Here is a 1,021,314-nt window from a genome sequence, read left to right as displayed (position 1 = left end):
CCCCCGAACTTGAAGTCTTCAAGGATTCAGCATCTGCCATTTCCCCATGTGTTAGTCCCCTCCCTTGGCCCCTTCAAACACACTCTCCACTCAGAAATCTACCATTTAGCCTTATTTATTTATTCTTTTTTTTTTTTTTTTTTTTTTTTTTTTGATGCACACACAAGGCTTCTCACTCCTCCTCATCTTTCAAAGAATCCACCCACTAGGCTGTCACTTCAATCTGCTGTCTCCTTCTGCAGCACAGAATTTCTGAAGAAAGTCCCCAGGTGAGCCAGCCTGGCCAGCAGAAATGGATGCTCACCCACTCCATCTAGCCCCTGGCCTCTGCTCTCCTGGACTCCCTGGCTCAGTCCTCAGATTAGTTCCAGATCTTCTCTCCTTAGGTTTCCTGTAACATCTGGGTTTCTCCCTTACTTGCTTACAACAACCTCTTGCTTTCATTCATCCATTCATTCACTCTGAGGCCATCTGAAGAAAGCTTCCTTACCTGTTTTCCTGATGACCTAATATATGCTGTACCCAACTACTTCCTCTTCCTTGCATGGGGAAACCAAGTCAGAGGGAAAGATACATCTTTCGCTTCTAAAGCTGAATCTCATTCCTTCCAAGCCCACTCTCATTCTCCACCTCCAATCTCTCTGTGTCCATTCTTCTCTTCCTTTCATCTGTCAGTTATGCCAGTGGCTCCCAGGCTGGAGTATGAATTTGAGGCCATCTAAGTCTCTGAACTTAGATGGGAAAAAAGCGTCTTGATTTTCACTAACTCTAAGGGAAATTTAGCATTTTCTTTGATTATGACAACAAATCACAATTATGTAAGCAATATCTGTGACTTTATCATCAATAGAAATCACATCTATTTTCATCTTTCTTTAAATTTTTTTTTAGAGATGAGGGTCTTGCTCTGTAGGAGTGCAGTGGTGCGAACACAGCTCACTGCAGCCTCAAACTCCTGGGCTCAGGCAGTTCTCCTGCTTCTCCTCTTGAGTAGCTGGGACTACTTATGTGGACCCATGCCTAGGTAATGTTTTTAAAAAATGTTTTGTAGAGACGAGGTCTTACCATCTTGCTTAGGCTTCACATCTATTTTCAGATCTCATCACTGGTTTTGTGATATCTTAAAGTGGCATTTACACTCATTACTCCTCTGAGATTATGGAAATCAGTAGACCACAAACAGCTTTTGTTATTTAATACTTCAATGAAGGGCTTATACATTGTTTTATTGATAATTTTTTTTAAAATTTGGAGAACTATACATCAATATAATTTATTATTTTATACTTATATACATATTATTTTGCACACTTAAAAACCTTATTGGAGGCCAAGACAGGAGGATCCCTTGAGGCCAAGAGATTGAGATTAGCCTGGACAACATAACCAGATCCCATCTCTCCAACAAAAATTTTTTTAATTAGCCAAACATGGTGGTGTGTGCCTATAGTCCCAGCTACTCAGAAGTTGAAGGTGGGAGGATTGCTTGAGTCCAGGAGTTTGAGGTTACTGCAAACTATGATCATGCCACTGCACTCCAGCCTGGGTGAAAGAGCAAGACCCTGTCTCAAAAATAATGGTAATAAAAATCATTTCTTTAAGAAAAAGGACCTTATTGGGCAGGGAGGGGGACCATTATTCCCAAAATTGGTCATTAGCTTCACCAGATTGCCAAAGATACATTTCTTAGTCTGTTTTGTGTTACTGTAACTGAATACCTGAGGCTGGGTAATTTATAAAGAACCGAGATTCATTTCTTACAGTTCTGGAGGCTGGGAAGTCCAACAGCATGGCACTGGCATCTGGTGAGAGTCTTCTTGCTGTGGCATAACCTGGCAAAGGTCATTACACTGTGAGAGGGTGTATTAGTCAGGGTTCTTTAGAGGGACAGAACTAATGGAATATATGTGTGTGTGTGTGTGTGTGTATATGTATGTGTATATATACACATATATATAAAGGGGAGTTTATTAAGTATTGTTTTTATAAGTGTATATATGTATATATACATAAACACACACACATGCAGATTTCATTCATTCAGATTTCATTCAGTGAAGTCATTGAAAAAGAATGAGATTGTTCTTCTGTGCTGATGTGGACAGGTGTTAAAAATCCTTATTAGAGATTTAGAGAACAACAGCAAGCCACAGAACTATGTGTGCTTATATATATATAAAGGGGAGTTTATTAAGTATTAACTCACACAATCATAAGGTCCCACAATAGTCTGTCTGCAGGCTGAGGAGCAAGGAGAGCCAGTCTCAGTTCCAAAACTGAAGAACTTGGAGTGTAATGTTCGAAGGCAGGAAGCATCCAACACAGGAGAAAGATGTAGGCTGGGAGGTTAAGCCAGTTTCTCTTTTCACATTTTTCTGCCTTCTGATTAGATTGTGCCTACCCAGATTAAGGGTGGGTCTGCCTTTCCCAGCCCACTGACTGAAATGTTATCCCTTTTTGGCAACACCCTTACAGACACACCCAGGATCCTTTAATCCAATCAAGTTGACAGAATTCACCATCACAAAGGGCAAGAGGGTTTGTGCCAGCTCAGGGCTCTCCTCTTTGTCTTATAAAGCCACCAGTCCTGACATAAGGAGCCTACCCTGATGAACTTCTCTAATCCCAGTTACTGTCCAAAGACCCCAACTCCAATCAAAATATGAATTTGGGGATTAAGTTTTTAACACATGAAATTTGGAGGACACATTCAAATCATAGCAGTAAACATGGCACACAAAAAGTTAAGAACCCCTGCGTATAGTAGAAGTCGCCTTGTCTTGATCCTTACTCCCAAGTATAAAATTTTTCCCATGTTTATTGAATACGATTTGAATAATGACACAATTCATTTAAAATAGATATTCTGACACCAAAGACTCCTCTGGGCATCCAAACCTTTGTCTGGAAGATCTTGTTACAAAGCGATGTTTCTAAACATAGCAGTGTATCAGAATCAAAAAGGCATCCCAACATGAACAGGTCCTGAGGCACTGCTCCATACTATCTGCATCGATTTCAGGCAGAATAGGTGGCTGGAAAACTTTTAAATGCGAACACCACAGGCATCTATTAAAACACTTAAACTGTACCAAAAAAAAAAAAAAAAGTATACAATGAAAGTTAAAATTCCTTCCATTCCAGAGCTTCACTCCCATTTCTAGAGGTAATCACCATTAACAATTTGTGTTCTCCTCCTGAAGTCATCTGAGTGCATACACACCCATTACATGTACTATACACACAGTTCTGTGGCTTGCTGTTTTTCTCTAAGTCTCTAATAAGGATTTTTAACATCTCTCCACATCAGAACAGAAGAACAATCTCATTCTTTTTCAATGGCTTTACTGAATGAAATCTTCATTAAAAAATTATAATTTAAAATATTTGAAGTACTGGGCAAGGTGTGGTGGCTCGCCCTCGTAATCCCAGCACTTTGGGATGCCAAGGTGTGCAATCACATGAGGCCAGGAGTTCAAGACCAGCCTGGCGGATGTGGTGAAACCCCATCTCTATTAAAATTATAAAAATCAAAAATTAGCTGAGTATGGTGGCACACACCTATAATCCCAGCTATTTGGGTGGTTGAGGCATGATAATCACTTGAACCCAAGAGATAGAGGTTGCAGAGAGCCAAGATCATGCCACTGTACTCCATCCTGGGCAACAGAACAAGACCTATCTCAAAACAAAAAAAAACAAAACTGAGGTTCTAGTGATCGACAGTGGTCATGGTTGCACAATCATGCGAATGTACCAACTACTACTGAAATGTACACTTAAAATGGTTAAAATGGGCTGCCTGCAGTGGCTCACATCTGTAATCCCTGCACTTTGGGAGGCTGAGGTGGGTGGATCACTTGAGCCCAGGAGTTCGAGACCAGTCCAGGAAACATGGTAAAACCCCATCTCTACCAAAAATATGAAAATTAGCCAGGCATGGTGGTGTGCACTTGTAGTCCCAGCTGCTTGGGAGGCTGAGGTGGGAAGATCGCTTGAGCCTGGGAAGCGGAGGTTGATGAGCCGAGATTGCACCCCTGTACTTCAGCCTGGGCAACAGAGACAGACCCTATCTCCAAAAATATACAAATAAATAAAATGGTTAAATGGTAAATTTTATGTTACATACATTTTACAACAATTAAAAAAACAAAAACCAAAACAAAAAATCTTTTTGAAGCTCCCCAGGTAATTGAGCTGCACTGCTCCTCTCGCCCCTGGTCCAGTCACCAGCCTGACATTTTGGAGACGCCTACTCTCATTTTGCCTCTTTTGCCACCATTCTGAGTCCGCTTATTCTAGAGAAATTAAAAGCAAAAAGACGAGTTGTATTTCTTCCTGGAAACGATTCCCTCCTCTCCACGGGCGGCTGCTAACATGGAGCTGTAGTGGCACGAAAGGCACCTTCCTAAGCCTGTCAGGAGTCGGCAGACGGCTGCTATGCTGTTGGTGCCACCGACAACCCCAGTACTGCGGGAGGACAGAATCCCTTTCAGCTCCGGAATGCCTTTCATCCTCCGTGTTGAAAAGCTCTGTAGAAATTAGGCCAGAGCTTGTGAAGCGATTCAAGCCCAGGCCCAAACAGCCCAAAGAGTCTGCTGTGGCAGAAGTCTGCATGGAAACCTTACCCTCCCTGTCCCTGCTAAAGCCTCCTTGTACTTTCTTTCCTTGCATTTCCACATCCTTGACTCAGCTACAGGTCTCGGAAAAAGTCTTTTCATACGTGATATGTTCAGATAAGTTAAATCCCCTGAAATTCTGTGTGATGTGGTGTATCTGTGCCGTTTAGTGTCATTCCATTGATCCACAGACTTGGGAGCAGTTCAGATCTGAGGGAACAAAAGCTGGTCCGAGGACATCATTGTCAAATCTTCAATCCACAGGAAGGCTCTCCTAGCACCTCGGGCACTCTGTGTCACGGAAGTCCATGCAAGTACTGCCTTGGCTACAGGCAGACACTTCACAAAGAGGATTTTGTGACCTGGACAGGTTACTGTGGTACACAAAATTCTTGCATCTGCCTGTTAAGGAATCACTTGAATGTCTGGGAGGATCTGTCTTGATATTTTCCACATTCATGCAGTGTGGCTCGAAGGTCTATCCGAGGCTCATCAGTTGGGTCCTGGCAGGGAGATGACTCCATTGGAGACCCAGAATTTTCCTCTCCCTGGCTGTTTACTCCCAGGTCATTGTACATACCAACATTCCATCATTTCATAGAAGTTTTCTTAGGTGTGGTGAAGCGCGGCTCTGACCTCATCTCATAGGTTCATTCGAGATTCCTCTCCATTTTCTCCTTCCCACACAGCAGCCACTATAGTAAGTTACTTCACTGGAGCCTCTCACTTACGCACCACTGCCACCCACTGCACTGCCAACACTGTCCACGCACTCAGGAACTGTCCCTTTGGTTGGGTTTTTACCTGCTCAAACATCATTCCTTTCAGCTATGGTGGCCTTGCCTGTCAGGCCTGGTTCATCTTTAAGAAGTGGAACCCAGGGAGTGGTGAGACCTGGCTGTTCTATTTGAAGAACTGGGGGCCACCACTCTCAATGTGTTTTCTTTTTCCTGCTGCCTTCTCTCTGAGATCAGACGTTCTCAGACTCCATCCTACGGTTGAAATCCTGGCAATTGCCCTATGAGGTGTGGGAGTTGGGAACATGCCCTGTGGAGGTCAAAACAGGCCCCCAAGCTCCTGGAAACTGGGTTTCCCAAGATAAAGGTCTTGCTTCTGGTTGCTGGCTTGCCGTGGTGCCAAATAGCCGCTTTACAGCCTTCTTATGGCACGGCTGTTTTCCGAAAATTAACCAGTTCTAGTGTGCATTTCTTTTTTTTTTTTTTGAGACGGAGTCTGGCTCTGTCGCCCAGGCTGGAGTGCAGTGGCCAGATCTCAGCTCACTGCAAGCTCCGCCTCCCGGGCTTAGCCATTCTCCTGCCTCAGCCTCCGGAGTAGCTGGGACTACAGGCGCCCGCCACGTCGCCCGGCTAGTTTTTTGTATTTTTTTTTTTAGTAGAGACGGGGTTTCAACGTGTTAGCCAGGATGGTCTCGATCTCCTGACCTCGTGATCCGCCCATCTCGGCCTCCCAAAGTGCTGGGATTACAGGCTTGAGCCACCGCGCCCGGCCTAGTGTGCATTTCAAGAAACTCTACTTTCAGCACAGGAAACAAATATCAGCTTCTCATTCTGGTTTTCACGCTCTGGGTTGCTAGCTGGTAACTTTTACCTGCCCTGAGACTCCTGAGAGATGTCACACCCTCCACCACCAGAGTTGTGTGTTCTGTAGTCGGTTTCACTTGGATTCTCAATCAGAGCTACCATCTTCCCCACCTGTGCACCCCAAGTCCACCTGAGTGATACAACAATCTTTAAGGATGGGAACTGGACAGGTGTGGTGTGGCACGTTACCTCTAGGTCAGCAGTTCTTAAAGTATGGCCCCCACTCAGCAGCATCAGCATCACATAGAGAACTTGTTGTAAATGCAAATCCTCAGACCCACCCCAGATGTGTCGAATCTGAGGCTGGATCCAGCAAGCCCCCCAGCTGAGCCTAATGCATGCTCACTGGGGCCACATCTCTCGGTGAGGCTTTGTTTGCCCTCCACCTGTCCCTTATCACAGGGGTCTGCAACCTCCAGGCCACGGATGGGTAGTGGCATTATACTCTCACAGGAATGCAAACCCTATTGTGAACTGTGCATGTGAAGGATCTAGGGTGCATGCTTTTTATGAGAATCTAATGCCTGATGATCTGTCGCTGTCTCCCATCACCCCCAGATGGGACCATCTAGTTGCAGGAAAACAAGCTCAGGCTCCTACTGATTCCACATTACGGTGAGTTGTATTATTATTTCATTTTATATTACAATGTAATAATAATAGAAATAAAGTGCACAATAAGTGTAATGCACTTGAATCATCCGGAAACCATGCCCCCTGACCCCTGGTGCATGGAAAAATTGTCTTCCACAAAAACCATTCCTGATGCCAAAAACGTTGCAAACTGCTGCCTTATAAGAATCACAGTTTTAGGCTGGGTGAGGTGGTGAAGCCTGTAATCCTGGCACTTTGGGAGGCTGAGATGGGAGGATCACTTGAGGCCAGGAGTTAGAGACCAGCCTGGTAAACATATCAAGACCCCATCTCTAATTAAAAAAAAAAAAAAAAAAAAAAAAAGAGTCACAGTTTTAGAACAGAGGCTCTCAGCCCTGGCTGCATCTTAGGATCACCTGGGGAGCTTTTATAAAGTATAGATACGCTGACCTCACACCCAGAGGCTCTGATTGAATTCGTCTGCTTGGTCATAGCTCTTCAGGTGATTCTAATGTTCAGATAGGGCTTTAAGAACCACTCACGGTCAGGCGCGGTGGCTCATGTCTATAATCCCAGCACTTTGGGAGGCTGAAGCAGGTGGATCACCTGAGGTCAGGAGTTGGAGACCAGCCGGGCCAACATGGTGAAACCCCGTCTCTACTAAAAATGCAAAAATTAGCTGGGCGTGGTGGTGCACGCCTGTAGTCCAAGCTATTCTGGAGGCTGAGGCAGAGGAATTGCTTGAACCTGGGAGGCAGAGGTTGCAGTGAGCTAAGATCACGCCATTGCACTCCAGACTGGGCTACAAGAGTGAAACTCCATCTCAAAAAAAAAAACAAAAACAACAACAACAAAAAAACACCCACAAGATTCTCCATGCAGAGTTTGGCAGCCTTGCAAGTAACCACCCATTTGTTCCTCACCACCTCCTCCCAGCATAGAAGTAATTTATGTTTTGCAATTCATCATGATCACTCGTCAGCCAGAGAGGTAACAAAATGTAGGACAGAGTATTGCCAGGTTCAAGGAGAGACCTGGATTTCTAACCCAACCCCTCACTGGCTGCAAGCCTTTGGGAAAATTAAATCATCTAATCTGTCTAGGCCTCAGTGGCTTCCTCTATAAAATAGGATTTATTGGATAGTCTCTTAAGGTCTTTTCCAGGAAAAAAATAAATCTTTGGTTCTAAGAGCTTCTGAAAGATCTGAACTTGTCTTCAGCATAGAATTGCTAATATTGAGTTTTCATCCTTCAGGATGAGCAGAAAATATTGTGAGCCAGTCCATTTTGTGTTTTTTTTCCCAGTATTTACAAATATGGGCCAAGTCTAAAAGAGACTGGCACTCAGCACCCAGATGCCAAGAAGGAAGCCATGACCGTGGTATGTTTGTACTCCTGCTCCGTGCCCTAGAATGTTCCAGCGGGCGCTCAGCCGCTGAGGAGAGAGACTTCCACGCTTAGCATGCCCCCCACTGCCACCCACCATGTTCACAGACATCCTCATCCCTTCACTGCCACTTAGCTAACCACCCTTCCTCCTGACTCCTCTTCATTTTCCTTTTTTTTTTTTGAGGCAGAGTCTCACTCTGCTGCCCAGGCAGGAGTGCAGTGGTGCGATCTCGACTCACTGCAACCTCTGCCTCCCAGGTTCAAGTGATTCTCCTGCCTTAGCCTCATGAGTAGCTGGGATTACAGGTGCCCGCCATCATGCCGGGCTAATTTTGTGTTTTTAGTAGAGATGGGGTTTCACCATGTTGGCCAGGCTGGTCTCGAACTCCTGACCTCAAGTGATCTGCCCACCTCAGCCTCCCAAAGTGCTGGGATTACACGCATGAGTCAGTGCGCCCAGTTCCTCTTTGCTTTTCTTTTTGGCCCTGGAAAGACTACAGTAATCAGCCTGTGATTATCTTCACGGAGCTCATCCATCCAACCCTACTAACACAAAGACTCCTATGAAAAACAAGTCCCGTGTTCCAGGAAGGAGAAGGTGAATAGGTCAAGTGTTTCCTGAGTCAGTTGCTTAAATTAAACAACAACAAAAATTTTGCATATTCACTTTCTTCCCTGAAAACAAAATAGTTTGGTATTCCCCTCCCTCCTATACCCCCACATGAGGAAGTAATGGGATTAGAAGGCTGAGAGAAGATGGTAAGTTGTTTCAAATTGATAGAGTGTCCTTAATACTATGTTAAAAGTCAAGTAAAACTGTAATTTTTAGGAATCTCTTCACAGACAGAAAAAAAACTACACAAGGACCCCAGGAATTTGGCTAAATGACACAGCCAAGCCTTCCCATGGTCCAGGTCACCATGGAGAGGCAGGGATGGTTCCACATGCTGGTGTCCCAACTTCAATTCTTCTGCCCACTCTGGACTCCATTTCGGTAATCAGGGAACACCCATCCCTTCTCTGGAGGACCGGTGCAGTAAAGGGCTTCGACAGGCACTGGGCTGTACAAGTTCTAGTCCTTTTCCCAGCCTGAATTTGGGAGACTCAAGTGCAGTTGGCCAAGAATGACAGTTATGCTTTTTATCCACAGGGGATTAGGTGTGTTCTGATCAAGAAGAGAGGCTTTTATTCTCTTTTCCAGATCCTTCCCTTGCTACTGGCAAGATTTATGCATATTCCGGATCCCAGGTCTGTCGTCCCCTCACGCCATGTGGAAGTTTCCCAGGAATATAGAGAAACGTTCAGATGTGCAGATGCCACACACTAATTCTCGGAGTTTCTACAGCCATTATGATGAAAGAGATTTTTGTATAGTGTTTACTTTTTTGGTTGGGTCTTTGTTTCACTTTTTTTTCTAATTGAGGGGGAATTTTAAATTGTAGCCATTGTTACACCCTGAGCAGACACAGTACCTTCAAGACAACTTCTCCATCCTTTTGGTTTTATCATATGTGCATTCTAAGGCACCCTTTTCAAAGTTACTCAGGTGTCAACCTCACTGTACAATTCTACAACGAGTAGAACCTGCATCACAGTGAAATAAACTGGTCCAGCTGGTATGATTCAATGGTTCTGGCATTTCCCAAGCACAATATTCCTCTCTTCCATTCTGTCATTCATACCTGAAACTCCACCCTACTGATTAATGACATATCCAGCCTAAAGTACAAATATCCCAGGAGAAAGCAGCTTATTGATGTTGCGTGAGTGATACTTTATTTATCAGACTCTTCAATGCGGCATCCGCTTGAGAGCCGGTTTACAAAGTGGGGAAAAGTGGGCAAGAGCATGGTTCATGCAGAGACGGCCTGAGATAGGGCCCTATTTGGCCAGGGAAGTGTGACCATACCCTCATGTAATCCTCACCACCATAGCGGCTATTGTTTAATGCCTCCCCAGCCCCCTCTTTTGTTTTTTTGGGTTTTTTTCAAATTCAAAGCTCAGAAAGGTTAACTAACTTACTAAGAGTAGCACAGATGGCAAATGATAGAGGAGGTGTCTAAATCCACATCTCAACAGGAAGCCAGATTCCACCATGAAATGCCAGTGAATTCTGACACAATCCTACCTTTTTCTTATAACATCACTTATCTAATCAATGTCGAGAGTTTCCCACTGTCCTGGTGATGAGGCAAAGGGCCAAGAAACACGGAGCTCCATGCAGGACCTGAGCGACTACAACCAAGGAAAAAGTACTCAGTGATCCAAAGAAAAGAAGCCTCTGTGGGATCTCCAACATGCAAACTGCAGTTTTGTATTGTTTCTTTAAAATAATTAATCAGGTCAGTGTGGCTTCCTATTGAACTTACTTGAGGTCTGTAACGGTGCTAATGAAAGGAAATAAATGAATGTTTGAGGATGAAGAGGACATGCTGGTGCCCTAGCATGTAGACTTCCAGAAATGTTCTAAGTCCTAAATTAGTTTTCCTTGATGGATACCTGCCAACTACCTGTTTGAAATTAGACTTTAATTCTTTATATTGTGTTGAAATTCTGATTCCATCCTATGAAGAAAGAGTTTTTCCCATGATCATTCATGCTTTGCACTTGCAGGGGCGGGTGTCTGTATAGGTTAGAACCTGGTATGATCCCTGGAAGAGAATAAATAAGAGCCTAATCCATGTTTGTGGGGAGAGGAAGACAGGCTGAACGTGTATTAGGAAAAAAATGTCTGTTGGTTTCAGAAATAATTTGGGGGCCCTTCTGGGAACTACACACCAGAGGAATCCAATCCAGAATAGTGAGAAGATGCAGAGGAGGAAATGAGTTGAAAGTTTTTCAGGAGACCAGAGCTGAGTTTCTTCTGATTTAAACTCAGGATAATTGAGTCAATTATAAGAACTGAGGAATGGCTGGGCACGGTGGCTCACACCTGTAATCCCAGCACTTTGGGAGGCTGAGGCAGGTGGATCACGAGGTCAAGAGATCGAGACCATCCTGGCCAACATGGTGAAACCCTGTCTCTACTAAAAATACAAAAAATTAGCTGGGTGTAGTGACACATGCTTGTAGTCCCAGCTACCAGGGAGGCTGAGGCAGGAGAATCACTTGAACCTCGGAGGCAGAGGTTGTAGTGAGCCGAGATTGCGCCACTGCACTCCAGTCTGTCAACAGTGTGAGACTCTATCTCAAACAAAGAACCAAGGAATTATATTGTGTTGCAGGCATTTTGAAGGTGAGTTGGCGGCAAGATAGCTTAGGCATGAGAAGAAGAATGAAGAAAGTCTACGTTTCTCAATGAAGAAGGGAGACAAGGATGAGATCAAGAATGAATGTAACAGGACCAGAAGGCCAAAGGTGCCCAGGATTGTGGGAGCAGGGCCTCTCATAAAGTCTGTTTTTCTTAATTGGCGAAGAGCTGGGCTCTCTGCCCTCTGCAGCTGCACTTTCCTACGAATGTAAGATTGGCATCTTTACATCTGCTCACATCTCTGTTCTAGGGGTTTCATGGCATTCAAAGAAGTCCTGCAGGCATATTTTTATGGAAATCGATATTTTTTTTGGATATAAGTTTGGTTGCATAAAACAGAGTCTCAAAGTAATAGAAGCTTAATCAAGATACAGGTCTCCTTCTCCCTCATGCAGCAGGGGAAGCTCAAATGGCGGCTGTTCTGACGAGCTGCCCGGGGCTGGACTTACCTATCTGGTTGTTCCATTTTTCCTATGGAGTTGTCTTTGTCTGGATGGTTCTGAATGGCTCACCCCTGTGATTGTATTCCAGCCATCAGGAAAAAAGGCAAGGGAGGGTCCCTTCCCTTGAAGAGTATGACCCCAAAGTTTCACATAAAACATTCCTTTCCCATCCTTTGACCAAGACTTAGTCTTATGGTCACAGAAACCTGCACGGGAGGCTGAGAAAAGGGGTTGACTTGGCTCACGGTTCTTCAGGCTGTACAGGAAGCACAGGGGCATCTGTTTCCGGGGAGACCTCAGGAAGCCTTTACCCATAGAGGAAGGCAAAGGGGGAGCAAGCCACTTCACAAGCCCCGGGTAGGAGGAAGAGAGGGAGGGGGGAAGTGCTACACGCTTTTAAACAGCCAGATCTCACGATAACTCACTCACTCACTATCATGAGAACAGCATCGAGGGGATGGTGTAACCCATTTATGAGAAACTGCCCCCATGATCCAGTCACCTCCCACCAGGCCCCACCCCCAACACTGGGGGTTACAATTCGATACGAGATTTGGGTGGGGACACAGATCCAAACCATGTCACCCTATTATACCCACAAGAGGTTTCCCTACTCTAGGCCACTTTGACCTAAACTTCTACGTTCTCAATTGTTACCATACTTGACTTTCCATTTAGATCGCTCCCTAAAGACCCAACTTCAGCTATCCTAGTATAGAAATGGACATATCCCCCTTAAAATTTTTTTTCTTAATTCATATAAGACATTTTTGAAAAAGGAAACGAGGCCGGGTGCAGTGGCTCATGCCTGTAATCTCAGCACTTTAGGAGGTCAAGGCGGGTGGGTCACTTGAGGTCAGGAGTTCGAGACCAGCCTGGCCAACATGGTGAAACCCCATCTCCACTAAAAATACAAAAATTAACCGGGTATCGTGGTGCGCACCTGTAATCCCAGCTACTCAGGAGGCTGAGGCAGGAGAATTGCTTGAACCTGGGAAGCAGAGGTTGCAGTGAGCCAACATTGCGCCACTGCACTCCAGCCTGAGCGATAAGGCAAGACTCCATCTCAAAAACAAAAAACAGAAAACACACAAAAAACAAAGAAAAAGGAAACTAAAACTAAGGGAAAAGCAACATTAAAAATACTAACTGGTATGATCTAGTGCTCATTATTTATATAGTGTCAGCTACTGTTCTACATGTTTTAGATACTTAACTCATTTAATCCTCACAACAGTCTGTGGTGCATATGTAATAATTATCAAGATTGTTCTTTATAAGTGAAATAGAAAGAAATCAAATTTTTGTTTTGTTTTGTTTTGTTTTTATCCTTTGTCATAGAGCATGTGAAAGCAGAGTTGTGATTCAATCCCAGTGATCTGCTCTGGAGGTTGTACTCATTCTCCAGGTCTCCATTCTCTGGGTCTCATTCTCTCCCCGTTCACCAAAACATGAAGACAGGCACTCACGGGGCATGCTTTCCTTGGCTAAGCTGCCTTGTTAGTAGCTGTAGTTGGCTTGGAGGGCATGGCTTCCTGGCAATTCTGCTCCATTCCCAAGTCACACTTCCCATTGTCTAGGCTGTCTCCACCTTTGGATAAGCCCAACTTTTTCTTCGGTTGTTTCAATCTGGCCCTCGGGCAGACCTCGGAGGCCCGGTGTATTATCCCTTCACTTGCACTCCTGATTCTAGGCCAACCATCCTCTACTCAAAAATGAGGCTCCAGCATTTCTCCCCCTTCTTGCCATATCAGCAATTATTCCTTCGCTACTAGACCGTTTTCATAATCTCAGAAACGTGCAGCTTCTTCCTCTTGGCACCACCTCCTTATGCCCCCACACCCGGCTACCACCATTTATTTGCTTTTCTTTGCAACAAAACTTCTCAAAAGAATTTCTGAAGGTCTCTATCTCAATTCTTCCCCTTCCATTCTCTCTTAAAAACACCTCCATTAGTCTTCTTCCTCACTGACCTTGTCAAGGTCACAATGATGTCCCATGCTCATCTCTCAGAACTTTTACTTGATGTATCAGCAGACTTTGACATGGTGGATCACTCCCTCCCTGATACGCTTTTTAAACTTGGTTGCCAGAAAAATCTCTTGATTTGCCTCCTGCCTTACTGTTGCTCCTTCCCTGTCATTTAAGCAAATTCCTCTTTTTCTCCCTGATCTTTTAATATTGAGGTCTCTTTTTTTCTCCTCTTTCATCTGTCCACTCCATTAGTGATCTCATGGCTCCATGTGCCTTTATTTTCTGACAATTCCTAAGGATATACATTCTGCCTGAAGCTCTCTGCTGAACCCCAGATATCAGCCAGGGTCCACTCAGGAGGCAAAAGCCACAGAGTAGTTTGCACAGGAACAGTTTAATATAACCAGGGACTGGAGTAATGGATGATGGGCTAGCAATTGGTAAAGAAAATGCCAAAGGATACATAAATAGCAGATAAAGGGAGCTTCTTCCATCCATAAGGCTGAGATAGAGTGTTCAAGAAGAGAACAAATCTGGAAGAGGAGGACCTCCACTCATACTCTAGGGCTGAAATCCAGACCTTATTGGAAGGGGTGCAGCTGTGGCTCATGGGAAGGTGGAAAGGTTTGCTGAGCTGCTACACTGATGGTACGAGAATTGGCCCTCTCTGTTGCTGGGGGAGCTGCCTGCTGGTTGGTGCTACATCTTGGAACTTGCTGTAAAGTCTGCTGACTGGTGCTGTGCTTTGGCACTTGCTGCAAAGGTATGGAGGGAAGCCATCCATAAGAGGTGTCTTATGCTGCCAGCTGCCAGGTACCAGCTGCAGCTCACTGCAGGACTTGGGGGCTGCACAGACTATGCACACTGCAGGGGCCTGCCACGAAGCATTCCCCAGGATTGGGAAGATAATCCTTTCCTCCTGCAGCATCCCTCCAGTGCACTCTGCTGAGAAACTTTCACATCATGCCAGAGGACAAAGTCAAGCTATTACACGGCCCAGCTCCATTTTCGCAGAGCAGATAATGAAAGGTGGATCTGGAGCTGAGAGGTAGTTAATTGATAACTGGTGTACTCCAGAGTTGGACCAGCCATCTACTTGACCCTTCTACTGGATATCGTATAATCTCAGAAGCGCCAAGTCCAAGCCTGTTCTACGTACACCTTTTGCCATTCTTCCGGTTGCTTAGGTTCGATAAAAGAGGTCACAGTTGACTCCCATCTTCTCTCACATCCCACCTGTAACTTGTGGGGAATGCCTATTGGCTCTACCTTAAACATATATCTATAATCCCACAACTTGTCACTCCACCCACTGCTGTCCCCTGGTCCTGGTCATCGTCATCATCCCTTGCTTGAATTGCAGGAATAGCTCTCTGTCTCTGTTTCTTTCCATATGCCCTGGCATCTATTTTCAACATAGCAACAAATGCAGTTCTTTGAAAATATGAGTCATATTATATCAATTCTCTGCTCAAAACTCCACATTTCACTTAAAGAAAAGGCCAAAGTGCTCACAGTGACCAAAGTGATCTAACTTCTATCTCTCACCCTGTCACCTTTCTGCCACTATACATCTACTCTCTCCTTCTGTGGCTCCAGTTCAATACTGGTCCCCTTGTCATTCCTGAAATAAACAGACATGCAACCTTACCCCCAAATACCGAATCAGCATTTCCCTGATCAACTCTTTTCTTTCTGAAAAATAAACGTCCTTATTTATTACATCCATTGTTCGTTGCCTGTTTGCCCCACTAGACTATATATCCCTATCCTCCATAGGGCAGGATGTTTTTTATGTATGCATTTGGGCATACCCAAGCACTTAGAAAAGCCCCTGGAACATAGTGGGAACTCAAGAAACATTAAGTGAATATCGAAGATCTAGCTCTGTATCCTCAACAGAGGATGGGGTCCCGTGGCCACACCTCCTGCCAGCTTCCTACGTGCCTGAAGAAAGTTACTTTCTCTTCCTATTAAAAGCTTGTGTTTCTACCGAAGCCTCTTCTCAAGTACCTGCTTCTGATCTGGGAGCACCTTTGTTCCATCCCTCTGTCAGTGGCTCCAAGCTCTCTCTGCAGACCCATTCAGGTGTTCACATGCTAGCTACTTCTTCCTTTCAACCTTCTCATCCCAGGCCCTCTTAGGCACAGTGAGAGAAGAGGCCTTCCCACCCGCAACAGCCCCTCAGGTCATCAAACCATCGGGTGTGGATTAGCAATCAAAGTAATCATAGATGCCTTATGGGTTTATTTATTTTAATCCTCATGATAACCTTGCGAGGCAAATAGTGCCGATATGCCCATTCTACAGAAGAGACAAATGAGGCACTGAGAAGTTGAGTATTTTGCTTAACTAGCACACTGAGGAGCTGGAATGTGTCTGTGCCCTGTTGCCAAAATGCAGTTTTATGTCATGAAAATGACAATGACAAATTTGGAGGGAGCTAAATCTGACTTGAACTTGAATTAAACATTGGTTTTGAGCTGAAATGTGAAGGGATGGAAGTCAAAATGTGATTTTCCAAAGTAAACAGTCCTTAATCAGTCTTAATAGGCTACAATGGGAGCCAAATCAGAACAGCCTGACATCATCCCGGGCTTCGTGTCCATACCCCCAAGACTGGGTGGTGTGCAGGATCTCAGGTTCCTATTTTTATGCCAGTTGTGCCACCTCCTGGCATTATCTGAGCAATTGCTTCCCATTGCTCTGAAATCCTCCACGTATGCATTAGCAAGTTAATTCTTTCTCATTTTCTACTACCTCTCACATCTGAATGCATTCTTCTCTAACCCTTAGGTAACCACCTACTGTGTACATTAAAGCGTTGGATCTCTGCATGGTTTTCTGGATTCACTCACGTCTCTTTCAGTAGATTACAAGCTCCTTGAGGGTAGGGGCGTGAGTTCCCAGTGCTTGGCATGTAGGGACTCAAATGTTTGCTGAAGAAGGAACGCCTGGAGCCCCCTCCAGTCCCCTCTATCCCTCTTATCAAATCAAGCTCTCTGGAGAGGATCTGGTAAACTCATACCAAATGATCCATTTGGTTGAATGTATTAATCCTTCCAGGATTCTTTGGCTTTTTAATAGTGAAGAGAGCCTTAAGCCAAGGAAATGGTATTAAATACAGAGGAGGGGCAGGGAAGAAAGATTTGGGGGCAACTGGGGAAGACTGCCTGGCAAATCATATTATATAGTTGGACATCTCCTTTATCTTTGCGCACTGCAAAGCAAGTACTCTTGAGTCTAAACCGAGCCAGTCATTTTTCAGTTTACATCTTCAGAGAAAGAAAGTGCCTGCAAGTGAACAAACAATGCTGCTTCCCCGACTCCTTTACTCTAACAAACTCTCCCTCCCATTTTAAAAGTTTACATTTGCCGTGACAAGTTCCTTTATTGTTTTGATTTTTGTTTTCCCCTAAGACATGCTACTTCTCCTAAAAGAACTTTTTTCTTTCTTATTCCTAAATGGCGATCTTTTTTTTTTTTTTTTTTTTTTTTTTTTTTTTTTTTTTTTTTTTTTTTTTTTTGAGACAGGGTCTCACTCTGTTGCCCAACTTGGAGTGCAGTGGCACAATCATAGTTCATTGCAGCCTTGGCCTCCTGGGCTCAAGCAATCCTCCCATCTCAGCCTCCTGAGTAGCTGGAACCACAGGTGTACGCCACCATGCCCAGCCAATTTTTTTGTATTTTTTGTAGAGACTGGATTTCGCTATGTGCCCAGGCTTGTCTTGAACTCCCGAGCTCAAGTAATCTGCCTCCCTTGGCTTCCCAAAATGCTGGGATTACAGGTGTGAGCCGCCTCATCCCACTCTTAATGGCGACTTCTGACTTGCAGCTTGTTGAAAATCAAGTACTGATTAGTATAAGTGAATGGAATCAATGAATGTGGAAGCCTAGCCTAGTACATGGACTTCAGGATAATTTGCTGTATCAAACGTATATGCAAAAGGTGCAGCAGTCATATCTAAGAGCAGGGTTTTGTTTTGGTTTTCTTTTTAGAAAAAGTATTCCTTATTCCATTTGCTTCTTTTTAATTTTGTGCTTTTCCTATACTCATCGCAGTGACGTGGCCCAAGTCCTCCTGCGAGAGTTGTCAAGACTGTCCCTCGAGTTCCTCTTCTCCCATTCCTCCCTCTCTGCCACTTTCTCCCTCTTTATTGTATTTTAATCTCGACAATCAGTGAAGCTGTTGGAGGATTTAGAGGAGCAACTCCTCCCTGTCTTAATAATTGTGCCAGGCCGGGCGCGGTGGCCGAAGCCTATAATCCCAGCACTTTGGGAGGCCGAGACGGGCGGATCACAAGGTCAGGAGATCGAGACCATCCTGGCTAACACGGTGAAACCCCGTCTCTACTAAAAATACAAAAAACTAGCTGGGCGAGGTGGCAGGCGCCTGTAGTCCCAGCTACTCCGGAGGCTGAGGCAGGAGAATGGCGTGAACCCGGGAGGCGGAGCTTGCAGTGAGCTGAGACCTGGCCACTGCACTCCAGCCTGGGCGACAGAGCGAGACTCCGTCTCAAAAAAAAAAAAAAAAAAAAAATAATAATAATAATAATTGTGCTGGGTTTCATTTCCCCTGTGAAAGGAACTAGCTAAAATCCTCTAGACTTTTACATGTGTGTTATAAACTAAACTGCAGTGCTTCTCAAGCAATCCTGTGGGCAAGGAACTAGCCTCAAATTACTAGAAAAACCAAATGAAAAAGACATGTAAAATACAAGCCCACAATTTTTATTATGAGATTCAATAGACATAAAATGAATCTGTCAAATTGCTATCAAAGTATCTAAATGCTCTCAATTTCTGTGCTGACCTCACAGGTCCCTGACCAACAGCTCATGGACAGCACCAGAGAGGGGAACACACTTGAAACAGCACTGCTCCAGCAAAGTATGTTGTTAATGCCTTACGGTGTTTTGGTTTAAAAGAAGAGATGAAGACTGGGCACAGAGGCTCATGCCTGTAATCCCAGCACTTTGGGAGGTGAGGTGGGTGGATCACCTGAGGTCAGGAGTTCGAGACCAGCCTGGCCAACATGGTGAAACTCCGTCTCTACTAAAAATACAAAAATTAGCCGGGCATGGTGGCGGGTGCCTGTAATCCCAGCTACTCGGGAGGCTGAGGCAGGAGAATCACTTGAACCCGGGAGGCGGAGGTTGCAGTGAGCCAAGATTATGCCATTGCACTCCAGCCTGGGCGACAGAGCAAGACTCTGTCTCAAAAGAAAAAAAAAAAAAAAAAAAAAAAGAGATGAAAAGACGCATAAGTTCTTCACCTTTCCACAAAATCTAAATAAGCTAACAAAAACTCTGTGTGCACCAGAGAGCATGTGTGCACGTACACACACTCGAATAACAACACTTTGTAGACAGGTAATACAGTGGAAGGGTTAATTAAACCAATGGACTCAGGAGCAAGATATCCACCATCTATAAGTTGCTTCTACTTAAACTTATTTACAATAAAATGTGGATAGTAATAATAATGCCAGCTTCTTAGTGTTGTTAAGACAATTAATGGCATAGCATGCATGCAGCTCTTAGAATAGGCACTTAATACCTTGAACTATTCTTTTTTTTTTTTTTTTGGAGACAAGTCTCAATCTGTCACCCAGACTGGAGTGCAGTGGCACAGTCTCAGCTCACTGCAACCTTTGCCTCCCGGGTTCAAGCAATTCTCCTGCCTCAGCGGCCCGAGCAGCTGGGATTACAGGCACACCCCTCACACCCGGTTAATTTTTTGCATTTTTAGTAGAGAGGGGGTTTCACCGTGCTGCCCAGGTTGGTCTCGAACTCCTGAGCTCAGGCAATCCGCCCGCCTTGGCCTCCCAAAGCATTAGGATTACAGGCATGAGCCACCGTGCCAAGCCTATTATTCTTCTTTTTGCTTGGTGGAATAAAGAGATCCCTGTTGCTGGAATAAAGAGATCTCTGTTGCTTTGCTTAGAGTTTCCATCTGGAAGGTGTAGATGAATCTGCGGTTTACTTGGCAAGCCAGGGCCAGTCATCTCTTCCCCAGCATCTGGAAACATCTACCGTCAGTGGGTGGAGGTAGAATCCCAATTCTCACTGAGGAATGAAGTTTCCCTTAACTTGGTGTGAGGAATATCCCAACCGTCTACTGCTGCTGCCCTCTGCTGCTACCACTAAGAATTACACTAAGCCAAGTTTCTGCCATAAGACCGGCAAAATGTAACCACATATGGAGGGAGTTGGCAATACGGGTTGGGTATCCCGTATCTAAAATGCTCGCGACAAGATGTGTCTTGGATTTTGGATTTTTAAAGATTTTGGAATACTTGCATATACACATTGAGGTATCTTGGGGATGGGACCCAAGTCTAAACATGAAATTAATTTATGTTTCATATATACCTTGTTCACATAGCTTGAAGGTAATTTTATGCAATATTTTAAATAAATTTTTGCATTAAACAAAGTTTTGGCTATGTTTTGACTGCAACCCATTGCATGAGGTCAGGTGTAATATTTTCCACTGGTGACATCATGTCAGTGCTCAAAAAGTTTTGGATTTTCTAGCATTTCAGATTTCCAATTTTCAGATTAGGGGTGCTCAAACTGTATGGACTTTGTTTAGGATTTCATTGAATATCCGCAAATTCATTTTTCACAGTGACTTTAACATAATAGCACTGCATTTTTATAATCTATAACTGTTTCTGGACATTTTCATGGAATATTTTCTATTTTCAATTTTTAAAATATTCTATTATTATTTTAGAGACAGTCTTGCTTTGTCACCCAGGCTGAAGTGTAGTGGCACAATCATAGCTCACTGTAACCTGGAACTCCTGGACTCAAGCAATCCTCCTGCCTTAGCCTCCCAAGTAGCTGAGACTACAGTCATGCAACTACCACACCCAGCTAATTTTTTTATTGTTTGTAGAGACAGAGTCTCACTCTGTTGTTCAGGCTGATCTCAAACTCCTGGCTTCAAGTGATCCTCCTGCCTTGGCCTCCCAAAGCATGCTGGGATGCGCCACTGTGCCCGGACATCAAATGTTGCTCTATGTTACCTCAAACAGGCTTCTGAACATGGCCAATTCTCAAAGCTACTCTTCTCTGACTTTCTCATTTTGGTTTTCTGCACCCCTGTATCCCAGAGACTTACGTCCCCCAGTAGCTGTGACCTCTCTTTTTTTCACGTCCTCTCAGTGGCTCAAACCAATCCCTCCCTCCCTCTGCAAGAGCTTTCAGCACCTCAAGAGAGGCACTCCTGCCTCCAAGCCTCTCCCTTTTACAGGTCATGGAGATCCATCGTTCAAAAGCTCTCTCTGCTCTGAGTCATCTCTCCATAGCCCGTGCTTGGCCCACGCTCCTTGGGCCTCCTGCAACCTACCCTGCCAGCTCCAAGCCTGATCTCTCATGACCCCAACACAGCTGCCAGGCCGGCTCCCATCATCCACATACACACTGTCACTTCCTGCCTCTGTAGTTTAGTGATTGCTCTTTCTTGTGTTGAAAAGGCACACTTTTCTACAAAAATTATTCACTGCTCAGCTCAAATGCTATTTCGTATATAGCGCCTTCTTTAAGCACTCCAGGGAGTACCTTAACTTCTATGACATTTCTTATGTCTTACCTGGGTTGCCCTTATCAAATGCATTGTTACTTGGGCACATTACTTCTTAAAATTTTTTCTATTGTCATATGACCCAGCAATCCACTACTAGGTATCCACAGAATACCATATATATATCCACAGAAATTGAAACCAGCATGCTGAAGAGCTGTTTGCACTCCTATCTCCATTGCAGCATTCATTACAATAGCCAATGTATGAAACAACTCAAGTGTCTAGCAACAGATTAATGGATAAACACCTACTGTCAGTGGGTGGAGGCAGAATCCCAACCACTGTTTAGGAATGAAGTTTTCCTAAGCTCACGGTGTGAGAAATATCCCAATCATGGGTAAAGAAAATGTGGTCCACATATGTACAGCCTTTATAAAGAAGGAAATCCTGCCATTTGCAGTAACGTGGATAAACCTGGAGGACTTATTATGCAGAGTGTAATAAGCCAGGCCCAGAAAGAGAAATCCTGCATGATCTCACTTACATGTGGAATCTTAAAACATTGAACTAATGGAGCAGTGAGCAGAATGGAGGGTATCGGGGCTGGGGTGGGCAGGTGTTGGAGAGATGGTGGTCAAAGGGTAAAAAATTTTAGACAGCAGGAATAAATTTAAGAGTTCTATTGTCCATAATGGTGACTAAAGTTAATAACAATGTATTGTGTTCCTGAATTTAATGCAATACATTTAAAAACTTAAGTGAAATAGAAAAATTTCTTCAGAGACCTAAACTACCAAATCTTTTTCTGTTTTCTTTTTGAGATGGAGTTTCACTCTGTCGCCCAGGCTGGAGTGCAGGGGTGCGATCTCGGCTCACTGCAAGCTCCACATCCTGGGTTCATGCCATTCTCCTGCCTCAGCCTCCTGCGTAGCTGGGACTGCAGGGGCCCGCCACCACACCTGGCTAATTTTTTGTATTTTTGGTAGAGATGGGGTTTCACCATGTTAGCCAGGATGGTCTCGATCTCCTGACCTCGTGATCTGCCCACCTCGGCCTCCCAAAGTGCTGAGATTACAGGTGTGAGCCACCGTGCCTGGCTTTTTTTTTTTTTTTTTTTTTTTTTGAGATGGAGTTTTGCTGTTGTCACCCAGGCTGGAGTGCAATGGTGTAATCTCAGCTCACTGCAACCTCCATCTCCCAGGTTCAAGTGATTCTCCCACCTCAGTCTCCTGAGTAGCTGGGATTACAGGCAACTGCCACCGTGCTGACTAATTTTTTTTTTTTTTGAGACGGAGTCTCACTCTATTGCCCAGGCTGGAGTGCAGTGGCACGATCTTGGCTTACTGCAAGCTCCGCCTCCCGGGTTCACGCCATTCTCCTACCTCAGCCTCCTGAGTAGCTGGGACTACAGGCGCCCGCCACCTCGCCCAGCTAGTTTTTTGTATTTTTTAGTAGAGACGGGGTTTCACCATGTTAGCCAGGATGGTCTCGATCTCCTGACCTTGTGATCCACCCACCTTGGCCTCCCAAAGTGCTGGGATTACAGGCATGAGCCACCACGCCCGGCCAATTTTTTTTTTTTTTTTTTTTTTAATTTTTAGGATAGACGGGGTTTCACCATGTTGGCCAGGCTGGTCTCGAACTCCTGATCTCAAGTGATCCAACCACCTCGGCCTCCCAAAGTGCTGGGATTACAGGCGTAAGCCACCGTGCCCAGCCCTAAACTACCAAATCTTAATAAAGAAGAAACGTATCTCCTGACCTCTATCTATTGAAGAAATTGCATGTGTAGTTTAACACCTTCTCACAAAGAAAACTCTAGACCCAGATAGTTTCATTGGTGTATTCTACCAAACATTCAAGGAAGAGACAATACCAATTCTACACATACTATTCCACAATACAGAAGGGGAGGGAACACTTGGAACCTGTCCACTTTCTACCAGTTCCATCGCCCTCCTTCTTCTCTTGCCTCCAGCTCCATGACTGGGAGTTCCCGTGCATGTGTACAGACATCCCAGACTGCAGGTCCAAGCTTCAGGCACAGGCCCTGCAAACAACCGCCACACCCCCCAAGGCCAAAGGGAGAGCCCTCCAGTGGCTTTGAAAATGGGAAACTTACCTGGTGCTGTTCCATTCTCCCAAAGCTCAACATCCCACAAGAATCCAGCTGCTCTCAGTTACACTAAAACACCTGCAAGTATTTGCTTTTTATATGTCGTCCGGATTTTATCACTGTTATCTTCAGGAGAGTGGCCTGTTTTTTGCATCACAGAATCTAACTTGGTTGTGAGATGCCCTCGTCACCAGCCTGGTTGTTCTATTCCCAAGACTGCACACAAAAGAAATGTATATTGCTTCTCAAGGTAAACCCCTCACCTTTGAGAAGTGTGTGTTTTGCTGGCTATTTCTGAGATGTGCAGCTTTGGACCTCTCTCTCTCTCTGCCTTTTCCTACACGTACCCTGCTTGGTTTCCACTGCTTTTGGAAACTTCTTCACCTACTCGATATATTGTTTTCTAGTTTCGCTGCAAATAGCGTTTGCTTTTATACCCTGCTGACTGTACCTGTTGTTTTGACACTAGAACTATCAAAGATTCATGCAAAGAAGACAGGGCCGAGGTCAGACAATTATCAGTGGTTAATGGAATCATTATTTGTTAAATGACCCCATACGCACTAGGAAACCTATGGCTGTAACCAGAGGTTTCCATATACCAGGACAGTATTGGAAGTCTATAATCACATCTACATAAGACGTATGCCACCCGTTTTGACAGGTGAACCAATGTTTCCTCTCTGTAACAGGACATTTCTGGGGTACAGTTATGCATGCTCAGAAAGGGCCATGAAAACACACCACTGTGTTAAGTGATACAGGTATAAGTTTGGGTTTATTAGAGGAAAAGCATACAAGCAGAAAGTAGTAGAGTGCATGCCATCCCTGGAATCGAATTATCCCTCAGCTGAGGCCAGGCATAGAGGTTTACATGCACTGTGACCAACATTCCAATAAAGACTGATCTCCATGCCCTGAATACTGTAAATATCTATAGCAATGAGGTGGTTCTGCCTATTTGACTAACATGGACCTGCTGAGCCAGTTTTCTGCCAAATTACCAAAATGGAGGAGGAAATGAGTGTCCAGGACCATCCAGATTTGTCATTCTTCAGCTGCTTTGGAGATGTGGTTTAACCTATGAACTATCTGAATGTTCTTACAGTTCTCATGTTCACCAATTATGCTGTGATGGGATTTTTACTATGTTCACTTTAATGGCTCCTTAACGTGAAGATAGTTGCCCTACAGCCGTAACCTCACTCCATCTCCATTTCCTTATCTCTAGAAAACGAGGCGCAAGGATCGAGGCCAGTGGTATGTGACAATTACTATTCTGCCAAAGTAAATTTAGAAGCTGAAAGATAGGACGCCACTTCTAAAGCTATGTGGCTGTTTTTATGCCCTGAAACTTAGCTCTCTGCGCCACATTTAATGAGACTGGCTGACCTTTAAGTCCCTTCTAACCTTGAGATTTGATTCTGTAACTAACAGTACAGTGTAATTAAAAAATAATAATAATTTAGCAGAAAAGGCTAACCACTAGAGGGCAGAAATATTACAAGTCAGAAAGGAGCGATGGCTGCTACAGTGAAGTACACCTGTGACTTTCACAATTCTTATTTCAATTAAATCCCACAAAAATTTTATTGCCTGCCAACTCTATTCTATAATTTGTGTCATGCTAAGAGTCCAGTGACTAATAATGCTAACAGTTCACAACTCAAATATGCAACTGTAAGAACAAATGGCCACGTGGTAACCCATTTCTTTTGTTTAGAAGTCTATATTAAGCACTTACTGTGTGCCAGGTGCTGTTCCATGGACTCAGGATATATCCACTACCAAAGCAAAGATCCCTAACCTGTGAAACTGACATTCTGGTGGGAGGACAGATCCAATAAAAACTAAAATAAGCCAAGTGCGGTGGCTCACGCCTGTAATCCCAACACTTTGGGAGGCTGAGGCTGGCGGATCACGAGGTCAGGAGATCGAGACCATCCTGGCTAACACGGTGCAACCCCATCTCTACTAAAAATACAAAAAATTATCTGGGCGCAGTGGTGGGCGCCTGTAGTCCCAGCTACTCGGGAGGCTGAGGCAGGAGAATGGCGTGAACCTGGGAGGTGGAGTTTGCATGAGCCGAGATCATGCCACTGCACTCCAGGCTGGGCGATAGAGCAAGACTCCGTGCAAAAACAAAAAAACAAAAACAACAGAAGAAACCCTAAAATAAATAAGTCAATGATGTAGTGTGTTAAAAAGTGATCAATGCTAGCCAGGCACTGTGGCTCACGCCTGTAATGCCAGCACTTTGGGAGGCTGAGGCGGGTGGATCACCTGAGGTCAGGAGTTTGAGACCAGCCTGGCTAACATGGTGAAACCCCATCTCTACTAAAAATACGAAAAATTAGCTGGGTGTGGTGGTGGCTGCCTGTAATCCCAGCTACTCCAGAGGCTGAGACAGGAGAATCGCTTGAACCCAGGAGGCAAAGGCTGCAGTGAGCTGAGGTCGCAACATTTTGCACTCCAGCTTGGGCAACAAGAGCAAAACTGTCTCAAAAAAAAAAAAAAAAAAAAAAAGGATCAGTGCTGTGGAAAAAGGAAAAGGTAGAACTGCATACAGGGGATTGGGATTCAAGTAAAGTGTTGCAATTTTAGGTGGGGTGGGGAGAGTAGCCTCTGGGAGGGGACATTTGATCACAACTGAGGTAAGCGAGTGGCCCATGCGGCAAGCAGAGGGTAACGTGTTGCAGGCACAGGGAATGTGAGAAGGTCCTAAGGTAAGGCAGTCACTCATAGTAGCTGAGATTGAGGTAAGAGAAGGTAGACCATGAGAAGTGTTGTTAGGCTGTTGTGAGTACTTCAGTTTTTCCTGTGAGAGAAATGGGGAGCCACTGAAGGATTTTGTGCAGAGGAGGGATATTTTTAGATTCATTCTGGCTGCAGAGTTGACCAAAGTCTCAGGGTGTTATCTCTTAGGGAAGCTTCCACATATTCTGTTAGCAGCTCATCAAAAAACAGAATGAAGGGCAATTGAAGGCACCAATATTGCTGTCACCATTCAGTGAATAGCAGCCTTGAAAACTGATTATATGAATTGGAGTTATCTTGTCATACCCAGATAAATTAGAGTCCAGAAATGAGGGAGAAGAGAAAGTATTTGGGGCACAAAGTGCCTGCCCAGGAATTATATTGAAAGCCAGCTGCCAAGGTGACCTGCTATATAACCTGAAGACCAGTTTTACCTAGTAGCTGCTGAAACTCTAAGACTAGTTTTACTTACCACCTTCTCTCACAAATTAGAGCTTGCCTGCTCCTAAAAACTTTGCTTAGGGTCAATGAGCTATCTTTCAAGGCAATACATAACATTTCTCTAATGAAACCTCCAACCATCTCTTTGTTCTTCTGAAGACCACCCAAGTCTGTGTGTATGCCCTGAACTGCAATTCTGTTTTCCCAAATAAAATGATTTAGAGACTCATCTTTGTATTTTTAATTGATCTTGACACAGCCAATTCACATATATCCCTACTGTGCCACATGCCAGGCACCATGCCAAGTACATTACATACTTTCTCATTTAACCCTTCCCACCTTCTATATAATCACCACTATTGGTGATGATTTTATTCTATTATTATTTTTTGAGACGGAATTTTACTGTTGTTGCCCAGGCTGGAGTGCAGTGGTGCCATCTCGGCTCACTGCAACCTCCGCCTCCTGGGTTCAAGTGATCCTCCTGACTCAGCCTCCGGAGTAGCTGGGATTACAGGTGTGCACCATCACGCCCGGCTAATTTTGTATTTTTAGTAGAGATGGGGTTTCACCATGTTGGCCAGGCTGGTCTCGAGCTCCTGACTTCAGGTGATCCGCCTGCCTCAGCCTCCCAAAGTGCTGGGATTACAGGCGTGAGCCACCGCGCCCAGTCTTGGTGATGATTTTAAAGACAAGAAAATGAAATTGTAAAAGTTAGTGACCGGCCCAAGGTTTAGATCAAGTAAACGGAACCTGTGTAAGGTAACTTGAAGAACTCTGCTTACTCATGTGAACACTACCCAAGTAAGGTTTAGTACCCCAGTACTGAGGAACTAAAGATGGTGGTGGTAAAGGGGTGGGGAGAGGCATCAGTGTTTGAGTTCAACCACCACACGTTTCTTTTTTTAAGTTCTGTCTAGCCATTATACCACACATTTGTCTGCACTATAACTGGACTTCTGCACTGTTGATAGTCCTAAGTTTCCTCTAAAGCTTGGCATCTGTGTGGTTTATTTGGTAGAGATTTGGACTTTCAAAGGGACGATACCCATCACTGGGGATTTCTCTCAAACCCTGGCGGTTTAAAAACCTACTTGGGCACTGCTGCTCAGCCGGTGGACCAGTGAGGCAAGCACAGAAATAGAAAGCAAGCATTTGTAAGCGTTAGTAGCTACTTTAAAGAGTAACTTTGTTCTGTTAGACCTACTAATAACAAATCGGAGCTTGTATTTAGCACATATATATTTTTTAAACTTTCATTTTTCTCCCATTTTATAGTATTTTACCTGAGAGGCTGAATATACTAAGACAATGGCCAAACCTAATATAAAAACAGACCTCTAATCCACAACCTGCAGCAACCTGCCCGGAAAACCAGTCCGTTATCTACAATAAGCAACCCAGGGAGCCTGCCTGCTCTAAATCAGACTTGCAGGAAGCCAGATTGCCGTCTCTAGCAACAGTCTAGGAAGCTGAACAATAACTTCTGTAACAACTGGGCTCCAGTGGCCAGGACTTAATAACTGATCGCTTTCTTAATTTTTGTCCTTGCTTCCAAGTTAGGACCGACCAGAGAAAGGCAACTATGCCCCCTAACCAATCCCTGGGATATTTCACTTCTAGGGAGCTGCCTCCAGACTCCGGTCTGCGCACACCTAAAGCCTTCCCTTTTGTCCACCCTAAAGCGTCCCCACTCCTCTGTCTGCCTTTGCGTCCCTCCCCAAAGGCAAGGGACAGTGGCTGACGCCTTTGCTCTTCTCGTTCAGATGGTCTTCCATTTATTCCCACACACCCGGGGCGGGGAGGAAAGTAGCAAAAGCAAAACTCGGGTCCTGCACGCAGGCAGCTTAAGTATGGCCCTAGGGCTCGGGTCTCCCCTAGGTAGGAACCTCGAGGGCCGGAGACGGCAGTGCAACCCAGGCACGCGCCTTCGGACGGCCGGAGTAAATGGTCGCGAGATTTTGCAGGGTAGCAAGGGCCCGGGTGCCTAGGGTGGGAGAAACTACACAAGCCTGGAGGCGAGTCTAGCCCTTTATCCCGTCGGGTTTCACCAACGAAACCCCGAGCTTCCCGGAGTGAGGGTGGAGCTTCCTGCGCGCGCCCTCTGCGCATGCGCCGGCCCAGTGCCCGCCTCTCGACCTGGAGTTGATGTCACATCCGGCGGCGGCGGCGGCGGCGGCGGTGCTGAGTTTTGTCTCCCGGGCCGTCGGGGCGCGCACGGGTGTCCCAGGTGTTCCGCCATCTCCCTCCTTCCCGCAGGACTCGCCCCTCCTGGCCCTGGGCTCCAACGGTGCCCGCCTGCCCGGCGGTCAGTCAGCGCACAGGGCACGGCTTCCTCTGCTTCTCCGGACCACTTAGTCTCAACCCGGGCGTGTTTCCACTTCTAGAGGTGAAGCATCCATCAGAGAGAGAATGGGACCTGGGGTCTTGGACCACGGTGTTTTTACTTTTCCCATCAGGTGGACGCGCATGGGCAGGAGATTTTATTTGCAATGTTTCCTCCTAGAGGATGCCTTTGTCATTGTAGTGCAATCTAAGAATGGGTGTCCTTAGACAACAGGGACCGACCGAATCGTCATGCAACTGTTTGGATGCCTTAAAAAAAAATAAATCCCCACACTCATTACGCGTTTTATGCTGCTGACTTTTTTATTTTTAAGACATTTGCTCCCGAAAGCTCAGAGCCATTTAGCATTTCATTTACTAAACGAATCCTAATCTTTCCTGTGACTGCATCAGTTCAGAGGATATCTTTTCAATAAGGAAGGAAGCCCTCCCCTGCTCACTGGGGACGTCTCAGGATGTTTAAACCTGAAGATTTACTCTTGTGCACAGAGCCTGGAAGCATTTGCGTGAGGCAGTGCCGTGCTTTTTTGGGAAATGCATCACATCTTTTCTGTTCTTGAAACGCCAAATCTAACTTGGTCTTTTTTTGGATGAGTTACCTCCAGTATTATGAAGGTTACTATGAAGGAACCTGAGACCACTGAACTTTTTGAGTTCTTGCGATAGATTTTAAATGGTTTTTCTGGCTTCAACTCTGACTTTAGGATCACTGTCAATCGGCTACATTCTTTACTCTCTTCTCCTTATAATTTAATGCAATTTATCTGTTGTAAGTTTTGAGTTTTGATAGTTACACTTAATAGAATTGTGTTTAAAAGAAAAGTGAGGAACTCGTGGCTTTTTACTTTTATATAACTTAATTTTTCATTTTGCAAAATGCCCATTTAAAAAAACAACTAAGCTAAAAAAGGAAATTAAAATCATCTGGAATCCTACTACCTAAAGATAACCATTGCTAACATTTTGGAATAGAGTGTTAATTTTTAAAATACATGAAATTTGTAAAAAACAAATCATAGTGTATACTGTTGGAGTATAGTTTTTTTTGACATATCTTGCCTGGCTTCCATTTCACTTATTTTTTTTTCTTTGCACATTTATAATAACTACAGAATGTTCTATTGTGCTAGGCATTCATAGGTATAGTGGGAAACCTAGTGCATAAACCTTGTGCCATCTATTTTAGCAGCTCAGAGAACTTTTAACGTATATCTTGGTTTTTGGCCAAGATGCATAGGTGGATGGTTGTAGAACTGAGTAAAAGGAAATCTTTAATATTGGGTCCTATGCAAGGGTACATCAGATTTATTGAAAAGGTGGAGAACATCATTGAAAATTATTCTAATTCTTGACTCATTGTTTCTACATTCACTTTTCTCCTTCGTCTCTCTCTCTTTCTGTGTCTCCTCCAAGAATGAAATATGACTGATGACTCTCAGAGAAACTTTCGTTCAGTATATTATGAGAAAGTGGGGTTTCGTGGAGTTGAAGAAAAGAAATCATTAGAAATTCTCCTAAAAGATGACCGTCTGGGTGAGTGCTTTTTAAAATTAATCTCATTGGTTCTCAGTCATTCCACATGTTCTGAAGTAAGTATTTTCTTAAAAGACATCCAGAAGCATTGGTTGCTTGTTGTATTTTTTAGTGATGTGTTGAAGCAGAATGGTGTATTTTGAGAAAAGTTATAGATTTTTCAAATTTATATTTCACTGAGGGTCAGAAGTTTTTGAAAGGTTTCTTAAGAAAGTCGTTAATATTTTTTCTTTAATTGAACCTATATGTATTATCTAGGTAAATTTGCAATAACTCTGGTCATGATTTTTTTCTTCTTTTTTTTGAGACCGAGTCTGACTCTGTTGCCCAGGCTGTAGTGCAGTGGTGCGATCTGGGCTCACTGCAACCTACGCTTCCTGGGTTCAAGCGATTCTCCTGCCTCAGCCTCCTAAGTAGCTGGGACTACAGGCATGCGCCACCATTCCTAGCTATTTTTTGTGTTTTTAGTAGAGACAGTCACCATGTTGGCCAGGCTGGTCTCAAACTCCTGACCTCAAGTGATCCACCCACCTCGACCTCCCAAAGTGCTGGGATTACAGGCATTAGTTACCACGCTCAGCCCATGATTTTCTTCTATGGAAATACTAAGAGTGCATTGTATATTGACATTTTAGTTTATTTTAAGCCAATCTGAATAAGGTCTGTTGTTGACTAAAGTAAAATAAACTGAACCATATTTAAAGATAATACTTTATTTGCATAGAGTACTTTTAAAGTTTCTGAAACACTTCTCACCTTATCTTTGATCTTCAACTGTACAGTCTTTGCTTTAGTATGTCTGGTATTCTCCTTTGATAAGTAGAAGAATTGAGGGTCAGGGAACTAACTGTAATTTACTGGAAAATGTAGGGTTTTGAAGGTGGACTGCACCACTTACTAGCTGTGTTAGTTTGATCAAATCATTTAACTGCTTTGAACTTCAGTTTCTGCATTTTTAGAACAAGAACTACCTAACAGGCTTGCAATGTGAATTAAATGAAATAACCCTGTAATTAATAACTACCACTGTTATAGGGAATGTAGTAATATATGCAAAATGCATCTCCAATGCTGTAAAATGCAAATTGTTTTTATTTTTATTATTATTTTTTAAGACAGCGTCTCACTCTGTTGCCCAGGCTGGAGTGCAGTGGCATGATCTTGGCTCACTACAACTTCTGCCTCCTGGGTTCAGGTGATTCTTCTGTCTCAGCCTCCTGACTAGCTGGGACTACAGGTGTGTGCCACCATACCTGGCCGATTTTCGTATTTTTAGTAGAGATGGTGTTTCGCCATGTTGGCCAGGCTGGTCCCAAACTCCTGACCTCTAGTGATTTGCCCGCCTCAGCCTCCCAAAGTGCTGAGATTACAGGTGTGAGCCACTGCGCCTGGCCGCAAATTGTTTTTAAATAACTTAGTTGGCAGAAGTCTTGGGCTAGAAATCAGACTAGTATTACTTCTTCTAAACTTACTGACCATATGGTAGACATCCCCTGAAGAAATGTCTTAACTATTCTTTCAGTTTTAAAAAATGAAATGTGCTTTGACATACTGTGATCAGCATGAAAAGCTTCTAACAATTGTTTTCTTCTTCCTCTAGATACAGAGAAACTTTGTACTTTTAGTCAGAGGTTCCCTCTCCCGTCCATGTACCGTGCGTTGGTATGGAAGGTGCTTCTAGGTATGAGACCCAGGAGTTGGAAGATTTATCTTCAAAAATATTGAATAATGGGATCATTTGCTATCTTATCAGTCAGAAAAAGGAAAATTTGTTTAGGCCTTTTATTGAATGTTGGATCTTCCCCAGGAGGTTCAATTACCGCTCATTATTTTCTGTTCTATTAATGATACTGTAGAAGAGAAAATAGTGTATGTTTCTGAGACAAGATCTGGGAAGAGCACTGGACTAGGAGAAATGATAATTGGTTTAGGCTTTGCTATCAGCTGGGTAACCTGGAGGAAGGCGACCCCTCTGGGACTCATTTTTTGCATCTATAAACTGAGGCTTTTGAGCTAAATTACTCCTAGTTTTTAGCTCTAAATTTGTAATGTTTTGTGATTCTCAGCTATAGAGGTATAACTTCCTAATGAGTCAAAGAGGAATTGGAGACTTAATACTCCCTAGAAGTGTGAATGACTAAATTCCAGCGGTGTGAGTGGCTGAATGAGAAGGAAAACTGATCTTACTTAGTTTCTATGGAGGAAAACATGAATTAAGTGCCATGAGTAACTGGCAGCATCCCTTCTGAGCCCAAGATTTTCTTTCCCCTACCATTGCTGAGCTTGCTGGAGCATATAATTCCTATCCATTACCATCCTCCTTTTCTTTCATTAAAAAAAAGTATTTTTGGCTGGGTGCAGTGGCTCACACCTGTAATCCCAGCACTCTGGGAGGCCAAGGAGGGCAGATCACGAGGTCAGGAGATTGAGACCGTCCTGACCAACATGGTGAAATCCCCTTTCTACTAAAAATACAAAAAATGAGCTGGGTGTGGTGGCATGCGCCTGTAGTACCAGCTACTTGGGTGGCTGAGGCAGGAGAATCTCTTGAAGCCAGGAGGTGAAGGTTGCAGTGAGACAAGATGGCACCGCTGCACTCCAGCCTGGGAACAGAGCGAGACTCCGTCTCCAAACAAAACAAAACAAAACAAAACCAAAAACAAAAAACAAAACTTACAGTTTGTTAACTGTAACATAGTGGTGAGGACTAAATTCCTTGAAGAATATAAACTATGATTGCTCCTTATTGGGCATCCCTGTGTGCCTATCAGTAGGCTGAGTCATTTACACAGATTGTACAGAGTAATCCTAGAATCCCCTGTGAGGTATTGGTATCCTAATTTTGCAGGTGGGGAAAAAGACTCTCTGAGGCTAAATAACTTGCCTAAGGCATTATAGCCTGTAAATGGCAGAGCTAGGATTTGAGCTTACGTTTGTGAAACTCATTTGAAGGTAAGATAGATTGTGATTCTCCTGCCTCAGTCTCCCAAGTAGCTGGGACTACAGGTGCGCACTACCATGCCCGGCTAATTTTTTGTATTTTGGTAGAGATGGGGTTTCACCATGTTGCCCAGGCTGGTCACGAACTCCTGAGCTCAGGCAGTCCATCCGCCTTGGCCTCCCAAAGTGCTGGGATTACAGGCATGAGCCACCGCACCCAGCCCACCTTCCTTTATCATGTCATAGTTATTTTTTGAGGAAAAGGCACTGGAAGTTTAGAGCCTGCCGCGCTGTGTAGGACACAGCCTGACTCTTTCTAGCCCAGAGTTTTGATTATTTAGGGATCTTTACTTCAAATGCCTACTTCCTGATACTATTTTAGTTAAATATCAGAAAGAGGGTTTTTAGGACCAGCTCTTAGAATACAGGTTTAAGGGTTAACGTGCTGCCTCTACAAGTGTGATGAGGATTTGGTCACAGCTGTTTAATCTGTATTAATCGAGATGTAGGAGACTCTTTAGCATGTTCCCTTGGCTTTTCTGGAAGCCTGGCTCACAGTCTCATAGCAATGATGAGTTACAGATTTATTTCAGGGAAAAGAACATTTAAGCAAGTCTTTTTTCTAACATTAACATGGTATCATATTAGCTACTATTGTTTTTGTTTTCTGGGGTATTCTTTAGAATACTAAACCTGTGGCATTTTGCACCAAAGAGGGATTCATAGTCAAATGTACTAGCTCACACTTACACTAGCTTAGTGTTTGCCGAGTACTCTCCTGAATGCTTTGTGTATATTGATCTGTTTATTCATCTCAACAACTGTATGATATTAGGTATTGTTATTCCCGTTTCTCAGATGGGGAAGCTAAGACATAGGGAGATAAAGCGATTGCTAGAGCTCACCACCCAGCCAGTTAATTGTAGAGCTGGAATTTAAACCCAGCAACTTTGATCCAGAGTCTGTGCTTCTGTGGAGCCTCATTAAGTTTAATGAGGCTCGAGTAAATAAAATGTTTTTTTGTTTTGTTTTGTTTTCTTTGAGACAGGGTCTTACTCTGTTTCCCAGGCTGGAGTGCAGTGGTACGATCACAGCTCACTATGGCCTTGACTTCCCAGGCTCAGGTGATCCTCCCACGTCAGCCTCCTGAGTAGCTGGGACTACAGGCATGTGCCACCGGACCTGGCTAATTTTTCTGTAGAGACAGGGTTTCTCAGATACCTTCACTCAGTTGCCCAGGCTGGTCTCAAACTCCTGGGCTCAAGTGATCTGCCTGCCTTGGCCTCTCAAACTGCTGGGATTATAGGCATGAGCCACCATACCTGGCCTAAAATGTTTTTCTTTATGGCAAAACTTAGAGCCATGAAAATTCATTGTCACCATTTCCCAAATCTGTTTGACGGTGGCGTTTTGTTTTCTCTTGGGGTTAGCATTCTGTGGAGAAGCATTTGGTGAATGCTTATCCCGTTTCCTGCCTCTGACAGATGGGGAAACAAATGCCCAGAAAGACAAACACATTTGAGAGTCCTAGTATTATCCAGTCTGAGTCTAGAACCCAGATGGCTGGCCTGTCTAGTGGTCTTTCCACTGTGTTTTCTCAGAGCCGTTTGTTTGTAAAAAAGATATGACACCATGTTTAAATGGGTTAATGAGCTTAATGTGTCATAGAAATGTCATGTAAGGTGACCTCACCAATGAAGGTTAAGGTCTTTTGTGACCTGGAGGATAGGATACTTAGTGAGCAAGTTTTAACTGTTGGGGAAGATAAGAATTCAATGGGCTGTTGGTGGTTCTGAGATGTAGGGGTCAAGTACAAAGACTAGGGTGAGACCCTCTGGGAGCTAAAGGCAGCCTGAGGCTGCCATAAATTAAATTAAACCATTGTTATGATTGATGTGGTTGTTAATCTTGAATGTATGCGGCACACTTATTCAAGGGCTTTGCCAGTGTTCTTATATCAATGATGCCTCAGCATTCAAACATTGATAATATTTCACATTTAAGATTGTTTTATAGTGAGAATTTCTAAAAGAGATTCTATATGGTACTTAAATATCTGTGTGAATTCTAGCCTAACCGTGTTGGGTCGCTTCTCACAGCATCCTCTTTCATAGATGAGGGATTTGGAGTGATGGCTCAGTATTTTGTCCTTTTTTCGTTTTTTTCGTTTTTCCTATTCTCTCCAGGAATCCTGCCTCCACACCATGAGTCCCATGCCAAGGTGATGATGTATCGTAAGGAGCAGTACTCGGATGTCCTTCATGCCCTGAAAGTCGTTCGCTTTGTTAGTGATGCCACACCTCAGGCTGAAGTCTGTCTCCGCATGTATCAGCTGGAGTCTGGGAAGTTACCTCGAAGTCCCTCTTTTCCACTGGTTAGTGGTCGCTTTTGTTGGACACTAAACTCAACTCTAGACTGTTCCATCTTGCCAGCCTTTGATTACATCATGCTTTGCCTTAAAACCTTTCGGTGGCTCCCTATTGTTATTGGTATAAAAGTGACACATCTTTACTTGGCATTCATGGCCATGCATATTCTGACCCAACCTTCCTTTTTTTTGTTTTTTTAAAATACGTTTTATTTTTAAGTAATTTCAAACTTCTAGAAAAGTTGAAAGAATACTACCAAGAATTTGCATATACCCTTTACTCAGATTCTCCAGTTGTTAACATTATGTGCATCTGTTTTGCTTTGTCATTTTAAGACGTATTTTTTAAACACATTTTTTTTTTCCTAAATCATTTGAGAATAAGATGCAGACAGGGTTCCCTACTACCTCAAATTCCTTCAGTGTACACTTCCTAAAGACAGGACACCCCTGTAGATAGCCATAGTACAGTCCTCAAAACTAAGACGTTAACATTGATACAATAGTAACATCTCATCTACCAACTCCATTTGAATTTGACCAATAATGCCTTCACAAATAAGCAAACAGTCAAAGTTCTGGGTGAGGATTGGATCCTGGTTTAGGCTTTGCACTGGGTAATCATGTTGCTTTAGTCTTCTTTGACTTGGGACAGTTCTGTCTTGTTTTAATCTTTCATGGCTTGGACATTTTTCAAGGACATAATCAGATGCTTTGAAGAAAGCCCCTCAATTTAGGTTTGTCTGGTGCTCCCTCCTGATTAGATTCAGGCTATTCATTTTTGGTGGGGATACCAGGTGGGTGATGCTATCTCCTTTTCTGTGACTCTTATCAGGAGACACATAGTGTGGATTTGCCCCATAAGAGGTAGTGTTAACTTGGATCACTTGGGGAGGGTGGTGCCTGCTGGAGTTTTCCACTGGAAATTGTTTATTTTTCCCTTTTTAATTACTGTTTCTCTTTGTGGGGAGACACTTGAAAACCGCTATGTAAGTATCCTATTCCTTATTGAACTTTTGCTCATGAGTATTCTCACTTGACTATTTCTAAAAAAGTTTTATTTTTTAACTTTTAAAATAATGTTGGATGTAGAAAAAAGTTGCAAAAATAGTAAAGTGTTCTCAAATACCTTCTCCCAGTGTCCTCAAAAATGTTACATCTCATACAACCATAATGTAATGATCAAAACCAGAGAGTCACAATACTGGGAGCTACTCTGTAGGCCTCATTGGGATTTTGCTGATGTCCCACTGATGCTCTTCTTCTGATCCAAGATCCAGTTCCAGATCACACATTACATTTAGCTGCCACGTCTTAGTCTTTAATCTGGACATTTTTTTTTTTTTTTGAGACGGAGTTTTGAACTCCCGACCTCAGGTGAGTCACCCGCCTTGGCCTCCCAAAGTACTGGGATTACAGGCGTGAGCCACTGTGCCCGGCCTGGAACAGTTCTTCGGTCTTTGTCTTTCATGACCTTGACACTTTTGAAGAGTCCTGGCCAGTAGAGCATTTCTCAGTTTGGGTTTGTCTCATGTTTCTCCATGATTAAACTCTGGTCATGCATTATTGGCAGGAATACTACAGAAGTATGAGACTCATTACTGTTGCTGCTAACTGTGATCACTTGGGTAAGATGGTGTCTGTGGAGTTTCTCCACTATAAGGTTACTATTTTCCTCTTTGTAATTAATAAGTAACTGTGGGGAAGTACTTTGAGACTTGTAAATAGCCATCCACTAATGGTTCTTATTCTTGCCTGAGCCAGTTTTTACCATGCTGGTTGCCAAATGGTGATCTAACTCCCTCATTCTTTTTGCATGTATTAGTTGGCATTCTTCTCTAAGGAAGAGTTTTCCCTTCTCCTTCTTTATTTCTATCAGTATGAAATTGAAGTGTTATTTGTTTGGCTAAAACAGTGAATTGTTCAAATGGATTTGCTGGAACACTCCTATTTTACAAAATTTATTTTTATTGCATAGCTTATATTTTTTGAAGTTAATGATGGGGTATCCATGGACAAACCTTAGAGCTAATAAAGATCATTTGTATTTATTATGTTTATCAAGAGAGAGAAGGTCCCTAAAAAATAATTGGAATAATTTAAGCAATCATCTTTAAATGTCACTTATTGGCAAAGGGAAGTTGATAGTACTACACAAGTTCTTAAATTACATATCAAATTAAATTAGATCATCTGTTAGTTCAAGGAACTGAGATGACAGGGTATAGGTTCCCCCTCACCGCTACTCAGCTTGTCTGTGTTCCAAGCTGAGACACCTTTACTGCAGCCTCAGGCAGACACGCTTCTGAGTGAGTGTTTTGGACTCTGCCACCCCACGTCTCCCCAGTCATGGTCCTCATTGTGTTAGTCTGTTTTTGGTTGCTTATAACAGAATACCTGAAATTGGATAATTTATTTTAAAAAGAAATTTATTTCTTACAATTCTAGAAGCTGGGAAGTCCAGGATTCAGGGGCTACATCTGGTGAGGGCCTTCTTGCTGATGAGGACTCTCTGCAGGGTCCTGAGGTGGCACAGGTTATCGCATGGCGAGGGGGCTGAACGTGCCAACATGCTCACCCAGGACTCTCTTCTTCTTAGGAAGCCACCAGTCCCATTCCTGTGATAACCCGTTAATCTCTGAATTGACCCACTGATGAGGGCGGAGCCCTCATGATCCAGTCACCTCTTAAAGGCCCCACTTCTCGATACTGCCACATTGGGGATTAAATTTCAACGTAAATTTTGGAGCGGACAGATGTTTGAACCATAGCACCTACTTAGCGCCCACTCTGCCTCATTTTTTAATTCATTAATAAGAGGGTGCAGCAGTGCTCGGCACAGGGCCAGGAAGGATGACCTGGGTCCTCTTCTCTTGACCTGTCAAAGGTCAGGAGCAGTCAGTGATATGCCACCTTTGTGGGTGCCAAGCACAGTGCACAGAACTGCACGGGAGTCCAAGAAAGCAGATTTTTCCTTTCCCTTTTCTTCCTACTTATTTTCCATTCTCCTCTGACACATTAATAAAATGCTTAGAGAAAATTTATTCCCTATGATTTAAATCCTGTTTTTCTTGACATTTTATAGAATGTTAACAAGTTGAAAGAAGGGCTTAGAATGAAATAATACATTAAAATGACAATTTTGATTTAAGTTGGTACTTTTTAGGGGAAACTGTGATACTTCTTAGTTTCTTTTTAACATTAAAATCCTTCAGCTATTAAATCCTAGATGAAAATGTAAAGCTTTTTGTATACGATATGGTGTTTGAAAACAGAAGAGGTTTTCAAATAAGGTCCCAGTTTTTCTAAGATCTCTCTGTTGAAATTTCCCTGAGAGTTTACTTTCGCATTCTGAGTATTGACACAAGGTTTGAGAAATGCCATTTTTTGATTCCCAAAATTCTGATTCTAGGAACATTTTAACTTTTTTACTGCTTAAGATGGAACAAAATTCTGAAGGTATGCGTGAATGCTTTGAAATAAAGCAAATGCTTTATTAGTCTTTTTTGGAGCTCTTCAGTATTTGCAAATTACTGTGCTGAAAAATGTCTCCAGTTACTGATGGTGCCGTTTGCTACACCCTTTTCAAAGACATTCTCACCTAGTACTGAGGATATTTTTGGGTGGAGAGAGTCAGTGACTTGCTTATCATTTATGTTGACTCTGTGAGGGGCTTAATGTTAGAAGCTGGAGCATCTCTGTACACTCAGCCTGAAACCTGGTCATTCATAAGCAGCACTGACCCTGTAGTTACTCATCCTTTTCTCCCCCTTGCTCCCCTCTTCAGGGATGGACTCTGTGCTTTTTGATCCCGCTTTGATTTATTAATGTAGCCTTTTCAAAATTTAGGGAGCAAGGTTTCATTTTTTATTAAAGAAACATGTATTCCTCTCTTTCACTGCCTTCCTCTTGAGATGTATTATTAATCTTTCAGGAGCCAGAAGATGAAGTATTTCTTGCTATAGCTAAAGCCATGGAGGAAATGGTGGAAGACAGCGTCGACTGTTACTGGATCACCCGACGCTTTGTGAACCAATTAAATACCAAGTACCGGGATTCTTTACCCCAGTTGGTGAGGACTTTTTTTTTTTTAGGCTATTGGAGAGTGAACAATGGTATTGGGGGTCTTCAGGGAGTGCTCTTACCTCCTGAGGCTGCTACAATTATGAATAACCCTTTACAGTAGGACTCAGCAAGTGTTTTCTGTAAAAGGCCATATAATCTAAATATTTCCAGCTTGGTGGGCCAGATGGTCTCTATTGTAACCACTCAACTCTGCTGTTGTTGCACAAAAGCAACCTTAGACAATGCATAAAATAATGTTCCTGGCTGGATTTGCCCTGCTGCAGGCCATAGGTGGCCAGTCCTGCTCTATAGTATTCCTTATTCTGGTCTATTAATCCGCTGGTCTAGAGTAATCATCTGTATAAGTTAAGGTTTTCATTTGGCTGCATATAATGGGAAGCCCAAATACCAGAAGCTAAGAATCCAGGCAGTGCAGAGCTGGTGCTGCAGAACCACAGTATGGAGAGGGCTGCAGACTCCTGCCATTCTGCTCCAGTATTCGTAGGCATGATCTTTCCCCTCCTGCTCACAAGGTGGCTCTTGGACCAGTGGCCATGACATTTGTGTTCTGGACAGAAGGAAAGGAAAGGCAAAGGTAAACACAAAGGAATAAGAGGGACAGGCCAGCCAAGTCTGTGGCCCATTAGGCTTTCTCTCTGCATGTACAGCTGACCTTTGAGTAGTGGAGGGTTAAGAGAACTGACCCAACCCCAGCATAGTTGATACTCTGCATATAACTTTTGACTCCCCCAAAACCTAACTACTAATAACTTGCTGTTGACTGGAGCCTTACTGATAACATCGACTGTCATTTAACACATATTTTGTACACATATTTTGTTTCCGTTTGTGTTTTTTTAAGATGGAGTCTCATGCTGTCGCCCAGGCTGGAGTGCAATGGCGTGATCTCGGCTCACTGCAACCTCTGCCTCCTGGGTTCAAATGATTCTCCTGCCTTAGCCTGCCAAGTAACTGGGATTACAGGTGTCTGCCACCACGCCTGGCTAATTTTTGTATCTTTTTTAGTAGAGACAGGATTTCATCATGTTGGTCAGGCTGGTCTCGAACTCCTGACCTCAAGTGATCCGCCCACCTTGGCCTCCCAAAGGGCTGGGATTTACAGGCATGAGCCACCACACCCAGCCACATGTTTTGTTATATGTGTATTCACTATATTCCTGTGATGAAGTAAGCTAGAGAAAAGAAAATGTGAAGAAAATCCTAAGGAAAATGAAATATATTTTCTATTTATGAAGCGGAAGTGGGTCATCACAAAGTCTTCATTCTCTTTGTCTTCACGTAGAGTAGGCTGAGCGGGAGGAGGGAGAGTAGGATGGTCTTGCTGTCTCAGGGGTTGGCAAAAGTGGAAAAAAATCCATGTGTAAGGGGACCTTTGCAATTCAAACCTGTGTTGCTCAAGGGTCAACTATATGTTAGTGACGAGGACTGTGTCACTTGGCTGCCTTGTCTACAGTAGAGGCTGGGAAAGGTGTTCTTTTTTAAAAAAAGCCGTGTGATCTCCTACTAAAACAGGGGCTCTGTGAGTGACATAGAAGGAGCACATGGGAGTGTGGCAGGCACGAGCTGTTTCTGTCATAGCCTTGCTTGGGAAGGCGGAGCACTGAATGGTGCTTGCTGCATCGCACAAGCTAGTCTTCCTTTGCCATTTTCTTTTTTTTTTTCTAGTTTTTTTTCTCTTATTTATCTCATTTATAAAAATAAATCTGTTTATCTTAAATCATTGGGTTATTTCTTTTTAAAATTCTACTGAAAGTGGTAACTGTGGTATAGGGTGAAAGACCAGATGCGGGGCAGTGATGATGGTTGAATGGGCATTGAGGATCACTGCAGTTAATTGTTAATAAGGCAATGTGCAAGACTCTTCAGCTTCTGAGAACACTTACAAGAGCAGTTTTTATATATTTCAACTAAGCAAAATTTGATTTTTAAGAGTTTGAAATTTGATCCACTTTGTTGATTTCAGTAAAAATAATTTAAGCATGGAAATGGAGCTTATGTAAATATATCGGTTGCCTAATTAAGTGAGGAGGTCTCAGTTTTATCATACCATGATCTAATTAGCTTTTCTTATTTAATATTTGAGTAAGTCAGTAGCATTTTGATAGTTTATGCTATTCTTTAAAAATTCATCCTTTATTTTTCGTAACATAAGCAGTGAATGCATTCTCAAAAGAAATTAAGCAATTCAGATGAATCCATATTTCCCTAGACCTGGACTAACCACCCGATCCCTGCAATTGCCCACTTCCCCTTCTAAGAGGTAAACATTTGTCATTAGCTTTTGTGTATTATTCAAGATTCTCTTATGTGCATGTATATATGATTTTTCTTTTTCTTTTTTTTTTTTTTGAGTTGGAGTCTAGCTCTGTCACCAAGGCAGGAGTGCAGTGGTGTGATCTCGGCTCACGGGTTCACGCCATTCTCTTGCCTCAGCCTCCCGAGTAGCAGGCTCCCGCCACCACGCCTGGCTAATTTTTTGTATTTTTTTTTTTTTTTTTTTTTTTTTTTGAGACGGAGTCTCGCTTTGTCACCCAGGCTGGAGTGCAGTGGCGCGATCTCGGCTCACTGCAAGCTCCGCCTCCCGGGTTCCCGCCATTCTCCTGCCTCAGCCTCCCGAGTAGCTGGGACTACAGGCGCCCGCCACCACGCCCGGCTAATTTTTTGTATTTTTAGTAGAGACGGGGTTTCACTGGGTTAGCCAGGATGGTCTCGATCTCCTGACCTCGTGATCCGCCCGCCTTGGCCTCCCAAAGTGCTGGGATTATTCACATTAAGTAGTATACTGTTAATATGGCCCTATGGTTCTATTTTTGTTTTTAACTTACTGCCTTGGAGAACTTTCCAAGGCAGTATAGACAAATCACTAGTTTTCAGTCCTGACTTCCTATTAGTACCACCTGGGAGCTTTTAAAAATTATCATCACTGGCCGGGCGTGGTGGCTCACACCTGTAATCCCAGCACTTTGGGAGGCCAAGGCGGGCGGATCACAAGGTCAGGAGATCGAGACCACGGTGAAACCCCATCTCTACTAAAAATACAAAAAATTAGCCAGGCGAGGTGGTGAGCGCCTATAGTCCCAGCTACTCGGGAGGCTGAGGCAGGAGAATGGCGTAAACCCGGGAGGCGGAGCTTGCAGTGAGCTGAGATCCGGCCACTGCACTCCAGCCTGGGGAACAGAGCGAGACTCCGTCTCAAAAAAAAAAAAAAAAAATTACCATCACCTTTCCTCTACCTAGACAAGTGAAATCTGAATCTCTAAAGGTAGGGCCCTGGAATTCTAAATTCTTAAAAGCTCCAGGCAATTCTGCAGTGTAGTTAAAGATTGGAAGGCATTCGTTAAGAACCACCTATTAAAAAATATTTACTCCTAGCATTTCCTGTTACGAATTTCCCGTATTTAAACATAAGAGATCCATGCTGAGAGTAAGCATGCCCTTGTACAGGCTCCCTGTGTGTACGCGTATCTCTTTAGGCTTGGTACCTATGAGCAGAAGCAGATGCTCAAGCGGAGGGGAGACATATGTAAAATCTATTCATTAATTTTTGTCATATTTAAAATTTAAACTGCCTGACTGCTCATCCAAAGACCATATCAATTTATGCTCCCACCAAACAGATGATGAGATTTCCCATTTTCCACCCCATTGCCAATATGTGATAGTATCAATGTCTTACATTTTTCTCCACCTGATGGTGAAATGGTATCTCATTTTAATTTACCTGTCCTCAGTTTCTAGTGAAGTTGAGTATGTTTGCATATTGCTATTGTTTTGTTGACATTTTTCTTTGTAAGAGTTATTGGTATATAGTCACTCTCTGTAGGGGATTAGTTCTAGGACTCCTTGAAATAGTAAAATTCATGGATGTTCAAGTCCCTTACATAAAATGGCATAGTATTTGCATGTAACCTACACATCTCTTCTTGTATACTTTAAATCTAGATTACTTATAATACGTAATGCAATGTAAATGCTATGTAAATTGTTATACTGTATTATTTAGGGAATAATGACAAAAAAATCTTTGTCTGGTACAGACACAACTATCCATTTTTTATTTCCCAAATATTTTTGGCCCATGGTTGGTTGAGTCCATGGATACGAGGGTTGACTATACCCTGGATATTTATCCTTATCCCTTATGTTTGTTGAAAATACTTTCTGTTTGTTGTACAAAATTTTAGGTTTTGATACAATGAGACTGGTCAGCATTTTTTTTTTTTTTTTTTGCTTTTTTGTGTCTTACTGGTTAATTAACCCTTTCCAACCCCAAGATTAAATATATATATATATATATATATATATATTTTTTTTTTTTTTTTTTTCTCTCCCTTTTTTTTTTTTTTCTAAGATGGAGTCTTGCTCTGTCACCCAGGCTGGAGTGCAGTGGTATGATCTCGGCTCACTGCATCCTCCGCCTCTTGGGTTCAAGGGATTCTCCTGCCTCAGCCTCCTGAGTAGCTGGGACTATAGGCACGTGTGTGGCACCATGCCTGGCTAATTTTAAGAGACAGGATTTCCCTATCTTGGCCAGGCTGGTCTCAAACTCCTGACCTCAGGTGATCCACCCCCTCTCGGCCTCCCAAAGTGCTGAGATTACAGGCGTAAGCCACTGCACCCAGCCTGTTTTTTCCTAACTTTTAAAAATGCTTAAACATTTTAAATTTAGCTCTTTGTCAGGGATTTATCTTTCTGATTGGCATCAGACACATATTGGATTTCACTCTTACACTCACCTGCAACACCACTACTTCTACCAACACGTCACTCCTCCTCCTCTTCTTCTCCCCTCTGGTTTATGTGTTACTGAGAATGTACTTCATATCAGGCAGTGCTGAATTTATATTGTTAGTGAGCTGCTTCATTCAAGCATATTATCTTTGTTTTTACAGATGAGGAAACTGAAGCACAGAGAAGTTAAGTAAGACCAAGGTCTCAGTTAGTAAGCAGTAGAACAGCACTTACACTGTGAATTTGTCAGTTCATCCTTTTTCCACAGATTTGAAATGCCACCTTATCAGATACTGGATTTCCATATATATTTCCATATGTGTGTATATATATGTGTGTGTGTGTGTGTATATATATGTACATACATATATACATACATATATACACACACACACATATATATATTTATGTCTCTTTCTGGACTCCTTTTTATTCCATTGAGTTATTTGTCTATTCCTGGGCCAATATCACATGATTTATTTAGTACAACTTTCTAGCGTATTTTGATAGCTGTTAAGGAAAGTCTGTTATTGTTGCTCTTTTTAAAAAATGTCTTGGCTATTCTTGAACTTGCCTTTTTCTTTTCAGAAATGAATTTTAGAATCAGCAAGATACTTCATGTCCCTTAAACCTTAGTTTCCTCATCTTTAAAAATGGGGCTTCTTTTAGTGTATGCATTACAGTGTCTAGCACGTAGTTTTAAGTAGTTATGAAGTTTTAAAAAAAGTCATCCAGAATGTATAAAAAACTTAAATTTCCTTTGTCTCGCTTGCTGTTTGATTTAGGCATTAAGTGATTTGCTTAAACTTTTCTCTCTAGTGAAACCATCTTTAGTCTATCTTATAACACACAGTTTAGGTTGCTGCTTAGTTCTATGGAAATGTGTGTATGGTGGACAATGATAGGCTCAGAAGAACATAAGGATACCCCTGAGTGATGATGTGTTTATTCTACCATACTATTCTGATTCCGAGGATTGCATCATAGCCTCTCTCCTTACAAACTTTTCATATTGAATTCTGCTTTTTTTGACAAGGTCTCTCTTTGTCAAGGAGAATAGAGGCCAACTTCAATTGTGTGGCATGGAAGGTTCCTATTAAACCATCTCAAACTTAATTGTGTTAATCATTAACGTAAGTGATCTTTGTTTTATTGCTATAGACACAGTTTTTTAAAGCTCTGCTAAAGAGGTTTTTTTTATATTCACTATTAGCAACTTCTTACTAAGTTTGATATAAATTCCTCTCAGAGTGATTAAGTACCTATTTTTGTCACGTTTTTCCTTCTGTTGATGATGTGTATTTATTGTCTTCATAAAGTAAGAATATGGGGGTCATAGAAATACTGAAAGTAACCTAAATGTTTAGAAGTAAAACATAATTATGGTTATAATAAATTACATCTATCTATTATAAATCACATCTATGGTATCTGTCATTTGCTAAGTATGAAAAAGGTCAGGCAATATAAATATTAGCTCCTTCCATTAAAAAACATATATACACGTATGTATTTGAATTCACCTTCTTTCTTAGATGAAGCAGTAGCATACAGTACACATTCTTCCCATCTTGTTCTTTTTACCTGCTATATGCTGGAGATCATGCCATATTAGTAGACAGAGATACTCCTCATTCCTGTCATGATTTCATACTACTGTCCTGTGTACATTCTTACACAATATTCTTTTTTTTTTTTTTTTTTGAGACGGAGTCTCACTCTGTCACCTAGGCTGAAGTGCAGTGGTGTAATCTCGGCTCACTGCAACCTCTGCCTCCCAGGTTCAAGTGATTCTCCTGCCTCAGCCTCCCAAGTAGCTGGAATCACTGGCACATGCCACCACGGCCAGCTAATTTTTGTATTTTTAGTAGAGACGGGGTTTTACCATGTTGGCCAGGCTGGTCTCGAACTCCTGACCTCAAGTGATCCACCCACCTCAGCCTCCCAAAGTGCTAGGATTACAGGCATGAGCCACCACGCCCAGCCTACACAATATTCTCAGGTTAGTATATTCATACTGTTCTATTGTGAATGTAGTTTATTCAACCCGTCTTTTATTGTTGGCTGTTTGGGATGTTTTCAGTCTTTTGCTGTTATACACAGTGTTACTGGTAAATAGACTTGTGCATGCAGCTTCTCATGTGCTTGCTAGTGTATTGAGTTGGATTCCCTAAAAATAGATCGGCTGGATCAAAGGGTAAATGCATATATTGCTTTGCTAAATATTGCCAAATTCCCCTTCATAGAGCTCATGGTCTTTTGCATCCTCAAAACCAGTAGATTGTTTCCCTACAGCCTTGCCAACATGGTATGTCATTAGTCTTGAATTTTTGCCATTCTGATAGGTAGGAAGTGATACTTCAGTGGAATTTTATATTGCGTTTATTCTGTTGTAAGTAGGTTGAGCATGTTTTTATATGGGTAAGAGGCAGGTGCATTTTTTTTTTTCCTATAGAGTTCTTGACTTTTTTCCTTCTCCACTTTAAAAAGCTCTCTTTTGGTAGGGATATTAACCCTTTAAGATTATTCATTAACCTGGGAAAATGTCCACAATTTGTTGAGTGCAAACAGAAAAATACTAAATCATGTATTCAGTGTGAGTTCAACTAATAAAAGAAAGAGAAGTGTGTCTGTATGTATGCAGGATAGATGCACTATAACCTAAGTATTACCAGTAGTTATCATTGGGAGTGTGATTATACTTGATGTCTATATGCTCTTTATTCTTTCATATAGTTTCAAGATTTCTTATAATAGGCTATAATAAACCAGGAAAAAGTTTAAAAAATTAATTAGATATTGGCAAAAAGATGTACATTGAGCAATTGTTAAGATGTCGATTGATGTATTCACAACTTTATATTAATTCACGGTATTGATTTGCTCACTCAACAGTTATATATTGAGTGCTTACCATGCCAAGTGATGTGCTAGGTACTGAAGAACCAGCAGTGAACAAAACAGATACAGTACCTTCCCCCTGTGAGCTTATTGTCTGATAAAGGAAAAAGGCAATACATAGTTTTAAAATGTTCACACATCTCCATCTTGTCTATTATTTGTACTGACTTTTGGATGAAATTTTCTTTCCTCTGAGACATAATATATAACTCTGTGTGTGTGTTTTCAACCGAGTCACTTTGCAAAACCAACCACAATTCCTTGTTTGGGAAGTTGTCTGCAGTGTTATTGAGAAACTCTAGGAACTGTTGGGTAGTATAGGGAGGTTGGATAAACAGGAAAAAGAGATATCCTGAAAAAGAAAGGGGAAAGCTGGACCAGATATTATGATATGGGCCTCTCTTTGCCTGGCTAACTCCTGTCCATTCTTCAGAGGTCAGCTCAAATGTCACCTCTCCTGAGAAACTGCTTCTGCTTCCTACAGCCCAGGTTAGGATTTTCTCCTGGATGTACCCAACATCTTGTGCTTGTTCCCATCATAGCATCACAGTATTACAGTGTATTGTAGTTACCTCTTTACTTGTATGTCTCAAGCTGTAAGCTCCTTGAAGGCAGGGATTTTCTCTTACCTTTCACTTTATTCATTGTATGAAGTGCAGTCTCTGACTATAGTGGACCTTGTAAAGGTGATGAATTTCCTCCTTGACAGAAGCAGAGAGTTATAGATATTGAGTAAAATAAACGTTTACATTTGCTTAAGTGATGCGGGCTCTGGTTGTACTCCTGCAGATAGTGAGTGTGGACTTTAGGGTTTGACTCTTAGACCCCTTCTCAGCCAGTGGACCCTAAATATAGCAGCCAACCTAAATATAGCAGCCAATGCAAGATGGATTTGGTCAGGTTTGGGGAGCTGGCTTTATTAGCTCTCCAGTCCTCTAGTGTTGGCTGCCACCTGGCCTCATGAGACAGAGGCTACCAAGTGGAATCCAGGTGCTTTGTTCCCTCTGAGTTATCCCTTGAATTCTAAGAAATCTTAGTCACATTTGTGTTGAATACAGAGTTCACCCTCTGGACATCCCTGTTGTGGGAGCCTGCTTGGCACTGGTGCACAGTGGTGCTCAATCCAGGGCAGTGTATGGATGGTTGGTGACTGGTCAGCCCCTTCTCATCAGCATCACTTTTTGTCTTATTCTTCCTAGTGCCCTCTCCCCACTCCAATCCCACTCTATTTCTTTGGTTTCACCTTTCCTCTTTCCCCCTTTTTTCCTTAGTATATAATCTGCTGCTCGTTAGACCAGCCAGTAATATAATGGGCCTTCCTTAGCTCCTCAGAACAATTGGATTTTGCTTTGGACTTTTGCCTTAGGTTGTTGAATCTGGCTAGTGAGGTTAGTATTAGGGTGACCAACCATTCCATTTTGCCTGGGACCGCCCCTGTTTTAGCACTGAAAGAGCCCTGTGTCCTGGGAAACTCCTCAGTCTTGCATGGTTTGTTACTTTAGTTAGGGCTGACCTAGGAAACTGCTGTGTCACAAGTGACTTGGATAATTCTGAAGTTTTGTTTTCTAATACTTCCTTGAATTCAGCATGTAATTTTTTTTTCCATCAGAGACTATAATATCAGATGATGCTATGACACAGGAAATGAATCATCTCTGTTCTTGCTTAATCTTTAGCCAAAAGCGTTTGAACAATACTTGAATCTGGAAGATGGCAGACTGCTGACTCATCTGAAGATGTGTTGCGCGGCACCCAAACTTCCTTATGATCTCTGGTTCAAGAGGTGCTTTGCGGGATGTTTGCCCGAATCCAGTTTACAGAGGCAAGTATGTCTTTCAAAGACATATTGAAGGCTTGGCATTAGAGCAGAGTTCTGGCCTTTCATGCGGTCATCCCTCAGAGTATAAATTTGCTTTAGAACGATACAGTAATTTGAAGCTCAGTCCTCCAGCAGCTACCATAACAGCACATGATTATGCTTATTCTTGAATATATAGTTAGAAAAATTGAGGGCCCTCAGTGCGTTAGATGCCGTGAAATAGTCACACCTAAAATGGTCTCCACCAGTTTATATAAGCGTCAGCTCCTCTTTTCCAGAAATGTGACAAATCCTCCTCTAGCAGAAATCTGAGTATTAGTTTCATCATGGTATCTTTAAAGAAGCTGAAGGCAGTCAAAGATTTGAGACTCAAACCAAGTTCTTCCAGTCAGTTTCAGACATGTCTGGGTATTTCGGAGTCCAGGTGCCACCCATTAAGACTTTGTGATGTAGTAGAACAGTAACTCTTAAAATAAGTTATGGCACTGAATAGTGCAGTACACAGAGAACATTATAAGATAATATGTAACTAAGTATATCAAGTAGAATACCAACTTTTAGGAGTTATGGGAATGATCAGAATTATTATTTTAGAGTGGTTATAGATCAGTAACTGGCTCCTTAAGCCCTTAGAGAAGTTTAAGGAGTCTGTCCCCAGAATCACTGGCAATGAAACTGAATTTATCTCATTTCATGTACATCTTTTGTTGTCCCTTAGTAGGCTATAATTATAGCATTACGGAATATTAGCAGAATATATACCATTAGTTTAGGATTTTGTTTTTCTTCCTCAAAAATGTCAGGTTCACAACATGAGGGAGTATGATTTTGGTGGATACCTAGTGGAGCAGTAATTTTTAGTGAACTTCCCTTTTTCCTTCTAGTGCTGATTGTATCTAGAATAGATTTCAAATGGCTTCTGTATTTTGTTCTTGTTTTGATGATTATTTCATAAAAGTTGTTCTTTGAAACTTTTACATAAAATTGGAGCAATTTGATTTTATTTTGTAATTTGAGATGTCTAGGCTAAGCATATTCTCAAACTCATGTAATTTGATTATATCTCCTTATTTTTGTAGGGTTTGGGATAAAGTTGTGAGTGGATCCTGTAAGATCCTAGTTTTTGTAGCTGTCGAAATTTTATTAACCTTTAAAATAAAAGTTATGGCACTGAACAGTGCAGAGAAGATAACAAAGTTTCTGGAAAATGTAAGTGTGCTTTGATTTGATTTTGAATCTGGAAATGAAGTTATCTTAGCAAGTCAGATTTTCCTACTACATTAGATTATTTCAGAGAAATAATAATTAGATTATTTCAGAGAAATAATACCTTAGGCTGTTTCAGAGAATAATTATAATAATGATTATTTTAGAGAAATTATTTAAGAGAAATAATAATTTGATTTGATTTTGAATCTAGAAATGAAGTCACCTTAGCAAGTCAGATTTTCCTGTTACATTAGATTATTCCAGAGAAATCATACAGTATATTTTTACATTATAAGAAACATTTTTCCCTGAAAAAGTTTGGCCTAAAGTTGGCCTGAGGATTAGTTTGCATCCTGTCTTTGGGAGATGATGGTCTGAGACCATCTTGTGAATGTGTCCACTTAGAACCAGAGTCTCATCCTCCATGTGACTATCATCAGTCATGTCAGAAAAAGGAAAAGGTGAGATCTGTCATTTTACAATGAGTAATTTTTGTCAGTTCAAAAGGGATTCTGTATTTTGGAGGATTTTGTAAGCCATTTCATTTCTGTTACTGTCTCTGGTGTAATCCCAGTTGGGTTTATTAATATACAGTATTAACCTGGCATATTGCTGAAAAAGGCAATGGTAATGAAATTAACTTTTCCCTCCCTATGTATCTTGGAATACCCTTTACCAGGCAAGAAATAGGATTAAAGAGACTTGTGCCTGAATGATTTTCACAGAATCACAAATCTATTCATTTTTAAAATAGTATGAACATTTGAATAATGGCCTGGTAAATTATAATAAAGTACTGAGTCAATATGTGTTGAATAAACGAATAATCATCATTATAACCAGAAGTGGCTAACAGTGCCAGGCCTGTGCTAAGTGTTTTCCATGGGTTATCTCATGTCATAGTGTGAACAGCTCTGCGAAGTCGGGCTATCATTTCCCCCATTTTAGAGATGGGGATTTGAAACCCAGGTAGCTTAGGTAACCCGCCTGGGGATGCACAGTTAGTGAGCAGTGCAGGATTTGAACCCAGGCAGGCTGACATTGGAGCCCTTTCGTGTCCTCAGGTAGCATGTGATACAGCCTTTTATGCTGTCACTTTCTGAAAAACAGTGAAAACTCCCATGGTAGTGAATTTTATGCCACAGCGAATGAGGGAAGACACTGAAGTTGTCAACACTACAATTTCACAAAGACTGGTTTGCTTGTCCACAGATTCCCCAGGACAGCTCAGACGCGATCGTGAGCAAGGCCATTGACTTGTGGCACAAACACTGTGGAACCCCGGTCCATTCAAGCTGAACGCACCTGCTGGTTGTGGACCGTCTGCCAGGCCCACCCTGAGCGTTGTGTTCTTGGCATGTGATCTGGGAAACTGATTGAATAATACACTTTTCTTGCTCTGGTGCTCACAGTGGTTTTTTTTTTTCCCCCAATAAAATTATTTAATTGAAATGCCTGGTGTTGCTGTGTTGGGGAGCAGCATCTTGCAGTGACATAGAAATGTAAAGTTCATCTCTGAATAGCATTTCAAAAGGGTTGTTAGAAAATAGCTCCCCGATTTTAAAGTGGTTTAGTCAGGGCGAGTGGGTGTGTTAACCAGCAGTGCGTAAGTAAGCTTGCCCTGCCTCTAATTGGCACCAAGCTAGTTACTTTTAAGGTCTATTTCTAGAATAAGAGTGACTTCCTTTTGTTGACACCTCAGATTTGGCTTTTGTTGATGCAGTACGTGTTTAAATATAAGCCAACTGCCTTCTGAGGCTTCATCTTGCTAAGCAGGCTTTAAAAAATTCCTTACTCTTTTTTCTCTTTGGGCCAGTTGGAATGAAACCATTATTGAACAAAACGTGTTTGAATTGCTCCTAGGAGCAAGTACTTGTTGGATATTTTGCTGCACTCCTGTTTTACTTGATGGGGCGTTAAATGTGGGATGTTAGGGAGCACTGTGCCACACACTAAAGAAGTGAGAGAAATGACCAGTGAAGGTGAACAGCTCATCACCCCAGGCCAGCTTGTGCCGCGTAAATGGCATGGCCGCTCTTCACTGGCTAGTTCCCGGCTTTGGGAGTAGTGAGTGAAAGGGGACCCTGTGTTTCACACGGCTTCAGCCTTCAGACCTGCAAGAGCCTGAGTGGTGAGTTGGATTTTCCACCCACCCCCTGAAAGAGGAGGGCAGCTATGAAGTTATAGAGGTACAATTCTGAGAATTCAGGCCCTCCCTAGTATGTGAAATATCTGTTGAAAAAAAGTTCAGAGAAAGTGTGAGTTGTTGAAATCTGCTGCTTCTGAATACTAACATATCTAAGAGTATTTAATTTTTTAAAATAAAAATGCACTCCAAAGAAAAACCTTTTAAAGCAAAATTGCTGCCTAGAGTGAAAACTTTAATAAAAAATGACTTATCGCCAACCATTTATGCCAGAGCCAGGCAGGAGCGCTGGTACTCTTAGGGAGCAGGAAGGCTTAGGGGCTGAAGTTCCTCTGACTTCGCTGTTTTGGCTGGAGGCCAGCTGATCTGAAATGGAAGACTTACTCTACTGTGAAGGGATCTAAAAATAAATATTCTGCAAGTATATTCTGTCAAACCCAGTTTGGTAAAACCTTTCTGGCTCTAGGGTGTGGGGCGGCGATATTTTCTGGAAGTTAGTCAGTCTGAGAGTTTTTCCTTATTAAAACACTGGTTGGAGGAATGATGTTTTTAAGGCCCACCATGAGAAAGTGGTGGAGAGGATGAGCATCCAGTTTCGTTTTCATAGCAGAATTTCACTTCGCTGAGAGCTAAGTGTTTTGAAAATGTTTGTGCCTGCTGTCTTGGGTAAGGAGCGCAGTTCCTGATAAAAATACATTCATATGCCTTTTCTTCAAAACATTTTGTCAGGATACTGCAGAATTTTTCCTTCAACCTACGGTTCCTGTCACAAACTATTGTGGCTAAAATGTGGGATTCTTCCTTGCCCTTGAAAAGCTGGAATTTAACATGATCACATGTAGTTTCTGCTCTTTCCCTTCTAGAGATTTGTCTTAAACACGAATGAGAAAACATCTCAGTCCTCTTGGCCAGGAGAAAGGAAGGCCAAGGAAGGTTGGAGAGTGTGTGTGTGTTGGGGGTGTGGCTTTGGTCTGCTGACAAATCGAATGGATGGATTGCGTAGAGGTACAATTGTGTAGAGGATTGTGTGTACACAGGCTTGTGTGCAAGGCTGTTTCAGGAAATAAGGTCAGGGTTCATGAGAATGAAGCACTTTCTTTGTTAATGGAAAGTTCGCCTCAAAATTATGGGGCAACACTGAAATCATATGATGCGTTGAAGGAGCTCCGAGGACCTTCTTCCACTGTAGCTCTGGGTATGACAGGCACTTGCCCTCTCTTGAATTGCATAAGTTCCCTGTCATGTGGTCATCACCTCCCCATGGTGACTCAAGGTTATGATGTTTTCCCTCTGAAAATGAAGAACCCGGAGGGAAGCCAGTGGGGATGAGGAGGGTAAGCAAAGAGCTTAGATGTCCGGGACCAGATCCTAAAATGAGTCGCTGGCTCACGTGGCCCAAGTGACAGCACCTGCTCCTTTTCTGTGACATAAGCAGCAGAGTGACATACCAAGTTCTCCAGCTAAGGCAGCCTTTGGGGAGCCTGGTGAGGGGTGTAGGGTGTGGACAGTGAATCTGCCCGGGTCACATAGGGTCAGCAGCTTTTGTCTTTAGCTGGGTGTTTTGGGTCTAGAAGGGCCAGAAGATGCTTTTCTCTGCCCTTGACAGAGAGGGAAAGGAGTGTGGGAATTTGGGGAGCAGGAGTTGATGGCATTCCCTCTGTTGGTGGAAACAAAGAGCCATTTCTCCTTGAGACTGTGTGCCAAATGAAACTGCCTGTGGCTCTTGGCACAAGCTGTGGCTCCTAGATCAGCTGGTGTTCCTCCAGAGCTGGCGCCGGTTTGAGTAGGAGGGAGGGGTGAGGGATGGTGGAAAGGAGAACAGAGGGCAGTAGTGATTTCTGGGGGACCATGGCAGGGGTGCTGACCTTTCACGGCTTTCCTGACCAATCGCCTTTTCCACTTTGGTCCCTCTGTCAGCCTTGCCTTGGGGACGTTAAAAAGTGAGTAGACAGTTGCTAGATGAGGTGATAACTCCCCATAAGGGGAGCCCCCGCCCAGGGACTGATTTTACTCCGGGACAATGACAAAGGGAGTCAATGTCATCAGAGGACACACGAGAATCCTAGAAGCTCATCCTGACTAAGCACAACTCCAAATTGAATATCGTTGCAAGCGCTTAAGGTTCACACCTCCAACTCACACCTAATACTGACGTTTTCCTTTGCAGTTTACCAGAACTTACACGGCAGGCACTGGGGACTGCCAGAGCTCACGCTAAGCACTGGCTTTATCACAGAGTCACTTCCTGGTCTCTATCACCCTTTCCTAGAGTCTTAATAAGTAGCAACCTGGTACTTGCTGGAAATTTTAGCATCTCTTTTCCCTGCTTCTGCCTGCCCTCTGGACATAATACTAAGAAGATTTGGGAGAGGGGCAGCAAAGAGGAGAAGCTTTGGAAGATTCACTGCTAAACATCAGGTGGCTGCACACTACACCACAGTGGCCCTGCGATCTCACCTCCCATTTCTCCCTCCTCTGACCAATCTGTTTGGTTCACTTGTCCTTTTATTTGTTTTCATTCAATCACGAAATATATGTGAATACACTCTTAATTCTGGGCCAGATGCTGAGCTTAATTGCGGAACAAGACATGGTATCTGCCCTCTTGGAGTGTACAAGCATGCAGGGAGGACATATTTAACAGATACATGGTTTGTTCCAGACGTCTTTAGGAGAAACTCTCAACTCCTGTGCTGCCACACCAGGGAGAAGTTAGACTGAGTCTGTCCAAAAGCTCCAGAGGAAGGATAGAACTGCTCTGAGATGTGTGATTCTGTGTCCCCTTCCCTTTATTAATGGAAGAGGTGACAGGAAGAGCCTTGGATCAGGGAGGGGGCATGAGCATCTGCCCCACTCACTAGTTTCGCGAACCAAACCAATCACTTAGTCTGTGTCTTGGTTTCCCCATCATCAAACAGCGATTCTGTTACATCCCTTCCTCCTCAGCATGCTTGTGAGCATCACATGAGTTGGCTGTGAAAGCACTTTTAGAAGCATGGAACTCTGTGGATATTTAATATTTTCAAGAGCATCATTTGCAAGAGTGTGGCTGGGCACTGTCTCTATTTGAATCTACTCTATGCTTGGAGGCCTAACTCAGCTCTACCTGCTCTGAAAATTTGTTAACTGCCAAGCTCAAAGTTCATTTTCCTGACTCTGAGCTTCTGAGACATTTCAGGGACCACTCATTTAGCAATAATTGTTTGGAAGTCTCTTGTTCGGTTGTCTTGAACTTTTATTAAGTGTTCCATGTGGTTTCCCTCTAAGATGCAAGATTCTTGAAGCCAGGGGCTGCCTTTAGCACACCCGAGGCACTGGCAGATTCAGCGTCTGGGGAGGGCCCTCTGTGTGGTTCATAGATGGTGCCTTCCTGCTGTGTCCTGGTGGAAGGAATGAATTCTGGTCTTTCAGCCCCTTCTAAGTGTCCTAATCCCATGCATGAGGAACCACCCCATGACCTCACCCCTTCCAAAGGCCCCACCTCCAAATACCATCACCCTGGGGGCTAGGATTTCAGCATACACATTTTAGGGGAAGACAAACATTGAGACTAATACATTGGTTTAGAATGATCTGTTTACATCCCAGATTTATGAGCCCTCCTTGAGATTAGTAATAATGACGTACTTTTTTTTTTCATTCCCCCAGTGTCAAGCACATCTCCTAACCCATGTGGGCTCTTCATGAATATTTGTTGAATATGGGAAGGCCTGGTTCAGCATTAAGACGCCTCCATTGACAAGTAATAGAGTTGTTCTGAAGCAGGCTTGCTTATAGGAGACTTTATTATAGGATGCAGGGGTGAGGCTGAGAACCTAAAGAAGGAGGGCTTGGAATCTGGGATGGGACTAAAGAGACCCTGGACCCTCTCATCCTATCTATGATCCACATTGTGTGTGGACTGTGTCTGGAGTCTGTGTCTCTGCAGTCTGGATCGCTCTGGTAGAAGATGTCCCACCCTAAGACACTAAATGTATATGTTACAGGTCCAGCCTCTGGAGACAGAGTCTTGTGGCCCAATTCCTAAATCCATGGGAAAGAGGCTGTGGTCTGGCCTGGGGTTCGGGCTGCCTATGGGCCATTCACGTAGAGCTGAGTGGGTGGAGGCATCCCACAGCAGATGCAGGGCCACCAGGAGCCTCCCTTGTGTCTACTGCAGTGCAGGGAGTGGTGAGCAAGGGGCTTGGTGGACGGGTCCACTGTGAACTGCGAAGAGACTCTCGAAGACTATCTGCTCCACTTAGATCTGTTGACCAGATAAGTGCCCTCAGAAGTGCCAGGGGGCAACAAGAAGCCTTCTGCCTCCACTAAGTCTCAGTGACTTTTCCTGCACCACTTCTTTCTGGTTTCTGCCAGCCAGTCTGTAGGTGGACAGCCAGCCCTTTCCGATGGGGGCAGGCAGAGGGGTAATATCACACCAGCAGCCTTGGTGAACTCATTCACGTGGCCAGGTGCTTCCTTTGTGAACTTTCATACCAAGTCTAATTCAGTCCGAAAGTCTACAGGAAGTCGACTTTGCCCGGCTCCTTGCCCTCCACCTGGGTCAACTCTGGGGCTTCGCTGGCAGCAGCTGTGTTTGTCTTTGATTGCTCAGGAGGGTGTATAGTTTACTCGCAGGGTGTCCAACATCTGGGTGCCTAGACCAAGTTGGGCTGTGGCCAGACTGGGTGGCAGTTGAGTGAACCTGAATACAGCCAGTTAGGGGAGGCAGCTGCTAAGGCTGACTGATTTTCAGATCATACAGAAGGCATGTCCGGACCCGAGGAATGTCAGAGCTGGAGGGGAGCTTGCATATCACCCCATATACAGATAAGAGAAGTGAGGTTCCAGGTGGTCTAGTGAGTTATTTATACAAGGTCACAGTAGCTGAGCAAGCTCTGGAACCCAGGCATCCCAGCTACCTGTCCAGAGTGTATTTCACCAAGCTGCTCCCTCATTCGGAAACACTGACCCATCTTTCTCTGAACCTTAAAATCTCTCCATCTGGGCAAAACATTCCAGAGAGGCAGAATCTGCTTGGACCCATTGCTGGCTGGCTGGCTGGGTAACTCAGCACCACGTCCTTATCTGCACCCCAGGGGAGGGGATGAGAGTAAGAGCTCCCACTTCACAGAGTGGGTAGAACGATGAGCTACAGAAACAGATATGAAATCCTTAGACCAGTGTCTGGCACAGAAGTTGGTAAATACTAGGTATTATAGTTCTACAAGTGTTTTAATGTATATTCTCCTCAGAGAGTGGCACCGTGATGCAGAGTCTCACCAAAGACTAAGATTCCTAGAGCACACTGCTTCCTGAGAAAAGGTTTTTAGGAGAGCGGAGTCCCATTGCAGACTCTTTAGGGTATTGCATTGGAACAGGGCTTCTCAGACTTGAATGTGCACTGGGAGCCCCTGGGGTCTTGGTGAACTGCAGATTCTGTCTGTGGGTCAGGGGTGGGCATGACTGTCTGCATTTCTAACAAGGTCCGTGACGATGCTGATGCTGCTGGTCCAGGGGAACCACAGTTTGAGTAGCAAGGGCCCAGGGAATGTAGATTTCACCTAATGATGAAAGGTTTAACGCTGATTGCAAAAGAAAGAAATATGCCACTTGCCTGTGCCTTTTTTTCATTTTTAAACTACTCTGACCTCATTTCTAAGCTATTGCTAAAGTTTATAAAACACTTCATCACACCTGGAATAAAATCTCGGTACTGAAATGTGAATGTTTTCCACAAATTGTTCCCTTTCCATGCTAGGAAGTGGTGTCAAACTTTATTACCAATCAGCTCATTACCAAGGACAGCTCTGTGGTAGCTCACCAACCACCAACTACCTCATAGTTGCCTATGCATTCTTCATCCTCTCCTCTTCCTTACTAATGAGACCCCAATTTTATTTGAGGCAGGAGTGTGTTCACATAACCTTATTCCCCTGGCCCTCTTGCTAAAGGCAGGACCAGTAAGATGGAAGGTTAAAGTATTAGGTAGGACTTGCAGAAAAGGTTTTTAAAGAGAATTTAAAAGCTGGCAGGTAAATTTTCTCTTCCTGGTATTTCCTGTTACTTTCTGCCTGGAACACATACATAATGGTGGGAGCTTCAGCAGCTATCTTGGAATGTGAGGCAACATCAAGAATGGAAGCCACATGATAAGGATGGTGGGGCCAACAAATAGAGCTATGCATTGATGGTGTCACTACCACACAAGCTGTTTTCTGCTTAATTCCAGACTGCCTTTACATTTTAAAAAATCTCAATTTGTTTCAGCCACTTGTTTTTGGTTATGTGAAGACTGTTGGATCTAATGCTAACAGACACCATCAAAGCAAATGCAGTTTAGCAAGGCAGATATGGGTTTTAATCTATGTCTAAAACTATCATCTTTCTGACTGCCCTTTCTGGGATTCACTAGTGGTATAGGGTCAAGGGAACTGGATTGAGAGTTCTTTGCTCAGCTCTGCTATTTCCTAGCTGTGTGATTGTTTTTTCTTGGCCTCAGCCCCTTCATCTGTAAAACGGGGATGAGAGATGAAAGTGACCAGCACAGTGCTGGGGTGCAAAACTCATTCCACTGGTGCTGGGGGCAGGGTATCTCAGGATGATGGTGTGGGGATGTGATGCAGGGGCCAGTGCTAATGCAGCAGGGAGGGGCCTCGTGGGGTGAAGCTTGAGTGCTGGCAGCAATGCAGCTTCTAGTCCTTGCTTTAAAAAAATTTTTTTTGAGACAGGGTCTCACTGTCTCACCCAGGCTGGAGTGCAGTGGTGTAATCACAGCTCATTGCAGCCTCAAGATCCTGGGCTCAGGTGATCCTCCCACCTCAACTTCCCCGGTAGCTGGTAGCTGGGACTACAGACACATGGCCAGCTAGTTTTTTCCATTTTTTTTTTGTAGAGATGGGGTTTCGCCATGTTGCCCAGGCTGGTCTCAAACTCCTGGGCTCAAGAGGTTCACCCATCTCAGCCTCCCAAAATGCTGAGATTACAGGTGTGAGCCACTGCACCCCACCTTCTAGTGCTTTCTTTAGGGGTGTCCCCCTTGGTGTACTGAGGGCGGCAGAGCACCTTCCTCTGTTGTGGCCAGAAGGGTTGGACCAGGTGACCCTTTTAGCATGAATGGTCTTTGGTTTTGTTGGGAGGGAGCTGGGGGCAGAACAAGCAGCTTTCCACTGGGCTCGAGAAACCTGCCTTGCCGTCTTCCTCCACCAGCTCCTAGGCGTGACACTGAGGCCTGGGAGGCAGCCCAGGCAACGTCTTGCCTCCCCGCACAGCTTTGCTGCTGAAATCTAAGTGACTCTACCCCAGCTGCTTGCTCTGAGCCGGCCGAATGTCTGGTCAACAAAGAGCGTTTGTGCTGTCCTGTTGACTGTAGCCTATAGTAAGATTGAAACCACAGCAGAACTGTGCACACCTCTGCTGGCCAAATCAGAGATGCTTTTTGCTTCTAATGTGACTCAACTACTCTCCAAACCTGAAGCCATCACTCTTTGTCCTTCCCCTCCTCCCCACTCCAATCAGTTACGTTCGGCACCTGCAGGGTTTCCGCTCATGCATAGCTAGCTGATTCCTGGAGGGCAAAAACCATGTCTTTACAGTGAACTAAAAATATCAAGAGATGCACTTACCTCCCCGCACAGAGGGGGGTCACCAGGGAGACCTGAACTAGGATGGCTCAATTGGAGCCTCTCACTGTTTGGCCCAGTGGGTCTCCGTTTTTCTGCCCAGCTGCTGGACAGCCTGAAACATGCCTGCCTTTCCTTACTGTGGCCGGTTCCTGGATTTTAAAATTGGACATGATTGAAATAAGGTCTGTCTGGGTGCGCATGTTACACACAAGTTGTTTCCCTGTTCATGTTTTGTCCTATAAAAGGCAGCCAACCCTGTGTGTTCTTTCTGGTCTTCTTATTTAAAAAAAAAAATTGTAACTAAATTTTTTGATGGAAAAGGAACATGTGCCAATAGAGGGGAAGGGCAGCCAGGATAAAAGGGTCTGCAGTGACCGGTGGCTGTTCTCCATGTCCCAGCCCCAAGGACCCTTCCTTAGCACCAACTCCTGGGAGTCTAAAAATGAGCGTGTTATTTCAGGTACTTTTCTAGGAAGAAAGAAGGGCTTTGTCCTGCCTGCTTTGGGGCTGTCGTCACCAAGTCAGTGAGATGGAATTGAGGAGAACACAAGGTGGCTCAGCTGCCACAGGGGCTCCTGCCATGATTGCGTGGATGCTGACGAGTGGGCTGGGGGCATGGAGGGCTGGGGTTGGCCCAGGTGGCAGCTCACATTGTTATGGTGGCTTGGAAAATGTCCCCACCACCCCAGCAACAAGGCAGCGCACAGTCTGAACAAAGCCAGCCTCTTGCCAGATGGCATTTTTGCTATTTTAACCCCAGGGCCTTGCAGAGCCAGTACGCTGGGGCTTCGGTGAGGTGGCCAAGGCCTTCCAGGAGGCTCAGGTGTTGAGCCATAAAGCCCGGGACGTGCTTCATGCATGACGGCCTCGGTCAGCACAGTGGCAGGCCTGCCGGACTGCGGGGACTGGCCACAGGGTTGCTGCGTGAGACCAAAGCCTTTATTCTGATTCCGTCCCTGGTCAGGACTGAGATAAGAAGTTCAATTCTTGTGTGAAGTATTTTTTTTTTTTTTTTTTTTTTACCTGTGTAGCTGGAGACTGGCTTGTCCTCTTCTGGGTGGAGGCTTTGAATGGACCCCAGGACCATGGACCCCAGGGACCCCCCTGCCCCACCCCCACCACACTGGGACAAGGTGTCAGTGGCCACTCCAGGTTGGTGATTGGTGATTAAGGAACTGACAGCATTTTCCTCCCTCCCTTTACCATTTCTGTCTCTGTTTTTTTTTTTATTGTTGATGTTTTTAAATTTTTTATCAAAGGCAGAACAGCAATGGTATCTCCACACAGGAAACACCACGCCTTTGTGACCACATGAGACGCAACGTCTTCATCATGGATGAGGAAGGGAACCAGGTCTGGAATTCTGGCTCAGAGTAGATGCATCTTAATGGAAGAAGAATTAGTCAATTCTGTTTCTGTGGTTTACTCTTCCTGTCTCCTGCAGATGAATTCATTAGTTTAATTAATGAGAGCCTTTTGCCTTCCTCTGCAGTGTTGCCCATGGAAATAGTGGATAATCATGGCTCCCTATTATGAAATGTGGAGAGCATTGTTTGATTAGGACCAGAACCCTTTTAACCCCCAGAAAATAGCTTCTAGGTAAGGGACTGGACACTCACACACGATGAAGACGTGAGTGTCTGGTGTTCTTCCCTCTCATTAGGCAGCATGCCCTTCTCTTCCTGCCTTTGCAACAGCTCGAGGTAGGACCACACGGTACAAGTGCCTCGTGTGTGACTTCTGCTTCCCTTGCAGGAAGTCATAAATGTTGGCTGACTGTCAAATGCTTGTGGGAGGTCCCCATGGTGTGGGGAAGGGGGAGACTCAGCTTAACCACAGACAAAGGTGTGCATGGGAGGCGAGGAGGAGGAGCTGGGAGCTAGGGCTTGGAGGCAGTCGGTGATCTTTCCCAGTTTGTGATCCTCGGTGTCAGAAGACTATGTAATCGCTCAGGACAGGCAAATGGGATAACTGGATGGATGCTGCGGAAGTGTGAACTCAAGAAGGTAGAGAGAAAGCCACAACGCATCGGCGTAGCAGGGAGGTTAAGGGCATTGCCTTAGAGTCAGGCAGTCCTGGGTGTGGAAGCCCCTCCACCACTTACCATCTGTGTGACTTTGCCCACGTTGTTGTTTGGGGACCTGAGTTTCCTCATCGGTGACCAAGGTGTTGTAAGGGTTAAGGAAAATGGTGCATGACGGTGGCCTAACACAGTGCCTGGGGTATGCTAAGTGTTTACTGTGTGGGAGCTGTTAGTGGTGCTACTGGTAGGAATCAAGTGACCAGCCAGCCAGAGTTAGACCTCAGGGCTGCCACCTGCCAGGAGGCAGAGTAGACAGCTATTTATTCATCCTTTTTTCGTTTTGTATGCTCCTCATTGTGTTCCAAGGTTGCCTACGTGAGACCTCTCTTGGACTCCTTTCAGGGAAGCTTCATTGCTCAGTGCCCGAAGACCCTTGTTAAAAACCCTGGTTGTCCCTGAGGTGGTCACCACAACATGGCCACATCAACAGCGTCCCTCACAGGACTCCCAGACCACACACACCAGAAGGGTCTGCCCGGGAAGCCTGAGCAGAGTGATGGAGCAGGGGACGGGAGGTGAGGCTGGCAGAAGTGAGCAAGGACCACAGTGTCACTGCGGATGCCACACTGCAGAGTGGAGCTTGACGGGTAAGATTGTGGGGGCTGCTGCAGGCACCAAGCAGGAGGGTGGGGTGAGCCCATCTGAGTTTGGAGACATGACTCTGGCGGCAGGGACTGGATGCTGGGGCCGCAGGCAGAAAGACCATGGCTGCCGTTATCCGGGGGGGAGACACTTTTTCAAAAATTAGTATATCTGTATTTTATTATTTATTTATGTTTCAATAACTTTTCGGGTGGTACAGGTGGCTTTTTTTTTTTTTTTTTTTTGGAGATAAGAGTTTCGCTCTTGTTGCCCAGGCTGGAGTGCAATGATGTGATCTCAGCTCACTGCAACCTCTGCCTCCCGGGTTCAAGTGATTCTCCTGCCTCAGCCTCCCAAGTGGCTAGGATTACAGGCAACCGCCACCACACCTGGCTAATTTTTTGTACTTTTAGTAGAGATGAGGTTTCACCACGTTGGCCAGGCTGGTCTTGAACTCCTGACCTCAGGTGATCCACCTGCCTCGGCCTCCCAAAGTGTTGGGATTACAGGCATGAGCCACTGTGCCCCGCCCTTCAAGTGACTTTTTGTTACATGGATAAATTATATAGTAGTTTATTCTGAGATTTGTGCTCCCATCACCCAAGTAGTGTACATTGTACCTAATGTGTACTTTTTATCCCTACCCCCCTCGCACCCTCCCCCTTCTGAGTCCCCAAAGTCCATTATATCATTTTTAGGCCTTTGTGTCCTTACAGCTTAGCTCCCACTTATAAGTGAGAACATATGATACTTGGTTTTTCACTCCTGTGTTGCTTCACTTAGCATAATGGCCTCCAGCTCCATCCAAGTTGTGGAACGTTCTATGATACCCTGCTGCTTTTTAGAAAACCTGCGCCAGGGGCTCGGGACAGATCTGAGCTATAGCCATAGACAGGGAGTCATCTGAAGCCACATGTGTGGAGGAGATCACTTAGCACCTGTGGAGAGTGAGCCAGGGAGCGCTTCCCGAGTCAAACTTGTCCTTCAGATTAACAGGTTAAGTAGCCACATCCATGGAGCACCCTGAAACCTGCGATGCGTAGGGGACAACGCACTGTGTTGTAGACATCACCCCCAACATCACCCCAGGGTGTTTTGCGCAAGGGCAGGGGGAGGCAGAGGATGTCAGATAACCTGATTGATGGCGGCTTCGGGATGAGGCCCCACAAAGGCACTTGGGAGGGTAGGTCCCAGGGCCACCCAGCTCTCCAGGAGGGCGGTGCGTGGCAGGGAGGGACCGCAGGGAGAGATGGCAGATTTGTGGTGACCTGAAGGAGAGGAATCTAAACTGTTCGAGAGACAGACCTCAGGAGGACTTGCTTTAAAGCTAACTCTTTCTTAACAGCTAAGTTGAATGTTTTAAAAATTTCGGCCGGACACGGTGGCTCATGCCTGTAATCCCAGCACTTTGGGAGGCCGAGGTGGGCAAATCATGAGGTCAGGAGATCGAGACCATCCTGGCTAACACGGTGAAACCCCATCTCTACTAAAAGATACCAAAAATTAGCCGGGCGTGGTGTCGGGCGCCTGTAGTCTCAGCTACCTGAGAGGCTGAGGCAGGAGAATGGCGTGAACCCGGGAGGCGGAGCTTGCAGTGAGTGGAGATCACGCCACTGCACTCCAGCCTGGGCGACAGAGCGAGACTCCATCTCAAAAAAAAAAAAAAAATTCCGATATTCCCAAATCGTGGGCAAGCTGATGCTCCAAAGAACATTAGGAACATCTATTTCAATGTCTCTGTTTTCCAGATGAGGAAATTGAGGCCCAGATAAGCAGATGCGATGGACACACCAGGCTGCCCCTTCCTGCGGAGAATGTGTAGCCGCAGCCTTTGTTTCCTTAGGAAAGGGCTCCCTCCTCAGCAGGATTATGGCCAGTTTCCTTCCCTCTTGCCAGACAGTCTGTTCGGAGCTTTATTGAAGCTTTTTCTTTCTAGTCCTTTCGCTGCCCTAAAACTTGCAATCAAGTTCTCAGATTAATTTATCACAAGTTAGAGAGCGGCGGGCGAGGTGGCTCAAGCCTGTAATACCAGCACTTTGGGAGGCCGAGGCGGGTGGATCACGAGGTCAGGAGTTCGAGACTGCCCTGACCAATGTGAAACCCTGTCTCTACTAAAATACAAAAATTAGCCAGGCGCGGTGGTGCAGGCCTGTAATCCCAGCTACACAAGAGGCTGAGGCAAGAGAGTCGCTTTAACCCAGGAGGCGGAGGTTGCAGTGAGCTGAGATCGCACCACTGCGCTCCAGCCTGGGTGACAGAGTGAGACTCTGTCTCAAAAAAAAAAAAAAAAAAAAAAAGAGAGAGCTCTGGAAGGAAGGGGTTCTTCTCACAGCCTTTGAGACTCAGAAGTGGGATTCCTGGACCAGCAGTATCAGCAGGCCCTGAGAGCTTGTTAGAAATGCAGACTCCCAGGCCCCATCCAGCCCTACTGACTCAGCACCTGCATGTTAACAAGACCCCCAGGTGATTCCTAGGCAAGGTGGTTTGAGCAGCACGGTGCGAGGTTGCCCTTTCCCAAAACAGCCTTTCTACACTGCTGGACCAAGGATATGCTACCCAGCAATGTCACCCACCTAAAATGCAGCCCCTCTGCTTCCCTCAAAAGCCTTCAAAGTGACGAATTAGTAACCAGAAGGTTATGCAATGAAGTTCTTTGCTTTATAGATCAAATACTCAGGCTTTTCAAGAACGGAGATAGAGGCCAGGCACAGTGGCTCACACCTGTAATCTCAGCACTTTGGGAGGCCGGGGAGGGTGGATTGACTGAGGCCAGGAGTTTGAGACCAGCCTGGCCAACATGGTGAAACCTGTTTCTACTAAAAATAAAAATACAACAACAACAACAACAACAAAATAGCCAGATTTGGTGGTGCACACCTCCAGTCCCAGCTATTCAGGAGGCTGAGGCAGGAGAATCACTTGAACCAGGGAGGCGGAGGTTGCAGTGAGCCAAGATCTCCAGCCTGGGAGACAAAGTGAGATTCTGTCTCAAAAAAACCCAAAAAAACAGAGATAGAGATTAGGATGAGAAGGACTCAAAAAACAAAGTAGTCTGGGGCTTTTGTTTAGGGGCAGTGACAGTCCAAGGCCCCCAAGGCATTGCTATTCTAAGACTGTCTGATACCTGACACTACAGAGATGACCCTGAGTGATTTCACAAAAAGTTAAATTTATGTTCATTATTCCTGGATCATTACAAGGAGAATTGACATTTTAGATATTCTTATAAAAATGTTGAGGAAGGCTGAATGCAGTGGCTCACGCCTGTAATCCCAGCACTTTGGGAGGCTGAGGCGGGCGGATAACGAGGTCGAGATCGAGAACATCCTGGCAAACATGGTGAAACCCCGTCTCTACTAAAAATACAAAAATTAGCCAGGTATGGTGGCATGTGCCTGTAGTACCAGCTACTTGGGAGGCTGAGGCAGGAGAATGTCTTGAACCCGGGAGGCAGAGGTTGCAGTGAGCTGAGATCGCGCCACTGCACTCTAGCCTGGTGATGGAGCAAGACTCCGTCTCAAAAAAAAAAAAAACAACAAAAACAAACAAAAAAAAACAACAGTTGAGGAAAAAACTCCTAGTACACAAAAGTCTTCTAGAAAGTTAATGTATGTGCTACAATACTTCCTTCCCCCAATAATACCAGAGACATGCGGTTGTCCCGTATGTCCACTCACTCTCACTATGTATGTTGCAGATGAGCTGACCTCTCCCATTCCTGAAACCTCCCTTTCCCAGTCAAAGTATTTTGGGTGGTTTCTGCTGCTGGTTGATAAAACACACAAGAGTCAAGAGGTTTTTTTTTTTTGACTTTTTTTTTTTTGGTTTGTTTTTAAAGAAACTGCATACATCATCAGAGACAAACAATAATTTAAATGCCATGCAGTTTCTGTATGTACAAAACCTAGGCCACAGAGATCCAGTTTAATTCGTATTCTCTATTTACATCGTTTTCCTCATACAGCCATCATCTGTTAAATTAGAACCCGGGAGATCAGGGGATTGACGGTCACCACACTCACTCCTATACAAAGACAAACTATGTACAGACACCCAGGAAGCAACTGGAAAATGCAACCGGTCTGGGGATTAACAGACAGATAGGGAGAAAAAGTCATTGAAGGTGACCTTTGCCCACCGGCTGTGCACAGGGAGAACCTGAAATTCCATTCATCGAAGCAACACACCACGATTTTCATTCGGCAAATAAAAATACATGTTGATAAGCGGGAGAAAAATAAAATCAGAGCTTTTCATCACATTTACCGTCACGTTGTTTGGTTTCTCTAATCTTACATAAAGGCTAAAGTTTTAAAAGTTTTACAGGGCTTTGAGGGCCTCTGGAGATGAATATATCAGCCATTTAAAAAAAGCTAGTAGGCTGATGGCGATCTCTTCTGTCATTGATTGGGGGCAGGGGGCAGGATCGGGCAATGTCTAATCTTTAGAAGGAAGCATTTGATTTGAGACATTTCACATTTTTCCTCTCACACTAATCCAAATGCAAAAATGCTCAACTGGGAATTTATACACATACAATAAACTTTGACTTGCCAGCTGCAGCTTTTTCCAAAAAGAGATGCATTTTAAGTCATCTAGCTCACCCTTTTATTTTTTCCCTTAATTAATGTCAAATTGTCATCTTGGAAAGTAACACAAATTGCTACAGTCGTCATGATGTTGTAGCCGAAAAAAAAAAAAGAAAATTGAATAGGTCTCTAGAAAGACCTTAAGGTTTTAAGAAAGGAAAGAGACAGCAGAAGGCCCATCCTGCAGGCCACAGAGGTTGCTGAGCCTGTGTAAGAGCCACTTAAAACAGGCTTGAAATAGCCCGTCCTGAAGGCGCAGGACCTGTCAATGGCAGGGGAGGTGCACCCCTCAGTCTGAGCAAGTGACTTCTGGAAAAGAGGACCTGCAGGAAGAGCAGTGGAAATTATGTTCAATATCTTCCATGCACAAAGTGGACTGCAACACGAGGGCACTTTGGGCGGAAACCCTGGGCTGTTTGCTGGCTGGCTGCAGGGAGATCCACTTGGGCCTTATATCCCCAGGGAATCTGAAGGGTCAAGAACCAAGGCCAGCAGAGAAGCCATGGGCCTATCATGGGAGGGAGTCCGGTCAATGGAATGAATTTCCTTAGGACTCGCTCCTGGCCAGGGAGGACCACCATGCCAGGGCACCGCGTGTGCCAGGAACCCAGCTGCAGTTAGAGGAAGTTCAGACTCAAAGCCTGGCCGGCAGGCACCTCCACCTGGAACACATGCCCGCCCGCCCGCCGTAGAGAAGTTCAACGAAAGAGCCCTACATCTTTCGTCATACCATTTGCACATTCAAACGTCAGTAAGCCTTTCGGGAAGACTGTGTTTACAGCCACACTAAAATCCCGATCACATTTTCCCTGAACAATACCTCTCCCCACGGCAGGAACTATTCAGATTCAAGAGTTAAAAAAAAAAAAAAAAGGATCTAGTGATGGCACCCTCCTTGGGTTGGGCAGAGGCGTGCTGGCTCCAGGTGGCAAGGCAAAGCTGCAGCTGGAGGCACCGCCCAAAGAGCTGCCCTGAACTCTCCCCAGCAGTTGTCCGGCTCCTTGGTTAGTGCCTACATGAGAGCCGTTCATGCCTGCAAAAAAATGCAATGGCCTCGTTGACAGGTGTGCATCCTAAGAGTAACCTGCTCCCACAGGGTTCGTGGTGGGAGACTGGTTAACTTTTTGGAAAGGCCAAGCTGGCATCTTTCTAAATGGCATGTGTGGTGGAGAGTGTGCCACCACCTAGAAAGACTGGGGTAACGATGGAGTCACTCCAGGAAGTGAGAGAACTCTGCGACTGAGGGCCTGCGAGCTCTGTTAGGAAGGAAAACGAAAGCTGCAATGGGCCTCATTAGGATGCTTGTTAGGGTTTAGGAAGGTCCTGGCCTCATTGCACACCCTACCCTGGGTATCCCAGTCAGAGACATACCCACAATCATGCTTCCCGGCATCATGAGGGAGAGGGAAGAGCTCTCTGGATCAACTGGAGCAGGAAGGGGCACTGTGGGCAGGTGTGGCTGGTGTTGGCCTGATTCTGGCACATGCCCAACTCCGGGGCTCCTTCACAGAAACTCTTCAGTGCAAAAACAAAAAAGAGAAGGCCATGGAGTGTTTCTGGAGTACCAGTCCCTCAGTGGCTGGAAAGCCAGTCCTATGGGAAGGTTTCTGGCCTGTATGCACTGGTCCTATACACAGAAGGTAGGAACTCCCAAGCCATGTAATCACCGGCTCCAAGACACACAGAGAAAATAAATGTCAGCCAAGCAATTTCTGACCCCACAGGGTTCAATAGGGTCCTCCCACTCAGACTTATAAACAGCACAGGAGTACCTTAGCAATGGCTATGTGTGTGCGTGGGTCACTCATGACACTGGACTCTCTGAACACAGATGGGTTGATTATTTGAACTGAGCAGATGACAACTTTCCCCTTCTAAACCAGAGCTTCCCAAAAGGCAGCTCAGCTCAGGCAGAGGGGGCAGGATGGGTGCTCAGTGCCAGCCTTCGTAGCTAAGAGGCAGCCAGACTCCCCCAGAAATGGGCCCTTCCCTTTTGTTCACTGTGTGGGTGGTGGCTGAACGGACTGAAAAGCCAGGGACAACTGAGAAGTGCTCTCTCCTTCTTGGCATCAACTTCAAAGGGCCCCCAAACCAGATGTCATGTCTGGAGCCAGCACATTTGGCCAAGTGTAGGAGTCCAACCAGATCATTAGCTTTGCACAGTACCCCCCAAAACAAACCCACCCCTTCAGCTTTCTTTGGACTCAGGTGACAGACACTTGTGAGGAAGAGGTTTGCTGGAGACTTCATGAAGGCAGTGCCTGCTGGGCCTGGCTGGAGAGAACAAGGACCATTCCACCTGCTGGAAAGTCTTCAGTCAGGGCCCTGCCGGTGCCCTTGGCACTGCTGGGGTTTGGGATGCATTTTGGTGTCAGAAGTGGGACCAGCAGCTCGGACCGCCGAGCCATCACTTTTGCATTTTCACACATAAAATCCTGATTGTGTTTCCTTGATTTTTCTTCTTTTAAAAAAAAAGGCAGTTCAGAAGATTTACATCATAATGGGGAAGTGAATAAATACCAGCACTTATGGTTCTTATAAATTTATGTTTTGAAGACAGCATAGCACTCAAGAGGAATTCGACTGTTAAGGTCGGTGAAACCTAAGGAAACAAATAATTACATCAAGACCAAGGGGCTGCCAAAGGTGCAGGATTCAACAGTCCAATCTCCCATCCTCAGGGAGTTTCTTGACCGTGAGAGGGAGGGGTGAGCTTCCCACCATCATCCCCACAGGAGTGCCACTGAACACACACCTGGTTTTGAAATAGTTTCATCAGGGGCAGCCCTGGTGGCCTCCACCTCCTGCCATCAGCCTGGATCCAGCAGCAAGGTGCAGAACCCAATCTGTGTCTCTGAGTCTCTAGACTAAATACTTGCTATGTCCTATTTCTCTAAATGTTCCCCTCAAAAGAAAGTCAGAATTAAATCAATAGCACTATTGCTAACTAGCAATGCAACCTTATATAAGTCTCTTAATCACTCTGTGCCTCAGTTTCCCCAAATATCATCATCATGCTGGACTGTCAGGGAGAATGTCAGGGAATAACAGAAGTGGTCCACTTTGGAAGTCCCACATGGACTTGGTATTTTGTTCAGGTTTGGCCTCTGCTGACTGGTTGCAAATTGGCAACAATCTTTTCTCCTTGACTTGAGTTTTCACGAAAACTCACCTTGGAGTTGTTGGTAGTCTGGTGCTTATCAGACCTTTAGTTTAAATGAGTGAACCTCAGACTTTGCAGAAAGTTGCTTTTAGCCCGGGCCATCTGTGTTCTGCTTCCTCATTTCAGTAACCTAAAGTGGAACTGCATGCCTACCTTCCTATTATCTTCCCTCCCACGGCACCCACCAACCCATTCGTAACCCACAAGTGGGAGAGTTTCATTTGGAAATAAATATTGCAACTTGAAGGAAAAAAAAAAAACCCTCAATACTAACCTTGTTAAGTGTCTACTCAATTCATGAACTTCCATCTCAGTGCTTTTGAATTCATTGAGCTCCTTTCGGATGGCAGCCTGGAATCAACAGAAGCCCATCAATGTGCAATGGGAGAGAGTCAGAAAAAAACTCCCCTTTCAGTTCATTCCTAACAACATGTTTTTCTTCTTCAACAAAGACAAAACAGGTTTAAGATGAATTCTTTCATTGGGAGGAAGAAAAATCACCTGAGATGTCCTTTAAAACAAAGATTCCCCTCCTTCCCTAAATCTAAGTTGCAAATGATGGCAGGCTATTGCCCAAAGTGTGTTTTTTCTTCTTCTTTTCACAGAGCTGTGGCATTGAGGCATCAGTGGTGGTGTACGCCTACCCCACACTCCTGGGGGCCCAAGAACACATTCAATGTCAACCTCTCATCTTCCGTAAATAAACAGAGCTCAGCACAGGCACACTGATGCCTCGAGGTGGAGACCTCAGAAGGCATGGATCAAATTCTCCAACCAAATTAGGGGGAAAGGTGATGGCCAGCTCCCTACCAACCCTTTGCTTTTGCTCTTTTACAACTTGCCTGACTCTTCAGTGATGTATTTCACTATGTAAGATATGTTTTGAATAACCTCACATGTTCTGAGATGATCCCAAATCACTCCCTCTTTACAATACTGCCACTGAGGAGGCAGGGCCTGGAATCAGACAGCAAAGAGAGGCCATGAGAGAGCAGGGGAGGAGGAGGGGCTGGTAGAGAAGGCAGCTGGGGCTGGAGACAACCTCACTCCTTCCTCAAGGGTGGAAATCGCAAACGCGTGCCTTCTTGCACAGCTCTGTCTATGGCCAATACCTGCTTTGATGGGAATATCAAGGCCCCAGGAGTTTGAGAACAGAAAAGTCTTCATGTAGGATTAGAATGGCCCTCCCCAGGAAAAGAAGGCTGGCTTAGGTTTAAGTGCCTGGGGAGCAGCTGTGGGGCGGGGGCAGGGGTCACCCCGTGCTTCCTGTTTTTTGTCCCCAGCAGCCATTGAGAAACTGGATATGTTTTCGGCCTAAGAGCTACTCAGAACTCCATGAGGGTGCAAGTAGAGACGTCTGTGGTTTCCTTGCACACTTGCGAATATCTTTATCCTTGCACGCATACCACAGTGAGAGTGTGGACAGGAGAGGACAAGAGCGAAAGCTCCTTCCTCTTCGTATTTAGATGACACACTCCTGGGGAGCTGGGTTTGTCTGTCTGGGGCATGGCAGTGCCAGTTCCTGGGTTGCTCTCACAAATTCCCTTGCAGGGAAGATGTGAATGCTGTGTTGACAGAGGAGGGCATAGTCTTCCACACATTGTGTCTGTGGGTTGACCCGCCACAGGCGAGGTCATCTCTGGAAGTCTATCTGCCTCTGGCTGCTTCAGTCCCACCCGAGTGCGGCAATGTGCCTGCATCCATGTTTCCTGCAACTCCTGGATCCAGGGTTGGTGATAATGTAGCCAGCCTGGGCCGTAGATGACTTCCTGCTGAATCATATAAGAAAACCCCAGGTCCCTGAAATGGACAGAGTGAAGGCAGGACTGTTGAGACTGTTGACTTCTATCGTCACCTACACATTAGGCTGAATCATTATTCCAGACTCTCTCTCTATATATATATTATATATAATAAATATATATATTTATAAATATATTTAACAAACATACATATTTGTTATATATATAATAAATTTATATATATGTTTGTTTGTTTGTTTTTGAGATGGAGTTTCACTCTTGTCATCCAGGCTGGAGTGCAGTGGTGCGATCTTGGCTCCCTGCAACCTCCGCCTCCTGGGTTCAAGCAATTCTCCTGCCTCAGCCTCCCGAGCAGCTGGGATTACAGGTGCGTGCCATCACGCCCGGCTAATTTTGTATTTTTAACAGAGATGGGGTTTCATCATGTTGGTCAGGCTGGTCTTGAACTCCTGACCTCAGGTGATTTACCCGCCTCGGCCTCCCAAAGTGCTGGGATTACAGGCGTGAGCCACCGCGCCCGGCGCACAGACTACATTTTACAAAAGGCCCTTACCCCTCCAGCTCCTCATGGTGACCAGACTAGAATCAGAGAGGATTACCAAACAGAGGTTCATTCTGATGCCTCGTCTAGTGGACAGAGAAAATGATTTCTCATTGGCATCACTGCTTTTCCTAAAAAACAAACTGAACTTCAGATTATTCTTTTTGTTTTCTGAATCGGCGAGGGTCTAGTGCAGTGAGATATGTTTTGCGACGTCTCTTTGATTTGTGCCTATTTCTCTCCTGAGGTTACGTGTCCACTTTGTCTTTTCTTTTGGTTTGGTGAATCCCCCATTGGATGCCGGCAGCAGTGTCCCCTACACGGAAGGACTGTGATGAGCCCAGAGCCTCGTGCCTTCACCTGTCTACGCCTATCCAGTGCTATTCTCGTTCTCTGGGCACAGCCTCCTAGGCTGCTGCTCCTCCTCCTGTAAAACGGGCACAGTATTATGTGCCTTGTGTTTTCTTCGATTCAGCAGCCTTTCTGCAGATTATCTGTGGCCCCTGGGGAAAGGTGTTGGGGTCCCAACACTCCATTACGGGAACTGCAGCTGAGGCCTGGATGCGGGTCTCCCTACACACTCCCCAGCGGTGAGCCCGGCGGGACACCCAGCAGATGATCTTGCCTCCCACTCTCCAGCACTCCCCTCTGCTTACTTTGTCTGCAGCAGTGAGGCGGGTCCACGGCTTATCTGCCCTGCGGTCATAGTCCTGAGCGTCAGCCACCTCCACGTAGTCACTGAAGCGGATGAGGATCTTTCTTTCCCGAAGCTCTTCCACGGTGGGCCTTTGACTGAGCTGCAGGGAGGGGGAGAGACAGACCCAGTCAGCCAGACGGGTTGACCATGGCACTCGGTCCTGTCTGTGAACTTGCAGGTGTGGAAAATAAGGTTCAGTGAGGCAATGGATGCGTTGCATAGTGAGTGAGGGGCAGGGGCAGGGGGAGGGCCGGCGTAGGGGGACCCAAGTCTCCTGACTCTTGGGACTGGGCCCTTTCTCAGTCCTAAGAGAGAGCTTTGTTATCCCTTACATACCCTCTAGGCCAACCTCTATCTTTTTTTTTTTTTTCCAACTTAAAAAAAAACTTTTATTATGTAAATTTTCAAAAGAAGGAAGGAGACTAATATCATAAATTTGGTGTATTATCACCAACAATGATCGACTCTTGACTACATTCACATGTGGATTTCTTTGAAACAAATTGCAGGCATCATATCATTTTACCTGTGCATATTTCAGTATAGAATATAAAAAGATCAGGACTAAAGCATATTCACAATACTGTGTTTACACCTATACAAATCGATAGTAAACAGTCTCTATCTTCATGACATTGCTGAGTCCCAGTCGTTACTAGAAGCTTGTCTTTCTGTTTGGCTGTGGGCTCCTGTTGTGGATTTCTTCTTATCTGTCCTACTCCCGCCAGGTGACAGGGATATTCTACAATGATTCTGTCTTATTTTGGATTTGCAAGTCCACATCTGTGTGTCACATTGAATGCCTTCTGCAAGATGGGTTTGCAATACATTTTGTGTGTATTTTAGATGCAAAAAAGCGTATGTGAAAATGGTATGCAAACTCGGGGTATGTGGGATGGGAATCTGCTGGCTGAAGAGGTCAGCCCAAACGTTGGTGACAGCCCTCTGCAAGAAGTTCAAGGGGAAGGTCAGTCAACAAATGCGGAGCTGAGTAAGTACAGAAAAAGGCCACATTTATGCCAAAGGTGACTCAGGACCAGCCCTTTGGATGGTCCCTGATGAAGGACTGCAGGAATGAGAGATGAGGCAAGTAAAAGGAAGATTCATATGTATTTTGCCATCTCCCGATATTAGCCATAAGGACCCCTTCCTCTACTTTAGCAACACAAGGCTGACATTTCTATTATCTCTTCCTGTCACTAGGTTTATTTCTCCTGGAGCAACACAATTGCTGTCTTTAAGATGCTGTCAACTGATGTTCAACCAGTGCTACTTAAAAGCAATTTTCCCTCCAAGCCCTAAACTCTGTGTAATTCTATTATTAGAAGACACTGTCTCATAGAATCTTGCAACTCAGGCCCATAAAACAAACACAGTGGAGTCCAAACCACCCTGGCAGTTTCAACTCTGCAACAGGCAGCTTCCAGACACCCTTGGCTGGTGCGAGAATGTTCCAACTTGCTCCCATGTTGGCAGAGCACAATTAGAGGATGGCTGGCAGGTATCAAATAGATGGCTGGCAGGTATCAAATAGAGTGGTGACAGATCCCGGACAGGGCCAAGGCAGGCCTGCAGCTCCCTCTCAGCCAAAGGCAGGAATCTCTGGGGATCAGGGGCTCAGCCGCCTCTGGTGCCGTCCCCCCTGCCTAGACTGCACGTAGCCCTCCCTTGGCTTTCTTGGGCAGGACAACGTTCTGGCACCAGTGTGGGCCTGTCGCGAGAACCCACAGGCTTCCCAGGCTGTTATGGCTATGGTCACCGTAAACAAAAACAGCAGTCATCCTGGCTCCAAAACGTGATCTCCACAATGTGAGTGCAGGGAGATTTTGTGCTATAATTAAAATACATAAAGACATGCAATATTTGTCATATTTCCTCCAGCTAAACAGACTCCTACTCAGAATCCTATCTGTGTTCCTCAGGACTTGCTGGGTTTACCCCAAGGGGCTGGACAAAGTGTTATTTTCTTTTCTTCATTTTTCTTTTTTTAGATGGAGGCTTACTCTGTTGCCCAGGCTGGAGTTCAATGGTGCAATGAGCTCGGCTCACTGCAACCTCCACCTCTTGGGTTCAAGTAATTCTCCTGCCTCAGCCTCCGAGCAGCTGGGATTACAGGTATGCACCACATTGCCCAGCTAATTTTTGTATTTTTAATAGAGATAGGGTTCACCATATTGCCCAAGCTGGTCTCGAACTCCTGATCTCAAATGATCTGCCGTTCTCAGCCTCCCAAAGTGCGGGGATTACAGGTGTGAGCCACCGAGCCTGGCCCAAAGTGGTATTTTCTAAGTGTGCCATGATGTGAGAAAAATTGTTAAGCCCTGACTTTCAAATTTCTCTTCCTGGAAATTATGACCTGGATTTTACTAATATGCTACCTGTGGCAGGATCTGGAGTGAACTGAAGACTAAGCATAAACGCTGCCGGTCAGGGGCTGTTTCTTGTGCCTGAAAATCGTGGGGCCTTGGACACCGCCTTTCCAAATCAAGATGGCACTGCACCCAAGTGCTCAGAGGGAATGAGTGAGGATGCAGCTGGCTGCTGCCTCTGAGAGCCACAGTTGGTGCAAGGACCCCAGCACTAACAAACGGCCACCAGGACACTCCTCCGTGTGCACGGGGTTATGCCCCTGAGCACGAAGGGCTCAGAAGATCCACCCTTGGCCTGGTGCTGGCTGTAGCCCTTGGGGCATCTAGAACCTGAAGTGCTTCCTTGAATGCTGCAAAAATAATCTTTGCAGCCAAAGTCAGGCCCGCCTCGGCCTCCCAAAGTGCTGGGATTACAGGCATGAGCCACTGTGCCTGGCCGCAGGCATGTTTTTTAAAAGGCAAAGCATCTAATTTTTATATTAGTCTCAATTTGGTCAAAGAAAATGACTGATCTGTTGCTATCAGCCTCAGTTACTACGTTTTATTTTTTAGTTTTCTTACTAGTGCATTACAATGAAATAGAACTTTATTGAAGAAGTTCTTGGGCTGAGGGCAAGTCACTGTAAAGCAGCCACCATCACTGGCATCTGGTCTTGGTGTGATAAATGCTCAAGAGAAAAACCTACACAGGGCCAGGAAGTGATGATGTAGGTTCCCTACCTGCCGGAAGGCACCACATCTCTGCCCACAAAAGCAGATGTGGAAGTTGCCCCTCTGTTCTTCCAGTCTCTCTCTCTCAGAAGCAGTTATCCCCCTCAAGCTCATTATTTCTAACCCCCCCAGCCAGTCCCAGGGGAGGGTAAATGCTAAAATTCCAAGGCCATTTCCCGGGGAGAAGAAAGGAGAGGTGAGCAGGAACAAAGAGGTAATTATTTGATTGTGGAGACTTGCAAAACCTATGAACTATTTGCGGTCCCCATCCCTAGTGTTACCCACCCTAGGGAGATGGGTGTGGAAAGGAAGACCCTTTACTCACTCATTGCCAAATCATGCCATTAGTCAAGTTCTCCACAAAATCATACCAACTTTGTTAAGAGATAGGAATTAAGTAAATGTCTAAGTATTTCTCTATGACCTTCTTTAACAAGCAACCTTTAAAATTGGGGGAATCTTGGGGATCCAGCAACCAATTCTGAAAAATCTGATGAAAATCTGATTTAAACGGTTTTTTTTTTCCTAAGTTTCTAGACCTTTCCATATCAGAAATGAAGGTTTATCACAGTGTCTTTTTGCAAGCCCCTGTCATTTCAAGGACACGATGAGAAAAAGCTAATGCGTCTCCCCTGCTCTTCTCACTACCCAAGCTCAGGAAAAACTGCACCCTGCATCCAGAGAGTGGGTGGGCGTAAGGATGTAAAGGGTCCAACCTTGACGGGTAGGGCAGCGACTGGCTGGTGAAATCACTTAGCTCTTGCTCTAGTCTCCGCCAGGGTGACGCCAGCCAGTCGTCTGACCATTCAGGCACTTGTTTATCCTGCTCTTGCTAATTGGGTTGGCATTTGGCTTGTCACCAGGTATCTGGGATGCTCGCAGGGAGAGAAAGTGTTGAGAAATACAAACCATCTCCTTAATAATTGGTATGATATTTCAGGATCTCTGAATTTCTTCCTTTGTGTGATATTTCTGGAGAGAAAAATCCAGTAATAAACCTTTTTACAATGAATGTTAATGCACCTCTTAACTGTCGCTAAGATATGAGTATCTTTCTCTCAAGACGGTCACTGTAGGAGGCTGATTAAAAACACTTTGACTTCGTCAGACAGAAGGTAGTATTATATCTTGCATGTCATCAATTAATTAAACTTTTCAGCATCATCCAAGAATAGCCTTAACAATGCGTTTGTTGTTAAAGAGGACACTCGTGTGGAATGAGATGCATGCGAGGCTACAGTGCATTGCCAAACCATCTATTTTTGGGGTTAAGAATATATTAAAATTCCAGTTTTATGACTTTTATCTATGTGCTTCTCAAACATCTGCTTTAAATTTGTCAGCACTTTCATAATTTAGCCTAATAAAGTTGCATAGTTCTTAATTCCTAGGGAAAGAATAGTGTCAGGGAAGCAAAACAAAACAAAAAAAAGTCTATACTTTCCCAGGGTCATAGCAAATAATTGTGTAATATTTGAACTAGTAATTTTTCTTTTATTTTGAGACAGTCTTGCTTTGTTGCCCAGGCTGGAGTGCAGCGGTGTGATCTCGGCTAACTGCAACCTCTGCCTTCCTGGGCTCAAGCAATTATCCAATCTCAGACTCCCATGTATCTGGGACTACAGGTGCACATCACCACGCCCAACTAGTTTTTGTATATTTACTTTGGCAAAGACAGCATTTTACCATGTTGCCCAGGCTGGTCTCGAACTCCTGGCTTCAAGCTATCCACTCACCTTGGCTACCCAAAGTGCTGGGTTTATAGACATAAACCACTGAACCTGGCCTTTGAACTACTGATTTTGATTATGAATTTCCCATTGCTTAATGGGATTATAGTGAATTTTTAAAAACAAAACATTTAGTGTGATCAAAAATATAACACAATAGCCATCAAGTTATTTGGGAGTAGGTGGGTGTCACAAAATTAAACAACATTGAATGTCACCAGCTCAAAGGACTGAGGGTCATGAAACTGAGTGGAGAGGTCTTATAGAGTAAGAGAGTGGCGCTCTCTGACACAGGAGGAGAGGAATCAGGCAGCGGTGAGGCCACTGAGGCCAGCAGAGGTGTGGCGGGCAGCCCACCCTCGCCTGTCCCAGCTCTTGGCATGGAGAACCACCTACCTTTCGGGTTAGCCTCCTCTTGATCTCTCTCTTCTCCTCCTGTTCCTCTTGTTCATTCCGAGCTGAAAGAAATATTTAAGATGTTTTTTATTTCAGTAAGCAGTGTTGTGTACAGGTGCATCCTCTGGACCTTGGCAGGCTGTAGGCCAAGCATTGCAGTTTGAAAAAGGGAAGAGAGAGCTCCTGTCCCCTCCCCCAGCTGCCCTTCTCCTTATGGGGATTGCTTTCCAAACTACCTGCGTTATTTCAAATTGCTACTGAGCAGGTCGACCTTATCATTCTGCCTTCTTTACATCACATGGGGTTTCAGGTCTCCAGGCAGAGATGCTGGGGTTGAGAAACATGGCTACAAGGAGGGTAGGCTTTTTTTTTTTTTTCTTTTTTTTTGACAGGGTCTCATTCTGTCTCCCAGGCTAAAGTGCAGTGGCACAATCACAGCTTACTGTAGCCTGGAACTCCTGGGCTCAAGTGATTCTCCTACCTCAGCCTCCTGAGTAGCTAGGACTTCACATGCACACCACCACACCTGACTAATTTAAAAAATTTTTTATTGAGATGGGGGTCTCATTATGTTGTTCAGGCCGGTCTTGAACTCCTGGCATCAAGCGATCCTCCTGCCTTGGCCTCTCAGAGTGCTAGGATTACAGGTGCAAACCACCGAACAGCGCAAGGAGGTGGGTGGGAATGTTGACGCAGGGACACAGGCATTTGGGGAGATGTGAGGATCCTTTCTTTGGATAAGACTGGGGCTCACTCATTCTCTATGGAGCCTCCCAAACACTGAAGGAGGCTCATTGTGATGTAGTCCTTGTGTCTGGTGCCCTGTGGGGGTAGAGAGAGCAGAAGACCGACCTCAACCTGCTGCAGGAACAAGACAAGGCAGGAGGAATTTCAAAACGCTCACCTTTCACAAGCCCTGATTCCATCGATTCTTTGAATCTTCCAAGAAGTCCACAGAGCATGGGTGAGGCCAGAGTGTGGGATACAACTGCCTGCATGTAGACTTTTTAGGAGTGGCTCAGAAGAGTAGACTGCAGAGCCTAAAAGCTCTTGGCTTAATACATGGGTGATTTACTCAGATTTTTAAAGAGCTGTATATATAAGAGAGTCTGGGGAAGGGGGCAGATATTTGAAGGGCAGAGAATCTGGGCTTATTTCTCCTTTTAAGCTAACTGGATGACCTAGGGTAGAGCATTTCCCTTCTGAACCTTGGAAGAATTCCTTGATATCTGTGGAAGCACAGACATCAGCGTAGCATTGTTGGACTTGAAAAAACTATGGAAGTCAGCTTGTATCAAAGAAGGCCTGTGATTCTCAGCTGTTACATTTCAAATGGTGTTAGTAAAAGGAAACACGTTGATTTCTGGCATAGGGTGCATCATGACTGCCTGGGACACTAGTTGGCTCATTTTGAAAATCACAGTTGTTAACTTCATTAGTTTGTTGTATTGGTGCACACATGCAATTCAGATATGGTTGCTTTTTGTCTTTATATGGGACAAGTCTTTAAAGGAAGGAAACCCCCTGTGCCTAGAAAGGGGTGAGGACCATCTGATAACTGTGTCACCTTTACACTGAAGGTGACTATACCTCCCACTAGCACAAGTGGTGTGAGGTCAGAGCAGAACTCAGGCCCTTGAGGGCCACCCCCACGGGCCTGATTTGGCCCCCCGACTGCCTGTGGGCATAAGGCTTTGTAGAAAGGCAGCACAAGAAACAGCCACATCTTGCTGTGGGCTGAGGTCACCAGAGGTCCCTGCTCCAGCCTACCCTACAGTGCCTGAAACCATCACCATGAGTGTGCTTTCCTTTGGATTAGAGATCTTATCTCCCACCCGGAGTGTGTGTTTTTTTTTTTTTTTAATGCAAATTTCTCTTGAATAAAAGCCCATTAAACTAGTCAGCCATTAATAGCTCAGTATGAATTAATCTAGCAGAGATAAACTGGGGGGGCAGACAGCAAAACCGGGAAGCAGGGAGCCCCCAGACAGTGACATTTGTACAAATGCAAATTTCAGTGGGATAAAACCTATTAAACCGGTCAGCCATTAATATCTTAGTATGAATTAATCTAGCAGAGACAAATGGGGAGGCAGACAGCAAGAACCAGAAGGAGGGAACTCCCATTTGGAGATGTCTCAGGTGGGAGAACGGATGGAAGGAAAGGTGGTCTGGATGTTGGGTCACTGGGGACAGCTAGAGGGCACACGGTGAAAATTTACAGAAGCACAGAATACCAGGGCCATGAGGGGCCTAGTGACCACCTCATCTACCACCACTGGTTTATAACTGAGGATCTGAAGGCCCAGGGGTGTTAAGTGGCTAGTCACACCCTACCTGGCTCAGTGGTTACACAGAGGGGCTTTTTCCTGTGGTCATGTTTTGCTTGGGGCCGGCTCTACTCCTCATTACTAGCCTCAGACTTCTGATCCTACAGGCCCCTTCGGAGCCGTGAAAGCAGGCATCCTGTGACACAGCTGACAGAGCATGGAGCCTTCATCTCCTATGTGCATTTCTTAGGTCACTCTTGGGGGTGGGGCCACAAGCTACCGCCTACGGAATCGATACCTTTAGTTCAAAGCCATTGACCAACTCAGGTTCATGAATTTTCAGGCAGAAGGTACCAAGACAACCCCATTAGGCAACTGGGAAGACAGGCCAGGAAAGGCCTACGATGTCATCATTACAGCTGCCACCATCAGAGGGTTCATTATGTGCTCAGAGGTGCACAGGGCCTCACTGGCTGCTGGACAGAACAGGGGCTGCTCCCAGGGCCAGGCAGGGTGAGGCTGGAAACCAGTCCAAGGCCCTCAAAGCTCCAGGGCTGAGCCATGGCATCTCTGTGCCCTGTTCCCCACCACCCACCACCGAGCAGTTCCTCAAATGGCTGAAAGCTCAGAAAATCAGTTTTAAAACAAACTCTTGGAGGATGTTTTCTTATATGACTAGACATTTTTGTTTGTTTGTTTAACAATCGCGATAGATTAAATTTAAAAAAATATTTAGGAGAACATAGTTCCAGAATACAGGGAAAAATAAGAACCTATGGGAAAACAGTTGATTTCTGAAAAGTTTCAAAACTATGAAATGATCCATCTGTTTGAATTGGTCAAGTAGTTCTTTAACTTGCAACTAGGTGGCCGGGACAAGAGGGATTAGGGAAGAGAATAAAAGAGAACCATGGGAACCATCTTTCACAACTCCTTTTTGGTTCCCTGAATCTAAGTTCCCTGCTTGATGGCGGTGAAAACCCAAGCTCAAAGGACCTGTGGTCTCCCAGGGATCTGGACAAGCCACAGAGGGGATCTGATGCCTTTGAGAGAACCCAGAGCTGAGCTAGGGGATTTTAGATCTCTTTGCAGAAACCGTATTCCCGGTGTGATAAGCACTATTTTCTGAAACCTAAATAATCCCCGGAGGCTTTTAGCTTCTTTGAGTTTAGGCCTCAGGTCAGAGGCCACAAGTACAGCAGGGGGCTGTGAGTAAGTTGTACCAGCTCACCTGGCTGTTTATCTTTCTCTCCAACAACGAAGTTTATAATCGCTCAGGTACCAGATTGGGGCAGAAAGGAAGACATCATACAGGCCAAATGCTTCCCTGACCTTGGAAATCCTTTGAAAAAGCTCTAAATTCATTCTATAGAATATTAAGCTTGGAAACTTTGAAGGATACCCCTTGGGCAGAAAAAAAATAAACGCACATTCCTAGAGACCTAGGCAATGCTTAGGGTTCCCCGAGGACCGAGGAAGGCCCAGTCCTGAAAATAACTTCCACTGAGAGTTGAGGAAGTGGTGGCTGGCATGGGGATGGGAGGCAAGATGTTGATAAAGGCCGGGTTGACATAAGCGGACATGCGGGGGTGTCGGGTGGGGGTGGGTGCTGTAGGCAACAGGCCTCCCCATCAGAGCGGAACTCAGCACCGACCATCAGCAGACTACGAAATACCGAGCAAGTCACAAGGCCACAGTGAGCACAGTAGAAAGGTAAAGTCAAGAATATTTTAGTGTGGTTACAGTGGAAATTCCCGGCAAACTCACACTGCGGTTGCATATGATTTACTGGGCACGGGGGGCGGGGGAGCTGGGGGAGGTGAGGAGTCAGTCTGTATACCATAGCATTTCTAGAAAACTCTGCGTAGTATATATCTTTCTTTTCTGGAGAGAAATTAGAAGTGTGTTGTGGGGTAGGGGGAACAGGGTCATGAATTAAGCCAGAAATATTTGTTCACTATCTTGAGGCAATGTTGGTGAGAATGGTAGCAATGACTGAATGGAATGGTTTGATTTTTAAGTTATTTAATATCCACCACTAAACTGACGCATACTGGTGTCCATCAAATGCTTGATCTGTTTTAGTATTTTGTATCCTTTTTTTTTTTTAAAGCACCAAGTGGATCCTCTGTACATATTCAAATGTCTCTGTGTCTTAAACCAAACAAGGGGCTCATTTATATTTTTCTGTCTGCAGCAATGGTGAAAGGCAGTTTTCCTCGAATGAGACCATCAGACAGGCATGCCCGGGACCAGCTGTGGGAATCCTGAGAGACAGACATGAAGCACTCCACTTGGAAATGCTTTCTTAGTCTTTAAATTTAACGTTCAAAGGGATGAGGGATTTTTATCAACAGCAGCCAGCTGCAATGCAAAGTCATGCTTTCTAGTCTCAGTTCAAATGGCCATTAGCCGCCCATATCACAGTCTCCATTTTCAAGCCAATTTTGGTTTAAAGTTGACCCTACTCCCAAAAATCATTAAATAATAAGTGGTCTCACTCTAATTTTTCAGCTTCTCTCTGACTTTACAACTCACTAAAAGGAAGGCTCTGCCTGCCGCCTGTGAGCTTCTAAAGTGGAATAAAATTTGCCTTCTCTTTGGGGAGGTCATCTTTGGTGTTCTAACACACACGGAGGAAGCCTCAACCGTTAGAAAGGTTTTCAGTGCTTTCCGCACAGGCGCAAGGTAGAAACCTCGTGGCCTACCATTAAATAATAACAAAAGCCGCCACAAAACATCAGGGATTGCCATGGGCTTAGTCACTTACGTTTCAAAATGTTCCTCTGTTCCAGTTCTTCCGCAGTTGGCCTCTGGCTCAGCCGCCTACGGAAAAAATCCAGGAAAAGTTTTTGGACCATATCATAGCCTCCTTGGGTCATTAATCTCCTCGGCCCTTGCAGATACATGAGACAGAGTCAGTGGCTGGAGTTCTTGTTCCATCCTGTGCTCTGAAAGACTGACTCTCGCCACCACCGCCTCCTCAGTTCCTCAATTTCAAGCCCAGGAGAGGCACGTGCGTCATGTCACAGCCGCTGACCCCCGCCCTCCTCCCGCAGCGGCCCCTCCCCAGCCCCGTCTCCTCCAGTGGCCCCAGGCAAGTGGACTGCAACTTAGACGGGACTCTTGTCTTCACAGAAGTCCTTTTCTTTCCTTGTGGCCTCCTAACTTGGGGACTGTGGCCTCTTGCCTCTCCCTCCCTTGAGGCTAAAGCCTGTCTTGTGCGTCTTCTTTGCAGACTCAGTTAGAACATAAAGAGGCCTGTGGCCTCGGGGACATGTGAGAGTGTGTCTGCAGAGAACAACGGCTGCTCTTCTTTTGGTCCTGCTCCTCTTATTCCAGAGCCTTAGAGGACATGAGTGGCAAAGGCACAGAAATGACACTCCTGTGGCCAGGCATGAAATTTAGCCACCGTAAGTGAAGCATCATAGCCAGGGCATGAGCCTGCAATGATGCAATGCGTGGAGGCAGGGACAGGCAGTGGATGGCACGTAGTGACAGAAGTAGCCAGGGAACGGGCATGGCATCCGAGGGGGGAATGCCTGCATTAGGTCCCAGGAATGACTGACACGGACTCAGGAGCCTGAGCAGGAACAGAGACGTCTGTACCTTTGAAGTTTTGGTAATTATTTAACAACGCTGCAATTATCCAGCATTCCACTTCACCCACTGGGATGAGGTGTGTGAAAGACTGAATCATTGCAGAGGAAATTTTAGGCTTCTCAGACTCCTCTACTGGGATCTAAGGGATAGAGAGGATGCTCTCCTAGTTACGGAAGTTGCAGTTCCTCCCTGGGTATTAGAAACTGGTGTCCATAGTTGGCAAGATGTTCACATCTTAAAATCTGAAGAGAGATCCTAGAGTGAAAATATAAGTCAATGAAGTCTCCAAACATAACTACAGTTGGTTCTCTGTATCCATGAATTCCACATTCTTCGGTTCTACCAACTGCAGATGGAAAATATTTTAAAAATACAAACAAAAACAATAGTCTAATAATTACTGATATAGCATTTATCTTGTATTAGATATAAGTAATTTAGAGATGATTTAAAGGATATGGGAGGGTATGCGTAGTTTTTTTGCAAATACTAAGCCATTTCATACAAGGGGCTTGAGCATCCTTGGATTTTGGTATCCAAGGGAGTCCTGGACTCAATCTCCCAGAAAGGACTATATTTTTAATTCAAAGCTTGTTGTCATTTGCGTTTTTCTTTATTGCATTAGGCCAGAATCAATTGCTTCTGTGACATTCCCGTGTCACTACCACATATCCTATATAGGGAATGGGCTTCAATGTCTCATATAGTTTGGATATTTGTCTCATGTTGAATGGTAACCCCCATTGCTTGGGGTGAGGCCTGGTGTAAGGCGCTTGGATGGGGAGCCCTCATGGCTTGGTTCTGTCTTCTTGACAGGGAGTTCTTGCAATATCTGGTCATTTAAAACTTTGTGGCGAAACCCTGTCTCTATTAAAAACACAAAAATTCGCCGGGCATGGTGGCACATGCCTGTAATCCCAGCTACTTGGGAGGCTGAGGCAGGAGAAGTGCTGGAACCTGGGAGGTGGAGGTTGCAGTGAGTCGACATTGTGCCACTGCACTCCAGCCTGGGCAACAACGTGAGACTCTGTCTCAACAACAACAACAACAACAACAACAAAAAGCGTGTGGCAACTCCCTGCCCACTCTCTCTCTTGCTCCTGCTTTTGCCATGTGATGTGCCTTCCTCTCCTTCACCTTGGAAGCTTCCTGAGGCTTCCCTAGAAGTCAAGCAAATGCCAGGGCCATGCTGCCTGGATAGCCTGCAGAACCATGAGCCAATTAAACCTCTTTTCTTTATAAATTACCCAGTCTGAAGTATTCCTTTATAGTAATGCAAGAATGGCCTAATACAATGTCAGAGAAAGGATTTTTTTTTTTTTTTTTTTTTGAGACGGAGTCTCGCTCTGCCGCCCAGGCTGGAGTACAGTGGCCTGATCTCAGCTCACTGCAAGCTTCCGCCTCCTGGGTTTACGCCATTCTCCTGCCTCAGCCTCCCGAGTAGCTGGGACTACAGGCGCCCGCCACCTCGCTCGGCTAGTTTTTTGTGTTTTTAGTAGAGACGGGGTTTCACCATGTTAGCCAGGATAGTCTCGATCTCCTGACCTCGTGATCCGCCTGTCTCGGCCTCCCAAAGTGCCGGGATTACAGGCCTGAGCCACCGCGCCCGGCCAGAGAAAGGATTTTTGGTCATATACCTGCCTGTCAAACCTACAGTACCCTGAAACTGTTGGAAATTGCATTCCAAAGTGTTTTTAAGAGTATAAGAACATTTTCATATTTATTATTCCTTTTCAAAATATCCCCATGGCATAATATAAAACATTTGTTTTTGACCCAGTTCCTATCACAGAGCACCTAAAATGCTTGGAATTTCCGGAGTGTCAGGAGTGTATTTTGTTACTTGGAATGAGTCCCTTTGGATCACACCAGAGTTTGTGCCAATTAGGTGACTTAGGATGGGGCTGGCTACTAGAAAGACTACATGGTTAGAGGCGTGGAGCTTTCAGCTGGGAAGCGGGAGGGTAGGGGGCTGGAGGTGAAGTTCTATGGAAATTCTTGAACCACAAGATTAGATGAGCTTCCTGGTGGCTGACCACAGGGCTGGGGGCCACTGCTGGGAGGGTGGCACCTGGACAGTGCACAGAAGCTCTGCCTCTGTCCCCCAATACCTTGCCCCGTCCATTTCTTCATCTGGCTGTTCATCTGTAACCTCTGTAAGGAACTGGTAAAGTAAGTGTTTCCCTGAGTTCTGTGTGAGTAGTCTTAGCAAATTATTTAAACACAAAGAGGGAGTTGTGAGAATCCCAATTTACAGCTAGTGGGTCGTAAGTATCGGTGACAACCTGCGACTTGGTATTGGCATCTGAAGTGGGGGGCAGTTCTGTGGGACTGAGTCCTTAACCTGTGTAATCTGACGCTATCCCAGTAAAAGGGACAGAATCAAATGGAATTACAGGACGCCTAGTTCGTGTCTGCTGGAGAATTGCTTGGTGTATGGGGAACTGTGTCACACAGAAGTGTGTGGGGTCACGCAAGTGTGCTAAGTGTGAGAGTAGAGTGAAAAAAGTTGTTGTTTTTTCCTTTTTTTGAGACGGAGTTTAGCTTTTGTTACCCAGGCTGGAGTGCAGTGGTGTGATCTCAGCTCACTGCAACCTCTGCCTCCCAGGTTCAAGCGATTCTCCTGCCTCAGCCTCCTGAGTAGCTGGGATTACAGGTGCGCGCCACCATGCCCCACGCTAATTTTTTGTATTTTTAGTACAGACAGGGTTTCACCATGTTGGCCAGGCTGGTCTTGAACTCCTGACTTCAGGTGATCCACCTGCTTCAGCCTTCCAAAGTGTTGGGATTACAGGCGTGAGCCGCTGCACCCAAAGTTTGTTTTTTTTCTTTGCAATCCCATTAAGACATTTTTCATCCCCATTGACAAGGGCCAGCTGTGTATTTGGAAATTCACAATATTAGAGGGTCTAAATTTGGATGCAGCATCGTTTGAGTCCTTTCTAAAATAGCATTCTCATGCTGCAGGAGGAAAATGGTGATTATACAACTGAGTGAGCCGGTGTCAGAGGTCTGGAATGCAGCTTACCGACTCCACGTTGAAAGATCTTAACAGCTCTTTCTCACCTGCCAGTTTATTTTCCCTAAAAATACTTGCTGCTTTTATAAGGGATGGGAGCCACTTTTATGGAATGGTTTGGTAATACCCAGGCTTTAAGTCGAGCTAAGTTTTGGGGGCACTATGTTTTGAGAAAGCCTTGTAAATGCGGGTGGCGCCTACATCTTGGAGGTCAGGCCAGTGTTTCAGAGTCTTATGCAAAGTGTCTGCAGACTACACTGTTTCCTCATCAGCTTTGACAGTGCCATCCCATTGATCTCATCACTGAACATGACAACTGGCTCTGTAGTGGCCCCCTTTTTTTTTAAATGGGTGGTCATATTTGGAGGGGGTGAAACTGAGTGACTAGACTCTGATCCGAGAAAATTCTGTTATTAACTAGGCTGCTTTATAGTCAAACACCCATAATTTCAAATGAGGTCCTCTGTTTATGTTTTATTTCTCTGGAAAGCGACTGAGAACATCAAGACTAATCATCGCTATAAAATGCAGCTGAGCGCGCCAGAAGGGCCTGTGCTATAGTTAGTTTGACCTTGAAAATGAGATTTGGGAAGAAAATGATATGGTGGCATTGTAATGACAAAGCACTAAGTAGCTCAGGAGCTAGAAGATTTGGGTTCTAGTCCTGGCTCTGCTCTGAACTTATTTACCTCGGACAAGGTATCGGATCCTGCTAGGCCTGTGTTCTTTTCTCTGCAAATAATAAATACTAATTTAATAAGCTAAGGCTGATTTAATGCCTATAATGTAAGGGTGTGGTTCCAAGCACTGTACATATGTTCATTCATTTAATCTTTATCTCAAGATTTTTAACCGAATTCCAGTTGCAAAGTCTCCTTTGCCCTGGAAGGTTACATATTCATAGATTTGGGGATGAATATGTGGACGTCTTGTGGAAGGGTAGTCAATATTTTGTCTGCCATAACCACGGTACTTTAAGTCAGAGGTTGCAAACTGATGTCTGGTGCACTGGATTTGACTCTATCAGTTCTCTTTGGCATGCTCAGAGGTTATACTTTTTCTCTCTTTTTTTGAGGCGGAGTCTTGCCCTGTTGCCCACGCTGGAGTGCAGTGCTGCAATCTCAGCTCACTGCAACCTCCACCTCTTGGGTTCAAGCGATTCTCCTGCCTCAGCTTCCCAAGTAGCTGGGATTACAGGTGCGTGCCACCATGCCCAGCTAATTTTTGTATTTTTAGTAGACATGGGGTTTCACCATGTTGGCCAGGCTGGTCTCAAACTCCTGACCTCAAGTGATCACCCACCTTGGCCTCCCAAAGTGCTGGGATTCCAGGCATAAGCCACTGAGCCCAGCTGGTTTCACTTTTTTTGAGCCTGAATGCCTTTAGACAGAGTGTGTGTGATCTAATTAGCCCACTCCCCAGGCCTCACTTAGATAGTACAGGTGAGCATGCTCGCATCTGTCCTGCTTTTTTTTTTTTTTTTTTTTTTTCAGATCATTCCTGGACCCCCGAGGGCCTCTGAGTTTGAGACGCTGGATGAGATCATCAAATGATAAGAATTCCAATTTTTGTTTTCCTAAGTCTTTCATCCGCCAATCTACCCAACAGGAACCAGGGGCCACCTGGAGGCCAGGCACGTTTTTAAGATGATCACAGCCCAGAGGTGCACATCGGTGATTACAATGTACGAGGTAAAACTGGATCAGCAGTTTCCAAGGACTGGCGTGTAATAAAATATCCTCAAAACAACAAGCAAGTTGGGCATGACTTAGACTTTCACTGCCCATGTGGAAGGCACTGTTCATTCTTGCAGCATCTCAGTTGGCCATCAAGAGCTGAGTCAGACAAAAACCATTCAGCAGCCACACGGAAGTGGGGCTGGCTGGGCACAAGGCAAAACTGTGAAGGAGATAAAGTGTCTGTGGTTCTGCCTTGACTCTACTCCCTGGAGTCCTCCCCTCTCGAGTTCCTAGAATTCTGTCATCACTCTTGCTCTATCTCATTCCTGTCAAGACTTGTTTTAGAAATGGGTGCCAGAGACTCAGCTACATTCAAATGTAAACCCATTCATTCATTTAGCAAGTTACTTATTAGTGCCAGTGCTGTGTCAGGTTCTATGTTAGGTACCAGGGTACAGTGATGAGCAAAACCAGTCCCTGCCCTTCTGGAACAGAGAAGATTGGAAGAGGATGGGGGGTAGCCATTAATCAAACAGTCACAGAAATGAATGTAAAATGTAGCTGGAGTAAGGGCTTCCATGGTGAGGTACTTGGTGCAGGGATCTCTGGATCTGACCAAATCGGAAGGTCAGGAAAGGCTTCCAGGAGGAAGCGACACTGTGCTCAGAGCTCAGGGATGGAAGAAGGACGCTCTCTCTGGGCAGAGAGGAAGGAGAGAAGGTTGGTGGGAAGGAGGGCAGGGGCCAGATGCTGTGGGTGTGATTTGGATCTGTGTCCCCGCCCAAATCACATGTTGAATTGTAATCCCCAGTGTTGGAGGTGGAGCCTAGTGGGAGGTGATTGGATCATGGGGGGTAGTTTTTCATGAACGGTTTAGCACCAACCCCTTGGTGCTGTTCTGGTGAGAGTGAGTGCATTCTCGCGAGATCTGGTTGTTTAAAGGTGTGTAGACCCTTCCCCCTTGCTTCTGCTCCTCCAATGTAAGACACCTTGCTTTCCCTTTGTTTTCCACCATGACTGGAAGCTTCCTGAGGCCTCACCGGAAGCAGATGCCAGCATCATGCTTCCTGTACAGCCTGCAGAACTGTGAGCCAATTAAACCTCTTTTCTTTATAAACTACCCAGTCTCAGGTATTTCTTCATAGCAGTGTGGGAATGGCCTAATACAGCTGCTTCTAGGACTTTGATCTTCTTTTTCTAGGAGCAATGTGAAACCGCTGAAAAGTTTAAGTTTTAGGGTGTGGGAGGGGAGGAGTGAATGAAATGATCAGACTTACAGTGGAAAAAGATCACGCTGGTTGTTATACAGAGAAGGGATTGGAGGAAGCAAGAGGCAACCTGAGGAGAGGCTTCGGGAGGCTTGGCACACCTGGTAAGAGATGGTGGAGGCTTGGGCGAGGCCGTGGCGGTGATGTGCAAGCTCTTAGGAAGTCATGTAGCCACAGCATACATGAATGGACAGGAAGAAGCAGGTGTACAGGATATCTCCTTAGGTTTTCTAACTATTGCGACTAGATGGATGGGAATGCTGTTCACTGAGGCAGGGGCACTGCAAGAGAACCAGGGCATTTGTGAAGGAAGAGTAGAAGAAAATAATGAATTTGAGTTTGGATCTGTTATATCAGAATGCTCCTGAGACATGTGAATGAAGCTGTCATGTAGGCAGCAGGATACGTTTAGCTCAGTGGAGAGGAGAGGACTAGGCCAGTGATAGAAATCTGAGACTAGTCTGCAATATAGACAATATTTGAAGCCATGAGTATGGACAGACTAGAGAATGGGAAGAGGAGAGGGCTTAGGATGGAACCTTGCAGAATTCCAGTATTTAATGCGTGGACTAAGGAGGATGAACTTGCCATGGATTCTGGGGAGGGGCAGTTCTTGGAGATAGCATAAGGACTAAAATGTCATATCATGGAAGCAACGTAATGGGAAAGAAAATATAGTTACTAATGCTAAGGCTTTCTGAAGTGGAGTCGAAGAGGATCACACTCACACCTGCTGAAGGTCAAACCAGGGGATGTTCCAGTAGACTCGGTGAAACAACTGAAGTCAGCATCTGCTGGCCTTCAGCACCTCAGCTGAGAGTACCCTCATTAACTAACCAATCACAACGGCTTTGTGATTTAGGATTTCTGCCTGGCCAATGAACTACTTCTGAAGATAACTTTTTGTGACAATCCTCTATTTTAAAAATTCTCTCCTGCAGCCAGCTTTGTGGGGCACTCTTCAGGGCTGCCCTGATCCGGTGGACCCCAACTGCCATTCTTTGTCTCCCAAATAAGTGCTATGTGCTTTGACCTGTGTGTCAATCTTTTCGTTAACAGTAAGACAATAGCTATGGCCCACAAAGAGTGCTGAGAGCTGCTGTAAGGTTAGATGAGGCCTGAAAAAAAATGCCCACTGGGTTTAGCACCATGGAGGCTGTTACTAGAGCCCCTTCAGTGGGGTGGCAGGAAGAGAAACAAGATTGGAGAGGGCTGAGGACAGGAGTGGGAAAATGGATGCACCGAAGGTGAAGGACTCGGCCACGAAGCCTGGCTTTGAAAGGGGTGAGAGAAGTAGAAGTGAAGGAGGCTGTGGTGGAATTTTATTTTATTTATTTTATTGTTTTTTTTTCCCAGAGATGGGGCCTCACATGGTCACCCAAGCTGGAGTGCAGTGGCACCACCTTGGTTCACTGCAGCCTCAACCTCCCGGGCTCAAGTGATCCTCTCACCTCAGCCTCCTGAGCAGCTGGGACTATAGGCATGCATCACCATGTCTAGCTAATTTTTAATTTTTGGTAGAGATGGGTCTTTCTATGCTGCCCAGGCCAGTCTCAAACTCCTGGGTTCAAGCTGTCCTCCTGTCTTGGCCTCCCAAAGTGCTGGGATTACTGCTATAAGCACCACACCTGGCCAAATTGTATTGTATTTTTATCTCAGACGAGGGTTCACTCTGTGTCCCAGGCTGGAGTGCAGTGGCACCATCTCGGCTCACTATAACCTCCACCTCCCAGGTTCAAGTGATTCTCCTGCCTCAGCCTCCCGAGTAGCTGGGATTACAGGGACGTGCCACCACACCAGCTAATTTTTGTATTTTTAGTAGAGATGGGGGTTTTGCCATGTTGGCCAGGCTGGTCTCGAACTCCTGACCTCAGGTGATCCACCCAACCTCAGCCTCCCAAAGTGCTGGGATTACAGGCATGAGCCACCGCACTTGGCCCAAATTTTATTTTTTAATGGAAGAAAATGGGGCATGTTTAATGGAAAGAATCCAGATTAGATGGCGGGGGGTGGAGGGAGAAGCTGAATACATAAAAAGGAAGAGGCCCACTCGGGAGGCTGAGGCAGGAGAATGGCGTGAACCCGGGAGGCGGGGCTTGCAGTGAGCTGAGATCCGGCCACTGCACTCCAGCCTGGGCAACAGAGCCAGACTCCGCCTCAAAAAAAAAAATAAATAAATAAAAAGGAAGAGGCCCAATTGATAGTGCACGAGTCCTGAGAAGGTAGGAGGGCTTGGGATCCAAGGGATGGGGTGGCGTTATTTTTGAGTAGAAGAGGAACAGCTCTTTCTACTGGGACAGTGGGGAAGCAGGACAGAGTGGGTTGTATGTAGATTTGCAATGTTCAGTATTGGAATTATAGAGGAGTTCCAAATTGATAGCTTTTGCTTATTCATTCAAGTTGAAGATGACTTATTTTAGTTTAAAATTTTACTTTTCATTGGGAGATTTGTCTTTGAACAGAGACAAATTTACAAACCCAAGGCATAAAGCTCCAGCTTTGGAATTCTAGTCATCAAAGTTTTCAGGGGACACCCAGGGCATCTTGCCGTCTTCACCAAGCAAAGCAGCCATCTGCTTGGCTCATTTGATGATTGATGTACCTGGTGCATCTATTAAGTATTGGTTAACACAGAAAACTGAGCAGCAGAGCACAATGACGTGGTCACCTGTATCAATCATCCCAAGGAGCTGATAACTCCAAGAATCAAAGTCAAGACGCCTTCTGAATTTATTGTATCTCCTTTGTTCCTATCTTGCCAGTAGATTTCACTAGTTGTATCTGCTTAAAACTAACATTAAATTAAAAACAATTCCTGACTATATATCTAAACATGATCACTTTGCTAGGTGTCAAAGGCAATGATTTTTGGAGATAAATTTTTATAGAAAATGAATCATCCAAAATTAAATGTTTAATGTACTTTCAAGTGATCTTAAGTAGCTTTGCTACTACTATATATGTGACCCTGGTTTATAAAATATGTCTGAGCGGCAAAATGGTTTCCATGCCTCAAATGGTTTTTTCTTTACCATGGACTATGGCTAAATGATTCTCCATTTACAGTGAACTGAAAAATCTCTGGGTTCCTGTTTAAATGCCACGTGCCATCAATTGCCATATGTGAGCCTTCTATTTTCTTTAAAAATTTAAGAATGGATCTTGCCTTTTTTTTCAGTCTGAACACTGCTGTCTCTACTGCTGAGCATAAGAAATAATCAAATAAATTGAAGTTTTCTTTTTTGCATAGAAAGACTGAAAACAAAACAAAACAAAACAATAAAAGCCCAAAATAAAGGACACTTCAGTTTTGACCTTGGAAAAAGAAGACTGGTAGAGAATGTAGTGGCAAAATGCTTTAAATGTATGCAGAGCAGGTAGCATTGTCTTTGCATATTACAGCATCTCCCTAGAGAAGTGACAAAACCCTTGTAGGTTTTGTTGGTCTGGCTTGTTGAGGCCGACAGAGATTAGTTCTGCTGCAGAGAGCTAATGGGCTTTCTGCCAGTTCCAGAACACCAAGGTCACAGCTTTCATTAGCATTTACAACTGCTTATTGTTTTGAGGGCCTTGATTTTAAAGTCTGGATCTCTGAAACCGTATCTGCATTTCAGGACAAAGGAAAAACAGAATTAACTTGGGTTTTCTGCAACTCAGCACCAGAGGAAGGTAACTGCATTTTCAGACAGATGGAAAGAGGAAATGCAAAAGTCCTCATGGAGAATGACAGAAAATAAGGTCCTCTCTCTAAAAGTAGGAGGAGATGGGGTTTTCTAAGAGGTATCCTAGATGGAAGACTGAACAAGCGTAGATGGACTTGGTGGGATCAGGGGAAAGGGAGAAGCGCTGAATTCTATCCCCTCTATATCCTTTGGAAACTTCCTCCTGAGAACCTGTGAGTTCCATGAGGATTGGGGCATTTCTGTCCAGCCTTGGTTATTACTACATCCCCAGTTCCTAAGAGAGCATAGAGAGCATAATAGATGCTCACTTAGTAGCTATTTAACCCAGATCCCACCAGTTCAGATGCCACACATGCTCCTTGGATGATCTCATCAACACTCGTGACTTCCAAAGCATCAATATGCTCACGATTCCAAAATCTAAACCTCCAGTCATGTTTCTGAGTTCCTGGCCACCTTCTAACTGCTGTCTTGTACTCCTATGGGCCATCAGACTTCAAGGGTCCCAAATGAATTAATTCATCTTCTTCCCCCATACGTCTTCCTCTCCAAGTAGTCTTGCATGGAGTCCCAATGAGATGTCCAGGCCATGAAACTGGGAATCATCCTCTCTGAACTTCACTCTTAATGGTCAATCAACTACCAAGAGTCCTGTATCCACACCATCTCTGATTCCATCCACCACCACCTTGGGAAAGCAGCCCGTCAGCATCTCTCCCAGTTGCTGCCAGCCTATCCCACTCTGGTCCTCCTCCAGCCCATAAAGAATGATCTGTCTAAGGGACTGATCTGATCATACCACTCTGTGCTTGAAAAGTAAGTATGCCTTTACAGTGCTCACAGGACAGAGTCAAAACACTCAATGTTCTGAAAGATTCTTCATGATCTGGCTACCTGTCAAGAATCTGCCCATCCTGTCCTTCACCCAGAACCATCTCTTCTTGGTTCCTTCCAGATTTGCATGCCCTTCCTCATAGCCTTACCATTCTTTTCCTTCCTCTCTGTCTGGCTAACCGACGATAATCCCGAACGTTACAGCTTAAAGCTTCAGTATCACTTCCTCAGTCTGCTAATCTCTTGGTTTAGGTGTGCTACAGTGTGCAACAATATTCTTGCATGTTCCATACCCCAGTGCTTGTTACACTTCCATTTATTGTCTATCCTGTTCACCAGACAATGAGGCTTATGCTCCGTGAGGCCAGGGCCACCTCTGCCTCACTCACAACCAGGGATGGCTTCCTGTGCATAGGATCTGAGCAGGTGCACAGAACACCCTCCCACTCCACCCCTGCACAGAAGGGCTTCGTGCTTGGGGTTTAATGCTCCGTTGCCATTTCAAACTTTTCAATATTTTTGATTTTTTGAACAAGGAACCTCTCACTTGTTCACCATGACATCTGCAGAGCCTGGCACAGGGTCTGGTAACTGGAGATGCTTAATGTTTGTGAAATAATTAAATGGATGCTACTCCGTGACTTTCCCTTACCTTTAACCTTTACCTCTTTCTTGCTTCTTTCCTTAGGGCAAACAAATATATTCTCCATTAGAAATAAAACTCATTAAAACAATAGCAAATGAACAAAGCTGTCCTCTTACAACCAGCCTCCTTCTCCAGCTCATGCTTCTCACTTGTCTGCTCTTGGCTGCCAGACCTCTCGAAAGGGTGGTCCAGGTTTGAGGCCTCAGTAACCCTCCAGTCTGGCTTCTGTTCACACAGCTCTACTGTGCTGGTCCTCAGCAGGGGCGGTTTTAGCTCCAAGGATCCATTTGGTAATGTCTGAATTGAGAGGGTGCTATTGGCATCCAGTAGATAGAGGCCAGGGTGCTGCTAAACATCCTCCATTGCATGGGACAGCCCCCACCGCAAAGATCATTCAATCCAAAGCATCCACAGTGCTTAGATTGAGAAGCCCTGCTCTACTGAATCAGTTCTTGATAGGGTCATCAATGATTTAATTGTCTAATCCAGTGGCCTTTTAGAGCCCTTATTTTACTAAACCTTTCTCTATTATATGATACCTTTGACTAATAGTCTCCTATTTTCCTCTTCGTATTTCCCAGTTTCTGCTACTTAGCAGATCTCAGGTGTGATAAAAAGCCCAGGGGTGCCCTATCCTTCAGAGTGGCTTTGGGCAGTATGATGCATGCCCGTCACCAGCTTGGGTCAGCCTGCTGTTTAACAAGTGTGAGATCTTGAATGAGATGGCATTCCTCTCTAAGCCTCAGCTTTTTCATCTTTGTGTGATGGAATAAAGAGAATGCTTTAACTGCCAGTCCTGGTCAAACTTCCTAGTATTTTAGTGCTAAGAAGGGGCAGAGGAGAAGTTGGGAAGCAGGGAGGACATAGCTTGGTTGTTTTATTCCTCTGCTAACAGCCTTCTACCACCTGACATTGCACTAAGAATAATGCTTGAATTCACTCCACACCACACCCTGGCCACAATGCCTCATTTACCTTCACTCCCTTATGCACAGTAGGATAGCCCAGTAGCACATTCACTGTTTAAGGAAGCTGAGATGCCTCCTCTGATTCTATCAGGCAGAGGTAGTAGTTCTGTCTATGGAGTTCCCCATTTTGACGATGGCCTTATCCATTACATTGATGATACCTGTGTACATGAAGATCTGCTCAGTTGGACTATGAATGCTCCAAAACCACAAATTACATCTTATTTATCTCTGTGTTCTTAGTACTTAGTACAGCGGCTGGCACATAATAGGGGCTCATTTGATTTTTTATGTTAAACAAATTAATAATCTCTCACGCCTGGAGTCGTGCCCATGGGATGAATGAGAATGCTGGGCTTATGGGAAGGCATTCCTGCTACAGAAGAGGGGCTGCTGGGAGGGCTGAACAGCAGTTTTGCTTTTATTCCTCAGTACTATGCCCTTTTCTCTCTGCAAACTGAGCAGAACAACTCTTAATACTACTGATCCGCACGCCCAGCTCTTCCCAGGCATTTCCATCAATGATTTTCAAATTTCTCTCTGTCATTGCCCTCAAGCTAGGAACAGTTAGCCTGGCTAAAGGAGAGAGCACAGAGAGAGGAAGATGGACTGGGGCCCTGAGGCCCTCATCCTGGCCTGCCTGCACCACTCAACAGCAGGTCCCTTGAGCGCAAGTCAGCCCCTTACCCCTCCACACCCAATTTCACTAATGACAAATGGTCGTAATGACATCTAACCCGCCTGCTGTGTAGGACAGTCAGGAAGATCAAAGGAGCATTAGATGTGAAAGTCCCTTTTAAAAATAAGCACAAAGCATGAAATACTATTTTTGGTAACTTGAAAAAAATCCCTTACCTGAAATAGGTAAACAGGTTACGCTTGAAAGAATATTTTTGGCTTTATTCTCTGGAGGCTATGGCCCCAGTGCAATGGCCTGTGGCTAAGATATGACACTGTGAGATAATAATCCAAAAAAGCATTCTAACATTGCTGGTCATGTTGAGTGAAAATCACTTTTGGAGTAACGATGGGATTGTGTGTATTGCTAGGCATCAAATCCATTACAAAACAAGACAGTAAGACAGTTGAGAGCCTGCACAGTGAACACTTTCAGTATTATTAGGATTATTGGACATAAACCCCATGTCAGGATGATTCCACTTTGAAAGAGTATCTGAGTTGTTATAACAGAAATTAAGATAGTTAATTATAACAGAAATTAAGATAGTCATTTCAACAAGGCTATTTTTACAAGAAGAGTCAATCAAAATGAGTGCCAAAACAATGTGATGCCAGAAAGCTAAGAAATACAGAATAAAAGACAAATGTCCAATGCTCCACCACTTTGAAGTGACTGAGGAGATTTGGTCACCTTTAGCTTAACTCATCCAACCATCCTTGCATGTATTAGATGCCAGAAATTGGGCTAGACCTTCAGTGAGAGCTATATATAAAAACAACATCAGCAAGAATGGCCATGCACAGATGGTTTAAAAAGCTCTGCCATCAAATACATACCATGTTTTATCTTTTGCTGTTAGCTTCTCCTCACACCTTAAAAACTAAAATTTAGCCTTTGCTTTTCCCTGCTCCTTTCCAATAAAGAGCTCTACTAGGTACCTTTGGCAAAAAATTAACCTTTCTAGGAGCACAAAGTATTTTTTAAATAACCTTCTGTCAGAGTCTTCGACAAGCTTAACATGATCTGATCAAGGGAAAAGACTGAGATTGAGGCAAAACTGGTGCAGGGACACCACTGCTAATCATCACACTTCACTAGACTAGTGGGAACAAAAACCACACTGAACTTGTAACTTGGAACCCATCGCTTGTCCTCTTCCTACGGCCTTTTGTCTCTTTTCCTGATCTCTGCTGTTTCCCATGGTCTCTGTGTCAGTGGTTCTCAATCCCATAGCACCTTAGAATAACCTGTGTTACCTTAAACCTGGGCCGCATTCTTAATCAATTAAATCAGAATGTATGAAAGTAGAGCTTAAGCAGTTTTCTCTTTTGACAAATGGTCAAAATGACACTGTTTTCTCTTTTCACTAATGACAAATGGTCATAATGGCATCTAACCCACCTGCTGTGTAGGACTGTCAGGAAGATCAAAGGAGAATTAGATGTGAAAGTCCCTTTTAAAAATAAGTACAAAGCATGAAATACTATTTCTGGTAACTTGAAAAAAACTTTTTTTTTCTTTGATGGTGTCTCTCTGTCACCCATGCTGGAGTGCAGTGGCACGATCTCGGCTCACTACAACCTCCGCCTCCAGGTTCAAGCAATCCTCCTGCCTCAGCCCCCCTAGAAGCTGGAATTACAGGCAATGCACTACCATGCCCAGCTAATTTTTGTATTTTTAGTAGAGACGGGGTTTTACTGTGTTGGCCAGGCTGGTCTCGAACTCCTGACCTCAGGTGATCCATCCGCCTTGGCCTCCCAAAGTGCTAGGATCACAGGCATGAACCACTGTGCCCAGCCTGTTGTATTTCTTTTTTTTTTTTTAAGCTTCCCAGGTAATTCAAACCTGCAGTGAGGATTGTGAACAATCCCAAGTCAGTGCTTCTCACAGCGTGGACCCCAGCATCAGCATCACCTGGGTGCTCTTTAACCTGCAAACCACTGGCTTGAATCAGAAGGTCTGAGAGTGGGGCACAGCCATCTGTGCTGTTTTTACAAGCTCTCTCCAGGAGATGCATGTGCATGCTAAAGTTTGAGAACAACAGCTCTAGATGCTATCATAAAATGTTGAAGGAGGCTGCTTCAATAGGTGGGTGGACATGCAAGCAGGTGTAAGGTTAGAGAGATGTGAAGATTTGGAGACAGCCTGCATATCACTCTACTGAGAAGACAGAGGTCACTGAGCAATAAGGAAAGAAATAGCATGCGCAAATTATCAGCCTCCATCTACAGGGGAAAAGTGAGATTTGTCTTCTCTCCTGTGGAAATAAGAAGATCCCACAGGAGTCGATAGCTATAATTTAGACCAATGGGTTTAACATTTATTTAGTATTCATTTTATTTCAATTTTACTCAATTCAATATGATTTAAGATATATCTGTTGAATGTTTTCCGGATAAGGTGCTAGATGGGTAGGAATTAGATGATTATGATGTGTAATAAAGCTCTATGAAGTTAGGGATTGATATGGTTTGGATCTGTGTCCCCACGCAAATCTCATGTTCAGTTGTAATACCCAGTGTTGGAGGTGCAGCCTAGTGGGAGGTGACTGGATCATGGGGGTGGTTTCTTATGAATGGTTTAGGACCATTCCCTTGGTGCTGTTTTCCTGATAGTGAATGGGTTCTCACAAGATCTGGTTGTTGAAAAGTGCGTGGCACCACCTCCTCTCTCTCTTGCTCCTGCTCTTGCCATGTAAGATGCCTCAGTCCCCCTTTGTTTTCTGCCATGATTGGCAGCTTCCTGAGGACTCCCCAGAAGCAGAAGCTGCTATGCTTCCTGTACAGCCTTCAGAACCAGGAGCCAATTCAATCTCTTTTCTTTAAAAACCACCCAGTCTCAGGTATTTCTCTGTAGCAGTTCAAGAACCGACTAATGCAGAAATTTGAAACTGAGGAGTGGGGTATTGCTACAAAGATACCTGGATATGTGGAAGTGACTCTGGAACTGGGTAATGGACAGAGATTAGAAGAGTGTGTAGGGCTCAGAACAAGAGAGGAAGATGAGGGAATATTTGGAACTTCCTAGAGACTGGTTGCATGGCTGTGACCAAAATGCTCATAGTGATATGGACAGTGAAGGCCAGGATGATGAAATCTCAAATGGAAATGAGGAACTTATTGGGAACTGGGGCAAAGGTCACTTTTGTTATGCTTTAGTAAAAACTTGGCTGCACTGTGCCCCTGCCCCAGGGATCTGTGGAACTTTGAACTTGAGAGTGATGATTTAGAGTATCTGGCAGAAGAAATTTCTAAGCAGCCAAATTCAAAATGTAGCCTGGCTGTTTCTAACAATATATGCTCACCTGCATGAGCAAAAAAAATGACCTAAAACTGGAACTTATATTTAAAGGGGAAACAGGGTAAAAGTGGAAACTTTGCAGCCTGGTCATGTGGTAGAAAAGAAAAGCCCGTTTTCAGGGGAGGAATTCAAGTAGGCTGCAGAAATTTGCATAAGTAAAAAGGAGCCAAGTGCTAATAGCCAAGACAATGGGGAAAAGACCTGGAAAGCATTTCAGAGACCTTCACAGTAGCTCCTCCCATCACAGGCCCAGAGGCCTAGGAAGGAAGAATGGTTTCATGGTCCAGGCCTAGGGCCCCACTGCCCTGTGCAGCCTTGGGACACTGCTCCCCGCATCTCAGTCACTCTAGCTCTAGCCTTGGCTCAAAGGGGCCCAGGTACAGCTCAGGCTGCTGCTTCAGAGGGTGCAAACTGTATGCCTTGGTGGCTTCCATATGGTGGTAAGTCTGTGGGTGTGCAGAGTACAAGAGTTGAGGCCTATACTTTAGAGGATGTATGGAAAAGCCTAGGTGTCCAGGCAAAAGCCTGCTGCAGGGGCAGAGCCCTCATGGAGAACCTCTACTAGGGAGCACAGAGGGAAAATGTGGGGTTGAGCCCCCACACAGAGTCCCCACTGGGGCACTGCCTAGTGGAGCTGTGAGAAGAGGGTCACTGTCCTCTAGGCCCCAGAAGAGCCATTGGCAGCTTGCACCCTGTGCCTAGAAAAGCCTCAGGCACTCAACATCAGTCCATGAGGGCAGCTGTGGAGGCTAAACCCTGAAAAGCCACAGAGGCAGCATTGGCCAAGGCTTTGGGAGCCCACCATCCACACCAGTATGGTTGGGATGTGGGACATGGAGTCAAAAGAGATTTTGGAGCATTAAGATTTAATGACTGCCCTGCTGGATTTAGGACTTACATGGGGCCTGTAGCCCCTTTCTTTTGGCTGATGTCTCCCTTTTGGAATGGAAGTATTTACCCAATGTCTATACCCCCATTGTATCTAGGAAGTAAATAACTTGTTTTTGATTTTACAGTTTCATAGGCAGAAGGGACCAGCCTTGTCTCAGATGAGACTTTTGAGTTAATGTTGGAATGAGTGAAGACTGGGGATTGGTGGGAACGAATGATTTTATTTTGCAATGTAAGAAGGACATGAGATTTGGGAGATACCAGGGGCAGAATGATATTGTTTGGATCTGTGTCCCTACCCAAATCTCATGTTCAATTGTAATACCCAGTGTTGGAGGTGGGACCTGGTGGGAGGTGACTGAATGATGGGAGTAGTTTCTTATGAATGGGTTAGCACCATCCCCTTGGTGCTGTTCTCCTGATAGTGAATGAGTTCTCATGAGATCTGGTTGTTTAAAAGTGTGTGGCATCTCCCCCTCACTGCCTCTTGCTCCTGTTCCTGGCATGTATGACACCTTGCACCCACTTTGTTTTCTGCCATGATTGGAAACTTCCTGAGGCCTCCCCAGAAGCAGAAGCTGCTATGCTTCCTGTACAGCCTGCAGAATCAGAAGCCAATTCAACCTCTTTTCTTTATAAATTACCCAGTCTCAGGCATATCTTTATAGCAGTGCAAGAATGGACTAATACAGAGATGTGTTGGTTTCCTGCCTTGGGCAGCTAAGAAGTGGGTCTTTCTCAGTTCAGAATTTATGTCCTCTCTTAACTTGTTGCATATGAGAATTTCCTGCCTATCTATAATGTCTTTATATAAAAATAGATAAGTAGTCTATTGCTTTCTTGGCTCTTAGGGAAGATGCAACTAACAGTAATCTACGAGTCACACTGAAAAACAGGTACAGTTCATTTGTCAACTCTGGTTGGTTGGTTAAGGCAGCCTGCAGCTCTGTGTTGAGAAGGATTCTGAAGCCTGCCCACACCTTTATAATTAGTTCTGTTGTAAATAAGCCCTCCTCAGGTTATCATAATTAGGAACCATCTGTTTCCTGCTGGAACCTTGACTGATGGGAAGATCATGATAGAGAACGTCTTCCTTTTTGATGAAGGTATTCAGATTTGAGACACAAAGGATATCCAAAGAGGAAGGAGACATTTGCTTTGATAGTCATATAACCACATCAATCCTGGCAATCAACAGTGACAGATAATGGCAATCAGATTAGATGATCTTTGCACCATTTCCCTTTAAGGGTAGAGAGTTACACTAGGCCCAATATTCCAACTAAGAGGACTAAGCCAAAAAATATTCAGATGACTTACAAATAACAATTTTCCATGTCACAAAAATACATAACCTGTAATGTTTGCAACGTATCTCAATTAATTCTGGGATATCCCAGTTGTTTTTTTAAAAAAATTATTTTATTTTACTTATTTTATTTTTGTAATGGAGTCTTGCTCTATTGCCCAGGCTGGAATGCAGTGTTGCAATCTTAGCTCACTGCAACCTCCACCTCCCAGGTTCAAGTGATTCTCCTGCCTCAGCCTCCCGAGTATCTGGGACTACAGTCATCTGCCACCATGCCTGGCTAATTTTTGTATTTTTACTAGAGACAGGGTTTCACCATGTTAGCCAGGCTGGTCTTGAACTTCTGACCTCAGGCTATCTGCCTGCCTTGGCGTCCCAAAGTGCTGGGATTACAGGCGTGAGCCACTGCACCCAGCCACCCCAGTTGGTTTTTAATGTGTGCCCCAAATCAAGTCCTGCCATTATCAAATGGCATTGGGCATTTTCCTCCTTTACTGTCCTAGCCCTTCAGTGAGGTCTCCTGACAATGCCTAATTACTGCCACTGCCCAATGTGGAGGCACAGATGTCCACGTCCATGCAGCTGACCTCCTGCAGGAAAGGAGACTGCTGGTGGACCCAGGATACACCCACCGAACATGCCCACCACTGTGGGCATGTTTAGGCTCTGCTGAGTCTATAGCAGGTCTTTTGCTGAGATTCAGATGGTGGTGGGCATCCAGATTTCCTTTCCTTAACTGAAGGCTTACTCTGGGTATCACTGTACTTACTGTCCTTACTTCTCTAAGCAGTGTGCTTCTGATGATTACAGCACTCTGGGGCAAGGACAAAGAGTGATCAGATAAAGAGAGGAAGTTCTGGCGTTTGCTACTGAGAGGGACTGTCATGGGCAATATTGTGGTTAGGTTGATATGCACAGCCCAGACAACAGGAACATGTCATCATTCATTCATTTATTCACAAAGTACCATGGTTCTAGATTTCTCCAATGCCCGGGCTTAGTTGGGACTCAATAAACAACACGTGCGCCCACCAATCATTGTTCAAAGATAGGCAAGGGATGAAACGTTAAAAATAGGCAACAAGGTGCCTCCTTCCATGTCTTTCTCTGACTGCAACACGTGGATTCCTCCTAGGAGCTACAGAACATGTGCAGCTTATGTTTTTTAAATGTCACCCACAAAGGGCCAATCTCTCATCTTGGGGTTATCACACTTCCCAAGGAGAGGGCTGAGGATAGAGGGTGGGGAAGAAGCCAGGAGACGGGTGGCAGGAATCCCGATCCTTTCCTTCCTCATTCAATGGGGCCACAGCTGTTTTCCTTCCAACTGTTTCCCAAAGTCTCTTCTGAACTTCTATTTCTGGAAACAACCACAACTCAAGTTCAGATGAGATCTCATGCTATTTAGAAACCTGGAAATGAAAACACGAAAATCCCAAGAAGTCTCAGATGCTCAAGTGGAGGGGGGTTTTGGCTGCATTATTCTGCTAAGTTTTCTATAATTCTCCTCTAATAAAAGTCTCATTTTCCCTACTCTTTCCTGACCCACGGTCCATAAATTTAAACATAAAGCTTCATTTTTAAGCCAACAGCCTCGTAGCCCAAAGGAATGGTATGAATATAGATACTCTCATTAATCTCTAAGTGTTTTCCTGCGGCCCAGTACTCTTTCACAAAATACATTTTTCTGCAGATGTGACGCAACAACAAAGAGACCCCTCTCCTCTCCCTCGAAACTTTTTTTTTTTTTTTTTTTAACAGCAGCATGGCAGATTTTAGGAACGTCTAACCAGTCTAGATTTGTATTTTTCCGTTCTTTGAAAATTGGTTAATTATAATGAGATCAGGATAGATGGAATTTTAATGATGGAAATAATGGAATGAGTTATTTATCCGGGAGAGGATCTGTTTATACAGGAAAGGGAAAGAAGGAAAAGAATGGAAAATGGAGAGTAAAATGGAAGTTTCAAATAGACTTTATCCTTTTCTTTTTCTTTTTTAGACTTTTTTCTTTTTCTTTTACTTTCTTTTCTCTTTTCTTTCTTCTTCTTCTTCTTCTTCTTTTTTTTTTTTTTTTTTGAGACAGGATCTTGCTCTGTTGCTCAGGCTGGAGTGCAGTGGTGCGATCTTGGTTCACTGCAACCTCTGTCTCCCAGGTGCCTGGCTAATTTTTTTTCTAGTTTTTGTAAAGGCAGGGTTTTGCTATGTTGCTCAGGCTGGTCTAAAACTCCTGGGCTCAGGTGATCTGTCCACCTCAGCCTCCCAAAGTGCTGGGATTATGGACATAAGTCACCTCACCCGGCCTTTTTTTTTTTTTTTTTTTTTTTTTAAGAGGCAGGGTCTTGCTGTGTTGTTCAGGCTGGAGTACAGTGGTTCAGTCACAGCTCACTGCAGCCTCAAACGGCTGAGCTCAAGTGATCCTCCCACTTCAGCCTCCCCAGTAGCTGGGACTATAGGTGTGTGCCACCCTGCCCAGCTAATGTTTTAATTTTTGTAGAGATGGGGGGTCTTGCTATGTTGCTCAGGCTGGTCTTGAACTCCTGGCCTCAAGCAATCCTCCTGCTTCAGCCTCCCAATCCCCTTATCATAGATATAAATTTAAATGATGTTCCACTAATTCTTCAGCTAATCTACTCCATGGCTTGAGAGAGCCCTTGAGAGTGGAGATAGCTGCTTTCAAATAGGAGACTTAAAGAGAGGCTGAATTTAGAGCTCGTCTCTGCCATTAGATCTCAGCCTAGTCCACATTAGCCCATGTTCTTTTCCCTTCCTTATGGTTTTTTGTTTTATTTTCTCACATTCTGGTCACATCAAATACATTCAACACACACATGCACTGTGTATACATCCTCACCCTCCCCTATACAAGGCCAGACAGACATCAGAGGCCCCAGGACCCCCAGCACATGGGCAGGCAGTTTCTTGATGCTGAAATGCCACAGCTGGAGGCCAGGGAAAACCTGGACAGATCCTATTTGCAGCCCTGCACCTGTGATTGTAATGTCCCTCTCAGGGAGCACCAGCTAAACCAACTCCTGCAGTGAAAATAAACACCCACCTCCATCCCGAGGGGATGACCGATTGTGTGACATTCCCCTCGGTCAGAGGAGCCATCGCCTCCTTCCAGGAGAGTGCCCGCCGATGGCCGGCATCCCACCTGATGTGTCTCTAACAAGAGGTCACTGGGAGGCTGGGTGTGCCTGGCAGGCAGAATCCCACACACAGCAGACAGGGACACATGGCCACTCGGGGTCCTGAAAGTCGCCCTTCTCAGGTGGCTGCCACTCATGGGAGAGGCACATGGACCACACACAGGGACCATTGTCAGTAGCTCCTTTCACTGATCAGAAGATCGATTGTGTGTGTGTATGTGTGTGTGTGTGTGTGTGTGTGTAAAATGGATATGTTTTCTTCATGCAATAAGTGTCGTGTAGAGGATTTGTCAGCCTCTCTTCACCACAGTGTTACACACATTCCAAGCATATTCTACAGTTTTGCAATTTGCCAGAGCTCTTGCCACATCTCTTCCTATCTGTGTGACACTCCATTTGTGTACCACCTGTCTTGAGGCTAGGCCTGTCTTGCGCCCAAGGAGTCATGTTCTAGTATCTGGCTCTTACTCGTTGGCGACCCTCCCTCCAGGCCCCACCTTTTCCTGCAGGACTTGGCATCTAGCTTCAGCTGCCAAAACAGGAACATATTTCTCACACCTGCTGATATTTATTTTCAAGCTAAGCCTGCCTGGCGTGGCTGTGGCCTTCCTTTCTTGAGGACAACACACATTTTCTGCTTACACACATTCCTTCTCTCAGTCTGTCTGCACAGCCAGCCCCTTCTTAGCTGGCCGACAGCTGAGCTGAGCTGCTTTCAATGATACCTGGTTGTCCTTGAAGTAGCTTTTCTAACTGCTCAGGTAATAAATCAAGTTTGAAAAACTGGACCATATTCCCAGCATAATCTGTATGCTACATACAGGCGGATCTGGACTAAGAAGTAAAGGTAAATGGGATCATTCTGATGATTAGAGAAATGAGCACAAAGAAAATCCTTATGTGTGTGAGGATGAATTCAGTTTCTCTAATGGAGATATTTCAGGCACATGCATTTTCTAAATAGATCTAGGATCAATACTGTGAGAGCAAGGCCACATTCTCTAATGTCCTCACTCTAGGTCCTTAAATGTCTCATTTCTTTCTTCTTCAAAGAGACAGATAGTAAATACTTTGGGCTTTGTGGGCCATACAGTTTCTGTTGCAGCTATTCAACACTGCCATTATAGTGTGTAAGCAGCCACAGAGAGTAGGTAAGTGAATTAGTGTGACTGTGTTCCAATAAAGCTTTACTGACAAAGATAGGCAGTGGAGTGGGTTTAGTCTGTGGGCCACAGCTGGTGGGCTCCTACCATGGAGTGTCACCAATGTCTGAAAACTACTTTCTTGAAGCATCCATGGAGCAGAATCACACAAACGGTCGTAACTTATAAGATGGAAATTATTTTGGTTCCCCAGTGAAAAATGAAATGGGTGATTCTTTACTCACCATACTTTTTTTTTGTTTTCTTTTTGAGATGGAGTTTTGCTCTGTTGCCTAGGCTGGAGTGCAGTGGTGCAATCTTGGCCCACTGCAACCTCCGTCTCCCAGGTTCAAGCGATTCTCCTGCCTCAGCCTCCTGAGTAGCTGGGATTACAGGCACCTGCCAACACACCCGGCTAATTTTTGTAATTTTAGTAGAGACGGGGTTTCACCATGTTAGCCAGGCTGTTCTTGAACTCCTGACCTCAGGTGATCCACCCGCTTTGGCCTCCCAAAGTGCTAGGATTACAGGCGTGAGCCACCGCGCCCGGCCTAGTCACCATACATTTTAGTGTGTAGTTCATAACCCTGACCAGAAAGATGTAATCTGCTGGGGCCTTTAACACACTAGACCAGCTGTCCCCAACCTTTATGGCACCAGGGACTGCTTTCATGGAAGACAGTTTTTCTATGGATGGGGGTGTGGGGGGAAGGTGGTTTCAGGGGTAGGGTGACTCCACCTCAGATCATCAGGCGTTAGTTAGAGTCTCATAAGGAACGTGCAACCTAGATCCCTCGCATGGGCAACTCACAACAGGGTTTGCGCTCCTATGAGAATCTAATGCCACCACTGATCTGACAGAAGGTGGGGCTCAGGCAGTAACGCTCGCTCCCACCACTCATCTCCTGCTGTGGGGCCTGTTTCCTAACAGGCCACAGACTGATACCAGTCCACCGCCTGGAGGTTGGGGACCCCTGCACGAGCATGGCCAGAAGGCTACAAAGAATAATCCTGATAGGCCACGAACGGTTAATCAAACCTTTAAGAATGGTACAGTTTGGAACTGTGGCTGGCCAGGGAGGACGGAAGGCCTAACTTCTCCTCCTCTTGTTCTTCATCACCCTCATCATCGTGAATAAAATATCTAGAAGACATTATAGCTTATGCATTGGCTTTGCTTAGCTGGCACACGATTTTGATATTTGCAGAGTGCTTTTTATGCCAACTTCCTCTCCGCTGTGGCTTCCAGTCTTCTGTCCCTTGCTTGTGCTTTACCCCACACATGCGGATTAGATTTTTGGTAGCTCTGCAGTCTGATCAGAGCTGCTGGGATGTGGCTGCAACTATGAGTTCCTCCATTTATGGCAGCTAAAGGCATGCTTCTCCCAATATGAGTTATTGCCCTGTCTACTAATTGGCCTTAAAATGATGATTGATCTCCTCTAACAGGGTCCCTCAGTTTGGGGCTTTGTGATCACCTCAACATGAGGATAACCGTGATCACACACAAGAGACCAGAATTTCCCCCGAAATCAAGTTTATTTGCCAAACAGGCAGTTTGAAAGATTTTATAGAAATGACAAGTTTTCATGTTCAAAACACGTGCCATAGAATTTTACAAATACCTCGATGCTATATTATAAACAAATTAGTGCATAGAGATCACTTAATATGTGATCTACATTTATGATACATTTTAACTAATTTCTTAGGTAGCCTGCAGCTGACATGATACAATGCTTTTCATTGTTTTGTTTTGAATGAATGAGCTCATTTTATTTTTGCCTAGACAAAGCTATATGCATTTACGGTTTCCTACTGGGAGCTGCCTGAGCATATCCCAGTGGCTCTGTTTGCTGACTGTGTGAAGAGAATCAGATTTCACAGGCTGTGGCCGCAGATGGCTCTGTTCATTAAGAACTGTGAAGAGATTGGGAAATTTGACAGGGAACCACCACAGAGCGAGGGCCAAGGCTGCTCTGCAGAAATGCTTCAAGGATGTGCTGGACTGATATGGCAGGCTTTAGGGAGAAGCTGCTCGCTCACAGTTCCATGAATATAAAGGCAGTGCTGAGTAACTGAAGGAGGATGTGCTGGGGGCTTCACCTGAAATGCCACATTAACCAGGCTTCTTTGGGTAGAATGGGCAGGTGGTAGATTCATTGGTTGAACCAAATTTGTAGACGGCAGCTCCTTTATAATGTCATTTAAAAGTTTGGTTATTTTTTTAAAGAGGCAGGGTCTCACTATTTGCCCAGGCTGGAGTGCAGTGGCTATTCACAGGTGTGATCATCACAGACTACAACCTTGAAGTCCTGACCTCAAGTGATTCTCTAGCCTCAGCCTCCTGAGCAGCTGGGGCTATAGGTGCATGCCTAGCTTCCACAATGTCATGTTAATGCACAGGAAGATGCAATTACCTGTCTTGGCATCTTTTAAGAGGGAACTTGGGCTGGGCACGGTGGCTCACACCTATAATCCCAGCACTTTGGGAGGCTAAGGCAGGCAGATCACCTGAGGTCAGGAGTTCCCCCAGCCTGGCCAATGTGGTAAAACCCTGTGTCTATTAAAACTACAAAAATTAGCCAGGCATGGTGGCGGGCACCTGTAATAGCAGCTACTCAGGAGGCTGAGGCAGGAGAATCGTTTTAACCCAGGAGGTGGAGGTTGCAGTCAGCTGAGATGGAGCCATTGCACTCCAGCCTGGGGGACAAAAATGAAACTCCATCACATACACACACACACGCACACACGCGCACATGCACACATGCAAAAGAGGAAACTTAATAAGTTACAATGTGAAGATGAGCAAAACAAGGAAAATCCTAACAGTCAAAAGGAGGGTTGGATTTACAGGAGAGGCGAACCTCTTTTCAATACACCGATGACCTGTCTGCACCCACTGTTTATCTGTCTACCTATTTCTTTTCAGAGGAACTAAAGAGGCTGCCCAGTTTGAATAACTACTGTTTTAATGAGTGGAAGGGCACAGAAGATCAAATTTTCATTATCACACTTCCTAAAATAGAAGTGTATTCACTTATATTTCAAAGGAATTGCTTTTAGAATGAGAGGAAAAGCGATTTTCCAGGGTTGCATCTTTGGATGCTTTTCCGTGTTTACATTCTGCTTCAAAATTACTATTTAGTTAGGCATGTATGCAATTTTTGAGGCCATTATAAAAATCTTGGCATCCCAGGAGGAGTGAAATGAACATAATGAAGATAAATAAAATGAATCACTCCTATTAGCATTTTGCATGAGATTCGAGGTGTTTTGCCAGTAAGCAAAGATACATGGGGACACATGAAGAACAACTGTACTGCAAATTTCTCAGTTGTAATCCCATTCTGCTCTTTCAATATTCAGGTCCATGTGCAAGCTCTGTATAGGGGCTACAGAAAAATCATATCCCATCAAGCTTGAAGCCACATTTGGTGGGTGAGGGAGAAGGAGCACTGTATGCAATGGAAATTATAGATGGAAATGCCAACTTCACCACTGAAACAAAGAACAGATAATTCTTAATAAGTATAGATGATTAGAGTTTCACTTATCATTTGAAAGACAGAATCACAAGAACAGGCCAACTCTAAATTAAGGTACCGGCCAAAGAATTTTCTAGAGTACCTGCCTAGTTTTCAAAATGATTAACGAGACTTTGCTCGGCTGTAATGAACCATCAGCTATCCATATAGGGAAACATCTTTCATTGACACATTTAATTTCAGTGGTCTTTTGGCTAAGTGGGATCAAGGAAGATAATGCTGGCTGTGAAAGAACGTATCTATGGGAGAATTCAAGGATTCCTTTTACTGATTTTTTTTTTTAAAGATTTCACTCAAAACCTCTACATTATTTATTTATTTTTCTTTTGAGAAAATCAACTAAGGTATATGATTTGTTATGGTTGCTAACAAACAACTGGCCTGTTTCTTCTGGTAAAATGTGATATATTTCTCCCTTTTTTGAGAGATATTAATTTTAAGCACTGGCTGGGTCAGAGGACTTTATTTTAAATCCTAGTTGTCAGAAATTACTATGTGAACTTGACTAGTAGCGTAGCGTCTGTCAGCTGTTTACCTGTAAAATTAAGGCTAGACACAGTGATAGTAAATGTCCATTTAAGTTCTAAAGTGTTCTATTACACTCTCAGATCCTAATGATACAGTTGTGAAGTGGGTGAAGAAATGCACGAAAGAGCTGGAATAACTGGCTGGCTATATGCAGGAAATTGAAACTAGACCTCCTCCTTATACCATATACAAAAATCAACTTGAGATAGATTAAAAGACTTAAAACCTAAAACTATAGAAACCCTGGAAGATAACCTAGGAAATACCATTCTGAACACAAGACCTGGCAAAGATTTCATAAAGATGCCAAAGGCAATTGCAATGAAAACAAAAATTGACAAATGGCACCTAATTAAACCAAAGAGCTTCTGTACAGCAGAAGAAACTGTCAACAGAGTAAACAGACAACCTACTGAATGGGAGAAAATATTTGCAAACTATATGTCCAACAAAGGTCTAATATCCAGCTCTATAAGAAACTTAAATTTACAAGCAAAAACCAAACAAACCCATTAAAAAGGACATGAACAGACACTTTTCAAAAACAGACATACACGTGGCCAACAAACATGAACAAATGCTCAACATCGTTAATCATTAGAGAAATGCAAATCAAAACCAAGTATCACCTCACACCAATTGGAATGGCTATTATTAAAAAGTCAAAAAATAATAGATGCTGGCAAGGTTGTGGAGAAGATAGAACATTTATAGGCTGCTGGTGGGACTGTAAACAGCCATGGTGGAGAGCAGTTGCTATTTCTCAAACACCTTAAAACAGAATTACCCGTCGACTTTGCAATCCCGTTACTGGGTATATACCCAAAGGAATAGAAATCAGTCTACCATAAAGACACATGCATATGTGTGTTCATCACAGCACTATTCACTGCCCACAGTGAAGACATGGAATCAACCTAAATACCCATCAATGGCAGACTGGATAAAGAAAATGCAGTACATATACACATATACACCATGGAATACTATGCAGCCATAAAAAAGAATGAGATCGGCCGGGCACGGTGGCTCAAGCCTGTAATCCCAGCACTTTGGGAGGCCGAGACGGGCGGATCACGAGGTCAGGAGACCGAGACCATCCTGGCTAACACAGTGAAACCCCGTCTCTACTAAAAAGTACAAAAAACTAGCCGGGCGAGGTGGCGGGCGCCTGTAGTCCCAGCTACTCAGGAGGCTGAGGCAGGAGAATGGCGTAAACCCGGGAGGCGGAGCTTGCAGTGAGCTGAGATCCGGCCACTGCACTCCAGCCTGGGCGACAGAGCGAGACTCGGTCTCAAAAAAAAAAAAAAAAAAAAAAAGAATGAGATCATGTTCTTTGCAGTAACATGGATGGAGCTGGAGGCCATTATCCTAAGCAAACTGACACAGGAACAGAAAACCAAACACCACATGTTCTCACTTATAAGTAGGAGCTAAACACTGAGTACACAGACACAAAAAAGGAAACAACAGGCACTGGGGTCTACTTGAGGGTGGAGGGTAGGAGCAGGTTGAGGATCAAAAAACTACCAAACTACCTATCAGGTACTATGCTTATTACCTGGGTGACAAAATAATCTGCACACCAAACCCCCGCTATATGCAATTTACCTCTCTAATAAACCTGCACATATACCCTTGAACCTAAGTTTTTTTTTCTTTTAAAAGAAACTCATCAAAGAGTCTCCAACAAGTCATAGGCCCAAAGTCCACACAGTGACAAAAATCTCGGAGCCAGTCTGAAAGGCCTAGAAGAGATATTTGAATATTCCATGCAGTAAAATTGCCTTTTAACCAAGGTTTAGACCATTATTTGAATGCTTCATAAAATGATTTACATCAGAGTTTATTCACTGCCTCCTGGTAAGTTCACAAGTGACTAAGAAATCCTTTCATGGTAAATTTATGAGAGAAATGACACATCTTTGTGGCTGTTATAAGCTTATAAGTGGTTAAAAGGTTGTAGAAAAGACAAGAACATCTTGCAAAAAAAAAAAAAAGTGGTCTGACAACTCAAGTTGAAGTTGTTCACATTAATGCACAAGTTTAAGAGAAAAGAACCTCAGAAACAGATGTTTAGATTATTCAGTGTTTACATGATCAGAGCCCTGACTCATTTCCATTCTTTTGGGGACATTTTAAAGGGAAAAAAAATGGCGAGAGAAATAATCTAAAATAAATTTGCACCCATGAAAGAATTTGCTACAGAGAGATCTGCACCTTCTTCATGGAACTTGCTGCATCTTTTCTGGATGAAACCAGAGAACAGTAAGCACACCGTGACTCACTCATCTAAACCTTCTGAGAAGCATAATTATCTAGCTGCCTTTTAAATAACACCCACTACAGAGCTGTGAACACGGTTGGTGCTTAATCAACAGTTTCCAATTGAATCAACTGGCTGAAGCTGAGGTTCCCATGGTCTCCCTTAGTAACTTGTTTCCCTGGAAATTTAACCTTAAACTCATATAAAACAAACTCAGGTTCAAAGTCTACTGTTCCTTTTTGTGATTTCTCAGTTGTAGTTAAGCTAGTTTTTCCTTTAAGCAAAAGCAATGTTGATTTTTTTGAGTCTGTTTTTTCTAATTGAGATAATTTTGATTTCCATAAGTTGCTTTACTAAACTTAACCTCAGGCGCAAATTCATTGATATAGACCATGGGTATTAGTGACCTCCATATACTGGCCCCAAGACAGACCCCTCTGGCAATCCACGTGATATGCTCCATTCAGATGTACCTGGTGCCCCTGAATTCCAACTGCTAACTGTGAAAAGTCTTAATCAAGTCTCTTATAGCTGTGACAGTCCCTTTTACACAACTGCAAGAACCATGACCTAAAGACCTATGTGGCAACTGTAGGCTCAGTGGAATTGTGGAAAAGGCCCTTTATGTTCTTCCAACACTGCGTGTGCTTCTCTATGTTTTCCACACTCCCTTGAAGTGAGATTGGGTTCTGATGAATGGACTGTGAGCAGAAGTGATGTGTGTGCCTCCTCTACTTGCTCTTCCCTTGAAACTGAGATTGGAGCCATGTGTTCTAGAAGTATGTAATGGCTACCTGAAGGATCAAGGCTACCAGATCCACATTAGGCTTAACTCCAGTGAGAAATAAACCTTTGCTGCTTTAGGTGACTGGGATTTAGGATTTTCCTGTTAGGGTAACTAGCATTCCTTATTCTTTTTTTTTTTTTGGCCCAGACTGGAGGAGTGCAGTGGTGCAAACTCAGTTCACTGCAACCTCCATCTCCTGGGTTCAAGCGATTCTCCTGCCTCAGCCTACCACGTAGCTGGGACTACAGGCCTGTGCCACCACACCTGGCTAGTTTTTGTTGCATTTTTAGTAGAGATGGGGTTTTACCTTGCTCAACAGGCTGGTCTTGAACTCCTGATCTCAAGTGATCGACCTGCCTCGGCCTCCCAAAATGCAGGGATTACAGCTGTGTGTCACCGTGCCTGCCCAGCATTACTTATTCTAATAAGAGTCTAGCATGATACAGTATTCAAACTCACCAGGAGAAGGAAGGAACTAGCATTCATTATCTACTACAATTGAAAGTCTTACTCATTTGGTGCTCTGGATGACCTTGTGTGGGAGGTCCATCTTACAGACGTGGAGACTAAGGCTTGACAGGGGCCCAGTTAGTAAATGGTGAAGAGCTTTCAAGTTCAGGTCCAGCTCCAAAGTCTTTGATTGCTCTTCTTACTAGCCCAGTGCTTCTCAAACTTGAGTGTGCATCGGAATTATGCTAGTTAAAATGCAGATTCCTGCACACCACCCCCGTCCCCAGCCCAAGAATTTCTGATTCTGAGTCTGGGGCGGGGCCTGACAATATGCATTTTCAACAAATTCCCAGGGGAAGATGATGCCATTAGCCCATGGGCCACACCAGGAGAACCACTGCATCGAACCTCTGTTCCCCACATTGCAACAGGCACAGGTATTACTGAAATGCAATAAAAAGCCCAGTTAAGCCCGAGATAGAAGAATATCTCCTTTCCTCTTCTTCATTCCATGCCTTATCTCTCCCTTGAGGACATTTGCATGTACAAGCTTGACCCACTGGTCTAGAACTTTACAGTCCACCAGGATACCTACCAAACCACAGGTCCTTGGGAGGGAAGCTCTGTTCAACATGAAAACTAAACCAAACTAAACATTTTTTTCCAGTGGGTTTGCCAGAAATAGGAAAACCCTGGATTTAGAAGATGTGCTTCTCTTTGCCCTTTATCATCTCTAAGATAATTGGTTCTGTTTCCTCATCTACAGAATGGGATTCCCAGTAGCAGCCGCCTTGCAGGGTTGCATGGGGATTATTAGATGAGGTGCTGACGGGGAAACACTTTATCTACAGCAACAGGCTTTAAAGTTATATATAGCATGTGTCAGGGACCTTCGCCCTGAGAGGTCTTTAAATGTAGATGGGTTGATTCTTCTTTCACTTCGCCAAATATCCTGGCTGGTTACAGTGGCTCATGCCTGTAATCCCAGCTCTTTAGGAGGCTGAGGCAGGCGGATCACTTGAGTCTACGAGTTTGAGAACAGCCCGACCAACAGGTTGAAACCCCATCTCTACTAAAAACACAAAAATTAGCCAGGTGTCGTGGCACATGCCTGTAGTCCCAGCTACTCGGAAGGCTGAGGCATGACAATCACTTGAACCCGGGGAGGTGGAGGTTGCAGTGAGCCAAGATTGTGCCACTGCACTCCAGCCTGGGCAACAAAGTGAGACTCCATCTCAAAACAAAACAAACAAAAAAATCAAAAAACGACAACAACAATAACAAACCACAGCGAATATCCTCAGAAACACAGCCTTTCTTTCTGCCATCTGCTTAGATGAACAACAAACAAGAACGATCATTACAGATTAGGGGAAAATCACCTGAGAACAAAAAGGGGCTGTGAGTAACAAACAGCTCAGTCTTTGAAGCTTCCTCTTCATCTACCCTAAGAGGAGCCTCTTAAAATGTGACCATGCAGCCCAGAAGATTCCTCCATTCCCTGCTTAGTCTGCAGTTGAGTATAGCTGTGCTCTCCCCACCCCCTGCACCCAAAATTTGAAATGCTGCTGGAATAATCAGTCGTTTAAAACAGCTCTGAAATATAAAACAAAGTAAGACTCACAACCTCCAAGAATGGCCACTTTTTTTCTTTTTTTTTTTTAAAAAAAAAGAACCTGTGCAAGTTTAAACACTAAGATCGATTGTGTTCCCACTGGGTAAAAGGCAGCTCTTTGTCCACCACACTTACTATATCACTGAAAAATGTATAGGCTGCCGGGGCAGCCGCAAGTCACAGATGCAGAGAACTAGCGGTGCTCCCCAAGATGTGGCTCTGCTCCTCAACATGCAGACCTGGGCTTGCAGGCTGGGCCTCCTCTCCTCCTGACACACAGGCATGCACATACACACACAGAGTCAAGGCTTAGAAACTTTGTCCTAGCAACAGGATGTCAAGAGTTCAGTCTTTGCTGCAGCTCTTAACAGCTAGAGGCTGGAGGGAGAGAGTAAGAGGCCATGCACGTCCCTGCAAGGGCTCTGAGACATGTTCAATGGCTGTACGGCCCTGTGATGGCTGTGACCCATGGCTCAATGCCAGAACCTCTACATGTGTGGTTTTAAAGTTTTCTTCTACCTCCTTCCAATGCATCTTGCACAAATCTTGTTATCCAGACAGCTTTCTCACCTTCCATTGATTTTTTTTTTTCTAAAATAAGCCCCAGTGAACATGTGGTTTCTTTAACTTTCTATCAAACAGGTAGTGCTGTAGCCTAGGTTCATCTGAGCACCTTTCGGAAGATGTCAGTATTCCCGAAGGACTCTCAAAAAGGATTTTCTACTGTGTGCAGTGAGTTCATAAAAGATGTCAAATTATCTGAAAGCAGCTTAGCTCCTCTAAGAGTCCATGCATTTGTGGTACAAATGTTGTAGGACTCAATAAATACATTCAAGTCATGCTCACCCTGACCTGACTTGTTCCCAACACACAGTTTCAGTTTGGTGACTGGCGTCTTCCTTCGGTTTTATGGGAGGTCTCAGAATCCTCCTAGTTTATGGGAGGTCTCCCTGGCCTGAGCCACTCCCACCCAGGCTTTGTGGATCTGAAGATGAGCGAATACCAGGGCCCTGTTTCCATTTCTCTCCTGTGCTCTCTAAGCTGTGCCCCACTCCCTGCTCCTCCACAGCTGAGATGAGGATGATGATGATGAGGAGGAGGAGGATGATGATGATGGCGATGATAATGGCACACAACTGCAAGGGCTAGGCCTACAAGCATGGCCTCCAAAACTTCACTCCAGTCTGTTTTCCTTCCTTTTTTCTTTGCAGTGGTAATTCACAGTGACACGTATCCAGGGACACTGAGTAAGTCCAAGTTGAATTGAATTCATAGAGCCTTTTATTGTTATTCCTATTTTTAGAAAGTGTTTCTGCAGCAGAAGAAATTACCTAGCCTGGGGAGATGCCAGCTCACACTCAGCATTAGTCCTTAGATTCCTGGGGAGACACTATTTGGCACTTTGGAGCTAGGTGTCGGTGTGTCAGACTCACCACACCAATTTTCCCCAACCATAAACACTACTTAAACTACATTTAGAAGTCGAGATTACTGTATTTTATTGGCTGTGCTACAAGCATAAAAAATGGATTTCAATTTTCTCTCTTGAATACTGTATCATGATTTAAAGCAGCGCATAATCCTTGGTACATATTATTTCATATTCTGCTTGTAGCAACAATGGTGTAGACTACTTAGGAGTATAGAATACAGATTTAGGATACTTTTTCTATCTAGCATATTATAAAATTCTAAATAAGGCAGAGTAACATACTAGGTTTCATGGAGATGATCAGACTATTATCTCACTATCTTATTCACTATGCCCCACTTGCCAGCCTTTAAAGTCATGGTAATGATAAAGTAGTGAGGAGGAGAGAAAAGAGGAAGAATTTTGGCCATTTACGAAGGAGAAAACCACATCTGATCTACCACGTGGGGCTTAGTGCCAGTTTCCATGCCTTAAGTGTAGATTCAAGCTATCAGTGTCACTAGGTGCTTTAACCTTAAACCCTTCTGATTCCCAGGCTGTGGGTGTTAAGGAAAAGAAAGCAGGGAAGCTACTTCACCAGCTTCATCCAACTTAATGTGTTCTTTAGGAGTCACTTATAGACATTCTGCAGCAACCTAACTGAATTCCTAAAACAAAGACCTGGAACAAGTGTTCGTTTTTAGGAATATGGCATATTGATTAAAGATCAATCCACACAAATGAGCAAAGTCACACACCTCATAACCACCTTTTGGTTAATGGACTGCATATGGGACTGTGGTCCCAAAATAATATAATACTGTACTTTTATTTTACCTTTTCTATGTTTAGATGCACAAATACCATGTGTTATAATTGCTACAGTATTCAGTACTGTAACATAGCATACAAGTTTCTAGTCGAGGAGCAATAGTCTCTACCATCTAGCCTAGGAGTGTAGTACACTCTACCATCTAGGTTTGTGTGAATACACTTCATGATGGCCACACAATGACAAAATTGCCTGACACATTTCTCAGAATGTAATCCCATCATTAAGCAATGTATAGTTACATTCAAACTAATTTGAATTCTACAGATGCTAATTTTAAATTGCTACTGATAGACACATACACGTGTTCACATTTAGATTTACAACACACCTACTATTCCTGTCTCATTGTCTCCTCGGCATGTGCAGTGCACGAACAAAGACTTCATGAATATACTATAAACAGAATAAACTACACCATCCAGGTCCAAGATTTAAAATAGGTGGCCCAGGACTGAGATGGAGTCATTGCGCCGAATTCAGTCTACAAATATATATTTTTGCCTATCTCAGTTAAAGAGGGGTCTCATTCTGATGCTCAGGTTAGAGTGCAGTGGCACAATTATAGCTCACTGCAGCCTCGACCTCCTGGGCTCAAGGGATCCTCCTACCTTAGCCTCCCAAGTAGCTGGGACTACAGGTGGATGCCACCATGCCAAGTTAATTTTTAAGAATTTGTTTTGTTATCATGGGGTCTATGCTGGTCTCAGACTCCTGGGCTCAAGTGATCCTTCCACTTTGGCCTCCCAAAGTGCTGGGATTATAGGTGTGAGCCACTGTGCCAGTACTATAAAGTCTAAAACAATTGAAATTGTCATTTTAAAAATCCAGATTCTTTTCTCAGAAGAGCTAACAAACTAGTCCTTCAGTTTTGCAAAACAACATGGGGTTGAAGCTGAACAGCGATGGCCTCTTGATGCAAGGGTGGACTTTTCATCTTGCCCCTGTTTCCAACACTCCCTCTTTATCTCCTCACTGTCTGCTTCACTTCTGTGCAATCTCTCTCTGTCTCCACATGCAATTGGGGTCATGGTCCCTTCTCTAGGTAAACCCACTTGACACTTCTCCAAGTGTTATGGATTGAATTCTGTCTTCCTAAAACTTCCAGGTTGAAATCCTAATCCCAGCACCTCACAAGGTCTTTACAGGAATAATCATGTTAAAATGAGGTCTTCAGGATGGGGTGGTGGGCCCTAATCCAGCATAACTGGTGTCCTTATAGAAAGGGGAAATCTGAACACAGAGATACACACACAGGGAGAGCATCATGCAGAGACGAAGGCAGAGATTGAGGTGATGCATCTACAAGCCAAGGAAGGCCAAAGATTCCCAGCAAACACAAGAGGCCGGCAGAGACGCCCGGAACAGAGCCTCCCTCACAGCCCTCAGAAGGAACCAACTCTGTTGACACCTGGATCTCAGACTTCCAGCCTCTAGAACTCTGAGACAATGCATTTCTGTTGTGTGTGCCACTTGATTTGTGGGACTCTGTTATGGCAGCCCCAGCAAATGAATACACCAAGTAGCTTAAATGAAGTCAGTATCTTCCTTTGATCATTGGGAATAATCACAGGTGAGTGTTCTGCATTATTGGCTATGTCTAGCTTAGGAAAAGGACATCACAAGGAGAAATGTTCTTTCCCAAACCAAGTGGCCAGGCTTCCAAGAGCTTCTACATATAGATGCATCCGACTAGAAGCGGGGGGTCTGCCTGCTCCAGCTCAGTTGATGAAAAAATTCTGGTCAACTCTGACTGCCAAAAAAAAAAAAAAAAAAAAAAAGCCCATAGTTCATTCCTGAGTAGGAGGGTGATATTTTAAGGGTAAAGGGATATTTTAGAGGAAGGAGTATGTCAGGGAGGTAGACGGCCCCAATCCTCATTTACTCCTGCGCTCACTTTAGATGATAAACTCCTGTGTGTATGGTGAGGCACTTTCCATTTTATTTTTCTTTTGCAGGCTTTTTCATCTGGTCCAAACAACCAAGAGGGTATGAGTGGGGACAGAGGACCGCAGTTGGAGAGGACTGGGCCAGTCGATCCTCTGTTGGGTCTGAAGAGCTAGCTGTTCCCTAGGTGAGGTCCCAAGTAGACTGGCTGTTGACTGACCACAAATAGGTCATGTTTTGGAGTCTTAATCTCCTTCCTTTAAACATGAGTAGCCCTATCAACTTACTGAATGACTCACTTTTTATAGGATGTTTCAGAATCAAAAGCACAGCTTGTTAGGCATCAGGTTTCTCTTTAGTTCCAGAACACCCCATAACTAGTGATCCGAAGCTCCAACCTCTGGGGGTTTCACTTCACCAATCAGTCAGTGCCACAGGCTGGAACGTGAGGAAGTGCCAGAGCATGCTGGTTCTGGCTGATCACGAGGTCGCCCTGACAGGGCATCCTAACTATGAACTTTGAGAAGCATGGCTCCATGTCTAATTTTTTTAATACTGATATTTTGGGGTAGTATGTTCAATTATATTTCAAATAAACAAAATGGGGTCATGAGGGAACATTACTCTTGTGGGAATAAAAAGCTTGACAAATGAACAGAACTAGAAGTAGATATGATGGCTAAGATCCCATAGTCAGGGCACCTCCTAGGGTTCAGGATGTGGAATCCCAAGAGGAGATGTAGAGAGAACACAGAATGGTTTCTCATGGGGCAGGGTAGGTGGGGCGAGGGATTGCCCTGAGGTCTCCGTGTGTCCACTGGAGATGAAAAGTGTTACTCACGTAGCACTGAGAAGTGACCCTCAAATCAGGGGACTCTAAGAGAACTTCATCAATACGAATCTAATCACATGTCCTCATATGTACCATTTCTTTTTGTATAAGACACAGGTACTACTGCAATGATACACCATGCACAGTACAATCCGGGCACAAATAACCATGTTAAAAAGGATGACATGAAATGAATGTAAACAGAAGCTCTACTATTTTCACCTGGCACCCCAGTGGATGGCATCATTCACCACTCCTTGGTCCTCTGTGCCATCCCAAAGTTCAAAGTCTGTATACATATGGAGGAGGAGCCACAGGAACCCTGCTGACCAACCTTCATGTCCCTAGGGTAGTCCATACGTTTCCAATGGCAGTTAATTGAAATAGTTATTTCTTTAAAAATCCAGATGACTTGCTGACTGAGACTTAGGAGAGTCTGCCCAATAGCCTCAACAAGTAAACGTTTTTGGAAGCACAGGGATTATTCTTAGAATGCTGCACATTGTGGTCTTTTTTTTTTTCTTATGTTACTGGAACTTTCAGGCTAAAATTATGTTTTCTATCTTGCTGACTCCATGAGGACCACAGACTTGGCCACATGCTTTTCAAAGAGCCTAACATTTCCAGTACATTAATAGCCAGAGAATGCTGCGGCCTTGTAGCTTCAGAAATGTCAACTCTACAGCACACGTCTGCATTCCTTTAGTTGCTTTTTGTGATCATAAAGCACATGTTTTACACATAGTAATCAGATGACCTAGTCTAATGCCCTCAGGGCAAATGACTAGGAAATGAAAGAATCAGAGCTAGAACCCAAACTCCTGACTCCAGAGTAGCTCATTCTCTACCACAGTCACTTTTTGGTTCTCAGATTTCCCCTTCATTCTTCCCTGGCTTCAGGATGAATGGGTGGCTGGAAGCACAGAGCTGAGCTCTCAATTCTAAAGGGAATAGTCCCTAAAACTCTTTGGGTCTGCATTAATGGCTGTGCTACCTCAAAAATGGCCTTGAGGTATAGATATGACCTATCTGCCATATGGAGACATGTGCTAAGCTCTGTACAACTTTGCCAATTTGCTAGACATTCCTGACAGTCTGTCCTTTAGGCACAGTCCCTGCAATCTGGCTAGAGCTTCCAAGGGTCTTACCACAAAGAAAGAAACTCCCTAGTTGAAAGAGTGAAGGACAAAGTGGGTTCAGAGGAAGGACGCAGGTCATCTCAACCGCTTGAATATGCTGCCTTCTCTACTTTGTCTTTCTGTCCCTAGTTGACGTGTCTTCTTCTGCTGATAAGGTTTGGTTCTGTGTCCCCACCCAAATCTCACCTTGAATTTAATCCCCATAATCCCCACATGTCAAGGGCAGGACCAGGTGGAGGTAACTGAATCTTGGGGGCAGTTTCCCTCATGCTGTTCTTGTGATAATGAGTGGGTCTCATGAGATCTGATGGTTTTATAACTGTCTGGCATTTCCCCTGCTTGCACTCATTCTCTCTCATTCTCTCTCCTGCCGCCCTGTGAAGAGGTGCCTTCTGCCATGATTGTAAGTTTCCTGAGACCTCCCCAGCCATGCAGAACTGTGAGTCAATTAAACCTCTTTTCTTTATAAATTACCCAGTCTCAAGTATTTCTTCATAGCAGTGAACTGAATAACACACCTGCTATCGGCCATAATGAAAGAGGGCTGGGAACGAAGTATACTATGGTAAACGTTCAGTGGATGTCACAAATTCCAAGCAGTATTTAAGCATCCTTATTAGGGGAAGAGTTGGGAAAGGGCTGATTTACCAGAATAAGATTTCAGATACAGAGAACCTCTTTCAGGACATGGATGGTTTATGTCTCTTCCCACCTCTGGGTTTTGCAGCTGCCTTTGCTAGCCAGTCATGGTGGTGGCTTGTGGATATGTATTCAGGCAGGACAGGCAGGGGTTGTCTCTCTTTTTAGGAGTATGCTCTCAGACAACGGTGCCCTTTTTTACTGTGCTAGTCTAAACCAGGTGCAAGGACCCCACAGTGAAAAAGCAGGTGGCCAGGCTCACAGGCCAACTTCCTCTGCTTCCCATCTCTCTCTCACACTTGCCAAAGAAGAAGTCACTCAGGCAGCCAGATGCTCTGGCATCTCACTCCCACCTGCAGATAAATTTTCATTTGCCCCTCACATACCTGGGGCTCTGCTTGTACTGTAGCAGAGCTGGAGGAATGGGAAGTGAGGGGAAGGAGCTATGATAAAAGATCTGCTCCTTCTCTTTTTTCTAATCCCCTAGAGGATAATGTGTAAACTTGAACAAGCTGGGTCAGGAGTAGCCCAGAACCCTACCCACCCACCCCAACCAATCTCAGAATTGACATATGGTTCTATGTAATGTGAGAGAGATCAGGGAGGCCAGGATCATTATCTTCAAGTATGCTAAAGCATGCCGTGTTACAGGGGATGAAGGTGCAGAAAACACAGAATAAGACCAATGGATGGGAGTGGCATGGACAGATTTCAGTTCAATATTGGAAAAATGCCTAACAATAAGGCTCTCCAACAATGGGACAGGCTCTCTAGAGAGCTGCAACTATCACTGAGGTATTAAAAGAGAAGGCCGTGTTACTCCAATCAATGAGAGAAAGTATGTATGTGTGTGTGGCAGGTGGTTAGATGTTTTCATTCTATGACTCTAAAGACTGCATAATACTCTGTCCAATCATCCATCAGTGTTGACCATTTTACAAAGCCCTGTACCATTACAACATCCTCCAAGAGGAAACCATGTTAATTTTGGAAAAGAAGCTGCCCTTAGGTAACAAAGTAAATCAGGTGGGAGGGAAGAATACTGGCATACAGTTGGATGATGCCTATGTCTACATAATCTCTATGCACCACCTTCCTCACTTGTACATTGCAAAGGTGATGGTAACAACAGGTAACTGATTGCTTGCTATGGGCCAGACACTGTTTTAAATACTTCTATTAACTTGCTTAATTTCACAACTCACTCTTTTACTTATGCAGCAACACAGAGAAGAAACTAAGTGACTTACTTAAGGCCATACAGCTAGTAAGAGGGAGAATCAGAAATTAAGCCCTGGTAGACATCCGCACATTATGTCCAGGCACTCACAACAGTGTCTGGTACAAAGTAAGGGCTCAAGAGAGAGAATTCCAGAGCTGTGCTGTGTGACATTATGCAAAGCAACCAAAGTTCTCTATGCCTGGTGTTCTCATCTGTAAAATGGGTGTATGAATGTGTATCTTATAGAGAGGCCCAAAGACAAATGATTTAATACATATAAAATGTTTAGAGAATGGTGGCAAATAATAAGTAATCAACAAAGGTTACCTAATGTCACATAAACATGCCCTTGATTACAAATACATAGATAGGTGGTTAATATCTTAATATAATATAAAGCTATGCCTATGTCTGTAATATCCATACATAAAGGGCAATCACTCAAAAAGAGTCCCAGTGGAGTAATGAGGCATCACTACCAACCACTTAACCGTACAGCAGAAAGTTTGTTTATCTGACTGCTTTGTGCTTAGTCAAACCACACCTTATCTCTCCACAGGTCAATTCTATTACATGATGGAGGCCTTCCTTTCCTTCCTTCCCCTCCCTTCCCCTTCCCCTTCCCCTTCCCCTCCCCTTCTCCTTCTCCCTTCTCTTCTCTTCTCTTCTCTTCTCTTCTCTTCTCTTTTCTCTTTTCTTTTTCTTTTTTCTTTCTCACTCTGTCACCTGGGCTGGGAGTGCAGTGACATAATAAAGGCTCACTGCAGCCTTGACCTCCTATGCTCAAGCCATCCTCCTGCCTCAACCTCCCGTGTAGCTGGGACCATAGGCATGTGCCACCACATCTAGCTAATTTTTTATGTAGAGATGGGGTTTTACTTTGTTGCTCAGGCTGGCCTCGAACTCCTGGGCTGAAACAATCTGCCCTCCTTGGCCACCCAATATGTTAGGACTACAGGCATGAGTCACCGTGCCTGGCCAGATGATGGAGGCTTTTCTACAGATGATTATTCTCCCTGGAAAACTGCCTCTCAATTTCTCCCTGAACCTAGAATCAAGTGAGTTTTCCAAGATTTGTATAAATGAAAGAGAGAGCACTATCGAAACAACCTTGGAGACAAAATGGGATGTTTTCCATTGCATCTTTTTTTTTTTTTTGAGACAGAGTCTTGCTCTGTCACACAGGCGCAATCTCAGCTCCCTGGAACCTATACCTCCCAGATTCAAGTGATCCTCCTGCCTCAGCCTCCTGAGTAGCTGGGATTAGAGGCCACCACGCCTGGCTAATTTTTGCATTTTTAGTAGAGATGGGGTTTCACCACGTTGGTCAGGCTGGTCTTGAACTCCTGACCTCATGTGATCCACCTGCCTTGGTGTCCCAAAGTTCTGGAATTACAGGCATAGGCTACTGCGCCTGGCCGAGAGTGAATTCTTTTGCTAGAATCTGGAAAGCTAAAGGCCCACTGCCAGGGAGGCAGAAGGTGCCGCTGTCCTACCTGGTGAGCTTGGTGCCAATCTGTTGCCTCAGCTCCAGCCGCTCCTCATCCGTCTGCCTGGGAAGGATGTTCTTTTCTTCCAGCTCTCGCTTGGAGGGCCTGTTGCTGAGTTTGATGGCTAAGGAGTCCTTCCTGCAGACCTTCATGGCCAGGGAGCCTATAGGAGAGAGAAATGAGTCAACTAAGGCTGACGTATCTGCCTGGGCTCCCACAGGGCCAACCCTGGGCCATAAGATACAAGGCAGGAAGGAAGTCATCAATACTTTAACACCTGAAAGTGGTTAAGGCCTCAGTTCCTAGAGTTCCTGCCATTGCCACACACTCTACCCCCCTAGCACTGTGTGGGGCACATGGACAGCACACGGGGAGCCTGTGATTGGGTCTCTGCTCTCCAGGAACACCTAGCATGCAGGCGACATCACAAAGGAGGGCAGGACTGGCTGTGGGGTGCAGTGGACTGCAAAGGGGGAGACAGGACAGCAGCCTTTAGCAATTAGGGGAAGTTTCACGAGGAGGAGGGGCTGACACCTGAAGCAGAGATGAGAGTCCAACAGGCAGCAGGTGGGCGGGGATCTGTGTCTGCAAAAGTTCAGGGGTGAAGGCTACACCAGGAAATCTCAAGAGACAGAAAAGATCAACTACACTGGAGCTGGGGGCATGTGAAGGAGAAAAAAGGTAGGTGGACGAAGTGGGGCTGGTTGGGGGTGGGAGTGGAGATGAGGGCTTTGAAACAGGCAATATCCTGGGGTGGGTTTTTTCTTTTTAACCCCGGGGTTTCTGAGCAGCTGAGGCAGGGCTTCCCTACATCTGGTATAAATCAGTGGTTCTCAACCAGTGGTGATTTTGCTCCCCAGGGGACACCTGGCAATATCTCAAGGCATTTTTGGTTGTCAAAACTAAGGTGCCAGGCAGAGGGTGCTACTGGCATCTAGTGGACAGAGGCCAGGGATGCCTGTAAACACCCCACAGTGCACAGTATGGCCCACACCAAAGAGTTATCTGGTCCCACATGCCGGGAGTGCTGAGGTTGAGAAACCCCGTTATAAAACATTCAGTTCTCTGGATACTGAACAGCAAAACAGGGGCTGAGCAGTTGCTCCCTCCATTCATGGATCATTGAGGTCTTTGGCTGCCCTGTGTGGTTCTCTCCTTGACATCATTTGGATCCCTTCATAGCTTGCCAGGTCTCACACGGAGCCAGCTATTTGAAGCCTGGTAAGTAGAGAGCAAGAGAAAACGCCAGCAGGCAACAAGTCTGAGGATGCCTTTGGGCTTTATTGTGTAGTGCTTTTCTTCTTTCTTCCTCCGCTGGTTTTAGAACATGGGCTTTAGAATGTGACAGAGCCTGCATCAAACCCCAGCATTGCCCCTTAGCAGATGTGAGGCCCTGGGCCTGTGCCTTGCTTCTCCATTTTCTGCCCTTATCTGTAAAATGAGGCAATAGCATCCATGCCTCAGGGTTGTGAGATGTAGGTGAGAGATTAAAACCATAGCCCATTGTCAGGCACACAGTACATGTTCAATGCATGGTTGCTATTCTCGTAAGTTCATTTATTAAAAAGTTGGCCAAATATCAGCCTGTACTCACGTAACTAAAATTTATTTACTGTTCATGGCTAGAGTGATAGGTTTTGAACTTTGCTTTCTTCATTTCTTCTCTTGTCTCTTAGCACATTTAAAGGTCATAAATAAGAAATTTAAATTGAGGCCTTCAAAGTTGCTGAGGTATGCTTAAAAACTGAATTTGTTGCATATACAGTGGGTAGTATTTGAGTGTTTGCTAGACAGACAGAGTTTTAAACTTCTTTTTTTTTTTTTTTTTTTTTTTTTGGGTCGCGGGAGAAGTTGCATCCTAAGGGAAGCAACAAAGAATAAGCCGTTTAAAGAGGTAGGAGGTGGTGGTAATTTTTAGAGCTAGGAGGGCATTTACCCTCTCTTCTTACTGATGTAGGAACTGAGGCCCCAAGAGGTAGAATAAGCTGCCCTACGACCCAGGACCAGTCAACACCAGAGTGGGGATTAGAACCCAGAATGCTGGGCTGCTGGGTCCGCTCTCTGCTCTCTTTCCACAATAGCATGCTTCCCCACCCCTGGTGAAGAGTTAAGATGAACGCACTGGTGTATAATGAGCTGTCATCGTCTTCGTCCTCCTCCTCTTCCTCCTCTTCTCTTGTGTACAGGCAAGAAGAGTCTTCGTAGTCTGACTCGTGAGGCACATTTTCTTTATTGTCATCACATTCAATCACAACAGTTGGCACTTGTCTTATTTCTGGAAGGCCCATAGGTCCTGCTTTGGTGACCCCGTCACCCGAGTGCAACCCAGAGCTGTGGTAAGAAGTGGAACAGGGGACCCGCTGCTCAGAGCTGTTTAAAGACAAGGAGGAAAGAGGAAATTCATTTTGGCAAACGTGCTCTATAAATGCATCAAAACTATTTTAAAACTCAGTTGTTTAGTCCTAAGAGACAAAGGGTCTACTGGGCAAGTAAAGTTCCACTGCTCATCTTACAGGGAATCATTTTAAGACGGCACCATTTCCTGATGGGAATAGAAAATAATAAATGCAGCTCCTCGTGAGTGGTGTGATGGTTGCACAATGATGTGAACGTACTTAATGTCATTGAACTGTATGCTTTAGAATGGTTAAGATGGCAAATTTTATGTTTTCTGTATTTGCCATAATTTAAAAAATTAAAAGCAAAGGTAAAGCATTAATCTGATAGTGAAGCTTCAGTTTCAGGAGAGAAAGATAATAATTGAGGTTCTAGTTTTCTAAAGCTACACAGGGCGACTGATAGGGACTGAGTGTGTGAAAGACTGAAATGCTGTGGCTGGAGATGCTGAGAAAGGGAAGAGGGGGATGGACAGAAGGCTGGAGACCCATGCATGACATCATCAGCGATGACCTACAGAAAGTTATCTCCCACAGGGAGCCACAGGTAATGCCAGTCTGGATATTTTGCAGGTCAATTTTCTAAGAGGCATCGAGGATGATGTTTTTGGTTCTACTTCTTAAGTTGAACCAACTTGGATCAAATATCTTTATTAACTAAAAAAGCTATACTGCTGGGCGTGGTGGCTCATGCCTGTAATCGCAGCACTTTGGGAGGCCAAGGCAGGTGGATCATGGGGTCAAGAGATCGAGACCATCCTGGCCAACATGGTGAAACCCCGTCTCTACTAAAAATACAAAAATTAGCTGGGCGTGGTGGCACACACCTGTAGTCTCAGCTACTTGGGAGGCTGAGGCAGGAGAATCACTTGAGCCTGGGAGGCAGAGGTTGCAGTGAGCTGATATCATGTCACTGCACTCCAGCCTGGCAACAGAGCGAGACTCCATCTCAAAAAGAAAAAAAAAAATCTATACAAGTTTGTTGTTCGAAAGTTAGTAAATGCATGTCATCAAAAATAAAGAAAATAATTATTTTCTGAATCCTCTAGCTGAGGATTATGTAGTAACTTAGAACCCTTTTTATGACGGGCTTTGCATGAAATCTAGCAAGTATCATAAGAATATGAAGCCAGAAACCACAGTTAAATTTTGTAATTCTTTTTCAGATTAACTGGAAGTGGAATTTATATCTTTCATTTAAGGAATTTCTAAACACAGGAAACTCAATGCATTTTACCATCCAAAAGTGTTTGACATGCATAAGGAAAATGGAGCATGAGGTTATATTATATATCAGTAAGTTCTACATTTGAATATTTTATCCAAAAGAAATCTGACTTAGGACATATGAATACATGCCTCTCCTCTGAAACTTTCAATTATGCTTTAAATTATTGCTATGCCTAATGTAAATTCAATTAACTTCCTTCCTTCCATTGTTTCCAAAGAGCTGTTTTTCTCTTTGTAGTTTTCACATAACTCTTCAGTGACACAAATGGAAAAATCTAGTTAACACATTATGAGCTATGATGTTCAATGCAATGAACTAAATCAACTTAAAAAAAGCCAACTACTGAATAGTATTAAATCATATATTTATAAAAATGCAGCATCTTATTAGTGGTTTACCACATTAGTGGTTTACGTCGGTCCATTTCCCACCTAATTTAATACAAATGACAATGGGAGCAGGAGGGTGAAGTCCCCAGAGTGGCAAAGGGTGATGATGGGAGTGGGGCTAGGGACTTGGTGCTCACCCTGCAAAAGCAGCCCTTTTATCAGTGACAGCCACTCCATTCCAACTGTGCTTGGATTTCCACATTGGGTATTATAGGAAGTAAGGATGGAAGAGGCAAAAAAATGTAATTCCACGGCTCATATTTTGCCCAAATCCTGTCTTTCCTCTCTCCACTTTCTAATTAGCAATGGTTTAATTAGCAATGGTTCCTATAAAGGCACAGAGCTAGGGATAACAGAAGCCGGGAGCTGGGGATGAAAGCAGTCAATAGATATTCTTGTTTGGTGGGAAGAATCTTTTAAGGAAAAAAGTTGGAAACCAGAAAGCATGAGTTTCCTTAAGGTAGAAGGCTCCAAGTTGATTCAAGAAGATAAAGAAGAGAGAAAAACGCAAAGGAAGATAAGAAACTCCACCTCATAGTTAGTGTGTGATCAACAAGAGGCTGTGGTTTCTTCTCTTTCAAAGATACATGGGCAGCGTGAGACCTTCTTCAATAGGATGGGATTAAATGGAGGGCAGCTGGCTACTTTGAAAGGTACCAGGTACCATGCTACTGGGTTTGTCAAATAGGGATTGGTCAAGTGGCCAATGACTGCCTGTTGGGGCACTAGAGAAACAGCTAAAGACCTCTGGGACCAATCAGGTCATCTTCTTGATGTGTGAACCCTAGCATGTTCTTGAATGCCTAATTTTCCTTAAGAATGAAGGAGGTAGTTTTCCAGGAAGCTACGTGAATCCACCAAAAGAATTGTAAAACATTCTATTAATAAATATCCACTGAATGCCAACTACACATCAGGAAGAGTCCTGAGAAGAAGACAAATGCCCCGATAAACCCACCCCTTTTGTAACTATGGAGAACCACAGGAGAGCAAGAAAAGAAAGGAGAGTACAGGAGTTAGCTGAGAAGGAGGCTGGGAAGGTTAACATGTGGCCTCAGTTTGGGGAGTCAAGACAGATCTGGGTCCATGTTTTGCCACTTACTGTCTTCTTGACACTGGTCACATTGTTTAACCTCTGAATCTTGGCTTCCTCAACTGCAAAACGGGGTAAATCATGCCTTTTTTGTAGGGCTGGTGCATGTGAAGTCGCCTGTTGACACGGCCTCAAATGAGACCCTCACTGGTTATTGACAGACATGGCCTTTCAAGTGGTTTCACAGCATACTCAGTTTCAGTCCAGTCTCCAGAGCTGTTGGAGCGACTTTCTAAAACTCGGATCTAAGAGCCTCACCCAAGAGAACTTTGAAAGCCTCTCAAGTCTACAAAACTACTGCTCTGGGAGTGATGCAAATGAAAATTCAGTTAACGCATCATGAACTGTACTATTTGAGGCAAAGAACCAAATCAACTCAAATGCAGCATCTTATGACACGTGGCCTCTGTCCCGCTGGTGACGGACACCCAGCAGAACATCAGTCTCTGTAGCACGAGTTTTATATAATATAGTTATCCCCTAGATCTGCTCTAAATACAGGCTCTAATTCCAAAAGGAAGGTGAAAACCATTAGCCTGCAAAGAGTAGCTTAAACATAGTGTCATGTGCCTGCCACACCCTACATAATTTGGCCCAAATTATTAACACAAACTCATTCCCACTTCTTTACTTCTGTCTCCAAACAACTAACCCCTTGATCACCTGCAACTATGCATTCAATGCTCTTGCCCTGGAATGTGTTCCCAAACCATCTTCACCTCATTCATTCCTATTTCTCAATACTTGTCTCAGTCAATGCCTTGCCTGTGTTTACAGGAGAGTCCTCAGGTGTGAAAACCATGATCATCTGTTTGCTTACTATCTTCTCTTCACCACCCAAGGCTGTAGGCTCCTTGGGGCAGAAGCCATGTCTTCTGTTTGTATCTGGGGCAGAAGCCATGTCTTCTGTTTGTATCTGGTACCTATTACCATGCTTAGTGCCTAGTATCGTGCCTGACACAAAATAGATGCTCAGTAATTGTCTATTACTTTAGCCGAAGGAAAGAAATACAGGCTGGAATGACTGATGTTTAGGTACATTTGTAAGCAGTTGGCAAAACATGTTCAAAAGGTATTAACTAAGGGATTGTTTTTTAATTTTCAGAGAGGCATCTAGTGGTGTGCTGCAGGGATGTGGTGCTCTAGACTTGGTTAGCATCTTTATCAATGGCAATGATAAAAAGGGCATCCTCAATGAATAAGTGGAAGAATTGAAGGAGAGAAGGAAAGAAGGGAGAGTGAATAGAGAGAACATTTACTAAATGTGTAATTTTCACCCACAGTGTTGCATTTCACCTTTCCAACAACTGTACAGGACAGGTGCTGTTCTCCCCATTTTACAAAGCAGGAGATTGAAGCTCTGAAGGGGTAATTGAATAGGCCCACAAGGACACAGTTGGTAAAGGAAGGGCTTGAAATTTGAACCCACTCTATTACAAATTCTGCATGCAAAAGTTGAACTGTGATACTTATGAGATGTGTTTTTTGATAAAACACAAACCCCACTAAATGTACCCATGCAAGATGGAGGAAATATCATGCCTTGTCAACGTGTGTGAAAAATGGGCATTATTACTTTATAACTATTTTAAGTCCTACTAACTAGTGTTCTACCCTGCCATGACCAGGCCACTCCTGGGGCACTGAGTTTAATACTCAGGGCATTCAGGAGACCAATCCATTCACCGATCACCTTGGCTGCTTTTGCACCAAAATAGCAGAGTGGAGTAGTTGCAACAGAGCTGAAAATATTTACTATCTATCTGGTTCTTTACAGAAAATGTTTTCTGAGCCCTGATCCGAACCAATGTTTTCTAAACCTTGATTATACTCCTACCTCCTTAATTTTTTGTGTATGGCATCTTTGAAGTCCATTTACACTACTATTTACTTTGTAATTTTTTAAGTCAGTGTGGTACTTTTAAAAAAACTTAAACACTCTTGTAACCTCATCCTAAGCAAATGCTATCTTTGTAATAACAGGTTTTATATGTAAATCATATAGGTTTATAACATGTTAAGATATATTTTTATATTTGTAATACATATATTTTCAATACTGATATATGCATAAGTGCATATAATATTCAATAAAATATTAAAACTAATAAAAGGTTGTCCTAAACTCATTTTCTGTACCACCAATGATGCAGGTATCCCATTTTGGTTAAATGTTGGTCTAGCGCAGGCTTTTTCAACACAGGCATGACTGACATTTTGGGCCAGAAAATTCATTGCTTTGAGAGTTGTCCTGTGCATTGTAGTATACTTAGCAGTACCCCTGGCCTCCACCCACCGGATACCAGCAGCACTTCCTCCAACTGTGACAGCCAAAACAATCTTCAGACATTGCCAAATGTCCTCTGGGGGACGAAAATCATCTCAGATTAGGAGGCACTGGCCTAGAGCATCCACAGTGGCTTTGCTGCTTGCTGCATTCTCAGCACTATACCATGTGAGTCTCCTCAAAAGCCACTTAGGTATTATCAGGAATCTGCAGCATTCGCTGAATGATGAAGAACTGTCCAGATCCTCTCACGTGAGTTCCTGACTTGTCAGGTCTGAGGCTGGCACTCTGGGGGCTGTACCAAGACGCTGATGCTCTTGGGGTTCTACTTACTCAGCTACTTGCACGCCTGCTTTCAGTTCCTGAGCTGTTACCTCATGAATGCAAGAGCTCCAAGCTGATGCTTGAGTGAAACAGGTTTTCTCATTCTGTTGCCCAGATCAGTGATTTACTGAATGACACTCAGTGGCCTGAGAGTCACATCTTCCAGAGTACCTATCAACCTCCCTGAGGAATTGCTGACTCGTGTAATAAGATCTATTCTAGACCATTCACATCAAAATTCTTTGGCATTAAGCAATTTAGTTGGCTTCAGATTCAAATGGACTTCATTGCATATGGGTTGTTTTCACCCTCCCTCTTCCTAAGGGCTAACTAGCTTCTAAAACCACAGGTAAACGTGAAGAATCTCATCCTAACCTCCGAGATGGAGCCTTTGTTCATTCTTTTTTTTTTTTTTTTTTTTTTTGAGACAGAGTCTCACTCTCACCCAGGCTGGAGTGCAGTGGCGCGATCTTGGCTCACTGCAACCTCTGCCTCCTGAGTTCAAGCAGTTCTCTGCCTCAGCCTCCCAAGTAGCTGGGATTACAGGTGCCCACCATCAAGCCCAGCTAATTATTGTATTTTTAGTAGAGGCAGGGTTTCACCATCTTGGCCAGGCTGGTCTTGAATTCCCGACCTTGTGATCCACCTGCCTTGGCCTCCCAAAGTGCTGGGATTACAGGCATGAGCCACTGGGCCCGGCCACCTTTGTTCATTCTAACTGGATTATTGCAGATGATACCAGAAGTTAACATTTCTAAATGCTCACACTGTCCCATGTGTTGATTTACTTGAGCTTCACAAGGATCCTAAAAGATAGGTACTATTGTGATCTTCCCATTTTAGACGGGAAAACACAAAGGCACGTGGCCAAGGTCACACAACCAGAGGGATGCAGACATTGAATTCAGGCTGTCAGACTATAGGACCTGATCTACTGATGTCACTATACTACTGCCTATGTAGAGGCAGTGGTCCCCCAGTGGCTCCAAACCTTACTCTCCTTCCAGAACCTCCCCCTCCGCATCCACCCAGTCCACCCTCTATTCTGCTGTCAAACCGGTCTGATCATGTAATTCTCCTAATCAAAAGAGTCAGGAAAGGCCTCACTGTAAACTGGGTCAACGCCACCCTCTATAGCATGGACTAAGAGGTGCTTCACGATCTGACCCCCCAACTCCTTTCAATCTCATTTGTTATAATTCTTTACTGTCTCCCCAGTGTTCCAGCCACATCAGACCACGTTCCACTGCCCAAGTACACTGTGGACTTTCTTGCTTCCTCCCTCTGCTCCTGCAGTTGCTCCACCCCAGAACTCACCCTTCAGGTTTTGGCCTAGAAAGAGTATCCTGCCTATCCTTCAGGGATGGCTCAAATCTCATTTCATTTGAGCATCCTTTTCTGATTTTTAAAAATGGAAATCAGTCCCTTCTCTGCACATCCATAGCCTCTGTTCCCAGCTTTGTTACAGCATCTGCCACATTAGGTTATAATTACAGGCTAAGCATTTACCCCCACCCCCATTAACTGCGAGCCTCTCCAAGACAGAGGCTGATGATCTTCCTGCCTCAACCTCATCATGGCACGTGTGTTTGGAACTGATGGATAAGTTGATCAAATATTTGAATTGAAGTCACACGCAATCAGAGTACATCACATGACATTTCCAATTACTTAATTTGCTAAAATTAGGATCCCTGACCCTTAGATAGAGTCTTGCTGTTGTAGGGAAATTCTCTTTGTGAAAGGAGCATTAGGATTTTGGGAATAGTGCTCTAGAGTTCTTTTGCCTAAGAAGACAACTCGAGGAGCAAAGGCACAGAGATCTATGCAAGCAAGAGCACGTTGGTATGGTGTGGCCTTCATTCCAGGACTGTGTGTCCACAGAAGAGGTAACAGAGAGAGCTTATGGTATTCCAGTTTCCAATTCTATACTCACAGGCCCTCAGCCCACTTCAATTCAGACTGTCCAAAGTTAGGCTGCTTTGTAAGGTGACGTCATTGAGCTTGATATGATCTATATGGTTTCTTCTTATACTAACATCCTATAATGAATTTAAACAAAGACCAAAGGCCTTAAATTATTTTCCAGGGGAAAAACAGATGAATTTCTGCTCCCTGTCATCTAGGTAGCACTCAATAACGTCATTTTCTTGACAAACATAAGAGGGATGAACATGCAGAAACTAAAGAGCATTCCATGATGTTCACAGGATGTTGGACAGATGCACCATTTCAGAATATTCCCACACAATGTCTTACAGATACCAGCGGGTTCCACAGCTCAGGATGAAGGAGCAGGGGCATCTTTCAAAACAACCACACGGCAACCACAGATGGTCCTTTAGTGTCCCATGAAAGTGTGTTGTAAATGTTCATCATCTCATTTAATCGCCACAAAAACTTGCAGAGTTAAGAAGGGTATTGTTATTATCTTGATTTGCATGAATGGGCACATGAAGTCTCTGAGAACACAAGTGATCTCTCGGTGGTGATCACAGCAGGATGTGAACTCAGGTCTTCCCACCCAGGCCCTGTGTTCTTTCCATGAACCACGTTGCCTTCTCCTGGAGAATCAGCAAAGCCCATCATTTTTTCCATAGATGTATATGCTGACTATGAAATGCAATTTATACTGCAAATTTTTAAAACCATGGAATATAATATTTTTATAACAAAAAGCAAGGATAACAGATGTTCACACAATCCAGCTACTCTCTCGCTATGAATTTTGCTGTGAAGAGTCCCATGATGAGGGCTATTGTGGAACACGTAGGGAGGGGGTTTGAATTCTAGACTTGGGGATACAAGTTTTGTGTAAGTAGCACACGGCTGAGGGTGAGTAGGTGTGCAGAAAGAATAGGCGACAAGAGGGAGGACAGAATAATTACCAGGCTGGATAATCCAGCCTTGCACAATGGAGCGCTGGTGATGAAAAGGGGCATGCGGTGGGTTTCGTGTCTATTGTGGCCACTTTAATGACACATCTCCTGGAGGATAGAGAGGCATCACCACCACACTCCTCCCAGGACCCTGCATGATGGTTCTTCAGTGCCCTGTCCCCGCCTGACATCATATTACATATTCATAGGCTTATTACCTGTTGCTCCCACTAATGAGTAAGCTCACAAGGATGAGGACGTTGTTTCGTCCTTATTTTCCCCTAGAGGATGGAACAGCTTAAATGAACAGAAAAGAATGAACAGAAGTATCCCTAAAACAGAAGGCTTGCTATTTGCACAACACTGAAAAGAGATGTATTTGGAAAGCTTGAGAGGAAAATGGCAGTCCCGAATCGATAAAAGGCACACATTTAAAACTGCCTTCCTCTCATCACATCTACAGGACACCTTAGGGAGGTGAAAAGCTGTACTCTCTTCACCTGGTCTTGTTCACACCAAGAATGACCTTTACCAAGACTTCTTCTTGGAACACTCAACTCTTCTCTTTGACTCTGTTAAACTAAGTAGGAGATGCACAGGTTGAGAGCCCAGGCAGATAACCATTTCTGTCTCCCTTCCCTTTTTCTACCACTTCTTTTCTTTTCTTTTCTTTTTTAATAGCTCATTGCAGCCTTGGACCTTTGGGCTCAAGCAACCCTCCTGCCTCAGTCTCCTGAGTAGCTGGGACTAACAGGTGCATGTCACCGCACCTGGCTAATTTTTTGATTTTTTTTTTTGTAGAGATGGGGTCTCGCTATGTTGCCCAGACTGGTCTCAAACTCCTGGGCTCCCGAAGTTGTTAGGATTACAGGAGTGAGCCACCGTGCCTGGACTTTTCCTACCATTTCAATGGCTGAATGTTTTTAAGGGTTCTCTAGACTTCAAAAATGAAGAGACTGACTTACCTTTCATGTTCATTACTGGATAAGGGTAAAGCACAGACCTTACTTTCAGTCATTCATACAGGAATGAATGCCAAGACATCTACCGTGAGTCCAGGTCATTATAAGAGTCACTCCCTTTTCAAGGGAGCTTTGTAATAATCACTTTATCTCCATTCCATGGTACAGGCTGATGAGTAGGAAATCACTGTGACCCATCCATGGGAGGAGAATTACTGGCTGGCAAACACCTTTGAAACTGTTGTAGGGAATCAAGTGCAGGTCATAAAATTGAAAATCATTGTCTCTTTTAAATCCTTAATCTTTCTCTAAAGTAGGTGGGATCCATTTCACTATCATTTCTAAAGAAAAACATGTAATAAAGGGAATATTGCTTTCTGGTATCTGATTTTAAATGCATCCATTGTTAAAAAAAAAAAAAAGACATTAATCTCCTCAAAGGACAGAGAAAATTTATAATCTACAAATATGACACTGAAAACCAAATTAAACTTCAACAGGAACAGCTTTTGTAATTTAGTCTGCACGAGTTAGGAAGTGAGTTTTCAGAGGAGAGAGAGAACAATCAGCCACTTTCCTCCTGGAGACCAAAAATGTGTGAGAAATTATGCTGCAAATTGCAGTGCCTGAGGCTGAAAAATAGCAGAAATAACCACTGTAGCCCAAGAAAATAGTTAATCAGCTTCTTTTTAGGAAAGCAGGCATACATTGTGTGGTTTATCATGGCCTAGGATTGGCCTTCTAAGATAAGACATGTAACATTAAAGCTTTTGTTTTTTGTTGAACTTTAGTCAGCAAGAAACTATGCTGTTCTATATATAGACGAGGGCACTGAGCCTTCCTGAATAGAAAACGTATTTTGAGTTTTTTTTTTCCAACAGTGGTAATGGATTTAAATTAATTTGTTCACAGCCTCTGTCCTTTCAGGGACCAATGAATGACCCACATTTCTGAAATACTGTCTGGGATTGGGATGTGATGAACAAAACCATAAGACACACAGAGTCTGACCAACAGCCCATCCCTCCCAGCATTCTCTATTTCTGATGGAGAAACCGGCGGTGGCTTTTCTATTTGACTTTGTCCCTAGACGCTGGTGGGTGTTCTAGCATGCTTGGTTGAGCATGGGTACTAAAAAGGCAGGACACAGAGTCAGCAGGACTGCGCAAGTCCCAGTTGGACCATTCGCTAACCTAGTCTCTTGGTCTTTGGCTCCTCATCAGTTAAATGGAGAAACCTAGGTGCCCACCTCACAGGCAATTGCGAAATTAGAAGGCAATGCTGGTGCAGTGTGCTTCCTGGACATCAACGTTGAGAGCTGCTGTTTTAACTAGGAGTGCATGTCAACACCAACAATTTATCATAAATTAGTCATTATAGATATTACCCGCTAATTTATTAAAATATTTCCTTTAGTATTTTAATAGTTTTGATTCACAAAACTTTCTGGACAATGGTTTCTAAGATCAAATAATCAATATTTGTGCACTGGAAAAGGGCAGGATTTCTATTGAAGGAAACAAACAAAAAAAAAAATCAAAAGCAGATTCACTTTCTTTTGAAAACACACTTCCTTTTTTGTTTTCATCTTCTTAGCCTTAAAAAGGTGTTAATGGTTTGTACGGTCTCATTTTAACTTTCCTTAAACAATTAACTTAGGAAATTGGTTAGACAGTTTCCTTGCCAACCTTATAGGGAAGGACAGGTCTTGCTCATAATGACATTACTTTGCACTAAAACCACATCTGTACCTTGGAATAGCAGTTAAATCTGAAAAACAACATGTACGTGTAGCCAATTAAAGATGATAAATATAGGCTTTAAAAGCAAATAACTGACCTAAAGTAAGAGATTGACAGTGCTGGCTTCCAAGGGGCAAGGACAAATGTCTAACTGGAATTGTGTGAGATGTTGAAGAGATGATCATCACCATAAGAAGAGAATCTTTCCCTGGAAACATATTTCATTTAACAATGTAGGCCATTTGTTATGTCATGAAGAAACACGGAACTTCACAGCAACACCACTTCACAAGCAAATAACACCTAGGTATTCAGAGTTTCATTCTTGCTGAGGCACTGATTCACATCTGTGTATTATCAGGGAACACCCTAATTAGCAGGTGAAACATTACAGACACAAGCCAATACAATAATTATGTTAGACTGTTAAGGCTAAAAGAAACCCTAGGGATCATCTAGTTTAGCAGCCAGAATTATTCTTTAGAATTTCCTGTGACCTTTGAGGCAACATGAAGAAAAGTAATTGTCACCATGAAATGTATTTATCCAAGGATTATAAATTGTATTACACTCTTTGAAAGGCCTAAAAATAATCATGGGATAATAGAATTCTAGAGCTTGGAGGGATTTCGGGGTCTACTGATTTCAATTTCTTCTGTCTAATGTAAAAACTATTCCTTTTTCAATATTCTTGACAATCTCCAGCTAATATGTAAATGCAAAAAGGGGAAATTATAAGAAATAATAAACTATTTGTATGAACTTATCAATGTCATTATGTTAAAGGAAAGATTGCTTTGTCATTCTGTGCCTATTACAATGCTTGGCATGCAGTGATCAATGGGTGTTGCTAAGAGTTCAAGACGATTCTGGAACTTTCCTGCATCTAGTTGACCATCCAGATTGGACTGGCTTATCCATGCTAACACAGATGTACATCAAATATGCCAGCAGAGGTAAAGCCATTCTATTTCTCCAAAATTTCACATGAGAGTTAACCTACTTCAATATATCTAATCTGCAGTTACAGAGTTGAATATGTCCTTAGCAGCTGATCCCACCTGTATGTTTTTTCTCTACATAAATACATGAGTAAACCATTTGGGACTCCTGTTGGCCTGATTTTTCTTAAAAATCTTCAGAGTCCTCTCTGTTGGTTCTTCCTTATATCTGATTACAATGTTATGTCATCAATCTCATTCTCTATGCTATGTCTTCTAAAAACCTGGAGAATAAATGCCAACTTCCTTTTCTTATTAAAAACCTCATTCACTATCTGGAGATAGTATATCACCCCTTCCTCTAATCTACCTATATGTTCTCTCATTCCCTTTCTCCTCTCCATCTGGTTATTCCTTTCTTTTAGCTTTTAGTTTAAATGCAGTTCTTCAGAGAAGACAACTCCGAATTTCATAGACCAGTTGACATTCCTGTTGTCCATTCTTCTCCTTCCCTGTACTCTCACGGGTACTGATCTGCCCAGTCTATACTCCCAGCAGGTTCTAAGCTGCACTGAGGGTATCTTCTGTATTTTATTCACTGTTACATCCCCAGTGCCAAGCACGGAGCCTGGTCTAGAAAATGCACTGAGCAAAGAATTGGTGGATCTTCTGTTTGCTAAGCAAACACAGGTACCATCCTTTCTTTTCGCAGGGCCTGTTTTCATTCAAGATTTACAAGTCAGTAATTGCCTGAATTTTTTTCCTAGCAAATATCAGAGCTTTCTTCATCTAGCTGCTCAGGGACTTTGGACAGGAAGAGGTAGATAAAGAATGAATTTATTAGAAACGTATTTACTTTTTCATTTATAAGGCCCATAGGTGGCAATTTCCATCAGAACTAAATGTATGATACTTAAAATTTTCCTAAACTAAAACTCACTGGGTGTAAATAAGGCATCATTAAAAATATCTACTGATATTTTGCATCAGTTGATAGCATGCATGAATGATACTAGTAGCAAAAACTCATTCATATTTTGCCTTTTTAGATCAAACTCAGAGATTTCAATTATTCTTCCCATGTGAACTCACCTGGTCTACCAACACACTCCTTCCTCTAATCCGTCTAGGATGTACCAGCATTGCCTTTCTCCTCCTTACATGATTGCTCCTATTTTTGAGGTCTCAGCATAAAATGCTGGAAGTTAACTTTCAGGTTTAGTTTGAGGACACCGGATAGAGCTGGACTATCAAATACGATTCCCTACACCTTAGCAATCTTAGCATCCCTACCTTAGCTGAGGATGATAACCTCTCTCCCATTTTATCATTCATTAAGGATTTGCTCCAAGAGAATTAATAAGAAGGGAAAATGTACTTCAATGATGACTTAGGTTCATAATCAAAATTATAGTATCTGGAGCTCTAGTTTGATATTACCAGACATGACAAGCAAAGACCTAGGTTTAACTTGAAGGGAGGAACTTTGTATGTTGCTTCTAACATCAAACACAACACAACAGGAATGGCCCAACTGGGGAAGCAGGAGTGGATCCACACAAAAGCCTGTTTCTTTTCTTCCTTTGTTTTTTTTCAGGGGAAAGCACGAACACAGTCCCCCACTACCACAAATTATGCAGTCAAGTTTCCCACATTTGGGAAAGTCACAGGGGTCAGCACATACGGAGTGCAATGAATAAGCCTGCCTGGGAAAACGACCTTTGTGATCATGTATCTCCACTGCCAGATAAGTATGCAAAAGCCTGTTTCTATAATTGAGACAGTTTATAACAAAACATTGATCGTAATAGTAAGATATTTTTCTATTTCAAAGATTAGAGTAACTTTGAATGAAACCCACTCCACAAATAGTTTCACAATACTTCCTACATGAGAGGTACTATGGCAGATTAAGGGTCGAGAGCCATTGTGGCCCATTTGTGCTGCTATAATAAAATACCCGAGACTGGGTAATTTAAAAAGAACAGAAATGTGTTTCCTCACAGTTCTGGGGGCTGGAAAGTCCAAGATCAAGGCGCTGACAGGTTTGGCTGTCTGGTGAGGGTTGCATCCTCCGGCTGGGAGAAATGCAACATCCTCCCATGGTAGAAGGCCAAGAGAGCTTTATGCTGCTGTTTGAAGTCCCTTTCACAAGGGTCTTAATGTCATTCACGAGGGAGGAGCCCTCATGGCCTAATCATCTCTTAAAGGCCCCACTCATTAATACTGTCACATTGGCCATTAAGTTTCAACTCCTGAATTTTGGAAGAGAGATACTCAAACCATACCATATGGGCAGACAAGGATGGTTCTTGTCCACATTAAAGAGAGAATATCTAGAGAAACACATAACCTGATGCAAGCATGCAAAAGGGGTGTGTGCAGGAGGGCAGAGCTCTGTATAGGAATCTGAGAAGGGATCACAGAGGACCTGGTATTTTAATAATGTCTTGAAGAACAAGAATTTTTCTTTGTGAAAGAAGCTGCTGTGGGTAGTAGAGGATGGGATGGAAGAGAATGCATTCCAAACAGAGGGAATAGTTCAAATTGTTAGAATAAAGAAAATATAAAAGGTTAAAGACCACTAATACTGCTTAATATTTATATAACATATGCCTTGTGAGAACTCAATCCATCGATAGGAAGCAGATTAATAAGCGAAAGAATATCACTGTAGCTATGAGAGGCTCTCCATTCATTCAGTTATTTTTTCACTCACTCACTCACTCACTCACTCACTCAAACCTATAAGCCAGGCCCTGTTGTAGGCACTCTGGATACGGCCATGAACAAAACAGTTCCTGCCCTTGTGGACTGTATGTTCTATTAGGTGAGAAGAGCAACAAACTGAACGAAAGGCAAATGACACAAAATATTAGATGGTGAAAAATGCTTTGATAAGAATACAAGGAGCTGGGGAACAGGCCGGGTTGCGAGGACGGTTGCCATTTTGAACAGGAAGGGCCTCGTTGAGTACGTGACATTTGAGTAGAGACCCGGGGCAGGTGAGTGTAGGAGCCCTGAGGATATCTGAGGGAAGGGCAATCCATCCAGGGGAACAGACAGTGCCAAGGCCCCATCAGAAGGCATCTAGCATGTCCAAGAATGTGCGAGAATAGCGGGAAGGTTGCTGTGTGAGGGAGGAGGGAGCAACACAGAGGGGAGCCGATGAAGCGAGGGAGGATTAATACTCAGGTTTCAACCCCTGAATTTTGGAGGAGAGATGCTCAAACCATAGCAGGTGAGGAGACAAGGACGGTTCCTGTCCACATTAAACAGAGAATATAGAGAGAAACACATAACCCAATGCAAGGGTGCAACAGGGGTGTGTGCAGGAGGGCAGAGCTCTGTACCAGAGTCTGAGAAGGGGTCACAGAGGACCTGGAATTTTACTAATGTCTTGAAGAGTAAGTAGATTTTTCTTTGCAAAAGAACTGGGAGTGGGAGTGGGCTTCTGGGTCACGGGGAGGATTTCGCTTTTTACTCTTAGCGAGCTGGATGGTAACAGGAGTATTTTGGGCACAGCCATTGCTAAGAGCTGAGCTGTGTCCTCAGATAAATTCGTACGTTGAAGTCCTAAGTCCCAGTGCCTCAGAATGTGACTGTATTTGGAAGTAGGGTCTTTAAGGAGGTGAGGGAGTTACAATGATGTCACTGGTGTGGGCCCTAATCCACCATCACTCGTGTCCTTATAAGCAGAGATGAGGAACAGCCACACACAGAGGGAAGACCACGTGAGGACACAGAGAGGAGACACCACCTCTACAAGCCAAGGAGAGAGGCCCCAATGAAAAAAACCCTACTGACACCTTGATCTCAGACTTCGAGCCTCCAGAACTGAAAGACAATAAATTTCTGTCATCTAAGTCACCCATTCTGTGTGTGTGTGTGTGTGTTTTTTTTTTTTTTTTTTTTTTTTTTTTGAGATGGAGTCTTGCTCTGTCACCCAGGCTGGAGTGCAGTGGCGTGGCCTGGGCTCACTGCAAGCTCCGCCTCCCGGGTTCATGCCATTCTCCTGCCCCAGCCTCCCAAGTAGCTGGGACTACAGGTGCCTGCCACTATGCCTGGCTCATTTTTTATATTTTTAGTAGAGACGGAGTTTCACCGTGTTAGCCAGGATGGTCTCGATCTCCTGACGTCATGATCCGCCCGCCTCGGCCTCCCAAAGTGCTGGGATTACAGGCGTGAGCCACCATGCCCGGCCGTGTGTGGTTTTTTTGTAATGGCAGTCCTAGCTGACAAAGACAGTCACTATCTGACTTTCTCAAACCCTGTCTCCTGGGCTGCTGTGGTGGGGACAGGCTGCAGAGCAGATGTGGACACAGAAGAACAGGTGGGGGAAACTGCAGCAAGCCAGGCAAGGCCAACTGAGGTTCAGGCCGGGGAAGCAGGAGCACGTGGAAGTGTTGATCTTATCCCTGTGTGTGTACAGTGTGGACCAGATAGGATTTGCAGATGGTTAGATGTGGGGGACCAGAGAAAGGAAAGGGTCAAGGGTGACTCCAGGTTTTTGGCATGAGCGACTGAGAGTATGAAGTTGCCTCTAATTGAGAAGGGAAAGACTTCTTTAAAGTGCAGTCCATTAAGAATCTTCCTAAAATTCTTTCAGGGTCAACATGGGTCCACATTCCACCTTCATTTTACTAATAGGAGACTAGAACACACAGAACAGAGCAGCCGAATTAAGATCAGAAAGAAAAGGAGTCCTGATTAGGACTTTACATCTGACTTCTAGGATCAATGCCAACTAGATCATGGAGCTTACTGCAGATATTTAAAAATAAAAACACTGCATCATCTTTGAAATGATAACAAAGGCATAAAAATGATACAATGGACGCTGGGGACTCAGGGGGAAGGGTGCGAGGCAGGTGAGGGATAAAAGACTACACATTGGGTACAGTGTACACTTCTCAGATGACGGGTGCACCCAAACCTCAGAAATCACCACTAAAGAACTTAATCCATGTAACCAAACACTACCTGTTCCCCAAAAACTATTGAAATAAAAATAAAAATAAACAAATAAAAGGTCTTTCCACAACGGGGTCACTAAATAACCATGAATTCAACTCTTTAATGACTTTAAGAAAAGCTTGTTTCTTAAAAACAAGAGTAAAGGCTAGCAAAGATTTAAGTACAAAAATGGGAAAAAATGCAGTGTTATTTATTAGAATGGAAAGTTGAGGGGAAATCTAAACGCCAAAAAAAAAAAATTTGAAACGATAAAACATCACCTTCAAAAAGATGTGGCTCACCACAAAAAGTGTGAGGGGAATGAAGATAATCTAATTTGAGGAAACTTACCCAAACAAACAAAAATCTCCAACAAGTTTGGATCAAAACCATTCTAGCGTCACTGAAGACAAATTTTCCATGCCGGCTAATGTTCAACACCATTTGTTAGCTGCTTACTGTGTGACATGCAATAACCTCACTGATTGGATTCATTAAATAATCTGATCCTCACAAATGACCCTAATGAGGCTGCTGGCATTATGATTATCTTTATTTTACAGACAAGGAATGAAAATCAAAAAGAGGTTGAGCTACACGCTTTGGGTCACACAGCTAATACGTGGTGTGTCTAAGATTCAAACTCTGGCAGTTAATTCTGGAACCCACATACTTGGTCCTGAAGTAGGGGTGGGTGATGTTACCAGCTTGGCCCCCACTGCCTAGGGCAGCCCTGTGATTCTGAATAAATATGACCCTTTAAATTTGCTTCAGGTGAACTCTACCTCCTTCCCCCAAATTTTGTGAGGCAAAGCTGTAAATAAACACACCATTGTTTAGTGCCATCAAGCAGGCTTAGGCAGGGTAATGTCTAAGAACTTCTCTGCAGGTGTGTGCCATGGCTTACACCTGTAATGCCAGAACTTTGGAAGGCTGAGGCAGGAGGATCACTTTAGACCATGAGTTTGATGCCAGCCTGGGCAACATGACAAAACTCCATCTCTACACAAAATATAATAAAAAATAATTAACTGGGCGTGGTGGCATGCGCCTGTGGTCCCAGTTACTCAGGAGGCTGAGGTGGGAGAATTGCTTGAGCCTGGAAGGTTGAGACTGCAGAGAGCCACGATCATGCCACTGCACTACGGCCTGGGTGCCAGAGTGAGATACTGTCTCAAAAATAAAAAATATAAATGAAACAATATCTTCTCCATATAAATCAGAGCAGATTTGGTATAATCTCAGGGGAACATAAACAAGATGGCATAAGATCTAGAGAAGTCCTTAGATGAAGGGAGTGGTAGCTATCTTCAAAGATTTAAAAGTCTTTTACAGGAAAGGAAGATTAGAAGTAAGATCAGGAAGGGGCAGATACAAATTTCAATAAGTAAAACTTTTAATAGAGAGGGGACTTTGTACAGACCTTCTTGACAATGGAGCAGGCTATGTTGGGAGCTGGGGAAGGTCCTGTTGGAGAAGAGACCAGGGGATAAATGGTCAGGAACACTGCTGTGGGCAGTGACCTGGATGGTCTTCAAGGCCCCCTTCAGTGATAAGAGGACTTGTGCAAATGTACAGTCCAGTGTCAGGCATTGATGCTGTTTAATTCACCATTCAACTTTTTACATTACCTATAACTTTTTCATCAGGATTGGACTGTCTGTCTGGACCAATGACCTATGGTGACATTCTCTGAGATTTCAGGGGGCAGCAATGGCACAAACGGGGGTCGGTCCAAGGAACTCTGAAGGCAGGATGTCTGAGTGTTTGGTAATGCCTCTCCCTTCTTGCAGAGTTTTTTTGGGGTCACTGGAAATTGCCAGGAGGATAGAGAAATGATTCTTCCTTTCTGTATAAAACTTGGTTAGAACAAGAATGAAATCATGTTGACAGGCAACAGGGAGAATTTTTAGGTAGTAAAAATCAGGGGGAAATTACCCAGGACAGCTAGTGATTCCCTCCCCACACTGAAAAGTGTGGCCTGTGACCTTGGCCTACTCTCAGACTCTTCCTGGAGATGATTGGGGACACTCAGAAAAATCTCTCCAATCTTTGTTTGGGAGGAGGGCCACTCTTTCTCTGGGGTGGCGATCTTGTCAAACTGATGCATGCATGAATCTCTGCATCCTGGTTGATCTGTTAGGACAACCGTATGCTTTGACCTCTAGTGGGAAGTGAAGGAGATGGAAGGAGGAAATGAATCTGGGTTGGGACAAAGCACAGAGACTGCCTTGGCTCTGCGGCTGAGATCATGCTGCATATCCAGCCCCCCACAAAATTCCCATATCCCACTAGATCTACCCATTGGTCTAAATTAAACTGAAATATCCCACAAATACCCACAGGTATTACAAAACTTGTCAGTTAGCATCTTTAACTAACCCTTTTAATATGGTGTTTGTTTTAAGTGGAAGCATATTTAGCAACATCTTATTAATATACTATCTAAGTATCTTTTCTGATGATTGAAACTCATGAGTGATATGAAAACTTACTGGGTGCATGTAGACATGGGGTTGGGGGCGGCGGCAATGACATTGGCTGCTACTTGTCCTTAGGAAGCAGCTGTGTGTTAATACAAAGAGCTCTGGACTTGGAGAGGCCCAGGCTGGAGGCTTGGCCTCTCAACTTACTACCTAGGGTAGTGTTTTCCAAATGTCTACAGGGAAGAAACAGTTCTTACTGTTTAGTTCTTTCAATTTTCAATCCATCACAAACTGATGCTTTTGTAAAATATAACACAAATATAAAAATAATGAAGCCCTTTATAATGACAAGATTCAAAAGACATGAAATTATTCTGTCATATTGCTATAAGAGTATGTAAAAGCTTGTTCTCAATGTCTGCACTTACATGGTTGCAGACATGAGATAAGCTATTTGTGGGCCACCCTTTGAGAAGGTGGCTTTGGGGAACTTAGTGAACCTCCCTTAGTCTCTCCATCTGCTCAGTTTCCGTAGGTGATGTGAGGATTAAATAAGATGACAATGACAGTGACAACAATGTGTATGTGTAATAGATTAAAAGGTGCCACCCACATTTTAAATTATTATTGTTCTAATTAATAAAACGAATAGTTGCAAATGATAGCAAGGGGCCAAATTAAATTTTGTGTTTTTCCTTTTGCAGCAAGGGCAGGTGTTAACAACAAGTAATCCAGTCAGAATTCCTAGACACGGCAACCTCCAGATGAACTGCTCCTTTCCCAAACGCAGAACACTCAGCTGACAGGCAGGAGTAGAGAAAGCTGCCCAGAGTCAGGAAAACACAACCTGAAGCTCCCGCCTGTGCATCTCACTTTTGGCTCTCTGGTGATTCGCTGGGACCTCCAGACTGCCATTTTCCATCCATAGGACCCAGTGGCCAGCAGCCACCACTCCAGGACAAGCATTCAGCTCCCAGTCAGACACATCCTTTGCACCTCATAGACACACTCTCTTTTTATCACACCAGGGCACTCAGTCAAGCACTGTGCCTCAGAGCCCCAGTGGGAAATCCCAGTCCCTTCTTGGATGAGAGGTAGGTGGCGGTATTTGAACACACACACATGATCATGCGTGCACACACGATCAAGAGTAATTGAGAACCAGTTTGAAAGATCTCCCCAGGTGGTGGTGAGTTAGGGTCGTGGCTGCAGGCCTGCCTGTGGGGTCATCTTTGCAACTCTCCCAGAAGAGCGATTGGAGGCAGATTCTGGTGAAAGAGGGAGCTGCCTTGATAATGGCCAAATATTAGTGGCACATGCGCATATAATCAGAGCCTGGGACTCTGCTTCCTCCATCAGCAAGAACAGGGTGTATCTTCCCACCTTCCCCAGCCCTCCTGTTTCCCTCCAACACCTGCCAACCCTCATCTTTTCTTATTTTACATTTGAATTCTTTTGAGTATCATAAAAGTCATATTCACAGAATTAAAAAGTAGTATAGAAAGATATGAAATATAAAAGTATTTTCTCCCCATTTCTCCACCCCAGGAATAAATGCTATTAACGACTATGTATACATATTTTCACAAAATGTTAATGCTTATAGAGACGTAATTTGTGCGTGCATGTGTGTGTGTACGCATGTGTATATGTGTATACACTCACATGTATGCAAAGATGGATATACAGCAGGTCCTTGAATAAGGTAATTTCGTTCAATGTCATTTTACCATAACATTGATGAGAAAAAAAAAAAACAAAAAAAACTGATTCCCAGCTTGGGCCATCGTCTGTGTGGAGTTTGCACGTTCTCCCCACGACTGCATGGGTTTTCTCCATGTACTCAGGTTTCCTCTCACATCCCTAAGATGTACATGTCAGGTGAAACGGTGTGTCTACACTGTCCTACGTCTGAGTGAGTGTGGGTGTGGGTATGGGTGTGAGTGCGCCCTGCGAGGGGATGATGTCTGACCAGGGCCAGATCTCGCCTTGTGCCCTGGGCTGCTGGGACACGCTCTGGCTGGCCACCACCCTGAACAGGAATAATTGGGTAATCACCTACCTTGTTTTTATTAATCTTTCCTAAACGTACGTACAGCTCACATTTATTTCAATGTTTAATATTAGAAGTGTTCTGGTCTTTATTAATAAGTTTGGTGATATTTTTGTGACCAGAAATATGCTGTAGGAACTTAAGTCTTGTTTGTATCAATTAGTCTATGGTTAAATTGGTTTTGTGAGATTTTATTTTATTGAAGTTGCAATTTTCATGAACCTACTGATGACACTGAGGACTGTGTGTATATATAAGCATATACATATATATGAATGTTAGTTTTCTTTCGGATAAATGTGATTATTCTAGAGCTTTACAATTGGCAACATTTTTCTTCTTCCACGCTTTGACTTTCAGTTTTTTGTCTCATTTTACTTTCAAATATTTCCCCCCCAGTGGGGATGACCCCTTGTTCACATTCCTAAGTCATGGTCCAAATCCCTAAGCCCCCCTCCCCAGCCAATCCCTCTCCTCCCGTCTTCCCTCCTGGTGCCCACTTTTACCTTTCCAGCCTCTGCATGGTCATGGCCAGCGTTTTGTTGAGCTCGTCTATCATCCTGCAGCCCGAGGGGTGCATGGGGAGGGAGCCGGTGGTGGAGGGGAGGTGCTGGCCATGGCTGCCATACTGCAGCTGGTGCTGGATCTGGGAGGGCAGGACAGTGTGGTGATGCTGGGCCACGCCCTGCTGGCCGCTCTTCTGAGCTGTGTAGGACACCAGTGAGAGGTCTGGCCCCCCCACGGGCATACAGATCATGACTTTCTTTGGAGGTAGCGGAGGCGACAGTTTCACTGGCAGACAAGGCAATTTCACAGGGGCGCCAGGATCTACGGCAGAAAGAGGGTGAGAGGGAGACGTGAGTTAGGGGGCATCAGAATAAACCCAGAACACCAGATGCGCTCACCTGGAAACTGTGGCCACTGAGGTGGGCCTCTTAGGTAAAATGTGTCAACTGGAGACACCAGCATGATGAGTGCTATTCAGCAAGCATCCGTTGACTCTTGTTTCCTACTCCAAGTGCACTTGCACTGGCCGTTAGGGCCTTCAGGAACCCAGACATTAGTGGTGTCTAATGCACAGTATGTCAAACAGAGACTTGGGAGCAGCCCAGATAGTGAGGCAGGAGGAAGGAGGCATGTGACGAGCTCTTCTGCTCATGGACACCCATGGACCATCAAGGAAACCTTTGCTAGGATATGCCAAACTATGGTTTGGATGCAGTTTGTCCTGCAAAAACTCATGGTGAAATTTAATTGTCAATGTAAGGATGTCAGGAGGTAGAACCTTTAACAGGTGGGGCCTAGTGGGAGGCGCCTGGGAAACGGGTGTGGATCCCTCATGAATAGGTTAGTGGTGGGTGTGAATGAGTTCTAGCTCTCCCAGGAACGGATTAGTTCCCAAGGGAGGGTGGGTTGTTAAAAAGAGTCTGGGTTCCTCAGTTTCTCTCCTTTGCTTCCTCTCTTGCCATATGCTCTCTGCACATACCAGCTCCCCTTCCACTTTCCTCCATAGGTGGAAGCAGCCAGAGGCCCTCACCAGAAGCACAATGTTTCTCATAATTCCCAGTCTGCAGAACTGTGAACTAAAGAAATCTCTTTTCTTCATAAATTACCTAGCCTCAGGTATTGTTACAGCAACACAAAACAGACCGAGACATGCCAGTCTACAAGATATGTCTACAATTTTGCCAGTATGATGTGAACAGATCCTTTCAAAGCTGGAACTTCCCAACAGGGACGGGATTTAAAGCCAGCCCTAGGGTCAAGTCCACCAACACCATGTCACTCTGCAAGTGCCTTTACTGCTGCCAACCTTAATTCCCTCTTCTGTCACCTAGGGACGACCATCCTGCCTTGAGAGGATGCTTTGTGAAGATTAGCTTTTGCAGATCCTGGCTTGGGTGCACGACTGGGGCAGGAGTGAGAGTGACTGCTGGAGAGGTGGGCCCAGGCAAGTGTGGGCTGCTGAAACAGTAAGGAGGCTCCCGCAGGGGACTCTAGGCTGCTGGACTCTAGGACCAACTGCTGGGTTCCATGACAATGCCATTGAGCTTCCTAGAGATCCTCCACGTTTGAGGGGCTCAGGGTCAGACTAGACCCCAGGGTATTTTTGGGAAGATGTAGTCTGCCGCTGTACCCCACATTTCTGGAAATCATCTAGCACCGGAGGGGAACCTGGTTGAACCCTGTGGATTGCAGGCTTGCCTGGGAGAAGCATGGTCTGGAAAAGCACAGCAGGGAGGAGTGGAGTCTCAGTGCTGCACTGGCACTCCCTGCTGGGGAGCACCACACAGTTCTGACTCTCCATCTCAGAGGATGTAATGATCTATCTGCCTTAAACGTGGACTTCCTCCAGTCTAACTCACAGTCCTGCCAAAATGACATTCCTAGAGCACAAATCTGATCACGTTGCTCCTCAGTTTAAAACCAATCCACGGACTAAACCTTCCTGATACATCATTCAAGGCCTTCCATGGGCTGGCTGCTGCTTGGTTCATCTCTTCATGTCCACAGTATACCTCTATGAAGTCTTCTCTGGTTCCCTCAGTTGGAAATAACCTTACCCATGGCACCTGAAAAGCCAGAGCAGAATCTCTCCTATGGCCCAGATCACTCTTCTCCTGTGGATTCTACTTATTTGGTGGCCCATGGATTCAGGGTCTCCACCCTCAACAAAGTTGACCAGGTGGCCTTGGCCATTCTCCCAAGAGCTGCTGCAGTCTTCCCCAGCTTCTCCAGGATCCTCACCTTCCAGAGATGCCTCTCCCTGTCACTAAGGAACTGAAGAGAAGCACTCACGGCTTCCCACCTCCTTTTTAGTTCCAGCCCACTTTTCTCACCATTACCCATACCATCCACCCTCACTCCTGAACTGCTGAGTTTCCTAAACTGCCTGATATTTCCATAAACCTAGGCCTTTGCATGTCACTTTCCCTCAGTTTGGAATATTCTCCTCTGTTTGTCTTCTTGGTCAATTACTAGTCGCCCTTCAAGATCCAACTCACAAATAATCCCCCCTGAAAAGCCTTCCTTGATCATCTCTCTTCCCCCTCTGTGGAAAGAGAGTGGGAACGTGGATGTACATTATGTCTGTGTTAATTATGTTAATGATGATAGCAGGAATGATGAGTCATGATAATCAAGACTTCTATCATGCTTACTATGTGCCAGATACTGTTCTAAGGGCTCTTTGTATTCCAACCAGTTGAATCCTTACAATGATTCTGAGGTAGATGCCATTATTATCTCATGTTTGCAGATGACGAAACAGGGTCTCTGAAGACACTATGCTGCACTTCCTGTTTACACAACTGTCTCCTTTCCTGGAGAACAGTGACGGTGTGTAATTTATTATTGTATCTCAAACCTCAGCATCTTTTTCAGTGCCCAGCTCACATCACAAGAGACGCAAATCGTGTTTACAGAATGAGCCAAAGTTACGATGCTCTGCTGTGGGATGAATTCACACCTTCCCCAGAAATAGATACTCTAGGAGGGACATATGAGCCTGAAACGGATTACAATTTTAGGATCACGCAGTTGTGGCGTATGGACTGATCCTACAGCTAAGACACAGAAAATTCATGTGAAAAATCATTTCAGGGGGCCTGATAAGATTGCTCCCCAACACCAGAATGCAAACCAGTCATAACCACAAGGCTTCCGCATATTCATTCCCAAGGGCTTATCCTGTTCATTGTGACCCCTCATGCACATGGTGCAAAGTCACCACATTCAGGAACTTAACAGGCAGTGCTAGCTAGTTCCAAAGTGCTGAGACACAGAAAAACTCAACACCATTGTCCAGTTCCTCTTACTGAAGGATCCACTTACACGGCTCTTAGAAGCTTCAGTGCAGGTGGACACAGTGGTCCACGCCTGTAATCCCAGCACTTCGGGAGGCCGGGGCGGGTGGATTACTTGAGGTCAGGAGTTCGAGACCAGCCTGACCAACATGGTGAAACCCCATCTCTACTAAAAATGCAAAATTAGCCAGGCGTGGTGGCAGGTGCCTGTAATCCCAGCTACTTGGGAGGCTGAGTCAGGAGAATCACTTAAACCTGAGAGGTGGACTTTGCAGTGAGCCAAGATTGCACCATTGCACTCCAGCATGGGTTAGGGAAACTCTGCCTCAAAAAAAAAAAAAAAAAAAAGAAGAAGCTTCAGTGCAAACCTAGCAAATGCAATATGTCCTGAAGTGTTAAGGATTTTGCTCCAGGACCCTTAACCCATAGTCCTTCATTTGAAAACTCTGGTTCTCTAAGGCGGGTAGGTGCTCATTTGCTTGGTCAGGAGAAAGAACCAGGAGGGCAGAGTGGAATTCTCTGCCTAGGAAGGGGCACTGATTATACTGAGTTCTGCCCATCTTGTTAATCAATAGCTTCTTATAACATTCCACCACTTCTTGTGACTACTTCCATAGCAAAACCTACTTGGTTTAATCACTAGAAAATTGGCCAAGTGAGCCCCAGCAATTCTATGAAAACAGGCAAGAGAAAAAAGGCCAACTGGACCAAGTTAGTGGAGATGGTTATTCTTACAGTTCCAGGAAAGGCATGCTGGGGCCGTGGAGAACCCGCCTCCTACTTTCCTGCTACATCTCCTTTCCGGTTGTTTTGATGCACATGGCTATGAATTAAAGAAAGGCAGAGAATAAAAGTGAATCATTTAAAATCATTTTTGGCTTAGTGGATTTCATAAAATTAACGAAAGTGAGGAAAAGGCCAAAATCAGGTGGAATTACCTGCTTTCTGTGAATTAGCCATGCAGTCCCTATCTTTCCCCAACATTGTGGATAACTGAGGAGAGGCTAGGCAGCTCATGTCTTTGTTAGAGCGGCAATGCCTATTTGCATATTTTTACAACATCTTAACACCAAGTCATTCCCCATAACATAACTAGTGGCACGATTTGGAACCAGCTGCATATTATGTCATTCTGAACTTCCATCTAAGCTTTTATCTTCCTTTCCCACTCAAACTTCTGTATTCTCCGGCTTCTTGACCACTACACCAGCCTAGGACACTCATCTTCTCTTATCATGTGGATAATGTGGTCTCTTTATCCCCATTGGGGACAAAACCCTCTGATCTGTCCCCACTCTGTACCAGATATCTATCTCCCTACAGTACCTGCTGGGCATGTGTGAGGTCCATGATGGCTCCAGGCTCAGTCCATGTTGCAGATCCAAGTGCGACTCTGTCTGAGCTCTACTAAAAGTCTCCCACTTACATCTCTCTCGTCCACTCTGGCCTCTGGGTTTCCCTACAACCATGCTCCTTCTCTCTTCAGGGCCTTCGCTGTACTCACCTCCTGAAATGCCTTCCTGTTCCTTGATTATAAAAACTGCGTTTGCCCTTCAAGCAGCAAACCAAGACTCACTTTCCTCTGGCAGCCTCGCCTCCTTAACTTCTACAACCCGGGTGGTCGGCAACGCCAGGGAATTTGGCTCTATTTTGTGCTAGTTACTGCCGGCTCCATTTGGGTCAGCCTTGTCTTCCCAACTAGCTCCCGGATGGCTCCTTGTACACACGCTGCAGCAGGATTCTGAGACTGGGCAGTGATAGAATGTGCTCACTGCCCTGAGGTCCTCAGGCCCAGGGCTGGGGGCGTGCCTCAGAATCACACGGACGCTCATTCCTCTTCTTACGGATTCTAGATTGGGTCCAGCAGTGAATTTCTTTCTTTCTTTTCTTTTTTTCTTTTGAGACAGAGTTTCGCTCTTGTTGCCCAGGCAAGAGTGCAATGGTGCAAGCTCGGTCCACTGCAACCTCCCCCTCCCGGGCTGTTCAAGTGATTCTCCTGCCTCAGCCTCGGATTAGCTGGGACTTCAGGTGCCCACCACCACGCCTGGTCGATTTTTTATTTTTTTAATTTTGTTTTTATTTTTAGTAGAGATGGGGCTTCACCATGTTGGCCAGGCTGCTCTCAAACTCCTGACCTCCCACCCACCTGATCCTCCCAAAGTGGAAGGCCACCCTGTCCTGGCCATCTGGCCCAGCATTGCATTTCTAAAAAGCTACAGTCAAAAATAACTCTTGGCCTCTTACTTTTGCCCTTTTCTCTGAAGAAAAGGGCGCTATTTCTTAGAGCAGAGTCCTTGGAACACCTGTAATATTTGCCTGATGCAACTTCATGTTCCTGGGCTTTACTTTGGACCTACTGAACCAGAATCTTTGGACCAGACATTTGGATTTAAGATGCTTCCTGACCAGGCACAGTGGCGGCACATGCCTGTAATCCCAGCACTTTGACCCTGTCTCTACTAAAAATACAAAAATTAGCTGGGCGTGGTGCCGCACGACTGTAATCCCAGCTACTCGGGAGGCTGAGGCAGGAGTATCGCTTGAACTTGGGAGGTGGAGGTTGCAGTGAGCCGAGATTGAGCCACTGCACTCCAGCCTAGGCGACAGAGTGAGACTCTGTCTCAAAAAAAAAAAAAAAAAAAAAAAAAAGAAAGATGCTCCCCAAATGCTCAGCCCATACAAGGAGCTGAGAATCATTGGCTCAGGGTGCTAAACTGCTTGGTGTATGGTGCTGCCTGAGGCAGGGATACTGCAGCACTCGAGGTCAGGATGCATCAGTTCCATCCAGCGTCTGGACCAGTGTCCATCCTGGGGGGGTCACTGGGATAATTTCCAGACTCTATTTCTATGCCCCCAACATGTAAAAAGTAAAAGACCAATTTTTCCTAAACCAATTTACTAAAAGCCAATTTGCCTAAAATCTATTCACCTAATGATTATCTTGTCCACATTTAGAATGTGCAATTAAAGGATACTTCTTAAACCAATTTGTCTAATGGCACTTCCAATCGAGTTTTATAAAAATCAGTTGTCATTGAGCCTTTTGTAAATGATAAGATGTCTAAAACCCTTGTGGGTGAATTTTTCTATTTTATTTCTATCTGTAGAAATAAAATCTTTTATTCTATTTCTATCTATATCTTGTGTAAACTTTAAGGATGTTTTAGACAAGTTTGCAAAAAGAGTCTTTCTTCAAAATTTTGTGTCAAGCAATAAGTACTTCATCAAGTGATTAGCTTTTCCTACATATTGATTCAATGCATTTAGGTTCTTCTGCCTTCTTTCTGATGTTTTATTTACCCTGTGTGTACTCTGTACGTTTACTAAACAAACTAAGAAATATATCCCTAGTACCCATTTCTGTTTAGTGAGGCTATTACATTTTTATAATGAGGATGACAAGGGGAATTGGGTAAATCAGGATTCTACTGCATGACACCCACTTTTCAGGATGTCAATTTTTTTTTTTTTTTTTTTTTTTCAGATCGAGTCTCACTTTATCACCTAGGCTGGAGTGCAGTGGTGTGATCTTGGTTCACTGCAACCTCCACCTCCCGGGTTCAAACAATTCTGCTTCAGCCTCCCGAGTAGCTGGGATTACAGGCACATACCACCATGCCCGGCTAATTTTTTGTATTTTTAGTAGACATGGGGCTTCACCATGTTAGCCTGGCTGGTCTCAAACTCTTGACCTCATGATCTACCTGCCTTGGCCTCCCAAAGTGCTGGGATTACAGGCGTGAGCCACTGCTCCCAGCAGCCAATTTCTTAAAGTAGCATTTCATCAGTCTTATTAGGGAAGCCTGGGAGAGGCAGATTCCTGGGCCTCACCTTCAGAGTTCAGATTCAGTAGGTCCACAGTGGTGCCCAGGAATCTGCTTTGTAAACAAACTCCCAGATCACTCTGATCTACCTGGATGGAAATGACACTTGGTGTTGCAAGTTCTTATTGGGCACAGAGGCATAATATCGTTACCAAAATTTATTGGGCTAAAAAGTATAAGATACACTATAAAATCATGCACCGATTCAGTTCTGTTGGCTTCAGCAAATTGCTTAATCTTTTTGATGTTCAGTTTTCTAATCTGCGAAATAATGTGTTATGGCAAGGCTGTCCAACTGGCAGCATGCATGCAACCCAGGACGGCCTTGAATGTGGCCCAACACAAATTCGTAAACTTTCTTAAAACATGATGAGATTTATGCATGAATCTTTTTTCTTTTCTTTCCTTTTTTTCTTTCTTTCTTTTTGCTCATCAGGTATCGTTAATGTTTGAATCTTATGTGTAGCCCAAGACAATTCTTCTTCCAGTGTGGCCCAGGGAAGCCAAAAGGTTGGACACTCCCGTGCTGCAGGACCATTGTAAAATTAAATAAAGTACATAAACTGTGTGGCATAGCGTCTGACACTCCAGACACTCCAGACAGTTATTCCACAGAGAGTAACCGTAATTCTTGATGCTATCACCATCCTCATTATTAATTGTCTCCTTCAGGAAGCCCATCCTCCCGAGGCTGGCTGAGGCGCCTGCCCACAGGACCCCCAAGGCCTCATGCTTTCCTGTGTCACAGCATTGCCTCTTGAGTCAATTCATTCCCTTTCATTTTTCTTAACTTGTTGCTGATTTTTCCTTGCAAGGGGTATGTGTGATGTCGTAATTATTAAATTTCACTGAGCGTGGCTATTTCCTCCCATTTTACCTGCTAGAATGAACTGAGTCTAGTGCATAGTAGATGCCCAATAAACACTTCTTTATCTTTTCATCATGTCTTCAGGGCAATGGGAAAAGGTGGAAATTAGTGACGGGTTTCTGCTATATTAAGGGTCTGCTAGTCAAAGTGTGGTCCACGGACTAGCAGGAGCCACATGGCCTGGGACCTTATCAGAAATGCAGATGCTCAGGGCCCAGCCCAGACCCTCTGACAAGATCCCCAGGGGACGCTGATCTATCAAGTCTGAGAAGCACCCCTGAAAGAGGCATTCCTTTCTGAAGAGGCTACTCCCTCCATAGGCAAAATGACAAATGCCTAGAGCCTTCTGGAGGAGGAGATTCATCCCAGCACTGCTCTGGGAGGGCTGGGATGGAGGTGCAGAGGCTTCTGCTGTGGGCCGAGGGCAGAATGTCCTGGTGAAACCACCACTGGCTTAGAACTCAGAAGAGCTGGGGTTTAAGTACAGCTCCAAGACCAAGAAACTTTGTTACTCTTCCTAACACATTTAGGTTTCCTGAGCCTCAGGTTTTCTCATCTGTAGAAAGGGAGTATTGTCTACAGTATAGATCTGTAAGGAGAAGTAAATAGATTTATACCTACACGCTCCATGTAAGGTGCTGAGGGGAACTTAGGGTTGAAATCTAGCTTGAGGCCTGCCCTGGCACGGGGCTGAGTCACTCTAGAGGAAGGGGCATCCGCTACAGGGCACTTTTTCTAATTTTACAAAGTCTCCATATAGGTTAGCAGAAGGCCTGAGAATAAAATACCCCCAGTACACTCCTTGATGCACCACAGGAGTTCAACAAATGTAGTCTTGATTCTGAGACAAACATCCTAATACATTCCCCACCTCTGCCATAGGTTGTTTGGAGGGTCAGACAGGATCACGTGAATATGCTTTGTAAATTGCAGAGTACCTTATATAGCTGCAGTGTTGCTAATAGGGCTTTCACCACACTTCTGAAAATCCACCTATCCTGATGCTTTCCAGCCTGGGGTGGGAAGGTAGAAGCCAAAAAAACAACAGAGTGTTTAACATGTGGTGGTAGTATCATAAGTAGGCAGTGGAAAAAAGCAGAGGTGATTGGAAAGTGAATCGATAGTAGAGCAGAGAGGCTTGCAAAGGACTACCACGGCGGTTCTCCAGGCTTCCAACAAAACACCACCACGAAACGCTCCAGCAGAGGTTTCTAGATTTCAGTGCATTGTTCTGATGCACACTGCACTACATCAGTATTGAAAACTAGTGAATGGGGCCGGGTGCAGTGGGTCAAGCCTGTAATCCCAGTACTTTGGGAGGCCGAGGCAGGCAGATCACGAGGTCAGGAGTTCGAGACCAGCCTGACCAACATGGTGAAACCCTGTCTCTAAAAAAAGTACAAAAATTAGCTGGGCGCAGTGGCGCATGCCTGTAGTTCCAGCTACTTGGGAGGCTGAGGCAGGAGAATTGCTTGAACCCGGGAAGCGGAGGTTGCAGTGAGCCGAGATTCTACCACCGCACTCCACCCTGGGCACAGAGTGAGACTCTGTCTCCAAAAAAAAAAAAAAAAAAAAAAAAAAAAAAAGAAATAAAAACTAGTGGATGACCTAGAAGTCTGAAAACCTGCATGCTTTGCTTTTAACTACCTGAGGAAGACATCTAACCTTCCTGGGATTTAGTCTCTTTACCGCTAAATATCCTGGGATAAAAATACCTCTTTTCCCTTGATAGCACCTCCCTGAATAAATGGTTTTGCATCTATCAGATGCATGATATTTATTAATTGTTGGAGTACACGCGCTACCTCTTGCCTTTCTAATGATGATGGTGGCTGCTCCTGCCAGGACACACGCAGAGCTCTCTGCTTGCTGACTTGTTTCGGCAGCCAGACTGATTGAGATGCAGTGTATTCATAAAACTGTCTCTGTTGATGGAGTAGAAGAAGCAAAAACGACCAGTTGCAGAGAACAAGGAAAATAAACCCAAACCGTGAATGTCACAGAACCATAAATCCCAAGAGGGCTGTATTTCCAAACATGACACAGCCCTGGCTTATGACTTCAGACAAGGAAAGAAAAAGCAAAGATGACTTCTAAAGTCGGTCCTCGTGCCGTATGGCTGCAGCCTACACATGGAATAAGTGTGGGCTAAATAAATACACCTCTAGCCTCTCTTCTCACCACCGCAAATGAACTTTTTTTTTTTTTTAAATTGAGACGGTGTCTCTCTCTCTGTTGTCCAGGCTGGAGTGCAGTAGTGCGATCTCGGCTCACTGCAACCTCCGCCTTCTGGGTTCAAGCAATTTTCATGCTTCAGCCTCCTGAGTAGCTGGGATTACAGGTGCTTGCCACCATGCCCAGCAAATTTTTGTATTTTAGTAGAGATGGGGTTTCACTATGGTGACAAGGCTGGTCGCCAACTCCTGACCTCAGGTGATCCACTCATTTCAGCCTCCCGAAGTGCTGGGATTGCAGGCGTGAGCCACCACGCCCAGCCACAAATGAACTTTTTAATCAGCACCTGCTGTAGAGGCCCATTTGTAACTGCTGCTGTATCGACGGTTACTTGTCAATGAGCACAGCACTTAGTAACTAATGAATAAACGTGATGCAAGATTGTCTCAGTCATTTGCCAACTGATTGCAGTGAGTGGGAATTACTTATCTCCTTTAATTACTTAACCTTAGATATAGGTACTGCACCTGAAGATATAAAGGGCCTATTGGCAGTATATTTGGAACAGAAATGAGAGTCCAGCATCACTAATCTACTAAATCAGATTCCCCTTGGTTGCAAAAAAGAGCTCAACAGGGGATCCATCAGTTCCTTCAGAACACCAGACCTGCCTAGGGATGATCACGTTGCCTGGCGTTTTACCTTGGTCGAAGGCAAAATGTGCTGACTGACCCCTTGTGGTGAGAGGGATGATGTCGAGGGAAACAAGAGTAATGAAAAAATGTTATTTTTGTGAAATGTCCCAAACCTGGCTTTCCCTTCCAAGCCAGGTCAGCATGTGAAAACCACAGCAGACACCTGGTCTTTGTGGGGACCATCCTCAGATCTGGAATCATAACCTCAAGGGCCATGAGAACATACACAACCCTGGCACCCTCAGCTGACTTAGATTCAGAGCCACTTTCCACAAAGAAACATTAATTTTTTAAAAAACATTTTTACTAGACAAATAATAATTGTAGCTATTCATGGGATGACATTTTGATACATATTTGTAATGTGGGACGATTAAATCAGGCTAATTAACAAATCCATCACCTTACATACTTACCACGTTTTGGCAGTGAAAACATTTAAAATCTTCTGTCTTAGCAATTTTGAAATATACAATGCATTATTAAATGTACCCTGGGAAGATGGCCATGAGTAGGGAAGGACTATAGATGACAGTCACTCTCCAGCTAACAGTCATTTAGGCACGTCACCCTTGCAGGGCATGTAATTCAGTTAGTTTTTTTTTTTTTTTTTTCAATAAAATTACACATCATTAATTGCCAGGGAATTGCTCTCTTTGCTTTTTTCTTCTTTTTTTTTTTTTTTTTTTGAGACGGAGTCTCGCTCTGTCACCAGGTTGGAGTGCAGTGGTGTGATCTTGGCTCACTGCAACCTACACCTCCTGGGTTCAAGCATTTCTCCTGCCTCAGCCTCCTGAGTAGCTGGGACTGCAGGCATGCGCCACCATGCCCAGCTAATTTTTGTATTTTTAGTAGAGACGGGGTTTCACTACGCTGGCCAGGAAGGTCTTGATCTCTGGACCTCGTGATCCGCCCACCTCGGCCTTCCAAAGTGCTGGATTACAGGTGTGAGCCACTGCGCCCAGCCCAGGGAACTGCTCTCAAAGAGTCAAAATGGTAGATGTCCTTCTAATCATGGAACAAACACCTGTTGAGAGGATCCGTAAGTATTTTGTCAGAAATAATAAATCACCTATATAAAAGCACATCATACTGTTTATGTCTGCAGCCATGAACTGGTGCTGCTGCTCCTAGGGAGATCGGAAGAGAAGAGTGCCCTTCAATTGATCACTGTGCTGTTGAACCTGGGCCTTCTGCAGGACAGGTATAAAGGAGGGTGAGACGTGCAGAGATGGGGAGATGAAAGGAGCATTCATTCATCCAAGAGGACAGGGAATCGAATCAAAGTCACCACGTCCTCAGGGTGAGCATCGACACATTCATCTGCTCTCAAAACAGGCAAAACAGGAGATACATATATGAAGTTTGAAAGTAAAATGAGATCATATAAAAGAAAATACTGAGCTGGGTGTGGCAGATCTCACCTGTAGTCCCAGTTACTTGGGAGGCTGAGGCAGGAAGATTGCTTGGGCCCAGGAGTTGGAGATCAGCCTGGGCAACATGGCGAGACCTTGTCTCTAAAAAATTTTTTAAAACTTAGCCGGGAGTAGTGGTGCATGCCTATAGTCCCAGCTACTTGGGAGGCTGAGGTGTGGTGGTCACTTGAGCCAGGAATTTGAGGATGCAGTGAGCTATGATTGTGCCACTGCACTCCAAGCTGGACAACACAGTGAGACTGCATTTCAACATACACTCCCCCAAACCATATATATATATACAGAGCTATTAAGAGGTAGAATATTCATGGTGACGGTGTAAGTTCAAGCTAGATCCATAAATACTTTAAAGGAAAAACAAGGATGGCTGCAGCTCATCTCTTACATTGCATCTCTTGGATGCAGGATGATATTTATTCACTGTTGGAGGTCACACTCGTATGTTTTGCATTTACAATAATGTTAATGGCTGGTCTGTCTTTAGTTGGTGTGTGTAAGAGCATGCCTGTTTCCTTTCAAAATTCTTAGTGCACAGCCTGAGACCTAGGGCTGGACCACAAGTTTGACCAATATGGGTGACTGTCATGTTCTAACTGCTACTCTTAGAAGGGGTTGCTTTTACATCTAGGTTATCACTCTTCCTTCAAACACTACAGAACACAGGGGAATAGGTTTCATTTACGGCAGAACTTAGAACGGAGAACATTTTGCTAACTCCCCTAAAATGCAAGTATTCTGCTATGAAGATACAGGCAAAAGACCATCAAACTCCTCCTTCAGCAGCAAGGCTTCTCTCCCTGCATTAGCTAAGGACTCAGCAGGGAACACATCAGATTAAATCCCTGCCCTCATGAAACTGACCCCTGGGATGTTCAGAAAAAATCCAAGAGGAAGGAAGCTTGGTGCCCTTTGCAATTTCATGTTGATGTTGGATATGCCCCAGTTAATTTATACATCCAGTTATAAATCTATCCAACAGCATTACTGTCCATCTTATTCACAGGAACATTGAGGAGACATGCTTGGCTGAAATCAAGCAATTGCTGCTAAAAAGTGCACAAAAGATGCTCGCTTCCTCCTACAAAGTTATATGGTTATATCCTTCCTCGTGGCATGCACGGCTCTCCACAGTTTCACCACTATCCACTTTTCAGGCCTAATTTTCCTTACTACACCACAAGAATCCTACATCCCTGCTGACTGGACTATTTGCTATTTTTTGAACATAATGAGCCTTGTACCCATGTCCCTGTGTGTCCTTTGTGTCTTGTTTAAAAACAACCTCCTCCTCCAATCCTACCTGTCAAAATCCTACTCATCTTTAAGGCTTGTCTTAAATAAATCCTCCTCAGTAATGCTTTTTCTTGATTCCTCCCAAAGGATTTGACCTCTTATACTTGAATTTCTTTAGAGCCATGTTTACATCTCCTCCTATTAAACACTTTCTGTAGCTTATCACAGCCTGCAGCTCCTCCCGCTGATGGCCTTAACCATTTTTGTTCATTGTATGAGGGCTGGCAGAGCACCTTGCACATAGCAGGCACTAAAAACACAAGTGCCGAGTGAATTAAATCTCCAACCTAACAGTGCTAAAAAAAAAAGGTATTTTGCTACGATCTTTGCCCAGGTTATAGAAATCAGAGCAGAAAGCATCCTTTAAAAAGTGTTTTAATCAACAGATAGTCCTTGTATGCACTACAGAAAAAAAATCTGCATTTTGAGAATAGAAACAAGACTGGAAAAACAAGGAGGAATGGGTAGAAAAGTGAGTATAAAAAGTAAACGCAGCTAACTCCCCCATTCTTTCTGTGTTGTTTCCATTTTTTATTTTTCGTATGAGTTTTGACATCTTAAAAACCTTTCTGGCTGGGGAGACTGTCCCTCCCGGGGCTGGCCAATTCTCAGAGTTAGCAAGGGCCAAGCCAGGAGCAGCCCTCTGATATGCAAATGAACCAGTCCAGAGCCAGACTTCCTCTATCAGGCCTGTCCACCCCCGGATACATTATTCCTCTGCCTTAATCATCCCATGGCCAGGTACCTGGCAACTAGTATAGCTTAGAGCCTGCTGACACTATGCAAACTAGCCATTCCTAAAGTGTTCAGTCTGCCCTGCTTTGCCTTTCTGCAGAAACCCCAACAATGGCTCTGGCCTCAGCTTTCCCCTCTCCTTGCTTTCTGCCTCCTGACCACCCTGAGGCTCCCCACGCACCCTGTGTGGTGAGCTGTTTCTCCCGTCTCTAGGGCCTGTGATTATAATAAACCTTATGGCCGCACTTGACTCACCATCTCATAAAGAACACAGAACACCTTCAACGTATCAGTTACCAAGAGAGTGTAAACTTTAAACCTCTGAGACTTCTATGCAAACTTCATTTTTTTCCATTTAAAGGCATAAAGTCCAAATTCACAGTGGTCTAATCTTTGGTTTTACTGCGCTGGGATTACTGGGAAGGAAGGCAGGGGCAGAGGCAGAAGTAGCCAGGTGATTCTGGAGGGTTGGAGAGGAGGACGTGGAGGGTGGGGAATGTGGGGATCAATGGGGGTGAGAGAGCATCAGAGAAAAACAGAGACACATAGTGAAATTACACAGCAGCATGTGACTGTAGAACAGTGAAAATGCCCACAAAACTAAAGAGATGGCTATAACCAGGAATATTGGTCAAGCATGGAGACAGGATCCTCACGACACAGGTACACATGCTGGAGCTGAAAATAACACAGGGCATGGACACCATTTGTCAGGCAAAGTTGTGGTAGCAAATACTTTGGTAATACTGAAATGAGCAGACAACTAAGCTCTGAGAATATATTAAGTTTCCTTGTGTTTTGAATTCTAACCATTGTGCAAATAAGTCCTGGGTAGGTGTGTATTATCACTTGTTTTTGAGGATAAGCCGCAGTTTCCTTTCTTTGCTGAAGTGTCAGTCATCTCTAATGTGGTCAGATGCTTCCCACGTGGTTTGCCCCGCCTCCTGACTCTTACACAAACTGTCTCCTTTGGGTCTGTTCTTTGAAACCCGACCCAACTGAACTCAGATCCTCCTCTTTATAACCAAGTGCCTTGAGTATATGACTAATTTTTGAAGAACTAGATAATTTTCGTCCTTGAGTCACGCTGTTGTGTCCCCCCACCCCCTAAATTCATCTGTTGAAACCCTCACCCTCAATGTGACTGTATTTGGAGTAAGGAAGTAATCAAGGTCAAATGAGGTCATGAAGATGGAACCCTAATATGATAAGATTAATGTCCTTATAAGAAGAGACATCAGGCCGGGCTCGGTGGCTCAAGCCTGTAATCCCAGCATTTTGGGAGGCTGAGGCGGGCAGAACACTTCAGGCCAGGAGTTCAAGACCAGCCTGGCCAACATGGTGAAATCCCACCTCTATTAAAAAAAGATACGAAAATTAGCTGAGCGTGGTGGCACAAGCCTGTAATCCCAGCTACTCGGGAGGCTGAGGCAGGAGAATCGCTTGAACCCAGGAGGCAGAGGTTGCAGTCAGCCGAGATCATGCCACTGCACTCCAGCCTGGGCGAGCAGAAACTGTTAAAAAAAAAAAAAAAAAAAAGAGATATCAGAGATCTCTTTCTCTCTCCCTGTTACGTGAGAACATAGCGAGAAGGCAGCTGTCTACAGACAGCAAAAGAGATGTCACTAGGAACCGAACCCTACGGACCTTGATCTTGGACTTTCCAGCCTCCAGAACTAAGAAAAATACATTTCTGCTGTGTAAACTACCCAATCTACATTCTTTTGTTGTGGCAGCCCAAGCAGAATAATACAACTTATAAAAACAAAGGAGCAGATTTTCTAACTTCTTAAGCAGATTAAAACATACAAAGCTAAAACACAAAGAAAGCTGATGGTTTTTTAAGATTTGGGAATAGGCTGGGTAAAGTGGCTCATTCCTGTAATCCCAGCACTTTGGGAGACAGAGGTGGGCAGATCACTTGAGCCCAGGAGTTCCAGACCAGCCTGGGCAACTTGGTGAAATTCCTTCTCTACAAAAAATACAAAAATTAGCCAGGCGTGGTGGCCTGTGCCTGTAGTTCTAGCTACTCAGGAGGCTGGGGTGGGAGGATCGCTTGTGCCTGGGAGGTGGAGGCTGCAGTGAGCTGTGATTGTGCTACTGCACTCCAGACTGGAAGACACAGTGAGACCCTGTCTCAAAAACAGAAAAGAAAAAAAAAAGGGGGGGGGGGGGGGGAGGGAATCTTGGTGGTGACAGTATAAACAAATGGTTATAAATGAGGATTCTGGAGTCAAACAAAATAGGTTCATGCTTATCTGTCACTTACTAGCTAAGTAACTATGATCAAGTCCTTTAATTTCTCCAAATTTCACGTTCATCTGTGAAAAGAGGTAATAATGATAACGGTATCAAAGAGTATGTGGTAAAGTTCTCAAAAAAGGCTAACTGCCATTATTATTACCCAAATGTGAACATCTGACTGTGAAGTCCAACTAAATTGATTTATCCTTCACTCAACTGTCATGCCAGGGCACCTGCCACAGGTACCTTATGCAGAAGGCATAGGTTATTCATGCGGCATTGAACATCTGACTTCTGAAGCCAGGATGCCATGGATAAGTGATCGATGATGACTTAAAGAGGTAGGAGACAGTGGCTTTTGCCTTCATCACCCTTTTGGGGTCATCCATCACTGCAAGGATTCCAAGAAGGATGCATTTCACTTCAGATCACATTCATTACATGACAAGCTCTGTCGGACACTGTACTTCTAGAAACAAAGGAAATGGATGCCCAACAACTCCTGGCCCCGTATCACATGCTGTTGCATAGCTGATGTTGGAGGAGGTGAGATGGAAGGAGATGTTAACAAGAAACGAAGCGGCCGGGCGCGGTGGCTCAAGCCTGTAATCCCAGCACTTTGGGAGGCCAAGACGGGTGGATCACGAGGTCAGGAGATCGAGACCATCCTGGCTAACACGGTGAAACCCCGTCTCTACTAAAAAAAAATGCAAAAAACTAGCCGGGCGAGGTGGTGGGCGCCTGTAGTCCCAGATACTCGGGAGGCTGAGGCCGGAGAATGGCATGAACCCAGGAGGCGGAGCTTGCAGTGAGCTGAGATCCGGCCACTGCACTCCAGCCTGGGCGACAGAGCGAGACTCCGTCTCAAAAAAAAAAAGAAACGAAGCAAGACAGACAGGGAGAGTGAGAGAACTTCTCTCCGCGTGGCTGATGAACAGAACAAATTTGTAAGACAAATACTCTCCAAATTAATTATGTTTTCCTGATAAAGTGGAAGCAAATGCCACAGTAGAGGTATTTCTGCATGACTTTCCCTGGCTGTGAACTTGGAAGTAGTTCCAGTTCAGGCTCGCATTTCCTCCAGCATTCTACCAGACCATTAGCCACTGTCACTCCCCATTAGTCACGCCTGGTGTCTTTCAATTGTCCTGTGTTTCCTTTCAAACATGTCAACAGCAGCAGACACTGAGAACAGACTAAAACTCATGAGTCTCAATTTACAGTTCTAGAATTCTTAGTTTATTAATTCCCTCTGACATGGCCCAGATGTCTTCAGAGCAATTAGTAAAGGAACAGGGTTAATGTAGCTACCTCATGGTGCTGCAGATTCATTATGACTGATTGCTCACTTATAAAAATTAAGCAAGTCTAATTGAGTTTAAGCCCAAAAGGATAGCACTAGATTTGCAGTCCACGAATTTCTCTACCTGTCTTGCTTTATCATGTTTAAGAGGTTACCAGGTACTACAGAGTAAGGATATTAGCTTTTTGTGTATTTTTATTCATTTGATCCAAGCTGTATAGAGGTGAAGTATACAGATAATAGAGTCTACTCTCTCAGGAAAGGACCAGGGAAGCCAGAGATGGGAGAAGCAATTGAGATATCTTCGGTCTCTCACATGTAAAGAACCCTGTAGATACCAGGCTACCTGAGCTCCTGGGCTCATAGATGAAACTCAAGTTTGCCTCCATTAATGAGATAACTAGATAAGTGAGAGGTGTTGTTAGTTAAGAAATTCTGCTGACTCTTCTTTTTGCAATGTCATATCTACTGGTCTGCTCTCTCTCTTCTCACTGATAATCAGTCAGATGCTTGTTAGCTCATATTTCAATGATTGGAGAAGCCACTACAATATTCTCCCTGGCTCAGATCAGTCCATTTAACTGATCTGACTTTGGAGTATGTGGCCCAGAGCTGGCCTCGGTGGTGGCTTCTCTGATAGGCCTTCAACCTTTCTGCTCATTCTACATGGTGATCCAAGAAGATCTCTTAAAGGTTAGTTTTTGTCATATCACTCCTCTGCTCAAAAACCTCCAAAGTCTTTTCACTGCGTAGGGATTAAAATCTAAATCTTTTTATGCCTTTTTCTAGTGGGTCCCGTCTCTCAGTATACCTCAGAATGAAGCTTCCACCCCTGTTCAGCCAACTCTTCAACGACCCAAAATATTGCCACCTCTGAGGCTTTGTCTGGGGTCTTCTTTCCTGGAATACTCTTCCCTCACTTTCTACAAATGCCATTCATGCTTGAAAAGTCAGTTCAAGCTTCAGACTTCTCTTTATCAGACTGCATTGAACTGCAAGTGTTACTGCTAACAGTAGTTATGTTAGTACTCTCTATGTGTATATATATGCATTCATTAAACCAGGGGTCCTCAACCACCCGGGCCACGAACCTGTACTGGTCTGTGGCCTATTAGGAACCGGGCCGCACAGCAGGAGGTAAGGGGCAGGTGAGTGAGCGAAGCTTCATTTGTATTTACAGCCACTCCCCATTGCTTACCATTACCTCCTGAGCTCCGCCCCCTGTCAAATCAGCAGCAGCATTAGACGAGCGCGAACCCTATTGTGAACTGCACATTCGAGGAATCCAGGTTGCCTGTTCCTTATGAAAATCTACAGGCCGGGCGCGGTGGCTCAAGCCTGTAATCCCAGCACTTTGGGAGGCCGAGGCGGGCGGATCACGAGGTCAGGAGATCGAGACCATCCTGGCTAACACGGTGAAACCCCGTCTCTACTAAGAAATACAAAAAACTAGCCGGGCGAGGTGGCGGGCGCCTGTAGTCCCAGCTACTTGGGAGGCTGAGGCCAGAGAATGGCGTGAACCCGGGAGGCGGAGCTTGCAGTGAGCTGAGATCTGGCCACTGCACTCCAGCCTGGGTGACAGAGCGAGACTCCGTCTCAAAAAAAAAAAAAAAAAAAAAAGAAAAGAAAATCTACTGCCTGACGATCTGTCACTGTCTCCCACCACCTTTACATGGGACTGTCTAGTTGCAGGAAAACAAGCTCAGGGCTCCCACAGATTCTATATTATGGTGAACTGTATAATGATTTAATTATATATTACAACGTAATAATAATAGAAATAAAGTGCAGAATAAATGTAATGCACTTGAATCATCCCGAACTAATCTCTCCACTCCACCTCTGGTCGGTAGAAAAATGGTCTTCCACAAAACTGGTCCTTGGTGCCAAAAAGGTTGGGGACAGCTGCATTAAACTGTTATATATTCCTATCTACTTTGATACTTATTACAGCATTCCGCCTATTGTAGATATGCTGAATAAATATGTATTAATGTAGGGGCTTATTTTGTACAATGTTTAATCTTTCTTAAGGGAAATTTGACATCAAAGCCTTAAAGGGTGCATAATCTTTGACTCAACAGTTCTTATTTTAGAAACAAATTAAAGAAAACTCAGAACAGCTTATGAAGATATATGCAGGCTGTTGCAGTTGTTTGCTGTTGTGGTTTAACGATAAGGAAGATGGAAAAGCCTTAAGGGGTCAGTCAAGTAAACCCTGATCCATCCAAGCAGCTAATAAAATCATGTCGTGGAATACTTACTAACATGAAAATCACTTTACAACATATCATCAAGTGCAAAAAGCAGGTGACAAAACAATACGTACAGCAACATTCAATTTTTATTCAATAGACAGACAGATGGACAGTGGATATTCCCTAGAAGCAGACCTATGGGACCTTTTCTCCTTTGTAGTTTTCTGTGAATTTCAATTTTTGGACACCGGACTAAAGTGTTATTGATGTGTTAGACGGTTCCGTTAGATGGAAATTTGCTCTTTCAAGCCATACACATCTGACATGGATGGACATATACATTAATAGATTCGTTTGACATGAGCTTATGTCTAAGATGGACTCTTATAGAACTCAGTATCACGTGAAAGACAGCCTGCTATGGAAACAACATTAGCCAAACTCGGAGTTGAGAAACATAGCATCGATTGTGCCTCTATTACAGAATTCCTGTCAGCCTTGGAAGTCACTTATTTTTCTTGAACCTCAGTGTTTTTCCTATAAGATAGGTGAATATTTTTCCCTAATTCCGCCCCCATTACATGTTACCAAATGGTATAGTGATGACCTAGGTATTATTTGTCAAAATACCGAACACTTTTTAAAAAGGCAGTCAGTCAGCATCAGGTGAAACTACTATCAAAGTTAGAGAAATGACCCTCTGAAATCTTTTAATCTCTGATTATACCACAGCCTTAAATCGCAAAGTGGTATCTAATTCATGTGCCAAAGTGCAGTGAAGTACAGTTTCACTGAGTGCTCAATTTAATACCTGCGGATACATTCATTAAGTAACACTTCAAAAACACTGCAAAGTATGCGTGCAATCATTTTAGGACAACATTGCTAGGCTTACTCTTCTTTTAAAAGTATTTACCACATAATTTGCAGATTGTCTTTTTTTTTTTTTTCCCCTAAGAGAACAGAACTGACATGAATTTTAATAGGAGAAATACACTAGGCTTCAGGTCAATAACTTAAAGACAAAAAATTTAAAACCTTGACAAACTCATATGAAGAAGGCACTATTCTTCATCTTTGCAAAAATGTTGACATTGAATCGACTTCACCTGGATGAGCAAACAATCTTGAATCAGTCACTTAAATACAATGTACACATTTACAGATACACATGACTGAAAGCTCTTGGCATAGGCCTGGTAGGTGGATATCAAATGCTGCTTGACACAAAAACACAAACCCTGGTCATGACTGCAGATATCAAGACACACACAGAAACACCCAAACATCCCACAGGGCAACCTCCCCAGAGAGCTGCCTTCAGGCCTCAGTTAAAAGAACAAGAGAAAAAGAAAATCCCTTGAAGGGAAGGAGGGACTGCTTGCCCCAGAAGACGTGTGCACTCACCTGTTAAGTGGTTGGCAATCCTGGTAGTGGGTTTGGGAGGCAGGGCCGGGGGCTGCTTGAGAAGGGGCAGCTGCTTCACTGGGGTCTCTTCATGGTCTCCAGGGAAAGCAGCAGGTTTTTTGGGGGGCAGTAGCAGGACTGGTTTGGCTGAAGGATCTTGGGACAGAAGGACTCCAGATTCACTGGCAGAGGGACTCTCTTCAGACACTGAGGGGACAACCACATGATACACAGGAGACATTACACAAACGCAGTGCAGGTGGGGCCAGCGGAGAACACAGGACAGGGACTCGGGTTGGCAACACAGCAGAGCACTGATGCTTCAGGCCGCCGCGCATGTGTAGAGAGCTACAGCAAGGACACCAGAAATCCAGTGAAGCAGGAGGGACAGATAGAGGAGGCAGAGGAAAAGAGAGAGAGGAGGCAGAGGAAAAGAGAGGGTGGAGGCAGGAAGAGCAACAGGGAGAAAGAGGAGGATGTTTTCTCAAACCATCGAACACTTCACCATTTCAAACTCAGCATTGGTCATACAAATCCTACGCATGCTCTAAGATGTGACTCATGGAGCATAGTAGGAATCACCAGGGTGGCCAGTGCAGAAGGCCCAGGGTGCAGAGCCCCTCTAAACCAAACCAGAACTGAATGCCAGCACCCTCGCTGGGGCCTGCTTGCCCTTGGCTGAGGGGCAAGAGGGAGTGGGTTCAAACAAGTGGAGGGGCTCAGTTTTGTCCACTGGGTCCGCTCTGTCTCTGCTCTCAGATCTGCAACACTGGGTACAGATGACAGCCTGGAATGCTGACATCACACAGGCTGCACCCCCAGGCGCTGGACGGCTGCTCCTCCAGGTTCTGGGGTGCCCGGCACTGAGCAGCAGCCTCTTAGCCCAAATTCTGTAGTTTTAGCAACAGCATCCTGCCCCTGCCAGCTCCTGTAAACTTTGACGAGGCAGAACATGCTTTAAGTCAACCTTTTAATCTTCCACTTTCCTCTCTCTTCTTGCTCACCACAACGTTAGTTTTCTTTTGTCAATTCCTCCATTTCTCTTTGCACTGCATTGGACCTGCCTCTTCCTTTCCTTCATGGGGGAACCCCTGACTGGCTTTCATGAAGAGCTGTCATTGGGTGGTGGCACACACCTTCCTACCATGCAGGTAGCTTGGCTGATGACAGAGTGAAGCTCTGTGATTTTGCTGGAATGACAGATGTTTACTATAACAATCAAATCCACCTGACTTCAATGTCACAAGGACGCCTGGATTATTTTTTTAAATGCACAGCTTTCACTGGGAAACCCTCCCTGGGGTAGGAGGGTGTAACTCCGCTGCATCTCCTCTCACCTCCCGCCACAGCCTCAGTGAGAAAGCCTGTAAGGGACTCCTCCCCTCCCCAACCTCCTTCCTCCTCCCTGATCAGGTGTTCTGTGCGGCACCAAAGCCCTGCACAAATTCCTCATGAGCACTATATTCTCCTGTCTCAGGGAAACTATTATTATCAATGCGGCACACAGTGATGGAGCAGTGACTCGCCAGGTCCCACGGCGAAGCATGGGAATTAACCCTGTGAAACCCCATCCCTCCCACCGTCCCACGTGACTGCCTGTGGATGTGGATTTTGCACATGATGAGGAGAAATGCCTTCTACCTATACGCTGGATATTGCAAGAGGTTCCTCCTCCCAGACTCATCTCCTGACAACAAGTACCACTGCTCCCTAGCTGTCAGGAGGGACCTATTTTGGGGCAAATTAGGACCAGTCTGCAAACCTTCTGAGAAAATGAGTATTGGCCACTCAGCCACCTTTGGACCAAAGAAGGAGATGACAGTCAGATGGCGTCAAAAATCAGCTATCGGCAGGATACAATTCAATCAGTAAATTATATACAATTTAATTGACAATTAAATTAATTGACTATATCCAGTAAATTGATACAAGTATTATCTGGCATACTGGGACGAAGACTAAAGGACCTTTCAAACAGAAGAATTAGATATGTATCATATAGAAATGTAGGATTCCTCAGCTTTATCTTAACAGAGATGAGTGTTAAAAAACAAAATAATAATATTTTAAATCATTAATGTTACAAAAATAAGCCATATCTTCTTTAAAGAGATGAAGGTAATAAAGAGTTTTTTTAAACACTGTAGAATAATAAGTGTAAATATATTCCATTTTTAAAAATACTCAGTATGTACTAAAAGCTAATCTGTTTTACTAAATTTCCAGATCCTTATGCTCAGGATAGTCCAAAATAGAATTCCAAGTCCAGCCAGGCCAAAGATCCCTGGTGTGTGGCTGGACTCGGTGTCCGGGACCTGCTCTACAATCCTGCCAGGGGCATTACCTGGCCCATCCATGATGTCTGACGGTTGGAGCACCTCATATGAGCAGGGATCCCGGGGCATTGGGACTGGCTCCATTTCGGACAGCGCAGGCAGAGACAGCTGGCTGGAGCTCAGGGACTGCCCATTTTCTAGGGAGTCCTCTTCATTGGATATGGAAAGTTCCCCATCTGTCAGAGAGAAAAGGAGATTGCAGAGTTAGACTAGGTCTGCCTTTCAAGAAGGAGTGACACTTATTGCCTGCTGAGTCTAGATGCTGCTGAACAATCCCTATCAAGGTCAGCCTCTAAAACCAACATCTGTTCTTTTGCTTTTAAGACATTTAGTTGATCGTTAGAGATATGTTGTCTAATCATCAGGGCAACAATTTCCAATAGTCTTCAGCATTTTGCCTATTTTCTCTCTTTCTAACCTGAATCCATCACATTTTCTATGTTTTTGTTTGTTTGTTTGTTTGTTTTTGGTTTTTGTTTTTTTTGAGACAGAGTTTCACTCTTATTGCCCAAGCTGGAGTGCAATGGCATGATCTTGGCTCACTGCAACCTTTGCCTTCCAGGTTCAAGCAATTCTCCTGCCTCAGCCTCCTGAGTAGCTGAGATTACAGGCATGCACCACCACACCCGGCTAATTTTGTATCTTTAGTAGAGACGGGGTTTCTCCATGTTGGTCAGGCTGATCTCAAACTCCCCACCTCAGGTGATCCGCCCCCCTGGGCCTCCCAAAGTGCTGGGATTACAGGCGTGAGCCACCGTGCCTGGCCATTTTCTATGTATTTTTAAAAATAAAAAGTAAATTAACAATTTTTTTTTCTCATAATTTCTAAAAACTTGGGAAAAAACTCAGCAGGCCTCAGGGATTGGAAGACCAGGATTGGGAATTCTTACTTGAGGGAGCAAAGGGCTTCACGTCACTCAACAGGCACCAAGGTCCTAGGAAAAACTCATCCCCTCTTCTGTTTGCCTCCACCCTCGTCCAATTTCTCTACTTGGGTAAAGGATTAGGACAGCTCTCATCTGCACCTAACAGGCTGCGGCCCCCCAGGGATGCTGGGAAGTGCCAGAATTCTCCCGGCATCGACCACCAATCATGCCGCGTAGCGTAAACTTTGATGTTGCTTAAAGCTCAGCAAAACAAGGACCACGGTGCAGGATCAAAGGCTCCCACACAATGGCCATTTGTCAAATCAAAATTCCCCCCGTGTGATTTCATCCTAGCCCAGGGGAGTCTTAGATAACTAGACATTAAAGTCAAATTAATTTTTAAAGAGGACTGAAAGCTGTTCCATCGAGATGAATAAACACCAGATGAAAGACTAAGTTCTGCCGAGTCAGAAACACAGAAAGCAGCAGAGCAATTACCTGACTTAAAACCAGAAGCAAGATGACGACTCGTAGAAAAGAAACAGTGAAGTGACTCCAAGGTGATTCTTGGGTAAACAATCCTTTCCTTTTGCTATGTTCCACCTCTAGTTTAATTTTATATATCAGTGATCTACAGTGGCACCGAATCCCTCCATGGTCCACCCCCCATTAGAGTCGGTCCAGTGAATATCTGTTTAACAGAGTAATCAACAAATCAAAAGGCCGGAAATAGCATATGATTCAAGGGCATATGGTGTTTGACCTGAATCTTCTATAAGCATAGAAAAAATATAATGAATGCCAAAAAAAAAAAAAAAAAACCATCTGAAGCTGACAGTGTAAAAGCACTAGCATTTGAAGAGTGTGTGTGTGTTTTTTTCTTTTTTAAATTCAGCTTTTTTCTATGCCCAAAATGGTAGTAAAAGTTATTATAATTGGGATCAATAATATGATGATTACTCATTAATAAGAAAGCAAAAGCAGTGCAGACTGTAAGCCCATGCAATGGAAACCACACAGATGAACTGGAAGTCTCTGGGATGGGAAGGGCTAAGCGTCAGTATGTTGCTATCCCACCATGGATGCTCCCCAGTCTTCTTAACGTGCCTTTATGTAGCATGTTCAAACAGATGCCGTGGGAAGTAGCTCTGTTTCAATTTCCCAGTTGGTGGAATAATGATGCAGCTGCCATTCAGCCTAACACATCTCTAGGAAACCACTTTGATTCTTGATGTTCTGAGTATAATAAAAGTCCTGGATGAGACAACCAGAGGGGACAGAGGTCTCAGGGCTCTTGCCAAGTTCTGCTTCTTTGGGAGAAGGATGCAATCGAATGATTGCCATACATTTTAATAGTTAAAAGTATCAGAGAAGCAACATTAGAAAAAAGAGATGCAACTGCAGTCGGATGACTGTAGATTCTCTCCATGAATCCTGGGCTTTGCCGGTAACAGAGAAGCAATATTGCTCGCTCCTCTTGGGACATATTAACTCTTGAAAAATTGGGCTCTCTATAGATTAAAAATAATGTTGTCAAATCACAAAGGCCCAAACCACTTTGGAGAGGAAATAATCTTGGGAATTCCATTGTTATAATTGCTAAATATACATTTCCTTTGAAAAAGTAAAAACAGGAGAAGAAGGTGTAAGACGCTGATCATATCACCACCCTACCTAACAGAAACAGTTTCCTCTTTTTGCACATATTTTTCAAGATTGTAATCCTACTGTGAGCCAAATTTTGTGTCTTTCTTCCCCCATACTATTATAAACAGAACGATCATCTTAATGATTCTACTGGATGATTATGTATCGATATTTACTTGGCTAGCTCCCATTTGGTTGGTCACAAAGGGATAGATTTATGCTATTATGAAAAAAATGCAATGAGGACCATCATCCTACATGCAATTTTTCTGCAATTAGAATTCTCCCCCATTAGGATAAATTCCAGTAAATGAAATTTTCATGTATTACTATTCCAATGTCGAGTGACACATACATGGATCTTGTGAAATTGTTTTATTAAAGGATTTTCCAATTTACACAATTAGAAGAAATGTACAGACCATACACATTGTTTAGCTTTTGGCAATTTCTTCAACATTAATATTGACAACCATGTTCTGTCTGTCTCTATCTATCTATCTATCTATCTATCTATCTATCTATCTATCTATCTATACCTATCTACCTACCTATCTATCAACCACCCATCCATCCATATATGTATATATGTAGCTAGTAGAAATAAATGAAAATCATTCAATAAGTACAAATTCATTATTAATATCATTTATGACCAAGGTGGGTAGCAACAAAAGTAAAAACTATTTGACTTGGATTTATTTAAGGATGGAATAATACTGCCACTTTTAAGTAATATTTTAAATTTTTTATTATGACATTTTCAAACACACACACACACACGAAACATTAATGTAATGGACCGTATATACCCATCATTAAGCTAAGGAATGATCTGGGAATTCCTAATGCTTGGTAATTCCAAGTGTTATGAATTTGAAGACTAGTCTCTCCATGTCCTGCTAGTATTTATCAGTACTGGGTTTTTTTGTTGTTGTTATTGTTGTTGCTGTTTGTTTGATACAGGGTCTCACTCTGTTGCCCAGGCTGGAGTGCAGTGGCATGAACATGGCTCACTGTAGCTTCCATCTCCCAGGCTCCAGCGATACTCTCACCTCAGCCCCAAGAATAGCTGGGACCACAGGCCCACACCACCGTGCCCCACTAATTTTTATATTTTTTGTAGAGACAGGGTTTCGCCATGTTGCCCAGCCTGGTCTGGAACTCCTGGACTCAAGCGATCCACCCACCTCGGCCTCCCAAAGTGCTGGGATTACAGGTGTGAGCCACTGCGTCCAGCCTACCGATAATGTTTATTAGCATCTTTACCAGCATTTAAAAATTCATATTATTAAAAAAAACCTCCCCAGGAAGAATGCAACTTGCCCGACTAAGGTGAGGCTTAGGCATTTTTTGTATCCCCATCTAGCTAGGTCATCACCATCTTGTTAGTGTGGATGAGACAGTGTTCACTGAGTGTTGGAAATTATGCTGATGTTTTACATAACCTTCTAAAGTTATCTGTGATAATGGCTTTGAAAAATGGTACGCAATAACCTCCAATCATGAACTGCTTCCTACTAGAATTAGTAAAATGCACACAGCAGGAAGAAAGAAGGCAGGACAAGACATGGGTTAAGGCAGTGGTTCTCAAACTGTAGCTGGCATAGCAACCCGCTGGAAGCTATTAAAACACAGATTGCTGGGCTCCACCCCCAGAGTTTCTGACCTAGTAGTTTCTGGGTGAGACTCAAGAATGTGCACATCTAACAAGTCCTTGGGTGATGTTAGTGCTCCTTTTGTTGGTCAGGGTTCCACACTTTGAGAAAACACTGAATTAAGGATAAAGAGTCAAGGAGCCAAGAGAAACTGCAATGTAATTGTGCCTCATCCTGATGAGGTTTAGGGCAGGAAATGCTGGCTGTGTGGCTAACATGGGACAGAGAGTATGAGGAAGCAGGAGGTTGCATTGTCTAACCGTGGATCATGAATATGAATTTGGCACAAAGGACAATGGGGCCGGAGAGAGCAGAAGTGGAAAAGAAAAATGTGTTTCAGAGGCAGACATGTCTAACAAGGTAGAAGCAGGTTACAGAAGCAGCAGAGAATAGTATGCAGACGTCAGTGTAGGTCAATGTCATAAATTTTAAATCATGAGACATAGAAAGCAATGGATCTAAGATACAGAACTGGCCACCAAGATTGTGCCAGCCTTACTCTCCTTTTCTGGTGAAGCATAAGAAACCAAGATGTTAGGAGAGTCAAAGTTAACACCAAATGAGAGAGAGTGAACAAAATATTTCAATAGACAAACATCTGTTGATGACAACGTGCATCATGTATCAGAAACCTCCAACCCCCCACAACGACCTCACGGAGAAGCCAGAGGTTTGCTGTTAGCTCATTATGATACTCATAGAAACAACTGCCCAGTAGGCTGCTGCCAGGGCCCTGGAGCTTACCCACACCCCAGCCTGCCTCTCCTCCCATAAGTGAGGCGTGAGTCAAACACCTCAAATGGATCTTGTCCAAATGGCTTAAAAGAATGGTTTGTTGCTACGTTATTGTTCTTTGTTTTGCTTTAGGGACACTCCCTGGTTTTGGGGTGATCAATATCAACTTCTGCTCAATTACATTTTCTCAAAGCTCATGGTTAACTGAAGTTGTTTTTTATAGATGACTGTCACTATGGAGAATGGGTGACAGGAATTCTTTCAGGCTCTCATGTAACAAAAGTTTCTATTTAAAAATAGATATAAAAATCTGATACGTGTATATACACACACACACACATATATACATACATACATATATGTGTGTGCATGTCTGTGTGTGTGTGTATATATACATACATATATATATATATATAGAGAGAGAGAGAGAGAGAGAGAGAGAGAAACAGACAGATAGACAAACAGACAGTGTCTTGCACTCAGGGTCTTGCTCCATCACCCAGGCTGGAGTGCAGACTCTACCTCCTAGGTTCAAGTGATCCTCCCACTTCAGCCTCCCAAGTAGCTGGGACTACAGGTGCACACTACCATGCCTGGCTAATTTTTCTTTTTTTTTTTTAGAGATGGGTTCTTGCTATGTTGCCAAGGCTGGTCTTGAACTCCTGGGCTCAAGTGATCTTCCTGCCTCGGTCTCCCAAAGTGCTGAAATTACAGGCATGAGCCACCGTATCTGGTAAAATATTGTATGAAGGAAGGACATTTTGTTCTGAAAAGGCTCAGGGTTCAGGACCCTCTGGAGTTTAGGATTTTTAGAAGTGTCAACTCTAATTCTGAAAAACAAAAGTACATTAATGAATGTAAGCTCACCACTAAATCTGATTTTCTATGATATGAATTATGGTTTATATTTTTGAAAACCCATGTTTAAAATGTATCTCTAGTGAGCTAAGACATCCTTATTTAATAAATAACCATTGAATATGACTATGAAGAATTGCTTTATATCTATATATTGAACCAATATGGCAATACATTTCATACAGATCCAAAAACTGAAAATAAAATTTTAAAACCAGAATAAAAAAGCAGGAAAAATAGAATAGTAGAAACAAATATATATATATATATATATATATATATATATATTATTTATTTATTTATTTATTTATTTGGGTTGTTCAAGAGGGAAGCCAGATGGATAGTTATGACTTCCTCATAAAACTTTTTGATTTTTAATTTGCAAAAGGAAATGCTGTACACCAGATAGAAGAACAAAAGCAGCACAATGGAAACATATGTGCTACACAGAACTAATAAAAGAACAAACTCTTCCAAGTAGGAACAGTATTTGTTCTGGTAAATAAAAAATCAAGTCCCAGGTGCTACTTGTAAAGTGCAAAACCTTGCTAGGAATTAGAGAAATGCAAATGAAATGACCATGTGAGTCATGTGGATGCATGAAATTGTGTTTGAAATAATGTCAACTACAAAAGCAGGAATGGAGGACAGTATGCATATGTGGATTACAATGACATGAAAATGAAATATGTGTGCAGGTTGGCAAAGCTCTGAAGTGAATCTGGCATGATGTAGAACTTAATGATCATTCACTTTTTTTCCCCTGCAAGATGCTTACACTTATTTTTAAAAATACAAAAACAATTGCATGCTGCCGTGTTGCATTCAAACAATAATAGTTTGGTTAGAGGGGAAACCCATTCCTCATTCCTCTGGTTTCTACTCGGAGACATTTTCCCCACGGCTCCTGATGCTTGCTTACCCTCTTGCCCCTCTCCACTGCTGCCTCTTGCTGGGTATAAGCACTGGCCCCTGTGTCTCCACTGTGGGAGCCAATCCATCCTTTCCCTCCTGCCCTGGACCCGTGTTGATTCCAGATTCAGACTTTCCCAGTTGGGGGGTTGATTCCAGGTCAAGGCTGGGGGAGGAGCATGATCAGACCCATCAATGACTTCCTCCAGCCCAGCTTTTGCCAGTGATAAAGGAGATCCCCTACTTTGATCTCCCATTTGTCTTATTTCTCACATGGTTCAGAAACTCAGAGACAGAAGAAGAGTGCTAATAGAGGGCCCCTCAAATCCTTAACAGTCTGGAGACTCAAGGGAAGAGAATGCTTTTTCCACCTCAGGTAAAAAGAAATTGAAGGAGGCATTGACAGGTGATAGAAAGGATGGTGTTAGAAACCATGCTCTCCTGGGGGGCCTGCTAACCTCAGTTAACAGAGGTGTGCTGATGAGCGGCTCTAATTTATTCTCAGGAGAGACAGGTGGGGTGAAGTGCAGTTGCAGTGGAAAGGAGCCCTTTTTTCAGAGCACAGGGAGAGCCCTGTTATCATCCTGGCCATCACTAGGTTGCAACAAGCCACTTAACTTCTGGGAACCTTAGTGTCTGCTCCTTGAAAAGAAAAGGACTGTGTTGGATGATGCCTGACTTCCTTGCAGATCAAAGTATTCTCTAGGGCTGGAAGAGACAAGAAAAAGCGCCCCCACCCAAACTTGCAAATCATCCTGAAATATCAGATGAGCTAACACAGCACAACATTTTATATTCAGGTTTTCTTTTTCTTGTCTGACATACTGTTTAGACCTATTACAGCAAGAACTAGAAAGTAAATGAATGAATTTCTGCTTTATTGTTGGCTAAATAAAATTTTATATTTTTACTTTTTAAAAACTTGTAAGTAAAGTTTTCACATAGATCTAGAAATCTGTGCTCTGCACAAAAAGCCTCTGTACACAGTAGAGAGACAGGGAGGAAGAAATGAAAGGAGAAGGAAACATTGCTGGAGCATATTCGGTGTCCAGCATTATGGTGGACTTTTTATATATGATAGTAATAATAACAACCTCTGAAACAATATTTCAGAGAACTTACTATGTGCCAGGCTATGTTTACTTTTTCCTTCCTTCCTTCCTTCCTTCCTTCCTTCCTTCCTTCCTTCCTTCCTTCCTTCCTTCCTTCCTTCCTTCCTTCCTTCCTTCCTTCTTTCCACTCATCCATCCTATGAAGTTAGTACCAAAATCACTCTTATTGTTTAGAGAAAAGTGAACATTAGAAAGTTAAATAACTTGTGTGAAGTCCCTAGCTCAGTAGATGCTGAACTAGTACTATATGGTGAGAGAGAGAGAGAAAGAAAGAGAGAGAGAGAGAGAGAGAATGTGATTTAACTTAAAACGACTTATTTGGAAATTCTAATTCCTTAAGGATGGCAAGAACAATATAGAATCCTTTATAAATAAGACATGTACTTGTCATTAACAAAACTCAAACTCTCTTAACTGTTAGTCCTTGTAGCAGAGGATAATGAACATCATGAAACCATGACGACATTTATGCTTCCATTGTAAAGAAACATTATGTAAGTGAAGTGCCATGTGACAATTTTAGACTAAAAATGATAAGAAGAATTAGCTACACTGCATCTTTTTTGGTAATGCAAATGTGTTGAATTTACACATGCATGCTTGCAAAAATTCAAACACATTTTAATTTACTGATGATCACCTATGGCTATAGTTAGCAAAATAAAAAAGTCGAGCCACCTTATGTTAAAGCAAATAATTATCCTTGTGAAGACACAGAAGAGGAGCCTAACGCAAGCATTTGCTAATTGCCTTTTCTCTCTGAGACAAGAGCTGCTGTTCAGCAAATTCTGTGTTCCCATTTTAGCTTCCCAGACATGTCCTTTGTGCATCTCAAATGGAAAGTCTAAGGTGCTTCCCACACAAGTGTCATTCTGGTGTTAGTGGTCCTAACATTAGTGAGGCTGAAATAGAGACTTCGTCTTATGTACTTTTTTGACATTGATATATGTTTTCTATGTGACTAGAAAAAAAATCCACTCATTAAGGGGCATAGCCATTGTTTTGTATCTCAGAGAGGTGTCGTTTTAGCAACAAGATGCAGAGCTTTGAAAAAGCTTCCGTTAATCCCAATGACCTTTTAGATCACTGTAATCGAAGCTACCAATTGCCCTGATAGTCAGTAAAATACTGTAAAATGACGTGTTGAATAACAGTTAATTAAGTAATAATTTATTTAAGGATTAAGGATTTCCTCGATGGATTAAAAGCTCTAAGCCTAAGAAACTGGAAATGTTTCTGTGGCATTTGTCGATCTCTGTTGGAGATATTTTCTCCAGTTTGCCTGAGTTTAGGGAGTTGGTGTGATTACATGGTGCCATAGTTGTCATTTTAAAGAATTTTAAATGTAGAGCATAGAAAGCAATATATTCTTATTAAATGTTGCCTATTTACTAATGAGTGTTACTATAATTTGATGCTTGGGTGGTTAAAAAGACTTGAGAGTCTTACCTGGAAAAAAACCAAAAAACAAAAAACTAAGTCAGTGCAAAAGTAATTGCAATTTTTGTCATGACTTTTACTTAAAGCTGCAATTATATTTGTACCAACCGAATACATTAGCTATTTGGCATTTCTGGAGTTTTCCAAGTGAGGAAAAGTCATTTTGTGTGTGTGTGTACGTGTTTAAAAGTCTCTGTGCACTGTCAGGATTTGAGGCAGACGCTGTAGGGTTCTGTAGGACCAGGGAACCTGTATTTTCAGAATCCACAAGTCAGAGAATCTTTCAGTTTTTTACCCCTACCTGCAGCCAAGTCTTTGGATTATTCTGACGAGTATATATGCAAGAACAATCTTGCAAGAGCCATGATGTTCTTTTCTGTCTCATGCAGGCATCTCACGAAATCCTTCTGAATCCAACTACCTTGAAAAGCTGTGCAAAATTTATTTTCATTCTCAGAATTTAATTGATTCTCTGTTACTTGGAGTGGATATTTTCACACATGGAATGAAATGGTACCTGTTTTTGTACTCAAAGGATCTTCTTGCTTTTTGTTATTGTGGTTATTGTTCTGAGTTTAATATCCTATTTTGATTTTAATAGGCTTTTCCTCTTGCTGAGAAGCCTTTGCCTAAAACATTAAATAGGTGAGATGCAATGACTTTCCATCACAAGAGAGGCAAAGACATTGACCCCGGGTAGCTTGTTTCAGCTGCACTTCCCTGGAGCTGTGTCCTGCTGAATTTATTAGTATCTGCTGCCACTGACTGCATCTCATGGTCAATAAACCATGGCTCATGTGGAGTCTGGGCTGCTTCCCCTGCCTTCAGCCTCCTGGTAACCTGAGCGCCTCATTACATGGAATTGTGTGGTGCCTGTCTCCCAGGTATGGTTATGCCTCCTCAGCAGTCTGCACGCCAAGTGCATTGGTTCTCAGATGATGTATCCTCATGAACTATCAGGGCTCTGACCACTATTTCCAAATAATGACTCTGACTCCAAGGTTTGTAGCTGAAAGAGGAGTTACCATCTTGCTATTTCTGGGCATTTTGATATAAAAAATGCAACTGGGGCACAGATTGAATAGAAAATGAACACAATGTCACAGTTTCTCTCTTATGGAATATGATAGTCTGAATCTCACAGAATCAATCATTGTGCAAGGGGCCTCTTTCATCATTAATAGGGTAGCCCAACTGAGCCTAGCATTCAAGATTTTAGAAAAGGCTAGAGTTGGCTGGGCGCGGTGGCTCACACCTGTAATCCTAGCACTTTCGGAGGCCGAGGTGAGCGGATCATCTGAGGTCAGGAGTTCAAGACCAGCCTTGCCAACATGATGAAACCCCATCTCTACTAAAAATACAAAAATTAGCTGGGTGTGTTGGCACATGCCTGTAATCCCAGATACTTGGGAAGCTGAGGCAGGAGAATTGATTGAACCACGGAGGTAGTGGTTGCAGTGAGCCCAGATTGTGCTATTGCACTCCAGCCTGGGCAACAAGAATGAAACTCCATCTAAAAAAAAAAAAAAAAAGTGGCTAGAGTTGGGGGAGGGAAATTATAGGGGATGGCCATTTCAAAATTTGCACAGCTCTGTTTCTGTAAGCTGGGCTCTCAAATAGGACATTCACTAGATACATGTAGTGGTATTCAACTTCATTAAAATTGAATAAAATTCACAAAGCAGTTCCTCAATCAGAGTAACCACGTTTTAAGTGCTCCACCACCACACATAGCTAGAGGCGACTGCATTGGTCGACGCAGATGACAGAACATTTCTGTTCCAGTTGAAAGTTCTACGGGACAGCATCGCTCAAGGTAGACTTGAAAATCACAACCATGGGACTTACGTGTATGCAAAAGTCAATCCGTTTCTGGAACACAGAGGTTAAAATGATGCTGCTACACTGATCTCCACCATAACGAGTGTCTGGCTCAGTGTACTGTAGTCCTATTAGAGAAATGGCAGTTGTGGGAAACCTGGAGTGCTGGGATGGGGGATGAGCTCCAGGGCACACATGGACAGTGGGAGTCCTGAGAGCAGTGAGACAGAACTACAGAGGCAGACGTGGCCCTTGGAGGAGTCCTGAGCCTTCAGTGGATCTCGGTTCTACCTGAGCAGAAGTGAGGTGGGGTGGGGATTGTGAAGAGGGCTTGAGAAAAGTATCAAAGGAAAGCAGAAGAGCAGGGAGAGCAGGTGGCTGGTGGAGACCAGAGCTAACCTTGATGGAGCACCTGCTTTAAGCAGGTGGTGACCTAACTTCCCACATTGGATGATGTCTTTTAAGCCCAAATGCGATTATGTCTTTTATGAGATGACAGGCAAGGGCCAGAATGGAGCTGAAGAGTTCATCATTCCATGGGAGGATGGAATGATTCCCAGAGACTCTAGGAGGATCACCCGGTTGGTAACAGACTGCCTTCAATCAAGCCAGGCTTGGGCCTGGGAACAGCGAGAGGGGATCAAAGGAAAGCATGGCCTTGCTGGGGTCCTGGGGTTATATTCAATCAGAAAGCAGAGTCTAGAGAGATGAAAAGATGCCCTGTATCTTCCATAGACAGAACACGAGGGAGCCAGAACCGGAATCCCTGGCTCAGGACTCCTACAAGAGTACTGTCCATTTGGACATTATTAATGGGGTGGCGTGCCCCATTGACTTGTCTAACTTTACACAAGTCTGGGGCAAAAGCATGAAATCTGGAACCTTTTTCTAGGCTATTTCCAGCTTTTCCTTCATCAGCTACTAGATTCCCAAAGTTTGGCTGCTTTCTAGTTATAAAGGTCAATGCATGTCAGTGACTGGGGAGTAATAAAGCATTGGAAGGCAGGGGACACGTGGATGAGGCAGTGATGCCCACCATGCCCCATGTACCCTGCCCTGCCGTGAGTTCACAGGAGGGGTCCAGGTAAGCAGTTAGAAAGGGGGGTTTCATGGTGGATATTCCAATATGAATTTACATTATGCAGCAGCACTCAGGGAGTTGACTGTACTTGCAATACTTTAAGTTTATGGAAACATTTGTCAAAATTAGGGGAAAAATATCTGGTGGTTATCTGCCCAAATTTTCATCTATGAGACATGAGGGCAATCCTGAAAAACCTTTGGTGCAAAATTTTCATGCTATCGTCAAGATGCCAAGAAGATATAGCCTTTGTTTGTTCCCTGTACACTGTGGTATACACATGTGATGCAGGAATTACTGCAGCCATCTTGTCACCATGAGGAGTTACAGCCAGAGGATGGCATCCATTAGCCATGGTATACAGCTGATGAATGAACCAGCCCTGGAGCTGCCCTACCATTGGACTTTATTATGTGAGTTTCATTCTTTCATGCAATAAATATGAAATGAGCACCAACAAACTCTAAGATTGTTGAAGGCATTTGGAATACCTCAGAGGACAAACATACAAAAATTATTAGCCTGTGGACTTTCTGAATTTGCTTATTGTTTTAGTCTCTTTAACCTTTTTATTACCTGCATCCAGAGCATCTTAACTTACACCCTGCTGACTGCATATTGGCTTCACAGGTAACTGAAGAATCTACATAATAGCATAAACGTAATCAAAAGGGCACTTCTTATTCCTGATCGTTTTCTCATTCCTTGTCTTATTTGATGTGTCTGCATTTGACCATGCGAGCAATTTTGCCTCCAGCTGAGCAACAGTCTCTTGCCTTGGCTTCCATAATGCTACACATTTCTGGTTAACCCTCTTATTTTTTGAACACTTCTTAGTTTTTGAGGGTCCTTCTTACTCCTAGATCATTTTTTTACTCCCCAAACATTAAATGTTGGGGTTCCATGGAGTTTTCTATCAGGGCCACCTTATTTTCCTACTCTACATTCTCTCTGAGAAATACCATCAATTTACATGACTTTACAGGATGTATACACTGACCAGTCCAAACCATCTCCAGCCCAGCCCAGCCCAGATCTCCCTTGAGTTTCATGTCTGTATATTTAATGGTCTACTTAGCTATTTGGATATCTGAGACTCAATGGAGACAAATCATCACAATGTTTTGTGTCCTAAACTCACTTCTCTTGGGATCCCAGCTCAGGGAATGGTCTACCCAGTCGTCCAAGGCCAAATCCTAAGTCTCAGCCCTGCCTACTCCCTTTCCTCACTTCCCCAAATCTAAGTGGTCACAGGGCCCTTTTGACCTCACCTCCTAGAACTCTCCAGTCCTCTCTTTTTCCCCACGCTTACTACTCTTTTCCCACTACCCACCATCACATCATCTGAATCCCAGCAACAGTCAGCTAGCTGGTATCCCTGATTCATGTCTTGCTCTCCTTGCAAGTCAATCTCCCTGCAGGCAGTGTGATGAGGCTGCAAATCTGATTATGTGGAAAACCCTCCCAAAGCACCTCACCATTCTCAAGATGAAGAATAAACAATGAACATAACTTTCCAGCCTGCATGATCTGTCCTGACTCTCCCTTTCCTTACAGACATGCTGGGCACTCTTACCCCTTCCCTTCATTTATTCCTGACTCTGTGTCTCCAACTGTACTGGTCCTTCGGCTTGTAACATTCCCTTACCCCTCCGATCTTCTCCAGCATAATTCTTACTCACCCCGCAGGGTTCCTCTAAGATACTGCTCCTTCCAAGATGCCTTCCCTAAGTCCCCAGACCTGGGTGAGTGATGCTTCCACATGCACCTGAAAATCCTATCCTTTCTCCATTGTAACTGCCAAGCAGCCTAAACCCATCACCAGCACTGTAAGTTCTATTAGCCAGAGATGCCTGGCTTGGCCTTCCTAGTATTCCTGGTGCCCAGAATGGTGCCTGAAACACAACAGGTACTCACAAATATATAATGAATGAGTACATTTAAGGGGAATGCTTACTCATTACAATAATAATGATTATTACTTCATTCATTCTTTAGGCTTGGGATAGTGGTTTTCTGAGAGAACAGTGTTGCTTAAGAGAATTTTTTATCACAATTGCTCTTTATTCTTATTGTTTAAACCACTTTCCATCTGTCTTAATGTAACACCTTTACATTTTTAAAGGTGGATTTTGTTTAAAAAGCAAGTCCAAGTAAACCTATTGTATTAAGTGCTTAGGTGCTACACAAATGATTATAGGTTGTTGATGCTGAAAGTAAACACTCTTTTCATTTTCACATGGTTACTCCAAATCACAGCTTTCAGAAAATGCCATTTCTAGGTGAGACATCAGAAACAGCTAAAAATGTGACAAACAACAGTGCCTGGGAAAGGTTGTGAAAAGCATTTCCTATAAACGTCAAGATTTAAGTCTATGCACCTGGAATACCAGATAAACTATGGGATTTAAGAAGGCTCGAGTCTACATTTGTCTCCTCTAATACAGAGGAGAAGTTTTATTTTTATTTTTAAAATATGATGACCTTTTAATTTAAATATCGGGCTTTTTCATCTTGAATGTCAGAAGAGGAAAACTGCGATCCCCCGTGTAAAAGAGTTGTCCATCTCAGGAAGCTTCTGTTTGTGTTTATAATTAAACATAACAGCTTCCAAAATGTTGCTCCAACCTGATTAGGAAAAACAACATACCTCAATGCACTTTATTACTTGCTGTGGCATGTTATCTCTAATTCCCAGCACACAGTGGAAAGCAAAGTTGCTCGCTGGCATGCTGTCAGTTTTATTCTTTCCTTGCAGGATACATGCCCTCCTGATCTCTTTTCCCCTCCCTGTGGGATTACCTCTTCCCCCAGGTCTAGGTAGGACTGCAGTGGAAACTACTAGGTGAGCTGTGGCAGCCTCAATGATCTCACTGCAGCCTGCCACATTTAGGGTATGGAATTGTCTAACATGCAGGGACAATGCCATTTCATCGGATGGTAGAGAAGTGGTCTTCTTTTCTCTCCCCATCCTCCCAACAAAAGATACATGCATGTGAATTAAACATACCCATACTATACAAAGCGAGTGACATTGTGATAGAATTGAGGCTTCACAGAGAAATTCAGTGATGGAAATAGCACAACTACCAACATTTTACAAATATAGCATCATGTTTATTTGTAGAGATTACTTGCAACAGCCACTAATAGCAATATTTATTAAGATTCTCTGACAACCAATGGGCATAGCTTTCCTGTGTCCCTATAAATCCCAAATGAAGAACATATGATCTCAGCAGGGGTTTTAAGAGTTCACACGCACTGGCTGTGACTTAGGTTGCATCAGTAACCTTTCTTGGCTTCAGCTGCTTCCTGTCTACATTGGAATAATCAGTAGCTAGCCAGGTGACTTCTTGAGATTCTTGTTAAGTCTGAGAAATATTATCACTATTTTACTAACAGCCAAACAATATACAGTTGCTCCTTGAATGACACGGGTTTGAGCTGCATAGGTCCATTCGTATGTGAATTTTTTTCAACCACAGATTGAAAGACCTGTGTTTGGGGGGCTGATGTTCTGCATACATGGGTTTCACAGGGCTGACTATGGGCCTGGAGTATGTGCAAAATTTGGTATGGGAGGTGGTTCTGGAACCAATCCCTTGCGTACACCTTGGGATGACTATACTACTGACTGACATTGCTATATTTTTCCCATAACACTTAAAGACACTATCTGAAAGTAGGGCATTTGGCATCCATGTATACAAATATATGCATAATATAATATCACCTATTTAAATAACTGGTAGTAAAGTTTTATGGACCATAAAACTGAATAAACAAGGGGGATCGGTGTTGTTAGTATTCTGGATTTCACCAGTGCAGTGAATAAACCAGGTCACGTGAACATGCAGAAATTACCTCATGCCTGCATTCACTGCTTTCTATTAGCATTTGCTGAACATCGATTTTGTCCCAGGCACTGCTATAGACACTTGGGCTACAACAGGGAACAAATTAGATGAAGACCCCTGCCCTGCTTGGTGGAGATTATGAAGTGAGGAGAGAGAGACAAGAAAAAATTAACATAATAAATAGATAATTTAGAGGCGTTTGAAGGTGGAAGGCGATAAGAGATAGAAGAAAAAAAGGAAGAAGGAGGGTAAGGGGTCCAAGAACTTAGAGAAGGTGGCAGCAATTTTAAACTTGGTGGTCGCAGAGTAAGCTTCACTGAGAAGGTGACACTGAGAAGGTGACACCTCCGCCTGGAACGAGGAGCAGCCATCTGGATATCTGGGGGAAGAGGCTTCTGGAAGACGGTGCAGCCAACACAAACCTCAAGGGCCAGGAAGCAGGGCTGAAGTGGCACTAGGGAAAGGGAATTTGTAGAGGGATGAAGAGAGTGAAAATAAAAGTTAGGGGTTGCGGGGCAGATCATGCAGGGCTTTAGGCTGTTGTAGAGACCTGGAATTTCTGAGTGAAATGTGGAGCCACTGCAGGCTTTGAGCAGGCAGTGACATGCTCTGATTTACCTGGTAATGAGAGAGAAGCAAATGCCACAGAGAGGCCTTCATTGAAAAGAAACATCCCGGGGCAATCTGAAGAACTTAAGGGCTCATGAATGAAGTTACAAGTTGCCTTAAAGTCGTAGTAGGATCAGGTTTCAGAATCTGGGTGCCCATGCCCCTGTTTGAGTCACTCGGTCACTTCATTTAGATCTCTGTGAAAATATCACCTCCTGCAAGAGGTTCTCCATGATTGCATTGACCTAAAATCACAACCCCCTTCTCTTGACTTTATTTCCTTACCCTGCTGTTTCGTTCTTCTTCAGAGTGCTCATCACTCCTTGGCAATAAATACTATATGTATTATTTCCTATTTCTGAGTAGAAGGTAAACTCTGAAATGGTAAGATTTTGCAATTTTGGTTATCACTGTAGCTCCATACTGAGACAACTCCTTGGCATGGAGGGAGCACCTGGTGCCAATTTGTTGAATGAATAAATACATGCAGTAGTCCAGGAGCCAAGGACAACTTTGTTTAATTAAACTTTGTTTAGTTTGTTTAAATTAAGTTCAAATTTAAGCAAATAGGTCATAAGATTGAGGAATAAATAAAAATAAACTGTCGAACTACAGATTATTTTACACCATTAATTGGTTTAACATTTTTACTATTTAGAGTGTTGGCGGTTCATCTTAATGTTTAAGTTGTGTTCTTTATAAGCCAATCATATTGTAGAAAATCGGGAAAATGGGAAAAAAAGAACCTATAATTTTACGTCTGTGTTACCATCACAACTAACATAATTTAAAATTTCCTTTTATGTGGTTTTCAAAGTGCGTTGCATTCCTACCTGGCCTACTATGTCTAGAGATCAAACTATTTCCTCTGATTCTAAAACTTTTGTCTAAATCTCTGGACTGTAAAATTATGTGATTCAATATGGAAGCCAGTAATAATAATAATAAAAGAAAACTGTCGAATAACTACGCTCTGCTTGTCTAACACACTCTGTTAAATGAGGAATCTCTGCGCTAGTTCAGTCGACATTTGAGATTATTTTTCTTAGACCCAAGCTCTCATTTTGCCTGAATTAAATTCATTGACCAGTTTGGGATTTTAACCCACCAAGAAAAATGGAAAGAATTTTGAGAACTGTCAGAGTAATAAAACCTCATTAATTCTGTGTGTGCTCCGTCCAAATAATTATGATTCTCAAATCACTACAGTTTATTTTCATGGTTTCTATGAACAAGTGGGGCATTATCAAGCAAAATCAATAATGTAAAAAGCACTGGAAGGGAAAATCCTACCCACTAAAGACAAATTATTTTCCACCACGTTAGCAGTATCGTGCACACAAACAGGATAACTGCAGCACAAACAGAGGCGGGGCCTGGAGGCTGCATGCAGGTGGATGGGCTGACATAGTCATTACGAATCAATGCGGCAGCTGTCAGGGTCCATGCATCTCTGGTGGAAACGATTTTGCTGCTGGTAACTAGTTAGAGTCATGTGTGCTAACACAAGGAGGTGGTGCAAAATGAGGAATTACCAGCCAGGCAACATGGAACGGTTGTTCCAAAGCTATGAGATTTATTCTTGAAACGAACAACTTAAGAAAACAATTACAGTCTCTGCCATTTGCTGTTCATCATGCTGTGGCAATAAAATGTTATTTGCTTTACCCCCCAGAATCTCAGATACAGGAAAAAGAATGACATTATAGAAAGGGAAGAACAAATGACAGGAAAATGACTTGCTTAGAGGCTAAGAGGAAAGCCAGGTGGAACCGAATTCAGCTACAGAAGACTGGGTTCTCGGTGGACACTGACACGAAGGCCATTCTGAGGAGGTCATAGATCTTTGTACTTTTTTAATCCTCAGACAAAAGGGGACAGTGATGTCTACCCTTCTGACTTCTTGGACCTGTTGACAGGGTCACCTAGGATGAGGCACATAAAGGGTTTGAAGGAAATATAAAGGACGATGATGACGATGATGAGACTAATAATCACAGCATGTTAACCCTTATTGAGAATTTATAGATTGCTATAAAGTCACTGTTATAAAAAAAGTCACTGTTCTATTTCATATGCGCGATCTCCTGTAATCCTCATCACACCATCACCCATACTTTCAGATAAAGAAAGAGAAGCACAGAGAAGTTAAGCAACTTGATTGAAGTCGCACAGCTAGTCAACAGTAGAACTAGAATTGAATCTGATTCTAGGGCTCATGCTCCTAACTGTCGATATACTATAATATAAGGCAATGAGATTAATATCCATGGTGATAAAAAATGAATGCTTTTATCAGAAAATCCCACAGAAAACACAAAACTATACACTACTATGTGCAATGAAGTTTTCATTTTAGCCCGTCTCTTCTTCTCCTCTTCCAATCATCCAAACAGTAAACATTTTTGAGCATCTAAACTATATCAGACATGATTCGGGGCTTGGGGAATCGCAGCCTCTGAGGCCCCTGCTCTCCTACAGTTTATGTGCTAGTGAGGAAAGTCAGTCAACAAACAACAGAAAGAGCAAACAGTGATAAGTGCAAGGATCAAAGTAAAACAGGAAGTTGTGGTGGCAAGTGACAGGTGGGGACTATACTGGTCCTTCCCTCTGCAATCACTTATCTATCTATCTATCTATCTATCTATCTATCTATCTATCTATCTTTCTATCTATCTATTTATTTATTTCCTTTATTGAGGCAGAGTCTTGCTCTGTTGCCCAGGCCAGAGTACAGTGCACAATCTTGACTCACTGCAACCTCCACCTCCTGGGTTCAAGTGATTCTCCTGCCTCAGCCTCCCAAGTATCTGGGGCTACAGGTGCATGCCACCACACCTGACAAATTTTTGTATTTTTAGTAGAGACAAGGTTTCACCATGTTGGCCAGGCTGGTCTCAAACTCCTGTCCTCACGTAATCCACCACCTTGGCCTCCTAAAGTGCTGGGATTATAGGCGTGACTCACCGCACCCGGCCTGCAGCCACTAACGGAGTGCAGGTCCTGTGTCAGCTCCCTGTGTGCTGATGGAGAAAGAAGCAAGTGTGACAGAGGCACATTGCCTGCTCTTGGGGAACTGTTGGTGAGGTCTTGGGGCACCAACAGTCAGGAGTTCCTTAAGAGCAGCCTCAGGGACCCTCCAGTCTCAGGGACCTTCTCTTTCTTTCCCTATCAAATAAGGCTTTTGCTTCAACAGTTTGTGACTTCTTTTTATAAGTCAGGAAGCCACTTAGGCAATTCTTACCTTATCCCAGTTATTAGATGTAATGGAAATAATAAATGCTACAGTAGATGTATTCTCTACTTCAGAATATTCCTGAGGGAGAAGAGGAATTGTTTAACTGGATCTGAACAAGTTTTGGCTGTAACAATAATATTTATTTGAGCACTTGGGTGCTTATTATATAATATTATACCTTTAGTTAAGTTTATTTTCCATCTCTCCTGGGGGGTGAATATGGGGAAAGGAGCTTATGATGAAGCATGGAGATTTAAAGTCAGAACAAGGGTTGGGCTGGGTACGGTGGCTCATGCCTGTAATCCCAGCACTTTGGGAGGCCAAGGTGGGTGGATCACCTGAGGTCAAGAGTTTGAGACCAGCCTGGCCAACATGGTGAAACCCCATGTCTACAAAAAAAAAAAAAAAAAAAAAAAAAAAAAAAAGAAAGTAGCCAGGCATGATGGTATACACCTGTGGTCCCAGCTACTCAGGAGACTGACGCAGGAGAATCACTGGAACCCAAGAGGTGGAGGTTTCAGTGAGCTGAGATCGCGCCATTGCACTCCAGCCTGGGAGATAGAGGGAGGCTCTGTCTCAAAACAACAACAACAACAAACACAAGGGAGGTTTGGGGGATCATACACGCAGCAAGACATTGAAGAAATGCAACAAAAGTATGGATTCTTTTCCCCTGGAGAGCTTAATCCATCAAAAAAGTGGTATTCTGGTATGGCCATACACAGAAGTTGATGGATAAAGCTGGCTTACCATAGGGCTTGCTTGACCCCGGGAGGCTCTGATAATGACAGAACGTAGTTTGGAATCGTGCATCTTCACATCTTGCCTCCATTATGCCTTGCCACCAGGGCAGGGCAAGAGCTAGGCCACTTTTTGCTTGCATTTCAGGCTACTAATTTGTGCTAAGAGAAAATACTTCAAAAGTACCACGGGGAAGGCCCATGACAGGAATGATGGAGGTCAGATGCACCAGAGGAATAAGAACCAACCCACAGAACAGTAGAGTCTGAAACATGTGCCAGAACCCAGAAATACAACCTGCCTTGCTGTAGTAGAACACACACGAGGCGTGTAGAAGACCTACAAAAACACAGTAAATGGACTGTGTCGGCAGATTCCAGGAGCACTTTGACTATCAGGATGGATCGTTAAAGTAGAATATTATGTGATTTAATAATCTGGCCCACAAGATAACACCTGCCTGAAACAATCAGGAGACCTGACATAGACACTGTTGATGATTGTAACAAGATTGGAAGTGACAGTCTGTTATTTCACTTAAAGCGCTAACAGAGGGAGTACGGGCCTCAGAATGAGAGAGAGAGAGAAGAAGGAGACAAGGGAGGAGGAAGAAGAGGAGGGAGGAGGACAAAGAGAAGGTGCACTCATGCAAATTCAATTGAAAATTGCAAAGGCCGGGCGCGGTGGCTCATGCCTGTAATCCCAGCACTTTGGGAGGCTGAGGTGGGAAGACTGCTTGAGCCCAGGAGTTTGAGATCAGCCTGGGCAACATAGTGGGATCCTGTCTGCACAAAAATACAAAAATTGACCAGGTGAGGTGATGCACACCTGTGGTCTCAGCTACTCAGGAGGCTGAGGTGAGAGGATTCCTTGAACCTGGGAGGTCAAGGCTGCAGTGAGCGTGATCGCACCACTGCACTCCAGCCTGGGCAATAGAGCAAGACCCTGTCTCAAAAAAAAAATATATATATATATGTAAAATAAAATATCACAAAGCTCTTAGAAAAGAGGAGTGAAGGATACTTGATATGCCATATAGATCACTGCATACGTTCATATTTAAAGGCAATAATTCGATAAGCAAAGGACACGTGGTATTCACCAGCAAATATCTGTGGACATATTTACAGAGCATTTGAAGCCTGTAATATTATCATTTGCAATATCTTAAATGCATAGTTACACATCACAAATTTATCTCCTTTAATTTATTCTGTTGTGGGATATGGACCACCAAAAAAAAAAAAAAAGACACATGTTAAGGAAATCCTAGATGAGTATGGATTTTTCACATTTGTCTTGGGAATCCCTAGTGCCTGAAAGGGCCTAAACAGCTGACTGCACCCCAGTCGTGTGTATTTGCACACGACTGACTCATGACCAGTGCCTGCATCATTCCTGGGGCCACATCATTTTGCTTAGCCTCCTATGGCTTGATTCCAACGCTCAGAAAAGGGAGTTTTGTTTCCCTCATCTCATATAATGCTGACAGCTTCAGCACTGTCTGTTACGTTCTCTTTTCTCTGCAGAACTGTCTGGAGTTTTAACGGTTCAAATTCTGATATATGGTGATGTAGGAAACGAAATGGAACCAAGAAATATGCAGGCAGATTCTACGCATGACTCTTTGGCCTGTGGACGGCAGACCAAACCTCCTTACCTTTATCATAGATTTCCTTCAGGACTCCTCGCTTTATCAGCTCTTCTCTGCTTTGCCTCATAGATATTTTCCTTTCCAGGGCTACAAATAAAAGACAAACGGGGAAGCAGATGTGAGTAGGAAGCCAAGCTGTCTTCTAAAGAATCCTATGTTAACACATATGGCAATGTAATGTACGAGAAAGCTTCTGTAAATTGTGCTTTGCTAATGTGAGCTAATGAGACATACCGATTAATATGTTTTGATACTATCATAATAAGCCTTTTAATCAGATTATGTCATTTAAGTTACCAAATAATCTTCAAATTATCACGAATGAGAGGGTAGGTATTCTTTTTTTTTTTTTTTTTTTTTTTTTTTTTTGAGACAGAGTCTCACTCTTGCCCAGGCTGGAGTACAGTGGCGTGATCTCAGCTCACTGCCACTCCTGCCTCCCAGGTTCAAGTGATTCCCCTGCCTTAGCCTTCTGAGTAGCTGGGACTACAGGCACAGGTCACCGTGCCCAGCTAATTTTTGTATTTTTAGTAGAGAGGGGGTTTCATGGTTTTAGCCAGGATGGTCTCGATTTCCTGACCTCATAATCCACTGGTCTTGGCCTCCCAAAGTGCTGGGATTACAGGCGTAAGCCATCGTGCCCAGCCAAGGTAGGCATTCTTATCTAATTGAACCCCAGTTTATGGTTGAACCTGTAGCACAGAAAAGCTCAACGACTTGTCAGAGTCACATTGCTACTGAGTAAAGGAACTAGGATTCAATGCCAGAAACACCACCTTGGATGTCAGCCGAACCTCACTCTTACTGAACTTTCCTGAACATGGCACTTCCTCCCAGGAGGGACTGCTGTTTCAATGATCCAGTTCATAGAGATCAGGCCTCACTGAGGATTCCGTTGTTTTCCAACTATTTTAAAAAATGGTGTGAAAATACCTTCTGAGAAGCTCTCTGGTGTGGCCTCCCATGGTCCGGAGGCGATACTGTCTAAAGGTAGGGGTGGCTTCCATGGCACGGCCCCTCCACTGCCTTTTTCTCTTAGGCTCCAAGCTGGAGCAGCCAAGTAGAGAAGGAACTATTCAGTTACCCAATGCACCTCCGCCATGGCCCCGCCATGCACCTAGGTCGAGAGCTTGGGAAGGTGGCAGCGGGGCTGGAGGAGGGAAGAGGGAACAGTGGGTGCGCTGGGGGGCACATCAAGTAGAAACAGCCCAGGAGTGGGAAAGTGAGGGGCTGCCCAAGAGGCAGGCCTGTGCCTCGAAGGAGGGACACCGGCAAACATGGGGAGGAAAGAAGGCTATTCTAGCAGATGGCGGAGTCTCTGGTACACACTGACTCAACCTCCACAGCCTTCGAAAACATATTCAGGGGAAAATCACCAGCTATAAAATAAGGAAACTACTTTATGCAGACAAATTCAGACACAGATATTAAACACACACTGCCCTCAACGGAATTTAGTCCAAAGAATATGTTTTTTTTTTTTTTCTTTTGAGACGGAGCCAAAGAATATGAAGAAGAATTAGGAAGAAAGCAAGCAAATGAGGATTTTGTTTCTAACTCTGTCACCCTCTAAGCTATGGGACATGAGTCAAGTGACCTTAGTCAAGTCACTTTGCCACACTGGGAAAACACTGATGCCTCAGCCCAACCATTCCAATTTCATAGGCCCAGGGTAGGACCAGGACATCTCCATTGTGATAAAAAAGCTCTCTGGGTTATTTTCAGGCATGACTCGGCTGAGAATCACTAATTATATATTTTGGAACTTACTATTTTAAAAATGTTACATTCTAGTTCCCTCTCTTAAATTATAATGAATTAACTGGTATGAGGGAGAAAAATAAATGTTAGGTTAGGATGCACTCACATAGAGCTGACGGAGAACATATTAATCCTAAAATAGAGACATAAATCTGCACCTACGGAAGTGGTGGCAGGAAGGCTGTATGGGAGGACAAGGGGGAAAGCTGGGTGCAGGAAACATGGAAACAGTGTTTGGGGGTTGAAGAGTTTTATTTGTCAAACCAGATGACATGATATGGTGGCAGGAAGGCAGAAAGATGTTCTCTTTGCAGAAGAGAGCTTGGGGAAGGGCTGGAGAAGGGATACGGAATTGCATGCAGTTAGGTTTGAAAGTTCTGCCTGATGTGAAAAGATCTGCTAAGCAGAGTCAGGCATGGTGGTTCACACCTGTAATCTCAGCACTTTGGGAGGCTGAGGTGGGTGGATCATTTGAGGTCAGGAGTTTTAGAGCAGCCTGGTCAACATGGTGAAACCTTGTCTCTACTAAAAATACAAAAATTAGTCAGCAGTGGTGGCGCATGCCTGTAGTCCCAGCTACTTGGGAGGCTGAAACAGGAGAATTGCTTGAATCCATGAGGCAGAGGTTGCGGTGAGCGAGATTGCACCACTGCACTCCAGCCTGGGCAGCACAGGGAGACTCTATCTCAAAACAACAACAACAACAACAACAAACAAACAAACAAAAAAAAAAAAAAAAGGGAAAAAGAAAAGATCTGCTAAGCAGCACAGTAGGAAAAGACCGGACAGGTAAGGTAAAGCAGGGGGGCTTTAAGTATGGGGTTTGTTACAGATGTTTGGGTGACATAAAGCCATCCGAATGTAAACAGATGCTTTCCCCTTCTGTACTTAACCACATAAATAAAACAGATTTCTCTCAGACAAAATGAGGTTTCCCAGGTGTTCTAAACCACAGACTAAAGCAGAGGGACCTGGTCTACAGCATTAAAGGAAGATCTGCGATGAAGTGAGCAGAACCCTGGAGTTGGAGGTCCAAGATCCTGAGCTATTAGGAGAAATGTGGATGTTCTCAGGCTAAGCACTCAGCCATCTGGACATCAGCTGTCACTGACAACTGTGGATCCGCTGTCCACAGTCAAAGGCACTGGTTGGGGCTGGAGATAACGGTAACCAAAGAGCCAGCCGTTGCTGTGATAGAGTTTACAGACTCGTGTGACATTCAGACCATTGTCAAATGATGATATTACTTAATGTGTGATCACAAGTTGAGATAAGTCCTCCTGAAGAAAAGGGACAAGTTCCTATCAGAGCATATGGTAAATATTGTCCCTGATTGGGGTGTTGGAAAAGGCTTTTCTGAAGAAGAGATCTTTGAGCTGAGGGGGGCTGGGTAGGGGCCAAGGGAAATGCTCCAGATAGAGCAGCCTGCTCTAGATGGAGAAATCATGGTGCCAGGAAGGAACAGAAAGAAAGCTGGTGTGGCTGCAGCTGCCAGCATCAGATGAAGAATGTTTGAGATGGGGTAGGAGGCTGGGCCATGAAAGGCCTCATGGACCATGTTATTCTAAGAGCAACGGGAAGAAGTGATCAGCTTTGAGGAAATGAAAGATGAACATTCACTTTAGTATAGAGAATGGATTGGAAAGAGGCCAATGACTAGGTGATTATAGGCATCTAGGCAGGGGATGATGGTAGCTGAGACGAAGATGCTGTTGACAGTGACAAAAGATGCACCCAAGACATGTGAAGGTGGCAATGTAGACACGATTAGATGTGAACGCTTGGACACGGATATGCAGGAAAGAGAAAGGCCAAGGAGGATGCCTTGGTTCCTGATCTGCATAACTCAATGGATGGTGCTGTCCATGACTAAGGCAAGGAGTACAGGGTGAGAATTGGGGTTGGAGGATGCATGACAAGTTCAGTGCTAGCCACATCCAAGAGACGTGATCAAGCATGTCCCAGGGAAATGCAGTTGGATACTTTATAAAACAGACATGGGAGGTTAAATAAGAATGTGCTACATGGCACAGACTATGCCAGATGCTTTCATGCACCAGTGCTTCTCAGTCTCTTCCATGGAAACATTCCTTATGACAAAGGGAGAATACTAGGGGCTCCAAGGGTATGACTCAAAGTTGCCCAGGCCAAGCATTAAAGAAAGTATGTTTCTTTAATGTACTAAGTTTCCTTTGAAAGTAAATGTAGAAATCACATAATATATCTGTTTTAATTTAAATAAGAAAATACTCCCGCTCCATCACCACCAATTTCCAAGTTAAAGTGACATACTCGAGATGGCTTTTTTCTTCTATGGCTTTGTCCATTCCTGGTAAAGAATCCTAAGCCCACAGCGAATGCACAGATCATCTTGAGAAGCGTGAAAAATTATGTTACTTAATCTTCACCACAATCCTGTAAAGCCTAATCATTCTCATTTTACAATGAGGTACCTAAGGCCCAGCAAAATGAACTTGCTCAGAGTCCCACAGCAGTAAGTGGAAGGGCAGAAAGAGATTTTAATGCTCTTCCCTTTTTCTCCATGATGCAACGTTGTTGTGAGAATGATCATAATGTATAGGAAAACTGCAAGGATCTAAAAACAGAAGGCAATCTGATTGTTAGTTTACTTGGGGTTGAAAGTCACGGTAAAGTGACATAATTCCACTTTACTCTCAGGAGCTTCTTCCTTGTAAGGAACTCTTCAGTTTTTTTGTTTGTTTTTGTTTTCGTTTTTTGAGAAGGAGTCCTGCTCTGTTGCCCAGGCTAGAGTGCAATGGCGTGGTCTCGGCTCACTCCAACCTCTGCCTCCTGGGTTCAAGCGATTCTCCTGCCTCAGCCTCTTCAGTAGCTGGGATTACAGGTGCCCGCTGCCACACCTGGCTAATTTTTGTATTTTTAGTAGAGACGGGGTTTCACCATGTTGGCCAGGCTGGTCTTGAACTCCTGACCTCGTGATCCGCTCGCCGTGGCCTCCCAAAGTGCTGGGATTACAGGTGTGAACCACTGCGCCCAGCCAGGAACTCTTTTCTTCTTACCATCTCTCTTAACAAGGTATGCATGATGCCTCTCTTCTGATCTCACTTTCAGCAGCTCTTCCAAAGTCAGAGCTAAGTTTAAGTGAGTTCAAAGTGTTCTGCAGCAGGCAGGTGTATGCACATCTACCCCCCACATCTGAGGAAGCCGAGAGGACAAAGAAAGGCTAACAAATTCATCTTCTGAATTTGTAGTAGGGACTCATAAACAGAAGCCATGGCTGGGTCTTGGGCAGCAGTGAGATGAGATAGTGGACCCCCTAGCCATTATTCTCCCAGACCCAGGGTTTCTATACCAAATGGAAAGGGTCTGCATGATTGAAAATAAAGTGTAGGACAACTGAAGCATGGTAACATCAAGGTTGTTTTGACCTAAGGGCACCACTCATGGTAAGTACGTGCTCTTGCCCAGAGAACAGTAGATAAAGTGGAAGTCTCAGAGGCCTTCTAAGACCTGGGGTTAATCAGAGGCCAACATGGTGGATTAGCATCCAAGATGAAGTTGCTTTAATTTTTACACTAGGACAAGCTCACTACTGCTCCAGGAAGTAAAATACTGTGGGCTGTCTGGTACAAAGGGACAACCATTGGACCTGGTTTATGACTGACCCGTAAAACACAGGGGAAAATGGGGTTAATATGGGGAAAAAAAGAAAATACAGTGGTTTCCCTTTTCACAAACCAGGTATGGTCTGACCCTCCTTCCTCGATAATTTTGGCTTTGGGTAGAACAAACATGAACAAGGAAGAAAAAAGAAGGAATTATGAAAAGTTAAAGAATTTAGAAGAAGAGGAGTGAGGCGTTGGGAAAGAGAGAAGGTGTGATGTGTAGTGCGCCAGCCTGACGGATGGCAGGGATAAGATAAATCAGGTAAATGAGAACCGAGGTGTGAGGGTGAGCTGACTGCCTGGGAGTGTTTGGCCTTTGGGAGGTAGAAAATGAAAGTGAACAGAACAAAGCAATCCATTCCTTTAAGCAAAAATCTGTATTGCTAGAGGTGCTGGAAAAGCATGAGAGCAGATATTATTTTTACATAAAGAAATAAAGTCACAAGGATTTATTTTAAAACAAGAAAATCTATTCTCAAATCCAAAAATCACTCTGATATTATACAGTTATTAAAATACAGGGCAGGCCAGGCATGATGGCTAATGCTTGTAATCTCAGCACTTTGGGAGGTTGAGGTGGGCCTCATTTGAGGTCAGGAGTTCAAGACCAACCTGGCCAACATGGTGAAACCTCATTTCTACTAAAAATACAAAAATTAGCCAGGCATGGTGGCCTGCTTACTCAAGAGGGTGAGGCAGGAAAACTGCTTGAACCCAGGAGGTGGAGGTTGCCGTGAGCTGAGATTGCACCACTACACTCCAGCCTGGGCAACAGAGTGAGACTCCATCTCAACAAACAAAATAAAATAAAATAAAAAATAAAATAAAATGCAGGGCAGTATAAAATTCAAGTGTCCACACAAGGGAGTGTTTTGGTGTTAAACCATTTGGTTTAAAACTGGATTGCGGTGATGGTTGCACAACCCTTTAAATTTACTGAAATCATTGAGTTGTTTACTTACAATGGGTTCATTTTATGGTATGTAAATTATACCTCAATAAAGTTGTTAAAGAAAAATGCCTGTAATAGCAAAAGCATTAGTTAAAAAAATGAAAATAGTAAATCTAAGCAGACAATTAAGAAATTAATAAACTTTAGACCACAGAAAGCTAGGAGGCCAACATTAAAATTTAAAAATTAGAAATACAGCATATAAAGATAAATTTCTTTTCAGCAGTGTTTTAAACCTCTAACACCTAATTAGTCAGTAGAACCAAAATAGAAAAATCAGGAATCTGGTTCTCTCTAAGATGAATATGCAGCTTAGAAGGTGGCCAATGTAACTCCCTGATCTTTAGAAAATAACCAAATTTCCAGCCTGCAGTCAATGCAGAAAACCATCAGAGGCTTTACAATGTGATGCTGGCAACTGAAACACCAAAACAAAACTACATAAACCAGCAAAGGTGCAAAGACTCCTTCTAGAAACATCTAGTCTGTAATTCAAAGCCAACATATGAGATAGCCTGAAGAGAGAAAGGAAAAAAGCAAATTGTGCTTTGCTTTTACAGACCAACAAAGTTAGCTGAGAAGACCCAGACATGTAAAAAAAGAGGTTTCACATATCTCTCTTGCCTAAAATATGACTGGGAGAATGATTTCTCAATTATGGTGCCAAACATAGCCAAAAATAGCCCCAAGAAACTGTATTGAAAGGTTGGCATGTCCAAGGAAGGCTCTGTAAATTTGCCTTCAAACTCTGCCTTAATATAAAAACTAGTCATGAAACCTCAAAAGGCATGGCTATTCTTGCATCCTTACCACTGTGTGTTCACCATGGACTTTTATTCTGTATTACTGATGCTCTGACATCTCGGAGCCTTGCTGACCCTGGATGGACTACCTTTCCTATGGCTGGCTGATTCCCAGAGAGAGTGAATAGAATTCTTTGAATGTGCCTTTCACATCCAAATGAATCAATTCAGAGCCCACAGTCCTGACCACCTCCTTTAATGAGCTAGTACATTCCCAGCCACTGTGCACCTGTCCTCAGCACCCCAGGGCCAGGTACTAGATGACTAGAGACCGCTCCTATGTGACAGAGCCCACTGAAAGTATTCCTGCTGGCCAATCCTAACCCTGCTTATTCTGTCTTGCCTGTTCCTTCCCATGGAAACCACAAAAAAGGCTCATGCCCACATTTTCCTCCCATACCTCCCCCTGTGTGGCCCTGCTTGGGTGGTATGCCCCTTGCTCTTGGGATTTGGGAGGAAAACAGTCTTTTCAATGGCAGGTGCCTTCTTATCTGTTGGCCTCACTATACCTGAAAAATAATCAAATCTCCAGTTTAAAACACACCGATCTTTGCACCGGTTTGTAAAAGAAGGAAAAAACAGGAGAACTAGGGAAATTCTCACAGCTTTCTGTTGCACTTTGTTGTTCTGAAATCTGTCTGCATGTGAGCCAGTAGTTTAGAAATGAGGAGTCTGGAGATAAAAGACCAAAGACCACCTCTACTAATAGTGACAGTAGTTCTAGTTTAGTAATTTTTTAAACTCCTCTTCTGAGCCACCATGTCAGTCTATGCTGTATTTACTGAAAGCCAGTTCCCCATGATACCTCCTTAATGTATTTTCCCAGTCTCCTCCTTTTCCACATGAATTTGTGATGAACCAGGGAATCCTATGCCTTTGACATTGATGAAATTTTTGTTGTTGTTGTTTTTTTTTTTTTTCCTCTGTCGCCCAGGCTGGAGTGCAATGGCTCAATCTTGACACACTGCTACCTCTGCCTCCCGGGCTTAAGGGTTTAAGCGTTTCTCCTGCCTCAGCCTCCCAAGTAGCTGGAACTACAGGAGCCCACCACCACGCCTGGTTAATTTTTTGTATCTTTAGTAGAGCTATAGTTTCACCATGTTGGCCAGGCTGATCTCGAACTCCTGACTTCAGGTGATCTGCCCACCTCCACCTCCCAGAGTGCTGGGATTACAGGTGTGCACCACTGTGCCCAGTTTGACACTGATGAATTTAAAAAAAGCATCTTAGATGGGCTCATTCTCCTTGGTGGAATACCTAGGTTAGATGAATTTGTTAAAAATAGGGTATTTTAAAAAATCTCTTGCACATACACACACATGCACATACTTATTTATAAAAATAATACATGAAAATATTTTACTGTAAAAAACTTCAAGAAATAAAGAGAAAACAGTCCTTTTCACTATCTCTCCCTCCATAGCCTAACTCATCAAACCCACTACTGCCTCCATCTTTTTCCCTGCCTCTCCCCTGCAACAGTCATACCTTCCCACACCATATACAAATACCATTTAAAAAGCATAAATGAAATCATTCTATGCATGTTGTTCTACAAGTCTTTTTCTTCCTCTAACTTATCAAATGGTTCCATAGCTCTTCCCAACTCATTCTTTTTAAGTACTGCATGCCATTTCATGGGATATATGTACTGTGATTTATTTAACCAGCCTGCAGCTGAAGGCAAGTTAAGTTGTTCCCACATTGTGGCATACAAACATCGCTACTGTGTTCATATTTGTTCAGGTACTCATGTAAACATGTATAAGGATTTTTCTAGAATATATAGCTAGATGTACAATTTCTGGACTGCATATTTTCTATGTGCTCCCAGTACTGATGGAAGAAAGCAACTCTTAAGTTCCATAACTTTTAAGTATTGCTTGCTTTATTTAAAAAAAAAAAAAGATGAAGAAGTTGGAGAAAAAGCAATATTGATGTTGGAACAAGTCGTTTGGTCCTGCTCAGATTACCAGAGCAGAAACTTATTTAGATTTCTCTCCAGGATAATCTATCTCTGTTGAATTCTCTGCTCAATTGCCTTTAAATTACATTCTGAAGGGAATAGAAAGTTGAAGGGGGAAAAGCAATTGAGAAATGATGAAATTTGTGGTAGCTTACTGCTGAGTAGTTTACTTGCAAGTAAAATCTATAGCTTTTATCCTTTGTAAATCTTACAACTCCAGTGAAAGGAACTTTTTAGGCTGGAAATCTACAAGCGACAAATGCAATGAGCCTCAAGAACCTAGAACATGCCTCCACTTCCCGTCTGGCTTCATGAGTAATGAGAATTATTCCCATGATGCAATAATTGCAGCCTAGAAAGACTCAAAACAAAATAACCAACCCACGTATTAGTATGATGCAACAACTATAGCCTAGAAGGATTCCAAATGAAACAATCAGTCCACATTTATGCTATCTCTAGAGAAAAATGCTTTCTTAAGATAAACAGATGTTTCAAAATTAAGTTTATATAAACAATATATAAAAGAGGATAAAGGGGAGCAATGAGAAAAATGTAGTGGTCTTCCATTGTAAAAGACCAGGTGGCAAACGTCTGTTGATCTTTTATTTCATAAGGAAGTTAATGAGAAAATAAACAAGGTTGTCAATCTAATGATATGTTGAAAAGGGAAAGGAATGTAAAAAAGAAAAAAGAATGCAACTCTGAATGTCCAATTTTAGACAACATGATATGATAAACATATCATGTTCAAGAAAAAATATCACTTTCAAGAAAAACACATCATGTTCAAGGAAAAGTCACATTAATCTTGAGGCAATTTGTATGAGTACCACATACTGGGTCTTTCACTACCTCAGGTACCATGAATATCTAAACATTTTGCCAGTAACCCAGTTATTACTAGGTAAGAAGGTTTTCAATTACTTGATAATCCAAGGAAAGCTTATCAAATCACTAATTCAAAATGAAAGAAAATTTATTATTATTATTATTATTATTTTCTGAAGCAGAGTCTCACTCTGTTGCCAAGGCTGGAATGCAGTGGTGCAATCTTGGCTCACTGGAAACTCCACCTGCCAGGCTTAAGTGATCCTCTCACCTCAGCCTCCCAAGTTGTTGGGACAGGTGTGTGGTACCACACCCTGCTAACTTTTTTATTTTCTGTAGAGGTGCGGTTTTGCCATGTTGCCCAGTCTGGTCTCGAACTCCTGGGCTCAAACGATCTGCCTGCCTCGGCCTTCCAAACTGTTGGGATTACAGGTGTGAGCCACTGTGCCCAGGCAGAAAATTCTTTTTATATTTGGCAACTAAAGCCAAGTGATTCTCAAAAGCAGAGAGAGGCAGGTCAGTTTAGAACTTTTTTCCCCTCGAAAAATCCAAACCACATGGAACTTCTATCTAAATCAGGGATGTCCATACTTTTGGTTTCCCTGGGCCACATTATAAGAATTGTCTTGAGCCACATACAAAATTGAGCTAAAAAAAATCAAAAATTGCAAAAAAAAAAAAAATCTCATAACGTTTTAAGAAAGTTCACAAATTTGTGTTGGGCTGCATTCAAAGCTGTCCTGGGCTGCATGTGGCCCAGGGGCTGCAGGTTGGACAAGCTTGAAATCTGAGGGCTCACTGTCCTTGTTGAAAGACAACAAGCACAGGTCCTGATCTCTGCTCTATGTTAACCCCTCCCCCATGATCACAGTAGGAACTTTAGCGGAGTCTATATGAACAAAATTCCTCATTTTCAACACAGACACCCAACCACTCTACTTGTGCAAAGCTATATAGTGAGCTTGGATAAATTCTTCATGGCCCCTGAGGTAGGAGATGAGACTTTATTTACTATGGTTTGCAATTATATACAAGTCATCTACATCAGCACTTTCTAAAGTCTGTTTTTGCAGAATAGTGACCCATAGAGATGCTCTGAGAAAAGGGTTCTGTGCACAAATAATTTTGGGAAATGCCATGTACTGCTGGAGAATCACCGTGTTCATTAGCACACTGAAGGCCCCGAGAAGACCTGGAATAAAGAAAGCAGTGTATCTCAGTTTCACCATTTCTCCCCAGTTCGTTGGACAATATGACCCTTTTACGGAGTACCATGGGGCTAGTACTCTGAGAAAAAGCCTCTGGGAGATGCTGATCTAAATACCAGATTATAGAAAGCAAATGAGGTGTTCTGTTGTAAAAAGGCACCAGGGAGGTCAGCTTGCTCAGCAGGGGCTGTGCTCTTCCATCAAGAGCTTTCTGGTAAACATTTGAAACAAACACAACTGAAAACCCTAAGTCCAGCAATATCAAGTTAGGAAGACATGACTGACCCGGATCTGAACGACCAACCATCTATCTACCTGCACTCCTGTGGTCTTGGTAGAGACTTCAGTCAGTAGAGACCTGCATTCCAATGAGCTCCCTAGGCTGGGCCGGCCTTCATGTGCATTCCCCTAATAAAGAAAGCTATAGACTTGCTGAAGACCCTCAAGCAGCTCAGTACTACAGAGTATCTCCTCAAGATAACAACTTTGGTTTTGATCTCATCTCTGTTAGGCTTGTCTTCCGACAGTAGTTCAGATAGCATACTTTCCTCTGGAGTGATAGAGTATGAGGTAGACCATGTCATTAACATAGAGGAGGCTACTTATTTTCCTCTTGACTATGGGAGAAGTACCTGAAGCCAGGTCCCATGGGAGCTCTGTTAACTGAGTAGGTATATGTGAGAAAAAAAGGAAGGGAAACAACCTCATTTTCAGCATGCTGTCAAAAATGCATTCTTCATGAATTTTGATTGGATCTTAGTTTGAACAAACCAGCTGCTGAAGCATTTTGGGGTCACCTGGGTAAATATGAATATGAACTGGGTATTAGATCATATTAGGGAATTAGTTTTGCTACATATGATAATGGTCTTGGAATATACAGAACACTTCCCTTATTTTTTTGGGAGATGTATGATTACAGATGTCTGTAATTTACATTAAAACACTTCAGAAGGAAAAAGCAATAGATATAGGCAAATTTTAGTTATGTGATGGCAATGCAATTATAGAATATATAGTTATATCATTATACAATTCTCTCAACTTCTCTTACATTTGCAAATTTTCAAAAGAAACCAGTAAACACACAAATGAATCTTACAAGCCATGTTGAGTGAAAAAAAAAAAAAAAAAAAAAAAGCAAGGGAAAAGAACACATATACTATGGTTCCATTTATATAAAGTTCAAAAACCAGAAAAACTCAATATATGGTTTAGAGAAATTTATCTCTAAGCTTTAGAACTACAAAGAAAAGGAAGGCTATGATTACAATAAAATATCAGGACAGTGGCTACCTCTGGTGGGGAGGGGAATTACAATTAGAAAGGTACATTAAGGGGCTTCCAGGTGCTGGCAGTATTTAAGTTTTTTGACTGGGGCAGTGGTTACACGGTATTCACTTTATGACCAATTGTTAAACTGTATATTGATGCTTAACCCCTTTTTCTCAATTTGTATTTTATTTCCCAAATAAAAAAATTTGAATGACATTCTTACTAACTCTGCTTCTTTGTACTATTGCAATAGTTTCTGAGGGGGAATAAAACACTCAGCCATCATATAATAAAATCATGCAGCTGGCCAGTAAACTAACTCCTGTTAATGAAAGAAAGGATGGTTATAAGGCAATAAATGCCATAATAAGTCTTTTCCTGGTCATTTCTTCAAATAGGTCAGATAAGAGTGTAGAAGGGTTGCTCTTAACAAACATTTGCTTAGTCTCTTTCCAAGTCTCCTGAGAGCAAGATGGAAACTTGAAGTATTGGGGGAAGAAAGCCAGCAGGAAGTTTTAGAGGTGAGTAATTTTACAGAAGTAAGGATTCTGAATTTGGAAAAAAGAATTGACTATCCTTGAAGACCATCCTTAACGTGACAAGTCAGAAGCAACTAAGAGAAGATAGCTTTGCAAGGACCAAGCTGCACATTCTTGGGAGTGCACCGAGGAAAATTTATGTTACAACTTACAGATTCCATTTTCTATCTCTCTGCACCAACCTGCACAGGGAACTTCAAAAATCAAATTGGAACAGAGTAAATAACAGTTGTCTTTTCTGAGAACGATGAGACACAAGAGAGATAATTCCTTCTCCATTTATTGGTCCCCTATTACGGGAACGTGATAAAACATGACTTGATAAAACTAAGATCTAAAAAATAAACTATGTTAAGCCCCACATACAACCTTCACTTTGTTCTTTCACCTATATATCACCTATTAGGATAGACTTTTTCATTAAATGTGAAACAGGTGACCCTGCAGTAAAAGAGAATGTCATGTGATGAAGTGTTGATGTTAGACACAAACGCTCGATGCTCTGGGGCTTGCTTCTATTACTTGTATGCGGGTGTATCATAACATCTGATTTTTTTTGTGATTGTGCTCAGATCCACAATTCACGTTTCCACCCTGTTCTCTGCTGCCTTTAACACTACCCCCAGGAATAAAAAGAAAATTCATTGATTCAGAGCTAGTTAAGTGGGTTTCTCCTTCCAGATGTAGGAAGTATAATGGTGTACTGTATTGCATTCCAGACACCTAATTATTATTGATCGCCTTATGATAGAAGTGTATTGCCCAAAGCACTGAAGAATGAAAATCTGAAATCATGCCCAGAACAGCTTAACACCCCAGCTACCACCTGTTACCTAAAAGATAATAGCGCCCTTGTTCAAAGTGTTTTGTGGTGCCAAGTTAATGGAAATAAGCTTGCCTGCTTGGCGGCTTGCTTTTCTACTCATGGTTGGATCAACCCTGCTGCAATGAAGTCTTCAGAAGACAGTGTTAAGATAGTCAGGTTTTACATTCTTACTGCTTTGACTTCTTATCGGACAAAGACAGCAGTGTTAGACTGAGGGTTTTTGGTTGTTCTTATTATCTATGGTTAGAACCAAGGTTAGCTAATAATTTTGAACCAAAATTTAAAAAATCGTAACTATGCATAGCTATGTCAGATGTCTATCCAGACAAATATTTTGCCTGAAGGGGACATTTTGTGTGAAGACTTGATTTCTCCCCATCATCACCATGGTAACACTTATTAAGTATTAGGAACCATGCACTCTGTGCCTTCCACATAGTACTTTATGTAAGGCTTACAACAACTCTGAGAGGTTGGCACTATTATCTACACATGACAGATAAAGAAGATGTTACATGACCTGCCCAAGGTGCAGAGTTGCACTTGAACCCAAGCCATGGGATTCCAGTGTGAGAACACTTAGGGATGACATTATCACTGCCTTTTTAAGCCTTACAAGCTAGGGATATGGCCCACCGTTTGTCAAGCTGATCCGCAAATGAACAAATTTGTACAGATAGGCTTTCATGTATATACAGAAGAACTAAAGATACAATATTTTGCTCTCTCCTAGGCAGAATTTTGGCTTGATATATTAGTCTGCTAGGGCTGCCACGACCAAATAGACAGGCTTAAACAAGAGAAATTTATTTCCTCACAGTTTTAAAGACCAGAGGTCCAAGATAAAGATCTTGACCCTTTTGACTTCTGATGAGGGCTCACTTCCTGGCTTGCAGATGGCTGCCTTCTTGCTGTGTGCTCATGAGGCCTTTCCTTGGTTCGTGTGCTCAGAGAAAGAGAGCTCTTTGGTATCTCTTGCAAAGACATTAATTCTATCAGATCAGGGATCCACATTTATAACCTCATTTAACTTTAGTTACTTCCTTACACCAAATACAGCTACGTGTGAGTTAGGGCTCCAACACATGAATTTGGTGGTGGGGCGGGCACAAACACTCAGTCTATAACATTTATAAACTGTGATTACTTCTTAAATCATTTTTATTAAATTTAGCAGTTAATTGTCATTGAATGAGATTTCACATATCAAGACCAAGCACATTGCCTTAAATATAAAACTCAATCAGCTGTGACTGTTATCATTAGCACTCTCCTACTTTAGGAAAAAATTAAACTATTCAGAGGAAATAAGTCACAAATGTATAATTTAACTTTCTTCTTGTATATGTATATGATAAGGTAATATCCATATTTAGGAAGGCAAATATTTGCTCAGCTACTTCTCAAGAGTCATTTCAGGTGGCGAGAACTACACAGGGAACAAATATGCAGATTTTCTGTTGATTCTGATGCCTATCCTTGAAATACTGAGCTATAACAAGACTTTTATACCAAAGCAGAGTAGACATGCTCAGGGAGGATATGCATAATAACTGCTTTTTAAAAATAGATAACCAATTGATTAAGCATCATTTATTTTACAGAGCCTATTTCATTGCAACAGTAATTTTCCCTTGAATTAGATGGTTATATATGTTTGAATTGAAATCTAGGCACTTTCTTATTTTCTACTGGTAGCTTTGCCTATCCTGCACCTGTACTACATTGTTCTAATCACTGTAGCCTGAATATCTAGTAGTATACATCCTTTAACCTGGTTCTTCAATTACTCTTACTATTCTTGGTCCTTTGAATTTCCATACATACTTTTTTTTTTTTTTTTTGGAGACAGGGTCTCACTCTGTTGCCCAGGCTGGAGTATAGTGGCATGATCATGGCTCACTGCAGCCTGTACTTCCCAGGCTCAGGCAATCTTCCCACCTCAGCCTCCCAGGCAGCTGGGACTATAGGCATGTGCCACCACATTTGGCTAATTCACACATATTTTAGAATCAGTTTGTCAATTTCCATAAAAAAACCTATTGGGGTTTTTATTTGAATTACACTGAATCTTGAGATCAATTTAGGGAGCACTCGTATCTTTACAATATTGAGTCTTCTAGTCCATGAATATGCTCCATCTCTTCATTTCATTTTTATGTGGCTAAAAATAGGATTTAAAAGTTATTTTCAATACGTGTTGCTGGTATATAGTAATACAATTTATTTTTATATATTGACCTTGTATCCAGAGATCTTGCTAAATTCATTTAGTTGTAATAGTTTCTGAGTAGATTTGATTGTATCTTGTAGGTACATAATTATGTCATTCACAAATAATGGTTTTATTTATTGCTTTTCAATCTTTTAACCTTTATTACCTTCTTGTCCTTTATTGCTCTGACTAGGTCCTCTAGTGTCATGCTGAGCAGAAGAGGTGAAAACAGTCCATCTTTTCTTATTCTAATTTCAGGAGAATATCCTTCACTATTTCACAATTAAGTTTGTTAATCTACTGTGAGTTTTCTCTTTAGTTTTTGTAAGTAACATATCAGAGTTTAGAAGTTCCCTTCTATTTCTACCTTGCTTAAAGTTTTAATGATGAATGTAAAATTTTATTAAATTGTATCTGCACCTACGAATTGATCATAAGATACTCCCCTTTATTCTGCTAATAGTATAAATAATATTGGTTGAGTTTGAACATTAAACAAGCTATGCATTCACAGGACCAATCCAACTTTAACTGTGACATGTTATTCTTTTAAATATATCATCAGATTCAATTTCCTAATATTTTATATAAATTTTTAGGTTTATATAATGAGAGACATTGGCATATAATTTTTCTGTCTTATGGTATCATTACCATGTTACGAAATCCAATTTATGCTGGTCTTTTAAAACAAGTTGAGAAGTCTTTTGTCATTTTATTTTTTAATTTATATTTATTTTTATCACTCAAGCGTTTGAGCACCAGTGGTATCAATATCACTTGATGGTTTATTTTGAAATGCAAATTTCTACAATTGAAAATGTAAGAACAGTTTTTTTAATGTGGAATCTCAGGCCCCAGCCCAGAACTACTGAATCAATATCTGTGTTTCAACGAGATCCCCAGGACATATCTGCACACATAGTTTGAGAAGAAAAGGATTTATACATCTTTTTAAATTTTAAATTTTTGTGGCTATATAGTAGGTGTATATATTTATGGGGTATTTGGGATGTTTTCATATAGGCATGCAATGTGTAATGATCACATCAGAGTAAATGGGTATCTATCACCTCAAGCATTTATCCTTTGAGTTACAAACCATCCAATTATACTTTTAGTTATTTTAAAATGTACTATTAAATTATTATTGACTATAGTCACTCTGTTGTGCTAGCAAATGCTAGTTCTTATTCATTTTCAGCTATTTTTTTGGACCCATTAACCATCTCCACTTCCCTTCCTTTCCACCCCCAAATACCCTTCCCAGCCTCTGGTAACCATCATTCTATTATCTATCTCTATGAGTTCAATTGTGGAAATTTTGAGCTCTCCAAAATAAGTGAGAACATGTGAAGTGTGTCTTTCTGTGCCTGACACTTTCCTCTTTTTATATTATCTAGAGTCAGTTTGTGTAAAACTAGTATTATTTCTTTATTAAACATCCGGGAGACTTCATCAGTGAATCAAGCTGGGCCTAAAGTTTTCTTTTGGCAAGGTTTTTAATTACCAATACAATTTGTTCAATAGGTATAGTAGTTGTGTTTTCTATTTCTTCTTTTTTTCTTCTTAAATTTCTTTAAACTGCTTTTATTTTAATTGAATAATGAAACCTTCAACCTTAATGTCCAAGTAATTTAGAAATGTGCTTTCCCATTCTGCACACTAAGCATATTATGTTTTGTTCAGCCTCAGCCCTCTCCCCTTGTATGGCAAGAGGTTTCAACCAGAAGCAGGGTTTGGGTTTAGCTGGATTGCACCCAAGCATTTGTCACTTAATGATAAAAATAGTATGGAAGATATCCATTGTCTTCAAATAGGGGCAATGAATTATTCTTCTGTATTCGGGAAAAATCAACCTTTAGTAACTGCATACTATAACAACCCCAGAATATTTAAGTGGCAGGTTTGAGAATCAAATGTTTACCCTAACTGCAATTGAAAAAAAACTGAAAAAAAAAAAAAGCACAACAACAAAAAGAAAGAAGAAATCTAAAAATGTATGGAATACAGAAAATAGAGAAGAAAGGTCTAAAAGCACAGGGATACTCAAAGCTCTCGTTGAGGCGTTCTTGATCTTACAGAATGCCATCATCCTCACGGTAATGACAAGGCAGCGAGACAGGGCAGGAAGCACACTGATCCCTTACATGAGCACCCAGACTTCTCTGCTCATTTTTTTGTGACTGCAACTTCTGAGTTTTGTTGTTGATGAGCATTTTTACACTTATTTTGAAATAAATGTCACACGCATAGTGGAAGCTGAAGAACAGGCAATCCTTAATGCACAAACAAAAATAGCAGACATCATATTCTTTCATTTGCTTGAGTCAGGTTCTTTATGACACCATGAATGGAGCTTTGTTCCATAATATTGTCCAGCAGTTTCTTAGTTCTAGAGACTGACCCCCAGTTGATTTGAGTCAGGTTGATCTGAGTAAAGGTCTGAGCCAAGGCAGCAATTTAGAATTCAAATTCTGCTTCTTAGTACAATCTTGGCTGGAGTTAGGGAGGGGATAAAGGATTTGGCCATGGGGCTGATGGGAACCCAGCTGATCTCAATGGTGTTCAAAGGCAAATGCAAACCATCAAACCCATTTTTTTTTTTTTCTTTTTGGCATACTCATAGAAAGGACTCTGCTGGTCCTCGTCATTGGGTTAATAGAAACTCTTGCCCAAGGTTATAGTCTACACAATACTACAGGAACAAGTGATGAAAACAGATCAATCAACTTGATTTGATTTCTCCCCTCATTAAAACATCCTGTCACCTGACAGAGCCAAATAGATTAATTTCTGTGAAACCATGAAGATAGAGGCTAAATAGAAAGTTTGTCTGGACTCTGTCATGCATTATATCAAAGCTATTGGTTCCGTGGTACTGACAGCTTCATTTTTTACAAACATTTTGGTAGACTATAAATAACAAAATTTATCATCTTAACCATTTATAAATGCACAGTTCAGTAGTGTTAAATATATTCACATCATTGTGCAACCATCTCCAGAACTTTTTCAACTTGTAAAACGAAAACTTTTATTCACCAAACAGTAACTCCTCATTCCCCTACAACCCAGTCCCTGGCAACCACCATTTTACTTCCTGTCTCCATGAGCTTGGCTATGCTAGGTATCTCATTAAGTGGAATCATACAGTATTTGTCTTCTTTGTGACTGGCTTATTTCATTTAATATAATGTCCTCAGGGTTCATCCATGCTATACAATGTGTCAGAATTTCCTTTCTTTTTTAATGATGAGTAATACTCCATTGTATGTATAGACCACTTTTTAAAATCCATTCATCTGTCAATAGACACTTGGGTTGCTTCCAGCTCTTGGCTTCTGTGAACAGTGCTGCTATGTACATGCATATGCAACTCTCTCTCCAAGATCCTGTTTTCAATTGTTTTGGATATATACTTAGAAGTGGAATTGCTGGGTTATATGGTAATTCCATTTTTAATTTTTTGAGGAAATGCCACACACACTGCTTTCCATAGCAGCTGCCACATTGTATTTTGATTAGCAACAGTGTACAAGGGTTCAAATTTCTCCACATCCTCATCAATACTTGTTATTATCTGTGTTTTTAACAATCCTAGGGATATGAAGTGATCACTTAGTTTTAATATGTCAAAATTCAGAGAGAGGAAGATCATAAGAATCTAGTATTACATATATTTGGCTGTGAGCTTAAATACTTTTAAAAGTTGCCCTTTGTTCACCTCAGAGCACAGAAACAACAATATTAAAACTAAAGGCCTCCTTTGACCCTTTTGGAGTATAATACTTTTGAATTCTCTGCACAGGGAAAGTGGGGATGAATTTTGTCAAAAGCATGAGTAAAGTAGGAGGAAGGGTTACATTTTTTATTTTCCAGAAAAGGAAATGAAAGTTTTTATTTTTGTGGTTTTATTTTTTTCAAAATAGAGACTTAGCCACAAAGTTCCTTATAATTAATGAAGAACAGTAGCTTTGCTGAAATTATTTATATCTTCCTCTGTTGTGTGTGATGAAAGACTTTAATTATGTGAGCCAATCAAAGTTTCTAGTTTATGAGGAAACCTGCTTAGCTTAGCTTGGTATGTACTTGATCTCTGTCTTTGAAGCTTCACTGGGGCTTGAAACAATGCTGTTCTTCCAAGTTCAGTTCCTCAAATGAAAGTGTTTTGGGAACACAAAGGTAGCAATATGGGTTCTGTAAGTCTTCTAGTTCAAGTAGATTCAAATAGATAGAAAATATAAATATAATGGAAAAAACAATTTGTCTGTGAATAAATAGAGCAGGTGTTGGTAAACTTTTTGTGAAGAGGACCAAATAGCTGATACTTAAGGTTTTGCAGGTCACACTGTCTCTGTGGAAATGACTCAATTCATCTGCAGTAGCTGCAGACAGTATGCAAATGGATGTATGTGGCTGTGTTCCAATAAAACTTTATTTACAAAAACAGGTGGTGGGATGGATTTGGCCCATGGGTTATAGTTTGTTAACCCCTGTTGTGGAAGACCCAAAGGAAAGAACTTTGAAAACTGGAGTCTTTTCAAAAGTAGAAGAAGTAGAAGAATAAGCTTTCAAACTCCGTGGCAAAAAAAAAAAAAAAAAAAAAAAAAAAAAAAAGGCAAATGGCAAAATTAACCCTCTTGATATGATTTCTCTAAGAACTAAGTATAAAACTGTGGCTTTCATGTAAAAAAGTTATTTCATGGCTCCATGTCATGTTCAAGCTTCTGATCCTTGATCTAAAGAAGCTCAAGATGGATGAAAATCAACATAAGCTTGTATGTGAAACCCTAAATCCTAACTCTTCCTCACAAGATCATATTTAACTTGACAAAGAAGAAAATGTCAGGGGACAGCCAGGAGGTGCATCCTTAAACAGAAGTCACTCAACAAATGCTTTTTGGTATATAAGGAAACAACATTTTCCTCATCAACATACGATCAAAGGCTCCAAGGTCACCACTGGAAGGAAATGCACCTAGTTAGTGGGTGGCTGGGCCAAGGTGCCTCTGACAACCATCTCATTTTCCCCTTTGAGTTTATCCCAAGGTGGTGACAAAGACTTTCTCCTTGACCAAACTTGAGTCAGTTCCTCTGAGGTCTCTTTCTAACTAGGCTTCAACCTTGGCCTGTAAGAACTACAACTTTCAGTACAAATGAGTTCATCCACTTTTCAACATTTGAACAAATACTACTACCATGGTTTCTAGCAGCTCAAAGCCATGTCCCTAGGAAGATAATCCCAGTAACCTTAAAATGCCTGCCTGAGAAGGTTCAACACCACCAAAAATATTTGCTGTTTGTTCTAATCAATACTTGAATATAGACCCCTAAATTCCTGTTTCTTGGAGCATTTACTTTAGAAAGCTGACAATTGTAAATCCTTTCTCTGTCCCTTTGAGATGTACGTGTATCTTCTACAACCCAGGAACATCTTTCTCGGAGACCTGGGAACCATCTCTCTGACATGTAATCATCGAGAAGTATAAAGCCCCCATCTTCCAGTCTCTGGGGGAGGGTAGGACCCTAATTTCAATAAGCACCAGTTAGCACACACAGATGGCCTCATCACATCCCTTAAGGCCCTTCCGTTCATTTCCTTTAGTAGCTCCCAGTGCTTATGAGGACTCCTACATTTTAGTTTCCATAGAGTTGAGCTCAGTATACACTGGGGTCTCTCTCCTATTGCAGTAGTACTGGAGAAAATCCCTCTCATTGTCTTTAATTAGTGTCTGGCTTTCTTTCTCTTTGACAATGGTTGCTGCTCCATGCTGCCTTCAGAGGAAACTGCTCTGTCTTTAATGCTCAGGACACAAGAGAGTGAGAATTCCCTCCCCTTATTTTCCTTAGCATGTCTTGAGATATAGTACCATTCGTATTCCAGGAGGCCCAAGCAGACTTTCTGAATGAGGTTTTACAGGTGAGCCCAACTGACATATTTTTCTCTTCTACCAAGAGTTTGTCCTCTCAGTTTTGTATTTCTGGAGAAACAAGACTCTCTCCCTAGTGAATGATGCCGGCAATGGCCTCAATCATTTCCATTCCCAGCACACAAATGCATGGGTCACCTGTGTAGCATAAACACATCTTAGCATGAAAACAGTTACATGGGATTCAAACGACAGGAACTGCTAAACATAGAAACTTGAATGTTATTTAATCTTTATTTTAGACAACAGAGGGTAGAAAATGGTACATAGATGAATTAATCCAAATAGTTTACCTTTGAAAAATTCCATTCTGAATGTAGAATTTCTTAATTAAGTTGACATTTCCAAAACCAGTTCAGTTATTCATTTATTCCATCAGCACATACCAAGTTTCTTCATAGTTAAGACATTGGAATAGCTTTAGGTAATAGGCACACTCCATTAACTCAATGCCTAGGTACATCTTGAAAAATTACTTTTTATGTTCTATATAAAGAAAAACAGAGCAGAAACAACCAAACCAAAATGGAAGGCCTCCTGTTTCTAGGCTTTGAAAAGATTCTTGCATATTCTGAGAAGAAAAGATTGTCCATTGATTAACTCGGCTGCCTTAGTGACTAATGTGCCCCTAATGCTCTCCAAACACAGCTTTCCCCCATAACAAAATACAAGCATACCTTGTCTTAGTGCTTAGAAGACATAGAATTTTATACAAATTGAAAGCTGGTGGCAACTCTGGATTGAGCAAGTCTATCGGCACTATTTGTTCAACAGCATGTTGAAATTGGGCCAATTAACAACCCTACAATGATCTCTAAATGTTCAAGTGAAAGGAGGAGTCGCATACTTTTCACATTAAATCAAAAGCTAGAAATGATTAAGCTTAGTGAGGAAGGCATGTTGAAAGCTGAGATAGGCCAAAAGCCAGGGCTTCTTGTGCCAATTGGCTAACTGGCCAAAGTGCTACTTCAGTGAATACGTGAATGATAAAAAAGTGAGACAGCCTTATTGCTGATATGGAGAAAGTCTAAATAGTTTGGATAGAAGATCAAACCCAGTCAGAATATTCCCTTAAGCCAAAGACTAATCCAGAGCAAAGCCTAACTCTCTTCAATTCTATGAAGGTTGAGGGAGGTGAGGAAGCTGCAGAAGAAAAGTCTAAAACCAGTAGAGTTTTGTTCATGAAGTTTAAGGAAAGAAGCTGTCTCCGTAACATAAAAGTGCAAGGTGAAGCAGCAAGTGCTGATGGAGAAGCTGCAGCAAGTTATTCAGAAAACCTAGCTAAGAGCATTGAGGTGGCTACACCAAATAGACTTTCAATGAAGACGAAATAATCTTCTACTGGAAGATGCCATCTAGGATTTCCTACGGGGGAGCAAAGAAAGCAGTTTCTGGAAATGGGAGTCTACTTCTGATAAAGATGCTGGGAACATTCTTAAAATTACAAAAAAGGATTGAGAATATTAAATTAACTTAGTTGAGAAAACAGCAGCAGGGTTTGAGAGGATTGACTCCAATTTTGAAAGAAGTTCTACTGTGGGTAAAATGCTATCAAACAGCGTCACATAGTGCCAAAAAATCTTTCATGAAAGGAAGCGTCAATCAATGCTACCAGCTCCATTGTTGTCTTATTTCAAGAAATTGCCATAGCCACCCCAACCGTTAGCAACCATGATCAGTCAGTAGCCATCAACATAGAAGCAAGACCGTCCATTAGCAAGATTATGACTTGCTGAAGGCTCAGATGATCATTAGCATTTTTTTTTGCAACATGGTATTTTAAAATTAAGGTATGTACATTTTTTTTAGACATAATGCTTAATAGCTACAGTATAGTGTAAACATAACTGTTATATGCACTGGGAAACACCAAAATTCGTGTGACTTGCTTTACTGAAATATTCACTTTATTTCAGTGGTCTGGAACCAAGCCTGCAATGTCTCAGTGGTCTCTCTAAAAATAGTAATCACCATCACTATGTCACAAACCATGACATCGTGAATAGACACTTGCTAAGCATCTGCTATGGGCAAGACATGGAGGACAGTGGGAGAGCATGGGTGTCTGCAGAACATACAGTCTAACTAGGGCACAGGTCTCTAGAGATAGCTGATAAACTGAGGGCCATGTGACGAGGAGAGAGACTAGGGGCTGCTATGGGCTTAGAGGAGGGAGCAGTCACCACATGGAGGTGCCAGCAGGTGAGACTTGAGCTGGAACTGGAAGGGAAAGAGTTTAGCTCCATGACGACCTGAGCCAGGAAGTTCCACTAGTTGATGAGAACTAGAACAAAGACCTCAACCAGTTCTCTCAGCGAGTTATTGTAACTCCTCTGAGTTACTAAATCTGAAAGATTCTTTTGAGTGGGTTAGTACTTAAACCTCTATTGTAATAGATGAATCTGATGTCTGAGATGAGAGTCAATTTTTTACAGTCATGGAGTGGGTGACTCTTTGAATTTCTTCAAATTTAAAGGGGTCTAGTGCACTGTTTTACTTACAGTGGTTCTTGGAAAGCATGCTGGAAAAAAGGAGATTAGGAAATATGAAGGTCAGATTTTGAATGACAGCTGAGTTCAGCTTCTTTTTCTAAACTTCCAGCTTTGTGAATTCCCTTTCTACATTAATAAAATAACAGGAAAGGATTAAGGGAGGTTATGTTTGTGTTTGAGGTACAGTCAAATGATTGAAATGCATCCTCTAAAATATTTAACAGGTCTACCCAACCATTCTGAGCAAGCTTTAAAAATATTTTAACCATTTTCAAAGCAGAATGTCACATGTTATCAAATTAAAGGAAGATAAAATCTCTCAAAAATTTGAACAGGATTTTGAACTGAAGGAATTTAAAAATAAACATTGCTCTTAACTTATTGAGAGTTACAGAAATTTTTTTATTTCAATTGTTTTTGGGGAACAGGTAGCTTTTGGTTACATGGATAAGTTCTTCAGTGATAATTATTGAGATTTTGGTGCACCCATTCACCCAAGCAGTGTATGCTGTACTCAATGTGTAGTTTTTCACCCGTCATCCCCCTCCAACCCTTCCCCGCAAGTACCCAAAGCCCATTATATCATTCTTATGCCTTTGCATCCTCATAGCTTAGCTCCCACTTATAAATAAGAACATACTATACACACACACACACATATATATACATTTACACACAACTATATATATACACACAACACACACACACACATATATATGTGTGTGTGTGTATATATATATATATATATATCGTGGTTTTAATCATAAAGGGATGCTGGATTTTGTCAAATGCTTTTTCTGAATCTATTGAGATGATCATATGATTTTTGTTTTTAATTCTGTTGATGTGCTATATCACATTTATTGACTTGTTAAACCAACCCCACATCCCCGGTATGAAACCCACTTGATCATGGTGTATTGTCTTTTTGATATGCAACTGGATTCAGTTAGCTAGGATTTTCTTAAGGATTTTTGCATCTATATTCATCAGGGATATTGGTCTATAGTTTTCTTTTTTTGTTATTTCCTTTTCTGGTTTTGGAATTAGAGTGATACTGGCTTCACAGAATGATTTAGGGAGGAGTCCCTCTTTCTCTATCTTTTGGAATATTTTCAGTAAGATTGGTACCAATTCTCCTTTGAATATCTGATAGAATTCAGCTGTGAATCCATCTGGTCCTGGACCTTTTTTTTTTTAATTGGAAATTTTAAAATTACTTTTTCAATCTCACTGCTTGTTATTGGTCTGTTCAGAGTTTCTATTTCTTTCTGATTTAATCTGGGAGGGTTGTATATTTCCAGGAATTTACCCATCTCCTCTAAATTTTCTAGTTTGTGTGTGTAAAGGTGTTCATAGTAGCCTTGAATAATCTTTTGTATTTCTGTGGTATTGGTTGTAATATCTTCTGTTTCCTTTCTAATTGAGCTTATTTGGATCTTGGATCTTTTCTTTTCTTGGTTAATCTCACTAGAGGTCTATCAACTGTGTTTATCTTTTCAAAGAACCAGTTTTTTCTTTTATTTATCCTTTGCAATTTTTTTTTTGTTTCGATTTCATTTAGTTCTGCTCTGACCTTTATTTACTTATTTTTTTCTGCTGGGTTTGGGTTTGGTTTGTTCTTGTTTTTCTAGTTCCTTGTGGTGTGACATTAGATTGTCTATTTGCACTCTTTCAGACTTTTTGATGTAGGCTATGAACTTTCCTCTTTGCACCACTTTTGCTGAAGCCTAGAAGTTTTGGTAAATTGTGTCACTATTATCGTTCAGCTCAAAGAATTTTTAAATTTCCATCTTGATTTCATTGTTGACCCAAAGAGCATTTAAGAGCAGATTATTTAATTTCCATGTATTCGTATAGTTTGAGGGGTTCCATTTGGAGTTAATTTCCAGCTTTATTCCATTGTGGTTTGAAAGGATACCTGATGTACTATCAATTTTCTTAAATTTACTGAGACTTGTGTTGTGACCCATCATATGGCCTATCTTGGAGAATGCTCCATGTGTTAAAAAAATGTATATTCTACAGTTGTTGGGTAGAATGTTCTGTAAATATCTGTTAAGTCCACTTGTTTTAGTGTATATAATTTAAGTCCATTGTGTCTTTGTTGACTTTCTATTGCGATAACCTGTCTAGTGTTGTCAGTGGAGTATTGAAGCCCCCCCACTATTAGTGTGTTGCTGTCAATTCTTAGGTCTCAATTCTTAGGTCTAGTAGTAATTGTTTTATAAATTTGGGAGCTCCAGTGTTAGTTGTGTACATATTTAGGATTGTGATATTTTCCTGCTGGACTATTCCTTTTATCATTATGTAAGTCCCTATTTTTTTTTTAACTGTTGTTGCTTTAAAGTCTGTTTTGTCTGATACAAGAATAGCTACTCCTGATCACTTTTGATGTCCATTTGCATGGAATATCGTTTTCCACTCCTTTATCTTAAGTTTACATAAGTTCTTACGTGTTAGATAGGTCTCTTGAGGATAGCAGATATTTGGTTGGTGGATTTTTATTCATTCTGCCATTATATTTTAAGTGGAGCATTTAGGCCACTTACATTCAATGTTAGTATTAAGATGTGAGGTACTGTTCTATTCATCATGTATGTTGGTGCCTTAATACCTTGTGTTTTTTTTTTTCCATTGTGTCATTGTTTTATAGGCCCTATGAGATTTGTGCTTTAAGGAGGTTCTATTTTGCTGTATTTTGAGGTTTTGTTTCAAGATTTGGAACTCTTTTTAGTATTTCTTGTAGTAATGGCTTAGTAGTGGCAAATTCTCTCAGCATTTGTTTGTCTGAAAAAAGGCTTTATCTCTCCTTCATTTATGAAGCTTAGTTTCACTGAATGTAAAATCCTTGGCTGACAATTATTTTGTTTCAGGAGGGTGAAGATGGGGCCCCGATCCCTTCTGACTTGTAAGGTTTCTGCTGAGAAATCTGCTGTTAATCTGATGGGTTTACTTTATAGGCTACCTGATACTTTTGTCTCACAGCTCTTAAGATTCTTCCCTTCATCTTGACTTTAGATAACTCGATGAATGTGTGCCTAGGTGATAATCTTTATGCAATGAATTTTCCAGGTGTTCTTTGAGCTTTTTGTATTTGGATGTCTAGATCTCTAGCAAGGGCAGGGAATTTTTCCAGACTTTTAGATTTCTCTTCTTCCTCAGGTATGCCAATTATTATTAGGTTTGGTGATTTAACATAATCCCAATTTTCTTGGAGGCTTTGTTCACTTAAAATGTTTTTTTCATTGTCTTTGATTGGGTTAATTCAAAAGCCTTGTCTTCAAGCTCTGAAGTTCTTTCTTCTACTTCTTCTAGACTATTGAAACTTTTAACTGCATTTTGTATTTATCTAAGTGTATCTTTCACTTCCAGAAGTTGTGATTGTTTTTTCTTTATGATATCTGTTTCTCTAGGGCATTTTTAATCCATATCCTACACTTAAAAAATTTTCTTTAAGTTGGTTTTCACCTTTCTCTGGTATCTCCTTGAGTAGCTTAATATTAATAATTAAACTTCTAAATTCTTTACCTGACAGTTCAGCTTTTTTATTTTGGTTTGGATCTGTTGCTGGGAAGCTGGTGTGATCAGGGGGTATTATAGAACCCTGTTTTATTTTACTACCAGAACTAGTTTTCTGGCTTCTTCTCATTTGGGTAGACTAATTCCATGGAGAGGTCTGAAACTCAAGGGCTGCTATTCAGATTTTCTTGTCCCAAGGGGTGATCCTTTGATGTTGTGCTCTCTCCCTTCCCCTAGGGATGGGGCTTCCTGAGACCTGGATGGCAGTAACTGTTATTGTTCTTCTGGGTCAAGCCACTCAGTAGGGCAACAGGCTCTGTCTGAGCTGGTGCTGGGGGATGTCTGCAAAGAGTCCTGTGATGTGATTTGTCTTCAGGTCTCCCAGCACCTGCTCTTGTAGAGGTGGCAGGGAAGTAAAGTAGACTCTATGAGAATCTTTGGTTATAAATATGTCTGGTGTGCTGGCTTTCTTGAATGTTGGTTATGCTAGTGCTGAAGTTGTCAAGTGGATACCCGCAGGACCTCTAGTTAGCCAGGATATTGCAGGCCGTGGAATTAGATGTTGTCTTCTCCTTCCTGGAATCAGGGTAATTTTGTTCTGAGTTGCTGTAATGGCCTAAGTTGGTTGGCCTCTAGCCAGGAGGTGGAACTTTCGAAAGACTACCAACTGCAGTAGTAGTAGGGGGCTCTAAGCTTGCCCTAAGATGGCCAGGTAAGTATTTTGGTTTCTTAGGTGATGGGTCGGGCCATAAAGCTCCCAAGAGTTTCTTTGCTTTGTGTTCAGCTACCAGGGCAAGTAGGGAAATACCATCAGGTGGGGGCAGGGTTAGGCGAGTCTGGGCTCAAACTCTTCTTGGGTGGGGCTTGCCAAGACCACTGTGGGGGATAGCGGAGCGGTTCTCAGGCCAATGGGGTTACGTTCCAGAGGGGATCTTGGCCACCTCTGCTGTGTCATATAGTTGAGCCTCACTCAGCTCCCATGCAGTTGATGAGGCCGATCTTGATCCTACAGTGTCCCCCTGGCACTGCGCCGTGCCATTTCTTTCAAAGGATCTGTGAGTTATTTTGGTTTTCCTGGTACATTCCTGCAATGGTTCTTGAGCAAAAGATAATGTGTGAGTCTCCACATGCTGTTTTGTCTATTCATGTCGGAGCTACACGTTAGCCCTGTTTCCTATCTGCCATCTTCCCCCTCCTGAGAGTCACAGAAATTAAATGCAGTACCCATGTCTCTTCTCTTGTGACTTAAGTTAATTTTACAGGAATATCAGGGGCTGGTCTCACTAGTTGTGCTTTACTTCCATAAGATTCAGCCCAAACAGGAGGCTGATCCTGCCCTGGTTCCAGGACTTCACGTCACCCAGGAAGGGCAACCAGACCTCAACTCTCCATTCTGCTTGAAGTCAGTGAGCACATTTTGAATGAGTTGCCTTTGAATTTCATTCATTCTTTTGACAATTTTTATCTTGGTTTCAGCACATCCCATGTCCTAACACAGACCTAGTTCTGGAAATATAGTGGTGAATAAGACACCTATTCTGGTATTTAAAATGCAGAGCAAACCAGGGCTAATACTGCTCTGTTCAAGTATTCTGATTCTAGTACCTCAGTTTCAGTAACTCAGTGTTTTTCTTAGTTTCATTCTTGAACTCCTATTCTTACGGACTAAGAGCCTCCTATTTCTTCTATGTTTGCCATGGATTTTTTTTCCTAAGGATTTTGCTTGAGAATGCAATCATGTACTTGAAGCTAAAGGCCTGTGGCTGAGTCTCGACTGGGTATCTCCCCAACCCTGATTACCCACCCACCTATATTATACTCTAATTGTTTGCATTCAGGCAACTGTCTATAATTTTTCCATTCCCCTAATCATGTAAGCACATAATTTTCTATATTTCAATCCCATACTGCACTGACATTGAGTGATATACCTCAACCATGATGGGGAGGTTGAAAAGAGGTCTGCTTTGGGCTGGAGGTGGGATGAAAGAGGTCATATTATCTTTTGTATGAATTGGGATTTTCAAATGAAAATTTTTTATGGTCAACTGAATATATTTAGAGAAATGGCAAGAAATCAGAAGAAAAGAGACAATCAAACAGAGCTCAGTATAAAATCAGGGGAAGGAAATTAGAGAAATAAATTAGATGAGAAACCATCAATGGGCAATGACTGGGTCTTAGAGGCAACCATAGTGATGAGGCTTGTCGAAAAACATTCGGGAGAAGGTACAGGGGGAGAAAGCTGTTGCTTTAATATATTTTAGGTTAGAATGTTATATGTAAGGCATACTACTAACAAGGGTTGTGTAACTATTTTGAACACCTTTAGTGGGATTTACCATATCACCAGTAAAAGTATAATTTTTAGATTTTTAAACGTTCATTTTAAAGTTACTGTTATTTCCTAATTTGTGTAGTTAAGAAAAGGCATTTTAATTTTCCAAATAAGGAATTTTCACATTCAAAAACGTGTATGGAGACTCCATTTACGAAAACTGCCTGCAATGAACTTATTCCGATATAGGGAAAACACAATTTTCTTCTACTACCAAGACTCCAAAGACAAGAAACAGATTTGTAGAAGAAAAAGGGGTTAAAAAACTTTAAGTCTCAGGTTATAAACTTGAGGTGGGGATTTGACAGAACTGGCTTTATTTTAAGGCATATCAGTCTTTGTTAATTTAGAAGGTACCTAAAAAGTTATTTTAAAATGCACCTGTGCAAAACAACAGGTTTGATGAGTTTTTAAATGAGGTCATTAAACTATTTTCAAGCCTCATATTGTTAGTTTATGAGAAAGTTCAGTTAAAATTTTAATTTGCCTCAATAGAGTTACAAAATGTATACTGAGCTCGTAATTGCTTAACAAAAATATGCAAGAAAAAAAAGTCCTCCAGAATGTGAGCTGAAGCGAATGGAAGAAAAAGTCTTCCCTACTGAGTTCATTTTTTCCCAATTCAAAGAAACCACTGGAATAGGTGATCCAATTAATTTTGAGAATGATTTTGAAACTCAGTTAATATTTTTTCTTTTTTATTGTTGTATTTTAAATTAGAGGAATTTCACTGTTATTATTCATTTGAAATGGATTTAACACATTTTCTTCCTCTATGTGAACCCAGGAATTACTTGAAAATGCTTTCAGGAGTTTTGAGTCACCGTAGCATTCGCTTGTCTAACCACATGGTCAAGTTTCTAGCTAGCAGGAAGCCAAGAAGCAAAGGAGCTGGCAGCACAAATCATGCATTAAAACTCACCCAGTTAAAGCATTTTGAGCATTCCCCTAGCTCCTACTCTTAGCTAGTTTACTTTAATTTTAGTTGCAATTTAAATAGGCTTTGTAGTCTGGTTTCCCAGCCCATATCCACTTAGAAACATAAATTAGAAAGCAAGAGGCTGGCTGAAAGGAGAAGCAGCAGCTTGCAGATACGAAGATGAATGAGGGGCTTTTAAAGCAAAAAAGACAAAATCCTCCTACACCATTTATTAGCCCCTCTGAGCATCATTATTCTGGGCATGGCATGGTAAGAAACACTTTAATAAGGACCTGAAGCATTAGGAAAATGTAAAACTAGGTTTACTTTACACTAAGGAGAAACGGGAAAGTCCATATTTTAGAGACGTCTATTGAAGACTGGAAATTTAAAAATTCTTTAATGCATTTAAAAGAGATAGGCCTTTGGTAAAAACAGAACATCTAATTTCCTAATGCTTAATGAAGCATTATATTTCCATAATGATGTAAACTGACATAAATCATTTGGAGACATGATTATCCACAAAGCTATAAAACTGTGTGCTTGATTAAGACATCAAAGAAATTAACAATTTAATAAAGGCAGATTTATGCTACTATTTTCAAAGCACTTCAACAATTTTAACACATATTCTCTGAAATTCAGAATAATCAATTTTTGAAAGTGATGAGGCCAGAACACAGTTCTCTTAATTTTATAACATTATGTCCTTCAAACCTACTTCATTTAAATCTAGATTCCTAAAGGCCAGTGGCTAAAATTTCTGGCTGCTGTCATTAGAGCAATCTACTATTTAGAGAAGAAGAGGATACTCTGGCGGGTCCCACGTGGTCTCTTAATTCTTAGTCATATCTTCTTCGGTCAAACATGAGAGAATGTAAATATCGCTCCAATTAAGCCAAGATTTGTATAAACCACCCAACCCAAAGACAGGGCAAAATCTAGTACAGAAAAAAGTGTCATGGCTTTCAAGCATAATATATCATCTACCCACAACACCGCATTAGAGATACATATGTTTATATTCTTGTATAAAAAAGTCACTTTAAATTCTTTCTGTACATTATATAGAGCACATCTTCATACTATATGAATATATGGTAAATATCAAAGAGATATGAAATCAAATGTTTTTCAAATAAGTGAGAAGTCAATGATTTTCTATTCCAACCTTCTGAGCCACAGAGGCTGCTAGAGGTTTCAATAAAGCACATGCAACAGGTGCTGGAGAGGATGTGGAGAAATAGGAACACTTTTACACTGTTGGTGGGATTGTAAACTAGTTCAACCATTATGGAAAACAGTATGGCGATTCCTCAAGGATCTAGAACTAGAAGTACCATATGACCCAGCCATCCCATTACTGGGTATATACCCAAAGGATGATAAATCATGCTGCTATAAAGACACATGCACACGTATGTTTATTGCGGCACTATTCACAATAGCAAAGACTTGGAATCAACCCAAATATCCATCAGTGACAGACTGGATTAAGAAAATGTGGCACATATATACCATGGAATACTATGCAGCCATAAAAAAGGAGGAGTTTGTGTCCTTTGTAGGGACATGGATGCAGCTGGAAACCATCATTCTCAGCAAACTATCGCAAGCACAGAAAACCAAACACCGCATGTTCTCACTCATAGGTGGGAACTGAACAATGAGATCACTTGGACTCGGGAAGGGGAACATCACACACTGGGGCCTATCACGCGGAGGGGGGAAGGGGGGAGGGGGGAGGGATTGCATTGGGAGTTATACCTGATGTAAATGAGGAGTTGATGGGTGCTGACGAGTTGATGGGTGCAGCACGCCAACATGGCACAGGTATACATATGTAACAAACCTGCACGTTATCCACATGTACCCTAGAACTTAACGTATAATAAATAAATAAATAAATAATAAATAAAGCACATGCTTAAGGTTAACACTTAGCAAAGTGTGCAACTAAGACAAAAAGCTAAACTCCAGCAACCACACCGTGAATCAATCCTATCAATGTCAGATGCACATTAACATGTTGGACACAAAATTCTCTCACTTTGCATTTTTATTCTTTGAATCTTATTCCCTCAAAATAACCCGATAGACATTTCATATGGACCTTACATCATGGAATCAGGTGGGAGAAATGGAAACGGGAAAATGAACTTTCCCATAATCAATGGTTAAAAATTTCTCCAGGTAGGGCCGGGCGCCGTGGCTCACGCCTGTAATCCCAGCACTTTGGGAGGCCGAGGCAGGCAGATAACGAGGTCAGGAGATCCAGAACATCCTGGCTAACACGGTGAAACCCCGTCTCTACTAAAAATACAAAAAAATTAGCCGGCGCTGTGGCGGGTGCCTGTAGTCCCAGCTACTCCGGAGGCTGAGGCAGGAGAATGGCGTGAACCCGGGAGGCAGAGCTTGCAGTGAGCTGAGATCGCACCACTGCGCTCCAGCCTGGGTGACAGAGCGAGACTCCGTCTCAAAAAATAAAATAAAATAAAAATAAATAAATAAATAAATAAATAAATAAATAAATTCTCCAGGTAGTCAGTATTGCCAAAACCTAAAAAAATCTCTAGTCAGGTGCTTTACTTCTACAGCCAACTTCCACACGACTCATTAGAAATAGTGTCAGTTGTTTTCATTATATGGTTTGGCTGTGTCCCCACCCAAATCTCATCTTGAATTGTAATTCCCATAATCCCCACCTGTTGTGGGAGGGACCCCATGGGAGGTATTTGAATCATGGGGATGTTTACCCCCATGCTGCTGTTCTCATGATAGTGAGTGACTTTTCACAAGATCTGATGGTTTTATATGGGTTTTTTCCTCCTTTTGCTTATACTTCTCCTTCCGGCGGCCATGTGAAGAAGGATGTGTTTGCTTCCCCTTCCGCCATAATTGTAAGTTTGCTGAGGCCTCCCTAGCCATGCGGAACTGAGTCAATTAAACTTCTTTCCTTTATAAATTACCCAGTCTCGGGCAGTCCTTTATAGCTGCGTGAGGACGGACTAATACAATGCATATGTATGAAACACTGAAAAAATATATTATCCTATGCTGCCAACTACAGCTTCTACTACAGATAGAAAGGACAAACAAAAGAGTACTGAAGCACTGTGAATCAAATGGGCATCCAGAAAAATGTGTGGGTGCTGAAGGGGTTAAGAACATACCACCCCCAAAATAGCACTCTGACATTTTGAGTTAAAGGGACTTAAAAACCAGCAGGTACACAAATACCATTGGTGATCTTCCTTCTATTTTCCTGTCTTTCTTTTTTACAGGGTCTCTCTCTGTCACACAGCCCAGAGTGCAGTGGCATGACCACAGCTCACTGCAATCTCAACCTCCTGGGCTCAAGTAATCCTCCTGCCTCAGCCTCCCGAGTAGCTGAGACTACAGGCATGTGCCACCACACCCAGCTAATTTTTTTTTTTGGTAGAGATGGGGTCTCACTGTGTTGCCCAGGCTGGTCTCAAGCCCCTGGCCTCAAGCAGTTCTCCCACCTCTGCCTCCCAAAGTGTTGGGATTACAGGCATGAGCTACCACTCCCGGCTTCTTCCTTCTGTTTCTTAAAAGCAGGTGATAATTTCCATGCAAAAGATGCCCTTCTTACACGAGAAGGAAATTATTCTTATCATCAAGCACAGGAGATTGAGGCCCACAGAAATCTATTTAAACCAACTTTGTTAAACGAACCCTTATCTTCCTAGCCACTTCTCCACCCAATTAACTACCCTAGCCCAAACCGCTTTACCTTGTCATATTTTCATAATTTACTGCTCTGTCCAATTCAGCATATAAACATTCATTTCTGTGTCTTAATTTTCATTTCTTCACGAAGGCTCCCATTGTAGACTTGCATTAAATAAATTTGTATGCTTTTCTCCTGTTGATTCTGTCTTATATCAATTTTTTCAGGCCCAGCCAAAACAGTTGAAAAGAATAGAGGTAAAAATTTGCCTCTCCTACGATGTATATGCTAAAGTTTTGACAACTAGTTAGAAGTACAGATTTCTGTAGTCCAATAGACCTGAGCACAAATTCCATATACACTATTTACTAATTGTGTGATCCTGGGCAAGTTACTGAACCTCTTTGCATTTTAGTTTCCTTGTTTGTAGAGTAGAAAAATATTTATCACACAAGGTGGTTGTGATGTTTAATCACATGTTTAAATGAGCCCAGATATGCACTTAACACATGGTGGATATTTAGCTTGGATACCATGGTGGGTGACCTTTTTAAATGAGCCAACAAATGCACTCAATATGTGATAGATATTTAGCTTGGATACCATTGTGGGCCACCTTTTTGGTTCTAGGGCTAAGAGGCTTGTTCAGGGCCATTCTTTAGTGGGAAGAGTTTGGTCTCTTGATGCAAACCAGCTCTCCATTCTGCTAACTTACAGAGATTTAGCTAGGATTTAGTACACTTTCAATAGCAAGTAATATTTTATAGGCATCTGGGTTTGTCTTTCTTGCACATTTTAAGAAGTAAATAGTGAAATTCTTTCTTCCTTCCTTCCCTCCCCTTCTCTTCCTCCTGGCCTGTCCAGACATTTATTTGGCACTTACTAGGTTCCAGATACACTGATGTTTATTGTTACTTAAATGTAAATGCAGTACTTTTGCCAATTAGTGAACTGACTAACATAAATTCTAATTTACACACACTCACACACAGCCAATTCAGTTGTATGATTTGAACCATTTTTCTTTCTTCTTGCATCATTATTTGGTCTGAGTCCCAAGAAGGAAATCTTACTTGAATAACATAAACGTTTTTAAATATTATTAAATTCTTAATATCAAATATTAACCAAGCACAGATGCACAATCTGGACATCTTCCATGTGGAAATATCTTCATACAAAAGGCATTTATTTAATTTGGACTATGTTTAACCTATTTGTTTTTGAGACAGGGTCTCACTCCTGCTGCCCAGGATGGAGCACAGTGGTGCGATCACGGCTCACTGCAGCCTCAACTTCCCAGGCTCAGGCAATCCTCCCACCTCAGCCTCCCAAGTAGCTGGGACTATAAGTGTGCACCACCAAGACTGGCTAATTTTTTGTATTTTTAGTAAAGATGGGGTCTTGCCATGTTGCCCAGGCTGGTCTCAAACTCCTGGGCTCAAGTGATTTGCATGCATTGGCCTCCCAAAGTGCTAGGATTACAAGCATGAGCTGCCATGCCCAGGAACATAATATTTTTTAAATCACAAGAAATATACCACGAGATATTGGGGATTTTTAATTTAAATTCTTTAAATTTTTATGAATTTTTAAGTGACATATTTCTTCCTTTGCTGGAGGGAGATAGAAGATAAAGTCATAGGAGTAGAAATTATAAGTTACTTTTCAGTAGGTTTCTTCCATTGAAGCTAGCATTAAAAAATGACTAAAAGGTAAATGAGAACAACTTCAAAAAGCTGCTGGTCTTAAAAACAGATAAAATCAAGCTACACACCCCAAAAAATAAATCCAGGGCAACAGGAAGACTACCATAGTGTTTACAAATCAGAATACAAATACAAATTAGAAGCAGGGCAGATATTTGAGAATTTTCAGGAAAAATCCCTTCTAAAACCATCCAAGACTGCCACTATAGCAGGAAATTATTACAATTGATTCTCGTTACTCTTGATCTGTCCCTGGCTTCTCCACTCCTCAGCAGTTGGTTTTCAACTTTCTCTGGTTTACTCAGTTAATTCACCTGCTTCCCAGCCGTGAAAGTTTGTAGACTTTTCTCTTTCCTTTTGCCTCTTCCACTGTTCTCATTGTCCTGTGGATTCATGCCTCTATGCCCCTTTATCATTTTACTGGTGCTTCAGGAGTAGATGGAGACAGAGTTCCATGTTCAGCACCCTACCTAGACATCTTTAGCTTGAATCTCTAGATTTGTGTCATGCTAAGGACTGGCCATTTGTGTCCTCTCAAATTCCTATGCTTAAGATCTAACCTCCAGTGGCAGATGGGATTATAAGAAAAGACACCATAAGAGACATAGAGATACTTATAAGAAGAGACATCAGAGAGCTTGCTGGCTTTCTCTACCACGTGAGCACACAGTGAGAAGGCGTCCGTTTGCAAGCCAAAGAGAGAGCCCTCACCTGAACCCCACCATGTGGGCACCCTTATCTCAGACTTCCAGTCTCTAAAACTGTGAGAAATAAATTTCTGTTGTTTAAGCCACCTAGACTGTGGTATTTTGTTATGGCAGACCAAGCTAACCAATATGGGTTTGTGTCTGTAATCTAAAGGCCTTTAGAGATATGAAGGAAACAACGTTTGACTAAGGATAAAGGCAATTTTGAACTGTCTTAGTGGCCAAAATGTCCACAGGTGAGGCAGGTACCAATGAACAATAAAATGACCAAATGACTGAGTCATGTGAGCCTGTTCATTGGACGCCAACTACTGCATGTGCACACCTAAATGCTCTCAGATGGTTTTGTGTTATAGGGAACATACATATTTTATTGACTCATTTCAGAAAATAAATGGAAACAGATGTTATTATAGCCTTCAGTGACATGAGCCCCAGAAGCACAATTTATTGGGACCTCCACGGTATGGGAAGCTGTGCTCTGTGGCTCCTCCAAGTTGGGTGGGATGCATCCCTCTCCCAGCATCAACAAGAGGTCCCAATAGTAGCTTCTGGTGAAAATGCTGTGGGGAGGGAGACCTGCTTAGATTTTAGAGCAGTGCTCATAACCCAGCTCTCTGCAGTTCAATACTCCCACGTCCCTTGGATTCTTTTGATGAGGATCTTAGCTCAGCCTTTTGGATAGTGGGGGCATTCTATCTCCTTGGATCATCTGCACATGGGAGGACCTGCATCCCCCGCCCAGCTAAGATGGCAAGTTCCCTGACTCCTTTGAGACTTGGGCTGTCTGACTTCGGATGCAGGGTTCTTCATCTTCAAACCTGCCATTTGAAACACTGCCCCTCAGGACTGCCTGTGTCCCCAGCCTCTGCCTCAGACAACACACCACTGTGAAGCCTGAAAGCATGCAAATCCTACCTGGCCAGGGGCACAGGTAACACAAGGGATGTGATGGAAGCCTTTAGTGTGTGTGAGTGGCAACATATACAAACACAATTCATCATGGTTTTGATTTCAACCTGCTGTTCTTTTTTCTGTTTCAGAGGAATGGTTATGCACATTGGCGCTCTTGTCAAAATTTCAGTGATTCACAACTACAACACAACACCCCAACTATACCCCTCCACCCTCAAATTGGCAAGAATGAAAGATAGCTGCTAATTTCATGGAGGATATTAATGACTTTCATTTTCCCTCATCAAAGCTGGCTGTAGGATCTAAATTTAGGTGACCTTCCTGTTCCCCATTTTAAGATACACACCCATTATAAGCCTTTAAATGTTTAATGCTTTGCACCTGGGTGAGAGAAAGGGCCAAGCCGTTAAGCTTCTTGCTCTCCTTCTTGTCCTTCATTTAAATTTCTATGACAGCCCCATTCAATGCTAACTCTGCTCCTCACTGTAAGAATATACAGATTTGGAGATTCCCTCAAAACCTTTAAAATGTTCCCACTACTAAATCTGATCCCTGGGGAGCTCAGCTGGGATCTCCCCACGCAGAGGAGAAAGGCAATGGGATCCTCTCCTAAGTCACTACCTACACCCAGGAGCTGGATACAGGCTGAGCTGGCTTTAGGTGAAATTAAATAAGAAATGTTTTTCTTCCTATCCAAGTTACTTATTCTTTCACTTTTTTTCGGGGGGCCTTTTTCTCCTCCCGGGTTCTGAGAGCCACACTCTGTGAAGTTTGCTACATTCTTGATTTTTTTGTGTGTTACTTCCAAATTCATCCTGTGAGCATTTCCTGAGACACTTCCTCCTGGTTTCCGAGAAGCCAGGTAATTAACAAAATGAAAGAAACAAAAAACACAGAATACGTGCTGCCTCGAATGAATATTTGTATGGCACTGTGCGAGCTCATAGGTAGCAACCCTTGTTTGTTTTTAAAAGAACTAAAAACAGTGACTTTAACTAATGGACTTGATCCCATGCTGAGAGCATCAGGCTAGACTGGATAAGTGGTCCTTCCGATGGCTCTAAAATCATGCCATGTACTCTCTAAGGGAATGGTTCCTAACAGTATCTTCCAATTTCCAAAAGTTGAATTCTCCTTAAAAATAAAAAGTACACATACAAAGGATTTTAGGTATTTAAAAGTAGAGAGATCAGTACAATGAACCCCCATCTACTCATTCCCCATTTCAACAACTGTCACTAAAATTCTTACAAGTTTGACAAACAAATTGCCCTCATTCTAGCGGAAAGTCCTGTATTGGGTAAGACAATATATCAATAGCTTCATATTGTCAGGACACGTTAACCTACAAGCACCGTGCTGATGTGCACACATATTTTTAAAGCTTTACTTCTTCTGGCAATTACGAAGCTCTTCTGAGATCAGGTGTGGAGGAAGCTCACCACATCTTTTCCTTTGGGAGGGTTCAACTTCACCTAATTACAGACATAAGCTGAATCTGAATTTAGGGAATTAATCAGTAGCAGGTTATGCAATACCAATTAAAAATAACCTTTGAAAATACAAGATACCTAGATGTAAAACACAGAGTCCTTACATGCTGAAACTCTTAAAAATGTTTTTTTTTAAAAACACTTGTTTCAATCCTCGTTGGACTGCCTACCATTTGGAAAGTACGGGCAAGTATTCTATCACGGAGGATGGGTCTTTACTGAAGAGTGGCAGCTGTCGGGCTCAGGAACGGACTGCCTCAGTATCACACAGAAGCAAAGGCAGTCACACCATAAATGTGTGGCATGTCGTAATACTGCCTATAATATTTCTTACAAGACTTTATGTATATATTTACACATGCATACTTACATATGCATATACACATGTATGTATTTAAAACTCATGCAGTCCTGAACTTCACATTGCATGACTCACTTTCTGAACTCAGTAAGTCCCTCTTCCCAAGATTCCCACGCTGGTTCACTGTGAAGCCTTGCTCATATGATCACCATCATTTCATGCACAGCCTGCTTTCCATGAAGATTGCTGCAGCCCTGGGAGAGGCCCTGTCTAGATTGAGAGAGACATCTGACATGTCTTCCTGAAGCCAGTCTTACCCGTTCCCACCTAGCCTTCACACAGTACTATATTACCGTTTCCAGCCAGATCTATTTGCTGGAAACCATGTCAGATCATATAAAATGGACCTTGAGTCCCTTTCATGTCTCTCTGCTGCTTATAGAATAAGTACACATTCATCAAATTGGCACGTGAGACCCCATGCAAACAATGTCTCAGATAATAATAGCTACGATAATATCCTACATAGTAGAGTATAATATTTAACTCGTGTTTAATAGTTAACTATAGACTTATATGTTATAATTATGTAATTAGTATATATGGTCAATAATATGAGAAGACACGACCTATCTGAAGGAAGTACTATATTACCATTTTACAGAGGGGAAAACTGAGGCCGAAAGTGATTAGGTAGCTTTCCCAAGGTCACCTAGCTATTAAGTGACAGGATTGGGAGTTGGACCCAGGCAGCCTGGCTCTGGAGTCTGTGCCTCTCACTATTCTGTCCCCTGCCAGATCTCCCTTCTAAGTGCCTCCATCCCCAACCCATCCATATTCTAATGATTCCCTCCAGGCACACTGTACTTCTTTGCTGGCATCACTTCCCCTACCTGGAAAACGCATCCATCTCGAGCTAGTGAAAGTTCTTTCTGCAGACCACCCAAGACCTAAGTTAACATCACTCCCTCCGCATGGTGGGTGCCCACGCTTCCTTTACAGTCTTATCTTGTTCTGTCTTGTGTAGCTGGCTGTCAGCTGCACCTGTCTGAATGCCCTGCAGACCTCATGTTCTTCAGACTAGGGTGCCAGGCTTGTTCTTTATCATCTTGGGGTTGGCACAGAGCTCCCAACCACCCTGTCACTGAGTTTAATGATACAAATGTAAGGAAATACAGAGGCATCACACACTGCAATGCTGGGTAAAAGTTTTCTCTACAAGAGGCAAACATATGCTTTAAAATGACAACAATAGTGAAGACTGCATGGAGTCCTTGCAGATGATGTCTGGCCTTTCCCCATGCCCCCTGTTTTTCCTACAAGCGGGGGCAGGGAAGAGAAGAGAGGAAGGGCAGCATGCCCTCTGCAGCCACAGCCATCCTGGCTTGCAGGATTACATAAAAGAGATGAGCCCAGCACTCTGTCAAGGAAGCAAGGAGGTCTCACACTCGATGGCTAGCGAGAAGAAAAGAGAAAACCAGCCATCCCCACCTTCCGCCTCCTCTAAATTGCCACCATCCCAAACCACTCCCACACTTTCTCCTCCCCACCCTGTGAAGACAGAAGCGGCCAGCAGCGTGCTTCAACAGTCAGCCTTCCTGGACTCTGTCTTTAACTCATTTAAGATCATCATTTTCCTATTAACTCTCCGTGCCAAGAAGTCCTATCTCAGCAGTGTGGGTTTAGGATGTCACAGTGGGGCCCCTTGTTATTCAATTTCACTGGGTCTTCTGTTTTCCTACTTTGTTTAAATGGAATGCTTTTCTCCAGGAAAAAGAAAAAGGAGGGGAGGAAGAGAAGGAGAGAGGGAGGAGCAGGGAGGGAGAAGAAATGAAGAAGGAGGAAAGGAAGTTAGTTTGCAAAGCTAGATTGTAGACCAGGAGGGAAGTCCTTCATATGTGGCAAGAATGAATAAAATATTTGTAAACTCTTGAGAGACTGGCAAGGAAAAGTGTTTTCTCCACAGAGAAGAGGAGGCACCAGGAGAAGCATTTCCAGAACTAATGGACCATGTGTCCACGGGTCCCCTTCACCACGTATTTCATCCAGCAGGTCGATCTTATGCGACAGGCAGGGTGCATCTCCAGGAAGCAACTCCCTAATAAATAAAGGTGGCTTTGAGTTGGATGTTTCCATACAAGGAAAAAACTGTGGCACACGCTCTTACCACTCAGACTTTGTCTCTGCAAGTTTAGATTGCTGGGAAATGACACAGGGAAGGGTGAGTGGGAAAAAGAACACCCGTCGGCTTCTCATGGAAACATCTGTTCTGCTGGAAGTGTTCCCGGAGCTGAAGGTGAGCTGTTGAGACTCCAGGCACTAAAGCATTTATCCGCTCAGCCTCTCCCAGGCCCTGCCCTTCAGGGATGACCTGCTGGAGCGCAGGCAGAGATCTGAACCTCCTCCTCAGTAGGAAGCAGACATGCAAAAGCAACAAACCTGGGATGTGAGTTGTAGCTGCAGGGGCTGGGAGCTCGGGGGGGCCTCTTCCCCAGAGTCTGTTCTGGGCTAGTGGGTCCCTGAGAGGCCTTCTTAGGGGACACCCTCAGCACTCCCCATATATTACAGAACCTCACCTTCCTCTAATGTGGAGAAAATTCATTTTCCCACTAATGAGGTCAGTATGTGTAGGACTATATGGTAGCTTTCTGATGTTATGAGAAAAGTGATCAAATTATCATGAAATTGGTAAACTTTATACATGAAAAATCTCAAGTCAATTCTGAAGCCAAATGCTGTTTTCCAACTACTGTTAGATAAGTTTAAATTAATCCCAACGGGTTTTCCAAAGTGTATTACATGATGCTAGTCTGTTTGGGTATTGCTCTGGAAGAGAAGCTTTTCTTACCATGCACAAGGCCTAATTTGCTATCTTCCACCACGTGAGAAATATGCTTGGGAAGAAACAGAAATGAAGTTTAAAAAAACTCGCTCTTTTTTTTATGAGGTAGAAAAAGAGAGAGGCTCAAAAGAGAAGACAAAGAGAGGAGGTTTTTCGTAAACCCTCTAATAAGGCGGGATGAAACCTTTTTCCGGGTCTATTATGTGCTAGGTGCTTTTTGACTCATAGGAACTCTCAACAGTACCTAGCATTAGAAGTAGTATCATTCCCATTTTACAGATGAGGCAACTGAGGCTCAGAGCACTGCAAGAATCATCCAAAAGCAAGTCTAGTATGTGGCTCAGTAGAGTTGCAAACCCAGGTACTTCTAGCTGCAGTGCCTGAGCTCTTTCCACTGTGCCATACTGCCCTTCTTAGAAAGGGCCCTGGGCCAGGCACAGTGGCTCACACCTGTAATCCCAGCACTTTGGGAGGCTGAGGTGGGCGGATCACGAGATCAGGAGTTTGAGACCAGCTTGGCAAACATGGTGAAACCCCGTGTCTAATAAAAATACAAAAAGTAGCCGGGTGTAGTGGTGCACATTTGTAGTCTCAGCTACTTGGGAAGCTGAGGCAGGAGAATTGCTTGAACCCGGGAGGTGGAGGTTGCAGTGAGCAGAGATCGTGCCACTACACTCCAGCCTGGGTGACAGAGCAAGACTCCGTCTCAAAAAAAAAAAAAAAAAAAAAAAAAAAAAGAAACAAAGAAAAAAGAAAGGGCCCTGGTTGGGCAAGCTTCAGAGCAATGAAATCACAGAGGAGCTTCACAAGGATGTTACCTGATAAGCCAGCGGGACTTGGGGAGAACTCCCAGGCAAGCAGCTTCTTGATTCCTTGCTTCCCTGAGGCCAGTACAGTTCTGACCTTTCTGAGGATGTGAAGGGAGCCCAAGCATAACTGGGGAACAGGTGCCACCTTCACATACATCCATGAAGCCTAGGTCCATGAAGCCTAGGTGCTTCTGGCTGTATGTGAAGAATGGTGCACGTTCAAGCTAGGTGCTTCTGGCTGTATGTGAAGAATGGTGCACGTTCAAGCTAGGTGCTTCTGGATGTATGTGAAGAATGGTGCACGTTCAAGCTAGGTGCTTCTGGATGTATGTGAAGAATGGTGCACGTTCAAGCTAGGTGCTTCTGGATGTATGTGAAGAATGGTGCACGTTCAAGCTAGGTGCTTCTGGCAGGAACGATGGAGGAAGCAGAAGACCCGTCCACACATTCAGCTTACATTCCATTTCCATTTTAGAAAAGTTTAAAATATTTCTAGGAAGCTTTAATTCATCAGTAGAAACAGACCAAATATTGAATTTCTTATTTGATTCCATCTAGCTTCTAGGACCAGCATTGAGCACTAAATATTGGTTTAAGGAGGAGAGTAATATGAGGTTCTGTGTGCAACATAAATATTTAAAATTATCCTCCGGCTTGTAAAAATCAAGAGTTGAGTGGTGAGGGTATGGTTGCATTAATTTATTTGAGACATCTGTTGCATGCTTAGCACATGCAGAGCTCTGTGTTAGGTGGGATATAAGTGTAGGAAAGGAGATAGCTAAGGAAGGAGATTACAGTTGCTGGGGGATGATGGATGGATACGGTGCTACCATCACTGATGAACATAATGGAGAGAGAAAGTGATGTGATCTGTGTGGGCTAAAATTATAAGGTGAATTACTGCAAATTATGTTACATGCCATTTTAAAAGCCTGTCTCAGTGGGATTTAAAATATACACACATTCACATATATCCCAGCTCCTTGACCAGAGACTACATTTTTTGTGAAACTTACAGTGTGTACTAACTGGTTACACAACAGGTACAAAATAAAAACTTGTTTGATTGAATTAAGCAGGACAGGTGGTGACGAGAATTCAAATTTTTGCCCTTTACAAGCCAAGGATGTATTTTAATTTGACATTTCCTGCCCTTTATTAATAGTCCTCTGAGATTATTCACAGATATCCATTTCCCAAACAAATCCACATGACATCAATACTGAAAAAGAGCCCAAGTTTCACAAAATGACCAGATATGACATACAACGAAAAGGATATCAACTGAAACCAAACCCTAAACTCACTAAACATGGCATCTTGCCTAGGTCAAGTCTGCAGAAAGTAAACCAAGTGGTCTCTTGTCTTTATTGCTACAAATAACCAGTGACCTTTAATTTAAAGGGGAATCCAAGAGACTGGGGAAAAGAGGCAAGTTTCCAAAGAAAAGTGTCAGCGGTTCTGAAACAACACGGTGGCTGACTTCTTCCCATGGGACACCTTGTCCTTGGCATTTCTGGGCTTCAGCGTTCTGCAGATCTAAGGCTCGGTCTGAGTGACTAAGCCAGCTCAACCTCACTCAGGTTTTGAAGAAACCAAGAAGCTATTGAGCACCTCACTTCAATAGGCAAGCTCTGACCCTTTAAAAAGTGAAAATAACATGTCTACATATCAAGCCTTACCACCTACTAGCAGTGTCACCTGGGACAAGTAATTTAATCTATATGCCTCATTTCCTCATCTGACGATGAGGATAATAATACTGTCATGTACTTCACAGGGTATTGTGAAGATGAAATGAGATCACTCATATAGAAGGCTTAAAAATTTCTCACCATTAGTATTCTCTCTCCAGCAGTTATTTTTCCATTTAGTCATTAAACTTAATAATTGAACATTCTTTAAACTGCAAAATATTACACACTTACAAAAAAGTATACAGCAAGTGGATGTATGTTTATTTAAAAGGGCATACCTCTGTATCTATCACCTGGAGATAAGAAATAGAACCCTGCCAGTTCCCCAGAAGAGTCTCACACAGCCCCTCCCCACCAATTTCCTCCATGCTCCCTAAAAGTAAACACTGCTATGCTTTCTAAAATACTTTAATATTTTTTCAAGGCAGCCTTAAGTGATTTAATGCATGGGCATGGTAAGTGCTCAACAAATGTTGGCTACTTTTTAAAAAAGATAATATAAGGTACACTCAAGAAGTTTACCACCTCCACATTTGACATTGCTCTCACTTCATAATTGCACTTACATGCAATGCTTCTCACTTTCAGCTACAAAATAAATATGTCTCAGGGTATAAGCAGTTTGCATTTATCACTCTGCATATGGCTGTGGGACTTCACACCATGCTGGATTTGTAATGCTGGCTTTTGTTAATTGAATGCATGTTCCTCCGATTTCAGTTCAGTTAACTGCCTATTGTTAGCCTCCTCAATAGTGTCCATGAGGACTGGAGCCATAATGATTGCATCTTGTTGACTGAATTCATCTAGAACTTTTATAGAAAAACCAGATAGTTCTAGTACAATTCTGGAAGAAAAAAGTGGAGAACTAGTGTGTCAAGAGTCAATCTGCAGCACACTAAGCATCCCAGGGCCACTCGGTCACATACCATGGCAGATCCTTGTCACACCAGCACATCTTTGTCTAGTCATCTGAAGCAGAAAATTGGCAGCTTAGTTGAGAAATCCCCTATGCACCTGCTGTTCTGTCACTGGGCTTGGTGAACCTTTTTAGAAGAAATGGGTTCTCATCTCTTAGGCTTAACTCTGAATTCATCTGGAGCTGCGGTGGACAGTTCTGCGTCAGCGCAGACACAACCTCACTGAAAGCACCCCTTCTCAAGCATGCAGTGCTCACGTGCATTTTTCCATTATCTGCCCCAAGCCCTTTACACAGCCTAAGTGGAGCCTGGACACCCATGGGTTTAAAGCCATGAGGATGGGAGCTCCAACCGTGGCAACCTTAGTAACTAAACACATTTTGATGGTGGCTTTTCTTCCTCCCTGACTTTGCCTCACTCCTGTTTCCTGAGACCACCCCCCAAATAAACTACCTGCATACAAACCTTCATCTCAGGCTCTGTTTTCAGGCCAATGCTAAGTAAGACAAGGGTAGAAGGGAGAAGAAGGTGTAGTTTCAAAAGGAACCTCTTTGGGAGGCAGAATCAAGTGCAATGAAGACTGATAACCTGCTAGAGAGAGAGAGAGAGAGAGAGAGAGAGAGAGAAAGGGAGAGAGAGAGAGTGTGTGTGTTGAAGGTTTGAGAGAGGGGGTTTTTCTCAGTTCTTCCTGAACATACTGTGTAGCCGTAGGTTGGTCATTTTATGTTGAGTCAGATTGCAGTAAAATAAGAGATGCACAAATCTTCAACCAAACAGTTCTCTGGCAGCGTAAAAATAATTCTGGGCTGAGCCTGTCCCAAGTCATTATAGCATTTAACTTTAAGGACAGAAAGAGAAACAAACCTATGTTAAGATCTCACACAGTTCTCTTATCTATAAAATGAGGGCATTGGTCCCAACTTGGGAAGCAGTTTAGCCTAGTTAAATTTTCTGGCCCTGAAGTCAGACCAGTCTGAATTCCAGCTTTATGCATCAGTCACTAAGTGACCTTACATAATTTTTGTAACCTCCCTAAGGCTGGTTTCTTATATGTAAAATAAGTATAAGACTAGCTCTGTGAGAATATGTATGCAGTTTACTTAGAACCATGCCTGGGATATAGTAAGTGCTCAACAAATGTGCATTTTTATTATTGTGATGATGGTTTAGATTTCTAACTTTTAATCCAGGGCTTTCCGTCTCAGAACTATTGACATTTTGGGCCAGATATTTCTTTGTTGTTGGGGGGCAGGTCTCTCCCATGTAGTGTAGGCTGTTGAGCCATATCCCTGGCTTCTATCTACTATTTGACAGTAGCACATCCCCTACAAGTAGTGAAAACAAGTGGCACCTCCAGATATTGGCAAATGTCTGCTGGGGCGGAGGAGTAGGTGGCAAAAATGCCCTGGATTGAGAACTGCTGAGCTAGAGAAAGTATATTTTGACTCTAAATCTGTTGATTACTGATTGTTTTGAAATTTAACTTATCACATAGTATATGTGTATATTTGTTACTTTACGTTTATGCTATGTTGAAGCTCTCATCCTCTAATAGAAGAATATTTCCCTGGGGGAAAGGAGCTTTGACTCAATGCTGCAGGCCAAGTCAGACAGGATCACCTGAGCCTGGAGAGACTATCCGTTATTCCGGAGAATGTACCAAGAATATGAGCTCTAGGGATGAACTCAGACCGGATGACTTCTCTCTCCACTCCAGAGACTTAAACTCAGAGGTCTCCAGGAAACATGGAGTTTTTAGAAACAAACAAACAAAAAAAAAACCTGCATTCTTTTCTGATCTTGCGCCAACTAGTGAGAGCAGCTGGAGCAGGTCTTGGCAGAGGAGAGGGAGGGAAAGTAAAGCCATCAGAGCCAGTCTGCTTCTGGGAGGCTGGGAACTACAGGGCAGGGAAGCCGTGGATGAAGCAGGACCAGCAACCTGTGTGCATTCAGCTACTTTTAGGACCAGAAATCTGCCCTGTGCATGGCTGTTAGTGAAATAGTTTCGCAGACCTCTATATTTTCTTTTTGGATTTTCTTAGCATTTTATGTTTCTAAAATTAATATAGTTTTATTGCTTTTTCTCCAGTTGGAACCTGGTTTTTGATACTTGCAGGTTACTTTGCTCAATACTTTCAATATTTCTAACAACGAGCCTTACAACTTTAGTCTTAGAACTATCATAGAGTCTGCAAATAATAGTAGTTGGTTCCTTCCTTTCCAGTCCTCATAACTGTAAAGTAGTTTCCTTGACTTACTACACCGGCCAGGGCCATAGGTACGTCGGTGAGACAGAAGCCCGATTAGTTGACAGCCTTGTCTTGTAAATGCTGAAAAGCATTAAAATGATGCTTGCTCCCATTTTGTGTGGTATCTGGTTTTGTTTTTATTGTTATCAGGACCCTTTGTGAAGATAAGGAATCTCCCTTTCTACTTCTGTCATGTTGGCTGTTAATCATGAGCAGGTGCTAAATTCTGTAATATAATTTTTTCTGTGTCTACTGAAATGATCATATCTATGTTCTCTTTTGTTGATGTGAATTATTAATCGAGTCTAATGGAATGAGGTAGGGTGCGTCCCTTGCTTTTCCTTTCTTTGGAAGAGATTGGTTGAAATTTTAACGATCTGTTTCTTGGAAGTCTGGTAAAACTTGTTTTAAAATCTTTGATGTATTCTCCCTTGAAAGAATTCTGTCTAATGATTCAATTTATTTAATGGTTACAGATTACTCGGATTCCTATTTCTTCTTGGATCAGTTTTGATCAGTTATCTTTTACTAGAAATTTATTTCATCCAAGTTTTTTTTGTTTTGTTTTGAGACAGGATCTTGCTCTGCCACTCAGGCTGGAGTGCAGTGGCACGATCATAGCTTGCTGCACCCTGCAACTCTTGGACTCAAGTGATCCTCACACTTCAGGGCACCTCATATGCAGATGATTGAAACTGGACCCCTTCCTTAAACCATATACAAAAGTTAAATCAAGATGGATTAAAGACTTAAATGTAAAATCCAAGACCATAAAAACCCAGGAAGGCAACCTAGGTAATACCATTCTCGATACAGGAATGGGCAAAGATTTCATGAAGAAGATGTCAAAAACAATTGCAACACATGTAAAAACTGACAAATGGGATCTAATTATACTTAAGAGCTTCTGCACAGCAAAAGAAACTAACAACAGAGTGAACAGACAACCTACAGAATGGGAGAAAATTTTTGCAACTGTGCATCTGACAAAGGTCTAATATATAGCATCTATAAGAAACTTCAATTTACAAGATTAAAAAACCCCATTAAAAAGTGGACAAAGGACATGAAAAGACACTTCAAAAAATGACAAGTGGCCAACTATTTTTTATATGAAAAAAGTTCAACATCACTGATCACTAGAGAAATGCAAATCACAACCACAATGAGATACCATCTTACACCAGTCAGACTGACTATCATTACAAAGTCAAAAAATACCAGATGTTGGTGCGGTTGCGGAGAAAATGAAACACTTATACACTGCTGGTGGGAATGTAAATTATTTAATAGTTCAACCATTGCGGGAGACAGTGTGGCAATTCCTCAAAGACCTAAAAGCAGAACTACCATTTGACTCAATCCTATTAGTGGGTGTATACCCAAAGGAATTTAAATCATTTTATTATAAAGACATATGTACACGTATGTTCACTGCAGCACTATTCACAATAGCAAAGACATAGAATCAACCTAAAAGCTCATCAATGATAGACCAGATAAAAAACATGTGGTACATATATACCATGGAATACTATGCAGCCACAAAAAAGAAAGAATCATGTCTTTTGCAGGAACATGGATGGAAGTGGAGGCCGTTATCCTTAGCAAACTAATGCAGGAACTGAAAACCAAATACTGCATGTTTTCACTTATAAGTGGGAGCTAAATGATAAGAATACATGGACACATAGAGGGGAGCAGCACACACTAGGGCCTATTGGAGAGTGAAGGATGGGAACGGGGAGAGGATCAGGAAAAGTAATAGGTACTAGGCTTAATACCTGGGTGATGAAATAATCTGTACAAAGAACCCCCATGATGCAAGTTTACCTATATAACAAATCTGTACATATATTTGTTGAACTTAACAGTTAAAAAAAAATGAAGACACTTTGTAAATATCCCAGAGCTAAAAAAGAAAATCATAGGGAAATATTGCAGGAAGAAAAGAAAAACTATTAAATACTTCTGGAAGGAAAAAACCATGCAAGAATAGAACTGAAATGAGACAATTATTAGCTCTGTAGAGAATATCATTACACAGGCACAGTGATGTGAACACTCATTATTGATTTAACTATATACCTATATTGAGAGGATGGGGGAAGGAACACAGAGAGTTGGAGTAAGAGTCTAACCTAAGAGTAGGAAGTAAACATCTCAAATTAATAACTGAGGTTGTAACACTATAAGATCTAATTTAGAAACCTAAAAAGAGTTAAAATTGGTTTCCTTTGAGCAATAGGACTAAAATAATGAGGTGTGCAATAGGGAATGGCTGTTTTCATTGTAAGATTTTCTCTACTATTTGATATTATAAAACATATACATATTTTAACTTGACAGAATTTAAAATAACAGATGCAAATAACGAGAAGACACTATGCAAATTCAAGCATAGCAATAATAAAATAAATGGAGTTCCAAATAAAGTTCCAACAATAAGATACAAATTTTTACTTAAATTGGAAATTTAAAAAAATTTGAATATCCACTACTAAAGAGATCATTGTAGTAAGCACACTTTGAGTTTAAATAATCTATCTATATGGCAATATGGTAATTTGTACAAAGAGATAGTCAAATACCTACTTCCTTTGACACAGTAATTTCATTTTATCCTATGGATATAACAAAAATGTGCATTAATACTAATGCAGTGTAACTGAAGGTCTATGTTCTTATCTGAATTGTGGGGATTCTTATGTAAATTGTGGTATATCCATTCAAAGGACTATTCTCCAGTCATTAAAATAAAAATTCCTGAATATTATAGAAAAGACTTAAAATATAAAGAGAGAGAGAGAAAAGGGAAAAAAAAAAAAAAAAAAAAAAAAAAAAAAAAAAAAAAAAACCCAGGACACAAACTCTGCAGGAAAAACAGAATTTCAGTTTCCAGCCATGATATAGTAGCCAGATCCGACCTTCAACTGTAAAAAAGTAGGAATCTGGACAAAACTTAAAAACCAACTATTTTTAGATAGTTCAGACATGCAGAGCAGTTCTGTCAGACATAAGAAAAGAAAACAAATGAAGTGAGCCCTATGATCTCCCCAGTTTTCTGTCTGGAGACACTTTCCAGTCTGTGGTACAGGAACGGGAATACCAAAGAGCTTAGCAGTCCTACTGAGTTGAAGAGATGGAGGTTGTAGTTCACAAGGAGACCAAGGTAACTGGAATATGAGAACCAGAGTACTCAGAGTACTAGAGAGGAGAGAGCTGCACAGAGCAGAACTACAGAAATCCTCCTGAGTTTTTAGCTGCAATTCAAAACTGTTGAGCACATCACAACCTTTGGGGAAAGAAAAACTACCAGAAAGCTGAAGTCATTCAAATTCTGACCCTTAAAAGTGAAGAAAACTCAGTGAATACCTGCAGCATTCTGCACAGACCCCAGAATGCCTTCATAGAAGGGTTAAACTATGCATAGAGGAAAAACTACCTTATGTCCATCCCAAACAAACTTAAAAGCAAGCTTTGGAGGGATCATGCAAATTACTGCTAGCCAGAACAAAACTTAATACTCTGTACAGAACTAAAATAAATGCTTGGTACTTAATAAAAAACTACAAGATACACAGAAAAACAAGAAAACATGAACCATAATCAGGGAAAAAAATCAGTCCATAGAAACAGATGCAGAAATAACAGGGATAATGAAATCTGCAAATGAGGACTTAAAAACAGCTGTTTTATTTATGTCCAAGGATTTAAAATAGGAACATAAAAGAAACTGAGAGAACCTTAAGATATTAAAAAACCAACAAAGATATATAGAACTGAAAAATACTATATCTAAATTAAAAGTTTCCCTGGATGAGATTAACAGATTAGACAACATGAGAGAAAAGATCAGTGAACTTGAAGACACAGGAATAGAAACTTTCCAAACTGAAACACACACACCACACACACACACACACACACATGCACACACACTGAAAAAATTGAACAGAGGTTAAATGATCTCTGAAACAATATGAGTGGTCATAACATACATACAATTTTTGTTCCAAAAGAAAAGGAGACACAGGGAGGAGCAGAAAACTTTTGTAAAAATAATAGTTAAAATTTATAAAATTTGATAAAAATGATTAAGTATAAATCTACAAATTCAAAAAGCATAACAAACCTAAAGCAGGATAAATATAAAAAAAGACACCAATGCATACCTTAATCAAACTATTCCAGATTAGTGATAAGAAGAAAATTTTAAGAGTAGTCAGAGAGAAACAATATTAGATACAGGTGAAAAAAGATAAGAATCATCTTTGACTTCTTATTAGAAATAATGTAATCCAGAAGGCAATGAATGAGTAAGTTTATATTATAGAAAAAAACACATCACATATAATTCTATACTCAGAGAAAATTCCCACAAAATTAAGGTAAAATCAAGAACTTTTCAGATAAACAGAAGTTATAACAATTTATCATTAGTAGGTCTGCACTATAAGACATATTAGAGGAAGTTTTTTAGGGCTGAAGAAAATAATATGAGATGAAACTCAGATTTACATAAAAATAAAAAGCAGGATGGAAAAAATACCTTTTACTCAGTTTTAAATTTATTTAGAAGATAATTAGCTGTTTAAAAAGTAATAATGCATTGTGAGGTTTACATGTTGAAATAAAGTGTATTTCCACAATAGCACAAGGAGTGAGGAGGAAAATGGAGGTTTACCGTTTTAAGGCACTGATATTACACATATAGTAGTATAATATTATCTGAAGGTAGACTACGAAAAAATTAAGACGAATATAGTAAATCCCAGAGTAATCAATAAAATAACAAAAGAATAGAACTACTAAGCAAATAGAGCACATAAAATGTCTTTTAAAAACTAAAAATAAAACTAAATTCAAAAGATGGCAAAACAGAGGAAAGGAACAAAGAACAGATGAGACAAATAGAAAATAAGTAGCAAGAATGGTAGATTAAATCCAACCATATTGATAAATGCACAAAAATAAAATCCTGATCACTATATGCCATCTACTGGAAACCAAACATAATTTAAATGTAAAGACATAGATTTGTTAAAAGTGAAAGATTAGAATAAAGATATACTATTTAGACACTAACAGGAGACACCTGGAATGCTATATTAATGTCAGATAAAATAACCTGCATGACAAGAAATAGTTCCAGATATAAAGAATATCATTACATAACAATATAAGTCAATTTTTAAAGACAACATATATAATAATGGTAAACAACAGAATTTGAAAATGCATTAATCAAAAATTAACAGTATGAAAGGAGGAAAAAACAAAGTCCATAATTATACTGAGAAATTTTCAGTATTTTCTAGAAAGGTAGACAAAAACACAGTAATGACATGGACAACTTGAAGAACACTTTAAACCAGCTTGATCTAATTGTCATTTATCAGATACTTTACGCCAAACTGCAACATACACATTCTTTTTAAGGACACATAAAATATTCACCAAGTTATTCTATACATTGGGTCATAAAAAAGTCTCATTAAATTTAAAATGGCTCCAATCTATGGAATATGTTCTATGGCTACAATGAAATTAAATTAGAAATCAAAACCAAAAATATTTGAAAAATAGCTATATATTACAAAATTAAACACTAGCATTACATAATCAATGAGTCCAAGAAGAAGCCATAAAAGAAACTAGAAAATATTCAGAAGTGGATGATAATGAAAATGTAAACTACCAAATTTATGAGATGCAGCTGAAGCAGTGCTTTATGTGAAAATCTGAAAACCTTAAATCCTTTTGTAATATAAGAAAATCAATGATATCAACATCCCATTTTAAAGAAATGGAAGCGGCAAAATCAAATTGAATGGCAATAGAGGAAAATGATATAATAAAGACTGGAAATCAATGAGAAAGGAAATGAACAAACACTAGAAAGAAAAATGAATGAAACTAAAGGCTGTGTATTTGAAAAGATGAGAAAAAGTGATAACCTCTAGGAAACTGATCATGAATAAAAGATAATTTTAAAAATTATGAATATCAGGAATGGAAGAAGACCTAAGGGACATCACTACAGATACTATAGACAGTAAAAGGATAATAATGGAATATTGTGAACAACTTTTGGTTAATAAACTCAACAGCTAACATGAGATGACGAAATGGTTTGAAAGACATAAATTATCAAAAGTAACACAAGAAGAAAGAAAGCAAATAGTTCTATATCTATTAAAGATAGTGACTTTGAAATTGAATCCCTTCCCACAAAGAATACTCCAGGTCCAGATGCCTTCTTTGCTGAATTCTGCATTAAAGAATAAATAATAACAAATTTACACAAACTTATTTAGATAAAAAGAGAAAGAGACCAAGCATGGTGGCTCACACCTATAATCCCAGCACTTTGGGAGACCAAGGTGGGAGGATCCCTTCAGCCCAAGAGCTCAAGCCCAGCCCTAGCAACATAACGACCCTATCTCTACCAGAAACTTAAAAAATTAGCCAGGCATGGTTGCACGTGCCTATAATCCCAGCTACTCAGGAGTCTGAGGCAGGAGGATTGCTCGAGCCTCGGAGGTCAAGGCTGCAGTGAGCTGTGAATGTACCACTGCACTCCAGCCTGGGCAACAGAGCAACAGTCTGTCTGGAAAGTGTGAGAGAGAGAAAGAGAGAGAAAGAGAGAAAGAGAGAGAGAGAGAGAGAGAGAGAGATAAAGAGAGAAGGAAACATCTCCTAACACATTTTATAATGTCAACTTTCCTCTGATAACAAAACCTAACAAAACATTACAAGAAAACTACAGGCCATTATCTCTCATGAACATAAACATGAAAATCTTTAACAAAATATTCTCAAATTTAATCCAGTAACATATAAAGCAAGTATAATACAGTATAACCCAAAATATTTAAACCAACTGATGTTTATCTCAGTCATGCAAGGTTGGTGAAACATTCAAAAGGCATTGAATTGCAATTCATCTTTTTGATAGATAAAAAGAGAAAAATCATCTGATCATCCCAAAAGATGAAAAAAAATTGGACAATATTCAATATCCATTCATGATTTTTAAAGAAAACTAGAGATGAAAAAAATTCCTTAACTTAATAAAGGCAGTCTGGGCAACAAAGTGAGACCCCATCTCTACAAAAAATAAAATAATTAGCCAGGCATGGTGGCACATGCCTGTAGTCCCAGCTACTCAGGAGGCTGAGGTGGGAGGATTGCTTGAGCCTGGAGGTCAAGGCTGCCGTGAGCTATGATTGCACCATTGCACTCCAGCCCAGGTGACAGAGCAATACCTCGTTTTTTAAGAAATAAAAGAACACAAAATAAACAAAGGGCACCTGCAAATAACCTGTAGCTAACATCATACTTAATGATGAAAGACTGAACAACTCTCCGCTAAGAACAGCAACAGGGCAAGGATGTCCTCACTCACTACTTCTATTTAACACTGTGCTGTATCATAAAATGCTCTTAAAACTATCCTAGTTAGCCAGCACAATCAAGCAAGATAAAAATAAATAAATCAAAGGAATCCAGATTTAAAGAAAGAAATAAATATTTATTTGCAGGCAATATGATTGTTTATATAGAATATCCTAAAAGCAACATCAATGAGAAAGGAAAATAACTTTTATCTGAGGAATGTGAGACCTTTTAAATTATCAGACCCATAGAAACATTAAAATGAGGCAGCAATCATATCCTACTTCCTCCTTTAACTATATACTCATCCTTGAAACTGTTTGTATTGCCACAAGTAGTTATAAATTAACTTACTAATGCTGCACCAGACACTATAACTCACACCCTGTAGCTTAACAATAGATAGCCAATCACTGATCAATGTTATTTCTGTAAACCAATGAGAATTACTGATAAACAACTTTATATTAGCCCACTCCCCATTCCCCCTTGTATTCTTTAAAAATCCACTTGTAACTGCTGCTAGTGGAGTCTATATTCAGAGCAACTTGAATCTATGCTCCTGGTTGCAATCCTCAAGCTTGGTCCAAATAAACTTTCTACTTATATTAATTTTGTCTCAGCTTTTTCCTTTAATTGGGTATAAGTGCTTCCCTGAGTTCTGTGAGTCCTTCTGGAGAATTACTGAGCCAAAGGTAGAAACATTAGATTTGCAGGCAGTCAGTCAGAAGCATGGGTGGTCGGGGTACTACTTGTGGCCAGCATGTTTAGTAAGGGCAGTCATGTTAGGGACCACAACCATGCCCTACAACTTGTGGGGTTTGCGCTAACTGGATGGTTAGTGTCAGAATTGAACTGCTGTATACTCAATGCCAGAAGTGTTGAAACAGAATTAAAGGGGGAAAAAAACTTTTTGGAACTGCGGCGTGTGTATCTCCATTTAATAGTATACTTCCCCCCACCCCCACCCCCGCCCCACACACACCAGAGACAGTGTCTCACTCTGTCACCCAGGGTGGAACGCAGTGGCATAATCATGGCTCACTGTAGCCTCAACCCTCTGGGCACAAGTGATCCCCCCATCTGAGCCACCAGAGTAGCTGGGACTGCAGGTGTGCACCACCACGCTCAGCTAATTTTTAAAATTTTTTTGTAGAGACAAGGTCTCCCTATGTTGTCCAAGGCTAGTCTCAAACTCCTGGGCTCAAGCAATCTTCCCTCCTTGGCCTCTCAAAGTGGTTGAATTACAGGTGTGAGCAGCATGCTGGCCCAACAGTCATTCTCAAGGAGAGGTGAAGTGTTGAGAATTACTGCCAAATTTACCTACCAGACCATGCACATGATCCTCTTGCATACATATGACTGTGGTGATGGAAAAAGGACAGAGGATAATATACTAAGAGTAGATTAGTTTATAAATAGTTCAAATGCTCTCCAAAATCATATTCCAGCACAAAACTTTAAGATTCTCAGACAATAAAAACCTGTTAATTTGAATGATATTAATTTGAAATTTATAGAATATAGGTAAGATTCAGGCTTTGGTTTATCTTTGCATAACCAATACCTTTTTATAGTGGAATAAAAATGGTAAGCTCCTTCTTAGGGAGAATATTTAAGGAACAAAATTACTTTCTGAAATGGACATAATCTACCACATACAACTAATACTTATGCTAATTCTAAATTGGCCTTATATATTCAATGGGATCTCCTAGACAACAATGAGAATGAAAGGCTACATCAATTAAGACTTTTATAAGTTAATGGAATAAAACTTGATCTATTTGCAAAATATAATTTAAAGTAAAATTCAGACTCTTTTAAAAAAACTAAATTTAGTAGCTTTTTTCAAGTAATCTGAATTAGTAAAGTTTGATGAATTAGGCTAAGTTGTCACATATCATTAACATATTGGCAAGGTCCCTGTCATATTTCTCACAAACAAGGAGTTCAAATGTCTCCTGTTCAGTCACCATGTGTACCCCTCAACACACACACAGGTATGATCTTGCATATATATTTCACCAGATTACATAAAACATTTGCCTTAAGAAATTTTTTTTTCTTTTTTATGTTTCCTATGGTGCTGAAGGAAATATTTTTTATGAAAGAGAAAGACTGGGAAGTTGTTACAGACTACAGGAGACTAAAGAGAAAGAGAAATATTAACTAAATTCAGTTTGAAGTCCTGGATAGGATCCAGGAAAGAAAATAAACTTTAATGGAAAAAATAGGTGAAATACTTTTCCAAAAAAATTTCTTCATTTTTTATTTTTTTGAGACGGAGTCTCACTCTGTCGCCCAGGCTGGAATGCAGTAGTGCGATCTCAGCCCACTATAACTTTCATCTCCTGGGGTCAAGCGATCTTCCTGCCTCAACCTCCCGAGCAGCTGAGACTACAGGTGTGTGCCACCATGCCCAGCTAACTTTCGTATTTTTAGCAGAGATGTGGTTTCGCCATGTTGGCCAGGCTGGTTTCGACCTCCTGACCTCAAGTGATCTGCCCACCTTGGCCTCCCAAAGTGCTGGGATTACAAGCATGAGCCACACTGCACCCTGCCAAAACAGGTGACATTTTAATGAATGCTGTAGTTGATAATATGGCACCAATGTTAAGATCCTGCTCTTGATCACTTTACTATGGTTTTGTCAAATGCTAACAATGGCTATCACAAGGTATGGGGTATAAGGATCCTATAGGCTATCTTCACAACTTTTCTGTAAGTTTAAAATCAGTTCAAAATTAAAAGTTCAGAACAAAGAAACACTTTTACCCCATATTAACAATTATATATACTTTTGGTTTTGGAAAAAGAAAAGCAGCTCATCTCAAGAAACTACTACAGGTACTGGGAAATGAATGAAATTATAGTAGTCCTAAAGATTTTAACACCTGTTATTTCAAGAATAATTTCTTCTTATAAAAGTAACATAATCACCTTTCAAACACTACAGAAAGTATTTGCAAATTCTCACAACAATAACAAACCACAGTCAGCATTTTTTAGCAACTTTCCTGTTTTTCCTTGGAAAAGAATTCAGATACTCTATATCCTATATCCAAAGCTAGTAAAGATCTCATGCTTAGGAGTGGCCATCCCATCTCTAATTTATAATGTGCCTCCAATTATATCTTCTGCTGAACACTAATATGCTTGCTGGAAAAGCAATACAATTAACAGCATGGCATTTTTTCCCAACAGGATGAAGTAATTTATTTTGCATGTTTCCAAGCCACATTTGCGACAAACATTAATAGGTGGAAATAAGTAGAAAAATTTCTCTCTTTTGTTTTGATGGTATCATAAAATGAATTCCAATCAATTCAAGCTGAGGAAAACTGAGCCTCTTAAGTTCCAGAAAGAAAGAAAATAGCGTGGGTTGGACTGCCTCACACTACAAAGAACGAAGCAAAGGTCGTGAGCTCCTTTTACAAGCTGGTTTCTTGGACCAAGGTTGGCTGGCCATAAAGGAAGCAATGGGGGTCTGTCTGTCACATTAGAGATTATTTTTCAAGGTGTGATTTGCATATGAATAACGTAATGCAACATCAACTACATTTTCAAAATAGTATACACTGCTATCACACCAGGATGTTTTGTGAGCTTTTCAAAATAAGAACAGTTTTCACTACTAATGTAGACATTTAGAAACTGGAAACAATGGCACCACTTTTTTTTCTCCCAAGGTGATTTTGTACATTCTTGAGGTCCCACACAGTCTACCTAGGTACCTAAAACAGATGTGGCAATAGCATTGGTTGCTCTGTAATGTTACCAAGCCAAAAGAAACCACACCAAAATTGACACAAAAATATGCATAATTCATAGTGGAATTGCTGTGAATGGATGGGCTATGATGTTAAATGCTAAAATTCTCCCTGCCTTTCACTTATAATTACAAAACCTACTGTGGGGATTTACAATTTTTAATTCATTGTGTTTTCGGTTCCTTGAGAGTAAGAAAATATTCCAAATTTCAGAATCATGGTTTTTCATAAGGCCAATAACCTTCTCCAAAAACCCAGAAACTCCTTTACTCAGAGCCAAAGAGAGGGGTTTTAATGAGTCTCCAGGACAACTTGGTCAATGTTGAATTCTGATGATTAGTCTGAAACTTGATTGTACTTGTTTTTCCTCCAGCCCAATCAATAGTTCCTTCCATGGGGCTTGTTAGATGCTGGTTGCTAAATACTTGGCAACTCCTTTGCCCTCTGGGAAAACAAAGAAAAGTGCTATTCTAATTACAGAGGTGAAACTCTGGGTCAGTAAGCAATGCAAGTGTTTTTTAAGTTAGCCGAATTTTGACGAGCATCCTCTGGCTAGTGAGAAAAGCCTTTTCAGATAATTTTTGGGGTATTTAGAGAATGGATGTTCAGCAAGACCTCTTTGAAACCTAGTGATATTAACCCTTCAGCAGCAAGCATGCTGTAGGGAAACCCAGTATTCTATGCATCTGGCTTTACCCAAGGAGGCTCCCTCCATGAATAGGTGGGTCTTCCCTGAGTTAACAGCTGATTATGAGCAGCATCACTGAGACGTACCACTGAGTTTGTGACTGGCATTCTTATTGCAAGAGTTAAGCTCCTTTTTATCTTTTCAGAAATGTCTTGTCCTTTTCTACTTATTCAGATTCTGGCAACATACTTTTTGCATCTGGTCAGCCCACGTGCTGCTTGTACCAATGGTGAAATACTGCCCACTACTCAATATACTGTTTTGAGTACGATATCCACCACGTTCTGACCACATCATTCTGTGAGTTACAAAACTAGAGGTTCTTCTACATTTTTTTCAGCTATTCTTTCAATTCTTACAACACAGGTTTATTGCAAAAGTGGTAGAGGGAAATCATGTGACTCAGCTGCTCCTGCTGTTGGCTAGACTAAATCAGGTCTACTCTGGGTGTGGTCAGACCAGCAACATCCATATCTCCTGGAAGCAAACTTCTATGGTCTAAATGTGTGCCCCAAAGTTCATGTGTTGGAAACTTAATCCCTAGTGAAATGGTCTTGCGAAGTGGGGTTAATAAGAAGTGATCAGGTCATGAGGACTCTGCTCTCATGAATGGACTGATGTGGTTAATGTGAGAGTGGACTGTTACAGAAGTGAGTTCTGCCCTCTCTTGCTCTTGCCCTTACTTGCCCTTTGGCCTTTCATCATGAGCTGATACAGCATGAAGGCCCTCAAAAGATGCCAGCACCATGCTCTTGAAATTCCCAGCCTTCAGAACCATAAGTCAAATACATTTTCGTTCATTATAAATTACTTGTGGTCTGTGGTATTCTGTTATTCTGTTATAACAACATAAAATGGACTAAGACACTTATAAAAATGAAAGTTTATGAGACTATTCAAGATTTACTAAATCAGGATTTCTGGAGGGTTGGGGGAGTTGAGCCCAGGAACATCAGCTTTAACAAAATCTTTAAGAAATTGTAATGTACTGTATACTACTATCTGAGAACTAGCTTAAACAAGCTAGTCATTGAAATTGCAATCTGGAACACCTGGTCACCTCTTCTTTTTACCCTTTCCTTATTATCAGCATTATCTTAACCTCCTTAAGTAACTGAGGAGGTATAAACAGGGCACAAGCATCAATCATCTTACATTCTGCAGAATCCTTCCTCTAATTCATAGTTAAAGAAATGCTTGTTGATTGATTAACTCAATTCCACAGAGGATTTCCTAAAGTTAATAATCACACAGTTTGGTGAGGTTAATCAAACTAAAACACAACCATCCAGCCAGCTCACAATTTGGGAATTTAAGAAGCCAAGAGATGGAAATACAAAGACTTCCATTGCAAGGTAAGAGAGGAATAACTGAATAAATATAATGTGCAACAGTGTGGTACTCAGGTATGGAGACAGAGAATTTTAGAGGTAAGCGAGTGGAGAGCTGAAAAAAGAATTTTTTTCCTCCAGTCCTTTACTGAATGGTGTGTCTTTGTAGTTTTGTGACATACCTACTACAGGCAGACAATTTACCAAGTTTAAGGGTTGGGGTTTATAAACATGTATAAATAGTTCTTTTTTGCAAATACTAGAAAAAAACCACTACAGACCCTTTTGCCTCCAATCATATTTCCCTATGACTATCCACTTCTTCATCAAACCTAAGCACAAAAATATACAAGTTTACCTGTTTCTCAAGGTCTTTATCCCCCAAAGCTTATAGTAAACTTAACATTAAATAAATTTATATATTCTTTTGCTTGCGAATCTATCTTTTGATTGATATAGGGGCGTCAGCCAGAAACCTAGTGATGGTTGAGGACTAGATATTTTCCTCTCCTACAGTATTTGGCTTCCTCTTCTAGTTTTATTGTTATTCTTTCCCCCACCACCAGGGTTTCATAACACACTCAATATTTGCTTGTTTGAATATTGTTGATTATTATGCAGTCAAGCAGACTAAAACTAGCCCTTGCTGTGACATTAAATTAACAACCCTTCCTGATTTATATCATCCATAAGGCTTACAAATTACAGAAGACTTTGACTGAGGCAGGTGCTAATTTTTAAATGTGTGTCTTGTTTGTTTCTCAATTTAAAAAACAAGCAAACAAACTATAAACAATCTTGGTAAAGAGAAAGCTGAAAAGTGTGTTTATGCATTAATATCTCTTGTTGAAACATTCCAAGTTAATGTCATTTTATTGGGTCAATGTCATTATGTTTGGATTTTACCTAAGTTATCTTTCAAGTTCATTTAGAATTCTTCAAGATTAAACACTCTTTAGAGGTAAAAGGGTATACACCCACATCCACACCCACAACCACAGAGTATCTCCACTAGGAGTGATTTTTGATGGAAAACAGGAACACTCTACCTCACAAGCAAGCTGCACCCCATGGGAATGGGATGCATTCCCATGCATCCCAGGGGAATAATGAGAATGGGAGCCTATCCCATCACCAGTGGCTCTAAAACATCCAGTCTTAGTGACCAGAGAATTCAGTCCATTCCAGAAGATGTTCCTATTCAACACTTACTCACTGATTCACTTGACTACCATCAGTGGGCATCCACCATGTGCCAGGAATATCTAAGACTGAATAGACAGACAGCCTACCACTTGCAGTCTATTGGAGGTGACAAATGTTAGATCATCAGAAGAGGTGACATATGATAGCGAATGGAGAAAAGTTCGAGGGAAACTAAAAGGCATGATGAACAACTGTGATAATGGTGCCTGATTTAACTCAGAGGATGTCTAAGCAAGTTACATTTAGACAGAGATGGAAGGGATAACTAAGACTTTATCCAGGTGAAGACTGGGAGGTCATGTGCAGAGGCCACAGAGCTGGAAACATAGAGCATTGAGGTGGCTGTGTGGCTGGAGTGACCAAGCCAGGGAAGCAGGCAGGGCCTCATAGGCCACATCAAGGACTCTGGACTTTGTGTGTTATAAGTTACTGAAGTGTATTAAACAGGAAATGACATGACTATGTTTTTGCTTTCATACCATTACCATGGCTACAGGGCAGAGACTTGATTGCAGGTTGCCCACATGGATGTAAGAAGATGATAGGAGGCTGTTGTGATGGCCCAGGCAAGAGACCTTAGTGGATAGCCTAGGAAGGAGTCACTGGAATTAGAAAAAAGTGAACACATCCCAGAAATAATGCAGAGCTATGATCAGCAGGATTTAGAGACTGACTGGATGTGAGAGGTGCCAGCCAGGGAGGTGTTCAGAATTACTGTTTTCATCCTGAGTGAAAGAGTGGACATCAGGCCATTTATGGAGGAAGGAGACACAGAAGGTGGATCAGGTCTGAGAAGTGAATGATGAGTTTAGTTTTGGTCATCTTGAATCCGAGGTCCTCACAACAGACTGGGGATATCAAGCAGGGGTTTGGTGCTTAGAAGGAAATCCAGTTGGAAATATAAACTTGGGTTGTATCAGCGGGTAGATAACACTCGAAGCCAAGTGTGTGATGAAAATCCTCAAAAGAGGGAGTCCCAAAGAGAAGGCCTACAAAGAAATCAACAGGGATATAACAGGTAGAGGTTGGGGAGAGGTGGAGGAGTAGCTAGGGAGAGGGAAAAACAGGAAGGCACAGTGAAACGGAAGCCAAGAGAAGAGGGCCTTGAATAGGAAGGACTGTTCAACTGGGTAAACATCTCTGGGATGCTAAGTAAGAGGAAATCTTTCAAGTAGCAACATGGAGGGTGTGGAACTTACAAGGGCAGTTTCAGTAAAGCAGTGAGCAACTTGAGAAGTTCCATAATGAGAGGTGAAACTACTAGTAGCCAGAGGAAAATATAAAGTCAAAGGAGTATTTTCTAACATGGGAGGTGCTTCGGTATGTTTTGACTGAGTAGAGGAAGGATCCAGTAATAAATGAAAACTGAGATCCACAAGAGAGACGAGAGGACGTGGGATTCTGAGTAGGTGGGAGAACAGGACACACGCTGATCTTTAAAAAGTAGAGGGACATTTCTTCTATTGCAACGGGAAGAGCAACCCAGAGAAAAGGTAGATTGGACGGTGGGAAGTTGGGGCATTCCTGTCTGAGGGCTGCTGTTTTCTACATTAGGCTCCTAAGGCAAAAATCACATAGTGGGGATGGGAGTAGGAAACTGAAAATGGAAAGGGAGGAGATCTGGGGATACTAGAGGAGGAATAAGTCTCTGGGGACAAAGGGAAAGTGAATGTTCTAGAGAAACACAGTAGGATGGCTAAAGTGGTATGGAGGCCTCACTGAGGCTGCCAAGTTTGCAGTAGGGCAATGTGCCATGGTTGAATGGGAATCTGGTTATTAACTACTCAGTGCCAGGCTAGATGGTTAGCCAGGGCAAGAGGGGCATTCTTCAGCTTTAAATTAGTTTCCTTGCATGAAGTTAAATGGCTTTGTAAGGCTCAAAAATAAAATAACTTTTCCTCTGCTCTTACAATCAAGAAAATGTCAGAATACTACTACAAATAACTCACAATCAGTGCAACAACAACAATAAATTACCACAATGAATTATTTTAGAATACAAGCATTCCTTTATACTATTTCTGGTGGAACCAGGGGCAGGAGGTGAAGAGGGGTGGGGGCAGGAGGCCAACACATGGATTGATTTGCATCAACAAGAATAATGTTTTTTAAGAAATGTATCCGCCTTAAATAAGCACAATGCTTTCCATTTTCCATACAAAACATAAAACCCATAGACCATTTGAAGATCCAGAAATAGTATTCCTTAGCTAGAATGCCAGCGCCTCAAGGGAATTCAAACTGACCCTGTCTATAACTGTGTGGGTTACAAGGAGTTAACTTTGTTCTGGAACAAGACTGTAAACCTGACTTGTCAACATTTGCATTTATGTTTCCAATTATTTATCCTCTACCTTATTAATGTTTATAGTAACAGAGAGCTTAAGTCCTTTTCTTTTTAAATATCAGATTAATTATTCACGATACATTTAAAAACTTATATTATGCTGCCTTTCTATGTCACCTTTGTTTTTTCTTATTGCACACAGATGCAATTAAAAGCTCTTTCTGTATTCCAGAAGTCACACATGATAGGAGGGAGAAGCTACATGCCTCTTGAAACTATTCATAGAATAGTTCCAATCTCTCCTTGTTATTTTTCCTGGCATCTCTAGACACACAGACTTTCCTTAAAAATAACACTTGCAAAAGCTATGCTTAATAAATAAATTTGTCACTATGCTGACATATCCAAATCAGAATGCTTTAAAGACAAACAGAAAACTAAGACCATTGGAGTTTCTTCACGAGTTTCAATTCCCTGAGTCTCATCACATCCTCAGTCTTTGCACTTGTTCTTAACCTAGAGGACAAAATGACATCTTTCTCAAGTGTCCACAGCCTCCCAAGTGTAATTACTAATATTATATTAATCTGCACTCACAGTGTCACCAACACTTGATTTGCTTTCCTGAGAAGATTCCCTAGTATGATTTCCCCAAGTTTAAAGAATAGAAAAGAAGACACAAGAAGAAGTTTTGCCCGCTATGGCTGCCCAACGGTTTCTAATTAGCATATGTATTTGAAAGATCTGAAGCATTGGTTTAATCTCTAATCAGAGAAGGAATTTCTCTTGTACCTTTAGAGAGGCTTGTGAATGAGCCAGTCGCTTGTTTGGCTCCTAGGATACCAGAACTAACACCAGGGGCTGGAAAAGAAACGATCAAATTTATTTCTTTTAGTTATCAATTTGATTTCTATCCAGCAAAGTCTGTTGTTTAAAAAAGGAGGGGTGAGGGAAACTGTGGTTTGGAAATATTCTCATTTCAACCTCTGTAGGCTGTCTATGTAGAATGACATAAAACTCAAAAGTTAACAACATTGGTGGGGATGTGGTTAAAAAAAATAGGGAGCTCAAAGGAGAAGAAGGTCATTCCCAGTTGTGATTATTTCAGACTCTAACTACTGGAAAGCACACAGTTAAAAGAAACGGCACACAGATCAAAAGGGACCACCCTGCTACCTTTTGGGTTTCAAAACCTGCAATTGTTCCTATCCACTTGTTTTCTTGTACTTGCATGACTTAACACATAAAACGTGAAATGTGATAAGCCAATGGGTCAAAACCCAGTTCTTCCTCTTGATGGGTTACCCAGTAAGCTTTACAAGCCTGGTCTAATTAAAAAAAAAAAAAAAAAAAAAAAAAAAACCCTTCAAAATAATTCACTTTAGAGTTTAGTATCAATTTACATTTCTAAAGTTCAAGGTCACGTCCTTTCCTCCACCCTTTGCCTTCATCCTCCATTCACTTCAATCTTTGTATGACCTTCCAGCTGTGGGCAGATTTATGTTTTAAGACTGCCTATTCCGATTTAGGATTGCCAGAGTAAAGTTAGGATAGTAGGAGGATTCCACAATACACATTTTTTTTTCTGGTTAAAACAGAAATTATCAAACCTAGAATGAATCAACAGAATACTCTGCAAGGCAGAGACCACGTCTATTTTACTTGCATCCTGCAGACCTAGCAGAACATCACCCAAAAGTGAACAAAAGTGAGTGCTGAGGATGGTGATGCAGGCTGCCATTGATTCAAAATTTAAATCACTCACCCTGAAAAGTAATATGCTCTGTTCTCTATTTGCTTATTTTATAAAATAATAGGCCATTAACAGTGCACCATCTTCTACAGGGCTTCCTCTCTTAGGAGTGACACTGGAAATAGAGAGTGTATCAGTCTGCTCAAGCTGCTGTAACAAAACACCACAGATTAGGCAGCTTAAACGACAGAAACTTATTTCTCATGGTTCTGGAGACTGGGAATTCCAAGATCAAGTTGCTGGCAAGGTAAGTTTCATTCTGAAGCCTCTTCTCTTGGCTTGCAGGTGGCAGCCACAGTGCTGTGTGTTCACATGACCTCTTTTTTAAGAGAGAGAGACACTAGGCTAGCAAGCTCTCTCGTGTCTCTTCTTATCTAATCCTTCCACATCAGGGCCCTGCTTTGACCTCATTTAGCCTTAATAACTTCTTTAGAGGTACCATGTTCAAATACAGCCACACTGGTGGTAAGGACTTCCATGTATGAATTTGTGGGAAGACACAAACATTCAGTCCATAAAAGGGAGAAAGAAGGGGTGAGTGATGAAATAATGCTGGATATTTTTTTCTCTGAACTTTGTATTATATTAGTGTAATATATGTAGGTAATAATAAAATGTACTTAATCTAATGCTCTCTTTTGCATCAAAAGATTGTAGTATAATTGTGCTGTCAAACACAGCTATCAACTTTATGCTCCCATCTCTGTCGCCTTCAGCCTCATTCCTGGGCTCCTTAGCTGTCTCCTGCTTCCTTCTCTAAACTAGAAAGATAATTTATCACTGGGTACAGTGGCTCACGCCTGTAATCTCAGCACTTTGGGAGGCCGAGGCGGGTGGACCGCCTGAGGTCAGGAGTTCGAGACCTGCCTGGCTAACATGGTGAAACCCTGTCTCTATTTAAAATACAAAAATTAGCCAGGCATGGTGGCAGGCAGCTATAATCCCAGCTACTTGGGAGGCTAAGGCAGGAGAATCGCTTGAACCCGGGAGGAGGAGGTTGCAGTGAGCCGAGATCATGCCACTGCACTCCAGCCTGGACGACAGAGTGAGTCTCCATCTCAAAAAAAGAGATAATTTATCTTTTTTTAAAAATAATAGAACCATGGAAAAAGTATAATAAAGGTAATACGTTTTGATTTTAAAATAGAAAATCTATTTAGCTAATTTTAACCTAAAATAGAAAAATAGCTGGCCATGTGTGGTGGCTCACATTTGTAATCCCAGCACTTTGGGAGGCTGAGGCGAGAGGACTGCTTGAGCCCTTGAGCCCAGGAGTTTGAGATCAGCCTGGGCAACATAGTGAGACCCTGTCTCTATAAAAACAAAAATAAATTAGTCAGGTATGGTGGCACGCATCTGAGGCCCCAGCTATTCGGGAGGCTGAGGAGGGAGAATTGCTTGAACCTGGGAGTTTAAGTTGTGATTGCACCACTGCACCCCAGCCTGGGTGACAGAGCAAAACCCTGTCTCAAAATAGAAAGAAAATCGTAATATCTGACCCTGGTGAAAGAATGGCTCTTCAGAATCAGATTCTGTCCAGCATTCAAGGCTATCTACTTACCAGACTACTTTAGCTTTCACTCCTAGTGTTTAGTCCATTCTTGATACTTTTTGTCTTTGCTGAACAGAAGTGAATAAATGTAATATTAACAAAGAACTGGACTAAAACCCAGTATAGAGGATAAGGACTGGAACACATTTGATTCAAAACCTACCAGGAATTCACTTGAGGCAAGGAGGCCCAGTTACCAGTCTCCTGAATGCCTTATTTGTACTAAGTTGTCTATGTTAGTGTGGAGGGTATAACCACTAACTAAATTGGCCTGAAATGTGTAATACAACTGCGATTTTGCTGACACAGTGTTAGAGTGGCATGCTGGATGGAACAGTATTAACCGTGATAAGGAGAATGATGATGGCGGTGGGAGGCTGACCATTTCTAATAATCAGAATGGTCTTTCTTACAGAACATTTGGCTCAACTCTCAATTTATGGACTTGGATACATTTGGTTCTTCTGGCTAAATACAGCTGAATGCTAACATATTTTTAAGTTGTTGCAATAAATAAAACTATATGGCTGGCTCAGAAGATGCCTCTTTTAAATTCATATTAATGCATTAAAAACTCAATTCAAGAAAATTTGACTTACTTGTTGTATCTTGCCTATAGTTCATAAAACCTAATATCAGTTTCAAATATTGTAATGCCTGTTTCTAAATCACAAAGTAGATACATATTGCCCAAGATCGCTAAGAATTCTGTCAACCATATGAACGCAAATCACGCTTGGACTGATCCTGAAGAGTTCCCCAGTTTGTCACTCACAGACACAAACAAGATCATGGCTAGACCACCCTAGGCCTGTGGGTCTACTGTAAAGATCATCAGACAATATTCCATAATCTCCTCTACATGCTTATTTTCTATTATAAAAACTTTCAGACATATGGAAATGCTGCTTTCCTGCCGGAATCCCTCAGGCTGGAGTTTACTTTGTTCTCAGTGAAGGCAAAAAGCATCAGTCTTCATCCACGTTCTATAGCAAAGCACATATTCTGGCATCTCGGCCACAGTGTGCTAATGGGTAGAGTTCCCTTCTGCTTTTTGGCTCCATCAGGAGCTTCCTGCATTCTTGGTTTAGCTCTTTTCCACGTTCCCATTCCTTCACTGTCTCCCATCACCACCAGATGGGACTGACTGGTTGCAGAAAAATAAGCTCAGGACTCCCACTGATTCCATATTATGATGAGTTGTATAATTATGTCATTATATATTGCAATGTAATAATAATAGCAATAAAGTGTACAACAAATGTAATGTGCTTAAATCATCCAAAAGCCATCTGCTGTCCCCAGTCCACAGAAAAATTGTCTGGCTTCTGACATTGAGATCTTGACGATCTCAAATGATTCTTTACCATTAGACTGGAAGCTACTTAACAGCAGGAATGACATCTGCCTGATTCACTTCTATATTCTTAGGACCCAGCACAGGAGTTAATAAATGGCAACTGTTCAATAAATATTTGTTAAAAGAACAAATCATATGCAAAAGAATGAACATTGGGAGGCCCTAAGCCGGGAGTCCCCAACCCCCAGGCCTCAGGACTGGTCCGTGGCCTGTTAGGAACTGTGTGCCGCATAGCGGGAGATGAGCGGCAGCTGAGCGCAGCTTCATCTGTATTTACAGCCACTGCCCATCACTTGCATTACCGCCTGAGCTCCGCCTCCTGTCAGATCAGCGGTATTAGATTCTCAAAGAAGTGCGGGGCACGGTGGCTCACGCCTGCAATCCCAACACTTTGGGAGGCTGAGGCGGGCGGATCATGAGGTCAGGAAATTGAGACTATCCTGCGTAACACAGTGAAACCCCGTATCTACTAAAGATACAAAAAAATTAGCCAGCCGTGGTCGTTCGCGCCTGTAGTCCCAGGTACTCGGGAGGCTGAGGCAGGAGAACCGCTTGAACCCAGGAGGCGGAGGTTGCAGTGAACCGAGATAGAGCCATTGCACTCCAGCCTGGGCCACAGAGCGAGACTCCGTCTCAAAAAGAAAAGAAGGGCGACCCCTATTGTGAGCTGCGCATGCAAGGGGTCTAGGTTGCCTGCTTCTTACGAGAATCTAATTCCTGATGATCTGTCACTGTCTCCGATTGCCGCCAGATGGAACTGACTAGTTGTAGAAAAACAAGCTCAGGGCTTCCACTGATTCTACATTATGGTGAGTTGTATAATTATTTCATTATATATTACAATGTAATAATAATAGAAATAAAATGTACAACAGATGTAATGTGCTTAAATCATCCTAAAACCATCTGCTACCCTCAGTCGGCAGAAAAACTGTCTTCCACACAACTGGTCCCTGGTGCCAAAAAAGCTGGGGACCGCTGCCCTAAGCTATGTTCTCATTCTTGTCTCAGGTCACTAAAGAACAAACGCAGTGAATTACAGCTGAAGTATTCAAGGCCAAATGCTGGCTGACCTAAGAGGCCAAGTTTGGTCCAATATAGTCATCTTGGGGACATTACTCTGAAGGGAACCTTGCAGGGATAAAAATGAACAATTTTAGTAGAAGTCAACAATGCAGTGCTGGCCAGGTGTGGTGGCTCATGCCTGTAATCCCAACACTTTGGGAGGCTGAGGTGGGCAGATCGCCCGAGGTCAGGAGTTCAAGACCAGCCTGGGCAACATGGTGAAACCCTGTCTCTACTAAAAATACAAAAAAATTAGCCGGGCATGGTGACATGCACCTGTAATCCCAGTTACTCAGGAGGTTGAGGCAGGAGAATTGCTTGAACACAGGAGGCGGAGGTTGCAGTGAGCCAAGATCGCGTCATTGCACTCCAGCCTGGGCAACAAGAGTGAAACTCCATCTCAAAAAAACATAACCAATGGAGTGCTGTTGTTCCTTTCTATTATATTACTTAGCTTCTGGCATTTCAGCTTACCTGATACCCCACTGTTGTCCACTTCTGATTCTAAATGACATTTCCTATGCATTTCAGGAAAATTATTATGTCACAAGGAGGACAAATCCAAGTGATGCAGATACTGCGGGGCATGTGGCTGCATTTTCCTTTGGCCTCATCTCACCAGTTTGTTCCACTGTGGTTACCGTTTGTCAGTTTTATTCACTAGCAACAAAATTGGCACATAAATTTGTCGACCCATTTAGGAAATCCCTTCAATATGGTGCTTTTTGTAGGGATACATTACCAGGTGAAAGATGTCTGCTTTTGGCTGGGTGCAGTGGCTCATGCTTGTAATCCTAGCACCTTGGGAGGCCAAGGTGGGAGGATTGCTTGAGCCCAGGACTTCCAGATTAGCCTGGGCAGCATGGTGAAACCCCATCTCTACAAAAAATACAAAATATTAGCCAAGCGTGACGGTGTGCACCTGTAGTTCCAGCTACTAGGGAGGCTCAGGTGGGAGGATCACCTGAGCCCAGGAGGCAAAAGCTGCAGTGAGCTGCCATCACACCACTGCACACCAGCCTGTGCAACAGGGTGAAACCCTGTTTCAAAAAAAAAAAAAATCTGCTTTTATTTATAATTTGCTAATATTGTTTCTTTCTTTAAATCATGAATATTAGATATCCTCAGTGCTTTTTCTTCTTTTGAGATAATTATATGATCTTCTTCTTAACATAGTCAGGCAGTAAGTTATGTTAATAAACTGTCTAATGTTAACCCATCATTGGATGCAAAAAACTCACTTGAACATAAATTTAGTTTGATAGTATTTCATCTATGTTGCAAGTAAAATTGCTCTACAAATTTTCCTTTCTCATACTATGTGCTTCAGTATCATAGTTATACAATAAAATGATTGAGGACTTTTATTTCATTTTCCAGAATAATTTGTAGTTTTTCCTCGATGGTTTGGTAGAATGGTTAAATCACCACCACCTAAGGCTTCACTTTTTTAAAAGAAGGATGATTTTAAGCTACTGTATGTAATTTTTACCCAGAATATATATATATATTAGATATCTAAATATATTCATATATTTTATATATATATAACAATCTGAAAACTCAGTAAGAAAATGAACAACCCAGTTTTAAAAATGGTCAAAATATTTGAACAAAGATATAAAAATGGCAAATAAGAACATGAAAAGATGCTCATTAGTCATTATGAAAATGCAAATTTGAATTACAGTGAGATTCATACCTATTAGAATGGATAAAATAAATGAATGGATAATACCAAGTGTTGACAAGAATACAGAGCCACTGGAACTCTATCACCTTGTTGATGGGAATGCAAAGTGGTACAAACACAGTGTGACAATTTCTTATAAAGTTAAACATACCCTTACCATATAACCCAGAAATCTTACTCCTAGTTATTTACCTAGGTGAAATAAAAACATGTATGTACATAATAATAGCCTAAACCTAGAAACAACCCAAAAGTCTTTCAACTGGTCAAATGGGTAAACTATGGGATATCCATGTAAGGAAATACTACTCAGCATGAAAAAGGAATAAACGACAGATACACACCATAACACAGATGAATCTGAAATGCATTCTCAAAATGCTGCCTACTATATAATTCCATTCTTATCACACTCTGGAAAGCACAAAATCATAGTGGCAGAAAAAAGAGCACTGTTTACTGGGGCCTAGGGGTGAACAAAAGTTGTCTACAGAGGGGAATGAGGAAATTTTTAGGACAATAAAACTGTTCTGTATCTTGATTATGGAGGTGGTTACATGTCTGTATTTATCTGCCAAACTCCTGAAACTGTACATGAAAATGGGTTAATTTTGCTGAGTGTAAATTACATCTCAATAAAAAATGTTTTAAAAGAAAATAAAGATTTTTAAACTATTAATGTAATTGCACACTGGCTGGAGTTTAGTTGCCTTTTCTATTTTTACTAGTATGCATTTAGGCAATTTATATTATGTTATAGAAAGTCTTATTAACCTAGGTTTTCAAATTTTGGCATAAAGTTGTTCTATTTTTCCTTTTGATTAAAAACTCTGAGTTCTATCTGTAGTTATGTTGTTTTCCTTCTAGTTTTTTTTTTTTTTTAGAAATTTGTATCTCCTTTATTTTTAGGCAATTACTTTGCCTAGATTTTTATCCAATTTGGAAGTGTTTTTAAACGACTATTTTTAGGCTTTATGGATCTTATTTTTTTAATTGTTTTTGATTCATTAATTTTAGCTCTTGCAATCTTTCTTCTTTTCTAAGGTATACATTTAAGGTTATAAATTTACTTCTACCTACTGTTTTATGCTATATCTCACATGTGTTTGACACATAATATATTTATTTTCAGTCAGTTCTAAATATTTTTTTAATGCTGAGTATATAATTTATTCTTTAATCCATAAAACATTTTAATGTTCATTTTTAAATTTCCAAACCTATGATAGATTTTGGCTGTCTTACAGCTTGTTAATCATGCATTTTAGCTTTCTATATCCTCACTTCTTTTTGTCTGTCTCATCTGCAAGTTCTTGAGAGGTTTAAGTTAATAGATTTGTTCATTTATCCTCGTATTCTGCCAATTTATGCTGTATATATTTTAAGACTATAAAGTTAGATACATACATATTTTGAATTGTTGCATCTTCCTAATAAACTGTTCCTTTTATCAACTTTATAGCTGCTTTTTGCCTGAAAGTATATTTGATTAATATTTATGTAGATAAATCTTCTAAAAAATATTAGAATAGCATTCTTCTAAAAAAGTTTAGTTAGCATATCCTTTTATGACCTTCTAAACTTTTCCATGTCCTTATGTTTAAAGTATGTTTTATAAACAGGATATATTTGAATTCTGTTATATACTTTTTAACATCCATCTTTTAATTGGTATATATTGAATACTTACATATATTTTAATTGCTGATATATTTGGATTTATTAATATCTCTACCCTTTTATTCTATGCTAATTGCCATAATTTTCTTAGAGTTTTCATTATTTTCTATTAGAATGAAAAAGTTTTCTTTATCCTGTTCCCTCTTCACTGGTTTAAGTTACATGTTCTACTTCTATTCTTTTAGTATTTAGCCTTAAATGTTTAATATGCTTACTTGACTCAGAAAGTTCAAAATGAATCCCTATCACCACCTTCCTTCAGAATAACACAGTGAACTTAGAATGTCATTATTCACGCCACTACCTCTTCTTATACGTTGTTATGTAGGATACTGGTTCTTCCTTTTAAAATTGCTCATAATAATTATTTTTACTATTTTTAAACAGGGAGCACTTATTTACATTGATAAAAGAATGCTGCCAATTTATTTGCTCGCTATTGCTTCCTCCATTCAAGTCCTTTATTATGGGTTCATTTTTCTTCTTCCTGAACTGTTTCTTTCACATTCCTTTTGGGAACTATCTCTTCACGGTCAACTCTTTCAGATTCCTATGGCTAACACATCTTTATTTTACCTGAATGCTGGTTTACCTAGGCATAAAACTGTTGACTAATGGCATTTTCCCTCAGCACACTGAAGATATAATAATATTCATGGCCAGCCATCTCCAGTGTGTTGACTTTGAGCAAAGTGATACCCATTGGAGCCACTGGTGACTCAGTGGAGGAGAAGGGAACATACAGAGACCAGCATACACTCCAAGGGTGGAAGAAAAAAGGACGAAGGCATCGCGATGAGTAGAAGTAGGAGGCAGAATAACACGGAGTGAATGGGGTGGGGGGGCATCAGTGAAATTCCCAAAGTCTGCACCTAGCCCTAATGATCTCACCTAGGCCCCTAATTGTTCTTTCCTTTAAGTATTAATATCTATTCTTGCTCAAAAGAAAGTATGGCAAGATTGATCTTACCTGCAATTCTTTGTGAATTGTTAAACTAGGAAAGAAATAGCAATGATGAAAGAGACATCACTCGTTCTAGTATTCCTAACTTCCGGTAAATGAAGTATATTGCTGTAGCATTTGAAGAGGGCAAACCACGCTTCCCTTTGACTTCTTATTCTTATGGTTTTAGAGACAGGGTCTTACTCCACCTAGGCTAAAGTGCAGTGGTACAATCATAGCCTACTGCAGTCTCAATCTCCTGGGCTGAAGTGGTCCTCCTGCTTCAGCTTCCCAAGTGGCTGGGATTACATGTGCACATCTGCACACCTGGCTAATTAATTAATTTTTTTTTTTCTAGAGATGGGGTCTCACTATGTTGTCCAGGCTAGTCTCGAACTTCTGGCCTAAAGTGATCCTCCTGCTTTGGCCTCCCAAAGATCTGGGATTACAGGCATAAGCCCGGCCTGGCTTCTTCTTTAAGTAAGCTTTTAGATAACATCGTTCAGTACTTTCAAATAGCTGTAACCAGGAACAGTGATTGGGAAGGGCATTGAGCAAAGAGATATTTTGCTAACAGAACAGATACATGTTGTGTCTATCATTGTTGCTGCTACTATATTTTAATGCAACTGAAAACATAAAATTCAATGCATTTTTCTTAAATTTGTTGTTTTAAAATCCAAGAATATTAGGGTTGTCAGGAGCCTCAGAGACCATCTATTCTAAACCCATCACTTCATGCATGAGGAAACAGCTCTAGGGGAGTTCATCTTCTAGTAGAACCCAGTTCAGAAAGTACAATGGAGTTATGCCAAGAACTTCAAATACTGGCAGAGCTCTGCTCAAAGTAATTACTACTATAACCCACTGTTTTATTTTTCAACCTTTGGGGTACATGAAAAGACTGACACTTTTAGGGTTTTCATGCTCGGTGTTTTAAATACTGCGCTCTGGACTACTCTCTATTCTTATGAAGAAAATAATCCATTGGTTATTCAACATGTTCTGATTTAATGTTGATGTAACAAATTGTCTGTACTCCAAGTGCTTGCTGTATTTTTCCAAAATTATTCTCCTTTTTAGCTTAGCCTGAAAATTTCTCTGGTTTTCTATTAGTCATGGAAGCAAGCCATTAAAAACTTTTTTTTCTTTTACAAAAAGTTCTTTCCTAGGATGACATAAATTTAGGTGGAGAAGGCTCTATCATTACTGTAGTACTTAATTCCTAACACATATTTATTGTCTTTTCTGCCAGGTTTTCTTTTTGTATTTTCCTTCTTGTGACATCATTTATTATTATCCTCAAGGACAATGTAAGGGAATTTATTTGTCACAGACAGCATTCCTGGCTGCTGATCAAATGAGTTCATTCCCAAGATAATTACCTCTGGACAGCAAATACAGGCCACAGAAGGTGACAAAACCCGGCTCTTGTCCTATTTTGTTCACTGGTTATTTGAATTATTAGTTCTTGGAAGACCATCTATACATTCAGAAGGTTATCTCATTTTAGAAGACTTTGCAGAAGCAAATCACATGCACCATTGGTTTAGTTGGTTAATGAACTAATCAATGAAAAGTCTTATCCATTTTGACCCTTACACACCCCAGTTCCAATTAAACCAGCTGGGTAAAAACTTCAATAGGGTTATTTTGCCAGCTGAATAAGTTCATGCTCACCAAGACTCTAGGCTTATTACAGAGCTCTCTAGATGCACTCGTCCTACAGAATTCTAAACTCCAGAGCTTGAAATGACTTTTTTTTTTTTTTTTTTTTTTTTTTTTTGAGACAGAATCTTGCTCTGTCACCCAGGCTGGAGTGCAGTGGCGCGATCTCGGCTCACTGCAAGCTCCGCCTCCCGGGTTCACGCCATTCTCCTGCCTCAGCCTCCTGAGTAGCTGGGACTACAGGCGCCCGCCACCACGCCCGGCTAATTTTTTGTATTTTTTTTAGTAGAGACGGGGTTCCACCGTGGTCTCGATCTCCTGACGTTGTGATCCGCCCGCCTCGGCCTCCCAAAGTGCTGGGATTACAGGCGTGAGCCACTGCACCCGGCCGAAATGACTTTTTTAAAGGCCTCTTAAGAAATGCATTCAGGGCCGGGCGCGGTGGCTCAAGCCTGTAATCCCAGCACTATGGGAGGCCGAGACGGGCGGATCACGAGGTCAGGAGATCGAGACCATCCTGGCTAACCCGGTAAAACCCCGTCTCTACTAAAAAAAATACAAAAAACTAGCCGGGCGAGGTGGCGGGCGCCTGTAGTCCCAGCTACTCTGGAGGCTGAGGCAGGAGAATGGCATAAACCCGAGAGGCGGAGCTTGCAGTGAGCTGAGATCGCGCCACTGCACTCCAGCCTGGGCGACAGAGCGAGACTCAGTCTCAAAAAAAAAAAAAAAAAAAAAAGAAATGCATTCAAATCTTCTAAATCAGGATAGTTGTGTTGGGTGGGGGTGGGGGGCCAGGTGGAAAGGAGGGGGAGTGAAGTTCAGAGACAGCATCCGATGTCACGACATTGGATGACAGAGTTGCCCTAAGTGGAAAACGCATGTCCTGTGTGGCATGTTTCTTACACAAAACTGGGTGTGGGTGAATTTTTGAGCCTTCCAACACACAAATCCTGTTCATGGCTAGAGAAACAGACACGAAGGGAGACTGCTTACATGCCGTTTCTCTGTATTTGTAGAAAAGAATGCTCGGTGGCTGTCAAAATGAGAGGAAGGTTAGATGTGATAAAATCTTGGAGGTGGTCTAGCCTAGGATACATATTTTGAAGATGAAGTGAGACGGTTTGAAGAGGTGAACTCATTTGTTCAAGGTCATATGGCTAGTTATAGCCAGAGTGGTGATCCTGCTAGTATATCACACTGCTACTTTTAATTTAACATCCAATTAAAAAAGAATGAACAAATCACTGCACACCCTGAGATTGGTACATAATGCAACCTTCTCAGGGTCTCATGGGAACCCCATAATTAGAATGCAAGCAGGTACTGGGCATTTTACTCATCAAAATCCCTTGAGGTATGTTTCTGAAACTTATTGCTGGATGCAGTAGTGGCTTGCCAAGCATTCCTTGGCCGGCAATCCCAGTGCCGTCTATCTGTGAGTCTCCTGCAGGGAGAGGAGTGAAAAATTAATGAGAAGTTCAGAAAAGCTTATTTTCAAGGCTATAGAGATTGGGAGGGCAATGAAAACTGGAAGGGAAGGGAAAGGTTTTAAGCTATCAGCCTCAAGCTCTGACAAATCACATAAATGGAGTGTAAATGTAAATATGCCCGCATGGAAACGGAATATCACCTAAGAGCTATTCAGGGAAGGGCTGGATCTGAATTATCAACACCCAGGGCAGAGGTCCTTGTGGTTCACTCATGGGTATCTGTCCATCTCTGCGATGCCCAAACCTCCAGTCATCGCCTGTAAGCAGTAAGGCCTGTGTCTCCATGAGTTGGCATTGCCTCTTCATGAGGAAGGACCATGATCATGAGTCAAATGTGTTTTTCTCTGATCCTGCTTGGGCACAACAGCCTATATGCCTTATAAGGATGAAGGTGAATCTGGAAAAATCAAATATCTTTTAAAAATTTGCTCTTGGAAAACTTTTTTTTCTTTTCAACATGGCGATAAAATTCATTTTCCAAGAAGAAAAAAATTGAGTTTGGGTTAAAGACTGTAAACTATTTTATTGACAAAGCTAGACCCCCGCAAACAGCAAAATGGGCACAGATCTATTCCTAATAGGAACTGAATGTGGTGGGACTTTATTTGCACCTGAATGCCCCGGTTACCCACAGCTCAGGTTTTCGCCTTTACTTGTTCTTGTCTTAAGCAGCTTCTCTCCCAAAGAAGAGTTCTCTAGCCACTGGGCATGTGCTGCTGGCTATATAGCTATTCTGCAATATGATCTCTGGGGGAAGGAATACTATTACTCAGAAGAACTCTTGAGCTGGGAAACCAAGAGGATGCTAATCATAGGAACAATTCTTTTGCTGATTAAATGTATCTGTCAGTCTGGTAATGAGTTGCTAATAGACCAGAGCTCTTGAAAATATTTTTAAGATAATAATGAATTGCTCGCAAACTTCCAGAAAATGCCTACAGAAAATAGAAACCTGGCTATCTTTTGAGAGCAATAGTTCTTCATCTCACTCACTGCTGTTATGGTTAGAATTATATTCCTCCAAAATTCACGTTGATGTCTTAATCCCTAGTGTTTAGAATGCGACTTTATTTGGAATAGGGTTGTTGAAGATGTCACCAGTTGGATTAGGATAAGGTCATGTTGGAATAGTATAAGTCCCTAATCCAATATGACTGGTGTCTTTACAAAAAAGGGAAATTTGGAGACAGACAGGCACATAGGGAGAACGCCATGTGAGGCCAAAGGCAGAGGTCAGGGTGATGCTTCTACAAGCCAAGGAATGACCAAGATGGTCAGCAAACCACCAGAAGCTAGGGGAGATGCATGGAACAGATTCTTCCTCACGGCCCTTAAAAAATAAATAAATAAATAAATAAATAAATAAATAAATAAATAAATAAAATAAAATAAAAACAGCTCTAGGAAACTGATACAGCTGCCCCACAGGGTTAAGAGTGTTCCCGTCCTTTCTGAGACATGGTGAAATCCAGCCTTAGCGTCCTGCACTCCCAGTAGATGACCTCTCCTTCATTGTGTGATGGGGGGCCCCTGGATCCTCTTTGGCCCTGAGGGTTCCTTGTCATAAGCAGATTCCCCTTCTCTTCTCATCTTAATTCAACTCTTATCCATGGTTGTTAAAAAAGCACCACCAATCATCAGTCACCCAGGGTCAGAACCTCTGGGCTACCTTTGATTTCTCTTTCTCCCTCACCCCAACATTTTGTCTCACGAGTCTTGTCATTTCTTCCTCCTCTGTGCCTCTATTTCTTGGCTTCCATTCATTCCGGCTGCCACCACCTCATGCTAGCTCCATTGTCTCTTGCCTAGACTGTTACCATAGTCCCCTAACTAGCCTCCCTGGCCAGGCTCCCACTTTCCTGTTGGTTGTATCTCTAACTGCTAGTGAGTCACCCAAAGGCCAGCTGTGATCATGTCACCTCCTTGCTCAAAAGCTTCCAGTGGAATGAAAGCCCAATTCTGTAGCTGTTACTGCTTTCCATAATCTAAACCCAACTTATATCTCCCAGCAGTTGCCTGTTATAACCCCTGATCCAACTGAGTCAAACTTCTAAAACACGCTTCTGATCTGTGCCTTTGTTTATCCTACTGGCTGTATCTGAACATCCTCTCCCCTAATTCTGCTGTTCAAAATCCTGGCCATTCTGCAAGGACTGTAGCTGTGGTGGTGCCATGGTTAGGTGTGCAGGCCCTGGAGTGCAATGAACCAGATCAACTCACTGAGATACAAGCTTGGCAAGTTATCAAACTTCCCTGTGTTTCAGTTTCCACTAATGCAAGATGGGAGTACATAATACTTCATCGGGCTACAGTGAGAATTAAACAAGTGAATGCATAAACCACACTTAGACAGCTAAGCATGCAATCACTTTCAACTATTATTATTGAAAGCAATAACCCTCTGCCCTGACCTCTCGGAGCATTCCAACTAATCTGCTCTTATGGCCCTTAAGTTCCTTCTATCATTCCTTTTGGACATGCTTCTCCTTAACTCTATGACTTTGCAGCACTTCTTCCTGCATCTGGAATGTCCCTTCTCTCTTTCCAACCTCGAACACCAGCTTCAAAGGCCTCAGGGAACCTCACTCCATCTTCTTTGCCTCTCAGTGCTCTGTTGCCATCTCCACTCCAGCTCCAACTGGGTCACACTCAAGTCTCTCAGAGGAAGGAATTGCATTTTTTCATCTTTGTAACCAAGGGCCTAATTCAGGGTTTAGCACTTAGTATGTACAAAATGAATGCTTGCAAAACATGCAGAAGACCAAATGTTGGTGTGAATTCCCCAATGAACGTAACTCTATCACATTTTTCTCTATGCAGCCACCAGGGCCAGTGTTGCCAGGTGTTCCGTGTTTGTTGCATGCATGCATGAACAGGTGAAAGGCTGAAATAACCCAAGGCATTCATATTCCCAAAGGAGACGGAGGCCATTTCCCTGGCAAATACTTATCAATTGGGACTAAATTAAGACAATTAAAGCATTACTTACTTCGTGGTTCCAGAGTACTTTGTATATGCTTCATAATCACTTATCTTGCAGCCTTGTAATTATTGGCTGCCAGTTCTATTTCTTTCATTAGTGTGTGCTCAGTGTGGGCGACTGTGTCTTATTTAGCTCTCTATTTTTTGTACCTGGCATTAAGGAGATCTTAGGTAAGTGTTTGTTGAACAAAGGAATTTGCTCAGAAACTGAGCCAAATAATGGGGCACTATGAGCCATTAAGTAACATCAACCAATCGGGGCGGGGGGGGGAAGATGCTCCCTTGCATTTTTTTTTTTCAAATAATTCATTGCTAGGAAGGTATTTCTGATCAAATCCTATTGTCATTTCCATGACATAACTCTGAAAAGAGAAAAATTCTTAGCTGTATTAATCTAGTTATCCTGGCCTTGAATCTAGCTTGACTTACAGTATTCTGTTTTCCAAGCTTGCTGCAGGGAGTCGGAGGGCAGAAAGATCCCTTGGCATATGACCTTGAGCTATAAAGCATTCTGCTAAGGGGTATTCAGGGAGCCCAGGATGGGAGTCTAGAAGACTCAAACATAGCCTGGCCAACTGCTGGGCTCTCAGCATGCCTGGAAGGGATAAATCCTCTGTGTATTTCCCTTTCAGAAAGCACAACTAGGATTGAGAAAGCGGGAGGGTGGCAAGGGGCACCTGTGGCCTTTATGTATTGGACTCGTTGTCTTCAGATGAAAGCTGAGCAAATTCTGCATGGAGAAAAGAGGCACTTGTTGGAGCAGGTGCCAGAACCAACTTTAACCCCTTACTAAATACAACTACTCACTGACTGAACTAAAAGAACCTCAAATCAGTAACAAGTAACAGTACAAGGGTCATTACGAAGACCTTACTCAAGGGATCAGCTTCCTGTTTCGATGGTGGCAAGTCAAAATCATTGAGGGAAGCTGTAGTGGGCTGGGGTGCCAGGCTACTAGAGTTCAAATCCTGGATTTGTTCCTTAAGAGCCACGTGATCTTGGGGCAAATTGCCTAACCTCTCTGTGTCTCAGTTCCTTCTTCCACAAAATGAGACTCTATGAAATAGTTCTTATCTCATATGGGTTTGTGATAATAGGAGTTAATATATGTGACGAACTTGGAAGAGTGAATGACACATAAGTAATATATATGTTGAAAAACCAACATTAAATTAGGCAAAGGTGATGTGTGGCTAATAGTCAATGAAAATGTCTTTTGTAATTACTTTTTATAGAAGCAACACATACATATGACAATAATTGAAATAATTCTAATCTCAATACCCAATTATATTTCCCAATGACCACCACACTCTTAAATGTTTCTTTCATGTTTTTACAGAAAAAAATTATTCAGAAATCAATATGTGGATATATACAGTCTATCCCTTCAAATGAATAGGATCACAATATTCATACTGTTCTCCACCTCATCTTGCTTTTTTCCATTAACTGTGCATCTTAAAGTCCTCTCCGTATCTGAAGATATACATCTTCTTCATACTTCTGCATACTATGACTCATTGGTACTCCACTGTGTAGAAAGATCATGATTTGTATAACCAGCCCCCATTGATGGCATTTACCTTGTTTCCAGTTTTTTTGTGTGTAATTATAAACATTCTGTAACAAACAACCTTGTACATCCTTCTTCTTATATTTCTGCAAGTATATATATGTAGGTTAAATTCCTGGCAATTTACCATTTCTTCTGGGCATGGCCTTCCTCAAATCTGAAACTTTGCAGCATCTCTTTTTCCTGCGTGTGGGATGTTCTTCCTGTCTTACTATCCTTTGGCGGGTTGATGAATTACAAGGTCAAGGGTAAGTGTATCTAAAATTTTGATTATTTTTGCCACATTGTATTCCAAAAATCTTGCACTGACTCCTCTTTCCACCAATGCTGTATGAGTAGCTGTTTCCTAGTCTACCTTAACACTAGCTGAAAACTACACTCTGTAGTTTATCGATTTTCTTATCTTTGGCAAAGTCATAAGTGACAAATTGTATCTCAGTGGTTTCAATTTGTATCTCCTTAGTTATACTATGAGTGAGGATAAGATCTTTTTTTATGTTTTTGGGGCATTTGCATTTTTATTTGATTTGCTGGTTCATATCCTTTGCCCAGACAATTTATCTTGAATTGAAAATATGGGCCAGGTGCGGTAGCTCATGCCTGTAATCCCAGCACTTTGGGAGGCCAAGGTGGGTGGATCATGACATCAGGAGTTCGAGACCAGCCTGACCAACATGGTGAAACCCCGTCTCTACTAAAAATACAAAAATTAGCTGGGCATGGTGGCGTGTGCCTGTAATCCCAGCTACTCGGGAGGCTGAGGCAGGAGAATCGCTTGAACCCAGGAGGTGGAGGTTGCAGTGAGCCGAGATCGCGCTGCTCTACAGCCTGGGTGACAGAGCAAGACTCCGTCTCAGAAAAAAAAAAAAAAAAAAGAAAGAAAAAAGAAAATATGAACTCTACTACTTCCCTGCTTAAAGCCTTTCACAGTGACCTACTGCCTATGGGATAGTCTGGAATCCCTAATATGAAAAAAAAAGGGGGGCTTGTGTGTGATCTGGTCCCATCTATGCCACTTCTCTCAATGGTTGATTCCTCTTGTCTCAAGCTTGATGGCACAGAAACACCTGGCCGCTTGTGGTCCCAGATCTCTTGTCAATAAAAATTCATAGAATGGGCCAGGCGTGGTGGCTCACGCCAGTAATCCCAGCACTTTGGGAGGCTGAGGCGGGCAGATCACAAGGTCAGGAGTTCGAGACCAGCCCGGATAACATGGTGAAATGGCTTCTCTACTAAAAATACAAAAATTAGCCAGGCGTCGTGACATGCACCTGTAGTCCCAGCCAATCAGGAGGTTGAGGCAGAAGAATCACTTGGACCCAAGAGGCGGAGGTTGCAGTGAGCCAAGATTGTACCACTGCACTCCAGCCTGGGCAACAGAGTGAGACTATGTCTCAAAAAAAAAAAAAAAAAAAAATCATGGAATGACTGGTTGAAGGAATTCCAATTTTCACATAATTCATCTTAAGGAACTACCTAAGAAACATTAAACTATTTTCCTCAAGTATTTTCTTTCTTTCTTTCTTTCTTTTTTTTTTTTGTTAATCCTGTTATCAGAGACCATTTGTAAATATTATATCTTTTCTGGTTTCCGCTTGTTTATGATCCAGAGATTTTCCAGCTGGCTCTTACTAACGTTCGCACATACCAAACTTCAGTTACTCTGATAGGGAAAATGTGAGACTACGGTGGATTGGTCCTTTGCAACATTCACAGCAGGAGTATAATAAACTACAAAAGAAGAAATCAGTCCAAATAAAGGCCAATGATCACGGCTTCCCTGAGACCACTCCGGACATACTGTCTAATGCTGGAACATCCTACTTCCCTACTTGATTTCTCACTAACCACCTTAACTTCACACCATTATACATCTCTGTCTTCCAGCCCTGCTGAGTGTGAAGTCATTACTCTCCATATCACAGGAGGTGTAAATTGTTACAACCTTTTTGGAAAGCAAGGGCCCATAAAACCATAAAACTATTCACACTCAATGCACCCCAGAAGCAGATCTCTATCCCAAGGAAAAAAAAGTACAAATAAAGGAGAAATGCATAAAGAACAAATAAAGAAAAGAAACACATACATGTTTGTGGCAAGGTTATTTATAATGGCACACAATCAAAGGACTGTTTTAGAATTAGGAGGGTGACTACTCAGCAATGAGCTAGAGTTTCTGCTATGACATAAGGTCGACTTTAAAAAACAAAAAAGAGAGAGGTAAAATTGATCTATATTTTGATTTCAACTATGTGGAATTATGAAAAAAGGAAAGCAAGTATGTATAAACGATCATAATGTATAAGACTGTCAGAATTAAGGGTGCATTTTTGTCTCTGCTTTCAAACTCTAATATCTATTATTTATATATTTTTAAAAATCTCAAGTTTTCTTCTAGTCAGAATCTACATACCAAATTATGACAATAAAGACCTTCCATAGGCATGCTATTGGTGACAAACAAGTTAAATGATTGATTTAAAGGCATTTAATTAATGTATCCACGATTAGGATTCAACATGACAAGAGCTCACCAGTCTTTCCAGAACTACCGGAAGCAGATGTGATAATGGGCACTGGGGAAAGGCACATGGTTGTTGGGTATCCCTGTAAATATCTGACCTACTTCTATCAAGTGACGTTTCAGCCATTCACTAGAAAAACAAAGATCATCCTTGTTGTAACAATAGACTTTCTAGTGAATCTTTTCAGTTGTTCATGGATGAAATAGAGTTTTGTGCTACAACAGATAAATTGCATAACCTTTTTTTCATATAAACATTATTATAAAATGATGCTGCTGAATTACAGTTCGTAGTTGCTTCATATAATCTTCATAGAAACATCTGGAAATATAATTAACATGATGCTCAAACTACAGCATTAAACAACCCCGTTGTGTATGCTGGGAAGCATTTAGTAGCCCTTTCTAACCACAACAACATGCAGTGGTAGCAGGCAGCTCCTACATGTTAACAGAGGTTTTCATGTCCCTCAGGACGCCGGAGAAGGTAAACCCCATCAATATGGAACAAAACCACCATTTAGAGGACCTAAAAATGCTGCTATGCCATAGAAGAGATTTTTTATTTTAGAAACTCCCATTTGGTTAATTTGAGGACCAAAATAGACTGAACATTACAATAGTCTTCTACAGCCAAATTACATCTGCATCTGAACATCATTAGCACTCTGACTTCTACTCCACACAGACCTCTACCAGCTTTGTGCTAATTTGATTCGACAGGAAAAGTCCTCAGAGGCATTTGAGGTTATCACCCCATCCTCCTAACTCAGGTCAGAATACCATGAAATGTGGGTTCTTGGTATACAACTTTCTTTCTTTCTTTTTTTTTTTTTGAAATGGAGTCTCACTCTGTCGCCCAAGCTGGAGTGCAGTAGCGTCTTTTTTTTTTTTTTTTTTTTTTTTTTTGAAATGGAGTCTCACTCTGTCGCCCAAGCTGGAGTGCAGTAGCATCGTGATCTCAGCTCACTGCAACCTCCACCTCCCAGGTTCAAGCAATTCTCTTGCCTCAGCCTCCCATGTAGCTGGGATTACAGGTGCACACTGCCACGCCTGGCTAATTTCTTGCATTTTTAGTAGAGACAGGGTTTTACCATATGGGTCAGGCTGGTCTCGAACTCCTGATCTCAGGTGATCTGCCTGCCTTGGCCTCCCAAAGTGCGGGGATTACAGGCACGAGCCACTGCGCCCGGCATAACTTTTTCATTCATGTGATGTCATTAATATTCTACACGTTTTATATTCACAAATTGCCCCCACTCAACTCTCCTTCAGGGTAACAAAAAGAAGAAAGACCTTTAAACCTGACCTTCCAGAACTATTTGATTCAGTCTTTTTTTTTTTTTTTAAATTATTAAGGTTACTTTATATTTGTTTTAGTCAAACAAGTTCCAAATCCTCATTAATTCATTGCCTAATGTTATTTCTCTATCTCCTTCAACTTAAGGAAACCACCACTAACAAAACCAACCAAGCAACAAAAACCTTGTTTTAGTTTTGCTTTGTTTTTTTTTAAGCAGGCAAGTTCATACACATCATGTAGGTATCTTTCTCTGCCTTGGGAATCCAGAATTAGTCACCCAAATCGCCAAGTCCTATTTCCAATAGTTTCTGTTTTCTCAATGAGATTAGATTTCTGAATTCCAGTATGTTTAAAACTTACCTACCCAGATATGCATAACATCTTAACCTTTTCACTCTGTATGTTTTCAAGTCATGGTTAACTGTGATATTTCCAAGTAAAGCCCAGAAGACTTTGGGGTGAGACACCCTTGCAATTCTAATCCTCTGGGGCTATATCATTAACCAGTCCTGTGACCCTGGGCAAGTTACTGGCCCCTCCTAAGCCTCATTACCCTCACCTATCAAACAGGTATTAGGAATAACTAAGTAACCGCCTCAGAGGACTGCTGGGACGCTGAGAGCCAGACTGCAGCTAGTTCACACTTGTCAGGTGGGCACTCAAGCACTAGCTATTACCATTGTTACTAGTAGCGCTAATGTATATTAATAACATAATTATTAAGTTTTTAGTGAATAAAAGTCAAAGGGAAAAGGTAAAAGAATTCTGGGGAAACCCACAGGACCCCAATGAATATCTAGATTAAAGTGAAGAAATGAAAGGGCACATCTGTAATTCGACTAGATAGGGAAATGAAACTGAGGCTTAATTCAGAAGTGTCCTCAAAGGCAATGATAATCATTTCATAGAGTCAGGGTGCTATCGGAGGGGAAGCCTGCTAGGGTGAAAATGAGGCATTTGGTGTACACATACGTATTTGAGGTTCTGCAGAGGGCTGGTCTCGGGCAGAAGTTGGACCTGCCAACAGAGATCTGAGTCCAGTGCGGCCATGTAGTTGGAAACCAGCACTGTAGCCTAGACTACAGGCTAAGTTCAAATTCCAGCTTGGTCATTTCTAACTGGCAATTATCTAGTTTCCCTAAGCTTCAGTTTTCTCACTTGTCAAATGAAGTTAATAAAACTATATAGGCCCATTGCAAGATTCAAGTCCATAAGGCACGGAAAGGGTCACGTGTATTTCATATTATTAATACATAGTAATAGGAGCAGAGTACAACAGAAGATTGCTCCTGCTCCAGTCAATCGATATGACATTGTTGAAGCACATTCTCCCTGGGAAGAAGGAAACCAAAAGAACTTAGGAGACATCTAAGCTTTAGGTGGAATAAATGAGTGTTCCAAGAAGAAAAGGAGAGGGAAAGAATGAAAAGAAAACTAGAGCAGAGGAAGAGGAATAAAGAAAGAACAACGTGTTGAACATGAAGAGAAGTACTCAAGGAGAGTCAGGCATGACTCCCAGGTTGGTCCAAGGAGAGGCAGTGGTAAGACATGCGTGTCATGCATGTCTAGGGGCCTGGAAGTGGGGCAGAGGCACTAGACCTAGTGGCATGGGAGCTGATGACAGGAGCCATCAGAACTTTGGAGAGAAAAAGAAGTGTTAAAGGAATAGAGAATAAATTATTAGTGAAAGAAATTGCACTGGGACAGAATTTCCAGACAAGACATTCAGCAGAAGAGGTACAAGAGAGGTGGCAGAAACAGTGTGAGGACTGGGAACAAAGAAATTCAATTCTGTACAGAAGCAAAGATACTCAACTCCATTAATTAATTTAACTGAGATGGTAGACAGTGGAGGGCCATCTAAATGTTCTGCTGTGTCTGGGATCCAGTGATGCCTTCTGTTTTCTTTTGAAAGTTAACTGGCACTTCTTTTCTCTTTGTAAAACAGCACTGGCCTCAGGGCCTGCACTTCTGTCTCTGTGGTTTTGTGTAGGGTGACCATATTCTCCCTGCTTTCCTTAGCATAGGCCTCATTCAGATTATTGTTCAGCCTAAGGAGTTATAGCACCCCATTTCACTCTCGGAAATGCCCAGGTTTGGAACGTAAAGTACAAGGTCGCTCCACTTAAATACCTTCTGTTTTCGAGCCTTCTGACTTGCCACCAATTTCTGCGTTTTGAAAGGATACAGTGTTCACCTTCCCTCCCAAGAATATCTCTTCCTCTATTGTGCATATTTCTGCCCGTGACATAGCAAAGGAGAAACAGGATAAGGCACTTCCTCAGTGGCCATTGTGTTTGTTCACTTAATTGTAAATTCACAGAGAAAAGGAAATACTTTAGTGAAGAAACTTGCTTGTACCCAGGAAAATAAGGAACAAAACTCCAGCTTTGTGGAATTGTACAATGTGTCTAAAGGCAGGCTCCTAAACTCAGCACTGAAGTGAACACTGCCTAGATCTAAGAGAAGCTTATCAGAATCATGAAGTTATCCATACACCATCCACAGACTGAAAATAGGAAATAAACCTTTCCTTACTCTAAGATGTCTGTTGTGTTTTTCAAATGCATGTATAGAAGAAAAAATAATGGTAGATAAAACTTACGTGCAAGGTACTATTCTAAGACATTTCCATCAATTAACTTCTTTTTGAATCCTTAAAACAAATTTATAGGATGCCAGTTTTTGTTGTTGTTGTTGTTGTTTGTTTGTTTGTTTTTGAGGCAGAGTCTCACTCTGTCACCCAGGCTGGAGTGCAGTGGTGCCATCTTGGCTCACTGCAACCTCCATCCCCCAGGTTTAAGCAATTCTCATGCTTCAGCCTCCAGAGTAGGTGGGGCTATAGGCACACGCCACTATGCTCAGCTAATTTTTGTAGTTTTAGTAGAGGTGGGGTTTCACCGTGTTGGCCAGGCTGGTCTCAAATTCCAGACCTCAGGAGATCCACCTGCCTTGGCCTCCCAAAGGTGCTGGGGCACCGTGCCTGGCCTAAGGTGCCAGTTTTATCCCTATGTTAAAGTTGAAGGAACTAAGGCAGAGAGAATACAAAAAACTTGGCCAAGGTAACTCAGCAGTCAGTCTCCAGAATTTGACCCCTAACCACTAGTCTATATCACCTCTCCCATAAAACTCCTTATCTTAGAAGTAGCCACACATACATCATACAATAAAAAGTTTGTATCTTTTTATAGAAATATTTCTGTGCCTAGCCCCAAATCTAGCAACCACTGAGGCCTCTGTAATTACTGTCTGATTACCTAATCTATGCATATTTTGTTCCTATATATCATACAGCAGAAAGAGATAGTTATATTGAAAACATAAATGGAATGATTTTGAATGTTTGTTTCATGCCAGTATCAATTTACTCTTTCTTAGCCATTCAACAAATAGAGTGCATCCTCCAAGTACATGGCATTGAACTAGATGCTGTGGGGTTCATACAAAGATGAGTATGCTACACCTTGACTTTCCCCTTTAAAGGTTTTCAATAAAGACTCGTATCATGGCTTCCAGTGTCAGTTTTTTGATTTTCTCTTCTTTCACATTTCTTTATAGACATATGTTTAAAAAGGAAAGTATCTTGTAATATCATTGTTATGTGCAGAAGAATTACGTTTTAAAACATCTGAATTATTGATTTCCACCCTCATGGATCTGAAATGCGATACAGTTGAGAAGACTATGGGCTAAGTTCAAATTCTAGCTCTGTTATTTCTAACTGGCAATTATTTAATCTCCCTAAGCTTCAGTTTCCTCGTCTGTCAAGTGAAGTTAATAATACTATATAGGTCTGGTACAAGATTCAAGTCCATAAGTCATGGAAAAGGTCAAGTATACTTCGTATTACATAGTAACATGAGCAGAGCACAACGGAAGATTGCTCCTGCTGTTGTCATCAATATAACATTGTTGAAGCACATCCTACCTGGGAAGAAGGAAACAAGGAGCAGCTGTTGTCTTGCCACACCTTGAACAATGGTAGTAGCTGGCTTCCAAAGACGGGCCCCACTGAACCTTGTTCTGGCATCCGCACCCTTGTTTAGTCCACCCAACAACGAATCTGGGCTGGCCCCATGGCTTGCTTTAACCATTAGAATAATGTGACTATAATACTAAGCCAATGTTGTACCTAAGCCTTTAAAAGGCATGGAAGCATCTTATTTTGTGCTTTTAGGGGCCCTCAACTCCCTGCTGGAGAGACCATAGGAAGAAACCACATGGAAAAGCCCTGAGACTACATAAACAGGGAAAGCGGCCCAGCTTTCCTCGCACCTTAGTGAGCCTCCAGATAACTCCAATGCAATCTACCTGAAAATGCATGAGAGACCCCAAGAGAGACCAGCAGAAGAACAATCTCACTGAGCCCAGTCAATCCCCAAGCCATAAGCGATAATACAGAGGTTGCTGTTTTCAAGCCATTATGTTTTAGGGGGTTTTGTAACACAGCAATAGATAACCCAAATTGTCCAAATTGGACAATAATTCTGTGCAAACAACCTGAGCTTTTAACACACGCTGTCATTTAGCCTAACCTGTGCACGACTATGAAAAACTGAAAAACAATCATGAATGATGACAAATTCTTCAAAGATTGGGACCTTCCATCGTATGCATCCATAAGTACCCTAAGTATCCTACCTCCTCTCCTCTTTCAGATCTTAGTAAACAGAGAAACTTAAAAATATATTAATATCTGGCTGGCTTATTGACTTTCAGTTCAATATGTACTTATCTGGTACCTATTCTGTACCAGGTGCTCCGCTCAACACTAGAAGACAAAAGGATATCAGCAGAGTCAATGCGATTAAGGATTTCATAGCCTGGACTTACAAGCAGAAAGTGCTGGATAAAGTTCGCTTTGAGAAGAAATAATTACATCTTTTACAATCCACCCCTAGAAGGTAACGGATTGCCATAGTCTTTTAGTCTGTACCTGTTAGAGATTTTTTTAAAAACATAAAACAGGACCATTAAGTCTACTTTGCTTTCTAACCACTAGATGTTCCCTTTCTGAGTCATGATGAATACGCAGCTAAGAATATTCCTTGCTTATCTATGCTGGATCTTTTTTTTTTTTTTTTTTTTTTTTTTAAGAAGAAATGAAATGCTCCCTCCAATGAAATGCTCCAATCACTCACCCAAAGGGAATATGTGATCTGGCCAGATGCTGAAGGCTATTCAACTTGGTTTGATAGTTTCTTATTAAAATCAGATGCTAACTAGTGTTGATTATTTGCATGTTTGTTTTTCCTAGTCACGAGAATTGTCATTGCTGAAAAATGTGTGCAAATATATTTATTTGGCTTAACAGTCACTTTGCTGATGTTTCAATTTCCCTGGGAATGCCACAGCCATGTTAAGGCAAATTTTGCAGCTTGACACAATCTAACCAATCTTAAAATCTCCCTCAAGCTCATATCCTCTTTTGATGTTTACTATCTAACCAATCTTAAAAAACATCTCCCTCAAGCTCACATCCTCTTTTGATGTTTACTATATATTTCTCATTTCCCCTCTCAACCCAACATCTTAAAAGAAGATGACTACTTCCTCTCCTCTCAATTACTCCTCAACCATATGCTATCTAAATCCCAGCCACGTGGCTTCCCTAAAGTCATAATCCCAAAGGGCAGCAATGATGAGCTGTCTATGCCCACCAGACACGTCTCAGTCCTTACCATCTTGTCAAGATCTGCCAGAGTAGACTCTTCTTTCTGGAGCCCTCTCCTCCTCTGGTTCACCGAGACCACCAGTCCCTCCTAGTTTTCCTCCAAACTCTAGTGGGCCATCTGCCTTCTCTGATAAATTCATCTTTTTCCCTCACAAATCTGTTCCTCTTCAGTGTCCCTGACTTAGTCAATGGTACAATGTGGAGGGAAAGTTAAATATTAAACTCGAACTCAATTGTACATGGACACAAACAATGGTCACCAAGTCCCGGAACAGGTGAGTTAAGGCGTTCATCCAGCGCTGTTTTGGAGAAATCTCTATTTCAATCTATTCCTATACATTAGTTATTGAAAAACAACAGACAATCGCGAAAATCAAGTTGACTTTTGTGTTCCTTGAGCCCAGTCGCGAAGGGCCTTCTTGACTGGGCTTCATGCCAAACAACTCGTTACAAAAAGACCTAGGGTCCCAGATCGCGCTGAAGCTTCATGAGACCTCTCCTCATCTGTGCACGCACGAGTGGCTGACTCTGGAGCCCAGGCTGTTCCTTCCCGGTCTGGTGGTGAATCCTCCATAGTCTGGCGAGTGTGTATATATACATACATATATATATATATATATATGTATATTCCCTTCTCCCCTTCCTGTTGCAATTTATTATATTCATTTGCATATTATACAATTTGCTTATTATAGCTGCATTGCCATTTACGTGGGATAAAGCTTGTTTACCCTTAAAGGTATCGTGGGTGTGTCTTTTCTTCTCCCCTCGCACAACTCCCGCACAGAACATACCTCCATCCATTTAATTGCTCAGTGAGAAATGAAAGAGTGGTTTTTTTTGTTCTTCTCCCCACTTCCACATCCAATCTGTAATCAAGTCTTGCTCATTCTGTCTCCTAAATATCTCTTGGATCTGTTCACAGTCTTCAGTTCCTAATGTCACTATTTTAGTCTAGGCTATCTCCCTCTCTCCCCAACATTATAATCAACCACCTGCTAACCAGTTTCCTTGTTATCAGAATCAATAAGGACGCAATATTCCATTTGATGTGACAGGAATGAGGTATCATCTTAATTCTATCACAAGTAAATTTTCTCTCATTACCAACACAACATCAACATTTATAGAAGTTGTTATGTTATAAACTTGTAAACACTACTTGGTGCCACGCCAAGCTTTTCCCATAATATAGAGAATAATTGTTCTAAAATGCAAGTCCTCTCATAATTTCCTATTGCATTAGGATGACACCCAGACTCCTTAACATACCTCATAAGACCCTTTACGAGCAGATTCTTGTCCATCTCTTCAGCCTCATCTCTCACTACTCTCTGTCCTTCCCCCAACAATCCTTTTGAAGTCATAATTTATTTTATTTTTTTGAGACAGGGTCTTGCTCCATTGCCCAGGCTGGAGTGTGGTAGTGCAAACATGACTCACTGCAGCCTTGATCTCCTGGACTGATGTGATCCTCCCACCTTAGCCTCTCCAGTAGCTGGGACTTCAGGCATACGCCATCACACTCAGCTAATTTTTATTTTTTCATTTCATTTCATTTCATTTCATTTTGCAGTGATGATGGGGTCTTGCTGTGTTGTCAAGGCTAGTCTCAAACTCGTGGGCTCAAGTAATTCTCCCGCTTTGGCCTCCCAAAGTGCTGGGATTACAGGCATGAGTCAAGGTGCCCGGCCATAATTTCTTTTTAAGCTGTAGACTGTTAACGTCTCCTCTCTTCCCTGGTTCTCCTACATTCCGTTCTGCCTACCAGGAGAGATTTCTTCACATGCATTGCTAACCCCTTGGTGAAACATCCCTTTGTCTAGCAAACCTTTCCCGGTAACTTGCCACTCAATTGGGTATGTCTCCTTCAAGCTCTCAAAGCCCCTGTACATCTCTTATCACTTCACTTCTACTTTATTGTAATTGCTGGCTTTATTATCTGTTTTCCCTTTAAGACCATAACCTTTGGGAGGTAGGGGCCATGTCCGTCCTCACTGTTGCAATGGTGTGGATTTCGTATGAACAATGGCAGCATCTGGCACATAAATAAATTCAATACAGTAAGCTAGTATCGTGTATGAACTTCCTATAGTTTACAGAAGTCCAACAGCCTAGGCTCTGAACAAGTAGACTATGTTATTCTGTTAGACTGAGAAACAGGAACACCAAGGGAGCACTTAAGTTAGAGTGCAAGGCCTGTAATCCTTCATCTTTCAAGCACATCAGAACCTATTCATAATCATTCATTTTTTTCAACCTATCAATTTTGTCTCTTTGCTTTAAGCTTCCAGCTCAAGAGTTATGCCAGTGATGGGGCATGGAGTCTTCATGGTGGACGTAGCTAGTCTTATGCTGGATAAGAGGCCATGTTTCCCTTTACTAACAATGATCTTCCATCCCACACTACAAAGATGTCAAGGCAAGACATGATGTAACTATGGGTTTATTTTTCTATTCCAAGAATTGCAGATGTACTCTGTCAATGAGATGGAATGCTAGGGTTTCCTGACAGAAGAATGAGAAATCTGGGGTTAGCATGGAGGGCAACCATCCTGGACACGAGGAACAGACTCTTCCAGAACAGCCCAGAAGCCTATCACCATCAGGTCCAAAGGCAGAATCCAATGTAGACTGCCTTGGCTATCCAAGAATTTTTATTTAAAGAAGAATAATCCTAGATATGTGGGCTTCCATGGAAGTGATTCCTGGGACATAGTGGTTGTTAAAGTCATAAGCAACTCTGGGTGAACTGATGGAAGAAATAAGGGAAGCAGAGTCTAGCCCTGTGGGAAAGGGGAAGCTAGGAAACTAGGCGAAGTGTTTGGCTAACAGGCCAGGGTTAAGGGCTGGTTCTTGTTTGATTGGGGGATTTCAGGATAAACAGAACCTACGGCAAAATGACAATTAGGCAGAGGGGGCTTAGGGAGAGGGCTGGAGCTCTATGCTCACCTGAGTGCCTAAAGACTTTCCTGTGCATACATACTGTTACATCAGTCTTGTGTTGCAAATAAAATACTGGGCAAAAGCAAGGAGACTGTTTCTGGACACTGTCGTGAGTATCAGGAAAGTTTCCAACGTATTTCCGGCCCAGCCCTTCATTATTGCCATCATTTAGGTGAGGCTGACACAAGCAGACTAAGGCTACGTTTTACAGGTTCCCAATTGCATGGAAGATGAACAAGCAATCAATTATTTGTATCTGAAGCTGCTGCCTAATTATCGTACTACTTTACCTATATCAGGTGGCTATGCTAATAGCTGGAGTGAAACATTCAAAAGCAAATTATGGTTTTGATTTTCTATGAATCAATTGAACTGCAGTACTTTATTGCTTAAAAATATGATGGACCAAAACATCTTAATTTGGAAAAAGAAAAACAGAAAATTTTTCCAAGAAAATATCAATTCAAAATTAGTTGAATGCAAAAACCAAAGAGGAAATTTCCTTTTTTTCCTCGATTGAAAATGGCAAATTAAGTCAGCACAAAACTCAGCAAATAAGATATATAGTTGTTAGTCTACTAGTAAGTAGGATCATTTACCATGTTTTCAATAAGGCAATTTCCAGTTTCCTAACTTTTTCCTCTACCTCAACTGTCCACTCCCATGGTCTGAGTTTTTATCTTGTCTCTATAACTGTACCACCTTAAAAACCACTAATTCAAGAATGCAGCTGTTTACCTATCAGCTCGTGATCTGTATTGCTTCTGCAATTGTCCCCACTGACCAATTTAAACTTCTTTGACCTCTTCGGAAATTAATATTTATTGATTTTTTTCTAATTCCTCTGAACTCCCCTGGACCTTTCCTGTGCTATCTAAAATTCAGTACTGCAGTGGGTCCCCTGCCAAACTGTGTCCCCCAAAAGATACATCCAAGTCCCAACCCTTGGTGCCCATGAATGTGATCTTATTTGGAAATAAGGTCTTTGCAGATATAACAAATTCAAGGATATCTGAATGAGAATATCCTGGATATACAGGTGGTCCCTAAATCCAATTTCTGGTATCCTTATAAGAGAAAAGGAGAAAGAGAGAGACTTGAGACACAGAGAGATGCCATGTGAAGGTGGTGGCAGAGATTCAAATTATGCAGCTGCCAGCTAAGGAACACCAAGGATTACCAGTGGCCACTGGCAGGGAGGAGAGAGGCATGAACAGATTCTCCCTTAGAGTTTCCAGAATGAACCCACCCTGCCAACACTTTGACTTTAGATTTCTGGAACTGCAGGAGAAGCTCTGTTGTTTTAAGCCACCAAGTTTATAGTAATTTGTTATAGCAGCTTAGGAAACTAACTCAATCTCCCTTGCCCTCCTTTTCTTTCTACTTATCTGGCAAAGCTCCAGTTCTGGATGGACCCAACTATTAGCTATACCAGGACAGCCAAAAGCCCGTGAAAAAAAGTCATCAGTATCATGCAGAGTCATAATCATCAATCTGGAATGGACTTCACCCTGTACGTTCTTCTCCTCCTCTCCCTGTTAGGAGATAACCTCGCTTATTACCTAGACAAACTCAGTCACCACTGGATGAGCTCACCAAATGTATCATTCTATCTACTGCTGCAGCTTCCCTCTGATTGCAGTGGAGTTCATTCCTTTTCTGATACCGGCCCTTCTTTCTGTGTCTTGTAACCCATCTACTCCTCACTTCTCAGCACCCTTACCCTATCTCTTCTGTCTGATATATTCTAACTCCTTCTACTGCCTCTTTCACATTTGCTTTTCCTCTTGATTTCTCTTGCATGATGACAAACAATGGTGACAAATCAGAAGGCACACATACAACCCCCTACAGACACAAATAGATTTCCTCCATCATCCATCTTGTCCTATTTCTTACCCACTTAACTGCTGAACTTCTCAAAAATTTAATCCCATTTTCACCCAGTTCCCACTAACTTCTCACTCTACACTAATCTGACATCTGCCCCAAACAATCCACCCAGGCAGCACTTGCTAAGTCACCAATAATCTCTAGTTGAGTGGAACCACTAGTGTCAATGGACATTTTTCTGTACTTCTTCCACTTGACTTCATCGTATTAAACACAGTTAACTGTAGCCTCCTGGATGCCTTCTGTTCTTGGTGTCCACCTCATCTTAGGCTTATGGTTTTCCTCCTACCTCTCTGGCCACTGCCTCTCTATCTCCTTTACAGGCTCCTCCTCCTCTATCTAGTCTTAGGGACAATAATCTTCCCTTGTCTATAAGACTGTCCTTGGCCCTCTTTTCTTTCCATTCTGTTCTTGTTTCCTAGCCAATCTTATATGTAATCATCACTCTAATTATTATACATATGCAAATGACCTGAAATTTACATAACCAGCCCAGACCTCTCTTTTGCATTCCATATATTCAACTGCCAACTCTGGATATCACAAAGTTGACTCAAGCACATACCTACACATCTAAAATTGGAATCATACCCCCAAACCTGTCACTCTTCTAAAGTACTCATCTCACGTAAAGTCACCACCATAAACCAACATTAGGGTGTCAAACTTTACACTTTAAAACAATTTTTTTATTTTTAAAATTGTCAACTTTATTGAGGTATAATTGTATACAAACTGCATGTTTACATATACAAGTAGATGAGTTTGGACGTATGCATCCAACCAAGATATCACCACAATCAAGGTAATAAACACATCCATCACCTTCAAAAGTTTCCTTGTGTCCCTCTGTGGGCTTTTTGCGTGTGTATGTGTGTGTGTGTGTGTGTGTGGTAAGAACATTTAACATAAAATCTACCACCTTAAATTTTTAAGTGCATAATACTGGATTGTTAATTAGAGACACCGTATTATACAGTAGACCTCTAGAACTAATTCATCTTGCATAACTGAGCTTTTATGGCCACTGAGAAACAACTCCCCACTTCCCCGTCCCCTGGCAACCACCCTTCTACTTGACTCTTTCAGATATCTCATGGAAGTGGGCTCATGCCACATTTGTCCATCTGTACCCAGTATATTTCACTTGGCCTGGTGCCCTCCAGGTTTACCCATTTTGTCACAAATGGTAGGATTTCCTTCTCTTTTAAGACTAAATAATATTGCCCCCAAATGTCAAAATGGAACATTCCTTTCCAAAGGTGACACTGCTTCCATCTCTCCTTTCCATGTCTGCCCCATTACTAAGTCTTTTGTTCCTTATAAAATCTCTCAAATCCATCCCTTTCTACTACCACACATTAGTTCAGGCTACTATCATCTGCAAAATGCCTCGCACTGGTTGTCTGCAGCCACTCACACGCCTGAATCTGCTCTAAACAAGGCAGAATCAGTGGGGAGCTGGTGTTTGGTTACCTCTCCAGCCTCAGCCCGCACCACACTCAGCTCTCCATTCTCTAGCCACTGGTCTTTCTCGCTCTCCTAGACTGCTCACCTCTCCTTCTTCTACTACAGGGCCTTTGCACAAGCTCTTTCTGCTGCTCATTTTCTACATTTCTATACTTTCCTCAGACTCTAGCCCAAACCTCTCTTCCTTAGGGAAGTTTCCCTGACCCCTCAAGACTAAGTGAAGTCCCCCCTCTCATTCTCCCAAGTACCTTTCCTTCATTGCCCTTATCACAGGTGTGACTTTACCTTTACTTTTGTAATTTCAACATTTGACCAGCTGTCTCTCCACTATATCGTGCATGCCAGGAGGTCACCGACTAGGTCTGGTTTAGCTCACAGCTATATACCCGGAGCCAGGTGACATTCCGGCATGTGGTAGACACTTAGTAAAAGTTTTTCATGTTTTTCTCTCCCCACCAAAACCCAAGACCCTAGGTGTGCAGAAAATCTTAGAAGCACAAAGGGAATTCTGACATATTGTAGATTTCCAGGGCCAACCCCTGCAGCTTATGATTTTCTGTCAAGAGGAAATAAAAGCATAACTCAGTGGTGTCTTCACAGTTTCTGCCTGCCAGTTCTACTTTTCTATAAATACAGTCCTCATTTTCAAGGATTTTGGATAAGATCGCTGCAGTTGACTATTTTGGGGAGGCACTGCCTGTTCTATTTCAGAGGGGATGTTATCATCTGTCTTCATTCCTGGGGCAGGTGTGGAGACGCATTGTGGACAACACTGCAGATTCACATAAGAAGCTGAATGTATCAGGCTCACAGGTTCACAAGCCCTGGGCAGGGCCTCAGAGGGCAGACTGAAAGGCATGTGGGGATCGTCTCCCTGAAGACCCATTACTTTATGTTTCACCCATTCCTGTTTTCCTCCTGCCATCCTGTGATGCAGGACTGCTGCTGAGAGCTACTCCTTGTCTTAATAGTGCTTTCACCACCACCTGGAGCTCAGCCTCTGGGTCTTAACGCTCAGGACCTTTTAAGGATGGCAGCCTTCAGCTTAGAATAGGAAAGATGTAAGAGTAGCATTCGAAGTGGAGGTCTAAGTTCAAAACATTCATGTAAACGTTGATGTCAAAATTGAGGGAAACGTTGAAATCATAATTTTCCAATGTAGTTTTCTTATCGCTATACAAGAGCAAACAAGATTTCTGAGTGTCCCCTTGTATAAGGTACACTATTTACTATCAAATATTGCAATTTATTCCTTGTATAAAGGTATACCCAGAAATTTAATTACAAAGAGACACATAAGCCCCTGTAACAAGTTACAGTTAAACCACAGTATACCTAATCATGGCAAATTATAAATGTAACCCAGTCTGTAAACAATAACAAGCCAAGTAAACACTGTATTGATGCCTTTTTGTGTGTTCAAAGAAGGATATACTTTTAAATACAAATAAATAATACAATTATATGGACTTATCCTTTGTATTTAAAAAGGTGGATAATATTGTATATATGAAAGGATATGACATAGACTGAGTAAGATTTTCTCATTAACCAAAGTCTACTCAGGCTCCCCTGAACTCCTTTTTCCTTTTTTCTAAATTAATACACAATAGTTGTATATATTTTGGGGGTACATTTTGATATATATTTGTATATAAATACATACATTTTGTATATATTTAGGGGTGATATTTGGATGCATGTATACAATGTATAGTGATCAAATCAGGATAATTGGGAATATCCATCATCTCAAACAGTTATCTTTTCTTTGTTAGAACATTCCAATTCTTCTCTTCCAGCTAGTTGAAATTTATAAAAAATTCTTAACTATAGTCTAATCTATTATACTTTATTCCTTCTAACTAACTGTAGTTTTGTACTCATTAACCAACTTCTCTTCATTCTCCCTTCCCCCACCCTGAACTCTTTTTCACTGAGCCTGACTTTGGCCTTCCATGTTCTTCTTTCCATTGTCCAATTTCAGCAAGGATCCTGGTAAGTCAGTTTAACCAGAATCTCCCCATCTTCAATATCAGATCATTCTCATTATTTAATCATCAGGTTCCTCAGTCCCCACCATCTCCCAGGTGATAGCTGATCACCCTGGCCTGTCTTCAGCAAGAATCCTGTTACATTGGCTTAGCCAGAATCCCCCTTACTCTTGATGTTTCCTTTTAGTAATTTTCCACCCAGGGACCCTCACTCTGCTCCTTGGTTGTAAATTCCCACTTGCCCATGCTGTATCAGAGTTGAGTCCTGACCATTTCTCCCACTGCAAGACCTGATTGCAGTGGTCCCTATACTTCTCTCAGTGGCCTTATCTTCAACAAGCATCAATGAATAACTTTTCCTTTAACAACACATACATACAAGACAAAGATATGTATACCAGCTAAAATTGGCTAACCAATGAACATTCCCTCAATCAACCAATTCTCATGTATATTTATTTAGATATGACTCTTATACACACATGGAAAAGTTTGCTTTTTGTATGTGTGAGATAGTGTCTCCGCTGGTCACCCAAGCTAAAGTATAGCGGCACGAGCACAGCTCACTGCAGCCTTGAACTCCTGGGTTCAAGCAATCCTCTCACCTCAGCCTCCTGAGTACCTGGGACTACAGACATGTGTCCCCATGCTAATTTTATGTTTTGTAGAGATGAGGTCTCACTATGTCACCTAAGCTGATCTTTAACTTCTGGGCTCAAGGGATCCTCTTACCTGGGCTGCCCAAAATGTTGAGATTGCAAGAGAGAGCTACTGTGTCTGGCCAACTTTTTTAAAACTAGCATATCTTTAGTTACGTCACGTGCTCATCCATCTATCATGATATAAAGGTATTCTCCAGTGTATTCTCTACTTTCTCTAATTCAGGAGCAGAATGTCTCTAAGAAAACAAAACAAAACTGCATACAAATATCGCATTCACCTGCCACGTTCATCAGTCTGGCCATAGAGATCACAAGAACTTGCTATGATCGTTAATGATAAGAATGATTTAAGGTTAGCAACTCTGTTTGTCGCATGTTTTTATTCTTTCTCCCAAATGAGCTTAAAACAAAATTTTTGAAGATGTTTAATAATTCCTGAGTAATCTGATGCCATTGTATTTGCACCTATCAGGTGATAAGTTTTCCAATGTCTTGAAGAAGTTGGCATAACGGGGCATGTGAGAAGCCTCAGGGCTTTGCCTTGTGGCCTTGTCAAATGTACTAAACAAAGCCCTTGACTTGCCAGGAGGAAATGCATCCACCACTCCATCATTCAGGGATTCATGCTGACAAATGACAATTACCGAAATGTATATACAAACCATTTCGCTTAGCAAAGTCAGGAAGAGACCTTATGGCATCTTTGTTTTATATATATATATATATATTTCAATGCTTATAAAACACTCCCATTTTCTTTCTTGTTTCAGTGTCTTACATCTTACTTTGCCTAAAGAATGTATTTCATTTAGAGTTCTTCTCTCTGAGACAATGACCTAAGTGCCCTTTCCTGTCTCACTCAGCAGAGGATACGCATTTGGAGTTTTGTTCACTTGTAAATCACTCAGTTGTTTTTAGGGATGCACAAATGACCTACAGGTTTTGCGACACCTTAAGGAACCAGTACAACGACTGAGAGAGTAGAGAATGCAGAGCCAGAGTGGTGGGACTTATATGAGAAATGATTTAGAAATTTATGAAATTCAGAGATTCATTCTTATCTCAGGAATTAACAAATATAACATCAGCATGGTGGGGCTTCCATCTAAGAAACAGAGTCAGAAAACATGAGCTAGTCAGAAAACATGGCTACCATGAGAATTAAGATTTCAAGACTCTGCCGCTTTTCTATGTTATTCTCTTTATTTTCCAAAAGTGATTAGCATTAAAATTCTCAGATCTGTGGACTGATATTCAGGTACAAGAAGCACATCTCCTATTTCAAGGTTAGTTTGGGGGTGAGGCAAAGCAGGAGGAAACCCAAGAAATGGAAGAGGTGATGATTCTGAGCAGGCGAGAAGGCAGGTTGAGTTTTTGAGGATGTAGAGGGAAGAAGGAAATGAAAGCCTTCAAGCCAGGGTAGCCTTGGCAATGACTGGGCACGTGATTAGAAAAATCAAAATGAAGTTCCATGGACTTAGTTGTGACCCTCCCACATTCATATGTTGAAACCCTCACTCCCCATGTGTTGGTATTTGGAGAAAGGGGACTTTGGGAGGTGATTAGGATTAGATGAGGTCATGTAGGTAGGGCACTCATGATGGATTTAGTGTCTTTATAAGGAGAGACTCTCACCAGCCTGCTCACACTCACTTACGCACATGCTCTCTCTGTGCACACAAAAATGAAGAGGTGATGTGAGTGTACAGCAAGATGGCTGCCGCCCACAAGACAAGAGAAGAGGCCTCAGAAGGAAACCTATCTTGCAGCAACTTGATCTTGGTCTTCCAGCCTCCAGAACTGTGAGAAACACATTTCTGTTGTTTAAGCCACCCAGTCTATGGTGTTTTGTTATGGCAGCCCAAACCGACCAAAACCAAAGAGAATCTATATAGCTCTTCCACTATCTGACTGCAGACCCAATGGGGCGAAGTCAAAACTCTGTGTCTTTCCCTGTAGCACATTTCCCTCTGCACACCCTTACTTATTGAAAAAATATCCACCTAAGATGCCACACGAACTCTCCACAAACATTAACTCATGTAAGGTATTTTTCTTACTTCTATTTTTATAGATGAGGAAGCTAAAGTACAGCATTAATAAACTGAGCAAGATCATATAACCAGCAAGTATCAGATTTGGGATTCCACCCCAGGAAGTCTGGCTCCAGGATCTGTGCTCTTAACCCCTCAGCTGTGCTGACTTTCCCCACATTTCTTTGGTGTTCATTGAGCCACAAACTGTACAGTTATCTTTGCCACTACAATGATTCATTTGTATTCTTTGTTTTCCTGCTATGCCCAAGAATCACTTATTCAAGATTTTTCCTCCATGAAATAACCTATTCTTATCTGCCAGTAACCATATAACTTGTTTTCTGCTATGTGTTCACTTTTACTGGAATAGTGAAAATAACATTGAATATAATAAATGGATCATCAATGCCAGAATAAAAGCATTCAATTATAGAAAAGGTGGAGTTCTAAATTCAGATTATTCATAGATCATATAAAAAGGGTGGTTCTTTAATTTAAAAACAAACAAAAAAACATGAGAAATGAGAAAACACATATAGGATATAAAAGTCATTCTTGGTCATATTGAAGAATTTTTAAAGACAAGGGCAAGTCCAAGGCTTGATATTTTTTTCCCTTTGGTTCAAAAAGTCTATTGCAATTAAATTCTATTAATTAAGATAATAGAGTTGAAGGCAACAAACACCCAATGAGAAATGAAAAAACAAATCATCCTACCTGCTGACGTGTGTTTGAACTTTTCGCTTTTCTTCTTCCTCCATTTCCAAGGCTTGAAAATCCTTCCCAGGTTGGCAAACTTACTTCTCCTGCGGATGGGTGGGGTGTGGGTGCCTGGGACGAGGGAGTCAGAACGCATCGCCGCCAGCCTCTCCACTTCCTCAGCTAGTTATTTCCAAGAAAGAGATGAAAATAAAGAGAGAAAAAGAGTGTTAAAATGAGAGCCTCACAGATGGCCAACATTTTCCATGGTTACAGATAACAGAAACCACGTGACCAGAGTTTCTTTTTGCCTTTTGGAATGGAAGTCATACCAGTGTGTTCTGAAGGCTGAGGACAGTTGGCCAAACCCTAGAGATTCAGAACACCCCAGCCAAATTTGTTCAACTACTACCTAGGCTGGAGGAGGAAGAGAAAGAGGAGGAGAGCTCTCTGGACAAGTCAAGGACTCCCGCCCAAAACAGGGAGAGGCCACCAGAAGATTCAAATGAGAGTCAGTGTAACTACTGGTCCAGCAATTTCTCAAATGAGACTTGGCAAATGCAATCACTACAGCACTGTCTGCTGAGAAAAAAGAAGACGGAAAACATTTATCAACTGTCTATTCCAAAGCCAATGTCTCCAACACCCACTGCTCTCTACTTCCTACTACCTGGCTTTACCTAGACCTTCAGCAGCACTGAAATCTGTTAAGCAAGTGACTGTACTTTAGGATTACTGATTTATTTTAGAATCACTCACACTTCCATTAGATTTTACAATTGTCTTAATTCCACTAGTTTTTCTTTCCCTAGAGTCTTGCTCAAAAAAAAATTCTTAGAAATTGAGAGCTGGGGGTATCTTTAGGGAAAATCTACGCTAATCCCAATAACGGAACACTTGAGCATATTCAGACTTTTAATCTCATAATGCCTAGTGGACCCTTCTTTAAAGGTCACAATCATCCCAACCTCTTTTTACCACATGAAATAAAACTAACTCTTTTCCATATTTACAGAGTCCAATACTCCAACTTGAATTTTTAAGAAAGGAATAATCGGAGAAAACAAGCTCTTTGGCAAAATTGAGGGCATGGATTCAACTTCCCAGAAAGCAAAACGGTATCTGAAGCCATGGCAAATTCCAAACCACTTTGTTTGGCCTTGACCATAGTCTCTCAAAAAAATATCATCCAGACTTCTGTAACCTATGCATTCCTTGCAAGTTCAACCTGTCAATGACCACATAAAAATGATAGTCTGCTTGTTGTGGTCTGAACATACTTTTAACTCAGGAGATCCATTCATTCAATACATATGGAATTTTGAGTGTGTGCTGTGGCAGTTTTATTGGTGACAGATGTGATAAGCTAGTAAGAGCTCCCCACAGCAGGACTGAAAGAAAGCAGATGGAATTGAGAGACACGTCGGAAGCAAAGTCAAAAGAACTTAGTGACTGATTGAGTGACCTGAAGGACTGGAGGCAGATCATTGGCAATTCCCAGATTCAGGTCAGCAGAGTAGTACCCTTCATTCATAGAGATAAGGGAGACAGGGGAGGGCACAGGTTTAGGGGTGAGGACAGCCATGATTTGGACATATTGCAATGAAGAAGGCACTTAAACCTTTTACTACCTGGTTCAACGCACTGGGAGGTCCTTTTTTCAATCATTTAATTAAGTGGCCACTTAAATCTCTGCCAGACACTATGACCATTTCTGGGGAAGACACATAGGAAAACCAGTCTTGAGCACAGAGTTCCAAGGAGGAGATAGAGGGATCAGTGTATAAGAACATACCACAACAGAGCTACGACGTAAAACTCAATGGAGGTGAAGAGGAGAGAGCAACTAATTCTGCTTCACAGCATTGGAGAAGACCTTGAGGGAGGTCACTTTGGGCTTAAGTTTTGAAAGACGAGGGACTGTTTTCCCTGCAAAGGGAAGAGGGAGAAGTGGATCCCTGGGAGGAGAAACAGACCCAACAGGAACAGAGAGGGCTGAAAGTACAGAACGTCTGGGGACTTGAAGGAACTCAGTCAACTGTGAGCCTCAGTGACGTTAGGTGAGATGAAGCACTAATGGAGAGAGAGTGGGGTTGGAGGGTCTGTAACCAGATCATGCAAGCTCTTGAAATGAATTGGCATTTGGGGTTCACCCTCTGAGCAGAGGGACAAGGAGAATTTGAAAATGGGAAACTGGTATTATTACATTCAACCAAAATGTATTGCATGCTCACTCTGTACCGGATGCTTAGGCTATGAGGTAAACAAAACAGATAAAAATACCAATTCATAGAGTTCACATGTGGAGGTAGGGTGAAGGGCAGACAGCAAACACTGAAACCAAATAAATTATAGAGTGTGCCAGAAGATACTTGCTTTGGGGAAAAAAATAATGAGTGGAACCCGGTAAAGTAGATCAAGAGTACCTGGCATGGAATGGGGTGGTCAGCCTGATCGAGAAGGGCCAACCCCCACATTCCATGCCAGGTACTCGAGAATAGGGGAGTCGGCCTGATCAGGATGCAACTAGATTTGTTTCTTAGGAATATCATTGCAGCAGCAAAGGTAACCTGACTCGGAATATGGAGAAATCCTTGACAGCGAGAACCATCAGGAGGACACTGCAATCACAGTGACTAGGATTCAAGCAGGAGCCTGATAGAAGGATAGGAAGAAAAGATGAGATTCAGCCAGGTGGGAGAATCAGCAGATTTGGTAACTCTCTGGATAAACATGAGCAAGTGCCAGGAAGTGAGAATGGCTAACATTTTTAGTTTTCATGACTAGGTCAATGTGATGATTTTACATGTTTTAAAGAATTTGATGATAAAGGAAGAAGCAGAATAGGATGGCAGCTCAATGGGGACAAGAACTTTGCAGCCAGATAATTCAGTATTTTTGCAAAGGCTCTTTAGGGGTTAGAACTTTATTTCCTGAGGTAATGAAGAACCATTGAGAGGAAATTGGCCAAGGTAGGAAGGAGAGACTTGATTTGGGGGTCAGTAGGCTGAGCTGCCAGAGCCAGGGGAAAGTGAGAGACCGAAGATGTAGAATAAAGGCTGAGACATGTATGAAACATGGTTCTTAGGAAGGAGGAGAAGTGGGATCAAAAGTGCACAAAAGTATAAGTGATCAGAAGATTTTATGCTGAGTGATTGAAAGTCTGAACTGAAGTGTCTGATCACAAATGGCATAGATCAGATGTGGGCCTCAGGGAGAATAATCTAGCAGCAGTGGTAAAATAACGGATTATTGGAGGCTAAAGGAGGAAGATAAAAGATTCAGAAGGTTTTAAGTACGGCTGTGGAATGGCTGAGGAGAGTGGTAACAATATCAACAACACAGCTACGACAAGGAATAAAAAAGAAATCAAATCAGGCAAGTAAATGGCCTCAGAAGTAACACTGAATTTGAGCATCCTGCTTTTTAAATGGCATCAGCTGCTCGAGTTGGTGCTTCTTCAACAATGTCAGCAGAGCCACATAAGTAGTGATAATTGCGGGAAACCAAAGCAAAGAGGTATTGAGTCCAGGAGGGAAGCAAAGTCACCACAGTCCAGAGGTCTGATTCTCCCAAGGTCACCTCTTCCATACTCATCACTTTCCCCCGCATTTCTTACCTTGGTGAATAGTCTTTTTGTTGCTTTTGTCCAGATTTTACAAGTCTCCAAACCTACATTGCCAGACTTACTCTCCTGCCTTCAAACCTGTATTGGATACTTTCACTAGAAGTCTGTTCCTTGTAGGAACTACAAGTGGCTTCCCACAGCATATGGTAGGAAGTTCTAATGTCCTATATTAGCCTTCAGACAAGGCCAATAATCACTTATTCAAGCTTTTTTCCTCCATGAAATAACCTATTTTTTGTATTAAAACAGCCTGACTTATTACTCTCAACCTGAGTAAGCTGCTCAGAATGATCTTCTAGCACTTCTCTAAACACGGGTTGTAGTCAAAATGAAATGCTCCCTGTAGAAGCAGCTCATCCCGGGATCTCTGGATGCCAGCGGTCTTCAAGGGGATGGGTATCTGCATTTGGTTGGAAGATTTCCTATCATTCTTTGATTCTCAAGAGAGCCTAAGACACAAAAGGTGAAGTTGTAAAAATATTCAGTTTGAGAATTCTCTGAGTTCAGCCAACATAAAACATCTGCTAAAGGTTAAAGAGAGATTATACACAGAATCCTTTAAAAAAATCAAGAGAGGAATTATTCAGGGTTGATACTGAGTTTGCTTCTCATGGTTGGCACTCAATAATGACTTATTAAATAGATAACTGGATAACTGCATTTGATTCAATTCATTCCCTCACATCTTCAGAGGTATGAAAATAAGTATCGTTATTTGTCTTTAAAAAAAAGTGCCATGAGAACCAAAAGGCTGTTCCACAATCACATCTTTAAGAAATGGATACAAATTATTCTGAAATTGCCCCATTAAAATAATGATATGAAATTAGAAGTGTCTTTGAAAAACCAAGAGTGGCAAGGAACAGAGGGTATTATAAAGGTATAATTATAACTCAGTAGTTAAATGAATCCTTAATAAGTATTATTATGAAATTCATGATGTTTAGCTCTTAAATTCAGTAGATTATTGAGCAGACTGGATCACATTAGGTTTAGTTGATTTATATTTTAATCACCCCATTACATTTTTCTTCAATTCATTTGATGATGGGGGCTAGCTTTGCCATCAGATAATGATATTGGAAGGCTTAAGTGTGAGGATGGCTCAAGAATGAGCCAATTTGTGAATACAGTTTGAAAAGGAAGGGAAGGCTTGGTGCAGTGGCTCACGCCTATAATTACAGCACTTTGGGAGGTCGAGGCAGGTGGATCACCTGAGATCAGGAGTTCAAGACCAGCCTGGCCGACATGGTGAAACCCTGTCTCTACTAAAAATACAAAAAATAAGCTGGGTGTGGTGGCAGGTGCCTGTAATCCCAGCTACTTAGGCTAAGGCAGGAGAATCGCTTGAATCCAAGAGGTGGAGATTGCAGTGAGCGGAGATTGCACCATTGCACTCCAGCCTGGGTGACAAAAGTGAAACTCCATCACACACACACACACAAATAAAAATAAAAAAATAAAAAAAGAGAAAGAGAGAGAAAAGAAAAGGAAGGGTTAAAAAAACAAACAAACAAACAAAAAAAACAAGGGTTCAGAATAAAGTGTTCTCCCACTGCAGGAACCAGAGAAAGAAAGGGATGAAGGCAAGTGGGAGAGCAAGGTGCAGCCTGCCATGTTTTGGAATCACAAACAGCCTTCCTTGGAAATGGAGCATGTAAAGACAGCTTCGCTTCGGCCTGCTCAAAGGTGGCTACCTTATGCTGTCTGGAGAAAATGCTGAGCCACACATGAATCAGCTTGAATGTCAACTGCCAGGACTGAGCATGTTGAATCAAAACGTTGGAAGCTGGGCAGCTGAGCTCCTTCAGAAGGGTGAAGTAAGGAGCGAGCCATGGGCAAGCAAACTCCTGGGGTCTTTCCTGCTCTACCACCCAAGAGAATGCTCTTTAAAGGACCACACAGTTTGGGCTCCCATTTATGACAAAACCGGATTTTGTTTTATCCATAGGGTGGAAATGATTAGGAGATTATTTTTCTTCCTCCTTAGAAAGGCTAGAAAGAAAATATTTGATGTGTGCATGATTTTAATGAACAAGAACCAAAGCACCTAGGCCTGATGGTGTTCTGAACCCCAGCCCTTGTGGCAGCTTGGGATGACTCTTGGTGGGCTCCTAGGGCCAAATAGTAAGTACTTTAGGCTTTATGGACCATATGGTCTCTGTTGAAGTGGGAGGAGCTGGGCCAGGGGCACTCCTCAGGTACACCATATTTCTCATGGTGGTTTGGCTTTCAAAAGGCATGTGCAAGGATGGCACCACCTTGGCTTCCTGCTGGCCTAGAAAGTGCTAGTCATACAGTGTCCCAGAGAGCAACCTGGAATGAAGGAAGCACGGTGTCTGTGCCATCTCATGTCTAGTCAGAGTCAGCACCAGAGGCAGGAGCGCAGCCCATTTGGGACCCCAGTGGAGAGCTCTCCATGTGCTAAGTGCTCCTAGGGTTTTTGGAGGACCTAAGATTCTCATAGATTGGATTCTTGTTTCTTAATCCTAAGTGAACTCAATAACAGAACGTTTCTGTTGCAGGATCTGATAACCTTCACTTTTGCTTGTAATTAGAAGGGGTTATATATCCCCCTTATTTCACCACCCTAGGAATGGGAACCAAAGATCAGAGTGGAGGTAAGCTAGGCTGTCAGCTCACTATGCTGAAGCAGCACTGCCTTTTTTTTTTTTTTTTTTTTTTTTTTGAGACAGGGTTTTGCTCTGTCACCCAGGCTGGAGGCTGGAGTGCAGTGACACGATCTCAGGTCACTGCAACCTCCACCTCCCAGGTTCAAGCCATTCTCATGCCTCAGCCTCCCGAGTAGCCAGGACTACAGGAATGCACCACCACGCTCGGCTAATTTTTGTATTTTTAGCAGAGACAAGGTTTCACCATGTTGTCCAGGCTGGTCTTGAACTCCTAGCCTCATGTGATCCGCCTGCCTTGGCCTCCCAAAGTGCTGGGACTATAGGTGTGAGCCACCACGGCTGGCATGCACTGCCTTTTCCTGTCCTGCAAAATGATGCCGCACAGGTGCCCAGACATTCAGAAAGGTCCCTTTTATAAATGTACTGTCACTTTCAGAGCTACCTTATCATAAACAAATGAAGGGTTAATATGAATTATCATATGAGGACACTATTTTTCCTTTTTCATTCTAAGTCATACCATACTCTTATAGAGGCTGGATCTCTTGGAAGAGTTTCTGACAAGCTAGAATTGATTAACCAGAAGATTTTTTTGTTTTTTGATTTTTATTTTAAAAAGAGTAAAACATGTTTATTCTAAAACTCCAGAGTGCCTATCTGGTTTCATTAGGAATGGGATGGGGACTTAAAGTGGGGAGTGGGTGGGACAACGATTGGGTATTAAAGAGGGAAAACAATGGGGACAACAGAGACTCTTTTAGCACAGAGAGGCTGCCTGGTTAAAGGAAAAATATATGCCACGAAGGAGCTAGGAGATAAATCAACAAGGCTGTGTTGTCCAAGAGCTATTAAACACAGAAACGATGCCTGAGTGCTCATGTTAACATTGGTGAGTACGAGGATCACTGACCTTCACTGCCCTCACCTCCTCCTTTGAGGCTCTTTTGCACCTCTGTGCACCACCCTCCTCCTCCCCATCCCTTAGCGTCCAGTCAAAGAGGGATCCAATTTATGTATTAGCACCAAGCTGTGGACACTGATACTGGCTGAGCATGTGGTAATGAGACAGCAACATTTAACTAAGGGGTTATCTGTCTGAATCCAAAGACTGGATGACTTGAGTAATGCAAGTCCTGGTGGGGATGGAGAGGAGGAGGGAGCTCTGGTGCTCCTCAGCTGCTTGGACACACAGGTGGCTATGTTTTCTACCTGGGAACCATCAGAGGAAATTCCATTTACATTCCACACAAAACACCACCCACACCCCAGACGCAACCATTACGCCACATCATGACATTTGGCAGTCTTCCCCACTATGTCTCTGGAGGGGGAGGTCAGCGTTTACATTGAGAGAGTTCAATCTTATTGCTTACAAGAATGGTAGTCCTCATGCGGGATGAAGCAATAATGTGTGCATGCCTATACGATAGAGTCCTGTGGGCTGGGAGGTGGTGGGAGAAGGGAGGGAAGCTGCATATACCTGGACCCAAACTTCTCAACAGATTTGCTCAGGTGATTGGCCAACCTCCTCCTTTGTCTCTGGCTTCTACAGAGTTCTGCCTGGTAAAGGCAGCTCTAGTCACTGCCAGGGGCAAGTCCCTAGGGATGCTTTCATCATAGGTGTGCTGCCGCCTCCTGCACTGTGAACAGGCAGAGCTGCCCTTTAGTGGTCGCCTGGGAAAACACTGTGCTGACATACAATGCGGGGAGATGGGAAGGAAGGGAAACTCAGGGGTCCATGGGTCCAAAGATGGCCCAAGTCATGTTTCTGTTAATTTGCTCCTGAAGCATGAATTGACAGCTAAGAAGAATACAAGAACATCCATAAATCCTGGTGCCCTAAGATGTATCAATTTTAAAGAAAGCAAGAAGGTAGCTCTACTGGTTTTGGAATCATAGGCCACTGTATCAGAAAGAGGCCACATGACCAATGTGGTTTATGGCACTCTGCATTTCCTCCTAACAGGAGGGGGGATTCTAAATGGTATAGTGCTTCCTTAGGTATCGGTGCTGATGACTACTATGATGGTAAAGATCAAAATTGATGATGATGATGAGGAGGAGGAGAACAGCATTCATAACAGCTAACATTTTTCAGTCGCTAAGTCTATTCCACTGATCTAAGCACTTAAAATGTGTTACCTTATATAATCCTCAAATTAAACTTGTGAGCTAGGGCTATATATTATCCCCATTTTAGAGCTGAAGAAATTGAGAAGGGACTAATGAAGAGGAAAAAGGGATTCTCGAAAGAAGAGAAACACATGCTTTTAATTAAGACATGCCTATTTGCAAGAATATCTCCTCAATGTGTGCGAGTCTGGCTTTTTGAATCTTTGTATTACTCACTAAAGTAGTAAGAGGGCTTCAGGGATGAGGGAGGAAATGAGCTGCTTTTTCAAAAAGGCTGCAAAACAGATGTCAATTATAAATTGATCCTACTGTAGCAAGAGAAAAGAGGTGCTGTCTTACCCTAAAATGTCATAATATAGATGTACACCTGTCTGTAGGTGCCCTGGAGAATACCCGCCCTAGATCACTAGGACAAAAGAACCGGTAGGACATTATCTACTAAGGACCTGTGCCACAAGCTACAATCATGAACTCAGCAGGTGCCAGTCAGGCCTGGAACAGGCTCAGATCTGCTTCACTTAGAAAATGCTAACCATCGTGTATAGGGGAAAAATATTATGAAACCAGGAGGATGAGGGTCCAGATCCGGAATCTACCACCTAATAGCTACTGGTGGAGATGAGTTCTTTCTGGCCCCCACCAGGTTGCAAGGGCTTCCTAATTCTCCTCTGGAGAGTCACTCCTCCTCTCCTTGCACTCTGGGTGGTTCAGGAAGTTCATTTCCATCCTGACGCCAAAAGCAGGCATGTGACCCAGTGCTGGCCAATCAGAGCATTGCATCTCCAAACTCCACCCACAGTAATTCATTCAGGGATGAGCCATGGAGCTTGGCTAGACAATGAGACTCAATGCTGGATTTTGCTGGAACCACTGATAAACATGCTCTTTCAACTGGGATTGCAGATTACATAGGCTCTAAGCCTAGTCAATGTAGGGGTCACAAACTAAAACACCTTCATTTAGCCTTAGTTAATGTTAAAAGAATCTCCAGGTCACAATGATGATTCATAAGCTTTGAGAAGAAACAGCCCTATTATGTCAAATACTTCATATTTCCTAAGAGCTGTGTTGGAAGGATGAAGATATTTCCATTCCATGAACACAGGGCAATGAAGAGAGCATATTGTGAATGGACCAGCCAGGTAGGCAGGAAAGTTTCTATTCACATTTAAAATTATAAAATGTAAAATATTTAAATTTAAAATTATAAAATGTAAAATATTTAAATTTAAAATTATAAAATGTAAAATATTTAAATTTAAAATTATACAAGTTCTATATTGTTAGACTTATTGAGCTAATAGATATTATTATCAAAATTCTTCCTTAGACATTCAGTACAAAATTCTTGTTTTATCTCCCAGGAATGTATCTTTCAACCACTAACACATATAATGACTACAAAAACTTATAAAACATTCTGTTGTTCATTTAATCTATAGAATACATTTGTGTTGGGAACAGAACTTATTTAAAATGTAGATAAACTCCCAAGTCTTGTGTTAAACCAAAGCAACAATCTTTAAATAACGTAGACCCTTTTTTCATCTTAAATTCATAGACCCTAGGGTCTGATATTCTCTTTGCAGTTAAATAAATAGTGTCTTTCACAGACTCAAATCCCACCTCAACAAAGCCTGGTTTCCCCTGCAGGGGTGAGCAAACTCTTTCTGTTAAGCCAAACAGTAAGTACTTTAGGCTTTATGGACCATATAATCTCTGTTGCAGTACTCTACTCTGCTGATGCACTGAAAAAGCAGCGGTAGACTAATATGCCCAAATGGGCATGTCTGTGTTCCAATAAAACTTTATTTATAAAAACAAGCATCTGGCCTGCATGGCCATAGCTTGTCAACCCTTGTCCTATAGAGCTATGGGTAATCTTTCAGACCCCACAACCCTTTTCTTTTTCTTTCTTTTTTTTTGAGACATAATCTCACTTTGTCACCCAGGCTGAAGTGCAGTGGCTCAATCTCAGCTCACTGCAGCCTCCACTTCCCGGGTTCAAGCAGTTCTTGTGTCTCCACCTCCCAAGTAGCTTGGATTACAGGTGCACACCACCACACCCAGCTAATTTTTGTATTTTTAGTAGAGACAGGGTTTTGCCATATTGGCCAGGCTGGTCTCGAACCCCTGACCTCAAGTGATCCTCCCACCTCGGCCTCTCAAAGTGCTGGGATTACAGGCGCAAGCCACCATGCCCAGCCCTTTCAGTCACTTTAATGGCAGAGGCTGCCTAAGAATGGAGCCACAACAGAGACAAAGAGAACAGAGATGACTCAATGAAACTGAAACCTCATTACATCACTTGGTCTTCTGGATCCAGCCCTACCTGAAACCATTATAACCCTGAATATTTACCTTATACAAAGCAATAAATTCTCTTTTTCACTTACACTAGGTTGAGTGGGGTTCTCTTTTACTTGCAACTAAAAAGCTTCTAACAAATTTACTGTGTGACCTTAGGAAAGTCCCATCAGCTTCCTCTCTGTAAAATGGGGATAATACAGACTTATAAAGATTAATAGGCATGTACTACAATCACTCTTTTGGGGCACAGAACATGGGCTCCACTAAAGTTAACTGAAAGTGAAAAGTCTCCTCTGGTATCAGTCAGACCACCTGGCTAATAAGGGTTCCACTAGGGGTGAAGTTCATTACCACTTCACCACTAGAATATCGCTTACGGACTTACATGAATTTAAAAAGTTTTGGAGGCTCTCAACTGTGCTGTCTCTTCAGACTAGTGGATCTCAAAATTTAGTGCATATAAGAATCAACTGAAGTACCTGTTAAAAATTTTAATCCCATTTCACACCTACAGAACCAGGAATATGAATGCATAAATAGGCAGCCCAGGTAAGTTTGACAGCAGTGTTCTGAGAATCACTCTTTGAGACGTGCAGCACTCCTACTGAGCCCTAGGATCCTACTCCCTTCTTACCAACTATATCCATTGCCTTCAGGTGGCTGGCTAAGAAGAAAGATCCTTAGTATAGAAAATTCAGTCATACTTCAGTGGTGTCTGCCAGTCCCTAAAACCTGAAATCACTGGGAATTATTTTAAAATGCCTAATGTTCATGTAGTGCTTTATTCTAAGTGCTTTCAGATCTATTATCTCATTAGATCTTCACAACACCCCCATTATGTAGGTAGGGCATAACATTTCATTTGTTTCTCTATATATGACTATGGTACTATTTTCTCCAAGAATTGAATTACAATTTAGCCTTTTAATGGCTCTCAGAAGGTCTGCAGTAAACCTTTTAAACTCTGTTAAACCCTTTATTTTCCAAACTTAACTTAATCACAAATATGGTTGGCTGGTGGTTTTTTTGTGGGACACCATTGAGATCTCACAGACTTGTGTTCCATGAAACACAATTTATCAAATGTTGAGTATCTTTTTGTACCATTCTATAGTTAAAGGAACCGAGATACAGAGGAGTCAAGGGATTTGCCTAGAATGTGTCAACTCACACAAAGTTACCATGGTCCAGGACTGAGTCTAGAGACTTGTCATTCACATGTCTTTTCCTGTGGATGGTTTGAGGATGCTCAAGACCAGGCGGTGCAGGCTTTTTGATTACACCTTTGCAAAATCTTTCCCTCCATTAATACTGTCAAGGTTAACACACTCCTGGACATTTTTTTCTCTCTTGAACTCATTCCAAAATCTCATGATAACAGCCACTCTGTTACCTATTAAGTGTAGGATGATAGAGAACCTGATGAAACTTTACATTCCATTTGAGAATCATTTCTTGAGTCTACTTCCTTTTAAGCTCAGATTTCTCATTTTCTCTCCCTGATGACATTACCCTGTTTCCTTATGTAGCTCCCATTACCTCCCAGATGAGTTTTTCAGTGCCATTTGTCATTTGTGTAGTGATGAGGTGAAATCCAAATAGTACTTCTGAAGTGAATATTTTTGCAAGGGTGTTGATCCTTGCTATAATATTCTTTTCTTCTTCTCTTCTCTCTCTCTCTCTCTCTCTATATGTGTGTGTGTGTGTGTGTGTGTGTGTGTGTGTGTGTGTGTGTGTGTTTTAATTACCACCAGTGGCTCTAACTTGGACCTGTTTTGATTATTACTCAGAAAGTAAGGAACCGTGCTCATATCTTTGTCAAGACTTTCACAAGGAATTCTTAATTGTTCTTGTCTCAGAACACAGAAATTGACTTCCATTAGTCTTTTTTTCAGAGGTAAATGTCGTATTCTTTTTGTCCTGTTGATTCCTTTGGGGACTTTTTATTATTCTTCTGCATGAAAGATGTTAAATTTTTAAAGAGGTCTCAACAGAGAAAGTCACCTGTTAATTTTGCCCCAAAGGAAGTTCTGAATTCACATTTGATTTAGTGTTTATTTTTAAATTATTACTTTCCTTATTTTTGATTTCTTTTCCCCAAATATCTGGATGTATTGACCTGAGAGCCTAGAATTGGGACTTTGAACATCAGGTTTATAAGTGCACTTAATCATCACTTGCTCTGTAACCACAGGCAAGTTAATCAGCCTCTCAAAACTACGTTTCCTTAGCTATAAAAATGGAAATAGCAATATCTACCTCTCTGATTGCATATATAACCATTATACTAATACATGGAAGCTCTGGTATAATAAGTGGCATTTTGTGGGTGCTCATTAAATATTTCCTGACTCCAAATTTAGAGTGTTGATTGCTTATAACCATTTCAGTCTGTATACACTCTTGATTTTACTTGAATCTCACAGGAAGGTGGTGGCTGGTGGGCACGGTCCTGTGTCTCCGCTGGAGGGTATGAGAAAGAGCAGCTAATGACTATCCAGTAAGACTCATCGATGAAACTAACTAAGCCACACCAGATCTAAGTGGGAATTTTCCCCAAGTTGAATTGTTGGCTACAATTTGGGCTTATCATCTGTCAAACATGTTTTCCTGCATTACTTGCAATATGGTTTTTTAATGTATATAGCATCTTTTCCGTTTTCCTTTAGGCCACATAATGAAACTCATCTTAACTAAATCAGCTCTATTTGTGCTTGTTCCTTTTTCCCTTTCCAAAATTTAAGCATTAAATTATAAGGCAACAGGTCAAGGAAAGAAAAAAGGACAGTCACAAGAAATAGAGAAACAGGCTGATGTCGAGGGTCCTGCTCTCAGACCTGTCCCTTCAGGAACTTTTGGGGAGTACTTTTGGGAACTTTTGGGAAGCATGAGTACAGGAGGTTATGATGCATTGATGTGGCAAAAATTTGTTAAGCATTTATTGTACAATTCAAATTATGAGGGTAGGGATTTTGAAGAAAGAGGAAATTTCTACTCTTTAAAATCCTAAAATGCAAAGTACCGTACAAGAGCAAACATTATTTTATTTTTAGAGGAATTAACATATAAAGCATGTATATAATGAAAGATAATAGAAACTGCCCTGTGTGGTGGAATAATCTTAAAGGTCTCATTATTTAATGCAAAAGCATCATCTGTTTCTGGGGCCAAGCTCAAAAGTTAAAAAGATTATCAGTATTCACAGATAATTCCTGACTACCCCAGATTTATTTTAATAGGAAAAGAAACTTCATTTACTTTTATCCATGCCTGGGAATCTCTAAGCACAATAAGTAGCTACAGTTTCCAGAGTGCCCTGCTATCTTTGCACTCTGTTTCCTAATGATCATTTCAACTGGTTTCTGAATTAAAGAGCCATTCCCTTAAAAACAGTCACCACAAGGGACCTTGGTCTGGAATCCTTGTTATGTTTGCCAGGAAGTCAGAATTGTGAGGACCGGGTGGGTTAATGACATGAGCTGCAATCCCCACAAATAATTCTTCTACTTTATCTACCAGAAAAACTCAGGAGAGTGCCTGAGTTCATCAGAGAGTAGGCAATATTGATGGGAACTTTACGGCAGAGCTAATCAAATATCAATCTTGGCTATCCTGAAACGGATTCCGAAGGCAAAGAAAGGCTTTGCCACTGAAATGCAAGATTTGTCGAAAAAAAAAAAATCTCTGTTATCAGTCCACATTTCCTGCTTTAGACCCTACAAATAGAAAATATTTTTTAAGGTTTTCTCATTGAAAACATATTTAAGTGCTTACTGTGTGCAAGAGGAGTAAATGGCCATCCTCACAGCAACTATCTGAATAGTGTTTTATCATTTATCAAGGACTTGCCCAGTTATTTTATCATTTGATCCCTACAACAAACCAATAAGAAAGGTGAAGTGAATATTTTAAATCCTATTTTACACAAGAGCAAATTGACAATGGCCACCTGCCAAATCCATTCTTCTATTTAGTGAATACATTTTGATTTTTTGCCCCACTAAAAGAATGTTTCCCAGCCTCCTGTGAGGGTAGGTGGGGCCTATTATAAAGCTTTTACCAATGAGATATGAACCAAAGGGTTCCAAGTGACTTCTGGGAAATCTGCTTAAAGATAAGAGATGTGCCATTTCTTCGGTTTGCTTTTCCCTTCATCCAGTTTTCTAGATCAGAGAAGTGATGGCTGGAACATGGAAGGCACTGTGAGGACAAGGGCCACTTCATAGTAATAACGTAGTTGTAAGCTAGGAGGCATCTTGGTCTTTAAGAACTTTGTGGAGCCATCATGCATAGCAGCCTTAAACTGACCACCTCTGTGCTTCTTTTATATGAGAGAAAAATTCATCCCTATCTTGTGTTAGTTATTACTATTTTGAGTTGGTTTTATGCAGCTGAACCTAATCCTAATGCAAAGAAGTAACTTGCCTGAGTTTATACAAACTCTATAGTTTCTAAGTGGCAGAACATCAAGTGCTGACATACATGTCCATATTTCACACACTCTCTCTCTCTCTGGCAGAATTTCAGAACCTTTTATAAACTGCTTTTTAGTTTGTAAAGGAGCCAAGTCCTTCCTTTTTTTTTTTTTTTTTTTTTTTTAACACTTGAACACTCATGCAAAAGAAGCTGATCCCCAGGAAGGCTTCCTCCCTTTCCCTTTCCCCTGTCTCTAGAGTATTTTGTACCTCTCAGGCCTTGAGTTAAATTATGGAATTTCCCATGGTTCAGTTCTCCCTAGACCATTTCATTTGTACCTATGGCTCTAATTACCATTGATAATCTTAATATTTTTAAATTTCTATTTCCAGCCCAGAAAGCTCTTCTCATTGACACAGTTCTTACTAGCTGTGTAACACCAGCCAAGTTTTTAACTTCTCTAGGTCTCAGTTACCACATCTGGAATATGGGGATAATAACAGCCTCTGCTTCATGGGTTATTGTGAGAATTATATTATTTCATACAAAATAATATTTGGAAAAATATCTGAATTAATACTAGCCTCATCATGACTCTGCATCTCCAAATAACATTTCATAGGCACCTCATCTTCACTTTATCTAAAGTGAATTATTCTTACCCTTAACTGGATCATTCTTCAGTAATGGCAATGACAGTGATCTAATTGCTCAGAGAGAAACCCACAAGTTGTCCTTGATACCACCTTTTTCCTTATGGCCACCAGCTCTAACTCATCACCAAAACTGGTCAAAGGTAACTCTTAACTATTTGCCAACTCTCCCCACTTCTCTCCTCATGTAGATCAGTTATCCATATCATCAGTTTCTGTGTTCTGACTTTCGTTACTTGCCCTCAAGTCTTCCACACGGCAGCCAGGAACGTAGCTTCTAAAGATGAATCAAAGCATGCCATGGCTCCTCTATGAATCCCCCAGTGGGTCCTCCTTGCTCTTAAGGCCCTGGAGGCTTCACATCAGCGCACAAGGACATGGTCTCTCCCATCTCCAATCACTCACTGGCTCCAGTTCTGCTCCTCATTCTAGCCTTCAAATACAAGAAACCCATCATTTCTGCCTCAAGGCCATTCGGTCTGCCTGGCTAATTAATTTTTACCAGTCACTGCTGCATGCTAGTTTCCTCTGTAAAAAAAAATGCTGCACCCTTATCTGTCCATCTTCCTTTTTAATATAACCCAGACTGTGCTCCAACATTTAGCTTCTTCACCAGACCATCAGCTTCCTAGAAGTTGATCCCACCCAAGCTCTAGTGCGTGATCTCTGGTTAGGAATTGGTTAATGGGTGGGTTAATGGGGGGTGGTGGGGGTACCTGTAGGTAGTGAGGCTTCTAAGAATGGCTTCCTCACTCTTAGAGAGAGACACCTATTCTGTATCTCTAAGTCCTACTTCTGCCTCTGATCACTATGGTGTCAGGATGTGAGGCCCGAACTATTGTAGCCACCTTGCAACGGGCCTGAGGATAGAGTCCTGAAGCAAAGGTGAGCAGAGCAGAGAATCATGGGGTAATCAGGCCTAGAACCTACCTCACTGACACATTTGCTATATAAGATAATAAGTGACCTTACTTTTTGGGCCAAGATGCAGGAGAACTTCTGTGACTGCAGCCAAAAGCATCCTAATTGACATGACCCTATGCTTGTTGTGGGGGACAAGGATCATTTATGCCACATAGGAAGTAATCAATGATTATTTTTTGAATGGATAAATGAAAGAATGTTTCCCAGAGAAAGGATAGGCTCTGGTTTCAGTATGTACAATATTTCCCATCTCCTGGAATATTCATGGTTAGGACAAACCACTGTAGTTAAGATTTATCCTTTATTTACCTCCAAGCAGAGCCATGGCTGGAGGTGGGGCTATGGAATAAGAGACAGCATCCACCTCCAAACCACAGGTAAGAAATGACATGTGGAGAATTTTCTCACATGACAGGATAAGATTAGAGGCTACCATGAGTCCTTAGAAATTTCTCTTGGTTGTAAGTTTATCTCGAGTTTGAACTGAGGCTGTTGTTTCAAGGTGACCATTGGCTTTTCACATGAGTTTGTCCCATATACCACAAGAGGATTTGCTAATTTTGGTCAGGTTTGACATATTATTGAAGAGTGACATCACAAATTAAGCTCTATTTGTATTTAATACTGTAAAAAGATAATGACCCCAATGTTCAACCATGACAGATTGATTAAATTAAGAAACAACTATTTAATGCGTGTCTACGTGGCCATTAAAAATTATAAACAGCTCTCATTATTGACATGAAAAATTGCCATAGTTTGTTGCTTAGTTTTGCCAAATATTATGTATAATTCTATTTTTCTACAAGAATGGCTTACTTGCCTATCTTCATATCCATTTATGCATAGGGATAGGATTTGGAAGAAGAAACTCAGCTGATAGTGGTTCTATTTGGGTGATAAAGTTATAGACAATTTTAAGCTTCTCTATAATTTTCTTTTCTTCAGTCTTCTTTTTTATTTTTTGGAATGAGGGAGTGGATTTAATCCCATCACTGTCAGCTACTAGCCGTATGCTAAGCCTCAGTAACCACCTTTGTATAATAGAGAAAATAAGAGAACCTATCTCTTAAATTGCTATGAGGAATGAATATATGTAAACATTTAGTAATGGATTTAGCATGTGGTAAGTACTAATAAATATTAGCTATATGAACATTATATATCATCACTGTAATATAAATATTACATTTGTATTTAAGCCTAACAAATTTACAGATGGTACTTAGTGGAAGTTGTGGTTGAATGTGCAGGGCATAAAGGAATGACCGATGACCTTGAATGTGACCTTTCCTCCCCGAGGCTATCACTGAACTATGTGCAATGCAGCATGTAAAAGCATGGCTTCAGCATGGAGAGTCATGAGTCCCATGACCTAAGGCAAATTTCATCACTTTACAATGAGAATAATAATAGTTTCTTCATAGGGCTCTTGTATTCCAAAAGATTATGTACTTAAATACTGAACACAGTTCCTGGCCATAGTTAAGTGCCCAGCAAATATTAGTATTATAATTCATCATAAAATTATATTTTAAATATAATAAATTCTGCCTTGATATTCCACTAGTTATATTTTTACCTGGAGAATTGCTTACATTTTAAAATAAGGTTGTAGAATTATTTAAACAGAAACTAGAACAATGCAGTAAAATGGGTTGTTAGGTTTAAAAAAAAAAACCACATAGAACTTTTCTGGAATGTTTATATTTTGAAAAGATAAACTGCTACCTAAAAATGGGAGGGGGGAATAAGGAGATTCTGAGAGGAGGGTATATAATAAAATAAGTTCAGGCTTAATTGGATGCCAAATTCATTTTTATCTGTTAGGATTTAATTTATGTGAAAATTGCACTCTAATGAAAAATGGAAGTATTTATAGATTAATAACAACAACAGAGCGCATTTGCTGGTGTAGTAAGACATATCTATGATTAATTTTTGTCTGGGGAATATAAAATAATTTGGGTTTTAATCCTATAGCTAAATTGACTAACAAAGCCAAGAGTAACTCAAATACATTCACAATGTTATCATGCAAGGCACAAAGCAAACACCCCATGAATACTTTGAAGGCTTTAGGGCATTTATTTAAATAGAAATTGCCTGAGATCTGGTGTAGAGCCACTAAGCAGAAAGAAATTAGACAACATGAAGTCAATATTTTCATAGGTCTTCTAACAGCATTTGATATTTGTTGAACTATCCTTCAAGAAACATTGAAAGTAATTTATCTATTTCCTGGCTTTTCACTACCAGAAAAGGACTTTTTCTGTGTGCCATTTATACTGCCTCAAATGCAAATACAATTGTTCCCTTTGATACTTATAAAAATTAGTTGCTGGTTCCAGATTGAGCTGGTTCAAGAAAGATTCAATTCAGGAGGACGAGCCAGGCTAAGGAAATCTTTATTTGCAAATACAGAAGTCATAGTCAGAAAATTTAAGTCTGACAAACAAGTCCTCTCTATAACACTCAGATAATAACCCAGCCCCAACCCCAATACCAATAACAGGAATTTTTCTTTTCATTATCTGCAGAACTCAGCCACACGTCCACTGGGGGAGAAACAGTAGCTTTTCATCTTGAGCTCTTTCTCAGCTCACACCAAGAGAGTAATTACTGAACCTCCAAGATAAAATATGAGAGGAAGTGGTTTGGAGGGGAAAAATCTATATTAAGTACTTTAACAAAAGTTGGTTTCTCCAACAAACTGCCTTTTATGAATTTAATTCCACAACCATTTATTGAGCATCTGCTCTGTGTGTGGCTTTGTGGATTAGACAAAGAAAAGTCCTGTCCTTCAGAAGTACTCACAACACTGTGGGACACACACTCATGTATTGGTTTAGACAAGACAACAATTTCAGATTTTCTTGAAGATAAGTTTGTAGGGAGGTTTTAAAAGAATTATTTCTTTGGACCATTTTGCTTTATTATAATTGGTGTAAAGTATGAACAATTTTATTAAAAGTCATAAACTAGCTCTTTGTTTAGGGCACTCTATGGGACAGGAAGAAAGTAAGTCAGTTCTATCTTTATAACACTGAGAAAGTTCTTTTCTAGAATAGTTCATATGAAAAAAGTTGAAACAATTTTTATGCCAGTAGCCATGTTTGCATTAATTAAGTTTCAAAATTCTGACAGATTGAATCAATCCTGTATATAGCATTTTCCTTTCTGGTTCTCAGGCTGACCACCTAGGATAAATGGCTAGAAATAAACAGCATTTTACAGTTGCCTTAAATTCTTTTTTCTTTATCTAATTGCCAATAACTGCTAAGTATGGCTGTCCATCGAAGGAATCAATGATATAATGGTGTATTTTAACAGAGCATGGCCATATAAGACAACTTGTTCCTAAAACAGGCAGTAATACTCTCATGTATAATAGTATGATGATAACCTGCTAGCTAGAATATGTCAAGTGTATACAGTCATTGCACAGTGAAAATGAAAAGTCACTTCAAACAGTTGCATGTCTACGGTTTGGTTAGGGCTGGAAACAGGTACAGAGGGGAAAATAGTCTTATTTCATTCTTCCAAATCATGGCCCTGCCAAAAAGCAATGAGGAGAATTTTGTTGACATTAAACATCTAAAGTTTAAGTAAGAGAGTTTAAAGGCAATTTTGTGTAATTCCTAATTTCGCGGGTCTGGATGGGGTGTTCTTCACATATATGTAGTTGCAAGTTAGGATGAATGCCTTAGCACTCTGGAAAAACAATGAAACCATAAGAGTGGGAAAAGAGAAGTCAGGTTCATTTTTACGACTTTCGGAAATAGAGGCAGTACTTTTTTTTTTTTAAATTTCACAAAATTGAGACTTCCTCTAATGGGAAATTTTGACCAAAACTAAAAATAACAACATAAAAGAATAACAAAATGTCTCTAATATCACTGGGCACAGTAGCTCATATCTGTAATCCCAGCACTTTGGGAGGCCATGGAGAGTGGATTGCGTGAGCCCAAGAGTTCAAGATCAACCTGGGTAACATGGAGAGACTCTGTCTCTACAAAAAAATAAAAATTAGGCAGGGCATGGTGGTGCATGCCTATAGTCCTCATGAGGCTGAGGCAAGAGGATCACCTAAGCCCAGAGTTCAAGGCTGCAGTGAGCCATGCTCGTGCCACTGCATTCCAGTCTGGGCAACAGAGCTAGACCCCATGTCAAAAAAAAAAAATCTTTCATATCATCTTCCATATTCTCAAACAATAAAAATTTTATGACAAAGTAAACATCACATACATATATAAGGCACAGGGATATCCTATATGCACAAATAAAAAGAATCTATAAAACACTGCTGTAAACACAGCAACAATAGGATTTATTCTACTGCATAATCATGACCTCACAAGGACTAAGGGCTCAAAGCTAACAGAGATGCTTTGTCATTTGTTTATATAGGTCCTCTGTTACAGTAAAATGCTATAAAATAAAATGGAGAGGAGAATGAAAGCAAATTATTACATATAAACAGATTCTGAATAAATAAGCTGAACTTAAAATAATGTTTTAGGATAGCCAACATTTAAAATACTATGGGCCACAATTATTTTTCAAGGTACTGATGTTCAGTATATAATGTGCCTCTTTAATAAATGGTAAATATAGAACAGACTAAGGAACGAGTTGGCAAAGTTAGTCACAGGCTATATAATATCTGAAATATATCTTCATGGGTAATTATTCTACCCATGAAGGTAAATATTATACCTAGGTAAATATTATATTCTAGAATTGCTTTTCCTGATGCTGAAATTTGGGTGTTTCATTACACTAGTAAATTCCTTAAGGGTCAGAATAGTAATACAGAAAACTACATATGTTCTTATTGTAAATATTTTCAAGATAATTTAAATACTGACATCTTTCTCCATATCCTCTATAAGTGACTATCTTATTACAAGTTAAGCAGACATTTCCATTTAGCACTTGGTGTCAATCTAGTAAGAAATGCAAACTTTGATTTCATTTTTCTTACTATCATTGTATTCCTCGGGCAAAGGTGAGTCAAAAAGCAAAGTGGCAATTTTTAATACTTGTTTTAAAGACATGAGTAATGTCAACTTTATTTTACAAAAGAAATGCATCCTAAAAATAAATGAACTTGTTTCAGGGACTATAGCCCATGTGCCAGAATTTACCTGAAAAGGTGTCCTGGTAGACAGGTAGAACAATACCTTCCTCATGTACCTAGAAAGTCATCCCTTCCCAGCTACATGTAATGTGGCATATTACCACAAACAGTCAATGACTATGCTTTAATATGAGAAGAATCAGACCAAAAAATTGTATCACTCTGCATATTAAAGTTTTAATAGAATTCGTTTCAATTAAACTAGTGGTAGACTTATATCACTCTTGGGATATAACCACATTCAATGTTGCTAACCAGTATGAAGTACATCAACTATTTGTCTCAGCAAAATTCACAAAGTCTAAAAGTGAATGGTGGCACAATAAACATATTCCAACTAAGTATTCCAACTAAGTCCTAAAATAGACAAACACTGCATAGGGATGGTCACTCTATTTTCAAATTGAAAAAAATATCAGAATACATGGGGTTTCAATTACATTAGATCAGTGGGGCAGAATACCTGAAATGAAGACTATCCTGAGAAATCAGGCATATATTCCAATATGAATAAGTTATTATTGCTTGGATATGTTGGGACATAATGTCTCCAGGCACTGTTAAACAGCAATCTACATCAGTGGTTCTGGACCAGGGGTAGTCTTGTCTCCCATGAGACATTTTGCCAAATATCTGGAAATATTTTTGATTATCGCCACTGGGGTGGGGTGGGGGACATCTGCTACTGGTATCTAGTAGGTGGAGGCCAGGATGCTGCTGAACATCCTGCAATGCACCAGACAGTCTTCCATAACAAAGAATGATCTGGCCCAAAATGTCAATAGTGCTCAGGCGAGTAAATCCTGTTTTCTGTATCCTCTGAACACATGATCCCAAAGAAACTAGACCTAGTTGAGTGAGTTCCCCTTTCACCTCTTCTATACATTACTGAACGATCATTGTCTCAGCACATGAATGAGTGTTTGTAATGAGTATTCTCAAGGTGTAGAACAGAAACTATTCTTCAACCAACAGACAGCTGTTTCTCTTGTGTGATTTATCTTGTTTCAGCTACAATACAAACAGATCATTTTGAAAAGCAAATGCCTTGACTGGCTTTAACATTCCTAGTTTATGAGCAATGGATTCTACTTCAGGGAATCCCTAATTAACAAAGCCAAGCAATTAATTGATTCCAAACGTGAAAAACTAAGCTGTTTATGTACACTGAATGCTAAAATCTCCCCCATCAGATTTATTTAATTGAAATTCCACAAGATTTCTAAGTAATTAATTTTTTTATGTTCTGCATTTTAATACTTTATTTTTCAACATATTCTCTTCTCCCCATTAGCTGTAATATATTGTGTGCGAAGTGACAGGAAACTGTGTAAGTTTCTTCACATGAATTTTATACTTACAACAATCCTCACTGGTAGGAACTACAGATATTTTCCTTATTATTCTTTAAACTCAAGAAATCTAGAGATAACAAGTGCAAATAAAACGTCAGCTGCGCTCACAAGCATGAATTCAGTGTGAATTCATTTAATACAATGAAAAACAAGAAGGAAAAAGTCAGGAGTATAAAAATAATACTTGTAACCACAATAAAAGCCACCATTTATTCAGCACTTACTATATGCTAGGGTCAGTGCCAAGCACTTCACATTATCTCACTTAATCCTACCATCAACTCTAAATGTGGATGCTATCAGATTCACCATTTTACAGATGCAGAAACTGAGGCTTAGTCTGAGAAGGTCACACAACTAGCAAGTGGCACATCTGGGGTCTGTGCCTTGTTCTGTCTGTCATACTTGAGAGTCCACCAGGGGTGCACAAATCTGACCTTCAGTTCAAATCTGGCCTGCTGCCTCTCCTTATAAATAAAGTTTTATTGGAACACAGCCATTCTTATTTACATATGCACTGCTTCTCACTGCATTTGCACTAGAATAGCCGAGTAGAGTTGTTCCAACAGAGACCATACGGTGAAAGCCTAAAATATTTACTATCCGGCCCTTTACGGAAAAAGTTTGCCAACACCTGTTGAAACTCTTCAATAATACGTAATGTCAACTCAACACTGTACTCCTAGCTACGTAGCTTCATTTCATCTCAGTATGCTCCTCCATCTATTTTTGTAGTCATCTTGAGAGCTAGTAATTACCTTTTCTTTGTATTTTGCCTGCTGAATGATGGTGATACTATATGAGTGAAGCCCATTAAATTCTGCCGTCACTAGTCATGGCCGAGCCCCACTCCTCCACACTGTACTGCAGCTTGCTCAGCTCCACATCATCTCAGCCCACTTCCAATCATTCCCCCATCCTTTCTGCACGGCTGATGCGGCGAGATGAATCCAACATGCCCTTTTCACCAAACCATTCCTCTGCTGATGACTCTGCCATTACTCTAGGCAGCGCATCCCCTGAAGTCCAGACACTTCTGTCTATAATTTAACATTCTTTAATCTTACCTGATGTTCTTTCAAATTCATATCATTTTAATACAATCTTGTAACTAAAAGAAACCTGGTTTCGAACTCTAACGCCAACACTTACTACCAGTGAGACTCAGGCGTACTGTCTAGTTCCACTGAGCCTCATTTTCCTTTTCCACTAAATTGAGATAAATAGTATCTATCTTGGGAAGATTAGATTAATTCTCATAATTGGCACATAATAAGTGAATAAGCAATGTTATTACTGCTAATATCCAAAAAGCCAGTACAGTAACTCTTCCTTCCTTCCCTCTGCCGGTGTTCATGTTATTCTCCCCACTTAGCATTTCTCCCTTCCTCACTCTACTAATCCAAACCAGCCTCTTCACACAAAGCCTCCTCCTAGACACTAGTCCACACTGATCTCTTGCTTTGGGGAACTCACTCGTGGTCAGCAGTACCCACCTTGCCCCTTAATCAGTGGCTCTCAACTCAGGAGCAACCTTGTCTCCAAGGTGACATTTGGCAATGTCTAGAGATACTTAATGGTTGCCACAAATGGGAGGTGGGTGCTACTAGCCTCTAGTGGATACAGTCCAGGGATGCTGCTAAACATCCTACAATGTATAGGATGCACCTGACACTCCCCAATAGTAAAGAATTATCCAGCATAAAATGTCAACAGTCCTCGGCCTGAAAAACCCTGATCCAAAATATTCCACGCGTTGCAATCACAAGGTCTCTAGAAGCATCAACCCTGTCCTATCATTCTGTCATACTGCCTGCTATGGAAAAGAGGAAGCTCCTGATTCCTGGATTGACTGAAGCAAAAGTATGATTGATACAATATTTTAATTTGCATTTATATCTCTGTTACCTAAAAATCACTGAATACATACGTTCAGCCACAGTGGAAACATTTCTTCTCAATTACTAGGCTATAGTTTCAAGCTAATAGCTTCTGGTAGAAAAGAACAAATCACAAAGGAATCTCAGTGTTGTGTGTGTTTCTTTATCTCTCACAAGTGGGAACATAGTCAATCAATACAGTACTTTCTACTGGAAGATTCTAAGGCAGCACATTAATTTTCCTCTAGGACGTTAGTCACCTGAGCCACTCCGCAAACAAACAAACAAACAAACAAACAAACAAAACATATGTGTGACAAAATACATTTGGGTAAAGAAGCATCTATACCCTGTTCTTAGAGATTTACAATACACATTTTCACACCAGGGGCTCTGAGATAAAAACATTTGCTTAACTTTGTTCCGCTCAGTTTTCCACCCTAGTGTGATCTTGAAATTTTCCATATATCAGGCCGGGCGCACTGGCTCACACCTGTAATCCCAGCACTTTGGGAGGCCAAGATGGGTGGATCACCTGAAGTCAGGAGTTCAAGACCAGCCTGGCCAACATGGTGAAACCCCGTCTCTACCAAAAATACAAAAAATTAGCTGGGCGTGGTAGCAGGCGCCTGTATTCCCAGCTGCTTGGGAGACTGAGGAAGGAGAATCGTTTGAACCCAGGAGGCGGAGGTTGCAGTCAGCCTAGATTGTGCCACTGTACTCCAGCCTGGGTGACAGAGTGAGACTCTGTCTCAAAAAAAAAAAAAAATTCCACATATTATTGTTACCATCCTGGGCAGCAAGTATTCGGTGGAACACATTTTGGAAAACATCTCATTGAAGTTGACAAAAACCTCAACATTGAACCATAGAACTTGAATTACAGTTTCTCACAGTGTAATCAGAGCTGCTCTGAGACACTAAATAGCAAAGAAGGACAACATAACTTCAGAAGTGTTAGTAGGAAGAGCACTACTTCTGCTGGTTTCTGTTGCAATAACATGGACCTGAGGACCAGCCAGACCACACTTCCCGTCGGCATAAAAGACAAATGAAGGAACTTGTCTTTTCTGCCTTCTCACCTTGGACTGGATACAACAGTACTGACCTCAATATATTTAAACACTAGGCAGAAAATTATTATTTTCCCACAAGCAATAAGGCTAATTCAAACTTTTGCAGGACAAAGAAAGAAAAAGCCCCGACAAATAGTGACTCTGAATATCTGTAAGCCAGCAAAGTAAGAGAGCATTTGCAAGAGACCAAAGGAGCAGGTACTCGGTACCCTGTTTCTCCCCATCCACTTCCCAACCAGTCCCTAATCCTCTCTAATCCCTTATATCCCTAAGTCACAGACCCAGTTGTTCATTTTTTAAATTCTGTGATATCTATGGATTTAGCTGTATTGCAGAGGACTGAATTCTGAAGAGGATCTGCACTTTCTAGAAGACCTCAGCCCAACCACCCTTGCTTAAGACTGTGTAGACTTTTTTTTTTTTTTTTGGCAGGGGACTGGCCATCAGCAAGGTACTCTGGTGTCTAGAGCAGCCTTCAGGACATTGATCTTTAGAGGTGGCCATTACTCTGTGACCTGCACAGTCTGAAGAGGCTTGGCTGGGCACGGGATGAGGACATGCACAGCCAGAAGCAATGTAGCAGCAACAACGCTGCCATCTGTTCCTCTAGCTCTGGGGCTCCCTCTGCGCTTTCACCTTGAGATGAAAGGGCTATCATCCTCCCGCCCTGTGAATCACACATACGTGCCTGTTTGGCCCTCCATTCTCCTCCCCACCACCACCATGAACTGAGAGGAGAAGAAAAGAGAAATCCATCTCCTTCCTCCCTCTGTACAAGCCAGCACCATGGATATAAAAGCACCAGACCCCCTGCGTTTTTTGTTTTTGAAAAGTCTCCAGATACCTCCTACGTATCTTCAAGACCCTCTGGAAAAAAAAGCTTGACCCTCCTATACCTGGGCCCCGTTTGCAAGAAGGAAAACAGAGAATTTTTAAATATCACAGAATTTTAAAATTCAAGGAGACTGAATGACCCGAGCCCAGTTGGTTCGGAGGCTACTGGAACTGAAACTTAAGAGCCTAATTCCCAGGGGTGCTCTGTTTTCCTAACCCTCCCTGGAGGCTGCTAATTCCTTCTCTCTGGTAAACATTGCCAGGAATTGCACTCTTAGGTTTCTGCAATAAAAACAAGCCATACTTGCTTTCTAAAATCATGGTGGAAATTCTCCCAGTTAAATCTGACTGTGATTTAGGCTATGATATTTTCAAAGTAAATTTGTACCATTTTATTATGGCTAATTATGTATTTGGAGTTAGCAATGTACACTGACCCATCTGTCATAATTGTGGCTTAAAAGCTAAATGTCATTCCTGTCTGGTCCTCAACTCTTGTTTATGAAACCAGTGGCGCATTTTGGAACCATCAACAATGTTAAGAGGAGAGCACAGGGACTATACAACTGCTCCAACTTCATTCCGAGCAGTTGCTTTTTTTAAAGAGGTGATTATTCATGTTGGCATGAGATTAAACATTCCTCTGGAAATAATTTGAACCTAAAAATGTCACATTCCTACCGATTTCTATATGATGTAATTAATCCTTTAGCCAATATATACATGTTTCCAAAACTAACTCTGCCCTAGGACATACCATACATACCACACACACCCATACACAAACAGACACACACACATACCTGTGACTTACATCACAGGTTATTCTATTAGATGTCATCTTCCTAGAATTAAATTTTGGATATAATGTCCACTGTTATGAGGTGATGCTTATATTCTAGAGATACAAGTGTTACCCTACAATACAGTATATCTCATCTAAATGGAGGACAGCATAGAACAACTTTTAAACTATAGTTCTGAAAAATTCCAGGACTCTACGGCACCATGTGAGGGCAGGCCCGCCAATCTGGCCTAAACCAGAGCAATCTCCCTTTTATCTGGTTTATATATGGGGGTCTTTCAAGATGCTTGTTAAGTTTTCTCTTTCCTAAGAACAACTCTCCTATTATATGTTTCTTTACTTTTTATTTTTCTGTAGATACTCTTTTTTGCTTTTTGTTTTGTTTTTGAGATGGAGTGTTGCTCTGTCACCCAGGCTAGAATGTAGTGGCACAATCTTGGCTCACTACAGCCTCAACCTCCCCAGCTCAAGCAATCCTCCTACCTCAGCCTCCCAAGTAGCTGGGACTATAGGCACGTAGCACCATGCCCGGCTAAATTTTGTATTTTTGTAGCAATGGGGTTTCACTATGTTGCCCAGGCTGGTCTTGAACTCCTGGGCTCAAGCGATTTACCAGCTTGGGCCTGGCCTGATGCCCCTTTTTGTATAGGTTCTCCTTCTTTTGCCTTCTAGAAAAACGAAAAAAATTAATCTAGATATGCAGCCCAACGACTACTACACTTTTCAGGTATTCCAAGCCATTTCCAGTGTCTTACCACAGGAATCTGCATCGATATTCACAGATTCAACCTCAAAGACCTGGCACAAGGATGGGAGGGGTCCAGTAGCCCATCGTTTCTACTCTCATGGCAAAGGGCATTTTCAGCTGCAGATATTAAAGCCTCTTCTTTTGTATTCAGTTTTACTTTGGGTAGTGGTGTTCCGACCACAGGCTGCTTAATAGTGCATGAATAATTCATATCATGACTAGTAGAAAACAGCCACATACTATTTGTTCTGGATATGAGCACATTAAGGCTTTGGGCAGGCAAAAAAGTTCACAGTATGTTCATTTGAGAATGATGAGCTCCTGTCTGGTGGCCTGTTTGACTTTTCAGGGGGATGGTAAAGGGATGCATAAATCAGTGAGTCACTGAAATTTGCAGAGGTGATTCTTGAAAATGTAGTAGATCAGCAATGTTCCTGTGGCCAAGATCTGCTTCTCTACACATCCTCTCATCATGTGGATTAGGTCAGTCCATCAGACCGGTGACAATTTCCAAACATATAAATAAACACAATCTATAGTTTCCACTGGCTATGTCAGACAAACACTTGCCCATAAACAGACTTCAAGTCTTTCAAGAAAGAACCTAATCCTGGTAGATGCCCAGCCTGTCAGAGAGGGATGGTCCCTAACTATGCAGCAGATTTCAGCCTTCAAGTTGTGCCAGGACATACTGGTGCCAACTCTTACTGAGAACACCTTCAGAATCAGCAACATCTCCCTATAATGCATCTCTCAATAATTCAAACTAATATGCAATCGAGTCTGGTAGGCTGTTATTCCCATTTTTTACTTTGAGACAGAGTCTCGCTCTGTCACCCAGGCTGGAGTGCAGTGGCTCGATCTCAGCTCACTCCAAACTCTGCCCCCGGGGTTCAAGTGATTCTCCAGCTGCTGCCTCCCAAGTAGCTGGAATTATAGGCAAGTGCCACCATGCCCAGCTAACTTTTGTATTTTTAGTAGAGACAGGGTTTTGCTAACTTGGCGAGGCTGGTCTTGAACTCCTGGTCTCAAGTAATCTGCCCGCCTTGGCCTCCCAAAGTGCTGGGATTACAGGCATGAGCCACCGTGCCTGACCCCATTTTTTTCTTTTACTTCCCATTGCCAGAAGAATTCCATTCACTTTTGTTTTCCTCTTCTGTAACTTGTTCCTCACTCTTTCCACTCATAGACATGGAGCAGTGCTACTGTATTGAGGAGATTGCATCAAAAGAAGATGGTTCTTCACTACAGATTGCCACTGTACTTGAAATAACCTCAGAACTGAGATAAGGGGACAAGGGAAGCAGAATGTTACAGCCCAAAAAATGAGAATGAAAGAATGGGAACTTTCCCCCCCAAGAGCCTCTGCTGAGGTTACAGCTTGTTTAGAAGATAATTATTTGATTTTATAATTACTTTTGTGGGTTGCAAAATAATTACTGTGGAGGCAAATCTCCAGTGCCAAAATAGCAGAGGCAATTGTTCTAAAGTTCACATCGAAACAATAACAGAGTCAAGATGGTTAACTCTTAGGTGGGGATTAGAAAAGCCATTCCTCTTTGTAACATGTGCCAGCCTGAAGCCCACATAAAGGTCAGGGTGGGAGTGGGAACACTAAAGATACTCCGCAAACTGAATTCAGATCAGTTATTTCTTTGTAGGCTGATTTTCATTTTAAACCTGTCCCTTTGAGTACACCACAACATTAAATAACTTTTGAAAAGACCAAAGCTGCAATTCAGGTGAACGACACAGATATGTAATTGGACACTGGATAATCTACAGGATCCTTTTCAATTCTAAAATCAGACTATGATGCTAAAATGGTCAGGAGTGGTACTTTATTATTATTATTATTATTATTATTATTTTGAGACAGGATCTCCCTCTATGGTCCAGCCTGGAGTGCAGTGGTGTAATCTCAGCTCACTGCAACTTTTGCCTCTTGGGCTCAGGTGATCTTCCCACCTCAGTCACCCAGGTAGCTGGGATTACAAGCATGCATCACCACGCCTGGCTAATTTTAGAATTTTTTGTAGAGACGGGGTTTCGCTGTGTTGCCCAGGCTGGTCTCAAACTCCTGGGCTCAGCCTCCCAAGGTGCTGGATTACAGGTGTGAGCCACCGCACCCAGTCAGGAGAGATACTTTCTATTACAGCAACTTTGATGTCACCAGGGGTTGGCAAAGTTTGTTTATTTTTTTAAGGCCAGAGAATAAATATCTTAAGCTTTGCGAGTCTCTGTGGCAACAACTTAAGTCCAGTTGTAACTTGAAAGGTGCCATAGACAGTGTGCAAACAATTGTGCATGGTTGTTTCCCAATAAGACTGTATTTACAGACACTAAAATCTGAATTTCCTATAAGTATCTTGTGTCATGAATTATTTTTCTTCTTTTGATTTTTCTCCAGCCATTTAAAATCGCAAACAACATTCTCAACCTACAAACACAGGCAGAGGGCCCATGGGCCATAGTTTACTAACTCCTGATCCAGGTAGGTTTTAGGCACCTCCTGTGGAATGGAAGTAAATTCATTTTACAGGTGGAAGAAACTCAAAGGCAGGTAGAGGCATTGGAGGTCCCCTCGGCCTCCTAATTCTAACCAAACACTCTCTTCATCAGATAATTTCCACTTCAACTTTTCAATGAATTGACGGTTTGCTTTGGGTGTTCATCTTTGCCCAAATTTCTCTGAATGATCACAATCACATTTAATTAATTGCCTTAAGAAGTTAAACTTCATGGGCCAAAATAAACAGTCCCTCCTTAGAGGTTCAGTAAAGTGTGAGTCTCCAGGCAGCTGAAAGTGGCTTGATGACCCGAAGGTGGGAGCCAGAGCTGGAGAGACAGCTCAGCTGCAACAGCATGGGCAGATGACATTAGGAAGCCAAGAGCTACTCTGAGTCTCTGACCCTCTTCTCTTCAATGGTCACAAGAATAATTCTAACTGTAAAAGGTTGTTCTGATGACCGCAAGGAAGTAAGACACAAGCTATAAAGTGTAATGTAAATACATTTATGTAAGGTGTCTAAAATCACTAGTTTTCTTAAATGGACTGAATTAACTCTTTTTCTTGACCCCCAACTCAGTTAGAACCTTCTAACTTGCTTTCTTAAAAGTCCTGCAGGGTGACTATCACCCATAACAGATAATAACAAGTGTCAGGAAAATTGTAGAGAAACTGAACTTTTATATACTATTCATTGCTGGGGGGGATGTAAAATGGTGCAGCCAGTTTGGAAAGGGTCTGGCAGACCCTCAAATGGTTAAACATGGAGTTACAATGTGATCTAGCAATTCTACTCCTAGGTACATACATAAGAGAGATGAAAACCTGTGTCTGTGCTAAAGCTTGCACATGAATGTTTATAGTGGCATATTCAGCAGAGCCAAAGAGTGGAAACAACCCAAATGTCTATCAGCAGATGAATGGGTGAATAGATATTCACACAATGAAATACTATTCAGCCATAAAAAGCAATGAAATTCTGATACATACTACAGCATGAATACATTTTGAAAACACTGTGCTAAGTGAAAGAAGCCATATATTGCATGGCTACCAAATATAAGGTACCATATATTGCATGGTTCCATTTATGTGAAATGTCCAGAATAGGGAAACCTATAGATGAGTGGCTGCCTGGGATTTGGGAACAGGGTGTAGGAAATGGAATAATGAATGGATATGTTAAGGGGAACAGAGTTGCTTTTTAGGTGTAATGAAAACGTTCGAAAATTGATTGTGGTGATGGATGACAATTCTATGACTTAAATGCTATTAAATTACATACCTTAAATTAGTGAACTCTCTGGTGTGTGAATTATATCTCAATAAAAATGCTTTTTAAAGAATCCTCCAGGGAATACTACAACTCGTCATGGAGCAAGTCCCAGCTCCTTAGCGTGGTATCCCAGGCCCTTGGTATGTGGTTTCTGTCCATCTCCCCAGGCGCCCTTGTCACCATCCCCCAGCCACATCACACCACTGTCCTTACAGCCGCTGTAATAAAGGGACACATATTCATTGACTAGATCCATAATAAAAGAACATGTACATTCATGTATTGAACATATCTTAAGTGGATAATACCTGTGCACTGTTCTCAGCACTAGAAACATAGCAGTCATGAGAAGACAGGACAGACCCTTGCTGGAAGAGCAGCATTCAATGCCCTCCCCTCGCCTTTGACCTTTCCTACCCTTGCTCTTTGTCCCGCTTCCAGTGATTCTTTCCTTCAGGTATCTGCCAGCCCCACCCTATTCATCCCACTCAATTCAGCCCAAGTACCATCTCCTCCTACATGACCTGCTGGCCTTCTCCCCCAGGGAGGAGATGGGTTCCCCACCTGTGTGTCCATGACATCCTGAGTCTACCTGTCACAGCAACGTCCCTCAATGGACTGTTTCTCTCAGGGCAGGAACTCATCTTCTACCTCTCTGCTCACACGTAACTTCACCGTAGGCATCAATGCTTGATACACGAATAAACAAATGACCATGTTCTATCCTTCCTCTGGCCTTGGGTATAAAAACAATACAACACTAAAAACAATCATCATATGATTTCTCTTGAATGGTCTACTGCTAACCTTCTGGCTGATTTTTTTTCCCTGGGCTGAAAATCTCTATAATTCATTTCTTCTTTTCCAAACCAACAACTAGATTCTTGTTTAGTTCCCGGTTCTATTCCAACTTTTGCCTCTTTGGACTTACCTTTTCTCCCTTGCAACCTGTGGGGTGAAGTAAGGTCACCTCTGCCCCTCTCTCTGGCTACTTGGCCTTCAACAAACTCACCTTTATCTCTTGGCTTTTAGCTCAGCTGTCCCCCTGGCACAGGTAGCCTGTGCACCAGCAGTACCTCATTGAACATCATCAATGGTGGCTCCTAACTGGCTCAATGGACCACCACCCTTCAGGCTTTTAGACACTTCTAGCAGGCCCCAAAGCCTAGTCAAGTCCAAAAAGTTCTCACCATTCATATGTAAGTTAGTGAACCAAAGAAATAGAAGTTTAGGGCTAGGAAACAAGTAATGATCCTTTCCACCTACCCCCATTAAAGTTTTACGGATATATTTTATCTATTACCCTTTTCAATGTGATTGTTTTTATCTCCTTTAGACAAATAAGGATATTTTAAGCTATAGATTTCACAAATTGTTTAAATATGTCCTCTCCTAAACTAAGTGACTATTTACAGATGTCTGTAAAGTGTCAGAGCAATATTAGAACAGAAGGGGAAATTATTAGTAAAATTATATACGAGCTCAAAGTTATGCTAAAAATAAGACAAGCTGATTTTGAATTGCTGGTGATTGAAAGTGTATTATTGGACACATTCTGAGCCTGAAACAGATATTGCAGAATCTTGGTCTTTTGGCTGCTCAAGGTCTTGAAACATCTTTTGTTGAGCTATAAGCAGCATGGAGCTGGGTCCTTGTCTTGTCTAGTCCTTGCCTAGGCACTAACAGCAACACCATTGTAAAAACTCACTTATATTTGCTTTAATGTAATACAAGAGTGGGGGAATCTGAGTGATATGCCTATGGGGATTAATTATCCTATTGCGCCTACTTTCACATATGTGTACAATTTTTCATAATAAACTTTTTTTAAAAGGGCATTTAAAAGGGCCTTTTTTTAAAAGGCCACAGGCACTGTGGCTCATGCTTGTAATCCCAGCACTTTGGGAGGCTGAGGCTGGTGGACTGCTTGAGCCTAGGAGTTCAAGATCAGTCTGGGCAACGTGGGGGAAATCCTGTCTCTACAAAAAGAAAATGTATATATATATATACACACATACACACAAAAATTAGTCAATGTGGTAGTGCATGCCTGTAGTCCCAGCTACCAGGTGGAAGGATAGCCTGAACCATGACTTTGCCTCCGCACTCTAGCCTGGACAACAGAGTGAGACCCTATCTCAAATAAATAAATATACAAACAAACAGATGAGTTGATCACATCGTCTCTGCTTAAAAACCCTGTGCCATCTTTGGTACTTGCAATCTGAATTCCTTTGGAAGTGGATGCAATCTGAACTGCTTCTGAAACTGTGAGAGGCTTTTTCTGACCTTCCTTCTCCTGCCCAGGGTGGAACCTACCACTGTGTCCTCAATCTGACCCTTACCTTATTTGTCTTGTTAGAAAAATATGTTTAAATATAGAGAAGAATTGGGTGCTCTCATCTTGGACTCAATCCAAGGAAGTTTAATTACAGAAGAGGCAAAGCAGCACAGTATAGCGGGGGAAATGCCCAAGGCAAAACTGGACTTGGGGGGTAACAGTACAAACGCTAGCAATTGCAGCTAATGTTTCTCAAGCACTTTCTCTTGCAAGGCACCATGCTAAATGCTTTGTACCAAATATCTCATTTAATCCTCACAACTAAAATAGTAATATCCCCAAACCACCCAACCAGCAAGCAGAGGAGACACTGAAAACAGGCAGGACGTTTCCAGGATCCAGCTGTGAACCCCAGTTGAAAACTGCTTCCCTCTTCAAGGACAGGTTCTGTTAGCAGCCCTGATACAGAATGGTGGTTTGACCCTGGTAGACTGCTCACTTAATCCTTATGCATCTTCATTTTCTCACCTGCAAAATGAGGCAGGTGACCCACAGAAACTCCCAGGGCATTCTCTCCTAAAAGGCTGTCTTGATGGATGAACTCTACAGTCAGTACAGCAGAAAAATAGTATGACAAATTGTTATTCCTAAAGTTCACATTGGAATCCATTAGAAAATACGCTAAATATTTCTAATCCCTAAAACAAAACTTGGGAAAACATCTAGCATGTCCACGGATTAGTAAATTTCTATATAAATGTTTAAAAAATAGGAACCATATATAGTAAAATGAAGACAACTGTGATCTACTGATTAATTACATGTAAAAGGCACTGAGTAGCAGTTGCAATCAATATGTCTTGTTTCTAAATCCATCATTTTATTAAGTGTCGTTATAAAATAAGACTGAGAGGCTTCAAGATATTTTTAAAAACTGTTAAAATATTTTATTTCTATTGAAATTACATCTTAATACATAATTATTACATATATTATAATTCCTAAACTTATTCCTCACTATTAATGGACTCAAAACGAATTCAAATGAAAATAGAAATGCATTTGAAATTAAATACGTAAATACTTCACTTTCTAGAATCGATTTTCTCTAAATTTCATTTTTAACTATTTGTAAATTAAATCATATTCTCCTATTAACTTCTAATATAAGTTCAGTGATGACTTAGCTATGTTTCTTATGGCTTTACGATGTCCATAACTTCTAATCTACCTGGTTGTAAATTCCTCTCTATTCCCACTGAAGTCAGCCTCTCTATCAAGTAGGTAAGGTGGGGGAAAAAAAATGCATCAGAAAATTCTGCAATTCCTTCTAATTCTTTACTATAATAAACCTAGTTTGTTGAGACTGCACATGTATATATCACACACGCATACAGATATAAACAGACACCACAATACCTAATGTTCCACATTCAGTGTAGGTGGCAGAGATAAATGGCCATTAAAAAACAATCAACTTGATGGTACAGTGGAAAGCGTCTTGGTTATTGTGGCTTTTTTTGAGATAAGAGTCTCGCTTCTTATGGTGCGATCTTGGCTCACTGCAACCTCTGCCTCCTGCATTCAAGCAATTCTCCTGCCTCAGTCTCCCTAGTAGCTGGGATTACAGGCATGTGCTACCATGCCTGGCTAATTTTTGTATTTTTAGTAGAGACAGGGTTTCACCCTGTTGGCCATGCTGGTCTCAAACTACTGACCTCAAGTGATCCACAGGCCTCAGCCTCCCGAAGTGCTGGGATTACAGGAATGAGCCACTGCACCCGGCCGCGTCTTGGTTTTAAAGTGAAACAGATGAGAGTGTGAGTCTTTGTTTTCCCCTGTATTTACTGTGTGGCTTTCCTATGTAAGCTTGTTTCCTCACCTGAAAATGGCTTTAGTATTGAACCAAAACAGCAAAGATGGAAGGAAACACAGTCTTTGGCCATTAATGGTGAATTGTGTTCTATGGTTTCTTAACAATAGAGAATTACTTAAAATAAGCTTAGCAAAACATCTTTAATACTAGTTAGTAGATATCAGGAAAAAAAAAAAAAAAACTCGAGTAAAAAGATAATTGCTGAAATGTAATTTCACCTTTTATATACCTCTCAAGAGCCAGAAATATTTTATCCTTTAAAGTTTATTCTTTAGTTATAGATTGTCTTTAAACTGCAAGTTATTAAAATATGCTTTAAATAATGATTTCACATGCAAAGAAATTAAGTGTGAAAGAAACTCAGTGAACGGTACCTTTGTAAAATTTCATCTGTGTAAAATTTCTAGAAGGGCTTTCAAGCTGTACCAGCATTTTCTGTGGGTGCCACCAAGTGGCCTACTCAGTGCTGAATGAAGAACCTGGCACACTTACAGTACTGGACATAATACAGGTGTGCCTCTCCTTAAGAAGCACCTTCCTCTATAGAGCCTGAGCAAACAGGATGTTGGGGAAATCTGTTTGCCTCACTATGATCTTGAGCATACAAATGTTTTAAAATAGCTGGTGCTCCTGGCATGTAGAAAATATGACTCAAATTGCAAATCGCTTCTAGAGAATTTATCCAAAAGAACATCCACTCCCTGCAGACTATCATGGGAGGGCAGTCCTTGCCCAAAGTGAAATTTATTGGAACTTCCACAGTGGGCAGTGCTGCTTTGGTTTCTGGCAGTAAAAGAAGAAGGGTTAAGCTCCTGACCTCATTCCATTTTGGTGATTAAATGAGTGCACCACACAATAGATTGGCAGGATTAGCAGTATGAAATTAGGTAAAAATTAGGCACTATAACATAATTCCCCACTTAAGAATCCTTTGAGGGTAAATAATCCTATCAGGTAATATGTGAGCATCCATACATAGCTCCTTGGGACATTCTGAAATGTGTGAGGTTGTGGAGATGACGCACGTTTCAAGAAGAACTATGTGCTGTAGGTTAAAATACGTATGTGTATCCATTGACAGGGTATACCTCATTTACCAGTGACAGCACTCATAATGACATTTGTAAGCACACATCCTTGAGTATGGACATATACCTTTCCTTACCGGAGCAGCATTTACAGACACTAATTTAAGTAAACTCCCAGGGTTGTGGAAGCAGTCCATTTGGGCAGCAATTCAGTCAAGACAGCAACTGACATTTAATAACCATTTTAGCCTGCATATCAAGCTTTGTTGCGTTACATGGGAAAGGTCTGGCTTTGGGTCATCTGATTAATCCATTTGTATTCCATAGGTCTCGATGTTATCAGCTGATATAGTAACCAACACATGTCAGTCAGTGTGTGCCTCTCAGAAACATATATCCCCCCTACACCTAACAGCAGGGGCGTTCATGTGTTTTGTGGGTGCGCCTTCCTCCACTGCCGTCCCAGTTTTCCTCTTGGATGCCTGGTGGTGTCCTGCACAGCCTCTCTTGCAGTTTAATCAAAGAAAACGATAATGACGCTAGCAGGACTCTAATTTTGAAAAGACATTAGCCAAGCCAGAGTCATTTCATTACTCTGCACTTCAGAGGCTGACTAAGAACGGGAGGGATCCTAAGTAATGTTTCTTCTTCCAAAAGGAACAGCAAAACCTGCCTAGGTGATAGGAAAATCTGCCTGCCCAAGCAGGTGTGCGTGTCAGGCATGGAGATGAGCTTCAGGCCGGCCAGTAGCTAAGGCTTTCAATGTAAAATCTGCTGCCTAAAACTTTTCCATGACCTCCAGCGGCCCTGCAGAGCCTGTTCGGTGAGCTGCTCAGGAACCGCCTGGAGGCTCGCGCGAATGCACAGCCACACAGGGGCGTCCACAGCTGCAGAGGCTTCTGCCTCGTCCGCGCCGGCTGTCCCTCGCTCTGGGCTCCTCCTGCCCAGAGTCGCTAGCAGCCCGGCACCCCTTCACTGCCCTGTTTCAGATTAGACTGCGGGAGCTCTGGCTCGCACACGCCCAGGCTCACCTGGAAGATGCCGCTGCGCGCCCCCTCCCCCACCTCTCCACATGTTGGCCTTCGGGCATCATTCCAGCAGGGACCAGCAGCGGCACTCCAAAAATCACAGCCATGTTTTACTCTAAACAGGCATCATTCAACAACTCCACAAGTCTCTAGGGCTCTGGGCGCCGCCGCCAAACCGCCTCTCCAAACTGATGCCACCAGAAGAAAGCCCATGTCCGTAACGCAGCCCAGCAAACCCCGTATCCCATCATAATACGAGGACGGGGCAACAGTTCAGAAGCCCATGGAAGGAAAAAGCAGGAGTCAGCTCTTTTACCACCGACAAATCGCCTAAGCCTCGGCTTCCAAATGAAAATCCCAGACTTGCTCTTTTAACTGTTTCAAAACCCTCATTTTGGGGACCATATACATCAATGGGATGTACAGGGTTGCGAGCCCGGGTTGGGCTGTGGGTGTCACTCTGCAAAGTGCTCGGCGGGCGGGTGTCATGTCTGGGTGGAGTGCGGATGTCCCCGCAGTTCTCCAGGCGACAGACGCCGACGGTGCCCCCAAACTGAGACAGCCCGAACCACCTCCCCGCCTCCCGCGCTCGCCGCTGCCGCCCCGACGGGCCCCGGCACTCACCGTCCCGGGCGTCCTCCCCCCGACTGCAGTTGCTGCAAATGTGTTTGATCTCCTTGCCTAGTTGACAGTGGATCACAAAGGACACGTTGTTGTTGTTGTTGGGGGCGGGCTCCTTCAGGGGCTTCATCCTCAGCAAATAAAAAGCTTTCTTTTTTGGTTTCTCGGCGCTCGCGCCTGGCACCGCGCCCTCCCTGCAGCGCGGCGAGCGGAGCGCAAACCTCCCCGGCTTCGCTGCGCGCGTGGGCTCCGCCATCCGGTCCCCGGGCGCCCGGGGCCGGGCGCTGCTCCGGCCCCCGCGCGCTGCCACTCGCGCCCCTCGGCCTCGCCAGCATGCCCCCGCCCCGCCCGCGCCGGTCGCTCTACATAAGCACCGCCGCGGCGGGGCGGGTCGGGGAGGGCGCCGAAAGGGTCTTGACCTCGCCGACCTCGCTGCCCGAGCCAATCCGGATCCCGAGGCCGGAGGCGGTGGCACGCAGGGCGCTCCTCGATTCTACCTGAGACGCTCCACTCCCACCTCTCTTGGGGTCTCACGTGCACATCCTCCTCTGGAGGCCCCACCCCTCTGGAAATCTCAGCACCAGCTACTGAGAGCCTGCCGGGTTTGCAGCTACCTTCACTCTCAAGAGCTCCAGGGCGGAACGCCAACCCCCTCCCCCTTTTCTTCACGCCTAAAGCTGCCGAATGAAAGCAAAATGTTTCACACGGAAAGCGCTGCGCTGGGAGCCCTCGGGTGCAAGCGCCCCTCCAGGGCCACAGCAAATTACCCTCTCCAGCGGATCCAACCCATAGCCCTTGACTTTCACTGGAGCAGACAACCTGTTACAACATAATTGATGTTTTCACCTCCCATAGAAATTCTCCGACCCGAAGGAGATTGTTTAACGCCAGGGTCATTAAAAAGGAAAATAAAATGCTGATTTTATCAAGACTCAGAAACAACAATTTGCGACTTTGGGACTGTCAGCTAATTTGGTCAAATCACTCTCCAGCTGTTTTAGCACAGTAACTAAGGCTTAGCAAAGCAAGGGACATCTACCAGGCTTTCCAAAGGGAGAACAGGGTCTTTTCTTTAAAAAACAAACAAACAAAAAATTGTTTTTAGAGATCGGCTGTCACTCTGTCGCCTAGGCTAGAGTGCTGTGGCACAATGACAATTCGCTGCAGCCTCGAACTCCCGGGCTCAAGCGATCCTCCTGCCTCAGTTTCCTGAGTAGCTGGCATTGCAGGGAGAACAGTGCCTTTAACGAACCATGCAGAACAAATCAAAGCTCAATAACTTGTAAATATTATTCTTCAGCCACGGATGTGCCTTATTAAAATCATGCTATTTCTAAAAACCACCAATTCACACAACAATCCCGACTCAGATATCGCCAATCCTATATCACCTTTTAGAGAACTAAGGCTTAGAGAAGGCCTAGATCACAATCACCTTCTGTGCTTATTTTAAAAATAGAGATTACAGAGCCCTAAATCCTGATATTCTGATTTAGTAGGTCAGTGCAGGGTCCAGGAATCTGTACCTTTAACGAGCTCCCCAGGTGACTTTGATGCAAAGCATAAATGGAGAAACAGGTGTTTACAGCCAGGTGTGTCTGCCCCCAAGCCTGTGTTCTTTCTACCCTACTGCATTCACTCTGAGTCACACCCTTGTCCTCTTTTCCAACCTACCAGAATAATGTCAGTTAAAGAATGCACTGTCACTACCAGTTGTTTCTAGGAACTTCCTCAAAGCTAATTTCACAATTCCCTGTCACTGCCTCTTCCACAAAAGGCAGGTCTTTGCTAGTCTCTCCTCCAACCGGGCAAATTCTACACATACAGTTGCCTCACAGGTAACAGGGTCAACGATCCACTGAGGATATTAAATTACTGTATTACAATAAGCTTCTGATCACTTCAATGCTACCACTCTATCATTTCTACTACTTCTCATCTGCAAAATAGTGTGCACAAATCAGCACGATAAGAGCTTCATTTTCATTCTGGAGTTCGGAAAGTCAGTGTCCAGCTGCCATCGCCTCCTCCAGAGGGGGATGGACGTAGAATGCAGGTTTCTGTAATTAGATCTCGATCCCTCTTGGTGCCCATTGAGGGCTTCAGCAACCACCCCCTTTTACTGGATTCCCAGCCAGGCCGATCACAGGTGAATCCACTACGCCTGCTCATGTCAGATTCATGTCACTTGGTCCCTGGCTAATTATAAGCCTCATCTTAGAGGTTACAAAGGACCTGTTTGTAATACTGGTTGAGTGCACCAGGGAATTTACTGCATTGTGTTCTGAGCAAACATTTGTTATTCTCTTGTGTAATTCCTTGGGCCCCTCTCCCAAACTATCATCCCTTAACTCCCTTCTGAAAAGAGGAGGTTGTGTATTTACCAGCAAAGAACATGTTTCCTTAAATGTGTATTTTAAATTGCATACCTTTTCCGACTTACTCTCTGCCCCACAGGTTAGAACAGTGGACCTGCAGAAACCCCATCTGACCTTATTAAAGCAACTGAGAGTGAAGCAATCTTTTATTCCCTTGCAGAATACTAAGGGGCTCTGTATGTTTCTATCTTAATTGGCCATCAGGCATTGTGATTGTGTCATACAAAAAAACTGACAGAGCCACCAGCTAAGCCTCAAATATTAAGGGATGTGCCCTGGGCTGTAGGGGCCCTTTGTTCAAGTTAAGTGTATAAAAGCCACAAAGTTTACCTGGGAGAGCCATTTCTCTTGTTTGAGGATCCATCTTTCTAAACTGTCCTCCCTGAGTTTGCAGCCTCTGATAGTGCTGTCCAATATAGTATCCACTAGCAACATGTGACTGTTTACATTCAAATGAATTAAAATTCAATAAAATTCAAATTCAGTTCCTCAGCTGCACTAACCACAATCCACATGCTCAATGGCCACACATGGCTAGTGGCTACTGCATTGGGTAGGGCAGATTGTAGAACACTTCCATCACCATTGAAAGTTGTATGAGACCATGCTGTTCTTAGCAGATGTGTGCCTTTTAGTGTCTCAGATTGAATTCGAGAATGATTAGCTTAAGTTTCAGAAGCTAAGAAGTGCCATTTCTTATTGTTACAACAGAAGGTGTGTGAAGAAGGGCCCAGGATGGAATATAGCTTAGTGTGGGCAGCAGTTTGGAAGGTGGCTGAATCTGACCGCTTCCAGCACCACCTCCTTGCCTCAGCAGGCAGCAGGGCTGATGTGCACACTGTCCCGCATTTCCTCTTGACTCTGCTCTGTACCCTGAATGCCACCTCAGTGAAGAATCACTACTGGTGTCCATTATTATTATTTCCTTGTAGCATTTATTTATTTATTTACTTTTTTTTTTTTTTTTTTTTTACCAAGATGATCTAAATGAGGATGAGCTCCTGTGATCGCGCTCAGCGTCACTTAGCTGTATGACAGTCTCCTTCCCATCCCTGATTTAGGATACACTTAACTTGCAGATCCCCTTGTGAGACTTGTTTAGTGCTCTAAGACCCCACTACCCAAAATATGACCCCCAGGACCAGCAGATTCCAGGTACCTGCGAGCCTGTTAGAAATGCAGCACTTCAAGCTCTAGCCCAGAATCTGCATTTAAACCATACCTCCGGGTGATTTGGATGCATATTGAGGTTTCAGATGCACCCTCTAGAAATCAGCCTACCAGAGCAACGCATATTTTCATTCCAAAATCAGTCGTGGATAGGATTCTTGATCTCATGGAACTTGAAACTTAATGGGAAGGGCTGGGTGGGTGGCTCACCTCTGTAATCCCAGCACTTGGGGACACTGTGGCGGGTGGACCACCTGAGGTCAGGAGTTTGAGACCAGCCTGGCCAACATGGTGAAACCCTGTCTGTACTAAAAATACAAAAAATTAGTGTGGGGCATGGTGACCCACACCTGTAATCCCAGCTACTCAGGAGGCTGAGGCAGGAGAATCGCTTGAACACAGGAGGCAGAGGTTGCAGTGAGCCAAAATCGTGCCACTGCACTCCAGCCTGGGCAACAAGAGCAAAACTCCGTCTCAAAAAAAAAAAAAAAAGAAATTAATGGGAAAGAGGGTGCACTCAATACGAGGACATATAAGAATAACAGGAGACACCGAGCTGAAAGCATGTGCAAATTTGTAACCAGGAGTAGCCACGGAGATCTATGAATTTAACATCGGCGGTGTGGGGTGGGCCATATGTAAAGGGATTTCTGCAGTGATTATTGTGGAAGAGATGGCGTATATGCAGGAGGAGTCCCCTGGGAAAGTTGATCTGAAGCAGTAGGGGGCAGAGGGTGGTAGTGGCGGTGGTGGTAGTGTAGGGAGACTGCAAGCTCGCAAACTAGGAGTTCATGGGGTGGGGAGGTCAAGGATGGGCAGCCATTGGTCTGGCAGGACCTGTTACAGCCAGCAAATTGACTTTTCCAGAAGATCCCACCATTAGGCTGATGTGAGGGCAACTGCAGACCTTGAAATCCCCCAAGTCTGAATGTGAGAAGCAGTGTGTGATCTCCTGTGAACTGAGGCTTTGTTCTGCTTTCTACCTGCCTATGCTCCTCCCCAATTTTAATGCCCAGCTATTAGGAGACTTTAAAGAAACCTACAATCAAAATTAAGGATAGAAAATTTAAAATGCTCACAAAAATGCTTTCACTCTTATGGGAAAAGACACAGCAGAAATACAAAATATTAAGGTCAACACAGGGCAAAGCAATGGAAGTGTACTCAAATAGAAATTACTACACATATTTAATGTAAGAAAAGATTTTTATAAAAATCTTCTTTTCCTCTCTCAGTATTTTTTCTTTGATTTGAACTCAAGCTATTCATTCAATGTCTGCCCTGCTTCTGTGTCTCCTTTCTTGTTCCTATCCGCCCTGCAGTGGGTTGAATGGTGTCCGCCTCTCTCAGAGATACGTCCCTGTCAAATCCCTGGAATATATGGGTGTGACCTTATTTGGGAAAAGTGTCTTTGCAGGTTTAATTAAGTTAAGGATCTTGAGATGAGGAGATCATCCTAGATTCTCTGCATGGGTCCTAAATCCAGTGATAAGTGCTTTTTATAAAAGGCACACAAGGGAGAGACACACAGACAGAGGAGGAGAACACAATGTGAAGATGGACTTGGAGATGGGAAATGACACCGCTGCCACAGGAATGCCAACAGTCACCAGAAGCTGGAGGAAGGGGAGGAACAGGCTCTCCCCAAGAGCCTCTGGAGGGATCTTGGTCCACCTTGAACTTGAACTTCTGGTCTCCAGAACTGAGTGAGAGAATAAATATCTGTTGTTTTAAGCCACTAACTTTGGGATAATTTGTTACATCATCCCTAGGAAAAACACGCTCCCTAAACATTAACAATATGTGATATTCTTATTACAAGAATAGCATCTATATTTTTCCAGGTTTTCTCTAAATGTGCAGTATGTTAAAACCAGAACTGCAAGCTCATCTACAAAGTGTAGGTTAAGAACAAGGTTAAAAAGTACTTCCAAATGGTTCATGGACACAGAATGGTGCAGCACTGCTGCTGTGTGTGTGTGTGTTGTTGTTGTTGTTGTTGTTTTGGGGGTATTTTTTGGTTTGAGTTTTTTGTTAGTTTTTTGCAGATGCTAGACTGGAAGTATGGAAAGGAATGGAAGAGAAGACTATGATTAAGAGGAGATATAGCTTCCAGGCTGTCTCATATTTGGTGTAATACATTTATATTTTGAGCAAGGAGATGTGATCAGAGCTTGCTGTGAATGGCTAGTGAAAATTCTTTAGGAAATTTAGGGGTATGTAAGTGGAGGTCATATTCAGGGCCTGAGCACTGGTCCACTGTATGAATGGTTTATGGCTGGCATCTGTTCTAATAGACTGAATATTCTTTCTGACTCTTATATGTCTAGTTATTAAACATTTTGAATGTCACTCCTGCATATGATTGACAAGCTTTGATTGCCCCACAAGTAAGGCTTTTCCACCACAGTGTTTTTCTGCCAACTGTGATTTGAAGCCTCAAGCGAAAGATCCTTTGGCTTTAGCTTTTCCCTTATTATCTCTTGATCAAATCTGGCAGACTTTTGGTATAAGCCCCAGGGAGAGGTTAGTGGACAAGGGGTTTACAGAAACAATTCTGTAAAACAATCTAGTTGAAATATCTAAATGTGTGAGCAGTTTTTTTGTGTTAAGTGGGGTTTTGTTTTTATTTTTTATTTGTTTATTTTAGATGAGGGTTGTTTCCCTAAAACTTTGAATGGAAAGTAGTTTTACTTCTAGGTTTATGATAATTATGCTTACTAAGGGGATTGCTCTGTGAAAATTATCCTGTGAACACTTAGCAGATAGCAACATGATGAGAAGGAAGATTGGAATCATTTTAGATAAAACAGGTGGAGAAAGAGGTAATTGAGGGAGAACTATCTAGAATATGATTCCTGTAGTTCTTTGATTGAAACATTACTTTGGAAGACTCCTTTCTCTTTCCGCATTACCACTGAAGAGAAGAGGGCTGGGGTAGACTAGCTCTTAAGTTCAAAAAAAAAAAAAAAAAAGGATCTTCTCCAAAATAGGCCATGTTCTCAGAGTGAATACCATTGTTGTGGCCATGACAGAAAGAAGATCAGGTATGGTGGAAATTTTTCTGCAAAGTCTTGTAACATCAAGCATCTTTAAAGCCTATATTACTAATATCCAAGGAAGACTCTTATTCTAAGTTAATAAATTTAGGATCAGGTATTGCTGCTCATGTCTGGGGATAAATAGGAGAGAGATTAGGTAGAGGCTGAAAATTATCAGAGATTAGTGAGACTTCTAGTTGTTCCAAAGTATTCAGTTTCTTTACATTTTGCTCCCAACTATAAATCCCATTCTAAATGAGATTTATAGACGGATAAACACAGCCTTATGTTTTCTTCTTGAAATCGTTCTTCTTTTTGGCAGATTTAGACACTTCTAGATATTTGTCTTATAGTCATAAAAGTACCAGAATATAAAGGTGGTATTAAGTGTGTTTATATTACAATAAAATAAAATAAAGCAGCTGGGAAGTCCAGCAATAACGGAATGACTTCATAAATTGTGGTATATTTATAGCATGATGCCACTAAAAAGAATGAGTTAGACCTAAATAAGTGGACCTGGAAGAATTTCCACAATATGTTGTTAAATGAGAAAATTAAAGTTCACAAAACTGACTATAATATGATCTCATTTTTGTGAAAAAGATATTGTAGACATTACTAGTGCCCTCCAAATATTTCTGACTTGCTGTCTTCAGGCACATGGTAGGATTGCAGTTGGCACAGCCAGAACCCTTTGTGAGTGGGGCCATTCCAACCTTTAAATGATAGCTGAAGTTCAAGATAGCAGCTACTGCTTCCCTTTGGGTTCTGAAGTGAGGCAGTGATGAGCTCAGACTACCTAACGACCCACAACAGTCCTGTAGTATGAGACACAAACTTGTGTTGTGTCACGCTGCTGAAATTTAGGAGTTGTTTTCACTGCAGTACAATCTAGCCTATCAAGACTAATAAAACAATGAGAAGTGTGTGTGTGTGTGTATCATATATCACCTTCTTTAATATAAGTTGTGTATATATCACCTTATTTAATATAAGGTGTGTATATATCACCTTATTTAAACATTATACCAATATCACAAGATGGAAGTAGTATTTCCACTTTTTACACTTCACAAAACAGAAGTTCAGTGAGATTAAATGAATTTCCCAGGTCACACAATTAGCATTTGGCCAAGTAGAACTCTGAGTCAAAATGAGTTTACAGCAAAGCTCACCTTTCTGTCTCTAAACATTCCTCTGACATTGAGAAAGCGGCTAGGTAGTTTTTCTTCAGAGGACCCTCAGCACTATTTTAGGAGAGAGCATATGGCATCATAAAACACAACCAAGAAAGGTTATCAGACTACAGGCACAGGACATAGAAACCTTGGCTGCCATGCCGAGCATCGCTGCTGGTGGTAAATAGAACAGGGATAAAAATAGGATGCATAGGTTCTTATCTATCATCTGTATTGGCAGATCCCTGCTCTTTTAATCTTTAAAACAGACTGCAGTTGTGTACTGGCTGATGTGATCCTTTTAGGGCTGGGATTGTATCTACATTGTAGTGAATCCCTCAGGGCTGTTTAACAAAAGCTCACCATCAGCTAATGATAATTGGCCTTTAGGACAGAATCCCGATTGTTTATACTGAGCAGGTGCTGGAACAAGGTAATAGGATAATGTAACATTGGCGAGAAATGGAGGGTGGAGTGGCCCTTTTTCCAAGTGTGAGAACTTTAGTTACACATGCAACATAATGGTGGGGGGTGGGGTGGGGCAGGGAGTTGTAGGTAGCCAGCTCTGGGAAGATTTAAAGTGGATGTCACTGGTGTATTCAAGTGGGATGTGCAATTTATTTCTTCCATGGAACATATGATGTCTAATTCACCGAGGAAAACAATGGAATATGCTCTAAGACTTGTGAAGTGAATGATCAAAGGAACAGCTCTACTTCTAACAAGGCAGGTTGTATCTTGATTCCACACTCCAGGGTCCTGTGATCCCTGAGCTTCCAAAACAATTTTTTACAGTACAGAAGCCATGCTGAAGAGAAAAGATATTTATATTTATACATTATATGTCAATAGAGCTTTTCCTCCATGATACATATTATATCCACACAAATTAATATAACAGTTTGTAGCCATTTTACATGTAAGAGCAATATTGCCTGCAAGAATCAAGGGTAAGTCAAAAGCTAAGAGGAGTCTAAAGAGAGCTCATATAAAGGGAGCTTAAGGGTAGGAGAGCAATACATGCATGTTGTATGTATGTTGTAGAGATGCACGTGGATATATATGGAGAGATATATACTCTTATGTATAGAGACATTATATGTATATACTCTATATACTCCATACTCCATAGAGATATAGTCTAAGTTCAAGATCAGCCTAGGCAACAGTGAGACCCGGTCTAAAAAAAAAAAAAATAAAAAGAGACACACAAAGAGAGATTTTAAAAACCCATTCGGGTTCACAACAATGAGTTTGCAGGGAAAGAAAGACCACCAGCGGGAAGAAGGGGAAGGATGTAAACGATGTATCATTTAGTGAGCTTCTGGTGTATCTGAGAAACTACTGGGCTTTTTATTAATAAAAAATTTAAAGATATTCATTTGTAAAATATATTTAAAGAATAAGAAATATACTAAATATATATTACAAACAAATGGTATGTAGTATTTTATATTTTACATAGATTTTATATTTTTAACTGCAAATTTTATCACTTAATGTTCACAATGGTTACAAGGTTTGAGGTATTTCCCTTATAAGGAAAAAGCTGGTGAGAGGAAGTTGTGCAAAGCTATATTGCACAGATGTGCAAAGCCCAAATCTGAAGTGAATGCAGACCAGACATATCCACTCTCCACCATATCATGCTGCTGTCCAGAACTTTGCACATAAGAAAGAGGTAAGGGGAGGGAGAGTATTAGTACAAATACCTAATGCATATGGGGCTTAAAACCTAGATGAGAGGTTGATAGGTGCAGCAAACCGCCATTGCACATGTATACCTATGTAACAAACCTTCACGTAAAATAAAATAAAAAAAGAGGCTATATTGACAAAGGACTAATATTCAGAATCTACAAGGAACTCAAATAACTCAACAATAACAACAACAAAAAGCAAATAAACCCATTAAAAATTGGGCAAATGACACAAACAGACATTTTGCAAAAGAAAACATACAAAGGGACAACAAACATATGAAAAATGTTCAACATCACTAATCAGAGAAATGCTTACTAAAATCACAATGAGATACCATCTCACACCTGTCAGAATGGCTATTATTAATACTAAAAAATAAAAAAAAATTAACAGATGTTGGTGAGGATGTAGAGAAAAGGGAGTACTTATACACTGTTGATGGGAATGTCAATTAATACAACCTCTGTGGAAAACAGATGGAGATGTCGTAAAGAACTAAAAATAGATCTACCATTCAATCCAGCAATCCTACTACTGGGTATATACACAAAGGAAAATAAATCATTATATTAAACAGATACCTGCACCCATATGTTTATCACAGCACTATTCACAATAGCAAAGATATGGAATCAACCTAAATGTTCATCAACAGATGATGGATAAAGAAAATGTGATAATGTGATATATATATATATATATATACACACACACACACACACACACACACACACACACACAAAGGAATACTACTGAGCCATAACAAAAGAATAAAATTATGTCTTTTGCAGCAACCTGGATGGAACTGCAGGCCATTATCTTAAGTCAAATAACTCAGAGACAGAAAGTCAAATACCACATGTTCTCACTTATAAGTTGGAGCTCAACAGTGGTTACCAATGGACATGGACATAGAGAGTGGAATAATAGACACTGAAGACTCAGAAGGGTGGGAGGATGTGGGAGTGAGAAATGAGAAGTTATTTGGTGGGTACAATGTGCTTTTAGGGTGATGGCTACACTCAAAGTCCAGGCTTCACTTCTCCATAATATATCCATGTAATAAAAAATGACACTTGCACTTCCTAAATCTATTAAAAAATTTTTAAAAGAAGCAATAATGAATGAAAAATATCTTTCCAAGGCACCCTAGAAAAAAAATTCCTGGAAGGCTTCCTAAAGATGAAGGGTCCATCTATCCATCTACTTATTTATACTGGGAGTAAATCTATCTTGTCAGTTTATAGATTATTTTTAAAGTACTGAAACAAATACTCTTTCTATCTCAAATCTTGTAATTTATTTTTAAAAGCTTTTTTTTTTTTTTTTTTTTTTTTTTTTTTTTGAGACGGAGTCTCGCTCTGTCGCCCGGGCTGGAGTGCGGTGGCCGGATCTCAGCTCACTGCAAGCTCCGCCTCCCGGGTTTACGCCATTCTCCTGCCTCAGCCTCCCGAATAGCTGGGACTACAGGCGTCCGCCACCTCGCCCGGCTAGTTTTTTGTATTTTTTTTAGTAGAGACGGGGTTTCACCGTGTTAGCCAGGGTGGTCTCGATCTCCTGACCTCGTGATCCGCCCGCCTCGGCCTCCCAAAGTGCTGGGATTACAGGCTTGAGCCACCGCGCCCGGCCTTAAAAGCATTTTAAAACATGCTATTTTTCTTGGCAGTCAGCAGGTTGAAAAACAGAATTATTAAATTTTGACAAAAGAATCAATCCTTAGAGAAAGTCTGAGTTATGATAAAAAATAGATAATAAATCAACATATATTTATATTTTACCAAATCTAATGCATAGAAACAGTTTAAAGGAATCTTGCAAAAATTTTAACTATGTGAAGTCCTTCTTTCAGTTTCTCTTTTTTTAGTTCCCTTTCTCTTTCTTTTCCCAAATTGGCAATATGTCAGGGATACCTGAGGTCTCAGGTTAAAATCCTCTGATCTCATGAGATAAACCTTCAAATCTGTCCATTTCTTAAAGGCAAAGAAGCCCTATCATTTCCACTTAACTAAATCCTAATCTAAAATTTACCTTAAAAATGAAACACACTTGTTTTGCATGCAAGGTAAATGTATAGGCACTGCTCCATTACCTAAACCTGATGCTCAAAAGTTTAAATTCTCAGACATACTTCAGGGCATTAATGCATATGACTTACCAGCATAACTCCTCAAGCTTTTCTGTTAATACATTCATGAGCCCACAGAGGGCATATTATCATGTTTGCATATTCAGGTCAGCTAATTTTTCTTAAATGGTGCAAATTAAGACAACTGGGAACTGTTTAGAACATTTTATACACAGTTTGGGAACTATTACCCATCATTATATGCATTTAGAGTTGACTCTCCAGGCAGGCATTGGTACAGACAAGTTTGGTTTTTGACAGGTGCACATGATCAACCAATAGGTCACACTGCTTCGATCTTATCTATATTTTCCAACAGAGAAAGAGTTTAGCCTTTTCCTTATGCTGCTTTTAAGCCTGAGGGTAATACAGAAGACACATGATAATCACAGGAAATGCTTTCTCCTAAAATTTTTCCTAGGTTTTGTTAACAAATAAACAATAAGAGAGATAGGTATTTCCACGTAGAGTACTGAAATGAAAAAAGAGAGCTGAGATATTTTCCTGTGAATACATATTTGTAACTGCTAACCCCCCCCCAAAAAAAAGTAGACATGTATATAATGCTTTATAGTATATGTTGACATTTTATCAGGCCGTGAAAGAAATAGGATAGCCGAGCTAATAGAGTAGGCATTTTTCCCTTTACCTGAGACACAATGTTGCTTGCTGAAAGAAATGAACAATGTGCCAATGTGCTCTCCAAAATGATCTTAGCTCAAACTGTATAAAAGAGGGAAAAGCGAGGTGACTCAGGAAGGAAAGTGCTTGTTCCCTGCAAATGCATAGTTCAGTGTTCATTGTAAATACCAGCATATGCTTGGTAACATAAAGAGACTGCTGAGAACTGTTTAGACCACTAAGTATTGGGTGGAGGAATGAACGAGTCAATAAAATCTTCACAGTTCAAATCCAAATCAGTCTGAATCCAGGTTGATACTATTCTCCATGTTGCTACCTGCATTAATTACCTGTCAGTTACCCAGACTGAAACTTCCAGTGATGACAGTCTTAGAAATGAGGGAAATTCCTCATGGATATTCTATTAAAATCTACCTATCGCTCAAGCATGATCAGGAGGATTAGGAATCACAAAGGTTTCACACCAAAGTGAGAAGGAGGAGAGAAGACCAGAAACAAGACAGTACTTCCCCAAAGTGGGGGACACACTATTTATTGGATGTCACTTTCTAGGCTGCCAGGTTTCTGTTGACAGGTGGCACTGAATCAAGAAAAGAGACTGACCTTTTCTGGGAGAAACTGAATTTCAGAATACTACAGAGAAGCCTTGAGAAAGACTTCTGGGCTATTGCAGGTCACGGTGGGGAGAGGGCAATGAATAAACTGGAGTTGGAATCTGTAGTCATATGCTGAATTTCAAGTCCAGCTCCAAACCATTCTCATTGTCCTCTTGTGCAAACCACCCTCCTTTCAAGGTCACCCTTTCTTCTCTGCACTTGAACCTTCTGCACTATTCTTCTTCTGAATACAGTGCCAAACCTTGTTAATTTTTCTTCCCAATTTTTATCTCATTTATGATGAAAAAATGCCCCAAAGCTGAGAGTGGGATGAGATGGCATCCTCATTTCATTCTTTAGAAAATGAATTAAAGTAACAACCTCTTTAATTATTGATTTTCACAACTAAAAATCCATCAACATCATTTGTAATTTATTAAACACCTGTCTTTATTTATCACAATATTACTTGCATGAAATTTTCTATCAGTGGAACCACTTCTGACACAGTCTATCCCCTGATTCCATCATAAACTTTTCCTAGGAATCAATTATTCCAGAAAGTCAACTAAGTTAGATTTGATTACAAAGACCAAACCTTTCAGAGGGGTTAATCCTCAAAGTGATCAATACATTCTTCGGTTGGTAAAATGAGGGCATTGGACTAGGAGAAGATTGCTAAGGCCTTTCCAAAAACGTAATTCTTTGACTCTAACAGATGCTAAATTGCAACTGGAAGATTGTCTTGGGGAAGAAAGAAACATAAATAACCTTGTTGGAAGAGGAAGAATGACACTCTAGATTGAAGTGAGAGCTTGCAGTGAGCATTTACCTTTCTAAGACATCAAATCGTGACCTACAGCCAAGGCAGGCTTAATCTTCCTCTATAGCTGCACCTTCTACCACCTTTGTTTTTCTCTCTTCCTTCCATCCTTCCTTCCTTCCATCCATCCTTCCTTCCTTCCTTCCTTCCTTCCTTCCTTCCTTCCTTCCTTCCTTCCTTCCTTCCTTCCTCCCTTCCCTCCCTCCCTCCCTCCCTTCCTTCCCTCCCACCCTCTTCCCTCCCACCCTCTCTTCCCTCCCTCCCTCCCTCCCTCCCTTCCTTCCTCCTTCCCTCCCTCCCTCCCCTCCCTCCCTCCCTTCCTCCCCCTTCCTCCTTTCCTTCTTTCCTTCCTTCCTTCCCTCCCTCCCTTCCTGCCTCCCTGCCTCCCTTCCTTCCTTCCTTCACTCTTTCCTTCCTTCCTTCCTTCCCTGTCTTCTCTTTCTCCCCCTCCCCGTCTCTCTTTGTCTCTCCCTCCCCCATGTTTTTTTTTGGAGACTCTGTCACTGAGGCTGGAGTGCAGTGGTGCAATCATGGCTCACTGCAGCCTGAACCTCCTGAGCTCGAGAGGTCCTCTCACCTCAGCCTCCTGTGTAGCTGGGACCACAGATGTGCACCATCACACCTAGATAAGTTCTACATTTTTTATAGAGATGGGGTCTCACAATGTTGCCCAGGCTAGTCTTGAACTCCTGGGCTCAAGGGATCCTCCTCTGGCCTCAGCCTCCCAAAGTGCTGGGATTCCAGGTGTGAGCCACAGCACAGGGCCATCCAGCACCTTTGCTATATGCCACCGTTTCAAGCTTAGCTGCTCCAGATAACTTACAGTTCCCCAAAACACCATGCCTTGTCATGGCTTCCCACATGCCCTTTCCTGGTCTCTTTCTTGTTTTTCTGATCGTAGCAGTGAGAGTGCCATTTTGGAAGACATCTGCAGCACACCCTGACCAGCAGAGTTCCCTGCCCAGTCCTTTGTGCCACCTTAGAACTTACTGCTAACTGAACATTTATTGTAACATTCTGTAAGTATTTAAGTTTTTCTTTATGAAATATTTCAAATACAAGACAAAAAATGATGAATATAATACTCTCCACCTGGGCATTATTTAGGTTTAGAAATGTTAACATTGTGTCCTACCTGCTTTAGTGTTTCAAAAATAATGTAAAGGAATACAAATTACAGATATAGCCGGACATCACGGATGCTCCCTTTTCCCACACCTTTTCCCGGAGGCAAGTACTACCCTGAAGTTAATGTTTGTGTATCCTGTTGTACTTTTACCATATAGGTATGCATTTGCAAGCATTAATGTAAAATATTTTTTCATAGGCTTCCAACGTCCATACATGGTATCACACTTTAAGAATCATTTGTAACATTCTACATTTAATTCAACATTATGTTTGCTTTTTTGTTTTTTTGAGACAGAGTCTCACTCTATCAACCAGGCTGGAGTGCAGTGGTGTGATCTCAGCTCTCTGCAACCTCCGCCTCAGCTCTCTGCAACCTCTGCCTCCAGGGTTCAAGCAATTCTCTGCCTCAGCCTCCCGAGTAGCTGGGATTACAGGCACCTGACACCATGCCCGGCTAATTTTTGTATTTTGTTAGTAGAGACAGGGTTTCACCATCTTGGTCAGGTTGGTCTTGAACTCCTAATCTCGTGATCCACCCACCCTGGCCTCCCAAAAGTGCCGGGATTACAGGCGTGAGCCACCACGCCCAGTCTCAACATGTTTTAAGATTATTGCATGTTAGTTCATGTAAATCTAGTTCATTCATATTTCCTGCTGCATTAGTGTTCCAATAGATGATTATATCACAAGATTCTTCAACTCTTACAGAGGGTTTTTTAGTTGGTATGTAAATTTTTTTGCAATGACAATCCTCCAGTGAGCATCCTGATCAATTCTCTTTTGTACCCATGTGCAAAGGTTTCTCTAAAGAATATAAGTAGAACTGAAATAGCTGTGTCATGGGGTATGCGCAACTTTAGCTTAACTAGATATTGACAGACAGCTCTTAAAGTGATCGTAACAATTACCATCTCATCAACAGTGTATGAAAGTTTCTCTTTCCACTTCATCATTACTTGGTATTACCATTATTTCATTTGGGTTTTCAGAATGCTGGGTGATTTAATTCCTGTATCTTGATTATCTGCAGAGTATTCAGGTTTCTCTGTCTACAAATTACTTGCTCATATTTTGTCCACTTGTATATTGAGGTTTTTTTCCTCATTGATTTATACAAACTCTTTTCTTCTGGTATAACCATTGTTGTTGGCTTTGTGTGTAGTACCAGTCTTTCAGTCATAATTTTGTTTGTGAGTCCTTTGTCATATAAAGGTTTTTTTAAAGTTAAACTTACCAGTTGTTGATTTGATGTTTTGGTGCTGTCTTGGGACTTTTTCTTTTCCTTTTCTTTTTTGTTTGAACAGGTCTTGCTCTGTCGCCCAGGCCAGAGTGCAGTGGCAGTATCATAGCTCATGGCAGCCCTGAACTCCAGGGTTCAGACAATCCTCTTGCCTCAGTCTCTCGAGTAAGTTGGGACCAGAGGTGTGCACCACCACACCTGGCCAATTTTTCTTTAAGTAGAGATGAGATCTCGCTATGTTGTCCAGGCAGGTTTCTAACTCCTGAGCTCAAGCAATTCCTCTGCCTCAGCCTCCCTAAGTGCTGGGATTACAGGCATGAGCCACTGTGCCTTGCCTATTTTTGGACTTTTAAATACATTCTTTTCTATGACGAGGTTATGCAATCTTCACCTATATTCTCCTTTTAAAGTTTCAATGCTTTGCTTTACATATTTAGGTTGTTAATCCATCTGGAATTTGTTTTTATATAAGACGTGAGCCAGAAAGCCAATTTATTTTTTACAATATGGAAAAAAATTTTTTTCCTGAGTACTGCTTATTGCATAGTTTATTTTTTCTATACTGATTTATAAAGCTACTTTTGTGATATACCAATGAGCCGAGTTATACTGAATATTTTAAATATATTTTTATGTATAAGTCCTGGCATTCTTTGCACACTAGGGTAACTATAGTTAATAATAATGTGTTGCATATTTCAAAATAGCTAGAAGAGAGGATTTTGAATATGCTAGCCACAAAAAATGATACATGTTTGAGGTGATGGATATGCTAATTATCCTGATTTAGTCATCACACAATGTATAAGTGTATTGAAGCATCTCATTTGTACCCCATATATACGTGGAACTATTATGTGTCAATTAAAAATAGAATAAAACTTGAAAAAATGGCAGGCAGAAGAATAAAAACTCTCTTTTTCCCATCCCCCATATATTTATTTATATATAAATATATACAATATTTACTTTAAATATATATTATATATAATATAGATTTACTTATATATAAAATATAGATTTACTTATATACAAATATATAATATAGATTTACTTATATATAGATTTACTTATATACTAACATATACTATATATTTACTTATATGTAAATGTATAATATGTAATATATATTTATTATATAATAAATCATATATAAATGTATTAGAAACTTATAATGTATTATAAATTTATAATATATAAATATATATAAATATAATATATATAAATCATATATAAATGTATTATAAGTTTATAATACATTTATTATTATGGTTTTTTTTGAGACAGCGTTTCGCTCTTGTTGCCCGGGCTGGAGTGCAATGGCGGGTGATCTCAGCTCACTGCAACCTCCACCTCCCAGGTTCAGGCAATTCTCCTGCCTCAGCCTCCCGAGTAGCTGGGATTACAGGCATGTACCACCATGCCTGGCTAATTTTGTGCTTTTAGTAGAGACGGGGTTTCACCATGTTGGTCAGGCTGGTCTCAAACTCCTGACCTCAGGTGATCCGCCTGCCTTGGCCTTCCAAAGTGCTGGGATCACAGGAGTGAGCCATCGCAACTGGCGATACATTTATAAATTTTAGAAATTTACCAAATAGTTTGATGACTTGGGTTAAAATATTATATTTAGAATTTCTGAATTTAATTTATGTTCATAAATTAGATTGATCTGTACGTTTTCTCTCTTACATGGTCCTTCTCCAGTTTTTAGATCAAGGGTTGTATTACTCTAATAAAAAGATTTGTTAAACATTCCTTCTCTTTCTATTGTCTTGAAAAGTTTATGTAAAATAGAGGTCACCTATTTAGTCTCTGGAATAGCTTATATAAGTTAAGGGTAACCCTTCTTAAATGTTTATTAAAACTCATCAGCCTAATTGATTTTTACTGTAGATCTGATTTCTTCAGTGATTGTTGTGATTTATTTTCTATTGCTTCTTCAGTCAATATTGGTAGTTTATAGTTCATCTAGAAAATTTTCCATTTTATTTAAGTTTTCCAATTTACTTGCAAGAAGTTGATCATAAAATTTCCTTCAGATATTTTAAAATTATCTGTTAACTGTGCCCCTCCAATACTCTGTGTTTGTGCCTTCTTTTGTTTTGTTTTTGATGGCTCTTGCCAGAGATCTGCCTGTTTTATTAACATTTTCAAAACAAGAAACTTTTTGTTTTCTTTGATCTTTGAGTGTCGATTGTATCTTGGATTTTCTTTCCATTAATTTCATCTCTTATTTCTATAATTTCTTTCTTCAGTCTTTGGGATAGTGCTGCTGTATCTTCTCTTATTTACTGAGTTGACTGTGTGGCTAATTCACTTTAAATATTACCTATTTCCTAACATATGCATGCAAGGCTACAGATTTCTCTCAAAGTACTACTTGCAAATCTCATGTATTTTGTAAGTAGTTTTAAGTTATCATTCAGTTCTAAATATTTCATATTTAGAAATGATTTACTTTTGATGTATTAATTTCTTAGGTAGTTATTTAATTCCAAACATATGTTTTAAGCAATATCTTTGACATATATATCACTTTATTGCTATTTTTTAGAGAAAATACTTTGCATATTAATAGTTTGGAATTTACTAACTTTTTTATGATCTAGCTTGTAACTAGTTTTCTTACGGGTCCATACATTATTTCAAAAAATATGTAGGCTTCAATTGTTAATGTGTACATTAAAGAAAACATGTTACTTGAGTTGTTTAAATCTCCACTAAAATTACTAAGCTAACTAATGTATAAGTTACTGTGAAAAGTGTGTTTTAAAAAATATTCATTTATAATTTTGGATTAGTTTTCCCTTGTAATTTTAATCATTTATGCATTTTATATTTGGAGGCTATTTTGTTAAATTTTTATATCTTCTTATGAAATATTCCTTTTGTCATTATTAATGAAATTATTAAGTATTAATCATTTATCATTAATTATTAATACATAATTATTTATCTATAATCATTTACCATTAAGTACTGATACATAATTAAGTATTAACAAGTATCATTAAGTAACAATTTTCCTTATCTTTAATATTGTTGTTAGCTTTAAAATCTATTTTATTTAATAGTAATATTGGTATGCTAGTTTGATTTACTTTTGGTTAATATTTGCCTATTGTAGCATTGGTGCATCATGGTTTTTTTCTACTTTTAGCATAGAAGTTTAATCTATTTATAGTTGTTGTGACTCATTTGTTTCATATTATTTTGGTTTTCCATTTGTCTTTTCACCTCTTGATCTCTGACTGATGGAGTTTTCTTTATTCTTTCTTTTCCTTTCCTCTAATTTGGAAGTTACATATTTTGTTTCTTTTTTTTTTTAATAGTTGTCATTACAACTTTAACATATTCTTATGCTTCTGGCCAGTATATCCAGAACAAGCCCAGAATGCTGAAATCTGATCACCCCTCTCTGTTACTTAGGTTTGCTTTTAGTTCTACCTTGTCTGTAATCCCATCCCTTTAGAAAAAAATTCCATCATTGTTTTATGTTGTTTTACTTTTACAAACATATTTATCAACTTCACATCTGCTTCTTCAATCTCACTCCTTCCTTCTTGGTTCAATTTTCTTCTTTCTGAATGACAGGCGATTCCTTCATTTAGTGAGGGTCTATGATTAATGAACTCAGACCCTGAGTTTACTAGCATGAATCTTTATATATTTTAATTATTATTAGCTAATAAATGTATGTAAGTAGTTAAAAATTTAAATAGTGCTAAAAGTAGTAGTCTCCTGTTCCTCACTTCCCCAGACATAACAATTTCCACTGTTTTTTCTTTCTGATCTATTCCGTATGGTATTTAGCTCTAAGTTTCTAAATAGTATAATAGTCTCTTAATTCATTAATTTATAATTCTATTTACTAACTGTATACTATAGTAGCAGACTGAGCTCTCTTAAGCCATTCCATTCCCCTTTCCCTCCTCCATTTTTATATCATATTTTGTTAAATATTCAATTTTCACATATTTTAATTTTGTTAAAATTCGTTCTTTGGAATTCTACGATTACACTTCCATTTTAAACAAATTTTCATTTTTCCTGGAGTTAATAATCTCTTAATTTTTTCCTGAGTCTTCTTTGAACTGATCTCTAATTTCTTCCACACCCTTCAACAGCTTCTCAGTATAATACCCCAATCAGCCAAATATTTCAGACAGGGTGCCTCATTTTGGAGCTATGATTATGTGCCTAAATCCAGATGCTTTTGGATTTAACTTCTCCAAGGGGGGGAAAAATCCCACCTCTTGAGGGAGTGATAGTGAAGTTGCTTTACACCACCCCCTTTTACTATCTTTTGTGTCACCTAATATATCGTATTCTTCATCTCATTTCTCAGGGCTTCGTTCTGATTTTCTTTGATCTTCCAGTTTATTAATTCTTTCTTTGGCTGTGTCCACTGTGCTATTTAATCAGTGTTTAATTTCAAAGACTATATTTTTCATTTCTAGATATTATATTTATTTCTTTTTTAGTCTGTCTTTTTTTGCTGTTGTTTTTCATAGTGGTTTCTTTTTCACTATGGCTCCTATTTATTCTCTATTTCTTTTCTTATTGTAAGCATATATATTTGATAGAAACCTTTATATCTTATTTCTAGTTCTTCATTTGTTGAATCTGCTGACTTTATTCTAGTCTATTTCTTCATGTGATTTGGAGTTTTTTCATTGTGAGTTTATACTTAACAGGATTCTTTTCCATTCCTTAAAGAGTAATTTTTTATTTGCTTCTATCAATATCCCAATGACCCTAATGGCCTGGAGGGTGGGAAATATGTTCACTTTTAGCTCCAGGATTCCCAAATCCTCTGGGTACTAAAAATTTGGATCACATAGGCTTTCAGTTTCAATTTCTCATAGGGACTTTCCTGTCTCTACAGAGATCCCCTGGGCTTATAGCTCCTTGCTATTTTCCTTACAGGCAAAGTTATTGTTTTGCCTTTTTTTCCCAATATCCAGTTTTATCTATGGGTAGGACTTCGAGGAGTCTTCCCTTAATCAGAGTCTTAGCTCTGCCCTTAAATGAGAATTGAAACTCTAGCCCTCAGTGTCTCAGGCATGTATCCAGGTCAGACACCCCAGAGTAAAGTCAGTTCAGTCTATTATGCTGCTGAAAGTTCTTCTGATTATTTCTTTACGTGTTTGTTTCTCTCAACTAGTGAATGAGCATTTCAAAGGCAAGAATCAACTTACTAACCATTTTTTCTCTCTGCTCTACTATCCCAACTCCTAGCAAAAAACTTGGCAGAAAGTAAACAAAAGCATGGTTCGTACTGATAGAAGAGCTAGAAAGAAATTATTTAGGCAGATAGCGAGGATGAGAGTCCTCAGTAAGATTTCCTTTTAATAAAAAGCAGTCCTGAAATCATTTCTTTTCTAACAAAAAACAGCCTGAAAAATCAAGCTGCAAGCATAGATAAGTAAGCTAGAAGCTTACATAGGTGAATGCTGGCAGCTGTGCCAATAAGAAGAGGCCACCTGGGGGTTAGGCATGTTCAACATGGACCCTCTATCTTCCTTTTTCTTTGTCGACCATGTGTGCAGTATAGAAGCAGGCAACATGGCGTCGGCCAGGTAGAGAATCCATTTGCATAATAAAAGATTAAGGTGAGGAGGCCAGCTTCTTCACGCACTATGTAAATGGCATACCTGGTCTGACCAATCTTTTGTGCCCTATGTAAATCAGACGCTGCCTTCTATGTAAATCAGACGCTGCCTTCTGCCTTCTCAAGCTTGTCTATAGACCTCCCCACCCTCCAACCCCGTGCATTTCACCACAGAACCGGAAGACCCACACGGGAGCCCCCCTCTCGCTGTAGGAGAAAGAGCTTTTCTCTTTCTTTCGCCTATTAAACCTTTGCTCTTAAACTCATTCTTTGTGTGCATCTGCGTCCTCAGTTTCCTTGGTGTAAGGCAATGAAAAACAGCACCGCTTCAATATTTGGTAAATGAATGGGTTTAATTTAGATGAGTTTGACATCTACTAAGAAGTTCTGTACAACTTGTCACTTGCAATATGGTGTCCAAGACACAGATGAGAGATACGTCAGAGAATAAAGAGAACTGGAGAGCAATAATTGGGAGATGTCTGTGGAACCTGATTGCTCTGACCTCTTCTTCAACTGGTTTTCTTCCTCATTATTTGAAATATTGTTTAAATTAAATAATTAACACTATATTAAGACCCAAGACTAGTACTCAGAGGCTATATTTAGCTTCTGGCTACCTGGTTATGCCATGCAGTGAAATGAGGCAAGAAGCTTTTTGACAATTTAATTAACATCTTTCTAGATTTTCAATTTTTAAAATATGAAGCCCTATGAAGGGGCTTCATTTTCAATGTATTTACAGTGCAAGAGGAGGAAACTCTGATTTCTCCTTCAACATTTATCACTGGGGATTTGGGTAGGGGATTGGAGGAGAGAGAAAGAAGGAAGAAAGGCCTTGTCTTCTATTAACCTAGAGTTCATCCTTCTTTGCAGCTTTCTTTAAGTCAGTGGTTTAACTTTGGGACATGGTAAAATAACAATGTGTGTGTTGTCAGTGGATTTAGGGTGTGAGAAAATAGCAGATACTAATTAGGATTTTGAAAGACCTTTCATACTGGTGAAAAAAAAAAAAAGACACAGAAACATACTTATGTCATTGCCATAATTGGGTAAGCCTGTGTATTCTGTTTGGAAATTTGCAAGGCTTATCACGTTGAATACTTGACGTTTTCATTATTTGAGGTCTTGAGCAAGCTATAAATGAAGTGTGTTTAGAAAGTACTGTGCACGTGATCTCCCCCTCCACAAACACAAAACCATTATAGTTTTATCTAATTAAACTACTTCCATTTCTTCTTCAGTGCCTACCATAAGAGTGCTGGCCTCTCTCAATAGTGGTCCTCATCATCCAGCTTATTTCTCCATATGGCAACAAAATGCTGATGAGGAAGTTTCAGTTCAGTTACAGTTATTTTTTTCTTAAGAAGAAAATGATGTAGGACAGGACTTTGTAAAAGAAGAATAAACCAAAAAGTAGAAGGGAATATTTTTAATGACATCAGAGAAACTGCATAAGACCATTTTCTGTATTGCTGGCCTCTTTAGAAAGTATTTAGTTGGCAGGTATTTGTGGTGTAATGGAATGAGCTGTTGTAATCACTGAGCACTGACATAGTCGTTGGCTCTGTAAGGGGAAAATTTTCCAGCATGGGGCAGTCCTGTGGAGATACAAGCTAAACATGCCCATCTACTGCCCTGCAAACCAGGGCCACCCCTTGGGTGCTAGGGTCCTCATCTATAGCAGCAATTTGTGTCACCCTGGGTCAGTGTGTTAGCACTGATCTCACTTGATTTATAGAAGGAATGGCATCCTGGTCAGCAGGGGTAAACAAGGGACAGGTAATAGTGATATGGACAGGAGGCAGGGAAATACTGTGTAGAAGAGGGTGGTTCCCTGGCAAAAGCCCTATCCTCAAGCCTGGAAACTACGGCCCTAAATGAGGAACGTTATCCCTGCTTTCCTGCCCAAATGTTGCCTTTTTGGCCTACCTCACCCCCGTATCCTGTGCCCATATAAACCTCAGACCCCAGATGGCAAAGAGACAAGTGGCTGAACATCCAGAGAAGAAGCAACTGAGCATGAAGACTATAGAGAGATGTGGCTTAACTTCAGATGGCACGACTTCAGAGAGGAGCCTGGTCATCTCTGGAAAAGATCACCTTCATCCTACACCATCCCCTTTCCAGCTCCTGATTCTCTGAGAGCCATTTCCACTGCTTAATAAAATCCTCTACATTCATCGCCTTTCACACAGTTCATGTGATCTGATTCTTCTGGATGCCAAACAAGAACTTGGGTATCAAAGGGGCAGGTGCAGAAGGCTGTCACCCTGACCTACCACTGAGCTGTCAACACTTAGCCATCCATAGACAGCAAAGCTAAAATTGTAGCTAAAATTGTAATACACCCATAGAATACTGCCATGGGGCTGGAACCCAAAAGCACTCAGCCCGGCCCTGGCACCCACACTCCTGTGTGCTCTCTCCTGTGAATGTCTCAACCTAACAAGTTCAAGTGAGTGAAATTCATTTCTGCTGGTGCTGAAGTGGTCAGCTTGTCCAAGAGCTGGTGCACTCCAGTTCCCGCCCACAACGAGGTCAAGTCAAGGGTACTCTTCAGTCTCAACAGGGCCCAAAGTCAACCACAGGTGGGAGTGCTGAGCTCCTTGGGACATCTGATCAACTCCCAAGGCTGGGGGTAGATACAATGGAGTTGGAAGGTTGAAGTGTATCCCAAAAAGCAGAAACAGAGGTCTAAGGGTGGCACAGGTCTGGTCTGGGCCCAGGGCTCCTAGCTAAGACAACTACTGCTTTGCCATCCAAGCATCTCATAAAGCCTTAGAAAACTGCTGGTAAAAGGACTTGCGGGGTGCCTGTATAAACTGGCCATAAAAATATGGGATAAGAAGTTGTGGAAAGCCACAAGAGGCCTCTGAGGAGGAAAGCCTCCTAACTGCCATCATGTTCCCATGCTCAGAGCGAGACCCGCTCTTTTACCTGTAAACACTGTGTTCAAGGAGAAAGACACTCCTTTAAAACACTGAAATGTGGACAGATGTACAGGCTCCTAATTAAGCCCACTCCCACCAGCTACTCCCCGAGAAGTTAAAGAGATGCTGTTTGAGCACAAAGGAGATTCATTTAAACCACTGTTGCTATAGATTACGCCTATGACACATTGCCCCCCTTTCACTGTTTCATCCTGAACATCTGCTTCTTAGATCTAAGTGATTGTACTCAATAAATAGTGTGGAGACCAGAACTCTGGTCCCTTTACAGCCTCCATTTTGCAACTGGCCCCCTGGCTCCCACCTTTATAAACTCTTAACTTGTCTCTTCTCAATCCTTTGTCGCCACCGGACTTCGGATCCCCTATGGGTGGTGTTGAGACTGGTCTCCAACAGAAAACATCAGAAGAAACTCTCCAAAGTGGGAGTTGCAGGGGTGAGGTGCTTCTGGCCTGGGTCAGAAACTCTGAAGTTGCATTGGAATGAGCAACAAACCCAACAAACCCAACATCTATCTTGCTGGCCTCCCAGACTATATGTTGGTATAAACTGCAACTCAGACAGCACTTCCTGGATGAAACTTTCTTGACTACCCAAAGTTATTCATTCTACCCTCCGTGACCCGGAAGCATTTTCTTCATGCCTCACCTCTCACTTGGCTTTGTGAATATGTGTTTATATCTCTATCTCCCCCTGTAGACTTTGAGTCTCTGTGGAAAGCACTTATATCTTCTTTATATTTGTGCCTTTAGTTCCTGGACACATGAATAGCAGTGATGTTTGGAAAATTAATGAATAGATGGCTTGTCCGCCTGGAAGTCACCTTTTTGTATTAGTATTTCATAGCAGATTACTAATTACCATGCTAATGCAATTAGATTACCAATTAGCATGCAAAGTTATAAGATAGGCATTATGATGCCAGGGTAAATACTCATCTTGAGTGGTTAAATACAGTAATTTCCTTCTTGAATCTTTGTTGCAGCAACAGGTGGAGTGAGACACACATTGTTCTAGGAGATCTGTATTCCTTGGAGGACTCTGTCAAGTTCAAAAATGTATAGGAGCTTTACCTTCTAGTCACACTGATGGTACCTTACACCTAAATCCTGCTTTCACATATGTTATCTCTTTGATCCTCTCAAAAGCCCTGTGAGATGAGTAGGCTCTTACTGTGATTATCATTTTATGGCAGGAGACAGCAAGGCGGACTGGTCAAGTGATGTATCTCTGGTTCCACATATGAGAGCAGTGTTGAAATTCGAACATGACTGTCTTGGCCAACCAGTGCTTTTCCCACTATCTATTCACCACCATGATGCTGGCCAAATTGCTTAACCTCTCAGCTTCAGGTTTCTTATCTGAAAAGAGGAATAATATGCTCTACACACTGGGGAGGTAAGGTCAAGGAATTTAAAGGATGCTTAGGTACTTTGCAAACATTATACTTTTGTGTCTTGGTGGTTTTCCATGATTGCCTGATGGACATATCTTCATTCATAATGCATCACCTCTATTAGCATCGCTGATAACTTTGTAGCCAAGGATCAAAGGGGAGCCTCTGCTTCAATACTTCATTATGAATATTTAGCATGGCATCCAGACAGTTTTCACACCCTTCTGCTACCTACCCATGGTAATTGGTGATCAGTGTGATGTGGCTTCATGCCACATAATACTTTGAGATGATTTCCAGGTCAGCTCCAGCAATCAGTCTGGATGAAGACTATTTAATTTGTAATTGCTTATGACAATTCTTCCATCTTTTAAGAAGCTCTGAAGGAAACGGTACTCTTATTCATCTACGTCTTTTGCCTGCCAACAAGTACTGCAAATGGACCCTAAAGCATTCAATTTCCAATATTAATTCACATTGATGACCTTAGTTGGCTGCCACTTGATATACTTAAGATTAGAGTTGGAGGCCCGCCCCCGTGATCAGCTAAGTTGACTTGTTCCCATGGCCACAGGTTAGCCAACCCTCTTAGAAATGTGCACCAGTGGCTGCCAAGGGGCCCCAGCAGGAGAGTGTAAGTGGCTAGTCCCATCTAGCAAAAGTACTGGAAAATTCACAACATCCATGCAGTCATAGTGGGGACTGGTGTTGCCACTTTCATGTGAGTGAGATTCTCTGGCAATTTATAATTATCATCAGGACTTTAGAATTCTGCTCTACAGTAGAAACACCATTAACCCTTCCCTCTTATTCTAGCACATCTTCACCCTTCTATTGATTTTCAAATTTTAAAATGGGTTACCGCTGCTGTTCTATTCCTACTGCTTCCACTGCCAGCACCCCACATACAGACTAGTGCTTCTCCTGCTGGATCTCCCTAAACACTGCTGCTGAATGAGCTTTATTTGCTCAAGAACTATCTTTATCCCATCATTCTGCTTGAAGATCTCCACTGGCTTACACAATCAAGTCCAAAGCCATCCTTTTGGAACTAGAAGCTGCCTTAAGCTCCCATGGTTCCACCTGTGCATCCCCAGGTCTCATTATTTCCAAACAGAAACATTTGTCTTCAGCACTTTGCTTTTGCTCATGCTTTGCTTCAGCTAAAATGCCTTCTCCCTCTACCTAACTATTACAAATTGTTCCAAGTTGAGCTCTGATCTCATGTCTTTCTACAAAGCCTTTCATTAACGTTCTGGTCCGCAAAGCTATTTTCTTTTCTGACTTGCTGCATATGTTGATATTACATATTTTGGAGCTGAATCAAATACTCTTTTGAGCTGTTCTCTAAATGTTTTTCAATGGATAATGTCATTCTGCTGTAAAAAGGCCTTTCTTATCTCCTACTCACCTGCAGAATAAAATAAAAATCCTTAATATTCTGGATCTTTCTAAACCTAATCATAATATTGACTATAATCATAATATTCATATATTTCTTTTAAAATCATATACACTTACATGTGTGTATATATATGTGTGTGTATATATGTGTGTGTGTATATATATATTACAGTTGTGAATACAGTACATTCCTATTGTAAAAAACACATAAATGACAGTCTTACATAAAGTAGGAAAAATCATGTACAAATCAACCACTCTGAGGCAGCCCCTATTAGCATCTTGATAGGTGTCTTTCAGCTGAGTTTCTTAGCAAACTATGGGCTTTCACTTCTCTAAACCTTTGCTTACCTTGTTCTCTCTGAACTATATTGCCCTTCTGAGTCCTCTCTGATAAGCATACTGGTGGATCAAGGACTGCTCAAATACCGCCTCCCCTTCGAAGCTCTCCATACACCCGTCCTCACAAGTAAGATGGATCCCCCTCCTCACCAATCTTCCATAGGTGTCTTCTCTGCTGGCATGGTGAGGTCTGGCATGCATGTGCACATCTATCTGGCATGCACACGTATCTGTCCCCCAGTCGAGACTAAAAGCTCTCTGATGGCAAAGTGTGTTTTATCCATCCCTTTCTTTAGCATCTGCCTAGCGTAGAGCTGGCATCAAACAAACACTGGGGGAATAATGAACGCAAGAGCAGAAAGTATGGCTTCTCATCTAGTGAGCTGAAGACTGAAACCACACGGTAGTAGGCCCCTTGCGCTCCATGAATACTTGTCTGCTGTGTTTCTAGCACATCAGATCTTTTATGTTAGAACTATTGTCTATTTAGGAATGAAAGGTCCGAAAAGACTCTAGGCAATACTCTTTTAGCCCCATAATACACAAATATGTGCGTCACCAGTGCAAGGTCCTGGGATGCCCATGCGGACATCACCCAGATCAAGAAAACAAACTTTGCCAGTGTCTCTGAAGCCCCCACTGATGCCTCATCACAATCTCTACCCACCGCTGCTCCTGAAAGCTCAGGGCAAGTTGTTTCTAACATTATAGTTTAATTTAGCATGTTTTTAGGCCGGGCATGGTGGCTCACGCCTCTAATCCCAGCACTTTGGGAGGCCGAGGCAGGTGGATCACCTGAGATCAGGAGTTTGAGACCAGCCTGACTAACATGGTGAAATCCCCTCTCTACCAGAAATACAAAAATTAGCCAGCATGGTGGCAGGTGCCTGTAATCCCAGCTACTCGGGAGGCTGAGACAGGAGGCAGAGGTTGCAGTGAGTTGAGATGGTGCCTTTGCACTCCAGCCTAGGCGACAAGAGTGAAAGTCTGTCTCAAAAAAAAAAAAAAAAAGAAAAAAATTAGCATGTTTTTGAACTTAACATAAATTGAATTATACAATATGTGTTCTAGCTTCTTTCCCTTAATATTGTGTTTATAAGATTCATCTATATAATTGTGATTTTATTACTTCTATTTCTGTGAACTGTACCTTTGCATGATTATACCATAATTAATTTATCCATTCTACCCTTAATGGACATTGAGTTGTTTCCAGGTTTTAGCCTTTATAAAAAATACTATTAACTTTCATATTCGTGTTTGTGTGTGTATGCATCTCTCTCTCTCTCTCCCCCCACCTCTCTCTCTCTCTCTCTCTCTCTCTCTATATATATATATATATATATATAACTTAATTTGTAATACTTTACAAACTTCTGATGATGTAGTATGGTCAACGTAAACAGTAGCCACACTCAAATGCACTGAAGTACAAAAGAATTTGGTTTTTTATTGGGAAGAAAATTACAGGAGGCACTTACTGGAACACAGGGCATCCCACTGCATCTACCTTCAATCAATTATAAACCTATGCCTGCTATTTGAGCCCATGCAAAATCTAGTCTCTACAGCTAATTTCTCAATTGGAGTAAGACCTTAGGCTTATATTTTTCCTATGGTTCAAGAAAATTGAACCATAGGAAATTTGGATTATTGAGCTAATTTATGGAGATGAGGTGTGAAATAGAGAAATTATAAACAGTACTTTTCAAAGTGCTTCTTAAAGTATCAACTTAGAATGATGATGATGCCTATGAACCTCATATCCTATTAATAAAAAATAAATTTTAGTTGGTTTCAGTTTGGTGAAATTGTAACTATATATAATAGTGGAAGATTGTGGTTTAGATGATTTTAACTTAAGGGACAACCCGGCTTTTGCCAAGTATAGAAGCAGTTCCAAAACTTGTAAGTGAGAAGTCTCAAACTCAAAATAACTATTTTAGTCATTTGGTCTTGCTCAAAATTTGTTCTTACATTTCCATGAATGTATAAAAATCTCATGGGCTTCCTGTTTATTAAGAGCATGTTCTGAAACTGTGATTGATGAATACTCCAGTATTATAGATTCACCATTAGAAGGTTTGCTTTTTCCTTATGAAACAAACTGCTCAGCTGGGGCAGGTGCAGACAACATGACACATCCTCTCCCCACTAATGATCCCAAAATTATTTGGAAACTAGTTGTAGCTAATATCCTATAAATGAAAGGTGTAACTAGGTTAGTACCCATGGAATGACAAAATCAAAAGTGGTGACCATATTGAAAGAGATTCTTTCTTGGAACACCAGAGGGGATAACTTAGAAATGAACAATGATATAAGTTCCTAAGGTTAGAATTGTTGATTTAAATCTAGCCCTGACATGGCACGTTTCCAGAACTAGCCCTTCTTTCTGTTCCCCCTGTCTATGCCCTCTGACTCTTCAATCTATCCAAACATCAGTTCTAGAAGGAGCTACTTTATTGAAAGATTAAATAATCTCATATCGCCTGCCTCCTTAAATACCTCCAATGGTTATCAATTTGGAAAAAAAAAAAAAAAGCCACATTCTTGACTTTGTGGCCCCAGACTAGTTATATTTTAATCTAAATTCTAAATACATCTCCTTAGAATTCCTACCCTCTACTTAACATTAGCCCCTTCTGTATTCCAGGTCCCCACTATGTACCTTCAAGACTCTTTGGTTTTACTTTTGTAATTATTTTTGTCTGGAGTGCTCTTTCAGCCCTCTACTTCTCCATGTATTCAAATCTTTCATAACTGTCAAGGTCCAGGTTAAATGTCACCTCCTCTTTTGAATTAGATAAATTACAACCAGATTTTGCTTTATTTAGCATTTACTTCACTCTTCCCTGTATTAATTAGTTAATGACCTATTTTTATCCTCTACTTGTTCATAATCTTTTTGCAAATAGAAACTAGGCTTCTTTTTGTATTTTCAGTGCTATCCACAGTTCCTTGCAGCAAGCACTAAATTAATTTGTATTTACTTGAGTTTGCAAATTCAACATGTTATACAGGAAAAACAAATCAAGGGACTGGAAATCTGAAGCATGGGTTTTGTTCTCAGCTTTTCTGCTAACTAAATGATGGGGGTAAGGTGGAGCACTTTCTTCATATGTAAAATCAAGAAATTGGTCTTCATATCTTTAGGGGTCTTAGCCTTAATGATCAAAGAAGAAATTCAAAAATTCATTTACACCAGATGTAACATCTCTAATTGCACAGTTATTGTGAATATACATCTCATTAATTATAGCTAGAAAAGAAGAGCATTTTTTGAGAATCAGGAACTGATCCACTGGATGGATGAGAAAGCAGAGTCTCTAAAAGTGATAGAAGCAGGAAGGAGTTTGGACCCCAGTTGTTCAATTTCAAGTCCAGTGATTCTTAGGAAAGTAAACTGAGTCTTGAGAGCAAGCCTGGAAAGGAAACTTTAGACAGGTTTGTTTGTTTATGTATTTATTTGTTTTGACACGGAGTCTTGCTCTGTCACCCAGGCTGGAATGCAGTGGCACAATCTAGGCTCACTGCAACCTCCACCTCCCGGGTTCAAGCAGTTCTCTGCCTCAGCCTCCCGAGTAGCTGGGATTACAGGGGCCCACCACCATGCCTGGCTAATTTTTGTATTTTTAATAGAGATAGGGTTTCACCATGTTGGCCAGGCTGGTCTTGAACTCCTGAGCTCATGATCCACCCACCTCGGCCTCCCAAAGTGTTGGGATTATAGGTGTGAGCCACTGTGCCCGGCTGATAGGTTAATTTTAACAACGAGTAAACAACTGCCAAGCAGTAGAAAAGTCATTCATGTCTCAGAGGAAAGGACTAAACAGAGTTTTAAGCAGTAGCCGGAAAAAGTTGCTTTTGGGACTAGAACCTGGGCACTTCTAGCTAAAGGACTATTAGGGGTTGTCAGGAGCTGCAGAGAGCTGCCAGGAGGGGCTGGCTAACTTGGAAGTCACATGAGGAAAGCCTAAGAACCAGGATATTAAGACCTGTTGATTAGGTGAAAAGCAACTTTACAATTTACCTGTTTCAGTTCTGGAATTTCAAGTCAATATGCAAACATATAATCTCCTCTTAAAGATCATTAGCAAAAGAGGCTCACTGGGATTTGGGAAGGGAGAGAGTAAGCAAAAAAGATGTAGAAAAGTCTAGCAAGAAATCAAACTGGTGGCAGAGAGGGGCTTAGAGAAAGAAAGCAAGCGCAGGTGGATTCAGGAGATACAAATAATTTGATGGGGTTCAAGTAACCGCCAACTCATTTGGACCTGATCTAGGCCCTGGGAACAAAGCAGAAAATATTGAAAATACATATAAAAATACATATGCCAAGATGCACTGAGGCATACATTTAAGCTACCTACTACAAACTGCCCACTTATACATGGTTCGTACCCAGAAGCTTTCTTCCCTTGTAGTTCAGAGTCTTCCTGGTTCAACCAGTTTGCTGGTCATGTGATGCCCAATTGAGGGTGGGAAATGAATATGGGTCAAGACAGTGATCCCATGGTAAAATTCTGAATGGGAAAACTCGTAACCTCTTAACCTGGAAAAAAGATTTGGCAATTCAAATAATAGGTAAAGAAAAGTGCCTGCATTTGGGGATGCTTTGTGGAATTTTCCCTACGTAAGCATGATAAACATCTTTCCAGTGTGAGATTTTCTCAGATTGTTCACATTCTAATAGGAGAAAGAAGGGAAATAACGTCTATTTCATTTAATTTAAAGGTTTTCTTTCTATTCATGGTAGTAATCAGAAAACGCCAAGACACACAATCATATCAGCAATAAGACATTTGGCTGGACAGTTCCGATTAGCTTGCTTTGCAAGGGAGGCAGGGATGGGGAAAAGTTTTTATGCTATTGTTTTTAGCATCCTTTTTTGGATTACTTTTTCACTAGTATTTTATACTATTATATTTATGAAATCAGCTCTAAAAAAAATTATGACGTTCTTGGCGATTCTAGTCACATTCACTTATTGAAAAGGCCAGTTTCCTAAATGCAACACTCATGCAAGAAGGTAGATTAAATGCAGTGTTGCTGGAATAAGCCGACTGTTGCAGGCTGCATAGCCTGCAGAGACTGTTGCAGAGCATTCCCACGGTTATCTTGAGGGAAGCTGAGCAGGTTTATGTCAAGGAGAATGGAAGCGTATCCCCAGGCATCCGTATAGTCTGCACACACCTCAAAAATGGGAGGAAGAGTAGGCGGAGCTATGAATACTGATGCGCAAGTTTAATTTTAAAGAAATCGTGTAGGCAGATTCAGTCCTACTTGGGGATTTCTGAAAAATAAAAATATGACTAAGGAGAGACTTCATAAAAATATATAAATAACAGCAAGGATATCTCTCTTCCGGGCTGTCTTTGTCTTTGGTCTGCACCGGTGTCTCCAGAATGGAGTAAAAAGAATGTATCTAAGACTTAGGACATGGGAGTCTCAAATAGTTTTCACAGATGTTTTAATAAAACTGCCCATTTCATCCTATCCTCCTTGCCACAATCACACATAGAAGTCATTCTGTTTGTGACTCAAAAATAGTGAATCTAAAACCACACTTTTAAGCACTAACTCTCCTATGGATTCATTCCAATGTCTATTGGGCACTATTGGGTAAGTGCAAGTCACCGTACTATTTGACAAAACACACTTGGCTCTCTGGGAGCATATAATCTCACTTGTACGGGACATGCTTGACACTCCAGATCCTGGTGCCCTGAGTCTAGGTCTGGAAGGGTGATGAGGGGAGATAATGAATCCTTTTCTCCTCCTGGTCACTTTAAGGCCAGTGGGAAGCTGGATTTGCAAGAGCAAATAGAAATGAACAGACTAAATAATAAACCTTTTAGCATCTGTCATTTGTCACAGACGTGCACACGTGCATGTGCACACACACACATACACACACACACATACACTCCATGCTTTTTCTGTATGCACTTAGAATAATGAGTTTCCACTATTAGATAAAAACTGTTATCTTGAGGACTTATGCCACCCTCCTTTTGCTATGACACAAAACAAAATAATTTGACCAGGATCTCATAATTACGTCATTGGCTTTTCCATCAGTAGATTGAACATTTCTATATACCATAAAGAGAACTATCTCCACTTGTGGCTAACAAAGCATGCTAATTGTGAAAGTGATTTCATCCTTATGCAAACAAAAAAGAACATTTTGGAGAGCCATTTTCTGGAGGAAAAGCAGGTCTTCTTAAATCAGTCATTCCAAATAAACTGTGTTATTTACCAGGTATTCAACAACGAAAGGATGAGACAACCTTTTAGCATTTGATTTCGTTCTAGAAAGAATCACAGTGGCTTACAGAATTCTCTAAATACACTGTAACACTTGTTGTGTGGGTTTTTTTTTTTTTTGGAGGGGGAGTCATTTTCTTTAAAGGAAAACTCACTGCATTGGAGCTCCTCCGCATACAAACATGGAAAGGGGATGTTTCTCTAAACAACAATGCCTGTATGTGAGGCTCACAATGCTACAAAAGTTACACCAGAACAACACAACACAAGCAATGAAAACCTGCAGGTGCATTCTAATTGGGTATGCTACCATTCTGTGGATGACAGTAGGGTCTCTTCAGAATGTCAGATCACCAGAGACCCACTGCAACTGCAAAACAGAGCTCAGGAGGGGTCTCTGGACCTCGCCAGCTCTTCTCTCATAGCCACGTGTGCACTGTGAACTGCTGAAGGTAGGATCTGCTGGCTGACTTGCATCCTTTGGTCAATGCTTGGTGCAGCACTGCCATGTTTAGAGATGCACCTAATGGATTCAGAGACATGCTTAATGATTATGATAACCATTAGAGGGAATCTGCCCAACGTGAAGAATAAGGGGCCAGGTGAACTTTTCAAGCAGCAAAAAGAAAGCAGAATTCACTCTTCCGCCTCCTCCACCTGAAGAAAAGTGAAATATGACAGTCTCTGGCCAACACAGACCGTGGTCCACCAGGGACAATGTTCTCAGTGGCTGGGCTGGAGGTGGGAGGGGAGTGGTCTCCTGGTCACTCTCTTCTTCAGCTTCTTCTAAAGAAAGGGCCTTAAAATCAACAATCATTTTCAGCATATTAAGGACAAAACAGCACTAGGAGCCTCTCCCTCCTCTTTTCACCAGATGCCCTTTATTATTCCTGCTGCAAAGGTCTGCAAAAGCAGAAGACCAAGCCCAGTGATCACTGGGAATATTCCAGTTAAAATCTATAATGATCCTGGTGGTCAAACAACTCAGACGGAGGCATTTGGAGTTTCGTAACTTGTTAGTACTTAATTTCACCCTGAAAAGCTGGAAAACACTTCTTTCCCTTGAGACTTGATACTGCTGTGGTAAGTAAGGAGTTAAATCTGAAGTCGACCCCATGCCACAAACACGTGTCATCAACTACGAGCCAGCACCATTCCAGCAGGCACTGCAAATACAAAGAAGACATATGTGACTATTGTCAAGCTTTGTAGGCAGGAGAAGCTCATCAGAGCAACGATGTATCCCAGATGTCAAGACACAGGGTGCAGGGAGGGAAAGAATACTTATTTTTATGGGGGAGCCCAGAGAGACATCACTATTGGGTGTCTTGGGAGCAAAGCCTTCAAAGAGAGATATGGCAGTCAAGAGTGCTGAGGAGGCAGAGCAGGCCAGCAGGCATGGAGGCAGGAGAGCCCTGACTCCATGGAACAACATGAGTGACTGGGGTGTGGACATGGTCCTGAGAGCCTGGCAAGAGCAAGTATTGGAAGGGTAAGGACTGGACCCTCCTAGAAGGCCTTGGATGCCTTTCTAAGGAATTAGTGATTATTCTTGAGATGATGGAAAATCAGGGAAAGAGGATTTTCACAAGGTGGGTGGGGGGGGGGTGACATAATGAGATTCAGATTTTGAACACTGACTCTGGAGGCCAGTGGGAGATGGAGCAGTGGAGTGGATGGGACTCAGGGGCCTAGCCAAGGGCGCTGCTGCAAACCAGGCCAGGCAGGGTGTGGTCGGATTTCTAGAGATGGAAGGAAATATCATGCCGGATGCTGAAACATACAGACAGATTGGCCTTGAAGATACAGGAGCTGAAATTAGGCCTGGGCCCCTTTCCAAAGGCCTTGGGAGAGGACCTAGCCACGTGTTCACATGCACATATGGTTTTCCTAATTTTCAAAATCAGATATTTCTATATTTTTCCTTAGGAAGACCTCCTCCAAAACAAGATCTACCCCAGCCAAGAAATGTTATTTCAACAGAGGGAGGCTGAGGTTCAGAGATGTTAAATGACAAAGACATGGAACAGATCAGGCGAAGAGAAGCTGAGAGAAACAGGACAGAGCCACACTTTTAAAAGCTAAATAACCCACTATGTTTCTCAAGATGGAGATCTAGAAAAAGGTCTAGAGAAAGACTTTGCATGAAAACATCACCTTTTCCCATTAGCAGCATGCTCATTTAACTTCGATCCTTACATTACACTAATTACTGGGCTCTCAATGTTAAACAAATGATTCACACAAATCCTTGCAGACTTTGTTTGACTGGAGGATTCCAGTGTTTTACTTCCATCCTTGTAAAGCCAAGGATAACTTTACAACTTTTAGAGGGAGAGAGTGTGTGAAGCTATTACATATAGGGATAAACTAAAAGAAATGGGTCCTAGATAGTTGTCCTTTCAAGTCGAATGTCTTGTTTAAATGAGTTTGTGTGTGTGTGTGTGTGTGTGTGTCTGTGAAAGAGAGAGAGAGAGGAGGAGAGAGAGCGAGAGAGAGAGAGACAGAAGTAGAAGGAAGAGGAGGAAGAGGAACAGAAGCAATATATAGCAGTACCCCCTTACCTGCAGGGAGGTACATTCCAAGACCCTCAATGGATGTCCTAAAACTATAGATCATTTTTGGCCGGGCACAGCAGCTCACGCCTATAATCCTAGCACTTTGGAAGGCCAAGGTGGGTGGATCACCTGAGGTCAAGACCATCCTGGCCAACTTGGTGAAACCCCATCTCTACTAAAATACAAAATTAGGTGAGCACCTCTAATCCCAGCTACTCAGGAGGCTGAGGCAGGAGAATAGCTTGAACCCAGGAGGCAGAGATTGCAGTGAGCCAAGATTGCACCATTGCACTCCAGACTGGGCAACAGAGCGAGACTCCTTCTCAAAACAAATGAACAAACAAACAAACCAACAAACACTGTAGATCATAGCGAACCCTATACATACTATGTTTTTTCCTATACATACATAGCTATAATAAAATTTAACTTATAAATTATACTCAGTAAGAGATTAGCAATAATTACTTATAATAAAGCAGAGCAATTAAGTAAAATCAGTTATGTGAACACAAGCACTGTGACACTAGGACAGTTGATCTGATGACTGAGATGGCTACTAAGTGGCTTACAGGTGGGAAGCATTTTCAGGGAGAGACACCGGATAAAGGAATGATCCATGACCCAGGCAGGACAGAGTGGACAGAGCAAGATTTCATCACAATATTCAGAATGGTGTGAAATTTAAAACTTATGAATTGTTCATTTCTGGAATTTGCCATTTAATATTTTCAGATTGCGGTTGACCATGAGTAACTAAAACTACAGAAAGTAAAATTGCTGATAAGCAGGAAAGACTGTAGCAATGGGGTGGGGCAGAAGGAGCACTGAACAAGTATGAGAACACTTTAGTCCACAAGTTCTGGAGTCCTGTTGACCAAATCTCTGAAACTTTCAAGGTCCTGGTTTCTTCTTGAGTCAAATGAAAGGGTTGAATCAGATGCTTTACAAGGTTCCTTTTTATTCTAAGATCCCAGGTTACACATAAGTCAAATCTTACTTAAAATCCACCCAAGGACTTTCACATTTTACCTGTTTGATTGTTTCCTAAAGGAGTTAAACCTATACCTGACTTTTATTAGAATATTCCACATGCCATTCACGCATCACCTCTCAAAGGAAATCTAAAAGTCAGCAATCCTGCTGTCTTGTTCTGAACTACAAAATGATTGAAGCCTAGAATTCCTTGGCCAGCTGTCTCCTTCCCCTTCCATCAACCCCTCCCCCAGTGATTGATTGCTAAGCCTCTTCTATTTTTCATAGATGTTGGCAAGTTGAGTTCTCAGAAATAAAGTTCAGAAGAGGGAAAAGGAATTGAATTATCCCATTCCTCCCACCCCATATATTTCTAAAAGCACATCTAAATGCCAAATCTTTTCAATGGATGATCATAAGACCAATTGGCCCATTTTACCTATAGCACTGGCTGTGCATTTAAAAAAAGATTCGACCTGCCAAGGTAGCTCATGCCTGTAATCCCAGCACTTTGGAAGGCTGAGGCAGGAGGATTACTTGAGCCCAGAAATTAGACCAACCTGGGCAACAGTGTTTAGTGAGATTCCATCTCTACAAAAAGATTTACAAATAGCCAGGCATTTTGGTGTGTTTCTGTAGTCCCAGCTACTCAGGAGGCTGGGGTGGGAGGGTTGCTTGAGCCTGGCAGGTCAAGGTTGCAGTGAGCAGTTGATCACACTACTGCACTCCAGCCTGGGTGACAGAGTGAGACCCTGTCTCAAAAAAGAAAAGAAAGGCCCAAAATACATAAAGAAAGGCTTTTGGCCAAACTGAACCTTCTATACCAAGCAATTGAAAATGAGCTCCTTAATAGTTAAAATATCTTAGCCCTATAACATTTTAATGTCATTTCTGAAGAATGGATATAGAGAAAAAATTCATTGCAGATTTTTGCAGAGTGAAGTTTTAAGAGTATTTTCATATCAATAATACAGAGCACCCATAATTTACTAACATACTACCCTTTTCACTCTGGTCAGGATCTTTTTGAGCTCTTCTTTAACATGTAGCTGCAAATTAATTTTCTGGTCCATGTCCGTCGTGGAGGTAGCAAGTTTATGCTGCTAAACACAGCAGAACAATGCCTTGTAATCTCTAGAAATGTCATAGCAAGTTTAAAAGCATGCAAAACACAGGTCATGGGCTTTCCTATTTCCTAATGTATTATTCATTTCCCATACTTCCCCCACACCTCTCACACTCATTGTAACAGATAGAGTCAGCACTCCCTCGGTCCATAACCCAGTAGCACTTACTTCTCTAATTAGAAGCTTACTGGGAACATCTACAACTGTACAGAGGGCTTTCTTCCCTGGCCGTAGGAGTATGGGAGACAATGCTCAATGAAGCAGTGATCATCCAATGATGGAGAGACAGTAAGTAAATATATACCCCAATTTCTACACACTTAAATTGGAATAACTTGGAGGTATGTTTCACACAGTGGTCAGTGGCATGAAAATAACACTTTTTACTGACTTTCTTCTCTTTTCTGTCGTACTTTCCCAAATCTCTGCTGGTATTTTCTGTGTGAACCTCCCAAAATCTCGCTTGCACTCAAAATCTTATCTCTGGGTCAGCCTTTTTGAAACCCCAAACCCCGAGACCCAGCACATACTTCCTGTATCCACCAAATGTTCTGAGTTTATGAGATTGGAATTGAAAGGCACCGCAATCAAGTTGTCACCCAATTGAGTTTTCACCCAATTAGACATTGTTGGTGAATTTTGATTTTTATCTGTAAAAAGTGAGATCTTAACAAACAAGGTCACATGAGTAGTTAATGTCAGAGAGCAGATATCCTGAGTCCCCCAGGATTTTACTCTGTGAGTGAGACAAATCTGGTTAACAGGCCGGGACATTTGTGAGCTAAAATACTACTTCTAGCAGAAGCCTGTCATGAGATTTGAATCTAAGGATAGAAAAAGTCCATGGTGATATGCTCAGTGTAAGAAGAGAATGAAAGATTAAGAGGATGAAATAGTATGTGAAGGTGACAGAGTTACAGAGAATGGCATTGCTTGCATTGGTCAAGGAGAAATGAGAATATATAGGGAAACTCTGAAAAGGAGCTTAAAAAATCCCACACCTGTGGCCGGGTGCGGTGGCTCACACCTGTAATCCCAGCACTTTGGGAGACCGAGGAGGACAGATCACGAGGTCAGGAGTTTGAGACCAGCCTGGCCAATATGGTGAAACCCCGTCTCTACTAAAAATACAAAAATTAGCTGGGCGTGGTGGCACATGCCTGTAGTCCCTGCTACTCGGGAGGCTGAGGCAGGAGAATCTCTTGAACCCAGGAGGTGGAGGTTGCAGTGAGTCGAGATCGCACCATTGTACTCTAGCCTGGGCGAGACAGTAAGACTCCGCCTCAAAAAAAAATCCCAGCCTCTTCAACCCCCAATATATTTGTTTGTTTGTTTAAAGATGGTTAGTTCTCCCACCTTTGAACAAATAACCCCTTAGAACCCAGGACCCTTGAATAACAATCAATAAGCTCCTTTCTTTGCAGTGTGCCTTTGGTCAGAACAGTCAAGGCTGTCTCATGGCCTCTGGTTTTGTTCCTCTTCTGATGGTGCCTTGACATTGACAATTTACAGCTCTGGCAGTAAATGAGCAACCTTAGAGCAAAATAGATAACACAGATCCTTTAAAAAACAACACACTGACCTGTTGAAAAAGAGCTTTACGAAGCTTATATTTGTCTCGAATGAAGTGGTAGAAGAGAAAGCATGCCTCAAAACAGTTTATGATGCAATGTAAACATTATTCTCCGTGCCTGTTTGTTCTCATTTGTCCACATTTCCACATTCCTTTGGCATGAGACCTCTCTGAGGGCTGAACATATGAAAGTTATTCTGTAATTTATTAAATAATAATAATACTTTCCAAGGAAAATGATATTCTTAATGGCACATGATCAAGTCTTTATTTCATTCCTCTAAAATTTCGAGTGGAGGAGATTTAAAATTGGAGACAAATAAATAATGGTATTATTTAATCTAGTCTTGCTTGTGTTGTTATAAATAAAGAAAAAGTTTTGAGCTTATGTTCAAGGTCAAGATGTGGAAGACTACATTTATTTTCAGACTCCTTTTAAACAAAGGGTTTCTAGAGCAGGGTGGTGGCCTAGTCCTGACCCTGTGAACATGGTACCTTCCATGGCAGAGGGGCCTTGCGGCTATAATTAAATTAAAGGTCCTGAGAAAAGGTTATCCTGGATCATCCAAATGCGCCCAATGTAATCACAAGGGTGTCTATAAGAGGAAGGCAAGAGGCCCAAAGTCAGAGAAGAAGGAGTTGTGATGGTGGAAGCAGAAGTTAGAGTGATATAGGCTGGGTGTGGTGAAACCGCACCTGTAATCCCAACACTTTGGGTGGCCGAGGCGGGTGGGTCACTTGAGGTCAGGAATTTGAGACCAGCCTGATCAATATGGTGAAACCCCATCTCTAGTGAAAATACAAAAATTAGCTGGGTGTGGTGGCAGGCGTCTGTAGTCTCAGCCACTTGGGAGGCTGAGACAGGAGAATCGCTTGAACCCGGGAGGTGGAGGTTGCAGTGAGCCGAGATCGTGCCACTGCACTCCAGCCTAGGTAACAGAGCGAGACTCTGTCTCAAAAAATAAATAAATAAATAAATAAATAAATAAATAAATAAGTTAGAGTGATACAGTGCAAGGAAAAGGCCATGAGTCACGGAACGCAGGCAGGCCAGAGAAGCTGAAAAAGACACAGAAATGGATTGTCTTCTAGAGCCTCCAGGATGATCCAGCTATGCCTATACCTTGACTTAATTCCAGTGAGATTGATTTTGGTCTTCTGACCTCCAGAACTGTGAATAAATCTAGTGTTGCTTTAGGCCACTAAGTCTGTGGTAATTTATTATAACAGCAACAGAAAACTAAAAGAAGGGGTATGTGTAAGACTTAATGCTGGGAAATCTACCAAACTGTTCAACCTCATGCTGCGCACGTGAATTCACCCAATGTCAAGGCAGCAGAGTGGAGTAGAAAGAGCAAAGCTTTAGATGAGACATCCCCTGAGTTCCAGTTCTGGTTCTGTCACTTCCGGTCTGGTCTGCGTGCCTCTGGGCTATTTACCTCTCTGAGTCCTAATTACCTCACAGGTAAAGCAGTAGTTGTTTATACTATATCACATCCAATAGAATCACACCCCTACTGCAACGGCAACAAACCATCCAAATATAGTAAAAGGTATCAGTAGGTTGTTGTGAAGTTTAAATGAGATAATTTGAGTATGGAGTCTTTACACAGTGTTTCTTATACAGCAGGTGCTCAACGGAAGTCAGTTCTCTTCCTCTCACCTCAACCTTACATAGCAGGGGCTGTGTATAATACCCCAGGGAGCTTTCTAAAATGTAAAGGCTTGTATCTGCATCATTAATACCTTCCTGCTTCAACTAGGATAACAACAAAACTCCTTAGCAGGGTGTGTGAAATGCTTTTTATATTTTAACAGCTTATTAAGACATAATTTACCTATCATGAAATTCACCTGTATGTGATTCACAATAATTTCATGGGGTTTTTTTAGCATATTTGCAAAAATTGTATTATGTATAGTGCAGAATTGCCACCACTACAGTCTAATTTTAGAACAGTTCCATCATCCTAAAAAGGAATCGGGTGGTGATTTACCACCATTCTTTATTTCCACCCTACCCCTCAGTAACTACTCATTCATGTTCTGTCCCTATGGATTTGTCTTTTGGGACATTTCATATACATGGAATCATGCAATATGCGGACTTTTGTCCTGGGTCATATTTGCCTTTCCAGGCTTACCTTACCAATTTCCCATCCCTTAGTGATAGGACAGCAAAACTGTAATTACTTTTAGTTGTTTGAGTTTCCACAGTTCCCACCCTTCTGCCTTCAGCCCTATGTACGTGCATGTGCTTTGCCTGGAACAACCTCTGCATCTCTCAGGTATCAAACAAGACTCATTTTCCCCAGGAAGTCTTCACTGACTGCCTTTGAGACACAATTCCTTAGCTCTTTATACTATGTCATGATGCTACACTGTAATTGCCTGTTTGTGTTCCCTGTAAGCTCTGAGAAAGTAGGACCTGTGTCCATCTTATTCATTGTTGCCTCCTTAGCACCTTGCATAGTATTTGTACCACAGATATTTGTTAATGGAAAGCATGAGGAATGTCTCCAATTTGAAAAAGTTCCAGGTTTCAAATGCAGAATTCAAAGAAGCTAAACTTAGGCTGAAACTTCATAGGTTTCCCTGCTTCCATTTGTCATCCACACATACTAATGGATATTTGACTGGGGTATGTGTGTCTGTGTGTGCTCCAGAAAATAGATTAACTATTAAGGAATATATAGCATTATACAGCATTTCATTTTCCTTGTCTAATTTCTGGACAAATCATGACTAAATGATTCACACAGCAGTATTCTACTTAATTCAGGAAATATTTCCGGGTGGGGCAGGTTAGGGAGAATCTTTCATTTCTAAATCTCTGTTGACTAACGTTTCAACCTTTGTGCAGAAAGTTATCTACTGAAGGATAGGGAAATGCAAGATTTGGGGCTTAAATAAATTAAATTTAAACAATATCTTTGGATTCATTTGTTGTTTTTTTGGGACGGAGTCTTGCTCTGTCACCCAGGCTGGAGTGTAGTGGCACGATCTCGGCTCACTGTGATGTCCACCTCCTGGGTTCAAGAGATTCTCCTGCCTCAGCCTCCCGAATAGCTGGGATTGCAGGTGCTCACTAACACGCCTGGCTAATTTTTGTATTTTTAGTAGAGATGGGGTTTCACCATGTTGGCCAGACTGGTTTTGAACTCCTCAACTCAGGTAATCTGCCTGCCTCAGCCTACCAAAGTGCAAGGATTACAGGTGCCGCCATCACACCTGGCTAATTTTTGTATTTTTAGTAGATGGAATTTCTCCATGGTGGCCAGGCTGATGTCAAACTCCTGACTTCAGGTGATCTGCCCTCCTCGACCTTCCAAAGTGCTGAGATTACAGGTGTGAGCCACCATGCCTGGCCTTAAATAATATCTTTGAATACAAAAACTAAACAATAAATCCGTACCAAAAAATTTTCCTGTGTTCTCCTCTTGCTCTGTGGTCTTACCTGTGGGCTCTGGAACAGCACAGTCCTACAGAAATATAGTGTGAGTTACATAGGTAATTTAAACTATTCTAGTAGCCACATTAAAAAAGTTAAAAAAAAAAGGTGAAATTAATTTTTGAAGTATATTTTATTTAACCCAGTATACCCAAAATACTATTTTGAAATATAGCCAATATAAAATTTATTGAGATGTTTTATACTTTTTTTTCTCATACTATATCTTGAAGATCCAGTGTGTATTTAACACAGCATACGGCCATTTGACAAGGCACATTTCAAGTGCTCTTTGGCCACATGTGGCCAGTGGGTGGCAGCTGGACAGTGAAGCAAGCTATAGAATGTCCATCTCCAAAACTATTATCCTAACAGAGACTACAACACAGGCTTCCTGGTTAGGCTAGTCCTGGATTCCCAGCTCTTGATGTGCATTTGATTTTCCTGAGGGACATTTAAACAAAGTTCCGATCCGATCCTCGTGTTTGATATCTAGAAATTTTGATTCAGTTGGCCTGGGATGAAGCCCGTAATTAGTGTTTTGAAAGTGCTCCCAGGCTATTCAAATGAGAATGACTGAAGAACTGGCCTCAGTTCCTTTGTTTTGTCTTATTGCTGGTTTTCTTAATCAATTTTGGCTTGTTTCTGTCTATCGCAGGTAATTTGTTAAGCTTTTGGAATACCCATCTCCTTGAGTTTCTTTTTGGGTTCCTGACCTCCTCAGTGGACCCAGTCTTTAGGCTCTGGAGATGACCTTCCGCTTCTTATTTTCTTGCCTTAATTCTTGGTATTATTGCTGCCTGGCTGTGAACCAGCCTATCCTTTGTTATTACAATATTTGTTTTTATTGTTTATAGCAGTTTTCTACTCCCTTATTTAGCCTACCCCCTTAGTGAAAATGCATCCACTTTAAAAATCCGATCAGTCATCAAAAACTGAACACAATCTCTGGCTCTGAGAATTAGGAGGTCTATCTCAGCAACTGCCGTGGATGCGATCTTAGGCATTGTTTTTTTAGATGGGATCCAAATGTGGTTCATGCTTGCTTCAAGAAGAAAATTGCACTATCTAAGCAAACTGATGAGTTTATTGGCCATCACCTCAAAATTTCACATCACCTTTTTTCCCTTCAAAAGTAAAAACTGGGTCCGCCTGAAAGTAACCTTCAGGGGAACTGGATTATATTCATCAGAGATTCTAGTATTACAGGGAACTTAAATTTAAAGGTTACATTTTCCAATCATGATTTTAACAGAATACACAAATTTAAAGGTCTCCCTCCTCATGCTGCCTTCCCAAACCTCAACTTCAAAACTCTAGTCCCAGTAATGAGAAGTGGCCAGGTGTTCTAGAGGAGGGTATACATGGACCCAAATTCAAGGGGGTCCATCGGCTCCCTCAGGCATGCGAGGGCACCTCTATCCCGCTGGCCTCTCTTCTTTCCCATCCTTTTGCCCACACATAGGTGTCTTCAGTAACCTGGAGGCCAGATTCATTTAGTTTCATTTACCCCAGGTTTGTTGATAGTTTATTGTAATTGCTGCTGTACTGGTCTCGCTACTGTTGTTATACTGGGAATGGGTTTCTTGGGGCTGAGGTGGGGGTGGGAATTCTTAGCTGAGGGGGCAGTAGGGGATATTTTAAGCCCCTTTTAAGGGTGGCAAAGCCTAAGTCTATGAGAAAATCTGAATTCTAAGTACTAAAAAGAACACAGCTAAGTATGATATGCAAAGAGGCCAAGAAAGATGGTCTGGGCCCTAGGGCTAGTGTTGGGTGAAGATGGAATTGGAGAAGAAACAAGCAAGAGGGACCCTGATTTGTTTCTTCCAGCCCTAGCTGGTTTGTGCTGCTCAGCCCTGGGACATGAGTGGGTTACATTAACTCAAAGGGCCAGGTCAGAGCACACAGGTCTCAAAACGGCGTATTGCAATGAATAACAGGAAACACTTCTTCATGACTATTCTGGCCATGTCTATTCTATTAATGATCATTCTACTACTTATCACTACTACACAGTTCCAGGTTCTGGAGAAAATGGTTGAGAAGACGTTGGCAATGATGATTGTTTTTGGTCAGTCTTTGGTTCATGCACATGAGCTACCCACGGCATAAAATGGGAAATGTTTATATGGCATCAACATCTTTCATTCGAATTTTTAATTAATTGTAATGTTTGATTAAAGTCTGCCATCATAATACTACTGGCAAAAAGATGGTGGTAAATAAGAATGACTTTTTGTTTGTTCGTTTGTTTGAAACAGAATCTTGCTCTGTCACCCAGGCTGGAGTGCAGTGGCGAGATCTCTGCTCACTGCAACCTCCACCCCACCCCGGGTTCAAATGATTCTCGTGCCTCAGCCTCCCAAGTAGCTGGGACTATAGGTGCCCACCACCATGCCCGACTAAGTTTTGTACTTTTAGTAGAGATGGGATTTCACCATGTTGGCCAGGATAGTTTCGATCTCCTGACCTTGTGATCCTTCCACCTCGGCCTCACAAAGTACTCGGATTACAGGTGTGAGTCACCACGCCCGGCCAAGAATGGCTTTTTGGTGGATTAAATTTAAATTCTAAAATACTGCCGTGCACTGAATTCTTCTCCTTTTGGGTTCAATATTTAAATAAGTTGATGTGCTTATTAGCTACATTGGGTCTGCATTCATCTGCCAGAATAAACAGGGGTATGTTCTTTTCTACGTTGCCATAGTTTTACTATCAGAAATTAGGAATGGCCTTAAAAATAACTGCTCCTGTTGGCTAATTATTGTGAGGAAGAGTTTAGTCTCAATTAAGCTAAACTGAAATAATTGTCTTTGGCAGGCATTCTCTAATGTTTAAGTCCACAGTATTTAATTACCCCAACCACAGACAGCACATTCAGCTTCTTAGAGGTGCACTTTGCAGGTGACTCATCCAAGAAGATCCATCAGGATGCAGATAAAAGTAGAATCAGATGTTCCACAGAAGTAATATTATATTTATTTTATGCTAGAGACAAGTGGATTGTAACATTTGTTTTTCGTTTTATTTTTTGTTTGTTTTGTTTTGTTTTTGAGATGGAGTCTTACTCTATCGCCCAGGCTGGAGTGCAGTGGCATGATCTCGGCTCACTGCAACCTCCACCTCCTGGGTTCAAGCAATTCTCCTGCCTCAGCCTCCTGAGTAGCTGGGAATACAGGTGCACGCCACCATGCCCAGCTAATTTTTTGTATTTTTAGTAGAGACAGTTTTTCACCATGTTGGCCAGGCTGGTCTCTGATTCCTGACCTCAAGTGAACCCCCTGCCTTGGCCTTCCCAAGTGCTGGGATTACAGGCATGAGCCACTACACCTGTCCTGTTCTTAACATTTTTAAGATAACATTTTCTCTTGATTTTTTTTTTTTTTTTTTTTTTTTGGTACAAGATTCTGAGTTCTCAATTATGTGTCTAAGTATTTGAGCATGTATTTTTGGTAGCGATGGGGTTTCACCACATTGCCTGGGCTGGTCTCAAACTCCTGGGCTCAAGTGATCCTCCCACCTCAGCCTCCCAAAGTGCTGGGATTACAAGCATGAGTCACCGTATCCGGCCTAGGAATACCCTCTGCAGTGGTGAAAATACAAGACAGGTTGCTAGATTTTCATAGCTGAATGTCAACTCCGTAGTTAGTGTGTCTGGAATCTAAAGCATTTAGCTCTTTCTTTTATCAGGAACAGAGAAATAGCCACTTAAGGCTCTTACTAGAGAAGTCGAGTATGAATTCCCTGCAATCTAATACTCAACGACTCAGATGAGATATCTGATTTTAAGAGAGGCAGACAAAAATATTAACTCAATTTCTCAGGTCAGAGGTTCTCAATGCTAGCTATACATTAGGATTGCCTGAGGTACTTTAAAAATACCTATGCCCAAGTCCCACCCAGAATATTTGAGTTAGAATTTTAAAAAGGCTGTCAAGGGTCATGAACCACTCTTCTAGAACCTTGTTTCTCCAAGTGTGGTGCATGGATTAGCAGCATTACCATCACCTGGGAGGTTGTTAGAAATGTAACATCTTGAGCCCCACTTCAGACCTGCTGAATCAGAATCTGTGGATTAACAAGATTCCCAGGAGATTCTAATGCATTTGAAAGTTTGACGACCACCTTTTTTTTTTTTTTTTTAAAAAAAAGAAGATTCTATACCTTTTTACTATCAGATCATCAAAAAGCAGCACAGCGGCAGAACTCCCTGGTGAAATGCCTTCACTGAACTCTAGTTTCATGATTTGCCTGGGGATCAGTGGAGTCTATTTGTGTCAATTATACAATTCTTATCAAAGACATTTTCCTACTATATATCCAAAATCCCTTGTACAAGAATCCACACAACAAAAGTCCTTTCACATTTTAGTGACAAAAAAAGCTCATGTCACCAGATGAATTTAGTTACTCCTTAGTTCAGACAGAAAGTTGAACGATGTTTGCAAGGGGCTGCGGGGAAGGGGAATGAAAAGTTATTGTTTAACGGGCACAGTGTTTCACTCTTGCAAATGAAGAGTTCTGGAGAGGGATGGATGGTGATGATGGTTGCACAATACTGCGAATGTACTTTATGCCACAAGCCTGAAGACTTCAATATAGTCACGATGCTAAATTTCATGTTATGTGTATTTTGCCATGAAAAAAAAAAATTAAAGAAACTCAGGAAGAAAGAGAATTTTTCTTTTCCTTTTCCTGGAGTCAATGGCTCCTTTGAAGCTGCTGTTTTCCAAGCTCCTTTGTGAAATTTTACCTTAGGCTTTTAAGGGCTACAATGCTAACATGATTTCAGTAGAGAAGTTATCTCTGAACCATCATTTAGCAAATGGAATGTGGGGAAGGGGGCATGAGATTCCACGAAGGGCGATGAGTTTGGGTGGAAATCATGGAAGCTCGTGATCACCCTTCCCTTGGGTTATTTTCCCTGGAAGAGTTCTATAATTCTGGTGAGTGGAGAGAGCACACAACACAGACTCCCTGAAGGAATTCTAAAGCCAGCTCGGTCATGTTGGAAACCTCGGTATCCAGGGCTTCTGCCCCCACAACCAAATCCAGAACCACTGCTCAGGCCTCTGTTAGCTCTTGGCAAAATGGAACTTCCTGTTTTCAAGATAGTGTTTTAAAATGGCTCATAAAAGCTTTCTTGGACAAAACTAGTCCTTGCAAAACAATATTTTGATGATTAAACTATAAATGAATCAGAAACATATGGAGCGAATTTCCCTTGGGTTTGGCAAAGTACACTTTGGACTTGATTCCGTCCAGGATACTTGAAAGATGGTTTCAAGTGTTTGTGGAATCAAATGCGGCTTAGCTTTTCCCAGTTCCATTTCTAGGGAATGGAAGTTTAAGAAGAGGACGAAGATTTCTTGGGTTTCTTTGTCATAGCCTTTGTTTCTACACTACCAGGTCTCTACACAGATGCAGAATTTACTCACCTAAGAGTTACAGTTGAATGAGTATATAGCACAGTTGCCAGCAGCATTGCTTTTCTCTCTCTCCCTGGTTTCAGTATAGTTCAGCAGGTTTCTTCTTTAATTTATAAATGAAGGGTTTCAGACTTGCTTATTTCAAAGAATAGAGACTCCCTTGTAGGAGAATTCTTTCCCACTTAGCTACAAAGATTCAAGCTTACTTTTCTTCTTGCAACCCTCAGCATTTGAACTCTGTGGGCAGACGTGTTTTAATGGAGTGCCACAGCTTCGGAGAGAGCACTTTCCATGTGGTCAGAAAGAATGCTCACCTCCTTGGACATCTTGGAGGGCCATTTGAGAAACAAGGAAGGGGCCCAATATTCTGATAAGAGTTTTTCCCTATTCTGTATTGTCCACATTTTTTAATATATGAAGATGAAACACTTGCTGTATTTGGAATCACTTTTATCCATAAGAACAGTACTAAGAGGGCTGTGGGAATAGCCCTTAATACCTAAGTATTGAGGATTATTTAATTTTGTCATATCTCAGGAACATGGGCAAGTAATTCTCAGCAATACAAATTTGGGAAACTTAAAGAGAGACTTCAGGTCTTTAAAAAGGTTCAGAGATAATTCACATCAGAGACGAAATGTAAAGCGAGGACCATATCATTTTATTCCAGATTCTCCAAATCTAGCAGAAAAATAGCATAACCATGCTTCTCCTCTGTTAATGAGCACATCTGTAAGTCACATGTAGCTCCATTAATGTGAAATGCCAAGAGTGACTTCTTAGTAATACATGTTATATTCTAGGAAACACTGAAATGTTCACATATTTTTACTAAATAGCACAATATAACATAACACAAATAAAATGTCCAAATTTTTCAGCAATATCAACAAAACAAAACAAGAAAACCTAAAGGCTAGGAGAGAAGAACAACCTTCCTGTGGAAGAAAAGAATTTGAACAAAAACATGAAGGTAGAAAAACATGTGGTGTAGGCAGAATGTTGGAAAAAGTAAAAATAAAAACAAGAAACTAGAGAACGAGGTCAGGTATCATTAACATTAGTGCATCTCTTCCTCCAAGATCTGAAACTCCAAAACGTCTCACTGTGATCACAGCGGGTCCCCTTGCCTGGCTTTGCGTTCCCTGTTCTGTGCTTTATCAGCAGGATGTCCAGGGACAAGTTACTTTACTTCTTTGAGCCTCGCTATCCTCATCTGTAACATGGGTATAACAGTCCCTCTTTCTCTCCCATAGGGTCGTGAGGATTCAATGAGATCATTTAGCAAGAATCTCTCAGCGGCATCTGAACATAGTGAGTGCTCAGGAAGTAATAGCTGGCCTGTCTGCCCCCAGCCTGAGTCCTTACTTGCTGCTGGAGCTGCTTCTTACCCTCCCTGCAACTTTGACTCTCAGGCCCTCCAGACTCGACCTTTCATCACCTCCACCTGACTTCAGGGTTCTCCTGCACCCCTTCCTCCTCGTAGCCTTCCCCATGTGCAGTCAGTGGCCAAAGCCTATTGATTCTACTCCCTCAGTCGTTTACACTTTGCCTCTTCTCTTCCATTCCTTGCCATCACCATGTCCAGGCCCTTTATTGTCTTTAGAAATGTGTGCCATTTATGACATTCCATTCTGAGTTCATGCTAACTGTGCAGCTTCTGACAAATTTCTTATTTCTGCAACCCTCAGTTTATTCCTCTGTGGGAAGGAAATAACTAATGGATTCTCACTGTTTATGGCAGTTTTGTCTCATAAAGTCACTGTGAACACTGAATTGGTGAATACTGAACCATTGCTACTGGAGGAAATGCAAGGCGAAGTCTCTGTGAGCATGTTTTCTTCAGCCCACCTGTACATACCTTAGGTTTACTGTTTGTTCCTGTTGAACCACACCAGATTTAACACATACTGTTGATTCATCAACATTGAAGCCACACGGCCAACAGCACTATCACTCAAGCCTGAGCCACGCTCATTGCATGTTCTCTCTCCACAAAGCTCGTCACAGCTTCCCTGAAGTTTAGAAGCACTGCATGGCACTTCAGCATGACGCTTGGGGCCATTCTAAACAGCAAAACCACCAACAAAAAGCACCAAAATGCAAAAAAAAAAAAAAAAAAAATATGGCACAAAATAGACTGTAAAAAGGACACATCAACAGGATGAAATCTCAAACAAGGAGGCAGAGCCTCGCTTTGTTCCATCTCAGCTCAAATTTTTGCTGCTCTGCACATGTCTGTAAATGGCTGTGAAAACGCCACAAGGACTGATTTTTGGGGTTACAAATACATTCTAGTGAGTAGGCAAATTTTTCAAAAGCAGAATCCAAGAAAAATGAGGATTGACTGTACAGTCAGCCCTCTCTGTTCAATCCATGGGGGGATTAAAAATGTGAGGAAAAAATAAAAAATAACAATACAGCAATAAAAATAACACAAATTTAATAAACGATACAGTATAACAACTATTTACATAGCATTTCCATTCTGTTAGGTATTATACATAAGCTAGAGATGATTTAAACTATGTGTGAGGACGTGCATAGATTATATGCAAATACTATGCTATTTTATATCAGAAACTTGAGCATGGCGGGGGTAGGGGGGCTGCGGGAGAGAGTGGAGGTGTCCAGGAACCTGCACTGTGGTTCCCTGTGGATATTGAGGGAAGACTGTGTTCATACCTAAACAGACCTTGGAAAAATGAGGACTGGCTGTATGTGTCATGCAGGCTTGCTGTGCAGATTAAAGGACATAATCTAAGAAGCAACTACTAGGCAATTAACAAGTGAGAGCTGTTACTATTATTTATTGTCATTATTATTTATTACCATTATGTTCCTCACTGCTACAGTTGCATTTGTAACTGATGGTGCCTCCATCTCCTTCCATTCAGTCCACCTGACACATAGATTTAAACTCTGACCATGTCACTTCTGGACTTGGTAGTCAAATTCTTTTCAATGCATCTACTATCGATCCCTTTCTCTCTACCTTCTTGTTTAACAAAACTGGCCTGGCCACCATGCCTCATGTACACTCCAGGCATGCCTTCCCCTCTGAATTGGCATTCCACTTACTCTCCTTCCTTTGTTGAAAATGTCTCCTGCTCCCTCCTTCCCTCCCCCATTCTCCTATATTAAAATATACCTATTCAGCTCTCAAGACTCTTAGGTTAAAAACATCTCTAAAACCTTTTCTAGCCAGAATTAATATCTCCCTTTTATCATCCTCAATAATCTTTTTTTTTCTGTTCTCATGGAAGCTGTCATTTTCCACATTTTGTTAAAACTTTTATGTACATGTTTTATTTCCCTGAATAGGTATGAGTAGATCTGATTCCTTTTCTCATATACTGTGGAACTCTTTGCACAATACCGTGTCTTTAGTACAGTAGATAATAAATGCTTACTGATTAAATACAATAACAAAAATACTCACAAGGTAGTTGGTTTTGCTTTACTGAAAAAGACATGATATTTATAAAAACACTTCTTTTTTTACTTGAGAAATTCTACATATGAACAAACCAACTTTAAATTAAAAAGAGAGTTCCTAATTTATATGAAAGCCAAAGGGAGCCAATACTAACTAGTTTTCTTAAAGTCTGGTGACTCATTCCTGAACGTTTGTCCTAAACATTTTCAGCCTCCAGGCCCTTTTTCGGGCAAGTCATGAACCTTGAAATCAGAGCTAAATAATACAGGTGCCAACATACTCCGAATTACATCACAGGGTCTTTCAACAGCCTCATTCTAATAACAACAAGAGCACTTCACACTTGGTGAGATCACTGCATCTAAATAGCTTGAAGCTTGGGCAAACTAATTTTGTACACTAACCTGTTGCTTCTCTGCCTCTGAACTGAGCCTGGTATAGGGTAAGTCTGTCTACTCACGACTGAGTGTGTTCCTGTTTGTGAGAATCCGGAGGTGGGATCATAACGCCCAGGGAACGAATACTTCCTTCTTGGGCACTGGAAGCAGACTGTATTTTTAATGAAGAAAGGCATAGCAGGGTGTTTTACAAGTTACTAAATGTGTGCTCCTTTGTTCCTCCTGATATATTTTTTCACCATCATCAGTTGTTTTTTTTTTTTTTTTAAAGAAAATCAAAGTAATGTCTTGCCTGGATGATTTCCTCCTTTATGTTGCATTTTCCTGTTTGAATGGAGGATCCAGGCTGCTACCAGGGAACTGGTCTATGCCTTACCAAAGTGTGCAAATGATCTCGGTAATGGTGCAGCTGTGGAGGGGAAGAGGAAGCAGTGAGCAGGCTCACCCTCATCTGTGGGTGCCTGCAAATCACCTGCTCCACTCTTGTTATTACTTTCTCGTCCATGCCTTTTCATGTCTGTTAATTTGGAAGAGGCGTCAGCTCCCCTGCACTTCCCATATTTGTGAGAATACTTCAGCTATGAGCTGGACTTCCTGTCTCTTTCTCTGAATTCTGAGATCCAACATTTAGAAAGGAAGTGACTTGTAAATATCACTTGCAAATCATCTTCCTTTGTACTGACCAATTCTGTTTCAAAAATATATAAATCAATGTGTGTGTGTGTGCGCACGCGCACGCATGTGCTGAGGTGTGTGTATTTCAAGTAACCATGTCCTTGAATATCACTGTTCAGGCTGAATGGAGACAGGGAGAGCTGCGGACTGACCAGAAACGCAGAAGGCCATGAATGATTCTGCAGAACATGGCAAGAACCTGGATGATAGGATCAATCTTTTTTTAAGTGATGAAACAGTGAAAGGAAGTGGGAAATTATCCAGAGACATGCCATAATCCTTTTGACCCCAAAGGAACATCTAATTCAAAACTATGTTAAATCCATTCTCCAAGAACAGCTGTCACCAAAGAGCTGCAAAACTTGTTAGGTACAATCTACCAGTGCTTTGACAGAATGCCCAGGTGGAAGTCAATAAAACAAGGTCCTCCCTTTCCCTTGTGATTAATATACTCTAGGGAGTGAAGCTCCTCTGGAAGCTTGGCCCAGTTCTACCAGGCTGCCTTTCCCGGAGTCTCCTCATAGCAGTTTGGCAATACCATTTTCTTCTAAGGTGGTACCATGTTCCCTAATGGATCTGATCAATTCCTAAAACAAGAAGAATGCATCTTTTAATGAGTTTTCTTAGTTAACTTGATAGCTGTTTGGAGTCAAATTGTGCTCCCTCCCAAATTCATATGTTGAGCCTCGTGACCTGGGAATGTGACTATATTTGGAGAAAGGGCCTTGAAAGAGATGATTAATGTTAAATGGGGTCATAAGGGTGGGGGCAAATCCAAGACGACTGGTGTCTTTATAGAAGAGATTAGGGCCAGGCACGGTGGCTTATCCCAGCATTTTGGGAGGCCAAGGAGGGAGATCTCTTGAGCCCAGGAGTTCGAGACCAGCCTGGACAACATAGCAAGGCTCTGTCCCTACAAAACATTAAAAAATAAAGAAATTACCTTGGGTGGTGTCACACCCCTGTAGTCCCAGCTACACAGAAGGCTTAGGCGGGAGGTTCACTTGAGCCCAGGAGATCAAGGCTGCAGAGAGCTGAGATCACACCTCTGCACCCAAGCCCGGGTGACAGAGACAGATCCTGACTCAAAACCAAAAACAAAAACAACAAAAAAAGAGAAGAAGATTAGGGCACAGACAGCCACAGACCAAGGGGCAACTGTGTGGGAGGACAAGGTGAGAATGAGGCCATCTACAAGCCAAGGAGCAAGACCTCAGGAAAAATCAACCTTACCAGTACCTCAGTCTTGGACCTCCGAGTCTCCAAAACTGTGAGAAAACAAATTACTATTGTTTCAGCGACCCACTAGTATTTTGTTATGGCAGCCTTAGCCAATGAATACATTAAGTATGGACTATCCAAGGTGATTTTCTTCATTACTATCTATAAGAAAATCCTGGTTTTCAGTAACATACATATTCCTTTTTTGGGAGGTCAGTTTCTTTAATCCCAAATAGTTATTAACACAAGTTTGTACTTTAGGTTCTTGTCTTCATTTCAGTTTGGGCACAGGATATCATTTGTTCCTCTTCAATACCCTGACAGTAGGGTAGGAATTATTTTTACTATTTTATAAGTGAAGAAACTGACTCTGGCATGATTTACCCAGGGCGTATGAATTTATACCAAGTCTTTCAATACCACTTTCTCTGCTGCTTCTCCAACATTCCACTCCTTCTTCTTTTCCCCTAACATTAGAATACACCCAAGTTTGGGTGTTTTTCCATCCCAATTGTTTCTGAAACTTGTGTCTCATCTTTCTGTATTCTGTTGGATTATTTTTTTCTATTTCTCTTAATTTTAGACATTTGTGTTATCGTTGCGATGGATTTCTTAGAAGAAGACACCCTACACTGTTTTTCACTCTTCCTTGTTTAGGACAAGTTCCAGGAGAGGTTTTTTTATCCAGTTAGTTTCCTAGAGAAGCACAAGCTACACCTAGAGAACCTTTTATGAAACCTTTTCCCAGCAACTGTGGATCCTGAACTTTGTAGGAAGCTGAAATACTCATGGAATGCCAAAAACTTAAGGGCCTTTGGCATCTTTACCCTTTAGAGTAATTATGCTACTGTCTTTGGACTTTACAGTATGTGATCAGGAGCTTGCTTTATGGGAGGCATTAAATCCCCATGTTAGGAGACTGCAAAAAGAAAATAAAAACACAGTCATTGAGGGGCCATTTAAGGGTAGTAGATTCTGTGTTGTCCCTAGTGGAGGCTTGGAAGTGTAGAGTCATGGATCACTATAGCCCATCTGCAGTAATTTTCCAAGTGGGGTAAAAGCCTACAGGAGGCCGGGCGCGGTGGCTCATGCCTGTAATCCCAGCACTTTGGGAGGCTGAGGCAGGTGGATCACGAGGTCAGGAGATCGAGACCATCCTGGCTAACATGGTGAAACCCCATCTCTACTAAAAATACAAAAAATTAGCTGGGCGTGGTGGCGAGCTCCTGTAGTCCCAGCTACTTGGGAGGCTGAGTTAGGAAAATGGTGTGAACCCGGGAGGCGGAGCTTGCAATGAGCCGAGATTGCGCCACTGCTCTCCAGCCTGGGCAACAAAGGGAGACTCCGTCTCAAAAAACAATAACAACAACAACAACAAGCCTACATGAGCCCTGAGCCCATCAGATTCAGGATGAGAAAAGGGCAGAATCACAACTTATAGCATGGGTGAAGCAGGAAAAATCAAACCTACTACATCCATTAGAAGGTGTTTGGGGCTGTCCAGAGACAAGGGCTACTTTGTCCTTGTTGGACCCTCCCTGGTGTGGCGTCGCTGTGACCCAGTGGTAGAGTGCAGGGAGTCTGGCGACAAATGTTGTTTATCTGGTGCTGCCACTGATGCCCTCCTCTGTGGCTTAAACCAGTTCAATTGACCTTTCTGTCCAAAACACGCAGACAATCATGCCTTCTCATACAGAGAAATACAAGTGTTATTGAATTAATTCCAAAATATTTGTAGGAGCCCAAATGTGAGCTAAAGTTTCACACATATTCTTTACTCACTGGCACATTCAAGGGAAAAAGTGATCTGGTTTTTCAAGTACTTTGTGGTCACTAGATACCATAAATGATAACAAAAATAGTAGCAGGTACTTTTTCAGGCACTAAGTGTGCCAGGCACAGCACTATGGGATGTTCTATATAATTTACTTCCCATACAGCCTATGAGGTAAAGCACTGTTACTCTCCAATTTTATGGATGAGGAAACTGAGCCTTAGAAAGGTCAACAAACTTGCTCAATGTCACTCACTGAAAAGGTAGCATAATTGGAATGGAAACCTCAGTCAACCTAACTAAAAACATTAAGCTTTTAAGCAAAGCACCTTGATTTCCATAAAGACTGAATTTTCAAAATCTGTCCTATTTCACCAGTTGTCCCATAACCTGTTGGACTATCCCAGAAATGAACAAAACCTGGCATCCAAACTGCATTTCTCAGACCATCTCTTACGCTGAAAGTAACATAAAAGTCCTCTGTAAGGTCACAAGTCCTGGTCCTTGACATAGAAAATGTGGGCACCACGATCTATGCAGATGAGCAAATTTTAGAGAATTAGAGTGGAAGGCAATGCACTCAAAACCAAGACTCTTTTGAGCATCATGTTATCTTCTGTGATTTGGGAGGCACCAATGAGCTTTGTAGTACCTGGAGGTCATCCTCGTGAATCTCAGTCCTCATAATATTATTGAAGTGTAGAAAGGTAGGTTTCCAGCAAGTTTCAACAGATGGAAATCCAGATAAAACTCACTCTGCTGATATTAATTATTTAAGCAATGTTTTCTCGAGAGACTGCCATGGCCTTAAAAAGGGGCTCTATGAGCTGTTCTTTTACATTACGAATATTTATAATATTACAGCATCTCCATTTCAAGTATGTGCTTTAGTGAAAAACTTTGTTACGCTTTTTTAGCTTTGTTGTTTAGTTTTGTTTGTTGAGCATCAGAAGAGGTGGGAGTGATAGGGCCACAGTAGAGAAAAGACTAGAAATTCATGATCCACAGTCTTTTTGCTTCCCAAATGTGGTCCATGGTTTTGAAGATTTAAGAACCACAGATTTAAGATCATTTTTTAATTCCAATATTCAAATATCCTCTTAAAAGATAAATTATACCACTTTAAAGAGTTGTTTCCATTTTCTTTTCTTTTTTCTTTTTTCTTTTTTCGAGATATAGTCTCACTCCATCACCTAGATAAGGTGCAGTGGTGAAATCTGGGCTCACTGCAACCTCTACCTCCTGGGTTCAAGCTGTTCTCGTGCCACAGCCTCCCCAGTAGCTGGGACTACAGGCGTGCACCACCACGCCCAGCTAAGTTTTGTATTTTTAGTAGATACAGGGTTTCACCATGTTGGCTAGGCTGGTCTCGAACTCCTGACCTCAAGTAATCCATCCGCCTCGGCCTGCCACAGTGCTGGGATTACAGGCGTAAGCCACCGTGCCCAGCTCCTCTTTAAAGAGTTGTTTCTATTGGATACATTCAAATCATATAATTTGCCCAAACTGAGAGAAAGGCAGAAAAAGAAGGAGAAAGGCAGTGAAAACTTGAATACCTCCTCTTTATAGATACTATTCTAAGGACACTTTCCTTTTGGTTCTAACATCACCATATTTTGTTTAGAGCAGCTCATGGGGGCAAACAATAAAAAATAAATAACAATTAGAAATAAACTCTTCCAAACTAACACCTTGCCTATTTCTCAGGCTCTTTAGAAGTCAGTGTTGAAAGAATCCATGTAGCATTTCTCATTCATGCTGAGTGAGCTGTTATCGGTTCCCATATTGATTTTTATCTCCATGCAGCAAGCCTCAAAATGCCACTGCCCCGAGCTGGAATCCCACCAAGCCTATCCCTTACGTTTCCGTTTGTTTTCCAAGTCCTCTTTCCTTTTTCTTCAGCCACAAATTCTCCCAGAACCCACTTTCCCCAAAATAACAGCTGCGGATTTGATTTTTTCCTTTCGTGTCTCTTTAAGTCAGAAACTTCCTGAGGTTCCTAAGAGCTGCCTGCCTCAGCAGGCACCAGGACTCCCAGCAAGGCTCCATTGCAGTGAGATTTGCAAGTGAATCTCCTTTAAAAACCATCACCAGTTTTGTATCCATCTCCTCTAACTTTGAGGCGTCTACGCTAACACCGTGGGCTCCAGGATATCCTATGAACCCGGTCTGAGGATTTCAAAACCAAATCTATTCATATTGGCAGCTCCATCAAAGGAAAATTCTCTAAACCGAACAAAGCATAAAACCAATACAAAATCCACCTAACAAATAAACAAAAGGCAATAACATGATTTCCGATGCCAATGCCTACCTTAAAGGCTGCCCAGAGCTCTTTGCTCCCACATGCATCTGCCTCTCTGGGTCTGTTTCCTGGCTTTCCAATAGCTATGCTTTCTTAAATTGAGCAACAGTCTCCTCAAGTGTCGGGCTCTGAAAATACACATGCTACACACGCCCATGCAGCCTCTCGGTGCCAGGCAGCCCCTTCGCCTTCCTTCCCGGCTGTGCCAGTTCCCTGGCCGCTGACCAGCTCCCACGTGGGATGGAATGGAGAAGGGGAGGGTGTCAACCAAAGTCGGGGGACGGATTCAACTCACCGTGGACTAGGTGGCCACCCATCTGGCAGGAAGGGTCCATTTTATCCCTTTTCTAACCTGAAACCGCCTCCACGATGGTCTCTCCAGCTTCATTCAGAGCCCAGAACAGTTGGCAGGCACACCAACCCCTCCTGGGTGTGACCTGCGGGTACTCAGACCTCTCTAAAGTGGCAGCCTCCAGCCGGTGGGGCACAGACTGCCTCTTACCTTCACAGAGCCCCAGTCCTTAAAAGCCCAGCTGGCGTCTCCAAGGAGTCCCGTGTTTTACTTGACATCGGAGGCAACCGGTTTCAGAAACAGGGAACATTTCCAAATGAAACGGAAAGTAACCCGGGGATCCACACCAGACCCCCGACCTGCCTCGGCCATCCCCAATCTCTGGGAGTCTTCTGACTCAGCAAGCCTGTACAGCTGTTTCAGCCTGGAGAGGATTCAGAGGAAACTGCAGCTTGGAAGTCTGGAACTCACGGCCTGGGCTTTTTTTTTTTTTTTTTTTTTTTTTAGAGTATTTGTTGAGCTTTTTAACATGCAGTTTGTCTCCTTCTGCAGGGAATTACTCAGTGATCCCGTCACCTGACTCAGGGCAGTTCCATTATATAATTCTAACTGCTATTTGATCTCTGATCGGAAAACCACACTTGCCTCCCCTTTCCCCCACCCCCTGGCATCATCCACCCCACCCCATCCCCTAGGAAGGGAAGAGGGAGGGAGACCTCAAAACGTGAACCAATGACAATTAACTTTCCTTGAACCTTCCCTGGAAGGACTGCATTTTTGCAATGCACTTTATTTGCCTTCAGTTCAATTCTTGAGTAGAGGACCTCCCAAATGCCCATGAGGAGTGAGTGGGAATTTCTCAAGATGGGACGGTAGCATCTTTCTTGATTTAATTTTAGGATGGTTCTCCGTAGATGGGATAAATTGCTGAATGGATTTTCAAACGATCAAACGCATCGTCAGTTGAACAGCTTCAGGTAAATTTATAAAACATGTGCAAATAAAACCTAAAACCGAGAATCTCTTATTACTTTTGCCACATTTCCATGAAATGCCAAAGGGGTGGCTTGGATTGAGGGGTCTTGAGCCAAAATCCCTGCGCTGACCTTGATCTTCATAAACCCACTCCAGCCACCACAAATAAGCATAATGCCCAAGGGACATTAAATAAAGCATGTGCTTTATTTATTATTTATTTATTTATTTATTATACGTTAAGTTCTAGGGTACATGTGGATAACGTGCAGGTTTGTTACATATGTATACCTGTGCCATGTTGGCGTGCTGCACCCATCAACTCGTCAGCATCCATCAACTCCTCATTTACATCAGGTATAACTCCCAATGCAATCCCTCCCCCCCCTGAGGTCAGCATCCCCCTTCCCCCCTCCGCGTGATAGGCCCCAGTGTGTGATGTTCCCCTTCCCGAGTCCAAGTGATCTCATTGTTCAGTTCCCACCTATGAGTGAGAACATGCGGTGTTTGGTTTTCTGTTCTTGCGATAGTTTGCTGAGAATGATGGTTTCCAGCTGCATCCATGTCCCTACAAAGGACACAGACTCATCCTTTTTTATGGCTGCATAGTATTCCATGGTGTATATGTGCCACATTTTCTTAATCCAGTCTGTCACTGATGGACATTTGGATTGATCCCAAGTCTTTGCTATTGTGAATAGTACCGCAATGAACATACGTGTGCATGTGTCTTTATAGCAGCATGATTTATAATCCTCTGGGTATATACCCAGTAATGGGATGGCTGGGTCATATGGTGCATCTAGTTCTAGATCCTTATGGAGACCCAGAGACGCCAGTGTCATAGATGGGAGTTAGAAGACGGGTCTTCTGCTCTTGGTGTTCCGCTTTGCAGAGGAAAACCCAGATAAACATGAGAAAAATATAAATATGTAAACCTGAAAACCTGAATGACAGATTGATGTCTGTTTATGTCTCTCCCTCCAGGTGTAGTAAATACAAGGTATTGTGGCAGTTGCTATGGTAACTACTTTCTTAATAAGAATAAAGACACATAGGAAGGTGTTAGAAAACATCAGGCAGTGAGACATTCCTCAGTAACAGGAAGAGGAGGCAGTAATAAAAAACTTACCCTTGGCCTGTACATGATCATTAAATACTGGCACTGCAAAACTCAAATTTCTTAGACCAGCACGTTCAATAGAAATATAATGTGGGGCCGGGCATGGTGGCTCAATCCTGTAATCCCAGCGCTTTGGGAGGCCAGGTGAGAATAGGAGTTTGAGACCAGTCTGGGCAACATAGCAAGACCCCATTGCTACAAAAAAATTTTTTTTAATTAAAAAATTAGCTGGTTGGGTGCACGTGTAATTCCAGCTACTGGGGAGGTTGAGATGGGAGGATCCCTTGAGCCCAGGAGGAAAAAGCTACAGTGAACCACGACTGTACTACTGCACTCCAGCCTGGGCAACAGAGCAAGACACCATCTCTCTCTCTCTCAAAAAAAAAAAAAAAAAAAAAAAAGGGAAATATAATGTGAGCCATAGCTGTGATTTTAAATTTTCTAGTAGTCACATTAAAATTTTTTAAGGGAAGTTGTTTTTGTAATATAGCTTATTTAATCCCATATACCCAAAACATTATTTCAACATGTAATCAATATAAAAATTAATGAAATATTATGTATTATTTTCATACTGAATATCTGAATATTGGTAAGTGTTTTATACCCTCATCACATCTCAAATAAGTCTAGCCACATTTCAAATACCCAGTAGCCACATGTCGTTAGTGGCTATCACATTAGATGGCCAAGCCCTGGATTATATTTGGCCATTTTGAGGTTAGAATTTATTTTGGGGGAGCAAATTTGTCTATCCCTACTTGCATATTTTAGAAAAATAAACTGCATTAATTTGATTCTAGCCCTATGGCATAATTCAAGTGGTAATCTCTTGAGTGGAACAAGAAAACATCAAATAAGCCTGGAATTGAAATAGTATTAAAGATTCAACTTCTTTCTTGCCGCTAGAGGATCATGAAGATTAAAACATCAATCTTGGGTTTGTAAAAAGTTCTTTCCTTGTGTTGCCCCAGTTGCCCAAGCTCAGGCCCCCAAAGTCTTATCTTGACTTGACTCTACTTTCTACACATCCTCTCTCTCTCCCCATTTCCCCTAGCCCTCCTAATAGACCTCTCAATCTTTTTCTTTTTTTTTTTTTTGAGACAGAGTCTCACTCTGTCGCCCAGGCTGGAGTGCAGTGGCATGATCTTGGCTCACTGCAAGCTCCACCTCCCAGGTTCACGCCATTCTCCTGCCTCAGCCTCCTGAGTAGCTGGGACTGCAGGCGCCTGCCACCACGCCCGGCTAATTTTTTGTATTTTTAGTAGAGACGGGGTTTCGCTGTGTGAGCCGGGATTACAGGCATGAGCCACTGCGCCCAGCCAGACCCCTCAATCTTATCAAGTCTACCTGTCACCTTTTCTCAAGTGGCAGGGCCTCAGCCAGTACCCAAACTATCACGAGCACCCCTGCCTGGCCCTCCTGACTTCACTTTCTGACCACTTGAGTTCATTTTCTACCCTGCCTTCAGCGTGAGCATGTGTCCAAGCAGACATTTAATCCTATAGCTACTCAGCTTAAAACTTTTAATGGCAACCTACCGCCTTTCAAATGAAATCCACACTCCTTGCAGTGATATGCTAGGCAATCATAAACCGGCCCTGGGAGCATTTCCAGCTCATCTCTTTGCTGCACATTCTTTGAATTTACCCTAGTCTGCATGCTTAACTGTGGCATGACTTCTCAATCTCCCTGCCTTTGTTGAAAGTCTGTTTCATTTGCCCGGAATGTTCTTCCTTGAAATGCCTACCCCTTACCAAATAGCAAAATCTTTCAAGCCTAGCTCAGCTATCTCCTGTAGTTTTTCCTAATCTTGTGGTCAAAATTAACAGCTTCTTCACCTATGCCATCACGCCACTTTTATAAGTCAATGTGTTATAACATTTATCACATTCAACTATAATCATATAATATGCTATACAAGGACCTTTCCAAGAAGACGAATTGTGTGTCATTTACCTGTGAACTCACCTTGGGACATAAGACTATTTCAATGAATGTCTGAGGAATTCCAATTCTCTCCTACTCTTCCTTCTGATTCTCTAATCCCTTGGTGTATCATGGTTATCACCATCATCATTCTCGTCATTACACAGCAGCCAATATTATCAGCACTTACTAGGTATCAAACATTGTGCTAAGCATTTTACACAGATTTCATTTAATTCTAACAAAAAATCTATAAGGCAGGGACTTATAATATCCCCAATTTCTAATAGCTGTGGCATCTCAAATATAGTTTCATTCTTTCAGCCAGTGTTTTGAGGTTATTGTTATCAACACCAGTTTAGACAAGTTGATGTGTAGTTATGTCTCCAAAGTGCACAGGGTTACATATTTGTTAACTTATTTGTAAACAGGCTAAGGCATGTGTTTTTGTTTTATATTTTTAGTGTCTCTGACTCTTTAAAGCCTCCAAATTTTAGTGGGATGGGAAAATAGAAAACTAGCTTACTAGCATTTTGTGTAGAATGAGAATATTGTAGCTTTATTTATTTATTTATTTATTTATTTATTTATTTATTTATTTGTTTTTGAGATGAAATCTTGCTCTGTTGCCCAGGCTGGAGTGCAATGCCACGATCTCGGCTCACTGCAACCTTCACCTCCTGGGTTCAAGAGATTCTCCTGCCTCAGCCTCTCAAGTAGCTGGGATTACAGGTGCCAGCCACCACACCCCGCTAATTTTTATGTTTTTAGTAGAGACGAGGTTTCACCACATTGGCCAGGGTAATCTCGGACTCCTGACCTCAGGTGATCCACGTGCCTCAGCCTCCCAAAGTGCTGGGATTACAGGCATGAGCCACCCCACCTGGCAAGAATATTGTAGCTTTGAGTAAGGGCACAAGGGGCGCTGCTCTGTGGATGTCACAGGACTTGACATTCAGCCTTTTTCTCAGAGTCATTTTTGGCACTATTTTTGGCTCTCTAGTAGTTTCTACCATAATTCGGTTTATTGGTGCTTTAAAAAACGAACAGACCAACCATCCAATGCTGGCAAGGATAGGAAGGAACTCTCATTTATTGCTGGTGGGGACTCAAAATGGTACAGACACTTTGGAAGACAATTTGGAAATTTCTTACAAAACTAAACATGTTCTTATCATATGATCCAGACATCCTGTTTCTTGGTATCTACACAAAGGAGTTGAAAACTTCATATCCACACAAAAGTCTGCATATGGATAGCAGCTTTATGCATAATTGCCAAAAGTTGGAAGCAATCAAGATGTCCTTCAGAAGGCGTATGGATAAATAAACTGGTTCATCCGGACAATAGAGTATTATTTAGCATTAAAAGCAAATGAGCTCTCAAGCCATGAAAAGACATGGAGGAAATCTAAATGCCTCCATGGAAAAAAGCCAGTCTGGAAAGGCCACACACTGTTTGAGTCTGACTACATCATATTCTGGAAAAGGTAAACACTACGGAGACAATGAAAAGATCAGGGTTGGGGGAGGGAGTGATGAATGAGTGGAGCACAGAGGATTTTTTGGGCAGGGAAATTACTTTGCTCAGATGATACTATAGTGGTTAGAACATGTCATTAAACATCTATCCAAACCCACAGAATGTTCAGCACCAAGAGCACCAAGAGTGAACCCTAATGCAGGCTGTGGACTCAGAGATGATGACGTAGGTTCATCAATTGTCACAAAGGAACCACTCTGCTGGGGACTATCGATAGGGAGGCTGTGCACTTGTAGGGTAGGAGGTACATGAGAAATCTCTGTTCCTTCCTCTCAACTTTGCTGTGAACCTAAAACTGCTCTAAAGCCTGTTTTTTAAAACACTAAGGGACCAGAGAACGTCTTGCTCACGGGTGCCCAGGGCTGCGCTCACTGGCTCGAGTGCAATGCACCAGTTGTTTTTTACTGGGTTGTCAGTTACTCAAGAGTATTCATTGCTTTCTGCACTTTGTTTCCGCAATGCCACTACATAAACAGCAGTGCAGGTACTAAAGGTTTAACAAACTCTTGTTGAAATAAAATGAAGATAAAATACACTTGATGCTTCTCATAATAAATACGTATTTTCACCTACTTAAACAGTATCATAGCCTTGATGTCAACAGAAAACTATTACCAATGGGGTTTCTGGAGGCTCTGGAGCCTGGGATAGCCTCAGACTTGCACAGGGCATGGTGCTAGGAGGCCAGGCTCAGGGCTAGAAGAGAAGCTGAGTTCTGCAAAAGCCTAATTCCCTCAGGAACTTGATCCAGGAAGAGGCTTTTTGCTCTGTGTGCTCTAAGGGTCAGCCTTTGGCCACCACTGCCTGGCTTTACAACACAGTGCACAGAGCAGAGCTGTCTCTGCTGGGCAAAGTCCTTTACCCTCTGAGAGCCTCAGTTTCCTCATCTATAAAAAGGGGATGAGGATATTGCAGATTACTCTGGGCACTGCACGAGATCATGTCTATAAATAAAGGGCTTGGCAGAGTGAGTGGCTAATATGAGTGTCAATGAATGGAAATTGTTTATTCTCAACATCAAATATTGGGAGATATTTCATGATCATAATAAAGTGTTGGAGATGGAATTAGGGTGTGAACTCCTCCTATCTCACCCCACCTTCTCTCTATCCCACTTGCTGTTGGCACATATTAAGATGGCGAATTTATTGACTTTCACAACCTGTCTTCCTTCTTTCCCTCTTTCTTCATTCTACCTCTTTCTCCCCCTTCTTTATTTTCCTTTACCTCTCTCTCTTTTTCTTTAACTGCCTCCTTTTCTTTTATTATCTTAAAAATGAGTTTATTTTGTCTCCTTGCTATTTCTGGCCAACTAACTAAGGGTCTTGTATGGAGATCTTTTTGCCAAGGCCATATTAAGCTCACCAGGTTGCTAAACTTAGACTAGCCTGTTTCTGCTCTCCCTTGGAAGGTCTGCAATACCATAAACAAGAAAGGTATGAGGTCAAAGGATTCTTGTTCTGAGCAAAGGGGACAGTTTCACACAGAGCTTCCCAGAATGAAGGCAGGGCCTGACAGGAACGAGATGGGAGGCCTCCGGCATAATCTAAACAGAGCAGTTATTACCTTCCTCCCTGCCAAGTCAATGCCACTGCCCATCTCGGAAGCCATTTTTCAAATTGCTTTTTGGCCAGCTCAGCACAAAACCTACGTGACAGCTTTACTTTGGGAGAGCAACAGAAAAAGGCAGTCTCCCGCAGGATCAGGCCCTTTTGTTGGTCCCTCTAATTCTCTCCAAAGCACCATGTGGAATTTTTGTCATGACTTGTGCCCAAATAGGACGAAGACCCAGGGAAGATACAAGCACTCAGTGGCCCATGTAATGGTGCAAATGAATGAGGTGTTATAAGGTAGAAACTGCATTAGGAAGAGGCCCGGGATGGAATTCTAGTTCTGCCACTTGCTCACGGGGGGCAGGTGAGTTAGCCTCTGTTTCGTAAACTGGGGGGAAGTTCTAAGGTGATGTTTGTAAAGCACCTGTCAGGTACCTAGGGCAGAGCAGGTGCTGAATGATCCTAGCCAGGCTGGTTTCTTAGTCTCCTTTTTCTCATGTATAAAAGGGAGAAAGACAACAATGCCCCTTTTGTAGAGTTCTTTGGGAAATTAAATGAGCTCTCTAGCAAATGGTGAGTACCACATGTGTGTGCCTCTCCTCCTCCCTTCTCCTGGAAAACCTCCAAGTTGCAGACTGTATTTTCCAAAGATGAACACAATCATGTCTCCTATCCCACCTTCTCTTCTAGAATCCTACCACTCCCCCATCAAATGGTGGAATCTAATTCCTCTCTCTGAATCTGAGTAGGCTTGGAACTTGCTTACACACCGTATGGTAGAAGTAATTCTGTGGGACTGCAGAGATGCCATCATAAAAGGCAATGTAGGTTCTCTCAAATTAGTTGGGATCCTTGCTATTGAAGCCTTCAGATGACACGTAAGCAGTTAACTGCTTTGAGGCCGCCATGCTATAAGGAAGCCCAACTTAGCCTGCGTGGAGAGACCAGAGAGTTCCCAGATGCTCCAGCCCCACCCTTCAACAGTTGCTGCCTGAACTGCAACCTCATGAGAGACTGAAACAAAAACTATTCAGGTGAGTCCTCCCAAATCCTGGTTCACAGAAACATGAGAGATTATCAAAATGATTATTGTTTTAAACAGCTAAGTGTTGGGGTGATTTGTTATGCAGTGAAAGAGACTTGGGACACTCCAGTAGCTATTTAATAAAAATCATAAGCAGCCCAGGATTGGAGCATTAGGTGCGAGACAGCAGGGGTGTATATAAGGCTTGGCCTCTTAGACATTCTATCAGCCGTGGGGATGGGCAACTCCATTTTCAAGTAGTAATCTAATCCTTCTCTTCCTCAGAGCACTGTGTACTTGTGTGTGTAGTGGTATGAGAAAATCCCACCATTGATCCAGATTGATTCGTGATTTTTTTTTTTCAAACCACAGAAGCTGTTTACGTTTATACTAAATCTTAAAGTTACCAAACCATTTTTGGTTTAAAAGGACATTAATACTAAACACTTTTTCAAAGTGTTTTATATCAGAGTTTATATATTCTTTAAATTTATTTTAAATAAAACCACCATAGCACTATATTCAGACCCCCTTCCTTGTTAGAATATCCTCTCCGACTCCCATGCCTTTTTGGCCAATGTATGTCTATACCACATTTGCCTCCACAGACTCACCTCTTCCAGGAAGCTCCCAAACAACCACAATGGACTTGGATCATTTACTTATTCTTCCTTCCCAATGAGCACTTATGCTAAGAGAGTGGTGTCTGTGCTGGAAGATGTTGCCCTTGAGTTACTGTTTACTGGACTTTCCTAGGTGTTTCATTGACATAGGTTGTATGTCCACTGTGGTGAAAATTCCTGGAGAATGTGGACCATTTTTCTTTTCTTTCTTTCTTTCTTTTTTTTTTTTGATGAAGTTTCGCTTTTGTTGGCCAGGTTGGAGTGCAATAGCACGATCCAGGTCACTGCAATCTCCACCTCCTGGGTTCAAGTGATTCTCCTGCCTCAGTCTCCCAAGTAGCTAGGATTACAGGTAGGCGCCACCATGCCGGGCTAATTTTGTATTTTTAGTAGCTATGGGGTTTCTCCATGTTGGTCAGACTGGCCTGGCACTCCGGACCTCAGGTGATCTGCCTGCCTCAGCCTCCCAAAGTGCTGGGATTACAGGCGTGAGCCACCATGCCCAGCCCCATTTTTCTATTTCTTTGTACTCCACTGTCACAAGGATTCCTTGCATCTGACCTTCAAGCATGTCTGTTATAAAAATTTATTTTGAAATGCTTTTATGACTTTCCACGCAAACAAAGAAAAACAGCTATAAATTGCCTGGAAGTAAAATTTAATATATTACTAAATTGTCAAATATTCAAATATTTCAGAATGTGAGAGCAGCTTTGAGTAAGGGCATGTGGATGAAAAATAGATGTTGAACACATTTTTAAAAAAACCTAATTGAAAGATAAATATGGCCTCAATTACCTCTTCCTAGAGGAAAATAACATGGGGTTCAAAGCTTAGGCACTGGAATCGGGCAAGGTCAGAATTTAAATCTTGACCATTATTACTTTAACTGTGTGACCTTTGATGAATTCACAAGTCTTGAAGGGGGATAAAAATAAAGCCTAGATCATAGGATTATTGTTAAGATAAATTCGGTGGTTTGTGTTAAATACTTAGCATCATAACTGGCACAGAGAAGGCATACATCTTACAGTTTATTATCATCATCAGCATCACCACCATGACCACCACCAACAACCCTATCCTAGTCACCATGATGGGTTTTGCTCTTAAGGCCTTAGAGCTGGCTGGGATATACCCCTTTCTTTAATCACCTTTCCTTCCACTGAGACATTTTCCCTTCAACCCAACTATATTTCTCGGCTTTTATGTTAATGTGATGATCATAATTGTTTCAAACAATCCAAATAATCTCAGCTGCTCTGTACAGCTTACCAACACCCAGCCATGACTTGACACTAGGTGTTTTCAACTGTCTCAGTCAGCATCACCTACTGACCAGATTAACCTAGAACAGGAAGTCTGTTTTGACTAATGATGCAGAACCATCCAGCTCCTAAGTCTGTTGCCAATCAGCTCGGCCTTTCCTTTAGGGATATGGAAAGGTTCATGGTGCACCTACAATGAGCCAACAGAGGAGAACATTGGGGTTGAAAAAGATAAAGTCTATTGGAAATAACATTACAGATTAGTTGTTCATTCACTTAATCATTTATATATTAATTCATCCATTCAACAAATAGTTATTAACAGCCTGCTATGGATCTGTAGGATATACAAACATGAAGAAAACAGAAGTGATTTCTGCCTCACAGTTTTCAGACTGGTGGAAAATAACTGCTTTGTCATCAAATGACCCTGAGTTTGAATCTGACTCTGTCACTTACTACATATTTAAATTGCTTAGACCTTTCTGAGCCTCACTTTTCCTTAGGGTGATTGTGAGGATTAAATGAATTCACAGAAGTTTACTGCTTACCACAGCCCCTGGCAAGATCTACCATTTCTTTCCCCAAAGGTCATATAATTTATAGCCACTAGAGTCAGGATACAAACCCAGGAGCGTCTGGCTCCCACATTTCTGCTTTCAAAGAAATGTTCTAAATATTTCTTTTAAGTTTCACTACTTTTGATTTAGGTTTTTCCTCCCAAGTCATTAATTCATCATCCATTCAAAAATAAGAGCATTGTTTTTCATATTTTTCCCATGTCTTCTTTATTTCTCATTGAACCCTCTGCAGTAAACCACTTCCCTCTATATTAACTGATGTGAAAATCACGAGGCAACTGGTGTCATCACAGAAAAAAAAAAGCAGAATAGTTATGTTTCTTCAGGTTATACTTGGGAAGCCAGATAAAGTGCTGGGGTATGCAGACCATCGTATCTCAACAGTGCAGTAGAAAGAAGCATAGTAAGCATCTAGCAGAAAGAACTTAGCTTGCCAAGCAGTAATTTATGGGTATTTCTTTTTTTTCTTTTTGAGACAGAGTCTTGCTCTGTCGCCCAGGCTGGAGTGTAGTGGCCGGATCTCAGCTCACTGCAAGCTCCGCCTCCCAGGTTTATGCCATTGTCCTGCCTCAGCCTCCCGAGTAGCTGGAACTACAGGTGCCCGCCACCTCGCCCGGCTAGTTTTTTGGTTTTTTTTTTTTTTTTTTGTATTTTTTTAGTAGAGACGGGGTTCACCAAGTTAGCCAGGATGGTCTCGATCTCCTGACCTCGTGATCCGCCCGTCTCGGCCTCCCAAAGTGCTGGGATTACAGGCTTGAGCCATCGCGCCCGGCCAGTATTCCTTTTTTAAGTCTAGAAGTTGGACTGTTACAAAATTATATTAGCGATCTAGGGGAGCTCCACTAAAAATCCAGCACCGCCGGCCGAGCGTGGTACCTCACACCTGTAATCCCAGCACTTTCGGAGGCTGAGGTGGGCGGATCATGACATCAGGAGTTTGAGACCAGCCTGACCAACATGGTGAAACACCATCTCTACTAGAAACACAAAAATTAGCCAGGCATGGTGGCGGGTGCCTTTAATCCCAGCTACTCAGGAGGCTGAGGCAGGAGAATTGCTTGAACCAGGGAGGTGGAGGGTTCCAGTGAGCCGAGATCTTGCCACTGCACTCCAGCCTGAACAACAGAGCAAGACTCCGTCTCAAAAAAAAAAAAAAAAAAAATTCCAGCACCATCGTTGCATTGTATGTGCAATGATTTTTTAGACTCTGAGCCCTTTACCATATTGGATACCACGCTGCAATTCTTTTCTTGCTTTCTGCAATACCACTTACTATCTAAGCTACTTTTTCATTTGTTTGCTTGAACTGTACTTCTTATTTCTTTGTTTTTTTCTCCATTTATCTACTTCTTAAATGCTGGGTTCTCTCTCAAGCCATTTTTTGGTCTTACCCCTCCCTGGATGGTCTCACTTCTGATCTTTTAATCTATTTTTCTAGAGCCTTCTCTTTTATACCACTTGCAATTTTCCTAATTCGCATCCTTACCCTCTCTTACCAGGTCTACTGCAATAATCTAACTGGTTTCCCATTTGCAAATTGCTCATATCTGGGAGCTTTGTTTTTCACACTGCCACCAGAATTGGCTTCCTAAAACCAGGTTAGTACATGACACCCTTTCTCAAAGGTTAACATCACTCCCTTACAGGGTAGTGTTCAAGTTGTTTAGCATGGCACCCAACGTCCTTCACTACGTTCCTGTTCATTTTTCATTGCATCCTTCCCTGATGCCACATTTTCTGCTATTATAGTCTACTTAGTGTTCTACACATGTTTCATCTTTCTCTACCCACCTTCTCACTGGATGATGCATTTCTTTATTCTTTATCTTTGTGGCATTTCCCAATATATGCTCCTCAGAATACTGGTCTTGCGAGATGTCTACTAAAGAAAAGGAATCTGGTAATCTGGTGTAATACAGTATACTAGATCTACTTCCACTCCCGCCTTGGAGGTTTCATGAACTTTAGCATTTATTTATTTATGTATTTATTTATTTGTGAGACAGTGTCTTGCTCTGTTACCCAGGCTGGAGTGCGGTGTTACGATCTTGGCCACTGCAACCTCCACCTCCTGAGTTCAAGCAATTCTTCTGCCTCAGTCTCCTGAGTAGCTGGGACTCCAGGCACCTACCACCACACTCGGCTAATTTTTGTATTTTTGGTAGAATCGGGGTTTTGCCATATTGGCCTGGCTGGTCTCAAACTCGTGACCGCAGGTGATCTGCCTACCTCGGCCTCCCAAAATGCTGGGATTACAGTCATGAGCCACTGTACCCGACTAAACTTTAGCATTTAAAATGCTCTGAGAAGTCCTGCAGCAAGTAAATCAGGTTAGCTTTGCTACTCAGTGTTTCCCAAACACCAGATTCCTCTTTTTCTAGAAACCCGTAAGAATTAGCATTTAATGACCGTACTTTGGGAATCCCTGATCTATTCAAATCTTCTTCATTCATTCACATTTCATTTCATCTGTCCTTATTCATTGACTTGGAAAATATGTATTTAGCACCATGCCAGGCACTGGTGAATATACTGAGAAAATATTCTCTTGACAGCAAGATGAACATAATTCCTGCTTTGATGAAACTTACAGTTTTGACTGAACAGTGGATAAGTAAACACGCAATGACCACAAAATGTGGTAAGAGCTATCATAGGGGAAACAGAGACAATGTGGCAGTGCATAGCAGAAAGACAATGAATCTTGGGGAGTGATTAGGGAGAGCTTCCTGGAGGAAGTGGTTTTATACAGGGACCTAAAAGAGAAGTAGAAGTTAGTCAGATGGGAATAAGGGGGGCAAAAGGGGAAGAGTGTATTCAGGGGCAACTACTTGTATGAAGCTGCTAAAACCAGAGACAGCATGGCATGTCTGAGGGACTAAAGAAATCTCAACTCTCACGCCTGTAAACCCAGCACTTTGGGAGGCCGAGGCGGGCAGATCATGAGGTCAGGAGATCAAGATCATTTTGGCTAACACGGTGAAACCCCGTCTCTACTGAAAATACAAAAAATTAGCCGGGCGTGGTGGCGGGCGCCTGTAGTCCCAGCTACTCGGGAGGCTGAGGCAGGAGAATGGCATGAACCTGGGAGGCAGAGCTTGCAGTGAGCCGAGATCCCACCACTGCACTCTAGCCTGGGCAACCCAGCAAGACTCTGTCTCAAAAAAAAAAAGAAAGAAAGAAAATCTTATTTCAAAGGTGAAGACATCTTCACCGCTCCGTTCATCCCCATTCACGGGAACTTCCTCCGTCTTCTCTACGTTATCTAGCTTGCAAAGTGGATGTTCAGAACATGCTTAGGCATTACAGTAATCTGATCAAACAATTGTTTTAGGGGGACAGATATGATCTTTTGAAACACAGAGCTACACACATACCCACTTCCAAACTCTTCAATAAAGTCAGAATAAGGAAGTTTATTTTTTTAAAGGGTTTACTATTAAAGGGCACTTATAGATGTTGTATTAATTTTGTTTCTAATTTATTTTTTAAACGAAAGGATTAACATAGGTATGTAATTGTGGATGGCGAGGGATTTTCTTAATCAACCCCATTGTTATTTTATTCTCCTTAGTAAGTTTTGCATTTTTAGGCAGCTTGCTTTTGTCAACTAGCAAACAGGCAGGCCAAATTGTAATTGGGCAGATTGAACTAGAAGCTTAGAATTAAGCATACTTAAGAGCCCAGGATTTGGACTCAGCGTCTCTCTCGGTAGCCACCATACCGAGATGCATGCCCTCGATCATTGCCTTAATTCTCAGACACACTGTGCTTCCTGCCTTTCCTTCCATGGCTGCTGTCTGGCAATAAAAGAGTCATCCTTTTTGTTATCAGTAGAACAGAGGGTAATGTCTCTTAATTAACAAAAGGAAGTGGTGCAATGTAGTAAGAACATTGCAATTGTTTCCAATTAATCCCACATGCAGTTTGGCAAAGTTAATAATCCATAAAATGACCTGAGACCTAAATATGCAGAAGAGTCATCTTTTGTCTGTCATTTTTTCTATTGATCCAGCAAAAGCAAGAAAATTCCAAGACTACAGGCAAGGCCTACAGATTTAGAATATCATAAATTCTTAAGTATTATCTCAAATATAAAATAAATTTACCTGTGCCATTCAGATCATATGAATTTCTAAATGTTTTACAACCTTTATAAATCATAACATGTTGACAGGTGTCAATTCAACCACAGTGAAGCAATTATTTACTTGGATATACCATTTGTCACCAAAGCAACAGCACCTTCCCATTCATATAAAAGCAAGAAGGACATTTGCATTTTAATTTCATCATCAGTGTATTTCTAAATTATTTGAGGATAGAGAATGTGTCTTACACATCTATGAACCCCTAAAAATGCCACATGGAACCTACTATCCCAGGTCCAATAACTTTTTCTTTCCATTGTGGCAGAATACACATATGTAAAATTCATTATTGTAACCATTTTAAGGTGTATAATTCAGTGCCATTTAGTACATTCACAGTGTTGTGCAGCCATCAACACTACGTAGTGCTATAATATTTTCATCAACCCAAAAGGAAACCCTGTAGCCAAGAAACAATCATACCTAATTCTCCAATTTTCCTTAGCCCCTGGTAGAACCAACCTACCTTCAGGTCTCTGTGAATTTGTCTATTCTGGACATTTCATATAAATGGAATCCAACATATGTGGCTTCTTTCTGTTGGCATAGTATTTTCAAGGTTCATCCATAAAGTACATATGTCAGTACTTTCTTTCTTTCTATGGCTGAATAATATTTCATTATATGGATATGCCACATATTTTTTGTCCACACTTTGTTTATTGATGAACATTTGTGGGTTTTCTACCTTTTGGCTACTGTGAGTAATGCTGCTATGAACATTCCTGTACAAGTTTTTGTTTGAGCATCTGTTTCTAATTCTTTAGGATATCTGTCTAGGAGCGGAATTACTGGTAATTCTATGTTTAACCTATAGAGGAATGAATAATACTTTTTTATTGAATATTACCAGGATTCTGCAAAGATTGAATGTGGTTGGTAGGGCAGATCGATACCTGCTGAAATGCCTGGATGAAAGAGCTATGGAGCTTTGGGATATGTGTGCTTGTATCAGCCTGGGTCAGGAAGATTGACTTGGATGATTCATTTCTCCACTAGCTCGTAAGCTACTTTCTTCAGTGGAACTGTGTTGCCAAACACTCGGGCATTGGAGTTGGACTGTATGAATTCCAGTCCCAGGCTTGTCATGTATCAGTGTGACCTTATTTACATTTGTTTATTTATTTATTTATTTATTTGAGACAGAATCTCGTTCTGTCGCCCAGGCTGAAGCGCAGTGGTATGATCTCGGCTCACTGCATCCGCCGCCTCCTGAGTTCAAGCGATTCTCCTGCCTCAGCCTCCCGAGTGACTAGGATTACAGGTGTGAGCCACCGCACCTGGCCACTGTGTGACCTTAAACTAGTTGTTTGACCTTTAAGACTTAGTTTCATCACTTGTAAATGAAAGAACTAGCTCTAACTACAACATGAAGTTGTGGTTACTTTAAACAGGGCAGGGTATTTCAAAAGTGTAGTATATCACTTGGCAATAAATACTCAAAAAGTATTAGCTTGAATTGTGTTTCTACTACTTGATATCCCTGTGGTGTTTAAGTAGCATAGTGCTAGGCACACTAAAAGGCACTTAATCGTATGGAAATAATGACATATTTAATGGGAAATGACAGATCATTTTTAGGATTATCAGTTTTTTCTCTTTTTTTCTTCCTTTTCTGTTGTTGCATGTTTGTTGGAATATTCTGTTTCCTGAAGAGTGAGCAAAAGATGGGATGTGGCATTGGAAAGTCAATGTCAATGAATGTAGGCAGAGATTTTCTTATGGGTACCTTTCCTGTAATCCCACACTGGATGAGGTTAGTTGCTGGCAGAATGGGGGGAATTGATGAGCCATTTATTTCCTGCTCAAAGTTTTTCATACCTTGGGGAGGAGCTTCTCCAAAAGGAAACATCAAAGAACTCTCTGTCTGTGTTAGAAAATGCGTTTTCCTTAATTCAGGTCCACTCATGATGTTTTGATTGCAAGCCCCATATACTGACCTTTGAGTTCACTTTACGTATTTTTCTATGCCAGTGCAAGCCTTCAGCATTACAAACATCAGATTGCATATAGCTTTGCTTGTATGCTTGCTTCTGGCTGCGAATCTGCCCTGGGCTCTGACTATGCTGTATTCCTGACTCATGCTGCTTCGAGGCTCGCCTGTCCTGACGTACACCCATAATTCACAACTCTGCAGCTTCCCAGAACCCCAATGCTACACTTCAAGGACATTTGGCTCCTACTTACTGAAGGTAGGAGCAGATTCAAGAGGAGAGGCAGGAAGTGGCAAGTGAGAGGTAGTGACATCCGGTCACGAACTCTCCCTGCTGAAAAAAGGTCTTAGAGCAATGTGCTGTGTGATGAGACCCCTCCACCTCTTCTTTCTTACAATCAGCCTGACACTACTATGGTTTTCTGCTTGCTTCTCTTCACAGCTGTGACTTGTAAGAAAGACCCTTTATCATTTTACAGAGGTGATTTGTGCCATAACAAACAGCTATAAAGAGCGCCACAACTGCAGTGGGCCAAGCACCAGATGTGACACAGAATATGTGATGTAGGTTAAATATCAAGTACCTGTCAGTAATTTGCTACTACTCTGAGGATACTTTTTAAAGAGGACTTTACTGTTGGTCTGGTTTAGCCTTTCACCAGCTGAAGAAAGTTTACCCAAACGTATTGGGACCCAAGGGTTTTCTGTAGGTGAAATACAAGGGTGAGTGCCCTTGACCCTGAGCCTCACTGGTAGGTAGAAAAGGATTGCTTATATGAGATTGGTGCCATAAAGAGCCCAGAAAACATAACGTCCAAGTGAAAATCATATGCTTACTATGCAATCACCTCTTTAAGGCCAAGCCCCCAGGCTCTCCTTCCAAGAATATTGTAATTACTAAGGACAATCTATACAGACACCTTGAAACCATTGCTACATGGGGTGACAATAGTAAGAATCATTTCTGTCTATCCCAATTTCTCTGTCTTAGCATCTGTCCTGAGCAGATAGTAAGCGTCTGTGTCCAAATGATACATATTAAGGGACAAGTGTGTTCAAACGTTAGAATAGTCCCACTAATGGGAGGCTGAGAACCATTGATGGCACAGATGAGCAGCACACCACTCAGAGAGTCATTAAAAGTGAAGATCAACATAAAAATCTCCAACCTGCTTGCTTTACCCATGTCAAAGCCAGGATGAGATGTATTTAGGACATGACACACAGAGGCGAGAATGTGTATTTCCATCACTTCTGAGCAACTTCCTAGCAAAAAGCTCCGTGAGGACTTCCACCTCCTTATAGTCAAGGCTTTTCATCTATTATGAATTCTCAACTGACTTCTGGGGCAAACATCATAAAGCAATTTTATCTCCACTGAATATTTCACCATTCTAAATAGAAAGTCTTCCAGCCTCTTACCTTGTTGCTGAAGTTGCCCTAAAGAAAAGTAACTCTAAACCAACATATGCAGGCTCCCATGAGTTAAAACACAAACCCCTTACAACCATGTTATATATAAAAAAATTCATCTTTTAACACCAAAAGCTGAAAAGCAGTTTTAAGAAGCCATCACAATGCCATCCCACACTGTGAGTTATTTAATTGCAATAGGAATACATGTACCAAAAATCATTCCCTAATTAGCTTCAACCTAAAACAGCAGTTGTTAAATGTGTGATTGGTGCTGATGCAAGAGGATATGCTTTTGCCATTGTGCGGCAGGGGCTGTGATGGTGTTCAGGTTTTATTTTTAAAGTTTGGGTAATTATAACTTAAACTAACAGCAGGGGGGAAATGAATCATTTATTTGTCTCTCTTATTACAGCTTCTCTCCCCAAAAGTGTTTCCTTTCTTGCTGCATTTACCTACCTAGCAAGGTGTTACTCTGGGTCCTGAGGATGGAAGCATCTGGGATTTGATCACAAATTGTATAGTAAACATTCTGAGACAGGTGACTGCCACCCAAATTCATTATAAAGTGGAAAAAATGCACTCAATTAATTCAGCACGTTTGCCGGATATAAAACTTGAACAATCAACAAGAAACAGTTTGGCATTGGAGGTAAAGTTCTGGACTGGATGTCAGAAAACCTGGATTTGAGCCCATCTCTGCCAGTGACTAGCGGGGCACCTCTGGCGCCCCCTAGCTCCCTGGATTCTCGGTTCTCTTTTATGCGCTCTCAGGTTGCTTGCAGCTCTGAGATGTAGAATTCCACATCAATAAAGAAGAGTGGAATGGTGTGAATGTCATGAATATACAGCTACTTGTATAATCTACTGCTTTTCTCCAATTACTACGAGCCATGCGTCAGCCTTAGACTTGGCTGGGATTTTGACTGATGAGGAAAGAGTTCTAGAAAGGAGAAGTGACTGGTTAATAGTTACACTGTTGGTAAATGTGGGAGAGAGAGTACAAACCAGGGATTTCTATGTTAGGTGGGCTCAAATCCAGGTTTTCTGACATCCAGTCCAGAAATTTTCTTCCTATGCCAAACTGCTTCTTGTTGATTGTTCAACTTTTATATCAAGCAAATGTACTGAATTAATTGATGCTAGATTACCTAAGGCAATCTCTCCTTAGATTATGGAGACACCAGGTGACATTGAATTAAAGGCTTTACCGATGTATTTTCCAATGGCTACTCATTATTCTTAGACTAGGGGACAGTATCTGGAATCCAGCAGTCTTAGTTCCGGTTCAGCATGATTTTGCCACACAATGAAGCACCTATATGTCCTAGGTTTATCTTTGTTCAGAAAAGCTGGATTATGTAATAATTAAGAGTATGGGCTTGATACCAAGATTTGTATATGACTGTTCATAGCAGCTTAATTTGTAATAGTCAAAAACTGGAAACTTCCCCACTATTCATTAACAGGTAAATGGACAAACTGTGGTATATCCATACAATGAAACACTACTCAGTGATTAAAAATGCATGAACTGTTGAGGTCTGCAACAACATGAATAAATCAGAAAATAATTATACCAAGTGAAAGAAGCCAAACAAAAATAAAAAGTTCATCCTTTAGCATTCCATTTACATAAAATTATAGAAAATGTAGGCTAATCTATAGCAACAGAATGCAGATCCTTGTTGCTTGGAGATGGGAGTCTGGGGAGGGATGAAAAAGAAGCAGGAGGAAGCTTTTGGGAGTGAGGGATATGTTCATTATCTTGACTGTGACGGTTTCATGGGTGTATATACGTGTTAAAAGCTTTCAAATTATATACCTGAAATATGTGCAGTTTATTATATACCAATTATACCTTATTTTAGCTGTTCCAAAAAATAAACACCAGACAGGGCTTGGAGTTGAAAAACCAGATGGGGCCATGTCGTGTTATTGTCGTTGTTATTATTGTCATCGGGTGGTGCTGCTGCTGACGGTGTGCACGGGTCTATGCTCCCTTATGATTCCATGCAGCTAGCCTGACATAGAGAGGTGGCTGGGCAGAAAAAAGACCTGGAATCAGTTAGATCAGGGAAGGCTAATCTCATTTTATTCCTGGCTCTGTGGGTTTTGCTACCCACTATGTGTGTAACCTTTGGTGAGTTATAAACATCATCTGAAAAAGAGTAGGGCGGGAAATAACAATTCCTACATCATCAAGTTGCCTTGAGGATGAAATAAGTTAATGTTTGTTAGGTGCTTAATAAAAATTAACTTGTATTATTATTTTCCCAGAACACTGAGAAAGGATTCTGTTTTTTTTGTTTTGTTTTGTTTTTATTTATTTATTTATTTTTTTGACTGAGTCTCACTCTGTTGCCCAGGCTGGAATGCAGTGGTGTGACCTCGCCCCACTGCAACCTCCACCTCCTAGGTTCAAGCAATTCTCATGCCTCAGCCTCCCGAGTAGCTGGCATTGCAGGCATGCACTACCATGCCTGACTACTTTTTGTATTTTTAGTAGTGATGGGATTTCACCGTGTTGGCTATGCTGGTCTTGAACTCCTGACCTCAAGTCATCCGCATACCTCGGCCACCCAAAGTGCTGGGATAATAGGCATGAGCCACAGAGCCCGACCAGGATTCTCTTTTACCTTTTGCATTGCATTTTGTTTTCATAAAATTTAAATTCATCAGTCTATTTAAAGAATACTAATGTGAAGCAATTCATACAGGTTTCCAGATTGCTACTCAGCACCCTGTCTGGGAACTTTTGTTCTGCCCACACTCTCTAAAATAGTAGGCCTTTCCCAGTCACTCTTTAGACCTTGCCCTGTTTTATCTTTCTTCATAACACTTACCACCACCTGAAATATTATATATTTGCTTGTTTATTTGTTTACTCTCTGTATCCCTCCACTGGAACATAAGCTCGCTGAGGCTAGGGACTTTGTCTGTTTGGCTCACTGAAATATAAAATCACTCAGTTGGAGACAGGAGAATCGCTTGAACCTAGCAGGTGGAGGTTGCAGTGAGCTGAGATTGTACCATTGCACTCCAGCCTGGGCAACAAGAGTGAAACTCCGTCAAAAGAAAAAAAAAATCCACTCAATTAGTATGTGTTGGGTGTTGAATAAATGAATGACTGCATTATCTTCAAGGGCCTTCCTTTGAGATGGTGACAGTGTGGTGGTAGCCATTTTTATTATTGTCTTTGTGTGGTACTGTTGCTGATGGTGTCCACATGTTTATGCAACCCTATGATTCCATGCAGCTAGCCTAACACAGAAAGGTGGCTAGGCAGAAAAAAGACCTGAAATCAGTTATATCAGTGAAGTCCTAATCTCATTTTATTCCTGGCTCTGTGGGAGTAAGAGACTGCATAGGCTGAATAAGATATTTGAGAAAATAAGATCAGGGCCTGAGACTGTTCCTTAAATGATAAACAAAGAACAGAAATCTTAAGTCTTGGATACTTGGAAACACGATGGCTCTGATGTAACTCATCCTCAGACCCTTTAAAAAAATAGTCAGTAAGAAAAAAGACTGAAAGGAAGTTAAGTCCAGGGCAAAAAGTCATCCCAGGCCTCCAGTGGGCCTCTAAACTGCAGCCAATTTGTTCTGTTTTGGGTTACTCAAGACTTACCACAATTGTCGTTTTCCTTCTTTTTAATTTTGTGAATGCAAATTACATGACTAAATCTCAAAGGAGCTAATTCTTGACCTGCTTCCAGTCACCTGCCTTGCCCTCCTGCTGCCACGTTTCCTATAGATGCTATTTCTTCAAGTTTGTTGCTTTAGAAAAAATGTGAAAAGTGCAATAATGCATCAAAACAATACTCTCTGGAACTTGTGCTTGGACCTAAAATTGTACTGCCATCAATCCTCATGTGAGTGTAATACACTCAGATATAAACAGTCACTTAACTTATTCTACCTTGAACCTTCTCCTTAGCCATCTGCAAACAACGCTGTATAAATGAGTGGCAAATGCTTCAGTGCATACAAAAGACTTCGTGAGTTAGCATTTGTCATCTTTTATGTTTTAATTATCTCATTTGATTTCTTTATTGTTGCAATTACATTCTAATTTTGTGTGCAGACACTTCAGTGCCTCAGGCTAGATTAATCAATTAATACTAAAATTATTATTATACCAGTATAGATACAAGTGGATAGGTGGCTAGCACAACTCCAGATCCACGTTGGATTCTGAATAAAGAAATTCTAGCTGTGGAAAATTACTTTAGACTACTTTGAAGTGAAAAATGAGACTCTTCCTAAAATCCTAAAGTAACAAAAGGGATTTGGATGGATTGTGTTTGTTTTGGTGCTATATCAACATTCATTGTTTGTTGCAAATATGTACATATCTTCAAGAGGGCAACAAGATTATCTTTTTTTTTTTTTAATGACACTCAAGCTGAAATCATTAGGCAGTAGCCTTGATCAAAGGCTCTAGGTGAGCAGGGAGTTTTAGTAGGTTGTGAGAACATTAGGTTTCAGACAAAATGAGAAAACATACCTCCCAGTCATGAGATGACTTCCCGGTTCAATGCACAGGACTAACAGATTTTTCAGGAGTCTGTGCATGCAATGCACACAGCCTCACAGCTCCCATGAGTGAAGGGCCAAACACAGAACTGAGCTAGTCCTTGGGGCTTTGCAAAAACCATGTGGTTAGATGGAAATAAAACAAGAAAGAAAGGGCCCTAGGTTCTTCATCAGTCTCAGGAAAGAATCCCTTCCTCCAGGTTACTGCTCCCCTACCACACTACCCTGAAACCCCAAAACGTACATTTACACACACACGTACACACACACATGCATACCATAAATAACATAGTATGTCATTGTCTGATATGCTATTTTCTTTATCTGAACTTCTCTGTTATAACATCAGTGTAGGCCAGGCACAGTAGCTCATGCCTGTAATCCCAGCACTTTGGGAGGCTGAGGCAGGCAGATCACTTGAAGTCAAAAGTTTGAGACCAGCCTGGTCAACATGGTGAAAGCCCGTTTCTACTAAAAATACAGAAATTGGCTGGATGTGGTGGCAGGCACCTGTAATCCCAGCTGCTTGGGAGGTAGAAGCAGGAAAATCGCTTGAACCCAGCAGGGAGAGGTTGCAGTGAGCCGAGATTGTACCACTGCACTACAGCCTGGGCGACAGAGTGAGACTCAGTCTTAAACAAATAAAAATAAATAACATCAGTGGGTAAGTTAAATCATACTTTTGGCCCTTGTTTGTTCTTCAAACCATGGAGGTGTTTGGTTCACACATTAAATTATAGGCTCTTAGAATATAGTAATAGCAATTGGTAATATTTATTGAGCTTTGCTATGGCCCCCCACAGTGTCTATTATCTCATTTAATCCTCACAGCAACCATATGAGGAAAGTGCCATAGCTATCCCCATTTTAAAGATAGAGAAAGTGAGGCACAGAGAGTTGATGGTACATGACCTGGTGAGGGATAGAGCTGGGATTGAAAGTAGAGACAGGGTCTCATTCTGTTGCCCAGACTGGAGTGAAGTAGCATGATCTTGGCTCACCGCAACCTCTGCCTCCCAGGCTCAGGCGATTCTCCTGCCTCAGTCTCCTGAATAGCTGGGATTACAGGCACGTGCTACCATACCAGACTAATTTTTGTATTTTTAGTAGAGATGGGGTTTCACCATGTTGGCCAGGCTAGTCTCAAACTCCTGACCTCAAATGATATGCCCACTTTGGCCTCCCAAAGTGCTGGGAATACCGGCGTGAGCCACCACACCCAGCCCTACTAATTGGAGTTTTAACACATCTGGTGAGTAAATGCATGCTCTGTTACGGTCCTGGAAGAGTTGACGCAGATCTGATAGCTCCTCAAAGCCATCACTCCAGAGCCATGGAGTAAGTCTTACACCCTGACATGGGTTGAATTTGTTCTCCTAAAAGATATGTTGACATTCTAACACCCGGTACTTGTGAATGTGACCTTATTTGGAAATAGCGTCTTTACAGATATAGTCAATTTAAAACAAGTCATTAGGTTAGGTCCTAATCTAATTTAACTGGTGACTTTATAAGAAGAGAAGAGCCCCAGAGACTGACCTGGACAAAAGAAAGACAATGTGAACACATAGAGAGAGACAGCCATAGGATGACAGGGTCAGAGATTGAGGTGATGCATTTTTGAGCCCAGTTAACACCAAGGATTGCCAACTGCTGCTGGAAGCTGGGAGACAGAAGGAAGGTTCTTCCCTAGAGCCTGTCAAAGGAGCATGGCACCACCAACACTTTGATTTGGGACTTCGAGACTCCAGAACTATCAGAGAACAAATTGATGTTGTTTTATGTCATGTAGTTTGTGGTACTTTGTTACAGCAACTCTAGGAAATGAATACACACAACAACCTTCATTTTCCCTTCCCATATGGACCAAAGAGTAAACGTCCTCTCAGCCAAACTCTTCCCCATCTAAAGGCAGGCAAACCACCCTCCTTCTCTTAGCTCCTTGAACAGGGCTCATACCCTGAGTAGAGAATTGTCCACCTGTACAGGGGCCTGAGCAGATGTGGGCTGATGTAGTGTATGTAGGGGCTGTCTTCAGGAGGCTGTGGTTTTCTAGGGAACACAGCTGGAGTCCAATAGGACACCCAAGAGTTGACACTGCTGGTCCCATTCTTGCTTCATCTATATCCCCAAAGAGGGAAACGCCTGGACATTGTGGGAACATGAAGACATTAAGGTGTGAGCCCAGGTCAGATAACAAAGAGATAACAAGAAGAATCACCCTGGTGAGATCCATTATATTAAATAGTCATCAGTTCTATCTGATCTGTTTGCTGCCTTTGTGTCTGTCTTCTAGTTTCTCCTCGTTTTGGTGTCATTTGGATCCTCGTGTTATGATTATATGGAGATTGTTTTTTAAATTATCCCTTTAAACATCTAGTTTATTAACTATGTCATTTTCCATGAACATTTTAATTTATATAATCATTATTCTGTATGCAGTTATTTGTAGGATATTTAAAGCATAAAACTTACAATTGAATTTCCAACACTAAGAAAAATGTGAAACCATTACTTCACCAAGATTTGGAATAAGTCCAGGTGCAGTGGCTCATGCCTGTAACCCCAGCACTTTGGGAGGGTGAGGCAGGGGGATAACCTGAGGTCGGGGGTTCAAGACCAGCCTGGCCAACATGGCTAAACCCCATCTCTACTAAAATTACAAACATTAGTCGGGCTTGGTTGTCTGTAATCCAGCTACTTGGGAGGCTGAGGCAGTAGAATCACTTGACCTCAGGAGGCAGCCATCGCAGTAAGCCAAGATGGTGCCACTGCACTCCAGCTTACATGACAGAGTTGGACTCAATCTCAAAAAAAAAAAAAAAGAAAGAAAGATTTGGAATAAATTAAATGCTGGTGATATAGTTAGATACATAATAGCAAAGGTAGAGACTCTCTGCTTGTGAATTTTGGCCCAGTCATTTCTAAGCTCCATAACCAAGGTCAATTGTTTAACTTACTGAACCTCAGTTTCTTCATATATAAAATAGGGTAAAGCAGCAGCTTCTACTTCTTAGGATTACTCTATGGATCATTGAGATAATGCAGACAAAAGCTTAGGAAACCACTGAGATCATTCGGAATTAAAAGAAAGATATTGTTTAAGGGGTTAGAATTGTTTAGCTTAAGAGAGAAGAATAAACAATGATTTAATGTGTCTTTGTGTATACAAACAATAACTAGAATGATCTAAGATTGAAGATTTCTTGACAAGATTATTCAAGAATAAGCAGACTTATAAGTAGAAGGAGTTTGGTTATTTTTTTAAAAAGCCTATATATTAAGTAAATGTTGGAAGTAGATAACAAGGAGCACTTAATGATTTTTTTTTTTTTTTTTTTTTTTTTTTTTTTTTTTTTTTTTTGAGACGGAGTCTCGCTCTTTCACCCAGGCTGGAGTGCAGTGGTGCAATCTCAGCTCACTGCAAGCTCCGCCTCCCGGGTTTACACCATTCTCCTGACTCAGCCTCCGGAGTAGCTGAATGATTTTTATCCTTGGAGATATTTGGGAATAGCATTGGCCATACTTGCTATCTTGGAGGGCTTACATATTTACTAGCACAGAGACAGGCTGACGAATGAGGGATTTTTTCCAAATTCCTTCCTAGACTAGGATTCTAGGACCGGATCTGTCAGTCTCTTCTTGTGAGATCCAGGTGAAACCAAGCTACATTCATGGGCTTCACTGTTTCTCTCCAAAGATATAAAGTGGTAATGGCCTCAGTAGCAGGCAGGAGAAACAGGTTATTGAAGCAAAGTCGTTGTCTAGAGTTGTGGTCCTCAGAACTGAATGTGCATCAGAATAATTTGGAAGACTTATTTAACACAGATTTCGGGTCCTACCTCCAGAGTTTCTGATTCAGTAGGTTTTGGGTGGGCCTGAGAATCTGCTTTTCTAATATATTACTAGATGATGCTGATACAGCTGGCCTGAGATCATACTCTTGGAACCACCAGTCTATGGAGGAAGAGATGCTGAGAGTGGAAGACTCTTATTACCTGAGTGAAATCTGAATGCCAAGGTATTGGCCTGGGTCTCAGCTGGCTGAACCTCCCAGCTGTGAGATGTTGCGACCACAATTGAAACGCATGTTAAGCCCTTTCCTCAGCACACATTTGCCATCCTCTGCTTGCCTGCACTAACAGAAAGAATACGAGGACAATTCAGGGCGTACACTCCCCTCCTTTTTTACTTATGTGAATGTTTGTGTGATTCTGCTTTGTGACTATCACTGCTGTTTAATTAAAGGCCCCGGATGCTGATGTGAGCAGTCCTCCCATTTATCATCTACTCATTCACCCATCAATCCAGACTTAAAAAATGTATTTGATATTTACATATGCAATGCCCCACGGTATGAGCTTACTTCGACTGCACCTCCAGTTTTCTCCTGGATTTATTTTGGGTCTCTGGACATTTATATTAACTTGCCACGATAGTGACTGCTGACCTCTTTCTTTGTGTAACAGAGCCCCCTGAATTTAGCTGGACACATAGCTATTGTGCTTATAACTAGAGTTGCCAACTTTCCCTGCAGGTAGGTATGACCATGAGACTAAACTTAGGCTAAAAGGAGATGAACCAAAATAATGTATGTAACTTTTGGGTTATCTTCTTGAAGGAGAAAGATACTTCCCTAAACTTCCTTTACCTCCTTCTCACTCTCTGAAAAGTGACAATAGCTGGAGAAATACCAGAAGCCACTTGTTAAGGATGGCACTGGACCACTCTCTTCCAGGTTATTATGTGACAGAAAAGCAAATTTCTATCTTAAGCTACTATATTTAAGGCCTGTTTGTTATAGAAACTTAGCCTTTACCTTGACCACTAAAATTGCCTACATGGCTGTCCTGTGCATTTGTCACCTTCTTCTTCTTTTGTCACCTCCTTCTCCTTCTCCTTCTCCTTCTCCTTCTTCTTCTTCTTCCAGAGTTGTGCTCTTGTTGCCCCAGGTTCAACAGGTTCAAGTGATTCTCCTGCCTCAGCTTCCCTGAGTAGCTGGGACTACAGGCATGGGCCACCATGTCCAACTACTTTTTGTATTTTTAGTAGAGATAGGGTTTTACCATGTTGATCAGGCCAGTCTTGAACTCCTGACCTCAGGTGATCTGCCCACCTTGGCCTCCCAAAATGTTGGGATTACAGCCATGAGCCACTGTGCCCAGCCCATTTGTCACCTTTCTGGACTCAAGATTCGGCTGAAACTTCTAGATTCATGGTACTCATACACCATTTTAGATTCATGGTAACCATATACCCTTTCTCCTACTGAATTACTTGCCAACTAGCCTTGAATTGATGTTTATTTCCACCCCTTCCAACCAGTTAGAGTCTTAGCTCCTGTGCTCTCCTCTGCAGTGATTCACCACCTAGGATAAGATGGGATAACTTTCTGGGGACCAAGTTGACGCTGTGGGGCAGGTGTGGCTGGCAGTGCTGTACGCAATTCTGTTATAACAGCACAAAGACAATGATTATCCACGTACTGGTGTAATTGTTTGAAGACCTAGCCTCAGCTCTCTTGAACTTCTCTTTCTTTCCATATATTCCCAAAGAGGTTCTCCACATACCCCAAAAAATTCTCTTGGCCAGTGCAGTGGCTCACGTCTCTAATCTCAGCATTTCGGGAGGCCAAGGTGGGAGAACTGCTTGAGCCCAGGAGTTCGAGACCAGCCTAGGTAATAGAGCAAGACCCTGTCTCCATAATAATCTCCCCAAATTAGCCAGGTGTCGGGGCACACAACTGTAGTCCTAGTTACTCAGAAGGCCTGGGTGGGAGGATCGCTTGAGCCAAGGAAGTCAAGGCTGCAGTGTGCCATGATTGCACCAGGTTCACTCCAGCCTGGGTGACAGAGCAAGATACCCGTCTCAAAAAACAAAACAAAAAAACGTTCTTTCTGTTCACAGGCAGTGTTTGGAGATTAACTAAGATATTGCAGTATTTGGGGGATAAGATATTTTATTTTTTAAAAAAGTGATGCAAAAAAATTGTGTAGACAATAGCCATGCTGTTGTCTCAAAAGACTGTCATTTGCAATAACATCTTAAAACAATGGTTATGCAAGCAGGAAGTGCCATGAAGGCATTCACAGAAAATTAAAATGATTATTTCTGACAAACTTGAATGAAGGAGCAATCTCAGTAGAGGCTGATCAGTTAGAAACTATTCCAGAATATTATCTGGGGGTGCTGAGTGTATTTTTCTAAACTAAGATAACACAGTGAAGAAGTTCCAGGCTTTGGCTGTGAATAAATAGTACTCAAAAGAGGTGAGATTGGCAGCTATTGAAGTGGTGTGACTGAGGAACAATGAGTCATTTGTTCTTCGCATTTGTCTGTTTCAACCCTGAGAGTCACCTTGTTGTTGCGTCTTCCTTGGATTAAACCATGGTCCTTCAAGCTCTTCCAATAAAGGGCCAATGCATCATCTGAGGATAACATTTGAGAGCTTATAGTTCCTCTCCCTGGGAAATTTAATCACCATCACTGCCAATAAATCCACATTAAATTTCTGTAATGAATAGTTTGAAGGACTGGGGTGTCTGGAGTCAGGTGCTCCAAAGCAGAGGACAGACAGAGACTTGGGTGCATGTGACTTACTAGATAAATGCTCTCAAAGCAAGGGAGTAGGTAGGAAGACTAGGTTAGGGCAGGAGAAGGGGCTACACCAAGGATGAGATCTTAGTTGGATTCTAGCTTCAGCCTAACCACGTGGGGAAGCTCTGAAGCATCAGTTGCTTCTCAGAGTTGGTCCCAGCTTTAGGCAAGGGGTCTCTCCTTTTGTTCCTGTGTGCCAGTTGGTCATGCGTTGGCTGTGAGCCATCTTGGGTGAGGGGGATGGGAGGTAAAGGGTGGAACATGAAGTCCCAAATGGAGCTGATCCTGCTTTGCTTAGCATAGTTCTCTAAAGTAGTGCTTCTCAAACTTTGCTGCACATTGGAATTGCCTGGAGATCTTTGAAAAAACACCAATGCCTTGCTCCTACACTCAGACATTCTGATTTAAGGAGCTTTTGCCTGAACCACCTCACTTTCCTCTCTTCTCCTTCAAGACTCATGTGTCCTTCCTCAGTGTAACCTTTCTTTAGTCCTGCCTTGGCACCTTTGCCTGTCTCTGTTATAGAATCGAACACCCTCTATTGAATTTCCCTGTCCATGCATCTGCCTTGCTCAGGGGGCTGGGTTCTCCCTTTGAGAATATGAGTAGAGCTTTAATTTTCTCTCTGTCCTGCCCCCTACCATGGTGCCTGCCACGTAGGACAACTTCAGGGCTCATCACATGAATGGATGGATGGATGGATGGATGGATGGATGGATGGATGGATGGATGGGTGGGTGGATGGATGGATGGATGGATGGATGGATGGAACGAATTGCAATTTTCAAGTAAGTTGCACAGATGCAAATACTCTGTGAACTCGGAAGAGGAAGCAATCCTTCAGGGCTGGAACGGGCTTTGAGGAAAAGATAGAAATCAAACCAGGATTCTGAAGATAAAAGAAAGACAAATCCCTGTCATGCCCTAGTTTCTAGGACTACCTAGAACCCTAGAGGTTAATTTCAAGCCAGTCCTGTTCGTAGGTAGTGGGATGAATGTTGAACGCACCGGGCATTTTGAGGGGTTTCGTTCAGCAGCCTGCCATAAGGATCAACTATAGTTTCTAACACATGCAGCGAAAACAGCTTTGGAAACAGATCTTGCCCTTCTCCCATGGTTGTTTGAAGATGATTGCTCATCCTTCAGCAGGTCTTTCTCTCACGAGGTGTCTGCCGCATCTCTTGTTCTATGTGTTAATGAGCCCTGGGTGAAATTGGGGGGCATGCAGCGACTGGCATGATCAAACTGGGATGATGGATAGCTGTGCTGCCCCTCCTATTCTGAGTCTGACAGAGGGGCTCCATGGCTTATTCAGAGTGGCTATGCCAGAAATTGAATGTGAGCCGACAACCTGGCTGCCGTTCAAAACAGGTGAGAGAGAAACGATGCTGGTGGCAGAGCAAGAGACACCCACGGTCAGCAGTCGGAGGTGCAGCCCTGTTAACGCTGTGCGGTGCTAACCTACCGGGGGGATAATTCCTCTTAGACTCTCATGAAACAGCAGGGGCTGAGCTCGTCCTGTTCCTGTGCAGAAAGGTTATATCTATCTTTTTATAGGTGGACATCAGGATGCCTCTGGGTTTGTTCTTCAGCAGACTGCATTCTATAAAAACACTTCAGATTCTCAAATGGTCCTGAGCCCCAGGCATTGTCATCATGGGCATGTGAATTCTTTTTTGGTGTATGCATGCATGGTACCTACGCTGTTTAAAGTTGCTATAGTGTTTAAAGGCCCAGATTCTGGAATTAGACAGGCTTGGATTCCAATCCTGGTTGTGTGACTTTAAGCAAATAACTGAGTTTCCTCGAGCTCCAGTTTTATAATTCACAAAATGGGAATACTAATAGTACCTTCTTGATAGGCTTAATGTGGCAACTCAGATGATCCATGCAAAGCACTTAAGAGTTGTTCCTACAATACAAGAGATTTTTTAATGCTTATACAGTATTGTTGTTGTTGTTAATCTTCCAAAATTGATCATCTTTGCAAGCCTATGCAAGAAAGTGCGCTAGACATTGAAGATACAAAGACAAAGAAAACCTAGCCCCAAAGTCTAGACAGGCAGATGTCCTCATGAAGCACTAAACTGAAGTCCCTTTTGGCACTGGATCACCATACTCTATATTGCACCTTTATGTGAATTAGAAAAATAGATGCTCCCTTCTGCCACTGGCCTGGATTTTAGACCCTTGCCCTCTAGGCTAGGTGTCCTTGTTCAGCAAACAATCTGAGTAACTGTGCATAATGACCCAATGTGATATGTGCTACACCAGCAGCATTAGCAAAGTTGTGATTACTGTATTGCTTGTGGAAAAGTGAAATAAATCTTTACAGAGAAGGTGACATCTGAGCTGGATCTTAAGCAATTGACTAGATTTAACAAGGCTTGCAGGAGCCGGCCAAAATGAGAGCTAAACAAAGGCACAGAGGCATGAAAAGAGTTGGTAACTTCAAAGACGAGAAGGCCAGGCAGGATCAGCGCAAGTAGGGACTTCAATGCTGCACAAAAGAGATTGGTCTTTTGTCTATAAGTACTGTGAGCTCGTGATTAGCTCTGCTTGAGCACAGCATCTGCTAGATATTTGTAAGACGGTTTGTAAACAGATAATCAGAAGAGAAAGTCACTCTATAAATCCCGATGGGAGGAATGAGGGTCCATACCAGATTGTGATGGAGAAGCTGCCAAAGCCAGAAATGCTACAAAGGCAGAATCTGCAGGACTTGATGGCCAGCGTTCTATGGGGACAAGGATATGAGTCAGGAGGCTTAGGGAATGTTGATGTTGTGAGACAGTGTGGAGCAGGTGGAGCCTGGACTGTGGACAATAACACAAGTTGGGAGCATAAGGAATTCGAAGTACCTGTAGGGTATCCAAACATAGATATGGATCTAGAATTCATGTGAGGAATCAAGTTATAGATTTGGAAGTCACTGGTTAACAAGGTAGAACTGAAGCCATGGGAATTGACAAGATTCCCCAGAGAGGGTATATAACCAGAAGAGAAGAGGATCTAAGACAAAATCTTAGGAAATGTAAACAAAGGGCTGAGAGAAAAGACAAGAGTCAAAGGGAAAAAAAATGTGAAACCCAAAAGATGGAGAAGATCCAAGAGAGAGACTGGAAAGAATGAAAGCATCAATGGTAGCTATAATTCTAGAAGAGGAAGAAGTCAGGGCATTGGGCCATTAGCTGCACAGAGTTCCATCTAGTAGTAAGAGGTCTGAGAGGCAGCATTTAGGAGTTCAGAGGGGACACAACCAAAGAAGCTTCAGTAGCAAGGTAAAGGCAAAAGCCACACTGCAGAGGGGATTGCATGTGAATTTAAAGGAAGAATGCGGAAGAAGGATTATAGACTATCTTCAAAGGTATTAGTGAAGAAAGGAAAAGAGATAGGTGATAATGGCTTGAGGGCCAGGCAGGGTTCACGTTAGGATGGACAGTGGAGTGACGGAGTTTGAAGATACATGAGAGAGAGCATGAGATAGAGGCCCCTGAAAATGCTTTTTTTTTTTTTTTTTTTTTCTCTTTCTGCTTTGGGTTGCAGGGAACTGGGAGACCCTTTTTTGGGGAGCAGAGAAATGGGAGCTCCCAGGCCATTTTGTTCTCTGGGATACTTCATGTTATTCACCTTTGGAGTTGAATTCTGGGCTTTCTGTAATATCAATGTAAACTGCAAGAAGGGAAACTATTTTTAAGTTTTACTAGTGGAATTGCATTTAGTCACCAGCCAAATCCAGGACCTTTGAAATAAAATATGAATTCCGCATAACAAGAGGAGTGGAGAAAATGTACCAATATTTACTGTAAATCTGCTAAAGCCCACGCCATGGCTTAGAAGTTTTATGTACATGATCTAATATAATCTTCACAATTGCTATATGATATAGAAAGTATTCTCTTAGAACAGTTTCTTACCTTAGAAAGACATTAAGTTATTAAAATTTTATCCAACTTTTTGTGTGTATGTCATATGAAAGAGTGTTCATAGGTTTAATGAAATGATGAACAGGGTCCAAAATATTAAGACTTGTTGACCTAGATGACCAATATATTTATAACCTAGAGGAAAATGATGGCAGAAAAAAATTTACTTTGAACCTATAGCTAATATCACAACATAACCATGTTGAATCAACAAGTCAGTTGAGCCCTCAACCGAAAGGTGATAAAGTTGTTGGGACACATTTTTCTTGAAGTTTGCATTGCACATTTCCTATGAGACATTTGATTGTACATAAAATACAAATGACATCTGCTGTGTGTGCATTTTAGCAGCTACTGCCAGAGAAGCATATGCCAGGATAAATAAGAAACTTAGGTGATGGATCTGAATGTGAATCAAAACCAGAAAAACATTCCATGCTGGGATAATGAGCTTCTCACAGATGATTTCTGTCATAAATGGTATGTACTGAGGGATAATGCTAATGAAATGACTTGAAAATATGTCTATTTTCATTATGATCATCAATTTGCAATACAAATACGTAAGAAAAACCACTTCTTCATTTTAAAGATGGGTCCAAATGAGTGTAAGCAACTGCCAAAAATGATTACTTACTATAGTTTAAAATTTTAAATCTCATTGTATATCTCATAAAGAGTTCATGGAAATTAGTGCATTGCCAAAAGATTGGCAAATCAGTGTCAATAGAAAATTTAACAAGTTTGGGATGGTTGCTTGTAGAAACACATAAAAACCAATAATAAAACTTGAATTGTTGTTTGCATATACTTTAAGTAACCTAAATATAATTACAAATTAACACATGTTGGCACATGTGTGGACACACACGTTTTTCTGTACCTATATGTAAATATATTTATGTATACATGTATTTACATACATACACATGTATTATCTAGAAACACATAGTTTCAGCAGTTTATAAAGTAGGTCAATTTAGCCTTAAAGGCAAATATTTTGTATAATCTAAACTACTGCCTCCAAAACTTACCCCAATACAACAGCAACAAAAAGCACAGTTTGTATTTGGAGATCATGTCTTTCAAGACTGAATTAGTAAATTAAAGTGTTTGATGTTCAGTTTACTTTGGAATATTACCTTATTACCATGAACAGAAGCTCTTCATTATCCAAACCTCCACCATTATGGTGGTGTTTAGAGAGGCAAACAACCATGTAACATCAACATGTGACACATGAACCTACTGCTTATACAATTAGTCATCATCTCTCTCACTTCCTTACACTACTGCCTCTTCAGGCCTATCCTGTCTTTGAAGATCAGTTCCTCATTCATGTCTAACGTTACCTGACAACACAATGAAAATCAATTGCAAACAGAAAGAGCAAATCTGGTGAAGAATGCATGGTTTCTTGAAGTTAGTGAAAATGATGGGGAGAACAGCAAAACTAGAGAATCATGAGCTTCTGAGAGAGATTCATTTGTAACTGAAAAGGAAAAAAAAGAATTGGCAAGGATAATGATAAGATAGAGGCTTCCATGGGAATAATTTTAATATCAAAGTATTGGTATTAAGAAAATGGAGGGGGTTCTCATAAAATCTTGCAAATGCGATTCTCTTTTGGATCATGCTGCAGAAATCATACATGATGTCAAGGATGTTGCACTGTGCTATCATAATATTTGTTGCAAAATTGTTTTTAGTGAATATTATTTTGTGTTCTATGAATTGTAGCATAGTAATATTTTATCCTAAATTTCATTCAATAGAGGATGAGAGAAACTTACATAGATTCATTGTCCAAAGCAAATTCTCAATCATACATTTTTTTTACTATTTATTATTAAAGCATAGGTCCTTCGGAGTAGATTCATTTCCATGACCTTTGATAAGGACTTGTCTGTCATATCTAGACCCCTGTCTCCTCTCATCTCTTCTAGTTTGGGCACATCCTTAGTCTCCTTTGCATTAACTTTTGAGTTACTGGAAGTCTCTGTAACTATTCCTAGCTGCAGAGGCAATAGATTTATGGGGGAAGGCTCCGTTTCTATTTTTGTAATCAAAATTGCATGGGGGATTTTTGCAATCAGAATTATGGCAGATTACATATCTCCTGACATAGTGTCTTGTAGAAAACATTCAGTAAGTATTTACTAAAGGAATATAGTTCTTTCAATTTACTCCAGGGTCTGATGCAGAGTTCTAGGAATAGGGTGGGTTGTGGGAGGAGGTGCTATTCCTTTTAATTCCTGTACCCTGACTCCAAAGGCAATGCCAATCTTAATAGACAATGGTCTCAGTGGATAATGTATACTTCATCAGAACTGCAGATAATTTATTCATAGAATTAGTGAATTAGTAAGCAACTAGTAAGTCTATCAGGTCTACTTAGAAGGTATTTACTTCCATACTCCTTTTTGCCACCCACTGACTAGGAGTGCACATTATTGAAAATGAACAGGTAAAGGATAGTAGGAGGAGTGAAAAATGGAAAGTTGAAGTCAATGCATGGAGAATCAGCTAGGAGATATATGTTCTTGTTTCCATCTCCATGTTTATGGATGTGACTTCTAAACACCATCTAGCTGTTCCATGTATATTCAAATTCTCATTTTAGGTTAGGATGAGAACTTTGCTTTATTCCTTTATGGATGCTGATGGCTCTGCACAAGCTAATTCACATGCCCTCGCTTTATTTTCCCTGGGCTCCAGCACCATACACTGCATGCAGTTCTCTAAAGCCAATATTATTAATGTGTACTGATCTATGTAAAATAAGACAGAGCTATGAATAATTTTATATGCTTTTACTAAACATTACCCTCAATACTTCAGTCACAATTATGAAGTCTTAGAGTCATTTTTTATTTCAATTTTCCCATTTAATGAATGAGGAAGCAAGATCTTGCAAGGAGAAGAGTCCTTTGTGAGGTCATACTGCCAATAAAAGTCAACCCAGAAATTAGAACCCAGGGATCCCAACTCCCTATTCAATGTTCTGCAAATGACATGAGGTATTTCTTATCAAAGTAGCTCACAGAAGTTCTCTGCTTTATAGTGCCACAAAGCAAAGTGTATCATCTCCTTTTGATACTTGTTTTTACTGTGACTTTGTGATTTGGATAGTGCAGGTGCCATCATTCTTATTTGCAGATGTGGAGAATGAATCTCAGAGAGGGTAAGGGCCCTTTTCACAAGGTTTGCTGGCACTAGAGCCAGACAACACTGAGATGCAATACACAGCAATGCATGGACCAGCCTGCTTGCCTGCCTACTTCCCTCCCTCCCTGTCTTCCTTTCCTTCCTTCCTTCCTTCCTTCCTTCCTTCCTTCCCCCTTCTTCCTTCCTTCTTCCCTTTTTTCCTTCCTTCTTCCTCCTTTCCCTCCTCCCTCCCTTCCTTCCTCCCTCTTCCTTCCTTCCTTCCCTTCCCCCTTCTTCCTTCCTCCTTTCCCTCCCCCCCTCTCCTTCCTTCCTTCCTTTCTTCCTCCCTTCCTTCTCCCTCCTTCCCTCCCTCCCTCTCTTCTTCCCTTCTTCCTTCCTTCTTTCCTTTCTTCTCTTCCATTCCTTCTTCCTCCCTCCCTTCTTCCTTCCTTCCTTCTTCCTCCCTCCCTTCCTCCTTCCTCCCTCCCTTCCTCCTTCCTCCCTCCCTTCTTTCTTCCTTCCTTCCTTCCTTCCTTCCTTCCTTCCTTCCTTCCTTCCTTCCTTCCCTCCCGCATGGGTAGGATGTCAGTCTTTTTCATTTCTGTGTGCCCTGCACACCCAGCCCCGTGCCCAGCATTGGCAGATACTCATTAGGTATCAAATTTATTCTCCAGAAAGCTGAGTGTGAATGCCTGTGCCGGTTCCTAACAAAGTAGTCAAGAACATGAACTTTGGACCTGATCTAAAAAATAACTTGGCCATTTTCTTTCTAGTTGTGTGATCATGGCAGGGCAGGGATAGAGTGAAGCAAGTGACAAGCTTAGGGTGCTTGGTTTAAGGAGGTGCCCATTCCCAGGTGCACTGCACCAACCTCAGAATGGGCACATCCTGAAAGTCTGCACCCTACGTGCCTCATTTGTCTCACCCTAGTCCTGGGTCTGAACTGGGGATAAGTGCCTTCATTCTCTAAACTTCATGTATCAAGCAAGGGTAGCAGGACCAAACTCAAATGCCAAACTCATTCTGGCATATAAGTCAAAAGGCTGACTTATAGCTAAATGAGATGTTTGCTGACTTACAGCTAAATGAGATGTTTTGTACGGTGTTTGAAACAGGATTAATCACTCAAAAGTGGTAGCAGTTATTATTAGGGGTTCTATTTTCCAGCCCCTTAAATTTTACAGCATAATCCCCACCCATCCCCAAAAGCTGCTTGACATAATAATGCACACCTTCTTACAGCTACTTTCTTTCTTTTGTTTATTTTGCTCCTACTTTACCTTGGCCTGACCTTGGCCTTGTTCAAAGGGGCACTTTGATAATGACAGTACTTTTACATTCACTATAATTCCACAATTATGAATTCCACATTCTGCCTCACTCCTTATAGTGCCTGGCAGGGAAAATAGGAACAGGAAAAGAAGCAAAAACATGATAATGAATGGATTACCATTAATGAAGAGATAATGAAAAACATTCATTAACATCACTGCAAAGTCAGACTCCTTGACAGTTTATTTCAGATGACAGATTTTTAAAAGTTCTTAATCTGCTCTGTTAAACTGATGAGTGATTCACACTGGGGAAGAAAGAAGCAACTGAAGTTTCACAATGCTAACGGTACGAAATGTTCCCTCCATGTGGATTTTGAGTCTTCTACAATTTATTGGAAATTTTCACAGGTTTATGAGTATAAAACACTTTATGCTTCACTGTACTCATTGTCAGGTAAATTGGAGGCAGGACAAAAACAAATTTAGTTATTTTCTTTATCTCTCCTCTTTTGTTCACCATCCATTAAGCTTATTTGGAAACTTTCAGAAAATTTGAGCAGATATTTATCTGTTAACAATAACAACAGCAATAATAATAACGCCAATGTTTCTTGAGCAAATAGTGTTTCAGGCTAAATATTTACATGTTAGTTTCTCTCTTTTTGATAATTATCCTTAAGGTAGATATTACTTATTACAATGTTTTGAAGATGGAAAAACTAATGTAGACTGAGGTCAAAAAGTGATTTTGTCAATGTTACACAGGCAGTGATGTGTGTGAATTGAATTTATGCCCTTATGACACTAAAACCATTGCTCTTTCCATTGTACTCCAGGGCTCCTAGAGTCCCAGGCACAGTGCTGGACTCCAGGAATAAAAACAAAAGATGCAAAAGATGTAGGGCTCTCTCCTTAAGATCAGGGTCCAGCAGGGATACCAACACTGACTACAGGCATAATACATATTTAACTCTCTACACATAAAACGATGACTTAACTTGACTTTGGAAATAGATTGCAGTGAGGAATGCCAAGTGCACCAGAGCCCAAAGTCATGGGCTCATGGGAAGCATCACAGTGGAAAAACTCTCTAGAACCTTTTGCATGAGGAAGTTAATTCTAAGTTTTGGAAGGCACTTGGGTAAAATGTTGATCATATTTCCTTGATTCTGAAACACGACGTCTAGATTGTAGGGATCCTGCAGGATCTTAGTACCAGTGTGCATATCCGATGTGATTGTGTTTCTTTTTTTCCGTGAAGTCTTTACAGGTCAGGCACGGTGGCTCATGCCTGTAATCCCAGCACTTTGGGAGGCTGAGGCAGGCAGATCACGAGATCAGGAGTTTGAGACTAGCCTGGCCAACATGATGAAACTCCATCTCTACTAAAACTACAAAAATTAGCCAGACATGGTGGTGCGTGCCTGTAGTCCCAGCTACTCGGGAGGCTGAAGCAGGAGAATCACTTGAACCTGGGAGGCGGAGGTTGCAGTGAGCCAAGATTGCACCATTGCACTCCAGCCTGGGCAACAGAGTAAGACTCAATCTCAAAAAAAAAAAAAAAAAAAAAAAAAACCAAAAAAACAGTCTTTACAGGCTGGGTGTGTGCAGTGGCTCACACCTGTAATCCCAGCACTTTAGGAGGCTGAGGCAAGTGGATCACTTGAGCTCAGGAGTTCTAGACCAGCCTGGGCAAAATGGCAAAATCCCATCTCTGTCTCTATTTCAAAAAAATTAAAAATAAAAAGTCTTTACAAAGCCAGCGGTGAGCCCTATAAAACAACGGCATTTTAAAAATCAAAGAAATTTCACAACTTTTTCTTGTTCCTGGACTACCACTAAAAGGTCAAAGTTAAAGCTCAGGTGATCTGAACGAATGGTTGCTTCCATCCTGAGTGCAAATTACATTCAAATGGTTTCTTTCACCAAAACACACCTGGTCCACTTCTAGGGGTCTGGCTGGGATTGTGCTTTTTGCTTCTATCTTTAGATTTATAATGTCTCGCAATGGTTTTAGGCATTGGCTGGTGATTTTATATGATGGGGCACGATTTAGGAAGCTTAATCACCTATGACATGTGACGCATTGTTTTACGCTCAGAAGACATCACATCAAATTAATGAATGTCTAAAACTACAACCAGACAACCTCTGTATGCTAATGAAACAATGATAATGATGGCATCTCTCATAACACATGGGTAATTTTATGTACCACAACAGAAGTAATGTCAACAAACATGATTATAAATGCACTGTCAAAATTTGTGCTCAAATCCTTTCACTAGGTAGAGATGCAATTACGTATAAAACAAAATTGTGTTTGAAATGTGAAGTACGGATATGTGTGCGTGATTACAATGGCTACAGCATAAAAATTAACTCTAGGCTGTTCAAAAAGAGTAATAGAAATTTTAAAATGTCAGCCTAGTGTTTCCCCAGAACTCTCTGATAATTCCTAGATGAGGAGGAAATGGGAGATTTGAAAATGGGCCAAATAGCCAGCCCTCAACCTAAGGCAAGTCCTGTCTGGTGGGAATATACTTGGGGCTCTTTATAGGGATGGTTACCTGGAATGACTTATAAAGGTGATCCATGGTGCAATGCTTTTGTTTGCCTGGGAATAACACAGCATGGGAGAGCACAGGATGAAAGCTAAGAGTGACATGCTGTTCCTGTTGTCATTGTATCTGTTTCATGTCACTATGAATGGTGCCAAAGCTCCACACCATAGAAGGCAGGATAGCGTTTTTTTGGTTCTTTTTAGTGACCATTGAACACGAATTGCATTCTATGTTTGGCGCACCATCAGAATAGTGATGCCTGAATTGCCAGTCACCCTAAATTTCTGAGTTCTGAGTTCCTGAGTACAACTCAGTGAGACTCAGTATTGACATGAGGGGTGATATCCACCTCTCGGTTTGTGCTGCTTTTCCTTTGTTTGTTCATTCATTCATTTTTATTTAGTTTATGGATGGGGTCTTGCTGTTGCCCAGACTGGAGTGCAGTGGCACAATTGCAATTCACTGTAATCTCAAACTCCTGGGCTCAAGCGAACCTCCCACCTCTGTCTCCTGAATAGCTGGGACTGTAGGCTCACGATGCCACCTGGCTAGTTTTTACTTTTAATTTGTTTACATACAGGGCCTCACTTTGTTGCCCAGGCTTATCTCAAACTCCTGGCTTCAAGTGATCCTCCCACCTCAGACTCCCAAAGCACTGGGATTATAGGTGTGAGCCGGTGCGCCTGGTCTGCCTGTCATTTATGACTCTCCTTGAGGTTGACCAAAGGGAGCAAGCACAACATGAACATGAATGCTGTTGGGAAGGCATGATCCCTCCTGAGGGTCAACCTAAACTGAAGGTCTGGAGCTAGGCTCCAACTCATCCCAAGCAAGGCCATCCTGAGGTGCTGATTGGCTGGAGAAAAATCCAGGCTATGCTACAAGTCTTATGACTACTTCACTCAACAACGCTTATTAGCACCTTCACTAACAGAGAGGCTGATCTGAAAAACATAAACTGGTGTACAACTTGAAAAACTGTCCCCAGCCATGGAAAACATAATTGATTAAGCCTATATGAAGATTAAGTGAAGAATGCAAGTGCAGCATTGAACTTGGAGCCTGGCACACTTGCTTTGGAAGCCACAATTATAACCACCGATCACCTCTGCTACAACCAACCTTAGAAAGGTAATAGTATCCTTCAACTAGAAGTCGTTTGGATTTCTGGGTGAGCATGAGTGGAGCACTACAGTACCCTTGAATGCTGATAAGTTGAAAGTAAAAAACATTAGTCATTCATCACTTTGACAATTTATTCTACTCAAGAACCCAGGCCCAGGAATATCCAATTCTGCTGAGATTTATTAGTTATTAATCATTTTGAGTTAGCAAATGAAAATTTACTGAGTGTCAACATTATGCTTTATATCAAGGGTGCATATATTGGAAGATCTAGCATTTTAATTTTGATCTATTTTTGTCTCCTACAAGATAGGTATCCTGACCATCTAAATGATATCGCTCTCCCAACTGCAGAGATATGGCAATAAATTTGTCATATGGGCTGCTGGTGCTCGTTTCATCATTCGTCCATTCATCATTCAACAAACATATACAGAGTGCCTACTCTGTACCAGGTGCTGGGCATAAATTGTCAAAAAATAAACAGTCTGTGCCCTCTAGTGTATAAACACATGACAAAGCCTGACACGTAAACAAGTCATTTAAAATATTGCATGTTGGGAAATAAAATGAGAGCAGGGAGAGAAAAATGACTAGCTGGCTGGGAAGATTTTAATAAGAATTGACATCTGAGCTGGAACTTGAAGGATGAATAGAAGTTTTCCACTGGAGAAAAGCAAGGTGGGTGACTTGGTTTGAAGTAGAGCTGTGGAAATTCAGGGTTTTGTAGGAGAAATTCAGTCTGATGGGAACTGAAAGATGAGGCCGTACAGACATGAAGATTGTGAGTAACCTCCTGCCAAGATGAGGAGTTTGGAAAAGGGAAGTCATAGAGGGAGGGTGGTTTGGTTTTGTTTTAAGTTAATGAAGTAGTTTTTGGAGCAGTTTTAGGCTTACAGAAAACTGAGCAGGCAGAGATATCGATACGTTACCCTTTTCCCCACGCATTACAGAGACACCCATGTATCGCCCTTTTCTCCATGCACAGGTTTTCCTGGTATTAACATCTCACGCTAGCCAATCAGGCACCAGAGGTTTTCAATCAAGGGCGTAATACAGATAATTTTGTTATTTTGGGAAGCTACCTGGTAGTCATGCAGGTATGGGGCTGGAGTGAGAATGTACTGGTGGCAGGACGACCAGTCATGAGGCTGTGACCAAAGTCCGTGTGACAGCAAAGAAGAGGATGAACTAACTCAGAGGCGGTAGGGGTGACGAAGAAGACGGGTTCAATTCTAGAGACATTTATCTGCTAAGTTGTTAGTAAGATTTGGCAACCAACTGTGAGGAGTGAGTAGGAAGGAGTTTAGTTTGGGCAACTGTGCCGGTCAGATTTATTATAGCTCAGCTCCAAATTCACCTTTCAGTACCTGCTCTGTGATAATAAACTGGACTCTAAGCATTTCTCTTCTACTGTGTCCATGGAGGGTACTGGAGGGACATTGCAGGAAGAAGGGCACTTCTCCTCCTGTGTTTTTCTGTTTGTTTGTTTGTTTGTTTTTGAGAGAGAGTTTCACTCTATCGCCCAGGCTGGAGTGCAGTGGCGTGATCTCGGCTCACTGCAACCTCCACCTCCTGGGTTCAAGCGATTCTCTTGCCTTAGCCTCCCAAGTATAAGAGATGACAGGTGTGTATCACCTCACCCTACTAATTTTTGTATTTTTAGTAGAGACAGGGTTTTGCCATGTTGCCCAGGCTGATCTCGAATTCTAGAGCTCAAAGTGATCCACCTGCCTCGGCCTCCCAAAGTGTTGGGATTATAGGCGTGAGCCACTGCCCCTGGCTCCTTCTGGTTTTGATGCTAAGTTTTGCATTTTCTTGCTCTTGCTCTGGTGGTGCAGATGTGTGCGTGTGGACATCCAAAGGTTCCCTGCCCCAGCTGCACACCCAGAATATGCAGTCCCTGGGTCACCTCGCTGCCCTGGCCTGGCCTGGCCTGGCATCACATTGCTGAGGCCGTCTTTATGCAGACAAGACATACTCCGGGACTTGAGCTCCAACTCCCTTGTGAACTGCCCATCAACCCGGGCTCACCTGCATCACAGAGGGTCGCTTCCTGCTGCTGAGTGACTGCTGATCAGCTCTGGTGTGGACAACCCAGCCAAATTCTCCATCATCCAGTGGACTGTAAGAACACTTCCTCCAGTGGACCTGAACCTCGGTCCTTACGAGGGAACCCAGTTCCAAATTTGTCCTTACTTGCGGACTTTTCCTTAGCTCTAGACTGCCCTTGAGAGTCCTCTTTATAGTTACTCCACTGTCATAGTTTAATGATTTTTTAAATATTGTTCATTTTTTTTCAATTGGCCGTGTGATTTCTGTCTCCTAATTGCTCCCCCTGAGAGAGGAACTGAGTGGATGGTGGTCCTTACTGAGACAGAGAAGGAGGAAAACCTTTTGGTGGTAAAGATAATGAATTCATATTTGCAATTGCTACGTTTAAGGTTTGTGTGGGACCTCCAGGCGGAGAAATCAAATAAGTGATTAGGGCAAGAATGTAGAACTCAGGTTAGTGATACAGATGTCTTGAGCACATCTGTAGTAGTTGAAGTGAATTGCCCCGGAGAGGACATATAGAGTTTCAGAGCTAAGCAAGGTCAAGAACAGAATCCTTAGGATTTCCCAAGTTTAAGGACTAGGCAGAGTGAAGGAGTGAGCAAAAGAGGTGAGAAGGAGCAGTCTCAGAGGTAGGAGGAGACCTAGCAGAGCTGGAAGAATAAGTTATCTCAGTCAGGCGCAGTGGCTCACACCTGTAATCCCAGCACTTTGGGAGGCCGAGGCAGGCAAATCATGAGGTCAAGAGATTGAGACCATCCTGGCCAACATGGTGAAACCCCATCTCCACTACAAATACAAAAATTAGCTGGGCGTGGTGGTGTGTGCCTGTAATCCCAGCTACCTGGGAGGCTGAGGCAGGAGAATTGCTTGAATCCAGGAGGCAGAGGTTGCAGTAAGCTGAAATGGCACCACTGCACTCCAGCCTGGCGACACAGCAAGACCCCTTATCAAAAAAAAAAAAAAAAAAAAAAAAAAAAAAAGAAAGAAAAAGAAAAGAAGTTGTCTCAGACCACTCAGTACAATTGAGTGTCTTCAGAGTCTGCTTCAGGATGTTCCCAGAAACAACATCTTCAAAAGTATCAAAAATGAGTAGGGTGTAAACAGGTCACCTCTATGACCACTTCCTGTTTGTGAGCAGTGATGTGTTATTCAGGAATACCCGGGATATCACTTCCTCTTCATCACGAAACATGCGCAAAGGTTTGCAGCTCAGCTGCTGATGATTCTGGGCCACAAAGATCATCAGACCCCCCCAGGATTTGAGGCCCTAAGATCCTCTCTGATTTTGAGAGGGGCTGAGATAAATGTGCGATGCATGATGTTACTCCAGAGCTGGAGTTTGATAAGGATACCAGAAAAATCATCCCACCTCTAAGGAGTTCTCTCGTACTTGAGGGCACGCAGGGTGGGCCTCTGGAGACAGCTGGGAGCCCCTGAAATGATTGGAGAACAGTTTTATCCATTCAGACATTTCCTGGGGAGACATGGTCTCAGATGGAAGCTGTTAGTGTTTAATCAGTCCTACCAAGTTCAAGGTTGCCCAGTGCCTAACCGCCACATGGCTCTTTGGATTTGCAGCAAGGGGGTCGTGGGACTTTGTGTGCTAAAATCCGAGTGAAGGTTTTGACATTTTAAGTGCTCTTGGGACACAGTGAGAGCTCACAGCCAATTTGCCTGACAGCCTAGCCTCACAGGCTAGTCACCTGATGACCTCTGGAGCCAGCGCTGTTCCATATTCTGCATGATCTTTCCAAGGAGACATTATCCTTTGTGCTTTTATCAGATGGGAACAATTTAAAATGTTTTCGTCGTATGTCCACCTAGGGTTTTTCTGTAGGAAACTTGGTTTTTAATCTGATATTGCTAAAGTATGCATGCTGGGAGATAGGGGAACAGGTATGAAGCTTTTTCAGGCATGACAAATCCCTCCTACAAAACATACTTACGATGGCTTTAAAAGCCAGGTTTTTGTTTGTTGTTTTTTGTTTGTTTTGAGATAGGGTCTCATTCCAGTTGCCCAGGCTGTAGTGCAGTGGCATAATCTCAGCTCACTGCAGCCTTGACCTCCTGGGCTCAGGTGATCCTCCCACCTCAGCCTCCTGAGTAGCTGGGGCTACAGGCATGCACCACCATGCCTGGCTAATTTTTTGTATTTTTAGTAGAGATGGGGTTTTGCCATGTTGCCCGGGCTAGTTTCGAACTCCTAGGCTCAAGCAATCTGCCCATTTCAGCCTCCCAAAGTGATGGGATTACAGGCGTGAGCCATTGCGCCCTGCCTAAAAGCCAAAGTTTTAGAACCTTCATTTCTTAGATAAATGAGGATGAAACAAATCTATTCCTTAGCGAAGGTATGCTATCAGGGTGGGGGAGTGGAAGGCGTGGGGGAGACAGGCCCAACGTGAGTAACATCTACATCCCTTGCATGTTCACTTTTACACCAGGCATAGCCTCACTTTAGAGATAGGCCCAAAATTACCAGCCAGAAAAACCTTTTCAAAACTGCACAACAGAGTCTCTCTTTGCATAATATGATGTATGCACCACAGATAATGGAAAAAAATCACCAACATAGGCCCTCTGATTAGTGTTACAAATGGGGTACCCTGGGAGCCTATCCTTGTCTGCTCTTGAGATTAAATGCTGTTTTGGGTCAAGCATGGTGGCTCACGCCTATAATCCCAGCACTTTGGGAGGTCAAGGTGGGTGGATCACCTGAGGTCAGGAGTTCAAGACCAGCCTGGCCAACATGGCGAAATCCCGTCTCTATTAAAAATACAAAAAAAAAAATAGCCAAGCGTGGTGGTGCATACCTGTAATTCCAACTACTGAAGAGGCTGAGGCTGGAGAATCGCTTGAACCCAGGAGGCGGAGGTTGCAGTGAGCCAAGATCTCGCCACTGCACTCCAGCCTGGGTGACAGAGCGAGATTCCATCTTAAATAAATAAATAAATAAATAAATAAATAAATAAAAAAATGCTGTTTTGAAGTACAACACTCATCACATGTCTCTCTGTCCTCGACGATGTATTTTCCTTTCACCTTCCTCTTTGATCAGTTTGTTTTCAGGTACTAAAGTTAATAGAGCTTTCTGGAGAGGATTTCACAGTTGGTGGTGGAGAAGGCTTAGCTACTTTAAATAACAACGAGATTATTTTGTAAAGCTGTTTGGAAAGGGTACAAAGGCACTTATTAAGGTGTTCATTATAAACCCCTTGAAAAGTAGCAAAACTGCAAGGGCTGTTGGTTTTCAGTTGAGATGCCAGTGGTCACACTGGATTTTGTTTAAACAAAAAATCATTTGAGTATCGTAGGCTCTGGACTTTGCTTTTGAACTAGATAAACTTTGTGCCATCCTGCAGAAAAACAGCCACATTATTATTTAACATATGTTGCCCTCTAGCAGACACCTCAGTATTGCAAGCATTTTATTCAGAAATTGTTTCTACTTACCAGCTCTCCGGCAAGTTCACGGAAAGGCTAGATTTTCTCAGCAACTAAGAGTAAGGATATGCAATATTTCAAAAAGTATATTTTCCTCTGGGGAGTCTTTTTCCAAAGTAAGATACGGTGTGATATATATTCTAATTCTTTTTCTTTCTTTCTTTTCTTTTTTTTTTGAAGACATAAAGCCCCAATGTTGATTTCTCAGACACAAAGCCCCCAGTGTTGATTTCCGCAGGGACTAGAAGAAACATAGAAAATTGAAACGAACCTACAAAGAATTTGGAAATCACTTATGGCCGTAAGATCTATGCCCAGGCAGAATCCACAACACACGAAGTTAGGAAATGAAAGGTAGTGAGGTTTCTAAGTCAATAGGGATTTCCTGAGCACCAGTTTTGCACAGCTTTGTTAAGTTTTGTGGGGGATTGGCTTGCAAACTGTTTGTGAGGTTGTGATTAGACACCTTGGAGACTGTTCCTCACCATCTCCATGCAGCCCCTTTGCCAGCCAAACTGAGCTTTCATGCCAGTCAGAAATGGTGTTTCCCTCTGAGCTCCTGTGCCACTTTGCCACCCTTGGGATGCCTGCCACATGACACCATGCACCACAGTTCTACGTGTACATGTCCCATCTTCCCATCTCTAAGGTTCCCAGAGACTTACTTGCTGAACTGCCATAGTGCAGCCAGATCTGATTCAGATCCAGGCTTCGCCACTTAACCTGTCTTTGCACCTTAGTTTTCTCGTCTGCAAAATGGGAAAATGCCCATCTTCATGACTATGTGGAAGATTAGAGAAGGGCCCACTCATATTGGGCATCCAGTAGACGGCGGATATTACTGACAAAAGGGGAATTCTGTCAATACTAACACGTACATGTCCATGGTGCTGATGAACAAAGCTGAAACTGGATCCTTGTTACTGCTTCCTAATTTACTTAAAGAGGAACAAGTTGCAGGTATTTATTTTCACGTGGTAAAGCCTGTTTGTTTTGCTTAGCAATACATTTTCCTAGAGAAAAAAAGAATTTGATCAAGCAGATTTTCTTTTCCTATTTTTCAAAACAAGTACTATATTTTGTTAGTGCCTGAGTCTGCCAATTCTCATTGGCCTGGTATCCTCCTATGATTATGCTTAGGCACCTATCACTGGACACCTAAGGGTTTATAAGACATGAACTGGTAAGTAGGAGACAAATGCATCCTGGGGGGCCGTTATTAGAGTTTCAGTGGTTATGGCACGTTGCTGCTGATGGATATACTAAAGGGCCTGATGTAATCCTTGGTCTATCAGCTTATACAGTAGAGCTCATCTAGGAAGATGTGCAGCGGAAAACCTGCCTACTCCTCCCTCTTGGCTGGTCTGGGGCCCCAAGTGTTTTATACAAAGGCTGGACTTGGCTGTGATCTACACAGAATTGAAGAGCAGATGGGCTCATATAAAGGAGCTGAGCCAAGGGAGATTAAGCAGCTCTGTTCTCTAGAACTCACTGCCACCACCAGGAGAAGGCTGCGGGGTTTGCCAGGGCAGGGCTGGACAGATACTGCAGACAATTGGGATCTTAGGATGTGGGGCTTGGAGAGATCACCAATGGATGTTTGCTAGAAGTTGAAGAATAGTGGGAATCATAGGCCCTGGGTATGCAAGAGTGGTGAGATTAGACCCTACTGGGCATGTCTTCTAGGGAAATTTCAAATATTCATGGGGGAGGTCCAAGGGAATGCTGCAGGTCTTAAGTCGCAGCAGCAGCCAGGATGCTCTCCCCTTGATTTGGGCATTGGCCCAGTTTCAAATGAGCTCTCATGAAGACTCCACATGGCAACCGTACTATGCTGGCATTCAACCGGGAGGGGATACATGGGTCATTGTATTTACACTGCACTTTTACAAATGAGCAAGATTTGTTTTCACTTACTCATAACAATCATTTCTTTCATCTACTTCTTATGAAGACATTGCATCAGGCTCGATGCCATGCCCTTCATACTTTTAAATTCATATCCATGTTCAATTAGTATAATTGCAAAAATAAATTTAAAACTAATTACTGTCGCATATAATTATATATCTCACAACTCAGCATTTGCAGATAAAGGAAGCCATAGCTGTTATGACAATAGTTCCTAATAGCCTGGAACTGTGAATTAATTGCAGTTTAAGATGGCACCACAATGTAAATAGTGACATCGTTATTATTGCAAGATCACTGCACCATGAGGAAGAATAGGTTGCAGTGAAATTGTGGGAGAAGGCTCACTAGTTTCCATCAATATGTAACCAAATGGTGAGGAGATGGGCAAGAGTATGACATGAGATGACTGAAAAAGTTGGAGTCTTTAAGGATACTTATTTTTAAATCTTTCTGACCATTTGTTTCACTCACATCCATTCAAGTACTGAATGTACTCTACCTGTGTGACAATGTGGGTCTACACCTTGCCTCTCCACCTCCATTGCCTAAGTACTGCTATGCCCTGATCATTTCTGTTTTGCCCCTTGTCCCCTCATGCCATCATCTTCTCTCTATGCAGCCACCTGATGCATTTTACTAAATTGAAATTTGACAGTGTCATTTCCAGGCTTAAAATCATCCAGTGGGTCTTTATGGCTAGCAGATAGCTGTTTTCATGTTGTCAAGCAAACCTGCCATGACCTACAAGGAGATGTGCGGCTTCCTGCCTGCCATGGGTCATCTCCTTTCTCCTGTTCCTCCTACCACTTGTGCATCCAGCACCTGGCTGACCTGCACTTAACCTTAATCCGTGAGCACACTGTTCTTAACCTTTGCATGTGCCTGTGCTCCCTCTTTGTGGAGGACCACACAGAGGCTCCCCCACTTCCCTGCCCAGCTCCATGCCATAGTCACCTGCCCCATTCTTATCTGCCTTTCAAGATTCAGCTCACATTTCACCTCCTTTGCCAGACATTCCTTGACTGCTGCAGGCAGAATTGTCTCCTCCATCATATTTGCACAGCATCCTTTTTCTTTTAATCTCTGCAACTGCACTTAGCACATTTTATTATTCTTTCCACTTATGCATTGGCTTCTTCACTAGACTGTGAATGTGTTAAAGACAGCCACTAAGCTTTCCATCCTATTTATCCCTGGAACTGAGCTCACTGCTTCATCTATAATAGGCAGCCTCCATATTATTGTCCAATTCTATTTCTAATTTCAGTTTATTTTCTTTACATAAACTCATAAAGTAAAACAGGAAAAGTTTGGTCTGGAGAAGCAAAGATGAAGGGGAACTTGATAACCATCTTGAAGAATTTGAAGGGTTGTCCTATGAAAAAGGATTTGGGCTTGTTCTACCAGGCCCAGATGCGATTCTTGGTCGATGGATGGAAGGCATAGTGCAATAGATATTAGATCAATATAAAGAAGAACATCCTAAATGTCAACTATTCAGAAAAAGAATCAGCTGTCTCTTGAGTTAGTTGGTGAATGTCTCATAGCTACGTAGGCTAAGCTGGAGATTTTGTGGGAATTATTCAAGTATCACATAGATGGACACACAGGTTGTCTTTTTATATTGTGAAATAATAATTAAAACACGACATTGATGTTCCATTATACTACCTCTCTGCATCATAAGAAAAGGCCTCAAAGAGCCTCTAACAAGGCAGAACCAAACTGATAGAAGGAACCTGGACATCTTTCTTGAAAGCTCCCTCTCATAAACTTTAATAGTGACCAAGCCCTCCCAATTCTATCTTCTTACCACTTTCCATTCTCATTCTCCCTTATTTAACCCCTTTACCTCTGGTGTGTAGAGGCCCTCGCAATCTCCAACCTAGACTATTGTTCTACTCTTCTAATATCCTGAATGAGTAGCCACTCCTTCATCTTCAAGAAAGATGTTCAGGTTCCTTCTGTGAGTTTGGTACCAGGCTGATCTGGAGATAGTGATCATGTTTGAATGTACTGGGGAAAAATTAATCAAATTTCTAGATCTTCAAAACGGAGTACCAACCTTAGATCAAAATGACCTCCACAAGTAGTTCTACCTTGTTGGAGGCTCCTTGAGTGGAAATGAATGCTTTCAAATTGCAATAACCACACAGAGCAATTAGTGGAGAGCACAAAAGTGAAATTGCTCATAATTTCCAAACTTCTCTCCTTCTTCCCCTATCTGGCTCTCTGGAGAAACAAAAAATTCAAGCTGATTAGGTTTGGTTAACTTATTTCTACTTTAAACTATAATTATTTTTCTGATGCACTAGTAATATGAGCTTCTAACAGTTGCCTCAGACAGTTGACTAACCAAAGAGAATTTTGTAATGTAATAGAAAAAGCCAATTGCTCATTGAAGGGAAATATGTCAGTAGCTGAAAGGACTTTAAAAAGAGGAAATGCCAACTATAGAATCCCGTTAATATTTCAAATTAAATCTTCATTTTTATCTAGTGGAAATATTCAAATTTTGAAGGAGGAAATAGAGAAACCTTATAATAACATGATTACCAGTATTGGCCAACTCTTAGTCTATCTGCCTCAATTCTTTTCTCAGGGAACTTTTCTGTGCCTCTTCATGTGATTCTGATGGGTACATCCTTCAAGTGTGCTGTCCAACCATGGTGGTCAAGCCAAGTGTCAATCAGAAAGCCTCATTTCTCTAAACGTAATGATTGGTCCAGAGTGGGCATGTGACCCAACCAGAACCAATTGGAATTCTTTTGGGGGACTGGAAAGCTTCACTGAGAGTGGGTTTCCCATTAAAAGGTCATGAAATATATTCAGTTTCCTCTGTGTAGAAGGATCCTGCTAGAAAACAAAGACAACAGAACCAAGAGATAGAGGCACACAGAAAGGGTCATGAAGACATTTGAGGGTCTGTGTTCATCCTTGCCTAAGCTAGTACTATCCCTAGAGCCAAAAAATTCTCCTTTTATGTGTTTGTTTATTTTTAGTTAATTTTGGATTTTAAAGGAGAGAATACTGACTGATTTCATACCCTGCATTGAATAGTGCTTTTTAGTTTTCAAAGCTAAAAACATACAGATGATCTGAGAGAAGGAAATATTTTAGTTTATTATCAAGAGTGCTTTTTATTGAAAGCTCTGAAAGCATCTTTAAGCATGAGGTTTTTGGAGGGGGAAAAGGCTGACCCCTTGAGCACTCTAGCGCTATGATCATAGGAAATGAGAAAATAGAAACACATAATTTATGTGTATTGTAAGCCAAGTATCAATTCTGAAATGTTTTGATATCCCTCCCAAATCTCTAGATTGCAATAATTCTATAGTCGAATGCCACTGAGCATAAGAAGTAATATATTTTTAAGTCATTCTGTCTAACTGGTTAAAACCAGAGCTGTCAATAGGCCAACTACCAGAGATTTAATTTTACACTCAGACCGCAAGTGACATTTCCATGAATCTGACTATCTCATATATAGACAATGACAGACACACAAAATGTGCCTTAATTAGTCTGTTATATAAATAGAAAAGCAGAAATAAAGTGAGAGAAAGGCAACTTGCAAAACCATTCTACTTCTGTTCTAGAACTTTAAAGTAGTTAGAAGCAATACTAAAAGTTATTCACTCAACCCCTTTAATATGCTATGTTGGGACATTGTCACACACGCATCCCAGGAAATTCAATTAATGAGATGTTGCCATGTAGGAATATTCTAAGCCCCTATTATCCTAATTTTCATCTTAAATGTACAAAAGGTGCTCACTCACTTAAACTGGTAAGTTAAATATAAAGCAATATTAATTTGTGGTTGTTTTATGAAACTGGCAAACACTCCTCCTCACTCGAGCCACCAAAATCCTGTCTTTGGATCTCTCTTCTCTGCCTGGTTAATTCCTTGTCATCACCTTCTCTGGATGTCCTGTTAGGCCCTCTCCCTCCTGAGCCTGTTTTAGTGATCCGTCTCCTACTGTCTGTCACACAGAACTGTCAGTCTCCTCTATCTCCTTCACTAGACCAGAAATGACGGCAAAGACCGTGTTACCCGCAGTTCCGGACCCCAGAAGAATAGCACAATTCCTGGCATATAGGAGGGGTTCGATAAATTTTGTGCTTAAATGAATATATGGCTGCTAATTAGACACATAGTATGAGAACAGGCGGCTCTAGAACCCGTGCTGAAGGTCTCATTAAAAGATACCCATCATTTTACACTAGATTGAGTTTAAGGACAGGAATATACATTCCAATGGATCTCACCTTGAAAATGTGCTTCAGTGGTCGTTTACCACCAAACCTTTGACTTCCTATGAGGACACTGGTCCTGCACCCCCGTTAGCTCCATGCTTTTCCACCTTGGGTGGTCATTAGAATCCCCTGGAGAAACTTGAAAAATCCATAGCTATCTTGTCCCCATTTAAACCAGGCTCCATGGGGTTGGGACCAGGCATCATAATTTTTCAAAAGTTCCCCAGGTGATTTTAACATTCAGTGCAGGGTTGAGAAACATGGAATTAGCTGGTGGGTAGAAGTCTCCCCTACCATCAAGTCGGCTTTCCATTTGACTTTCCTGCTATTTTTATGAAAGTAGTTGGAATCTTGGCCCAATAAATAACACTTATTGCTTAGTGCTCACTGCATGCCAGGGACTTCGCATACCTCATCTCGACAAAATCACTATTGTTCCCCTTTGATACAAAAAGAAATTGAGGCTTAAAGGGGTTAAGAAGCAGCAGCGATGAGATTGAGATCCATCTCTCTCAGAAGCCAGACTGTGCCCTTTACACAACATATTAGGTTGGTTGGATGGGGTTCTGATTATGCTAGACTGAGTCCTGGTCAGTGCCTCGGGGAATGTAACTAGTTCACCCTGCAGATAAAGAGTCATTTGTCCTTCCCCAAGTCAAAGAGATGTTATGAAAATGAAGATGGAAAGGTTTAATGTTCAATGTGATTCTTACAGCAAGTAAACTATTGTCATGAGTAGTTTCTTTTCTTTCTTTCCTTTTTTTTTTTTTTTTTTGAGACAGAATTTCAGTCTTGTTGCCCAGGCTGGAGTGCAGTGGCACAATCTCGGCTCACCTCAACCTCCGCCTCCCGGGTTCGAGCGATTTTCCTGCCTCAGGCTCCGGAGTAGCTGGGATTACAGGCACCTGCCACCACGCCTGGCTAATTTTTTTGTATTTTTAGTAGAAACGAGGTTTCACTATGTTGGGCAGGCTGGTCTCGAACTCTTGACCTCAGGTGAGCCGCTCGCCTGGGCCTCCCAGATTGCTGGGATTACAGATGTGAGCCACTGTGCCCAGCCATAATGAGTAGTTTCTATAAAAGGAACTAGTTTAAAGACAAAAGGAAATGCTAAAAGAAGCCCTAACTATTGCCTTTATATATAGTTTATTTGCTAATTCATATGTATGTTTTGGTTATTTAATAAACATAAATGAAAATGTCTTCTCTGTTCCAGATGCTGCTTGATATGCTGGAGATATGAAAAAGAGTAGCTCAATAATCCCCTAAATCTTAAAATGAATGTAGGCATTCTGTCAAAATAATAATAAGCAAATTCTCCACTAAAAATAATTTGTATAGTTAAAAACAAGAATTGACTTTAAAAGTTTTAAGGCTCTTACCTCCTTAATAAGATGCTAAATTATAAAACATATGGCATTATCAGGAAATAAGAAGAAACAAAAAAACCCATAGATATTCCAGTTGAATTCCTGACCCATTTAGAACGGTTTAGGAATGTTAGTGGGCTGAAATCTCTCTTAATTTACCACAGACTTTATACTATTTTAAAACTCAGCTCGTGGAAAAATATAACTATGGCCAATGATTTTTAAACTATTTTGTTTTATATGACCTTAAGGGCATAGACATATTTATTACCTTTAATGAAGTCATTAAAATCCCATTTTACTCGTGCTTCTTAATGATTATGTACTGAGTTATTAGGGAGAAGGCTATAAACCTCTCTAAGGGCAAAGGCCAGGAGGGAAGAATAAACCAGTGGGGAGCCTTGGAGAATTGCACCCAATGTGCTCATTCTTAAACAGGAAAGAGGAAACAATCCACGTCAAGAAGGATGGAGTCCAGTCCTGTTGCCCTTGTAAGGAAGTGAAATTAGTTTAGCTTCTTCTTTAACCTTGCAGTGAGGCAACCTTTGGCTATGCTGACCACGTGCATGATACATTTGGACTAATGCTATTTTAGGTTGGTATTAGTGATGGGAACATTCACTTCTTGGCTCCTACTTGAAGACCTGTCTCCCTTTAATAATGTCCACCCTTTACCACATAGGTGCTTTGTGCCTTATACTGTTCTAAGTGCTTTCCTTATCCTTATTCATTTGATCCTCTAGGGAACCTTGACGGTATTCCCACCTTATAAATAAGGAAACTGAGGCACATAGTGGTTAAAGAAGGTGGCCAAGTCTCCCAGGCAATGCATGGCAGAGCTGGGAGCCGAATGCAGGCATCTGGCTGCAGGACCCTCGCTCTTCACCGCCACACTTTGTCCCCTCCCATGAAGACATTTGTTTCTCTTCTTCTTTCACCTCAAATTCGTAAGTTGAAAGAGCCACCAGGGACGTTTGGAACTCATGGAGGAAGGCAGTCACAAGGGGCCTGCTGGGTCTGGACAAATGGTGTCATTGCCCTAAGGAAGCTGAGTGTCTTCTGGGGACGGGGCTGCTGGGGGCTTAAGTGGCCTGTTGAGATGGACAGTGTGGGTTTGTTCAGCTTTATCAAAACATGGATAGTTCATCCTACTTTGAGAGAGTAGTGAGCGAATCTGCACATTCTGCAGGCCTGTTATACATTCTTCATGACATTTGATTGATTGAGTAATCGAACATTCAAGAGGAAGAAAATGAATGCTGGGAAAAGAAAATCCAGGTCTATCCCCCTCAGCCTAGGAAAGATGTGGAGAAAAGTGATACCACAGAGATGACTGGGATACTGGAACTGACACTGTGTTTACCCAAGGAGATGTTGTATGATCATCCAGTGGAAGAGCCTAGAAGTATTGGAAGGTAAGGGGAAGATTGTCAGGAAAACTCATTGTAGTAGGTTCTTTATTTTTGGAGACAGGATCTTGCTCTGTCGCCCAGGCTGGAGTGCAGTGGTGCGCTCTCAGATCACTGCAACTTCTGCCTCCTGAGTTCAAATGATTCTCCTGTCTCAGCCTCCTGAGTAGTTGGGATTACAGGCACGTGCCACAGTACCCAGCTAATTTTTGTATTTTTAATAGAGACGGGGTTTCGCCATTTTGGCCAGGTTGGTCTCGAACTCCTGACCTCAGGTGATCCGCCCCCTTCCGTCCTCCAAAGTGCTGGGATTATAAGCATGAGCCCACCACGCCTGGCCTATAGCAGGTTCTTAACCTCCCCTCTACTGACCTTGAGGGCTAGATCATTTGCATTGTCTGCAAGGGGCGGTCCTGTGCATGTAGGGGGCTTAGCAACTCCCTAGCTTCACCATTAGATGGCAGTAGCATTCTCCAGCCTCTCCCAAGTTATGGCAACCAAAAATGTCCCAGACATTGCCAAATGTCCCTTGGAGAGCAAAATTCCCCCCACTTCCCTTGTTGAGAAGCCACTGTTAAGCATAGACACTGGAGTTTATTTTTCAGGGATTCCAGGCTAAGGTGGTTGATTCTTTTTTCTGTCTTAGTCTGTACAATAAGAAAGCTGATATAAAAACACTTGGGTCGGGTGCGATGGCTCACGCCTGTAATCTCAGCACTTTGAGAGGCTGAGGCAGGTGGATCACCTGAGGTCAAGAGTTCAAGACCAACCTGACCAACATGGTGAAACCCTGTTTCTACTAAAAAATACAAAAATTAGCCAGGCATGGTGGTGGGCGCCAGTAATCCCAGCTACTCGGGAGGCTGAGGCAGGAGAATCGCTTGAACCCAGGAGGTGGAGGTTGCCGTGAGCCGAGATAGTGCCATTGCACTTCAGCCTGGGCGACAGAGCAGGACTCTGTCTCAAAACAAACAAACAAAAAATTGCATGAAATCCATTTTATTTTCTCTGCCTTCTCTCCCTCCCTCTTTCCTCCTTTCCTCCAACCTTACCTTCCTTCCTTCCTTTCTCTTTGCTTTCTTCCTTTGCATTCGCTTTTTGGATCACATTACCATCTTTGGGGAGGATTACAAGAGGAGCCTCTTGTTCTTAGGTCTCCTCTACTTTCTTCACTTACAATGAAAGCCAAGAAGCAGCTGTCTGTGCAGAAATAGGCTGCAGTAATGGTTTTGGTACTGGTATGTAGATACTTTTGCAAAAATCACTGTTATAAGCAGAAAATAGAATCTTCATTCTCCAGTAGCCCAACAGGGCTTCCATCAGCCCATGGTTTGCCTCACTTCCTGACTCAGTGCTCCTTATTTCTTTACTTACAAAGAAACAAAGTGAAGGAACGTGCCTAGAATGGGCTCTGGCTCCCCTTACCCTCTCCCCTAGGAAGTACCCTCGGCAAGAGAAAACACATCCTCCCAAGAGCAGGACTGCCTTCAGACGGTCCCTTTATCAGCATGCCTCCTCAACCGCCCTTCGTAAAACAAGAAAAAGATCACATTTAAACGTAAAAGTGGAAGGTAACACTTACCTGGGCAATGAAAGAAAAAACAAGCAAAAGAGGTTTAAACCTCAAGCGAAACGTCGGGTTAAAATGACAACACACACACAAGAGTTAGGAACGATTAGTGAAACAGTAGATAAAGTAAAAATGAGGCAAAGAGTAATTCATATACAAGTCAGAAACTGAACATGGACTTTAATATAAAAATTGATGTGTATATATATATATTGAGACAGAGTCTCACTGTGTTGCCCAGGCTGGAGTACAATGGCACAAACTCTACTCACTGCAACCTCTACCTCCTGGGCTCAGGTAATCCTCCCTCCTCAGCCTCCCAAGTAGCTGGGACTATAGGCATGCGTCACTATGCCTGGCTAATTTTTGTATTTTTTGTAGAGACGGGGTTTCACCATGTTGCCCAGGCTGATCTCAAACTCCTGGACTTAAGCAATCCACCCACCTCAGCCTCCCATGATAAAATATTAAAATAAGCCAAGACAATGCAAAAGAACAAACAGTTTTAGAGATCAGAAAATGTAAAGCTTGAAAGCCTCTCAGCACAAGATGAGTGGGAGTTAAAGTAAGACGAAAGTAACAATAAATCATAAGATAAAGGTATCCACTTAGAAAAAAAATGATGAGGTAAATGGAAGTCGTTTAAAAACAACAGAAAGTAAAACAAAGAATGAGGGGGAGGGAGGGATTCAGACAAGTTGAAAATAATAAAGAAAAAAATCTTAAGTTCAAGCAATTTAAGAGGCTAATCTTTAAGAGGAAGAACAAGTGGCTTGAAGAAGTGAAGCAAGGAGACCAGAAGGTGACACAGTGGGGTTAGGTATGTCAGAGATAGGGTTGCCAGATAAAATATTTGTTGAATGTTTGCTGAATCTGGCCAATGTGCTTCAGGGAGGGTCCACTAGACAGAGGAGGTCCCCTGGCTTGGTTTTCTGGCTGCTAGGGCAGGGGCCACTGGTGGTGTAAGGGGACAAGCTGTGTCCCTAGTGATGACGGGCCCCCGGGTGACCACCATGGAGCCCATCCCTCTCGAGAAGTGGGATGGACACAGGAGGCACCACACAGCACAGACCCGGGCGTGCAGTCATGCTGGAAAAAAGCAGTTTCCTGATCAAGCATAATGTCATACACTTTCTTTCCCAGATTTTCAACTACTCATTCTCATTTAGAAAGACAGAGTTGATCTGAATCTGGAACCACACTGCTGGGTTTATCCTAAGCATAAAGACCTCCTTCGGGAGTCTTTTCAACACTTAAGCTATTCTCAGTCAGCCCAGAAGAGGGCGCAGGCAAACACACAGTGACCCCAGTACCTGGAAATAGCAGCTTGCCTCTCTTGTTGCTGGCTGCTTTATTCCTTTAGTGTCTGATTTTTATGAATACTTGCAAGTAACTACAAGGCACATCCTTTTAATTATAGTTTTCTTCTTTCCCTCAGACAAATTAAAGGAACCATATTAAATGCTGGGCTATTTGAACTGTTTATGGCATATAGACATGTCTAAAAATTATATTAACGGGTAAAAGGTTGATCTATCATCTTTCTCTGGGGGTGCTTTTATTACTTTAATGCCTTTACAATGATTATTTCCATCACTATTCCCCATAACAACCCTGCATTAGGAAAGTAAAACCTTGCTGCAATGAATATTTCTTGATCCCTTACTGTATGTCAGGCATGTGATAGGTGTGGGCAAATCATGAAAAAGATTTGGCCCCTACTGTAAGGAAGGTACAGCCCTTTTAAAGTGGGGAAACCACAGACAAGCAGCAATTTCAGTCCAAGGTAAGAAGTGATGTGAGGGGAGCACGCACAGGTGCTCTGGGAGAATGCAGGGAGGCCACTGTCACAGATACTGGGGACCCAAGGAGGCTTTACCAGGGAGGCTGCATATGAGGAGGTGTTAGCCAGAAGTGGAGTGGGGGAGCTTTGCTGGTGGAAGCACATTTCAGGCAGGCCCAGGGGAACAGCATGTACAAAGGGCATGGGGTGAGATACAGGGAGGCAACTTGAAGGAACTGCAAGTACTGGGAACAGGGTTGCAGTGCGGTGCAGGGGAGCTGATCGACATATAGTAGGCTGGAAGGCAAGCAGATAGATTACAGAGAACCTCACAAAGCATAAGCTAAGGAATTTGCATTCTGACATCGATGGGGAAGTCCTGACAACAAGGACATATAGTGGCCCAGGGAGAGAGAGTGTGTGTTCTGGCTGTAGCACGAGACTGGATCCGAAAGAATGGAAGCAATGAGTCCTGCCGGGAGCTGGCCAAGGTGGTCCCAGTGCGAGTCAGTAGCCTGGATTAAACGTAGCAGTGGCCAAGACAAAAGGAGGCAGATATGTCTGAGGCATTTAGGAAGCCGACTTGACAGGAGTTGGCCTTTTGGTCATGAAGGAGGATTGCCAGGTTTCTGGTTTGGCAAATAGGCCCTTGGCGTTGCTGCTGCTGGAGACAGGAACGATAGAAGTGGGCTGAGGGCGAGTGGAGGCTGAGTCGGGGACAAGTTGGGGTTGTGGGGTCTGTTGAACATAAGGTTTTAGGACTCAGGAGGGCAATCTCGAATAAAGTGGAGCTTTTAGTCATCAGCTCCCAGTTGGTATTTGGAGATGAAGGAGTGGATGGATCCCTCGGGCAGGGAAACTTTCCAGAGAAGAGAAAATGGTAGAGGGCAGGACAGTGTGTAAACATAAGGTTTAGGAGAACAAAAGGAAGGAGAAGTGGCAAAAATGGACAGAGAGGTAGGAAAAAGAGAAACTAAGAGAATGTGGCGGACTGAGGTCAAATAAAAGGAGTGATTCAAGGGAGAGAGTGATCCACAGTGATAAATGCTGCCCCAAAAGTTCAGTAGAATAAAGATTTCAGTTCAAGTCCTTTGCAGGGACGTGGATGAAGCTGGAAACCATTATTCTCAGCAAACTAACATAAGAACAGAAAACCAAACACTGCATATTCTCACTTATAAGTGGGAGTTGAACAATGAGAACACATGGACACAAGGAGAGGAACATCACACACCAGGGCCTGTTGGAGGGTGGGGGGTAGGGGAGGGAGCACATTAGGAAAAATACCTAATGTAGGTGATGGGTTGATGAGTGCAGCAAACCACCATGGCACGTGTATACCTATGTAATAAAACTACACGTTCTGCACATGTACCCTAGAGCTTAAAGTATAATAATAATAAAGATTGCAAAGTGTCTGTTGCATGTTAGAACAAAGACACAATAAGTCATTCTGGCTGGAGAGGGCTTAGTGGAATGGGAGAGGTTACAGCCAAATTGAGGATATAAATAAAAGAGAGGATGTGGACGCTATAAATTAGGCGAAGTCTGTGTGTGCCAGAGTAGGGGGAGTTAGGATGATAGCCTATGGCAATAATGAGAGGAGGCAGGATTGGTGGAGGCTTTTTGTAGCATGGGAGAGACTGGGCATGTTTAATGTCAGTGGAAAACACTATTAAAAGCAGAGGAATGATAGAGAAGGTCCCCAAAAGAAGCAGGATGGGTGGAGTCTGTGGCCAGAGGGGTGGGATTGGCTTAAAGCGGGAGGATGAACCCGTTGCGCTGCAAGAATGGGTATTTTCTATGGGATCATTTGACTTAAGGACATATATACCACTAAATCTCCTCCTCACATGGAGAGGAAGTGAAAGTAAGAGACAAGGTTATGACATATTTTCCACGTCCACTATGCAACAGAGGGACACAGAAGCCAAGGGTGGTGAGGATTCTCATTATTATTCAGTTGAATTACGTGTTGTTTTCAGAAATGGCCCCTTTAAAAAGGATGTGTGTGATCATCCTTACTAGGGAACTTTTATTTTGGTCCCACATTTCCACGTCTGCCATTGATCCAAGTGATGGATGTAGGTGGAACTCTTTGTGACAGTGAACTACTCAAGATGGCATCCTGGGTGCTTAAACTTCACTATCAGGAAGGGATCAATAGAATTTCCAGCTACACTACTTTGAATTCTACCCTTAGCACATTGGAGATAACTGACCTTTCCAGTTCTCTAGAGAGACCCACCAACCCTCCAAAAAAAATACAAGAAGGACACTTAAAAGGCAAGAAAGAACCACACGGATCAAAACCAATTGTGTGGGAAGAAAAACATAACGAACCGTCAGTTCACTGTAGTTTTCTAAAGGAGACACTTTATTGCCTAAAGAAATATGTTTAGAACTGCTTTCAGCACTGGAGAATGCTTCTCTGCTGTTTACTTTTATTATTAACTAGAATCTCCCAGGGAACAGGGATCCCATCCAATGCCCTATGGTGTTTTCTGTCCCATGGGACTGTCTGGCAATTCAGTCCCCTGTGAAGCACTTAATTGTACCTTAGTGTTGGGTTGGGGCTTCGTGATCCGGGCATGCTCAGTTCAGAGGGGATAGCTCAGAAGTCTGATAAACATAAAATGAGAGCTGAGAGTAAGCAGGCGAAGGGAATTGTCAAGGGAATATGTTGTCTATGTTTCTGAAGAATCTGTGAGAAGAAACACCGTAACAAATCTGTCAAATGGTGCTAAATCAATTACAGCACGTGTATGCAGTTCCCAAGTTAATTTCTCCTACCCTACCATTGAAGCCTATTCTGATACTTATGTTGAGTTACAAGGGTAATGCCTGCTAAAGGGTTTACTGTATTACAATAGCAATGTGTAGTTTATGTCTTTATGTACACAAGGCCCTAAAGTCATTGTGGTATTGACATGTTATCTACTAGGCGTTTGCTCCATTTGCATTAATTCTGTTAATTCCCTAAAGTAGGTTTGAAGGGTTCCAGTCAGCATTAGCATGCAGAACTCGAAGCACTGGATCTGAGAAGCTACAATACACATGGCATTGTGTGTTTATTTTGAGCTGCACGCACTCAGAGAGCTTTTTCACCAGGAAACAAGTACTTTAATGAGGTCTCCCTGACATGCTCCCCGTGGGTCACTCTATTTAAAGCAGAGTTTCTCAGTCCCAGTTGCACATCAGAGTTACCCAGGCGTTCTGGAAAATCCTTGTGGGTGAGACCCACCCAGACCAATTAAGTCAGAATCTCTGGGGCCTGGGACCCAGGCATCCTTAGTTCTGAAATTCCTGTAGGCGATGCTAATTTGCAGCTAGGCTCGAGAATCCATATTTAGAGTTCTGACGAAGAGGATGTCACTTTGGTTTCATTTTGATGGATAAAAGGTACAGAGTATGCAATCCGCCATAGCAGAGCTTGCGTTTTCTTTAGAAAGCAGTTACCACCGTTGCTGCATCTGGTCTCATAATCACAAGGTTGACTGAGGGACCCCTTTACCATGCTACTATCTAGTAAAACTCACAAACTCCACTACCTTTGCTTATTATAGTTTTGTTAACAATAAAAATAGAAAGAATCGGCCAGGCACGGTGGTTCATGCCTGTAATCCCAGCACTTTGGGAGGCCGAGACAGGTGGATCACCTTAGGTCAGGAGTATGAGACTAGCCTGGCCAACATGGCAAAACCCCATCTCTCCTAAAAATACAAAAAAAATTAGCCAGATGTGGTGGCAGGCACCTGTAATCCCAGCTACTCGGGAGGCTGAGGCAGGAGAATCGCTGGAACCCGAGAGGCAGATGTTGCAGTAAGCCAAGATCGTGCCATTGCACTCCAGCGTGGGCAACAAGAGGGAAACTTTGTCTCAAAAGAAAAAAAAAAAAAGAGTCATAATATCAGACAAGAGTAGATTAGTTAAATATATATAGAATATCCTAAGAGTAGAATATTATACAGATATTAAAAGCAATTCTGCAGATTGGTTTATTTACATTCATTCATTCATTTAATGAGTATTTATAGAGAAACCCTGGTGTGCCAAACAGTGTTCTAGGCTCTAGGGATATAGTAATGAACAAAAAAGAGACATTCACATTTTTTAAAGAGAAGGTTTAAAAACAGCATGCATAGTATTTTATAACATATAAGCATAAAATATGGAAGGATCCACATTAAAATATTAATCAAGATCTCTGCATGATGAAATTAAAATGATATTAATTTTTTTCCTTTTTGGATATTTTTTCTATGCTGGGTATTTATTCCTCATGTAATTCTAGGTATATAAAATAGACATTCGATTCCATTTCTCAGATGTCTTATAGCTCGTGACTTATCATGTAGCAGGACCTGTCTAACTCTAGTATGTGGTTAGGGGTGACAGCCCGGCTGGGCAGAAAAGTCAATGAAAAGTTTTTTTGTTTCTTTTTTCAGAAGGAGTCTCACTCTGTCACCCAGGCTGAAGTGCAGTGGTGTGACCTCGGCTCACTGCAACATCCGCCTCACAAGTTCAAAAGATTCTCATGCCTCAGCCTCCCAAGTAGGTGGGATTATAGGCGTGTGCCACCACACCCGGCTAATTTTTGTGTTTTTTAGTACAGATGGGGTACCACCATGTTGGCCAGGCTGGTCTCGAACTCCTGACCTCAAGTGATCTGCCTGCCTTGGCCTCCCAAAGTGCTGGGATTATAGGCATGAGCCACTGTGTCCCACCCAAATGAAAAGTTTTGATGGCCTTTGGAAACCTGGCAGCGACAAGCCTGGCTCCTGAGATTTAAAGTGTAGTGAAAAATAATTGCATTAATTATCCTAGGCTTTTCTTATTATTTGCTTTTATCCGCTTGCTTTTCTGTGTAAGTACTTGAGATATTAGAGTCTCAAAAAGTACTTGAATAGATGAGTTAATGATTTCCAAGGTGGTTGAACCTGTGCCCACTCATTCACATGCAATATTGAAAGTAGCCACGAGATGGCGAGAATGCTTAAAAAGTAAAGAGACCAATAAAAATCCCACAGTCAGCCAGTGGGTGACGTGTTCCCTTGCAAATTGCCATTAATGTGAGCTCACTGACAGACATGTAATCGTCAGCCTGAGGTGTCTTGTCTCCTTTGCCCCCGCTCAGCAGAGAGTGGAGCTGATGTCAGTTAAACAGAGGGGTTCCAGAATCTTCTCTTCCTGAAACAACAGGGCTGCTTTGCTAAATATGGAAGCCCATGTGACACTTGACTTAGCAAAAGGCTTTAGCCTTGAGTGAACTGCCTGCATGGAGAGCTGCTTGTCCCTGAGGGAGAAGTAACATCTGCAGTCATGGTGGAAGAAGAGAAAAGGAAACCAAACTGTATATATATATTTTTTTTCTTGCCTTTGGTCAATCTGAGGGCTGGAAAAGAGGGGCTGACAGGCTGGTTGAAAGATAATAATAGTGTGATCAGCCTGCAGGCTTCAGAGGCTGGGTGTACAGCAGGTCACAAGGGAGGAGGAAAAAGGGGCCCCCCAAAATACTAGTTGTAAAAGAATCATATAGTATGTAATAATGAAGGAATCACAGGATCATCTTGCATATATCTAGAACCTCTCCAGGGATTCGCTTTCCAGTTTAAGAATGAAAGCAAGTGAACCTTAAAGCAGCATTTAAAAAAATTGTTGATGGATTAAGGTTTATTAGAAGATATAAATATAATAATCTTGCTCTTGTTAACTTTCTTTTTTTGATTTCTGTGCCCCAGCCTACCTAGCATTTGTGTGCCTAATGTGAAGGGCATAGGCTCTGGAGCCACACAGCTGTGTTTGGCTTCAGCTTTGCACACGTCTGTCTATGTGACCCTTTTGACCTCTCAGAGCCCTGTTTTTCATGCCTGTAAGATATGGTTTACAGAAAGAATCAGAGAATCATGTTTGTAAAGTGCCTGACATGGCCCAGCATATAGTAGGGGTTCAAATAAAATGATTTTTCTTTCTTTCCAATGTCACCTTCAACCACTTTACTTTCAAGTGTTGCCTGGACACTCTATATTGTCAAGGCTGTGTGCCTTCTCTCTCTCTCTTCCTTCTCTGGAGATCTCTATCTTCCTTTGTCCTGGAAATCCCACCATTACTTCAAGGTCTGGTTCAAGTAAGGGTGTTCCTCATAGTCCCACTGCCCCAATGCCAAAGAGTATTCTGATGAAGTCTATTCTCCTTATCAATCATGATATCTCTTGTGGAACTTATGCTGCTTAATCAGAGATGATGGTTTCCATGTCTGCCATCTTCCTTTACTCCACATTGTGTGTTCCTGCAGCATGAGTTACGACAAGGTCTTACATGTCTTCATATCTCTGAATAAATGGAAGAATGAACTTCAGTTTCTCACACTGTCCTGTTCCTTTTTTTCCATGGGGGAAAAAAAAGATGTCTACAAATGTGTCTGAAATAGTAACTGCCATTGTTTTTCCTCTGCTTGACTCAAGTGATAGTCAAAGAAAACAAAATATTTAGATAAGACCATATTATTATGTCAACAACCAAACTCGGTCCTTCACTTGAAGATTTTGCAATTGAGTCTGCAAAAGCTCTAACTAGCTATAAATCCATATGGGAGCGTATGTTTCATCACTTCCCTCTGACAGACCCAGATGCAGCTCTGTATTAATTAAATCCAGGTCTGAAGAGCCACTATCCAAGCAAAAGAAGTTATGCATGTGTAGCTTATTACTTACATAAAGTGAAACCCTTCCTCACTAAATGCATTGTATGATAAATGAGCTGGACACTGTCCCAGGCCTTGCAGTTTTTACAAAGAGGATAATTTTCTTTAATGTCCTCCTTTGGCAAGGACTACTAAGTTCGACAAGAAAATTCAAACTGAGTGAAACTGCTTGCTGTCTCATATCACTGGGTTTCTCAAGGCAAGAGGAGCTCAAAGTTGTTAGTAACATATTTGGGAAGGTTGAGGGTTCATGAGAAGCACAATATCACTAATGTATTAAATATGGATTTTTAGCATAAGCTAATAGCTTCCCAGGGAAAGCATGTCTCTTTACTGTAGAACCTTTACATTCTACTAGGGAATGATGGATGGAATTGCTAATAGCAGCCTTATAAGTATTATCTCATTCAATCATCCTGAGCACCTTCTATATGGCCCTAATATTATCCCCGTTTCACAGATAAGGAGACTAAAGCTTAGGAGTTTAAATGACTTGCTGAGAGTTACACAGCATGTAGGTGAATTGAATTCAAAGCTGGTTTTATCTCAGAGTAAACTGTTATTACTATGTACAAAACCTTGCAAGGCTGTTAGTGAAACTGAGTTCCTCTGGTTTGCTGTTCATAGCGTAAACAAGGATAGGTCACGTGTTCATAAAACGCAGACTGAAAAATGCTGCCACAGGGCACAAATGCTCTCTAATGGAAAGCATCAAGCATTGTGGAACTTGGTCAGAAGAGGAGGGGGATCATAAAGTGTTTTTGACAGGAGCATAAGTGAGGTCATGAAAACCAGGAGTAATCTGGAGTAGCCATTGGTAAGGTTTATCCATCTTGAGGCTTTGATTCACGTAGCATCTTCAAACTTCATTTCTTTGTTTCCTCATGATAAAAATGCAAACATGTCTCAATCTAAGTAATGACAGCACCATATTTATAAGAAAGTCAGAGCATTTAGGGAGGTCTCCTTTGTATGTTTGACTTTCAACTCACATTTGAATAACTCACTGGAAAGGGGGCAGTCAGGGACAAGATATGGATTAAACTACAACATCATGTTACCCCCTTAGCATGTTAACATAATTTGTAAAAAAAAAATGGTAGGAGTACTGACTAGCTTTTCACACTAATCACCCAAATGTTACATGATCATATATTATCATATTAAAAATGGTGATATTTTTCCCCCAAGAAAAATTGATACTACTTTGCAAATTACTACCTCCTCAAACATGAATGAGCAAAAAAAAAAAGAACTTTCATTTGAAATGCAAGTAAAATGATAAAGGAAGTAGCCTAGTGATCTACAAATTTTTTTTACAAGTTTGTATTTCAAGGAATGACAATCAGGGCTCAAGTGGTCATTTAAGGAATGATTATTGAGCATTACTTTGTCCCAAGCATTATTGTCAGCAACTGGGATACATCAGTGAACAAAATAGACAAAGATATCTGGTCTCATCAAACCTACATCAGTGAGGGGAAAATAGATATTACACAGTAAATATAATAGGCAAATTATTAGGAAGGTTAAAAGGTAATATAGAGCTACTGAAAAAAGAATAAGTAAAACAGAGTTGGAAGGACCAGAAGTGTGGTGGGGCTGTGTTCATTTTCAAAAATGGTGATCCACATGTATATCCCTGAGAAGGGGAGATCTGAGTAAACACTTAAATGAAGTGAGGGATTTAACCAAGCGGGTATCTGCAGGAAGATCACTCCAGGCAAAGGGAAACGGAATGCCTAGAGCAAAGGCCCTAAGAAGGGAATGTGTTTGATATGTTTGTGTTCAGGAATAAGGTGGCCCATGAGGTTGGGTCAAGCGAGTCAGGGGTGGATGAAGAACAGAAACATGGGGAATCAGGGCCCAGAACGGGTATGACCTGGACACGATGGGGGCGGCTTGGCTTTTCTCTGAGTGAAATGGAAGCCATTTCAGGGTTTTGAGGAGACGAGGCTCATACTCTGCCTTGCAACTGAAAAGGCTCCCTCTGGCTGCAGTACTGGGGACTGCAGGGAGTGAAAGCATAGCAGGAGGCCTGTTAGCACAGCCGGTCCCAACTTTTTGGCAACAGGGACACAATTTTTCCATGGACTTGGGGGCGGGGATGTTTTCGGTATGAAACCGCTCCACCTCAAGTCATCAGGCATTAGTCAAATTCTCATAAGGAGCATGCAACCTAGATCCCTCACATGCATAGTTCACAATAGGGTTCGTGCTCCTATGAGAATCTAATGCTGCTGCTGATGTGACAGGAGGCCCTCGCTCACCTCCTGCTGTGCCACCCACTTCCTAACAGGCCACGGCCCAGTACCGGCCCACGGCCTGGGGGTTGGGGACCCCTGTGTTAGGGGATAATGGCAGAACACAGGTGATTTGAGGGTGCCCTGGACCAGGTAGTAGCAGTGAAGGTAAACTGGCAGGATGTGGTTTCCCAGGTGGGACTACATGTTTGCAAGCCCCCAAATAGCTTGACTCCAATCTATCTCTGCCAGTTTCAGAGTAGTTGAAAAAAAAAAAGGAAGAAGAAGGAGAAGAAGGAGAAGCAGAAGGAGAAGGACAAGGAGAAGGAGAAGGAGAGGAAGAGGAACAGGAAGGAGGAGGAGGATTCGGAGAATTTGGAGGAGGAGGAGGATTTGGAGGAGGAGGAGGAGAAGAAGAAGAAGAAGGAGGAGGAGAAGGAGGAGGAGGAGGAGGAGAAGAGGAGGAGGAGGAGGAGGAGGGGGAAGAGGAGGAGGAAGAGGAAGAAGAAGAAGATTGAACCTTGGAAGATTTTTGCTCTAATCAAATTTCAAGTCCATCTTTCAGTTACATCATTTGTTAAATGAGTGAATCTATGAACATAAAAACTTGAAATGCATCAAAATGGCAACAAAACAAAACAAAACACTGAAACACTAGCTAAAGAAAGATTGGTTAGCTCATTGGTAGATCTTTCTTGCTGCCAAACTACTCCCATATGTCACTGAAATTTGAGAGAAGGCTGACAAAATCATTTTAATTCCTTTCCAAGCCTCCAAAGTGCAAGATGGAAGAGTGTTAGAATCCTGGTGTCAAATGAGTGTGCATTCCCAAGTATCATGTTTTCTTTATATTTGTAATTCTCCCAGCATGCATTGATTAGTACATGTTGAGTCATTCTATGTCTTTGAGACAGGCAGAGATAGAGGCTCATTCATCTTACTGAAGTAAACATTTGCTTTCTTCTCTCACCCCTTGTCTGTGGGAAGAGTGTACTCCGCCCCACTGATTTTGTTTGTTTTTGAGATTGGGTTTCACTCTGTAGCTCCGGCTGGAGTGCAGTGGCATAAACACAGCTAATAGAGGCTTTGATCTCTTGGCTGAAACCATCCTCCAGCCTCAGCCTCCCAACTCAGCCTCCCAAGGCTCAAGACACATTGCCTGGCTAATTATTTTGATTTTTTGTAGGGACAGGGTCTCATTATGTTGCCCAGACATCTTGAACTCCTGAGTTCAAGTTATCCTTCCACCTTGGCCTCCCAAAGTGCTGGGATTACAGGTGTGAGCCACCATGCCTGGCCTTACCCCATTGACTTTGACCTTGATCTTGTAACCTGCTTTGGGCAATGAAACATAATTGGGTATGACATACATCTCATCAAAGAAGAAACTTCAAGAAGCATTGTACATTTCCGTCAGTTTTCTTATTCTTTCCCTCTCAGATACCTTTGGCAGCCGTTCTGAAATCAGAAGACCTGTGGGACTGAGCCACAGGTGACCACCAAACCCACATATAACATGAGAGAGAAATACATATTGCAAGTTACTGAGATTTTGGAGTTGTTTGTACTGCAGCAAAACTGACTAATATGAAGTCATTTTGGATGGATGCATTCTCTAGATAGCTGAATGGCTTCTTTCTTAGAGTGCAAAACACTTAAAAAACACACATTTTATTTAGAAAATTCAAAAGTTGTTCCATTAATGGGCACTTAAAAGAGTTAAATAAAGCTAATTTTCATGACTTGAGGTTTTAAAAAATTATGATTAATTATAAATGCTAACATAGGCATAGTTTATTAAAATTTGGATTTCCATTCAAAACTTTTCTGTTAAATGATACATATCTTAGTCTATTTGTGCTGCTGTAACAAAATACTTGACACTGGGTAATTTATAAAGAATATAAATATATTTCTCAGTGTTCTGGAGGCTGGGAAGTCCAAGATCAAGGCACCCACAGGTTTGGTGTCTGGTGAGGGTCCATTCCTAATAGATGGCACCAGCTAGGCATGATCACGTCATAGAAGGAACAAAAGGGCAAAAGGAGATGAATGAATGCTGTATCCCCATATGGCAGAAGAGCAAAAATGGCCTCAGCTGGTTCCCTCCAGCCCTGTACTAAGGCACTAATCCATTTATGGAAGCAGAGCCTTCATGACTTAATCACTTCCCCAAAGACCCCATCCACCTCTTTTGTTTTGTTTTGTTTTGGTTTGGTTTTGGTTTTTTGAGATGGAGTCTCACTCTTTCACCCAGGCTGGAGTGCAGTGGCTCAATCTTGGCTCACTGCAACTTCTGCCTCCTGGGTTCAAACAATTCTCCTGCTTTAGACTCATGAATAGCTGGGACTACAGGCGCCCACTACCATGCCTGGCTAATTTTTTTTTGTATTTTAGTAGAGACGGGGTTGCCCAGGCTGGTCTCGAATTCCTGAGCTCAGGTAATCCAGCTGCCTTTGTCTCCCAAAGTGCTGGGATTACAGGTGTAAGCCACGGCGCCTGGCCAACATCCCACCTCTTAATACTACCATGATAAAGATTAAGTTTCAACCCATAACTTTTGGGGACATTCAGACCATAGCAATATGCTTCTTGAGATTAGAGATAGTGTTGTACCCATCTGTGTATCCTGAGCAGCTAGAGTAATGCCTGGCACATAGTGGACTCTATAAATGTTTGTTGAAAGCATTTGGCAAATGAGGGCATGAGTAAAAAAACAACAAAGAACGAATATCATGCTCTGTGTTGGGGGTTTCCAACTTTTCTGACTGAGAAGGTGATGTTCCATGGATAGACGCTGCTAGATGACAAGGGTCAGTGATAGGATGGAGGAAGGAGGTTATGAATGCTTAGCTTAGCCGGCAGATTTTCAGTTCACCGGGAAGTTTGGGGAAAATGAAGAACAGGGGCATGTGAGCTACATTCCAAGCCTATAAGGACTCAGCAGAAAGCTGCAACTTATTAAACCTGTTATAAGGTTAAACCTCCCTTTACTGTCTTCGGGCGCCTGGCATTTTAGCATGAAAGTCCCTCCATTCTTCCTTTTGGTGCATGTTCAAAGGAGCAGAGGATTCCAAAAGGAGAAGAAGAGTTGGAGTGGAACCTGAGGAGCACAGGAAGGGGTCTTGATTCTCCTAAACTTGGGAGGGACTGACTGAAGTAAAGTAAAAGGAGGCCCCTTGGTGCTGGCCAACTGAGTGGAACAGCACATGGCTGGCTGGGAAAGTCTCCAGCTCATTAAAAAGAAAAGGAGGAGGAGGGGGCGGAGGACAAGGGGAAGAGGAGGAAGAGGGGGAGAAGGAGCCATTTTATCACATTGGAGCTGCACGCTGCTGCTCTGAAACCGACCACCACCTTCTGTTGGGATCCCATGCTTGGAATCAAACTTTTTTGCTTCATGATTCACACCTCCCATCCCTCCTGCTACTGTTTTTTGAAGTGACAGCTAAGGCATTTTTTCTTTTTTTTTTCTTGGATCTGCATTCCCTAAGATTCCACCTGCCTCCTAATCATGAAAGTCCCTGCAGAAAGGAAGTGCCAGACACAAAAAATGAAAGAGCGCTTCTCCCCAGTCTTCTCTCCTTTCAGCATCAGGTGTCTCCATGAGCTGTGAATGGGTTTCCTCTGGAGTGTTCTCTGTTGGGTCCTGTGTTGTTGGGTTGTGGTGTTTCCTTTTCTTCCCCAACCATGCACCGATGTGGGAATAGCAGATGTGACATTTGAGAGTTCAAGTTCAGCTGATCCTTTGGGTGCATGTCTTTGGGGAACATATCTAATCTCTCTACGTGTCTCAAGTAACTCTTCGGTAAAATGGGGATAAAATATGACTCCAAAGAGTTGTTTTGAACATTTAATATGAAAAAATATTAAAAGTGGTTAGTAGAAACAAGTAAGAATGTGTCTAATAGTAACAAGTATGATTGAAATGCTTTTCTCTGATATGGGAATTGCTCTCATTGAGACTGACCTTTTAACTTTCAAAAGTTGTCCTTCATTTTCAGGAAAGTGTAAGACTGTGACCTTTGAATATTTTTTCTTAAGTTGCTTTTTTTTAACAATCAGACAAAAATTTCAACATGAGGATTACATGCACTTGTGGTTTGCTTCATAACAAGGCAACAATGAGCCAATATATTGCGGTAAAGGTAGAATCAGTTATGAAATTTCCTTGGAGAGGGTTTTTTAATTTTGTTTAGTTTTTTTGTTTGTTTGTTTTGTTGAGATGGAGTCTCACCCTGTCACCCATGCTGGAGTGCAATGGTGTGATCTCAGCTCACTGCAACCTCCGCCTCCCAGGTTCAAGCCATTCTCCTGCCTCAGCCTCCCGAGTAGCTGGGATTACAGGTGCCAGCCACCAGGTCTGGCTAATTTTTGTATTTGTAGTAGAGACAGGGTTTCCCCATGTTGGCCAGGCTGGTCTTGAACTCCTGACCTGAGGTGCTATGCCCACCTTGGCCTCCCAAAGTGCCAGGATTACAGGCGTGGGCCACTGTCCCTGGTCTCTTGGACAAGGTTTTAAATGGCCAATTGTGTTTCCAGATCTTATTCCCTGTGCCTGCCATCGCTAGCATCGAGTGAGAACTGCCCCCTTGATTTCCACGTTTGTAAGGGTGTAAATAAAGAACAGTATTTTTTTCTAGGAATAAAGCTACATGCAAGTGGCGCGTCATTGCGAGGGAAACTTTCAAACTGGAATCCTTCTGGTGAAATGGTTCATTAAACAAACCCTGTAAGGGGAGGGCCAGAGAAACAGAAAGGAAATGCATCTTTGCTATTTCTAAAGCCAGGCTGCAATTTCCAACTTCAAAGGGGGAAAAAATAGCCAAAGCCTCACACATCCTCTATCCCAGCTTACTAGAAAACCAATTTTCCAGATAATAGGAATTCTTTGATCAAAGGCATGCAGGCATTTCCCTTTAAATGGGTCAAATGATAATTGCCTACAGGAACACCCACGTTAATAAATTCATCAGTATTCTGACAGCCTGCAAGGGATTTGGACAGATGCTTGAGGGCAGCCTTCCCCCAGAAGTTTTCTCAGACAGTACCAGATGCACATGGAAAGGCCACTCCGGAGCTGGATGAAAGCATTTCTTTACCATGGGGCTGTCTGGGTCTGACGCAAGGCGGTTCCACGGGGCCTTTCCTGCATTCCCCAGGGATGTGTGGCAACCTCACTCTAGGCTGTAGGCAGAAGCAAGCATCAGTGGTGCCCTCAGCTCTCCACTGTCTCTGAGTGGGTTGAAGAGGGATGGTGTTAGCATTACTAGGCACAAAGAAGGCTTTCCACAAGATAGACGGTCCTGTTCATCCTCTAGGACTCGACTCCAATAATTTAGCAGATTGTTAAATTATCAAGACAACCCCAGTGGTTCTTTTATCCAGCTCTCCTATTAAAGTAAGCCATCTTGTAATTATTTATTTATTTATGATTAGTATTTTTCAAAATTGAGTTACTAGAGAGCAAGGATTTGTGTGTGTATGTGTTTGTGTTTGTGAGTGTGTGTGTAGAGTGTACACAGTACCAGGTATTCAGTGGTGTTTAATGAGTGAATGAATAAATGAATGAATGAATGAATGAATGATGCATTGATGTCTGTGACGATTTTGACATATACAAAATTCCAAAGGCCAGGCGCAGTGGCTCACACCTGTAATCCCAGCACTTTGGGAGGCTGAGGTGGGCAGATCAGGAGGTCAGGAGATGGAGACACGGTGAAACCCTGTCTCTATTAAAAATACAAAAAAATTAGCTGGGCATGGTGGTGGGCACCTGTATTCCCAGCTACTTGGGAGGCTGAGGCAAGAGAATGGTGTGAACCCAGGAGGCGGAGTTTGCAGTGAGCCGAGATTGCGCCACTGCACTCCAGCCTCCAGCCTGGGTGACAGAGCAAGACTCCATCCAAAAAAAAAAAAAATTCCAAAAATTCAGTAAACCAATTCTATACTTGTCTGGACTGAACCACAATGCCCATCACTGCATGTATGTGTCCCTTTAACCAAAGTTTGTGCTAAGTTACCAATGTACAGAGAGACATGAAAAATGAAATAAAAACCATAAATATTGACTGAGCACAGCAGTGGGACAGATACTGGCAAATAAAAATGTATGGGTCAGGTCCCTGCCCTTAAGTGCTTATGATATGCTGGAGAAAATGTATGTATGTATATGTGTTTGCATAGGTATATGTATGCATGTGTGTATGTGGGTACACGTGTGTGGTTATGTGTGTATATTTGTGTATGTGTGTGTATGTGGGTATGTGTGTGACTGTGTGTATATGTATGTATGTGCATGTGCATGCACGTGTGTGTGCATGTGAGTGGGCAGACGAAGAAATACATGTGCTGGAATCTTATAAGACAATACCTAATTAGGCCAAAGGACTGGTACCAGTGAAAAGAGAATTATGATATGTATGCAGGAGGAAAGGAAAAAGAGTAGGAGAAGGTACAGAATGGGATGTGAGCACTATCAAGATGCCAGTATCCTTCAGTCCCAGAGTCGGACCTTATCAACTTGTTCCAGTTCTCATACCCGCAGGGAGAAGGAGAAAACAGGACCCTAGCCATTCCCAGACAGCACAGGACTCAGGACTCAGGACTCAGGACTCGGGTCTCCTGGGGCCTGGAGTTGGGACATTTCTTTTTCTCTTCTGTGTGGTTTTAGTTTTTCAGACTTTCTACCTTACCAAAAAAAAAAAAAAAAAAAAAAAAAAAAAAAAAAAAAAAAAAAAAAAAGCTTAGCTGGGCGCGGTGGCTCACACCTGTAATCCTAGCACTTTGGGAGGCCGAGGCAGACAGATCACCTGAGGTCAGGAGTTTGAGACCTGCCTGGCATATATGGCAAAACCCTGTCTCTGCTACAAATACAAAAATTAGCTGGGCGCAGTGGCGGGTGCCTGTAATCCCAGGTACTTGGGAGGCTGAGGCAGGGAGAATTGCTTGAATTCAGGAGGTGGAGGTTGCAGTGAACAAAGATCGCACCACTGCACTCCAGCCTGGGTGATAGAACGAGACTCTGTCTCAAAACAAAACAAAAAAAAAAAAGAAAAAAAAGAAAGAAAAGAAAAAAAAAAAAGCCTGACATTCTTGTTTTGATATACCTGAGAATGTTGCAATCCAGCTGGCTCTCCCTCAGGCAGGGGATGGGGTGGGGTGGGGGGTCCTCTTGTCGAGCTCCCAACTCCTTAACTCTGACTTATCTCAGCCTACCTGTGGGGACTGTGCTGCTGGCAGCGTCTGATTACTTCCCCCAGGGCAGCAGCATCACTAGAATCATTAAACTTCCTGCTGGCCTAATACCTCCTCCAAACAGGTGCTTTTAAAGACCTTTGCAGGAGGGTGCTGGGGCTCCATTAATCACTTCTCCATGGGTGCACATAAAGCTGTCGTGTTATATCTGGGATAATAAAATCACTTTCAAGCATTACTACACCAGCTCACACTCATTTATAACATACTTCTAAGTGCTTTACAGAGCATTATTTTTTTCTGTTGAACCCACACAAAAACCTCACAAGGAGGGTAAGAGGCCAGGAAACCATCCAATTTTCCAGAGTAGACAGCCGCCTTTCCAGAAGGGCGATGGGGTTTGCTCCAATCTGGGGGCTAGTCTCTATGGTGATGACAGTCCTCATACATTGCTTTCCTTTTTTTGTTTTTATTTTACTTTTTGAAATTTTAACCACTTTCATCTCTCTGATTATTTTCACATTCTGCCTCAGATGCTCTTACTTTGCCCCTAAATTGATTTTAAACAGATGAAAACAGTTCTTTCCACACTGCCAAGGCATCGGTTAGCATTCTTTTTTTTTTGTATTTTTATATTTCTTTTCATAGGTTTGTGGTTGTGACTGTATGGTAATGAGATAAATTGCCACAAGTCATAAAAAGTCACTGTGGATCTAGGAGTCAATTTCATGGATCTGCTCAATCTGTCTTCCCTCTTCTTGGGGGCAAAGTCCTCTTCTTATTATCATCGTCCCTATTTCTTAATCATCTCCAACCTCTCCCTTCTCAGGCCAAGTTCTCTCCAGTCGAGGAGCCACTTTCACCTTCATTCTTCCTTCCATAAGCTACTATCCTATTTTTCACCCTGTTTCCCACTTGAAGACTCCTAACTATGGGCAATAGGTGGGTAGCAGCACCTGCTCTCTCCATCCTCCTGTCCCTCTCAGCCTCAGGTGCGTCCTCACAGTCAACGAAGCCCCAGTCCCCAGTCAAATGCCCTATTCTTATGTTTCATTCTCTTTAATTCTCCTGCAGCATTTGACCATATTGAATTTGTCTTTAACACACCTTATGCCCTTGGTCTTCAGGACACTTCTGTACCCTGGTTCATTTCCCACCTCTCTGACTTCATTTTTACTCTTCCTTTATCCCATTCCTGCCTCCTGCATCATGGAGGTTTCCAAGGGGTTGGATCCTGACCTTTTGCCCTTCTTTCTCACTCTCTGCCTACATGGGACATCATAGCTTTATTTATTCACGTATTCAAGTGTATGTCTATTTACTGAGTTTAATAGTGTTTAGTACCATTTACTTAGGACATCGTGGGTCCTACTGTGTCCCAGACACTTTTCTGGGCCCTAGAGATTCAGTGGGGAACAGGACCAAGCTCCTGCCTGCTTGCGGCTCCCACTCTCCTGGGGGAAGAAGAGTGATGACGTTATGAAGTAAACAAATTGGGGTGATGAAATGGAGGGGGAAGAGGGTCGTTCCCTCTTAAGAGATGACATTAGAGCTAAGCCCTGAATGATAGGAAGAGCCAGTCATGGGTGTGTCTGGGGGAAGCGTATTCCAGGGAGTGGAGCAAGGAGGTACATGGCATCTATACAGGCAACTCCAAACTCAGGACCACACATCGTGACATTTTAAAGAGCTCTTCTTATCTCCATTCGCCTCCTAGCTATCACCATTGTCCCTGCAGGTTCAGTGCCAAATGCAACCCTTCCACAAAAATGGGCTCACTCCATCTTAAATTCTCCACTTCTTCCATGAGTGCCAGTTAGGCTGGAAACTTAAGAGTCACTCAGCATATAGCATCGCCCTCTTCCTTAACATTCACCATGGCAACAAGAGCCCCCACTGTCCTTCCTTTTTCACATCTGCCGCCTTTCACGCAGCTCCCTGTTGTCAAGTTATTCCCTACACAATTCACCTCTTAGTCCACAGTCAGATAACTACCATTTATTGCAGACTTACACTATTCCTGGCACTGTGCTTGGCACTTGACACACCTTGGCCCAGACTACCTGTCAGGTACTCTTAATAGCTCCATTTTACAGATGAAGAAACTGAGGCTCAATATCCCCCTTAGATAATGACCTTCACTACACCATTTCATTTCTTTTTTAAAAATCTACAGGAAAAAAGATCACATTTCGTAGCATGATCATCAAAAGCTCCAAATTTCCTTTTGAGCCACAGCTTGCCTGTTCCACCAACATGAATCCTCTGACCCTGCCAATCAATAAATTTGCTTTTACCCATTGTCTTTTCTCATGCTGACCTCCATACCTGGAGTGTTTTTCTTTTTTTTCCTTTTCCTTTGTTCAAATCTTTCCTAATCTTTGCACTTCAATTCCACATTTGCTTAGTTCATAAAAACCCATATTATATATTTTGGGATCCATTTTTGGACTCATGTTTATGTATAAATTTCCTTTATACAACTATGAACTCTTGGTGGGCACAACTGTATTAAAGCAGAGAATGGTGGTTAAAAGTATGAATTCTAGGCCAGGTGTGGTGGCTCACACCTGTAATCCTAGCACTTTGGGATGCCAATGTGGACAGATCACGTGAGCTGAAAAGTTCCAGATGAGCCTGGACAGCATGGTGAAACCCCTTCTCTAGAAAAAATACAAGAATTAGTCAAGTAGTGTGTGCCTGTATCAAGTCTCTGACAGGGACACAAAGGTCCTGTAGTTCTAGCTACTCAGGAGGCTGAAGTGGGAGGATCATTTGAGCCAGGCAGGTCAAGGCTGCAGTAAGCTGAGATCACATCTCTGCACTCTAGCCTAAGTGACAGAGTGAGATCCTGTCAAAAAAAAAAAAAAAGTATGAATTCTAGAGACAGTCTGAGAGTATGAATCTCCAAATCTATCCCTGAATTGGCATGTGATCTCTGGAGTTCCATTTCCTCATCTATGAAATACAGTTGGTGATCATAGTACCTACCTCAAAGGGTTGCTGTGAGGTTTCGGTGAATGCATGCACATAAGCATGTGGCGATCTTGGTGCATAATAAACACTCAATAGATGTTAGCTCTTCGCACCTCACATTCTGGGAATAACGTGGCCTTAATGAGTATCCTTTCACTAGTGATCTATTCAGATTATTAGATATGTGTACAACAGTGTCCTAGCTACTACAAGGATAGAGGAAAGTGCCCATATGAGAGTAGAAGAATGGCCACTGTGGATCTGATTCATCCCCTGTTGTTTGTGGGAGAGGTGAGGTATAGAAGTAAAGGTTAGGAAGTCAAACTGCCTGGGTTCAAATCTTGACCCTTCATTTCTGTGTTGCTGGTTTTACCATCTGAAAAAAATGGGAATAATATTATTTTCTGTTTCAGAGAGTTCTTGTAAGGACCAAATAATAGGAAAATAATTGGAAAATGCTTAATACTCAGTATTGGCTATTGATATTATCACGAGTTAGTGTTGACCTAGCTCTGTATCAAGTCTCTGACAGGGACAAAAAAGCTTCCAAGAAAAAGGTCACAAATCAGGTCTAAGAAAGCCAGAGAAAAAAAGAATAAGAAGACAAGACTTGCTACTTCTGGTGACTTCTAGAAAATACTGGGTACCTGGGGAAGGTGAGTGCAGATGCAGAAAAAAACCCCAGGGATCTCCGAGGGTCCCCCAGTTGCCTGTCCCACAAGGCTTCCCTACTTAGGGTGACATTTAAATGCATTGAGTGGTCTTGAGCAATGGCATTATTTTTTATTCCACCCTCGTTCTCAATTTCCACATTCAACTGGGCAAGACAGACCCATGTTCTTTCTTCAGAGAGCTCAGTCTTCTCTCAGGTCTATCCTTTCACCGTCTGCGCTACTGTCTCTCCCTTGGTTCACACTCAAGGTTCAAATTTCTTCCTCAGATGATTGTCATAGCCTCCTAAACTTTTCATCGCCTCCAGCAATAGCCTCTGTAATACACTCCACACAAACAAAACCAACCTGCTTGAGAAACATGACTGTAAGCAAGAACTGTATTAAAATATTGAAACTGTGAGCCACCACACTACATCTCCAGACTATTAACAACCCCCTGCGGATCCACGTGCCATTTCAATGCTGTTGATAAAAGCAGAGGCAGAGGTGAAATTTTAAATGAGGGAAAGATTGATTGCATGGAGCCATAAATTCCAAATGAGTCCACTGAAAACAGTGCCTCTAAATCTGTCTCACGCCTCTTTATCTACCTCCTCCCATTTTAGACAACAGTTTCAAAGTAGAATATAAAACACTTTCAGGACCCAAGGAAGTTTAAAGGGAGACGAGGCAACTTAGTGACACTGAGCAGCTCACTGGCGCTGTAAATATTTCCAAAGTGAAATATTCACTTTTCGATATTTGTCAGAAGCCCACTAAAAAATCCCCAGAGCAACCACTGTATCACCAGCCTGAGCTCCAACTTCATTTGTCGATTTTTGACTCACCGCTCAGCTCCTGGTAATACAGAGCTTTATGTTTCTTCCGAAGTATCTGATACGTGAGCTAGCTGGGGTTTCCCTGTAAGACGATAATCTCCCTGAGAGGAAGGGCGAGGGCTTCAAGAGACTTACTTTCTTATTCCGACTCTACCGTCACTCGGTTCTATGACCTAAGAAAAGCCATCAATGTTGATGTCTTTCTGTCTTTAAAGTACAGGAGTTGAATTAGATGTGTGGCCCCAAGCTGGGGATTGTAAGCCCATGGTGGGTAGCAGAGATTTTTTTTCAAAAGTTCATCAAATCCATAGCAGCTTATTCTATTCTCAACCTGCAGATATTAAAAATAACTATGATTTTGTGGGGACCATCAAATTAGATTTTTGAAATGCGTCCTTGTACTCACGGCAAAACATCAGCTAAGAGCCCCTGTAAGGTCCTTGGCTGCTCTAACGCTTATTCATTCCTTTGTTTAATGTGTATTCACTGAAGGCTTCTCCTCACCAGGTACTTGGCTAAGTGCACTGGAATCTGAGGTGGACAGCGTATAATTTTGGCCTCAAAGAGCAAAGAACATTTAGCTGACAACTGCAACCCAGCATGATATGAGTGGGAAGCACATATTGGAGCTTTTCTGAGCTTTTAAGTGAGTATATCACTTGATCTTTCCCCACTGTGAGAGGGGGGCTCTGATCATCTTCATCTAAGGAAGAGTCAGCTGATGCCAGAGAGTCAAGGAGCCCAGGAGGGAGAAAATTCCATTAAACTCCAAAGCCTGAATTGTGGACACTGAGTCTAAATTGCTGTGATGAAGGTAAGCATGCAGTGCAGTTGAGAACTTACGTTGGAAGGAAGATCTTGGGGGAATTAGAGAAAGCATCACAGGGTGGGGACATGAGTCCTCTGATAAAGGAGGAGTAGTTTGCCAGACGGACAATCAAGAAGATCATTCCAAAAAGACGTGGGAGCAGACGCAAAGCCACACAAATGGGGAACCCCAGGGCACATCTAGGGACCCTCTAGAGTTCTGTAGGCAAGGGCAGGATGATGGGGGTGGACCAGGCTCAGGAGTAAACAGACAACTGTGATTGGGCACATTGCAGTTCTGTATGCTGGATGCTCTGGTATATAGTGGGCGGTCTCTATCCTCAGTTGATTAGGGTTGGATGGTGTGCATCCAGTTCAGTGACACAGTGTTTACCAGTATTTTCTTCCAGGAGATACATTATCTCAAAAACTACTCTACCATCACCCTAGATGGCCATCAAAGCCTTTGTTGATCATATACTGACCTTCGGAAGGCAATGGCTTCATATACCCTGAAGCATCCACATTACAGGTGTGACAATCACACAAAAAGCATACATACAAGTCATTCTACTGCAGTCCTTTCAGTGGTCACCCCGAAGCCTTTGCTTTGTTGTGAACCTTATCATGATGGTTAATTCTATGTGTCAACTTGACTGGGCCACAGAGCGCCCAGGTTAAACACTGTTTCTACATGTGTCTGTGAGGGTGCATTGGGATGAGATTAGCATTTGAGTAGATTCTGTAAAGCAGATTTCTCTCCTCAATGTGGAAGAGCACCATCCAATCTGTTTGGGGTCTGAGAAGAACAAAAGGTGAAGGAAGGAGAAATTTGCACCCCCTCTTTATTCCCTGCGCAACTGCTAGAAACAGCTCATCTTATCTTCTCTTGACTTTGTACTGGGATTTATACACTCAGCACCCCTGGTTCTCAGGCCTTTGGACTCAGACTGAATTACACCACCAGCTTTCCTGTGTCTCCAGCTTATAGATGGCAGATTATAGGACTTCTCAGCCTCTATATCCTATGGGCCAATTCTTCATAATAAACCTAACTATAGCTAATCTATACCTATATCTAGCCTATTGGTTCTGTTTCTCTGGAGAACCTTGACTAATATACTTACCTAAGGATGATGCAAGTTTAGGAATTTTTTGTTGTTGTTGATGTGAATTTTGGAATCAATGCTTCTTAGTCTGTGTATAGTCTTCTAAGTCAGACAATACGGATTAAATATCTGCATGCTTGGCCTAGCAGGAGAAGTCCTCCCTGAGAAGACATTGGTGTGTTTTTAATGCTCCTGAGAAGATAGTGATGTGTTTTTAATGCTCCAAAGGCAGGAGTAAGCTGAAATTTAGAAGATCATTTTCTCTTTAGAGCAGATTCCTGACTGCAGTTTCCTAGCTGTGTGAACTTGGATAAGTCTCTTAACTGCTTCTTGTCTCAGCTTCTTTATCTGTAAACTGGGAATGATAATGATATTAACCTGAGTATTGTTACTATTGTACATAATAATCAGGTGGTTGGATCATTGTGAAGATTACATAATTAATATATATGCTTATATTTAGAATAGTCTCAGGCATATCGTAAGCAGGGTATAAATATTTGTTCCTTGTATCAGGAGGCTCTGCAGAAGGTGTGACTGAAATCCAGACTATGCTTTCTTCACTAAGCCCTGTGTCCTGCAGACAGGCACCTTTTCCTAAGTGGCACAAAGGTGCTCAATGGGCTAAGTAGCCCTTCTTCTAGAGGAGATGGATCTGCCCTTACCTGCTCACACACTTTTGTTCTCTTTATTTTGAGTTAATTGAGAAACAATTTGTAAAAGCTTCAATAGATTGATTATCGTGTCCGCATCTTCTCGCTCTTGTTCCTAACCTCCTAGCTTTATTGTAACATCGGGCCCAGAACGCTGGAGCAGACCTTCTTGGTTTTTCCACGCAGCGCCCCTGGTCCTCCTCTTTACACACTTGTAAACAGCATGGTGGAGATTCATAAGCAACAGAGAAGGCATGTGTTGTCACACGGTCATATTTAGTTTCTGCAGTCCCTCTCAGAAAAGCTCGAGAAATATTGACAACACAAGCCAGGTTTATCTAACAAATTCTCCATTAATTCGAAGGAACTACAAATCTTCAGCGCTGCCTGGGAGCTCACAGAAATCTCCACAACAGTGATTTCCAAATGTTACGGCAGAAAACAGCATAGCAACTCAACAATGTTTGGGGTTATAGGTTTAGGTCAAATTGGACTGGGTAGTTTTTTTACTGGTCTTTCAAGAACAAGATAATAAAGACATGGTTTTTACTTACAGGGCAGCTCAAAACATTGCAAAAAGCTTTTCACTTGGGATCAAAAGACCAAGGCGTCATGACTCTTGGTTCTGCTTGGCTCTAGGTGATCTTGGGGACAAATCTACCTGATTCTGCTTTTTCAGAGCTAGCATGGGCCTTAGGGGGCACAACGCAAATACTGAGGTGATGAGTTTAAGTGACTTGAGAAATGTTGCTGAGTTAGCAGAGCAGGGACCTTCAGTCTTGACTCCTGGCCCAGGGCTCATGGAGAACTAAGAACTCTGTGGAGTCACGATGAGTAATCAATGATTTTTCCACATAAATTGTAACATGTACGCCATTGAATACATTAACTACAATGTCCATATGTAAAGTTTCTGTGAGAATTCAATCCTTATGTTTCTGAGTCATTTCGCATTAATTCATGTAAATGTTACTCTTTTGAGAGCTATTTGATGTCCAATGTGCCCTGTAAGCTTGGTTCTTTTTACATAAACCTAATTTATTTATTCGTTCATTTATTTATTTGGTGCAAAATCAGGAAATTCTTCTTTGCCAAGGATAAACACATTTGAATACCAGATGATTCAAAATTCTCTCAAACTCAAGGTCTGCCAGATGAATTAGTTCTAATCCTCTAAATAATAAATAAAAGGAGGGGTGGGGGCATTCTCAACTCCAACCTTCAAAATGACAAGCTGACATAAGAAAGCACACCTTAAGTCATTCAAGTGAGTTTTCTTATCTTCCTGCAATGTTACAAGGATTTGGGAAGGGGGAGGTGGAAATTGGCATCATTATAATTGTTGGCTCAAGGCAGAGACCCACTGAATTTGCTCTTTTTGTGTTTTGCAAGCAGTTCTTTCAGTTTGATACCACATTTGGAAATGTATTTGATCACATTTAATTGCAGATAGGAGGAGGATGTAGATGGTGGTGGCTCGATGGGGATTAGGAACTTGTGGGAGCCTTATGTAGCCTACCAATTACATCTTTAGCTAAAAGGAATAGAAATGGAGACACAAAGAATAGATATAAGTCCTAGGGTGTCTATGCTATAACCCTTGTTTTGAGGAAGAAGAAAGATATGATGAATACACAGGCATTTATACAGCTGTTCTAAAAAAGTAAACTGCAATTACTGAAATGAAGCTTTTCATCTCTAAACTTTAGTAAGCCAAGTTGTGTCTAGCCATGAGTTCAGCTCTCCCCTTATTCTCAACTCTCAGATGCCCCTTACTGGATTGCTATTCTGGAGGAACAAGCCCTGAGGATCCAGAGTTTCTCTAGATCCTTGGTACTAAAAGTGTGTCAAGCCATCTATCAACACTAACATTACCTGGATCATCACAAAAGATGAAGGAAGGAGAAATCTTAGAATTTCAGAACTCTTAGAACTTCAGATCTTTAGGCTCACCCAGTCCTACTGAATCACAATCTGCATTTAAATAAGATTCCTAAGTGATTTATATGCACATTAAAGTTTGAGAACTATTGCTTTAGAGGCAGAGAGTTGGCAAACATTTTCTGTAAAGTGCTAGATAGTACATATATCAGCCTTGTAAGACCAAAAGGTCTCTGTTGCAACTACTCAACTCTGCCTTGTAGTGCAAAAGCAGCCATGGACAATCTGCACACCCACAGGCATGGCAGTGTTCCAGTAAGTGTTATTTACAAAAACCAAGTAGAGGCTGCATTTAGACTGCAAGGCCCAGAGTTACAGGCTTCTGTTGTGACTGTACCAAACAGGAAACCAAGTCCTCTCCCTTACATCCTTCTCCACCCATTCACACTCTTTGGCCTTTGTACATCTACTTTTTCCTGTCCCTAATATCTCCTCCCTCTTCCCTTGACTCCAGGCCCTTTCATTGTCTGGGGAATTCACATGCTACCTCTTCTCTCTAGGCTTCCTCGTCTGGGTTTCCCTAGAATTAACTGATCCTTTTTTTTGTGGCTTGAAATCCCTGTACATGAACATCTGATGTAAAACTTGTACTTACCTGTACTGAAACTTTTTTTCTCTTCCACTAACTTCTTAAAGGCTTAAGGCTTAAGACTTAAAGGCTCGGTAATGCACTTATGTGTTTATATCCTTCTCTCTCACTAAAACATAATGTCTTTGAGAACTGGCATCGAGTTTTATTTATGTTTGCATATCTAGTGGCCAGCACAGTGACACAGCATATATTGAATAAATGTTTATTGCTTTTTTCATCTCTGATCCAGACTGGTCTTATCTTAAGAAATATATTAGGCCAGGCAAGTTGGCTTATGCCTGTAATCCCAGCACTTTGGGAGACTAATGTGGGAAGATCACTTGAGCCCACGAGTTTGAGACCAGCCTGGGCAATGTGGCAAGATCCTGTCTCTACAAAAGAATTTTTAAAAAGTTAGCTGGGTGTGGTGGTGTACACCTATAGTCCCAGCTACTCAGGAGGCTGAGGTGAGAGGATCACTTGAGGCCAGCAGTTGAGGCTGCATGAGACATAACCGTGCCGCACTGCACTCCAGTCTGGGTGACAGAATAAGATCCTGTTGAAAATTAAAAAAAGAAAGAAAACAGAAGGAGGGAGGGAGGGAGGGAGGAAGGGAAGGAAGGAAGGAAGGAAGAAAAGAAGGAAGGAAGGAAGGAAGGAAGGAAAGAAAGAAGGGGAAAGAGAAAGAAAGAAAGAAAGAAAAGAAAGAAAGAAGGAAGGAAGGAAGGAAGGAAGGAAGGAAGGAAGGAAGGAAAGAAAGAATTGATGTAAGGAAAGAACAAGAAATATATTTAGAATTAAAGAGAAAAATGGACCTGGAAGAGCTGTACAACCACAGGAGTGCCAGGGGTCGATGGCACAAAGATTTGGGCCCTGCCCCCTTGAGGAGGACGTACCTGGATGCAGCGTGTCTAAAGGACTGTGGTGATGAACATGAATGATGAGGAACTTCGGGGGCATTTGATGTCATGAGGGAAAGAAGTTGAACTACAAACTACAGGACTGAAAGGAACCAGGCTCACAATTGATTAACGTATAATAGGAATTTCTCCTTTTTGAAATTTAAATAGTTACATCCTATATCCTCTATATTCTTTCCTGTATCAACATACATGGAGAGTTGAGTAACTAAGTGGTTATGCACATATGTACATAAAATCAAAGAGCAGAGAAGTGAAAAGGCAGATGTATATTTGCATGTGTGTGTGTGTGTCTGTGTGTTTGTGAGATATTATCCCTTTCTTAAGCTTTTTATCACAGAGAATTTCAAACATTCAGTAAGAGTAAATAGTATAATAAACTTCCATGCATCCATCATCCATCTTTAACATTTTCCGAGTTTATTATTTTTCATTCTTCTACTTCTAGTCTTTAGTTAGAGTATTTAAAAACAAATCCAAGCTCTTGTTCTGTATATCACTAATAGTTATTGCAGTGTGTACCACTAACAGATTAAAAACAAGTCTTCTTTTAATGTAGCCATAATACACTTATGTATTCCTAGCTTGGACCTAGCTGATAAAGCTTAGAGGCAATGGAAATCCAGTAGCAATTAGAAATCTTAGCATCTAGATTATGGGCAGCCGAGTGAGATTCTGTCTCAAAATAAATAACTAAACAAATAAATAAAACTCATGTCCATAATGGTAAAAAACTCATTGGTCACTAACTCATTCTGAAAATTGGTAGATAAAAGGAAAAAAAAATCAATCACATGTCCTCTCTTTCACATACAAACTATTTCAGGGTAACCAAATGTTTGATGAGGGAATGTTTTCCTTTGTAGAACAATACTAGCTAATCAATGCAGGGGAAATGGGAGAATTAGAAAATAACCATTAGTAACTACTAATAAAATAGTGAATCCAGGTGACAGTCATCCACAGTTGTGAAAATGTTTAGGTGAAAGATTGGCGAGGAACTTCAGAACGGATGGATCAGGCTGACACTACCTAACTAAGCCCATGATTCAACCTTCACATCACCAAATAGGGGACAATCAGACCTTAGATGACTACCCATGAAGTATTCTTGGCAAAGAACTGAACCTGAATCTTATCAGGCCAGTTTTCAGGAAATATCGGGTATAGAGAAACATGGTAAATGACACTATGGGGATGAAACAAGCTAAATCTAGAATGCAGGAAATGCTACAGATTAAAGGATCCAATTATTTCCATAAGAGACCATATAATCAAAGGGGGAACGCTTATACATTGAGACTTAAAAGGCTTATAAGTCAAACGCAATGTGAGCATCTCTTTTAGGATCATGATTATGAGAAACCAACTGTAAAAAACCATTTGTAAGACTATTAGAGCATTTGGACACAGGGAAGGCTTTTGAGGCATTTTTTCTTTTTTTTTTTTTGAGATGGAGTCTCGCTCTGTTGCCCAGGCTGGAGTGCAGTGGTAGTTTTGAGGCATTTTTAGGGTGGGGCTGGGACATGTAAATGTCTAGTGAATCAGGTGTGTGATCCATACTTATGTCCCAAAGTCCAATAGCACATAGTGGTGAGCAAATACCAACATATTCTTTTCATCTGGCCCCCTTTCCTTGGATCTATGAAGTCCATTTTCTGTTAGGAAATCTTTCTTCTTCATCAGTTTTCAACTTTCTTAGTTGCTATCATATACTTTTCATCCCTTCCTAGATAGATGAGATTTGGGTCTTTCCATGAAGTTGCAGCCACACATTTGCTAAGAGTCTCTTAAATTACTTCTACACAAGCCTAAATTCATTGATTACAGATGAGTACTCGAGTCTTAGTCCCCAGACAGTCATTTTATTTTCTGAGAATGAGGATTAACTACTTTCCCCACGTACTGATATGAGCTCTTGTTTTTGTAGAGTTAGTTTATAAAAAACAAAAACAATTTAGAAGCTGGTAAAAGTCAGCCTCCCAACTCACCAGTCCAAGGCAATCCTGTCACTGAGTGTATGTGGCTGCTGACTCCCAGCTGGAAATGGAAGTATGAGGATGGGCTTAGGAGGTTTTGATGTACCCAGAAGGAGAGGCTTCATGTACTTCAGCATGCAGAGGTGGAGAAAGAGAAAAATGCACGTGGTTGTCTGGACCTGTGTATCTGTATATGTACAATTACAGATGTGCAATTATATGTATATGTGCAATTATAGATGTGCCTGATGTAGAGACACAGACCCTTCAAATAAAATTCCCAAGGAATCAGGCTCCAGCGTGTTTTCTAGATGATTGTAATTTTAAATGTTTCACAGGCTGACATTTTCTAATAAAAATCATTCTACCAAATCCCTCTCCAAATGGGGAGTTGACAAAATCTCCTTGATGAAACATGTAATCATACATTAATGAATCTTCCATTTAAAAGAATTGGATTAGATTACATAGCAATAGTCTAAAAAAGAGAAGAAAGAAAAGGGGAAGCATTCTAAGCAAGATACACATTTCTTTGCCTGAAATGAGAGTGTCAAAGAATGTCTTTGAATGACAGAGCACTGTGTTATTACACCTACATGTACTGCTGCATTCTCCGACATCTTATTGAAGAAAATGTGCATGTTTGCCTTGAGCCAATTAGAGATGTTGTTGATACAGGGAAAGCATTGGAGTTTTTTTTCCATGCCCTTATTCAGCCACAGTGATCATTGAGCCAGCTAATTTGCTTCTCCTCTTTCATTCGATCCAATAAAATGTGTGAGGGCTTGTTACAGGCACTTAGCCGGGTGCTGCAGGGGAATATAAATAATCAGACTATCACATACGGTCATCTAAGGTCACAGTTTAGTCACCGTATAACCCTAGCACCAGGGACAATGCCTGACACAGAGGAAGAGCTCAGGAACTGTTGCTAAAAAGATCTGTGGCACTGTACTCAAGTTCATTGACTTTACACTCTCGTATGTGTGAAAGATACAGTCAAATGTATAGAACTACAAAATAGAATGTGCTAAGTACTCAAAGCGAGGTGGCTAAAAAGAGCCACAGACAGAGAAGATAGAGAAATTCTGATGCAAAAGAATTTCACGTAGGTGGGGAGATTTCAAGAATAGAGACTGTGAAGGACATTCAGGCAGAGTGAACGTGATTAACAAAAGCACTATGGTCAGCAGGAAGGAGGAGGATGGGTTTGCAATGCAGTAAAGAGCCCAGTTTAGTTGGAGTGTCAAGCATAGGGCTGGATGATCAGAGGAAAGTGCAGGGGGTGGTAGATAGGGCTGGTTCATCAGGGATAGCTGCAGGAGGACCAGTATTTTGGTACAAAGTGGGGGCTAGGGCTAGACAGGAAGGTGGAGGTGCAGAAGAGGGACTATTAGGAAGAGGCACAGGTGGTTGAGGCTAGGACTGGATCATCAGGAGGAGGTGCAAGGGATTGGGATAGGGCTGGACTCTTAGGTAGAGGTGCATGGAATGTGAGACAGGACTGGATTTGTAGGCAGGTGGTGCTAGCGGTGGGAAATAGGATGGGGCTATGAGGCGGAGGTGGGTGATAGGGGAATCTACATGTTCTACTAAATTTGTCCCTCATTCTGTATGCCTTGGGGAACCGCTGTCGGTCACAGGCTGGGAATATATCAATGCCCTGTGAGTCTCTCATGGCCTAGGGTTGTTCTACCTGAAGCACAGTAAGCTCTGAGGGGGCTGCAGATTAGGAGGAGGATGTGGGTGGCAGTAGAAAGGGCCTTGGATGAAGGGAAGAGTATGTTGAACTTTGCTATTGATTGTAAAGCAGAATTCACAAGGATCTGCTATCCAAGACCTGGAACTGACTAATGGGCAAGTTTTAGGATATTCTCATCTAAAAGGGGTTCTCCAAAGTGGAGACTCCAAGCAGAAATGAGTTTCCTATATTTTCCCGGCTTTTGGTGAAAAGACAACTAGAAGATATTAATTTATTTTTGTTCTAAATGAATAGAATGCCTGCCTGGGGTCTAGGTCCTGGCCATCTTTTAAACTGTCCTTAAGTTTTCATAAGCTGTTGCTACACTTTCTCTGTGATCCTCTGGGAAAAGGCCAGGACATATGTCTTTTGCTATTTTCAGAGCAGTAAGAAAGAATTAGACAACTTTCTTCTCTTTCCCCTCCCCTCACCCTTTCCCACTGCTCCTTTCTTTCTGTCTGCCATTATGTGTTTCTCTGCAGTATCTCCATCTTCTTCCCCAAGTGCTATTTTGGGGAAATCGATGAAAGGGTCTTGATTCACTCATCTTGATAAACTGTGGACTGTCTCCCACCCATTCCTGGCTTCACGTGTCCTCTCCCCTTTCTCTACTGGGGTTGACATCTCCAGAATATATCTTTTCATACCACATACATCTTTAGAAATGCATACACTGTCATCATGAACAACAAGAAAAAAAGACGGTTATCCTTCCTTAAGGAACTTCAGAAATATGGAAGAGTAAGAAGGGTTGACATGTGCACTGGTCAGCACTCGAACTTTTTTTTTTCTTTTGGAGACGGAGTCTTGCTCTGTCACCAGGCTGGAGTGCAATGGCATGATCTTGGTTCACTGCAACCTCCGACTCCCTGGTTCAAGCGATTCTTCTGCTTCAGCCTCCCGAGTAGCTGGGATTACAGGCACATGGCACCACGCCCAATTAACTTTTGCATTTTTAGTAGAGACGGGGTTTCACCATGTTGGCCAGGATGGTCTCCACCTCCTGACCTCGTGATCCTCCCGCCTTGGCCTCCCAAAGTGCTGGGATTACAGGCATGAGCCACCGCGCCCAGCCTTAGCACCCGAACTTCTTATTCCCAGCAAATATATCTATAGAACTGTGGCAATGTTAGTCTAAAATAGAGGGGTCTAGGCATACAGACTGTCTTATATGTCTACCCACACACAGACAATAGGCTAGTTCCTCCCTTCCCTTGCTTCATTCCTCTGGTAATCTAGTTAAATCATGCAAGAAACAAAAGGAGGAAAAATACCCAACAGATACCTCTTGATATTTTACCATCTTGCAGTGTAGTCACCATGACTTGAAAATTCTTACTACTGATAATGACAGCGAATTTGTATTTTGTGAAGTGCTGCTATGTATTAGGCATTGAGAGAGGGCTGGGATAATGAACTGGGTTTCTCCAGCAAGAGGGCTAGTGTTAAAACTATAATTCCTCCATTCATTAGTGCCTTGTCAAACATCAAATTAATTAACCTCTGGGACAAGTCGATTGCTGTCTCTGTACCTCATTCTCCCTTTCAATGAAGTGGGGTAATAACTGAGCTGGAATTCATTATAGTTACTAATAAATGAATTGGGGCATGTTAAGAATTTAGAAAAGAGCATAACAAATAGGAGTAACTTGTACATTACGTAATTCAATTGTTGGAAGAACCTGATCATTTAGGTATTGTTATTTCTGGTTTGCAAAGAGCCTAGTGAGGTTCAACTCTCCTTTGCCTTCTAGAAGCAGCCAGCATAGAAGATGCAGAAGATAGACAAGTGTCTACTGTGAAGGCTAGAGGGCTAGGATGGGGATCAAGTGACCTGGGTTTTGATCTTGACCTCTGAACTGAAGAGACCAGTACAAATACCCAGGCTGGAGGTCCAAAACTGAGCCTTTGCCTAAGTATGTTGAAAACCCCCCTTTGCTGGAGGCCTGAATTTTTTCCCTTTTACCAGTGCCTGATGCAGCTTGTAGCCTGGTGAACTCCTCTCTCAATCAGCTGTGTGACCCCAGACAAACCATGAAATCGCTCCAAGATCTCTTTTCATTTCAGCTTTAAAAGTCGGTGTTAAACTGGATTCCTGACCTTTAAATTCTGTTGTTGTTTTTTTTTTTTTGAGATGGAGTCTCACTCTGTTGCCCAGGCTGGAGCGCAGTGGCACGATCTTGGCTTATTGCAACCTCCACCTCCTGGGTTCAAGCAATTCTCCTCCCTCAGCCTCCCAAGTAGCTGCGACTACAGCTGTGTGCCACCACGCCCGGCTAATTTTTTGTATTTTTAGTAGAGACGGGGTTTTACCATGGTAGCCAGGATGGTCTCAATCTCCTGACCTCGTGATCCACCCGCCTTGGCCTCCCAAAGTGCTGGGATTACAGGTATGAGCCACCGCGCCCAGCCAATTCTGTGGTTCTTTAGTCTAGTATTTACGTAAGTCAGGTTCAGCGCTTCCTGGTTGACTTCCTGCCTACTCTCCCTAGAGGACTGTTCCCATAGAGGTCAGCCTTCATCCCCAGGACAGAAGAAACTTGTGTCCAGTTCTCCCCCACCTCCCTATCTCCACCTCTACCTCTGCCTCTATGTCTCTATCTCTCTATCTTATCTCTCTCTCTCTCATCTCTACTTCTATCTTTCTCTATCTTTATCTCCTGTCTCTCTCACTTTCCCTCTGTCTATTCTTTCTGTTTCCCTAGTTCTCTTTCTCTCTTCTCTCTCCCTGTATCTCTATGTCTCCCTCCCTTCTTTATATCTATATCTCTGTCTATCTCTCCACAACTCTCTCTGTGTCTCTATTTCTTCTCTCTCTCTCTCTCTCTTCACTACAGCTCCCAAACTATTAGCTAAGCTTAAAACTTAGCAAACACAAGAGGCAACTGGGGGGAGGGAGAGAGGAGGATAAAAAAGCATTTTGCAAAATGGCATTCTAGCCCTGTAATCCATAAGGTACCACGTATTTCCTTTGAAAGCTTTGTCTCAGTTCAACAGCAGTGAGAAACAGAAAGCTAGTTTAGCACCTACGGGCCACTTGGTTTCCCAGCATACAATCCCACTGAAAACACCTCCCATCTATTGTTGGTATTTCTTTTCTGTCACCAAAGCACAGAGTCTCTTCTCAGCAAGGCAACTTGCATAACATTTTATTTGCAGAGGGAAGTTGGGCATCCTGCAGAGCCTCCTTAACCATTGTGAACATAAATGGTACCTTGTGAATATGACTTCTCAATTACCCCCAAATCAGCCTACAAAGACATGGCATGTGCGTGGGAGGAAAGAAGATTGAGTGGGCGGAGCCTTGTAGGTACCAATTCTTTCTGACATGAAAAAAAAATAGCAGTCCTAGGGTGCAGGGGGAAAATTCTTGAAGCTTTCCCATTCTTTTTCGGGGAGAGAGAAATGGATGAGGGAATTTCAGAGTTGCATGGAACCAGTCCTCTACCAGGGATGCGGGTGGAAGGGTGGGGAGAGAGGAAGAGGTTAAAATAGCCCACAGGTTAAGTTTAAAATGCAACCCAAATATTTTTCTCTCTTTTTCTTTACCAGGAAAACCTCGGGGCCTATAATATATGCAATCTGCTTGCTTGATATACCATTTGTTCTGGATGAGAGGAAGTGAAAAGCTCTCAGTCTGTTACCATAAACACCACCATCAGGTTGAATTACTTAGGCACAGGGAAAGAATAAATTCTGGCATTATTATCATTATGGTTCTTCCCCAAAACTGTTGCTTGGGCTGAAATTTGCTGAGTACCATGACTATCCGCAGACGATATAAAATCTAATTAAACGAGTTGTAAATCTCCTTCCGGAATCACTCTCTCAGGCAGAAAGGGGGTGACTCTGAGACTCCCTCAGCTGTTCCTGTTGGAAGTGGTGCCTTTCTTAGGGTGGGGAGGGAGGAGGGAAAAGACAAAAAGCGAAGGATGGAAACTAGGGCCAAAGCATTGCTCTCCTACTGAACTTCATCACTGAGCCATCTGCATTCCCTAGGGGAAGAGAATCATTAGGTTTATAGCTGGAAGAAAACATACCAAACTCCTCATGCAAGAAATGAAACCCCCAAATCCAACAAGATCAAGGACATTTGTGGGAGCAACATAGCAGGCTGTCTAGAAGCGGGACTGTCCTGGAACATCAAGAAGTTCAAACCTGCCATTTTACAGCTTTGCAAACTGTTCTATTTGAACAGTTCTAATAAGCAGAGGATGACAGCGCTTTCACAATGGTGAAGCTTTGTTACAGCTTCAGACTACTGAGCACGCCACTGCCTATAGGAATAGTGTACAAAGATGCCCATTAAAGAGAGTGAAAAGACCAAAGAATCTAAGATTAAAAGAGCCTGGGAATGAAGGATTGTCTACACACACACACACACACACACACACACACACCCATTAAACAATTACGTGGTATCTCAGCAATAGCCTCATACTGGAATCCAGACAGAAGACAGCAGATATGATCTTGCTGGTATTTGTTAAATTAGTGCATCAGTATTGAAGGATATTTTTCTGTTCCCATGATACCGTCATTGTCAAGATATTTCACTTGTCTGAAGCGGTGATATCAGGATGTCAGTATAAATAACATTATCAGTGGACTCTATCCTTCCTCCCTCTGCCTAGTCCTCCCAGTGACCACAGGTCACTGGCAAGCTGTGCCTCTGCTACGGTGGCTCTTCATCATATTTGCTGGGGACTGGGGGTTTTCCTGGGATGAGGAACTTCCCATTTTTAAAGCTGGGATAGTCCCAGGAAAACTGAGAAGGGTTGGTCACCCTGTCTCTTGCCTTTTCTTTCCTACCCTCCACTTCTTGCCCTTGGCTAGCAGTAACCAGCATTAACACAGTGGCACTAACACACCACACTTAGTTGTGTATCTAGAGATGAAGAACAGTCTATAAGGGCCACAAACAAGAAAATCAAGAAGAGAATGAAGTGGATTATAAATGCTGGGCTGTATAAGTCAACCATGAAATCCTCTCAGCTACCGAAGAAATCCACACTGGAAGCTAAGTCCTATGCTCCAGTCCATGGAGGTCTCCATGTTTATCTCATGAATTTTCATCGAATCTGTTCAAAAGGACAAATTAACTGAAGGAACTATTTCTTAGAATTTAAGACAGTGTAGGGTGTGATTTCCTTCTTTTTTTTTTTTGACAGAGTCCCGCTTTGTGGCCCAGGCTGGAGTGCAGTGGTGGCTCACTGCAAGCTCCTCCTCCCGGGTTCACGCCATTCTCCTGCCTCAGCCTCCCGAGTAGCTGGGACTATAGGTGCCCGCCATCACGCCCGGCTAATTTTTTTGGATTTTTAATAGAGACAGGGTTTCACCGTGTTACCCAGGATGGTCTCGATCTCCTGACCTCGTGATCTGCCTGCCTCGGCCTCCCGAAGTGCTGGGATTACAGGCATGAGCCACTGCACCTGGCCTGATTTCCCTCTTAATTACATGGAGTTCGCAAACAGCAACACCCTTTTGAATCAGCAGCATCAATATCACCTGTGAGCATGTTAAAAATGGAAATTCAGTTGATCCCCACATCAATCAACTGAATCTGACACTGTGGGGATGGGGCCCAGAAATCTGTTTGGACAGGTCCTTCAGGCAATTCACACACATGCAGTAAAAGTTTGAGAACCACTGAATTTGTGTGCCCACATCCTCGCTTCCTTATTTGTGAGTGACACTCAGTGGATTAGTAAGACAGTCCAATAAATTGGGTGTTGAGTCTAGCTTTCCTATTACCACTCCATGTCAGATCAGGAAATTAAAGGTATTGAATACCACCAGCAATGGGAACTATTTCACATGGTACCAGATTCACAACACCTTAGTATTAGTGCATGAAACTCGAACAACGGTATTCTCTCTGCTACCCATTTACCTTTCCTACGTCTACCTATAAGTTAATCTCATGAATCATGAATTGACACAGAATTTACCTTCACTGAACTGACCCTCAGCAATTATTGCTACTGTGGCTCTACAAAAAAAAAAAAAAAAATCACCTGGGCCTTTTTATTTTATTTTCAAAGATGTTTTATTACTTGAAAAGCTGGGCAAACGTAACAAATACATTTTATGAAGAAGGTAAGCATCAAATCAATTATCATCGTATATTGTAGCATGAAATTGTGATTACCCAAACCTGATTTTCTTAACCTTTAAAAAACATATTTATTTCCTAAGAATGTCCTCCCAGGACTGCACTTCCGTGATCAGCTCCTGTGTGAGGCTCTTGGCCTTTGAATGGGAAAAGCTCATTCAGGGCATTTCATAATCTCACCTCCTTATCTGTTTTCTGCTGGCTTAATAAAAACAATGGTCATCTCGATAGTACAGTATTATGGACTAAATGTTTATGTCTCCCTCAAAAGTCCTAACCCGAATATGACAGTATTTAGAGGTGGGGCCTTTGGGAAGTAATCAGGTTTATAGGAGGTCATGATAGTGGAATCCCCGTGATGGGATTGGTGCCTTATAGAAAAAGAAAGAGAGAACAGAGCTTACTCAGTGTCCATTACATGAAGACACAATGAGAAGGCAGCTGTCTGTAAGCCAGGAAGAGGGCCCTCAAGGGAGCTGGCACCTTGATCTTAGACATCCAGCTGTCAGAACTGTGAGAAATAAATATCTGTTCTTTGAATCACCCAGTCTGTGATACTTCATTACAGCAGCCTGAGCCAACTAATCCACACAGTAAAGACTTCAACTTCATAACTTCTCTACATACTGTATATGTTAGCAAATGCTGCTGACAATCATACAGCTGTAGAGTTCATAAAGCCCTTTAATGGATTATTGTGATGTATTTGTCAGAATCCCCATTTAAAGGTGAAAAGCTATGGTTCTGAAAGTTTCAATGACCTGCTCAAGGACACAGGTGGTAAGGGGTAGGTAGCTCTGCGGTGGAACCCATGTCTTCCAAGGCAGAGGTCACTGTTCTGTCCATGCAACACAGTTGCTTCAATTGCACAGGGGTCTTCCTGGCCACTTCTAGACTCTTACATATAGAATCTGGTACAAGGTTATTTATATATTGTAGCTTGCTCTAATTAATTAGTAGTAGGAGGTGCATGGAGATATATTTTTGGTCCCAAAAGTCTCTCAGGTGTGCACACACATAAGAAAAGATGTGATTTTTTTCAGTTTCCTTTCTTCCTTGTCCTAGACCCTGCTGACCATGAAAAGCATGTTGCATCATGATCCCTGTGGTGTGTGAAAAAGCAGAAGTGTTCACTGAAACTCTGTTGGACTTTTTAATGGCTGCATCAGTAATAACTTACCACTGATCATTCTCCTCTTGTCTCGGACTTGTAAGGGAGAGGGACGTGGCCCTAAACAGTAAGCATCTCTGTGATAAGAGCAATCCCTCAGTGTATGCTGGTGACCCTGAGATGGACAGTAGAGATGTGTTTCTTCCTTCCTCATTGTCTTCCAGATCTAGCGCTTTCCAGTTGACCTAGACTGTGACTCCAGGGGCATTATTTCTTCCTGATGTCTCACTAGGATCCCCTGTGCTCAAGGTCAGGCCATTCTGGCTCCAAATCTCCACAGGACTCTCCAACATTGGCCAACCATGTAACTTGTGCTGAATTTACAAGTGCTCTCGCTGCCTATACCCCAATGCTGGTGTTTTCATATGGAATACTGAAGTTGGCTGCTTTATAGTCAGTCCACACACAAGTCTTTCTCCTTCCACCTGCTCTCTACTTTCACACTTCCATATTATATTAGAATTCATGTTTGGTCTCTCTTCCTAGAATATAAGCTTCTTTAAAAGCACAGACAATATTTATCTACAGATCCCTCACCTTTACTTTCACTAACATATAAATTATTGGCATAGTATCTTACACATAGTAATCATAGTTTTATGATATACATACACACATACACACACACACATACATACACACACACATTTTGTAATACATACATGGTACTTTACATATACTGATACATATGTCCACATCCATCCACATATATTTACATATATGTGTGTTTTTGTGTACATGTATGTATTTATTCCCAATGTTAATTTTTTAAAAAAATCACACTGATTGAAATGAGCTATTCTGTTATAGAGCTTGGCTCTGGTCAGAATGTGTATCTCTTGCCAGAAATGATACTGTTAGATGTCCTACATATTATTTATATACTGGAGACTATGGTTAATTGCAGTCTAAAGAGAAGAAATGAAAAGACAAACTTTTGTAAATTACATGTTCATAACTGACTTACTTAAAACAAAGAAAACCACTGCTCCTCCTTTACTTACAGCACAGAGCCCCTGTCCTGTTTCAAGGAGCTATTATTCTTCTAACAGCAGCAGAGCAATACAGTGATGGGAAGTCATTGGTAAAGGAGTTTAGCTTCTCTGTTTCTTCTTTTCAATTCAGTATATATTTCATTACAACACATGGCTAACATGCCTGTTTCAACTTGAGATTTATGCATGGGATGTCCTAGTCTAAGGAAGACTATAGGGTTAGCATTATTATTGTTTTTGTCATTTGGTTAACAGGACCTATGTACAGTCTAAAGAATATCCAGATTGGCAAACCACAGTGCAAAGTCCATTTTTGTCTTCTGAACAGTAGTGTTGGGTGACTTGCTAAGCCTTTTTATGGAACCTTCTTTTTAAGAAATTAGAACCTTCACAATTGCCTAACAGGCAAGTCCCTGCAGCTCAAGAGAAAGTCCCTGAACAGACAAAGTGTGTTCTCTATTAAATGTCAACACAACCAAAAATGTTTACATTTTGGTAGTTCATTACTAATTTATTTAGGAAATACTGATTAGTCAATAATACATCAAAAGATGTGTGTTGAGTGTTTTGGGAAGAAAGGCGTGGCCACTATGATGGCACTATCTGTGGACCACATGTCCAGGGCAATGACATTTTGAGGATGGTCTGAAATTATAAAACCAATTTATAGTGTTGCCTTACTTGCCCATAAAAATTAGTAGAGCTTGTATAATACATCAGCAATGAATTTTGTAATTGTCAAGCAATCCTTATATCATAACCTTGGAAGAACAGTACACTTAAGATATCCTTCTTATATGAACAGGCACTTTTCAAAAGAAGACATTTATGTGGCCAATGAACATATGAAAAAAAGCTCATCATCACTGGTCATTAGAGAAATGCAAATCAAAACCATAATGAGATACCATCTCACACCAGTTAGAATGGCGATCATTAAAAAGTCAGGAAGCAACAGATCCTGGAAAGGATGTGGAGAAACAGGAATGCTTTTACACTGCTGGTGGGAGTGTAAATTAGTTCAACCATTGTGGAAGACAGTGTGGCAATTCCTCAAGGATCTAGCACCAGAAATACCACTTGACCCAGCAATTCCATTACTGGGTATATACCCAAAGGATTATAAATCATTCTATTATAAAGACACATGCACACGTATGTTTATTGCAGCACTATTCACAATAGCAAAGACTTGTAACCGACCCAAATGTTCATCAATGATAGAATGGATAAAGAAAATGTGGCACATACACTGTGGAATCCTATGCAGCCACAAACAAGAATGAGTTTGCAGGGACATGGATGAAGCTGGAAACCATCATTCTCAGCAAACTAACATAGGAACAGAAAACCAAACACCACATGTTCTCACTCATAAGTGGGAGTTGAACAGTGGGAACATATGGGCACAGAGAGGGGAACATCACACACCCGGGCCTGTCAGGGAGTTGGGGCATAAGGGGAGGGATAGCAATAGGAGAAATACCTAATGTAGATGATGGGTTGATGGGTGTGGCAAACCACCATGGCACATGTACACCTATGTACCAAACCTACACTTTCTGCACATGTATCCCAGAACTTAATAATAATAATAATAATATAATAAAAATATATCCTTCTTAAGCCATTAGTTAAGAATTTTTATAGGAAGCGCAATGGTACCTTAGCGGGATTGGTGCTGCCTAGCTCTAAAAACTTTCTGCAGAATATCAGCAACATTTTACAGGTTTTCTCTGGAGAATTTCTTGTGTATTTGGAATTAACATCTGTTGTCCTCATGTATTAGAGCCCATGTTAGTTAATAACGTTAAACACACTGGTTTTGGGCAAGGGTACAAAGATGAGGTATCATCCCTAACTAAGAAGAGAGCTCAGTGAGCATTTGAGGGACAGGCAGGCTACTTGGTGATGGCCTAGTTCAGAGCCCTGCTCTCAAAGACTCAACATTGCACACATGGTTCTTGAGATGTGTTTGCTGCTGCTACTTAAAAAACCCTTCAAATCCTCGACTGCTATCATTTCTCATTGCCTCTGGACTTTTACCTGCATAAAACCCATCATAAGTGTCAAATTTAGGTATCACTTAGCATGGCATCACTGGTACAATATTCAGTTCATGAAATATATTTGAAACATTCAAGTCATGGTGAACACTACCAATATGTATAAGAAGGAAAAACTATAAATTGCTACATATACATAGTGTCCATATACTATATTTATAATACACACATTAGCTGTAAGTATCATTTGCTGATGTGGATCATGTTGGCCAGCTCTTTTATGGTTATATCCCAAGTGCTGTACATTTCATTAGGCAAAAAAGTATGTGTAGGGTATTAAAAAAGAACGGCCAGCAACTTGTGATAGTAGTGTTTAAAACCAGCCATTATTTTCATTAGCTTACCCTTGTTTCTTGCCACATCCTATTAAGTCATGTTTGTAAAGGCCTTTGTAGCTCCTAAAGTTCTTTCAGATTTATTTTTATCATTTCATGAGAAATTGTATATTCAGGGTCCAACAGCACACAAAGGCAGCCAGGTTCAAATCTTAGATGTGAATCATAATTGTGTGGTCTTGATTAAGCTATTTAAATTCTCCAAGCTTTAGTTTTCTTGCTTATGAAACTGACATCATAATATCTACATCTTAACATTGAAGAACACTGAACATCTCAACAATAGACAAAATGCAAATGAAACACTCAATGAATAGTTGATGTTTTGATAGCTGCACTTTGTGTGTGTGTGTGTGTGTATGTATGTATGTGTTGGCTCTTTTCTTAAAGAAAAATAAAAGCAGTCGAATGCAGTGGCATGATCATAACTCACTGCATACTGAAACTCTTGGGCAAAAGGGATCCTCCCACCTCAGCCTACCAAGTAGCTGGGACTATAGGCACACACCACCATGTCCTGCAAGTTTTAATTTTTTTGTGAAGATGGGGGTCTCACTATGTTACCCAGGCTGGTCTTGAACTCCTGGCCTCAAGCAATCCTTCCACCTAGGCCTTCCAAAGCACTGGGATTACAGGTGTGAGCCTCTGCACCCCAGCCTATAGATAGACTTTATCTCCACACTTAGCCACATTCTTATGAAGTATATAGCAAATGTGCCATTATTATCATTATTGCTATGTTGACAGATGAGAATTTAAAGCTGGAATTGTAAATAACTAGGGCACTGGACAGTTATATATTTACCTCTAAATTAACAAATTGGTTTTATGATTTGTATATTACAGCCTTCTGAGAGTATAATCAGCAAGCGTCAGCCTCCGCAAGCCTGATGTGCACTGGGACCCTGACCAGAAAGAATTTCTGTGCCTCTAACAATAAGGGTCAGATGCAGACTGCTGGAAACTTTGTCAATATAAATGTCACCTCGTGAGGTCCCTTTTAAAGGCCTTCCCAGCCTTCTGCTAAACTCATTGTGTGCCTTGCACTCCAACTTCTGCAATTTACATTATTTTAACTTTCATATGGCAGGGAGATTGCATATCTGTTTCTCCGCTCTACTGTAAACTTATTGAGAACAGGTTGTATCTGTTTATCTTTACCTCCCAAATGCCTGGAACAGTATGGCATGGGTGAAGCATTCAATACATGTCTGCTGAATGACTGAAATGACCTCACTAAGATGACTATCAATAAGTGGTAAATTCCCAACTTTAAACCTAGATCTTGTGACTACAAATCCCTTGTTTCGCTTCTGTAGACTTTGGTTGAAGCAAGGCAATTGAGTCTCATTTCTTTACCTAAGGGTGGAAGAATCATTACTAATCCTGAGAGACATTAATCCCGATCAAGTGCTGAAAAGTACAGTCCAAGGCTTTGGTGACAGAAAACAACAATGGCAGCAGCAACAACAAAAGAATCCAAATTCATATTGTTAGTTCATTCAGCGAGATCGTCTTCATCACCAATGACTGCTATTTCTGCCTGGGAGAATGCTTTTTTTTTTTTTTTTTTTTTTGAGACGGAGTCTCACTCTGTCCCTAGGCTGTAGTGCAGGGGCGTGATCTCAGCTCATTGCAACCTCTGCCTCTGGGGTTCAAGCAATTGTCTTGCTTCAGCCTTCTGAGTAGCTGGGACTACAGGCACGCACCACCACACACAGTTAATTTTTGTATTTTTAGCAGAGAGGGCCATGTTGGCCGGGATGGTCTCCATCTCTTAACCTCGTGATCTCCATCTCTTGACCTTGTGATCTGCCGGCCTCGGCCTCCCAAAGTGCTGGGATTACAGGCGTGAGCCACCGCACCTGGCAGGAATATTGATTTTTTTCTAATGAGCATGCAAGTATATTAATCTCACTTTAAGTGTAAATTTTAGATCCTTTTTGTAGAATAACATTTGACCTAATTTTTATCTAAGGAATGAATTCCCATCGCACTGTGGCCCACAGGCAGAAAATAGCTCATAGGAAAAATAAAGACAAACAACCCTGTGAAGAAAATTAGTATTTGATCTACTACATACACAGAAGTCCTTATTAAGAAAAGGAAATTGTTTTTTCCAGGTTCTGTGTTCAGGAGTCACACTTTTTTTAGTTGGTTGTTTGAATCTATCTGAAACACAGTATTCCTCAAACAGAATAACCCTCCATTTCAAAAGAGAATGGAAATAACCGAGGTCTCCATTTTCATAGGTTGAGAAGGATTCTGAGATTTCGTTGCTGCTGCAGAGTCCTTTACTACAGGCACATTGTTCAGGAAAACAAGGTCTCTATCTCTGATCATTAGCGAAGATGACAATCCTCTGGGTACTTCTGGCTCATTTCTCAAATAAGTACCGGCATTTTGTTTACATTGGCCAAGGACATACCACTGTTCTTTCACCACAGCTTCTGAGAGCTGGTTGAAGTGAACAGCCAGTTGGGGACATAGGATCTTGAAAGCCTTAGTGCTGGTGATGGTTATAACAAAAACCCAGCAGGAAGTGGGATTCGCTGTAATCACAGGACTCCTGTATATTTGGCTGATCATAGATTTGCATTTGGTCCTGCAATTATTTTTCAGATAATTTAAGAACAGGTGAATTTGGGCCAGGTGCAGTGGCTCACGCCTGTAATCCCAGCACTTTGGGAGGCTGAGGCGGGCAGATCACAAGGTCAGGAGATCGAGACCATCCTGGCTAACGATGAAACACCGCCTCTACTAAAAAATACAAAAAAATTAGCCAGGCGTGGTGGTGGGCGCCTGTAGTCTCAGCTCCTTGGGAGGCTGAGGCAGGAGAATGGTGTGAACCCGGGAGGCGGTGCTTGCAAGTGAGCCGAGATCGCGCCACTGCACTCCAGCCTGGGCAACAACGAGAAGGGGGAGGGGGAGGGGTAAGGGGAGGGGGGGGGGAGGGGGAGGAGGAGGAGGAGGAGGAGGAGGAGGAGGAGGAGGAGGAGAAGAAGAAGAAGAAGAAGAAGAAGAAGAAGAAGAAGAAGAAGAAGAAGAAGAAGAAGAAGAAGAGGAAGAAGAAGAAGAAGAAAAGGTGAATTTTAGATTTAAGCTTAAGTATACAGTGACTTAATGAGTTGAATGGACCAAACAATTCTATTCCCCTAGGGTCCCAAGAAGACAGGGTTGTAGTTGAATTTAGATTCACTGAGTTTTTCCATTGCTTGCCTCTCTTAAAACCAGCATTATTAAGGATATATGTTAACTTCAGTCACAATCTTCTTCCAGTTTAGCAGCTTTTGTTTGTGACTGTTAATTTTAAAGTTTACATGCCCTGGGCTGTAAGGCTCTGGAATTAAAAGAACCAGGATTCACTCTAAGCCATTTTGCCAGGAAGTAACCAAAGTAAGAAATCTTTAATTAATGTTTTTATTCTCATGTAATACTGTTCTTATCACATTTTCAGATTCTGAGCCAATTTTTAAATTTTAATTGTTTTTTAAATTTCCATTTTATTTTAGATTCAGGGGGTACCTGTCCAGGCTTGTTACAAGGGTACATTGTATTATGCCGAGGTTTGGGCTTCTATTAATCCTATCACCCAGATAGTGAACCTAGTACCCAATAGGAATCTTTTCAGCCGCTACCTCCCTTCCTCCCTCCCTCCTTCTAGAGTGCCCAGTGTCTGTTGTTCCCATCTTTATGACCCTGTGAACCCAAAATTTAGCTCCCACTTATAAATGGGAACATGCCATATTTTATTTTCTGTTTCTGTGTTAATTCGCTTAGGATAATGGCCTGCAGCTGCATCAATATTGCTGCAAAAGACATAATTTTAGGGTTTGTTTTTTGTTTTATAGAGACAGGGTCTTGTCCTGTCTCCCAGGCTAGGGTGCATTGGTATAATCATAACTAACTGCAGCCTCAAACTTCTAGACTGAAGAGATCCTCTGGCCTCAGCCTCCTGAAAAGCTGGAACTACAGACATGCACCACCACACCCAGCTAGTCTCAAACTCCTGGAGTCAAGTCATCCTCCTGCCTAGGCCTCCCAGCATGCTGGGATTACAGGCGTGGGCCATGGCACCCGGCCAGTTTTGTTTTTTATGGCTGTGCAGTATTCCACGGTGTATATATACCACATTTTCTTTATTCAGTCCACCATTGATGGGCACCTAGGTTGATTACATGTCTTTACTATTGTGAATAATGTTGTGATAAACTTGAGTACATGTGTCCTTTTGGTAGAATGATTAATTTCCTTTGAATGTATAACCAGTAATGGGTTGCTGGGTCGAATGGTAGTTCTATGTATTTTTAGTTCTTTGAGAAATCTGCAAACTGCTTTCCACAGAGGCTGAACTAATTTGCATTCCCACCAACAATATATATTCCCTTTTCTCTACAACCTTGCCAACAGCTGATATTCTTTGACTTTTTAATAATAGCCATTCTGACTGGCGTGAGATACTATCCCATTGTAGTTTTGGCTTGTGTCTCTCTGAAGCAAGTCAAAATGTTGAGCATTTTTTCAGATGTTTCTTGGCCTCTTGTATGTCTTTTGAGAAGTGTTTGTTCCCATCCTTTGCCCACTTTTTAATGGGCTTGTTTGTTTTCTTCTCGTTGATTAGTTTCATTTCTTTATAGATTCTGGATATTAGACCCTTGTTGGATGCATAGTTTGCAAATATTTTCTCCCATTCTGTAGGTTGTCTGTTTACTCTTGAGTTTCTTTTACTGTGTAGAAACTGAGCAAAATTTTTAAAAAGTAGGTATTCAGGAAGTCCCTGGACAAAAATTCATCCATCTCACAGTGGTATTTCCTTAGGTACACAACAAAGCATTCTATCCTGATTTGATAGAAATGAGGAAAATGCTAACAAGGTACAAACATCCTCTGAGACAAGTTGTTCAACCAAAAGTACATCCTATTAGCCTGGCCTAGTACCCTCCATCTGAGGGAATGACATAAAAAAGAAACATACATATTTCCATGACAGAGCTTTAAGCAGATTTTGGAGAAATTGTGCTTTGCAGCTCTTTGGAGAAATGGGTACTTTGGGCATTTATTGTTCAATTTTAAATGAACTGATCAAAGTAGTACATTGCTACTTTCCCTCAAAAGGATTTCCATCATCTCAGAATTAGAAGTTAAATTTCCTAAGACATTGAAGGTTTTTCACGGCATAACTCTAGGTTACGTTTTGCTTCCCACTATAGCCTTATATACATCCATAACCCAGTCACCTGGGGTTGTCAATACATGTAGTTCCACCTATACGTATTGACAACTCCTATATGTCTTTGTTCCTGCTGTTGTGCCAGTCAGGAATATTCATGCCCTAAACATCTACCTATTGACATCATATTAATTTTGTAAAGTCTCTTGTAAGTACCTTCTCATCCATGAAGCCCTCTGATATGGTTTGGCTGTGTCCCCACCCACATCTCATCTTGAATCGTATACAGCTCCCATGATCCTCACATGTCATGGGAGGGACCAGGTGGAGATAACTGAATCACAGGGACAGTTTCCCCCATCCTGTTCTCATGCGAGTGGGTTAGTTCTCACAACAGCTGATGGGTTTGTTTTTTTTTTTTTGAGACGGAGTCTCGCTGTGTTGCCCAGGCTGGAGTGCAGTGGCGCGATCTCGGCTCACTGCAAGCTCCGCCTCCCGGGTTCACGCCATTCTCCCGCCTCAGCCTCCGAGTAGCTGGGACTACAGGCGCCCGCCACCACGCCCGGCTAGTTTTTTTTTTTTTTTTTATATTTTTAGTAGAGACGGGGTTTCACCATGTTAGCCAGGATGGTCTCGATCTCCTGACCTCGTGATCCACCCGCCTCGGCCTCCCAAAGTGCTGGGATTACAGGCTTGAGCCACCGCGCCCGGCATGCTGATGGTTTTATAAGTGGCTTCCCCCTTCACTGGGCACTCATTCTCCCTCCTGCCAGCCTGTGAAGAGGTGCCTTCCGCCATGATTGTAAGTTTCCTGAGGCTTCCCCAGCAATGAGAAACCATGAGTCACTCAAACCTCTTTCCTTTATAAATTACCCAGTCTCGGGTATGTCTTTATTAGCAGTGTGAGAATGGACTAATACACCCTCGCTGCTCCTTTCATTCAGAATAAATTGTCCTTCATTTTCACTCTCTCAGCACATTATTTGAATTCCTACTGAGCATTTAAAAAAATTGTCTTGACTCATGACATGACATGCCAACCAGAGTTAACAAATAGATCTTATCTCCTGTGCCAAATCTGATCAGCTTCTTTTGCCTGTCTAGGTGTTTTGTCGGAGATTCTGAAGCTGCGTCCATCAACAGGAAAGAAAAAAAAAGTCTGTAAGGGACACTGGAGGAGGGCGGTGGCAGCACACGTGACGTAGGTTTACCATTTCTGCAAGAGACTACACTTTTTGAGCCCAGGATGGTTTTTTACTCAATTTTATACATTTTACAATGTTTGCTTCTTGACAGTAGGTACTTAACATGTGCCTTTTGAATAAACTGAATTGAAATAGGCAGTGCTGGAGACTTAGGTTAGAAGTAAGGCTGGATTATTGATGTTTCAGGTTGCAGTAAGATAGCGGAGGTTCTCATAGGTGCGAAGGCACCTAGAGATTTTAGGACCTAGGTTACAATTTCTTCACGTAGGATGCATTATGCCCAGTGCTGACAAAGAAAGGTGATGAATTTGGGTACTCACCAGATCCAAGAGTCAATGATTTCCAGAGATTGCCATGATTTCAGCATGTTTGGATGAGGAGTTTGTATCCTAAAAGCAAGTTCTATAAGCTTTGCTGTCATAAACTATCAGAGTGAGGAATGATTTTTTTTGTAACATCAGTGCCCTCTTTGAATACTTTCTGAGCAACGTTTAGTTTTTTCATTTCCTACCGCAATGATTGTATGCTTTTGTGATCCACTGAGAAGCATATATCACATAAAGCTTTCCAGGATATTGGAAGGCTTTAGGCCACAGACCGAGGGGGCTTTTCAGGGTTTTTGTATGCTGCCTAGAAATATATCAGTAAATATAAAAATAACGGGACTTCATAAATGGTCTGGTCTGACTCTGTTGTTTGACAGGTGAAAGAAACGGAGTCTCAGGGAACAAGCTGTCTTGCTCAATTCTGCCACTTTGGGAATCTGGTTCCCGACTTCTGTACCATCCCATTCTGCCTTCCTCCATATTTCTATGTCTGGTATTATTATTTCTTAAGTTAGATTCTTCTGATTGAGATTATGACTTTCTTTGGTAAGATTTTTATTGCTTTCTGCTGTTAGATGTGTTTGTTTTTATAGGATAGGGAGGAAGAAAAGGAGAAAGGCATAGGTCACCCCAGCTCTGGGCCATTGCTTGGCCCTTGTCAATTTACTTTAAATTGGCTTCACAATTATTTCTCTTAGGGCCTCAATACCTCTTACCACATATTAGAACATAATAAAAATGATTTTTGGCCTGGCATGGTGGCTCATGCCTGTAATCCCAGCACCCTGGGAGGCTGAGGTGGGCGAATCACCTGAGGTCAGGAGTTTGAGACCAGCCTGGCCAACATGGCAAAACCCTGTCTCTACTAAAAATACAAAAGTTAGCTGGGCGTATTGGCGCACACCAGTAATCTCAGCTACTCGGGAGGCTGAGGTGGGAGAATCGCTTGAACCCAGGAGGCAGAGATTGCAGTGAGCCAAAATCGCACCACTGCACTCCAGTCTGGGTAACAGAGTGAGACTCTGTATCAAATAATAATAATAAATAAAATAAAATAATAAAATAAAATAATTAAAATGTTGTTTTTCAGTGGTAGTACCAAAGATCATGGAATACGTGACAAAAGAAAACATTCGGCAAAGCAATGCTTGATTGTTTCAGATTTTTATTTTTTAAAGGAAAATTCAGAGTTTAAACTTCCAACTGCTTTAGAATATGTAGAAGAATCTAACAGATTATTAAGGATTTGGGAAATCAAAGTAGAGGCATGTGAAGTGTGTTAATGACAAATATGCCAGACTCTGTATTCCAACCCAGCTTTCCTATTGCTATGCATGATGAGTTACTGGGTGCTTGTGTAATTAAAGATAAAAGGGGACCTTTTATTGCATTAGACTGTTCTTACTCATGTCTGTTTCTCTCAGAAAATTTGTAGGCTGTTGGCTGATTGAAAGGCAAAATCTGAGTATTGTTGGATTCCCTTGAGGCAACATCTTCTAATGCCATCAAAACCCACTGCTATTCTCAACAGCACTGCATTTCCTTGCATCCCCTTATTAATGTCGTAGATTGTTATTTAAATGTTCGCCCATGTATTGTTTCCGAAGCCTCCCTTGAACTAGGCTATTTAAAGTTCAAAGCCTCACTTTATACTTGTTGCATCCCTTGCTCAGCACCCACTTCCCTGGTATAATTCTTGTTAATCAGTCTGACCAAGGATATGTCTGATTTACTAAATCTATTGCCTTTGTATGAATTTGCAATAACTATGTCCAGTTTGTGGAATCAGGGTGAGGCAGAATTTTTCAGATGTGTGAACACATGAACTCTCTTAAAATTGGGAAGATTAAGATATACTACATAGGTGTATGAAAACATTGGAATATAGTTATGGGTTTAATTGCGTTCCCCCCCACCCTCCACCAAGAAGACATATTGAAGTCCTAAATTCCAGTACCTTGGAATGTGATCTTATTTGGAAACAGGGTCTTGGCAGAGTGAAGGGAGTTAAGCTGAGGTCATGAAGTGGGACCTAATCCAATACAATTGGTGTTCTTATAAGGAGAGAAGAAGAGACACAGAGGCACATGCAGGAAGAGGGTGTGAAGACACACAGGGAGAAGGCAGCCACATAACTGGGATGATGCATTTACAAGCCAAGAAATGCCAAGGACTGCCAAACATCAGGAGCTGGAAGAGGCAAGGGAGGTTCCTCCCCCACAGCCATTAGATAGAGCATGGCCCTGCCGACACCTTGGTTTCAGACTGAGACAATACATTTCTATGATTTTAAGCCAATCAGATTTTGGTACTTTGTTACAGCAGTCCTGGGAAACAAATACCAAGACTGAATGAAGCCAAAGGCTACTGGAGACCCAATTGGGAAAGAGTGATCTTCTGCTAAAGTGAGAACAAATGATGAATAAGTAAAGTTTCCCTTCCCCAGGCAATGCCATACAGAAGGGATGGCAAAAAATTTCACCTTGTGTGCAAAGTTGATTAACTAGCAGTGGCTCCCTGGAGCAAGAGTGAAGGAGGACTTTGCATCTGCACGCGGGCCTGGTGGGCAAGAGTGCAGGCATCAATCAGCAGTATCTGCGGTGAATGTAGATGAGGGAGGAGTCAGAGTGTAGGCTAGGGCAGCAGTAACCATTGTTATTCTGGTGGCTTCTTGGAAGTTGTGAAGGATGAAGGAGATCCAATATCTGGCATAGGCTTGGGGATAAGAATAGGGAGTGGAGATGAAGAGGGACCATTTGACTGGGACAAGGGGGAAAAAAGAACTCATGACTATACCAAGTTTCAGCCCATGCAGTCAAATGCCATGACATGACAGGACAAAGGACATAGAAGACAAGGCATCCCATAAGATCTCAAAGCCAGAGCAGGAAAAAGAAGCAGGCATTAATTTTTGTAGCATGAAGTCACCCGGGAAATCTCAGTGACCCAGCCATGTATGACTCACCCAGTTTTGAATAAATATGGGTTTATTTATTTTCTGGAAATTAAAACCTCCTACTGTAAGGCTTAATTAATAATTAATTAATAGTTTCATTAACACAATTCTTGGGAGTATGAATTGTGTATTTTTGTTTTATATTTCAAATATTCCTAGGAATTCCGGGGGAAAAAGAAGAAAGACATTTCCCTGATTATTATTTCATTATCTGGGGGATGGGAAAACTACTAAGTGCTGCACAGATGATGGTTTATGACATCATAGTTCGTGGGACCTGAACTATGCCAGGCCTCATCGGTTCTGCAAAGCAATGAAATCATAACATCAGCAAAATCTCAAAATTCCCTAGCTCTTGCACTTCCTGCCCATATGGACTCTGTGCCAGCCCCAGGCTGTCTGACCTACATGCTCACAGTCTGTCCACTACCATTACTGTGTGCTATCTAGACTATTTTTTCTCTTCCAGTCAGACCCATCATCCATGTCTCCAAAGAGTTCTGCCTGAAGCTCCTTTCCACAGGCGGTTGCAGACCACTCAGCATCCTCTCATTCCCTGACACAGGATACCTTCTCTTCCTAGCAAGTATATGTGTTCACACAAGGAAATGAAGGTCTGGCTGACCGAATCACTGACGTGGGACCTCACCACACTGAAGCCCAAGTGCTTTATTGTTAATTGTGAGGGCTCTGTTGTTAAGTCTTCTAGAACTACTAGCGATGTGGCAAGGCCTTCCTAATTGGCTCATTCTTTCACACGCTCCTAGGGAGCTTCTGTCATTACTCTTGTGTTGGGAAAACTGCAGCGTCTAACTCAGAGCAGTCTCCTCATGCCACACTGGAGACTTTCTGCTGGGGAGAGGGGGCATCAGTGTCACCTTTAGAGAACTTTCACTGTGAGATGAATCAGGCGCCATCTGCAAAGTCATTTGACTTCTGTTTAAGAAGAATAGTGCCTGTCTTTGAAATTCTAGAAAGAACAATCATTGATACTGAGAGGCAATAAGATTAAATGTGCTTTGAGAAATGAAAAAAAAAAAGTCTCATTTCCTTGGCATTTTAGTGGTTCTAATGAATGTCCTTTGATTGTGAGCCATTAATCCAAGAATTTACAACGCTTTCTTAAAAAAAGAAAAGAAAAAGATTTGCTTCCTTTAAATTGAGGTAGACTTCTTTCTCAGGGGAGTTCATTTAGTGTTCTCTGACAGCAGAAAGCCATTTGAAAAAACAGTCAGAACCAGAAACCTAGCTATTTTCCTCATTTTTGCTCAAGTTCCCAAGTCTTATTTTCAAAGTGATCAGTAACACCGAAATGTTTATCAGGATGTGGAAGAAAAACCTATTAAATGTCATTTAAAGTAAGATAATCTTCAGGCATGTTGCAAACCAATTGTCTTGAGAAACCTTTTATCAAATGCCCCTCCCCCGCTTTCTAAATGAAATGCTATTAAATTTCCAGATAAAAGTCTTTACGAGTTACATTAGGTTTTTAATAGAAATGAGTTTGGTGCCTTGATTCAGTCTAATGGATCCTAAAGAAGCTTGGGAAAAAAATGATAGTAGGAGAAAAGAAAAATGAGCAAGTACCCTTATGCATATTTGTGTTTATAGAAAATCTTGTATTTTAACACATGTATATGCACATATATGTATATTGGTAAGAGTATGTCAGAGAAAATGGACAAATCTTGATCTTCCATTAGCAAGTGCTCATTTCTGACGGTTAAGATAAAAATGTTAGCACACAGGTCTGATTTCTTGTGTGGGTTGTTTAGTTACTCTGTTTATAACCAATATGTGCTATTGATCTAGCCTAGTTATGGATGGATTAATGAAAATCTTGGTGCATTGCACTGACGATAATATTTAATTATCATGGATCATTTATTATCCTTTTCTTCTTTATGGTGTTCAATTCTAGCACTGCCCAATGATCAGCTGTTGTCTCAGGAAAGGCTGTTCTTTTAACCACATCGAGACGGTGAGATGTATCAAAGTTCAAATAAAGGATAATATACAGGAAATAGTGAATATTTTTAAAACCTCAGTTAATTGGTATCAGTGAGATAGAAATTGTTTCAAAGGGGCAAATTTTGAGGAGTTTTGTTCCTTTAAGACTTAGCTTTAATTTTTAAAAATTAATTTTGGATGGAAACATCTCAAGATATATTAGCTGTTTTCCTGCCTTTGGAAACACAGCATCTTGACTATAAAGTAGCACCTTTTTAAATAGTTTATTACCATGAATCTTAATTAGGATACTGTGCCACTGAAACACCTCGAGATGTATTCAGTAATTTTTCTCTTATACTAGATGGCTGCAAGCTGCTGTTCTCATTGAGGTAGTCTGATTGTTTTCATAGTTTTTCTGTTTTCTTTGGGCTCATAGTTTCTAGCCACTGCAAATATTAATACTAACGCTAAAATCAAGACTAATAACCAAATGTGTTGGATTTACACGTAAATTAACACTCACAGATTATCAGTAAGTATTGAGAAGTACTGTGTTTAAGATTTATGAGCTTTGTGTCATATAATTTGACTACTCAAAGACCTTTGGGGTTTGTTTCCTGGTTTTTGACTCATCTCTTTTGTCATAGATGAGATTGCTGAATCTAGTTTACAAATAGTGAGTGGCTATTATTTATCCATATCTTCTACCTACCTACCTATCTATATCTGTATATTTATACACACGTATATAATGCTGATGTTAAAAATTACTTCTATGAATGTGATTATACCAGGTGCGGTGGAATTCCTACAACTATGAAGACCACGCAGCAACATAAAATGCTGATAAGAGAACATTATCTTTAACAAAAGAAAAAAAAAAAGCAAGTTGCTGCTGGGCACGGTGGGTGGCTCACGCCTATAATCCCAGCACTTTAGGAGGCCAACACGGGCAGATCCCTTGAGCTCAGGAGTTTGAGACCAGCTTGGGCTACATGGTGAAACCCCATCTCTACCAAAAAAAACAAAAAAACAACCACAAAGAAAAAAATTTAGCAGGGTGTGGTGGCATGTGTCCTAGCTGTGGTCCTAGCTACTCAGGAGGCTGAGGTGGGAAGACTGCTTGAGCTTGGGAGGCAGAAGCTGCAGTGAGCTGAGAGTGGGCCACTGCACTCCAACCTGGGTGGCAGAGTGAGACCCTGTCTCAAAAAAATAAAAATAAAAAATAAAAAGCAAGTTGCTAAGTGGCATATAAACTGTAGTGGCAATTATCACAAATTTCCTAAGGCTACAAAAAAATAAAAATGAAAAGGATGAAAAAAGCATTAATTATTAAGGTGATGATGTTATACATTCCTATATTTCCAAAATTCTTGTAAGATTAATATGACTTCAAAAGTTAACAAGCAAATCTATGACTAAAAAGCTCAATAAAGAGCCAAATGTTCCTGCCACACCTTACACGTAAGGAATCTGATTTGGTTTGTAAGTAACATCAGCGCATGCCTTGCAGCTCTGAATCTTAGACTCAAGGTCTACCCAGTTTTGTTAGGAAACATCTGCCCATACAGTTTATTACCTAACAGTAAGGATCCTTAAGATGCTGAATGGAAATTGGGTTTAATAGAACACAGAGACCTTAAAACTGTCACTATTTGGAAGGAAATTTGCAGTATTATCTCAAGAAAAATATCTGACATGTGTTGGTACCAACTTAAAATTTTCCATTTACAGAGTAGTTAAGATGATATTCTCTGTATCAGCCATCAACATTTATCGACCCATTCATTGATAACTATTGATAAATGCACATGTTTACTAAGCTCTCATTATGTGCCAAGCAGTCCACTGGGCACAGTGACCAACAATTAAATATCAACATGTGGCTAAAGTCATACTTCCAAGTGGAGAGTGGAAGTTTTCATGTTATGTGTTTGGAACTCAGTTTGTTTGTTCGTTTGTTTTTAAAGAAATGGCTTCAGTATCATTATTAGCTCCCTCCTCTCCACAGTTTTGCTAACTGCAAACAAATTACATTTAAACTGTTCACATTGCTGGCTTGGTTTAGGAATTGGCAGGGAAGAGATGCATAGTTTCAGCAGGTGCATGAAATCTGCACCCAATTAAATTGCATACTTTGACAGATGAAATGTTAAGGACAATAAGGGAGCTATTTTAAACAAAGAAGTCAAAGTTACTCTTGCAGAACCTAAGAGAATGCTGCCTTCTGGTGAGACAAATCACCTTTTAAAAGGAATAAGATAACGTACATTTCAGGGATGCATGTGCACAATTCCGTAGCAGAGCCCACAAAAGGAACTTTAATAAACACAGAATTCTGGTACTCAGATGTGCAGGGGGCACACTAAAGAGATGCATTAACCTCAGTCTATCTTCCTTTCGGAGGTTTTTTTTTTTTTTTGGTAAATAGTACACGAAAGTCTTATATATGATAATAATTTCAGCACATTAGACTGTGTCGGTGCTGAACAGAAATAGTAATCCCTGAGGGGAAATACCTGCCATGCTATGGATGATAATGCTGCCATCTGAAGCTGCAAAGCAGCAGAAACACTGCCCAGCACGGCGGGGCGGGGAAGGGGGGTGGGTTCCCAATGACGTCTTGGCACTCTTCTCCTTTCTCTCTGCAAAAGAATGCGCAAGCCCCTGGCAGTGGAGACTGAAATGCAAAGGGGAGAGTGGGGAAGGATTTACAAAAGATCTGGTGGCCTATGTGATGGGTAACACTTATGCATCAAGAGATCTGGTGAAGAAGAAAAGAGACCGAAGTAACTGAGGGCACTTCTCCACCTTCCCTCTTATAAATCATGCATTGATGTATAAGCAGCCCAAACACATAATCACGCTGTACATTTTTTAAAAACTCATAATTTTGAAAAATGTCGATCCAACACTCAGATGCGGATATGCATAAATATACACGCAAACACACACATGCTACATGTATACCACTATGGTTTTATTTATTTATTTTTTCTTTAAAATCTTATACCAGGGGAGAATGGAAACATAATAGGTGGCTTTTCTCTAACCAGTTAATTTGTGGTTGCCTGTGCTGCTCAAATATTGATGTTGTTATTCCTTCCCACCACTAGAGGGCTAAGCAGAGGGGACTGGCTTTTCTTACAGGCCCACGGATTGCTTTAACAGTAGCCCAATTTCCTCCCCAAGCCACTTTCCCATCGTTTCTTTAGTGATACCTTCTGCTGCTGATTTGCTTGCTTTTCTTTTTTTCTTTCACCTTTAATTCTTTCCTTCTTACCTCAAATGCTTCTTGAAACACTGCAGGCTCCAGAAGGCGGATGTTCCATCTAGTATTTCTCCGTGCTTTATAGTGCAGTGTTTGCAAATAGTAATAAACTCTAACAGGCATCAGGACCTGGGTGCCTTACCTACATTTTCTCTGAGCCTCACAGTGGGATAGTTGCTTCTTGTTATTTATTTTTTAGTTTTTATTTTCTTTAGGGATAGGGTCTTGCTCTGTCACTTAGGCTGGAGTGCAGTGGTATGATCACAGTTCATTGCAACCTCAACCTCCTGGGCTCAGGGGGTTCTCCTGCTTCAGCCTCCCAAGTAGCTGGGACGACAGATGTGTGCTACTACACCTGGCTAACGTTTTAAAATTTTTTGTAGGATGGAATCTTACTATGTTGCCCAGGCTGATCTCAAACTCCTGGCCTCAAGTGATTATCCTGCCCCAGCTTCTCAATGTGCTGGGATTACAGGTGTGAGCCACTGTGCTTGGCCTGATTCTTGTTAAATTTTAAATCTCATTTCACATAAGAGGAACCTGGGGTTCAGAGATATCAACTAAGAAATAACTTTTATTTTCATGTCTTCAAAGATGGACACAAAGTGATTATTGCTCAAGGTCACATAGCAAGTGAGGATAGAGCTGAAATTCATACCTACATCTGTTTGACTTCAAAACTTATTTTGTTTCTGCTGCACTCCATCAATACAAAGAAACCAACGACTTTTGTGACCAGCTAAAACATTTTATACAAATATTAATACAGACTTGACCTGTTTTCAGTGAAGAGCAAAGGGAACTTTATTGATTGATAGTCTACCACATGTCATACCTACTATGAAGTCTGTTACTCATACCATCTCCTTCATTTAATGTCAGTTTACCATCTTTGAATATTCAGAGTTAACCATCTTTGAATACCTGCAAAGCTAAGTTGCCCATGCGGGTCTGAAATCCTTCATCTTATTCTTACTGGCGCTGAGAAGTTGTCAATTTCTGATGCATGGTTTAACACATTATTTTTGAGGAATCAATGGTTTCCAAGCAACTGGTTTGCTCACCAGCTTCAAAAGAAATACGTATTTCTAGGTAAATCAGTCTTTCTATCTGTTTATCTATTTCTCTGTCTATATACACACACATGTGCATAACTGCTCTTTTCCACTCTCTGGACTCTGCTCTCCCCACCTGCCATCCCCAACCTTCAAGCTTCTACACCGGATTCTAGGCCTCCTCATTTGTGTCTCCTTTTTTCCTTCTAGGCTGTCATAAAATTGTCACTGAAATGGGAAGCAATGAAAAGAAAGTGAACCAAAAGACTAGACGGTTCAGGCACCTGCTGTCCAAACCCCTGGAGCTAAAGTCCTTATTGGAGCTACAGAAATAACTTTTATTTTCATGTCTTCAAAGATCAACTCAAAGTGATTATTGCTCTTAAGTAATAATAGAAAAGTTTTGAATATTCTCCTTGCTATAGGGAATTTTAACAAGAGAAAAGTGTCCTAGTTCCCACATTAAGATACTTGGACCATCAAAACATCAACTCAAAGTCTTCCTACATTTCAATGACAAAAAGAAACTGTTAAGAAAATGTTTAATTTAGATAGCATATCAAGGGGAGATAAGTCAAATTGTGACCTCTAAAACAATTATAATTATGTGCTAGATGTCCACGTAATGGTTACATTGACATTCTTTAAATAATCAATAGGGACATTACATTAATGTTGATTTTGCAAGATTTAGAAAAAAAACACCTTTAGGCTAGGTGTGGTAGCTCACACCTGTAATCCCAGCACTTTGAAAGGCCAAGGCGTGGGGATTGTTTCAGGCCAGGAGTTTGAGACCAGCCTTGGCAACCCTGTCTCTAACAACGGCAACAAAAAAAATCAGCTGGGCATGATGGTATTCGCCTACAGTCCCAGCTACTCAGGAGGCTGAGCTGGGAGGATCACCTAGGCCCAGAAGGTGGAGGCTGCAGTGAGCCTTGATCACACCACTGCACTCCAGCCTAGGTGAGAGTGAGACTTTATCTCAAAATAAAAAAAAAAACAAAAACCTTTACTCTTTAAACGCATTTATTAAAATGTATTTTACTCTTTGAAATAATCTCAAAATTATACATTACATCCTTTCAACAGTTCACCAGTAATTTATGACATTGACCCTTTGGGCAAAATTACACAGCCTCCTACTTACAACACTGTCCTTACAGGAAAATATGACACCTTTACTATCATATGTTTCCCCAGTAACATTGGCAAAGTTGAAGACTGTCTATGTAGTGTGTCACACTGAGAGAAGTAATACTCATAAGTCATGAAATTATGCTTTAAATAATCAAGTCAACTATATTTGAATAAAGTAAATTACTCATTGGGATGTTTTCAGAAATTTTTCAATAGAATTTTTAAGGGTAGAACATAAAACAGGCATCGTTTGTTCTCATTAAATATAGATTTTTTCCAATGTTATTTTACAGATTTATTTTTATTTTATTTATTTTATTCATATACGCCTTATATTAAAAGGTAGAAAAACAGTTGTCTTAGAATAAATCTCCTTATTACTAGTGGCATAAAAATAACATGATTGTTTTGAGTGATGCCAGAAACTTGTATAGATTCAAGATGAGATCAAAAGATTCTAAAGGGCATTCTTTAATTTTTTTAAAAAATAAAGGTGTAAGAAGCCCTTGGGCAACTGAAATAAGCTGCTTAATTAAATGATAATATTATAGGAAAGAACATTGTCAGGGGTTAAGATTCCCACAACAGATATGCCGGATAAAGCAGGATAATTATCAGAATGATTTTTGGCATAAACTTGAAATGTTGACTGCACTCATTCTTGGCCACCTCTTTTAATTCTTTAAATAGAACACTGATTTTTAAAACTCTCTAGTCTCCCTTTTTGATAGCTAGATAGCTACAGTAAACATTGAAAAGCTGAATTACTCTGTTTGACTAATACTTCTTCCTGACCATGCTGGAAATTTGATTTTGCATTTAGTCATTAGCATTTAAAAAATAATTCTTATCTTCCTAGTGATGTAACAAAAAAGAAGATCTTGATATCTGATGCTCAATTCATTTGTATAATGCTCTTGTCCCCTCCATTAGAAATACATGGAGCTGAGATATTGTGAAGCCCCACTCATTTTAATGAGAGTTTCCTAGAATTTAACAGGTTCAAGCTGGTGGCCTCTCAAATCATCCTGGTGCAACTATGGTAGGGGCACACTCTTTAGGTAGAACGATGTGATTCTGCACAGCAAACAACAAAAAGGAGGAAGCAACACATTGGTCCAATGGAAAGAACAAGGTCTTAGGGTCAGGGCTCCATCTGACAACTTACTAAATGTGGGACGTTGGATGTGTCATTTAACTTCTCCAAATCTCAGTTTTCTTATCTCGTACCATAAGGAATTGCTGTGGGGATTAAGTAAAGTAACTCTATCCAAAGAGCTTAATGCAGCGCCTACTATGCAACAGACAGTAAAAAAACGAAGTTAGTTCTTATATGTCTCACCACTTTAATGCAGCAAGGAGACCCTGTCCTGCGAAGTGCCACTTTTGTGAGTTCCATGTTCCCACTTAGACTCCTATTTAAGGCTGTGTCTCAGCATGACTGAAAGAGTGACCATGCCATCCACAAAATCAGCTCAACCAAAGTCTGCAGCAGTATGTCCTTATCAGCTCAATGCAACAAGCATTGATTAAATGCTTCCTTCATGCACAGTACTTTCCTTTAAAGCAGTGATAACATCCCTGGAAATTTGAAGAAAAAGAGCAAGAGAAAATGGTCACTATCTTCGAATAGACATAAATTTGGGGGTGGAGGTATAGACCTATGCACTTTCCTTTTGATAGAGATAGTGAGAATTGTGTTGATGTGTGGGTATAGGAAACCTATGTCTAAATTACCCATTTCTATCTAGGATTTTACTGAGAGCTGCATCATAAAGTTCCAGAAAGTTCCACTGCTGTGATACATTGCTGCTGCTCTTCCTGGATGAGAGAGTGGGTCCAGGCAGCAATACAGAAAAGAGCTTCTGGCAGGCTCTTTCTCCTGTCTGGAGTCTTCTTCTACAAGTTAATCCCTGGACACAGACTCCACTAGCCCCTTTCTCATGGACACAAGCTTCTTTTCTGTTATGTTTAGGTTTTGAGCATGATGGAACAAGTTAAAGGAACAAATGGGCAGTATTTAAAGATAACAAGCTAGATATGCCTAGATCATGGCTGACTAAAGCCAGTTGTTTTGCATTTTTAGATAAACGTCTATGAAGATCCATACCATGCATTTTTGAATGAATTAGCATCAAAAAAGTATAAAATACAAATGGTTTATATTTTTAAAATAATTTTTAAAGTCAGTGATCTGTAATCAGATCCCCTTGAAGTCTCCTACATGACAACTACATAAAAACTCTGCTTGTGATTTCTCATCAGTATCTAATTCTCCTACACTGGTGCTGGGAGTACTCTCTGAATACATAAAAAAATTGTAAGTCAACGATCCTCTGTTCTTGCTTTATGGCTGTGTTCCCTCCACATTCTCGTCTTCTAGTCACAGCACTGTTTTCTCCTTCTGCACAGCCTATCTTCACCACATCTGATCAAGGTGTTAAATGTTACTCAGCATCAGCATGCCACAGACAGTTGATCTTACTTCATTCATTATAATTTAATGAATCGTGTGTTATGCGTAAGGGTGAACTCACTGTCTCGTGTGTACATCTTGATCTATTGGTGACCAGTATTCTGTTTCTGTTAACTTCATCAGACTTTGGAATCAAGTTGGGAGGCTGAGGCTTGAGGAGACCAAGATAATCCTGGTACCCCTAATGAGGGGTCAATGGGACCAGGCAGAAGGAACCCAGCCCACAGGGCCCATGACATATTGAGAAGGGCCAGCCTACCTCAGAAGTAGCCTGGCTACTCTGCTTTATGGCATGGTATAACCTGACTTTACTGAACCCCACAAAGGACTCGCTGTGGGGTTGGGTAGGGGGGATGAAAAATATCCTAATTACTCCCTGCTGATTGACTTGAAGGGAAGGAATGATAGCTTGCTTGATGCCTGGGCAGCAGCAAGGATGGGGCAAGTACAGAAGCAAGGGCTGATGCCATTCCTTGGTCACAGATACAATGTATGCATCTTCAACATGTAGTCCTGTGACATTTTGAAGAGAGTATTTAGACCCACTGTTAGCCGTCTTATTTGCATCTTCAAGTTCCTTGTTCCTCAAAGCAAATTCTGAGGTTCTGAGGTTGAACTTCTCTATGATTAGAATCCAGGCCCTGCTACTCGCTAGCCATGTGACCTAATTCTCTCTAAGGCTGTTTCTACATTTGTGAAATAGAAATAAAAACAGTTCCTTTTTGTATTAAATTGCATAAATGAACCATTTAGAGTAAATGACATGCAGTAAGTACACAGTAAATATTAGCTAGTACCATCATCTTTGGCAGCAGCAGCATCAGCAGCAGCAGCCTTATAATTTAAAGACCCCAACATTTTCTGAAGACCCCAGACACCAGAGACCTGAGATGCAGATAAGGCTTATCAAACATGGCCAAACCGCCCAGGATGATTCACACCGGCATTAATGCCATTCTGCTTCATGTGGGGGTTGTGGTTATTTTTAATCACCCTTAGGGGAACACAAATTCACAACCATTTTGAGGCTATTGAATGAAATTATTTTGTAGTGCTCATATTTCATGAGTGCTTTTGTACTCATTGATTTAGAGTCGCAATCATTTTCCAAACATATCCAACAAAATGGCATCAAAAGCACAAACAAGAGAACACGACAGCCTCCCATTTTATGAAATTTTACTTGTTTATTTTACCAAAGACGGCTTAACTTGTTATAAACTACCACTTTTAATATTTTCCAGCATGAATTGTCTTCTCCTATTTTATTTCTACGAAATTCTAAAGTACTGCCTTTAACTGAATAGACAAGATTTTGCTGGACAGCAGGGGTTATGCATGACTTTTCAATCTAGGAATCAAAACAAGGAATGGTGGTGAGCTAGGAAAGGAGGAAAGAGGCATTGGATACGGTGGCATTAAACACAGACACAGTGCCTGGAGGAACCAGGCATCAGACACAACCAGGCTCCGGGGTAGCTGCTGTGATCCCTGCCTTCAGATTTTCACACCCTCGTGTGACCCTTTTCTCTTGTGTGTGAGCAGGAACTGTTTTTACTCAGTACAATATAACCAAGGGGATGGGCTGTCACTTCTGTAATTACACAATATAGGAAGACACTTTCACTTGCTGGTTAATGCAGCTAGTAGTCATGTTGGGGTGGCCTACTTGGTGAAGAATTGAGGGTGGCCTCTTGCAACTGAGGATCCTCCAGTTGAGAGCAGGTGAGAAACCAAGTCTCACAGTCCTGCAACTGCAAGGAACTGAATTCTGCTGACAATGACATGTGCTTGGAAATGGCTCCTTCCCCAGCTGAGTCTTCAGATGAGAATGTAGCCCTGGCTAACATCTTTGCAGCTTTGTGAGACACTGAAGCAGAGGATCCAGCTAAGCCTGTGAGGTGATAAATATGTGTTGTTTTAAGCCACTAAGTTTGAGGCCACATTGCCGTGCAGCACTGGAAAACTAACACACACACTTATTACTGTTAGTTACTGGCTTGTTACTTTAACATGTATATCTCTGCAGTACTCCCAATAATTTTGTGAAGGTTTTATCCACATTTTATAGAGAATGTTGCTGCTTAGGTTGTTAAGACTTGCCCAGGGCCACATAGCTACTTTGGGGTAGGGCTGTGATTCATAGAGAAAACGAGATTTTTGTGGTTTGTTTGTCTCATTTAGGTAAACTGCGTTAAGTTGGACAAATGATGTCTCTTCCTTATCTTTATATTTCAGAAGTAGAATGGAAAAGATGCTAAATATCTGCTTCATTTTTTCATTACACTGGACCTAATAGGACTGATGAGACAATGCCTTTAAGAAACTCCTGGCTCCCTGGAGAAAGGTTTGTTAATGCAGTTACTATTTGAAATAATTTTGAAGAGTTAAATTATAAAGTGAATTACTGAGGAGGTGCTTGCTTTCTTAGAACAATTCTTTCCTCTTTGTAACTAAAAGACTGCAATTTTAAAAGTATATAATGTATATCTCTAGCAATATTACACAGATAGTATTTCAATGATCATTTCTAGAAATGGACCTTTAAGCTAAACGAGTCACACTCTGGTATTTGTAATTTTTTTTAATTATCATTATTTACTGCATTGGTTCTGGAAAACCTGCAAAGACCCTATTATAGGACCAACAGGTTTGTGTGCCTGCTGTACTGTAACAGACCAATTACACTGAGACAGCAGGGTTTGTAGCAGAAAAAGACTTTAATGATTGCAGAACACTGAGCAAAGAGATGGGAGGAGGATCTCAAATCCGTCTCCTCAAGGAGTTCTGGGCTGGTGTTTTAAGGAGGAACATAGTGGAGGAGGGGCTGGAAAATGGAGGTCGTTGATTGGTTGGGGTAAGAGGGATGCAATTATCAGAACGTGGAAACTGCATTTCTTGATGAGCTAGCTTCTGGTGGGGTCCTTTACACCAGCTGATGTCAGTAGTTTTACCAGCATATAGGACCTGAAAGAACATCTCAAAGGGAAAACTTAACATTTCGTGATGTTCAGGTTGTTATCTATAGAGCAGTTAAAGGAAACTATAATTTTGTACTAGGCCTACATGATTCTAGGACAACGGGCACCAAACAACTGTGAGGAAGCAGGTCAGAGAACAGCTGACCTAGCGATTAATGCTGAATGTGCTGCAGGCTTGGATTATTTTTATTTTTTCTTTCTCTCTTCTTCCCTGATTAATTTAATAAAGTTTATAGGAGTAGTTTCAATGATAGCCTGATTAGTACCTGAAGATGCCTCTTCACTTTCCAGCTCCCTAAATATTGCTGGAGATGTTCCATTCTTCTATTCAGCCTAGTATCCTTTGTGCTATTGACATCAATAAAAGGATACAACAAGGGAATAATCCTGATAACGAATACTCAAAAGAATCCAAGTTTTTGACTTTGATTTCTTTAGGTTTACCAAACTGTGCCACCAAAAGAATTCAGGTAAATTGCTTGTCCAAAGGAAAAAGAAAATCTTGTTCCATCATTTGTCCTGAAATTGAAACTGAAAAAAGAAACAGAGTTGGCAGGAGAGAGAAGAGGGAGACAGCAGCTGAAACTCAGAACCAGGCTGATACTTCATATTTTAAGGCTCTGTGGGTGCACTTTCTGATGCCTTTAGAAGTCAGGTGAGGCTGATGGCTTCCTTACAGGTTTCAGAAAGTAATTCAAGCTGAAACAAAGGCTTCGGTACTTAATTCAAAAGCATTGCAACTATTAATATTGTTGCTTTTGTGGTTTTAAATAAAAGGCCATTATGTTTTACAGGATTTTATAAGGAAACAATGTGGGCACACTGAGGATTTAATTTTTTTAAATTTATGTTTCAAAAAGAATTTAAAACTTTGTGCTTTGTAGCTATTCAAAAACTGAGGATGAAATTAGTATATGTGAAATTTCATTTGCAGTTATCTTTAAGTATTTTCTTTTGTGTGTGTCCCAAAAACCTGAATCTTAATTTAGGTATTTCCAGTAAAAAATTACTAACTTTTTATGTTACTTAACTTTTCTGATCCTCTTTCCTTGTCAGCAAAATAGAAATAAAACATCCATCCTATCTACCTTAAAGGGTGTTGGTAACATAAAACTATGGTGAAGAATAAACTATTGTATAAAACATAGCAAATTATTAATATTTAGTCTGTCCCTATTTATACTTTCTTCTCTAAAATATGTCTTAAAATGGGTATCAAAAAAATGTATGACATTAGTTGGTGGGAAGGAGATTCATTTTTTCCTGAATACCCTTTTAAAACTCTTGAATTTTGAATGATAATGTATAGTCTATTAAAAATAAGTAAAGAAAATTAAAGCCAATAAATAAGTGTTTAGAAGTATTTCCTCAACTGGCCTTTCTTCTCAAGGTCAAATCCTTCAGGCCTGTCACACTGCAACAGTCGTCGCCTTGATTAAGGGTTAGGCCAGGGAGCAGTGCAACCTCCCTCTATCCTATCCACACCTGCTCCCCAAGCCTCACACTCTGACATAGGTGTCCCCAGAAATATCTCATTTTCCTCTGCCCACATTTTTCTGACTGCTGGAAAGGAAGAAACGTCTTTGTAATGTGACTACACCCAAGGTTCTCCACCTGACTTCTCACCTCTTACTCCAGGCTTATCCACACTCAATTCTACGTTCCACAAGAGGTCTGCACTCTCCTCAGGTTCTCTCCATTTGGGGTGCCTGCCTTTGTCCTGCCAGCTCTTCGCATCCCACCCAGGTCAACTCTCACCTCTTCTCTAGCTTTTCATCCTAAGCTCCTTGCTCGCTTTTTCTGAATTCTCTTCATTGCTAATTGGTCGTGAGGCACAAATAAATCATTTTGCCTTTCAAGCATACATTTTTACCAAGAGGGTATTTGAAGAGGTACAGATGTTTCCACCACTGATAATAATCATTCTGTTCTAGGAGGTTCTAGAATGTTCTAAGTTGTTCTAGCAACCTACCAAAAACAAGTCACTTGAATCAATCCATACGCCTATTTAAGCAGAATATATTGTATGGTGTTCTGAAGACCATATTGAGAGAAATATTTATTTGGATGTACACACTCTGAGTTTTGTTTTTATCTCTTTACCTTATGACTCTGACTACTACATCTCTAAAATAGGGTAAACTATTTTTGGTGTTAGGTTTTGCTTGTAATACTCAAGTTTTTGTTTCCACCCACTGCTATAGTTATCTGGACTTGTGTGTGCACCTGGCCATAGCTACATCGATATAAATTTTATTCATGGGTGCACATTTTGCATATACCTTTGTGTAATTTAAAAATGTAAGTTATGTGCTTATACCCTGCATTCTCTATTTTAACTTCTTGGATAACACTGCCATTTTACTTTATCAATTTAAACCTACTTAACTCTACCCAATCTGCAGAAATGTCAACCTAGAGAGTCAGACTTCACAAGCTCAAACTCCCCAGGGAAGAAGGTTGAGACATTTCTACTCATATCTATAGATGTATTATGCCAATCAGGCCCCAGGGTTGACAAAATCCAATTACTTCAGCCAAAGAGAATATATTTTTATTATCTTCCAGAATCTTTTGAAAAATTGTTATTGAGTACCCACGTGCTAGACATTGTTCTAGTGACACCCATCAATGGAAAGAATAAGCAAAGTCTTGTCAAATATTTTAGGGGAATGGGTGGGAATAAAAGCAGTGGACAAGTATAAAATTATGATTTTGGAGAACAGTAACTGCTATTGCAGAACTGTAGCTGGTTGATCAGAGCCAAGAGTGACCATAGCCTCCTGTCAGGATGGGGTTCAGGAAGGTCTCTCTAAGGGGGGCAGCCCCAAACTGAGACCTTGAGTGACAAAAACAACCCAGCTACAGGATAATCAAGGAAGACCATTCCAGCTGGAGGGAGTTACTGGTGCAAACATCAGAGTGCCCAAGCATGGTAAGTATGGGCAGGAGTAGAAGGAGAGGGAGTCTGGGCCAGCCCAGGCACTGTCAACGGCAGGCTAGGGGATGGGATTTTATTCCAATGTAGTAAGAGGCCATTAGAGGATTTATACTTAAAAGTGTGCACCCCAGCTGCCCTATGAAGAATAAACTGTGTCCGCATGTGTGTGCATGTGTGTATATGCAAGAGTGGAAGCAGGAGACCAGTAAATAACTGGGATGAGAAAGGTGATGTTTTCAAATACAATGAACATGGTGATGAACATGGACAGAAGCAGATATTCAGATGTCATTCAAGAACTGGAGATTTGGCCCGGCACGGTGGCTCACACCTGTAATCCCAGCACTTTGGAAGGCTGAGGCAGGCAGATCAACTGAAGTCAGGAGTTCAAGACCAGCCTGGCCAACATGGCAAAACCCCGTCTCAACTAAAAATACAAAAATTAGCCAGGTGTGGTGGTGGACACCTGTAATCCCAGCTACTCAGGAGGATGAGGCAGGAGAATCACTTGTACCCAGGACGCCGAGGTTGCAGTAAGCTGAGATCACGCCACTGTACTCCAGCCTGGGTGACAGAGCGGAACTCCATCTCAAAAAAAAAAAAAAAAAAAAAAAAAAAAAAAAGAAGAAGGACTGCAGGTATGCAGGTTTGTGTAGCAGAGATTATCTAGTATATCAAAGATTCCTTAGATGTGCCCAGCTTTAACACAAAAAGGAAGCCAAAACCCAAGTAGCACATGGATAGTTCCTTTACATCATAGCATTCCAGAGGTAGGAGGCACCTCAGAGTGGGAAGACAGTGAACCTAATAGGTGAAGTGACTTCCTCATGGACACGCAATCAATTGGCTCCACAATTGAGACTGTCTCCTCATATTCTGTCTACCTCACCATATTTGGCACCATTGCTAATATGGAAGTTGCTCTTTTGATCACATTGCAGTTGATCATCTAAAGCTGCAGGTTGCTTACCTCACGTGTCCTAAGACTTTGCGATGGAAAAGAAGTCAAATGTCTTGGCTCAGAGAAGGCATTTTAGCATTTAGCATATTACTCCACACCCCTGTGTCTATTACTGATATATCTACGTGCCTGACAACATAAGAGGAACAAAAGATGGGGGGTGGGGGCTGTTCGCTTCCAAATAACAGCTTAAAGGTCTGAAACTAAATTATTTATTGAGGCAGAGGGCTTTGAAACAAGCAATGGGGTAAGCGAAATCTTGAGTATTACACTCCATTTAATAAAAGCATTCCAATTTTGCTTGCTTTGAGAGTTCATTGGCTTTCATATGAGGAGTTCTTGACTCCCTAAAGAGCTTAGTATTTGCATCCCAGTTACCAAGGCCAGGTTGAAAAAAAACCCCAAAGTGCTTCCTGTTGACAAGAGATGAACTGGCTGATTATTTGAGACATGTTAAGCCATAAATTATTTTTAGTGCTTATAGTTCTAGAGTGGCTTATTTTTTTCTTTTTATTTTCATGCTACAGTGTGACAAATATGCTGGCCTAGCAAGGAGAGCAGCATTCTAAAGCAAAATGTATCAGAACGTTCAGCTCAGTTTTAGGGTATATGAAATGAATTCCATTTCAGACTCTTAGATAACATAAGATGTTCTTTCCAAGTGTTTTCCTTTTAATAAGTGCTGTACCCTGGAATTTCAGACTGCTATCTTGAGAATGTGGGAGAGAATCCCTAGATTTCACCATCATTCTGATAGAAATGAGCATCACCTTAGTTGGCACACTCATTAAACCTTTTCAGTGCCTACTTTTCATAATTTTTATGAGCCCGGGTCTTGCTCTGTCACCCAGGCTGGAGTGTATTGGCACAATCATGGCTCCCTGCAGCCTTAAACTCTTGGGCTCAAGTGATCCTTCCACCTCGGCCTCTTGAATCGCTGTGACTACGGATGGATGTGCCGTCAAGTCTGGCTAAAATGTTGTGTTTTTGTTTCCTCCTCCATAAAATAAGGAGGGTGCTCAGATCACACAGTCTAAGATCCCTTTCTTCCTTCTCCCAAGTAAAAATATATACTAACTATTTTAAGAACTCATTAAACATTGTGTGTGTGTCTGAAAAGAACAAGACCATATTAATGAGAAGTGTATTTTCCAACTCTTAGATTTAATCTTCTCTTCCCTTATATCTCCAAATAGCCGAGAGGAAGAAAAGTCATGACTGTATGAGCATTAACATAGGTGGTTCCAAATCACATCACAGCTGTCATTCTTGTGTCTGTCAAGGAATCCGATGAAACATGGAACAATTTCAGACTGGTTGAGGCCTCCTCTGAGGTAAGAAACACTTTGAGGGAAGTCACACTTGGAGTGTGCAATAGTGCAATGTGAATTTAAACAAGGGAGCAGACTTCTCACCTAGGCTGTAGGTCTTTCTATCCAAGTAGGCCTATATTTCAGCTACTGAGTTATGAAATAATAGATGACATTTTCTTCTATTTTTAAGCCCATTCCTTGCTCTTAGGTCACTGAAGTGCAAACTGTAACAATATATACCTGAGGTCCTGAGTGACGGTTTCTTGTCTGGATGATTTTTCTCATTTGGGTACCATGATCCTTTCTATTTTCTGACAAGCCTAATGTCTATAAAGTGCAAAGACTATAGACCCCAGTGTTCACATAGATTATAAAAATGCATTGTAATTTCAATGTTCATTCATTTATTTGTTCATGTAGCCAGTTAATCAATGGGTATTTCTTGAGCAACTACTATGCACAGAGCAATGATTTTTAATAAGAAAACATAGAGAAATGTTTCATCTTTATTTTCTTTTTCTAGAAGAAGCTCAAATACAATAGTTCTTTGATAATTTTGTATGTTTTAGGTTTGTGGAATTCAACTTTTTAAAATGTTATTCACACCGTTCAGTTGATAGTTACACTAAAACCCGAGACTTCACCACTATGCAATATATCCGTGTAACAAAAGTACACTTGTACCCCCTAAATCCATAGACATTTTTTTCAAAATAAAATTTTTTTTGAGGCCAGGTGCGATGGCTCACGCCTATAATCCCAGCACTTCGGGAGGCCAAGGTGGGCGGATCCCCTGAGGTTGGGAGTTCGAGACCAGCCCAGCCAACATGATGAAATCCCATTTCTACTAAAAAAAAAAAAAAAACAAAAAATGAGCTGGGTGTGGTGGCAGGTCCTGTAATCCCAGCTACTCGGGAGGCTGAGGAAGTAGAATCACTTGAACCCGGGAGGTGGAGTTTGCAGTGAGCCGAGATCGCACCACTGCACTCCAGCCTGGGCAACAAGAGTGAAACTCTGTCTCAAAAAAAATTTTTTTTGAAAATTAAAAATATGTATTACTCAGAATAAACGAGTCTTCAGTTAGCATATTCTGCCCCTATGTGAAAATAGACTCGTAGGTAGGCTCTTCGGTTTCCCTCCCCCTCTCTCCCTCTAGTCATCATTTCTATTAACAAGTTCAACATAGAATTCATCAAGGTGAGCTTAAATATGTGGATTCCATAAAGCAAAAATTGAAAGAAATAAGTACCTTGCCATCAACACCTTTTTCACAGATTTTTTTTTTTTCCTAGAGCCCTTGAATCTCATCTTAAGGGCAATCCACTAAGGGAGTAGAGTAAGAGTCTGGGAACTCAGGTCCACTGCGTATGAAATTTGACTGGAGTTTTTAGTTCATTTTCAATTTTCAGCCTTCAGTTAGTTGTGAATTAAATAATTAAATACATGGAGTGTCTTAAGTAAAGTGAAGATGCCTTTCTCTTTTCTTTTCTTTTTTAAGATGGAGACTTGCTCTGTTGCCCAGGCTGGAGTGCAGTGGTGCGATCTTGGCTCACTGCAACCTCCGCCTCCAGAGTTCAAGCCATTCTCCTGTCTCTGCCTCCCCAGTAGCTGGGATTACAGGTGCCTGTCACCACACCTGGCTAATTTTTTTTTTTTTTTTTTAATTTTTAGTAGAGATGGGGTTTCACCAGGTTGGCCAGCTTGATCTTGAACTCCAGGCCTCAGGTGATCCTCCCATCTCGGCCTAACAAGGTGCTGAGATTACAGGCATGAGCCACCACGCCTGGCCTCATTTTCTTTTAATATCTTTTTCTCATCTTACCCATTCCACTCATAAAATTGAAGCCTAAGTTAAGATCTCATCTGGACTATTTTAAAGAGTTTCAATTACTAAACTCTTTCTACTGTTATTCCGTACTCCAAGCCGCTAATCCAGGTTGCCAGTCAATGTTTCTAAAGCTTAGTAGTAATCTGATCACTCACCTACTCAAATACTTTCAAATGAGTTTTCATCACCTCCTAAGTCAAGCAAAAAACTCCTTCGTCTTGTACTTGAGGCAATAATTTGGTCCTAAACTGCTCCTCTATGAAACCTAAGAGTTCCTCAAGGCTGCGCTAGGCTGAGATACAACTTCATGTAAACAGTTGTTTCTGCTGCTGGAAAGAGCTTTTTCCCTAGCCTCTATGCTGTTGCTTTTCTCTCTTTTTCCTTTTGAGAGATCACACTCATGTGCACTGTGATCTGGCATTGCCTTGCTATGATAATAACTCCCCTGGGCCAAGAGCTATAATGTATGTCTTGCTTCTATTCCAAATTGCTTTTTTTGTTGTTGTTTTGGTTTAGTTTGGTTCGGTTTCATTATTTTCCTTTTATTTTTAGTTGACCCATAATAATGGTACACATTTACGGGGTACAGAGTGATATTTCAATACGTGTATAATGTGTAATGAACAAATCAGGGCGATTAGGATATCCATCACCTCAGACATTCATGATTCCTTTCAAAATCCTCTGTTCTAGATTTTTGAACATATACAATAAATTATTGTTTGCTATATTCACTCTACAGTGCTATACAACCCCAGAACTTATTCCTCCTATCCAGCTATAATTTTGTATTCATTAACCAGTCTCTCCATATCCACCCCCACCCCCACTTCCTAGCCTCAAAAAACCATACAAATTGCTTTCTAAAAGAGCTTGTGTGTTTGTTTTTCTTTTTTTTACACGAAGCATTGTTTTTCCCCAAAAATAATTTTTTGGTCGATTTTTGTTTATTGCAAAAGCAATCCATTTTCATTCCAGAAAAAGAAAACAAAGATAAAGAAACAGAGGGAAACAGAAATCATCCATAATCCTACTCCTTCAAAGACAGCTACAGTCAAATTCTCATGTAACTCCTTCTCTTTTTGCAAGAATATTATACCCTACAAAGGTCTCTAATGTGGTTTTAAAATACTACTAAATCACCCAATATTACAAATTAAAAAAACAAAAAGAATAGAAATTCCGCCAAAGAGTATACTTGATATCTACTTTTGATGATTATTTTCTTATAAAAAGAACATAGCCACATAATTTTACATCCTTCTATACCATCAAAGTTTACTTGAATCTTTGCATTTTCGTGCGTAGTTTTTATATTGAATACATATAAACATGCTATAGGAAATGTACTGTATAAGAATCAATGCTATTTAAGTAGGTAACTGCAAAAGTCAGTGACAATTCCTAATTAGTGGGAAGAGTAGAGAAGCAAAATGTCCCACTTTAAGCTGAGAATTTTATGATCTTCTATAAATAAATCCTTTTGACGCATCGGCATCATACGCAGCAAAATCACAGAATGACAACTCTAATGCCTACCCACTCAGCCAACTGGGATTGGTTAAGGTTAGGTAGGTAATCAAAGCCCACAGCTATTTCTTTGTATAGATAATTCTAGCTCTGATTAACCTGACAATCACATTCCAAAATTAAGTTTTTTACTGCAAAAGAAGGATGTTAAACAATTGCTGAAAACCAAAGTGACTAATGAGTATCAAAAAAGCCCAACTAACAAACCATAATTTCTCCAAATATTCTTTGTATTGCAAGCCTCCCTCACCCTCACATAAGAGAGAAAAGAAAGCTCTTCTTGTCATTTTCATATTATCATGTAATGTGGTTGAAGGAAATTACATTAAAATTCACTTCCGCTTTCTTTATATCATCAGTATGCTTGCCAAGGGCCAGTCTTTTCAGGAAAAATGGACAATTTGAAGCTGGTATGTGCTTCCACAAAAATACTAGATTTTGTCAGCTCCAAGAATATCTGTCATAAACATCAGGTTCTGCCAATCCCAGTAAATCGGATTTGCATCTGTGTGAGGATTTATGTTGCCTTTTTCATGAATAAAATACCTCTCTTGACTCTGTCTATTGACACTGATGTAGTGGTCATTTCAAATTATCTTCCAGAGGTAGATTCTCCATACACAGGCTTTCATTTACATGGATATATCTTAAAATAAGCAGAGCTGTATTAGTTAAGTTAAAATGAGTGGCATCTTTGGGTTAGAAGGCCTTTGTGTAAGCTCTAAGAGGTCTATAAAATCCTTGAAATGGTACATAAAATGTAATGTTATGAATCAGTGCATTTTTCTGGGGATGGAGTCTATAGATTTCAACATTTTCTCAATGGATTTGTGACCCCAAAATGTCTAAGAATACTTGCCCTACATTAAATACAACTGAGCGAATTTGCTTTCTTATCTATGTGGTGAAGTTATAGCAGCTATTTGGGAAGTCCTTACCTCTAAAGTAATGAAGTAAAAGACAGAAAAAGTCCTTTCAAGAAAACTCCAGGAATGTTAGCCAATAACATTATTTCAAGATGGGTCGTTTTCTTAAATAATCAATAGCATAATGACTATCAGCCTTACGCACAGAAACAATCAGGAAGGATGACAAGTGAGGGAAAGTGGGTATCCCACAGAATTGCCTTTATTTAGGTGGTTATTAGGATGTTCTTAGCATTCAGTTCTTAAGACTGTTAAGAATTAGTCCAATGGAACTCGTTGGTCCTTCTACAGTCAGTCAGGGTGTCGTGGAGAAAGTGATTCATTGAACAAAGTGTGTCCATAATGAGTCCCAGATGAAATCCCTGCTTGATCTTCATTTCAAGATTAATCGTCCTTAACCTGAGTTATTATTTCCTTTATGTTGATTTATGGACAATGTGAATTGTGCAAACCTAGGAGTTCTTTAGTACGGTATATTTAAGATGCACTGCAAGGGATTTTTATTATTATGATTAAAGTAATGAAGTTTGTAAATTACATACACAAGATATAAATTAGAAAAGATTCAAGGACACCCTATAACAATGTCACAGTAACTTGAATTCCTGTGTGCTTTCTTCCTGAAAGGCAGAAAAGTGGAATAGCAAGAGGCAAACTGGCTACAGCTATTTCCCCATGGAGACGATAATTTCGCAGGTAAAAGTCATCTGTTCTATAAGTTGAAGTAGGGAAAACATTGGGAATTGTTGCTAAATTTGATCAAGTTTTTAATTTTCCTAGCCAATTATGTAACCACATCTAAAAAAGACATGTGGGTCATCATGATATAAATGTTTAGTCTCCCTGGCTCTACTTTGCCCAATACTTTATTTTTACTTTTTTGTGTGGGGGGAGACACACTTTAAATTCACATTATCTTATTGGGGAGTATATATCTTTGTAAGCTCTTAATTCCTTTCCAGAAAAAAAGTGGTAAGTACATGAATGGAAATACTGCGTTAAATATACCCTCTATTGGCTTCCTTGGTTCTAAGTCACTCAGCAAAATGTCTGCATTTTTGGAGTTAGCCATGGGGAAAAATTACTTTCAGTCTCTACATTGCAAAATCTTGTAATCTATGTGCACGCACAGAATCATACTGAGAAACACTCCCAATCTATTAAAATGATTACTTTGTTTTTGTTTTTTTTTTTTTTTTTTTTTTTTTGAGACAGAGTCTCGCTCTGTCACCCAGGCTGGAGTGCAGTGGCCGGATCTCAGCTCACTGCAAGCTCCGCCTCCCGGGTTTATGCCATTCTCCTGCCTCAGCCTCCCGAGTAGCTGGGACTACAGGCACCCACCACCTTAAAATGATTACTTTAAATACAAACAAAATCGTAATCTAGGAAAAACACATGGAGTTGTGAAAAGTCTCCTTCTAAATGTTTCTTTTCTTTTCTTTCCATGTGCTATTTGTAATGCTTATCTCCTTGTGAGTGGAGAGTTTACCAAGAGTAAAGGTGAGTTTGGGAAACCTGAATTTCATGAGATGTAGATAGGAAAGGCAGTACCCTAGCAGATGAGAATGAGACAACCAGACACGCAGAGGAACTGATGGTGAAGGAAAGAGCAAAAATGGAGACAGGAGAACACTCTAGAAAGAAATTGAAAGGAAGAGTCTGGTAGAGGGAAATGACTGGGACAGGAAAAAGGCAGGAAACAGGCCTTTGAGATTCACTGCTTCTTTGGGTACAACTTCCACAATCCAAACACAAAAACAAGAACAATGAGATTGATCATCACAACCAGCACCTGACCTTCAAAATACAAATTGGCTGTATTAACACAAACTTAGGTTTTTAAATTAACTTACTCTATTCATTTGTAATATGCTGGTCTGTCTCCAAATAACATGGAGAAACAACACTAAACAAGAAGCCATCCTTTCATTCAGAAATGAGCAGAAAAATAAAAGAAATAATAAGAACTAAGATTTATTAAGTGCCACCATGTGCCCCTTACTCTTCTAAAAATTTTTTTTTTTTTTTTTTTTTTTTTTTTTTGAGACAGGGTTTTGTTCTGTTGCCCAGGCTGGAGTGCAGAGGCACACTCATAGTTCTCTGCAGCCTCAAACTCTGGGGCTCAAGCAATCCTCCTGATTCAGCCTCTTGAGTAGCTTGGACTACAGGTGTGCACCCCCACACTCAACTAATTTTCAAATTAAATTAAATGTGTGTGTGTGTGCATGTATGCACACGTGTGTGGAGATTGGGGTCTTGCTATGTTGCCCAGGCTGGTCTCGAACTTCTGACCTCAAGTTATTATCCTGCTTTGGCCCCTCAAATTGCTGGGATTACAGGTGTGAGCTACTGCTCCTGGCCCTTTTCTCAGCACTTTAAATATAAGAACTTAATACCTTTTCCATTGATTTTACAGATGTGGAAACCCCAGCACAGACAGCACAAGTCACCTGCCCAAGGTTACTGCAGTAGTGAGCCAGGATAGACCCCTTTCAGACCCAAGTACTTTGGTTGCAGAATCCTTGCTCTTCACCACTACCCTCTGTGTTAGACTGAAACACACATGGACAAACTACAGATTAAAGTTAATTTCTTGAAATATCAGGACCTAAGTATTAATATATCAGTAGATCCCATTATGACATGGTTGAGAAGAAATGAAGTGTGCTGTGAAAATAGAGCTAGGAAAAGAACAACATTATCTACTTTCTTTCTAGCCTCCATGCCTTTCTTCATTACTCGCTCTAAACTTTCTGAATTTCATTCTTAAGTCATCTCCTTTCAGAAAGGTAAACTAAAAAGTCTTTATATGGCTTTTCTTTCGTTAACAGTATGCAGATTTATAATGTCATTAGGGACATTAGGTAGGCCAGCAGTCCCTAACCTTTTTGGCACCAGGGACCAGTTTCATGGAAGACAATTTTTCCAGGGACCAGGGTGGGGGGATGGTTTTGGGATGATTCAAGTGCATTACATTTATTGTGCATTTTATTTCTATTATTAGTATGTTGTAATATATAATTAAATACAGCTCATCATTATGCAGAATCAGTGAGGGTGCTGAGCTTGCTTTCTTGCAACGAGACGGTCCCATCTGGGGGTGATGGGAGACAGTGACAGCTCATCACGCATTAGATTCTCATTAGGAGCACGCAACCTAGATCCCTTGCACGTGCCATTCATGATAGGATTCTCGCTTCTGTGAAAATCTAATGCTGCCACTGATCTGACAGGAGGCGGAACTCAGGCAGTAATGTAAGTGATGGGGAGCGGCTGTGAACACAGATGAAGTTCTGCCTGCTTGCCCATCGCTCACCTCCTGCTGTGCAGCTCACTTCCTAACACATCACAGCCCAGTACCAGTCCCTGGCCTGGGGGTTGGGGACCTCTGAGGTAGGCAATAGAATTTTCCTCCCAAAGGAAGGAAAAATGTAATGCAGGAATGTATGAAATCAATATGTGGTCACATCCCAACGAAGCAGTGAACGATCCCAGTAGCTAATGAACTTGAGTTTATATTTGTTTGCAGAATAGAGGAAATGAATATGATGAATTAACACTAAGTAGAAGCTTCTAAATTGGCAGCAAATGACTTCTGCCCCATTATAAAAACAGACCAACTGACAGAATCAAAATGTAGAGTGAACCTGAAGCTCCAACTGATAAAGGGATTTTATAAAAATCAGTTAGCATAATTCAATACAAAACTGTGTTCTGAAACTGTAAGAGGGTCATTTGGTTCCAGGATATTCACCGGAACTCCAATTGCTATGAAAATCTACAAGACAGATCTGTCCAAGTCCAGAGATGGGCTTGCTATGTTTGTAATAACCAAGAAAATACAGTTAACCTTTAATTTTTTTCACTTCACTCAAAAATTCCACGAGTCTTATTTGTTTTTGAACTATTGGAACATTTCTTATATTTTATTGTTTTAAAACTCACTGTTCACTTAATGAATGGGTGCTTTCAAATTAACTGCTTGAATTCACTGTGTGTTGATTTTAATAAAGCTCATTTAAAATATCAAATTAAGCACTCACCATGTGTTACTTCTTATTCTAAACACTTTAAATATATTGACTTATTTACTTCCTTCCCAAAATCTTATGACTAAGTGACTTAATCCTCCATTTTGCAAATGTAGAAATCTAAGCACGTAGAATGTAAGTAACTTGCCCCTGGTTACGTGGGTGGTAGGTGACAGAGGCCCCATAATTAGGTGATGTCTGCAGATAAGTAGGTTTTGCAATTTTGCCTCGATATATAATTCTTTTCTAATCGAAGCCAAGGTGCCCATTACCACAATATTGTTCAGTAAATCTATGAATGAGGCACCATGGGGTTTATTTGTTGTTACTGCTAAGCCCACTCATATCCCTGACCCAGATGTTACCGTTAAAGGACTTAAAGAGTAAAATCAAAAGGCATTGTCTGCTGCCCTAACCTCTCTTGCAAACTTTCTCTGTGGCCTTATGGCTCATCTACCTTCTCAGAGGTAACAAAACAAAACGAAAATTCTCTCACTTTTGACCTCAGTCTCCATGCATGTTAAATGATGTTAAAGCTGTGGTTTTGGGCTGCTGTTGGCTAGAAGCCTATTCTGGAAAAGAAAGCAGGTCTGGTTCTGTTTTTTCCTGATGGACTTCTGTCCCTCCATCCTGCCCTTGCCCTCAACCTCCAGCCATACCCTTGCTAGATGCCCCGACTCCTCTAACACTTGGAAGAGCAGGGAAGGGAGAGAAGGCCTGGGACGAGGAACGTATTAGTTGCTTAGAACTCTTAGGAGCTGGCTGTGGTTTCTCCTGACCGTAGCAGACACTTATAGTCAGCTCTGACTCATGGAGGGCATGGTGGATTGTCAGGCATCTCCTAGCATCTGGCTGGGACCCAGCCCTCATTCGTGTGGTATCGGTCCCTTGTGCCTCCCTGACTAGAATGTCTGGCTGGCTCCTTGTGGCCTTACCTTAGGTCTCTGGTTCTTAGAAGTCCATCATCACACAGGTTCTCTCTGCTGGGGACTCTGTCCTTCCAGGTGGCTCTCTCTAGCAAAGATCATGTGGAACAGCTCCAGGCCAGTTTCTATTTCTGCCAATGTCTCCTCCTCTCAAAACATACACCTTTGACCTTTAGTCAACAGGAGTCCAGTGACTCCAAAACCTCTGTTGTGCTGCCACAGCCAGGTTCTTGTCCCTTGTATTTCCAGACCTGTGTCCTCCAGCAGCCCAGAGTGTTCTACCAACACTACAGGCCACATGATAAACTCCCCTGGGGGTTTCTTAAAGCTCCTCTTACTTGGCCCCAGGCTGAAGGGATGTGTTTGAACTATGGTCTCCTCATGGGGCTTACAATTAAAATGATTTTCCCCAAAGTTTCCTTTCAAGGAGTTTTCAGAATACTGAACAATATTTACAAAGACGCAGTCAAGCCTGCGACCCAAAGTCATTTGCTCACGGCAAAGATGCAGTCAAGCCTGCGACCCAAAGTCATTTGCTCACGGATCTGGGCTGGAATTTGGAACAGTTTGTGTGACCTTTGACAACTTATTTAGCCTCCCTTCTTACTTCTAAATCCAACGTGCTAAAAATATCTAGAGATGTTTTAGAAGTTGACAAAAACATTTCTAAAACCCTTAACCCAATATCCTGGCCCAGAGTAGAAAGTCAACAGATAACATATATTATCATTTTTAAAAACCTTAATTTTTTCCCCACAGAATATCTTGTGAGTCCCTTCCGTTCATACAGAGACACTGAAAGACTAAATGACTGACTACATATTGGAGCGTAGGATGATAGAGGCATGGAGCTTCCTGGGGTTTCAACCTGCGGTTTAGGAGCTGAGCCACATTCATTGATGCTTAACTTCTCTCTCTCTCTCTCTTTTTTTTTTTTTTGATATGGAGTCTCGGTCTGTCACCCAGGCTGGAGTGCAGTGGCACGATCTCAGCTCACTGCAACCTCCACCTCCCGGGTTCAAGCAATTCTCCTGCCTCAGCCTCCTGAATAGCTAGAATTACAGACGTGTGCTACTATGCCAGGCTAATTTTTGTATTTTTTAGTAGAGACGGGGTTTCACCATGTTGGCCAGGATGCTCTCAAATTCCTGACCTCAGGTGATCCAACTGCCTCGGCCTCACAAAGTGCTAGGATTACAGGCATGAGCCACCGCGCCTGGCCCATGGTCAACTTCTCATGCACTTCTCCTTTATATGTGAGTATGGAAGACACAAATACATTGAATAACCACATTGGTAGACCTCAGAAAGATTTTGTGTCTATCCTACACAAAAACAAGTAAACTAAAGGTCCTTCCTGAAAATCTTAGATCTCCATACCAGGTTTTTCAGTGAGAAAATATTTGGAAGTGGTTTGAAAAGGTGAAAGTGATAAACAAAAGTAAAGGCATTGTTCTCATTTCTCAACAGCACCTAGGGCAGGTTTCTTTTTGTCTATTTTTCCCTTTCTTGGGGAGCTCGGTTTTGGTGATGGTAATGATGATTTTTTAAAAATAAAGAGTTTATATTAACATTCTCATATCTTAGCATCTCAGCTTCTTTTCTCAATCAGAAGAGGTACACTTGAATACGTTAAGTTTGAAACAATAACAAATTCAAGTTTTAAATTAAATGTCTCGTGCTTTGATTTCTAATTAATTTCTGTTTTCCCTTCCCAAAGTAGAACCTGTGCATTTGTAAATCTCCTGGTTGAGTAACGCTTAGGTAAAGACACTCAAAGTATACAAGGCACTCCAAGATAAGAGAGGATGAGAGGAGAAAGCAGAGAAGGGAATGGAGAAGAGGGATGTTATATAAAGCATCTCTGCTCTGAAACAAGTTTTCATTGTACTTAGACCATTAGAAATACTAGTTGGCTGGGCGCGGTGGCTCACACCTGTAATCCCAGCACTTTGGGAGGCTGAGGCGGGCAGATCACGAGGTCATGGAGATTGAGACCATCCTGGCTAACGCAGTGAAACCCCATCTCTACTAAAAATACAAAAAATTAGTCAGAATTAGTGGCACACACCTGTAGTTCTATCTCCTCGGGAGGCTGAGGCAGGAGACTTGCTTGACCTGGAAGGCAGAGGTTGCAGTGAACCGAGATCCCACCACTGCACTCCAGCCTGGGTGACAGAGCGAGACTCCATCTCAAAAAAACAAAAAAACAAACAAACAAAAAAAAAAAACAAGCAAACAAACACAAAACTTGTTTACCGATGAGTGAATACTCAGTATTTACGCCAAAGAGGTTAGGGAGGTAATACATGATTTACACTTGTATGCAATAATCACCCCCATCCCATTCCTCCATATAGTTAAGTTCTGAGTTTTTACTTTCTCTCCCATGTTTGAATCAAGTGCTGCTAGGGTGTGGAGTTGTTTCCTAGGAAATCAGTTGCTACATATTAGGCAGCAGCAGAAAGGAAGTAATCCATGCTTGGGGTGATTAGTCTCTAAATAACTGTAAATTCTGGTATCTTGATAATCCCAAGAATAAGCTAGAATGAGGATGGTTACTGAACTGGAATAGAGGATACCTGACCCGTAGAAGTGGCTTTCCTGCTCCCATCTGATGTTAATTACTCATCCTAAACTCAAATCAGTGAAACAGACCTGCATCTCTCACTCCTTTGAATGATTATGGATATGACCTTTTTAAAGCTAAAAATAATAATATCATCTCTATACAGATTTTTAAAATTACAAATCACTTTCCCAAATGTGATTTCATTTGATCATTAGAACAACACTTCTTTGGATAGACAATAATTCATATTTCCATTTTATGGAAGAAAAAATCGAGACACAGTGAAGTTGTCTTTATTGTCCAAATTCACAAGTAATAAAGGGCGCATTAGGAGGAGGAAGCAACAGCTTTTCCTAACTCCTACATTACTGCATTAAGTGTGATGTTACCACCTGTATCAAATAAACATCCTGTCTGGTTGAAATATATGAGAGACTCAGACCAGCCGATTGAGCTGCTCTAGTGTTCACCACAAGAGCTACTGTAGAACAAAAGAGCAAACTGAATAACTCCATGAAATATTTTGTTTGCAGAAAATAAAGCAATACGTTGTAATTGCAGAGAATTTTCCTTTCACAATTACATAATGCCCATTCTCTGTCACTCTAGGATATTAAATCAGGAGCCCCAGAAGACCTATAAAAATCCCTAAAATTCAACAAAAGAAAAGCACTATGGTATGGAAATAGAGTGGGAGATGAGACACACTGATCAGTTGGAAGATGCCGAGGTTTTGGCAGTGGAATGCCCAGTGTTCATGGTCTTCAAGTCACCATGAGTCAATGCTTTGACTGAGAAGTTGCAAAAGGTGCAGTTGTAGTGTTGTTTTGTTTGCTTCAAATGTTTTCCAAACTCTGTGCTTTATTTCCAGCTCATATCTCCTGCAAAGACACTTCTGGCATTTCCTATGCCTGCATTTTCTTGAATAAACATGGAAATACAGAACTGCTGTACTTTCCAACAGTTCCAAATAGTAAAAAGGCAGCTGACTTGTGTGGAGAATTCTGGACCAATCTGTTTTGGCTACAATCACCTGGGAAATTTTATACTTATGTTGGTATGGGTGAGAGGCCAAGAATCAGATGCAGATAATGACTCTGTATTTTAAGAAGTGATGTCCTTTTTCCTAAAGGTTTTGTTTTTTTTATTGGAGCAAAGCTGTCAACTCATTAGAGAAAATCCTAAAGAATTTTTTTCATAGCTGTGTATGAACATGGGAAGGACTGGCCAATGTCAATTCCTCATATCGTAGAATCCGAGTGGCCACAAATTCTTTGCAGCAACTCCCATCACGTGGAATCTACTTCCCACTCCTTGTGTCTGGGTTGCTCACATGACTGACTTTGGCTGATTAGCAAACCGAGGCTTGAAATGTACTTACCTGCTGGAGTTTGCCCTCTGTAGCTGCTAGAACTCTTTGGCCATTGGATGAATAAGCCTGGGCTGGCCTCCTGGAAGATGAAATACTACCTGGATACAGGCCCAAGCTAGCCCAGACATCTCAGCTGACCCAGCAGAGTCCCCAGACATGTGAGTGAGGCCACCCTTGACCATCAAGCCCCAAAAGGACTGTCCTAGACTGGAAGAACCACCCAGCCAGGTCACAGATTGCTGAGAAATAATAAACATCGTTTTACGCTAACTTCTGGGTAGGTTTGTGACATAGCAAACACTAACTGATACACACCTGACTCCCCTAAAAAAATACAATTTTAGGCCGGGTGCGGTGGCTCACGCCTGTAATCCCAGCACTTTGGGAGGCGGAGACAGGAGGATCACAAGGCCAGGAGATCGAGACCATCCTGACTAACACGGTGAAACCCCGTCTCTACTAAAAATACAAAAACAATTAGCCAGGCATGGTGGCGGGCACCTGTAATCCTAGCTACTCAGGAGACTGAGGCAGGAGAATGGCATGAACCCAGGAGGTGGAGCTTGCAGTGAGCTGAGATCACACCACTGCACTCCAGCCTGGGCGACAGAGCGACAGTCCATCTCAAAAATATATATATATATTTAAAAGCAAACATTTCCTCATCTTTAATTGGTGGTGATCTTCCACAATATATAGTTTACCTTACTAATAGATGGTAGAATGATTTCAGTACTCATCCTTCCTGAAAAATGTAACCCACAGCTTCCACCTTACTGTTAGAAAAAGTACAAAGGTTTGAGCTCTTTTCTCTCATTTCAGGAAGATATATCAGTAATAAACACTATCATCTATATAAACAGTTACTCCATCCCAGCTACTGTGCTCAGTATTTTAGATGCATTAACTCACTCAACTGTAGCAAGAGCACTAAGATGATTTCATTATTCCCATTTTCCAGGTTAAAAAACTGAGGATCAGAAAGATAAACTTGTCCAAGGTCCCACAGTGTATGGCAGAGCCCGGTTTCAATCTCAGATCTTTCTGAATCTCAACCACTTTAACTTGTGGTTTCCCAAGCCATTTATTATTGCTATGAATATGTTTATAACTTTCCTTGGTTTTGGTGGGTAGAAAGGTCTGGAAAAGGTACAGAGAGGAGTAAAAGTTACCAGAAAAGGGATACATAGGATGTGATGATAAATTTCACCTGCTTCGTAATTTTACCTTCTATCACTCTCCTTGGTTAAAGTCCCCTTTGGAAAAAAGTCCACTCTCTCAAAATTCACTAAAAATGAGAAAAGGCAGTCAAGGTTTACAAATGATCATTATCTTTAGGCAACTTCACAAGTATGATCCTAATCCTATCTTCCTGACAATCAAAGAAGCCATATTACCACCATAAAAATCCTGTTGTTACATGCATGCACATATATTTAATAGATTCACACACAGGCAGGCACACACATGTACCCACATACACAGAACCCTGTGTATTCTTCCTCTCCCTTCTGCAATAAAAATTATGAGTGTCCTTCTGAGTTGGCAAAGTTTTTTTTTTCTCCTTTCTTTGTGGCTAGACCCAGTGTGGATGCTCACAGCAAAGACAAGCCATAATTCTACTGCACATCCTTCTGTAATCTAAATATTGTGCTGATAATTTGGTCATCTTCCTCAAAATGGGACTCTTAAATTCTTTTGACACTGGTCAACACATCTTTCTGACCCCCTCTAGCTTGTTACTGGGATAGGGAAGATTTTTAAAACAAAGAAAACAAAAGTCAAAGCCTGTCTTCTAGGTTGTGTCTATTGCTATTTTTATAGGCAAAAACAAGTTTCATTGCTTCTGAAAAATTATATGGTACCCTAAAGTTTTGAGAATAGAAGAAAGGTATAAGCTGTGATTTCACCGGACAATGACACACTGACAAATGTCTCCGAACCATGATGCAGTGTAATGCACGGCCCTCAAGAACAAAGAGTAACATGTCTCAGAGTAATGATTCTTCCCCCTGGGGAGGAAACCTAATCAGGCTTTATCTCTCCCTGACATGAAACCCTGGATACACACCCACAGAGTTTAATTACATAAGACTAATAGACTAAGGGGAATAGCTGAATTTACCTTAGAGAGATCTTCAGATTAAGAAAGGGATAAAATGTTCAAGAGATGACATCGTTCTTTGAAAGTCAAAAAGCATGGGGCTTCCCATAAGAGGGTAAGTGGTTCACATCTCTTTTGCATATATCAGGTATCATCAAGTACATTAAGGACATACGTTAACAGCTTCTTTACATTAATGCCAATGTTCATGAATCTCTAAATTAAGAGCCTTTTATGCAGTTCCAATTCAGAGTTAGACATTTAAGGTAGCATTGGTGGAAAGTTCCAGAATCTGGTAATATTGTATAACTGTTGTTTACTTCCCTAATATGATCCACCTGCATGGGTGAAGAGGTGTGCTGAGTTAACATTCTCTTGCCTTACCCATATTGGAGGGATCCTTCTCTTTGGAAGCTGAGCTAGGCCCAGGAAATATTGATTCTTTCACTTGGAAATGGAGCATAAGCCCATGGTAACCTGCCTTGCTCCCCTAGAAGATGGATATACACCAGGAGAAGAAAAAGGACTTTTTTCATGAAAACCTTCAGTTTCCTGTGGAAAGGCACTACCTAATATTTGGTGTTCAGTTAAGCAATACAAGTAGGCTAGACTGGGGAAAGGGACAAACGGTTTACATAGAGAGAAGAAGAAAATAACAGAAGACAAGGAAACAGATCCACCCTTTACCGCTTTTTCCAGAGAACTGTATTTTCCCCGTTTTGGATGTGAGCTGTAGTTTCACAAACGTGACTTAATTTGGGAGAAGGTGAAGGAGTTAAGTAGCATCACGGCCTGCCAACCCACACTCAGTAAAAAGGGGAGGGTGATTATTTTCTTCCTTTCCCATTTCTAAAGGACAAAGTAAGAACAAGCTTCATTAGCAACCACTGAGTACATGGGAACAGATTAATTTGTCACCTTTGCTGTTTAGTAGCAGCGATCTGGTTTCAGAGAGAATGATCAAAACAGGTAAGTTTGGTGTAGGGAGATGCAAGTAGAGAAAATTCCAGAGTATGAGGTTCTCAACAGAGATAGGAATCTTGGGAAGCAAATTTGGTGCTGGGGAGGGGCAGTTCCAGGGTCTAGAAACAGAGGGAAAAGAAATACAGGCACTATCAAAACAAAACAATCATTTGCATTGCTTCAGTTTTAAGAGGCCTCTTGAGATGTTTTAGAGTGAAAAAGCTGTATCTACAGGTTGTTAAAATTTTCCCAAAACTGCAAAGAGTGTGGTGGCCCTCCTTATGGCATGGGGGATGTTTCTACATTGAACTGAAACTCAAAGCAAAGCAATTCGAACAGATTATTTGAGCATGATTTTTAATTGTCTGCATGGGAGACTGTATCATTACCGTGACAGTTGGCACCATGATGGATAAACACAAAGTACTGAAGCTCAAAATTAATCTTCATTTTGTCACAGAGGAATTTGCAACTGTGCTCAATTCACTTGAAGCATGTTGTGTTTTGAGACAGACTTAATGGAGGATCTCTCACAAAGGACCAAGGATTTGGGCTCTTGGTTGCATAAAGCAGCCTCAGCAACTCAGAATCACTAAGGGCGGGGGATTAATGTCCATGGAAGTGGAACAATTAAAACATATTGTCTCAAGGGATACCCTTCAAGTGTGAGACTAAGTGTATCGAGTATAGCTTTTTTTTTTTTTTCCATTTGTAGAACATCTGGTGGGTGATGGCTTTCTCTAGGAGGCAATATATAATATGGCAGAGGTATAATACAGAATCTTAGCAAGTCCTGTGTGGTCAAAGCCTTATTTTACAGGTTGGGAAACTGAGGGGCAAGGAACTTACTCAAGTTCACACGGAACTAGGCAAAGCCTGATCAGGTACAAGAAGAGCAGACTGGCTAACTCCCAATTCAGTGCCCTTTCCAGAGAGTATCTGTGGCCTTTGCCAAATGACTCAAACAGCAAAGAGACATTTTTGGAGCCTCTGTACTGTGCCAGGCACACAGCACTTTTCATAAATATCTTTGTTTAATTCTTGCCACAAGCTAATGAAGATCGGGAGGTTGAGGCACAGGAGGCGGTAACTTGCTCATGACTCTGCGGCTCGTGAGGAAGGTGACTGGAGAACCCTGATCTTTGGATTCCTTCCTCTTTCATCACAACACCATCAACATAGTGCAGCAAGAGGAGTTCGTGCTCCAGAAATGGGCTGGAGCTTAGACCATGGGGCCGCAACAGGAAACATGAACTAGAAATTGCTGCTTCCTAAGGGGACACGAGAGAACAGAAATTCCACCTGACACTGAGGAGCTAAAATCAGGGTAAAGTTAAACGAGGGATGTGTCTTCACAGGGGAGATGGAACAGAAGGAGCTGAACTGAGAATGAATAGCAGTGCTCAGAACTGGGCATCCACTGAACCGATGCTTCTTAAACTAAGGTGTTTACGAATCCCCTGGGCAGCTTGTCAAAATGCAGATTCTGATTCAGTAGGTCTGGGGTGAGGACCTGAGATCCTGTGTTCCTAGCAAGCTCCCCAAAGATGCTGATGCTGCTGGCCTGTGGGCCACACTTGGAGTGGCAAGGTTCTGGCTCTGATAATTTTCTTCTGAACCTCTAGAGCACTAGTTCCAGTGGTGACTTGCGCCTAGTGTTGGCCTTCGTCTAGCTGCTCTTAGTTTTTGCTGCAGTCTCTGGCCTGATTGTACAGCTTAGTTTACTAGTAAGAGAGGGATAGGCAGAAACTACAGAGTGACTTTTCCAAGGCTATTATCACAGGCAGGGCTCTGAGCCTCTGCTAAGGGGCTGGTTGGTCATTAGCAGTTTGGGATGGCAGGAGCATACTCACACACTCTGGATGCAGCCTTCTCTAATTGCAGAGGGACTTGGTGTCTCTAAACTGTTAGGCTGTCGTCTGCTGACTACTCAGATAATTGGAAAAATTGCAGTAGAGTAGTGGTTCCTAAACCGTGAGAATCTGGCAAAATCTCTGCCCGCTCAGCCTAGAAAACTGCACACATATGTAACCTTTTCCAGATAATTTCAAGGCGTTCATAGACCCCCTGAAGCTGGTTCATGAAGCTAAGGTTAAGTATAAGGCCCTTCAACTCTAAAAAGACTCTCAGAACTTGTGTGTGAAATCAATATCCTCGCACACATTTAGACAACACACATTTATAAAAATAAAAATGAGTTTCAGTGAAGTGCAATTTGTAAATATTTAAACACTTATTGAAGAGATGATTGGGGCTTCCTGTCTGTTTTTTCTCTCTCTGTGCATCCTTAATACCTAAGCTCCACCAAGTTGTAAAAAAATAATTTGAATTTTTAATTGTTTTTACTATCTCCTAGTTGACAAAGCTTCACAACCAATTAGAGAAATAAATTGGCTTAATGAATTAATTATTAAAATTCACCTCTGCTGCTACTGCCTCGGTCATGCTCATGCATATTCAAGGTACTCCCTCTCCTCAATGGTTTAAACACAGCTGAAGAGACCTTCTTCTCTGAGGATTGCCAGGCCATGAAAGAAAATTGCTTATGGGCTTCAATTTGATGAAAGTCCAATTACACACCGCTGAAATGCAATGGGAATTTCTGTAACAAGTCTCTCTTCTGAGTCCTAACAAACGTGCGATTTCAAACACAGGAAACCACGAGCAAGGGTCTGTTTGGCCTACTTGGAAATGTTGTGCTGAAATCACTAACATATCAGCAGAGAAAGGAGAAAGGCATGAGGATGGGAAGTAAGGAGCCTACAGACAGCAGGGCTGAATAAGCGAGGGGCATTCACCAGAGTTCCGAGAGACGACTCAGTGGAGTGCAGGAACACTGGGCGTGGGCTCAGGAATTTGGATCCTAGACCTTGCTGGGTGGTTTATTTGCTTTATAAACTTGCGCTAGACACTTCGCTTCTTTTAACCTTAGTTTTCAGATCAGTGACACAGGGTGAATAATTCCTTTATCTTAGCGCTCTTACAAGGACTCCATGTGATTACACACTTAAAATATCAAACCTGGTGTTTTGTTTGTGATTCAAAAATGTTGACACTTTAGCCACAAAAAGAAATGAAGCACTGAGAACATGCTGCAGTGTGGACGAACCTAGGAAACACTATGCTAAGTAAGAGAAGTCTGACACAAAAGTCACATACTGTAGGATTCCATTTATATAAAATATCCAGAATAGGTAATCTGCAGAGACAGAAAGAGGAGTGAGTGATCGTTGCTAGAACTGGGGTGAGGGACAACAGGCAGTGACTGCTAAGTGGATACATGGTTTTCTTTTGGGGTAATGAAAACATTTGGGACTAGATAGAGATGGTGTCTGCACAACATTGTGAATGGACAAAATGCTATTGAATTGCACAGTTTAAAATAGTTAATTTTATGTTATGTGCATTTGCCTCATTTAAAAAAAAAAAAAAAAAAGTAACTCTTGCTTGTCTCTTCCCCAGGCACCCTGTAGATCAACTTCCTCTTTCCGAAAAAACAAAGGACCATGAATCTCTTTGACATCCTTAATGAAATCTTACCATGAACCAAGTCCTGTGTCGGCTGCCACAGAGACATAAGGGAAACTGAGTATGGACGATGCCTTCAGAAAGTCTACTACTAAGTAGCCAATCAGAGGCAGAACACTGAGTTATTTAAACAGCAGTACCCGATGAAGACAGGCCCAGACCACAGCTGCTTTAGAAAGGGTGATCTGTGTGGGGTAGAATAAAAAGACAAAAAACAATGCAGCATGGGATATATTTGGGCTAACAGCCTCAAACTGGAGATGTGGTCAAGATAAGAATAGAAAGTAAGAAAGAAATCAAGCCATATCTTTCTAAATTGAAAGATAGCAAACATAAAATAAAATACATCAAGTACACTCATCTTAAGTGCACAATTCAATGTTTTTACATTTTTATATACCCTACTAACCACCACCATGTCAAGATATATAGCATTTCCAGGAGATCGAGACCATCCTGGTGAACACGGTGAAACCCAGTCTCTAGTGAAAATAAAAAAAATTAGCCGGGCATGGTGGTGGGCACCTGTAGTCCCAGCTTCTAGGGAGGCTGAGGCAGGAGAATGGCGTTAACCCGGGAGGTGGTGGAGCTTGCAGTGAGCGGAAATCGTGCCACTGCACTCCAGCCCGGGAGACAGAGCGAGACTCTATCTCAAAAAAAAAAGAAAACATGTATACTTTCAAAAAGTCAAATTACTAAAACCCACAAGTCATTTTCAGCAATGAAACTATATTCTCCAGTGTAGCCTTATATAATCAAGGATTCATTTTATGTAATGGTTTTAAATAAACCCAGTGCTACATCTTGCCCAATCTCAATTGCATTTATTTAGGAGGTTTATGTGACCAGGAAAATTGTAATCTACTACATTTTTCAATGTTGTCTTCAAATTATCACACTTCCTTCCTTCTGTGATTTGTGAAACTCCCTTATGTAATCTATGACTGACAATAAAACAAGCTAACAGAGCATCTTACTCTATCATGCTAAATCTCATGTCACTTTAAAGCCCATGAAATAACCCAAGAAATCAATCTCACATTGGATAGGCTATGGAAGAAGTCCTCAGAGCACCTGCTGAATCTACACATGAGGCAAAGAATCATCTAAGAGGAGTGAGGACAGGCAACTGACACAAAGCCCGCCAATGAAGAAACGGACTGTTCCCCAAGTGTGCCCTGCTAGATACTCACGGTGACTGGGTGACCAAGCAGGCTCTTTCTTGAGGAGCTAGAATGTGAGAGGCATAGGAAGAAGACATACAATAGCGTAGTGCAGGGACAAAGAAGCACAGAGAGAAAAGGAAGTGAGCAGAAAGGAGCCGAAGGAGAAAGGAGATAGATACACGGAGGTAGTTGGTGGGAGGGGAGGAAGAAGATGCATGAGTGGTGAGAAAAGCAGAGTCAACCACCCCAGTTATGAGCAGGGTACACCGCGGCAGTCACTACCTGGACACTATGGGGAGGATGCTGGAACAAAAGCCTTTGATGACACTTTCTGGTAGATGGAGCAGCCTCCCTGTCCTGCAGCTGCTGAGACCTCCCAGGTATGGAGTCTCAGGATGGGGTCTCATGTTGGCATCCCAGGATGGGGTGCCAAAAACCCCATCCACTGAGAGAACACAGTGCATCTCTGCATCTGGAAACCTGAAGAGCTTCACACAAATTCTGCCTTATATACGATTCAAAGACAGCGTTTTTCTAGATGCCAGGGGATGTGGAGGGATGGAAGAGCAGTATAAATTATCTTACGCAAAAACAAACAAACAAACAACAAACAAACCCACCACAATGCAGGAACAAGAATACTTTGGCATGAAGCCGGGAGCAATTTTGGCCCCTTTGTATCTTATTATCAGTGAGAAAAAAATGGGTTTAAGAATACCTAACTTTGAAATGTGTATATTTTATGAAGAGAAAAATAATATGAAGGTGACATTTCATTTTAAACCTACATAGATTTCATTTGATTAATTTCATTCTGTAACCACCAAAACAGAACGTGAATAATAACTAAAAGACTTGTTGGGAAGCAAATGTAACTATCCAGGCAATGGATCTGTCTACACACAGATTTTAAGAAAATTTGGTTCATTTATTCCACAGTTTCATCTCCTAGTATTAGAGTCCTGGACGCCTTCCTTTTGAGTATGAGGCCTTAGACTGTAATATCAAGTCTATAAGAATTATTTTAAAATGTATTTATTGTTTTAGCCATTAGTTAGAAGAATAACAGAATCATACATTTTGCTGTCCAAAAGGGACAATTTTTGATACAACTTATTTTTTATTATTTTGGATGGAGGGCAAGTTCCAATCCATAGGCCTTCCATATGTATCTGATCTTGTAAAGATGATTGTGAACTATAAAGCTTACTTAAAGCATCATTTTTTTTTTCTCTAAGAAAGACACCTGCACTCACATCTACCATTTTATTAGTGGGCATAATATTCCCTAGAAGTAAATAGAAGTTTTTATAAATGGAGAAACTGAAATGCTTGTTAGAGGAAAAGCCGAATGAAAGAAAATCCTTAAATGTAAATTCCTGGGAACAGAGTTTTGTTTTGTTTTGTTTTATCTGATAGAGCAGGGTTGATAAATAGGTTTCATCTCTCATGCCAGTTTGGATAAATGGATAGTGGCTGCCAAGAATAACTGAGGTTTCACTGGGGCCTCTCAGGGCAGAATTCTAGGATTGATGAGTGATACCTGTTGTGGGCACAGGAGTGGGGCTGGGTGTGGAATATCTGTATTCCTGCATTAGGGTGATTGATTTTTTTCAATGTCATAATAAAAGCACGTATGTAATATCAACAGTAGCTTTTATTTTCCATATTACCGAAGCAATAACTTCCACTGTAGAAAGTTAGAAAACACAGATAGCTTAAAAATAAGACAGTAGATGACTGGGCATGGTGGCTCACTCCTGTAACATCACTTTGGGATGCTGAGGCAGGAGGATTGCTTCACCCCGGGAGTTTGAGACCAGCCTGGGCAACACAGTGTAATTCCATCTCTACAAAAAAATATACACAAAACAAACCTTAGCTGGGAGTGGTGGCACATGCCTATAGTTCCAGCTACTCAGGAGGCTGAAGTGGGAGGATCACTTGAGCCCGAGAAGTGAAGGTTGCAGTGAGCCAAGATTGTACCACTGTTGCCTGGGCAACAGAATGAGAGAGAAACCCTATCGCCCCCCACCAAGGAAAGAAGAAAAGAAGATGAAGAAGAAGAAAAAGGAGAAGAGGAAGAAGAAGGAGGAGGAGGGGGGGGAGGAGGAAGAGGAGGGGAAGGAGAAGGAAGGAGGAGGAGGAGGAGGAGGAGGAGGAGGAGGAGGAGGAGGAGGAGGAGACGACGAAACAAAAAAATCACCTCTATTTTATCACCTAGAGATGTGGCAACAACAGTGATAGGTATTCTCTTTTCTCACTGAATTACTATTTTCTAAAAGTGGGATACTCATGTAGTTTTGTAACCTGATTTTTAAAAATCTTCATCTTATCTCATGAAAACCTTTCTGTCACTTACAGTATCTTCCTTGTATTCCTTCGTACAAGTTCTATGTAGTTTTACCACTATTCTCATACATTATGACGGGTTCTAATTTTTACTCTTTTAATTACCCCAATTCCATAAAACATCTGTAGCCAAATCTTTTGGAAACATTATTAAATTGGGATAAATTTTTATGGGTGGATTTGTTGGAACAAAGTGAATGCAAATTACTTTCCATATGTACTGATGAATAGCCCTCCTGAAATGTTTCAAAAATGTATTCTCCACTAATTTTTTTAAAGTTAAAGTATATACTTTTAAATCTATCCAAGACTGAAAAATAGTGCCCAAAGACTGAATAAGATTTAGGAGACTGATAAAGCATCCTGTTGTATAGATCAGCAATCAGTGCTCCAAAAACTGGTTTCTGTTCGTGTGCTTACAATGAATCATATTAATGTCATATTGAGAACTATATAGGTGACAAAATAGTTTTTTAAACATGAAGATAAAAATGGAAAAGTTACCTGCTTGTCTTGAGTATCTTGACTCATTAGGTGGACTCATTAGGTCCAGTAGACTAAGTGGAAAATTCAGTCTCTAGATTACACTTGTTGACTGTAAATCTGCCTAAAGTAACCAAAGCTGAGGTGTGAGTATCTAAATCTTTACTCTCCTCAAAGCAAATTCAACACACTTTGTTGGGCAACGACATCATATGAGACACAGTGATGCAAAGAATACTGAAACGTGATCTCAGTTTTTAAAGCTATCACAACGCTATTGGGTGTTCAGCGTAACAAATACTAGAATAGATGTAAGGAAGCTCAAGATCTAGGGAGAAGAGGAAGCAACAAGCTATGCCTGTGATGCTCAGCGAAGGTTTATAAAGGAAGGACAATTTAAGATGGGTTCATTGGGAAGACTGGGTGATACGAGAGTTTCGATCAGAGTTCTTGTCTGCTCTTTGTAAGAATTTCACATGCTTCTGTTCTAAACAAAACAGTCTGCTGACAAACTAAAATACCTGAAATAAGCACCGATGAACAGGATCCTTCTATCTACTCTCTGTCCTGTCTTTCTCAGGTCCTTATATTTCCTGGGGTTGGCACAATAATTAACATGGAGAATCAACTCCTCAGTGTACACTAGCATCCCTCTTGGTGTAAAATTTTCCAAAGTAGCACTATCTACCTCTTCAATGCCATCAGCCTATTGGGGAATAAAAGAAAATGGAGTAAATAAATACTTCATTTTGTCTCTTCTAGTTGCTATCAACACACACAAAAAATCCATTTTAGAAAGATATGATTAAATAATCCAAATAATATTCATTCCCACATCCATTTATGAACTACTCATTGGGTACCCACTCTGTACTAAGTACTGTGTGAGATTTTTTTTAAAAAAGCCCATCTCTATGAGATAATTAAGCACTGAAAAATCTATGAAAGCACACATGTGTTACAACATCATCTTTCAGAATCAGGCTCTTTATGTTTTGGGAAACAGAGATTTGTTTGCCAAAATACTGTAGCATGGAAGGAAAAAATAAGAATCTTTGTGTTTTTAACCACAACAGCTGCTTTGAAAAAAATGTCATCATAAAAATAGTTATGCATGAAATGGTAATTGCTCAACTTGTCATCTGATTGCTAGATTAAAAACTCCAGATTTGTAATTGCAGCTATCATGCAAACAAATTCACAATTCTGAAAATATATGTCCTGCTGGCTATGTTTTTTAAGGACAGCCATTTTGCCCAGGGATTTTGATGTAAAGTATTTTAATCATCCTAAAGATTGAAATTTATAGCTGTTACTGGTGAAAATGTATAACGCAGATCTGTTTTATAAAAAAATTATTGCTTCACTAAATAATAGTGTATAAAAGATAATTTTCTAGTATTAAAACATGCTAGGAATGGCAGAAGTTATACTCTCTAAAAAAGGCTTTAAAACATTTGATTATAGCTGGGCGAGGTTGATGAGCCTGTAATCCCAGCTAGGAGGGAGACTGAGGCAGGAGGTCACTTGATCCCAGGATTTTGAGGTCAGCCTGGGCAACATAACAAGACCCCCTTCTCTAACAGATTATAAAAGAGAAAATTAGGGAGGTTCTTAGTCCATAAGTGAGGGAACAAGGGCCTGAATTAGGATTATGTGACTGAAAAGGAAGGGAAGTGAAATTAGTCTTTACAAAAGTGCCTCATATATGATTGGCAACGGATACAATGTACAGTAGGAGAGAAAAAGAGAAATGAACGTTTTCTTCCAGACTGAAAGTCTGTGTGATGACAAAGATGGTGCTGATGTCATGGGACCAGAATAGAGGGAAAATAAATATATTTAAGTGAGAGGATGGTAGACTGGCAGACATTGTGGTTGAAAATGGAGTCCCATCTAGGTTATGAAATGCAGATGAGGATCGCAGAAGGTGTGGATTTTGGAGGCAGGTATTAAAGCCTTGAGACTGGAGAGGATTTCTACAAAGACAGTGTAGAGAGAGAACTGAATCAAATACAGAATACTGAGCTATATTTGGGAAGAAGGGGTAGGAGAGTGTAAAATTGGGATTTGGGAAGTGGGAGAATAACAAGAAGGCAGCATTATGACACCAAGGAATGAAAGCTTCATGATAGAAGTTGTAGTCAACATTGGCAAATGCTGCTAGAAATTTGAGGATAAGAAAATAGGCCGGGCATGCTGGCTCACGCCTGTAGTCCCAGCACTTTGGGAACCTGCAGCAAGCAGATCACCTGAGGTCAGGAGATTGAGACCATCTTGGCCAACATGGTGAAACCTCATCCCTGCCAAAAATTCAAAAATTAGCTAGGAGTAGTGATGGGTGCCTATAATTCCAGCTACTCAGGAAACTGAGGCAGGAGAATTGCTTGAGCCCAGGAGCTGGTGGTTGCAGTTAGCCGAGATCCTGCCATTGCACTCCAGCCTGGGCAAGAGAGCAAGACCCCATCTCCAAAAAAAAAAAAAAAAAAAAAAGGAAGGAAAGAAGGAAGGAAGGAAGGAGTGATTCAAGTTGACAATCAGTAGGTCATTGGTATCTTTCAGAGAATAGCCATTCCAGGAGTATTGTGTGGCAGACATCAGAGATGGAAGTAGAACGAAAAGGAGGTGACTAAGTGGAGGCTGCTGAGTGGTGATGAGGATTGTTTGAGACTGGGAGAAGTGAGACAGAATTTAAAGCTACACAAATGTGTCGCACTTCTAGAAAAGTGAGATAGGGGACTGACAATTATTTGAAGAATTATGACCTCAAGTAAACCAGATTATTTTAGAAGACATTTATTTTAAGGAGAAGTTAAAGAGTTTGGCACCTAAAAATGTATTGTTAAATAAATTCCATACAATGTGTTAATTGATGAATTTCAAGTGTGATATTTTTGAAGCACAGACGAGTCATTTCCTTTGTGATAAGAATTTCTAACTCAACTAACAAGATAACTTGATAGGTTTTAGCCCCAAACTTCACCAAAAAATGTTAAAAAGCCAAATCCCAGCAACCCACGTATAACCCAAAAGGCAAATTCTTTTTTTTGCCTTTTGCATATATTGAGGATAAAAGAGGGGTAAAATTCTGAATAGCATGTGAAGCAATGATTGCTGTTTTGTACAATTTTGTAGTGGTAATCATTAAGATACAATTTTTTGAATGTATGTCTATAGATTAATTGTCATCCATTTTTGGAGTATTTATTTTCACATATGTAAGTTACTACTATGCTCAATTGAGGCCTATTCAAAGTTTGACAGAATGATTTAATAAAATATTGATTTATTTATTTTGAAACAGGGTGCCACTCTGTCACCCAGGCTGGATTGCAGTGGCACAATTTCAGCTCACTGCAACCTTAACATCCCAGACTCAGCAATCTTTCCACCTCAGCCTCCCGAGTAGCTGGGACTACAGGCACACACCACCACATCAGGCTAATTTTTGTACTTTTTGTAGAAATGGGGTTTCACCATGTTGCCCAGGCTCATCTCGAACTCCTGGGCTGAAGGGATCCACCCGCCTCCCAAAGTGCTGGGATTATAGGCGTGAGCCACTGGGCCCAACCCGATAAAATAATATTTAATAAAATTCCTACAAGAAAATATTTTATATCTCAAATAATCATTCTGTAATGGGACCAGCCATCTTCTTTCAGTGAATTGTTCCCTTTCAGGTCGTTAAGCCCAAACACTGTTTCATCACGTCTCTTAGGTTATCACCCGCTGGGCCATTCCAAGTAAGAAAGAACATGAGAAGAAATCAGAAAATTTTATGAGACAAAAGCCATCTGACATAAGTCAAAAATGAAAAGAGCCTCCCACAATTCACTGAATAAGAGGCAGAGTTGTTGTCTTCAATTCAAATATAGGATGATTAGATGATTCAAGGAGCAGATAATTCCATGGGCATTTGGTTTTAAACTAAAAAGGCAGAAGAAATCTAATAGCCACAAGATGGTACCAGATAATGTTTTATAGGTGGTGTTCATATTCTTTGAAATAGAGTGAATTTAGTCATGCTAAGGTCGGATGAATGGTATAAAACACCTCTAAGCCGAATTTTTCTCTCTATGCATGGCCTTGGAGAATTCCAGAAAATGAATCCTATTTAGCCCTTTCCGAGGACCAACTGATAATTTGTTACTATTTGGAATTTTGCTATTTTCCCTGGAGATTTTCTTTCTGAAGAGATTAGAGCACAAGTTCTCAAATGGGGTGGGGTTGAGGGGCAATTTCGTCTCCCAGGGACACTTGTCAATGTCTGAAGAAACTTTTTGTTTGTCACAACTGGGAAAGCCCTGCTACTGGCATCTGGTGTGTAGAGGCCGGAGATGCTGCTAAATAACCTGCAGGGCGCGAGGCAGCTCCACTCCTTCACCAAATAATTATCCTGCCCAAAATGTCAATAGTGCCAGAGTTGAGAAACTCTAGATCACAGCACAGTTCAGAGGAATTTAGAAAAAAGAAATAGTTGCATTCCTGATATGTGTGGCTTTGTTTGGTACGAATAAACAGGAATATTTCTTTGTTCTATTTATTCAAACACATTTTACACTCTAAGAGTGCAAGAAGTACAGTGTAAGGTGAGGCTGCTTGAGAGTACCATGGTTTTGGCACATTTTTGCGACCCTTAATTTCCTCTTCTTCCTTTCGGGAGGCTTGACCTGCTATAGAGTGTTCTTTAGTCTTCCTCACCTTCCCTAATGTGTCTCCTCCTCCTTCTCTATGAGGGGCTATGAACCCAGCCAGAGGAATGGTGCAGGTGCAAGGATGAGAGGGGAAGAAGTGAAAAAGAGAGACCACGAATCTCAGTCCTGCCACAGCCTCCTCTCAGCTTATGGCTCAAGGGTGCCAGAGATCTGTAAATTATTGAATGCAGCAGGGTTGATACATAGAACTTTCAAACAAGAGAACCTGTAGAGAAGTGACACAATAATAGGACCAAGTAGAAGCGGGCTTATGCAGTGCACAGATAAGACAGTGTGGCTTGTCAGCAGATCACAGTTTAACACACAATCTTTGAAAGGGGAAAAGTTATGGCAGCCTGGAATTTTAACACACGTGTTCACCTTCATCATATCATGGAAGGTGGCTCCTCTGCAAAGTCACATACATTAGCTATCTTCACATAGGGTTTTTCTCTTGCCACTTTTGTCATTCAAGAGTAAGGAATACATTGAATTGATTGTCTTTTAAAATAGGAAACCAAACCCAAGACTTGTGGTCACTTTTAAAACGCCTTCTCTCGGAATAAAATGATAGAGATGAGAATCTTGGGTGCCAAGGGGCTTTCCATCAAGATTGTAAACACTGAGCTTAGAGAGGTAATCCATTCTTATGGAGTTAAGCTTAAAATTTTATATTTTATAGATTCCAAATTCACAGTTGTAAAAGCATTTTAGCATTTAAGAAATCAGAATGTATCTTGTACCTGATGGGATAAAAAAGCATTGCGTCATAGTTTAATTGGTTTTCTCTTTTTTGGTGGCAGAGAAAATAATGGTACATCCTCCAGTTGATGGCATTTTAGATTCAGTGCAATAAAGAAAATGCATTCCACATTTCTTAGAATCACTCTGATCTGGCAGGTCATCTCTAATTGCTCCGCTTCTGATACTTGTATATACATCATTTTTCTTGTTTTAATTTGTTCCTGTTCTGCTTTTATTTTAGCCTAATTATATATCCCATTTGCCCACACACAAAAATGACTAATTTTGTGTGCAGCTTTTTGCTCGTAAGACTTTTCCTTTTTCTTTTACATTATGGTAAATTGCTAATGAGGAGTATGAACTTATAAGAACTAAGAAATAATTGTTTTATTCAATAAGTTATTGTGTTGGAAAAAGAAAAGCATAGGTGAAAGTCAGATCTACTCATCACCTTTGGCATTAACCAGCTATTAATGCCAGTTATATTTATATGCCCTTTAAGTCATAGGAAAATTGAGCTACATATTATTTTGTATAATAAAATACATTTATAATATAAAACAAAATTATTTTATATAAAATAATACGTAGCTCAATTTTCCTACGACTTAAAGGGAATATAAATTCAAAGGTTCTGTAAGGTTTAATTATCACACCAAGCCTATGCAATTTCCTAAATTTGAATCAGATGAGGCTACCAGTATAAGTAATGGTAAACAAAGTCATCAGAAGACAGTGTCTGACAGTTTATTTAGTCACTCCTCAGAAATCTAATTCCTGATTCCTATAAGTAAAGGCATTAGCTGAAATGTTACAAGAGGACATCAAATTCTAGGAATCTAATATATTGGTAAAGAACTGAGGCAGAGTTTCTTCTTTGCTCAGTAAAGCTATATTAAACAATTCTCATTTGCAGACAGTTTTTCTTGCTTTTTATGTCAAGCTTTCTTAGCTTAATTTAGCCTCATTAATTCCAACCAAATCTCCAGATGATCTCTAAGATGCCTTACAGCTTTAAAATCCCAAGATTCTACTAAATGCTTCCTTCCTAAACTTCTACAGACTTCTTAGCTCCTTCTCTGCAATTAATTCCTCCTCCTTCTGCCATCCATACCCCGTCATAGTCTATCAGCCAAGCAGTGAGAATATTCTGTTCCTTTTTATTTTCATTCTTATGCGTGAACCCTTATGATCACTTTCATGGCCCCTTCTGAACTTGCTCTAGTTTGCCTACATTCTTTTGATAATCAGATAGCCAAGCCGTACATAGTTGGGTAGTGAAGTACCGACAACATTTTTCTCAAGAGAGTATGTGGCAACAATGCTGCTGGGCAGACTAGGAGGCATGTGGCCACTGCTGACCATCTCACTAACTTCACATGCACAATGAGGCTTTATCAGCCAGTTAGATTGTGTTCTTCTATGACTCATCTGTACCGACCTTTTGAGTCTTTTGTATAATACATTGCCCCTTCTACATTATTATCAAAATATATCAACCTGCTCTAAATCTTTGACTAAGTTACTTCACCAATACAAATGATTAATTTAAGGCACATCATTACATCTATTTTCAGCATTAGTATCTTGAGAACAAAAATCAAAGGCCCTAAAGAATCCCACTAAATAATTACCATATACTGTACTGTTTTCCCAATAACTTCATGTTATTTAAAACATTATTAAACTCAAGAATGTATTGGCATAATTCACCATTTAGAAAATGAACTAATCAAATTGGCTTTTAACCTTCTTTTTTTTTTTTTTTTTTTTTGAGATGGGTTCTCATTCTGACACCCAGGCTGGAGTACAGTGGCATAATCAGGGCTCACTGTAGCCTTGGACCTCTAGGTCTCAGGTGATCCTCCAACCTCAGCCTCCCAAAGAGCTGGGACTACAGGCATATGCTACCAGGCTGTGCTAAATTTTATTTTACTTTTGTAGAGCTGGGGTTTCACTATGTTGCCCAGGCTGGTCTTGAACTCCTGGCCTTAAGGAATCTGTCCTCCTTGGCCTCCCAAAGTACTGGGATTCCAGGTATGAGGCACGGCACCTGGCTTTGACTTCCAACCTTTCTTAACTCAATATTTTCTAGATCGAACAACTCATGCTCTTCATTATGACTTCCCTAATGAACTCTATACATATTAAAATTAGGAGTCACTCTGCTAACTTTAAGAGAAAAAACAATGGCATACAATGAGACATAAAATCAATTCGTTTAACTGGAGTCTAGGAAAAAGTTTGTAATAGGGAGAAAATACCGAAAAAATAAAGTTAGTCTCCCTGCATGTGTTGCCCACTCACTTTTCATCTTCTTGGGTTGTAGCCTTTTGGTGAAGTGCCCAGACTTTGAGATTTTCCTCTTGCACATATGGAATGATGATCTTTATATTTTAAAAATGAACTCCAGGGATTTACATCCTTTGAAACTCATTCTAACCAAAGACTAAACATCTAGCCTAGAAAATGGTTGGATTTGAGATTTTTCTTTGCCATTGCTTCTTGCTTATATGACTGTTCTATTTCATTTCTCCATAGGGTAATGAAATACATATGGAGTTTGAGATAAGAAGACCTGGGTTTGCTGTGCCTGTCATTTATTTATTTGGGTTTCAATGTCTTTAGCAATATAATGGAAATAATAAGAATAATGAAAAGCTATCACACAGTGTTGATGGAAAAATTAAAGTAAATAATGCCTGTCAAATTTTTTTGTAATTGCAAAAGAGTGTAACTATAGCATTAGTGCAAAACTAGTTCTGAGTTCTGAGTTGTACCAGCGTCATTTTTCACCACCTTTTTTCTATGTCTATTCATCGTTGTGAATGTATCTGTAAGTTTGCCTAGCAAAAATTCTATAAGAATCCACCTTTACTTCATTATATTCAAGGTCATACTAAATTTGGGTTAAAACATCATGGACACTAGATTATAAGAAAGTCTAACCACATGGCTGTACAGCTTGGCCAGACTACCAAGGTTATTGACACATCAGAAATGTGTAATATGTCAGTGCCTAGCAATGGTGTTTGGGTTAGAGGAGGCAGGTGCCTTTCTCACTGGTCTCTTGTCCAACCCAAAACAAATGTAATTAGTTTTTTTTCATTTCCTGTGAAATTACTTTGAATGTTGGTAAGTATCAGAGCAACTGGTATTGCGAATGCCTTTTTTTTTTCATGTTAGCAGGAAGACAATATAGTTACTTTTCATGAAGAAAAGTAATTTGAAAAAATCTAGTATTTTGAAAACCTAGCAACTGGCTCTAGCTTTGAATGCTAACAATGTCTCATTGACATATTCATCTTGATTCTGGTGGCATTACACACCAGAGCCCAGCTGGTTCCCAACCACCTATTGTGACCCAGCTTGATATATGACCTCACCTTGCATCCATCCTATCTGTAGATCACGATGACTATTAGACGGGTAAAGATCTTTTTATAAATCTTATGACTTGAGCAAAATTGATTTGAATCACATGTACCAAACACGCTCCACAGAAAGGTCAAATTAAAAAATAGATATTCCTTTTCCCAAAAGTGACTAAGGTAGAATATGACATTTAGAAGTTGTCACTTAGCCTTTTCACTATTTGACATAGTCTTAAGTCAGTGAAATGCTTTCATTTGCTACCTAGAGATCTTCACAAAGGAAAGAAAAGAGAACAACTTCAGAGAAGAAAGAATCTGAATACACTTTTGGGTGCAACTGGTGGAATTTGGTTCTTGGAGAAAAACAATCAACTATAATAAAATAACAGAGAAAATGTTCCCTTCCACTATATAGATTCAGGCAAGGGCCATGCTGTTTGCATTTTGAAACCATATGAATTTATTCTAAACACTGTGCCATGGTATGCATCCTGATTATGCATCAAAAAAAGCCAGTTGAAATCTATGCTCTGAAAGAAAACCCAGCATGAAAAACAGCTTCCTTTGTGATACTCTGACCTCTTCAGTGACTATCCAAAGCATACAGGGCAAGTCACCACACCCCCACTTAGAAAGCAGGGTGTGCACTCTTTATGACAAACCTTCAGAAGTAAGCAGCTGGTGGCATCACCTAAGCACTGACTTTAAATTGCTCATTCATTACTCAGTCTGTTGTTCCATCATGCTTTATTTACTTAAGACTTAAGTAGTGCTATCTAGGCTGTTCCTTGAGTCTGGAATGCCTTTCCAATATTCACCACCTTTTTGAATCATTAATCCCTTGAAATCTTAAGTCACTTCCTACCTTTTCCCTAGGTTTCTCCTACCATCTCAAGCAGTTGTAATCTCCACCCCTCAAGTTCAATTTTACCTGCATTATTCTATCACTGCCATCCATTATATTGGACAGCTCTCCCCCTCTACTCATGTAATTAAACAAATACCCACTCAAACCTCCAGGTTTCTGGAACGAAACCTTCCTTTCTTTTTCTTTCTTCCTTCCCTCCCTTTCTTTCTCCTTTCCTTTCTCCTTCCCTCATTCATTTAGTGAATGTTTATTGATGGGTGATTCTGTGCTAACCACAGTGTGGTAAAAGACACTGAAGATACAGTAATCAACCAAAGTCCCTCTCTTTATAGAGCTTATGTAGGGAGGTGTGTGTGTGTGTGTGTGTGTGTGTGTGTGTGTGTCTAGGAAATGGTGAGGGATTGACAGTCCAAGAAAACAACCATGGAAATATAAAGAAACAATATTACGTTAAATAGTGGCAGGTGTCACCAATATGTAACGCAAACTGAGAAGAGAGGGAGGCTACTTGTAATACGGTGGTTTGAAATGGCCTCTTTGATGAAGTGACATTTGAGATGTGACCTAAATCACAGAAAGAAAAGCAACTCCAACTCCTGTGACCATCAAAGGAAGAAGTGTTCTATTAGAGGGAACAGGTGGCACAAAACCACTAAGGAAGAATAAGCTTGATGCGTTGACAGACAAAAAGGACAGTGTGGCTGGAGTGTGACGAGTGAGGAAGAGGGGGTCCAGGAATAGGTTGGTGTGGCAGGTGGGTGAGGTGGCCCAGAGTCTCCGCAGGCCATGGGAGGGTATGACTTACACGTGCTTTCCCCTATGCTCCCACTGTACTGGCTACCTCCTCCATCAAAGCAGCTATCCTCCTGCATTATTGTTTATTTCCTTTTCCTCCTAATCTGTAGGCTCCAAAATACTATGGAGAAGGTGCACAGGAATGACTGCTGGAAAGAAGTACTGGATGAGTTACCTTCCACTTGGATGTCCCATAGGTAAAGCCACTGCAGTTATCAAACTCTGCAGGGCCAGTCAGTGACAAATGTACTGATCACCAGATTGAAAACTCAGTGGAAGTACTTGCCTTTGAATCACTGCACAATATGCAGCTCATGAATGTATGTCTTTTGGTTGTTGAACTTTGTTATAGAATCTTTTCCCTGGAGCCACTGGAAGCGCTTGGTTGCCCTTTAGCTGCTTGCAAGTGGACTGCTACAGAATTTGCAGTGGGTTTTTCCATGTTATCAATATGTCCTGCTTCATCCATTGTGCACACCTAGACTAGGCATCTCCATTACTCCTGGAAGGCCTCAGGATTTGCAGGATCAGTTCTCTTCTCCAACTGGAGTCCTACATTATTCACACCTCTCTCTCTCTCTTGCTCTCTCTCTCTCTCTCTCTCTCGCTCTCTCTCTCTCTCTCTTGCTCTCTCTCTCTCTCTATCTCACACACACACACACACACACACACTCCTAGGCTTTAGAGTTGGACACCCTGCACCTAATGTCTGGCTCTTCCACTGACAAACTTTGTGTCCTTGAGCAAGTTTGTTAGCACATTTCTGAGTCTCAACTTTCTCTTCTGTAAAATGGAGGCAATAATAACGGCTCTTCACTGTCAGCACACAGAGTATGTGAGAATTTTACAAAAGTGTCCAGCACAGCCTCTGGAAATTAATGGGAAAACATAGATGTTAGTTGCCACTTTGTGTATCTGCTTATCCGTTGCTATGGATTCTGCTTTGGGGTTCTCCATTGTTCATCGGCCGTGTGGTCCAACAAAAGTTCTTTTCTGTGTGATGCTACCTTCGTTTACTGCAAACCACATCTCCCACCTTACTTCTCTCCTTAAGTGTCTGCAGAGACTCTGCACACCAATGCCTAGCAGGTATGTGGGGAATCTGATCTTAAAATCTAAGATTAGAAATCAAATTGGTTGTCAATTAAAGACTGCATGTCAAAAAATCAAGACATCCAAACTCAAGCGTTCTTTTTGCAGAGACATCTTAAAGATCCATCTTGCTGTGCATAGCATTACTACTAGTAAAATGTAGTCAGTTAACAGTCAGGATAAATACTGCTGCTGGTTCAGAGTCTGTGCTGGGAATAAGGTCTCATGAAATACATAGCAACAGAGCAGACAGTCTGAGGCATCAAGCAGTCTTCCAAGTAGCATGCCCTGGGAAAAATATTATGTTTTATTTCTCAAATTGTTTTGATTCAAATTGGGCATATATATAATTGCTACAAAACAAACAGCATGCCCATGCTTACGTAAGTCAAAGGGCACCCAACTATTGTAAAGGCAAATGCATATTTAGAAATGACAGCAATTAAATCTCCCTACCCTATATGCCCCCAAATGTTATTCTTTTTCCTTCTTTCCCAAGTCTTTTCAACTTAATCTAGAAAAAAATAAGTCAACTTCGTTGGTTTTGGCAAAGTTTCAGTATGCTACAGAGTTAAAATCTTTGGGTTCTTTTTTGTTTGTTTGTTTGTTTTTTGTTTTTTGAGACGGAGTCTCGCTCTGTCGCCCAGGCTGGAGTGCAGTGGCGCGATCTCGGCTCACTGCAAGCTCCGCCTCCTGGGTTTACGCCATTCTCCTGCCTCAGCCTCCTGAGTAGCTGGGACTACAGGCGCCCGCCACCGCGCCCGGCTAATTTTTTTTTGTATTTTTAGTAGAGACGTGGTTTCACCGTGGTCTTGATCTCCTGACCTTGTGATCCGCCCGCCTCGGCCTCCCAAAGTGCTGGGATTACAGGCGTGAGCCACCGCGCCTGGCCAAATCTTTGGGTTCTAAAGGAACACAGATGTATATGCTGAAAATTTTCTAACTTAGAATATTAATTCTTTATTTACCTAAAGTTACTGAATGGCCAAAAATATCATTTGGCAGTCTTTAATAAAATTTTAAGAAAAGGAATTGATTCTTTTTTAAAAATGTAAGGTCTGGCTAAGAGGAGACAGTATTCAATAAGAATTCCCCTGAAGAAAATTTTCACTCTGTTCCAAAAAAAGGTTAATACATTTGGCTAAGTTACCTAAGTATTTAAAAGGCAGAAGAATTAAAAATAAAAAACCCTCAAAAACCATGATGTTGTTCCTTATATAGATCAACTGACCTCTCTCAAATTGTTTAATATGTATGGGCACAATGAAAAATTCACTGATTCTATTTCCATACCCTTCTCGCCCTCCCCTCTTCCCACATTGCTTGGTTGAATGTTACCTGACTCAAACAGTAGCACCTATTAATCATACATCCAACCTTCAGATGGCCAATTTTGTTACAGTCCTGTGGTTCCCAACTCATTTGTGAATCAAAATGTTCTTCCCCACGAGCATTAAATCACAGGCACTTTGTGCTCAAAATGTCTTTATCCTTTTAACACAAATTAATGAGTTTCCTGGAAAGGTTAAAAAAATTAAAATGCAAGCTAATGGTTGTCATTCACATCCTTAATTGACACAGCTAGTTACCCGAGAAGGGCAACTTCAATGCGGGGCTCAGTGCCAAGAGTAGTTTACCTCTAGACTGCAAAGTACCCATGTCATTTGTTTTCAGTGGGATTATTAACTAGAATTTCTCTTCTCTCTGTAGGAAATACCATCTTGTAAATGATTTCTTAGTTTTTATTCTAGATCCTTGCTACTGTAAGTGTGATCCATGGATCAGTGGCATGAGCATCACCCAGGAGCTTGTTAGAAATACAGAACCTCTGGCTCCACCCCAGGCCTAGAAAACCAGAATCTGCATTTTAACAAGATCCTCAGATGAGTCATGTGCACAGTAGAGTTTAGGAAGAAGCAAGAGTCTGTCTAGGTCATTTGTGACAACCTCCTGAGTGATGGCCCCCTTCCCTCTTCACAGCCCCCTAGAGTGATCTCTGTCAAAAACAGATCTGGTCATATAATTTCCCTACTTAAAAGTCATTTCCATAACTCTTCCTGCAATGCCCTCTGTCATCTGGTCCCTGCCTCTCCTCTACATTCCCCACTCTCTGTAATCCCTATGCTGCTAACACTCACACCGCTTACTCTACCTGTGCTGAGCAATATGGCAGTCACCAGACAAACAGTAGACACGCTATGTGTCTGCTGAGCACTTGAAATGGGGCTAGCATGAATTCAGACATGCAGATCTAGGCCCAGCATATTCAGGCTTGTGATCTGCTTGGGCAGTTGCCTTGGTTTGGAATTATCCTCCTTACCCTGTCTGCCTGGCAAATTTCTTCCCCATCCAAGTACTTCCTCTGCTTTCCCTGGCACCATCTTCCAGGAGAAAGCAAAGATACCCTTAACACTTCAGCAGTAACTCCACTGTATTTTTATAAAATGGTATCATAGTCACCTGTTCATAGTCTGGTTTCCCTTACTAGATTAATTAATCTATGACTTAAAGGAAGAAGAAGGGGTCTCATATTTGAGGGTCTACTGCATGTGCAAAGTGCTAAGAATTTTACAATGGATTATGTTCCATTTTGTTCTCATAAGTAGGCCAAGTGGGTTGAGGCTCAGAAAGATTAATTTATTTTTCTAAGTTCACACAGCTGCTAAGTGACTGAACCAGGATTTCAACTGAAAGCTCTCTGACTTTAAACTCTGCACCCATTACATTTTATTTCTCTTTATAGCTCCAGGACTTAGCAGAGTGCCTGGCATTTTGTTGGTGCATAATAAAGGCTTTTTGGATTAAATTTCTTTCTGGTTCACATGAATTCACACTATACTCTCACTCAGATTACTAGCTACCATTGGGTAGTTTGAGAGGATGCTTTGGGAAAGTGATATTGATTACACTGGAAATGTGATGACTCATTAAAGAAAACAGAAACATGAGTCTGTTTCAAAAGGCTGATTCAGACCGTATATTTATCTACAGCCTTTGGAAAACAGAGTGTTATGGTTGAAACACCACTCATTTGAGAATCATAAATCCTGGATTCTGATGTGCATCCCACCACTGAATTCTACCACCAACTTTCAAAAGTCATTCTTCTTTTCTGAGTTTGGTTTCTTACTCAATACAATCAGAGCTTACAGCACTAGGTATCTTCCAGTTCAGAGTTTCACAAAAATTTTATTTTCCCTGTGATTTTGAATTTCCTTTCAAATCTTGAAGCATAAAGAACAACATCATTTATTAAATTTTGCTTTTGTTCACTTGATATACAAAAAGATGGAGAAAAACCCACTAGGACAGAAATCTTGCACTATCCCATTCAGTTAAGACTTGTTCCTTGCCAAATAGCATTCTTCAAAAAATGCCAATTGGGAAGAAAATAACAAATCTGAATAAAAAAATATGCAAAGCTTTGCAGTTACAAGATTTTATAACCCAATAAAACTCAAGAATCGCTACTAGCGGAAGTGGTTGCCAACTTTCACATAAGGGAAACACTCGACATTTGTTCAGCTTTAATTCTGAAACACTCATAAAATACTGACTTAATAACTTCCCATTCAGAGCACTTGAGAAATACCGCAGCAAAGAATAAAAACATTAATGTGAATGCTACTAATAATTGTCCCTTTATTTAATTCTAACAGGGAGTGAGGGTTGATCATGTCTTTAGGGGGAAAATACAACTTTGAAGATAAAATTAAAATGGCTAATCTCATGAACTTGACTGGGAGCAAGCAAAATGTAAAATCTAAGCAATGTCTCTGACTAGGAGGGAGCTTGCTGAAAATAGCAACCCTGTAGGTGTAGTCAAGATAGAAATGCTTCAGAATTCCTTTGATGATTATTCCAAAAAAAAAAAAAAAAAAGCTTCTCCTTAAAGCACAAACATAGTGGGAAACATCAAGCTTGAATAATCTACAGCTCTATTTAATATTACTTAATCTTGAATTCCATTTTAATGAAATCTAAAAAGCCCCAGAGTCCAAAAGACATACTAGGCCAAGTTAAATTTTCAGGATTTTGAGCAAAAATTGGAAGATCATGATCACAATGGAGTAGTTTCTAAGACACAAATAGCACTGAAATTTTCACAACCCTGGACAGCTTGAAATGCATGGGCATGACTGTGAGGTCTATAGCATTGCATTTGAGTTTTCTTAGTAATAAAACCACTCTCTATATTTTTATTTTTTCAGGATGATGTCAGAAATCTTCAGTTTTTTTGTGTTTTGTTTTGTTTTTTTGAGATGGAGTTTTGCTCTTGTTGCCCAGGCTAGAGTGCAATGGCACAATCTCTGCTCACTGCAACCTCCACCTCCTGGGTTCAAGTGATTCTCCTGTCTCAGCCTCCCAGATAGCTGGGATTACAGGCATGCACCACCACGTCCGGCTAATTTTGTATTTTTAGTAGAGACAGGGTTTGTTCGTGTTGGTCAGGCTGGTCTCAAACTCCCGACCTCAGGTGATCTGCCCACCTCGGCTTCCCAAAGTGCTGGGATTACAGACGTGAGCTACAGCACCTGGCCCATTTTCTTATTTCTAACCACAAACTATGGTGCAATTGCATTGATATATAATGATATACATATGAAACACACACACATATGCCTATGTCTACTTTCATATCCATACATATACACATGCATGTATATTAACACTTTCTTGGGACCCTGTTCAAATGTCACATTATCGGGGCTGCCTTCCTTGACACCCTTTATTAGATATCACCCATTACTTTATATCCCTCTTGCTTTGCTTTATTTTCCTCCATGACTCTTAACACAACCTGCATATTATGAAACACATTATGTATTTACTGTCTGCTTTCCCCACTATGGTGCAACCCCCAAGCAAGGAGGGATTTTTTTTCTGTCTTATTCATTGCTACACCTAGAACAGAATGTGTACACAGAGGTGGTTAGCAAGCATTCAGTGAAAGAACAAACACTTAACAGCTGTTTATTTTGTGGTGGAACTGTGCTATTCATTCTACACACAGTCATTCGTGGTCTCATGTAATCTTCTGAATAAAAGTTGATGCATTACTATATCCTTTTTAGAGGTGAGTCGTAGAGCAGTGAAGAAACTCTCTCAAGCATGAGGCTTCAAAGAGAGCCTGCCAGTGCATTTCACCACACATCATTTCTGCCTCATTTCTCTGTCCTTTGCTAAGGTTACTGAGTGTACATCTCCTTTTGCTGAAGGACTGGCTTCTTCGCTCTAAGGACACCATGCTCATACTTCACTGTAAGGCTTTGCTCCGGTTGCTTCATTGTGGAGTGGGATCAGTGACAAGTTCCTGGGATATTATTCATCTCTGAACAACTGGGCTGATCTAGTTCCTCCAGTATATTCCTCCATCCCAGGGCAGGAAATAGGAGCAAGGACCTTAGATGGGCTCCTTAGCAACTATAGATGAGAAGGCTGAAGGTTAATATTGCTAAGATCCTCATTCAAAAAACATCTCCATGTCCTCTAAAAACTTCTACCTGCTTCCTTCTCCGTCTGCAGATGGAAGCAGTCACTCGCTTTTCTGTGTTCCCATAGCACTTTGTATAAATCTCTGGGACATTTGTCTTTTCTATTATACAAAATTGCTTACATGACTGTCCTTATGCTGTCACCTCCTCTGTGTATCCCAATGTATGATATATAATTAGTGCTCAATGAATGTGGATTGCATAATGGCTGAATAGGATGTCTATTATGTTTGCCTTCCAATTATTCATTCTGCCTTCTTTTAATAACAGCACACTGATTTCAAAGGGGGAAATTAGTCTTTCCCCATTTGAACCAATCTTGACAGAACTGTCAATCAAGCTGCCCCACCCACCCACGGCCAAGGATCAGGCAGGTGACCAAGCTAGACCAGCAAGGCTCTCTTCCTGGAATTTCAACACTGAGCTGGATGAACCTCCTGATCCAGCCTGATGGCAGGGACCTACAGAGATGGATTCTAATCCTTTCCCAAACCTAGTTCTTCACTTTCCTTAAGATTCTCTGATCCATCCTATGTACTTCCAATAATATCCTCTTTTCCATAAATTGGCCATGATCAGTCTGTCTCCATTCACCAGCAAATATTTACTGAGCACACACTATGTCATCTTGGTTACTGAACAAAACAGACAAGGATCGCTGGTCTAAAGGAGCCTACATTTTATTAGGGAGACAGACAATGAACAACGCAAAAGCAAGAGGGCTGGGAATGAGTCAGTTTGCAATTTTAAATAGGGTGGTCAGAGGAGGCCTTACTTCAGCAAGAACTTGAGGGAGGAGAAGGAGTGTGCTACATGATACCTGGAAAAGGGCATTCCAGGCAGAGGGAACAAAAGTGAAAAGCATCTAAAGCACCAGTATCCCTGATGTGCTGGAGAAAAGGAAACAGGTGATTGTGGCCCATCAGGGTGAGTGAGCAGGGCAATTCTAGGGAATGCCATCAGAGAGGTTAATAGGCTTCTAGATTATGAAGGGCCTTGAGGTCATGTCAGGATTTTGGCTTTTACTCTAAGTGAAAGTAGGAATTGACTAAGGGGTTTTGCACAGAGGAGTGATATGACCTGCCTTTCATTTAAAAAGGATAGCACTGGTTTCTGTTTTGAGAATAGATGTTGAGAAAAAAAAATGGAATGGAAAAAAGTAGAAACGGCGACTTATTCAGAGGTTATCAGAGTAAACCAGGTTAATGGCAATGGAGGTGGTAAGATGTGGTCAGATACTGGAAATATTCTTAAGAAATAGCCAACAGAATTTCCAGATGTAGGCAGTGAAAGAAAAAGAATACTAGGGAAAGATACCAAGTTTGTAGTCCAAGTACCCAGAAAGATGGAGTAGCCATCGACTGGGATGGGAAACCTGAGGGTGGGGCAAATTTTGGTGGGAATGAAGAGTCCAGGTTAGGATGAATGTTGGTCACTTGAGTGAGGATGTCAAAAAGGAGTCAGATGTGTGAGTATAGAGTCTGGAAGAGTGTTCCGGGCTCAGAATATAAATTTTGGAGTCATCTCTTCATATATAGTATTTAAAAATCATAATAGCAATTGAGATCATCACGGGAGTTGGTGTGGATGGAGGAGAGGAGAGAACCACAGACCTGGCCTTGAGATACTCCAATATTAAAAAAAATCAGGGATAGGATGAGGACTGTGAGAGGGGACTTGGATTACTAAGTAATCAATGACTTGAGAGAATCTAACAGAGGGGGCTGTCCTGGAAGCCAGGCACATGAGGAAGGTTTACCAGTGGGGTAGAGGGAGGGTCTGAAGTACCAAATGTTGCTGATCAGTCAAGTAAGATGAGGTGTGAAAATTTCACTTTAGATTTAATAGCATGGAAGTAAGTTATTAGTGATCTTGGCAAAATCAGTGTCAGGGAAGTGGGAAGACAAAAACCTAAACCTGGGTGATTCAAGAGGAAATGGGAGCAGAGGCGTTATGCGCGAAACTGACACACAAAAGAAGAACAAAGAAATGGTGGTTGTATTATCCAAATGACCTCAGCTGATGCAAATGACATACATTCATTTCTCCTTGAATGATTTCTTCCTTTCTTCTCCAAATACTCTCTCTACTTCAGCTCCTACCTTCCTTTCAAAGTCTAACTCACATTATTTCTTTCATCTTGCAATGTTTGCACTGGCATTTATTTCCTATGCCTTCAAGTCTTCAATGCAGAATTTAATCAAGTCTGCCTCCTCTTGTTACTCTACTGTTCTCTTATGTCTTATCTCCCTCCAGAATTATTAGCTCCTAGAAGGCAGAGTCAATGATTTAGATTTCTTTTGTGTTCTTAGAAATGATCACTAGAATATTATGGGCACAACAGGCAACCAAACAAGGCCTTGGCCACTTTTCTCTGTCAGATATATTGATATCCTTAAATAAATTAACTAATTTCTCACTTTATTAGTATTTTGATAGGTAAGGATAATAACAACTATTGCAAAATTAATGTTGGAATCTTTTTTCCATCTAAAAATCAGAACAGTCCATCTAGGTGAAATAAAATTTTACAGCCCAATATATTCTCAGTGTCCTGATGAATTTATTCTCATTTATTATATTTCCTTCCTCTCCATCACCTATGAGGTCCTCATTAAAAATAGGTGATTTTGTATATCATCACTAAGTCAATCAAAATCCTCAGAAATAACTCTGACAAGATAATATTTCTCTCCTGACCATGCCTCTAGATTTTCATTTCTGCAAAGCAAAGCCCTCATCTCGCTAAGTGGTACAAATTGGAAATATCACCACTAGTTACATCAGCTGATGAGGTAGGGAACTTGGGGAGGGGAGCGTGGATCTGTGGTGCTCAGTTTCCTTTGTTGAGGTGTTTTTTTTGTTTTGTTTTGTTTTGTTTTTAATTTGAGATAGAGTCTCATTTTGTCACCCAGGCTGGAGTGCAGTGGGGTGATCTTGGCTCACTGCAACCTCCACTGCCCAGGCTCACGCTATCCTCCGCCTCAGCCTACCGAGTAGCTGGGACTATAGGTGAGTGCTCCAACGCCTGGCTGATTTTTCTATTTTTCACTAGAGACAGGGTTTCACCATGTTGGCCAGGCTGGAGTTGGCCAGGAGTTCGAGACTCCTGACCTCAGATGATCTGCCCACCTCATCCTCCCAAAGTGCTGGGATTATAGGCGTGAGCCACCGTGCCTGGCCTCCTTTGTTGAGTTTGCCTAAGGCTGTTGGACATGGCCCCAAGTGCCCTCTTGAATACCAGAGCTTGGGTTGGGGCAGAAGTTGCTGTCATGGTCTCTACAATTTGCCACCGTACTGATCCTGAGAAGCTGGTTCAGAGTCCAGGACGGTCACTCTGGACAGGTAGCACAATTAAGAAAGGTCCTGGGAACCCATCAGCACACCAGCTTTGGCCTTCCAGAATCCCTCCAAGAGCAGGAGCTGAGCTGCAAATTAGAGTCACGCTGAGCTTTCCGCCATAGTCTCCCTAACTTTTGTCAAAAGGCAAGTTGGAATAAACTCCCAGAATCTATCTCTGACTGTTCTTCTGATCAGCATCCTGGGAAACCACTTGCCCAGGACACATCAGAACTTTTCCAATCTTGGCCTCGGAGATACAGGATTTGCCACACAAAAGAGCCTTCTGCCTTTCACACTCAAGTCATGGGAAGATATTGTTGTCTTTTTCTAAGGAAGTATTTCTCTATGGATAAAGTTTAACTGCGTAGCACTGAAATAAATATTCAAAATGCCTATGCTTTACACTTGCTTTTAATTTCATACCTACTTGGCTCTAACCTGAAATAACAGTAATAAGTTCTAACTTTAAAACGGCAACCTTATTAGTAGAAAGAAACTGGCATCAAAGGTTAGCAGCAAACCCTGATTCAGCCTCACACATTGCCCTAATTTCACCAGCTGTTTAAGGATGGGGTGCGCTCTAAGCTCCCTTCGATTCTAATATTTTATAAGAACTTTCCATTCCAATCATCTCTTTTTCAGTCAGTTGAAAAATGGTTCCTAACTTTCCATTGCTTCAATGATTGAAATATTTTCCTTGGCAGTATTTTGCTCCTGCTTTAACAGTGTATTTCCTAGCCTCTCTGAATTTATACAAAACTTATCATTTTCCCTCAGTAATAGAAGGTAGGGCATAGTGTCCTTGCTGCTCTCTGTTTCCCAAAATTCACTACTATCAGTGATTTAACCAGGAGTTATGAAATATGTAATTTTATAGATGGAATATTTTTATACATGACTATGGTTTCAAGCATGCCTTGTTCTGCCACAAGGGTTCAGTTAAGTGGTTTTAAAGTAGAAGAAATAAACAAAATGACTGCTTTTATCAAGGCTGATGATGATGGACCTTGAAGAGCTTTGCTCTTGTACGCCTGAACCAGCTGTCATTTTGAACTCAACTTCAGAACAACAATTTCCAGGTCTCTAGCTTCTGTGATACTTAAATTCTTCAAAGAGTGTGGGAAGAACCTGTCAGTTAATTCTGATTACAAGCCAACCTTAAGCACATACGCACAACCATTAACAACTTGCACTTTCCAGAAACTCAGAGAGTTCAATTTTTCCCCTTTTGCTTCCTCTTTTTTGAGAACTGATTTCCGAATCTCAGGCAGACATTGCACTCTGGACTGTATTCATCTGCATATTTGGTGCTTTGAAATCGATTGTTAACAAAAGATCAGAATTTGTATTAAGAATTATTTTCCTATTCAAGAGTCATCTTAGCTATGAATTTTTAATGCTGGATGTATACACGCACATGCATGGATGTGCAAGAAACATGAGATAAAAGAGAAGCTCCTGGTGTGGGATTGCCATCAGTTCATGAGTAGCACGAGAAACCCAATTACATTCCTATATAATTGAACATTGTATTATGTTTAAAGACACAAAAAGCTATCTAGCCAGGCCACTACTACAAAGGTCCCATTCACTGGGGAAGAATATGCAGTCTTTCTAATCACTATGTTGATATTTTTGAGTACCAAGGGCGGAGGGAGAAAATGCACTGGGAAGAAGTTTTTATTTTCCCTTTGACTAATGGCTTTAACATTTCAAAATGACCATGACGTTATTAGCACAATACAATCCTTGACATTTGACAGGTCAGCTTTTCAAGAAAGAATTCCCTTCAGGAATGTCAGAATAAATCTCAGCAATAGGGTGAGTACATTCAGTGGACACACCCCACTAAATAAATAAATAAATAAAGCTATGATGAGTGAATATAATGATAAGGAATATAATGTGGGTAATGTAATACATATTATATATAATATAAACAAATGAATAAGCCATATTAGCAAGGCAAAAACAGTTTATTCTAACAAAACGTGTTAAAGGGCACCTTGTACCTGGGAGATCAGGCCTGCTTTAAGGATCTGTTTTCTACGATGTCCGGTTTCTAAGAAACCTCTAACTAGTTTTGGAATGCCAGAGAGCCTTGACCCAACACATTGCAAAACTACTTTTGCTTCAACACAAGAGAATAAATCTGAATTTTCCTTCTGGTTTTCTGCTCCCTTCAGCAACTGGCCTGGCAGGTTTGTGATGATTAGTCAACCATTGTACCACTTCTGTATGTTGCTTCGAGACATCCAGGCATAAGACATTAACTGTGTCTAAGGTTTCCTTCCTGAGCAAAACAGGGAAAAGCTCTGCCTACCCATATGTGTCAACCTAATACAGGTACCTCCATTTATTGTCTTCCATTACAGCTCTGCCATGGAGTGGAAATCAGACTGGTGGTGGATACAGCCACCTTTTCTGTATTTGTATGACAATACAAAATAAAAACTATAATGACAGTTATTGTTGGTGAGGTTCAGTATTTGTCTATATGGCAGCTCTGATGAATTGCATTTTTTGCATGGGTATGTTCTACATATCTTCTTAGACTATACACTCCTGTGGGGAGTTCAATCTTCCTTTTCTCTTTCTTTTGCTGTAATACATGTGTGTATGTATGTGTATAAATATGTAAGCATAATATATGTATATGTGTGTATGTGTATAGATATATATGTATAATATAAAATATGGCCCAGTGCAGTGGCTCACGCCTGTAATCCCAGCACTTTGGGAGACTGAGGTGGGTGGATCACCTGAGGTTGGGAGTTCAAGACCAGCCTGACCAACATGGAGAAACCCCGTCTCTGCTAAAAAAATTAGCCAGGCGTGGTGGCGCATACCTGTAATCCCAGCTACTCAGGAGGCTGAGGTAGGAGAATCACTTGAATCTGGGAGGCGGAGGGTGCAGTGAGCCAAGATCGTGCCATTGCACTCCCATTTGGGCAACAAGAGCAAAACTCCTTCTCAAAAAATAAAACAAAATAAAAATAAAACATGAGTAAATACATATATATACATCTGTGTGGATGTGTATGTATATATCCTTACATGTATGTATATATCATTATGTATATATGCATGTTTATCATATGTGTATAGAGATACATGTACCTCTATACACATATGTGTGTATGTATATATCATCACATATATGTGTAGATATATGTGTATGTGTATATATCATATATATGTGTATCTAGATACATATGTATATATGTGTGTATATGTATATGTGTATGCATTTAGATATGTGTGTATATGTATATATCATGTATCTGTGAGTATGTATAAATATATATGTGTATATGTATATATCATCATGTATATGTGTGTATAGCTATATATGTATATCTGTGTGTGCATATATATATCATGTATCTGTGAGTGTGTAAAGATAGATATGTATGTGTATATATAATCATGTATATGTGTGTATAGATATATATACTCTGTATATATGTATATTCATCAAGTATATGTGTATAGATACATATGTATATGTGTATATGTATATATCATCATGTATGTATGTGTATAGATATATGTGTATGTGTATGCATATATCATGTGCATGTGTGTATAGATATATGCATGTGCATATGTACATATCGCCATGCATATGTGTGTATGTGTATAGACATATGTGTGTGTATATGTACATATCATCATGTATACATGTAAGTGTGTGTGTCTACCAAGCAAGCATAAAACTAAGTGGTCTCTTGTGTTGATCTTCCCTTTATCTGAATTTCTACAGCAATTACCTGCAGTGCTGATATTTATTATTTCACTATTTTATTTATTTAACATGATATAGTAGAAAAATGTGGATTTGAAGTCAGTTACCTAAATCTAAGTGCTATGTCTAGTTACTTGCACTTAAGCCTGCTAACCTTCAATTTCTTCCTTTATGAAAAGGAGGTAATAATTTCCAAGACTTTTGTGTAATGCTTAGAAATATACGTGAAATATCTACCATGCAATAAATGTTAACTGTTACAGAAGCTGCTGTGGTTTTATTATCGTCTGTCTTCACAATTTGATCAAAAGCTCTCTGAGGCTGAAAAGTGCTAATTTGGAGTACACCATGAATTTGCTCATCAGAGCAGCAAGCACCTGATGGCACTCTAGAAATACGTGTTTACTTGCCTTGAAAAATCCATAGTGTTTGAACTGGAACTAAGTACGTTTAAAGTTGAGGTAAAAAGTTACCTCATAAGGACATAGGTGAAGCCCATTCGTATTCCTTGTGTCCTTGTCACCTAAATATTGCACCTCAGTTGTCATTGAGCCCCATGTATTGCTATGCACAAAATAGCAAACAAATGTGTATTTATTTATTTATTTATTTATTTATTTTTTATTTTTTGAGACAGAGTCTCGCCGTCGCCTGGGCTGGAGTGCAGGGGCGAGATCTCTGCTCACTGCAAGCTCCACCTCCCGGGTTCACGCCATTCTCCTGCTTCAGCCTCCAGAGTAGCAAGGACTACAAGTCGCCCACCACCACGCACGGCTAATTTTTTGTATTTTCAGTAGAGACGGGGTTTCACCGTGTTAGCCAGGATGGTCTCCATCTCCTGACCTCGTGATCTGCCCGTCTCGGCCTCCCAAATTGCTGGGATTACAGGCGTGAGCCACCACACCCAGCCAGAAATGTGTCTTTGAAAAAGCAAATTAATAAATGAGTGTTATTAAATGTTGTTGTTATACTTTGAACCAACACTAATCCAATTTTTTTAATGAAAGGCATTTGACCCTCATACAGATTCTGGTCAGTGTATTCCTATATATCTGTTAGGATGAACAGCAAAAATAGTATGTGCCTTTGCACAACAAAAAGAGTATGTGCCTTTCGTGCAACCTACTTGGGCAATGGATGCAGGGAGATGACAATATAACATGATGACTTGTGACTTGAAAACAGGGTTCTGACATTAAACAAGTCATACACAAGCAAAGCAACAGGTTGTCGACAGCCTTTCATTTTCTGTCAACAGCTCAGATGTTCTCCTAACTCATGTAAACTGAAAGTGTTTCATTTGTCATGCTTAAATTATGATTAAACTAAACATACGGGGCCATAGTTCACAAGGAATATTCATAACTGAACATGGTAAATGTTTGAGTCCAGGAATGATCTAGGTTGAACACAAATATTTATCTTTTTTCACCCCTCTAAATTTCCCAACTGAGTTTCCAGCGGCTATATATTTCATAACAGAATAGGCAATAAGGTAATTACTGTGTCTACTTGAATAATTCTTTTTGATAGCTACATGGCCCCTCATTTCCCATAATCAGGGTGCCATCCAGAACCTATATTTTCTGTTTCTCTGTTACTTTGCCTGTCTAATTAATAGTAATCCTCTTTTTTAATTCTATGGCTGGCCGTTATCCAGCTTTATCTAACATTCCCTAAAGCCTAAACACATCTCATTTTATTTCTTGTAAGTTGTTATTAGTTCTTTTCCTATAATTATCCCATGTGCCACCACAATCCAAGCTCATAAAATGTAAAATAATAGATTTAAAGGCCTAGGTGGGAAAATTTACATTTTGCAGTCAATATTTCTATGGAAAACATTAATCATGTCCCCAATATTGCAGATCTATATGCAAACATGAGAAACGCAAGCTGATTACAGCTTGTCCCTGTGAATACAGCCTCCTTATGGCCCCACATTATAACGGAAGGGTCAGTTAAGGTAACTGACACATCGCATGTGTCCTCTCTAGACACTGGCCCAACTTGCTTGCCCTGCCGAAGACAGTAGCCAGAGCTAGTATGCTACGTAAGGGGTCATGTTCTGTGTCATGTTTTAAACCCCCCAGATGTAATGAATTTGATCCAGAAGCGGCACCTGACTGTCAACCCTTGGGTTGACCAGAAGCCTATGAGATGCCGTGATACAAAAGCTCAGACTCAATTTTTTTTAAAGTTTATCCCTAATGGACTGGGAAATGTTCTTTGTTGAAAACACTGAGCCAGACCAAGAAGTATCTAGGTCCCTCAGAAACATGGCAGACAGAACAAGAGGGAGGACAGAGCAGAGGCCAGAGCCCAGGCAGGAGACAGCACAATTCCACTGCCATGGGCATTAGGGAATGAGTGGCAAATGGGTGACTTGGCCAGAGAGGCCATCGTTTGAGTGACAGAGATCCTTGACACATCAGGTTCCCAGCTTCTTCTCCATCACTGTGTCATAGTGTGGGTAAATGCATTCTTTTACTTGGGATTTTGAAAAGAAAATTTTTAAATACGCAGTTGGTTGGTTGTGAGAGAACAGCACAAATTTACCACCCTCCCTCCCTCCAAGAAGAGGTCAAGACAGTCAGAAGCAGAACACCAAAGAAAAGATTCGGGAACACTCTTGCCGCTAACATGGTGATGTGATGGGTCCTGGAGCCCCTTGAAGGTGTGTAGACAGTGGCTGATCTCTGCCATGTGACATCTCCCTCCCTGTGACTAGGCTTTTCATTAAGCCCCTGTGGATTAGGACGACAACATTAAGCCTCTGTTCCTTCCCAGTGGAAAGTCTATCTAACAGTGGATAGACTTTCTTTAATGAAATATTAAAGAAATATTAATGAAAATAAAAACATGCTTATTTTCTTTGCTTAATGAAAATATTCTTTCGAAGTGCAAAACCCTAGAGCCCATGTAGGCCCATTTGGAAAATAGTTTGCTAAGCATTTGCGGGCAGCAAACACTTTCTTATGACCGTAGGCATTGATTTGAAAACGGCTCCAGTGCTAGAGATTCACGTCCTGGGTGGAACGAGTATTTAGTAATGAAGGAGCAATCACAGACCTTATCACTGACAGCAGGTGGACAAGTGGTCTGGATTCTGTACTGTAAAGTGATCACAGACCAGGGGACTCACAGTGAAGCCAGAATCATCCCAGATCCAGCATGTGGGCGAAAGGAGACGCTCAGCAGGGGATGCCTCTAGGTCTGTGCACGGAACACAGTAAGGACTCAAAACCACTCGAAGAATTTTTTGATTTTTCATTATTCAAGCTCCACAGGACAGAGTGGAGAGTGACAAGGAAGGGGCAGGCTCTGCATCCTGAGTTGAGAAGAAGAATTTCAGTTTTTCAAAAATGAGTACTAGTAATTTGCCTGAGAATAGTATGACTGCCAAACTGTGCAAAAGGTCCTTCAGCGGCCTCTTCTGATAGCTGAAGGGGAAACAGAGAGGAAAGGAGAGCTGAGGGGGAAGCACTAATATGTCTCTCCCCATTCCTTCCCCCACTTCACCTGTCCTCCAAAGCCATCTAGCACAGAGGGGCTGACAGAGGTGAAGGGTGAATGAGGTCAGTTTGCACTCTAGTATTTCAGAAATTGTCCATTTAAGCTTTGTGTATGTTTTTAGAGTTTTGGGATCACATTCCGAAACAGTACCTGGATGCCTTTTTCAGCTGACCATCGGGCAGCTTGAATGCGTGCCCTCAAATACAGGGCAGGCAGCTTACAAAAGCACCCGCTTTGAGCATGTCGCTGTTCAGGCTCAGAGGAGGTCATTATGCATGCAAATTGAGAGAGGTACTAGGGATGCGCACTAGGCTTTGATTCTTTAGGTAAACGGCAGCTCCTAGTGCTCTATTCCTTTCACAAGGATCTGGCAAAGATTTACTCTGTGATAAATGGCTTTAATCCACTAAGTAAAATTGCCTCTGTGTAATTTTGCTGGGTATGAAGTTTAGAGGAGAGTGGATTTACAATTTAAGCTCATAATTGCATAACAGCAATTACCTGTTTCTGTATGTCAGGCCCTGATTCTTATATATGAAGCTGCATCTGCAGAATACTTACGTATGTATATGCACACGCACACACAATGGAATGGCCTCTCTCTCTCTGTGTGTCACATACACACACACACACACACACACACACACACACACACACACACACACAGACAGAGACAGAGAGAAAGAGAAACAGAGAGAGAGAGAGAGAGAGAGAGAGAAAATGTTTCCACCACTCTATCTTCTAGATATTGGGCTTTTATTAAGCACATACTTGCCAAAGATTTTAAATTTTAAGCGACAAACAATAATACTAAAATACAGTCAGGTTCTTGAGACCCTACATTATTCTAAACTTCCTGGCTTCTACTTCCAGCATCATCCAGTTTCCTGCCACGGGTTCTTAATGCATTTCTCTCCTCTCCTTTTCTCTGGGCTAGAGCAGGGTGGGCACACACATGGACCTCAAGTACTTGCATATTTAGAAATAACCTCTAAACAGCATTTAAAGCGCAGTGAGTAATATTCATGAAAACAGCGTTACATAATTCACCATCATGTATTCCTACTTGAGATGCTCTATCTATATGGAAAGGGCTTTGCTTAAATTAAGCTACATATAATATATATATAGTAAGCAAATGAGAATGTGAGTATATATAGCTGCATTGCTGCTGGGCAACCCTGCCATAGAGGACACTAAAAATATTTCTTTCTAGACCCTATGGCATACCAACAAAATAGACTTTTTGATAAACAGAAACTGATCAAGAAGGGGTCAGGTAACTTGAAATTAGGGTTTGACTACTTGGTCAATTACACCAAATGGGTTAAAATGGGAAGACTGCCGTGAAATTAGGGAAATAAGTGGAAAATTGAACTAATGAGTTAGAAGGTTTTGTTTTGTTTTGTTGTTATTTTATTTAAGAAGAGGTCACCAGGAATATTTTCCCAAGGGAAGTATCTCCCAAAGCTTTTGCCTTAATTAACAGAAGTAAATATGACATTACAAAGAAGTTTGACTTAGCTAATGAGTCAATTTGAGAGTCTGGATTTCCTTTTTTTGAAAAATTAAATGAAAAAATAGGAAACTTGCTTCTCCAACTTTTTTATTTTTGAGAAGGAGTTTTGCTCTTGTTGCCCAGGCTGGAGTGCAGTGGCGCGATCTAGGCTCACTGCAACCTCTGCCTCCCAGATTCAAGCGATTCTCCTGCCTCAGCCTCCCGAGTAGCTGGGATTACAGGCATACGCTACCACACCCAGCTAATTTAGTATTTTAAGTAGAGACGGGGCTTCTCCATGTTGGTCAGGCTGGTCTCAAACTCCCGACCTCAGGTGACCCGTGTGCCTCGGCCTCTCACAGTGCTGGAATTACAGGCATGAGCCACCGTGCAGGGCCGCTTCTCTGACTTTTAATATAAAGGGTCTGCCATGTACAGTTACGCAGGATGTCATACCATGAGGGCACTGAGCCAAGGGCAAGTAGGGCTGAAATCCTGCCTGGTCCCTGTGGCTTAAGCCATGAGCCCTGGCTTGGGGCTGCGTCTGCAGGGAGGGGGACCCTTTTCTAATTTGCACAAAGGCATAACGTAGGTTAGTCGTGACCCTCTAATGTACTATATAGAAAAATCAAACTGTGCATTTAAGTGTTTTATGGCATTGAATTTTAAAAGTTTGTGCTATTGGCCAGGCGCGGTGGCTCAAGCCTGTAATCCCAGCACTTTGGGAGGCCGAGGCGGGTGGATCACGAGGTCAGGAGATGGAGACCACCCTGGCTAACACGGTGAAACCCCGTCTCTACTAAAAATACAAAAAACTAACCGGGCGAGATGGCGGGCGCCTGTGGTCCCAGCTACTTGAGGCTGAGGCAGGAGAATGGCGTAAACCCAGGAGGCGGAGCTTGCAGTGAGCCGATCGCGCCACTGCACTCCAGGCTGGGCAACAGAGCGAGACTCCGTCTCAAAAAAAAAAAAAAAAAAGTTTGTGCTATTATGTAGAGACTACTCTTTCATATAGTACAGTTTCATAATGAGTTTTACTATCTTCCAAGGTACTCTTTTCAAACTGGTATCCATGGTCATCAGAAATGAGAGAGAGGAAGTGCTTGGCCATGTTTTTAAGTTTCTGCACATTTTCTAAGGGATTCGATTTATAATTCCTTTATGCTTTGATTTTGATGATAAAAAATTAAACAATCCTTTTGTGTGTAATAGCAACAAGTAGTACAGGCAAGAATTAAAAAGTGGACTTAATAAATAAATGATTTATTTGCACCAAGTAAATCTAAAGAATAAATGAAGACTTTACTGTGTTCTTCCAGAAAACTATCACACCAAACTTGAAATATATAGGCACGCTGAGCTCAAAAGCACTGTTGCCACAGCAGTCAGTACCATATTCACATTTTAAGCAGTAATTTAATTTCAGACAAACAACATCTTCTGCCACATTAAATTAGTTTTGTTAACTTGGTTTTAAGTGATTTTGTAGCCTGTATTTGATTTTAATTTGTTTGGATTTTATGGTTTCACAAGGGCTCTCAGAATCAGTTTATAACCAGGTTTGTATAGGTACATGTTTAACATGTTTGTTATGCCACATATGTGTGTAACAAAAATAATTAAGTCAATGCCAGAGATACAATAATTTGTTTCTTTTTCTTTTAAAAGGATCCACACCTGACTCAACCTTGAGAATTCCCCTTGTACCTCCCGCACCACACCTACAGCTTGTGAGCTGCTGTGGGGCCAACAGAGTCACTGAGAGAAGTCATCCCATTCATATGCCCATACCAGTTAATAACTGTAGTCTAGATAAAGAAAAGGTGGGGCCGAGTGTGGTGGCTCATGCCTGTGATCCCAGCACTTTGGGAGGCCAAGGCAAATAGATCACCTGATGTCAGGAGTTTGAGACCAGCCTGACCAACATGGCGAAACCCCGTCTCTACCAAAAATAGAAAAATTAGCCAGCCATGGTGGCAGGCACCTGTACTTGAGAGGCTGAGGCAGGAGAATTGCTTGAACCTGGGAGGCAGAGTTTGCAGTGAGCCGAGATCACACCACTGTACTCCGGCCTGGGCAACAGAGCAAGACTCTGTCAAAAAAAAAAAAAAAAGAAGTAAAGAAAAGGTGGTATGTATACACCACGGAACACTATGCAGCCATAAAAAAGAATGAGGTCATGTCCTCTGAAGCAACATGGATAAAGGTGAAGGCCATCATCCTCAGCAAACTAACTCCAGAACAGAAAACCAAATATCATATGTTCTCACTCATAAGTAAGAGCTAAACACTGACCACACATGGACACAAAGAAGGACACCTGGGCCTACTTAAGAGTGGAGGTTGAGAGGAGGCTGAGGATTGTAAAACTACCCATTGGGTAGTTTTTTATATTATATTATACTATATATTGCATATATAATATATACTATATATAATATGATAATTATTATTATAGTATACTATACTTATTACTTGGGTGATGAAATAATCTGTACACCAAACCCCTGTGACACACAATGTACCTATATAACAAACCTGCACATGTACCCCTGAACATAAAATAAAAATTTAAAAATATATATTATATATATGTGTGTGTATATATATATAACTGTAGCCTGAATAAACCTCAGATGTGTCTACACTATCATTCTTCGGAAGTATGCAAGTGCTGATGTATTGAATAAAGAACAAAATGTTGGCATATTACCCAATTCTTCATCATTTCCAGCAATCAATGGATATTAAACATAGATGCTATGAGCACACCACACACATTTTTGTGGGACAATTAAAATTTTCTAATCTTGAACACGAGTGTATTTTAAAATGAATGAAAATTACAGCTGTTAGAGCCTTCTATACACCACTATTATTTTGACTTAACGGAAAAAGGATTGTATTAAAGGTGATATTTTGTAACGGGCTATATCTTGTAAAGAGTCCTAACTAGTTTTCTACATTTGCTAAAGAATTTAAGACTCTTGCGTGTTATTCTATCATTGAACGTCTTATTTCCTCAATCTGTAAGCGAGCAGTAAGAAGAACGTAAGGATCCATTTGCTTACATAACTAGTACTTGAGGTTTCTTATATTCTTAAGTTAGGGAAGATAAGTATATACGGTTAGTGAAGATAAAAACAAACACTAAAATAATACATCCATTCTTCTTAATCGTTAAGTGGGATTTTACTTAGGATATGTGAAATTCCAAATATTAAAATGGAGTACTATAACTGCTTCTAAACAACACAAGGCATTTCTCAGTTCCCCTTAGAAGCTGAGCTCACAGATGCCCAGTGACAATGGCTGTGGAATGCTCTGCAAAGCCAAGTGCAAGTCTTTGCAGGATGATGGCATTCAGATCACCAGGGACAGGAGTGTCAGCTGCTGTGAGTGATTAAGTTTCTGGTTTACCAGAGGCTGCTGAAAGTACTGATTCCGACTCCCAAGTAAGCTTTTTCGGGGGAAGTAGAAAGATTATTTTCTTATTTTGGACCAAATTAAATTTGTAAGTGGTAACAAGGAGTGTGTTAAGACAACAGAAAAAAATTCTCACATTTTTCTTCTATCAACAAGGACAAGGAAAATAAAGACAGTGTTGGCTACATAATCAGCACTTTCTAGGCTGATGTGGATTTGTATATTTTTAAAAAATATCCCATTTAAAGCCAAAAGATATAAAAATAAACTCATGTTTGCTTAAATATCATATGCATTTTAAAGAGAAAACATCTTTAGACAGTAGTTTGTTTATTTCTTTAAATTTTCAAGAGTCACTTAAGCGTTTAGACTCGGGGGACTCTTAAGACTGGAAGATCTCTTAGAACAAAGAGCGTGACTACATAGTTCACCATTATCTTCACATTTCCTGGCAGAATGCCTGGTATAAAGTAAGCATTTAATAAATCATTATTTTAAAAAGTAATTATTTTTATTAATTTATGTATATAATTAATGAATGGTTTCTCATCCATAGAATCAATGAAAGTGGTTGATAATTTGTCTTCTGTCTGGAGGTAGGTGAGCTTGGTTGTACACTATGTTCCAGGCAAAACTATTGGCAGAAGAGAATCTTGGAATGTGAGATCCTCAAATACCAAGCCTCTAAAAAATAGACTAGAGTTAGAGCAAAAGAAGACCACCTGCTCCAAGATTCCCATATGTACCAATTGCATTTCATCCCATTTTGTATCTCATATAAATCTGCATATTTTCTCCACCACAATGGGTTTTTTAATAAAGCACAATATAAAATTTTATTTTAATTTGTTGCTTGGCAATCAAAAATAAATGAAATATCCCAAGATTAGCCTTTGCCACCATGGTACAAATTTAAAATGTGAGAGGCACTGTGCAGTCATATTAGGCCAATGATTAATGAGTTCAGTGAGTGGAAACAGATGTATGTTCTCATACTGTATTTACTACATTACTAGTTAACTACGTGGCAACAGATGGCCAGATTCAACTTTGCCTAAATAAATGTTTTTTAAAAACAATTAAGATATTTATTTTAACTTTTAAAAATAAGAAGTGTTATTTCATTAGGGGTATTTTTTGAGAGTAGAACATTGATTTATCATAGGGTTACAAGTATTAAAGACCTCTTTACTTGAAAAAGTGAATAAAATGTGGTACAGTGTGTGTGTCCCTGAGTGATAAATTAATGTGTCAAAAAGATGAAGGAAGACTAGGTTCATCCTGGAAAGATGACACAGTGAGGGCACTGAAAACTTTCCCTGCTCACCCTCTTCACAGGCCACTCCAGCTAGTGAGGCCCTGAGAGGCTCCTGCCCGACGCTCTCATCGCCTGGACACTTCACAAGTGGGACATCTCCTTGGAAACACAATAGAAAGTTTCGGGACCCTCAGTTCTAGCCATGTTCTAGAATTGACTCGGGAACTTCATAGGAACATCTTACTTCACTTTATTTGGAAATGGCTTTGCCTTTTAAAAACTTAACTGGATCTGACACCAAGGCCTGCACCTCCCGCTTCTATACCCTTTCCTGCAAACTGACTATCAGAAGTAATGTGTCTGTGTCTGTGGATGTGATACTGCATTTAAACATTCTACAGATACTTAAAGCCTTGATGAAGTATTGCTTTGAATATATTCGAATATGTTGAATATATTCAAGTATTGGTCAGGCATGGCGGCTCACACCTGTAATCCCAGCACTTTGGGTGGACGAGACAGGTGGAACAGACGGTCAGGAGGTTAGGAGTTCGAGACCAGCCTGGCCAACATGGTGAAGCCCTGTCTCTACTAAAAATACAAAAGAATTAGCCAGGTGTGGTGGTGGGCGCCTGTAATCCCAGCTACTTGGGAGGCTGAAGCAGAAGAATTGCTTGAACCCTGGAGGCAGTGGGTACAGTGAGCCAAGATTGCGGCATTACACTCCAGCCTAGGCAACAAGGGCGAAATGCCATCCAAAAAAAACGAACAACGAAAAAACCAAATATGTTCAAATTATTGGTTTGAACATATTTCCTTTTAAGTATCGGCGAAATGAAATACATGCCTCCAGGTTTCAAGGAGTTTACTCTGCTGTTGAGAAGACAAGATCTGAGAGCATATTACAAACTGTAGAGTGTTAAGCAAACATTAATCATGAATATTATATACAAAGATAGCTAATAATACCAAAAATATATGAAAGGCTAAAATAAAGAATATTTCCAATACAAACTATGTATCTGTCTCATCTGGACAAAACACTACTACCAATATTTTACATTTTATTAACTCTTCGGCCTTCCAGTTGAACACCTTTATTTTTACCCATCTTACTCTCTCTTGTTCTTTTTCCTTCCAGATGTACTCTTTAGATTCCCAGAGTGAAAGCCTTAAGCACAAATCCTAAGAGGAAACTGTTGTTGGAGTTTAGAATATACTTTCTGGGCAGTAATTTTAATTACCAAATCATTAACCAATTAATCCAAAGTGAGTGACAAGTGTGTTCTAGCCTAGAAATGAAAAAAGAAGATGAGCCCACCAAACAGGAAGTGATTTCTGACTTGCAGAATGGGAAAAAAATTAAGTATTTTTGTCAAAGTTTGGTATTTTTTAAGCATAATATGAGAAGTAGATATTCTGGCAAAGTGAAACGTCCATGTGGTTTTAAATATTTTTTTTTAATGCCAAGTCGATGCCTGAAGCAAATATTCATGGCTCAGATATTATGAGATCTTTGAAATCTTAAGTTTTATACTAGAATTGGGCCATGAGAGTAACTAACAGCCTTCTGGTTCTATTACACATGATTATTGGGGATAGTTCAAAGTGTGTGTTTTTCAAGTATCTGACTTAAAACTAAGCAACGGAATAAGTAAAATTGCATTTCTTATACTTTCAGGAAAGTGATAAATTGTTTAAACTCTGACAAATACACTAGTGAATCAGGTGAGGCTACATGGTATAAGTTATAGTAACTGGGAGTTAATTGGGGAAAATATACCATTTGTCACGTTACTGTTAAAATATTGAGTTGATGCAGGGTGAGAACATCGCTTGGTTCACACAAGGGGCAACTCCCAAATGTGAAACTTCAGTTGTTGCATGTCCATTGAGAAATCCTGGCATCAAATAAAATGGAGCTGAAATTACCAGTCTTTTTATCTGGAGATATAAACATTTTTTAAAAAAAAAAGCTCTGCAAAATTTTATTTCGGAAAAATGCACACAGAAATCACTGAACACCAATGACTGGACACCAATGACCGGACACCAATGACCGGACACCAATGACTGGACACCAATGACCGGACACCAATGACCGGACACCAATGACAGGACACCAATGACTGGACACCAATGACTGGCTGCCACTTCTACAAAAGAGAGACTTCTGCTGTGTGCTCAATCAATTCACCAGAATTATTCTATTCCTTTCATTATTTTAAAGGGCATATTTTCTTATTCAAAGGTCTCATTATTATCACATCCGTATTGTATCTTCATGTAAATGTCTGGAAATCCTTCTGGATTTGCTAGAAGTTTAAATTAAAAAAGGGAGTTGAAAATAGAGTCCATTTGTTATGATCTGTAATCACTTCTAACGCTTTTCTGCGATTCAATGACACATCCTAGTGCAAACAGAGACTTTAAACACGGACTATCGTGTTTTGTTTGGCATGCTGTATGCAGTATAAATTAACATAGACCTTTCCATTTAAGTGCAATGGTAAGGGTGGTATTTTTGATCAATAAGTTGTCGGAAGAGCTGATCTTACACTTAAGCTCAATTAGTATATTTGCTCAGTATTTGAGAATGATGAGACCCATCCCCAAGTACCATTTATCTCACAAAAAAGTCAAAAACACTGCAGAAGGGGACCATATGGTCTGAGTACTATGGGAGAGAAAATGTTATTTAACAGATGAATGCAGGAGAAAGGCCATTGTGGAGAGTAAAGTAGGCACAAAATATCTTTAAAATAAATCTAGGCGAAAGAAAATCTCCACAGAAAGAGGATAATTGTCCATTGAATCCCAATATTTTTAATAGATTCCTTATTGCTACCTAAAATCATCAAATCTGTTCTCTCCCCTTATGAAATGTGTATATGTAACATATGTATAAACCTATCAAGAAATTACATTTGGAATTGGTGCACACATAATTAATGCTGTTTGAATAATTCTGTGACAAAAATCAATATGTGAACCTACACGTCCTGAATTAGCATCTGAATATGCCCAGAACCTTAGAAAACAGCATTTCATCTTTGGAGAGCATGTAACCTAACTGGGGAAATCAGATTAGCCACACCTCTGTGCATAACTGAAAAACAAAATCAAACCTCTCTTGACATCTGTCTCCCTCTAACTGGGGCAGTTGTTCTCACCTTTCACTCATAGCCAGTGTCCTGGAATGAATGGGAAATCAACTTTCAGTGCCTCTACTTTCTCTCCTCTCTCGACTCTTCTGCCCACTGAAACTGGGCGTCTACGGCTTGCCTGAAAGAACATTTGATGGAGTCACTAGCCATTTTCTCTCTTCCAAGGGACAGGAACATGGTCTCCCTGGGCTCTCTGCTGCATTTGAACCTGCTGTTTCTTCCATTTCCCCAGAACACCCCTTCCCCGAGTCTTACCCTTGTCCACCTTCTGTCCCTTCCCAGCAGTTGTGCTGGCTCCTATTTTTCTGCAGTGCTTTAAAATTGATGTTCTGCGGGAATCTAATCCCAATTCCCTTCCATCTCTTCCCATGGTTTCCCTAGCATAGAGCTTCCTTAATATTTTGCCATGTCATGGCAAATATAGGAAAGGGTGGTATTTTTAAGGTACAGTAGGGTAAAGCGATAGCCTGATTGTATATGGCGGACCCTGGTGTGGGAACTTGAGCTGGTCCGACTGGAGCATCCCGGATCCATACTTTGAAGGGATGCACACTTTGGCACAATTCAATCCAATGAGCAAGAATCTTTGACCCAGATCTTACCTGTTTCTGATTTTAGTGAGGATGACTATTTCTCCTGAGTTCCCAATCCATGTATTCACTGCCTGCTTGAATCCTTCACAACAATGTTGCTCCAAAACTCCCCTGTATAAGTGTGAGCTCATTAACCAGTCCTGTGAGCATCTGCCCCTTTCTCTGATTTCTGAACAGGTAAGTAGAACCACTAGTCTACCTAAGGTGGAAACTCATCTGCCCCTCTCCCTAACCCTTCATGGTCATTGTTTACTAGGTCCTGGGTATCTCACCTCTTAAAAATGTCTTAATCCTACTGCTCTAACTCAAGCCTTTATCATGTCTTGCCAAATGTTTAAGATCAACCCAGTACCTCCCTGCCTCTAGTTTCAGGCTGCTCTGATCCATCTTCCTCATGTTGCTATCACAAGCTTTTTAGAGCAAAAACCTCTGGGGCCCTGCCTTGTCCAGCTCCCTCTCCAGTCTCATCCTTTGCATGTCTTTGCTCCCATGACAGGTTCGAGTCCTACCAGCTTTCTTGTTCTTTGCAATGTGTGCATGCAATTTGCACTCATGCCTTTACACACACTCTCTTCTGCCTTTCTGGGGGAAACTGCTCTTTCCTGAAGCCTTGCTCAAGCACAGCCTTCACCAAGAAGCCACACTGAGTCCCCAGGCTCTGCTGGACAGGCTCCCCATTTTCTGTCGCTCCCTCTAACCCCCCAGCACAGAGGATGCTCAAGCTCTTATGCTACGTCGCATTCACCTTCCACACCTGTCTTTCCTGTCACGTGTGCTCCTCAACAGCAGAGAGGTCTTTGTCTTGCCATGGCCAGTTTAGTGCACTGTAGATATCTATGAACGTTTTTGAAGGAATACATATGCAATCTCGTGAGCCAGGGGGACTTAAATGCCAAATGAATTTTGTGCAGAGTGTCTTCTCTGATTAGAATGCCCCTCAACTCTTGAAGCTCTTCCTCCATGTCCCTCCACACATTCCCAGGCTTCATCCCTGGGAAATATCCTACTCATCCTTTGAGGACCAACCTCAGTGCCTTCCTCTCTAAAAATCCCTCACTCTCCCAGACAGGGACAGCCTCTTCATTTCCTGTATCCAGTGATGCTTTGTCTGTATCTCAGTTATGTCACCATCCAAAAACGAGGAGCATGTTTACCTATCTTTGTGCCCATAGTGTCCACACAGGGTCTGGGCATAGAAGATGCTAAATAGATGACTGTTGTAAAAACAAATGCATTAATACCTGGAGTGCTAGTCCTGCTATCCCCACTCTGGAATAATTGTAAAATCAGTTTAAGAGTCCCCATAATGGGAGGGCACAGCAAGGAGGCTTTCCAAAGGAAAGGGCAAGAGGACCCGAAGTCTTCACTGACTCATACCCTGCTTCCCACATCCTGTGACATTTCAAATCACATCAGCATCCCAAACAGTTAGAATTGTAAGTGACTAAACACTGGTATATCACATCTTTTATCTGCCTCCTGAGTTAAATGATTTACCCCCTAAGTTGAGTTACCTAAAAGAGATTCGAGTCTTCCCAGTCGCAGCCTGAACTATAGTGTGGGACAGGTTGCTTCAGCCAAGGCTCGACTTGGGGGGTTAAAGAGATTTTCCTCTGAGCCTCTACACAGATCTGTACAGAAGGAGAAGCAATGCGAAAACATCACCTCACAGAGGGATCTCACAGCTGAGCCAGCTGGCTCTGCTCAGCCCGAGTCTGTCTGTGGCTCTTCTCCCAGCAGGTGCTGAGTCTCTAAAGCTTATTAGCATCCTGGGCTGACTGGGCCAATGAACATTTCCTCAGTGCTCACTATGTACCCACGACCGTTCTAAGACCTTTATTCATATTGCCTTATCATAATCATCACAACTGTGAAATAGATGTTATTATAATATTATCCCCAGTTTATCCCAGAAGAAGTAAGACACAGAGCGTTCATCAGTTAACTCAAGGTCCCATACATAGTGAGGCTATAGGTGGCATTCAAACCCAGTAGGCTAGACTCTGTAAAACCCACAGACCCCAACTCAAATCAAGACTGGAATTCATTCCTTTCTCAAAGAGAGAAAGAAGGTGCAAATGTTTTAATTTAACTTTTAAATTTATACTTGACACATAATAATTGTGCATATTTATGAGATGTGTTGTTTCAATGCATGCATACGTAGCATAAATGATCAAATCAGGGCACACATATCCACCACTTTAAACACTTAATTTTTTGTGGTGACAACATTCAAAATCTTCTCTTTTATGTCTTAAAATACACAATACATTGTTATTTGCTATAGTCACCCTACTGTGTATGTCTTCCTGTTTAACTGTAACTGTACCGACTGACCAACCTCTCCCAGTCCTCTCCAATGACAATCCTTATCTCCTCTATGCTCCTCAGCCTCTGGTAATCACCATCCCACTCTCTGCTAATATGAAATCAACTTTTTAAGACTCTACATAGGAGTAAGATCATGTTGATATTTGTCTTTCTGTGCCTGGTTTATTTCACTTAATATAATGTCCTCCAAGTTTGCCCATCTTGCTGCAAATGGCAGGATTTCATTCTGTTTTATGGCTCAATAGTATTCCATTGTGTGTGGGTGTGGGTGTGTGTGCGTGTGTCTGTGTAGACAGACAGCACATTTTCTTTATCCATTCATCTGTAGATGGGTCATTAAGGAAAACAGTATGGATGTTCCTTTAAAAATTAAAAATATAACTACTATATGATCCACCATTTTCCTTCTGGGTATATACCAAAGAAATGAAATCAATATGTGAAAAAATATCTGTACCCCCATGTTTACTGCAGTGGTAGCCACAATAGCTGAGATATGGAGTCAACCTAAATGCCCAGCTACAGATGAAAAAACAATGTTGACTCTTCATACTAATTCACCCAACCAAACCCCTAAATAAAGTAAAATCCAATCTGCATTCTAAAGGTCTCTCTTCCCAGGATCTGTTGCGCCACCGGGGTTTGATGGTGATAACTGTTTCTTCCAGTATGTGTTTCTTAAAAAGGGTTTGATAGTGTTCTAAGAGATTGTCCCCATAGAGAGAGATGCTATTGTACCTAGTCATATCAAACTTGTCAAAATCAGGTAATTCTAGTTCCCAGCTGACAAACCTAATTGTCCTAATGCGCCAGGTCTCACCTTCTATATCAAAGAAAAATGCCAAGCCCATTATGCAGTAATATTTAAGCCAAGTACCACTAAAAATTTCTGCTTGATTCACTTGTTCGGGTAGAATATGCTACAGTAATTTAAACAAGATTTATCAATGTCTTTTAAGTTTGACTTGCCATTTTTCCTGGAATTCTCTACCCTTTGGCTATTTTCTTCATCAATGATCTTCCACTCTGAATCATTTTCCTCTGCATATCAGAATGCTCGAAAATGCCCTGGAGAACTTTAAAACACACCAAGAGGACAAATGGTCTCACGTATTACCCTACACCATCTTTGTGCATAAATGTAAAATTCTAATCTGGTTTCTTGGTGTATGCACAGGTCATCATCGAGTCACATTTTCTAAAAAACAAAGTGCAAAGGAGATTTCTCATGTCTCCTTGCAGCAAGTCAGGTGCTCACCCGGAACCCCCATTTCATCTGCAGCTGCGTTTACTCTAAGTTAGCAACTATTTGGAAAGCAAATGAACAAAGGAAACCCTTCTCTCCATTGCTTAACAAACACATGTGTCTTGCAGAAACTGAAATATGATTTCTAGAGGCTTCCTTTGGAAGGCCTACATATAATGACTTTCATAAAGTTCTGATCTAGTCAAGTAATGGTGCTGAGGAGAGCAAGGCTGGGGGAATTCTGAACAGTTGTTGACTTATTGCTTCCAGATGCACCTTGCCAGCTGGCAAGTCTTGTGTGGGGGCGCTGCAAATGACTCACCATTTATTTGATTGAAACTGGATTGCAAACAGAGTTAATGTGCAACAGTGGCATTAGCTGGCAAATGTGGAAATGCTGTATAATATGTTGAGACGCTGACCCACCTGACTTATTGAACGGACTGCAAAAGGCAATCCATTTTCATCTTCATACATGACCAAAATACAATGTGAGGGGATCAAATATCTTCTATGAAAAATTGTTTGAATATGCCTATATCATGTAGATTTATATGTATTCTAAAGATGGAAGCCTATTTTCAATAGACACACTTATAGTCTTTCACTTTAGTCATACTGGTTTCTCCATATTAAAATAGCAGTAAAGCAATAATAAAGTTATCTATCAACATGCTTCTAGATCCTTTGAAATAAACATTTGAACATTAAGTTGCCACATTAAGTTGGTTGAGCAAAACCATTCTGATACTTTTCTTTTCAATATTTTTAGCAGCAAATAAAACATGCCTAAACTATTCGTGTGTGTACTTAGATAGTGCAGACAATATTTCTATTAAATATCATACTCAACTCTGTGAACTGAGCACTGGTGTGCTGGTAAATGTTTAACAACCAACTCTCCAATTTATAGTTGTTTTTGCTGACTTCCATGGTGTACATGTTGCCCTCCATGACCAATTTCAAGCTACCAATATGATGTCACTAATCTTGAAATTAGGAAGAGATGTGCACAGTCAGCTCTCATGAACTTAGAGAGTCAGCCCAACATACCCCTGGAACTAAGTTACTATGAAATTTCTAGATTCTGGGGTTTTTTCCTTTTCACTTTCTTTGTCTCTTCTTATGGACCTCAGAGTTCTGTAGGACACCATTTCCTCACCTGCAAGATATGTTCACTGGAATAGGTAATATCTCAGCTTTCTTTCTGCTCAATTCTTTAAATATTTTAATAATTTTCCTTCTACGAATTGTAAGGCAACCTGAGCATGACAACAGAATGAAAGAAAAATTCCGTTTCATCCAAGTTTATATTCTCAGGACATGGAGATGAAGGACAGCCTCTGAGGTGGAGCACATCATTTCCATTTCAGTAAGGTTTATTTTTAAAAGTTCAGGTATCATTTTCAGAAATATATCAAATGGGAGGCACCCATGATTTTTGTGACAGTGATGATAGTTCTAGGGTCCAGGTCAAAAAGAAAAAAGTTTCTGAGTCAATGAGGAGAAACACAGTATGGTCAGGCTGTACCTGCCTCATTTCCACTTCATCATTTTCAAAATTGGCAAAATCAAAGGCATTTCTGTTTTTGAAGTATAGGGGAAGTAACATCTAGTGTTCTTTGCAAGAATTGCATGTTAAATCGTCCTTCATGTCTAGGAAGTCACTGGGAGGAGGCCATGAGCTGAATATTGATGAGGAAAAGCTAATGGTATGTATCATTGCAAGTGATATTGCAACCGTAATATAACATGAGTAAAAATCAAAATAACCCTTTCTTTCCATATGACCTAAATACAAACTCGTTAGAGAAGATCAGGTCTCTAGATTATTCCGGGGGCTGAAGAAGCGGAAACGAAAATGCTAAAAGGCCTGACGGGCTTGTAGGCCCCTCTGAGGGGACAGGTTTGTCTCCTTGCTCTAGAGCTTCTGCATATAGAAATTGCCATAATAAATCAAGGACCAGATATATGAAGATGTTTGTAGATATTACCAGATAATGAAGAAGAAATCCAATAAGTCTGGTCTAAAGATGGACGTATGGGGAAGTGGTCATTACCCTCATGCATTCCTTCATTCAATGAATACTCTTTGAGCATCTATTACAGGCCAAGACCTCTGCTAGTTACTGAGGATTTACAGGTGAATTAGGCAGATGTTGTCTCTTGCTTTGGAAAGGAAATCTCTCTCATGGATGTTGATATTTCTACTGATAGATTTAGTAGTTGACGAAACTGTTAACTTGTATTGCATACATAGCAAGCTTCTGATGAATGTTTGTTAGATTAATATTTCATGCAATAAGCCAAAATAAAAGATAGCAAGTCATCTTTCCTTATCACGGTGATACAACATCAAGGTTTTATGTTGATAAACAAAACTGAGCCTCCTTCTTGCTTGAGTTGTTTGAAAGGTGCTTATAAAGCACTGACTATGCCAGGTACTTCATTTCCTATCCCCTTTTAACTCAATCCTCATAACTCTGAGTTATGAGAATTTCCATTGTATAAGTAAGCAAGCTAACATTCAGAAAGGTAATAAACTTGCTCTATAATTGCACAATAGTGTCAGAATTCAAACCCACTTCTATGCCTCAAATCCACACTTATCTCCTGATACTGCAATGCTTCCCAGCACCATCAAGAGAACTCAGACCATCATTTCACCTTCACCTGACCAGAGCACCTCCCATATGTATCCATGAACTCTAGACATTTTCTCCTTCTATGCATAATGATAGATTGCAAATCGGTGGGAGCCCCACTTCCCAAGGAAGGCTAGAACTCTACCTTTTACTTTCAACACCACTGTTTTCATCTGCTCCTGATTGTACAGCCTCTAAACCTTCACTACCATAAGGAATTTTATCCATATCCTAAGCAGGGCCATGAAAGTAATGAAAGAAGTTATGAGAACCCAAGCCTTGGAACCATGTTCTCCCACTCAGGGGAGAAAAATAATTGAACCTCAGCAAGAGGTTTACAGAAACGAAGGACTTCAGGGAAAAAATAATAATGTTTTTATGAACCCACATAAATAACACCATTATTTTTTCTTAAGTCACCAAGAAAAACCACAAGAGAAATGAAACTAGTTCTAATATAGAAAAGATACGAGACTGTGCCCAAGATTCATTATGACTATTAGGTTCTATGTGAGCTTTTCAGAGATTGACAGAGAATAAAGACCTGCAGCAAACAGCAACTGGAAAGAAAATTGCACTAGGCTTAATACACAGTAATATTAGTTTTAATGCACATTTGCTCCACAATACTTTGTGTGCAGCAAATGCAGTAAAAACTTGAATCAATGCACTAGTATTCATAGCAAGATTCTCATTTCCCTCTACTTTTGAATGATAAGTCTTGGCAGCAGAAAAGTTTTCATTTGTGTGTTAACATCTACTTCTCTTCTTGGACCCCTTCTGTGCCTTTTTATTATAACATGTTATTTCTTTTCCAAATTAGTGTTCCCATTTCAACTTTGTGTGGAACAACAAATTTGGTATGAATACCTTCTGCTTTGAGCTTTAGTATAAGGTTAAAAGAAATCACATATTTCTCAGTTGGGCTTTTTCTTTCCAAACAATATATTTTTATTAATTATTAATTAATAATACGTTTTATTAATCACTATTCTTATTTTCCTTCTGCCCCTTGCCACCAAAGATCTTAGTTAACAAAGTACTGTGATGATTAAATTTAAACTGTGATGATGATTAAATAGCCAGTTGATTTTTTAATGAATCATGCACAATTTTGTCCAAATAAATTGGTGAGATACTGACATGACATTCATATTTGTATATAAAAGGGCTGCTTATAGCTTTTACTTAGGATGAAACATCTATAATAAATGAATCTGGAAACACAGCAATAGAGGAGAGAACTAAAGTTATGCCTAATTGAGTAATTATGCCAGTCTCTTCTGTGTTGGCTAAATTCAGTCATTGTTTCTTTCTCACCTCAATATTTTCACTTCACTGTCTTTAATAAGCAGAACCATGGAGGAGGTAGAACCCAGATCCCAGTAGCTATAACTCTGCTGAATTGTTCCTATAATTGGGTTTATGAAAGGACTCCATAGGTGATATATTTCCTTATGAGGTAGCTTTACAACAGAAATTGTTCATACAGATCATGTTATATGAGCCATAACCCAGAGGCCAACGAAGTGAGTTTAAGGTTGATTTGAGCTTACTTTGTGTTGACCTGGTATTTTTTTTTGTGAATGGTTTCAGTTGGTCTTAGACTTAACATATGTTGCCATTTATTTGGCTGCTGTTCTTTTTTTCATTTTGATTTGATTTGATTTTTTTGAGATGGAGTTTCCTCTTGTTGCCCAGGCTGGAGTGCAATGGCACAAACTCAGCTCACCGCAACCTCCGCCTCCCAGGTTCAAGTGATTCTCCTGCCTCAGCCTCCCAAGTGGCTGGGATTACAGGCACGCACCACAACGTCCAGCTAATTTTGTATTTTTAGTAGAGGCGGGGTTTCTCCATGTTGGTCAGGCTGGTCTCGAACTCCTGATCTCAGGTGATCCACCCACCTCAGCCTCTCAAAGTGCTGGGATTACAGGCATTAGCCATCACGCCTGGCCTGGCTGCTGTTATACGAATCAAGTGGTGACATGGTTTGACTCAGATTTAGGCTGTCAAGACAAACAATGGCAAATCTTTTATTTCTAGAAATTTAAATGTTCTTAAGATACCTGAAAGGACTTGACCTATAGATGCAAACATGTATATCAACTTTGAAAAACAAAGAAGAATTTTCTAATCCACTAGACAGCAAACCAAGTGTCATTTACAGTGATTGCTGGCAAGGCTGTCTGGTTGTTTCATGGCACAGGGAGGAGTTCTGAGGTGAGGAAAGAGTGGTATCTGGAGTGTAAGGACCATCTCTGGCTAAGATTTCAGAAACCACACTAATGATTTATTCCTGCATATTTAAAATGAACTCCTTACTTGAGAGGTTAAAAGACAACTACCTCAGGCATTTTATAGCTTGAAAAACTATTTAGTCATTGTGAAATTTTCCCCAGTTGTAACGATGTATCAAGCATCTAGTTTGCTCAGAGCCCATTAACCAAGTGTTATTTATGTCAAATACAGTAAAATACACCCATGAAAATCATGTGGAATCACAAATCATGGATAACAGAGAAGCAGTGACTAACCAAAATTTGGTGTGGTCTGCTTTATCTGTCACAGCTTCAGCCCCAGACCATTGGCTGAAATATTTTGCTTTTTTAAATGAATAAAATTCATAGTTTAGGAGGGTCTTCTAAACTGTCAAATTCAAAGACCAAATAAATAAACAAATAAATAAGTAAAAACCCAGTCAGTCATAAATTTGCTTCTTCCTGTTCTATTCCAATTGAATAACTTTAACCTGGAGAAACTGTTTCTAGAACCAACTCTCCTTACACATGGAAGGCATTTAGAGGTCCCGCGCCAAAACTGTGGGGAGAAATCATTTTTGTTATTGAAAAAGTTGTTTCTTCGCTGATTACAGCCAGGGTCATGAGCAGCTAGAGCAAGGATGTTGCTGGAAGGCAGCGTGGCGTGAGGTCTGGAAGAAATGCAGGGCAGCTGGCTTCACAGCTGTGCAAACTGTGTCATTCTATGGTTTGAGTGGTAGGTAGTGAACAGCCCTACACTTCTGCAGATCCACAGGGGATCTTTAAGTCCCCCCACCTCAGAAAGGAAGGGTTTGCCTTGAACCTTGGGTTGTGTTTTTGTAATGTCAAACCAAATAATTAGGGCATTCAGTTGGGGAAAGAGGGAGAGGATGAAGAAAAGGGGAGAGGTGATTGTAAAAGAAGGATGCTCCTTGGCTACTTGGCTGAGTGTCTGCCTTGGGCTAAGTTGGACTAGCAGCCTACATGGCAAATCACATGGTTCTAGAAGGAAATACAGTTGCTTCTACAGTTGCTTCATGCCAAGTGCCTTTTTGACGACTGTTATCAAGTGAAAAGATGAAGTGAGGTCAGGACCACACTAAGAAGTTAAAAGTGTCTGTGACTCAAAAAACGCTTGTAAAATTCAAGCACTGTGTCTCTTACTAATGGAACATAATATCCTGAGACCATATTTCATATAATGATGAGAGTTGACAGTGGAAGCATGGAAATGGCTTAAATGTGCAAATTGTTAAATGCTGGAGTCAGTGTTTCTGGTCTATCAGACTGTATTGTTTTTGGCCATGGCCAAGGCAACACTTTAAGGTAAATCAGTCTGTTTCACATTTTTATTTTAGTGCCTTAGTTTTGCCAGAGCTAGGCATCTAAAGCTGTCCCATTCACCCAGACCACATCTGTTTCTTGCCTTTGTAAGGCACTTGGCTGTTGGCAAAGCATTTTTACATTTGGTTTTCAAAGTAGCAATGAAAATTAGGCAGAAAGTGTTATCCACACGTTACAAGTTTCAGAGGTTCAGAGAAATGATTCAATTCACAAGTAGCAGACTTGGGTTTTGGAACCAGCAGGTCTCCAAACCCATCACAGAATACTTGTGTCCATTATCCAGACAAGAGAAGAGGCTCCACTGGACTTTAGAAAGCTAAGATTCTGGTTTTTGTTTGTTTGTTTTTTTGTTTGTTTGTTTTGAGATGGAGTTTCACTCTTGTTGCCCAGGCTGGAGTGCAATGGCACAATCTCAGCTCACTGCAACTTCTGCCTCCCGGATTCAAGCGATTCTCCTGCCTCAGCCTCTTGAGTAGCTGGGATTACAGATGTGCACCATCACGCCCAGCTAATTTCTGTACTTTTAGTAAAGACGGGGTTTCACCATGTTGGCCAGGCTGGTCTCTAACTGCTGACCTCAGGTGATCCACCCACCTCGACCTCCCACAGTGCTGGGATTATAGGCATGAGTCACCAGGCCTGGCCTCTGTTGTTTTTGATGTGATCTTCTGATCAATATGTATGGCCTCCCAAACTGAAAGGCTGTGTTCTATTTCTCCTTCCCTTTCTCTTTGCCTCCCTCTTTTCTTCTCCCTGTATCTCTTTCTCTAGACTTCTTTTATTTCCCTTTCCACACCACACTTATAAGTTCAAAGGATTATTGGAATTTCCAGTAGGTGTTTCTCATTTCCACGTGGCCATCTGCAAGAGATATTTCAAGGTTGATTCATTCTACTTTACTCAGAGGATGACCTATTCTTAATGTAAATTTTCGTAACTTTCAGAGTCTGGGGGTGACTGCCTTTCTCATTTGGGGCTACTCATATTCATTCTGTTGCCTAAGTAAGAAGGATTGAATAGGGGTAGCAGGAAAATTTTCTCCTTCTGTGAGTGTTTCTGAATTTGTAACTCATTTGGTCTGCCCTGAAGAGTAAGATGTGGTCATCAGAAAAGAATCATTTTTTAAATTTTTGGTAGAATCCTGGAGGAAGAGAACAAGCATGAAGCAGAAAGTGAAACAGAGGACCTCATTGTCCACTTTGTGCTAACAAACACTCACTATGTGTCAGGCGTTATTCTAAGTGCTTTACACCTATTTAATTATTTGCTCTTTAGAACAACTCTCTAAGATGATTACTATCATTAGTCCTATTTTACAAGTGAGAGAACTGAGGCAGGGAGAGGTTAAACGCGTTGCTCAAGGTCATACAGCCAGTAAGTGGCAGACTGAGGATCAGAACCCAGGAAGTCTGGCTCTATCCTCATAACCACTGTGCTACCTCAGAAAAGAGTGGTCATTGTCACTGCTCCTCTTTCGCTCTTTGCAGGGCCCGTGATGACTTCCATGGCCCTAGGTCCTTTTGCCTTTGTGGGCCCCTTTCACTACATGAAGTATCAAAAACTCTATGTGGACTGTGTGGGTAACAAGACAAATATAATCCATGGGTTAGATTATATTCATTTTTTTCCTTCTGACTGTAAAAGAAATTAAAACTTCTTTCTTGGCCCCTAAAAGTATCATCAGTGTGACCCCATGCCCACTGTGCCCAAGGGCTAGGTCGGTACTTACTCTTTGGGATTTTCCTTTTTCACCTTGACTCATGTCCAGGTAAGAGAATAAATTTACCACACTCTCAGCCATTCAGTACCAAAGTAGGATTTTTTTTTTTTGCAAATGCTTTTTCTGAGTTTAGAAGTAGCCCCAAGAAATCCACCAATTAAGTAAATGTTTTTCAAATTGTAGGTTGTAAAGTCATTTATGTAGGTCATAATTAGCATTTTTATAATAAAAATATATTAGAGTGTAGTGGAGTGGAGTGGCAAGGGATGGGATAGGATAACATAGAAACATCAGAGTAATCTGCACCTTAAGGGTATTTTGGAGAATATTTTATTTCAATTATAATAAATATGTATGTGTGTTATGTGGGGCACCATAAAGTGCATTTCTCACAGTGAGTCCCAGCCATTTTTTCTTTCTTTTTTTTTTTTGAGATGGAGTCTTACTTCTTCACCCAGGCTAGAGTGCAATGGCACGATCTTGGCTCACTGCAACCTCTGCCTCCCAGGTTCAAGCGATTATCCTGCCTCAGCCTCCAGAGGAGCTGGGACTACAGGTACACGCCACCACATCTGAATGATTTTTTGTATTTTAGTAGAGATGGGGTTTCACCATGTTGGCCAGGCTGGTCTCAAACTCCTGACCTCAGGTGATTCGCCTGCCTAGGCCTTCCAAAGTGCTAGAATTAGAGGTGTGAGTCACCGCACCTGGCCATAACTGCTTTTTAAATGTAGCCACTTGGGTGTCTGATAGAGGTCTTACACTTGACACGTCTGTCTCTGAGCTCCTGACCAATCCTCCGCTCCCTCAAATGATCCTTCTATCCTTCCTATTGCTCAGGTGAAAACTGTGAATTACTACTTGCTCTTCTTCTCTCACAACCTACATTCAATCCATCATGAATGCGTACTGGCTATATCTTCAAATACACAAGGACTCTTACCACTTTTCACTGCTTCTGCTGTACCACGCTGATGAGCCACCACCGTTTCTCTGGCTTTCCCTTGTAGCCTCCAAACTGGCTTCTCTGCTTCTTTGGTGCCCCTCTCTAGTCTGTTCTGAACTCAACAGCCCCAGTGATCCTTTAAAAAACCTATCAGACGGCGTTACTCCTATGCGCAAATCCCTGCAGTGCTCTACACTTCACTGACAGTAAAGTCAAAGTCTTTACAAGGTAGACCAAATTTTGTCTGGTCTCCATTCCTTCTTAATCCCCCTCTTCATCTCTCTTCCTTACTCCTCTCCAGCCACACTGGTCTCCTTGCCATGCCAGGAACACTCTGGTTTAGGTCCTTTCCACTTGCTTGTCCTTAGCTCTCTCCTCACTCTGCTCCCCACACCATATTGGTATTGTTCATTCTTTTACCTGCACTGAAGAACTGTGTTCAAACCCCTTCTGCTCATGTGGCCTGTCTCGAAATCCTCTCCTCTTCCTGCTCCCATATGCTGTACCCTCTTAGCCTGCCTTATTCATTTTTGTCTTAACACATTGACTTATAACATACAATACAATTTACTGATATATTCTAATGTTTCTTGCTTATAATCCACTTTTGGTAGTAAAAATTCATGAAAATAAGATGCTATTTGTTTTGATCACTGATGTATCCCAAGTGTCTAAAAAATGGTCTAAAAAAGGGCCCAGGTGGAATAAGAGAGAAATTCATGAATAATACAGGTTTTTCTGTACCTTTGATTAAACCATGATTTAATATTCGACCACCTAGTGGTTTGGTTGATAGAGATCTGGCAATAGTGGCCTTTCCATGTCTATAAATGGCAAATGAACATATTGATAAAGTTCAGAATTATCTCAAAACAAGATGGATATTAAAGTCTCATCTACAGCTATAGCCCAGGTATTTGCTATCAAAGATTCTGCTGCTGAATTGCTAGTTTAATGCATACAAAGGTGGCAAAAAGGATCAATAGAAAGCCTACAGGCTTTTACACCACACTTACATTCACAAATGTTAAACAACTACTAGTGTGATACTATTCCTGTTGTCCTTCAGTAACTGTGTAGAAAGTCATGCTAATCTGTCATCATTCAACAAGGCCATAAAATTGATTTTGTCTTTTATTTTAACTACCCTTCATTATATAGGACACTTGTAAATTAAAGCAATTAAAATGTCAACATTGCCCACTCCCCCACCCTGAAATCACATCCACTTTAGCACCTACCAAAGTGGGTAAGGAAAGTGAGGAACAAAACATGAAATACTAGAGTGTCTCTTGTACCATACAATGAAGAAAATGTTACCTCAACTGTTCTTTCAGGCCCTTTTGTTTACATAACACAAGACATTGGCTGTAATGTTCTCCCATTTTTCACCCCATGAACTCAAGGAGAAAAAAAGCTCTACAAATTGTCTTCTGTTACCACCTGAATTTTAATTCTTGTACTCTAAATAACGATCATGAATTCAAGTTGCATACGTCAAAAAGTGACTCCATAAATAACTTGCCATTTCTTTTTTGCTTTAGTGTTAGAATCTATGTATGAAAATGTTAATGTGCCTCTGCTGCATTTATTATGACCGGTAGGTGATGAACCTGTCAGTTATATGCCCGTGAAGAAAAAGGGAAATAAGTTTCTTTGTAGTTCATGGCTAGGTCGGTGCTTAAAGGTTAGGATCCTTCTTTCTGTGAATTCCAGAGATACTTTGCTGCTTTGCAGGATTCTGCCATTTAGCTGGTCTGCCTATATGTTTACCTTCCCTGGTAATCTAAAAGGGTAAAGGAGAAGTATAGATCTTACACACCTTTTTAATTTTAGTTATAAAGGAGAACAGGTTAAAAGACTTGAAATGCCAATTAGGAGCCGAATTAGTATTTAGTTTCCTCACTCTCCATTTATTGCTAAAATTTCTTTAATACCTTATTCTATTACACAACAAATATCTAGAGGTCATCAACTGTATTAAGGCTCTAATCCCTGAATATTCAAATTAAAAATATTTAAACTAATATTTTGTATATAAATGTGCCTATATAATATTCATTCTTCTTTTAACTCAAAAATTTCCATAACTTTGCTGTGATCAAATATTTTCATTCTTATGGTAATGAGGCTATTTTATATGTTTTATACAACAAATAAGACTATTTATAAAATCAGGTATAGTATGTATCCAGTAATACAGCTAGAGTTAGAAGTATCATTTATTTTTAGATTGAATGGGACTTCAGAGACTTTATATCTAAAACCCTTATCTTAGAGCTGAGTGAATCAAACCCCAAAAGGTTAAATGACTTGCCCATGGTCTTAGGAGAGTGATGCATTAGAATCAAATTCTTCTGACTCTTGCCTCACATATTTCCTATAAAACATGCCTCTGTGGGATTTTATAGAATTAAATTATACAGGCATATATAGACAAACCAAAAAAGTAATTTACCATGTAGCCATAAGATAATTGTAAATACCATACTTACGTGTTTAAAAACAACAATAATACTCTGACCAAAGATTCTAAGAAAATGTAATTGCCCAACATAGATTCTGTGTTCGATTTGTTTCATAAATTAAATATTTATGGGAAAGGGCCTCCCATTTATTCATAGTGTTAATTACAGCCATCCCTTGGTATCCATGAGATTGGTTCCAAGATCCCCTGCGAATAACAAAATCCATAGATACTCAAATCCCTTACATAAAATGGTGTAGTATTTGCATATAACCTATGCACATCCTCCTGTATACTTTAAATTATCTCTAGATTACTTACAATACCTAATACAGTGTAAATGTTATATAAATAGCTGTTATACTGTATCATTTAGGAAATAATGAAATAACTCTTTACATGCTCAGTACAGATACAGCTATTCATTTTAAAAAAATATATCCCATCCCTGGTTGGTTGAATCCACAGATGTGGAACCCATGAATGCCGAAGGCCAACTGTACTTACTTTCTTGTACCTTTTAAATATTCATTACACTATCTGGGGTGATCTTCACTGGTACCATCTTAATGCATGACATAATGAGATTGTCAGGTTAGCTAGCTTTAACTATATATAGCACAGAAGGAGGGAAGACTTCCACACTAGAGGCTCCTGGTGAGCTGTGAGATCCATCATTTGAATTCTGCCTACCAAATACAGGAAGCAATAATTAAAAGAAGCGTTTGGGCCACCAAATAAAAGCCAGACCCACATGGTCCGCCTTCAATTTACAATCAGTAACAAAAAATATAGTGAGGAACACATTGGCATTCTTCAGTAAAAGAGTGAGTGAAGGAGGATGCCTATCAAAACCTTTAGGTTGGTGAAGCAATCTCAGATCAGCATGGCAATAATATTTACAATTTGCCTAGAAGCAGTTCTCATTGCTAAGTGATGATGGCACGTTCTGAGCTGTCACTTCTCAATATCATGGATCTCCATTATTTAGCTAAGCGATAAGGCTGGAAGAGAGGTAGCCTGGGACCTAGTTTATAACTTCTTTTGATAGACCCATTCATCCTTATAGGAAACCAGAGCAAGCCAGTTCTGACTGCCATTATCCTCTGGGCCTGAAAGGGTAAAAGAGACCAGCGAAGGCCAGAAACAGCTATCCTTCATGGACATCCAGAACCAAAACAGATCTCAGTTTTCCAAAGAGAATAATTATGCTGGTGTTGACCATACTGTTAATTTAAAATCTCCCCCATACAAAGCAATTCTGATATATCAACAGAAGTTAAACCTCCTTATGATTAGAAAAGGACACATTTTTCTCAATAGTGTCTAATACTGGTTTTGTGTTTTAAACTATTCTAAATCATCAGGATGACTTGCTTTCCTTCTGTTGACATCCATTTAAGAAATATAAGAAGTGCTTAATTTTTCTACTTACTATAACACTTTCATTCACTTTAGCGTGTAATTATAGAGTGTTTCAGTTTCAGCAACTTCTATGTATCATTTAAACCTCCATATACTGTCAATATAAAGATAAATAGAATACACTACCCTCATGGGAAAGTACTTGCCAGATGAGCTGCAACTCTTCATTGCACTGACTGCAATGCAGTGAATGAATGACTTCATAAGGCAGGCTACACTCTTACAAGATAAATGTCAGTGTTGTTCATTCTAAGTGAGAATACAATTAGAAACACTTGCTACTAATAGTGCGAACAGACTCTTCTGTTCCAGGATGTCCTTTTAACACATTTGAATTCCTTAGGGGAAAAAATCCCTTTTTGAATGTTTTAATCTTTGATGTGTCTGGGTAACCTTCAACAGATATATTGACTTAATTTCTTTTGCATTCGTACCATCTTCAAACAATCATCTATCCATGTCTGTGTCTACTAAATGCTGAACAGAAGCTAAAAACCTAGAAAAGGGACTCTTAGAAAAATAAGTCATGGTTCAGAAAGTTTCTGTTCTCTATGCTCTCAATTTTAGCTGAAACTTGAAATTAACATCTTCATACATTGATGAAAGACCCACATTTTGGTGCTATTCTTTGACTGACTTGCCACTGTAGGTGAAGAAGTATATCCTTCACTCAAGCTGTGGTGTTATTTCTGAAATGATATTATTAAGTACTGTTGGAGATAGGGTGTAGCTGAAAAATGCTTAAGTGCTTAATTAGTATTCAAAATACCCAGTCCACTTTATTTGGCAACTGGACAGATTAGTTTAATGATTTCATGATAGCCAAGTAAAATGAATGTATGTATATGTATTTCCTTGAAGCATTGCTAAACCTCTAAAATATCAAACATGGGTTTATGTATAATTAGTGGCGTGGGAAAGCAAATATTAAACATAAATAGTTTAAGCCAATAAAACATTAATCTGGAAAGAATAAACAATAAGTAACTGGTTGGGGGCAGGAGAGGAGTGGAAAGAAAGGGCACAGGACTGCTTCCTTGCTTAAGTGTTCATAAATTGTGGTTAAGACATAAACAAAATTATCTCTATGCCCAGATTATGTAATTTACTGGGAGTGTGCATGCTTCTCTGTTCAGCAATGCTGATGACAACGCTAATAGTTTAATTACAACTTGCTGCTTAAGGAGATAAACAAGGCTGTTTGCTTTTAAAACCAGGGGTTACAATTACTCTTAAATGCAGGGGAAAGGCACTTCTGCGAGTGGATCTTACTTTGTTAGGGAAGCAACCAAAAACCAGCTGGAAAATAAACAAAGCCCCAAGAGTGAGCAGTTTGTGCAAAATTAGAGCATAAACGCCTGATTTGAGCAGCGGAGCAGTAGGCGTGATGCATAGCAAATAGGCAGCAAATGTAGGTAGAGAGGGATGAGAAAGTTTTTGGTAGCCAGATCTTATGCATTTTCTTTGGAATTCCATCACAGCAGGGAAAGAGTACCCATCCCTCCACTGTCCACCTTACAGTCACTGCTCTGTCTCGCTTCAGCACCACCAAGGGAGGACAGCTCCCCTGACGGCAGTACAGAGCAGGCTGCCAACGCCCTTCCTCCTTTAACAATATCATCTCTGCATTTCTCTTACTGGTGTCTTTCTTGCCACTTTAGGAGTATTTTAAGGGACATATAGAAGGGACTGAGTGCTTGTCTCGCTTACTTATTTCCAGATGAAATAGAGATAAGTCCTGTCTGAGTCAATCTTTAAACTGGACTCCAGGGCAATTTAACCAGAATAAAAGATTGCAAGTCACTAGGTTTAACCTGGTGACAAAGTGGCTCAATGTAATTGAGTAGTAGCTGAAACTTGAAACTCTTGTTTAGCGCTTTATTTTATTGTTTTGTTAGAAAAGTACTAGTAGAAGGTAAATAACCTTTACTAAATGCTGCTTTGGCTCTATTCCTCCTGGGCTAAGCAAAGGGATTAATAGACTAATTTCCAATATCACTGGGTTGGGAAAACAATCTTGTTCCTAAAAGAAACTTGTATCGGTCCTTTGTAAGACCCCTCACAACCATATGCTGAATCTGGAACACAGAAGTAGGGGATTAACAGTTCCAAAGTGGGAACCATGGAGTAATACAGCATGCCATAGAAAATGCCAAAGCTTCCTAAGTAAACTTGTCTTGTCTTCAGCTCCAAAGCCAGAGGCAAACATTTGAGAAGTGACAAGATATACATGATTAAAACAACAAATCATCAAGACAGGAAAATTATATTCCAAGGCAGTTGGTCACTTTGGCACATTCAGTTACCATTCTTCCAGCCATAGGGTATGGTTGCTTAGTCAGTGCATCTTGTTTTTCTCTGCAGTTTTCTCTTTTGTTGAAACTTCTCAACAGGGCATAAAATACCCATCATCTGAAGGTTCTCTTTGCTCCAACACATGCACCATGCACACACACACACACATTTTGTTCGATTTAGTCCCATTTCCAAGAGTTCAGTTTCCTAAAGCAAAAAGTATCATCTGCTTTTTAAACTTATTGTGAAAAGTAGTCTTCAAGAAAATGCCCTCACTTTTATCGTAGTTGCTAGAATAATATGGGACCTTGGAGAGGAAGAGAAAACAAACTAGGACGGAAGCTTAGGATTCATTCAGAAAAGGCAGAGCTATGAAGTTAGTGGTGAGCAACTTCTTCCCAGTGATAGTGACCACACAGGAGTAAGGCACTCTAGAGGCGAGTTGGGAGCAGCAGCAGCAGCAGAGGGAACAGTAGATTCTGGGCTTTTCTCATTGAGTAACCTTCAGTGGACTCAACTGAGGCATTTTTTGACTCTGAATCCCTCAGTCCTCCTTTTGTTGCTTTCCTTCCCTCCTTCCTTCCTTGTTTCCTTCCTTCCTTCCTTCCTTCCTTCCTTCCTTCCTTCCTTCCTTCCTTCCTTCTTTTCTTCCCTGGCACCCCACTACCTTTCCTCCTTGTTTCCTTCCTTTCCTCCCTATCTTCCTTTCTCATTTCGTCTCTCCTTCATGTACCTCAGTTACCCTTTTCACTTAATTCGATCTGGGCCACTTTGGGCACCAGTTCCAGGGACAGCATCAAGTCACCTAACGTGCATTCTCCAGACCATGCTATTGTGACCAGCACGGTAGCTTCCCAGCTGCCCGGTGCAAGGAAAAGGTTCCGTTCCTGGAGGCCAGCCCCGCCCCCTCTCCCCACTCCAACACCGCAACGGCGGCGTCAACCCGTCAAAGCCAACAGAGTCTGAATGTCACCAACAAGTTCCACCCCGTAGTAGCCGCGCCAGCCAACCTCGCCCGGCGAGCCTCGCCAGACCCCGCGCCCACAGCCTGCGCTCGGGCGCGCGGCCCGGGCTCCGGGTTATTCCCGGGATCACTGTGGTCACTGACAGCACTTCCTCCTCCCAGTGCCGGGGAAGCCCGCGTGGGACTCGGGCGGATGCGGGGCTGCACGCGCCGCCCTCCCCCACCTCGCAGCTCACACACACGCCCTCCGCGCACCGGAGACACAAAGAGCGCGAATGCTGAGCGCCCGACTGCGGGGGGCGGCGGGGAGGGCGCCCGGGAGGGGCGGGGGCGCAGCAGCCGGGGAGGGAGGGAGCAGGGCGGGGGCGGGGGCGCCGCGCCAGGGGCTTCCTTACCTGCCCCCAGGTTAAAGGAGATCCTGGCCTCCGCGAGGTACGGCGTGTCGCTCTTGGAGCGCACTCTCCGGATGGGCCGCCGGTCTATATCATCCTCCGAGGATGCCGCCATTAATGTGGGAGGCAGGAGCAGGGTCGCCCGGCGAGCTGAGAGGGAGAAGGAGACGGAGGGAGAGGGAGAGAGGCGGAAGGGGGAGGAGGGGAGAGGAAGAGGCTCGCACACGGGGGAGGGGGAGGGGAAGGGGGAGGGGAGAGGAAGGGAAGGAGTGGGGAGGGAGTGGGAAAGAGAGGGAAAAAGGGGGAAAAAAGAGGGAGAGAGAAAGAAAGAGAGCAAAGGAGAGAAAGGGGTGAAGGGAGAGAAAGAAAATCCGTTAAGGATCTGTGGACTGGAGCAGAGATCAGGCTGTCCCTGGCTGGCGCCCGGGGCTCCCCCAGACTCCTCTCCCAGCCACAGGGCCAAGGGGCCAGTGGTCTAGGCTGACACCCCGCCTCCCGCCTGCAGCCCCAGTTTCCAGCCCTTGGCACAGATAAGCTCATGCGAAAGGGACGACTCCAACGCAGAGATGCCCAGTCAGCACTGTGCCCTCTCCCGCCAAACGCGCTTACTCTGTCCAAGTGCACACTACAGTCTCCTTCGCCCAGAGGCTGCTCTATGTGAGCGGGCCGCGCCAGCAGTCCCAGCTTCCTGCGTGGAGTTACCACTCCTGGGGTGCAAACCCTGGTCCCGCTGGTCATGGAGGAGGGCATTGTGCCCAGCCCAGCCCTCTCTACTCCCTTACTCCCAGCCAGGAGCTCAAATAAAGATAGAACTACTTCTGAAATCCTCAGAAGTTTTCTTATCTGCCCCCTTACAACTTAGAGGTGGGGAATGGAGGAAAATTGTCTACAAGTTTGGGAGCAGTTTGGCAGTAATGTTTCTAGAGTTGGTATTTTGAATGTAGAGTAGGCATATGTATGCAGAATTGAGTGGCCTTTTCTAACCACTAACACTGGGATGTGTTTATCTCTACATGAGTACCCATTCATTTTAACCGCATTCCTCTTTATTTGGTCACTTAGAGCACAAATAATAGTGTTTGGGTTGGACTTGTAACCTCTACAACCTGGCACCATTGTTTCTGCAGGAGAGGTGATCAAGGGGACTTTACATTTCTTTGAATGCCTGCACTACCACCTGCAACCCTCCCTGTAACACAGCAGAAGAACCTAGAAAGGTTTCTAGGGTGTGAATAAGAATGGTTTGATGCTCCTGCTGAACCTATTGATGGGCTAAACCTTTCATGTTTGTCTTTCTGCAGCTGTTAAGTACTTAGTCTTTTTGTGGCCGGAGTTTGCCACTCTTCTATCTAGTAAGTGCCCACCTGGAGTACACAGATAAATCTTACCTTGGTTCCCTCCCTGCTACAAAGGGCATCTCAGTGTGGACTCGGCGGAAGTGCTGATCTGAGTGTGCAAGCCCTCCCTCTCTACTTCAGCGGTCAGTTCTAATTCTCCACTTGCCTTTTCTCATTCTAGAATCTTCTTCTCTCTTCATTGATCTTTTACCTTCACACATACACAGTAACTACTCATTTTAGGAAAAATATACCTGCCTTTGGCCTTGCTGCTTCCTCTGTCTGTACCATACTGTTTCCTTCCCGTTCTGTTTAACCTTCCCATGGAACTCTTGGCCATCAGTCTCTGTGTTTACACTCCAATCTCGTCCTTTCATCCCCATCATTGGTTTCTTTCCTCACCACGCAACCAAAGTTATTTTAAAAGCCTTCCATCAATGTCCTAATAGTCAAAACTAATTATTTCTTGGCTTCTCTGAAATACTTAGTAATCCATCATTCTTGAAATAATCCCATCCTTTGCTAGGCTATCTCCCTAATCTGATTTCTAATTGTTGGCCAGTTCTCTGTGTTAATCTGAAACTGCTTATTCTGGCATTCAGGGCCCTCTACAACCTGTCTTTCCCATCCTCATCTCCCATTATTTACCTCCACTCTGCTTGGAGCCACCCCAACAAAGCTGGCTCATTTTTGCATCTGCACCTTAGCTTAAGTGACACACCACAAATTTCTTACCTATAATCATTTCCTGTTCTCTCTCAGAAATGTGAAGTGACTAGCTCATTAGTTTATGGCATGAATCCACCATATAGTAATGAAATGTGCAGCAGTTTTGTTTGTTTGTTTGTTTTGAGACAAGGTCTCTCTCTGTCTCCCAAGCTGGAGTGCAGTGGCGTGACCTTAACTGACTACAGCCGTGACCTCCTTGGGCTCAAGCAGTCCTCCCACCCAAGCCTCCTGAGTAGCTAGGATTATAGGCGTGCACCACCATGCGCAACTAATATATATATATATTTTTTTTTGTAAAGATGCGGTCTCAATATGTTGTCCAGGTTGATCTCACATCCTTGGCCTCAAAGTCTCCTCCTGCCTGGGTCTCTCAAAGTGGTGGGAATACAAGCATGAACCACCACAGCTGGCCAACAGCTATTTTTGAATAAAGTAAAGGAAGAGAGGGAGGGAGAGAAGAAGGAGAAGAAAAAGAAGTGAAGGCGGGTTGTGAGTACTCATAACTAATGAGTGGCTGAACTGGGGGCCAAATCCATGTATGCCTGATTTCAAATCCTGTGCCCTTAACTAGTATTTGGGTTTGCTAAGTATATATATTTGACTGATTAGCCACCTTTCAGATTCACTTTTTTATGACATATACCTCATTATTATGTCCCATTCATCACTGTTAAACATAGTTTTTAAGTGAAGCCCTCCTCTTCCAAGAGGTGCAACAGAGTCCCATGGCTCATCAAATGAATTATGAACATTAATACTGTTAAAGGACTAACAGGCTGTAAACCAATCTATTGGTTACAATCAGGTTCAGGTTCTTAAGGAAGTATAAAATGTAAGGAAATAATTCTAAATCCTGTATAAATGGTGCCTCCTGTGAATTAATGCAATCTATTTGATTGTTCAGAATTTGGAATTCCCCATTCTTTTGTACTCTCATTCATCAGCCTTGTCTCTGGAAAAATGATAAAGTCATCTGGAGAAATATCTACACTTAGCTCTACCATTTCAGAGAAGTACATCTTTGAATTTCTGTTTCTTATTCATTTAACATTTTAGAGGATTAGCAACTTAATATTGCTACCACTTTAGGTTTATCCTTCTTCAAAGGAGTTTAAATGCACCTTTGTATTATTTCATTATAGGCTATTTTATATTGAAATAATTCCAGATAGCTAAACTTTTGACAAAAATGGGCATAGAAATACTACATTTATCTCTGTGTTCTTTTTGAGACAGGCCCTCGCTCTGTCACCCAAGTTGGAGTGCAGTAATGCAATCTCAACTCACTGCAGCCTCCACCTCCCCAGGCTCAAGCAATCCTTCCACCTCAACCTCCTAAGTAGCTGGGACCACAGCTACATGCCACCATCTAGCCTGGCTAATTTTTGTAATTTCTGTAGAGACAGAGTTTCGCCATGTTGACCTAGCTGGTCTCAAACTCCTGGTTTCCAGCAATCCACCCAACTCAGCCTCCCAAAGTGTTGGCATCACAGGCCTGAACCATTGTGTCCAGTCTTGAATTTTTTTTATCACATTTTTATTTCTAATTGTTATCTTCCATTTCTTGACTTGTGTGATTTACTTTCTTTTTCTTTGTCTTTCATCTAATTTTTTCTATTCTCTTTTTACTTTGCCTTTCTCTTCTCATACCCTTCCTTAGTCTTCATAACAGTTCCACACAGAGTCAGTCAGTCCCTTTTTATGCATCCCCTGCTAGCCTATACAAAGGACTCACTTTTAAGGGGTTGTCCCAGTATTTCCACATTCTTTAATCTCTGGCACTCCTTTCATATTCATGACCTCTTATCATAAAACATCTGGCTGCATGACATCAGTGGAAGAGCCCTAGGGGCAGGCATCAAGATGGTAGGTGCCACTGCCAGTAGTACTACTACCCCACCCAAGTGACACTGGGCAAGTCACTCTACCAGCATGGGTCCCATTCACCTCCACTATAAAAATGCAAGAGTCAGATATCATGATCTTAAAGGCACTGCCTAACTCCAATACTCTAGTATTATTTGTAGCTATTCTTGTATCTTTGCTTTCCATAAATGTCTGTGGTGTATTTTGTCTCTTAATCTAAGAAAATACATCAGTCCTTTGTAATGAATTATATTTAGAAAACCACATGGCATCCATACTTCTACCCAGGTGATTACCTATTTTTTAAGTCTATTTTATGTAACTCTGCATCCTTTAGAATCTATTTTTCCCCCTCATGCTGTTTCCATCATGTGGCAACACCCACATGATTGTTTATATGTGTGCATATGTGGATCTAGGTGTCTGTACAGAAGCATTGAATTCAACTGTAACCTCAATGACTTCCAAATGTAGTTTTTATGCCCCCCCCCCAACCCTGCACCGCCACCCATGATTGCTTCTTTCTAAATATGACTCCTGACTTGGGAAGAAGGCATTTTCTCTTTTTCTTTTCCTAAAACCAGTCAACATTTTAACACTGTAGACTCTTAAATGTATGTTAAATCCAGAACTACAGCCAAAGAAAAAGCAGCAGCCCAATAGAGTGCTCAGGAAAATTACACTTCATACACATCTGCTGTGGAAGAGGATGGAGGTGAGAAGGGGAGGGAGAAAGAAGGATGTGATATTCCATCCCCATTAAGAAAAATTTTCAAGTGAGTAAAGCTTACCCTTTAAAAATATTACTCAAAGTGTGTTTCTAGGACACCCCTACATCAGAATCACTTGAATACTTGTTAAAATGTCCATTTTGCAGGCCCCCAATCTGAACCTACTGTATCAGAATTTGAGGAGATGGGACCTGTGTACCTAGATTTTCAAAAGACTCTCAACTCTATCCACTCTCACCACTTCTATTTAACATTATACTGGAGGTCCTGGCCAGAGAAGTAAGGCAAGTAAAAAAAAAATTAGAGATATAATGATTGGAAGGCAAGAATAAAATTGTTATTAGTCATTTATGTTATGATTTTATACCTATAGAATTCATAAGAATCCACAGACTGTTAGAAATAAGCAATTTTCACAATGTCATTGATATAATATCAGCTTACAACATCATATTTTTGCTGCTCTGCCTACAGAGTAGCCATTCTTTTATTCCTTTGGATTCTTAATAAACTTGTTTTTACTTTATGGATTTGCCTCAAATTCTTTCTTGGGTGAAATCCAAGAACCCTCTCTTGGGGTCTGGATCGGGACCCCTTTCTGGTAACATCTTCCTTATGAACCATGAAGGGATGATATTGAGAAGACTCCAGACCCGAAGGAAATAGATTGCAGCACTGATTGGCTGATTTTGGAATCAAGGAAACTTTTCTTTTATTGACAGCTTTTAACGATTGAGTAAAGTATATTCCTGTGAACAAAATTTGGAGTACATTTCTTTCTCTCTTCCTGATTTCTCCAAAATTTAGAAACTATTTGTGAATATTCTTAACTTACGGCAATATAGTTGTTTGCATAAGTGCAATAAAAATCTGCTTTCTTTTGCAACAGGACACAATTGGACAAACTGGTTATTTTACCAAGGCCTTGATGGGAATGGCGTGGTTCCCTTTAAGGAAGCAAATTCGACTTATAGAGCCAATAAAAGCCCCTTGGGAAAACTGGCCTCATACCTTGTCTACATAGTACCTGTACAGGGCTCCTGACTTGTGGTAAGTAAAGAATTCTGACAGGCTTAGCAGCCCCAGGTTTTCTAGGGACTTCAAGAAGAGAGGAATCATATAGATATTTAATGGTACAAAGCCATGGCTGGACTCGACTTTAGAAAACTCTTATCTGAGTTTCTTTATGGAATAAAGTTCCATCAAAGTCAATTTAAAAGCCTTTGTGAAAAGTAATTATTCTTGCTGCACTTCATACAAATAATCAGGGCAAGTATAAGACTAAGATTTACTTTGGCAAACAAATTGGTTCTATCATGGTTTGTCTTTAGCAAAAGTGGGAGACTGGAGAGAGAAAAATTATGTTTCAAGAACTATGGTTCACCTGTTATTAGATTCTAGTCTCATCAGTTGTTTTTACATTTTTTTTCCCCCTGCAATTTAGACTAACCCTGCTTATTCTTGTGAACTAACCAGTGATCTCTGGGTGCTGCTCAGAAGAAACAAAAGGGATGGGTAATGTAACAATCTGGATCAATACTCTAATTCTGGGCACATATTGGAATCAGCTAGTGACTCCATATCAGGTTGGCTCCAACAATTGCCCAGTTCATGGAAAGCCTTCTTATTTAGTTTATTTGGAATAATTTTCCTTTACTGTTGTGGAATATATTTGCTGTTGTACTCTTTGTGTAGGAATGCAGGATAAGCTTACTGAATATTGTATTAAACTGAACACTTATTCTTCTTCCAAATATCATCTTTTGTCAGATCTGAGAGTTATGAATGGCCCTTGCCATGTGTATGCTTTCTAACTGTGCTCCTCTCTACCCTGAGTACTAGAGACCCTAATAATTAAGAATATCACCACCCCAATTCAACCTGAAGAAGTTATGGAAGCTGGATCTTTGTCCTTCTGCAACCCTTAGGATTAAGGGTTCCCTTGTAAAAAGGGAGGGGGGAATGTCAGAGGCATTTGAACCAGAGCGAATCCTTCTTGAATAAGGGCTGGGTAAAATAAGGCTGAGACCTACCAGGCTGCATTCCCAGAAAGTTAGGCATTTTAAGTCACAGGAAGAGATATGAAGCTGGTACAAGATACAGGTCACAAAGACCTTGCTGATAAAACAGGTTGTGGTAAAGACGTCAGCCAGAACCCACCGAAACCAGGGTGGCAACCAGATTGACCTCTGGTCGTCCTCACTGCTCATTATACACTAATTATAATGAATTAGCATGCTAAAAGACACTCCCATCAGAGCCATGACAGTTTACACATGCCATACCAACATCCAGAAGTCACCCTATATGGTCTAAAAAGGAGAAGAGGAGCCCTAAGCTCTGGGAACCTCCCTCCCCCTTTCTCCAAAAACACGTGAATAATCCACCCATTGTTTAGCATATAATCAGGAAGTAACAGTAAGTATAAGCAACTGAGTGGCTCATGCCTCTGCCGATAGAGTAGCCATTCCTTTATTCCTTTGCTTTCTTAACAAACTTGCTTTTGCTTTATATAAACAGACAAAAAATCCACCCCAAAATCATTTTTTTCTATATATTAACAAAATTAGAAAATGAAAAAATTAAAGTACCATTTACAATAGCATCAAAACCATCAAATATCTATCAATAAATTTTTAAAAAGATGAGCAAGTCCTCTGCATGAAAAACTATAAAACATTACTGAAAAAATTAAGAAGACCTGAGTAAGTGAAAAGTGAGATAATATGCAATAATCGTGCTCATGGATTGAAAGACACAATATGATTAAGGCATCAATCTTGTCAAATTGACCCATGGGTTCAGTGTAATTCCAATCGAAATCTCAATGGGGTTTCTTTTTTTTTTTTCTTTTGGAATTTAACAAGCAGATTCTAACATGTATATGAAAATGCAGAGGGAGAAGACCAGCACAATCTTGACAAATAAGAATAAAGTTGGAGGATTACAGTAGGAGATATCAAGACTTATTATAAAGACATAGAACAAAAAAAGAAAGTAAGATAAATAGATCAACAGAAGAGCATACAGAATCTACAAACAGACCTAGATATGAACAGTCGCTTGACTATGACGAGGGTTCCACTACAAGATCATGGGGAAAGGATAGACTTTTCAAGAAGTAGTTTGTGGTTACACAAGTATATATATGGTGGAAGAAAATAAACCTTGATCCCTGCCTCACACAAAACTAAATTCCACATGGATCATGGACTTAAATATGAAAGGTTAATAATAACATTTCTAAAAGAAAAATTTTTCATAAAAGAATATTTTCATGACCTTCAAAAAATTTTTAAGCAGGGCATAAAAATCACTAATCACAAAAGACTAGATAGACATGCCAATGCCATTAAAATTAAGAACTTCTGGGAGGGGTGGAGCAAGATGGCCGAATAGGAGGAGGGGCGGAGCAAGATGGCCGAATAGGAATAGCTCCAGTCTCCAACTCCCAGCGCGAGCGACACAGAAGACTGGTGATTTCTGCATTTTCAACTGAGGTACTGGGTTCATCTCACTGGGGAGTGCCGGACGATCGGTGCTGGTCAGCTGCTGCAGCCCGACCAGCGAGAGCTGAAGCAGGGCGAGGCATCGCCTCACCTGGGAAGCGCAAGGGGGAAGGGAATCCCTTTTCCTAGCCAGGGGAACTGAGACACACACAACACCTGGAAAATCGGGTAACTCCCACCCCAATACTGCGCTTTAAGCAAACAGGCACACCAGGAGATCATATCCCACACCTGGCCGGGAGGGTCCCACGCCCACGGAGCCTCCCTCATTGCTAGCACAGCAGTCTGTGATCTACCGGCAAGGCAGCAGCGAGGCTGGGGGAGGGGCACCCGCCATTGCTGAGGCTTAAGTAGGTAAACAAAGCTGCTGGGAAGCTCGAACTGGGTGGAGCTCACAGCAGCTCAAGGAAACCTGCCTGTCTCTGTAGACTCCACCTCTGGGGACAGGGCACAGTAAACAATAACAAACACAGCAGAAGCCTCTGCAGATGCAAACGACTCTGTCTGACAGCTTTGAAGAGAGCAGTGGATCTCCCAACATGGAGGTTGAGATCTGAGAAGGGACAGACTCCCTGCTCAAGTGGGTCCCTGACCCCTGAGTAGCCTAACTGGGAGACATCCCCCACTAGGGGCAGTCTGACACCCCACACCTCACAGGGTGGAGTACACCCCTGAGAGGAAGCTTCCAAAGCAAGAATCAGACAGGTACACTCGCTGTTCAGAAATATTCTATCTTCTGCAGCCTCTGCTGCTGATACCCAGGCAAACAGGGTCTGGAGTGGACCTCAAGCAATCTCCAACAGACCTACAGCTGAGGGTCCTGACTGTTAGAAGGAAAACTATCAAACAGGAAGGACACCTACACCAAAACCCCATCAGTACATCACCATCATCAAAGACCAGAGGCAGATAAAACCACAAAGATGGGGAAAAGGCAGGGCAGAAAAGCTGGAAATTCAAAAAATAAGAGTGCATCTCCCCTGGCAAAGGAGCGCAGCTCATCGCCAGCAACGGATCAAAGCTGGACGGAGAATGACTTTGATGAGATGAGAGAAGAAGGCTTCAGTCCATCAAATTTCTCAGAGCTAAAGGAGGAATTACGTACCCAGCGTAAAGAAACTAAAAATCTTGAAAAAAAAGTGGAAGAATTGATGGCTAGAGTAATTAATGCAGAGAAGGTCATAAACGAAATGAAAGAGATGAAAACCATGACACGAGAAATACGTGACAAATGCACAAGTTTCAGTAACTGACTCGATCAACTGGAAGAAAGAGTATCAGCGATTGAGGATCAAATGAATGAAATGAAGCGAGAAGAGAAACCAAAAGAAAAAAGAAGAAAAAGAAATGAACAAAGCCTGCAAGAAGTATGGGATTATGTAAAAAGACCAAATCTACGTCTGATTGGGGTGCCTGAAAGTGAGGGGGAAAATGGAACCAAGTTGGAAAACACTCTTCAGGATATCATCCAGGAGAACTTCCCCAACCTAGTAGGGCAGGCCAACATTCAAATCCAGGAAATACAGAGAACGCCACAAAGATACTCCTCGAGAAGAGCAACTCCAAGACACATAATTGCCAGATTCACCAAAGTTGAAATGAAGGAAAAAATCTTAAGGGCAGCCAGAGAGAAAGGTCGGGTTACCCACAAAGGGAAGCCCATCAGACTAACAGCAGATCTCTCGGCAGAAACTCTACAAGCCAGAAGAGAGTGGGGGCCAATATTCAACATTCTTAAAGAAAAGAATTTTCAACCCAGAATTTCATATCCAGCCAAACTAAGTTTCATAAGTGAAGGAGAAATAAAATCCTTTACAGATAAGCAAATGCTTAGAGATTTTGTCACCACTAGGCCTGCCTTACAAGAGACCCTGAAGGAAGCACTAAACATGGAAAGGAACAACCGGTACCAGCCATTGCAAAAACATGCCAAAATGTAAAGACCATCGAGGCTAGGAAGAAACTGCATCAACTAACGAGCAAAATAACCAGTTAATATCATAATGGCAGGATCAAGTTCACACATAACAATCTTAACCTTAAATGTAAATGGACTAAATGCTCCAATTAAAAGACACAGACTGGCAAACTGGATAAAGAGTCAAGACCCATCAGTCTGCTGTATTCAGGAGACCCATCTCACACGCAGAGACATACATAGGCTCAAAATAAAGGGATGGAGGAAGATTTACCAAGCAAATGGAGAACAAAAAGAAGCGGGGGTTGCAATACTAGTCTCTGATAAAACAGACTTTAAACCATCAAAGATCAAAAGAGACAAAGAAGGCCATTACATAATGGTAAAGGGATCAATTCAACAGGAAGAGCTAACTATCCTAAATATATATGTACCCAATACAGGAGCACCCAGATTCATAAAGCAAGTCTTTAGAGACTTACAAAGAGACTTAGACTCCCATACAATAATAATGGGAGACTTCAACACTCCACTGTCAACATTAGACAGATCAACGAGACAGAAAGTTAACAAGGATATCCAGGAATTGAACTCATCTCTGCAGCAAGCAGACCTAATAGACATCTATAGAACTCTCCACCCCAAATCAAGAGAATATACATTCTTCTCAGCACCACATCGTACTTACTCCAAAATTGACCACGTAATTGGAAGTAAATCACTCCTCAGCAAATGTACAAGAACAGAAATTATAACAAACTGTCTCTCAGACCACAGTGCAATCAAACTAGAACTCAGGACTAAGAAACTCAATCAAAACCGCTCAACTACATGGAAACTGAACAACCTGCTCCTGAATGACAACTGGGTACATAACGAAATGAAGGCAGAAATAAAGATGTTCTTTGAAACCAATGAGAACAAAGATACAACATACCAGAATCTCTGGGACACATTTAAAGCAGTGTGTAGAGGGAAATTTATAGCACTAAATGCCCACAAGAGAAAGCAGGAAAGATCTAAAATTGACACTCTAACATCGCAATTAAAAGAACTAGAGAAGCAAGAGCAAACACATTCGAAAGCTAGCAGAAGGCAAGAAATAACTAAGATCAGAGCAGAACTGAAGGAGATAGAGACACAAAAAACCCTCCAAAAAATCAATGAATCCAGGAGTTGGTTTTTTGAAAAGATCAACAAAATTGACAGACCACTAGCAAGACTAATAAAGAAGAAAAGAGAGAAGAATCAAATCGATGCAATTAAAAATGATAAAGGGGATATCACCACCGACCCCACAGAAATACAAACTACCATCAGAGAATACTATAAACACCTCTACGCAAATAAACTGGAAAATCTAGAAGAAATGGATAATTTCCTGGACACTTACACTCTTCCAAGACTAAACCAGGAAGAAGTTGAATCCCTGAATAGACCAATAGCAGGCTCTGAAATTGAGGCAATAATTAATAGCCTACCAACCAAAAAAAGTCCAGGACCAGATGGATTCACAGCTGAATTCTACCAGAGATACAAGGAGGAGTTGGTACCATTCCTTCTGAAACTATTCCAATCAATAGAAAAAGAGGGAATCCTCCCTAACTCATTTTATGAGGCCAACATCATCCTGATACCAAAGCCTGGCAGAGACACAACTAAAAAAGAGAATTTTAGACCAATATCCCTGATGAACATCGATGCAAAAATCCTCAATAAAATACTGGCAAACCAGATTCAGCAACACATCAAAAAGCTTATCCACCATGATCAAGTGGGCTTCATCCCTGGGATGCAAGGCTGGTTCAACATTCGCAAATCAATAAACATAATCCAGCATATAAACAGAACCAAAGACAAGAACCACATGATTATCTCAATAGATGCAGAAAAGGCTTTTGACAAAATTCAACAGCCCTTCATGCTAAAAACGCTCAATAAATTCGGTATTGATGGAACGTACCTCAAAATAATAAGAGCTATTTATGACAAACCCACAGCCAATATCATACTGAATGGGCAAAAACTGGAAAAATTCCCTTTGAAAACTGGCACAAGGCAGGGATGCCCTCTCTCACCACTCCTATTCAACATAGTGTTGGAAGTTCTGGCTAGGGCAATTAGGCAAGAGAAAGAAATCAAGGGTATTCAGTTAGGAAAAGAAGAAGTCAAATTGTCCCTGTTTGCAGATGACATGATTGTATATTTAGAAAACCCCATTGTCTCAGCCCAAAATCTCCTTAAGCTGATGAGCAACTTCAGCAAAGTCTCAGGATACAAAATTAATGTGCAAAAATCACAAGCATTCATATACACCAGTAACAGACAAACAGAGAGCCAAATCAGGAATGAACTTCCATTCACAATTGCTTCAAAGAGAATAAAATACCTAGGAATCCAACTTACAAGAGATGTAAAGGACCTCTTCAAGGAGAACTACAAACCACTGCTCAGTGAAATAAAAGAGGACACAAACAAATGGAAGAACATACCATGCTCATGGATAGGAAGAATCAATATCGTGAAAATGGCCATACTGCCCAAGGTAATTTATAGATTCAATGCCATCCCCATCAAGCTACCAATGAGTTTCTTCACAGAATTGGAAAAAACTGCTTTAAAGTTCATATGGAACCAAAAAAGAGCCCGCATCTCCAAGACAATCCTAAGTCAAAAGAACAAAGCTGGAGGCATCACGCTACCTGACTTCAAACTATACTACAAGGCTACAGTAACCAAAACAGCATGGTACTGGTACCAAAACAGAGATATAGACCAATGGAACAGAACAGAGTCCTCAGAAATAATACCACACATCTACAGCCATCTGATCTTTGACAAACCTGAGAGAAACAAGAAATGGGGAAAGGATTCTCTATTTAATAAATGGTGCTGGGAAAATTGGCTAGCCATAAGTAGAAAGCTGAAACTGGATCCTTTCCTTACTCCTTATACGAAAATTAATTCAAGATGGATTAGAGACTTAAGTGTTAGACCTAATACCATAAAAATCCTAGAGGAAAACCTAGGTAGTACCATTCAGGACATAGGCATGGGCAAAGACTTCATGTCTAAAACACCAAAAGCAACAGCAGCAAAAGCCAAAATTGACAAATGGGATCTAATAAAACTAAAGAGCTTCTGCACAGCAAAAGAAACTACCATCAGAGTGAACAGGCAACCTACAGAATGGGAGAAAATTTTTGCAATCTACTCATCTGACAAAGGGCTAATATCCAGAGCCTACAAAGAACTCAAACAAATTTACAAGAAAAAAACAAACAACCCCATCAAAAAGTGGGCAAAGGATATGAACAGACATTTCTCAAAAGAAGACATTCATACAGCCAACAGACACATGAAAAAATGCTCATCATCACTGGCCATCAGAGAAATGCAAATCAAAACCACAATGAGATACCATCTCACACCAGTTAGAATGGCGATCATTAAAAAGTCAGGAAACAACAGGTGCTGGAGAGGATGTGGAGAAATAGGAACGCTTTTACACTGTTGGTGGGATTGTAAACTAGTTCAGCCATTATGGAAAACAGTATGGCGATTCCTCAAGGATCTAGAACTAGATGTACCATATGACCCAGCCATCCCATTACTGGGTATATACCCAAAGGATTATAAATTATGCTGCTATAAAGACACATGCACACGTATGTTTATTGCAGCACTATTCACAATAGCAAAGACTTGGAATCAACCCAAATGTCCATCAGTGACAGATTGGATTAAGAAAATGTGGCACATATACACCATGGAATACTATGCAGCCATAAAAAAGGATGAGTTTGTGTCCTTTGTAGGGACATGGATGCAGCTGGAAACCATCATTCTTAGCAAACTATCACAAGAACAGAAAACCAAACACCGCATGTTCTCACTCATAGGTGGGAACTGAACAATGAGATCACTTGGACTCAGGAAGGGGAACATCACACACCAGGGCCTATCATGGGGAGGGGGGAGGGGGGAGGGATTGCATTGGGAGCTATACCTGATGTAAATGACGAGTTGATGGGTGCAGCACACCAACATGGCACAAGTATACATATGTAACAAACCTGCACGTTATGCACATGTACCCTACAACTTAAAGTATAATAATAATAAATAAATTTAAAAAAAAAAAGAAAAAAAAAAAAAAGAACTTCTGTTCATCATAAGACACTATTAAAAATGTAACATATTAAAGTATGTGAGATAAACAGTGCTGGTTTGGGCATTATTGCACTAAATGTTTATTTAGATAAGAGAAAATATTTCAAATCAATAAGGTAAGTTTCTATCTTAGAAACTTAAAAGAAGAAGGAAAAATAAATCTAATGCAAACAGGAGGAAGGAGTTAATAAAGATAAAAGCAGGTCAAGGAAATTAAAAATTTTAGGAGTTGAAAAATAAATGACACAAAAATATCATTTTTCCAAAAAAACAATGATTATTTAAGCCCTAGCAAGACTTGTAAAGATAAAAGGAAGATATGAGTCATCAATATCAGGAATTAAATAGGAGTTATCACTATGGATTCTAAAACTATTAAAAGGATATAAGAAAATATTACAAGCATCTTTCTGTTTATATATTCAACAACTTGGTAAAAATAAACTACATGCCCACTTAGAAAAAAAGAAACAAAAATGAGAAAGACACCATTAGGAGATTGGAAAAGCAAGCCACAGACTGGGAGAAGATATTTTCAATACATATGTAACAAAGGAATTATAACCAGAATATGTAAAAGATCTCCTTAAACAGCAACAAAAAGATAGCTCAATCCAATTTTTTTTAAATGGACCAAAAACTTGAACAGACAGTTCATACAAAAAATGATTTTCAAATGTTCAAATAAGCATATGAGAAGATACTCCGCAACATTACTTAAAGCTAGATTCAAATTATAGCCTCAATGAAGCTATAATCTGGCTAAAATTTTAAAATCGCTTAATGCCATTATTGGCGAGAATAAGGGGGAAATGGAGCATCCATGCAATGCTGATGGGAACATAACTTGTAAAGGTCACCTTGGAAGACTTTGTTTACATAAACATGGGTAAACATACTAGACCCAGGACATGAACCAGCAAGTCCACAGCAGATTTATTCATAATGACCCCAACCTGGGAACAATCCATCAACAAGAAAATGTGTAAACATAATTGTAATGTCTTCATACAGTGTCAGACATAAAAAACAAAAACAAAAAAAAAACAAAAAAAAAACAACTACTGCTACAGGCAGCAACATGGACGAATCTCTTAGATATGATGTCAAACAAAAGATGCCAGACCCAAAAGACTACATATCACATGATTCCATTTACATGAAGTTCAAGAATAAGCAAATCTCAAATATCATAATAAAAGGTTGATGAGAGACATGTCTTGGAAGGGGCACAAAGAAATCTTTTGAAATGTAGGAAATTGTATGTGGATTTGGGTCATGGTTGTAATTTTTAGAAAAGGTGATAACTTTTGTAAAAGTTCAAATCACACATTTTATATTTGTGCATGTTGCTCTACACATGTTATATATCATTGAAAAATAAGGCCCGGTGAAGTGACCCATGCCTGTAATCCCTTTGGATTTACTTTGGAAGGCTATGGCAGGATGATTGCTTGAGCGCAGGAGTTTGAGACCAGCTTGGGCAACATTGCAACACTCCATCTCTACAAAATTTAAACATTAGCTGGGCATGGTGGTACGTGCCTGTCGTCAAGTTACTGGTGAGGCTGAGACAGGAGGATCACTTGTGCCAAGAGGTTAAGTATGCAGTGAACCATTTTTGTGCCACTGCACTCTAGTGTGGACAACAGAGTGAGACCCTGTCTCAAAAATAAATAAATAAATAAATAAATAAATAATATTATTTATTTAATAATTTATTTATTTATTTATTTATAAAAATCTTCCAACTTTTAAAGATGCAGAAATCAGTTTGAGAATTACTGGTAAGAATTAAGGTAAGTACCAATACTTAGAAAAACACACTATTAATAAATATGAAATTTAATTAATCAATTAATATAATGTAATGATGACTTGGGCTATCTTTATACATATCAGTATTTCACTATTTCAAAATTCTGTCTTTTTTTAAGGTGTGTCTCACCCTTATTTTTAGGCTATCATTATATCTATTTGTGATAACGATGATCTTTTAAAGATTCATCTCCCAGCATTTTGCGCTGCATTAAAAATAACAGAACAGCAGATAACTGAATTGGAAGTATATGTAAGGCATAAGAAAAGAATGTTGACAGTGGGCTTCTTGCTGCGGACAGTTAAGCTTTACTATGTCTTGTTAAAACAGCATTCCCCAAAATGCAGAGGATGTGTCACAAGAATGCAGCAGTCACCTTGAAGGGGCTTATATGGGTCCAATCTGGAACAATATGAACACAAAAATAATGACGTCCACTAGTGAATAATAAACCATTATGTATGGGTACTCATTGGTTTTTATAATAAATGGATAGATTAAAACTGGTTTCAAAAATCATAAATAATATAATAAGTTGAGGATGGGGAAGGCTCTTGGTTTTGTTTGTTTGTTTTTGTGTTTGTTTTTGAGACAGAGTTTCACTCTTGTTGCCCAGGCTGGAGTGCATTGGCGTGATCTCGACTCACTGCAACTTCCGCTTCCCAGGTTCAAGGGGATTCTCCTGCCTCAGCCCACTTGAGTAGCTGGTACTACAAGCGCACACCATGACATCTGGCTAATCTTTGTATTTTTGGTAGAGACGGGGTTTCACCATGTTGGCCAGGCTGGTCTCCAACTCCTGACCTCAAGTGACCAGCCTGCCTCGGCCTCCCAAAGTGCTGGGATTACAGGAGTAAGCCACCACGCCTAGCCTGGCTCTTGCTTATACTAGAATACATACAGATGTATATATACATATATACACACACAGTGTATAAACGTGTGTGTATGTGTGTATATATTATATGTGTGTGTATGTACACACACATACACGCACACATATGCTTTTACACTCCTCTCTAGACAAATAGATCAACAGAGAAAAGCGAGAGCAAATGGAGTAAGACTTTATTAATAGGTGAATCTACACTTGATCTTAGCCAAAAGACCAAGAAGCAATTTGTAATAGGTGAACCTGAGAAAAGAGTACATATCTATTCTTTGTACTATATCATTTTTGCAAATTTCTGATTTTTAAATTTTTTTAAGTTAAAAAGTGATTGTAAAAAAACATATGTTTATTCTTTTCTATTTAGGAGAGTTTCCAAAGGTTAGAGATGATGCCCCATCCTTACTTTGAAGTTTCTCTGAAATATTATCATTGTCAGATAGTCCCACAGGCTGTGGACAAATACAGTATTGATATTAAGGGTAGTATATCTTAGACTTACTGGCAGTCTTTGAATTTTTGTATTGATTCTAGTATATTCTAGTCAGGCAGATTTAGAATCTGGGCTGTATAGATGAAGTATATTTCACCGTTTTGCACATCTGAGTTAGAAATATAAGAACTTTTACACCTCACAATTAAACCCAGTACAATATCACTAATTATAGTGGCAATATTGAAAATCATTCATGAAAAGCTACAAAATGTAAATGATGGGGATGAATATCATTAACTATAATAACCCAACTTTCAGTAATAACTTGCTAATCTTAAATAGGTTTCACAAAAATACACCAAAAAGTTTTTTGTACTTTTTATTACAACTAAATTTAGTACATAGATCCTGGAACATTTTTCTTTTCTATGCATATGCATACTTTGCTAGAAAACAAAACATCTGAGGAAATGTTTTTGGTACATCTCAGTTCTCTCTGCTTAAACTTGTCATTAAAGGAGCTGTCCACCACACAAAGTTCTGATATTTGTTCCCTTTTATATGTGGCTGATTCTGTGGGCTACACGGGGAGAGGAAGTGGCTGCCTTGTTTCTACTATTGCAGCTCAGGATTCCAGCTCTACTGTGTTCCCCTGGGCCCCAACTTAGGTCTTTAATGTTGCACAGCTTCAGGGATACATCATTCACTTTATAGAAAGAGTCAAGTCCACAACTTGTGCAGCCATACCTTGAAGGACGTAGCTCCCAAAGAGATGGAAGCCAGCCCTGTTTCCTATAACAATATGGGTCTAATATTGACTTTGCTCTAACTCTTCTCTAAAGTGTGAATACCTAGCTTTTCTTGTTGCCTGTATATAGATGAATGCAAGACAATTCAATAGCTACCCTAACACTGGTATGGTGACTTCTTTCCCAGAGAGCCTACATAATTGTGCAATATTGTGCCTAATTTGAAACCACTTGATGATGTGAGACATATTAACAAAAACTGTTTACATGCATGAGCTATGTTCCCTCTTTTGAAATTGTCCTGCCCCTGTAAAAACATGTGTATTGCAGTAGCCAGCTTCCAAAATGGCCCTTGATGAACCCCTACTCTTGGCACTCATGCCCTTGTGTAGTCTCTTCCTACACTGAATTAGGCTTGGTCTCTGTGACCACAAGAATATACTGTAAGTGATGATATATCACTTCTGAGGTTAGGTCATAAACATAAAATGTCTTGTGGCTTCTGCCTTGCTTCCTCTTTGGGATCTTGCTTTGGGGAAGGTCAGTGGCAACATGATGAGATACACCAGCAGCCTATGGAGAGGCTCGTGTAGCAAGGCATCAAACCCTCCTGCTAGATGTCATGGGCATAAGCCACATGACTTATTTAACTTGAAAGCCTCAGTTAAATTTTTCAGCTAACTACAGCCCCAGCCAGCCACCTGACTGTCACCTCAGACCCTAAACCCAAACAGCCCAGCTAAGACTCTCCTTCATTCTTGACCCACAGAAACTGTCAGATAGTGTGTTTGTTGTTTTAAGTCACTAAGTTTTGGGGTAATTTGATACGCAGCAATAGAAAAGTGATAACTGTGGGTTCACAATGGACTCAGAGCATCAATTGTTAATGCCAAATACTAGCTATGTCTATCAGAAAACTGAAATCTTAACCAGTTTGATTGAACTATTAGCAAATTTTAAGAGAGAAAACAAAAATTAAATGACAGTACAAATCTTTCCAGTGGAAAACCTTTGTTTTCCTTCTCCCCATCTTAACATAGCTAAACTCCGCCCATCCTCTATGGCTGGAATGTTTTTATTACCGTCTCCAGTACCACCATGAGAGTGTAGTACCTCTCTTCCTTTGTCTCTGCTCACCTTGTGGCAGATTATAATTTTCACTTTGTATGAATATATTAACAAAATAATATGGATATTATTTTTCTTCCAGACAATAGGAAGTAATGGCTAACAGCACAATCTTTGAGGTTAGCCCTCCTGAGTTTGTATCCAAATGTCATACTTAATAGTTGCATGATTTCATGCAGGTCGCTTACCTCTATACATCTATAAGATGGGACTAACATAGTACCTACAACTTGGGGCCATTACAAGGATTCAGACATATAATTTACATAATCTTTGGCAAAGGAAATTCCTGATAAACATTTTTTGTGTTAAGACTATTATTACTAGCCAGCTCCAAGCAAGGCTGTGGCTGAGAAATTAAACCTTGGCATAATTCCCAAGCTTATTAGACCTTGTAAAAAAGTTAGTGAGCTCTCCAAGCTTTGGTTTCCTTATATGTAAACTCAAAATAAAATAAACTCTCTCACTGGGCCTTGGGAGGATAAAACATTATATAATAAATGCAAAACACCTAACATAGAGCCTGACAAATGGTAGGCGGGAAACAAATGTTCGTTGCTTCCTTTCCTCCCAGTTTCTTAAAGTAGACACTGTGCAGAGGGGCTGGGGGCTGGCTGCTAAATCATGCTAGATGCAGAAAAAGAAAATGTGCTTCAGGCTTTGTATGTTGAACTGAGTTGGGCAGAGACTCAAGCAGATTTCTATTATTTAAATGTTGAGCATTCCTTCTTTAGATATATAAGTCACTTTTCCAATCTTATTTGATAGTACAGGTAACATTAAGACTCATATATTTTGATTTTATATCTTCCATGTGACTGATTTTCAATATAGTTGCTGTAATTAATGACGTCATTTGAAATCTAAAGGTTCTAGTATTTCTAATTCATATTCAGTGTACACACCAGTGATATATAATAGGATATATCTTTGCGTGGCAAACTTCTGGGCTTGGTTACTTGCAAAATAACTTCAGAGGGAAAGGCTGCAGGGGCTTTAATCCCATTTGAGCCCCATATACAAGAAGACAACAGGATGCAGAGATATGGGCACGGATGAGACATTGAGAAACTGGGTTCTGGCTCCTGCTCTGCTACCATCTACCTCCATCTGGTTTAGCTAAGCTATTTCTCTCCAGAAAGGCAGGATGTTGTAGGGGAAAGCTGTGAAGCCAGAAAGACTCATGTTTGAATCCTGGCTTGACCTCTTCATAGTTGTGTGGTATTCGGTCAGTTTTTGATCATTCTGAGGTTTAATTTCTTATAAATTGGGGGCAATAATATCTAACTCATAGGTTTATAGTTTCAAATGAAACAAATATGCATAGATTCTGTTATATGTTAGGTATTTAATAAACAGTGTTTGCTTTTCCTGTCTTCCCTAAGCCTCAGTTTTACCACCTGTAAAACGAGCTAATTAAATTAAGTCCCTTCCAGCTCTGATGTTCTACTACTGTAGTAATTATACCACTAAATGAAACATTACAAATATTTGGCATTTTCTCATGATGCATAATAAAATGCATCTATCTATGATGAGGAGAAGACATATTGTGCTTGTGGAGGGGAAAAAACATAAACATTTCTAAATGTATGAGTCTAAGAGGGAAGAACAACCCAATATAGGTTACACAGATATTTTATTTGCATTCTGTTGTGTCTACAGATGGGCTGATGACAGTGATTAGATCACAGGGTATTAGTCAGAGCCTCTGTTTAGTAAATAATGGCAGAACAGATCCAGGGACATCAACCCAGCTGGCAAAGTCACCCTTTGGGGAAAAACAAAGCATGGTTGCCCTTTCCATCATAGCCCAAACTATGTCTGATTATTTCATAATTCAGTTAGAATGAACTACTTCAAGGTAAAAGGAATTATTTTATTGTTTAAATTAAGACACAGAAAAATTAAAAGCAATAAATCTGAGGAGCTTTACTTAGTTAAAAAAAATCTGTGTGTGCCATGGAATACTATGCAACCATAAAAAGGAATGAGATCATGTCCTTTGTCGGGACATGGATGAAGCTGGAAGCCATCATCCTCAGCAAACTGACACAGGAACAGAAACCCAAACACCACATGTTCTCACTCACAAGTGGGAGTTGAACAATGAGAACACATGGACACAGGGAGGGGAACATCACATACCAGGGCCTATTTTGGGGTGAGGGGTGAGGGGAGGGAACTTAGAGAATGGGTCAATAGGTGCAGCAAACCACCATGACACACATTTACCTATGTAACAAACCTGCACGTTCTACACATGTATCCCATTTTTCAGAAGAAATGAAAATAGATAATAATAATAATAATAATAAATAAATAATAAAAATAACACCAAAAAAATCTGTGTGCTTCCATGTGTATAAAAAGAATATAAGAATATTCACCAGGTTGTAAAGAATACCTGTTTTTAGATGATGGGGCTAGTTGAGTTTTGTTTTGTTGTTTGCCTATTTTTTTTTAAATTTTCTATAATAACTATATGTCGCTTTGGTAGTGAAAGGGAAAAACAAGTTACGTGTATCATAAGAAACTCCCATGGAGACTTGGGCCGGTTGCCCTCCTCCCCCACCTCCCAGGAATTGCAAGCAAATCACATATTCTGCAACTCAGTTTAAGGGCCAGAGGCCCCACCATTCCATTTTGATAGTTTCCCCCCACTCCAAAAAAAAAAAGGTAAAACTTTCCTTTAAGAAGTTGAACCTGAGTATAATGACATAAAATGGCTCCATTGCCACATTTGTATCGCACAACATTGAGACATTCTACTTTTGAGTGTGTGGTGACACATGAACATCTGTCCATCCCCACCTGCCCGTACATGGATGTCTTTGCTAGTATTTCCATGGTCTCCAATATAACATAGGACCACCAGTTGCAGTGGGAAGAATCCGAAAGCTGAAGATTATAATTCTGGCTCCATTACTAACAGCTGTGACCTTGGGAAGTCACCTGATTATTAGAAACATAGATTACTTCATCTGTAAAATGGGGTCAACATCATGTGCCCAATAATTTTCCTTTTTATAGATAAAATGAGATAATAAATACAAAGCCCTTGGCACATAGTCTGAGTCTGCTTACTCTCCTTTCCTTTTGCAATTTCAGTGTACATATCCAGACTATTAAGCTAGCATCAGATATGAGGCTAATGTAAAAATAGCTCTTGCAGTATGATGTTTGGAATGTGGTCTTGCTTTTCAGAGACAAGAAATCAATTGGGCTAAGCCAAGTGGTTTCTTTTCTGCCTGTCACCTATCAAATTTAGTCAAACAGTGCATAATCAACTAAATGAAACAATATATGCCTGCGTGGGTTTTAAAAAGGTAATATGGCCGGGCATGGTGGCTCACACCTGTAATCCCAGCACTTTGGCAGACCAAGGAGGGTGGATCACGAGGTCAGGAGTTCAAGACCAGCCTGGCCAACATGGTGAAACTCCATCTCTACTAAAAATACAAAAATTAGCCAGGCATGGTGGTTGGCACCTGTAATCCCAGCTACTTGGGAGGCTGAGGCAGGAGAATTGCTTGAACCCGGGAGGCAGAGGTTGCAGTGAGCCAATATCATGCCACTGCACTCCAGCCTGGGCAACACAGCAAAACTCCATCTCAAAAATAAATAAATAAAAAGGTAATATTCTGCATAGTATTCCATGGTGTATATGTACCACAGCCATAAGAAAGAACAAGATCATGTCCCTTGCAGGGACATAGATAGAGCTAGAGGCCATTATCCTTACCAAACTAATGCAGTGACAAATACCACATGTTCTCACTTATAAGTGGGAGCTAAATGATGAGAACACATGGACACATAAAGGGGAACAACACTCACTGGGGCCTATTGGAGGCTGGAGGGTGGGAGGAGGGAGAGGGTCAGAAAAAATAACAAGTGAGTAGTAGGCTTAATACCTTGGTAATGAAATAATCTGTACAACAAACCCTCATGACACAAGTTTACCTATGTAACAGACCTGCACATGTATCCCTGAACTTCAAATAAATGTTTTTAAAAAGGAAGGTCTATTTTTAACCAACTCCAGCTAAATCCCCTTTTTCCTCTTCCTTTGCAGCATTTTGGAACAAGCTATAGTTCTATACAGTGATCGAGCTGCATTGAATTTTTTCTTAAAAAACACGTTTTTTTTTTTTTTAAATGACCTTATAAGTGTTAACTGAGAATTTTGCTTATTATAAAAATACAAACCAGAATTTGCAATAATCTTAGTGACTTCAAACATTTGACTCATGTCAATATTTCAAATAGAGTATTAATTGTAAGTACTGGTGCTAGAAAGAAAATTTTGTATTTATAGAAAAAACTTTTCATTTAGAAAATATGTTGTTTAAACAATCTCCCAATCTTCTAAATAATGTGAAAGGAAAATTAAAGGCCCAATAGAACCACATATTCAGAGGCCAATGTAAAACATATTAGAGAAATTATTTTAGGCATTACCGAGGAATATAGAATATTTTGGATGGTTTTCCAAGGTCTCCATACCAAGCTTTAGATCCGTGGAACTTATTCCATACTGGTAATCAAGGATTGGCTATTCCATAGGATCTCCAAACTCAATATGCTTTAAATAGAATTTCTTTTTCCTGCCTTCATCTTGGTCATCTTCCTGTACTGTCCCATCAGGGAAGGGCTGTCTCATTCACCGAGCAGGCCCAAAGATAACATGTGGGAGCATTCAAAGAACCTCTCTTTCACTTTCTGTCTGCCTACCTTGTCACCATATAATCAGGAAAAGAATCTTCTTAATATTTCTAGAATCCTCTCCCCTTTTGAATTCTCCCAGTCAGTTCCCTCTTTAGGCTTTCTTCTTGTTTGAATCACTGCAATAGCCTCCTGATGCCTCTCCTTGCCTCTGGTCTTCCTCCCCAGTCTGTCCTCTATATTAATGATCTCTATAAAAGCAGACCTGATAACATCTCCTCTGTATTCGCTGCTTTAATGGATTCAGTATCAGCTTTGGGATTCCTTGGTCTGGCATGGTACAGCCTCACGTGCCATGACCCCGGCCTGCTGTTCTAGTCTTCTCTTTTGCCATTCTCCATCTCTACAATATAACCTGTCAGCCTAGGCAGAGTCTAACATGTGCAGTTCTCCTGATGGATCACCATCACCCTCTTCCCAACGCTTGTTCATGCCTTATCACAGGCCACTTCACACCGCCCAGAGCGTTCTTTTTTATCCTCCCTCAAATGCAAGTGAATTGTCATCTCACCTTGAAGCCAACTTAGAAACAAATCTGCATCTGTGATAAACTATAGAGTTTGCTCTGATGTCAGAGGAAATCAATACAGTTTAGCTAATGTTACCCGGAGGCAGAACGATACAGAGAATACTTTTGGAATTTGTTAGTAATTTTATTTTAAAATCAAAGTTGTGCTGCTTGTTCTTGTTCTTGAGTTTTAAGGCTGTTTCATGTCTCCAAAGGGCTTAGAAATTTGAATCGGAAATAAACGGCATCAGAGGAAAGAAGTGATGGGCTGGGTGGGGGTCTTTCTTGGGAAGCAGAAGTCCTGCCTGTTTCCTCTGGGGCTTGACAACATTAAAGCATAATTAACATAAGGGCTGACATGTATTAAACATGTATCAGGTGCTTGACGTCTTGCTTGGTGCTTTACATTTGTCTGTTTCTAAATTTCAGTCATTCCTATATGACGTTTTGTGTATTTTGCCGTAGCTAAGTGCCATCTAGCCTATTATTTACTTAATATTATTCCTTAAATGGACTTAATCAGCCTACTTTTTCTTTTTCTTGTACTGCTTACTCTAAGCAGTGGTCTGTAAGTGTGCAGTGCTGGCTATATATTCTTATATTTTAATTAGTTTTTCTATTTATGGTTTTCTAAAACCCCATAAAATAAATACATGATTATTATGAAAGAGTTTACGTATTATCTGAAAATTATATATCATACCATAGTTTGTGAAACTGGTTCATTTAATCCTCAAAATAACCTGTTGGGTTAAGAATTCTTATTACTGCCATTTGCATTCAAGAGGGAAAGGTGAGGCAGAGAGAGATTAAATAACTTGCCTGAAGTCACAAGCTAGGAAGTGAAAATCATCCTTTGAACTCAGAGCTGTGCAATTCTAAAATTTAAGTCCTAAACACTATGATATTCTTAAGCAGATATGGGAAACTATTTTATTCATACCCCCAGTTTTGTATGTGCCATAAATATAACTTTGTAAAATTCCAAAGGTATGTAAAAGGAATTAAAAGTAAATACAAAAAATTTAAATAGTTGTGTAGGGTTGATTTTATTCTTCTTCGTGTTTTTAAAGACAGAATCTCGCTCCATTGCCCAGGCTGATGCAGTGGCGTGATCACAGCTCGCTACGACCTGGAAGTCCAGGGTTCAAGCGATCCACCTGCCTCAGCCTCCTGAGTAGCTGGGACTACAGGTGTGCACTACTATGCCTGGCTAAATTTTAAAATATAAATGTATTTAAAAAATAAATGTATTTTGTAGAGATGGCATCTTGTTATTTTGCCCAGGGTAATAATCTCTAGCTCTTGGCCTCAAGCCATCCACCAGCCTCGGCCTCCTAAAGTGCTGGAATTACAGGTGTGAGCCACTGTACCTGGCCCTCTCCTTTCTTTTCCCTTTTGGTCAAAGGCATTAACACTCCCCTTGCTTTGCTTTTATGATTGAACAAGGATATATAGATCTTGAAGATAATTCTGTTCAGTCCTAGTATTTCAGAAGTCCAATTTAACACAAATATTCATTCCATGGTTTTGCATAAGTGTGTGTGTCTAACTGCTTACTGAGAAATTCTTAAAAATATTAAAAATGATGTTGGCATGGGCTGATTTTGAAGTGGTAGGCTCCCTATCCTTGCTGCCACAGGCACAAAGGGTGGTACCAACATTTTTGAAAAAAACAGATTTGTTTGGGCAAATGAGGAGTGAGAATAATTTCCCCAGCACCTGGTGAATTGTTTATGCTAATTGGGTCATGGCTGGCACTGGGTGAGTGTGGGCTGCCTGTCATGTGTGGTATGAGAGAGCAGGAATGATTAATTGATTGAAATGAGTTCATTGTATTTTCACATCATTTTCTTCCTTTCTGGCTCTCATTCTCTCATTTTCTCTCCCTCTTCCTCTCATCCCCATGCCCTACTTTATGTATGAGTCCTGAATCACAATACGTGGCAAAGCAGATCCTTGCTGGGGGCAAAGGCACTAAGAGCATCGAAGGCTGTGTGCAGTTACATTGTGGGCACCAAGAATAGGACTTTGTGTGCAGAGAATCATCCTGTTCCCAGGACACACTCCAGAACAGGAGGGTTGGATTCAATGGTCATCTATGTATCTATAGAGTTGGCAGGCTGCCTAGCTCCACGATGTTTTTTCTCTTGATCTTCCTTCACTGTCTTTTTCACACATTATGTTCCCTGTATCAAACATAGGTTTGGAAAGCCTGGGTGTCAGCAATTAGAGGTCTGAAATGGAATGAGTGGGCAGTTAGGACGGTAGGCTTGGTAGTTAGTTTGTCAGCTGTGAGTGAAGTGCCATATACTGCTTCCTGACTAGAGTGATGGAGAAACAACAACAACAACAATAAAATAAAAAAATAAAATAAAACAACAAGTATTTGTTGAGGGTGATGGCTCAAGCACCACGACTGGAAACAATAAAAAATAAGTTCTCATCTGAAGCACTTCTCAGAGACAAGGGTCTGGAAAACAGTATGATTATATATCAACTATTTGGATAGCAAACCAACAAAAATATAGGATATTGCCTAGCAGGACTCTGAGGGGCAGGTGGGAGGCCATTAGAAGGGAGAATGGAAGAAGTTATAACCTAGTTGACTAATCATATCCAGATGGGGATTGGGTTGGCTCACAAGCACTGATCCTGCCTCTGCCCTTCTGAAGCGAATCAGACCTGTAGGTTCAGATATGACGTAAGGTCATGACGTGAAGGGCTCAGGAGACAGGCATGGAGGAAGAAGACAACCCAACTTCCACTATGCAAGGCTCCTAAAACGCCATGGCCAGGCTTCCAGTGAGTGGTTCTCAAGGTGTGTGTTTCCAGTGTGTGGTTTAGATGGGTGTCTACACCCGCCTTCCTTCGAGTCTGGTTAGAAGCTGAGTGGGATGGTAACTAGTTTGAGGATTAATCAGCCAAAAAGTATAAAAACTAGACTAAGCAGTAAACATCTAAGAAGGAAGGGAAAAGGGGATCTCAAGGTGCAGCTCAGAGCTGGCTTTCTGGACATGTTCAGAGCAGCTTTTGAACTGAACTCAATTAAGCTCACCGCAGTAAAAGTTGGGCGTTTGCCTATTCCATAACTCTGCTTTTAGGCAAAATGAAAACTCTATCATCCAAGACTATTCTACATCAAAAAGCCCTTTTCAGAAGAATACTACTCAGGGATCCCTGGAAATCTGTTTTAAAGAATTGATTTTTTCAAAAATAGACCTAAATTCCCCTGCTGTATATTCTTTTTTGTTCTGTCTTATACGAGTTGCAGCAGAGTTGATGACTTGCTTCCATTACCTATATCTCGATGTATTTGAATACTATTTTTGCATGTCCTTCCTTTCAGTCTTATGCAGGCTCCATTTTCAACTAAAGATTTTAATTCTTTAAAAGTCTTAGGAGATTCTATTTTCTCAAACTTGAATCATCACACCCTTTCCTGCAGTCCAAAATGTATCTTTATACTATGTACCCATAAAAATGTTAAAAACATAATAATTTTCTAAAAAATTATTTTTACAGTGCAGATTTAAGTGTTCTCACCCCATCAGTTCAATAGAGACATTTAATAAATGTTAATGCCTCTACTGTATAAGAAGGATGATACTAAGCACCAAGAAGACGCTATTTAAGGAGATCACTGTGATTGAGGTAAGTCACAGATGCTTAAGTTATCATAAAACAAGAGTATCAATAACTAATCAATAACAATAGACAAGGCACTAAACACTTTATAGGCATACTTCACTTAATTCCCAAAGTCTCCTATGGATTCGGAGCTAGCATTATATCTATTTTGATGAGGAATCTGAGGTTTAAAGAAGTAAAGCCATTTATATGAGCTCATGCATCTAGCAGGTGGTGGAGGCAGAATCATAGATGATGACAGTGGCTGTAGTGTAGGTGTGAACAGCTGTAGTATAGACAATGGAAGGAAGGCCTGGGCAAGTCAAGCAAAGCTTTACAGGGGAGGTGACAATGGGCCTGGGTCTCCCTGTAAGCACAGCAAAGGAAATAGTAAGAGCGCATTCTGTGTTTGTTACTACTGTTCCTGATTTTGACCTAATGGAGTGCTACCAAATGTCTTTGTCTCTTGGGGCCATGTTTAGAAGTCCCAGAGGTTTAGAGTCAGGTTTAGAGTATATTTAACTCAAAACTAAAGGTTCAAAAGTCAGCTGTTCTGACCGATTTCACAGAGTGGGCAAAGAGTGGAGGTGGGTGGAGGTGTGAGGGGGGAGAGGGGATTTGGATGAATTCCTCTTTATTTTTAAAAACAACTTAAAGAGACTCTTAGCTGCTCACTGTGGCATTCATCAGTTGTCAAAACTGGCATTTCCCTTTGTTGAACAAGACAATGTAGATGACAGAAAAGGTGCATTATGACAAGTAACAGTGACGACTGCGCCTGGTTCTAATGCCAAGTGTTATTTTAAATGATAAAAGAGGAGGAATCATTAGCAGGAGTCACTAGGATTGCCTAGTGACTTTTGTCACTTGGCTACCTTTTAACGTATTTTTCCTTTAGAAGGTAATTTAAATGTCCAAGGATATTGATGGTTTTTGAGAAAAGAAACCTCACGCAGTGGACAGGGCATGGATGTGGTAAAATGAGATCTGGTTCTCTCTCTGGTGTCTTGTTTTAAGCTGTGTGATTTGAGGTCCCGGCGGAATGACTCTGAACTACAGGTCGACCATCCCTGGAGTGTGGTTTGGTCAGGGAAGTTACCTTCACTGATCTGCTAACTAGATGAGAGGCTGCCTCTGCCTGGCAAGCAGCATGAGATAACTTAAAATAGCGTGGGCTTTGGAGTCGGATATGTTTAAATGAAAATCCTGACTCTGCTGCTGTCTAAATGTACAGCCCTTTCAAGATACTTCACCTGATCAGTCTTCAGTTTTCTAGTCTGCAACATGAGCATAGGATTCCCGCTTCCCCAAGTTCCTTTGAGGATTAACAGATACAATGAGTATACAAGGGGCAGCCCTTGATACATAGTCCTTTTTATTTTTATATTTATTTTTATATTTATTTATTTATTTATTGAGATGGAATCTCACTCTGTCACTCAGGCTGAAGTGCAGTAGCGCCATCTCGGTTCACTGCAACCTCTGCCTCCTGGGTTCAAGTGATTCTCCTGCCTCAGTCTCCCGAGTAGCTGGGATTACAGGTGCCCACTAGCACGCCCAGCTAACTTTTGTATTTTTAGTAGGGTTGGGTTTCACCATGTTGGCCAGACTGGTCTCGAACTCCTGACCTCAGGTGATCTGCCCGCCTCGGCCTCCCAAAGTGCTGAGATTACAGGCATGAGCCACCGCGCCAGCCCATAGTCCTTTTTAAAAGTCCATTTGCATCTTCCCCGTGGTTGGAATTCATTTAAAAGGGAAGACCTAGATAGAAAAAGTTATTCAGATAAGAATAGCTGCATGATGCTAAAACCTTTTACTATGAAACAAAGGTCAGTAGCTCTCAGCCCTGGCTCCACATTTGAATCTCGTGGGGGCAATTTAAAAGATTCCCATGTGTGGGGCTTATCCCCGGAGATTCAGATTTAATTGGTCCATAGTAGACTCTAGCATTTAGGTTGTGAAAGCTCCCACATGTGGCCTATAATCCCAGCACTTTGGGAGGCTGAGGTAAGAGGACTGCTTGAGGCCAGGAGTTTAAGACCAGCCTGGGAAGCATTGCAAGATTCTGTCTGTACAAAAACTTAAGAAATTAGCCAGGCATGGTGGTATGTGCCTAAACGTACTTGGGAGAACGAGGCTGGAGGATTGCTTGAGCCCAGGAGTTTGAGGCTGCAGTGAGCTATGATCCTGCCACTGTACTTTAGCCTGAGATGACAGAGCCAGACCCCTCTCTCAAACAAAACAAAAAAAGAAAAAAGACCAAAACAAGGATTCCAGGTGGTGTTTGTAATGTGCCCTGAATTCAATTGCTGCTTCTCAAACTTTAACATAAATTACCTGGAGATTTTGTTAAAACGCAGATTCTGATTCTCTAGGTCTGGGGTGGGGCCTGAGATTCTACAGGCCTAACAAGCCCCAGATGAATGAAGCTGGTGCTGTCAGTCTGGGACCACACTCTGGGTAGCAAGTGACTGATGATCCGTAACGGTGGTTCTCAAGCTCCAGTATTCATCATAAAAACCCATGGGCTAGTTGAAAATATAGCACTGGAGCCTGGGGCTGGCCTTCCCAGGGTCTTTTTCTCTTGGTTTAGGAAGAGAGCTAAGAGAGTTCCTAGCCTATAATGTCCATTTTAACCTAAAAATCTCATGATGTTAATTTTGTGATTTTATAATATGTCTTCTCTTCCAGTTCAATTGTTCACTACAAAATTACAGAGTCTGAAGTTGAGTGTGTGGAGTAGCATTGTCAGAAACGCGAAACACGGATGAGCTCAAATTATGTGATGCCAAGACATGTTGATATTTGAAGCCATGTGTATCTCTAACCTCTGGAGTTCTCCTTTTCAGTTAAAGGGGACTTCCGCAGAACTCCCTTCGTGTTAGGATTTACCATTGGCAAACGACTCACTGGTTAGTCAAGGGAGCCTCCTTCACTGACAGGAGGCAAACAGGATGACCCTGTACATTTTCTGCTCTCTGCAACACAGCATACCTTCTAAAGCAGAATCATGAAAGAGGCAGCAGATCTCCCCCATCTTGAGGTCAAACCAAGGGAAAATGGAGGTGGGAGAAGATAACAGGTTCTTTATTCAGAAGAATAGACCAGGCACCTTTGAAAACCTCGGGGACTTCCAAAAGAACTTGTCTCATGATAAATTGCCTTTTTCCTTCTTTTTCTTCTCACCCTCCTGGATTCCTCTTGCTTTAACTAGCTAAAACATCCTCTATTCAAGGAAAGGCTATTGTCACTTTCCAAGAAAAATCTGAAAAACCAACCCTGTGGGGATTAAAAGCAAAATTCTGGCATTGTTGCTTTGGATAAATATTTTGCACATGACTAATACGGAAGGTGTTATCTTCCTGGAACTTTATGAATTTCTAAATAAATTGATATGAGGCTGTCATGTGGGAAATGAGAGAGAGGAACTCAGATTTTCTTGCTTTCCCCTTTAAAAACATTTACATCTGTAAAAACGCTTGATCAGTCAACAGAAATATTTGCATGACAGTGAGAATAGACCACTCAAAAACGCAATAATCACACAACAGTTTAGCCAACCAAGCCTTAGGTCACCCAAGTTTTAGATACTTAATCCAATACTGTACTTTCAACTGGGCCTTCTTTTTAGAACAAGTTATCAAAATGGGGCTACTTGGCCTTACTAATATCCTCTGCACTGGCTGGATTGGCTGAATAGAGAACTGCCATGTGGAGTGATTCAGCAACAGCATGAGACCCTAATTGTCTCAAATGTGTTTCTCAAGAGCTGGCCACCAACTTGCCCTCCTTTACTGGTCCTCGGGGCCTTGCCATTGGTTAGATACAAGCTCGAGTCAGGCCAATGTATGCCTCTGGTTTGGATGGGAAGGGTGCAGGCCATGGTACTCAGGCCTTCACCCATCCACTGTTCCTTTATTAGGTCTAAGGTCTAAGGGGTGCTGGTTGTCCAGGACAGACTGTGGAGTCTGTGCAAAGGGGAGGGAAGCTACAGTGGAGGAACCCATGCAAGGCAGTGACAAGCCCCAAGGAATGGTAAAAGCAGAACTTGAGAAAGGAGCCTCCCAAGGTAGTAGGTCCTGTGTGCTGGGGATCTAGGGAAGGTGTTGGAGGGAGAGGGGCTCTCATTTTAAAATGAAATGAAGGACAAGACAGATGGGAAGCAGCAGGATGAGCTATTTTTCAGTTTTGCCCTGAGTTGGGTTTTGACAAGACAAGAAATGAATCACTGCATTTTTAAATGTATTTAAAATTTCTATTTTTTTATTGCTAGAAATAGGTTTAACTTTTATCAGACCACATTTCTTGTTTGCAAGGCAGTGGCTTCATTGTGAAGTGTTCTGTTTGTTGTTTGTTTTGTTGACAGAGTCTTACTCTGTCTCCCAGCTGGAGTGCAGTAGTGTAACCCCCACTCACCGCAACTTCTGCCTCCTGGGTTCAAGCGATTCTCCTACCTCAGCCTCCCGAGTAGCTGGGATTACAGGCGTGCCACTGCGCCTGGCTAAGTTTTGTATTTTTAGTAGAGATGGAGGTTTCACCATGTTGGTTAGGCTGGTCTTGAACTCCTGACCTCCGGTGATCCACCCACCTCGGCCTCCCAAAGTGCTGGGATTACAGGTGTGAGCCACTGTGCCCGGCCCATTATGAAGTTTTAAATAGCAGAGGATGGCCTTTTGCCCGGGATTTTTACTTTATTGATTTGCTCGTGTGTAGCATTTCTTATGTGGCAGACACTGTTTTAAGCACTTTAAAATCTTACCTCATTAATTCTCTTAACAACCTATGAATTAGGAACTATTACTGTTTCCATTTTACAGAGGAGACTGCAACCACTATATCATCCTGCCTCTAATGTTGAGGACAATGTTCCTGTTCTGAGGTGGAAGAAGAGAAAATGGGATTAGGTGTGCTGGTTCGTAAATGCTGTCACTAGACTGATGAACTGGCTAGGTAGTCATCCCTGGGGCTCTTGCTTAAAATGCAAATTTACAGGCCTTACACCGGGATGTCCGATTCAGGAAGACTGGGGGTTTTGAAACACTGACCTAGACAATGTGTGGGGGAACCCTTGCCCTTCCTGCAAATCCAGGAATCCTTGATTGAAACATCATCTGATTACTCTAATATGAACGTGACTCCAGGGAGCAACAGTAGCTTATGCTGCCACCTCCCATGCATTTTCTAGTCCTTCCAGCTCCGGTGTCTAAACCACAGTCACTGATGGTGACAATTCTGACCACTCCACCCCCAGCTCCATCTGCTGACAACCAGAAGGCTGCCTTGAGTCCTCCGAGCCTCCCACATCCTGCCTGCTTTCCTTCCGTAAGAGCTTGGAGCCCACGGTCTTCTTAAAGTCTTAAACCATCCCCACAGCAAGACAAAGTGTGCATCTTTATTCTCTATAATTAACCGCTGCCCCCCTTTCTGTTTTGCCAACAGCTATGCGGTTCAGCGGGACGACCCTGCCACAGAGCATTATTGTCTCATTCCAGTCGAATGGACCAATGATGTAGCAATGTGTGACCTTGAGACTGGAGAAGGGATTGAGCCTAACCTCATCTCTCACCCTCTTCCAGCCTCCATTCTACATCTACTTCCAGCATCTTCTTACTTGCAGAAACAGAAGAGGTTGGAGATCCTGGCCAGTCTCTCACTCCTTTCCTTCTTCACTCACATTTTTATGTCTCTTTAAGTGGCTGAGAACAGCCATGTTGACTTCATACACCCAGAAGGTTGAGGAGAGTTTGTTATTATATCACTTTTGCTAATTTCAGGTCTGCTGATGATGACCTCAGCAAATCAACCAGATCATTTCTAACCCATCTTGACTTTAAGAAGACTGGGTCATGCTCTGGGAAATGGAAACAGAGAAGGAGATGGCTTGCAAGACCCCTGAGGTTATCACGATAAATTGGCTTAAAAGGGAGGTAAAAGCAATTCAGAGGACCACTTGGGAAAGCCCAGACAGGATATTATCGGTGGCCTGTGTGAAGTTCCCATCACCATCTAAAGTGAAAGATGCCAGAATTATAAAAACTGACTGCATTTTTTTTCTCAGCTCTGCTTTGTGACTTCTAAGAATTCAACTGCTTTTCTATTTTAAAATAGGGACATTGTCCTCCTTCTCAATGCATCACCTGCATCATTTGGGACATGCCCATCATCAGGTTGCTTTGACTGAACACCTTAAACATTTCATGGAAAACAGAAAATATGTGTAAAAAAAAATCTCCTTGTCACGAGATCCCATATAACACTCCAGCTTCTTTCTTTAATATGGTGGAAAAACATTCTAAATTCCCCAACAGAAGGGCAAGAAAACTGGAACCTAATTGACCATCTTGAAACATGTAATAAAAACAGACACATTAGCCACAATTCACAACAGGCTTGCTCCCTGAATATACACTAGTAATTATCTGAAGCAGTAACTGAATTCAGCTAAAATAGAGAAGGCAGCTATAGAGAAGCTCAGCGCTTCTCTCAGAAGCCCTAATCCTGCTGGATTCCAGTCCACTAGGTCATGATGCCCTAAGATTTCAGGTGCAGTGGCTGCAAACTGGAAAATCTCCAAGGGGAAGAGCATTCCTGATTCTTTTTGGACATAAGTGTTGGACACAAGGCGGTAGGAAATCATTTCTAACATAGCTTTCTGAGTGGCACTTGCACCAAAAGTTGGGTATTTTTTTAACCACATCCAAGAAGTGTGGATTTATTTATTCTATTATATGCCTGCCTCAATTCCAGCAGCAGTTTGGTAGAGGTTATCAATTTAGAAATACCGGTTATTAAACTTTCAGAGCAAAGCTTTAACAGCTACAGCCTACACGGCTGTTCATATAAAACCGACGTGCAGATAAGAGGAGTTTCTTTTTCTTGTTTTATTACCTTGAGCTCCTTGACTGTAGAAGAATCTTTGAGCTGACTCAACATCCAAGAGTCTATGAGCAGACTCCACATCCAGAAAATAATCCATTTTGGGATAATCCATCCTTGAGGTTCCAAACACAGAGTTTTGAGAGAAAATGTTTACTGGAACACCTATACAGAGGAAAAAAATCCGCAACGTTTTAGATGTCAAGTATAAAGTGTATATATAGATGTACTTTAAAATGATTGAAGAATATCCCATTATAATATTCTACTACTTGATTGACATTTCCAATTCTAAAGCCACCCCTCAGCATAGCTTTCCTACCATATGAGAAAATGCAGCATTTAGCCAACATTCATTAAAAGTAATATATGCTACCCTGGAAAAACAGATGATCTGATCTAAAGAGAGATAACATACCAGCCTTTCCTTGCTTTATATTCGCTGGAACATGTATTGTTAAATTCACATGCTATCCGTTTTATAAAGGTCTATTTGATAAATAGCATGATTAAGTGTCCGCCGTTGTGAGTGCTGATCCTCAGCTGATCCTGCGACTTTCGGATTCCCCTGGAGCAGGGAAAATCGCCTGGGAATCTGAGCCTCCACTCATAGATGCCTTGCGTTTATGACACTCGCTGACATATTTGCTGTACAAATGCTTTGAATTCCTTCCTTTCCAGCGATTCCCTTCAGCACATTTTATAGAGTGCTAGAGGATCGTCACCTGCCTGGCAGGGGCTGGTTTTGAGAAATAATTGTGGTTGGTAGAGCAGCAACAATGATTGCAACATTACAATGATCCCTATGATATTATCATACACTAGCCTGTCACAAAGCTAATATACTTCCCCAGAAAACATTCAGCTTGTTGGGTTCTTTTTTCAAGCCTATGTAACCTTTCCCTGATACTTGCACAAATGAATTATTTCTATTTCTGCAGAATATTTTTTTGGAAAGAATTAACAAGACAAATTCATTAAAACCAAGCTTAGAAGGCTAATCCAATTGGTTTCTCTTTCTAACAGTATGTATTTTAATTTAAGAAACCAAGTCCGGTAAGACAAAACTTTTAAAAATACTCAAAGGTACCCCAATAGCAAATATACTTACTGCAAAAAATAAAAATCAAGGGCTATCTGTCAGCGGTAAAACAAGAGTCGTTCCAGCCAGTAGTGTCTTTGATCTTGCTAAATATTCCCGGTGAAAGTAAACGATTTTGATTGTTTGATTAGAACAGTGATGAATAATGCATACAGTCCACTGGACTTCCTTTATCAGATAAAATGGCCAGAGCACGTTACCTTAGCAACGGAAGGTGACGCCAGCCTCAGCCTCTGCACCCTCCCCTGCGAAGGAAGAAAATTACCAGTTTCCCGTGTAAAACTTTGGCAGAAAATCATCAAATCCACATGTATACATCATGCAGGGCTATTCCCCAGCCCCCTATCTCTTATGCAGAGAAGTGTCATAGTCATTAAAAAAAAAAAAAAGATTTATGTCTTCATAGTTTATTTTTATAATCCCAAATCTTAGTTTGATTTGTAGCTACAAAAGAATAGAATATGAAATGATTAAAAATTTAACATATAGAAAAGTTGTCTAGAAATTTTTGTGGGGGCACCAGTTCTCACCCTAATGCTGGCCTAAGAGTGGCAGGGAATGGGGGAGTTTAGGGAAAGGCCATTTTAGCTTAGCATATGTTAGACATTCTCCTGTTATAATTAATACACAGAACAGCCACCGGCATCTAGGCTGAAAATAACTCTTCCCTTCTGCGAATCAGTCACTGGAAGAAGCTTAAAAAGCTGTCTGAAATTTCCCAGATTCTGAAAGATGCATTATAGCATAGATCTTGTGGGAGATACTCCCCAACTCCCATCCCCGGCAAAGGAAAATTAGCCAAAAAGGTATTTGAAAGGAAGAATCTAGAAGTTAGCGGATACTCACCGGCACTTGTTGACCCCTTTCAACAGGACACGGTAGAGTACAAAACAAAGCAGTGCGACGCTTCTGAGCCCGCAAGCCCAAATGAACAGCTTCTAATTTTCCCTTCAATCTCGCTTTAAAAGCACTGAGCAGAGGGAAGTGATGGATTTGCCCATTTATACTGTGATGAAATGCAACCCTTAAGAAGCGATCTGAGTGGAGCTGCTCTTTAGAACACATTAGACTGCTAATTTAAGAAAATTGAAAGGTTTTGTTTTACTGTCTTTTATGTGTTCTTCTCTGCTACCCCCTCAATTTAATTTGCATTTAAAATTATTCTCATGTCTCCTCGGCTCTCCAATGTGTGGAGTACTTTCTAATCACGAAGGCTGCTCCAGTAGGGTTTGGTGCAACACCACTTTTATTCTGAGCTGCAAAACAAGGCAGGTAGTCATAATTGTGAGCTGTTTTCTGTAACGAAATACAGAAGGCACGTTTGATGTCACCCCTTCCCCCTTGCCTGGCTTTCTTCCTTTCCTTGCTTCTCATTGCCTGGTCAAATATCCAGCGCAAATCATGCCAGCCTGCCTAAATGCATTTCTCTCTGTCCGAATGTAGCAAAATAATCCCAACCACAAAAATAAACTTTGGCTAGTATCTCAAGTTATTCTGGTTTAATATCCTTCCTACCAAACCTCAGTAAGGCCTTTTAGGCACAATGCTTTGAGATCTACATGCAGGGCATAGTGATAGCCAAATGTAAGCCCTACTGTGGGTTTTCCACAACCTCTTGCACCCTTTGTTGACCAAGCAGAATTGCTCATTAGTATGGCATGGTGTGCAGTGGGTCAGCTTGTTAAGAAAAGAGCATTTACATTTGAGAAGCCTCGGAAGGAAGACCATCAACACCACCCCTGTCCTCCCACTCCCTATACACAGCCCAGTTGGCTGCCCTTGAAACCAACCTGAAAATCCTCTGCTGTTTGTCTTGTGGGCTCTCCCTCTCCCACCCGATCAGAACAAATCAGACACCAAACTGGTGCTGCAGATAGTTAAGCCTCATGAAAAAGGAAGCTGAAACTACCAATCATATGCCCTTGTAGGAAAGTCAACTATGGACTCTAATTCTTAAAGCTTTGCTCCAACCCAAGGACTGACTTCTTTCAGGTTACTTTTCTATTCAGCACCCACTGGAGACATGCTGAACACTTGACATTTATAAGAGGAGAAAGCTGTCTTCTGGTTCCTTTTACTTACTGTGAGGTGTGGGCGACAGGTTCTGAACTCGTTATTGTAATGCTACTGAAATTGTAATGACTCATAGGTGAGAGAAAGAGAGAGAGAGAGAGAGTGTGAGAGTATAAGTCTATGCTGCTGACCAAACCTTTAGGTGAGTGCAAATGAATGTGTGATTGAAGAAAGAGAAGCTAAACTGGAAATGTGAAAAATAGAGTTGATTCCCAGGGGGTAGGTGGTGGATTTGGAAGTCAGTCATTTCTGGAGAGTTGACCAAGAAAGGGAAATTTAAAATACTTTACAAAGTGAACAAATAATTTGAAGGGGTCATGATTTAAGAAAACTCAGGAGGGAAAATTTCGACTTAAAGAAATATATTTGGGGCCGGGCACAGAGGTTCATGTCTGTAATCCCAGCACTATGGGAGGTCAGTGCAGGTGGATCACCTGAGGTCAGGAGGTCAAGACTAGCCTGGCCAACATGGTGAAACCCCCATCTCTACTAAAAATGCAAAAAGTTAGCTAGGCATGGTGATGGGCACCTGTAATCCCAGCTACTCAGGAGGCTGAGCAGGAGAATCGCTTGAACCTGGGAGGTGGAGGTTGTGGTGAGCTGAGATCATGCCATTGCACTCTAGCCTGGGTGACAGAGTCTATCTTTAAAAAAAAAAAAGAGAGAGACTCAAAAGAAAGAAAGAAAGAAAGAAAGAAAGAAAGAAAGAAAGAAAGAAAGAAAGAAAGAAAGAAAGAAAGAAAGAGAGAGAAAGAAAGAAAGAGAAAGAAAGAAAGAAAAAGAAAAGGAAGGAAGGAAGGAAGGAAGGAAGGAAGGAAGGAAGGAAGGAAGAAAGATGTATTTGGGAAGGGGATGATTATTCATTGGCAAACAGGGACTTACTTTTATGAAATAATCACTGTGTTCTGTAGCATATGACCAACTTCTGAAATAGGTTTTCAAAATTGATCTCACTCTCTGGGGAATATAGCTATAGATTTCATATAGGGGTGTGTGTGTGTGTGTTCGAAAATTATTTTTAAAGATGGTGAAGCATAGTAATGTTCAAAAGCCAATGTCAAAATCTGATTAGCTCAATTCTGTTTTGTAACTTTAAACTCCTCCAAAACAACACTTATAATGGTCTATTGTTCTGTAAAACAGTAAAATCGTAGAGGAAGGCAAGGTTACATCAAGTATTCAAACTAACACGTATTCAGCACTGAACAATTCAACCCAAAACATCCTCAAGATTTCAGCTCCGCAAAACTTAACTCAGTGTTAACATATCTCTATGACCTAGAAATAAAAGATTATTTTGAAAAATTCCAAAATAGATTCATATCTTTTACATTGATGGCATTAAAATATGAAAGTGTAGAACTGTAAGGTTGAAACATATAATCTAGAATTATTAAAAATATGTGAGATGGCAGAGAGATACATACTTTTCTCTTTTCAGTTTGATTGGAAGAGGATACGTATGTGAGTATTCTATACACAAGCAGATGTATTCAATTAATTCAAAATAGAGGTGTATTTCATGATGGAATCTAGAGGCAAGTAAAGATATTGGCTTGTATTTGTTTTGGGGTGTGCTTATTTATTGTGTTGGATAGCAAAAGACCCAAACATTCTGGGAGAGATCACATAATTTGTAAGTAGATAACTTGCTCTTTTTATATTATCCTGTTGACTTCCATTGGAACCAGCCTGGGTTTATCCTCTTTGCTAAGAGATAAAGCAGTTCTTCTTATTTATAATTTTACAATCAATTTTCCTTGTTTAATTGCTTTATATTCCTGAGCTCTCTAGAAGACCACGTTTTATATTTGTGTTGGACTATTGAGGTTTGGCCTTCTACCTAAATGACATCCTGGAGAAGATTCTTTTTTCTGCTAATAAACCCAACTAGCTTTAACTTTAAAATATTAGAGGCTTTCTTAAAGTGTGATGATATTTTGGATCTGTTGGTTTGGTATCTAGATTAATAATCTTTGGTGAAGTGCTAGCTTGCTAGACAACCACAGAAAACAATATTCATTCATTTTTGCAAAGATCTGACCCCAGAATGTTTCAATAGCAGTGGTTCCCTCTGCTTGATAAGTCACTTTATCTCTCAACCCCTCCCTCGAAAGAAATTTCTTTCCTCTTTCTTTCATTAAAAAAATTAACAGTGATGGAGTCTTGCTATATTGCCCAGGCTGGTCTAGAACCCCTGACCTCAATTGATTCTCCTATCTCAGCCTTTCAAAGTGCTAGGATTACAGGTGTGGCCTCCTTTCCTTTCTTTGTAAAGCTTATCATTAATTGATAGGGTACTGCAAATATTTTATCTAAGGCTTTATTTGTATTGAAATCTTGCTGGCAGAGAAAACATGTTAAGCCATCATCAGTTCTTTTTGCTTTAGAGTAATGGAACTTCCAGTTGTTTCTTGTGAATAAGTTTTGATGATACTTAGAAAGCTAAAGAAGGCTGGGAAGATTGGAAAAGTGTGTGGAGAACGAAGTCTCAGGGAAGAGGACCTTAAGTCTATTCCGTACAAGCCTATGGCCATGTTTTGAGGGCTTTCTTAAGTTTAAGATACCTGGTGTTCTGCTGGCAGAAAAGGGTATTAAATTTGTTAGCATCTCCGTTTGAACCATGGCCTGAAGCTGCCTTATAGATTCAGAGGTGGATTCATTAATTCGATTCAACAACGTTATGCCAAAGGAGTTTCCCCTTGGGCCAACCTCAGTTAGCAGGAAAAGTCTTCGCACCAAAACCACAAAGCCCTCTGCTCTTGAAACTGCACTAGAGAGAGCCATACTGGACATGGCGCATGCTGGACAAGGTGCACACTGGACAATATGGTGGGGCCAGGGCCAGGCAGAGGACATCCTTTGGCTCCACTCGCTGCCCACTTCTGAAAATATCTTTTCCCCTCTGTTAATACTTTTTAGAAAAGTCAGTTGAGAGAGGAAAGAACAAGAGTTCACATGTCATCTTACCCTTCTGCCAACTGGATTCTAGTAAGTTGATCTTACTTATGAAAACCTTTTTGTTTCAAAGAAAAAATAGTCAGATTCAGTCCCCATCTCAGTGCACAGGTCATTCATCTGGAAATAGGGGAAGGGGGAAATGTTGAGTAAGGAAACAAGAAGTTCTCTAGCAACTCTTTACTTACTATAACTCAAATATCTAAATACGAAAACATTAAAATGACCACCCAATGATGGAGAAGTACATTGACAATAGTAATTTTTTACATGAATTTCAGGATATATAATAATGATACTTGACTTATTCCCTCCGGCAAGAAAATCACATTGCCTTCAATTCTTTCATTCTCTCTCTCTCTCTCTCTCTTTCTGTTTCTCTCTCTCTCTCCCCCTCTTTGTGTGTGTGTGATTTATTTTCAACTCTCCTGGAGAAGGCTGACAAATTAGTCACAAGTTCCCTAGTGGGAGGACTAGCCCTTTCCTAGTCCCCCTAAAAATTCAAATAGTAACCTAAAAACATCCAAACACATATTCAAGAAAGAAAGAACAATAATCTCTAAGAGCCACAAGTCTAATAGACCCTACGTTGATGATATGGCCCTTGAGCCTCCAAAGCATATTGAGCAAATAGGACTGAACATAGCAGTGAGAGCCCACGGGGAGGGAGGGAGGGAGTGTGGGTCGTATCTAAATAATAAAGGACATAGATGACTCATTCCTTTTAGGTTTAAAATACACGGACACATTCTACGGCAAAGTCTGTATGCTTAAATATCAACACTTAATGGTTTTCTTATGTATATGTGCAAGAACATTCAATGCGTATCTTTGTATAGCAAACAATTATTATTATTCATGACATAGTCCCCAGTTTAATTTGTTGTTCAAAGGTAAATGCTTTTAGGATCTGTCACCTGAAGGCATTGAAGAGTATCATATCACAGGGATTCAGTTTCCAAGTAATAATTCTCTGCTCCTTGTGGATTAAAGATAACAGAAGACTAAACTCCTCCCTCGTAAGAGGAATGGCTTTATTTGTCTTTTCTGAAACAAAGAGAACCTTGTTGGTATTTATTGCATTTTAATATATCATAAATATTATCAGTAAATGAAAGAAAAATAATCTGTCATATTTAGCCTCAAAACACTCATTGCTGTATAATGAGCACCAAAGAAATGTTAGCTAATCATTTAGGAGATAATGCAGTGAAGTAGTTTAAAATATCATCTAGGGGATCCTAGTTCTGCAGCAGAACCGTGCACACTAATCTCCTTGGGTCTCAGTTTCCATCTCTAGCAGAGGAATAAAAATCAGGGCCAAATGAGACAACACAGAGCCTAAACACAGGAAATATATAGGTTAGGTAGTATTTAACAATATTTCTTGAACAGCCTACATGTATGCAAGGAGTTGAGGGAATAGAGCACCCCTTCCCATCCACCCTAACTATATCCATCTAATATGTTGAAACATTGCCTCCATCACTCCAATTGCAAATAAACTCTTAGTCCTCTGAAATTCAGTAGTATTTTGTCTATATCTCTAACGTATGTTGTAGTTAACTATGTATGTATACATGAAGATTAAATGAGTTAATATGTGTGAAGCAGCTGGAGTAGTGCCTGGCTCATCGTACACACCCAAGGAGTGTTAGATATTATCATTATTTTTCTTCACAGACAGTGCTTCAAGGCACATTTTTTTTTTTTTCCTGGTGGGCCATATAAAGTAGGAAAGCATTGAGGACGCATGCCAAGACATCTTCACCAAAAGGACATCTGTTATTCTTTTTACTATCCTGCTTTCCTGAGAGAAGTTTGCAACAGTGAATGACAAACGAGAGCAGAATTTTCATGAATTCATCTTCTCTTTCCTCAGCCAAATTAAATGACTCGATATATGTAGATGCTTGGCACAGAGTGGGCACTTTATACACTGGGTAATTGCTCAACAACTGACGTTCCGGCAGGGTGCAGTGGCTCATGTCTGTAATCCCAGCACTTTGGGAGACTGAGGTGACAGGAGAGAGGACTGATTGAGCCCAGGAGGTTGGGGCTGCAGTGAGCTGTGATTGCGCCACTGCACTCTAGCCTGGGCGACAGAGCAAGACCGTATCTCAAAACGAACAAACAAAACAACTGAAGTTTCTATTTTTCCAGGGATTGGTCCACAGATCTTGCCCACTATAAATGTTCAGGTATTATTCATTTCTTCATCATTGTTTCATTAGCAGATGATAGTTTATCACTCAATATGTGCCAGACACTGTAAATAGTTGCTGGGAATACAACAATAAGCTAGTTTGATTCCTTCCTCAGGAGATTACAGTTTAGCCTGATCTTTGATTCTCTTAACATTTTTTCATGTGAAGGCATACACTGAGAACAAATCCTATCTGTAAATGAGCAGAGATGTCTAGAAGCAGTCAGGTCCAGGGTCTCAGCCACCAACGACCGAGAGAGAGGTATTTTGGTATGCTGGTTGGGAACCTTTGTGTGGTGTTCAACCTTTAATGTTTTTAATTTCTCCTTAGCTTTTCAAATTAGATGGGAATATGGTACTTAGTTGGTGGTAGGGGAGGAAGGAGTAGACACTCAAACTTGGTACTGTGTTTAAGGCTGAAATTGTAGGGTGGCACTCTCATGTCTGAACTTTGAATAGCAACACAAAGGATTACCGGGCTGGCTGATGAAAAACAACACGCACACAAAAACCAAACCAACAAAACAAAAACATGTACCACCATGTTTTAAACGAATAATCTTTAAAAATGGTTTCAAGAGCTGTTGGTTTTAAACCAATTGATTTTTAAATGTGCTTTCACAGTACTAGGATGATAATTACCTTGAGTGAGTTACCATCCATCACAGGCTCTTTTGTGTATTTCACAGATCTCTCTTGGGAGAAAAATAACAGAACTGCATTGCATTTCACTAGCCTGGGAATTGTGGGACCCAAGGTACTTGGGAGAAGTTCATGTTCTTTAGCCCTTAGAGCCTTGGGAGTAACATTTTTCAGGTTAGTATAACCTCCTCTATCAGGGTAAACATTTGGGCTGCATTTTTTTTAAAGAGCCCTTGATTTAAAAAGCTGGTAGCGGCAAATAGCAAGAATCTACCATCACATTTTTAACATAGCTCTGGAGGAGCTATGATTTAAAATCAAAAGTCTTCTCATTCCTATGGCAACCAACGAAGTATTCAACCAATGTTACATGCTGTGTCCATTAAGCGCTGTGTTCCTCCCCCACCTTCTGCTGCCTCCCTCCCTCTGGATCAACCTGAACCTCACTAAACTGTATACCTGGAAAAAGGCTCTTTTCCAGATGCAGAATTGGTTTGCAACATGCAAGCCATCAAACCCATGAATGTAAAAGGGAAGAGTCCTCCCAGAGGAAACCTTTACAAACCCAAAGGGAAAAAGTACCCCAAAATAGAGACACCGTCTGCTTCCTTGATTTGACATGTTTGAGAGCTCCTTGTTTTAAAGCCAGACACAAATCTGTGAAGAGATTCCCTTGAGTTACAACCCTTTTTGGGAGCAGCTACCATGAAGATAACATATGTGGTGAGACAGAGCCAACAGCACCCACTGTGCTGCAGCACAGCCATGGGAACATTTATCACACATTCCCAGGAAGCTGGAGTGGTTACTCATGCTTATAGAGAAATACCCTCCCTGAAGCCACTGTCTCATGGGTGGTGGGGGTTGGCTGCCACCACTACTGCCTACACTTCGAGGAGGACTCCAGTGGCTTTATGCTCTCCTAGAGGGCTCCATTTTTCAGTTCAAAGCTGAAGACTGAGATTCAAAGGCCCCAAAATCAAGGAAAAGCAGAGTCTGAATTCTGGCTGTTTCTTTGAAATTTCCAAGAAAGAAAATAATTTTCAGGGTGGAGATGGCCAGGGATGCTTTACATAAAGTCTTGCATAGATTCCAATGTGGATGGACTAGTCATTTGCTTCTGGTTCTTTGGAGAGGTTCAGAGGAACATTCTGAATTACAAAGAAGCATCATACCGCCATTGGCTTCTCTTTGGACTCCAATCCCTGTCCTTGCGTTCCTGGGCTTCCTCAGTGAGGGTGTGTGTTTAAGAGGAAATTGGGTGAAGACTGTCCTCAATCATTGCATTTGTGTAAGTGTAAGGACTAAGAGGTCTGTTGCTCTGTAACTTTAGGCACAGTGCTTCCCAGCTCTGGGCTTTCCCCCCGTCATTTGTACGACAGTGATGTTAAACTTTTTAAGTTTAAAGTAAGTCCAAGTCTAAGGTATCTATTGCTCAAAAAGTTTAGAACTTTTAGAACTGAAGTTAATAGAATTGAGGCCTGATTAAAACTTCCTATTTCTTTCTTTTTATAAAACGGGACTAGGTTATGTACAAGCAGACTCTACTGTGAGACCCACGGTGCGGGGTCTTGATGCTCAAAATGTGTCCCTACATGGGCAGCATCACTGGGACCTGGGAGCTTGGGAACGGCAGAAGCTTGAGCCCTAGTCCAGACCTCCTGTTTCAGAATCTGCATTTTAATAAGATCTTCAGGAAATTCGTGGGCACATTAAAATGTGAAAACCACTAACAGAGTTCTTACAGAGGCTGTGTTTCTCTAAATTTGTTGGCAGCAGGATCAACTGTTTTAAGCACCTTGACTTACTTTCCCCCTATCCCTGGTGATGTTATTAATGATTATTTTTTCCCATCTAACAGGTGAGAAAACTTAAACTCATAGAGATTAGGTAACTTGCCTATAGTCACACAATAGATTATTAGATGTTGGGGCCGAGATGGATTTAAGATAGACTTCCTTGTATCGCCAATTAGCTAAGAGGGAGAAGAAACCAGGTCTTCTTCAGAATGTCCACCATAAACCTCCCTTGTTTATTAACAATAGCATCCCCTGGTATAAAACCCTTTATCTAGCCTTACCCATCTCCCTGCCAACTTGACATTGTACTTTTCATTTTAAAGATGATCATTGGATTCTCAAGACAGCCACATGAAAATCAACGGAGGGATTCTCCATTTTACTCAATTCTGCAGAAGAGGACAGAAAGTCTAGAGAACCTAATGGACTAGTTGGAGCTATGAAGTGCCAGAGCAAAAGCTAAAGCCCAGATGTTTTGGAGTCAAGCCCATTGTGACAGCACCATCTCCACATTGTGTCTGATTCAGAGTGTTTATCCTGCTGGCTGCTCTGTGCCCATGCTTACCTTAAAGACCGGGACAACTGGTGATGCCTTCTTGGTGATTCTTCTTGGTGATTCTTCTTTTTTTTTTTTAATTACAAAAATTTTATTGTGGTAAAACACACATAATACAAAACTTACCATCTTAACCATTTTTTACTGTATGGATCAATGGTATTAAGTACTACACATGAATGTACAAATATCTCTTTGAGACTCTGCTTTCCATTCTTTTGAGTAGTCCAGAAGTGGAATTGCTGAACCATATGATAATTGTGCTTTTAATTTTTTGAAAAACTGTCATACTGTTTTCCACAGAGGCTGCACCATTTTACATTTCCACCAAGAGTGCAGAAGTGTTCCAGATTTTCTACATCTTTGCCAACACTTGTTATTTTCTCTTTAAAAAAAAAAAAAATCCAAATGAGTATGAAGTTCTTTGTGATTTTTGAAGGAGCATTGCTCTTTGAATGGCCCCACTTGCACACTGGCCAATGGGTGTCTGACACAAAGGCCAAAGCACTTTGATTTGAGCTGGTTATAGAGTCAAGATCACAAGCATACTGTTAAGATAGAGCAAAGACAAGCCACACACTAGGAGAAAATATGTGCAAATCATATATTTGAGAAAGGGATTGTATCTGGTAAGATAAACTCTCAAACCTTAAAAATAAGAATACAAAAATGCAATAAGAATATGGGTAAGACATTTGAATAGACACATTGCCAAAAGAGACACGTGATGACAAATAAGTGCATAAAAAGATGTCCAACATCATCACTCAATAGAGAAGTGGAAATTAAAATGTATTAGAATGTCTAAGGCAAAAAAGGATGACCATACCGGTGCTGGCAAGGATGTAGAGCAACTGGAATTATTACATTGTTTGTGGCAAGGTAAAATTATTACAATTATGTTGGAAGCATTTTGACAGCTTCTTGAGTAAATGTTCACCTACCATATCATCCAGTAACTCAACTCCTAGAGGGTACCCAAGAAAAATGAAGGCATATGTCTGTTAAAAGATTGTTCATAGCAGCTTTATTTTTAACAAAGTGGAAATAAGCCAAATGTTCCTCAACAGATGAATGGATAAAATAATTGTGGTATATACATACAATGAGATACTACTTAGAAATAATAGGGAATGGACCACTGATACCTGCAACTACACGGATGAATCTCAGAAGCATTTTGCTGATTGAAAGAAGCCGGACAAAAAAAAAAAAAAAAAAAAAAAAAGGAGTACATGCTGTATGATTCAATTTATATAAAATCGTAGAAAATGCAAACTAATACATACTGACAGGAGATTAGTGGCTGCCTGAGAATGAAGTTAGGTAAAACAGGGGAGATGAGATTACAAAGGGCATAAGGAAATTTTGGGGGATAATGGTTGTGTTCACGATCTTGATAGTGGTGATAGTCTCAACAGTGTATGTAATTCAAGAGTGAATTAACCATATTACACACTTTAAATATACAGCATTTGTTGTATGTTAGTTATTTTTCCAGAAAAGCTATTTTTAAGAATTGAAGGAAACTTCATACCATAATGGATGTTTTCTCTTTTGTTATTTCAACTTTTATTTTAGATTAAGGAGGTACATGTGCAGGTTTGTTACAAGGATGTACTGCATGATTTTGAGGTTTGGGGTATGATTGACCCTGTCACTACTGAGCATAGTACCCAATAGTTAGTTTTTCAGCCTCCTCCACCCATTTGTCCCCAGTGTCTATTGTTGCCATCTTTTTGTCTATGTATTCTCAATGTTTAGCTCTCACTCATAAGTAAGAACATGTCATATTTGGTTTTGTTCCTGTGTTAATTGGCTTAGGATAATGGTCTCCAACAGCATCCATGTTTGATGCAGCCACAGGTTATGACTGTGTAGTATTCCATGGTGTACATATACCATATTTTTTCTTTATCCAGTCCACCATTGATGGTCACCTATGTTGATTCCATGTCTTTGCTATTGTGAATAGTGCTGCAATGAATATACGAGTGAAAGGATCTTACTGGTGGAACATTTCTTTTGGATAAATACTCAGTAATGGGAGTGCTGGATCAAATAATAATTCTAAGTTCTTTGAGAAATCTCCAAACTGTATTCCACAGTGGCCAAACTAATTTACATTCCCACCAATAGTGTATAAGCGTTCCCTATCCTTTGCAGCCTTAATAGTATCTGTTGCTTTTTGACTTTTGATAGTAGCTATTCTGACTGGTGTGAGATGGTATCTCACTGTGATTTTGATTTGCATTTCTCTGATGATTAGTGATGCTGAACATTTTTTTCATGTTTGTCGACTGCTTGTATGTCTTCGTTTGAGAAGTGTCTATTCATGTCTTTTGCCCATTTTTTAATGGGGTTATTTGTTTTTTGTTTGTTCAATTATTTAAGTTTCTTATAGATTCTGGATATTACACCTTGGTTGGATGCATAGTTTTCAAATATTTTCTTTCATTCTATAGGTTGTCTGTTTATTCTGTTTCTCTGTTGAGTATTTACTCCTTCCTTTCTCTCTCCCTCCCTCCCTCCCTCCCTCCCTCCTTCCCTCCTTCCTTCCTTCTTCTTCCCTTCCTCCCTCCCTACCTTTTCTCCTTCTTTCCTTCCTTCCTCCCTTCCTCCCTCCCTACCTTTTCTCCTTCTTTCCTTCCTTCCTCCCTCCCTTCCTTCCTTTTCTGCCTCCCTTCCTTCCTCCCTTCCTCCCTCCCTCCCTCCCTTCCTTCCTTCCTCCCTCCCTCCCTTCCTTCCTTTTCTGCCTTCCTTCCTTCCTCCCTCCCTTCCTTCCTCCCTCTCTCCCTTCTTCCTTCCTTCCTTCCTTCCTTCTTTCCTTCCTTCCTTTCTCTCTTTCTTTCTTTTTCCTTCTTTCTTTCAACAGGGTCTCACTCTGTGTCACCCAGGCTGGAATGCAGTGGTGCAAACATGGCTTACTGCAGCCTGGACCCTCCTGGGATCAAGCGATCCTCCTGCCTCAGCTTCCCGAGTAGCTGTTAGTACAGACGCACCACCATACCCGGCTAATTTTTTTTTAAAATCTTTTGTAGAGATGGGGGATAGTTTCTTTTGCTGTGCGGAAGCTCTTTAGTTTAATTAGTTCCAATCTGTCAATTTTTGTTTTTGTTGCAATTGCTTTTGAGGACTTAGTCATAAATTATTTCCCAAGGCTGATATTCACAATGGTGTTTCCTAGGTTTTCCCCAAATATTCATATAGTTTGAAGTCTTACATTTAAATCTTTAACCCATCTTGAGTTAATTTTTGTATACGGTGAAAGGTGGGGGTCCAGTATCATTCTTTTGCATATGACTAGCCATCTATTCCAGCACCATTTATTGAATATGGAGTACTTTCCCCATTGCTTATTTTTGTCAACTTTGTCTAAGATAAGATGGCTGTAGATGTGTGGGTTTATTTCTGGGTTCTCTATTCTGTTTCATTGGTCTATGTGTCTTTGCACTGGTACCATGCTCTTTTGGTTATTACAGCCTTTTAGAATAGTTTTAAGTCTGGTAATGTGATGTCTCCAGCTTTGTGCTTTTTGCTTATGATTGCTTTGGCTATTTGGGCTCCTGTGTGATTCCTTATGAATTTTAGATTAGCTTTTTCTAGTTCTGTGAAAAATGACATTGGTAGTTTGACAGGAGTAGTATTGAAACTGTAAATTACTTTGGGCAGTATGGCCGTTTTAATGATATTGATTCTTTTAATATATGTACAGGAAATATTTTTCCATTTGTTTGTGTCATCTATGATTTCTTTCAGCAGTGTTTTGTTGTTCTCCTTATAGAGAACTTTTACTGCCTTGGTTAAATGTATTCCCAAGTATTTATTTTATTTTATTTTTTTGCAGTTATTGTAAATGAGATTGCATTATTGATTTGACTCTAAGCTTGAGTATTATTAGTATATAGAAATAGATCCTTTGATACTGTATCCTGAAACTTCACTGAAGTCATTTATCAATTCCAGGAGCCTTTTGGCAGAATCTTTAGAGTTCTCTACATATAAAATAATATTGTCTAAAAAGAAAAATAGACTTTTTCTTTTCCTGTTTGGATGCCTTTGATTTCTTTCTTTTGCCTGATTGCTTGACTGGGACTGACCCATAATTGATCTTAATGTCCATTTTTCTATTTTATTTCTTTTAGTTAATGTTATGAGAAATTGGAAAGGTGATTTCTGAAGATTTAATTCAGCCTACAAGCATTTTCTCCATTCCGAAAGTAGTTATACCATGTATTTCTTACTTTTAAACATGCACAAATGATTGTGAAGCTTCTGCATTAGACATGAAACAATTCTTGCTGTGATTATTATTTTTCATAGCATCAAGCCATCTTGACCACTGATGCTAGAAGTAAACTGGCCTTAGTGTAGTAGTGGAAGTCAAATAGTACATCCATGAGTGGCTTAGCACTAAGCAAACCCAAATGAGGTATTTCTCAGAGAGAGGAAATATAAAAAGGAAAGTACATTTTTGAGATTTTAGATTAAAATGTAGTGGTTTCAAGGCCAAATTTTACTGAAATGAGATAGAAGCATACATCAAAAAGGGAAAATGGGTCTTTGGAATGGTTATAGGGTTATTTTGTGTCACTGAATGAGCTATTGTTGAAACAAGTTGTTGAACGGTAATAAGAATTTCTCATATGATCACTTGAGCAACACAATTAAAAAATATATCTCTATCCAATTTGATTTTGACCCCAGTATCCTTTAGCTTACTGGTCTGTCTGAACTTCTCTGAAGTTGTCTTCAGAAGGAGGCATCTTCCCCAAAGCTCGCTTAAATGTAGGAGAAAATCTTACGTCTTTTAGAGGTCAATAGAATGACGTGTTTTTCCATTTTAGTTTCTTGTTTATCTTTAAGAAATATTGAGAAAAGCCAAAAGCTATGTATATATATCTAACATACAAACATGAACACACAATGAAAAGCTGTTCTTAGAACAAACATTTTCATATTCAAAAGAGATATAAAAATTTAACTTATTTATCAGAAAAAATGAAGCACAGAGTTCTTATTTGATATCTATGAGAACAGAGTTGTTTATGCCATAAAAACTGGGCCAATCGCTATAGTATCAAGCTGACTTTATTTGATTAATCGGCTAATTGACATTTGTTATTGATTTATAAACATCATAAAACACGAAAGTCATGGAATAAATGATCACTTTTTCTTGAACAGTTCAATTCTGATAAATGGAATGAAGTAATTGATCGAGCATTGTTTATTAAATATTGAACAGTTATTAAACAATATGACATCGCTGGTATTAAACCACTTTTGGCCTACAAAAGCATCAGGCACTGGTGAGGTGCTAAACGTTAAAATACGATTAAAAATAAAATTCCTGCATTCAAAGAACTCAGTCTACTGAAGCAAACACACTCAAAATCTAATAAGCGTGAGTGTTCTATAAGACAGGTGTGTGCATAGAAGTAGGGAAAGTGGAAAAACTAACTTTGCTTCAGCAGAAACTAACTGCTATTCACCAGTAGTGGTAAAGTATTTTAATAGAATAATCTACATGTTCTTTTCTGGACTCACAAATTCATTCTGAAGGTAATAACATCAATAACTGTATACAGAATGATAGAGGATAATTGCCTGGGAATGTTTTCAGCTTTTGTGCTCAAAAATTTTAGATCGATCTGTTCTTCCATCTTCTTAACAAATCCATTTGGAAATTTTTTGGATATCAGCAAAGAGGCTGTCATCAAAGGATTTATGCAGAACCAAGCAGTGGTGTAGTTCCTTGGCAGTTCGTTTTGTTGATAGTCATGAATAGATCAACACTCCAGGGGCCTCTTCTGTATACTTGGGATTATTATCATAATCCCCAAATCATAAGAGCTTTTGGGAGATAGCTACCATCTTTCTTGATATCCCTGTTTTTAGCCATAAACACATTTTAAATTCATTGGCACTCCCATGGCTTATAATCCTTATAGAGAACTTCTTCCATGTTAAAAACATTATATTAAAAAAAAAAAAACCAAGCTGAGCCACTTTCTAAACATTTAAAAGTTTTAAAACACCCACTCACCTAAAAAAAAAAAAAAGTAATAGCACACCAAAACTTCTGATGTCACTTTCCATGGATGTTGACGCATTTAGGTTGTCAGTTCTATTTCTGTTCACTTAACTGTAGCCTCCAATTTCCACTTATAGCATTTAGCTTGGAAATTTGGCATTGTTCAAACTTCAATGGCTGCAAAGCCATGTAAAACACGATACAATAAAAATACGCCTGAAACTGCCTCACCTTTTTTGGACAAGTTTTGAGTTGGTTTTATAATGGTGAACGTGATGCTTTATTATTTTTTTTCCTAAGGCTAAACTGTGGAATGAAGGATACAGAAACAGCTACCACATTGCCTAATAAAAACTATCATTTATACATTTGAATTCATCCTAATACATGACTCTTTGTTTTTTCTATTTGCTAAATCGACATCTCTTAATTCTGTTGCTCTCTAGGGCAGCTAAGCAATCAGTTTGAGCTTAAACAAATAAATGTTTATTGAGCAAGCTGAATTCTTATAGAGAGTCAGAGGTGGCAACATGAAGAATCATTTAGTGCAAGCCATTCATTCTGCAATTCCTTTAGTGAAGCTAACAATCAAAACAAAAAAGAAATAATAGAGTTCCTCTTCTGGGGAGAGGGAGAGGGGGGTTTCAATTTTGTGGAAGGAGAGACTTGTAAGACAAATAATTGCAATTCAGTTTAAAGTGCTATTTTTTAACAGAGGTGTGGAGGAGGGAATTTAACCCACTCATCTTGGGCTTTAGAGAGTATTTGACTTAAACTTTGAGGAACTGAGTTTAACAGGAAGATAAAGTGGAGAAGAGAACCTTTGACAGATGGGGCATCCTGAGTAAAGTTGTGGAAGCTAGGGAGAGTCCAGCTTATCTCAGGAAGCATAAGAAGATGGACAGATTATTGTAAGGAGAGGTTCAGATATTGGCAGAAGAGGATGAAAAGGTAAGCAGGAACCATGCTGTGAAGGATATAGTTTGGCTTCCTTCTCTAGAGTCAAGATCGAGGCAGGTAATCTTGTTAAGAGGCAACTGACAGAGTCCAGGCGTAATATGAGGAGGATTTGACTTAAGACGGTGAAATCCTATTTGAACCACTTTTAATTTCAAGTCCCTCAGAAACATTCTAGAGTAGATGTTTTAAAGACAGTAGGAAATTTGGGTGTAAAGGGAGAGGTCACACCTAAAGATATGGATTCTCAATCAGCATATTTGGAAGTTGAAGCACTGAGAATGAATGTCATCTCTTCTGTAATCGTTTACAGATGAACCCTTGAAGGAAGCAAACACTAAAGGAGGAAAGAGGAGGCTTTGACATAAATTGAGAGGAACCAGGAGAAAGAGGTTGGTTGCTCTGGAAACCAAGGAAGAATTAAAGAGGAGAATGGAAGATGTCACAGATCTACTAAGAATTCTTTATTGGATTGGGCAATTAAGGGTTCACAGATAATCAGAGGAGCCAGAGACAAATCAACTTGGTCAGTCTCTGCCTACCAAATTCAGAATCTCTTGACAGGGTTCTGGTTTGGGTATGACTACATTAGTAGCTAGGGTTATGCTGCCCCGTCTCTACTAAAAATACAAAAAATTAGCCAGGTATGGTGGTGCGCGCCTGTAGTCCCAGCTACTCGGGAGGCTGAGGCAGGAGAATGGCGTGATCCCAGGAGGCGTAGCTTACAGTGAACCGAGATCACGCCACTGCACTCCAGCCTGGGCGACAGTGTGAGACTCTGTCTAAAAAAAAAAAAAAAAAACTTTGATGAGATTATTTTTTTAATGCCAGTAGTCAGTGAAGCATTCTTCAATGTCTTCTTCCTGAATTTCTCCCACCTTTTGATGTGAAATGAAACGTTAGGGGAACTCACCCAATTAGCCTCAATGCCATAGTCTAAACCTCCAAATTCTAGCAATTGAGTATTTTGTAGTAGCAAATGCAATTCGTTTCCCCAAGATAGGTTACATAAGGTAGGCTAGAACATTCTGGTTTCAGTCACTTATTGTCCTTTGGACTCAGCTGAGGAGCTTCTTGAGCCTATGTCCTGCCCCAGAGATTCTGATTCAGACTAATCAGTCCAGTTAAATTTGCACAAGGGTTAGGCCCAGTCATCATTATTTTTTAGGATCTCAGAATACAGAAGGAGTTAAGAACCACAAAGTGAAACATTCAAATGCATTATATCCTTGATAGTCAAAGTGATCCCCACAGCATAATTTGTATCATTCACCTGCAGCTTATTAGACATGCAGACTCCCAGGCACCACCCAGACCTACTGAATCCAAATCTGCATTTTAATGAAATTAAAAAAAAAATTGTAATTATTTTCTATTAAAAAATTTTTTTAGGGAGAGGGTCTCGCTCTGTTGCCCAGGCTAGAGTACAGTGGTGCAATCATGGCTCACTGGAGCCTCAAACTCATGGGCTCAAGCGGCCCTCCTGCCTCACCGTCCTGAGTAGCTGGGACTACAGTCCCATACTACTGTTCTCAACTAATTTTTTAGAAACCATTTTTGTAAAGATGAGATCTGGCTATGTTGCCTGGCTGGTCTGAGATTTAAACAAAGTTTAAAATCCTGCATTATATGTTATACTTGACCAAAGTCTTTCCTTTGTACTGCCCTGAAGATAATTGGGCAGACCTGGCTAGACCCAACTTAAGCACCCTCTAAATTGCTAAAACACTAGTTTAAACCCTGGCTGCACCTTCCAAGCACCTTCAGACCTTTAACAATATACTGAAGCTCAGACTTTACCCATAGAGATTCTGATTTATTTGTTCAGGGGTGAGGAACAGGCATCAGTATTTTAAAAGCTCCCCTAGATGGATTCTATTGTATAGCTAGGGAAAACAATTCATTGCACTAAGAAGTCCTAAAGGGAAGCAGAAATCTAAATTCAATTTAAATTTAACAGAATTTTTTAAACATAATGAGAGCATAATGCTAGGAGTGTATTCATAATTGGAGCCTCAGTTGCTGTGCAGCAGGATGGTGTGAAGGCAATTTCTGAAGGTCCTACTGATGACATGAATGATGGCATGTTCTTTAAGAAACATGCGAGGCTGGGTGCAGAGGCTCACTCCTGTAATCCCACCACTTTGGGAGGCCGAGGCATGCAGATTACGAGGTCAGGAGATCGAGACCTTCCTGGCTAACACAGTGAAACCTTGTCTCTACTAAAAATACAAAAAATTAGCCAGGCGTAGTGGCACACACCTGTAATCCCAGCTACTCAGGAAGCTGAGGCAGGAGAATCGCTTGAACCTGGGAGGTGGAGGTTTCAGTGAGCCGAGATGGTGCCACTGCACTCCAGCCTGGGCGACAGAGCAAGACTCCATCTCAAAAAAAACAAAAAACAAAAAACAAAAAAGAACCATTCAAGTTTTTAGTAAGCTCTTGTGAGAGTTTCAATTAACTTAAAACACTTATAACAACAATTTTTAAAAGCTGGTAGAGACAGCACTAGCATAAAAACTTGTCTTATGTTGAAGTAGTTTGAGGGAGCAGGAGGGAGCAAGAAGTTGGGAGAGGGAGAGGTACTTTTCTCCTAGTGAGAAAGATCTGTAGGCCTACATTTGCTAAACCCTGAAACAGTGGCATTTTGCAAGACTGAAAGACTTTGTGTAGGTGTACGTAGAATGTCAAGGATGAGTCAAAGATTAATACCTAAATTATAGAGTATGAAATGGGAATTTTATGCCTCTGACTTGGAAAGTTGGAAAGAAGGAAATATGGACAGATTCTAAAGTACAGTTGACCATTGAGCAACATGGGGGTTAAGGGCGCCACCCCCCTGCGAAGTTGAAAATCTGTGTATGACTTTTGAATCCCCCAAAACGTAATTACTAATAGCCTACTGTTGACTGGAAGCCTTACCAATAACATAAACAGTCAGTTAGTACATATTTCCTATGTTATATGTATTATGTACTCTATTCTTACAATAAAGTAAGCTAGAGAAAGAAAATGTTATTTTAAAAATCTTAAGGGAGAGAAAATCTATTTACTATTCATTAAGTAGAAATAGATTATCATGAAGGTCTTCATCCTCATCATCCTCACATTGAGTGGCTGAGGAGGAGGAGAAAAAGGAGGGATTGGTCTTGCTGTCTCAAGGGTGACAGAGGCAGAGGAAACTCCATACATAAAGTGACCCTGGCAGTTTAAACTGTTGTTCAAGAATCAACATACTACTTATTATAGTTTAATCAAGTGGATTATAACCAATTTCACTAATGAGAAAGATTGAAGCTATACATTTAAAAATAGTTTAAAAATTTAAACTATTTAAAAATAGTTCTGCCAAATTTCTCAAAGCTTATTCACTGGCAAGTTTTCCCAAATGCCCAAATCATGCTACAATTTAAGTACAGCAGTGATCCCAAAAGTGACCTTCTAGCAGGATGATTCTTTATGAAATGTGTGTAGCATGTATTTTTGTATTCAATAACCACTTGTCAAGCTTTCCAAACGGTCCTGGGTACCTAAGGATGGTATTAAATAATTGCAAGACATTCTCTCTGTACTTGAGACACTTAAACCTTTGTTCGATAAAAACAATTAGAGAGTTGTGTATTTAGGGAAAATCTTCTGTTTTCAAGATACAATAAAACTGCACTTAAATTGAGAAAAACTGTGAAGTCATAATGCTCAAGGTTTTAAAAATTAAATGACAGCAATAATACTCTTGACGATATGAGAATGCAAAATAGCTGCAGATGTTTTAATATACAACATCTTAGTGAAATTACACTTAGCTCTCCATATCCAGAGGTTCTGAATCAGTAGATTCAACCCACTGCAGATCAAAAATATTTTAAAAGAAAACCAAAAAGTAATAATACAACCATAAAAAGATACAAATAAAATATCAACACAGCATAACAGCTACTTCCACAGCATTTATATTGCATTAGGTATTATAGATAATCTAAAGATGATTCAAAATACAACGGAGGATGTATGAAGGTTATATACAAATACTATACCATTCTATATTAAGGGCTTGAGCATCCTGGATTTTGGTACCTGCAGGGGTCCTGGAATCAATCCTGGTGGATACTGAGGAATGACTATATTATGTAGCTATAGTATACAGAGTCAGTACTGGCCTGAGAAGTTGTAACACTTCATAATTCTCCTTTCTCTAAGACAGAGACATAATCACCTATTCACTCCAATTCTTGAAATAGGGTGGATAAAAATATTCTTGCTTTACTTTCTTACCTGAATGTGTTAATTTTGAAAAAAAAAAAAGACATAAAAGAGAGCAGTTTGCAATCCCATCTTTCCCCCACTGTTCTCTGTATTTTGTGATGGTGGTTACTTTCAGAAGTGAATAGGCTACTGGAGACTTAGGAGAGTTGAATTTATGATCGACTTTTAGGGAGTGCTCACTATGTGCTGCACTTTCAAATAAATTCATTTTATTTCATTCTTGAAAAGTTCTTTGGGTATATTATGCAACTTTGACAAATGAAGGAGAAAAATGGAAGCTCACAAAGATAAATTTACTTGTCTAAAATCATACAAAGGAAAATTTCAAACCCAGTTTTTAAAACTAAATTCCCTACAGGACATGACATTTGCTGCCTGGGTTGTAGAATATCAGTACACAAATGAAAATGCCATAGAGTGAATCTGCTGTTAGAGCCCCAGTGTGGTCCAGGGTTCTTACTTTGGCTACTTTCTTTGAGTCTTCAACTTTAAGGTTGAGGAATTAAGAATATGATCCCTGATTCAGATTCTGGCTCAGCTGTATACTAGCTCTGTGACCTTGGCAAGGCAGCTAGCATTCAATATTGAACCTCTTTTTCCTATTTCATGAAAAAAAAAATTCATGATTCATAATGAATTCATTCCTACCTCCTATGGGTGTTGTGAGAATTAAACGGGTAAATTACATAAGTGCTTAGAACAGTGCCAGGCATGTGGTAAGCATTCAATACATGTTAGCTATTCTTATCATCAGGACTCCAAAGTTTGATTCCAAACCAAGCAGCTCTTCTAAGCTGCAGGCTCATATGTCCTAGGTGCGGATGGTGAGGATGTTGACCTGGATAGTTGTGGACCTCCCAAACTCATCATGCTCCAAATCGAAATCGATTTGGACATAAGATAATACAAAGCGTTTAACACAGTGAATGATCAAGAAGCACGCAATAAATTGTAGCTGTTATCACTATAGATTTCAAAACTGTTCTTTCCCCTGGTTTTTTTTTTTTTTTTTTTTTTTTTTTTTTTTTTTTTTTGTAGAAGCTGCTTTCTTACCCAGAGGATACAATGAAGGAAGCTTGGGGTCATCTTAAATTCCTGAATTTTCTCCGTTCTGCAAGGTCCAGCCAATAATTAAGTCTAGTCACTGTTTCCTCCTCATAAGTATCTTTTTTTTTTTTTTTTTTTTTTTTTTTTTTTTGAGACGGAGTCTCGCTCTGCCGCCCAGGTTGGAGTGCAGTGGCCAAATCTCAGCTCACTGCAAGCTCCGCCTCCCGCGTTCACGCCATTCTCCTGCCTCAGCCTCCCGAGTAGCTGGGACTACAGGTGCCCGCCACCTCGCCCGGCTAATTTTTTGTATTTTTAATAGAGATGGAGTTTCACCATGTTAGCCAGGATGGTCTCCATCTCCTGACCTCGTGATCTGCCCACCTCGGCCTCCCAAAGTGCTGGGATTACAGGCGTGAGCCACCGCTCTCAGCCCTCATAGGTATCTTCTATACCTTCAATTCCCACTGCCTCATCATTTTTTGTTCTGGGTATTTGAATAGGTTTCTCGTGGTCTCCAGAATCCAAGGCATGCTCTCTTCAATCCGTTCTCTTCAATAATACAGGAATGAATCCTCAAAATTCAAATTGAGCACGTCATTGACTTACCCTGAAGTCCTTCATTCACACTCATCCGCCTCCAGGAAGCGCCCCTCACTCCCATCTTTCTGTGGTGTAGGAGACCACCTCCTGCTGGAGGCTTACCTCTCAGATGTACCAGTCATTGTGGCCACGGTGGGGGAATTTTCTGTACACTCTCATTCCTGAGAGTCATTGCTTACGCTCTTTTTCAGACATAGAATGGTTTTCCCATCTCTGTAAAGAAACATTTTCATCCGAAAAACAGGGAAACACAATGATTATTTGACACATTTAAAAAATGTCAAGTATATGAAATTAAATTGGATAGAATGATTTTTGGGGGGAGCTAAAGAATTGCCAATTAGTGAATACACAGAATTCCCAGAAGAGAAGCTTTGCAAAAATTGTTAGGGTGGAAACTGTTATTACTGACAGTTTTCTGTGTAGAAATTAGTATAATCTTTTGGATGCTAAGGAAGCTGTAATCTGGAATTACAAACCGAAGACAAAACCAAACTTTAGACATTGCTGGTGCTACCACCATGGAGAAGGAGAGAAATTCATATGTAATTGAAATGGATTGGTCTTTTTCTATGCCTTAGGTGTCTTACCGGGTGAGGTGTCAGTTTTTACACTGCTTTTTGGCATTGTTTCAAACTACAAGGGCCTCTGTGCACCACCTAACGTGGAAACTTACCCCTGGTACCCGGAGAGGGACGGATGACTTGGATTTGATCCTAAATGGGACTATTAGAGAAAAATGGCAGTTAATACATCAACAGAAAAAAAGATTAATTGTCTAGTAATCTGGAAAGGGATAAGTATGCCAACAATTTCAAGGAAGAGAAGAAGTTTTTCAGTAAGTGGTTGAGATAAACATTTTGCAGACTAAAATTCTGCAAGTCATTTTCCTTGGGTCAAGCTGACTGTCTTTTACACACAGCTTGTCAATGTAAAAACTTAGGTCATTTAAAATGTATTTCCTTTTAGAATCTTCTATCTCAAACAATCCTAAATTTAAAAATCATCCTAAAACGTTCAAAACAAGCAGATGTTTGCTTTGCCTAGCAACAGTGGTCTTTGGTGATTTCTTATTTCTCTGTGATGCAGTTCAGATTCCCTAGCATGACATTCAGGTGCCCCAGATTTTTCCCATTCAGCAATTGCCCTCCATCATCCCATTTCCACAAGCATCACCCCTTCTAGTCAGACCACATTTGCTGGCCTCTAATGACATTTTGCTTTCTGTCACCTCCTCATCCTTGTGCATGCTCTTCTTTCTGCCTAGTATGTTCTTCTTTCCATATATGTCTCTTTTATCCTTCAATATTCTCACACCAGCTCCTAAAGACTGAGTTCATAGCCTTGTTATGTTTCTTTCCCTGACACTTGCATAATGCCAGGTCCATGCTTCCACTGTCTGTATCCACTGTATTGTAATCATGATGATGATAAAAAGTATTTCCTTCTAGGCTATGACCTTCTTTTCCTTATCCCCAGTTTCTAACACAGGGCCTTGAACATAATACTGTCTATAAATAGAATGAATAAAACGTCATAGTATTTGCTGGTTGACTTTTAGGCAGTTCATAGTAAGTGCTATCTATAGAATGAATGAGTAAAGCATCACAGTACTTGCTAGGTATTTGACATTTAGTTGGATGGCTCCTACTAAGAACTGTCTAAATGTATGGCTGGCTTTTAAGATGGTCCAGTTATAATTGTCATAAATCTACAACACATGTCTGACACATTATTTGTATCTGTCGTTTGCAATTTGTGCTCGATTTCAGGATTTGAGCAAACCTCCTCTCCTCCACCTTTCATCGAGTCCATGCCCTGTGGATAGAATGAACTGTATGTGAACTCCAAATGTCACTTTTGCTTTGACATCTGAATTGGTATAATATCCATTTATACCATCATCCATGATTCACTCATACATATTTATTGCGCACTTTCTTTTAGAATTGGGCACCAATTCTAAAATCAATTGTGTTCTGATTTACATGTTACATTACATCTTCTTACGTGATATTATATAATAGTTATTTGTGAATGCTTTTCATTTTGCCCCCGGTACAGTTCCTGATATACAGGCATTCAATAAATGTTAGGTGAATAATTAAATTGAACAATTCATAATCCAATGGCTAAATTTGGTTATCTATTCACTAGTTTAAATTCCAGATTTAATTATCAAACTCAATAGGTAGCTTAGATTTATTTTCCAATTCAAATGCTCTCTGTTCACACATTATCTGAGATGATAAGGTGCCATATAATTAGGTTGGTGGCTTTCAAATATGTTTTTAAAGCATCAGAACTTTATTTTAGGATATAGTTAAAATACAGAAGACTGTATCGAAAAAGTTAAAAAAAAGAAGACACAGTTCTGTCATCCAAAAGCAATGTTTTGAATTTCAGTGATGTGTATATTACCTGCAGATCTACAGTTTTGTAAAACACCAGGATGCACCGTTTACATAGAATTCAGCGTGAATTCACCATTTACATAGAATTCAACATCTACGGTTGTCCAACCTGGTATCCCTCATTGCCTTACTACCTTTTATATATGTATATCTATGTATATAGTTCAGTGAACATAGCATTCTGCTTTTCTAGTTTTTATTAGTATTTCCATATTATTAAATTTATTATACTAGTTAACCTTGTATTTAATTTACCATCCTTCTGATAAAAAAATTTAGACATGTAACATTTGTAGAGCTCCCAGAGAGCTGAGCTCATGCTTTCTGTTAGTTTTGGGTGGCTCCCATTAGGAACCTGGCATATAGAAGTATTTCATATGACCTCATGACCCTATCAAAACAGTCTTGGTTCTCATGAATAAAATCATTTCCATCTCTCATAGCACTTCTCAGAATAGGGAGTGAAAAGGTATACAAAACAAAGCCTTATAGAACTACTTGCCAACAACATGCATTACTAGTTACATTTCAGTTAATATAATTATTCTGGAAAATATGGTTAAGAGCCAAAGATACCTTTGACTAGTGATACTAAGAATTTATCAGAAGGAACGTTTCAGCAGTGGCAAAAATATGCTAATGGTTTTTATTGCTTTATTATGTATAATAAGAGACTGATGCACCCTGTCTCTACATCTTTATATATATATACACACACACACATATACATATATACATATAATACATTGCAGCAGGGTTGTTTTCCTTTATGTATATATTCTTCTTCAATCAAATATATTTTTCATATAGTTATAATAACATCACATGCATCATATTTTTAAATTTTTTATTACAATTTTCATATAATTTGATTATAAAGTTCATATAATTTGAATATAATTATAATATTCTCTCTATATTATATATATATATACACACATATACATAACAAAAAACTCTGCATGGACTTAACAACCTTGCACATTCTGCACATGTATGCCAGAACTTAAAGTATAATAAAAAAATAAAATTAAAAATTAAAAAAAAATGTGTGTGAATAATGAAGCCACCAAAAACAACAGAAAGTTTTACAATACCATTTAATAAATCTGTAGGTGCGGAAAACTTATGATACGTCAAAACAACAGAAATAATAACTAATGACAATGCTAGAATATTTGGGGCTATATAAAAACCAAAAACTTCTATAAACAGGAAACATCTTAGAGTGGGACAATAAAGATTAACATCCCTTCTGTATAAGAACAGTTGTAACTCAATAGAAGAATTGGCAAAGGGCATGAAACAAGCAGAAGTACAAATGACTAGTAGCCAATTAGTAAGTGGCTACTAAGTGACTAACAGAAGTGTGACTCAAGGACTGCCACCCAAGCCAGGATTCCTAGATTCCTCTGTCCTAATATGACTTATATAAGCAGAAAAAAAATTGAATATTTTTTCATCAGTGCATATAATGTTATTATAACTATATGAAGTTATAATACATGAAGTTTTTTGTATCAGTGCATATGTTATTATAACTGTATGAAAAATGTAAGTGGCTAATAGAAGTGACTTTAACAAATGGAAATCTCTACTCTATGCCTCTTTTTCTCTTTTTCCAGTGTCTTAACAGTTTTGACAGTCATGCATAAACCCATTTGCCTTTAGCCCTATATCAGCTATAAATTCGTTTGTCCCAGATCTTGATGCAGATTTTCCTGTGCTTTGTGATTCCTTCCCCATCTCTCCACCAGCATTGTATATAACAATGCATACATAACTTTCCCTCCTCAGCCTGGTGCCTGCGCTGTCTTTGGGGAGCCCAAGGTCCAGTACTTGGGGCCAGCGCTCCTTCTAGCAGTCAATGTCACTTGTCCAACTTTTTGGGTAATCTCATCAGAGGACTGAAAGTAAGAGGGACTCATGGACTGCCTCCCAAGCCAGGATTCCCAGATTCCTCTGTCCTAATATGACTCACACAAGCAGAAAAAAATATTGAAAAATATGATGCATGTGATGTTATTATAACTATATGAAAAATATATTTTCATGAAGAAGAATATATACATAAAGGAAAACAGCCATGCTGCAATGACAGAGTTATAAGTTATTTATATATAGTTTACTGTAAAGCAATATTTTTTAAGCCGGTTGTTTTTAACTTTTAATAGAAAGTTAAGAAAAGCATTCACAGGTGTGGCATCACGTAATGAACTTGAACTTCCGAGGGGTGGATGTAGCTGCCCCTTTCTGGGGTTCACGAAGCCCCCTCTCCTGTTCATCTCTTCATCCTGAGCTTAAAACAGCTCTCCTTGAAGGGCAAGGTAATGAGAGAGTTAGCCATTCTGGTCCAGTACATCTTAGTATATTTTAAGCCATAAAATCAAGTTATTAAAAATCTTTACAGAGCACTAAGAGACATCAGGAGGAAACTAATGAACTATTGGTGAGAGTTTATTTTATTCTGTATTTTACTTTAGATGTCAAGTAAACAGTAAAAAAAGTATTTTGGGTAACTTGTGAATAAACGTTTTTTTTTTTGTTGTTGTTGTTAGAAAAATTAACATAAGCTGCTGTGAGGTTTTTACTTGGTAATTCCATGAGTAACCTTCCAAAACTGTGCTTCACTAGCTGATGGCTTCTCTATATTTTCTGATTGTTCAGTTCATGGCTGAGAGAGGACACATATGCAATTCTTCTCCACACATTTATTTCTCCCAAAAGGGTTATTTTATTTTATTTTTTTTTTTAAGGGTTATTTTAAAGACACATGTCATAGTAATTCTTTGAACAATAGGGTGATTATTTTGTTTCCCCTCACAAAAACCCACCAAATATGCGATTCTGAAAATGTTAGTCTAGACCCTAGCCTGGGAAGAACTTGTACAAACCTCTTTCTCTTATAGAATCCAGGGTGAATCTACCCATCTGTTTCAGTAAAATTTTTTGAGAGGAACAGGATCTAGAAATATCCAGTTAATAAATTTTCAAGCTTCTAACATTAAAGGAATAGGTTTTTACTTCATTTAAATGGGTAGACACTCTCAGTTATTAAAAAAAAACAAACAATGGCATTATCTTTTCTCATGTGTAGAGAACAATATATTTAAACTTTGTATTTGAACGGTCTTACCATTATAAGGATAAACATGTCTCTGGTGGTCATACTTTTATTTATTTGTAAGTCTTTATAGTGCATCTTGCAATTGATCGAATCACTGCTATAACAAGCTGAAAAGAGGTAATGGTGAAAATGTTGAGCGATCAGAAGGAAGAAAAGCCAACTTTTCAATGAAAGAGCATTGCATCTGTCTTGGTTATTGGTCTCTTTGGGGCATTGTGATAGAAAACCATGAAAGTAATGCCATTCTGTACTTACAGAGACCAGGTTTATAACCTGAATATTTCACCATTTGTTGTAAGATTTCATCTTTCCACAAACAGTGTTTAAATTTGAGCAATGACTAAGTTTTACAAACAATTTACAGGTAAAACACATTTTATGCCTTAGTTTCAAAAGAGTCCAAAAGCTCCTTCTATGCAAACTGACAAGGGAAACTCAGAAGCAGTGCCAAAACCGGGCATGCTCACTTGGGCATTAATGGACGCTAAATGCCTTACTATGTTCTGAAACACTGTCTCCCCAACAACAGTGAGTCGGGGGACCCTCCTGCATGATCGATGCTCTCCTTCTCCTCCCAGTCTCTCTCCCCACATACTAAGGAGGAGGCTTATGGGCTCACACAGTCCACTTAAACCTTTCCTTTGCATATCCTAAGACTCAGTGTTCCATCTGCTCCAAGCTCATGCTTACTTCTTTTTTCATCGATTTTCAGAAGTGGAAATGACCAATATGGAGACTAATTTCCTTGCTGATAAAATGATAAAACCAACTCTTTCCTCCCCCAACTCAACCAATACAGAAAATGGACATCAGAACCCGTCTATCCCCCTTTCCTCCTTTTACAATGGTCAAAGAAATGCTCCTCCAATCTCAGGTTTTTCCTTCTGCATGAACTTTAAATCCCATTATCTTTCATCTCCTCAGTGACCTCAGTCCATCAGTCATCCCTCTTCTCTCCCTTAACTTTCTATTTTGATGTTATTTCAAACTTACAAAACTGGTGCAGCCATAGTACAAGAAAATCCCATTTATCCAAATCCCAAGTATTTTCATTTGCCTCACCTACTTTAGAACTCCCTGTCTCTCCATGAGGAATTATTTCAGATCCATTGGAGAGAGATGGCTTACCTCTTAACTCCTAAATACTTCAGGTTTCTTTCCTAAGAACAATGATATTCTCTCTATAATCATAGCACAATGATCAAAATCACAAAGTTAAACATTGACATAATACTATTATTTAATCCAGGGTTCAAATTCAAATTCCATCAGTTTTCCTCTTAATGTCCTTTGTAGTTATTTTCTTTATTAAAGAAAACATTTATTTTAGGTTTAGGGATACATATGAAAGTTTGTTATACAGGTAAAGTCATGTCACGGGGGTTTATTATACAGATTATTCTATCACTCAGGCACTAAGTTGAAAACCTAATAGTTATTTTTTCTGCTCCTCTCTCTCCTCCTACCCTCCGCCCTCAAGTAGGTTAGAGTGCCTGTTGTTCCTCACTTTGAGTCCATGAGTTGTCATCATTTAGTTCACATTTATAAGTGAGAACATTAGGTATTTGTTTTTCTCTTTCTATGTTAGTTTGCTAAGGATGATGGCCTCCAGCTCCATTCATGTCCCTGCAAAGGACATAATCTCATTCTTTTTTATGGCTGCATAGTATTCCATGGTGTATATGTACCACATTTTCTTTATCAAATCTGACATTTATGAGCATTTAAGTTGATTCCATGTCTTTGCTATTGTGAATAGTACTGCAATACATATACATATGCATGTGTCTTTATGATAAAATGATTTATATTCCTTTGGGTACATACCCAGTAATGGAATTGCTGGGTTGAATGGTAGTTCTGCTTTTAGCTCTTTGAGGAATTACCACACCTTTATCGTTATTTCCTTTTCTTGCTGTAGGATCCAGTCTGGGAGGACTCTTGCATTTAATTATCATATAGCTTTAGTTTCCTTAATCTGAACTAGTTCCTCAATAGTTCTTCACCCTTTCTTTTGTCTTTCTTGACTTTAACAATTTTATAAAGTAAATACCAATTAATTTTTAGAATGTCCTTTAATTTGGGTTTGTCTGTGGCTTCTTCATGATCTGAATTTAAGTTTTTCATTTTTGGCAGGGATATCACAGGTATGATTTTGTGTCTCTTTCAGTATATTTTACAGAAGGTACTTGATACTGGTTTGCTCCAGTCCAATATTGGTAATATTCACTTGGTTAAAGTGATGTCTGCCATATAATTACTATACTGTGAAGTTATTATTCTTCCCATTGTAATGAATAAGGTATTGGTTGGGGGATAATTTGAGACTATATTAATATTCTGTTCTTCATTAATCTTTCACTCACTACCTTCCAACGCTACCATTCCTTCCGCATTTATTAGTTGATATTTTACTGGAAGCAAGAGCTTTCCCTTCTTCTTCTCTGCTGAGTGAATGAATGAATAACATTACTATGGACTCACAGGTTTTACTTTTTAAAAAAATGGATTATCTAGTTCTATGATAATTAATTTTAGTTGTCACATTTCTTAAGTTTTGGCCATTGAGTCCCTCCCCTATATCCTTTTACCTCTCTCTGCTGACTGCTTCCCACAGCATTTAAACACTTCTCTCTCTTTTCTAGACGTAACTCTCTATGTATTGCCATATCTCTCAGTTTCCTTCACAGCTCTATTTCTTGAAAGAGTTATCTATACTGGTGCTTTCCACTTCCTCCTTTCCCATTCACACTTCACCCTACTTATGTCTATTTTATAGCTATATTTCTCCACCAAAACTGACCAAAATTACCAAAACCAAAACTGATAAAACCATGAAAAAAAAAGGACCACTCTGTCACTAATTGAGTAGATTTAGAAATATTATTTTTGATAACAACTTCTCCCACCTCTCTCTGTTTTAATCTTTACATTATCAAATAAAAACAGGCTGGGCATAGTGACACAAACCTGTAGTCCCAGCTACTGGGGAGGCTGAGCCTGGAGGATCCCTTGAGCCCAGAAGTTAAGAGGTGCAGTGAGCTATCGTCATGCCACTGTATTCTGGTCTGAGTGACAGAGCAAGACCCTGTTTCTACAAAAATAAAATAAAATAAAAACAGATACAGAAAATCACAGAGAATAAGTGCATAACAGTGATTATTACAAATTAGACATCCTGGTAAACATCACTCAGGCCAAGAAATAGAACTATGCCAGCCACCCCGGAAGACTTTTCTTCCACAAGTAGCCACTAACCTGACATTTCTTTGTTTTTGTCCCACATATTTCTAAGCATCCATCCTGACGTTTCTGTAAGTTTTTGTCACACATGTGTGTATCCCTAGATACTATAGCTTAGTCTTGCCCACTAAAGAAAAATCAATATATCATTTAGGTCTCTTTTCATCTTCAGATTATTCATCTCTTTCATCTCTTCCACACCTTTCTGTCCTTAACAATTTTACTGTGGAAGAACTGGGGCCCCTTGTTGTAGAATTTTCTAACAATCTGAATTTTGCTAACTGCATATTCCTGGTGCAGTTTAGCATGTTACTCTGTCCTCCTTATTTCCTGCAAATTGACATCTGGGCCTAAAACACTTGGTCAGATTTGGATGTGATTTCTTTGGCAAGACCGTAGGTGGTGGTGTGTTCTTTTATCAAGAGGCATAGTATGTCTGGTTATTTATCTTTTTGCACTATTAACAGGCATTGATTCTCAACATCTAGATCCATTAGATCACTGGGGTCTGCAAAATGGTTATATTCTAATCTGTCATTTCTTTTTTATTTATTAGTTTGAAAGGTTTTTAAAAGAGACACTTTCACCCATCTACTATTTGGTTAGTAGAGGAAAAGCTGGATAAATTCTTGATTCATTTCTTTATAAGTTTTCAAGATAATGACTTGGTTCCCTATTGCCTTCTGAAGATAATCAACTGTTTTAAAAAATATTATTATGAACTCATGAATTTAAGCATATTTAAATAGTTTCATTATATTGTAAGTGTTATATTTATTGAATATCAAGTTACTACACCTCTGACTAGTTTGAGCCTTCTCAGGTTAGATCCTGAGTCTTTTTAACATGGCTAGTGGGCTTTAATTTCTTTCTTTTTTTTTTTTTTTTTTTTTTGAGACGGAGTCTTGCTCTGTCGCCCAGGCTGGGGTGCAGTGGCCGGATCTCAGCTCACTGCAAGCTCCACCTCCAGGGTTTACGCCATTCTCCTGCCTCAGCCTCCTGAGTAGCTGGGACTACAGGCGCCCACCACCTTGCCCGGCTAGTTTTTTGTATTTTTTAGTAGAGATGGGGTTTCACCGTGTTAGCCAGGATGGTCTCGATCTCCTGACCTCGTGATCCACCCGTCTCGGCCTCCCAAAGTGCTGGGATTACAGGCTTGAGCCACCGCGCCCGGCCTAATTTCTTTCTTGCTATCTGGTAGACCAAGATATTCCAGGAACATCTTGTACAGTTCCTGCTCCATACCTGAAGCCCAGCATGTTCCCTACAATGTCTGGATTTTTATTTCTTACTTTTTTTAGAGAAAAGGTCTCCTTCTGTTGCCCAGGCTGGAATGCAATTTTGTGAGCACAGCTCACTGCAGCTTCAACTTCTTGGGTCCAATTAATCCTCCCACCTCAGCCTCCCAAGTAACTGGTACTACAAGTGTGTGCCAACATGACTGGCTAATTTTTAAAAAAAATTTTAGTAGATATAGGGGTCTTGTTATGTTGCCCAAAATGGTCTTGAACTCCTGAGCTCAAGTCATTTTCCCATCTCAGCCTTCCAACGTGCTGGGATTACAAGCAAGAGCCACCATGCCTGGGCTGGTTTCTTTCTTTCTTTTCCTTCTTTCTTTCTTTCCTTCTTTCCCTCTTTCCCTCCTTCCCTCTTTCCCTCTTTCCTTCCTTCCTTCCTTCCTTCCTTCCTTCCTTCCTTCCTTCCTTCCTTCCTTCCTTCCTCCCTCCCTCCCTCCCTCTCTCCCTCCCTTCCTCCCTTCTCCCTCCTCCTTCCTCCCTCCTCCCTCCTCCTTCCTCCTTCTTCTTTCCTTCCTTCCTTCTTTCCTTCCCTCCTCCTTCCTTCCTTCCTTCTTCTTTCCTTCCTTCCTTCCCTCCTTCCCTCCTTCCTTCCCTCCGTCCTTTCTTTCCTTTTCTTTTCTGAGACAGGTGTCCCACCTGCCTCAGCCTCCCAAAGTGCTGGGATTACAGGCATCAGGCCTATATTGATGAAGGGAATTATATCTATATATCTATATCTACATCTATATATAATATTATTAAGTATATACATAGATATGTGTATATAGGTGAGTGTAAATATGTATATATATGGGGGTGTGTGTGTATATATATGAGTATATATAGGCGTGTGTGTGTGTGTGTATATATATATACTCTCCCATAGTATACACATATGATAGTCTCAGAGTAATAATATTGATGCTACAACCATTAGTTAGTGATGTTTACCAGGATGTCTAATTTATAATTATAATTACCAGGATGTCTAATTTAGAATTATCACCAAAGCAGTTTAAGATGTGTTTTCATAAGCCAATCTGCCCATCCCCACCCCATAATGACTGTATCATGTCTACATTGTCAAATTATACTGCTAATTACATACTATACACCCTCTCTCTTTTAACTCCATTTTGGTTCTACAAGTTGCTGTATATTTCATGCCCATCACTTGTCCTTATGTCAATGTCTCTGTAGTCATCTTTGTTGTTCAAAGCTTGTTTTCTATTCTTCTGGAAGAAATCATAAGAGCACTATTTCCTTAGTCCTTTGCTAGCGATCATAGTTTTTCTGTGCCGTTTGCCCTTGATGGTCTGTTTTGCTAGATATAAAATCTCTCGTTCACAATCATTTTATCTGAAAATCTAAACTATTTTATTCCTTATTTATCTGCTAAAATGCACTGCTCCCAACAAATGTTATGATGACCTAATTTCATTTCTTTTATAAATTCCTTTAAAGTTCAACAATTTTACTAGATTGCATCTTAACATCGGTTGTTTTGGGTTAATATCCTCAGGTGGATTTGTGCTCTTTTAATATGTAACTTCAAATCTTTCTAAAAAACTTTTAGTACCAACCTCTGAAATTGTAGTTTTGAGTATTTCTTTGGCTTTTTTGCTTTTGGTTTTATTTCTCTTCTTCGGAACTGTCTGCTTGTTGGATCATCTTTGCACATCTCCAATATTTGTCACTTTCTCCTGAGTCCCTTTCGAATGTCTTTGTTTCCTTTTGAATTTAAAAAAATATTTTAATTTTTTACTTCTCTTAAGACATTATTTGGTGTGTTATTCCTCTTGTGTTCCTTCTAGTTTGGTCCTCGTTTCTATATTGACTTTTTTCTTTTGTTTCTAACTCTTCTTTTCCTTTTTTTTTTTTTTTTGAGACGGAGTCTTGCTCTGTCGCCCAGGCTGGAGTGCAGTGGCGTGATCTCGGCTCACTACAAGCTCTGTATCCCGGGTTCACACCATTCTCCTGCCTCAGCCTCCTGAGTAGCTGGGACTACAGGCGCCCACCACCACACCCGGCTAATTTTTTCTATTTTTTAGTAGAGACAGGGTTTCACCGTGTTAGCCAGTATGGTCTCGATCTCCTGACCTCGTGATCTGCCCGCCTCGGCCTCCCAAAGTGCTGGGATTACAGGGGTGAGCCACCGTGCCCAGCCTCTAACTCTTCTTGAGTTCTATCATCCTATGTAAGTTTTTCTAATTCTGATATATGTTGATCTTTTATGTCTTGTGTCATTTTCTTAATGTCTTTTAGCTCATTGCACATATGTAACCGTTTTCATTTATTTATTTTTTAATCATTTTATGATGAAGGCTCACTTTGTCACCCAGGCTAGAGTGCAGTGGCATGATCTTGTCTCACTGTAGACTCTGCCTCCCAGGTTCAAGTGATCCTCCCACCTCAGCCTCCTAAGTAGTTGGGATTACAAGCGTGTGTCACCATGCCCGGCTAATTTTTGTATTTTCAGTAGAGATAGAGTTTCACCATGTTGGCCAGGCTGGTCTTGAACTCCTGACCTCAAGTGATCCACCCACTTCGGCTCCCACAGTGGTGGGATTGCAGGCGTGAGCCACCGCGCCTGGCTCCATTTTGATTTATTTTTGAAACATGTCTTTTGGCATGGTTTTACTCTCTACAGCATACTATTCTGCTTATTATTCTCTTTTGTCTTATAGAAACATTGTAAGAAATTTGAACTTGATAATTCTCTGTTGCTCGTTTTGGTGAAAAATTTACTTTTTCTGAACTTTTAGAAAGAGGCATGGTTCTGGTAAATTTTCTAATGTTATAAAGCACCTTCGGTTAGTCTCATACAAGGTTAAACATTTTGGGGGGCATGATTTAAAATATTTCTTGTCCCTAATTTGAGCTAGACCTTTCTTTCCTATACTCAATTTTGATTTCACTTGTCTAGTGTGGAGGCCTTTCCTGTGAGGAGCTCTGAAGCTTCAGCTTCAGGAGTTAAGATGGGTTAAGCCACTCCAGCCTCTTGAGACCTTCCTACTGTGGGTTTCTGTCTTTTAGAAATGAAGAGCATCAGAGTGAGGAAACCCCTGTCAGTTTCAGCCGCTGTTCTCCAACTGCCTCACAGTAACTTCCGGTGAATTCCTTGGGCTAAATTGGGGTTCTGTCCTCAGATGTGTCAGGGACCTTGTTGCTCCCACCTGCCTTCGCCCACACAGAAGCTGAAACCATGTAGTGTCTGTGACTGTTGATGGCTTGTTGTCACCCGCCTTGTGTTATGGGGGTCTTCAGGGTATCTCATGATTGATTCTCATTCTCCATATGTTTTGTTTTGCGATTTCATTTCTCTCTCTCCCTTTATGTGGGAAATTTGAGAAGATTCAAATACTATTCCACTGTGTGCCCTGCCACCATCTGCTAGGCATTCTTAAAACATTCTATTACCTTAATTTTCATTCCAGCAATTTCTTCTAGTCTTTCTTCTTCCTTCTCTTACCACCCTTTTTCAGTTTTCTTTCCAGGCTTTTCCTTCTACCAGTCCCCTAAATGTTGGGGTTCCCTGTAGCCCTTTTGTTTTTCTAACTCTGTATTTTCTGTGTGGTCTCTCTGGGAGTTTGGATATAATCCCACAGATTTCATTGCCACCTAAATTCTGATAACTCCAAAAAACCTGTGTTTACAGGGATAACCTGTAAATACAGATCATTCTGCCTTCTGAGCCTCAGACATATATATACACATACACATATATATACACATATACACACAGATGTATACACAGATATATATATATATATATCTGTGTGTATATATATATTTAGTCACAATTGCCTATGGAATTGTCTTATTTGTACCTCTTTTAGGCCCCTCAAACGCGATGTATTCAGAACTGAATTAATCATCTCACACCAAAATCTCCTTCTCTTTTTTCCCCTATGTCACTAACAAGCACTATATGCATTCATTTACTCAAGCCATGCATCGCTTGCTTTTTCTTTCTCATCCTAACCCAATTAATTCTTATCGTTACCTTCTAAGTAGTTTCCAAGTTTGTTTCTTTGTCTCTGTTCCATCCTGGAATACCACAATATTTTCCCAGGTGATATCCTGAGTTCCGAAACTGCCTCTAGCAACATGCATTGGAGTTGTGATGGGTAATATGGAAGCATTTCCTCCTGTTTCCCCACTTTCTCCCTCTTACTCTTGCCCTCTGGAACCCAGGACAAGACAGGGTTGAAAGAAGCACAATAAGCAGGTAGAGCTGGGGTCCTGTGGGATGATGTCACCGGCACGCCACATCTAGGCTGAGTTAGGCAAATCAGCCTAATGCAAAAAATCTCAGTCCGGATGCGGTGCCTCATGCCTGTCATCCCAGCATTTTGGGAGGCTGAGGTGGAAGGATCACTTGAAGCCAGAAGTTGAGACCAGCCTGGGCAACAGAGCAAGACACCATCTCTACCAAAATAAATAAATAAATATATATATGAATGAATAAATAAATAAATTAGCTGGACATGATGCTGTGCACCTGTAGTCCTAGCAACTTGGGAGGCTGAAGCAGGAAGATTGCCAGAGCCCAGGGAGTTGAGGCTGCAGTGAGCTGTGATGTGGCACTGCACCCTAGCTCGGGTAACAGAGGAGACCCTCTCTCAAAAAAAAAAAAATGAAAGAAAAGAAAAAAAGAAAACATTCTGTGCTCAGAAGCTGTGGAGGAGAAAAAAATATAAATCGGCTCTGTTATATAATGGCTTAGTTGCTTCTTATGACATAGAATTAAATCTGTTCAAGTCTTAAACTGATGACTAATAGAAATAGAGCAATGGCAGTTTACTTGAGGAGCCGGTTGACATTTGGGGAACAAGAGCTTGGAGCAAGATAAGATAGTAGCATATTTACCATTACTAACTTTTATCTGATCACTTTCAGTGATTGGAATTTACATTATTTTCTGCCAGTAATCTCTGCCTTTAAATTTTTTTTAAAAGATAGTATTACAATGAGTTAACTATTATCCATCACTAACTTATGAACAAGGTTTATGTGATTTGACTATCATGTGTCTCATGTGTTTCCTTCCAACTCCTTTTTATGGAGACTGGGTCTCACAATGTTGCCCAGGCTATTCTTAAACTCCTGGGCTCAAGTGATCTGATCCCCTGCCTCAGCCTCCCAAATAGCTGGGATTACAGGTAAGCAGAACCAAAACTGACTATTGCCTTCCAACTCTTGCACTTTCTCCATGCCTGCCCTTCCACGCACAACTTTCTTGTCTTTTGCTCCCTCTTCCTGTCCTTGTTTTCATCCCACCTGGCTGTCCCTTTCTTCTTGTCATCTCCAATCCCTTCCCAATACCAGTTTTCATTCTCTCCTTCCCTGGTATTCCATTAAAGTCATCCTGATTGGCTTTTCCGTGGAAGTTGTATTTGTCACTTGACCACTGTCTGGTCAGTTTTCACTCTCATGTTTCCACTCCATTTCTGGGTGCATTTTCTTTCTTTTCTATTTATTTATTTATTTATTTATTTATTTATTTATTTATTTTTGAGACAGAGTCTTGCTCTGTCGCCCAGGTTGGAGTGCAGTGGCCCGATCTTGGCTCACTGCAACCTCCGCCTCCCGGGTTCAAGCAATTCTCCTGCCTCAGCTTCCTGATTATCTGGGATTACAAGCACACACCACCAGGCCCAGCTAATTTTTGCATTTTTGGTAACGACAGGGTCTCACCATGTTGATCAGACTGTCTCAAACTCCTGGCCTCAGGTGATCTGCCCACCTTGGCCTCCCAAAATGCTGGGATTACAGGCGTGAGCTATGGCGCCCGTTCTCTGGGTGCATTTTCTATGGTGGCTGCATTGCTTCCTCAATGGATACTCATATGAAGGCCTCGTTATGCCAGACTCTCACTCTTTTGCATATTCCTTCTGCCTTCTCATGTTTGTGTGTCAGGTAAGGAAAATGGCCTTCAAAGTAGGACTGCATTTCCAATTTTGCAAAGGAAGAAAAAATTATATTAATCCTCTTAGATGTGTGTAGAATTATATTCCATTAGACTTTCCTTATTGGATTTTCTTCTCAACAGTGCGTTTCTAGCCTTTCTTAAGTCAGTTCTGGTCCCTTGGAGCTATATCAGAATTCACTGTTGAGCAGGAGACCTGTCCCCCTTTCGTAAACTGGACTCTGGGGGCCAGGAATCTGTTACTGCTGGTATCGTGGGTTGAAACTAACTCTGTACACATAGCAATCCAACCTGGGCTGCTGGTTATTGGAAGACAGCTGGGGTTTGGGGTGTTATGGGTGTTTGTGTGTTGGGGGAGAACAATCACAATTTAGTCTCTGCCTTGAACACATCTGTTGGTGGCAGGATTGGCTGTGTTGATTGCCTGGTGAGGAGTCTCTGCACAGCATGAGCTTGTTATGCCAGGAACTCCTGCTGGGCACCTTGCTGCTCTTTGCTGCTCCAGCAAAGAAAACCAGAGGAATTGACATTTCTTCTTAAACACGCAAGGACCTGAGCCAAGTGAAGGAAAAAAGATGTCAACAAATTTCATAGAGTCTTCTCTTGGTGCACAAGGTCTGTTAGTTTTATAGGCAACATTTTCAGTATTTCTTAATCAGGTAACACATCATGGCCATCCACAGTTACCACTTGCCCAGTCTGAGATCTCTGCAGTGATGGGATATAGGCTACTGAGAAGTCAATGAATCCCCGCCAATTCCTGACAGGTGAGAAGGTGAACCTACAAACCAAATGGAGATGTGGAGACTGCATTCCTGAAATAGGAGGGTGTGCTGAGCATGGAGAAGGTAACTTTAGAGATGTAAGTAAAGGACTGTGAGAAACTGTACAGGCTTCCGGTAGAGAACAGCCTTCCCCCTCCCATTGTGCCTCATATTGGGTCATTTCCAGCCTCCAGGGAGCAAACAAGCAGGGTCTATGCTAGACAGTACAATGGAGTCCCCAGAATTCACATCCAGGCGGCCCAGCATTCAGAGTAGTGAAAGAGAAGAAACTGTTCTTGCTTAAGTCAGAGTGGACTTTTAATCCCACCTAGATCCTCATGTAGGCTCTCAACCTAGGTTGAGTACAGAGGCTGATGCCTGTAATCTCAGCAGGAGTGAGATCGAGGAAGGAGGATCACTTGAGGCTAGGAGTTCAAGACCAGGACCGCCCTGGGCAACATAGTGAGGCCTTATCTCTACAAAAAATAAAAAATAAAATATAGCCATGGGTTGTGGTACACACCTATAGTCCTAGCTACTCAGGAGGTTGAGGAGGGAGGATCACTTGGGTCCAGGAGGTTAAGGCTACAGTGAGCCATGATTACGCCACTGCACTCCAGCCTGGGTGACAGAATGAGACCCTGTATCAAGGAAGGAAGGAAGGAAGGAAGGAAGGAAGGAAGGAAGGAAGGAAAGAAAGGAAAAGGAGGAAAGAAGAAAAGAATCTCAGCTTTCTTCTCAGGGCTTTAAAGTCCTGCATTTCAAAGTGTATTAGTCTGTTTTCATGCTGCTAATGAAGACATACCTGAGACTGGGCAATTTACAAAAGAAAGAGGTTTAATTACTTCCACATGGCTGGGGAAGCCTCACAATCATAGCGAAAGGTGAGGATGGAGCAAGTCACATCTTATGCGGATGGCAACAGGCAAAAAAAGAGAACTTGTTCATTGAAACTCCCATTTTTAAAACCATCGGATCTCGTGAGACTTATTCACTATCATGAGAACAGCACGGGAAAGACCCGCCCCCATGATTCAATCAACTCCCACCAGGTTTCGCCCATGGCACATGGGAATTGTGGGAGTTAAAATTCAAGGTGAGATTTGTGTGGGGACACAGCCAAACCATATCACAAGGTCGATGAAATGCAGTCCTACTGACCCAAAAGTGTTTCAGATTTGGCAATGAAAAACAAAAAAGTATCAGTCCCCTAGGACTGGTTTCTTCAGGCTAGCACTTAAAATTTAGATCTGTCTTTTTCAATATTGAAAGAGATCCCAATGCTCATTATAAATACTTATCCAGAAAAAGCTGGAAGAAAACAGAGAAAATGACTTTTACTATTGGACATCATTTGGTGTGACAGCACCCGTAAATATGTCTCAAAATAGGACCCTGGAGACAATGACAGCAATGTGAGGCCAGGACGGGGCGAAGTTAGTCTGAGGACATGAGAAGGCAGCAAAAATAGCACAGGCTAGGATACGAATCAAAAAGCCTTTTTATATGGCTGGTCTTCTCTTTAATTGCCTATTTGCCTGGTTTTCATGGCAAAGTGTGTCTGTGGGAAATGCCTGAGCAGAGAACCAAGGCCTAATGATTCAGCTTGACAGCAATGCTGACTGGAGAAAACTGCAAATGCACACATGGTTTGTCTGTCTATTTTAATCATCTTTGCTAGACAGTTGCCTAACCATCCACATCTATTCACCAGTTTGAGCCATCTTAAGAGCACCTGCTATGAGCTGTGTCCAATTATCTGAGTGATGGCCGGAGTTCCAGGGTTAATGGATGGCTCGAACATTGTGGTCAGGTGCTCCTACGTGTGATTTGCACACATGGCAGTTTAAACTTTGCAGAGCTGATTCGTACGAACTCCCGATCATCTTTCACCATCCATTTGCCCTCCATTCCTCACCAGCTAAGCTTCTTGAAAGAATTGACTTCACATGGCTTCTCACTTCCTCACCTCACATGGACTACTCAGCACCCTAGAGTTTGGCTTTAGCCACCACCTCATGGACATGTTGCCGTATTTAGCAGAATCTCCTCAGTTCTTATCGGATCTGACATGACAGTTCACTTCCTCACTTGACATCTCAGCTTTTTTGGTTCTCTTTATACATCACTGAACATTTTAGCTCCATGTCCTGTGTGGCCCCTTTGTTTGCCCCACTGCCATTGGTATCCGCATGTTAGCTTCAGCCCAGTGGTTTTCTCTCATCAGATATCTCTGTACCCATATGCCCATTCTCATGTGCTCAACCACGTCCTAGATACTGATGAGCCCCACATCTGCCCAGCACAGAATTCTCCCCTGAAATTTAGATTGTTTACCTAATTCCTGATAAACCTAATGACTCAATCTCCATCTAGGCACTAGCTCCGCTTCAGCTAAACTCAACTGATCCATGCTGATGGCATCATCTTTGGCTCTGTATTTATTCTAAGTTGATTCTATATCCCAGTCAACAAACCGTGAAAGCATCTGCGAATGTTTACTGCCCTCCTTCTAACTCTCTCACAAAAATATATCCCCCAAAGCAATCAATTTTTACTTTATAATTATCTCTATAATTATTTCTTCAAGCCGTCACTGCCTGTTTCACCTTATGCTATCCTAGAACAGAAACTCTCTGGTGGGGAATATTGTATCAGCCCCTGATTATTTTACCATCATTTGATCTTTTTCCTATCACATTCATTTTTCACAAAGCAAATTGTGAAAAATGCCTTAAAATCTTTCATTGGCTTTCCAGGACCAGCAGAATAAACCCCAAGCTCTTTGACATGGTGTACATATATCTGACTCTGACCTGGCCTCTGCCTTCCCTCAAATTTCATCTTTTGTATTTTATACTCTAGCAACACTAAACACTGAACATAGACCATTGTTTACTTCCCTGCCTTTGCTCATGCCATTCCTCTACTGGGAAGGTCTCTTCCACCATCCATACATTTTGATTTTTTTTTCTATGCATCTTTTTTTTTTTTTTTTTTTTTTTTGAGATGAAGTCTTGCTCTGCCACCCAGGCTGGAGTACAGTGACACGATCTCAGCTCAGTGCAACCTCCATCTCCCCAGTGCAAGCGATTCTTCTGCCTCAGCCTCCCAAATAGCTGGAACTACAGGGGCATGCCAGCACACCAGGCTAATTTTTGTATTTTTAGTAGCAACGGGGCACCATATTGGCCAGGCTGGTCTTTAACTCCTGACCTCATGATCCGCTCCCCTTGGCCTCTCAAAGTGCTGGGATTACAGGCTTGAGCCACTATGCCCAGCCTTTTCTATGCATCTTTTAAAAAGGACTTCAAATTATACCTCCTTAGGAAGTCTTTGCAGCTCCGTCCTCCCCACTCCCCAAACCCACTCTGGTGGATTATGGGATCTTCTGTAATCCCATAACTTGCACATTTCTCCTTGCTAGAACTTACAATAACGTGTTGCAATGTTAATGCCTCTCTCTCCCACTAGGCTTTGAATTCCTTGAAGTCGAAGTCTGATCCCTTCATCACTGTATGTTCAAATCCAAGCACAATTCTTGACCAAGTGAGCACTCAACTAGTGATTGTTGAATGACTAACTTAGTCTGTAAACAGGTCTGGTTCTTAGTTTCCTTTGGTAAATTAAAGTACAGGAAGGGGTAAAGAATGGGATCACTATAAAAGGAGTACACATCATTTGTAATTGTTACAGTTATTTTAAATGCAATTACTTTAAGAGAAACACTAATGGATGTGGAATTAAAAAAAAAAGAGGAGATTGCATGCAGTAGGGGATGAGAAATGAGCAGGAGAGGGGTCAGAAAATACACTGAGGAGGGTCTATCATTTAAATGGGAGGTTGAGGAGTACAGCAAGAGGTCTGGCTAGTAAAAATGGCCTCTGGGGCACCATCTAATTAGGGCCCTTTTTTATGTGTAACGAAAGAAACAGCAGTAACAAATATACTGGGGGAAAAAAGCTAACTCCTTTTTCCATTCCAGCAGGGGGCGGGTGCATCAGCCGATGAAGTACAAGGTTCTTGTTTAGGGTGGCACTTGGGAGAGAGAATCTCCATGAGGAGAAGGAGAGAAGTGGTAGGGAAGTACCTAGGAGGAGATTCACACTCTTGGATGGCAAGATGACCTTTCCCTTTGATTGCTAGGAATGGAGGAAGTTTACTCAGTTTAAGCCATGAGCCAGTCTGCCTTGCTCTCTGGGGAGATGGTCAATGCTCTGCTACCTAGGAATCAGGAGGAAGCTGTCACTCATCAAAAACACAAATTAGTTTCTCTCCCGACCCACCTGTACAGTCATTTTAGGGTCCAAGGACTCATGCAACCAGCGCCTTTGGCTTATTTGTCAAAGGAGGGTAAGTTTTCGACAAGCGGAAGTCACTGGAGAGAAGAGGAGATCTTATCCCAGGCAAGAGGAGCAGGAATATCAGGAACCTGAAAGCGGAAAAGTGTAGGGTACAAGTTATCTAACCTGTAGAGTGTAGTAAAATTGGAAGCTACAACTGAAAAGCTATATTAAGTGAAACGGTATATTTGAGTTCCAGAATTTTCCTTTTGTGCTATGCGAATACATATATATGCATACATTCTGCAGACTTGTCTGTGAATTTCCAGAGACCACAGTGGTAGATAAATGGGTGGCTGGGCAGGGAGCCAGCATGAAAATCACTGCTACAATCACACTGCAATTGTCAGGAGAAGACACTGCAAATGTCACCACGAAACAATTGATGCCACGAGTTGGGCCACCACTGCCCAGCACTGGCTGTGGGGTCTCCTCTGTACTTTAGCCACTGTGGTCCTGGAAACTCAAAGCAACTGCTACTATTGAGGTTGCCCACAACCACCAAAGCTTCCCTGTAGCTTCCCTCTTTTCATCGTGAACTCCTAAGTCATTCTTGACTTGGTACAATTGATGGGCCAAACCTGTTAGGTGCCCAAGCTGTCTTCAAGGGAGCCTGGCAAACAGGCATTTGGGAAATGACTGTCTCTCAGCAAAACTCATCAGGTGGAGATTTTTCCAAACATATAAGGCACAAGACAGTGAAACTAAAAATAAAATAAAAAATTTTTAAAGCGGCAAATTCCTACATGTGGTCATTTAAGTTAGGCTGTTAAAGTTGTAATCAATCATTCCTTCACTAAGGGTAATGTTAGAAATTGAAGTAATACACTGTATCAATCACATGATAACTCAGTAATATGACAAGCTCTTTTTGTTTTTTACAGTAAAGGTAGTTTTCAACCTTTGAATACATTTGTTTCACAAATTCTACTTAAACATTGGTTTGAAACTAGTTTTGTTGTCCAAAGGAATGAAATATTTCACATGTAGTTTGTTTTCTTGGCCATGACACTTCCATTTAACTCCAAATGTTATCTGAAGTATAAGAGAAAAAGGAAGGGATATTTACGTATGTGTTAATTGCTTTTCAAACACGGTTTCTCTCTTCCCTGTTTTGCAATTGCTTAATTCTTTTTTATGCAGTATAACTGGGGCTATAGTCACGGGGTCTTTTGCATCTTCCAAAACATTTGTCTCTGTCATTATACATGACAGACAGCTTGAATGGATGGGTCATTTGTAGGTCCTGCTGTCTTTCTTGAGGACTTTGGGACAGAACTCCAACTGGTTCTAACATTACGCAGAGAATGAGACCAGTCTGGATCTTTTTCCCTTGATATTTTTACTTGCAGGTTCAATGATTCTTTATCTTTGTAGTCCAGTTATATTTACTGATACATTATCTAATGTCTGCTGCTTTCAACTTTACTTCTCCATCCTCGAATTAATTCCCTGTTTTCTTCTCCTCTCCAAGAAGAAGAGTGAAGCCCAGCCTGGGACTGGTGCTCCCACCCCATTACATGTGCCTGCTATTGGGCTGCTCTTTTCCATCCTCCTCTCTCTCACCTGACTTGTCTTGCCTTCTTGTGGGCACCTTTTCTCTGAATAATCATGCCTGCATCCTCTCCCTCATTAAAAACAATCAATTTTTGTCTGCCCCTGCTAAACCTGAAAGCTACTACCTTTCCCCACTTGGCATCACCACCTTTGCACACCTCCAATCCAGCTTTTACCCTTTCTCCCCTATAGAATTGAAAGTTTATTCATTAAAATGGAGGATCCTTCAAGCTCAGGTTTCCCATGTATCTCAGCTTCTAACACAATGCCTGGAATACGTGTGTGTGTGTGTGTGTGTGTGTGTGTGTGTGTGTATCTTTAAAAGATTTATTCAAATTCAGACCTACCCCAGAATTCTCTGTGGCCATCCACTTCAATGAGTTTGAAATGAGCTAAACTAATAGTCAAAGAATAAAAAATAAGTATATGGGGAGGGAGAGGAAGGGCCTGTTTTGCTACAAAAGCATTCTTCAGAGATTAAATTTATGAAGTCTGTTGGAGGGTATGGAAGAGAGCTCAAAGAGGAACTAGTTATTAATAAATGAAGACTCCCAGCACCATCCCATCTCATCGTTGTTTTCTTTCCTTTTCTTCCGTAAAGGCAAATAAATCCCCAGAGCTTCCATTGTCACCTCTGTCTGGCTCCATGACTCCTGACCCTGGAGTCACAGCTGCACTACACACCTTCTCCTCTACTTGTCTGACATCCTCACCTGGTGTTCTTAAATCTCAGTATATTGAAATACCCAACCTCAAACTCCCACCAAAACAGTTCCTATTTTCCTCTTGAGGACTCTATTTTCCTGGCTGATTTCATTGGCCTCTTGATTGCCCAAGCTCAAGACCTAACTGCCCTCTGACTTCTTCCAACTTGTCCCTCCATGCAGTCTCGTGCCAGGTTATTTTATTCTACTTTTGTAATATCCATGGATTCCTCCTTTCTATTCCCACACACATTGTGTTGCTTTTGCTCCTTTTTATTCCTTGGCTCACATATTAAAACTGGCTTCTACTGCACCTCTTGTCTATTCATCTTCCTAGCCATTGTATGCACACTGCTGCCAGAATAATATTCTGCTGAAACCCATTCAGTCCTCTCAATTGCCACCAAGTGCAGAAGAGGGAAAAAAACAAAAACATCAACAAAACAAACACTTCCTTCTGTGTCCAAAGTGACAAAGCAATATGATCTCATCTTACATTTCTGTCCACTACTCTACTAAAGCAAACTGTATTCAGTGTTCCTGCCCTTCCCCTGGGCACAGTGTCTGTGCTGGGAATGCACTTTATAGAACATTCATTTCTGATATAACATAACTCAGTGCTCAATACAGACTTCACCCCCTTAGCAAAACCTTTCATGCTCCCCACACCTGGTTATGACACCTTTTGCTATAAGCTGCTTTAGACCATTGTCAGAATTCTTCTTGGGACATTTCTTTTCAGAGTATATTGTGGTAACTAATGAACGTGTGATATCTCCCATGGACTGCTAGCATGTTAACACCACATCTGATGTACACCTGTGTCTGCCATGGTACTAATCCTAGAGATTCACCCTGGGGGTCTACGGTTTTTTAGATTGTATACTTCCATTATATTTTTTAAAAACTTTTAGCATATATTCACTGTCTTGGGTTGAATATGGTGAAGTCCTGAACCCCATTATTGTTACTGTGACCTTTGTTGGAAATGGGGGTTTTGAAAATACATTCAAGTTAAGAAGTCATGCTGGATTAGGGCGGGTTATAAATCCAATGACTATTATCCTTATCATGAGGAGGAGATTTGGAGGCCCAGAGACACGCAGGGGAAGAGGTCTTGTGACGATGGAGGCAGGGATTGGAGTGATGCAGCTGCAATGCAAGCCAAGGACCACCATGAGTTGCTGGTAAACACTAGAAGCTAGGAAGAGGAGAGCAAGTGCTCTTTCCTAGGGCCTTCTGAGGCTGTGTAGCCCAGCTGACACCTTTGGGTTTGAACTTGTAGCCCCTTGAATTGTGAGAATAAATGTCTGCTGTTTTAAGCCATCCAGTTTATGGTAATTTGTTATGGCAGCCCTAGGAAACTAATATAACTACTTCTATGGTAATTAATATAACCACACATATAGGTGGTTATATTAATCATATATATGTGTGTATGTGTATAATTTTATGTATACATTATATACTTGAAATACTATACTAATATATACATTACAAAGCACATAAAAGCACAGAAGTTTTTAAAGTACAGGAGAAAAATAAATAAATTATATTTTTTGTGTTCTAATGGGCATCACTGAATACTCTGAGGGTATTCAAGGACAGCAGCTTAGTTAGATGCCTAATAAATGTCTGTTGCATTTAATGAGCCTGTGGAAACTAGATATAACCATTTTGACCTTTCAGATTAGACCTCCTTTAGATTTTGCTTTCTAATTATATGGCATTATAATCAGAAAATATAATCTGTATGATACTGATTTTGAGGAATTTTTAAAACTTTCTTTTTTGCCTAACTCATGTCAATTACTATGACTATTGACGTGTTTGAAGGAGCGTGTATTTTCTGATATGTAAGTACCTGTCAATATCTACATCTATATCTATACCTCTATCTGTCCATCTATATTTATAAGTTGTGTTGTTAAGTCTTTCTTGTGTGTGTGCATCATCTATCTAATCTATTTTGGAGGAGGGGCCATTAAAATCTTCAACTCCAAGCAGATGAATCTATATTGGTTTTCCTTTACGTATTTAAGGCTATATTGTTGGATGCAATTACATTCCAGATAAGTTTGGAGCCTCACTGAGTTATCCTTCTTTTTTTTGAGATGGAGTCTCACTCTGTCACCCAGGCTGGAGTGCAGTTGCTTGATCTCAGCTCACTGCAACCTCCGCCTCCCGGGTTCAAGCGATATTCCTGCCTCAGCCTCCTGAGTAGCTGGGATTACAGGCACCCTCTACGCTCGGCTAATTTTTGTATTTTTAGTAGAGACGGGGTTTCACCATGTTGGTCAGGCTGGCCTTGAACTCCTGACCTCGTGATTCTCCTGGCTTGGCCTCCCAAAGTGCTGGGATTACAGGCATGAGCCACCACGCCTGGCCAAATTCTTTTTCTTATAGTAAATGATGCATCTCTTTGATCCTTATTTGTTTGTCTTAAATTTTATTTTGACTAATGATAAAATACAGTATGTTATTTTAACTTGTATTTATTTGATATTCCCATGTTTTTAATCTTAGATATCCTTTTATTGTAAATACATCTCATAGACTATATTGTTGGCTTATATTGTTTTGTTTGTGTTGTTTTTAATCCAGTCTGAGATGCTTTATTCTTTGATCTGCATTTACACCACTTACTCTTATTGTGAATACTTCTTTCTGTCATTTTTTTAATTTACTGTATTTTGTTTTTAAAAGTATTCTCCATTTCTACTTTCTCTCCGTTAAATTATATACATTTTTTCTTCTCCTTCTGGGACTTCTGTATTATACAAATGTTTACATTTTTCTACTTCTTCTTGCATACATTAAATTTTTCCTCCCTCTCTAGGACTCGTATTAAATAAGCTTTTTTCACTTTGTCCTTTTCTCTGTATCTCTTAACTTTTCTACTTTTTATCTCTTATTAATGTCTTCTTGGAGAGTTTCTATACCTAATATTACAATTTAGTAATTGTTTTCCACTCTACCTGGTCCGCAAATTCACCACCTTTTAAAGACTTTACGTAGCTATAAAGTTTTTCTTGTCTGTTTTCACCAAATGCTGCTCAATTATAATTGCTGACCTCAGCTCTATGTTTGCGATATTCTCCCTTATGGAAAATACAATGGAAAACTGTCATTATGCTTATTTTAAATTCTTGTTCTCTGTGCTTGTTAATTCTGCTGACTTTAGCATAGTTTTTCCGTATATGAACTAAATTCTGTGCCGCTTGTGCTTGCCAGATACCTCCTTATTTTCTCTGGGAGCTCATATCTTTTTGGATCTATTAACTCATATTGGTTGGTGATGTGTACACAGTGGGAGGGATAAATGCCTCAGCCCTAGCTTCTACCCCCTGGTTGGTTAGGAAAAGGAGCATATGCTCAGATTGGAGAGCCTCTGATGGCACAATCCGAGTTACTCCACGCCCATCCCCTACCATGAAGCGACTTTGCCTCTTAAGAATTCCCCTCCCTGAGCACCTCTGTTCCATAAACCACTTATTTTGAAAAGCCTTCAAATTCTCAGTTAGTTATAATTATCTAGCCAAGGGCAGAAGTGGGGTGAGGGGGGGCAGAGGGAATGTATAGAGGGCTGGCCAGTTTATCGCACCTGTTTTCATACTCTTTCCTCCCAAAGCGTGTTTCAGAGATTCTCTGATGTTACCATTCCTCTCCCTGACAATGGGCCGGAACTGTAGTTTTTCCACTCCATAGTGACAGCAGATAAAATAATGGAAGAGAGGCCGGGCGCGGTGGCTCAAGCCTGTACTCCCAGCACTTTCGGAGGCCAAGGCAGGTGGATCACCTAAGGCCAGGAGTTCAAGACCAGCCTGGCCAACATGGTGAAACCCTGTCTCCACTGAAAATACAAGAAGTAGCCGGGCTGGTGGCGGGCGCCTGTAATCCCAGCTACTCGGCAGGCTGAGGTAGGAGAATTGCTTGAACCCGGGAGGCGGAGTTTGCAGTGAGCCAGATCGCAGCACTGCACTCCAGCCTGGGCGACAGAGCGAGACCCCACCTGAAAAAAAAAAAAGAAAAAATAGGAGGAGAGAAAAGTCCACCGCTAACACATGCTCCCCACCTGACTCCCTTTCTTCCTCCTGTCCTGACTCCTCACTGCCACTTCTGCCACATGCACCGCAACACTCAGCAACTTCTCTCTCCGCGGGGATTTCCTCTGGTTCTTTGTTAGGTTCTAGGATCTATCAGCCTCCCCTCTCCTGTGGCATCTACCTCTTTGGGCACGTGGGAAGGAGCCAGCAGCCTTTATTAGCTCTTGCCTTTAATATTTGTATGATTTAAAGATGCCAGTATCCTGGACATCCCCCCAGGAAAAATCAACTCTGTCACAATACATGCATCTTCCACAGTTGCTATTCAATAGTTGAGGATCTCACAAATAAGCTTGGGTTGCTTAAAGCTTCAATAAAACCATCCGAAGAGAATCGCTATATAAAGGGATCATTAAAACAGGGGTTAGATCCCACCACTAAGTGACGTTAAGGCAGATAGCCTGGTGAAGCATTTGAAAAATCAGAAAAATTCTCAAGTGGAAACTAAACATTAGCCAAGTATTGCTAGTGAGCTTTAATATCTCCAACAAACAGGCAAGCCTGCCTCACATCATCTGTAGAAGGAAAAACACAGCAAAGGCGAATGTTCTGGCAGCCCAGAGTTTCAAGGACGAATGAAGTACAGTGACTGACATGCCTTAATGAAGCTTGTGTATGTGTGTGCGTGCCAGAGCCAAAGAGAGAAAACATATATCTTTCCTCAATTCCCTTTTAGAAAAATGAAACTGCTGCATTAGCAGGGTCACTTGAAAAAGATTATTACCTATTCTTTTTTTTTTTTTCTTTATTTTTGAGACCAAATCTCACTGTTGCCCAGGCTGGAGTGCAGTGGCGTGGTCTCAGTTCACTGCAACCTCCAAGCGATTCTCCTGCCTCAGCCTCCAAAGTAGTTGGGATTGCAGGAGCGCGCCACCATGCCTGGCTAATTTTTGTATTTTTAGTAGAGACAGGATTTCACTGTGTTGGCCATGCTGGTCTCAAACTCCTGACCTCAAGTGATCTGCCCTTCTTGGCCTCCCAAAGTGCAGGCATTACCATGCCCGGCCTGTTACCTATTCTTTTAAGAAGGTTGTCCCAAATAGTTTTCTTTGAGAGTTACTCTTTGCTTATTTAAGGCTGGTTTGTTTGTTTTTACCTTCTTCTCCTTGAGCTGTGAAATCAAAAGACAAGTGGAATGGAGAAAACCAACGCAAGGTAACTCAGCCAACACTGACAGCTGTCAGTCACTGGAGTTCTTGAAAGAGGAAGCACTTGTGTTCCATTGCACTGGAAAAAAAAGTTATATAAGCAAGCTTGATGGCAAGGTTCTGCTATGTTACTAAAAAAGGAAATATTGCCTGGGCATGGTGGCTCAGGCCTGTAATCCCAGCACTTTGGGAGGCCAAGTTGGGCAGATTGCCCGAGGTCAGGAGTTCCAGACCAGCCTGGGCAACATGACGAAACTCTGTCTCTACTAAAAATACAAAAAATTAGCCTGGCATGATGGTGGGTGCCTGTAATCGCAGCTACTCGGGAGGCTGAGGCAAGAGAATCGCTTGAGCCCCGGAGGCAGAGGTTGCAGTGAGCCGAGATCCGCCACTGCAGTCCAGCCTGGGTGACAGAATAAGACTCTGTCTCAAAAAAAAAAAAAAAAAAAAAAAAAAAAAAAGGGAAATGCTTTATTTCTTTTCTTTGCTTTATTTCAAGATTGTCTTAAGAATAGTGAGATCATTTGAAAAGAAAATGAACAAAAAAGGTCTATAATTGTTTGAAAATAAAATAATTTAGAAATGTTTATTTAGTTACTGATATTAAGGATAATAATGGAATTCATTAGCAATCAGTTGCCCTGAAAATAAACATGATTCTAAAATAGCCAGAAAAGAACAAATACTCTCAGTTTTCATTTTAGTAAAATTAGAGTACCATTTGGATAAATAAAAAATTTTTCTATGAAAAATACAGTGAGGTTCTAAGTGCTTCTGAGTGTAATTTTTATGCACATTAATTCACATCATGTTTATCAAACAGACACACATGACTTATGTGCGTACTTAGGGGTTTTGTAATATATAGGGTTAAAAACTCCATTTAAAAGAATGTATCTTTTTTGCAATATTTTATTGTTTAGTATAGTATAGTTGATATTATAACATACAGAAAATTTTACACATACAGAAAAACTGAAAGAATTTTAGAGCAGACACTGAATACACACCAAGATTCTACCATTAACCTTTTGCTATACTCACTTTATCACATAGGTATCCACCCCACTAACCATGTAGAAATGACCATCCTCGCAGAAGCCCCCTCATGCCTTTCTCCACCAGTCTCCACCCCTTCCTCCCACAGGCAAAGACTCTAGATTGTCATCCACCTCACATTTAAAACTCAAATTTAAACACCACTAATGGCTTCCTGGATGCTTATATCATTTTGATATAGTTGGAAATTTACATAATCCTTTCAATTTTTAAAGTCATCTATCTAATGGGTATTGTCCTTTCTGGTCAAACAAATCGGAACCCACTGTTCAGGAAGAATCATCAGTCCTCAAATACAGCATCACTTTGGGTGACAGTTGATCTGTGGGACTCAGTTCTTCATTTGTAAAATGAGGATATCTATACTAGCCTCAGACTCACCTCCGGGATGTGGTAGGTAAGAAAAAGAAGAAGGAGTTAAAGCTTCTACCAAAATGTAAAATATTTTCCTTAGATGTAGTGGTTAGGCAAATCGAATTATTAATGGCACATTGCAGGTGCAGCCTTGGCAATCACATGTTTTTCTAAATAAACATTATGAGCTTTATTTCCTGGAAGATTTGGTAGAATTATGTAACTGGCTGAGTGTGCTATAGTTCCACTTTTCTCATTAAGGACTTTTAAATTCTTGCTCTAACAAAGCATGTAGAAACACCCTTTATGATAGTGGTATTTAATAATAATACACTTATTTTCTGTCCACCCTAATAATTCAAATACATTTTATTTATTTCGTCTTTGTTATTTATGAAATAAGCATTTAAGAATAAAATAAAAGAACGTTGAGGTTTTTTCTCTACATACAAATGGTAGATCATTTTTAAATTCTTGCCTAAACCACCACAAAAAAAAAAAAAAAAATAAATAAAAGTTGACAGCTGATCATTGTGAATCAAAGAAATTTCTGGCTAAATTACTCTAGGTCTCAAGCACATGAAATATTTCAGATATAAGTCAATTTGAAAATAAGGTTGGAAATCAGTACCCTGAAGGGGCAACGCAGAACATTTAAATCACATGGTCTTTGGTTTCCAAATTTGGTGTGTAAATGATACTGCCTTTAGATGTGACTTTAGAGAAGTCAGTTTCCATCTCTGAATTGTGGCTTTGTAGGTTCCAAAGCATTTATTTGTCCAGGGTATGGTTTGTGGTGAGGAGTGTGGGTGAGTTCTTCCTGTGAGTCTATTTACTTCTCGGCCCGGGGCACTCCTTTGTGGCATGTGGGGTCTCTTCCATTGAAGGTGCGTGATTCTCTAACCTTGATGCAGTTCCCATTTAACTAACCCCAGCAGAGCACAGAGAAACAGGATCATGATGCTCTCAAGTCAGTGATTCTCACGCTTTAATGCACCGAAGAAACCCCTAGGATGTTGATAAAAGCAAGGCTGATGTGGGATTCAAGCTTCTGCATTTCTAATAAGCTTCCTGGTGAGACCTATGCTGCTGTTCCCCAAACCCACTTTAAGTAGCAAGGTCTTTAGAGAAGGATCAAGAATGACGTGTTCCCTAAGCAGACTAGCCCATGAGGACAATCTTGCCACAGCTGGTCAAATTCATCTAATTGAGCAGCAACAGGTCAAAATATAATCAATTCCTTTCTTGTCGTTCAACTTGCCCCAGAGCATTATTTTTCCCTCTCAGGCAAAATGACTCAATGCTGAAAGGCTTCTGCTGTCTTAAATCTCAAAGTAAGTAATCAAAGCCAGGTTTTAGGCAATCATCAGCAAAGAAAAAAATATAGTGGAAAAAAATCCAAACACTCACACATCTGCCTAACACCACGAGTGGAGTAATCAAGGTGCCTCTCTGAGGGACAAGCAAAAATGCATATTTTACCTTTACTATTCCCCAACTGAATATACAAATTCTAATTAAGTTAATAAAGTGCTTATGGTTCATAATTGAATCATCACTAAAAGCAATAAAGAATAGAGTAAAAATTATCTAAAGTCCCAGCATTCAGATATAACCACTGCCAATAGTTATAGAAAGCATGCTTCTATGTCTGTCTCTAAATATACACACGCATAAAACATATTTAATTTTACGTAATTAAAATGCACTTTTTATATTGTATCACAAAGTGGCTGTTTTTACAAAAATAAGGTTACCCATCAGTAAGTGTTACCAGCAATGTTACTTTAAAAAGCTGCTTAAAATTTCATGGTGTAGGTGCAAAATCACTTTTTTTCCTAAAAATTTGAAGACATTCATTTAATATTTTATTAATTTTATATATTACACAATTATAAAAGTTAGAACAGCATAGATAATTACAGAGCAGAGAGCAAAACGTCACCCCCAATTTTAACTCCAGAAGTACATTGTAATGTTAGTTGAGCCGCATTCCTGACATTTTCCTATGCATATGTATAGTTGGAAAAATAGCTATATAAAAGAAATCATTTTTATAAAAATGAATTTTTGCCATACACATTATTTTAAGTAAAATATTTCCAACTTAATTATAATTGAACATAATAGGGAGGGAAATAAAGTCAAATTTTGTAGAATTGTTTCTGTACATGAAAAAGTACTACCTCCAGGATCCATCACTTAAACTTTCGGTGGGAACTTGAGCAAATTACTTAACATTTCTGTGCTTTGGAATTCTGACCTGTAAAATGAGATTTAAAGTATCGAAATCATAGGATGTTGTGAGGAGTAAAAAGATATAAGGTAGAACATTGAGAATAGCCCCTGGAATATAATGATTCATGAATGCTATTTATTTTTATATTAGCTCAATTATATAGATTCATTTTTTAAAATATGAATTATGAAAAACAACAGAGGTGGGAATCATATTTCTGGGTTGAGTCCATTTTTGAAAAAATTTTAGACAGTTTTATTTGGTTTTCTGCTCTGAAGAGTGGAGAAATATATCATGCTTTCTTTCCCTCCCTCCTACTTCCTTCCCAACCACATCCTGACTTCTATTTTACTATTTTTATTTAACTAAGAATATTAACATCTGCATTCTGCTCTCTATCTATAATTCTGATAGTTGTTTCATCATGATTTCACATTGAAATGAATGCAATACTCAATACTCATTGTTTGAGTTCAGTGTCCACCTGTCTGAGACCTTTATTTTGATTCATCTTTTGATTTATTTCACTTTGGAGCCACTGCTTTCATCAAAGCCTCGTGGGTATGTTCTCCTCTGATTATTGCCTGACCAAGAATATCTGTTAGTTTAGTACCTGAGCAATCATTTTAACTGAAAATTATATTCTTCAGTAATATTTTTCTGCAGATTTTATGTATGTTTTTGTATTACTTCCTGGAATTTAATGGCAGTTACTTTTCCTTTTTGTAAGTGAATTGCATTTCCCTTGGATAAGTAAAGCTTTCTTTTCTCTCATTACACTTAATGTTCAGTAACCTCTTTATGACATATCTTCATGCAGATCTTCTATTAATAGAAATCTTCCACAGAACACAAAATGTCCTTGTGTTCTGTAGATTTAGTGCTATCTATATTTAGATAAATTTTCTTCTGTTAGATCTTTTCAAAAATTAATTGTGAAAGATACATACAGCTGCAGTTTGGGGGTCTCTAAGGCCACCCTGAGGTTCAGTGATTCACTGGAAGGACTCACAGAACTCAACAAAGCTGTTATACTCACAATTACAGTTTATTATGGCAAAAGGATACAGACTAAATTCAGCAAAGGGAAGGGGCATGTGAGGCAGCATTCCAGACACCAGAGGTGGGCTTCCAGTTGTCTTCCTCTATGGGAGCTGTGCAGACAGGGCTCACCTGTCCCAACAATGACATGTGTCAACATGCATGGGTACTGCTAAACAGGCAGTTCAACCAGGCTCAGGATTTATGCACTTGTGTCCAGACACATACACAGGCGTGGTCGACCACCCACATGGCTGACCTTCAGCTCCAGCTCCTCCAGAGGTCAAGCTGCTATCTCCAGCCCTGGGCTACCACCATAAATCACATTGTTAGCATGGACTGTCTGGTCTGGACCCAGGCCTGGGTAAAGAAACATACTCTTACCACGCAGGACATTTTAAGGGATTAGAGGTTACCTACTTCTCAGGAGCTGCCCAAGGGCCAGGCCTTTTTAGGGGCAAGGTTAGTAAGGCACAACAGGAAACTGCATAAAAAACACATGTAGATTAGATAGATCAGTAGATAGGTAGATAGATAGATAGATAGATAGATAGATAATAGGTAGATAGGTAGATAGATAGATAATAGGTAGGTAGATAGATGATAGTTAAGTAGGTAGATAGATAAATAGATCATAGGTAGATAGATGATAGGTATGCAGGTAGATAGGTAGGTAGATAGATAAACGATTGAGAGATATGTAGATAGATGATAGGCGAGTGGATAGATAGGTAGGTAGGTACATAGATAGGTACGTAGATAGGTAGGTAGATGACAGATAGATAGATTTCAGAACATTAGTAGAACAAATACACCTCCATTCATTCCCTACTACCCAGGTTAGGAAATAGACTATAATACCAGAACTTCTCCCAGTTGTATCACTTCCCCTCTCCACCAGAGGCAACCACTGCTTTGACTTTTGTGTTAGCCTTTCTTTGCTTTTATTTATTTATTTATTTATTTTGAGGCAGAGTCTCGCTCTGTCACCCAGGCTGGAGTGCAGTGGCCAGATCTCAGCTCACTGCAAGCTCCTCTTCCCGGGTTCACGCCATTCTCCTGCCTCAGCCTCCCGAGTAGCTGGGACTACAGGAGCCTGCCACCTCTCCTGGCTAGTTTTTTGTATTTTTTAGTAGAGACGGGGTTTCACCGTGTTAGCCAGGATGGTCTTGATCTCCTGACCTTGTGATCTGCCCGTCTCGGCCTCCCAAAGTGCTGGGATTACAGGCTTGAGCCACCGCGCCCGGCCTCTTTGCTTTTAAAAGCAGTTTTTTAAATCCATGTTTGAATCTCCAGTCCCTCTCTCTCCCTTTTTCTTCTCTGTCTCCTATCTATCTGCCCTTAGTTTAAAAAATCTCAGTAGCAAGTACAAGCCTAGTTATGTTAGGAAAGGCCCACACTGCGTGAAGGAACCGTAGCTGAACATTCTCTGGGTCATATTCTGGCTTCAGCTTCCCTTGGAATTAACAGCAGCCTCCTCTGAGGAAGTAAGTGGGCGAGATCATGACTGAGTCCTGGGAAACTCAGGGCTTGCCAAGGTAGGGCGTCTGGCGGAGATGAACTGCGGGCCACATTCTAGGTATCTGACAAAAATACCTAGGATTGGGCTGCTCGGTATTTTCTGCTTCTCAGCTTGTGCAGCAGAGATATAGATTGCTCACCATCTGTTCATGTGGTCTGCCACATTTCCTAGAGCCCTTGCAGTTAGTTGGGGCCATGTTTCTGGTTCTTGCTGATGTACTGGGAGTGCGGGAGATGTATTGTCATTTCTGAGTAAAAGATCACAAGCTGGTGCTAGGCTAACTCTTTCTCCTTCTGTCTTTTTTTGTTGTTGTTGGGGAAAAAGACCTTGCTCTGTCTCCCAGGTTGGAGTGCAGTGGTGTGATCATGGCTCACTGCAGCCTCAACCTCCTGCGCTCAAGCATTCTTCCCACCTCAACCCCCCAAGTAGCTGGGACTACAGGTACACCATCACGCCCAGCTATTTTTTGTGTGTATATATATATATATATATATATATATTTTTTTTTTTTTTTTTTAATAGAGATGGTGTTTCACCTTGTTGCTTTGCAATGTTGCCCAGGCTGGTCTCGAACTCCTGAGCTCAAGTGATCCACCTACCTCAGCTTCCCAAAGTGCTGGGATTACAGGCCTGAGCCACCGTGCCCAGTCCACTGGCTAACTCTCTTTAAAACTGCCGCAGCAACTGTGGAAACAGCACATTAAGAATAAGCTTGGCCTGGTGCGGTGGCTCACTCCTGTATTCCCAGCTCTTCGAGAGGCTGAGACTGGTAGATCACTTGAACTCAGGTATTTGAGACCAGCCTGGGCAACATGGTGAGACTCCGTCTCTACAAAAAGATACAAAAAATTAGCCAGATATGCACCCCAGTCTGGGCGACAGAGCAAGAACCTGTTTCAAAAAAACAAAAAAAAGAAGAATAATTAGCATGCTCATCAGCCTAGGTGCCTCAGAGACTTTGGATGTGCAGCGTGAGAGTGAAAGTTCACTGAGGTTTGGAGTTAATTTGTTATACAGCATAACCACGGATACTTTGACGAAAGCATCTCATCATGGCATACTTTTAGCTCCCAGGTAAAGGTGAATTAAGCTCCCTTTTGTGTTTTGAAATGAGAGTCTTTAGATGTGTCAAAACATGAACCAGCATTGAGCATGGAGGAGAGAGCAGGAATTTTATGCAACATGTGGGGAAACAACCCAAGGCGTGGAATCTGGAGCGGGCTTACCCAGACGTTCTGGGTTGAAGGCCGTAGGGATCTTGGTGGAGAAAGATTTCTGTGTGTTTGTTGTTTGGGACATACTACTGCAGACTGGACCGTTGCTTTCTAATCTAGAGCATAACTACCATTCTGAGATTTTCCCTCTTCCTTGGAATTCCCTGGGAATTCTCTTTGTCTCTCTCCTGCATTGGATGATCTATTTTCCATGTCCCTGTGTCTTCCTGTTTCTTGGTATATGCACTCATTTCAAGGAGCGTATCCTCCTGCAGCTTCTTGTCAAAGCGTGCACAAAGTTAATTTTTTAAGACTTTACGGCTGGACGTGGTGGCTCAAGCCTGTAATCCCAGCACTTTGGGAGGCCGAGACGGGCGGATCACGAGGTCAGGAGATCGAGACCATCCTGGCTAACACAGTGAAACCCCGTCTCTACTAAAAAATACAAAAAAAACTAGCCGGGCGAGGTGGTGGGCGCCTGTAGTCCCAGCTACTCAGGAGGCTGAGGCAGGAGAATGGCGTAAACCTGGGAGGTGGAGCTTGCAGTGAGCTGAAATCCGGCCACTGCACTCCAGCCTGGGCGACAGAGCCAGACTCCGTCTCAAAAAAAAAAAAAAAAAAAAAAAAAGACTTTACATGCCTGAAATGTTTTCGTCTTACTCTCTCATACTGGATTTATAGTTTGGCTAATAATTGAATTCTAGCTTAGGGATATTTTTATTCAGGTTATTGATGGAATTGCTGTATTTTCTTCATGCTTATGGTTGCTGTTGGAAAAACTCATGCCATTCAGATTTCTGATTCAAAAGAGGTTGAACCTGTTTTTCTCCCTTTGGAAGTCTACAAAATCTTGTCTTTGTCTTTGGTATTTTGAAAAGGGGACAACAATGAAGGTTGGTTGCATCTGTTTTCATCCATTATTCTGGAAAATCAACAAATCGTTTTTTTTCTTCTAATAGTTTAAAAAAAATTTTCTTTTTTATTACACTTTAAGTTCTGGGATACATGTGCAGAACCTACAGGTTTGTTACATGGGAATACACGTGCCATGGTGGTTTGCTGCACCTATCAAACAAATCATTTTTTAAAAAAGAACAACTTAAATGAAATGTAATTCACATGCTATACAATTCACTTAAAGTACAATGAAATGATTTTAATACATTCAAACGGTTGTGAAACTGTCACCACTATTAAATTTGGAATTTTTTCATGACCACAAAAAGAAAACCCATATCTATTAGCACTAAGTTCTTATTTTCCCAACCCCCACTCCCACCCCCACCTCCAGCCCTAAAAAGCCCACTAATCTACCTTCTGTTTCTATGGATTTGTCTCTTCTGGCCATTTTATATAGATGGGATCATACAATATATAACCTTTTGTGACTGGCTTCTTTTACAAGCATGATACTTTCTAGATTTATCCATGTTGTAGCATGTACCAGTACTTTATTCCTTTTTATTGTCATTACCACATTTTGCTTATCCATTCATCAGTTGACGGACGTTGAGTTTCCAAATTTTGAGTATTGTGAATTATGTATCATTTGTGTACAAGTTTTGTGTGGACATATACTTTCAATTTCCTTGGGTATATACCTAGGAGTAGAATTGCTGGGTCATAAAATAACTATGTTTAACTTTTGATGAACTGCCAGACTGTTTTCCAAAGCAGCTGTACTATTTTACATTCCCATCAACAATGTATAAGGGTTCCAATTTCTTCATATCCTCTTGGACGTCTGGTATTGTCTGTCTTTTTGACTATATACATCTAAGTGGTGTGAAGTGGTGTCTAATTGTGGTTTTGATTTGCATTTCCCTGACGGCTGCTAATGTTGAGTCTCTTTTCTTGTGATTGTTGACCATTTGTATATCTTCTTTGCAAACAACTCTGTCAGTCATCCTCTTCATTTTGGCATCTCTTCCATTTTGCCTCCAGTTCTAAAGGGATGTGAGGCTGCCGCTTCATGCACCTTGTCGGAATTCTGTGAAGTAGACTGTGTTGAACCTCAACTTTCCCAGCTGCAGCCTTGAGGTCTGTATTTCTGGTACTTGCCAAATTAGTTATCATTGATCCATTTGCTTTTCAGCTACTGAATTTTTTTTCAGTTTTCTCATCTTTGTTCTGTCTGGCATAGCATTATTATTACTGAATAGTAATAATAGTAGTTGTTATTATTCTGTGATTATAGTGGGGCATTAGGATGAAAAAAATTATTTGCATGTATTCAGAGCACTATTCTGACCTATAATACCTTTAAACATATTTTTGTTGTATTTTGTTTGTTGTTTTCTACCTAGGGGTAGGAACTATCTTGATGATGGATTGTGTTTGTCTCTCTTTTATATATCTTATCATTTTTCTAATTGCCTTATCTGTTTGCCTGTTTCCTTAGCATTCATTACGTTCAAAGGCTTTCCCCTTCGTCAGTAATTTAATTTGCAGTCATACTTAATCTATTCCTTAACATTTTTAATTAATTTATTTATTTGCTAGGTAAGGGTGGATTTTTGGCTCTCAATTTGTTTTATTGGCTGGAAAGAGCACTCACATTTCCTCTTACTCTATGGTGTTATTATTTTAACTCTGAGTACTTAACATATTAAATTCGTATTCTTCTAAAACTTTTCCATGACATGAGGCACCCACTAGGAATTTTTGTCTGTTCTTGGTTTGTGCTTTCTTTTATTGTTGTATCTTTTCTTTTGTTCTTGTTAAGGTGGGCCACTCTGTCTAGGCTTCAATTTTTCTAATACAGTATGAATTAACACTCACTAATGATACTTCTAATTCATCTGATAGCAATGTAAGAATGTGTCTTTCCCTTGACTCACACTTTGAAGCAGGGGGATTTTGGTTTGATTTGCTTTTCTGAGTTTGTGGACACTAGATGGGGGACAAACATTGGAAGTGATAGAGAGACTTCTACTGCAGACTTTATTAAATGGCAAAGACTGTCTTCTCATTTCTAAGGTTGTCTCAAGTGTCCTGTTTCAGAGTTTACTCCTTCTATGTGGGGGATGTACCCAGTTATCTTCATAGGTTCTCCGGGATACTTCATTAAGCATGTAGTGCCAACAAATAAGTGATGATGATTTTTCTTGTCTTTGTAGAGATCCTGTTATCTTAGATTGTTTCATTTATGATTGTTTTTCCTTGAATTTTTTTGAGTTGTCTACTTACTGCCAGTCTGGACTTACCTAAATTGGGAAGTGAGTATTAGTGAGAATTTTCAGGATTTGGTAACATTTTATTCACTAGTATGTGAGGTCAGGAGATGTGAAGTCACAAACAAATTTTGAGATTCTTGATTGCCAGTTTTCTGAAAAATTTATTTGCCTTTTCTTTGCTTGGTTTCTGTTGATAATTGTTTTGCCTTAAGTTTTAGGGTAACTTATATTTGCGAAAATTGATAGATATTTTGTTAAGATATATTGCTAAGAAAAAATAATGCAATTTATTCAACAGCATGTATTAACAGTATTAACGAAAAGAGATTGTGATCTGGTTTTGTGTTGACATTTCAACCTAGAAATTTCATTTTTCCTACTAATTGGTCATTTTGATACTTTTTAATAGATCTCAGTCTCCAGTGGATTAATCCTAAAACAAAAACTAGCCTGATGACAACCAGATTCCTAATTTTATCATCTTATGCACTTCACAGTTCCCCTCACATCTTCTGGAGTTGCCAATCCCTTGAATATAATCTCTAAATCTAGAATTCCCATAAAAATTCTCTTCTCTTTCTCATTTTGGTGTAAGTAAATGGCAGATATTAATTCAAAATGTGACTGACTGTAATAAAATTTTATATTTTCTTTTTTAAATTAAAAAACCTATTACTTATTATTTATACTTGGTTGATGGCATATTAGCTTGTTTTTCATGAATCCTTGACCTGAAAACAGTAGAAAAGCTGAAGAGTAAGGATTTATGTACCTAAGACAAGAAAAACAAGGCAACCCCAGAAAGGTGATTCTTCAAAGCATTTGCAAATTTCCAAAGCAATGTTGAAAGGCTGAGAAGCTGAGTAAGGCTCTCAACAGACTCACATGGCTGTCATGGGTGTGAAGGTGAACAATTGGCATTCAGGGTCCACCAATGTGGAGAGGCCCTCACAAACATCCCAGATACTTGCTTGGAACCCTCAAAGGTAAAAGAAAAAGGGACTGGGAATAGAAAATTCCTTATAGAGAATCAAGCCCAGTTTCAGATCATCTTAATTCCTGATTGGAAAAGTGAATTGAGAAACAAAATTAAATCTTCTCTGGAGAAAGATAATATTATATAGAATCTCAAAATATCGCTGCAGGTCTTTGTGTGGAATGTATAACTCTCAATGAAAAATAATCAGACATGTAAAAAATAAGAGAAAAGCCAAAAAATCATTATTCAGATACAGATAAAAGAGTTATCAGGGACTTCAAAATATGTAATATATATTCAAGGCATTAAAATTAATAAATGAGAATCCTGAAAGGAAACTGTAAAAAAAAGAATGAAATGGAGATGCTAGGACTGAAAATACAACATCTGAAACTACAAACTCAATGGACTGTTTAAAGATTAGAAATAGCTAAAGATAGAATTAGTAAACTTGAGGATTAGTAAGAAGAAAATATCCAGACCAAAGCACAAAAAACTAAAAGGATAGAAAACACAGAAAAGAGGAAGACAAATGGAATATGGTGAAAAAGTCTAAAACATGCATAATCACTGTGACAGAGGAGAAAGAAAGGGACAGAGGAGAAAGAAAGGGACAGGGATGATAGTTCAAGAGGTAATGGTTGAGAATTTTCCAAAATTGATGAAAGACATCAAGCTACAGATTCAAGAAGTGCTCAGATCTCTAAGCAGATGAAATACAAAACACATTATACCTAGGCCTATCATACTAAAGCTGTGGAAAACAAAGAGGAAATGTAAAATCAGGCCAGAAAAACAAAAAAGTAATTCTTGCTTGTTTAAAAAAGATGACAATATTGAAATGCAAAATCTCTTTACCAAGTATGTTCCTCAGCTTCATTTTTCCTTGATGTTTAAAAGAAAAATAAGATGATACTACATACACCATTAAGAAACTTGCGTTTTCTTTTTGGAACAATATATTTTTCAATGTCAGCAAATGTAAACCTAGATTGTTCTTTTTGATTGCTGCAGGGTGTTCTGATATATCAATGTCCACAATTAATTGAACAAATCTTCTATTGAGGGAGATAAAAAAAAAAAAAGAACAAAATAAATTGCACCAATAACAAAACAACACTACATATTAATTTAACATTTACTATAGTTGGCACTGTTCAGTTCAGCAGGTATCAATTGTTATTTAAGTTAAAAATTATTTCTAAGTTTTTAAAAATAATGCTGGTATGAATATATGTATTTCCAGAGAAGTGTGCAAAGATACACAAATGCACATACATATGCACACATAGAAATACTTCCATAAGTACTTACACAGACAGGAATATCTTTGCATAGTATTTCTAGAAGTATTCTATGGCCTAAATTCCTAGAGGAAATATTACACTGTGTTAGACTTTTGCATTTAAGTTTTGGCAGATACTCATCATCACTGGTGAGGTTGATTTGCTTCTCATATACTTATGCTAATTTTGTTTGTGATTTAATGATTGATATCTGTTATTTATTTTCTACCTGCTTGCCTTTAGGGTCTAGCAAACATTTGAGTTTTCAGGAATACCCAATCTCTGTTTCTTTTCTCTTTATGTATTTCTGAACTGCACTAAGCATATGGTCATTTCACTGTTCATTAACACCTCTACCAGACAGTAGGTTGAAGAAGGAAGAGAAGATGAACTCCTAGCCATCCATCTGTGGTTTTGACGCACGAATCTTACCTCCCTCGCATGTATTGCTAGAGCATTGTTGAATTCATGGTGTAAAGTAGAATTGCTTTTCACTGAGAAATCATTCTTATGCAACTCAAGAATAAAACTCATGGGAAGAGAATAGAGACCAGAAGTAGAATAACGTTCTTGTGCAAAGTAAACAAAAAGAGTGTGCACAAGTGTGTTTGTCATAGGTACAGGCATGTTTAAAACCAATTCAGTGTTTTATTGTGGTGTTTTCTAGTGTCAGTAACTATTTGAAATAATTATATAAGATTTGTACAATCACAGAGACAAATTACTGTGCAATAGGTATAAATTGTAATGTTGATAACTCTTACATATTTACAGCTCTTTTTGTTTTCTATGAATTAGTTGATGATATGCATGATATGTTATGCATAGTACTAAGTTGCAATTTAAAACCCAAGTTTTTTACTTGGTAGTGCTTGTTCTGTGCCCTGCCTAAATTCTACTAGTCTTCTTAGCACTAACCAAGGATAAGACCAGCCCTCGGGCTGGGCACAGTGGCTCATGTGTATAATCCCAGCATTTTGGGAGGTTAAAGCAGGGCGATTGCTTGAGCTCAGTAATTTGAGACCAGCCTTGGAAACAGTGAGATATTATCTCTATTGAAAAAAACAAAACAAAACAAAACAAAAACTAGCTGAGAGTGGTGGTGTGTGCCTGTAGTCGCAGCTACTTGGGAGGCTAAGGTGGGAGGATCACTTGAGCCTGGGAGGTTGAGACTGCAGTGAGCTGTGATAGCACCACTGCACTCCAGCATGGGAGACAGAGTGAGATCCTGTCTAAAATAAATAAAAATACAAATAAAAAAACTAGCCTTCAAGCAAGTCTTAATTTATTCCAAGGTTTTCTCCACACCTATTTTCAACATTCTCTCAACAGCATTTCCTTATTATAAAAATTAATTCTAGTTGTTAAAAAAGTCTATATTCACATCTATATTCATCTATCTGTCCATCTGACAGTCATTTATTATTTGTTCTGATAAACAGACTATTTTTCCTATTACATGTATAAGAATATGGTTGTTTGAAGTTGTATAAATATCTATAAGCTGGTATTTGTAAATATATAAAATAAATATGTTTTTATTATATGTATTATATATAATTTTATATATAATATATATGTCCAAATATTAAATAGCAATTCTCCCAAATTATCACCCAATAAAAAGGCATTGCCTTATATTCAAGTCCTTACAAATTTATCTACTAAATATCGTTTCTTCGTATTTTGAATACCAAAGTGTTGGTTGGGAAAAGGTGTATTTTTTCCAGAAGATTTCAATCAATTCTTAATTACATATATTGAAATGTTGTGCTGGATGTCTGATGTCAACTGATTTACATCTGTGCTTCAATCAGCTACCTTATATAACTTTTTAAAACTTTGAATAATTTTATTGATATTCTTGAATATGTTACATTGAAAATTGTATTACTTTCAAATAGTGATAAATGTATTTTTTCTGATGTCTTTCTTCTTTTATCATATGATTTCTCACTTCTAGACTATTGATAAATAATGGTGCTATCATTATACATTTTGCTTTTCTATTTCTGATCTAAGTGTGACAGAACAAGTATTTCCTCATTAAGTATGATGTGGCTTCTAGTTTCAAACTAAAAGCTCTTCATGTATGAAATATACTGTTAGGCCTAGTTCTCTAAGAGTTTTTGAGAATTATTTTCTGTTTGACATAAAAAGATTTTAAAATGGAGTTTTAAAGTAATTTGATGCTTTTGGTTTAATATTTTTATACATTTCTGGTGTTAATGTATCAGATAGGAGAAAACAGCTAGTATAATTTGATTTCTTAAAATTTATTGATTCATTTTCTTTGCAGACTAGTGTATTATTCTTCTAAAAATATTTCAAGGGCATATACACACACATATATACATATACCTACACACATATTAATGAATCCAGGTTTATTGGATGAATGGATTTCACTTAGAAATTGATTTTGGAGACTCTAAAAATAAGCCTGACAGCATTTGAATGCAGCCATGTCTGCTTGTGTTTTATAGACCCACACCTGACAGATCGTGCAGTCTATTTGTGACAATGATTGTGATCACACTTACAGAAGAAATCTGTTTGCAAGCTAGTGTGCCCAAGGTTCTAATGATATGCAGGGAAACAAAAGCAGTTCAGGGAGTATTTTCAATGTGTTTAAAAATGTGATAGGCCGGGCGCGGTGGCTCAAGCCTGTAATCCCAGCACTTTGGGAGGCCGAGACGGGCGGATCACGAGGTCAGGAGATCGAGACCATCCTGGCTAATATGGTGAAACCCCGTCTCTACTAAAAATACAAAAAACTAGCCGGGCGAGGTGGTGGGCGCCTGTAGTCCCAGCTACTCGGGAGGCTGAGGCAGGAGAATGGCGTAAACCCGGGAGGCGGAGCTTGCAGTGAGCTGAGATCCGGCCACTGCACTCCAGCCTGGGCGACAAAGCGAGACTCCGTCTCAAAAAAAAAAAAAAAAAAAAAAAAAAAAAAAAAAAAAGTGATGGGTATATTATATCACCTGCAGGAAAGTTCACAAGAAAATTGTACCAGTTACTTGTTGTCAAACAGCCACATCACAACAAACAACCATCTAGCTCTGTTATTTCATAGAGATGTGTTTACCCTATGGAGTCAGCCTTAGGTTAACCAGGAGTCTTGCTCATCTTGTCTGAGCTCACTCATGCATTGGGAGTTGGGTGGTCTAGGCTTGCTGTGACTGAGATAATGGGCAACTCAGGTGTGGTGGATAGGTCTCTTATCTTCCAGAGGACTAGCATGGGTGTATTAGTCCATTACTGTATTGCTATAAAGAACTGCCTGAGGCTGGGTAATTTATAAAGACAATAGGTTTAATTGACTGGCAGTTCCATACGCTGCATTGGTACCATGGCTGGGGAGGCCTCTTTAAACTTACAATCATGGTGGAAGGCAAAAGGGAAACAAGGACATCTGACATGGCAGGAGCTGGAGAAAGAGAGAAAGCTAAGGGAGAGGTGCTACACACTTTCAAAAAACCAGATCTCCTGAGAACTCTATTAGAAGACATCACTGGGGGATGCTGCTAAACCATCAGAAACTATCCCCATGATCCGATCACCTCCCACCAGGCCCCACCTCCAACACTAGGGATCACAATTCAACATGAAATTTGAGTGTGGACAGAGAGCCAAACCATATCCGTGGTCATGTTCTTTTGTTGATGGCAGGGACACAAGAGACAGCAAGCAAACACTTGCAAAGCCCCTGCAGTACCAGGCGTAGAACCCACTGCCATGTCCACTTATTCCAGAGGTAAAAGCAAGGCACATGGAATGGAGAAATACTCCATCTTTACAGGATGAGCTCCAAAGTCACTTGACAAAGTGTGTGGGTTCAAGGAGAGGTAAAGAATTGGAGTCATAGTGCAATTAATTGCATTGTTCTTAGTTATGAACTAAGATATGAGCTAGGAGGAATTCTATCAATTTAACCTTTTAAGCCAATCAGAAGCTCTGACTATTACTTATAAAGGTCCTTGATGCATACAACATGGTATAATAAATTATTTAATATTTTGTGTTGTATTGATACATTGTTTCAAAATACGGTGAGAAGACATGATAAAAGAGGAGCTTCACTGTGAAGAGCTTGTGTGCAGTGGATGCATTTGATGCTCATTAATATGCATCAGGCTACAAAGTAATAAATACAATGATGCTATAGTTGTTCTGTATTTTAAAGTTTCTATTTGTAGTCTGATTCCCTATATCATGGCCTAATTTCCCTCCAGCCTTGGACCTGTGGGACCTAGTTAATTCCGTTTGCAGGGGAAAAAAATGTACCTCTTTTCTTCAAGCTATTTTATCTTTTTATTTGTATTATTCTGGAGCAAGGCACTTAGTGCCTCTGGAGTTGGAAGATTGTTTTTTTCACTTACAGAGATGACAAAGAAAAGTAAACTTTGATTCTCCTTTTATTTCAGTATTTAAATTCGTGATCTATTCATAGGCTATTTTGGCTTGAGAAGCTGTGAATTTTTTTGTGATGTAAGTTTTCAAGTGTTCTACTGAGTTCTTGCAAGCTTTTCACAGAATCACGAACTTGCAGAGCTAGAAGGGATTTTGCATCCCCTCTAAACAAATTACCCATTGCAGGAATCTTTTATTATTATTATTATTATTACACTTTAAGTTCTGGGATACATGTGCAAAACATGCAGGTTTGTTACATAGATATGCATGTGCCATGGTGGTTTGCTGTGCCCATCAACTTGTCATCTACATTAGATGTTTCTCCTAATGCTATCCCTCCCTTAGCCCCCTGCTCCCCGACAGGCCCCAGTGTGTGATGTTTCCCTCCATGTGTCCATGTGTTCTCTCTGTTCAACTCCCACTTATGAGTAAGAATAAGCAGTGTTTGGTTTTCTGTTCCTGTGCTAGTTTGCTGAGAATGATGGTTTCCAGCTTCATTCATGTCCCTGCAAAGGTCATGGACTCATCCTTTTTTATGGCTGCATAGTATTCCATGGTGCTTATGTGCCACATTTTCTTTATCCAGTCTATCACTGATGGACATTTGGGTTGCTTCCAAGTCTTTGCTATTGTGAACAGTGCTGCAGTAAACATACCCATGCATGTGTCTTTATAGTAGCATGATTTATAATCCTTTGGGTATATACCCAGTAATGGGATTGCTGGGTCAAATGGTATTTCTGGTGCTAGATCCTGGAGGAATCACCCCACTGTCTTCCACAATTGTTGAATTTACACTCCCACCAACAGTGTAAAAGCATTCCTATTTCTCTACACCCTCTCCAGCATGTGTTGTTTCCTGACTTTTTAATGATAACCATTCTAACTGGCGTGAGATGGTATCTCATTATGGCTTTGATTTGCATTTTTCTAACAACCAGTAATGAAGAGCATGTTTTCATATATTTGTTGGCCACATAAATGTCTTCTTTTGAGAAGTGTCTGTTCATATCCATTGCCCACTTTTTGATGGGGTTGTTTTTTACTTGTTGATTTGTTTAAGTTCCTTATAGATTCTGGATATTAGCCCTTTGTCAGATGGATAGATTGCAAAAATTTCCTCCCATTCTGTAGGTTGCCTGTTCACTTTGGTGATAGTTTCTTTCACTGTGCAGAAGCTCTTTAGTTTAATTAGATCCCATTTGTCAATTTTGGCTTTTGATGCCATTGTTTTTGGTGTTTTAGTCATGAAGTCTTTGACGATGGCTATGTCCTGAATGGTATTGCCTAGGTTTTCTTCATGGATTTTTATGGTTTGGGGTTTGACATTTAAGTATTTAATCCATCTCGAGTTAATTTTTGTATAAGGTATAAGGAAGGGGTCCAGTTTCAGTTTTCTGCATATGGCTAGCCAGTTTTCCCAACGCAATTTATTAAATAGGGAATCCTTTCCCCATTGCTTGTTTTTGTCAGGTTTCTCGAAGATCAGACGGTTGTAGATGCATGGCATTATTTCTGAGGCCTCTGTTCTGTTCTATTGGTCTATATATCTGTTTTGATACCAGTATCATGCTGCTTTGGTTACTGTAGGCTTGTAGTATAGTTTGAAGTCAGGTAGTGTGATGCCTCCAGCTTTGTTCTTTTTGCTTAGGATTGTCTTGGCTATACAGCCTCTTTTTTGGTTCTATATGAAATTTAAAGAATTTTTTTTTGTAATTCTGTGAAGAGAGTCAATAGTAGCTTGATGGGGATAACATTGAATCTATAAATTACTTTGGGCAGTGTGGTCATTTTCACGATATTGATTCTTCCTATCCATGAGCATGGAATGTTCTTCCATTTGTTTGTGTCCTCTTTTATTTCATTGAGCAGTGGTTTGTAGTTCTCCTTGAAAAGGTCCTTCACATCCCTTGTAAGTTGTATTCCAAAGTTTATTTTATTCTCTCTGTAGCAATTGTGAATGGGAGTTCACTCATGATTTGACTCTCTGTTTGTCTATTATTGGTCTATTATTATAGGAAGGCTTGTGATTTTTGCCCACTGATTTTGTATCCTGAGACTTTGCTGAAGTTGTTTGTCAGCTTAAGGAGATTTGGAGCTGAGATGATGGGGTTTTCTAAATATGCAATTATGTCATCTGCAAACAGAGACATGTCATCTGCAAACAGAGACAAGGAGTCTTTTACAGAACATTATTGCTAAATGATGATCTGACATTGGCTTGAACACTTCCAGTGATGGGAGCTTACTGTTGTAAAGAGAGGACTATTCCATAAATACAGTCAACAGATGAATGTGCATTATAATAATCTGTCTCTTTCCCCAATAATATTCTCTGCTTGATTCTAGTAGTATCATCTGGAGGAAGTAATCTGTTCACTTTTCCAATGTGACAGAGATCCAAAAGTTGAAGCTCATTAGAGTTGATGATTCCTGCTGTAAGGATAGATATATAGGTCAATGCAACAAAATAGCCAATCGAGAAGTGGACTGTTCAGGAAACAACAGATGCTGGAGAGTATGTGGAGAAATAGGAATGCTTTTACACTGTTGGTGGGAGTGTAAATTAGTTCATTTGTGGAAGATAGTGTGGCAATTCCTCAAGACAGTGTGGCAATTCCCATTCCTCACCACCAGGATAGCTAAAATTAAAAAGACTGACAATATTCAAGGATCTAGAACTAGAAATACCGTTTCACCCAGCAATCCCATTACTGGGTATATACCCAAAGGATTATAAATCATTCTACTATAAAGACACAGGCATATGTATGTTTATTGCAGCACTGTTCACAACAGCAAAGACTTGGAAGCAACCCAAATGCCCATCAATGATAGACTGGATAAAGAAAACGTGGCACATAAACACCATGGAAAACCATGCAGCCATAAAAAGGTTGAGTCCATGTCCTTTGAAGGGACATGGGTGAAGGTGGAAACCATCATTCACAGTAAACTAACACGAGAACAGAAAACCAAAAACGGCATGTTCTCATTCATAAGTGGGAGTTGAACAATGAGAACACATGGACACAGGGAGGGGAACATCACACACCAGGGCTTGTCAGGGGATGGGGGGTTGGGGGTGGGGGAAGGGATAGCAATAGGAGAAATATCTAATGTAAATGATAGGTTGATGGGTGCAGCAAACCACTATGGCATATGTATACCTATGTAACAAACTGGCACGTTCTGCACATGTGCCCCAGAACTTAAATTATAATTAAAAAAAAAAAGAAAAACTCTTGTTCAATAAAATGTAAAAATACAACAACAAAAAAAAAGTGAACTGTTACATTTACAGGTGGTTTTTTTGTTTTTGTTTTTTTTTTAATGGATTCTCTCTGTGTTGCCAGGCTGGAGTGCAGTGGTACGGTCTCGGTTCACTGCAACCTCTGACTCCCGAGTTCATGCCATTCTCCTGCCTCAGCCTCCCAAGTAGGTGGGATTACAGGCATGCACCACCACGCCTAGCTAAGTTTTTTATTTTTTTTTTTTTTTTTTTTAGTAGAGACGGAGTTTCACCTCATTGGCCAGAATTGTCTTGATCTCCTGACCTCATGATCTACCCACCTTGGCCTCCCATAATGCTGGGATTACAGGCGTGAGCCACTGTGCCCAGCCAGGTGGTTGACTTTTAACAAACATTTCAGGATAATTAACTGGTGAAAAACTCATCTTTTCAACAAATGGTGCCAGAATAGTTAGATATCCACATAAAAAAATGAATCTTCAAATCACCTCACAACGTATATAAAAATGAACAGAAATAGACATTCACATAAACATAAAAGCTGAAAGTATGATACTTTAAAATGAAAGCATAGAAGCATATTTTCTTCCCTTGTAGGAGGAAGATATTTCTTAAATATGATACCAAAAACAAACTATAAAAGAAAAAATTGATAAATTACATGACATTAAAATTCAAAAATGTTCTTCGAAAGATACTGTTAAGAAAATGAGAAATCAAGTCATATACTAGGAAAAAATTCACAATACATATATCTGACAAAGGACTTTAGAACTTAACAATGTACTCCTACAACTCAATAATAAGTTTTTGAACATACCAGGTACAAATAGGGAAAAGATTTGAGCAGACTCTTGACCAAAAAAAGTGTATACAGATGGTCAATAAGCACATGAAAAGATGCTCAACATCATTAGTCACCAGGGAAATAAAAATTAAGAGATCCCATTCCTCAGCACCAGGATAACTAAAATTAAAAAGACTGACAATACCAAGTGTTGGTGAGAATGTGGAACAGCTGAAACTCTCATGCATTACTGTTGCAAAGGTAAATTGTTATAATTACATTGAAACACAATTTGATGCTTCGTTATAAATTTAAATATTGTCTTACAGTGCTAGCCAGAAATTTTACTCCACTGTATGTACCTAAGACAAAATAAAGCATAAGTTCACAGGAAGAATTTTACATAAATGTAATTGGAAGCTTTATTTATAATTACTCCAGATAGGAAACAACCCAAATGTCCATCATTAGTTGATTAGATAAACAAATTGTTACTTATGTTAAAATCAACACTTCTCAACAATAAAAAGGAACAAACTATTAACCTGTGCATCATCCTGTTTAAATCTCAAAAACATTATGCTGAGAGAAAGAAGACAAGCAAAAAGATTATATATTGTATAATTTCATTTACATTAAATTTTAGTAAAATCTAAACTGGTCTATAGTGACAGAATATTGCCCATGTGTTGATGGGGTTTGAAGTGGTGAAATTTGACTGCAAATATTCTGTATCTCGATTGTGGTGGGTGTTACATGATTGTTACATTAGGATATCGTTTGTCAAAAGTCACTAAATTCTACACTTAAGATTGTTTTGTTGTAAGGTAATTGTGACTCAAGTTGATTTTTGAAATTGTTTTTTTCTGATCGTAAAAGTAATACAATCTTTTTTACAAAGTGTGAGAAATAAAATGTAAAACTAAAAACAAAAACTGTGACCCAATACCCAGAGAAAACAAATACAGAAGATATGATATATTTTCATTTCCTTTTCCTTCTGATATATATGTACATTAAAGATTATGTGGCATTATTGGATATTTGGTGGTATATAATTTATTGTTAGAATAAAGAATGCCAGAATAAACTTTTCACATATATTCTTTGACTAAGATTCCAATAATTTCCAGAGATATATTACCAGTCAAAGGGTATTACATTTTTTTTTAATTATACTTTAAGTTCTGGGGTACATGTGCAGTACGTGCAGGTTTGTTACATAGGTATACACGTGCCATCGTGGTTTACTGCACCTATCAACCCGTCATCTACATTAGGCATTTCTCTAATGCTATCCCTCTCTTTGTCCCCCACCCCCGACAGGCCCTGGTGTGTGATGTTCCCCTCCCTGTCTCCTTGCTATGCTTTGTAAAATTTTTCCTAGAATGATGATCTGTTTCTACTAACTATATGTAAAGCATGACTTTGATCTTTGCCAGATCCTAAGTATAATTACTAATTACTGAATTAGTCTTTGCCAATTTGAACAAAGGTCATTTTAATTTGCATTTTTTCTATAAGTAATTAGATCACATTTTTTCTTAAAATGTGCTTATAGTTACTTATGTTTCTGTAAATTCTGTTCAGGCACCATGCCCATTTTTTCTGTTATAATTTTATTTTATTTATTTTGAGACCGAGTCTGGGTCTGTCACCCAAGGTGGAGTGCAGTGGCACAATCACCGTTCACTGTAGCCTTGACCTTCCAGGTTCATGAGATCCTCCCATTTGTGCCTCCCAAAGTGCTGGGATTACAGGCATCAGCCACCATGCCTGACCCAGTATTTTATTTTGAATAGATCTATGCACTCCCTTATCTCTTAAGGACATCACATTTTGTGGGTCGTATTGGTTTTAAATATTTTTCTCAGATTTTTTCCCTGGTATTTTGGTTGTTCAGACCAAATTTAACAATTAAAATACCAAAAATTTCTATTTTTGTGCAGTCAATTTTTAATTTGAACTCTGCTTTTCAAGATGTTAGCAACCAAACTATACAGGAATTTAAAAATTTTCTGTGTTAAGCACAAGGCAGTATGATTATTCCATATATAAAACCATAAAAGAAAAATAGACTGGACTCTACTAGAAAGGAAAATATGGAGAAACTTTTACCTGCCTCAGCCTTGCAACAAATCACATAAGTTATCTACTTTTCAAGTAAGAAATATGTAATTGTTGAAGGAAAGTAAAATACAGAAAAGAGAGAGCATGAGGTGGTTTTTGGCATATGCCACTTGTTACAGGCAAGGAGTATAGATACGGAGTTGGTGGTTAAGGTTGTGATATATGTTTAAGATTGGATACTTAAAAACTTACCTGCCTGGGTCCTAGGGAGCTATTGGTAGTATGCATACATGGATCTCACTCATAGTCAAGAATATTTGGACATTGCTCACATGACTCTTCCTAAGATATTGGTATAAGAATAAGAACCTGAATTTCAGAGAGTATTGAATAAACCATACTATAAGGTTCGAGCAATCAGGTGGTTTTCACAGGCCGCGTAGTGTTATCCAAGGGTTTGAGGTGATGTGAACGAAACCTTTTGCCTTAGAGAATCAAAGTGACCACACAGATCTTTCTAATTTGTGTGTGAGCACCGCCTGCTGGCCACCATAGGGAAAATTGATCTTGGGAAGCTGGTCTACAGAGAAGCATTGGTGCCTAGACAGGGTATCACAGTCTTTAAAGAAGTTTGGCTATATGGAAATTACAGTGATGACTCACTATGGAAAGAGATTTTTTGCTTTCAAAGTGTCTTGGAATGTGAGACTTTAAGAATTATCTTTCTGAAGGGAGCGAGTGTGGAAAAGTTATTCTAATGTACTCTTTGTAGGAGAGTAGGTTGGCTTAATCTTCAGGAAGTGCATTTTGGCAATGTGTGCTGAAAAATTAAATTGAACTCCCAAATCCTACTTTTAGGAATTTATACTAAACAAGCAGTAAAAAAATTCGCAAAGATAATTGCAAGGGTTCTTTTTGTTTTCAAGATAATATTATAGTGGTGAAAAAATGTATTCCATTATGAATAGACTGTTTATGTAAACTATGGTACGACCACCTAATGGAATACTATGTTGCCATAAAAAGGATGTATGTATTTTGATATGTGTCAATATGGCAAGGTATCTATGGTATGTCGTTAGGTGATAAAATGCATGTCCATTAAACCGCGTGTAGTGTATCATGAGCTCTGGAGTCAAATGGCCTTGTTTCAAATTCTGGCTTCTCCACTTGCTATCACATGACTTTGGCCAATCTGACCTTTTCTGTCCTCAATTTTTTAATCTCTAAATAGGAAATGATGATAGTACATACTTTATAAGGTGGCTTTAAATATGAAAAAGGAATTCAAATAAAGGGCTAAAGCTCACTACACCTAAAAAAAAAAGTCAATTCTTTTAATGGTATTTTTGTGCTCATATATTCCCACTTGTGTTTCTATCCAGGAAGCGAAGTAAAGAATATATCAACATAATGGGGCTATTTATCTCATAGTGTTGTAATTAAAGGTAATTTTTAAATATTTTCTTTATACCATTTTATATATTTTAGTTTATACTTTAAATATGTATCACACATAAAACTTAAAATAATCAAAGCTATTGTCTATACAAAAAAAAGAAAAGCAGCCTTCTTACTGCAGGAACAGGAGGGTATCATTAACAACATACGTTTTGAACTGAAATTGAATTGAATTTGAAATTTCAGACCAGATTTAGAGCTTCATAATCGGTTTGGCCGGGTGGTGTTAGCAGTCACTGAAATTTACAGATGAAAGTATGAATCCTGAGTACCCAGAGAGAGTTCTAATTTTTCTCTAATGAAATATCTATGAAAGCTGGTAAACAAACTAAATTCTCCAAAGAAATGTTTTTCTCATAATCTCCATGATTTAAGCAAAAGTGGAGCATGTACTGTTGATGTGCATATAATCATAATAATGAGTATGAAATCTGATTTAATGCTACAGAATGTTCCTCTTTTGTCATATATCATCCATGGAGAGGAAAAGATAAAGGAAGAGAAGGAAAGAGGCCATGTATGATCGTTTCCAAAGTGCTACCTAAATTATCTGACTTTTATTCTTAATGGATTCTCATTTGAAGTTTGATGTCACTGTATGTTGAAATAAGAAATTATCTTCATGTGACATTTCTAAATTTCCATTTGTGTTTCTCTACAGGGTTCTACTTCATGATACTTGTTTGCAAATCTTAGTGTCTGCACGTTGTCTCATACTCAAAATAGATAGCAGGGGGCAATTTCTTTCATGATTGCCTTTGCTAAAATCTTTGTGTTGTTAAAACCAGAAGAACAATCCAGCCATAAAAGTATTGACCAACCTATGTATAAGTTTCACAGTTGGGCTTATATGAGTATTAAAGTTCATAGTGGAACATGGACATTTAACCATGTGCAAGGATTTGTTTTGTTTCAGATCAAGAAAATTATCTTGACTTTTCATATTAGATGACAAGATGACTACAACACAGTCATCTAATACTCTTTTTCCCCAAATTCCTTCAAAATAAGCAACAGAAAACCCACATGGCCATTGGAAAGTAGGAAGGGCACTACCGAATTTGCACTACCTTTGGAGAATTTATGGGAGAGGTGGTGAGATGAACCCAGATTGATGAAAGTTCTAGAGTGACTCACACCACTCCTCCTGTACAAAAGCCATGTCCTGGAGAAGAGGGGAGGAGATTCTGCCAGACCCAGGCTAACATCCAAAACTAATCAAGCAAGAACTGGAGATAAGCAAGGCCTGTTTTGTAAGATTTGGACCCCACCAGCTAAGTTCCATTGTGGAATGTGAAATGTCAAATAGATATCAACTCACATGTCAACAGCAGTTGATTTATACTGACTGCATGCTTGTGTTGAGAAGAATTTAATGCTGTGACTGGGCTGAGCAGTAGGGTTGCCAGATAAAATACAAAATGCCCAGACAAATTTGAATTTCAAATAAACAACGCATACTTGTTTAAGTATATGTTATGTCCCAAGTATTACACAGGACATGCTAAAATTAAAAACCTGTTTGTTGTTTCTTCAAATTTGACTAAGTACCTTGTATTTTTATTTATCAACTTTGGCAATCACGTGTAACAGTGAAGAACATGCTGACTATTGGTTTTGTCTGCCATGATTACTGAAAAAAGAAATGGCTCCACAGTCCCAAGGAGACATGGAGTCAATTCTACTGTCCAGCATCCACAATTGCATGTGAAAATGACAGGTGCAATATTCAATGCAGAGAATATTTATAGCTCCGCCTTCTTCCCCACTGCCCAGTATTCAGATGTGCTCAAATAACAATGTAAATTTATCACAAGAAAAACACTCTCTCACCCCTCCCTAATTCATTTTATGAAACCAGAATCATCCTGATGCCAAAACTGGGAAGAGACACAACAAAAGAAGAAACCTTCAGGCCAATATCCCTGATGAATACCGATGCAAAAATCCTCAATAAAATACTAGCAAACCGAATCTAGCAACATGCCAATAAACACACCACGATCAAGTTGGCTTTATCCCTGGGATGCAAAGCTTGTTCAGCATACACAGATCAATAAATGTAATCCATCACATAAACAGAACCAAAGACAAAAACCACATGATTATTTCAATACATAAAAAGCCTTTAATAAAATTCAACATCTCTTCATGTTAAAAACTCTCAATTAACTAGGTATTGATGGATCATATCACAAAATAATATGAACTATTTATGGCAAACCAACAGCCAATATCATATTGAGTGGGCAAAAGCTGGAAGCGTTTCTTTTGAAAACTCATGCAAGACAAAGGTGCCCTCTCTCACCACTCCTATTCAACATAGTATTGGCAGTTCTGCCCAGGGCAATCAGAGAAAGAAACAAAGGGTATTCAAACAGGAATAGAGGAAGTCAAGTTGTCTGCAGATGACAGGATTTTATATTTAGAAAACCCCATCATCTTAGCCCCAAAACTCCATAAGCTGATAAGCAACTTCAGCAAAGTCTCAGGATACAAAATCATGTGCAAAAATCACAAGCATTCCTTTATACCAATAGAAAAGCAGAGAGCCATATCATGAATGAACTCCCATTCACAATTGTTACAAAGAGAATAAAATACCTAGGAATGCAGCTAACAAGGAATGTAAAGGACCTTATCAAGGAGAACTACAAACCACTACTGGAGGAAATAAGAGAGGATGCAAACAAATGGAAAAACATTCCATGCTCAAGGATAGGAAGAATCGATATTGTAAAAATGGCCATACTGCGCAAAGCAATTTATAGATTCAATGCTATTCCCATCAAAGTACCATTGACATTCTTCACAGAATTAGAAAAATCTATTTTAAACTTCACAGGGAATCAAAGAAGACCCCGTATAGCCAAGACAATCCTAAGCAAAAAGATCAAAGTCAGAGGCATCATGTTACTTGACTTCAAACTATACTATAAGGCTACAGTAACCAAAACAGCATGGCACTGGTACCAAAACAGATATACACACCAATGGAGCAGAACAGAGACCTCAGAAATAACACCACAAGTCTACAACCATCTGATCTTCAACAAACCTGACAAAAACAAGCAATGGGGAAAGGATCTCCTATTCAGTAAATGGTGCTGGGAAAACTGGCTAGCCATATGTAGAAAACTAAAACTGGACCCCTTCCTTACACGGTATACAAAAACTAACTCAAAATGGATTAAAGACTTAGATGTCAAGCCCAAAATAAAAACGCTAGACGAAAACCTAGGCAATACAATTCAGGATATAAGCATGGGCAAAGAGTTAATGACAAAAGCGCCAAAAGGAATTGCAACGAAAGCCAAAATTGACAAGTGGGATCTAATTAAACTAAAGAGCTTCTGCACAGCAAAAAGAAACTATCATCAGAGTGAACAGGCAACCTACAGAACAGGAGAAAAATTTTGCAATCTACCCATTTGACAAAGGTGTAATATCCAGAATTTACAAGGAACTCAAATAAATTTACAAGAAAAAACAACCCCATTAAAAAGTGGGCAAAGCATATGAACAGACACTTCTCAAAAGAAGACACGTATATGGCCAACAAACATATGCAAAAAAGCTCATCATCCCTGGTCATTAGAGAAATGCAAATCAAAATCACAATGAGATACCATCTCATGCCAGTCAGAATGGCAATTATTAAAAAGTAGGGAAACAATAGATGCTGGCGAGGCTGTGGAGAAATAGGAATGCTTTTACACTGTTGGTGGGAATGTAAATTCGTTCAACCACTGTGGAAGACAGTATGGTGATTCCTCAAGAATCTAGAACCAGAAATACCATTTAACCCAGCAATCCCATTATTTGGGTATATACCTAAAGCAATATAAATCATTCTACTATAAAGACACATGCACATGTATGTTGATTGCAGCACTATTAACAATAGCAAAGACTTGGAACCTACACAAATTACCATCAATGGTAGACAGGATAAACAAAAGGTGGTACATATACAATGTGGAATACTATGCAGCCATAAAAAGTAATGAGATTATGTCCTTTGCAGAGACATGGATGAAGCTGGAAGTAATCATCCTTAGCAAACTAACACAGGAACAGAAAACCAAATACTGTATGTTCTCACTCACAAATAGGAGTTGAACAATGAGAACACATGGACGCAGAGAGGGGAAAATCATACACTAGGGCCTCTTGGGGGGTGGTGGGTGAGGGGAGGGAACTTAGAGGATGGGTCAATAGGTGCAGCAAACCACCATGGCACACATATACCTATGTAACAAACCTACACATTCTGCACATGGATCCTGTTTTTTGTTTTGTTATTTTTTTTTTGAAGGAATTAAAATAAAAAGAAAGAAAAAGGAAAACACTCCTCTCCCTATGCACCTGGACTGGAAGAATTAGCAACAAAACCATAAACAAATCCCATAAACTCATCTTAACTTCAACTTGCCTATAAGCCAATCTGGGCAGCAGAGACTTGCTTCTAAAAAGATGAATAAGTCACACATCTTAGAAAAGATGAAGCATTTATTTTAGATTAAATCTTGTAAAATTGCCACGTTCGTAAGTAAAAACTTGTTGAAATACTGGCAACTTTGTATGCTTCAACCTAATGTAAGAACTGCTCTGAAGAATGAAAGCAAGAGTTTCCCCCGAAACAGATTTACCTCAAGGAGCAGTCGGGAAAAAGTGTAATGGCTTTGACTATGTTATCAATATGCCTTAAAAGAATTTGCATACATGAATCCAAAATAAGGAGCCATGAAGTTCTAAAATCAGAGTTGTATATAAAGAGATTAAAGATACAAGTATTCAAATAAAAAACCATGATGTATGCAATGCATAGTAGATTTGATACTGAAAATATGAAATATTTGAAGTAGAAAAAAAAACCCCTCAAAACTGTTCCTGAAATTAAGACAGAAAATACAGAGATAAAAATGAAAGAAGGAAGAAAAGAAATGCTGAGCCACACAGAACATAATGAGGAGCTCACGTTTATTCCTTCCAGAAGAAGAGTGTCACTGATGGACCCAAGGCAATGATGAAAGGAAGAAGAAAGTTTCCCGAAACACCAGATTCTAGATGAAAAGGGCTCACCAGGTGCTGAGGAAAAGAGAGTGATGCCACATACCCGTATGCCGTGCACAGGGTGATGGGACATAAACTTGGATCTCCACCAGGTGGCCCATGTAACTGAACAAGAAATCAAAATAGACAACTGGACAATGTGTGGGTTATGGCAACAAAAGAAACAGTAATGAGCAGGAGCATTGAAACTAATTTAATATGAGACAGACACCCAATTTACATAAATGTGCAGCTACAACACGATAAAAATATCAGCAGAACTTGACAGAGAAGTTTTCTATAATATTAAAACACAAATAATTAGTTAATTAAATATTAATGACATAATGATAACTGAGTTCTAAAATTTCAGGTTAGATCAAGCTGAGGAAAGGACAGGAGGTAATGCTACATTTTTTCATCTTACACAAGAGGAATTGAAAGATAATTCTTTTCAGTTTTGACATTAAAAAGCAGAGAAAAAAGATTAAGTATTAAGGAAAATGTGGGCCAGGTGTGGTGGCTCATGCCTGTAATCCCAACACTTTGAGAGGCCAAGGCAGGAGGACTGCTTGAGTCCAGGAGTTTGAGACCAGTCTGAGCAACATAGTGAGACCTGTGTCTCTACAAAAAATAAAAATAGAAAATTAGCCAGGTATAGTGGCACAGGCCTGTAATCCTAGCTACTTGGGAGGCTGAGGTGGGAGGATGGCTTGAGTGCAAGAGGTTGAGGCTGCGGTGACCTGTGATTGTACTGCCACACTCCAGCTTGGGAGACAGAGTGAGATTTTGTCAAAAAAAAATAAAAAGAAAAAAAAAGAAAAAGAGAAAGAAAGAAAGAAAAAAGAAAGGAAAGGACAAGGAAAAAAAGAAAAGAAAAGAGAGAAGAAAATGTGATTAATAATAAAACAAAAAAGGCTGTATATCGAAATAAAATACAGAGAAAGAGAGGGAAAGATGAGTGGGAGAAACAAACAGTCTTTTTGGCAAACGACTGAAACACAGAAATAGAAAGGGGGAAAACCTGTTAGAAGGGTACATGGATTTAACTGTCTGTCAAGTCTCTCAAATAGGAGAAAAAAAAAACCAGAATTGAATTATGTGGAGATTGTAATTCATAGACCTGAGGCAAAAGGGCATAGGTAAGTGCAAAATAAAAAAGAGTGAGCAACAATCCTCAGGTAAGGATAGTCAAGAGAAATATGTGCACATGTAGGTGAAAGCATCAGGAAAGATGTATTTTCTAATTCCTAGTTGCTAGGTATTAGTAGTGGTCATCTCTAGGTGCAGGTTAATGCGGACTTTTCTTTTTCAACAAGCTCTGTTTGCTTACTGATATTTGCTGTTTCTTTTTTGCAGTGATACTTTTTGCTTTTGCCATTCAAAAAAATTATACTTTTACTTTTAAAAAACCTAATAAATTAAAAGACCAAGAACACACCAGTCACAAAGTCACTATATCTATGATAAGATGTTACTATCCTTAATAGATGATTAGGGTTTGCAATTCAATCAGAAAAAGATGAATTCCTGCTTTAAAATTTGGGCAAAGGATTGTTGCTAACATAAAATCTAAATAAGTAAATAACGAAGCACCAATCCATTTGATATTCATGTGGACATCCAGCAATTGGATTTAGATTATTAACCTATTTAGTTATTCACATAGATTCCAGTTGTGAATGTGACTGACTTTCTCTCAGATTATATTTTCAAAGTAAAGATTGTTTTAAAAGTTAATGTGTCTAAATAACAATCAAAAACTTTTCTAACAGTTCAGAAAACTAGGAATATCTATAAATCTTTTTCGAATACTTGGTTGTAAGACATGATTTCTTTTTGTTTGTTTGTTTTGTTTTGTTTTGTTTTGAGATGGAGTCTTGCTCTGTCTCCCAGGCTAGAGTGCAGTGGTACAATCTCGGCTCACTGCAACCGTCGCCTCCTGGGTTCAAGCGATTCTTTTGTCTCAGCCTTCCGAGTAGCTGGGACTACAGGAGCGTGCCACCACGCTCGGTTAATTTTTGTATTTTTAGTAGAGACAGGGTTTCACCATATTGGCCAGGCTGGTCTCGAACTCCTGACCTCATGATCTGCCTGCTTCAGCCTCAAAATGCTAGAATTACAGGCATAAGACCACCAAGTCTGGCCTTTTTGGTGTTTTAATTAGTACAATTTAGGGGCACAGAATTTGTTGGTACTTTTGTCAAACCTTGCTAGAAGCAGAACATTGCCATCAATATATTTGTCAAAATAGGAAATTAGAATAGTTTGTATAGGTTATTTTTAAGATGAAAAAAATGGATATAAAAATATCAAGTCCAGTTTAAAAGGCTTTTAAAATGATTTTGAAGTACTAATAAGTCTTCTCTTGGCTTTTCCTTAAGTTATCTCAAGGCTTTCCTTTGGCTTTCCTGAAACATATTGATATATGTCCATCCACCACAGGCTATAGCAGACATTCTTACAGTATCAACCTAAAATTAGAAGACTCCAGAAAATGTACTTGTGCTGAATTTATCATCAGTAAGTGTTATATCTCTATTGGTTTACAACTGATACATAAAATTTGCATTGCAAGTTCTTTTGAATCAATTAGAACATATTTAGCCAATAGTTTTTAAAATCAAGTACATTATGCTGTCACTATAAGTAAATCATTCAATAATTGCTTCATCAAAAAGAAGAATTAAGTTTTGCGGTTAGGGTAAAGGTTTCTGACAAGAAGGATGTCTTGTCTCTGTAATTAGAAGCATGGTAATTTATGAATTCTGCAAAATTGGAAGTTATTAATCAGTATTTTGTATATCCTTTTAATAAAGATTTAAAATGTTCCCCCTGTCAAAAAATAAAATTGGTCAAAGGACATGAACAGTTTAGACAAGACATGCCAATGTCCAATGACTCTGTGTTAGGATTTTGATTTTGATTTTTAAATTTTATATTTATTTATTTATTTTGAGATGGAATCTTGCTGTGTCACCCAGGCTGGAGTACAAGTGGCATGATCTCAGCTCACTGCAACCTCCGCCTCCCAGGTTCAAGTGATTCTCCTGCCTCAACCTTCCGAGTAGCTAGGATTACAGGTGCCTGCCACCACGCTCAGCTAATTTTTGTATTTTTAGTAGAGACGGGGTTTCACCATGTTGGCCAGGCTGGTTTCAAACTCCTGGCCTTAGGTGATCTACCCGCCTCTGTCTCCCGAAGTGCTGGGATTACAGGCGTGAGCCACCATGACCTACTAGAATTCTGATTTGTAAATACACAAATATGCATAGCTAAAAGTCATGAAAGGTGACTTTTAAAATGTTCACAAAGGTTATTTTTATTATCCTCTTTGTATCTACCTTTGTTCTCTGGAAATGAGCATGTATTACTGTGTAATTGTAAGATAATATGAAAATAATAATCATCTCTCTTAACAGAAAAGAAGTGACGTGTCATGGCACACACCTGTAGTCTCTGCCACTTGGAGGCTAAGGCAGGAGGATCTCTTGCAACCAGCGTGTGCTATGATCATGCCCATGAATAGCCGCTGCACTCCAGCCTGGCCAACATAGTGAGATCCCATGGAAGGAAGGGTGGAAGGAAGGAAGGAAGGAAGGAAGGAAGGAAGGAAGGAAGGAAGGAAGGAAGGAAGAAGGAAGGAAGGAAAACAAGAAAAGGAATGTGCCCTAAAATTTGCAAGTGAGTTTGTGAGAGTGAACAAACTCTCTCAAAGCTAAAGGAAAGATTGGAGCTGAGGTTGTTCTCATCTCCTTAGAATATTTATCCATCTTTTCCATCTCTACCTAAGTTTCCTTGAATACCAGCAAGGCAAGAGGCTGGTCTACCAACTGTACAGTCGGTGGTAGGCCTGGAATCAGAGGCCACATGTGTGAACTCTCAAACTTGGGCAGAATATATTAGAACACATTATCTAGAATAATCTCTAGGAAAACACATTTTTAATGCCTGTTTGCCAACATACCCTTTCCTGAGAGGTACTATTCTTGGAGCCTTAAAGTGGTAATGCATTCTGTGTCTCCAACTTGACAATTCCTATGCCCCAAGGTTGACTCAAGTTCCCCACTTGTCCACACAACAAGGAGAATGCAGTAGCAATTTAAAGGAAAATTGTCTGTATCGAGCAGTTGCAAGAAAAAAAAAAAACTAAAAAAGACAACTTCGGGTACTTTTTAGGGGTAGAAGTCTGCATGATTTATCTATATGCAGTGCGTGGCTTACATTCTACAATGGAAGTGGCATTTCTATATCCAAACCTACTACAAGAGTTTCAAGTCCAGATGAAGGCATTATTTTCTATTTTTATAAATAGCCCATTAAGGATCTAAAATCTAGACCTGTATATTTGTCTCTCCCCAAATGGTTTACCGGCACAGATGGCAAATAAACCAAAGATAGAGTTAAATAAACCAAATGATGAAAGGAATGTAATTACTTGAGTTACTTCCAGCTCTCAAGTAGTCATCACTAGAGTTAATCTTGCATTTCTTGAAAGCTCCTGCAGATTCTCCAAGTGGAAGAGGAAAGTGAACCAGAACCGAGCACACAGATCCTCTAAGATGTACACGTTTTTGTATTCTGTGTAAGATCTTACTATGCAAAATGGATAATTATTTATGATGAAATTTTGACACTCCTCCATAGGCAATTTGCAACTTGAGCTCAAAAGTCCAGAAGTATGCCCATAAGAAAATAGGAGACCAGCAGTCAAGTCAGTAGTCAGGATGGGGCTCCACTGTACTGTGAGATTCCAGGGTTCAGAGAAGGCCTTCACACATTTCCACAAAACTAGTGATTGAGCAACAACAGAAACAAACCAGAGTATGTTACTTTCGTATAGAATTTTATAGTGTATAAAGTGTATTCACAATTGTTTTCCTTCAGCCTCAACAGTGTTTGTGAAGCCTTCATTCCCAACTCACAGATTTGCAAATTTACTCAGAGAGGTTAACTGATTTGCCCAAGATCACACAGCCAGTCAGTATTGGAACTTCAACTTCTTTTTGCTATATAAAAGTCATCATCCTCTTGCCAATTTCTGGTACCTTAACAGCTGGATGATACAGCAATTACATATTAGGACTTCATCCCTTTAACTGAGATAGTGCTCCTAAAATGTTTCTGCAGATGCCTGTCTCGTAGCAAAGGGTCATGACATCAATGGTAGAGGAATGGGTGACTTTGAGGGCTTTGGCTCAAATACCCTATCACAAATATAAGCTTTCTTTTTACAGTTTTGTGTTTTATCTTTAAAATTGTGGGGTACTTTGCCATCCCCACTTATAATGTAGCTATGCTTATTTTAGCATACAAATACTTAAAATGAGGTACAGTTAATCTTTACATTCAAGAAGATGTATCATGTTTATCCTGTGACTTTGCATACTCTGGCAGCCAAATGTACCATAGGATTAAAGATACCCTGATATGATAAGCTCAAGCATTGCTTCTTATTAAAATTCAGTGTGGGGAAAATCATCAAACTAAAAAGACATGATGGAACGTTAATTTCAGTTGCTTCCTCTAAGAAGTTTTGATGGGTTAAATCAGGTGGGTGGTGTAGACACAGTTTGCTTTGGGGGACAGGGAAGAAAGTGGAAGGTGGGAGTTGAGGAAGGCTAAGAAAACAGATTGGGTAAACTGGTGGAATCAAACCAAATGCTGTCTTTTTACAATTTTATCTAACGCCAACCCTGAATCTGTGTCCTTGGTAAGCATGACTCAAGAAAAATATCCTTAAACACCTTGATTAAGGTAAAAATAGTTAGATGAATAAGTTTTTAGAAATGAAAAATTAAAATCATATCCTCAAGCATTAAAAAAATTCTAATTCAAGATATATAGAAACAATGTGCTGCAGTAACAAATAAGAGAGGCAAGACTTGTAAGGATTTCATTATTTATACTGTAGATATTCCCCTGACTTGAACTGGTTATTGGCTACCTGTTTGAAATAGTCGTCATAGCAAAAACAAACAAATAAAAGATCGGGCTATTTATAATTCTGCCATATAAAGGCTACTTTATTTTTTATTGTTGAAATTTCAACTTTTAGATTCAGGGGATACTTGTGCAGGTTGGTTACATAATGTGATGCCGAGGTTTGGGGCATGCATGATCCCGTCACCCAAGTAAACCGCAGAATACCCAACCTGAAGTTTTTCAACCCTGTCCCCCTCTCTACCTCTCTCTCTCTTCCAGTGATCCGCAGCATCTGTTATCCCCATCTTTATGTCCATGGGTACTCAATGTTTAGCTCATACTTATAAGTGAGAACACGTGGTATTTGGTTTTCTGTTCTTGAGTTAGTTTGCTTAGACTAATGGTCTCCAGCTGCATCCATGTCACTGCAAAGAACATGATTTCATTCTTTTTAATGGCTGTGTATATGGTTTCCATAGTGTATATGTACCACATTTTCTTTATTCCATCCACTGTTGACGGGCATCTAAGTTGATTCCATGTCTTTTCTATTGTGAATATAGCTGCAAGGAACATAAGAGTACACATGTCTTTTTGGTAGAACAATTTATTTTCCCTTGGGTATACCCAGTAATGAGATGGCTGGGTTGAATGGTGGTTAAGTTCTTTGAGAACTCTCTGGATTGCTTGCCACAGTAGCTGGACTAATTTACATTCCCACCAACAACGTAGAAGTGTCCCCTTTTCTCCACACCCTCCAAGCATCTCTTATTTTTGACTTTTGAATAACAGTAAAGCTGTTTTAAAAATTACAATCTCAGTATCACTTAGAAGCCTACAGAAAACTTTGTTACAACGAATTTGGGGGTTTTATTTCACTTGTTGGTACTCCAGGATTAGAATAACACAACATTATTTTTTCTTCTTTTTTAAGCTTTATTGAGGTGTAATTGACAAGTGAGAATGGTATATATGGCTGGGCACAGTGGCTCACACCTGTAATCCCAGTATTTTGGGAGGCTGAGGCGGGTGGATCATGAGGTCAGGAGATCAAGACCATCCTGGCCAACATGGTGAAACCCCATCTCTACTAAAAATATGAAAATGAGCTGGGTATGGTGGCGCACACCTGTTATCCCAGCTACTCGGGAGGCTGAGGCAGGAGAATCACTTGAAACCGGGAGGTGGAAGTTGCAGTGAGCTGAGGTTGCACCACTGCACTCCAGCCTGGTGACAGAGTGAGATTTCGTCTCAAACAAACAAACAAAAAAGAATTGTATCTATTCAAGGTGTACAATATGATTTTTAACTGACATATTATAATTGAACATATTTATGGGGTGTGGTTTGATGTTTTTATACATATCTATATTGTATAATGATAAAATCAGGATAGTGTATGTATCACTTTATCCATTTATCATTTATTTGTGGTGAGAATATTCAAAAGTCTCTCTTTTAGCTATTTTGTAATATACAATACTTTACCATTAACTGTAGTCAACCTACTGTGCATTAGAACACCAGAACTTACTCCTCTGGGCTAATTCTAATTTTGTATCCTTTGCCCAAACCGTGTCTTCTCTTCCTGCCCCCACACACCCTAGCCTTTGGTAACCACTGTTCTACTCTCTGCTTCTATGTAGCATGATGTTTTGATACACATATTCATTGTAAAATGATTTCCATATGTTAATCAGTCAAGCTAATTAACATATCCGTCACCTCACATTGTTACTGTTTTTGTGTGGGAACATATAAAATCTACTCTTAGCAAATTTCAAGTATGCAATACATTATTATTACTATAGTCACCATGCTGTACAGTAAGTCTCCACAACTTACTCATCTTATAGCTAAAAGCTTGTGCCTTTGACCAACATCTCCCCTTTTCCCCCAACCCCCAGTCCCTGGTCATCACTTTTCTACTCTCTGATTTTGTGAGTTCAATCTTTTTCAGTTTCACATATAAGTGAGATCATGCAGTATTTTCTTTCTGTGTCTGGCTTATTTCACGTAGCATAATGTCCTCCAGGTTCATCCAATTTGTCACAAATGACAGGCTTTCCTTCTTTTTTAAAGGTTGAATAATATCCCATTGTGTGTGTGTGTGTGTGTGTGTGTGTGTGTGTGTGATATATACACACACCACATTTTCATTTCCATTCCTCTGAGGATGAACACCTAGCAACAACCACAACAACAATAACAGACATAACCAGCATATAAAGCACATGCTATACTGGGCACTGGAATATGTGCTTTTCATTGTTAACTCATTTAATTCTTATATAACCCAATTAGGTAAATGCTATTGTTAACCTCATTTTGCAGATGAGGAAACTGAGGCATAGGGAGAGTCAATAACTTGGCCAAGTTCACACAGTTAGAGGATGGGTTTACTAATTTTTTCCCATTCCAATGAATAACTTAGTAAAAATGTTCAGTTACAGAGATCAGTTGATAAAGAATTGTTTTAATTCAAACTCTAACAGGTTGTTTGTACTTTTCATTCATTATATATATTTATTTCAGCATATATACACATACACTATGTATATATAAGTGCTAGTTCACACACACATGTGCACACACATGCACACATGTGTATGTTAAAATACATATATAGATGTCTATAACAGCTGTACATACATACCTCTCAAGTCCTGCTATGGGAGGATGCAATCTAAATTCATAGCAAGTGACTTCATGATGTGTACATCTCCTTATTAAGGTCACAGTGGCAATTATTGTAGACACTGTCTTATGTATCTTCTTCCTTATAGCAGTTATTCATAGCAGTTATTCTATTTTTATGCCAAGAATCACTATCACATTTTCCAAAATCAATTTAACACTCATTTATCAAGAGCCCACTAGGTTTAAGGCACTGTCAGGCAATTTCCTTTGAGCAAAGGGCTATTTGCAATGCCTGAATCTGGGTGGATTGGATCGCTACCATTTAAGCAAAATACAACCAAGCACTGTGGGCTGTGTTAGCCACTGTCCATATGTAGGAGGCAAATTCATCCTCAAATTATTTCTTAGACAGTTTGCCTCTAGTCATTAAGAGGTTAAAATTTTCTCACATCTCTGTTGGAAAGTTTCTTTTTATTTGATTCTCCCAGGTGTGAAATAATTTAATACTAGTCTCTATCTCCAAGCCTCTCTGCTGGGGTTCTGAGCTCACTCAGATAATATTTGGAAAGCACTTTGTTCTCAGAAGAAAGGTCACACTTAGAAGGGTTAGTATCATCCACCTGCCTGCACCAGGGGCAAATGTTGTCCCTACCTAAGCTTCTGCCTTCAGATGCTATATACCAAAAGCATATGTAATAAAGAGAAACTCACTTTTCAAGCTTGAGTACAAAAGAATAAAGCAACTCCTGTGCCTGAGGGAGTCTTGGAAGCCATGTGAAATAAAGCAGAAAGCAGTGGTTAGTATTGCAAATCAGTGGAAAAATCATCAGACCACAATATCCATGATAGCCCAGAACCTTGCATTGGCCTTACTCAGGCTTACAAACGACGCTCAGTACTCTCTATATGCTGCCTTTGCGAATTGTTTTCTTTTTCTGCTTTCTTGAGCTGGAGATTAAAAGAGTCAATAAGACAACTATTTGGTGGCACTTTGGATTTTAACGAACTACACAGTCACAAGGCAATCATACTGCTAAATCATCAATTGCCTTTGAGAGTTCAACATATGTTTATCATGTCTAGTATATTTTGATCATTGTTAGTGGAGGAGCTTCTTGAATTATAGTAATGAAAAAGAAGTGAATGAGTTTTTACATATGAAATGCATGAAAGTTAACTGAACCATTTAATGATTTCAATTTTCTTGTAGCCAACTAATATTAACTGCAGTGTGATAAAAAGTTTTTCAATTGACTATTGTTACAACTTAAAACCTATTCTCAATACCTGGCACAGTGTCTGGGACATAGAATGTGTTCAACAAGTGTTATCACCTTCATTTTTGATATTGTTTGGCTCAGCATCCACAGCCAAATCTCATCTCTTATAATCCCCATGTGCCAAGGCAGGGACCTGCAATCCCTATAGTCAAGGGAGGGAGGTGATTGGGTCACGGGGGGGTTTTCCCCCAGGCTTTTCTCGTGATAGTGAGTGAGTTCTCACGAGATCTGATGGTTTTATAAGTGTTTGGAAGTTCCTCCTTTTCTCTTCTCTCTCCTGCCACCTTGTGAATTTTAACTGTGTATGTTAGGCAGCTTCTAAGATGGCCCCCAATTATGTTCACCTCCTGGTGTTCATGGCCTTGTGTAATCTCATCTCTTGGAGTAACTGGCTTCTAATCAATAAAAGAGGGCAACATTTGAAAGAATGCCGCATCTGTGATTATATTACATAAGATTGTACCTTCTGGCTTTCTAGTAGACTCCCTATGTTGCTTTCTTGGCTTTGGTGAATCACACTGCCATATTGGAGAGGCCCACACGGCTAGGATTTGAAGGTGGCCTCTGGCCAACATCCAGTGAGGGACTGAAGCTCTTTCTAACAGCCTGTGAGAAACCAAATGCTGCCAACAACTATTGAGTGACTGCGAAAGCGCTTCCTTCCCCACTCAATTCTTTAGCTTACACTATAGTGTTTGAGTTGACACCTTGACTACAGCCTGTGAGAAACTACGAAGCTTAAGATCCAGTTAAATCATGCTCCAATTCCATTAGGAACCAAATTAGGATAACTAAAAGTCTATGTAAATATTGTTTACTCTATCTTATTGTATACTGTGATTATGTTTCTTCTTGTATAACTTTTCTTTCTGTAATTAATAATTTCATCTTTTCATTTGCTTAGTTTTCTTTTTTAATTTCAATAATTTTTGGAGAACAGGTGCTTTTTAGTTATGTGGATGAGTTCTTTAGTAGAGAATTCTGAGATTTTAGTTCATCCATCACCTGAGCAGTGTACTCTTTACCCAGTATGTAGTCTTTTATTTATTTATTTATTTATTTACTTATTTATTTTTGAGATAGAGTCTCACTCTGTTGCCCAGGCTGGAGTGCCGTGGTGTGATCTCGGCTCACTGCAAGCTCTGCCTCCTGGATTCGCACCATTCTCCTGCCACGGCCTCCCGAGTAGCTGGCACAGGCACGTGCCACCACACCCGGCTAATTTTTGTAATTTCAGTAGAGATGGGGTTTCACTGTCTTAGCTAGTCTCAAACTCCTGACCTTGTGATCCACCTGCCTCGGCCTCCCAAAATGCTGGGATTAGAGCGCAATATGTAGTCTTTTATCTTTCACCTCTCTGCTTAGTTTTCTCTGACCTTGTAGTTTTGCCATATTACCCACTAGTTACGTTAAACACTTCTCAATAAAAGTTTTTCATATGGTAAAGTCTGTTTTGATAATCAGCTCCACTTTCCTTTTTTTTCTCAAGACAACCCCTCCTGCTGACTTCTGTTCCATTTCTCAATATGTATTTGTTTGTCTGTGGGCCTGCTACATAACTCTTATACTGAGACATCTCTTTGCCATCCTTCTAAGACTTTTCTGCACCTCTTTCTTCCTGTTTTGGGTGCCCTATTTCTTGAATCCTGTGTTTACCTCCTTCTTTTCTTGTTTTGCTTGTTTTTGTTTCTTCTCTTTGTTAGTGGCTTTCTAAGTAAGGACTGATGGAAGATCAATGTTTTGAAGCTTTGCATGTCTGACATTTCTTAATTTTGTCCTCACATTTAGTTAATCATTTGGCTGGGAGGATACTTTACTCAAAGTTTTGAGGATATTGATCTCTTGCTTCTAACTTGCAGTGCTGATGTTAAAATGGTCTTTACATCTCTTCATATAAATTTTTTCTTTCCTTTCTTTTTATTCTTCTCATCTCTGTTTATTCCCACTTCTGTGAGATTTCTTTAGTTTTATTTTTCAACATTTTAATTGAATGTTTTATTTTGGCTTTAATACTTTTAATTTCCAAAAATCCTTTCTAGTTATTCTATTTGTATTGTGCCCTACTCTTGTTTCATGGATGCTTGTTTATATTTGACCAGGCCTGTGCACTAAAAGCCTCTCTGCAGAGACAGGGCTTACTGAGTGGAGGGCTGTGTCAAGTCATTAGTCACGGAACCAGCTATTTGGTTGAGTGTGGCAAAAACGTCCAGTTGCTCACCAAAATCCATTCCTAGCCTCCTTGTAGTTAAGAATACCTTTATGGGCCTGGCACGGTGGCTCACACCTGTAATCCCAGCACTTTGGGAGGACGAGGCGGGTGGATCACCTGAGGTCAGGAGTTCAAGACCAGCCTGGCCAGCATGGTGAAACCCAGTCTCTACTAAAAATACAAAAAAATTAGCTGAGCCTGACATATGCCTGTAATTCCAGCTACTCAGGAGGCTGAGGCAGGAGAATCACTTGAACCCAGGAGGCAGAGGTTGCAGTGAGCCGAGATCATGCCACTGCACTCCAGCCTGGGTGACAGAGTGAGATCTTGTCTCAAAAAAAAAAATGCCTTCATGACTGAGTTCTGTACAATGGAATATTAGCAGAAGTGATTTTTGCCACTTCCAGACCTGGCCTATTAAAATACCCTAATCTACTGCTTTATGGCTGGAATAAAAAAGAGCTTCAGAAAATGACCTTAGAAATCATATGTTGAAAATGGTAGAGATTCTATCAGCTCAGGTGCCTGCATGATGGCATGGCTCTTACACAGCAAGAATTAAACATAAATGTGTTTGCACCATCAAGCTTTTTTTTTAGTCTATTTGCTATGGCAGCTAACTATCTCTGAGGCCCCAAAATGTCAGTGTCTGGGTTTCTTTTCTGGCTTGATTCACTTTCTCCAGAGATGGATCCTCTCATCTCTCATCTGGAAGGATGTATAAGCCTGACTGCTGGCGTTCTGTCAGTTGGGAATTGACAGAGGTAGGTATGTAGGACACAGACTTTTCTTCTGATTGCAGTGTAGTGATTTATTACCACCTTCCTCTGTGCTTGGTGTTTCTGAATATCGAGCCTCTTTAATTTTCTTTCCCTAAACAAATTACCTCTTATATTCAGTAGCAGAAGTGGAAGAAAAGTGGCCTGCTTGTCTGGAAAGGATGAAACACTGGTATCTAATTGCTTTTGAAACAGATTTCCAGTAAAACTGCTGTATTTAGCAGCTCCCCCTGACCTTCACTTTTCAAAGTATCCAGTGCCTCCAATTCCTAAGCCTTTCCTTGGGTCTGTAAAGCAAATTGGCTTGTTGCTTGCTGGCATCACCTTCTGCAAAATTTAGCTTTGACCGTTCACTCTCCTGTTAAGTTATACTATCCCAGCAACTGTTTTCTCTCTTCCTACTTTGTGGATGGGGATTGAACATTTCATCAAAACAGGAGTTTGTGTTTCTTTTTCTGGTTAATATGAAGTGGTTGTCAAGAGGAAAGACATAAAGAAATGTCTCTACTTGACCATAAAGCCAGAAGTCTCTTATAATTTCAATGAATCTAAATTAACTACGCAAAGAATTATTTTAAAAAGACAACGAGATCCAAGGTGAGTTATTTCCAAATAAATTAACAGAATACTTTAAGTTCTTTTTTATTTTATTTAATTAATTTATTTATTTGAGACAGGGTCTTGCTCTGTTGCCCAGGCTAGAGAATGATGTGATCTCAGCTCACTGCAGCCTCCATCTCCTGGGTTCAAGTGATTCTCCTGCCTCAGTCTCCCAAGTAGCTGGGATTACAGGTGCCCGCCACCATGCCAGGCTAATTTTTGTATTTTTAGTAGAGATGGGGTTTCACCATGTTGGCCAGGCTAGTCTTGAACTCCTGAACTCAAGTGATCCATCTGCCTCGGCCTCCCAAAGTGCTGGAATTACAGGCGTGAGCCACCATGCCTAGCCTTTAAGTTTTTTTTGCTCATTTAACTGCTTAGTAGAACAATAAGTCAGATGTCACAGAAAAGGAATGGAAACAGTGCATTCCATCACAAACTCAGAGGTCTCACAATCTAACATGGACATTTTGCAGTCTTGAGACTTGCTGTCTTGCAGTCTTGTGGTCTCAACGTCTCATCATCGCCTTGTCCCACTTTGTCATGGTCTTCAGTCTCACAGGCTCATGGTCTGTGGATGTGCCTAGTACTGTAGTCTCACGGTCTCACAGTGCTGTGGTCTTGCAGAGTTGAGGGCTTACTGTTTAAACAAATTTTGATTATGTTTTAAATTTACTCTGGAAATAATTTTCTGAATATAAAGCACCCTCCATTAATGGATGAGCTTTTGGAGTTCCTTGTGTGTTTTGATTTGCAATTGAACATGTATCTCTTTTTATCAGTAGTTAGGTCTCTGTTTTTATTTTTTCCAATATTGCCTGACATAATCTATCTCTTTGCCTTCAAAAAGACATAGTCAAAGATTAGTGTAATATTTCTAATATTTCTAGTAATAATACTTGTAATAGTTCTGTATTTAGGATTAATAGAAAGCAGCCCTCTTCTGAGCACATTGACAACAGTAATAATATGAAATGCCCAAGAAAGAAATTACCAAACCCAATTTAATTGCCTCTAATACCACAGCTGAATTTGGGTGCCAGTAGTCTCTTTTGGAACTGTAGCTCTTTTTATAATAAAAAAGTACTTTAGCAATAACAAGTTTCAACAGAAGCAGTAGATACGTGGGAGGACGTTGAAAACAGGGACAGGCATAACATTTTATTGTAGGTGGTTTTTTTTCCTTTCCCCCTACATGATGTCAGTTCTGTAGGAACTGAATCCTAGCACATGACTTTTTCTTTGGGGATTTTTGTGTCTTTTAAAACCCACTTGATTGTTAATGTCAATTCCCTTTTTTGAAGAAAGAAGAATTGTTAATAGTTTTGGGATGCTTATCTGAAAATGTTCAAATCTGCTGGGTTCAAGTGGGGTCAACTGAAACTGTATTCTTGACTTTGGCCAGAGATTGTCTCGAGGTAACTTGGTTCACCCTGCATCACAGATGATTTCCCAGAATTGCAGAATTATTATTATCCTTTTCTGAAGAGCCCAGTGATGACCACAAATATTAGACATGAAAGGGGCTTAAGGGAGCAATTCTTTTTTTTTTTTGCCTTATGTATTGTAGGGAAAAAATGGGGCTTCCAGTCAATCTAGGAGTTTATTTATAGTCATGTAAGTAGTTAATGACAAAGGTAGGGCACTAACCTTCTGCACTATATTCTTTGTCATCATATGCCTACATACATTCTTTCCTTGCCTTTATGTGTTGTAGAGAAGAAATGGGGTTCCCAGTCAATCTGGGAGTTTATTTACAGTCACATTAGTTAATGACAAAGGTAGGGCACTAACCTTCTGAACTGTATTCTTTGTCATCATATGCCTACATACAGGGTTGAAAGGGTGAGCTTTCCGATTGATTGTTTTTATGCATGCACAGGCCACCAACAGCCCAGTGGGAGGAAGCTGTGCATGGCATTGTGTTGCCACTCATCTTGCTTTCCTTGGTCTTTCAAAACCTCTTGGTTAGATGTGTATATTTATCCATGAGACAAATTTAACAGCTTTTACTGAATGACATGAGAATTGATGAGTGAGCAGAGGATTTGGGAGCAAATGCATCTCAGACAATGCCAATCACCCACCCCTTCTTCCATGGGCTACAATTTACCTACGTTAAGCAGGAATCAAAAAGGTGAGAAATATTGTACCTTCCAGTTAATGCCTGAAGCTTGAATATCCACCAAATACATTCTATAATTAGATTAGTTACTTAAAGAAATTGAGATATAATTAACATACAAAAATATGCACATCTTAGGTGTTTGTTTTGATGAGTTTTTATATTATTTGTAAACATTTTTATTATGAAAAATTTTAAACAAAGAAAAATGGAAAGATTTGTATGGCAAATATTCATATCCGATCGCCTAGATTTAGGGTTGGCTGAGATTCTTGCGTCTAAAAATTTTGTGTTTCGTCAAATATGGAAACATTTCAGCCATTATTTCTTCAAATATTTTTCTGGTTGTGGGATGCTCATTTTCTCTTTCCTCTCTTTCTTGAACTCTAAAGATCCTGTGTATGTTACATCTTTTAATATTGCCCTGCAGGTCTCTGAGATTTTATTCATTATTTGCAAAATTTTTTCCACTGTTTTTTGTTCAGATTAAATCATTAGTGTTTTTCTGTTTTAAAAGTCAGCAACTCTTTTCTTTTAAAATTTCCAATCAGCTATTAAGCCCATCCATTGAATTTGTATTTCAGGTATTTGATTTTTCAGATACAGAATTTCCACTTCGTTCTTTTTATCTAGTGTTGATTTATTGGCTGCATTTATTATATTTTTCTTCATTCTGACCACTGTCCTTTACATCCTATAGCATAGTTGTAATAGGTGCTTGAAATTCCTTACCTGCTAATTCCAATATTTGGAACACCTCAGCATCAGTCTCCGTTGATTGCCTTTTCTCTTGAGTGTGGGTAATGCTTTCCTCTTTCTTTATTGAGTAATTTTGGATTATATTCTGGGCAAATGATATGTTGTAGAGACATGCTAGCAGGCAGATGTCTAGACTTAAACTGCAAACTGTGTGCCCCACAGTTGGAGGCAGTTAAAATTTCAGCTGTTTCTTTGGCCTCAGCTAGATGGCTGGAGTCTGCAGGTGTAGTCTGGGGGCTAAGAGATGGTTTGAGCGGAGTGTATATACAGTATTTGAGGCTCCCTGTCTCTGTCTGTCTTTTTCGGGGGATGATTTCCACATTTCTAGCTGTAGAAGTCAACCCAACTTCTGATATTGTGTTCTCCAAGCTAGTAAGGCAGCACATGCCCAAGCTTTAGCTGCTCTGCATGGTATAGACTGTGGTACACCCTCAGGGTAAAGCCATACAAATACCAAATTCTCTCACTTGTATTCTGTCTATCCAAACAATACTCGCCTTCCAGTATATGTCTGATTTCCTCACTCTCTAGGAGTTTCGGATAGTTTTTTGTTGTTGTTGTTGACATTTTCCCCAGAGTTTATAGTTATTATTAGAGGGTAGAATAACCTGGTAGGAGCTAGTTGGCTATTAGCAGAAGTGGAGCCCTTTCAGTCACTGAGACTTAACATTTGTATACACCCTTGTAACCTCCATCCAAAGCAAGATGAGAACATCTCCATCCCCACTAAAAATGTCTCTGTGCTTCTTTCCAGCCACATTCTCCTCTCACCACTAGCCGATTTTTAGAACCATACGTTCATTTTGTCTGAATTTGGATTTCACAGAAGTGGAGTCATACCCTCTGTAGCCTTTTGTACCCATCTTCTCGCATTCAACATGATGCTTTTGAGATGCATCCAGGTGGTAGTGTACGTCAGCAGTGCTTTTCTTTTTATTACTGAAGAGTGCTCCATTATGGGAAAATACCACAATGTGTGTACTATTTTCCTGTTAAGGGACACTGGAGCTATTTTTAGTTTGGGGCTATTATAAATAAAACTGCTATGAATATGCTTGTACAAGTCAATTTTTTTTGTGTGTGTGTGTGGGCATGGATTATCACTCCTCTTTTGTAAATAGGTAGGAGAGGAATTGCTGGAAGTCAAATAGTTCTCCAAAGTGGTTTACTGTACGCCATCATCACCAGCAAGGTCCGAGAGCTCCAAATTCCAAATGCTGCATGTCCTTGCTGACACTTGGTGTTGTCATTGCTTTCAATATTTGCCTTTCTAGTGAGTATAAATGGTATTTTATTTATTTTAAATTGCATTTTACTGGCCAGGCACGCTGGCTCACTCGTGTAATCCCAGCACTTTGGAAGGCTGAGGTGGGTGGATTGCTTGAGCCCAGGAGTTCGAGACCAGCTTGGGTAACATGGCAAAATCCAGTCTCTGCAAAAAATACAAAAATTAGCTGGGCATGGTGGTGTGCACCTGCAGTTCCAGCTACTCGGGAGATTGAGGTAGGAGGATTGCTTGAACCAGAGAGGTCAAGGCTTCGGTGAGTTGAGATTGTACTACTGTACTCCAGCCTAAGAGACAGAGCAAGGCCCTGTCTCACTAAATAAATAAATTGCATTTTGTGGATGACTAATGATGTTGAAAACTCTTTCATGTGGTTATTGGCTACTTGTATATCTTCTTATGGAACGTGTCTATTCAAAACTTTTGCTAATATTTATTACACTTTTAAAATTGGTGACTTGTAGCAATTTTGAAATATGTTCTGAATATATGTTCATCTTCACATATGTATTATGAACATTTTCTCTGATTCTGTGGTATGTCTATTTACTTTCTGAATGGAGTCTCTTGATAATCAGACATTTTTAGTTTTTATAAAGTCTAATTTATCAAAACTTTTTTCTTTTTGGGAGTGCTTTTACTGTGCAGTTGAAGAAATCCTTGCCTGTCTAAGATTTACTTCTAATAAAACCATAGTAAATATTGGTAGGTTTCTGAAATATTTCTTCTTTCTTTGAAGCTTTGAAACTTTGTATGTGTTCTCTTTATCTGGCATAAAATGCTTTTTGAGGTAAAATTAAATATTTTCTGCAGCTTTTTTGGGCTCTGGGCAAGATAGCTGAAAAGTTAAATAATATTTATACAGTGACTTACATGAAAAGATGCTTAATAGATGTTTGCAAAAGTAAATCAACTTACAGATCCAGTAGCAAACTTTGTTCAGTAGATTTGAAATTTCTGATTTATTGTTGCAAATCTATGTGGTGACGTGCTTGGAATACGCCCCAGAGCACTGATCTGTGCAGCTGCTATGCCAAGCCATGGAGGGCTTTGCGCTGAATCTTACAGATGCACCAATTCTGCCAAAACATATGGGAGGAACTCACTTCAGCTCTTGCTTAAAAGATAACAACACTTTCGGATCAATGGCAATAATGCCAAATTAACACAAAAGTCCTTAATCGTATATTTCTGATGAATGATTAGTCTCCTCATTCAAAAAGGTAGTGAAACAACCTCCAATTAAAAGTAATGTACGTTACTTAGATTGAGTAATAGACAGCATTCTCAATATTCCAATCTGGCATGTAGCAAAGAGGTGATGGAAATTCATATTTGCCAAGACTGCGTGGCAGTTCAGAAAGTTGATTTTAAGAAGGATGATTTCAGAATAACACTTTCCCCGTGAGCACTACTTTTTACAGAACCCCTTATGAAAGGGCCTTTCAAATACATATCTGAGATGAAACAGACTATGGTAGAGTGACTTCAATTAAGGACAGCTCTGCCTTCACAAAGCTCAACTCCCATAATGCCCTTTATAACGTTTATAGATGTGCTCTAGGTACTTTTTTGCATATTATCTCTAGTTCCTCACACAATACAATTAGGTATAGATTTTATACTCATTTTACAATGAAGAAGTTCAGATTCATTAAAAAATTGTAGAAACCATTCACCTGGTAAGTAGACTTTGGAGGATTCAAACCGAGATTTGTTTATCAGCAAATCCCGTGTTCCCCCCCGCACAGCACACTGCTTCCTTGGTTCAAGGGCATCATAAAACTTACTACAGTGGAAGGAACCTCCAGAGTTTAAGTTATTGTCAAGGTAAGTCATATATGTGGTCTTCCATTGGTCATCTTGACAAGCTGTGTACAGCTTCATAGATATTTCCTGTTGTTTCTCTATAGTAAACTTTGACTGGCAGGTTTATCATTAGTCTTTCTGGCCAACCCCATTTCTCTTCTCCAGTGAAAGGTTTAGCTGTGACACTAAGTCCCTTTTCATTGAAACAAGGAATAAGGTCATTTCTAGTTTGATTTATGCAGGTCGATCGGAAAGATTGGGCAAACAGCTGGCTTTCTTTGTTTAGGCTATCTTTGGTTGAGAGTGTGGAAGGAAAGGTTCAAAGTTCCAGAAATGGTAAGAAGAAACAAGAAAGCCATCAAGTTTGGTTTATTTTCTCAAGTTGATTATTTATGGCTAGTAGTCCACAGATGAAGAATTTTAATGATCAAAACCTAGAAATATGTGTTGTGCTATTTTGAGCCTGTTTCATTAAAATGTAAGACTGCTAGATGTATGAAGAGAAACTTTGGTTGTTTAAAAATAGCATTTGATATTGACAATCTTTTCAAAGTTGCTCATAATCACCATTTAACTGAGTGGATTTTATTTCTGGATACCAAAAGATATGATAATGCTTTTGTTTCTTTTTTTGCTTCTCTTTTTACAGATAACGCACACCCTGTCCACATGCACTTTCATTATGCTCTGTTGCAGGAAATTAGCTAGCATTTGTCGAATGTGTCATCTTTTACTGCTCAAGGGTTTTGTTCTTCATCTTTTTACAGAAAGGATTGTTCTTAGCACCTTACCAAGAGCACAACAGTATAGTCACTGCCACAATTGATGGGTATTGTCTGTTATATTCATAAAACAGTGTGCAAAAGGATTCTCGGCCTTCTTTACATAATACAGGAAGTGTCAATAAACAGAGGGGTTTTTTTCCAACAAGAGTAGACATTTTATTGGCCAGGTGTGGTAATTCAGGCCTGTAATCCAAGTGTTTTGGCAGGAGGATGGTTTCAGGCCAGGAGTTCGAGACCAGCCTGGGCAACATAATGAGACTCATCTCTATGAGAAAAAAAAAAAGTAAAAAGTAAAAACTTAGCTGGGTGTGTCTCACATGCCTGTGATCCGAGCTACTCGGGAGGCTGAAGCAGAAGGCTTGAGCCCAGGAGTCTGAGGTTACAGTGAGCTATGATTGTGCCACTGTACTCCAGCCTGGGTGACAGAGTGAGATCCTGTCTCTAAAAAACAAAAAATGGACATTTTATTATCATCAGGCTTACTATGAACACTATCCATTGGTAACTCAAGTTCTGCACTGAAAATTTGTATTTTAAGGTGGTTTTTTTTCACAAAAAGAGCTTTTCTTTGTCTAATATTTAAGTTAAGATTCTTGTTCCTGGCTTCAGTATCTCTGTAGTATGTTCATATATTTTTTCCTCTGTGTGTGTGTGTGTGTGTGTGTCTATACATATGCATATACACATATATACTCATACCTGCATGCGGGTTGCCTTGCTGTTTATCATCTAGGAATTTTTTCTCATGAGTGACATAGGTTTAGTGACCCATCTTCATTAACTATATCATTGAACATTCAGGGATACAACAAAGCTAACACGATCACAATAAATTCTTCATCTAAAATCCAGTTTTCCTTCTGGTAACCAAGTACTTAATGATCAGAACAGAGAAAGAGTCTTGCCTTTGCTAGAGGTTAAACTTAATAAATGAGATTGTTTAAATGAAAATATTCAGGACTGTAGAAGAAAAGATAAATATTATGTTTGCTCTGTTTACAGATCCTGTGCATGATGCTGTAGCATTTAAAGCCCATATCCATGTAGGAAATGATGAGGAAGATTGGCAATCAATTGGGAAATTGAATGGGGATGGGTAAATGTTATAGCTGTGGGTTTTAACTGAACTCAATGGTTGTTTCACTACCAGAAGAGTGATTCTGTGGCATATATTTCTTGCAGAAAAGAAAGAGGAGGGATAAATATGTGAGTGCATGTGTCTGTGTATGACAGGGACAAAGAATAGGGAAGTATAAGAATGTTGAGATAATCAGTAGGGAGGGGAAGGGAGAGATGAGCAGGGAGGGAGATGTTAGATTGGCTGTCACGGTGAGGCTGGTATTTTTAATTTCTCTTTTTTATTCCCTGTGCTCATTTTGGCTCCAAGTTGCTGAGGCCATTTCTTCATGAGTTCTAGTATTCTAGTCTAGTGAGACACACAGTGAGATGAGCAAACAAGCCTTCATTGTGAGCCCATCGACTGCTGAAGGGAACCTCGTCTGGCAACATCATTCCTGCATTCTGAGGTCAGCAGTTTTCAGGAAGCCAGGCTGGCTTAGTGCTTGGGATCCACAGTGGAGGCTGATGCTCCCCACCAATCATCCAGCTAGCACAGGCAATTCTATCTTCCCACTGCTCTAATGATAATGCATTCTTTCCTCTTGAAGCACTTGATTTTCAGATTTCGATAACTTCTGCCCACCTTAACTCCTATCAATCAGACTTTATGTAACAGCACTGTGTTTGGTTCCTGAAGTGAAATATATTCTTCAGAACAGCTATAAGTGGAACAGGCTCAGGAAGAAGAGTGGATGTCAAATACTGGTTGTCATATCCTAGTAACAAGTAGACTTTCATACGTAACACATGATCCCACTGTAGCTTGATATAAATGGAAGATTTAAGTGAAAGAGGCCTATAATTTTGTTGGCAAGATAAAGAGAAATTTCCCTTATGCTAAGACCGAGTAGCCAAAAGTATCTCTGAAAATGGAAGACTTAATTCAATGTAAATCCCTCAGAAATTCTACAAGAGCTTTTGTGATCGTGTTAGTGAAACTCATCAGGTAAGGCTGGAGTCATGAGGATTCTCATCATTAACTTAATGGGGTTTGAGACTCAGATGCTTGAAAATGTGTAAGGTGGTTTGCTGATTTAATGTGAAACTGGAACTGTTGCCACCAGACCCTCCTACCCACCCCACGTCCTGCCATTCCCATTGTAAGACATGTGTTGATGAGAACTGAATATCATGTGATGGCATCATTAGATCAGTTTGGGAGCCATTATCATAGCACCCATGTGTGCTTGCTTTTGTAGTATGTACTTTCTGGTGAGCAGTTGGAGTTCTTCCTTCAGTCACCAAGTGTGAGTTAATAGACGACACTCTATCCTAGACACTAGGTGGCAGCAGACTGCTGAGCTAAACCATTAGCCAAGGGACCAAGAGGCTCTAACCTGTTCCCCAATACTCGAAAGGGAGGTTAAAATGGCAGGTGATAAAACTGAATGGTATGAAACAACACACCCAATTGCAAAAATTTCAAAGGCATGAATTGCTATTGCCTCTCTGATAATCGTGTGAAGCTGCTTAAAGCTAACTTTACTTTCTTTAAAACGTCCTGGAGCAGTTATCACCCAATGACCCTAACACCGTATTCAGTTTTGTTACTTCTCTGGAGTCAAAGTTAGACACCCAAATATCATAGCTTCTCTCATTTATCATGAAGGGTTAATTCTAAATCTGTATTGTCAACCAGTCTCTTTTTTGTTTTAAACATGTTTATAGTTGTTTTAAGTGGTAATATTTAAGTTCGAATAATTAATAGCAGTATTTGTTAATACTATCAGCCCAATGCTTGAGTAAAAATGCTGAAAAAAGTGTAAGATGTTCAACTTTGTACAAAGCACCACTCAATCAATGTTTGCTAAGAATATTAATTTCTTATGAAAGGCTAATAGATTGTCAATATAGTTTTAAATACTAAATATAGAACCCAATAAGATTTGACAATGAGAATTCAAAGACCATCATATTGTATTGATGTAGATGACATTCTAATTTTCATTTTTTTACTATAAATGTTTCCTGTAATATGTCTTTGTGAATTGTTTTTTTCCACTCAGTTTTAACTCCTAATCAGGCCCAGCCCCACCTTGGAGAGGTCAACATCTTTAAGATGTGAAACATTTTAAGGTTTATTTAAACTGATGACCAGCTAAAGATAAATAAGATAAATCATAAATATAATAAAAATAAAAAAGAATAAGAAAACAAATAAAGAAATAAATAATTTTAAAAGAATAAAAACAAATTTAAAAATAAGTTTTAAAAACAGAGCATTTTATATACTCTCAACTGGCTATTTCTGTACTCCCAGGGCATAAGCTGAACATAAATGACATTAAATAGAAACCCTAAAAAGAAATGGAACAGAATGCCCAATGATGAAACCCAGTGCTTCAGGAAAATTCTAGCGTTAGAAGACATTGTGTTTGCAATGAATCCCCCTACACACTATTACCAAATAAAGTTTTGCCAGGGCAGAATTTGAAGTTTTGTGAATTTGTTTTGAGGTTTTTAGATTGATTTAGGCTTCAGGAATTTCTAAATTTCTGCCAAGTCTAAATAGCTCTTTGTGGTAAGGCTATTAGCCTGTCAACTAGACATCACCAAAGGTCTTCATGAAGTACAAGTGGAAAAATAAGAGACAATTGCACTTTGCATGGATAGCTAAAAATATTTTTCAGTTTCAAATACCCATCAAGTAAAAAAAAAAAATCAGAGTATGGGCCTTATATCAGGACACTAGTATTTTCTTTGGGACTCTTACTTTTTATACATTGGCCATATGTACATTGCTAACATTCTACAGTGTATAACAGAATTTGGCAATATAAATAACTTATGGACTTATTTAAATAAAAATCATATAAATGTATAAAAAGTTTTCATTTTCACTTGCATATTTAAGGCAATGCTGTTGTAAAAAGGAGTACATTTATTTGAAGATAGAATTACCTAGAACATAAATGATGTATGGTTGCGGAATAAACACATTTAAAATGACTTCTTTAATTAATTTTTGAATTTTGAATTTTGCTTTATTTAATGTTTTTTTTTGTTTTGTTTTTAAACCATAGCAGGATACATTTTTCCTTTGCTACCTGGCTCTGCTCTTGGCCAAACCTCCCAGCCCATGGGTGAGAATTCTCTTGTGTATCAATGGATATGCATGCTTTATTTTGTTTTATTCTGAGGGGATCTGTTTCTTCCCATAGCAGAAAAAGCAAAGTTGCCCACAAAGCCATAAGGCATAAGATGGTGGTAATTCTTTGTGTCGACATCTATTTTAGCACGTTTTAAGAGTAGGTACTTCTTTAGTATTTTCAAAGGGATCTGTCCATATTTCATCTTGATATGTTCTTTTCTGCCTAGCACAGTGTCTTGCCCATGGGAAGCATCCTATACATTTTAAATACATCTATACATTTTAATTGAATGCTAATAAATTACTCCCCCAACTCAGTAATAATGGACAGAAGGCCAAATGGAAGTGAGGGTGTGGTCATACTGGGAAGAGATTCTTGAAACTATCTGGTAGAAATAAGGCTTCTATTAATAAATCAGTCAATTCAATTAAACACTAGACTAATTTCCATTTAATCAGCTTCTGAATTTTGAGTGCAAGCAAAATAGTGTACAGTTTGGGTGAGTCTGGTTTGTTTTGTGTTTTCCACTATGAAAAAAATCAGAACCACTAGAGGTCACTCCAGTTATTAGCAAGAGACTGGTTAGGCTAGCCTTTTGTCTTATAGGACAAGGCAGCTCTTGCAAGCCTGCCTAAATTTTGCCATCAGCAGAAGCAGAAGAAAAGTTAACTTAAATGCTCATAAATGGTCAGTACAAGTCTATGGTTTGCTCTGTCCCATTACGCCATCCTGATTGACCTTCCTCCGTACCATTTCTTTCCGCTGTACCACTTCAATAATAACCTCAGCAGCTGTGTCTACTGTGTGTTTATTATGCATCAGGCAACATTCCAAGGATTTTACATCATTATCATCTTTACTTTGTACAGCAACCCTATGAGGGCTGTACCATTACTGCTACCATTTTACAGAAGATAAAATCAAGGCTCAGAGAATTCACAGAGCTGAGTGACAAGGCTGAGATTCAAACCCAGAGCCCACACTGGTAAACACAAATCGGATCCCATGAGCAACAACGGGATATGTTTGACTCTTATTTTCTATTTAAACAACAGGTTTAAATGTTGTAACAGGAGAAATATTTAGGAATGCATATATGTGGCAACAGGAAGCACTTTGGCATCCCTCAGATCATACTCTACAGGTCAGGCAAATGCAGAGATGTGTGTGTGTGTGTGTGTTGTGTGTGTGTGTGTATTTGGGAGGTGAGAGAGAATAGAGGGGAGTATAGAAAATGAATCTAACAAGTTAAAGGTGGGATTGCTGTTCGACATAGTCAAATGGCCAGGTCAGCAGGCCCATAAGTCCATCACTTCCAAGTGACTTATCCAAAAGAAAAATGAAACACACCTTCCTAACCCTGCCATTAAAGAGATACTACTCAATCTGAGCAGCTGTTGTGTACTGTTTCTAAAGCCATGAAAGCATCTTTTCTACAGCATCTCAGAACATCTTTAACAATTTGGTGAAAGACCCAGGAGCTCTTATTCACACCCTGCTTCAAGCAGTAGAGAGCGCTGCTGGCTCAACAAAGCATTTTTTTTTTCCCCAAGGAATGATAGTATCCATGTATTTACACAATACCTGTGCCTGTGGCAAGCCTGACTTAGATGAAGAAGTGGAGGCTGAAGGAATTTAGAGACACTTGCCTCAGGTTACAAAGCAAATCAACACAGACGGAGTTTAGCATCCCCAGCCCTGGAGTTTCCACTCAGTTCTTGGACTGCTACGACCCTGCATTGTGCTTGTTGGTATTAAACCTGAAGATCTCCCTTGTAGAAGGTTCTCACAGGATCCCTCTCACCAAAAGGTGACGGAGGATTACAGTTTACCCTAACAAGGCCAACATCTTAATCTCATAATGAAATCTTCTGAGAATCCCCTCTGCTTTCACTCTGAGCCCCCATAAAAACCTATCACCATGTATGCCCCTCCACCAAATGGTCGCTGCGATTGGCACCTGTCCTGGCCTTTGCCTTTGGAATGGAAAGTCAGGATAGTTTCAAAGTTTCGTATACAATAACAGGAAAAAAAAATGAAACAAAGGAACATTTTAAGCAGCAGTCCCCACCTCTGAGCTGTTTCTTTCCAATCTCAGCCAAAGTTTTGCATACCTCAAATCCCTTGAGAGCAGAGAAGACTATAAAACCAACAGTTAAGATTTTTTGGAGGGGGGGGGGACCAGTGGGGAGGTCACAACAGAGGAAATAAAAATTGTTATAAGTTTTATCTTCTAGCATAGCTTGCTGCCTTTCACAGTGTTCTAAAATGGCAAACAGAGAGAATTGAGAAGGAGGAAAAATTGAACTCCAATTTATTTATCTCACACTCTCTAGCATTAGTACAAGAAGTAGTATTTGCTGGAAAGATGTTAAAGTAGCATTTGCATTTCAAGTCAATCTTCACATTTTAGTTTATATGTAAGGAACAATAAAAGTCATAGATTAAAGACTCTTTTCAACTTGAAAGGTGGGAAAACAGGATTTAAAGGAAAAGAAAGAGGAAACCTGGTAATAGATTGTGTCCTATATAACAATCAATATTCTCTAGTTGACGGGTTCATTAGCTATTAAAACCAAGAGCCTTTCTGGAGAAAAATCATTATAAAAAGTACCATGGATGGGGCTTACTGTTGTCAGAGAGGTAATGGTTATGCTAGAAAGTTCTCTGAAGAAGAAATCTGAAGAACTGCATCTTAGTGCACGTCAGTTTCTCAGGACCTCAGTTTCTTCACTTATAAAACCTGAGTAATAATATTCTATCATTTCTTTCTTGTTAACCTTTCTTGTAGACATGTTTTATATCATAAATATTTTATTAGAATCAAACAAGCCTTTTAATGTAATAGACGCAAGAAAAAATTTTATTAGCTAGCATCTTTCAATTAAGGTCTTAAAAAAATTCTCAGTTGATTACTCCCATTTTATGATTTAGAAAGATACATAACAAAGGCAGATAAAGAGATCATGTTAAATAATTTGCTTTAAGTTTTCCCCAAATTGATCTAGTGTCACCAGTAGAGTTGTAATGGCCAGTACATTCTTTCATTTGCTAGAACAAACACCTTGCTGCCAATCGTGACTTCTTTCTTTCTCTAATGCTCCCAATTCATTCCAATAGGAAGTCCTGTGTGGTCTCTATTTATGACATATATCCAGAGTCTGACTACTTCGCATTGCTTCCATTGCCACCTCCCTGGTCTGAGGCACTAACTGCACTACTGCCACTGCCTCCTAACCGCTTCCACCTGGGCATCTCCCCACAAATCTATTCTCAAAACAGTAACTAGAGGGATACTTCAAGATGCAAGTTAGACCATGTTCCTCCTCTGCATCAAATGCTCCAATGGCTCTCATCTCCCTCAGAGAAGCGAATCCCTTCAATAGGCTCCAAGGCTGTATACGTCTCGCCCCCTGCTAACTCACTCTTTTCCACCATGCAGCCGTGCCGGCCTTTGCACTATTCCCTGAAAACACAGTTACATTTGCATCTCAAATCTCCCATGCCTTTTATTCTCTCTGCCTGGGTTGCTCTTTCTCCAGATATCCTCATGTTCTCACCTTATCTCACTCACCTCCTCATGTGCTTCTGAAAAGTCACTCTCTTTGTGAGGTCCTTTCTCAGCTTTATATTGAAAATCGAAATCCACCACAACCTGCAGGATTGCCTGGCCCCCTTCCCCGTTTTATTGTTCTCCACACTATCTCCCATCTTCCCATCTTCTAATACCTACTTTACTTAGTTTTTTGTTTGTTGCTTGCTTTTCTCCTCCCCCATTAAGTAACTTTTTAAAATTATAATTGCCCCTTTTATTTTAGATTCAGGGGTTACACGTGCAGATTTGTTACATGGGTACATTGCATAATGCTGAGGTTTGAGGTATGAATGATCTTGTCACCCAGGTAGTGAGTATAGCACCCAGTAGGTAGTTTCTCAGCCTTTGCCTTCCTCCACTTCTCCTCCCTCTAGGAGTCCCCAGAATTTTTGTCTCTTTAGTTGTCTGTTCATCCCCAGAGCTTAGACTAGTGCTTGACATATAACATGTGCTCAATGAGTAAATGATACAATAGAGACCCAGACACCTCAGCCTTAGAATGTTTGACTTCTCCTAAGAACCCAGGAAACTTCTATTTCACTTATCATACCTAATTCATAGTCTCTTTGAAAGGTAGGTGTTTTTCCGCATGTTCTCACTCATAGGTGGGAACTGAACAATGAGATCACTTGGACTCAGGAAGGAGAACACCACACACCGGGGCCTATCATGGGGAGGGGGGAGGGGGAGGGATTGCATTGGGAGTTATACCTGATGTAAATGACGAGTTGATGGGTGCAGCACACCAACATGGCACAAGTATACATATGTAACAATCCTGCACGTTATGCACATGTACCCTACAACTTAAAGTATAATAATAATAAATAAATTTAAAAAAAAAAATAAAATAAAATAATAAAAAAAAAGAAAGGTAGGTGTTTTTAACCCATATTTTACTAGAGGAAAATGACATAGCAGGTGGTTGTCTTCCTTTAGGTCATAGAAGCAGTTAAAGAGGAACTTCATGAGAGGCCTAGGCTTTTGGACCCAAAATTTTCACATGCTTCATTCCCCCAGATCCCCCAAAGAGCACGGTACATTTTCAAAGCTGAAGTGCTATCATGTTTTGTGGATCATATCTTTTGCACATGACACCCAGAATTCCATTCCATATTATAAAACTATTGCTTAAAATAATTATTTATCCAAGGAACTTAAATTATTTACAAACAGTTCTATTTGCACAGGTAAGTGTGTCTTTTTATAGTTTACTTACAATTGGGTTTTCTAGTATCTGCAATTAGATTAAAATATGTAAGTTCACTAGATTTGTAACCACATCTCCATCCCAATTCCCATTTTAGAAAAGAAAAAGTTCTTTAGACTTTAGAAGGACTTTGATATTGGATTGATCTTCAGAAAGATCTTTGAACTAATAGCTAAATTAAGCACAATTAATTCATTCAACTACCCCATAAGCCACAGTAAATCAACACTCAGAAAACCCAACCACTTGGGTCACTGGGGCACTTTTCAAAATGATTCAGTTTATGGGGAAGCCCTAAAAATGTCATTCTGTTTATCCAGGCATCTAGGAATGATGGCAAGTCTGAACACTACCAAGATATCACCTTCATTAATGATGCCTATGATGTGGTGAGAGAGATGCTGTTTTTCCTGCTGCTGTTCCCAGGGTAGCCTTTAGAAAACAAAGGCATCAGCTATGTAGATTCTGTGGTGAAGCAACGTTTAAAGAGGTTGTTCATAGAATCATGGCGGTAGCAGACGGAGACTTACAGAGGTTATCAGATCTGTGTCTTTCCCTTCCGGCAGGATGATATCAACCACACAGCATGGCCTAAGAGACGGTTAACTGGCTTACGCACTCTAGATCATTGTTGTTCTGGTTGTGACATTAACTGTCCATGTCTTGCTGGATTAAGTCTTTAATTTCCCAGGAGGAACACAGCGATCATAGAGCCATAAAACAATCTGGTATGAGTGATAAGTAGTGGAAGGAAATAAATATGATAGGGGTATAGAGGAAATAATAACTAACTTTGGTTGGGATATGTGTATTTGCACAGTGGAACGAGTAAGGAGGAATATCAAGAAATGGTTCAGAGAGAAAGTATTTTATTTGTATTTTGAAGAATAAATGCAGTTTTTTTCAAGTAAGTAAATTTAAGGTATTCCAGGCTCAACTTTAAGCAGAAGCAAAAGCATGAGGTTTGAAAATCATGGCATGATTGAAAAATCATGATGAAAAATCTTCCCAAGTATATGCTTGGTGGGTAAGGAAGGGGAGGAGACATCAGAAAAGTATATTGTCAAGTCTTAAATACTTTGCTGCATCACAATGAGAATTTTGATAAGGATATGGACTTTCTTCTGAAAGCAATGAGGAACTGCTCAAGTGTTTTAAGAAGGATAGCAGAGAGATAAGATTTATCACTTAGAAACATCACTCTTGCACAGCTTTAAAGAATTGGAGCGTAGCCAGAAGAGGCAGAGAGATGCATTAGGAGGCTTTTATTCTAAACCAGGTGGGAGATGAGGATGGCCAAAGCTGAGTAATGACAGTAGATGGGATATAGAAAGGGGGTTAGAATTGACGTATGTTAGGAAGGAAGATCTAACATAATTTATGTTAGAACAGCAAATTGCTGTTGGTTAAGTGTGAGAAGTCAGAGAGAGTAAGCCCTACAAGAATAAAATTGCTTGGGAAAGGTAATGGAGTGAGAATTGGGTCAAGGTCTGAACCCTGGAGACTATGAACATTTAAGGGATAAGGAACAATAAGTTAGGAGGAGATAGCCGAAAGGAAGGGAACTGGTAAGGAGTCAATATTTCAGAAAGGAGAGTATTCCATGAGTGTCTTACTTAGAAAGGAGAGCATTCTGGCTGGGTGCGGTGGCTCACGCCTGTAATCCCAGCACTTTGGGAGGCTGAGGCGGGCAGATCACGAGGTCAGAAGATCAAGACCATCCTGGCTAATATGGTGAAACCCTGTCTCTACTAAAAATGCAAAAAAAAAAAAAAAAAAAAAATATTAGCCGGGCGTGGTGGCGGGTGCCTGTAGTCCCAGCTACTCAGGAGGCTGAGGCAGGAGAATGGCATGAACCTGGGAGGCAGAGCTTGCAGAGAGCCGATATCGCATCCATGCATTCCGGCCTGGGTGACAGAGCAATACTCCGTCTCAAATAAAAAAAGAAAGAAGGGAGAGCATTCTAAGAAGGAAGAAAAGATCAGCAATATCCAATGGTGCAGAAAGGTCAATTAGAATGAGAATTAAGATGAGTTCATTGATTTTTCAATGAGGAGATTAATAAAACAATCTAAGTACTGGTAGGGGAAAAACAGTTTGGGATTATTTTAATAAGAGTTTCTCTGTGTGTGTGTGTGTGCATGTGTGTACATGCATGTTTGCTTTTTGAAATGGAGAGGATCTGAGCTTTTGTTCATACTGAACCTAAGGAAGAGGATAAAGATGCAAAGATAATGGAGACAATGATTTCATAGCTTTCAAGTGAGATATGAAAGGTCCGCGTCTCAGTGACTTGAAGAAAGCCTTGGTTTTTTTCAAGGAGGAAGAAGGAATACATTTTCCTATGAGACCAGGTGATGGGGTGGAGGGAGATATGGATGGATAGGTGATGGCAAAAAGAAATGGAAGATTTTCATGAACGGTGGTCCCCCTTTTTTTGAGAAACAGAAAATTAGTTTATATCCTGACAGTAAATAGATATAGGGCAGTGTTGAAGGCTCAACACTACAAAGTATAGAGTTAGTGACTCTGAGGAAGAGTTGAAAAACTACAAGCTATGTTTGAGTGTTCGTTTGAGTTGGGAATCACAAATGGCCCCATCCTGCTCCATGCTACTGCCTCCTTTGTGAATGCTTATTCCCTCTTCAAAGCTCACATTAGATGCCATTTCCTCTAGCATGTTATCTGTGATAGAAGCCATCCCTATAACTTACTCACTTTTGAATCACTAGGTTTGAGTTAAGTGCCTGGAACATTGCAGGTGGTCAATAAATGTCTGCCCTGGAACCACACATTGCATGGAAGGGCATGAGCAAATTCCCAGAATGGCCAGAATTAATTTAGACAAAATTTTTAAATCAGTGAAATTAATCTTCATCTTCTTCCCACTTCTCTTCTCTTCCATCGTTTTCTGTCTCCTGATGTCTCTGCCATCTGTCTTCAGTTCCACTTCCCATACCCATCAGTAGCCTTCCCCTTCTGAAAAAGTCATCTTTGCCCTCAGCTGACTGTATTCTAATTTGTCGCAAACACCACCTTAACAGTTAATCCAAAAGTCAACAACACTTAAAATAGGACTCCTCCCGAGTGTATTTGTTTTAAAAAGGAGAGAGACTACTCTTTGTCTAGAGAAGCAAATGAGCTCAAATATTAAAGAGAAAGAATCCGTCCTGACACATGGAACCCTTCCTTCTGAGTGGCTTCCCTGCTAATAGGCTCAGCTGGTTTCTCAAGGAGGAAGCCACCATCACCACCTTTTCCACTCTTGGAAAGAGATGACCTTGCTCATTATCTGGAGCAGTGGGAAAAACATAAACAATTGGTACACTGCCCTAATAAAAATTGAACAAGCATGTATATGAGGGACAGCCATACTCTAAAACACAAATTGTATGTCTCTCTTCCCTGCTCCATGCTAATCTCTGTCAATACCTTTCACCTCTCTGTAAATGTTCCACTCTACTATGACCTTTGCTGGAGTCTGTGTTGATAGGGAGAGATTTTTGTAGGTTTTCCTGCCATTCTCCTTTATATGTATTATTAATGTCAATACTGGGTCGATATTCCTTTTGCCATGAAATGTCCAGTGAAAGTCTAACATATGAATTGATTACTCTTATAGGAAGCAACTAAAAGAGAAAATTGAAGTGCTTGTATAGAAGAAAGACATCCTTAAAACCAAGAAAAATTAAGGCATCACTAATAATATTTACTGAGCCATCAGAGTGGGCATTCATCAGTTTAAACCTGTTGTGTGAGTCTTTTTGCTGACAAATATCTCTTGGATATGATGCAACTTTTTACAATAATTCTAGGTGATCCTCCTGCATCCAGGAAATTGGTATTCAGAGCTTAGCATGCCTGGGACCAGTAAATAAAATTTTCCTCCGTGTAACTAAACCATTTGATTGCTGTTATTTATCTTAACCACCATGAATAAATTTACAAATAGCAGGTTTTCTTTTTCCCTAGTGTGTCTGATTTTCTACCTATTCTTTTGAGTCAAATTACATTGTTTATCTCCTAGTGACTCCATCATTTATGATTTTCTGAGATTTCTGAAGGCTGAGAGATACTCAAGGCTGGGTTTGCCTGAAGAATACTGAAATCTGCTCATTTGAATCTCCTTCCTCCACGAGTTTCTTATCTGGTCCCATCCACAAATTCACAAAGATGTTGCATCTGGGGGGGGAATCCCAATTAGATCTTACCCATCCCAATTTAGCCCCTGTTTCAAAAGAACAGAGGCAGGAAGAAAACGGAAGCACCACCATTATAATTTGTAGTTTCCTGGTTCCGGTGTGACTTGTTACTTTTTCTGTTTACTACTTCCTCCGTGTAGCTCTCCATCCCTTCCCCTTTTTCCTATAGGCTGTTATTTACCATATGGTTATATGCAAATTGATATTTCAAAAGAAAGGAAAAGAGACACAAAAGTTCTGCACCTTGTTCCTCCTTAAAGGACAACGTTTCCAAAAACAATAACTTCTGAGCTGAGACCATGTGTGGGAGCAACTACCTCACGGGACCACTTTTTAGAACCGCAACATGTGCTTGGGATGGTCTGGGTTCCTAAAAATAGTTTCTTTTCTTTTGTTAATAAAATTAGAGAATGCTGATAAAGTTCTCTTAAAGGGTCAAAAGAGGAAAGCTCATAAATTACAGCATGCCATTAATGAACAAAGCCACAAGAATGCAGATTGAGAAACAGCAAAAATTACAGGTCACAAGCTCTGCGATGTGAAGGAGTAGGAAGCTTCCAGCCTTTCCTCCAAAGGCAAGATGAAGAGCTGGAAATGAACTCACCCTAATCTCTAAATCAACTTAGATAATACCAGTTCCCATATATCTTTTACTTATCTCAGATGAAAACAAAATTGAGGTGAAAGAAAGCCCAGGCATGCTCTTCAGAAGCTCTACGCAGAAGACAAGTTGGTCAAAAAAATAATAACTACTTCCATTGTGTTTTTCTTTTTTTTTCTATAGATCTAAATAAACACAAAAATAATTATCCTTCTCCTTCTTCTCTCCTTCTTCGTTTCCTCTCTCTAATTTTTTTTAGAGTTTTACCAGACTTCTTTGCCAATTAGAGCCACCGCAACTAAGCCCTAGATAGTCCCTTTTTAAGACGTCTTCCTGGATGAGCCCTTCTCCTCCCACAGCACATTACATTTCTTCCTGTATGTACAGGTTGACCACATTATTTATGGTCAAATTTGGACACTTTTGAAAGTGAAAGAAGTGTTACGGTAGGTAGTCAGGCAGAGATGACCAGGGCAAGAGAGGCTTCCCCACTCCCCCGTGTGGGACAGTCAGACGACCATCAGGTGATAGTCAGGTAGTTGTTAATTGTCTCTCCAAAACAATAATTGGCTGCAACCCAGGCAGGGAAAGGCAGTCTCTCAATAGAAACACCTGAAACTGGTGATCAGCAGCTTCCCAGTAAGATCTCAGGAGCTGGGCGAGTAGGGTCACACCTGCAAACTAAGAGGCAAAATGGCAGAGTTTAACTGGATATGACCTTATGGGAACACTCCACCGGTAAGGGAAGAATGCTTCAAGGGAGCATGCGCACAACTCCAGTAAACACACTGTGCATGTGGCTCCTCCCAAGAGCTGGAGGTCCCTGCTCATGCAGACAGCCTGCCCTAAGTAAAGGATCAGGGGAGAAGAGGCACTATGCCTCAGAAACGTGCCAACATATAAAACCCCAAGTCAAAAAAGTCAAACAGAGCACTAGATCTCTCACGTTACCCACTTGTCCCTCTTGTTGTGCTTTATTTCCTTTTGTTCCTGTTCCGAAGCTGTTTAACAAACCTTCACTCCTGCTCTCAAACTTGCCTCAGTCCCTCACTCTGCTATAGGCCCCTCAGTCGAATGCTTTCTTCTGAGGAGGCAAGAGCTGAGGTTGCTGCAGACCCGTACGAATTTGCTGCCACTAACAGGAGTGCTGTTAATAATTACTCTGGGACAGGAATACATGGCGGGGGGATTGCAGGCAAACTGGCACTTACATTCACCCCACTTCCAGGTACCCATTCAGCTGATTCAATGCTGGTTTCCCCTTGACCTGCTGCTTTTGGAGTCCTTCTCAAGTTGCTTCTTGTGCGTCAACTGGGTGGTAAACTCAGTGGCCTCTCCTCTAGGATTCCCCTCCCTTTCACTCAATAGGCAACATCTCAGCAAATGCTTTTCTTTCTCAAGGTCAAGGGAAAACATTCAAAACATCTCTTGTGAAAGTTATGTATTGAAAAGGCTGAAACCTGAAGAGTACAGGTGTACATGAAAAATCTCTCTCCGGATAAATGCTTGAGGAGACCCCATTCTCTGTGATGTGCTTAGGTCACATTGCATGCCTGTATCAAAACGTCTCTTGGAACCTAGAAATATATACAGCCACTATCTACCCACAAAAATTAGAAATTAAAAATGAAAAAAAAGACAAACCTCTTCCCGCTGGTCTACTTCATTCTGATCCTGGTTCTTTGGAAACCCTTTTTTTACTTCTGCTTTTTTTTTTTTTTTTTTTGGCAACTAGTTAGAACTTCAGGTAAAATAAATAAAAATGTATTGTGATATATACAATACGTACAAAGAAGACTATGAAACGTTTATGTGCCATTTAAAGAATAACACTTAAGAATAGAATATTGCCAGTATTTCAGAACCACCTTCCTCACCTGGTAAATCTCCATGATCATGTCCTCCTCCCTCCCCTTGCCAGAGGTGACAGCTCTCTTTAATTTTCTGTCCATTATTACCGGCTCTGCTTTTCAGTTTTTCACACTTGTGTGTATCCCTACAAAAGATTTCTGCTTTTTAGGGGGTCAGAGGGTGCTTTCATGTAATAAGGGAAGAAAACTGTCATTCTTCTAAGAGCAAATTGTTCTTTTTAGATAAAAGAATAATTACTAAAACCTGCTGTGCTTTCCAAATACTTAACCAACACATCACACATCAACACATGTGGAAGGGAAGAGGCTTTAGGGAAAATCCTCAGCACTCACACTCCACTTCTAGGGCTCTGTCTTTGTGTTCCATTTCCGTATGGATTAAAAGCCAACTTCCATTGTTCAGAATTTTACATGAACAACTAATGTCCCCAAGGAAGTGGTGACTGATGTGGGATTTCCAACTTGTGGCAATTCTGCAGGCAGAGACCATGTTAGGCAAAACTGCCAACTATGTGAAGTATGTTGACAGTGGCACTCACTAAATTCCTATCCTCTGAGCCTCTGTGCTCACCTGGACAGTCAGTACATTCTCTCGTGTTCTATCATTTTGTCCATTCAAACCTTAAAACTAATCCTTCACATCGATGAAGGAAGGAGGGAGGGAGGAGGACATGATCATGGAGATTTACCAGGTGAGGAAGATGGTTCTGAAATGCTGGCAATATTCTAGTTCTTAAGTGTTATTCCTTAAATGTCACATAAACGTTTTGTAGTCACCTTTGTATGTATTGTTTATACTGAAGATATAAACATTTCCCACCCAAATGGTCCAGCGGTAAAGGATAAGGGTATTTTGAGGGGTTTCTGTACATGACAAGGCCATGAAAAGTATAGATTTACTTTTATTGTGGAGTATATCACATATACACAGAAGAATCTAAAATACAACTGTACTCTAAGGAATAGTGATGGGCCGGGCACGGTGACTCACTCCTGTAATACCAGCACTTTGGGAGGCCGAGGCAGGCGGATCACGAGATCAGGAAATCGAGACCATCCTGGCTAATACGGTGAAACCCCGTCTCTACTAAAAATACAAAAAATTAGCCGGGCGAGGTGGTGGGCGCCTATAGTCCCAGCTACTCGGGAGGCTGAGGCAGGAGAATGGTGTGAACCCGGGAGGCGGAGCTTTCAGTGAGCCGAAATCGTGCCACTGCACTCCAACCTGGGCGACAGAGCGAGACTCTGTCTCAAAAAAAAGAATAGTGACAGAATGAACACCCACATACCCACCACTGAGCTTTGGAAATTGAATATATGCCACACCTTAAATCTTCCTGGGTAAACCTCAAAGGCTGCTTCTCCCGCCCCTCATCAGAGGTAACCACTGTCCCTAATTTTGTGTTCATCATTCCAAGCTTTTCTTTATGGTTTTAACACACGTGTATATAACCCAAAACAAAATACAGTTTAGTTTTTTCTTTGGTGGGAATTTATATGAATTGAAATTTTTATTTATATTTTCCTGGGACTTGCTCCTCTTGCTCAAAATTATGTCTTGGGAAGTCGTCCTGTTGATGCCTGTGCCTGTAGCTCACTAAATTTTCACTGTTGCACAATAATCCTTCCTATGAATGTATTCACTCTCCTTTTTTGTCTCTGAGGCAGGGTCTCACTTGTCACTGGGCTGGAGTGCTGTGGTGCTGCTATCATGGCGCACTGCAGCCTTGACTTCCTGGGCTCAAGCCATCCTCCCACCTCAGCCTCCCCAGTAGCTGGGATTACAGGTGTATGTTATCACGCCTGGCTACTTTTTGTATTTTTTGTAGATATGGGTTTTTTGCCTTGTTGACCAGGCTGATCTGGAACTCTTGGCCTCAAATGAGCTGCAGGCCTCGGCTTCCCAAAGTGCTAGGATTATAGGCATGAACCACTGCTGGTTGTAGTACATAATATTTAAATTCCCACCAGATGTAGATGAGAAATCTCATTGCTCAACATCCTCTTAACATGTGCTACTGTCTGGTTTTACTCCCAATCTGGTGAGTGTGAATTGCAATATCATAAAACTTCACTGTGATTTGTATTTGTGCTTCTCTGATTAATGATGAAGCTGAGTTTCTTTCCGTGTGTTTATGGGCCATATATGTTTCCTTTTCTTTGGAATTCCTTTTTTGGGTCTTTTGTCCATTTTTCTATTGGGTCATTTCTCTTTTTCTTAATAATTGCTTGGAGCTCTTTAAATAATCAAATTAGGAATAGTGATAGATAAAAATATTAACTAAATTTTATTTACTTTTATATATGTGGTTTGTTTATATTTGCTGTTCCATAGTTAATCATTTCACCCATTTGACAAAGAAGAGTTTTTAGTTTTAAAGTCATTGAATTCTTCAATTTTCTTCTACAGAGTTGTGCATTTTAAATTTTGTTTATAGGTATATCCTACATTCTTTTTTGGGGATTATATGGTTTTGACTTTTACATTTACGCCTTAATCCTCTTTGAATTTGGTGTTTGTGTATGGTGCATTTGTTGAATAGTTTATCTTTTTCTCATTGATCTCAAATACTACCCCCTCCATAAATCAAATTTTTCATATATCTGTGAATTTGTCTCTAAATGTCCCATTCTGTTGCTTTGGCCTATTTCTTTATTAATGTGTAATATCACATTGTTAATAAGTTAACAACTATAGTTTTACAATGTTTCAATATGTAATGGGACAAATTCCTTGTTTTTCTTCCTTAGGAGCATGTTGGCCATCCATTACCCTTTATCCTTTACAGAAATTTCAAAATCAACTTGCCATGTTCCATGAAAAAACCTGTTGGAGTTGTTACCATAATTACACTTGCGTTTATGTCCGTTAGAAAAGAATGGACAACTTTATGACATGAATCATTTTATCCAAGAACATGGTATATTTTTCCATAATTGAGTAATTTACTGAACTTCAAAAAGCTCTCTCCTTCTCTATAGGTGTCTTACATGCCTTTTCTTAGATTTATTCCTATGTGTTTATGTATTTTATATAATTTATTACTTTTGTAAAAGATATTTTAAATTACATTTTCTATCTGATTTTTTGATATATATAAAATTGCTTTTGTTTATTCATTAATTTGTCAATTTTTCTTAATTTAAATAATTTATTTGCTGATATTTATCTATTTAAACAATGTCACCTGTTAATAATGAGAGGTTGAGCTGGATGTGATGGCTCATGCTTGTAATCCCAGCACTCTGGGAGGCTGAGGTGGAAGGACTGCTTGAGTCCAGGAGTTCGAGACCATCCTGGGTAATATATGGAGATCCCCGTCCTTACAAAAATAAATAAACAGTAGCCAGGCGTGGTGGCATATGCCTGTGGTCCCAGCTACTTGGGAGGCTGAGGTGGGAGAATCACTTGAACTCAGGAGCAAGGCTGCAGTAAGCTACGATGGCACCACTCCACTCCAGCCTGGGCCACAGAGTGAGATCTTGTCTCTAATAATAATAATAATAATAATAACAAGAAGAAGAAGAAGAAGAAGAAGAAGAAGAAGAAGAAGAAGAAGAAGAAGAAGAAGAAGAAGAAGAAGAAAAAAGTTGATTTCTTTCCTTGTAATTCTTAGAACTTCTCTTTTTCTTGTTTTGTCTTGATAGTTGAGACTTCAACTGTAGTGTGAAAAAGAAGTTGTAAGACTGGTCATCCTTGTCCTGTTCATGATCTTAAAAAGAATACTTGAAACTTTTACTATTATATATCATATTTGCCCTAGAGTTTTGTAGGTCTTCTTTATGAAGTTAAAGACATTTCCTTCCTAAGTCTTTTTACTCATTCTCTTTCTACTTTCGTGAAAGTACTATCATTAATGTTTATTGATTTTACTGAACATCTTTTTTGCAACTATGGATGTAATTATATGGTTTAATCTCTTTTAACTTGTTAAAGTAGTGAATTACAATAATCTTGATCTGTAGTTTTCCTATTTTGTTCTGTCCTTGGCTAGCATTTATATCAAGGTTATGCAACTCTCATAAAATATGCTGGGAAGTGTTCCTTTTTTTCTGTTTTAGGATTTATGTAAGAAATGTTTGGTAGCATGAGTAAACTCTTCTGGCATGGTATTTCCTGTGTGACAAGATTTTAAACTACAGATTGAATTAGATTTTACTATACAAGGGATTTCTAGTTCCTCTTAAGTTATTTTTATGTAATATTTTCTACAAATACATATATTTCATCTGTTCACAACTTGTTGGCCTGAGGTTGTTCATAATATTCTTTTTTATTCCTTTTTAATGCCTATGGAAAGAATAAGAATCTTCTCTTTTATGCCTAATGCTATTTTTTTTTCATATTCTTTCCTTTTTTGGGGGTAAATATCACCAAACATTTATCTTTTTAAGGAAAAACTTTTAGCTTTTTGAAATTTTACTTTCTGTTTCATTTGTTTTTGTACTTATTTCTATTATCTTTTTTTGTTCCTTTCTTTGGGTTTATTGTGCTCTTCTTTGTCAAATTTTTTTAGGTTGGGTATTTAGTTCACTCAATTTTAAGACTTTCCTCTTTTCTAATGTAAGAATTATAAACAATATTTTTTTCTCTGATAACTGTCTTTGTTGCTTCCTATAATTTTTAAATACAGCTTTTTTTTTTTTTTTTTTTTTTTTTTTTTTTTTTTTTTTTTTTTAGTGAGAGAGAGAGATGGGGTCTTGCTGTGTTGCTCAAGCTGGACATGAACCTCTGGGCTCAAGCGATCCTCCTGTCACAGCCACCTGAGTAGCTGGGACTACAGGCATGCACCACCATGCCAAGCCTAAATATAGCATTTTTCTTAACTCTAGGTGCATAAACATTGAATAAATAAAGCAATTTGTCCAGGTATTTATTTACATAATCTGATAATGTGTTGAGAGCATTAGGGCATAGAATACAGTTTTCATAATTTCTAATGTACTTAAAAAAAATCTTAGATATACCTCAAATAAATAACTCCATAATTTCCTTTCCCTCTCAAGTATACATGCCTTACCAGGGTAAAAAAATAAAATTAGCACGTTTAAAATCAGAAAACATTCTTACGTAGGGCCCATGACCTTTTGTATTTATGCTACCTAAAACATAGAGAAGACTGAACGTTATATGTATAGCTAGAAAAACCAAGACTGAATGTGCTTTTAGTTCATCCTCTTTCCAATTAAACATTTCCTCCCTCGCAGGTGGATCCTTTCAGGGGCCCTAGTTTTGGAGCCCAAGAGCTTGGTTTGTTGTAGACTCAACCTCTTAATCAAATGTATCTTTCGCAAGTCATTTAAGGACTTCACAAACTTCAGTTTCCTTATTTTGTTCATTAAAAATCATAATATCAAATTCCTAGAATTTTTCTAAGGATTTAATAAATGTGAAAAAATTATTTAAAATCATACTTCATATTTACAAAGTAAATAATTACTAATTATTGTTCTCCCTATGGTGGTATTTCTCCTCAAATTTTCTTACCTTTTTTTTTTCTCATTTGTTTTTCTACTTTCCTACTTCCCCTAGGAAGCTTTCACTTTCCCTCTCTAAATACTGGAAAGGGGTCCTGATCCAGACCACAAGAGAAGGTTCTTGGATCTTGCACAAGAAAGAATTTGAGGTGAGTCCATAGAGCAAAGTGAAAGCAAGTTTATTAAAAAAGTAAAGGAATAAAAGAATGGCTTACATAAGCAGAGCAGCTCTGAGAGCTACTGGTTGTCCATTTTTATAGTTATATCTTGATGATATGCTAAGCAAGGGGTGGATTAATCATGCCTTCTCTTTTTAGACCATATAGGGTAACTTCCTGACATTGCCATGGCATTTGCAAACTATCATGGTGCTGGTGGGAGCGTAGCAGTGAGGACAACCAGAAGTCACTCTTGTCTTGATTGTGTGGATTTTGGCAGGCTTTTTTACTGCAACCTGTTTTATCAGCAGTGTCTTTATGACCTGTATTTTATGTAAGCTCCTATCTCATCCTATGACTTAGAATGCCTAACTCACTGAGAATGTAGCCCAGCAAGTCTCAGCCGCATTTTACCCAGCTGCTATTCAAGATGGAGTTGCTCTGGTCCAAACACCCCTGAGTCTTCTGGTTTAGAGGCCAAGTGTTAGAGATTCAATCTTCATAGATGGGAAATCCCCTATAGATCAATTATACATTTAAAGCACCTCTTTTTGCCAAGGAAAAACAAAGGTGCAGGGAATGATTATCCCAATATCTGTAATTGGGGGTGGTAAAATTTCCTAGGAGTTAATGGTAGAGTCAAGACCAAAACAGAGGTTTCAGGACTCTTCTTACCTGATGAGTGGCACTTTAAATTTTTATTTACTTAAGTGTTTTGGCCAGTAATTCGCAACCTTTTTTGAGGTAGTTATGCCCATAAGACATCCAACAATGGTCGTCTATGAGTCTACTGGAAAAAAATAACACTTTTATTAAAAGGCTTGATGATAGCTATGTGATGTTAGTCCACAGAGTACCTATTAAGTGATGAACTTCAAGATGCCTAAGAATTTAGAAATAAAATAAAAGTCAGTCAGTAAAATACAACCCTACATTGCAAAACCAGACATTCAAAAGCCAGTATGGGACACAGAATGTGGCAACTGGATAAAAAGTATTTCATTGTTGTCATTTATTTTGTCTCCCTTGAAGAAACAGTCTCTAATGGCAAGTCACTTGACTTATAAACTAACAGACTTCATTAAATAGATATTGATTGATTGGACATCAGCAGTCATTCACTGAGTTTCATTCAGTCCATCCAACTGAAAACACGGGATATCATGCTTGCCCCTAAGGTGCCGTGACTTTGGTACACAACACCTAAATGTCTCCAGAAAGTTCACAGATGCCTGGCTAGCAGCCATCACTCCTAGTGGAAAGGATGCCCAGTACCCAGCTGATTCCATCACGACAGCGTCCTTAACAATAGCTATAGACTATTGCTTGTTTAACCTAGCTTCAGGGACCAACATCATTCACAGAGAGGGAGCAAGCAGGGGTCTGGTCAGTCACGTCCAGCCTCGCGCCTACAAAGAGATTAGGCAAGGCTGTGGAGTAACGTGAGCAGTTTGGGCGTCCACTGTCCGGCTCCAGTATCCCCGAGTCCAGAGGCAACAGGAGTCTCTAGACATTATGCACTGTAGAGAAATCAAAGAATTCGAGAGCAAGGCCCTGGAATGCCTGGCTGCCTCCCAATTCTCTTACGAAGAAATAAATTCCATTGTTGTCTCACTCTCCTTTCCGTACTCTCGGAATCAGCAGTTACTGTACTGCAGCACCTTTCCCTCTCCAAGGAGACTCTCAGCCACAGCAGGAAGCACAGGGATCTTAAAATACAAACTCACAGTGCTCCCCACATTGATCTCCCACATGAACCCATCTCTCTTGTCACGGACTGTGGGCTTCGTGACTTTCTCCATGTGCTGGACTGTTGCGTGGTCACTGTTGCCAGGGACTCTTTGAACTAATCCCAAGCCTATGTCAGAAAAGCCTGTGATCGATTCCCAGTGCCATCCTGAACCACGAGATTGGAATATCGCACCTTTCAACTGCCTGGGCTGATAAACAATACAGCATGTACTCAGCTTCATAAACACTCTGCCTTGTTACAAAGGGCATTGCAAACTCGCCGTGATAGGACTTGACCTTAAAAGCTATAGACAATCTAGCGGAGCACAGACGGTTTCATAAAGTACAATCACTTCCTGGAATTCTTGGGCCAGTGCAGTCGGAGCCGTGCAAATCCTGTTTTCCTTGCATTGTTTCCTGCATGTGAATATCATCAGTCTAGCAGGTCTGTAACCATGGCACTTGTAAATAGCCGAGGGGCGACTTCTGATAAAGGCATACAGTTTTAAGAAGCTTTTTTTTTTTTTTTTTTTTTTTTTTTTTGAGACAGAGTCTCGCTTTGTCGCCCAGACTGGAGTGCAGTGGCCGGATCTCAGCTCACTGCAAGCTCCGCCTCCCGGGTTAACGCCATTCTCCTGCCTCAGCCTCCCGAGTAGCTGGGACTACAGACGCCCGCCACCTCGCCCGGCTAGGTTTTTGTATTTTTTAGTAGAGACGGGGTTTCACCGTGTTAGCCAGGATGGTCTCGATCTCCTGACCTTGTGATCCGCCCGTCTCGGCCTCCCAAAGTGCTGGGATTACAGGCTTGAGCCACCGCGCCCGGCCCTTTTTTTTTTTTTTTAAAGACAAGCCCAAGTCAAGCTCTACAAACACCATATAGCAACAACCAAGTTGACAAATGGCAGTTTCTAAAGCACATATATCCAGATCCAGATCCAGATTTGTTTTTAAATCACCAAAGGAAGCAGAATAATTGACGCCCATTGTATTGAGGGTACCGTCAGTTGTTTTTCACTTGTTGTAATGTAAATTTCCACACCAAATCCATAGAGATGGACACTGACTACAATTGCTAGCAATTCTTTCCACAGTATGTTTCCTTTTCCACTGAATGGGGCTGGGAAATTTTAAGTGCTCCGTCCTTCAGTTTCTCCAGCCGGCAAGAGGAAGAGGAAACACCAGTTATTTCTTGGAATGCTCGGTTTAAAACTTACTCTTCAAAAGTTTGACACCACTCTTCCTACTCCAACTTCATCCTGGGGCTCCACAGGCTCTTATTTAAGCTTTGAGATGATACAGTGAATGAAACATGTAGTCCCAGCTACTCAGGAGGCTGAGGTGAGAGGATCACCTGAGCCTGGGAGGCAGAGGCTGCTGTGAGCTTTGATTGCGCCACTGCCCTCCAGCCTGGGCAACAGAGTGAGACCCCACCTAAAAACCAACAACAAAACAAACAAACAAACAAACAAAACGGGGAGACACACACAAATAGACTGCTTTAAGTTTCTGGAAAATCCAAAGATTTTTACTAGATTTACTGCAAATGCCTCAGTATACAAAGTTTCAATTGGCTGAATCAATCCTGATTCTTCCGCCTTGAATATTATTGAAATGTTGGTTGAACTGAAAATGTAAGTTAGTATTCTTAGCAGATGTAAAATGTGGTGGATATTGGGCTAACTGTCAACAAAAGTGTTTTAGGCTGAGAAGGATATCATTGGGAGAGAAAGAAAAGAAGAGACTACTCATACAATAGTATGAGACTATTGCTTATGTTTTCATAGAGACTTATGTTTAATTTTTTAAGATTCAGAAGTCTTTCTGAAACTTTAAATTATTTCTTTTTCTCTCTCTCTCTCTTTTTAGAGATAGGGTCTCTTTCTAGCTTTGGCTGGAGTGTAGTGGTGCAATCATGGCTCACTTCAGCCTCAATCTTCCAGGTCAAGTGATCTTCCCGCCTTGACTCCTAAAGTGCTGAGATTGTAGGCGTTAGCCACAGTGCCTCGCATATTTCTATTTCTGAATTTAAAATAAAAATCTGTAACATCTGACCAGTATCTTCACTTGAGCATCAAGGACAAGTTTGACGCCTTTGGGAAAAATTATGTCTCCTATTATGCCAACACATGGTAAACACTAAAAGTTTTAGGATAGTAATTAACAAAATATACCCCGGTTCAATCCTTTCTCTTAAAATAATTAGCAAAAGTATGTTTGATGAGTTGTTTTCTCATGACATATCTTAGAATGATGATCTGCTTTCAAATCTTCACTTTCCATGAAACTACTCTGTGTTTCAGGTGTCATCTAACTTTTTTTTTTTTTTTTTTTTGACAGAGTCTCGCTCTGTCGCCAGGCTGGAGTGCAGTGGGGCAATCTCGGCTTACTGCAACCTCTGCCTCCCGCGTTCAAGCGATTCTCCTGCCTCAGCGTCCCGAGTAGCTGGGACTACAGGTGCCCACCACCATGCGCTGTTCATTTTTGTCTTTTTAGTAGAGACGAGGTTTCACCATGTTGGCCAGACTGGTCTCAATCTCTTGACCTCATGATCTGCTGGCCTTGGCCTCCCAAAGTGCTGGGATTATAGGCGTGAGCCACCGTGCCTGGCCCATCGAACTTTTTAATATAGATTGTATGATGTTTTCATTAAAAAAGCTGGGCTCAGAAAGGCTGTATAAAGCCACACAGCCAGCAAGCAGCAGAGTCTGCATTTTAATCCAGACATTCATGGCTTCAAAGCAATGTTATTTAACTCTAACAATGCAATTGAACTAACTGACATCAGACACAAATATTCTGAAGAACCTGGAGAAATAGAAAAGAATTGGATAGAACTGATGGCTCACGGGCAGAAATATAAATGGCATTGTTCAGCCATGAAGCCATATAATTTCAACGTGACTTTCCTTCTCTATTGTCCTATCTCATTGTCTAGCTTGTAATGTGGTCACAATCATGTCACATGGCTGACTTCCTGCATATTTGGTTTCCTCATGGGAGTTTAGTAATTCCTGATTGATTTAGAGCAATAAAATAAACTAAAATAAATTCTAGTTTTTTCAACTTCCATGCCATAGAAGTGAAAATGTATTATCACATTGATGTATTTAACCACTTCCCCTGCACGAACTAGTGATATGATGCCAATTCTCGAAGGATCTGACTTCTCTTTACATTTATGTAAGTTCTCTGAGCTCAAGGGAAAGGTAATATACACTTTCCTTGGCAGCCAGCTGGCTCAGAGACATTCTCTGTTGGTTAAAACCATTTCTCTGGGTCCCATTACCATATTGCCTGCAACCTAATAATGCCACACCAAATTCGGCCTTCTGATAAGCATGAGTAACTTCCTCTATAGCCAGAGGGAGGCACATAGCATGACTTTGGAACCAGACTTGGCTTTATATATTATATTTACTTTAGGGGGCAATTCGTTTACGGGCACAGGCAGGGACATAAATACTTCCTTTTCATGACGGTCCCAGAGGGACAGCAGGCATACAATGTGGCTTCATACCACACAAACAATTCAACATAGAAGACTCCTCCTAGCATAATAAACAACCCACAGTCACCGTGTTCTTGACATTGACAATGCTTTTTAAAGTTAGATCAAAAAGGTGCTTGGGCTTTTTAAAAATGTTTTTAAACTTGGTGTCTGTCTGGACAGGGCAAAAAGTCCTGTCCATCTGTTGGACACAGTAGACCTGGAAGTCGGATGATTTAAATAAATTGTGCTTGCAGCATTTTGAAGGCATTTTTCCATAGGAGCTACATGGTAAAAAGAAATTATTTTGGGTTTTCGTTCTGTCCATAATGTTTAACCAGTTATAGTTTATATTACTTTTCTTTTGATAATTAGACTAAGCCGGGTAGAATAGAGAGAAATCCAATAAAGAAGTGAAATTCAAGCCTACATTTCTCAGAGGATCACTGAATACATCTAAGATTTATAATTTTAACTATAATTAACTATTAACTTGTAATTAATTATATAAAGTATTTTGATATTTTGATAGATTTCTTAGAAGTTTTATTTTTCTTTTTTAAGAGAGGCAGTAACTAACTTCTCTTTTAAAAGAAAACTAGCTTAAACATCAATTGGAAGTTAAGGCCAATATTAGAGAAACATCAAACTACTTCCAAAAATCAACCAGTCTGTCTCACTCTTTGTGTCTGTCCTGCATTTTGAAAGTTTGGAAAACCAATAATAGAAATTTTTCTCCAAAATAAATTAAATATCATTTACCCAGGAAAAGGAACAAAAAGTTTATCAGTCCTAAGAATGTAGTCATCAACATATGTCTCTCCGTATAAATGTATGCCTTTCTGTTTAGAAGAGACTAAACATTCTTCAGACAGTATCTACTTATACTCATTAACAATTTATTTACCAAGAGTATGCACTGTTGCTTACTAGAGTAATACTGAGTAAGGAAAAGGAATTCAGACCTGTATCCAGCCAACATGGGTATTAATGTCTCTAACCAGTCATATCCATGTTAGAGATTGTCTGGTTAGAGTGAGAGCAGGGACCCATATGTGACTGGGACATAAACTGAGATAGATAAATCCCCAAAGACAGACATGGATAAATTGCTAAGGGAAACCCTATTTGAATTTCAGTAGACTCGAATGTTAACTCCTGCCATCACAAGCAGAACAAAATATTGTATGCTCAGGTACCAGAGTGTTCATCAGCGGTTCTATTGATCCACGTGTTGTATGGGATCTCCAAGATGCTCACTTTAGTGACCTACCTGCTCATGGAAACAACCAAACTTCAGTTTGATATGGCTTATCTCTTTATTCGTGATTGGCATGTGGAGGTTTTTTTTTTTGAGACGGAGTCTTGCTCTGTCGCTCAAGCTGAAGTGCAGTGGCGTGATCTCTGCTCACTGCAACCTCCACCTTCCTGGTTCAGGCGATTCTCCTGCCTCAGCCTCCCGAGTAGCTGGGATTACAGGCGTGCACCAGCATGCCCAGCTAATTTTTGTACTTTTAGTAGGGATGGGGGTTTCACTGTGTTGGCCAGGCTGGTCTCCAACTCCTGACCTCAACTGATCCACCCGCCTCGGCCCCGCAAAGTGCTGGCATTGCAGGTGTGAGCCACTGTGCCTGGCCTCATTTGGAGCTTCTTATAGACTTCTGAGAAATGATTTATCTCAGTTGAAGGAAGATGGATTGCATGTCACAGGCAACGTGTGTTTGGACAAGCTGTGTGAGAGTTTTCATGGCTAGCAAATACATTGTCCCACAAAAGGTCATAGTAAAAAATATCTCACTCTAACACTCAGAAATACATTGATGTCATAGTTTTTAAATAACAATTTATGTAGCTGTGGTCTTGACCCACAACAGTCAGTTCTATCCAAAACTTGCGAGACTTGTTTCTGTCTCTATAAACAGTGAGAGCATCATCCAGTGTCCTGAGGTAGTTGATTTAAGCTCAGAGGCAGGCCTTGCCCTCTTGAAAGAAGCTAAGGTATATTTCTCCTAATACAGGCTGGGAAGAAGAATTATCAAGTTACTCCACAACATTGACCAGCTCAAATCACACAAAAACAGAAACTTTCCACTATTTCCAAGCTGTGGTGCTTTCTAACAGACTTTTCTGCCTAATATTAATTATTTCCAAGAAGTTGGAAAGATTCTTTTCAAATTTATCTTTAAAGCAAAGGTGGAGCACCCTTTGAAAATTGTACGTTGTTTATGGTGTCCTTGTTGTACTGTGAAATAGTCAGAGGTAGTAAGAGTTTCGGTTATGGTTGGGGAAGAGTCTGTCTCCTCACCATCCTCCATCCCCCACACCCATCTGCCCTTCTTAGGGATTTTACTCCATCAGTGGTGGGAAGGATCATCTTCAAAGTCAATGAGAAAAATGACATTCACTAGAGATGTTAGAATTTGGAAAGAGTAGCCAGGCCCTGTGGCTCATACCTATAATCCAAGCACTTTGGGAGGCCGAGGTGAGTGGATCGCTTGAGGCCAGGAGTTTAAGACTAGCCTGGGCAACATAAAGAGACCCCCATATTAACAAAAAATTTTAAAAAGTTAGCCGAGCATGGTGGCGCCTGTGATCCCAGCTACTCAGGAGGCTAAGGTGGGAAGATCGCTTGAGCCTGAGAGGTTGAGACTGCAGTGAGCAGTGATTGCACAACTGCACTCCAGCCTGGGTGACACAGCAAGACCCTGTCTCAAAAAGAAAAAAAAGATTGAAAAGAGTTACTGGTGGGACCCCAAAACCCAATCTGTCAATGGGACCACTTTCAGAGTTTCAGGATTTACTGCTCCCAGAATAGGGTTGCAGTTGAATGATATGATATGTGGTAATTTATCAATAATATGATTAGTGCCTTTTCAACCAAGGTCCAAAAAATTCCATGGAAATTTATATGAAACAGATGTTCCCTGAGATAATTCCTGCCAATAAACACAAATGGGGCTCCAAAAAGCACCCATAAACAGAATAGGAGTTAAATAACTAAAACTGGGGACAGTGGAAGGATTATGAATATTCCGATGTACCATCTTTTTCTTCTGAAAGGCTTTGTATATTATTCATTTTTTTCTTTAAGAACAATAAATAATATTGATGACTTGTCTCTGGCTCTTTTGGTCATTTCAAGTAAAAGCAGTCAAAAGAATTCTAGTAATGGCAGGGTGACCAACCAAGTCTATTCTATATAGTGTCATTGAAATAATTGCTATTTGCAAGCTGACAAATTGTACCCAGATTCCCTGGGTTTTGTTTTTCTTTGAATCACATTTGGAACAAGAATAAACAAATCTCATTGCAAAGTGATGAGTTGGATTTAGTCCTGGCTGATTCAGGCCTGGGCGATGGCTCTGAAATTCTGGTCTATGAGTCTGAACCTGTTGAGTCATTGAAAATCAGCAGTGCTAGGGTGCGCTATGCTGGTGTAGTGTAAACCCAAAGCCATTAAAGGACCTAACACAATACAATATTATGCTCTAGGTTGCCCAGGGGATGAGCAAACCTCAAAATGCCTAGACATGCACCTAAAAATAGGAGGGGTCTTGACGTTCTTTAACAATGCCAATTCTCCTATTGTTGAGAAATGCAAGTTGGTGAATATTTCTGGGTGGGTTTTCTCAAGCTGACAAGTGATTTTCTGGCTCTTTGTTAGAGAGAGAGAAAAAGGAGAGAGAGAGAGAGAGAGAGAGAGAGAGAGAATTGCCCTAAGGATAAAGTATGGGGCTCAAGATCCAAAGTATAGTTAAGATAATTAATGTAAATTTTCTCGACTTCATTTATTTATTTGTAATAATGTTGTCATCTTTGTTCAATGGAATTCTTAGAAGTTTGTGGTATATGGCTTAAGTTACACTTGAATGACCTGACCTATACCTTCAAAATCTTGCACATGCACATTTTGGAAATTTTAATGAGTCAAATATCAATGATTTTTTTTTTTAGCAGCCAGTCCTTAACACGAAACACATAAAACACAAAATTTACTTCCAAAAAGTCAATTTCATACTCTTCTGCAACTTAGGATTAAATCACTCATAGGAAGCAAGTAAACTCAGAGAACGATTCACTTTACAAGGGTTCTGCAGGAGGAAGCCTAAGAGATGTTTGCCTTGAAAAAATAATACATCTCAGTTGTTTATCAACCTAAAATTCTGGGCACATTTTACGCTGAAATAGAGAGGAGTAGGATTTCATTTTTTCTGTAATCAATTTCCTTCACAGAAGCAATAAAAATCAGCCCCGATTATGCAAGAAGCCTCAACAGTCGATGTCATTCAGTGCCTCTTTTCACTATGAAATAGATAATATTTTGTTACCTTAAGGAGATTACAGTGCTATCTGTTTCTTCTCCTGTTCCTCTTTCTCCTCCTCTTTCCTTTTTCTGGGGATGGGGTGTGAGACTTGGGAGAAGGTTAACTGAATGGCATATGATGAGGGACAATTTTAAGACACTTCAAGCCCTTGTGTCTCAGGCAAATAAACAGCCCTATTTTTGTCTAAAGATTGTGGGTTAGGGTCTGCAACCTGCCCTTGGGCAAGGAGTGAAGGGAAAGGAGAATGACAGTTTCAGAGAACTCAACTCACCTAGGAGGGGCAAAATGTTCTTTGAATTCCTTCAAATCACTGAAGCTGCCTGTCAGATGGCATCTGAGTGTTCTAGCGTATCCCTGAGAGCCGCAGGCCATCCTTCGATGCGAGGGTCCTGCGTCATTCTGAGCAGCGGTGCCTGGAATGCAGGCCTGCTGACTTTGAGGAGTGTCAGTAGGCTTCTTTCCCCAGAAGCCACACATGCCCTGGGGCAGACAGCCTCTGAAACCTAAGACTGGGAGCTGCTGGGCATGGAGGAAGAATAAGATAGAAAGGAAGGAGGGAGGGAAAAGAGAAAGGAGGAACATAGGGTAATAAGCAGAAGGAGATTAAGGAATAACAGAACATTTTGTTGTCAGGAATGAAACCTATTTCCATGCCAGCCTTCTAAGATTTGTTTACTCAGTTATTACTGCATACCTGTAGCTATACACATACACAGACGCATAGCCATACCTGTACATATACACATAACTACAGCTATACACATACACACAGACACACACACCTCCATACCCAGACATATACATATACCTGTAACCATGCACATACACAGACATATAGCGTAAACATGCCAATAAACATTCACACAGCCATACACATACATACATGCATGTCCATACCCATACATATACACAGATACCATCCATGTACACATACACAGATGCATAGCCATAGACGTACACACATACACACTCATACCCATACATATACACATACAAATACACATCCCCATACCTGTACACATGCATAGCTCTGTACATATATGCATATTAACCAGAATCATGATATTGTTCTTCTTATCAAAATAGATGAATATCACTACTTTCAGATAATTATACATATATCATTACTTTCAGATCCTCATGCATCATAACTGGAAACTAATAACTCTGTAAACTATAAACTGTGTAACACGTTTTTCTGAGCACACATGCCTTCCATTCCCATTTAGTAGTAAAAGCAGATCAGGGCTAAGTCCTTGTTAGCAAATCATGATTTCTTTTTATTTATGTGTTGCACGTACTGATTGGAAAGGTATTAAGCCTGTGGGACATTTAGTAGAATATTCTTCAAAATTCTTGAAATTGCTAATTCAGTTAGAGAATTCCACAGGCATGAGTTCTTACATGAACACTGCAGTACAAAGATTAATGACCTAAGAATTTCAGTTTTAGCTTCAAGTCTAAATGTGGAAAGGGGCTCACTTATAATTAATAAAGTGATGTTGACTTGTATAGGCTGGTAGGCTTTTTGCCACAAAGAGAATAACCACATCAGCTTTAAAAACAAAATTTCGGCCTTGTCTGTTCCAGTTAACTTGGTATACATGAGTTCCATCAATCTCTATTTCCTGTGTTAGATATTACAACTGAGGCATTTAAAAATATTTATTTACTCATTCATTTTAAAATAACAATAAGCAATTCTATTATATGTTAACCTAAGTGCATATTTTTATAAAAAGCTATATTTTCCAAAACAAGAAACAAATTTAGTGAGAAGGGTGGCATCACTTTATATTTTTGCAAGTCTCTTTAATGTCTGGCTTAACAGAAGACAGCTGGGTTCTCAAATCTGTTTCTGCATTCAATCTGCTGTGTTATGTTGATTTTGTTGAAATGTCTGAAAAAATCCAGTCTCACAGAGATAAGTAGTTGAAAAAGTGAAGAATTTGTAGCCTACCTGAAAGAGTACTGCTGCTGTAGACAGTAGCCTACCAGAATCTCACACCAGTTTCTAGCAAGATTTACATTTTCAGTAGATTATTCTAACAGGTCAATGAATTAGAATGAGTGAGACCACTGTTCAGAGGCTATTCTGTATAGTGAGGTGATAGAACTGAAAGGGTTAAGTGATCCATTCATGTTGAAGGTGACAGAAAGAAAAGAGAATAAGCTGACAGAGTGGAAGTAGAACATAGGTTTCTGTAGGGAATGACAAAGACTATGATGTTGCCATCAACCGTGGGAAGGATTACCCTTTGGAAGAGTCAATCTTTGTGAGATAGGAGGAAGGAATAAAGAATTCTATTTTGAATATGTTGAGTGTGAGTTCCTGTGATGTATCCAGATAAAGGTGTTGGGGAGACATTTGATTCCATGAGTCTGAGATACAGGGGAGATGTCCCTGCTAAAGACTGGCAATTGCCAGTCATTAGGAAACAAAAGGAGGCTAAATATTTGAGAATGGAATAAGTACTCCAGAAAGAACAAGTAGAGTGAGGAGTGTGAACAAGAACACACACCAGGAAACACCAAAGTTAGGGTTGGATGGACAGAGAGAATCTCATGAAGTGACTGAGAATGAGAATAACCAAGAAACTGTGGTATAACTAAAACCATGAGAGTATATAATTCATGAAGACTCTGGCTAATGGATCTAGAGCAGCAGAAAAATCAAGCAGGATGATGACAGAGATATGGCTATTGGTGTTCGTAGAACAATACCAGTAGAGTGGGTTGGAGAAGCACGTGGTATAAACTAGATTGTAGGGGACTGAAGCATGAATTGGAGGTATAAGTAGAAATAGTAAAAATAAACTTTGCCTAGAAATTTGGCCAAAAATAGAATGAGAAGAACAATACTATAACCAAGCAGAGTCAAGAGAGTTTGATTTAGCACAAAGGAGACTTGTACATGTTTATGGGGTAAGGCAATGAAGGTAGTTGAGGGAAGAAATTGAAGACATGAGTTATTAATCATCACAAAATATTCTAGGGGATAAAGGGAGAAAAACTGTCAAGAGAGCAGGTATTATGTCTCTTTCATTCTCTCTCAAATATCACAGAATATTGATCTTGCAGAGAGAAAACAGACAAGTTGAAAAGATTAACAGATTCAGCAATAAGCAACAAGTCATTCCTGTGGTTATTAAAAGACATATTAATAATTTTTTGACATTTAGTAATATGGGATGAGAATCTGGAAATGAGTACTCCACTACAAGAAAGGACAGGCAAGACTGGTAAGCCGGGGGAGAAGGGGAAAAGATAAAAATTAGACAGCCTAGAAACTACTCCCTTACCCTGCTGGTTACAGGTTGGTGTCTGCTTCTCAGGAAGGAGAGACAGTGTACCAATGACACAGGCAGAGTAAACTGCATGTAGCTCTCATTACAGAGAGCAGCTGTGGTTTTCCTCAACAAGTCCCTTTGTTGTCATCAAAACAAACTGATTTAAATAATAAACTCTTAGGGAACCTTTTCCAAACTGTGCTCCTTGGAACACGAGTGCCCTTTGAAAAATTCATAAGCCATTAAAAATTAAAGGGGGGTAGTCTGCAAGAATACACGAAGTTAAACAAAGTTAAGCAAATTTCTTAACAGAAGGACTTGATAGAATCATTACTATAATTATACACATTGAGAATTTTTCATATGAGTGATATAATAGGCACCATTTCCCAAACTCAGTCATTTAAACATTGTGTGCATAGAACATTTACTGATTTACTGATTTATGCTGTAACTGTGATACCAAAGAGGGCAGTTTGGGAAACACTGCTCTAAGGTATTGTTAAACTCAATAATACCTCCCTGATTATTACTGTCACGATTCTTGTGTCTTGTGAATAGTTAAATTAGTAGGTACCCCACTTAAATAACTTGATCTTAAGGCTTATTTCCAAATAAGTATACTACAAACCGTATTCACAAGACACAGTGATACCCAGTTTTGGTGTTATGTTATGACAGTCTGTTTTTTATTTTATAACAACTATAAGTTCTGATAAAATGGTCCATGGACATTAGAGACTCTTAATAACAATGTTTTGGTTGAAAAGATGATAATAAGATGCTGTGGGGGATCACAAAAGAGTAAAAAGCACGATCCCTGCTCTTAATGAGCTTAACAGTTGGCTTAGGTAGATAAGAGAATTACATGAAAAATTAAATGATATAAAAGCTACATTGTATTATAAAGTAAATAAGAATCATCATAATTAATTGTGATGCATGATTAACTGAGATTAAAAGGTAATAGACAAGGTGGTACTTGTCACATCTAAGTGCATATATTTGTATGAATTGAATCGCTACCCACACTCCAAAAATATGAAATTCCAAAAATGTGCTGCATCGACTTGGAGCCCCACCAAGACACTAGGCAGGGCTGATTCTATTGTTTCAGGTTACAGACAAGAGTGTTGAGGCAAATCTGCTCCTTCCAAATTCACCCAACAGCTGAGAGCACAGCACCTTCCAACTCCCCTTGGAAGACCACAGTCTTCATCCCCAGATTGGATTGGATCTCTGCAAGCTTACACTAAGGTCTGGTCTGAAGGAAAGACACTAACCCTCAACCTGGATCCCCAGAAGCTGGTCTAACACCTCAACCAGCCATCTGCTAACAGCCATGCATTCCTGACATGATTGCTTGATGAGTCATTTTCAGAACTCTCAAATTTGTGAAGTGCATTGCTTTATTTCCATCCTCATTTTTTCTCCCAGCTAGAAAAGCTTCCTGGTGTCATTCTTCCTGTAAAAACATGATTAATTTTTAGCCTTTGATTAGATTCAAATTTCTGTAGAGGGCAATGAACAGGTTGCTTTGTTCTGTCTCCAGCTAAGAACACAAGGAAAGAAAGCCATTTAATGTGTTTTCTACCTTAGGGAGAATTCTGTGGACTTTATCCACTGTGCCATAGCATTGTAGTCACAGGGATGTGCCCTAGGCTTTCAACACAAACTTGCAACCCTTTGGAAATGGGCCAGTAAGAATATGTACTAAAGAGTTGGGCTACGGAGCATTGAAAGACTATAGACTTTGACTAGCAACTCCATTTTGATAGCTCTTTATCCACATTTTTAACATTTATAAAAATGTACAAAAATATAAAATGGCATTGTTTCTCATTGGGCTAGAAATTATAGATATCCTAGAACTACCATGGCATCAACACATATTTAAGACATGATTGGTCTAGACAAAAGTGATTAAACTAAAAGCCATTTGACGTATGTAAGCATATGGTTCACTGATCATAATCCAAGCATCTAATTTTAATAAAATATTATCAATTGTGGTTTCAGTTGTCTGTATCATCTCTTGAACACAGTAAAGCCTCCAAACTATATGCCGTAAATATATTTTCTACACTGTTTTTTGATTCATATTTTATTTATTAGATTTATTTGTACCTCATTCTTTTCGAAACTTATTTGTAGTTAACACTACAAATGACACTGTAGGTAGTACAATAAGGAAGTGATAAGCAAATCAGTAAACGCATGCAATTATCAGCAAACAGCAGTCATGGAAAGCTCAAATGAAATGGACAGCTATGGGAAAATAGAGTGACATAAATCAATAATATTTTATATTTTTATAATTGGATAAAAATAGATAATGATAATATACAGTGGTTGAAATATATATGTCTACGTAGATGTGTGGACATAGATTTTACAGTCTATTGTAAATATGTTTATTAATACACAAAATAAACACACATTTGTGGGGAAAGAAGGATATAAAAATTATTAGAACTGTAGGAAAATAGGAACTAATTGTTTAGTTTTAGTTCATGTTGAACACAGTAACACAGAAAGCCAATAAGAATTTTGAGGGCATTTTATTTCCCTAATTAGCTTTTCCTGAACATAGAAAACAAAGTGCTCTAATTTTAAAGAACAAGAAGTAAAGCAAAGAGTTAGCAATAACCCGTGTAAATGTGTATAACAAAACCACGCTCTTCCATTCTTCTCAGATTTCAATAATTATTATTATTTTGAAATTGGAAGACATTTCAGAAGATACTGACAGGGCTAGGTCCTGAGTGAACAGGAGACAAAAATATGTGGGTTGCTATTATTGCTATTATGTTTCATGTATATGCCAGGTTATTGAGTTTTGAAAGGGAATCCATTATCAGGAATGGCAGATGATAGTTTAGCACTAAGCATATCCTCTGGAACATGGTACTGCTCATGGGGAGACATTTGGAGCATGTAGATATCATAATACTAAGAGAGTAATAGCATTTACATAAAGCTGAAAATGCATGTATCCAATAATGTAAATTGGTTTTATACATCATGGGCAGAAAATTAATAATAGATCTTTGAGAGTCCCAGAATTAATTATTGCCTCCTTGAAAAACCAGATTCTTTTTGCCATTATTAAGAGGCAGATGATATGGGACTGGAAGGTAGGAACTTTCAATCAGAACATTGGCTATCTTCCGACATTTAGTACTATGTTTTAAATAATTATGTGCTTATATGACAATTTCTTGAATTTTATTTATTTTAAATTTATTTTTACTTTATTTTTTATATTTTGTTTTATTATAAGGATCTCCCTCCTTTGCCCAGACTGGAGTGCAGTGGTATAATCTCAGCTCACTGCAATCTTGATCTCCTGGGCTCAAGTGATCCTCCCACCTCAGCCACTCGAGTAGCTGGGATTACAGGCACATGCCACCACCCTAGGCTAATTTTGTTTATTTTTTTGTAGAGATAGGTCTCACTATGTTACCCAGCCTAGTCTCTAACTCCTGGTCTTAAATGATTCTACCACCTTGGCCTTCGAAAGTGCTGGAATTACAGGCATAAGCCTCCACACCCAGCATTTCTTGATTTTAAAGTTGTTAATTATTTATTGACATTTTGCTCAGAAAATGAGTGTTTAACATTCTTACATGCTTCTTCGTTCCCACCCTAATTATTAATAATTGAATCATGAAGGATACTATGATTTTGTTTCCCTTTTTGTATAGCTGATCATTTTTCCTGGAGTCAATTATTGCTCTACTTTTGAGTTCGCTTGGTTTTCTATGCAGCTAACACAAATTCATCCTCAAACTCACCAATAATCAGTAAAACTCCCTTTCATGTAGTTAAATATGTCAGTTAAACCTATCAGTTTCATCTTTTTCCTGAAGTCAATTATTCCAGAACCTTTCCCTCCTGCTCTCACATGAGTTGATTGCCCTTCAGGCCTGCTACATGATATCCTCTTGGAGCAAGCATTTCTTCTTTTCCATTAGGGAATTTCTTTCATTTCTCTCATGTGTTAGATTTCTTGTTACCTGGATCCCATATCTTCCTATTTCCTGATGCACTTACTCCTTTGAAAGTTCCTTTAATTAATTTCTGGGAATCCTTCCAGAATGTTCAGCCTAGAGCAGGACTTGGCAAACTGTAGCTTGCAGCACTGATTCATGGCATGTTTTTACATAACCCTTGAGTTAAAAATGGTTTTTATATTTTTAAGGGGTTGTTAAAAATCAAAAACAAAAATAAAAACAAACAGAAGAATAATATGTGACAGAGATTGTATAGGACCCATAAAGCCTGAAACATTTACGATTTTTTCCTTTATAGAAAATGTTTGCCAACTCCTAGCCTTGAGTCTGCTCTTCAATCCTAGCAGAGATTTTAAAAAGATGAATACCCTACACCAAATCCTTTTCTGTGTAAATTAGGCTGATTTACATTAGCTACACTGATGTGCCTAGTGTTTTTTCTTTCTTTTTATAATTTTAAATTAATGATTTACTGTCATAAAAGGCTAGTTTTCTATTAAAAGTTTTCTGGAGTCAATTTTGATAACATAGTTTTTTTAAAAAAAATGTGTCTTTTTGTCTTGATCAGTTCTGCCATGATGCTGTCAATTTTATTAGCATTTATACCGAGTAATAATGGTTCTGATAATTTCTCTAATTCATTTTTGCCTTCTATTTTAGTAATTTCAAATTCAGCTTTATCATTTCATTCTTCTCCTTTTTTCTTTGCTGTTCTTTTTTAACTTCCTAACTTGGTTGCTATTTACATTTTAGCTTTAAAAATTTTCTGATGTAAAGATTTCGGCTTTATCTCCTCAGCATTGATTTGTTTCAGTGTCTCATGTAATGATATGTTTTTGATGTTGAATCATTCTTTTGAGTACTCACATTCTATTTTTTTTGTAGCCATTACCATTTTCTTAAATGCTATTATTAATCTTTTTATTTGTTTAGTTTATGTCTTTCCCCATTAAAATGTAAGCTTCTTGAGGGCAATTTTCTCAACTGCCTTGCTCACTGATACATGCATAGGCCGCAGAACCCAGTAGACCCTCTAAGGTATACAGGAATGATGAACAATTGCTCTCTTTTCCTTCAAGAGCCAGTCACAATTACTTTCAGATGCTTTTTTTTTTTTTTTTTTTTTCCAGACGGAGTTTGGCTTTTGTCACCCATGCTGGAGTGCAATGGCTCAATCTTGGCTCACTGCAACCTCCATCTCCTGAGTTCAAGTGATTCTTCTGCCTCAGCCTCCTGAGTAGCTGGGATTACAGGCACACCACACCCAGCTAATTTCTGTAGTTTTAGTAGAGACGGGGTTTCACCATGTTGGCCAGGCTGGTCTCAAATTCCTGACCTCAGGTGATCTGCCTGCCTCGACCTCCCAAAGTACTGGGATTACAGGCATACGCCACCACGCCTGGCCTCTTTCAGATGCTTTAGTCACACTGAGACATTAATCTATAAATGAGGATAAATTATTACATTAAACTTCCTTTTACTGGGGCAGAGATTAAATACGGTAAAATGCAGTTACTACAATATGTATTATAATATATAATAGAGGACGTATTATTAACTATAGGGCAGCAAACAAGTTCTGATTTTTAAATTCTGCCATAATAATTGAATGTGTAGAAATGAGCTTAGTGAGGTAATGTATATAGTATACTAGAAACGTAGTTTGGCTTTACTTATTCTGACTTTAAGTGAGTTACTTTTACTTCATTACTATGCTTCAGTTGGCAATGGTAATAATAATGCTAACATGCACATTAGGAATTTTATTAAATTAAATAAGAAATCATTTTAATAGACACTTGATTCAAAATGTCAGTTCCAATTACCTTCCATTCCTTAACATGGTTCAGTCTTTGGGAATTGATAAATTCTGAGACTCAGAAGAATTCATTGCTTTAGCTATATTAACAGTTATAGATGGAGTCACAGTAGACACCGGCCTAATAATATCTTCATGTATTACTGATTTCCAGAGGTATTTACAATCTATAAGAAAGTGCAATGTTAAGATGAATAATTAGATAATTTATTATAAACTTTAGGTTTTGATCATTGAAGAGAAGAAGGACTTAGAGGGGTCAAGACTTATTTCCCAAGGCCTTGGATTGAATTCAGTTTTCTTCGTACCAAAGTGGAAGTGCAAAATTAGGTACCAAACCCACATACGTGATGGAATGCAATTATAAATTCTTCAGGGAGATGTTTTCTCCGTTTTATCCAACGCCAAATTCAAGACAGGCAAATTTCCTCAATGTCTTCTTCTGTAGGAGAGTGTAATTCTAGTTCATCTTGATATGTCAGTTTCCAGTACTTTCTAGCAGATTATTAGCTATTTCATTCATGTTTAAAAAGCATCCTTTGTTTAAATGTTGATATGTGCACACCAGTGTCAGAGATCATTATTTTATATTTAACAGCAAGCCCCTTGACAATTTAGAGCACAAAAACCTTAGAAAGCTGATCTGAGCCACGTGTAGATGAGGAAAGTATTAGGTCTGCAGGACAACATTCAGTCACATCCTTCCCCATGGCATTGACCTTTCTTTTCTTCATCGACTGCCTGACCAAGGAGATATAAAATAACAGGATTGCACGGACGGTTTTTGAGAGCATTGTTAACAAGTTTGACTATCATTATTGAAACAGCTTCCAACTACTAACATCTTTGAGGTGAGACGTGTGAGGGAGAGCGGGTCAGGCTTTCCTTTTTTCCTGCTGGTATTTGTTTTTTGCCTCAGATGGTATTCCCTGCTTGGTAATATATGCCTTGACTTTGTGACCTGTCTTCCTGCAATAATTCTTTGGTGGAAAAATCCAGCAATACAGCCAAGAGTTAGTTCTCCCTCTGGCTTCATGTGCCTGGCCTAGAGATAACAGCTTGTAGGGTTAGCAAACACATGTAGCCCAGGTTACGGTGTTAGCCACTCAGGACTCCTTCTCCAGCACTAGGCCAATGGGGCATCATTCTGTTTCCAAGTTCAAGACTTCAGCTAATTTATGAATAGTGGAGAGGGACTGTAACTTGGCATGGATAACAATCCATGAGCTGGTGTACCTATCTTCTACGTTTTTGGAATGTAAGACAGGCTGGTGGTGCTGGAAGTGAACAGTAGCAGAATTGAGAAAGAAGGGGAAGGATTTAAACTCTCAAAATGTAGACAAATCCATTCACTGGAATTCTCACAGAGACTCTGACAGAGATAATCACACTTAGTCATGACAGAAAATAACATTTGTATCATTTACACCACTGAACATTTTGCTGCAGTAAATAGAATAATTCAAGGCACTAAATTGTGTTAAGACCTGGGGCATGTTTCAATTCCACCCTGTATTATCTGTAAGGCTGCAGCATATGTCTTGGTTTCTGCACATATAATATTGTGGTATTTAAGAATCAAGTTTGACCCTTTGTGCAATGTGGATACAAAGGTAAAATGGTGCAACCGCTATGGAAAATAGTATGGCAGGTCCTCAAAAAATTAAAGATAGAATGACTGTATGATCCAGCAATTCCACTTCTGAGTGAACTGTAACCAAAATAATTGAAAGCAGAGCAACAAAGACACATTTACACATCTATGTTCATAGCAGCATTATTAACAATAGCCAGGAAGAGGCAGAAGCAAGCCAAGTGTTCGTGGACAAATGAATGAATAAACAAAATATGGTACATATGTAGAGTGGAATACTATGCAGCCTTAAAAAGAAGAAAATCCTGTCATATGCTAAAACATAGATGAATCTTGAAGGCATAATGCTAGGTGAAATAAGTCAGACACAAAAAGACAATTACACTATGATCCTTCTTACAAGAGGTAAAGTAGTGAAATTCATAGAAATAGAAAATAGGTGGTTTCCAGAGGTTGCTAAAAGGAGAAAGGGGAATTTGCTGTTTAACTGGTGTAAAATTGCAGTTCTGCAAGAGGAAAAAGTTCCAAAAATCTGTTTCACAATGATGGAAATATACTTTTTAAATAATTTCAGTAGTTTTGGTGGAACAGGCGGTGTTTGTTTACATTGATAAGTTCCTGAGAATTTGGTTCACCCATCACCCAAGCAGTGTATGCTGTACCCAATGTGTAGTCTTTTATCTCTCACTACCATCCCATTCTTCCCTCTGAGTCCCCAAAGTCCGTTGTATCATTCTTACGCCTTTGCATCTTCACAGTTTAGCTCCTACTTATAAGTGAGAACATACAATGTTTGCTTTTCCATTTCTGAGTTACTTCACTCAGAATAATGGTCTCCAACTCCATCCAGGTTGCTGCAAATGCCATTATTTTATTTTTCATGGCTGAGTAGTATTTCATGGTGTGTGTGTGGCTGTGTGTGTGTGTGTGTGTATCTCACATATTTAAAATCCACTTGTTGATTAATGGGCATTTGGGCTGGTTCCATATTTTTTCAATTGCAAATTGTGCTGCTATAAACATTCATGTGCAAGTGTCTTTTTTCATATAATGACTTCCTCTGGGAAGACACTCAGTATTGGGATTGCTGGATCAAATGGTAGATGTGTTTTTAGTTCTTTAAGGAATCTCTGTACTGTTTTTCATTCCTACTAACAGTGTAAAAGTGTTCCCTTTTCACTACATCCATGCCAACATCTATAATTTTTTGATTTTTAAATTATGGCCATTCTTGCAGAAGTAAGGTGGTATTGCATTGTGGTTTTGATTTGCATTTCCCTGATAGTTAGTGATGTTGAGTATTTTTTTATATGTTTGTTGGCCATTTGTATATCTTCTTTTGATAATTTTCTATTTATGTCTTCAGCCCATGTTTTGATGGGATTATTCTTTTTTTTTTCTTGCTGATTTGGGTTCCTTGTAGATTCTGGATATTAGTCCTTTGTCAGTTGAATAATTTGTGAAAATTTTCTTCCTCTTTCTGTGTTGTCTGTTTACTCTGCTGATCATTTCTTCTGCTGTGCAGAAACTTTTTAGTTTAATTAAGTCCCATCTATTTATCTTTTTTTCTGTTGCATTTGCTTTTGGGTTCTTGGTCATGAACTCTTTGCCTAAGTCAACATCTAGAAGAGTTTTCCTAGTGTCATCTTCTAGAATGTTTATGGTTTCAGGTCTTGGATTTAAGTCTTTGATCCATCTTGACTTAATTTTGTGTAAGATGAGAGATGAGAATCCAGTTTCATTCTTCTATATGTGGCTTGCCAATTATTTCAGCACCATTTGTTGAAAAGGGTGTCCTATCCCCCGCTTTATGTTTTTGTTTCCTTTGTCAAAGATCAGTTGGCTTTAAGTATTTGGCTTTATTTCTGGGTTCTCTATTCTGTTCCATTGGTCTATGTGCCTATTTTTACACCAGTCCCATGCTGTTTTGGTGACTATAGCCTTGTAGTATAATTTGAAGTCAGGTAATGTAATGCCTTCAGATTTGTCCTTTTTGCTTAGTCTTGCTTTGGCTATGCAGGCTATTTTTTGGTTCCATATGAGTTTTAGGATGTTTTTTCCAGTTCTGTGAAGAATGATGATGGTATTTTGATGAAAATTGCATTGAATTTGTAGATTACTTTTGGCAGTATGGTCATTTTTATCGTATTGATTCTACCCATCCATGAGCATGGGGTGTGTTTCCATTTGTTTGTATCATCTATGATTTCTTTCAGCAGTGTTTTGTAGTTTTCATTGTGGAGGTCTTTCACCTCCTTGGTTAGGTATATTCCTAAGTTTTTTTGTTTTGTTTTGTTTTTTTGTAGCTATTGTAAAAGGAATTGAGTTTTTTATTTGATTCCTAGTTTGGTCGCTGTTGGTGTATAGCAGTGATACTGATTTGTGTACATTGATTTTGTATCCTGAAACTTTGCTGAATTCATTGATCAGATCTAGAAGCTTTTCAGATGAGTCTTGAAGGTTTTCTAGATATAAGATTGTATCATTGGCCAAAAAAGACGGTTGACTTCCTCTTTGCTGATTTGGATGCCCTTTATTTCTTTCTCTTACCTGACTGCTCTGTCTAGGACTTTCAATACCATGTTGAATAGAATTGGTTAAAGTGCGCATCCTCGTCTTGTTCCAGTTCTCAGCGGGAATGCTTTCAAATTTTCCCCATTTAGTATAGTGTTGTCTGTGGATTTGTCACAGATGGCTTTTATTACCTTAAGCTATGACCCTTCTATGCCAATTTTGCTGAGGATTTTATTCATAAAAGGATGCTGGATTTTGTCAAATGCTTTTTCAGCATCTATTGTGATGATCATATGATTTTTGTTTTTAATTCTGCTTATGTGGTGTATCACATTTATTGACTTGTGTATGTTAAACCATCCCTGCATCCCTCGTATGAAACCCTCTTAATCATGGCAGATTATCTTTTTGATATGCTACTGGACTCAGCTAGTATTTTGTTGAGGAATTTTGCATATGTGTTCATCAGGGATATTGATCTGTAGTTTTCTTTTTCTGTTATGTTCTTTCCTGGTTTTGGTATTAGGGTGATACTGGTTTCATAGAATGATTTGGGGAGGATTCCCTCTTTTTCTATCTTTTGGAATAGTTTCAGTAGGATTAATATCAATACTTCTTTGAGTGTCTGATAGAATTCTGCTGTGAGTTCATCTGGTCCTGGACTTTTTTGTTGTTGGTAATTTGTTTATCACCATTTCAATCTTGCTGTTTGTTATCGGTCTGTTCAGAGTTTCTATTTCTTCCTGGTTTAATCTAGAAGGGTTGTATATTTCTGGAAATTTATTCATTTCCTATATGTTTTCTATTTTGTGGGCATAAAGGTATTCATAGTAGGCTTGAATAGTTTTTAGTGTGTCTGTTGTATTGGTTGTAATATCTCCCATTTCATTTCTAATTGAGCTTATTTGGCTCTTCTCTTTTCCTGGTTAATCTCATTAATGATCTATCAATTTTGTTTTTCTTTTCCAAAAACCAAGCTTTTCGTTTCATTTATCTTTTGTATTTTTTTCTTTCAATTTTGTTTAGTTCTGCTCTGATCTTTGTTATTTCCTTTCTTCTGGTAGAGTTGGGTTTGTTTTTTTTCTTGTTTCTTTAGTTCCTTGAGGTGTGACCTTATATTATCGATGTGCACTTTTTCAGACTTTGTGATGTAGGCATTTAATGCTATGAACTTTTCTCTTAGCACCACTTTTGCTATCTCAGAAGTTTTGATAGGTTGTGTTACTACTAGAGTTCAGTTCAAAGAATTTTTAAATTTCAATCTTGATTTCATTGTTGGCATAATGACCAGTCAAAAGTACATTGTTTAATTTCCATGTATTTGCATGGTTTTGCACATTCCTTTTGAAATTGAGCTCCAATTTTATTCCTTTGTGGTCTGAGAGAGTACTTGACATAATTTCAGTTTTCTTAAGTTTATTGAGACTTGTTTTGTGGCCTACAATATGGTCTGTCTTGAAGAATGTTTCAGGTACTAATGAATAGAATGTATATTCTGCACTTATTGGGTAGAATATTCTGTTGGGTAGATATTTATCTGTTAAGTCCATTTTTTCTAGGATATCTAGTTTAAGTCTATTGTTTCTAGTTTAAGTCTATTGTTTCTTTGTTGACTTTCTGTCTTGATGACCTGTCTTATGCTGTCAGTGGACTAATGAAGTTTGCCACTATTATTGTGTTCTGTCTGTCTAATTTCTTAAGTCTAGTAGTAATTGTTTTACAAACTTGAGAGCTCCAGTGTTAGGTGCATATATATTTAGAACTGTGATATTTTCCAGTTGGACTAGTCCTTTCATCATTATATAATGTCCCCCTTTGACTTTTTTTACTGTTGTTGCTTTAAAATCTGTTTTGTCTGATATAAGAATAGCTATTTCTGCTTGCTTTTGTCAGCCATTTGCATGGAATATTTTTTCCATCCCTTTATATTAAATTTATGTGAGTCCTTGTAGGAGTTTGTTGAAGATAGCAGATACTTGGTTGGTGTATTCTTATCCATTCTGCCATTCTGTATCTTTTAAGTGAAGAATTTAGGTCATTTATATTCAATGTTAGTATTGAGATGTTAGGTACTATTCTATTCATCATGCTAGTTGTTGCCTGAATAATATCTTGCTTTTTTTCCCACTGTGGGTTTCCTTTTTTTTTTTTTTTTCATGGAGTCTCACTCTGTTGCCCAGGCTGGAGTACAGTGGTGTGATCTTGGCTCACTGCAACCTCCATCTCCCAGGTTCAAGGGATTCTCCTGCCTCAGCCTTCTGAGTAGCTGGGATTATAGGCACACACCACCACGCGTGGCTAATTTTTTGTATTTTTAGTAGAAGTGGGGTTTCACCATGTTTGTCAGGCTGGTCTCAAACTCCTGACCTTGTAATCCACCCACCTCAGCCTCCCAAAGTGTTGGGGTTACAGGCGTGAGCCACCATGCCCAGCCTTTGAGTTATTGTTTTATAAGATTTATACTTTAAGGAGATTCTATTTTGAGGTTTTATTTCAAGATTTATAACTCCATTTAGCAGTTTTTGTAGTGCTGGGTTGGTAGTGGCGAATACTCTCAGCATTTGTTTGTCTGAAAAACACTTTATCTTTCCTTCATTTATGAAGTTTAGTTTTGCTGGATTCAAAATTCTTGGCTGATAATTATTTTGTTTGAGGAGGCTAAGGATAGGACCCCATTCCCTTCTAGCTTGAAAGGTTTCTGCTGCAAAATCTGCTGTTAATCTGATAGGTTGCCCTTTATAGGTTATCTGATGCTTTTACCTCACAGCTCTTAAGATTCTTTCCTTCGTCTTGACTTTAGATAACCTGATAACTATGTGCTTAGGTGATGATCTTTTTGTGACACATTTCTTGGGTGTTATTTGAGCTTCTTATATAAGATGTCTAGATCTCTAGCAAGGCCAGGGAAGTTTTCCTCAATTATTCCAAACTTTTAGATTTCTCTTCTTTCTCAGAAACACCAGTTATTCTTAGGTTTGGTCATGTAACATAATCCCAAACTTCTTAAAGTCTTCAATCATTTATTTAAATTCTTTTTTCTTTGTCTTTGTCAGATTGGGTTAATTCAAAAGCCTTGTGTTTGAGCTCGGAAGTTTTTTTTCGACTTGTTCAATTCTATTGTTGTAACTTTCCAATGTATTTCGCATTTCACTAAATAAATCTTTCATTTCCAGAAGTTGTGATTGTTTTTTACTTATGCTACCTGTTTTTCTGAGGTTTTTTGGTCTATATCCTGTGTTATTTTATTAATTTCTTTAAGTTGGTTTTCATCTTTCACAGGATCCTCCTTGAGTAGCTTAATAAAAGACCTTCTGAATTCTTTTTCTAGCAGTTCAGAGATTTCTTCTTGGTTTGCATCCATTGCTGGTGAGCCAGTGTGATCTTTTGAGGTGTTATAGAACCTTATTTTGTCATATTACCAGAATTGTTTTTTTGGTTCCTTCTCATTTGGGTAGATTATGTCCTAGGGAAGATCTGTGGCTCAAGAGCTGTTGTTCAGATTCTTTTGTCCCATCGGGTGATTCCCTGATGTGATACTCTTTCACTTACCCTAGGGATGGGGCTTCCTGAGAGCTGGACTGCAGAGACTGTTATTGCTCTTCTGGGTCTAGCTACCCAGTGGAGCTACTGGGCTTTGGGCTGGTACTGGGTAGTGTCTGCAAAGAGTCTTGTGATATGATTCATCTTCAGGTCTTCCAGTCCTGGATACCAGCACCTGCTCTGGTAGAGGTAGCAGGAGAATGAAATGGACTCTGTGAGAGTCCTTGGTTGTAGTCTTGTTTAGTGTGCTGGTTTTCTTGAATGGTAGTTATGCTAGCAGTGAAGTTATCATGTGGACTGGTTCAGGACTTCTGGTTAGCTAGGATGTTACAGGAGATGGAATTAGCTATTGTCTTCTTCCTCGTTGGAGCAGGGTTGTTCTGTTATGAGTTGCTCTAATGATTTGAGTTGGTTACCCTCCAGTCAGGAGGTGGTGCTTTCAAGAGAGCATCAGCTGCAGTAGTATAGGGGGGATACAAGCTTGCCCTAACGTCACTTGGAAAAGTATTCAGGTTTCTCAGGTGATGGGTGGGGCCATAGAGTTCCCATGAGTTTATCTCTTTTGTTTTTGGCTACCACAACAGGTAGAGAAAGACCATCAGATAGGGACAGGTTTGGGCATGTCTGAGCTGAGATTTACCTTGGGCAGGGCTTGCTGCAGTTAATATGGGGAATGGGGGAATGGTTTTCAGACCAATGGAGTTATGTTCCTAGGGGGATTATGGCTGCCTCTGCTGCTTTGTACAGGTCACCACGGACATAGGGGAAAGCTGAGAGTGACAGGCCTCATCCAGTTTCCACGCAGCCAGTAAGGCCAGTCTCACTTCCACCATGCTTCCCCAACAGCTGACAGAGCCGAACTTATATCCAGGTCTCCAGTGGGCAGGGCTGAGATCTTGCCTCAGGATACAAGCCTCACTGCTGAGAAAGTAAGCAGGGCTTTCAGGCTTCACTCCTCTTTGCCTGCCATGGTTTCTGGGCTTGTATCTGCACTTCCCATTTGCCACTCCAGGATTCCAGGAAAGTCACACTCAATCAAAATTATTACAAAGTTTAGCTGGAAATCTCCTTCTCCCTGTGGCTCTTCCACAATTCCACTGGCTGGTCTCTCCAAGGACTCCTGTGAGATACAGTCAGAAATGTCTTCCCTGGGCTTACTTGGGGACTGGGAGTGCCTACAGGGCTCTTTCCACCGCTTCTTCTACTTTTACAGTTTGCTCGACTTTCTAAATTCATTTCAACACTAGGTAAGTTTAAATCCTTCTCCCACGATGTGGGTTTTCAGGTTCCCCAGTGAGGATGTGTGTTCAGAGGTGAATTTTCCCCCCTCACACTTTGGGCACTTGCAATTTTTTGGCTGTCTCAAGAGTTTGCAGCAGCAAGCTGCTTCTTTCAAAGGGTCTGTTAATTCTTTTGGTTTCCCTGGTATGTTCCTGCAGTACTTCTTGGAGCAAAAGTTCACCCACACACTGTTCTGTCCATCTGAGAGAGAGAGATGCAAGTTAGTGCTGCCTCCTATCTGCCATTTTCCCTGATAGCACTCCAATGAAAGTATACTTAACACTACTGAACTGTACATGTAAAAATGATTAATATGGTATATTTTGTAGGTGTCTTTTTTTGACACACACAAATAAAATAATTACATTTGTAAAGGCAGGAATGATCCTTTTTCCTGCTTATCTAATAGGATTGATGTGATGTGAGGATTAGATAAAGACAGTGAGGCTGGGGATGGTGGCACATGCCAGTAATCTCAGTTATTCATGAGGCTAAGGGAAGAGGATCCTTTGAGCCCAGGAATTTGAGGCTGCAGCAGTGAACCGTGATCCTGCTACTGTGAGCCATGACTGTGTTACTGCACTCCACCATGGGTGACACAGTGCGACTCTGTTTCTAAAAATAAACAAATAAGTAAATAAATAAATAAATAGGTAGATAGGCAGTGATTACACATTTGACATGACACATGGCTAATGCTAATTACTGCAGCCTTGCCTGCAGTAGTAAATTACTGGAAACAATGCAAGGATAACATAATACCTTTTGTGTAAGAAATAGGAAAACATGAATGTGTATTTGTATATTCTTATATTTTCATAAAGAAATTCTGAAAGGATGCTGAAGAAACTAAAATATTTATCTGTAATGGGGAGGGGAAGGTTGTAGCAAGGCTGGGAATAAGACTGTTCACTATTTCCCTTTTGAGATTGTTTTGATTTTTGAAATATGGGAATATATTGCCAATGTTTTAAAAGGGCACTATGTGAAAAGCATTTTAAGAGTTACAAAACATGATATATGTATAAAGGATATTACTATTTTATAATTATTAATAACATGTCAAAGTAACTATGTGCTTTACAGATGATTAGTCAATCAATAAATAAGGAATCAAGTCCCTTTTTGCTGTATGATATACCTAAAGTAAAAAGATTTAATTTGACCACTCTTCCTCAAGTTTGTGTACAATTGGGTAGTTTTTATTTGAAATACTCTACTTCACCTCCACTCCCCCTCCCAAATCTTTCCTGTGTTCAGATAGTTTGATTCCTAAATTTCAGTTGGATGTGATGGTCACCTATCCATGACGCATGTCACTTCATTGAGAGCCTGACCTAGTATAGCAGATAAGAGTGGCTGGGCAGTTGTCATCTTGATTCTTCAGTGCCATGTCACTCTTCCTTTAGCTGCATGGAGTGAGGGAGGGACTGTCTCTCTAGAGAGAGTTGAGCTATTCTTTGATCACACAACAGAACCACCGCTGACACCAGTCTAAGGTGTAATATCTCCTAGGAAAATGGTTATCAGTGGGGGGCAATTTTACCTCCCAGAGGACATTTGAAAATGTCTGGAGACATTTTTAGTTGTTGTGACTTAGGGGCAGGCTGCTACTGGCATATAGTGGATAGAGGCTAGGGATGCTGCTAAATCCTGTAACATATGAAAGAAGTCCCACGACAAAAAGTTATCCAACCCAAAATGTCAGTCATGCCACCAAGGTTAAGAGACTCTGTTTTAGGAGAAATGGCATTTTACTTGAGGTCCTTCGAATACCAGAGAGTCTTTAAGATATCTAGGAATGACTTATTAATGGTGAAATGTCAGGGACCATGGCAATTGGTGGTGGGATCTTCAGCCAGAAATCCTTTCTGGTTCTTTTCAAAACATATCACCGTGTGTGTCAGCTAGTCCTCTGATTCTTCATGCTTCCCTTGCTCACAGTAGACTGAGGATTAATGGATTAGTTTGCTTGTTGTTACCTGTTACAGTACAAGACATACCAATTCCTAACAGTACCTGTTTTTCAAACAATGCCACCCCCAATATGTGTTGTGCCACCTTGAATAGATAAGCTTCTAAGTCCCTCTCCTGCCATCTCTAACCTGACTACTCTTTTCTGGTTTCCCAGCATGGCTTATACGAATTTTTAGTCTTGCATGGGTTGCATTTATGGGTTTATGTGTCTGTCCTCTCTGTTGTGGTGTGAACTCCTTAAGGATGTACTCTTTGCTTTCCAATTACTTTACATATAGCAAATTCTCGGTAAACATTCATTGAATCAGGGAATGCATTCAGCTTTAAAATATGGGAAAAAGTTGAATTCAAAGACAATAACTGTATCATACATTTGGTTAGATAGCTAGTAAAACCATATTTTTTTGTATACACCTTTTTTCTCAATAACACGTAGTTAACCTAAAACAGCCCAGCTTTATGGCAAAGCAGTTATTTTAAAACAGCCCATCTTTATGGGAAAGCAGATATTTTATGATGGTGATAAGGTAATCTCTTTTGTTGGTATGAGTTGCCATTTCACTTATTTTTTACAGCTTTTTTCTTAAGTGTTTGTTTAGCTCTCGAATAATTCAGTGTTCATTTTATTCAAAGCACTATATTGTGTGCTTTAGAGATATGGGGATATATTATACATAGCTCATAGAGTTTGAACCGTGGTTGGAAATACAAGATATCCTACTTTTAAAGAGATAAATAATAGGTGAATAATAAAAGAAGATCATTTAAGTAACAAGTAATATAGGTGCAGAACTCTGTTGGCATTTAAAAAGCAGTCACCAATAAGAAAAGGTTGTTTTTGTGATTGCTCATGAGGGATGGCTGGGTTTTAATAGGTAGAGTTCCTTCTGGACTGGGCTGCAGAGGAATTTGATGCATGAGGAAGCAATCTGTAAGTGTGTTGAGAAACACAATGAATAAGCCAATGGGGATGGATTGCATTTAGGAACGATATAGTGAATATACTGAATGAGAAATGGTGGGGCCATTCCCTCTCCACATGAGTACCCCCTACTGTGGGCTGGACCTAATTCCATGGAACTGCTTGGTTGTAATTACTACATTGTCATCAGTCAATATGAAAGGATGCTTTGAGAAGAGGACCTGAGAAAGTGGGCCTTGCGTCTACAGCTATGGTTGTTGAAGTGTGGTCCCTGGAGCGAAGCAGCAGCAACAGCATTTGCCTGGGAGTATGTTAAAAATACAAATGCAAGGGTCCCACCCCAGACTTACTGCACCAGAAACTTTGGGGGTGGCATTGACAATCTGTGCTTTAGTAAGACTCCAGTTGATTCCAACGCTTGCTAAAGTTTGAGAAACACTGGTTGTATTAGGCCATTCTTGCAGGGCTGTAAAGAAAAACTTGAGACTGGGTAATTTATTAAAAAAAAAAACAGATTTAATTGGCTCACAGTTCTGCAGGCTTTACAGGAATCATGATGCAGGTATATGTTCAGCTTCTAGGGAGTCCTCAGGAAGCTTACAATCACGGTGAAAGGTGAAGAGGGAGAAAGCATGTCACATGGTGAATGGAGGAGCAAGAGAGAAGAATGCGGGGAGGTGCTACACACTTTTAAGCAACTAGATCTCATGAAAACTCACTAACAATCACAAAGACAGCACCAAGGGGATGGTGTTATACCATTCTTGAGAAATTGGCTCCCATGATCCAATCACCTCCTACCAGGACCCCACCTCCAACACTGGGTGTTATAATTCAACATGAGATTTGGCAGGGACATATACTCAAACTAAATCACTGGTCTATAGTAAGGATGTCCTTAGGGTTGTTACTTATTACTTACCCAGTACCCTCTTTATGAGGACTTACAAGACACATTTCTTTCTGGTACACTTTCTTGAGCATTAAAAAAATAAACAAATAAAAAGCCTGAGGAAGACAGTGAATTGCGTAATGGGTCAGTTTTTCCTTTTTCTCTTTGACTGCCAGAAAGCTAGGGGTCACCTCAATGTCTCCCATAACAACATATATTATGGTGTACATTGTTCTATTAGCTTCTCTCTTTGGTTTTATATCCCTATATGTTTTCTCATATACTTTTAATGTATCAATCTTATTTTTTATGTGTATCCTTATGTTATTCAATTAGAAATATAATGAATGTGAATATCTTAGTATCGAAATGTTACTGTTTTGTTATGTGCCTGTCAAGTCTATCTAGGATAAGGGCATTTGACATTCCAGTATAAAATAAAATGGTTTTTTTCCCCCCCCATTCTTCCTTCATGAATCCCCAATCCATCCCCATCTCTGGATTTAACTGACTGTGGAACATGAAGTAAATAAATTGTAAGCAGGAGTAATTTTAGGCTTTTCCTGGCCTGCAGGGCTTGAAAGAGTCTACATGCTTGAGAAGGCTTTGGAAGTCAGACTCTGGACCCCTGAGTCACTCCTAAAACATGCCTTACCAGTTGGATTTTTGCTTACTTCATGGTTGTCTCAGAAGTGTTACCCCAATTGCACAATAGTTATATTTCTAAGAAGATGTAAACTGAACCACATGTATATCCAAAACCAACACTTAAAGAAATCTTATGATGAATCCTTCAGTACTGCAAGGAATTGACCTCACTTGCAATTTATGATTTGAAATCATATTCCCTTGTATGAGAATTTATACACAGTGAGATTTACCTACATATGGCCCACAGTATTCTCAGCCTACTTTTACTACCAACCAAGGTAAAAGAGTTCCCTTACTGTGATGGAGGAAATTTTTAAGAAAGATTAGAGGGAAAGCCCGGGAATAAAAATGCTCAAAATTAGAAATACAAGATGATGCTTCTTCATTGGCAAAAGTTGAGTCACAGGATCACAATAGGGCTTTTGTGAAGGACTCATGCAGGCAAGCTCATTTTGTGAAAACAGAATTAAGTCAAACCACACCACTGCATACTAGGAATTTTTGGAAACACAGTGGAACATTCCAAGATAAAATATTAGGTCATTTCAGGGCTTGAGGTTGGGTGAAATGAGCTAAATTGGTCCTCCGATTATTGTTGTTGTTGTTTCTGGAGAGTTAAAACATGTACTGGAGCAGCAAGAGCAGTGGAAGGGATGTTAGAAATCATGGATTATTTGTTCATTCAACAGATATTTACTGAGTGCCTACTATGTGCCTGGCATCGTGCTAAATCCTGAAGAAGCAGCAGGAAAAAAAATGGGCACATGTCTTGCCCACCTGGAGTCAGTATTCTTGATGGTAAACCTAGCTCTGTTGCACTGGGGCAGAGGAATTTTGGTCTAGTCATTGATCTGCTCTGGGCCTCAGTTGCCCTTTTTTTTGAGATGGAGTGTCACTTTGTCACCCAGACTGGAGTGCAGTGGCGCAATCTTGGCTCACTGTAACCTCTGTCTCCTGGGTTCAAGCGATTCTCCTGCCTCAGCCTCCTGAGTAGCTGGGACTACAGGTGCACACCATCATGATTGGCTCATTTCTGTATTTTTAGTAGAGATGGAGTTTCGCCACGTTGACTGTGCTCACCTCAGCCTACCAAAGTGCTGGGATTATAGGTGTGAGCCACTGTGCCTGGCCTCAGTTGCCCATTTGTAAAATGAAGTTGTTAGACTGAATGTGCTAACTCTAAGGTCTCTTCCAGCTCAGGGTGCCTTTGATTCTGTAAACAAGGAATGAATACTTTTTTGATGATGTGAAAGAACTGACAGGTCCAGAGTTTCCAGAGTTTTAGGGTAGCAAATCGAAATGGGTTTGTGGTCTGGGGAATTTGTCTTAAAGCTACATTTCCACAGCCCAGATAGTACTTAGTTGAGTTTGAGGACCACTTAAGAAGATGTGGCAGTGGAGATGAAAACGAGGCTCAAGTCCCCAGCCACCTCCTTGGCACTGCCTCTACTTTTGCTTCTATCTTTCCCCTTTTCTTTCTGTCTTCCTCTCAGTCTGCTAAATCAGAATTAGTTCAGAGAAGGAGAAAAATAAACTCATTCAGTTCCATTTTGGGGGATAGAAAAGGAAGAAACAGTGGTCTGCCCCAACTTCAGAGTCAGTTACCATAGAGAGGTGAAAAGCCAGCACAACCTGAACCTGTGTCATCCTGATTGCCGTCTGTGTCCAGGAGGAGAGAAGAGGGCCCCAGGAGCTTTCAAACAGGGCATGGAGTCTCCTCTCCCAGAGCCCACAGAAACGTTAAGCTACATGTGTGCTTAAGAATCATCTAAATCTTGGATGCCACAATGGCATCCAAGCTAATCTACCAAGACAAAACATTTTGCATTTTCAAAGACTTTCAGGAATGATCATTACATTCCTAACCATACATTTTTGATGTTCAATAATTCTTACTATCATCAATCTCATCCTCTTGATTGACTCTAGTCTCTAGTTCTGTAATTCCCTTCTATCTTCTTCTTCCATTTGTTTTACCGATAAAGTAAAGGGAGCCCACCATATGCTTCCTCTCCAGTTAAACATTGTACATCACACATGTACGATCTTTGGAAACAGTACCATAGTTGAGCATCAGTGACCTAGGGGAGCGTGAAGTTTGTTGTAAATCCCAAAGGATTTTCTCCAGCCATGTTATTTTCTGTATGTGTTGCCTGGAACATGTCCTTAAAATCTTCACTAAGTTTCTCCCCACATTGAATAAAATCATTCTGAATTTTAATTTTCTCTGGGTCAACCTGGGGTCATCCATTAACATAATGAACTCATATTTGTTCTTGGTGCCATTACTGACTTGTTACTGAAAAAATGAAACCCCTACAGACCTAGGACCTACCCAGCAGATATCATTTCCCAATGTTATCACATTTCTTTCCTGGACTCCTTTGCACATAGCTTTCTTACTCAGGAATTGCACTGCTAGTCCCTTTGGCTATGGACATCTGTTTTCTCAACGTTAATTTCATGTTCTTTTTCGTATTCCCCAGCTCCCTCTTGCAAAGAACGCTCCTTGACACCAGAGAGCATGCCTGAATGTGCTTATTTTTAATTCTTTCAAAGATTTCTGAAACCTCTTCAAGTCTATACAAATATCACTGATTTGCTGAGATTCACTGGGGACTTCTTACATAGAATGCAAACAGCTTCTGCATAGGAGAAGCACACTGTGTTATGTTTGTGTCTCTTAAATCCAAGAGGATGAATCAACTCCACAAAATATTTAATAAAAACAGTAACTCATTCAAGAGCCGGTTACTTCTAGGTAAGTGTCTAGGAGACATTTTGCCAGCTGAAACAGAATGCTTTGTTTTAGATGGTAGGTCCACTCTGCCGCTTTTGTCAGCATTTAGCAAGTTGACAAGCATGAGACAGAGTCAAAAAGTGACAGCAGCTTATCAAACAGTTCCCAGTTAGGCAGATGGTGCTCTTGACTATTTTAATGGGTTCCCTAACCTGTGAATGACTGCTGCCATTTTGACAGCAACTAAAAGATTTCTGAAATGTTCCTCTCATTTTCACACCAGATTTAGAACTCAAATAGAAGTCCTGTATTTACCTCAACTCATGTTATATTGGGGGCTGGTCAAAACCAGTTAACAGGCAGGTTGTCTGCAAACTGGAAGATATGACAACAAAGGCACGAAGGAATCTAAACACTGGTCTAATGCCACACAATGAGTCATCAGACAACCGAGGAAATGAATTAAGCTTCTTGCTTCATGATCCATGGCTTTGCCATCTCACTTACATAGTGTGTACTAGAAAGAGACACAGCTGGGGTTAAATTGCAGCTGTCACCTGCAGGCAATTGGACCTTAGATAAGCCACTTCTCTGAGTTTCTGTTTTCTTATCAATAAAACTGTAATAAAAAAACCTATCACAGAGAGTTGTTGTGAACACCAATAAAGAAATAATATGTGGACAATGAGAGGTGCATAGCTGAATGCTCAATAAATGGTAGCTATTACATCAACGCATTTCCTCCTACTACTTATTTTTTCTTAATGCTTTCCACTTTTAAATAAATACATAAAAACGAAACCCCAAGCACTGCTAATTAGCTTCTAGAGCTCTAATACTACGTACATAAAAGAGACAGGGCCGTCGAGCAGGGCACTGTAATGAGAATGAGAGACCTTGATTTTGGGCATAAGCCCAAAACACATTCAAAGCAGATACAAGAATGCAAGCAAATGTTTCTGGCTCTCTCCTCTCTATCTCTCTTCACGTATGTTAAGTTTCCAGTCACCACATTGCTGACATTATATTGTCATACTTAACTGTCTTATCTTTTCTTCTACAACATATTATTCTTTATAGGTGCTTTTAACATCTTAGCTTTTCTCTAGTTTTGCTTGTTCATTTCCTGTAAATACATTAAGCCATAAAACTGGTATGTCTTCAGTTGATGAGGTCATGATTTTAGAGTTCTGTATCCCAGAGAAGTATTTCACACTGTTTCCTGATATGATCATTTTATTAATAATCCATATTTCTGGGTTCCAACTTGTATCTAATGAGTCAATCTCATTGGTGAAGGTAGGTGGGTGAGAATGCTAGGAAGTTGTTTTTCACTGATGCCCACAGTAATCCTTCTGATCTGACAGATTTAAGAGGAAACATTTCCTCCCATGGCCAGGCAGCTTGGATTCCTGGCATGAGGCAGCCATACTGAGATCTTAAATCTCAGAGAACTAGGTGAGAGAATGTGAATGAATCCATACCAGTTCACACCTTTCCCAGAAAGTACGTTCTTTAATGCATATCCTACAGTTTTGGGGTTGGAGGAATCACTCTTTTTATTTATTGGACATTATGTTCTGAAAGCTTTAAAATTTATACATGCTAATCTTACAAAGAATTTTATTTTTTTACATTCCATATGCATATAAATCATTCTTAAAGAAGATAAGTATGTAATCCCAGCTACTCAGGAGGCTGAGACAGAAGAATTGCTTGAACCAGGGAGACGGAGGTTGCAGTGAGCCAAGACTGCAACACTGTACTCCAGCCTGGGTGACAGAGTGAGACTCCATCAAAAAAAAAAAAAAAAAAAAAAAAAAAAAAAAGCAAATTAAAACAATAAAAATCAATAAGGTGTTTTCCTTAAAATTCATATTGGTCCTTTCGTTGTTGCTGTCGTCCAACTTTTGATGTTTTACCTTGTCCTTTCCAATTGCTGACCTTTATGCTGGACACTATCTCTCAGGAAAGAAACTAATCAAAACGTGTTGGAGACAAGAAGAATTTAATACCTCCATATTTTTCAGGTTTGGGAGCCTAAGAATCCACCTGGCTAGTGGTGCCAATCCACACACAATACCATGTAGGATAATATTTCCTTAGAGGTGGAGTCAAAGATCTCTTTCAAAGGAGTTCATCACAAATTTTTCAGGTCCATAGAAAATTGTGAATATTCCATAAAGTTAGCTTTGATTAGTGTCTAATCTAAACAGAACACCCAAGTTGGAGGGAAATGAATGTGTAACTACTGCCTAACTAGGTCAAAGTATACTTTGAGAAATGTCCTATTTCATGTGAAATCATGCTCTCACTCTAAATAAGTTTACCTCTAGAGTTCACCAAAGCCCATTTTACCAATGAGTGACATTGGATCTCAAATGGTAAGTCCATTACCCAACTGCCTTTGACGATGGATAATTAAGAAGGGGTTTGTTAAAAGTCACTTTTGATAAATTGGTAAGAGTCAACACCAAGCAGCAGCAGCACATGAAATCAAGCCAGTCTGGTTAGCCAACACCAGCTATGCCAACCAAATCATTGTGTTCTGCTAGAAGGGTCAGAACAATAGTGGAACTCACCCTGCGGAGCAGACCACACACACCTCTTCTGCTGTGTGTGCCACTAAAGCTTTCCATTCACGTGTCACCAAAAGGCGAGCTTTTATTTTCAAGCATTTCTAGAAATCAGCTTATGCCATTTACTCCAGCAGGAATGGCAGTCAGCCATACTGGAAAATATTAACAGTTCTATCCAGTCTCAACAGAGACTCATTGTCTCAGGATAAAAACATTTGTTTAAATATTAAACAGTGAAATCTCGCTGGGTCATTAAAGCCTATAAAGAAAGAACAGGACGGAAATTCATTAATAATCTTAGACTTGAGCCAAGTGAGTGGCTCAGATGCCATTTGTCTTGATGGCATGTCATGCACCCAGAGGAAGCGCTGCACATCACACTCCCAGCTTCGTTCTCACACAATGTTTACAGGCCTCTCGTGGTACGTGCCTTTCTTCTCATAAAACGTGCAGATGCTGAGTAAGATCAATCACTTTCAGTTTTCTCCAGGATTGTCCTGAATAACCTTGTGAGTCTAGATTCTTAATTTCTCCTTGCTATAGATAGTGTTTTGATTTGGGAAAGCTATACCAAGTAAAATTACTTCTTAAATCAAACGCAACTCAGTTGAAATGTACCAGGTCTTTTGTTTCTTTGGTGGTTTTCAATTCAACTCAATTAAATACAATTCCAAAGTATTATTGGGTACCAGCAATGAGTATATTCTCTGTTTAATGGAGTGGGAAGTGGTTCAGAAGGATTATCTGACAAAGATGCCACATCTTATTTGGCCAAAAGGAATTCCACTCTAGTTAACATGTCATTCTAATCCTTGACTCTCTTCTTAGAGGGCTTTACTAATATAGCTGTATTTATCAGCAACTCCATCACTGATATATTCTCCAGGTCTTCTTACAACTTCTATCCAATGTTAAGTAAAGAAGAAAAATGTCAGGCCATGATTTCAAATCAGTGACCTCCCCAAATCTGTAACTTTCTCAAACATGGATGGATGGCATTTTCAGTAGAATACTGAGTCATATGCAGAAAACTGAAACTGGACCCCTTCCTTACGCCTTATACAAAAGTTAATTCAGGATGGATTAAAGACTTAAGTCTTTAATCCAAACCATAAAAACTCTAGAAGAAAACAGAGGCGATACCATTCAGGACAAAGGCATGGGCAAAGACTTCATGAGAAAAATGCCAAAAGCAATTGCAACAAAAGCCAAAATTGACAAATGGGATCCAATTAAACTAAAAAGCTTCTGCCAGGAAAAACAAAACAACAACAACAAAACTATCGTCAGAGTAAACAGGCAACCTACAGAATGGGAGAAAATTTTTGCAATCTATCCATCTGACAAAGGGCTAATATCCAGAATTTATAAGGAACTTAAACATATTTACAAGAAAAAGACAAACCACCCCATCAAAAAGTGGGCAAAGGATGTGAACAGACACTTCTCAAAAGAAGACATTGATGCAACCAACAAACATGAAAAAAAGTCAACATCGCTGATCATCAGAGAAATGCAAATAAAAACCACAATGAGATACCATCTCACACCAGTCAGATTGGCAATTATTAAAAAGTCAGGAAACAATAGATGCTAGTGAGGCTGTAGAGATATAGGAATGCTTTTACACTGTTGGTGGGAATATAAATTAGTTCAACTATTGTGGAAGACAGCATGGCGATTCCTCAAGGATCTAGAACCAGAAACACCATTTGGCCCAGCAATCCCATTACTGGGTATATACCCAAATCAATATAAATCATTGTACTATAAAGACACATGCACGTGTATGTTGATTGCAGCTCTATTTACAATAGCAAAGACTTGGAACCAACCCAAATGCCCATCAATGATAGACTGAATAAAGAAAATGTGGTGCATATATGCCATGGAATACTATGCAGCCATAAAAAGGAAGGATATCATGTCCTTTGCAGAGACATGGATGAAGCTGGATGCCATCATCCTCAGCAAACTAACACAGAAACAGAAAACCAAACACTGCATGTTCTCACCCATAAGTGGGAGTTGAACACTGAGAACACACGGAGACAGAGAGGGGAATGACACAGAGCAGGGCCTGTTGTGGGATGGGAGGTGAGGGGAAGGAACTTAGAGGATGGGTCAATAGCTGCAGCAAACCACCATGGCACACGTATACCTACGTAACAAACCTGCACATTCAGCCCTGGTATCCCATTTTTTTTTTTAGAAGAAATAAAGATTAAAAGAAAAAGAAAAGAATACTGGGATAAAGACTATGGCTTCCAAAGTATCTTAAGTGAAGATACTATATATATACTATACTATATATATATAAAGTATCTTAAGTGAAGATAACATATATATATGTTTTATATATATAACATATTGATAAAAGATGGCTATTGTGCTAAAAGTACTTAGTATTTTTGTATTGAAATGTGATCATCTGGCTGTAACATAGCATATTTTGCTAACAAGCTTTCAAACAACTTCTAATAGTATCTTGATAGCAGTGGTGTGAATTTATTTTGCAATGCAACAGAAGTCTCAAGTTTCTTAAACAGTTATTTACTGAGCACCTACCATGTGCCAGGCACAGTTCTAAATGTGAACCCTGACAAAACAGAGATCACACCAGTGTGTGGTATAGAGTGGTATCTTGGAAGCCCAAGGAAGAAAGCGCATGAGGAAGAATACAGCAAACAAGTACCTCAGATGCTGCTGGTGGCAAGTCAGTTGGTATGAGGATTGAGAGTCGAATATGAATTTTGCAACAAGGTCGCTGGTATCCTTCTTGAGAACAGTTTTAGTACAATGGTTGTAGTGCGGGTGAGGAGTGGAGGCCAGAATGGAAGAGTTTGAAAGGGTATGAGAGAAGAGAAATTGAAGAAATTGCTGAAGAAGTTTTGCTTCATGGAGATCCTATGAAATGGGACAATAGAAAGCAAATTTGGTTAAGAGAAAATTTTGTTTCTAGATGAGAGAAATAATATTGGTAAGCTAATATAAATGAATCGTAGGAAAAGAAAAATAGATGGTATTGGAAAGAGAAAGAATAAGTGCGTTTTACTAACTGGTTGACATTTCAGATACAGGAGAACGCAAGGGCTATCTATCTTTGAAGCTAAGAAGGAGAAATACAATACTTACTGTAGAGCCATAGCAAGCAACAGAAATCAAATTGTATAGGTGGCAGATTGGAAAACAAAAGAAAACATAAACCATGTTTAAAATATGAATAAATGTGTTAACTTCATAACTAGTATGTAACTTTTAACTGTAGCAATTTGAGTTAAAGACTAGAGATTGTAGAGTACCATCACCTTAAGATTTTTACTATCCAGGATGCTTGGAGAATACAATGTTTTAGCTAAGAGAATTGTACTAAGTTCACCTAAAGTAGATATGAATGAGATAAAATATACTTACGCCTAAAACTGCAAGAAGTAGACTTGAGTCTTTCATTATTTGGAAGATACATTTGGAAGTTGCAAGTAGCTTCAGGGTTAGTATTTGAAGTATTGTAAAGTATTGAGTGAGTATAATATATAGACAGATAAACTCATTTTATAGTAACACTTTTAAACTATTCCGTACAGGGTCAGGTAGTGGATAATTTCAGCTTTGCAAGACCTATGGTTTCTGTTGCATCAATTTATTCTTGCCATTGTGGCTTGAAAGTAACCACAGATAATACACAAATGAATGAGCATATTCAATGACATTTCATTTGAAAACACAGGCAGAGTACAGGATTTGGACTGTGAGCAGTAGTTTGCCAACTCCTTCCATAGAGGATAATTTATTTCAAGAAATCCCTTAATTTTATATAATATTACATTATAGTTAAGGCTTCAGAGCCTCGGATAGTCTTAGGTGTCATTCCATTTTGGAAGCTGTGTGTCTGACGTAAATAAACTCCGGACATGAGACAGTATTGTTGTGTCTGTTGTCAGGCTTTGAAACCAGTTGAAAGGTGACTTGGGATGATCTTGTTCAAGTAGCTTTATCTCTTTAAACCTTAATTTCCTCATCTGTAAAATGGGATAACACCTATCCATAAAGTGGTTGTAAAGGGCTATGAGCTATTGTTTATTGAGAGCTGATTTTACTTAGAACAGCTGGTTTCCCTGGATTTGGGGCTCTTCACTGTCAATGTGAAATATTCTCCTGAGAGTCTTTCTAGCTTTTGTCATTTGGATGCCACATATGTGGTGATTGTTGTAAATCACTAGGATGAGAGACATTACTACTGGCTTCCAACTCCCCAGATCTCTTCCTTCTACCTTGATCTTCCAGGTATAATAAAAAAGTTCAGGTTTCCTGTGGAAGTTTCTTATAGCAAGTGATTATTTCTTAAGAAGAGTTTAATCAGCTTCAGTTATTTGGTTCATTAGGATGGTAAACAACTACAGTTGAAGTCCTCATGTGGTAGTCTTTCTTCGTGTGACCCATTGTGTTGAGGCATGGAAACCATGGGATATAGGGTCTTGTTTGTAAAGCAATGCTACCTTTTGCCCTCTTTACCCTTGGGTTTGTCTAGACATAAAACACTTAAAAGTGACTTATGCAGTCACTTTTAGCCAGGAGGCAATTCATGAAATGCCTGGATAGAAAATATTAGAGAGAGATGAAGGATTGTACCAGGTTAAGGATCCTTCCAGGTTACGTGGTGCTCAAGATCATCCCTTCCAGGCCATCACACTGGGCTGTCCCTCAGATTGGGTCACTTTACTTCCTCTTGACCTCCGTAGCACTTACACATTGTAGTGTAATTGCCTGTTTTCTAGTCTCAGGGCTTAGCACAGTGCCTTGTGCTTAGTAGGGGTTCCATCAACTTTTGATGAATGCCCATGAGAATAAGTGTCATCAATGATATTAACTAAAAGGACTTGTGCAAGAAAGAACTGGCTGAGACAATATTTAAAATAAAGAGGAGTCATTGTTGTGAGGAGAGTCATTGCTAAACCCTGCATTTATTTTAGTATCAGCAGACCCGGACCCCTCCTGTAGCATAATTCTGTTTCAAAAAGTAAACTAGAATCAGCAACTTCACAAAGAAATGATAAGAATAGGGGCCAATAGGGACAGGGGGAAGACACTGCCCTAAACCCTTTTGTATTTTTCATTCCTTCTTAATTCATTCCATTTCTCAAGTCACTTCCCTTCTAAGGAATGGAGCAGAGATGCTCGGCATCTTCCTTTGGTTGCTACTTATCTAGATGGGTGGTAAGTCCATTGGGCAAAGGTCATGTCTACTCTCCACAAACCTTTCAAAAATATTTACTTTCTAGGTGGGAGCCAATCCTTGCTCACAAATCCGACCCACCAGAGAAAAGAATGCAGAGTCTGCAGAAACCAACCAGCTTCCCCTTGTGCTCAGGTTAAACTTTCCAACCTGATGCCAGACCACAGAGAACAGCCGCTTCCTGGAAATTAGGCAGCACTGAAATGACCTTCAGCCAGTGTTGCCTTGGACACCGTTGCGGTGTGTTGGAACCAGCCACGGGGCTGCGTGTCTCTGTGCTGACCTCACTGAAGGGAAGGGCAAGGTCAGGAGGCCACGGAAGAGCCAATTCTATGTGGTATGTTGATTTGGGCAAATATGTTTATACATCAAAACTGTGTTTTTGGTGCTTCCATTTTCTAACTAAATGTTCTCCTCTTCCAAATTGTAGCACAGTCACTTCTGTTCTCAGAAGGTTTGTCCCACACCAAATGGGAGAGGTCCATGTGATTGAGAGTTTGGGAGACCAAACTCTCCATAGCAGTGATTTGGGCATTTGAGGGGTAGTCAGAAGCTAACAGTGGAACCTGGCTTGCCTTTCTTTCATGCCACGTCAAGACTCTTGTCCTCAACCCTTTGCCCTCTATACCCTTAAAAGAAGACTGGGAATGGGGGCAGTGGCTCACACCTGTAATCCCAGTGATTTGTGAGGCCAAAGTAGGAAAGTCACTTGATGCCAGTAGTTTGAGACCAGCCTGGGCAAGAGTGAGACCCTGCCTCTGTAGAAAAAAAAAAAAAAAAAAAAAAAGCAGGGTGCGATGGCTCATGCCTGCAATCCCAGCACTTCAGGGGGCTGAGGCGAGGGGACACCTGAGGTCAAGAGTTGCAGACCAGCCTGGACAACCTGGTGAAACTCCATCTCAATTAAAAATACAAAAATGAGCCAGGTGTGGTGGCCCATGCCAGTAATCCCAGCTACTCGGGAGACTGAAGCAGGAGAATTGCTTGAACCCGGGAGACGGTGGTTGCAGTGAGCCGAGATCGTACCATTGCACTCCAGCTTAGGTGACAAAGCGGGACTCCTTCTCAAAAACAAAACAAAACAAAACAAAATTATCCAGGTCTTTTGGCATGTGCCTATAATCCCAGCTACTCAGGAGGCTGAGGTGGGAGGATCAATTGAGGCCAGGAGTTCAAGGTTAGAGTGAGCTATGATCTCACCACTGTACTCCACCCTGGGCAACAGAGTGAGACCCCATCTCAAAATAAATGCATACATACATTCATAAAATAAAAAATAAAATTTCACTTCTACTGCCCTTGCCTGAAATAAGAACTTGGAAGCTCAGCCTAGTTGACTGTAATGTGGGCTTTTAGGTGTTTAGGATTTGTACTTAATGAACAAAGAACTTGCTATTTACCAGGTAGTAAAAAACACTTCAAGTCCTTAAACATTATTTTTACTGTAAGGGAAGCACTTGTCAGCCCCCAGTCATTTCAGATATGATTTCCGAAAGGGACATTCTTTCATTCTTCTCTCCTTACAGGCATAAACATTCTGCATTTTAAACTGGAAACATACAATGTTATCTACTTCTGGTGTCTTATGTAACTTTCCAGGAATGTTGAAAGACTTTCCGGCCTCCCTGAGGTTGGGAATGGGGGAAAGGCAGAGGGGGCTGAAGGTGGGGGTAGGGGCAGACTCGAGGGACGAGGAAAAAATCCACTTTTTCCATACATCACTACATTGGCTGTTTGTGACAAGAAGTTATTGCAATTAAGATACAAGCCGGATGTGTGGGCTAAAAACCTCAGCTGATATCACAAGCATTTATTGATAATGAAAACTTAGAGGAAGAGATCTGGAAAATTGTTGCCTTTAGTGGTTTCCTATGCCAGAGAACAAACCATATGGATTAATAAAAAAGTGCTCTACCTTATCTAGGAGAAGAAAAAACTGTTTATTTTGCTGCAAAAGGAATGTTTCTGTCAAGTCTTAAGTGTCAGTCTTCTAGGTTAGGGCTTTACATTGCATACACCACCACATAAGCACATTGTCTTGCTTTAAACAATCATTTTGGTGTTGCTAAATGACCCGGCCAAACAGCCTCAGCTATAAGAATAAGGGATAAACATTCAAGAGTAAATCAGTATCTATAAATCCTTGATCACCTGAGCCACTTCAACACAACCAAACCTGAATTAGCCTATCAGAGTAGGTAAATGAGCCCTCTACACTTCATGAAGGAAAACAGGTTTCATTTGAGAATACGCTATTTTCAAGCAATACATTAGCAAGGAAATGCCTAATGTGTGTCCTGGAATATCTTTTGCAAATGCAATGAAAAGGTCATGGCAATAATGAGTGAAAAGAAGAACCCTCCAGGGACTAGTTTACCAGTACTATATAAGACAGAAAATATACCTTAGATAAATGCTAAGCAGAGAGTTAAATATCTGGAAATAATAATATCATGCAGACTAGAGATACAATAACAGAGTAGAGAAAGGCATGAAGCTTTCTGGAGAGTTAAGCTTTAAGATCTTTACTCAAAAACTAAATACTGCATACAATGAGCCTTCATAAATATACACTGACCACATTCTCTCTGTCTTCCTAAAGAGAGCACTTTGGAAATCACCATGTTTCTGGTTTTTCTTGGGTGACCACATCAGCATATTTTCTGCATCATCCTGTATGTTGTGACTAAAAATGTCAGGTAGACTTACCACCAATAAAACAAAAATTGGATACAGATGGCTCCTTGAAAGGCACTGATCTACACACAAATATTGGTCTACCAGGTTAGTGATACCGATGAACTCAGGATTATACAAATGGGGTGTTTATCTCACTAGGACTTCGATGGAACTTAACAGCTCAAATCTAGTCTGCATCAGCTCACATACTCTCTAGAAATCACTCAGGTAACTTGTTTGAGTTGGAACAAACCTGAAATTACATTAAGAATTTAGGTTATTTCTAGGTGACCTTCCAATAAAAGCTGAGAGCCAGAGAATTCAGATGAGTGGCCACAGCCTGTGTCAATTCTAGTTGCAAAGTGGCCCAGGTTGAATTTACCTGAGTCATAGGAAAGAGTGATGCCCTCTTGGAAGATGAAATGCATACCTATGAGGAACAATAGTAAAGCTCCTTGGTCTCTGGAGAACTCCTTATCAGAAGGCACTCAGTGGAAAGAGCCAGTTCACACCATCTGCTCTTGGCGAATGGTGGTATGGTCTACTCTCTTTGTTTTCTCTCCTGTCACCCACAGTCCTAATCGGGTAACCAGGTACAGTCTTCTGTCTGGACCTTGCTGACAAAGCTGTGTGTGCAATGGATGCATATGAAGAAAATAACTTTCTTAGACATAAAGAGATTCATGTATGTTGTAGGCAAATGAAAAGACCCAGTAACTGGCACACTGGGACTTAATTCAGTTGCATTCTGACAAGGACCCCTGTTTCCCTGGCAACAGCAGCTCTGCAGACATAAAACTGAATTCCCTCCAATGTTATAGAGAAGTGCACATAAGTGACTGTAGAGGGGCTTTTATCCGGGTATGCTTGCAAATCTTCCTGCAGCTTCCCTCTAACAGGGGGAGAAAGAGATTTATAGTATTTTCTAGACATGGAACAAATAATTACACAGTTTAAAGGCCTTTATCCCAAGTGTTGTTGTTCCACTATTTCTAGAGTGTCTTTTAGATGATTCTTACGGAAGTTTCCAAAAACAAATTAACCATTAAATGGGCCAACCCATTAGTGCGACTCCTGCCATTAGTCACTTTCTATGTATGTATGCACACAGGCATTCACATGTGGGTCATACTCTATGGAAAGCTGATGGGAGAGAAGATTCTGCAGCCATTCAATTTCTTACTTACTTTCACCTACGTAATACAATTTATAGAGAAGGAATAAATGTCAATAAAACACCACTCTTTAATCCTTCCTACTCAATCCATTCCTCATTGGGTAAGGACCACTACTTAAAATCACACTTGTTCAATATGTTCTGCTTGCCTTCTCTAACCCCTAGTCTCGGGGTTAGAGAGGAATTTATTACCTTGCTTTTAATTTATTCTATTTAGTCTACATTATCCCTGTGGTTACTTTTCTATTGCATCACAGGATACCAAAATTGGAAGCAACTTTAGATACTGTCTACTCCAATATTCTTACCTAACTAAAGTACGCATGTCCTCTACCATCCATCATTCTGGATACACATGTAATTTGCAGCATGATGCCCCCAGTGGTAGGGAATCTCCTCCCACTTTTAGCAGCTTTAATTTTTAGAGGGGTTTCCTTGCATTGAAGTTCAGCTGTCTGGAGAGTTGCACAGAATAAGTGCTCTCTCTTTTAGTGAAGATTTTTAATTTAAAGACCAGAAATTGTGAATCCTACTCTCTCCCTACCATTTATATCATAATTTTTTATAGCAGTTTCTAATAAAGACTAGACAGGGCTAATTCCAGAAGATGTTGGCATAAATATATACTTGCCTCAATTTTTAGAAATGACAGCTAGTGTTATTGGAGCCAATTCTGTCCCTCAGATTAGGACAATGGGGACAGGCTAAATTACTGTTTGTTTTATAATAATGTAAAGAGACAAACACCACCCCATCTCCCAAAGGTCTACGTGCTGCTTCTTGCAGTTTGGGAGGAATCACCCTGGCATGAGACCTACTCAGTCCTTTCAGAAATTGGGCTGAACAACCTCAAAGAGTGGTAGACTCCTAAACTGCAATTCAACACCAAGGTGATGCAAGAGAATAATCAGTAATGGTATCAGTTAGGACTAAATGTAACAGCAACAGCAGTAGCAAGAATTTATACTTTTGATTTCCCATAGTGGCAACTCAATCCTGGGTAAGGGCTGTGAGAAGGATACAGGGAGAGCTGTCAGAAGGGTCTCTAGAAATTCCCAGGCTCCAGACAGAGGCTCCCCATGGCACCAAGACACAGATGCAAGGCTTCCATCACCTTCAGGAAGTCTTCGAGAAAGAAGAGTTTTCCAGTCGATGTAAATGCTGCTGCAGAAATAATCAAACAAGGGATGATTGCAATCTATAAAACCATGTGGCATGAGATTTTCTTTCTTTATGTTGTAGAGTGTTTTTTTCCTTGTCGAAGAAAAGATTTCTCAGTATTAGTCATTAGGGAATTATAAGTGGAGATATATGTTCTTGCTTCCTTCTGACCACAGAAATTTATATCTAGCATCAATCCCACCTGCCAAGAAGGGAAGATGCAAATTTTGCAAGACAAAAATGTCACCTCCACTCCATCCCACCTGGGTCGAAAATAATCATCTCCTCTTCTGTGTATGTTGACATCATTTTTGGTAGAAGTGGTGATTCCCGTCTTGTATTGGAGTTAGTGGGGAGTGCATGTTTCTCCTCCACTGGCCTGTCAGTATCTTTAGAGTGAAACTCTGTTGACTGCTTGGTTGTATCCCCCAGCAATTTCCCAACCTCCCTCACATGCAGGCTCAGTAGCTAACTTAGAAGAGTTTTCTTTCAAAGACCAACAGCTTTCTCTAGGAGAAGTGGTGGTGGATTCCAGGAGCCTCCAGGGTAATGAGAGAATGTACTCACCCAGCCCTGTAGGCCCAGAATGGCCCTGACAGACTCCAGCCTTTCTGGAAGGGAGGAGGGACAGAACATCCTCGAGGGTTTAAAGAGATGCTTATTGAAGTAATAGGCAACTGATCAGGGTAACACCAAGTATTTTCATGATTTTAGTACACCACAGATAATTTTGCTTTATTATCAAAAAAATTAAGCTGTCATGGGCTAGTGGTATTTTAATATTTTTACTCATGAATGATTATATGGAATGTGACATGCCTAGAAAGAGGTAGGAATGAGTCAACATTTTGTTTTCCCTCCATATGAAATAAGTCAGGGGAAAAAAAGAAGTAAAATTGATATTTATATAACATGACATCCTTAATTGCAGATATTTTTGTTTTAAAAAATATGTGGACTTCTAATGTGTATGTACAACTATGTAGAAACTATAAGAACAAGCACCCTCCCTAACACAGAGCGGAAAGAGAGGAAGCTCAGACAGATCTGCAAGATTGACATCGGAGTGATTCTACTCCATTTCTGGGTAGTCTAAGGCCTAAGCCCAAACACAAACAATTGTAATCTCAGAAAGTTACACACTGAAAGACTAAAGCACACTGGTCTGAGAACTGCAGGTTGAACTTCGCGCCCTGGAGAATGACCAAATTGGAAAGGATGAGAGGATTTGCCGTCACTCTAAAAATGAATCTCATTGGTTTGGCCTCCCCGCCTCTAAAAGGCATCAATTGTGTCCATAGAATTTGATGATAACTCCATGTCACAGCCAGTACAGAAAATATATTGTCTAATAAAGCTTCCAGAAATGAGCTCATTGTACCGGCTCTTCAACATCCTATCAGTCTGATCAATGTTGCATTTGGATCTTTTCCTGAGCCACTGATTCAAGGAGAGACATGCCTAAAGTGGAGAACAGATGCACACATGGCAACACACAGGAGGACAAACATTTATATTCACTTTCCAAACATAAAACAGCACAATGGGAGAAACAATGTCTGACAAAAGAGTTTACGCTTTGTTTTGAGAGATGCATGTTTCTGATTATTTTTACTTTCATTAAACATTATGTTCATCTCTGGTTATGATCTATGAGAAACAAGGTTTTTTTCTTTTTTTATTTAAGCATTTGATATGCAGATTTGATTTTTGCCAAAGACAGAAAATAAGGAAAAAAATAGGATGTATTTATTGTAAGAAATCTTCAGGATGATCTTGGACTGAGAGTTATCAGAGGGTTCACTTTTAGTGGCTTTAGGAAAAGGCATGACCATCTACCTCAGTTTGGTTTTGGAGGACAGCAGATCCATCTACCAAAATCACGATTATGAGAAAGAAGTTAGAAGACGCTGGGTGCAGGGCCACACACTTGTTATCTCAATGCTTTGGGAGGCTGAGGTGGGAGGATCCCTTGAGGTCAGGAGTTTGAGTCCAGCTTGCCCAACACAGGGAGACCCCGTCTCTACAAAAACATTAAAAAAAAAAATTAACCGGGCATTGTGGTGCACACCTGTGGTCCTGGCTACTCAGGAGGCTGAGGTGGGAGGATCACGTCAGCCTGGGCATCAGAGCAAGTCCCTGACTCAAAAAAAAAAAAAAAGAAAAATCTTGGCCAGATATGGTGGTTTATGCCTGTAATCCCACCACTCTGGGAGGCCAAGGTAGATGGATCACTTGAGGCTAGTAGTTCGAGACCAGTCTGGGTAACATCTCTACTAAAAATCCAAAAAATTAGCCTGGTTTGGTGGTGCATGCCTGTAATCCCAGCCACTCAGGAGGCTGAGGTGGGAGGATCACTTGAACCTGGGAAGCGGCAGTTACAGTGAGCTGAGATAATGCCACTGGGCTCTGGTCTGGGCGATCCAGCAAGACTCTGTCTCAAAAAATAAAAAATTGAAAAATTGACAATTTTCCTGAGATGATTGTGAATATAAAATTAGATTATATGTGAAAAGCACCTTTGCAAGTTAAAAGTGCTATAAAGATGGACTATACTATTATAAATAGAAGCTTCCTTGTAACTGACTGTCAATTTGACATTTTGTAAAACTTAAGCTTACTATAAAACAAACAGCTAAGTAGCAGTCTTAAAAGTATATTTCCACAATTATCTTGAAACCAGACTTTCTAAACCCTTTTACATGAACATTTGTTAAAGAAAAATTCATTATATTATGTTTTTCTTCCATCTTTATCCCACCAAAGAAGTTACAACATTTCTCGTGATATGCTATTTCAAAAGCCCCTAATGGCTACCAGTCAAGACTGAATTTATATGGACCAAATTCTCTAAGAATGGCATTATGTACGTGTTAATTTCCAACCCATTCTCCTCTCAGTCTGTAATAAATTCATTAGAAGGAGTTTTATTTCATAGAACTGACCTCTTTATAGGTCTTCATGGAAGCAGCATTAAATATTATCTCCTTTCGCTTGGGGGAAGGAAATGAAATATATTCTGCCAATACAGAGTTACACAATAAAAAGGCAGTTTTGAAAAAAAAAGCAAGGCATTGGTAACTGGAAAAAAATATGGATCTCTAGATGTTTTGACAATGTAATGGCACAAAATGACGGATTTTTTTTTGTCTTGTTACATATTTTGTATCTTATTTTTTAGAGCAGTTTTAGTTTTAAAGAAAAATTGAACACAAAGTACAGAAAGTTCCTATACACCTCCTCTATTATTAACATTTGCATTATTATGATATGTTTGTTACAGTTAACGAGTCAATATTGATACACTATTATTAACTAAAGTCTGCAATTTACATTAGGGTTCACTCTTTGTGTTTACATTCCATGGGGTTTGACAATTGCATAATGGCAGGTGTCCACTATTACGTTATCATACAGAATAGTTCCACTCCTCTAAAAATCTTCTATACCACACCTATTCATTCCTCTCTCCCCCAGTACCCCTGGCAACCACTGATCTTTTTACTGTCTCAATAGTTCTGACTCTTCCAGTATGTCACATAATTAGAATCATTACAGTACACAGTCTTTTCAAGCTGGCTTCTTTCACTTACCAATATTCATTTAATATTCGTCCATGTCTTTTTGTGGATTGATAGCTCATTTTTTAGAAGTACTGAATAACATTCCATTGTATGGATGTCCCACAGTTTGTTCATTTACCAATTTAGCAAATGTTAATAAAACTTATATGAACATTTGTGTGCAGGTTTTTATGTGGACACATATTTTCAACTCATTTTGGTAAACACTTAGGAGTATGATTGTTGGGTTGTATGGAAAGACTATGTTTAGCTTTAGAATAACTGCCAAACTGTCTTCAAAGTAGTTGTTTGAGAAAAATATTTTAAAATATTTTTGGAAGCAGTAAAAAACATATATTGCATTTTTTGAATTCAGCATTTATGTATTGCGTGCTATTAAAGATAAATTAGATAAAAATCTATAATTTTTGTGCTTATATCGAGGAAAAGCCTAATAGTATTCAAACATGAAGAAGAGATAAATACATATTATTTTATTATATAACCCTCAATTTAACTAACCAACACCATTGCATGCCTCGCTCCTGGAACAGTCCTTGGCAGAGCATGAGCCAATGATGAATGACTCTCTATTTGCCACTATTATTCCTGTCTTGGTTTTTATCTTATCCCATGTCCTTCCTAAGTCTCAAAGTCCTTCAACTTCCAATAAAAGCCCCCCAAAGGGTCACTTGCCACTGTCATGGCTTAACATCTGTGCCAGAGAGCCCTAAGGAGCACAAGGACACCTCTGCCTTCTTACGCTATTAATCTTCCTCTCTGGTTGGGCTGGATCCATGTCCTTGATCTAAGGCAACATTGCTCCCAGGGCTGCATTGCTGTTGCTGTGAGGGTCAACCTTTTAGTTTGTCACAGTACTCAGCAGCCCCCACACCACCTTCCCCAATCACCCAGCGACCATATTATCCCCCTCCTCATAGAATGTATAGCATTTTCTGAAAGCAGAACTTTCTTTCCTCTCTCTCCTCCTTTCTGTCCTGCCCTTTCTCCTTAATTAATTGACAGTATCCTCCCGGAGTGATAGACATAAATAGGGCACTGGTCTGTTTAGAAGAGCCCTGAATTTTAAAGAGATGAACCTTTAACCAGAGAAGTATACGACAATGTGCTAAGTGAGATATGTCATCATAATGTGCTCAGACCATAGAGAACCGCTGAAAGTTCTAGGGTGTAAGTGGGAAGAGAGGGCAAGATTTGAGCTGAGTCTTGTGGTGTGGGTAAATCTGGAGGTCTGTTTAACAGGTGGGGCTGTGAGTGAGTGAGCTACAGTGAGGGTGAACTAGAGTGAGAAGTCAGTCCCCCTGATTAACATATACGTGCAGAGGAAGTTACAAAAGTAGCTGGCTAAGAATATGTGGTCATGTGGAGGAAGAAAAGAACAAATGAGAATGTTCTCCTGAGGCCTCCCTAAAAGAGCAGAGGCCCAGCACTACTGGGAGCCACTGAGATTGAGCAGGCTGCCTGCTGGGCCCCCTGCTGCCTCTAGGTGTGTCTTTGTCCATGTGTGAGGGTTACTTATTCTCCAATTTTGCCTGAGGCAAACTCTGCATTCCATGAAGACAAAACCTCAAGATTCTGCAAAGCTCAGCATTCAGGAATAAGGTGATCACTTGCTGAAATACAAACTAAAAAGAAATATCCTTGGTTTCTTCAAAGGGAAGAACCAAACCAATGCTTTAGGTTCCTGGACCAAGCAACGTCAACATCCCAGGGATGTTGATAGAAATGCAAATTTCCAGCTCCACGACAGACTTCGGAAATCAGCAACTGTGGAGGTGGGGCTCCGTCATCTTTGTTTAACAAATTCTCCAGGAAATTCCGAGACCTGCTAAAAGTTTTGGAACTACCGCCTTAGACAAGTATAGTTGGCAATGAGAGCAAGACTGAAATTTTAATCAAGACTTTGTTTCTGTCAGTAATAAACCAGATTCTAATTAAAGAGAAAACACATCTAACTATAGGAATGGGGCAATTTCAGGACGTTAGTGCAACTGGGACTAAGTAACACGTGTAAAGTAATCTAATCTATTGCTTCAGTTTCTGGAGATAAACCAAATCTTCTGGATCCATGCAAGAGCATAAAAGCATAATAAAGGGCACTGAACTGTAAAAATTTACAGTTCTTTATTTATACATGTTGACAGTTCAGTTGTAAATGTTTATAGCACCTCATAGAGCAGAGGAGAAAACACACGTGAAAGACATAACAGTCACAAAGGTTTGAGAAATGTTGGCGGTGTTGGGGGCTCACCACAATAAAGCCAGAGAAAGGGGGCGAAGGGCCAAGCCGTATTGATAAATATTTACAAGCAAATCATTGAAGAATGAGAAAGGTTCTATTATAGTCAAAAGGCAACAGGTCGTTTTTGAATAGTGGCATCTGAAACTGGAAACAAATTTGTTGCTGAAATACAAATTGGAGGAAATTGCTTTTGTGGGAAAACATTTCCTCTCCTCAGTGGGTTTCTCTTTTGTGTTCTGCCTGTTCTGATCGTGGAATTTCAGAGGCAACTGGGATCTCCTGATAGGGGACTGGCATCTGTTCCAAGCTCTCCTCAGTGGCCTTAGGCAAGGTGCCTTAGTCCTGTGTCTGCTTTTTCTCATGGAAGATAATGGCCTTACTCCCTCTCTGACAAAATGTTGTAAGATCTGTAGGTGACTGTTTCTAAATGCATACCATTGGGGTCAAAGAGGGAGAGAGAATCTGAGGAGTTCGCTAGGATTATCCCAATCTTTCCCTTCCCACTTCACAGGAATTTCATAATTATGAAGACATTAAATCATGGCCTTGAGCTCGACACTGTTGGGAATTTTTTTAAGGTAGCAAGAAGTGTGTGACTCTGAAGAATATGAACAACAGGAAACAAAGACAGCCTGTGCTGTTCTCTAAACACGGTAATTACCAAATGCTGGCATAGTGCACAAGGGACTTTTTAATTTCAAAGTGCCTATTGAGTTCACTTTTTTGGAAGTTATCTTTCAGAGACTTGGAGAAAAATGATGTCACAGAATGAGGAGGAAAGGAAATGAGAGAGGTTTGCTGATTCACAGTATGGTTCAGCTAGGAACTTCAAGAAGAAGAGAGAATATAGAGCAACAGCCTCAAAAATTAGTGTGAGAGCGTTAATCATACATGAAGAAAGTGCTAAATTGAACTGAATCAAAATTTTTAGTCTGCTCTTCAAAAGACACTATTAAGAAAGGAAGAGCTGGTCGGTCATGGTGGTTCATGCCTGTAATCCCAGCACTTTGGGAGACCGAGGCGGAAGGATCACTTGAGGTCAGGAGTTCAAGACCAGCCTGACCAACATGGTGAAACCCTGTTGCTACTAAAAGTGGAAAACTTAACTGGGTGTGGTGGCACTGGCCTGTAATCCCAGCTACTTCTGAGGCTGAGGCAGGAGAATTGCTTGAACCCGGGTGGCAGAGGTTTCAGTGAGCGGAGATAACGACACTGTACTTCAGCCTGGGTGACAGAGAGAGACTCTGTCTCAAAACAAAAATAAATAAATAAATAAATAAGAAAAGCTTAGATTGAGCAAAACTGTTTGCAAAATATATCTGGTGAAGGATATCTAGAGTCCTGAATATATTTTAAAAAAACTCTTATAACTTAAAAATAAAAAGACAACTCAATTAAAAATGGCTCAAGATTTAAATGGACACCTTACAGAAAAGAGAGTTGAATGTCCAATGGACATGCAAAAAGTGTTCAAAAGCAATAGTCTTCAGAGATATTCAAGTTAAAACCACAAAGAGTTATCACTGAATATCTACCTGAATGATTAAAATCAAATTTAAAAGACTCACTAAATGATGAGGATGAGAAGCAACCATCAGGATGGTTAGTGAGAGTATTAACTAATACAACCACGTTGGAAAAAGAGCTTCTATTTTACAAAAGTAAATATACACTTGCTCTATGATCCCTCAATTCCATTTGTAAGTGTTTACACCGGGGAGATGAAAACCTAAATCTATAAAGGCTTGTACAAAAGTGTTCATAGCTTTATGTACAATAGCCTTCAATTAGAAACATCACAGATGTCTATCAGTAGGACAATGTATAAACAAATGGTAGTATATTGATATGGAGAGATACTGTTCAGAGATAAGACGGGACAAATTGCTGATACATGCAGCAACATGGATGGATCTCAAAAATCCTGAGGAATGACAGGAACCTTGCAAGAAAGTGTACACACTTCATGATTCCTTTACATGAAGTTCTAAAACAGGCAAACAAATCTATGTTGGAAAAGATCTGAATGGTGGCTTTGTCTGAGAGACTGGACCTATCTATGTACCGGCAACGAGCATCAGGGTCAGAAAACTTTCTGGGGCTGATGATAATATTTTGGATCTTGACAGAGGTTCAGATGGCACAGATGTATGCATCTGTCGAGCTCAGTAAACGTGCACCTAAAATCTGTCCATTTCATTGCATGTAATTTTACCTCAGGAAAAAAAGAACCCTATAAACAAATGATAAACTCTTATTATTTTTTTTTTTTCAAGATGGAGTTTCCCTCTTGTTGCCCAGGTTAGAGTGCAATGGCACAATCTCAGCTCACCACAACCTCTGCCTCCCGGGTTCAAGTGATTCTCCTGCCTCAGCCTCCTGAGTAGCTGGGGTTATAGGCATGTGCCACCATGCCTGACTAATTTTGTATTTTTAATAGAGATGGAGTTTCTTCATGTTGGTCAGTGTGGGCTTGAACTCCCAACCTCGGGTGATCTGCCCACCTTGGCCTCTCAAAGTGCTGGGATTACAGGTGTGAGCCACCTTGCCCGGCTCAAATGCTAAACTCTTATAATATACAACCTAGAGTATTTAGGGATGAAGTACATGGATGTCTGCAATTCATTTTAAGATGAATTAGAAAAAAAGTCGATCGATTGACATACAGACTGAGGTTTGGATGGACGGATATGTGATAAAGCAAGTACCACTTGCCCCTTGTTATCCACAGGGAATTGGTACCATGACCCCCAGGATACCAAAATCCAGGGATGTTCAAGCCCTTTAAATACAAAGTATTTGCAAATAACCTATGCACATGCTGCCCTATACTTTAAATCATCTCTAGATTACTTATAATACCTAATACAATGTAATGCTATGTAAATAGTTCTTACACTGTTTTATAATTTGTATTATTTTTATTGATGTATTTTTTTTCCCAAATGTTCTTGATCCTCCATTTGTTGAATCTATGATGCAGAACCTGCAGATACGGAAGGCAAACTGTGCAGCAAAATGGGAAAAGCAGAATCTAGGAGGAGAGCGTAAGAAGTGTTGAGAGAAAAATTTGTGTATGTGAATCAACTGAGAGATTTACAAAAAACATGAATTCCTGCATCTTATCTCCAGATACTCTGAGGGTGAAGTGCAGGATGTGGTGTCATCTAAGCCCTTCAGGCCCATCATGAACAGTGACTGAGAACCACTTTCCATGCGGTGTGGTTCAGGTGTAGGCTAAAAATCTAAAATTATCCCATGGCCATTTTTTCCACTTTACAACCCAACACAAAGCATATTATAATAAGGCTTAGGGTTAAATTATCGAGTAAACTTTGAAAACATTTTTAAGCATTACCAAAATGTCCACTGAAATGTTGTATTGGGTCTTTTCTTTTAAGCAGTATCTATTTAACTTCTTGTAAAACAACAGAGTGCTTTGCTCTGAGATTTGGGTACATTACTTCTTAAGGTTCACTATAGCTTGACATGGTAGGTTTCATCATGCCCATTTTACAGGTGAAGACATTGAGGCTCAGATAAGTCAGGGGAACTTTTCTTAGGTCACAGAGTCAGGGCCAGCTTTGTGGGCTAGTGGCAAGGGCAGCCGCACTGGGCTCAAGACTCAGAAGAACCTTGTCCTTAGAATCAAAGCTCTGTGGTGTCTTCTTAAAATTCTTAATTATTTTATCATTGAATTTGTGTATTGTAAGAGAAGTCTGAAGGTACGATGACTGAACCAGGGACTTTTAGTCTCAGCTCAGAAGTGGTCCTGCTCCCATCATCTACTTGGATGCCACTGGATTTCCCTACGTTCCCATTCCTGCAATGGCTATGACTTTACAACCAGAGAGGACCCAAATAAACACAATCAGAAATGACAAAGGAGACATTACTACCAACCTCACAGAAATACAAAAAACCCTTCAGAGACTATTACGAACACCTTTAGGAACACAAACTAAAAAACCCACAAGAAATGGATAAATTCCTGGAGACATACAACCTCCCAAGATGGAACCAGGAAGAAATGAAAACCTTGAACAGACCAATAATGAGTTCTAAAATTGAATCAGTAATAAAAAACCTACCAACTAGAAAAAGCTCTGGACCAGATGGGTTCACAGCCAAATTCTACCAGGCATAAAAAGAAGAGCTGGTACCATTCCTACAGAAACTATTCCCAAAAAGTGAGGTAAAGGGACTCCTCCTTAACTCATTCTATGAGGCCAGCATCATCCTGATATCAAAATCTGGCCGACACAATGAAAACAGAAAACTTCAGGCCAATACCCTTGACATAGATACTAAAATTCTCAACAAAATACTAGTACACCAAATCCAGCAGCACATCAAAAAGTGAATCCACCACAATTAAGTAGGCTTTATTCCTGGGATGCAAGGTTGGTTCAACATATGCTAATCAGTATATATGATTTATCACATAAACATAACTAAAAACAACAATAACAACAACAACAACAACAAAAACACATTATCACCTCAATAGATGCAGAAAAGGCTTTTGGTAAAATTCAAAATACACTCATGTTAAAACTCTCACAAATTAGGCATTTAAGGAACATAGCTCAAAATAATAAGAGCCATCTGTGACAAACCCGCAGCCAATGTTATACTGAACAGGCAAATTTGGAAGCTTTCCCCTTGAAAACTGGCACAAAACAAGCATGCCCTCTCTCATCACTCTTATTCAACATAGTACTGAAAGTTCTAACGAGAGCAATCAGGCAAGAAAAAGAAATAAAAGGCATCCAAATAGGAAGAGAGAAGTCAGACTATCTCTGTTTGCAGATGGTACAATTCTGTACCTAGAAAACCCCACAGTCTCTGCCCAAAAGCTCCTTAAGCTGATAAACAACTTCAGCAAAGTTTCGGGATACAAAATCAACATACAAAAATCAGTGGCATTTCTACATACCAACAACATCCAAGCCGAGATCCAAATCAAGAACACAATCCCATTTACAACAGCCACTAAAAAGAATAAAATGAAATACCAAGGCATACAGCTAACCAGGGAAGTGAAAGAGCTCTACAACAAGGATTGCAAAACACAGCTGAAAGAAATCAGAGAAAACACAATCAAATGGAAAAACATTCCATGCTCATGGACAGAAAGAAACAATGTTGCTAAAATGACCACACTGCCAAAAGAAATTTACAGATTCCATGTTATTCCTATCAAACTACCAATAACATTTTTTACAGAATTGGAAAAAACTATTCTAAAATTCATATGGAACCAAAAAAAGAATTTGAATAGCCAAAGCAATCCTAAGCAAAATGAATAAAGCTGGAGGCACTGCGTTACCCAACTTTAAACTATACTACAAGGTCACAGCAACCAAAATAGCATGATACTGGTATAAAAACAGACATATAGACCAATGGAATAGAATAGTGAGCCCAGAAATAAAGCCACACACCTACAACCATATGATCTTTGGCAAAGCTGACAAAAACAAGCAATGGGAAAAGGACTCCCTATTCAATAAATGGTGCTGGGATAACTAGCAAGCCATGTACAGAAGATTGAAACTGGATGCCTTTGACTATATACAAAAATCAACTCAAGATAGATTAAAGACTTAAACATGAAACCTAAAGCTATAAAAACCCTAGAAGAAGACCTAGGAAATACCACTTAGGACATAGGTCCTGGCAAAAGTTTCATGAAGATGTCAGAAGCAATAGCAACAGAAAGAAAAATTGACAAATTGGACCTAATTAAACTAAAAAGCCTCTGCATAGCAAAAGAAACTATCAACAGAGTAAACAGGCAACCTACAGAATGGGAGAAAACATTAACAGACTATGTATTTGACAAAGAGCTAATAGCCAGAACCTATAAGAAACTTAAAAAAGCTAACAAGCAAAAAACAAGCAACCTATTAAAAAAGGAGCAAAGGACATGCACAGATACTTTTCAAAAAAAGACATATGCATGGCCAACAAGCATATGAAAAAGTACTCAACATCACTAATCATTAGAGAAATGCAAATCAAAACCACAATGAGACAACCTCTCACACCAGTCAGAATGACTATTACCAAAAAGTCAAAAATAACATGCTGATGAGGCTGCAGAGAAAAGAGAATGACTATACACCGCTGATGGAAATGTAAACTAGTTCAGCCACTACGGGAAGTACTTTGGAGATTTTTCAAAAACTTAAAACAGAGCTACCATTTGACCCAGCAATCCCATTACTAGCTGTATACCCAAAGGAATATAAATCGTACTACTGTAAACACATACGCACATGTATGTTCATTGTAGTACTATTCACAATAGCAAAGACATGAAATTAACTTAGATGCTTAACTTAGATGCCCATCGACAGTAGACTGGATAAAGAAAATGTGCTATATACTGTGGAATACTGTGCAGTCATAAAAAAAAGAACAAGATTATGTCCTTTACAGCAACATGGATGGAGCTGGAGGCCATTATCCTGAATGAATTAATGCAGTAACAGAAAACTAAATACTGCATCTTCTTATTTATAAGTGGGAGCTAAACATTGAGTGCACATGGACACAAAGAAGGGAGCAATAGACACTGGGGCCTACTTGAAAGTGGAGGGTAAGAGGAGGGTGAGGATTGAAAAACTACCCATTGGGTACTATGTTTACTACCCGGGTGACAAAATAATCTGTATACAGCAAACCCTGGCAACATGAAATTTATCCATGTAATAAACTCATATGTGTACCTCTGGAACCTAAGATAAAAGTTGGAAGAAAAAAGGAATATCCCTCACAAATTAAAGTAAAATAAAATAAATAAAAAGTAGATACATATAAGATTAAAATGTAAATTTAAAAATTTCCTGGCTGGGTGCGGTGGCTCACACCAGTAATCCCAGCACTTTGGGAGGCCAAGGCAGGTGGATCATGAGGTCAGGAGATCGAGACCATCCTGGCTAACACAGTGAAACCCCGACTCTACTAAAAATACAAAAAATTAGCTGGGTGTGGTGGTGGGTGCCTGTAGTCCCAGCTCCTCAGGAGGCTGAGGCAGGAGAATGGGTGAACCCGGCAGGTGGAGCTTGCAGTGAGCCGAGATCACTCCAGCCTGGGCAACAGAGTGAGACTCTGTCTCAAAAAAAAAAAAAAAAAAAAAAAAAGACCAAAATTCCCTCATAGCAGAAATAACTAATTATAACATATTTTGAATAAAAATATTCTATTTTCCATAGTAGAAATAAAAATAGAAGTCCTATTAATAAACCCTAAAACTATATATGAAACCAATAAAATAAAACCATAAAAATGTAGTGACAGATATTTAAAAAGACTTAAGTAATTACCCGTGTCTTGGATGAGAAGATTCATTTTTGTAAAATAATTGTTCTTCTCCAAATTATTCCATGCCATCAATATATCCCTAATTGAAATCTCAATGAGATTTTTCATGGTACTTGACAAGCTGACTCACAATTTCATCAAAGTTTATAAAAGTAACCAAGTGAATTATTTAAAAGAAGAGTGAACTTGCATTACTAGATATAAGAACATGTCGTTAAGCTGTAGAAATTAAAACACTGTGGTAATGACACAAAATATAAGATTATATTAGGGCAAAAGGCTGGGAGACCAGTAGCAGATTATGTATATATGAGGTTGTAGTTTGTTATTCAGCAGCACTTCACATAATTGGGGAAATGAAAACTACGCAATGTAAGAGCTTTGACCATTGCCAATGAATGATAAAAAAAGATAGGACCCTCTTACTTTACATCATAAACAACATGCACTCCCAATGGATTATGGAGAGACAATATAGAAAAATTTTTAAATCTATGGCCGGGACAGTCTATAGCATAAGAAGAAATCAAAAAGCTTTTTATGTCAGACAAAAGATTGATGGATGGACAGAATTCATACAGATCAATTAATAAATCTATGAAAATAGACAAAAACACAGGTATTGGTCAAAACAAAGGAATAAACATATCAGTCAAAAACATAAAAGATGGTTGGTATCTCTAGAATTAATAATCAATATCTCTGGAATTAATAATTAAAGCAAAATTAAATATCATATTTTACCACTAGAAGTGAAAACATTTAAAAGATAAACAAAATCAATTGTGTAGGAGTATATGCAAAAACAGGCACTTTCGTTGAAAGTGCTAATAAGTAAAGAAATTTTAGAATGTAATTCTGTGCAGTGTCTATCAAAAATGAAAGAATGCATACTCCTTCTTCCAGCATCCTACTTTTAGGAAGTATATTCTACAAAAAATGAGTTTGCCACACAGATGCGGTATTTTAAATCAATTAATTAATTAATTTTAAAAGATGAGGTCCTGCTATGTTGCCCAGGCTAGTCTTGAATTGCGGGACTCAAGTGATCCTCCAGCCTCGGCCTCCCAAAGTGCTAGGATTACTGGTGTGAGCCACCACACCCAGCTCTAATTTATTTTTTAACAGCAATGAATTAGAATCAGCCTGAATAGCTATCAATAAGTAAATCACAATATATTTATTCATGAAATAGTTTGCCGGAATTAAACAGATTAAGGCAGACCTTACATGAAAACTTCTATAAGTCAGATTAGTAAAGAGAAAATCAAGCTGCAGAATAATACATACGGTATAGTCGTACCATACATGGGGTATAACTTATTAATTTTTTTCAAAAACTGATACTCAATTGTGAGTACGTTAAGAAGCACAGGAAAGAGATGAGAGACGCATAATAAAACACTTACAGGGCTCCTGGGGAGGGGAATGGAATTTAGGATGGAGAATGTGTGGGGACGTGACATGGGAGGTCCATAAAGGAAATGGTTGAATAATTCAGTATCTTCTGAATATTCTACACTGAAAATCAGGTTATGCATAATATATAATTGTATAATACATAATTGTAGAATTTAAAAATTAAAAAAGAATTATGGCTCAGGCATTAGCATGGATTTGGGGCTGCAGTGAGATGGTGCAGGTGAACAAAAGTAGAAGCAGTAAGACCACTTGGAAGAGTACCTCAAAGCTGAAGTCACAGATGTGTATGTTGTTTATGGTGTAAAGTAGGAGGTTTCTATCTTTTTTATCAAATTCACAGGTCAACACTCATTTATTGCATAGTTTGTCATTTCCCCAATTATGTGAAGTGCTACCACATAACCTTCCCTAGTCTGGGCAAGGGATGGGAAGGATGACCACTTCTCAAAATAGACAAATTCAAAAGTTATGAAGAAGACAATATGGAAAGGACTTGGTGATTGATTTAGATCTGGGTGGACAGGGAGTCAAAAATGATTCCAGCCTTCTGGCACTTCCTCTCTGTGCTCCTTCATCGCCTCATTCCATACACTCTCCATCCCAAATTCACCTCCCAGCATTGCTCTTAAACATTTATTATGCATCCTTGTAATCTTTCACTCTACTTTTGATGCATTTTAACACATGGGATTATACCCTATGAATTAGTTTTGCAAACTGATTTTTCATTTAATAAGATGCCTTGGAGAAGTCTTTCTTTCTTTGTTTCTTTTTTCTTCTATCTATCCGTCTGTCTATTTATGCTTCTCCTTTTCTCCCTGTCTGTCTCTCTCTCTTTTAGAGACAGGTCTTGCTTTGTTACCCAGGCTGGAGTGCAGTGACGTGATCATAGTTCACTGCAGCCTTGAACTCCTGGGCTCAAGGAATCCTCCTGCCTCAAACTCCTGAATGGCTGGGACTACAGGCTCAATTCACCACACCTGACTAATTTTTAAATTTTTTATAGAGACGGAGGTCTTGCCATCTTGCCCAGGCTGGTCTTGAACTCCTGGGTTCAAGCGATTCCCCTGCCTCCGATTCCCAAAGTGCTTGGATTACATGTGTGAGCCATTGTGCCTGGCCTATGCTTCCCTTTGAATTCAGAGAATAGGGCATAAAACAAGAACAACCTATTCAATAATTGATGTTATGGATTCATGCAAGGGCTGTGTTCTCGGGCCCTGCCTTAAAGCCAGGAAAGGCGGGGTGGTTAAACCTCACAAATTTGATTTAGTAACAATGTTGAGTAGCCTATGTGAAACAGTGGTGGGAACATTTTAATGTGGCTTATAATTTCTTGTCACATGACCAAAAAAGAAGTACACTCAACAAATATGTGCCTATGCCACACAGTCTTCTAAGCTAACTCCAAGAACATTTTCGTTATTCCCTATTTACTCAATTAGGGAATTATTGCTCAAGGTTTTTTAGTGTTAGTCCAACTTCTCTTGATGAATTACACATGGTGGGAGAATACACGTTTGATTCTATCTGAAAGTGTTCATTTGTTTAATTTTTAATTTTTTTAAATTTTTGTTTTTTGTGGGTGCATAGTAGGTGTATGTATTTATGGGGTACATGAGATATATTGATACAGGCAAGCAATGTAAAATAAGCACATCATGGAGAATGGGGTATCTATTCCCTCAAGCATTTATTCTTTGAGTTATAAACAATCCAATTACACTCTTTATTTTAAAATGTACAATTAAGTTAGTATTGACTACAGTCACCCTGTTGTGCTATCAAATAAATCTTATTCATTTCTTCTAACTATGTTTTGTACCCATTAACCATTCCCACCTCCCCCACACCCCAGCCCCTCACTACCCCTCCCAGCCTCTGGTAACGATCTTTCCACTCTCTATGTCCATTAGCTCAATTGTTTTGGTTTTTAGATCCCACAAATAGGTGAGCACATGTGATGTTTGTCTTTCTGTAGCTGGCTTATTTCACTTAATATAATGATCTCCAGTTCTATCCATGTTGTTGCAAATGACTAGATCTCATTCATATTTATGGCTGAATAGTACTCCATTGTATATATGTACCACATATTTTTTTTATCCATTCATCTGTTGAGGGACACAGGTTGCTTCCAAATCTTAGCTACTGTGAACGATGCTGCAACAAACATAGGAGTGCAGGTATCTCTGTGACATACTGTCTTCCTTTATTTTGGGTATATACCCCGTAGTAGGAATGCTGGATCATACGGTAGCTCAATTTTTAGCTTTTTGAGGAACCTCCAAACTGCTCTCCACAGTAGTTGTACTCATTTACATTCCCACCAACAGTGTGTGAGGGTTCCCCTTTCTCCACATTCTTGCTAGCATTTGTTATTTACCTGGCTTTTGGCCATAAGCCATTTTAACTGGGGTGAGATAGTATCTCACTGTAGTTTTGACTGTCATTTCTCTGACAATCAATGATGTTGGCCACCTCTTCATATGCCTGTTTGCTGTTTGTATGTCTTCTTTTGAGAAATGTCTATAAATCTTTTGCCCATTTTTTGATTGAATTATTAGATTTTTTTTCTATAGATTTGTTTGTGTTTCTTATATGTTTCCTTTACCTATTTTGAGGAAATTACTACACTTCATTTATCTGACATTATTTGTGGAATAAGGTGTTTTCATCCATTGCATTGTAAGCCTTTGAACTCCAAAATAATATCAATATTTATATTTTGTGTTTGTGTGTAATCGATTTCTGTGTCTGTATTATTTTTAGATTATACTTAATAATTGCATACGTCTAGTTTCTGATCAATATAATAAGAAAATATTAAACTAAATTTGCTCAAATTTAATATTAACCAGCAGTCAGTGATACCCTAAGTGTTCACCAGATGAAGACCTATGAGCATTATCAGGTGCTTGGTTCAAAAGTTTTGCTTTTTCTTAATTCCATATTAAGAGCTATAGCCAGGAAAGTTGATGATAAACAGAGCTTGACCTTTGAGTAGTGGAGTTGAGTGTATTTGCCAATACTGATGTATCATGTGTAATCTGCATGCCTACTGTACACTGATAATCACAAGGTAAAGTTTTATTTCATAAGGTAGTTACTGCCCAGGTTTTTTTTTCCCCCATGGCTCCTTTAGGGCCACTAAGTAACAATGGCATGTACCAATCAGGTGTAAGTAAGGGATAACAGAAGAGGTAAGAGATTCAAAACAGAGAATGAGATCCTAGAGAAGCAAGCCCGATCTCTATCACAATCAAAAGGCATGGGAATCAGGAAGTCATTGTCCTAAACTTTCCTACAGTCCAGGGCTCAGATTGTCACTGCTATGTTTGCCTCTAGGATCACATGGCCTGAGCTGCGATCTGGGAATGAGGGAGACACCATTAGACTGACTGGCTCCAGAGCCAGATATTCCCTATGATATTTTCATCTGAAAAACGCATGTATGACCTGCCTTTCCATGGCTTTCCACTTGGTTGGTTCTAAATTCACGTCTTTTAGGAGTGATGCTGATCAATAGAACCTAGACTACGTCTATAAACCCCAGCTGCAAGGGAGTTTGGGAAATGTAGTTTCATTTTCTAACTTTGCAGTACAAGAGGAATGTTGTGGATTCCTGGGCAGGCTCCAGTTTTCATTTTCTGTGGCTGCCTCTGCCTCTGATATTTCCCTTTCTGCTGCACTGGGGCTACTGTCCACCTCTTCCACTTTAGAAAATCATTTCTTCCATTCCTTTCTTTTCTTCTTCTTCACCTGTTCCACCTTGTCCCTTTCTCTTCTACACTGACTCATACACTCTTCTAACTATAGTTTGGCAAACTGTCGAAAGATTCATGACAACAGACATGTACCTTTTCAAGAGAATTCAGGTAGCCTTATAGAATGGCTGGTTTATTACAGAATCATCTAAAGCTTCTAGCATCTAGACACATGTATTCATATAAATTTAAAACCTTAAGTGTTTAGATCTCCACTTATTACTACCACAATGCAGGAATTTTTCTAAGTTGTTTGCAATGTATCTTGAAGGCCAATGGAAAAAAAGGTTGTTGGCTTTAGGGAAAAAGTGATTTCAAAGCAGAAGCCCATAGCCTTGTCTTAGTCTACATAGTTATTTAGTTACGTGAATTTTATTTTATTTTACTTTTTGAGACAGTGTCTTAGTCTCACGGCTCACTGTAGCCTTGACCACCCAGGCTCAAGTGATCCTCATACCTCAGCATACCAAGGTGCTGGGACCACAGACATACACCACCATGCCCAGCTAATTTTTGTGTTTTGTAGAGACAGGGTTTTGCCATATTATGCAGGCTGATCTCGAACTCCTGGGCTCAAGTGATCCACCTGCTTTGGCCTCCCAAAGTGCTAGGTTTACAGGTGTGAGCCACTGTGACCAGACTCGTGAATTTTAAAATCAAGAATGGTACACCTTACAGGGAGTTTTCCCTTACTTTAACCTCCCGCTTATCCACAAAATTCCATTATACCTTAACAGCATGTATTTTTTATACATCTATAATACAGTCTTTTCTCAATTAAGATGATGTATTCAGCAAACGCCAATTTGTGCTTGCAGATAAGAAGTCTGATTAGAAAGTCAGCTTTGCAAGTTAGAAAATGGATACCTTTGAATGCAAATTCTCTGTTTGATTATGTTCCAAAAATACTCCCTTGGAAAAAATGGAAGGTAACGTATTCAGGGCAAAAGTCATCTCACAAACTTAGTGAAGTCAGAGTATTAGTTGATAGTGGCCAGGCATTTTTATATGCAAACGTTCAAATTAATTTAGGTTATGTAGAATAAATAGCCAAAGGATTAAAAAATCACAACGCAGACACATTCCAACTCTCTAGTGTGTTTCTTCAGCCTTCAAATATCTTTTAAGAGCTTATATGTGTATGTGACATTCACCGCTGCTGACCTCACTCATACTGCTGTGTACTACTAATCCCTCTTGAGGAATCTGTCAATTAAAAGCATTTTCTGCCCATCTTCTTTATTTGTATCTTTTTCCTAGGAAATGTGTGTGTGTGTGAGTGTATGTGTATGAGGCTGTTGCAGAAGGTCAGCAGAGGAGGTACCAAAAAACATTGTAAGGTGTGTCAGGGCAGGAATACTTTTCAGTATAGTTGTAGAGAGGAAAATCTGATGAGTGTAATAACAATAGAACACCTAAGTGGAAAAATAAAGTTCTGACTATCAGCACAATGGAACTTTCAAGTAGAAAATGTGAGCTATGTTCTACCCCAAGAGCTGATACAATCTTCAACCTGTACTTTGCCTCCAACCTCACCTGCCTCTATCCTCCATGCTTCTTCCAAAGATTTTTCTAAAACATACATCTTCTCATTTGCCCTCCTTGTTTAAAAACCTTCAGGGGCTCCCTAGTTTCTTGAGGACAATGCCTAACTTCTGTTGAATAAACAGAAAATTATCAGGATTTAGCATCTCTTACCTTTCCCTAAATTATCTCTTGTCTCACCCCTCTGTGTCTATCTCATGAAACTTTTTGCAGGTCCAAACGAGACAGGATGCTTCAAGCTCTTGTGTTTTCACACGTGACATCCCTCTTTGAGGAATATCCCTCTCCACTATCGTTTATATCCATTCTACTTGATGGACATCTGCTTGAGTGTAAGGGATACTTGTGTACACAGAGTCAGATTCGTGACCCCATATCCATGAAGTGTTTTCTGCACCATATCACCTTGACAAAGCTGAATTAACCATTTGGTCCAGTCTATGGTTTCCTAATCCCTTTAGTCTATATTCTATGATATTTGGCTACATCTACGTTTTTGTATTCCCGGCTCTTGAATTTAGACCTGTGGAAGGATTCACATGTTGTCTTCTTTGTCTCCATAGCGTGGTGCCCTGCATCTAGTGGTCCCTTTATTTGCTAAATAAGACAACAGTGGACGAACAGTCAGAGGAAATAGTACTTGATCTGAGTCTTGAGCCATTGGTAGGATTTGGGCAAGATTCTGGGGAAGAGAAAGCATATAAGCAAGAGTAAAGAGGTGTGTGGGGGGGAATTTATGTGCCTGTGTGTGAGAGAGAAGAAGAAAGAAATAGATAAACAGCTAGAATAGTGGAACTTAAGTTTGAATAAGGGGAATGATGCCTAATTCTCAAACTCCAAGAAGTTACAACCTGATGCCACCACCATGAAACAGGTAAGTTGAGAAAAAGTGCCTGTGTCTCATGTAAAGTGTGAAAAATAAAATCACACTGATTGAGAGGTAAAGAAGCCCTATGAGCTATGGCTATGATATATTATTCTCCTGACATGTCATGTCCTGTTATAAAATCTTCCTGCCAGTGGAATTAATGTGCATATTAGAATTTTTTATGTCACTGTAAATTAGCAAACTAGAATTGTATATATTTATGGGATACCAAGTGATGTTAGGATTTATAAACACATGTGGAGCCATTAAATCAAGCTACTTACTGTATCCGTCACCTCAAATACTTGCCTATTTGTGGTGAGAGCATTTGAACTTTATTCTCTTAGATGTGTGTGTGTGTATATATATATATATACATTCTTTTAGAGATACATATCTCTAAGATATCTATATATCTTTATTCTCTTAGATGTGTGTATACATATATTCTCTTAGAGATGTATTTTATATATCTCTCTAAGAATACATATATATAAATACATATATATAAGTACATACATATATATATATATATTTTTTGAGACAGAGTCTTGCTCTGTCACCAGGCTGGAGTGCACTGGCGCAATCTTGGCTCACTGCAACCTCCGACTCCCTGGTTCAAGCCATTCTCCTCTCTCAGCCTCCCGAGTAGCTGGGATTATAGGCATGCACCACCATGCCCAGCTAATTTTTGCATTTTTAGTAGAGACGGGGTTTCACCATGTTGGCCAGGATGGTCACCAACTCCTGACCTCGTGATCCGCCTGCCTCGGCCTCCCAGAATGCTGGAATTACAGGCGTGAGCCACTGCACCTGGCCTCCCCTAGATATTTTGAAATGTACAATATGCCATTTTCAACTATATTGACCATGCTGTGCAATAAATCAAAACAAACAGGTATTCCCCTGTCTAACTGAGACTTCGTACCCACTGACCATCATCTTCGGATTCCCTTCACCTCCAGCCTCTGTAACCACCATTCTACTCTCTGCTTCTATGAATGATTGTTTCAGATTCCACATGTAAGTGAGAACAAGAGGCATTTGTCTTTCTGTGCCTGGTTTATTTCACTTAGCACAATATTGTCCAATTTCATCTGTGTTGTCACAAATGACAGAATTTTCTTCTTTTTAAAGGCTGAATAATGTTCCAGTGTGTATGCGTACCACGTTTTCTCTATCCATTTATCTGTTGAACCCTTAGGTTAATTCCATTACATGGCTATTGTGAATAATGTTGCAATGAACTTGGGAGTGTAGGCACCTCTTCCACAAACTGATTTCAAGTCTTTCGGGTAAATACCCAGAAGTGAAATTGCTGTATTACATGGTAATTCTATTTTTAGTTTTTTGAGGAACTTCCATATAATTTTTTGTAATGGCTATACTAATTGACATTTCCATCAGCAGGGTCCAGAAGTTCCCTTTTCTCTACATCTTGCCAATATTTGCTATCTTTAGTTTTTTGTTTTGAAAATAGCCATTTTGTCTATTGTGAATTGATGTCTCATTGTGGTTTTAATTTGCATTTCCCTAAGTGACTAGTGATGTTGAGTGTTTTTCCACAAATCTGTTAGCCATTTATATGTCTTCTTTTCTGATGTCTCTATTTAGGTACCTTGCCCCGTTTTAAATTAACTTATTTTGTTTTTGGTTTCTTGCTATTGAATTCTTGAGTTCCTTTTATATTTTGGATATTAGTCCCTAATTGAATATATTGCTTATAAATATTTATTCCTTAATCTGTAGGTTGTCTTTTTGTTCTGTTATTTGTTCCTTTTGCTGTGCAGCTTTTTAGTTTGGTGTAATCCTATTTATCTATTTTTGCTTTTGTTGCATGTGGTTTTGTGGTCAAATTCAAAAAAATTATTGTACAGAGCAATACTGGGTAGTCTTTGCCCTATGTTTTCTTCCAGCAGTTTTACAGTTTCAAGTTTTTAATTTAAATTTTTTATTCCGTTTCGGGTTGATTTTTGCGTAGGCTGTGAGATGTGTCCAATTGTATTCTTCTGCATGTGGATATCCAGGTTTACCAACACCATTTATTGAAGAGACTGCTTTTTTCCATTGTGTATTCTTGGCATCTTCGTCAACAATCAGTTGGCCATACTGTGTGGGTTCATTTATGAGCTCTCTACTCTATTCCACTGGTTGATGTTTTTATTTTTATACCAGTGCCATGCTGTTTTATGCATATTAGGATTTGATGAAGGGTTAATTAAGTACTCTCTGGCTGGAAAAATAATATTAAAGTATATTTCACCTACTTCCTTTGATAATGGTTATAACACTATCATAGACAATTTGCATACCATCCTTTGTTGATTAAATCCACTAATAATGAATAAATTTTATTAACACAGTAGCAGGGAAGACTGATGTATAGTTGAGGTTGAATGGATTTTAGGGAAAACTAATACTGAGCACCTATTATAATCCAGGCACCAAAGAATTTGTATAGTTTATCCAATTAAATCCTCATGACAACCCTGGATGTTAGGAATCAACCTCATATGTATACATGAAGAAACTAAAATTCAGAGAATGGAAATAATATCTTCAAGGTAACCTAGCTATAAGTAGAAGAGCTTTTATTCAGTCCCAGGTCTGTAGAACTTAAAAATGAGAACAATGGTTCCACTAATTTACACTCCCTTGATTCTGCAAAGAGCTAAAAGCAAACTACCATTCAACTCTGCAATCCCATCACTGGGTATGAACCCAAAGGAATATAAATCTTTCTATCATAAAGATACATACACATATATGTTCATTGCAGCACTATTCATAGTAGCAAAGACATGGAATCAACCTAAATACCTATCAATGGTAGACTAGAGAACGAAAATGTGGTAAATATACATCATGGAATACTATGCAGCCATAAAAAAAGAACAAGATCATGTCCTTTACAGCAACAAGGATGGAACCAGAGGCCATTCTCCTTAGCAGACTAACACAGGAACTGAAAACCAAATACCGCATGTTCTCACTTATAAGTAGGAGCTAAATGATGAGAACACATGGACACAAAGAGGGGAACAACACACTCTGGGGCCTACTGTGAGGATGGATGGTGAGGGGAGGGAGAGGACGAGGAAAAATAACTTTTGTGTACTAGGCTTAATACCCGGGCAATTAAATAATCTGTACAACAAACCTCCATGACGTGAGTTTGCCTATATTACAAACCTACACATGTACCTCTGAACCTCAAATAAAAGCTTAAAAAAAAAGAAAATGAGACACAAAAGTTATCTTTTTTAGCATCCTAGCAAAATTGTTAGCAATATGTCTTATACCAAACAATATTTTAGCATCTTAGTTATCAGGAGAATGTTTCTTAAGGAAACTTCTAATTCTGATCAAGTCGATTTTAATACACACACACACACACACACACACACACCCCCCCACACACCCATGTACTTTTTGTGAAAACTCTAGAAATGAAGGCTTGGGGTGAGGAGGAGGAAGGAAGAAGATCTGTCCAGAAACATTGATTAAATCACTATTCGTAGCCCCTAAAAAATTTGTAAGATTTGGCTACCTCCATTAATTTAGTTACTTTATATCACACATCCCCTCTGAAAGTCTTATCTTAGCATATTTACAAAACTAAATCTGAAAGTCACATAGTGATGATTTAAAAGGTAGAATTCTTCTATAGGCTTTAAAGGAAGACTGTGTGTGTTGTTCTTTATCGAGATGTCTTCTTGCCTAATCCTTCCACCCCACTCCTACAGTTGAAATGGAAAATGACTAAAGCTGTCTAGGCTCTCAATGCCATAAATCTTAATGTAAATAGTACAGAGCTTAGCAAAGAAAAGTATCAGGATTCTTGGATATTCCTTTAACTAATGCTGCTACTATTTGTAAACCATTTGACTTTCACTCCTTATATCACCCTGTTTTCACATTATGAAGAACTGCCCAAGACTGGATAATTTATAAAGGAAGGAGGTTTAATTGACTCACAGTTCAGCATGGCTGAGGAGCCTCAGGAAACTAACAATCGTGGTGGAAGACTAAGGGGAAGCAAACATGTCCTTCTTGGCATGGTAGCAGGAAGGAGAAGTGTTGAGCAAAGTGGGAAGAGACCCTTATAAAACCATCAGATCTTGTGAGAACTCACTCAGTATCACGAGAACAGCATGGAGGAAACTGCCCCCATGGTTCGATGACTTCCACCTAATCTCTCCCTTGACATGTGGGTATTATGGGGATTACAACTGAAGGTAAGATTTGGGTGGGGACACAAAGCCTAACCCTATCACCTCTCTTACTCAAAACATAATTTAATTAAAATACAGTGTAGTCCAATGAATGAAGTGGATGATCCTTAACTGGAATAATTAGTTCTATAACCAGTTTTCTGGATTTTACAGTCTTTTATAACTCAGTTACAGCGTTCTTGACATGGCCTTATTCCTTGGCTACAGCACTCAAGTGTTCATAGGCAGCAATAATTTGTATTTAAATAACATAATAAAATGACTTTGTGCATCTGTATGACTATATGTAACTATTTTCCTTAGGCTACAAGCCGTTTAGGCAGCTTTTCCCCCAAGGAAGCAGCTTTTCATGATATTTCCAATTTATCATTTATGACCTTTCATGCTACTCTTTCTTAAAAAGAGACAATCCTGCATAATCACAACCTGTATTTCGAAAACTATGTTGTGAACTACTGGAGTCTAAAATATAACTAAGCTCTGTTGATATTTATTACTGTGTGTAATTTGTGTCCATTTAAGTCTTCTGTGCTAGAAGTTCAGGGTAGAATGGAAGGAAGAAATTGGATTTGAGAAGCTTTCTCTTTTTCCCTTTTAAATCTGTGTGAATATTTTCTAACGTTGTATTATTCTGGTGGGGCAGAAATTTTAATGTGTGTGACATCCCCGAATGGACTCATTTAACACAGATAAATTCCATGAGTAGCTAGGAAGTGTCAGCCTCCTTGATAAGCTTCCCTAGTTCACAGAAATTGAGCCATAACATTCCCATTAACTCTGTTTGGAGCAGTGATTAATGATACCACATAGAGACAAATTCAAGTTAATATAGATAGGGAACTGTTATTTTCCTCATCCTCCAAAATTTGGCTATCATTGGATAAACATTCCCTTCTGTGGAAGCCTTCCTTCTCCCCTCACACTGGTATGCCAGCAATGTTGTAGACTCTGTACAGAGGGACGCAGCCCCTCTCCTTGCCTGACTTAGTGCTCCCACACTTCAAAGCCAGTGTTCTCCCTACATCATTATCCCCTCAATTTCCCCAACATCCACCTCCAATTTCACAATTCTTTTGCTCGCACAGCTTCTAAACTTCCTTACAACAAAAATACAAATAACATTGTAGGAATTTAGAATAGTCTCCAAATGATGATGCCTGAGAATTTCCCCTGGGGAGAAGACCGGTGGTCTGGCCACCCACAAAGGCCATGGAGAAATTACCTACCATGGAACAGAGTCAGGCTTTCAGCTTTGTGGACTCTGAAACCAGATCTTGTTAATGCAAAGAGATCACCAGGAAGACTGACACTAACAAATGTAGCACATCACTCATATGTATCCAAAGTACTATGCTGCAATGAGAAACAAAACTGCCATAAGATCAGAATACTCATGCTGGCATCATTAGTGAATTTCTTCCCTGTAGTCAGACCTCCTTGAGGAGACAAATGACAATCAGAATCTGTTTAGACTCAGAATACAAGGAGTTAGAGGAACAGAGGGTTAAAATACATCAAGCTCTCAATAGGGAGTGTCTGAATTTGCAAGGATTTCAGCATTTAATGATATACTGTATTTATTTACAAGGCTCCCGAGAAGACTTACTGAGGGTAAAACTTGAATTATAGATAACTAAGCAATTGTCTTCTGGTTAGTATAACACATAGAATGTTGCCAACACATGAATCCAACTTAAAGATGATTCCTGTGCAAATAAAAGTTTTCAAAATGTTCATGATCAGATAGGGGAAGACATTCTAATATAACGAATTCTACGAGGTACTGACAAACCAGAAGTTAACCCCAAAAGGTAGGTCCTGCTAGTTGACAGGAAGTTGCCTTAACAACCAACATCGGAGTATCAAGTTTCATAACTCCCGTAGTGGAGAAACAATATTGTCCAACTCATTTTTTCTGTCAGCCAGGTAGGCAAGTTCTAGAAATGCCACCTGCAAGTACCAGGTAAATATACTAATAAATAATAATCGTTGATTTCATGCCCTCTTTCCCCACCTATCCCTAGGATGATGGAATTTGATAGATTATCTCAAATAGGCATTTTCATTTGTTTAAAGAATTTAGAGAAAGAGCAGAAAATGTTTAGCCTACAGGGCACTTTCCCCAGAAGGTTAATTGCTTGACAAAAATGAATGTAGAAATATACCTCCTTGAGATAAACTGCAGCATTGGTTTTGCAGTTTATATCATGTGTAATCACTTCACATGTCAAAAAAGAAAAAAAAAAAAAAAAAAAAGAAAAAAAAAAAAAAAAAAAAAAAAAGAAAAAAAAAAAAAAAAAAAAAAAAATAAAAAGAAAAAAAAAAAAAAAAAAAAAAAAAAAAAAAAAAAAAAAAAGAAAAAAAAAAAAAAAGAAAAAAAAAAAAAAAAATAAAAAAAAGAAAAAAAAAAAAAAAGAAAGAAAAAAAAAAAAAAAAAAAAAAAAAAAAAAAAAAAAAAAAATATACAAAATAAAAAATAAAAAAAAAAAAAAAAAAGAAAAAAAAAAGTAAAAAAAAAGAAAAAATAGTTGGCTCTCTTAATGTCTGCAACAAGCCTTTGCATGCAGCTCAATCTCTGTTATTTCTTTCTAAGGTAAGATCAGGTCCAAGAAGTGGCAGAAGTTGAAATGGGTTTTTATGCCCATTGTTGCTATGCATATTCACACATATGGAAAATTCTTATTAGCCGTTGCCAAAAGGCTTTTCTAAAATATTTCATAGTGCATCGTTGCTTGGAAACATTGAGATCTCAAAATAAATAGTTCTGCCTTGTCCAAAATGTGTACAAATTGCACTAAACATAGATACTGAGACTCCTCCAAACTTCTAAGATTGATATCGTAAGGCCTGCCTCAAATGCATTTCTGGCAAAATCAAAGTCTTTAATTATCTTAAAAAGAGAAACATGTTAAAAATGCACATGCGATTATCTCTTAAAAATACCATAAGAATATAAAGAAGGCCTTTCTCCTGACAGTACTCCAGGGCTACTCATCTGAGTGTTGGGAAATCTAGGAGAATTTGCTGTTATTGACAGTTACAAATCACTCTGCAAGCACTTGTGTCCCGTTCCCTCCATTCCTAGATTTGACCCGCTAGTACAGAGCAAAATGTTATGTTCTTTCTAGTAATCAGTGTTCGTGTTGCCACTGATAATCACCTGAATAGTAATTTTGCCATTGTACCACTGCACAAAGGCATGCCCACTTAGATCTGACATGTCTGCTGTCTTAAGCAGAACAAATAATCAAGTAAACATGGAAGGTCTTGAGAGAAGTGCATGTGGATCAGTCTGGGGCTGAGGTAAGAACCTGGGTATGCTTCTGATAGTTCAGACAAAAGACAATGACATTTTGAGTATTTCTACCAATCCTTCTTTTGGTAGTTATTAAGGGACACTGACTTAGTATTGCAAAACAAACTGAGCTACATCGATACATGGTCCAATTTTTAAGACACCCTTTCTAGGCCTATTTATCTCCTATAGTATGCTAGATAAAAGGCAGATAAACTGCTTCCCACTTATCTAAATTGAGATGATTTGTCCTGGCACCAAATACAATTTGCAATGGGGATGTCGCTGTGGCATCTCGTCTCATCAGGGTTGTCTCATCACTCTTGTTCACCCCTACTTGGAAATACTTGGAAATTCTATTGGAAGTTGAGAATAAAGGGCTCTTCATCTTCAAACAGATTTCCCTATTTATTATGCACTTTTTCTTTCCTTTGCTTCCAATCAAAATTCTGAGTTTCTCTCTGTTTATCTGTGAATCCCATGGCCTCAGACTTTAAAAATGGACTAAATAGTTATAAAATTTGAATTTAGGGCTGATTCGATTCAGAAACCAAGTAAGCACGGTCTCCAAACATGAAGCCATATTTCTTTGTAACCAAGGCTGCCTGTTTAGCTGGAATTTCTGTCTAAGAAGAGCACCCCTGGGTAACTAACAATTGAGACGTATAACATTTTTGAAGATCAACTTTCCTCACTCAGTGTATTAAATTTTCAAATGTTCTCTTTGACAAGAGGAAAATAGCTTCAGATTTCATATTTGTACTAATGTGTTTCTAATTCATTGATTTTAATTTGATTCTCTCTGTTTTCATCTTTGTAAGTTAATTCTGCTGTTTTCATACGTTTTAGGTAATGACCTTACTTTTGTTTGCCTGCCTACAACATAAATATCAGAAAGAAGAAAATCATCATTAACTTTAAATCATGGCCAACCCAGAGAGTTCATGTAATATGGGGGTTTTATGGTTCACTGAAAACAATCTCATCTTAAATTCATTTTCCAGCTGATCTTGAATTTTCCAAAAGTCTAGAAGCGCAGCTGCGTTGTAGGTCATCATTCTATGCAATAGTTATAACCAAGCTAGACACTAGGGGGCTGTGTGGAGTGAGGTGGTGATAAGCTTAGTCTTCTAAATCAGATTGACCAGGAGTAGCTTATCGGCGCTTAAACTGTTGTCTCTGTGAACTCCTCTGAGCCTCAGCATTCTCCTCTGTTAAATGGAAACAAAAATGTGTATTCTGTCTCTGTTGAGGGACATTTACTGAAATCACCGTCTTCACATAATGATAACAAGTGCTATGTAAAAAGAGAAAAGCATCTTGTGGGTAATACTTGATTAAGTCCAATTAAAGTTAAATAGGGTTTTTCATTGCAGACGTTCCTGATACATTACTGCATAAGATAAACCTCCAATGGAGGTATGAATTACATAGCATTGTCCAGACTTATTGGGAGACTCGCAGAATATATGTTGGGAAGAGCTTATGGGCTTCCTAACATTGTTGTGATAATTAAGCATAATTATATACATTAAATGCTTATCTCAATATCTGCTGTATAATAATGCAGGCCAACATTTACTGAGCATTTCCTGTGTGCCACATGTCATCTCATTGCATAATCATGGCAATCTCGTGAGGCAGGTACCCTCATTCTTATCTTACAGGTAAGAAAACTGAGCCTTAGAGATGTTGACTAACTGCCCGGGGTCATACGGCAAGACAGTGTCAAACTTGGGACTTTTGACTCCCCAGAGTCTGTCTGATACACTTTAATAAATGCTGTTCCCGGGCGGATGCATGGTTCACCCCCATAATCCCAGCACTTTGGAAGGCCGAGGCGGGTGGATCACCTGAGGTGAGGAGTTGGAGACCAGCCTGTTCAATGTGGTGTTACCCCAACCCTACTAAGAATACAAAAATTAGCCAGGCATGGTGGTGTGTGCCTGTAATCCCAGCTACTTGTGAGGCTGAGGCAGGAGAATTGCTCTAACCTGAGAGGCGGAGGCTGCAGTGATTCGAGATCACGCCAGTGTACCCCAGCCTGGGTGACAGAGCGAGACTCCATCTCAAAAATAAACGAATATATAAATAAATAAATAAAAATAAAGGCTGTTCTCAGTCTCTTCTCTTCCTTAGCTATCACTGGGACACCTGTTACATTCTAATGTAAGCTATTAGCAGGACGGGCATCAAAGACAAAGGTTCCCCTTAAGAATACTATCTTGCTTTATAGCTTATCCAGATATATTGCTAGACAATTCCAGGCCCCACATTCATTTAGGCTTTCTTCTCTTTAACAAAGACATAGTAAGTAAGACCTTACTGTGTACCGGTCACTATTCTAGGTAACTGAAATACAACAGTGAATAAAACAGACAAAAACCCTTGCTCTCATGGGGTGCGTATTCTCCTGTGAGAAAACAGATGAAAACAAGTCACTAAGTAAAACAAACAAGCAAACAGAAGTCATGGTGGCGGGGAGAGGGGGGTGGCTACACTTCTAAGTAGGGTTATGCCGGAAGGCCTGGCTGAGATGGTGCCCTCTGAGCAAAGACTTGAAGGAAGACAGCAAGGGATGGATCCAAGATGGCATTTGGGTAGAATGTTCCAGGCTAAAGAAACAGCAAGTGGAAAAATCCCAAGGTAGGGATATGCCTGGTGTCTTCAGGGACCTGCAACATGCTCTCTTTTTTCCTACTTTTTTTTCTTTTAAAATTCAACTTTTAGTTTACATGCAGTAAGTACATGTGCAGATTTGTTACATGGATATATTGCACCCAGGTAGTGAGCATAGTACCCAATAGGTAGTTTTTCAACCCATGCCCTCCTCTCTCGCTCCCCATCTATTCATCCCTAGTATTTATTATTCCCGTCTTTACATCCCTTAGTACCCAATGTTAAGCTCCCACTTATAAGTGAGAACACACGATATATTTGGTTTTCTGTTCCTATGTTAATTTGCTTAGTATTCTGGCCTCCAGCTTCATCCATGTTTCTGCAAAGGACACGATCTCATTCTCTTTTATGGCCGCGTAGGTTTCCATGATATGTACCACATTTTCTTTATCCAATCCACCTTTAATGGGCACCTAGATCAATTCCATGTCTTTGATATTGTGAATAATATGGCAATGAGCATACATGTACATCTGTCTTTTTGATATAATAATCTATTTTCCTTTGAGTATATACCCAATCATGGGATTTCTAGGTCGAATGGTAAATCAGTTTTAAGTTCCTTGTGAAATATCCAAACCACTTTCCACTGTGGCTGAATTAATTTACATTCCCACAGCAGTGTATAAACATTCTCTTTTCTCCAAAGCCTTACCAGCATCTGTTGTTTTGGGGCTTTTTAATAATAGGTATTCTGACTGGTGTGAGATGGTATGTCATCATAGTTTTAATTTGCATTTCTCTGATGATTAGTGATACTGAGTATTTATTCCTATGCTTCTTGGCTGCTTGTATGTTCTTTTAAGAAGTGTTTGTTCACGTTCTTTGCCCACTTTTTAATGGGATTGTTTTTCACTTGTTCCATTGTCGAAGTTCCTCATAGATTCTGGTTATTAGACTTTTGTCAATGCATAGCTTGTGACACTTTTCTCTGATTCTGTAGGTTGTCTGTTTACTCTGTTGATAGTTTCTTTTGCTGTGCAGAAGCTCTTTATTTTAATTAGGTTCTACATGTCAATTTTTGTTTTTGTTGCAATTGCTTGTGGGGAATTGTTCAAAATTCTTTGCCAAGATCAACGTTGAAAAGGGTATTTTCTAAGTTTTCTTCTAGGATTTTTATAGTTTAAAGTCTTGCGTTTAAATCTTTAATCCATGTTGAGTAAAGTTTTGCATATGGTGAAAAGTACAGGTCTAGTTTTATTCTTCTGCATGTGGCTAGCCAGCTATCCTAGCACCATTTATTGAATAGGGAGTCCTTTGCCCATTGTTTGTTTTTGTCCGTCTTGTGGAGGATGGTTGTAGGCGTGTGGCTTTACTTCTGAGATGTTTTTTTATTTGTTTGTTTTTTGTTTTTTCTGTTCCATTGGTCTATGTGTCTGTTTTTGTTCCAGAACCATGCTGTTTTGGTTACTGTAGACTTATAGTGTAGTTTAAAGTTGAGTAGTGTGATACTTCTGGCCTTGTTCTTTTTGCTTAAGATTGCTTTGGCTAATTTAGGGTCATTTTTGGTTCCATGTGAATTTTAGGAGAGTTTTTTTTTTTCTAATTCCATGAAGAAAGATGTTGGTAGTTTGATAGGAATAGCATTGAATCTGTAAATTGCTTTGGGAAGTATAACCATTTTAATGATATTGATTCTTTCAATCCATGAATATTTGTCCTACTTTTGATATCAAGAAGATGCAAAGACAGATGGGAATAAACACACTATTCAGCCCATCCCCAAGGCCTACTTTCCCATGCTGCTTGAAAGAGAAAGAATCTTACCATAGAGTTTATCCTTTACCCAGAGGAGAGATCTTTCATGGGAATTTTTTTTTTTTTTTTTTTTTTTTTTTTTTTTTTTTTTTTTTTTTTTTTTTTTTTTTTTTGAGACGGAGTCTCTCTGTCGCCCAGGCTGGAATGCAGCGGCGTGATCTCAGCTCACCGCAAGCTCCGCCTCCCGGGTTCACGCCATTCTCCTACCTCAGCCTCTTGAGTAGCTAGGACTACAGGCGCCTGCCACCGCGCCTGGCTAAGTTTTTGTATTTTTAGTAGAGACGGGGTTTCACCGTGGCCTCGATCTCCTGACCTTGTGATCCGTCTGCCTCGGCCTCCCAAAGTGCTGGGATTACAGGCGTGAGCCACCGCACCCCGCCTGGGGAATATAAATTTTAAAACTCATGAAGAAAACAAATGTACAACACAAGACAATTTTGTAATATATTTTTGAACATGATTTTGCATTTGAAGGTTTCTGGTAGGTCCTGAGTTATTTCAAGAGAATTTGCTAAAGTTCATGGTAATTAATAAAAGATAATTTATAATAGTATTTGGAAAACTCTTAAGCAGGCTGCAAATATAAGGGATTATTTTCATTATTAAAGAAATGAACTTTTAAAAATTGCTTGCAAAGTTTCCCCAGCTACAAATTATGTATATATATATTTGTGTGTGTGTTACCATATATTTTTTATTTTTATTTTTATTTATTTTTAACTTTTAGGTTCAGGAGTACATATGCAGGTTTGTTATACAGGTAAGTTTGTGTCATGGGGGTTTGTTGTACAGATTATTTCATCACTCAGGCATTACGCTTAGTACCCAATAGTTATCTTTCTGATCCTCTCCCTCCTCCCCACCTCTACACTGGTAGTGGACCTCAGTGTTTCTTGTTTCCCTCTTTGTGTTCATGTGTTCTCATCATTTAGCTCCCATTTATAAGTGAAAACATGCAATATTTTGTTTTCTATTCCTGCGTTAGTTTGCTAAGGATAATGGCCTTTAGCTCCATCCATGTTTCTGCAAAGGACAATGATCTTGTTCTTTTTTATGGCTGCATAGTATTCCAAGATGTATATGCAGCACATTTTCTTTATCCAGTCTACCACTGATAGGCATTTAGGGTGATTCCGTGTGTTTGCTATTGTGAATAGTGCTGCAATGAACACAGGTGTACATGTGTTTCTATGACAGAATGATGTGTATTCCTTTGGGTATATACCCAGTAATGAGATTACTGGGTCGAATGGTAGCTCTGTTTTTAGCTCTTTGAGGAATCACCACACTACTTTTCACAATGTTTGAACTGATTTACACTCCTGCCAACAATGTATTAGCATTCCCTTTTCTCTGCAACCTTGCCAGCATCTGTTATTTTTGACTTTTTAATAATAGCCGTTCTGACTCGTGTGAGATGGTATCCCATTGTGGTTTTGATTTGCATTTCTCTAATGATTAGTGTTATTGAGCTTTTCTTCATATGCTTGTTGGCCACAGGTATGTCCTTTTTTGAAAATGTCTGTTCATGTTCTTTGCCCACTTTTTAATGGGGTTGTTTATTTTTTTGTAAATTTAAGTTCCTCAGAGATGCCTGATATTAGACCTTAGTCAGATGAATAGTTTGCAAATATTTTCACCCATTCTGTAGGTTGTCTGTTTACTCTGTTGATAGTTTCTCTTGCTCTGTCAAAGTTGTTTAGTTTAATTTGATCCCACTTGTCAATTTTTGCTTTTGTTGCAATTGCTTTTGGTGTCTTCTTCATGAAATCTTTGCCAGTTCCTATGTCCAAAATTGTATTGCCTAAGTTGTCTTCCAGGGTTTTTAATAGTTTGGGGTTTTACATTTAAGTCTTTAATCCATCTTGAGTTGATTTTTCTATATGGTGTAGGAAAGGGGTTCAGTTTCAATCTTCTGCATATGGCTAGACAGTTATCCCCACACCATTTATTGAACAGAGTCCTTTCCCCATTTCTTTTTTATCAATGGACTTATTTCTGGGAAATTCTGTTCCACTGATCTATGTTTCTCTTTTTATATCAGTACCATGCTGTTTTGGTTACTATAGCCTTGTAGTATTGTTTGAAGTCAAGTGATGCCTCCTGCTTTGTTGTTTTTGCTTAGAATTCCTTTGACTATTTAGGTTCTTTTTTGGTTCCATATGAATTTTAGAATAGTTTTTTCTAATTCTGTGAGGAATGTCATTGGTAGTTTGATAGTAATAGCACTGAATCTATAAATTGCTCTGAGCAGTACAGCTATTTCAATAATATTTCAATAATATTGATTCTTCCCATTCATGAGCACAGAATGTTTTTCAATTTGTTTGTGTCATATCTGATTTCTTTGAGCAGTGACTTATAATTCTCATTGTAGAGATCTTTCACCTCCCTGGTTAGCTGTATTCCTAAGTATTTTATACTTTTTGTGGCTATTGTGAATGGGATTGCCTTCCTGATTTAGCTCTCAGCTTGGCTGTTGTTGATGTATAGAAATGCTAGTAATTTTTATACATGAATTTTGTATCCTGAAACTTTGTTGAAGTTATTAGATGTAGGATCTTTTGAGCAGAGATGATAGGATTTTCTCGATATAGAACCATGTCATCTGCGAACAGGAATAGTTTGACTTCCTTTCATCCTACTTGGATGCCCTTTATTTTTTCTCTTGTCTGATTGCTCTGGTCAGGACTTCCAATACTATGTTGAGTAAGAGTGGTGAGAGAGGGCAACCTCGTCTTGTGCCAGTTTTCAAGGGGAATTCTTCCAGCTTTTGCCATTCAATATAATGTTGGCTGTGGGTTTGCCATAGACGTCTCTTACTATTTTGTGCCACGTTCCTTCAATGCCTAGTTTGTTGATGGTTTTTAACATGAAAGGATGTTAAGTTTTACCAAAAGCCTATTTTGCATATAGTGAGGTGATCATGTGGCTTTTGTCCTTAATTTGGTATATGTGAGGAATCACATTTATTGATTTGCGTTTGTTGAACCAACCTTGCGTCCCAGGGATAAGGTCTACTTGATTGTGGTGGATTAGCTTTTTAATGTGCTGCTGCATTCAGTTTGCTAGTATTTTTTTTTTTTGAGGATTTTTGCATCTATATTCATCAAGGATATTGGCCTGAAGTTTTCTTTGTTGTTATGTCCCTGCCGGGTTTTGATATCAGAATGATGCTGGCCTGACAGAATGAGTTGGGGAAGAGTCCCTCCTCCTCCTCCTTATTATTATTATTATTATTGGAATAGTTTCAGTAGGAATGGTGACAGCTCTTCTTTGTTCATCTGGTAGAATTTGGCTGTGAATCTGTCTGGTCCAGGTCTTCTTTTAGTTGGTAGGCTATTTATTATGAATTTAATTTCAGAGCTCATCACTGTTCTGTTCAGGCATTCGATTTCTTATTTGTTCAGTCTTGGGACGGGGTGTATGTGTCCAGGAATTTATCCATTTCTTCAAGATTTTGTAGTTTTTGTGCATATAGGTGTTCATAATAGTCTCTGTTGGTTATTTGTATTTCTGTGAGGTCAGTGGTAATTCTAATTTTTTTTTAATCTCTCTTTTCTTCTATGTTAGTCTAGGTAGCAGCCTATTTTTCTAATTAATTTTTTTCAAAAAGCCAGCTCCTGGCTTCATTGATCTTTTGAGTGTTTTTTTATGTCTCAATCTCCTTCATTTCAGCTCTTATTTTGGTTATTTCTTGTATTCATCTACCTTTGGGGTTGGTTTGCTCTTGTTTCTCTAGTTTTTAGTTGTGATGTTTGATTATTAATTTGATACCTTCTAACTTTTTAATATGGGCATCTAGTGCCATAAATTTTCCTCCTAACGGTGCCTAAGCTGTGTTCCAGAGATTCTGGCATATTCTTTACCCAAAAGTCATCCATGAGCAGAATATTTAATTTCCATGTAAATTGTTTTTAACAATTTTCTTCATATTCAGTTCTATTTTTACTGTGCTGTGGTCCAAGAGTGTGGACGATATAATATATATTCTGTTGTTTGGGGGTGGAGAGTTCTATAGATCTCTCCAGATATCAGATCCATTTGGTCCAGTGTTGAGTTCAGGTTTTGAATATCTTTGTTAATTTTCTGCCTCAGTAATCTATCTAATACGGTCAGTGGAGTGTTGAAGGTTCACTCTGTTATTGTGTGGGAGTCTAAATCTCTTTGAAAGACTCTAGGAACTTGCTTTATGAAGCTGGGTGCTCCTGTGTTGGGTGCATATATATTTAGGATAATTAGGTTTTCTTGTTGAAATGAACTATTTACCATTATGTAATGCCCTTCTTTGTCCTTCTTGTTCTTTGTTGGTTTAACTCTGTTTTGTCTGACATTAGGATTGCAACCCCTGCTTTTTTCAGTTTTCCACTTGCTTGGTAGATTTTTCTCCACACCTTTATTTTGAGCCTATAGGCCTCATTGCATGTGAGATGGGTCTCTTGAAGACAGTATATCATTCGGTTTTTATTTTTTATACAGCTTGCTACACTGTGTCTTTTAATTGGGGCATTTAGCCTATTTGCATTCAAGGTTAGTATTGATCTGTGTGGATTTGATCCTGTCATTGTGATTTTAGCTGTTTATTATGCTGGATTGTTTGTGTGGTTGCTTTATGGTGTCACTGGTCTGTGTACTTAAGTGTGTTTTTGCAGTGGCTAGTAATAATCTTTCCTTTCCATATTTTGTGCTTCTTTCAAGAGCTCTTTTCAGGCAAGTCTGGTGGTAAAAAAACTCCCTCAGCATTTGCTAGTCTGAAAAGGATCTTATTTCTTTTTTGCTTATAAGCTTAGTTTGGCTGGATATAAAATTCTTGGTTGGAGTTTCTGTTTTTAAAGAATGTTGGATATAGGCCCCTAATCCCTTTTGGCCTGCAGGGTTTCTTTTGAGAGGTCTGCTGTTAGTCTAATGAGCTTCCCTTTGTAGGTGACCTGTCTTTTCTATCTAGCTGCTTTTAACATTTTTTCCTTTCATTTAGACCTTGGAGAATCTTATAATTTTGTGTCTTGGGGGTAATCTTCTTGTGAAGCATTTTGCTTGGGTTGTCTGCATTTCCTGAATTTGAATGTTGGCCTCTGTAGCTAAGTTGGGGAAGTTCTCATGGATGACATCCTAAAATATGTTTTCAAGTTGCTTCCATTATCCCCATCTCTTTCAGGGACATCAGTAGGTATAGATTCAGTCTCTTTACATAATTCCATAATTCTTGAGATTCTCTAAGGTTTTGTTCATTCCTTTTTATTCTTTTCTTGAAAATCCTTGTCTGACTGTCTTATTCCAGAAAGCCAGTCTTCAGGCTCTGAGATTCTTTCTTCAGCTTGGTCTATTCTGCTATTAATATTTGCAATTGCATTATGAAATTCTTGTAGAGTGTTTTTCAGCTCTTTAAGGTCAGCTACATATTTTTCCATACTGGTCATTTTGTCTGTTAGCTTCTGTATGGTTTTATTGTGATTCTTTTTTTTTTTTGAGGTAGAGTCTTGCTCCCATCATGCAGGCTAGAGCGCAGTGGTGTGATCTTGGCTCACTGCAACTTCCACCTCCTAGGTTCAAGTGATTCTCCTTCCTCAATCTCCCGAGTAGCTGGGATTACAGGCGTGCACCACCAAGCCCAACTAATTTTTGTGTTTTTAGTAGAGATGGGGTTTCACCACATTGGCCAGGCTGGCCCGAATTCCTGACCTCAGGTGATCCACCCGCCTCAGCCTCCCAAAGTGCTGGGATTATAGATGTGAGCCACCACGCCCAACCCTTATTGTGACTTTTAACTTCCTTGGATTGAATTTCAACATTCTCCTGAATCTCAGTGATCTTCATTTCTGTCCATAATCTGAGTTCTGTTTCTGATGGCTGAAATGACAGAAACAGAACTCAGATTATGGACAGGAATGAAGTTAAGAACACTTGCTGAAGAACTAGTGCAGTTGTTTGGAGGAAAGAAGATATGGTGACTTTTTAAGTTGTCAGAGTTCTAGCACTGGTTCTTTCTCATCTTTCTGGGCTGATATTTCTTCAGTCTTTGAAGTTGCTGAACTTTGGATGAGTTTTCTGTGTTTTTTTACAATCTTATTTGATGACCTTGGAGTTTAACTATGGTGTAAGGTGGATTCAGTTGACTGGCTTCCTTACTGGAAGATATTAGGGGACCAAGGCTCAGCTCAGGACTCCCATACTGCATACTATAACTCTGGAAGCCTGGTATTAGGCCCTGGATTTGATCTCTGCCTCCTCGAGGCTAGGAACTTCTTGTGCTGGAGGGGCTAAGGTGCTCTAGGACTGCTGGCGACAACATTCTGATGGGTGGTGCCAGCTAAAGCACTTTGTAAGGTAGTGGCATCAGGATCCATTCTTGTTCACATGTGCCAGCAGCAGCGGCAGTGGCAGTGTCACAGGGTGCATGCTTGTTGGCTGCAGCAGGGGGCTACCCAGTGCCAGGGTGCTGGCCTCCGTGTGGGCCTTCCCAACAGTAGTGGTGGCAGTAGGGCTCAGGGGGAGTGGGGACCCCACCAGCAACTGTGCACACATTCACATCAGTGCAGTGGTGGTGTTAGCACAGGGACAGGGTGCTGGTGGGTGTAGGACTGTGTGCATCCTTTGTACTTATGCACATGGATGGTAGTGGCCATTCTGGGCTGGGGGCAGGTCCACTGTTCTCCACGCCTGATTTCCCACTAGCAGCTCCAGTGCGGAGTGAAGTGTTGGCAGGGGTGGGGCTGGAGGGCTACATGCCTGCCAAGGCGCCCATGACAATGGTGGTATGGTGGGAGGAAGGAGAGCAGGGTGCATTCACACTCGCAGTAGTGGCTTGGCAGGGTGCACATGCACCCACAGGCTGGCAGGGAAGGGAAAGCTAGGCCCACCCACACACATGTGCTGGCAAAGCAATGTAGGGGGTGAGCTTGGGCGAGTGTCTGTAGGCAAGGTGGCAAGGAGGAGGCTGCAGGGGGACAGGGCGCAGGTGGGCTGGTGCCTGTCCACAGGGGCCACTCTACTGGAGCACTCTGCTGGTCAGGGACTCAGTCCACCAGTGCAGGAACTATGATGTGCGACCCCAGGAGGTATCTGGGGGCTGCATTGCAAGCAGGCATGGCCAGGCTGGGGCTCCAGGAGACACCAGCAGACTGAGGGGTGCTCAGATCAGACTGACTCCTTCTCATGGGCAAGATCGCCCTGCAACACACAGACCAGACAGTTTTCTTAGGGCTAAAGTCTCCTACGGGAGCAAGTCAAGCCTAGTGGGGTGGGCACCTCTGGACGTCCTCCACTACCAAATACTGTGGGCTCCACCCTGGCTGGAGTTCTGCCCCTATGACTTCTCTAAGCACCAACTCAAGAGTCTGTGGTGGTTGAGGGGTCTCCTCCAGTAGGGATTCAAGAGGCCCGTGTTGAAAGCTGGTTGCACCTTACCAGTTAACTCACCCCCTCCGCAGGAATTGTTGGAGGCTGGGAACAGTCCCAGGGCAGTGCAGCTCTGTGCAGGGTTCTCAGCTTCCTCCCTCTCCAGCCCAGCTTCTGCGTCTTCCCTCCACCTGTTCTCAATGCCTTCCCTCTGAAGATCTGCTAGGAGTGTGCCAGTCTTCCCGATGTCTAGTCTCTTGGAGAGAGATGTTCCTCCCAGCTGCATCTATGCAGGAGGAACACCCCCCACTGAGGGACAGAGACATCGGGAAGACTGGCACACTCCTAGCAGACCTTTTTCAATTCTCAGCATTTCTTCGCATTTTAAGGATATCTTCTGCCTTCACTTTATCTTAAACACAAATATTTCGGTTGTTTATCTTTATCCAATGCTCTGTTTACCATAAGCATAAATTCTCACAGGACTATGACTAAATTAATGAAACCTAAGGATATTCTCTTTTTGTACCTTCATCAACTTCTGTTGGGACATAAACTGGTACAACCTTTCTATTTAGCAATTTGGCAATAAGTATGAATAGCTCCAAAAAGTTACACCTTTGACCTAATGATTTCACTCCTAAGGATCTCAATGGAATTATAAGTAACAAGGAAAGAGGTTTGTTTGCAAAGACATTTCACACAAAATTATTTATAATAAGAAACACTGGGGAGGCCGAAGCGGGTGGATCATCTGAGGTCAGGAGTTCAAGACCAGCCTGACCAACATGGTGAAACCCTGTCTCTACTAAAAATACAAAAATTAGCTGGGTTTGGTGGCAGGCACCTGTAATGTCAGCTACTCTGGAGGCTGAGGCAGGAGAATCGCTTGAACCCGGGAGGCGGAGGTTGCAGTGAGCCGAGGTAGTGCCATTACACTCCAGCCTAGGCAACAAGAGCAAAACTCTGTCTCAAACAAAACAAAACAAAACAAAACAAAAACTGCCAACGACCTATATGTGTCAATTATATAAAGATCACTCTTTATGAAAGTGATCTTTACATATGATTTTAATAACCTGGTAACCTGCTGATGGTATTAAAGTTAAGTGTAATAAAAGCAAGATGCAAAATTGTGGATAAATGTGGTCTAGAACAAGCAAAAATAAAATACATAACAAAATATAGCAAAGTGTTAGCAGTGACTGAATCTGGGTGTGGAGATATGTTATTCTTGCATCTTTACAGTTATTTACTGGTTGTAGCAATAAGACATTCAACAAAGGTACTCATCTCACCCTCTTCTACTTGGATGCTCTCAGTAATGTTTCACAATTGTTGACATAATCAAATATTAAAAATTCTTTTCTCTGAGTCATGTCAACGGGAATGACATCAATAATCTCTTAGCAAACAAGGAAGCCAAAAATCCATTGTTATGATTAAAAAGCTGAAAACCTTGACCATAAAAGAACCTTTGCATTGGCCGGGTGCGGTGGCTCATGCCTGTAATCCCAGCACTTTGGGAGTTCGAGGCGGGTGAATCACAAGGTCAGGAGATTGAGACCATCCTAGCTAACACAGTGAAACCCCGTCTCTACTGAAAAAAACAAAAAAAATAGTGAGTGTGGTGGCATGCGCCTGTGGTCACAGCTACTTGGGAGGCTGAGGCAGGAGAATCACTTGAACCGGGAGGCGGAAGTTGCAGTGAGCTGAGATCGTGCCACTGCACTCCAGCCTAGGGGACAGAGTAAGACTCCATCTCAAAAAAAAAAAAAAAAAAAAAAAAGAGACTTTGCATTATAACCTAAAGAATCTCTCAATGTCCATATTTCCATATCACCATGTGCTCAGACAGTGTGTTTTGAGAGGTTTATGTCTTAAATGGCCTGCTGTCTTTCTGACCTGACTTTCTTGTCCTGTTCAGAGCTGTTGAAGAGGATAAACTTTAAAATGAAACACACGTATCTCCCTAATTATGTTTGCTATTACAACACGACTTGTGAAAACTTTGGGGAAGTATATTGTAATAGAGCAGCTAGCTATTGTACTTGAAGTATATAATTTGTAATTAGCAAATATGTTCTGAACTAACTGAGTAAAACACTTCTTTGCATATTCAAAGAAATAATCCCTTTTAAGGCAACTGAGTGCTAGCTTCCATGGAAGATCTGGTTGAGGGGAGCCTGGAGGTCTCAGGATCTCTCATGAGGTCTCATGCTGGAGGCATGAAGGTCTCAAGACTGTAAACAGTCACTGGCAACTCTTCAACTGATTTTCCTTCAACCTCCAAGCATCTGACCTTTATTATGAACATTCATTCATAGCATTGTCTCAATATTGGAATGCCCCATCATTCTTCACCAATATCTCTGCTTACGTCTTGTGCTTCCAGTGAACAGAAAGCATGCACAAGAAAATGCACACAGGGCCAGGCGCGGTGGCTCACGCCTGTAATCCCAGCACTTTGGGAGGCCGAGGCGGGTGGATCACCTGAGGTCAGGAGTTCGATACCAGCCTGACCAACACGGAGAAACCCCGTCTCTACTAAAAATACAAAAAAATTAGCCAGGCATGGTGGCTCATGCCTGTAATCTCAGCTACTTGGGAGGCTGAGGCAGAAGAATCACTTGAACCTGGGCGACAGAGGTTGCGGTGAGCCAAGATTTTGCCATTGCACTCCAGCCTGGGCAACAAGAGCGAAACTCAGTCTGAAAAAAAAAAAAAAAGAAAAGAAAAGAAAATTCACACGGGGCAATGTTTCCTCATTCCTTGCACTGCACACTCTGGCACATCTTTCCATTGTTTCATCTACTCTTGGAGAGCATCTGAACTGCAGTAGTCTTAGGAGGCCACTAGAAATTGGCTCCAACTGCTTAGTAACTAGTTAGGCTTTGCTATGCCTCACATTCAGTCTAGAATGTTCTTGGGGCAGAGAGGTCCCATTGAATGAGCAAGCCTGAAATGGCCACATTGTTAGCAACAAATTCTCTGCCAATTTGTCATTTTTTACCATTTACTGGAGTCATGACAAATGTATCTGAGTCTCCCCCACCAGAAATAGAAGCTGCAATGTGAGTCACCCAGCCAAGCCTGTGCAATAGACATTAATTTATATGTCTTAAACAGTATTTGCCACATGCCTTCAAAAAAAATCCACTATTCAGTTCTTATCTGGAAAACTACAGAAATAGAAGTTTTGTTTCCTGTTATTGCAGGGCTTGTGGAGTTAGAGAAATGCTCTTGATTTCCTTTCATAAAGTTTTCTTTCTGAAACAATCAGGACTGTAGTAAACACTGACCCAAAAAAGAGGGTTCATTTCATGAATTTCCAGTAATGCCCGTGCTCAGAGTATTGTTTTTGTCATAACAGATATGAAAGTTTAATGATTAATGTCACAGAGAAATTTCATTTGTTTCGATTGCTGATACATTCACCAAAGATTTCCCATATCCAAGGGGCTGCTATGTTACAAGGGAAGTAACTGGGCAGAGTCACAGGTTCTGATCCCACTCACTCCAAGCTGAAATTAATCAGTTTAGAAATGACATAACTAAATTTTATTGCAATGGGAGGTTAATCCTCAGGTACAAACTTCTGACAATCTTAAACACTGAGGAATTGCAGTCTTTCCCTGCTATTTTTCATCTTGGTAGGGATTATGACCTCTGTGTCATTCTATGATTTCCTCAGAACTCAGTCTGAGCTTTCTCTTTTGGTCTCTTGAGTCTCTAAAAAAGTCCTATTAATCCTAATCCAAGGCTCAGGCCTCGGGTTATATTTTAGGCCTAATTTGCTCCCTTAGTTGACTTGGCAGGGTTTCATGGTTCTACTAGATTTCAAATCTGTTGAGTAGCTGCAAAGGTTAAACCTCTATCTTGACTGACACCGTCTGGATTTCAAGCTTCCTCAGTTCCAATTACTCTTCTTCTTCTGCCCAGGCTTAATGCTGAGATTTTTTATGAGTGCTTCAACAAAGCCCTGCCCCTCTGCATTCAGCTGGTTTCCAGTTCTCCTGAGAGCCAGTCTATGTCTTTCTCCATGGTTTCACCAAAATCTCTTCTTTTACTTTTAACGTTGCTTCCATGGTCATATTTGCATCCAAATGTGACTTTCTTACACTGTGGTTAATATGTGCCAGCAGTGCAGCTCAAAGGATGAGAAAACATTAAAGACAACAGCCATTTTACTGGGGAAAAAAATCCTGTAAATTTCTTCCCTTCAGTTCTCATGTTTACAGTGTGGAACACTCCTTCCACTGCTAACATTCTAATTTTCATATTACAATTAGCTTGTCCTGTCCAGAGCTGCTGATATTCTGAAGCCAATAAAGTCCCTCCCTCTTACTCTTGCTCATCTTACACCTCATTTCTAGAATCTTGGGCCCTGACCTTTCTTCCAGGGAGCCCCTGTCTTGATAACCGACTCAGTAATACAGTGTTTCTGGGAGTAGGGTCTTCCCTTGACCTCATGAAAACTGCCTGAACACTGCCAAGCCCACAATATGGATCTGGGTCCTTTTCACGGTCGCACATCCCAGGTACAACACCCTGATGGCCAGGCTGGAACTCTCTCCCCTAACATCGTTCCCTCTTGCAGAAGTGCACCGCCAGCCGGCTGGGACTCCTTCCCATCACCTATGGCCGTCTCTGCCACTTGGGCTTACCCAGGGGCATGTTCAGTCTTCAGAGGCGGACTCTCTGCCTTCAGTCTGAGTGCCAACTGAGTCCTGATTTGTAAAAGTTCTTTCTTGGCTATGCTATTTACGTACAGAATGTGACATTAGCCAAATTCCTTTACCTCCTGCATCTTGGTTTTCCCTTCTGTATAAAATGCAGGCTGTGCCGAGTGCTGAAAGGTCTCTGTTAGGGATGATGATGCAGATGTGTGTAAGTTCTACCAGAATCTGTGGCCTGGAACCAAGGTCATGCCTTTATAGAGAGAGGAATTTATATCTCCAAGTACAAAGGCACAGTGGCATAAAATTCTCCCACTGATGAGCCATGGCCCCACAGCTTCCATCATTAAACTCTCTGGAGTGAGGCTATGGTACCCAAAAACTCATCTTCAGCAAAGGCTGCTTTGGATAAAACATTAAATGATCTCTGGCTAATTTAGGACATTTCAGTGAGTTTTAAAAACACAGTGTAATTTTTTTAATTTAAGAGAGTTTCTTGTAATATGAAACTAAACTTTTCAAATATTTTGGTATTAAAATATCTTCTCTTTTATAACATGTTCATGGTATTAAATAGTAGTTTTGTTGTGGCTTTTTAAGGACCTTAACTTGGCAAAATAAAATGGTTAAAAACCCTACATTTTTTTCCTTAATCTTTCCTCTTTTTTCTTCCTCTCTCCCCTTTACTTCCTCAACATCTCTGAAGCCAGCACAAGTACCCTGATCCCCTCCTCCTCCTTTCTCTTGTTGTTGTTGTTGTTGTTCTTCTTCTTCTTCTTTCTTCTCCTTCTTCTTCTTCTCCTCCTCCTCCTCCTCCTCCTCCTCCTCCTCCCCCTCCTCCTCCTTCTTCTTCTTCTTCTTCTTCTTCTTCTTCTTCTTCTTCTTCTTCTTCTTCTTCTTCTTCTCTTCTCTCTTCTCTTCTTCTCTCTCTCTCTCTCTCTCTCTCTCTCTCTCCCCCCCCCCCCTGCCCTTTCTTTCTGTCTCCTGTACAAATTGCAAAGTTTGGAAACCATAAGATTCTTCTTAAAATGTCAACAGTATCCTACCTTGTTACAAATAATGCTAATTTTCGTTGATATTAGTCATCAATTTCCCTGAAGGTCTTTACGGTTTAAAGCATAGGGTAGGTCATTTTGGGAGGGAACGAAGGGTAGAATGTTCATGCCATTGCTTAGCTGTGGGACATCAGGGTCAAATGGCTTGGGAATTGTAAGTGCTCTCATGAACAGTGTTAGAAAGGGAAAGAAAACAGGACCACAGAAACAAGAGATAAAAACCCCAAACCCAAATATAACTGAGTCCACAGTCTCACTCAGGACCAGATCACCCAGTAAAAGTGCAGTGAAATTGCTTGAAATGGAGTGTGTTTAAAATCCAATCCACAGCTCCACTTTCCAATTGACATTAAGATTTATGCAAGCTTCCTGTGGGATGCTCTACTTCTTAGAGCACCAAGACACCCTGGGTCTCTTTCAATTAATGCCTCATCAAAGTGTTTCCACATATGCAGAGGACATACGTTTTCTTGTGTGTCTGATAGATATTGCCTTAGAAAACAAACTCTTCCTGAATCTTCAATGATACGTTTCAGTCCAAGTAATCCGAAAGTCCCCATCTTTGTCCAACACCCCACTAGCCTGAGGAATGGACACTTGATTCAATTCTGACCATCCAGCTTGCTGGCCACTAAGATTGATTTAGGTATGGGCATATGGTTCAGGCCAACCTAATCAGAGCCCTCTCTTGGCCCTCGCCAGAGCTATTGGAAGAGATGGTCCTTTCTTTGAGATCATTCACATTCTTTTTCTGTTTGCTCTTGTTATTTTGGCTTAATCTGGGTTGATTTAGGGTGTCTGTCATTTGCATCCAAAAGTCTCCAGGAATGTACAGTATTTAGTATGACAGCCTTTCCTGTAAGGGCCCTCTTGCCTTAGGACAGTCGATCTGAGGTCCCTGGGATCTCCTGGAGCATTCTTGACCAGGTTGCTTCTGTCTGCATCTTCAGCATACTAACCTTCTTGAAACCCCATCAGTAAAGAGACTGGGGAATGAAGTGGAAAGAAAGAAACAGCTCTCTTTCCAGGGACCCTTTCCATCTCTGTTGGCATCTGGTTTAACTTGGAAGGAGGGCCTTGCTAGGCCAGTATCTCAGAGGACATGTTAAAAAATCGGCCCTATGGAACCCTCATGACAAAGACTCAGAATGGACTGTTAAGTTTTTCTTCTGCTTCTCTCTGGAATTATTTCTATTTCACTAAGAACTGACAGCTGAGCTATTTTCTTCTCCCTAAGTGCCAAATCCTCCACTGAAATGTGCCAAGCCAGCTCACTGGACATTTCTCTCAGAAGACCAAGAAGTCATCATGGGAGAAAAGACCCTGTTCTAACAGAATTGAAAGCTGGAGCAGGGCTTTTCCCACTGACTGTTTTCTTTCAGTAAACAGAGAGGAGGGCTGTAGACCACAGATGATTTCCCTGCTCGGGAGCTGGAAGACATTGCCGCTGCCTGCCTGAAAGCATTTTGGTGGATCTTTATTGGCTGTTTCATCCTTGGAAAAAGTAAGTTTTAACCACAATAAAATTTATTCCCACATCAAGGATTTCTTGAAAGCTTTTTCCAAGGAAAAAAAAAAGACAACAAGCAGAGAAAGGAACAAACGAAAAACACCCTGTAGGAAAAGGTGAACCATAGGACCTAACAGCTTGAATATTTTGTCTTGATGTCAACCCCCAACATATGGTAATTTTCAATGACTGCCAGATGAAATGATGAACTTGGAGGTAGAAGGAAAGTTGTTTATTCATGTTAGCAATGGGTAGAAATCTGTTTAATGAAAATTTTTAAAGAAGGGCATTGGTTGTTTCAGCAATGGAAAAAACTTCACTTGGGTAGGAAAGCTACCATAATCCTGAAATCTAAAGCACAAACACTAAAGCACAGTCAAAATTAAACTTTACAATAAAATGTATAGATATATTTCTGAAGAGACTTAGTATTCTATTCACTCATACAAAGAAACTTTTGCTTGTATCTAAAATTATTTAGGATCTGGCCAACAACGTCATGATAAGGAGAAGTTAGGAAGATAAAAATGAAAAAAAAAAGTAGAATTCTTAACAGTATGGCAAAGAGAGTGTTTTAAAATTAATATTAGGAAATGTATTATCTAAAATTTAAAAGCATAAAAGCATAATCCTTAAAATATCATACTGATTCACTCTGCTGCTAATAATTCCTAACATATATATATTCATCATAGTAATGAATTTAAAGTAATAGTTGTAGATCTGGATTAATTTGGACTCAGGTATATTTTTCATTGGATCTCCCAGGGCCAACTTTAACCTTCTGAATTGCATCCTAAGTAAATAGGACCAAGACTGAAATATCACACCTGAGCCTTGACAATCCAAACCTTCCTAGTAAAAGTTTGGCTTTAGTATGTACATAGCTTTGTTTCCCAGGGTTCAGTTTCAACAGTATAGCCAATATCTTGCCAATCTTCTTCCTTCCAGACAAATTTTCATGAAGCTTGCTTTCAGTGAGAAGATTGCTTTCTGCTGCAACTCCTAAAAAAGAGAGTGATGATGACAGGGTTGTATCTTCTCATCATCAAGCCACCACCCGGAGAGGAGAAAATAGTGAATCCAGACATCATGCTTCCCTCCGCAGAATTCTCCCTGCATTGCGTTTTTTAAAAATCTGGGAATCAGTAACCATTCCTCTCCCCAACATCCGTCCTCTTTAAACAACAACTACGATTCAAGCTAACAATCTGTAAAGATGAAAATAGGAGGTTATTGAGGATTGATACCAAAAAAATATTTTTTTCTTTCAGCTCTCAGAGGAGAGATGTATGTGGTCTCCCTGCTTGTTTAACTACTTTCTCCCTTTTGCCATGGAATTTGCAATGTCTTTATGAAATCTAGACTTTTTTTCAATTATAAATATTGTTATGCATCTGGATCTTCAAATGTTGCTGCCCTTGACTGACCCACACACACCAGTGTTCTGCCTCTGGCTATGAAAGCTCTTCTACTTATGCCAAAGCCAAGAATGCAAGTAGAGAAATAGGAAAGAAGAATCCGAAAGCCTCGTGTTTCCCCCAGGATTGCTGACAGATTTTTTGTTTGTTCATTTGGTACGTATATGCAGATGTAGTTGTCTTTAACTTTATCATGCATTTCCATCGTTATTACAATGTTGGGTGAGAGAACCTGTTTATGTTACCTGCGACATTATGAGAAATGCAGATGTAGGAAAATAAACGTATTTGGTTTAGTTTCACAAAGCAAATTTACCATGGCACATCCCTCAGCTAAACCTGTTTTCAGACTCCTCAAGTTCTTTTTTTCTGTTTTCTTTTTTTCTGTCTGTTCATCAAGAACAGACTCATGTGCCTCTTTAGGCTTGGGATTTGTAGTGGAATTCGATGAGGAAAGAAAGTTGATATAATTATGCATGGTTATCAAAATTACAGTCAATGAAATCTTTCAAGTAAGTGGGTAGTTAATTGAGATCTAAAAGGGATTTGGGCTTTCTGGCTTCACTGGCCAGTTTGCAGTCACCTGAGTGAACAGAAAACTGCTTGTTTTCTGGAATATCTTCATGGCTGTGAAAATTGATAATGTATCACTGTCAGGTATGATTTTGTTTCCTGTCCAAAAAGGAAAGGTCATCCTCCTCCTTCTTATTAAATTTTAAAAAATAAATAACCACAGCAGTATCTCAACAGACTCAATGTGTTTATTTTACACTACAAGAATGTGAAATAATTGGACAGTATGTCACAGGGGAAAAAACTAGGAGAGCAGCTTGCTGGGTTTAATAAATTAACTTTGGCTCTATTTGCTGAAAAGATGATTATTGACAGTTGCATATCTTGTTTACGAGCACACACCTTAAGCTTGATCAGGAAAAAAGGGAAAATACTCAAAATTCTTGCTGATGAAAGAGCTTTTCCCGGCTTAGGGCAATTGCTTCAAAGAAAAAGTACAAAGGTTTGAACTTCCCACCCATGTGTTATTGGACAGGGAAAAAGGAAACATTTCATAGAGATAAGCTACCGTTTTGAATATTGAAGGAATTTAAAAGCAAAAATATCAGTATTGACACAATTACAGATACCGGTCTACTTTAGAAAACATGTACCACTTTTTTTCTTTGTGGCTTAAAGAAAAAATTAACTTCGTGAATACCAACCACCTACATGCATTAAATATAAGACAGGAAAACTTCTCTCTGCTCTTATCAAAAGTTAAGAATATTTTCTTTTAAATGCAACTTACCTTTTAAGATGAGTGAGTCTGAGTAAGTCAGGAAATGTTAAGAGGTAACTTTAAAAGAAACTTAACCATGGAATCTCTTATAGGTGACTCACCTGTGACGGAAGTTAATTACCATTATTAATTATAATTATTATTTTAAGTCTATGTTTTGAGGAGCTTCCAGAACTTTCTAACTCTGACAGCACCTGTCAGTAGGGAGGTAATGGGAAGGAGCATGTACCCACGGTACAAAATGCTTCTGCTGCTTAAGTCACAAAGTCACAGAGGAAACCGGAAGTAGACCCACAACTTCTCCTCAAGAAGCATGCACTTCAGCGGTGAATATAGAGTTAGTCACCGAAGAGAGGTGAGGTCAGCAAACGACAGCAGATACAAGAATCCTCCAGATACCAGACCTATTACCCAGAAGGTGGTTTTCTGCCAAAAATATCAGCTTGTAGATTGCTTATCTGAAATGAGAGCTGCTGCCCGTAGGTGACATATGGCTTGAGGACCAAACTGGAAAGTGAAACCACTGTTTTAAGACAGAGAGCCCAAGAACCCACATGAGACGCACTCCTCAGAGGAAGAAGTTTCTTGATTTCAGTCTAAATCCATAAAACACATGAGAATCTTTAATATGTTCTTATCCAAGTCAGTCATTATTGATCATCACCTGTAGTTCTAACTGCTGTACAATACCATCTATTGCTTTTATATCTGAAGTTCTGCACATCTAACAAATTTTTTCCATTAAAAGACGGCTGTCATTGGAAGCATTTTATAATTTGTGAAGCACTTTCACCAAAATAAACCTGTTCCTTTCTCAACAGTCCATAAAAATCAATTGACACGAAGTTAGAGTAGGGAATAGGTCTAGACCTAAGACCTGAAACTTTGGCCCCTTCCAAAAACATGTCACATAGCCCAATGACACAATAAGAAGAACAACAAAAACTGTAACAGTAATAAAAGCTGCCACCTGGTACTTAGACCAGAGAAAGAAATTTCCTACAAACCTTACAGGCAAAATCTCATTTTACAGAGGTGGAAAGTGTTGTTCACATACTTGTGTAGCTCTCCTAAGGTCTTGAATCCTAAAAAATAGCAAAGCTCAGAGAGTAAACCAAGTCATCTGTATCTAATTTGTTCCTCTTTTCACTGCATAGACTGTCAGCTAGTGGAACTTGACATTTTCAGAGAAGAGGAATTTTCATAATTCTTGTCTGGCTATAAAAGGTTGAGAGAACATACTACCAAGTTAGTATATTCCTCTTGGAGCATGTATTGATATTTCGTTATTACTATTACTTTTAAAAATAGCTCTTCATTTGGTTCTATACTCTGGTGCAATTAAGGTAAACAATACACTATGAGTAGTGTGAACTCTCATGAATACAAAGGAAGTGCACAATTTTACGCACTTTAAGATGAGATGTGGTAAAGAGATCTAGATTTTAAAGACCATGAAAGCTAAAGCTATAACTATGCAAAATGGTATTTCATTAGCAAATTAAAAGTTCTGCAGCTCATTAACATCTTTGTTGATAGGTAGGCACGAAATCAGGAACTTAGGGTGCTGATTAATTTACACACTTGTCATAAGAGCATGTAACCTTCTCCCACCATTGTAAGACAGGCAAGAATAAACTATAAGACAGTGGCTGATACTGTCCCATCCCTCTTCTTAGGAACTATCCTAAGTAACCTTTGAAACAGCTTGTCCTGTGGGGGCCCCTCTGTGCCTGGGCATTCAGAATCACCTTTGTCTCTTCACTTCACTTTCCTTCATGTTTTGTTGTTCTGTTCAGTCTTCATGTCAATGTCTTCAGGATTCTTACTTTTTCCCCCATCACCCCTGTTGTTACAAACAATAGTATATAATCAGCTCTCACTCAGATGATCAAAATCTCACCTAGCCTGACTTTCTTCATCCCTCTTTGAAATACATTCTGAAGATAACTGCTAAAATAATTTTAATCAAATATAATTCACATCTTATTAGAAGCCAGCTCCAAGGATCCCAATAACTCCCCATCACATGTAAGATGAAAACTAAGTTCTAGATTGTAAGCTGGTCACTTCCTGACATCTTCTCAGTATTTGCTTCCCTTGCTGTCCTTGTGCTTTTTTCCAATAAAGCTTCCTTCAACAGCCTCACTCATGAAGCTCCGGTCCAAGTTTCTAATAAGGAATAAAAGGTCACCAATTCGAGCTTTGTATGCCTCACTCTCTCTCCCCACCCCTCACTGGGGAAGATGCAGCTATCAGTTTTCTGCATGTCACACCATTCTCAACAAATCTATGACTTATTCTCTTTCACCGTCTTCAGAATCCCACCCTGTTCACCCTTTCTTACAATTTCAGTTACTGTTTTTTTTTTCCAGCTGCCAGGGTTTTGAAGCCTCCATGGCTTTAATAGAACATATGTTCATCATCATCAATTATTTCATGGTTATTTCTTCCCCAAAACGAATTCTATGCATGGTAGAAACTCAATAACTATCTTTTGATATAATTCATAGAATATGGAAAGCACAGTAAAATCTCATCATTTGGATAACTAGGGTAAAGGCCAATCTGAATTAAAAGCTTAAATTGTAAAATACAGCCATTGCTTTTAAGGACTTCCAGAATGGATTAAATAGGCCTATGGGACAATGTCAAATGGCAATCCCTAGGATTTCTATTTTGGTGTAAAGGTTAAAAGGTACTTGGGAGGCTGAGGTAGAAAGACCACCTGAGCCCAGGAGTTCAAGGCTGTGTTGAGCCATGATCATGCTATTGCGCTTCAGCCTGGGTGACAAAGTGAGACTCTGTAATAAATAAATAAATAAATAAAGTAAAGGGATTCACAATTGGAATGTTAGTTGGAATTAACTCTGGCATTTTAAAGCCCTGGAAGTATTTATTATGATATCTTGTTTATTCTGTTTACTTCTTTGGTAAATTTTTTCTTCCTAGATGGAGCAAAGTTAATTGCAAGCAATCTCTTTCTAAATAATCACAAGTGTCAGTGGGGTGGAATAGAATCATGAGGTTTCATTATCCAGGTCAGAAAGAGTACAAAGAAATGTCTTCTACTGGACAAAACATCCACTTGCCATAATAGAATTCATAATAGCCCTGATTGATTTTAATGGCTGGACAAGTTTCTTCTGCCTCCGACAACTAGTGAAATTACTTCATTAATTTTTATGGCCTATAAATAATTAATCTACAGACCTGACACCCAAAGGTGTTTGCTGCCGTATGCAAAGGGATCCACATTTATAAGCTGCTTCTCCGATTGTCCTTAAAACACATACTGCATTGTCTACCTCTTTACTTTTGCTTTAATCTGGAACACATCTGCTGCCATCTTGTTTTCATATACAGTGTCTCTATGCAACTCTCAAAAAATAAATCAATTTTACTTTTTCCTTGAAACCTTCTATGATCTTCCCAGTCTCAAGTTCCAGCTCTCCTTCTGGAAGGTTTACAGTCCTAACCCTTGAGTTCTCAGCATTTACCTGCCTCCTGGTTATATTTTCTTGCACACACAAATAAACGCTTTCCAAATGATTGTTAGGTCCTTCCTGAGGAAGGAGAACTGCTTTGCTTTCTTTTTCTAGAATCACTGATTCATTCAACAGAAAACTTTTTTCCATGGCCTAGATTCATATAGTAAAAGAAGATGAAATATCTCTGTGGTTGCCTCAAGGACTTCACGGCCCATTTTAGAGACGAGTAAATCGAGGTTCAGAAAGATTAAGTTGACTGTGATTGTGCAAATCTAAATGGGAGAGACCTGAGTGTGAAAATGCGGCACTACTTGTTTTTATCAAAACTTTCTGTCTTCCTTATCACCTTTACAACAGTTTTAACCTTATAGCTCTGAGTCACTGCTTTTCCACCTCTGAATATCTTTATTCTTCTGTCTCTGTATTAGTTATTACAGCTGCTATAACAAAGCACCTCAGACTGGGTGGTTTAAGCAACAAAAATTCATTTCTTCACATTTCTGGCTGGAAGTTCGAGAGCCAGGTATCAGTGGGATTCTTTTCTTCTGAGATCTCTCTGGTCTCTGGGGTCTCTTGTGGATGCCATCTTCTCCCTGTGTCCTCACATGGTCTTTTCTGTGTGTCTTTGTGTCCTAATCTCCTCTTCTTATAAGGACAACATTCATATTGGATTAGGGCCCACCCTCATGACCTCATTTTAACTTAATTACTTCCATAAAGATCCTGTCACCAAATATGGTCACATTAGAGCCTCGACATATGAGTTTGGTGGGGGGTGGGGGAGTGGAAATTCCACCCATAACAGTCTCCTTTAAATTTATTTTTCTTCCCTTTACTCTGTGGTGGAGGCTTTCCAGAACTACCCTTTACTCTGTGGTGGAGGCTTTCTGGAACTACTAAAATAAATGTACTAAAATAAATGTAAACTACACATATTGTGCCCCAAGTCAATTCAATATCTGATGCCAACTTTCCCCAATAGGTTAATTTTTCTGAAGACAAAAACAGATTCTTCAGATCCTAATAGAAATAGCAGTACTGTTATAGCTTTGAAATGTTCTCTGACATTTTAATGTCTACTGAGGTTCCACCCACTCTCTTTTTATATAATCTTTGATCCCTAGGAGCTGTGCCGCTACAATTTTTAGCACAGAGTGGACCCCAAAATGGAACCAAGTCACATGGGGTTTTGTTCAGAGCTAAGCCTTTGCTGGGATGTCTGGCAGTTGCAAAGACATGTCAGAAAATGTCTGTTGGGTTACCTCAGTCTCCACTCAATCAGGCAGGGAAACAGAACATCTGGAGCAATTACATGGAAGCACACTCCACCCCAGAGACTGTCTTTTGTACGCAAGAGCTTTCCAACCAAATTGCATTACAAACAGGCTTCACCACAGGTGATAGGGGGCGAGTTTTGTGCACCAACACCTAGATGCAACGCCATGGCTCTCTGAGTTTGAATAACAGACCGTAGCGCAGTTGGACTGTGCATACTTTTATTTTTCACCCCATATAATCTCAAATCTCAAAAGACATGTGTGACTGATACACTTTCCTTTCACCTTAATTATCCATTATAACTTAGGGCACAGGTCTGTCTTGTTCTATCCAGTTGGCCTGTGTGACAGCTAAATATCATAAGATTAAAAAAGAGGGAGACACATTGATCCAAACCACATTAGGTTGTCTGAAAGAGGAAGGAAATCGGGGCTGACTAAAATGTACATCACAGGGGCTCGACAGAATCCCACGGGCACTGGCTCAGCCTCGGGATTATTCTCCAAGTCCTTTCACTTAATTTTCAATCAGATTATTGAATTTCTGGTAAAGTGATAATAAAAAGATGAAAGTATGGGTATCATCCATCTATATATTCATTTAATCTAGCTATTCATTCAACAAATAACTACTGAGTGTTTGCCATGTGCCTGACACTATGCTCACAGAGTTTCTGTTGATGTAAATATTTTTATTTTTTATTTTTGAGACGGAGTCTTGCTCTGTCACCCAGGCTGGAGTGCAGTGGCGTGGACTCTGCTCACTGCAACCTCTGCCTCCTGGGTTCAAGCGATTCTCCTGCCTCAGCTTCTCTCAGCTGCACAGATGTGCACCACCACGCCTAGCTAATTCTTGTATTTTTAGTAGAGACGGGGTTTCACCATGTTGGCCAGACTGATTTTGAATTCCTGACCTCAAATGATCCACCCACCTTGGCCTTCCAAAGTCTGGGATTACAGGCGTGAGCCACTGCGCCTGGCTGTGATGTAAATATTTTTAAATTTGCCAAGGCCTAGGCTTTACTCTGATCTGAAACAATAAAGTAAAAAAATGCCATTTTTGAGATAGTAATAACAAACACTTGCAGAGTGCTTCCTATGTTCCAAACATGCTACACGTATGAACTCATGTAGTAAACATAACCGCCCTCTAGGGTAAAAATTACTATTAACTCCACTTATGGTTGGGGAAACTGAGGCATAGGCAAGTGAAGTAAGCTGCCCATGGTCACACTGCTGATCAGTTAAAGGGATGATTTGGACCTAAACAGTTTGGCTCCGGGATCAATGCTTTTATTCTTTGTCAGGGAAAAACATCCTATTTACAAACCTTCAGGCACTTCGATGCCAAAATGTAATTTTATTGATTTGTTTATTCATTTATTTATACGTGGTCACTAGGTTGGGAGAAAAGTATAAGGGATAGCTTTCTAGCACATTCAAGTTATAGTATATAAGAATACACAGGTCAATATTAACAACAGCATGGATTACCAAAAGATATTGTCTAAGCATCTAAAAATGCCAAAATCCAAAGAGATACATATTTATCTCAATAAATAAATAGAACAGAATATACTCAGTTTACTTTCAACAGGCTAGGTTTTAAAGTTCTATCAAATACTGTAGGTTGGAAGCACAACCCACTGAAGCTTTTGCTATCTGAATAAATTTTGTATATCTAAGATTTATCGGGTTATTATCTTTCCTGGCTTGGGATTTGGAAATCATGAGTAAGAAAAATGAAAAAGATAAGAACATGCATTTTAGTAAGCAAGTATTTCTAGCTGTAAAAAGACAAAAACAACAACGACAAAACACTAGTCAATTGGTATTTATCTATCATTGAAAAAACCTTCATTGAACCAATTCCTTTTCTTTCCATCCCACATTTCTGGGGTACCCTTTAACATCAGTGAACTTTAGAGACAACCTCCTACCAACCAGCTGTGTCTCACAAGCGGCCAATGCTCAGCTCAAGAGCTTCTTTCTCGACAAAGGAGAACAAGCAACCTTCCTTCTGAGTATTCGCTTATTTTGGTATCTCTCTGTTTAAATCAACACTTTAAAACGAGAAATTTTATCTATTTTTCTTCTAAATCTTGTAATTGAATGTATTTTGCAAAGGCCTCCAACTGGTTTTCTACTTGATTTCCAACTTAATAACCTCAATTCAAATATTAATTTGTCACTTTAGAAAAAACGGGCATTTCTTTAAATTATTTATATAATAACATTTTATTTATATTATTATTATCATTGTATGATTATATTTATGAAAGTATTAACTGGGAAGGGAATCCATCATGTGAATTACGACTACATATTTGAAAGACAAATTCATACTCCAATGTTACTTTGGGGGGACCTATTGTATTTAATTTATATTATTTGACATGACGTGGACATTTGCCTAACAAAAATATGGGTGAATGAGAACAACTCATAATGCAGATCTCATGTTCTGCACATTTTGTGAACAGAGGTATTGGCTGCCTTTGGGACAATTGTTTCAACAACGTTTTATAGCAAATGGTCTTTTAAGACAGAGATGGTGCCTCCTTCTGGAGCACAGAGCAAACATGTTTACTGCTCATTCTAGAAGATTCTGGTTACCTATCCTGGCTTACTTTCTTGTAATGCAACCCTCTGTGTATACAGATGTCATTTAGCTCTCTTTGCACCGCACTGTGGCAATTAGGACTTTTGGATCTGGTATGGGAGAATTCTGATACTCTGCCTACTGTTTTTGCTGTGATTCAGAAAGTTCTTTGTCTCTGAGCCAAGAGTCTTGTGTCTTCTGCCAATCTATGATTTGGGTGCTTGTCCCTTCCAAACCTCGGGTTGAAATTTAATCCCCAACATTGAAGGTGGAACCTAATGGGAGGTATTTCAGTTTTGGTGGTGGGTGCTAGATGAATGGGTGAATAAACAGGAAGGGCCCTGGGGAGACAGAGGGTGAATGAATTCTCACTCTTTTTGTTCCCTTGACAGCTGGTTGTTAAAAAGAACCTGGTACCTCCCCACCCCTTTCTTCCTCTTTCACCAAGTGATTTCTGCACATACTGGCCCTGCCTCATCTTCCACTATGAGTGGAAGCAGCCTGAGCTCTCACCAGATGCAGTTGCCCAATCTTGAACTTTCCAGTCCTCAGAATCATGAGCCAAATAAAGCTTTTCTCTTTGTAAATTACCCAGCCTCAGGTATTTATAGCAACACAAAATGGACTAACACAGCCAGCATCCATGAAACTGTGGCAGGCTCAATTGTTAGCTTGCAAGGTGAAATCTCATACTCTTCTTCACAGTTTTCAACACACGGAAGACATAAAATCGTATCATTTTGAAGAAGTGCTCTTAATAATGAACCAAGCATAAACATTTCCTCTGAGATCTTATTTATAGATGCAATCTATTATTTGATCTGAAATCATATTTCAGAGAAGAATGAATATGTCAATTTAGCAACTGACTTTTCATCCCCAAAGCAGTACTGAAATATCCCTGAAAACACAGTTATTTCTGGAGGTAACAGAGGGAAGCAGAGGATGACATAACTTATAAAAGTTCTTTCTTACATATTGGCTTTAATATTCTTATGATAAATTTTCCAAAAGCAAGTGACATATCAGCCACAATTCCAGACATCTTCAAGCTTGTGGAAGTTGTAAGCAACAGGCGAAGCCTACCTGCCCATCTTTTTCCAGGTTTCTGATCTTTGTATTAACATAAGTATGATTTGGACCAAATGTCAAAAGATAAAAAAAAAAACAAAGGTGGAGTTTGAAGGACTTATTTAAACAGGTGAAATCATTTCTTCATCTGGTGATTTTTTTTTTTTTTTTTTGAGATGGAGTTTCACTCTTGTTGCCCAGGCTGGAGTGCAATGGTGTGATCTCAGCTCACTGCAACTCTGCCTCCTGGGTTCAAGCAATTCTCCTGCCTCAGCCTCCTGAGTAGCTGGAACTACAGTACTCACCAACATGCCTGGATAATTGTTTGTATTTTTAGTAGAGACAAGGTTTCACCATGTTGGCCAGGTTGGTCTCAAACTCCTGACCTCAGGCTGGCCTTGGCCTCCCAAAGTGCTAGTATTACAGGCGTGAGCCATCTGATCTCTTGATTAAATGCATACTGTTATGTGCAACTGTTAATGATTAAGAGTGGCATGTATTAACTAAATCTCTGCTTTATAACCTCCCTTGCTCACACTGCAATCAACCTGTTAACCTTTGTCTTACTTGGCCAGCAAGAGAGGGTGGCCATAGTCAGCACAGTGTCTGAGGTCACTTGGAAAGTTCCACTTTATTTTTTATTTTGTTTTACAGACAGGTCTCACCCAGGCTGGAATGCAATGGTGTGATCATAGCTCACTGTAACCTTGAACTTCTGGGTTCAAGTCAGCCTCCTGCCTCAGCTTCTCAAGCAGCTGGGACTACAGGCATATGTCATCATGTCTGACTAATTTTTAAAATTATTTTGTAGAGATGGGGTCTTGCTCTATTGCTCAGGTTGGTCTTGAACTCCCGGACTCAAGCAATCACCTGCCTTAGCCTCCCAAAGCACTGGGATGACAGGTGTGAGCCACCATATCTAGCCAAGTTCCCCTTTAAGTAAATATAGTACTTTATTTGAGAGCAATAGTCCACTTCACCAATGTTACCAAACCTCCATCAGAATGTTTCCTTCTGTTCTTATTCTCTTTCAGTCTGGGAATTTATAACCATCCTGTCATTTCAGTAACCACAATCTTCCAAGGAGGGCAAAGAACATAGAAATGAAAAATGATATTCACATTATTCACTTAACTTGTTCAGGACTGACGCAGACTCCAAGCCTCTCCTCTCTCTCCACCCAGCATGCCCCTTGTCTGACAAGCTGTGTCCTGGAAAGAACTGCCTCACCAATGTTTTCTTCATACATGTTGGAGAAACTCCAAAAATCAGGTCAGACAAATCAGCCTCAACGTGTTGGAGCAAATAAGGTAACACTGAGTAATACGGTGAAATTTACTGGCTCACTGCACCTACTTGGACAACGAGGACCTTGCCTGCCACCCCAGATCTCTCCCAGTTATTTGTGGGATTCCCTCGATGGTTCTCCCATGTGCTCACCAGCAGCCCTCCCTGCTCTTCCACACTGGTGCATGTGATGCCCACTGTTGCCTGCCTGTGCCTGTCAGCACCTGGATCCACTGCCAGAGTTTTGATCCTATGTGCTTCCCCAGCTGCAGACTTGTGGGCACCCAAGCTGTGCTATTTGTGCCCCAAGTGTACATGATGGGAATGTCCCTTTCCTCATTCCCTCCCTGTCCCTACTATGTCCTGTTCTTTGTCACTGAGGCCTCAAAGCAGCGCTGCACTAGCCTTTGTATATCTTAAAGTTTCCTCTTCCTATTTTTGTTCAGGTTCTTTTGAGAACGCTCTCACCTAGTCCATGGGCCAGGTTGGGGGACAAGCATAGCTTCTCCAAGTCTAGCTTTTCCCCACTTCTAACTTAAGCCTTTTTGGGCAAACCTCTTCCTCAAAGGCCCTTCTCTGCCATGCAGAATGACATGCAAATAAGCCTTGGGGCTGTTTCTCCACCACCTGTTCATCATTCTGATGTTAATTTGAGTTCAGCCTCCCTAAAACCTGAGATTGTGTTTTATAATTCTTTTGTGTTTTTCACAGTAATCACAGAACTGAGACTAGAAGTCAAACAACATGAGACCTAGTAAATAAATGCCTGTTGTCTGGTCAGCTATACTAACCAATGCCTCTCCTGCTGTGAACAATCAGGAATTGAACGTCAAGGCAAGACCTAACTTCCAAAAACTTATGGCCGCGCACGGTGTCTCACGCCTGTAATCCCAGCACTTTGGGAGGCCAGGGCGGGTGGATCACTTGAGATCAGGAGTTCGAGACCAGCCTGGCCAACATGGTGAAACCGTCTCCACTAAAAATACAAATATTAGCCAGGCATGGTGCCACATGCCTGTAGTCCCACCTATTCGGGAGGCTGAGGCAGGAGAATCACTTGAACTCGGGAGGCGGAAGTTGCAGTGAGCCAAGATAACGCCACTGCACTCCAGCCTGGGTGACAGAGTGAGACTCCATCTAAAAAACAGCAACAACAACAACAACAACAACAACAACAACAACAACAACAACTTATGTGCCCATGCACTGAGCAAACAAGAACTTCTGTGGATTGTTTTACCACTTCTAGAGAATACAACGAAACTGCATTAATCAGTATGACACAGAGAACCCCTTAGTCAGTGACACAGGGACTGCGCTGCCAACTGGCTTGTATGATCTCAACAAGTTTTTGTCCCCAAAGCCAACTCATGTGACTCATCTGTGCTTATATCAGGCAAAGCATCCTGGATTTGAAATACCTGCCTCTTCATGTATGGGCAGGCAATCACTGGTTGTCCCTCATTCCTTAAAACCACCTGTTCACTGGGTGCTCAACAGTAAACATGGGCCAAAGAGGGCATTCCAATGGAGGTTACATGGTTTCAGCTCCTTCGGGGCTTCTGGGCAGGGCGAGTAGCCAGTGAGTCAGGAAGTTGCTAAGGCAACAGCCAATGCTCTCTAGCCAGTCTGCTCTGCCTCAAGTCCAAGAGGACTTACGAAAGACTTGCAGCTTAGAGAGTGAAGTCAATCCCCTCCCTCTTTTTTTTTTAATTTTTATTTTTTTGACTGTTAAAATTTCTCTAGTCGTCCAAGAAGATAGAAATCTGAGGAAAATGTTTTGGAGTTCTGCTCTGAATCGTCTGGAAATGGGAGAAGTGAAAACAAGACATACTAAACAAGGTTACATAGGTTTGGAAAGAGATAGGACAAAGACATAGAGAAAAACTCACCAGCTCTGCGTCTTTGGGAACCCACGTCCATGAGTTCATGGGAGTGATAAGAATTCCTTTGAAAGGTTTTTGGTTAGTATAGTTCCTGCAGGAGAGCACTTCAATTTTGTTAAGTAAACACAGTAAAATAAAGAGAACATTAGAATAAAGCATGAAGACATCTCTTGAGCCCCCAGGTGACTGCGTAAACAGGAAACTAAGAGCAAATCTAACTTTCCCATTAGTCATGTAAAGAATGTCACAAAACGAAGATGATACCCAAAGACTTAGTGCAACTTGCAGTTTTCAAACACTTCGATGTTTCAGAGTGTGCAGAAAAATAGGTAATATCTAAAAATCAGGTTTGTTTATAGAAATTGTTAAGAATCGTGCTACATAGGATTGCTAGGTTTTAAGTTACAGTGTCTTCTGTCTAATGGCATTTAACAAACTAGGATGAATATTTTATCGCTAAAGTCCGTAACTTAGCATGCATGTTATTTAACGGCTCTAATAGGCAAAACCCCCCACTCAGAGACAATGCCCACTCACTGAAGGGCCATTGCTTCTCCTTTCCTGCTTCTCTTTCATCAAACCAAGGTTGGCCATTTAGTTCTCATCAGCCCCCTTCCCCAGAGGGCAGGCACATAAGCAAGTCTGCACAGACACTTTCCATAGCTGGGGCTTCCAGAAGGGTGCTTCCAATGAAGCCTTCCCCTTAAGAAGGTGCTCGCTGCCCTCCCTTCTGTCACATCTCTTGCCTCAATCCCTCTACTCTCTGACTTGATAATACCCCCACCTCCACAGATTGTTAGGTTACAACAATATAATGTAAAACGTTCAATAATTCATTCATTCAACAGTAATGTGTGGAGCACGTGGTGCGTTTCAGGCTCTATTGCAGGCCCTGGGAATAGAGTAATGAACAACACAGATAAAAGCCCTGACACTGGGGAGATTTCTATTGTGAGGGAAGACAGATAATAAGCAAAGAAGCAAACTATACGGAGGTGGGAACTGCTGTAGAGGAAAATAAACAAAGAAGGATGAGAGAGGGCACTGAGGAGATCCAAACTTAAGTTGGGGGGCTTAGGGAAGGCCCCAGTCAGAAGGTTTCAGCTGGGCAGAGGCTCTCTGAAGGTGAGGGAGCAAGCCAGGTATGAACTGGGGAAACATCCGGGGACTTGGAAGAGAAGAGTGAAGCCTGTGGCAGGAGGAGCCTGGCTGGTGCAGAGAAAGCCTGGAAACTGAAGAGGAGGGAATGGGGTAGGCTGGCAGCAGGGGATGAGGTCAGAGATGGAATGGGCTGGGAAGAAACAAGGGAGAGAAGGTGAGGGCCAGGACCTGCAGACCAGTGTCAGAGCTTCCATTACTAGCTCTTACAGTGAGGGAGACCGATTACTATTACTGATAACACCGCCAAATGCGCTAATGACCTACCAGGAACATTGCTCTGCCTGCATTTTCTCACTTCATCCTCACAGTGACCATAGCAGTTAGCTATCATTACGTCTACTTCACGAAAAGGAAAACTGAGAGCCTTCAGGTTAAAGAGATTTGCTCAGGATCACTCGGTTCATAAGGAGGTGACAGCAGGACATAGGCCTGTGTAGCTCTCAGGCATGCTCTGTGTCTTATGAAATTCATCTTGTTACGATCATAAATCAAGTAGGAAAAAAGGCATATTTGGTAAATACTGGGACAATTAATTAATTTGATGTCTTAAAAATTCAATTTATCTTAAAATTTCAATCTTATCTTAAAAGTTATCTTAAAAGTTGATATCTTAAAAGTTCATTTTGTGTGAACTCACACAAGGGACTAGAATAAATTCCAGATGTATTAAGAAATTAAATATAAGCTAAAGCTTTCAAAAACTAGGAGAAAATAGGAGTGTATGTTTAGCAGATTGCAAGGCAGAAAATGCACTAAGAATAGATGTGATAGAAAATAATTAGAAAGAAACAGTGTGATCAACCTAAGTACAGTTTGCTGTCTGGACCCATGGGTTTGCATTCGTGACTTCAACCAACCACCGATTGAAAATATTTAAAAAATTAAAAATAAAAACAGTAAAAATAAAAATAATATAAATAAGAAATATACCATATAACTACTTACATAACATTTACATTGTATTAGGTATTATAAATAAGCTAGAGATTATTGAAAGCATATGAGAGGATAGGCACAGATTGTGTGTAAATACTACTTCATTTTACATAAGGGATTTCAGCACCTTTGAATTTTGGTATCCAGGGGATCCTAGAACCAATCCCCTTTGGAAACCAAGGGATGGCTATTTGCTAAAATCTTAAATTTCTGTTTGTACAAATTCAGATATCTATCAGAGGATCAGTTTATTATTTTATGTATTTATTATTATCATTATTTTTGAGACCAAGTTTCGCTCTACCACCCAGGCTTGAGTACAGTGGCGTGATCTCGGCTCACTGCAACCTCCGCCTCCTGGGTTCAAGTGATTCTCATGCCTCAGCCTCCCGAGCAGCTGGGATTACAGGTGCCCATCACAACATCCAGATTTTTTTTTGTATTTTTACTAGAGACTGGGTTTCACCATGTTGGCTAGGCTGGTCTCAAATTCCTGATCCCAAGTGATCCACCCACCTTGGCCTCTCAAAGTGCTGGGATTACAGGTGTGAGCCACCACACCTGGCCCAGTTTATTTTATAAGAAATATGCACACATTTATGAGGAATATACGTAAAAAGGGAAAAAATGGTCTACATCGCTAATCATCAGGGAAATGCAAATTAAAACCACAATGAGACATCACTTCACATCTGTCAGAATAACTGTTACCAAAAAGACCAAAGATACCAATGTGGTTGAGGATGTGGAGAAAAGGGAGAAATGTACACTGTTGGTGGGCATTTGGATTAATACAGAAATTATGAAAAACAGTGTGGAAGTTCCTCAAATAATTAAAAATACAACTATTATAAGATCCAGCAATCCCACAAGTAGACATTTCTCCAAAGGAAAGAAAATTAGTGTATCAAAGAGACATCTGTACTTTGATGTTTTTTGCAGCACTATTTACAGTAGCCAAGATATGGAATCAATCTAAGTATCAATCAATAGATAAATGGATAAAGAAAATGTGGTATATATATACAATGGTATAACATTTAGTCATGAAAATAAGGAAACATAGTCATTAGTGACAACATGGATGACCCAGGAGGACATTAAGTGAAATAAGCCAGACACATAAATACAAATACTGCATGATCTCACTTATATGTGGAGCCTAAAAAAGTCAAAGTCATAAAAACAGAGAGTGAAATGGTGGTCACTAGAGGTTGGAGAACAGGGCTATGGGGAGATATTGGTCAAAGAACCCAAAATTTCGGTTACGAGGAGTAACATCAAGAGATTACAGTATGTCAATGGTAACTATAGTTAGCAAGAGTATCTTGTATGGTTGAAAATTGCTAAGAGTAGATTTTAAGTGTTCACAGCGCAAAAACATGATAAGTATGTGAGGTAATGCATATGATTTAGCCATTCCACAATGTGTACAAAGATCAAAACATCATGTTGTGTACCATAAATATATGCAATATATACTTGTCAATTTTAAAATATAAAAAATAAATATTTGTATATTGAACAAATGTGCAAAGGAAATATAAATGAAAATTCAATTAAAAATGTACAAAGGGTATTAACAAAATTTTAAAGGGAATGGGGCAGGCATTTGGTATGTGACATATAACTAGGTCACTAACATAATAAGTAGGTTACAAACATAGAAAACCATTCAGTCTTACACACAACCAAAGAAGGAATTAAAATATATTTCTTTCCTATAAAATTAGGAGTTTTTAAATGGTAATATTTAACAAATACTAGCAAGGATGCCTAGGAGAAAGAACAGTTTAACTTCTATTGTTGTTGCTAGTTATGTACCTTATTAATGTCTGTGTTCCAGCCATAATCTCTCCCTGGCAGAGGTTTTGGCTTTTAGATTAAATGGAATTTGAAGTGACTGTTTTAGTCCATAAGAATGTTGGCTGTTGCAAAATCAGCACAAAGTAATAAAGTACACCTGGAGCTCTAGAAGGCCTTTTGCTGATGACTCCTCATGTCTGTGCTTATTTCTTCTTTCCTGGAGATAACAGGAAAGAAAAATCTTTGCAACCCACAAAATGGCTAGAGCTGACCACTTTACGTTTCCAAAGATGATTATTTCCTGTTTCAATCAGGGAGACCAAACAAGGAAGTTCCTTTAGATTGTTGTGGATGGTTAGGACTTTCTACACATCTGTATCCCAATCTCATGTAAAGGCTCTGTGAATAGCACCAAGAGTTTTTTCCACCTGTAGTCAAATATATGACTTCCCTGCTCACTTAGCCTCCCCTGAGTCTGGAGAGTGATGCTGATAGAAAAATCACATGGTATGTCCCAAATGAGGCCCTCCTGACCAAGAGTCCCACAGGAAATACCATTTCAGAAAAAAAAAATACCTCTCCTTGCATAAACTGCTGCGCCTCCAATTTACACATGCAAGGGATTTTTTTACAGTGGTTTTTGAAACATCACTTGGAATATCTTTATTATTCTGATGAAAGATGTTTTGATCAATCCTACTTCCCACCAGCCAAGTTGACTTTGGCAAAAAACAGCTTCTTGAGTTAGGATTGGGGATGTTTGGGAAGTGTTTCCTAGAAACTTCTACATTTGACCATTTGGTTTCCATAATAAATAAGAGTGACAAACTTATTTTACCTAGTAAGATTTTACAGTTCCTTATGAAATACACGCTCAGTACATGGAGAACAGTTAGTTTACTAGGAAAAGATACCTACCAGACTTAAAGATAATTCACACATAACAGGAGCTTTTTGGATCCAAAGCCCTAATTTACAATTTGGATAAACTAGAGTGTTTCGAAGAAATAGAATTCAAAGATGTTTCCATGCTTGGGTATAAGAAAACTCATCAGGAAAAAAATTGACACTAGAGAATATGCCAAACAAAACAAAACAAAACGAAGTCTGAAATACCATAGCTTGATTTATTTTTTAAAATTTTATTATTCAAACTATTTTATGATAAATCAAAATGTAAATCTAAGCTTAGAATAAGTATCTTTTAAGGTGTTAAGACAAATAAAATATTGGTCCAAAAATTTCTTATTCTTGATCATGTATTTGTATATCAGATTATGTGATGAGAAATAAGATTTCAAATGACAGTTCCCACTCTGGCAATCGGAATGTCTCCGATTCATTTTATATTTTCCAAAAGCTAGGCTGGGGGAGAAAAGAATAGGGAAGAGAAAGATGGACATTTATTAAGTGCCTAATCTGTGTCAGGAACTATCACATACTTTGTTTCGTTTTAAGCCTCTCAAAAATTTTGCAAGGTATTTTTCTCATTTCACATGAAGGAATATTTTTCCTAAGATTACATACTTGATAGCCTAGGATTTTTAGACTCAAAGGTTTCACGCAATTTCCACTATCATAGCATTTTATAAAGTAGTATATTCTATTAGGCCATTAACATGTGTTTCACTGTATACTTAAAAAAAAAAGATTCCATAGTTACACACACTTAGTAAAGACAAAGTGAAATGGATATCTGCCACCCGCCATCTTTAAGATTTCAATATACACATGCAGCTTCTGTGTGCTAATGAATGTTAAGCAACTGACTGTCTTATTTAAATCTTATATGAATATATCCAAAATAACATTCCCTGACTCATAGCATTTGCTGATTGCCACATGCCTATTTCCATGGTGTAAATACTCATAACACAGCAGATTTCCAGAAATGTGGAGTTGGAAATAGATGTGCACATTTTGTTCTGGTGAACCAGTAGGAACCAATGCTAGCAGCCCCCAGAGTCATTTTAGTATTTTATTCTACCTAAGAACACTTATCTCACTAGGCTTGGAATTCTACAGAACATATTTTGGGGAACAAGGAATTTTTAACAGGATCCTGACCCTCAGTTTACAACTTTTTTATAAACAAGATTTGAATTCAAATGTTGATTCATTTTCCATGTAAATATTATGCATACACAGTTGTTCAACTTTTTTTAAAAAGTCCATTTCTAGGGATAATGCTTCTTTTGATTTCTAGTATACATTTTCCATTATAATTGGTAAGTCGAACTTTGGAAAACTCACACTTCTCCCTTGGACTAGAGTGAGGGATTGGTGGGTGATAGATTCTCGGTTTAACATCTGTAATTTCTTCACAGAAGAGATGACTCTAACCTGTTTTTGAATCAGATTCAGTTAATTTCCAGTTCATTCATTCATTCATGTATTCAGAAAAGAGCTGTTAAGTGCCTACTATGTGTACATACTGTTCCACGCATTTGCAGTAATCACTGAGCAACACAGACAACATTCCTGCCCTCAAGAAGCCTATATTCTAATGGATGGAGGCAAACGATGTACGATAAGCATAATTAATAAGTAAATTATATTGAAAGTTTAAAAGGTTCAATGGGGAAAGAAAGAAGTAGATCACTTTAGGGAGGAATGGGAGTGCCGAACATGTGCTGGGAAGCATGTGAGGTGTTAAACAGAATGGTCTATTAAAATGTCACTGAGAGATGACATTTGTATGAAGACTCGAAGGAGGTAAGGGAGTTAACCAAATGGATATTGGAGGTAGAATGTTCCAGGCAAAGGAATAGCTAGAGAAAAGTCCCTGAGGGAAAGAGTGAGTGGCCTCTAAAAATAGAAAGGAGGCTAGTTTGGCTAGAATGCATGGATAGAATACAAGAAAGTGGAGACAGAGAAGAAACCCGGGCTATATGACATTGGACCTAGTAGGCCATTTTAAGGACTTTGGCTTTTATTCTTTGTATAATGAAGATATACCATAAGTGACTGAGGAAAAGAGTGATGTGACCATCTCACACTTTAAAACGTCACTCTGGATTCAATTTACGGATTAAGGGTAGAATTTGGGACGCTCTGGTGATAATCTGGGTGAGTGAACGGAGCCCAAACCAGTGGCCGCAGTAGAGGTGGTGAGAAGTAGTCAGATCCCAGTATATTTTAAAGATATGATTTCCTAAGTGATTGCTGTGAGACAATAAAAAGTAAAGACGACTCCAAGGTTTTGGCTTTGAGCAACTGGAAGAACAAATTGCCATGGGAAAGGCTACAGGAAAAGCAGATCTCTGGGGACAGGGATAAGAGGCATTGGAATTTTAGTTTCAGACATGTTGAATTTGAGATCCTAATTTGATGTCCAAGTGGAGATGCCCATTGGGCAGTTTGCTCCTCCTGGGGGATTTGTATTCTAAACAGTGTCTCCCAGAAAGGTAAGAGAAAGTTGTTCCCAGAGATCTGGGTTCGAGTGCCAGGCGCACCTTTCCTAGCTGTGGGACCTCAGAAGTCATTTCATGGCTCTGAACCATATGTTTTTAACTGTAGACTGGAAAGAAGAATCTCTACCTTGCAGAGTTTTCGTAAAGGTTAGAGATCGCAAATAAAAAGGTACCATTTTGGGCATTCCATAAATTATTGATGTCTCCCATATCATTAAAAGTGATCGAACCAAAAGAATCTCTCTTCTGGTAGAATGACGCAATGTCAAGACATGTACCTTAGGGGTATTCTTCACAGAGAGAAAGATTCCAGCTCCTTCAAAGTCTGCCACACAACAAGGTGTTTAAAAAATTAATCTCAGGTCTAGAGTCCAATTCCTTCACGTTTTGAGGGTAGTCACATACCCTCTTTGAATCTCAGTTTCCTCATCTACAATTTTGAAAACCAATGTTTTCTAATTGCTTAGTAAAACGAAATGGAATGAAGACCATGAGCAGAAGAAGTTCTGGCAGGCTTATTCAGAACTGGCGTCTGGCTTTAGGGATCACCTTTATCCTTCTAGGTTCTGAAAGAACCTGGAAATTGCCTTTGTGCGAAGTGGCTTTTGTGGATAGGCAGTGAAATTAGCTCTGAAGATGTTTTCTGAATGATTCCACCTGGTCACTTAGGGAAGGTTCTAAGTATCAAAGAAAGCTGCTGATATCCAGATCCCTGGATATTATCAATATCAATCAGCCAGTTGTTCCTTTCTGAAGAGAATCCTTTCTTTTATTCTTTTTGCTGACAGTGTATAACTTTGTTAGATAAAGAGAATAGTATACATATTTCTGATTCAGATACTTTCACTGTTGTAGCTGTATGGCCTCAGGCTAATAGTCTGCAGGATTTATTATGGTATGTAAGAAACTTGCATTTATTTTATCTTTTGAGCTTCTATGACAAACACTACGTATGAGGTAAAATTTTACATTTTTTCATCAAAACTTTTACTGCCAAATACCAGGCTATTTCAGTTATTAGAAGTTTCTGTATCTGTAGAGCTCAAAGCTAATTCAGCTGGCACAGACAATATAAAAGCAAATACCATGCATCTTCCACTTAGTTAAGTTTTGTATTTCTAATCATCATTATTTCAGTATAACCTGAAATTGGTGGCCTGTTTTAGGTTGAATTGCCAACAGAAAATACTTATTTAAAAAGTTCTGGTTTCTTAGCACACCTTACGCATAGTTGAGGCCTATGGCACTCATGGAGAAGAAGTGGGAAGTGAGGTAAAGTGGAAAAAAGAATTTATACACAGAAAAGATAACCTGGCTGAGAAAGTGTCATGAAGCGCTTGGCATATCTTGTTGAGTAAAACAAATATAAGAAATTTTTGAAGGTTGCTTACTTTCTAGTGAGAAATATCCAAGCTTTTTCACTCCCTTTCCTTATTAACATGAATTTCTAAGCAACTCTAATGTGATTGCTTCCTGCTTTCCTCCAGTTATGTATTCGTAGACCTCTGACCCTCATTTAGGAGAACAAAGCTACCACTTTCTAAAAATTACCCAGGACTACTGCAACTTTGACATTGTTACTTATAAGGCCATGCATTACAGTGAAAATGGTCTAATAGAAAATGAATCAATACATGGTGGTATTTTGGTAAGATAGAATGGTGCCTAAAATTAAGTTTTCAAAGAACCAATGATTACAGCAGATGATGCCTAAAACAGATGAAATGAAAGTTGATATAAAATAATTAATATAAAATAATTTGGGCCAGGCTCAGTGGCTCACGCCTGTAATCCCAGCCTTTGGGAGGCCGAGGAGGGCAGATCTACTGAGGTAAAGAGTTCGAGACCAGCCTGGCCAACATGGTGAAACCCCTTCTGTACTAAAAATACAAAATTAGCTGGGCATGGTGGCACATGCCTGTAACCCTAGCTACTCAGGAGGCTGAGGCAGAAGAATTACTTGAACCTGGGAGGCGGAGGTTGCAGTGAGCCGAGATTGTGCCATTGCACTCCAGCCTGGGCAAAAAAGAGTGAAACTCCGTCACAAAAATAAAATAAAATAAAATAAAATGGAATTTTGGATATATAATTATGGCTCTATACATATGTATGCATCGTAAACACATGTGTATAGATGTGTACATATAATAGGAAAACATATGTACAAAAAAGTTTAGAAGCAAACTGACATGAATAACTTTTTGCTGGGTTGTGGTATGAGAGGGACCTGCCACCACGCCCGGCTACTTTTTTTGTATTTTTAGTGGAGATGGGGTTTCACCACATTAGCCAGGATGGTCTTGATCTCTTGACCTCATGATCTGCCTGCCTCGGCCTCCCAAAGTGCTGGAATTACAGGCGTGAGCCATGGCTCCCGGCCTAAATTGGCTAGTTTTAGGTCATTAAAATGATCTAAATTGAGCATCAAGAAAGACTACAGTGTTTCAAAAACTAGAAAAAATAAATGTTTTCCAGGCTTTCAATGGCCACCGTCTAAATCCTTCACACAAACACACTCACACACGCTCACAATATACATCACCCCATGGCATTCACAAGGAAACAGCAATCCTTTATACCAGGGGTTCTCAAGCTCCTGTCTGAGGGCCAAATCCAGCTTAGCTCCTGTTGTTGTGTGGTCTTCTGAGATAAAAATGGATTTTACATTTTCAAGGGGTTGTCACAGCAGGGGCCAGGGTTGGGGGGTGTGGCAAAGAAGAGTATGTGACAGAGACTGTATATGGTCCTAATATTCACTCCATGGCCTTTTGCAGGAAAAGTTTGCCAGTCCTTTCCCTATTTCCAAGTACACTTCTGGAACTTCTGTAGATCTTAGAGAAACCAGAAATACCCTTTGCCCTGGGCTTCATTAAAAGGAAAGAAAGTCATTGATATGTTGGGAGTTTATAGTATAATGTGAAGACAGTTCTCCACATATTCCTATATCCTGACCTTTCAATTCTGAGAACTGTAGGGGGCCTTACTTAGATTAATAGAAAAAGAAAAAGCAATAAAATGATCTGAATAGACATTGCTCAAAAAGAAGACAAACACATGGCTAACAAATATATGAAAAAAATGTTCAACATTACTAATCATCAGGGGAATGCAAATCAAAACCACAATGAAATATCAGCTCACCCCAATTAGGATGGCTATTATCAAAATACAAAAGATAGCAAATGCTGGTGAGGATGCAGAGAAAAGGTCACTCATACGCTGTTGGTGGGACCATAAACTAGTAAAGCCACCATGGAAAACAGTGTGGAGTTTCCTCAAAAAATTACAAATAGAACTACCATATGATCCAGAAATCCCACTACTGGGCACTTATTTGAAGGAAAGAAAATCGGTGTATCAAAGAGACATCTGCACCCCCACGTTTATTGCAGCACTGTTTACAATAGTCAAGATATGGAATCAACCTAGGAGTCCAATAACTGATGACTGTAGTTATTCCAATAGATACATAATGGAATACTATTCAACCATAAAAAGAATGAAATCCTGTCATTTGTGGTAACATGAATGGAACTGGAGGACCTTATGTTAAGTGAAATAAGCCAGGAACAGAAAGTTAAACACCATGTGTTCTTACTCATATGTGGAAGCTAAAAAATGTTGATCTCATAGAAGTAAAAAGTAGAACAGAAGATACAAGAGACCGGGAAGGGCAGGGGGTAGGGGGATAGAGAGAGATTTGTTAAAATATACAGAATTACAGACAGATGAGAGGAATAAGTTCTAGTCTTCTACCGTACTGCAGAAGACTATAGCTAACAATAATATGTAGTTTCAGAAGGCTAGAAGGAAACTATTGAATGTTCTCAATAGTTTGAGACTATTGAATGTTCTCAATAGTTTGAACCAAAAAACGATAAATGTTTGAGGTGATGGATATGCTAATTACCCTGATCTGATCATCATATTTTATATGTATGGAAATATCACTATGATCCTAGGGAAATGAACAATTACTGTCTATTTTTAAAAATTTAGAAGTATTTAAGTTAAAATATAAGTTATTGACATATTTTAAGAAGCATTTTTTGTTATTTTAACATTTTTAAGATAATGGAGGCAATTTTTGTAGGATGTTTCCAGATAGAGGTTTTGTTCATAACCAGAGAAAACTATACCTGATTAGCAGAATTCATTTGTTTTCAAAAATCATTCCTTCTTTAAAAGTTTTTCCTTTAAGGAGATTCACGATGATTTCAAACTATGCTGCTCTTCAAGTTTATTTAGGAAACTTCATATGAATAGAGAGTGCAAGGTTAAACTGCAGCCAAACTGGAATTTCCATAATTGTCCAAGAAATGGAGTTCAATGCAGAGGCCCACACAGAACATATCACACAAAGAACAGACAAGATAATTGCAGCAATGACTGGGAAGAAAGAATATGCACATGTGGTACAAAGTGCAGGGGTGACAATCTGAATTACAAAATCGTGCTATAGATCAAAATAGACTTAATATCCAAACAAACAGACAGACATTATTCTTTTCAGTGTGAGCAACATTTGGCTCCAAGCTAGAAGCAGAAAGCATGCACTCAGAGACAGATTATCTGTAACTTATTAAGAAGACTAAGATGTCTTCATTGACTCCTACCCTGACAGGAGAGAACATAGTTTAGGTGCCGATGACTAAATATTCTTAATCCTTGTCTCACAAAACAGTCACATCACCAGAACTGCCACACTGACAGGCAAGGCATTAGATTTCCCTATGCAAAGAAAAATTCCCCAGCCAACTGCTGAAGGAAAGAAAAATAGGTAGTAGCCCACTGAGTACACTCACATACAACTTTATGGGAAACTGAAGAGAACGGAGACTAATCAATCAATCAAATCTAAAGGCATTCCAGAATACATCAGCATGATCAAGCAGCAGTGTTGGGAAGAGCACAATTACACATTGGGAAGGGCAACCGTTCCTCCTGCTGGGATTTTACCAAGGAAATCCTTAGGCTGGGTTTGTATTACGCGACTGTGGATAACTCCGGGTTTTGATCCACACAGTTTAACATATGAATGCATGACTGAAGTGACAAATCAATTGGCAATCCAATCACTCATCCAGTAGTAATTCAGTAGAAATGGATTAAGGGAGGGTCTACCACATTCCAGGCACTACACTACAGTGTTAGGATTACAGAGATGGGTGAGAAGAGTCCCTTCTCTTAAGAAGTTCTCAGAATAGGCCGGGCGCGTTGGCTCAAGCCTGTAATCCCAGCACTTTGGGAGGCCGAGACGGGCGGATCACGAGGTCAGGAGATGGAGACCATCCTGGCTAACACGGTGAAACCCCATCTCTACTAAAAAATACAAAAAAACTAGCCGGGCATGGTGGCGGGCCCCTGTAGTCCCAGCTACTTGGGAGGCTGAGGCAGGAGAAAGGCGTGAACCCGGGAGGCGCAGCTTGCAGTGCGCCGAGATCCAGCCACTGCACTACAGCCTGGGCGACAGAGTGAGACTCTGTCTTAAAAAAGAAAAAAAAAAAGTTCACAGAATAACAAAAAGATGGTTGTGGACACAAATAGCCACCATCCTATACCACAGTACCACGTAAGAGAATGCACAAAGTGCTGCATGATTATGGAACGAGAGGAACAGAACCACAAGTTTTGGATGGGAACCTATAGGAAATTGAGTGGCTCAGTGGGTCTGAAGTTGTAATTGAGGTTTCTCTGGTGAACAAGTGTGGGCTAAAATTGCATGGCAAGAGAAAGGGCTTAGTGTATTCCTACAGTAAATCACTGAGAATCAGCTATACCTTAGAAAGACTCAAGACAAATCGGTCTGGGCAGGGGTTTGGAGAAAGCATGACTGAGCACTATTTACAACTTAATGCTCAGTTTTTGATAAAGAAACTTGGTTGATTTCAAAATGGCTATTTTTTGAATAATCCTAACATTTCATGCTGTAGTCACATTGGTATAGATGTTGATGCGTGTTGTGAAGTGTGTGGTTGATCTATACAGCGGTACATACTCTGCACTTGTGTTGTGTTACTGTATATGTTCATAAGAATATTTATGTACCTAAAAGTTAAGATCCTATTTGCTTGCTCTGGGATCTGGGACAGTGTTTTACCCTGTGAGAAGATGTTGTTTGTTCCCATTATAATGGCCTTCCAAGTTAGACTGAATTAAAACTCATCAAAATTAGAATCAATGTGTGAGTGCTGCCCACGTGGCAGGTGAGACACAGCTAACGTTTTCTGCTCCAGTTCCAGCTAGCAGACTGGGTTCCATAGTGGATACTGCATGTCCGTCATTGAAAGAGCATTTGAAATTAGGAGCAGGAAAAGTCTACAAAATGAGAAACTACGCTATACTGGAGAACTAGTCTCCATGCTGCCTGATTACCATGAAACGATTTCTTCCTGCTCAACACCACAGGACAAGAGAAACAGTCCTCCCAGCCTGCTGAGAGGAGTCAGTGGCGCTGCACAAAAACCACAGAGATCTGAGAGTTGTGTGGCTGCCACGGTCCTGACGCCATGCTGCTCTGTATGGACTCTGGCCACATGGACTCCAGAGCCAGGGCCTGTTCCATGGGGCCAGGAGTCAGAAAAAAACTAAAAACAATCAGGATGGCCCCGGAGAGAATTAGGAATGTGATGAGTAGAGTGTTTGGCACCGTAGCTCAGGGCTGAATCCCTCCGAGGCCGTAAGTAGCAAAGCGAAGGAGCAGTCTTCCATTCGAGAGGAGGGCTGTGCAAGGTGGACTCAGGACCGGCACAGAGCAACATGGGGCCTGAAAAAGGCACCAATCAATGCAGGCCTTAGCCCAGCACTTTTAATCATGGGAAGCATACAATTATATTGAAAATATCAGATTGTGAGCACTTTCAAAAGGTACAGAGGGCTCAACATCAATGTAATAAGAACTAGAGAAGTACCTGAGAAGGTGGCAAGGCACAATCAAGGTAATGTCATCAAAGAAGCAGGTCAGGAACTTAATATCTTGGTGCCATGCAAGAATGATGCCATTCCTTGGTGAGGAGAAATGAGCAGGGAAGGAGGAAGCAAATGGAGGGGAAATAGAGGAGTAACAGGGGAAAACACATGGGTGTATGTCACAAGTCATTAGCTGGCATTATCTATATCAATAAATGGATATAAATCCTGCATCATAAGGACCAAAAATACTTGAATCAAGGACCTCATTGACAATTGGGCAGACAAGGCATGATGCACACTGAGAGACTGCCATAGCAATGCCACCCGGCTACGAAGCTAATGGCATCAGAGTCTGAGCAGGTGCTACCTTTGTGCGGGAATTTTCAGTTCTACAGATGAGAAGCTCTCAAATCAAAGTCCAGATCTCGCTCTAGCATAAAACCATGCTAAATGCTTACCTTCACAAGGATCTCAATTTCTCCTTTAAGGAAATGAGCAATTGGAAGGATGATCCAAGGAAATAACGAGGTTCACACGGCAATGGGATTTAATTGAGGGAAAAATCAAAATGAACAACCTCTATAAGTAGGATTGTACTTAGATGGAGTCACTTAAAATGGATCACATATACACTGATCAATTATGATTCAAGGAGTCCAAAGTCATTTCATTCCCTGGAACTCTGACTTCTTCCAATGTTTCATGTGGAGCGATCCTGAAGTAAGCATGGCCTTACTTTTCAACAAATTTACTCTGAAGATAGGGCACAATTTTTTCAGCCCCAATCTGTAATTCACTTAAGGCTCCTCATTACTTCATGCAACTAAATTAAGTAGGGAAAAGAGTCTCCAAGCACGGAGAGCAGTTGATGGAGAAATAATAGAATAGGGAACAGAAAGACAGCTTTGGTTAGGGTAGGAGTTGCAGTATTTTCCAAATCTGTCAGCCTCACAATGTGATGTTTCAGTAGGGGTTGAGTCATGACTCCATTTCAATTATTCCACAAAAGAAAGAAAATTGTACGTGACAGTACACCATGAACCTCTACAGAAGCTAAATCTGTGAATAGAGAGGACTGGAGTTGTGTACTTTACAGGTAATGTGGGAAAGGACACTCCACGGTTTGGAATTCAGGGGTGCTGCGTGTTGCTCTGTGTGTGTGTGTGTGAGAGAGAGAGAGAGAGAGAGACAGACAGAGAGAGGGAGAAGAAGGAGGAGGAGGAGGGAGAAGAGGAACAAGAGGAAGAAGAGGAGGGAGAACAAAGACAGAAGAGGGACAGGAACCGAGAGAGGAGAGTGGAGAGATGGCGGAGAGAGAGAAGATAGAGCAAAGACACAGACCCAGAAGTACAAACAATTCTGGTGACATTGCAGATGGTGTATTGTCACTAATGATCTCTATGTCATCGAGCTAACTCAGGAATAAATTATACTACTAATAATAACATCATCATCATCATAATTATTAATATCTGAACAGAGACTAATGGCTGGACGTTAAAGAAATATAATTGTGAGACAGTAAGTATCATTATATCTGATGAGGTAAGTGAAATGCTGAAGGAATTAGGGTATCCTCAGTCTGCATACTACAGAGCAGTTCCTCTGAAAGCAGTTCCTTTTGAAAGGAAAGCAGTTCCTTTTGAAAGGAATGTCTAATTCAGGCAAACTCAATATATGAGTAAGATTTCCCATTTCTGAAACAATGCCTGGTAAGGAGTAGGTGCTCAATAAATATTTGTTATTTCATGATTCCTGCACTGGAGGGAGGCGTCAGCCTGAGTCTCCATGACTGGATAGAAATGCGCATGCTCAGGCCACATGCTTCCTGCTTAATCGCTTGCACACTGTTTCTTTAGAAGCAAACTTGAACTCAGCCCAAGGGCGGACTTGCTCTTCTCAAGTAAGAGTGACAGAGCTCGCAGGGCGCGGTGCCTCACGCCTGTAATCCCAGCACTTTGGGAGGCCACAGCGGGCGAATCACGAGGCTAGGAGTTTGTGACCAGCCTGACCAACATGGTGAAACTGCGTCTGTACTAAAAATACAAAAGTTAGCCGGGCGTGGGGGCACATGCCTGTAATCCCAGCTACTCAGGAGGCTGAGGCAGGAGAATCACTTGAACCCGGGAGGCGGAGGTTGCAGTCGGCTGAAATCGCGCCACTGCACTCCAGCCTGAGTGACAGTGCAAGACTCAGTCTCAAAAAAAAAAAAAAAAGTGACAGAGTGTTAGATGAAGTGAAACGTGACAAAGGAGACTTCAGACCCTTAGTCAAGTCCCAGAAAAGTCCCTGAAAGACAGCGCTTCAAACCTTCAGAGCAAAATACCCTTCCCAGCCCTGGTTTGTCCATTGACACCACGAGGCAGAGTTTTTCTCTTGACCTCTAAGCTTCTCCAAGGGCTTTTCTCTCTGTGCTCCAGGCATCTGACAGTCAGCTCCCATGGCGAAAACAAACGAAGCTCTACTTGTTCACCAGGTGTTCCTTCTTTTCACTGAACTGTTTTACTTTTTTTTTTTTCCCCCAACTCCTGACTTTAAGCTGAAAAATTGAGTGATCCATGTGAGAAAACTGAATATTCAGTTATAGGAAAATTAAAAGCATGAAATAACTTGGCTATTAATTTGGATCTGGCAGTGTGTCTTTTCCATACTCTTCAAGTGCAGAAGCCAGTGCTCTGCAAGCATCATCTGCTCCACACCCAGATGCAGATGGGGACAAGTGTTAGGTCTTTGAGGAACATAACCATAGGTGAGAGGATCATAAACCAGGAGTCCTAGAAATGGTGGCAGGTGAATTGGAAAAGAAAACTGTAATGTTCTTCTAAAGGAAGAATTTTCTATGCATAAAACTACTGACAAAAGTCACAAGGAAGTATGAGATTTGACTACATGAAAAAACCCAGAAAATATCATAACAAAATTAATAACAAAGAGTAGACTTTAAAAAGTGTAACAACATGAAAATTAGCCAATAGCAATACCCCTGACACATTAAGGACACTTAGAAATCAGTTTTTAATAAAACTGTGAAAGTACACAGGTAGATGGATGAAGAGGGAGAGACAGATGAATCTTCTATCATCTATCTATCTATCTATCTATCTATCTATCTATCTATCTATCTTCTATGTATCTATCTATGTATGTATCTATCTGTGTATCTATCTGTCTGTCTATCTATCATGTAAGAACGTATTATTGGCTGGAATCATGGAATCCAAACTGGAAGCAATCTCAGAGATCAATCCTAATATATATTCTTGGTATTTTTTCTTTCCCAGTCTTCCAAAATACCTCACACCTTCACCTTGTTGCGGGAAGTCAGGGACCCTGAACAGCGGGACCGGCTGGAGCCATGGCAGAGGAACATAAATTGTGAAGATTTCATGGACATTTATCAGTTCCCAAATAATACTTTTATAATTTCTTTTGCCTGTCTTTACTTTAATCTCTTAATCCTGTTATCTTTGTAAGCTGAGGATGTACATCACCTCAGGACCACTGTGATAATTGTGTTAACTGTACAAATTGATTGTAAAACATGTGTGCTTGAACAATATGAAATCAGTGCACCTTGAAAAAGAACAGAATAACAGCGATTTTTAGGGAACAAGGGAAGACAACCATAAGGTCTTACTGCCTGTGGGGTCGGGCAAAAAGAGCCACATTATTCTTCTTGCAGAGAGCCTATAAATGGACGTGCAAGTAGGAGAGATATTGCTAAATTCTTTTCCTAGAAAGGAATATTAATATTAATACCCTGGGAAAGGAATACATTCCTGGGGGGAGGTCTATAATGGCCACTCTGGGAGTGCCTGTCTTATGCGTTTGAGATAAGGACTGAGATATACTCTGGTCTCCTGTAGTACCCTCAGGCTTATAGGGTGGGGAAAAAACTCTGCCCTGGTAAATTTGTGGTCAGACTGATTTTCTGCTCTTGAACCCTGTTTTCTGTTAAGATGTTTTTCAAGACAATATGTGCACCACTGAACATAGACACTTATCAGTAGCTCTGCTTTTGCCCTTTGTCCTATTCCCTCGGAAGCATGTGATCTTTGTTCTGCTTTTTGCCCTTTGCAGCATATGATCTTTGTGCCTACTCTCTGTTATTACACCCCCTCCCCTTTTGAAACCCTTAGTAAAAAACTTGCTAGTTTGAGGCTTGGGTGGGCATCACGGTCCTACCAATATGTAATGGCACCCTCAGCCACCCAGCTGTAGAATTCCTCTCTGTATACTGTCTTTATTTCTCAGCTGGCCACACTTATGAAAATAGAAAGAACCTACTTTGAAATATTGGGGGTGGGATCCCCTGATATCACCTCTGTCTTCATACCACCCACATTCTTTCTTCCTGCCTCACACTCTATGAACAACTTTGCCTCACACATTACAGAGGACACTGAAGGACTCAGAAGAGAGCTGTCACTCCTTTTCATCATTGCATCTCAAACTCTCTGCCTGTGCTTCTGGCAAGTCTGCCTTCGCCCCTGATCCAAGAGCAGAGATGTGTGAAAGGATGTGCTGCAGAGGACGCAGGCTCCTGCTCCAGTCAAGGGGCAGCTCCTCTAGAGCCCGGCCCTTCCTGCCTTCTCCAGGGAATGGCTTGAAACTTCTCTGCTGTAAAATCAACTTCTCCCGACAAAGAAACCCATGAGCTAGCGTTTTTTTAATTTTAAAAAATATGCTTTAACCACTATCTCATCAAAACACTCATCTCTTATCTTTTAGGAGACCAGACTTTTCTGGTTTTCCCTCTAGCTCCTTTTCAGGCTCCCTCTTGTTCAGCCTCTAAAGGCAGGAACACCCCAGGGCCAGGTCTTGAAACTTTTCTTTTCCTAACCTTCTCCTAGGGGACCATATCCGGTGTCATGGCTTTAAATACCATCCGTTATGGGTTAAATTGTGTTCCTTAAAGGATGTTGAAGTTGTAAACCTTAATACTTGTGAATGTGACCTTATTTGGAAATAGGGTATTTGTTGATGTAATTGAGTTAAGATAAGGTCATAAGAGTGAACCCTTATTCAAAAACTGGTCTCCTTTCAAGAAGAGGGAAATTTAAACACAGAAATGGGAAGAGAGAAAATGGAGGTGGAAATTGGTCAAAAATGCCAGTTGGAAGCTGGAGGTGAAAATTGGTCAAAAAATGCCAAGGAAGCTAAGAGAAAAGCATGGAACAGATTCCCGTTTAGTGCCTTGAGAGAGCATTGTCCTGCCAATACCTTGATTTTAGACTTCCAGCCTCCAGAATGGTGAGATAATAAATTTCTGTTGTTTGGGGTACTTCATTATTGTAGCCCTAAAAACCAATACACAATCTATATACTATTAATTCTCAGATGTTATATCCAGCCCAGACTAACTCTAACTCTTTTTTTTCTTTTATTTTCTTTTTTTTTTTTTCTTTTTTTTCTTTTTTTCTTTTTTTGATATGGAGTCTCGCTTTGTCATCCGGGCTGGAGTGCAGTGGTATGATCTTGGTTCACTGCAACCCCCGCCTCCTGGGTTCAAGTAATTCTCCTGTCTCTGACTCCTGAGTAGCTGGAATTACAGGCACGTACCACCATGCCCAGATAATTTTTGTATTTTTAGTAGAGACGGGGTTTCATCATGTTGGCCAGGCTGGTCTCAAACTCCTAACCTCAGGTGATCCATCTGCCTCAGCCTCCCAAAGTGCTAGGATTACAGGCATGAGCCACCGCACCTGGCCCTGACTAACTCTTAACTCCCCATTGCATATCTGATTGTCCGCTTGGTTTATCTTTAAATTTCTAATTGGAATCTCAAAGCAGAAATCATGATTTCCATTCTGCAATGTGATTTCTTTCCAATTTTCCCTTATTAGTAAATACCCCATGATTCACCCACTTACTGATGATAACAACTTAGGAGTCATTTTTTATTCTCTCTTTCTTTTATTCTACGTCCAATATACACATAAGCAAGTCTTGTCAACTTTACTTCCCAAAGCGATTCTAGATATGTCCACCTTCTTCCATCCTGACTGCTTCCACCCTATGAGAAACCATCAGCATCATCTCCTATCTGGACTCCTGCCACTGTGAACTAACTGGTGTTTCTGCTTTCACTGCAGTCTGCCCTTACAAAAGGTGATTTTGAAAAATAAATAGTCCAAGTGTAGTCCTTTCCCTGGTGAAAGCCTCCAGTCCAACCTCTCTGCACTGGTTTTGTTTTGTTTTGTTTGTTTTTTGTTTTTTTTGAGATGGAGTTTCGCTCTTGTTGCCCAGGTTGGAGTGCAATGGTGCAATCTTGGCTCACTGCGACCTCTGCCTCCCAAGTTTAAGCAATTCTCCTGCCTCAGCCACCCAAGTAGCTGGGATTACAGGCATGCACCACCACTATTGGCTAATTTTGTATTTCTTTCTTTTTTTTTTTTTAGTAGAGATGGGGTTTCACCATGTTGGTCAGGCTGGTCTTGAACTCCTGACCTCAAGTGATCCACCCCCCTCAGCCTCCCAAAGTGCTGGGATTACAGGTGTGAGCCACTGCGCCTGGCCAACCTCTCTACACTGTTCTTTAAGACTCTTCACAGCTCCTCCAAAACTCTCTGTTGTCATCTTGCGCTATGCTCTTCTCTGCCCTGTCCTCTCCAGCCACACTTGCCCTATTTCTATTCAGCAAAACTCAAAGCTTTTCCTATTGTAAGGCCTGTGCACTGACTTCTCCCTTTACCCAGCATGATTTCCCCCAGATTATTCCATGGCTGTCTCCTTATTATTCAGATTTTAATTAACAGTCTCTCGATTGTGTCATCCTGCTTTAATCGTTGTCAAATCACTAGAACCAGTTAATAAGTTCTTGTTTATCTCCTGCCTTTTTTAAATCTATTTTGAATTGCATGAGATAAAATCTTATGTTGTCTTGTTCCTTGCTATATTCCTAGATTCTAAAATAGTGCGTGACCAAGAGTACTCGGTAAGTAGCTTTTGTATGAATAAATTAACCCACTGCAGTCCCACTTCATTTTTTTAATCCACTTCAGCCCCACTTCATTTTTTTTTTTTTTATTTTACTTTAAGTTCTAGGGTACATGTGCATAATGTGGAGGTTTGTTACATATGTATGCATATGTCATGTTGGTGTGCTGCACATGTTAACTCATCATTTACATTAGGTATATCTCCTAATGCTATCCCTTTCTGCTCCCCCTAGCCCCTGGCAGGGCCCAGTGTGTGATATTCCTGACCCTGTGTCCAAGTGTTCTCATTGTTCAATTCCCACCTATGAGTGAGAACATGCAGTGTTTGGTTTTCTGTCCTTGCGATAGTTTGCTGAGAATGATGGTTTCCAGCTGCATCCATGTCCCTATAAAGGACATGAACTCATCCTTTTTATGGCTGCATAGTATTCCATGGTGTATATGTGCCACATTTTCTTAATCCAGTCTATAATTGATGGACATTTGGGTTGGTTCCAAGTCTTTGTTATTGTGAATAGTGCCGCAATAAACATACATGTGCATGTGTCTTTATAGCAGCATGATTTATAATCCTTTGGGTAAATGCCTAGTAATGGGATGGCTGGGCCAATGGTATTTCTAGTTCTAGATCCTTGAGGAATCACCACACTGTCTTCCACAATGGTTGAACTAGTTTACAGTCCCACCAACAGTGTAAAAGCGTTCCTGTTTCTCCACATCCTCTCCAGCACCTGTTTTTTCTTGACTTTTTAATGATCGCCATTGTAACAGGTGTGAGATGGTATCTCACTGTGGTTTTGATTTGCAATTCTCTGATGCCCATTGGTGATGAGCATTTTTTCATGTCTGTTAGCTGCATAAATGTCTTCTTTTGAGAAGTGTCTGTTCATATCCTTTGCCCACTTTTTGATGAGGTTGCTTGATTTTTTCTTGTAAATTTGTTTAAGTTCTTTGTAGATTCTGGATATTAGCCCTTTGTCAGATGGGTAGATTGTAAAAATTTTCTCCCATTCTGTAGGTTGGCTGTTCACTTTGATGGTAGTTTCTTTTGCTGTGCAGAAACTCTTTAGTTTAATTAGATCCCAGTTGTCAATTCTGGCTTTTGTTGCCATTGCTTTTGGTGTTTTAATCATGAAGTCCTTGCCCATGCCTATGGCCTGAATGATATTGCCTGGGTTTTCTTCTAGGGTTTTTAGGGTTTTAGGTCTGACATTTACGTCTTTAATCCATCTTGAATTGACTTTTGTGTAAGGAAGGGATCCAGTTTCAGCATTCTACATATGGCTAGCCAGTTTTCCCAGCACCATTCATTAAATAGGGAATCCTTCCCCATTTCTTGTTTTTGTCAGGTTTGTCGAAGATTAGATGGTTGTAGATGTGTGGTATTATTTCTGAGGGCTCTGTTCTGTTCCATTGGTCTGTATCTCTGTTTTGGTACCAGTGCCATGCTGTTTTGGTTACTGTAGACTTGCAGTATAGTTTGAAGTCAAGTATTGTGATGCCTCTAGCTTTGTTCTTTTGGCTTAGGATTGTCTTGGAAATGCGGACTCTTTTTTGGTTCCATATGAACTTTAAAGTGGTTTTTTTCCAGTTCTGTGAAGAAAGTCATTGGTAGCTTGATGGGGATGGCACTGAATCTATAAATTACCTTGGGCAGTATGGCCATTTTCATGATGTTGACTCTTCCTATCCATGAGCTTGGAATGTTCTTCCATTTGTTTGTGTCTTGTTTTATTTTGTTGAGCAGTGGTTTGTAGTTCTCCTTGAAGAGGTCCTTCACATCCCTTGTAAGTTGGATTCCCAGGTATTTTATTCTCTTTGAAGCAATTGTGAATATGTGTTCACTCATGATTTGGCTCTCTGTCTGTTATTGGTGTATAGGAATGCTTGTGATTTTTGCACATTGATTTTGTATCCTGAGGCTTTGCTGAAGTTGCTTATCAGTTTAAGGAGATTTTGAGCTGAGACGATGAGGTTTCCTAAATATACAATCATGTCATCTGCAAACAGGACAATTTGGCTTCTTCTTTTCCTAATTGAATACCCTTTATTTCTTTCTCTTGCCTGACTGCCCTGGCCAGAACTTCCAACACTATATTGAATAGGAGTGGTGAGAGAGGGCATCCCTGTCTTGTGCCAGTTTTCTAATGGGATGCTTCCAGTTTTTGCCTATTCAGTATGATATTGGCTGTGGGTGTGTCATAAATAGCTCTTATTAGTTTGAGATATGTCCCCTCAATACCTAGTTTATTGAGAGCTTTTAGCATGAAGGGCTGTTGAATTTTGTCAAAGGCCTTTTCTGCATCTATTGAGAAAATCATGTGGTTTTTTACTTTGGTTCTGTTTATATAATGGATTACATTTATTGATTTGTGTATGTTGAACCAGCCTTGCATCCCAGGGATGAAGCCAACTTGATCGTGGTGGATAAGTTTTTGATGTGCTGCTGAATTTGGTTTGCCAGTATTTTATTGAGGATTTTTGCATCGATGTTCATCAGGGATATTGGTCTAAATTTCTTTTTTTGTTGTGTCTCTGCCAGGCTTTGGTATCAGAATGATGTTGGCCTCATAAAATGAATTAGGCAGGATTCCCTCTTTTTCTATTGATTGGAATAGTTTCAGAAGGAATGGAACCAGCTCCTCTTTGTACCTCTGGTAGAATCCAGCTGTGAATCCATCTGGTCCTGTACTTTTTTTGGTTGGTGGGCTATTAATTATTGCCTCAATTTCAGAACCTGTTATTGGTCTATTCAGGGATTCAACTTCTTCCTAGTTTAGTCTTGGAAGGGTGTATGTGTCCAGGAATTTATCCATTTCTTCTAGATTTTCTAGTTTATTTGTGTAGAGGTATTTATAGTATTCTCTGATGGCAGTTTGTATTTCTGTGGGATTGGTGGTGATATCCCCTTTACCATTTTTTATTGTGTCTATTTGATTCTTCTCTCTTTTCTTCTTTATTAGTCTTGCTAGTTGGTCTATCAATTTTGTTGATCTTTTCAAAAAACCAGCTCCTGGATTCATTGATTTTTTTGAGGTTTTTTTGTGTCTCTATCTCCTTCAGTTCTGCTCTGATCTTAGTTGTTTCTTGCCTTCTGCTAGCTTTTGAATGTGTTTGCTCTTCCTTCTCTAGTTCTTTTAATTGCGATGTTAGGGTGTCAATTTTAGATCTCTCCTGCTTTCTCTTGTGGGCATTTAGTGCTGTAAATTTCCCTCTACACATTGCTTTAAATGTGTCCCAGAGATTCTGGTATGTTGTGTCTTTGTTCTCATTGGTTTCAAAGAACATCTTTATTTCTGCTTTCATTTTGTTATGTATCCAGTAGTCATTCAGGAGCAAGTTGTTCAGTTGCCATGTATTTGAGCAGTTTTGAGTGAGTTTCTTAATCCTGAGTTCTAGTTTGATTGCCCTGTGGTCTGAGAGACAGTTTGTTATGATTTCTATTCTTTTGCATTTGCTGAGGCGTGCTTTACTTCCAACTATGTGGTCAGTTTTGGAATAAGTATGATGTGGTGCTGAGAAGAATGTATATTCTGTTGATTTGGGATGGAGAGTTCTGTAGATGTCTATTAGGTCCACTTGTTGCAGAGCTGAGTTCAATTCCTGGATATCCTTGTTAACTTTCTGTCTTGTGGATCTGTCTAACATCGACAGTGGGTTGTTAAAGTCTCCCATTATTATTGTGTGTGAGTGTAAGTCTCTTTTTAGGTCTCTCAGGACGTGCTTTATGAATCTGGGTGCTCCTGTATTGGGTGCATATATATTCAGGAAAGTTAGCTCTTCTTGTTGAATTGATCCCTTTACCATTATGTAATGGCCTTCTTTGTCTCTTTTGATCTTTGTTGGTTTAAAGTCTATTTTATCAGAGACTAGGATTGCAACCCCTGCTTTTTTTTTTTTTTTTTTTTTTTTTGCTTTCCATTTGCTTGGTAGATCTTCCTCCATCCCTTTATTTTGAGCCTATGTCTGTCTCTGCATGTGAGATGGGTCTCCTGAATACAGCACACTGATGGGTCTTGACTCTTTATCCAATTTGCTTGTCTGTGTCTTTTAATTGAGGCATATAGCCCATTTACATTTAAAGTTAATATTGTTATGTGTGAATTTGATCCTGTCATTATGATGTTAGCTGGTTATTTTGCTCATTAGTTGATGCAGTTTCTTCCTAGTGTTGATGGTCTTTACAATTTGGCATGTTTTTGCAGTGGCTGGTACTGGTTTTTCCTTTCCATGTTTAGTGCTTCCTTCAGGAGCTCTTGTAAGGCAGGCGTGATGGTGACAAAAATCTCTCAGCATTTGTTTGTCTGTAAAGTATTTTATTTCTCCATTACTTATGAAGCTTAGTTTGGCTGGATATGAAATTCTGGGTTGAAAATTCTTTTCTTCAAGAATGTTGACTGTTGGCCCCCACTCTCTTCTGGCTTGCAGAGTTTCTGCTGAGAGATCCACTGTTAGTTTTATGGGCTTCCCTTTATGGGTAACCCCACCTTTCTCTCTGGCTGCCCTTAACATTTTTTCCTTCATTTCAACTTTGGTGAATCTGACAATTATGTGTCTTGGAGTTGCTCTTCTCAAGGAGTATCTTTGTGGCATTCTCTGTATTTCCTGAATTTGAATGTTGGCCTGCCTCGCTAGGTTGGGGAAGTTCTCCTGGATGATATCCTGAAGAGTGTTTTCCAACTTGATTCCATTCTCCCCGTCACTTTCAGGTACACCAATCAACCGTAGATTTGGTCTTTTCACATAGTCCCATATTTCTTGGAGGCTTTGTTCATTTCTTTTTACTTTTTTCTTTAAACTTCTTTTCTTGCTTCATTTCATTCATTTGATCTTCAATCACTGATACCCTTTCTTCCATTTGATCAAATAGGCTACTGAAGCTTGTGCATGCATCACATAGTTCTCATGCCATGGTTTTCAGCTCCATCAGGTCATTTAAGGACTTCTCTACACTGTTTATTCTAGTTAGACATTTGTCTACTCTTTTTTCAAGGTTTTTAGCTTCCTTGTGATGGGTTCAAACATCCTCCTTTAGCTCAGAGAAGTTTGTTATTACCGTTCATCTGAAGCCTTCTTCTCTCAACTTGTCAAAGTCATTCTCCGTCCAGCTTTGTTCCATTGCTGGCAAGGAGCTGCGTTCCTTTGGAGAAGAAGAGGCACACTGATTTTTATAATTTTCAGCTTTTCTGCTCTGGTTTCTCCGCATCTTTGTGGTTTTATCTACCTTTGGTCTTTGATGATGGTGACATACAGATGGGGTTTTGGTGTGGATGTCCTTTCTGTTTGTTAGTTTTCCTTCTAACAGTCAGACCCTCAGCTACAGGTCTGTTGGAGTTTGCTGGAGGTCCACTCCAGACCCTGTTTGCCTGGGTATCACCAGGGGAAGCTGCAGAACAGCAAATATTGCTGCCTAATCCTTCCTCTGGAAGCTTTGTCTCAGAGGGGCACCCAATCTTATGAGGTGTCAGTTGTCCCCCTACTGGGAGGTGTCTCCCAGTTAGGCTACTCGGGAGGTCAGGGACCCACTTGAAGAGGCAGTCTGTCCTTTCTCAGATCTCAAACTCCATGCTGGGAGAGCCACTACTCTCTTCAAAGCTGTCAGACATGGACATTTAAGTCTGCAGAAGTTTCTGCTGGCTTTTGTTCAGCTATGCCCTGACCCAGAGGTGGAGTGTACAGAGGCAGGCAGGCCTCCTTGAGCTATGGTGGGCTCCACCCAATTCCAGCTTCCTGGCCGCTTTGTTTACCTACTCAAGCCTCAGCAATGGCTGGTACCCCTCCCCCAACCTTGCTGCTGCCTTGCAGACTGCTGTGCTAGCAGTGAGTGAGGCTCCCTGGGCATGGGACCCTCTGAGCTAGGTGTGGGATATAATCTCCTGGTGTGCCATTTGCTAAGGCCATTGGAAAAGTGCAGTATTAGCATGGAAGTGTCCCAATTTTCCAGATGCCATCTGTCACGGCTTCCCTTTGCTAGGAAAGGGAATTCTCTGACCCTTTGCTCTTCCGAGGTGAGGCGATGCCCCGCCCTGCTCCGTGGGTTGCACCCACTTGTCTGGCAAGCCCCAGTGAGATGAACCCAGTACCTCAGTTGGAAATGCAGAAATCACTTGTCTTCTGTGTCGTTCATGCTGGGAGCTGCAGACTGGAGCTGTTCCTATTTGGCCATCTTGGCGCCACCCCCCACTTTTTTTAACAGATGAGAATATAGGAATAGTGACTTCAATACCTTTTCCAGGCTGTGCAGTAATGTTGCAGCCCTTCCCTTGGCAATTCGGTGCTCCCTCCAAAGACACACTTGTTATATATGTCTGGAACTGGACAGTCTGAATCTGTCCATTCAGTTAGTTCATCAGTTAATCATTTACAGTGCAGTGCCTCCTATGCACCAGACACCCTGCCCTATGCTGAGAATATAAAGCTAAATCACTGAAGACTCCCACCCTTAAGAGTTCAGACAGGTAAACTTCAACAACTATCAATATAAAATAAGTGATGCAGCGAAGGCTACAGTTAAAGGCTGCAAGAGCAAAAACGATGCAATAAGAGAATATTTCCTCCATGTGAGGATGATTAACTAAACCTATCCATAACATTTTGCACACAAAAATTTCTAAATGACTGTTATGACTAGTAAGTAGAAGAGTTTGTCACTCTCCTTCTTTTCATCTGAAGTAACTTTTCTGTCTATGGAGATAATTATCAGTAGGTAGACTCCCACTAATTTGGATGGTTCAGATAGAAATGGCAACAAATAAAAATTGAGTACTTTCTGTATCCTCAGACCTGTGCCTCTTCTTGGCATGCCGATATTTAATTCTCAAACGTCATAACTTTTCCTTTAAGAGAAAATGCCCACAAATTTCCTCCTGCCTTATACTGAACACAAACATTGTCAGGTAATAATGCAGGGTAGTACTCAACCACGTAATGATAAGAGGTACACTTAATGAGAACTCTGTTAGAGATACTGTTGCCTACAACACATCTATGAAAACCTGTTTTTCACTTCGTGATTTTTGTCAATTCCCAGGGCTGCAAGAGGATGTCTGGAGACCTTGATACAAATCCATGTTAAGTCTCAACTTTCATTCTCACCTGGAGACTGTGTGAGTTTCCTAGGGCTGCTGTAACAGATGATCACAAACTTGGTGCTTTAAACAACAGAGACTCACGATCTCATAGTTCTGGAGGGTAGGAGGACAGCACCCATTTTACTAGGCTAAAATTGAGAGTCTGCAGAGGTTCTGAGGGAGAATCCATTCTTTGCCTCCTCCAGTATCTGGTGGCTCCATCATTCCTTGGCTGTGACCCCATCACTCCAGTCTCTGCCTCTATTATTACATTGCCTCCTCCTCTTCTGTCTGTCATCTTCTGCCTCTGTCTGATAAGAATACTTGTGATTACATTTGGGCCCATCTGAAGACATTTAACTCAGTCATGTCTTCAAAGTCTTTGCCATATAAAATAACACTCCCTGGTCCCAACGATGAGGGCATAGACACCTTTTGTAGGGGGTGGGGAAGGGGTCATTATTGAGCCTAGCAGAGATACTACTGATTGTATCAGGTCAACCCTAGTAACAGGTGCTTAATTTAGCCCGTTCTGTTCTGTTCGTTTATAGTTCTAACCACAAATCTGCTACATAATTTCTTGGTTATTTGTTTAATATCTCCCATCACTAAACGAAGTTCCTAAAAACAGAAAACACATTTGTCTTCCTGTCCATTGTGTTTAGCACCATACCTCCATCACCACCCTCACTCCAGTCCACCACAGTTTCTGGCACATAATAGAAACTGAATGGAATTGTTGAATGACAAAAAATATTCATTTAAAAGATGAGGTTCAAGTGATTTGCTCAAGTGCATACAACTAGTAAGTGGCAAAGTGTGACCTTGAGTTCCAAACCTATGAGCTCTATTTGCGTTCCTTGGTCTGGTTCCAGCATTTTGATTCTCAAATATCATAACTTTTCCTTAGGAAAAAAAAAAAAACAAATTTCCTCCTGCCTTGTATTGAACACAAACATTGCCATGTAATAATGCAGGACAATATTTAACTAGATAATGAGAGGTAGGCTTAATGAGAACTCTGTTAGATATACTGTTTCATATAAAACATATACAAAAACCCATTTTTCACTTTGTAATTCCTGTCACTTCCCAGGACTGCAAGAGGATGCCTGAAGACCTTGATATAAATCCATGTTAAGCCTCAACTTTCATTCTCAGAAGCTGATCCTTTGATATTAATTAATTAATTATTTATTTATTTTGAGACAGAGTCATGCTGTGTCACCAGGCTGGAGTGCAATGGTGTGATCTCGGCTCACTGTAACCTCTGCCTCCCAGGTTCAAGCGATTCTCCTGCTTCAGTCTCCCAGGTAGCTGGTACTACAGGCATGCACCACCACACCCAGCTAATTTTTGTATTCTTAGTAGAGACAGGTTTCACCATGTTGGCCAGGATGGTCTCGATCTTCTGGCCTCAAAATCTGCCCGCCTCAGCCTCCCAAAGTGCTGTGATTACAGGCATGAGACACTGTGCCTAGCCTGATATTTATTTTTTGAAGCTATAAAACCACACCATCCTTAAAATAAGGTTGTAATAATTTTAAAAAATCTTTTCCTAAAGTGTCACAGAGTTCATTACCGGTGGTTCACACCGGTAATCCCAGCACTTTGAGAAGCAGAGGTGGGCAGATCACCTGAGGTCAGGAGTTCGAGACCAGCCTGGATAACATGGCAAAACCATGTCTCTACTAAAAGTACAAAAAATTTAGCCTGGCGTGGTGGCAGGTGCCTGTAATCCCAGCTACTTGGGAGGCTAAGGCAGGAGAATTGCTTGAACCTGGGAGGCAGAGGCTACAGTGAGCCAAGATCACGTCACTGCACTCCAGCCTGAGCCACAGAGCGAAACTCCATCTCAAAAATAAATAAATTAATTAATTAAATTAAATTAATAAAGTGTCACAGGTATTGGAAGACTGCTCATGAAATCAGCCCAGCTAAAGCAGAATGAAAACTGGTGTTTGATGAAAACAAAAAGCACTAGCTCTTTCTGTCAAGGTTCAGATCAGCATCTAGATCAACATCTATTCTGGTTCTCCTCTCTGCAGGCCGTGCCTTTCAGAGACAAAACCTGGCTACTATCAGGAGTGTGTAATATTCTTTTCCCATATGTACTGCTGTCTCCAAGCATGAAAGGCCAGCTGCAGGGGTGGATGTCACTGGGGAATAGAGAGAGTTTGTCTGATATTTTCAAAACTTGATTATAATGTTTTTCTCCTGAGGCAAAACCTTGAGACTTAAAGATGCTAATATAGCTTTTTTTTGCCCACTCCTTTCCCTAGTGGAAGAATACCACTTCATGATATTTTTAAAATAAAGCTTTCAAATAAAATGTTTTCACATGCCGGGTTATATAAAATATGTTCACATCTAAACAACAATAATTTCAAAATGAAGTCCCCAGGAACCTGAATTTGAGAACTGCCTAGACAAAGAGAAGCCCTTGAAAAAAAAAAGGCCCCAGAAAGAATTTAAAAGGGCTTCTAGAAAGCACAGAAAATCCTGCGGAGGGAAAGGAATAGGAGGCATTAGGAGGAAGAAAAAAGTCTTAAATCATTATTTCCTTCATAAAATTGAAGACAGTTCTAAATTTTTCAGAGCAGGGAAGGCAAGTTCTTGACGGAAATGAGCAAATGCATGATGATGGATTCCCAGAGGATGGGAAGTAGAACCCATTACATCTCTTTCATGATGAGATGATTCTCCTCAGCTGTTCTGATCCAGCAGCTGCTTTTCTGGTGCTCATCATTAGGAGATGGAGAGAAGTGGATGAACTCAAGGGATTATTTAGGAAATATTTCAACAAAACATAGTGGTGGGTTGAATGTGGTAACACAGACAAATCAGCGGTAGCTTCTTGGCTTACATCATGAGCATTATGTGGGTAGCAGCACCGTGTATTGAGTTGGGAAAAATTGGAGATGGTGGATTTTGGTTTGTGGAGAAGTTAAACTTAGAAAATTTTAAGTATGAGGTGACTAGAAGACATTTGAATGTGTAAGTTTATAACTCAAAAGAGATGTGTGAAGGAGAGATGAAAATTGGGAACCGTCAACATTCAGGTGGTATTTACGCATGCGGGAACAGCTGAGGTTGCCCAGGTAAGGAGCATACCCAGAGAAGAAGGTCCAGTCCACAGGTCCAAGAAACCCGATATTTAGCAGTGAAACAGAGGAAATGCAGTCAGAAAACGGCTGGAAATGTTTCCAGAGGAGAGAGTATGCTTTCCTGAGAAAAACAGAGTATGTCCAGGTGATCTCACTTGGGTTTGAGCTCTAGCTCTACCACCCAGCACCTTTGTTGTATGCTTGGGAAAATTATTTAACTTCTCTAAACTCAAAATCACTTTTGAATTTGGAGAAGTATTATACACATATTCACAACCCTCAAAATGAGCCACTCATAGCTCCCTGAAGCATCTTTGAAAGAGAGAGCAAATTTCTCTTTTGTTTTGATTAAAATAACATTTCTTAATGTGTGAGGAAACTGATGAGACATCTATCTATCTGTCTATCTATCTACCTACCAACCTACTTACCTATCTCCATAGATGTTATGTAATGCTCACAAGAATTTTATTCCTGTTTTCAAATGTTTGCTTTCCAAGGGAATGATTGACACATTTGCACAATAGGCAGAACAGGATAATGCAGAGATTAATTTATCTGTTCATACCGAAGAATTATTCTCCTTACCAGAGGCACTTGAGAAACAGGGCTCACCTAATCTTGAAGAATTTCAAAAATGTCTTTGGGAAGACCAACTTGTCGGCCAAGGGGATGTCTTGAATAATTTTTCAGTCAATTCCTGTTTGAGGGGAGAATATACGATGACTTTCCCTGTTACGGGGGAAATTCATCTAATTCGTTTCATCTTACATTATTTAGAGGAAAACGCAAGATGAAATTGTTTTGATTTCTGGGTATGTTTCCCAAAGCTTTTAAAATACATATTATTTGGGGAGAATAAATTCACTGTCAAGAAAGAAATTTTAAATGTCCAATGCTTTAGGGTTGGATGATTTCTAACCTTGACCATGTTTTAGAATCACCCTTTGTATTGCATTTAACAAAATCCTTAGAGTCTTTTAAAAAACCCACTATGTTGCCTCTCTACAGTGTATTAGTTATATACATACTGCTTTAATTTATCAATATGTGTTGGCTTGAACAATAATATGAGCAGCCAACAGTGGGTGATTACACACATTAATTTGTGTACATAGAATCTCGATTCTCTCAATAGTTTTCACTATGCACCCAGGATGGTTTATAAAAGTCACTAAAGAGGCCGGGCGCTGTGGCTCACGCCTGTAATCCCAGCACTTTGGGAGGCCGAGGCGGGCGGATCACAAGGTCAGGAGATGGAGACCACGGTGAAACCCTGTCTCTACTAAAAATACAAAAAATTAGCCGGGCGCAGTGGTGGGTGCCTGTAGTCCCAGCTACTCAGGAGGCTGAGGCGGGAGAATGGCGTGAACCCGGGAGGCGGAGCTTGCAGTGAGCCGAGATCGCACCACTACACTCCAGCCTGGGGGACAGAGCGAGACTCCGTCTCAAAAAAAAAAAAAAAAAAAAAAAAAAAAAAAAAAAAAAAAAAAGTCACTAAAGACAAATAGTTTATCTTCACAGAGTTAACAACAATTTACTTTCTAATATTAATGAAATTCATGTAAGTATCCTTAGTGGCATATAAATTACACTTGCATGTCTTGATGGTGCTATAACTTAGATTCAATGTTCTGTTGGGACTGTGTACTTCAGAGATAATCATTTATACATTTCCTTTAAGGTACTATAAAGTTGAGTTTTCATTTTGTTTCTGAAAATAAAAAATGATGTATTGCCGCATTCAGTTTTACTTTCTTAAGAGGCAATAATTCCCCATGGAGAAAACAGTGTACATTTGGTTTGGAGCAATTAAACTGATTTCTGAATTCTAAGTTTAGAAGAAATGAACACTCTTCTTAGCCTATAGTCATTTGATTGGGTGAGAGTAACTGATCTTGTATGAAAAGAGATACATTTGCAGGCATAATTGGCTAAAATAAACTGACAAATCCAAATTATGGATAAATGAAAAAGTTCTTTCGACAAGGTTAAAATAGCAACCAGTGAAATAGATCAGAATTAGGGATGTGTTTCTTTAAATTAAATGCTACTCTCTCACTTGTACCTTGATTCTCTAGGAGACAGTAAAGGTGGATACAATATGGGAAGATGGGCAGAAAAATTACACAGAGCAGCCAAGTTACACACCAGACTCTGAACACTCCAGCAAGGAGGAATTCACTCCCACTCTATTGTTGGAATGTCTTGAAAACAGGAAAATTCTTTTTTTTTATTTGAGATGGCGTCTTGCCCTGTCGCCCAGGCTGGAGTGCAGTGGCGCAATCTCGGCTCATTGCAACCTCCGCCTCCCGGGTTCAAGCGATTCTCCTGCCTCAGCCTTCCAAGTAGCTGTATTACCGGCAAGTGCCACTATGCCCGGCTAATATTTTAAATTTTCAGTAGAGACGGTATTTCACCGTGTTAGCCAGGATGATCTCGATCTCCTGACCTCATGATCTGCCCGCCTCGGCCTCCCAAAGTGCTGGGATTACAGGCGTGAGCCACCACGCCCAGCCGAAAGCTCTTCTTTGTAGTGGAGCAAAATTACTTCCCAGGACCTTCTAGATATTAGTTCTAATTCTTTGAAATAATAGTATCTGATACACGTTTTAATACCTGTTTTTTAATCTTCTCAAGGTAGACACAATTACCCTCCCTTTATAGATCATGAAATTAAAATTCAGACAATTTAAACAATTTGTTCAGCCCACATGGCTAGAAAGTGGTATGACAACAAACCCAGTTTTTAAATATTTTTTATTTGTTTATTTGTATTATACTTTAAGTTCTAGGGTACATGTGCATAACGTGCAGGTTTGTTACAGATGTATACTTGTGCCATGTTGGTGTGCTGCACCCATCAACTCGTCAGCACCCATCAACTCATCATTTACATCAGGTATAACTCCCAATGCAATCCCTCCCCCCTCCCCCCTCCCTGTGATAGGCCCTGGTGTGTGATGTTCCCCTTCCCGAGTCCAAGTGATCTCATTGTTCAGTTCCCACCTATGAGTGAGAACATGCGGTGTTTGGTTTTCTGTTCTTGCGATAGTTTGCTGAGAATGATGGCTTCCAGCTGCATCCATGTCCCTACAAAGGACACAAACTCATCCTTTTTATGGCTGCATAGTATTCCATGGTGTATATGTGCCACATTTTCTTAATCCAGTCTGTCACTGATGGACATTTAGACAAACCCAGTTTTGACTTCTAGGCTCTTACTTTTTCCTTCTGTCCCCTGATGCCTTTTTAAATCAAAAAAAGCCACATAGACTCTTAACCCTTCTTCAATATATTGACCCAGCATACTGTTCAGCATTTTACCTTCTTTCCATGTCTGCTCTCATCCACAAAAAATATTCTGAATTTACTCGGCCTTCCTTTCAATGACTCAAGTTTGAATCTTCTCATCATTGTAGTTTCTGTTTTCTGAACACATTCCAAGTACTCAATTTCTTTATAAAGCATGGCACCACCACAACCCCAAGACTGATCTGATGAAGGCAAATCTGGGAGGAACAAATATGTACCTTGTTATGAGTATTATACTTCCTTTAATACAGCCTACATGTAAATCAGGATGTATGATAGTCACTCAATCTTGTCTACAAGCATATTATACAAGTTTGTCAATATGCCTTGCTGAAACTCAATCAATGGTCAAATTGTTTTACAATCTCTGGGGTATCCACCCCACACTAAGCCTATGAGCGCTATCATTATTAAACAACATGTAAGTGGTTTTCAAGGTACCCCTTCCTGGAAATCAGGTAAGACTTATATTCTTACTTGTCTTATCCCAGAGCATGTGCTGTGTCATTACACACAAATCATTTTCCCCTTGGGGAGAGTCACTTTCTAATGTAAGGGATAGCATGTATTGTGCTGCTGATTATATAGATGGGAAAGATCAAACGAAGGGAGATGGGAAGTGGCAAAGCATTTCAGTAGCCAAGTCAACAATTCAAAGGCTTTTGAACAAAAGAGTATTATGGTGAGTTCTTTAATTCAGAAAAATGACTGATAGAAACAGAATTTACTGCTCTTAAGACATGATTTTTTGGCTTGATCTAAAAGCCACAGTCCTACAAACATCTAAAGAATCCTCCATACTCAAACAAGAGACACAGAAATAATTCTATTAAACGAGTCATTTGTTCACCCAGCAAACATTTTTGGCAAGAAAATAATAATTATTTTACTTATCCATAGAGGCTTAAGGAAGAGAGCAAGATTCTAAAGTGACATCTCATAAGTCAAAGCCAATTATTTTCAAACACTACCTATTCCAATGAGCTACAGTGAAAATAATCTTGAATAAAGTTCATGATTTCACTGTGTATGTTTGCAAATGATAGACATGACATACATAAGTCTTTTGGGAGTTCAAATTCTAATACGGTAGCACCCCAACCTGACAGCAACTCCTCTGAAGTCAATCCATCTACATAATGAACTTAGATGCCAGTTCCAAAATTCACATAGAAAATTCATCTCAGGAAGCTGTTCCCTGGAGACATCTTCTGTATTTACACTGGGTAAGACAATGTGTTCTAAAATCCATAGGAAAATTACAAGGGGAACAAAGGCCACTCCCTTAAAAAAATAATAAGAAGTAAAAAAATCTAAGAATTAGATACCCTGTGGTCAATAATGCAAATGACTCCTTCTGAGTTAACGTGCCGCCTGTCAGCATCACCTCTCCCAAGTACATTGTCTAAAAACTCAATCTGGCTGTTCTGTTCTAAATGAACAGGAAACTCTTCAACAGTATCCTCTATAGGATGTCTTGATAACATCAGTAAGCAGAGCTTTGAGCACACGCCTCTTGGTCACATACACACCCTAGATGAGAAGAGTGAAGTTCTTCTAGGTTCTCATAAGTAACAAAATGATAGCCTTCTTAGCCTCCAAATGTATGCTTGAGGGGGAGAAACTGGCCTGTTATCACTGCACTCAGAAGGAACCAAGTCATGAGAGACCTTAACAATTTGCAAAGTAGGATGTGTCCACCATCCCATCCTTTCTCCCTGGCAACTGTTTCACCAGTCTCTCCCCTAGTGCCAGGGGGACCTGAAAGGTACTTGAGAGATAATTCTTATTTATTTACCTAACAAAGTCACAAAATAGTAAGTAGACATATTAACCATTAACCACTGCTAATTGTTACAGAAATGATTAAGCATTGAGGATTCCAGAAAGAAAAACAGAAAAACAAAATCCCGTAAGTTACCCACAAAACACCACTAATTTTGAATAATACAGGGCTGCCTATTTTATTCCTTTAAAGATGTAACCAGGCACGGTGGCTCACCCCTGTAATCCCAGCACTTTGGGAGGCCGAGGAGGGCGGATCACCTGAAGTCAGGAGTTTGAGACCAGCTTGGCCAACATGACGAAACCCCATCTCTACTAAATGTACAAAAAAAAAATTAGCCAGGCATGGTGATGGGCACCTGTAATCCCAGCTACTCGGGAGACTGAGGCAGGAGAATCGCTTGAGCCTGGGAGGCGGAGGTTGCAGTGAGCCGAGATCACGCCACTGCACTCCAGCCTGGGTGACAGAGCTAGACTCCATCTAAAAAATAAAATAAAATAAAATAAAATAAATAAAAAGAAAGAAAGAAAATTAAGATAATTAAAGCTGTATGTGCTCTTATACCTAAACTGAAGTATATATAGAGAAGTATCATGGAAGTCAAACCTAAAGCCTGGCAGGTCCTTCACTGGTAGGCATGTTTATATTTCAGTTCTGAGCAGTATTGTCATTTATACATAATAATAAATACACTAAAACATAAATTTTGATGAAAGATAATTAGATCACATTTAGGGCTATAAAATATCACCAAAATAAAAAATTCAAAGGGGTATTTATAGTGTCCTTCTGTTAGTTTCTTACGGCTGCCCTAATAAACTACCACAAGCTGGGTGGCTTAGAACACCAGAAGTCTAGTTTCTCATAGTTCTGGAGGATAAAAGGCTGAAATCAAGGTGTTGGCAAAGACATCTTTTCTCTGGAAGCTCTAGGTAAGGAATCCTTCCTTTTCTTCTCTAGTTTCTGCTGCTGCCCACAATCCTTGGTGCTCCTTGGCTTGTAGATGCATCGCTCCAATCTCTTCTTCTACTTCTCATAGCCTTCCCTGTATGTCTGTGTCCAAATTCTCCTCCTCCTATAACAATGCCAGTCATTGAATCAGAGCTGACATAATCCAAGGTGATCTCAGTGTATTTCTGATTACATCTGCAAAGACTATTTCCGTAGAAGGTCATATTTACAGGTTCTAGAGTTTAGGACTTCGCAGTATCTTTTTGGGAGTCATGATTCAATCCATAACAGAACTCACTTAAGCCACTGACTCACTTAACAAACTACAACTAGCCATACTGATATAACTCTTGGGTGCCGAAGGATGATAGAAACAGCGAAGGAGGCACATGGCTCACAGAGAACAGCTATGTCATAGTGGGTATTTTTGTATCAGGACCATGGACAGTAGCTCATGTTCCTTCCACCGCCTCCCCCATTTCACCCCAATATTGGTGATGCTTATGCCTATGGGGAGAAATGCTCTACACTAAACTAGACTTATTAAAGACTATAACATTGTTGATCTACTTTTTCTAAACATGTACTCTATAAATCAATTTATCTTACTATCACTTTGCCTGATATGGTGAAAAAAGATTATGGTAGTAGAAAACAGTTTACTGGCTTATAAAGGTTGCTGTTACTTTCCTTTAATCTAGGGTTCTGTCTTCATTGTAAAGTCCTAAAACCTAAATACTCAGCTTAATACATAATGATCATGTGAAGGAAATGGCTTTTACCATTTAAACTCATCCAGAACGTATTTGTTCCTGAAAATAAATATAATTACTATAAGATACTTAAGCTATAAAAGTTATGTTGGCCGGGCGCGGTGGCTCAAGCCTGTAATCCCAGTACTTTGGGAGGCCGAGGCGGGTGGATCACGAAGTCAGGAGATCGAGACCATCCTGGCTAACATGGTGAAACCCCGTCTCTACTAAAAATACAAAAAACTAGCCGGGCGTGGTGGCTGGCGCCTGTAGTCCCAGCTACTCGGAGGCTGAGGCAGGAGAATGGCGTAAACCCGGGAGGCGGAGCTTGCAGTGAGCCGAGATCGGGCTACTGCACTCCAGCCTGGGTGACACAGCGAGACTCCGTCTCAAAAAAAAAAAAAAAAAAAAAAAAAAGTTATGTTGCATTTCTAAGATGAAGCATGTTAAAGCAATGTGTAAAGAAACACTAATGGGCTGGTATCAATATGTCATAAAGCCAGAATGGGAGGTTGGAAATGGAAAATGGGAAGGAAATGGGTGGAGTGGCCATATCTAAGGGCTCAGGTAATGAACAGCTTTCTATGTCCTTCTGTGGGGCTTGAGCTTTTATTGCAGAAAATGGGGAGCTATTGAGGAGTTTTAGGCATAGGAGTGATATGGTTAAATTTGTATTATATTTAGATGCTCTGTTGATTGATTGTGTAAAGGATAATTTAGAGGTTGGTAAGACTAGAAGCAAACCGAAGCTGTTAACTAGGGCGATGATAATGAAAACAGGAGAATGGAATGGAATGGACTTCAGAAATATCTAGGAGATGGAATCAGTAGGTCCATCCTAGTTATTGATTGCATAGAAGAGGTTTACATTTTGCCTTGGGTGATTAAGAAGAGAAATCTTTCTCAGGAGGTTGTGAATAATGAGTTTGTTTGCTGATATGTTAAATTTGAATTGCCTTTGGGAGTTCAAAATCTGTACTCCTAAAGTTACAATTATCTCAGAGGAATAAACTCTGGTGTTCTATTACATAGCAGGGCGACTATGGTTAACAGTAAGATATTGTGTTTTACAAAATAGTTAGAAGAGAGGCATTTGGATGTTCTCACCACATAGAAATAATAAATACATGAGGTGATGAATATGCTACCCTGAGTTGATTATTTTACAACCTATATATGTATCAAAACATCACATTGTACCCCCGCCAGTATATACAATTAGAATGCGCCAATTAAAAAATTAAAAATCTGTACTACAGGTTCTGCTAGAAAAGCACTGGCCCTGTTTCCTAAATCCCCAGTATCAACTTAAATCAATTCAAGCTATTCTTTCACCCTTAGGTTGTAACCTCTGTGAAAGTTGAGATCTCATATCCCTTAGAGCTTGAGAAAATACTTGTTAACCATTTCTGTTGTCACCCTCAAATTCTTAGGTACCTTCGGCGGAGGGATGGAACAACTTATTTTCTAACACCTGGTAGCTTCTTATCGTCTTCAAGCCAAGAGGAACTTGTAGGTGTGCCTCCATCTAGGACAAGGACTTTCTTCTCAGGACTTTAGACAAAGAGAATGACTGGGGATGCTGGGCTTCTGTAGTTACTAAATTGCTGACAGCTTTAAAGGCACGTTTTTCTTGACACAATCTATATGCATGCAATGACTTGTCAGATCATCTGGTTGTTTCTAAATATCAGAGATTAGCACACCTCTGACAGAGGGCAGGGTCTGGTGCCTTGCTGAGGAGGACTTAACAGCTTAAGATGGCAACCTACCCATTATCGGATTTAGATATGACAATCATGTGTTTTCCTGAAAGTCCCTACCCAAGGACCAGATACCTAAGACACAATCAGACAGTCAAGGTTGCCATGACAAGACAGGTGGCTGTGTAGGTGGTGACCAGGCTTCCTGGTATTCCACATTCTCCACAAACTGGTGAAGGGTAATTGAAAGTGATAAATGAACAGAGGTGATGTCTTTTTAGATCTTCTGTAATTCTATAAAGTGAGAACAAAGGAACTAGAAATGACTTCTCATAAAATTTTACTATTAGAAGACACCATGGAAACAATCTGGTTTTATAGCTTTATTTTAAAGGCATGGAAATGAACCCAGAAAAAACAAAATTAACAGTAGTTGCAATGTTCCAGTGAGAATCCAGTTCCTTTAATTTATAGAGCAGAACTCTTTCAGCTCTGTATTACTCCCTACATCTTCTATTTCTTGGATTTGGATATAGGATGATATAGCCGGAAGTACCTCATTTGATTATTTTAACAAGTAATTATGCTCCACCTTAAAAAATTTATTTGCAATAAGTCCTTAGTTTAGGGAAATCTTAGATATTAACTCAGCTTATTTTTAAAATCAGTTTTCCAGATAATTGAGGATATAACTCAATAAAAATTAAAAATTTTTTCTCTTTGATAATTTGATATGCAAATCTAACTTTTATTTAATTGTAATACATATTTTCATGCCTTCTTGTATCTAATAGTTTATTCTCTTAGAATGCTTATGTTTATGAAGTACCCATTTATCTCTGGTATTTGCACAGGTATTTTTATTCTCAAGATACGAATGAGAAAAAAACAGAGAGTTTAAGTGACATCCAAGTGACAGTGCTGGGGCTTAAGCTCCCATCCGTCACTCCATGAGAACTTGCTACTTGTATGTGACGAACAGTTTACTTTACTTGATGTCTTAATTTTAATTGTGCAGTTATACCAACATGACCTTAGGACCTGCTGAGAGATGCAAAGATATTTAACAACAGTTTTTGTGCTTTTCAATATACTCATATAAGCTTTTAAAATAAATTTGCTATCTCTCTTTTTTCTTTGGACAATTGCTTGTTGCTGTTACTAGCATACTTGACTAATGCTCTATCTTTCTTCAGTCACTGTTTTTGTTTTCTTCTTCAAAGCTGCTATATTAGCATCTGAACTGTATCCTTCCTCCTAAACTTATATGTGGAAGTTCTACCCCCAGTTCCTTAGCATATGGCCATATTTGGAAATAAGGACGTTATAGGGGTAATTAAATTAAAATGAGATCTTTAGAGTGGGTCCTAATCCAACATGACTAGTGTCCTTAATAAGAAGAGGAAATTTAGACACATTCACGCAAACGCATAGAATAAATACCACGTGAATACACAGGAAGAAGGCTGTCAAGGAAAATGGCTTCAGAGTGAAACCAACCCTGCAGACACCCTGATCTTGGGCCTCTAGCCTCCACAACTGGGAAGTAATTAATTTATATTGTTTAATTCACCCAGTCTATAGTATTTGTTAGAACATCCTGGAGAAAACTAATACAAATAACAGATGAAGATAGCTAGCTTTCGGAAATGTCTGTGAATTACTAATGAACAGATCTTGAAATGGGCTGGCCTCGAAGTCAAGTTCCTGGGTTTTAGTGCACAAACACTGTGATATTGCTTTTAGCCTGCAGCAATACCTTTTGCTTATTTTGTGTCTCTGGGTTATGTTCTGAATAAGAGGAGTCACAGAATAGGTGAGTTTCAGGTAGCTAAGGTTATAGTTCTAAAAACAATGAATTGCAAAATATAAACCAAGTGGTCCTTTAAATAAAGAAGGAGTTTTTTTGACTTCCTAAGGGTGTTTTTCTGACATGCTTTCTGGTTGCATTTAACATGTAATTTAATTTCCTAAACCTTAATCTATCTATACTCTTTCAAGAACTTAACAGATGTAAATATCATAGCATATGCATCTATTTCATCTTTTATTTTCATCTCCTAGGCTATATAGGTAGTTGCAAGTGTCTTACTCCTATTATTCACAATGCCTGAGCTTCCAAACAAATGTTGAAATGGAATCTGTGGAAGTTCAGAATTGTCGACTAAAGTTCACCTGCAAATGAGTTAGCTCTCCCTTTCCTCTTTGGGGCTGCTTCAGTGTTTTGGGTGGAAATTACAGACCTCTAAGCAGCAAGGGAAGAACAAATGCAGTAAGTGTATTTCTGTGGTAGTAACACAGACCATTCAATAGACCCTAGCAAGCAGGAAAGACTATGGATTTCAAAAACAGCACCCATCTCTCTGACAGCTGCTAAAAAGAGTTTTCACCCTTGGAACCAAACAAGACTTAGGTTCTGGAAAAGCCATAGAGGAGCTCCTCAGAGAATTACAAAAACATGTACCTTTTTGCATTCCAAGAATAATAACCAGGCACAGGAGGACACACAGTGCCGAGTTTCAAATTTAAATCAAGCAGCACATATAAGAGTTGAAAGCTGAACTTTGGCCCTTGCCCAGCTGAATGCTGGCAAAACATAATACCTGGGTTCAAAGGTCAGCGCTTACAAAGGCATCTTGGCAAGACACCTTGGGCACCTTCGAATGCAACATAGAAACATCTATTCAAGGCATATATAACTTAGGGATAAATGAATAAAGAGTATAGTTTATATATATTGTGTGTATGAATACATATACATAAAGATACATTCATGGAATTTAAAATCAAGGGGCAAACTTTAAGAAAACATTGGCTGGGTTTAACTAAGTCAAAGGCATTATTTTGCAGCAGGGAAGGGAATAGGTAACCCTGGGATGTTTTGTCAGAAATGAAATGCCATCATATTCCTATTTCTGGCAATTAAAAAAAGGAAAATATCACATTTTTACGTCTGTTTTGAAAAGAACATGTGGTGAAATAGTATTCAGGATATGGTCGTGGTTCCAAGTCATTTGCAAATCCAAACTTCCTTCAGTTTTGTTATCTCTCACCTTCATTTACAGAAATAGGAAGCACCATATCTATTTTATGAAGTGTTATATTCACTGGTGATAAAATATCAGAATTTGCATGTTATGCCTAATGATTCAGTTTTTTGATGTGACAAACATCCAGATAAAAATTATCTGGTCATTTCATCATGCTATGGAAAAGCAGAATGAACTGTCATTTTCTAATGAAATAACATGTGGGCACCCTAGCGGACACCCTTAAAGGCAAACACACATACACACAAATTCTTATGTCACCTACATAGTAATAACCCATATAAGAAGTTATAGCAAAGCGCCAGGGAAACAAAACATAATTAAATGCAGTTCTTGCATTTAAAAACATCGGAGTCAACTATTAACATTCCTACAGAGACATTCATAATAGAGAAAGGATTATAATAAGGCAAGTGGTGGAAGTGTAAACAGCATTCATGCACTACGGGCTGAATAGCTAAACTCTCCCATCACTGGAAGTTTAGTTCATTGAGACTTTCCATGGCTTGGTAAAACCCTGAAAATCTCCACTGATCTTATTTATCAGTGGAGTGAAATAGAGACTATATCTGTTTTGTTCACTGTAATATCTCCAGTATCTGGCACATCTGCTGGTACATAAGAGATCCACAATAAGCATCACTGAATAAATGGAAATGTACGTTGGGACACAAAACACAGAGTTCAGTTATGAATACAGAGAAACCCAAATGTGATGTAAAATGGAACGGCCCATGAGGTCCTGTCTCCATTGGGAGGCAGTTCTTTATTATCTCTCATATTTTGTTTGTCCTGGGAGCAGAGGCAGTGACTGCCTTGGTTCTGGACTATCTATCACTAAACACACTATCAAGGGTGTTTGTACAACAATCATTATTAGAAGAGAGCAAAGCGTCTCCCGTCACAGCAAAGGGAAGACATATTTACGGCCCATGGTGAAATATTTGGTTTCCCTAAACACAGAGCTCCCCTATAACATAATCCACTCTATTTGCAGGTGTTATTTGGTCCTTTTCTTGTTGCCCTTTGGAAAATGGTGCTTAGCAAAAGAACAACAAAATGAGGCTACTCTGGACACTCCTATTGCTATGAGTAACAAACTAAACCTTGTCTGATCCCAGAGTGTCCTTTGACCAGCATCCTTGAAACAGTAGCAAGCTAGCTACCTTGTTAACCTGCAAGTAGAGTAAAATCTGCAACTCTTCACAGTTGCTACAATTTCATACACCAGATACTGACTGGAAGTTTCTGATTTAGATAGTAATGAGAATCTTTCTTCTTTCTGAAAAAAAAGTGTTGCTGCTCCCATACTAACAACAAGAAAAATTTAGGTAAACTATACAGTCGTAATTTCTCTTGAGGCAATCAATTGGTTCAAAATCTTAAAACAAAGAAAAAACTGCAGCAACAAAACTCAAGCTCATCCAAAGAGATAGAATGTGGGCATGTGCTGAGATTATAATAACTGAAAAAAAAAAAAAAAAAACGTGAACCACAAATTTGAGAATCTCAGAGAACTACAAAAAGAATAAATACAAAGCATCACACACACATATACATATATCTAAGCATACTATATTCAAACTTCTGAAAACCAAAATTAAAAAACAAATCTGAAGGCAGTCAGAGAAAACGGACACACTATAAACAAAGAAACAAAGGTCAAAATCACCAGAGACTTCTTGTCAGAAAATATGTAAACCATGAAACAGTGGAATGATATCATTAAAGGGTTAATAGGCTTTGAAAAAGACCTTCAATCTAGATTTCTTTAATCTGTAAAAATATATTTAAAGCATGAATGTAAAATAAATATTTGTGAGTAAGCAAAACTAAGAGAATTTATTTCCAGGAAACCTTGACTGTAAGAAATGTGAAAGGTAGTTATTGTGGCAGAATGAATATGATAGCAGACAGAAATTTAGATCTAAAACAATAAAAATTTCTAGGAATGATTAAACGGAGACCAATATAAAAGACATTAAATATTTTTAATTGCTCTAAAAGATGCTACTGTCTAACTCAAAAATATTAGCAATGTACTGTGGGTTTATCCCATAAGAAATATAAAATATATGGCAACAGTAGCATGAAGATGAGAAGTAGAATTCAAAATACATTGCTACAGAGATTTCACACCTTCTGTGAAGCTGAACAACCTTGACGGCAAGCTTTAATTGATTACATATGTATATTGTAAACCCTCAGGCAACTATTACTTACAATTTTTAAAAGATGTATAAATTATATACCAATAGTGAAGATTAAAGTAAATTATACAAATACATTATCTAAAAGCAGGCTGTAAAAACAGGAGAGAGGGTAAAAGGAACAGATGAGATCACTGGAAAACAAGTATCAAAGTAGGTGATTTAAACCCAATTATATCAGTAATTACATTAAATATAAATGGTTCAAACATAGCAATTAAAAGATGCACATTGCCAGATTAGGTTAAATAAGTGAAACCTGATGATATGCTGATAAGAAACTCTCTTTAAATATAAAGACAAATAGGTTAACAGCAAAAGATGGGAAAATATATACCATAATAATTCTAATCAAAAGAAATCTGGAGTGGCTATACTAATACCAGACAAAGTAGATTTCTGAGTAAAGAATATTACAAGTAATATAGAAAGTCATTTCTTAATGATAAAAGGGTCAATTAATAACAAAGACTTAACACTCCTATGAGCAGAGCTTTAAAATATATGAAGAAGACCTGATAGAACTACACGGAGAAAAAGCCAAATACACAATTATAGTTGAAGACTCAATAGTTTACTCTGAATAATTGATAAAACAAGTAGGAAGATAATATTCAATTAGAATATAAAAGCCCTAAACAGCACTGTCAACCAAATTGGCCTGCTTGATATCTGTATAACAGTTCACTCAATAGCAGCAGAGTACACATTCCTTTCAAGTCATAAAATATAGACCACAGATCATATTTTGGGCCATTTAAGGAATGACCAAGACATATTCAAAGAAATTGAAAGCATAAAATATATGTTTTCTGATCACAATGGAATTAAACTAGAAATTAATAATAGAAAAATATCTGGAAAATCTCCAATTATTCAGAAGTTAAACAGCACTAAGTAGTTCATGGGTTAATGTAGAATTCACAGGGGAAATGGAAAATATTTCAAATGAAATGAGAATGATAACACAAGCTATCAAATTGTGGAAAATGCAGGTAAAGCAATGCTTCAGGGAAATTTGTAGCATACGTACATAAATGTTAGAAAAGAAGAAACATCTTTTCTTTCTTTTTTTCTCTTTTTTAACCTTTATCTTAAGCTCAGGGGTTCATGTGCAGGTTTGCTACAAAGGTTAACTTGTATCATGAGGGTTTATTGTACGGATTATCACCCAAGTAATTAAGCTTAGTACCCATTAGTTATTTTTCCTGATCCTCTCCCTCCTCCCAATGTCTGCTCTCTAATAGGTTCCTTTGTGTGTTGTTCCCCTCTATGTGTCCCTATGTTCCCATCATTTAGCCCCCACTTATAAGTGAGAATATATGGTATTTGGTTTTCTGTTTCTGCATTAGTTTGCTAAGGATAATGGCCTCCTGCTCCATCCATATCCCTGCAAGGGACATCCTCTTACTCTTTTTAATGGCTGCATAGTATTCCATGGCATATATGTACCACATTCTCTTTATCCAGTCTATCACTAATAGGCATTTAGATTGGTTCCATGTCTTTTCTATTGTGAATAGTGCTGCAATGAACATACATATGCATGTGTCTTTATAATATAATAATTTATATTCCTTTGGGTATATACCCAGTAATGGGATTGCTGGGTTGAATGGTTTTTCTGTCTTTAGGTCTCTGAGGAATCACCACACTGTAAACATCTTGAATCAGGGATCTAAGCTTCCACCAAAGAGGCTAAAATCAAGAGATTAAACATTTCTGCTCCCTATACCAATACCCCTTTGCCCCTCCCAACTCCACATAAAAGGAATTAATACAAAGCCAGGGCATTTTAAAATCAGTTTCCAAAAATTTATACACTCATTCCACCATAAGGCTAAGTTCTCCATTGTTACTAGGTTTTACTAAAATACTTTCCTCAAAGTAAACAAAGTAAAAAAAAAAAAAAATGCTTGAAATCATATGGATTCATTTGTCCTCAATGAGTCAAAGACTCAGCCACCAAAACATTTCTCATTTCAAGAAACATTCTCATTAGGCAGTTATCATATTTGGCCTAAGAATCTCATGCAACTGAATCTAAGGCAATATAATACGGAGCCTAAGAATTGTGTTTGGTAGAGTGTTCTATAAATGTAGCTGTTACTAGTATTCATATAAGCACCATTTTTTTTTCTTTTTTTAGCTTTAAGGTCTTTTTAAAACTTGTATTTTAGGTTCGGGAGTATGTGTGAAGGTTTGTTATAAAGGTAGACTCATGTCATGGGGGTTTGTTGTACAGATTATTTCATCACCCAGGAATTAAGCCCAGTACCCAATAGTTATCTTTTCTGTTCTTCTTCCTCCACTGACAGTAGTGGAAGAGAAAGGTGAATAAGAATGCAAGAAACATTACAAAAGAAGAAGCACCACCCTCAAGTAGACCTTAGTATCTTTTGTTTCCTTGCATTCATAAGTTCTTACCAGTTAGCTCCCACTTATAAGTGAGGACATTTGGCATTTGTTTTTCTGTTCCTGCCTTAGATTGCTGATGATAATAGCCTCCAGCTCCATCCATGTTCCCACAAAAGACATAATCTCATTCTTTTTTACAGCTGTATAGTATTCCATGCTGTATATGTATCGCATTTTCTTTATCCAATCTGTCACTGGTGGGCATTTAGGTTGATTCCATGTCTTTGCTATAGTGAATAGTGCTGCAACGAACATTTATGTGCATGTGTCTTTATGGTAGAATAACTTATAGTCCTCTGGGTATATACTCAGTAATGGGATTGCTGAGTTGAATGGTAGTTCTGTTTTTATGATCACCATTTTTATGGAGTTATTGACCCACCGGTGTAGTTTTATCACATCCTCAACTAGGTCAAGAGCTAAGTCATCAACTTAATGATCAGTGTGTGAGGCCATTGAAAAGTCAGGGCATCAGTACCATGGATCTAGTGCTGAATCAGGCTAAATATTAAGCTCCAAGATGCAGGGTTGGATCCTTTTGCTCAAGTTCCTTAGTCTGTGATTCAAAATTCCCTCACTCGGCTCTGGGCTTTTTGAAATAACTATTAATCTTGTTATAAAATAATTTCCAAGGCATGTCAAGAATAGCTTCTTTTATTCCCCAAAGGGCTGGGCAAAGAGTGTAGCCCCAGGCATCACTGTCAGCATTTAAACATTTGTTGAGGAAGGGATTGTTTCTGTAATGTGTTTGGACAGAAAGCCCAAGTTAGCTCAGGCCACCTAAACATTATAATAGGATTACTTATAATACATCAAAACCTATGTGGTCTGCACTTGAAATAAATAACAAGGCAAGTTAGGGCTCTATGTACGCATCTCATTTTAAACTAATAAAATCCATATAAACCCAAATCAAAGTTGCCAGATGAGGAGAGGGCAGGCAGTTTCTGGGGATTATTGAAAAAATGTTTTATATATTATTCATAGAGAGACTTACTCTTGCTAGATCTTATTTTTCTTGAGAGCCCACTCTAAATTCTCCCACTGAAGAGGAAGCAGTTGTGATTTGTGCCTAGAACAATCCGGCTTCACATACTCCACATCGTACACCAGACTTACTCAAAGGAGCACAGGGCTGGGAATGGCTTAGGTGGTGAACTTGAAATATGGCTTCAAGAGGCCCAGCAGTCCCGTCCAGAGTTGCATGACACTTCTTATACAGAGGAGCAGAGATGCCCAAGAGTTCACGTCATTCACTCAACCTAACAAGTCAGCATGGTAAAGGTTCTTTTTTTCCACAGCACATTAAATTAAAATCATAAACCTGGGGGTTGCTGTTTGCAAAGTTCTGGTCTACATGCTCAGGGAATGTAAAGGCATGATTTCTGTGCTCACAGAGCACAATAGTTTAGTTAAATAAACTAAACATGCAAACATAAAAAATTTAACTGACAATGCAGGGCAGTTCATAATAAATCCGAAACTAACAGTCTAGACAATATGTGTTGTAGGTATTACAAGAAAAAAAAAAGAGAGAGAGAACTCTGAGTTGAAAAAGGCATCCCTCAAATGTCAAAATCAGAGTTGGACTTTTAAGATGGGAAGGCAGGGTTGAGAGGAATGTCCTGAAGCAAGGAGCATTTTCTCTAAGGCAAAGCAATAGGAATGATCTAACCTAATTTATGTCAACTCTTCACATACATTTCATAAACTAGCATGCCTTTCAGGTGCTTTGCATACACCTCAGGTGTTTGCATACATTCCGGGTACCTCTGCATACATTCCATTTGTTTGCACACATGTCAAACTCATTTTTTACATTCCATTCATAATATTTTACCTAATTAATGTATTTTATTTATATACAGACTCATTGCAAAAAGGATGAGAAGCAGCTAACATATATCACTTTATTTCATACTCATCACAACACTGTATAGTACTATTATTTTCAAGTTTTTGCAGATGAAGAAATTGAGGCTTGAAGAGATTTTCAGGTCATTTGCTCCGGGTCCCACAGAGCTGGAATTGGAATCCAGATCTATCTGAAGCCAAACTGGATCTGTGACAGTTAAGATATGCTTCCTTTTTTCTTTGTTTCTTTTTATTTTTACAGTTCTTTCCATCATGCTGTGCTTGGAATAGAAACTAAAGCATAGATGACATTTGGGAGTGGTGAGAAATGAGTGACCACCCAGAATGGAACCAAGTTACAGATGGCCCTAAAGCCAGGTAGAGCAGTTTTCTCGTAAACGAAAGGAAATGGCACCCATTAGTGACCGTCAGCAAGAAGGTAATGTGATGCAAGTATTTGTAGGAAGATCGTGGAGATGTAGTTGGAGGCGGTAAAGAACAGTTGGATGGCAGACAGAACCAAGCTATGCAAAGACTAATAATAACAATATCCAGTGCTGAAAACATTGCTTACAATGTGGCAGGGCTATTCCAAGTGTTTTATGTATATTAGTTCATTTAATCCTCCAGCAACTCCATGAGATAGATATCATTATTATATCCATTTGACAGATGAGAAAACTGAGACTCTGAGAGATTATATAGCACATTCACTATCACATAGTAAATAGGAGAGTTTGGATTCAATGTTGTAGGTGGTCCAGCTTCAGAACCTGAGTTCTCAACTTCAATGCCATACTAACCAGGCATGGGGTATTAAAGGCCTTGGTCACAGTAACAGCAGTGGACAGAGAAAGGTGAATGTGGATGCAAGAAGCATTACAAAAGAAGAAGCTATGGAGTTGAGTGGCCTATTGGATAAGCAATTGAGGGAAAGGAAAAATCAAAGGTAAGGCTTTGTTTTACACAATGATTTCTCCTAGATGAAAACAGGCAAGGAATTTGAATTTTATTCTAAGCATAAAAGGAAGCCACTGGAATATACTGAGTAGATGAATTACATGATTAAATTTAGATTTTAAAGGGCCACTCTGGGGTCTGAGTATAAAATAGACTAAAGGAAGGCAAGGGCAGAGCAGAATAGTTGAGAGGTTGTTCTGATAGTGTCAAGGCAACAACAGACAGCTGTTGACAGTGGTGGGAGTTTAGGCTGTGAGAGGTGGTCGGGTCTGGACACACACTGAAGGTGAGACTGGCAGGACCTGCGGATGGATGGGATGGGGAGTGTGAGAGAAAGAGCAGCGAGAATAAATCCTAGGTTAGCAGTCTGAGCAAGTGAGCGAAGCAGCTGCAATTTCCTGAGATGGGAATTCAGTGGGTGAATACGTGAAGACTAAGTATCAGCCATCAGGTGTGACAATGACAAAGACAATGGGGACTTGGCAAGTATAATTACACTGGGACATGAGGAGGAACATCTGATTGGAGCAGAATAAAAAGAGTTCAGGCATCACTACTTCCAGAAACTTTGCCTGTAGCCAAAGCTCCTATTTCTCTCTCCAACACGCACACATGCACACACACACAAGGGCGTGCACACGTTTCACATATTCAGACACATATATTTATCATACCATAGCCACACACTTTATGCACACACACACACAGGCACACAGAAGGGTGTGTATACACTTCGTAGATTCAGGCACACATGTATGCCATACCACATTCACACACTTTATGCACACAACACACACACATATACACACAAAAGAACGTGCACATACTCCACAGATCCACACATATATTATATACCATATCATACTCACCCTCTTCATGCACACACACACAACCCCAAAGGGTGTGTACATGCCTCACATATCATACACGCATATATCCCATTCCATATCCACATGCTTCATGCACACATGCACAAACACACATTATACACACACACTCTCACACTTCACTCAGTACACGTTAGGTGTCCCTCCACTGTGCTACCAGAGCTCCTAGTACATTTCTGCCCTTATTCACTATTGACTGTGGGTTGCCCATCTCCAGGAAGACTTCAGCTCCGGAAAGCACCACTCGAATAAACTGGAGTGTGACTGGTGTCATTAGAGTCAAGCTGCACACAACTGTTACCACACGACTATCTGTAGCTTCAGGACAGACTCTCTCCTTATGTGCTCCTTCTATGGCCAGTGTGGGAACCTAGTAGATAACCTGTACATAGCTGTTAAAAGAAGAAATTATGGCCTAGTGTGGTGGCTCATGCTGTAATCCCAGCACTTTGGGAGGCCAAGGCGGGAGGATCACTTGAGATCAGGAGGTCAGGACCAGTCTGGCCAACATGGTGAAACTCCATCTCTACCAAAAATACAAAAAAAAATTAGCCAGGCATGGTGGCAGGCACCTGTAATCCCAGCTACTTGGGAGGCTGAGGCAGAAGAATCGCTTCAACCCGGGAGGCAGAGATTTCAGTGAGCCGAGATAGAGACACTGCACTCCATCCTGGGTGACGGAACAAGATTCTTGTCTCAAAATAATAATTAATTAATTAATTAATTAATTAAATAAGAAATTATTAGGCAAGTTTGCCATAGTCCATCTTTCTCCCTCCACCCCCCACCATTCCTTAAATGTAGATTCAAGAGTACAAACAATAACATAATAAAATGTGACAAAAAAAATACTTCCAATGCCATTTTTTTGCATAATGCTATGTTATAGGCACCATACTGCACGCTTTCACATAATGCTCTAAATTGACTACGATTTGGAGTGGTGCTTGAGGATCAGTAATCTCAGAAATTCTGTTATGAATTTAAATCCACATCTAACCAGGGAAGACAAATAATACAGTGAAACATCCACCAGAGTTCTAAGTGGATACATTCAAACTTATTCACTGTAAAGCAAGTAATAGTACACCAATTAACACTTTTGAATAATAAAAATGTAGGGTGAAGGGAGTGCATTTTTGTTACAGGAATTCCTCAGATGCCACAGATGAGGTACAGAAAAGATAAGGATGCACTCTCTACAAAGACTGGGTTGTGTGCACTCACAACAAACGCAATTATGTGATATGTAGCTCTTCTCAAACTTCTACATGCACACACATCCCCAGGGCTCTTGTTGAAATTCACATTTTACTTCTGTAGGTCTTGAATGTGGCCTGAGATTCTTCATTTCTAACAGACTCCAAGGTAATATTGATGCTGCTGGTCCAGAGACCACAGTTGCAGTAGCCAGAGTTCATAGGAGAGATTATAAGTAAAGTTACTTCTCTGCTCTATATGTAAATTGAATTGACAAGTTTCATTATATGTAGAATCTATTTCTAACTAACCAATGCTGTTTTTATACATGTGGAATTACTTTATAGTCATCAACTTGGGTGAATGTGTGTTTTTGTGTGCAAGTGGAAGATTTAATTGAGTTAGCTCAAATGAGGCAAAGAGGTTTACTCTAAGTAAGCATGTTTGATAGAAAAAAAAAAAAAAAAAAAAAAAAAAAAAACGAGCTACAGTTCTTCCAGAATCTGTGGCACTGCCTTTGTAAAAGTTGTTTCTGGCCAGGACCACTCTACTCACATTTCATGCCTAATACTATAAGCATTTTTTCTTTTCTTAAGTTTATTTGGCAATGTAGACAGCCTCTCTAGTGAGATTTCCAGAGCTCCTTGGCTTCAGCCAGCCAAAATCTGCTCTGATGTTGTGGTTATGTACCCAACTGAATTAAAACAGAATTTTATAAGGGATGAGTAGAGACAGACTAAAGCAGACACATGAAGCAAAGAAAGAGCTTGGGCTCATCAAAAGAATAGTAAGTGGGAACTGATCATTTGTCACGGCGGGATTGCTACACCCAGTGGCTGCAGTGGCTGAGAAAGAAGTGAAAGGAAATGATCGTATGCAACGGTGATATTAATAATATCTACCTCACTGGGTTGCTCTGAGAATCAAACTTGATGACATTTTTGAAAATGTATTGAACACTTTAAAGGACTAGACAGATGTTTAGAGTTATTTCTAAGAGCTTTGACATACTCTGGATGCTTCAAAGGGGAGCAAGTCATAAAGCATGATCGTAAGACATATCTCAGTTTGGAAGACCTGGGATAGTGCTACTTTGTCACTTAACCCTTCTTGAGCCCAAGGTTTTTCATATGTAACATGAGAATATCAAATCAATAATGTGAAATATACACTTGATGTCATTTCTGTGCGCAGTCCTTAAAACAAACTCAAGAAGAGTCATCCCATAACAGTCTGTTTGGCTGCAAGAAAGAGAGACCCAGACTAATAGGCACCTAAATAAATAGAAAGTGGGTGGTGTTTTTCTCACATACCAGGAAATTGGGAGGGGAGGGTCAGTCATTGCTGGGTCAACTCAGTTGCTCAGTAGTATCTTCCCAGATGCATTTGGCTGTCTTTAGCACATGGATTTTGTCTCTGCTTGTCATCTCATGGTCACAACATGGTTGTCATGTTTTGGATATCACAGTTGCATTCAAGGAAGAGAGAAGGAAAAAATGGTTAAAATGCGTGTCCCCTTTTATCAGGAAAGTAAATATTTTCCGGAATTCTCCACCCCCTCATAGGATATAAGCAGACACCTACTTATATCCTATATTTCACTGGGTACCTATATCGCTATTTACATCTATTTGCTACATGACATGGTCACCTCTAGCTGCAAGCCTGGCCTGTCTCTATTATAGAGTCTTTCAAAGCTAACTGTGCATTTCCCAGCCAGGCTTGGCACTAACTATGAGAAAAAAAGAGTGACAGCATGCGATAAATCAACACTGTCTGCTGCTGATGGGCAGCAATTATTCGCATTTTACTTTGAATGAAGGCTCCATGACGTCGAGTGACTCACCTAAATTCACTGAATACAGCTAGAAATAGAAGCTGGGTTTTTGGTCCACAATAAGTTGGTACTGCATGGCCTCATTCAAAATACGGCTTTAATTTTAACTTGTAATTTATGAGAGTGCTTTGCAACACATGTCTTTATTATATGATGATTTTATGTTTAATTTCTACAAGGAATAGAGCAATAGAAATATACTGGGCTTAGCTGCAGTTATTTTTAGGACTTTGGCGTGGTTCAACATGCCTCCAACACATATTTCATTAAAGAAACCCTAAGTAAATCATTTCATTTTATATGGTCTGAAACTTTGCCCTCCAATGTACCCGCTCCACCTAGGATGGTACTTGGCATCTGATGATTGCTGAACAAGAATTTGTTAATCACTTGAATGGATGCAAACTAAAACCCAAATTTGGCGTGTTAGCTTTCTTTTCTTGCTTAATTTTTTTTCTTCTGGAAGACGTGCATTCGTGTTGGAATCCCTCTGTATCTAAGGTGGTGGGGGTAAGAACACAGTGCCCCATCTCAACAGACAGACCCTGGTCATGTTATAATTACACAGTGGCTCTCGTTTAAGATGTGGCTGGTGCCATAAGGGACTGTGGTAGACAACATGCGCAATGGCCTAGGGAAGCTATATACATCTCCTATGATGTTGGTTACCACTCATTGTGTTAAGCCAGATGCATCTGCTTCCCTGGTCTTGCCAGGCAAAGCAGAATTCAAATGACAACCAATTTCTTAGCAATAATGATTCTGATGATTCTGGTGTTCAAATTTCTTTTTCAAGCATTCATCCTTCCCACACATCTTTTCTGGTAAGTGACAGCCCTGGTTTGTAGCAAAGGAAACTGAAAGGCAAACTGAATTAAGATTAGCCACTCGAGAAAAATACTCAGAGTCTTCCCTTAAAAATATTTGATTTCCTTCCTCATTAATAAAGTGGCTGCATATTCTTTAAGAGGTAATTGCAGTTTGTATTAATCATTGACATTTTAAGGACCCAGCCATGAGATAAATCGTCTGTTCAAATAAAACAGAATAAAATAAAATAAGGAAATGTACTTACACATTGTATCAAATAAAAGACCTTTCTAATAAATGGTCTACATAACATTCACTTAAAAATTGATCAGTATAATACAAATGTTTTGGTCCCATTTAAGTAGATATAGTTGATGTTGAATCTTATTATAGAAAATAAACTCAAGCTACCAATAGTAATTTTTATACTGTCTTTCTCCACTGCAATGTTCAAATTGTTTTTTTTTCTTTAAATGTCAAACGTGAGACTATTTGTATAAAATTAAAGGATTTAGATTCTATCTTGCTTTTCTAAAAGTGAATCTTCATTGTGTGGAAAATCATACCTACTGTTTACCAGGGTGTCCTGGTTCTCAATTTATCTGCTGATATTCTTCCTCCTTAACCCCACAAATACTGAGTTGCTTGAACATCTGTCATTTTTATGGATGAATATCTTGTTCCTGTATTTTATATTTGGTAGTGAAACTTTACAAACTCACCTAATTGTAAATTCTTCAAGGGCAAGAACGATGACTTTAATTCCTGTATAAATGCCCCCACATCATCAAATAACAATCAACAACCGAAGATGCTGTTGACCAAATTACCCATCCAGGGGTCAAATTTTATATCTGTTTTCAGCATCCATGAAAATAATATTTATTTCAACTTACTGAAGATGATTGATGAAAACTTCTTGAGTTTAAGGTTCTCCCCTGTCTGATTATCGGAATGGGGCATCTAGAATTTAAAAAATTAATGAAGATAACGAAAGGTATTCCAAATAGCAGATAATATGGCATTATGCAGACAGACATGTATGACTAATATTTCTTTAGTTTTTTTTAGGTGGTTTTGCATTACTTCCATACAACTTTAACTCAGCCCATTAACAAATCCAGTTCTCTTTTCCCCTTGTTCAAAGATACAGAGGAAACAGAGACGTCTAATTAGTTTTCTTAAGCAACTTATGAGAAAACAGTTATTGGGGTCCTAAAGACCCATTCGGCCTGCTTTCAGACATTCTCCTTTTACATTCTTACTTCTCATTTTCTTGTTCCTCCAAATTAAGTTCTGCATTCATCATGGGGCATCTAAGACTCATGTTGTCATGGCTCTCTGCTCAAGTTTGGAAACCAACTTCTAGATCCTTGATAAAAGGTGCTATCACATGCTCAAAATATTTTTCTTTTGTTCCTAAGCAACACAAACAGAAATTGTTCCAAAGAGCTAGGAAGACTATAATATAAATGCATTGACAAACTCCATAGTAGAGGGAAAAAAAGCCTAAGGACGGGCAGATATGCTGCGTTCAGGGTTCATTGAGAGTTCCAAATTCAATTTTAAAAAGGATTTAGGTATTAAAAAAACAAACAGGAAGTCACATTTTTGGCAAGTGTGAAGAAATTTAAATCCTGAGCAGTGGTCAAAAATCTGCACTCAGAACAACTGAATGGGCTCTAAACTTAGCAAACGTGCTATTTGAGCCCCTTTTCAAACAGGGGAAAATGCTTTAAAAGGCTAAAAACAAAGGCATCTTAGACGTTAAATGGATTTTTTTTTTTCCAAAATAAAGACTTTGATGAGTTATGCTTACAGGAATCAGAAACACATGGATTAAGCTTTACTTAAAACAAACATAGGTTTAAAATTGTGGAGAGAAAGCTATGGGCAAAGTCTGTTAAGAGCTTCCCTCAATCCCAAATATTTGCAAAAAGGATTGAGATTTTTCCCAACACACCACAAGTTTTCTAAGTCTAATTTGATGGTATAATTCACTAGAAATTGTCATCCATCCACTATTTTTCTGGTTTAAATATAGCTGCCATTTTTGCTTGTTTTTCCCAGATTGTAACCAATTGTTCTCTGCAGCAAGCTAATGCTCCTTTACAAAAGCAGACTCAGAACTGCAGACAGACAGCTCCATGTTCTTAAAATTGAGGCAGGTTCTGTGCCTGCACAGCACCTGGGGGCATTACCAGGTGCACCCTTCAGACATTGCTTCCAGAACGGCCATCTTGTGATGCTTCTGATGCCTCTCCAACGACGCTGGCTAAATTGGTTTCATGTGCCATTCACTCTAGTTGCGTGGAAAGCTGGTTTTTCTCTGGCAATGTGTGACATTTTCCTGGCCCAGCGATCACATGCCTAGGAGGTTTCTACTCTTGCACGAAGGCACATTCTGGCCAAAGGAGCCTGGCTGACAGGCTGGAGGCTTGAATCCTCCAGACACACAGCACAGACAGAGAACAACTGGCGCCATGCTGTACATTCCTACCCATCTTCAGCCTTCCCTGCGTATTAAGACGAGTCAAAGGTCTTCCTTTTGTTTTCAACAAGTGACGTTAAGTCCCTAGAATCTAAATGCTGAGTAGAGCTCAACTCACTGAGGAAATGAGGGGACTGTAATACAGTCATCTATGTATAGATGACTAGAGTACTGGGTCTCAAACTTGACTGCAGTGGGATTGCCTAAGAAACTTAAAAACAATACTAATGGCCTGTGCCCTTATGCCCCAGAGATTCTGATAGAGTTGGTCTGGGTTGTAGCCTGAATGGCTGGATTTTTAAAAGCTATCCAGATGATTCTACTATGCAACTAAGGCTGAAAACCTCTTGACTAGGGTTCCAGGGCTTATGATCACCATGAAACTAAGTATTGGGGTAGAAATATGATATTCAAAACTGGCTGCATATTAATCACATGCAGTGATTTTTAAAATACTAATACTAATGCTCAGACCCCACTCCCAGAATTTTTGATTTAGTTACATCATTATTAATCATAGTGTAAGCTCTGTTGTAGTATTCTGTGTGAGATGTATGTATATATAGCTTTATATGTATTCACATACAGAGAGATATGTATTAATGCAGTCATCCCTTGGTATATGCAGAAGACTGGTTCCAGGACCCCTGCATATACCAAAATCCATCATGTATGCTGAGGTTCCCCGCATCAGCCCTGAGGAATCCTAGTATATAAAAATTCTGCCCTCTGTATACAAGAACTTTGCATCCCTCCAATATTGTATTTTCAATCCACACTTGGCTGAAAAAAATCTGCATAAAAGTGGACCCAAGCAGTTCAAGCCTGTGTTGTTTAAGGGTCAACTGTATGTATCTTTGAAACAAGCCAATGAACTAGGTACTGGTGATAGCCGTGTCCAAAATGGCTCCCAGTGATCCTTGCTTTCTGGTGCAAGGGTGTATTCGGCTCCCACACTGAATCAGAGTTGATCTGTGGGGCCAATGAAATACTGCAGAAGTGATAATATGTGACCTCAAAGCTAAGCCACAAAATGCATTGCAATTGCCACCTTGGTCTCTTGGGTCACTTACTCTGGGGGAAGCCAGATGGCATGCAATGTGGACTCTCAAGCAGTCCTATCTGTATAGGCCTTTGTGGGGAGAAAGTTAAGCTTCCTGCCAACAATAAGCAACATTTTGTCATTTATATGAGTGAGCCTTAGAAGTGGATCCTCCAGCCCTAGGTAAGCCATCAGATGACAGTAGCCCCAGCTCAGAGAAACTCCGAGCTGAAACTGCCTGACAGATGTTCCTGAATTCCTACCCAGAGAAACCAGGAGACATCTTAAGCCACTATGGTTTCAGGTGATTTGTTACACAGCATTAATACAATACTATTATTATTCCCATTTTACAGTTGAGAAAACGGAGCCATGGAGAATTGAAGTAAATTAAGGCTACTCAGCTATAAAGAATACATTTGGGAATCAAAATTAGGTGGTTTGTCGCCAAAATCTGTGTTCCTAAAAACTATGCAGTAAAGTAACTCGTCTATATTGTTATGTCCCAATTGGTAGAGAAGAAGTTATAATGGTGATAATAAGCCTAAGAAATTAGATTCATGCAAACACCTTTCAAGTTGTGTAAGCATCGCCAATTGTTTCAAAACTATTAGACCATCAAAATGCTCTCCTTCTATTCCAGCCCTGTCACTGTTTTCACTGATATTCCAGAAACACAGACTATGGAGTCTGCTATAGGTAGTTCTACAAATAGACTCTCATATCTCACAACACTTCCGCTCTAAGTTAAGCCTACGTTCAGGTTTTTACCACCTTTGAAAACTAAGTGCCTGTTTATATCTTCAAGAAAATTTCCACATGACATAGGAAAAGTCCAGGTGTTGAGGACACAGAAAAGCCTCCGTCTCTTCAGTTACCAGCTGTGTGCCTTTGGACAAAGCATTTTATGCCCAGGTGCCATTCCTTGCAAATCTGATTAAACAGCTCCGGGATGAGGCCTAGGCACGGGCCTTTGTAAAGCTCTCTGCATGATTCAGTGTGCAGCCAGCATTGCAAATTACTGATGTAATCTCTCACAGCCTCGGTTTTCTCATTTGTTAAGTGGAGGCGGTATGACTGAGCCTGTGGTGGGTTTTTTGTGTGTGAGGATTAAGGGTAAGCAATAGAGGCAAAGCTCCAAGTGTGGTGTTTGGCACATAGTTGGTATACAATGAATGCCATCCATCAGTATTTGTGGTTTGTTTTAAATGTTTAATGTATTATACAAAAGTATAATACTTACTCAGATGCAGCGATTGATTTGCTTTCCCTAGAGAATCCTTCTTTTATATTTAGAAATTCCTTCCTACCCAGAGAGCAAGTAAGTACACATCTAATTGTCTTCAAGTTTCTTATGATTTTATTTTTACACCCATCACATTTATCTGGAGTTTATCTTACTAAGTAATGTAAGATAGGGCTCGAGATGGATTTCTTTCCCCAAAGAGCCCAATTTTCCCCCAACAAGCATTGAATCCATTCCTTCCCTCGTTGATTAGTGAGGACTTCTTAGTTATATATTAGATTTGTAGGCATATACTGTCATTTATTTCTGGTGTAACTACTCTCATAAATGGATTGCTTCTTTATCTTTCTCTTAGTTTTTTTCAATGCTTAATTATGAGGGTTTTGCAATGCCTTTTATATCTATTGGGTAAATTCAAATATTTATCATTCTTCTTTTTCCAGAAATGTTTTCAATATTCTTGATGGAGATACCCTTTAAAAATATCAGATTCTTAACCTCCCTTAAATCCTTCAATATCTCCTCATCAACTAACTGAGTCACTTAACTTCTCCACTAAGGTACCCCAGATGGAAAGAAAAGTTAATTATTTACCCAGGATCAGGAGATACCGTCCAAAGCAGGCCACCAGAAGATCAAGATAATGCCTGATGTTTCCACGTTAAAATACAAGCAACTTTACAATCTATTTTTTAATACATCTACTTCTTTTTTTTTTTTCAAATAAAGTTTTTCAAATCAAATAGCACTTTACTAGAGATGATGTGTGTTTATTCTGTTGCTGTAAGCAGCACTTGTTCCCTGTGCCTATGTGCCTTGGGAGTAACCCAGTTTGAAAAGGAAGGACTTACTGAAAAGAAATGCAAGCATTGTGTCATGACATGCTGGGCCCTTTTTTATTTAGCTCCTGTTTATCTTAAAGATCCTTTTTCTATCATACTTCAGATGTATCCAAAGCCACCACTACAGCACAACTTGCAGTGCCTTAATAATAGTGCTATCGATAATGATAGTGCTATGAAGTATGATAACACCATAGAGAGCATCTTTTGACTTTTTCCTAAAAGCTATCTCACATACAAGGAATTTTTTTAAATGGCATGCCCTTTGAACCAGTAACTCCATTTCTATATATTTATTCTAAAATACTAGTGAAAAAAAGTAGACAAGTGTGCAATATGCATTAGGTCATGTGGTTGTTTGAAAATTAGTCCACAAATTCCTTGACACTCCTCTGTCAAAAGGTGGGGCCTAATTCTCTTTCCCTTGAGTGTAGGTCACAATAGCAACTTGCTTCTAATGATTACAAAGTGGCAGAAGTGATGGTATTAGACTTTTGAAATTTCAAAAAGGCACTTCAACTTTCTCCTTGCTTTCTTTCTTAGATCATGCTGAGACCAGCTGCCATGTTGGTAGGATGCTCAAGTAGCTCTAGAAAGAGATTCACATGGCAAAGAACTTAAACCTCCTGCCAGGAACTAGTGCTGACTTGCCAGTCACATGAGCCATCATGTTGGAAGTGGATCTTTCTATCTCAGTCAAACCTTACATGACTGTAGCCCCAGATGACTACTTGACCATAACCTCCTGAAACCTCAAACTAGAACCACCTAGCTAAACCTCTCCAGAATCCTTTACCCACAGACACTATGTGAGATAATAAATGATTCTTATTATTTTAAGCAGCTGGCAAATTTTAGATACTGTGGTGTGCAGCAATAGATCATGAATAGCATTTATTTCATTCTTCACAACAACCTAAGAGATAGTTAATATTATTAATTTCCCATTTTACTAAAGAGGAAACTGAGGCATAAAAAGATGAGTTGACTTGTCAAAGACACCCACTTACCAGCACATGGAGTTAATATTTGAACCTTTACCCCAAAATACACTTGCTTCTATGCCTCTGCGCATTTTTACACGCTGAGTCTCCAGCCTAGCTAACTCCTCCATCGTGGTTCAACCTAAACAAAGTATACAGAAAATGCAAAAGAAAAAGGCTAAGATGGCTGCACAAATGAGAATGAGATTTATTTGAAAAGTCAAAGCAGTTGCGCTACCAAACCTGAAAGCAGACAAGTGAGAGTATATATATGCAGGCCCCATATGAAATTATAATGAATTGTTCCCACTATTAAGAACCTAAGAGGTGCCTGGTACATGGTATATTCAGCACGTGTAGTTCTTACTGCAATCCCAGAGGATGCTTATTCTAACTACCTTCATATTACAAATGAGGACACTAAAAAATGTTAATATACTCCATATGCAAAGAACAAATAGATTTCATGCAAATACTCTATTTAAGAAACAATAATGCAGAACAGTAGCAGAAGTATCATAGAACACGTACTAAGCATTAATAAACATTTTAGGGCAAAACAGTTTCACGTTAGTATTCAAGGTGACGAAAATTAAAGCAATAAATCCCATGCTAGTCACATTAGCAGAGAATACTTCCTCCTTCCCAGCTTTACTAAAGCATAATTAGCAAATAAAAATTGTGTATACTGAAGGTGTAAGATGTGATGTTTTTATATACATATACATTGCGAGGTGACTACCACCACCATTAAGCAAATTAATGTATTTTTCAGCTCAGTCACCATTTGTGTGTGTGGTGTGAGAATACTTAAGATCTACCCTCTTGCTAGGATGCAGTTCTGGAAAAGACTCTTTTTAATATGTCAGTTCAAGTAACAAATTGCTACAACATTCATGGGAAGCAATTTGATAACATACTAGGAATATTTTTAAATGTCAAGTCCTTTGAGCCAGTAACCCCATTTCTATTTACTTATTCTAAAATACTAGTCAAGGAAGTGGACAAATATTAACATATCAAGATATTCAGTGTAATTGTATTTAGAATACAAGAACAGAAAAGAAAAAAGAATGAAATATAAGCAAGTTAAATATTGAACACAGAAATTCTAAAATAAATTACTGTGTCCATAAAGTAAGAGTTATGTAACCCTTAAGTACAACATCTGCAAAAAAAACTATTGATAAAAATATTGAAAATATTGAGAATTATTTTCATATATAATGACATTGCTGAATTTAACCAAATGGTTAATTCTCTATTCCCGTTTATCTATATTTAGGGATCCAGAAAGGTGTATTCATTTCCTAGGGCTGTTGTAACAAAGTACCACAAACTGGGTGGTTTAAAACCACAGAAATCTGTTCTCCCACAGTTCTGGAGGCTAGAAGTCTGAAATCAAGATGTCTGCTCAGATATCCTCTCTCTGAAGCCTCTAGGGGAAGATCCTTCTTTGCCTCTTCCAGCTCCTGTTAGCTTCCAGCATTCCTTGGCTTATGACAGCATCATCCAGTCTCTGCCTCCATCTTCGCTTGGGCTTCTCCCCATGTTTCTCTGTCTTCACAAGGCTGTCTTAGAAAAACACCAGTCATATTGAATCAAGAACCCAACCTATTCCAGTATGACTTCATTTTAACGAATTACATCAGCAATGACCCTATTTCCATAGAAGGTCACATTTTGAGGTGCTAGGGCTTACGACTTCAACATATCTTTTTTTTTTTTTTTTTTTGTGGAGGTGGGGAAGGCATATAATTCAACCCCTAAGGAAAGAAAAGATATATGATACAAGATATGCTTGTGGATCTTGGGTCATTGAAGAGGTGTGATAATAGATGTCTGTCCAGAGATGTCCTCAGTTGCTTCTTGTTCTGTGTGAATCTGGATGGCTAGCCGAGCTATCAAAACACATCTAGTTCCCTTGGTAAGAGTGGGGTATCAGTAGTTGTAGTGTAACTGGACCAGCATTTTGCCTTACTTGGAATACTTGGCATCTCTGCTTATTGGCCTTTGACCCTTCAGTTATTTAGATAAGAAAGTAGGACCATGAAACTAATTACAAATCAAGAAAAGGATCCATATTTCTACCATATTTCTGCCTCTTATCCTTTTAAAACATGAAAAATCAGCACACATTGCTAGTACCGTTTTACATTGTGAACTTTCCTTCCGCACTGCAGAACTCAGCAAACCTAGAACCTTTCACCCAAAGGAAGCCATTCTGTAAACTCATATCCTACTTAAAGGTGATGGGGTGGTTAAATACACAAGCCCACTCCTTGTTCCCCTTCCAGAGAAGATAGAAGATCTAAAGTTGTTAGTAGTCTGAAGGGCCCAACAACTGGTGCAGAATTTACAAGGATCAAAATGGGTATTATTTTTGGCAGCTGTGATGTGAATGTTTATCCATCACATACAAGGTTAAAATGACCTGTACATATTTTTAAGAATGCCAAGAATGATGGTGCGGGCTGAATAAGAATGAAGGCAATGTTTTACAAAACACACTGAGACCTGAAATTTGTAAAAGCTCTTTTCTTTAGAAGGCATTGTACAAGTGGAGGTTTTCAGATAAATCATCTTACTGAATCTTTTCAAGGTACTAGTGTGCCAAAGTAATCGGCAAATATTTACTGAGTTCCTCTACCAAGTGTAGTAGTCATATATATCAGTATGCTGCATACTGTAGAAGTCAGGGGACTTCTTCATGCACTTTACAGACTCTTCTTGCAAAATACTTGAAGAATTACTTTTTCGCTGTGTCCTCTTGAGATTACTTTGCCTCCAGTATCCCCTGTTTCGGGTAATACAGACCCATCTCCCAGGCTCTCAAATGAAAAACTTTGTACAAAAACTTCAGAGCTTTCAAGACCCTTTATGCTCAGGCCCCCACTTCACTCAGATGTCTCATTTCCTTCCTACCCCTTCTCCCCTCATGTGGCTGCTACAATCTACAGAATGCTTTGCCATTTCTAAAACAGGCTGTGCCCCATGCCCATGCCTCTTCCCAATCCCTCTGCTTAGAATAACTACCCTTTTTTATGCCCAAGGGGGAAAAAGCCTAACTATCCATTAAAATGCAACTTAAGTATTACATCTCTGTAAAACTTTTCTCCAGAATTAGTCATCACTTTTTAAATGTCAAGCATTTTAGAATATATCTAAGTACAAAGGAAGTCTCCCATCAGTTTCTCTGATCTCCAGTCCCATTCCCAGGAGACAACTATTTTTGACCTTTTTGTGTTTAGATCTGTTGTTTACTGCCACATTTCTAAGTAAAGTTGATTTGTCAGCATTCAGCTTTTCTTTTTCATTTATCCAACTCAGTATTTACTCTGAAGACTTTGATAATATTACTTCTACTTCTTAGATTATTTCTTCTCCTCATTGTCTCTCTTCTCACTTTTGAAATGTTTACTCAACAGATGTTGGATTTACCGAATTCATCTTTCAATTCTCATCTTTTTTTAAATTTTGCATGTCTCTATCTTCCTATTTTTTCTAGTCCTTCTCTTACTTTTTAAAAATGTAATCATCATATTTTATTTTTCAAGAACACTTTTGTTTTCTGAGTGCGCCTTTTGGTCGCAGCACTATGTTCATATTTTAAGGATGTAGTATTATCTCCCTTCACTCTTAAAGTAAAATGCAAAAAGCAAAACCCTGTTCTATTTTCTCTTTTTTCTAGTATTTGTACTGTATGTCACTTGTACCATTTGTTTTTAGAAATATTTATTTTCTTGGTGTTGGTTTTCATTAAGGTCCGGTGATGCTTGCTTATCTGATTATATTTTTTAAGAAAGATTATTTATTGTCTAACATTAGAAACCGTGAATTTTCTTTGCCATTGTTTAAATATCTGTTTGAACCCATTATGAAATTTGTCAGTACTTTCTATCAACTGACTACCATAATAAATTGAGTATATATTTTTTGTATGATTGTGTGTTTTTGTTTGTTTGATTTTGAGATGGAGTTTTGCTCTTGTTGCCTAGGCTAGTGTGAAATGGCATGATCTCGGCTCATCACAACCTCCACCTCCTGGGTTCAAGTGATTCTTCTGCCTCAGCCTCCCAAGTAGCTGTGACTACAGGCATGCACCACCAAGCCCAGCTAATTTTGTATTTTTAGTAGAGACAGGTTTTCTCCATGTTGGTTAGGCTGGTCTTGAACCCCCGACCTCAGGAGATCCTCCTGCCTTGGCCTCCCAAAGTGCTCAGATTACAGGTGTGAGCCATCATGCCTGGCCTTATTGTGTGTGTGTGTGTGTGGTGTTTTTTTTTTGTTTTTTTGTTTTTTTTTTGTTTTTTGTTTTTTTTGTGTGTGATATAAGGTCTTGCTCTGTTGCCTAGGCTGGAATGCAGTGGTGCAATCATGGCTCACTGCAGCCTTGACCTCATGGGCCCAAGTGATCTTCTGGCCTCAGCCTCCCAAGTGGCTGGGACTACAGACACATTCCAGCTAATTTTTTTATTTTTTATAGAGATGCAGACTCACTATGTTGCTCAGGCTGGTCTTGAACTCCTGGGCTCGAGCAATCCCCTCTCCTTGGCCTCTCAAAGTGCTGGGATTATAGATATGAGTCACTGTGCCTGGCCCAAGTATACTCTTACACAACATTTTTTATGTTGTACTCGTTTTATACTCTTATTTTTCCTCTGGATGATGAGTTCCTTGGAAGCAGAAACAATGTCTTGTTTATCTTCTATTGATATGTTTTACATAACACACTGAGACCTGGAAGTACATGGGCCATAGTTAAGACTTAATAAGTTAAAAACTTCTAAATAATGAAGGAGAGATGAAATGAAATAACTGGATTTAATTTTCCCACAAGCTTCCTATATGCACTAGGAAAAATACGTTTGGAAAATGAATTATACTAAATTCCAGATTGACTTGAAACTTACCTTTGATTATTCCTCTTTTCTCTGAATATTAGAAGACAAATGTAATTTAACTTAAACTACAATGATCCATATTCCATATTGCCTTTCTGGAAGATATTTCTGGTGCTCTAATTAAAGTCTATATTAAAAAAAAATAGGTTTTTAAGTTCTTATATTTCTGTTGCAAAGAGAAAACCATTTGGCCAATGGCTTGCTTAGATTGGCTTCTAACAGGATCAATAGTCAGAAAACAGGACTTTAGAATGTCTGCTATTTTTTAATGTTAGAAATATAAAAAATAAAAATATTTTTAAAGCCTAATTTCACCTTACAATCTAATTCTTACATTGATTTTAATGTATAACTCTTTCCAGATACATTCAGATATATTTGGAGAAATTCCAGAGATACAGTTCTCTCAATTATATAAACAATCTTCCCACCTGCCCCACCCAGCCTATTTTTAAAGGTTGAAGGTCATTTTTAATGGACACAAAGTCTCATGATTCAGAAAATCTACACGAGTTACTTCTACTTTGGTAAATGAGCCACCTTTCTCAACCTTTCAAAAGAATTTATGATAATGTATAGTTAGAATGTTTTAAAATTTTGCTAAAAATATTGAAGCTCATTTAGAATACATAAAAAGAGGAAGTTAATGTTAAATAGCAGTTCAATTGAAAGAAAAGAACTTCGAACAGTCTTGCTTTAGCCATAAAACACCCCACTGTCCTGCCCCAGGTGAGGCCTTCATCTGTACTGTTTCATTAGTCCCCAGGTAGGTATCGCTGATACTAGTCCTGTCCCTTCCCACTCATGATCCTCTTAGTCCACGAGACTAATCTTTTTCTACTTGAAAAACTGAACTCTTTATGTGAAGAGCAAAGAAGTCACAAAATAGACCCAGAACAAAAAGCTAAATCTGGCCAGGCGCAATGGCTCACGCCTGTAATCCCAACACTTTGGGAGGCCGAGACGGACGAATTATCTGAGGCCAGGAATTCGAGACCAGCTTGGCAAACACGGCGAAACCCTGTCTCTACTAAAAATACAAAAAATTTAGCCAGGAGTGGTGGGCGGGTGCCTATAGTCCCAGTTACTCGGGAGGCTGAGGCAGGAGAATTGCTTGAACCCGGGAGGCGGAGGCTGCAGTGACCTGAGATTGTACCATTACACTCCAGCCTGGGCAACAAGACAGAAACTCTTGTCTCAAAAAACAAACAAACAAACAAAAACTAAGTCTTAGTTCTAGACCGGTAGTTCTGAAACTCTAGCATGCATCAGAATCACCTGCAGGGCTTTTTAAAACACAGATTGTTGCCCCCTCTTTTGCCCTGAGTTTCTGATTCAGCAGGTCTGTGGTGGAGTCCAAGGATTTGCATTTCTAATACACTGCCAGTGGATGCTGGTGTTGCTGGTAGAAATCACATTCTGAAAACCAGTACATCAGAATTTTCAATGTGACAGATTTGGACAAGAGCTGAGTTTGATTGAAACATTGCATCTGAGCTCTTTAAAAAAGTAATCAATTTCTGTTAGGCCATTGAATACACAAGTTAAGAGCTAGGGAAAAGTGTCAGGTTTGGAGGCAAGAAATTTGCATACCAGCATATAAGAAATACTATAAATGAAGCCATGGAGATGGATAAGATTGTTTAGGAAAAATGTATACACCAAGAAGGCATGAAAGAGACGAAAGCAAACTAATCTCCTGAAAAATCATTTTCATCATGTCACTTTTTGAACAAAAACTATAATTGCTTCCCATTTTTGGCTTGGTGGTTTGCAAACCTTTTCATCTAATTCCTAGAATTTGTAGCGTTCTCTGTAGATATAATAAAATGTTAAATACTTAATTATGGTACAATATTAAAGACATTTGTGACTATAAAGTAATCATAGTTAATACCTAATTGATTGCTTCTTCTGCACCAAGCACTGTTCTAATAAATATATAAAAACATAAATATAAGTATAATAAATATACACATGTAGTCTTATGAGGTAGGTATTATTATTATTTTATCATTTTTGTACTCGTTTCATATATGAGGAAACTGGGACTCAGGTAAATAGAATAACTTCCTCAAGGTGATATACCTTTGAGAAGTAGACGTGGGATTCAGTCCCAATTGGCCTCTGACTCTAGGGTCTTTGTTCTTAGTCATTGCTATGAAGAGCTACCATATCTGACTGTAATAAATATGTGATAGATGTAATAAAATACTGGAGCCTGAAGCTCCAGTCTTCCATAAAAACAAAGCAAAAAACAAGCTTTCAAGTTCCAAATGATTGTCTCTTTCACTCCTAATGTCTTTTAGAATTAAGCTAGAAGCTGATCAGCAACAGTTATCGAAAGTTCAAGAAAAATTATGGGTTAAAAACAAAACTCCCAACACCACTTAGAATGAGATGACTTATTCCTAACTTACCTCCTAACTACTTCTATGATGAATTGAGACACCAAACAGATTATCTGATACTCCAGTGTGATACCTTGTCCAGCCTATTGTTCTCCAGGTTTCCTCAGAAGAACTTACAAGAGTTCAGAGGCCACCATATTGTGTCGCTGTTCTGCTTAAATTTCAGAGCCCACCATCACCTGATCACCCCTTGGCTACTGACTCACCTATGTCCTCTATTCCCCAAAGACACCCCTGCTCCCGTCAGGAAGGATCCTTTTGTTTGTTTGTTTTTATTGTTGCTTCTGTTTGTTTAAGTGATTGTTTTTCACTGGCCTATGAACATAGTGGCCTCTGTCCAGTGTTTGTTGATTTCATGGCTGTCCAGAATGAGATATATCTCAAAGATCGGTTCAGGTCCTGCTTTCTCCTGGGCATTTCACTGATGGCTCTGATTCCCAATTGTGTATCTCTTACTCCTAATATTGTTAGTCTGACTCACTCAAGTTCGCTCTTACTGGTTAATTAGGTCACTTGCAGGGAGCTCTGTTTTCCTAGTAAGAAGGGAAGCTCTTTGAGGGTCTGCACCAAAGCTCACTTCTTTATATACAAAGGAGTCATTAGCATCAGGCTGAGTACATGTCCTACAAATACTTGTAAAAGGTTTCATTTTCCCCAGGTGGATGAAGTTGGGTGCTTCCTGTACATTGACTTTGCTTCCTTCTGGCTCACCAAAAAAAATCAAGACCAAAAAAGTAACTGAAACTCAATTACTTGGGGGACAGATGAAGTAAGTGGGAAGCACGTCTTATGAATTCTATTTAAAAGTTTAAAATAATTAATAGGTCAAGTGAAACTATCATTCTATCGTGAAGCCAGTTCATAACAAACACTTGATTTCTAAACAATATTTTATATTATTAAAAATATTTGCAAGAAAGAGAAATCTCCATATACGAGTGGCCCAGAGAAGCTGTTTTACTTTCGAAGTAAAAAGACTAGAATTTTGTTCATCTATTTAACTTTAACAGAATCTTAATTATGTTATGTCACTGAATCTGAATTATTTAAGGGTCACAGGAATTTTATGCTAATAGAAAATATGGCACATATGGTGAACAGAAAATGGAAGAACTTTATGTTTACCAAATGTTGCAAAATGCAGAAATTCAGTCTAATCCCTGAAATTCCTCCTCATTATTCACATTGTGTGAAGGAACCACACTAGCTATTTTCAACAATTTTAAAATGTTGCAATCATTGTCCCTTTGATGATTCTGACCTAGGGTTTCTAAGGCATTAATTTGCCTCCTGCTGTTTCTTCTTATTTTGGCCATGATTATGCTGAAAACAAGTGTAAACTGAAGGAATGAAATCAAAATGCTAAATAATTATGAAGACTCTTAAAACTGTGGGTTGTCAATAAATAACAACCTTTCCCCATTATGTTTACTGTTTGGAATTCTAACTGTCCTGTTACTTTTTTGATTTTCTGAGACATAGAAAGCGATAAAAGAAATTATTATTCTAGGTTAATTTCTGATTAACCAGGGATATAGATTATATGATTAAAAAGAAGCAGTAGAAACACATAGGTAAAAGAATTCTTCAAAGAGGACAGTTTAAATTCCACTTTTTTAATGACAGCTTTTAATATTGTAGTCTGGAATGTTCTCACCTTAATCAGAACTCACAAATCACCCGCATAGAGTTTTAAGCAACCATTTGGTTTTTAAAAAGTAATTATCTATCAAGCTATGATTTGTCTCCTCAATAACTATTTCAGATTGAAGTGAGGTGCCTTTACCTTCTTGATATCCAAAATATTTGCATCATGCCTTACACATTGCACACACCTAATAAACAGAGTTGGTCAAAGAGTCATAAACAGCAGTTTTGTTTCAGCCAACAGGCATTCCTACAGAGTCGCATGTATGTTGAAATTTCTTTAATTTAATTATATTTTAAATATGTAGGGATGCTTTTATTTAAAGGAGTTGGAGAAAAATTAGATCTTAGAACAAGCATTAAAAAAAAAAATCTAGTGTAGTTTCCAACATCCTTCTAGAATGTTCTTGAAAATGGGATTTGAGCCTCTGCTGAAAACCTCCAGCAGAGTAAACATAGCGATTACATCAGAGTCTGAAACATTTCTGTCCTCTTTTTGTGACTCTTCTATAGAGCAAGGCATCATTTTCAATCTACCTTTTAAGAAAGAACCTGGATTTTCTACACTTTTACTTAAATATATGTTATATTTAAATATAAATACATATTTGAAAACACAGACTACATTGTACCTGCTCATGTACTTCTCAGAGAGGTTTTCCTGAAACACTGAGACACTGCAAAAGTCTTTTGAGCAGCCAGAGATTCATAGTTACCAGTTAGTAGTGTGAGAATGAGCCAGCTCTAAGACAATATCAATAACAATCCGGTAAGTGCCTGCAGCCTCTAGAAATGAAGGAACAATGTCCTCCCTTGGCAAGGAGTCTAGGTTAGCTCCTTGGAGCCACAGGTAGGATGCAAATTTGGAAAATTATGCCGCCAATATGCTTCAGCTGTAGAAAAAATCTGTGGTAAGATGCTTATCAGACATCCTTTTATTGTCTCCCTAACAATGGAGAGCAGCTCCACAAGCAGTCGTTTCGCATGCTATTCTGAGCAGAACAGAGAATGCCAAATACTCATAAGAAGAATACAGGCATGCACAATGGGACGGTACCCAGGAGGAAGGTGATGCAGAGGTATGGGCATCAGGATGAAACGCAGAGACCGTGATAAAGATGTTATGCAGCTTGTGCCCATCTCATTTCCTCTATTCATTTCAAACCATTTCAAATAAGATCTACTTTAGATATGTAGTGCTAATGACAAGGACCCACCCTGAGAGTTTCTATTGTTGCCGTTAATGTGATGGCCAACAATTAGCTTCCAGGAACACTTGTAACAACCATAACTGATCTGTGACAACTTGTAGAAAAATACAAAAGGGGGGCCGGGTGAGATGACTCATGGCTGTAATCCCAGCACTTTGGGAGGTCAAGGTGGGTGGATTGCCTGAGCTCAGGAGTTGGAGAACAGCCCGGGCAATATGGTGAAACCCCGTCTCTACTAAAATACAAAATATTAGCCAGGCACGGTGGCACGCGCGTGTAATCCCAGCTACTCGGGAGACTGAAGCAGAAGAATTTCTTGAACCTGAGAGGCAGAGGTTGCAGTAAGCCAAGATCATACCACTGCGCTCCCAGAAAGAATAAAGAACTCTCAAATCAGGATGAATTTTGGTTTTGATATCAAAGGACCCATCTTCCCCTTTTGTTCTGATGCTGAAGGACTAGGTCCCTAGCGGTTCATTTAAAACAAGAAGCTCTTAATGCTGGGTTTGGCTTTGCTGGGGGTTTTCAGGTAGTATTGACCTGTCAGTCAATGCCAAACTTCATCCTAGCAAGAGAGAAACATGCTAAGCCACAATAATAACGCACTTAGGTGTTGTACCTTATTGCTACTATAGGTACTGGCATGAACTTTAACCTTTCTTGCTATATCTGTATTAAGAACTGTCACTCTCAGCGGTTACATGATTAAGAAGAAAGGAAGTTATACATGGCTTCCAATTTAAAATTTTTAAGCAATTGGGCAAATGGAAAATATCTTTTTACTGTGTTTTATGGAGGAAAATTTACAGCTCTTTTCAAACAACATTTCTTCAACAAGGGACTGGGCTCTGAAGGTATAAAGATGAATAAGTTGGTCCTGTGCTTGAGAGGACTGATGTGTTTCCATGAGAAAGAGCCAGCTTCAATGTAGTGTGGCAAGTACTGTGATAACAGATTTCCACTGGGAGCTGAGGGCGAAGGAATGGCCAGGCTCAGGGAGGGAGAGCTGCACTGACGGGTGACTTCCTGTGCTGATGGCGCCTCCCTTTCTCCATCCCTAAGAGGCAGGGTTAAGGGCAAGGAGGACAGAGATTCTAATAGGATATGTGGCAAATGTTTTACTTATTAAAACAACATTTTTGCTCTTGGTCTTCACCATCCTTAGAATCAGTCACTCACTGTCCTTTGCTCACAACTTCTCTCCTTCCTTTTAGATCTCCCTCCTTGTGGATTTCTTGTTGCTTTCTTGTCTCCCCATCTTGAGATAACCCTGAATTTAAAAGGTTAAGAAAAAATAAAACCACAAAAATACAGTGCCATATCCAGGTGACTCAAACCAGCTCTGGTTAGTGCCTTAAAGATATCCTTTCTCTTAGGGTGTACATTTCTGTCCTTTTCTCACTAGTAATAGTGTGTGGTTGCTTGGAGATTTATTAGGGATAAGAGAGATGATTATGGTTGTAGATGGAGTGGGACAGGCCCTTAGAATTTGAAATATTGGCTGACTCCTTTGAGATGTGACTTTCCATGTCCCAGGCATTGTTTCCAGGCATTGTTATATCTGATTAAAGTTTGTCACTGGAATGAACATAAAAACAACCTTGTTTCAAATTCTGACTCTGATGATGTTTAATCCCATGGCATAGGCAATTAGAAAAAAAGGTCCCATTGGGACCCCATCCACTTCAGGCACCAGATGAACAGCAGAAAAAATGCTGGGCCGCTGATCCTGGGTGGAGCAGACACACAGGTCCTGTGTGTCCACATCACAGCCCAGAAGCAGTCCATTCACATCCTGCTTTGTCAGAGGAAGCAGAGGTAGAGGGTGCAGAAATATGTTGGCAGCATTCAAAGTTGACGTTTCATAAAGAGATGGAGGATGTGAGGGTGATCTGGCTGTGACATTTGTCACCACATTGATCCCCAGGGTTGATTTGACTGATCTGGCTGGCTAGGTGGGTGGCCCTTTCCTTCTACACAGCTCCATGTGCATTCCTCCTGAAGCTGTGTGCTTGGTCGAAGAAGACAATCTTCCCCAGTAGAGGAGGACCTTTCCTTGTTCACAGGTGTACAAGTAGCTCCTGCTAGAACTTCCAAACAAGATTCATTTGTAGGAGAATACAGAGCAGTCAAGCCTCCTGGACTCCACATCCAAAATGAGGTGTTGCATTTGGCAGTCTTTGCTTTGAGAGAGAGAGAGACGAGAGAGAGAGAGACGAGAGAGAGAGAGAGAGATTAGAGAAATGAGCTACCTCAAGGACAAATCAGAGTGGAGATCCATGCAATCTGGTGTCAACACCCTCCTGGTCTCCAGAAAGCACCGACATACCTGGCCTCTCTTCTTGAATACCACGTGATCCTCTCTTCTATTAGAATGTATATCCCTAGAATAAACTCTCACTTCAGCCCTTCCAACTACACTCAGTAACTGAAGGTTAAGCCAATAACTAGGTAAGATGTTCGCACATATCTGTTATACCTTCTGTGCTGGCTTTAAGGGATACAAAGAGGATACAGGAGACTTCAGAAAGCTAAATCTAGCAGGCTAGGCAGGCATATAAACATGTAATCACAATACTGAAGTGTTATCTGCACTAGGACACTGTTATGGTTTGGATGTTTGTCCCCTCTAAACCTCATAATGAAATGTAATCTTCTAATGGGAGATGTTTAGGTCATGGGGGGAGATCCCTTACAGGTAGATTAAGGCCCTCCTTTGATGTTGAGTGAGTACTCATGCTATTAGTTACCAAGAGAGCTGGTTGTTTAAAAGAGCCTGACATCTCCCCACTACCTCTTGCTTCCTCTGTCACCATGTGATCTCCACACATGCAGGCTCCCCTTCACCTTTTACCATGAGTGGAAGCAGCCTGATCCCTCACCAGATGCAGATGCCCAATCCTGAACTTCCCAGTCATCAGAATCATGAGCCAAATAAACCTTTTTAAAAGATTAAGTATCCAGCCGGTAGAATTCATTTATAGCAACACTCAATTAACTAAGACAGCTATCCTTTAGCAGAAGCAGCAGTGGCTAAAACATGTGTTGGTTCATTAGGATTTTGTGGATTAACATAATAATAGCATATTTACGTGTCCTCAAAATTTATTCTTTCTCTTTCTTTCTTTCCTTTCTTTCTCTCTTTCTTCCTTTTCCTTTTTATCTTTCTTCTTTTTTCTTTGTAAGTATAGTATGCTGAGAGAAAATTTAGTTCTTGTTTTAGAACAGTGGTTGAAATGATACAAACTAAAATTAATATATAAATGTTCATAGCAAATCAAGCCAGTAAATTAAATGCGACTGTGTCCACATGTGCTCTACTAGAGTAAGAGAACCTCTTTGAGGCCAAAGGGGTTCCTAGAGATAGGTTTCTATCATGTGGGCCCCAAAATGCCCAAAGTGAGAAAAGAGGGCCTGCTGCTTAGTTTTTATCTTTTAGATTTTAAAACAATAGAAAACAAAAAGCCTCATCCTGTAGCACTATTCCAAAGTTAGGTCCCAATTCTTTACTCCTCAAGCCTCAGAAGTAAGCCGTAACTAGGCCCAAGAGTAATTTCTGTGTGTCAAGCCCTCTTCAAAGATTTTATACCTATACTATTACATTTAACTCTCCTATAAGATGGTGCCATTATTATTTTTATACCCATTTTATGAATGAGGAAAACTGAGGCCCAGTGAGTTTAGGTAACTTGCCTAAGTACTTCCCTAGGAGAGTGTAGATAAAGGCATGATAGAAGCACTTCTGGATTGGCCCAGCTTCTTCTCTGGGAAAAAAAAAAATCAGAGTTCTTTGTAGAAAGCCCTTCTACAGATGGCTGGAGGCAGCTGGTGATGGTTTACGGTTTGAATTCACACCTTGCAAAAATTCCCCCTGGAGTCAATAATATTTAAGGAAGTAGCAATCCTGCGATTTCGGGGAATCCAAGAAATCTTTCTAACTCCCAAAGTATTAACTCCAGCCTTTGTAGGGGACATGATCATCTCTGCATCAGTTGAGGAAAACATGAGAATGATCCTTCCATTTCGAAAGATAGTGGTCAACCTAAGTTTTTCCTCAAATCTCAGGTGAAGATCTGTACCTTTACTGAGAGCAAGTTCAGATGGGAGGAGCATCAAAAAATCTGCAGAAGACTGAAAAGGCTGCACAGAACAGACAAGACAGAAGGAGAGAGAGGGCCAGAAGACAAAACTCACAAATGTCCAAGGGTGCCAAGGCCTGACTCACTCTGACCAGGCCATTTCAGCAGCCGTGGGGCCCCTGCAGAGGGCAGGAGCAACAGGGGCACCCTCAAGTCTGGTAGCCCTAATTAGCCTCAGATCCTGGTCCTGCCACCACACAGCTGGCACCTCAGCCCATTGGCCCATTGTCCTCTCAGTGTCCATAAGACCACGAGGCCCCCAGACTACTGCTACTATTGTCATTATCCTCTGCCTCTGGAGGGAGACTTGTAAATTGTCAGGGCCAGATGACATCTGACATGCCAAACCGTTTTTAAAGGGAGGAGGTTATACAAAGTCCTTCTTTCAGATGCTGGAATTCATATCGTCTGCCTCATTACATAAATCCCAGCTAATTCTTAAAGACTCCAAAGACTTGGGCATCACGGTGTCTGTCTAGTGGTTAGAATTCCTAGGTTTTCTCCTTGGGCCTAGTTAGGAATTTTCTCACAATCACGAATCCCCTGAAGATGGAGGCTATTAAAGAGGTTCCAACATCATCTCTTTGTTGACAAAATCCTAAAACTTCCCTTTCATTTCTGTGAAATACAGATGTGTAGGGAGCTGAAAAGGAAAGTTACTCCTCAGAGACGAGAGGTGGCTTGTTAAAGAACCAAGAAAATGAAAAAGCAGCAGCAAAAAAAGAAAAGACTGGACTGGGATGTCCTCCACCACCAACCTTCCGTTTCTGTCATGACTTAGACTGAGCAGAGAGGGAGAGATGGAAAAGGACGAAAGAGCAAAAGGCAAATAGGGGAAAATGTCCTGGAGTTTTGCATATTTCTTCCGAAGCAGCCTTCTTAGCCTGCCCTCTGGCCCTGCAGCCAGAGTTCAGAAGCTCTGGATGAGTCAACAAATTAGGCTCTTGCTCATGTCCTGGCTTCACATTGACCAAGAATCCCCTGAACTCACAGTGATTTAAAGTATGAACCTGGGACATTGGTGGCCTTCAGAGGGCACTGATGCTAAAACGAGAGTCCTTTCCTAAATTCTTACAGGTAGATGATGGTGCAAAGTTATCGATTTTACACAGGGCCATTTAGTACTAACCTGCTTAGTGAAGTATTACAAGTTACGCAGACTTCCTATTCATGAGCCAAGAAAAGTCGTTATGTTGGATTTTACTGAGGATTCTAATCCCATGCTCAACAAAAGCTTGAGCTTCTTGGTGGCACTGCCCAGCTCCTGTGAAACAGGCATAGGCATCAAGATTTGGAATTCTGCAATTTTTGAGAAGGTGACTTTCAGATTAGTGCTTCAGCACTTTTGTCTTGATTGGGCAGTTTTTGATGGCTGTAATTCTTGCATTTTAATGACAAATTATTCTAGCTTCATTTATTAGTCTAGCTTCATTTATTAGCAATTTAGTTGGCCCCATAGTGTGCAGTGATGCATTTTTTCCATGACGTTTACTTTTGGCCTATAATTTCCCAATCACTAAACTAAGATATGTGTGTGTTATGGTTCAAATATGAAACACTCTTGCACTAACGCAAGTATAAGCTCCCAACGTGTGCCTATAGCACTTTCAGGTGACATCTGCCATCTATATATGTGTTCCATTTAAGTAATTTTCAGCAAACTAACAAGATAAATATAAAAATACTACTGGGTTAGTTTCAGGTTTACATGACACAGCATCATAACCTGAAATCATGTGTACAAGCTCAGATGCTTTTCACATAAATTAATTACTGATTCTTATGTATTGCCAGTAAGTTTACTGTAATGTGTTTGATCTTGTTTCTTTCCAATTTTATAAGACCAAAGTGTTCATTTTCCTAGTGGAAAGAGTGAATAGACAGACTGAGTAGGCCATGGACTTTTTTTCCCGCTTATCTTGGCCTTTGTCTAAAAAACGTCTGAGACTTATAAAGTACTATAGAAGGTATCATTAAGAAAAAATTTTCGTGCTTGATGATACAATATCCCAAGGGATTGAAAGTATTACATGTGATAAATCCTCAGACTATGTCCCTATCTCTGTTCCCTTCTCTGTCACCACCACTAAAGGCCTGAAGTGCTATCCTACCTCCTCAGTTTATTGGACTACCCCAGAGGCATATTGAGGGAAGAAATAAGACTTTAGCTTTAAATAATATTTTTAGTCTCATTATAAAAATAATGCATGTTCATATTCAAAATGCTGGAAAATACAATAAAACTCTAAAGGCAAAAATATTAATGACCAATCATTCTATTGCTGACTCTTGATACATTGGGATATTTTATCTGAGTCCTTCTTTTAAACAAATATAGGTATAAATATAGATTTTTGTCACAAAATTAGAATCATTTTGCACATGCTGTTTTATAAGATACTTTCTTGAGCAACATATCAAGAACATTTCCCCGGGTTATTAGATATTATTTTCTTGCAATATCATTTTTGTGGCTGTAAAATAAAATAAACTATGATATAAATATATCAGAGCTTATTTAAACAATTCTCTTGGGTACAGGATCTTGTCATTATAAAAACAACTTTATGCCATTCTTGAAGCTAAATCCTTCCTGCCATCCAGGTTCTTTTTTTTTTTAATGATTAATTTCTAGGAGTGGAATCATCGGGTTGAAGGTCAAAAATATTTACTGGGCTTTTGAATCGTATAATAAAGTGCCCTTCAGAAATGAAATCAGTCTCTTTATGCATTTTCAAGAGAAAAATGGGATGTTGGGTGGCAGAAAGCCCAGTTTCCTGCCTCTCTTGGAAAGTCTGTCCTATGTCCAGGCTGAGTGAGAATTGGCTGGCTTGCTTTGTGAAGGCAACTCCAAATAGTCCTGCCATGACCTTGAACTATATGAACTGCCTTTACTTCATACCCATTGTTGAGAATCTAGAATACAGGGGAAGAGTACTGGGCTTGGAGACAGAATGTCTGAGTTCAAGTCCTGAGCCACATACTATCCATGTGACAAAACTGTGCACCCTAATACCTCTGGATTTATTTCTTTATCTGTAAAATGAAGGATTTGTTCTGGATGATCCTTATAACATCTTACAACTAACAAAATTATGTGATCTATTTTGTGTTTTAGACAAGCCATTGATCTATTCATCTGCACATGTAAATTTGTAGATTGGATGCTTAATCTCTGCAAAGTTTCTTTTTTTACTTTTATTTTTATTTTTATTTTTATTTTTTATTATCCTTTAAGTTCTAGGGTACACGTGCACAACGTGCAGGTTTGTTACATATGTATACATATGCCATGTTGGTGTGCTGCACCCATTAACTCGTCATCTACATTGGGTATATCTCCTAATGCTGTCCGTCCCCTCTCCCCACACCCCACAATGGGCCCCGGTGTGTCATGTTCCCCTTCCTGTGTCCAAGTGTTCTCATTGTTCAATTCCTACCCATGAGTGAGAACATGTGGTGTTTGGTCTTCTGTCCTTGAGATAGTTTGATCTCTGCAAAATTTCAAATCTAGATCCTCTGAGGTTTGTTGACCATAAGAAAAGGCTCAAAATGAACTTCCAGTAAAGAGGTGTTCTATATTTCACGAATGTCACATGAGTTTAGTCACTTCCAGCTGGCAATATTCACAAATAATAAAAGACTTTTAGATGCCATTTTATTTTATTTTTATTTATTTATTTTTGTTTCCGTAAGTTATTGGGGAACAGGTGGCATTTGGTTACATGAGTAAGTTCTTCAGTGGTGATTTGTGAGATTTTGGTGCACCCATCACCTGAGCAGTATGCACTGCACACAATTTGTAGTATTTTATCCCTCACCCTCTTCCCACCCTTCCTCACCCTTTTCCCGCCACAAAGCCCATTGTGTCATTCTTATGCCATTGCATCCTCATAGTTTAGCTCCCACTTATGAATGAGAACATACAATGTTTGGTTTTCCATTCCTGAGTCACTTCACTTAGAATAATAGTTTCCAATCTCATCCAGGTTGCTGTGAATGCCATTAATCCATTCCTTTTTATGGGTGAGTAGTATTCCATCATACATATACCAGTTTCTTTATCCACTCATTGATTGATGGGCATTTGGGTTGATTCCAGATTTTTGCAATTGTGAATTGTGCTGTTAAAAAAATGCGTGTGCATGTATCTTTTTCATATAATGACTTATTTTCCTCTGGGTAGATAACCAGTAGTGGGATTATTGGAATAAATGGTAGTTCTACTTTTAGTTCTTTAAGGAATCTCCATACTGTTTTCCACAGTGGTTGTACTAGTTTACATTCCCACCAGCAGTGTAGAAGTGTTCCCTGATCACCACATCCATGCCAACATCTATTATTTTTTTTTGATTTTCTGATTATGGCCATTCTTGCAGGAGTAAGGAGGTATCACATTGTGGTTTTGATTTGCATTTCCCTGATCATTAGTGATGTTGAGCATTTTTTCATATGTTTGTTGGACATTCGTATATCTTCTTTTGAGAACTGTCTATTCATATTTGTTAGATTCTGGATATTAGTCCTTTGTCAGATGTATAGATTGTGAGGATTTTCCCCCACTCTGTGGGTTGTCTGTTTACTCTGCTGACTGTTCCTTTTGTCAGGCAAAAGCTCTTTAGTTTAGTTTATCTTTGTTTTTATTGCATTTGCTTTTGGGGTTCTTGGTCATGAAATCCTTGCCTAAGCCAATGACTAGAAAGTTTTCCAATGTTATCTTCTAGAATTTTTAGAGTTTCCAGACTTTAGATTTAAGTCGTTGGTCCATCTTGAGTTGATTTTTGTATAAGGTGAGAGATGAGGATTCAGTTTCATTCTCCTACATGTGACTTGCCAATTATCCCAGTACCATTTATTGAATAGGGTGTCCTTTCCCCACTTTATGTTTTTGTTTGCTTTGTTGAAGACCAGTGGGCTGTAAGCATTTGGATTTATTTCTGGGTTCTCTACTCTGTTCCATTGGTCTGTGTGCCTATTTTTATACCAGTCCTATGCTGTTTTGGTGATTATGGCCTTATAGTATAATTTGAAATCAAGTAATGTAATGCCTCCAGATTTTATTTTATTTTATTTTATTTTATTTATTTATTTTTTGCTTAGTCTTGCTTTGGCTGTGCCGGCTCTTTTTTGGTTTCATGTGAATTTTAGGATTGTTTTTTCTAGTTCTGTGAAGAATGATGGTGGTATTTTGATAGGGATTGTGTTGAATTTGTAGATTGCTTTCGGCAGTCTAGTCATTTTCTCAGTATTGATTATACCCATCCATGAGCATGGGATGTGTTTCCATTTGTTTGTGTCATCTATGATTTCTTTCAGCAATGTTTTGTGGTTTTGCTTATAGAGGTCTTTCACCTCTTTGGTTAGGTAGTCCTAAGTTTTTGTTTGTTTGTTTGTTTGTTTGTTGCAGCTATTGTAAAAGAGGTTGAGTTCTTGATTTGATTCTGAGCTTGGTAGCTGTTGGACACTCATTTTAAAAACAACTATGTAACCTATGTGCTGCTCCTCTGTCATGGGACACTCTAAAAGCTACTGCATGTAAACATGATGTTTTACGCTAGTCCTCAGGATCATGCCAGAAACAGAGGTGAGAAGCAGGATCCCATTCAGGGCAGTAAATTGTCCTGAGTCAGCAGTTCGCTTACTCACCCTGAACAGAGAGAGCCTTTCTTTGTTTCTTCAACTGGAAAATAGCCCATAAATGATATAGTCTCTTAACCAGATTGAAGAGGCAGTTTGAAGGAATGCATATGAGCTGAGATCAACTTTTATTGTTTGCTATCCATGCTAATTTATTATTCTCACCTGATTCATCATCATTTCTCAGGGGCAAGTGAGCACAGAGATGCAGCCTGCTCAGAGGTGAGCTCTGCATCATTTTGTCAGCTGTCACACGGCTTGTCCTGCACTTGGGCTTCCTAATTAGCAGAGAAAAACCTGTTTAATTTTCTTTCAAACATGAAAACTGTCATTAATTGAGAGCTTACTATGTGCTGGAGACTGGGCTAAACACTTTACGTACATTGGCTGATTTAGTTGTTAAATCAACTTTGTGTTTGTACAAGTATCAGCTGTCAATTATAAATAAAATGTGTAAAATTGTGTTTTTAATTGTACATATTTATGGGGTACAGTGTGATGTTTTGGTACACGTATGCCTTATGTGATAATCAAATTGGAGTAATTAGTATATCCATCACCTCAAAATACTTGCCATGTCTTTGTGGTAAGAACATTCAAAATATTCTCCTCTAGCTATTTTGAAATATACAATACATTATTGTTAACTACAATGACTCTCCTGTGATATACAACACCAGAATTTATTCCTCCTTTCTAACTGTAACTTTGGACCCATTGACCAACCTCTTTTCATTTCCTCCTCTTTCTTCCCCCTCCCCAGCCTCTAGTAACTAGTGTTCTACTCTCCAATTTTTTGAGATCAACTTTTTTAGATACTTGTCCTTCTGTGCTTGGCTTATTTCACTTAACAAAACGTCCCTCTAGGTTCATCCATGTCGTTGTAAATGACAGGATTTCATTGTTCTTTATGGTGAATAATATTCCACTGTGTGTATGTACTACATTTTTAAATTCATTCATCTGTGGATGGACACTTGGGTTGATTCCATATCTTGGCTATTGTGTATATAGCTGCAATAAACATGGGAGTGCAGATGTATCTTCAACACACTGATTTTATTTCCTTTGGCTATAAACTCAATAGTGTGATTGTTGGCTCACATGCTAATTCTATGTTTAATTTTTTGAGGAACCTCCTTACTGTTGTCCATACGTTCTGTACTAATTTACATTCTTACAACAGTGTTTAAGAATTCCCTTTTCTCTGCATCTTCACCAGGATATGTTATTTTTTGTCTTTTTGATGACAACCATTCTAATTGGGGTAAAGTAATATCTCATTGAGGTTTTGATTTACATTTCCCTGATATTAGAGGTGTTGAAGATTTTTTTCATACATACCTGTAGGTAATTTGTATGTCTCCTTTTGAGAAATGTCTATTCAGATCTTTTGCCAATTTTTAAACCGAATATTTTTTCTATTGAGTTGAAGTCCTTATATATACTGGATGTTAACCTTTTGTCAGATGCATAATCTGCAAATATTTTCTCCCATTCTATAGGTTGTCTCTTCACTCTGTTGATTATTTTCTTTGTTGTGTAGCTTTTTAGTTTGACATAAACCCATTTGTCTATTTTTGCTTTCTTGCCTGAGCTTTTCATCTCTTATCCAACAAATCTTTGCTCAGACCAATTTCATGAAGCAGTTCCCCTTAAAAAACAAAAACAAAAACAAAAAGCTCTGTGTGCCAAGTGTGATTACCATAAAGTTTTTGTTGTTGTTGTTGTTGTTTGTTTGTTTGTTTTTTGAGACGGAGTCTCACTCTATTTTCCAGGCTGGAGTGCAATGGCACAATATTGGCTCACTGCAACCTTCACCTCCCAGGTTCAAGTGACTCTCCTGCCTCAATCTCTCGAGTAGCTGGGATTACAGGTGTGCACCACCACGCCTGTATTTTTAGTAGAGATGGGGTTTTACCTTGTAGGCCAGGCTGGTCTCGAACTCCTGACCTCGTGATCCGCCCACCTCAGTCTCCCAAAGTGCTGAGATTACAGGTGTGAGCCACCGTGTCCAGTCTGATTACCATAGTTTTAAAGATAAATCAACTGATAGGCGTAGAAGGAGGTGAAGTAATTTTCCCCGAAGTCAAACCTCTAGGGAATGGTGAAATTGGGCTCTAAATGCAGGCTTGTCTGTCTTCAAAGCCAATATTCAGTTTAATGAGATTCATTTTTTAAAAAAAGGACTTTTAAGGAAACATGCTAGGAGTTCGCCGGTAGATGTTGGTGTCTCCAATGACACAGAATGTATTTTATTCACTCAAGATTACTAGGTTTTCAATACTTATTACTCTGGTTTATCTATGCATTCTTGCTTTGCTTCAAGAAGATAAAAAGCTCCCATTTCCATATTAATGTGTAAATATTTTGAACATTTAACCTAAAAGTAACATTTAATCCCTTAGCTCAATATTTTTAAAGTGTGTTACCTCTACATACATTTAAAAACAAATTTTATAGTGTGATTTAGTAAACACACCCCCACACATATAGTGGATAAGAAAAATAATTTCACGAAACAGTATCTCTTCTTCTGATGTAAAATGTAGCCTATTTTCTATTCTGTGTAATTTGTTTCATTTTTTAATGCTGATTTCATGACCTTCCAATGGGACTTGTAGCTCAACACACTATACTATAAGAATTTGATTAGTAGAGGACATTTGCTCTAGGGTTAGTGGGTAATTGCTTCATCATCTTCATTCGCTCCTCTATTCCTCCCCTCTCTGGTGCTCTCCCTTCAAAAGAGGAATCCAATGCTTCATATCAAATATTTTAATTTCTCAAAACTCTCCTTCATTTCCTACTCCAAGGGAAGTCTGCCCTCTAATGATGCAAAAGCACCATTGATTTCAGAGACTCATCTTTTAATAAACGAATGAAAGGGAAAATTTTGAATGTAAAAGGATTGAAAGGGACCTTAGAGTTCCTTTAATCTGAACTTCTTATTTAAAATTAAGGGAAACTGAGGCACAGAGAAGCTTCTGACGCCTCAGTTCTATGTGGGTTGGCAGCAGGTGAGAGAGGGATGACATCCACATCCCAACACAAATCAACAGGATTCTACATCGGGCTCTGAAAACTGTCACTAACCCACAGCCCAGAGCAATGAGAATCGAGCAGGGCCTATGCCAGGGCCTTGATTCAGTGGAAGAAACAAAATCGAATTCATATTTTAAGAAAGATCCATTAATTTCGACTCACGGGAACAAAACAGATGGATTAATATACCCTTGATTCTGAATATTTTTGGCCAAAATCATATCAGATACTCTCCTAAGGGACTCCAAGGAATAAGTTCATATGTGGCTATGAAAACAATGACAAGAGAACATTCCTCTGTGTTTTAGAGAGGAAGGACTGGAAAGAGAGCAGGGTGGAAGACAGACCTACCTTTCTTTATCCTTCTCCTCTCTGTTACTGAAGGATCTGCCCCTCTTTCCTTGTCCTCTATAGTATTGATCGCTGTATTATAATTGTCTACTTCTCTGTAGCCCTCAAGTGACTACGTCATCTTGTGTGACGAAAAATTCTGCCTAAGAATTTTATCTTCAGTGTGTATTAAGCTTTTCCGCTGAATGAATGAATGAGTGACTGAATAAATGCATGACTAAATAATTGAGCATGCCAGACTGTACTAGGTGTATTTGGAAAAGTACCTCCACTTGCCTATTTCCTATCCACTTTTTAAGACCCAGCTTAAACATCATCTTTTATAGAACCTAATTTTCAAATTACCCAGAGAGAAGAAAAAGTTATTCTACTGGGCTCTCTTCCTGCTTCGTATGTCCTGCTTACAGCCAGTAGATTATTCTGGAATTTTTGACTTGTGTTCTACCTTTTAACAAATGCAGCAAAGTACTGATGGGTGTAAGGTGGTACTAAGTCTAGATGCAGATTTCGGAAGAAGTTGTTCTAGAACCTAGAGAGCTACCATTCAGAATGCAGCCCCAGGCTAATTTATTTACTCTGTTTTTTGTTTGTTTGTTTAATTTGTTTTGTTTTGTTTTTTGAGAGGGGGTCACTGGTTGCTAGGTGTCTGAGGATGGTGACATGGAGAATAAGTTTTATGTACATGTGTATACAGTAGAAAATACCATCTGGAGGAACAGCACATGGTCTACCTCCTCAAAAACATAAACATTTATCAGAATTCTCCTGGGATCAACCAAGCTGCTCTTACTTGTGGTAGGAACAATGAACACTTTTAAAACAGATTTTATCAACTGTCATTCTAATAGTCTTACGGGACATGAAGGTATTTCTTCATAAGGGACATTTAACAGTACAATCCCTGCAAAACTGATTAAACCAGAAAATATTTCATTGTGTAACATCTACAGTAAATCTCACCACCCTCTGCCCCTGCACAGCAAAAACTAATCTATCCCTCCCCCCTGACAGAGCCTTAGAAAGGCAAAAGGAATTCGGTATTATCAATGTGCTGGTTTATCAGATATGAATTCATTTGTTTTTCTCAAAAAACGACTTATCAGCATGAACAGAGCTGGCTGGCCCAAGTGTGAATTGTGCTCCAAATCCCCTTTCTGAGCTCCCCAGGGCTCAAGAATTTTTATCACCCAGTTTGTTTCCCCTATTTGTGCTTTTTTAACCTCTTACCTATTGAGGTGACTTTCTGGGTCAGGATTCCTGTAAAGACACTAGGAATGAGCACTGCCGAAGGAAATGTCCAGGTCCAGCTGTCTGGTGGCCAGTCTGCCGGGTAGGATTTCAGCTCTGATGGGAGAACCCCGGACAGCTGGAAGTGAGATGAATTACCTGGAGATGGCCCCTCTTCATGCCGCCATTGTTTGTTTTCTCTATCTGGACACAATGGAAAACGTCCAACATGAAAGGCAGGGCTTGCGCCCAGCAGCCCTGTGCACTAAGTCAGCATACTGGGAGACAGAGAAAGGCTTCCTTCAGCCAAATCCCACTACCTGCCTCTCCTCACCTGGGAGGGCTTCTGTACATCCCACCATGGGGTGCCTTGGGGCTGATGAGCAAGAGCCTCCTGGTCTCTGATGTCTGATATTGACTCATCTTGTCTGTGTTTTCAAGACACTCCCCTCTTGAAGCTTTTTGGCCACAGAATCACCTATGGGAGGTTTGATAACTGTCTCCCTCACACAGATGTATGTGGGAAGGCTTACTTCAGAATGCCCCCCCCCATTTTTAATCCCTTAAATAAAAAGCAACCCAAAATAATTTAAATAAAAGTGACTGGAAGTACTCAGAAATATCTCCAAAGGTAAAATGAATGATAAGGGTTGTCAATTGGGATTTCTAATAGAAATATTGACAGAGAAGAATACAAGTCTTCCATTTTTTGTGTGTCTTTTGCTTTGACTTCTATATATTATCCCAAATCGACATTTCTTTTTGTGTTTGTGAGACCTGTATCCACACATACATGACACATCTCATGTGAGGGAGACCTGGAATTGAACCAGAGATAAGGTTGTCAGAAATGTTTGCAACTCACAGAAATCGTTTGTAGAATGGCATGGTATGGTTTGTAGCCTGAGCGTTGGTAATTATCATAAAATTATAAGGCTGCTGTTGTGTCTAAGGCTAGACTCATACTATCTAAGCAAGTTTGTTCAGCCTTTCTTATGAAAACTTCCCAAGGAAGTGACTCCATAACCTTCTGAATAAGGTCTTACAGCTGTATGGTGTCTGTGGAGAGCAGCTCAGCAAGGAAATCAAAGTCTAGGTCCTGGCTAGCAAATCTGACAACTGTATGAGACTGTACTGCTGGCTGAGGCAAGCATGAACTAGCCGACAGGAGCCCGGTGGTCAAGGTAAAAGATCCGCAGCATATGGATTTAGTAGAGGTAAGAGCAAGGGAGAAACCAGGGATCCAAGGAGGCCAGTCATAGGTTATTGGGAAGATAAGTGTCTGAGGCCCAGGAAGGGGAAATGCTGGAAAGCTAAGAAGAAAGTCAGGTAAAACTGCCTGCAAGTAGAAAATGATGCTTGAAACCTGATCCTTAGACAAGGGTCCATCATAAACAGAGGTTGCTTCTGTGGTCCTGGTTGTGGGCCTTTGATTAGGACAGGAAGGGAGGCATTTCAGAATTGTCAGCCTGAACCAGTTGGAGCAGGGCCAGGAATCTAACTTTGAGCACACTTACAAAGAGTAAACCTTATTGCAAAGAGGAAAACCACCTCGCCCCCGGAGGCTTCGCATGAGGACCTGTTCCTCGGTTTTTATTTCTCTAAGCTACCAAAGTCATTAACACCAAGTTATGCCTTCTTAGATTTTTCCAAGGTGGCTGCTGTCCAAGTGCATGACATCCTGCAGCTCCATGGAGCCTGGGAGACTGAGGAGCTCAACAGGGAAAGATTATCAAGCTCTCTTACAAAAGCAAAGCACCCCCCCACCCACCCAAATTAAAATTCTGAATAGATTCATTTGCTTGAAGTTCGTGTTTAAAGCAAGTTAAATTTCTAGTGAGGGCCAAGGTACCTCCTCTGCAAACATGGTAGAATTTAGTCTCCTGTTACTTGAAAGTTAAAAGACTGTGGTCATACACTTATGAAGAAGCGTGTGTCTTTATGTGTATTTAAAATACCATGATGGTACTCACCTCCACAGCACATATACTAAAATACCATGATAATTCTCTACATTGCCAAAAATTAAATTGGTTACTTTTTGGCTCTTGCCATGCCATACATGGGGCAAAAATGATGAAATTTCTGTATATGTTTTCATTTTAACATTTAAACTTTCATTTTCATTTTAAGTCACTAAAATATAAAGAAACCTTAATTATTTTCTATCATAGGTTCTGATTGAAGGAGAAATAATATTCATGTTCTATATGTCAAGTATTAAGGAGTATATGGTAATTTTTCCCTGTGATTTTTGAGGAACTTGAAAATTATTAAGAAATTTCCTACTTGTCTTATGATAGATTTAGAAGCCTTCGTAAACAGTAATAATTGGCATTGCTAAGGTTTTCTGGTAGAAGTTCAGCTCCGATGGGGAAAAGGTGGGTAGTTAAAATGAGATAATTGCCTGGAGGTGGCCCCTGGAGCTGAGCGCTTGAGGTTCTTCTGCATGCTGCCATCATTTTCTTTATCTGGGCACAGTGGAAAATGTCCAAAGCAAAAGGCAGGGCTTGGTCCCAGCAGCCCTGTGTGCTAAGTCAGCATAGATAGATTCAACTACCACACTCTCATCACACATTCATTGGACCTATCACTTCCATGTCATGCACTGTGTCTATGTATGTCCTTAACTTGTGTCTCTAGCATCTTGCCTGGAATTCGTAAGTATCTGTTGATGATGGAATGAATTCTTTAATTGTACACAGTTCAACCTTGCCTGTAGGATAAAGTCCAGACTCCTTTGGCATTGCAGACTTCCCAGTCTGACTCCAGTCTATTCTTCCATTCTTATTTCTCATCCATGTCCTTTATTTTTTTTCCTCTGCTAAACCGATCTCTTCGCAATCCCAGGAACACATCTAATGTTCCTTCTTCTCTAGGTTTTTTCTTCTATCACTAGGAGTACCTGTGAGTAACATCCTAGCATCTTTTCCAGTTACTGAATTCCTACTAATTTGTTAATGTATAGTTCAAGTTCAGCTTTTACCCTGAGGTCTTTCCTTGGCTGGACTTCATTAAAAGTTATCATCTGTACCACTTGCTTAACACTTACTATTCCGTGTTTACGTCTTTATTAAACTATGCCTTGTCTCCCCATTTACATTCTAAAGTTCTTAGAGAGAGTCTATGTCTTTAATACTCATCTCTAATTCAATCTTTCATTTATTGATTGAGTCTATCATTTAACTAAGAGACATTTATTGAGTATCTATCATGTACAAACACAAAGTTGTAAGGGAGGAAAGAGAAATTAAACATAGCTCTTACTTTCAAGGATCTTAAAATTAGCAAGAAAGCTCTTTCCACATAACAAATTTCAATATGTAATAACTGAATAACTGATTATTGATGGGTTACCATAGAAGGCAGTCATACTTCTCCATTAGCACAGAATTTAAAGGACCCTTGCATCAGAATTATGAAAGTATCATTACATTTAAGAATTTTCTTAATGGAAAAAATTTAAATACATGCATGATATCATACCAAGTTGAATTTCTGTCAATCCAACAATGCTATCCAAATAAAGATTGTATATGCTATAACTAGTGTCTTTACCTGAGAAAAATCAGAAACAATAAAAAGTGATATCAATTATTTAGTAGCTCATTGATAACTTGATTCTCTATAGGAGCTGCTGAAGAGTAAGATGCAAGCGAGGGGTCTTCTTATGGCAGAGGGAAAGTAACTGGTTTGTTTTTTGCAGTATCTCAGTTGTGTCCTGGAAATGTGGAATGTCAGGAATGTCCTGCAAGTTGTGTGTGCAACAGATGATAATTGGTGCACGACCCCTTTTCTGAAGGCCCGCCCTGCTGATAAGAGTGTTACTAATGGAATGGATAAAATAACGTAGAGGCACCATGAGTTTTTATTTCCCCCATGACCCTTGGGCCAGAATTACTTAGATTCATAAGAAAGAAAATGACCTGTGCCATCAATTCCCTTCAGTGTGAGAAATTTCTGTGATGTTTGGTAATTACTCTGATTACAATTCTGTAAAAGTTATATCTTCTACCAATTAAACCCTGCTCTTCAGTCATTCTCTCAGTTTGTTTTTGCTCCCCTTCCAAAAGATGGACAGACTGTTTTGTAAGAAGGAAATTATTCCCAATGCTCACTGCTTTCTGAAGTGGATGTTATTCTGATGCTGTTTCTCCTCTCCACTCTTACCCGTAAAATCGTCTTCTTTCCTCTATGAACTCTCCCAGTCATGTTGCTCCCTGGATTATTCCATGGACTCTTAATTTTTCCAAAGATCTGTAGCCTTGAGGATCCCATGGGTAAATTTCCTTTTAGTGAGTTTTCCAAGATCAGACAAGATTGGGCACATTCAGGGTAGTATGGCCATAGACCCTTTTAGTGACTTTTCTATGCAGTAGAGTCAATGAAATCACTTCCTTCAATATGCTATTTTTAATTCCACATCCTTGAACTTACCATTTCTATGCATTTTCTATATAGAGTTATTTTAATAATCTAAGAAAGAAATTTATCAAAAGAGAATTCCTCTAAATACATTTCCTAGGAATTTAAAGATGCATAGATCTTCAAAATGAAATACTTTACATGTTGAAAGCCCAAAATATTTCTCCTGAAGTCTTTTGCCCTCTTCTTTTCTGCTGAAGTCTTTTGCCCTTGATGTAGGTGCATCAAGATGATGATATTGAACACTTCCAAAAAGTCCCAGTCTTTGGGTAAACCAAACCTCCTTTTTCATATGTTATAAAACTGTAATAGTTAAATTGTATAACGGTATAATATCGGACCCTTCATTTGTTCATTTATTTAACAACTATTTATTAAGCCTGAGTGACGTACCAGACAGTGTTTAGGCACTAGAAATGAAAATAAACAAAATTGCCTGCCCTCATAGAACTCATGTTCTACTGAAAGGTGACAGACATAAACCAGACAAGAAATAGAGAGCGTATTAGATGGGGATGAGTGCCTATAAGATAAATAAAGCAAGGGAAAAGGATAGACGTGGTTTTGGTGGCCAATGAAGCCCTCACCAAGAATGTAATAGTTGTTAAGAAAAGGTTTTAGTAGGTCAGAGCTTCAACCCTGTGGAAATCCAGGAACCTGAGAGAGGAGGGGCCTGACATATTGGAAAAGCAAAGGGCACAGGCAGAAGAAGTAGAGTCCACGAAGCAGGAGGAGGCTGGGAAGAGGAGGCCAGAGGAGGAGGAGGAGGAGAGGAGGTTGGCAGGGGGTGGAAGAGGAAGAGCCTGCAGGGGTCTGAAGGCCGTGGTAAGGATGTTGAGATGGGAAGAAAGCACAAGGTGAGACAGGGAGGTGTGATATGGTTGGACTTCACAGAATTACAATGTTAGGATGAAGTTGGCTTGGTTTATATATTTTTTTTTCTTAATTTTTTTAGATCATGGCTCGCTATAGCCTAAACCTCAAGTGATCCTCCCACCTCAGCCTCCTGAGTAGCTGGAACCACAGCTAATTTGTGTGTGTTTGTTCAGAGATAGAGTCTCGCTATGTTGCCCTGGCTGGTCTTGAACTCCTGGGTTCAAGTGATCCTCCTGCCGTGGCCTCCCAAAGTGCTGGGATTACAGGCATGAGCTACCATGCCCAGCTTGGCATTTCAATTTTAAAGGAGAACATCAGAATACAGATATTGAAATTAGAAAAGAATGAGAGGAAATACAAAGAAAATCAATTCTTTCTTATTCACGTGTAATGATTTAAAAATATTCTAAGTACACATTTATCTAAGAATGTGTTGCCTTTCTTTTTCCTTTCAAAGACACTAACTCCAGTTTCTTTTTTGGTCATGTGTTCAAAAATATTCAAGAAATATATATAAAAACAGTTCATTATTTATAAATAATACATTTACACTTATATCATATATATAAGATATCCACAGAAAAGATTGAAGTGTAAAAGGATGAGAAAAGTAAAAAATATTTTTAAAGTTAATTTTTATTTATTGATACCATTTTGTTAATGGTTTTATTTTCTATTTATTACTAGTAGCAAAATAGTTTTTAGAACCCACTTAAATATTATTAATGTTTTGGATTCTTAATTTTTAAATGTCTTGCTAATTGTGTGATAGCTGCTATCTGAAAGTACAGATATGTATATATCTTTAAATGAAATTCATTCTCAACCATAATGACTTTAAATCCATATGTTAAATAGTTTTGTTTGATTATCTGGACTTCTTGTCTCATATGGGATTAAATATCCATTGTTTTTAGCTCCCAACTTGGTTGATGAGAGTTTCTACAGGGCACAGGAGAGCCATTGTTTCCCTTTTCCTTTGTCATCATTATTAGCGTCACCTTAGTGATCTCTTTGCAACCATTTTTATATGCCACTTAAACATTTTATGAGATTTAACTTAGTAATGCCAGATAGTATAATCTGTAATCCACGTAACCAGGCAAACACACATGACAATATGTGCTACTCTGCTAACCAGCGGCCAAGTGATTGCCAAGCCCCCAGCACACCTTTTCCTCAGAATCCCTCAGGGACCATCTGTGATGCAGCACCTTTTGTCATTCAGACCCAGAGCAATGGTGTTAAGACACAGAGGAAAGACCTATCCAGTGCACTCTTTACCACCGTTCAGTGAAAAATCAATATAAACAGAAGCTCAACAGTTTCTTCCTCTACCACCAAAAGACTGCCCCGCTTATCCACGAGGGTATGAATAGCCCAATTTAGAACCCTTTGGATAAGAGCAAAAGAGCTTCCAGAGGCAGAAGGCTGGCTTGACTTCGTTTCAGGAATGTAGACGACTTTATTGGACATCATGATATGGGACTGTGACTGAGGAAAGGATAGTAGTGTAGAAACACCAGTCATGAGAGAGAAAAAAATAAGGGTACCATATTGGTTGGGAGTTGGGTGAGTGAAGGGAAGGGCTTTCAGAGTGTGAAAAAGATCTAACAGATGATTGTTGAAGGGAAAACACAGCAGGAAAAGTCATGAAAAGTAGGAGGCAAAGTTCCCAGGGCCTAAATCATGTGAGCATCAAGAATTCAGGCATGTCTGTGCATGTCTGAAGGACCAAGTGGTCTCAGGAAAGACGCAGTGGCTAGAAACATGAAGGCCGAGGGCTGCAGCCCAGAAACAGAACACAGCAATGGTACAGAGGACACTCCTTGACATGCCAGGCCTGGCTCCTAATGGCAAGAGAAAGGCAAGGATGAGTGAGCTTCCTTGGAGCTCTACATTCAGTGTGAGTCAGGGCATGGTGTTATCTTTAAGAATGTCCTTAGCAGAATGAGCCTAGTGAATGGGAACTAGGGGATCATGAAGAAATGGGAAATAAAATGCAGAGAAACCAATGACCTAGTAACAAAAGTATGAGGGTATTATCCATCCCCTTCAGAGAGCAGAACGGAAAGGCAGCTAGGACTACAATGATGTCATCACCAGTGTGGAAAGTGCATGGAAATGCCAACTAAGCGGGTGGAAGTTGGCATGGAGTGCTGGGGAAAGCAGAAAAGCCAGACCCCTCCCGGAAATGGAAGAAGAAGAGTGCCATCTTGAGAGGTAGAGGGAAAGCGCCATCTTGAGAGGTGGGAAGACACAGAAGTGTCCCTTCACCTGCCCCCTTGCCTGACACACACACAAGGAAGGTTCACTAAGAAGCTTGGGATTCCAGTGGTTCTTCTGCTGTGTGCCAAACCATGGATGCATGTTTTATTACTGTTATTTATCATGATCCCATTGCACCTCAGGCTGTTGTGATTCAGGAAACTTCTAGAGTAAAAGTATTCTGTTGGGGAGGTTGCTGTGGTTACTCTGGAAGATAGGCTTGTGGACAAACTTAATAAATAGGTAAGTGGCTCTCCTTTCCTTTATTAATTTAAATTTTATGAGAACAGATAGCACCTGCAGTCCACACTCAGTTTCAAAACCTTGATTAATGGTTAGAAGAATATACCTTAGGTCCAACAGATATAAGATCAAACCTATTCACTAACCCTAAGACTGTGGCCAAGGTAACCTCTCTAATCCTTAATTTCTTCAACAGTAGAAAGGAAATCATAACATTATATACCTCTTAGAATAATTGGGAGTAATGAAAGATAATATGCCTCCAGAATACCTACTATATCAGCCCTGTGAAGCACACAGAGAGCTGGTAATTTAAAAAGAGCAGCCCAGGCCTGGGGCTGCAGCTCGCACCTATAATTTCAGCACTTTGGGAGGCAAAAGTGGGTGAATCACTTGAGCCTAAGAGTTCGAGACCAGCTTGGACAACATGGCAAAAGCCCTTCTGTTCAAATAATACAAAAGTTAGCCAGGCTTGGTGGCATGCACCTGTGGTCCAGCTACTTGGGAGGCTGAGGTGGGAGGATTGCTTGAACCCAGGAGGTGGAGGCTGCGGTGAGCCGGGAGCATGCCACTGCACTCCAACCTGGGTAACAGAGAGAGACCTTATCTCAAAAAACAAATCAAACTTTAAAAAATAAGAGGGAGCAGCCCAAATAAGGAGCAAATTTCCAAATATTGACAATCAGATTCTATTCAGAGTTAATAAGGGCAACCCCAGAGAGTGAATGAAGCAGACAGAATGAGTTAGGAACTTTGGAAGTCTAAGATTGCGTATCTGCTGAACACAACACAAGATCTTCTACTGTGCCTACTAAGCAGTCTATCCTAATCATCTTCAAGGGAAACCTCTAAAATACCTCTCCTCTTTTCAACCCCTGTAACTGAAACATTCACAGATGGCTCTTTTACAAGGACCAGCAGTGCAAAAGTGTTCCCTTTTCACCACATCCACGCCAACATCTATTGTTTTTTGACTTTTTAATTACAGCCACTCTTGCAGGAGTAAGGACCCTTGTGATTACACTGAGCACAGTGGGGTAATCCAGGATCATCTTCCCATCAAGATACTTTGCTTAGTCACATATGCAGAGCTCTTTTCGCCATATAAGATAACATACTTACAAGTTTCAGGGATTAGGATGTGGACATCTTTTGGGAAACGATTATTCTACCTACCACAATGCTATATAAGTATTAGCTATTATATCACAGGTTATGATATAATATACAACTTGTCCAAATACTATTCTACACAGAAATCCAAGATAAATGTCTTAATAATTAGAAGAAAGTATTTTAAGGAATAGGAAATTGCATAATTTTGCCTTTGTGGCTGCTATACTAACTATTAAAGTTACCATATCAGAGAAGAAAGAGAAGAACAACCAAATAAATCAATATGTGTCATCATTTTGGACAACTGAATTCTGCCCATGAAAAACAACTATATCCAAGAGGAAAATGGACATCTAGAAAGTAGAAAACTTTTTGTTAAATAGAAAATTAACTCACCAGAGAAAGCTTCAAGAAGAAATAGTCATTGTATATTTCTAACCCAACTCTTCTTATCTTGTTTTTCTGATATTCAGTAAAATAATATATCATGGTACTTTCACGCAGGTCTTTCTTTCTAAATGATTCTTAATTAATATTCATATTAAAAATGTAAAACCAATGAAAAATATTTCAGAAGTCTTAAGATCAACAATTAATTCTTATTAGTAAATCATATCAGCTCTGTTTATAATGGTATTGAACTGCCACTCTTACCAATGGTAGCTACTGATGTTTTGGCAGAAAAAAGAAATGGTTCAGAGTTTTTGAAGTAAAAGGTAAGTATGGACTAGGAAAACAAATCCCGCAGTTGTCAGAGATGAAAACTCCAGTCAAAGAAAAAAAAAAGTGGGCTGGAATGTTCACTTAATATAGATGCTGATGTAATCTCTTGATCGGAAAAAAAAACACCCAAGAGAAGACTGGCAGATATTTTCTTAAGAAATTGTAACATTTAAAAAACATAGTGATAAGGTTTTTAGCTGGAATTAAGTTGTAGCATAAACCTGACTTGTTTTTGTTAAACTTGAGTTTTGCTAAGAATAGAGAGACATCCATAATGCTAAAACACTTTATGCTGGAGTAGAGGGGTGATTAGTGCTCAAGATTCCAGATACAGGCCATTCCCTAAAAGCAATGCTCTTACATCCAGTGATTATACAAATCTCCACCAAGACCAAGTGCTTACTTGTGAAGACAGAGACTACTTAATTACAAAAGCCCAAATAAGCTGCTGGTGTTGGTGTAATGACCAAATAATTCTGTGGGAATTGGAGACAACAAGCTTCCATGGGGTTGACTCTTTTTGTTTTGGGTTTTTTTTTTTTTTTTTTTTTTTTTGAGGTTGCCATTAATCCTATGAGAATAACAAATGCATAAGGTGATCATACAGATAAGGAAAATAAAAAACAGTCAACCCATCCTCAACCTTCGGGGAATTTGAACGCACTGCAACAATGGAAACGGCCACACCATGCTTCATGCTATCTGGTTTAAGTGAAGAGTGGTTTGTAGAGGTACAGATCACATCTGATAATGTCCACAGGAGAAATAGCCTAGGCCATCCCAACCAAAACTGCTTGTGTATCTACTGAAGATACCTTATAATGAACACCATTACAAGTCTGACCCCAGCCACCACTCTTCTTCAAGAGAAGGTATAATTGATTGAAGGCCTTTTGTGAAAGTGCAGAGATTTCCTAATTAGGCTGCTCATTTTAGCTCAACACCTGAGAAATGACTCTGATCTGAATAAACTGGTAAAAGGAGCCTGCAAGGGAACTGTCAGACAGGACGGTGACACTGATGACCAGGAAGATGACATAATTCAGACTTGCAGTTCAGCTGCCAAATTTGGACATGGAAACTGGAGACAGAAAGGAAACTGGAAGCTGGGTGGATAGCCACTGGTCTAATTACAGCCCTAACTCCCAGGACGACCCAGCTGCCACCTGCCCAGTTCACAGCCTGGTTAGCAGCCTGAGGAGAAGGATGCTTCAGTCCTATACAAATCTCCATCAGCTGAATAGATAGAAGCTGCAGCCACAGGCATGGGTAGCTCAGCACTTCTCCTGGGGAAGTTCCTGTGAAGTGCCGCGTTGGGGTAGTGCAGAGCCAAGGTACATCAGATCTCCTCCAGCTGCCTGTGCAAACAGATTGTGGAAGCAGTCCAGATGCGTGGAAGGCTGGGTACACTTCACACATAGACCTCTTTGTGTCTTCTCACGGGAAGGAGTAAAAACACTCATGAAGATCCCTCAGAGAGAGAGAGGAAGACTTGGACATTTTAACACTTAATTCTTCATGTCCTATGCAGACACTATGTTGTGGCTCTTCAGCTTGTAAATGATCCAAACAGCTCCTTTAAAGTCTGTTTTTAGGCACTATAGCAAATTTAAGAGAAACTGAAAATACTCTGTATGTTAGTTCCAGAGAAGATAAGTGTCCGAGAGAAGAACGGAGGCCATGGTGCCACACCAACCTCTTTTACAGGGTTCCATGCTAAAAACAGAGGGAAAATGCTGATGAAAGACATGCCAAGTTGCTTTGGGTTGGGCAGGAGAGAAGAACAGCGAGACCAGCTGGTATCTCTAGAGTAAAAGTATCCTCTAGCTGTACTCAAGAGGAGAACAATGACATCAGCTTCACATTTTGGAAGTGTAACTCAGCAAGTAGTTAATGGGTCCTATTCAAGACCCTGCCCCAGAAATGGCAACTGAAAATGTGAGGACAGAAATCACCAATCATGGCCCTACAATGTCATCTCATTCATTTGGTGATCAGGGTGCCCACGCCACTGTGCTGAATGCTAGCAACCTGCTTTGCAAAGTAGTGACTTCTCCAGCATTTTAGCAGCAGAGTTGAGTCTTACGTTATCTTTTCTGGACAATGATCCCCTCAATTATTTTATTGTGTTAAGAACCCTTGATTTGAGACCTATCTCTCACTTGAGCACCCGAATGAGTAATTAAGGGGGATTTAGTGGACAGACTAATTACAAAGGTGGTGCAGAGTTTAGGGAAACCAGCAAGGGGTAGTGCATTACCCCAGGGAAACAGCACAGGGCCATTACCATTCCTGGGCCTGAAGGAGATAGAGAGAGGGTCCTCACTGGAAGCCAGAGGGTCTCCTAATAGGACCTTATCTAAGAACACCACCACCAACCTCTTGGGGGGTGTCTATGGGCATAAATACCCTGATATCACTCTCTCTTCATGCCTTCCTGACTCCCACCTGGGCCTCCTATTAGTCAAACCCAAGGAGAAGGCAGAAGGAGATTAACACATTAATAGAGTCCATAAAAATAGGCCACTTTAGGTACAGAATGAGACGGGAAAATGTAGAGAGTTGATTCAATGAACAATATAAAAGATTCAGTCCTCCTCTTTTGCCCCTCAGCATCTACACTTGTTGTTTTGATGAAAATATTGTGATTTCCACACAGGGGACACACAAAACTCTTTCAGTGGTATCCACTCAGGATGTATTCAGTCATATTCCCATTGAAAACTTAAAACATTATTGTCAGTGTTCTTGCTATAAGCTATAATGTAGCAGGGGGAAAAGAAATAATATAAAACATGGCTCTACCTTCATAGTTGGTCATGAGACCAAGTTGATCATCATACCTGCCTTCTTTTACCCATCTCATGTTCCCTGACATTCATCTTGGCCTGTGTTCTCTATAAGGGTGTAACTAAACCTTCATTTTTGTGGGATCTGAGTGCTTAGTCATCCTGTGATTATTGGATTGCTACAGTTATTTTACCATAATTGTTGGGCAAAAGAGACGTACTCAGAGATATTCCAGGGAATCTGCTAAGTCCTAAGCATGGTCCTTCATGCCCCATTGTGTAGTAACACAGGGTGGGTGAAAGAAGGAGACTGACTAAGATCCAGGATAAGGGTGACTTATCCTGATGACTGGATTATTAAGCAGATTCTCTGACATCAATACTGTCTGGGCATTTATGGGGGATACAAATATCTATATATTCTTTGCCCATTCCAAGAGTTGCCCATCTACTATTTCCCCCAGAACTTTTTGCAACTTTCCAAGTCTTTATTCAGCAGGTCAACTCATCAGCTACCTCCAATGATATTAATATAGATCCATAATTGTAATCATCACTCTTTCCACATGATGTGGACAACTATATATAGTGCATGAAGTTAGACCCTCTGGGAGCTTTTCCATTCGTTATTATCATTCAGGGATCACCCCACATGGGACTATAAGGCAAATTCTATGCAGATAACAGGCAGCTTCATCTATAAACCTAGCCTGCATGGTTTCCTCATCCATTGGCTGGTTTTAAGGAATTCCCATGGGTCATGGGTATGGGTTCCTACATAGCAGTAGGAACAGGTATCCTAGGAGTCTGAGATGCCAGCTTATAAGTATACTTGTGCCTCCTTATCTGCTCAGGTCCAGCTTTTTGTGTTCATTTTTATTTTACAATGAAATGCTACGATTCGGTGGATCAGGTAATACCCAGTTCAAGAGAAGTTGGGGTTGCACAGTCATTTAGTATCCCACAATCAGGCATAATCTGGAGCTGCTTTTCAAAGAAAGAATGGTTGGCTGAAGAGGACATGCCCTTACTCTAAAATCTAGAACTTGTCTGTGAATATCCTCATGGGGTTTTCCAGAAACTTCTAAGAACCACAGCTATTCCCAATACTATTGGATCTGGTGGGACATACGACTCAAGTGTCAGGACAGTTTGCAATACATGGCATGAACCTGCTTCATAATAACCTTGCTCTTGCTACTTTCTGACAAAGAGGCCTAATTAGCATAATGGCACCAAAGGTATTAAGAAAGAAGTGTTAGTGTCTTTATTATGATTTTGGATTTGTCTGTTTTACCATTTACTTTTTTCTTTATGTATTTTAAATTGCATTTTTGGTACACATAAATATTCACAGTTACAATTTCTTCTTGCTAGACTTACCATTTTATCATGGAAAAATGTTTTTAAATTATTTTTCTGATAATAGTATAGACTCCTCAGCTTCCATTTTTTGTTTGTTTATTTTTACGAAATGGAGTCTTGCTCTATTGCCCAGGCTGGAGTGCAGTGGGGTGATCTCAGCTCACTACAGCCTCCACCTCCTGGGTTCAAGTAATTCTCCTACCTCAGCCTCCCTAGTAGTTGGGATTACAGGCACGTGTCACCACACCTGGTTAATTTTTTTTGTATTTTTAGTAGAGATGGAGTTTCACCACGCTGTCCAGGCTGGTCTTGAGCTCCTGACCTCAAGTGGTCCACCTGCCTGGGCCTCCCAAAGTGCTGGAATTATAGATGTGAGCCATTGCACCTGGCCCCCAGCTTCCTTTTGATTGATGTTTGCACAGTATATCTTTTCCTATCCTTTTATGTTGAAATTTTATGCTCTTGTAAGTATTATATACTTTATTTCGATTTTCTTATGGAGTCTGACAATAGTATTATTTTATTGAGAGTATGGTATGGTTTGAATGCTCCCACGGAAACTGATGTTGAAATTTAACTACCAATGTAATGGTAATGGGAGCTGGATCTTTAAGAGATGATTAGGTCATGAGAACTCTGTATTCATGAGTGGATTAATGTCATTATCATGGGAGTGGGTTTCTGATTACACAAACAAAATAAGAGTTTGGCCTGATTTCCTCTCTCTATCTGGCATGTGCTGGCTTGCCCTCCTGCCATTTCATGATGGAGCCTGAAAGCCCCTGCCAGGTGCCAGAGCTATGCTCTTGGACTTCCCAGACTCTAGAACTGTGAGAAGTATTTTTTTTTTCTTCATGAATTACCCAATTGGTGGTATTCTTTCATAGAAGCAGAAAACAAACTAAGACAGAGTATTTAGTTCATTTATATTTTATATAATTATGGATAAGTTTGAATTAATTTTGACTCCCTTTTTGTTTGTTTTCTATTTGACCTACTGCGGTTCTCCTTTTTTCTTATCATTTTTGGAAGTAATCAATGTTTTATTTAATTTTTTCTTCTATGGTTAGTTTTAAATTATTTTATTGTTCCCTTAGTGATTATAATAGGCATTCTTGACTTCTTATAGTACTAATATAAATGATTGCTTTTACCAGTTTACTTACATTGCCAGAAATCTTTACATTCCATTTACTCACAGTCACTGCTGCATTATTATTGTCATACATTTTCAGTTCTGCATATAATTTAAACTCCACCAGACATTAAAATTATTGTTTTGTGCAGTTGGCATTTGTTGAAATTTCCATATATTTTCTTATTATACTATTCATTATTTCCTCCAACATTTCCATGTTTCCATCTGGAATCATTTTCCTTAGGTCTGAAGGGTTGGACTCAATGTTATTTAGCTTTTTATTTAGTGTAGTTTGTTTTTAATTAATTCTTTCACTCTGCCTTTGTTTGAAAACATGCGTGTTTCTCCATTTTTGAAGGATATATTTATTGGATATAGAATTGTAGATTGGCAGTTGTTTTCTTTCAACCATTGAAAAATATTCAGTTGCCTTTAGCTTTTGTCACTTCAGATGAGATATACCTCTCAGTTTTACTTACCATTGTTTCTTTATAAGTAATAGATGCCCCTCCCCCCACCACTAGCTGCTTTAAAGAATTTAAGTTTTGATTTTAAGCAATTTGACAATTCGCCTCTTTGTGTTTATCCAGTTTGGGATTTGCTACGTTTTTCCATTTCAAAATATCCACCTAATTTCTCTTTATGGATTTGAATTACCTATTAAAATTATCCATGCTTTCATCTACTTTGTTCTTCTTGTTCTATTTACTTGAGCAGTATAATCATAGTTTTACTAAAGCCCTGGTTTGGTAACCCCAAACTGTTGATAATCTGTTGGTCTGCCTCTATTTTATGATTTTTCTGTTGCTTATTAGTTGTATTGCTTCCTTACATGACCAATAATTTAAAAAATGTTTTCCAGATAGTGTGTACTAAAAAACTGTAGTCACTCTAAAATATGTTGCCTTCCAACAGAAAGTATTCCTCCTGTCCTGTTAAGAAGACAAACCAAGGTTTTGATCAATTCAATTTAGTCAGAAGTTGAGCTGGATTGCTGCTGAGCCGCAGTGTAGTGAGAACCAGTTCCTCTCTGGTTTGCCTGTTCCCCTAGAGCATTGACCTCTGGCTTTTTGACTGAAAGCCTGAAGAGTCTCTATGTCCTTGGTACCAAAAGATTTGAGACCTATCTCTGCCCCATACTGGTTCCATCCTAGATCTCTAGCTTTCCTTCCTATGTGTCTTCAAAATCTGATAGAGATCTTGAGAAGAGTGGTTTTGCAGTGAGATCAGTTGCTCGCTTTGTTTCCTAAGCACAAGCCTGTGAGAAATTTTACTCTGCCTTTTAGAATCTTTCATCTTAGTTCATCAGTCTTCTACATAGCATCAGAACCCAACAAAAGCCCATGGGGGACATCCAGTGGTGTATTTATGTCCCTCTGACTTCCCACCCTGTCACACCAGCTCGGCATGGTTGCTACAGTTTTGCTGGTTTTCTTTCTCTCAGTAGAGTCTCTCTGCCTATCTAAGCCCAATCTTTAACCTATGCCCAGAATTAACAAAATGTCCCTAGAGTAAAACAGAAAAATGGCTGGACATCATAAGTGGTCCTCAGAAATATTTCCCCTCCCCTCACTGGAAAGTAGTATTTTCAATTATCCTTATTTACACAATCCCTGGCATTTTTAAAAACGTGGTTTTTATAATTTATTCAGGTTTTAATTTTTGGTGAAAGTATTAGCCTGTAACCACCTACCATAGGCAGCCTGGAAGCAGCAATCTTACTTAATTTTATAGATGTCTTCATGGTTTAGTTTGGAGTCACTAATATGAAACTTTGTTACTGCTATTATTTCTATTTATCATTTGTCATCTATTTTCAATAGGCATTAAACCAGAACATCTGAACACTGCAATCAAAATTCATCATTATAAGCATTAAATCATTAAGGAACTGCTGCATCAAGGAGCAGATCAGTGGAACATAGCAGAATTCCAGAAATAAACCCAAAGAGATATCCACACTTAGTACATAATAAAATTAGCATTTTTAATTTGTAGAAAAAATATGCATGTAAGTAAATAGTACCAGGGAAACTGAGGATCTCTTTAGGGAAACAAAAAAGTATCATCTGGTCAAGTATGGTGGCTAATGCCTGTAATCCCAGCACTTTGGGCGGCTGAGGCAGGCGGATCACCTGAGGTCAGGAGTTCGAGACCAGCCTGAACAACATGGCAAAACCTCATCTCTACTAAAAAACACAAAAATTCGCTGGGCATAGCGGTGGACGCCTGTAATCCTAGCTGCTTGGCAACCTGAGGCAGGACAGTCTCTTGAACCCAGGCAGCACAGGTTGCAGTGAGCTGAGATTGCGCCGTTGCACTCCAGCCTGGGTGACAAGAGCGAAACTCTATCTCAAAAAAAAAGAAAAGTATCATCCATGTCTTTTTCTTTGTTATCAAAATACATTGTTGACTGACACAGATCTAAACACAAAAAAAGAAAATTATAAAATACTCAAAAGAAAGCAGGAGATTTTTTATATATACGATCACTAGAGTGAGAAATGCCTAAGAATAAATCAAAGCCCATATTGAATTAGAAATCATAAAAGAAAATATTGACAAATCTGAAAAATTTTGCCTGGTAAAGCATGATAATCTAAGTCTCAAATGAACAACAAATTAAGAAAAAGTATTTGTAACTCACACCCGGCAAAGAGTTAATTTTCTTGATATACAACAAGTTCCTATAAATCGGTATGACCAAGATCAACAACCAAATGGAAAAAATGGACAAATTATATAATTAGTCACTGCAGATTCTTAAACATATGAAAAGACACTTACCCTCACTCACAATAAGAGGAATGCAAATAAAAATTTCCCTGAGATACCAATTGCAACTATCAGATTCACAAGAATTAGGCAGTTTACTCAAAAACAATGGTGAAGATGTTGAGAAATAAGCACTTCTCTCACTTCAGCAAGTGTAAAGTGATACACTTTCTATAAGGGACAGTTACCAAGGTCAGTTCCCCATTCAACAAATATTTATTGTCATGTCACTATGTGATAGAGGCCACGATGTTCTGCGGAACCTTACTGGTGAGCTGAAAACACAACAATTCAATGAGCATCTGTGACAAAAGGTGATAAATTTAAAGTGAGGGCTGTTACTGGATACTATGGCAACATCAGGAAAAGCTTTCCAGAAGTATCATTTAAGCTGAATACTGAAAAGAGGGAATTAGTTGGTTATGCAGCTCACTTACCTAACTTGCTCTGCCCTACCTTGCTCAGAGGGGACTGCATTTCATGGGCCCCTTATCCTCCAGTTTCAATGCAATTCAGCCAAAGGAAAGCACGGTGGGAGAATGGTTGGTAAGGGAAGGAGAAAAGCTGGATATTTCACTCCCTCATTCCTTTTTGTTTCAAGAGGATCCCAAGCAATGTTTGAATCTCCTCCATGGTTCCAGAACTCACAGGATAGCCCCTTTCTCATTGGTCCATGGCTCCTGCTCTGATTTTAATATCTATCTGGTTCCTGGGATCAAATAACATCATCTCTTCCCTACCTCCCTCCAGGACTAAGGGTAGCAATGATTTATTGTTCTTGGCAGTCTCTGAGTTACATCAGTTCCCTTGCTTGCCTTCTCAGCTTTTCTATTATCTATGTGACCAGTTCCCTGTATTAAATTTCTTCCTGTCTGAAACTACAGTTGTTTCAATTTTTTGGAGTAAACTTGAGCAGACTAATATACCAGATAAAAAAGATTAGTGCTCCAATAAGGGAAAACAGAACGTCCTAAAAGTAAGTCTACCTAGAGGAAATATAGTGGAAGGAGGTGACAGAAAGGGGAAACAAAATGATTCAAAATCAAGTGTTTTCAGGTGAGTACATCCATTGATGAGCATTTTTTTCAGAAGGATGACCCTAGTAGCAGTGTGTTGAATGGAATAGAAAGGGAAAGACTGGAGGAAGAGGGTCCAGGTGGGAGGCTGCAGTAGCAATGTAGACAAATGATAATGATGCCTGAATGGAGGCAATGCAGTGGAGATGAAAAGTGAATGGATTGTAGGGACATGTAGGAATAAGGATGAGTAGAGTTTAGTCATTATTCAGATGGATGGGTGGATGGATGGAGAAAGAGAGAGATGAAGCAACATCTTTTCCTCCATTGTTTCCTCATCTGGTTGCACAGAGGGTGTTACATGATATTTTTTCAGTACTCTCATTTGGAGGTTCTCTAAGTTATTAAAACCCTGTAATAAAACAGGTGAAACATTAGGATATTTCCATGTCCCTTTTTGATGACTGGACTCATGAGAAAGAGGCAAGTTACTTAATGTCTAAAAATTCATGTCAAAATTCTGAAGCAGGTTAGTGCCACTGTGCCAAAGACAAATGAAGCCTCTGTTCCATCCATCAGTTTATTGAGGTTGGTTATACAAAGGGATCCTTGTACAATCCAGACATATCCATAATAAGGAAAATGCCTAAGTCGCTACTACAAAGCATCATTTAAAAAAAATTTATTGCTGTGTCTCCAAACCAGCTTCCAATTATTTATGAAATTATTCTAGGAAATTGGAGTAAAATGTGAAAAAAATAAAAGAACAAAAGTAGATAAGAGCCATTCATAGTCCAGTTAAGAAAGGAAGGAAAAGGGGCACTCTAAAGAGAATAGGCTATAAATCTTCGTCAAGGTTCTAGCATGTGAGAGCTGAAGGTCTGTCGTTTAGAATTTGTCTAAACGACAAAGAAGGAAGAACAGGGAGGAGCAGGCGAAAACCACAGCAATCCTGATTTTCCACTGTAAATCGTCGAGAATTCTTCATCATCCTGAAGGCCCATGAGAATCTAGTCCACTTCCTGTAGTGATGGTGCAGTGGAGCACTCAAGAACACAACTGTGGGGTCACGTGCCTGAGTCCAAATCCTGGCTTTCCAGTTTGGTGGCAACATCACTGTCATTACTAATCAGCGTAGTTACTTAATGTCACTGTGCCTCAGTATGCTCATCTATAAAACAGAAGATTAATAGCAATATTAGAAAAATTTTCTAATTACAATAACATCAAAAATAATAAAATAGGAATAAACTTAACCAAGGAGATAAAAGACTAGGACACTGAACTCTACAAAATATTGGTGAGGGCCGGGCACAGTAGCTCACTCCTGTGATCCTAGCACTTTGGGAGGCCAAAGTGGGAAGATTGTTTGAGGCCAGAAGTTCAAGACCAGCCTAGGCAACATAGTGAGATCCCATCTCTATAAAAAATAAAAACATTTTTAAAAAATGCTGAAAGAAATTAAAGACACAAACAGATTGGAAAGATACCATATTCATGGATTGAAAGGTTTAACATTGTTAAAGTCTCCATACCACCCAAAGCAATCTACAGATTCAGTGCAAACCTTAACAAAATCTCAATAGCATTTTTTTTTTTTTGCAAAATTAGAAAAATTCATTCTAAAATTCATATGGAATCTCAAGAGACTTTGAGTAGCCAAACCAATGTTGAGAAAGAACAATACTGGCAATCTCATACGTCCTGATTTCAAATTTTACCTCAAAGCTACAGTAATAAAAACAGTGTGTCACTGGCATAAAGGTAGATGTATAGACCAATGGAATGGAATAGAGGGCCCAGAAATAAACCTTTGCCTATTGGGTTGAATGATTTTTGACAAGGATGCCAAGGCCATTCAGTAAAGGACAGTCTCTCTAGCAATTAATATCAGAAAAACTCGATATCCATGTGCAAAAGAATGAAGTAAGACCCTTACCTTACACCAAATGCAAAAATTAACTCAAATGCACCAAAGACCTAAATATAAGAGATGGGCTGCATGCAGTGGCTCATATCTATAATCCCAGCACTTTGGGAGGCCAAGGTGAGAGGATCCCTTGAGCCCAGGAGTTGGAGACCAGCCTAGGCAACATAGTGGGACCCCGTCTCCACAAAACGTACAAAAATAAGCCAGGTGTAATGCACCTACAGTCCCAGCTACTCAGGAGGCTGAAGTGGGAGGATTGCTTGAGCTCAGAAGGTTGATGCTGCAGTGAGCCATCATCATGCCACTGCACTGCAGTCTGGGTGAGAGAGTGAGATCTTGTCTCTTAAAGAATAAGTAAACGTAAGACACAAAGCTCTAAAACTCTTAGAAGAACAGCAAGACTAAAAGCATGTGAAGCTCTTAGAACCTGGAACTGAGTAAAACCCCTGCCTCAGTCATACATGGATGGCTCCATGGGGCAAAGAAAGGGCTGCTTACTTTACCTAGAGGTGTGGCAGATAGAGGGCTTATTCCCTACACCTAGTGAAAACAAGACCATATTATCAGGGGAAAAAAATGTACAAGTCTAAAGACAGAAGGACCACTAAAATCACAAACTCTTTTTTTTTTTTTTTTTTTTTTTTTGAGACGGAGTCTCGCTCTGTCGCCCAGGCTGGGGTGGAGTGGCCAGATCTCAGCTCACTGCAAGCTCCGCCTCCCGGGTTCCCGCCATTCTCCTGCCTCAGCCTCCTGAGTAGCTGGGACTACAGGCGCCCGCCACCTCGCCCGGCTAGTTTTGTGTACTTTTTAGTAGAGACGGGGTTTCACCGTGTTAGCCAGGATGGTCTTGAACAAACTCTTAAGAATTGAATCAAATCTTGTAGTTCATGCTGCCAGTGGGGGGAAGACCCTGAACATCTGAAAAATTCCAGTGAAGGGAAACCTGCTACCTCACAGCACAATCCACTGCCTGTTTCAAACTCTAGCTCCTTGCCTGTTTCCTCAGAGTTAATTCTGCTTCTTTCCAGCAGCTTCTATTGGATGTACTGCCACTCTCTTTCAAGACAGTCTTAAACTGTATTTGGAGATAACTATAATGAACCTTTTGGCAGATGTTTTCCTGCTCACAGCCAGCAAAAGGTAGGCTCAGCTAGAAATAGATCAGGACTGTGTGATGCAGCTGTTAATGAAGAAGCTAACTCACAATGGGCCTGCTTTGTTGATGGCACAAGGGAGGTAACAGTCCTCCCATGTTCTGTGTATTTCAGAAAATCCGCTGAGCTTTGTGTGAATCAGTGAATTCCTGATGAATAAGTGAATGAATGAAGGACAGCTAGCATGAGGGGTCTAGAAACATATCATACAAGAAACAAGCAGTTGTGTTCATATTCCAAGTGTTGAAAAGAATACTAAATAAACCGATTCTTAATATCTATGTCTAAGCTTCCAGAGGACTGTTGTTGGGAAGAAGGAGCCTTTTCTTTTTAAACTTATTAATTCAGCTCTACTGCTGTAAGGGACATGCAATGGCCAGAAGAAGGATTGTTCTTACATAACATATATATATATATATATATGTGTGTGTGTGTGTGTATATATATATATATAGCTTTAGAGGTGAGAACTAAGACAAATGTGTGGAGCTTACAGTGATACTGACATAGGCTTAAATTAAGGAATACCTACTTTAAAATTAGAACCAACAAAGGACAACTCTTCCCAGAGATCTGAGCTCTTCCTCAATCACAGTGCTGCAGGAATGCTCTCCAAGGACACCTGTGTTAGGTGAGAAGAACCCCCGTGTGGTATCCAAAGCTGAGATCCTATGAATTCTGTGATTTCTCAAGGCAGCTTCTTCAGTTCTGCCAGCTTTGTGAGATATTATACACCCTGATGAAACTCCTGTTCCTCACAGATTCTTCAGGAGCCCACAACAGAATGGATTTTATCCCTGTTTCTTAGGGTTAGAACTGATTGGCCAAAATGAAACTTTCTCCAGCGCTCATCTACTCTTACTGATGTATATTTTTGCTTAGAGGTTTTTAACCACACAGAATATCTACACCCTAGACATTATAGAGACTTCCAGACCCTGGAATGTGAGCGAGAGATGGATAATCTCACCAAAAGTTTCCCTGGACATGTGTGGATCATATTAAATAATGCTGTGGCACTAATACACATGGAATCTCCAAACACATAGATGGCACGTGTCCTGTCCCTAAATACCACCCCAGTGCCTTCTGGCCATTTTTCTGTTTACTGTACTACAACATGTAAAGGGAGGTGTCACTAACATGCACACACCAGTATCCACAGCCCGTGGGCATCCCAGCACCAAGGAGAAGGTCAATGGTAACAGCTGATTTTTCTAAATGAAAACTAAATAAATACACAAGGCAAGCACAAACATTCATTATCTTCAGGATGTATATGCTTGAAACAGACCTGTTATTCTATCACATCCCATTTAGAAAAATTTAAAACAATATAATACATAAATGCCTTTCTGAATTTAGGAAGAGAGAAACTGTATGGCTGAGTGGCTTGAAGCCTCTGATGGGGACAGAGATGCTCTGGTGCTATTCTTCTTCCTAGTTTCCCAGCCTGAACTCGCTGGGTGACTTTAGGCAATGGGTCTGTCCTTCTGTGCCTTTGTTTTCTCGAAAATAAGGCACACATGAATAGCACCTTGTCTCCCATTCTGGGCTTTTGTGAGACTTGACAAAGGTTGTATCTCTTCTCTTAATCCCACTAGGTTACTTCAGTTGGCTTCGTCATGGTCCCTTGCCAGTAATGCACAAAGCCTTTAGACTATCACATCTGACCTCTGCACCGACCATGGAAAATCAATACGACTTTTTGTGCATGTGTATTTTCACCAATTAAATTTAAAATGAGGTGTTAAACAAGATTCTTGGTGTGCTTGACATCTAAGTCCCAGATTTGGCAAACGATAAGATCCTGCCCTTGGGAGCTAAGGCCTCAGATATAGTATCAGGTTAGTAAAGAAGCAGCTCCAAGGTTAACTCAATTGCTGAGACATTTATGGTACTTCTCTGTTGATTATTTACCTTGGGTGCTATTTTAGTGAGCTGCAATGACCTGAAAAGACAACACTGGGAAACCGATGATTCATCCTGTCGTAAGAACAGGGCACCTTCCCTAGGCAATGCAGTAGATTTTACTAGTGTTCTTCTTGAAGCTCTCTTAGAAAGGGATCTGAGCTTCTTGAGCTATACCATACTTCTGTCAACAATCATGTCAGGAAAAGGGCCCGGTAAGACATGCTCAAAGATTCTCTCTTCTGTTACTTTTGTTACTTTTATTACCAAATTACAGTCCATACCAAATAAGTCTCTGGGGATGGGACCCAGGCATCAGGATTTTTTGAAGCTCTCCAGGTGATTTCTTGTCTTACCTGACTTGTCTTACCTTAAATGGAAAAATTAATCCAACTGTCCAAAATCCCCTATTGTCATCCATTCAACAGGCATCTGTCAAATTCCTGCTCTGCATTAGTCATTGAATTAGGTACTGAATAGAACTCGTAGAGAAGAAAATAGACATGGTTCCTGGCTTCTTGACACTTGCACTAGTGGAGAGATCATTGAGAAAACAAGGAAACAAGAAAATGAATAAATAATTATGAGTTGTGATAATTCTAACAAGTAAGCACACAGTGATATAGAATTACAGAGAAAGAAGGTGGAGATTATATTGAGTGGCGAGGTAAACCTGGAGGACCAAAGGATGGAGAGGTATCTTGGCTGGGAGTTCCAGGGAGGTAGTTCCAGGGAAAAAGGAATGGCATGTGTGGAGGCTCTGAGCCGGAAAAGTTGGACACATATGGGAATAAAGGAACTTTGTTGCTTGTTACTCAAAATGTGGTCTGTAGAGCAGCAACATCAGGATTCCCTGGGAGCTTTAGAGAAATGCTGAATCCCAGGCCCCACCCCAGACCAAATGAATCAAAATTTGCATTTTAACAAGATCTCCAGGTAACTTGTTTTCATATTATAGTTGAGGAGCACTGTCAAAAAGCATAGGTTCCAACTGTGGGTGCACATTGAAATCACCCGGAGAGCTTCAAAGAATCCTGATGCCTCGGTCCCATCCCCAGAGGCTTATTTGGTATGGAATGTAACTTGGACATCAGGATTTTTGTTAAGCTCCCAGGGGATTCTAAAATGCAGTAAAATTTGAGAATCACTTATCTGAAGAACAGCGCCTGGCAAAGGGTAAACACTTGATGAGTATTTGTGAATCAAACGCTTGACGCTGTAGATTTCCCAGAGATTCCTGCAAACAGGCTGCAGGCAGGCACGAATGCTACCCTCCTCCAAATGAGTGCACTGGAAGGGCTACGTTTCCCAGAAAAATGAAGCAAATTCATGAACCATTCGGAGAAATGAATTCAAGGATCACTATTCCAGGGACCAATTAAATTCTTCTGTCTGTCAGGGAGCCACTAATTTGGGCATTTTTGTGAATTCCCTGGAGTTGGAAGGAGATCTCGCTAGTGACTGGACACAGGTGAGGGAAAGCAACCCTGAGTTGGACTCATGGAAAGATGGCATGATTTTCAGATTTTCTTTCCCAACCACAGAGAGCCCACACCAGAGAAAACCCTCTTCAGGACAGTCTGGTGACATTCTTGACTAATGAGCTCAGAACAGAATGTCCCTGCCCTGGCATTATCAGGGAAGACTTGGGGGGTGGGGTGGGGGGGTGTGTGAAAGAGTACAGGGTGTGATCGAATGGAAGATGTGCATAGCACAGATCTGAGGGGAAGGCCCCTGGGTACTTCCTGCACCTGTGCGTCGCAAGCAATAACAGCCAACAATGCGTGCGCACATTGGAGAGTTCAACACAAACACTGTGTCAAGGACCATTAGTGACCATGGGCACAGTCAGCTTCCCATTGCCCAAGAGTGGCCCGAGGAGAACGGAGAAGCGCAGAGCAACCCCTGCACTCACCACAGGAGGTTGCAAAAGATTTTTAGGAGAATAAGGTTCATTCATTTCCTCCTTGCCAGGGCCCTCAGCTTTCAAGGCCTCTTTGAAATACTGCTATACAAGGTAAGAAACAGTCATGCAAGTTGGGTAATAACGTAAATTGACACTGGAGGAAGGGGCAAGAAGGGAAATTTGGATGACACAAATCAATCTTTAAGGGCTTCCTCAACCTTGTGGGAAAAACAAAAGATTTTTATTTTTCGTAATAAAATAAGCAATATCCTGGCATGGGAGAGATACCATGAACCCCAAAAATAGCTGCATTAACCCTTTCTGGCTCTTCAACACACTACCGACTCAGTAGAATGAACAACTTTCTAGTTGGAAGCTGCCCATTCTGAAGTGTAGGCACTAAACAAAGTTATCGTGTTTTAAGGGTCACGAAGATGGCTTGGCTAAATGCGCCTAAGCAGAACTGAAGAATTACATGGGCTGAAGAACGCACAAATACATATCACTTTCTCACATATAAATGTCTTTGAAAATAAGAATGTCAAAATTCAATGTGAACTGAATAACTGAATATCAAGGAAACAGCATATTCTTTGGGGGTAAATGATTTTCCTCAATAACTTGTATTTAGTGTACTTCTTCTGTGGGCTTCCTAAAGAGCTGGAAATGCGGTCCCTGCAATGGTTGTGTGTACATGGTGCCCACCCATGAGTACAGCTGTGTAAGTTACAACTCTTGATGAGTTCCACACCTGCACATGGACTGGGGCAAGAGACCAAAGAAAAACACACTAAGATGCTTCCTGGTTCCACTTTAAATTCATGACCACAAGCCTCACGTGGACCTGAATACTGCCCATCAGAGTTACCGTGTGTTCACACCCCACTCTCTCCCACCATCTTTGATGTTTATTTCCCATCTTCTTTCTTCTAAAACGCCTCATCTCTCTTCTTTATCTCCCTATTTCAATTTTCTTAAGTAGAAATTAAAGAGAAACCCCCCATTCTGCCACCATCACCTTTACCCAACAACTGATATCTGTGCCAATCCATACATTCTGCTTTTTTTCTGTTTTGCCACAGATACGCTGTCATTACTGCTAACCAACAGCAACGATGACACTTAGGCGTTAGATCCCACCCCCTCCTATCATCTCGAGGAGTGAGCCCTCTCTCCTGCATCATTGTCTCTCCTCCCTGTTAGAGAATTCCCATCAATATGTCAACACATTATAAAGCCTCCCATCTTTTTAATGCTCCTTTGCCCTCCTCATCTCTCTCCATGACCACCTAATTTCTCTGCTTCTCTTTAGAGCAAAACTTTTCAAAGGACTTTCAAAAGATTTGTTTATTCACCTTATCTCTACTTTTCTTCTTTATTCCTTTTTGACCCAAATCTAATCTGGTTTTCGTCCCCACCACTCATGTTAACTATGTGTATCAAGGTTACAAGAGACTTCTTCATCACTAAATCTAATGATCAATTCTCAATATTCATCATGTGCAAACTAGCAAAAGTCAAAACACTATTTGGCTTATTGGACTCTTAGGTCTTCTTCTAGATTTTGGACAGCTTCCCCATCTCTTTTGCTGTTTCCTCTTCATCAGCTCTAACTTTCAATTTGCAAATACCCCGACACTCTTCTCTCTCTGCCTACCCTCACCCCCTAGGTGATCTCATACAATTTCATGGCTCTAACCATCTCCTCTGAACTTTAACCTGTACATCCTCCTCCTTACTTGACATCTCCACTTGGATGTCAACTGAGCAAATTGAACTTACTGTGTCCAAATCCAGATGCTCAATTTTCCTCTCAAACCTACTCTTTTCTTTTCCCCAATCCCATTAAACAACAACTCAATTTTTGCAGTGGCTTGGGCCAAAGACCTTAGAATCATCTTTGGCTCCTCTCTTTTCCTTATTCCCCAACATCACAACATTTAATTAAGCAGTAAACTTCATAGGCTCTATCTTTAAAATATATCCTGAATGTAACTGATGATTTATTGGCACTTTTACCTCTGCTGTCCTATGTCAAGCCATCAACATCTCTCCCCTTGATTATTTTAGTCACATCCAATGTGATCTACTTGCTTCAATATTTGCCCCCTTATTTCTCCATAGGACAATAAGAGTGATCATTTTAAAATATACGTCCCTCCTCTGCTTAAAATCTTCTAGTGGCCAAAGCCTTTTAATGACCAACAAGTTCCCACACAACCTTGGCAGCCATGCCCCACCCTGTACCTGTGTAACTCCATCCCCTCCCCCACCTACTGCCATGCTTCTATTTTCTCATTCTGCTTCAGCCACAGCGGCCTCCTAGCGACTCCTAGACATGCCAAGCAAGCTCTTACCCTGCCGTTAGCTAAATAGTTTGCTACCTCTTGCCTAGTGGTGTCTTCTCAAGTGCTCCCTGATCAGCAAAACCTTCCCAATCACTTTTTGTAAAATATCAATTTCCATCCAGCATCTCCTTTCCCCTTTATCATGCTTGATTTTATACCTGTAGCACGTGATCACATTATATATCATATGAACTTCCTTACTATCTGCCTCCTTTCATTAGAAATTATCTGTTTAAGAGCAGAGATTTTGATTTCTTCTTGCCATATTTATAGCACCTAGAACAGAATTTGTCATGTAGTATGCACCTCAAAATTTGTCAAATGAGTGAATGAAGAAGTATAGCCAATTTAGTCATTGCAGCAGTGGAAAAAATATCAAACAAGTAAAATCAGTCTTTGCTATCAAAGCAGTTGTGTGCATGAACAAAGATAATTCCACAATACTGACCAAGAATCCCCTATATGCTAAGCATTGTGTTATGCAATGTAACGAGAAAACAATGGTTGTCTTTTACGGTTTCTTCAAGAAAACTAAACAGCAATAAGGAAGGTAACATGCAAATGGGTGGGGAGAAATGAGATAACACATTCAAGGAAAACATAGCAATTCTCAGCTGATAGGAGTATTATAGCATAAGCATTTATGGAGGTCCTGTTGTGTGCTTTTAGCTAACATTTATTGAACTCTTGTAATGTGCCAGGCAGGACATGAAGGGCTTCACAGGTATTAACTCATACACAGCTTTCAAGAATATTATGAGACACATATTATTTTAAATTCCATTTTATAGAAGACAAAATTAAAGCACAGAAACTCAAGTTAGTGACCCATGATAGCAGCACATTAAAAAAATGTAATTAGATAAATACTAAAACCACAAGTGTGCAGACTGAAAAGCAGGAAGAAAGTGGACCTATCAATGATCAAAGCGCATTTATTTGCTTATCATGTACTCAACATCGGGTACCATATGAAAACAATCCCATATAGTAAGAGTGTTGCACTTTTGGAGGTGGTCTCCCCTTTTCAGAAGAGTTGCTATTGGGGCATTAGGGCCTTACAACACTGATTCTCAATGTTTAATAAAAATAGGGGTCCTGATAAAATGCAGATTAGGTCTGAGTAGGACCTGAGATTCTGCATTTGTCACAAACTCCCAGGAGGTGCTTCTGCTAGAGGCCCATGCTTGCTACCCTGAGTAGCAAGAACACAAACAAATTAGTACCCACATCTGAGTAAAAAAATAGGACGGGTGTGGTGTCTCATGCCTATAATCCCAGCACTTGGAGAGGCCAAGGCGGGTGGATCACTTGAGCTCAGGAGTTTGAGACCAGCCTGGGCAACATGGTGAAACCCTGTCTTTATCAAAAATACAAAAATTATCAGGATGTGGAGCCACGTGGCTGTGGTCCCAGCTACTCAGGAGGCTGAGGCAGGAGGATCTCTCAAGCCTGGGAGACAGAGGTTGCAGTGAGTCAAGATTGTGCCACTGCACTCTAGCCTGGATGACAGAATGAGACTCCGTCTCAAAACACACACACACAGACACTCTCACACACACACACACACACACACACACACGTTGACCAGTTTGTAAACGACAAGTAGAGAAGTCACCTCAAATGCGTGAAGGGTGGACTGTTGGGAAAGATAAGTTCTCTCTATCCATTTTGACCATACACCAAGGGAAAAGTTAAGATTGTCTGGAAAAACTTTTCAAGTGGACCACTGTGGCCAATTTTTATGTCATTTATAGTTTTCTAACAACAGTAGTCAGAGATGAAATTGGCTTCATCCCCAGGCCTTTAACTTATCTATTGTTCCCACTGGACTAGCAGCTCGCTTTTAAAATACCTTCTTGGTTTATCTTTAACCCAGAAGCATGGTGTTTTCCTGGTCTTTGGCTGGATCCCTGCTTCCTCAGCCTAAACAGAAGTCTACCCTGTGAGAGTCCCCTGCTGTGGGCACTTTTCCTGCTTTCTGCTAAAGGAATTCCAGAGAAACAAAAGCAGGGAGTCCGCTCACCCCTTCCAGCCCCCACCCGGGAGGCATTTTTGCTTTGAGATTCCACCTACAGGCTCCACGGGTGAAGTTTCCCCAGAGCAGAGCGCCTCCATTCCGTTCCTACTTAACAGGCATGGCGAGGTTAGAAAGTTAAGGGAGCCTGCCCTTCAGAGAATTTTGCAAAGATTAACTAATGCAGACAACAAGCCTCTGGAAGAGCAGAGAAATGTGAGGTCTACTTTATGGGGAAAGCTACCCAAGCCAGGAAGGGGCTTGGTATTTCTATAGACAGGAGGAAGTTTCAAGCACAATTGGACAGCATCTCAGAATTGTGTGGATGTGTGTGTATAAGAAGTAAACATAAAAATCTACATAATATATATTATATGTTTATTATATATAATATGTATTTTACATATTATATATGACAGTATGCATACATACACATAACAGTGTGTGTGTGTCTGCATACATGTGTGTCTGTATATATGTCTGTGTATGTGTTATGTGTATATGTATGTGTGTGTATATATACTGTTACATACACTGTTGTGGGCTAAACTGTGTCCCTCTAAGATTCATATATTAAAGTTCTAATGCTCAGTACCTCAGAAGGTGACTGTATTTGGAGACAGAACCTGTTAAGAGGTAATTAAGGTAAAATGAGGCTATATGTGTGGGTCCAAATCCATGACAACTGGTCTCCTTATACAAACGGGAGATGTAAGACACAGACATACACAGAGGGAAGACCTTGTGAGGACACAGGAGAAGATGGCATCTACAAGCCAAGGAGAGAGGTCCCAGGAAAAACCAAACCTGCCAACACCTTGATCTTGAACTTCCAGCCTCCAGAACTATAAGATAAATTTCTGTTATATAGGACACCCAGTCTGGTATTTTGTTATAGCAGGCCTAGCAGACTCTCTCTCTCTCTCTTTCACACACAAATGCACACACACACACACACACACACCACCCACGCGGGTTGGCCACTAAGTCTGGAAACACAGACAAACACATTTTAAAATATTTATTGTTTTCCCACTACAAAGCATGTTAAAATGATATTATCTAAGAGTTAAGATTTTATGGCCACCTCTACAGGCATTAACTTCTTGGCCTTCTCCCTGCACAGGGAGGAGGGAGGGTAAAGTAAATATCAAGTTAACCGATAAGGCTGAGAAGGAGCCTAAGAAGGCTACTGCACAGTGCTCAGCCAGATTTGGGGGTGAACGTTCCATTTCTCCGAGAATAGCTTCTTTAGAGTTCCTTTTCCTCAGATGGCATTAGGCTCTCTTCAACCTTGTCCCATGGCGTGGCCACACTCTGCCCTCACTTGGCCTCTCACCAGGTGCCCTCCATGTGGCTTTGGACGTCTCCGTGCTCTGTGAATGCCCTTCCCAGACATTCTCCAGCAAGGCCTCAGCTGAGGGGGAGGCAGGGCAGGGCCATGCCTGTCTTGGGTTGGTTAATGATTACCAAGAATCTGGAAATCCTTCTACCATGGTTATGCACAGAAACTGAAACGTCAAATTAAAAACAAAACCCCTGAGATAAAAAGAAAGTGGGACTGAGAGGCAAGAGCCCAGTTTGATCAGTGAGGCTCTGGAAAAGCTGTGGTTTTGGGGAACAAGAAAAAGTTCCTGTTTTTTGTGACAGTAGTGATTATAAAAATAACAATGTCACCACTTCGTTCAATGAGGAAGTCCAAAAATAAGTATTTGGGGCAAGCTAACGAAGGACTTTCCATGACATATCTCAGGTCACAGAAAAGAAAGAAAGGGGAACTTCTATATTTAAAGGTCCTATTATGCCAGGAGCTATGTTTCTTTTTTTTTTTTTTTTTTTTTTTTGAGATGGAGTTTCACTCTTGTTGCCCAGGCTGGAGTGCAATGGCATGATCTCCATTCACTGCGACCTCCACCTCCTGGGTTCAAGCAATTCTCCTGCCTCAGCCTCCAGAGTAGCTGGGATTACAGGCATGAGCCTCCATGCCCAGCTAATTTTGTATTTTTAGTAGAGATGGGGTTTCACCATGTTGGTCAGACTGGTCTTGAACTCCTAACCTCAGGTGATCTGCCTGCCTCGGCCTCCCAAAGTATTGGGATTACAGGCGTGAGCCATGGCTCCTGGCCTGTTTCTATAGTTTATCTCATGTCATTTTGACCATAATCATAAAAAGTAGACTTTATTATTCTTATTTTGTACAGGAAGAGCTGAGATGTTAGGTAATACAGACATTGTTGGTTGAATGACCCAGCAGACCTTCCCATCCTTTTCTCTCTGCTGCCTTTCTCAATGGAAGTTGGAGATGGTGCATATTCACCTTCTCTGCCTTCTTTGCAGCTATAGATGGCCTGACTACATGACAAAATTCTAACTCATGACATATATATGTATGCAGAAGACTGCTAAATTTACATCTATGGCCTGGACTTCTAGTCTATATCAGAACTTAAGTATCCAACTGCTTACTCAACATCCCTATTTGGGTAGCTACTAAGAATCTCAGCCTAACATATCCACTTCTGTTCTCCTGTACTTCCTGGCTATAGCTGCCTCTGTTTGTTCTTGTCATGCAAGTAAAGGGCAACTCATTGTTCCAGGTGCACAGGACTGCAAACTCAGCCACCCTTGCCCCTCTTTCTGTCACACTCTACATCAAGAGTAACCAATCTTTTGGCTTCCCTGGGCCACAATGGAAGAAGCATTGCCTTCGGTCACTCATAAATACACTAACAATGGCTGATGAGTTTTAAAAAATCACAAAAACATCTCATAATATTTTAAGAAAGCTTATTAATTTGTGTTGGGCTGTATTCAAAGTCATCCTGGGCCACATGCAGCCTGTGGGCCACTGTTTGAGACCAAGCAACAGCTTGTCCTATATCATCAATCAATCCTTGGTCTCTGCTAGCTCTACTGCTGCCATACTGGTCCAAGTCACCAGCATTTCTAGCTTAGAAGCCTCCTAATGGGTCTCCACGTTTCCATCCTGCCACTCCCTCCCATGTGGTCTCAACACAGTACCCAGAGTGAGTCTGTTAAATGTAAATCAGATGGTGTCCCTCCTCTGCTCACAACAGTCTCATGGCTTCTTATCTCACTCAGAGTAGAAGCCAAAGTCATTCAGAAGCTCAGAAGGCTCTACAGGACATGGCCCCCTCACTTTCTCCTCCCCAATGCCCCCAACTCCCTCTGCTTCAGCTACGCTAATCTCCTTGCATCAGACCTTTGCATTTGATACACTGTCCTCCTCCCAGGAAAATATTTGCCCAATTTATTTGCATGGTTTACTCTTAACACCTTCTTGTCTTTATTCCAATGTCACCTTCTCGGTAACAGCTTTTCATTCTATTAAAAATCCAACCTCTCCCCACTACCACCACCTGGAACAGCCTCCCTTCTTCCTGGATTTATTTTGTCTATAGCATCTATCATCATCTACTACTACATATTTCACAATTTATCTTGCTTACTGTCTTTCTCCACTTCCCACTAGAGTGTCACTTTCATTTCAGCAAAGATTTTGTTCTGTTCTGTTAACTGCCAGAGCACTTAGAAAAATACCTGGCCTGTAGTAGCTTCTCAATAAATATTTCACTAATTAATTAATTAGTTCTTTAATGTTAGGGGATTTGAGGGAAATAATTTGACTTCTTAAATAAGGGACAGGCATCAGAGGAGTCATTCCTGTCTTTAAAAAGGATGAGAATACATGAGCAAAAGTACAGAAGCAAGTCTTATGTCATATAGAGCCGCTGAAGTTTCACCTGCACTCTCTTACCTCCAGACATCCCACTGTGTAAGGAAAACAGCACCTTATTTTCTTAAACTAGGTGTCAGCAAACTATGCCCCACAGGCAAATTCTGGCACCCTGCCTGGTTTTGTAAATAAAGTTTTATTGGAATACAGTCAGGCCTATTCATTCATGTCAATGGCAGCTCTTGGGCTGCAAGAGTTATACAGCCCAGAAAGCCTAAAAAATTTATTATCTGTACCTTTACAGAGAAACTTTGTTAACTCTTTATTGTGGCAAGTGTCAGCTGAAGTTTCTGTTGGTATCAGTCAAATGCATGGTGTGCTTCTCAGGTGTCCTGCTGCAGGGAGCTCACCTGAATGCTGGCCCAGTCACTGACTTCTGGATCCCCAACCTCATTCTCAGAACCACACTTCCTCCAAACTGCTCTTACCCAGTGGCTGAGCACAGATGCTATTTTTGTGAGATGCAGGTCTTCTTGCCACTTTGGCTAGAGGACTCCCATCAACCTGGCCAAAACTTTCCTGCAACTGCTCTGGAATCTTAGAGTTCCCCTAGCCAACACTTCTTCCTTCCTTCTTCCCTTCATAGGGGTCAGACCAACATCATGGCCTAAGGGGCTCCCTACTTACTCCTCCTTTTTCCTTTAAACTTCATGGGTGTTTCTTCCAATAAATCTGTTATCTTGGCTTCTGCTTCTTAAACAACCCCAGCTAATAAACATTCCTGCTTGGTAGACTGCAGTCATGGAACTGGTACAATACAATCCTTAGATTCAAACTAATACCTCATGGTGTTGGGAAAGCATGCAAAACTCACGCTTTCCCAACACTACTCAAATAGTACCATATCCCTGGACACTTGCTTTGCCTTCCTCCTTATGTTCATTTATTCAGCAAGGAAAGCACAAGAACATTTATGCTTATGGACCACATTTTATTCACATGTATAATCCGTCACCTAACAGAGCTTGTCAAACAGTTGGCAACTTTACAAATATTGCTTGGATGAATGAATAAGTGGATGAACAAACATTTGTTGAATATCTAAAATGTGTGCATTTGGTTTAAAGCTTTACTGTGTTCACAATTCAACTTAAGGGACAGACAATGTTCAAGAACAACTCAGCTGTGTTGTCTAAAATGTATGAATAGGTAAGAGCAGTAGACGATAGGATCAGCAAGGAGGTCACTGCAATAGTAATGACCAGATGTGATACGGGTCAGAATTTGGTCGCACAATGAAAGTTGAAATAAAAGGAAAATGAGAGCAAGGTTTTAGAAAAATGAGTAATTGACACGCAATTAACTGGTCACAGAAGTCAAGCAAGACCACAGAGCAAGTTGCCTCAAGGGTTCTGAACCTGGCTGCCGGGAAGACAGATAGCACCATTTGCCAAAATGAAGACTTTAAGGAGCTACTGTATGAGGCAGGAGTTTGTGAATTCTGGTAGGAAGCAGAGGATCATTTAAATAAAGCTATTTAAAAGATGATTGAAGAAGTTAGATTAGCTCTTGCGAAGGGCTGTCAGGACTAGAGACAGTCTTGAACGTAATTCCACTAAGAGAGGACAGTAGAAATTATGAGAATGAATGAGCTCTTGGGTGAAGAGTATGTAAAAAGACAAAAGTAAAAGTAAAATCTAGATCCCTCGGCCAGAGGTGGTGGCTCACAGCTGTTATCCCATCATTTTGGGAAGCCAAGGCAGGAGGATTACTTGAGGCCAAGAGTTTGAGACCAGACTGGGCAACAGAGTGAGATCTCATCTCTACAAATTAAAAGAAAACTTAGCTAGCATGTGGCATGTGCCTATAGTCCCAGCTACTCCAGAGGCTGAGGCAAGAGGATAGCTTGAGCCCAGGAGTCCAAGGCTGCAATGAACTCTGATTGTGCCATTGCATTGCAGCCTGGGTGACAGAATGAGATCTCATCTCTATTAAAAGAGACAAAAGAGTGATCCTTGCATTTAGGAGGTGGGAAGAGAAGAAAATGCCAATAAAGAAAATGTGAAAGTAGTCAAGGGAAAGATAAGAACCAGAATTGCGACATGATCCAGAGACTAAGAGAAAAGAGAATTTTCATAAAAGAGCAGTCACTGATAGGAAATGATGTGGAGAACTCAGAGAGCTTGGACAAGTTGGTTCAGATGTTTGGTACCAAATGAAAGGGATTAAATAAATGAAAGCTTGAAGGGTCCCCATGATCAGTCATCAGCTTATCTGTTTGGTATGTGTTTGTGTTTGTTTTCTTTTTCTTCAAAGAAAAGTAGATTGTTCAGGTCTTCAGCAGAGATTAAAGTCTCAATGGAGGTAAAAAAAAATTGAAGAGGATAAAGAAAGGGGCTGAATGAGACAGCAAGTTCCTGGAGGAGGTAAGATGGCAGAAGGCAGAGAATAAAAATAAGGAGTCTAGCTTTGGAAAGGTAAGTGAAACAACTGTTCCTCTAAGTCAGAAAGGAAGGATTAGGGCATATAGAGAAATATTCTCCATGCTATCCCTTCTCCACAACAGAACAGAGCTGTATTTGGAGTATTACTCCGCACCAGGGCTCTACTGTAACTTAATTTCCATGTTGGCCAACCCTGAAATAAGGTTGGTCTAATCTAAACAAATCTCTCATCTACGTACTCTTATCCAACCATATTGGCACAGAGCCTTATAGATGTACCTTCCTTTTTTATGTGAATATGCTGTGTACTCTTTTTAAAAACAGCATGATCATCCAGCTAAAACTTATATGACTTTCCAGACCGAAAGTGGTATGTCTTAAAAAGTCATCACACATGAATGCAGGAATGTCCCTGATTACTTAAGAAGAAGAAGAAGAAGAAGAAGAAGAAGAAGAAGAAGAAGAAGAAGAAGAAGAAGAAGAAGAAGAAGAAGAAGAAGAAGAAGAAGAAGAAGAAGAAGAAGAAGAAGAAGAAGAAGAAGAAGAAAAAGAAGAAGAAGAAGAAGAAGAAGAAGAAGAAGAAAAGAAGAAGAAGAAGAAGAAGAAGAAGAAGAAGAAGAGGAGAAAGAAAGAAAGAAAGAAAAGAAAATGATAAAAAAAAACAGTAAGCAAAGAACTATGTTCAGTGCATCTGAGTGATAGATTTCTGAGAAGGTTGTTCACATTTGCTTTTAAATGGTGACCGCACTAATAAATTTCCTGTGGACAGAAAAGAAGCCATTAAAACAGACATTTATTCAATGTCTTACAAGTTTCACGTAGGTTTCAAGTTACCATTATAGAGAGGCCTAAGGGCAAATCAATTGGACAGTGCATATATTGCTTAGTAGTTTTAAAGTCTTGAGCCAGTTTTCAAAGATCTGATGAATGCCTTTTCTCAAATGGATGCTTCAGGATACAATCAGTTTCTTCAATAGTCTTTTTCTCACTAATTTTTTTCTCATTTTTCTGGAGTCTTTAATTATTATATTTTAATGTGGAAGTGTGCCAGAGTGAAGTCGGTTGAGTCAGAAGTATTAACGCAAGTGATAGATCTTCTCTACGGGGAGATAGGGACACACCGGGGAAGAGGAGAATAGGGAATAGGGAATGGGGCCCAGGAGGGTCATCAACATTGTTTATTCATATCAAGAAAAAACTGGCCAGGGGCAGGGGCTCATGTCCATAATCCCAACAATTTGGGAAGCCAAAGTGGGAGGACCACTTGAGCCCAGGAGTTTGAGACCAGCCTGGGCAATATAGTGAGATCTCATCTCTACAGATTTTTTTTTAAGCCAGGTATGAGGCCAGGTGCAGTAGCTCACACTTGCAATCCCAGCACTTTGAGGGGCCAAGGTGGGCAGATTACTTGAGGACAAGAGTTTGAGACCAGCCTGGCCAACATAGTGAAACCCTGTCTCTACTAAAAATAGAAAAAATTAGTTGCTTGTGGTGATACATGCCTGTAATCCCAGCTACTCAGGAGGCTGAGGCATGAGAACCACTTGAACTGGGAGTTGGAGGTTGCAGTGAGCTGACATTGTACCACTGCACTTCAGCCTGAGTGACAGAGTGAGACTGTATCTTAAAAAAAAAAAAAAAAAAAAAAAAAGCCAGGTGTGGTGGTATCTTTTCTAAATACTGATACAGGGCCCCATCCCAGACCAGATGAATCTGATCTCTGAGGGTGGGGGCTCATGCGTTGGTATTTCTTTTGAGATGCTCCATCCAAGTGGTTCTACGGTATAGCCAGAGTTTATTGATCTTCAGGTTGAAGGTTGCTTTATACAAACCCTTCAGCATTCTAAGACTCGCTGACTCACCCCAAGGCTCACATGCCCAGGAGGAAGGAAGAATTCATTCAGATGGCTTCATGCTCACTTCATGCCCACAAAATAAAAATAACAATAAATAAGAAGACTTGGCCAAAGCCAAGTGTGTGCTTTTTTCCCCTTCTTACCATTTATTTTTCAATTAAAAAAAGTATTTGTTAAGGTATAACATTGGTACAATTTGATGAATTTGTTGGTTTGCTGGTTTTTGAGATGAGATCTTACTATACTGCCCAGGCTGGTCTTGATTGGTCTTGAACTCTTGGGTTCAAGCGATCCTTAAGGATCCTTGAGCCTAAGAGTTCAAGACCAGCCTGGGCAACATAGCTGGAACTACAGGTGCATGCCATGGCACCTGGCTTGAATTTTTGCATATATACACACCCACGTAGCCATAACCCAGATCAAATGTAGAGTATTTTCAGCCCCCACACCCCTCGGACACTGGTCCTACTATTTTGTGAGGCTATAGGAGGTCAGCAGAATCTGGCAGATGCCTGTGTCCAGTGACTGACATGTGATTTTCTAATTGTATTGTTGCATCCCATAGCTTTTCAAAATAAATAATTGGATGCAATTTTCTCATTTCTCTTGCCATTAGGTATGATTCAGAATTTGTTTTGGCTCCTACTTGTGAAGTTATCACACATGCTCTTTTTGTTCCTTTGAAAATCATGTGCCGAATATTCCCTTTGGGTCTCAGGGATATTGATTGGATGTGCCTGCTCCACACTGGCTCTTGAGGGCAAGAACTGGGCCTATCTTTCCCACTCCTGCTGTATCTGCAGCCCCTATATGCTCATGAACACTTGTTGAATGAAGGCTGAATAGAAGAATGGTATATGGGTAGTGTAAAAAAACAGTAGATGACATATTCTCTGACTTTAAGAGGTTTCTTTATCATGTAGATGATGGAGGTACATTGTAAAGTTTGATTGAGGTACATTCCAAATGCACTGGAAGCATGTTGTGAATAATTATAAAACAAAACATCGTTGGGCTCAAAATTACTTAATTTTGACTCAAATTTCAATAGACTAAAAACGTACTGGGGACAGGGAAAGCAAAATGAAGAAGTAATCAGAATGGTAGCCTAATTAAAGGAGAATGGTTTCATGGATCATGAGTTCAGGTCTTGAGAGATGCAGAGAGAAAAGGGAAGAGAACATTCCAGATAGGTGCAAAGATTCGTGCAAAAATGTAAGGGCAAACATCTAGCAACACTTACCAAGTGAGATGAAAGCATATTGAGTTGGATACAGAAAGGTGAAGATAACAGGGGAAAGAGAGAAGTTAAAAAGTAAGCCAGTTGTTGGAGACCTTAAGTAATAGGCTTTAGTTTTTGGTGATGAATCGCTGGATGTGCTGCAAACAGCATATGCCGGAGCTTTTTCTGGCAGCTGTGCAGAAAGCAGAGAGGAAGACTGGATGTAGGTAAATGATTAGGAGGCTGCTTTCCCAATCCAGACATGTACCCAATTGTGGGTGGCAGTAAGCAGGTACAATTAGTAATGGTAGTAATGAACATGAGAAAGAGAAGATGAAGGAGGTCGAGGTGTTCAATGTCACATTAAAGATGCTGGTATTAGTCATAGAAATGGGAAATTTGGGACTGAGTGGCCACCTAAGGGAGAAACTGACAGTCATTCTCAGCTATTCTCTTAGCTGAGGGCACGTGAACTGCCTGGTGTTTAAGCAACACCAAAGGTAACATTCAGAATGACTGTACTGCAGTGACACAAAAAGGCAGATAATCCTGCTCACTCCATTGCCAGGCCTGGGATATTTTGAATCAAAAAACCTAAAGTTGAGACTATTTAAATGCCATTTATTATCTTCTAGACATGTTTAATGTATTCATACACATGCCCTCCAGGAGACTAATGAAAGAGACAATTAGGATGCTTATAGAGAAACACGTGGGACCACCACTTTCTGGTCAGGTAGATTGAACCTTTGCAACTTGAAGGTTTGACTGACATCGTGACTGCAAACACTTGACTATCCCTGATTTGGTGCCATTAAAGGAAAACAAAAGAGCTTCTTACAACTGCACATCAAACTTTTATAGCACTGCAAGTTAGACAGTGGATGATTGTGTCCATTTAAAAGGTGCCAAATGATTGATAACTATGTTTATGTCTTATTTGTAGATATGCAAGCAAAGATAAACACAATTGAAATGCATTCTTTGGGTTGGGAGCTGATCACAGGCTAGAATTTATGAAACCTTTGCCTGCCCTAAACAGCATTTATTTCATAATTATCCAAATGCATAGCTGGTGGTCCCTTTTTCCCAAATTATCAAATACCAAACATTACTGGAGGCAGAAAAGCAGAATGCAAGGGGCCATCACAAGAATGGTAAACCCATTCTCAGAGAGAGAGTGAGAGAGTAAGCTCTGCCTCTTGGGTATTCAAGCAGTGAACCATGTATGTGAAAAGAATTTAGCCCAGCCAGGCCTCACCAGGCTCTCCAGGGAACATAGTGTTCTCACAGCAGCAAAGAAGGAAACACAAGAATGACGTGGCCTTTTCTGCCAGGAGCATCTACAGTAAATTGTTCAGGTAATTTATGTCACTAAAGTACATAATTTGTCATCTTCCAGACAGTAAAACAACACATACACACACACATATTCTTTTAAAAAGAAAGGAAAATATGAAGGAGTCAAAATAGAGCAAGTAATAATGCTCTCTGCAGTATGACTCTAAATGCATAATGTTGCCACTATGATTTTTTAAAAATGAAACGAAATATTCCCAGTATAATATATTTGTGCCCCTTCTGCAGATATTAAAAAATAAAAATGTTTTCTTGTCACTAAAATATCTTAGTGCATTTTTAATTTGGGTATGCCATTTCATTTTGGAGGTGGAGGACACCACCATAATAAATGGAGCACATAAATATAATATAATAAAATTCAGAGTTGTTGCTTTTTCATGATTACATTATAGTCAGTCAACTGCTTTTGTGTGGAAACTATTTAGATCAATTGCACTGATTAAATCATAGTCACACAAGTTCACAATAGGTTACAAACCTTGATGCGCATAGAGACTCAGAGGAATATTAATCATTTCAGACATACTTTGCTTCTGTAAGTCAATCTTAGATTCCAGTTGGTGAAAAAAAAAAAAAAGAAGAAAGAAGGAAAAACTGTTACAGTTCAAACAATATTGTGGGAATTGGCAAAAATGCAGCAAACACTAAAGGAAATCCTGTGAAGGCTCTTGAGTCAAAGGTTGCATAACTGTAGTTGGAACTGGCCCTAAGAAATGTTGCACAACCACATTAAAAAGTGGACAAAGGGTCAAGCACAATGGCTCACACCTGTAATCCCAGCACTTTGAGAGGCTGAGGCAGGTGGATCACATGAGGCCAGGAGTTTGAGACCAGCCTGGGCAACATGGTAAAACCCTGTCTCTGCTAAAAATACAAAAAATTAGCCAGGCATGTGGCACACCTGTAATGCCAGCTACTCGGGAGGATGAGGCAGGAGAATCACTTCAACCCAGGAGGTTACAGTGAGCCAAGATCACATCACTGTACTCCAACCTGGGTATCAGAGCAAGACCAAAAAAAACCAAAAATGAAAACAAAAACAAACAAAGTGGACAAAGAATGCAAACAGACACTTTTCAAAAGAAGACATACATGCAGCCAACAAGCATATGGAAAAATGTTCATCACTAATAATTAGAAAAATGCAAATCAACCACAATGAAATACCATCTAACACCAATCAGAATGGCTATTACTAAAAAGTCAAACAACAACAGATGCTGACAAGGTTGCAGAGAAAAGGGAACCCTTATACATTGCTGGTGGTAGTTTAAATTAGTTCAGTGTTGTGGGAAACAGTGTGGCAATTCCTCAAAAACCAAAACCAAAACACCATTCAACCCAGAAATCCCATTACTGGGTATATACCCAAAGGAATATAAGTCATTCTAACATAAAGACACATACACTCATATGTTCATCACAGTACTATTTACAATAGCAAATACATGGAATCAACCTAAATGCCCATCCATGGTATGCTGGATAACAAAAATATGGTACATATACACCATGGAATACTATGCAGCCACAAAAAAGAATGAAATCATGTCCTTTGCAGGAACATGGATGAAGCTGGAGGCCATTATCCTTAGCAATCTAACACAGGAACTGAAAATCAAACACCAAATATTCTCACTTACAAGTGGGAACTAAATAATAAGAACATATGGTGCTATGGTTTGGATTTGCATCCCCACCCAAATCTAATGTTGAATTTTAATCTCTAGTATTGGAGGAGGGGCCTGATGAGAGGCAATTGAACTGTGGGGGTGATTCCCCCTTGCTGTTCTCATGGTAGTGAGTAGTGAGTGAGGTCTCACAAGATCTCATCATTTAAAAGTATGTAGCACTTCCTCCTTCACTCTCTTCCTCCTGCTCCAGCCATGTAGGACATGGTGGCTTCCCTTTCATCCTTCACCACCCACCGTGATTGTAAGTTTCCTGAGGCCTCTCTAGCCATACTTCCTGTACAGTTTGCAGAAACATGAGCCAATTAAACCTTTTTTCTTTATAAATTACCCAGTCTCATGTGGTTCTTTATAACAATGAGAGAATGGACTAATACAGAAAAATGGTGCTGGGAGTGGGATATTGCCATAAAGATACCTGAAAATGTAGACGCAGCTTTGAAACTGGGTAGTGAGCAGAGATTGGAACTGTTTGAGGGGCTCAGAAAAAGACAAGAAGATGAGGGAAAGTTTGGAATTCCTAGAGACTTGTTAAATTACTGTGACCAAAATGCTGATAGTGATATGAACAATGAAGTCTAGGCTGAGGTGGTTTCAGATGGAGATGAGGATTGTATTGGGAACTGGAGTAAAGGTCACTCTTGCTATGCTTTAGCAGAGACTGGAGACATTGCGCCCCTGCCCTAGAGATCTGTGGAACTTTGAACTTGAGAATGATGATTTAGGGTATCTGGTAGAAGAAATTTCTAAGTAGCAAAGCATTCAAGATGTGGCCTTCAAGATGTGGCCTGGCTGCTTCTAACAGCACATGCTTTTATTTGTGAGCAAAAAAGAAATGATCTGAAACTGGAACTTACGTTTAAAAGGGAAGCAGAGCATGAAAATTTGGTAAATTTGCATCCCAGCCATGTGGTAGAAAAGAAAAACCCATTTTCTGGGGAGGAATTCAAGCCAGCTGCAGAAATTTGCATAGGCAAAGAGAAGCCAAATGTTAATAGCCACGACAATGGGGAAATGCCTTGAAGGCATTTCAGAAACCTTCACAGCAGACCCTCCCATCACAGGCCTGGAGGCCTAGGAGGGAAGAATGGTTTTGCAGGTTGGGCCCAGGGCCCTAATGCCCTGCATTACCTCAGAACACTGCTCCCTGTGTCCCAGCCACTCCAGCTCCAGCCATGGCTAAAAGGGCCCCATATATGTCTCTGCCCCAGAAGACATAAGCCATAAGCCTTGGCAGCTTCCACATGGTGTTAAGGCTGCATGTGTGCAGAGGACAAGTGTTGAGGCTTGGTAGCCACTGCCTAGATTTCAAAGGATGTATGAAAAACCTGGATGTTCAGGCAGACATCTGCTGCAGGGGCAGAGCCCTCATAGAGAACCTCTACTAGGGCAGTGTGGAGGGGAAATGTGGGGTTGGAGCTCCCACACAGAGTGCTCACTAGGGCACTGCCTAGTGGAGCTGTGAGAAGAGAGTCACCATCTTCCAGACCCTAGAATGGTAGCTCCATCAACAGCTTGCACCATGTACCTGGAAGAGCCGTAGGCACACAACACCAGCCCATGAAAGCAGCCAAGGGGGCTGTAACCTGCAGAGCCACAGGGCCAGAGATGCCCAAGGCCTTGAGAGCCCACTCCTTGCATCAGAGTTGCCTGGATGTGAGACATGGAGTAAAAGGAGATTGTTTTGGAGCTTTAAGATTTAATGACTGTCCTGCTGAATTTCAGACTTGCATAGGGCCTGTTGCCCCTTTGTTTTGCCTCTCTCTTGGAATTGTATATTTACCAAATGGCTGTACCATCATTGTGTCTTGGAAGTAACTAATTTTCTTTTGATTTTACAGGCTCATAGTCAGAAGGAACTTGCCTCGTTTCAGGTGAGACTTTGGACTATGGACTTTTGAGTTAATGCTAGAATGAGTTAAGACTTGGGGGACTGTTGAGAAGGAATAATTGTATTTTGCAATGTGAGAAGAACAGGAGATTTGGGAGGGGTAGAGGCAGAATGATATGTTTTGGATTTTTGTCTCCGCCCAAATCTCATATCAAAGTGTACTCCCCAGTGTTGGAGGAGGACCCTGGTGGGAGGTAACTGAATCATGGGGGTGGATTTCCTTCTTTCTGTTTTCATGATAGTGAGTGCGTTCTCATGAGATCTGGTGGTTTAAAAGTGTAGAGGACCTCCCTCTTCATTCTCTTCCTCCTGCTCCAACCATGTAAGATGCACCTGCTTCCCCTTCACCTTCCACCATGATTACAAGTTTCCTGAGGCCTCCACAACCATGCTTCCTGTTCAGCCGGCAGAACTGGGAGCCAATTAAACCTCTTTTCTTTATAAATTACCCAGTCTCAGGTAGTTTTTTATAGCAATGTAAGAATGAACTAATACTCGTGGACAGAACGAGGTGAACAACAGACACTGGGGCCTGCTTGTGGGAGGAGGGTGAGGCAAAAGGAAAAAAATAAACTGCTAGGTACTATGCTTAGTACCCAGGTGATCAAATAATCTGTATACCAAATCTCCAAGTTACAAGTTTACCCATATAACAAACCTGCACATGTACCCCTGAACCTAAAATAAAAGTTAAAATATTAATTTAAAAAAAAAAATGTTATGAATGAGGCAAAGCGTGTCTAGATGCCTCCTTTCTTTTAGCAAGCATCATTTCCAGGATCTCCATGTATCTTCAGATTGTCTCTGTCTTAGCCATGTGCATCCTATCAAATTCTGGTGATTAGAGCATGAAATTGGGGCACCATTCCCCAATGTTGTAAGAGGGACCAACTATAGGCCTTCTGTGGGGGAGTAAAAAACATAATCCTGATCCATATGGGTGACTTACTTATGATTTCTGGAAATGTTGGTTTCCATGGCATGGAAATAAATTTGAGGTTCATTTTCAGAGTGGCTTCTCTCAATGTTCTTATATGGTATATATAGGTGATAATGACCAGAAAAGATAAAAGTATAATTACACACAACTTCATAACTATTAGATACAAGTATAGCTTTCTCAGGACAAAATATAGAAATGGCCTTTTAGATGGTGATGTGGGAAAGCAGAGAGCTGATGTAAGGAAGAACAATGGCCATGGGTAGATTGAGAGTATGGAGAGTGGTGGAGAGTATGGAGAGTATGGAAATTTAAAAAGACCTTTCTAAATTTCGAAGGTCATTTTAAAAAGAATGAAGGGCAAGGAAATGTGATCAGTAGACTGTTCAGAGGATCATTAGCGGAGGAGAATGAAAAGACAAATCACTAGGCCCTCTTGCCCATCAGGATCGTATATAGTCTCTGTTTGCAACAACAAAGGATTGCTGAGAAAGAACAAAACGTGCCCCTGTGTCCATTCATGTAAACACTTTCTCTACTACTCTTGGTTTGCAGGGATCTGTCTTTGTTTCTCGCTTCTGTAGAAAGAGTATTTAAGTTAAGGCAGGGAGGAATGTACCCTCTAAGCTTCAAGCTACAATAGCAGTAATTTCTCACTTTGGTATTTTGGACATCCCTTGTATTCTCTTGGCATTTATTAGAGGATAGGTAGACTGTGTAGGAGTGCATCCTTTCTTAAGGCTGAGAATCCCTCAGCAAACAGAGGTTGGGGAGTGGACATAGGCTAAGGGCAAGTCTATTGTTCCTTGGGCTCTTAGTGTACACTAAGTAAAAGCTTACTAAGACTACCATTACAAGTGAAACTAAAACACTCATAAAAGTAAAAATAAGTCACCAAACCCACTTTACAGTCACTGTTGTATGAGCCTTTCAGTGAGAATAACACTGGGCAAGTTTCAATGCTTGCCCATAAAGTTAAGGTGGGGAGGAATTTTCTAGCTTACACTTCATCAGAAGGGCCCGGTAGTGTATTATAAGTAATTCAGAGATATGCAAAGACCCATGCAAAATGCAGAGTAGCTCCTGACCTCATTATATATCTAGATGTTCATGAGTTCTAATTCCACCTCTTACTGCTACAGACACTACTGTTCCAACTCCCCCATCCCAGCCTACACTCAAAGCCAGCCTCATCCACAGTCCCACAGTCTTTCATTGACTCATTTAACAAATATTTATTATGCCTCTGGTATGAGCAAGGCACTCTGATATACTTTGAGGGTGTAAAGATGAAAAGACACTGAATCAAGTGTAGGAGGGGCATGTAAACCAACAACTAGAGTGCAGCATGATAACAGGCTATGGGGGAAAGCCCAAGGAGACCACACAGGTGGGGGTACCTAACTCAGCCTGAGGTGGCAGGAGAGCTGGGGAATTGCATTCCAGGCAGAGAGAGAGCACTAGAGGCAAAAACACAAGCAGGGCTGGGTGTGGTGGTTCATGCCTATAATCCCAGCTCTTTGGGGAGCCAAGGTAGGCTGATTGCCTGAGCCCAGGAGTTCTAGACCAGCCTGGGCAAATAGCGAGACTTCATCTCTACCAAAAACAAAACAAAACAGAACAAAAATTAGCTGAGCTTGGTGTCTCATGTCTGTAGTCCAAGCTACTCAGGAAGCTAAGGCAGGAGAATTGCTTGAGCCCCATGGAGGCAAAGTTTGCAGTGAGCTTAGATTGCACCACTGCACTCCAGCCTGGGTAACAAAGTGAAACTCTATCTCAGAAAAAAAAAAAAAAGAGAGAGAGAGAAAAGAAAAGAAAAGAAAAGAAAAGAAAGAAAGAAAGAAAGAAAGAAAAAGAAAGAAAGAAAGAAAGAAAGAAAGAAAGAAAGAAAGAAAGAAAGAAAGAGAAAGAAAGAAAAACAGAAAGAAAGAAAAACAGAAAGAAAGAAAACACAAGCAGATAGGAGTGAACATCGTTTCTGATGCAGAAGAGAACAGGAGAAAATGTCATCTAGTTGAGAGGATCTTAAAGACCCTGTGCCTCTGAATGTTTCCTCATTGACTGGATGCTTAAAACAGTCCCATCCCTGATGTCCTTGAGTTAAGAAACTCTCTTTTTTTTTTTTTCTTTTTTTTGAGTTGGAGTCTCACTCTGTTGCCCAGGCTGGAGTACAGTGGTGCAATCTTGGCTCACTGCAACCTCCATCTCCCGGGTTCAAGTAATTCTCCTGCCTCAGCCTCCAGAGTAGCTGGGATTATAGGCATGCACCATCACGCCCGGCTAATTTTTGTATTTTAGTAGAGATAGGGTTTCACCATGTAGGCCAGGCTGGTCTTGAACTTCTGACCTCAAATCATCTGCCTGTCTTGGCCTCCAAAGTGCTGGGATTACAGGTGTGGGCCACTGCGCCTGGCCCAGGAACAGTCCCTTTTAATACTAAAATATTTCTTTGAAGAGATAAAATATATGAGCCTTATTAGCCACCAGTATTTTAGCTTAAATTAGAAAATCCAGAAAGAATACAACATTAGACAAGAAAGTGTTGGGGAAGAGAAAAACAAAGTCAAGAATAGCCCAGGCATAAAAGGTTTACAGTTCATTAGGACAGTTAAAAGTGGGGAAGGTGGTCCTGGATCCTTGAAGAAATCCACACCAACAGAGAAAAGGAGAGTACAGTAAGTCCTCCCTTAACGATAGGTTCTTGGAAACTGTGACTATGTGAAATGACATAGAAGGTACAATGACAAAGAAGGTACAACGAAACCAATTTGAACTTAGGCTAATTGTTATAAAACAGAGTTATGTTTAGAACAAAACACTTTTTATATTAAACATGGAAATAAGTGTGGGCTACACATACATTCAAGAAAGATTGATACAATTAAGTAAGATAATTATTTACCTGCTTCATCCAGTTCAGGGTTGCAGGTGGCTGGGGCCTGTGCCAGCAGCTCATAGCAAAAGGCAGGAACCAGCCCTGGATAAGGCGCCATCCCATCACAGGGCACACTCACACCTCACACACACTCCCACACTCACTCACACTGGGGCAGTGTGGACACGCCAATTCACCTAACAGGCACAGATTTGGGAAGTGGGAGGAAACCGGATCACCTGGAGAAAACCCACCCAGATGTGGGGAGAGCTTGCAAACTCCACACAGATAGTGGCCTTGGCTGGGAATGAATTTTCTTTTCCTCATCAACATTGTAACATTGTTTGAAGACCTGCTGTATTATAAGAGATAGCAAATGGCACTTTAACAACAAACTATGCCATGATTGCCAGCTGTTTAGGGAGAGGTCATGGCACCAGGATGCCCTCGCCATACCCACTGAGCTGTTGAAGGGAAAGCGCTCTTCTCAAAGAAAGGTCTCATCCATGTTGTTCTAGAAGGTCTCACCCATTTTATTATGCTTGAACACAGGCTCAGAGTCATCGTCCATTCCTTCCTCCATCCCTCTCCCAGGCAAGCGGTCTGAAAGCAGTGCTTCTGAAGTTTAAGGAGCATATGGATCCCTTGGGGATCTTGTCCAAGCACAGATTTTTATTCAGTAGATCTGGGTTGGAGCCTGAGAATTTGCATTTCTCACAATCTCCCGAGAGATGCTGAGGGTGTTGGCCCAGAGACCATGCTTAGAGTCACTGGGGTCTAGAAGGCCGTCTTCCCCAGCGTGTCTCACAGCTGTCTTCTTGTCTCCATCCCTCTGCTACTGCCTAGTTCAGGTCCTCTACGACTCTCCTCTGGAGAATTGTTTCCAGGCTCAATCTATTTTCTATGCAGTCTCTGGGCAATATTTCAAAAAGTGAGTATGATGTGTTATACCCTGCTTAAATCCCTTCCAAAGATCCTGTTTGCCAAGGAAGTTATTTTGAAACAAAATATTTTTATTTTTTTAAGCTGAACTTGAAAACAATAATAACAATAAAGATAACAACAATAATAATAATAATAATAGAGAGGGGGATTTCCCTAGGCTGTCCAGACTGGTCTCAAACTCCCGGGCTAAAGTGATCTCCTCCACCTCAGCCTCCCAAAGTGCTGGGAATACAGGCATGAGACACCACGCCCGGCCAAGTTGAACTCTTAATACAGAAGCTTTCCTGGAATCCAATGTTGAAAATGTACACAAGCAGCCCTGTTCTGGCCAAAGCTGAGGGGAAATGCCTGGGTTCTTTATCGACTCTTACTTGCTCAGCAAGCCCTGTTTGCTGGTACTAGCTTTGAGATACCTCCATATAATCCTGGATTCTGGTGACCCATAGGGCCTACCATCCACTCCAGAAGCCATTTCAGGCTGAAGCCATCATGTACCTTGAGAGAGGTTACTCTCATTTTCCTCCTCGGTAAGATGAATATAAAACTGCCTCCTTGTGCAGTTGTTTTTGAAGGTTAGATTGGATCATGTGCTCAGCATAATACCTGGGACATAATAGGTGCTCAATCATTTTTTCACTTCCCTCATAACATTGACTTAAAACTGCTTTCCAGCTGGGAGTGCCGACTCACTCACACGATCCCAGCACTTTGGGAAGCTGAGGCAGAAGGATCGCTTGAGTCCAGGAGTTGGAGATCAGCCTGGGCAACATGGTGGGATCCGGTCTCTAATACAATAAATCTAAAAATTAGCCGGGCATGGTTCCAGCTACTCTGGAGGCTGAGGCAGGAGGATCACCTGGTCCTGGGAGGTGAAAGCTGCAGGAGCCATGATGGCACCACCGCACTCCAGTCTGGGTAACAGAGTGAGACCCTGTCTCAAACAACAACAAAAAATGTTTTTTCCCTTGATGAATACAATCATCATGCGCACATTATTGGAAGGGATAACATACTGGCCTTATTAATGCGAGTGGATTTAGCTTAGGCTTTTTTCTTGTGGGCAGGCTTTGCTCTGATTGGAGGTGGGGCATTACTGGAAGAGATGAAGAAGCAACCCTGAGCAACAGAGACAGGGGATGGAGAAGTGGTCAGGAGGGTAGACAGATGGACAAAACCTGGGGCTGAGGCTACTGAAAGATGCACCAGTTTCACGATAATGCTTACCACCAACGTGGGGCCTTTCATATTAATTAACATGGGATGCACAGAAATTTTGAACGAGTTGAAAATTCCTAGACAGTGACCTTTGCTGCATGCCCCAAGTGGCATGTGCACTCAAGGGCATCCAGCTTCCTAGGAAACAGTTCAATCCTGCTTGCCTCACTCAGGCTGTTTCTGATGGCAACAGTTAAGGATGAAGCATGTCCTTTAGACCTCTAGAGAGGTGCCATGGGCCTGGGTACTGTCCCCTGTGCTGGAATACTCATTGCTCAAGGGCAAAGTGCAGGCAGCTGTCTTACTTTAGGCCCTCTCGTCCACATCTCTCCCTACCTTCTATCCCCAGCCTCCTGCCTACCTCCCGGAGCCCTTGTGGAGTGCATCCCAAAAGGACTCTCAATCCCCAGTCTCAGCTAACTGACTTTGGACACCTTTCTAGAATTGTTCTTCCCTAATTCTCCACAACAAGCAGGTTACACAACAGGTGGCAAGGTGCCCCCGGGCAGTCCAGAGGCGTGGTCCAAAATATACACGAATGGGCTGCTTGTTTGCTCTAAACAGGACAGCCTATGTGAAACCTGAACCTTGTCGCCTAAAGGATTGTGGCTGCTTGAGGTTCCTGGTGTTAGATCAGGAGCCAGACTGGGGGCAGGGTGCCCTCCCTGCCCTCCATTGCAAAGGTCTTTCCTCCACAGGAAATCGCGTCAGTCCCAGTCTGGGGCCACCGTGCAGGTCTTGCATTCCTGGGAGTCTACAGAACAGCCTCAGAAGGTCCTATCAAGCTGCGGTATCTCAAAGCCTCCTGCAATGCTATTAACATAAAACCATAATCTACCCTGCAGAGTTAATAATTAGTTACGATCGGTTATAAGCCAAACACATCCCCAGTTCCAGGTGACAACAGGGAGGCTGTGGAAATGCCAGCTGGCTGGGAGGTTAGCAAAGCAGGTGAATGGCAAGTAGGGCAAAGTAAAGCATCCACCCCAATTTGCAGACTGCTGAGGTTGCGCATGCCAGGAGCATTGCATTCATGTCACGGACATTCCTGCGGTCTTGCTTTCTCCCCTTGGAAATGCGTTAGCCCTACAAATTTGCACACCAGCAAGAACTGTAACTAACCATATATTTTTTACACAATGGGACTGATTGCAACAATCTGCACAGGAATTCCCATGAGAAATAGCTGGCTGTCTCACTTCCCCGGATGCTAATGCATACAGGATTCATTGGTCATATACCCTGGATTTAAGAATAGTTACTGGACAACCAACCCAGAGACACAATCATTCCTAATGCAGTCCTGAAGGGCAGGGAGGAAACGGGTGTCTTCTTTCAGGTCTTGGGAGAGACCTGTGAGTTTCAACCTTATTGACCGTCACTCACCCTTAGTGTCCAAAGGGTTTAAAAAGGAGCTGTCTCTAAACACTTTGTTATCCATGGAGGAAAGTTGATAGTGTAGAAATGGAAAGGTTTAAAATTGCCTTTGGTTATCCTAAGTAGCTAGCTGGAGAGATCATTCTGGCTACATCACCTCATACAGTGTAATTTACAAGCAAATATGTTTTGTTCATTGAAAATAAAATTTCCAGACAACTGCCATGTACCCCGCAAAGCACGAACATGTTTTCATTATAATCATTTCGATATTTGTTTCTCTGAGCAGTATTGCATGGGTTCCTCCCTTATTAACTAAACAGAGAACCAAATATGTGTAGCCTTTACATGATGACTATTAAAATGGTTATTTCATTGGAACAATGAAAACTTTTGGTCCACTGGGGGGAAATGCCCCCAGGGCCAAAGGGAGGTACTGAGACGTTTGTCTCTGTCTTCGGCGGCTGCAGGTGCTGTGCCTTCTGCATTTGCCTGCCTGCTCACTTGGAGTGGCTCTTTCCCTCACTTTCAGCTGTCACTTCTAATCCTCCTGAATGAGTGGAAAATGGAAAATGGAAAATACTTGTTCAGATTGTGTTTCATGGGGCCGGGCGCGGTGACTCAAGCCTGTAATCCCAGCAATTTGGGAGGCCGAGACAGGCGGATCATGAAGTCAGGAGATCGAGACCATCCTGGCTAACACAGTGAAACCCCGTCTCTGCTAAAAAATACAAAAAAAAAAACTAGCCGGACGAGGTGGTGGGCGCCTGTAGTCCCAGCTACTCGGGAGGCTGAGGCAGGAGAATGGCGTGAACCCGGGAGGCGGAGCTTGCAGTGAGCTGAGATCTGGCCACTGCACTCCAGCCTGGGCGACAGAGCGAGACTCCGTCTCAAAAATCAATCAATCAATCAATCAATCAATCAATCAATTGTGTTTCACATAAGTTTTACTCAGCCTTCAAGTAAAGGATTGAATAACTGAGTACATCACAGCACTGTTTAGTGCATTAATTTAGTAACATTGCCTTTATACATTTGGGAATATTCTTATTCTCAGCTGTCTTCGGTGCAGCTGAGAGACAAACCACCTCAGGATGGGTGCGAGGCTACTGTGCTTTGCAGCTGGTTAATAGGCAGAACCTGTTATTTTACAAGGCTGCATGGAAGTCATTAGGAGTGGTGAGAAGTTTAAGAGTTCCAGGTATAATTAGGAAGATAAGGACTCAGATATTCAGCTGACCCTTGAAGAATCTGAGGTCCACATGCAGAGCCTCCAGCTTCCCCATTGCTGGAGGAGGAGTGGAGAAGGAGGTGGCACCCAGGGATGTCCAGCCCCAGACTTGGGGCCATCTGCACTGTGGGGTGGGGACAGGGATGGTAGAAATTGCCATGCACTTCCTTAGGTCAAAAAAAAAAAAAAAAAAAAAAAGAGAAGAAGACAAAATACAAAGCTTGTCACTCCTGTATTTAAAAAAAGAAAAAGAAAACACACACACACACACACACACACACACGCGCGCACACACACACACACACACACACACACACAAACCCGGGACATTTTATTTTAGGATAAAGTCCAAACTCCTCAACATGTAATATAATTCCTGGTCTAGCCCATTTCCAAGCTTCTCTTTTCACCACTTCCCCAAATAAAACAATGCCACTCCCTCTTCCTGGAATGTTCTCCTTCCCCATCAACTGCCTCTCCTCCGTATCTCAGGTACCCCTCCCACACCCCGCAGGGAGTGATGTGTTCCTCTTCCGGGTCACAGGCTCACTGGACCTGGGAGAGACGATTCGCATCCTGTCCCGAGATCGTACATGGATTTAGCTGGCCCCTTATTTGACTGTGAGGGTCTGGGGACAGAAATGGCAGGTCGTTCATCTCAGCCATTGCAGTGCCTGCTACAGAGACGCTTAATTAATGTGGAATAAATGAATGAATGAATGAATGAATGAATGAATGAATGAATGAATGCACATTTTAATTTATGAAAGCAGACTTAGGGAAAGGTCTGGAATGAAGACAAGCAGTCTTCACAGCTTCATCCCAGTGACAGTGGAGGGAGGGGCGAAGGGGAGAGAGGTGCTCTGGGCTGCTTGTTTACAGACCACATGTTTAAGCCTCAGGCTTTTTCAGTGCCTGCTGCACTAAAACAGGGCAGATACAGCTTCACCAGGCCGGCTTCCCCAAGTCTTTCCAGCATCTCTGCCTGCCCCGCTCCACTTGCTAACCCTACAACTGGCTTTGCCCTCCACCTTGGCAGAAAGGGTGGGAAAGATTTCAGTTTAGAAACAGGTTGTTAGTGACAGAGCCTTTTCTAACGCCGCTGACAGCGTCCCTCAAATGAAGCATTTCTTCTTCATGCTGAATGCGTGTGTTCTTTGTGTTATCTGTCGGGGAATTTTGAGTTGGTGTTTTTGCCATTTTTCTTTTTAAATTTAGTTCATTTAATTAAGGCATAAGTTAGATACTATGAAATGCACAGATCTTAGTGTTATAATTCAACGCATTTTGACAAATGCATACACCAGTGTCAACTTACACCCCAATATATCTGTCACCCCAGAAAGTTCCCTCGTGCCCCCTCCCTATCTCCACTGTAAGATAATTTTGTAAAAGTTAAAAATCGAAGTGTTGGCTGCTATGTTGTTTGCATACTGGTCAAAGCAGACTGGCCTTATGTGAGTGAAATCATTATAAATCAATACAATAAATTACTTGATCCAGTACTAAATGTTTTACCACGATGACATGGATTTAGAGAAAAGAAATGCATTAAAATGTCATCTGGGGTGTTGTTAAAAATTTGGATACGTGAGCCCACCCCAGTACCATTAAGTCAGAATTTCTTGGCATGGCATCCAGGAATACATATTTTCAATAAAAGTCCCCAGGAATGCCAATGTGGAGTAGGGGCAGGGGGTGACACCAACCGCACTGCTGGTGTGGAGACCAAAAGAATCTGTTACGACTGGACAGAGATAATCACTGATCGATGGGGAAATGGAGTGCCAGAGAAGTATAGTGGCTTGTTCAAGGCCACACAGGAAATTCATGGTGTGGCTTGCATTTCTGGGAGGGCAGTAGGAAAGGTTGGGATCACAGTCATCCACGACAGCCCAGAAAACTATTTGCCCCTGAGTTGTTAGTAGAGGTGACCAGAACCCAGGGCCAGACCCAGGCCTCAGCTGCCTCCCTCACCTCGTCCTGCTGGACAGTTCTGGAGGCCGCATAGGGAAGGGACTCTGCATCTGATGGAAAGCAAGAAAGGAAAGCACTGCTTATCCCCTCCAGTGTTCAGGCCTCCACAGACCCACAGCCCTGAGGATTCACTGGTGACATTATAATCTGCCCTGTCCTAATTCTTCTCCTCTTGACAATGTACTCTAAGAGACTGAACTGCTTTGGTTGGTGTCGGCGGGGTGGGTGGCAGGCAGGCTTACCACTGACAGAGATAGGTCAGTGCAGACGATTTATCACCCAGTGGAATTCCTCCTTCCCATCTGCCAAATGCACAAATAAATCAGGCATCAGAGCGACACTACTGGCGAACAGTCCAGGTGGGACCGCATCCAGCCGCCCAGCCTCCCCGGCTCCACTGCCATTCAAGCAGTGTTTTGGTGGCACCTCAAGCAGAACTGTCCTTTCTTTCCCCACCCAGACAAACCCAAACAGTTGATAAATTATCAGAATGAGCTGCTGTCCTGATGAACCTTTGATCAGTGTGTGAACCTGATGAACCTCACACACTGGTTGAACCCGAGTGTCAATGTCCAACCAATGTGTGAGGCTCCCGTTGAGGAGGCTGCAGAGTGAGGCAGAAAGTCAGTGTGTTCAGAAAAGCGTGGAGTCTCTTTAGCCCTCTGTCCCTGTCCCCTCCACAGAAGACAGCATTGGATGACCAGAGCCCACTGGCCAGCTTAGAAGGACATCAACACCAGAATCCAAGGGAAGACAAGACTTCAGAGCAGGCAAGAGGACCTTCCCCCTGCCCCAGGTGAGGGCTATGGCTTGAATGACAGGTATCTACCATGGCAACATGCAGGGGTCCATCAGCCTCAAGCCTCTACCTGGCTGCTCTCACAGCCCCTGACAACGTCTGTCACTCCTAATATGAATTAGTGAGATGGGATTCCATGCAGGGGTCCCCAGATTTGCCCCAATAATGCCTGAGGGGCTCATGGGAGAGGAGGCAGATGAAGTCTCAAGAGCATTAGGGACCCTCTCTCGATTCTGTTGGAATTCTGCTGCCCCCAGGAGTCTGGCTAAGCCACTTTAATCTCTGGGCTTTGGTTTCCTCATTTGTAAAATGCAGGGGTCAAATTAAGTTGTCTTTCAGTTCACTCCCAACATTATGGGTTGCAGTCTACCCCTCCCAAACCAAGAATCTTGAATTTGTTTTGATATATTTTATTTCCTATTGGAGGCAGATCCACTGGGCATACAGCCGAGATGGGCAAAGATCTAGCAATCATTCCAGGTAGGAAGGCAGATGCCTGTTTGTAAGATTCTTAATGGTAGAGCTCTTTCCTTATGTATCTTTGCATCGTTAGGACAAAATAGGTGTTCAGTAAGTTCTTGTAACATTAAAGTGCAAATCATATGAAAACCAGGGCTTCATTTGTCCTATTCCTGACTTGCTCTCTTATTCAGAGAAACACTGGGTATCCACAAACAAATATCTAAACCTCATTGCAATTATTATGGTGTGTCTTGAGAAACTTCTAAGGAATATGTACATGCCTCAGAAGCCCTTCTTAAAATCCCTGCCCTCTTTTCTCCAGCTATCTTCCGCCTGCTGTTCAGGAACCTCTTACCCTTTAAACATCCATTCTCAACTTACTTTTCCCAATTTTATGTCACAAAAGCCAGGTGTGAACCAGCAAAAGACTATATTTCCCTCACAGGCATGGGAAGTAGGAGCAAAGACAAAATTGTTCTCAGCAGACCATGGCTAAAGGGAGGAACACCACAAGAGGAAAGAGAACGAAGCCCTATTTATTAACCCTATCATGAGTAAGTGCTGCGTGCATGAATGCATGTTGGAATGCTGTCTGCATCGTCAGCTTTGCAGGCCAGTTTCCCACACATCCACAGTTTTTAAGCAGTCACCTAGGTGATCTGATTTCAGGAGTTATACAGTGTCCACGGCCTCTTACTATCAACCTAAGATCCATTATTCTAAATACTGTCAGATGCCACATGACATTTCAGTCAGGGAACCGCATACACGAGAGTCCTGTAAGATCCTAATACTGTATTTTTACCGTACATTTTCTGTGTCTAGATACGCAAATCCTTAACATTGTGTTCTAATTGCCTACAGTATTGCCTATATACGTAGTAATGTAAATGTAAATAGTAGGTACATTCTATGTTGACTGCATGACAATGAAATCACCCCTGGACAAATTTCTCAGAACCTGTCTCTATCCTTAAGTGACACATGAATCTATGTACTTCCATTGCTTTCAACTCAGAGATTTCAGACCTCAGTCAGTCAGTTAGCACCAGAAGCAAGTGGTGGTAACTCCCTGTGTGACCTTAGGCAGTCATCCATCTTCCCTATGCTTCTATTACATTGAGAGGGTAAAGAAGTGTCAAGCAATGGTTCTGCCACAATGGGTTGGAAGAACGGGCTTGGGAGAGTTTTTAACTCCTTTAGTTCCAGCCCACTCCATCATTAAATAGAAATAATCAGGAATATTATGAGGTTTAAATAAAATCATAAAATACAAAATCGTAGCAAAAGTCTTGGCCCATAGCAAGCATCTGATAAATGTTGGTTATTATTAATATTGTAATTCTTTACTGTTTCTTTGAGCTTGAATAGCCTACAAATCTCTGAGTGTTGTTTGACTCAAACCAGGAGCTACCTGGGTGAAGAAGTTAAGTGAAACCAGCATGGTTAGCCAGAGTTGCCATTTGAGTGTCTGGAACGCAAAGCACCTCATCAGTGCTTGCTTACGTAATTCATCAATTATAATTGAGAGGAGAAAAAATATGAAATAGAACTACACAAGAGGAAATAAACATTCAGCAGTAAATTGGTACTGGGGGAGTTCCCTATTTCACCTGTCAAAAGGCCAATTTTCCTTGAGGAATGAAATAAGGGAAAGCCCTTATCAGCTGGCAACTGATACCAAAACACTGCTTAGGTGAGTGGCGTGGGATGAAGGTGTGGAGGTAAACCCTGATGTCTTCCCCACTGTATTGAGGGTCATCTTTCAGGCCTGGTGCTGAGTGGATGGGATTTAGTTGCCTGCTGTGGCTTCAAGGACTGTTTCTAGAGTCTTCTAGGTTTAAGGCCAGCAGTGTTGCGTGACAGCAGAAGCAGCTTCCAGTGATTTCTTGGCTTCCAGCTAATTCTCTATTTGCACTTTTGTTATGGCTACTAGTTTAAAACTCCTCCTTTGTTTATTTGTTTGTCAGTAGGTATGTGAGATGAAGTCAGCCCTCAGCCAGGCTCTGCAAGGAAAGGGGTCACTTTACCTCCTTTGACTCACTGGGTGGTAAGTCTGAACTGAGGCCTTTCTTTATTCCATCTCAGATAAGCAAACAAAAAAAGAAACCTACAGATAAGGTACTTTTCAGAGCAGCAAAGACAGGAAGAATTGGCCTTCCCGTCTTTGCTGCTCTGAAAATGGGTCGGTTGAAAAATCTGGGCTGTTGAAAAGGAAACAAAAGCCCTGAGAATAGGACAGGTCTGCACCCCCCTCCCAGTGCAGGCGACCTTGGATGAGACGGGCACCAGCT

At 40.6% G+C, this 1,021,314-nt stretch overlaps 2 protein-coding genes, 4 long non-coding RNA genes and 1 other non-coding gene across 19 annotated transcripts; 5 read left to right on the top strand and 2 right to left on the bottom strand.

Moving 5' to 3' along the window:
• Positions 1-28,864: 28,864 nt before the first annotated feature.
• On the top strand, positions 28,865-52,108 carry TBC1D7 (TBC1 domain family member 7). 3 transcript variants are annotated; one of them, XM_050789331.1, is made up of 8 exons: positions 28,865-29,112; positions 30,483-30,602; positions 32,203-32,283; positions 35,729-35,916; positions 39,845-39,982; positions 49,305-49,450; positions 50,527-50,656; positions 51,869-52,108. In XM_050789331.1, the coding sequence occupies exons 2-8, from the start codon at positions 30,491-30,493 to the stop codon at positions 51,953-51,955; spliced, it is 882 nt and encodes a 293-aa protein (XP_050645288.1). In that variant the 5' UTR covers positions 28,865-29,112; positions 30,483-30,490; the 3' UTR covers positions 51,956-52,108. The 3 variants fall into 3 exon arrangements, with proteins under 3 accessions (XP_050645288.1, XP_050645290.1, XP_050645289.1); XM_050789332.1 differs by lacking the exon at positions 28,865-29,112 and adding an exon at positions 29,123-29,838; XM_050789333.1 differs by lacking the exon at positions 32,203-32,283.
• Positions 52,109-67,347: 15,239 nt separating this feature from the next.
• On the bottom strand, positions 67,348-645,418 carry PHACTR1 (phosphatase and actin regulator 1). Of its 9 annotated transcripts, XM_050789316.1 has the most exons (16): positions 645,198-645,418; positions 644,552-644,596; positions 643,262-643,414; positions 608,227-608,373; positions 300,584-300,748; positions 196,360-196,440; positions 174,130-174,297; positions 171,786-171,992; positions 150,308-150,629; positions 128,245-128,492; positions 126,129-126,285; positions 84,071-84,126; positions 79,031-79,092; positions 73,784-73,924; positions 71,098-71,174; positions 67,348-70,262 (listed from the first exon to the last, which is right to left on the bottom strand). In XM_050789316.1, the coding sequence occupies exons 3-16, from the start codon at positions 643,362-643,364 to the stop codon at positions 70,247-70,249; spliced, it is 1,950 nt and encodes a 649-aa protein (XP_050645273.1). In that variant the 5' UTR covers positions 643,365-643,414; positions 644,552-644,596; positions 645,198-645,418; the 3' UTR covers positions 67,348-70,246. The 9 variants fall into 9 exon arrangements, with proteins under 9 accessions (XP_050645273.1, XP_050645271.1, XP_050645270.1 ...); XM_050789314.1 differs by lacking the exon at positions 644,552-644,596; XM_050789313.1 differs by lacking the exons at positions 644,552-644,596; positions 645,198-645,418 and adding an exon at positions 644,361-644,531.
• LOC126954115 (U1 spliceosomal RNA) lies at positions 141,961-142,121 on the bottom strand. Its single transcript, XR_007725550.1, has one exon. It is a non-coding gene; the product is annotated as a U1 spliceosomal RNA (small nuclear RNA).
• On the top strand, positions 392,609-433,996 carry LOC126953733 (uncharacterized). 3 transcript variants are annotated; one of them, XR_007725329.1, is made up of 4 exons: positions 392,609-392,724; positions 399,847-399,924; positions 406,761-408,069; positions 411,066-419,294. It is a non-coding gene; the product is annotated as an uncharacterized LOC126953733 (long non-coding RNA). The 3 variants fall into 3 exon arrangements; XR_007725330.1 differs by lacking the exon at positions 392,609-392,724 and adding an exon at positions 432,474-433,996 and having other exon boundaries at positions 399,598-399,924; positions 411,066-411,164; XR_007725328.1 differs by lacking the exon at positions 392,609-392,724 and having other exon boundaries at positions 399,600-399,924; positions 411,066-419,283.
• Positions 523,528-531,803, top strand: LOC126953734 (uncharacterized). Its single transcript, XR_007725331.1, has 3 exons — positions 523,528-523,718; positions 526,680-526,817; positions 531,708-531,803. It is a non-coding gene; the product is annotated as an uncharacterized LOC126953734 (long non-coding RNA).
• A 59,918-nt stretch (positions 645,419-705,336) lies between the features above and the next one.
• On the top strand, positions 705,337-810,420 carry LOC126953736 (uncharacterized). Its single transcript, XR_007725334.1, has 3 exons — positions 705,337-705,573; positions 767,436-767,529; positions 810,176-810,420. It is a non-coding gene; the product is annotated as an uncharacterized LOC126953736 (long non-coding RNA).
• On the top strand, positions 769,177-772,328 carry LOC126953742 (uncharacterized). The gene is made up of 2 exons (XR_007725340.1): positions 769,177-769,714; positions 771,609-772,328. It is a non-coding gene; the product is annotated as an uncharacterized LOC126953742 (long non-coding RNA).
• Positions 810,421-1,021,314: the final 210,894 nt, after the last annotated feature.

This window comes from Macaca thibetana, chromosome 4, assembly GCF_024542745.1.
Source record: "Macaca thibetana thibetana isolate TM-01 chromosome 4, ASM2454274v1, whole genome shotgun sequence".
Classification (NCBI taxonomy): Eukaryota; Metazoa; Chordata; class Mammalia; order Primates; family Cercopithecidae; genus Macaca; species Macaca thibetana.
Note: the sequence above shows the minus strand (reverse complement) of the source record. Positions and strands in the feature narration are given on the sequence as shown.

Coding starts and splice junctions, on each gene's coding strand:
- TBC1D7 (XM_050789331.1), top strand. CDS start 30,491: ATGACTGATGACTCTCAGAGAAACTTTCGTTCAGTATATTATGAGAAA. Junction 30,603..32,202: donor CCTAAAAGATGACCGTCTGG/GTGAGTGCTTTT, acceptor TTCTTCCTCTAG/ATACAGAGAAACTTTGTACT. Junction 35,917..39,844: donor GAAGTCCCTCTTTTCCACTG/GTTAGTGGTCGC, acceptor TTAATCTTTCAG/GAGCCAGAAGATGAAGTATT.
- PHACTR1 (XM_050789311.1), bottom strand. CDS start 339,978: ATGGCGGAGCCCACGCGCGCAGCGAAGCCGGGGAGGTTTGCGCTCCGC. Junction 300,749..339,725: donor GGGGGAGGACGCCCGGGACG/GTGAGTGCCGGG, acceptor GGAAATAACTAG/CTGAGGAAGTGGAGAGGCTG. Junction 150,630..171,785: donor GATTGCCAACCACTTAACAG/GTGAGTGCACAC, acceptor TTTCTGCCGTAG/ATCCTGGCGCCCCTGTGAAA.